This window comes from Neofelis nebulosa, chromosome 2, assembly GCF_028018385.1.
Source record: "Neofelis nebulosa isolate mNeoNeb1 chromosome 2, mNeoNeb1.pri, whole genome shotgun sequence".
Classification (NCBI taxonomy): Eukaryota; Metazoa; Chordata; class Mammalia; order Carnivora; family Felidae; genus Neofelis; species Neofelis nebulosa.
The window spans coordinates 157,733,109-158,886,541 of NC_080783.1; the positions used below are offsets into that span (position 1 = coordinate 157,733,109).

Below are 1,153,433 nucleotides of genomic sequence, written 5' to 3' on the forward strand. Positions count from 1 at the left end.
TGTGTGCTAAGAGCAGCTTGCTAACAGTGAGAACACAAAGCTTGCTGAACTTCACTTTGTCTGTGTGTTCAGTACAGCCAACATTAACAAACCTAATGAATTCAGCTACATTATCCTACCCAAATCTAGGTCAGTTCTGTTGATTAAAAATGTTATAGGTTTGAGGACTGACCCTGTAAAAACTCACTTAAAATTTAACTACTTCATCACTTTTTCTGTCTCCTATACTTCTCAAATGGAAGAATATATACCAATTACCAATCCAATGGGCCACCATTAAGAGGTCATCATCAACAACAGACATTTATTGAGCGCCTACTGGGTGCAAGGCACTGTACTAGGCAGGGGGCTACAAAGACAAAGGAAAAACAGTCCCTGCTCTCAAAGAGCTTACAATCTAAAGAGACTAACAGGACACATACATAAAGAGACAAGGACAATTCAAGGTAGCATATAATATTAGGGCACTGAGTAAAAACAAACACAATCACAGCCTTTTTTTGCTTTTCTATGGCGGCTCAATACCCTGAGTAGGTAGGGATGAGTGGGCTAGAATAGAGGGCTTCCTCCTGCTCGTTTTTTAAGCCTATAGACCCTCTCTCATCTCTTTCCACTCCAAAGTATTTTCTGGATGTCCTAGAACCTAGGTAGCAGATTCACTTTTCCCCCCAAGGCCTAAGTATTATAGTACTCTTTGAGGTGTCCTTCTGATAAGGTGACCCACTGTCCCAGTTTGCCTGGGACTTGTCCTAGTTTTAGCACAGAAAATCTGTCCTGAAACTCCTCCCCTCCCTACTTCCTCCAGCCTGGGGTCAAACCCGGATGGTACTTCTGAAGTACCCAGTCCCATAGCCAGATGTAGTCGTCCCACCTGCGATGGTCATTGCCTGGCAGGGCCTACCCTGAATCTGGTCCCCAAGTAGGTCTCTAGTTTAAAAACCTACAAGGAATACCTTAACAGCCTCCAAAGACTGCTGGCTTAAAAGCCCAGTGTAAACAAAAGAAGACAATCAGGAGAGAATGACAGCAGAAAGATGGAACTGAGGTTCAAGAGAGAAGCAGGGAGGATGGAAGGAATCACTGGATCAGGTATGACATATGACATATGTTAGAAGATCACCTCCTAACACTGTAAAGAGCATAGAGATCTCAACGTAAATCTATTTAATACTCTGAATCTTCACTCCAGTGGAATTCAGAGTATATTTCCAAAATGAGGTCACTCCTACATAAGGGCAAATATTTGTGTGGGTGTTAAACAGGTACCTATGTATTCAAATCACAGTGCATTAATCCTGACCGAATTCCAATGTGTTCCTTTCACTTGTACCTACCATTCATTTAGCTTCCAAGTCAATAATTTTAACTTTTGAGGTGAGTTCTTATTTCAGAATGAGGTTATATCCTTCAATTTTAATGTAATTAAAATAGATCAGTAATGGAGACTATTTCAGCACACAAAGGTAATCTGTCTTGAGAGGCATTGTTTGGAATCTGATACACATACACATACCTGGCAGTAATTTAAGGATTCCAAGAGACCACACACAAATTTCTCTTTCAGGTGCAGTATTTTGTGTTTTGCTTTCATTTATTTTTTGAAGAAAAGCTCTCACTCTGAAGTCTTAGGACCTTGGAAGTTCCTGAATCGCTCTGGTTTTATGTCTAGCCCTTAGGTTAGCACATACCAGGGTTAGTGAAGCACAGGGACTTAGTTACCAAACACCCATTAACCATAATGGAAATCACACAGCAAAGTCCCCATGCAGCACACTGAATATTTACCTCCTAATGTTCTTTTAATGTACGCTTTCTTGGGTGAATATTTACTGTAGAATATTAAATGTAAGATTCCTCTTTTTATGGGCCATTTGAAGTGATTGATTTTGTTTGTGAATTCCTGTATCTTTGCCCATAATGGCTATCTATTGTAATGGCCTCTGCCAAATGTTCTTGCGTTGAGATAACAGACGCCATGGATCGGCCAGCTGTGGCTTTGTATTATTGTGGTCTTAAAAGCTAGGAGGTAGCTGATGACACAGTTGGGAAAGAAGAAAAAGGTGTGTAACATAACGAGTCTGACTAAGGCTTCCAACACAAATGGATATTGAAATCACTGAGGTCTGTAAACATGGTTCTGTAGTCACCTTTTATATCAGAGCTGATGTTTAATGGTGCTGAATGGTGTTGAGACCCATAGTCACTAAACGACACTGGCAAGATAAGAATTCAATTGCCCACAGTCAGGACCGTCAGCACAATCTATCAGAGTTCTAGGCATTTTCTTTAAATGCTATAATAAAAACCACTGCCCATGTGATAATTCTTGTACTTATTTATACCATATTTTTAAAAATATAAATCCACATACATATCTTAGCTACGTTTAGATTTAAGCTATGGCCCCAGTGAAGCCAGGAATTTCAGAATTTGGTTGCTTTTCACTCTTTTGAGTATTTGGGAGGAAGAAGTTGCAAAAAAGATGGGAGTTGTCAGATGGTCTTTAAAAAACAAACAAAAAAACCCCAAAAAACAAATCCTAAAACCTAAAGATAACACAGGCATTTGAGATATTATTAGAGTAGGTAATACAGCTATATCTTCACATGTCCCAAGTATGCCTTTCCAAATTTCCATAAAAATAAAACTTGTTAAAGGAGCCCACTTACATCTGAACAAATAATGTCTTCAAGCGATGGTAAAGGTGGCCTATAAATCAATCATGAAATTCATGCTCTTTTTCATACGTTCACAAAGTATCGTGTGTTTAGAGTCCATGCTGCAGAAGGCTGTGCTGGAATAAAATTCTACAGTCTCTTTAAAAGCGATGAGAAAATTTAAAGAACACATACATTTCAATTGTATTGGCTTTTAACAGCTCAAGCTAGACCACGATAATACCAACTTTGTTTCTGCTGTATAAATATCTGGACTATGTCTGCATCTCAAGCACAGCACTCCATATAATTAATAGTACTAGTTAGTGCAAGGGAATGGAATCTTAGCAGTAATTAAGGAAAGGGAAAGGAAGTGGCAATGTGAGAAACCTTCTTTAATCACAGGTCAGGTCATGTTCTGTAAAACACTGTCAGTCCATACATAATACTTGCTGGTGCCTTCAAATCTAACATTGGAAAAGCTAACGCCTTCTAAGTCATGTGTAAAGAAAACACTGGTATATTTTTTAAAAAGACTATTTTTGAAGAATATCACCAGCTTAAACGAAGATCTTTCCTAGTAATTGATATCTTGGCCCTGAATAAAATAAGTCCTTCATACTCCTCCAGACCAGGGAATGGCTGTGAATATAATGTATGTATGACTTGCAATGAGTGAATCTGAAGAGTTCACAGGATAAATGAGTCGTATGCTAGGGAATCTCCTTGTATTATCTTCTCACTGATTCAAAGACAGTTCCTTGTTCCTGGAGCCAGGGACCATCACAGTTCTCTGTCTTTCTCGGTTTTTTCCTTTTTTCTTTTTTTTTTTTTTTGTGGTGCAAGAAACACCAGAAAAGCAGGGGGGCAGTTTGTAGCCAATGGGGACCAGGAAGGAAGTTATGTTTTTAACCACAGAGGGAGATAGATAGCAGGGGAATGAAAAGATCCCCTATAATCAGGCTTTTGCTACTGCAGAAGCCCCATCATTCCAAGTGCAAAGTCCTTAAATGCGTCAACGAGAGGCTCACAGAATGTTACATTTGGAAGGAAAAGTATGCGGTCGTCTGGTACAGGGACATCATTGTCAGACAAGAAAACGAGGGTTTTACGTCAGGTAACCTACATCAACTATTACTAAAGACAACTATCTTTAAGTTTCTTTTGTTAGTATTGTTTTGTTGTAATAACACAGTTTTTGGTTTTCAATTTTGTCATTTAGAACATTTCCTTATGTTAGAAAATGTCATGGCTATTCTTGAAGCCTAAGGGTTCAAAAAATACAATGCAACATTTCCAAGCCAATGGCATGCTAACAGTGAGCATCGTGAACACAGTCACTCGCCAACCCTATTCTAGGTGTTTTCCAACCATCATTCAGGATAAAAGAGTTAAGAAGGATAAATTACCACATAATCATAATCTATAAAAATACTGGCCTAGAGTGCACTAAAAAACTCTCAGTAAATAAATATTGGGCATTTGTTTTATGAAAGTCAGTGGAGATGTGCTCTTCAGAAATCATGTCCATACTTTCAGGCTGCTTTTTTTTTTTTTTCTTTTTTTTTTTTTTTTTTTTTACAAATCACACACACAGAGCCCAACAGATGACAAAGATTATAGATCAGGTTAGGATACAACTTGATAGAAAAATGTCTTTTGATGTGGTATTTCTATAAAGGAATACAACTAACATTGTTGAGTTGCTTGTGTTTCAGTTTTGAAGGCAATACTTAAGAGATCCAGAATGATTTTTAGCCATGGCAGCATCACTGAAATGAGTGGTTAGCTCCTAAGGTAACCCCTTTTGAAAGGGATGATACTCATTAGGACATATTAATTCTGGAATTTCTCCTTACAAACCAACTGCACTGCTTGGTAGTCATGCCTCACAGGCATCTGTACATGTTGCTTCTGGAGGAGTTTCCTGCTCGCAGTTTTGTCCCTCTTTTGTGTCTAGTGGCTCAGAAAATTCAGTGGCCTGGTGTCTGATACAGTACGTACTTGAGATTTCGGTCTGGCACACTCATTCCTCAGAACACAGGTTTATTCTCAGGATGATTTATAGCAAGTGATTCTGGTTTCCAGTTTGGTTGAAAGAAGTGAATGTTGAATGTCCGTGCCCAGTTCTTAAAGACGCGTTTCTCTGTGATAAAGCGGTGATGACTACCCTTCCGTCCTCGCTCGTGGGAGAGGTACATTGTACATTCATCAGGTCCAAAAGGTTCGTAATAGTGATAAGGTACTGAAGGGTGATTGGGGTCCCTGTAGGAGGAAAATGAGATAGCTGAACAGAGGGGAAAAAATTCCTTTGGCTGATTAAGCTGATAAGCACAACTCATATTTCCAAGTTAAATAAATTTCAATGAATAGTTTTTCTGAGATGTACACAGTAAGCAAGTGGAAAGGTTTTGGGGTTGTGAAATAAATGCGCTGACCGTCATTATCAAACAGAGAGAGTAAAAGTATACCATAGGACCTTCAGGTTTTGGGTATTAAAAAATTATTTTAATGTTTATTTATTTTTGAGAGAGGGAGAACACAAGCAGGGGAAGGCAGAGAGAGCAGGAGACACAGAATCTGAAGCAGGCTCCAGGCTCTGAGCTGTCAGCCCAGAGCCCGACAGGGGGCTCAAACCCATTAACTGTGAGATCATGGCCTGAGCTGAAGTCAGATGCTTAACCGAGTGAGCCACCCAGGTACCCCCAGGTTTTGGGGATTTAGAAATTACGTATTACTAAAAGTTCCTACTTCTACTCTTGCCCTGTAAAGTCTATATAGCATAAGCAGCTATTTACAAAACAAAAACACATCACATCACCTTCCCCATTCCACCCCTGCTAAATCCTCCAGAGGCTTCTAATTATCCTAAAAGCATGGCTTATAGGGTGTTAAGTGAGTTGGTTCTTCCCCAGAGTCTTCTCCTAACCCAGCCTTGCCCACTATGCTCCAGACATACTGGTCTTTCTGGTCGTCAAGTTGGTCAACCTCGACCTTGAGGCCTTTGAATTTGAGGGCAGTCACATGGTGGTCACGTGCTCCTACCAGTTCACTCCTTCTTACCATTGGGGATCTACTTAAATGTATCCCCTGCAGAGAGGCATTACCTGACACCTGCCCCTTTGCTCCCTTTCAGTGAGATTGACTGTAAGCATTAACCACTCTCCAGAATTGCTGTTGTTTATACTTGTTTATTGTCTGTTCGTGATGGCAGGCCTTTGTCTTGTTCCTAGTAGGTGCTCAATAAATAACTTTTGAATTTCTGGTGTTGAAAGACATGTATATGGAGTTAGCAGCTAAACAGCAAACCTCTAAAGACAACTTCTCCTCCAACATGGAAAGTTGATGATCCTAGTTTGAAAGACAGCAAGCACGATGCCACAACTTTCCTCTTGTTTCTCTAGGTAGACTATGGACTCAAATCCAGAAATTCTAAATCCTTAATCCTTGCATTGAAAAAATGCCCAATATTTTTTCTGTGTCTCTATCCCTATTTCCCTCCAAATGAGAAACACTGGCTCATTTCTTCAAGGCAGTGGGCAAAGGATGAACATGTGGGGGTGGTTGGGTGCCCTGTTGTAGGTTACTAACACATCTAACCCCCAAAGAGCCCTGACCTCAGACTGGTTTCCATTCTAGTCTAGTCCACGCTACCTCTGCAGTCTTGAAGCCTAGATGACAAAATTAGTCAAGATATCCCAGCAGGGTAAACCTTTCTATCTTGAGCTACATTCACCAATTGGCTTTGTTGCAGAGCTTAGTGTTTCTCTTAAAAGGCCCAGGCAAACCACATTTCCATGCCTGGAGCCTTGGGGTCCCCACTCCAGTAATTCGGACTCTACTCTAACTTTGTTTCCCAGAGATGTTCATCCTGCTAGACACCTATTTGTTTTCTTCAGAGGAGATCAATACACAAATAGCTTCTAGAGTAGCAACTTTACTGAGGTCAGGGATCGAAGTCTTTTATCAAGAGGGGTGTCAAGTTCGTGGCTCTGACAACAATAAACCTTTTGAGCTGCCTCTCCTCTGAGGTTAAAGTTCTTCCAGGAAGTGAGATGTATTTTTGTCATGCAGTGTTTAAACGTTCCTCATCCTGGGTTGGATGCTATTCTGAATTAATGCTCCGCATCTCTATCATGCTCATCTCGAAGTATCTCTGCATTCTCTAGTGAAACATCAGGTCCAAGCCTGTTTCGTTAATATAGATTTCCCTTATAAACTTACTACAGAAGCCCCTTAAAATTTAGTAGAAAATATCTTCAGTCCAGAAAATACACTCTAGGAAGAATTCAAGTTGGAACTGACCACCACGAAGAAAAGAATAAACAACAAAACCCAGAAATTGGTCAGACAAATGTCCTCAGATTCACTCTGCCAAATTCACTCTGCCATGGCAAACTTTGGGTTAAGCCTTTATTCTGATATAAATCAGGTTTTAAATTTTTTTTTCAACGTTTTTAATTTATTTTTGGGACAGAGAGAGACAGAGCATGAACGGGGGAGGGTCAGAGAGAGGGAGACACAGAATCGGAAACAGGCTCCAGGCTCCGAGCCATCAGCCCAGAGCCTGACCCGGGGCTCGAACTCACGGACCGGACCGCGAGATCGTGACCTGGCTGAAGTCGGACGCTTAACCGACTGCGCCACCCAGGCGCCCCTAAATCAGGTTTTAAACCTGATTTATCTACACTTTGAACATATTACTGGCATCAATCTGATTAAAGAAACAATTAGGTTTCCAAAAATATCATGAGATTGAGTTGGCATCTAAAAATACAGAGAAATTGGAAACCAGCTAAAGGATGCTATATGGGGATCAATTTCCTTATTCAGGAAGACCATCTCTTTGAATGAAAACTTATCTGGCTCCATATTGATCACCGAAAGGGAGAATTAAGTTTACACATTTAGTTATTATGATTTCAAAAGCGTCCACATAGGTGAGGGTTGTTTCCACACTTTAGAAACTCTGTCCAAATGGCAGAGGAGTGCTTTGTGGGCCTTGAGAAGGCAGAGCCAAAGCGACTGCAGGAACAGCCCTCCCGATTGAAAGCCTGCCATCAGCAGCAATCCGCTGTGCCATTCAGGAAGCCCTTTGCAGTGGAAGGTCTTAATTCCTTAGGTCTTTTCTCAAACCTGACTTTCTAAAGGCTGCCATAGCCTTTTCTTCCTCCACCTGACCCAAATGAAAACAGCAATAAATATCAGCAGAATTTCCACACCGGAGGCTCCCATTGTAAAAGGGAGGATTCTGGCACCCAAGTTCCTGTTTTGGGGATGAAGGTGTGGGGGCGGTGGGAAGCAGTGCTGAGAAAATCACAGAGCCAGTTCCCCACGTGGCTACAGCTTGTCAGCAGCGCTCCAAGGACCACCTCAGGAATAAATCCTGCAAAATCATGTGCAGAAGGATTTTTGTTTCTTTACAGAGGAAGCAGAGGGGAGGGGAAGTGAAAGAACTAACATTGAGTGCACACAGGGAGCTTTAAAGAAATATCATTGCCTGTGTTCCACCTCCACAGGTTCTGGTTTAATTGATTTGGAGATGGTCCCAGGCATGGGAGTATTTTAAAAAGTGCCTTCAGTTTGAGTATCAAAATAAATAATTGTAGTACTGGATTATAAAACCCATAAAATAAAATAAATGTCCACGAGTCCATGATGATTTCAATAAATAACTGAATCTATAAATAAATGAGGAAGAAGAAACAGCATTTCCTTACAGAAAATTTCCAATTAATAAATCTAGAGAGAAGGAGGGAATAGAGAAATCACCACTCAAACAACCCCATAATTGTTGCAGGCAAGGTGCTCAGATGAATGAAACATTAGTGGGGAAAAAAGATGAAGAGAAATAGGTTATTTGCATGAAGTGTCTCCCCCAAGATATTTATTAATGACAAAGGGAAAGATAATAACTTCACAGTGAGTAAACCCAGCAGATGCCACCTCAGCCAAGTGATTAAGGTGAACATTGCCAGTAATAAGACATCTGATTCCTTCATGAAGATAGAAAAGAAAAAAAAAAAAAGACCTTTGACATCATGTGCCTGTTGACATGGGACGCCGGGAAGGGCTTACTGCTCTCACTTACCCTCCCTGGGAATGGATACCCTCAATCCAATCATGAGAAAACATCACACAGATTCAAAGTGAGGGGCCTCCGACACTAATGCCCAGATTCTATAAAGTCATGAAAGATAAGGAAAGGCTGAAAAACTGTCACAGATAAGGGGAGAGCGAGGAGACAGGATAACTAAACGCAAAGGGATCCTGGAGGAGATCAAGGGCATCAGCAGGAAAACTGGTGAGATCTGAACAAGGTTCAGGTAAGAGTTTTGTATGGGTGTTAATTTCTTAGTATTGATAATTATGCAAAATGTTAACATTAGGGGAAGCTGGGCAAAGGGTATGCAAGAATTCTCTGTGCTATGACTGCAACTTTTTTGGTACATTTAAAACTTCTTCAGAAAAAAAATTTAAAAAACAGTAACGTTAAAAAGTGCCTTAGGAGATTATAATATGCATCTAGGTTGAAGGTGGGTGATTTAGTTAAGTACCTCCTAGGCTTTGGTGCTTCACTTACATTATCTCTTTCATTTCTTCATCAGGCAAGTAAGTAAGTATAAGGTAAGCATCACTGCTCCATCTTCTGAGTGAGCCTCTGGCACACAGGTGGTGTCCAGTGCCTGGCTTTAAGCACACAGCCTCACTCGTGGGCCATGCGAGAAGCTAGATACGACCATTTCAGCCCAAACCAGAGTGCACAGCACTTCACGTGATTTAATTCTCACAGTGCCCCTGGGAGAGAAGTACTGTTATTTCCCCTGTTTTACAGATGACAGAACTCATGCATAGAAAAACTGAAGACTTTCAGGGCTCAGATTTGGACCAAAGCTGTACTCCTAAGGGTGAAGCTCTGTATTTTGGAAAAACTTCTGCTCCTTCGGGTGGATGTCTGTACCAAGGGCACCCCAGGTTCCTATTGGAAAATGGTTTGGAACAACTCTGTCCTGGCTGCATTCTCCCAGCACCTCCCAGCCTCGGGCTCATTTCCAATCATGTTCACTAATATTAATGGTAACAGGAGTTTGGAATATCCCATTTTTGAATCTTCTAAAGCTAAGCTGTACAACTGGAGGAAACCTTATACAGTATTAGCAGGCATGGAAGAATACTTTCATTTCTGGGCATGATCTGGATCAACCCTGATCTGTTGGTTTGGGCTGAGCTATCTACAAGGCTACAAGTGACCCAAGGAGAGAACGGTGGCTTTGCCTCTCTCTAGAGCTCTCAGACACTCTCTAAACACACTTCTATGCTTGGCATGGTACCTGGCATACAGTAGATAGTTAGGAAATGCTTGAGGAATAGAGCCAAATCAACAGCTGTCAAGGGTCTAGGGTGTTCTGAAACTGGCTTGCACTGGGGGCCTTTAGGGACACTATGTAGCATTCAGAAGAAAATGTGCCTATAGCAGGACTTCCTATACATCTGCTTCATCCCTATGAGACCTGCTGAGTCACCTTTACTGTGTTGCCTCAATTTCTTGTCCTTACAGCCTCTTTTGGAAGGAAAACATCTGCACACCTTGGAAGCCAGTGGAATAATACCGGTGAATCTGGAACACAGAGAGCACTGAGAGCCTGCAGCTGTCTGTGCTTCACAGGGCAAAGAGCCAAAGTGAGTCATCCGAACCCCCCACTCACTCCCAACCCAGGCACCTCAGGTGGTGCTATAATATCTCTTATTAGATCAGTGGACCCATAGGAGAAGAGAGTAATGAAAATACCCCATGACTGCTAAGAGTTGGTCAAATTATGGCAAAGACGGAAGAAGGAAATCATGGCAAAGATAAGCATCTAAGAAAAAATACAAAAATGTATCTGAAGTCTACTTCATAAAATGTGAACCTCTCAGGCGCATTACCATTCCACACCTGTCCTCTGTAAGCATCTGATTCAATACTGTGGACTGTCGCCAACTAGGAACTTTCCCTGTTACACTGGCAGCTTTATTAATGTTCACTAGCTAATAATTCTAGCAGAATCAACTCTCTGATATTCACGATACCTTTGAGATGTCCTTCACATTATGGATGAGATATTAATTTAGTTCCATGACAGTGATCACTCTGAGTCATTACTCTGCTAATTAATACTCAAGAAATGATGGGTGACAGAGAGTTGTAAACTTGGTAATGTGTTAAGTATGACCAGAAATAAGATTATTAGGTAAAATTTAAATGCTTGGCCCATTATTATCGCAAATAATTTACAGTAGAAAATGAGATTAAAAATACTCACCATAACTTAGTTTGGAAGGCAATGATAACAAGATTTTTTTCATTGCAATTTATAGTTCATCCAGAGAGAATGGATTTGGCTTCCTATATGGATATGGCATGACTTAAGGGTCTACTGTCCATATAATAATATATTTTGAGACTGTCTCTGGTGCAGCGTGACATTAATTTTCCCCAGCTTTCAGAATACTGATGAGCCTGGAGTCAGTGATAGAGGCAGGATGGAGACTAATTGCCTGATGCCCGAGCCCCTCTGTGAAGGCCCAGCACTGGCTCTGGCACAGAATGAAAACAGGTGGCCACCACTGACTTCCCAAGACCCTTGAAATCTGAATTTGCCATTTGCTAATTATACTTTTCATTCCCCGGCACTTTCGGTATTGGGATCAATATAAAATCAGTTTCTTAAACACTGCCAAGGAAAGGAAGGTTTTCCTCTATTTGTTGAATCAATCAATACTGAATGCATACTATGTGCCAGACACAATAACAATGTGGAGAGGCACGACCCCTCCTCTTGAAGAGACTACGGGCAAATAAAGGATATGGACAAATGCATCCGTGAGGTGGGACGGGGGAGGGGTGATGGAGAGCCCAGTGGGGGCCCAGGTAGGGTCTGCCTCAGGAGGTGAGGGAAAGCCTGGAGGAGATCCTGCTGTATGTGAAACAGTGGAGTGGGGCCCTGGACACCTGCATTCAAATCCTAGCTCTGTCACTTACCGGCTCCATGACTGGGCAAGTGTTTTCAGTCTTTAAGCTTCACATGTGAAATCACGATAATAATAATGTTTATCTCATGGGATTATCATAAAGCTTCAATGAAACGGTGTATGTATTCATACTAAGCGCAGGGCCGGCACATGGTATGTCCAGGAAAATATCAGTCATTAATATTATTGTAAAGAGCCAGCAGCAATCAGCCAGATTAAGAAGGTGGGGATGGGAATTCCAAACTGAGGGCAAAAGGCCCTCCGTTGTCTGCAGGGCGAGTTCCTTTAGAAGTTTTCAGTATGGCAAAAAGAAGTCTGAGTGAGGCAAGAAGATGAGGCTGAAGCAGATGCAGAAGCCAGGTCCTGATAGGCTGTGTGCTAGGCTAAGAATGTGAACTCTGCTCTAAAAGCTTTGGGGAGCTGCGGAGGGGTGTAACTGGCAGAGTCAGACGTGGCTTATCCAGCCACAGTGGGGTCTGGAGAGGAAAGAGAAAGGCTGGAGTTGGGGAAAGCAGCCAGGGGGCTACTGTAGCACCAAACTAAGGAGGAAAAGTTTGCCTGCTAGTCAGATGACTTTTACCAGTGTTAGATTCTACAAGGTTTTAAGTAAAGTGTCCGTCATCTGCCATTTATATGTCCATTTATATGTCTATTCCTTCCATTTTGTGGTTTTAAATATGAATGTAGGGTTATCATTCTTCTTGAGGAGTCCATGTGCTTAATAGTTTAGGGGCTACTAGAAGTTTTCTTGCCAATGAATGACTCCTGGAAGTAAATCAGGCCCTTTGGGTGGGAGGGAGAGGGAGGCCAGACCTCCAGGAGAGCTGGATGGAAAATGGCAGCTTTAGGCACGTACAGGCGAACTTACGCTCCCTTATCTTGGGAATCAGTCGCTCATGGATTGCAAACACTCATGTTTGCTCCCCCAGAGTAGACTTTATTTCCCTACTCCCTCACACTCTGTCCCCTCCTTCACTCCATGCACATAGTGGCTGACATTCCCTGTGGGTCACTGCCACCTTAGGCTGACGGAAATGACTGCAGAAGTAGCCCTGTGTTTGGTCTCTCTGTGCCTTGGTTTCCCTGGCAATAAGGGGCAATGATTAGATTCTCCTGAAAAGTGTGTGACAGTTTGATTTAGATTGGAAAGCGGCATGATTGTATCTTAGACCAGAGGTTGTCAAAGTTCTTATTTGCCACACAACCCTTTGTTATATAAGAGCCCTTATGATAGAAGTGGGTCTGCTCTTGATGGAGTGGGGACAGGTGTGCCCAATATTCTTTCTGTCTTGGCTCCTTGCCCCTGGTCTACCTGATAGGGTCGGAGGGATGCAAGGACCCAGAGGTAGATGTTTGAATAAAGCCCTGTGGGTCAGATGCTACTGACAGGCAGACAGTGAGTATTTTCCCCCACAGTCATCTTGTGAACCTCTGTCCCTTTTGACTGAATTGTGTCCAAGTTACAGTCAGGAGACTGAAGGCAGAGACCCTGTCCTTTCCATCTCTGATCATGTCCTCGGTACCCAACACGAGTCAGTTGAGTGAATGGAAGTTTCTGTGATTAGTTTTAGCAAATAACTCCTTTTGAGGATGTTAGTTGTGTCTTAAAGGCTAAAAAGGTTAATTTACCAAAAATAAGCAGTTGGCTCTCTTTTTGCTTGCTGAAATCTGACCCCATGTACCTAACTCTTCATTCCAGTGAGAAACTGGGCACTTTAAGGAAGCAATAGAATGGGTAGGTACAGGGCGCCTGAGTGGCTCAGTTGATTAAGCGTCCAACTTCTGCTTAGGTCATGATATCACAGTTCATGGGTTCAAGCCCCATGTCAGGCTCTGTGCTCAGAGCCTGGAGCCTGCTTTGGATTCTGTGTCTCCCTCTCTCTGCCCCTTCCCCATTTGTGCTTCTCTCTCTCTCTCTCTCTCTCTCTCTCTCTCTCTCTCTTTCTCCCTCTGCCCCTCCCCTGCTTGCACTCTTCCAAAAATAAATAAATGTTAAAAACATTTTTGAAAAAAATTAAAAAAAAAAAAGAATGGGTAGGTACACTAGAGCAGCCTCATGTGTTGACATACTGTAGGAGCTGGAGGCCATGTGAAGCCAATTCCCAATGGTGTAGAAAAGTGGGATCCAGTTCATACAGGAGGTCATATATGTTCTTCCTTTTCTAGCAACCAGGCTCTCCTCACCAACTGGGCACCATCTGCTAGACATCTCCTTAAAATGTGCTGGCTTCAGGGATAGTCATTAAGTAACTTGCCCAAGATCATTAAGGTCAATAAGGTCAAATAACTTTCTCAAAGTCCCATCGCTTCTGAGGAGCAGAAATGGTTATTTTTTCACCCATGCAAATACCCTTTTACAAGAGCACTAAGGAGAGAGTAGGGGACAGGGCTATTCATTCTCTTGATATTTACAACACATCTGCTATAGGCTAGGAAGGTAAACACATGTGGGACTGTGCACCAGGGCTCAAATAGTGAACCGAATACACAAAAATCTCTGCCTTCAGAGAGTTTATCTTCTGGTGGACTCACCAGCTTGAGTTCTGCCACCTCACAGAACTGTCCCTACTATTTATGGACCCTGGGATATCTGACCTCCATAAGTCCTAGAGCTCATGACACATGAACCCCGCTTGGCCCATATAGTTCTCAACTTCTTTCAAAACAAAAACAAAAAGGGGAAATGGTTAGATGAGCAGCTGGACTGACTTACAAGTTGCTTTTTCATTCTCTGGTGGTAGATACTGTTTGCAAAAGTGATTTGACTCCCAGTGGCTGTGTTGGGTTCATTACATTTTTGTGTGGATACAGCTTACTGTAAGTTTCTAGAAGGCAAGAGCTGTGTTTTATTCTTTGAATCCCCCAAAATTCTTAGTACCTTTTGGGGCAACTCTCAAGGACTTTGGATAACATTAATAATTATTTTATATATCTTAAAATATAATATTAATATATTAATAATATTCATAACCTTAAGTCTTTCCTGAGCACTGTGTGCTGGGCACTGTGTCAGACATTCTACATCCATGATCTCATTCAACCTTCACCATGACCTGCTTGCTTTTAATACCGTTTTCTTATGACCATCTTGCAGATGAGGGAAGCAAGGCTCAAGGTGACCCCGTTTCTAACTGGGTGGTTCAGCTAACATGTCCTGGAAGCAAAGATTAAAGGAATGTGGGAGTCAGTCTGTGCTGCCCCGCTCTTCCCTGCTTAACCATCCTAACAGGAATTCTCACTGAGCAGGACACTCCCTGCAGCCCAACCCTCTCTGCCACACGACACCAGCTTCTCCACTTACTCTGACAGGACACCGTGTACAGGGTACAGGGATCCTCCTGAAGAGTTGTTGGAGATAGCATTTTGTGAAAGCAACTGTGGAACCTTTGGGATGGTGGCTGGGGAACAGAAAGCCAGAGCCGGTGGCAACAGACGGTGCACCAACAGTATCTTGACTCCCTTCCCTTGTTAGCAGCATCCCATAAGCTGTCCCCCTCCTATGATCATGCAGTCATGATGAACTAGCTCTGAGTAAGAGAAATGGCAGGTTAACTTGCCTTTCATTTGTTTTCCATAATAAATGGAATATTTCCTTGAATGCTCTAAGTCATTAACATTTCAATTTATTCATGCTCTTTCTCTCTGGAGTCCTAATGGCAATATTCCATAATTATATCTGCCATACAGCTATCAACTTTGACGGCTCTTTGCATGCCCATAAGCACTGTTCTTACTGCCTCTGTTAGCCTGTTGGGTTGAGGAGGTTGGGCTTTTTTTTTTTTTTACACTATCTTACCTACTTTTTGCACATGGATTGCTAAACAGGGAAACAAGGCTATGGATTCAGTAATGAAGAACCGGATGGGGATCCAAGATAACTCTTGCCATGTATAGGTGCTGGTCCAAGCACTTCATGTGTATTAACTTATTTAATCCACCTACAACCCCATGGCCGACTCTATTAGTATCATCATGTCCACTTCTAATGAGGAGGAAACTGAGACACAGAGAGATTGAACAACCAGCTCAAGCTCACACTCGGTTAGTAAGTAGCCAGGTGGAGCCCTGAACCTTGCCTTCTGACTCCAGAATGCACACCCTTCCTTACTACATCAGGCCATCCACGGGGACGAGAGAGTCTGGGCAAATATCAAAGGCCTATTCTGTATAACCTTCTAATCTTTCTCTCATATGTAAACTAGTACTGCTGCTGTGTTGGGTCTTTGGGCTCAAGAGGGTGGGAGAAAAGTTGCAAAGTGGAAAAGCAGCATGATTAAGTACTCACATCCTTGCATCCAACGTCCAAATTGCAGATTTTGTGTAAAGGCCCATGGCCTTCGAGAAGGTGTTAGGTTTAAAACACATGAAGATATAAGCAAGTGTGAATTTTAAGGAGCGAGTTTAAAATGCCCTCACCCCAGATTTTGCCATGTGAAGATCAGGTTGCAGGTCACCAGGTATTCCTGGAGAGCAGAATGCTTTCTGAAGGTACCCACATTGCTACTTTAAATTACAGTGAATTTTCAACTGGGCTTCCACAAATCAGGCCCTGAGTATCTCTCAGTGCATCTGTTAGTACACACCAAACTCTGGCTGGGCACGTGGGAACCTAAGGTAGCAACAAAGATGTGTGTATGTTCCCTTTAAAGTGGTACACCAAAGTAATTATATCTGTGCTCTTGGCCTTAGAAGCACAAATCAAGGCTACTGATGTGAAGAGGAAAAGAGACTCAGAGCAGTATTTTAATTTTAGAAAACAGGCCTTACCGTTGAAGAAATTGCCCTCCTTAATTCATTAAAAATTACCACATTCTTTCAAAATGAGAATAAAACTAATATTTCTTAATGCTTGCTCATCATTAATATTATGACAATTGTTGCATTACTTTTGGTTAATAAATATTCAGAGGATAAAAGAAGCCCACAAGATGGATTAATTCTCCAGCAGTACAAACAAAAACTTTCAATATTTTATATCACATAATTAAATGCTGTTTGTTGTTTCTAGAACCAGAACTTGGGACATGTTAATTAATTGCCTCAAGAAGACAGTTAGACATGTCTCATGGTTGATATTTGGAATCAGATATTTATAAATCCTGCAACAACACTTCTGATGAATTACACTTGCGGAATAAATCCTACCTGCAGAAGTCTGGGGGCACCATGCCATAAACATTGATCCTGTCACAGAGCTCCAGTGCAATTGTCATTGTGAACCAGCCAGTGCTGAGCCAAGTGTTTGAGATCTTCCTGGAAGGAACAACAATTAAGTCTGCAAGCTGGTAAAGTAATCATTATAACCATTACCATCTTAAATCTTTTCTGGAGCAAGGCTGATGATTAACACACCCTCTCTCTCTCTCTATCCATTTGGTAAATAGCTGACACTTAATCTGATAGAAATCTCTTACCAACAGCATCATACTCCATAGTAGAGTGATAAATGATATTCATGTTCCACCATGGTGGATTATGACACTAAAGGATGCTCAAGCAACTTCTTCATCATCAAAGATGATGATCAGTGTTTCAGTGTTTAAGAGCACACGACCACAACTCAATTTCTTGTAAGATGACAATCCCCATGTGTCAACTCTTTCTTTATTAACTACAATACTTGACTAATTGGAAATATTCCTTATTCCCCAAGCAGGCCTAAATAATGAAGAGCTTATTAAATATGTATAAACACATAGATGTATCTGTCTATCTATTGATTGATACCTACTGATCGATCAAACAATCTTAGGTAAAAGCTTGCCTTCAATTAGACTAATTAACATTGACATCTTGACTGAATGTCTTTCCATAGGAAGAGTATATTCATTTGGGAAGGGGCTAATTACCAGAGGAAAGGGACCGCAGGAATGCTTATGCTTAATTGAGCATTTGCTTTATTTTACCTCAGAACATTCAGATCCCTCTCAAAGTTTTTTCTTAAAAGACCGAACTGACAAAACTTAAGGAATGAATCTTGGTGTTCCTAAATTCATTCATTTGCCCATTCAAACATATGTACTGAGCTCTAGCCACGTGCCAAGCCTAAGGATAACTGTGGAGACATAACATCAAGGTCTAATTTGACCCTGTGAGAATGACTCGGTCTACCATGCTATGCTGCTGTGGATATTAATTTCAATTCTTAGGGGGTTGCTGCTTTTGCTTTTTTTTTTTCCAGTGCTTATGGCATGCCTCATTAGCCAGTTTCAAACACCTTATCCCCAAGGTCAGACTGTCTGACTTTGCCCGGCCATAGCACCATATGTGATGTGAATAACAGAGTTGCTGAAAAGCTTTTCTACTTGTGCTGTGTAGCATTCCTCTTTGAGGAGGAAGACATTTGTTAATCAGTTTGCATTATTTCCATTTCACATATGGACCAAAAAAAAAAAAAAAAAAGAGAGGCATATTAAGGAGTCCTTTGTTTTGTCAAATACCTGACAGGAATGAGTGATATAGTCATTCCTGAGTTCATAGCTTCCCCTTTGTGGTTCTTAATCCCTTTGCTCATTTTAGCTTTCCATTCCATTATATCCTGACCCAGGAATAGCCCAGGAAGTACATTTTAAAAGCTCCTAAAGATGGGAATACCATGAGTGTGTATGGCTGTTTTTATCACTGACCAGCTGAATGACCTGAGGCAGCTTACTGCTTATCTCTGAGCCCTGATTTCCCATCTATAGAGCAGGCCTGGGAAGCTCTATCTTCCTGGGCTATTCTGAGGACGAAATGAGAGAACACCATAAAAAGTATTTAGCGTGATGTGTTGATAGATAGATCGAGACACCTTCCTCCTCTCTTGGTTGCTAGATCGGAGCAAATGAAGCAAATAATTCAACCATTACTTTCAGTGTTTGTTTTTGTTTTTGTTTTTGTTTTGTTGTTAGCATCCCTGAAGAAACTGATATCCTTGTAATACTCTGCTATTGGCTCTGGTGTAGGATCCACCATCAGTCATCAGGGCAGTGAGTACAAAACTGTGAAGCCTCCAGCCTAGATAGGAATTAACAATCCTTTTCCTTTGCACCAGTCTTCCAGGACTGAAGGAGGCAGGGCAAAGCAAAGGTAGTCCCTGGGGAAGGGAGAGAGGAAGGAGAAGGAAAAGAAAGTCCCTTGCCTCAAGTGAGATTCACCCTTGTAGCTGTGACAGTGCAACGGTCAGTTTCCTAGACTCACACTGGGTCAGTGAATAACTGGGAGCTTGTGAAGGCCAGGAAGAGACGGAGTCCCTATGTTTTTAGAGTCGTCAGAAACACCAAGAGGGCTCTCCCAGGGGCAGAAACTCCCTGTAATTTTGGCTTTCTTTTGTGGGCTAGAGTAGAGACCATAAGCCACAGCCAGAAATACTAGAAGAGATGGTTCTATAGAAAAAGGTTTCATGGGGAAAAAGGGGGAGAATACAAAGTGAGGGATGAAAGAAACTAAAGCGAAGAGTTCTTTAAAGTGCCACTTAAAATCCCCAGACTTCTTAAATCCTAGCCTTTTGGGATCACGTGCTCTAGAAATGCAACTGCTCTGTGCTGTCTTTCTAAAATGATTTGAACTCTTTTTCCAACAAAGGAATATCTACTGTTTTTACACTTAATCAGCTATAATGAAGGAATATGAAGAGCTGTCATGTGCTTATTAGGGAAAATTATCAGATATTCTTTTATATGATGAAGTAACACACTGAGCTGATAATTCTATAGTGTGCACTAAATTACAATTAAAGGCCTTTCTGCTCCACCAGAATCTCATTTATAATCTCTACGGAAATATTCTTCCTGCAGTTATTTCATTTATGCTTCCTTTATCTAATTACTATAATATTGGTTCTGAATCATATTTTCCTAATGTACCCTTATTCAATTATAAAGTTATTTTCAAGTACAGTTACTTTCTAATATCAAAGAATACCACTTGCCCATCTATGCCATTTGTCATGCTTTTTAATTGCAGATTGTTCCTGAGCCCGTTTTTCCCTCCACTTTTAAGTAGGGTGAAACTTCTATAAATCAAAATCTATTGAATTATCCTATTTTTTTTTTCAAAATAATAGCTTGGAATGAATGTCCTGATCATGAGATGTACAAAATTAGATATTCCACATTTTGTGTACCTTTAATACGTCCTACTGTTTTGCTGGGTTTCAAGAAAAGCTTACATGGAAGAAATACTAGTGGATCCCTAATGTTCTGTGTTTTGATTTTTGGAAAAATGTTTCTTCTGAAGGGTTATTTCTGACTTGGTTCTTTTAGCTGGGAGAGGCCAGGTTAAGAATATGGACGCATGAGAATATCGAGTCAATACAATATTAGCCTCTTTAAGACAGTTTCCTAAAGGTAAGAGGCACAAAGATTCCAGAAGTGAGAATGTAGTTTGGCACCCTGCAAGTCCTTATGTGTGATTCCCCTGAATAGGGATGGATGGACCCTTGTAGATGGATGTCTGCACATGAGAGGCCCAGTAGGTAACCGACATAGATTTGGTTTCCTCTACCAGCTGGGCTCACCAGGGAGACAGACCTACCGAACATAAAGTTTTTATGGCCAGAATTTAATAAACTTAAGTGAATGGGCTATGTCTCAGTGTAAGTCTATTTCCTAAAGACCTAAGTGGCCAAAGGGTAGAATGACTGGTCTCCAAGTTATCAACTTAAAATAATCTCTTAAGAAGATCCAGAGCAATGTGTAATTAGCTTCAATAGCTTATACTGCAGCAGTATAAGCTGCATCAGTGTCTCAGGAATTCTCAAATTTAACAAACAACCATTAAACTAAAAAGAGGAGAAGTGTTTTCTATTGAAGACTGTTTCTACTTATTTCAAATTTTCCAACAAGCAAAAATGAAACTGTAAATAACTCCTCTCATTCTTATTCCCGTATAAAATGCTCTGTTGGTTAAAGAACTCATTTAAATGAGTGACAGTCTCTCTTATTTGTGGCTTTTAAAGGGCAATAAATAACTGAACTTCATGAGAGCTTGTGATGATGACCAGGATCCCTTATGTGATCTAACCATGGAGTCTCCTGAGCCTCTAGGGAAGGAGGCCACAGGGCCAGAAGACAGCTCCCACTCTCCTCTGTCCCCCAGATGCCATGGCTGGACCAGCCCTCAAATGGTCACAAGGTTTCTAGGATTTAAAAAGAAAGGTCTTCCACACAAAGAATTTGGGGCAAAGCTCTGGTCTTTCTCTAAGGCCCTGTTCTCCAATAATGAGCTGCCCAACATAGCTTAACAATGAATTTAGTACTTTATATTCTTCATTTCATTTATCATGTCTCTTTAGTTTTAAGAAATCAACTCAGCAACAGTTTTTGTAAGGGGGGGGAGGTAAATTAAATATCTATTAATTATAAAATTACATATTTAAAACATTTTTAAATGTTTAGTTATTTTTGAGAGAGAGAGAAGGAGAGGGAGAGAATGAGCTGGGAGGGGCAGAGAGAGGGGGAGACAGGATCTGAAGCAGGATCCAGGCTCCGAGCTGTCAGCACAGAGTCTGACACAGGGCTGGAACCCACGAACCATGAGATCATGACCTAAGCTGAAGGTGGACGCTTAACCGACTGAGCCACCCAGGTGTCCCTAAAATTATATATTTTAAAATTAAGGAAAAAAAGAAACTTAATCATTAGACCAGTCCTATGAGGCCTAGCCACTATGCGCTTTTCGCATGTGAGGTCCCTGCAGAGTTAGATAACTTGTCCAAGGCCACACAACCACTGAAGGATAGAGTCAGAATTCTTGCCTAGAGATCTGTATTTGGACTACACTGCACCACACCTATTGATACCCAGCTGTCCTTTGCTTTTCACCTAGATTTGGCCAGCTCATGGCCCTTTATCTCAGTGTCGTCAAGGACTACTCCCCCCAAAACCCTCCTGACTGCAGCCACAGGGAATATTGTGGAATTACTATCTAATTCCAGAACATTTTCATTACCTCAAAAAACCTCTACATGTGTATATTCAGATGTACAAAACTGACATGAATAAGTGTTATTTCATTTAACAATATTTTGTCTTAATATGGGGGATGAATCTTGATATTGTCTTCTATTCCATTCCATTTCATTCCATCAATTCCATTACATTAAAAAAAAAAAAAAACAACTTACAGTGACTCACTACATTGATTTCATGTCCCATCATTTGAGCTGTAACTAAGAGTAAGGAAAACTTTGCCCTGGACTATGGTAGGTCTCCCTGTCCTGCAGGTCACAGCACCATTTTCTTTACCTTGCATGACACTCAGCATGTGAGCCACTACTTGGTAAATATTTGTCCTCCCGGGAAAGCTTTAGGTTCCTGGAGGGCACGGCCTAGATTTGTCTTGTTTCGACTATACCCCCAGTGCCTGGTGCAGTGGAGGAGTAGGTAGGTACTCAGCACCTGTCCGTGGACTGAATAAATGTTTGCCTCGAAAGGGAAAAATAAACCCATACTCTCCTTTTGGTTAGTGTTCACACAAGTGAAAGGAAATGCAATAAAACGTATGATCTTGCACTTATTACCAGTGTAAGCCAGCAGCTCTGTAAGCCAGCAGCTCTGTAGCCTGTTCCTCCAAAACAGGGACTTGGCCTTGAACTATCCACACAGTGTCTCAGTGCTTCATTCACTTTGCCTTACAAAGGCAGCCAGTCCCCAGGACCCTACAGAGGAGCTCTATCAATGGCATGAACAGCGGGGCCCCAACAAAAAGCCTCAGCAAAAGCTTGGCTTCCAGTGAATCAGCCAGCAACGACATGTCCTCACCCTCCCCTGCGGCCCTCCACTCTCCACCCTGCTCCCTCTACCTGTCCTTGCCGGTCTCCTGCTTGAAGAGCTCATCAAACTGCAGCATCTTGTGGCGCGTGGTCATAAAGGCCTTCAGCCGCGGCAGCACGCGGCTCAGGAGCTGCAGGTTGTTGTAGACCTGGCCCTTGCCGTCGCGCCGCATGTAGCTGCTGGGGCCCCAGAAGATGAACACGGTGCCCTGGCTCACGTTGAGCAGGTCGTGGCGGTTGCGGAGGATCCTCTGGATGCTGGAGTGCGCGATGACCCTCAGGCTGGTGCGGTTGCCCACGTCGCGCCCATAACCGCGCGTGGGGGCGTCGTTCATGCGGATGACGCACTCGGTCTGGTCGATCTGGGGGCCTTGGCGGCTGTGCAGCAGATGCCCCGAGCTGGTCACCAGGGCACAGTCCCTGCAGTGCATTTTCAGGGGCTAGAAGGCAAAGGGGGAAGGACACCATCAGCAGGCAGACCTCACTTGGCACCACTAGGTCATTTCACCGCCTCAAAAGGTGGCCAGTCTTCCCTCTCCTCCCTCCCATGCCAGAATATACTTCTCCTGCTATTGCCTCATCCACTCTTACATTCTCTCCCAAATTGGTGACAAGGAGCATTTGACAAGATGGAAAGAGGGCTTGCATTGACCTGTCAAACACTGGGCTCTGGGCTTAGCTGGCACCAAATCACCAAATCCCCATAACCCAGCAAGGTTGCTGTCACAGCCATCTTATAGATAGGAATACTTGGGCTTGGAGATGTTAAAAAATTTGCTCAAGGGGCGCCTGGGTGGCGCAGTCGGTTAAGCGTCCGACTTCAGCCAGGTCACGATCTCGCGGTCCGTGAGTTCAAGCCCCGCGTCGGGCTCTGGGCTGATGGCTCAGAGCCTGGAGCCTGTTTCCGATTCTGTGTCTCCCTCTCTCTCTGCCCCTCCCCCGTTCATGCTCTGTCTCTCTCTGTCCCAAAAATAAATAAAAAACGTTGAAAAAATAAAAATTAAAAAAAAAAAATAAAAAATTTGCTCAAGGATGCATAACTAGGATGTAATGAAGTCATGCTTTCAAACCCAGGTCTTTCTGAATCCATACCCCAAATTGAAATAAAGACTACACTGCATTTTGCTATGACATTAGCTCTTAGCTCACATTATTGAAAGCTAAGCGTTTATCAATATTCTTGGATGCTGTACAAATATGCTTATCCTAAATAAACATCGCCTGAGAATCACATGGGGGAAACACATGCAAATTGTAATCCCTCAGATGCCATAATTTTGAAATGACAACTAGGATAGTTTCTCCCATTTTAAGGGGAGAGGGAGTGAAATTGAGTTGGTCCATCTTCAAAAGTGTAAAAAAAAAAAAAAGCCTCAAGTTCAGAGCCACAGACCTTGGGAGTCCTGGCTGTGTGGTGCCCAAGGACAACGCCAACGGCAATGCTCATTTCAACACCCTGAACCAACGATTTGCTTTCTGAACACCTATGTTCCCACAAATTAAACATTCCCCTGTTTATGTTTAATGAGAACTATCTCTTAGTTGCTGTTTGAACATAATGTAATTAGGACCTGAGGCCAAGGCCAGCAAGTGCACGAGAAAATTACAATCAAGAATGTTCTGAAGGAAAGTAGCATTGTTAGACTTGCCCCAGAGCCTCTGCCCTTCCTCCCAGTTAACTTTGAACAGGACATACTGGCTCCCTGCATAATCTCAGCAAGTTGGATCCAGTTTAGGGCTTATATTTACTCGGGGGGGGGGGGGGGGGGGGGGCAGGGTTCCTGAGCCATAGCTCTGCCTTCAAAACCAGATGAGGGCACGTGAGGACAGCAGTCTTCCCTCACTGCATAGTGGCAGAGGGGGGGCGCCTGGGTGGCTCAGTCAGTTAAGCATAGTGGCAGAGGGCACCAGTTTTGGGGGCTTATAGGATGGATCCAGCCTCGTCTCCACTACCTATTAGCTGTGGGACCTTGGTAAGCTACTGACCTCTGTAAATCTCAGGTTTCTCATCTCCAAATGAGGAAAATTAATGCCCCATTCTACCTTGGGAGAATTGAATACACATAGTATTAGACTGGGCCATTTGAAATTCCCAGTACCTGACCTATAAAAATAGCAATTGCAGGGAGCTGAACCCAATCCCTACCATAGAACCTGGTACAGTGATCATTCAGTAATGACAGCTGTTATTGGGATTATCCGTCAGAGTGGAGTGCATTGTAGATACTCACTAAATCAGTACTGATCACTTTGGGTTGATAATTGACATATAAGCTTATGAAATGTAGATTCTCATCATTCATTTGACATCCAAGTATTGTTATTAGGTGACAGGCACTACGATGGGCAGTAAGAATGCAAATGGAAAGAAAAAACAGAACCCCTAAAGTTTATACTTTAGTAAGGGACAGCAGGTCAGTAAAGGCTCACAATAAAGTATGACAGGATGAGAAGGGGGACTGTGTGAAGGTATTAGTAGAGGAGGCTATTTAGAGCACAGCAAGTCGGGGGACATGAAAGAAAGAGCACTTTTGCTAATGGTGTGATTAAATATCTCCATGTGCCAGGCACTGTTTTGAGCTTTTTTATATAGTTGCATTAATTCTTCAAATAACCCCATATGAAAGATATTATATTACCCCCCCCCCCCATTTTACTAATGAGAATATTGAGGGATAGAAAAGGAAGGAACTTGCTCAAGATCATCCAGTTAGAAAGTGGCAGAGCTGGAATTCAAACCCAGGAAATCAGACTGTAGAGCCCGTGGGATTAACCATTATGGTTAATGGCGTCGCAGTGCAGTAGAGTAAATAGAATGAATAGAACAAATGCCCTGAGATGTTTTCTTAATTCATCGTCTTCTTCCTTTCCTCTCTCAACCCCAGAAGCTCAGTGTTGCTGTTTCTTAATCAGTTATTGCTTTAAGAGCTTTGGGCTGGGTGGATGCAGTAAAATGACAAAAGTCTCGTATCCAATACCTTTATCCCTTGGAGCTCTATTAACAGTGGACTCATCCATCTAGAGCCTTAAATTAATGAGGGTGAAATGTACTTAAGCCCAAATCTCCCTTTGAGGAAGAGCCACATTATGTATAGAAAGTGGCCCCTATTCCCTTCAGGGAAACTCCTGGAACCTGGAACATTCCCTTCAGGGAAACTCCCTTGTGAATCCCCTGAGGGGTTGAGGGGCAAGTTCATGGGCCGAAGGATGGCAGAAATACTTAATTTTCCCTTTTCTTATTTTTCCTGCATATCCCATACATACAGGATGAAGAGGGAAGGTTAAAGGATCTATTCAACCATAGAGTTTCTATCATGTGTCAGGCATTGAACTTGGTGATATAGATAAAAAGTCAGATAAAATCCTGTTTTTCCTCTCAAGGAAGCACACAATCTAAGGCAAGAGTGCCCCCAGATAAATAATTACAGGACTGTGGAGTAAGTGCTATAATAAAGTCAGGTACAAGGGGCCATGGGACCAAAGGCGAGAAAACATTTGAGCCTGTCCAGAAGAGCTAGAGAGGCAGGAAGACAGCCAGGAAAGGTCTGTGCAATGCAAACTAACAGATGAGGTAACTTTAAAGAGCCAGTGGTCAGTGGCGTCACAAGACATGATAGCACAAGTGAAACCAAAAGCGTTCTTTGGATTTGGCGGCCTCAGCCAAAAAAAGTCTCAGTGGAACAGAGGCGGCAGAGCCTCATTTTGGTCGTCGGGAGGAAGTAGAGGCGGATGCTTGGCCGCAGGGGGGCTGATGGAGGGTTGCCCGAGGGGCAGGGCAGATCCGCAGGGCGGACTCTGACACTTGAGCTGACCAGCCCACCCGGTTTGTTAGGGGTTGTTTGGGTTTCAGCATTGAAGGTCCTGCACCCTGGGAAAGTTCTACTCGTGGGGAAGCCCCCTAAAAAAAATTCCTACAAAATTGACAGGGGCATCTGCAAATATCACTGGGTGATGATTAGGGTCAGGAGACCCAGGATCTGAATTTTACAAGTCAGGTCCTTGACTTTCTCACCCGTGAGATAAAGAGATCAACCAGATATATGTGGCCACATGACATTCATTCGTTCATTCATTTGAAAGACATTTATGGAGCACTCAGTACACCCCTGAGGTGCTGTGTAAGTGAGTACATTTGTTTAATAAGGTCACTTTGTAGGATTTCATTCCATTGGACCCTATAGCCATGGGAACTTGCTTTTTGTCATCAGACTCACCTAGAATTACCATCTTGAAATTTCTAGTTTGATCATTGTGAGACATTGTGCTTCTTTTTACTGGGGAAAACATTCTGAAGAAAAGTCCCGCATCTTTTTCCCCCATAATGAACTATTCTGCTGTGATTCTCAAAGCACAGGGTGGCTGACGGGTGAAACCTGGGTCTCCTATGGAGACTGAGGTGCCTTCTCTGTGTCTCTTAGGTGTGCATGTGGCCAGTGGAAGACACTTTCAGGGAAGGCCATGGTTCCCGACTGTGCCATTCTGATCCTCTGTGCTTCCTGGGCACCATCAGAACACACTGGGTCCAACCAGTCCAGAAATCCCTCCCTCATGCTTCCTGTCCATCTGCCTTAGCTCTGAAGTATTGATTACCTCGGGCAACAACACTCACTCTTCGAGTTGTGCAGGCGCACCAAACAATGCAAAAAAGATTGAAGTCTGAATTATGCCTTAAGTGTCTTTTGGTAAGTGGTGCCAATAAAATGACAATAGCTGTTCTAAACATAATGTTACATTTCCCGCAGCTGAGAAGAGCATGTACCAAAGGCTGAATCACTTCCAAAGGAGGAAATGAAGTCTGTTTTCTGCATTTGGAAGGACTGATGATGTCTTGGGAGGCAGGATGACTAGAAATTATACAAACTCCATGACCCTGTTTCTCAGGATGCATTACAGTCCTCCGAGGGAGCCATGCTCCCCCACATCTCAGTACGATTATAATCCTTAGTGTCTTAATGATATGGGTGGAAATATGCATGCCTTGGTGAGTTAAGATTCCTGAGGCAGTGTTCACATATTCTTCCCTTAAGGACTCAGATGCTGGGCTGATGAATCACTAAGCAGAGGACGGGAAGGTGAACTTGGAGCTTTGCTAGCGGCCTGGGAGATAAAACTCCATGGAGGACGTGAGTGGAGGCGGCTTCCGGCGAACTCACTGGCTAGCAAGGCCTTCTCTCCGACTTCCTCCTCCTCACAGTATTTAGTCTCCCTGATTCTTGGGGACGTTTTCCTTAAAGCCCCATTTAGTGAGGTATACCATCCTATGGTAGGAAACATAGGCACCCTTATCAGGTTACTGCAATCTTGGTAATCTCTTTGCTTCCGGACACATAAGAGGCACTCAATATATACTGAATAAAAGGATGGATTGATAAATGAGTGAATGAGACCCAACTGCCTATCTTGTCTGTTCTCTGAGAAAGCCAACCTCCTGGGACATAAAAAGAAGGCATAAGGGACGCCTGGGTGGCTCAGTTGATTAAGCATCTGACTCTTGATTTCAGCTCAGGTCATGACCTCACAGTCATAAGATCGAGCCCCCATGTTGGGCTCTGCATTGGGCATGGAGCCTGCTTGGGATTCTCTCTCTCCTCTCTCTGACCCTCCCTGGCCCTATACATACATACATACATACGTAGGTACATACATACATAAAAATTAAAAATAAAAAAAAGAAGACAGTGTGGTGCCCTAACCAAATATTTGCCTAAAGACCCCAGCCCTCTGTACTAATGCCATGGAGAGAAAGAGGGGGAGTATAATGTGGAAAGCTCTGTCTGGAGAGAAGGAAGCTATGGCCATTTGCCTCAGGACAGCCTCTTTGTCCAGGGAGCTATAATGGCCAGAGCTAAGGGCGCTGCCTGGAATTAATGGCTGGCTAGGAAAAAGGCCCAGGACACAGTGAGGGCCATTAAGCCCAGCCAGTTATTAATCCCCAGTAAGAGCTTGATGCCAAGGTCATTAGAGCTGTTGTGAAGTAAAAAATGCCCAGGAAAATCTACAGCGCATGGAGGCCACTGGTGCTCAGAGCTGCAACCTCGTTAGGGCCCGAGCATGTGGCGGGCCTGTCAGAGGCGGGAAGGCTGGCTCTCTGGAGGGAGTGTCCACAGTGCACACACCTGGAGTTTACCGTTTTATTTTTGCCGTCACTCTTGCTCCTTGCTAGTGTGTAAGCATTTGTCACCGTCCCAGTACCTAGGACTGGTGTCTACAACTTAGTAGGGACTCAGGAATGTTTTAGAATATTTTAGAAGGTGTGAATGGGTCTCTCCTTTCACCCACTCCCCCGCAACCCCCCGCCAAACCAGAGACTAGAGGAGCGTGACAGCTTGCATCACAACTTCCTCCTTTGGGCTCAAGCGGCAAGAGCAATCCCTACTTGAGAAAGCACGCTCGGGGAATCAAGGTCTGATTTCTGTCACAGCCCAGAGAGCAAGAGCAGAAGGAATTCTCCCTGTGACCCAGCTGATGCCTCCTGAGCCTTTCTTAAGAGAATAGACCAGGCCAAGTCAAATTAAACTTGACACCTAAAACGCTCAGTGATGTCCTTTCAAACATTTGCAGCATGGCAATCTCAGGTTTCACTTTTTAAAATTCTGATTTATTTGGCAGAGGGAAAGGTACCTCAGAGCATAATGTCCATTAGCTCAGTAATGAGACCGGTCTTGCTCTGGGAGCTGCTTGTTGGTCTGGAGCAAACATAAGATATATTAAATGGCTTCAGGTGTTTCAAGAATCTCTGCACTTTTCAATCTGATGTTTTCCTGTAATTACTGGGCTTTTATTAGCTGTCAGTCTCGGTTCAGCCTGACATGGGTATAAGCCACTCTGATTATTTAATGTGATTCCCTAGAAAAATGTTACTCTTTCAAGCTGCTCCTCTCTCTCAATGACAAGCCCACCCACCAGCTTTCACTGCCAACCTTCAACACCACCTTTCCTGTTTTTCGTCTACTGGCTGCCTTAGGATGGAAGAACTCCATGGGCAGGAGGCAGTACTGAGCAGTATTTAAAATATGGCCTTTGGGGCACCTGGGTGGCTCAATCATTTGAGTGTCTGACTTTGGCTCAGGTCATGATCTCAGTTTGTGGGTTCAAGCCCTGCTTTGGGCTCTGTGCTGACAGCTCAGAGCCTGGAGCCTGCTTCAGATTCTGTGTCTCCCTCTCTCTCTGCCCCTCCCCTGCTCATTCTCTCTCTCTCAAGAATAAACATTAAACAAATTAAAAAATAAAATAAAATAAAATATGGCTTTTGGAGTCACTGACTTGAATCGGCTTCTTCTACTTCTTAGATGGATAATTTTAGGTGAAGTGGCTTAGATTTTCTGAGTCCCTGTTTTCTCATCTGTAATATGAATATAGTAAAGCCAATCTCAAAGAGAGGGTTTGGCATCTTAGTTGATGGCACACCTTCCACCCAGTTGCTCAACACAAAATTGAAATCTCATTCCTTTTTAAAAAATTTTTTTTTATTTCTTTCTTTTTTAAAAAGTTTATTTAGTTTGAGAGAGGGGGGAGGGAGGGGCAGAGGGAGAAAGAGAGAGAGGGAGAGAGAATCCCAAGCAGGCTCCATGCTGTCAGCACAAGGCCCAGTGTGGTGCTTGATCCCACAAACTGTGGGATCGTGACCTGAGCTGACATCGAGAGTCGGATGCTCAACTGGCTGAGTCACCCAGGCGCCCCGCAAAGCTCACTCTTGATACCCGTCTCTCCATCTGCTACAACTCTTCCAGCCCTCTTGGGTCTATCCTCCTACATGTATCCCAAACTTACCACTTCTTGCAGAATAGCATCACTGGCAGAAATCTCAGAGATCATCTAGGCTGATAATTTTCAGGGGGTGGTTCCCAGACCAGTAGGGACAACAAAGTCTAGACTCACTGAATCAGATGCTCTGAACTGGGGCCCAGCAATCTGTGTTTTAACAAGTCCTCCAAGTGATTTCTGATGCATCCTCAAGGTTGAGAACCCCTGGACCAGGCCTGTATCCTCATTTTACAGAGGAAGAAGCTGAAACTCAAGAGGTTATGTGATTTGTTCAATGTCACACCCTAAAAGCAGCACCTGGGATGAACTCCAGGTTTCCTCACTCCTGAAAATCTAAGAAAATCCACTTATGTCCATAGACTGTTCAAAGCCACTGGGGACTCACTGAAAAGGAACCATGGATTAGTAGTACACTGAAGCTGTAACCTACAAATGGAAGCAATTTTGTGGAGGAAGTTGAATAAGAAGGGCTACTCCTTATTTGACAGTCTACCCTCAGCACGACTGCCTGCCTCTGTACCACCTGCCTGCCTATTTGGAATAAGCAACCAGGAATGGCTACACAGCATGTAAACCTCCCACCACAGGGAAAGTACCGAATGCCTCTGTGCTCTTGCTCCAGAAGGTGGGCCACTGTGGTTTCTCTCCAGCCAGTGCAGCCCCTCAGAGGTGTGGCCAGACTCAGAGGTCTGTTGAACTGTGTCCATCCCAAGAGCCCCTGTACACACACACACACACACACACACACACACACACGCTATGTTGAAGTCCCACCTGTGCACGTGACCTTATTTGAAAAAAGGTTTTTGCTGATATAATGAACATGTATGTCAAGATGTAGTCACACTGGATCAGAGCAGTCCCAGTGTCCTTAGAAGAAGAAAGTCTGAGACACAGAGACACCCAGGGACTACACCAGGTGATGAAGGCGGCAGAGAAAGCAGTGAGGCATCTACTGGCCAAGGACGGTGAGGAAGCTGTAAGGTGCAAGGTAGGATTCTTCCTTAGAGCTTTTAGGGAGAACCTGGCTCTGCGGCAAACTTGATCTCAGATTTCTAGCTGCCATATATACCAAGAGAGAGTAAATTTCAGTTGTTTTAAGACAACCAGGTTGTGGGAATTTGTTCTGGCGGTTCTGGAAACAAATATACTGCTACCAGCACTGTCTTCACCCTCAGCCTCCCACCATCCTACCAGCACCCCCACCCACCAGGGCTTCTTCTGGGTCTGGTAGCTTTCACCCTTACAGCGCATGCTCCATGCAGCTGTAAGAGTGAGGATTTTAACGCACAGAGCACCCTCCTTCCCTACTTGAAGAGTAGAATCCAAATTCTTTGCCTGGTTAGAATCTTGCTCACCTCATGGCCCTCAGCTCAATTCACTTGCCATTCTCACCCCATTGACTCCTGATCTCCTTTCTGCCACCGGGAGACATCAGGCATTCATTCCTCCTCTGTGTCTGGCCTTTGCTTCTCCAATTATTCACATGCTCCGCTCCTTTTCATCTCTCAGGTCTCAGCTTAAAAGTCATCTCCTCCAGGAGGTCCTCTCTGACTGCTTTAATTGGAAGTGGCCTCCCCCCACTTAGCACATAGCAAAGATATTAACCACTTATGACCCTGAAAAAATCTTCAGCTGGATATGAATATATACATCATCTAACTTAAAATACGGAAAACAGCCTTGAAAGGAAGGTTCTACCACTGTCCTCGTTTTGATCAGATGAGGAAGTTGAGCTACAAGTTTATCACGATCCCGTTATTCACGATCCTGTTTATTTCCTCTGGCACCTACCACAGTCTCTAGTGATTTACATTTTTAATTTCTTTATTGTCTCACCCTGCCACTAAAACACGAGTGCCACGAGAGCACAGATCATGATGTATGCATGGCACACAGCAGGCACTCAATAGATTGTTAGAGAAATATTTCACTTCCTTACTTTCTCTGCAAGCAGTAGATGATTCTTCTCTGTCCAAAAAAGGTGTGGATGAGTTGTCAGAGAGACAAGCCCATTCCCAGAGCCTGTTTCTTCCCTGGTATGCTAGTATAAGGATTGATGTTACACACTGGCTCACCTCACAGACTTTCAGATAACTCCCTGATGTGATTTCCTTCAAAGGTCACTCATATGCAATTACTTCCTCTAGGAGGAGATTGGATATAAACGCCCCCTGTACTCATTAAAACAAACAAAAAGCTGCATTTTTATTAGAGGAAGGTGATATTTAATGCTGCCAGACAAACCAGATTCCACAAAACCGGCTTCTTTGGCTTCTGCTACATTTACAAAGGCCTTAACATAAACACAGTGTAGTCCAAATCTGGGAAGATAACTGATGGGGGATGGTCACAAGAGAATTATGAGAATTTGGGACTTCCACATATAGCTGAATTAAATGGAGGGGGAACAAGCCATGGTTTTGGTGGACCAAATGAGTAACAAAATCTAACTGGACAGAACATTAAATATGTAGAGTTAAAGTAGAAAGATCACACTGGCTTGGGAGTCAGACTTGGGTTCAAATCTCAGTTAAGTCATTAAAAAATTTTTTTTAAATGTTTTTTATTTATTTTTGAGACAGAGAGAGACAGAGCATGAGCAGGGGAGGGGCAGAGAGAGAGGGAGACACAGAATCTGAAGCAGGCTCCAGGCTCTGGGCTGTCAGCACAGAGCCCGACACAGGGCTCGAACACACAGACTGTTGAGATCATGACCTGAACTGAAGTCAGACACTCAACCAACTGAGCCACCCAGGTGCCCCTCAGTTAAGTCGCTTATTGTAGGTGCTTCCCTACTCTCAGCCTCAATTTTCTCATCTGTAAAATGGTATGGTAATCACTCAGTAAGACATAAAGAGTACTACTATCATGGCTTCATTGTTATAGATACATAAAGGACTCTCCTGAATGACCCGTTACCTGACTCTCCTTATGTCCAGTCACTCATGGAGCCAGCAGACTCAACCTGTTGTATCCCTGGTGAAATTGATCTTTTCTACCCACCTGTACCTTCCTTCCCCTTGACCCCACCCCTGGCTCAACCCGCTATCTTCACTGGATCACTGCCAGTCCTCCCACATACACTTCGAATGTCCACAGGTGCCAGAGTGGTCTCTCTAAAATGCACATAGTTAGGACCTAAATGTTAGGGGTCCCTAAATCCTAAAATTCCTTAGTATCCTCCTATTGCTTTGAGGGCGAGGTCCTTCCAGTGGCTCACCGGACCCTCGTACCTCGCCAAGTCCTGTATCCTGACCCTCTTGCAACTCTCCACACAACAGTTGCACTGACTTCGACTTTGTGGTCCAAGTGGCACTATTCACGAGGCTTTGCCTTGGGGCCTTTGCACATGCTTTCTCTGGAACCTAAGCTTCCTCTGTTGTAAACTGGGACAATAACATCTACTTGCAGTGTTATTTTGTGACTTAACTGAAATAATAATCACATTCAAAGTCTCCCTCCCCTGCCTCTTCTCTCCTGACTTTTGTAATTCCTTCAGCATTCATTCAAAGCGTCATAATCTCAGAGAACCTTCCTTAAACTCCAAGACTAGCTTAGCACTCTGATTCTCCCTTTATAATTCTCACCATGTCTATAACCACTGACTCAGTGTCTCTCTTCCCCACAAAATGGCAAGGTTCTTAAGAACTGGGTTCATGTTGGGGCACCTGAGTGGCTCAGTAGGCTGAGCATCTGACTCTTGATTTCGGCTCAGGTCATTATCTCACAATTATTGGGATCGAGCCTGGCATCTGGCTCTGCTCTGACAGGTACAGAGACTGCTTGGGATTCTCTCTCCTCTCTCTCTGCCCCCTCCCACTGTTCTCGCTTTCACTCTCTCTCTCAAAATATACCTTAAAAAAAAACTGGGTTCATGTGTTTGTTGGGTTTAGGTCACCCTAACATCCCCAGGACCTAATATATAGTAGGTGATCACTAAATATTTGCTGCACAGGTAGCTAAATTAGTTCATGCAGGTGAGGGTAGCATTCTAGAACCACAGCCTCACCCAGGCTTTCTCTTTGATTTTCACTTCCATTTGGTGTGCCCAGGTGTAGACCAAGAGAGAAAATCATCCAAAATCAAATATTTAATTTGGTGCATATACTTAACCTTCTCACAGAAGACGGAGTAGTACAAACTGAACTGATCACACTGTAGCCTTACATTTTATTCACTTTATTATCTAAGCATAAGGGAGTTTTCAAAATGAACCATTACTTGAGGCTCTGGACACTGACTACTGCCAAGTAGCAAATAACCAGATTGTGTCAGTGTTGACACTTTGGTCCTGGAGCTGATGGTTTGTTTATTGAACTGCCTACTTTAGGGGCCCTGAGAGTGGAAGAATGGTCATCAGCAGCCTGAATAACAACTCAGCACCCCAGCTGGAAACACACGAGTAAACAAAATCATAATTTTTAACTTTGCCAAGCTCAGTAAACGCCATCATGATGCGCTACCAGTAAGGCAGTCATTAGTTAAATAAATAAAGCACAAAGCTAAGAACAGGATTATTGATGCTGGCACAGTATACTCATTTGCTGACCATTGATAGACATTAGCTATGATGTACACACTAGGGAGGTACTTTGCCACCTGCTTTCATTTGCTAAACATCATGCATCCTCTGGGCCACAGAATTACTTACTTTGTATTAGTGAAAAATCACCTTTTCTTCTTCTCCCTTTTCATTTGCTCAGTACATAGTTATTAAGTACCTACTCTCTGTGTAATGGAACCTCTTGGGCAAGCTGCCCAGTACACAACTGCCTTTACTCCTCTGGCAATACCTCGACCTGGTGAGGTTGTAAAATACAGGCAAATACAGGCTGTTCCTGGCAAGAGGCATCCCAGCTTTTTCAAGAAGCCTGCGAGTGGATGAAGGCAGAAAGGACTGATCATTGAAGAGAGTTTTAGTTCTTTTTTTTGAAAGAGGGAGGGGCTTTTTTTGGTGAAAACAAAACAAAAACCAGTGAAGATTTTTATCCAGCCTTCTTCTTTTCTTAATACTCCTCTTTGGCTTCCTCCATATATATTAGATCTCTCTAGATTACACTCAAGCACATTAGCAGATCCCTAACTCCTTGGAGACTTTCAGGATCCTGACTCATGGCTTCAGCCAATTTCTCAGTGGAGATGTCTCCTCTATTCTACCTCTTCCTCCATTCATACCCTTATTCCAACTTGCTGGAATCCTGTGGATTGTTTTTATTCCTATTGATAGTGCTAATAAAAGCTGGGTCCCATAAGTGCCAAAAGAACAACAGTAATGGCTACCAACCGTTACCAAGAAACTTTTTATATTATTATACTTATTATGATCTCAGTTAAATTCTAAAGTAAATCAGCAAGGTACGTATTACCTACCACCTCGGTTTATATTTGAGGAAATAGAAGTTCCAGGTTAAAGTGCTCAAGGTCCTAGAGTTTCTAAGGCACAGCCTGTTTGGCAGCTGGGTGAATCTCACTCCCAGATGTGGGCATGCTCCGTCCACCATAACAGACAAAACAGACTCGAGTGGAAGAGTTGCAAAGAAAAGAAGATTGAAGGGTCTCAAGAGAAGAAGAAAGAAAATCTACAGTGGTAGGAACTAGTAGATAATAAGAATGGCAAGAGAATGAAGAAAGCATTGGAAAACATAGACATTAGAGGCACTGAGATGACACAGTGACTATAACAATTCTTAAGGGGACAGAAAGATTAAAGAGAAAATTCAACAGAACAGCTAGAATTCTGGAGGCATTCAGTGCAGAAACAAATATTTCCACACCACTCAAAAGCCATCCGTATACAACACACTGCATTATAATAAGTGACATTCATAATGGGGATCCTAAATCATCAAGAAAAGCTTAAATTAAGTTAAGCTTTGTTCACTTAGGTAGGAATGTATAAAATCAATTTGGAACCTTCAAGAATAATTTAGACAAATACAATTTGGTGCTAAAAGGGACTATGCTTATGTTATTTTATTTTAAGCCTCATTTGTTCATAAAACTCATTCCTCAACCATGCTTCAAAATGAGGTGCTAGACTGCTCTGAGAAGTTATTGCTGAAGGGTAAATAAGCTTTTCTTTCCTCATTCAGGTGTGATAGACTTTCCACCAAAATTCATGCTTCCCTCCCCCAGTGTAGTCATAGATGGAAGTGGTTGCTTAGTCAGGAACCACATTCCTTGTCCCCATGCCTCCAGGGGTGTCGTGTGCGTCCCAATGAAATCGGAGCAGAAGTCATTGGAGAACTTAAGAAGCAGGTGCCTTCTCCACTCTCTGTCCCCTTGTGATGTCTTGATATACGTGGCACAGTGAACCCGGAAGCCACCTGTCAAAGACAGTAAAGCCAAGGAATGAAAGAAGACCCAGTCCTTGAATCATTGTTTAAATCAGAGATATTAGGAACTCCCACTTTTTTGACTATGTGAGCAAGGATAAATAAACCGTCATTTCAGAGCTACTATATATTTTATAAAGCAGGCAGTATAACTGTAATTATTCTCTCATGCAGATAGGAAGCTTTTTTTTTTTTTGTCTACTTATTTTACTTAGTGGCTAGAGTAGAGGAAGCACATTTTCTTTTTAAAGTATAGCTTTGATCATATCACTCCAGCTAAAAGATCTTCCATAACTCCCTATTACCTGTAGAGGGAAATCCAAATTTCATATGTATATATATATATATATATATGCGTATATATATATATATATATATATACGCATATATATATATGTGAGAGTGTGTGTGTGTGTGAGCAGGAGAGTGGGCAGAGGGAGAGAGACAGAGACAGAGACAGAGAGAGAGAGAGAGAGAGAGAGAGAGACTCTTAAGCAGACTCTACAACCCTGGAATCATGACCTGAGCTGAAATCAAGAGTCAGATGCTCAACTGACAAAGCTACCCAGGCACCCTGAGAAGTCTGCATTTCTAAAAGTGATCCTTTTAATCTTATTTTTTACTGGTCATTTCAAGAACTCTAAACTCCCCAAATGGGACCACCACTCAATTCAAATGTCACATCCTTGTCTTTGCCCATAGAGTAGCCTCCTTCTGGAATGACTCCAGTCACTGTAGCTTACCATTGTTTAGGGCCCTATGTCAAGACCAACTGATCAACAAATTATCCTTCATTCCAACTGCTTGAGTTCAAATCCCATCACTTACCAATTGCTGACTTTGGCAAGTTTCTCAACTTCCCTGTGCCTTAATTTCTTCATCTATAAAATAATGGTAATTATATAAACTATTGCATAAGGCTGTGAGGTTTCAATGAGTTAATTCACAGAGGGCCCTTGGCCTGCTCTCTGCCATCAATATAACCCACTTCATAATGCAAATTACTTCTTCATCAATCTTGACCAGTCATGTGTCACCTCCTAGGGAGGCAGAGGAACTTTCCATTGTTGTGTCCCATACTGTCCCGCAAAGTGGCTTAATTAAATGTAGAAGATGTGTAATAAATGTTGGTTGAATGAATGAATATATGAGTTTCTAAAGATGCAAGAATTGGATTTCATTTTTCCATTTACTCATGATTTTTTTGAGGGGGCAGAAGGAGAGCAAATGAGAAGATTTTTAAAAAGTTTTAATGTTTTTATTCATTTTTTGAGAGACAGAGAGAAACAGAGAGAGACTGTGAGTGGGAGAGGGGCAGAGAGAGAGGGAGACACAGAATCCGAAGCAGGCTCCAGGCTCTGAGCTGTCAGCACAGAACCCAACACAGGGCTCAAACTCACAAACTGCAAGATCATGACCTGAGCTGAAGTTGGACACTTAACTGACTGAGCCATCCAGATGCCCCGGAAATGAGAGGATCTTAAGCAGGTTCCATGCTCAGCATGGAGCCTGATATGGGGCTCAATCTCACAAACCATGAGATCATGACCTGTGTCAAAATCAAGAGTCGGATGCTTAACTGACTGAGCCACTGAGTTTCCCCCATTTACTCATTATTTGCTCAGAGGACTATGATGTTTTCCTACAGCTTGAATTCTACTCAGAATGACAAGGCTTTTTTTTTTTTTTTTTAATACAGATCTTCCTTGACTTATGAAGGAGTTACCTACAGATAAACCCTTTAAACCCAAGGTGAAAATATCATAAGCCAAAAATGTATTTAATGCACCTAACCAATTGAACACCATAGCATGGCCTAGCCTACCTTAAACGTGCTCAGAGCACTTAGGTTAGCCTGCAGTTGGGCAATATCATCTCACACAAAGTCTGTTTTATAATGCAGTGTTGAATATCTCATGTTATTCATTGGATGTTGTACTGAAAGTGAAAAACAATGGTTGCCTGGGCACAGAATGGTTGTAAGTGTATCCCATTATTATGTGAATGACTAGGAGCTGCCACTACCTAGCATCACCTGAGAGCATCATACCACATATGGCTGGCCCAGGAAAAGATTACAATTCAAAGTTGGAAGTAGAGTTTCAACTGAACGTGTGTTGCCCTCACACCAGTATAAAGTCGAAAAATTTTAAGCCCAACCTTTGTAAGTTGGGGACCATCTGTATCCTGAGTTCTGAAGAGGCTCTGATCATTTTCCTGACCTTCAATGAAAGTGAACACCCCTTGAGCAGGAGGATCTGTTTTACTAGGGAGTTTTGTTTTGGCTTTGAAGGCATGAGACACAGTGAGACTCTCTGGCCAGGTTGAGCAGAGGCAGACACTTTCACCTTTTGTGCTTATTCCTGGACATGCCTGAGGTAAGGTGTCTGAAATACTCAGGATTTGTCTTGAAAGGCCATGGGAGGGTTAAGTAATTTGAGGCTGGAAAGACTAAATATCCTTCAGAGCTGACAGTGCAGAGGGCCAGAGCTGGGGTCACTGAAGAAGGGCACTGGTAAATACAGAGCCAAACAGACCATATTCCCCACTGCTCTGTTTCGGCTCATTTTCAGTTGCACTCAGGGCTGATGTGGTGTTTATTTCAAAAATAAGACTTAGGAGGGATGACAGGACTGTAAATCAGTCTTCAAACGAGGAGGAGAGGTCTGTTTAGAACATTATTGGTGTTTAAAAATATTAAAACAGTGAAACTCCTCTCCCATTCCATATATGACACCTAGTATTAAATTAGCCCACTTCTTCATGGACTTTTCCCACTGGTTGGCACATGGGAGCCTTACCCTCAGTCCATCTAAAGCTGAACTCGTCTTCCATCTCTCCAAATCTGTCACTCTGCCTCTCCAGTGGTGAAGGTCCCAGCCCCACCCCCTGACAAAGCCACAGACCTGGGAGTGATACTAACTTTCCCTCTCCTTCTCCACTTCAACCACCATTACTAATTGAATCTTGTCATTCTTCACTTCAAGTTCTCCCAACTCTGGCAATTCTCTCCATTCCCACTGGGAACACCCCCATTCAGCCCTCCACCATCTCTCACCTGAATTCCTGCAACCCTATTACAACCATGGTTTATTTGCCAGGGCCCCTTGTGAGGCTACAAACACCCTGGGGGTGTTGTCTCATCCACAGAGCTTACTCCAGTATCCCACACACAGATCTCAATAAATGGTCACTCATGTCAAGCTTATGCTTCCAGCCTTTGGAAGAAGCCAATGGGAAACCAAAGTAGACCTTCACCCCTGTCTCAATGCAGGTCCTGGGTCATAAGCACCATATTGAAGTATAAAGGAACCTGAACACATTGCAACCCATCTTCAGTATAAAAGACAATACTTATTTTTGTTCTAAATGATTAGAGGTCAGGCAATGTATCTTTCAGGGTTAGTTACATTATAGAATCATGGAAAGACGTACAACCATGGTGCAGCGGGAGCTGGCCCCTTCTTCCTCTCCTTGATGTCACTAACATTTATTACTTTCTGTTTTGGGGTGAAGGTGAGGGAACTCTTTGTTAGCACCTCTCCCTCTGCTATTCCTTCCACCACCTGGGGGAACATTCACACCGGAGCAAATGATTACCCAAACCCAGAGGCCTGGGACCTCTGCCTGTCTTGCTCTTGATCAGTTTAGGCGAAGCCTTTGGGGTAAGAGCCAGACTCCAAGAGTGGGCTCTGCAGCCTTGCACTTGTACCAAACACACTCGCATTCATTCATTTGTTGGTTCAAAATCTATTTCTTTATAGTTTACTATGTGCCAGTGCCATTCCACATGCGAAGGATACAAGAGCGAGCTAACTAGACAGTATCTCTGCCATCATGGAGGCTGTGGACAGATAGGAAACTGGTAAGGAAAACATACACAGTGGTGGACACCTGCCTTCTTTCTCTTCTCTGCTGACTTTGAAGAGCCCTGGACATTATGCTTCTCCTTGGCTCAAGGAGCCAAGGCTATGTTTGCCCCACCCTGGAGAGTCACTAATGTTGCCCTCCCAACCCCTCCCAATGACACCTCTGCAAGTCAGTGCCAAGGCTGGAATGAGGCCTCTGAGATGAATCAGTCCCAGCTCTACACAAAGGCAGCCCAGCCAGGATGCATGTGTGTGCCTTTTAGAAAGCAATTTTATATGCAATCTGCCATGCTGTGCCCTTATACGGAGACAGCAGGATTGGTGAAAGGAGGAGGAAATTAACACGAGGAGCGGAGGATCCAAAGTGCTCACAGGGTCTGAGCTTGAAAGTCCCTTCCTCTGGCTAAGAGGCCAGGAGCGGCTCCTTAATCACATTTCCCAGGGCGCTTTTTCCTGAAAAAAAACGGCAGCAAACAAGTCAAAGGTGGCATGACATTTACATGAAAGAAAGAGCCTCTCCAGGTGGTGAAGGAACTTGCCCAAGGTCACACAGTGAGTCAGTGTCAACGCAGGGACATGAGAATTCCCATTAAAACTTCCAGCTCAGTTTCCTTCCCATTATGCAATGCCCTCTCTTAACAGAAACTCTTGGGGGATAATAGTCTTCCCTGAAAATAGTTTGGACAAGTGCCCTCCTCCTTCTGGAAATGAGCTCCATGATAGAAGACTGAGCCTCTCTCCCTGTATTTACATGTTTACTATTTACCATCCCCTGAGGGCAGGTAGGCCTCTGGGCCAGTGGTCTTGGCAGCAGGGACTCTATAGTCTGAGAGGAGACAGTACCTGCCTGGAGACAGGGAGAAGCATGAGGGAGGGGCAGGTGATCTTGACAGAGTGCCTGGAGCTGTGCCCTAGCTGACCTTTGTCTTTCTTTTGGCTTTTGCTACCATTTCCCTCCATTCTCCACCTTACCGCATATCCAGCACACTCAAGCTATCTGCCTCCTGGCCACCCAAGGATGTCCCTGTGGCTACAAAAGCACCCCATGTCCAGACCTTCTTAACCACATTTCCTGGTCAAAATCCATCTCATCAAAACATGACCCATGTTTTCCAAGACTATTCCAGGTACCCAGAGAAAACTGATTCTCACAAAGTAAATTATGTCCAGGTGTAAGAAAGGTTCAGTTGTAATCTCTTTAATCCCTTAAGGCAAAAGAGTGAGTGTGGTGAACTCTCAGGTATTTTAGCATCCTTGGAGTGGGATGTGTGTGTCTGTGTGTGCATGCATGCGTGCACGTGTGTGTGTGTGTGAGAGAGAGAGAGAGAGAGAGATTTCAGAATCTATGGGGCTTTCTCAGTAATTCGCAATGCCTACTGACTTTTATGCCACGAAGAGCCAGGGGCCAGAGGTAGGATACAGATGCAGAAAAGGCAGATGGGCCTGGTAGATAACCTGACCAGTGTTTCGGTGACATAGAAAGGCATGTCAAAGCAGATGGTGTCTGAGGATAGGAAACTTCTCTGAATCCCTGCAATGGGCAGCTGGGGATCTGGCGTTGTGCACATTGTGATGGTCTTTGCTCCATGACAGCAGGCTTGGAGGCTGCTGAACAGCATCCACGTGGTACCTCCTCCTGCCTGCAAGGATCCGGGGCTTTCTGGACAAAGACTTTATTCTGGCCAGGTCTCCACTGCTCCTCTCCTCTTTACAGAGTTTTTGGGTCTCATATGTCAAAGTCTTTTCTGAAATCATCAAAGTCAGACTCTGCCATTGAGATTTTCTTTGGCCTTTCAGAAGGAGATGCTCTCCTCATCCACACCTGTCATTGCAGGCCTTGAGGCCAGGTGAGGACAGGGGATTCTCAGCTCACCCCTGGGAGGATGCTACTTCCTGACCTTGACCTTCCATGCATCCCAGAATGCTCCATACCAGAAGTGAGGCTCTGACAGCTTCAGGGCATCTTCATTCAGCAAGTATTTCCTGAGCATCAGCTCTTTGCACATTAGGAACACATTAGGTACTGGGAAGTCAATGGAAAGTAAAATAGCCATCATTTCTGCCTTCATAAAACATATGGTTTAGTGGAGCAGACAAGTGTCAGATTGCATAAGTACATAATTACAAACTGTAATTAATGCTATGAAAGAAAAGCACAGGGTGCTATGAGAATATTTGTGGGGAAACAGATCCAGGCCAGTGTTGGGGTGTCGGCATCGTGATGTGGTCCTGGCTTCTGGGAAGCTTTCAAACTCGCAAGGCCACCTGAACCAAACAGTCATTTGCTCTACGGCCTTGGTTCAGGCTGCAGCTGGATGCTTGGGCTCTCTCAGACATGCAATCCTGATGGTGACCCCTTTGCTCACATGGGCTGTGGTTGGTCAGTATTAGCACATGACACTTGCCTACGAGACCCAAATTACTTGCAGTAAAAAAACCCAAAAAAAGTTCCACTTGCTTTGTAGCTCATGCTTTTCGAGTTGTCTCTGCAATGTCCCGATTCTGCCATCCCCCTGTGCGTGGCCTCTCGCTTCTTTGCCTGTGCTGTGTAAACACAGCATAATAAAGTGCAGTGGGTACAGAAAAAATGCCAACCCTAAATTCTAAACTTGAAGGCTCCCGCCTCCTTCACTGCCATGATTTCTGAGCCTGCCCCAGATTTCAGGTCTGCTTTTATGGAGTAGCCTTCCAGACGGGTGTCATCCCACAGTTCAGAACGACTCTGGGCTCCATTACTGAAGGCTCCTACGTCAGCACAGACCTCTGGTTACTTTTCATGCCTCTCAACAGGAGCCTGTGCTGGAAGGGCCTGAACAGCACGTGCCAGCACCTAGGCTCTGCCTGACTCTGTGGCCCTTCTCAAAGATTCTCTCCTTGATCAAATGCTAGCCAGTCTCCTCTAAGCCTTTTCCTCGATGAGGCCTGTCAACCTTGGCTTATAAAGATGAATACTAACAGTTTCTTACCGCTCAAGACTGCATCCCTAGGATGACCCTAGTTCCCCCTTAAAATGCCTGCCTGAGAAAACCCAAGGCCACCAAAAGAATTTACTGTTTTCTCCAGCCAACATCTGAAAACTGTCTCCCAGTCGCTGTGGGAGGTAGGAGTCTAACTTCTTTCAGCCCCACTTAACAAACCCAAGTGGATTTCACATGGCCCACCTCCTCTTTCCTGATTTTTGTGGTTTTTCACTCCCTGACTCTACTGAGCCCCACATGCTCCTTTCCTGGTGCCCTCACTCTCCCTTTAAAATGCCCTGTCAAGGTGTCTGGATGGCTCAGTCGGTTAAGTATCAGACTCTTGATTTCAGCTTAGGTCATGATCTCATGGTTCATGGGTTTGAGCTCTGTGTCAGGCTCTGAGCTGACAGCACAGAGCTTCCTTGGGATTCTCTCTCTCTTTACCTCTCTCTCTCTCTCTCTCTCTCTCTCTCAATAAATAAATAAATAAACTTAAAAATGTTTTTTTAAAATAAAATGTCCCATCATCTCTGTACAAGTTGAAGTTGAGTTCAGCTCATATTGGACACTTTCTCTGTGGTTTCCCTATTTAATCAGCAACCTTACGTTTTCAACCATTGTCCAGCTTTGTTTATCTTTCACATCCTGAAAGTAAGGAGTACCACAGCTTTAACTCTAAATCAGGAGACCAGGCCACTGTCACCTTGCATGGAGCTGTACCTACAAATGCAAAAGGCACTTTTCTTTTTTTTTAATGTTTTTAAGTTTTTATTTACTTTTGAGAGAGAGAGACACACAGAGCGTGAGCCAGGGAGAGGCAGAGAAAGAAGGAGACACAGAATCTGAAGCAGGTTCTAGGCTTTGAACTGTCAGCACAGAGCCTGATGTGGGGCCCGAACCCATGAACCATGAGATCTTGACCTGAGCTGAAGTCGGACACTTAACCAACTGAGCCACCCTGGCGACCGGCACTTTTCTGTTGTATGTAGGAAAAACTCCGCAAGTGTTTGTTTGCTAGGGCTGCCATAACAAGACACCGTAGACTGGGGGACTTAAATGGCGATAATTTATTTTCTCATTTTGGAAGCCAGAAGTCCAAGATCAAAGTGTCTGCAAGTTTGGTGTCTTCTGAGGCCTCTCTCCCTGGCTTGCAGATGGCCCCCTCCTTTCTGTGTCCTCACATGGTTGTCTCTTGTTCTGTGTTGTCAGTGCCCTAATCTCCTCTTATTCTAAGAACATCGGTCAGATTGATTTAGGGCCCACCCTGAAGACCTCATTTTAACTTAATTACCTCTTTAAAGGCCCTATCTCCAACTAGTTGCTCTGAGGTCTTGGGGGTTAAGACTTCAACATGCAGATTTGGGGCAGGGAGGAATACAGGTCAGCCCATAACACTCAATTTGCCCAGAAATATTTATTCAGAAAGAGCACAGATCTTTCTGTGGAGGAAATAAGGAAGAAAACCAGAAGGGCTGTGAGATGTCCTCTCTTCTCAAGGGGTTGATCCAGAGGGGTGGTATTATCAGATGTGAGAACGAGATTGGCAGTGAAACCCAACTACTCAGAAGAACAAAGTTTTTGTACCTTTATTTTCTCCTTGGGTAGAGCAGTCTGAATTTTTAAATTAAAATAAAAAACAAACCCAATTTTCATAACCAGTAGTTTTACTGGTCCATAGTGTGACCATACCAAAGTTTAAGAGACAGAAACATCCCTCCGTGAGTTTCATGAAAACGAATCAATGAACCGTGAATCAAGCTTGGGTTGCTTAAAAGTTCTGAGTCCAGAGACTCCTGGGTGGCTCAGTTGGTTAAGTGTCTGACTCTTGGGTGTTGATGCATAGGGGCACTTGTACCCCAGTGTTTATAACAGCACTTTCAACAACAGCTAAATTATGGAAAGAGCCTAAATGTCCATCAACGGATGAATGGATAAAGAAATTGTGGTTTATATACGCAATGGAGTACTACGTGACACTGAGAAAGAATGAAATATTGCCTTTTGTAGCAACGTGGATGGAACTGGAGAGTGTTATGCTAAGTGAAATAAGTCGTACAGAGAAAGACAGATACCATATGTTTTCGCTCTTATGTGGATCCTAAGAAACTTAACAGAAGACCATGGGGGAGGGGAAGGGAAAAATAAAAAAAGGTTAGAGAGAGAGGGAGCCAAAACATAAGAGACACTTAAAAACTGCAAATAAACTGAGGGTTGATGGGGGGGTGGCAGGGAGGGGAGGGTGGGTGATGGGTACTGAGGAGGGCATCTGTTGGGATGAGCACTGGGTGTTGTATGGAAACCAATTTGACAATAAATTTCATATTTAAAAAATTTTTTTTAAAAAGTGTCTGACTCTTGGTGTCGGCTCAGGTCATGATCTCCTGGTTTCGTGAATCTGAGCCCTGCCTGCATCTATCTCTGCACTGGCAACTTGGAACCTGCCTGGCATTCTCTCTCTCCTTCTCTCCCTGCCCCTCCACCACTCGTGCTGTCTTTGTCACTTACAAAATAAATAAATAAACTTAAAAAAAAAAGCTCTGAGTCCAGTATGTACCTCTATTTTTTGGATACAGGTATTCACTTGAAGAACACTCAGAATCTAATACTGTTGCAGGCAAATACTGCGTTACACAGGCTTCCTTGGCCTGCATACTTTATGGTTACAAAGTTCACAGGAGGAATCAACACTTTATACAAAACAGTTTCTTGGGTCTGCAAAAATAAAGTTAAACCCAAGCATGTGTCAATGGGAGAGGGTAACACACTATGTCTGTAAATCGCTCAGGATTTCCCAGGAAAGGTGCAGTTACATTGTGTAACAAACCTGCTTCTGTGAGGTGTAATTTTCTGTTTTTATGGAATTGATGGCAAGAGAAAGCTTTTATTAGAATAATTAAAATACCACTCTCCTCAGAAGACATGATGCATGCTGGCTAGGAACCTGCCATGTCCCAAATAGCACTAGATGTGCATTCTGAAGAAATTTTGTTTTACAAAAGACAAAGAGTGGCATAGCGCAGACTGCTGAATGGCATGACAGCATCTGTGTATGAAAGGCATTTCTGTTCTTATTAGGAGGTCTGATTACACAGTTCTTAAATTTCCCCTTAAGCCTCCTGAGACTAGTGTGAGGTGCAACCTTGTAAATTGTCAGCACATACAAAGCTAAGATTTAGAGAGTGGTTTCCACTGTGCATCCTATAAAATGTGTCCCACGAGGAAGATTAGTATCAATCACAGGCTTATTGGAGAGGGAGATGGGATCCAATGATAACCTGGCACTATCAAGTAGAGTAATGGTCTAAGAAGAAAAAGCAATCAGAGAGGAGAAAGGAATATCCAGAAAGAAAGACAGAAGTAGAAAATCAGAGTGCAATGTATCATATTGATGAAAAGGAGCTGTTATCCAGGACAAAGGCTCGCATGAGCAATGCAGGCTCTCAGACAATGGATATCGCCGACTGCTTAGCTTAGAGAGGGTGCGAGGAGACTTACACATCACATCCGGCAGCCTGACTCTGGACATGGCAGCACCGAAATGTAATAAAGTCATTACCACGCAGGGGTCTTACCTCTACCACTTAGAATCATTTGCTTATTTCTGGGGCTTCTGAGAGAGGAACTGGCACTCTGGTTTCACAGAGAGCTTTGTCTTTGGAAACGATCAAAGCATCATCCTCCAGCCCCAGCCAGTTTGGTTGTTGGACTGTGGTTGGCTTGAGTCGCTACTCCTCAGGACTTGAGTGGATGAGCAGGGGATGGAGGAAAAGAGTGCCTGCTTTTGAACAGGGAGGTTGGTTTGACTACTTTTTAAAAAAGACTGGAAGTTTTTCATATCTTGGAATTTGTTGACACACCTTTATCAAGAGGCACAATCTGGGAGCACCTGAGTGGCTCAGTTGATTAAGGGTCTGACTCTTGATTTCCGCTTAGGTTGTGATCTCACGGTTCATGGGATCAAACCCTGCATCAGGCTCTGTGCTGACAGCATGGATCTTGCTTGGGATTCTCTCTCTCTGTGTCCCTCCTCTGCTTATGTGCCCTCCTCTCAAAATCAATAAATAAACTTAAAAAAAAAAAAGAGAGACACAATGTAATTCTCCGTAATCAGCCCTAACTATGGGCTGACCCTAGTGCCTTACTTCCCATGAATGGAAAGTCACTGTGTGACTCCTGAAGCTAGATTAGAATGGTGACATGGCTTCTCCCTGGCTCTTTCTTTGGGATGCTGCTTGACCCTGGAACACAGAAGCCCAGGCAAGATGAAGAGGCCATTTGTAGGTGCTCTGGTCAACAGCTCCATATGGGGTGCCAGCCAACAGCTAGCAGCAGCCCCCAGAGATGTGAGAGAGGCTTTAATGCTTCTAGCCCCAGCCTATCTCTGACTGCAACCGTATGAATCATATAAGCAACCTTGAGGGTTGGGAGGTAATAATAAGTGATTCTTATGGTTTTACACCAACTTTCGAATAGGTTGTTACTGACAACATTCCATGAGAGGCATTCATACACCCCAGTTCCTACTGCCTCCCAAACCATAGGACTATAATGAGAAGGAAGCTGCAAGTATGTGGGAACTGACTCATGAATGCAAGCCACAACCTCAACTGCTTCTCAGAACCACATTCTAGACACATTGCAAGTATCAGTTCAACATGAGAATCCCTTCCAAAGCATACCTGTCAACTTCAAATGCTCATGAGGAGAGCCCAGTCGAAAAAGTATCCCTTCTTTACAGTTCAGAGTTCAAAGACCATTGCTCAACATCATTAGTACAATTAAAGCTTTCTTCATCATCAAAATAATATGGATACTTACCTTCACTCTTTGCATTGATTTGACAGTATAAATGCAGTCTGAGGGGTTTTCATGTAGACTATGGTCTGGGTCTTTTTTTCTTTTTAATGTTTATTTATTTTTGAGAGAGAGAGAGAGAGAGAGAGAGAGAGAGACAGCAATAGAGCAAGAGTGGGGGAGGAGCAGAGACAGACACACACAGAATCCGAAGCAGACTTCAGGCACTGAGCTGTCAACACAGAGCCTGATGCGGGGCTCAAACTCAGGAACCATGAGATCATGACCTGAGCCAAAGTTGGACCCTTAATCAACTGAGCCATCCAGGTGCACCTGGGTCTTTTTGCTATAGGGTTGTGTTGGAAACATGGCCTGATGTCTGTGGTCTAGTTCTAAAACCTTTTAGTTTTCAGGCCAGTTTAAAGAAAAAGACAAGCATTGGGGCACCTGGGTGGCTCAGTTGGTTGGGTGTCCGACTTCGGCTCAGGTCATGATCTCCCAGTTCATGAGTTCAAGCCCCGTGTCGGGCTCTGTGCGGATAGCTCGGAGCCTGGAGCCTGCTTTGGATTCTGTGTCTCCCTCTTTCTCTCTGCCTCTCCCCAGCTTGCATTCTATCCCTCCCTCTCTCAAAAATAAATAAACTTAATTTTTTTTTAAAGGAAAAGACAAGTATTTGGAGGAGGAAAATGGAATCTGAGCCACTCCTACATCTCTGTCACTATGAGCAAAATGGCAGGTTTTTCAATGTGACATGCTTGTTAAAACATGTCCCAGGACTGCAGATGCATCCAAGCTGGGTTTTCTACCAAAAAGAACTGGCCTCCTGAAGCACTGCAGCTGCAGCGGCAAGAACTTTCAGGAATCTTCTGCCATTCAGATCACTGTCAACACAGGATCCAGGCATCAGTTCTCCAGCACGCTGATGTCTGGCAGAAGGTCCTCCAGGCTAGACTTGAGAGCTCACATGAGGTGGGAATGGAGCTGGTGCTTGGCACAGTGTGGGGAACTGTCCCCAGAACTGCTGGCACCAACTGCTTTCAGTCCTCCACGGCCCTGAGCTGTGAAGGTGCAGCTCCCTCGGTGAGAACACACAGGGGTGAGGAGAAAAGTAGACACGGCTGGGCCCGTCCTCAAGGCAGTGAAGGGCGTTCTCCTGCTCAACGTCCCTCACCATCACCTGTGCTCTCAGGCTGCCTCTGCAGTGACAGCAAAGCAGGATGCCCCTTCAGCTTTGCTCAGCCGGCAGGAGGAGGGCCTTTTTCTCCTTCTTCAGATTTTATCTAGAGAAAGGACGTGTCTTTCCGTGTTCCATGCCACCGAGCTGTGGGCAACATTTAATACTCCTGCCTGTAACAAATTACATGCGGGAAGGTCCAGGGGTGTTCTCTGCCCTGTCTTCAGAGGATGTGATTCCTTTACAGAGGAACAGTTTAAGCAGAGAGAGCATTTGTTTTCTTTCTAGAAACTCCTGGGAGTTTATGTGGTTTCACTGCTTCCCCAGGGCTGTAAGGAACCAACAGATCCAGTGGACAGGGCCACGGGGCTGTGTGGGGGGCCCCTGGAGTTCTTTTGTAGCCCCTATCTCTGGCTCCCTGGAGAAATGTCCTGTTCATCTGTTCTGTGATTTCCTTGCTTTTCAGCTTGACGTGATGGTTTTGCAGCCTCTTTCTTCCGAATCTTCGGTGAGAAGACAACAGAGCACAATAATGGACGAAAAACCATAATCACAGCCATTTGTGGGATGCTTCCAAGTACCTGGTGTGCCTCCTCTAGCTCACTTCATCCTCAAGACTTGTGGCAGGCACTTCAATTCTTCCCCATTACAGATCAGAAAGCTGAGGCTTGAAACAGGTTAAACTCCTTTTCCACAGATGCTCCGTGAGTGGCAGATGCTGGATCTGAACTGAAGCCTGACTCACAGAGCCTGAAAGGTGTGAGTGCACCACGACGACGTAGCCTCTGGGGTGTGAATAAGATCTGGGGCTTTGGAGCCAGCGTCCCTGGGGAGCCGCCTCCCCCGTCCCGTGTTCTGCACAGATGGCTCTTCCTCTCTAAGCCTTCATGCTCCCATCTGTGGAACGAGCGCAGGAACAGTTCTCTAGAAACCTATCACTTGGGGTTGTTGGGAGGAATATGAACGTTCGTACCTGGCACAGTGCCCTGTGTGTGCCGAGCACTCCATAGATGGCGGCTGCTGCTACGACTCTGAATCCTTAACTGTTGTCAGGATTCGTCGCTGTTAAGAGGTCTAATTATCATCCACAAAATGGCTAGACCTGGCAGGACAGAATAGAGGAAATACTGATGCAAGAAAATAGAGTGCGCTACCAAAGCGTGGTTCATTCTGGAACTCTCCTTCTGCCCTTTGTCTTTCTGATATTCTCTGCACCCTTGTGGAATAGACTCTTGTTGTTCTTATCCCATCACTACATAACAGAAGAGAACACTGTAATTCAGAATGAAGCAAAAACTGCTCAGCGAGAAGGGGGATCCCTGATGAGGTGCTGTGTGGATTTCACTGGCGTGGGGGGTCACCGAGGTTATGGTTAGAAGAGCACTCACATAGAAACTGAATCAAATCTTTGGCTTTACAGATGAAGAAACTGAGGCAGGAGCTACTAAGACCCATGTCCATGGACACACTGAGACTTAGAAATGCTCATTCCATGTCTAGTGCTCTTTCCACTCTATTACTCTTGACAAATTTTTTAATTTTCTTAAATTTTATTTACTTATTTTAAGAGAGAGACAGAGAAAGAAAGCGGGGGAGGGGCAGAGAGAAGGAGAGACAGAATCCCAAGCAGACTCTGTGCCATCAGTGCAGAGCCTGATGTGGGGCTCGAACTCACGAACCATGAGATCATGACCTGAGCCGAGATCAAGAGTTGGATGCTTAACCGGCTGTGCCACCCAGGTGCCCCAACATATTTTTTTATTTTAGAGAGAGACCTCGCGTGTGCATGTGAGCAGGGAAGGGGGGTGGGGGGGAGAGAAAGAGAGAGAGAGAGAGAGAGAGAGAGAGAGAGAGAGAATCTTAAGCAGGTCCCATGCTCAGTGCAGAGCCTGACCTCACAAACTTCAAGATTATGACCTGAGCCGAAATCAAGAGTCAGACACTCAACCAAATGAGCCACCCAGGCGCCTTAATTTCTTGACATATTGTCTCTGCAATATAGCTCTCACATTCCAAACAAACCTTGCTTTTAGTATTTAAAACCAAATCCTTATCTCATATTCACCTCTTTTCAGACTATTGAGATTTACAAATACTACAAAATCCTATGTCAGAACTTTCAATAATATGCAGTAAACTATCACTTTTCCTCCTACTAGCTAAGAATACAAGCTAGGGGTTGCAACACTTCAAAATCAGGAGCCTCCTAATTTAGAAATAGAAAAGAAACATGCAAGACCCAGAAATTTAGCTTTCCCTGAAAATGTAGAGGATCTGGGTCACTGGGTCAGTCAGGTGGAGCAGAGTAGCGGTGCTGACGTGCAGGGAGGGCGTCTGCCCCTGCCCCCTTGGCCAGTCTCGTATTTCCAGCCAGTATCCTTCCTGGCTTCTGGGGACATCTGTATTTGCACCCCCTGAAACCATACCAACCGGATAGCTACTAGCTCTGCTCGCCAGTGAAGAGAGAATAAGACTCTCTGTCACTTACTATCTTGTGGAAACATCCACTGTTCTACTTCACTGACACTGTGATGCTGAAGGAAATAGAAATTGACATCATGTACTTAAAGAATGGCCCTCAGGACAAGTGCCTCCAGAGTTTATGCTTGGCAGTAAAGGTACCAGTCTCTACTTTCTTTTTGCCTTTTCCTGGTTATGGCATCTATAACACACAACCAAGACCAGGCTTGCTCTCTTTATGTTCTCCAACTTACAAGAAGGCCCAGGCTCTCCTTTTTTGGTTGACGTACCCAGACTTATAGCGCATAATGTCCCATTCATGTCATTGCTAATTTTCCTTCTTTTGAATTGCTCGCGTAAGTCAGAAATAACAAGTCTTAATAATGAGGCTTACCACATTGTTTTTGAAACAGTTATGAGTTTACTACTTACACTCAATTAAAAAGGAAATATTTAAGAAGTTGCTGAAGACCTCATTTTCAGTGCAATATCCCATCCCCCTTTGGGCCATGTAGGGCAACTTAAAGGCTTGTGAATGGTGTTATTTTCTCCAGTATGAAACAATTTGAAAAAGAAAATGATATAATTAAAGAGCATGTATCCCAGTGAGTTTTTGAGTGTAATGACTGATATACAAAGAGGCCAAATGTAGCTTTTATTTTTTTTTAAAGATTTTTTTAATGTTTATTAATTTTTTGATAGAGAGAGACAGAGCGTGAGTGGGGGATGGGCAGAGAGAGAGGGAGTCACAGAATCCGAAGCAGGCTCCAGGCTCTGAACTGATAGCACAGAACCCGATGCGGGGCTTGAATTCACGAACCGTGAGATCATGACCTGAGCTGAAGTCAGACGCTTAACCGACTGAGCCACCCAGGCGCCCCCAAAGGTAGCTTTTAAACCCCACTATGAAAGCAGCTGGAACAGGAAGGCTAGCCTCCAATCTCAGCTTTCTTCTACTAGCAGCAAGTGACCTTCATCAAATCACTTAGCCTATAGAGACTTTTTTTTGGTGGGGGAAATGTTTCAGTGAGTAGTTACCCTTAGCTTGTATTCTTAGCTAGTAGGAGGAAAAGTGATAGTTCACTGCATACAGTACTTTGAGACAGAGGCATTACCTCTGCTGTAGCCACTCTAGAAATGCTTGGTGATGACTAAAAGTCAATCTGCTTTCCTTCCAGACAAAAGGAGGAGGAGGAGGAGGAGGAGGAGAAGGAGAAGGAGGAGGAGCAAGAGGAGGAGAAGGAGAAGGAGGAGGAGCAAGAGGAGGAGAAGGAGAAGGAGGAGGAGAAGAAGGAGGAGGAGGGGGAGGAGGGGGAGGAAGAGGAGAAGGAGAGGAAGGAGGAGGAGGAGGCTGAACTTGGGTGGGGCTTGGCCCTGCCTTTAGGGATGCTGGTAAGAGAGGCCTGGCTCTGTGGGAACAGCCAATTACAAGCTTAAAAGTTCCTCTGTGAATAGGCTGGAAACCTCTCCTGCCCTTCTCTCTCCTTTCCCATATTGTTTTCTAAGCTCCAACCAACTGCAAGTTAAGCTCTGTCTTGCCTCTGGGACTTTGCTTAATGCTGTTCCCTTGGCCAGAAAAGTCCTTTCAACCTGGCTCTTTGAGGCCTTACACCATTTCCTGTCCTTGAGGCTTTACACCATTTCCTCAGGAGAAACTTTGCTAGACCACCCCCAAAAGTTCAAGTAGGCTCCCCTCTTCTGCACTCCCAAAGCACCTAGCTTCAGCCACTTCAGTACTGTCCATACTGTGTCATCTTCCTTGCTTGCTTTTGTCTCTCCCTAGACCGTGAGCTCCTTGAGGGTGCAAAGAGTAAGCACAGAGCACGTGGTGAATCTTCAATACAGATTTGTTGAGTGAACAAGAGAATAAAGAGTGTGTATATGTATGAGAAAATTAATAGATTGAAATCTACTGACTGAAAACTATTCTGTAGAGAAAAAGATACCTTGCTCTGGAGACCTAGAATCTAAACACAGCTCTGTCATCAAGGAGCCACACATGAGGGAGATCACTCAAATTTCTAAACCTTAGTTTCCTATGCCGTAAAATCAAGATTTAAAAACCCTACCCTTCTCACTTCACAAATCATTGTGAGAAAAATGTGATAATTTTCGTACATGGCCGTGTTTCTCAGAAAATTCCATTCCGGTTGTTTTCCGGTAGCTGACATTCAGGGTCCAGAGGCCGTTCTGCCTAAGGATCCATCAGGTCCCACAGTGCGAGGAAAAAGGTCAGTGGTTTGGGGGCAAGGGTGAGGGGACACATGTAAATCTGAGTCTGTGACCCACCAGTCTGTCTAGGGGGGGCCCCACCCAGGTGGGCCAGCAGCAGGTTTTGGAGGCAGCCCATCAACTAAGTCAAGAATACATTCCATTTTACAACATCTTCTGAGAAGGCAGTGGCTAAAGTCACAAAATTCATTGCCTGGATCACTCCAAGCCTTTTAAAGGGGGAAATCCGCCTCCTTATATCCCTTATTCATAACTTTCAGAAAAGCTACACTAAATCTGCCACTGCCTCCTACTAATTGCCTGTAAATCACCCATGTGTGAAGTTCCACATGCCTTTCCATACGCATAAAGTCGAAGGGCCCCACACATTCAGAAGCCCTGATGGGGAATCCTGTCATTTGGCCGATGGAACGGTAATAGATGTGGAAGTAAGTGATGCATAATGGATCATGGGATTTAAAATCCTGCCTCCACATCCGAGCTGCCTGACAAGGTTAGGGGATTATATGGCAGCAGCTGCATCAATTATAAAATAGAAAATACTCTCCCCTCCCCTTGCATCTCAGAAGGTGGTAAACATTTTATACGGGGTACCTCTGTCAGAGCAAAATACTTGCTTTTATTGATCAGCCTGGGGTCTAAGTAAGTGGAAGGGGTAGGGAAATGCAGTCCCAAGAATGACAGGCAATGATCCTTTACTTATGACTTTATCCACAATTTGGCTTGACAATTGATGGGAAATGAAGTGTGATCAATTTCAGCTGACTGTACATCGTTTCCCATTGACTGACCTGCCAAATCGCTGATTGAATAATTAGTGAAGGTTTGGTCGGAGCAGCCATTTTGCCCAGCCCTCTCGGAGACAAGTCCTAATGGTATCCCAGAAAGGCCAGCTTGCTGCTGCAAGCGGGGACATTAATTGTTTATCCTTTCATTTAAGGTGGTGAGCCACCATGTCGATGTAAATAAATGTTAATAGTCCCTGAGGGATGAGTGGCAGCTAGGAGCGGGACTGTGAGACAAGGCACTTAGAGAAATCTGATGTAACAGGAGGATTTATAGGTGGCTTCTCCTGGGGGGAGGAGATCTATCCAAATGCAAACAGAACCCAAGGGAAAACAAGTCATGACTCCTCTCTGGTTAAAAGAGGATACTTCTCAGTGATTACTAAGGCAAACAGCTACAGTTTGGTGAGCAAGTTGCCTGCAGAGGAAGCAAATACCACCCCTCCCACCCCCCCCCCACCCCCCACCAAGAAAGCCCCATTAACCTAGAAGGCACCTAGCCTGTGCCTGGAACTCAGTGACTGCTCAAGAAATATTAGCTCCTTTCCCCCTCGGTAATTCTAATTTTGCAAAAGGGGCTGAATGGCTTTTAATAGCTTCCATTGTCCAGGTGGTATCAGTATGAAATTACACAGAATCACAGGAGACTCTAGAAACAGGGTCTGTGACTTCATACTGACACACAGACCTGTGCTGGGGATTCTTAGGGCTCTAGACCCAAGTTGGAGTACTCCACCAAAGAGGACCTAAGAGTTCTGTGACCTGCTGGCTAGGTTTGGTTGTTCACAATGTACCTATAGGGTTGTGGGACCACCTTTTTGCCTCATGTTCTGTTATACACTGTTCCCTTTGTCTGAGATGCCCTCCACATTACCCAGGACAGCTGCAGATCTTTCATGACATAATGCAAGGTCCCTTTAGGGGATTTTCTTGGACTCGACTTTCCCATCCCTTAAGAAGTTTTAAGTGCCCTGGCCTCACTGATGTCACGGTAACTCTCAAATATGTCTATGGAAACATCACTTGAAGCTGATGCTGGTTTCCTGTCTGTCTCCGCCACTCAAACTGTGAGATTTTTGGGAAAAGGGACAATTTTTTCTTCATTTCTACATCCCCTTTTATTATATCCCTTTCTGTATCCCCTAGAGCACAGCCTGGTTCATCAAAAGCACTTGATAAATGTTTATAAGTGAATAAATGAATCCTAAGATGTATTAGAAAACTCTTCCAATTAACCCATGATCTTCTGGAACTTTAGCTGAAAGCACCTGGCCCAGACTATTATAAAAGCCCTTCCACTGAGTAACAATGGCCATGGGCTCCCAACTAAGAGAAAAATCCATTCAATTCAAATAGGATTTGTCTTCCTTCCTCTTAGTACAGGACGGTTTTCATAAAACAGAAAACATAACGAGACTTTTATTTATCATTTTTATTTATTTTTTTGAAAGAGAGAGAGAGAGAAAGAGAGAATCTTAAGCAGGCTCCACCCCATGACACTGGGATCATGACCTGAGCCGATATTAAGAGTCAGACACTCAACCAACTGAGCCACCTAGGTGCCCCTAACAAGGCTTTTTTCATCAGAATTCTGAGGTATTTTGGCATACTTTGCACCTGCTCCTCTTCTGTCCTTAGTTTTCATTGGCATCAGAAGCAACACCTCCTCCCGCTCCTAGGCTGGTGAAGCCCAAGGGCTGCTCCACATTGACGATGCTGTTCCTTCCTCACTTCTAGAGCATGCACTCACTGGAGGCCTGTGACTTACACACACACCTCTACCTGGTTCCTGGGGTTCTGCAAAGTCTGCATTTCTATAGGCTTGGACATCACTCAACAAAATATGCTCCTGGCCACATGTGTATCTAAAAACTCCTAACCATTTCTTGTGCAGAGGTCTTTCCTTCCCTGATACCCTTCTCTGATACCTCTCTTCTGCCTAGTGATGATGCAATTCTCTCCATCAAATTTCCAAAGACTTTTGGTCACTTTGATCAGTGCAGTGTGGTGTTAAAAGTTGTCATAGCTTTAAGTTGTACACCTGAAACTAATGTAATTGTGTGTCAACTATACTAAAAAGCAGTAAAAAGTCTCAGGCACCAGAATCACCAGGTCAGGGGTAAATCCCAACCTACCACTCGCTAGCTCTGAGATCTCGGGCAAATTTCTTAGCTTTTTTGTGTCTCTCTTTTCTCATCTGTAAAATGGTGATGGAGCACCTGGATGGTTCAGTCGGTAGAATATACAACTGCTGCTCTTGGGGTTGTGAGTTCAAGCCTCATTTTGGCCTAAAGCTTATTTAAAGAAAAAAAAAATTATATCGAACACTTTAAAAGGGCCAACTGTAGGATATGTGAATTGTATCTCAATAAAGATGTTATTAAAAAAATAAAACGTAGAGTGGCAGGGTGGTTCAGTTGGTTAAGCATCCAACTCTTGATTTCAGCTCAGGTCATGATCTCACAGTTCGTGGGATCGAGCCCTGCATGGGGTTCTGTGCTGACAGTGGGAGCCTGCTTAGGATTCTCTCTCCTTCTCTCTCTGCCTCTCCTCGGCTCACGTTCTGTCTCTCTCTCTCAAAATAAAATAAATAAACACTAAAATATAATAAAAAGGTGATAATAATACCACCTCTTTCAATAATAATTGTAAGAATGGAGAATATCTTGTATATGATATAACAATATCTTTTATAAAAGCAGTCCTTATACACATTAGTGTGTTATCATTATATTACAAAATAAAAATACAATATAAAGATCCTATATACAAATTAATTATATTTGTATTATATATAGTATATATATTATAGTATTATTAATTATATTGTATTATATACTATATAACACAATATAAAAATGAAAATAAAATATTATAATATATTAAATAAAAATAGAACAAGTGCAACTAGTCTGAGGTACAACTATGTAAACGACATGTGAAAGGATGCTCTCAGGAATAGTCATTCCCAAACTGTGTCATGCTTTAGAATCATTTGGGGGCATTTGTTAAAAAAAAAATAACCAGGCTACATCCCTGGAGAATATTGCTAATGTTTTTTCCGTCCCCTGACAGTGAATTTGTGCTCTCTTACTCCAGGGGTGGCCTCCACTAATGACATTTCTGTATCCCTAAGACTCCACTCCTGTTTGGATGTGTGGGTGACCTTGTGCAGGCCAGAGAAATGAAGACACAGAAAATAAACATGTTTCTCTACCTCTTAATTCTGCTTGGGGAGTCGATGCTTCCCACTGTAAAAGCTCTCATTGCTCTAATCGCTGTTGTCCTACCAAGTGCTACTCAAAATATACTGCTCCAGTCATGGCTCACCTTTAAAAAAAAAAAAGCCAGAGCTGGGACACATGGATGGCTCAGTTTGTGGAGTGTACGACTCTTGATCTTGGGGTTATGTGTTCAAACCCCATGTTGACTGTCGAGATTGCTTAAAAGCAAAATTAAATTAAAAAAAAAAAGGCCAGAGCTTATTCCCAGCAAGGAGTCACTTATCAGCTAGAAAGTCCTAGAGCATTCTGTACCCTGCTTTCAAGAGGCCAACAGCAGTAGCTTCAGCCTTCAAGGAAAATGATCAAAGTTTCTTATCTGCACTGAACCAACAGGGGATGAAGAAATTTCTGCCTGTTGAGGGTCCTCAACATCTGAATGACATGTAGATGGGGCAAGATAGAGGCCTCTCCACTTTCCTTTCAAACATCATTCTTAAGAGAACTGGTGAATTAAATCAACTTGACCCCAGGTTGCAGTTCTTTTAGGAACAGTCTGTGAGAATTTCCATTTCCAAACTAACTAGAGCATGATCTTTGATGTATTTAAGGAGAAACTGGCCAGGTGTTCAGTCCCTAATGCCCAGGTGTCCTGGAACCGTAAGTTCTGATCACTGTCCACATGGAGCCTCCTGGCTTCCTAGGTGGAGACCGTGGGCCACACATCTGAGATGCACGGTAAATCAGGCCACAGGAGAGTGCGGCAAGGAAGGAGGGAGAGGGCGCCCAGAGCACAGCTGGCTAGGACCACTTGTGGGAGGCGTTAAGCCCTATGGTTTCAACTGTATCTGGCATGGTTATTATTTTACATCATGGATAATCTCTCTAACCAATGAATGAATATTTATTGACACTGATTGCATACCAATGCTTGTGGTTGGACAAGACAGACACAAGGTAGCTCCATGCCTCTAGTGCTGTCACTTCATGGATGGTCACTGGTAGAAATGCTCAAGGTCTCTGCTTCAAGGACTCTGGGAGCAAACATTTTGATGCCTTCTATGTGGCTATTGCCACCAGGCTGACAACCCCTTCAATTCAATTTTTTTCTAGCTCCGTCTAGAAATTAGAAAGAACAGCAAATGGGAAAAGATCGAGGTCACTCTATTAAAAAAAAAAAGTATTTTAGTATTTTCCATAAAAGAGGAAATTGGCAATTTGTCCTAAGAAAATACTCTAAGACTAGTAAGAAATTTGAAGGCACCTCAATTTCCACAGTGATAGAATTATGATTTTCTCAGGGGGAAAAAGATCACGTATAACAAGGTAGGAGGTGAGACAAAAGTGAGGAGAGAAATATAGGCACAGAAGGATATAAATCTAGGCAGGCAGATCAGCTTCCTGTCACATGGGGGAGGCCAGGAAGACGGTATTTCTCCCTACTGCATTACAGTTAATGTTGCTCACATAACAGTCTAAAAATTTGCCTTTCACCCTCACTCACTTCCTCTCTGGGTCCCCCCCTCCACCTTATTTCTTTGTCCCCCTGTGTCCCCCAGCACCAGCACCTCACAATTCCCCCACACCGACTACCCCAGGCTAATATGTGACACTCTCCCTAGCATCTCATTCATGTTTATAAGGTGAAGTCACATTGTTCCAGAAAATGCAGACCACACACTTCCTCCACCCATGATCCCAAATTCTTTCTCCCTTCTCTTACTTCAGAAAACTCCATTTCCATCCATCAAAGTCTACTCCCAACCAAACTCCCACTGGGCCCAGCTGCTACTTTCATCTAAGCCCAAAGCAGAAAACATGAGATTGAATAAATTCATATTTTCATAGTGGACTCTTCCAGAATGTCTGGTGGAAAACTACCCAGGATGTTTTGGGGGGCTTCTTTCTAGCAACCCTAAAATCATTCCAGGTGAGGTACCAGCATTTGAAGTGCTATTTTGTTGTTGTGGTTGCTGTTGTTGGGGAAAGATCGATTTTGGACTGCTTCTACGGCAACTCCAAGTTGTTGAAAAATTGCTCAGATAATGGGCAAGAGCCCAGAAAGGAATCCCTGACTGGCTACGAATAAACAGCAAGCTTCAGTTTCATAAATGTCTTTGTTTCTATTGGAAATGGTGCAAGGGTGGTTCGAAAAGCACTTCCCCTGTAGCTTAATTTCTGGCACTGAGAGCCAAGTCAAAGGCACTTCTTTGTAGTGATGAAAGTATAGATCATAATAGCATTTACTAAAATAACAGCCTTTAGCTAATATTTTTATCAAATGCCTACTACAACTACTGTGCTAAGAGCTCCACATGCATTTTCCTAACATTTCCAAATTTCATGAGGTAGAGAGTATTATTGTCCCATTTCATAGACAGACAAACTGAGATCAAAGAGATTAAATTGTTTGGCAAAGATCAATGCTAATAACTGACACATCTGTCTGACTCTGAAGTGCATGCTTTCAACCCTTCCACATGCAATCTTCTGATTCTCTCCCACTGTGATGTCTGATTACACACAAACATGAAGCTTCGCTGCTACCCAAAGAAAGCTCTTGTGCATATAGTGAGTTTTCTTTGGCAACATCACTTAGAACAGTATACCATCACCCCTGACCCACTGGCTGGACATCAAGCTGATGCCACTTTTAGTCTATAAAAAAAAAAATCAACCTTTCTAACAAAGTAGTGCTAGTTTAAAAATACAGAATTCCACTCTACTCCCCTAGGATTAAACACACACAACAATAAAAAAGAAAGAAGTGTCCAAAGAAAATGTCTGTCCTAGACATCCATTGCCATTCAGCTGTATGTGACACTTTAGTGCCCTTTGAGCCATAAAAATCAGGTGTCCTCCCTTGGGCAGCTGGGTGGGGGGAGCAAAAGTTTTAGCCACAAAACCTTGCAGAAAGCATAAAAGAGGTGAGAAACAAACCTGTGTGTCTTATATCAAGATTACAAGTTGAAAGTCCATTCTCCTATCCTACAGAGCTTTACATCTGCTTTCTGGCATTCAAATATCTGGAACTTTTAATTAACCAAATTATTTTTCTATATTCAAATATTCATGAAAGCACAAAGGGTGGAGAATGAGAAATAAATAATATTCTCTAGGCTTTTCTTTTTTTAAACAAATTCCTGGATATGTGTGGGGGATCCAAACTTATTCTCACTCCTGAAACTTTCCACCTAGAATAGAATGCAAATCCTGAGAGAACAGGAACCTGGACTATTTTGTTGACGGCTTTGTGCCCAAGGTCTAGAAGAGTCCCAGACACAAGTAGATGCACAATAAGTCTTTATTTATTATTTAGTTATTTATTGAGTAAACTCTACCCTCAACGGTGGCTCGAACTCATGACCTGGAGATTAAGGTCACATGTTCTACCAACTGAGCCACACCAGGCACTCCCACAGTTAAGTATTTATTAAATAATAAATGAATGAATGAACACACAAATGGAGAGCATTTTAGCGCAGCTGGGGCATGCAGTTCTGACGCTTGCATACAATTTCAGGGGCTACTGTGTTCCATTCACGGATTTACAAAGGCAAGAGGAAGTTTTTGGATAACTTAGAGTTTATCAGAAAATTGAATTAATCAGGTAACTTGAGGTGGAGTGACAACAATAATGGTCTCAGCTCTTTTTCTGCCTTTGAGATCCATTCTCATTGGCAGTGTCCTCCATCCTGCCTCTGGGCTTGGCCAGGTGACTTGCTTTGGCCAGTGGGGCAGGCAAAGTAATGCAAGAAGAGACCTGAAAAGTGCTTGTGCACTGGGGCTTTTCCTCTTGCTATTCTTGGAACCTTGCCACCATGTGAACAAGTCTGGGCTAGCCTGCTGGACAATGAGAGATTCTAGGCCCTGTCACTTCATTGCCCCAGCCAACAGCTGAACAACCACCATCCACATGACCAAGGCTGAATGGGCCTAGGTCACAACCAGCTGACCAGCCCTGTGAGCACAAAAGCTTTAGCTACATCGAGAGAGGTCAGATAAGCCCATCCCAGCTCAGAAGAACCACCCAGTAGAATCGTGAGCTGAATGAATGAATATGGTTTTAAGCTATTGATTCTTGGGGTAGTTTGTTTTGCAGCAATATGTAACTTATAAATAAATGTTTCCCAAATTACCAGATCACAGGACCACCTGCAGTACTGGTTAAAAACTATGCATTCGTACATTACAGCGGTTCCTCAAAAAAAATTAAACAGAATTAACATACAATCCAGCAATTCCATGACCAGATATATATCCAAAAGAACTGAAAGCAGAGACTTGAACAGATATCTTTTCACAGATATCCCAATGTCAATGGCAGCATTATTCTCAATAGCCAAAAGGTGGAAACACCCAAATGTCTATTGATGGATGAATGGATAATCAAAGTGTGGTATATACATACAATGGAATATATTCAGCCTTAAAAAGGAAGGAAATTCTGTTGTGTTGTGCCACAGCATGAATGAGCCTTGAAAGCATGCTATGTGAAATAATCTAGATACAAAAGGACAAATATTGTATGATAATATGAGTTCACTTATATGAGGTACCTAGAATAGTCCAATTCATAGAGATAGAAAGTAGGGCTGGGGAAAGGAGAAATGGGGAGTTACCATCTAATAAGTACAGAGTTCCAGTTTGGGATGATGATAAAGTTCTGGACTGGGATAGTAGTGTTGGTTGTACAACAATTTGAATGTACTTGATCCCACTGAATATACACTAAAAATGGTTAAAATGGCAAATTTTATGTTACATAAATTTTACCAAAATGGGAAAAAACCCATACACATTCCTGAAGCCCACCTTAGACCTACTAAGTCACCATATCTCTATCTCTGGGGAAGGAACAGGTTTGTACTATATCATCCCATCTCCCAACATTGTTTTAGTGTATAATTCAAAAGAATATACTTACACATTGAATCAGAATTAAAGTTTAAGTCTCTTGCTCTTTATGAACCAGGGCAATATCTGAAAAAATCACAAAACTTTGGGTTTGTTTGAAGGATTAAGTTCAGGATCTAAATCCCTCATTATTATGGAAAAGCACCAGATTTTAGATAAAACACACTATAAGGAAAATCCGTTACTTCCTAGAGTCCAAGGCTGGCAAGGCTGTTTGTCTTCCATTTGTTTAGGCATCAAGGGGAAATACCACACTGAATCCAAAAGGTAATTCTAACCTTTTTATTTTCCTACAATATTGGAACAAAAATAAATTGAATCACTCTGTCTGAAAAGAGCCAGCTGTATGGGTTTACTTCCCTCTCATACTCACTAGATCTAAATAATAATGAAAAAATGTTGCATGGAAATGATTCTAAAATAATTTCCATTCCAGGTATGAAAACACTGCTACTCTTTTATAAGAGGCTGACTGTTATTTACGCAAGATAGAACTTTCAAATAGTATCCTCAGGTAGGTAATTCACATGGCAGAAACTATTCCATATTCTGCAGTGTATAATTACAAAAGAGAGTTTCATCTTCAAACATTTCACACATATTAGTCACAGAACTTTTAATGCCTCTGGATTTTTGATGGATTGCTCAATGATGGCTCAAAGTCTCTAGAGAATTTTAAAACTCTAAACTTTAAAATTTTAAGTTCTCATCGTGAGAAGAAAAAGAAAAACCAATTGGCAAGTGGTATGTAAAGGAAACTAGGTTTTCTTCTCCTATGAATAATGCGCTTTATTCTGCTCAGCACAGAACATAAATTCATCTCCTTGTCTGTAGTCCTTGCAGATCATCATTGGATCTGAACTACAAATACTTTGTCCAATTACACAATGTAGTTGTCTTAAACATTTTTTTCTTTTAAAAGGTCATTTATAGAATGTTTCTATGCTAAGTACAACTCAAAATTGCTAGTTTCAAATGTAACTTATATCATAGATATCTAATTTTATTTCTTTAGCTCAAAATGAAAGCAAAGATTGAATCTTGACATGATATTCACTATAGTATTTAGTGAGTGGTAATTTAGTTGCCTGGATCCTGTTTAAGAGGGATTAACTAAGGGTCACCTGGGTGGCTCAGTCGGTTAAGTGTCCAACTTCAGCTCGGGTCATGATCTCGCAGTCCATGAGTTCAAGCCCCGCATCAGGCTCTGTGCTAACAGCTCAGAGCCTGGAGCCTGCTTCAGATTCTGTGTTTTCCTCTCTCTCTGTCCCTCCCCGGCTTGTGCTCGGTCTCTCTCTCTCTCTCTCTCAAAAATAAATAAACATCAAAAAAATTTTTTTCAATAAATACTTCCACACATTGGGCTCACTGCTGTCAACACAGAGCCTGCTTTGGATCCTCTGCCCCCTCTCTCTCTGCCCTTACCCTGCTAGAGCTCTCACTCTCAAAAATAAATGAACATTTCAAAAAAAAGAATGTAAGGGGTACCTGGGTGGCTCAGTAGGTTGAGTGTCCAACTTTAGCTCAGGTCGTGATCTTCCTGTTTGTGAGTTTGAGCTCCATGACAGGCTCTGAGCTGTAAGCATAGCTCAGAGCCTGGAGCCTGTTTCAGATTCTGTGTTTCCCTCTCTCTTTACTCCTCCACCACTCACACTCTGTCTCTCAAAAATGAATAAATGTTAAAAAAAAAAAAGAAGGATGAACTAATAAAAGTCCTAAAAATGTTTCAATCCACACGGCAGTGTTTTCTATAACATAGCACTGCTTGATTGGAAACTTTCTATGAAAGATTTTCAGGTCATTTTTAGCTGAAGCTGGCCTAATCTGTTGCTGCCATGCTCCATGTTTCATACAAAACTACTCCCTCTAGACCTCTTACGACCTTGTCAGATTCCTTCATGCCTCTGTACCATTGTTCTTAACAGTCCCTTCCCTGAGTATTCTTCTACCCTACCTCAAAATGAGGAATTATTGCCTCCACAAAACCATACACACTGTGTACATGTGAAAATGAATCCTTTATCACTTAGTTTATTTCTCGAGTTTCTACTCACTTATAGATTTGTTTTTCTCTTTTTGTTTCAAAGTCATCTATTGTGAGACAAACAAAATAATGGATTTGTTTTGTAATTTGCACTTCGTGGGACCTCACCTCTCCCCACTCTGCTTTACCTGGCACACTCCCTCTGTGAATGTGACAGCCCGTCAACCATCTGTCTTCTCCAGGGAATCAAGTGACATTCCTGAAACTGACCCTTCTGGGAACTCTTCTTTTTGAAATATAACACATCCTGGTACAAATCCTGGAAGATTACTCTCATGCATTCAAGTGCCATTTTCTTCCCCGTCATCTCAGAGGAGCTCACCAGCTCGAATGTGTTAATGTGATTTCCACCTTACGCCTCTTCAGGTTCTTTTCTCTCTTGGAATTATATGGAACACTAACACTGGAATAAGGGAAAAACACAAAATGTACTGGCTGCCTAAATTTTCTAGAACAACTAACCCCTTAATAATCCCATCCTGGTTCTAACTGTACATGCTGAAAAAGTTCCAGTCATTTCATAAATTTAAGCCTTCTGGCCTCAGCTCTGCAAGTAAGTACTATCGTGAGGATGCCTAACATATGTGCAGAATGGTTAAAATCTTGTTTCAACCTGAAGCAATAGTTGTTAATGTATGTGCAAGCCACCAAACCTTGCCTTTCCTCCCATTTAACCTGCATATTATCGTATCTGCAGGCAGGGTAGGATTTCAACCACGAAAAAAATTCAACAATGTAAGTTGAAAATTTACGTGTTCAAAAAAACTATGCCAGTGTGAGGTTGTGAGTATTTTTGAGGGCAAGGACCACCTCTTATTCACGTTTACCACCTGCAAGCTTTGTGTAATGTAAAGTGGCCTGACTCCGGCCTAGAAAACAGGTTCAGAGCCTCATTCTGCCACGAGGTAGGTATGCAACTTTGTGCAAACTGCTTAACCTCTCCAATCTCTCAATCTCGTCTGTAAGTGGAGTGAGAGTAATCATGCTTGTCAACTTTGTAATAAGGACATGTTTGTGAAAGTGCTTTGTAAATGATAAAGGCGCCTACATCACTGCAACATGATGGAGCCACATTTACTAAGAGCGGAGCTTTTAAAGATACTGAAATCTAGTGGTCTTTCTCTTCTATTTACCCACCATTCATATATTTACATACATGTATCTTTTTTTGGTAATGTTTATTTATTTTTGAGAGAAAGAGAGAGAGAGACAGAGAGAATCCCAAGCAGACTCCATGCTGTCAGCGCAGAGCCAGACATAAGGCTTGAACTCATGAAACATGAGATCATGAGATCATGCCTAAGCCAAAATCAATAGTTGTCCACTTAACTGACTGAGTCACCCACGTGCCCCTACATCCATGTATCTATGTATCCTTACATACATTTAATACATACTTATTCTGCTCCTTCTGTGCTCTATACTAGTTGCTGAGATTGAAATGGTAAACCAAAAGAGATATGGTCCCTTCCCTCATGGGACAGGCTTGTAGACGACACAGAAATATGTTTTTTTTAACGTTTATTTATTTTTGAAAGAGAAATAGTGAGCAGGAGAGGTGTAGAAAAGGCGGAGCAGAGGATCCAAAGTGGCTCCACACTGTCAGCACAGAACCCGACATGGGGCTCTAACCCACAAACCATGAGATCATGACCGGTGCCAAAGTTGAATGCTCAACTGACTTAGCCACCGAGGTGCCCCAGAAATAGGTTTAATAAACACAAATATAAATGTCAAACTAGCAATGGGGGCAAGCACTACAGATAGGAATTTATGAGAGAGAAAGCAAAGAAAAGAAGGGGAGAAGAGAGGAGAAATAGTATTTTGAAAGCACAGGTACCTTGGCGGTTGATAAGAAGGTAGCCCATGTAAGTGTGAGATAGGGTCTATGAATCTGCTCTTTCTTTATTCTGTTCCAGTTCTCCTGCCTCTCATTGCCATGTAGAAGGGGATTTGTAATATGTAAAGATACTAAATTTCATGTAATAGGCCCAAATGCAAGCTGACTAATCTGGTGCTCAATCTAAGAGGCACCGATCTATACCAATGGTGGGGATTTACCAATTGGTGGGTAATTCTGACCACGTCAAATTTTCTCCTTAAAGTTGACGTTTAGAATCAACTTTAGTTCTGAGGTACAATAAAAAACTTTGAGGTTGAGCTGGGGTAGATAGGAAATGAGTCTTCTTAGGCTTCTACTCTGGGTAAAAGCCCACATTTCTAGAGGGGCCAAGACCATTTTTCATTTTTCTTTTTAATTTTTTAATGTTTTATATTTATTTTTGGGAGACAGAGTGCAAGGAGGGGAGGAGAAGAGAGAGAGGGAGACACAGAATCGGAAGCAGGCTCCAAGCTTGGAGCTGTCAGCATGGAGCCCTATGCGGGGCTTGAACCCATGAACCGTGAGATCATGACGTGAGCTGAAGTCGGATGCTCAACCGACTGAACCACCCAGGCACCTCCAGACCATTTTTCTAATAATCCCTTCTGGAGTGTGAATCAAAAGTCTAGCAAAAAAATCAAGCAGGACTTTCCTGCTTCTGGCTGATTATTGCGCTGTGTGTGTTTTTCTCTTGACATAGTAAGAAATGATCGGTGTGGTCTGGGACAGTATGGGGACATTCTCAAATCCTCTCCCATTGGTAATCCATAAATAGCATCTTAGAGTCATTTCAATTTCTAAAATTTCATGTACAAGTTACCTAAGATAACTAAAGTTCTAAGTGTGTGCTCATGGTTTTTAATACATGGCATTCACATTCTTTCTCTCTTTCATTAAGATGAAATTTAAGAAAAGGTGTACAGCTCATTCAACAGGAGGCCACAATATAAATAGCTCTGAGAAACTTTGGAAAATTTGTTTCCTACCCCAGGCCATGTCATTCTGAATTTAGTTGTGAATGTTTCAGTTACAGAAAAATTCTCACCTTACCGAGTAAAACAAAGTCATTTTGTAAAGAGAGCCAATGACCAAATTAATTCTTTTATGGAGCTGTCTGATTTGATTAAGTTGTTGTACTACATTTAAAAACTCATTAACAGGAGCTATCAAGCTATTTTATAAGTGATTTTTTTTCCTAACGTCTTTACATTTACTGTCCTGGAAGGCTTTTGGTGTCAATCAAAATAGATGACAATGCTAAATCACTGGCTTCATAACATAATTCAACAGTGGGTGAATTCAGCTGTCTCTGTGAAATATGACCTTGCCAAGAGTGGCTGATGTGCCTGTTGCCTTCTCAGATAAGAAAATATATTTATAACGACATTGTGGTTGCATGTATAGTTCATAGTGTATGTTATTTTATAATGAGTTTGTTTAATCTTAAAGAAATGTCTCCAATCAGGTGAAAAGGGGGAACCTTAAAAAAAGCCCCTTTCCCCTTTCTCTTTTCAACCAGTTTCCTCAAATAGAGTCTATGTCAGGAAGCTCTAGAGAAGAGAAATTGACAATTGAAAACAGAAGGAATATGGCTTTACTGAGAGAGTTTAATGAAAGAAAGAGGAGACAGTTGGATAAATCTACACAAAGGAGGTGAACAATGAGCATTTTCTAGAACTGAAAGCTAAACATAACACAGCAGAGAATTAATTGCTTAGATACAAGGAATAGAGCCTGGCAGAGTCAGGCTTGGCAAATTTCTCTAACTGTAACAGTTTCCTTAAACAGAAATCTCAGAGATTTGTCATTGTAGGTAAACTCATTATTTCTAGTAATACAAGAAAAGTATGTATAGGAATTAAACTCTCATATGATCAAAGAATGCCATAGCAATATTCCATATTTCTCACAAAATTCATTAGAGAAATCTTCAGTGAAACATAACACTGAGACATAAGAGAGATGGTACTGCTTAATGGGTACTAAGAATGCTCAATAAATTAGGTTAATAAAGTGTATGTTAATTTAATAAACATTGATGGAACCCTTGCTATTTTCTAAATTTTGCACTGAGGGAAGGGATGACAAAGAAAAACTACAAATACAGTCCAGGCCTTTGGGGCTCATAAAGTAGCTGAATAAACAGAAGTGTAATGATGTAATTACTGTGCAGCACAGAGACAGACAAAGTGCCACAAAGTCACAGAGGAAGGAGTAATTAATGTCAGAGTTCTCAAAGGTATCCCGGTGGGGGCAATATTTGAGGCACTTCTTAAAGTAGGAATTGTTACTCCCCAGGGAAAGAGAAGGGTACATGACACTCAGAAAACATTTCAGAGAAGTGTGAAAGGTTGATGTGTCCAGGTTCTAAGTGAGTGGATGGGTCGGGAGGGAGAGGAGGCTAGAAGGGTAAGTTGATTTCCAGGCTAAGGAGGTGGGTCTTTATGCTAGAAATAGGAAGGTAGCTCCCTGGCCAGTGAGTAACTGAAGAGGTCATGCCTTGCCTAAAAAGCTTGCAAGTTCAAATATAAAGTATGCCGTTGGGCATACACACAGGAACCAAGCAAACAAAGAAGAGCTAGCTAGTGTCAGTCTGTATTTTATTTTCTTATTTCGAAAGGAGGATGGTGGGACCAGAATTATATTTAAGAAATTGGTTGCAGTGAAGAGAAAGGATTGGCAGGGGGTACTATTTGGAGGCAGGAAGAATTCAGGAAGGCTTGTGAGTACTCTAGGAAAAAGATGATGGGGATGTAACAAATGAAAAAGGTAGCAGCAGGGATGGAAGTGGAGAGACTTATGGCCACCTGCATGTGGGAAGTGAAGGAGAAGGTGCTGAGGATTACCTTGAGATGAGCTTTTGGGAAATTGACTCCTACACAGACTATAGACATTTCTGATTTCTTCTTAGTAAGAAGTAAACACCAATGAAAAATTTTGAAAATTTACTTATTTCTCTTTAAAAAAATATTCTCTCCATATATTTATCTATTTTTGTTAGAAAACAAAAATTATGGAGACCATAACATGTTAAATAAGTTTGAGAATTCAGAAAGAAGCATAAGGATGTGTGTTGAAGGAACAGGTGTTAGGAGGGCTTAAGATCATGAGTTAGGTTTTTAGTATAATATATTTAAGATTCTGTAAAGCATCTAAGTGAAAATAGGCAGCTAGATCTGTGAGCTGAGAGCTCATGAGACAGGGCCAAACTGAAGAAATAGTTTGGGAGTCTCTTTAGAGAAGATGTGGAAACTGACATCAAAGAACTGAAAAGCCTGTCCAGGAGGAAGAGTAGAACTGGCAGAGAAGATGGCTGAGGTAGGAAATCCAAGGATTAAAATTAGGGTGGGAACAAACGTATGGCCAACTAATCTTTGACAAAGCAGGAAACAATATCCAGTGGAATAAAGACAGTCTCTTCAGCAAATGATGTTAGGAAAACTGGATAGAGACATGCAGAAGACTGAACCTGGACCACTTTTTACACCATACACAAAAATAAATTCAAAATGGATGAAAGACCTAAATGTAAGACAGGAAGCCATCAAAATCCTAGAGGAGAAAGCAGGTAAAAACCTCTTTGATCTCAGCTGCAGCAACTTCTTACTCAACATGTTTCTGGAGGCAAGGGAAACAAGCAAAAATGAACCATTGGGACCTCATCAAAATAAAAAGCTTCTGCACAGCAAAGGAAACAATCAGCAAAACTAAAAGGCAACCAAAGAATGGTTTGCCATTGACATATCAGATAATTTGCAAATGACATATCAGGTAAAGGGGTAGTGTCCAAAATCTAGAAAGAACCTATCAAACTCAACACACAAAAAACAAATAGCCCAGTGAAGAAATGGGCAAAACACATGAATAGACACTTCTCCAAAGAAGACATCCAGATGGCCAACAGACACATAAAAAAATGTTCAACATTAGTCATCATCAGGGAAATACAAATCAAAACCACAATGAGATACCACCTCATACCAGTCAGAATGACTAAAATTAACAACTCAGGCAATGACAGATGTTGGCACGGATGCAGAGAAAGGGGAACACTTTTGCACTGCTGGTGGGAATGCAAACTGATGCAGCCACTCTGGAAAACAGTACGGAGGTTCCTCAAAAAATTAAAAATAGAACTACCCTATGACCCAGCAATTGCATTACTAGATATTTATCCAAGGGATACAGGTGTGCTGTTTTGAAGGGACATATGTACCCCAATGTTTATAGCAGCACTATCAACAGTAGCCAAAGTATGGAAAGAGCCCAAATGTCCATTGACAGATGAATGGAAAGAGAAGATGTGGTACACTTACACAATGGAATATTACTCAACAATCAAAAAGAATGAAATCTTACCATTTGCAATAACATGGATGGAATTAGAGTGTATTATGCTAAGCGAAATTAGAGAAAGATAAATATCATATGACTTCACTCATTTGTGGAATTTAAGATACAAAACAGATGAACCTAAGGGAAGGGAAGCAAAAATAATATAAAAACAAGGTGGCTGAGTTGGTTAAACGTCCGACCTCAGCTCAGGTCATGATCTTGCTGTTCCTGAGTTTGAGCTCTGTGTCGGACTCTATGCTGACAGTTCACAGCCTGAAGCCTGTCTCCCTATCTCTCTGTCCCTCTCCTGCTTGTGCTCTTTCTTTCTCTCTCAAAAATAAACAAACACTAAAATTTTTTTTTAAAAAGTAAAAACAGGGAGGGGGACAAAACATAAGAGACTCTTAAATATAGAGAACAAACTGAGGGTTGTTGGAGGGGTTGTGGAAAGGGGATGGGCTAAATGGGCAAGGGCATTAAAAAAGGCACTTGTTGAGATGGGCACGGGGTGTTATATGTAGGAGATGAATCACTGGATTCTACTCTTGAAATCATTATTGCACTATATGCTAACTAACTTGGATGTAAATTAAAAAAAAAAAGAATAAAGACATTGTAACTCAAAAAAAATTAGGGTGGGAAGAGGCAGACTATTTATGGAGACTGAATGAGAAGTGGCTGGAAGATTCAGGATAAGATGGTAATAAAAAGTTGATGATTTTCACAAAATGCTCAGTGGGCATGTGCTTGAACATTTCTATGCCTTAGCTTTTTTTTTTAATTTTTTTTTTTTTTACCGTTTATTTATTTTTGAGACAGAGAGAGACAGAGCATGAACGGGGGAGGGTCAGAGAGAGGGAGACACAGAATTTGAAACAGGCTTCAGGCTCTGAGCTGTCAGCACAGAGCCCGATGCGGGGCTCGAACCCACAAACCGTGAGATCATGACCTGAGCCGAAGTTGGACGCTTAACCGACTGAGCCACCCAGGCGCCCCTTTTTTTATCTTTTTTTTTTTTAATTTTTCTATGCCTTAGCTTTTAAATCAAGATATTTGTTCATTTGCTTATCATGAGGCATAACTGTGTTGAACCTGAAAATTTATCTTTTCATTACATGTGGCCTCAGATTTATATTTTCCTAGAAAAAGCGTGTATTTGCCTTCTGAAAAATAACAATCTTGGCAACATGTTTGCTGCAGAATAAAGTCCTTTTCATATTTTGTTTAATCAATTGATGCATCCATAGAGTGCTGTTTATCTTCTGTCTGTCCCTCCAGATCCACTGTCCACTCTACTCCCCTCAGCCATGGGAGGCTGAACTTTATAGATTGACCGATGGGCTCTATTTGCCATCTGGCTTTTAGTTGGGTTTGGCCAATGAGAACAATGCAGGAGCTGGGAGAGTGAGTAGAGAGAGGCTGGGATTCTCCCCCCATTTCTCCCTTATGTGGTCTGCATCCCTCTACTCAAGGTCACGGTTCCTTCCAGGAAACCCCCTCCAGACAATACCCTCTATGGTTCCTGTACCACTCCCACTCTTAGCCCCTTCAGGATACTGTACTATCCCTTGATTGTTTTTCCCAAACCCTAACAGGCAGTTCATATTCCCACAGGGTTATTCAATGGTCCTTTATTAAATTCTCACATCACCCACTTTGAGTGTGTTCTCTGGTTCCTGCTGCCAAGAGGAAGGTTAGTTCAAAAACAATTTATCAATTGTCAGCGATCCATTTTTCCACTGGCTCCTCGTGTAAATGGGGACTGTATGTGAGAAGATTCGGTGGGAGAGGGGGCAGGAATGAATCCAGAAAAGCACAGGTTGTTTTGTTTTAGAGTCTGGCTGTCTTATAGAGCCTTAGAGTCACCACCAAGATTATTCCTCTGGGAATTTCTACGCAACCACTTTGAAATGAGCAACAGAGAGAGCAGAAGGCTGAGAAGGTCCACATTTCACCCTGACGGAACTGACAGATTGGGGCATGGAACCCCATGTGTCTGGATTTTCAGGTAACTGCTGTTTGAGTTTATGCTCAGAACCATCAATTCTGTGGTAGAGAAGTTCCATAAATCAGGTTGCCATAAAATGAGCAATGCCTGCAGTTGCAAAGAAGATGTTCTAAAAGTATTTTTGGCTACTGTTCAAGAAACTCAGGCAGCAGGAGAAAGAATCTTCAAAAGTGTAAAAGAATATCCTTTTGGTGGAAGGTGGGGATGGGGTAGAAACTCTCAGCATATACCCTGGCTGTGTAGTCCTGCCTTATACCTCCATTATTTAGAAACTACCCCAAGGCAAATGAGAAATGGAAACGCAGAACAAAAATACAGTTTTCAATAAAACTTCAAGAGAGATTCAAACATATTTTTAAGTATTTTCTATAAGTAATTGAGTGCCCCCAGGAGGAAGTGGAGAGAGGCTGAGGAGAGATCTTAAGATCTCACTGGTTGTAGTCTAGGCTTGACAGATCTCAGAAAATGCCACAAAAATTCACTTCTTGAAAGTGAGAGATGTGCCTTAAGAGGCAAAAGTTAGATCTTTTCCTGGCAGAAGTGTGTGCATAAAACAAAAGGTCACTTTCTACCCCCAACAGAACCATAGTGAGTTCAATGCAAAATGAGAAGCAAGGCCAAATGAAGATGCAGACAGACAAGGCACACTTTTAAGAGGCATTCCATTATGGTGGAAGCCGTTCTGAGAAGAACAAAAACTTTACACTCAGTAGTTGCTAGAAAGGAATGCCAACCCAGCCCTGGCTCAGGAAAACTCTTGGTGAATCCCTGGTCTAGGAGAATGAAAATCATTCAATGATGAATGACATAAAATGTAAAACAATTAAAAAAGTGATCACATTGTGTCTACAATGACACTGTAAGACAAAAGGCAAGAAGGAGAGAAATTTTTGAACATCCTTTTGTATGTCTTTTTGTAAATTATTACCATAGGGCAGATGAAAGTTGTGAGCAATGTTTTGCCATGAATTTGGAGGGGGAAAAACCTCTGAAATAAAGGGATTGTCTGGATGGAAGAAGATAAATAATATTGCAGAAATGGCTGAATTCAGGGAAAATATGGTAGGAGAATAGGAGGAAATAATGTACAAGAGACTTAGGAAAGGTGTAAAAGGCAAAATATACAATTTGAGAAATGGCAGCAAAAAAGAGCAAAAGAGTGAATAGATATTATGGAAAACACAGCGGATTCACAGAGGGTAGAAATGAGAAACTTTACACAATGAAATAGAGATGAAGACCGACCCAAAATAACTGATGAGACACATCCCAGTAAAGTTACTGGGCTTAGAAGATAAAGAAATCTTCTTTTGGGCAGACAGGTGAAAAATCAAGCCAATGTAATTAGGAGAAAAGAAATCAAGTTAGTTTCATAATTTTATACAAAACCTCTGAACACCAGATACAATACCTACAAAGAGTCTCAAGAAAACAAAGTTTGAGGGAAGTATTACGTCTACATGCAAACCCTTCTTTAAGTACAAAGGCTACAAACAGTAACTTTAAGATGCAAAAACTAGAGAAATATTATTTTGTTAATCCCTTTTTGTGGAAATGAATAAAGGCCAAAATTCAGTCAATTACGAAGTTTGGGGAAGAGACTGGAGGAGCCTGAACAGATTTAACAATACCACTAAAACTAGAAGAAATGTGGGTTAGCATGGCTGATACCATACAGCTGAAAGGTTGGGAGGGGATGAGAGCAAGCAATCAGAAGGAATTGTTCATTGTTGATTTTCCTATGCAAGAGCGGAATAAAAAGGATTTCACTTAAAGTTGACAAATCAAGATATAAAAACCTAAACATACTTGACTATATCAAGGTAAATACCAAGAAAAATAACACTGATTAAAATCAATAAGCGGGAGGAGAGACGAGAGGGGAGAAGAGGAGGAAATGCACTAAATGTTTAACTGTTCACATTCATAACTAGTAAGAATAGACCATCAGTAAATAGACAACTAAGAGGAATTCATAATTGAAGGTAACTATAGAACACACACAAAACTTCACAAAGAAAACAAAGTGAAGAAAACTGATCATAGAGTGAACACTTTAATTAATTAATGTTTAAAGTTTTACTTAAGTAATCTGTACACCCAAGGTGGGCTTGACCTCATGACCCCAAGATCAAGAGTCTACGCTCTTCTGACTGAGAAAGCCAGGTGCCCCTGTGAACACTTTAAAAAAATTAACAAGACTACATTATATAAGATAAAATATATATACAAAATATATACAAATGTATCTAAGTTTGCCAAAATTATCTACTAAATGAAAATAAACTTCATATGTGGTATACAGCATATAAGACATACATCCACAATAAAGTGATTCAGAAAAGTAAAAACCAAATCAAAGAATGGCTAGAAGTATATCAGGCTAATGTAAATAAAAAGAAAGCAGGAGTCATGACCTTAACAGAGCTTAATAGCACACAATGTTTAACCCAACATTTATATAGCACTTACCATATGCCAGGTATTATTTTAAGTGCTTGACATTTATTAACTTATGCAATCCTCCTCCCAAAAGCAGTGAGAAAGTTGCCACTATTGTGTCCATTTTTTAGATGAAGAAACTGGGGCACAAAGCTAGTAAGTATGAAAGTCAGAATTTAAACCTAGCCAATCCAGAATTTGTGATGTCAGTGACAATATTTCCTGTTTATCCAGGCAAAGATGCATTAAATGAGAAAAAAGAATTTTAAATGATACGATTCACAATGCAGAATGTAAGTTACATGGGCACCTGGGTGGCTAAGTCAGCTGAGCTTCCAATTCTTGATTTCAGCTCAGGTCATGATCTCGTGGTTTGTAAGTTCAAGACCCGCATTGGGCTCACTGCTATCAGCACAGAGCCTGCTTCGGATCCTCTGCCCCCCTCTCTGCCATTACCCTGCTTACATTCTTTCTCTCTCTCAAAAATAAATAAACAACAAAAAAAAAAGAATGCAAGTTACAAACTTACACCCAGAAAAGGAGTATTGAGATTAGCAGAGTAAAACCTAAAAGGGATATTTACAAAGAGAAATGAGCAGAAAAACTGTAGGAGAGGGAATTTTAGTTTTTTAACAGCTATATTGAGAAATGATTGGGATACTATACTTTTCACCTATTTAAAGTGTACAACTCAATGGCTTTTAGTGTACTCAGAGTTGTCCATTCATCACCACAATCAATTTTAGAATATTTTCATTACCCTATCAGGAAACTCAGCTCCCATTAGCTATCACCACAGATATCTACATAAAATTTTTTCTCTATTAAAAATATTTTTTTCAATAAAAATTGTATGTATTTAAGGTATACAACATAATTTGATATACAAATACATATGCAAAATGATTAATATTGTCATTCTAATTAACAAAACATCTCTCACATGGTTACTGTTTCATATTTGATGACATCACCTGAAACCTATTCTCTTAGCATATTTCAGTATTCAACACAGTATTATTAACTATAGTCACAGTTTTGCATATTAGATTTTTACACTCATTCATCCTATGTAACTACAACTTTGTACCCGTTAACCAACATCGCCCCATTTTCCCCACCCCCTCACTCCCTGGTAACCACCATTCTACTCTCTGCTTCTATGAATTTGACTCTTTCTTTCTTTCATTTTTTTAAAGTGAGTTATCCATTCTTTTAAATTTTTTTTTAATGTTTATTTATTTTTGAGACAGAGAGAGACAGGGAGGGTCAGAGAGAGAGGGAGACACAGAATCCGAAGCAGGCTCCAGGCTCTGAGCTGTCAGCACAGAGCCCGATGCTGGGCTCGAACTCACAGACCATGAGATCACTAGCTGAGCCGAAGTCGGACACTCAACTGACTGAGCCACCCAGTCGCCCCTTTGACTTTTTTTCTTTAGATTGTACATATAAGTGACATCATTCAGGATTTGTCTTTCTGTGTCTAGTTTATTTCACTTAGGGCAATATCCTCCAGGTTCACCCATGTTTTTGTAAACAACAAGACTTCCTTCTTAAAATTTAAGGCTGAGTAATATTCCACTGTATATCTTGAAAAAAAAAAAGCAAGGGAAACCACTTCTGAATAGCAATGCAGAAGTCCTAAATAAGTTATTAGCAAGTAATTTAAAAACCTTTTCACAATCCAATATATACATGGAAAAACTGCATTAAATATAGAGGTAAAGCTCCATAAATTATTATAAAATACGTGCCTATACAAATACTACCTAAGTCAAGAACCCAAATATCACCAGCTCCTTAGAAACTGGTAACAGTGCCCAATCACTCTTCTCGTTTAAAGGTAAACACTATCCTAACTTTCATATAATCATTTCCTTAGTTTTCTTCATATGTGCATCACCTAAGTGTACATTCCTAAACACTAACAGTTTGGTCTTGTGCCCTTTTGAACTTCATATATATGAAGTCATGCAGTATATATTCTTTTATGTCTCACTTTTTTGGGGAGGGAGGAACTCAAAGTTGTGTTTGTGAGGTTTGTTTACCTTACTGCATATGTTTGTGATATTTTAATTTCCATTAAATGTTTTGTGTATGTAAGTACCTCAATTTGCCTATTATTCTGTTCATGAACTTGTATATTATTTCCAGTTTTTGAATGTTATAAATAATGTTGTTCTAAATACTCTTGCCCTGAAGAATTGAAAATCATTATGTCCAGGTGGAATTTATCCCAGGAATGCAAAGATGGCTCAATATTGGGAAATATGTAGACATAATTATCATTTAATGGGTCAAAAGGAAAATAATATGAAAATCTCCATAGATACAAAAATATCTGAAAGACCCAAATCCACTCTTGATAAACAGTCAATGAAACAGTAATCAGTAGTTTAGTTGCCTAATAGGAGTTAATGTAGATACCTCTGTCCCAAAGCCAGTGTCATTTATAATAGAAAAACACTACAAGTATTCTCACAGGTAAAGGATACCTAAGTATTAACATTACTATTTAACAATGTACCAGATTTACAATCTCATAAAATTATCATGAGAAAAAAATGAGAGGTATAAAAATTGGAAAGGAATGATAAGATTTTATATCTAAAAACCTATACTAGCAATATAAAAATGCAGTAATGTATCAGCTTATAAAAGTAACACATAGATATCAATAGCTTTCATGCAAAACTCCATTTATGACAGCAACAAAAATATAAAACACCTATGAATAAATTTACCAAGAAAATTTTCAGGCTTTTATTAGGGGGAAAAAGCCTCTAAAACAGGCATCAAAGATATAAAAGAACAAATGAAAAGGCATAATACATCTTTTGATATGAAGATTCAAAATCATAAAGATATCAATCTTCCCTAACATAATTTTAATTCAAATCTAACAAAAACACCAGCATTGTTTTTTCCTGCAACTGGGTAAGTTGATTTCCAATTTCATAAACTAGAATTGTAAGGAAAACAAGGAAGGAGAACTAGTTTTATTAGAAGTTTAAATGTTCTATAATTTTTAATAATTAAAGCAGTCTGGGTCTTGTGCATAAGAATCAATGAATAAATACAATCAGCACATACATACTAGAGAAAATAATTAGACAATCTCACTCATGACCATAGTTGTAAAAATCCTGACTAAAATATTAGCAAACTGAATCTAGCAGTGTGCATGCGCACACACACACACACACACACACACACACAAATCATGATCTGATGGGGTTTAATTCAGGAATACAAACTTGGCCTAATATTTCAAAGATTAATTACGATAATTTACCTTGTTAACAGTATAAAAGAAAAATCATTGAATGATCACCTTAGTAGATCAACATTCATCCGTGTCCAAAACATTTAGCAAATTAGATATAGAAGAGAAATTTGTTAATCTGATAAATGCTATCTAGAGAAACAAAACAACTTTCAACAAACTTAATACCTAATATGAGGTAATCTTGCTAAACCCTTTCTGAAAAGAAAAAATGAGAAAAGAATTGCTGCTGTTGCTATTTTAATTTGGCATTGTATCAGGGTCTTTTTTTTTTTTTTTTTCTTACATAGGCTCTACGCCTAACCTGGGGCCTGAACTCACAACCCCAAGATCAAGAGTTGTATGCACGACAGACTGAGCAAGCCAGGTACCCCAACACTGTACCAGAGGTTTTAAACAGTGCAATAAAAAAGAATAAGAAATTTTAAAAAAGTAATTTGGGAAGTAAATAAAATTTTGTTTGTTCACAGATGATTTGATTGTTTACACAGCAAATCCAAGAGTTCAGAGATGGATTATTAAAATGAAGAGGAACAAACTCCAGCTACATGCAACACATGATTCTCAAAGGCAGTGTTGAGTGAAAGCCATTCAAAGGAATATTTACTGTATTATTCCATTTTTATAGTGTTCAAGAAACTGAAACAACTAAATTATACAATTCAGTGACATACACGTAGGTGACTAAATTTTGAATAAGATCAAGGAAGCAATTATTTTAAAAGCCAAAAAAGTTATCTAGGAGGGGTAACTTCTGTGTCCATTGGTGGGTGGGAGAAGAACAGTATGGTATGAGGTTCAAGAGTGGCCATCAAGAATTCTGGGTTTATTTTAAGGGCAATCGATTCACTGAACAATTCTGAGCTAGAAAATACCACGGATCTGGAATTTTTCCAGAGGACATCTCTGAACAATTGTGGGCTGTAAGAAGACAGAATTGGAAATGGGGAAGCCAGTTAGGAGTGATGTTGGTGGCTCAAGTTAGGGAATTGTATTAGTCTTCTATTGCTGTTGGAACTAATTACCATAAATAGAGGGGCTTAAACAACATATTTTATTACTTTACATTCTGTAGGGCAGAAGTCCAGTCCAGGTTTCACTGGGCCAACATCAAGAGTTTGGCAAGGATGTGTTCCCACCTGGACGCTCTAAAAAGAATCCATTTCCTTGTCTTTTCCAGTTTGTAGAGACTACATTGATTCTCTGGCTCCTGGCCCCCAATATCCAGCTTCAAAAACAGTCATGTGGCATCTTTCTCACCCTTCTTTTGTAGTTACATCTCCCTTTAACTCTGACTTCAGCTGGAAAAGTTCTTTTCAAGAATTCCTGTGATTAGGTTGGGTTCACCTGGATAATACAGAATAATCTCCCTATCTCAAGGTCCATAACCTTGATCACATCTGCAAAGTCCTTTTTGGTAAGGTCAGGCAAGGAATTGTAAGGTAACATATTCACAGGTTGTAGGGAGTATTAAGACCTATTAGGACATCTTTGCTTTACTGGAACATTTTTGTGGGATTTAATTCTGCCTATCACAGAAGTACATGTGAAAATGCGGAGCAAAGGACATACTCAAAGTAATCATCTGTCTTTATGAAAACAGTTTAGATGTCTCTGATAGCCTCTACCTACCTACTGAATTCAAGACTTCCAACCTACTCTCTATATTATGATCACTTAACCAGGCTATCCTATAATTAAGACTCCCCACTCTTCAGTTCAGGCCTGTCCTGAATTTTTTCCTTAGTCCCCATCTTGCTTAGTCCTACTTATTATCTCTTCTCAAGCTCAGAGACATTCTGACCAACTCAAGTCTTTGGTTATGCACAATTCCATGGTGGTTTTATAGGAAGAACTTTATCTGCTCTAACGGGAATGGTTATAAATGCACAGCAATCCAATTAGCTAGAGCACTCAGAATGTGATCTCAGTCTATTATCAATAAAGCATTGGGTGGTCATGTTAAATTTGGTTTATTTTCCAGCTGGAAAAATGTATGGCTATTTGAGCCTTTAACAACATAAGGGAGTATGGTGGGAATATCTCTCCACTATCACAGTCCTCCCTTAAGCCCTCCTTAACATTACCTGTTCCCAGTCTCCCACTAACTCCCTTCTTTTCTGTTTTCACCAAATCTTCTCACAAATAAATGTCCTTAATAAACATTGGGGGTACATGTGCCCTTATGCATCAGCACTCCTATATCCTTTGGATAAATTCCTAGTAGTGCTATTGCTGGGTCATAGGGTAGTTCTATTTTTAATTTTTTGAGGACCCTCCACACTGTTTCCCAGAGCAGCTGTACCAGTTTGCATTCCCACCAACAGTGCAAGAGGATTCCCCTTTCTCCACATCCTCGCCAACATCTGTTGTTTTTTTTTTTTAATTTTTTTTCAACGTTTTTTATTTATTTTTGGGACAGAGAGAGACAGAGCATGAACGGGGGAGGGGCAGAGAGAGAGGGAGACACAGAATCGGAAACAGGCTCCAGGCTCCGAGCCATCAGCCCAGAGCCTGACGCGGGGCTCGAACTCACAGACCGCGAGATCGTGACCTGGCTGAAGTCGGATGCTTAACCGACTGCGCCACCCAGGCGCCCCCAACATCTGTTGTTTTATGAGTTGTTGATTTTAGCCACTCTGACTCGTGTGAGGTAGAATCTCAATGTGGTTTTGATTTGTATTTCTCTGATGATGAGCAATGTTGAACATCTTTTCATGTGTCTGTTCACCATCTGGATGTTTTCTTTGGAAAAGTGTCTATTCATGTCTTCTGCCCATTTCTTCACTGGATTATTTCACTTGCTTTACAGGTTTGAATACTAACCCTTTATCTGATATGTCATTTGCAAATATCTTCTCCCTCTATAGCCAAATTATGGAAAGAGACCAAATGTCCATCAACTGATGAATGGATAAAGAAGATGTGGTTTATATATACAATGGAATACTACTTGGCAATGAGAAAGAATGAAATCTTGCCATTGGCAACAACATGGATGGAACTGGAGGGTATTATGTTAAGTGAAATAAATCAGTCAGAGAAAGACAGATATCATATGCTTTCACTCATATGTGGAATTCAAGAAACTTAACAGAGGACCATGGGGGAAGGGTAGGGAAGGGGAAAGAATAGTTTCAAACAGAGAGAGAGGCAAACCATAAGAGACTCTTAAATACAGAGAACAAACTGAGGGTTGATGGGAGGTCGGAGGGGGAGGGGAAAATGAGTGATGGGCATTGAGGAGTGCACTTGTTGGAATGAGCACTGGATGTTGTATGTAAGCGATGAAGCATGGGAATCTACTCCCAAAGACAAGAGCATACCTTATACTCTATATGTTAGCCAACGTGACAATAAATTACATTTTAAAAAGATGAAAGAAATAAAAATTATAAGTAGTTAAAAAATAAATTTTAAGACAGATAATCACTTAAAATAATTTCAGCACTCAGCTACAATAAAATAGATTTCTTTTGGGGCACCTGGGTGGCTTAGTCGGTTAAGCATCTGACTTTGGCTCACATCATGTTCTCCTGGCTCATAGGTTCAAGCCCCAGATGGGCTCTGTGTTGACAGCTCAGAGCCTGGAGCCTGCTTCAGATTCTGTGTCTCTCTCTTTCTCTCTGCCCTTCCCCTGTTCACGCTGTCTCTCCTCAAAAATAAAATAAAAACATTAAAAAAATAAATTTCTTTCAAAAAATAATAAATTATAAGATGGACAATTACTTCATTAAAATAAGTTCACCACTCAGCTACAATAAAATAGATTTCTTTCAAAAAAATAAAATAAAATGTTACTGCCATAAAAAAATTAAAATCAAAATCTTACTTTGACTAAAAAACAAACAAAAAAACCCTCCCAAACACAAAAATGTCCTAATAATTCTGTGCACAAATTTTCACAGGCTAGAAGAGATCTATTTCAAGAACTATGCTTTGAGAAGCCAGTTACATCTCTGTGCCCATATGAAGTATAACAGACAACTTTATATATATTTTTAAAAAAGTCAATGTTCAGCTATTCCCTTCAAAGCCCTTGGTAAACATTAAGGAATTATAAATCTATCTTCACTTTGGAGTCAGTGGAATCCACTAATGAGTGGAAACAGTCATATTTCTATTTCTTTTAGACCAAAAAAATGGCTGATTACAATGCAGGATGAATATATAGTATTTTGGTTTAAAGATCAAATTAACACCATCTCTGTGTTATTCTCTATTTTTTATACTTTTCTTAAAATAAACGTGTGTGTGTGTGTGAGAGAGAGAGAGAGAGAGAGAGAGAATTAATTCACAGTACCAGAGTGCTTTATCCTTAGATATCAATTTCAATACTCAACACTATCCTATGCCTTGAGGTCCTTTAGTTGTTATTGATAATAAAAAATACTTCATAAATATGCTTTTCTGGACCTTACTCTAGGATCTGCACTGCATAAACAGGTCTCTGTTAAAAGGAAAGTAGGCAGCATTATCACATACAGCGATTGAGCTGTGGATCTATAATTACATCTCCTTCAAGTCCTCTTGACTTTCCACTGTTATGTCTCTAAACTTTCCGTGAGGTGCTTGACATTTGATCTGGGATCACCCAGGCTGCCCGTCCCAAGCTTTTCTCTTCACTCTGTCTTTAAACTCCTTGCAGCACTGATGTGACTAGAAATGAACACTGTGCTCTCAGACACAACCAGCAAGTAGCTCTGAATTTTTTATCATGTTTTCTTCAACCTTCTTCTTCAATTTTCTCTCTTAGTTCTTCCATCTGTCTCTCAGGCTATGTATGTGTTCAGCTGTTGCAACATCTTTTTCAGAGATTACCAAATAATGCTTTTAAAAAAATCACCCCACTGTCTATCTGATTAAAATGACTATTCAATATTTGTTTCATTTTGGACAGTTAGTTGCTTGACACTGATCAATTAATTCATGCATCCAACAAAAATTTTACTCAGCACTTCTTGTGGGCCAGACTTTGTTCTAAACACCGGGGATTCAATGATTGGCAAAAGTAAACTCTGTTCCTCCATTCATGGAGGTTATGGTCTGGTAAAGGAGGAGCACATTGTTAGTGAAATGATCCTGCAAAAAAGGTAAAATTGTAACTGTAAGAAATACCATGGAAGTACAAGTTACTGTGAAAATGTGTGATGGGATTCAAGGACTTCTCAGAAGAAGTAATATCTGACCTGAGATCTCAAAGATATACAAGTATTACTAAGTGAAGAGATAGTATAGATACTTTCAAGGGAGAACCATCAGAGAGTGGGAACCACATATGTGAACATCCTCTGTTGGCAAGAGGCACATGGAATGTTTAAGAAACTGAAATGAGGTGAGAGACCAAGGTGTGTAGGAAGGCAGATGATGCTGGAGAAGCAGGCACAGGGAAGACAATGGAGGATCTTAGAGGCTCCAAGAATTTGTTTCTTACCCCCAAACAAGGAAAACTATTGAAGGGCTTTTCCAAGGGAGGGTGCCATCATTCTATTTTAGTGTCCCCTGTCTTTATTTAGTTATTTATATCCCAGGGACATATGTGTGTTATGAATAAAAACGGTAAACAGGATAACTCACAGAACTTCAAAAAGGTCTGATGACCTTTTGAATTTACAATACAATGCAGATTCTTAACTGAATTCATGACCTAGTCCCTTCAAAAGTGCTTTCAGGCAATGCCCACGTGGCTACTTGGGTAGCTGTTATTGGATATACCCATATGAGATACAGATATACATGCAAACATATGTATATATATACATGTACACACACACACACACACACACACACACACAAGGAGGGCATGTATAGCCTTGCCTTTTTACCACTTCTTGAGCAAAATGAAGAGGTCTTATTTAGCCTGTTGCAGAGTTGGCCTCCAAGAGGCTGCATAGCACACAGGTGCTTCTAGACTTGTTTCTGCTCGGGTGTCTTTCTTTTCTCATCAGTCTCTAAAGAAAAATAAACTGCTTTTGATGTAACACCACTTGTGATCTCAAGGTAGATGCAGGCTTTCCAAGGGGGTAGAATGATCTCTGAGAACCTACTGTAGATAAGACTCCTTTTGAGTGCCCTGGGAGAGAAGAAAGTTTTAGTTGCTCATGAAGAGATGAAACCAGAATAGAGAATTTGGGACGTAAGAAAGTGACTAAGAATGTGACAATCCATAAAGCTATTCTGAGAAACCTGATAAGCAGCCAGCTTTGAAGGGCAGTCGGTTCTGAAAACACTCAGCAGAAATGAGAGCCTCAAGTGCCAAAAGGCTGACACTCAGCTTTTGCAAGAAATTTATAATCTAGGCTCTGTCCATTTTGTGCTTCAGAAAGCATCAGCCACATTTGGGCGAGGCCCTAATTTGCACTTTTTTTGCTCTAAGCATCTTCCATTTCTAAGCAAACTAGGCCAAGATTCCTTATGTTCTACTGTACCCACAGGCCAGAAGAGAAGCAAGCCAAAAGCAAGGAATACAGGGCGCCTTGGTGGCTCAGTCGGTTAAGCATCCGACTTTGACTGAGGTCATGATCTTGCGGTTTGTAGGGTAGAGCCCCGGGGCTGGCTCTGTGCTGACAGCTCAGAGCCTGGAGCCTGCTTCACATTCTGTCTCTCATATTCTCTCTCTGCCCTTCCCCCACTAGCACTCTGCCTCTCTCCCTCTCTCAAAAATAAATAAACATTAAAAATTTTTTTAAAAAGCAAGGAATACTTCCAGAAGATTTAAAGAGTTAAATGTAAAAAGCAAACCACAAAAAAGAGAACAACATAGATATAATTATGCTACCACTACAGATTTAAAAAATACAAAGTATACAATTGTATTTACATTAAAACCCCAAGAAAGTAAGAATAAATATATGCAGGTTTTGAGTTTCTCTACATTAACTAAATATGGATTTGTCCACACATATCCTCCAAAACCTATAGAGATCAATAAGGAAGGCAAATAAAACCACCATAACCCCTGTCTACAGCATAACTAGGAGACAGAGAATGCTACAAATCTCAATTTACACAGAGATAGGGAAAGAAAAATCTGGAGTCTGCGGAGCCTGCACTGAAACCTTGCTGGAGCTGAGTCGGCTGGAGAATGCTTGGGACAGAGGACAGACGGCACAGCGCACAGGTAAAAATCATTCCTGATAGGAAAATGCCACGCTCTGAGAGGATCAACACTGACAAAGGTCTACAACCTGCTGGATCAGGCACCACTACTGGGGTCACAAAAGGAGGGCTTGCACAAAGGTTCGTTGGAAACGTACCTCCTTGGGGAGAGGGAGGTGTCCTTGGAGCCTCGGTGGTAGAGTCAAGGAGGGGAGCAAGTGTTTGAGATTAAGGGTCCATCAGAAAAGGAGAAGGCACTCCTCACCCCCAACAAAAGGTGCGATCTATTTTAAGCAATTTTTCTAAGTTTTTACTTATTTATTTTTGAGAGAGAGAGAGCACGCGAGCACGCAAGTGGGGGAGGGGCAGAGAGAGACAGACACAGATTCTGAAACAGGCTCCAGGCTCCAAGTTGTCAGAGCATAGCCCAATGCTGGACCCGAACCCACGAACCATGAGATCATGACCTGAGCTGAAGTCAGAGCTTAACCGACTGAGCCACCCAGGTGCCCAGTAAGACCTATTTAAAAGTACCCTTAACTATATCAACAAAAGACAGTGCTCTTGAACTAGGAAACCAAGTGAGCCTCCCCCAAACCTTACCACTGTCTACGCAGAATCTGCTACACAGGACCTGCTAACGCTGGTCCAGGAAAATAGGAGATAATTCAGAGTTAAAACAGCAGATAACATCCCCACAGTCACAGTAAGACCTTGGAAAATGAGGGTCAAAATTCTTCAATGCAAAACTACAAAGCAGAAGAAAACTGAAGCACAATCCCAAACTGAATTAAATGTCCATTAAAAAAAAGCACTTCCATGTATTTTTAAAACATCCCTAATCAGGAATTCAAAAGTTTAGAACAGAAATAGACCAATTTTAAAAGAAAATATGAAACAAGAATTAAATAAACTGAGGATCATTGGGAACCCCATTACAATGGAGAGAGGAGGCTCTCAGCACCTTAGTCCTGTTTAGCATCACTGGCAATGGAGCAAATGGACACTGTGAGCCTCCTGGTGTGATAGAATAAGGGCATACAATGTCGCCTATGTAGTATTCTTTCCAAAAATATTTAACCTGAATCGAATCATGAAGAAATAACCAGACAAATCTAGAATATGGAACATTTTCAAAGACAACTAACTGATTTGGAGTTTTCAAAAATGTCAGTGACATAAAAAAAAGGTGTGTGTTTTTCTTCTAGTTTTTTTTTCTAGTCTAGGAGACTAAAGAGACATAACAAATAAATGCAATGTCTGATCTTTTATTAGAACCAGATTTGGAAAAAAACCCATTACTATAAAGAATACTTTTGAAATAAAATATTGTCTGTATCTTAGATAAATTATGGTATCAAATGCTAGGTTTATTATGTTGTCATTATTATATGGTGATTATGCAGGACAATGTCTTTTTTTCTTAGCAGATACCAGCTGACCAAAGTATTTAGGGGCGAAGTGTCCTGTCTAGTACTAACTTTTATATAGATCAATAAAATTGTGTGTGGGGATGAATGGATGGATGGATGCATGCATGCATGTTAATAATTAATGGATGTATGTGTACTGGGTTAAGCAGTTCCAGAAGCCCAGAATGTGACCTTATTTGGAAATAGGGTCTTTGCAGATATAATTAGCTAAATTTAAGTGAAGCCATATTGGACAAAGATGGACCTCTAATCCAACATAACTGGTGTCCTTATCAAAAGAAGAAGTTTAGATACAGACATGCACACAGGATTATACTGTGTGGACCTTAAATCCAATATGACTGCTATCTTTATAAGAAGAAGAGAGGAGGGGCACCTGGGTGGCTTGTCGGTTAAGCGTCCGACTTCAGCTCAGGTCATGATCTCACGGTCCGTGAGTTCGAGCCCCGCGTCGGGCTCTGTGCTGACAGCTCAGAGCCTGGAGCCTGTTTCAGATTCTGTGTCTCCCTCTCTCTCTGCCCCTCCCCTGTTCATGCTCTGTCTCTCTCTGTCTCAAAAATAAATAAGCGTTAAAAAAATATTAAAAAAAATAAAAATAAAAATAAAAAAGAAGAAGAGAGGAAACACGGCGACACACACAGGGGGAAGGCTATGACAATGGAGGCAGAGTGATATGAGCCAAGGAATGCCAAAGACATCAAACAATCACCAGAAATTAGAAAGAGGCAATGAAGAATCTTCCTTAGAGCCTTCAAAGGGAGTGTAGCCCTTCTGACACCTTGATTTCAGAGTCCATACTATAAGACAGTAAATTTCTGTTGTTTAAGTCACTCAAGTTGCAGTAATTATTATGGCAGTCCTGAGAAACTAGGTACATAAAGGTAAAGGTAAAAACTATTTAATGAAAATACTTTCAATTTTTCTACAGGTCTGAAATATTTCAAAATCTCAAGTTGGGAAAAAATAAAAATAAACTATAAAAACTGTATGCACAGAAAAAAAATCAGAGAAATAGTTTATCTTCCTAATATTGTAAGGGGTTGCTGGCCTCCATGACCTCAGAAATACCATTAACAGGTGCACTTAAGCACCTCCCCCCCCACCTCCCCAAATGTATGCTCAGGGTTGCAGATGACTTTGTGTAAAACTGCCTAGATGTTCAGAACTGGGGAGACAGTTGGGAGTTATAGTTTACACCATGGAAATGCACTTGGACTTCAGTAGAAGTGAGTGAAAGGAAAGTTCCAAGAGGATAAAGAGACAAAACAGATTCTTCACTCACAGGAGTGATAGAGCGTATCATGTAACAAGGCACAATAGGAAGAAAGTCAATATTAGGCCTGGATGGAGACAAAGAAACAAAGAAGGGGATGTGTTGGGGAGAGTGGAGGAGGTCAGCTTTCTGTAGTCCAAGAAAGTCAGTTAGCCTGTGGACTTGGAACTGGTTTTCTTGAGTCAGAATTTAGGTTATGTGTCTGACTGCCTCTGTGACTCTAGAAAAATGGGGGTAATAGGAGGACTCTTACAGGGTTGTTGTAAGAAATGAATCTGTCAAGTACTTGGAATAATACCTGCAACACCACATCATCCATATTTAAGCCGTACTTATTCCTTGGATAGGTACATGGCTTCTACCATTGGTCTTAAACTGTGGTAGACACAGAAGCAATGACTTTAACGGAGCTGAACTCTGAAGTTTTGGAATTATCATGCCCAGTATTTCAAGGTCTGGGGGGAAGAATTCTGCTAACAATAGAACCACTGATAATTTTTATTTTATCCTTTGTAGCTTCTGCTATTTTCCAAATTTTCTACAATAAGACAGTCCTAATTTGTCAGTCAGAAAAAATGAAAGAAGGGAAACAAACAAAAAAAAACTGACCATATCCCTCTTAGTCTTCCATCTTCCCACTGAAAAAAAAAATAGACCTACTGGTAGAGAGGAAAGATGAATCCTTTTGTTCTGAAGGATAAAAGGGCCAGCCAAGAAGCAGAAGCACTCAGGCCTCTCCACAGCTCCTGCCCTCATCTTCTCCTTCCAGGCAGCCAACAGTGGCTGGTTGTTCAGTAAGTCAGGGGAGGCTTCGTGGAAAACCAGTAAAAAAAAAAAAAAAAAAAAAAAAAGAAAAAGAAAAAAAGACTTCAATTCTGATGAAAACACATAAACTCAAGCAGGAAAGCAGAAGGACATCAACAAGTTTGAATGTTTACTTACTGTGGATTTATGGACTTCATTACAAAAAAACATTGATTAACAATAAAGTACTTCTGAACAAAATCCGACATGTATAATAGTTGAAAATAAAATCGGTAAACACTGCAGCAGTCACCTCATTGTCCCAGGTTTCCAGATTCTAGCTCCCTAAGTACTTTTTCATAATTTAGTCCATTTTGAAAAGGGCACAGTGACTAGGGACTATGCTAGAAAAATGTTACTAAAAATATAAATATATATAACATCAGACCTAATGACTACCATATTGATTGAATTTACCTATGTCTTTATGTAACAAATCCCTGCTTGACACATTTGTTGGTCACTGTTTCTTAGAGCAGGAGTGGGCCTTTAAGTACATCCAATTCAGCTTTATAAGCAAAGTGGGCATTACAATACTCAGCAAAAATGACTCATAGGCCTTCAAATGAGGTCTCCAAACCTCTGCCCGTGCCACTCTGAAACTTACCCAAATCTGTAATAAAAAAAAAAAAATAGCTACCACTTAGCAACCTCCATTACTGGAACTGTGTTGGGGTTTTTGTCTGACTGTTTGAATCATAGCATCTGCTTTTCTTTTTCTTTATGACACTTACCACAATTGTAATACCATTTTATTTACTAGTGTGCTTATTTTCCATTGTCTACCTTCCCACTGGACTTTGAGTTCTATGAGGGCAAAAAACATGATGACTTTGCTCACTGCCATATCCTTCATCCTTCTACATAGCCTGGAGTTCATCAAGTATTCAATAAGTTAATGGACACAGCTTTTGATTCTTCTTTCCATTTTAACACTACGGGAGACTAAACGTCAGTGAGGTGTTTCTTCAAGGCTGGGAAATGTCAAAGCCAAGACTGAAACCCAGCTTCGTTTGACCACAGAAGCCATGACTGCTTTACCAAGCTGCCTGGCCATGCAATCAGTATGAAGGAAACCTATTAATTAAGCAATTTCAAATGAATAGTAGGAATTACATTCAATTCTTACTCCCTCTCCCCATAGCTAATGAGTGTGAGTTTCAAACTTGAGTTTTAATTTTCTACAAGATGGTACTAATGCCACCTCTGCGCCCTAACACTTTTATAATGTTTTATGTTCTATACTGCAGTATTTGTGCGTGCTCACCATCCCTAATCATCTCCATGACTGCTTGTTTTCCCCCAAATCAAAACCGTGCAACATGGTTTAAATCAACAGTGTGCAGGAGCCAGCCCGTACTGGCTTCCAGAACCCATGATCAAATTTTCAGGGGCTTTGTGAGCTAGACGTCAAACCACAACCATTACGAACAAACTTTCAAGAAGATAAGTTATATGAAAATAAAGGAATTTCAATGGAGAAAAGATCATCTTTTAAGCAAATGGTGCTGGTACAGTTGGACATCTATAGGCAACAAAATGAACCTGGACTTAAAGCCTCACACCACATAAAAATGAATTCAAAATGGATCATGGATTTAAATAAAAAATGGAAAGCTTTATAACTTTTATAAGAAAACATAGGAGAAAAATCTTCAGAACCTAAACTTATGTGAGGAGTTCTTAGACACGATACTAAAGACATGATCCATGAAAGAAAATATTGATAAACTGGGTTTCATCAAAACTAAAAATTTTTGTGCTGTGAAAGACTCTTTTAAGGGAATGAAAAGACAAGTTACAGACTGGGAGGAAAAACTTGCAAACCACACATCTGACAAGGTTCTTCTATGTAGAGTATATATCATAGAAGGTCTGCTCTTATACCTGTCTTCCTTACTCTGCACTCAGTGATATCTCTTTGGTAGCTGGAAACCAGCCATTTGGGAGTATTTGTATCACAGAAATAAGCAAATATTACAAGTCAGAACTTAGTTTATTGTTCTGTGGATTGTTACCAAAGTGATGGAGAAAATGTTACTATTGTAGATAAGAATGTGTTTTGTCTGTAGCCCTCATATCATGCATAGCACAAAATTGAAAAACTAGTCTTCTAGTATTATTTGACAATTACTGTTTGATACAGCCAAGAAGTCTCTTGTGTTATTGAGGAGTGAGTAAAGTTCCAACACAGGTATTTTTGTTTCACTTTCATTTAACCCATTAAAGAACCAAAAATATCAACCCCATTCATGGTGGAACTACACTCACTCAACTAACTGCAAGCAGATGTTGGCTACAGACACACGAATTTTGCAAAAATCCATGAAAGCATTCTGTGAGAACAATCGGTTATAGGGAATTTACAACAAAGAGTATTGGATATTTTATCTCTACTGGTAAATTGTGTGCTGCCTTTATATTAATAAAATATGTGATAAACTTAAGCATGTATATATGCACATTAAAAAAAAAAGAACTAGTGTTTAAACATTTACCAGCACGACACTGGTTTCAGCCCAATCTTCTCTTTTTGTTCTTACTTCCATGGGGGACAAACCACCGCTATTCTGTAAAGTGGTGATGTAGGTTAATTGTGTTGCATCAGGCTTTTTTCTTCTGTGGATCCTCTCTTTCTAGGAGGTTGATTTGACCCACTGTGTTCAGATTTCTGGGTTCAGAACCAACGACCTGTTACAACTATAAACCCTGTGGACTGTACAGGAAAATGCTCTAGTTTCTTCTCCTATGAAGAGATGCTCATGGTGTTGGGGTCAGTTCCACTTTGCTTTTAGTTTGGACACCAACTTCACAAGTTTTCTAATGGTTTTCCCATTTCTTTCAGTATAACAAAATCAGAAAGTCAGATTTCTTTATAGCAAGTGGTTCATGAGATTAGTCATATTGGGTCCTTATTTACTAAAGGTTTTATACTCACTGTCCCTTTGTTGTAGCCATGTACTGGTCAGAGATCAGGCTTTCTACCCCAGTTTTAGTGTCTGCTACTTATCCTTCTTTTGAGGCTCAGTTCAGCTATCTCCTGATTCTTGTCTTTCCTCCCTTGATCCACTCAATATGAAAAAAATACATCCTTTGCTCTGAATTCCCCTGGAATGTAGTCAGATCTTTCTTCTGACATCAGTCTTATTTCTCCTTTGTATTGCTGTTATATAGGTGTATGGTTTATGTCAGACATCTCTGTCATCACTTTGAAGGCAAAGCTCTTTCCTAATTTATTTTTAAATTCCACCACAGTGACTAGTTTAATGCCTGTACACAGTAAGAACTTAAAACAATCGGTTCAATGGAATGAGTGGCTACTTGTCATCAAATGAATGAGTCATGTCATCTCTCTAAGCCTCAATTTTCTCACCTATAAAATGGGAATAATAATAAAGGGATTATATCTTATAGAGTCATCGTAAAATACACAAGCAGGTATATTAAATGACTAGCAAAGTGCCTGGCTAACGTTGGCTACTCAATAAATGGGGTATGTGTGTATGAGTGTATATGTAACACATGTGATATGCATAAAGTATAAATATGTGGTACGTACAATGACCATTATCGGCATTATCATCACACTACTATTCTTGATAACATATTCAGGTTTCCATGAGTATGTCTATGAATTGTCTAGTGCAGGATAGTATAAGACTATGGACCTCTGAGTCAGGAGTCAGAAGATAACAGGTTTCATCTCAGTTCTGCCTATTGTTCATCACGTTGAGCTGGTCATCCTCTCTGGGCTTCAGTTCTCTTGTCTGCAAAATGTGTGTAAATGTCGGGGGGAGACTCAGCTTCTGACACTCTAGGTCTGTAAGTACACAATATTGCATGGTTAAGTCTGCTTGGGCTGATTTGGGCTCCCAGTGACAGGCAACTCTTTGCTTTTGATAACTTTCTCTCTATAAACCCATTGACTCTCTGTCACCCATGGGCTAAGCATCCTTTGCCATGGCTATCTCAGTGACATATTCATGGGTATAAAGAAACCCAACCTTTCTACCTGTTGGCTTTACTGGCTGGAGAAGGATTATTTATTTCCTTTCTCAGTTTGTGACCATAGTGAACACCTGGAAGTTGTAGGGGAAAAAAAAAAAAACAAAAAAACAATGCCAAAGAGTTCTAGAGGTGATGTGTCCAATGGTTTTTCTCTTGGCAAGTCACTGTGGGGTGAATGCCTTTTGAGGTGATCATCCTGGTGACACTGCTCCAATACATTCTCCCTGCAGACCCCATATGACACAGGGCTGCTGACCTCAATTACAGAGGCAGAAATACAGAAGGCTAGAACAACAGGGTGTCACAGCTGGGAGAGCCATGTCTAGTCCAAGCATTTGATTTTACACATGAGGGAACTGGAGCTCACAGAGGCCAAAGGACTCCTCCAAGGTTGCAGAGCTAATTAATGGAAGAGCTGAGTCTAGGGAGCGTACCTCCTCAAGCTACTGCCCCCACTCCAGGCCCACCCACTATGGGTCAGCATTATGGTCGGCAAGGGGCATCTCTGATGGTACAAGTGAGCCCCAGACAGGCACAAACAGTCAATGTTCAGAACATTGTTCTCTCCCCTGCCCCCTAATCACCAAATAAAGTCTGAGAGACACTGGAGAGTGCTGAAGTTTGCTTTGGGAAAAACTAATCCCAATTCTTAACTTCTATAAGAATAGCAAATATTTTGTCTTTAATGTATGGGCCATCCCATCCTGGATGTGACCATTTGGGAGCAGTAAGTAAGCATTGGAAACCTTTGTTTACCTCAGAGAACCTTTCCATTTTATGGCTCAGCACAGACCCTGCAGCACACCTCAGGGTGTGGGTTACAAGAAACAGTGGTTATGTTTCCCATAGCGTAACTGTCTGGACTCAGACAGAAGCTGCTAGACCATGAGTCCTGGAGAGGAGTGCAGCCTCAGAAACAAGCTGGCACAAGGCCTGGCACTTGGAAGACATTCAAAATGTTGGTTGGATGAGTCCAGAAAGTGTCACTCATGCTGATGACCACGACATCACCGAATATTCAGGAGAATAAGAAATGGCTCAATAGTAGGTACCCTTTAAGAAATGAAGATAAGGTCAATAACCAGGTGGCTTAAGATTGAGGAAGCTTAAGGTTCTTAATGTGTTTCTGGAATAAGGGAGTCAGACGTACACTTTATCATACTCACTACAGTGGGAGTAATTACCCAGAGGAAAGGAAGCAGAGTGAGAGCTACGTTCTTATTTATGTTGTTATTTCAATAGTGTAAACATATATTCTCATTTTGATTGCTCTATCTTCTTCTCTTTTTAGTCTTTAAGAAATGATGTGCAGGATGACCTGGAGTGTGTAACACTGAAATATGGCACCACTCTGGAATTTTATGCTCTTGGGCATGGTACGGGAGCCAGTGTTCTCATTCAATCTCTCTTTCTCTCTCATTGGAAAGTTTCCTTCTTTCATTCCTCCCTTCCTTCCTTCCTTCTTTCCTTCCAAGTTTATTTATTTATTTTGAGAAAGACTGAGAGTATGAGTCAGGGAGGGGCAGAGAGAGAGGTAGAGAGAGAGATCCCAATCCCAGAGAGAATCCGCTGAGAGCACAGAGCCCAACGTGGGGCTCAAACTCATGAACTATGAGATCATGATCTGAGTCGAAATCAAGAGATGGATGTTTAACCCGACTGAGCGATCCAGGCACCCTGAAATTTTCTTTCTTTGGAGGTTTGTTGGTTCAGAGGAGAGAAAACAGGGAGCTGGCTGCCAAGGTAGGATGAGCATAAGGGAGTCAGCAAATGTCCTGTTGCAGAGACTGTAAGTCCCACCTCATGTCCTCTTGCTGGCCTCACATTGCCCCACCTCCACTGCATTAGGTCGGGATAATGTGGCTGAGTGCGGTCAGTGAAATGTGGGAGAAAGTATCACCAAGCATTTCTCAACCTGGCCGTTACAAACACTTGGAACAACTTTCAGCTCTCTCTTTCTTTGATGCACTTAACCTTGCCGGTTACAAGATGGAAAGGGACATCCGGTTCATTTTGGACTTTGAGTGAGTGCAGATAAACCCTTAATGTGTAAACAATGTACTCTTAGGGTTTATTTGTTACCCTTTCCCAAATTTTCCTCTGATCTATCAAGTCCATCTCATCAGGGGATGAAAAGGGGGCCAAGCAAGGGTTACAGGAGACTTCTGCAGAATTAACAATTTTGCATTTTTCCAGAGATCCTCTCCAATTATCTTGCTTCACAATATGAATGTGTCAGTGCAATAGAGAGGGATTTGAGGGGAATTTATACACACACACAAATTTTCTCCTCTGCTTTGAACACTTTTTCCAAAGTCCTAGTTTTACCTAACTGTTCCCCTTTTTTTGTTTGTTTTAATGTGTACTAGAAAAAACTTTTAAGATGAAAGATACAACTTTTGCAATAGAGAAGGATTTGAGGGGAATTTATACACATGCCCAAATTTTCTCCTCTGCTTTGAACACTTTTTCCAAAGTCCTAGTTTTACCTAACTGTTCCCTTTTGTTTGTTTGTTTTAATGTGTACTAGAAAAAACTTTTTAAGATAAAAGATAAAACTTTTAAGGTGAATTAAATACTTCAGATGGCTTTGAACTATAAACCTTCAATAATTTTGTAACTTTTTAATAACCATGATCTAATTTAAATTTTAACAATCTATCACTTAAAGTTACTTATTTAGGGGCGCCTGGGTGGCTCAGACGATTAAGCTTCCACCTTCGGCTCGGGTCATGATCTCATGGTCTGTGAGTTCGATCCCCATGTTGAGCTATATGCTGACAGCTCCTTCTCTCTCTCTCTGCCCCCCCTCAAAAATTAATAAATATTAAAAAAAATTTTATTAAAAAATAAAATAAAATAAACCAAAAAAATAATAAAATAAAAAATAAAAAAATAAAATCAATGTACTTATTTAAAGAGCTGTCCAAATGAACTTCTAGGCCCAAGATGGAGATGCTCCTGCCTGGTGATGTCATGCCAGCAAACAGACCTGGAGAACTTTCATGTCCCTGTAGCTGCTGCACTTGACCAGGAACATGGTTTATCCAGTCAGCCAATCCCAAACACCAAGCCAACTCTGGGCTCTATGTTTACTTTCTTTTTCCTAATCCACTTAAATTTCCTTCTTCCTGTTCCTTATTCTTCATCCTATGAAAGCTTCCTGCTTCCACCCCATTTTGCAGTTCTCTGGACCCTTGAAAATAGAGACTGCCCACTTCATGATGTGTTAAATAGTTTGTCTCACTTACATTGTCTTTTTGAATCATTTAACCAAGTTTAACATCCACTTATTTCCTGTTATATGATAGAGAACATTTTTTAAAAAGCTACAAGACATAATTCTTAAGCCAGAATTATTTATATTATGATCAACCTAGGTGTATAAAGTACTCATCCTAGACTTTGGTTAGTGTCTAATGAAAAAAAAAAAAAGAAAAAGCAAATTCATGAATTCTGGATCTGATTGCATTTTTATTCTTTAAGTTAAATTGTTGCTAATAAATAAATTCTTGTTATGAATTTGAATTGCTGCCCATGCAGATTAGAATCATGGATGCCTGAGTAAATAAAAAATGTGTTTGAGTTTGGATAAGTATGTTTATAAGTCTAGTATTTCACAAGAAGAAACTGACTCAGCGAATATTTCCACCTACTAAAATTGTATAATTCATATATACTTAAATTAATTTTATAATCTGGTAGGATGCCAAGCTAACCATTTGAAATAGGCACACCCATTTGAGATACATAGTTAAGTTACATGCACAGAGAATGGATGTGCACTTATCCTTAGGTACAGAGAACGCATCATTAAAATTAGATACAAAAGTATAAGTCCAGAATCACTAAAATTCCTAGGTGAAGTCATTTAAAGTGTTAACACTAAACAACTGAGACTTTTTATCAGCTACACAACATTCTGGCCCACTCTTGCAAAAAAGCTCAGAAGGCAATTTGGGTTGGAGGAATTTTTCTCCTTTAACTCTTCTGAATACAGCTTTGTATTAGCATGTTCAATAAAGCAAGTAACACTTCCACTTGATTGCTTGAAACCATTCTTGACCCTCATTTCATTCCAGTTGGAGGTAATTACTTGCTTCTAATGCAAAGTGCTAAAGACAGCTTTAAATTCTGTTGAATTATTATGTAGATTGGGAATCTGGCCTCCCCACTTCTCTTAAAACAGCACCATAACTCCAACCTCTACTTTGTCAAATTCAAAAGCCAACCTATTTTTCTGGAGTGAAAAATTCTCATTTAAAAGAAGACATTGGTTCTGGACAGGTGGAAGAAATGGGTGAGCTGCCTTGGGAATGAGGTCAGGAATGAATAAATCAGTAATGGTGGAGGTGAAGCATGTACTTTTGGGATCTCATGTACAACAGGATTGGGGAGTGGAGTGTTTACGATCTTTTTTCATATCTGGTGCACTGAAGATGCAAGCTTTTGTTCAGGCAGTCTAAACAGAAGCTCTACAATTTAGCCACAGTCACTGGATGATTTTGTTGTTTTACCTGAGTCTTGATGGAAATTCTGAATATTAACTCATTTAAATTCAAATCAATCGTCTCTCTACACTAGAACTCCTCTCTCGATTAATAGTATTTACGGTAAAATGGAGCAGGGTTACTCTTAGCCTCATTCTGGGAATCGATAAAAAACAACAGCAAAAGGCTATTTTTTTTCTGTGAATACCTAAATGACTTCACAACCATTATTCCACTCGGAGGAAAAATTATTCTTATATCACAGCGAGGGGGAGAGAATGCATGGCTTCTATTAAGACTAATGGAGGTTGGGATGCAAAGTTCAGTTGTCAGGAAGGAAACAGCCTGTTGTCAGCCTGCAGAACTGGAGGGAAATTTAGTAATTAGTTCCCCCTAAACCAAGGAGCTTATTGATTTACTCTCCCCTCCTTCATAAGAAAGTAAAGCACAAGATCATATATATTCCAAAATAGGGTAGATGAATTATCTTCCCCAAATTAAAAAGATGGCAAATATAATAATATGAGCTTAAACGTAAGGGATTGTGCATTAGCTATTTTTTCCACAATGTAGAATATTTAAGTCTACAAAATGTAGAAAAAAACATCACACTTGAAAAATTGGGGACAGAGGGGATGATTTATGACCTCGGTTCATCCCGGGAGGGTAGGCCCCAGGCTCATTTTCTGCTACATTTCTACTACTTTCCATTTTCTAGAATTATGCTTCTGGTCTAATCAAAACACTATTTTGACACAGCCTTTTTAATCTTCCTTTTTTTCTCCCACAAAATCACCTCAGGCATCACAAATCATTTTATTGGAAACCATAATCTTGTACCTGAGGAACAACGCCGTGTTAACCCTGGGCCCTCTGGACACCTTTTACTAGGTTTCGAGCAATCCTAGGATCTTAGAATGCCAGATGGGCCAGGACACGGTAAGGAGGGTTTTCCAGGTGCCCACCACGGATGGCCCGCCATGGATCCATTTCACCCTGCCGCTCTGGCATTGCCCTGCACTTCTGCTGAGCCAGGACAGAATCCAGAGACAGTCCTGACTGCCTGGGAAAGCCACGCTGAGCCCAAAGCTGGGCCCAAGCTGCCAGGCATCCCTCAAATTAGCAACATCGGTCTTCAGCTTCCAGGTCTCTTACAATTCAAAAGATGGTCAGGTGTTTGCCTAAGTGGGTTTTACTCAATTTGCTAAGCTTCCAGTGTAAGAAAAACACAACCTCACCTCAGGTGGATTCTCGGGAGGAAAAGCTATAACTACAGATCCAGAACAAATGCCAGGGAAGAACAACTGGTGGAGGGAAGCAGAGAGCACTGTCCGTGGAAGAGCCATGTCATTAGGCTGGATGCTGGAATCACAGACTCTATCGCAAGTTAACCTACAGGCCTGCCCTTAATGAAGGAAGCTGCTTTATAGGCAATGCGCTAGCTGATTTTAACAAATGAATTCTTTTGGGAGGGTTGTTCTTCAGATCACAATTCACTCACTCTTCATTTGTTTACGTATTGAAGAGGGACCATGTGCCAGGCTTTGTGCAAGGCACAGGGAATACCACAAGGAGCAAACACAAAAATCCCTGCTTTCATGTGGTTTACATTCTTGGCGGTGGGTGGGTAAGGGGTGCAGAATAAATAATTAGGAAGATAAGAAAGGGAGACAGAGAGGGGGCCATCTAATTTGTCTTGGAATGCTAAAGACCTTTTTATATTCATCCTTCCTGGGCCTCTGATTAAAGGAAAATTCTTTACCAAACAAAACTCTCTTTGTCATGCTGTGTCATAATGAATATTACATTTCTTAGCTCCAGATCATCTTGACCTATAAACTGTTGGCTGTGGAAATGACACAATAGTCATCTAGTTCTCTCTTTTAAAAAATGAAAGCCGTTCCACAGGAATTGTTACTAGTGTTCTAGACAGAACCAGGACATGTTTTCCTCTAGATTCCTAGCACTGTATATCAGGGGAAGCATTTCTGTGTCCTACCGGATGAAAACTATTGCCTCGGGCAGCCTTAGGGTAAGAGAAACAGCACCTGGGCACACAGTCCTGCTTTCTTTTGATCTGCCTGCCCTTGGACCCTTGTGCTCATCAGCCCATGACCACGAAATAAATTACCTGCTGAGCACCCACAACTCTCCACCCTATATGCGCAAACCACACCCTGCTTCCGTTAAAAAGAATGCAGTATCCAGGCATTGTGTACTCCAAAGAAATCCCACACAATTTCACATGTGTCCTAACCAAATTTTGGTTACTAACACACCTTCACGGTTTAGAAGTCATCTCGGTGAATTGTCATGTCTTGTCACAGTAATGAACTAAAAGCATGACTTTTATACTGAGACTTTGAGGAACAAAAAGGTTCTAGTTAAACTCTCCTGTTACTTGTGTCTCTGATTGTTCATAGACGGAACGAGGTAGCTCGCTGTCTCCCCAAACTGTTATAAAGAGCTGCTGTATTGAGGGTTCCTGCACTGCATCTGGCAATGCTTCAGGACTGCAAGCTCCGAGGCAGAAGTCAGCACAGCTGGGTCTCACCCTGTGGGGTATGGAAGGCTACTTTGGAGAGGGTGTTGTCTGATCAAGAAGTCTTTCAAATCAGTGAAAACTGAGGCTTTACTGCATTGCCTTGCACTTTATTTTTCAATCTCCCTTTCTTCTACAATTATTTTTTTATATGACCCAGGGCGGAGAGAGGAGTATCTGTAGTTAAAGAAACTGGGTTCTTGTTGTTCAACTGCTGATTCGCTAACCAACCATCAGCCACACATAGGTTACCAATGCCTGATACTTTGACCCTGTGAGGGCAGCCTGGTACAGTGCTTAAAACTGTGGACTCTGGAGCCAAACTACCAAACCCTTTCTGCCACTTTGAAAACTGGGAAGTAACTTAACCTCTCTTTACCTCAGTTTCTTCATTTGTAAAATGGGAATGATAGCACCAATCTCAGGTTGTTAGGCGGAGCAAATGAGTTAATAACTTCTAAATATGCTTAGAGCAGTGCAGGTCAGAGCAATATCTCAATAAACCTAAGTTGTGGCTAGAGGGAAGAGGCAGAGACTATTTGTGAGAAACAAGCAGAACTGGCTAGTCAAGCTCTCCGTAAGTACAATTCCCACTCTGAATGTTGTTATCACTTTAGGGCAAAAATCGGAGTTGTTCTTTATGTTATGATAGCTTAAATGACCCTTTTAGAGGGCTAACTCTTCAGATTGCTACACATGGGTGACAAATCCAGTGCAAATCAGCTGTTGGTGGATTTTGAATCGGGCTCTTTCTTGACTTGGGGTGGGGAGAGGTACTCCAGATGCCTGTGGAAGTGGAGGGTGAGTGGGGAGGGGACGTTCCCAGAAGCTCTGTGGACACCCTCATTGATATTAGAACTTTCTTTTGGGAGTCCAGGTTGCTTTGATGCAGGCGGGAAGAGGGAAGGGTTCCAGAGAAAACCAGTGAAGTTAGATCTCAAATTAATCTCAGAGAACACCAAGTCTGCTCTGTCAAGATCGAGATGTGCTACTGTGCCCACAGCTCCAGAAGGGCAGCACTATGCCTGCTCTGTGAACCTGAGCATTCTGTGCCCAACGCAGTGCCTGGCACACACAAAGCCTAACAAACATCTTCACAGACCAAATGAAGGAATGCACAAATGTGTGAACATTAGTAGGCATTTCTCCAGATGCTAGCAAACTCTGATATTGGAAATACCAAATGTTCCAGTAATTTTGAAGAGTGGTTTTCTGGGTGCAGCTTGACTGATTGATCTACCGTAAGTGAATTTACCAGTCTTAAGAGAACATTGGCCTGTCATGTGACAAATGGGTGAGAATGAATGGTAAAGGGAAAATGAATGCTGAGTTAACAATAGAAATAGTTAAATAACAATTTAAGAAATATTGTTTGCTAACATGGTTGACTCTGAGGTCCAAATTGTTCTTATACTACAGGTTAGAAGAAAAAGGCAAATTTGGGGCATCCCTTCACACATACATAGGAGGAAGGGAAGACTGGAAGCATGGGTGAGAAAACAAGCAAATGAGCAGTCCCTTTAAAATGGAAGCACAGTGCAGAGGATATGTAAACACTTCCTCCAGAATCTCAGAGGCCCCTCCTACCTCAGAGGCCCGCCCATCTCTCCACCCACTTCCCTAGTGCTCTTCAGAACTGACTCTGAGTTCCCTTGCCCCATCCAACACCTCTCATTTAGGAAGCCCCGGACTTGTAGTTGCCAAGTGTGTATTACTTTCCTGGAGCTGCCATAATAAATCACCACACACTTGGTGGCTTAAAACAAGAGAAATTCTCAAAGGTCTGGAGTCTAGAAGCCAGAAATCAAGTTGTCAGCAGGGACACACTACCTCCCAAAGACTCTAGGGAGAGGATCATATCTTGCTTCTTCCAGCTTCCGGTGGCTCTGGGAAGTCCTGGCCTGCCGGTGCATCACTCCAATCCTTGCCTCTGTCTTCATGTGTAAGGACACTTTGAAATTGGATTTTTGGGCTCACCCATGTAACCCAGAATGATCTCAAGATCCTTAATTACATCTACGATGACCCTTTTTTCCAAATAAGGTCACATTTACAGGTTCCAGGGATTAGGAAGTGGACATATCTTTTTGGGAGCCACTGTTTGATCAACTACAGCAACCAGTTCTCTGAATTCAATTTGTGGGGTTCAAGCAGAAGTCTGTGCACTACGTCACCGGAAAAGTCAATGATGACAGTGCCTATTATGGTGACAGTAATGTGAACTCCTCAGCATGGAAATTAAGTGATCTAAAGATAAATCCAAGTCCATTTTATTATTTTTTAATTTTTTTATGTGTGCAATCATCTGATTTATAAAAAGATGTGACAAAATTCAAAATGATACAAAATATCAATTTCAAAACAACATCAAAAGTGAGTGTATTTAACCATACTCAGCTCATAACAGAGCAAATGGGTAAGAAGGAGAATAATTCATGTTATAACGTATTGCTACATGAACTGGAAACAGAAAAAGTTGGTAAAGGAAGGCAGAGGAACTCTCTTTAGAGTGTTAGAATTAGAACCGAGGGGCTCCATAATCATCTGGCATCCGCTCAATGTTGTACCTATGGTTAGAAATGTACATGATGGGCACTCCAGGGATCTTCCAGATCCTTCCTTTAAGGTCCTGGTCAACTGTGGCCACAATGTAATACTTGTGCTGAGTTACTCTCTGTACTAAGAAGTCATTTGCATAGGTTCCTTTGTGTGTGCATGGTAATCATTCAAATCTTGGATCCTTGGCAATCCTTAGAGCCACTCGATACTTTTGCCCCGACTTCTCAGTTTCAGCCATTACAGTCAGTTATACAAGGGACACACTTGGCATACGGACAGTCCATCATTGATTGTATTAAGTTGAGTTTGGCTTTTATGTATATATATATATATACATAAAATATACATATATATATATATATATATATATATATATTCATTTTTGAAAGACAGAGACAGAGCACAAGCAGGGGTGGGGCAGAAAGAGAGGGGGACACAGAATCTGAAGCCGGCTCCAGGCTCTGAGCTGTCAACACAGAGCCCGATGCAGGGCTCAAACTCATGAAGCACGAGATCATGACCTGAGCCGAAGTCAGACGCTCAACCGACTGAGCCACCCAGGCGCCCCAGTCAAATTTGGCCTTAATGGAAAAGTTGATAACATTGGTATAAACAAGGATGTGGTAAGGTGGGCCCAGCTGTGTGTTATACTGGAAGAATAAGCAGGAAGGATGTTGGGGGACTTCTCTTTCCTTGAGTGCACTGGGATCTTTCTTTTCTTTCTTTTTAGGTTTCAACCTATCCTTCTCTTTAAGCCTCTGATCTTGGAGACTAAGCATTCGCTTCATGGTTCCATACTTTCTTGCTTTCTTTTGCTTCCCCATGTTCACACTGCACTCTTGTTTCCCAAGTCCATTTTAGAAGAAGCTGTCTACTAATGTTCCTGAGTGTGCATGTCACATGTTCTGTGCCAACAGCTGAGCGCAACACTGGTTATTTAAGAATGACTAAAAAGCAGGATTTAAGAGGCCTTGTATGATTAACAGAATGTCTGGCCCACAGAGTTGTCAGTCCTGACATTTGGTCACTAGAACCACATCTTCCATATCTTGTCTCCAGTTGCTACTTAACTAGAGCTGAGTTCAATAATGGCGGTTTTTATTTAATACCCACAATTAAAATGCTAATTTTGTGAGGCTCCAAACAAAAGTTTTTAGTGAATCTATAACAAGCACAACTGAGCCACAGCCACCCAGTGAGACTGGCTATGTTTGTCAGTCTTACACCTTTTGTGTTTGGGTTTTATCTTCATTATGAACCAAACAGGAGGCAGAAAGGGGAGGAGCCAGGAAAGGCAAAATTGCTGCCCTCCAAAGCTTGTAACTATGTTTGGCATGAAGGGCAAGATGTTTGCAGTCTGCCCCTGTGGTGTAGGTGTCCCTCCTCATCATCATTGGGTAGGAAATGAAGCGGTGAGAAGAGGGGCAGTGTGGATACAGTAGACCTTTTCCAGCTGGGGCAAAAGAGCAGATTTTAATTCCTACTTTACCACTCACTATGTGACTTGGCAAGCTACTTTACTTCTCCAAATCCCAAGTTCCATCATCCTGAGGGAGCCAGATTATATTATTTCTAAGGTCCTTTCCATTTCGTACACGCTTGGAATAGCCTGCCATAAAGATGCAGACTGAAGTGTGTGTGGGTGCATGTGCACACGTGCGTACGTGTGAGCTCACATTTATTAGTTACTTGGTACATATAAACACCACACTTGTGCTCCATTAAGTCAGTTTTATTTACTTATGAAGGCTTCAGGGCCTAATAATCATAATAACACTAACAACAACTAACATTTATTGAGCACTTGTTTCATGCCAGGTATTATACTAATGTGTATGACCCATTACCCAAATTCAGAAATCCAGCCTCCCTAACATCTGGTCACTGCAGCCACATCCTCTGTATCTTGTCTCCAACTGCTACTTAAGCGAGACCTGTGCCCAGTAAGGATAATTTTAATTTAATACTCATAATTAAAATGCTAATTTTGTTAAATGTCTCAAATACAGGTCTTTAGTGAAACTATACATGCGTAGCTAAGCTACAACAACCCCGTGAAACCAGCCGTAGGTGTTGGTCTTAATATTTCTGAGTTTTACATGCATTTGCATGTAAATAATTAAATACCCATCACAGCTACCCTATGAGGAGGTCCTCCGATTATTCTCATTTTATAGGTAGAAAATTAAGGCCTGGAGAGGTTAATTAACTTATCCAGTTATTCAGTTAGTAGGTGGTAGTCCTGACTCAAATCCTGGAGTCTTAAATTCATTGTAATAGAAGATCCATGAAGTTAGCAACCACATCTGTCTTGTTTGCTGATCTCTTTGGTGCCTAGCACAGCGCCTGGCACAGAGCAGGTGATCAGTAAATACCTGTGGAATGAATGTCTAACTCATATCCCTCACTTCTATTTTTCATGTTTATTTATTTATTTTGAGAGAAAGAGAGAATGTGCACGCATGCACACACATGTGCACATGAGGCAGGGAGGGGCAGAGAGAGAGAGGAAAAGAGACTCTCAAGCAGGCTCCACACTGTCAGCTCAGAGCATGATGTGGGGCTCAGTCCCACAAACCCATGAGATCATGACCTGAGCCGAAATCAAGAGTTGGATGATCAACCAACTGAGCCACCCAGACTCCCTGTGTCCCTCACTCTTAACCACTATGCTGTATACATCACATAATCAACCCCGTTGTGATCTTGTAAGTGGTAACAAGGGAGCCCTCACTAGTGAATATACGTAGATTAGCATAATTCCCTCTGTCTTCAATCCTGGAAAACAAATTGAAGCCAGTGCATGTTTTGTTGGCCATGAGCCCCCTCCTTCTGCACAAAGGATGATGGAGTTCTGGAGTACTGGTGGCAGGGATGACAAGATGGATAAGCCTGTTTCCCTTGGCCTTGGTTCTGAAAATGGCATTCCCATTCACTGTGGGTCCTGATTTTGCCATGGAAAGGCTGCCTGGCTAATCAGTTGTGTGAGTGACCACCTCTTGTGGGAGCAATGATTAGTTTTCATCATGGCTCTGACTTTTGACCGCAAATAAGTTTGTTTCACTTTTCTATCACCAGAACTGGCTCCTTGTTAATGTGTTTCCAGCCCTAACAGAAGAGAAATGAGAAGGGAGATGGTGTGAGTGTCCCAGTCGCGCTCAACCTGCTAACACTAATGTGCAGCAGGGCAATCTATCCCATTAGAGTTGACAGAGTGTCCCTGAGACAGAACGGATGCTGCAGCTGAAGCCATAAGAGCCCAGAGTGCAGTCACCTCCAGAACACTAGTGTGCAAAGGAAAGGTTTATTGCAAATTGAAAACATTCAGCTCTGTGGAATCCAAGAGGGTTGATTGTTTAGTAAATATTTCATTGAGAACATTAGCTGTGGAATTTGGATGCTTAAGTAAAGCAGATAATTAAATGTAAATAATTAAAAATTAATAATGTTTGAAATGTTAAACATAATGAGACAGGCGATATTTCAGCAATAAAGGGGGTCCGCTCATCTGCTAAGCACCTTCAGGGCTGTGTCACAGCAGATGTGACCTGCATTGGCTTCTCACTCTTCCATTGTCAGCAGATGGCTTCTGGTAGACACTACTACAGCACAGGTTATCTTTACAGAGGAACTACAGGGAGGGGCCCCTGGGTGGCTCAGTCAGTTGAGCATCTCACTACGGCTCAGGTCATGATCTCAAGGTTCATGAGTTAAAGCCCTGCATTGGGCTCACTGCTGTCAATGCAAAGCCTGCTTCAGATCCTGTCTCTCTCTTTCTCTGCCCCTCCCCCACTTGCTCTCTCTCTCTCTCTCTTTTTCTCTCTCTCAAAAATAAACATTTAAAAAAATTTAAAAACAAAGGAACTACATAGAGCAGTTATTGGGGGAGGGGATGGGTATGGAGGGGGCAGGGGAGAATCTGTAAATATATTGCCAGAAGTGACACTTCCAGTCAGAAGGAGCTCGAAATGAAACAAAGATGAGTCCACACTTGTCTAGTGAATCAAATCATGAAATGGAAGACTGGAGAGTTGCTCCACTGAGTCTTGCTCTTGGTCTCTCATCTTCAAACATTTTCCTTTTCCTCGCCAGCAGCTACGTCTCCTCACTCTAAAAAGAATATGTACAAAGGTTCCTTGTGCTACAAAGAGAATTCTCTCAACATGTTTCTCTGTAAACACAGTGCTCCTCTCTCCTTTCCTTCCTTATCAAACCTCGTGAAAGAGTGGAGCACATTCCCTCCCTCCCTCTCTCTCTCTGCAGCCCCCTTTCCCTGGTGTGGCAGCCTGACTCTGCCCCCACCACACCATACAAAAGCTGCTCTTATTAGAACTACCAAAGCTGTACTACTCAGGATCCAAGGATCTCATAAGACCTCCCCACAGCATCTTATAATCATGATTACTTTTCTGAAATGCTCTCCTCCTCTGGTTTCAGCTCTAACATTTTCTCTCAATGTTCCATCTACCTCTCTGATGATCGGTTTTTAGTTGGTGGCTGCCCTTAAATGGGAGCTTTGCCTCTAAGTTCTTTTCTTCTCCACAAAAGGGCACCTGCAAGTAAAAATGCAGCAGCGACAAGGCAGGAAACATAAATGTGTGAAATGGATGGGAGATGAGGGGATATAAGACAATAGGGAGTGGTGGAGCCTATGGCAAATGTATATTTAACACCTTAGTTCTAAAGGCATTCAAATTGGAATGCAGTCAGTTTTGATCTCTTCAGGGGTGTTACTGAGAGCAATGAATTGCATGCATAAATATTATTAGTCACACAGGGTCTGAGAAAAAAGCATGTTTCTTTCACATGTTCCTCCGGTAATGGGGACTGACATCAGTATCAGGTACAGGTTCATGGTGGTTTTACACTGTTTTTTTTCATCCTATCACACCAGGTGAACACATTCATTCCTTGTTCTTCCTTTAAGTTTGCCTGCACTCTGTCTTAGAAATGCCTAGCGGGTGTTTGCCTTAATTAGTGCATTTGCTCTTTCTTCTACAACTCAGCAGCCTCGACTCTTCCTTACAGCATCTGCCATCAAACTATCCATCATTTTCCTTTTAAAAAAATTATTGGGAATTTAACATGGTTTTAAACTGTGAGTGGAAAATGTTTACACATCATATAGCCGAGAAGGGGTTAACATCCAACATATAAGGAACTCATGCAGTCCAATAACAAAAAACCAAACAATCCAATTTAAAAATGAACAGAGGAACTGAATAAACATTTTCCCAAAGGCATACAGATGGCCAACATCTACATAAAAAGGTGCTCCACATCACTAATCATCAGGGAAATGCAAATCAAAACCACAAGATATCACCTCACACCTGCGAGAATGATTATCGTCAAAAAGACAAGACATAGTAAGTGTTGGTGAAGATGTGGAGGAGAGAGTTGCCGAAAATGTAAACTGGTATAGCCGCTATAGAAATCACTATGGAAGTTCCTCAAAAAAATTAAAAATAGAACTACTCTATGATCCAGCAATTCTGTTTCTGAGTATATTGCCAAATGAAATGAAAACAGGATATCGAAGAGATATATCTGTATTCTCATGTTCAGTGCAGCACTATTCACAATAGCCAAGTTATGGAAACAATTTAAGTGTTCACCAACAGATGAATGGATAAAGAAGATATGGCATATATGTGCAATGGAACATGATTTAGCCATGAGGAAGAAGGAAATTCTGCTCTCTGAGACAACATGGCCCTGGAGGGCATTATTAAGTCAAATAAACCAGAGGCAGATAAATATGGCATGGTATCACTAGTATATAGAATCTGTAAAAAAAAAAAAAAAAAAAAAAAAAAACAAAACTCTAACTCAGAAACAGAGGTAGAAAGTGGTCGCACCAGAGAGGGGGAGTGTTGGGAGAAATAGAAAGGTTGGTAAAAACGTATAAACTTTCATCTATAAGATCAATAAGGTTTACAATAATGTAAAACATAGTGACTATACTTAATAACACTGTAGTATATAATTTAAATTTGCTAAGAGAGTAGCACTTAAATGTTCTAACCGCTCTCCAATTGTGAATTTAATCAGATTTTTAACTGTGCTGATAATTTAATGAGGTTATTGTTATTTTTATTAAGGTTCTGGTTATAAACTTATGGGTTTTGAGTGCTCTTCCTCATCTTTATTTTCCACACAAGTCCTATTATTTTTTAGTGTTTGATTTTGCAAAACTTTTGGTTTTTAAGAAGCTTGTATTAGCAAACATCAAAAATAATGGAGAAGAAATGACAAGCAAAAATGAAAAACCACCTGCAAGGCCATTTTAGGACCTCTGTTCTGCACCACCTCCTGCTGTGATCTTATCTTTACCTTTTGGTGATCAATGACTCCTATGTTGCTGATCCCCAGACTTGTATTCTCCAGCCCAAACCATTCTCTGGTTTGGTAGGTGATATTCAATTATCTAAAATCTCAACATGGCATCTCCAAAGAATATATCCAAAACAAGCTTTTTATAGTTCCCCTTTCCACCCTACCAACATGCCCCCCACCCCCAGCTCTGCTTCTCTTCCTAGCCTGATTTGGATTGTGTCCTCTGATTCTATTTTGAATCCTTATTCCCTCTCATCTGCTGCCTTCAGTGGGTCACAAAGTGCTATTGATTCTCACTGTGAAAAAGCTTTACATCCCACCGTTCTGCATCTAATTCTGCTGTCATGGAGAACCTCATGGAGGACCTCATCTTTTGCCTGAAACCCACTATTGTTGAACTATTTCTCTGATTCCATCCCTGCTTTGCACACTGACATTTCAGACAGACTGAGGGACAGTAAGGGGAACTCATGAGAGACAAAATAGGCTGTTAACCTTCCATTCTGGTCAGAATCAGCCTTAGCGCTCATGGGCCTTATTTGAAAGGAATGAGTTATGTGGATAAGTGATACTGTTCAGGTAAATCAGAGGAGAAAAAAAAATCAGATGATCCCGAGAAGCATCTAAATTTGTTCCATCTGATGGCTGTCAACAGTGGATACAGCTGACTTTCTGAATATCTGGCACTTAAAAGGTGATTGAGAGGTATTTGTTGAATGAAGGTTGGAGCACTGGTGCCTTAGGACCCTGGGAACTGCCTGCCCTTTTCTCCTATGCCACTCAGATTTCAGATTCTGTCTTAAAATCCTTCCATCGATAACGAGAATGGAGAAGCTATTTGGTGTTCAGAGGATGTTTATTTTCCTTCCTGGAAGAAGACACACTGGATTGAATCGAGGGATTTCCTGTTTCTTGGAGATGTCAAGGAACTGATGATAGAGTATGAGAATGACTTTGTGAACAAGGGGATACTGTCTCGTCTAGTGTCTTTTCTTCTACTCACACCTTCTACTTCTAACCAAAGGAAGCTCTCTGAGTCTAAATATGTTCAAATGTTAGTTCATTATGCTTAATAAATAAGTTAGAAATTATTTGTCTACTTCTATGTCTTTTAAATTTCCATTTTACATGATTATCTAGAACAAATTTCTCTATTTCAAATTTATTGGGTAAACTTCCAATTACTTTACTGGTCATAAATAAGTTCCTCAAATGGCATTTAAAGCTCTTCCTAACAGGACCCTGTCCACCTGTCCCCCTTAGCCTTGAATTCCCTTCTGTAAGACTGGCTACAGCCTGCTCTGCCCTATGCTGTTTTCTGAACATATCCTTTATTTATGCCCTTTTCCTGCTTTGTCTTAGTTTCTTTCTGCTATCTAGAATATCTTCACCTTTGGCATCTCTCATTATTCTTTTTAGGCCAGATTAACTATTTCCTCTTTCATGATGGGCTTCCTGATCCTCCTTCCCTTTACAACTGGTTAAGAGGCCTCTTTATTCAAAATCCTAAATTACATAGGAATTTAAACAATAATTATTATATCAATAAGATAAACTACATGGACCTTCCAATACCTTGATTATTGTATCATTTTAGACTACACTTCTTTGTTATTTTGATTTAATATGTGTTAATTTATTTTTTCTTTTTCTTTTTTTTATTTGAGAGAGAGAGAGAAAGAGAGGAGCAGAGAAAGAAGGAGAGAGAGAATCTTAAGCAGGCTCTGCCCTGAGCATGGAGCCCCATGCAGGACTCAATCTTTCAACTGTGAGATCATGATCTGAGCGAAAATCAAGAGTCATATGCTTAACCAACTTAGCCACCCAGGCACCCCTATCTGTGTTAATTTCTTGACACTAATCAGGTCTTACCAATTCTACATCTAATGGGACAACCAAATGGCATCTTTTTGGACATGGTTCCCTGTCTCCTTTGCCAGTTCCTCTTCTATAGAACCATTATATTGAATCTTTCGATTTTCATCCTGAATTATTCTGATTTCGTGTATTTCTCATGTTATCTATTTCCATGGGTTTAAATAATATTTATCTATTAACTTCTAAATGTACATCTTTATTTTCAATTTTTTATTTGGATTTGGAATTCATACAGCTGAGAGCCAACTCAGATATTTAAGGCTCAACATGTACAGTTGAATTCTTGAACTTCTCTAAACCTAGAAAGGAAGAGAAGAAAAAAGACAAAAATAACCTCTATTAAAAGGTGGAAGACTTTTCTAACAGTCCTAGAATTGCATATTCCTAAAAGGACCTTGGAATCATCTAGTCCATGTCTTCATTTGCATGAAAAACCCCACATCTTCTGGTACAAAGTACAATGTTCTTTCCACTACATCACCATATAACCTCTGGTAGGGGCCTCAGAAAAACCGTTAGTATCTACAATTCATTTTCAAGAGTGCAACAATTAATGCAATTTCAAAAGCTAAGTGATTATAAAACTGAAAATAAATCTCCTAGATTTACTCCAGTTGGGCAACCTCATAAATACTACTTAATTACCATATAATAATGTTCTCCAAATTAGGAGTTGACCCCACAAAGGGAACTACTCCATAGAAAGGATTTCTTCCCCTCAAATTCCAATAACACATGCACAAAATGTCTCAAAGAAAGAACATCCTTCAATGAAACTTGCCGTGAACCTTTCTCCAAGAGGAAAAGCTCCCTTACAAGAAGAAAAAGGCCATTATTTTTGGTGTGTATCTTTTCCTTACTATATTTTAGAGTATGAACAACCAAGTAAACTGAAAATTTGGTTCTTTAATCTAAGGAAAGATCTGTTGCTTCAAACAAAAGACAATACATCAGATGTTTGCTTTAAGAGCTGTGTACCAACAAAATAAAGTGATAGATGGGGACATTATTTATAATACATACCACAAAAACATAATAATCTTAATTATATAATAAGCTTCAAATGAATGTAAAAATACTAAGACCCCTGGAAAATAGTCAAAGAACAAATTACACAAATAATAATACAATGAGCAAACAAATATGTGGGAGATTTTCAATCCAACTAGAGGTGTTTTTATTGGCTTTTATTTTCTTTTGAAAAATTAAGAATGTTTTTATCTCTACAGAAGATAATTTATTACACTAGAGAAAAGTTCCATGTGCTAGGTTGGAAAGTCAGAGAGGAACCAATTCCTGGTTCTTTCTGAAACCATGCCCCCTAGGGTTAATGAGGTTAAAACTAGCAGAAAATGTAAAGCTTGTTTTTCAGCGAACTGTTTCTCCTTAATCATTCATTGCTTCTTTTCAGGCCCCACTAACAAATACACTAGTTGTCTCTGCAGAAGCCTGGGCTCAGGTCAACTGATAAAGTTCCAGCCTATGAACATCAATGCCTTGCATTCCTTAGCCTGAATGGTCTTAAACCACCAGAATAACCCTAGACTACCTACTGGCCGATCAAGAACTAGGCAGCCTAACCCAGCTTAAACCAGCTTGAGCTTGGCACCAAGTCAACGCCTATGCAGATGAGCCAAAAAGTGTCCAACAGTTACCATTGTTTCATTATAATGTTAAAGTCTCCACCCTAGGAGGAACACAAGCTTCATGAACATAACATATGATGCATGTATAAGCATATTTCCTAAGTATGCTGTGCAACTTTATGCCCGCCTTTACATATGATGACAAAGCTCCCCTCTCTAAACATTAATCTTAAATCCTAAATAAAAGAGCTTGCTCATCCCTACTCAGGGAATCCGGCTTTGGAAATTATTCCCCATGATCTTCTTATTTACTGCAATTAAAGATTACTTTGTGTCAGGACGTCTGGGTGGCTCAGTCGGTTAAACATCTGACTTCCATTCAGGTCATGATCTCATGGTTCCTCAGTTAGAGCCCAGTGCTGGGCTCTGTGCTGACAGCTCAGAGCCTGGAGCCTGCTTCGGATTCTGTGTCCCCCTCTCTCTCTGCCCCTCCCCCGCTGATGCTCCATAGCTCTGTCTCTCTCTCTCTCCCTCTCAAAAATAAAAAATAAACATTAAAAAAAAAAGAGATTACTTTGGGTCACAATTCCACCTGGTGTACTCTCTATTGGTGACTCACCAAGGAGAAGACTCATGTTAGTCTGGTTACATTTTCACTCGGAGTTACATGTCCACTCAGAGTCTCAACTTTGGTGGGAAACTGGTACAGGTAACTCAATGAGTTATACTCAATTATATCTGAGATGTTGTAAAAAAGGTCTAGCACAGAATCTACACCCATGTAAGTATAAACCCATGAGAGTAGGACTTAATTTTGTTCATGGGCTATATATACTCCTAGGGTCTGAACTTTTCAAGCATTTAATAATAATAATAATTCTTGAATTTAATTTCAAAAATGATTTGAATCACCATCTTGTTATAGGTCTTTTATACAAATCCCAAATGTTTTGTTATAAAATATGAGGGCCAAAGCTCTTTGTTTTTAAGTTTATTTACTTATTTATTTTGAGAAGAGAGAGAGAGAAAATGAGCAGGGGAAGGGCAGAGTGAGAGGGAGAGAGAATCCCAAATAGGCTCCGCGCTGTCAGCCGACACGGGGCTCCATCTCATGAACTGTGGGACCTTAACCTGAACTGAAACTGAGAGTCAGACGCTTCACCAACTGAGCCACCCAGGCACCCCCAAGGGTCTTCAGTTTGTGTGCTAACTTTACAATTCAATTTTTTGACATCTGGACAATTTCCCCTTTCCAAAAAAAAAAAAAAAAAAAAAAAAAAAAAAAAAATATATATATATATATATATATATATATATATATATATTTAACCAAGGAATTGAAATCATAATAACCAACTAATATAATATAACACCAGTTTTATTCCCACATTATTACCATCACTTCTAGTTATTTAGCACTTCACAGCAAAATCAACTTGCCAACCTATACCTTTACATATACATATTTATTCAATTCAACAAGAGTATAAAATGCCACACTCACTGAATATATTGCCACTAGTGATGATTTGTACCTAAATAATAACTCTCGAATAGAGCTCACTGTTTTATGGGTCTTTGGTGGGATTTTTAAAAAATGAATTCTGCACAAGAGAGGCCATTAAAAAAAGAAAAACCCATAATCTGATTTTTCCCCCATCCGGTCATTGTGTTAGTTTCTTTTTATTAATCTAAACAATAAAATCACTTTGACATACTACTGTTATTTGTTATTTATTTCCCACATATTTCCAAAAAAGGATTTAAAGTAGTCCATTTTAACATGCTGTTAGTGTCTTCAAAATTTGGCTCCCTGGAAGCAGCTATAAAATCAAATACACACAGCTTGTTCAGTATAACATACTATAGAACCAATTTTTCCTATGACCAATAAATAAAAGCATGTATTGTATACCCACATACTTATTATGCTGAGGTAATTTCTATCAAATCAGCAATTAAAGTAAAATCTGACTTATGAAACAATAGCAAAATGAAATGAAAGTAATTACAGTCTAATTTGTGAATACTGTATATAGCCTTAAAAATATTAAGTACAGATTCATTATATATTTGATTAGCTCAAGATTTCCAATTCTGACTGAAGACTCCACAGAGGCTTTCTAAAGGGGCCTGTCTTTCTTTCTTTCTTTCTTTCTTTCTTTCTTTCTTTCTTTCTTTCTTTCTTTCTTTCTTTTCCTTCAGCATTGCTTCAGAAGAACTGACTAGCAAAGGCTTCCCTTTTAGCCTGTTAATAACTACCAAAATATTCACAGTATTCCCTGGGCTTTCTCCACTTCTCACATCGTCAGGTTTTAGCATGCAGGCCTTATTCTCAACCCAATTACCTGGATATGAAGCAGGAACTTCGCAGCTGTCACAAAACACCTATACCATTTTAGAAAGGCATTGCTATCAATAACCAAAAACGGGGATTTTATCGCAGACAATATGTGAAATTGCACCTCACTGACAAAACCATTGCAGAACCTGGGTGATAATATTATTATAGTAATTACCATATGTCTTACATCAAATGCAACTCCAGTTTTATTATCATTCAGGTTTTCTAGAAGGAGATAGGAGGGAGCTGTCATAGTTAGACAGATAGTTTGTCCTCTATTCAACTGCCAGCTCCCTCTGAAACACAGGCTTTCTATTCTACTAAAGGAAATGCAATTATAACTCCATTTGCATCGAGAACAAGAGAAGCCCTGGGTTAATTACAGGTAAGGTTCTATTTACATTCCCCGGGGCTAGCCACAGCCAGATTCCATTTCTCAGGTGGAAAAAAGCTGCCAAAGTTTGAACTAAATCCACATTTTTTATTCCACTCTTGCAGTTCTGTGTGGCCAAAGGGAGTCTGTCAGTCAAAGATCTTTCAAACATAACCTCAGAAACCTTCATTTTCCAGACTCTGAATGTAGTTAAAGTAAGTTCAGAACCCAAAGTCTAAACAAAAGAAAGGAAAGATGGAGGTCTGAGGCATTCATGTGAAGATGGGGAGAGAGGGAGTGGCAGTGATGAGGTTTTGGGGTGATGGGGGTTCCGGAGCCAATGACCAAGAAAGAATTCTTGAAGATGTCTTTGGTATAAAAGGTGATGTTATTAAAGCACAGGGACAGGACTGTGGGCAGAAAGAAAGAGCTGCACTGGGTTGTGAAGAGTGGCTGTTTTTATACTATGGAGTTGGGGAGGTAAAGTCCAAAGGGAGGCCTCCACAGGGACTTGGATATGCTAAAGAGGACTCCTAAGAGACCTGAAGCCTTGCTATTGTCAAGCTAAGATTTCCCTCTACTAAGGCATTAACATTATGACTGCAGGGGGTTCTTGGAGAAATGGTATACTCTGTATTTGCCTCAAGTTATGAGGAAATTTAATTTCACCTGCCATTTCCTTCTTGCCTTTGTTCCCCATATCACTATTGAGGGGTGATACTGGGGCTCCAGGAAATGGAGTCTATAGGATTCTGGAGATTAGACTACTGATAAGATTGCCTTTTTCGTGATTTACCAAGACATTGTCCTGTATGACTGTGATCTCTATCAGTTAACCATTTGTTTTATTTCCTTTCCTCTGTTCTTGGGCAGCCGGGAGTGCCTGAGGAATATCACACACATCCCATCTGCCTGCGGGGGTGCGGGGGGGGGGGGGGAAGGTAAGTGGGGAGGGGGGTGCTCTAGCTTGCACTTTGTCCTCAGCTTCCCCCATGCTCCCTCATCAGCAATATGTGTATTATTAGCATTATATAATCAGCTGCTTAAAAATGTAAGGCAAAGGAGTAGGAAAAGGTGAGCACCTCAACACCAGTTTACTAACAGGACTATTTATTTACAAAAGACTGGACATCTAAAAAATAATTTTTCTCATCGGTGAGGCTTCCTGGACTCTTCTGGCTTTCAGGGTTTTGTTTTGTTTTGTTTTTTATGAAGAAAAGATGGACAGCTAATATCAGAGATGTGTCTCTGAGTTCCTCTCTCCTGATTTAGATTCAGCTTTCCAAAAATATGTATATGGCAGGTCTTATGCCATTAACGTTCTTGCCAAGGTAATAGCAGACTCTTTAGTTGTCTGGTTACAATCTGATAATCTTCTGAATTCTGCATATGCTAGATGTCTAAAGCCAGCCTCTTCCCAGTCATTATCCACAATATCTCTGTGTTATTTTGCTCATACTCCTCACTTGTTACTATCTGATAGTCTTTTGATTTTCTTTCTTTCTTTCTTTCTTTCTTTCTTTCTTTCTTTCTTAGAGACAGAGAGTGAGAGAGAGAGAGAGAGAGAGAGAGAGAGTCAGAAGAGGGAGGGAGAAAGCACATGCATGCTGGATGGGGAGGACCAGAGAGAGAATCTTAGGCAGCCTTCACGCCCAGCTCAGAGTCCAACAATGGGCTCGATCTCATGACTGAGATCATGACCTGAGCTGAAATCAAGAGTTGGGTGCTTAACAGACTGGACTAAGCCACCCAGGCAGCCCTGATGGATATTATTTTAACACATACTGGTTAGACTGTTTACTTTCAGTTTTACTCTCCCTCTTCTCCCCCATCACAGGCACATAAGAATGCTATCTCCCTGAAAGTAGGAGTCCTTATTTGGAGCCTAGAACAGCACCAGACACATAGCAGGTACTTGTTCATTATGTTAAATGAAAGAATAAACTGCTATCATAATTTCAGATGATCTGAAGGTTTGCTCTGGCAGTAGCCAGTGCCAGAGCTTCCTCTATTCATAGATGATGTAGATATGGAGAATGCTTTCTTTATAGACCATTTCTCCAGGAGCAAAAACTTAAGATTCAATTTAGGAAATGATATGGAAAACAATTCCAGTTTTATAAAGGTTTTAGATTCTTCTGAAGAAAAAAAGTTATCTCTGAAGAATTGTAATGCATGCATGCACTCCTTCCAGAAGAACCAGCCAGGGAGAAAAATGAGGGATGATTCTGACCTCATTTCACTCAGATCAGATCAAGAAAGAGGTGGGGACTGAAAAACTGGAAGAAGAAAAAGTATTACCCTTTCTAGTGAGGAAGGTGTGCATGCCACCCCTTTTCAAGGAGTATGTCCTACAAATAGAATTCCTTACTTTCAACCCGAAGACCTTCATTTTTCTTTTGTTATGCTAAATTGAAAATAAAACAAAAGCCTCCATTTGTCAGTCAAGAGGGATGAGAATAGTTCACATCAGTGCAAAAAAGATGGCCTTGGTAACAGCCTTGGAAAAGCTGGGCTACAAAATATTTACCAAGTTCAAGTTTCTTATCAGTGGACAAACCAAAATCCATTCACCTTCAACTCTAAGGGAGATTTCATAGTGGGATGGCTTTCAGCTTTGGTGAGAGTCGTACGACCTCTTAGAGACTATCCTCCACTCGGCAAGACTCTCCTCTGTGTATGATAAAATTCCTCTAATTCCCACCAGCACTTGTACCCATTTACCCACTTCCCTAAAGCCCTTACTCAGCCCTGCCCCTCTTATTCACTGCAGATGGGAAAACAAAAGTCATATAAATTCCCAGACTTCTCACTCCCATACCTATGAATGTATTTACTTCCACATGTAGGCTCATTTCTTGCTCTTTAGCCTGAGAGAAAGGTGTTCTCCCCCACCTAAGGCTACTTCTTCATGCTGTCCACCAGTTACCTCTCACCAAGTCCCGGGCCTCGCTTTAATAGCAATCTTCTTCCTTTCCCACACTGACCACCTCTCTTCTAGTAACTCTTCGTGGCAACAAACAAGTCTCTTGGGTCTTAAGAAGTCTTTCTTTGATTCAACATTCCTCTTTAGCTATCGCCTAAGTAAACATTGACCTCTACGTCCTCATTCCTAAACTATTTAGTGTCTCCTTGAAATCTAACTTCCATCCCATCTCATTAAGGTCAACAATCACTTAATTCCTAAACCCGATGAACTCAGATTTCTTTTTCCTTTTTTTGGCGGGGGGACAGGGTACTCTCTTTATCTTGAAATTCTTGACATTCCTGACATCACTTTCTCTTACACCTCTGCTTACCTTCCTGACTTGGTTTCCCTTTTGTTGATTCTGCTATATGCCCCTTAAATGTCATTTCTTTCTTGAGCCTAGTCTTTAGTCTTATCTTCTACAGATGATCAGGTGATTTAACCCATTTTAATTACCATCTGGAAGATGCTAATGATTTGAATGAAATATCTGGTCATATCTCTCTTTGGAGAGTTAAATATATGTGTCTGATACATCTTTAACCACAGAATCATGTTGGGGCGCCTGGGTGGCTCAGTCGGTTGGGCGACTGACTTCATCTCAGGTCATGATCTCACGTTTCATGGGTTTGAGTCCCGCATCGGGCTCCGTGCTGACAGCTCAGAGTCTAGAGCCTACTTCCGATTCTGTGTCTCCCTCTCTGTCCACCTCCCCTGCTCGTGCTCAGTCTCTCTGACTCTCAAAAAATAAATAAATGTTAATAAAAAAAGTTTTAACCACAGAATCATGTCAAACCAACATATGGGAAACTGAATTATCATCTACTAACCAAAAGTTTATTATATGCAAACACTAAAATGCTATAAAATATTATAAATATAACTCATTTATTATTAAATATACACCTAAATCCCTCAGCCAGGCTTGATAAGATGGCAGAGGCTAGTCAATCAAATAATAGGAACAATGAGTCCCAATAATTTCAGTGCACATATCTCACTTTACTCAAAATATACTGGTTACAATTTGGGTAAGTCAAAGTATCAGTGTGTTAGTTATCTATTACTGAATAACAAATATACAAATTAGCAGCTTAAAATAACACATATTTATTGACCACTTTTTATGAGTCAGGAGTCTGGGCATGACTCTGCTGGACCCTCTGCTTAGGGTCTCACAACGCTATGGTCAAGGTGTTGGCAGAGGTTATGGTTTCCTCTGAGGCTTGACTGGGAAAAGATTCAGTTTTAAATTCCATCTGGCTGTTGGCAGAATTTAGTTCTTGGTAGTTTCTTGCTTGCTGTTTGCAGAGGCTGCTCTCAGCTTCTAGAAGCTTTCTGCAGTTTCTTTCTATGTGGCGTCCCTCCACAGGACCACTTACTTCCTCAAAGCCATCAAGAGAAGGAGAAATTCCAGTAAGATGGGAGCTACCATCTTATGTCATGTTATCACATACATATAATCATAAACATCCCGCCACCTTTGCCTTGTAACAGTGGTTAGAAGCAAGTCACAGGTCCTACCCACTCAGGAGGATGGGATTACACAAGGGTGTGAACGTCAGCAGGTGGGGAACATGGGGCCACCCTAGGAGCCTCTCTGCCACGATCAATACATATTTTTTCCTTTATGTACAGGTGTCATAAATACCTTTACTTTTGACTGACTTCACAGTGTCTCCTCTGTAGTTAGTTAACAAGTACAGCAAAACCTTGGTTTGCGAGCACAATTCATTCCGGAAACATGCTTGTAATCCAAAATACTTACGTATCAAAGCGAATTTCCCCAGAAGAAATAATGGAAACTCAGATGATTCGTTCCACAACCCAAAAATATTCATATAAAATGACTGCGATACTGTAATAGAATACAAAATAATAAAGAAAACAAAATATAAAGAAAAATAAACAAAATTACCTTTGGAAACCTTTGTGGTTGGTGTGAGGGAGATAAGAGAGAGGAGGGTTATTATGTAGAATGCCTTTCACTATCACTAATGGAATCACTGCTGTCTATTGGCTCAGTGGAATCTTTTACTTTTCGTGCAACTTTAACAAGGAACCTATCCAATGACCTAGAATGAAGGAAAACATTCCAAAACTTACTCTTATATGGAAAAGAAAAAGACTGTCCATAGGTGTTTTGAAGTGACAAAAAGTACACAAGTGCCAACTGTGAGTACTTTCCAACGTTCTGAAAAATTACTGATTTCTGCCAAACACTGCAGCCTGCCACCAAGCATCCGAAAATGGGAGACGATCACCCACAATCCCGCAGTGAGAGAGAGAGAGAGAAGCATTGGTTCCTTTGTGATTATGTGACATTTGGTGTCACGAACTACTCATATTGCAAGACACTGCTGGTTTATCAAGTTAAAATTTGTTAGAAATGTTTGCTTGTCTTGCGTAACACTCACAGAGCAAGTTACTCGCAATCCAAGGTTTTACTGTACACAAAGATTAGAGTGGCTGTCAACAAGGCTGTTTTGCAAAGAATCCATTCTCTAACTTAGAAGCTTGGATTTCCATATTTTAAACTTCTTTCTAGGAACCCACACAAGGTAACAGGGGTCTGCAATTGTGTAAAAAGAAAACTTCGTAGATTTGCCATTCATCTCAGCGTCTTTTTCCCACATAGCCTGCTGGAGAGAAAGGTAATTAATTCCTTTTGAGTTTTACTCGTTTCCCTCCATCTGTTCTGGGGGAAGAGGAGAGTGCAGAGAAGAGAATTGAGCTAATAAACTATCAAAATGTTCCCCATGTCAGTCTACATTTGCTACTATTGCCCTAGAAAACTACAGGTTATTTACAACACTGTTATTTAAAAACGACACTACCCCTTTGATAATTCTACCCACTGGAGTAGATGTGGTAACGACCAATGGATTTATTTAGTTATTTAACAAATTCTTAAAGAGTGCATACGATATGCCAGACACTGTCCCAAAAGATGTATGCATCTATTCTCATAGCAATAGTATGAGTTAGGTACTATTGATATCTCGATTTTACAAGACGATAAGACAAAAGAATTAAGGACAGATTTAGCAAGTTGTCAAGGCCACAAAGCCATTAGGAGGCACGATCAAGACTGAACGTGGAGCATTCTCCACGTGTTGTACTATGCTCTACTCACAGTATTCAATAGCAATATGATGCAAGCCACAGATGCAAACTGCGTCTGCAATTTTAGATTGTCTAGTAGTCACATGAAATCTTTTAAAAACTAGGTGAAGTTAATTTGAATGACATTTTATTAAACCCAAAATATAAACAATATCATTTCAACACATAATCAATATAAAATTATTAATGAGATATTTGACATGCCTTTTTCCATATTCAGGGTTCAAAATCTGGTGTGTATTTTTTTTTCAACGTTTTTAATTTATTTTTGGGACAGAGAGAGACAGAGCATGAACGGGGGAGGGGCAGAGAGAGAGGGAGACACAGAATCGGAAACAGGCTCCAGGCTCCGAGCCATCAGCCCAGAGCCTGACGCGGGGCTCGAACTCACGGACCGCGAGATCGTGACCTGGCTGAAGTCGGACGCTTAACCGACTGCGCCACCCAGGCGCCCCTCTGGTGTGTATTTTAAGGGTTTAGTACATTTGAATTCAGAGAAGCACTCTGTGTGTGTTCAGTTTACTCTTTTAATAGGGGGGATGGATACTTGATTTGTTTATCCAACCTGAAACTGAAAAACATGTGAATTGGACACATAAGACTATATTGAGTGATTTTGTTTAGATGTTTAACTCCCCGAAGGCAGGTTTTTTGTTTTTTGTTTTCTCCCTCTCATTTTCACCACTATATTCTCTGTGCCGAGAACAATGTTCACAATATAAGCAAGCACTCAGCAAGTATTTTAGAAGGAAGAAAGGAAGGCTTGAGGGAAGCTGGACTCTGTTTTTCACCATCAGTTACCTGTACGAATCGTTCAATACATTAAGATGGCAAGTTTGTGGTCACTCGATTGAATTCATCAAATTATCACCCGGTGGTAGAGCCCATGGTAGGCACCAAGCCCTGAGGATATACGGAGGACAGGCCCAAATTCTGCCCTTAAGACACATACAGGGGAGACAGATACTTTCACAATATAGTGTGGGTATAGACAAGAACAAAACCTGAACAGCCTTGGAAGTGATCAACTGACCCTGGATGGGAGTGCAGGTGGAGGAGTGAGGATGGCAAGAGTCCACATCCTGAAGAGCAAAGATGAAAAATTCTGAGACCCGGCAAGAAAAGACATGCACATTTCCAAAATAAGGCACCTTTTCACTTACACCTATCCAGTTATGCACCTGAATCTTACTAGCTGGGGTAGACTCACCCATCTGATTTAGGTGAAATGCCATGGAAACTACAAGCAAAATCCATCATTCAAAGCAACTCTAAAACCCAGGTAAGGCAATAGAACCAACGTGCTGCACTTAATGCTGTGAAATTGGGGAAAACGCCCCTACTGAATCACAGTATATTGAGGACTTAATGTGACACAGGTGATATGAAACAAATAATCACAAGCATTTCCTTTTATTAAAAGTCACACTTCCAGGGGCGCCTAGGTGGCTCAGTCGGTTAAGCGTCCGACTTCAGCTCAGGTCACGATCTCACAGTCTCGAGCCCCGCATCTGGCTCTGGGCTGATGGCTCAGAGCCTGGAGCCTGCTTCAGATTCTGTGTCTCCCTCTCTCTCTGCCCCTCCCCCGTTCATGCTCTGTCTCTCTCTGTCTCAAAAATAAATAAACGTTAAAAAAAAAAGTCACACTTCCAAAGCATGACTTTAGTGCAGCACACTACGATGAATATGGCTACAATACATCACATCATATTAAAAATCAATGAGGGAAAAAAAAAATAAATAAATAAATAAAAATAAATAAATAAAAATCAATGAAGGATGAAAATATGAGTAAACATTCAAAACAATTCAGATTAGGATAAAGCTGACGACGTTTATGTTCTATTCCCTGGTCTTGGTGAAGAAAAGAGAGAGAGAAACAATAGAGTTGGTAGGAAAAGGTGAGACTATATTTCACCCTGGCTGATACTAGAAGTCCCACAATGTAAATTGCTGAATAACAGCAAAGTAATACAAGGCCTATGTGTGGGGGGGCTCCCTCTCAACTGTTTGCTCTCAGATTGCCCCCATCAAGCTTCGTTTTCCTCCAATAAATCACATGTTGAAAAGATCACCATTTTCTACTTTGAACCCCAAATTAGGCCCTACAACATATGGTTAATCTTCTGGAAAAAAGGCATTAATACTGCCATACACAATTATACCAGAATCAGAAATAAATGAGTTGAACAGATTTACGAACAACCTTTATGGACAAACTCATCAATCAAATTGAAATGCTTGAATAATGCAATAATGCCACTTATTAGACAAACCTAAAGAGATTGGATACATTTGATCATTGCCAGGAGTAACAAAATGGGATTGAGATCATGAGGGGACTCTACAGTTAAGGAATAAAATACTTCATATCCCATTAAATAAATGGGACAAATGCAAAGAAAAAGAACCTCAAAGGCTCAATTGAAACCGTAAGTTACCAACGCAAATTTCATGTATTATTGTCCTCTGTTTGTTTATTTATCTTCCCCCAGGGCTATTTTTTCATAATATGCATTTCATCTTTTTAAAAAGATTACAAGGACTTTGTTAAGTCCTTGTCCCTTTCACAGGAGTGATTAAAAAAGAAAAAATCTCACTTCACTTTCAATCTCTCCTGTAACCAAAATTTTGAAGATCCCACCGACTGTATTTTTCCCTCTGCTTATCACCCCACTATCCTCCAATACAGCTTTATTTACAGTGATGAGAAACAAACAATATCAGTATAACTAGCAGCAGGGAAAAAATGACTAGGAAACTGCATTACAGTAAGATAAATAATGGTACATTCCTGGAATGTATTTTATATGCTCATTAAAATATTTTACTTGAATTTTTAATGAGGGAAGGTAAAAGCAATACAATGTTAAAAGTGATAAAAGCTGGATCTAAAATGATGTATTAGGTGTTATTGGAAGGTATTAAAATTCATACATAATTTGAAAACATCCAAGTCAAAAGACAAATGACAAATTGGGAAAATATTTGCAAATACATGATAGACACAGAGAGTGTATTGATAAGATAAAAAACTTTAAAAAGCAATTTTAGACAAGATAAAAACCCCAATGTGGAAATGGGCAGTTCACAGAATAAAATGGTCAATAAATATATGAAAAGATGTTTGCACCATTAATGAAAAACTACTAGTACAAATGTCCATCATTTCTACCTAATGAATGGGTAAATATTTCATTTGCTCCTAGTAAATTGGGAAAACATTAGTAATAGTGATAAGGGTATAAGGAATCCACTTTCCTTATGTATTACTAGAGAGAACATTAAGTGCTTAATCTTTCTTTTGACAGTCTTGAAATAGATATCAAAATTCACCTAGTAATTTTTCTAGAAATTTATCTCAAGCTCTTAAGTATAGGATACATGTACAAAGAGCTTCAGTGAAGCATTATTTCAGCAAACAGAAAACTAGAAACAACCTACCTACTCATAAATAAGGGACTGGCTGCACAATTTCTAAAACATCCCTCCATCCATTTAAAAGAATTATCTGCATTAAAAGGAATTTTTTTTCATATTTCCTGATACAGGAAGATCTCCCAGAAGTTCAATGGAGTAAAGAAAAATCTAGATGAAGGGTATATGATACAGAGAAAGACCCTTATATAAATTACATGGATAATTGTGTGTAGGTATGAATAAAGACTGGGTGATAGATTTGGATTTGCTTTCTGTACTGCTTGAATTGTCTAAATAAGCATGCTGCTTTAATTTTAGAGAAAAAAATTATATGCAGAGACAAAAATGATTATCACTTGATAGCAGGATTACATGATTGTTTTCTCTTTTAGAGCTTGTGGTTTTTTTCTGAGTTTTTATTATTACTTTGCTTTGAAATTCTCTAACAGGAAAAAAGTAAAATTAAGTAACAAGAAGGAAAGAAGACAGTCATGGAATTGCTGGTGCCCATTACCCCTGATCCTACCAGGTAGACCTATTTCCTCAGTTTTCCCACAAATGTTTTAGGGGCATGGGAGGTGTGGAGGTATCTGTTTCTCTGACCCACCAGGTTTCAGTAACCAGGGAGCCCGTGAAAGCTGCCCATGGGTTGAAAGTCCTGGTTTCAGTATTGCTGGGCTTATGGATTCAAATGTGTCAGGCTAGGTCCCAGCCATCTCTTCTAGACAGTTTTGGCACTAGTTATCTTTTAGATTTTTTTTTTTTTTTAATTTTTTTTTTTTTTCAACGTTTTTTATTTATTTTTGGGACAGAGAGAGACAGAGCATGAATGGGGGAGGGGCAGAGAGAGAGGGAGACACAGAATCGGAAACAGGCTCCAGGCTCCGAGCCATCAGCCCAGAGCCTGACGCGGGGCTCGAACTCACGGACCGTGAGATCGTGACCTGGCTGAAGTTGGACGCCCAACCGACTGCGCCACCCAGGCGCCCCGGCACTAGTTATCTTTTAAATTTTTCTGTCTCTAAAGTTGACAAAAGCGAAACACGCCAAGTTTTTGAAGTGGCAATTTGCATCTCCCGCAGGTCTAAGGTATGGAAGAATTATTTACATTTCTTAATGGAACTCTTGGAAAAAATTAGAATCTAGGTTTTATTTATAGATTTGTTTTCAAAACATCTAAGTAATGATGAAACATATCGGGCAGGACACACAGACCTCTTTATTGTTTTTCCTTTTTAGGTGTCAAATATTTGGCTCCGGTGACTTCCCATAACAATAGGGGCTTTATAGCTCCTGAATGCATTTCCATGAGAGACTGTCATTGAAATCTTAAAGCAAAGGACAGACTGCTTTTATTCTGAATTAATTTAAGTACAGTATTGACCGAAGGCAGAAAAATGGACTCTGCTATGGTCTGTTCACCCCATGATCTTCTAGTAGAAGTTACTCTGATGGCAAAGATAAATATGTCTCTGGCCTTGAACTGGCAAATTCAAATAGATTGCTGGAATCTTTACGGAAAGCAGCCCAGCTATAATTACTTACTCTTTTTAGTTTCAAAAAAAAATCTAATTATTGTTCATGGGCCTGTACTGGTCAGGAATGTTTGGACCCAAAAGACTATTCCTTAACCCTTCAAGGTCTCTTGGAACCTCTTGGTTCCAGTAGTTGAAATTGTCCTTGGTCTGAAACCCTGGATGTTTAAGCTAATAGAACTGCTGGTGATCCAGTCCAGGGGTAGGGTGGAGAGGAACTTTGTATGCATGTGACAGCATATGAGTTTCTCACTAAAGAAACAGGATTGAACTAGTCCATCAGCAAAGGTGACGTTGTGGATAAAAGGAGACATGTAAAAATTCTGGTTGCAAATATTTTAGGGAAAGGACAGTGCATTAAATATTTGGTATCCTCCATAAACTCCAATAAACTGGTAGAAATAAAGTTTGATTTCAATAATATGTGTGGATCCATCCAACCGTTCAACAAATATTTGTGTCCCTACATACAAGCAACTGGTTTGGATATTAAGATGCATGAGATGCACCCGCCATCAAGAAATGTGATTCCAGTGTGGCTTCCCAAATAGAAATATTGTCTCTAGATACTAAGGTAGTGGAGCACCTCTTCCATGTCTGCATCTCATTCATCACAGCTGGAACTGGAATGGAAGGGCTTACTGGAATGCAAAAGCAATGTCACTGAACAGACCCTGGTTTGTGGGCTTTGAAGATATAAATAGTATTTCTTTTATCTGGGGAAAAAAAGTCTTTAAACAATTCACCCACACTTACACACTTGCACACACACACACACACACACACAAAATTTAAGACAACCCAGCGGAAATTTGTCTCTCCCACTCTTTGGTAACACAGCAGTGCTGATTTTCCCCTACCTGGCTCTAATGCTCATTTTAGTACCACCATGCTGTGTTTATTTGACCATGTTTTCACCAGGATGTTCATTTGATGCATTTTCAAAAGCTCAGGAGTACAGCATGTAGTACCTTTATATGGAATGGAACATTAATATGTGAAGCGCTGAACCGATCTATATAGTATATATTGACTGTGATATGGGCTGGTTGGGATCAAGCTTTTACAAATACACTTCATCATGTCAATTGTTCTGTAAATCTATGAAATCTAACCTTAGCAGGGCTGGTGATGGAAGTGGGTAATCCTTTTGTTACAAACAAGTATCCTTTATATCCAAATTGGCCACCTTTCCCCTCCTCCCTAATTTCCTGGAAGACACTAATCTGTTCTCTCTTTAATTTTGTCACTTCAAAAATATTATATAAATGAAACTAACCAGTCGGCTACCTTTTAAGACTGACGTTTCTTCACTCAGCGTAATTCTCTGTGGATTCATACAAGTTGTTGTGTCAACAATTTGTTCCCTTTATTGCTGAATAGAATCTCATGACATGGGTATAACAGTTTAACAATTTGCTCTTCGAAGGACATCTGGTTTGTTTCCATATTTGGCTATTCTGAATAAAGCTGATATGAACATTTCTGTACAGGTTTCTGTGTGAATATAAGTTTTCATTTCTCTAGGATAAACTACCGAGCGCGTTACTGATGGAATCGCCAGTTTTATGAGCAACAGCTAAACTGTTTGCTGTGGCAAACATAGCAAAATGACTGTATCATTTTATATCCCCACCAGCAATGTGTGAGTGTTTCTCTGCATCCTTGACAGCATTTGGTTCTGCCACTAATTTCACACCATTCCAATAGGTGTGCAGTGGTATCTCACTGTGGTTTTAATTTGCATTTAACTAATGACTGATAATATGTTAAACATCTTTTTGTATGTTTATTTGCCATATGCATGTCTCCTTCAGTGAAATGTCTGTTCGTATCTTTGCCCATTTCCTAAGTGAATAGTTTTTGTGTCTTTACTACTGAGTTTTGAGAGTTCTTTGCATATTCAGACACTAAACCTTTGCTGGAAATGTGGTTTGCAAATATTTTCTCCCAAACTGTATCTTATTTGTTCTTGCTTTTAACATGGTCTTTGTGGTGCAAAACTTTTAAATTTTGATGAGATACAATTCATTAATTCTTCCCTTTGCGGACTGTGCTTTCGGTGGCAAGTCTAAGAACTCTGCCCAGCCTTAGATCCCAAAGATTTTCTCCTAATGTCTTTTCTAAAAGTTATATACTTTTTACATTTTCCTTTAAGTCCACGATGCATTTTGAGTTTCTGATTTATAAGGTGTGAAGCTGAAGTCAAGGTTCCCTTCTTTTGCCTGTGGATGTCCAATTGTTCCAGCACTATTTCTTCAAAATGCTATCCTTCTTCCATTAAATAGTTTCTGTGCCTTTGTTGAAAAGCATATTCGTGTGGTCTACTTCTGGGTTCTCTATTCCATTCCAATGATTGATGTGCCTACTCCTCTAGCAATACCACACTCTCTTGATTACCAACTACCTAGTTGGCTGCAGTATCAGGTAGAGTGATTACTCTCATTTTATTCTTCTTTTTCAAGATCATTTCAGCTGTTTTAGGGCCTGTACCTTTCCATACAAATTTTAGAATAAGCTTGTCTAGGGGCACCTGGGTGGCTCAGTCACTTAAGTGGTAGACTTCAGTTCAGGTCATGAACTCGCGGTTCGTGAGTTCGAGCCCCACATCAGGTTCCGTGCTGACAGCTCAGAGTTTGGAGCCTGCTTTGGTTTCTGTGTCTCTGACTCTGCCTGCTCCTACCCACTTGTCCTCTGTCTCTCTCTGCCTCTCAAAAATAAGTTAAAAATGTTAAAAAATAAAAAAGAATAAGCTTGTCTCGGTTACAAACAAGACTTTGCTTGGATTTGGCAGGAACTACATTAACTCTACAGACCAGTTTGGGGAAAACCAACATCTTTACTATGTTGAGTCTTCCAATCCATGAATACAGTATGTATCTTCATTTATTTAGGTCTTCTTTGATTTTTTTTTTTTTTTTTTTGGCCAATAGTTTCTGGTTTTCAACATACAGATTCTGTATATGTTTTTGTTAAGTCTATATAAAGTATTTCATTAATTTTGGAGTGACTGTAAATGGCTTTGAGTTTAAAATTTTTATTTCCACATGTTCATTGTGAGTGTACAGAAATGCAATTCATTTATACATGTTGATCTTTTTATCCTGTGACCATACTGAAATCATTTATTAGTTCTAGGAGCTCTGCCCCCCCCCCCCCCTTGGTAGATTCTTTGAAATTTCCTAGGCAGATAATCATGTCATTTGCAAACAGAGATAGTTTTAAAACTATATTCTTCCTTTTCAATACTTATGCTTTTAAGGTTTCTTTTTCTTTCCTTATTTCAGTGGCTGGAACTTCCAATACTATGGTTAAGAAGAGTGGTGGCAAACATCCTTTCCTTTGTCCCCATCTTAGAGGGAGAGCATTCAGTGTCTCACTGTTACATAAGATATTAGCTGTAGTTTTATTGTATCTTTATCAACTTGAATAAGTTCCCCTCTGTTCTTAGTTTTGCTGAGAGTTTTCATTGTGAATAGGTGTAGGATTTTACCTAATGCTTTTCTGTGTCAATTGATATGATCATATACTTTTCTCCTTTAGCCTACTGATACAGCAGATTACACTGATTTTCAAATGGTGAATTCGTTTTTAACATCTCCAGTTTCCTTTTCTGGCACTTATAAATGACAAATTCAATCTCATTAATGGTTATGGACTACTCAGGTTGAGACTTGGTAGTTCGTGGTTTTCAAAGGATTGCTCTATTTCTTGTAAGTTGTCAAATTTGTAAGTGTAAAGTTGCTCATAGTATTCCATTGTTATCACTCCAACAGATGCAGAATTTGTAGTGATATCCCTGCTTTATCCTCATATTGGTGATTTGTGTCTTCTCTCTTTGTCAGTCTTGATAGAGGTTGATCAATTTTATTGATTTTTTTTTTTTTAAGAATCAGCTTTTCGTTTCCCTGATTTTCTGTTTTCTTGTTTTCAATTTCTCCCGCTTTTTTATACTGAAAATTAACAAGGCAGGAAAAGAAGAGCCCTTTTTCTTTCTCATTTTCTTTCAAGATCTTGGTATCCTCCTCTATCTTTTCTTCATTCTTTCTTTGTCTGAGAAAGGCTCCTTCTTCCTTCTTTCAAAAGCTGAGCACTTTCTCTTGAGTTTTGTTTCCGTTTTCTCCTCTGGCATCATGCCAAATTTGGTAACTTTGGTTTTTCATAGACAAGCTAATCCTGAGCCCAGAAGTTTGTTCCCACCTCCATTCCATTCTAAATAAAGTCCCTCAGGCATAATTGCTACTAAATGATTGCTTCCCTTCCCCACCAAACTTCTCAAGTAGGTAGCTAAATTCTCTGCCATGAGCACTTTATATTCTGTTCATTCTTGCTGTTCCCTATTCTTGTAACTTCACCTTAACCATGTCTCAATTTATTTCTGATTCTGCTTGTTGGCTCGTACTTCTCCTGACACTAACCTCTCACTAAATGATGGTTTGCCCTGCTCTGCCCAACTCTTGTCTCTCCTTTTCTCTGTCTTATGTCTTCTGTTTTCTTGTGGCCTATGCCTGCTGTTTGCTTGTTACCTGTGTGCCTGTGGGCTTTAGTGTCACTCTATTATTTGTGTTTCTGCATTCAAACTCTTCAAAAGAGTATCTGATTAGTTGGCCAGTTACTCTCTAGTACAAATTGCTGGATTAGCCACATGCATTTTGTAAAATAAGCCCATAGGTTGACTTTGGTTTGGCCCCTGTTTTCTGACCCAATTAGCTGTGGCCAACACAGCAGGGTAGTGTGAGTATAAAGCATGGTAACTATGCATAAAAAACTTTCTAGGAATCTGGGGGCAAGGTCTATGAAGCACTCAGAATAAACTATAATTTAAAATTCCATATTAAATATACTCATGGGGTTAGTTTGTGGTGTTGGCCATTTTTAGTAAAGGAGCTCAGTATACTATTCAATAACAGACATTATATCCCAACTGGCAGGTTTTTATGAAAAAAAAAAAAACCTAAATAGCAGTACTTTTAGTTTAAATTTCTTTATAGTTTCTACAGCACATGATTTTGAAGCTCATCAAAGGTTATCAATCATATGGCTGTTTTCCTTTAAGATGTGTGGAAAGAAGAATCCTCATTAAAAAATGGAGCTGGGGAGCAACTGGGTGGCTCATTTGCTTAAGTGTCCAACTCTTGGTTTTGGCTCAGGAGTTCAAGCCCTGCATCGGGCTCTGCATTGACACTGCAGGGACTGCTTGGGATTCTCTCTTTCCCTCTCTCTCTCTGCCCCTCTCCTGCTCTTTCGCTCTCTGTCTCTCTCTCTCTCTTTCTCAAAAATAAATAAATAAATAAAATTATTAAAAAATTTAAATTTTGGGGATGCCTGGACGGCTCAGTCAGTTAAGCATCCCACTTCAGCTCAGGTCATGATCTCCCGGTCTGTGAGTTCAAGCCATGGGTCAGGCTCTGTTTTGACAGCTCAGAGCCTGGAGCCTGCTTCAGATTCTATGTCTCCCTCTCTCTGCCCCTCCTCCACTCACTTTTTGTCTATCTCTGAAAAATGAATAAATCTTAAAAATTTTTTTCAAAAATTTCAATTTTTTTAAATGTTTATTTATTTTTGAGAGCAAAAGAGACACAGCACAAGCAGGGGAGGGAGAGAAAGAGACAGAGACACAGAATTCAAAGCAGGCTCCAGTCTCTGAGCTGCCAGCACAGAACCCAAGGCAGGGCTCAAACTCACGAACTGTGATATCGTGACATGAGTCCAAGTCAGAAACTTAACTGACTGAGCCACTCAAGTGCCCAAACTTATAAAATATTTAAAAAAAAAAAAAAAAGAGTTGGAAAGCCCTGAAGAGGGAACTCTCCTGCACTATTCAGATCCCAAACAAGAAGATTACTTCACATACACCAGTAGGAGGAAGGAAGAATTTCTCCTTGCCCGGCAACAGTTCTGTCAATGAGAAACTGCCACACTCAGCCAACAAGAAGCCATCACTATCCAGAACTCTTCAAAATAGCTCTTCCCAATTTCTTTCCTCCATAAAAACAAGATCCTCCCTTCTGTTCTCCAGACCTGCCTATGGTTTGCCATAGTTTATCCCAAATTACAATTTTCTGCCATTTTTGAATAAACTCATTTTGCTGGCAAAATAGCTGGCTTTTGTGGGTGTGGCTTTTTTTTTTAAGGTCAATAATGTTAAAAAATGAGATTGAATCATGAAAAGTCACTGGATTTACAGTAGTTGAGATTTTTAAATTTCTAAGTTTTGTTATTTTTTTGTAGAAGGCAAGATTTAAGAAGCCACCAGTACTTCAAAGGGCCAGATATACAGAGCTGACTAGAGAAGCTATTGTAAGACACTTGACTCTCTTTTCCTAGACATGACACATATACACTTTCCTTTCCCTTTTTTTTCTAATTTACATGTGAAATATAGTCGTCACTAGAAAGATGAATGCAGCATGTCAAAACATGATGCAGGACATTATTTCTCACCATCTTATTTTTCCACAAATATTTCCAGCTTCAAGCTTCAGCACAGCTTTCCACCTTATTTAACGCCATACTTATGGTGTTTTCTCTGATTTTTATTAGCAGTCTTCAGTGAAACTGGTCATGGCTCTCTTCTATTATTTCTTGCACCCTGCTAAAAAATTCATTCTTTAATACTACAGCTCTTATTCTCACTAGAGCTTCAACTCCCTGATTACAAAGTTATTTTAGGGTAAAGGTATTCTGAATTTGCCAAGACTATAAAGAAAAAAGGTCAGAAGTTTATTTTTTTTTAAAGAAACTAAGAACTCTTGACTTTATCTTTGGGAATTAAGCTTTGTTCAGTCCACATTTACTCAGCACTTACAGTGTTAGACACCGGGGATGTTAAAATGAATTAATACAAGTTCTAAAATCAAAGACCTTACAGCCTAGCAGAGGAGACAATTGGATATAAGGTTCATGTACACCCGGTACAACCCCTGGTAAATTTCCTGTGGACAACAAGGGAAAGGCACCTTGTCTTTTTGAGAGACAGAGAGAGAGAGAGAGAGAGGGTGCTAAAGATAACTTTTCCATTAAAAAGATGGCAGACCCATGCCTTACAAAATGAATAGAAACTCTTTAAAGGAAGAAGGCAGGAAATTGTGAGGTGTGGGGGCAATCTAGAGGTGGGAACGGTATGAACAACTGGTGCATGTGAAGCACTCCACGCTGATGGGTACCAGAGAATAACCTGGCTGCCTGGAGGAGAGGAGCCGAGAGGCAAGCAGGGTAGATGGGATGGACCCTCCAAGACATGCTTGGAAGCTTTCGCTCAATCCACAGGGCACCGAGGAAGCTCAGAAGCCATTTATGTTGGGAGTGTTGAGGTCACATTTGTTCTTTAGAAGGATCACTCATTTGCATGGAAGATGAATTTGAAGGGGTAAAAACAGAGGCAAGCAGACCAGTTCAGAAAGTTCTGTATTCATGATTAAAGAGAAAGATAATGAAGGTCTGAGAACCAAGGCATTAGTAAAAGGAGCAGAGACGTGCTTACGTAAGTCAGTTAAAAGGAAGCATTTTAACGCTATTTTCAATATCTTAAGTGACACTCTAGTAAACCTAATGTATAAATACAAAGAAATGAAAAAGAAAACAAGAAGTGAGCAGAATGGAATCCTTAGGATTCTTTCGTTACAGAGTGAGGCCACTTTACATCTCAGTAATACATCAGGAATAAGTACAGGACATTTTGACCTTGCTGTCAATACTTAGCCTAATTTTTCCTCACCTGATTTTTAGCAATGTTCAATGTTAGGAACAAGTCAGTTTTTGTCTATCATAAATTGTACTCTTACGGTTTTTTAGCTTTATTTTGTGTTGGCTATTTTTACCAGAAACGTTCATTGTAAATTGAAGGAAAAAAGCCCTCTTTGCTTTCATGTACATGCAAAGAGAAAGAGTAAAGCACACACATAAGATCTTGGTTCTAGGCAGGGTCAAATAATGAAGACAAAATTTCCTCCTCCAAATCAAAACTTGTATGGTTGAATAAAGGAAGGCTTAGATCCTTGCCCAGCTGACTACCTACTCACCTGGAAGGGATTCCTGGGAAGACTCCACAATTAATCTAGGAGAAATTAATTATGAAGAAATATAGAGATTCTACTCAGGATTTGTATATTTTTTGTAGTTTGTTCATTATAATTATTTATCAGCATGCTTTGTTAATTTCCTTACTACATTTTTAGTGGCATTTAACACAATAAAGCTTAATTTACAGGGAAACCATGCTAACATTTTCATTTAACCAAACATAAGGGAAAAACTTATTTGGATCATAAAGCTGCAGCCAAGGTAACATTAAGGTATATCTTAACTGCAATAAGAATAGCTAGAAGGAAAGAAAAAGCCTCAAATTTTGCACTGAAAAACACAATCCTACTTTTTACAAAGCCAATGACACACGTGCTACATTTTAACTGGTGCATTAAAAAAGAAATATGGACAAATTTATTCAAGCTTTGTGGTTTCTCCTTACTGAACACTGAAGATTGCTTCAAAATCCTATCCTTTGATAACTTCATTTACTTTTCAATGGATACCAAAATCTTGATGTTTAAAGAAACTTTACTTTTTCCATTCAGTGAAAAATAAAATTTATTTTTTTATATTAAATATAATTTATTGTCAAATTGGTTTCCATACAACACTCAGTGCTCATCCCAACAGGTGCCCTCTAAAATTTAGACCAAGATCATAAGGGGAAGAGAACATTTCTGGATCATGAAATTTATTTTTTTTAATAAATTATGTTTTTAGTCTATTTTTTTGTGAGAAAGAGAGAGAGAGAGAGAGAGCAGAGGAGGGGCAGAGAGAGAGAGGGAGAGAGAAAATCCCAAGTAGGCTCTGCACCATCAGCACAGAGCCCGATATGGGGCTCAAACTCACAAACCGTGAATTCATGACCCGAGCCAAAATCAAGAGTCGGACACTCAACCGACTGAGTCATCCAGGTACCCCTGGAGCATGAAGTTTCTAGTTTCAGACCCTAAGACCAATGTAATATCTGACTAGGGCATAAAGAAGTTTTTTTTTCTTTTGAAAGGAACTAAAGAGAAAACAAGAAGATTGAGAGTCTCTCTGGCAACACACAACTATTCTTAAGATGCTGAACACAGAGTGGGTTGCTAGAGATAGTGCGAAGCAAGCATGCAAGGTGGCTGAGTCACTTCTCTCCTTGACACGTCATCTGTACCAGCCTCCCACCTGCAACTTCTACGTCTCAGAAATGATTATGCAGAGCACAGGTATAGGAAATTTTGTTTTCAGTCAAAATCTGGATTCTCTTCTTGGTTCAAAGGCAAAAGATACTTTCCTTCTAAAAGCAATGAATGCAGTAATTCAATGGGAGATATATTCTACATGAATGCTTCAGAGCATTTTTTTTAATGCGGGTAACTAGAGCGATCTTGTCTTTAGTTTGGTAGAAAACATGTTTTCTCTTCACCTTCCAAATTCTCAAATACACAAAGTGATTATAATTACCACCAAGGTATTTTTATAAACATGTTAAAATCTTAACAAAGATCTATACCAGTCTCAAGCCTTCCCTGAGTGAGCATATGTGCTTACTTGCTTCTCTCTCATCTTCTAAAAGCAAGTGCAGTTCTTTAATTAAAGATGAATGTAGCTCAGTAGATGTTCTCCTGGTGCAAAGGGAATCCTAGAGCTAATGGGGTTAGCTTTATTAAAGCCTGGTTTTAATCATGTAGGATTCCAGCAGGTGCTGAATTTGAATTATGCTATTTTTTTGGGCCTTGACTACTTTTTAAATATACTGTTTACCTAATGATAATCAGAGAAACAAATTTCATAGTCATAGGGATTCTGAAAGGCATACAAATCACTATCTGTATCTTTATGTACATCAACATAAACATCTTTATTATTATAGAGATGTCAATATTGATAATAAACGTCCAGTTCAAAGAATTAATAAATGTGTCTTCAAACTCACATTGATAACAATCTATAGGAGAGGTGTCTTTAGAAGCATATAATCCTCAGTGTTTTGTTTTAAAGTTAATATTGAAATCTTCTTTAAAGTGTTTCACCAGTGATCGAACTGGTTACTGAAAACTAAGATGTCCAAATCTCTTAGTTGTTAGTACAGGCAAAAACCAAACCTATTATCTACATCTAAATTAAAATGTTTGGCTAATTTCTTTGGGCAATCAATTTAAACAGCTAAAATACTCTCCCCTGAAATTACTGTATTTACTTATCTTCCCCCCCCAAAGATTAAAAAAATTATACATCTTTAACCACTGCAATTGTGACATTGCATATCACCACCCACATATTCTAATTCCATGATTGCATGTATTTACACAAATTATATAATAAGATGCAATTACAATGATTACGGAGAAATAGGCAACAATTGAAAAAATTACAAATTCCCATTAAAATAACGCTACATGATATGAAAATCATCAGACAAACCAATACAAGGAAAGGAACAGTTCTAAGATGAATAAAACAATACAACACCAAATAATCCAGCAAAACGCCTTGGTTTTGGCAAATGGAAGCATGTTATACTAGGAAATTGGAGGCTTTTGGTTTAAGAGTAAAGCTCTTTTTCCTTTATATTTGTTTCTCAGTTGTAGAATGTGAATGTTTAACATTTTGACTTTCCTAAACACATTATGACCAGGGAACATTTTTTTCTCAGTGATTTCTTAGTATTTCAAAGAAAAGAGGAAGAGTCGTTACTGCAATAATAAAACATGAGCACACCATAGATATATCTGTGGAATTTTAGTTAGGAGAGAGCAAGTCCTGCTACAACGTTCTTGTCCTTTTTTCTATAAACTGTCTCCAAGTGTGCATTTCCTTTTCAAGGGATTTACAGTCTGAGAATATTGTTTGTCCAATTTCACTTTCCATTTTGAAAAGAATATTCATAAGACACATAATACAATTGAAACATTTGAGATCTCCATACATTGTTCTATAGTGTATTTTATTTGCATACCAACATCTCATTTTGTTCTCTATTTCAGACAAATATCTTTAATATAAAAATTAGGAAGTTTGCCTCTTTGGTTTCTTTTGCAAAGATTTTAGTAGACCGGAGACTATGTCTTGCCAGCCTAGGACAAAGAAAAATCCATATTCTGACATACCAGAATTATTTTCTTTTTAAGTCTATATATTTATTTTCAGAGAGAGAGAGAAAGAAAGAGAGCACACAGCAGGGGAGGGGCAGAGAGAGGAGAGACAGAATCCCAAGGAGGCTCCACACCAACAGTGCAGAGTCCGATGTGGGGCTCAAACACTCGAACTGTGAGATCATGGCCTGAGCCAAGATCACGAGTCAGATGCTTAACCGACTGTGCCACCCAGGCACCCCCAGAATTCTTAACAAAGGAGATTAGATTAATCCTTCTATCTAATTTACTCATAATTTCTATATGTTCCACACAGTCACATTATATTTTATGTAGTATTTTATATGAACCCCACAAGATGATCTTTTATACCAGTCAAACCCTCATTTTACAGATGAAGAAACTGAGGCTTTGGAGAGCTTGAGTACAGAGATAGGTGTCAGAGATAGAAAACAGTTACACCAAGATTTGAATTCTGGGCTCATCTTCAGCATTTATAGAAACACTTGCTGACTGTGGACACTGCAGTAGATATGAAGCTGTGAGATGAATACGACATGGTCACTGCCCTTGAGGCACGTAATGTCTTACAGCTTAGAGACACAAACACAAGCAATTTCAATATAAAATGGAAAGTGCAGAGAGAATGGCCTGAAGAGTTTTTACCATGAAACACGTTTCTTAAGGCATTATTAGATGCCTCTTGTATTTTACCATATAGCAGCATTGCTTTAATAAACATGGCAGTATGATTTAAAGTAGAGATAAATCAGATTCCTTAAAAAATGAAACTAAAATAATTTCAGAAAATAAAATTTCAATTTCTGAGAACCTCAGAGACTTGCATAAAATTGTAAATGCATTGATTTACTGATTAAATGATTAATGGAATGACCTATTTATTCATTCATTAAGATACGATCATTAAGTGCTTGCTCTGGGCCAAGTACTGTAACAGGCTTTGAGGATGCAAGGAAAACAAGACAAGAATCTGGCTGTTACGAAGCTTACAGATATTCAAAGCAACCCAACAGAGTGTGTTTGGTGCCACAGGAAGGGAAGGGGAAGGTGATATGGAAGTACACAGGAAGAGCTCTTTTTTTTTTTAATTTTTTTTTTACATTTTATTTATTTTTGATAGACAGAGAGACAGAGCGCAGGTGGGGGAGGGGCAGAGAGAGAGGGAGACACAGAATCTGAAGCAGGCTCCAGGCTCTGAGCTATCAGCACAGAGCCTGATGTGAGGCTCGAACTCACAAACAGTGAGATCATGACCTGAGCTGAAGTCGGACGCCCAACCGACTAAGCCACCCAGGTGCTTCACACAAGAAGAGCTCTTAACCAGATATTCTGGAGGAAGTGAAGTCTAAACTGAGATTATAGAGTAGCCAAGCAAAGAGAAGGGTTAAGATCTCAGTGGCCTGGAGGCAATCCGGTCTAGTAGTATAAAAGCCTTGAGAAGAAACAGCACGGCAAAAATAGAACCAGAGAGACACTTAGTCTGCTTGGAGCCATGGGTTGGAAGGGAAAATGATGAGAAGTAATAGGTGGTATCATTAGAAAGTAAATCTACTGCATTAAAATTGGGTTTTAGGCTAATGGTGCATATGGGAAATGAACCCTTCCATTGGCTCTGCAGGTGGTCCTGCATGCTGAAAATACCTCATGTTACCTTAATAGAAATATTAATGCATGAAATCAATGTTTTTAATGTTAACGAGAGAAGTGAAAATAATGACAATATATAAAGGAGGGAAATCAGGACCCTTTTGGGATTAAAATTAAAGTGAGCCAAGGGGGCGCCTGAGTAGCTTAGTCGGTTGAGGGTCTGACTTCACCTAAGGTCATAATTTCATGGTTCATGGGTTTAAGCCCCACATCAGGCTCTGTGGGGACAGCTCAGTGCCTGGAGCCTCCTTTGGATTCTGTGTCTCCCTCTCTCTGGCCCTCCCTCACTCACACTCTGCCTCTCTCAAAAATAAATAAACATGAAAACAAACAAAACAAAACAACTAAAGTGAGCTAAGGATATTTAGCTAGAATCCAATAAATGAAGCAGAGTCAAAGGCTAAGTTCAAACATCTGTTCTGATGGTCCCAATTATGAGCTCTCTCTTCCCCATGCTTAATAATGAGCAAAACCTCATGTAAATGAAACATGTAGTAACCAAGAATAGGGTAATATGGGGTATACCATTGTGGGGGAGTTGGCAGACTTTGAGTTCAGGACAAAGAGTGAGATCATGTCGGGAAGCACTTAGATGCTAAATGGAAGGGGCTGCCCAGAGCTTGGGCAATGTAAGAAATTTGTGTAGAAGAGCTTTCTCTCGCCAGTGTATTTGCAGCTAGCGAAAACCAACTAAACATCTTGTTACCATCGCTCCATGGAAAGGACCCTCGTCTTAGACTTGGCAGCTTTTGTGGGTTTGTTTGAGCTACTAAGAAATCTGACAGACGCTGCCTCAATTGTCTCTTTTGCTGCCACCAAAGATAGTGGGCATCTTCAGGGACAGTAGGAACAGGGGGATCTATGAGACTAGAGTAGTAAGCTCATAGATCATAATTGAATCTAAGCCCTGCTAAGGGTTTTATCTTAAGAACAAGAGAAACCCAAAGAATATGTAGATAAATGACATGAGAGTTGAGCTTTAGGAAGATCCCAGTGGTGGTAATGGATGAAAGAGGGCAAAAGAACAGATGGCCACAGGAAGACCAGTTAGGAAAATGCTGAAGGAGTGGGTGGAAGAATGATGGTGGCCTCTAAATGGGCAAGAGTGGGGATGTACAAAGTGGGTGGCTTCAGGAGGTATATGGGAGGTGACTGATTGGTGTATGTGGCATGGGAAGTGGCAGAATACAAGTATGATACCTAGACATGTGATTTTGGAAACTGGTTTAACAATGATTAATACAGAGTAGAAATAGGAAACACTAGTAAATGCTCAGTTATGGGGGGCAGAAGGCTGAGATGATGAATTTTGAACATGTTGAATTAGGGTACCTGTGGGGAAACAAGGGGATGTGTCTAGTAAATAATTGGATATGCAGATCTACAGCTTAGGAGAGAGACCCGCAGTGAAGACACCAGTTTTGTGTATTGATCATGCACATTGCTAAGCAAAAAGAGACAAGTTCAAGTTCCATACAGACACAACTTACTACTTAAGAGCACTTTCTGTTTATATTCTATCTGATCAATCAGAAGTGTCTTCAGAAAAATCTTGTCATGCCTGTACTCCACAATCAAAAACTTATGGGAGAAATACTATATTTAATGATAGTATTCATCTAAAACTCAACACTTTAAGTGGCATTAATTTTCGTTTCCCATCTCGTAAAGACTTTCAAGAATAATTATCTGAGGAGGAAGTTCAAAAGTTCAGATATTATTTTAACTGCCTTTCTCAATTTAAATTCGTATTTCACCTTTTGCAACTGTCACGAACAACTCTGTTACTTTATTTTCCTCAGAGAGGAAATGATTCTTGAAAAGTGCTGCCAACAAAAACCAGTGTGAGAAGCCTTAATGAGAGTGGCTTTATTCTCGAAGCTCTTGGAAAGCCCTCTTTGGTTGGGGGGGTGTGTCACTTTTTTGTCATATTCTCCATCTCAAAAGGGCTTTTAACTCAGCTATATTACTGTACCATAGAAAAGAATTTTGGCAGGCAATTTTTTTTCACATTAGCTTGGGATTTTTTTTTTGTTGCTAGATAATAGTTTAAATATCATTTGCTGCTCTTCGGTTAAGAACAAGAGAAAGAAAAGACTCATTGTGGCCTTTCCTCTCCCAAAATGATGAATACATTTAAGAACAGTGCATTTTGCTTCAAGCAGTTAAGTCATGCTAACTTTCTGTATGCTTATGAAAAGGTGGTTCTGCAACAACACTACAAATGCTACCTTTCTCGATCCTAACACCAGCTAAAAATCACTCTACTCTAAGGAAAGATTGCAGCAAATGAAAGATGAATGCATCACTCACCTCCACCAAAGCTTCCAAATACATCAGACTAACTGAAACATATCCTACTGCAGTTATTGGGAAGAATTTCTTGATAAAACACATGGACCCCAAACTTCAAAAGAGTGACTGAAGAAAGTTATGTCTTAGGGGCGCCTGGGTGGCTCAGTTGGTTAAGAGTCCTACTCCTAGTTTTGGCTCAGGTCATAAGCTCATGGTTTTGTGGGTTCGAGCCTGTGTCAGGCTCTGTGCTGGCAGTGTGGAGCCTGCTTGGGATTCTCTGGCGCCCTCTCTCTCTACCCCTCCCCAACTTGCTCTGTCTCTGTCTCTCTCAAAATAGATAAATGAACTTTAAAAAAAAGTTAGGTTTTATTCTATGAAAATAACTTTTCAATACAGAATAGTGGTTTTATCTTTACAACTGGAAATATTATTTTTATTCATAATCAAAGCACAGTATTTTTACTTTTTCACAGAACTCAAAGCGAAATCCCTTCCCCAATTCAGTTTGAAGAACTGTGCCCTGATAATTACTAATTACATTTCTTTTCTTTTATTACATTTTAATTTTAGTTATCATTTTTTTAAAAGACGCAAGTATTTTTTTGAGAGAGAGAGAGAGAGATTGTGCACGAGCAGGTGAGGGGCAGAGGGGGAGAGAGAGGGGGGGATTTTATTTTATTTCGTTTCATTGCATTTCACTTATTTTGAGAGACAGAGAACATGAGCAGGGGAGGGGCAGAGAGAGAGGGAGAGAGAGAGAATCTCAAGCAGGCTCTGCACATGCAGAGCCAGATGCAGGGCTCGAACGCACAAACTGCAAGATCATGATCTGAACTGAAATCAAGAGTCGGTCGTTTAACCGACTGAGCCACCACATGCCTCAAAACTTTTATTTTTAAGTAGTATCTACACCCAACGTGGGGCTCAAACTCACAGCCCCAGTTCAAGAGTCATATATTCTACTGACTGAACCAACCAGGCACCCCTGTAATTACATTTCTTAAAGAAAGAATGAGCATGGCTCCTGATTTGGACATAAGCACACCACAGAGCAATCTACTATTCTCTATTCCATGGGCACTTCCGTCTACACCTTCCATCTCCACATGAATCTGGTAGGGAGGATGTCAGAGCAGCCTTACCAATGTGGCAGAGGGTGACCGCCACCACCATTAACCTGACATTTAGAACTGCTTCCAGTTTGGTTCCAAGACCATAAAAATGAAATGGCTAAGCTAGAAAGGGTCTGTTCTTTCCATGGTCAGGAAATGCCTCAGAACTCTGATTCCTGTAAGTGATATCTCTCCACTGTGTCCTGGGGCAAAATACCTACTCCTGCCTGAAAGAGAAACATGATTTACTGCCTAACTCTACAGAAAGTAAACAAAGCTCTTTACTTATTTTTCCCCCCCACTTTTAGCAAAGTATAACATGCATAAAGAGAGATGCATAAAGAAAGATGTTATGGCTCAATGAATTTTCACAGAGCAAACATACCCATGTCAACAGCACCCAGATGAAGAAATGGAACACTGTCACACCTCAGCAGCCCTTCCTCTGCTTTTATTCATAGCTCCCCACAAAGACAAACACTAATCTGTCTTCTTACAACACAGATTGTCTATTTTTGAACTTTATGTAAAGGGATCATATTTGTGAATGGATCTTTCCATTCAGTATTAGGTTTGTGAGATTCATCCATATTTTGTGCTGTGGCAGTTCATTCATTCTTGCTGCCACATGGCATTCCATTCTGAATACACCACAATTTAGCTCTTGAGATACTGATGGATATTTGGGGCTATTATAACTAGTTTTGCTAAACACTGTTGTACACATGAGTTTTTAAAAATTATTTTAGAGAGAGAGAGAGAGCATGCATGTATGGGCAGGGGGGAGGACAGACAGAGAGGGAGAGAGAGAGAATCTTAAGCAGGTTCCATCCTCAGCACAGAACCTGATGTGGGGCTCCATCCCATGACTGTGGGATCATGACCTGAGCTGAAATCAAAAGTCAGACACTCAACTGACTGAGCCATCCAGGCACCCCGACATCCCTGTACATGTGTTTTAATGAATGTACTGGTGCCTATCACAGCACTCAATAATTGCACATTTAAGTCCCTTCCCTTTGCTCTTCTCAACTGGGTCTCTAATATACTCCCTCACCACCTTTTGAAAGGACCCAGATTTCTTCAGAACCTCAAGGACGTGTTTGGTAGACTTTTGCTCTTTTTACCATCTGGCATTTATTCATCCTTCTGGTAAAATCACAACCCATGTATTCAGGTAGAACTTATCCCCTAAGACAGGCAAGGAATATGTGGTCTGTGTCTAAGCCAATAGAGCATCACATTCCTGGTTTGTTTGACTTTTATAATAGCTTTATTAAGACAGAATTTATATACCATATAATTCACCCATTAAATGCACATTTAATGCTTTTTAGTATATTCAAAGATATGCAAAACCATTACTGCAATCAACTTTAAAACATTATAATCACCTCAGAAAAAAAAACCCATGTCCTTTAGCTGACACTTTCCTATCTACTAATCCCTTCCCCCAGTGCCCAGCTTTAAGAGTGTACTAATTTACTTTGTTTCTGTGGATTTTCCTATCCTGGACATTTCATAGAAATAAGTGGAATTCTCTAATATGTGGTCTTTTGTGACTGGCTACTTTTAACTTAGCATAATGGTTTCACGTTTCATCCATATTGTAGCAAGGATCAGTACTTCATTCTTTTAATGGGTGAATAATATTCAATTGTATGCATATGCCACAGGCTGTTTACCCATTCATCAGTTGATTGACATTTATATTGTTTCCACCTTTTGGCTCTTATGAATAATATTGCTGCAAACATTTGTGCACCAGTGTTTTTGTAGCTAGACATTATCATTTACATTGGTATATACCTAAGAGTGGAATTGTGGGGACATATGGTAACTCTGTGTAGCCCTTTAAGGAGCTGCCAGACTGTTTTCCAAAATGGTAGCACAGCTTTACATTCCTACTAGCAGTGTGTGAGGGTTCAATTTCTTTACATTCTTGCTAACATTTATTATCTGCCTTTTTGAATATAGGCATCCCAGTGGGTGTGAAACAGTATCTCACTGTGGCTTGGCTTTTGGCTTTCGCTGATGACTAATGATGTTGGGAATCTTTTCATGTGCTTGTCGTCCATTTGTGTATCTTCTTTGGATACATGTGTATCCTTTACTATTTTTAATTGAGTTATTTTTCCTTCTTATTGAGATGTAAGTATTCTTTATATTTTCTGGATAGAAGTCTCTTATCAGATATATGAGTTGCAAATATTTTCTATTTCATGGGATGTCTTTTCACTTTCTTTACAGTGTCCTCAGAAGCATACAAAAAATTTTTTTTGAAAGACAGAGAGAGAGAGGCAGAGGGAGAGGGAGAGGGAGAGAATCTTAAGCAGGCTCCATGCCTGGTGCAGTGTCTGATGCAGGGCTCAATCTCACAACCGTGAGATCATGACCTGAGCTGAAATCAAGAGTCAGATGCTTAAAGACTGAGACACCCAGGCACCCCAGAAGCATGCAAAATTGTAATTTGAATAAGAACAACTTATGTTTTCTTTTGTGCACATGCTTTTGGTGTCATGCCTAAAAATCCATTGCCAAATCCAAGCTTTTGGAGATTTACCCCTAAGTTTTCTTCTAAGAGTTTTATAGACTTATATGAACAGACATTTTACATTTAGGTCTTCGATCCATTTTGAGCTAATTTTTGTATGTGGTGTGAGATAAGGATCCAATTTCATTCTCTTAACATGTATATGTCCAATCATCCCAGCATTTTTTGTTGTTGTTGTTGTTGAAAAGATTATTCTTTCACCATTAAAAGGTGTTGACATTCTTGTTAAAACCAGTTGGTCATAGGGTTTAATTTTGGACCCATCTATAGGTCTATCCATATGCCAGTAACTCACTGTCTTGATTACTCCTTATGGTTAAGTTTTGAAATACAGAAGTTTTAAAATTTGAAAGCTTCTAACTTTTTCTTCTTTTTTCAGATTCGTTTGCCTTGCTAGGTCCCTTGCAATCACATAAATTTTAGAATCATCTTGTCAATTTGTACAAAGAAGCCAGGTGGGATTCTAACAGGTACTGGGTTGAACTGGAAGATCAATCAGTATTGTTAAGATGACAATCAATATCCATAAACACAGGATGTTTTTCCATTATTTAGATCTTCTTTAATTTCTTTCATTAATGTTTGATCATTCTCAGAAAATAAGTTTTGCATTTCTTTTGTTAAATTTACTCCTAAGTATTTTTGATGCTATCGTAAATGGAACTGTTTCCTTCATTTCATTTTTGTATTGTTTATTGCAAATGTATAGAAATATAATTGATTTTGTATATTGATCTTGTATCTTGCAACCGTGCTGAGCTCATTTATTAATTCTAACAGTTTTTAGTGTATTCCTTAGGATTTTCCTTATAAATGATCAGGAGTTTTTTGTAAATTTTATTTATTTAAATTTTTGTTAGTTTTTTTTTAAGAAACATAATCAAAATAAAGAGGGAACCAGTTAATTTCAGTGTATCATCTTCTAACAATTTTTTGGAAAGGAGAGAATAACATCCTCTGACCCTGAGAAACTCTATAAAGGAATTCAAGGAAGAAGTGATATACTACTCTTTTCTCAACTGACTGTAAAATAGGGCTGGAAAAAAGTCAAGTGTAACATTCTGCAATTCAAAATAGGCTATTCTATTTTAAATGGCCATCTAATAAACATATCGAAGAGAAATTAAAAATCAACTGTATAGTAAGGTAAGAAAGCAAAATTCAAATTAATAAAGACACTCAGGGAAAAAAGAAAAATAAGATTTTATTTGCTACACCAGACAAAAGATCAGGAAAATGTTCTCCAGTTCAGAAAACCAATGCAATGGAGTTTCTCTGCAAGTAGCAAATCCATAGCTAGAACAAAACATTTCTCATTCAGCGGGTCTTATATTCCCAAAGTGCCCTGTTCTCTTGTCTCGTTATTTCTCAGCAGTTTCCGAATGTACCATAATTTATCCTCATGTTTCCCAGATACAGTGTTTGATGACTTGTAATAAAAGTACTAAAATGATACACTAGTAGACTATGAGAATATATATCACCACAGGCTGGTCTGAATTCTTCCACATAAAAACCTAGGTTTTAACCATACTCACAATGGAGAATCCTGCCCTACTGTAAAAACAGGTAAACCTAGCCCTGCGCTGAGGCAGTCAGCGCTGTTGCCTCAAGGCAGGTGCTAAGAAAGGACAGGGGATGGATGTGCAGCAGGAACAAACAGGCTCCTTTCCATCCTAACTTGAGAAGGCCTCAAAAGAATGACCGGTGTGCTGATAAATAGTAAGGCCTTTTAGTCTACCAAAAGGACATTAGGACCAAGGAAGTAAGGTATACCAAATGAATACACAATTTTTTATGTCCTCAAAGTACTGTGCAGCCCTGTTGTTGATATGTATAAATATACCAATCACTTATTTTCATCAGAGGAAAATGTTGGAATTAATGCACCACACTTATTGCAACTATTCCATTTCCATTTCCTCAACTTCTGTGTTCTAAAGCCAAACATCTTCTCATTCAAGACTGTTGAGGAACCTTAGAAAGTATTTATTTGAGGGGCACCTGGGTGGCTCGGTCAGTTGAGTGTCCGACTTCAGCTCAGGTCATGATCTCACACTCCATGTGTTCGAGCCCCGCGTCGGGCTCTGTGCTGACAGCTCAGAGCCTGGAGCCTGCTTAGGATTCTGTGTCTCCCTCTCTCTCTGCCCCTCCCCTGCTCATGCTCTGTCTGTCTCAAAAATAAATAAAAACATTAAAAAAAATTAAAAGAAAAAAAGTATTTATTTGAAAACTACATTGACATCTAATGAGGCTAATAATGTGCTGACTATAAACATCACGTTTTTTCCTAAAACACTGATGTTCTGCAAAATATCAATCCATAAATCTGTTCACAATTCATTATCTGAATTAATTACATATTCGGATAATTTCAACAAACTATGGAATATTCATTAACAATAGAGGTTATATAAATGTGATTTCTAACATCTCTGAGGAAATAAATATATTTAAGAGAAATTATTCCTGGGGCGCCTGGGTGGCGCAGTCGGTTAAGTGGCCGACTTCAACCAGGTCACGATCTCGCGTCTGTGAGTTCGAGCCCCGCGTCGGGCTCTGTGCTGACAGCTCGGAGCCTGGAGCCTGTTTCCAATTCTGTGTCTCCCTCTCTCTCTGCCCCTCCCCCGTTCATGCTTTGTGTCTCTCTGTCCCAAAAATAAATAAAAAACATTGAAAAAAAAATTTTTTTAAAAATAAAAAAAAAAAGAGAAATTATTCCTACTTACAAAGCATGAAAATGAAATATTAGAAATGATTATTTTCAACAGTTTGTTCAATTTTGAAACTAAACTGATCATTTTCTTGCTTTCATTTTGTTCAACATTAGCATGTTTAACTGCTTTAACCAGGTATCAAAAGATTTTATTAAAATCTTAGAAAAAACCCACAAATATTTGGCTCCTCTTCATGGCAGATTTGATAAACATTTTCTTCTGCAAAAGAATGTTTTAATTCTGGGCTCACACCAAATATCTCTTTGACTATTGAATCTTTTTACTATATTGTAAACTACACAACATTTAATAATTGAAGTTAGCAATATAAGTTGCTGAGTATTACTTATTGTGGTGGAAACACTAGACTGTAATCATGTAACTTCATGCCTCAAACAAATTTCAATACTTACCGCGTCCCAACCCACTTTTATCACACATCTACCACTTTCAGAGTCATTAGCAGCATTTTATTTTATTATTTATTTATTTATTTTTTATTTATTATTAAAAATTTTTTTTTTAAGTTTATTCATTTTTGAGAGACAGAGAGAGACAGAAGGCAAATCGGGGAGAGGCAGAGAGAGAGGGAGACACAGAATCCGAAGCAGTCTCCAGCTGTGAGCTGTCAGCACAGAGCCCGATGCAAGGCTTGAACTCACAAACGGTGAGATCATGACCTGAGCCAACTGAGCTGCCCAGGCGCCCAGCCGCCCAGGCGCCTGTCATGTATTCATTTTTAATTTTTTTTGATGACTGAATCTTTTAAAAAATTGAGATATAATATATATCCATTTTTTGTGGTGAGAACAATTAAAATGTATTCTCTTAGCAACTTTGAAATATGTAATACAGCATTGTTGACTATAATGAAAGTATTGGTGCATCAGATCTTCAGAACCTATTCTCTAACTGCAAGTTTGTACCCTTTGACCAACTTCTCCCCAATTTCCTCACTCCACCCTCCCAGCCCCTGATAACTACCATTCTACTCTCTGTTTCTAAGAGTTTGGCTTTTTTAGAGTCTTCATATAAGTGCTGTCAGATAGAACTTTCTCTTTCTGACTTATCTCACTTAGCATAATACCCTCAAGGTCCCTCCATGTTGTCACATATGGCAGGATTTCCTTCTCTCATGGCTGAATAAGATTCTATTTTGTGTGTATGTTATATATATTCACAATTCATCACACACACACACACACACACACACACACACACACGTATACATACACCCACACATACCACGTCTTCTTCATCCATTCATCCACTGCCAGACACTTAGTTTGTTTCCATAACTTGGTTATTGTGAAAAATGTTATAATGAATATGCAAGCACATATATTTTCTGATATCCTGTTATCATTTCCTTTGTATATAAGAATTTATATATCCACATGTAGATTGGATTGCTGGATCATACGGTAATTCTATTTTTTATTTTTTGAGTAATCTCCACACTGTTTTCCGTAGTGGCTGAACTAATTAATATACATGCCCATCAACAGTGCTCAAGGGTTCCCTTTTCTTCACATCCTTACCAACACTTGTTATTTCTTGTCTTTTTGATAATAGCCATTACAACAGGTGTCAGGTGTTATCTCATTGTGGTTTTGATCACAACTTCCCTGATGACTAGTGATGTTGAGCATCTTCTTATGTGCTTGTTGGCCATTTGGATGTCTTCTTTGGAAAAATGTCTATGCAGTTTCTTGCCCATTGTTTAATTGGATTGCTGTTTTTTGTTGTTATTGAGTTATGTGTATTGTTTACATATTTTGGAGAGTAATCCCTTATCAGATGCATGGTTTGAAGATATTTTCTCCCATTCTGTAGGTTGCTTTTACATTTTGTTGACTGTTCTTCTTGTTGTGCAGAATAGTTTGGTATAGTCTCACTTGTTGAGTTTTGCTTTTGCTGTGTGTGCTTTTGGTATCATATTCAAAAATTCATTGCCAAGATGCATGTCAAAGAGTGTGTTTCTATGTTTTCTTGTATGAGGTTTATGGTGTTATTTTAAGTCTTTGATTCATTTTGAGTTAATTTTTCTGAGTGGTGTAAGTTAGGGGTCCAATTTCATTTTTTTTTGCATATGATTATGCAGTTTTCTCAACACCACTTATTGAAGAGACTGTCCTTTCCCCATTGAATATTCTTGGCACCCTCGTCAAATATTAGTTGACTGTATTATGTGTGTGTGTGGGCAGGGGGTATTTCTGGGCTCTCTATTCTGTTCCCTTGGTCTATGTATCTGTTTTTATACCAGTACCAAGCTGTTTTGATTACTATGGTTTTGTAATATAGTTTGAAATCAGGAAGCATGATGCTTCCACTCCAGTTTGGGTGAGTCAGAATCTTCTGTGGTTTCAAACAAATTTTAGGATTGTTTGTTCTATTTCTGTAAAAAATGCCACTGGAATTTTGATAGGGACTGTACTGAATCCATAGATGGCTATGAGCAGTATGGACATTTTAACAATATTAAATCTGACCTATGAATACAGAATATGTTTTTATTTGTTTGTCTTCTTCAATTTCTTTCATTAAAGTCTTGTTAGTTTTCATTGTACAGATCTTTCACTTCCTTGGTTAAATTTATTCCTGAGTATTTTTGATACTTTTGTGAATGGGATTGTTTTCTTTGTTTCTTTTTCAGATGTTTTGTTGTTAGTGTGTAGAAACATAAATGATTTCTGTATGTTGATTTTATATTACATAACTTTACTTGATTTGTTAAGTTCTAACATTTTAAAGAGTTTGAATTAACTGGAAACATCACCACCTTCACTAATGAAATGGCATTGCTGAGAGGTAACACTGTGAAAGGTAAGAGTATTTTTTTTCATTTTGAGTGTGGCCTCAATCACCAAGTGACAAATGACAATGGGGTGCCTATAAAGTCCACAGGGAAGGCCCATTGGGCACAGCTGGATACAATGTTTCCTTACTGAAATTTCTCCCCTGCCTCTTATGTGCTCCAAACTTCTATGTCACATGATATCGTTAACTACACTTGGTTGAGTTTGGTCATAACTCTGCACATAAAACTTCTTAGCATCCTGAACACTGCTGCCACAGGGGCAGTGGCCAGGCAGGGGGTATATACTCTGTGCCCTGGAATGGGCTGTTCAGGCTGACAGAAGGTCAGTTACCAAGACACCTCAATAATGTAGCTCCAAAGTAGATTAAAAGCCAACTTCAGAAAGTTTTATAATGATACAGTTTCTGTTTCAGCTTCCAGGAAGGTCAAGGGGGAAACTTCGGGGGTTTGACACATTTTAGAAAGGCAAATGGTACAAAAAAATTATGGTTTGTGATACAGACACTTTCCATGCTAGCATTGTCTTGAACCTGTTTCAAAGGTAAAGAAAATTTTTAAAGCCTACCACCCACGACTTATTTGAAAATATTTACATGTGTACCATGGTCACATGTCGGGGTTAAAAAAAATCTGAATATAACTAGCATCTTCCATTAATGGCTAATATTTCCTGAGCGTTTCTTATGTTCTGGGTATTGTACTAAAGGAGTAACATTTATTATCTTATAAATTCTTCCAATAATTCATGAGATAGATACTGTTCCTCCTTACATATTCTAGAGGCAATTGAGGCTCAAAAATAATTAAGTGATTGCCCAATTCACAAGCAATGAATGGTAGATCTAGGATTGAAATCTGAACTCTGTCTCCAAAGAGGATACCCTTAAGCATTATGCTACAATTTTCCATTTCTGATACTTCTGCCTTCCTTTAACTCACCTCTTCTCTCCGTTTGCCACTTTGTCTCAGTGTGTCATCACATGGTGTCATTTTTCTCTGGTATGAGGGATAGAATCCAAGTCTGTCTATCCACCCGTCTGTCTGTCCATCCTTTCCTCCCTATTGTCCTTCTTCTTTCCTTCTTTATCCACCAACTTCCAATAAACATACACTCTATGCCAAGCTATCTTCTGAGTGCTGGGTCTTCAAAGCTGTAGCTCTTGCATTTTCTCATTGTTATTCCTTATGCTTGCCAAGATACAGATAGATGTAAATTAAATAGAGAATACATGAATGATATTGAGAACTAGTCTTGCTCTCTAGTAACCCATGTGCTTGGGACTAAAGCAATGAAACTGGACATACTAGCAACTGATAATCGCTGGTGAGAGTAAAAAAAACGTTATGGTAGAGGACAGACACCTATTGATCCATTTTGAAGAAAGCCTATTTAGCAACTAGAGACCCCCATTACTCCACTCCATATTTAATCCTCCTCCCTCTCTGCACAACTGGACAGATTGAGGTGCAAACACTTAAAAAGAGAGGTATAATTATGTGTGTTGGGGTTATCATGTGCACTTTATGTTGGTTGGTTCATTTGTTTGTTGCTTAAAAGACTCCAGGTATAAGAAAGCCGATTTTTTTTTTCATAAATGTCCTCTGTATCAATTACAAGTGACCCTTTTACTTTAAAAAATATCTAATTGTGTGATGTTGCTTAAGGGTCTTCTGTTCTCTCACCTCAGACATTCACTGTTTTTTTTAAGAATGAGATTCATGTGGAAGGAATATTTAAAATACATTCAGAGGTTTCTAGAGTTGAAGGGAAGATTTGAGATACTTTTTTGCTCTGTTCATAAAGATCTGTATCAGAAACCACATTTGTCTTCACTGCTTATAAGTAATGGTGACTGCCTTCCAGGGTAAATAGAAAATCACCATGAATAAAGAAAACAAAAGTCCTAAACATGGCTCTCTCTATTTAAGATCCACCTTATGGTTTTGCTGCTTCCCGTAAAATGCAATCTTTTGAAACAACAGCAAGAAACAAAAAAGCTCTAAATAACAATAGCAGCAGTAAGTGAGACACAGTCTTTTTCTTAGTCCATAGTAACACTCTCACGGGAGTACTTTCATTCGAGACTGTCATGTACAAGTTGTGAAATCAAGCTTCCTACAAGTGTGAGCTTTGAGAGACCTGAGAAATTTTACAACCTTTTAACTATTTACTCAATAGCGTACAAAGCAGACCTATGCTTGATCTATATAAACCAAATGAAGTCTCAGCTGCACAGGTACTTTCACAAGACCTTTGGAAATAATCGACCATGATTCTTTCCTATGACCATTGATAATCATTGTCCATGTCAGTCTTAAGCATGTAAAAGCTAGTGACTATATATATATATATATATATATATAATAAAAAATGACTGATGGAATAGAATTGAGAGTCCACAAATAAACCCTTATATTTGTGGTCAAATTATTTTTGACAAAGGTATCAAACTAAGTGGATGGGGGAAAGAATAATCTTTTCAAGAAATGGTGCTGGGATACTGGATATCTGTATGCAGAGATAAAAGTTGGACCCCTATGTCACATCACATGCACAACTAATTCAAATTGGATTACAAACATAACTTTAAGAGCTAACACTATAAAACTCTTAGAAGAAAACACAGGAGCAAATTTTCACTATCTTGAATTAAGCTATGGTTATTTAAATATGGCACCAAATCACAAATGGTGAAAGAAAACAATAGATCGGTTATCACCATCAAAATTAAAAACTATGTCTCCTTAGGTTAATGTAAATAAAAGCCACAATGAGACACTACTTCCCACCCACTAGCATAATTAGAATAAAAAAGACGAACAATAACAAGAGTTGGCAAAGGTGTAGATACATTTGAACCCTTATTCATTGCTGGTGAGATTATAAAACAGTGCAGCCTCTTTGGAAAACTGGAAGTTCCTCAAAAGGTTAAACCCTGGGTTACCATATGATCCACCAATTCCACTCCTATGACATACTCCCAGGAAAAATGAAAACATATGTTCACACAAAAACTTGTACTCGAATATTCATTATTCCTTATTTTTAATAGCCAAAAAGTGGAAAAACCTAATGTCAAGCTGATAAATGGATAAATAAAATGTGGTATACCCATGTAAGGGAATATTACTCAACAATAAAGTAGGAAGAAGTTCTGGGACACCTGGGTGGCTCAGTCAGTTGAGCATCCGACTTCAGCTCAGGTCATGATGTCACAGTCTGTGAGTTAGAGCCCCTTGTCGGGCTCTGTGCTGACAGCTCAGAGCCTGGAGCCTGCTTCAGATTCTGTGTCTCCCTCTCTCTCCGCCCCTCCCCTGCTCATTCTCTGTCTCTCTCTGTCTCAAAAATAAATTTTAAAAAAACCTAAAAAAATTTAAAAAAAAAAAAGGAAGAAGTTCTAATACGTGAATGAACCTTTAAAAATTGTGCTAAGTGATGGGGCCCCTGGGTGGCTCAATCAGTTAAATGTCCAACTCTTGGTTTTGGCTCAGAGCATCATTTCACAGTTTGTGGGTTTGAACCCCATGTTAGGCTGTGTGCTGGCAGTACAGAGCCTGCTTGGGATTCTCTCTTTCTCTCTCCTTTTCTCTCTCTGCCCCTCCCCTACTTGCACTGTCTTTGTCTCTCTCAAATAATAAATAAACTTATAAAAAAATCTTTAAAAAAATGTGCTAGGCAAAAGAAGCCAGTCACAAAAGGTCAGATATTGAATGACTTAATTTAGATGAAATGTCCAGAAAAGGTAGTCCATGGAGCAAGAGTGGAGTAGTGATTGCCAGGGACTAGGGGCAGAGAAGAATGAAGAGTAACTGCTAATGAGTCTAATTTCTTTTAGGAGTGATGAAATGTTCTAAAACTAGATTGCAGTGATGAGTGCACAACTCCCAACATGCTAAAGACCAACAAATTATGTACTTTAAAGGGGTGAATTATATATGAATAAAACTATTACTAAAAGTTTAATCAGATCACAAAACATTTATTGAATATTTGCTTGTCTGCTTTTTAAAAACCCATCAGGAGCTCCAAGTTAGAGTTCTAGTGTATCCATCAATGTGCCAAGCTGAGAATCCAGAAGTAAAAATTTTGTCACACAGAATTTTTGACAGCCAAACTGAAAACATTTGAGAATGTCACCTAGGCAAGAAAACAGAAACTCCAACCACCAATCTATTCCTACCGAAAAATTGATTTATATGTACATTCCAGCCAAATGAGATAAAGAAAAATTAGCACAATGATTTGTTTGGGGCAAAAATGACAAGACATGAGTCATCCCTTTTCTGATTTAAATCCAAAGTGAGAAATCCAATTATGGATTATATTTTCTTGTGGGTTTTTTAGTTTGGGGGTAAGGTTGGCCTTAAAGTTCATCTTCAGTTGTTCCATTTAAGATTTTCACTCCAGGGGGTGCCTGAGTGGCTCAGTCGGTTAAATGACCGACTTCACCTCAGGTCATGATCTCACAGTTCATGAATTTGACCCCGCATCAGGCTCTGTGCTGACAGCTCAAAGCTTGGAACCTGCTTTGGATTCTGTGTCTCCCTCTCTCTCTCTGCTCCTCCCCTGCTCACGCTCTGTCTCTTTCTCTCAAAAAATAAATAAATGCTAAAAAAAAATTAAAAGAAAAAAAGATTTTTACTCCATTCACAAAACAAGATCCTTTTTTCTTTTTTTTTAAGTCTATGCTTTAGATGAAATCTCTTGCCATGTTTGATGACCATTTAAATCAATTACTGATACTCTTCTGTTCCAACACAGAACATAAAAATATGGTTGGGACATGGTGCTAAAAGACTTACTAAACAAAAATATTTTTGACTTCCACAAATAGAAGTCTTCATAGTGGAGAGTTTTATTGTTTAAAATATGTATGATGAATTATTATATTTTTAAAACTTACACTGGATGACAGGAGAATTGAGATTTTTATTTGGAAAGACTTTGCATTATTTGCTGCCAGCCTCTCTACATAATCCTCCACTTTCCCACTTGTGAATATCTTTTAATTATGCTTAAATTGATACACACGGTATAATTCCATCTATGTAAAAATAATGTACATAGAAAATAAACCTTAAGAAAGCATATCAAAATTTTTACAATGGTATGTTATCTCTAGTTTACAAAATTTCTGGAGATTTTAATTTTATTCTTCTGCTTTTCTAAATTAACCATCATTAATTTATATCAATTAAAAATAGTATTTAAAATTTTTTTTAATGTTCATTTTTGAGAGAGAGAGAGAGAGAGACAGCGCACAGGTGAGGGAGGGGCACAGAGAGAGGGAGGCACAGAATTGGAAGCAGGCTCCAGGCTCTGCGCTGTCAACACAGAGCCCAATGGCAGCGGGGCTCAAACTGACGACCTGTGAGATCATGACTTGGGCTAAAGTCAGATGCTTAACTGACTGAGCCACCCAAGCGTCCCTAAAAATAGCATTTTTAAATTTGCTGTTGGTACAAGCACTCAGACAAAATTCCTTGAAAAGTTGGATAAAATGTGTAAAAATTGTTTTCATTAAGGGAATTAACAAGAAAGTAAGGGAAATACACAGACATTGAAGTTGAAGCCAGAGTACAAATCTAGCACATTGAGTGGGCACTGAAGGCAGCTGATGCTCCTAGGATCTGCTGATCCTTTCACCTGGAGCCCTGGATTTCAACAGTCCTATGGAGGAGTAGGAGGCACATCCCTGAGCCTGAACAAGGATGGGAGATCCTGGAAGGCCAGTAATGCTCAAGGGAAGGGTGAACTTGAAAAAGAAAACCTTGTAGCACAGGGAAAGTACCTGTTTTTTTCTGTCCTTGGGCCTGGGTGAAGGTGGTAAAAAAAAATCTTCCTCCACGATTCATAAAAATCATGCAGATTTGTAGTTTACATTCACTCTGTTGGCATGTCATACAGATGGTGAGGCTTAATTAAAGTGGTGGTTCTTAGTTGGCAGGGCCCCCAGGAGTCTGGCAGAAGCAAATGCTTCTCCAAATGTATTTGGAGGAATACATTTTCAACATAGGCCACTAAGGATTCCCACAGACGTGGTCCAGATAAACATGGGAGTCCTGATAAACATACACACCCACACAAACACAAACAAAATACATAAATTCCTTTGAATAAAATTAGAACAAAAAATGCTCAGACCTCCAGTGACATGCGATATTGGAGTTATCAAATACTGAAATAAAATGAATGTAAGAGAAAACACACTATGAAAAAAGACCAGGATGATTTGGGGGGGAAAAATTTAGAAATGACTTGGGAAAAATCCTTGTGGATGTGTTAAGTAACAGATTAGACACAGAAGAATACAGAATTAGCAAAGTGAAAAATCAGAAATTATCTAGAATGTACCACAGTGAAACAAGTAAATAAAATATAATGAAGAGATAGAATGAAGAACAGGCAATATATTTAAAGATAATTTAATTTAAAGATTGCCTAAAATGTAGAAACTTAGCCTGATGGCAAAGAGCTTAATATCAACACTCAGAGGTAAAGAAACCACAGGAATTGAGTCTTCAAAATATTGCAAGAGAACATAATTAATTATCTGTAATTGTATTCGCTTTTAAGAATGTGGACAAAGTAAAAATATTTTCAGATTAACTAAAACTGCATTTACTACCAAAGCATCTTCATCAGCCAAAGTTCTAAAAAATTCATTGCAGGAAGAAGGATAATGGAAATCTAAGTTGCAAGAAGAAATGATGCAAAGAAATTGGTAATATGCAGATAAATGGACTATCTGACACAAAAACAACAATGATGCTAATATCCAATTTGTTAGGCTTAAAAAAGAGAACTCAACTACTTCAATAAAATGGTACGTACGATTAGTGTTCAAGCTAACCAGCCAGGGTTAACGTATTCTAAAGTCTTTGAATTGTCTGTAAAGGGGATAAAGATAGTAATTAACTTAAGACTTCGGTAAACATGCATGTTAAAATTTCAAGTATAGCATTAAGAAAATAAATATCAAGAGTATAGGTTATACTCTTGAAAAGTTGGGAATTGCATTCCTATAGGTTAAAAAACAGAATAGGTTAAAAAACAGAATAAGAGGGGATAAGGTGGGGACAAGGACAACCCTCCTCCCATCTCCCAACTCCAAGAATCCAAAGGGCAAAAAGGAAAAGGAGGGAAAAAAGCATAGAAAAAGAGACAAATAGAAAGACAATATTTGAGATTAAAAACCTCCAACATATCAGTAACATATAGCAAAAATCACAGGAAATGTAAAAGAACTAAACTTAACTCTTAAAAGACAGTGATTGTAAGTTTAGATTAAAAAATAAATTCCTGTTATATGCTATTCATATTACTGTTATTATCAGATGAATGGGACCTCTGATTTGGGCCCTGCGCTTTAGAGATTTGCTACTCAAAAAGTGGTTCCTGGACAAATAGCAGCAGCATCACAGGGTGTTAGAAATACAGGTTCTCAGGTCCCAAGCCAGACCTAAAGATTCAGAACCTGGATTCTAAGACCTTCAGCTGATTCATATGCACATTAATGTTTGAGATGCACTGCTTAAAGGACACAGCTTATCACAAACAATGCACAAATTACAAGAAAGACCACATGGCACCTCTGTCATTCTGTCATAGCATTATTCATAATCATAAACTTCCACTCTGTGTCTAACACCATTCAGACCCCAGAAAAAGTGCTTCTCCACATTTCTTGCCTTGTCTTTTTTTTTTTTTTAACGTTTATTTATTTTTGAGAGAGAGAGAGACAGAGCATGAACAGGGGAGGGGCAGAGAGAGAGGGAGACACAGAATCTGAAACAGGCTCCAGGCTCTGAGCTGTCAGCACAGAGCCCGACGCGGGGCTCGAACTCACGGACCGTGAGATCATGACCTGAGCCGAAGTCGGACTCTTAACTGACCGAGCCACCCAGGCGCCCCTCTTGCCTTGTCTTTGAAACAAAACACCACTCTGCTTTCAAATGTCATTAAGATGTGTGGGTTGTAAGATGGAGCTGGTCACTGCTTGAGTTTGTGTACAGGGGAAAGAGAGTAGAATAAGAATTTGACATAGTGATAAAATAGAACATATGAAAAGAAACTTCATAGGGAGGGCAGAATCTGAAAAAAATGAACACAAAATCTTCAAGGAGGTAGTCTGCTTACATTTTGAAAAACGAGATAATGTGAGTGAGTAGACTTATTTTATTTTTTGTTTGAGAGAGAGAGAGAGCACGCAAACAAGCAGGGGCGGGGTGGAGGGAGAGGGAGAGAGAGAATCTCAAGTAGGCTCCCAGCTCCCTGGCAGAGCAGAGCCTGACTTGCGGCTCAATCGCACAACTGTGAGATCATGACCTGAGCCAAAATGAAGAGTCAGTTACCCAAGAAGCCCCTGAGTGGGTAGACTTCTATCAAACACCACCTGCATAAAATTCTCCAGCATGATATTACACACATTTTATTTAATAAAGATTTAATATTGATCAAACAATAACATGACCAAGAGAATGATTCTAATCAAATCCCTAACTACAATAGGTCAAATAAACCTTTGAACTTGAAAATCTTTCCTAAATGCAGACATAATTACCGACTAAAGCAATTAGGAGGTCTGTGGGCTTCCATTTGTACTCTTGCCTCGGGCTCTGCAAATATTATGGGCAGGTCTGGACATACATAAAATGTTAAGTACACAGAAAGACTGAAAAATTTAGGATGGAAAAAAGATATAAAAGCTAATGCTAAGCAAAGGAAATCATACTATTTCAATATCAGCAAATGGAAACAAAATGGTCTTAAAAATCACATGCACTAAAAAAAAACACATAGTGGACTTCACATTTTGGTTTAAAAAAAACAGAAAATGTAATGCAAAAAATTGGCAGAAGTAAACCAAAATTATATCATATTTACACCAAAGTATTAGGAATATGGAAAAATTTCCCTTTTCGTTCTATTTTTCAAAACGTTTGCATTGTTTTTAGACAAAGAAATATAATCAATGCAATTAATGGCATTTATTTATTTATCTATTTATTTATTTGTTTATTTATTGCAAGGGAGTAGGAACAGCTAGAAGTTAGGTGGTCTGTACAAGTGTGCAGTGATGGGAGCTAGAGACTCAGGTGTTTCCATGGGGATGGAAAAAGACAGAAAAAGGAAGGAAGTACTTCAAAAAATGAATGAGAATGCCAATGTTCATTGCAGCATTATTCCTGATGGCCAATAGGTGAAAATAACCCGTGTCCATTAAAAGATAATTGGATAAACATATTGTGGTATATACAGACCCTAAAATATTTTTCGGCCATAAAAAGAAACAAAGTTCTATTTTGTGTGTTTTGAGTTTCTATTTAAATTCTAGTTAGTTAACATATAGTGTAATATTGGTTTCAGGAGTAGAATTTAGTGATTCATCACTTACATATAATACCCAGTGCTCATCACAAGTGCCCTCCTTAATACCTATCGCCCATTGAGCCCATCACCCTTCCCACCTCCCCTCCAGCAGCCCTCAGTTTTTTCCTCTATAGTTAACAGTCCAGGGGCACCTGGGCGGCTCAGTTGGTTAAGCTTCTGACTTCGGCTCAGGTCATGATCTCTCGGTTCCTGAGTCTGAGCCCTGCGTGGGGCTTTGTGCTGATAGCTCAGAGCCTGGAGCCTGCTTCAGATTCTGGTCTCCTCTCTGCCCCTCCCCCACTCTCACTCTGTCTCTGTTTCTCTCTCTCCCTCTCAAAAATAAATAAACATTAAATCATTATTTTTAACTTTATAGTTAATAGACTATTATGGTTTGCCTCCCTCTCTTTTTTCTTCCTTTCCTTATGTTTATCTGTTGTTTCTTAAATTACACAGGAGTGAAATAATATGGTGTTTGTCTTTCTCTGACTTATTTTGGTTAGCATAATTTACTCTAGCTCCATCAACATCATTGCAAATGGCAATATTTCATCCTTTTTGATGGCTGAGTAATATCCCATTGTTTGTGTGTATGTATGTGTACACACAAACACCCCACATCTTCTTTATCCATTCATCAGTCAATGGACATTTGGGATCCTTCCACTTGGCTAGTGTTGTTGTTGTTGTTTTAGAATTTTAAGTAATCTTTATACCCAACATGGGGCCTAAACTTATAACCCTGAGATCAAGAGTTGCATGCTCTACCAACTGAGCAAGCTAGGCACCCCTATAATTTGGCTATTGATGATGTTGCTATAAACATCAGGGTGCATGTGTCTCTTTGAATCAGTATTTTTGTATCCTCTGCGTAAATACCCAGTAGTGCAATTGCTGGGGTGTAGGGTAGTTGTATTTTTAATTTTTTGAGGAATCTCCATGCTGTTTTCCAGAGTGGCCACACCAGTTTGCAGTCTCACCAACAGTGTAAGAGGGTTCCCCTTTGTCCCCATCCTCATCAGCATCTGTTGTTTCCTGTGTTGCTAATTTTACCCATTCTGACAGGTGTGAGGTAGTATCTCATAGTAGTTTTGATTTGTATTAAAAGGAACAAAGTTCTGATGCATGCTACAACATGGGTGAACTTGAAAACATTATTCTAAATGAAATAAGGCTGACATAAAATGACACGTATTGAATTATTCCACTTACATGAAATATCTAGAATTTTCCTAAATTCTTAATGATAGAAAATAGAATGAACAATACCCGGGGCTGGAAGAAGGAAATATGGGAAAGTTATTGCTTAATGGTTACTGAATCTGTTTGGAGTGATGAAAAGTTTTTGAAATAGGTAGTGTTGATGGCAGACCACACTGTGAGTGTAGTTAATGCCACTGAATTGTATAGCTATAAATGGTTAAAATGTCAAATTTTAGGATATACATATGTCACCACAATAAAAATGTTTTTAAAAATGGATGGGAAGGATTCAGTGCCTTAATCTAGAGGAGAGAGGAGACAAATCAGGCAGAAAAACCAAGGACTGGTTTGATAAAGGGCTTGTTGGCAAAGATCTCATGTTCTCAGACTTGAGAAACCACCAACCAAGATGTATAAAATATATCTCCTGCCAGTTGGCCGTCAGAGTAGAGGCAGGTCCTGATGTCTCTAATGACAGAATTATTCCACCTGTGGACTGGAAGAATAACAGGAGAGCTGAATTTATGCCAAAATCAAGAAATAACAGCTAGCACATACTTGAAAAATGTAAGAAATAAAGAGTAGCTCAGAGACATCTTTGAGTACACAACACAGTCAAAAAGAACAGGCACCAAATTCAATAAGGTGGCCACAGGCTGTTCCACCAAAATAGCTGTTGATAGGTTGGAGGGAATTTAGAGAAAAATGACCGGAAGGATTAAAAATAGGATACAGGAATTTTGTAAAAACTAAAGGATGAAAAATACAGAAAAACGTGCTCACTAAGAAAAGGTGATAATTATAATTATTTGTGCTGTAAAATTTCTTTTTTAGGAAATACAGTTATGTCAAAGTAAACCTGCACTGTATATGGACAAGGAATTAGGTCTGTATGACACACGGACAGAGAATTAAGTCACAGACTGAAGCCCTGAAAGTAAAGCCTAACAGGAGACATATATCTGAACAGAAACCACTCAGTTACCATGAAGATAGCCATCATTTCTGTATCCTGGAAGCCGATATGAGTTTGCCACAGGCTATGGCCACCGAAAGAGCTGTGGACGAGTTAGAGGAAATTTAGAGAAAAGTGACCGGAAGGATTAAGGGACTACCGGGAATGATTCATAAAACTTAAAAATTCTGGAACACATTCTGTAGCTGAGCAAACAGGCGGGAGATGAAAGGTAGGGAAGGAGGCATTGTCACAATTTAAAAGCGCTGGAGGACTGTAAACAAGAGGGAAAGAATGGAGATCTTTTTTTTTTTATATATATAATTTTTTTTTAACGTTTATTTATTTTTGAGACAGAGAGAGACAGAGCAGGAACGGGGGAGGGTCAGAGAGAGGGAGACACAGAATCTGAAACAGGCTCCAGGCTCTGAGCTGTCAGCACAGAGCCCGACGCAGGGCTTGAACTCACTGACCGCGAGATCATGACCTGAGCCCAAGTCGGCCGCTTAACCGACTGAGCCACCCACGCGCCCCAAGAATGGAGATCTTAAGCTAGAAGAGGGATGTATACACTTTTAGGATTAATAAGTGGAAAATTTAGCACAATTATCAAGATGTATTTTCTGACTATTCTAACTCTAATTGGAATATATTTTGGTTTTAAGCTACTAAACAAGGTAAGCACCTAACGGTATATATAGTTCATGCCCTCCTGTATACCACTGATAACATCATATTGTTAACACAATACAGACATAGACCCCACATACCCAACAGGAAACAATAAAAAAATGGGAAGGAATTACATTAAAATGTCATATATACGCACATCTGTTATCATCTGATATGCATTAAAAAATCTGTAAGGAAATACATTAAATTATTAATAATAGTTATATTTTGGTGGCAGGTTTATAAATAATTTTTATTTTCCTTTTACTTTTTGCCACTTTGAGAAGCCAATGAATATAAATGCATTTACAACTGTGCATTGTTACAAACAAACTGTGCATTGTAAACAAACAAAAAAGTTTGTTTTTCAGAACCAGCACTCTGGCTCTCTTCTCCCTTTTCTTTTCCAACACGCTACAGCAGGGATGATGCAGAGGAAGCTTTTCCCAGATCAACTCATCACCTTTCAAACTGAGCCCAAACCATAGAGTTGTTAATAAAAATAATGGGCATAATTTTTCAAGGGATTACTGATGACTAAAGCATCAAAGCAAAGCTTCATTCAGTCTGGCTGGGGCATTGATAGTGAATACACACAAATTCCTACAATCCTCTTTCCCTTTTCCCTGTTCTGGAGTACAGGAAGAATGTTACCACTTCCTGCACTTTGATTGTTCAAAACTTAAACTAGTGAAGTAAAAATGAAATGAACCGGCTTTATAATTTACAATATAGAGTGGAAACACTATGGGTAAATGGGTAATGACAGACAGCTTGGAAATCCCTGACAACAGCCTGGCAGGTGAGACACTCCCAAGTCACCCCATAAATGGGCCCCATAAAAAGAGTTCTTTCAGACATATGTGGATATATAGATAGATAGATGATAGATAGAAGATAGATAGATAGATAGATAGATAGATAGATAATTTGCTCCCAACCAAAGGCTTTTGATTTAGGAACCAGACTCCCTCTCAACAGATTTTACATTAACTTATGGCCAATTTCCTTCTGATGCAAATGACATAGAAATTTGAGTTTTCGTAGAAGTTGTTAACAGACTTAAGTGATTTAGAAGAACGACAATGGCTCTCTCTGTAACTCTGTAACTCTTCCCACAAAGAAGGAAGAAATCACTCTTTACCCCATACTTCCAACAGATCTATACCTGGTAAGATTCATCATGCAACAACTCGACATGGTCATTCTAGAATCAAGTCTCCCCCCGTAGAACTGTTAAACAATAGTCTCTTGCTACACATTTATGCCACACCCCACTGGCTGTGCTGCAGGTGGGAGTTTTAGTTCCTGTTGTGGCCAGTGTACATTATAGCGTTTCCAAAAAGAGGTTGCTTTATCCTTAACCATAACACCACTGCTTTGCTCAAGTCAGTGTATGGTATTTAGATACACAGCAAGGTTGGAAATTAAACCAAGTTGGAGTGTTCTCTGGGATCACCCCCTAACTCTCTTTGCTAACTACTGAGAGGTAAGCTTGAACCACAAACCGGCTGTTCAAGAGCTGCATCCAGACTGTCGGCACTGACATGCTGGGGTGGGCAATCACAAAAACTTAGGCTGGACAGGAACTTATGGTCTCTTTACCCTCTGGCCCCCAGCATCATTCACTCAGATTGCAGCAACAGTCTGTTAACTGGCCCTCTTCTTCTCATTCAGAAATGCTCTGACCTGTGCCACACCGAAGCCATGGTAGTAATCCATTGGAAGACACATCTGAGTGGAGTCAATTTAAGTCCCTTAAAGACTTCCTCAAAATTTGCAGGACAAAATCTAACCTCTGTAGCATGCAAATACTGATATCTTAACCTGCATGGTAATTTCATGTCTGTTTATCTGCCTCCCTCAATAGCTCTAAGTTTTGTGGAGTCAGGGATCACATCTACTCATTGTTGCATCCTGGGCTCTCCCACAAAACCAAGTATATGATAAGTACACAATATTATTTAATAAATAAGGTAATGAATTTAATTTAACTCTTCCTCTTCCACAGACTAACTCAGGCCTAGAAGTTACAGAACTTGCCAAAGAGCCTGTAACAAGTAAAAGGCTTGGGTATGGCCCCCTGACTCCCATGATACCATACTGTCAATGTCCCCAAACATGGGCATTCTAGATCTCAACACCTGGTCTACCACTCTGAAGTGTTAGCAGATGCTGCTCTGTATTTAAAGAGGAACCAAAAATTAAAGATATGTATGCCACATATGTGAAATCCTTTTGCCTCCTACTTATCACTTCTGCCCATTCCTTTGACTAGTGAGTCTATTAGCCACTCTTGTTCAAATCTCTTTCTATTATATACAGTTACAACAAGATTCTGCTCATCAACTTTCAACAAAGATTTATTTAGTTTTGACATGTATGAGATACAGTTTTTGGTTCTGGACATGCCAGGATGAATTAAATTATATTCTTTGGCATCAAGAAAGTACAATGTAGGGGTGCTTGGGTGGCTCAGTCGGTTAAGTGTCCGACTTTGGCTCAGGTCATGATCTCACAGCTCGTGAGTTCAAGCCCCGCATAGGGTTCTATGCTGACAGCTCAGAGCCTGGAGCCTGTTTCAGATTCTGTGGCTCCCTCTCTCTATGCCCTTCTCCCACTTGTGCTCTGTCTCTCTCAAAAATAAACATTAAAAAAAATTTTTTTAAAGGTACAGTGTAGTCAGGGAAACATGCATGTGGACAAATAATCACAATATTGTGATTAGAGGCATATATAAGATACAGAGAATATTTTAACACTTACCAATATACAGTAATTGTGATATTTCCTCTGCTGTGATTTCCCTGTGGTCAGGATTAGGTCCTTCCTCTCATTCCCTCCCATGTGTCTAATACACAGTAAGTACCCAGCTTAACGTATGATTGACTAGCTGACTGACTAATGCAAGGCTGGCATAAGCGAATGTGGGATCTACTCTCCACAGAGGTTCCATCTGGGAAAACTTTAGAAAGCAGATGCAGGAGATGCTTGAGCTGGATCTTAATGAATGATTAGTTCTCTACCTGGCAGATAAAAGGAGAAAGGGCATTCCATGATGGAGGGAAGCATGAGACAGCAAGATGTGTTCCCTGGGTGTGTACAACTTGGGCGGGGGGGAAGTGAAGTTGGAGAACTAGGCCAGACAGACTCTGTTGGGGCTTGTGAGACTTCCTGTGGAGTCTGAATGTGATCCTCTAAGCAATGGGAAGCCATTGGAGGCATGCGAAGAATATGAGCAGATCTGTAAATTAGAAACGCAATAATGCAGTTCAGTCAGTGGAGAGGTCCCATATGTGCAATTAATTTCCAGAATATGCTTTCTTATTAAAAAAATGGTTTAACTCTACATTTCAGTCTGCCAGAGTGTTCTCAGACTCTGTGACATTCCCAGGAATACTACACGGACACCTTCTTAGCCATTTAAAGAGAATATAATAAAAAAAAAGCTTCGTTTTCATACTGAACTATAACAACTATCAAGGTTAATTTTCCCTACTATGGGTAAAATGGTTTCTTATCTGCCTTATGTAATTCTACCTCAGAGTAAGTATTACATCTCAGAACTTAGGAGGAGTTAATGGTTACTTGCAGAATGGCAGTGCTTCAAACACTTGGTTAACTGAGTCTCCTGATGATGCTTTCTTCCCCTGTGGAGAAGGTAATTCAGTTAAATGAGTGGTCTGGTCATGACATTTTCTGCGAATAATAAGGCGCTCTTTTTGGCTTGGTTTACTTTTTAAAGGCAAACCCACTCAGATCTGCCAATTGTTCCAATTACATGGGTGCCACGCATTTTATGAAGCCTTTAGAGAACCCATCGCTAAGCCAGTGGTTGGTGGAAGCTCTTTTGAACTATCCAGAGGCATATTCTCATATTCATTTCAGAATAATAAGATGTTTAAATATTTATTTCTTTCCAATAACTGGGTAGGCCTAGGCTCTTCTTTTTAATAAATTCTGTTCAAATAATGTTGAGTCACTGCTTAGAATATATTGGCACTGAATTTTCCTTGTGGTAATGACATTCATGTCAGAGACCCACATTGTAGCCCCAGCTCTGCCACTCACCGGTGACTGTGGGCAAATCACACGAGCACTTGTGAATTCCTTCTGGTAATTTTCAAGTTTCCTTCCAGCTCAAAATTCAAAGAGATCTGATTAGCTCAAGTACATAGAAATGCAGTAGTTACAGAACTACAAATGGTGGCAGGAGAGATTCGTATTTACGACATGTAATATTCCTTTTCAGTAATGCCACATGGTTAGAAAATTTTCAGATGGGCTTATTTTAGAAGTAATTTAAAATCTTTATATAGATATACTCATTTATCCAACAAATACTTACTAAAGACCTTTTATATACCAGACATTATATTAAAGGCTGAGACTACAATGATAAAAAAGAGGAAAAAAAGCCCCAAACTTTCTGATCGTAGAGCAGGGAAGGCAGACAATTTTAGACAAGAAATAACAATAAGCTGGAATAAGTATTATCATGGGATCCTGACTGTGAAGACAAAACACACAGCTCAGATTTCACCTGGGCTACAAGTCAGGGAAGGCTTCCCTGTGGACATGCTGTCTAAACTGAAAGAATATGCATGCCTATGACTTTTATTTGGGAAACCCTAATTGAATAGAGCATGCAATAAAAATATTTATTTGTCCTAAGCCTAGACTAAGAGTTTAGGACTAAAACAGCTCATGAAGAAGAATCTGAGTACATCTCATAAGTATCCCCACCCTCAAGTTTTCAATCAGTCATTTAATCATAAATTTACTCCCATGGGAATTCTTTTCTTGAATCAGGCTTACAAAGCATGACTAATATTATTATTTAAGAAATATTCATTGTCTTTCTATAGTTACGATCATTCACTGCAGCTCGAAGAGTATATAGTAGATATACAAGAGGTTTTAATGATTTGTTGATTAATGATGAGTTTTAATTTCTCATAGTCTTTTCTCATCTTCAATATTCCTTCATCTCGGCATTCGTAGGACAAGAATTCGATTGCACTGCCACTTGACCCTGAGGGTTTTGGAAAATCCCCTGTGTAGTAGATGTCATGTTTCCAGGACAGATCCGATGGCAAATGTTCTGTCTTGTGGCCAACACAAATTTCTCATACCATGAGTTATGAGATTTGGTTTGGAAACATGGTCACCATATGTGACAGAGACCATTGAACAGGGTAACAAAGTTAGATCTCTTCAAGAATCCAGGCGGCCCTATGCCATGCCAAAGGAAAATCATAAACAGATTGAACATTTTCAATTTAAAATCTATCCACTCTGAAGTTGCTTTGATATCCAAATTGTTTACTAAGTATTCATTGCATGTCATATATTATACATAGAGAAAGAGACAGCACACACACATATATTAAAACAGGGCTAAAAAATGAAATTATAGTTTGAAAGTTTTATAACTGCTAAACTAAGAATAGTATTTAAATTATTTTATAGATGAGAAAGATCACAGAAATTGCCTCCTTTTTAGTGTCAATGCCTTGATTTATTGTTTCCTGGTTTCATATTATTATTCAGCACTTGCTTTATTATTTAACTTTTCTTGCTTCTTTGTCTTTTCTCTCCAATTAGATCAAAGATTCTTTGATGGTAGGCACCGTGTTCTTCCTCCAGAATACCCAATTTTGCAACTATTAGACCTTCAATGAATATTTACTTAGGGCTATGAATTGTTCAAAAACCCAGAAACAAATTAGCTACAGAACTACATATGGTGATTAAAAACATTTCAAATGATGGTTCTCAAACTTTAATGTGCTTAAGAGTTGAAAGGGAAGACTGTTAAAATGTGAACTCCCAAATCTCATTTCCAAAGACTCTTATGTTATAAATCATTTCTTCATCTACCTTCCCATAATTATTATTATTAGTAGTAGTAGCAGTGGTAAACCAAAGTAGGAAAGATGAGATACACATGCTGGGTCCTTGGGACTCCACTGATGTTTCTTATAGAGGAAGGACTTTACATATGGTGAGGTAGCTTTGTCCCTCTCCACAACCCCCTTTCCCCAAACACTCTGCCTTCTTCCTTCCTTTAATAAATACTTGTGTGTTCATTAAGTGTCAAGCATTATTCTAGGGCCTGGCGTTAAACTGGTCAACAAGATGTACAAATACTTTGCTATCTATCACAGCACTTAGATTCTACTTGGGGGGGAGGACAAACAATAGACAAGGAGACTTTAAGATTCTTTCAGACCTTGTTAACTAATATAAGGAAAATAAAAGAGGCTAATATGATAGAGAAGACCATTAAGGATTGAGCTATTTAAAGAGTATGGTCTACAAGAAAACATGTGATCTGAGGACTGAACGACCAGAAGGAGCCACCCATGTAAAAGATCTTGGGCAAGAGGTGTCCAGGGAGAGGGGACAGCAAGTGCAAAGGTCCTCAGGCAAAATGAGGATTCAAGGATCAGCAAGGAGACCACAATGGCCAGAAGTGGAGAGGGAACCAGCTCAGACTCATTTACCAGGTGTGGTCTGGGCTTTGGTGTGGGAGTATCTTGGCATTACTCCTTGGGAAGCTGGAGAAATACTTATGGCTCTCAAAATTAAGGAAGATTATGTATTTCAATAAGTGTTATATGAACACTTCTCCTATTAAAGGCAACCACATTACTGCAACTCCTCACCCATGAAAAACAGTTCATTTCATAATTCTTTTTGGTTGACAATTTGTGATAACAGGGTTTCATCACCATTGGCAGATTACATTTTGTAGTACTTGAGCACTAAAATTTAGGTCACTTTGAATTTAAGATCCAAATTATCTATCATTGATTGGATGCCTCAAATATTGTAAAATGGAATCTCATAAATGGGACAACCTTGTATTTGAAAATTTATATGCTTTTTAAAGGAAGAATGTTTGTGCCACAATTTAAAGTAAGTTATATGGCATGTGCCTTTCTTTCTGGTTTTGAATTATTTTTCAACTCTTGCATTGACCTGTCCTATCACTCCAACTGGACATCTGTGAATTAAAAGCAAACATACTGCTACCTCCAAGCAGTTTCGTTTTGTCTGAATAACTCAGTGCTTAAGGAAGGAAAGAACCAAGACAAGCATGTTATTAGTATGTGTAAAATCCATTCCTGGGAGCTACTACTGAAGCAAGGAGATAGCAGCTCAGCTTCAGACCCCATTGATCACTGCTCTTTCATAAGCCATCTTAGAAAAGGGCAGCCCAGGTGACAAGTGGGCCTTCTGTGATAAGGGCTCCTGTCCATTGGAAATGGGAATCAGCTCATAGTTTCATTTCACAGGGTCCACCAGATGGCAAATGACTTTATCTACCCGGACCAGATCCGGGCTGGAAACAGAATGCATTCCATGCCCCCCTTCCACTCTGCTGGAAAAATTGGAGTTTTTCTGTGAAGGTTGCTTGATTTAGTGTGTGTGTATGTGTGTGTGTGTGTGTGTGTGTGTGTATCTGTGTGTGTCTATGTGCACAAATGCACACTTAAGCGTGATTATAGTTCTAAATACAAGTTTCCAAATGCATGAAAATTGTCTTCTTTGCTTGTGTCTGGCTGATCTGGTTAGAAATCAGTAGCTTCCAAAAATGGGGACCAGCATAGTAATGGCAGGATACAGATACAGTAGCTGCAGTGACAGACATGTAACAAGATTGAAATGAGTTGGTGAAACATTTGTGGGAAAAGGTCTGGGGAAAAGGGTTGGAAATGAAGAGAAAGAATCTATCTAACAGAAAATGAAATGTCTTCATTATCACAAGAAACTCCAAGTAGCCTTCACTTAGTCACACTGGAATTACAATTTCAGCTCACATCGTTTGCGAACGAGGAAGTAGAGAATATGACCATGGAAAGTGATATTTTAAGCTTCAACACACATTGCTCATCACTGGCTTGACTTGCAGCATGTCTTTCAACAAAAGCACATAGTGATTTAATCTCAACAGTAATTTAGTCTGCAGCCGTATGAGACAAGACTATCATTGCAGACAGGCTGTGATTTGTGAAATTCAGGTGCTGGGGATTAGGACCACCTGTTGAATTTAATCTTAGAGTTATAATGTTAATACCATCATGTAACTGAACATAAACACTACATATTTATCAGACTTTGGGACCTCCAGCCATGGAGATGTGAACATTTTCCTAAATGGTGTCTGTAACTCTCTCCAGATTCTGTAAATCAACAGCAAATAAAAAGTCTGTTGGAATTCTGATTCAATATGCAGTAGCATATGCCTTGGTGGTCATTACATTCGGCACAGCCTATAATTTTTCTAAGGCCTGATATGAGCGTGGAAAAACAAAAAAAGCAATCAGGGTATCATCTAGCAACATAGTAAGAATAGAAAATCTTTCATTCTTTGTAAATCAGAGAAAAAAATCTTAGCAATATTCTAACAAATTTCTACCTCTGCCTAAGCAAGACTATAGGAAGATCCCAAGTAAACCTAAGTAAACAGCAACTTTTGGAGAGGACGTATACACGTTACACATATACCTCCCTATAGCCATCAGAAATGAAACTTCACCCAATTTCCAGTCAGTTAGATAGTAACAGTAAAGTGATTACATTTTGAGTAGAAGTTTATATTTAGTTCAGTGGGACAATTGGGATAATGCCTGGAGAGAAGGCATAGACTTTAAGATTTGCATTTGTTCTTTTGCTTGGGGTAGGGTAAACGCTGTTGATCCTTTGAGTATGGAATTTGGTGAGATGTTGGTTTTCTAGGGAAGAATGCCATTGGTATTAATTATATGCAGAGACCTTCCTGGTCACATTTATAATTCTCTGCTAAGAATTCCAAGGACTTTCACACACATTTATCATTCATATAACAACTTTACAATTTATAAAACCCTTTATTGCAGATTATGTCAAATTCCCATATGGGAGTTTCAACATTCCTTCCCAAAAAGGGCTGGTTTTCATTGTAATGAAATAAGGCTCTGAAACATTGAAAATGGAATCCAATAATATATTTGTGCAAATAGACACTGTTTTGAAAACAAATATGAGGGAATCATATTTTGCCTTATGCTATCAATGTTCTTAGCTGGTGTCTGTCCAGCAGGAGAACACAGAAAGGAAAGTATTAGGAATACCTTCCCAAAGGCAGATCAAAGCTTTCAGCAAATTTACCTTTTCACACCCCATTAATCAAAGCTTCGCAAGAGCTATCTAGCCATTTTCACTAAACAACAGCCATGAAAATCCACTAAGTTCAATAAATTCATCATATACCAGTTACACATAAACACCACATCCATCCAGTCAGAAGCAGATGTCTAAACTTTTCTAGAACTCTAGCCCTTATGGGTTGCTTTTGCACATACAGATATAAAGGGTGTAATCAATCAACATCTCCAAGAGAAAACTGAAGCTGTTATTATAAAACTAATGACCCTCTCTACTTTTGATTTTAGGATTCTACCCCCAGCTCCTCCCCCCACCTCCAAATCACTTCCTAATGAAATCCCTTCCTCTTTTCTGCTTCCCCAAATTTTCCCCAGTACACATTCCACCTTTTCAGAGAGAATTTCCTTAAACCTTCCAGGACAGTGAACTTTCTCATCCCCGCACCCTAACAGTACTGTTTTATATCTAGCATTTCTTATACATTATACCTATCAGTCTACCTATCTAACCATCCATCCGTGTTTTATGGTTTTTTGTTTTTTTTTTTTTTCCACAAGTATCCAAAGATCCCCAACCCTGGGTCCTTTTGACCCTCCAAAATCCTTTTGGCTGTATGCATTGCACAAATGGGTGGAAATATTTTGACTGCCACTTAAAAAAAGTTTGACTTTTTCATGCACGGTAAGGCCAATCTTTGTTTTTCAAGCAAAAGGACCGCCTGCTCAATATTACTTTGGCTCATAACCATAAAATCTAGTAATACAAAAAGCAGAAGAGCTGCGTGGTTTCAAGAAACTCTCTAACCTTTATAGAGCAGATACAGAATGGAATTGTGTTTTAGTAAAAACATATTAGGAGCTTCAAATAATGGGGAATATATTTAAACTGTATTAAAATATCTTTTCAGAATCAGGAAACCTGATTAGAATTCTCCCAGAGGCTTCTCACACTGAAACCAGAGATTTATTATTTGGGGGAAAGGAGGCTCAATTTTTAAAAATCCATCTTATTAATTATTAGCCAAGCCATGCAACGGCTTCCCGGAAGGCAGAGAAAAACAGGCCCTCAACGATGAGTTTCAAGCCAATGGAAGCGGAGTTTGTGCCTCCAGCCTTCCGCGCCTGCCTTGGGACCGCTCCCCAAGGCTGTAGCAATTCTTCCCAGAGCAATCCGAAGCCGAGATCAGAGGGGAATCTTTGAGCAGGAGCCGCCGCGGCCGAGGACTGGCAGTCACTCACCCACCAGTTCCCAGCGGGGCAACGCTCAGGCTGTTACTCGCGCCATCGCCGGCTCTCCTCCCAGCAAGGGCGCGACTGGGCTGCCAAACCCGACGCTTCAGGAACCCAGCACCCACCCCCGCAGCTGCAATTTTGGGGCTCAGTGGGTTTCACCTCCGGGACCGGTTCCTGTTAGGATACTGGGCTTTAGGTCCGCTCATCTCACCCCTATTCCCTGGAAAACTTTACCTCCGTCTCCAAACAGGAATTCATTCCGAGAAGGAACTCTCCCACCCCACCCCGGCGGCTCCGCTCCCCCTTCCAGCCTCCGCAAGGCACCTACTCACGGCGCCTCCCAGCCCTGGGAAAGGGGGCAGGCTCAGGTGTGCGGGATCCCCAGGCTGGGTGGTGCGCGCGCCGGCGAGCGAGCTGTCACCTTATGGTCCGCCACGCCGAGGTATCCGTCCAACGGCCGCGGTGCCGCGGGGATCCGGGGTCTCGAGGGGGGGCTGCTCTCCGCCGACGGCTGCGCGCTGCCGGTCGCCCCTGCCTGCTGCTGCTGCTGCTGCTGCGGGGGCCGCTCCTTCTGGCCGCCGAGGCTGCTGTACACGAGCAACAAGCTGGTGCACATGGTGGTGAGCGCTAAACACACAGCCAGACCATGGCGCTGCGGGCGGGCGGGAGAGAGCAGAGGGGAGCTGCTGAGAGCCGAACCCGGAGGAGCGCGCCGGCGGTGACACGCGCGAGGCGGTCAGACGCTCGATGGGGGGGGGGGGGGGGGGGGGCGGCGGCGTTCCGGGGCTGGAAGGAGGTGGCCGGGGTCCCAGCCCCCCCGCGCGCCGCAGGGGCAGGAGAGGCACCGTCCTCTCGCGCACGGCAGGGGATGCTCCCGAGCGTGGCTGCTCTCGGCGGACGCCACCTCCCAGATCTCTCGGCAGAGGGCAGGTGGTGCGCGGCGCCCAGCTTACACGAGGGAAAGCGCGCCGGCCGCGAGGGCAGAGGTGGGCTCGCACTTTGAGGAGGGGCCCCCTCCACCAGCTCCGCTGCTGGAACCTCTAACCCTTGCACCCTCTCCTTCTTGGACCCGCGGGGCTCTACCTCGGCGATTTTTGCAAGTTTGAAATCCGACAAGAAAACCAAGAAAGTCTGCAAATGTTCCCCCCTCCCCGCCCCTCTTAGTTTTTGCCAGGCTGTTGCTTTTGGGTATCCTCCACCCCCGAACCATGCGCCCACCCCTCCACCGCTTCTTCAGCTCTCCGTGGGGCCCCAGACCTCTCTCCCGAGATCCAGGAGCCGAGGCAACCCGAGTTCCCATCCCGGCTCTGGGATTCCGAGCCAGGCAGAACCAGGGAACCGGAAGGGGGCACCGAGCAGGTGGAAAGTTGTCCCTTTGTAACAGGCGACCTCGCGGCGCAGGGGTAGGCGCCCTGGAGCTCTCCCGCGCGCCCCGGGGACGCTGCGTCCCGGGGTCCCCGCCTCTGCTCAGAGGAGTTGCAACAAATGACTCACCATCAGGGTCTTCATTTTGGGCACCTCTTTTGTGAGGAATCCTCAGGCACACGCGTCCGGAGCCACTTTTTCTTGGAGGGTTTCCATGGTGGGTGATGGGGGGGCGGGAGGCTCTGATTTTCGCCCGGCTGCCAGCCGCGGCTGAGTGGGTAGGAGAGCCGCGGGACCCAGGAAGAGCGGCTGTTGCAGAGATTAGAGACAGAATTAAAACTGAACCGGACCCTCGTAGTCTCTCAGTGATCTACACAACTGCCGCCTGCCGCCGCCTGCTGGGTCCTAAAGACCTCTGCATCTCCCCCTTTCCCGCCCCCAAATAATAATCTTTTCAGCCGAGTGGAATTTCTGGGGCGAGAGAGTTAACCGTGCCAATGTACCCACCTATTGGTCCGAGGGCTTATTTATCTTTTATGAAGTCATCAAGTAAAAACGAAGGAGAACCCCATTGGATTCTGAACATGATAGCCATTTGAAAATTTGCAAACTAAATTGTTTTGTAATTTTGATAAAAAGTCAACTGTGCAAATGTCAGTAGCCCTATTTATAGCTTTTGCATTTGTGTTCCTAGCATGGGGAAATCTGTCAGGAAATAATTTTTCCAAAAAATTATTTATTATTTCAGTTGCCCAATTGTAGGCTTTCTGGTATCTCCTTTAGTTTTACTTTTTAAATCCAATTATTCTCATGCATCCTTTATATTTAAATTTTCATCTAAATTATTTAACTCATTACTTGTTCTAAAAATTACAATTTATATTTTTATCAGAACTTTGAGGTTTCTAGTGTTCGTCTAAATGATTTTTAAGTGTTAGAAACAGTCGGCACATCACAGTCACATGATTAACTGGACCTGTAGATTCTTCTTAATTTTAAGGAAAGCTTTTCAGCTGCTAGAGATAAAACTGCTTACTGCTTATTTTTTTGACTCCTAAGGACTTTGGTGCTCTCCTTGTAATGGTCTACTGCCCTGACAGTACATAATTTCACATTTATTTTATTTTATTATTATTTTTTTTTTAATTCTTTTTTCAACGTTTTTTATTTATTTTTGGGACAGAGAGAGACAGAGCATGAATGGGGGAGGGGCAGAGAGAGAGGGAGACACAGAATCGGAAACAGGCTCCAGGCTCCGAGCCATCAGCCTAGAGCCTGACGCGGGGCTCGAACTCACAGACCGCGAGATCGTGACCTGGCTGAAGTCGGACGCTTAACCGACTGCGCCACCCAGGAGCCCCCATAATTTCACATTTAGAATTAAAATAAAAAATTTCTAAAAGTTACCGTTTTATGTTGGGAAATTCATGTCAACAGCTTGTTGTAAGGCCACTCTCCCTCCTGCATTGAGTTACAAGTGGCATTTGTTAAATGTCTAATTTAGTTAAAACATATTTCTTGTGAAATTAATCAGTGAGAATAGTTGTCTTAATGTATTACTTAACACCTCACCTGTAGCAGTGTAATGTTAAAGATTACATTGAGATGGAAATGATCAGCAGGCCAACTGAACCATAGGCACAATAAGAGCTTTCTCAAGGCCAAAAAAGGCATTACAGTCATTTTTTAATCTTCAGTAATCCATTGCTCCACTGATGATACAACAGGAACTATTTTTAACCTACGAGGCATCCTTCCACACTTAGTATTAAGGAAGTTAAAATTATTGGTAAAACAGTGACTATCAATGCAATGTGTTTACGGGGAGGCAAGACACACGTAGGATTTAGCCTTTTAAGGAAAAGCAAAAAATTCAAAACACGGTCCTACATTGCCAGCCTTGAAGCTGTTTATTCAATTTGTGCTTTAGGCATGAATAGTACCAGTTGTTAGGGCAGGAAAAGCGGCAGCCAGAGGAGAATCTTATCAGGTCATACCAATTCTTTATTGTATGGGTGCACTTGACACTCAAATTAGGGAAACAAAGGACCAACTTGATGAATCATCACAAACAGATTATCTGTGTTTCTCCAGGGCTCCTTCTGAGATGCTGCTACACTAAGCTCCTGCATTTTTCAGGATCATTCCCCTCCCATCTAGCAAGTTGCCCAGTGACCGATAAAACACGTCTAATATATTTTGCTATGCCAAACAGAGCCATCATATTTATGATTTAAGCTCATGGCAGCACGTTGGACATCTGTTACACGGTATGTCTGACCACATTCATTAGGCTTATGCTTTTTTTTTTTTTCCTCCTGGGATGGCAGTTAGCTAGTTGCTAAATCCACTTATGAGATGGCCAGAGTAAATTTAAAAATGTAATTCTGAACTTGATTTAAATAATTTCAAGGTCTCTGGCTTTCAAATACTTGATTAGATTGATGTGATGGTTTTAGGCAGTCTGGCCTGAGAGCAAAATGGACAAGATGGGGTGGGGGAAGGGCAGATGAAACAAGTAACAGAAGTTAAAATCCTTGTGCTGTTCAATTCAGTGATCATTTAATTATCACCTGCTATGTGGTGGTTCTATATTAGGGAATGCAGGGATGAATAAGACACAGATCCCCTCTCCTCTAGGAGCTCACAACCGTGTGTGTGTGTGTGTGTGTGTGTGCATGCATATAAAGTGTGCGACAAGTCTGCAAGTTGGCAATAAAAGGCAGCACTAGAGATTCAACATATATTTATCTAGTACCTACCATGTTCAGCACCTACTCTGGTGAACACCTACTATGTGCCAGACATTGGTGTTACCTGGACGAACAGATCACATGCTGCCCCAAGGAACTCAGTCTACTCCCACATAAATGCTATGAACCTTTATGTTACAAAAACTAATTAGGAAACAAATACTTGATTTGTTTTTCAACCTCCAAGTGCTTGCTTAAGATCTAAGGGGTTTGATATTTTCAAGGTACCCACTGGTGAAGTTTGTGTAGCTTCATGCACACTTTTCAGTTAATCATTTGAATATCCAGAAAAAGAAGAAAATGGGCAGTGCTTGCAGACACTTGCTTGACCTGGAGACAAGAATACAAGCCATAAAGCTATTTTAGTTCATCTAACTTGTCCAGTTCAATACAAAGTGAGTCGGGGAATCACAATTTGCTTCTCAGAATCCAGGTAACTAAGATAGATTTCTCACCACTTAAAATTTTGCCACATTTTGCCTCTGGTGCCATCACATCCAATCAAATAGATTGCTACTTTTGAAGAAAAAAAAAAGAAAGAAAGAAAGAAAGGAAAGGAAAGGAAAGGAAAGGGCAAGAAATTGAGTGTTCTGCAATGTAGGTTATGTGATAAACTGAAGGTGAGAATTTACAAGACATGTCATGGGGTGAGGAGGAGGAGGTGAAATCTGAAACTCAGAGGGGGCACCAGCCTGTAGGGCTTGGCCACAAAGGCGCCATGAAGCTACTGAAGGAGGAAGAAACTTACTGGAAACTCCTGCACCCTGCCCATGATTCCTAAGTGACCTCACAATTCAGAAACAAGTGTTTCAAACATTTCAAAGACAGATGAAAAGCAGAAAATTACATAATGTAAATAGCATTTGAGATACAACTTGCTTTCCACTTGATCTTAGAGAAGGAGAGAAAAGTTTCACTAAACGCTACAAAAGCAAAAAGGTCACGAATGGCAGAAAGTCCTAGAACAAATTTGAAATTTGCCCATCTGTGTTCCGCAGTTTGCTTAACGCCCTTTACTTCACAGGTTGTGCCTAGTGGGCTAGTTGGTTGAGAACAAGTCCTTGGAGTCAAATGTCCAGGACCCAGATTCGGACCTTACCACTTACCAGCTCTGTGACGTTGGGTAAGTTACTTAGTTTCTTCATCTAAAATGCCAATCATGAGAGCACCTACCTCAAAGTACTGTTAAATGAGATACTACAAGTGTCAAGAAGCATACTAACAGACTCTTAACTACTGTTAGTCATATTTTATGATCATGATTAATAAACTGGGTTTGAAGGCAAAAAACCAGAGATTGGCCTGTGTGACCAAGAGCTACATGACCTTGAACAAGAGACTTAATAAGTGGGGGTGCCTGGGTGGCTCATTCTGTTACACGTCCGACTCTTGATTTTGGTTCAGGTCATGAACACACAGTTCATGGGATCAAGCCTCACATTGGGCTCAGTGCTGACAGTGTGGAGGCTGCTTCGGATACTCTCTCCCTCCCTCTCTATCTCTCCTTCACTCACATAGTCTCTCTCTCTCAAAATAAATAAGTATTCAAAACAATATTAAGCAGACTTATAACTTATCTGTAAAATGGATATAACAGAGCCTATCCCACAAATGCTTAGAAGGCTTGTTAAGATATTATATATGTAACTGCTTTGTGAACTGTATAACTCTGTGTAAGTTAATAGTCAGTCATCTATCAAATACCAATGGAGCATCTACTATGTGGCAGACCCTGTTCTAGGCCCTGGAATTATGACCAAAGCATGCAAGAACTCTGCCCTAGGAGACTATATTCAAGCTAGGGCAATAAACCAATGAAATAGAATGTCAGGCACTAGGGGAAAAAAAGCAGGGCAAAGCAGTTAGAAATTGGGGTGGAATGTGCTGTTTTAGTTAGGATACTCACATCTGAGCAGAGATTTGAATAAAATGAGGGAAGGGTCCATGAGGTATCTAGAGGAAGAACAGTCTAGGCAGAGGGAACAGCATGTGCAAAGTCCATGAAGGAAGAGCTTGACTGGCATGTTGAGATAGCAAGGAGGTTGGTGTGGCTGGAGAAGAGAGCAAGAGAGAGAGTGGTAGGGGAGGAGGGCAGAGAGGAAGTGGAGGGGCAGATCATCTAAGGCCTCCTAGGCCATGAAAAGGACAGTGTGAAGGAAACCCACTGAAGGGCTTAAAGCAGAGGAAAGCCATGGATCCTTAATGTTTTGGAAAGGTCATCTGGCTGCTATGCTGAGAATAGCTTTGGGGAAGCAAGAGTGGAAGCAGTGTGATCCCTTCGGAAGTTATTGTAGTAGCCTAGGTGGAAAGAGTGATTGGTTTCAGGATTTGCTGGCTATTGGGTATGTAATAGGAGCAAAGGAAAGGAGGCAGACCAATGCAAGGCAGCTGGGAGAATGCAACTGCTATCTCCAAGATGGGAAACACTGCAAGAAAAACAGTTCTGGGTGGCTGAGAATGGAGAATTTGGATTTAGATGTACTCATATGAGACGTCACAGGCAGTGGAAGTTCAGCCATGATGCTGGGCTCAGAGATGTGATCTCAGCATCACAGCTCATGAAGGAATGAGGTCACCTAGGAATGAGCCAGGACACAGAAGAATAAAGGTCACAGGCCCAAGCCCCAGAGCTCCAAATTTCAGGCAGCAAGAATAGGAGGCATCATTACAACAATAATACTGAAAAACAATAAATGACTATCTGAACTTGATTTGATTTAGATGGCTGATTATTTTCATTTCAAATGGATTTTCCATTCCAACACATTTAGTCATTTATGTACTCCAAGCACTTTTCACATTCTGTGATTGTACTGAGAACATTCATTTATGTATTTATTGTTCATCCTTTCTTCTACATCATACATTTTCTAGAACTGGAACTATGCCCTATTACCGTTTATAATCTACAAGACTGGTACATAACTGAGGGTAATGATATTAATCACTAACATTTGTTTAGCACTTACCACGTGCAGACACAAAGCTAAGAGTATTACATATATTAGCTTCTTCCATTCCCCCAACAACTCCATGAGGTAGGTACTGTTACTGCCCCCATTTCACAAATGAGTGAACTGAGGCCCTGAGAGTCATTTGTCCAAAGTCACCCAGATATTGAGTGGTAGCATTGAGCTAAATAAATATTTGTTAAAACAAATAATATTTGTAAAAGAATGAATGAAAAGCTTTGTAAGAGTGCCATGACCAAGTTCTTCTAATGAACTCTAAATTGATATGATTTATAAGAATATAGTTTACACCCAATCTTGAGGTAATATAACCAAAGGCAGTTCTTTGTTTTGTGATGTGGTTTTTTTTTTTTTTGCTACTTTTCTTGTTTTACGATACATTTTACATACAGTCAAATACACAAAATCTGAGTGTACAGTTTGATGAGTTTTGACAAAATTGTGCACCTGCTAATCACCACCACTCTCAAGATAGAGATCATTTCCATCATTTCAGACAATACCTTCATGCTTCCTTTTCAGTCATACTAACCCTACCCAATAAGCAAACAGGCAAACATTGTCCTGATTTTTATCACTATAGATTAACTTTCCCTATTCTAGACCTTAATATAGAGGAAGACATACAATATATATGCAATTCAGTCTGACCTCTGCCACTTAGCATAATATTTTGAGGTTTACCCATATTGTTGAGTGTCTTCACAGTCTGTTCAGTTTTATTGCTGAGTACTATTTTATGGTGTGAAAAGAGCACAATTGTTTTTATCCATTTTCCTATTAATGAATGCTCGGGTCGTTTCCAGCTTGGGGCCCTTAGGAAGAGACTTAAGAACGTTTTTGTCTTTTTGTAGATGGACACTTTCATTTTTTCTTGCACGAATACCTGGGAGCATAATGGTCAGGTCATGTGACAGGTGTACAGTCAACATGTGGAGAAATCGTCAAACTGTTTTCCACGGTGGTTGTTTTATTCTCACCAGCAGTGAACGAGAGCTCCACTTGTTCCACCTCCGGGTCAGCACCTGGTGGCGTCAGTCCTCTCAATGCCTCTTTGCTTTTGGAAAGTTTTCAAGATAAAGAAATCCTTGCCTAGCCAGGACCCTTCCTCACTGTGTGTCCACTCTTCCCTTTTAATCTCATCTCCTGACTCTCTACCCACGAACATTTCGAATTTACAGGGACACCTTGAATTCATGGTATTTATGGTGAGTGAGCTGAGCCTTTACACAAGCTGCTCTACTTTGTGTTTCCTCTTCACATCTCTGCCTGTGCCTGGTCCATTGGCATCCCCCATTTTCAGAACCTGCCGTTGGACTGTGAGGCTCCTCCTTTATGCTTTCAAGCTCGGGTAGAAGCACAAGCTGGGAACCACACAGGCCAGGTTTGATGCAACCTCTGACTCTTAACTCACCTGTGACCAGAAGCAATCCACGGATAACTCTTCTCAAGTTTCCTCATTTGTAGTCGGCCAGTAGTAAGACCTTTCTGGAAGAGAGAGTGGTTGTGTAGACAAAATATACTAACATATGTAAAGTGTTCACCACCTTTATGACTATATGGATGGATCAAACAAAAAGTATGTTTTTATAGCCTGCTTCATATAAACAGAGGGACATCAATTCTCAGATGTTTATTGAGCTTATAATAAAAATAGCAATGAAGATGCATTGTGTACTTGCCATCAGGCATTATATTAATTATAGGCATCGACTTATTTAATGTGTAATAATGTCATTTCCATTTTACCAGCAAGGAAACTGAGATAGAGAGATGTGAGATCATTGCCCAAGGTCACATGTGTAGAAAGTGACAGGTCAAGAGTTGACCAGGTCTATTTGACTGCAGGCCCTTCCCTCATAATGTTTGCATTCCACACTCCGCTGTTTTCTGTATGCTCTGACTTCAGGCCAGGTCCTCCTAGATGCTGCAGGTGCAAAGAGGGGAGTGCAGAAGACAAACCCATTAGCAGATAATTATAATCAAGGGTTCAAAGTATAAAAATTGAGTTATAAATGAAGAATTAGAGGGGGCACAGAGGGACATGTAGCTATATGAGAGTGATTCAGCTATGATTTCTGGCAAAGGGCAATGCTCAGTTGTTTTTTTTTTGGTTTTTGGTTTTTTCATTTAAAAAATTTTATTTATTTATTTATTTATTTATTTATTTATTTATTTTTTCAATATAATTTATTGTCAAATTGGCTAACATACAGGGTGTACAATGTGCTCTTGGTTTTAAAGAATCACTAGAAACGGGGTAGGAGAAGACCAGTGTCTCCAGGCAGAGAGGTCAGCAAAAACAAAGGCATGGAAACAAGGAAACTCATGCTATGTGCTAGGAACAGACAAGGACTTTATGGGTGAGGCAGGGAGTTTTCAGAACCAGGCTGGTTCTGCACAGTTGTAGAGGTTGTGCAGCACAAAAGGATGCACATTTAAGTGGGCACAACACAACTCAGACACTGCAGATTTGTGTATTAGTTTGTCCATCAAGCATCTTGCTCTATAGACACCAGAGAATTACAACAATTTTCCATTAGATAGGAGTAGAGTGTTGTAAGTAACAGAAGCCTTTTAAAATTTGCACAATAGTGCTATTTGGGCTGAGAGGGGTCTGGTCAGAATTACTTTCTAGTGGCTGTCTCTGGAGACAGTGAGAAGGAAGGATTTGTTGGGGGAAAGACTAGAGCCAGAGACAGCAGCCAGGATAATGTTGTGGAAATCCGGGTGAAAGATAAAAGCTTCAGCCAGAGCAGTGTGGGTCGGATGGATTCAAGAAATTCTTAGGCAGGTATTATGTTATAATGGCTAAAGTGGATCAAATCCTAACTATGCAGAAGAGGATTTATAAATACAAAGCCGTGCTTTTTCCCATGCAAAATAGTGTGTATAATTCTGGCCACATTTCAAAATGATATAGTATAATAATAAAAAATGGCTTACATCTTGTCTTTGTTTGGGTTCTCTCAGAAGCCTACTCTGGGATAAGGATCCATGTGCAAGTATTTCTTTGGAAGGTGAAGAAAACCCCAGTGGGGGAGTAGGGAAGTGGCACGGGGGGGATGGTGGCCAATAGATGGCTTGTCATCAAGCAAGCGACTCCTGTAGACAACTGGGGCTCAGTCTTGCTGGGGAAATTTTGGCAGTTAGTACAGAACTTAGTCGTTGGTTATTCCACCTGAGGGCTGAGGGAGTAGTGCTGTTTGGTTAAGGACTGCTCTGGGTGTGGAGTGGTGGCCGTGGATTCCTTGGCACACACCGCCTGCTGACAGGTGGCAGAGCGGGCGGGCTCTGGAGGCAGGAACAGTCCCTCAGGCTGAGACTTGCAGGTGCTGGAGCTCTAAGTCCCCATCTGCACTGAAGTGGCAAAGGCAGAGGATGTGGGCAGGGCACCCACAGCATCTGCCACACATGGAAATTGCTCTTCAGAGTTTTTGAAGGATTCAAATTCCTTATGTCGTTTGAACCTCCCAATAACCTTGTAAGGTAGAAACATGTGGTTTCCAACTGAGGAATCTCTTATTCGTGGTCAGTTCCTACTGCCTCCACAGCTGCTATTTCAAAGAGAAACATCTCTTGTCAGGGTCCCTCCTTTTTTCCTCACCTCTGATTTGTTTAGATGTCCGTCTTCTGATGGAGATTGGTGGCAGGTGAATTTAGAAATTTCGTACTGTTCACCTTTGTTTTCACAGATGCTAGAAAACAGTAGGTGCTTAGTAAATGTGACTAGGTGGATGGATGAATGATTATTATCATTGCTGTTTTAACTTTGTTACAATTGGGACTGAGAGAGCTAACACAACTTATCTGAAGTCACACAGCCACTTAGTAGAGGCAGGTCTTGAACTTGGCTCTTCCACTTTCCTCTGGAAAAATCTTACTGCCACCGCACAGCTCAGTGAAGGTGGACGTGGTGAATATTTGCGGGGGATTCGTAAACCCTACGGGCCTATGAAGTTTTGGAGTATTTGAGGGGATGCCAACAGTTATAAAGAAAGACCAAGAAAGTTCAGTAAACTCCTTTTATATTAGGAGTTGATTTTTGTTTCATTATTTATAATATCTCAAAGTAAAATGGGGCTAGATAAATAGGGGCCAACACTGTGACCCCATGAAAGGAAACACATTTTTTCCTCCAAGTGTGAAGGATAAAGGACTATATCTGTAGGACCTGATGTAGCATAGCCATCTGAAGGCTGAGTGGGGATGTGTGCTGCAAAGCTCCCTGTGCTCCTGGCTAACCCAGGAAGTCAAGGGTGATGCTGGGCCTGCATAGAAGATAGGCTTTTTAATTCTTTTAATGCAGCACACACCACAAGGGGTAGTAGCTGCGAGAGGGGAAGCCAGTTAAGGAGTTTTCAAAATGAATTTGCAAGTGCGTTCTTGAGGGTCCTTGCAATATTTCTGCTAATGTAAAAGGCATGATTGATCTATCTGCATCTTTCTGCTTCTCTTCCCACGCTAATTTATATCATTCTGTGAAATCTTTGTGTGGAAATGATGCACATGCCATTTAAAGTAGCTGATTTTATTTCAGCAACATTGAAATGTTAAACTTTTAAAAAGTCAACATCATAAAAAAAAGTCAGCTTGAACTTTGTGTCCTCCTTGTAGCTGAATGTATGATTTTCAAATTTCCTTTTAGCTGTGGACTTCACCTACACTTCACCTCTGTGTAAAGGTAAGGGCTCCACTGTCACCTAGATTCGTGTTTGAATTCCAGCTCTGCCTTTTATGGATTATGACTTTGAGCGAGACACTAAATCTCTGTAAGCCCCTCTTGTCTCATCCACATAAGGGGACAGTAATACTGTCCTCCTCAGAGGGGTCATTTTAAGGATTAAATGAGGTAATGATGATAGAACCTAACACACGCAGGACATTTTCTAGGGACTTAATCTGCGTAACAACCCTCAGTTATGTACTATTGTTATGTTCCTTTTACAAGTAAGAAAATTGAAGCATAGATGGGCAAGATATCTTGCCTAAGATCCAGTTACTAAGTGGCAGTATCAATATTTGGACCCTCACATCTTTTTTTTTTTTTTTTTTAATTTTTTTTTTAACGTTTATTTATTTTTGAGACAGAGAGAGACAGAGCATGAATGGGGGAGGGGCAGAGAGAGAGGGAGACACAGAATCAGAAGCAGGCTCCAGGCTCTGAGCCATCAGCCCAGAGCCTGACGCGGGGCTCGAACTCACAGACCGCGAGATCGTGACCTGAGCTGAAGTCGGTCGCTTAACCGACTGAGCCACCCAGGCGCCCCTGGACCCTCACATCTAATGAAATTTAAAAACCCCAACTCTGTCAACTATTATCATTGTTAGAATAATAGCTTTCCTGGAGGCTCACCATACGAATTAAAATTGGAACTGTCCTGGCTGACATAGAAGTGGGAAGCCATGGGGGCATCTCCTCAGAAAACAAACATAACTAGGAAACCACTGACTTTCCTAACACTGGTAGAGAAAAAACAAACATTAATAAAAAATGAAAACAAGCGGATGGATACCTACACATGTTCTGTTTGTTTTGCCTTATATGTCCTATTGGATACTTCAGAAATAACTACCTCTCCTGTTGTTTCTCAAATAAACAGCTGCACCTCCCAAGATGACAGACAGGAGCCATGACAACAGGTTTTTTGGACCTGCTTTTATGAAATCCTAGCAAGGGTATGTCAGTGACAACCAGATAGTTTTGCATTAAAATTTGTACTTAAATAACAACTTAAACTGTTTGAAAAATGTTCGTTCTGCAAATATTGATGGGGTGTAACATTATGTATCATCCATGGCTCTGGTATTTAGGGTTTCCTAGTACTGAAGTAGAAGCCCAGCTATACACGGTGATATGTCCAACTCCAAAGTCATTTCTCTTGGCCCCTCAGGTGGCCCTTCCCATTCGGTCCCTGTGGGCAGCGGATGACCACTTCTTTGTTGTATCATCTCAATCCAGACACTGGTGTCTTTTCCCACATATTCATATGTGTTCTGGAATGTTTCTATCTTCTTCCTGTAGAGGCATGTGTTGTTTCATTTTCTATTTCCAGAACCTCCTTTCCATCTCCTATCAACTAGGGCTATTCCTCATGTGAATTTGTTTGCCTTTTCAAGTCAGATAGAAGGCTGGGATTTCCTTCAACACAATGTCTCTGAAGGAACAGGTCTGCCAAAGTGCCTCACTTGCAAGATTATCATAAGGCTTAACCTTTGTAACTCATTTTACCCCTGACACAGGCCCTGGCACATAGTAGGCCATCAGTCACACATGATTTCCGTTCCTCTTTAAAAAATACGGTAGCTTAAACTACACACCGTAAGATCATTTACAATTTATGCATTGTTATACATCAGGGCTTAAATATATGGAGATCATTTCTTCCTGTTGTAAGTTATCATCAAATAGAATTTATGAACCCTCAGATTCATGGGGTTGGGACGAATGGTATAAAATTGAGGCAATAAAGCTCCATTCTGCACTTTTGTTCAGAACTTCTTTCACACACATTTTTGTACCTAATAATAATATTTCATAGTTGTAAAACTTTTTCAACTTGGACATTTGCTACTATGGTTGGCATCATTCCACGCTTACATTAACTGGTCATATGCACCAAGGAGTTAAGTTTTAATTTAGCTAAAATTTGGTTCCTGGATTTATATATGTCGTAAGTGGAAAGGCTAATTGAAAAGTGATAAGATTTGAATCAGAGTGACTTGACATGCAGCAGCTTCCAGGACTAATTAATTAATTAATTGCTTTACTTATCAAGCATTTATTGAGAACCTACAATGTGACATGCAGCATGGTAGATGCTGATAATACAAAGATGAAAGTTTCTCAGGAAACTCACAGGCTGCCAGTAGCGAGACTTCAATAAAGGATTGCAGTCTGGTGGATAGAAAGTACCATAATAGCAACATGTCCATGGTATCGCAGCAGCAAAAAAGGAGGAGCAATCAACTCACCAAGTTTTAAAGTGTGGGTTTCAATATTATTTAGGTCTAATGAGGCCAACCAATCAAGAGGTGATCGCCATTGCAAGATACTTTGTTATACTCAGAGATCCCAAAGAAGGGGGCATACCATATCACAGAGGGCCACATGGGAAAACACCAGGGTTGGTCAGAAGGTGGGAGGAGGTGGGGATGTGGGCAAGAGCCTTTCCTGCGTTTGGGCAAGGCCAAGTAAGCAAGTGTAGGATGGGCTAGTTGAATAATTTCAATGGACTCTAGGGCAGAGGGACTGTCCCTTGTCTGGTATCTTGTCCTGGAGTGATTAGGGCAAGTAGTTGAGAGCTGATAAAGAAGGCATTTAGGGGAATGGACTCTGGATTGCCTGTCACATACAAAAAGCATGCTCCTAGGCTACTTGTTTGCTCTCTAGGAATTAGCTCATGCTTACAGGGGCAGTCTTCCAGGGTAAGCAAGACCCCAAAGCATCAAAACATAAAAAAGAAAAAAACTTGGTTAATACAACTATGTAGGGCCAGGGCAGCCAGGAAAACTGGCCTAAACCAATAGGAGAAGAGCTTTCTGGGCAGAGGGTTCAGCTTATGCAAATGCCCAGGGACATGGAAAGCGTGTGTTTAGTTCAGTATGTCTGGAGTCTGGAGTGACGGTGCACTAGGAGCAATGGGGTTGGGGTGGGGTGGTGATGTAGGTAGGAGTCAGTTCATGAAGTTTGCTTGGCTATGAATTTGGACTTCTTTTTTTATAAAGTAGTGTGGAATAACTGACAGGTTTTACATAGGAGGGTGACAGTGATTTCAGTTTATTTCTGTTTGGTGAAAATCTATGCTACTAAATCTATGCTACTTAAAAATTAATGAGGTTTCACATCTCATCTTTGTAAGATAAACAGCATGATATGTTTAGTACTTTCGATGGTTATGTAAAGAATGTTTACTCTTTATTTCCTACAGATTATAAATCCTTGGTATTCTCTTTCAAGCACCCTCCAGGCAGGCAGGTAGTATAGCAGAGAGTATAGAGTGATAAGGCAGTAATTAAAGGACCAATGTCCTGTTTAGTTCATTGGTTGAGTCACCTAACTTCTCCAAAGAGAGGCCTAGTAGTTACAATCATCCAGACTGTGGGTGGGTGTGAATCCTGTCTCTGCTACTTATTATGTGACCTCGAGCAAATTATTTAACTTCTATCTCAGTTTCCTCATATGTAAAATGGAAAAAATAATACTTATGGATTGTAAGAGGATTTGGATTTGGTTTCCTCACCCACCATGCCTTTACCAGCAAACCAATGTCTTATGTAGGGTTATGATGGTCTATGTAACATTGGACCAATGGGTGCACATCACAGCAGAATAAAGGGCAATGAGATATGGAAATCAATGGTATTATCATATTTCTCAACCCGCAGAAGCAGCAAGTCTTCTACAGTGGAAGTATGGAATATTTTTTTTAATGTTTATTTTTGAGTGAGAGACAGAGCACAAGCAGGGGAGGGGCAGAGAAAGAGGAGGACACAGAATCCGAAGCAGACTCCAGCTCCGATTTGTCAGCTGTGGAGCCTGATGCGGGGCTCAAACCCACAATTCATGAGATCATGACATGAGTGAAGTTGGATGCTGAGTGAAGTTGACTGAGCCACCCAGGCATCCCTGGAAGTATGGAATATTAAACATTGCTGTTCTTGTTTGAATCCAACATCCTATAAAGTTAGTGTGCTATCCTATAGGCTGCTGTAAGTCAGAGATCAATATATACAGGCTCTTTTCCTCCTCCTACTTTCTATGACCAAGATACAGACATTTTGAAACCAACAGCTAGAGTGGAGTGATGCCTTGCATCACTCCTAGCCACATTTGTGCTTCCTGTCCTTATGACTCTGGGTTCCATTTTTACCAGGAGATAAAATCGTTACCATGAAATGAAAACTGTGAATGCTGCCTTGCCTTTTCAGATTCTTCATGCCCTGAGGCAACCACCCCGAAAGGTATTGTATTTCAGCTGGGCTGGTTGACTTAGGGTAGCAAGGTAAAGTAGGATGGCTGCTACATAGAGTAGGAAGAGATAAAGATGGAAACAGTAGATGCTGCATGGAATCTTAATGGAAGACTGTCACAAAACTACATAGACAGGTCTACCAAGGGCTCAAATCTCTCAAGAATGAAAGCTTGTGTCATGTCAATTAACTTGGCAAAGAGCCAAATATCAACAAATGAGTTGATGTTTCAAGGAAAAAGAGCACAGAATGTGTAGACTTGAGATGTATTTCTTTCCTTGCTATTCTACAGCGATGCTAGATGTGTGGATGTGTGTATATAAAGATAGATAGATAGGTAGATAGATAGATAGATAGATAGATAGATAGATAGATATAGAGAGAGAGATAGATAGGCAGATGAGTGGGTGAGTGAGTGGATGGGTGGATGAATGAATACATACATACATACATACATACATACATACATATGTGTGGGTATACATAATAAAATCTCACACTAACACAAAAATTGGAGCCTAAAACCTAAAAAATATTTGTATTATTATGAGGTTGGTAAAAAACAATATTTAGAGTTGGTTTTTCAGTCACTATGTAAAAGAAAACGAAAAATTTTCAGTTATTAGTTATGCAGGAAATAGACCATTATTACAAACAGAATTGTCCTATGCACAGAACTAGGAAAGTCCCAAATGATTATAAGGCAGTTACTCTCTAACTTAAACTTTCTACCAGCCTCTCACAAGAAGATAAGAATTTTAGCCCAGCTCAATTTTGGAATAAGAGCTGAATGGAGAATAGGAGTCTGTATAATAGTGTTATATTACATTGGCATAGACTTACTTTTGTGAGGGAAGGTATGAATATATTTTTGATTTGATGTCGCTTCATCATTTTACCTGATAAATGTATTGTTTGAATTAAGTCTTAAGGATTACAGAGGTAAGTTTTGTTAATTTTGTGGTTTCATCATTTTACCTGATAAACATATTGCTTGAATTAAGTCTTGAAGATTACAGAGGTAAGTTTTGTTAATTTTGTTGGTGCACATAATCCATTTTCCTTGGGGTGTTTTGGGGAGGGTAATTACTTGTCTTCCATTCATGTCATTAAATGGCACTCTCAAGTCAAGGGGCCCTGCCCTTCTTTGCCAGTAAGTGAGTTCATGACCAGGTACACATGTCCTAGGCCAAGAGGAGTTTCCCTCTCAGGACATGAGAGCTTGAGTAGAGTGATACAAAGATGGAAACAAAATCTGATTGAACTGGACTCATCCCCAGGGTAAGAGCACCCATGATTGGTTCCTTCCACCAGAATCTCTGGAGCTATCTTGGTTCTTGCCCCTTCTGTGCCTGATTCTTCTAATATTCCTTCCATCTTGGGCACTGTCCTCAATTCTTCCAATAAATTCATTTTATCTTGTGTCAATCAGAGACTTGGAATCTAATAACCCTAAGTCAGAATAGAAAAGCTTTTAAAGAAGGTAGGAAAGGGAAAGACAGTTACTCCTGACATAAGGAAGATGTGAGCAAAATAATGGTGGTCTCCAATAGCATTGTGATTCTGGATAACCTCATGTAGCTCAGAACAGTTAGTATAAAATTGATTGTGAAGGGGTTTTTGTCTTTACCTGGTGATTCCCAATATCCGCGCCATGGAAGTAAACCAACAGTTTCTCAACTGTAGAGTGGTTGGCATACTTGACTATCATATGCAATTTGATACTAATATCAGTTGAAATGTCAAGATTTATAGATGCATTGCTTCTTTTATAAATTAGAGAAGATTCAAGGCTGCCCTTTCTTGGGGGCATCTTGTCTACTTCATTCTGATTTGTTTTCTTGAATGGGAGAGAACATAGTAGAATTTTAATTGCCACTCAATAGTTGTATACAAATCATCATGTATTGTCTAAATCACAGAGCACGGTGAGCCACTGTACTGATGTGACAGTGATGGTTATAGAGGTGATGCATTGCTGTGGTGTTGGGGAGTTATAGTTCTATCATTACTTCCCTTTTATGTTTCATTTTACCCATGAGTATATTTATTTCTAAAAAAATTCAACCTTAACACAAAAGTTAACAGAATAGAACAAAAAAAATCCTGTATTTCCTCCACCCAGACTTCCCAATTGTTAATAATTTACCACATTACTCTCTCTCTCTCTCTCTCTCCATATATATGTATACATATATATGTGGTATTCTTACAAGGAATGGAAAGCACACACACACACACACACACACACACACACACACACACACATGGTATTCTTACGAAGAATTCATTCATGCCTCGGTCTGGTCTTAAGGAAATTGGAAGGACCCAACCTGTGCATTTTATTGACCTGTCTCTTTAGTGTCCTTCAATTTGGAATAGTTCTTCATCCATGATAGTTTTAAACAGTGCACCCCTTTCATTCTGTAGGACAGCATTGTTCAATACATGAACCTGTGTGTGTGTGTGTGTGTGTGTGTGTGTGAACTCACAACTCCAAGATGAAGAGTCACATGCTCTACAGATTGAGTCAGCCAAGCACCCCTGAAATATGTGTATATTTAAAACTTTTCTAGTAGCCACATTTGAAAAATAAAAAGAATCAGGTGAAATTGATAGTGATAATATACTTGTTTAATCCACTGTATTCAAAATGTTATCATTTAAAAATGTAGTCAGTATAAAAATTATATATTTACATTCTTTTTTTTTCATACAAAGTTTTTGAAATCCAGTGTATGTGCAGCTCATCTCAGGACTAGTCACATTCCAAGGACCCAGTAGCCACATATGGCCAAGTGGCTATCATACTGGACAATGCAGTGTTAGCATGCCCCACAGTCTGTGTCCACTTAGTGTCTCCTCATGACTAGGCTTGAACATGCATTCTTTGCAGGAATAAAGCTGTGCTCTGGGTGGCTTATCACATCAGAAAGCACACATTGTTGAATTGATTCAACACTGTTGATGTTAACCTGAACCATTTGGTCATGATTGTGGCTTCCAGGTTTCTCTACTGCAAAATTACCCCTTTTCCTTTTGTAATTGATAAGTATTTATCTTGTTCCTCATCAAAACATCACCCACCAGACTTTACCTTCAAGACAACTTCTGCCTTAGGCAATTGCTAGTATATTGATTGCCGGAAGGTGTCTTCTATTTCCACCTTTCATTCTGTATTTATTAGTTGGTTTTCTATTATAAGGGAGAACTTATCCATCTTCATTTATTCATATATCAGTGTGGACTCATGGATTTTCATTTTACGCAATTACAGATTTTAATCAGTATTTATTTATATATTTATTTATATAAATATTTATTTATTTATTTATTTGGGGGGGGGGGCAGGTGTTGAGAGAGAGAAGAGAAAGAATCCCAAGCAGGTTTCATGCTGCCAGCACAGAGCCTGACATGAGGATCAATCCCATAGATCATGAGATCATAACCTGAGCTGAAATCAAGAGTTGGATGCTTAACCAACTGAGCCACCCAGGCGCCCCAATCAGTGTTTATTTTGATGCTTATAATGTCTGAGATTTGACCAGTAGAAGCCTCTTCAAGTTGGCCTCTCTGTTGCTTTGACATATCTTTGTCATTCTTTGAACATTCCTTAAATTCTGGTCAAATAAGATATTCCAGATTTGTCTCATATTTTCCTTGGCTCACCCTTGGAATTAGTTATTTTCTCTTTAAAAAAGTTTTTTAAAGTTATTTATTTTGAGAGAGAGACAGAGAGAATAAGAGGGAGAAGGGCAGAGAGAGAGTGAGAAAGAGAATCCCAAGAATCCCCAACGTGAGGCTCAAACCTATGGACCATGAGATCATGACTTGAGCCTAAACCAAGAGTCAGATGCTCAACTGACTGATCCACCCAGGTGCCCCAGAATTACTTATTTTCTCAAGGAGACCTGTTTCCTTCTAATGTAGAATGGTATTTAGAAACCAAGGTTTTGGTGTGTGATGTATTTATTTATATTGGGTCAGTGGACAGAACTAAGATATAAATATATCTTTTATAAATTATATATGTATATATACATGTACATTGATATTTATTTATATACCTATTAAAAAACCCATGAGCTCACACTGATACCTCCAGTTCCAAACCAGCACCTTAGAGATCTTTCTAGTCTTTCCCTTTTCTATATTTTTAATCCTTTTTCTGACATTGAGAAACTTGGTTTCCATTATTTTGAATATATGTGTTTATTCAATCCTGCGCATGTTACTACTCTTTAGATCATGCTGTCCCTTTAGTCCTTAGCCTCATTGCTGCCTTCTTGGTTCCACTGTCACCTCCTCCATACCACTGCCTCCTTTGTCCCCCAACCTATGGTCACCTCCTTGGCCCTGCTGTCTTTCAGCCCACCCCTCTGTAACTTGATTCATGCTACTTCTCCAAGGGAAAGGGAAAGAAGGAGAGGAGAGGGAACAGGAAGAAGAAATGCTTCTTTTTTTTTTTTTAATTTTTTTTCAACGTTTTTTATTTTGTTTTTGGGACAGAGAGAGACAGAGCATGAACGGGGGAGGGGCAGAGAGAGAGGGAGACACAGAATCGGAAACAGGCTCCAGGCTCCGAGCCATCAGCCCAGAGCCTGAGGCGGGGCTCGAACTCACAGACCGCGAGATCGTGACCTGGCTGAAGTCGGACGCTTAACCGACTGCGCCACCCAGGCGCCCCTGCTTCTTTTTTTTTAAGTTAAGAAATCAAGCATAGACTTAGGCTTTTGGGAGCATGGCAGATTGGATATTTTGAAAAGCTCTCCCACTGATAAACACCTAGGTGGTGGATACGTTAAAATCAAACAACAGGTGACCGAGCGGACTCTCGTACACGTGACCGCGGTGGCGGCCTTCTTGGTTTATCTGTGGCGGGAGAGAGCTGGGGACTTAGACCGGGGACCGGAATTGGGGACGGCGGAGCTCCGAGGCTTCCCGCCGGTGCCGGCCTCCGCCCTCGCCCTGTGTAGATGGGCCGGCCACCTGCCTGCTGGGCCTTCGGAGTGAGCTGGGTGGCCTCGGTGCCCTCGCCTGTGAAATGGTCCCGGGGTTGTCCAGGGAACAGCATTGCCAGAGGCCTATGGGAGGCAGCGGGGACGTGCACGGCCGTGTGAAGCAGGGCGATGACCTGAAGGACCAACCGGGAGTCCCGAAAAGCTGACCGTGGGTGAGGTTGTTGAGCAGAGCAGAGCCCCTGCCCTCGGCTGACTTCCGCCAAGGGTTGTGTGACGGGCCCCTTGGCTTTCGTTGCAGACGACTGAGCAAGATACGGCTGGGTGAGTTTGCAGATCTGATTGACCTTATTCGGCAATTCCCGAGCGGGACAGTGTCCCATCCCGCCAGTGGCAAGGAGCTCTGAGGAGCTGTAGAAAACAGGAGGCTCTCGTAGACCAAAGTGGGCCAGAAAAAGGAAGTTTCTAGCAAAGGGTGGCTTCTTTTCAAGCGAGGTCACCTTCCTCTAGCGAGAGACAGGCGTCTGTCAGCCAGATAACCTCACTAGTGCTAACCAGGTAGTTCTAGATGACTAGTTAAATTAGGTCCCGTTCCTGGGAGGGGCTGAAACTGCAGTTAGGTTAGGTATGAAGCCTTGGATCGCTGGCAAAGCTTTAGCACAAGTGACTCCCATTTGGGGCCTTTTGTTCCTTTTTTAATATTGCTAAAACTTTACAACAGCAGTGTCCGCAGTGTACTTGAGGCCTGTAGTCGGGGACAGACTGCTGTGGCCTCATGGCCTGGAAGTGGAGGAGCCAAGGCTGAACCTAGACATCAGTCCGACCAACCTGCAGACCCTCAACCAGGTGGCTTTTGCACCCTGAGAAGTGAGCCAACGGGACCACCCTCTCTCCATGCCCTTGAGAGTCACCCAAGCCTTGAGGACGCTCCCTTTTGTCACTGCTGTTCGCTCAAGATACTGGTGACCCTGGAGGGCGGGGCCGGGTGCTTCCCAGTCTCCCCTCCTGACTGGGGCAGAACTGGCTGGTACCTCCAGCCGTTACAGGAGGGACAGGAGGGCCTCAGGCAGAGCCGGGAAGAAGAGAAGCAGTGGGAGGGAGGGGCCTGAAAGCCGGAACTGGAAGGAGGGCGGGGAAAATGTGCCAGGGCGCCAGGAGAACCACCCTCAGCTTGATCCATTCGGTTCAGCAAGAATCCGTCAAACACCCGCTGGCTCCAGGTGCTGAGGATCTAGCATTAAACAGAAGAGGTAGACATCCTCGCCCTCCTCGAACTTCCCTTCCAGTGCAGGAGAGAGACCATAAACAGAGTAAACGTTCACACCGTGTTCGAAGTGATACAGGCTGCTGGGAAAAACCAAAACTGAGAAAGGGTCTAAGAGGTGAAGACAACTTTACATAAGGGGCAGGGTAGGCCTTACTGAGAAGGTGACTTGGAAGGAAGTGAGGGAAGAGCATCCAGGCAGACGGTGCAGTGCATGCAAGGGACCCGCAGTGGGAGAGAACCTGCAGTGGAGTGTGGCTTTGTGGAATAGGCAGGCACCAGAGAGGTAACAGGTGGCCACAAAAAGGGCTTGGAATTTTAACTGAGATAAGGCCGTGGAAGGGTTTTAAGACAGGCTCCATTCCCTACATGAGCTTCTTTGCTGTTCTTACCAGCTGGGCACCCTCCAGAAGGAGGAAGGCATTATGCCTTCTGTCCCCAAAACCACATTGGCATCTCTGTCTTCTTTGCCCAGGACGGGCAGCAACCCTGTTTCTTCCACTTGATTCTCCTGTCCTTGACCCCCACTCTAGGCTGTGGAATCTTCATGGGGAAAACCTGGCCCTGACCAGTCTGTCTCCCTCTGCATCGTTCATTGCCCAGTATCTGAGCTCCGAGGCTGCCACACAGTGTGTGCACATGCTAAGGTAGCAGGTGGGAGCGAAATCTCCATGTAGTGTGTCCTAACAGCACCCACAGCTGTGCTCTTAGAGGGTCAACAATGATGTGGGAGGCCTGTGCAGCACTTCCAGAAGGGGTTCGGCTTACGTCCTGGGACCCCACCTGTCACTTGTGTCCCCAGCCTTGAAGTGGGACTATATTTCCATCATTAGCCCCAGTGTCTAGAAAATTGGGCGTTCCCAGATCTCAAAAAGCTTGTGGTCTGGGATGGAGCACCTGGGTGGCTCAGTCAGTGAAGCGTCCCGACTCTTGGTTTCGGCTCAGGTCATGATCTCATGGTTTCATGAGTTCAAGTCCCGCACCAGGCTCTGCACTGACAGTGCAGAGCGTGTTTGGAATTCTCTCTCTCTCCCTCTCTTTCCTTCTGCCGCTTCCCCTGCTCATGCTGCCTCTGTCTCTCAGAATAAGTCAACGAACTTTAAAAAAGAAAACAAAGCTTGTGGTCTGGGAGCATAATTAAGGTGCTGGAACCATGGGCCCAGAGGTACAGTGTTCACAGCACAGGGAGGGCCTGCAGCTGTGCAGACTGTGTGGCCACTTCTCTGCAGCCTTTCCCCGACTGCCACCCACCAGCAGCATCAGGATGTCTGGTCCCCAAGAGGAGGGGCTCACTGGCGGATTCGGTCATCACAGTATCCCTTGCCTGACTGTCTCTTTTATTTTCAAGTCAGGTGCTTTAATAAGAGTATCTGGGAAACACAGTGGGAGCATTTTTATTTTATTTATTTACTTTTTAAAGTAAGGCTCCACACCCAACATGGGGCTCGAGCTCATGACCCTGAGATCAAGAGTCGGATGCTGTACCGACCTAGCCAGCCAGGTGCCCCGATACGTTATTATTTACTAAAGCCCATAATTCAGATTTTCTTAGTTTTTCTTGGTGTCCTTTTTTGGTGCCAGGATCCCATCAAGGACACCGCATCACATAAAGTTGTGCACCTCACTTTCTTCTGAAGGTGCAGTATTGAGAGGAGGCTAAAGCAGCACAAAACTGCTGACCTTTTCCTTGGCTTTAAGTCTGAGTAAACGCTAGGGCTGGGGCTGCATTTGGGTTTTGGTGTTCTGCCTGACAGGTGTCAGCTGAGTGGGGCTCTTGGGTCCTTTGCAAAAGGAAGGGCACTGAGGAGAAGCCCCATACCCCAGACTATCCCCTCTCAGAACCGCCCCTCGGGCGGGGGGTGCTGGGGAGTTATGGTTTAATGGGTTGCAAATTTCTGTTTGGGATGATGGAGACATTCTGGACATGAATGGTGGTGAGTGAGGGCTGCACAAATTTACAGATTTCCTTAGTGCCCCTGATTGCACACTTAAAAATGGTTCAAATGGTAAGTTTTATGTATTTTCACCACAATTGGTTTTATTTCTTCTTAACGTTTATTCAAGAGAGCGTGTGTGCATGCACAGGGGAGGGTCAGAGAAAGTGGAAGAGTGAGAATCCCAAGCAGGCTCTGGGCTGTCCGTGAAGAGCTTGATCCCACGACCTCAGGATCACGACCTGAGCCGCTATCAAGAGGCGGACGCTTAAGCCACCGAGCCACCCAGGCGCCCCCACGATTTGTTTTAAAGCTGAAGAAACAAAGATGCAATTTAAATAAGACTTCTGCTCCTTGCTTTTCAGTAAAGGAAACCTGTGTATTTCACCTCAAAATGAAGCTGTCCCTTTAAGGCCTTCTGTTCCCCAAGTCGGCTTCCTCCACAGACCTGGGACCTGCCATCGGTGCAGATGGGGCTCCGGCACCGTCACCTTTACTGTTACTGCTAATGGCGTCAGTAGGACAGCCTGTGATTGATCACTCCCTGTGCTGGCAGCCTTGCCACTTGACCTCACACAGCCCCAGAGGCGGTTCTGCTCACGGGCCTCATTTAAAGAAGGACACCTCAGCACAGAGAGATTAAGGGACTCACCCGCGGTCACACAGCTGGTGGCAGCAGTGCCAGGATTCTACGTGAGCCGGGCCTTTCTTGCCACCCACTGCAGGGCCAGCGAGGCAGCCCAAACTGCAAAGCCATCCTCATAACAGATGTGTCCTTCGACAAGCTGGGGGTATGGGGGAGGGGGGCGGAGTGAGGCTGGTGTGTGGCTGCAGAATACTCCCTCTGGTCAAAATAAGGACTGGCAAAAGGGACTGGTCGCCTTCCTTAAAAGCAAAACAAACAATGGGGTGCCTGGGTGGCTCAGTCATTTGAGCTTCCGACGACGTCGGCTCAGGTCGTGATCTCAAGGTTTGGCTCAGAGCCTGGAGCCTGCTTCGATTCTGTGACTCCCTCTCTCTGCCCCTCCCCCATTGCGCTGGCTCTGTCAAAAATAAACAAACATTTTTAAAAACCCTGCAATAACGGCCATGTTTATCAAACATGTGGCTCCGGGTTCTAGATAGTGCTCTCCAAGTATCCCCATAGATCTCTAGCCCCACGGGGGCTGGGTATTGATGTTCCACCAAAAGAGGCCCAAAGCCAAGTAGCTTGGGAAATGTTGCACCTGCCCCTGTCCCCAAAGATTCAAAGGACTTCCTAGAGGCTCTGAAAAGTCCTGTCATGAAGAAACAGGTTAAGCTTTGTATAGTCCAGAGATTCCTGAATTTAGTTGACCCCCGCCACCCATTTCGATACGAGACCCATTGACAGGGGTGCCTGACTGGCTCAGTCTGTAGAGCGTAGAGCATGCAACTCTTGGTCTCAGGGTGGTGAGTTCAAGCCCCACAATGGGCGTGGCACCTACTTAAAAAACAAACAAACATTGACAGCCTCCAAGTTGCTATGCACAGACAGCTCCTTGTGCCTTGATGGGTGATGTGCCTCTCAGTACAGGGTCTTGCTTTTGTCTTCACTCTAGGTGAGGAACGGAAGTGCAGGGTCCTCTACATACTCAATTTAGAGATAAATACTAGGGGGGGTGCCTGGGTGGCTCAGTCGGTTAAGCGTTTGACTTCGGCTCAGGTTGTGATCTCGCGGTTCGTGAGTTCAAGCCGCGCATCAGGCTCTGTGCTGACAGCTCAGAGCCTGGAGCCTGTTTCAGATTCTGTGTTTCCAACTTCCCCCCCCCCCCCCGCCCCTCTCCCACTCATACTCTGTCTCTCTCTCTAACACAAATAAACATTAAAAAAAAAAAGGAGATAAGTACTAGGGACTCCTGGCTGGCTCATTTGGGAGAGCATGTGACTCTTGGTCTCAGGGTTGTGAGTTTGAGCCTCACACTGGGTGTAGAGATTACTTAAAACCTTCATTCATACATACATACATACATACATACATACATACTAGAGTGTTCAATATAGAGAAACAGCAATTGATGTCAAACTTAAAGCCTGACTGGCAATGCCAGGAGATGCCAGCATCTATTGTGATAAAATAACATTTTCTGATAAACCATTTTAGGTCCTGTCAGTTTCAAGGTGCATAAGGGTTTTGTCTTGTCCATAAAAATGTTGACGTGTTCCCCTCCACCCATGGCGAAAGTGAGTATTGCACTGAAGTTAAGCAAAGTCCTAACCTAGCAGGACACTAGGTGTCCTGTGCTTTACATCTCACTAGACCCAACGCATTCTGCTGGAAATTTTGGGTTGTCTCTGTAAAATGTTTACATTTACTCTTTGGAGTAAAGTAGGAGGTTCTTTCTTAAAAGTGAACACTAGTGGGGCACCTGTGTGGCTCAGTCAGTTAAGCATCTGACTCTTGATTTCAGTTCAGGTCATGGTCTTGCTCGATGGGATCGAGTCCCACATCGGGCTCTGTGCTGACAGCACGGAGCCTGCTTCAGATTCTCTGTCTCTCTCTCTCTGCCCCTCCCCTGCTCATGTGCACACTCTCTCAAAATAAACTAAAAAAAACAAAGTGAAAAAAAAATCAAACAACAAAGAAAAGTTTTAAATACATTACTAAATATGCAAGAAAGTAAGAGAAGTTTTCAAAAGCCAATAACCCCCCAAAACATAATCAATAAAATAAAATTAAAAATCCCAGTGATTGGAAGCTGAAACCAGAATGGTAAGCATATGCAGAAAGCTGGGCTGGCCTGAGTGGGGAAGGGGAGAGAAATGCAGTTCCCAGTAAAGTAGAGCTTTGAAGCTTGGTCACATACAAAGATGAGGAATACAAGGCCTCAGGCCTATGCAGTGTTGGCAGCTGAACAGGTCAATCCTACGTACGTTTAGAACACTGTAAGGAGGCTGACCCTCACCGAGAAGCAGGGGCTAGAAATTGACAATGAAACTGGCCTATCTCTGCCAAGCAGAAAAACAAAAGTATCTCCTGAGAATTTGCTACCATAGATTTACTCTTGTGTAGTGTCTAGGGTTTAAATTTATACTACCTCTGTGGCCAGGCAAATATCAAGCCAAGATATTAAATTAAACTGGTTCTGGCATCTGAAGCTTTTGCAAATTTGAAGATGGAGAAAGCCATCTTAAGCTTAGGCTACTTAAATTCTCCAAGATTAAGTTCAGGCAAATAAGTTTAAGCATGAGTTTAAGCTCATGATTAAAAAACAAAACAAAACAAAACACCACCAAAAAGAAAAACTTACTAAAGATATGAGAAAACAAGCTACCATGTTTGAAAATCAGCGAAACAGCCAATCAAAGATTTGGACTCCGGAAGCAGGAGATATTTAGATAAGCTGATATAGAATATAACATACCTATGTGTGAAGTATCAAAGAATGGAAAAAAAAAAGCAAACAACAAGACGCTATCAAAAACCAACCAGAAATATTTAGGAAAAATACACATATAATCATTGAAATTACGAATAACTCAAAAGAATCCAGAACTCTCCTACACCACTGGTAGGAGTATAGATTGGTACAAATACTTGGGAAAACTGGATGTGTTTATTAAAAGCAAATGTATAGCAAAGCCTTTGACCTGGCACTCTACAAGCTTAGAAGATATGTGGATTTCTGTGCACCAAAAGCACATCCTAGAATGTTCATAGCAGCACTGTGTGCAATAGCTCTTACCTGGAAACCACCCACATGGCTGTCAATAAAGCATTATGATGATAATGCATATATGATTATATACATAATGATGTATATGAATACAATAGAAAACTATCTGGCAATGACAGTGACCAACCTAGAGCTACACACAACCTGTATGAATCTCACAAACACCTTATTGTGTGAAAGAAGTCAGACAAAACAATACACTATGATTCCCTTTAAAGTTCAAAAATAGACAAAACTCATTCATGCTGGAGAAGTCAAGATAATAATTATTTTTGGTGGGAGTTAGTGACTGAAAGGAAGCATGAGGGGGCTTCGAAGGAGTTGGTAATGTTTTTTGGTCTGGGTGCCAGTAACACAAATGTGTTCCATGTATGAAACTTCATAGGTTGTATATTTAGGATATGTAAGTGTACTTTTATGAATGTATGTTGTACTTTAATAAGAAAGGTTGAGTATAAAAATAATTCTACCTTAAGAGATACTGAGTAGTGTATCAACATTTATTCATTCATTCAATGAATATATTTATGCACTGTTCTTGTCGTTACTGGAAATATAGCAGTACACAAGAAAGATCTTGCCCTTAGAAAGCTTATATTCCCCTAGTGGGGAGAGAAAAATAAATAAAAAAGAAAAGAAAAAGCAAGTAAGTACATTATAAAAGCATAGGTAATGATAAGTGCAGTGAGGCAGAAATTAAGAAAATGCAATGAAGAGTGTAAGGGAATAGATAACATTGGCGGGGGGCCATCAGAGTTCACCATAGGGAGGTGGAAACAGTGCAGGAACTGGAAGAAGGGAGAGCAAACCACGGAAATATTTAGGAGGAGACAAAAGCCCTGAAGTATGAAGAACCTTGAGCTTCTGCTGGAAGAGGTAAAAACTCTCCTTAAAAAATAAAGATTGGCAGTCTTTAGCTATTTTTTCCCTCATGAAATATTTAGCTAATTACATGTCCATAAGGTTTCCTTGACAAATACTTGTGATAGTATTTGCTTCTCCACGAAATGGGGCGGGGGGGTAAATGTTGGTCACCAATGGGTGGGTTCTTACATCTGAATGACATTTGTCCTGCGTGTTGCAGTGGGGAAACCACTGAGAGCCACTGTCCTAGGCCATGAGAAGTCACTGTAGGGAACTAAGTGGAGGAGTGACATAAGATTCACGTTTTGGAAGGATTATTCCAGCCATGATGTAGAGGATCCAGAGAAAAGAGAAACATATAGCCAAAGAGCATGTGGCATACAGAGAGGGGAGAAGGAGGGCCTTTTTAGACTTGACAGCACAGGGCAAAAACAGTCAACAGCATGGTCTAAGTAAAATGACACTGCAAATGTACCTTATTGCATATTCTGTGACACTTTTGATTCCTGTGGAAGGGTGAAGCTGTTCCAGGTTATCTTTCCCTCAGGATAGGAGCTGTTAAGGAGAGATTGTTCTGATAACATAGGTTACCAACTTAGTTTTCATTTAGTTGAGTGCGTTTTCACTTAACGTGTGTAAATACTGATGGAAAGCTTACTGTTTTTATTTTGGTTTTTTTTTTTTAACTTTTATTTAAATCACTCTTGAGATCCAAACCAATTTAGTCATTCATTTCCAAATTCTTACAGATATTGAATAAAATGCTGGTTGGCACCTTTTTAACTGAATCCCGTGCATCAAGCAAGAAAATATATTTGCTGAATTATTTAGATAATCCACTAAGAAAATAGTCTTAGCTGGACATTTCCTCTCTTGTTTTTCTTAAAACAACCTGTATCTAGAAGAAAGGTTCCCCTCCGTCTTGCCTATTTTCATAGTGTTTTCCCTGTGTAGGCTCATACAGAGTGCAAGGGAAGATAAACCCCACCTTCCCCATCACCTTCACCATGACTGGTTTTTTTGTTTTGTTGTGTTTTGTTTTGTTTTTTTGAGAGAGAGAGAGAGCGCGCGCACGAGGGAGCTGGGGAGGGCCAGAGGAAGAGGAGGAGGAAGAGAGAGTATCTCAAGTAGGCCCTGTGCCCAGCTCAGAGCCCAATGTGGGGTTCCATTTCATGACTGTGAGACAACGACCATGAGATCATGACCTGAGCAGATGTCAAGAGTGGGAAGTTCAACTGACTGAGTCACCTTGGCTTTTAATCTTCAGTAACGCAGTGAGAGAGAAATGTCTGTTACTTTTCAATGTGAGTGGTTTTTGACTTCTCTCTGCTAAGTAAGTCCAGTCCACCTGGCATCTAAGAGACTTTTGTTTCTATATGGACATCAGCTCTCAACTTCCTCCGGGTCCCTCATGGACACTCACAGGTGCTCTGTAGTCACTCTGCTCACATAAAGAGAAAGCACTCCTTTGTTCCACCAGTTTAATTAAGAAGCACTTGTTGAGGGCCTGGCCTACACATGTACTGGTCACACTTTTTTAGTTAAGGAACTAATTCTTCCAGATTACCTTTGATAAGTGGATTTATTGCAAGGATGCACAGGACAGTGGATTATTGTATTTTCAGTCTGTGAAAGAGACAACTACCTGCCTCCCACTGTTTTTTCTCTCCTTTCTGTTGTAGAGCCCTCCGCTGAACCCCACCAAACTTTAGCAGGGTACATAACTGTAGGCTACCCAACCTCTCTTTGCCTAGAACATGACTTCCTTTCCCTTTGCAGGGATAATTCCTTCATTTTAACACTCTGCTGAGGCATCTTCTCCTCTGCAAAATCTGCCCTAAGTCCTTGTCTCCAGCCAAGCCGGCCTCTCACATCTGTGCTCCCATAGCACCCCATGCTTTCTTTCCTCTGCAGTAGGATCTATTACTCTGTGTCACAACTTTATGCACACTGACACATTTCTCTTAATCAACTGTAACTTTCTTGAGGGTGAAAACTGGGCATCTGTCAATCTCTCTGGTTTGCAATCAATGTTTAAGGAACCGAACTGACTTGGGAAGAATGTCAGTACCTAAATTCGACACTGCATCTACATCTGTCTTTAAATTCAACATAAATTCTATGCCAGGTTATAATTTCCTGCAGGCCTTCGCATTCGTTGACATTTGCCCGGGTAACACTTCATAATAGGAAGGAAACAGATTAGATCCCCTCTTCTGGTAATTACAGAGACTGAGTGAACAGAAGTTACTCAACATTAAGTTAGAAGTTACTCAATTGTCAAACAAGTCTGGACAATTGTTCTGGCCTCCAAGGCATCATCGATGCAGCTCAATCTTGGAAGCAGTGGTGCTCGGAGTAACTTTGTGGTTGTGTGCTAGGATGGAAGTTGAGCTGCTCTAGCAAAGGGAGCCCAACACATTCAAGCTTAAATAAGATAGAAGTTTATCTTTCATATAACAGGCCCGAGTTGGATGGATGGGTGTACCAGGCTGAGTAGGTAGTTCTGCTACCAAGCCAAAGACTAAGGCTTCTTTGTAGCTCATTTCTCACACAAGGTTGTTTTTACATCTCATCTTTTACCACTTGGGGTCTGGAAGCAGTTTTTTCAGTCCTGCAAGATCCCACATTTCTAGACTCTCTACTACATTTCTGCTTGGAATTGCCCATTTCCCCCCTGAAATTGTCTTATAATATTGCCAAGTACAGCCAGAAATATCAAACATGAAATTAAATTGCAATTTCCCTACCCCTCCCTCTAAGGATTCTTGTTCAGTGGGCACATTATCTGCTCCCCGTGAGATGGTTTTATGTTGAGGTGAGATCTGCTCACCTCAGGAAATGGTTTTACCAATTACGTGACATGGATCTCCATCTCTCTGACTTTACATAACACTTTTCTAAACACCTCAGTGCCATGTGTTATAGGTTTTGTTTGTTTGTTTTTGCTTTTTTATTTGGTGACAGCTCATTGCTCTTGTTCCCAATATGTGTATTAGTCAGCATAGGGAAGTGTAAGAGATTGTATTATTGTTTCCAATTATTTGCTGCCCTCCCTGTGAAGAGATTTTAGTTCTCTGCTTCATTGTAGCAAGGCTTAACCATGTGACTTTCTTTGGGCGATGAACTGGGGACAGATATGTTGTGTGCCACTTCATGGAGGTCTAAGAGCCATCATGTGGTTCCACCGGCTTTCTGGCTCTGTCATGAGAACAACAGTGCTCCAGATAGGGGCTGCCTCTTCATTCTGAAGGAAGAAGACACATAAACCAGACAAATAGCCAATCTACAACCACCCTGGTATTTTGAGCATAACTTAGTGAAAGCTAACTGATAAAGATAGACTATACTGCAGTAATAAATAAATCCTCAAATCATAATGGCTTAACATAAAAGAGTTCAATGCTCTCATTTAGGGTAGGGTAGGGGTGGCTTTGTTGTCTTTAGGATGCAGCCTCCACTTGAGATTGCTTGGCAAATTGTCACGGACAGCCAGGGCTTTGAACTTATCTGACCAAGTTCTCTTGGTACCACATGTAACTAAATCCACTAGGATGGAACCTCATCATGGGCCAAATTTTTATTTTTATTTTCTTGTACTTCAGATCCTCTTAGCTTGTTTATATAGTTCGACTCTTGCCATTTTGAGATTTGTTTTTATCTTGGATGCATGATGTTTGTAATCATTAAAGAAGGATTAATTTGGTTGCTCCAAAATGAATTCCATTCTATTTTTTTCAAATTTGATATTCTTTTGAACTTATTCCAGAAACTGCAAAGGGCTACTGGCCTCATGGTGTGGAGAGCTAGTTGGGCTTCTACAATTTTGGTATGAGGGGGAAGGTTTAGACTCAGTATTCCACCTCTCTTCTCTCAGTCTCGAACCTCCCATAGAATTTCTAAATGTACCAAAGTGACCTGCTTATTTCTTTCTTATCTAAAGATGGTGATTAAAATTAGCTCAGTGCTAAAGCTCTAAAAGCCTTTGAACAGATTTTAGCTGCTCAGTCTAACTTTGATTAGGATATGTTCATTTAGGTGTTCCAACTCTTTTAAAAACTCTTCAGTAAATTTCCAAGCCTCTTGTCTAATACAACTGACCGATTGCCTTTCCAACTCCCAGCCCTAAAGGAGTCTAAAATCATTCTCTGACATTCTCATTGACTAATTGGACTTTGATTGGTGTCAGCTGCTGCCAGCTGTGATAAAACTGTTTTTAGTAAGCCTCGACATTCTAGAGGTGACATTAGGTCACTTCCTCACACTTATAAACAGCAAAGTTTTAGAATTGAGAAAAGAGTTGATGCTACAGATAGTCTTTCATTCAACAGACCTAAATTAAGAACTGACTTTGTGCCACGTACTTTTGGATTGGGGTAAAAACTTATTCCTTCTTCCAAATTCCCACCGAAAAGAACAAATTAACATAATTGGAAAAGATGGTGAGTCTAGACAGAGGGAAGGGCTATCCAGCTTTGAAACTGCTGTGTGGGCAGGAAGATCCCATGTGTGGCTAAAGAGGAGGAGATGAGGGGCTCCTGCATGGCTCAGCTGGTTAAGCATCAGACTCTTGATTTTGGCTCAGATCATGATCTCACGGTTCATGAATTTGAGCCCTGCATTGGGCTCTGTGCTGACGGTGCAGAGCCTGCTTGGGATTCTCTCACTCCCTCTCCTTCTCTGCCCCTCCCCCAATCTCTCTCTCTGTCTCTCTGTCAAAATAAATAAATAAACTTAAAAAAAAGAGGAGGAGATGACATGGAAATCTACAACCTCTGACTTACAACCTCTGACTTACCCACCTACCCAGCAGTGTAGGTGATGTGGCACATGAGTGTGCGCGCGCGCGCGTGTGTGTGTGTGAGAGAGAGAGAGAGAGAGAGAGAGAGAGAGAGAGAGAGAGGGAGAGAGAATCTTCATGCAACCCTTACAACACTGCCAGCAGGTGAGTATCAGCATCTCCACTTAGAAATGAGGAGATCAGCCCCCTCATAGTACTCACTCAGAATTTGTAATTGGATCAGATGGTAAGTTGTGCAGGCGCCTAATAAAGGCAGTTGTGCCAGTTAGAGAAGGGATGCAAGAGCCGCAGCTAACTTCCTGGATGCCATGAAACACATGGGAAAGAACCGCTCACACAAGGATGAGGCTCCCCGAAGTGATGAACCTGGGGCTGCAGCTTCCTCCAATTTCCCTGAGGGTCGGCCAGACTTCTAGTCTTGCAAAATGAAACTGCAGTAAATCTAAATGCTCTCCTTTTCTATTTGAGCCTGAAATATTTGATCAGGGACCCATATTCTCTGTGGCAGAATCTGCCTGACCTCTCAGTGCTGGGCAAACAGAGAATACTTGCTGGATGTGTGAGAAGGTATAGCAGCTCAAAGACAGTGTGCCTGCTAATGAACCAGGGCAAATGCTGCCCTTTGAATTATGGGAAGAAGGATCATTCATGATGAAAAAGCAGGCAGTCCTGAAAAAGGAAGGGTCTGAAAGTAAAAAACTATTTCTTGGAGATAAAAAACATCAACTCTGGGGGCGCCTGGGTGGCTCAGTCAGTTGAGCGTCAGACTTTGGCTCACATTTCTTGGGTTCAAGCCCTGCATTGGGCTCTGTGCAGACAGCTCAGCCTGGAGCCTGCTTCGGATTCTGTGTCTCCCTCTCTCTCTGTCCCTCCCCTGCTTGCACTCTGTCTCTGCCTCTCTCAAAAATAAACATTTTTTAAAAATTAAAAAAAAAAAAGAAAATCTCATCTCTGAATTCCTGCAATAGAAGAAGCAGACAATGAATTGACCACAGGAGAGAATGGAATTAATGAGTAAAAAAGTAAGCTTGATAAATTGTCTCAAGATGCTAGGGGAAAAGGGATAAAAGAATAAAAACAATGAGAGCAAAGAGACACGTGACATGATCTAAGTGAGCTGATGTTGTATAAATGAAATACTTTTAGGAGAGGATACAGTTGGTGGAGGGAAGTAACAATCAAAGAAATAGTAAAAGAAAAATATTTTTAAGTGGAGAAAAAAACTTGACTCTTAGAGTTGACATAATCAAAATGATTGGATATTAAGGCAAAGTTTTTTTTTAATTTAATGATTTCTCAATGCAATGAAACAGGTTCATTATAAAGGAAAATAATTGGCATCAGAATTCCTCTTGAAAAATGAACACTGAGGTTGCCTGGGTGGCTTAGTCAGTTAAGCCTATGACTATTGATTTCAGCTCAGGTCATGATCTCAAGGTTGTGAGATTGAGGCCCACATTGGGTCCCTTGCTGGGCATGGAGCCTACTTGGGATTCTCTCTCTCCCTCTCTCTCTGCCCCTCCCTCTGCTCTCATACACCCATGTGCCTGCACTCTCTCTCTCTCTCTCTCTCTCTCTCTCTCTCTCTCTCTCAAAAACAAACAAACAAACAAACAAACAAACAAAAAACACTGGCAGAAAACAATGGACATTGTCCATATAAAGTCAAGGGGCAAAATATTGTATTCCCGGAATTCTAAACACAGCCCCATCAGCCTTCATATGGGAAGATAGAGGAAAACAATCTCTAAAGTGCAAGACTTCAGAAAGCATATTCTTAGTGTACCTATCCTGAAAAAAACTATTGAATAAGTGCTCCAGTGAACCAAGAAATTAATCACAATAAAACATTTATAAATCAGGAAGATTTATAAAAGAAAATGTAGTGGAAGATGGAACCAATGAAATAGCATTAAATTTAGATTACTGTTGCTAATATAGTTATGAAAGTTACTGCAAATGTCAAAAATAAAGGGAAAGAGTAGATAGGTAATGTCAAAGTGTATTAAAAAGATTGAGATCTAAAATCCTAGATTATTTTAACAAAAACTCCGTGGTAAAGAGCAGGGTAGAATTTCACATTTTACAAGAGGTTACATTTTACAATGTTACATGCTTGATGTTGATACAAATGTGTATCCTTATATATGTTTTTAAAACATTTTAAAGATGAATACCAATCTAGTAGGTTAAACCCTCTTTTTTTGGGGTGCCTGGGTGGCGCAGTCGGTTAAGCGTCCGGCTTCAGCCAGGTCACGATCTTGCGGTCTGTGAGTTCGAACCCCGCATCAGGCTCTGGGCTGATGGCTCGGAGCCTGGAGCCTGTTTCCGATTCTGTGTCTCCCTCTTTCTCTGCCCCTCCCCCGTTCATGCTCTGTCTCTCTCTGTCCCCCCCCCCCAAAAAAAAACCCTCTTTTTTTCCAGCGGCTGAAATCCTCCCCTCTCCCTGCACCCCTACCCACGCACCTGACTATGAAAGAGGTACCGGTGAAGACTGCTGTGGTTGAGCCACAACCCAGGACTCTAAGCCCTGGGCTGCACTTTCACCCTCACAAGGGCCCCGAGGCCATGCGGTAAAACACTGCAGTTCACAGAAAGAAACTTGAAAACCACCGTACTCGTAGAATAAGATGAAGAAAACTTCCATTAGATCACAACTTTTGCCAACGTGCTATGGGTGGGTTACAGGCGAGCCATGAGATAATGATCTCTGACTGTGTGGCTGGGCAGGCCTGGGGCTAAGATTTAACCTGCAGCTGCCTCCTCCAGGGCCCCTTGAAGGCTGGAGTGGTCAGATAGTGTGCTCCTTCGTCCCCACAGGCTGGCAGTGTGTCATCTCATTTGCATTCTGCTCACTATGCTGTGCAGAGCCAGGGCAGGGACTCACTCGTAACACCTGCATATCTCTTTCGGCAGCTACAGTGTTCACAAGATAATGTTGGGGGGTTCTGTAGTAGCTCCAGGTGAGGTTGGTCCAGTGCAGAGACTTCCTGTTTCCACATGTACGCATATCTGAAGCCTCTGTCCATTTGTGGCAGAGTGCCTCTTTAGTAGCAGCTTAGCTAGCTTCAGGATGGCCTGTCCAAGAATATATCCTTATCCCGAAAATTAGAGCATTGCCATATATATATATTATATGTATATAATATATATAGTGTATATGTGTATGTTGTATATATTGTATTATTTTGAAATACTTAATATGAAAGAAATTCAATGGATTCAAAATCCATTCATATCATCATAATCAATTTGAATATTACATTAATGCATAAAAGAAAAAGGAAGAGCCTAGTTTCTTTAAATATAATTTGAATGTGTACATTTTTTTATAATTGTAAAATTGCTTTAATTTTTTAAATCACCAACTTGTGCAAACCAGGTTTCTTATTGATGGTGCCTATTCAGAATTTGAGGGGTGCCTGGATGACTCAGTCAGTTAAGTATCCTCTGACTCTTGATTTTGGCTCAGGTCATGACCTCACACTGACAGCAGGGAGCCTGCTTGGGATTCTCTTTCCCTCACTTTCTGCCTCTCCCCATCCCTCAAAAATAACTAAAGAAATTAAAAAAAAAAAAAAGAATTTGAAAATATCATCATGAAAAATTCTTTTCTTCTTTTAATTTGAGAGAGAGAGAGAGAAAGAGAGAATGTGGAGAAGGGCAGAGGGAGAGAGAGAATTTTAAGCAGGCTCCTGGAGCCGCATGCAGGCCTCGATCCTACAACCTGGGACCATAACCTGAGTCAAAATCAAGAGTCAGACACTCAACTGCCTGAGCCACCCAGGTACCCTGAAAAATTCTTCACCAGGAATTTGGTGTAGTTATGTTAAGCATAAAATATAATACAAATAAAATTGAAAGCACATTCAAATTTGTATTAAACACCTTGAGAATATTTTATTTGGAGGCTTTATACATATTCAATATTCAATGTGTTCTTCAATTTTACTCTTTTACTATTTTACATTTTAATCATAATTTTATAATATAAAGAAAATATATTTTACACCAAGCCCTATATAGATGCCTTTATATTTCCTCCAGTTTACTGATTATGCAGCAAAAGTACTATTTTCCTTGTGTGTGTGCCATAACGTGAGAGATTGGGAAGCACTGTATCAGGGAAATACACATGCAGAGAAAGTCTGATCAATAACCAAAATAAAGGGGGAATAAAAGAAACCCATTTAAATATTAGCCAACAGTTATCAACTGAGAAGGGGTAGTTATAAAACAATATGTATGGTTTATTTCCACTTTTGCAAAATAAAAAAAATATTAAAAATACTCCTAGTGGACATCTGTGGCTGTCTTGCCAGCTTACTGTGATTCCTCTCTTCTGGTTACTGCCCCTCTTCAACTCGAATGTTCTGGTAGGATGAAGGCAGCCATGTTTGTGGAATGTAAGCATGCCCCATCCATGGCTGGTTGGATCAGGGTGGGTTCTTTAAAGAACCCTTATTCCTTTCCCAGGGAGCTTTGGGATTGTGACCCAGAATGTCCAGTCTCAGTCTGGCTGCTCACTTGAATAGAGAAGATTTAAAAATCACATGATGGTGGTACTTGCCATTTTCTGCCACAGGATGAGGAAACAGAGGTGAAGGATGGAAAGAACAGATTTTCCCAATTCCCTGCAGTGTTTTAGTCTGTTTCTAAGACCTTCTTGTAAATTCAGGGAGACATCCTACTATCCTTATTGTAAATCTCCCCCTTTTGCATGAATTTCTTCAGTTAGGTTTCCTTTGCCCACATCCAATGAATACATTATATATTAATTCATATGAAAAGATGAAAGACAGCAATATCTACATTAAAATATTATCAGAGCTTAACTCTGGATGGTAGACTATGGGTGAATTTTATTTTTTCTTTGTTTTTAGCAAAACTTTCCCAAAAAGCGTGTATTACTCTTGTGACAAGAAAAAAGTTAAAAAATGTATTTATTTAGGGGTAAGAATTTGGGTAATTATGTTTATGTCTAGTTATTACATTTGAGCTCCTAATTTTGAGCCTTATTATACATGACATAAAATGGAAGACTTGAAAAATAATTCTAAGAATACTGGTCTTTATTATTTTAACTATGATACTAAAATAAAATCCTGCAATATACTCTTTAAATATATATAAAAGAAAGCTTCCGACTTTGGCTCAAGTCATGATCTCACGGTTTGTGGGTTCAAGCCCTGCATCAGGCTCTGTGCTGACAGCTCAGAGCCTGGAGCCTGCTTCAGATTCTGTGTCTCCCTCTTTCTCTACCCTCCCCCTGCCTTGTGCTCTGTCTTTCTCTTTCTCTCTCTCTCAAAAATAAATAAACATTAAAAAAATTTAAATTATTATATATCTCATTTACTTGTTAAGGGAGGAATTTATAACCTTTTTATTGCTGTATAAGTTGTACTCCATTTAGAGATTTTTTTTTTTATGAGAGAGAGAGCACATGAGCTGGGGAGACGGGCAGAGGGAGAGAGAGCATTGTAAGCAGGCTCCATGCTCAGCACGGAGCCAGATGGGGGGCTCAATCCCATGCCCCTGGTTGGGATCATGGCCTGAGCCAAAATCAAGAGTTGGTGCTCAACCAACCAAGCCACCCAGGTGCCTCTAGAGAAATATTTTATGAAAATAAAGGTATTTCCACTCAATTTCTTTTAGTTAGTCAAAGTGAGCCGTCAGAAAATCAACAGATTCCCTATCCTTATTCTCATAGTGGACTTCCACTTCCCTGCAATGTCTGTAACATCAACAAAGTGAGATTTCAATGAACTTCAGCCAATGTTATTTTCCTAGGGGGATGGGGAAGATAAGAAAGCATAGTTAATTTGGGGAGCTGCCCACTGGTCAGTGGACTAATAGGAAAGTATGTTTTTAATGAAGCACAAGAAGAAAAAAAATGGATACAAAGTCTCAAACCTCAGACTGCTTTCAAAATACCAGGAAAAAATCTGAGCCACAAAACACCTGATTTAAATTTAAGATACTAAGGAGGTGAGAGTGAGAACTTCCTTCTCAATGGTCTCTTTCTCAGGCAAAATAAAACACCCAACACATTAATAACTTGGCAAAGTTGGCCACCTGACTCAAAAAGCTTAAATGCTGCAGTAATTCATCCTGAAGACTGTGTACTTTTGTGCTTAGCATGGACAGGTTTACCTCAATGAATTTTGGTGCTTATTTAATGTTGTTGTCTTTAAGATGAGAAATGGAAGGGTGACATTTCCTGATGCATTTTCACTGGCAAGTCTTGAACAGAAATAATCCCTAGCATGATTTGTCTGATAACAATACAATGGAGTAAATGGCACCTGAACTTTGGGTGAGAAAGGAAAAAGAGTTTGCCCAGTAGAGAAAGGAAATGTTAGCTTAAAACAAAAAGGTATTGGATAAGACAGTGTGAATAATTCTGTTTTTTTTTTTTCTCAATACTAACCCTAAACATTGCTTCCATCTGATTCTTGAGTCTGTCACAGACCTTGGCTAGTGCTAAATGTAGGCTTTGGATTCAGGAGACCTGGTTTGAATCCCTGGTGGTGAGACTTTCGAAACGTAGTTTAATATTGCTAATTATTATTTCTCTTCTTTGTAGAACAGGATAATAATACTCACCTCCCAGTTGTGGAGATTAAATCTGATGAAAGTATCTGTCACATTCTCTGACATAATGCACACTCTTGCATAGTATTTCCATTCTTTATCTATATTATATCTGGAGGCTCTAACGTTGTCTGCCTTGAAAAACTTCCACCACACAGCCTCCTTATCTTTTACAAATATATTTTGTTCATTGAACCTACATTCACATTTCTTCAGGATCACTTATATATTTGCTATTTGAAGATTTTCTAGAATATTCTTCTAGGGACACCTTCTTCTGTCCAAGGACACAGATTCCATTAGTTGTGAGGATCTGGGAACTATCAAGTCAGTAGCTTGGAAATATTCACTTTTGAAACTTGAAACTATCATAAAGTACGGATTAGTTGTCCTTGCCTCATATGGTTGTTGGGAGAACTGAATGAGACAATGTCTAAAGCCCTTTGCATGATGCCTAAACATGGCTATGTGGGTGATGATGTTGATCATGTTGGATAGTCCAAAGTGTGCATGCCAAAACAATAATTTAAACCAAGTAATGATGTTGAATTTTTTTTTTCAATCAAAGATTAGAGTATAGCTCTAGATTGCAAATAGGATTTGACTCCTTTGCCCACATGCTTTCTGAAATGGCTAGGTTAAGAAGGATTCTGAAGCTGCATCTTGCAGCGCTCAGTGGGACTGAGTGCTGTATCTGATTAGAGATGTCAGCCATGAGGAAAGGGGGGAGTGACATTTACTTAGCAGTCTTCTTCTAGGTAAGTTGTTGTTTTTGTTTTTGTTTTTTTTTTGACAACTGCTTAGGTGGAACAAAAGATTCCTTGATCCATTTATCTTACCCATTCCCACTCTCTAGTGTAAAAAAAATACTCTGTGGTAACCAAAAATTGGAGAAGGCCCCCCAAAACTCATTACTGATTTTAGAATTATTACCTCACAAACATAGAAGTAAAAATAAGGAAGCTAAAAATGTATCAGAAATTTGGGTAATAGTAATTCAAAAGCAAGCATAGCATTGCCTGAAAACCCTGATAAATCAAGACAACACTAATTATATCCTAATAACAAGCCTTGTTCCCCTAAAAAGTGGGGATATTGACTATGTGTATATTCATGCAAGAAAAGCTTTCCAATGTTGCCAAGGCTTGAAGAGTGGTCAGACTTAGAAGAATCCCAAATCAGAGGTTTCTACAATTTCTGATTACATACTAATTTTAGTTTAACATGATAAATACTACTAATGCCCCCCAATATCCTCGAAAGGACACTGGGCATAATAATTGTATATATTCACAAGGCTTGTGGAGTTGAATGAGATGCTAAATCTAACAGTGAGCACACTGGCTGGCACATAGCATAAGCACAAAAAGTGTTAGTTATTATTAGATCGTGCAATTTTAGGAATTCTGGTGAGATGCTGCTAACTCCTTAAATTCTTTTCTATCTTCTTTGTGAGCCCCACTACACCACTTGAATGCACTTCCTTTCATTTAAGGTTTTGATCTATGTTTTTTAAAAAGGCATATTGCTTTGGGAAAACTGACACTTTATTCTTTTGTAGGTTTAGCATATTTATAAGTGTCTATAATGAGCTAGACACCATGCAATGCCCTGTATGTGAAAGAGGGTCACAAAGATGAATGTCATGGTTCTTGACTTCAGGGAACTATCAGTCTTTCTGGGATGTGTGTGGCTGCCTGGATTAATCTGATAACTTCTGTGATCAGGCCTAACCCACTTCCCACATGAATTCTCTATAACGGTACGTTATGCTGTGTCCACATTGAACCACCATATTTCCTAAGCAATCTTTATGCTTTCCAATCTCTGCCTCTTGTCACTTTCTATTTCTTCTAACTTGGAAAGATTACTGTTCTCACTTTTAGGAGAAATAGGTCAACTGTAGCATCACCTGTGAAATCTCCTTTATTATCACAGTCTGAAAGTGAGACTCCCTTCTTTGAATAGCTGTTGTGGTATATATTTTTGGTGGATGAATCGATGTGTGGATGAGTAAATAAGTTTGTATCTTATTATAGTCGTGGGGCATGGGTAAAATCATATCTTAGGCATGCTGAGTGAATCTGCAGAATGGCAGGAGATTCTGAAGGCAAGTATCAGAGGTTTGGGAGTTAACGCATGCGTACAGCAAGATGTACTGTGTACTGGGGTATAAGGGCAGTAGCTCTGGAATCCAAGCCCAATTCTACCACTCTATGTATGACCTCAAGCAAGGTTTTCAGTTTTTCCATCTGTGAAATGGAGATAACAATAGTACCTACATCACAGGGGCATGAAGATTAAATGAGATAATAACTGTTAAGCTCTTGAGATGATAAGAACTTGGCATATGGTAGGAATTCAATAAATGTTAATTATCATTATCATTTGCTATTTTATGAACTTCTCATTCTCCGTGTATCTGCAAGACTAGACATAGTGGTGGTCTTGAATCCAGCTCTTTAGGTCCATCTTTCTTCATACAGAAATTTTTAAATTTCTTATGCAAATATAAAACTGGAGACCATTAGGAGACTATTTGAAGTATCAGGAAATGCAGCCTGTCGAACTTCTATTATCTGTTTCAGAGGAGCCAGTTCTTCAGCTGGAGTAGTTCCTGCTCCACTCTCTTTCAAGTGCATACCTACAGCACTTGATGTTCACCTCTTTCTATTAGCTGGTAATAGTTGAAGCCAATTAAAATGCAATTAATAAGTGATAACTCTTGTGTAGAATGATGCTGGCTTGTGGCAGAGGCGTTTGGAGACGAGCTGCCCGGCAGGCCTGTCAGGTTGGTGGAATAAGCTGGAAGCCCATTTAAATGCTCTTTGAAAAATAACTGAAATGCTTTCCTCTGAGTGTCACCAATAAAGCACAAAACACATCCCCAAGAGCAACTTGATGTGGTGCTGTTTACAGCAAATTGCCCTGATCAAGAACAAATGCATCATTTATGTTATGTGTGTGTGTGTGTGTGTGTGTGTGTGTGTGCGTTAAGTAATGTACGCCAGCCACTGTAACAGGAAATTTGGATAATGTAATTTGGAAAGAAGAGCACAGATGAGAAGATTAGAACCTTATCTGCAACACTACAGAGGATCAGAACCTAACATTTGAGGTCAGTCAGAGTTTCTTTCAAATCACTTTTCATTCGGTACTTAAGCCATACCTCACTGTGGCTTCACAGTTCGGTGTGGACTGGCATGTTGGATGGTGGATGGGTAGAGCTGAGAGACATCGGAATGAGGGATGAGACACCACAGGAGGAAACATGGTGGGGGGAGAAGAGCGGGAGAAAGGGATGGCACTCTGAAAGGGGGATAGCCACATGGTTAGCTCCCCCGGGTTTTTCAGGAGAGTTCTGGTTTATACCTGTGTTCAAGCATCTTATCTATTTAGCACCCTCTTCATTCCCAGCGTCCCAGTTTATGCAATAAATTATATACCGACTAGAGTTTCAACTGCAATGCTCGATTTCACTCTAATAAGCCAGAAAAAAGTTACGTAGAACAAAATCTGTCACTGGCTGCTGAAATTCCAATTTGTCTAATAGGGATTTAGAAGGAAAGGCAAGAGACTGCATGCCAAAAGGCGTAAGCACATTCACTTGGTTACTTAGGTGATAAAGGTGACACATCTGGGGCTAGCAAGATAATCAAATGTATTAGTACCTAATGCAAATTTGGTCCTCTGGAGGACTGACAATCCCTTCGCCTGGGACCTGCTACTGCTCACTTTGTGACGGAAATGTTGCCTCACTTTTCAAGGTAGTTGAAGTAAGAGAACACAGACAAGTGTCATGGCTGCTTAAGAGATGAAGATTTTATTCAAGGAGGTGGGCTCCAGGGAGATATGGTCAAAGGGCTGATTCTAGGCCAAAGACTAGAATTTGTTGCCCTGGAAATAGTACCTCCCTCCTCAGAAAGCAGAGCCCACTTGTACAATCATCTCCTTGGGTCCCTGCATGACCACCCAGGAGGGGCCAGTTGCCACCTGGAAGAGCAGAGTATAGCTGTGTCTCACTCCATCAGCTCACACGCTAACAATGGAGTGAATCAAGAGTGTTAACATGGCTCCTGTCCAAGAAGGTTATTACTTTATCTCATTTTTTTGAAGCCAAGTGTTATAGCTTTTATCCAGCATTGTAGCGGAGGCTCTAGCCATTGAAGGTAAGAAAAAGAAATAAAAGTTACCACAATTGGACAGAAATAAACAAAACTAATTATTAAGAGATGACATGAAAATTGTCCAAGTGAAGGACCTAATTTATGTACATGTACACACACACACACACACACACACACACTCACACACATCATGAGAATTTAACAAGATTGCTAGATATAAGACCAGTTGTGTAGCCACACAATAGCAACCAAAAGTTATAAAGTGTTGTTAAATTTAATTAAAATACAGTTTAAAATAACAAAAACTATGCTACCAAGAAAGAGATGTCACAAAAGATGTCTGCCTTTTATGTGGAAAAGCACACAATTTTACTGAAAGACATGAAAGAAGAGCTAAATAAATGGAGACATGTTTCTAGACAAGGTGATCAGGTTTTCCATAATTGATCTGTTAACATAGCAATTGAATTCTTGATGAAACTTGATAGATAGCATCTAAGTGCATATTGAAAGAGGAAAGGATGAACAGCCAACAACAGCTTGAAAAAAGAAAAATGTAGGGGAACTTGACCCACCAGTTATAAGGATTTGTTATCATGCTTTCCGTTAGTTCAGTGGATGGCTACACAAAGGGATCACCTAAACAGAATGAAGAGCCAGGAACAGAGCCGCCTGGATGCAAACCTAACTTTACAGGGCCCACATTGCAGACCAAGGGGGGACAATTAACTATCCCGTGGAAACAAATAACATTGGATCTCTGCTGCATATTCTAAACAAATCTAGTTCAGGTGAATTGAAAGTTGAAAAGTGAAAGGAATTTTAAAGCTTCTAAAAGAGAATATAGGATAAAATCTTTTACCTCAGGTAGGGAAGTATGTTTAAACAATTCACACAAAATACAAGCTATGAAAGAAAAGGCAGTAAATTTGATTATGTGAACATAACATTTTTTTGTTTATTGTAGGCAGAGAAAAAGAAAACCTCAAAGAAAATTGGCAAAGGAGATGAAAAAGACCTTCTATAGCACAAACATCCCTGATGCTGGTAAATATATGAAAATATTTAGCCTAATTAGTAACCAGAGAAATCCAATCAAAACTACAACGAATTTGTGTCTTACACCCATTATACTGACAAAGTTGGACCACATTAGTCTTGATGGGAATGTGAGAGTGTAAATCAGTACAACCACTTTGGAACATACTTTGCCATTATTTTTTAAACTTGAACAAAACATATCCTATTAACTAACAATTTCATTCTTTTTTTTTAATTTTAATTTTTTATTTTTTAAAATTTACATCCAAATTAGTTAGCATATAGTGCAACAATGATTTCAGGAGCATATTCCTTAGAGCCCCTTACCCATTTAGCCCATCCCCCGTCCCCAAACCCCTCCAGCAACCCTCAGTTTGTTCTCTATATTTATGAGTCTCTACCGTTTTTCCCCTTCCCTGTTTTTATATTATTTTTGTTTCCCTTCCCTTATGTTCATCTGTTTTGTCTCTTAAAGTCCTCATATGAGTGAAGTCATATGATTTTTGTCTTTCTCTGACTGACTAATTTCACTTAGCATAATACCCTCCAGTTCCATCCATGTAGTGGCAAATGGCAAGATTTCATTCTTTTTGATTGCCAAGTAATACTCCATTGTATGTATATATGTGTGTGTGTATATATATATATATATATATATATATATATATATATATGTATATATATATACCGCATCTTCTTTCTCCATTCATCCATCAGTGGACATTTGGGCTCTTTCCATACTTTGACTATTGTTGATAGTGCTGCTATGTACATGGGGGTGCATGTGTCCCTTCGAAACAGGACACCTGTATCCCATGGATAAGTGCCTAGTAGTGCAATTGCTGGGTTGTAAGGTAGTTCTATTTTTAGTTTTTTGATTTTTTCTATTTTTAGTTCTATTTTTATTTTTCTGTTTTCCAGGGTGGCTGCACCAGCTTGCATTCCCACCAACAACGCAAAAGAGATCTTCTTTCTCCTCATCCTCGCCAACACCTGTTGTTGCCTGAGTTGTTCATGTTAGCCATTCTGACAGCTGTGAGGTGGTATCTCATTGTGGTTTTAATTTGTATTTCCCTGATGATGAGTGATGTTGAGCATTTTTTCATGTGTCTGTCGGCCATCTGGATGTCTTCTTTGGAAAAGTGCCTATTCATGTCTTTTGCCCATTTCTTCACTGGATTATTTGTTTTTTGGGTGTTGAGTTTGATAAGTTCTTTCTAGATTTTGGATACTACCCCTTTATCTGATATGTCATTTGCAAATATCATCTCCCATTCTGCCAGTTGCTTTTAGTTTTGCTGATTATTTCCTTCGCTGTGCAGAAGCTTTTATTTTGATGAGGTCTCAGTAGTTCATTTTTGCTTTGGTTTCCCTTGCCTCCAGAGATGTGTTGAGTAAGAAGTTGCTGCGGGCAAGATCAAAGAGGTTTTTGCCTGCTTTCTCTCGAGGAATTTGATGGCTTCCTGTCTTACATTGAGGTCTTTCATCCATTTTGAGTTTATTTTTGTGTATGGTGTAAGAAAGTGGTCCAGGTTCATTCTTCTGCATGTCACTGTCCAGTTTTCCCAGCACCACTTGCTGAAGAGACTGTCTTTATTCCATTGGATATTCCTTCCTGCTTTGTCAAAGATTAGTTGGCCATACATTTGTGGATCCATTTATGAGTTCTCTATTCTGTTCCATTGATCTGAGTGTCTGTTCTTGTGCCAGTCATACTATTTTGATGATTACAGCTTTGTAGTATAGCTTGAAGTCTGGGATTGTGATGCCTCCTGCTTTGGTTTTCTTTTTCAAGATTGCTTTGGCTCTTCGAGGTCTTTTCTGGTTGCATACAAATTTTAGGATTATTTGTTGCAGCTCTGTGAAGAATGCTGGTGTTACTTTGATAGGGATTGCATTGAATATGTAGATTGCTTTGGGTAGTATCGACATTTTAACAATAGTTGTTCTTCCTATCCAGGAGCATGGAATCTTTTTCCATTTTTTTTGTGTCTTCTTCAATTTCTTTCATAAGCTTTCTATAGTTTTCAGTGTATAGATTTTTCACCTCTTTGGTTAGATTTATTCCTAGGTATTTTATGGGTTTTTGTGCAGCTGTAAATGGGATTGGTTCCTTGATTTCTCTTTCTGTCACTTCATTGTTGGTGTATAGGAATGCAACCGATTTCTGTGCATTGATTTTATATCCTGCAACTTTGCTGAATTCATGGATTAATTCTAGCAGTTTTTTGGTGGAATATTTGGGGTTTTCCATATAGGGTATCATGTCATTTGTGAAGAGTGAAAGTTTGACCTCCTCCTGGCCGAATTGGATGCCTTTTATTTCTTTGTGTTGTCTGATTGCGGAGGCTAAGACTCCCAATACTATGCTGAATAACAGTGGTGAGAGTGGACACCCTGTCTTGTTCCTAACCTTAGGGGGAAAGCTCTAAGTTTTTCCCCATTGAGGATGATATTAGCATTGGGTTGTTCATATATGGCTTTTATGATCTCAAGGTATGCTCCTTCTATCCCTGCTTTCTTGAGGGTTTTTATCAAGAAAGGATGCTGTATTTTGTCAAACACTTTCTCTGCATCTATTGAGAGGGTCATATGGTTCTTGTCCTTCCTTTTATTGATGTGATGAATCACGTTAATTGTTTTGCGGACATTGAACCAGCCCTGCATCCCAGGTATAAATCCCACTTGGTCGTGGTGAATAATTTTTTTAATGTATTATTGGGTCTGTTTGGCTAATATCCTGTTGAGGATTTTTGCATCCATGCTCATTAGGAAAATTGGTCTATAGTTCTCCTTTTTAGTGAGGTCTCTGTCTGGTTTTGCAATCAAGGTAATGCTGGCTTCATAGAAAGAGTTTGGAAGTTTTCCTTCCATTTCTATTTTTTGGAACAGCTTCAAGAGAATAGGTGTTAACCCTTCCTTAAATGTTTGGCAGAATTCCCCTGGAAAGCCATCTGGCCCAGGACTCTTGTTTTTTGGCAGATTTTTGATTACTAATTCGATTTCCTTACTGGCTATGGGTCTGTTCAAATTTTCTATTTCTTCCTGTTTCAGTTTTGGTAGTGTATATGTTTCTAGGAATTTGTCCATTTCTTCCAGATTGCCCATTTTATTGTCATACAGTTGCTCATAATATTTTCTTATTATTGTTTTTATTTTTGCTGTGTTGGTTGTGATCTCTCCTCTTTCATTCTTGATTTTATTTATTTGGGTCCTTTCCTTTTTCTTTTTGATGAAACTGGCAGTGGTTTATCAATTTTGTTAAATCTTTCAAAGAATCAGCTTCTGGTTTCATTGATCTGTTCTACCATTTTTTTAGTTTCAATAGCATTAATTTCTGCTCTAATCTTTATTATTTCCTGTCTTCTGCTGGTTTTGGGTTTTATTTGTTGTTCTTTTTCCAGCTCCTTAAGGCATAAGGTTAGGTTGTGTATCTGAGATCTTTCTTCCTTCTTTAGGAAGGCCTGGATTGCTATATATTTGACTCTTATGACCGCCTCTGCTGTGTCCCAGAGGTTTTGGGTTGTGGTGTTATCATTTTCATTAATTTGCATATACTTTTTAATTTCCTCTTTAACTGCTTGGTTAGCCCATTCATTCTTTAGTAGGATGTTCTTCAGTCTCCAAGTATTTGTTACCTTTCCAAATTTTTTCTTGTGGTTGATTTCGACTTTCGTAGTGTTGTGGTCTGAAAATATGCATGGTATGATCTCGATCTTTTCGTACTTACTTAGCACTGATTTGTGTCCCAGTATATGGTCTATTCTGGAGAAAGTTCCATGTGCACTGGAGAAGAATGTATATTCTGCTGCTTTAGAATGAAATGTTCTGAATATATCTGTTAAATCCATCTGGTCCAGTGTGTCATTCAAAGCCATTGTTTCCTCACTGATTTTTTGATTAGATGATCTGTCCATTGCTGTGAGTGGGGTGTTGAAGTCTCTACTATTATGGTATTACTATCTATGAGTTTCTTTATGTTTGTGATTAATTGATTTATATATTTGGGTGCTCGCACATTTGTCGCATAAATGTTTACAATTGTTAGGTCTTCTTGGTGGATAGACCCCTTGATTATGATATAATGCCCTTCTGCATCTCTTGATACAGTCTTTATTTTAAAGTCTAGATTGTCTTATATAAATATGGCTACTCTGGCTTTCTTTTGTTGACCATTAGCATGATAGATGGTTCTCCTTCACCTTATTTTCAATCTGAAGGTGTCTTTAGGTCTAAAGTGGGTCTCTTGTAAACAGCATATAGATGGGTCTTGTTTTCTTATGCATTCTGTTACCCTATGTCTTTTAATTGGTGCATTGAATCCATTGACATTTAGAGTGAGTACTGAAAGACATGAATTTATTGCCACTATGTTGCTTGTAGAGTTGGAGTTTCTGGTGGTGTTCTCTGGTCCTTTCTAATCTTTGTTGCTTTTGGCATTTATATATATTTTCATCTTTTCTCCCCTCAGAGAGTCCCCCTTAAAATTTCTTGCATTGCTGGTTAAGTGGTCACAAACTCTTTTAATTTTTGTTTGTCTGGGAAACTTTTTATCTCTACTTCTATTTTGAATGACAGCCTTGCTGGATAAAGAATTCTTGGCTGCATATTTTGCTGATTCAGCACACTGAATATATCCTGCCCCTCCTTTCTGGTCTGCCAAGTTTCTGTGGATAGGTCTGCTGCAAACCTGATCTGTCTTCCCTTGTAGGTTAGGGACTTTTTTCCCTTTTCGCCTTTCATGATTCTCTCCTTGCCTGAGTATTTTGTGAATTTGACTATGATAAGCCTTGTTGATGGACGGGTTTTTGTTGAATCTAATGGGGGTCTTCTGTGCTTCCTGGATTTTGATGTCTGTGTCTTTCCTCAGGTTAGGAAAGTTTTCTGCTCTGATTTGCTCACATAACCCTTCTACCCCTGTTTCTCTCTCTTCCTCTTCTGGGACCCCTATGATTCTGATGTTCTTCCTTTTTAATGAGTTACTGATTTCTCTAATTCTCAAATCGTGCTCTTTTGCCTTAATCTCCCTCTTTTTTTCTGCTTCATTATTCTCTATAAGTTTGTTCTCTCTATCGCTGATTCTCTGTTCTGCCTCATCCATCCTCGCCACTGCTGCATCCATCCGTGATTGCAGCTCAGTTATAGCATTTTTAATTTCATTCTGGCTATTTTTTACTTCTTTTATCTCTGCAGAAAGGGATTCTAATCTATTTTCGACACCAGCTAGTATTCTTATTATCGTGATTCTAAATTCTGGTTCAGACATCTTGCTTGTATCTGTGTTGGTTAAATCCCTGGCTGTCGTTTCTTCGTGCTCTTTCTTTTGGGGTGAATTCCTTCATTTTGTTATTTTGACAGGAGAAAAGGAATTAATGAGGTAGAAAAATTGAAATTAAAAAAATTAAAATTAAAAAATATTAAATTTTAAAAATATATTAAAATTAAAAATTAAACACACACACACACACACACACACACAAATCGAATACATGATGCTAGATCCTAGGTGTATTTTGGTCTGGGTGTTGAAAGTGGTTTGACAGATTAGAGAAAAAAAAGGGGGGGAAGAAGGAAAAAAAAGGAAATCATTTGAGAATTTGAAAAAATGAATACACTGAAGTAGACTAAAATGAGATGATGGGGGTAAAATAGAATTTGAAAAAATATACACAAAAGTAAAGAATATAGTAGAAAAAAATTAAAGAAAAATATTTTTAATAAAAGTTAAAAATAAATATGAATTTTTTTCTTTTTCTGTATTTAAGAAGAAAAGAAACGAAAAAGAGAACAAAAGAAAAAAAGAAATCATTTGATAATTTGAAAAAGTGAATACACTGTAGTAAACTAAAATAAAATGCTGGAAGTAAAATAGAATTTTAAAAAATTTACATAAAAGTAAAAAATAGGAATAAATATTAAAGAAAAATATTTTTAATAGAGATTGAAAGTAATGAAGTTTGAAAAAGTAATGAAAGTAATGAAGTAATGAAGATTGAAAAAAATGAAGTTTTTTCTTTCTGCATTCAAGAAAAAGAAAAAATGAAAAAGAGAAAAAAAGAAAAAGAAAGAAAAAAGAAATTGTTTTAAAATTTGAAAAGGTGAATACACTGAAGTAGACTAAAATAAAATGATGGAAGTAAATAGAATTTGAAAAAATTTACACAGAAGTAAAAAATATAGTAATAAAAATTTAAGAAAAATATTTTTAATAAGAATTGAAAATAAAAATGAATTTTTTCTCTTTCTGTATTCAAGAAAAAGAAAATTGTAAAAGAGAAAAAGAAAAAAAAAGAAAGAAAATTGAATGGATGAACCTGCTAACAGATTAAAGTAGGACTGAAATTGCTTCGTTTTCCCCTAGAAGTCAGTCTATGTAGCGCTTTATAGTCCATAAACTAAGCCGGCAGTGAGACTTGTGCGTTTGAAGAGCGAAGTTGGCCCAGTTGGGCGGGGCTCAGTGTAACAGCTCTGCTCTCCACTAGATGGCGCTACTAGCCTACTGGGGTGGATGGTTGCGGGGCTTGTAGGTGCGTATGCGCATGCGCGGGAGTGGTGAAACTAGCGCCCCCCCCCCCCCCCCCCAGCAACCGAGTCTGTTCTCCCGGATCGTGCACCTGTCCTCTGTCTTCAGCTCTTGTCCACTCCCCAGTTTTTCACTTTCTGTGACCAGGCCGCAGGCAGTACCTCTCTCCTGAGTTTTGTCTCAGATGCAGCTGTTTTCCCCGGCCCCTTACTTCCGAAGGACTGTGGCTTTGACCTGTTCCGCCCCTCTGCGGGAGGGTCTCACCGAGCAATGGCCGAATGAGCAATGGCCGAATGTCGGCTGCACCCAGGAACGCTTACTGGACCCTGCTGCCGCTGGTGCCCTGAGACTGTGGCCAGGTGCCAGCCCACCCCAGAAAAATTTCACGAGATAGTGTAGCAGCAGCTTTTCAGGGATTATGGAAAATCGCAACACACATCTGGCACCAGTCTTCACCCTCAACAACCTTGCCCCAGCACCAGCGAATGTGGCTGCCTTCCAGGGTCTGCTGGGACCAGGTGGCCTCAACAGTATCTACCGAATGTCCTTCCAGCAGCGGAACCGCTTTCCCTGTGTGGCCCGAGAACCTCCCAGATCCCACTCTGTTCCTGGGGATTCGCCCTTCCCACCAGAGCATCGCCAGGTATCGAGCTGCGGAGTTGCAGCCTTTGAGCTCCCCTTGTTTACAGTCTTATTGGAATTTAAACCCTCTCCTTTGTCCTTTCTCCCTTTTTAGTTTAGTCCCTGCGGCTGTTTCCAATTTTCCACTTTCTCTCCAGCTGCTTTTGGGGAGGGGTGCTTTTCCCATATTCTCAGCCCCCCTCCAGTCTCCCTCCTCCCTCCGCTCACAAAAGCACCTCCCTTCCTGCTCCTTCTCGCTCCCCAAGTTCACCTCTCCGCACCGTGTACCTGCTGAATTCTGTGGTTCAGGTTGTGCAGATTGTTGTGTTAATCCTCCAGGCAGTTTTCTAGGTGTGTAGGATGGTTTAGTGTTGGTCTGGCTGTATTTCATGGACACGAGACACAAAAAACTTCCATGCTGTTCTGCCATCTTGGCTTCTCCCTCCTGACAATTTCATTCTTTGATGTATAGGTATGTGGATAAATTCTTGCTCATGTGCATAATGTATAAAAATATTCAGGGCACCTGGGTGGCTCTGTCAGTTAAGCATTTGATTGTTGATTTCAGCTCAGGTTATGATCTCATGGTTCGTGAGTTTGAAGCCTGTGTCAGGCTCTGCACTGACAGTGAGGAGACTGTTTGGGATTCTCTCTCCCTCTCTCTCAAAATAAATTAAAAATCAATAAAAAATAAAAAAAAATAATCATCCTGGTTTACACAAATGTCTATTCAAATGTCCGCTGACAGGAGAATGGATCAATAATTTGTGGACTATAGAGAGGTGAAGATGTTTGAATGCAGCTTCATGCTTCAACATGGATGAGAACCACAAACATAATGTGCAGTAAAGAAAATAAGTCACAAAAGGACACACAGAGTGTGATTCTACTTAATAAAGTTCAAATGCACAAAAACGAGTAGCATATATTTCTGGGTTACGTGCATATGTAAAAAAGTATTTTAAAAAGCCATAATTTTTGGTGGGGATGGAGGAAAGAAGAAAAACTTGTGGGTAAAGATATCAGGGGCTGTGTCAGAATTAGTAATTTGCTATTTCTTAGGCTGGCTTGGACATATGGATGCTCACTTAATCATTCTTTATACCTTAGCCATTCACTAGGTATACTTTTTGAATGTATGAAATATTTCATGAAAAATACATTTTTAAAAAGCTTCTAGCTGGCCACAGACTCCCATCAACTGATGCAGGCAGTCCAATTATTTCCTTATTTACAGCTGGATTTTATACTTTTAACTTTGGCTCATCCCTGAACAAATTTACCGAACATGGTCTAGTGATCAGATTAGCAGCCCTCTATAATGTTTTAGCTAATCCCAACCTCAGCATATGCATAATACAATTTTAATGACCCAGAACAACACATTTAGTCATCTAGTATAGGCAGTTTCCCCATTAGCAATTGCATTGGAAATCCCCCAGTATGTAATTTCTATTAGTGACTTTATTATGAAGTTCCATCGCTGCCTGCTGGGGGCTATACCAGGAACCAGATTTGATGATCCCAACAAATGTTACTTCCTCCATGAAGCCTCTCTCAACGCCTGAAGGCAGAATTTGTTGTTCTCTTCATCTCAGTAGCATTTCCTTGTTTGCAAAATGGAGAATACTGACTTACACCTTATAGGTTGCCATGAGGAATAAACGAGATAATGCATTTAGGCTCATGGTAAGCACTCAGCAAATATTAGCCATTCTTGTGTTTGTGTTTGTATTTGTATTCTTGTTATTATTCTTATGCCCTTATTGGAATACATGGCGTCAGATGACTTGCATTAGCTAATCATGTGTAGCTCTATCTCTCTCTGCATCTGCAAGCCCATTGAGGGTGTGATGTGTGTCTTCGCCTCTATGTGCTTCTGGTGCCTAGTATTGTTCTCAGCATGTAGTAGGCACTTGATACATACTTCTTGAATTTCGTCAAAATATAACTGTTTTTACGATTTCAAATTCTTTTAAAATTTAGGATTTCCAGATCTATTCCAGAATCCAGGCCCTTGAAACCCCCTGAAATTTGTGTCTCAACTCTGTGCCTAGGGGATGCCAGTCGTATTTGGGCTTGGCCCTTGCTGGCTATAATCAAAGGTTTGGTGAGATGATGGCAGGGCTCCCATAAACCCTTCCTGAGGAAAATGAGAAAGATTCACCCTTGGCTGGGCAGTTCGCTATTCCGGTAAGAAAAAAAATTTTAAAACGTCATTTGTTACCGCCTGGCTTGGTCAGAAAACGTAGGACCCAAACATGAACAAAACCTTCTTTTCCTAAGTCAAAATGTTTTCTTGAAAAGATATATTTTGGAAAGAAGGAAAAGAACGCAGCATTATTGATCACAAGGCTATAATGTTTTCGTACAGAATGTAATTTGCTGCTGAATATAATCCAATGAACATTTAGAGCTAGGGCTTGGGTCACTGATGCTAGACTCTGCTACTCTATGTGGATCTGAGGAATAAGTGATAGCTGATATGATGTATGGCAAGGAGAGGGCCAGAGAATATAGACATTGAAGACATTCAGTTAGTCTGTTCCTCCGAAGATCTTACATGCTAATCTTGATCTGTGACTAATTCTAGTTGTATAGTCACATGCTAAATATATCCAAGAATTTCCCCATTAGGAAGAAATAGTGTGATGTGATATGTAATATAGATAAGTATGAAATTTTATTGGGAATTTTATTAGTTTAATTAATAAGCATATAAAATGTATTTGGTTAGAGGATTTATAAAGATATAATTATGTGGTTATATATGCTTAAAATAATTTGTGTTACATTAATAGAAATAGAATATAATAAATCAATGAATTTGAGGGAAGAGATTTTTAGATAGTGAGCTATTTTAAGGCCCTATCAAGATGGAGAGTTGGACACCAAGAGGATCTCTGTTTTTGTGATCATAGCAATGGCAAGAGCCAAGGACAGCAATCAGTTTCACTAAGTAGGGCAGAAATCTTGGATAAAAATGGACTCTATAAGCATCACTCTTGTTGGTTCAGGTACTGAGTCCCTCTTCATCTCGAGATACGAGGGTGAGCAAAACTCCATGCAAAGGCAGTAAGCAGTCATCAAGGCAGGGCAGAACATGGTCTTATCAGTTGACCCCTGGAGTAGGACTTGGACTGAAGGAACGGTGGGAGGAATGGTAATGTGTGAGATCAAATGGGGAAGGGTTTTCATGGTTAAAAAAGAGGTACCACTCTTTCCCCTTCAAGAGCCTAGGATGCATTGCTCTTAGTATTCATTTTGTCCACCAGAGTAGCCACGATACAAGTCACTAAACTGAAGTTTATAAACTCACGTTGCCTCCTTGGTACTGTCACATTAGTGACAGGGAAGGAAACCCTAGAAGTAGCATGTACAGGAGCCCACATAGTAGAAAGAGTATGACTTTGGAGTCAGGCAATGCTTTCTTTAAGTCCAACCTCTGCCACTCACAGGATCTCAGATCTTGTGTAAGTTACTTAATATTTCTGAGCCTGTTTCTTAGTTTTTATAAAATGCAGTGGAAACAGGGTCTTCTTAAGCACACTTCTATTGATTTTTGTTTTGTATTTTAATTAAGAACTAGAGATTACATCTATCAAATGCCTGGTACATTGGAGGTGCTTCAAATTCTCCTTGACTAATAAACGGTTATTGAATGTAACTCTGGTCAGGCCCTGGGGTAGAATGTGGGAAAGAAAGATGAATGAGATGCTATTGTATTTATTTATTTCCTTCAAGAAACTTGCTATCTGGTTGAGAAGACAGGTGAACCGGTGTGGTAACCATTTCACAAGAAGGAGCAGAAGAAACCAGAAGGCTGCTTTCTATTATCTAGCTGTTCCTCTATTTTCTTACAAAAAAGAACCTCAAATTTTTGTTGGGGACATTGCCCTTCTGCTAACCTTTATGATTAAGTTACAGCCAATAGGAGATAGTAAGTTCTGTGTGCAATGTCTGAGATGTTTCCTGAAGGTGAAGGGATATTCCTTTATTGCCTCCTTTTCTTTTTCTGCTGTCTGGAATGTGGGAGTGGGAGCTGGAGTGGCCAACTTCGACCTGAGGTGTAAGTCATGTGAGGAGAGAATAGTGTGGCAGCAAAGCAGATTTACCATTGAATCTAGATCTTTGGTAATAGTGAAGCTAACCTCCAGCTTTGAGTGTCTTACCTTCCAATGTAATTTATATGAGAGAGGAATAAACATATGTTTTGTTTAAGCCTCTGTTTTTTTGAGTTTTCTATAACTTGCAGCCTAACTTAATTGACTTAGGATACAGTGAGGAATACTAAGGAGAGAGACTGGAGACTTTTGAGTGTGGGGGCGGGACCAGGAAAGGCTTCTCAGAGTAGGTGATGGTTAACAGGTTGGAGAGGATGGGCAGGGGCTCTGTCACCTGATATGGTATTCAGACATTAGGAGTTTGGTTCTGTGTCTATTTGTATATATTGTTGGCATTACCTAGGCAACTTTATTAGAAAGAGGGTTTGAGAGTTCTTGTATAAATTGACCTACCATTTCCCAAATAAGAGAATGCTGGAGATTTTCACTGAGAGGCTGCAACATTTTAAATTTACACTGGTATTTTTAAATTTACACTGTGTGTGTGTGTGTGTGTGTGTGTGTGTGTGTGTGTGTGTATGTGTGTGTGTGTTCATGTGTGTGCATATGTTATGATGCTTTGGAAATACTAATAGCTGCTTTCTCCTAATATTTCCTTTTATTCCTTGACCCTTCTCCCGTGTTTTGACCAACTCAATTAGTTTGTGTTCACTGGCTCAAAAGAAGAAAGTGGCCACGCAGAGCAGAGCAAAGGGAATTGTTTTGCTGGCTTTTCAACTTCAAAAGTATAGACTCTGAGAAGATTCTCAGACTGTCCAATAAAGACTGGAAAAAAATTCTGTCACTGGAGATAGGATCTGGTCAGACAAGAAGAACTGATGGGTTTGTAACAAGTCCTGTGCACCCTGGTTTCTGAGCCCAGCCCTGGGCCAAGGGAGTGAGGCCACTGGAAATGGCAGATGGCTTTGTGGGATCTGAAAACAGAGGGTCTGTTAGCCCTCTCCTAGGTAGAATCCTGGGTTGGTGATAAGGCTCCAGAAGAGAAGAGACTGTATTATGTCTAGGCAGAATGAACCTTAGATATTCAGAATTCCCTTGAATTCCAGTATGATATGGAAGCTGCAAAGTGATTCCAATGTGTCCAGAAGTGTCCAAAAGTAGCAGCAAGAGTGCCTCTAGATCCATAGAAGTCTGGGGGAGTCAGAGGAATGACTCAGAGGTGACTGGAGGGCATAATTCTGTGGATCTTAACATGGAACAATGACTGTGAGAATGTGGTGCCCACCCTCAAACACCTTGATACTGTGTAATGCCCTAGACAATAGACGCAATGGGTGATCCCACCATAGAAGAATGGAGCTGAATCCCACGCTGCCAATCTTGTGAAGGGCAGCTCAGTTCAGTTATAGAAAAATAAAGAAAATGATTGTTCTTGTAGACCTGAGTATGAGGAAGGATAGGGATTAGAACCTGCTGCATATTCATTCCCTCAACAATAATTTATTGCATACGTATGAAGGAATTGGCACTATACTAGGCATTTGGGATACTGCAGCAAACAAAACAAATGAAATTCCTGCCCTGGTGTAGCTTACTTACTTGTTAGGGAGACAGACAATATACAGAAAGCACATAAATGTTATATTATTCACTGAGGTAGTCATAAGGATGAGGTAGAAAAGTAAAGCTGAATCAGGAATAATTTATCTATACTAGAAGGTGAATATTCATACATTAATGACAAGTCTGGATAGAATTCCTTCCTCTTATTGCCAGTCTTGTGTGTCATATTGATCCTGTGTAACTGATGAGAACGCACAATCATTGATCGCTCTCAAGGTGGGGGATGCCAGAAATGATGATGAAGTAGGTAAATTGTCTATGATACCTTTTAAAGATCAAGGCCAAAGCTGAAGTTGAGTGCCAGATTTTGGCTAAGCCCCAGGGCTGAAACTGAACTTCAATGCAAGCCTCATGTATCATCTGTTTTAACCCTTCATTCACCCCACTGGGTAGACATTTGTATTCAGTTTTCTAGATGACAGCACTGACTCTCAGAAAGGTTAGTCAATTTGGCTAAGATTCCACCAGGATTCAGGCCCAGGACTGGAAATTCATGGCCCTCACTACACTAAACTGGGAAGAACATTCCAGCAGGATCCATAGGCTGCACTGCTGGACTCTCTCTAGCTTTGCAGGCAGTTTGGGGGTTTCAAACAGAAGGAGTGGTTTTGGAAGGGGGTAAATAGGCCTGAGAAATCCTCTGCCATCCTCTGTCTACCCTCTCTTGGCTTAGGGAAGTCTCAGAAAGTCATAGCACAGCCATTCAGGATGGAGGGTAGAGTGGGTTAGGAGGGGCAGGAATGTTTTGCAGTGAGACTCGGAAGCATAGATTATTCTGCAGCAAACCTCTGTGGATTGCATTCAGCTATAATCAATCTGCAGACCATGGCAGAGACATATGTTACGGTATTAAACCGGAGGATTAGAAGGTTTGAAGGGACCTTGGGGATCATCCAGTCCAATCACCACCCTAATCTATGAATTTCCTCAGTAGGATCTCTGACTTGGAGACACCTCACCTTTTTGTTCTCCCATCTCTTATTAGAGAGCTTCTAACCTAGACTGAGCAAATGCCTGTGCTCAAAAAGGTCTTTCTGTTCTAGAGGTGAGTAAAGGGTAATGACCAGCTACAAGGGACAAGTAGCCCTGGGTTGTTTGAAAGAGACATCTAGGGACAAAACTCAAGGGTCTCTGTCCAAATTCCAATGTATCCACTGATAATGACAGAAGAAGAAAATTGGAGCTGATTTTATCATAGTGGGGGCTATAGACCTCAATTTCATGGCCCTCCTCAATATAGATATCAACACTTTGACAAAGTTATTGGCCAATTGGCTCACAGAATAAACATTAATAAAAGAATTCAACCCGAACAATGTGCTGTTTTATGGCCAGTACATGTAGGCTCACCTGTATGAATTTACTGTGCTTATTTAATATCCTCTTTAAGATGAAAAATGATGCCAGCTCAGTATTAATAGCATTTTTTGACACTGAGAAAGTATTCCTGTGGATTGAATGGCAGTTGCTTCTTCCTCAGACAGAGATTGGAAACTTTATCTTGAATGTCTTGCACAGGTGATGGCATCCCAGGCAAACAAATGTTTGCACCAGGGAGCTTGCTTATGGAACAGTGCATTACCGCAGGCACCTTGACTTTGCAGGCTCACTGGTCAAGGTTGTGATCTTTCAGAGAGTCTTTGTCCATTGCCAACAAGCCAGTATAAAAGGAACTTCTAACTCACTCATATATCAATTTACATGTTAGCTCTTGAGATATTCTCTATCAGATGGCATATTTTGCTTTTTCATTATTCTATAGCTTACAACTTCTTTGAGTCATAGAATCCTATCATCATGAATAATGCAAGATTTATAGAGACACCCTGGGTATGAAATTATTCAAAGTTTCCTTCGAGATCCTGAAAGTGAGGGGGGAAATGCTATGGAAATACTTCAGGGAACATGGGGAGCACAAGATAGTGATCTTTCCCAAGGCTCTGATTCTCTGCCTATAAACTCAGGGAGAGTCGGAAAGTAGCTTCTAGCCCTAATATCTCAAAAGTCTATAATTTCTTTCCTGCTTTTAGGAACCGATTCTTAGAGAAGTCTTCCTATTCAGGCACATGACATTTTATTTCTCATTATTTTCTATGTAAGATAGTATAGGCTGGGTAAGGTGTTTGGCAGAAAATAACATTGGATTAAGACTCAGGAAGCAGATTGTAGCTTTGGCCAATGAAAGTTGTATGGCCTGAAATAAATCACTTAAGTAAATCACAAAATTTTGGTTTGTTCATTCATAAAATGAAAGCTCTGGATTCAACTCTATTTTTTGTTTTGTTTAGTCCTAAGAACTTAGGTCTTTCAGACCATTGGAATACATAACAAATCACAAAAACAAAAGAAAACATAAAATTGTTATTTTAACTTCTTTCTAAAAGGATTACATCCCTTTAAATAGAGAAAGAGTTAATGCATTGGGTTCTTATTTGGGGGAGGAAATACTAGGTAAATACTAGGGAGGAATACTAGGTAAACCAGTGTTTTTCACAGTGGTATTCATGAACTCTTGAGAAGCCATAACCTGTATTTTGAGAGGCCTGCAAGTTCCTAAGTCACTGGTGTAGAGAGACACCAAACCAGGCAGTACCTAGAACTGGGAACCGGTGGGTGGTAGGTAGAGGTAGATGGTAAGAGGGCATATGGGTCAAGGTTTTGGCAGTAAACAGAAGGACATTTAAATTGAGTAATTTGAGGAGAGCTTACTAAATAGAGTATTTCCAAAGGTGCATTGGGTGCAGAAAAGCATAAAGGGAAAAACAGTGCCCAGATACTGTTAACACTCCTAGATTAGCAAGGGCGGAGATAGGAACAATCCCCAGAACAGAAACGGAGAAAAAGCTGTGACCTTCAACTGAGGCACACAGCCAGTGCACAGATGGGGTCTGAGAAAATACTTTAACTTCACCCTCCCTTCCACCTCAGTCTCCTGCAAGGTTCCACTACACTGAACTGGACCAGGGCAAAGGAAGCCACAGTTGTAGCCAGACAGGTCTGCCTCCAGGATGGCAAAGCAGGGAGATGGGTCTGTAGAAGCAAAATGAAGATATCCAATACAGATAGGTAGAGAAAAAGAAAAGTTTCAGACCTTTTAAAAGGATGACTCAGGGGCGCCTGGGTGGCTCAGTCGGTTAAGCGTCTGACTTCGGCTCAGGTCATGATTTCGCTGTCTGTGAGTTTGAGCCCCGCGTCAGGCTCTGTGCTGACAGCTCAGAGCCTGGAGCCCGTTTCAGATTCTGTGTCTCTCTCTCTCTCTGCCCCTCCCCTGTTCATGCTCTGTCTCTCTCTGTCTCAAAAATAAATAAACGTTAAAAAAAATTTTTTTAAAAGGATGACTCAAATGTTCAGTACCATCTATACTGAAGGTTGGCTTTCCTTAATGTGTTTCTGTTTCATAAAGTCCTATAAATTAACATGGCTCTGAATTTCTTCTCTCCTTCCAGTACTTGATGCAACACATTGCACACGAGAACCTCAGCAAAGACATGTTAATTTGATTAGATGGATACTTATTAGTGAGTACTTTGGAGGCAAAATCTAGAGGAATGTGATAGTTTCTCAAAACTCATACATTCCCTTACAAATTGAGAAAAGGAAGAGAAATGAAAATATTCTAGATTTGAGGTTTCTGAGGAAATGAAATACAAAGAGGAGAGGGATGCCAAGATTTTGTTTTAACTATTAACCATTATTAATGAGGCCGTTCTGTTTTATAATGCCATTTCATGGTTGCTATCTTAGTCTGGTCTTTAAAACAACTTTTTAGTTTCTTTTGGTTCGGAGTTTGGGGGGACTTTTTTTGGTTTCGGTGTTGGTTTTTACCGCCATTTTATAGATGAGGCGGATGAGGCCCAAGGAGGTAGAGCAATTTGCCCAAGGTTACCTACTAGTGCTGATGCCACTGTTCATTCCACCACGCTGCTCATTACTTTAAAAAGACTCAATGTAAGATTCCCTGAGGGGGGGTGTTAGCCAACTAATTTATTCATTCTCCTTTTTGTAAGTGGAAAATATGACAATTTTATTTGAAACCTAATGGACTATTTTTTTTTGAGGGGGGGAATTGAATTTAAATGATATCATCAATCACCTAGCCAGATGATGCATGGCTTCAGGAAACAAAATTAAAGGAGCTAAAGCAGTTAAGCATCTATTTTATTTCTGTTTTGCATTTTTAACAGAACCAGAATACAGTACATTCACCAACACCTGTTTGTTATTTGCAAAATACTATATTTAACTCGTTCTTTAATTGAGCCAGGATTTCATGTCAAATTCAGATTCTGCAGATGGATTGTTTAGAAATAAAATGTCACATTTCTTGTTCACACATCTAATTTCTTTTTGACCTCAGAGAATTCCTCAAATCTAATGAAACTGGTAGGTAGAGGAGCGAGGAGAATCCGGCTGCTATCAGGCAGTTTTCTTCCTCTTTATGTATTTTTATGATATCTATTTTGCAATTACCAAATGGTGGTCTCAGGGATACCCATCTGTCATGCCTAATTAGGACTATTAGGGATGATTTTATGATCTCATTTGTATAAAAATCAATGCATATAAAAATATTTATACACCTCCACCACCCCCCCCCCCCCCACATTGGCTGTTCATAATGATGACATATACATTGAAACAGGGAAGGGAGGGAGAAGACTATAACTTTCTACCTTTAGTATTTTTTTTTACAGTATGCATTTGTTTTATAACCTAGTAAATGTGATCAAATGCTTTAACAATTTAACAAATATATGAAAGATGAACCAACAATAGAAATTACCTTAAAATTTAGCAATGATTCAGACCCCAAATACTGGGATCTATGAATTACTACCTACCATCTACAGCGGACCACCAAAATGCTGTCATTGCAGTGTCCCAGACAACTAGGTCGCACATGAGAATACCAAGTCAGGCTGCTGCTGCTGCTGCTGCCGCCACAGGCTTTGGGTACTTTGCAAGTCACTAGCACTTTCCTGTAACCGGATCAGGTCAACATAGTTCTATTAAATTGTTCTTTTTAATCCAGTCATTTTGGCTCATCTACGTAGCAAATTATTCTGATGAAAGTTAGAATTTTCAATATCCTACAATATCCTACAGTTCTTTCTCTTTTCAGGCAAGTGGAATATGAGAGCAAGTTAGGAAGAGAGTTCGACAAAAAGCAGGTAGTTAATTCCTCACGTTTAGGAAAGATGCTGTTATGCATGACATCTAATTTCACCAGGGACATTTTTGAAGCTCCCTTCTGGTTTTCTCTTTGGAATGAAAACCAATCCAAGGTATGACCTTGCAACCAACACTACTTCTCTTTTAACAAAATTTCTTTTTTTACCTTTTTGGATATATGAAAAGAAATTGTTTTTACAACACAAACCACATTTTCAACTCCACTGATGTGTTGCATTTGAGCATCCATGAAAATTTTAAGCCAGGAACGCTGAACGACAACATGTAACTCATATTTTGTGTGTGTGAAAAATTCCAATTCTCTAAGAAATGCTATTTTTCTCTAAGATGATTTACTGAGAATGGAAGTTCAGTAACTTCTCTTTGATAATGATATTTTTGTGTTATTGATGATTTTATGAATTATTGATATGCAGTCTGGCTGTCCAAAATGCAGACAAAAATGTGTTTTGGTTTGTCTATTTGAGTTAGGGTATGTGTGTGTGTGAGTGTCTGTGTGTGTGTGTGTGTGTGTGTGTGTGTGTGCAGTCATTAAAATTTGGGACTGATCAAGCAAGGATGATCCTCTTGCCTTCACCATTTTGGGTTTTCCTCAAGCTACTGAGACCTGCATTAGAGCCAAGAAGGCAAGAATTTACCTGAGGGTACAGAACTCAGAAATAGTTCTGTCATGGGCCTTGTCAAATTAGTGTCCTTGGGGTTCAATCATTTATTCAACAAGTATTTAAGAACCTGATATGTGTCAGGCAGAACTAGGCACTGGGGATACAGCTGAGAACAAAATTAGGATTTCAGTGTTTTAGGTAATGTTTGCTCCCCAGGGAGCAGACTCTCAGCTGGAGATTTATTAGGTTGTATTCTTGGCTTCAACACATCGGGGAGAGAGGCCAGGAAGAAGGATTGGACAGAAGGGAGAGTGAGCTACACTATAATCTCAGTAGATTATAATTATTTTGTGCTCTCTAGAGAAGAAGTAATTCTTCTCTAGAACTTGTTCCTGAGATTCCTATCTTTCTTCTCTCAAGCCCTTGCCGAACCAACCAAGTTTTCATCAGTGTCCATGAGTCCACTGATACCTTGCCTTTTTTTTTTTTTTTAACATTTTATTTATTTTTGAGACAGAGACAGAGCATGAACGGGGGAGGGGCAGAGAGAGAGGGAGACACAGAATCGGAAGCAGGCTCCAGGCTCTGAGCCATCAGCCCAGAGCCCGACGCGGGGCTCGAACTCACGGACCGCGAGATCGTGACCTGAGCCGAAGTCGGACGCTCAACGGACTGAGCCACCCAGGTGCCCCTGATACCTTGCTTTTAACACAAACTGGATGACCCTGTAAACTGCCCAAAGCTCTGCCCATTGGGAGGATTTCCAGTCATTACTGTCTCTCAAGGACATCTCTGAATGAGGTGGTATTGCTGTTACCATTCCTTTTCAGCTTTCACTCCCATACCAAAGTAACCTGTAAACCAAGTTTCAGGGTCTTTTCCTCATCCATTAGTACGTCATGAGAAATCTCCCAGGCAGCCTTACATGTTACACTGCACGTGAGGGAGAAGTCCTGGTACAAAAACAGGAGTGGATGACATGTGTCTTGCTTCCTCTGATAGATGGCACATACACTCCAGAATTACTTGTGCTCAATCCTGGTTGTACCACTTCCAATTTAAGATAAACTTCTGCTGGGCCCATCCAATTTTATGACTTGGTGAATCTGACAGAATTCAGGTCATGATGGACAGTTCTGGCCACATGGTCATTTGATGCCCCATAGTCTGTCTTTTCCCTACAGCCCAAGGACAAGACTACAAATATGTATTGCTGTCTGTTCAAGTGAGTGCAACTATTTCTGATCCTCTTTTCTGATGGGGATGGGAAAGAATTCATTGCCAGATCAATAGCTGCTTAGCATGTATCTGAGGTTGTGTTAATCTGCTCTAGAATAGATGGCACATCCAACATAGCACTGCAATTGGGGTTCCAACTTTCTGAGTTTGCAGTAGCATACTGTCATCCTCCAGGATCCATCTGTTTCTTTATAGCGGCCAGACTTATGAATTAACTGCTGTTCTGATGAGAATCACCATTTCTACATCCTTTAGGTATTACAGTGGCACTGGTTTCTGTCATCCTCTCGAAATGTAACATTATTTTTCATTTCTTAGCTTAGAATGTGGAGCAATTTCACAGCCTTCCACTTGGCCTTCCCCACTATGATAGCTCTTGCCTTGCAGGTCAAGCATTCTCTGTGTCAGTTGTGCCTACTGCTAGGTATAGTGAGACTATTAGTCCAAGGCTATGATTTTTCTTGACCTTTCTATATCCTCATACTAATGGGGGACCATGATGCCACCTTTAGGTGTCAATGTCAAGTCATACTCTGTGTCCAAGAGTCCTTTCAATGTTTGGGTAATCTCTTTTCTTTTGTGTACAGCTACTCAGGTAAATGGCAATAGGTCACTTTGGGGGAATGATTAGTGTGCACCCTTTGGTGGTGTAAGAAAGCCCTTATTCGTGGGGCCACCCTCTTTTTTAGTCTGTGGATTCTGGGTCTAACACCTGGCTAAGGCCTGGAAACTGGGCAAGGACTTGTGATCTTTTATCAGGGTGACTGACTTCCTCCTTGATTCTCATCTTTGCAAGATATCACTTCATCTATCCTTCCCTGATACTTTTGATTATGTATATTGACAAGTACCCTTGTTGAATGCTCATTTATTGTCCACACCCCCACCCAGGGATGCTATATATAATTAACCATCTCCATAATCCTCGGTAAGTCCAGGCCTTCCTGACTACACTTCTGACTCTATCAACCACCATAATTGCATCCATTAGGTTTCTGGCATCTGGACTTTAATGTTTAAGTATCTTATCATCCATCTACTATTGATGACTCACATACTATAAAGGAATCTCTGATTTCAGCTCTGGCCTACAGAGAAGAACCACTATTGAACCTCTTACTGATACAGGAACCCATCTCACTAGTGCATTCTTTATTGCTCTGGTAATTGGTGTATCATTTGGGTTCTTTCATGGAATATAGTTCTCTAGTTGGTTGTTTTCAGCCTTGTGTAATGTATCGACTTTATTATGGTTCCCTTCTCTGAGTCTTTTCCTCCCCACCTTTTTAAACCATATGTCATAGTTATTCTAGCTCACTTTGTGGGGATCATCATTTTTGCCATGCTCTAGGTGTTATCCTAGTAACATATTCACATTATCTTCCAAAGTCCTTGCCAGGGTGTTAAATCTTGTATCCTGGGAGAGTGCTCCCAAATTGATAAGCTTTTCCTTCTTTTTTTAAAATTTCAAGTTTTTATTTAAATTCTAGTTAGTTAACATATATGGTAAAATTGGTTTCAGGTATAGACTTAGTGATTCATCTCTTACATATAACACCCAGTGCTCATCGCAGATAAGCTTGAGGTGGTGACTAATGTATCAAAGTTTTGGCAGGGGGGGAGCGCTGTTAATTGTAGAAAGATGCCCAGATGAGCAGAGAAGCATTTGAACTGGGATACAGTCCCAGTGGAGGCTGAGCTGATCCTAAGGGGAGTTCCAAAGCCAGGATAAGCCTTCAGAGTTGTCCTGACTTGGGGTGAGAGAGATGGGGCTTTGTGTCCCCTGTGGACCAGTCATCGGATGCTTAGTGCTCCAGGAAGGGTCTGCGACCTATGGCAAGGTGGCTGTCTGCAATCAAGGCTATTCCTGTTGAGGTTGACCCCTAAGAGCTTTCTGTTGGAAGTGCTCTCCATTCTTCCTGAAGAGGAATCTGGATGGTAGTGTATCAGCATCAAACTACAGTTATAATAAATGACAATCAGCATCCCCTGGGTCTTGGTCTGTCCAAGCACAGTGCTATATGCACTATTAACATCATTTCATCTAATCTTCTCAAGAATCTGATGGGATAAGTACCATTATTTTCCCCATTTCAAAAATAAGAGCACCGAAGCCTGTAGAGGTTAAGTGGCTTTTCTGGGGTGATACCTAGTAAGCAAAGGAGCTGGAATTTGAACGTAATCACTCACACTAAGGGACCCACACCCAGCCTTCCTCATATTCTGAGTTAAAGATATCCATGCATCAGAATGTAGCCCAACTGAATGAAAATGGTGGTAGGTCCTTTGTTGCCCCCTGCCCTGTTTTCTGGGTATTCTTCTTTCATACTCAGGAGTGCTATTTGTTTATCCTACACTTTTGTGCAAATTAGAAAAAGTACTCCCTGTAACTGTGGTCGGTGTCACAGTTCCTTGGGCACATGGATTGCCTGGCAAATAACACCTTTTAGTGAAGAATAAAACATCTTTATCTCCAGGGACCTCCGACTTGCTCTAGTATACAAAGCTTGTCAAACCAAAGTCAGGCTGGATTTCAGCCCCTGCCTACCCCCTTGGATAAGTACCAGTGTGTATAGCACTTTGTCATATAAATGACTTCCAATGCTGCTGTCAAATACAGGTGGCTCTTAAATCCCCATTTCCAGCCCATAGCAGTGCCCTGAGCTTTATATGTGTTTAGTCAATGGGCCACTAGATACCCCCTTCTCCAAAAACTTAAAACTGACACTTAAAACTGAAAATTTTTCAAAGCAGAATTCCTCATCTTCCTCTTCCATCTCCACAAAAATCTGTTACTTCGTCTATATTTTCTAACTCTGTCACTGGCCCTGCATCTCTTAGTTGCCCAGTTTAGAAACATGAACTCAGTTAACATTTATTATGCACCTAATATGTGTCTGGCCCTAAGCTGATGAACAAGACAAACAAAGGTCTTTCTCCTCTTGGAATTTACAACCTAGTGAGAGAGACGGACAAAGGCTAGTAACCAAATAGGCAAAATAATTCCCAATTGAGATTGCTATTATGAAAAACATTAGCAGGGTGATGGTGATAGACAGAAAATGAGGAAGGGCCTTATTTTTAATAAAGTATTCACGAGTTACTTCTTTGAGGAAATGACATTTTAAATGAAACATGGAGAGAGAAAAGAAGCAAGGGCAGATGTTTCAAGTTTGATGAGTCATTTATAATGCTTCACTCTGTTGCATCTCACACAACCCTGGTCTAGTGCTTTTATTTCCTAAACAGTTCATAAAGCAACCTTCTCCTTTCCAGTTTCCTTGCATGCTGTTGCATTTAGGACATCATGTTTTCTTTCCCTAATCTCTTCAAATGCATCCTAGTCCCTGCCATGCCTTTGTCATGGTCTCTCTCCATTCCAGGCTCCATAAAAAGACATAAATTTGATCATATCATTGCCCTCCTTAAAATCTGACTATGGCTCCTCTTCTCCTTCAGTATAAAACTTAAGTTTCCTGGCATGGAGTACTAGATATTCCTACCTTGGATCTTGCCAGGCCTCTGGACTCGCTCCCATAGTTCTCTGTGTACATTCTGCTTTTCAGCCATATTGAATTGCTTACTATTCACCAGGCGCTCACCTGCCTCCATTCCACTTATAGTTGCTTTCCTGGAACACCTCACCACCTCCCGTGAAGCATATCAACACACCTGGTGCTGTGCAGATTGTGATTGATTCACTTCCTCACAGCCTTTCCTTGAGAATTGTCAGCTGTACCCTCATGATGGCACCTTTCTTTGTCACACTGTCCTCTGTAAAATGTGGCTTGGTGGTTTTATTTTCTTTTGCCCATATCTCGGTTAAAAACACTCTTGTTTCAGGTTACTGAGTCTTCTTCCAAACATATTCTTCCCAGTTTTTTGATACGTATTTCATCTTTTGCCAGAAATTGCATCCAACAGCTAAATCTTGTTCATCTAACACCCTATGTAGAGCTATGTGACTTGATGTGATCCTCTCTCTCAGAGTCAGAAATTTTTACTGGGAAAAAGGATTAAAATGCCATGAGACTCCCCAGTTCCCTGATTTCCTAGCTAGAACTTTAAACTCTCCATGGATAAATTCCACGTTTCTTTTGATTGCATCATTGGCTTTTGAGATCATGTTACATTCAGTATCTATTCATGTATTCAAATATTATACACTGAACACCTTAGTGGTTCTGAGTGCAGCTATGAAGCCAAACATATGTTGGTCCAGTTCCACTCCACCATTTACCAATGCTTGGGCAAGTTATATAAGCTCTGGGCACCAGTGTCTTTATCTGAAAAGTGGAAATAAAAAGTCATTTTTATGTTACAAGGATAATAGTAAAAATATGATTTATCTGTCTACTAGGTACCTACTTCATGCCAACCTATACTAAGTGTGTTACATATCTTGTCATTAATTTTCAGTTATCCTACAAATGGGTATTATTAGCCCCTGTTTTATAAATGAGGAGGCTGAGGCTCAGAGATTGTGACTTTTCTAAGATCACTCAGCTGGAAAGTGGTGGTAGTCTAGGTCTGTGTTACTCCAAATCATGAACACTTAGCTGGTTCTCTGGCAACTGCAAGAGAATTTATCTTATCACTTGATACATGCCTCCCTTCTTTGATCTTAATAGAGATGCTGATTTCAAATTTTCACTCCAGAAGCAGTATCATATACTTATTACATCTCTAGTGTTATTATTTTCCTTTTATTTTAGTTCTGTTAAATTTGTTGAACTCACCAAAAGCCCAGGTCATTTTTTGAATAGCATTATTGTTTTATCTGGCCACAGGTAGTACATACTTAATGAAAAAGAAAAAAGAAAAAGATAGGCATAGAAATGAAGAACACTTTTACCTTCCAGGTCATTATTAATGTAGAATTTTATTTCTTTTGCCACATTTGTAATATTTTTTAAATATTAAAATTTTTTTTTAAGTTTACTTATTTATTTTGAGAGAGAGAGAGTGCGAGAGAGAGTGGGGGAGGGGCAGAGAGAGAGGGAGAGAGAGAGAGTCCCAAGCCGGCTCCCTGTTGTCAGCAGGGAACCCGAAATGGGGCTTGATCTCGTGAACTGAGATTATGACGTAAGCTGAAACCAAGAAACCAAAAAGCTCAACTGACTGAGCTACCCCCAAGTGCCCCAAAATATTTTTAAGTAATATTTTTTGTTGCTCAACTCCTAGATTATTTATTTTATCTTGCTCAGGTTATCTTCTTTTTTTGGTCTTTTCATCTTAATTTGAATATCTACTTAATTTGATTTGATTGCATTTTTAACATCTGCAACTGGTCACCACCTAGAAAGGAAGTCAAGTAGAATTCTTACCTTGAAGACAAATAACTATCATTTCCTTGAAAACTTTGGAGACTTTGGAGTTATCCTCTCCTAAAAATGCCTGCTTTATGGGTGGTGTGGTTATATAAAGATCACTGGTTGTAGATAAAAATTTTAAGCTTGCTTGTTAGTCTTCTCAATCTTCGTGATCTCTTTGACCATCTTCTAAAATTTTCATAGTAACTTAGGGGAGCCTGGGTGACTCAGTTGGTTAAGCGTCTGACTTCAGCTCAGGTAATGATCTTGCAGTCAGTGAGTTCAAGCCCCGTATTGGGCTATGTGCTGACAGCTCAGAGTGTGGAGCCTGCTTCAGATTCTATGTCTCCCTCTCTCTCTGCCCCTCCCTTGTTTGTGCTCTGTCTCTCAAAAATGAATAAACCTTAAAAAAATAATAAAATAAAATACTAGTAGTAACTTAAAAGAATTGGAGTCAGTTGAATTGCCAAACTACTGATTTCAGGAAAAATAGTCACTCGTAAACCTGAGTCATATACATCCTTAATATATAAGGGACTCATAAATCTTTAAGAAAATTAGCAAACTGCCCAATAGAAAAATAGGTATATAAACATATTTTATAAAAGAAGATATTTAAACCACAAATAAAATATTTTGATTTCCATTAATAATCAAAGATATATAAATTTAAATTGCTATTATTACTTATTGGAATATTGAAGATTTAAAAATTGCTAATGCTTAAAGCTGATGACCATGTGATGGAATTAACTCATACTGGCAGTGGGAAGCAATTTGGAAATATGTATTGAAAACCTTACCCTTCATATTGTTTGATGCAAAAATTTCTTCTCCAAAATATGGCTTAAGGAAATAATGATGTATATAGACAAAAATTTAATGCAAAATGTTTATTGTGGTGTTATATAATAAAAGGAAGAAAAGGGACATACTTTGAATTAGGACTAGTATTAAGTAAAATATGTATATATTTATAATGAAGTACTGTTAGCTATTAAAATAATATCTATGACGTTTTTTAATGACATGGTAAAATGATAATACTATAATATCTTATAAAAATAATACAAAATTGTATATTTAGTTATTAACAGCTGTGTAAAATGTTTATATAAAATACTGAAAGTAAATATGTCTGATCAAAAATTAAAAGAGGTTATTCCTGAGTGGCATAATTATTTGCTGAGGTTTTTGTGTGTTTTTTAGAGAGAGTGAGCAGGAAGAGGTGCAGAGGGAGAGAGAGAGAGAGAGAGAGAGAGAAAGAGAGAGAGACTTTTAAGCAGGCTCCCACGACTCTGGGATCACTACCTGAGCCAAAATCAAGAATCGGATGCTCAACAGACTGGGCCACCCAGGCACTCCTATTTACTGATTTTTAATCAATGTCTTTCTACCTCTTATATTATATTATAATTTCTTTCAAATCCTCAGTAGCAAAACAGTAAATGTTGTTTTTTATAAAGCAGTACACTAGAGCATTGTCCATTCTGTGTATCACCATTTACAAGTTATTTTGGTCATGTTGAATATCTCAGAAAAACTGTCCTGATTTTGTTTCCCTCCTGTCCTTATTTGAGATGAGGAACCAGAGTAGCTGGTCATCAATAAGCCATGACATTTATCACCCTCAGAGTTTCTGCTCCTCCTGCTCTTGAAATGGTCCCCAAATCCCAGTCTGCCTTTGTTATTGCCTTCAGGACTGGGGTCCTCTTGAGACCCTAAGTAAGGATGCACCCCCGCCCTTCTGCTAAATAGAGGGATATACCATGTTTTTACCTAGAGGCTACCAGCTCCCAGCTACAAATCAAAGTAATTGGCTGGAGTTGGTCAGAAATACTGGAGGGCACATTTCGCAGAGATAAGAAAATGATGAGTTGGTTCTGTCTGTGCTCATCTTCCTACGCCTTAGTTCTTTGTCTCCACCATTACGTCCTTGATGAGTTACGGGGTTCTGAGATGGGGAGAGTTGAATAAACTCTCCATTTTATCTGGTTCAGATCAGAACACTATATTTATTATAGAAATATTTAAGAGACATTAATAATCAAGATGAATTGTGTTTTTGAGCCATTGCTATCACAAGGCACCTAACAAAATACTAGGTTCCTGAGACTGCCAACCAAACCCAAATGCAAGGATGCTGCTAGTATGGTGCTGTGCAAGACAGGGTGTGTAGATACTTCTCTCTGTCATTTCATATTTTATATTGATGGTGGGCAGCAAACTGCCCTTTGTCCTTCCACCCTAGATGATAATGATAGAAAAAAAAAACCCCAACACCCAGTAACATTTTTTACAAAGTACTCTCCCCTACACTGTCTCATTGAAGAGAGGACGTCAGCGTGGTGAGGTGGAAAGAATTCAGGCTTTGCATTCAGACAGACCTGGAGTTAAATCCCACGTCACCACTTACTGCCTGTGAAAGCCATCTGCAAATTTGGATATACTGCCTACTTTGCAGTTTTGATATGAAAATTATCAAGCACATATGTGACTACCTGGTTTGTTCATTCTTTTGTTTACTATTCAAAACACACTATGCTTGTTCAGTTTCAGTAACCAAAGAAATAGAAATTAAAACAAAGTAGTATATAGGGCACCAAATCAGGCATTGTTCCTCTTTACATAGAATTTATAGTCTAGTGGGTTTAAATATGCATTAATCAAATGCTAACAAATAAATTAAAAGTTGCCACTGTGGTAAATGCTATCAAGGACAGTTTCATGATCTCAATCAAGTAGAAAGTTGTGCTTAAGCTGAGATGTGAAGAATGTGTAAGAGTTCCCTAGGGAAAGAGGAGAAAGACAAACATTCTAGAAGAGAAATTGGCAAGTGCAGTGGCTGGAGAGTGTGGCAAGTGAACAGGACAGAGAACAAAGGACAGGGTGACAGGTGTGCCTGGAAAGATGGGCAAGCTCCAGACTGTGAAGGAACTTTTGGATGAGTTAAGGAGTTTGTCTTAATCACAATATGTCATGTTGAAAATTATGACAAAATTGTTGGGGCGCCTGGGTGGCGCAGTCGGTTAAGCGTCCGACTTCAGCCAGGTCACGATCTCGCGGTCTGTGAGTTCGAGCCCCGCGTCAGGCTCTGGGCTGATGGCTTGGAGCCTGGAGCCTGTTTCCGATTCTGTGTCTCCCTCTCTTTCTGCCCCTCCCTCGTTCATGCTCTGTCTCTCTCTGTCCCAAAAATAAATTTAAAAAGTTGAAAAAAAAATTAAAAAAAAAAAAAAAGAAAATTATGACAAAATTGTAAAAACTATGTTAGAAAGGACCCAGAGAATATGCAAAATACTAATTACGTAGCTCAGGAGAGAGATCATAGTAGCTTCAACCAGGATGGTGATGGTGGAAATATAGAAAAGTGGATGAAACCCAGAGACTTATAGGAGGCAGAATAGCACTCGGTTATGGAATGAGTGTGTGCATTGAGCAGAGTATCTACAAAGCCTACTAAATTTCTGGATTGCATAACCCAAAGCCATAAAAAAAAAAAGGTTGAATGGCAAATATTATTTTTCCTATTTGGAAATGTTGAGTCTGGGGTACCTTTTGATATCCTAAGGAAGAGTTAAGTAGAAAGATGGCGCACAGTCAACTTTTTAAAAAATGGCATGTATTATTCATCATATTATATAAACATTTTATATTCACAACAGTACAAGAAGCTGTCTATAACCTGTCCCATTGGTCAGCATGTCCTATACTGAATCCACCCTAGCTACTTGTAGCATGGCAGTATTCATTAAAGAAAACTTGGTTAACTGAGAAAAAAACTTTAAGAGAGCCACAGCGGTAGCAGCACAGCAACACATTCAGGACAAATCCCAAACATACCCCTGGACTGTTCAGTACCTAGGAAGCTTAAGGATGGGACCCCAAAACCCAGGCAGCACCAGGAGAGCAGCTATTTCTGTCAACTGCTTGTTAGAAAAACTGAAATCCTGATGAGTCTTGGTATTGCTCACTTCTACATCCAAAATTTGGGAGACTTTGTATGATGGGTGTAAACTAGATAATATGAAAGCATCCTCGCTGCAAGTGAATCTAGGAATCCAGTTCAGGAAAGCAAGTTAGGAGAGGGTGCAATGGGTTTTGAGAGAGCCAATCTACAGTATCTTTCAGGCCACCTTTTGAGCCCTTTTAAATTCCAACACATTTCTCTTTTCGTCATTCAACTTATGAGCAACAGCATGCTTCTGCCTAACATAGCACAGCCGTCCCTCGCACAAGCAAACCATGCTCACCCTCCCTTTGAGAGATGGAAAGGGATGAGCAGGGACCCAGGCAGCTTGCAGCCTGTGAAATATTCATTTTTCTCTTCTTCCTTTCAAAGCCTGAATTAGTCTGGGCTGGTAATAGACCCCATCCAAAAAAAAAAAAAAGATCAATGTTTCTCAGGCTCTCTTGCACATAGTGTTGGGTGTGGTGACACAGTTCTGAATAGTTGAATGTAGGTAGAAGTTACTGTGTAGAATTCTGGGAAAGACTTTTTAAAGGGGGTGCAGACCGATGCTGACATGTTCCATTTTTGTCTTAGTGTTTCCTTTTTCTTCCTGCCTGAAGTGTGGATGTACTGGTAGATGCTTTAGTGGTCACCTTGTGATCACCCCATGAGAGAGAAGCCCAGATAATCATAGAAGTCTCAGCCCTGACATACAAAAGCCTCTGCCCCAGCCCTGGGTTACTCTTTCAGGCTTACTCTTACACAAGAGGAGAGTCAGCTGCCAGCTTTTTGTAAGCCATTGTCTCTGGGCTATTCTATTACAAGCAACCAAACCCAAATTTCTAACCAAAATGTCTTCTCATTGGGCTCTCATATTCCCTTTTGCCCCTTAAAATCTATTTTCTACATCACAGACCAGTGATCTTTTAAAATGAAAATGACTATATAATTTTATCACTCAACCCCCTTCAATGATTTCTCATTACTTGTAGAGATAATTCTATAGCTTTAGCATGGCCTGATCTCTGCGTACCTCTCCAACCACATCTCAGGGGACTTCCCCTTTTTCACCAGGCTTTGGACACACCAACGTTCTTGCCAGAAGTCATTCTTAAATGCCTTCCCTTAGTAGGAAATGGTTTCCCTCTGTCTTTACCTCCTTTATACTTACTAGATCGTAACTTTAAATATCCCTTCACGGGGCGCCTGGGTGGCTCAGTCGGTTAAGCGGCCGACTTCGGCTCAGGTCATGATCTCGAGGTCCGTGAGTTCGAGCCCCGCGTCGGGCTCTGTGCTGACAGCTCGGGGCCTGGAGCCTGTTTCGGATTCTGTGTCTCCCTCTCTCTGACCCTCCCCCGTTCATGCTCTGTCTCTCTCTGTCTCAAAAATAAATAAACGTTAAAAAAAAAATTAAAAAAAAATATCCCTTCACAATATGATTTATTCTGACCCCATAATTTAAAAGAAATCTCCCCTGTTAATCTCCCTTGCTGTGCTATGTTATTTTTTCTTCCCTGGCTCTTATCACAAATTGTATTTATGTACAAGCTTATTTCTGTATGTCCCTCATTTGATCATAACTCCATGAGGGCAAGGCCTTTATCTACATGGCTGATACTTAACACTGAGTACAGATCCTTATACACAGTAAATGTTTAATAAATATTGGTTGAATGTTAAGTGAATTAATCTGTAAGATTCTGCCAACAGCAGACATGTTTGAGCAGTTCAATCTCATGCATGTTCATAGACAGCATCAAATAGAGTTATGGGATTTTATTGTGATAAAGGACCTTAGTTATCAATAGCCAAACACAAAGATGGAAAAGATCAGGATGATTAAATAAGTTTTTCAAGGGTCATGGCACCCCTTTCCTCAAATTCTAAGATAATTAGATAACTAACTTGCTAAGCAACTTTTGTTCATTTAGTCATTCGACAAACATTTATTGAGCGTTTCCTATGTGTCAGACAGTACACTGGAGAGAGGTATTAGAGATGAAAGACATATGTTGCCCAAGAAGAGTGCCCACACAGGTAGATATGGAGACAAGTGTTTCTGCAGAAGGAGGTGTAACATCCTCTGGGACCACAAAATGAGGGCACCTCAGCCAGCCGAGGAGTGTAATAGAAGGCTTCAAGGAAAAGATGACGTGTGTGAAGTCTTGAAGATAAATAGGCATTCCATAGGCCAATGGGAATGGAGATGGGCATTTTGACTGGAAGAAACAGCATATATAGACATGGAAATTGAAAAGAAGGCCAGAGCAAAGTGGGGCATTTATGGGAGATTCAGTCAACTCCTGACATTCCCTTAGGACTCAGTTCAGCTGTCACCACACGGGGGAACTCTCTTGATTTGGTTTGCCAGGCCTTTCCCTATTATAGAATGTACCACACTGTATTATGACTCCTCATTTGCTTCTCTGTTTCCCACATAAGACTGCACATAAAAGTCCGTAATGAATATGTACTAAATGGAAATTGGAGTTTGGGCAAGGACCAGATCATAAAAAACTTGAGCAGGTGAGTTGTGTGCCTGAAATTTTATTTTTATTTATTTAAAATTAAAAAAAATAATGTGTATTTATTTTTGAGAGAGAGAGAGAAAGGGGGGGGCAGAAAGAGAGAGGGAGACATGGAATCTGAAGCAGGATCCAGGCTCTGAGCTGCCAGCACAGAGCCCAACGTGGGACTGAGATCATGACCTAAGCTGAAGTTGGATGCTCAACCGACTGAACCACCCAGATGCCCCTATTTATTTAAAAATGTTAAAATGTTTTTATTTGTTTTAAGAGAGAGAGAAAGAGAAGGAGATGGAGAGGGAGAGCACAAGCAGCAGAGGGTCAGAGAGAGAGAGAGAGAGAGAGAGAGAGAGAGAATCCTAAGCAGCCTCTGCGCATCAGTGCAGAGCCTCTGTGGGGCTTGAACTCACAAACCTTGAGATCATGACGTCAGCTGAAATCAAGAGTCATATGCTTAACCAACTGAACCACCAGGCACCCCTAGAATTTTATTTTGAATGGATTACCATGGTCTTGGGAATTGAGGGCAGGTCTGATTCAGAGAGGCTGAAAGTGAAGGCAGGGTGAGTGACAGAAAGATATTGAGAAACTATTTTTCAGATCCACTTTATGCTTAAGATAAAATCTCTTTAAACCAGAAAATGAAAAAATGAAAATTTATTTGAAAATAAAAAAATAATTTTCATTAAAGAAAAACTTGGGGTCAGTAAACATGCATGACCCAGGCTGTCTCCTACATGTTATATAATGTCAATGCAATGCCTCTTAAGTAGTTCCTTACTGCAATTTTATAGTGAAATTCTATAAGTAATACTGCTCTCTCCTGTGGTTCCCTTTGGATGCCCTGTCCATCTATCCATCCCCCTCTTCCTTTCCTCTTCACCAGCAAACTTCCTGGAAAAAAAGTCACCATTTTTTTAAAAAATTCAGCCACTTCTCAAAGATGCCAAAATGTGCTTTTACTACTTGCCTAAAAATTCTCACATTGTCTGAATTGTTCATTCTGTTGATAGCTTTTGGGCTTCAAAAATATGTTTTCTCTCTTCCTGCCCCCAGCCTTGTCCCCACTCAACAAATGATGTGCTGCATTGAACTGTTCTTTAAATGTTACAATTCCCTTCCCTTCTTTTCCCAGTCTACACAGAACAATGTCATTGTCATTCACCTCCCATGCTTCCAGTATAACCAGCACATCTAACTTTTAAATCAATATTCCCTAGTCTCTGTTTCTTTCAAATGAATGTATCGTAGATATCTCAAACTCAGTAGATCCTAACACAATTGTATCATCTCCCTCCTCCCCATAATGCCTTCTCTTCTCCTGTGTCCTTTATCTCAGGTAATGAAATCGCCATCTACTCCATATGTATACCTCAAGAGTCAAGGTGTTAACCAAGCTGAGGTGTAAACCTCAGAGTCATTCTTGGATCCTCTTTCTGTGTTTCATACCCTTCCCTGTCCCGCCAATCCAGTTATCACCAAGGCTGACTCATTCTCTATAAAATAACTTTTAGGTTGTGGTTGTAATGATCAGAATTGTCCAAAAATGACACTGGAAGCTCACCTTCATTGTTTGGACAATGAGCTAGTGGGACTAGGGGTTCCTCTTTTAAGAAGGGTTGCACCCAAGCACCACTTCCCACGGGTCAAGAGGTTTTCTCTTTCTAGGAAGGTCAACTGCATCATTTCATGGGCCCAAGCTTTCTAGATTTTGAAGAGCCAGCATTCTTGGTCACTTTCCAAACTGCTGCCACCTCAAGTTCAGACAATCTTGTACTGGGCAGCCTGCAAAGCAAGACTGTTTTCTCAAGCTTGTCCTATAAAGACAGAGACCTATGGCTGAGTAGGGGCCATCTTTCCGCTGGAACGGAGACCCACAGTGCGTGTCCAGCTGAGCGTAGACTCATGCATTTCTGTGGAATAATGTACAGATCCAGAGACCTTCTCTCTTTCTTGGCTTCCTGATCCAGCTTCCAAGTTATTCCCTTTCCAGTAAAGGCTATTCCTAAACCATGACCATATGCTCTTATAAAATATATCCCAAACCATTGTAAAGAACAGGAAAGAAGCCACAAGGGACCCAGCTGGCATGTCACAGTTCCTCTCCATCCTAAAGCAGTAGCTTTTGTTAAAATCCTCATTACCTCTCACCTGGAGTAGTGCCTGCTAATTCAACTCCTGTCTCAGGTCTTACCCCTTTTTCATTCTAACCTTCATACACTGTCTCGGGGTAAGTTTAAAATGAAAATGTGAGCACCTACTCCCCCTTTTAAATCTTTTAGTAGTAACATAGGGCCTATAATGGTGTTTTTCTTTCAAAGGAAAAAAATTCTTTCAGACTCCTCATGCTGACTTAAATTATTTATTATATTATTAACAGAACCTATAGGTAAGGCTAGGTATAACAACTCCTTTTTCTCATAGATAATATACAAATCTAAATCCCAAAATAAATATATGATTAAATATAAACAAAACTATAGAGCCAATACAATTCTAATTAACAACATTAATTTAATGTGGAAGATTAATAGTAGAAATATAAAGCTAAATCTTTCTATATTTCTATGTTATGTCTTTAATCTGTTTCTGTATCTTAAATTTAAAAATACTAAGGAGGATAATACTGCTTACTCAAGGATGCTGTCCATAATGGTATTACGTGATATCACATTATTGTTTATCACTTTAGGATATTCAGACCACCTATTTATTCTAATTCTGCCTGTGCAATCATCATCAAATGCCAATTTTAATGAACGGTCCCTTGATCCCTCTGAGGCTATATTGGCAATTCCAAGATAAGGTGATCATTATGGCAAATTTAAATATGCATTAAATGATTGCCTAATCCAATTATTGCTGGGTTTGTGAATGGGAAAGTAATACTAAAGTTATTTTTTGTTTCTTATAGTTGTTGAAAAATATTCATGGCTGCAACACAGAGCCAGTGGAAAGATGTCAGTAAATACTGGATATGACTCATTCAGACCATTTTGAAATGACTTGGCCATAAATCAAGGTTTCTGTCATTGTTTCCATTTTGTCTTAAATCTAGAAGTCTATTCAGTCTAAACAAATACAGTCCATGTATATGTACAGTGCCCCATGATGTTGTATGGCCTTTATTTGGAATAAACAAAGCATTTTATTTAATAAATCTGTCTCAGATAATTTGTTATAAACCAGAAACACCAAAGGGCACGTCTTTCCCCAGTACAATGTTGTTTTCATGATCTCACATCAGAGCTTCAATTTACCGTCCAACCTAAACAAAAGTCATATTCTAGGATGTGTTTTATTTCAATTATCAATAAGAAAGAAACAGTTTTTCATAATAACTCGTAAAATAATTCAACATAAATACAATGAATTCAATGTAGGACAATTGCCATTCTACCCTTAGGCTGTAAATGTAACCCCATACAATCAAATCAACTTATTAACACATTACAAGTTGAAAACTGTCACTTTAGGTTGGGATGCAAACTGATTGTACAGTGTTTTGTCTGGACTGCACAGAATTATTTTTTACAATCGCACGTGAATAGTTTTTTAACTGGCACGTGATCTCTAATATACCATGGACTCTACCACTCTTGACTGTTTTATAGCCAGTGTGAACATTTATTTGCAAAATGGAATCAATTGAGTATTCAACTCCTGCATTGGATCTAAGGTAACAGTGTAACCATGGTCAACAACTATGGTGGTAATCGAAATGGTCCAGAATATACCTGCATTCATTGTAGGACTTTTGCTTGTTTGCTTTTGTTTTGTTTATTTTGATTCTTATCCAAATGGGGGGAAAAAAGCTTTTCTGGGAGAAATTTTGCATCTCAGGTGTGTGCCTTCACTTCTTCCACCCCAAGGGTATGGACTCCTTTGAGAAATACTGGTCTATAGGATGAAATCCAATTTCTTAATTGAGTGTTTATTCCATTTTAGTGCCATCTCAATTGTTCAACAGATCTTTCCTTCTCTCCTATCATATACTCTATCTTCCAGCCAGATCAATTGCTTTGTTTGTTTACATTTCTGTACTTGACATTGTATTTTCAAAAATTGGAGGCCTACGATAATGATACTTTTCTCCAAAGAGGATTTGGCCTCTGCCGGGAGCTTGAGGCAATACTAATCTCAGACAACATTCATCTGAATTTAAACTTTGAGGTTCCCTGGGTGTGCCTGGGTGGCTCAGTTGGTTAAGCATCTGATCTTGATTTCCGCTCAGGTCATGATCTCACACTTTGTGAGTTTGAGTCCAACGTCGACCTCTGTGTTGACAGTGTGAAGCCTGCTTCAGATTCCCGCCCCCCCCCCCCGCCACTCCCCCACTCGTGCTCTCTCTCGAAAATAAATAAACATTAAAAAAATTTAACCTTTGAGTTTTCCTGGACCTCCTAATCTCCATGAGCCTAGGCTGCAAGTCCAGGAAGGTCAGTTTATTTCTGGTCCACTATTGACACAAGCCCCTTAGGGTCCCACTTGAATGTGGAACGATTGCTGGACTCCCCAGATGGGGCAGGTCCTAAGGTTTTATTTTTTCCCTCTGTTCTTTCAAGACCACCGGAACCACAAATTGGTTTTATAGCTGTTGATTCCAAATAAACAAGTGCTCAGGACAAAAGCAGTTTGGATGCTTCCTACTCTGGGCTTCCTTCTCTAGATCCTGAGCAACTCCTAGACTGTGTCTAAGTTATTCTTGGGGTCTTGTTAGTTCTCATGTGCTTTTAAGAAGATGTTTTTTACATTTCATCCCTCCCCTTTGTTACCTGCAGTGAGAGGGTTAATTAAAATCACTTAGACTGCCATCATTAGAAGAAATTTCACTATAGTACTTCTCTGAACCATCAGTTTGATCATCTGGTACAGAACAAGGCATACAGTTGAGGCTCAGTATATGTTGTTGAAAGAATCTGTAGCAACACCAAACCTAAAGAACTATATTAAGGAAAAAAATGAGATAACACATGTAAAAACACAAATTCAAGGTGCCATTGGATGGGTCTAGCTAGAGAGGTGTAGTGACCTGCCCAAGGTCCCAAAACCAAGTGTGGGAAGAGGCAGAAGTAGAAATCAGAATACCTGATTCCCTCTCTAGGGTTCTAGGAGAAACAATGCTCTAATGAATAACTGTGTTGTGGTCTTAGAAAGACCACATCCTGGGAGTGATGGAGCTCATTGCTAATGGCCTCCTGTCAGGACAAAACTGTTTCAGGGCAATGTGACTGCTTCCCAGGATGTCTCTGGTTGCACATAAATTTACTGTCTCAACTCAGTCTGGTGAAACTGCATATGGCATGCACAATCCAGTGAAACAACAAGCCAAATAAATGGAACATGTATAGCCCTGCTTAAAAAGGACAAAAGCCTCTGGCCAGTGTCTCTGCCTTTAAATTGAGCCAAGATCTGTGTTGAATCTGACTGGGGCTACATAGTGGAATGTGATAACGGGTTTGTTGTTGTAGCCTGAAACTTTAATGTATTAATCTTCTGCTTCACTCATTAAGCATGGCTTAGCTAACATCCTCTCAGTTCCACTTGCCTTAAAAAGTCTTTACTGAGGGCCTGCCATGTGCACTGCTCTAGGGGGTCAGAGGTCAGGAATATTGGTAAGACACACACAACCTTCCTTCGAAGAGATTGTACCACATGGAGACAGGCATAGGAACACAATCATTATATTCCAGAGTATTTCACTATCAATGTCCCCAAGGGTCAGGGTGGGGGGCCTTTCCTGCAGATGGGTTTCTCTGACAGTTTTGGTCATAGATTACATGTTAGATCTTCAATCCGATGAAAGCTAACCCCAGAGTAAACACTGATGTCTGTATTAGGTTTAAATTGAACTCAAATGGTGCTGACTACAGACTCACTTAATATTTCTAAGAGCACATTTGTTTCCCTCAGCTGTGTGTCCTTCAGCTGTGAGTCCATTCTATTTCTCCGGACCTGATTTCTCAAACTGCCAGAAGGAAAGAGTGTTCCTAGTCGAAAATTCAGCCCTAAAGAGAAGCTGGAGACTATGCAAATCTTTTGAGAAATCTGTTTCTCACCAAATTATTCATTCACTTCTACAAATTCAAAAGCTGGGATAAGTTTCAGGGAAAAAAAAAAGAAGAAATCTGATCAGATAAGCTTCCATGCTTTCTAGCTTTTGGGCACTAATTCACTCTGAACTGATCCAGCTCTCACCATCTAATATTTCCAGCCATTTCTAAAGGGTATAAAGAATAGATAGTTTCTTGATTTATCGGTCAGGCAATGGTCAGGAAAGTGTGTGTGTGTGTGTGTTTGTGTGTGTGTGTGTGTGTGTGTGTGTGGTGAGTGTTATGGGAAAGACAGTGGGAATAAAACCTACCTTGAATAAAAATAATGCATATCTAAAGTGGATCTGGCATTTGACACTGAGCAGGATGAATTTTCTGCACAGTATTTGATATAAATGGGAAAATGGAGGGAGGGAATGATGCAGTGTCAGCACATGGGTTGCAAATGCAATAAAAACAGTATCTGAAACTAAGCAGAGGAAATGGGAAACAGTTTAAAATACTCTGAGTGGAAAAAGGAAAAGCCCGAAGAGTAGTTTTAGTGGAGAAAAATAAATGTGAATCAGAAAAGAAGCAAGCGAGGAAGGAATGGAAGGAAGGAGAAGGGGGTGGTGGACAGAGAGACAGAGAGAGAGATGGAAACAAAGGGAGACAGAGACAGAGACAGAGACAGAAACAAAGAAAAGACCTGCTTTGCTGTAGACACTTCAGTACTTACCAAATCTTGGAAACAACTCTGCAAAGTAGAGGTTACCCCTATTTTACAGATGAGGATACTGAGGCTTTGAGGGTACAGTGAACTTGCCCAAGGTCATACAGCCAGAAAGTGATGGAGTTGGAATTTAAAATTAAATCCACCTAACTCCAAGGCCTGTGCCCTTCCAGTTTCCTGTAAGGCTCCTTGAATGTGTTCCGGGGAGTAATCCTGTGCTCACAGTGGGGCAGGGGATTAGAATTCTGAACAAAGTGCTTTCTAATCATTTTACTGTCAGAGGGCCTCCACTTTACTTAGTACCAAACTCCAATTTTTTTCCAGTGTGAAAGGAGGGTTTTGCAAAATAGAAAAAGTGCTTTCATTCCAGAGAAAACCCTAGGAATAAGAAAAAAGGAATCCGTAAAGAAAAGCCATGGGGGAGATAGCTAATACCACTAGTTTCATTCTCATGAGGGAAAAAGAGACATTTTAGAAAAGATCTATTGTGTGAACTTGAAAACAAGAAGTAAGGTCAGAAGTGCTATGGTGGCAGGTCCGTGGAGGAAGTAGCCACTAGAATAATAGCCTTGATTGCAAGCCAGTGTTAATTAGGCTTGTGGGCTCCAAATGAGCAAAGAAGATTGAGCTCTAACCATCAGTTCCCATGTGGACATTTTTTTTCTTTTTTTGTAGTACAAAAAAATTATTTAATTTTCCTTTCACGTTGTCCTTTTGAATCCTCACATTAATAAAATCATTTTTAGTGGAAATAGCAAGAAATATAAACTACTAACAGCAAGCATTTTTTTTAAATGCCCATGAGAAGAAGCAGCTAGGAAATTGACACCCAATTGCCAGGCATGTTTTACAGCTTTGCTCTTTACCATGGATCAGAGATGCAGCATTTGCAAGTTTCCAGATGGATCATGCTGAGGATAGCCAGATCTAGCACAAGGCAAGTGCCTGCTCCATGCCTGGTTGAATCAATGAGAAGAAACACTAAGGCAAGGGGCCATGTACCAGAGACGAGGAGGGGTAAAGCATTCAGGAAGAGAGAAAGGGAGAGACCATTTCCCCTTGGTTCATTCTCCCTGTAGCTTGCACGTCTAGTTCTTGATAGTCATTAACATTATTTGCTTAATGCCTGGCTCCCCAAATAAACAGAAAAGCTGCATGAGGTTGGGGCTGTATCAATCCCATGTAAGGCACAGTGTAGTGGTTAAAATTTTGGCTGTGGAGCTAGGATTACTGTGTTCACATCCCAGCCCACTACCTATTAGCTTTGTAACCTTGGGAAAGTTCAGTTTTCTGAGCCACATTACAGGGGTGATAGTGTAGAAAAACGGCATGATTTAATATTTGTTATAATAGTGGCTGCTACCTATATAAACTAGATAAACTTTTACTGCTATAATTATTCTTTATAGCTGTATACCTAGTACCTAGCTCATGTAGAATTGTTTGTTTTTAAAAGAATGAATGGATAAATAAGTGAAACAAAAATTTAATTTCTTTTTCCTCCTTGAAGGAAATGATGTTCTTCTTAAGTGAAGAGAAAGCCCAGATTTGCCAGATTACCTTAATTTTGTGGCAAATGCTAAAATAAAGTCAAATTCAGGACAAATGCCCAACGTGGTACACTGATCTATTTTGTTCACATATCCACACTTCTAATGTTTCCAATAATATACGTAACTTCTGTTTCATGATTGTTTACAGGGCACTTATGCCTGTGAAAAGGCAATTCACACCCACCCTTGAATATATTCTGGTTCTTAGTGAACATGCTTTAGCTTTACTTCCAAATGGAATCAACGTTGTCCCACTGGGAATTCTGTAGAACAAAGAGCTCCCCTGTTTAGAACTACCTTTGAAGCCAATTCATTATTCTTACTGTGAATTTTAATGTCTTTATCCTTTTCCTCTTTCCCTGTTTTCCTTAAAGTTCTGTTCCAAAACATCTATTGCGGACTATATATCTGACCAAGGAATGAATAATTCCCCTCTGATGGTGGTGGAGAAGGCTGGGTCAAGACCACTGTTTACTCATGGAAGTGACACCATCATTCAGCAATCCCTATAGTATGAGATGAGGCTAATAAATGTGGAACACTCTAGTATTTCAGGCTGGGCTGTACCAGCTCTAGATAGCCTCTATAATCTTTGTTGGGTGCTTTTGTATTCGATGGACGTTCTTTTAAGAGTTTCTCTTCTCCTGCACTGAGAAGTGTCTCCTGCACTGAGACATCCCGAAGAGATGAAGCAAGTTTGCTTAGAGGTGCTGCCTGAGGTTCATGATCTCCCTGAATTCTAAACAACATAAACATTCTTGGTGACCAGTGGCACCGATGTCACCTCTGTTGCGTGTATTCTGAGACTATGACTTCTTGCGTTTTTGGAAGAGTGTTGTCAAGTAGCATCTGACAGGAATAACTTTGAAGAGTATGGCCTAATAATAATGAAATGATAATAATAATGAAAAACCAGGAATAGCATGCAATATGAGGGCCCACGTACAACCTCAAATTGCTCATGTAAGAGAACAGGGCTCATTTCCATATTTCAACTATTACCAATTTAGTACTTGGCTTCCTTTATTATTTATCTCAAATGATTGATGTTAAACTTGAAGTGTGTCTTTTGTTGATTTTTAAGGATTAAACTTTTTACTTTGAAAGAATTGCAGAGTCCCATGAAGTGGTAAGAAATAATACAGAGAGACCCTGTGTATCCTTTATCCAGTTCCTCCTAACGAGAATCTCTTAAAACTGTAGCACAATATCATAACCAGGAAGTTGATATTGATACAGTCAAGACACAGATCCACAGCAAGAGTCCCACACACCCACTTCCTCCATCCTCTATTATCTTTAACCCCCAGCAATCACTGATCTATTTTCCATTTCTACAATTTTGCTCTTTCAAGAACATTTTATAACTAGAATCACACAGGATATCTATTATTTTAATCTTTAGGAGAAAGAATGCTGTAGCTAATGATGGGGATAAAAGTTAAAAATTAAGGTCCTTGCCTGGTGCCACTGCTAAGTAGTACTGTGACCTCAGGAAAGTCATATAATTTCATCTGTAAAATGAATTAGATCTGAGGATCTCCAAGGTCCCTTCCAATTCAAAATTGTTATGATTCCATGACTCACATGCTACCACATCTGAATTGAAATGATAGGAAGGCCGAGCTAAGGCATTGGGAATGAGGAGGGAATGAAGCCTGTCCAGGCTTCTCTCTGAAGATGTTTCCAACATGTTCTCATCTTTTCTACTAGAATGTCACTCTTGGATACTCTCTGCTATGTAAAATCTCTCTCCATTTGCAATTATAGGAAGCAGTAGAATAGTCAGGGATTTTTCTCTCTGCCCTTTCATTAAGTGGGGTTATAAAGGCTTCTCTGAAATGCACCAACATAGGAAAAGCATAAAAGCTTTATCAAAACTCCATCTTCTCTCATTCTCCATGAATACTAAGAAAAGACACTGGGGTAATCCACATATAGGAACACCTCCTGGTCATGAAGAGTCCAAGAAGAATGCAGGGCAAAGCAGATGGGAGGGTAGGCTGTTGGCTGCTGTTGCTCCAATGCAAGGTGCAGCAGTTCAGGGCCAGCTTTCTGGTGTCTCACTTGTACGCTTGCACAGGGGCCCAGGTGTAGAAGTGGTTTGTCCACTCTCGCTGCCCTGAAAGTCTTAATAATTTTATCTTTGAACTTATATTTTATTAGTAAATTTTGATGAGATAATGAAGTAGGTGTGTGAGTAGAGAAGGGATGGGCAGTGCATGTTCACTGTTTGCCACCCCATTTGTATGGAGCCTTCCAGTGCCCCACGAGCACAGAATTCTGGGGGATATACAATGTGTGGGTGTCAGAGAGACTCAAATCCAGTACAAGCTAACTATGGTATGTCTACAACTGAGTAAATGGAGTGCTGAGCTCCAAGAGACCATGCTTTCCATTCAAACTAGAACCTGCTTTGAATGCTTAAAGAAGGCAATTGTTTCTCTCTTTTTTTAAATTTTTAAATTTTTATTTATTTTTGAAGGCAGAGAGAGCATGAGTGGGGGGGAGGGGCAGAGAGAGGGAGACACAGCATCTGAAGCAGGCTCCAGGCTCTGATCTGTCAGCACAGAACCTGATGCAGGGCTTGAACTTATGAGCTGTGAGATCATGACCTGAGCTGAAGTTAGATGCTTAACCGACTGAGCCACCCAGGTGCCCCAGAAGGCAATAGTTTCTAAGAAACATGAATGACCAAGGGACCTTTGCATATCTTTTCTTCCTTATATTGCTTCCACATGACGACATAAGGGGAAGGTTCCTGTAATTCCTACTCCTTTCAGTCCTTCCTTACTCATCAGTAAGTCAAAGGTGGACTGTACATGTACTAAGGAGTGAAAAGAAAAATTGTGTTAGTGTTGTGCACTGTTCTGGGAAGAACAAAATATATATATGGACGAGCCATAAATTGTGTAATTTTGGTGATTCTGCATAATAGTTAAATGCTATGATATATGTATGTATGTATGTATGTATGTATGTATGTATTTATTTATTTATAGAGAAAGAGATAGAAACAGCACAAATGGGGAGGAACAGAGAGAGGGAGAGAGAGGATCCCAAGGAGGCTCCACTGACAATGCAGAGCCCTACATGGGGCTCTATCCCATGACCTGAAAACCATGAGATCATGACCTGGGCCAAAATCAAGACTTGGTCACCTATCCAACCAAGCCACCCAGGCACTCCCTGATATTTGCATTTAAAACAGACCTTGCACAATATAAATATAAATAGTAAAATTCATCATAATAATTTCACATTTTATTTTTTTTTTACTTGGGACCACATTAAATAAAAAAAGAAACTCCATGATGAACTGAGAGACATATCACAGAAAAAAGGAAGAACTTTGTATGTTAGTGCCTTTAATGACACTCTCCCCTGTTCTGTATAAGAAGCCCCACATTTTCATTTTGCACTGGGCTCACAAGTGATGCAGCCAGTCCTGGGTGGTCTGATGGTGGTGGGATGCCAAGCACGTGCAAATAGAGAGAAGCTTCCTTAGATGTACTTCTTGAATTTTTTAGTTTAAAGAAAGAAAAACCAACTTGGCTAACTCAATCAAAATATTTTTATTTTGTTTGGGAAGGATACAAGGTACTCACAGACCTGAAGGAACAGCTGAGAAAACAGGCTCAGAAAAGGCAGAAGTCAGGAAAGCTCTAGAGATTCAGGTGCAGGAACCAAAGGTCAGTCCTGTGGGTATCATAGTGGGAGTGAATCTGTTCCAGCTGGTTGTTTCTGCTTGTGCAGCTCCACTCAGCAGCCTCAGTCTGGAAGGAGACTTGGACTGGTCCACTGTGGCTTGCCATGTGGTTAGAAGAGGGCAGATCTCCTTGATTGATAATACTCGAAGATTGCACACAGTGGGGAAGAAGTCATTCCCCAGATAGAAATTGGGCTGCTGTACTACAGGAAGAGAAAATGCAAGCTGAGTTGCAAAAGCAACAAATGCTCATTGCACGAGCTGAGTATTTGCACCACCAAAGTGTTCGACTATTTGTGCACATCAAAGTCCTGATTGTAATAATCAGATAGAGACCACCAGTCCACATACCTATGTACAACAGAACTTAGATTATTTTTATTTATTCATTATTCACGCAAGAACATATATTGAGAGTTTACTGTAGATTGTACTATATTAAATACTATTGTTAAATATTGATGATACAGTCATGTGAAAGACAGACATTTCCCACCTTCAGGGAATTTATAACCTAGAAAGAGATGAGAGATACAGTATTATCAGAAGTTATGAAATCCTAACAAATATACACCAACACCTGTGAATGTATGCACAAAGGACATATGGTAGGATTCTGACATTGATGTCCACATCCTTCCATCTGAGTAGCTGATGGAAAGCTGTAGTAGTGTCTGCAAAAGCACAGTCTTCTTCATTTTCCAAACATCACTGGCTTAAGCTCCATCTATCTGGCATGGCTAATTCTTTTGCAGGCTCTGTGAATCCTTTTCTATAGCCCACATAGTGGTTGAGAGAATGAGCTCTTGAAACCCAACTGTCTGTATTCAAACTTGATACCACCACTCATAGCTGTGTGAGCCTGCCTATGTTACCTATGTTCCCTTCCGTAAAATGAAAATAATCCCCCTACTTACCTGGGCTGGTGCTTAATAAATGCTAATCTATTACTCCTACCACCACTATTTGACTCTACTTTGTGATGTCGCCTTTATTGGCCGCACTCACTAAACTCTCTAGCCCCTCCCCTTTCTCTCCATTATCTAGATTTACAGTGCTGTTCACTAGAACTTTCTCCAGTGATGGAAATGTTCTATATATCTGCATTGTCCAAAGTGTAGCCTTTAGTCACACATGGCTCTTGATTTCTTGAAATGTGGTTAGTGTGACTGAGGAACCAAAGTTTTAATTTTATGTCCTCTTAATTAGTTGAAATTTAAATTTAAATAGCCACATGTGGCTAATAACTACCATATTGGATAGTACAAGTCTAGAGAAAGGCGCTTTGATTGAATAGAGGACAACATAGGAGCTTTGAGTCACATGCAGGGGATTTCTCTGATAGGGACATAGCTGAGTTGGAGGAGAAAAGATATAAAGGTTGTATTCTCCCTCTCTTCATCTTGCTTCTCTTTTTCTCTTTTTTCTTCCATCTCATACAAGATTGACATTAGGGGATCCTGGGTTGTCAACTTTTTCATCATTTGAGGAGTCAAAGGTGGGCCCCAAGGTGAAGGTGAAAGGGAGGTCAGCCCCTAGCCTTGACCTTAGCTTGAAAGGTTAAAGTATTTGTGCAGTCTCACACATACCAGCTCAGTTCACTGGCATAGAAGACCTGAAAGAAAATGGGAACAAAAGCCTAGCTGGTGACAAGGAGGTTGCATTTTTCTAAGCTCTCTATTGGACTGCTCTATTCATTAGAAGCTTAGTTGGGGGCCAGGATTCAAGGAGTTCAGTTCTTTGTTATGAAAGTTTAGAAAGGGTTATCAGCTTTAAAAAGTCCCTATTTATGGCTCTGCTCTTAGTTCCCTTTGGTTACAATCTTTAGAAATAATATTACCAAGTTTTTTTCCCTGCAGAAGACTGCAAAATGCTGGCCATCTGATTCCTATTAGGATAGTACATTAAAATAATGCCAAGAAATGTGCGCTTTTGTCCTCAGCATTTCCTTGAAGGTGATTGACATGTTCCTTAGACTGTCGGAGGCATCCACACAGTCTTGAAAAGAATTTAAATTGTTGCAGCAGAAATGCAAAGAGGGAAAAGAGCCAAGTGGAGGGTTTTTGACTTCTGTTACAGGCTATTGGAGTCTGCAGCAGAAATAAGTTTTGAAAGACAAAACTTCTGAGTTTTCATCAAGAAAGGAGAGGCTTTGAAAATCACAAGGACAGCCCTCAAGCATACAGGACCTAAATATTATGCCAGAATATTATACTGGAAAGGGAAACAAAAAAAAATCAGATGATTTTATCTCCAGGGGCTTGACGTGAGGATCACTGAGACCTAGAGGTAAGCAGAAAGTGAAATGGGGCATGGGCTTAGAGAAGGAGCTGGGAGAAGCACCCCACATAAGGAAGCCACAGGGAAGGGAAAAGTGTCAGCAACAAAAGATCACTCTCCCCTTACACAGTGGTGCCTTGTGGAAGCCAGACCAATCCTGTAGACCACCTATCAGCATTCCAGGAGGTACTGCCCATCATCTAGCTAGGAATCCACATTAACCCCTTCGTGTTGTCCCTGATGGCTCTTAGTAATGGCTTCCAGCACACCCATTATTGGGTTGTTCACCAGAAGAAGTGAAATTTAATACACTTTGCTAAGTGAAATTTTGCGAAGCCCCACCTGAACTGTTCCAAGTAGACTTTCCTCCATTTTTCAATCCCCCTGGGACACTCACAAGCCCCTTAATTACAAGATGAAAATATCTGATGCTGATAGGCATGTGGCCAGCGTGTAGGGGAACATGGATGGGTTGCAGAGTAGAGAAACCCACCCCAGTTATATAGGGAATGCTTCAGGCCTTACTTTGTTCAGAGCTCAAGTTTCATCTCTTTATAATCTGGATGCTTTAGTCACCCCCATCTATGTTTTGTCTTCCCAGTTTTGCTACCATGTAGGAGATACTGTTTTGACTTTTTAAAGAAAAGTACCTTTCTAATTTTTTGCCTTTTGGGTAGAAACATGGGCTCCATGTATTAAACATTCACTTCTGGTTGAGAGCACATTTGATTCAATTTAATCAGTTTCACCAAGCATGTATTGAGTTCCAGTTATAAATCAGGCACCATGCTACTTACTGGTGACACAAAGTTGAATGAAAGATGGTTATTTGCACTCATGGTCTGGATAGAGCTTAGTTCTGTGTAACTCCTTAAAGATCATGATGTTCATTGACATATTCCTGTTGCCACTGTGGAGCAACTGGTAGACATTAAAACATTCCAGTAAATGAGTTTGGCTTTTTTTCTTGGCCACAACTATTACTTGACTTATTGAATAGTGAGTAATATGGCTCTTGAAAAGAGGTTAAAGAAGGTATTTGGTGGTTCTGCCTACTTCAGTTTCTCTTTTTGCCAGTTCTTACATTTGTCATTCAAACTTCTCAGCTCTGAAACCCTTTCCTACTCCCATGACTACCTCGTGCCCCACCTGCCTGGCACTGGGTCAGGCTCCTGTATGCTTCCAAAGCTGAATTCCTATTGTCTTGGTTGTTCCCATTTAGCTTTTGGAGACAGCTGCTTGAGGGTAGTTGATTGGGTAGCTGGAGGCTGTCCAGCTCTATTTGGCTTGTGCTAATAATTTAGAAGGTTTTGTTTTATTTGTTTCCCATTCTGGATTTTAAAAATGGAACTTTGCTGAGTGGGATGGAAAGGTAGCAGGTGGGTGAGGCTGGGAGAATGGGACTGGGTGCATCATTCCTGCCACCTGTTAGGCTGAGAAATTCATTCCTTTCTCTTTTGTGCTTTGTCCCCACCATCTGCCAACCTATATTAGTTAGGTCTCTTTGGTTACAAGTAACAGGAACTAACTTGACCTCATTTAAGTGAAATGGAAGTTTATTGTAAGGACATAGGGATCTTCACAGGACCCAAGGACAGGTGGACTTCAGGAGGGATTTTGAATGAGCATTTGGAAAGACTGGCTTTCTCCCTTTTTCACTCCTTATCTTTATTTCACATGATTCACTGGCTTTCTCTCTCTCTCTCTTTCTCTTTCTTTTTTTTTTTTTTTTTGAAAAATTGTTATTACATTTATTTATTTTTGAGAAGCAGAGAGAGACAGAGAACAACTGGGTGAGGGGCAGGGAGAGAGGGAGACACAGAATCCGAAGCAGGCTCCAGGCTCTGAGCTGTCAGTGCAGAGCCCAATGTGGGGCTCAAACTCACAAACCAGGAGATCATGACCAAAGTCAGAGGCTTAACCAACTGCGCCACCCAGGTGCCCTATCTCTTTCTCTTTTCCTATCTCTGTTTCTGTCTTTGTCTACAGACTCTCTTTCTAGGTATCTTGTCTGACATGTGAAATGTGGCTACCCCAGAGCATTCAAAGTCAGCTTCAGAGACTGACCAGTACTTCTAAGTCCCAGTTCTGCATCCACTTCCAATTGGTAAGTATTGGTCTGGTGCTTATTCCTTGTCCAATCAACCAGGAGGAGAGGTGTGGGGACACATAGTATAAAAACTTGCTGGAAAGATCCACTTCTTGGACCAAGAAACAATCCCCAAATAAGGGAAGATAATTGAGAATACAGGCAGATTTACTAAGTTTACTTATCCCTAGAGATGTGCTGTATTATATGCTTCCCCCCCCCTCCAAGATCCATCCAGTTCATTATTTATATGATTTTTCCATAGGAAGATGTGATCACTGCAATTCTTCAAGGCTACCCATCTGCATCCAATCAGACTCATATGGTGTTAGGCATTGAAATTCCACTGGCTAAAGATCTCCACATAGTAACATCTTGGTCTCTAAATTCTTGAGTGGCTGGTTTTTCATTAAAGATGCTGAGGCCTAATAATGTCTGAGTATCTCTGCTCAATTAAGTATTGCATATCCAATAACAACAATAAAGGAACAATAGCTCTTTGCATTTCTGGGCCCTCACTTCTCCTACTCACCAAAAAAGGGCAATAGTGATATTTGGAAGGTCAGGGTATCTGACTTAGAGCCCTGACTCTAGTGATCATACATAGACTAATATGATCGTAACCTCAGTTTTCTCATTGTCTCCAAGTAGTACAATAATATCCACTTCATTAATTAATTCTGGGATTTATTAGATGCCTACTATGTGCCAAACATTGTTCTAGGCTTATGATACAAAGGCTCTGCCCTTATATATTTTATAGTATAATTTGAAGACCTACACCAAGGAAAAAATATTTTAGTAATCATAAAATATATATTTTATTATTATAAAATATTTTAGACATAAAAGAAATGACAAATAATACAGTAGATACTTGTATACATGATCAGCTAAAGAAATAAAATGTTCCCATGGCTTTTGAAGTTCCTGAACACATCTCCCTCCTTTTCCTTTGAAGTAATCACTTTACTTAATTCAGCGTTTATCATCACCATGCATTTCTTTATATATTCATGTTATAAATCAAATTGTATCCTCCCAAATATGTTTAAGTCCTCACCCCCCATACCTATGAATGTGACCTTATTTGGAAATAAGGTGTTTGCAATTGTCAAGTTAAGAAAATATTATTAAGGTGGGCCCTCACCCATTATAACTATATCCTTATAAAACGGGGAAATTATGACACAGAGATGGACAGGCACACCGCATGCCAGGAGAAGCCGGCAGAGATCAGGGTGATGTATCTATAGGCCAAGAAACACTAATAGTTGTCAGCAAACTGCCAAAAGCTAGGCTAGAGGCATGGCACAGGTTCCCTTATGGCCCTCAGATCCTAACCCTGCTGACACCTTGATCTCAGATGTATAGCCTCCAAAACTGCAAGACAAATTTCTATTGTTTAAGCCATCCAGCTTGTGGTACTTTGTTACAGCAGCCAGACCAAACTAATACAATTTTATCTATATATTCCCCAAATAAGTTATAATTGTGTTGAGATATTTTTAAACTTTATATAAACAACACCATGCTACAGATAGTATTGTATGACTCAAGTTTTTCTCTTAGAATTATGCTTATGAGATTCATCCACTGGTACATATAGCTTTAATATCTTTATTTTTATTGTTGCATAGTAATCCATGTTATTAATGTATAGTAACGTCTTGGGTTGCAAGAAACTTGTTCTGTGAATGTTCTGCAAGATGAGGAAACATTTCTAATAAATTTTAATTTGATAAATGAGTGAAGTCTTGCAATACCAGTAGTATGCGATGCTGAATGCTATATGATCACACTGGGCCAATGGTTCTTCTCTCTCTTCCTCTCTCTTTCTGTCTGTCTGTCTGTCTGTCTCTCTCTCTCTCGCTGTGGGATTGTGGGTGATCATTTCCCATGCTTGGATGCTTGGTCTCAGGCTGAGAGGTGTTTGGCAGAAATCAGTGATTTTTCAGAAAGGTGGAAGGTGCTCACAACTGGCATTCGTGTATTTTTTGTCACTTCAAAGCATCTATGGACAGTCCTTTGCTTTTCCATACAAGAGTAAGCTTAGGAAGGCTTTGCTTCATTCTAGGCCAGGCTGCCTGCAGATATAGACTCTTTCTTCTGCTGCTTTATTGCCAGTTACATTAAATACAGCATATGCCAAGAGTTATTAATACTGTACTATAGTCAACAGCCATGGGAGTGTATACAATGGCCCCCATGCAGAAAAAGATTCCATTGAGCCAATAGATAGCAGTGACTCTGTTAGTGATAGTGAAAGTCGTCCTATACAATAACTCCCCTCTCTTGTCTCCCTCACACCAGCCATGAAGGTTTTCAGAGGTAGGTGCAGATTGTTTCTTTTTCTTTATATTTTGTATTTTCTTTATTATTTTGTATCATATTACAGTATTATAATCATTTTTATATGAATATTTTTGGGTTGTGGAACGAATCATCTGAGTTTCCATTATTTCTTATGGGGAAATTCGCTTTGATATACATGTTCTTTGGACACAAGAATGTTTCTGGAACGAATTATGCTCACAAACCGAGGTTTTACTGTACTTTGGTTAATATAGTTTAATTATCCATTTTCCTGATGATGTACATTACAAACAATACTACTATGTACATTCTCATCAATATGTCCCTGAATACATTGAGGTGGTTTCCCTGGGATTTATACTTCGGAGTTGAAATTCTAGGCTGTTACATATTGTGCAAATTTTCACTCCCACGGGCAATGTTAAGAAGTTTGTATTGCTCCTGTTGCTGCACAACCTCACTAACATACAGTATCATCCAATTTACAAATTGTTTCCAATCTGGTCAGTGTGCCTAGAGCAGATATGGAAAATTATGAAGGGTCCTATGAGCAAGTAAATACAGGGTCCAATGAAGATGCATAAGGCAGGTCCAAACTAACTTGACTGGTGTGGTAGAGAAGGCTCCCTTGAGGAGTTACCACCCCAGCTGAGACTTGAGACACAAATGGGCATCAGCCAGGTGAAGACAGGGTCAGGAGGGTGGTGGGGGTAAAGGAAGCAGCTTGACCAAAAATATAAGAGAGAGAATAAATGTAGCATTGTTGAGCAGGGGGACAGAGAGCACAGCCACTAATGCTAATATAGACCTTACATGGTAATTCAGGTAGATCCTCTTCCTGGAGGGGCAGCAATGGTCAAAACGTCTTTTTGAGCTCAGTAATGGCTCCTGTTGACTCCAAGGCTGGGACATATGCTTTCAAGGACATATTCTTTTCTCAATAGGGATTTAGATCAAAGTCCAAAAACTGGGAACAGCGGGCTTAGATTTCTCAATTGCATTTTCTTTGTATGTCACAATAATTTTTTTATAATTTTTCCATTTTATGCCTTTAGTATTTGTGATACCTACTTTTGTATGTTAACTTGACTGGCCACAGTGTGTGCAAAGTAAACATTATTTCTGGATGTGTCTATAAGGGTACTTTTAGAGGAGATTGGCATTTGAATCAGTGGACTAAGTAAAGTAGATTGCCCTGCCCCTTGTGGGTGGGCACCACCCACTATGTTGAGGGCCTGAATAGAATAAAAGGCAGAGGAAGGGAGAACTCACCCTGTTTTGCTTCTGGCCTGCCTGCTTGAGTTGGGTCATTTCATTTCATCTTCTCCGGCCTTTGGACTGGGATTTAAACCACTGGCAACCCCCATACTCAGGTCTTTGGACTTGGACTAAATTACACTACTGGCTCTCCTGGGCTTGCAGGCAGCAGATTGTGGAACTTCTCAGCCTCCATAAATGCGTGAGCCAATTCCTCATAATAAATTTACGTTATGTATATATGCAAACATATATATGGAAATACACACACACACACATACACATTCATATCCTACTGGTTTTCTTTCTCTGGAGAACACTAATATAGTGTTAAAAAGCATTAAATGAATTAAGCCACCAATATTCTTTACCATCTTATACTCACTTATCTCCCTGAACTCTGAAGTTATTTAAGTTTGAGAACCCAAACTAAGACTATAGTGATATGTATAGGGAGTGGGAAGGGACAGATAGCTTACTCTGGACATAGGTTGCTTAATTGCAGATGCTCTAGCTGAAGTCACTGGTAGGAATACAACTCTAGTGGTCAGCTACTGCACAAAGAAACCTTAACTGGACTATCAGGGGTCACTCTGGCCCCTGGGACTGGATCTCATTACTCCTCTGGCAAGTTGAGGAGCTTGGAAAGCTAACAGTATCCCTGCCCACTTGGCTTACACATATGGCCACTTCCCAAGACTCAGAAATCTGATTTGGAATATGGTGTAATGGCGGGAGGATCTAGGAGTGGGGAAGGTTGAGTTTTCCAGAGAAGATAGAGATTTCTACTGAGGGACTTTAAATAAGGTTTTTAGCAAACGAGCTTGCTACCATGCTGGCAGGGAGCCTTGGTAAATAGTGGGGGAACTACCCATGAGGGATAGCTTCTTTCTGAGGCTCAGGAAAGTCCAATTCAGTAGAACCTCCTGTTCTTTTCTAGATTTATAACTCCTTCCCAAAATTGCCCTAACCCTTTCATTAAGTTTTCAGCCTATGTGCTACATATCTGGTGTATTGGATTTGGGGAGACTGAGAGGTCAGGTGGCAGGGAGAGGGGAGCCTAATTCATCTATGAGGCTCCCCCAGAAAAGGGCACCAGGTCCATTCACTATGCTACAATTCAGACTTACAGTATCAGAGATGATTCAGGAAAGATGCCCATGGGGAATCCTGGAAGGTCAGGAAAGGAACAGGGTATTAGAAATATAGGTCTCAAAGGACAATCAGCCTGCATGCTATAGGTTAGTTTCATACTAGTTCTCAACCATGGCTGCAAATTAAAATCATCTGGGAGCTTAAAAAAAACCATAATGCCATACTGCAACCCAGACCAATTATAAATCAAAATCACCAGGGAGGGAGGATCCAGGCATCAGAATGTTTTTTTACAAAACTTCTGAGGTGATATCCCAGGTCAGCCAAGATAGAACATTGAGTTAGAGAATGCTGCCTTCTGGAAGGCTGTGGAAGGCAATGGTACACTTGTCTTACAGTTAGCCTTCATGATAAAATAAAGTGTATTTGAATAGAAATTCATCTTAGGACTTGCACATTATTGTTAAAGTGGTTTATTAGTGGAAACAAAACAGAAAATGGGTGGCATGGGGGTGTGAAAGAGAGAAAAACTATTAGAAATGAAATGCTTTGTGGTTCCTAGGTGGCTCAGTCGATTAGGCGTCTAACTCAGTCTTGGCTCAGGTCACAATCTCGTGGTTTGTGAGTTCAAGCCCATGTCAGCATCTGTGCTGACAGCGTGGAGCATGCTTAGGATTCTGTCTCTCCTCTCTGCTCCTCTCTCGTTCTTTCTCTCAAAATAAATAAATAAACTTAAAAAATGAAATGTTTTGATTTCTTTGCTCGTGAAACTTTGCAAAGCAAGATTATGAACTTTGCCAAATGAGATTAGATTCCCACCATATTTTATCTCTTGTAGCAATTGTAATTCTTAGCAACAGAATGTCCTCCTGCACCCCCCTCTGGTTCATAGATCCCAAAGAGGTTGGGTACTCCATCTCAGAAATTCATTCTTCCTTGAACTTACAACATGTTCCCACTCTGGGGGCATTTGGAAGGAATTGCTTAGAAAAAGCCCTGCAGGGATGCTGTCATAATGATGCAGTTTTAAAGAATATCCCAGACCACTTGTGGGGAATCACTAACCATCCTCCTGCGTTTCGTTTTCTTTCCCAATCTCCAAGCTTTTTGCAATCCTTTGGTTTGGCTTCCAAGGCAGAATTTACGATATGTTGCTGACAGAAGAACAATTGCATTTTATCCAACAGTCTTGTTGGGTTTCAATTTCTCACCAGGAGAACCAAGGTTCCCTCTGTGTGTTCATCTTTATTTTGTTCCATGGAATGGAGAGGGGAGGCAGGTAAACATGTGTGCCCTTGGCAAGCAGGTCGCAGGACAGATGTTTCTCCTCCTTTTTCTAAATGGGGAAGCAGAAACTCTTGTGTGCACGTGTGCACGTGTGTGTGTGTGTGTGTGTGTGTGTGTGTGTGTGTACTGAGTCGTCTGCAGTGTGAGAATAGGAAAGACAATAGATCTTCTTCTTTGGCTTCAAATGATGGCCAAATGGGAGTTCGGGCTTCTCTTTCAGACAGTGCTTGCTTGAGTTTCATGACACTAACACTGCACTGGCATCTCAATCTCTGATCTGTTCAGCTAATCATTGCACCTGGCAAGCAGTTGTTTCCCGTGGATAAGGGCCTATGTTTGGAATTTAGAGGCTATAATTGAAAGCCCTGGAAATTTGCTTTCAAAGCCTCATTTTTAACCAGAGGAAGCCAGTTGCCTTTTATTACGAGATCGCATTGCCTTTTATGTGAATTCAGTTGAGTGGGTTTTCTTTAAAAAACAGACATCGTGTTCTTCCCCCATCTGTTTTCAAATGTTTTATTCAATATTTGTGTCTCATCAAAATTCGGGTATCACTTTCCACATCTTCACATACCTGAGGCTAGTTTGCCTTCCAATTAAATGCCCCTGGTTGGTTGTCCTTCTCCTCTTGCACTGCTGTTGTTCATTTCTTCCTTTTCTGTATCAGGCCTGAAAAAGACTCCACAGGTGTTGTCTCATTTAGCATATTTTTACTTTTAGCTCTGAATGAAGATAGTGGTTCTGCAGCGTCTGATATGAGTCTATGGGCTCAATCGATAATGAGCCTGTTGAGACAAACAGGCCGGCAATTGTTCTGGCCAGGCCAAAGGAGGTGAGCAAAGTGCCAATTGAAGACCCAGTGGTGAACCAGATGCGGAGAGCAGAGGCTGTACTGGATTAAGGAAAATCGCACGGACTCAGCTTGCACCCGGAACTAAAGCAGCTTTGGGAAAGGCATATGGCGAAAAATAAGCCAAAGTTAATCGCAACGTCAGGCGTCCAATAAAGCAGCATCTGCTTGAGAAGGAAAGCATATCGGCCCCTGCACAGTGACTTCTCTCTCGCTCCTGACAAGCAGGGAGATGTGCAGAGTGGGATTAGCAGGGCAACGAACCAGTGCTGCTGTGGCTCCCAGGGTGGCAGCAGAGCTCCAGCCCATGTGCGCCCGGGGCCCAGAGACCGCCGAACACCTGCCACAGGCGGCCAGCTGCGGATCTGATAATCGGCGGCTGTAGGGCAGCTACCGCATTTGTCCCCCCTCCTTTTCCTCCCCACTCGTAAAACAGCCACCACCGTGCTCTATTGTTTCCCACCAATTCTGCCTGCACTGCCAGTTATCAGCAATAGTCTGTGCACTCAAGTGCATGACCTCATTTAAAGAGCTTTGGCAGAATGTCAGCATCATGTTTTCCCCTCTGCCTTTAATGATGGCGTCCCTTTTGGCCACTTGATTCTGAGTCTGTCATAATTGTCACAAAGAGCCTCTATGTCCAGGATTTGTAACCCTCCTACTCTCCTCCCAAAGAGACAAGAAGGGGCCAGAGGGTTACAGACTGTCATAGGCTGGCTGCCATGCCTAGAATTTGTTTTCTCAGTTATGGTTTCAGCTTTGGGCTGCTCTCCTGCTTGAAATTCGATGACGTCTTCTGAGGGGCATTTCATGGAATATTGAGGTGGGATGTAAATAAATGTCACTTAAGAAAATAGTTTTCCATGTCACCTAACTTTGAGAAACACTGGGTTTTATTAAGTTTTCTTATATACAAATTTTATTTTATTTAAAAAAAAAACACTTTTTTAATGTTCATTTATTTTTGAGAGAGACAGAGACAGAGACAGAGTGAGAGCAGGGGAGGGGCAGAGAGAGAGGGAGACACAGAATCTGAAGCAGGCTCCAGGCTCTGAGCTGTCAGCACAGAGCCCAACGTGGGGCTCAAACCCCTGAAGTGTCGGATCATGACCTGGGCTGAAGTTGGACGCTTAACAGACTGAGCCATCCAGGCACTCCCAAATTTTCTTTATTTTAGAGAGCCTTAATATTTTTAAAATGTGATGTGCCTCATGGATGTGGATAATGTGGAGTTGACAATATTTCCCAGTATCTTTGGACTTAGGACTCTTTTGGAGGAATATTTGTTATGGGTTGAATTGTGTTTTCCCCTGCTCCCTGCCCAAATTCACATAATGAAACCCTGTCTTGTCAGTGTCAGCTGTTGTAACAGAAATACCATAGACTGGGTGTATTAAACAAGATTTATTTCTCACGGGTCTGGAGGATGGAAATCCAAGATCAAGTCACTGGCAGATTCAGCGTTGGTGTGAGTCCCCTTCCTGGTGCATAGAGGGCCATCTTCTCTCTTCACATGGTAGCAGGGGCAAGGGAGCCTCAAGGGTCTCTTTTAAAAGGGTGCTAATTTCATTCATGAAGATTCTGCCCTTGTGACCCAATCACTTCCCAAAGCCCCCACCTCCAAATACCATCACCTTGGAGATTAGGTTTCAACCCATGATGTTGGGAGGATGGAAGCATTCAGTCCCTAGCAAGCCCTGATTCTCAGTAGCTCAGAATGTGACTTTATTTCCAAATAATTCCAAATATTCACAGATGCTGTTAGTTTAAGACGAAGTCATACTGGGGTAGTCTGGGCCCCTAATCCAATATGACTGGTGTCCTTCTAAAAGGGGCAGATTTGGACATGGAGACAGATACATACGCAGGGAGAAAGAACTCCATGTGATGTGATGATTGGAGTTATGTTGCCCCAAGATAAGGAACACCAGAAGCTAGGACAGAGGCCTGGGACCTAGCTTGCCCTAGTGACTAGAGAAGGAAGGTGGCTCTGAGGATACCTCAGTCTCAGACTTGTAGACTCCAGAACTGTGAAAGGAAAAATAACCGTTGTTTAAACCACTCAGTTTGTCGTAGTGTGTTATGGCAGCCCCAGGAAACAAATACAGTATTCAGGGCAATACTGTTTTGAAGAACTTACTTTGAGAAATTCTGCTTAACAGGCTTCCCTGAATAGCAGTTATAGCAGCCTGTGATCATATTTGCAGAAGTCAGAGATTTTAAGAAGTCTAAGGCTCAATATAAGATGTTTGATATATTTGTGGGAAGAGTTAATTCTGATTAAATTGATGTTATTTCACATTTAGAAGACAAATCTTGGGTCAACCATATGAGATCTTTTTGTTAAGCAAATGGACACACTGCCTTCTTACATCCCCAAATGCTCAAATTATAAAACTAGTTTCATTACTTAAGCTGATGGTAATCTTTCTGCTTTGCCTGAATAACTGCTGCAGTCTTTAATTAGATGGGTTGGCAAAAGTGTCCCAGGAGTTACACTAGCTGTCTTTATTGTATTCCTTTATCCCACTGACTTGAATTAAAATGGAATGTGCTACAATCTGCAGCTGCATGTGAGCGAGTGGTGCAGCTATTTGAGAGAATTCCTAAGGTTGAACAGTGGTACCCAAACTGGGGGCCTTCATGGATAAGCACATTTTAGAAATTCATTTGGAGAGTGGCATAGGTTTGTAAATTTTTTCTTTTGCTAACTAGGGATATTAAAACAATAAGTGATGAAATGAACAACCATCAACAACCACCATGTGCTAATGACATCATTTACACTTTTTATTTTATCAAATAAGAATATTAAAACAATAGCCAACTAAATATGCCAAAGAAACACCCCAAAACAACATCTGTAACAACCCCATACTAGTGATACTGTTTATAAAAGTGAAGAATATTTCCTGAACTAAGAAGATGGAAAGATGTCATGATTATACCAGTGAGTTGTTTTGAGTGCTATGTTCCAGACATATTCTTAAATGTTTTATATGCACGAACTCAATCAATCCTCATAAAAAAAAAAAACTATAAGTTTCTATAAGAGGGGAAACTGAGGTACCGGGGTAGGTAGTGAGGCTGGGATTTGGATTGGCAAGTCTGGCTCTGGAGTGTGTGATGTTGTGATCTTGAACATCTCATGATCCTGCCTCTCTAACAAGACAGACCTTTCCAAAAAAGAAACCTCAGCAAACTGAGTGTGTATGGATGTTTTTATTCTCTTTTTTCCATGTTGCTGTAGACCTGTAATAACATCATCACAGAGCAGTCTGGACTGGCATTTGAGAAGCCACTATAGCTGAAGTCTCTGTGCCAGCCAGGGACCAGAATAGAAATGGCTTGTGCTATTTGGGGAGGGAATTCCTAAGGTATACAGGGAAATGGCTCGTTTTTCTTTAATCAGTCATCTACGTTGTGTGCTAGAACTTGAGCAACCATAGCAAAGTGAGGACAAATCAATCATTTCAGCTGACATTTTGAAAATACTTCAGGGTGGCAGAAAGTTAATGTATCAAATGTTATTAAAGGTTTAAAACAGCCAAACCCAAACTAACATTCTTTAAATGTAACCTCAGAATCTGGGCTGTGATTCAGTGCTGGGCCTGGTGTAGGTTTGTGTGTATGTGATATGATTTGGATTCCAGAGCTGAGATACATATGAAAACAGACCACATAAGCTACTCAAAAGTACATACATGGTCTTCTGTACCTGGAAATTGCTACAGAGATGTAGACTTTGCAAGTGAAAACCTTCATGGTGTAGTGTGAGTTAATGAAAAGAGCACTGCTTTGGGAGCAGATAAACATCCTGGCTCTTATTCTGCCTTGCTGAGTGACCTTGGAAAATTCACTGAGCCCCCCTGAGTCTATTTCATTTGTGAAATTGGAACAATTAAACCTTATATTATAGGTTTCAAACGAGGATTAGGCTGATTGATGTCCAATGGTTAGCATTATTACTGACCAAAAGAGAATTTTATTTTTCAAACAAGTATTTTATACAATGTTCATATTACCAGATCCTGTTCTAAGTGACCTATAAATATTTATCATAGTCTATGAAGGTAGATATTAGTGTTTTCATTTCAAAGTTAAGAAAAATGAGATATAGAGATAGAGTAACTTGCTAAGGTTACAGAGCTGGTAAGGGTCAAAGGAGGGGTCCCAACCCAGGCATGCTGGTACCAAAGATCATGCTCTTAATCACTGTGCTGTAACGTCCTGATAATTGAAGTTGAAATACTTACAGTTTTAAGTACTTATCAGTCCACCATATTTGAAAGATGTGCTTTACCAGAACTTTAAAATTTTTTTTTTAATGTTTATTTATTTTTGAGACAGAGAGAGACAGAGCATGAACGGGGGAGGGCCAGAGAGAGAGGGAGACACAGAATCCGAAGCAGGCTCCAGGCTCTGACCTGTCAGCACAGAGCCCGACCCGGGGCTCGAACTCACAGACCATGAGATCAAGACCTGAGCCGAAGTCGGATGCTTAACCGACTGAGCCACCCAGGCGCCCCTTACCAGAAGTTTGGAAACAAAGGAAATAGTTGGTTCTGGACAAACTGTATATGGATGTAACTAGCTGTGCATCTGCACTGCTAAATGCATAGAAATTGCATTACAGTGTGGGTTTTCCTACTAACCACCACTTTCTTTACACTACGGGTTGGCACTAGTGTGTGGGCATCAGCTTTCCAGACGGCTTCTATTCCTCTCCCATCTCTATCTCTTCCCATTTACCCGCTGTGGTCTGGCCTGACTCCCTCCCTCCCCACCACTCCAGGTTCTGCCCTGACTGTCACTAGACGCAGGAGTTCTACAACTCTCTCATGGGCTCTCTGCCTTTATTAATGTTTTCAGCGTGGGCCTCCACTCTCCTAACTTCTTCCCTGATTCCCGGCCACTTCCTCTCCAGATATCCTTTCCTCCCCTTGTCAGGCTCCCACTTGTATCCGGTCCCCTCGCTGTCAATACAGGACTTTACCTCCTTGTTCTCAGAAGAACAGAGGCCAGTGCACACAAACCCCTAAGCTTGCCTCATTGCCATCACTTCGACACAGGCACAGCAGGATACAAACAAAGGTCCTTCCTCCTTTCCAGAGCTTCCCTGCACTTGTGCTTCTGGTCTCACTGTTTGGTCTACAGGGCCTTTCTTGGTCCATGATTCTCCCTCTTTCTCTTCAGCATCTTCCTTTTTGTCAGGTTTTCCCCATCTTAAAACAAATCCCGACTCAGCCCTGCAGTGCTTCAGGCTCTTGCCCTTTCTCCTTTCCTTTGTTGACACGCATCTTAGAAGAGAGTTGTACTAGCTTTCTCTCTTTTCTCTTGTGCAATCTAATTCTCACTCCTGCATTTGGCTTCTTTCCACAACACTTGACTAAATTGCTCTCCCGATGGTCATCAATGGTCTGTTAATTGTTGAATCCAATAGCATCTTCTCAGTTACCACACTTGACCTCTCAGCGAGACCCTGCATGGTCTGGCCCAAGGCCAACTCTCTTGCCTCATTTCCTATTACATCCCCCTTACTTACCACACCACAGCTACACTGGCCTACCCACTGTTCTGCAAACAAGCCAACAGTGCTATTTCATGGCCTTCGTATGTGCTGGTACCTTTGCCTCTGGAACATTATTCTCCTAGATATTTGCATGGCTCTCTTTTTCTTTGTTTGGATCTCTGTGTACATGTCACTTCTTAAAGAAGCCTTCCCTTCCCATGTTATCTAAGATGACAGGCATCTCTTCTCCCATCACTTTCAATCCTCTTGCCTATTTTAGACTTTTGCATAACATGTATTACCACCTAGAGGGCAGGGACTATTCCTTTTTTTCTTCTTTGACGATATATTTGCAGCACTTATGGTAGGGCCTGGTGCATAGAAGTTCTATCAATGTTGAGTCAAATGAACAAATGTGAATGTCCCTCACCTCTTAGCTTCTATGACACCACACTTTCTGGTTCTCTCATTGCTTCCTAACCATGCTTTCTCTCATTTGCCCTTGTCTTCATCCACCTTGGATGTTAGGGTTTTATTCTTGGTCCTTTTTCTTCTGTGCTCTGTATCTTGCTGTTGGCAATCTTACCCATTCTGATGGGTAAGCCCTTGCTTACATGGTGATGTCTCCTAGGTCTTTATCTCTTGGATCTTTCTACCCCGAGGAGGATCCATATTTCCAACAGACTACTATACACCTCCACCCAGAGATACTCAAACTTAATACGCATTATCCTACCTCCAAGTTTCTTTATTCTCATCTCAACTAATGGCACTGCCACCTACTGAGTTGCTCAAGCTAAAAACCTCCTACCTTCCCATTTCATGTCCAAATTCTTGTGAGTCTACTTCAGAAGATGCCCATTTCTTCTGCCATGCTTGAGTCCAGATCCTCATCATTTCTTGTTTGGACTATTCCAATAAGGTATTATATGGTCTCCCTGCCTCCAGCCTCTCCTACCTCCAATCCAGTATAGCTACATAAACTGTTGCTAGAATTATTTTTCTAAAATGAAAATTTGATCATCATTTCTTCCTGTGAGAATCTTAGTGGGTACTTACTGCCTTGGGATTAAAACCCACCTCCTTAGTGTGACCCATAGGCCCTCATGATTGGGCCTAAAGTACTTTGTTTTTTTTTTTTTTTTATTTTTTTTTTATTTTTGGGACAGAGAGAGACAGAGCATGAACGGGGGAGGGGCAGAGAGAGAGGGAGACACAGAATCGGAAACAGGCTCCAGGCCCCGAGCCATCAGCCCAGAGCCTGACGCGGGGCTCGAACTCACGGACCGCGAGATCGTGACCTGGCTGAAGTCGGACACTTAACCGACTGCGCCACCCAGGCGCCCCAGGGCCTAAAGTACTTTGAATCAGTTCTAAGGTCAAGACTCAGACTCACCAGTTACTTGGTGAGCCATGTTCAGGTGAGAAGACCAAGGCCTTCTCAGTGTAAGGTGGGAAAAGGTTGGGATAGTTAACCTAAGGAGCATATTGACACAATGCCAACTGGCTAAATGTCCTTTCCTCCAATGATGTGGAACTTTTCCTGAGTAAGATTAATAAATATCTTTGTGAAGTATGCTTACCTCAGAGGTAACAGTGGTAATATTAACCAATTACTGTAGACTAGCATTATTCTAAATACTTTATATATTTTAATTAATATAATCATAAAACAACATCAGGTAGATACTATGTGATTCTCCCCACTTTACACATGAAGAAACTGAGGCACAGAGAAGTTAAGTAACTCTCCAAAGTTCTTATAGATAGAGGTTAAGTAACTCTCCAAAGTTCTTATAGATAGAGGTTAAGTTAAGTAACTCTCCAAAGTTCTTATAGATAGAGGTTAGGTTAAGGAACTCTCCAAAGTTCTTATAGATAGAGGTTAAATGGGGATTCAAATTCAGGTAACATAACTTACTATTAGTGAGGAAGTCAGAGGGAATCACAGGATTTATTGAGAAGGAGACGAAATTGGAATTGAGGAAGCCCTAATCCCTTCTTCCTTCTCTGGGGCCCTCTGACTGGGCTGCAGAGAATGCCATGAGTAATGGAGGCAGGAATGTACAGGAAAAAAATTTATGGGGAAGATGTTAGTTTTTTTGAACAATAGTTTAGATGACTGAACAGAGATATGAGGGGGTGGTATGAAGAAGAGACAGTGAGAGGAGGCAAGGAGCCAGAGAGGAAAGGAGAGAGACAGAGACAGAGATAGAGACACAGATAGACGACCAAGAGTACTTGGTGGACTTCCTTCCTATGAGGCACTGAGTCTGAAAAATCCTTGTTTGGTACAAGTGTATAATTCAGTTAATTAAAACATGGCCTTTCATCTCTCTGATCCTGGCTTCTGCTATCCTTGCAACAAGCCACAAGCCAGTGCATCTTTCAGAGTGTTTGGTCAGGGGGAAGTGGGAGGATAGGGTAGCTTAGGAGAAGGGCCAATTTTACCCCCCTGTTGCATTTTGAATAAGAGAGGACTGAAAAATATTGGTTTTTTTTTAATCAATTAAACTTGGATACTAGAGAGAGCAGTAATTAAGGGGGTGTCTTAAATGGTCCCAGGTTCCAGAGTCAATGGTACTATACTAATTGTTGCCCCAGGTTGGTGTCCAAGTACAAAGCAAGGGCCTGCCACAAGAGGATTTGTATGCTTCAACCACATCCAAAGGCTCACTGCTGACTCATCAGTCAGGATCTCTCCCATATCTGGGAGATGTCACTCCATGTGCTTGCTGCCCTTTCTGTCTCAAAGACCTTCGTTCCCCTTCCATTTTCCTCCTGCTTTTGTCACTCCCTTCAGTTCCTTCCCCTTTTGATGAGGGTCTTAAAGGTATCAAAGGATGTGGGGTATATTTCTATGACCATAGAAAGCACATTCAAGTATGATTTTCTCATTGAACTGTGAGCTTCTTTAAGAGTACACTTCCAATTTTATTCTTGGTATTCCCAACAAGAAGCACAGAGCACATGGTAGGTGCTTAATAAATGTTTGATGAATACATAAATGAATGAATACCTGTAAAACATTTAATGGTGCTGCAGCTGTTGCCGCTGTCACTCCTCATGCATCTTGGTGGATTTTTTTCTTTCATTCTTTTTTTTTTTTTTTGCACTGGCACACTGCTGCCACTAAGAAGTAAACAATCCCTTTTCCCCTTGGGGGATTCCAAGAGTGTCATTTGTTACAAGGCACTCCTTATGGCATGCAAATAATCCTTGATCCAGGGTCCTTTCTGTTTCTTTATTTGAAAAAAAAGGAACTGGCTTTGCATTAGAATTCTCTGATTGCAAATCCACACTAAAAAGACTTTGATTCTTGATAATGATGATGGAAAATTCCACTGAGGGATTAATTGACTGTATGCTGGCTACTGTGCTGGCTACACTTTTAACACAATTTCTTATTTAACCCTGAGAGTAATCTATGTTTGAAAAAGCATTGTTTTTCATTTAAAAATGAGGATACTGAGGCTAGGTGAGGTGGAGTGACTTACTCAAGACCACCTTACTACTAAGTGGAGACATTAGAATTCGAAACCAGACTCATCTGAACCCGAAAATCCATGCAAGGGGGGGGGCATGATGAGATTCATGTTCAGAAGGCCCTTCCAACTGCTACATGTTGGGTGGCTCTGAGGTGAAGGGCAGGGCCAGGTGAAGAGGCAAGTATGAGCACATGACAGTGGTTCCTGGGACAAATGACTAGGACTTCAGCAGACGTGACTGTGATTACTGTGATTGGTTAGATGGAGGAGGTTAGGCAGAGGAAGACTTGCCCATGACATTCAAGTTCCTGGTTGGTTGTCTGGGCATCATTCAGAAGGAGGGAACGTTAGAAAGAAAACCTGGGTTGGTGAGAAGATAATAAATTCAACTGGGGTGTTGAGTGTTATGTACTTGGGAATATTTAAGCGCAGCTTCTAGTAGACATTTGTATATGTGAGTCTGAAATTGAGAGAGTATACCTTGAATCTTTTGTATAGTCATTTGTGCTGTGCCATCATTCAATTTGAAGTTCTTTTTAGTTACCAAAGTTTTCCACTTACTGGTAAGAGAAAATCGTGGGAGGGTCCGTTAGTGAATAAAAGGCTCCTGGGGAAAGCTTTTCCATATTATTCTGCTAAATGCTTGGGTAAGATTTTCCCATTTGTTGCATTTTCCCATTGCCTGAAATCCTTCTGCATTCTTAAATGTGTTGTATCAAATATTGCTCATTATCAGGACAAATAGCTGGTGGTGTCATAAGTATCCACCTTCTATGAGTTATCACCACTGTCTTTTTGGAAATGCATCTTATAGAAATATCTATTTTTCTTCCACACCATCATCTAGTTTGAACAAATCACTATCTTTCCCTTTGATTAGGCATTTGGCCCTTCAATATAGCCTTGTTTATAATCCTGGGCACAACCCTAGAAGTCCCAGCTCAGACTATCTCACCAAGGAGACTGCTAAATGCTTTAAGATAAAAGGGATAAAAGGATGGTATCAAGTGATAAAAAGCATTATCTCATTGGGCAAAAGAAAGAGGACATGTAAGCCCAAATGGGCTGCTTACAGATCTCCTTTCCTTAAAATGGGTGTCCAGTATAGCTTGCTTGATATAGTGGATGCTGCAATGAATTTTAACCTCCCAGCATCTGAATACCCTCCCTATGTTTGTGAATCCCCCTCTACAACCTATCCAATTATAAAAAGCTGGTTCCTACTCGACAAAGTGAAAACATCATGATTATTCTTCCAGACCCTTGAATTTACCATGTAAGCACATGACCCCGATGCTGGCAGTGAGAGATAACTATTGAAGGTTTGCAGCTGGATGCTGGTGATGTGGAGAAGCAGGAACTGCGTGGGTTCCACTCTGATGAGAGGGACAGCAGCAACACTTGGTCTTCAGAGAATGCAGAGTATGGCTCTGGGGCCAGAATGCCATACCCACTGTCTGTGGGTTGGTAGTAGATGTTGTGGAATCTGTGTTCAGCAATCACGGCAGAAGTGCTTTCATCAGACAAGCTCTGTGGTATGTGATTTTGGACATGGCCTTTATCTGCAAAGCCTCCACGCCTGGCTCTCCTAGAGAGTTTGTAAGCTACCCAACACCCTTTATTAAATCTACTTTCTGCTCACATTAGCCAGGGCTGTTGTCTGTTGCTTGCAACTGATCGATGCCTCCCAATTCCATGTGATATACTAAATTTTAAGGATTCTCAACACTTGTCCACCTACAGTTTCTCTCATGGAATGTCTTTAAAATGAATGTCACTTTTCCTTGCATTATAGTAACATGTTTTTTTTTTTTAAAGAAATCAGATTTTTGAGATCAGAGACTGTGGCTTCTTATCTTTGTATTCTTCTGTTAATGCCCCATCCCAAATGCCTTGTACATAGTAAAGATTATTTAGAAAATTCACTTAAGCAGCCGTAAAGAAACCATACCTTTATGGCTGCAGGGAAATTACATGGGCTAAGCCCACATGTAAGAAGGGATGTGGAACTCAGAAAAACATTGGTGGGAATGGTCAAAGGGTGTTCTCTCACAGTTAAGAGTTAGGCAGTGAGAAGCTCCCTCTGAGGCTTTGTCTGTTAATAGGCATAAGCCACTGATCAGAAATAGCCAGAGTGATGGCAGTAATCCCTTCTCTAAAACTTTCCATCAGAGTTTACTCACTGAGCAGTAATAGTCTGCATCTCAAAGCCTACTGGGTCTTCTGGTGAATTATTGTAGTGCACCTAATGCTATTTCTCTTTTCAGCAGAGTGGATAGAAGCTTCTATCCTTGTTAGAGAAGAAAAATGTCCATAGCATCAGCAGCATGTGCTCTATATTGCAGTCTTTATTTCTTGGGTCTGACTTTCCTTTTATGGGTAGAAAAGAAAACATTGTGTGAAGTTTGCATTTATTTCTCATATGCAAACAATTACCAGCCTAATTTTTTCATAATGCTCATTGGACACATGCATAATATGGCACCTGAAGTCACATTTCACTGCTGTTTGACACGAGTCTAGTGTGCAAACCTTTACTAAGTTGTGCTCATCAAACTTGAAATTGATCATAGATCTAGCTTGTAAGTCACAGGGATGAAAGATACAGCATAGGGCGCCTGGGTGGCTCAGTCAGTTAAGTGCCGACTTCGGCTCAGGTCATTACCTCACCATTCATGAGTTAGAGACCCTCATTGGGCTCTGTGCTGACAACTCAGAGTCTGGAGCCTGCTTCGGATTCTGTGTCTCCCTGTCTCTCTGCCCCTCTCCTGCTTGTGTGCGCGCTCTCTCTCTCAAAAATAAACAAACATTAAAAAATTTAAAAAAAGAAAAGAAAGATACAGCATAGAGAATACAGTCAATGGTATTGTGAATTGAACTCCTTTCTTTTTTACCCCATTTCTGTGAAGCTAATTATTGGTGTTATTACATATTTGTTTTGTAATTTCAATTTGGTCTTGATCCCTTCCCTGCAGTATGGACTTAGAAGGCATGTGAATTCCTTTCCTACCCCTCCTCTTACCTGTACTGTATATTATGACTTACCAAAGACTATTATATAATATACTTGCCCTATACTCTAAAGATAATAAATAAATATCATTTCTTTTATTTTCCTAAGGGAACAAAATCAATGCTCATTTTAAAATATTTTTTTTGTTTTTATTGAAATATCGTTGATACACAATGTTGTTAGTTCCAAGTGTACAACAAAGTGATTTCACAACTTTGTACATTGTGGTAGGCTCCCCACAAGTTTGGCTACCATCTGTCACCTTACAATGCTCTCACAATACCATTGACTATATTCTTTATGCTGTATCTTTCTTTTTTTAAAAAAAAATTATGTTTATTTATTTTTGAGAGAGAGAGAGAGAGAGAGAGAAAGAGAGCACAAACAGAGGAGGGGCAGAGAGACAGGGAGACACAGAATCCGAAGCTGGTTCCAGACTCTGAGCTGTCAGCACAGAGCCTGACACAAGGCTCGAACTCACGAGCTGTGAGATCATGACCTGAGCCAAAGTTGGACGCTTAACCGACTGAGCCACCGAGGCGCCCCTATGCTGTATCTTTCATCCCTGTGACTTACACATTCCATGACTGGAAGCCTGCACCTCCCAGTCCCCTTCATCCATTTTGCCCATCACCCCACACCCTCCCCTCTGGCAACCATCAGTTTGTTCTCTATACTTATGAGTCTGTTTTTGCTTTTTGTTTGATTTAGATTCTTCATATAAGTGAAATCATATACTATTTGTCTTTTTCTGTCTGAATTATCTCACTTAGCATACTACCTCTCTAGCTCCATCCATGTTGTCACAAATGGCAAGACCTGTCTTTTTATGTAATATTCTATTGTGTGTATGTATGTAGGTATGTATGTATGTATGTATGTATGTATCTATCTATCTATCTATCTATCTATCACATCCTCTTTATCCATTCACCTACTTATGGACACTTGGAAATATAATTACTTTTGCTAGAGAGAGGTCTTTCAAAGGATTTCAGAGTAAAATAACTTCTAAGTCCCACATTTACATTTATCCTAAAAAAAATATAAAAACTATCCTAGTTCCCCTCTCTCTCACTGCCCATTTGTTAAGTGTGAGTTTGCCTTTATCTAGCTATGGTCTTCAGTACAGGGCTAAAGAGTATAGTATAGTGCAGAAATTAAAAGTATACCCTTTTATATCAGAGTGCTGGGGATCAAATCCCAGCTCTTCCACTTAATGTTTTTGAACAACTAAAATAATAATGTCTTTGTTCCTCCTCTGTAAAAGAAATCAGTAACCTATCTCAGTGTTGTTATGAGGGTTACCTTTTACATGTAGAGACTTAGAGCATGGTTCTAATAACCCCTGAATAAATGTGAGCTACTGTTATTCAATTTTCCTTTTATTTATAGCATTTAAAACTGCAATGAAAAAGCCATTCTTTAGGTCTACTAAAACAATAACCATTGGAATTCAAAAGGAACCAAAACATTAACATTGAGCCATTAAATATCTGAGCATATAAGAGATCTAGAAGAAGTTAAGTCATAAATTACTTTTAAAAATGTGGGAGCTTCATCATGTATTTTAATTACCTCCTATGCCATTAAAACATTCTCTCATGGACTAATACATTTTGTCAACTTAGGTGTTAGTTTTTGTGGATCATAAACATATGACTCAAAATGGGCTCACAGCATTGCAGATATTTTAGATTTGGAAGAGGCTTCAGTATTCAATGTTGTCATTTTTTTATCTGAGAAGGAAACATCATTGCACAAGGACTCATGATACTTGGGGGTTTCAAGCCCGAAAAGGCACATATTTTGAGCAGCAATAGGACTAACTGGAAGAGAGTTGGCTTTTCCCTGACTGTCAGAGTCTAGCAATTTAGAGCACACACACAAGGACAAAAATTTAGTCTTTAAGGAAAGAGTATGTAGAAATAGACAAAATTAGACTGCTATTCAAAATAATTTTTATGAAATAAAATTCATATATAGGGAATAATGAGTTCATAAAACTGAATTTCATAGGTAACTAACACTTTGAGTTAAGAGTTTATAATACTATATGGGGTGCTTGGGTGGCTCAGTTGGTTGGGCGTCTGACTTCAGCTCAGGTCATGATCTCAGGGTTCATGAGTTTGAGCTTTGTGTCTGGCTCTGTGCTGACAGCTTGGAGCCTGGAGATTGCTTCAGATTCTGTGTCTCTCTTCTCTCTCTGCCCCTCCCTTGCTCATGCTCTGTCTCTCTCTCTCAAAAATAAACATTAAACACATTTTTAAAAAGAGTTTATAATACTATGTAATTATTATAAACCCTTAAGTGTTTAGTCACCTTGTCATTCAGGTCTCAGATCAAATGTCATCCCGGCAGAGAGTTCTTCCCTAATCATTCTACCTAAAGACCCCTTCTGCCAGCTACTCTCTATCTTACCCTTCCTTATTTTCTTCATTGTTTATATCAGAAATTATATGACTCACTTAATTTTATTGTGTCGACCTCCCACAATAGAATGTAAATTCCATAAGGGTATATGACTTCTTCTTTAATATTGTATCTCTGTGTACTAGAACCATGCCTGGCATATAGGCATATACTGACAAATGTCAGTAAAGGCACATTTGTTTGATTGAATGACTAAATCAAGTTTTTGATAAGGAAGTTTAATTTTATTCTGAGTGCATAATAAGGGCAGCCAAAGAATTTTACAGCAGAGTAAGATGACAGATTTACATGTTAGAAAGACATGCTGAGAGAATGTTGTGCTTTCATTGGCAACCAGGAAATTATGTTCACTTTTGGACTTAAATTGAGAATACTGGCAAATGTCATTTGGGGCAAAGAAAGCCATGAAAGTTGAGGAAATTAGAGATTAGAAGAATAATTTAAAGAAAGGAAGAAAAGAAAGAAAGGAAGAAAAGAAAGAAAGGAAAGAAAGAAAGAAAGAAAGAAAGAAAGAAAGAAAGAAAAGAAAAGAAAAGAAAGGAAGGAAGGAAGAAAGGAAGGAAGGAAGGAAGGAAGAAAACATAATGGGAAAGGTTTATGAAAACAAATGCCTAGGAAAATTAATTCCAGACAACTGAACAGGTACATCTCAATGAGAGGCAGTGAAGCTTAGATGGATTAAAAGAATTCCCAGGCCAGAGCTTGAGGTTATGAAATGTTCTACCTCTAGAGATTAATTCCAGCCCTTCCAACGTTATTTTCAGAGCTGCTCTACCATCTTTTCCCTCCTAAAGTTTTTGTGCAATTTTGCGCTGATACATGGACTCAATGATCCAGGAAGTTGCCTGTATCTTGGGGACTCTATTTAGCCTCCCAGGTCATATATAAGCACCAAGCGGCTGCTGGTGGGATTGGGGGAGGAGCTGATGATCTGAGCTGACTTCTGTGTTGTTCAATACAACAGTGGTGGCTGTCGACCACAGCAACGAGAAACAGGGCCTCTTACAATGCTGGATTCAATTTGAGAATCTCAGGTGGTGTAAAGAAGAGGTCACATAATTAACTCTGAGTTAATAGAAAGAGAACGATGTCATGAATCACGGCAAACAGTAGATCATTTTAAAACTGCATATAAAACAGCCTTGGAATGCACTATATGACTTCTTTGGCAAAGGATTTATGTATTATTTGCTTTGCTTAAGCTAATAGTTAAATTAGTTTATATTCTGTCTGCATTGGAAAGGTGTTTGGCAGCAAGTAGATTGGATGGAAGGAGAGAGTAGGAGAAAAGGAAAGGAAAGATGGAGAAAAGCAGGCTGGAAGCAGGTTGGCTGGCTGAGAAGTTCAGGTGAGGCCCAAAACTTGCCACATGAACCTGCATGGTGCAAAACATTTAGGTGCGCGATGAGGAATGAACTATATCATCAACTGATATAATTATAAGCACCAGGTCTGATAAAATCAGCATGCAATAAATACTTGTTGAATAAATGAAAATAATCATTGTCTGTGATTTTGAGGTAATGACTCCTTATTTCATTGGAAATCTGTAGAAGTTTTATTCAATGCTGTTTAATTTTATTTGGCATTGTTTTGGTAAGAAGACACAGAGATCCTCCTCCTCCTCCTCTTCTTCTTCTTCTTCTTTTTCATAAACTGACCCCTGGAATAGTGGAAAAAAGTTTTAGGTTATAAAACCAGTTGTTGTAACCAGAGCTTGATATATCAGTTTGAACTCAAAAATGCTATTTTTGAAAAGCAGTATGTGATTGGCTTTTAGGTACATGTTTTTAATTTTTTTTTACATTTATTTATTTCAAGAGAGAGAGAGAGGGAGAGCATGAGAGGGTGAGGGGTAGACAGAAAGGGAGACAGAGAATCCCAAGCAGGCCCCACACTGTCAGTGTGGAGCCCGATGTGGGGTTCAAACTCACAAACCTCAAGATCATGACCCAAGCCTAAACCAAGAATCAGAGGCTCAACTGGTTGAGCCACCCAGGTGCCCCTTTTCATATATGTTTTTAAAAGACTGGAGAATTAGTTACTTTAGTCTGGGGTCTCCAGCTCTTGAATGTCTGGCCATTTTTGCTACCTGTCCATACAATATGTGTACACCTGGTTACCCCTGACTGAACCGGAAGCCTGATCTCTGCATGCTCTGCTACCTCTTAAGGTCAAGGCTACTGTCACCTAGCCCTATCAGAGGAGGGTGATATGGCCAACTCTCAGGACAGCCTGGGGCAACCGGACACTGAACCAGCCCACATTGCTAGTCCTTCTACCAGTTGGGACCCACTGAGGATGTGATCCAGATCAGAGAGTATTTGTGGAACAACACCCACCAGCAGGTCACTACACACCCTGCCTGGAGTGGTGAGAAACTTGAAGCCTTAATTTCTTCACTGGCAGGGATCCTCCGTTCTCTTTTCCACTGGATCTCAGCAGGACCAAGACATTAAAGCTTGCTTGTGTTTGTATCCAGATGGTGTGAATCTGTAACTCCATGTAAATAGACTAATCTGGAAGATAATCTGTTTTGCAACCCTATCATGAGACTACATAGGCATCTGTTCTAAGATACTATGTTTCTAATAGCTCACATACACCTATACATAAGTATGCAAACTCTATGTGTCATGGCAATACAGCATGATACAAATAGGGAGAGGCACAAGGGAAAAATTCTGACCAGACACCATCCTAGGGATCACTATGCTATTCCTAAAATTTCAATCTAGCAGCCATAGCAATAGAAATTTTAAAGAAGTCAATTAAGAACACTTATTGTCATAGATTATTCTCATTTTTTGCTTTCAAACTGCTAACATAGTACAGAGAGAAATCGAAAGCCTGGGCTTCTCTGTGACATTTATCAGCTTTCTTTTATGGCAAAGAAAGCTGGTGGTGTCCCTCACTGCTAATAAAAGAAGGGCTGTGTATATACTGGTAATTGCACTTGGCTGCTTGTAACAGAAATTTGACCTCAGTGGTTTAACAGAATAGAGTTTTAATTTCCATAAAGTCCTGAGGTTTGGACGTTGATACTCTAGTGCTATAGGATGGCTCTGTGATATCACTAAGGACCCAGGTTTCACCTACTTTGCCACTTTGACTTCCTACTGTCAACTTTCACTCTTGCTCACAAGATAACCCGTTCGTCTCTGGACATCACATCCAATTCCAGGAAGTAAACTGGGGGGTGGGATAAGGGAGGGTTGGTAAAGGGAAAAATAGATATGTTAGATAAGCTTGTCCTTTTTTAATCAGGAAAATAATAATTTCCCCCTAAAATCTTAACTGAGTAGATTTCTATTTCCATATATTTGGTCAGAACAGGACCAAATAGCCACCTTAGCAGCAAAGGGAATTGGGACACTTGTTTGTTTGTTTGTTTGTTTGTTTGTTTGTTTTTTCTGTTCTAAACAAATTCAGCGTTCTATTGGTAAGAAATATAAGGAAGATTTAATTGGTAAGGATATTGGTTGGACAACTTGTGTTTGCCTCAAGCTATAATATGTAGGATACAGTTTTTTCTAAATTCATTAGAATTTGTTGACACTTGAACTGATTCATCAGAGAGGTTGTTCCAAGCTTCCAATATGTGAAGCTAACAGATAATCAGATTCTGACAAACTTTTGTTGGGCCAGCGATGGTGTGGCAATTATGCCTAGATCTTAAGGGCCTTATTCGTTTTACATCCCTATTAGGCTGGCAGCTCTGGTGAGTGGTGGGGAAGGCAGTGGGGGAGCACAGAACGTATGTTTTTCTTTTTCACTGTCCCCACCCACCCCAAGCATCTAGTGCATCATATACATTAAATGCTTTAAAAAGAACACGTTTAATGAAGAGTGAATAGATCCAGGATTCAGCACCATAACCAACTGGCTTTAGGATCTTGAACACATGACTTGACTCTTCTGTGTCTGCTTTCTCCCATTTCTGAAACGGAGACGTTACATGTGCAAATGTGCCTCGTGGGGCTGTAGACAAAGTCAAATAAGGTAACACATGACATTTCTTAAGCGATGTAGGTATGCAGAATCCCATAAGATGCTTTAGCTCCATTGTCTCTCTAGACTACTTTTCTTCACCACCCAGATCCACCCCTCACCTGTGATAGAGTGAAAGCAGGCACCACTCACCCACTTTTGATAGATTAAGAAAGTAAGGCTAGGATGGCTTGTAATTGGTCTAAGCTCAAGTAAATTGAAGGAGGCAAATCTTGATGTTTAGGCTTGAAAAAAAAATGTATTCAATAAGTCTTCCTTATTTACAACCTTTTCCCCCCCCAAAAAAAGGATTTAAGGAGGTGGGAAATTGTTATTTCTTTAATTTGGTTACTCTGAGAAACACATACATTTGATAGCTTATACATAGCTTAATAAATAAGGTGTTGTTTAGCTTCCTGAGGAAAAGACTGAAAGCCCTTATGAAGAGTTTCAAGAATATAAGGACATACGGATATAGAACAAAAGGAGTTGAAGCTCAATAAAATGAGGCTAAATAGTAAGGGGTTTAAAACTCTAAAATGGGTTAATAAGGTTAATTTCTCTGTGGGTTTTTAAAAATAAGATAGATTCTCATCTGTGGGAGGTAGTTTAAGTGCAAAACACTAAGAACAGACCATGTGGTCTGCCTTCTTAAGTGTGCCTTTGAGCCTTATAATCTCCAAACTCTTAGAATTCATTATCACTTCTGTTTATTTACTTCAAAATAACAACTGACACTTTGCAATTTACAAAGTGCTTTCACACATAGCCTCTCATTTAATTCTCACAACAACCTTCTAATATATTATGCACGTTTCCCAGAAGGAAGTAGCAAAAAATGAAATTTGAACTGAGTTCTTCTTGAACTACATGTGATGCTCTTTTCTGAATATGTCATCTACCTCTCACTTCCATGTGGTCATGCTACAGCTGGAGAACTGATGAATTCACGGGCTTCTGATTCAAACCTGGCTTCTCTTATTAGTCCGCGTCTTGGTTGATGGGACCAGTTGCCTGAGTCAGAGACTCCAGACTGGAAATAGACTATGTCCTGTTTTTCACTCCCATTTCTGCTCAGTCGAGAGTCCTGTCAATTTTAGCCCCTAAACATATCTCAAAAATTGGCCTTATCTACTCCACCACCACTTTTTTTAGTTCTAAGTGTTCACCGCCATTTATCTGAATTATGAAACCATTTTTCTTCTTAGATTTTCTCCTTTCTGCATCACTTCCTTAACCACAACATAGGCCAGAGTGAAGAGCCTTTAACAACAGAGTAAGGTGGGGAGATTCCCATGGAAATTTCTGGTCTAGAGCCCTTCCGAAGCTCCCTGCTTCCTACTGCAGTGTTTCTTAGATTTTTACCATTTTCCTAGTCTTTTGTATTGTTGCCATAGTCTTAACCATGAAAAGTGATATTCAGCATACTGTTGAAAAGAACACATTGCAACCCATAATATTCAATATAGCAGAATCCATATGTCTAGTCCATACCATTTGCTCTTTCCAACCTTCCATAGAATTGTGAGAGAAGTTTCAGTTCTTCAAGCTCTGTAACATTCCTGCTAGATCACTGGGCCTGATGCACTGGGTCCAGGTAGAATGGCTCATCACAGCAATGACTATTTCAGTCCGTCCAAGGCAATAATATCTATGAATCTTGAGTGTGATATGTTAGCTATGTTTCCTTCCAATATACATTCAAATATGCATATAGCCAGGACAATTTTTTTTCAATATATGAAGTTTATTGTCAAATTGGTTTCCGTACAACACCCAGTGCTCATCCCAAAAGGTGCCCTCCTCAGTACCCATCACCCACCCTCCCCTCCCTCCCACCCCCCATCAACCCTCAGTTTGTTCTCAGTTTTTAAGAGTCTCTTATGCTTTTAGCCAGGACAATTTTTAAAAGTTTGTGTATTACTGAGGTGCCTGGGTGGCTCAGTCGGTTAAGCGTCCAACTTCGGCTCAGGTCATGATCTCGCAGTCTGTGAGTTTGAGCCCCACACTGGGTTCTGTGCTGAGAGCTCAGAGCCTGGAGCCTGCTTTGGATTCTGTGTCTCCTCTCTCTGCCCCTCCCCACTCATGTGCTCTCTCTCTCTCTCTCTCTCAAAAATAAACAGTAAAATATTTTCTAAAAAAGTTTGTGTATTACCTAAAACTATCTCCTAATCCCAGTAGCAAGCCCAACATGCTTTTGGAAGCTTCTTGGTAAGAGATAAATGACTATGCTTTGGCTTCCATTTCACTCTGTAGCCTTGTATCCAGGGTTATTGTAAGGTGGCCATATAATTTATCACCCAAACCAGGATACCTTTGAGTGTGAAATGATATTCACACTTAGTTGGAGCACCAGGTATGAAATTATACCATCTGGGCCCATGGTCACCCTATTCCCCTGCTCATTCCCTAATTTCCACTTTATTCCTTGAGTGATGCTTAGATATATCCACCAGATCATTTCAATCTTCTGAGTTTTTGTAAATCCTGTTCATTTAGCCTGGAAACCCTTTCTTACATTTCTTCAGATACCTAACTTCTATGCATTGGCTTCTCCAGGGAGTCTTTCCAGCTCCAGGTTGGACAAAACGACTGTTGCCTGTATTTCCTGAAAATTCTAAACATATCTTTATCTCATTTGCACATTAAGGCACTCTCCAGGGCAGGTACCATGTCTTACTGATTTTGTTCCCTGCAGCACATACAGACAGGGTCAAGGCATACATAAATGGTGCATTTGACTCTCTATCGACCAACCCAGTGTAGGGATCTATGCTGTTCTCTGTAGGTAACACCAAAGTTAACTCTAGCCTGTCTGATGATGCTGACACCACTTGAAAGTATTGCTCTGGAGACAATTGCTTGTCTCTTCTCTCTTTTCTATATTTATCTTCACCTTTGGCACAGAAGAAGAGCTTCTCTGTGCTTAAGACACGGCTTAGGGGTTAGACAGAACTGGTACTTACTGCCTTTGTGACCTTAGGCAAACTACTCAAACTTCCCACACCTCAGTTTCCTTGTCTGTAAGATCTGGATGATAATAAAACCTTTCTCATGGTAATGTTATGATTAAGGGCTGTAATGCATCTAAAAGGACAACACAGTGCCTGGTGTGTGGTATGTGTTCAATAAAAGTTTCAGAAAAGAGCCATGGGGAGATGTGGTGAGATTATAAAGACAGTAGTATCTTTCTTCTGCTGGCTCATTAAGGAACCTTGAATTTTCTTTTTCTTTTTTTAAAAAATGTTTATTTATTGAGAGAGAGAGAGAGAGAGAGAGAGAGAGAAAACATGAGTGGGGGAGGGGCAGAGAGAGAGGGAGGAAGATAATCCCAAGCAGGCTCTGCGCTGACAGCATAGATTGGGGGGGGGGGGGGGGGCGGTGCTTGATCTCATGAACCCAACCATGAAATCATGGCCTGAGCCAAAATCAAGAGTCAAATGCTTAACTGATTGAGCCACCCAAGCACCCCAAGAAACTTGGATTTTCAAGGTCACTTGGTTTGTTTTTTTTTTTTTAATTTTTTTTTAAGTTTATTTTTGAGACAGAGAGAGACAGAGCATGAACGGGGGAGGGTCAGAGAAAGAGGGAGACACAGAATCGGAAGCAGGCTCCAGGCTCTGAGCCATCAGCCCAGAGCCCCACGCGGGGCTCGAACTCACGGACCGCGAGATCGTGACCTGAGCTGAAGTCGGACGCTTAACCGACTGAGCCAACCAGGCGCCCCAAGGTCACTTGGTTTTAATCAAAGTCATAAAGTAAAATCCAAGGCTCTGAAGAAGCATAGAATGAGCACAGAGAATTAAGATCTTCCTTTAGGCAGAATATTTTTCCTGATGTAGAAAAATGAAGGTTTTAAAGACATTAATGTTTTTCTCCCACAATATGGCACTGAGATTATCAGCTGCCAGAGTTTGATTTGGAACTTTTGATGTCACAGGTTCTGTGTACCTGAAACAGTAGATTTTAAGTCCTTGATGCCATCGTCTCCACCCCATGAACAACCTGGTTAATTAATCAATCATGCAACAATTAATTGGTTAGCCAGAGTTATTGTACGCCCATTACATGACAGATGCTTGTCTGTGCTCCCATTGTGTGTTAGACATGGCAATATGTACCATGGATAAAATGATGATAAAGTAAGAATCTGGCCTTGGGGGTTTAAGTGAGTCAGACAAAGCTTAAATTACATAAGCTCCATAAATGTAGTAGGCAGGTCCTGACAAAGCTGTGTCCAAGTGCTAAGGGAGCATAGAGGGGTGGTATCTCACATCCCATGGGTGTGGGGATGGCATCAGTAAAATCTTCTGTTCTGTTTCCTTAAGTTACTCCTCAGTGCAGATGATTCGACATGCACAACGTACTTATGCAGTGTTGACCTCACAGGGTCAGAGGCAGGGCTTTTTTCACTGGGTCCTTGGACCTCACCTTTTAAAGAGGCTAGGTGATTGCCGTGCATGGCTTTGGGGACTCAGGCTTGTCTGTCTGCAACATACCACCCTCCCCTCCCCAATCCTCAGTGCCAGGAACAGAGATAATTAGGTACAGCAGGCAGGAGGGTAATTTGATTAAGCAAGTTCTGCAATGCTAGAAAAAAAGCACAGGTCAGAACCCATGGAGTCGAAGAAATCTGAGCTTAGGAGGCAAAAAGAGGGAGAGAGACAGATAAGTTCTGATCCAGGTATGAACCAGGGTGACCATCTGATGATGGTGAATAGTAGTAAGAGTTGGGGAATCAGAAGAAGAGGGGAAAGCAACAGTGAGAGCTTTACCCTATTTTTATAAGATACAATTTTTTAAAAGAATGAATCTTTCTGACCACAAATGGCAATTGCCTTCTGCCCAATGTTTACATTTTCTTTGGGTTCCAAACAAAATGAATACTGTCAAACATGTCCTAGTACTACCTAAACATACTTGGTACAGAGTATATTTAAACAATGATTAAAGGGACAGTACAATTCCAGTTCGTGTGCAGCTCCAATCAAGCTCTGTCAATGGTTAGCTAATGATTTCCCGCAATTCATCAGTCTTTTTTTATGTCTCTATAGACACATGTTTAAAAAATACAGAGATCAAATCTATGGTGACTGCTAACTAATATTTGGCATGCTATCCTTGACCAGCTTGGTGGGATGTGCATCCTTGAAATGTTCTTTGAACGACCCCAGTGTTGATGACTTAACATAAACCTTGTCACGTTGGCATTCGGTGCAAAAGATCATGTCTAATAAACAGTTCCAGTGTGGAGTAATTAGTAACATGTCTGAACTGTGGGCTCTTTTAAAACAATTACAAACATCACTCTGTGTGGTGTCAGAAATTATCCCAGCCAATGTGTTGCTGGACAGCTTCCTGGCCTAACACAGAAATAGAAAAATGATTTCTAACTATTAAATCTAAGTATGGGCATAAGCATTTAGATGATCACAGAGTTGGTATGAAAACGGGTGCTTCCAAAGTGTGTATAAAAGCTTCCTTCTATGACATAGCCAAGATCCTCTTGAAAATCTTGTTTATACATTTCATTGTTCTGGAAGCACATCACTTTCATCTCTATTAGTGAAGAATTACATTGCAGACCATCTTCCATTGAATTTTATGATACCACTTTCAACAAATACTTATTGAGGGTGTGCTTCACATTCAGCACTCTCCTAGGTCTAAGAGATGCAGCATGGACTGTATGCCCCACATTCCTGACCTCATGGGGCTTTCATTCATTTTGGTGTGTGGGGGTGATGAGACAGAACATTTCTTCTAGTAGCATGTTTTTATATTGGTAGAACTTACAAACACCAACTAGAGGGTTGGAATAGGGGGTCCCTAGGGGAGTAGAAGCCACTTTAGTTTGAGTGTTGGGGAAGATATCTCTGAGCTTATGATTTTGATCTAAGATCTCAGTGATGACAGAAAGACAGTCAAACTAATATGTGGGAGGAAGAGGACTCCAGGCAGAGAGGACATCGTGTGCAAAGACCTTGAGACATGATTGAAAATGATGTGTTCAAGGAACAGAAAGAAGGTTTGTGTGGCTAGAATATATCAAGTGAGAGAGAGGGAGGAGGAGATGATGTCAGCAGGAGATAAAGCTTTCCCTACTTCTTTACCATGAAAAGACAGAAGTGGGTGGTGTGGTTTACTGTAAGCATTGAGATCACCATGGCTGCAGTGTGGCACATGTGATTTGGGAGACAAAAGGGAAAGAGGGAAACAATTAGGAGATGATGCATTAATCTAAGTGAGACTAACTGAAGCTTTCCACATTAGAGATGGTGAGGAGTGTTTGGGTTGGGATTTATGTTGACAGTCAGGTCTACAGTACTTGCTGAAGTGCTGAATGAAGGATATGTTGGAAAGAGAAAAATTAGAGATGGCAATTTTGAGGTTTTGGTTTGAAAAACTCCCTGGATGGCAGTACATTTAGTGAGTTGGAAAACACCGGGAAAAGTTGGGGAGATGAAAATCAAGAGCTTAAATACATATTAAGTTTGAGGTGGCTTTTTAGACATCCAAATAGAGATGTCCTGTAGGTAGTCATAAATATATGTCTGTAGCTCATGGAAGGGTCATAACTGGAGATGTATATTTGGAAATCATGAGGAGAGTGAAGGTGGGGTTTAGTAGACTGACCATTCCTGTGGGGTCAAAAGAGAGTTAGATTGGGAGGTCCTAAGTAAGAGAGTTGGAAGGGTAGAAGTATTCAGAGGGTAGGATGAATTGAGAGGTTGTGTTTGTTATTGGTAAAAATGATGCCTAAGTTAGGACCATAGGAGGGAGGTGTTCGAGTAGAGGGTAGAGTATAATATGTCAGGCAATAGTGGTTGACATCCACTGGGGATGTCAAAGTCACTTAGAATGACTGCAGGAGTAGAGGCAGAGATGGAGTCAGAGGTTCAGATACTCTAACTGCCATAACTGAGGAGCTGGAACCTTGATGCTGATAGATGGCAACTACCCAAAAGGATGGTGGGCACCAAACTTTGATGACCTGCATACTAAAGGTCTGGTCAAATGGAAGACAGTGGGTTTGGGTGCAGGAGGGCAGAACCAGCAGGACATACCCTCCCCCTATGCCTGAAATACAGGTTGTGGGGGAGATTGGCAGGGGTGGGAAACCATCTTTGAGAGTGTTGATAGGAAAGCAGCATCTTCAAGGGAAATCCTACTTCCAGTTACAGCATTGATATCCTCTGGGGGACTTTTTAAAACACAGACCTCTGGGCCCCATACCCAGAGTTTCTGTTTCTGTAGTTCTGGGGTAAGGCCTGAGAGTCTACATTTAAAACAAGTTCCTGGGAGCTGCTGATGCTGCCAGTCCACAGATCACACTCTGAGAACCATTGAGTTAGAGCCAGAGAGCAAAGCACAGTTTCAGAGAAGAGGTTGAGGTATGCGGAAATTGCTAATAACAGACTGAACACCAGAGGATGACACGCAAGTTGTGGGAGAACAAAGAGGATGTGATGATAAATTAAAATGATCAGGTTGGCTTTCTGACGGTTCCTGAAGAAACCAGAGATGTGAGCTCTCTGGGATTAGTCCTTCTTGTCTACGGGAGGGTAGTGATCAGTGAACGCTTCATGGTTGGGGTCACCAGGCAGCTCCTTATTTCTGTCACTTGGTATGGTGTGGAGACCTGGAGGATAGTCAAGGGCCTCCTGAGGGGCAACTCAACATCCAGGGAAGCTCTTGAGTGCTGAGGCAGTGGAAAGGCATCTTCCTAGGAATGGAAGAAAATGTGACCTCCAGGCCACTGCTCTCTCCCTGGAAAGGGGCTGATTCAGCAGCAGGATCAGCCTGGTTGAAGAGCACCAGGCAGCCGAGGTCATTGGCTCAGCTTGAGTTTGGGGTGATCTGAAAATGAGTTAGCTCAAAAGACATTGAGCACCCCTTTTGCATCACCAGTAGCAGCAGGGCTGTTGTGGCAGGGTGGGCTTTGCCCACTGGGATCTCAAAATCCCAGAGGCACTGGAAGCAGAGGAGCTTGTCCAGTCAGGACTCTGTATGTGGCCAGTCATGGGCAGTGATTGTTTTCAGGCACAACTAGATCTAGGTGCTCAAACCTTATCATTTGGAATCTCTCTGTCTCCCTCCACCCCCTGCCCCTGTATCTCCATCTCCCTGTCTCTGTATAATTTCAGCTGTGTTGGTTTCATTTCCAGAAGGGCCCTCCCTTTATCCCTGCCCCATACTGAAAATGTGCCCCACCCTACGTGTCCAGCAATCGGCAGCCCCAAGCTTACATCTCACCATGCAGAAAATGCAGTGAAAAGAAATCTTCCCTTTCCCAATAGTCCCTCATAAATTGGGGCAGTATACCAGTCACTGTGGCCAGTGGGACAGATGCTCTGGTTTGACCTTATGTCATGCACTCGCCTCTGGAAAAGGAGGGGATGCATGGAGGTTCTCTGTCAGCTCCATCTGAGCCACATACACCAAAAGTGGAGGAAATTGGTTTCTTAGAAAGAAATGAAGATGTTATGATTTAAAAAGATAGTAATATCAGTGTTTATTGAATGTGTACTCTTTGTAAGTCACGGTGCTAAGTATTTTACATGCTTTATTTCATTTAATTTTCACAAAGCTTGGTGAGAACAATACTGTTATTATTTCCACATTACTGAGGTGTGGAGGGGTTAATTCAGGCCTTAGGTTTATATGGCTTGTGAGGAGTAGGGCAGAGCCTGGAGTAAAATACTGGGTGAGGAGCAAGGACAAAGGGCAGCATGAGGACAGGGCTGTCGGGGAGAATTTCTGATGAAGGAGGCTGGGGACAGTTGCCTGGAGGTAGATGGAAGGAGTGGGGCCCATAGGAGTGGGGGCAGGTGGACAGGGGGTGGGCACATTTTCGGTGTAGGGCGTGCAGCGTAAACAATGACAGAGCAATGCTGGAAAGCAAGGTACTCCAGGGCAGAAGAGAGTGTCAGAAAGAAGTGCTACCAAACTCAGAAAACCAAATAAGTGACGATGGGCTTAATGAGGCTTCACTGCACTAAGCTGTTGCTGTCATGATCACTTACTCCCTCTGAAAACGAGTCAAAGCTGAGGTAGCACAAATGTCGAAGGAGAGAGGATCTGAGTCACATGGCTTATTGGTACCTCATTGACATGTTTGTGCAAAGAATCATACATCTCCCATCTGTTTTTCAATTTCACTCAATGAATCTGGATCTTTTGTTTACAAATCCCACCCCCTTTTTCTCATAGACAAAGTTGTGCATAATTGTACTGAACTTGAGTAGAAAACATGATTGTGATTCCAGCTTCGGCCATAAGAATGTTCATTTTGTTATCGCACACAACACTTTTAAGAAACATCATGGGAATGACAAATTACAGGGAAATTTCTGCAACCATGAAGCTACAGAACATGCACTGCACTCTTTGCTGGTTTCCAGATGGAAACGCTTTTGGGGAAGATTCACCAGGATCACAGTGTGTCAGGTGCGATTAGGCCAACATGGCAAACTTCTAGATTCCCTTGGGAGGAGCCCCTCCTCTCCTCTGTGTAGATTTCTCTTTCCCTTTTTCTTGCCTTCAATTGATCATAACAGCTGCAATAAAACCCACTTCACCTTAATAATAACAAATCTGAGAGGCTCCCTCTATATATTCCAACCTCACTTGCACAAAGGCTGATTATTGATCTGAAAACATGCTAAGTCTTAGCCTTGTAACGTTTAGCTTCATTTTCCCCCTTTAAGCTTCACCCTTGGCTGCAATGGAATTGCCCTAGCAGAACGATATGATAGCAGACTGGTCAGAAAATCTATCTTGGGTCAACAATTTGTCATAATGAAAATTGCAGAGGCCCAAACGTGTTCACTGAGCAGTTAGCTAACTTATGTTTTTCTCACCGATATATTGTATGCATCAGGCTTGCTGACTCTCACTGATAATTTCAATTTTTTTCAGAATAGCTGATAATTAAGGTATTGAACAATTGATTTTGCATAACCTCATAACCAAAGCTGATATGGTTGTCACTGCTGAGAAAGAGAAGATGACAGTGGTTGCCACTGAATGCCATGTACCCCTGAAGAATTGTTAAGGAAGGCAAAACTCAAAACCATCTAATTCTTCTTTACAGATGAGCTGTTTTCCCAGCTCCTCATTGTGAAGTGAGAAGGAAATACCTTGGAAGTGATGGCAAAACGATGCCAGGGCCATGGTTACCTTTACTTTCATTCCATAATTTCCATCCTCTTCAAACCGCAAGGTCTAGGTTTGTGAGGTTGATGAGGTCATTTTGCCAAGGGCAAGAACCTCAGAGCCTTTCCAGGATGGGAACATCAAGCTGTGTGTTCTGCCTCTTATTTTATTGTGAACAATAAAGGCTGTAATATTCCATTCTATTCAATAGAGGTTTATTGAGTATCCACATGTCTCAAACTCTCTGCTAAGGTCCACAGATTTGTGTGATTTGTATGTACCTTGTCTCTATGTTTGAAAATACCACGGGGATATTTCCTGGGGTAGGCATTTCACTCAGCTAGATTTCTGCTCAACTCCATGGCTGTCATGGTGTGTGATTGTGTTTTCCACATTCTCACACAAACCATAGACTGAGGGAAGCAACTTCACAGTTGAGATCCCAGGTACCTGTAGGTGGGGAGGTGTTACTGGGCTATACAGAGGTGGGCTGTCCCCCCACTTTACGCTGCTGGGCAGACTCAGTGAAAGTATTGAGGAATAAAAGCTTGCTAGGGAATCCCAGGCAAATGTATGATAATTAAAGAATACTTAGAAATTACAAACATTATCCAAAAGAGAAGAAATGATAAAAACTGTTTATAATCATCTAGAGATAACCACTGTTATTATTTTTGCTACTTTAATATTTACTTTGTATGCACACACAGATACATACACACATACTCCATTTACAAAAAATGTAGACGTGCTATAGTGTAGAATTTTTTTTTTCATTAAAAAGATACTGTGAATGCGGATTCCTTTATTCTACACTTCTAAAAATAAAGTACCTACTATACGCCAGGCACTGTTCTGGGCATGGAGATTTGTGAACAAAAGAAGCAAATTCCAGATTTCATGGAGGACGCATTTAGCGGAGGTGGAAAGCGAACAGAAAATAAAGAAACAAGCAAGAAAATATGATGAAAACATAACAGGCTGATGTGATGGATGGAGCCTGGGGGATGCTTTTGTTTGGATAAGCAGAGAAGGCTCCCTTCAGAAAACAACATGAAACAGTGACTTGAATGACAAAAGAAACTGGCCATGGGAAGATTTCAGGAAGGCATAGGAAGACCAGCTAGTTCAAGGGCTCAAAGAGAGACCCAGCTTGGCTGACTGTAGGAATGGAAGGAAGGTCCTTGTCGCTGGAGTAGGTGAGGGAAGAAGACCAGTAGGAGATGAAGGTAGAGAGGGAGGCAGGTACCAGCTCTTGTCCACAGAGTTTTTTCTGTGTGTGATCAAAATCACTGAAGAGTTTTAAACAGGGCAGTAATATGAATGGATTTGTGTTTAAAAAGAAAACAAAACCAAATTCTAGTTGCTGTGTGAGAATGGATTACAGGGGGGAGACTGTAACTAGGGATGCCACAAGGAGGTCATTGAAGTGGTCCTGAAGAAAGGTGATAGTGGCTGAACCAAGGAGTTCAAGCCATTTCCCTAGAAAAGGGTTACACATACCATCTAGGGATATTAACTTATTCCAAAAGTAACTAATGTATGGTCAGAATATAGTAGTATGTTCTTGAGAAGAAGAAAACCCATGGGAATCTTTGGATATTTTAATCAGAGATGAGAAAACTCTTTAGCCTTGAGTGCCACTGTTAGGGTGGACATTGGAAAGAGAGGAGAGATGAAAAAGACAAAGTCAGCAAAAAACAAGGAAGAGGAAGAAAGGAACATGCCAAGAGGGGAAATTATAAAAACAGATATTAAGTGGTTGTGAGTGGTAATGCCATTAAAAGTTTCTACTCATTGGCACCTGTGCCCCAGATCATTTACTTCCTCTAGCATTGTGTCGTTGATAAAATTATCTAATTGTTAGGAATTGGCAAAGAAGTATGGAATCTAGTGGGTTGTTCACAGCTGTAGGTGTTGTTCTATTGTCTGAACTGTGGTGGAGCCTTATTAGAATACGAACATAAGCAGCACAGGGTCTCAGACAGGAGTAGACATGCAGAGCAACAAGATATCAGCTCAAAATCACTTTCCTGATAATTACACATAAAGGGCTTGGTCCATGTTCTCCTTTATGTACTTAACTCCCAAATGAAGCCAATTATAAGTCGAGAACCTGACATTCATGGTTTCTCATAGTTTATTCTCATACCCTTTCTTCTAACGACTCCCTTTATTTGTTCTCCTGTGTTGCCTAGTCCATCTCTACAGTGTATGAGAAAGACAGAGAGGAAGGGGGTGCAGAGAGAGAGAGAGAGAGAGAGAGAGAGAGAATGACATATTTAGAATCTAAGTGACTGTCTCCTTACTGAGACAAATATCTTCTAAGTGGGAACTGTGTGGCAATCTTATTTTGCTTGAAATATCTGGGTAGTAATTAGAGAAATCCTCTGTCATAGAATGCTTAACATAAGGAAGAGCAGGAGCTGCAGAAAAAGCAGGCATTTTGGTGCCTGGGAGATGCTGATTTGAATCCTGGGTCTGACATTACTCTGTGACCTTGTCGATTGAGGCAACTTCTTTTGGGGTCTTGGTTTTGTCATCTGCAAAACAGAAGCCGGATTACCTCTCCTGCAGAGCCATTGGGAAGAATAGATATGTTCATTGTGAAAAATGCCTCAGGTCCAGTAGCCATTCTTTTCTCTTCATTGCTTTCTATTGTTTGGGCCATTTACCCAGTCTAGCACTCCATCCCCAAAGCCTATTTCTGCATAGGTATAGACCCCAACACTTCCTTGCCTCTCTCAGTTATAACTTGCCTCCTGTCCACTAAATCCTGCTGCCGCTTTTGGTGGATGAAGCTTTGATATTTCAAGCTGTCAGCTCGTTGGACCACAGTTTGGACCTGTCAGCTTTGTTATGGGCCATGTAGTATGTAAATAATGACACCTCTTAAAATATTTTTAATCCTTCATCTTGATGGATGCTTTTGTGTCTCATATTTGTCCTTTAAGGAAGAAGGAAAGTAATAGCTCCTCTAGGTGACAGGTTAATTGCACACCCAGAGCTGCATTAGCACCAAGAACTATGCTGAGATATCTTGGTAAAGGACAGAGTTGTTCAAAATTCCACCCCTCTTCCTAATGGTTTGAAGAGAAGGTGGGTGCACTTTTAATTACACTTAAACATTGGATCATAATGGGAGTGAAAAGCTGTGGCTGACTCAGCCAGTTTCAAAACTGCCTGGCAGTGGAGTCAGGAGAAAACGCCTTGGCTTCAGCACCAGGCTAGGAAAACCATTTCGATTGGCACTTGGAGCTGAGTTCATGCACTGCATGCCCACAAAGTCACACAACTAGAGGAAAAGATTTGGTTCATGGTCTTGGTTCTGTTTCCTTGTTTCTGCTTGGCATAACCTGATTTTATTTTATTTTATTTTATTTTATTTTTTGTTTTGTTTTGGTATAATTTATTGCAAATTGGCTAACATACAGTGTGTACAGTGTGCTCTTGGTTTTGGGGGTAGATTCCCGTGGTTCATCACTTACATAGAACACCCAATGTTCATCCCAACAAGTGCCCTCCTCAATGTCCATCACCCATTTTCCCCTCTCCCCAGTGTCCCCATCAACTCTTAGTTTGTTCTCTGTATTTAAGAGTCTTATGGTTGGTATAACCTGATTTTAGTGAAACAATCCTCTCCTGCTCTGCAGTTGCCGAAGAGTAGGTTGGCTGTAAAGCACCCCACAGAAGGGATCCATGCAGGTTGACTGGATGAAGCAGTGTAATGTAAGAATAGCTAACATTTACTGAGCACACTCACCATGTGCCAAGCACTTTACATATATGTATCCTCACAATAACCCTGACATAGGCAGTCTTAGTCCCTTTTTGACAGATGAGTAAACTAATGACTAAATGATTAAGTAGCTTCTCCAAGGTTACATAGAAATAGGAACTAGGCAGCCTATGTCTAAAATCTGAGTAATTAGCCACAATGCTGTGTTGCCTAGTTTAGACTCACAGAGTAGCAGCCCAGTAGATTGAGATTCAGGAGATCTGGGCTTGAGTGCTGTCATGCTTGCATGCCCACAGGAAAGCCACTTACATTCTCCAGTGTTTAGTTAAAAGGGTGATAATACTGCATTCCCCAGCTCTGAGGACAAATAACTCTATATTAAGAATAGATCATGTTTCAGGTGTCTTACATACATTTTATGTATTTCTTTAAAGCACCTGAAAGGTATGAAAAATTATCCCCAGTTTCTGGCTAACATTTTTAAATAACATGCCCAAGACATGTTGGAGCCAAATCCATCTGGATGCAAAGTTTAAACTCTTTCCAAGCTGTGTAAATTTAAAGTATAAACCTGAATACAAGTTCCTGAAGTTGACAGGTCATGTCAGTCTGCATGTACTCCTTATGTCCTGTGTGACCAGTCTGAAGCTCTTCTCTGTCTCCCTGACCCACAGTGACTGGCTTTTCATCTCCCCTCATCTTTAAAAAAATTTTTTTTAAGTTTATGTATTTTTAAGAGACAGAGAGACAGGGCAAAGGAGGGGCAGAGAGAGAGGGAGACACAGAATCTGAAGCAGGCTCCAGGCTCTGAGCTGTCAGCACAGAGCCCGATGTGGGGCTCAAACCCATGAACCACAAGATCATGATCTGAGCCAAAGTCGGACACCCAACCTGATGGAGCCACCCAGGTGCCTCTCTCCCTTCCTGTCTTGTACCATTTTGTGATTGCTTACATGTTAGGGATTGTGCAATGTGCTTTTCCTCCTTTTGATTCTCAAATAACTCTAGAAAGTAGGAGTTTAGAGCTCTTTTCTTGGTTGTTCTTTTATGAATATAGAAGGGAATAAAGGAAGGAACAATGAGAGCACGAAATAACATTTTATTAAACACTTACTATGCACCAAGCAGTGTCTTAAGAATGTTAGGTACCGCTATCCTTCCATTTTATAGATGAGAAAACTAAGGTATAGGGAGATTAATACTCAGTCCAACAGGCAGTCTGACTCCAGTTCCAACAGTCTCAGCCACATTGCATTCTCCCAGAGCCTCGTCAAGGTAGATAATTTGTTGAGGAGCAAACTGAAGCTCAGAGAAGTTGACTTAGCACACACGCCTATTGTGCGTCAGAGCTGTGATGCAAACTGAGTCTCCCTGACTCGTAAAGGCCACTGTTTTTGTATGGTACCCCACTGCTTCATGGCCTCTCAGTCACTCAACTCTGCCCTGTTCTCAGAATTTCAGTTTGAAAGGTGCTCTGTGACATGTGACGCCACATTTACATAAATTTTCTGTGTGTGACCCCAAGAGCCAGATGACACTCACTCCTTTGCCTTTGGCACCACCATCAGCTCTATCAATTTGGAGGCAAGCACAGCTGTGGGGTAAAGTAGCCTGGAGGGGATCAGACTGAGATTGAGTAGTATGAGGCAGGACCCCTGTTCTACAACTATAACCCCCCGGACCTGTGGTTACGCCTTAAAGAGGCATGATCAGCAGTGCACGTGTGAGAGATATTTAACACCTCCCCAAACACAGAACTCTTCCTGCTGCTGACAGGAAGAGTTGCCTCATCTTATGATGTCTCAAACAAAATACCTTTTTTTTTTTAAAGTTTATTTATTTATTTTTTTTTAGAGAGAGGGAGCGAGCATGAGCAGGGGAAGGGCAGAGAGAGAGAGAGAGAGAGAGAGAGAGAGAGAGAGAGAGAGAGAAGAGGAGGGAGAGGATTCCAAGAAGGCTCTGTGCTGTTAGCATGGCCTTGAACTCACAAACCATGAGCTCATGACCTGAGCTGAAATCTAGAGTTAGATATTTAACCGACTGAGCCACCCAGGCGCCCCAACAACAACAAAAAAACCTTTATAAATTGGTTGTTCACCCAAAAACATAGGGACATTAAATGATTTTATTTAGCTCACGGTTCTATTTGGACAGGGTTCAGCTGGGTGGTCTTTAGTCTGGGAAAGGCTTGACTATTTCTACTTGGCTGCTTCACATGTCTGGGGCCTCAGCTGGGAGGGCTGGAACCACTGGGGCCCTTTCTCCAGAAGGTATCTTGGTCTCCAAATGGCCAGCTTGAGCTTGTGTACAGGTAGGGAAAAAGTCTCCCTGCACAAAGGCACAGCCTGCAAGACCAATGGAGTCCTAGGCTGGAAACTTGCACAATGTCATTTGATACGTTCGGTTCGGGCAAACAAGGCATAAAGTCGACTACAAGTAGTATTCATGGGGCAAGGGAGTAGAGTCCATTTCTTGAAAGAAAGAGTTTCAAAATTGTATGGTCATATTTGCCGTCACATTTTCCTTATTTGACTCCTCCCATCAGAAATTTCCAAATTCTTTTCTGTTCATCAATCACCACATATCTGGTTCGTTTCAAGGACTCAATCTTACTTGAAGAGCTCTCAGTTATGCAGACCATTTCTAGTGTCCTCTGGCTATGGTAAATAATTTAAATCATAATTACACATTATCTTGTATAGTTCTTCCAATTGAATTGTTTTGTTGGAAGCGGCTATTGCCACTCCTGCTTTCTTCTTGCTGGCATTTGCCTGATAGAACTTTGCCTTCTTTATTTTCAACATTCTATGTTATTTGACTTGAGCATGGCTCTTGCACACAGCACATACCAGAAGTTTGGTTCCAAATCTATTATTAGGAAAATACAATACATTTGGATTTATTATAACTCTTTTACCTTTACCTACATTGCTTTTCTTTGTTCAGTTTGCTTTTTTCCTCAGGGATTTTGAAGGCATGTTTATATCTTTCTGTCTAGGCTCTCCTTCCTCTCTATGGCTTCGTTATATTTTCTTACACATATTTCATCTCCTTACACCTTCCTACTTTAACCAAGACATTTGGCATGCTTTTATAACTCCCCTATCTTCTCCCATGCTTTATTGAGAGAACTTCAGATTTTAGTTCTAGATACTTATTTGTCCCAGTAATCCTGGATTCTTCTTAGAAACCAAGTCTTTCAATTTATCTTAATTATCACCATACATTTATATGATATATTAAGGAAAATTAATAAATGTAGGTAAAAAATGTTGTAGACATAGGTACACTCCTCAAAGTTCAAGTTTGTATGGTCAAGAAATCTATTTTTATATAATTTTTCTTTTCATGTTTTGAATCAGTCCTATCATAGTTTAAAAATAATAAAACTCACCAATTTTAAGTAAAATTCAGTGTTTTGGCAAATATAAGTTGCTGTGTAACCACAGCCAAAATCAAGATCTAGACCATTTCCTTCACTCCTGAAATTTTCCTAGAAATGCTTTGCAGTCAGTGCTCCCCACCCAACCTCCACCTTCCTATGGTAACTTTATCAGAAACCAAATGACCATTATCTGCATGTGTCTAATCCTGGACTTTCTATTCTGTTCCACTGATCAATTTATCTCCTTTCACCCAATACTACACCATCTTGTTTTCTGTAGTTTTATACTAAGTCTTAGAATCATATAACATAAATGCTCTCACTTTGTGCCTGGCACCTGAAGTCACTGTTCCATTAGTTTAGTAATCAATAATGACTGGGTAGAGATTTACTTAAACTCTTGGAACCAAAAAAATTTCAAGTCTTTGCTGAAGTATATTCTCACAGAAGGGATTCTTGGATATGCCTCTGAACCTTCATGTGTCTAAAATTATATTCCTTTATTTGTTGGCTTGACAAAGAAATCTATGTTCAAAATAGATATAGCTTAAAGACCTTGCTTTATTGTTTTCCAGAATCTAGTGTTTCATATAAGATTTCTCACATCAATTTTTGATAGTCTGTTTGTATCTCTTTAGAAGCATTTAGAATTATCTGTTTTCCTTGGTATTCAGAAATGTACCAAAACTCATTTGCTTTGGTGGGAGGAGGATACAGGAAGATATTTTAAAAACCTATAATTCTGGGGGGAAAAACTGTGAAAATTGCCTTCCCCCCACGCCCCCTCCAGATCTTTGTGAGCTCCTACTCACACGGAGGAGTGATGCCTCTCAGATGTCCCAGTATCTTTGTCCCCAGTATTCCTGTCTGTGTCTTCATTACTTTGAAATTCCTCATGCAGTCTGTCAATGGCCCTTGCCTTTTATAGGATATTTTGAGTCCTGTGGACCAAGTCTGGGCTACTTGTTTAGCTGACAGTCATTTTTGCTTTACATAGAAACACAGTCTGAAAGTTTTGTTCCCCTTATAAAAAATTAAAGCTCAGAGAGTTATCTGCTATAACTTATAGATTTTTACAGTTTGGCATACAAATATTCTGAAATTAGATATATCAACTTTGCAGCCAGGTCTAAAAGAAAAACGTTTCAGGTAGAAACCCAAGTTGCAATACGGGATGACATATACTTACTGGTAAATGTTATTGCCTACGAAATTAATTTGAGGTTTAAATAGGCACAAAAGATGATCTTAGAGGTGATAACGTGTTAAAGGGAGCATTGCATGCCCATTTTCATTTTGAGAATTGTTCTCAAATTATGTAATAGCGTTAAAATTGAAGCCAACCTATGGAAGGCCATGGCTACTTATTACAAGTGGTTGAAACAGCTTTGCCTTTGTGTGGTGTGTTTAGCCTAGTATGTCTGCTGTTGTATAGCGTAAGAAATGGCTATTCCTTTCCCAAACAGTCAGCAGAAAAGAGGGGAAAAAAAGATAGGATATATTCTAGGGTAGATGCTTTTTGTAAAACTGTGGTCTCTGAGTGTAAGTTTTAATATCATTCTATTGTAGCATATTCTAACAGAGGTTTGATGGATACATGGAAAGTAAGAGGAGGGTAAGTTACCTTCTCTTGGAATTTTAACAGGTGTACAATGAAGTATTCATTTAAATACCTTAATCAACAATATTGATTGTGTTGGTGTTTTTTGTTGGTGTTCTCTACAGCTGCAGCACAAACTATTTTTAGTGCCAAGTATTTGTCCTTATGGTGGAAATTAGTTTACTAGGGGTTCTGTTTCCCTTAGGGACTCTGGACAAGTTGCAGAGTTCAACTGTGTGCTCTTAAAGAGGAGAAAATGCAAAAGGAGTTTAGAAGAATAAAATAAAAGAAGAAAGTGTGAGAGAATACACATTTAAGAGTTAATCTTAGGGGCACCTGGGTGGCTCAGTCGGTTGAGCGGCCGACTTCGGCTTAGGTCATGATCTCACTGTCCATGAGTTCAAGCCCCGCGTCGGGCTCTGTGCTGACAGCTCGGAGCCTGGAGCCTGTTTCCGATTCTGTGTCTCCCTCTCTCTGACCCTCCCCCATTCATGCTCTGTCTCTCTCTGTCTCAAAAATAAATAAACGTGAAAAAAAAATTAAAAAAAAAAAAGAGTTAATCTTAGAAAACAAGGTAAAATCGCCTCCAAATTTCTGGCATCAATTTCAGTGTTTTCTCTATGCTTCTCCAGCAGGTATGTGGATTCCCTGATGAGGTATTTTGAGTAGGCCTACGCATAACTGGTCATGTCACCAGGATACTGTGATGGGCTCCCACTGGAGCAAAGAAACCCAGACCTGGACTTACTCAATGAATCCTGTTCTGGCCTTTAATTTTCTTGTGCTTCAAAATACAGACAACAGAAAGTGGCAATGGCAGGATGGTAATTTCAAATAGCCCTTTCCTATGTGGAAAGACTGGCCGAAAAAGAGAGCTTTTTTGAAAAGAAATGCTTTCAAAAAATAAAGGATAAGATACAAACAGGACATGCTGTAGGTGGTATAGGGAGAAGGTTAAGGTCCAAGATTTAGACAGAAAAACAAGCATAGTATTCAATATAGAAAGTCTGTTTGGGAACAAAGATCTTAAAAAAACTGATATACACTTGGGCAAGGCAGGAATCCTGTGCAATATGGACTCCTTATAACAAATGCCTGGTTATAGCCATTATGAGCTCCTCCCACAAAAGAAACAGCAGGTGGGTGGAGATGGTGAGCCTACTTTGTACCAGATCCAAACTATTATGGCAGGGAACCTGGGTGACTCAGTGGATTAAGCGTCTGACTTTGGCTTAGGTCATGATCTCATAGCTCATGAGTTTGAGCCCTGTATTGGGCACTCTGCTGTCAGTGGAGCCTGCTTCAGATCCTCTGTTCCCCTCTTTCTCTGCCCCTCCCCATTCTCTCTCTCTCAAAAATAAATAAACATTAAAAAAAAAGTTGTGGCAATACAGTTTAGCTGGTGAAGAAATTTTGGACCAGCTAAAATCAGGGATTTTAATGTTTCAAAAGGGAGAAAAGCAAGGAGTCAAGAATTTTTGTCTTGGGAGAAAGAATTTAGAATGGCAGAAATGATTAATCCCACAAATGCCAGATAGTTACATTCAAATTGGCATTTTGGTACACTGCCAGTGATAATTGTAAACTAGTGTGATTCTCTCGAAAGCAATATGGCAACACAAAACAAGAGCTGTAGAGGTAGTCATAGCCCTTAACCCAGGAATCTCACCCCAGGGAATGTGTCCTAAGGAAATAATTCCACAGAAGCAAAACATCCACATGCAAGAAAATATTCATTGTAGCAGCTTTATAATAACAGCTGCAAAAATGTCTCTGAGAAACAATATATGTATAAAACAGTTGCACAATTGTTTAGTAAATTATGGAGCATTAGCCTATGGAATATTACTCAGCCATTAAAATTATAATTATGAAGACCATGAATAACAAGGAGAAATGTTAATATGATGTTAAGGCGAACAGTGGAATTAAAACACTATTTACATTATTATCGCATCTGTTTAAAAATATGTATGCGAGTGGAAAGAAAATGTGCAAAACAATATAGTTATGTTAGTTTGGTGGACTTAAGATTTATTTTCTGTTCCAAAATTGTGCTTAATAAATGATAAATATATTTTAATAAAGTATAGTGGAGAAAGAACTGGTCAAGGAGGATAAAAATAGTAAATAATGGAGTACTGGCAAAGAGGCTATAGAAAGCAATCCTATCTGATGCCTGTGGAAATTTTGTTGCTGCAATGGAGCTGTTCTAAGCCTTGGGTTTAAGTGTATAGTTTTCTTCCCATGATAATCAGTTACAGACATGGAGTGCAAGCAAACTGACCAAACCACTAACTTATTGGAAACAGATTTGCGGACTCCCTATCGTGCATCCCCAGTAACTATTGCCGTTGTCCGCTTCCACCACAACTCACCCCCATGTGTTTAATATATACAAGTGAATATGCAATATGTACATATCCTTGTGTCTGTATGTGTCTGCTAATTTGTTTTTGCCTTTTAAAAATTATGGACTATTTTATACATACAGAAAGAGGTATGAAACTTGTAAGTGCAGTTTACTAGATAGTTACGAAGTGAGCCCTTATATAATGACCATCTAGATTGGGAACTGGAGAGTTTCCAGTACCTTAGAAGCTCCCAGTCACAGCTCTTTCTCTCCACAAGTCATAGCCATGGTCAGGAAGCACTACCCTGCTTTTTTGGGATAATCATCCCCTGGGTCCCAGGTGCACAGAATTGTATTAGTCATAATTCTTGGTTCATGGCACACTATCCTTGTGTCTATGCATAGAGTGCTATTTTCATTCACTTTCATAATAATATAATGAAGCATATGAATTCATCACCTACCCCAAGAACTAGGACATTATCACTAACTTACAGCTTCATAAGTGTTCTTCAACTATCCCATTCCACTGCTTCTTTCTCAGAGGTACCCAGGATCCTGAATTGTGTATTATTCTTCCCTTGCTCTTTTTTAGATACAGTTTTAACATCTGCAAATGTATCTTCAGACAATAAATGTTTAATTTTGTCTAGTTTGAATTTACATGAATGGAATTTGTATCACATGTATTCTTCAGTGACTTGATTCTTTCACTAAAATTATGTTTCTAAGATTCATGTCTGTTGATGTGTTTATCTCAAGTTTGTTTCTTCTTGCCTTTAAGTAGCATTTGATTGTATGTATATACCACAGTTTTGTTTCAATTTAATGTTGATAGGCATTTGTGCTTCCAGTTTTTAAAATTATAAACAGTACTGCTATGAACAATTTGAACATGTGTCTGGATGTACATGTATAAGACATTCTCTAGGTAATATTTTGGAAGTACAGCTAATGTGCATTTCAGTAGGGTAGTGAAATCAATATTTAACCAAAATTGAAGCCAAACATAAATGCCATACTAATAAAATAAATTCTGTTGTATAAAAGTAAAATTTTAAATTTTGCCTCAAATTATAATTATCATAATTTAAATATTATAATTTTTAGTAACCAAGATATTGTTCAAATTTTTAAAATGCTTTTATAATTTATTTTTGAGAGAGAGAGAGAGAGAGAGAGAGAGAGACAGAGCATGAACGGGGAAGGGGCAGAGAGATAGGAAGACACAGAATCTGAAGCAGGCTCTGACATGGGACTCAAACCCACAAACCATGAGATGATGACCTGAGCCAAAGTAGGACACAACCAACTGAGTTACCCAGGCACCCCTAGTGACCAAGTTTTAAACATTTGGAATGGCCCACTGATTTCTCAGTGCTGTTGATTAGTATCAGTTCCGTTGGTGACACTGTGACCACCATATTGCATTTTTATAATATACACTTTGAAGTAGGGTCAGGTGAGAAATAGGTATCATTTCTTTCACTTGGCTAGTATAGGGCTTTTTGATGGGAATGTTGGCACCAGTTATTATGCATTCTGTCTTTCTAATGGTAACGGGTTATCAAAAACATGGCTTTACTTCAACTCAAGAACTTGAAAATTTGGTCTGTGGTGGTGATGCAATTTCACTGAAGCAAACTGCAGTTTGGGGTATGCCTTGAAGAAGATTATGTCTGACTATTTCTGAAGTAGATTTAAGACTAATGTCCACACATATGCTTTTTATTTCTTTTTTGTCTTTAATAGTTCATACAACCATCAAATTGAGAAAAATTTTAAGTATTGGATTTAGAAATGGAGCAAAGCAACAATGTGATTAGCTTTCAAGATTAAAAAAACAAGTCATAAAAAATTTTCTATCTCTGTCTCAACTTTCACTGCATGCACAATAACTTCAGATTCTTCTTTTTTTAAAAAAATTTTTTTAACGTTTATTTATTTTTGAGACAGAGAGAGACAGAGCATGAACGGGGGAGGGTCAGAGCGAGGGAGACAGAATCTGAAACAGGCTCCAGGCTCTGACCTGTCAGCACAGAGCCCGACGTGGGGCTTGAACTCAGGGACTGCGAGATCATGACCTGAGCCAAAGTCGGCTGCTTAACCGACTGAGCCACCCAGGCACCCCCAGATTCTTCTTTTGAGTAGAATGATGGAAGAATTTTTTCAGCAGGTGTCAGGTAAGATATACTTGCACTTTTAAAGCAAATGAACTTGGTTGCTTCTTCGGCAGCTTACAGCAAATAAATTATTTCATTGTGTGCTACACCCTCATTTATTGATATTGGTCGCTGCAATATCTAGTACTAAAGTTTTTGTTGTTTTTTTCTAATGTTTATTTATTCTTGAGACAGAGAGAAAGAGAGCCTGAGCAGGGGAGGGGAAGACAGAGAGGGAGACACAGAATTGGAAGCAGGCTCCAGGTTCTGAGCTGTCAGCACAGAGCCTATCATGGGGCTCAAACTCATGAACTGAGAGATCATGACCTGAGCTGAAGTCAGAGGATTAACTGACTGAGCCACCCAGGAACACTCCCCCCTCTCTTTTTTAAATGTTTATTTATTTTTGAGAGAAAGAGAGAGAGGGAGAGAGAGCGAGCCCGGGCAGGGGAGGGGAGGAGAGAAAGGGAGGTGTTTTTTTTGATCAGCACATAGTAGTTGCTCTTCTGGTTTTGGTTTTTTTTAAACATTCTGTAAGTATATATCTGTATACTTATCTGTGTAAGTATAATACAAGTTTGTTCCATATTCTCTTGCATATCATTTAGGTTGACTTTAATGAGTAAATAATAATGAAAGTAGCCCAACATCAATCTGTCTGTGACCACTAATTCTGTAACATTAATGTCAAAAATTGAACATACCACTGGAGGGTGTGAACAAAATGTCAAGTTAATGATTTTGTGAACCACTCATAGTCTTGGCATATGGTTTCATCATTACTGACAACGTGCCATACTTAATGTTCATTGATTTTTCCTGGGGTTAAGCCATATAAGTAGTAAAATTCATGCAATGGACATACGTAGAACACTGCATCCAGCAATTATAGGGAACACATTTTGTTTAAACATATGCAAAATTTGAACATTATCTGGTTCATAAAACAAATCTCAGCTAGTATTTAAGAATTGGAATCATATAGACACATTCTCTGACCATAGTACAATTAACCTAGGAATCAATCAATAATTTATAAATTGTATATGTGGAAATTAAAAAATATATATACATTTGTAAAGTAAACCAGTGGATCAAAAAAGAAATCAGAAATCAGAAATTAGAAAACACATTGATCTGGGGTACTTGGGGGTGGGTCTGTCAGTTGAGCATTGAACTCAATCTCAGCTCCAGTCTTGATCTCAGCATTGAGTTCACCCTATTTGGGCTCAATGCTGGGCATGAAGCCACTTAAAAGAAAAATTATTTTGAACTGACAATAATTAAAATGGTACATATCAAATATTGTGGGATTCAACAAAAACTAGGGGGAAATGTATATAGCTTATAGCATTAAAATGCTGACATTTGAAAAGTAGGAAAAATTAAAAAAATTAATAAAGTAGTTATCCAAATTAAAACTAGAAAACAACAGTGTAATAAACTCAAAGAACAAAAAAAGAATAGTAAAATAAGAGTGTTAATTAATGAATACAATTAAAATTTTAAATATAGAGAACTAAAAGGACAAACCGGTTTTTTTTAAATTTATTTTTGAGGGAGAGAGAGAGAGAGAGAGACAGACAGAGAGAGAAAGAGAGAGAGAGAGAGAGAGAGAGCATGAACAGGGGAAGCATGAACAGGGGAGGAACAGAGATAGAGGGAGACACAGAATTGGAAGCAGGCTCCAGGCTCTGAGCTGTCAGCACAGAGCCTATCATGGGGCTCAAACTCATGAACTATATCATGACCTGAGCCGAAGTTGGACACTTAACCGACTCAGCCACCTGGGCACCCCAAGAACAAACTGTTTTTTAAAAAAACTAATCAGGGGGGCACCTGGGTGGCTCAGTCAGTTAAGAGCCCAATTCTTGGTTTCAGCTCAGGTCATGATCTCACGGTGTGTGAGTTCGAGCCCTGCATTGGGCTCTGTGCTGACAGCACAGAGCCTGCTTGGGATTCTGTCTCTCTCCCTCTCTCTGCCCCTCCCCCACTCACTCTCTCTGTCTCTCTCTCAAAAATAGATAAATAAAACTTAAAAAAAAAAGTTAAAAAAACTAATTAGGATGCCTGACTAGCTTGATCAGTAGAGCACATGACTCTGGATCTCAGGGTTGTGAGTTTGAGCCCCACTTTAGGTATGGAGATTACTTAAAAATGAAATCTTTAAAGAAAAGACTAATTTAATTAAGAAACCTGTGCATGAGAATGAAGAAGCAAAAAAGAAATGACACAAACTATATAAAGAATGTAAAAGTGTAGAGCTGCAGACATTAAAGAGATAATAAAATATTAATTTATAGGCAGTTTCATGGAAATAAGCTAGAAAATATATATTAAATAGGTTATATTCTATTAAAATGTAAGGTACAATATAAAAATAAATATAATAGATTGTATTCTATAATAGGTTCTATTCACCATTCCAACTCAAAAAGAAACAGGAAACCTGATAGAGCAATAAACATTAAAGAAATTGTATTAGTAGTCAAAATTCTTCCAACACTGTAAACTCAAGGACCAGGTGACTTCCCTGGTAAATTTCACTAAGCATTTAAGGAAAAGTTATTTCCAATCTTCAACAAACGATTCAAGAGGCACAAAAAGGAAGGAAAGCTTCCAAACTGACCTTATGAGACTAACTTAATCTTGATACTGAGAATTAGAAAAGATTATTCAAGAAAGGAAAAATGTTGCTTATAAACATAGATGCAAAACTCTAAAAAAATATTAAATTGAATCCAGCTGTAATATAAGGGACATCATAATACATTATGGCCATTTTGGATTTAATCCAAGAATTAGAGATTGATTAAACATTAGAAAAATTAATGAGTATAATTTATCATGTCAAAAAAATAAAAGGAGAAAACTCACATGATTATCTCCATAGATGCAGAAAAATTCTTTAACAAAACAACATCTACTTATGATTAAAACTCTAAGCAAACTAGGGAAGTTTCTTAACCCCCTAAAGGTATATACAACAATTTTCATTAAACCTCATGTTGAAAGTGAAATGTTGAAATCTTTGCCTTTGGAATCAGTAAAAGACAACAGTTTCTCACCTTTCCTTCTTTTGGTATTTGGTGGAGATCCCAGCCAGCACAATAAGGCAAGAAAAATAAAAGGATTATAAAGAATTACATGTCATTTTCAACTAGGATAATGAGCATTATTAGCATTCATATTATTTTACATTAAGTGTATAATTTTTTTTATCAGTTGTTAAACCTCATCATTATTTTATACTAAGAAAAAAATGATGCCATATAAAATCTGACACTGCCTTAACAATAGTCCTGCGTACTGTATGAATTGCTCTTTATTTGTACCAAGGGATTTGTCAATTTTTCCAGTCTTTCCAGAGTTTGGGGAAGATCTTCCTTCAGTGTTATTGCTTGACATATGGTAGATAATTATTTTGCATTTATTGTGGTAATAACCTGTCACACATCTTTATCTACTAATGGGAACTTTTCTTTCTTTTCTTTTCTTTCTGAATAGCTCTCAGTTATTGTTTTGTAAGTAAATATGATATTTTCATTATCCCTCCCATAATGAATATTTACTATATTATTATCTAGTTTATGCTCTGTTGCTCTGTTTCTGGGCCTTTAGTGTATTCGATAACTTTTCTTTCCAAAACTTAATAATAGTGTAATTGTTTTAAAGACATTTTAACTGACAGTTAATATTCAGCACATGTATTACCAACTATATATACAATTCAACTGAAATGATGACAATGGCTATGACCAAGTTCACTCATACACAGGCAATGATGACTACTACCTAAAAAATAGTGATTATAAATTAGATTATAAGATTCATTTCAATTTCAGAGATGTTAAAATGTATAAAAAGATGCACTTTGGAGACAGTTTAGTTGGTTTTCAGGATACAAGATCAATATAGAAGAAAGATTGCAATTTTTTTACCAGCAAGAGACAGAACACCCAATTAATTGAGTTGGAGTTGCTGAGTTGCCTTATGTAAGGCAATACAAGATGGAAGAAAGAGCATTATAAGAAAGTTTTTCCTCACCTCCCTGCTCCTCTTCCACCTTAGGTTCTTCCCTGCCTCCTTCCCACCCCAACACACATACTGGGACCTAACTACCTTCTGTTTCTCCAGAGGTTTCCTGCATTGCATTTGTAATGTTTTGGCACTGTGAATCTGTCTATGGATTCTGTGCCTCTCCAGGATCGGACTTTGATAATGGAATCACATCTGGATAAGTTTTCCATAGAATCAGTTTAGACCTTTCTAAACCTCTTTGAATATCTCATACTTAACATGTGTGTATTTTTATTTCTTATAAGAAACAAGGGTATAAGAGGGGTTTAAGTCATTCAGTGTTTCTATAGAACAGGGAAAAACCCACCATATGATCCCTTTATCTGTGTCACCATTTGAATTTTCATACATATGTACCAAATAAGTACTTTTTATCAAACTCTGTCATTTAGAATAGTTAATTTTAATAAATGAACACAGTTTGTTACTGGAACTTTCAACGATCTGATAAAAGCTTTTGAATGTACTAAGTAGTTAGGGTGACAGATCTTGTAGCTATTTTCTCTAGTTGTGTTAACTCTTGGTGACACCTCAAACCTAAAGAGAACTTGAGCATAAAAGACATTCTTTTCTTTAACTACTTTATACTCAATCCTTTCAGAAAACTTGCAAGAGTTGATGAGCCAGTTTTATCTTGCACTGAGTAGACTGTAATGATAGTCACTTTATGAATGGCAAATTTTTCACAAATTCTATTTTTGGTAGTTGACTATTTTCTAAAATATGGCACCACCAAAAGATCACCTGCCTAATGAGACAGGCAAGGAAGCTGTTTGCAGACATGTGGATGCTTATCTTTTCACTCCCTCTCCAATTATTTCTGTAGCCATTGTAGTCATTCTCCCTGGGTGATGCCTTTAACTTCATCAGGTAGTGTGCTTCTCTTTGTTAATCACACAATATGGCTTTCTTATCGACCCTACCTATGCTGTGCTCTTTTTTTTTTTCCATCTTGACCATTGTGTTGTGAGTAAATGAGCAAAATAAGATACATTTACCGTATTGCTTTGGAAGAAAAGTGATTGTCAAAATAATACCATCCTACTCCATATATCTCTTCCCTAAGTGACACAGCTGACTGCTTTATTGACAACAAATGTTCACTTTTGGGAATGTTGCAAAGCCAATATAGCCAGGGAAGAGAAAAAGAAATGTCATTCAGTTTTTGTTGTCACCAATCAAATTATATCTAAAGTCTTACTACAAAATTTATATTACTGATATGTGAAAGACACCTGAACACTTTGGTAGAGTTTTTAAGATGGACTCAACTGTGTTAAATATATTAAGTCTATTTTTGTCTTTATAGGAAAGTTACTGGGACTAATAAACTATAAGCCACTCTCAGGTCAATTTTAAAGTTATTTCCTTTAGTCTATTTTGTGACCAGGCTTATTATGGAGGAGAACTGACAGTGGAATAATTCTATCCTGAGTATCTATTTTGCCCTGTAACCCTAGGCAAGTTGTTTTCCTGATCTGTCTGGAAAGTGGCAGAATTCTCAAAGAGTTATTTAGCATTTACTGCTTCATCAATATATCTAAGTTCTTCTCACTATTTATACAGGATTCCCTCTACTATAATGTCAAGAAGATGTTAACAATGTGAATTCTGAGCTCAGTACTTAGTTATTACTTTATGCAAATCACTTACCTCTCTGAGTCTCAGTTTCCTCATCTGTAAAGTGGGAATAATAAATTTACTTACCTCATAGGGATTAAATGAGAAAATGTATGTAATCATGTAGTACAGAGTCAGAATGAGAGTAAATACTCAAAAAATGTGTGCATAAGAGTGGTTATGACATAAGGGGTATAACTTGATTAATATTATATCTGATACCATGAACCATATTATTAAAAGTGCTACTATTGGCATGCCTGGGTGACTCAGTTGGTTAAGCGTCTGTGAGTTCAAGCCCCTCATGGGGCTCTATTCTGTCAGCATGGAGCCCACTTTAGATCCTCTATCCCCCCTCTCTCTTTGCCCCTTCCTTACTTGCATGCATGCTCTCTCTCTCTCTCTCTCTCTCTCTCTCTCTCAAAAATAAACATTAAAAAGGGGCTTCTATTGTTCTTACCAAAAAATGAAATTTGCTCTACATCACAAAAGATTCCCAAAAGAACATAGAGCTGAAGTGACTTGGATAAAGTTATAGTGCTAACCCATTGACTGTAAAAAATATTTTCAGCTTCAGAAGGAAATAAAAGTTAATGCAATGAATGGATGTGAAATAAAATAACCTTTAAAGTGATGATTAACTGATGAATAGGTGATTAGAAAACTGTTTAAAAATAAGATGTGACCTAGATCAAAACTTTGGGCTAATATTTGAGTACTTAAGAAATATTAGATATCTTGAAAAAGAACTTTCAGCCTAATACTGAAACCCCAAAGCAAACAAGCAAGCAAACAGACAAAAAGAAACAAAACCAAACAAACCGAGAGATGCTCAACTGTAATACAATAAGTTAGAATATCTTACCATTTCCCTATCCATCTTTATTAATATAACTTCCCAAAGTAACACAATCCATTGCAGACAGAATAGGTAAGCCCAGACCCGAGGATGTGACATATCCAGAAATGTCAAGCAATAAACGGAAGGCATTTGCTTTATTACCATGAACATCGCAGACAGGGGGGTTAACAATCCCATAACCTCTGACCAAGATATCTCTCATTTGATGAAAAAGCCCTACAAATTTAACATGATAAGAGATAAATCAAAGCTCTTGAAAAAACCATTAAGTCTTAAGTGTTAATTTCCTTACTGAAATCTTCACTCGATCACCTTGTTATATATGAATCGTGGCATTAAAGTGAAAAAGCGGTGGTCACAGGGATTGAGGGCTCAGTTTTATGTCTCCCAGCATAGGTCAGATCCTCAAACTTCTAGTAAAATATACCAGTTTGGGAGAGCCTATTTAGAAGATCTAAAAAAGGGAATGGAAGGTTGGGGAGGGGGGTATCTGAACAAATAAAAAATGAAGACATATTTCACAGAGATCTCATTGACTTTTAGAAATACTTTGAACAATAGCCATGGCCACTGGGGTGCTGTAATGACATGCCCCATTATAAAATGTAACACTAAGTAAACGTAGGAGTGGAAATTTAACAATTGAACATTTAATGGCTGCAATTATGGCAAAAGAATAATGAACCTATTAGACAGGAGAACTGGCAATTACTCTACAGCTTATTGGAATACAGCTGTGAAAAAGTAATACAGCAGCATACTTAAGAATGGTTATTAAAAGAGGATAATGCATTCTGTTTACACTGACAGAAGCAATTTTTCTTTTGAAATGAAATGGGGCTTTTTGGCTATCAGACATATGAACTCAGATATGATGAATCCTACTATTTAAAGGTAATGCATTTTCAGATATGCCTCTCTAGCTATAAATGATGCCTCTACTAGGATCATAAGGGTGAGACTTTTTTGGTGAAAGAAATGGAAGAAGATGTCAAAATGGACTTATAAACACTAAATAAATCACCTGGAGAAAAGTGGGCTAAGTTTTAAATGATCCAAATAGCTGCAATAAATGAAACAACTACAAGTTCAAAGATGAGGGTTATCAAGAGAAGGTGTTCAGAACAATTACATGATCTATGAAATCATCATCTTGGTGTCCAGGAGTGATGGATGGGCCCCATTAAATTTTCAAATGTATACACTTCTAAGTACAATTTATGTGGCCCTCTCCATTTTCAGATATACCCTTCCAAATGTAGTTATCAGAACCCTGGGAGTCAGCCAATCACCAGGCTGGCTGAAAACAATATCTAGACAAAGGGTCAGGCACTGAAGTGCAGGTGAAATGTAGGAAAAACGTCCTATCTAAGTGCATTTGACAGAACAGAGAGAAGGCTCGGTGCCTCCAGACCTACACACCTGCTGGAGACTGGTTTTAAAGATCCATTCTTGTAACAAGGTGTCATTTATGGCCATTTTCAAGGTAGGCTGGAGGAATACAAGATAGAAGCCTCAAGTTTACAGAATGCTGGATATTCAGAGACCTTTGGAAGAAGTCCTCTCATTTATCTCTCTGCTAACCAGCAGGACCATGTTTAAGCCATCTAAAACATAGAGAATCTTGCATTTTGTCTTTCACTGAGGGAAGACTTGCTCAGTGTTTATGATAATGAGAGCCATTGTGTACCTGCCTCTCTGTGGGGAAAGTTTGCCTGAAGCTCAAGCTCAGATCCCCTTTCCTATTACTCTCCATAATTTTATAGGACAGGATTAAAGCAAAGTGAACCAGGTCTTGAACTTCAATTTCCCTAGAAAACTAGGGTGTGCAGATGCCCCACCCACTTCCGTCTGCATTTTGCAACAATCTGGTCTCATCCCTGGAGCTTCAAACCTGCTGTGCTCAGTATGCCTTAGATAACACGCTTATGCAGAAGGGACTGTTTTTAATGGTGTATTCTGTCTGGTCTAGGACCATTTTGATGCCTGGCCTATGTAAAAAGAACAAAGTAAATTATCTTTTGACCCAGAGGGAAGTTGCTTAGGGCAGGGAATGAATGTGAACTTATAAAACAATAAGATATTGTCTACATTTCCAGTGTCCTTAACCTATTTTTTAGGATCTAATGGAATCTGTAGACAATAACCCCAGAAAAATGCATATACTTGCTAGTTTTGCATCAAATTTCAGGGCTAAAAACCTAGTAGGAAGTTTACAGTATACAAGAAGTGGCCAGTATCAACCTCCCCAGATAAAGCTTATGCAACTGCCGGTTCTCAAACATGTGGTTTAATGAGGCCAATGATAGTGGTGAAATTAAATCCATATAATGAAAAAAAAAGACAACACTTATAGCTAAATGGTTTTCTCAGCCTTCTTACCAAGTCAGATTCTAGCTGGTTTGGATTTCACCTTCCCTTCCTTTCCATGTTTACCCTGGTAGAGGAGCAATGGAGAACAAATGTCTAGTGTGTGGACAAGAGGATTTTAGATGGCCAGCTCCTGAGTAATGGACATCGACTATTAGCCTTGAGTTAGGGAAGACATGAAAGATTCGAAATGGTTTTTCCCATACTTTCCCACCAACTCTGGCCTAGCCTCTGAACCAAACTGTTCCCCATTTAAGTTCAAGATGATGGAAAGGAGTAAGAGCCCCTTCTTTCATAGGGGACAATAAAAATGGGCTGAAAAGGACAAGCCCTTTGTAGAATTTTCACAGTGAACTCTAGAGTCTGACCTGCTCTACTCAATTCAGTAGCTGCCCTCCTCTGCCCACACCCCTTGGCTTTTCATTCAGGTTTCTCCTTGGACCTTGGGTCTGGTCTCAAAATCAAAATCATGGTTACCTTGTTTACTTTCTGACTTGGTTTGCTCTTAGATTTTGTTCCCTTGAAAGGTTGTTGGTGTTTTCTTGAGTGAACTCCCCTTTTTGGTATGCAGCTGCCCGACTAATCTCCACCTCCCAGACTGTGAACCCCAGAGAGAGGTTCGGAGAGTGGTCCTGATCTTGTGCTTCTTGAAACCACTCTGCTGTCTCTGGATACAGGCAGTGGAAGAAAAGGAAGGGCTGTGATTATTAAGGTGGTGTACAAGGTAGAGGGAAGGGGTTGGTACTTGTTTGGTGTGTGCACAAAAAGTCCTCAACTTTAGACTTTTGGTTTCTCTAATCCAATCAATCACACAGACAGGTTAGAAAGGTGAGAAATGCAGGTTAGAAAGAGGGCATCCTTCTTAGAATTTTAGGCTTGTGCACCATTTCAGATCACAGGGTTTATTGCGCAGTGAAGTGATTCTTTTAAAATATAATAATTATCTTATGAATTGTGCAATTATATTGGTTTGTGTGTGTATTAAAATTTTCAGTTTATTAAATGAGACCATTTAATATGCAATCCTGATTTGTTATTTCTTTATTTTTATATACGTGGAGCCTCAAAAAAAGAAATTAAAAACAGAGTGAATATCCAAGACCCCTATTTCTGAAATAGTCCAGACTTCTATCTATTTCTAAGTAGTTCTGGGGAAAGGAAAGAAAGGATAAGAATGGGGAAATAAAAATGGGTAAAAAGAAAAAAGAAACGAAGTACAGGGCTTCCAGTTTAGGCGCAGAACAGATTTCCTCTGTCTTTCCTCATAATTCCTTTGTTATGCCCTTCACTTCTCCTCATGAAAATGGAAATGCTCTCTTCCTTAGTGCTGTCTATTGCCTGATTGTGTGCTGATGAATATATGCAAGTTAAAATATGCAGAGGACAGGGTATGGCTTCCTTGAGAGTATTCGATAGGGTTTTATTAGATGTTAAAATACAAATGGCCAAAATTCCCTGATTCTGTGATTTCACATGGTAGGGTCACCATAAACATTGGTTATAATGAATTCAAGTGAGTAAGTTTTCATGCATTTTTAAGTTCCTCTCCAAATATCCATAGCACATCAATTAATAGCTCTCCCTACAGGTATCGCATCAATTCAGTACCTGTAGGTACTGAATTGACTTCCATTCACTCATGACTTATCTGGTCAACCTTATGCATTGTATGCAGAAGATAAATGTTTGACTATTTGAAAGACCTGAATTTCTTGCCCCAGATCCACGTTTAACCTGCTGTGTGATCTTGAATAAGCCACGTTACCCTTCTAAGCTCTGGTTCTTTCTCTAAAAATAAAGACATTGAATTATGACAGTGTACTTTCCAGATCTAAATGCTTGTGATTCTGTGATTGTACTTATCATTCAATATGATGCTCTTTATGCTATATGACACAAAAACTCAGTCCTACATATTTTGTTGTCTGAGTACACTCTACCAATATTTCTAAAGCAGATTAATATTTCTATCCATGCATACAGCTGGAGTCTTTGTTTTTCTGAATACATCAACAGTTTATTTTCACCTGGCATGTCAATACAGAGTTAATAGGAACTTGGTCTGAGGGACGGTTGAAGAAGTAAGGCCTGTGATTATTAAGGAATTTATGCAAATTTTCAACTGAGCACGGTCCCGTCCCAGATTGCCATGATGAGATTTTTAAAAGTCTGACGCCAGCCCTAGCCTACCTCTAGAGATTATGATTATATGTTTAGACACATTTTATCATATCACAGTGGGAGCTGGTTGAAAGAGCCAACCAACTGTGCTTTCCTGCACTAGAATTTTCAGCCACGCAGTAATGGGACAACCTGTTTTCTTTAGGAAGTGCATCTAGCTGATTAGAAAAGACAGGAATAAAGCTAAAGCCTGGCAAATGAGGAGCTCAGAAAGGTGATTAATAAGAAAGAGGAAATTACACACTGACAACATATCTTTATGAATGTGTACTCCCTGTAGCTAATATCTGTGGCAAATATTTTGGATTTCGAATTGACTCATAAATGCAGCTATCAACAGAGGGAGAGTAGCATAATTCTTAAAGAATGCATATGTTGCTTAAAGAATAAACATAGCTCTTTCTTATTAAGGAGTGAAGTTTGTTGATTATTAACAGAAAAACTAAAAAAAACAGTAAGGGAAATATTCAGAAGAAACCTTTCCAGCCCATGCCACTCTAGATCAAGTGTGTTTTACAGAAAAGAGAAGCAGAAAATCCTGCTTTGTTGGTATTGCAGCATAATCTTTTCAATGTTTTCTTTGCCAGCATTCAATGTTCATGATGAAGAAACTAGCTGTTTACAACCAAGGTACCTTTTCTTGGCTTTCTTCATCTTTAGCAGACTTTGAGAAAAGAACATATTTCTTTTACAAACATAATACAAAAATTCCTGCACTAGGAATAGCTCTACCCTCTCAAATCTAACAAATTGATGCATGGTCTTTATTTTTTTCTCATTTACTCTCCCTATAGCATATCACTGCATATATCACTGCTGGTGTATTAATAATATTTAATGATAATTATGTTAGCAACATTAATAGAGCATTTTAATTCTCTTTCCCAATTAAATCAATTCCCTTGTGCTAAAAAGAAATCATTAGTAATTCCACATTGACTCACAAAATTTTCCAATTATTTTAATGTTGAATTTTCAGACTTCCACAGAGATGTGGTAAATAAACAAGGCCCTTGCATGTGATAATTCAAGCCTTTCATTTCAGCTCCTACATGTGGAATTGGAAGAGTAAGCTGGTGAGGTATTGAAAGGGGATAGGGATTTGCACCTTCATTTGACAATTTCAACAAGAAGCTTCTTCAGTAAAAAACAAGTGGGGTTGGGATTGTACTTTTTTCCTTGGTTTCTTTTCTAACATTTTAATGAATCATGTTCATCTTTTACTGTTTTCCTTTGTCTCAACATAGAGCACAGTCTTTGGTGTTTATAAGAAGACTGCTCATTAAATAAAGCCCTAAATCTAGTTGGATTAATGCAGTCAATGTTTCCTTCTTACTCATGGCACAGTCCAATGGGGATCATGTGGCAATCCTGCATAGCTCTTATCCAAGCTATGTCTTGGGGACCAGGATATTTCCAACTTGCAACTGAGGAATCTCAGAATCCTTTGCTTTTAGCTTCTTGGTTGGAAGATGGAAAGAGTGTGTGTGGAGAAGACATATCCTCTTATCTGCCTCAGATAAGAAAGTATGCAGACTTCCTTTAATTTTCTGCCAGCAGGAATTAGTCATATGACCCCACCTACTTATATGAGGGCAGAGAAATACAGTGAATCACAATGATATTTTGTGAGTACCAGCACTCTCAGACATATCTTTAAATATATATATATAAATATTTCTATTGGGAAGGGGGAAAAGCAAAATTCAAGGTGTAGCTAAACAAAACAAAGAAATTTTCCATTCTCCTAAGAGTGTAGAGGACTTTTTGGATTAACAAATTCTAGACGCTCAAAAATACCAATAATTCTGACCTTAATAATGCTGGGTATTTCCACTTTGGAAAACACTTTTACAATACTGTATATTCAGAAACATTTACAGTTTTTGACATATACCAGTTGCTCAAGAAATATTTGTTGGATTCGGAAATGCATGTCAATTCAATTCAAGTCTTTGATGGCCTTGCATCCCATCACTGGCTGGCTGATGAGGCCACTGGTAAATATAACTTTGGTTACAAACTCTTTTGCCACAATTTGTAAACATCATCAGGCAGCAAATGAGCAGAGTTACCCTCTTCTCTCTTTGGCTCTGCCCAGCCAGCTAGTGAATATGGAACTGCTCTGGATCTGTTCTCTAGGGAGAAAACAGAGACATAGAGTTGTTCCCTCGGTTCTCCTTTTTCTTTTCTTAACTAGCTCTTCTGATATTGATTAGGATAATCAATTGATTAGGATAATCAATTGATTAGGCTGTTACAGATAAACCCCAACATGTTTGAAGTATCTAATCACTGAAGTTTATTCCTTTCTCATGGCATCCAGTGCAGGCGCTCCCGGACAGGCAGGCTCTTTTGCAAGTTATGTTATGGTGACTAAGGATCCTTCCATCTTAAGGCTCCACGGCTTTCCACTTGTGTCCCTCAGGTTACAGTGTAGGGGCTTCTCCACTCAAGTCAGCTGGAAACAGAATGCATTGCAGATCCTACCTGGGAGGTTTTGTATATCAGTTTTTTTAATAGGCCTGGAAGGTTTTTTAATTAAAATTTTTAAGTTTATTTATTTATTTTGAGAGGGAGAAAGAGCTGAGAGGGGCAGAGAGAGAGGGAGAGAGAGAGAATCCTAAGCAGGCTTCCACACTGTCAGTCCAGAGCCTGATGTGGTCCTCCAACTCATGAACCATGAGATCATGACCTGAGCCAAAACCAAGAGTCAGACACTTAACTGAGCTACCAGGCGCCCCTGGCCTGGAAGTTTTGTACATGATTCCCACCCATATTCCACTGACTGAAATTCAGTCCAATGACCTATGACCAAGGGGGCCTGGGAAGTGTTTTTGAGTTAACATTCTAGGAGAAAAATAGGCAGTCTCTGTCACAATAATCAACATGGATTAAACAGACATGGTGTTCATAAGTTAGATATGAATTCCCAGGAAACATGAGATACTTATGTTAATAGGACTTAAAAATTTTACCCAGACTACACACAGATATATATTTTATCTATTAGCTGGTCACTCTTTTTCACAAGCTGCCATCCACTGGATAATGGAAAAAAGAAATGAAACTAGATTTTAGCTTAATCCCATGCTACAATACCACAGAAGCCTTCTTATCTCGTGTTCTTATTATCAATATTTGGTTGGTTACTAGAAAAAGGTTAGTAAGGCAGGAAATCATGAAAATAGATTCATAAATACATTAAGGATTTTAACTTAAGACATATAGATGCACATTGCTTTGCCTAGCTTGTAGTATAAATACAGATTTTCATCTATGTGTGGATGTATTGATTAAAGTGCACCTTTTCAGGGAGCCTGGGTAGCTCAGTCGGTTGAGTGTCTGACTTCAGTTCAGGTCATGATCTCACAGTCCGTGTGTTCGAGCCATGTGTCGGGCTCTGTGCTGACAGCTCAGAGCCTGGAGCCTGCTTTGGATTCTGTGTCTCCCTCTCTCTCTGCCCCTCCCCTGCTCATGCTCTGTCTTTCTCTGTCTCAAAAATAAATAAAAACATTAAAAAAATTTTTAAGTGCACCTTTTCTTCCATAAACTACCTCCACTATGTGTTTTCTATAATTTTCAGTTTTCATTTTCTTAAAAAGGAACAAATTTCCAACTTCTTCTATTTCTTAAAAATATTTATTCATTTTTGAGAGACAGGCACAGAGCACAAGCGGGGCCGGGGTAGAGAGGGAGAGGGAGACACAGAACCCGAAGCAGGCTCTGTCAGCACAGAGAGCGACACAGGGCTTGAACTCACAAATTGAGTGGATAGTTTGTGAGTTTTGCTACTGTGAAAATTCTTGTACATGTCTCCTCATACATATATACAAGACTTCCTCAGCTGTATCTAGGAGTGGAGATACTAGTGGTAGGTAATGGACATGTTCAAATTCATTAAAAATGCCAATCAGTTTTCCAAAGAGGCTGTATCAATTTACAGTCTTACTAGCTATATATGACAGTTCTCAGTATTCCATAGGATAATCAGTGCTTGATGTTTTCCTACTGTTTGTTTGGACACTAATCACTTGTGGGATAAATGTAGTAAGCATCTTTTGAAGTTTTTTTTTTTTAATTTCTTTTTTAACATTTTATTTATTTTTTTAAATTTTTTTTAACATTTATTTATTTTTGAGACAGAGAGAGAGCATGAACGGGGAGGGGCAGAGAGAGAGGGAGACACAGAATCTGAAACAGGCTCCAGGCTCTGAGCTGTCAGCACAGAGCCCGACGCGGGGCTGGAACCGTGAAATCATGACCTGAGCCCAAGTCGGACACTTAACTGACCAAGCCACCCAGGCGCCCCTGCCAGCTTTTGGATTCTTATGCCTCTCTTCATTGTGCCTTCTAGTGAACAGGAGTTAAAAAAATTCTACGTAATTAAGCATACTGTGTTTTAGTTTATAAATTGATGTCTTATTTAAGAAATGTTTCCTATCCCAAGGTCATAAAGGAATCTTCCTATATTCTGTTTTAAAGGTTTTATAATTTTTCTTTCACATGTAAATATTTGAACTATCTGCAATTGATTTTTGTGTCTGTGTAAGGATCCAATTTCATTTTCCGTTCAGTGAAGAATCAATTGTTCTAGTGCCTTTTATTAAACAATCTGTCATTGCCCCTGCCCTATACTAATCTGCAATGTCAATTTTCTCATATATCATGTTTCCACATTAAATAGGGTCATTTCTAGACTCTTGCTGTTCTAGTGGGCTATTTACCACTGAGACAATTCAAAGCTGATAATTATACCTTTATAAAAATACTTTTTTTACTACCTTGCAGGGAAATGTTCCCTAATTTCCCTTATGGAAAACAGGCAACTTTATGGTATTGATTTCTCTTATCCATGATCATGGTACGGTTCTCCATTTATTTACATATTTTAATGCCTTTCAATAAGAGTTTATAATTATATCCTCAAAAGTCTTTTATATCTTTTCTTAAATATATTACTGGATAGTTTATATATTTCTTGATATTATGAAAGTATATTTAATGTTATGTTTTCTTTTTTTTAAGTTTATTTATTTATTTTTAAGAGAGAGAGAGCAAGCAGGGGAGAAGCAGAAAGACAGGGAGAGAGAGAGAGAATCCCAAGCAGGTTTTGCACTGTCAGTCAGAGCCCGACGCAGGGCTTGAACTCACAAACCGTGAGATCATGACCTGAGCCAAAATCACGAGTCAGATGCTCAATCAACTGAGCCACCCAGGTCCCCTTAATGTTGTGTTTTCTAATATAACATTATTAGGTGCTGTGTAGAAATGCTAAACACATTACTTTAATAACTCAGTAGGATCTTTTGGGCATCTATGTACATGGTAAAATATAATTATCAAATAATGACAATTTTGTCTCTTGCTTTGTTGAAATTCATTAAATGCCTTTACTATAGTGTTGAGATGATCATATGTTTCCTCTTCTGTCTGTTTATGTAATGAACTATGTTTATTGACTTTCTAATGTTAGGCCAATCTTGAATTTCTGGGATAAATACAACTTGATAATTAAAATGTTCTCTAACTATGTCTGGATTTGGTTGGCCAAATAGCACTTTACCTTTATGTTCATAAGAGACGTTGGACTGTCACTGTTCCCTTCCATGCGGTCATTGTCAGATCTTATACATTGTGTCAGCCTCAACAAATATGGAAAAGAATGTATTTTTTTCTCTGTGAATAGTTTGTGTAAGATTAGAATCATCTTGAATATTTGGTAGAATGCCAGCAAAACCAGCAAAATTTAGGAATTTCTCTACCTCATCTCACTTTTCAGACTTTTTTGGCATGAAGTTGATCCTAATATTGTTTTATATTCTTCATCTCCACTCTATGTGTACTTATGTTACCTGTTGCCTTCTGAGAATTATTAATTTGTGACCTTTTTTCCTCTGATTATTCTTCCCATCATTTTGCTTGTTTTGAAGTAGGTTATCTTTCTTAAAGAATCAGTATTTGATTTGTTCATAGTCTTTATAGTAGCTTTTTTCTCCTCCATTTCATTGATTTTCTCGATCTGCTATTTTAAGGTTTACCTGGTGTTGTGATTCTAACTAAATAGGTTGAATACTTAATTCACTAATATTTAGCTGTTCTTACTTTCTAATATAAGCATTTCAGGCTATAAATTCTCCTCTCAGTAACACATTAGTTGCATACCACAAGTTCTGACAAATACTCCTTCAACTACTGTTCAGTTATAAATATTTCTTAATTTCCATCGTGATTTTTGCCTTTTAAAATATTTATTTATTTATTTATTTTGAGAGAGAGCGAGAGTGAGGAGTGGGGTAGAGGAAGAAAATCCCAGAGCATCTGTCAGTGCAGAGCTCATTTGGGGCTTGAACTCACAAACAAGCAGATCATGACCTGAGCCAAAATCAAGAGTCGGATTCTTAACAAACTGAGGCACCAAGGTGCTGCTCATTGTGACTTTTTCCACCAGGAGTTTTTTTTTTAATTGATTTTAAACTTCCAAACACTTAGAGTTTTAAAGGGTTTTTTGGCTATTAATTTTTAACAATATGCATTGTGATCAGAAAATAAGCTATACTTGGTACTAATCCTTTAAAATTTATGGCCCGGCACATCATTAATTTTTATGAATATGCCATATGTACCAGAGAAGAATGTGTGTTCTGGAGTTTGGGGATACAATGTTCCTACCAGTCCTTAATTATTAATTGTGCTGTTTAAATTTCATCTATCCTTATTCAATTTTGGCTGCTAATTCTACCAATTATTTTTTTTCAATATATGAAGTTTATTGTCAAATTGGTTTCCATACAACACCCAGTGCTCATCCCAAAAGGTGCTCTCCTCAATACCATCACCCACCCTCCCCTCCCTCCCACCTCCCATCAACCCTCAGTTTGTTCTCAGTTTTTAAGAGTCTCTTATGGTTTGGCTCTCTTCCACTCTAACCTCTTTTTTTTTTCCTTCCCCTCCCCCATGGTCTTCTGTTAAGTTTCTCAGGATCCGCATAAGAGTGAAACCATATGGTATCTGTCTTTTTCTGTATGGCTTATTTCACTTAGCATCACACTCTCCAGTTCCATCCACGTTGCTACAAAGGGCCATATTTCATTCTTTCTCACTGCCACGTAGTACTCCATTGTGTATATAAACCACAATTTCTTTATCCATTCTACCAATTATTGAGATCCTGTGTCATGTACCCCATTTTGATAGTGGATTTTCAATATCCAGTTTTAAGGTAATGACTTTCAAAACTCTTGAGTAAGCAGGTGCATACATGAGTGTGGAGTTCAGAGAAGTCCAAATTGGGAATGCAAATCTGGGAATTCTTACATTGAGATGATATTTTGGGTAGAGGCTAGATGAGATCATACAACGACTGAAAATACGAAAAAATATTAGAAATCTAAGGATTGAGCCACGGGGCACTCTAGTGTTTATGGGCTGTGGAGATAGGGAGGAATAGACAGAATGACTGAAGACAAGAAAGAAGCTAGTGGCTAGGAAATAAACCCAAAAAGAGTGATATGCTGACAGCCAAGTGAAGAAAGTTCTTCAAGGAGTGTGGCTCAACTAACTGTGTCCAGTGTTGCTGAATGACCAACTAAGACGAGGACTAAGAATTGAACAACAGACCCAAAGCAACTTGTAGCCGTGTATCTCAGTTGAGCAGAAGTCTATGTGTGAATGGTGCCAGGGAGGACCTAGAACTAGCTGCCAGCACTGAGGGTGCTGGCCCCTGTCTTTGCTATCAAGGAACCAATGGAAGAGGAATCTGATAAGAGCACTCAGACTCTTCCTGTCTGCCATCCATCCACCTTTACTCTGATTGGGCTGCCTCCACTCTGGTTTTCACAAACCTATGAGGTATACTCCTTCAGCTGCCTGTAAGGAGAATGACACAAGAGTCCTTGTGCCCTCAGAGTTCCAGTCCATAATCCAGAGCCCTTGTTCATCCTCTTGGGGTAGAGCTTACAACACAATGTTGTCACTGACAACCTCTCTCCTTTTTCTGGTGGACTCGTGCCCAGATTTCTTTGCAGCCAGAAGACATAGGGCTTTTCTTGTTACCTCTATTGTATTATTTTCTAATTTTCCAGTCTTAGTTATACAAAAGAAGTATTCTTCTCTATACTGGTACAGAAACATGTGGTGAACTAGGAGCTGAAGAAGTTTGCCAAGTGTTTAATGTTTGATAATTAATAATCCATCATATTTAGCGTGTAAGAAAGTTGAATTTCCTATCTCACCCTTCCCTCCTACACGTGCTCACACACACACACACACACACACACACACACACACACGTTGTTGACTCTGGCTTGGAGGAAGATGGCTGCAATAGACAGACCTTTACAGGGAGATTAAAATTAATGGTTAAACGAAGGAGTCATCTGACTGGAAGCTTTGGGAACATAAGCATAAAAAGTCCTCAGTTCTAAACATCAGGACTGTACTTAGAATAGTAAAGGTCTTCATATAACTCCATTAGTGCAAGGAAGGGTGAGGGAAATACTGCTCTGCGACCTGGATCAGAGGCTCCTTTCCTGTATCCTGCACTTTGGGGGACCCAACTCTGGTCCTTCTCTGTCCATACCCCCTCACTGGGGTAGAGTGCCAGGGGCAAAGGAACAGACCCACCAAGAACCTGCATCTCCCCTAACCCCAACTATTAGGTCACATTTTTGGTATCAATGATTCATGGCTCAAGTTCATCACTAAGGCATATACAGAATTCTTCCTGGAATCTGTTCTCCCAAGAGTAGACTACACCTCAGGTGAACATCCCTCTAGGTCCTGGATGGGCCAATGGGTGGTGGTGGTGGTGGTGGTGGTGTGTGTGTGTGTGTTGGTGGGGGGTGACTATAATGGAGTTCAGCAAGGACAGAAGTGTCCAGATACATTTGAATATCCTACAAACGTGGGAAGTGAGATAGAATCGGGGTGGCAAGAGTGGGCAGTGGATTTTTCCAAACTACCAGATTCCAGTCTGGAACTTGGAAGATTCCAGGAACCCTTAAACTCAAAACTGATCTTCCGGCTTGTTATGAAGGTGTATTTGTCAAGTGAGGAAGATAGAACAGTTTTCACTTAACATTTTGTTAGATTGATTTAGAAGTTGTAAATGTTTAAACACATTGTATGTCTTGCTCTGAGTCCTATACATGCTAGGGGTAGAGTGTAGGTGGTGGTATGGGTGTAAAATAATGTCATAAAACAATGCGTGTACATGTAATATAAAAGCCATAAAAATGATTTCTGTGTCCCTTTTAGTACAACACAGCATCTTGCAGTCCTTCCCAATACAGCATCCTGGCAATACCCTAACTGCCAAATCCCTGATCAGATTGGCTTCCTCATTCCTCTGAAATTCCCCTCCAAATAACAAGCCACTTCCCTCCCCAGGCTGTGCACCTTCCCTACCCTCCTGCATTTCTCTTGTCCTCTTACTGAGCTGAACAGTGTCATCCTACCAACTCCCTTGTGCTCTGCAAATAGTAGAACTTTACTTGTCTTTCCAGTCCTAACATAAAGCCCAGCCATGATGATTTCTAATCACCCATTTATGTTTCTGTCACTCTGAGTAGCATTCGAGCCCCTGAGGTCAGGGAGAATGCCTGATTCATCTTTGTTTCTCTCAGCCTCCACCAGTATCCTACACATGCAAGGCATTCACTGAATGTCTTTGGGACAAATGAATAAATTCCTCAAGTCTTACAGCATACGTATCTAGCACGATGGGTTTAGTTCTGGATGATATACTGAATATGTCAGCAGTTTCCCCTCTGTATCCTCTTTCTTACCAACTGATTTAAAATTCTAAAAAGGATCCAGGAGTTATCTTTCTGTGAATCTTTCAGAGTAACTAGCATAGTTGTGAGATCACAGTTGGTTCCTGATAATATCTCATTAAGTTGATTAGAAAAAAAAAAGGATGTGAAGAAAATGATTTAGAGTAAAAATGGAGACAAGTAGTTTAAAATGATGGTAAGAATGTCCTATGTCTGCACATGTGTTTTGGTTAGCGTGGGGTGGGAAGGAGAGAAAAATTGGAGAAGATTAGAAATTATCTCAAGATCCTATAGTGAGAATTTCGTTTCTATTTCCTCCCTTTCACTGTCCTTATTTTTAGGATTCAAAGTGATCTTTGAAGTGATCCCCACTGCCACTGCACCCTTTCCTCTTAGTGCAAGCTGTCACATTGCTTGACAGTTGCATATTTGTATTTAGTTTATACAACTTGCAAATACCATCCTAAACATCATTCTGTCTTCAAAAAAAAAAAAAATGATGCTAGTGGTTTTGACTTTGCATCATCCCCTAGACTAATAATAGAGCTTTAAAACCCCTTCTACTAATTCACATTGGTCTCTGGAATACTTTTTTTCTGAACATTAGCACAGCAATGAATTAATTTCATCATGACTTTAATTAAGTTTTTTTAAAAAACCATAATCACAGATAATACAGTTAAGATGGCTAAAAAGAGTCAGTATCAAGCCAAAAGCTACTCTATGATTAGGCAATATATCAGGACAACACCTTTTCTCACAATTCAAGTCAAATAAAAATGAGGAATAGAGAGTGAGGTGGCCGCTGAGACAAGGGAATCTTATACAGTCATGCCCCTTTTGCATTATTGGAGAGGGCAGGGCTGGAGTGTGAGGCAAGCCAGAAACAGAGGTAGTGAAAAATAGATTTGGTAGCAAGAGCAAGCAATTGGATTTGCACGCATTTTTTTTTTCAAATGGCTTATTTTTAATGGCTCAGAAAATAGTGCAAACTCATCTACTTTGCATACATTCCTCTTATTCTTCTTGTCTAGTGAAGTAAGTATATATACACACTATATATATATATATATATATATATATATATATACACCCTACAGTTATGATACACCAAACTTTTAATTTGTTTTCTTTTTTTTTGGCTTTTTAAACTTTTATTTTAATTCTAGTTAGTTAACATACAGTGTTATATTAGTTTCAGGTGTACGATATAGTGATTCAACAATTCCATACAGCACCCGGTGTTCACCACGACAAGTACACTCAACAATAGCAAAAGCTTCATGAATTTGTGTGTCATCCTTGCTCAGGGGCTGTGCTAATCTTCTCTGTATCGTTCCAATTTTAGTATATATGCTGCTGAAGTGAGTACTTGCATGCATTTTTAATGATAGAACTGAGTGCAAATTCCACTTACTAAAACCTTGGGCAGCTTAAGCATCCTTAGTCTCGATTTCTTCATTCTTCATGTTTTATTAAATATTAACATGAAACTAAGACTAACGAGCAATATTTAGTACAGCACAAGATTTTAATAGGTTGCAGCAACTAGGCTCAATCTTGAAAAAAAATTAATAGGGAAATATAAAATTCTACTCCCATGGTTAAAAAAAAAAATGACCCAATCATCAAACGCACAAATATGGTAGTAATTAAACACACACTCCTAAGTGGGACCATCAGAACTTATCAAAGAAAAAAATACACCAGCTTTTAACTGTCACACACAAAAACTTTCCAAAGAAATGGCATATGAATTAAGGTGTTGGAGGACAAATTTAAATTCCCAGGAAAAGGCTTTTGGCAACAGACAGATTAAACCTTCTTATTACTCCAGAGGCCTATCTAGGTAGAAATATTAGAGAAGAAGACTTTAGGTCATTGGAAGACGTGTCTAACTACCAGAACAGACAAGAATGAAATAGTCTATTCCTAAGGCTAGTGAACTCTTCATGCCTGAAGGTATTCAAGCAAAACCTGAACTGAAGGTTGTATAGTGTAATGGGCCATCACACATCCTGGAGACAGATTGCCTGGGTTGAAACCCCAGGTCTGCCTCTTTTACAGGCTGTGTCTTTTTGTCCCTCAGTGTAAGATGAATAAGAAAGCAATGCCTGTCTCACATCGTTGTTGGGAGGATTAAATAATTAACAAATGTAAGGCATACTAGTGCTATGTAAGCTTTAGACATTATTAATGATAGTATTTCTTGGAGGGATTATTGTGGAGGAATTCATGCTTTGGATGGGTTTGGTGAGGTAATCAATAATGGATCTGCCTCCTCTGAGTTCCCAAAACCTATGTTTCTATAATCCCTGACTTTAAGGGATTGAAATTGCCCATCGATTGAGTGCAGGCTGAAGCATCTTTGAAAAACAAAACAACAACAAAAACCCATGTTGCTCTAAAAAAGATCTCCAACATCCTTTCTAAAATAGTAATGAGTGACATATTTGAGCAGTTATTTATATAATTATTTTATGACTCCCAAAAGAAAGTAAGTGGCTCCCCTCAAACCTGCACCTTGGAGCCGCAGGGGTAAGAGGAAAGGAGAGGGGGGATAGGAATAAAACTTAAATTTATTTCAGAAGAAATCAGTCTATAAATGATTTTATAGTGTGAGGTATGTGTAAAATGAAAGATGGCTGGTTTGGGCCTTGGTGAATATGTTCATTTGCTGTGAAGAGTGAGCCTCATTAGGGGTCAGGATGGCAGCCCTAATGGGTGTCCATACCTTGAGGTAATGCAACAATTCCCTTTTGCAAATAGCTTATGCACTGTTCTCACCTACCTCCATCCTCCCTGTCTCCAGTTCAATTGTGTGCTAGTATCTGAGTGTTCCTTCTAAAATGCTGATTCACCCCCTCCTCACACTTCACAGGGGCTTCCCAAAAGACATGGCAATTCTCTTTCTAATGACTCATCATCAGCCATACTAAAGTTCAGTTTTGACTGTTTTCAAGTAAGGCTGCTGACCACCCATGAGCCTTGTTAAAATGCAGCTTACTGGGCTCCACTCAGAAGCCCTAAAATCAGAGTCTTTGCAGCTGGACCCGGAGGTTAAGAAACTCAACCCAACTATCTATCCACATCTGGTCTGCCTGCCATGACCGAGGGGGTCTTTTTTCATTCCATTTTAAATGGAATGATGTTTGGCAGCCTTCACATCTACCTCCCTATCAACAGCAGCAGCAGCAAGCCCTTAACAAAGCTCTGATTGAGGCAAATAGCCAAAGACAGCTTAGCCCTTCTCTCTGGCACTGTGTCTTCCAGCTGAACCGGAGATATAATTCACGGCAGCAAACCTGAAACTGCAACTCTTGACAGATTAATTCCATAACAAAAATCAATCATGGCACTTGTTGCCGGCATACATAATATTTTGAGTTTCCTGTCTAGCACCACTGAGAAGCAGACCTCCTTGACCTTGACTGCATTAAACGAATGCACTGATACGGTAATGTAATCAGCTGATCACTGCATGTGCCAGCATCCCAGGTCTGTATAACAGTGATCAGCATTGAGCTCTTGTTTCCTGTGGCGCCTCCTAACCCCACCAAGTTGCCATCCTTCCTAGCAGAATGTCTCTTCTACCCAAAAATAGTAGTTGCAGCAACATCCTGAGGTCTTATTTTTCGACTGTTCGCCTCAGGCAATATGTCAGCTGATTTGCCAACTAGCTTCTCCCTGAGCAAATATCAGCCAGCCAAAGTGTGGTGGTGTTGGGGGCGGGGGTGTGGAGCTCACACTGGAAAATCCCACTTTGACCACAGATAGAATACCCTTTTGTTCAGAAAACTTCTTGTTCACTCCTTGGGCCAAAGAGGCTAAACAGGAAAGGAAACATGGATAGGCAGCTGGGGGAACACATCTCTTATATAATGAGCAAATTGCAAAGTCTAGAGCCATGGGGGTGCCAGGTGGATGGAATGGAGAAAAGAAAAACACTTCTCCTTTTTAAGATTAGAGTAGTTGAGGGACTAGGTTACAACTGACAATGTGAATTGCATTCGGTGGAAGAACCATCTGGAAAAGGGCTACTGACAATTCCATTGGATTGCCTAACATAGTATGGGTCAAGAATTAGGTGAAGACTTCCATGGTTGATGTCACCTGAGAGACAAAGCTTCTAAGTAATGTAGAGTGAACTTCACTGGAAGTATCTTCCCAGAAACCAGAATCACTGCTTCTGATTTGCCCGATTTAGTTATTTCTCAGATAAAACAAGTGATATTTGGGCTGCTGAGGAAGGAGAGCTGATGTGGCCTCCATCAGCCAGCAACCAATACCAATACCAATAGAAAAGTCTTGTGTATCATGTCTAACCAGAAGCATCCTTGCATGAGTATTTCAAGTATTCAAAGATGGTTAGGAGGCATACCTAGATTTAGATACCTACGTGCCAAATGGAGATGTTTCACTTTCAAGGCTCTCAATTTACCTTTTAGTCAAATGATCCTGTGGCAAAAGGGAAGAGCTAATTAAGTATTTCATTATCTGACTGATATAACAAAGCACAAAGTGACAGTGGGGAAAAAAAAATCAGCATTGGGAAACATCTGTCTCACTCTAATGCTGAGAATGTCACAGCCTAGGACAGCATCTGCAGATGGAGGTTTTTAAAAATTGAAATAGAGGAATCTTCAAATAGCATGTTATAGAAATACCTCCAGGGAATAAACTCCAGGTAAAATTTGCTCTTTAAACCTGTACATAGAATTTACTGTTCTTAGCAATGATAGTGTATCTGTACAAAGAAAATCATGTTCAAGTTGGCAGTGATTTAATGAATACAAGGAAATTATACTAGAATTTACTGTGTATTGTCTCTCTCATGCTCAAAGTTTTCCAAAGTGTCTTACTAACAAGGAATTAAAATGCCAACAGACCAGGTATGGTGGACAATGGTAAAATATCTGCTCTTATCCCAGTAGCTTACAAATTGCCTCTCCTTGGTTGCTGACGAATGTTGATTGTGGATGTCACAGCTGTCCCTGCAATTCTTTGAACAGGAAGTGAGATCTGGGATTCTCCCTGGTTAGTGTAATTTAAGAGAGAACTCCATTTGTAGCCTCTTCTACTAATATTGGAGTAAACCAGTATGCCTATAGGGCTATGCATTTATCCTGAAAATGTACTGCCCAAAGTCAAATCACTCAAAAGTACCTAAGCAAATAGAAATCCACAGCTAAATTATTTCTAATGTATAGAAATGATAGATCACTAGCATAGAAATATAAAAAATACAGATTAGCAGCAGAAGAAATAAAAACAATTTATAATCTCACTCCAAGAAGAGTTAATTGGCACAATGCCTGGTGCATAGTAGGTGCTTCAGAAATATTTGTTAGGGTGCCTGGGCAGCTCAGTTGGTTGAATGTTTGACTTCAGGTCAGGTCATGATCTTGCAGTCAGTGAGTTCAAGCCCTGCGTCAGGCTTATGCTGATAACTTAGAGCCCAGAGCCTACTTTGGATTCTGTCTCCCTCTCTCTCTGTCCCTCTTTTACTCATGCTCTGTTCTCTTTGTCTCTCAAAAATGAATAAATGCTAAAAAAAAAGAGAAATATTTGTTAAATATTTCCTATTCTTTTTAATGCAAATATATACATTCTTTAAATAAAAAATTGTATCATATTGTAGCTACTTTTATGAAACCTGATTGTAAAAACTTTAGCACTAGATTGTAAATAGCTTTCCAAGTCATTAAATATTCTAATAGTTTACCCGACTGTTTAGCATTATAATTTTGGGACAGATTTGGACTAAAAATTACACAGCATTTAGTAACATATTCTCATTCTTTCATCCATTCAATAAATATTTTTTGAGTACTTACTATGTGCAAGCCTCTATTCTGAACACTTGTATGCATCAGGGAACAGACATAACTCTTGCCTTTAAAGGAACTTACATTGTATTTGAGGGAGACAGGTCACCAAATTGAGCATAATAACTAAGTGTTTGAAGATGGATATTCACAGAAGAGAGTACACTGGGATAAATAGTATCAGGAAAATAGAGGAAGAGTAGCAATTTTAAAAGATGAAATTTAAATAAAGTCTTAAAGAAGGAGAGGGATTTGGTTACAGGAATATTTTTTGAGGAAAGCGTTTCTGGCAGAGGAAACAGTCAAAGCAAAGGCCTTACAGGTGGAATCTAACTGGCATGTTCAGAGATCAGCAAGGTGGCCAGAGCAGGTACAGTGGAAGGAGAGCAGAGGACGTGTTTGGAAAAGCACAGAGGGAACAGGAGTTTTGGCATCTCCTCTAAGGGAAACTGGGAGACCTTGCAGTGTATTGAGCAGAGAAATGACACAATAGGACTTCTATTTTTACAGGATCTGCCTGAGTGCTATGTCAAGAATAGAATGTACAGGAAAATGTGTGAGAGGCTACTGCAGTGAGGCAAGCAGCAGTGGTGATGGCTCAAACCAGTAAAGGACTGTGAAGGTGGTAAGAAGTCTACTTTTGGATAGATTTTGAAGGTAGTGCTAGTAGTGTTTACTGATGGGTGGGATGTGTGCAAGAGAAAGAGAAGTGTGAAAATTAACCCTAGGCATTTGGGCTGAGCAACTGGAAAGGTAGAGTTTCTTTGTATTAAGACAGGAAAACTGTGGGTGGGGCAGATTTCAGGATTCAGTTTGGGGTATGTGAAATTTGAGATGTTTATCAAACATTCAAGTGGAGATATTGAGGATGTAGTTGGATTTAAGAGTTTGGAATTCAGGAGGAGTTCAGGAAACATGAGTCCAAGCTGGAGATAAAGTTTAGGAGTCATGGACATAAAGATGGTTTTTAGGTCAATGGACTAGGTGAGATCACATAGGTGTAAGTGTAGGAAAAAGAGAGAGAGACAGAGACAGAGGCAGAGACAGAGAATCCAGAGGGCTGAGGCATTCTAACATTACCATGTCCACCATGAGAAGATGAAGACCTAGCAGAAAAGACTTAATGGGAACCCCTGGTGAGCGAGAAGGAAAACCATGTGTTGGGGGGGGGGGTCCAGGAAGTCATAAAGAAAATGTATTTAAAAAGAAAGGTAGGATTATGTCAACTGCTGCAAACAGGATCACTGCTACTAGTCAAGATCTTTGTGTGAGGTAGGAAAAGTCACCCTCTCCAGGTGGCAAGACCAGTGTGGACTAAACTGACGTCCACCCATCCCCTTTTCCAGGAGCCAGGTACAGGTACAGCTGCACAACTGTATGTAGTATCCCTCACCGATGGTGGGAAAGATAAGGTCCAAGAATTAACCACTGAATTTAGCAACATGGATGCCACGGATGCCCTTGACAGGAGGGATTTTGGAGGAGTGGTGGTTATAAAACCATCAATGTTAAGGGTTTAAGAGAGAATGAGAGCAGACGAATTAGAGACAGTGAAAACAGATAGCTCTTTGGAGGAGACGTGCTACAGAGAGGAGCAGAGAAGTCAGACAGTAGCTGGTGGGGGGTAGAGGGTCCGAGCAAAGGAAGGGACAGCGGTGTATTTGTGGGCTAACGGGACCGAGACACGGTATCATCCTCTTGCCTTGACCACTGCAGTGACTTTCTGTTTTCTTACAACCACTCTTGGATCCTGCAGTCTTTTCTCCAAATATCTCCTTGGTATGATCCGCTTAGATTATAAATTCAATAATGTCATAATCTCTTCCCATCACACTTAAAATGAAATCCAGAGTCTCGACCATGACCTGCCTACCAAGATCCTGCCTGCTTAAGTCACCCCCATATTTCCTACCTCTTGTTCCCTCAAATATGCAGCTCCAGCCATGCTGGCCTGCTCTCCCCCCCCCCCCCACCCCCCCCGGAGTCCTCCCAGCTTAGGCTCTGTACTTGCTGTCCCTTCCATCTGGAACTCTCGGCCAGGCCAGTTTGCACAGGCCTCGCTTCCACGTCTCACCCAGATCTCCGCCAAAATGTTGCTTCCCTAGTCCTTACCTGACACATTAGGGTCTCCCTATCACAAGCTGTTATTGTGCTGTTGGTCTTTCCATGGTGCTAATCACTACTTGACTTTGTGTAATTCCTTATTTCTGTTTGTCTTCCCCCAAACGTGCAAGATCTGTGAAGACAGAGATGTTGTCTTATTCACATGTTTACCCCCAGCTGTTACAGTAATGTCTGGCACATGGCAGACACTTAGTAAGTATACTTTACATACACGAATAAGGGGAAAATTACCACAATTGCCATTATGAACTCTTTTTTTAAAGTTTATTTAATTTTAATTTATTAAAGTTATTTATTTATTTATTTATTTTAAACAATTTTTTTTAATGTTTCATTTTTAGAGAAAGAGACAGAGCATAAGTGGTGGGGGGTGGGGGGCAGGTGGAGCAGAGAGAGAGGGAGACACAGAATCTGAAGCAGGCCTCAGACCCCGAACTGTCAGCACAGAGTCCGACGGGGGCCTCGAACTCCCAAACCGCGAGATCATGACCTATGTTGATGGTGGATGCTTAACCAACTGAGCCACACAGGCACTCCTCTTTATTTATTTTGAGAGAGACAGAGAGCATGAGTGGGGTAGGGGCAGAGAGAGAGGGAGAGAGAGAATCCCAAGCAGGCTCTGTCCTGTCAGCGCACAACCTGACATAGGGCTCAAAGTCATGAACTGTGAGATCATGACCTGAGTGGAAACCATGAGTTGGACACCCAGACCCTATGAGCTCTTTAATGATTTTTAATATATTGGCAATTAAAGGCCAATTAAGCGTCATTGGCCTTGACAGATGAGCAGAGGGGAGCTCCAGTGCACACCTTTCTTTTCAGCATATGCACGCATGTGCCCTGAAGATGGGCAAAGGTCTTGGTTCAACCTAATCGCGCTGTTTAGGATTTTAATGTAACAGAGAAAGGTTGGTAGGCCACAAAATCAGAGATGTCCTCTTTTGTAGTGGAGAGGACACTGGCTACGCATCAGAATGCCCGGATTCCAGTCTCCACTCTGCCAGGTGTCTGTGCTGGGTGCTTTCTGCAAGTCACTTAATCTCTCTGTGCCTTTGAAGTCTCTAATTTTAAACTTGTGAGAAATAATACCGCATGTAGTTCTCTCACCTCATTGCTTGAGGGCCAAGTGAGCTATCTGGGATAGTGCTAAACAAATGCGCATAGATATTTTCTCTGGATGAAAAGAAAGTGTTTGAAGTGAACTAGGCAGGGTGGGGGGAGAGAACGCAGAGTTCTGCTGCAGTGTAGGCACCATCTGGCTCTTTAAAATGTGTCCCTCAGGAAGAAAAATGAGCCTGTTGTTGAGGCTATGGTAAAGAATCATTCCGAAAGTGATATTTTCCAACTCTAATAAGTCTGTGATCAAACAATCAGTTTCTAGGGTAAAGGCCACTACTTTCCACTAACTGACCTGGAAGCATGTACCATATATTTAATGTCAAGACTGTGCAAGCATAGCAGTTTCTGCCTGGAGAGAATGGAAAATAAAATCTGGTGGAAGAGACCAGACACTCCCATCTAGCTGGGAACTGGGAAAGAAACATGCCTCCAAAGACCTCCTGAGGTGCTGCCTGGCAAATGCCAGCCTGTCCCTGGAGTGCCCAGAGGTAGTATTTAAAATGCAGTAACTGTGTACAGCATAGTTGCAAGAAAGGAGGAGCTGCCTGAAGGGATGTGCAAGCCAGGAATGGCGGGGGCGGGGGGGGCGGCATAGTCGGGGCTCTCTTTACATTCCCTCTCCCTCCCCACAGCATTTTCTTCCTGCTCTCCTTACCTGCTCCAGTCCTCTCTTCCACCATCACCTTTCTCTGCTTACTCATGCTTCTTCCCTCAGTTACCTCAGTGTATGCATGACCCATGGGGGTCACCCTGAACCTGTATCATTCTATGTGCAGGGGCCCAGATAACTAAGATAGCCTCTTAGTTTCCCAGGTCCAAATATCTATGGAGAAACATTCTGAGTCTGGCCACATAAATCTAGGGCTCCTGGTCTCTCTATTTTGCACTGCCTTTGAGGGAGAAGCCCATCCTGGACTATAGCTGTGTGTGGCTGGAATGATGTCACATGGTGCAGAAAGGGGTTCTGCTCATTGGCAGAGACTCTGGGCATGGGCAGATTACCTGAGCAAGGATTAGGAGGGACAGACATTTTAAGTGATACATTGTATAGGTGAGGTCTGTGTGTGGGTTGCTCCCATAGTCTCTTCTAGAATTGGTATTTATTCAAAAGTAAAAAAAAAAAAAAAAATAGAAGGCTGTTAAAAGAGACAGGTTCAATAGGTTACCAAATCTCACACTTAAAATCTTTCTTCTTGTCTATCAGTCTAGAATATTTTATGTCAGTCTTATTCATTTTCAAGGCTAACAAACTGGTTTCTAATATGCCAAAAAAGGGGACTAGACGCTAGTCCCATTAAATTGTAAGAGCTGTTTGACTATACACACTTTTATCATTGTAGGCTTGAGCTGCCCATGCCATGTAGCACAACTAGGGATCCCTTCCTCTGATACCCACCCACCCAGCTCTTAGTCAGTTCTCCAAGAGGCTCTTCCTGGTTCCTACCAGTGAGAAATGGACATCACACTATGACCTCATATTCCCAGGAACACCCTTTTGGCTGTACAGACAACCAATGTTTGGCAAACATTCAATTCAAACGAGGAAATCCTAAAACTTTTTCACCTGCCAGATTGAAAATAGAAGCTTAATTGGACAGATGGAGGAGATCAGGACTCCCTGCTCTGACCATCAATGCCCCTGATACCATCCTTCTATAAAAATGAATTTTTATGCCATTGTCGTAGAGATGGAAACTGGGAATGCTCTCCTCTTGGCACTCAGCTACCGGCACTGCCTGAGTGTGCAACTGGTCCAGGGCTTGGACAAGTATGTGGCCTCTTAAGAGATTGTCTCAGAACAAGAGTGGGCTTGGAACTCTATATCCCAGAATCTGAATTTCAGTGAAACTGTCACCCCCACAAACCATTAACAGCCAGAGAATTATCTTTTGGGATTGTCTTGAAGTGGGGGCTTCTAGGGCTTTCTTGATTTCACCCTGTAACCAGCCACTTACCATTTATTTAAAAAAAAGCATGAGGACCTCTGGTTCTGCTCAGTTAGTGGCACTGATTGTGAAAGGTTGTTATGACTCCCATTCAATCCTAGATTTCTGGACTTGTTCAGGGAGGCATTCACACAGATAGATTTCTAGCTGGCAGACAGCCTCTTTATGGTTGAGCGAGCCACCAATGAAAGATGGAATTTCACACCTCACCCTGGCAGTTTGACTACCACTAATGGGTGTCTTAGAACACCTGAAAGTAGAGTCTTTAAATAATGTTCTTTCTGACCATAAAGTCCAGATGAGGATGAGGATGATGAGGATGATGATGATGATAGTATCAGTAAGCCCCATAAGATACCTGGGAGTGTTAAGTGACTTGGCTAGGGTCACATACATAGTAAATGGCCCCAGTTTTAGAAAGGTTTCCGTTATCATTAAGGATAAATGTACAGGTGTTTAGAGTTCTACATGTGCATAGATGATTCACTCTCAATTTTTCCAGCCTAGTTTCATTTCTAACTTTCAAAAGGGGGAATATTGACTTGGATTCTAGATATTTAGGGGCTAAAAAGGTTCCATCCACCTCTTTTACATCCTGAACCACCTACAGGATGCATTGTGGCATGGGAGGGGGGGGTGTTGGAAGACAGATTTAATAGCAGAAATTGCCCTTAGAGGGCTGAACTGTGCCTGTGTTTACTCTTCATACAAGGGACACTGGCTAAGAAAGCACACATCTTTGCAGGAAGGATGGATTTAGAGGTTCTGAGATTGGACTGTCATGTGCAGCTGGGCAGTCTGGTACTACAAAAGGCACCTGGCTTAAATCAAGTGTGGAAATATTAAATTACATGCCTAGGTCATAGGGCTGGTAAGTGACAGAACTCCAAAGACAATGCCTGAAAAACAGTAGACTATCAGTATATGGTTATTGAATGAATGACAGAATCAAAATCAAACTTTCCATTCCAAAGGCAATGTAGTTTCCCTTTGGACAGTCTGCTTACGAATTAAATGTCTTTTATTAATTAACATCGAGAATAAAGGGGATTCTTAATTTTACATGTTATCTCTGAAACAGAAACATCATGTTTCAATAGTAAATAATCACATCAGAGCAATGCTATTATGAAGATGGTAGGAACTTAGTCATTCTGACTATCCTCCTTGTCAACCTGGAATTTCCTTTGTGTTTGGCAGTGGAATATCAAATGAGTCTAAAATTAGTTTCAATGAATATCAGAAGAAAAGAATCCCACTTGAGATGATTATGTTGCTGTGAATATGATAGGCTGACTGAGATGTCAGCCACCCCTACTGAGAAGAGCAGTGTATCAGATGGAAATACACAATGACTCACACCTGAGTGGGACCATTCCTGAGATCCATCAGGTAAGCTAATTCAGGACTGCTTCATGTTTTATTTTTTTTTTTATTTTTTTTTTTTCAACGTTTTTTATTTATTTTTGGGACAGAGAGAGACAGAGCATGAACGGGGGAGGGGCAGAGAGAGAGGGAGACACAGAATCGGAAACAGGCTCCAGGCTCCGAGCCATCAGCCCAGAGCCTGACGCGGGGCTCGAACTCACGGACCGCGAGATCGTGACCTGGCTGAAGTCGGACGCTTAACCGACTGCGCCACCCAGGCGCCCCGTGGACTGCTTCATGTTTTAAAGGCCAGTTGAAAATGATCACTGTGGTATTGCCATAACACAATCTGTCACAGTTTAGAATGCAGCATACAGTTAAATAACCTATCCAAGGATGTTACATTAATCCAGTAGCAGCATGAAAGAGCTTGTCCACTAGTAAGGCATGCCCATAGCACGGGTGGAGACGGCGCTTGGTGAGCACTCCACTTGGTATTTAACAGAGGAGAAAAGGCTTAATGAGGTCCTTTTTGGATTTAAAAATCTGAGAAGGGGTGCCTGGGTGGCTCAGCCAGTTAAGTGTCTGATTTTACTCAGGTCATGATCTCACAGTTTGAGTTTGAACCCCGCATTGGGCTCTGTGCTGAGTCTATTTTGGATCCTCTGTCTCCCTCTCCCTCTGCCCCTCTCCTGGGTGCATGTGAGTGCTCTTTCTCTCTCTCACTCTCTCTCTCTCTCTCTCTCTCTCTCTCTCAAAAATGAATATTTAAAAAATATCTGAGAAATTTTTCTCTCTCTACCTCTCTACCCCACCCCTTCTTCCTTTTCCCCCTCCTCTTTTCTTTCTTGAGCTCCCAGGATCAGTGAAATTTGTAAACTCCTAACTATGTTAGTGAAGTGCTCTGTAATGCAATTCTTAGTGCTAGAAATGGAGCCATTGAGCCCAGTTGAAACCCTATAAAATAACTTACCTCCCTGGATTACTCCAGCAGTGATTTGTCTTCTCATCAATTGATCTCACTCAACAACAGAGTGAATTTTATTTTTCTTTGAATGCAAGCAAATGCTTTGCTGCCTACTTGTCTTCTGACCTGTCTGTGGATATTGGGAACTGAGGTAGGGAAAATTGGCAGAAGGAATATGGAGGGGTAAGGGCAGAGGGTGCCAGAAACATGGCTGGAATCCATGTTTCTCCATCCCTAGCCAGAACGGACTTATTAAACCATTTAGATATGCAAAGGGCAATCGCACCTCCAAGGTGACCTTGAGGGTGAGGGTGAGGGAAAGGCTCACTCCTGTTCCAGTTCTGTCTCACTGCATCTTCCTTTCATTATGGCATGACACAGCCATAGTAGGCAGCATGGGAGGGGGGCCGAAAACAAGTGATGCACCACCCAGGATAGGCTTGTATCCATAAAAGGACCCATCACAGAGACCCAGGGTCTGGCCTGGACTAGAAAGAGGAGATTTTCAAGTTCTTGGGCTCCAGCATCTCTCTTCTTCAAAATGGAGAAACTGATCATTTAAAATGCTAAATGATCTTCAAGGTCTTTCTAGCTCTGCACAAACTTATTGAATCCAAAGTATGATTTTAATTATTGTTCACCTAGTGCCCATCACTAGCACATCACCTCCAATTTTCCCTTGGATATATTTATTGACTTAAAGGTTTCCCTCCCCCTCAAGTTTTAGGAACTTAAAATGGAATTAGGATTGTCACATATCACATTTGAATGGTGTCTCTGTCATACAAAAGCACTCTGTTCTCTCAGAGGAATAGGATGCAAAATAATTCCTTAATTAGTTTAGGGGTTGTGAATAGGGTGAACAGAGCTCGAGGATGAGAAGTGTTATAAAATTTTTTTTAGTTTAAGCAGAAAAAAATATTTCTGGGAAGAGACTTATTTCATCAGATTTTCACTTAACAGTTTAGTAAGATTTATAAAATGTTGACTCCAAAATGATGGTTCAATAGCCACATTTGGGTGGTCTGTAGTAAGTGAACTTGGGGGCTGGATAAAAACTAGATTCCCTTTGGAACAAGGCAAAAATAGCCCCAGTAACCCCACAGCGTGTGGGCGACTCATTTCCAACCATTATATCCACATTATCCTCATTTCCAACCATAATATCTCACATTAACAGGTCACATGGAAAAAGTGTCATCTTGGTTAAAGTCAGTTGCATAGTTTAAACAATAAATCCTGCAGCCCAGAGATCACCTGTGGGGCTTAGTTCAGTGACTAGAATACTGATCTAGAAAACCTTACAAGTCTGGAGAAAATTACCTGCAGATGCCTGAAAAGCATGATGAATTTCAAGAAATATCATTTTTATTTTTAGAGTTTGGTGACTAACACCCTACTTAACCTTAAGATACTGATATTACAAGGAGCCATGGTGTGGTCCAGCATTGGCATATATAGAGACAAAGCTGCTTTGTCAGAGATAGATTTATGTGAGGGCTATTGTGTTGTTATCATGATGATTATATGATTATGTTATTCTGATATTAAGATTGAAAAAATATGTATATGTAGGCGGGTAAGCAAATCAAGCTTTGTATTTTGATCTGAGAGAGACTGAAAGACATCTTCTAAGGCAAAGAATTTTCTAAGTTCCTTTTGTTTGAATGAATTGTCTGCCTCCTACACTTGTGTAGGCTATTTTGGGTACCGATTAGAAGTTTAGGAAAACTTTTTAGTGACATGGTTTCTACTTGATAAGACTGACTTCTGCAATCATCTTTTTTCCCCCTTTGGTTTTTGCTTGTGAGACACATGCATAGCCTTTCAGCTTAGGTTTTACAAACTTGCAAAATAAAGCTTTGTCTGAAGCACAAGAAGGCATGCCACCTCCAGCTGGGAGTGAGCAGTTGGTTCTCTGGCCCTTGCTCAGCATGGCAGTACCAGTTTAGAACTCACATTTGGAGCCAGTGTCAGGCGAGTTCTTGGGTAGCATGGAGATCATTAAGTAAGGTATTAAAGCTGGAAATGACTTAGTTGAGGCTACACTTGGAACCTACAACCACAGCTTGGAGTTTTAGGCCATTAATATCTCTAGCTGCTTAATCCTCCTCTTCTCCCTCCTGTAAATGAGCAACAGAAGACCAGGCAATACATCTACTGCGTGCATGGAATTCTCTGTTAATTTCCCCAGGTCCTTTGAAGACACCTCTTCTTTCCCTTGCTAGCGTTTCTTGGGTCTGATTTCCTAAGGAAATCAGAAAGACGATTTGAGTGTTTAGGGTCATTTCCAAGGATAGAAGATGTGAATATCCAGCAGGGTAAAGGAAACCAAAACAGGAAGAGTATAGACACCCAGGGAGACATTGGGGGAAAAAACAACAAAGTTAAACAGAGACTGGCTTGAGGCACAAGGAAGTGGAACATTAGTCATGAAAATGGAAAGAAATCCAGAAGAATTCTTATTTGAGAGATGGTCTCCAGATGTACAGCCCATGTGTTTGGTGAAAAATGCATTGTATCATCATTATTCCCCAGAACTGGTATCAGAAACCTTTAGAGAATTAAACCCTGCTTTTACATAATTGCCATTATCTTAATCTTTTGTTGTTTTGGTGGTAGTAAAATATAAGTAATGTAAAATTTGACATTTTAATCATTCTTAAGGTATAATTAAATTCAATGGCATTAATTACAATCACAATGTTTTATAACCATCACCACTGCCTATTTCCAAACCATTTTATCACTCTGGATAGAATCTCTGTAACCATTAAAGCAGTAAATCACCATCCTCCCCCTACCCCAGTTAGTCCTTGGTAACCTCTAATCTACTTTCTGTCTGTATGAATTTTTCTATTTTAGATATTTTATATAAGTGAAATTATACATCAGTCCTTTTGTGTCTGGCTTATTTCACATGCCATGTTTTCAAGGTCATCTATATGGTAACATGTATCGGAATTTCTTTCTTTTTTATGGACTAATAATATTCCACACTGAATGTATATACCACATTTTGTTCATCCATTCATCTGTAATGAACACTTGGGTTGTTTCCATCTCTTGGCTCTTGTGAATAGCGCCACAATTACCTAGTCTTTTAAAACTTACAATAGCCATTTTTTGAAGAATGGTTCTTTCCTGCAAGGTTAATTCTTCAAGGGACAGTTTTCAAATAACTTTCCTGGGGAAAAGAATTTCCAGATCCATTCTGGCTGCTTAATATGGTGGGAGCCACATTCTTGATCTGAGTATCAAGTCTGCAGAATCACTTCTGAACTTGTTCTTGTTCCACAAGGTGAATTGAGGGTTATTAGAGAACATTACTGCCTTAGGTCCCTGAATGAACCTGGATGGTAAACAATGCTCAGCATCAAGTCCAAAAATAGAAGAGAGGTGAGATTTAAGAGAAGAGTGAGTGACTGAATTATCAACTGAGAGAGTTAACAGGAGGAACTATGTGGTTTTAGAGCTAAGGAGAATGAGTCAGTCAGGATTCATATAGGAGACAGACCCACTCTAAATACTTAAAGCAAGAAGGGATTTAAGATGGGGAATTTGTTGCTTCCAAAATTGTCAGAAGGATTGGTGGAGTGGGTATGAAGAGGGCACTAGAATGTTCTCAAAACCATTCTTCACTGACCCCTAAGAGAGTTACCATCTGAAACCATCACTGGAGCTAAGAATTCAAGAACATGCCTTTGTACCAGTGATACAGGGTTCTGGAACTGGAAATCATTGCAGTTGGTGCTGCTTCTGCCTCAACTATCCATGGCAATTGACTTGGGAAATGGATTCTGGATAATACCTGCAGAAATGTCTCACATTCTACAGCCTTGCTTGGCAGCAGAAGCGAAAAGGGTATCTATCTCACTTTCACCGAAGTACAGTCTGCTCTTATCTTGGGAGACTTTGCTTTCCAACATAGTAGAACAAACTTGGACAACACTGCAATTCTCCTGTCCTGAATTAGTCTGATGGGCATTAAAGACAATTAGGCTGAATCAAAGGTCATGCATTCCCTGATGTGATTTTCTGTCTTTTTTTTAGGTAGGATTAAAATAGAGATAGATTGTCTACAGCTATTCACTGAAATCTGAAGTTTGTTAGGAAAAGAAATTGAAAATTAGAAAGAGATCTCATCACTTTGTAGATAATTTTTTTTAATTACAAACTTACAGATGGTGATGAAAAATAGCATTTCCATAGTAATGAATTTAGATGAGTGTCTGGGTCTGTGCAAACAAAGAAGAACTCTATGACTTTAGAGAGAAGTTTCTCCTGGGGAAAAGGGTGGAGGCACCACTATGGGAGTCTACGGCATCCCAAGCAGAGCTCAGCAACCTCTGGAATAAGCCTCCTAGTTTCCAAGGACAAGGTTCTAAGTTGGAGACTCAAAACACAGTTCTGCTGCTTTCTAACAGAATGAAATTGGTCATATTTTCCACAAGTGTTAAATGGGCTTGAAAGCACCCATTCTACCTAATTTTCTTAAAAGATGTTGAAAAGACCAGGTGCAGTAACAGCTCTGACAGTATTATGTGAAAACAATTGAGAGCTATCCATATATAAGGTATTGTTTTTATCATTCTCTTGAGATTAATAAAGTGCCTTATACTGCAGGATGCTCTGTTTAGGTAGATTTTTTAAAAAATTGCCATTGAGTTAACTAATTAACTCAACGCATATTCATTGTGTTATGTGTCAAGACATCATGCTGGGGCTGGGAAGACAGAGGTAGTTCTTGCCTTTAAAGAACACCTAGTCCAAAAAGCTCATAAACAGCATGCCCACTAGATATATAAACAGATCATCTCACTGCCAAGTAGAAAGAGCAATAATTGAGGAATACACTGGGTACTGTGGGACACAGCAACAGATACCTCATGTGGCCAAGGAGAGCTAGGAAAGGCTTACTAGAGGAGGTGAGACAGAGAGAGAGAGGGAGAGCATAGCATAAAGGTGCCCTTTGACATTGGTGTCCAACTTTTATTTTTTCTTTCAAGAAAGAAGTCTGTTCAGAGAGAAACAAAAATGTTTATAGATCACATTAAAAATGGTTTTGGGGTGCCTGAGTGGCTTAGTCTGGTAAGTGTCCAACCCTTGATTTTGGCTCAGGTCATGATCTCACAGTTTGTGGGATCCAGCCCTGCGTTGGGCTCTGGGCTGGTGGTGCAAAGGTTGCTTAGGACTCTCTCACTCTCTGCCCCTCCCCCATGCATGCATGCGTGTGCTCTCTCTCAAAATAAATAAGTAAACATTAATTTTAAAATTGCTATATTAAAAAAATGATTGTAAACTAGGAAATGTAGTACAGTTGACCCTTGAACAACATGAGTTTGAACTGCATGGGTCCATTTATATATGGGTTTTTAAAAACAAATATAGTACAGTACTGTAAATGTATTTTCTCTTCCTTATGATTTTAGTAACAATGTCTTTTCTCTAGCTTGCTTATTAGAAGAATACAGTGTACAATACATATAACATGCAAAATATGTGTTAATTGACTGTTTATGTTCTCATTAAGGCTTCTTGTCAACAGTTGCCTATTAAGGGTTAAGTTTGGGGGGAGTCAAAAGTTATACATGGATATTTAGCTGCATGGAGGGTCAGTGCCCCTAACCCTCATGTTGTTCAAGGGTCAACTGTACTTTGTGTCAAAGCAGATTTTGGTGTTTCTTCCGTTGCTGAAAGATTTTTGGTTTTGGATAAAATTTTAGAAACTACATTTACCATACTTTGCAGTATCTAACTGTAAGTAGCACCTCTGCAGAAATTTCATAGACATTGAAATCTGGTAGTGAGGTAGTGAGACTGAGCAATTAGGAGAGGGTGATGAACTGGCATCCAAATCCAGTCCCAACACATGTAGAGGAAGCCATGGTAGAGAATTCCTAGGTATGAGGAAGTCAGGAAGAAGGGAGCTGACATTGGGTAGTTGTAGGTCTAAGTGGGTTATAAAGTTTCTGAATCCCAGCAAGAAATGGATCGGGGATATATGCAAAATTCCATGTGAATTCTGAACTCGACTTCTCTATTCTATTTGTAAAATAGCAGTCTTGCTGCAACACTTCTGGGAAGTGTGTATGTGGGGAGGAGGGGGATACTTTTCTGAGCTGCCTTCCTTGAGGACCTCTGCTAGAGTATCGCTGGTGGGTGAGTTTGGGAGAAGGAATAAGGCAGGTATGATTTAGTACTTTATCTCTCTCTCTTGGGGAGCTGGCTGCCTTCAGAAAGTACACAATGTACTTTCCTCTGTTCCTGGATGTTCATTGTTTTGCTACGGCCCAATGGAGAGGTAAGAACTATTAGTGTTCAGCATGGCCTACACTTCTTTGGACTTTAATCTTTGAACTCCAATTTCTCCTTGGGAATTCCATAAGGGAAGATGGCTGAAGTTCAAATATGTTGCAATCTTTTTGGTACTGGAGAGTCTTCAGGTTGTCATGTAATCTCATTGCAGAACCACTAATGAACTAAATCAAACATTACGACTGGACATGATTTAGGTGGGGAAACCAAATGGCAGAATGAATTTTCAGCTTTGAGTCTAGAATGAGCTTGTACTGTCCTGTCCTGTCCTGTTCTGACTGACTTCAGAGTCTTCTGGGGGCAAGATCTAAACTCCCTGCTAGTGCTTTGTAAAGGGTGACTTCTTCCCTCAAGAAAATAACCACACCGCTGATCAAATTGTTAGGTTAGGGAATATCTGGGGGAAGTTCATTTTTCCAGCTTCATGTTTCCATATGAAGAATCTCAGTTAATTGATGCATTTGGGGACACTGAGTTCACAATGTTCAGTTTCTTCCTCTCCCTGGGGTCTTTGGAGAGAAGAGTTGACAGAAAGTATAAATTATGTTCTTCTTTGCTCTCCACCTCCAGGGGAAGCCTGTGGTTGTTCAGCACTTTCAGAGATTGTGGGTGGGTAAGTCTGTTTAAATCAGGACAAAGTATTACCAGGACCACTACCGGTAGTTCTGAATCACCAGTCTCCAATATCAGCTTTCATCATAATCTCCCTGACTTTTGTGTCTCTCTTTTTATTGATTCTAAACTTGGGTCTTCTTTTTTTTTTTGTTTTTTTTTTGTTTTGTTTTTTTTGTTTTTGGTTCTGAACTTGGGTGAGGAGGGGAGAGGAATGTTAAGGAATAACCCTCTCAAACCCTTATAGGTGCCTGTTGAGAGGCTGTTCCCCACTCCTTGAGCCCATACTGTCTCATGGTGTGTACCAAAGAGGGTGCCAATGTCACATCCTGAATGGTTGATTCTGCCAGTGATGCATCTCCCTAGTTCAGGCTGTGAGGTCATCAATTTGGGAAGGGCTTTTGCAGAGAAATTCCAGGGTTTCACATAACTCAGTGTCACCAGTGTCTCACATAAAGAAACACAACCTGGCAACCAAAAAAATTTTGTATTTTCCAGGTTCTATGATAGTCACATTACATAAATCATCTCATTTAATTCTCACCGTGAGTATTTTTGACCACATTTTTATAGATGAGGAAATGCACACACGTGTGCACACACACACACACACACACACATAAATAGAGAATGGCTGCACTGTACCAGGTATTCTGCTAGGTGCTAGGGCTAGAAGGTGAGTGAACAGTAGTTATTGCCTTCTGGTAATTAACAGTCAGGGCTGTGGAGGTGAGGGGAGGAATATAAATATCATAATATAATAACACACTGTAACTAACATACAAGCTAAAAGCTAACCAAGGACTGGGGGGCTAGGAAGGTTTCCCTGAGGAAGGTGCATTTCAGCTCAAACCCAGTACGTTTGATAGCAAACATTTAAAACCCCAATTAGTTGAGAACTGTTGAAATCATGATTTTCAGGTTCCAACAGACCTGGATTCAAATCCTAGGTTCTTATTTTGTTTTGTTTTGTTTTTCACTATCTGTGTCAAACCGATCTAAGTTTCAGTTTCACTTTTGTAGAGTGGTGATGGTGATGATGATGATGATAATGACACAGTGACAGAGATCTCATTTGGTGAGGATTAAAAGCAATTATACAGGGATGCCTGGGTGGCTTAGTAGGTTTAGCATGCAACTCTTGATTTTGGCTCAGGTCATGATCTCATGGTTGACGAGTTCAAGTTCCCCATCAGGCTCTGTGCTGCCAGTGCAGAGCTTGCTTGGGATTCTCTCTGTCTCTCAAAACAAATAAGTAATACATTTTTTGGGTGCCTCGGTGGTTCAGTCAGTTGAGCTTCTGACTCTTGATTTTGGCTCAGATCATGATTTCACATTCGATGAGATCTAGCCCCTGTTGGGCTCTGAGCTGATATCACAGAGCCTGCTTGGGATTCTCTCTCCCTCTCTCTCTGCCTCGCCTCCCACTTGCTCTCTCTCTTTTTCAAAAATAAATAAATAAACATTTAGAAAACAGTTAAATATGTAAACATTTAGCTCAGTGTCTGGCATATGGATTTTCTTTTCTGTTCCTCTTGCTTTTGTCCACTTTTTCCTTCATCTTAGTTGGGCAGTCTTAATTCTGATTCCCAAGAGGCTGACTGTTGATTTTAAAGTTCATTTCCTTTTGGAATGTCCCTTTTGCATGGGAAATTCATGCAAATAGGATTGGTAGAGGTATGTTCTCATACCCAAACTCCCTAGGAAGTGGATATGTAGATTAAGTGCGCACGTTGCAAACCAAAGATCCATGCCTTATGAGAAAAAGCCCCTCACCATGAGCCAAAGATTAAAAACAAACAAACAAACAAACAAACAAATAAACAGAATAGCTTATCTCTGACAGCATCCTTGCCAGATGGCCAGTTTTTCTCAGCCCTGATTCCCTGGGGTTTTACTTTCCTTAGGTAAGTTAGAGACCTCTGCTCATTGCCATTGGTTATGGACCTCTGTTCATTGCCTTTGGTTATGGTGCCTTTGGTTATGGTGCAGGTAGTGGCAACTTTGCTGAGCCTTGCTGCCCAGGACACAATTACTCCCAAATGCACTGGGATATTTTGTGTGAGAGAATGCCCTGTTACAAAACACACAGAGAGAAGCAAAACACTGCTTATTTAATTTGCATTGTTTTCCCATGAATCTAAAGAAACTCCCTTCTGCAAGGAGCGTGGAGGCAAAATGATTAAGACAAAACAGCCAGAATAGAATAAAATAAACCTAGTTGCTTACAAGAAAAAAGTGGGGGGAACTCATGGAAGCAGAAGCAGTCATAAAACACAATGTTATTTAAATAATACTATATCTCTCCTGCCTTATCATTCTGATTACATTCAACTAATCTACAAAATTGAAAGGTAATGAGCAGTATTTCCTTAAAGCACATTAAATAATAGTGTCAAAATGCAAATTTATTCATTAAGTATAGATGAGTGTGTTAAATATTCATGAATTGTTGTTCACAGTATATAATTAATCCCATGGTCTTTGTGTCCAAAGCATTGAGAAGATAAAGGGTTGCACCACCACTGTTATAAAATTATATCATTCCCCCCAAATACTCCTCAGGGTAAAGGTCAGGCCCCTAGCAGATCCCAATCTGAAACTTCATTTTATCAATACATTGCATTGTATTTTAATAGGAACATGGTCATCTGATGACACAGATTTATTTTTCCAACTCCTGTTGTTTGATAATCTAGGTGGGAAATAAATATTTCAGGCTTGAAGAAGATCTTGTTTGGCTTGAATACACCAGATCTGAGATTCTCTTTGTGTTTGGCCTCGGGCAAATGTAAGCATTTTATAAAAGTCCCCTTCTTAAACAGAAAATGTCATGTTTCTACCACCTTTTCTTCTTTTTCTCTCTTTCTCTTTTTCTTTCTTTCTCTCTTTCTCTTTCTTTCTTTCTTTCTTTCTTTCTTTCTTTCTTTCTTTCTTCTCTCTCCTCGCTCTCTTTCTTTCTTAGTTTCTAAGATTAGCCCTTTCAATGGGGTGGAGCACCTTAATTTTATAATCTTTTGAGAATACACCCCATTTTCTCTACGTGGCCCATCTTATCTAGGGCCATATGGAGTTTAAAAATCATTTCTCTCCCAAGATAGCTAATGTATCTTTGTAGGTTCTGGAAAGTTAAAATCATCCATTCGAAGTGTTTCTTATTTACTTTCTAAATTATTTGTATTACTGTTTATTTTGATTCACGAGTATTGTTGGTCTCCGGAGAAACTCATAAGTGCAAAACAGCAAATGAAAAAAATCAGATTCATATGAAAAGTCAAAGAAACTATATGTTTTATTCCTCTTCATATCTAAGTTTATTAATAAACTTTGTAGTGTTTGGCAATTTTAAAGCTAGAAACCAGGTTCTTCCAATTCTGTGATTTATCAGTTATGAACTAGATATGCATGATGTCTTGTATGTAAAACTACATAAACATATCTTTATGTCAGTGTATGGATTGGATTCTCGTTCTCAACTCTTTACCCTCTGTATGTTATAATTTACACCTCTACCTTTTGCCATGTGATTTTTGCAATATATTCCCCAAGAGTAGCCAAAGTATATTTCTCTGCTCCATTGATGTGGGATTTAAGCCATATAACTTGTTTTGTCCAGTGAAATGTTGGCAGAAGTGAGAATGGGCCAGCTCAAAGCCAAGGCTTAAAGAGGTGTCATGTGCTTATACTCTCATTTCTTTATGCTTTTGTCATTCACCACAAGAAAAACATGTCCCAGGGAGCTGCTAGTCCAAAAAGTATGAAAGGAAAAATGGATCTCTTTTCGGCTGGAGCCAAGACCAAGTTAGTTCCATACAAACTCTAGTATACCTGCCGATCTGTGAGGGTGAACACAAATGTTATAATAGACTACTGGGTTTTGGAAGGTGTGTTTTTTTGTGGTAAGCATACACGGCATAAAATTTACCATTTTTACCATTTTTTAAAGTACAATACTGTGTCACTAAGTACATTCACATTGTTGGGCAACCATCACCACCAGCCATCTTCAGAACCTTTTCATATTCCCCATATAAAACTCCTTATCTGTGAAACACTTATTGTGCTTATCTTCCTTCTACCTGCCCTTAGCAACCACCATTTACTTCTTCTATCTCTGAATTTGATTACTCTAAGAACCTATATAAAGAGGGATCATACAATTTTTGTTCTTTTGCGGCTGGCTTATTTCACTTGGCATGTCTTCAAGGTTCATCCATGTTGCAGCTTGTGTCAAAATTCAGTTCCTTTTTGAGACAGAATAATATTCCATTTCATGTATATACCATATTTTGTTTATCCATTCATCCACCAATGGACAGTTGAGTTGCTTTTACCTTTTAGCTATTGTGAACAATGCTGTTATGAACATGGCTGTGCAAACTTCTACTTAAGTCTCTCTCTTCTTTCTCTTCTTTTGAGTATATATCCAGAAATGCAGTTGCTGGATCATACTGAAATTGTATGATCAAGTTTTGAGGAATTTCCGTACTACTTTCCATAGCTCTGGACCATTTTATATTCCCACAATTTTCCACATCATTTATCATGGTAGCTTCATTTGAATGAATGAATGAATGAATGAATGAATGAATTTGTGACTCCTTGAAAACACAGAGATGTATAGGAACTTGGGACATTTAACTTTCCCATTTACTTTCTCAAGTCTCCAGATTTCATGTGTGACAATGGGCAACATGGAGTAGTGGAAAGTATATAAGATTTGTAGTCAGAGAATCCTGAGGTCAAATCATGTTTCTGTCTTGGTTTCTTGGAGACCTTGCATAAATATCTTAACTCTTCAAAGGCTCTGCTCTGTTATTTATAAAATGGAATTACTCATATTACAGTGTTACTGACTATACACACACACACACACACACACACAAATATATATATAAAATGCCTAGATGAGTACTTGGCAAAAGGAAGCCCTTCTATAAATGAGTTCCCTTCTCCTTCTGCTGCCCCAGACTATCAGGGTTTAATAAGGACAACAGCAGCAGCAGCAATGATAGCTTTCATCTTTTGAGTGTTTATTAAATGTTGAATACTGTTAACTACTTTACAATCACTATCTGGAGACTCATGATTTCCAGTACTGCTTGGAATAGTCTTCCTATGGATATCCATGTGGTAATCAATGTCGTTGCCTTCTTCAAATTTTTGCTTAAAAGTCATCTTCTCAATAAGACCTATCCTGACCACCCTGTCATTTGTGTTTTCTCTCTGTGTTTCACTTTGGATAGATTCTATTGCTTCAGATTCTGTTTGTACAGATTCTATGTCTTCAAGTTTACTAGTTTTTCCTTTCTCATTTATCTGCTGTTAATTTCACCCTGTATCTTTTTAATCTCATACATTGCAATTTTCATGTCTAAAAATTTAATGAGTCTTTTACATATATTACATGTCTTTATTTAACTTTTTTGAGCATATTGAAATACTTATAATAATTTTTAATATCCTTGCCTGCTAATTCTAGTATTTGTGTCAATTCTGGACTGATTTTAGTTTATTAATTTTTCTTCATTTTTCCTACTTCTTTGCATTCTTAGTCATTTTTTGTTGGATGCCAGATGTTGTAAATTTTACTTTTTTGGGAACTGGATATCTTTGTATTTTTATAAATAGTCTTGAGCTTTGTTTTGGAGCACAGTTAAATTGCTTAGAAGCAGTTTAATCTTTTCAACTTGTTCTTACAACTTGTTAGGTGAGACCAGAGCGGTATTAAGGCTAGGACTAATTATTCTTCCTACTCAGTCGAGAACTTTCTGAGAACTATACTCAGCACTCTATAAATGATGAGGTTTTCCAGACTTGCTGATAAGAATGGGTAATATTCCAGGCTCTGTGTGAACCCTGGCAACTGTTTCCCTCCAGTCCTTTTAGGTAGTGAATTACCTAACCTCAAATGTGTGTGCTGATACGCATCTGAAAACTCTAGGGGAACCTGCTGCAAATCGACAGAATTCTCTGTCCGTGTACTTGTCTCCTGTCCGGTACTCTGTCTTGCCAACTCTTATCACCTCAGTCTCTCTAGAATCCCAGCCTTCTCCTCTTTACTCAGGGTAACGACCAGAATTCATTTGGGTTCCCCCTTCCTGAGAAATGGCCTGGAAACTCACGTAGTAAGCTGGGACAGTCATAAAGCACACCTCATTTGTTGCCCATTTCTCAGAAATTACTGTCCTTTGCTGCCTGGTGTTCAGTATCTTGAAAACATTTCACATACATTTCGCATATTTTATTTTCTTGGCAGATTCAAGAAGAAAGGTGAATTCAGTCTTTCCTTTTCTTGGTCAGAAGAAGAAGTCTTTGATTATTAAATTTTCTTATTAAAATGTCTTTCATGTATATATCACAGGAAAAGTCAAAGGGCTTTAATTTACTTTTGTCATCTATTAGTGGGAAAAGCTACTTTTGGCATGTGTAATGGTCCATTCCATTTTTTTATGATAAATTTAGGAATTTGGAACCAGACACCACATGAAAACCTGGAATTAAGCATCTTTTCTGTAAATAGCACACCATCAACAACAAAAGGTAAAGTAAGAATGCTTTTGTTTTCCCTTGTGAGTGTTTGGAGGTGGAAAGGGCAGAAAAACATCTGGATGTAATTGGAATTACCAGAAAGCAGGACTACAGACACACAAGCTGAATTTCAGGACATCTTTTATCATCATCAGATTATTAATAAGACAAAATAATACACTGTGTAAAGCATTAGAATAGGATGGTGTCATTGTGAAGGACATCTCTTTGAGGTGTCATGATAGATGGAAATGAATAGTGACCACATTGATTCTTCTCTCTGTGGAGTTGTGAGACCATAGATGCCCAGCATGATAAACAAAAGGAGTCACTAAGCAGGGCTGCATTTGTGTGGTCTTCAATGGGGAAGCTGAGCTTAAGTTGTTTGATATAACATGGTATAGGCTATAAAGTGGGCTGAGAGCTATGGCACCTGGAATTTCCTCACATAGTTGGATATGGAGGTAAGGGTGAAGAAGCATGGGGGAAGGCACACCTGTCTGCCTAAGTATCGCTGGTGACCCAGGGACATTTCTAATATTTGAAAAGTGATACTGGATTATTTGCTTATCTTTAACTTGATGCCTCATCCCAAATGTTTATATCTTCAGTTCTGTATTTATAACACAAATTGAAACAGATATTGTCAACTATCTCCAAAATGAGTACCTTACTCTGAGCAATTCAATTTGGTGGTATCTCTTGGATATAATTGACTAGGTAGTGTTTTTGTTTTGATTTCTTTATACCATATATAAATGATTCACATATGGGAGTGTGGAAGGTAACAATAATAGTATTGGCAGAATACTCATTAGACTCACTAGAGACCAAGTTCTTTATATGTATCAACTCATTTAATCATGTCAATAGCTACAGAAATTAAATATTTTAGCTTTGAATGTGAGGCTTCGGAGAGTAAGTAACTTGCCCAAAGTCATATGCTTTGTGTAGTGAGATCTGAAATGCCTCAGATACCTCATCCGGCAATGTGGGTGTTCACTGGATTCCCCTGAGTTGTTGATGGTGTTAAATGAGATATGGTGTGACAAGTTCTTAGCTACAATGCCTACCACAAAGTAAGTACCCAGTACATGATAGATAAGTACTAGCTTCATTATCAGTAGTGTTCTGCTCAAGATCATGCACTTAGTATGTTGGAATAAGGATTTGGAAACCACTTCTGATTCCAGAGCCTAAGTTGTTTTTTTGTTTTGTTTTTTTTTAACGTTTGTTTATTTTTGAGACAGAGAGAGAGAGAGCATGAACGGGGTGGGTCAGAGAGAGAGGAAGACACAGAATCTGAAACAGGCTTCAGCCTCTGAGCTGTCAGCACAGAGCCCAATGCGAGTCTCGAACCCACGAATTGCGAGATCCTGACCTGAGGTGAAGTCGGACGCTTAGCCGACTGAGCCACCCAGGCGCCTCCAGAGCCTAAGTTTTTAACTACTGCTTTCCTGACTGAAATTTATTCATCTTGCCATATATTTTAAAAATATATATATATATTAGACAATTATTTTTGTTTACATATGATAACTCCAATATTTTATTTCCCATAAGTTGCTTTGTATTGTCTGCTATTTTCCCTGTTGATCCCTTCTACTACTTTGTCTAATAGATTTTTTACTTTTTAAAATATTTGGGTTTCACATATAAAAAAAATAGAAATAATCTGACTCCGCATCACATTGTTTTCTTTGACAGAGATTTTTTTGTTGTTTGTTTGTTTGTTTTGTTTGTTTTCCTGAAAGCAGTTAGGCTGGGGCCAAATCACTTTAATTCAACTTGAGATCAAGATGATTAGAATCCAGTTTCAGGTGGGCTAGTCTATTTCTTTTTAGGCTTTCATCTATGGAGAGGTCCTTTAAGGGTCTCAACTGAAAGTCTTAGGTGTTTACCATAGCTCCTTCTTTTTTTTTTTCTTAGAATATTTTTTAAATGTTTATTTATTTTTGAAGGAACGAGAGACAGAGCACGAGCAGGGGAAGGGCAGAGAGAGAGGGAGACACAGAATTCAAAATGGACTCAAGGCTCTGAGCTGTCATCACAGAACCCAACACAGGGCTGAATTCATAAACTGTGAGATGATGATCTGAGCTGAAATCAGATGCTTAATTAACCGACTGAGTCACTTGGGCACCCCTATCTCCTTCTCTTTAGTAGGACTTGGACTTGAATTTTTTACTCCCAACTCCACAGACTACTGAAAAGTTTGCTTAGCTTCTCAGTGTCTCAGAGGCTGCCTACAAATCAACAAATATTTTGAAGGGCAAAGCAGACATAAATATCTGGCTTATCTCTTTATTTCCCTTCTTTAAGGGTCTTGGTTCCTTCATCTTTGATGACTCCCCAGTGTTATCCAACAGATTTTTTTGGGGGGGGTTCATATTTTATCCAGTTTTCCCAGTTGGTCTTGGCAGTAAATGTTAGTCTTGTGCAAGTTAGTACGCCGTTGCTGGAATCAGAACCTCTTATGCTTTTTAAAGTGTAATATTTGATGTACATATTTTATCTTTACTACTAGGTGGTAAACTCCTAGAAGACAGGTCCATTTTTTATTTGTAACACCTTGCCCTACTTATAGTATGTACTCATATTGTCTGACCGAATTAATGCATTTTTTATTGGGAATCTCCCAATTTAAAAAATAATATTAAACTCATTTTCTTCAGGAGTTAAAATTTCCCATAAAGATGCCATTAAGGAGTCATTGTGATAAATGAATATAGACTCTTAAAAGTGAGCCAAGTAAAGTACATCAAAGTTTTAAAATAATGTCAGAAAAGTCAGACACAAAAATTCTGAAAACCTTTAACTTCCTAGGATTTATTCATTTTATATGAAATAGGTGTTCTGCTAGTGACACTTTGATCCAACATCCTTGTATTGTCAGAGTTCAGAAGCCTTAAGTCTTCAAAGTGCTCCTCTGATTTTGATCCAAAACCATAATCAGGTTTTGATCCATTGCAGACAAGAGATTTAATCTCTAGAGTCCAGTGGCAGCTATGGCACCAGAGGAACCATTAACACACATACCAAAGGCCCAGTGAGGAGCAAACAACTGATAGATGTGTTGCTAAAAATGTCCCCTTCCTTCTTCCCTTTCTTTGATTACTTGCCATAACCATATTTGTTTCTTTTTTGTAGTTTTTTTTGAATTATAGTTTTTGTTATTTATTTAAGAAATATATTTAGTGTTTACCATGAGCTAAATTCCATGTAAATATTAGGGCTGGGTAGATGCCGACAGGGATATAAAAAATATTAAATAGAATACTTGACCTCCAAATGAGGAAACGGACTTGTGTGTGTGTGTGCGCGCACACGCGTGCGTGATGATGAAAAGAGTAGATACCCAGACAGGATGAAACCAGATCCAGCTTTTAAATTCCAGATTGAAAAAAACTTACTGTGGAAACTATGTTTATTGACTGAACAAATGGATTTCAAGGAAATTGTTAAAAGGTGGGTTCGGATTGCTACAGAACATGCTTAGATCTGAGGTGCTTGTAACTTAAGTCACAGGAAGATGGTAAGTTAGGTTCGCAGGATTTGGCAAAGGATATTTCAAAATAAAAGCAACTCTGAATTTTTGCCTATTTTTGTAAGTGTAAAGAGGGATTCTAAGATTCCAACAGACAAGAAAGTTTGGGAACTCACAGATCCTAAAACTAGAGTTTTCATTTAAGTCATACAGTCCAGGAAAATTTGGGCAGGGGAAGTCTCCGCAGGGAATGTGAGACTGGAATCAGGTTCAGAAGAGAGCTGTCTCCACTCACAGCTGATCAGTCAGAGTCCTGGAACCTGAGCCAGGAGAGTCAGACTGCTTTAGATTGAATGGTTTTAAACAAATTGAACAGATTATATAGTGTGGTGGATCCATAGATGCAATGACTGATTTATTCAGGATGGGCTCAATCAAATTCTTTGTTTTGCCAAAGAGGAATGATCCTGGACAACATTTGTCTTTCAACTCATTAGTGAAATGCTTCTAACAATATTTTATAACTGGCCAAACTGAGGAATACAATATTTTGATAATTAAGAGCTAACATTGTGTTAATCTTTCTTTGTCCAACGTTTATTTATTAAATAGGTATGTGTTACTAGATACCTGGGGAATCATAAATAAAAGATACTGATTATTATTTAGAACAGTTTTGACTGCTACTGATGGAAAACCTTCAAATAACAGACCTCCCAGTATAGGGCTAGTATGTTGCTGATTTCCAGGTAATTTTCACCATCCATGTTGTCAAAGTTCAAGTTCATATTCATGTTCCCAGGACAAAGTAGAGGGGACAAAGAATAAGTGTCAGTTGTCTAGTTTTGAAAGACTTCATCATTATTATTTTTGTTTACACACAAAAAATTCACTCTTTGTGCACAGTTTTGAGTTTTAATATGTATATAAGTTTGTGTAACCACTCCCACAAATAGGTCACAAAACTGCTCTATCAGCCCCCCAAATTCCTTCATGCTACTCCTTTGTAGTTAACACACACCCCCTGACAAACTCAACCCTTGGGAACCACTGATTTATTCTCTATCCCTACACTTTTGCCTTTTAAAGAATGTCATGTAAACAGAATCATACGATAAGTAACTTTTTATTTGGTTTCTTTCACATAGCATAATGCACTTGAGATTCATTCATATTGTGTTCATATTTTTTTAAATTTCAGAGAATATTTCATGGTGTGGATGTACCACAATTAATCCATTCACCTGTTGAAGGACATTTTGGCCATTTCAAGTTTGGGTGATTATGAATAATATTGATATAAATATTCATGTACAAGATTTTGTTCTGAACATAAGAGTAGGATTGCTGGGTCATTGGGCAAGTGTATATATGCTTAACATTATAAGAAACTCCCTGTTTCCAGTATGACTGTCCCATTTTACATTCTTTTCTATAATGCATGAGCATTCAGATTGCTACACATCTTCATCAGCATGTAATATTGTGATATTTTGTTGTCTTTGCTGCTTTGCTTTTTTTGTTTGCTTGTTTTTGTTTTTTAAGCCATCTTAATAGGTATGTATGTGGTGGTATTTCAATATGGTTTTAATTTGTATACCCCTAATGACTAACATTGCTGACCATTGTCTCAAGTATTTATTTCAATCTACATATTTTTATTGGTTAATGAATGTGGTTAATTTTATATGTCAACTTAGTTAGGCCGCAGTATCTATATATTTGGTCAAACACATCTGAATGTTGCTATGAAGATAATTTTAAGATGAGATTAACATTAAAATCAGTAAACTTCGAATAAAGCAGATTACTCTCCATAATGTGTGTGGGCCTCATCCAATTAGTCAAGGCCTTAGGAAAAAGGACTAACCTCCCCCCAGAATCCTAATTAACTGCCCAACTCTTTTGCCCATTTTTATATTGAATTGTTTTGTTTCTCATTATTGAGATTTGAGAACTTTTTTTTTAAGTTTATTTATTTTGAGAGAGAGTATGAGTTGGGTAGGGGCAGAGAGAGAGGGAGAGACAATTCCAAGTAAGCTCCACACTGATACAGCAGAGCCCAACATGGGGCTCAAACTCACAGACTGTAAGATCATGACCTGAGCCAAAATGTAGAGTCGGCCACTTAACTGACTGATACCCAGGTGCTCTGAGATTTGAGAAGACTTTATATAGTCTTGCTATGGATTGAATGTTTTTGTCTGAAAACTCATATATTGAACCCCTAACCCAATGTGATGTATTAAGAGATGGGGCCTTTGGGAGGTAACCAGATTTAGATGAGATCATGATGGTAGGGCTTTTCTTTTTATGTTTGCTTGTTTATTTAATTAATTAATTTAATATAATTTATTGTCAAGTTGACTAACATACATTGTATAGAGTGTGCTCTTGGTTTTGGGGTAGATTCCCATGATTCATCACTTATGAGGGTGGGACTCTTCAGATGGGGTAAGTACCCTTATTAAGAAGAAACCATTGAGGGGCGCCTGGGTGGCGCAGTCGGTTAAGCGTCCGACTTCAGCCAGGTCACGATCTCGCGGTCCGTGAGTTCGAGCCCCGCGTCGGGCTCTGGGCTGATAGCCTGGAGTCTGTTTCCGATTCTGTGTCTCCCTCTCTCTGCCCCTCCCCCGTTCATGCTCTGTCTGTCTCTCTCTGTCCCAAAAATAAATTAAAAAAAAAAAAACGTTGGAAAAAAAAGAAGAAACCATTGAGGGGGAGCACCTGGGTGGCTCAGTTGGTTAAGTGTCTGAGTCTTGATTTGGGCTCAGGTCATGATCTCATGGTTTGTGAGATTCAGCCCTCATGATCTCATGGTTTGTGAGATTCAGCCCCATGTTGGGCTCCATGTTGACAGCTCAGACTCTGCTTGGGATTCTCTTTCTCCCTCTCTCTCTGCCCCTCCCCAGCTCGTGCTCTCTTTCTCTCTCTCCCTCTCTCTCTCAAATTAAATAAGCATTAAAAAAGGAGGAGAAGGCGGGGAGAAACCATTGAGGGCATTCTCTCTCTTGCTCTCTCTCCCTCCATCACATGACCACACAGCAGGAAGATAGTCATCTGCAATCTAGGAGGAGGGCTCTCACCAAACACCAAATTGGCCAGCACTTTGCTCCTGGACTTCCCAGCCTTCAGAAACGTGAGAAATAAATGTGTGTTATTTAAGCCAATCTGTTTGTGGTTCTTTGTTATAGCAACCCAAGCTAAGACAGTTTTATGTAAAAATCCTTTGTTAGATATGTGATATCCAAATATTTTTCCTGAGGGGTGCCTGGGTGGCTCAGTCGGTTAAGTGTCCGACTTCAGCTCACCTCATGATCTCACGGTCCGTGAGTTCTAGCCCCACGTCAGGCTCTGTGCTGACAGCTCAGAGCCTGGAGCCTACTTCAGATTCTGTGTCTCCCTCTCTCTCTGCCCCTCCCCCGCTCATGCTCTGTCTCACTCTCAAAAATGAATAAATGTTAAAAAAAAATTTAAAAAAAATTTCCCCTAGCTATAACTCTTTTTTTTCCCCAATTCCCTCAAAAGCATTTTTCTCATATCAAACATTTTCAATTTTTATGAAGTCCAATTTTTCAATTTTTCATTTGTGGATTGTGCTTCTGGTGTCATATGTGTAAGAATTCTTTGCTCAATCCAAGATCATGTAGAGTTTCTTCTAAAAGTTTTATTGGTTAAAGTCCATGACCTATTTTGAATTTAACTTTTGCTTGAGGAATATCTAGGTTCTTTGTTTTGATTTGCCTAGTGATGTCCAATTGTTCCAGCACCATTGATTGAAATGACTATCCTTTCCTTATTAAATTGCCTTTGTACCTTGGACAAAATTCAATTGAAAATATTTATATGGGTTTATTGTTAGACTCTTAATTCTGTTCCATTGATCTATGTTTCTATCCTTTTACCACACTGTTCTCATTACTGTAGCTTTATAGTAAGTCTTAAGATTGGGTGGTTTGAGTCCTTCAACTCTGTTCTCATGTTTTCAAATTATTTAAGTTACTTTATTTCCTTTGCTTTTCCATAACATGTTACAGTCAGCTTGTCTAGATCCACAAAAATATCCTGTTGGGATTTTTATTTATGTTTCTTTAACTATATAAATGTTGAAAGGGTAGTTTGGAACAAAGAGCAGCCAGTGCCTTGCTTATAAGAAAGACATCAGGGATGTGAGAGATCCATAAAGAATTGTCTCTACAAAATTTACACCTAAATATTTCTTATTCATATAGCTATTATAAATTTATAAATGGAGTTTTTTAAGTTTCCAATTATTCATTGTCAATGTATCCCAATACAATTGGCTTTTGTATATTGATCACTTTTCCTGCAATTTTTTTTAAAATCTCTAAGACTAGAATTTTTTTTGTAGATTTGTTGGGATTTTCTATGTAAAAAATTCTGTCATCTAGGAATAGGGAGACTTTTGTGCCCATCATTTGCTTTTTATTTCTGTTTCTTGCCCTATCATGCTGAACAGAACTTCCAGTATAGTGACAAATACAAATGGTGAAAGCAGACATCCTTGCCTTGTTGCCAAGCATTGGCAGAAAGGCATTCAGTCTTTCACCATTCAGTATGATGTTAGGTTGTGGGCTTTTGTAGATGCCACTTTTCATACACAGATTTAAGGGACTCCTTTCCTCACCTCCTTACTCCCTGTGATTTCTCCCATAACTCTGTTTCTCAGAAGCACACTTTTCTGATGCTGTGTCCATAAATCCAGGCCTTAACCTCCCTGTTTGCTCAGCGCTTCCCCCTACTGGGTCTACCTTGAAGTGGAGAATTCAGAGAAGAGCTTTAGGTGCCATTTCTATTCCTGCCACCACTATTGTAGGGATGCAGCTTCATTACTGAGGCTCCATCCCATAGAAGGCTATCTTTATAGCCTTCTTATTAGAGAGAGAGAGAGAGAGAGAGAGAGAGAGAATTTTGGGAGGCGATTTTTCTGTCCATGCATAATGCACTGTTCTAGGATTTGGGACACCTAGAGTGTAATCCAAGAGATACAAGGAGAAAAACAAACAAATAAGGAATCCACTGCTATATGGAATATTCTTCACATTTTTGTTTCTGTCTCCAGTCTGACTGCTAATATTTACTTTTCAAAGATCTCAGATAGTTCATTTATTTTTTTGACTAGGCATTTTTAGCTGTAAAAAGTGAGGGATAGGTTGTTCACTCCTTAAATGAAATCAGAAAACTATCAGCCATTTTGTAAGGTTGCAGCCTCAAGCTTACACAACACCCAGGCTTACACCTCATTGACCAAAACTTAATAATTTGACCATACTCACTGGCAAAGGTGCATGGCCAAATGGCCAGCCAAAACCTAGAGGCTCTATCACCACAAAAAAAGAAAAAAATGGAAAAATAAATATAGAAAACATCTAGCAGTTTCTGTACCCCTATTCTTTTGTTTTTTAATGTTTTTATTTATTTTTGAGACAGAAAGAGACAGAGCATGAGCAGGGGAGGGGCAGAGAGAGAGGGAGACACAGAATCCAAAGCAGGCTCCAGGCTCTGAGTTGTCAGCACAGAGCCAGATGCTAGGCTCGAACCCACGGACTGTGAGACCATGACCTGAGCTGAAGTCGGACACTCAACCGACTGAGCCACCCAGGCGCCCCTCTGTACCCCTATTCTTACCTACAAAAATCTCAATGTCTAATAGGGGAGAACGGCATGCAAGCCATGAGTTACATTATTATGTTGTAAGTACTATAAGGAAGATTTGTCCTTGTGAGCATAGTTTCCACAATGGAGTCTCTGGAATCTAGGGCACTCTGAAGATAGTCATGTAGGTCCCAAATCATTGTTATATTTTACAAAACTTCACAGAAGCCTTATGTTTATCTTTGATTAGTTTTCAAAAGTTAGCAAAGCATTAAATATCTTTCTCTTTGGTTGGAATTCTGTCCACTCAATTAATAATTGTTGTTTTCTCATCCTGATTAGAAATTTAGAATAGATGTAAAATTTCTCAGTTATTAAAAATATAAAACAAATTACTTTTCATGTAATAAGTGCGATATAGTAGATAGTATCTTTCAAAACATATTGTTGGTAGATTTTATTAGTCTAGATTCTTCTGACAGCAAATAAAATAGTAAAATTCAGGTTTTAGATGGTTTTTATGAAACAAAAAAGAAAAGGGGCATTTATTGCTCATATAATTGAGAAAAACATACTAGAATAAGCATTATTCATGATTTTTTGAGGGTTCAAAATATCACCAGCTAGCTTTTTGTCTCTTCACTTCTATGCAGCAGGGGCATTTTTCCAACTGAAGGGAAGATCGTTATTGGCCAAATAGGCTACCGGTGTACTTTCATAGTGACATCACTGGGAAGAGTCAATTCCTTTCTTCCAGAATCTATATTTCAATCACAGGAATGAGAGCTGATTGACCTTGCTCGGGTAGATACCCATTCCAAACCAATTACCATGGGCAAGATGATATGGTCCAAAGTTTGACCCATCATGGATTATAGGCTCACCCTTATGATCATGGTATGGTTTCTAGATGAAGAAAGAAGACAAAGAAAAGAATGTGTGTTGGGAAAAGAAAATAACAGGTACCAAGAATTAATCTAGAGAATAATAAGAGAACCAATATTACACCTGAGATTATTTACTTGTCTTTTAGTTGGCTATCTTATTTCTTATTCACCTCCATAGTTATATCATTCACCAACATTTTCCATTGAGAAAGATCATAATCAAAAAAGTTTCTGAAATTATTAGTTAGAATATATTCTAAATTTAACTTTCTTCTTTCTGTCAAGGGTTCTGAATTGTCACTTTGTATCCCCAAGTCAAGAATATTTTCTGTCATTAGAGCCAGAGAGGAAATATCAACTTCATTTTAGCTATAGGTGGTATAGATCAGAAAGCTCTTTATTTTATTTTTTCTCCATTCCTTTGCCACATTCCAGCTGTGATAGAGATAACCTAGCACCAGGCCTGAGTGTTAATTTGAAATATTATAGTTTCCCACTTAAAAAAATTTCCAAATTGTTTTTACTTAAATTTTCAACTGTCACCTAGTAAATATATATTAAATGAATAAATTATAAATGAATACCCAATAAACATTGTTCATTCAGAATATCAAATACAAAAGTTTTTTGTCTTTTTGTGAGATCTTGTAATTTCTCCTCTATACACTTAATGTTTGTGATGCATGCTTCACCCTAATTTAAACTGCGATTTCAGCTTTTTTTTTCTTTTTCTTTTTTTCTAGCCTGTGGCTCATGCATTTCTGGAAACAGTATTCCTAACATCACATCAATTTTAAAAACTTGACTGCATTTCTCATGTTTCTGTCCTCCTTCCAGCATCTCAGAATCTATCCAGTGCCAATGTGTCTGGGATTCTCAGTTCCCAATATATTTGTTCCAGTTTGGGAAGCCAAATAACAATGTATACTTAGAAACAGATTTTACTCCCTTAACTAACTCTTGATAATGACTGAATTAATATTCCTTCATTTAGACCTATGCACCCTGTTATGCTTTTTACTACCAGAACTCCATTCTAAATATGTAACGTTCTTTTCTCCATTCTGTACATGTGTTAACACAATAACTTCTTAAAAGCTTTCCCCTTGTTTTTTTTGTTTGTTTTTGTTTTTGTTTTTGTTGTTGTTGTTGTTTGGTAAAGGCAACTCCATGGGATTATTTTTGGCTGTATTCATTCTTTCTTTCTTTGTTTAATGTTTATTTATTTTTGACAGAGAGAGAGACAGAACATGAGCGGGAGAGGGGCAGAGAGAGAGGGAGACAGAGAATCTGAAACAGGCTCCAGGCTCTGAGCTGTCAGCACAGAGCTGGACACGGGGCTCAAACTCACGAACTGTGAGATCATGACCTGAGCTGAAGCCGGACGCTCAACCAACTGAGCAACCCAGGCTCCCCGATTCTTTCAAGTTGTTTACTAGTTTTAGTACAACTTTGTGTATTTCGGTCATTTGATCCATGAACAATCCTGACATAGGAAAATATGGAAATTTTTGGCTAATCAATATCAAGATGAGAAATTGAGGCATTACCAATCTGCCCTTTCTTTTTTACTATGTAGAATTCACATATCTTCTCTCATGTTTATGTGTCACTTTCATGTAGAAGCTTTTTTTTTTTTTTTACCTCTTCTAGGTAGAGATGGAGAGGTAGATAGCTTGTGGGTACTCTGTAATGATCCTGACTATTGGTATTCATGACTTTGGGAACTTGCTTCTAACCAATAGAATACCTCAACATTGAGGTGATGTCATGCCCATGATTAAATTAGAAGAGATTATAACTTTTGATAGCAGACTCTCTTTTTTGGCGGCTTTGACAAAGCAAGCTGCCATGTTGGTGAGCTGCCCTATAGAGAGGCCCACATGACAAGGGACTAAGAACAGCCTCCAGCTTACAGCCATCAAGCAACTGAATCTAGCCAACAACCACATGAACTTGGAAGTGTATCCTTCCCCAGCTGAACGTTCAGAAGAGGTATATGTCATAGTCAAGACCTTGACTGCAACTTTGTGAGAAACTCTAAAGAAGAGGTACCAGATAAGCCAAGCATATATTCCTGACTCACAGAAATTGTGATATAATAAATGTGTGTTGTTTGAAGTAATCGAGTTTGTGATAATTTGTAACACACCAACAGATAATTAATACAGATGGTCTTTAGGCCTTTATAATATTCTGTACATATTCTTATCATAGCACTTATCACATCCTATTCTCTATTATACGGATGACTCCCAAATTTGTATCTCTAGACTAGACCTTTCTGCTGAGCTTCATATGTAAAACTTCATTTCAATGTCCTATACATACCTCAAACTGATTATGACTAGGATTCAATCTCTAATTGCTTCTTCTACTATATTTCCTATCATAAATAGTGGTATCGATATCTGCTCAACTGTTGAAGTTAACTTGTGAATTCTTCTTGATTTTCCTCTTTTCTCTGCGATCCTTTTAAAAAGTAAGTCAGGGGTGCCTGGGTGGCTCAGTCGGTTAAGCGGGCTGACTTTGGCTCAGGTCATGATCTCGCGGTCTGTGAGTTCAAGCCCTGCGTCGGGCTCTGTGCTGGCAGCTTAGAGCCTGGAGGCTGCTTCAGATTCTGTGTCTTCCTCTCTCTGCCCTTCCACTGCTCAAGCTCTATCTCTCTCTGTCTCAAAAATAAATAAAAAAACATTAAAAAATTTTTTTTAAAAAAGCAAGTCAGATATATGTCTTTGTTTAAAACTTTTCTATGTTTTCCATGGATTGCTCTTATAATAAAAATCCTTATGATAATCTGTAAGACTTATTAAGTTGCTTATTTAAATCTAACCACCACTTTCCACTTCTCACCTTATGGTTTTTCTCAAGGCAGCCATAGTAAGTGAACATCTAGATTTTTGAACTTTCGTGCTTCCTCTTTTCATGATTTTCTATATTATACTGTTCCCTGTCCATGCTTATCTACTTCGTACGTCCTTTGCTCAATCTGCTTCCACTGATCTTCTGATCTCAGCTTAAATTCACTTTCACCAGGAAGCCTGCCTTGATAATTCCTTTGTCCAACCTGTCTGTGTAAGGATCTCCTCTGTCATCACCTCCAAATGACCTGTATTTTTTCCTTTCCCAGCACTATCCCATTGTTATACTGTAAACTTCATAAAGGCAGGGACTGTGTTGAATTTTTTCACCCAGTGAATCCCTTATGCCTGTTTTAATTTATATTTCCTGTTCGCTGTGATGATCGCATCTTTTCATGTGCATATTCGCCATTTATATATCTTCCTTTGTGAAGCATATGTTCAAATTGCCCATTTTAAATTGAGATGTTTATCTTATTGAGTTGTAAAAGTTCTTTATATCTTCAGGATACAAATCCTTTGTCAGCTATGCATATTACAAATATTTTCTTCTGTCTGTGGGTTGTATTTTCATTTCCTTAACAGTATCTTCCAAAACATTTTTAATTGATTAAATTCCTTCTTTATAATATTTTTCTTTTAAAATGATTTTTGCTTTTTGTATCCTAGGGAATTTTTGTCTAATTCAAAGTGATGAAGATTTTATACTTTGTTTTGTTCTAGAATTTTTATTTTCTTTTATACTTAGATCAATCATACATCTCAGGTCAATTTTTCTGTATGTGAGGTAAGAGTTAAAATTATTATTATTATCTTTTTCCATATAGATACTCAGTTGTTTCAGCACCATATGTTGAAAAGACTATTCTTTTTCCATTGGATAACTTTGGCATCCTTATGAAAATCAATTGACCAAGCATATGTGGATCTCTTTCTGGACTCAATAACCATAGCTCATGAGATCATTGGGTAGCCTTTTCAACTTAATATATAATGTAGAAGAAGAACCTTTTGGAAAGAACATAAGATTTCAGCAGAGACTGAGAAGAGACAAGGAAGATAATAATGTTACAACTAGCTATCTCCTCTCCCTTTACTCATTCTCCACTCAGAATAACTCACCTACCACACAGGATTAGTCACTTCCAGGAAGACGGAAGTAGGTTATTCAGGTCACAAAAGCCACTTAACCACATAAGTGTGACTCCTCTATTAGATTTTCTTTGGAAGTTGTAGATAGCAAGTGAAAGTCAGAACAGGTGCATATTATGATTTTTACTTTCTCAGTCTGTTTCTTGGCCCTGCTTAAGTCTCCAGTTAGATGCATATAGCTATCATTACATTAGAAAATTTTCATTTAAGCTCAGTAGATAAGTATAGATGAAACCATCATAAGAAAAAAAACCTAATCAGGGTAATTCACATTCATGGCAACTACTAAAGCCGAGAGTGAATGCATATCAAGAATAATAGTACAAGACTAATTGATCTATACGGATAAAAGGGATAAAATGAATCCATATTTACACTTACATTGGTTCCACATCCTATGCTATTTTAATTCACAGCTTACTTTGAAATGTCTTTGAAAGGTATTGTTTGTTCAATGAATACACTTAAAAATAGTACCTTGACTGAACCCTGGGGTCCCATGGCAGATTTCAGAGCAGATAGGAGAAGAGTTTTTAGCATTTTGAATAACTCCTAATTTTCAAGTAAACATTGCTCTTCTATAAGATACTTCTGTCAGGAAGCCTCATGTTGTGTTAGATGAAAGCATCTTTTTGTCTTGGTGGCTGTCTCCTGTATTAACCATTTCTATAAGGCATTGCTGACAGAAGTTCAAGATGCACTTCCTGAGATTCACTGTGTGTTGGGTCATCCTAAGAGTAAGAATCACCCTGTAGGTATATTTGAACATTACTTGCACATATAATGTAATGACAATTTTTATATTTGAATCATTTTCTTATACTTCTTTTACTTCCGTATCATATGCAACATTCTCATTTGCATCATTTTTGTGGCCATTAACTTGTTTGGGGTTATCTTGGTTATTTGGAATTTTGATTTATTCTTCTATTTTTTTGGTAAACTTCATAAAGATAAGTACTACAGCCTACTCATCTCTGTATTCTCCAAAGCACTAATGAAGCACCATGAATTTGGTTATATTCAATGTATATTTGTGTAGTATTAATAAATACCAAGACTAATTCTATAGTTATATACTAATCATATTATGAAGCTTCCAGTCTACTTCATTGCCAGGAACACAATTAAGTTCATGGCCCATCCAATTCTCAATAATGAGAAGACAGGTTTGACAGTGTGGGATGATTAAAATGTTTAATGTTCAATTAGTCTTCTTGGATTAAGTCTAGTAAAGAAAAAGATAGATAATTTAAAGTTATATTATAGAGAATATTATTTTACAAAAACCTTAAGAGGGCAATTTGAAAAGGGCATTGATTGCTCAAAACATAAAATATCCAAGGCACCATTTTTGAAACTACAAAGACCAGATAAAAGGATTATAAATATACTGAAAGTGAGTGATACAGACTAGAAACCTGAAAAATGTGGCAAAACTCGGTATGAAGAATTTATTTAATCTAGCAGAAATAGGAAAAGGTGGACAATATAAATGACTCTTAAATCTACAGTGACATCTATTATCATAAATTACCAACATGAGGAATGCCATGATATCAAAAGTAATTTTCTTGAGTCATTACATTTCAAAGACATAGCACAATAGCAAGTATATAAAAATATGAATGTGTGAAATGTGAACAAATTTCCCCCACTGGGAAGCGAAGGAAGTTACAGGTCTTTGTGAAGCATTTCAAGAATGAAGTCAGCAATAAACAGTGGTAGAGTTGGTGTTGGGGGTTGTGGCGTGTACTTGTGGGCACCTACCAGCAATGGAATGTGCTCCCAAAGTTTAGGAACATGAATTTGGTGACATTTGCCATTATTAGAAATAACTTGTTTTAAGAGATGGTATGTGAATATGCTGCCGCTAAGGCAAGGAGCCCCCATAGCACAACCATTTTAGGCTAATTTTTTTAAGAGCGCTCATGTCAAATCTTGCTTTCCCACATGGAGTTGCATTCCATTTGACAGAACATGTGCTTTGGAGGAGACCTTGGGGGCAAAGGAGTTCCACTTTCTGTCTAATTACATAAAATACTGAACAAGTAGGTGGTCTTGGTCTGTGAAAACTTTCTACAAATTTACTCATTCTAAAAACCTACACTCTAATTCTAGATTTTTTTCTGAATGTCCTTCTGAGATAAAATCTGCAATTTGACTCATTTTAAAATGAATTTTATACCTGAATTAATGCCTTTCAATGTTTGAATTTAGTTCTTCCTGAAAACTTCTACCAAGCTAGCTAAGTCTTTCCAGTCGCTGGTGCAACATGACTTCCAGTTCTCTCATGATCCTGGTTGCTCTTAACTTGTTCCCTTTCTTTTGAATGAATTCTCATTTTTCTGTATCTTTAAAGTATTGTGACTCCCACTGCCATAAATAATAGGCAATATATTGGAAGAACTAATTCATGAAAGAAGAAATATAAATTTCCAAAAAATATGCAAAAATATTTAATTTCCATACTAATCAACTGGGTGCCAATTAAAGCAAGATACCATTTTTGGCATATGTGAAATTGGCAAAGATGGAAGAAACAACACAAAATTCTGGCAAGGGTGCGAGGAAGAAGACACCTCAGTACATTGGTACACTAAAAGAAAAAAAAATCAGAGAAGTGCCCAAAAACTCTTGAACAAACCTGTTCGTATAGAAAAAAATGACAATGGGGGAATGGTTAAATAGATTATGGCACAATATAGCTATTAAAAGTGTTTTAAGATAATTTAATGACATTGGGGAAATGCTTGCAATTTCTTATTAAGGATTAAAACAAGTTTTAAAAATACTTCCAGAAGTGGTCTGATCAATTCTGAACCTTGCTATCTCTTCTTGGACTTTTCTATGCATCTTAGGTCACAGTGACTTTTTAAATTGCTATGTATCATATTAGAGTGCTCTAAAACCTCCAAATATTTTTCATGAGTACTGCTGTAAAGTCATGCTCTTGTCTTTTCTGAACCTAAGTGCCCTGCTTTACATTTGTTCCTGTCAGATTTCATTTGGTTTTATTGAACCCATATGTTTGTGTTGTTGAATGCTTTTTTTCTTTTTATATCGTTCCATATTGAACAGCCACTCACAGCTCTGCATGATCCACAGATCCATTTGCATGACATTAATGTCCTCATCCAACATTAATGCCCTTTTATCTATCAAAGATTATAGAGTATGTCCTTTTTCTTTTTTTTTACTAGAGATGAAAACCACTATAATCAGCATCACCAAAATATGTCTTGGACAAGCCATTTTAATTTGAGGTAAGACTGGCACTAAAGATGGAAAACCATTCTAAGTGAATTGAATGGTATCTGTTACACTTCTGGGGAAATTTAGGCATGTGGAGGAAAATTATTTTGGAAGATTACATAGATTTTTAAGTGACTTCATAAGCATAGAAATAGTATGTTTGAAAAGTTTTACGATGATAGATCAAAGAACTCTTAATGCATGGTGTAAGAGGCTGCTGGTGTACACACACTGCATATTTGTATTACTCAACAATTTTAGGCATGGGTTCAGGGGTAGTAAACCTCAATTTAATCCTGTAAAGTACCTGCAGATATTATCACCAGTTACAGCCCTTAAACAGAATGTCCAACCTATGTCATTCATCAACCAAATGCTATAGTTTTTTTGTCCTTAAAAGGAATTTCACATTGATCTGGAAGAAGGCAAACACTGGCTGCTTCTCTTCTCTAATTATTTTGTTTTTAGAGTCTCAACTAATCTCTCTCAATGGACAAACTAAGAAAATTTATATGGTAACATGCAAAGCATTTTTCCCAAGACAGCAAATAGTTTCCTATTAGGTGAGAAAGAACTTTAGGATGTGAAATTCTGTTTGCATTAAGGGAAAAGAATTTCTAGATAGCTTAAAGAAAATAATGTGCAAAAATAGAAAGTATTGAGAAGGGAAGAAAAATGTTGGGAGCTAAAGAGAAAAAAGTATGAAGGGCCTCTCTCCAGGGGAATATACCTTATGCCATTTTGGTATGGACAACCAAATATGGCATATTAAGTCCCTTTCCCCTGAACAAGCTCATCTGCCAATGTGCATAGGGAAAGGGAGGGGTGTGCAAGAGAGAAATTTGTTATTTTCAGATATGAGAACCGCCAGTTTCATTTTTTACTTTAAAAAAATCATCGCAACATTGCATAGACCTGAAGACCAAAGCAAAGTTGAAAAGGGAACTTAATTTTTGCAACATCTTACAAGGGAAGGAAAGAGGCATACACACAATATTGGTTGATCAGAGGCAAGGATAGATCTATCTTATGTTAACCAAAGATCATGAAGACATTAAAAGTCATGTTACTTCTACTATTGGTAGAGTTAAGTCACTTGAAAGTATTTCTAGCATATTAATTTCTGTATTTTTTTGGGTAAGGGAAATCATTTCCTCTCTTTTTGGCATTATAGGACCTAGAACAATATTCCCTAGTTTATTTTGTTTGAGGCATTGATACTGACATCCATTTAGTTTTCAATTAGCAATAATCACGCCTCGGATAAACCTCATTGGCTATGATACTGCCACTGCACAAAGCTACTGACATCCATTTAAAGAGAAATTTTTCTTAGGTGTTCTTAATAAGGATTATCAACATAATTCATCCATACAGTTGCACAAAACTGAGTAATTTTTTTTTTTTAGGCTATATGTCATCATGACTAAGAATACTATGCCAGAGACTGCTACATATTCATTAAACTCTGTTCCTTTTCCTCCCAGGCACATCAGACAACACTGCCCACCTCTACCAGGCCACGTGACTGAAACTACCCAGTGGAATATGGATGGAGTGTTGCATACTTGTGGACTTGTCCACAAAACCCTCTAACACAGAATCCTCCGTACTCTTTCCCCATTAGCAGGCCAAATGGAGAGGTTTCCAAGAATGCAGAGGAGGGCAAAGCTACATGATGGGAGAAGCCTGGGTCACTGAATCATCCTCAGAGACAAGCTGTTTGGAGAGGAGCATCTAAACAAACCTTATTCTCTTAAGCCACTGAAATTTTGGGGTTGTTGTTTACATCGATTAACCTGCCCCAATGAGGTATGGACTTTGGGTCAAATTGCCTGAGCTCAAAACCTCATTTCATCACCAGCTATGCAACCTTGGACAAGCTACTTAGCCTCTATGTGCTCCTGTTTCCTCATATGTGATATGGTGATAGTAACATTACGTACCTCACAGAGTATTTGAGGATATTGAATGAGGTATACAGCCCTATAATAAACATGGCATATAAGTTATTACTACTTTATTCCCAAAGAAGACTTTCATTTTAAGATCATATCCAAATAGGGGTCACCTACAGAGCTTGGTAAAGTACTGTAAGTTGATCTGTAAAATGAGAAACTATCCACATATAATGTTCAACTTCAAGAGTGTCGAATTTTCTAGAAAGAAAATCAGGGAGGAGCGGAGGAGGAAAGGAAGGGATGTAATGAAGGAGAGAGAGAGTTAAGAATGAAGACTTTTGTATTTTAAGCAGCTTATGTACTAACCCAACTTGCTAACAGGTCTGATACAGCAAGAAAGGAAATATACCTCAGCATTAGATAGTTAATGTGGAAAAAACTCATTCTGGAAGCTGACCAACATTTTCTCTTGTCATTGTTCACGATAGTAGTCTAGACCTAGCCTTTCTGCCTTGAGTACTGAGTATATTGAATATCTTCTCCCCCAACCCCAGCCTTGCTTTTTCTCTTTCAATGACAAATACTCTCTGGCTTCATTCACATGTCCTTACTTATCTTGTAAAAGCAAACCAAACTGAAATATACCAGTAGCCCTTTGCCATTTAGTAAGCTTTATTCTAAGGCATGGTGCCTATAAATAAAGCAATTTGATGCTAGGAAAAAAAAAACCTCACCAAGTGCACAACTCTGTGCGTTTACAGTCTCTTCTATAAATAGATGAAGATTACAGGTTTTTAAAGTGAATGAGCGACTACAGCAAAGATTGTGTGAACTCAGAAAAATGAGTGAAGCATAAAATATACTGTATGTAATAGAAATGGGTATTTACTCAGTAGCAATGACAACAAAGTTAAACACAAGAAAATTAGTACTTTGAAGATTTGGTAACAACGAACCATGAAATGCCCTGGTTTGTGTCCCTTTGGAGTTTCTCAGAAGATACTGTTCACTATGTAGACAAATACATGAATATATGAAGTTGGCTATTCGTTAAGATGTTCTTCACTTTTATGAAAGTGAGCTCCTATTTTTCTGAAGTCTCCAAGGCACAAACAAAAAGAAACCTATCTGTAGAGAAATAAGAGCTTTTCTGAAAATAAATTGTGCCTATTCTGAAAAGGGGGAAAAAAAGGAGAGGACTTAAAAAAACACAACTAAATGAGATTTTCTGCAAAGTTACAATGCCCAAGGACAGCCCTGATTTGATGCTTTAGCAATTTACATGGAATTTTACTCTGGTGGTTTCTCTAAGGTTCCACAGAAACAAGCAACAAAACAATATGTTATCTCTGAGTCAAAGAAACCATTTTCAGAGCCTAGTGACTATAGTTTCAAAATTCTCCACTTCTAACAGTATCATATGAGTGGACTATAAAGAAAAAACTCTTTGAGTTTTGCATGGTGATTAAGTCGTGTGGGGCATTTGGGGCTTTGATTTATCTTCCCAGAGGGTATCTGGCTCAAAGATCTTGTGTGGTACAGAGAGGGTGAGAAAACAAAGGGTAGCATTTCACCAGCCTGTGCAGTTGGGTAATTTCACTAATATAGGCAGCCCAACTGGTGTGAGAGATTAGGTCACGGGGTCTGGGGATATTTCGACATTAAGATGTACCAGTTCCACCAATCAACCTCCATAATCAACACCTCTTAGAAGATGAGTATCAGTGACATGATCATCTTCAATAACAAAGAAGCAAGAAACTCACTTTTACATTCTCTAAATTAGTCCTAGAATTCATGATAAAAGAATGTGGTGTAGTCTTAGCAATAAACATAGAGAACAGAGAATATGGACAATTACTGGGATATGTTCTTTCAATTATGTGAATCTTTCTGCACTTCAGTGTAGGGATTTCTCTGACCATAAGTAGAATCAACACTAATTGGAGCCTTAGGATTCCAGGCATAGACTTTTTCAGTAAGTCTTTTATGCATGTTTCCAGCTACCGTTTTGTTCTTTAAAAAAAATAGAAGTGGAAAAAGTATTAGAGGAGACATGAGGTAAGAATTTGACTCTCAGTATTGCCATTAGTCTATTTTAGAGCTGTGGACAAGTCACTTCACTTCTATAGGTCTATTTTTTTCAAGACAGAGGGGTTGGATTGGCTAGTCTCTAAAGCCCCTTGAAGCTCTGAAAGTCTAGAATACTTAACAAAGGCTAGCACTGGCTTCTTCAGTCACTGGATCTCTGAATACTATTAAAATGATGAGGTCTTGACTTTTAAAAATGCAGTTCAGGGAAAGCATCTTTATCCCCCCTCATGTCTCTGGGACTATAAATCACTTGTGCTAAGGCATGCAAACACCTGACACTGGACGACATGGTTTGTTCTTTGCATTTGACATGCCACATTAAACGCTAGATGGGTATGCTAAAAAAAATAAATAAATAAACCATCTGATTATATTATCTTGCTTATTAAAGTTAAAGCTGAGCTTACTATTAGCATCCAATTAACGCCACCAGGTAAAGTACTTAGTGTTGTCTTTTTTCTAAGGAAATAACCAGTGATTCTCTTCTGATGCCTTTATACTTCTGGAAAGGTCAGCAAAGTCCCCAATTCAGACTCTTGCTCTCACAACGGCTGATTCATTCCAAACCTTCAAAGAACCATCTCCTTATATATTTTTCTCTTCCCACAATGGTCACAGTTCTCTAACCATATAATAAAAATCATGCAAATCTGAGTTCTGCTTACGCTAAAGACAGGCTGATTTTAATAAGGGGTCCAGTGTTCATTCACTTCAGTGTGAATGCAGCTTGATGTAGTGTTTTTCCATGTGACTTTGGCAGAGCTGTGATTGTCAGAGCCTACAATACAGATGGTTATACTTGCGGGTCTGATCTTTGACGACTGTGGCATCTGTGTTCTCGGTTCCAGGTTAAGCAGCTTCTCTTTCTTCAATAGGCCAGCCATTGAACATTATTTTATGTACTCTTTACAATTGGTATGTTTCATTTCGACTTTTGCTTTATTTTTTCATCAGGATTCAAAATGTAAACCAACACATTTCATTGAAGTCTAAAATAGGTTTTCTGTGATTCATACACATCACTGAAAAATATAGGATTACATGTATGCATTTAAACATACACACAACACACACACACACACGCACACACACACAAATGGACTCTGTGCATATATACAAACATCCTTGGTTTTTCTTTGATAGGTTTGATAGCAAGGTAAAACATAGTCTAGAAGGTTTCTAATTCCCATTACCATCATAACAATATAAATCATTACTACTTATCACTATGCTAACTTGAAAGGATTCAAACGTTCATATTAAAACCCTTTTTAAAATTTCCTTGCTTTCTTCTAAATTAATAATATTTACTCTATTATTTCTAGCTTGCATGCTTTTACGCTGATTTCAGCAAATTGTGGCCATTTTCAATAGTCCATTTGTCTAGAGCATTGGATGGAATTGAAACATGTTTGTTTTTTATAGATGTTAACTCCTGGAATACATATACATCAGTGAGAGAGAGTTCAGTTGAATTTTTCAATGTTTAGCTGTTGGATGAAGCCTTTCAATTGACTAGAACTAGTGGAAGTGGCCAGAAATTTGTGTGACAATTTTGAATTGCTCCTTTGTCGTTCTCTTCTCTATCAGTAACTCTTGGATGAAAAGTTTCTCAATATGAGAGAAATTAGACTTTGTATTTCCATTAGAATTAGGAAGCTGAGGGCAAAAAATACAGAACATGGAAGCAGAGAACATTAAGACTGCAGAGAAAAATAAGCTATGTGATTCTATCAAAATTCTGATTACACTGGAAATCATCCAATTAGGTCTTCAAATTGAGAATAATGGTTTTTATTTCCCACTTTTAGAAAAAAAAAGATGAAAGACAACGACAATAAAAAGTGGGATTGAGGTTTAGTTAAGAAAAAAAAGGGGGGAAGGGAGGGGAGGGAGGAGAGGAAAGGAGAGGAGAGGCCACCCTTACCCCTCCAGAGGAAACACTGCCTGCTACAAACAACTCCTGCCACAGAGTGTCTGTGGCCACTACAAAGTCTCCTGCTAAGTCTTCTTCATAGAGAGACAGGAGAGCAGGCAAGTGTTGAAAGTTTCTTTTTGGTAAGGACTGAAACAAATAGGTTTACCCCTGCATTTACCAGAAAACTAAATAAATTGTGTCATTCCCTGAATCATTCTGAGAATCACATGTTCCTTTATATTTAAAAGTGGAACTTTTATATCACAACAGGGGGTTAAACAGTCTGTATTACAATTTTAACGTTTGCATCTGTTTATTTTTCTTTGCGTGGGCAATCCTATCCATCATTAGCTCAAAAAATCTTGACATACACAGAACTGAAAACCACATGAGGAAACAACAGAAGAATAACAACAGTAACAGTTCCACCGTGGTGTTTGGTCATTTTCATGGATGTATTGGTGTTATCAAAATGGCAGCAGAGAGCAGCAAAGAGGCTTTAGTCCAAGATGGCTCATTTAATGAGAACTAATCATGGGACCTAGCATGGTAAAGACCTCCTAAGGTGAAATGTATCATCACTCTCATCCTCCAAATCATTCTCTGTAAGTTAAGCTTGGCTGCATCTTTTGAATCATTTGCAAGGATATTTTTGGTCTCTCAGTGACTCTCTCAGCAAATCAATCCTCTAATATTTAACGAACAATGACTATATGGAGAACAATGTCATCTCAAGATGGGGACAGGAGACTGTATTTCTCTGCATTCATTCCCTCCTGTTGTCCTGCTTCCTCATTTTTCTCTACCTAAAAAGAGTCATTTAAAAAAAAAAATCAAAAGTACTTACGTTCACAGGAGTCCTAGTGTATGGCCAAGACCATCCTTGTGATACTTTTTGCATATCCTGATGTATTTATTATATTTGGCACTGAAATCAATTGGTTACTAGTCTACATAAATGCTATTCTATACAAATATTAGCAAAGGGAAGATCTGGAATATATCAAAGCAATTAACAAATTACAGCTTATCTGCTAAGGAGGTGTCAGAATGTGCAGGCAATAGCCCAATGGATGGTCACAGGCATCACATGAGACAGAATATGTATGAGGACTCTACATGACAAAGCACTTTGGACATTAAGGTCATTATTATTGTTGTTATTATGGTATAACAACTGATACACTGTGGGGAAAATAAACCCCAAGAAGGCAAAAGTTCTGGTCAGATTTAATACAAGGAATCATCTCCTCTCCATGTCTAACAGTTGGCACTTGGCAACAATAATGTAATGTATGGAGAGATGCATCTTGAGCCTATAAAATAGAAATTTGAATATACAAATATATATTATGAAGTATGGTAGGATACAAATTGATGTAAAAATATGCTTTGCTTTCCTCGTTTCATGATTTTAAAAAGCATATATTTTTGTGTTGTTGGATGTTGAAATAGAGTTAGTAAACCCTTTTGGTTATGTTTTAAGAATGTTTTCACAGTATATGTTATTACAGTGTTGGTATCTTACATGTTAAATAGCTTTCTGAAATATTTAGGATTCAACCAAAAATAACTAAACAGTAATAGAGATCACTCTAGTACCGGGTTAGGTTATATTGTTTGGGGTAGTGAGAATGGAGTGGTGGGAGCAGAAATCCGTCAAGATCTGCTAGTTGGCCCATTTTGAATTAAGTGTTTGAATTGTTGAATAATCCTGATGGGTAGGATGGCCATGATATCTCCCTTGTTAATCAAGAAATGGCCTGAGGCTTCAGCTGTAGGAGGTACTATAGGACCATGGTATGTCAGGAAGATTCCTTCACTGCCTCTAGGCTAACTAGTAAGTGTGGTACAATACTTGTACCCAGATAGAATTTCTTGGGTCAGTGTTTGACAACCATTCAAGATGGTGGAGCTGCTCAAGTTGAAGAGACCATAGAGTCAATAACCTAGTCTCACGAGGCCAAATCCCATGGCTTTTGAAAGTTACTCACTGTTCAAGAATACTGGGTAGCTATCTTGAAGGATAATCTTCCCATTTCTTAGGTCACGGCTGTCATGTTACTGGCCTTCATTTCAATTCCAGTTAAATTATAAAGTGCAGTATGTAATGTTGAACCTTCAGAATAAATGGAAAGAGCACAACCACCCTCCATGAAATCCCAAGTTCAAATTACTGGCAGGGTCACCATCCATATCTGAGAATGTACAGACTTGATCATCATTGTTGTCCTTGTCATCACCATCATCGTCATTAGCATCAATATCATCACAGTTGTGGTATTACCATGTCAAGTGTTGTGGCAAGATCAGAAAAACTAACATCAAGACACTGTCCAGTTTGGGTGTGTGAATATTATCCTGTGTTTCTTGGCCCATTTAGCAAACACTTTCTTTTCAGTGATAAACCTATGCCCCCCATATGGAGCATGTTCATGAAGAAAATATTCATCACACTCATCTCTTCCTTGTTCATAGTAATGATAGGGGACTTTTCTATATCCTTCTGTCCTAAAAAAGAAAAAAAAAAAAAAGAAAAGAAAAGGAGAGAAGAATTAAGATGAAGAATGAAACAGTGATTTGCAAGAATCCATTATGTGCCCAGTAAATGCATTTACTTGCAAACCCATGCATGATTCTTGTCCATGAACTCAGTTAAAAGCTATTATGTATAAAAGCTTTTAGGAAGATGTACCAGACCCTTAGTGCTTTAATAAATCAAATAAAATTTATACATCACACCAATTGCATTCAAACATATACCTATCCCTTGAAGGAGGAAATGGTATATAATGGAAGCAAACTTTGGATAGCCTGATGCTCTTGCAGAGCTTAAAGAAGCTTTGTAATTTTTCAGGGTAAGATATTCGGTTCATCTGTGCTCCATTATACTTACAGTTAGGGTAGAAATATTTGATCATGAAGATTGTGGTTTAGTTACCATTTGGACAATATGATTACAATACTCTCTGAATTAAATTATGCCAATTCTTAGTAGGGAAATCCATTTCATTACTTTGATGAAGCATGGAAGGTTTTTTTTTTTTATTAAATAATTAGAAACAACCCCTCCAGCAGGGATATACTATGGACAAACATACCCATTTTAAATAAGTATCTGGCAGATTACTCACTTATTAGTGAAATATAATTTCCAGGAATTCTTGTTAAGCTGTCAGCTTCTCTGAGGCTTCAGGACATTTTGTCCTTCATGATCAAATATAACCATTGAGTAGCTAGCTATCCATCAAGCCCTTAGAGCAGCAGAAATGACAAACTTGCTTTGCAAATTAAATAACCACTAAACTTGTTCTGTATTTCCAAGCCACAAATCCCTGATATGCCACTGATTAAGGGAAAAATGTTCCTTCTGACATTTGACATTAGATTGTAGTAAATATTTTTCTTTTTATCACCCCTAAAAGTCACAACTTGATGTGCTGACAATAAAATGTCATGTCAGCAAAGAGCACCGGGAAATAATTGTTGCTTTATCTGTTTTTCCGATTTATGGTATTAAAATGAATTGTGATATTTTGACAAGATATCAGAATTGGAGATGCATAAAAATAATTTCCTGTGATCTTACTTGCAGTAGGTGTCATTTATCATCCCGTAGACGTGAATGCCATAGCAGGCATCCATGGCCAGAATGAAGGTAAACCACCCCGTGCTGAGATAAGAGCCAGACTGGACTCTGTGGGGGGAACAAAAACAAACAATAATAATGAACAAAACAAAACAAACAAAACACATACACAGAACAACAATAAAGTGTGGTGAGAAACGAGCAACCTTTTATCAAAAACATAGCACTTGTTATCAGGAAGAAGCATTAAGAAACTTGACAATCTGTCAAAGATACACACTTATTTTGAATTATCTCTGAATAATTTATAGGCATGCTCTCACTCTTACTACCTTAAGCCTAGGAGCTATGCTGTATGGAAGAGAAGCCATATGGCAAATATCTGAAGTCAAATAATCCTGCTCCCTTCGGGTAAAAAAATAATTTATTTTATTTTCCATAAGACACAAATTAGTGTTGTATATCAGAGGACAGGTTTTCTAAAGCTGCTTGGAGCCCTGATGGAAACTGAATGATAATGGTGTTATCTTGCTTACCTGGACATATCACTTTCTTTAAGACTTGTTGGGTTTCTCAGTGTAAATTAGATGCAGTGTGTAGGTGAATTACTTGGTCTAGGAAAGCATCTGCAAAGTTTTCCTTTACTGATTTCCAGACATCATGAGACAAGACTTTTCCTTTGTAAGACCCATGTTACCAATCTTTTCAACACATTTTTATCGAACACCTACTATGTGCATTCACTGTTGTAGATGCTGGCGATAACAGCAATTATCAAAACAACCAATGCTTCTGTCTTCATAGATTTTGAGGTGGCTGTGTTTATAAAGGTTGGCCAGAGAAGGCCTCTTTGATAATAGGAGCAAAATCTGGGGGTGGGGGACAGGGGATGGTTGTTGGCGGTGGGGTGGGAATAGGAAGAAGCTATGGTGGAACATATTGGAAAAGACAGTCTCATGCGTACAGTCTTCCAGCTCTCATCTTGGCTGCATTAAGAATGAGCCTTGAGCCTGGAATACTTCCTTAATAAGAGATAAGGAGCCCTCACAGCCTGTTCCAGGCTATTGCCTTGTGTGGGAATTCATCTTTTCTTGTTTCAGACTCAATATGTACTCCTTTGTTCTGCTTAAGTATGCATGTTACATGACACCTGACCAAACCCACTATTATATCTGTCCCCTGCCAAGAGTGGACAGGGTTCTTTGTTCTGCATCACAAGACAGGTTGCATGTAGGCCAAGGGCTCTGAATTAGCTGCCAGGAAGGACCCATTGGCCGTGGGGACCAAGGCTCACTATTGGAGCTGATCTTTTTCTGTCTCTTCTCAATGTGAGTAAAGTAATGCTCCATCCAGTGTTTGACCGTATTGTATTTTTCTTGCCGATTCAAATAAGGTACAGTGGGAAGAAGTGCTTGGATTTCTACCTTTGGTGATAGGAGACAGATGCCACTTGCTCAACAGACCATAGGAGAGGAAAGTGTTCCAGGAAGAGGAAATGTAAAGGGCAAAACCACAAATGTGGAAGTGCGTTCGGTATGTTTAAGGAAAAGATGGGAATCACAGTCACTGAAGGAGGAGAGTGGCTGATGTAGTTAAGATGTACTGCTGACTGGAAGAGTCTGCCAAACTTCAGCAGCTCAAGGGAGCATTGGATGAAAAGCTGGATCTCCATGCTTGGCTTTAATCAAGGGGACCCAATCCAACTAAATGAATGACTGCCTATCTCCTTAATGTCTTTCCATAGGGGCATTGGGTCTTGCCAGGTTATCTGGCAACTGTGCAGCACCATTTCTAAAAAAGACTAAATGTTGTACCTTCCATTTAGACTTCCTGGCATATGGGAGCATAGCCAGCTCTTCTAGAACCTGACACGTAGCCACTGATAACCACTCTCTAGGTAGAGCCCACCAGCCAGTAGATGCTGCCCACTGATGTCCTATATTGTGGATACAGTTCTCTAGTACCAAACCATCGGTGTGCTATAATTAGAACCCCAAATCCTTTGATTCTTTTTTTTTTAAACAGGCATCGTTTAGTACCAAATTACTTACAACACGTAAGCAGTTCAGGAGCAATATAAGCTCATAGTGGGGGTTGGTAACTGGATTTTCTCACTTTCATTTTAATTGACTTGGATGATTTGTAAGGAGAGAAAAACCCAGTCCATATATATATCCATCCCCTCTGCTCATTTGCCACTGAGTCTGAAATCCACTATGTAAGTTGTCTTTCTTTGTATTTCCTGGTGTGCGTCCTAAATGGGAAATATTCCAGAAACAGGACCACATTGAGTTACATGCACTTTCCTCTGTGATAAGAAGAGCAGCAGCCGCATGGGTTAGGAATGGGTGCCAAATGGGTGGGAAGATGTACCAGAGGGAGGCGAAATACACTCAAGAGCAACTTTGCTTATTATACAACTTAACTTGTGGTCCATCCTGTGTTCTGGGGTCTGAGGGGGAGCAGCAATGATGAGAACTGCTTAAAGCACCATCTGCTTAAAAGTCCTTATTTGAAAACTGGGAGAGATCAGAATAGGCAAGAGTGTTGATTAAAAGCTCCCAAATCAAATCTAGAAATTTTGTCTGCGTGCTGAATTTTTTCTGGTTATATTCCTACTTGAATTGTATACACCATTTACTCTTCTTGCCTTCTCATTCTATTTTTTCAAGCTTTCTATCCTCTCTTTCTTCATTACTAGGCTGACCATGCACTAGCAGAGATCAACTAAACATTACAGCATTTATTTGTACATGAGGAGGAAAACAGGTCTCACTCATTCACCCATTTATTGGTATTTTTAACAGACATTTATTGGGATCCTATGCTAGAAGTTAGTGATGAATACTTTCTTAAAGAATATATGGTCTAGTAGCACACCTGTTAAAACAATCACAATACAGTTTAACAAAACACAATCCCATGTGTTCCAGAGTCAGTAGAGAATAGGTATGGAATTGAGAATGTGGATATCTGGTTTCACATTCCAGGTTTGCCACTATCAAGCCTTGGAAAACATGTTTATCTTAATTTCCTTGTCTCTAAAATGAGATGGTTGGACTAAGTCACATCTAAGGTTTTTTCCAATTTTAAAATCAATTGCTTCTGTGATCATCACCCTTAATAGCTTTACCCATTCTACAGTAACATGCTCCACACATGTTGAATGTGTAATTAATGTACACCTTAATCAGTGAGATCACATTTAATGTCCACTTCTACGGTGGGTCTGCCACTAAATGCCTAAGGCATATATAAAAATGGTGCAAAGTTTTTACCTTGCAATGGTAGTGGCTATAGACACTAAACTTTTGGAGGAAGGAGCTCCGTATTTCCTTCTTTCACACTACTGCTCATGGAATGTGCTGGAATGGATGTCCAAGACCAAGGACACAACTAGATCATAGTATTGAGACTAAAGCTTAGTTTGAGAGAAAAAGTAAACCTAAATTAGGGCAAATTTTCTTTTTATGTGTTTTTCTTGGGAGTCAGTTTGGCCTTGGAATTGCTAACTGTTAAGGCCAAGATAATATTATAACTCCAGGATAAAGGAAGGAAGATCATTTGTGTGACATATGGACCTCTATTCTGCAAAACAACTCTCCTGGCTCATTCTGGTTCAACTTAGTTGAGAGCTGAGCAACAAACCTTCAGAACAGAACCCAAGGATAAATAGGATGCAATTGTTGAAGTGGGTCCTCTACGTATCTACCTTCTCTCTACCACAGGAAAAGAAGGTCAAGAATTTCAGAGTTTGGCACCTGGTTAAATATCTTTCCATGTTACCAACTACTAAGGAAAATTTACCATGTCTCTGATACTTAATTACCTTTAAGTTTAACCTGATTTATTTTATTTCTGGATAGACAGATCATAATTGCCTGAAAATCTTCAAGCAAGCTGTGTTGCATTTGATTCAGGCTGAGGGGGCTCATACTGCTTAAGTGTCCTGTCCTAAAAACAGCACTTTAATTAGACAGTTGCATTTTCTCTCTCTGGTTCCTCTGATAAATTTGGGATGTGAAATCATGTGAGGTTTCCTACCCTTGTCAGTGACTGCAAAGTGGTTTCTTCTCAAAATGCTTGGAGCTAATGTCATCTAAAGATACTTGCAGTGGCATAATGGCAACTGCTAGATTAATCCAAGAATTCTGAATAATTGCCCTGGTGATCTGGGTCTCTAATGGGACTCACTGGGCCTGGATGGCACTGGCCCTGGGAATTTTTGTAGCTACACCATTCCAAACTCTCCTGCTGTGTGGATGTACTAGAAATAAGGATATATAAATTTTACTCAAGTAGACCTTTTGAGGTTCAATAAAAACAACAAAACGACTTGAGCTGACATATGTGAAATTGTTTATGCTTTTCAGATAGAAAAGAACTAGTAATAACTATAAGATGCTTTAAAAAATTCCTAAAGGGTCTCCTCTGGGGCCAAATATTGTCTTGTAATTTGTCACTTGTGCACACAGCCCTAACTATATACCAGCTGGCCATTAGCTCTAGCACTTTTTATACCTTCTACATTTGGGGATCGATAAAAACAATTATTGTCATCTACAAATAAACAATCAAAATTCCCATAGGGATGATAAGAGAATTTAAGCCCCTAATTCAATACAGTAAGAAAGCTTAAATTAATGTGGCAGAATAATGAGCCGTGCAGAGAAAAGTAAAGGCAGGAGTGTTAAGAGGAAGCTATCAATCATTTGTTTCCACTGGCCACACTTTACATCCCATTGCTCCTTGGTAATCAAGATACTTACTACTTGGAAACTACTTAAATTTACTTGCTCATCTCTTGGAAAAATGATGCTGTCAACACCTTGATATAGCACATGCTTGAAGGCATATCATTTAAAATATGATCTTTCATCTAGTTTATTACCAATAAAATATAATCTACCTTGCCCCTTGATGTTTACTTACTGTTTCTTGATGTCTAAAGGTCATCACATGCCCACAGGGATTCGTTGTCTGTCAAGCTATCCTTATTTTTACCAATCTCACTATCTTTGGCTGTCAGCATGCTTCATTCACCTGTACTTTTGCTTCTGAGCATGTTCTCTCATCTTCTCATTTCTGGAAACATATTGTGAAGCATTTTTCCCCTATTACCTGGCAAGCTGGAACTTTCTAATGAGTGAGATTTCCCTTTTGGCTAATTTCAGGGGAGGAACTGAAGAAACTAAAATGAATACCCTTCAAAAGAAAACTGGATTAAACTGAATCTACTATGTATTCATAGGATGCTCTGCTAATTATTGAACACCATTAGCTCAGTGACTTGGGTTCTGAACTCAAGAAGCTTATCTTTGATGGATGAAATAATAGCACTTTCTCTATGTCAGGGTTTCTCAATCTCAGCACTGTTGATATTTTAGATGAGATAATTCTTTGTTGGGGGTGTGTGTGCTGCTCTGTGCGGTAACTTCTTTTTGATATCTCACCAGATTCCCCTCTGTTCCAAGATCACCTGTGCCCTAAAACGGTAATAGATTTCTCAATTCCCCAGTGCCTACACTTGGCTTAGAGAAGTTTGCCTCAAAGATGTCCCTGATCCTAAAAATTCAGGTTATCCCTATCTACAGTTCCCATTCTGCCCACTCTGTTGACTGTCCCACTGGTTTTCCTCATTCAGCCAAACATCTTATTCTTTCTCTTTACTAATCTATCTGAAGCCATTCACATTTGGCTAATACTAAATCATTATCTCACCTTCTAATACAGCCCTAGGAATCAGCGAATTCACTTGGCTTAGGCCCGAAGGGCAAGTCCTGACCTGCAGTGGGGAATGTGCAATGGGAAAAGGAAAAATGTGTCAGGTAGGAGCAAGGATGAGGAGTCTAAGTTGCTTCAGTCGCTAGCTGCTTCCTCTTCATGGAAGGGTTCCTTTGGGGGTCTTTAGCTCAAACTTTGCAGCCTAAATTTTATTGTTTCTTCCTCATTCCTTCTATGAACTGATGAAAACAAAGCCTGGGGCACTCCAAGCTAACATTTTAAAAGCATAATTATCATTTATCAAAGCCCAAAGGGGATCAAGACCCTCTAATAATGGAGGTTTATTGGAGAGCACAATATTGGCAGCAGCTTCTGAAATCTGCTATACTCATGAGTAAAAAGGGAATTTAAAAAAAGAATTAATCAATATTTCATGTCTTGTTTTAACACTATTGGATCTCAGTTCTCTCATCAATATACAATACTGGCAGGATAAATAAAAATAGCAAAGTAAGTTTCCATATACTCTCCTAGGGAGGAGGAATACCTGACAGAATACAGATTATTCAATTAAAAACCTTCTTTCCCCCATTTTTTCAAAGGCCCATGGATAATGAAAGAACGCATTTAAACAAAGAGACTGGGCAAGAAAAACAGCTGATGATTATCAGTAGCACCTTGGGATTCAATCTAATATTGTGAACCAGTCTAATGGAAGCAGAGCTCAAAGTGTGGAAACAATTTCAGCTGTCCCCAAGTCATATATTTTTGTATATTATTCGATAGTCAGGAGCTATGGAAATACTCTGGAGTTTTCCCATTATATTAACACTGTATATTTGTACTATCTATCAATGGTACATGCCCAGCAAATCTTCAGGCAGTAACAAGTTTCTGCAAATGGAGCAGCAGAATTCTTGATGTTGGCTTGAATCACTTGTAAATGGACATACACTTCTCAAATGGGTGAAAATATCATATTGTGGACAGTGATTCTTAAGAGAATGCATCAAATGAAAGAAATCTAGGCCTGAAAAGTAATGAAAAATGGACCATGAGTAAATGGAGAAATCCCAATCAGCAAATATGATGCCTGGGCTAATCAGTAGGCACTTGGACTGTGAATATAACAAATAGTTTTCCTGCCGTAGAATCAACAGGACTCTCTGGCTTGTGATGAATGCAGTGAAATTGTACAAAAGGAGCATAATAAGAAACGACTGTGTTCTTTTCAAAATGTACATTTAAAAGTAAAATGGTACAGCTCCCAAAGGTATGATTTATGGCTGCTGTAGAAATAGAAGATACCACTCACAAAAATTACTTTGTTCATTCATCTCAGAAATTAAAAGGCTATTTTGCTCTTGCCCTTTGGCTTTTAAGCCCCTTCAACTGGAAATGTTGATTTCTGGAGTTTTATTCACTTTCTTAAATGAACAATGTAACCTCAGGAATGTCAGGGATGGACGGTGAGATCTCGTTGGCCCACTTCATTAAGGCCAGTCTGGCTCCTTAACCATATACTATTGACCGAATGGTATTCCCTCCAAATTCTTATGTTGAAGCTCCAATGCCCAATTTGATGGCATTTGGAGATGTGATTTTGGGAAGGTAATTTGCTTTACACTAGGTCAAGAGGACGGGCCCTCATGATGGGATGAGTGCAAGTAGAGGAGGAGGAGGAGGAGGAGGAGGAGGAGGAGAGGGGGGGGAGGGGAGACCACAGAGCTCTCTTTTTTCTGCATCATTTGAGAACACAGTGAGAAGGCTGTGAACCAGGAAGACAGCTTTCACCAGAAACTGTCCATGCTGGCACCAAGATCTAGGACTTCCAGGCTCCAGCACTGTGAGAAAGTAAATTTCTGTTGTGTTCAGTCTCGGGTATTTTGTTATGGCAGCCCAAACAAGCTAAGACAATGGGCATCTCTCCCACAAACCTAAACTCCCCACTGTATTTTCCAGGACTACTCGTGAACTCCCATCTCATCATATGTGTTCATTTTTTGAGCTTTAAACATATCTTGTACATGCCAGTTTTTGTCTTTTTACTCATTTTGCTGATATACACCTTCCTTCTTCCTGAAATGCTCTCTCCCACGTTCCCTTCAGTTTCTAATCTCATCAAGCTCATTCTGCTTACTCTCCTCCAGTCACATGTGGGTGTGAGGCACAGTACGACAGCCTGGGAAATACCAAGTTGCCCCTGATCTCAACTCAGGGTCAAGTGGGGGAGACAGGCTTAATGACCACATTCACCAATCGAGCTATCAAGGAGGTAATTTCCTTAAAGTGCTGTGGGACTACCGTGGGAAGAGCAACAGACACAGCTGAGGGGAACTGGCGATTCCTTTCCCAGCTAGAAGAGCTGGGCTGTGGATTAAGGTGAAATGAGAACACCAGGCAGAAAAATGAGAAGGAAGAGACTCTCAAACAGAGGGAATGGCCTCTGTAGTTGCACTGAGGTATGAGAATAAAGGGAATACAGAGTAGTTCTCATATGTCCTCTAATCTGGAATGGACCTCAAAACATCATGTGTTTGTTTATTTTCATAATAGATTATTGGTTAGAGACAGGATACATACATAACACTGATTTATTTTTCTTCCTTACATTATGCTTTGAAATATTAGAGATATCTTGATGTTCTATATAGTTAGTCTTTTCAGATGATGGAAATTTATAGATCTGGAGGAAAGTATCTAGGGAAAAATTGGCAGAATTATGTTTTTTCCTTCCTCATTAAATTCCTCATTAATTCAGGATTGAGAACAAATGTAAACAATATATGACTAAGAATAAAAACAATTAAAATATGTGTGATGATAACAGATGTACCCAGTAGTGTCTGTCTGTGTTATAAACTAAGTTACAAGTCCTGAGCAAGCAGCCTTCCTCAATACCTACCTGGAGGCTCTCGATCTATGCCATTTTAAAGGGCAACACTTTTGATATAAACATTGAAGTTACTGGATTTTTCTGATGAATGAAAATTTTAAATGTGAACCTTTTAAAATACGTTTCAGCTCTAGAGACACCGAACTAAATGACCTCGAAAGCAACATCTCCACCAGCAAGTAAAGCTTCTACAGGAAGAGATGCTACTGTGTCGCCTTATAACAAATCTCTGTCTCCAAACTCTGTTGTTTGCCTTGGACCTCTGCTTTCCCTAATGGCCCATAATTTGGAAGACATGAGAAGTTATGGACAGCCTGTGTAGGTTCTACTTTCAAACTATTCAAGCTACCTTAGAGGCCCTTGTCTCAATAACCATAGATTTTTTTTTTTCATCTTTCCTGTATTACATTGTATTGTTCATTCCCTCCCAGAACATGGCTTGCTTGTGAGTGCAGTAACTTCCCTGCCTCACTGACTTTGGACTTGGCAAATGACTTGCTTTGACCAATGGAACAGAAGTAGTATTAATAGTTCCCAGTAGAACATTTAAAAAGCATCATGTGGCTCCCATTTCTTACAAGTCTTCCCTCCATCATAGGAACAACACATCCCAGGAGGGGGTGCTTTTTAGCCCGGATCCTGGGATGAGGTAACGCATGCAGCAGACATGGGCCCAAAACTGGAGCCAAGTTCAGCTAAGCTTAGCAGAGTTATAGCTGATCATAACCTGTGAGTAGGAAATAAGTGTTCTTATAAGCCATTGAGTTTCAGGGTTATTTGTTATGCAGCAAAGAGCTGACTAAACTTTTCTTTTTATTATTAATAATAATAACTGCTACCACTCATGGAGCATTTATCTGTATGAGACATTGTTCCAAGAGCTGTGTATAGGTCATGTCATTAAATCCTCACATCAACCCCAACCTATGGGGGGGTATTAATATCCCCATTAAACAAATGAAGCTTCAGGGAGTTATAAATGACTTACCCAAGGACAGTTGACACCAGAAAATTCAGGTTCTTAACCAAACTCTTTCTCAGTCGTGGGTCTCAGAATCGCCCAAGGCGATCAGACACCACTGTCTGATAGGACAGTAATCAAAGAACTCCAAGTCTTCAGATTCTATTGTTAACCCTCTAGGAAATCTTGAACATGCCACTTCTTGGGCCACAATTTTTTTTTTTTTTTTTTTTTTGATGGCAGAACAAGAATAGCATAGGTAGGCTTAGGGTCTTTCATCACTAAAGTTCTGTAATAGCAGTCATGGTAACATAGCCCATGCTGGAGGGTACAGCTGTATATTTTAGTACAGAGTTACTACCACCACTTCGTAGATTTGTATTTATAACTTCAGGATTCAAAACAGTTTTTAGAATTTCAGCCATGGTCATGTTCAAACAATAGCTGTATGCCACAGGTGCAGATATATGCATCAACTTTAATATTTTAATATTTTTTATTGTTTTTATTCCTTTTAGAGAGAGAGAGAGAGAGAGAGAGAGAGAGACAGAGCATGAGTAGGGGAGGGGCAGAGAGAGAGGGAGACACAGAAGTCAAAACAGACTCCAGGTTTTGCGCTGTCAGCACAGGGCCCTTTGTGGGGCTTGAACTCACGAACCGTGAGATCATGACCTAAGCCAAAGTCGGATGCTTAACTGACTGAGCCACCCTGGCGCCCCTGCATCAACTTTAAAAAAAACATGAAGGCACAACTCCTGAAATAATGATCAAGTTCCTAGATCTACTTCATTCCCCAGACATGGCTTTCAGCCCTTAGGTTCTATAACCTTTCAATAAATTCTTCTCTTTGGCTTGTGTCTGCTGGAGGAGGAGTCTGTTACTTGAAACCAGAGATATGATGTTGGATTGGTTGACTTATAAGACCCTTTCCAAAAAAATGAGTCTATTAAAAACTCTAGGTATAATTAGGGGCTTTACTTCTAACTAATCTTTAACTCTTATTAACAATCACTATTTGATCTGATCCTAGTTATACTTTGGCTTAAGAAATTGCTTCTTTCTAACTTACCCTTCAACTTATCTTGAAATCATGCCCTTCCTAAATTGATGTGGGCTTCAGTATTCTGAATGCTAATCACCTTCCTCTACCCAAGGCATAGGTCTCTGTTCCACTGCTAACCTGATAAAGGTAATTAATAGGAGGTTTTGACTTTTTCTTCTAGTTCTCTTATCATCCATTTTTTCTGCATATACTTTCTTTAAGACTGAAGCAGAAAAAAAGGTAAAGATTGTAATCAGGTAGGAGTACATCTAAGTAGATAAAAGCCCTTTCTTTCCTACTTTTCATTTTTTAAAACAGAAATGAAATGAGTCACTTTCCCTTAGCTTTTTGACTTAACTGGAACTTGAATGAAACCAACCAACCAATATTTCCTCAAGAAATAATCCTAGCACAGAATCAGACTCAAACTTGCTTCTGACAAAAATGCTTTCTGAGCCCTTGTTTCTCTTTCAAAATGAAAATTTGTGTTTAGAAATAACTCTTAAACAACTGAAAGTTTTAACAAGGATTGAAGACAGAGATTTGAGGTTATTTCACACCATTGAAGGAAAGTGGATTTCCAACCTTGCTAAAGCCTACAATACCGCTGGGATCGTCAGTAAACCAGCCTCAGCCAGGGCCTAAGCAATCAGCTATACATAATTGTGAAATTTAAAAAAACACAAAGTAGCTCTCACATTCTTCTGGTTAAGAAAGACGAATTTTGCTACCTATCTGAAGCTATTACCACTTTTTTGACGGAGTTAAATGGCTCAATAAGTCCTGAAATAAATTATTTCATGTGGCATATTTATTTTTAATAGGAAAAGCTAAGCAGTATCCCCATTTCCCCCATCTATTAAAATTGTTTTTATCTGGCTCACTAAAGAAGGATAATTCAATTAGAAAAGGTCAGAAGCAACAACTAACATACAGATCTCCAGGCACTGATAAGTTTTGTTTCTAAGAGAAGGAGGCCTATTTGTCAGTTTTCCAACAGGCTGAAGTCACTGACTACCTTACACAGCACCTTTGGAAATGATAGGCCATCACCTGTGTATCCAAGCAGGCACTCATCTAGTTCTACTCTAGCATGAGCAAATTCCTCGAAAGGGAGTCTGTCTGCTGTGGCAGAACACCTAAAGTCAAATGATGTGGTGATGGAATCTTCCTTGAAACAGTCAAAGCTACTGGAGTCTCACCTATAAACCAGCTTTTGCCCACTAAGGTAGAAAGTTATCCCAATTTAATTTTGTTCAGGAATTTCAGTCCTAAAAAAAATCCATTTTTCTCTCTATTCTTGAGACAGGATGTGGTTTGAGAGGAGAACATTCTTACTGTGAAATCTAATCCAGATTTTCCAGTTGAGCTAGACTCCCTGCTTAGTGAAGTGAATAATTTCTTTCACGGAGGTGGTGTTTTTCCCATAGTGTTGCCACACAGCTTGGCCAGCAATCTATGGGGGAAAGGACCTGTGTGTGTTGATTACAGTAAATTCACACATGGGAATAAGTCTTTCTGTGCATACTCTCTCCACACCAGAGCTTCCCCCATACCTGTATCTCCAGAAACTTACAGAACCAGGGTATCCCCTCTTCTTTTTCGCAGTAACTTACTCTACCCATATAAGGAAAAAAATCAGGAATATCAAAAAATGTAAGGAAGAGAGAAGATAACGGCAGTAATTCCTTTGCTCCAGTCAGAAGAGAAAACTTTCAGGTGTCTCCAGAATTCTCATAGCCCATATTTTCATTGATCCAGAGTAGACAAAATGCCATAAAGAGAGAACTACAACACAGAGCTAAGGAAATATATCCTAGAAAGGGCCAGGAAGAAAGAAATACAGAGTACAACTCAGAACTTGAGTTCTAATTTTATCGGATTGAAATGTGAGAGTGTTATCTCCCCGGATCTCCCTACATTGCAACAGTGGCACAATGTCAGAAAAAGAAATCTCCACACCCAAACTATAAAGAGAAGGGCAGAGGAAACAGTTGAAGATATCCTCCACCTGGCATATTTGTTTTCATCAACTGTTGATAACACTTTGAGCCCATGTTTCTGATCCCTGACATTTTAACTAAAGATGTTGCAAGGGAGTGACCAGGAGTGAGAGCTACAGAATTCTGGAAGCTGTTGGATAGTGACAGCAGATGGACAGAATCACCAGCCTACTCGTATTTTTGGAGCCTGTTTATTGGGTTTCATCCATTCCTCTTCCATTCCCCTTAATTCTGCTTAGTCCTGAGGGTCCAAAATCATGTCAAAAGGATGAAGAGAACTACCACATTTGCTTTTTGTAGAAGGGAAATACAAGGCATGAAATTCTGCCTTACCCCAAAATAAGAAAGTGATTTGAAGGTAGAGCTGCCTTCCTTCCTCATGTACTGGACAAAGACAACTGGTGAGTGATGCTGACAAACCGGGTTCTCACCAGCTCTCTCCCCATCATTGCTGCACCAATCCAATCCTGTGTTCCTGGAGCTGAACCCTTTTCTCCTTCCTGAAAAACCCTTTACTGTCACCAGAGACCAAAATCTCCCAAAAGTTCTGAGTACACAGTCTATTCCTTCTCCAAGGGGCATCCTTTCTTTTTATTTTATCCATCAGTGCCACAATACCCAGACCCCACCATCTATCCCCCACTGGAGCACTGGCCTCCATTTCCTAGTGATAGCCCTGATGCCACTCTCCTTGGAGGCCTTCTTTCCAGTCTTCTCCACCCTTTCCCAGGCTCCATTTCCCACCACTGCTCTGATAATGGATTCTGACTTTATTGTTCTGAGGATATGGTCTGAGTCTTCGTATTTATTTTAAAAAATAAATAAGAAAAAGAGCCTTCCTAGGTGATTATAGTGTGATGTGTGCAGCCAGGGCTGAAAATCACTGCTATAAATGGTAGTTAGGTTTGAGGATTCTATTAGAAGTTGAGTTCCACTTTATTATAAATTAAATTAGCTTTTGAAGATTGGCTTGGAAATCTAACCACTATTTTTAAATTTGTTTCTTTAGCAAAATGTGTCCCAATTTATAAATAGCTGACTTGCAAACCAACTGCAAACTTGGCCGTGAAGGGATATGGGTTAGCAAAAATGTCCCATCTTAGATAACTATGTCTGGCACACAGTAGGCACTCAATATGTCCAATTTAATGGAATACATTTTGGAATGAAGGATGTTCCTAAGTAGAAAATTGCCAATATTTTTTTCCCAGGGAATTTTAAACAGTTTGCCAATGTGTTCTCATTGATGATGTAACAGAGAGGCTTACTGATATGCCTATGGATACACCACATGTCCGGGATGTGGCCTAAATCACCACTCAAAATTTGGTAAGTCTCACACACATCCCTTGCAGCCATTTACCTCCAGAATCAGGTCCCCCCACCCAGCTTTACTGAGATATTAATGACATATAACATGTGTAAGATTAGTGTACATCATGATGATTAGATACACATACATATTGTGAAAAGTGATTCTCACAATAAGGTTAGTTAACATCTCCGCGTCTTACATTATTACCATTTGTGTATGTGTGTGTGTGTGTGTGTGTCTGTGTGTGTGTGTGTGTGGTGATAACATTTAAGGTTATCTCTTAAAAGTTTAAGGTTAAGTTTAAGGTTAGTCTCTTAAAAGTTTTCAAGTATATAATACAGTATTATTAATTGTAGTCACCACAGTATGCATTCGATTCCTAGATCTTACTTACCTTTTAGCTGGGACAGAATCAGGTTTTAAACCCCTTTTTCTAGTCAGTTGACCCATAGCTTAGCCAGAATTCTGATTTCATCTATCAGGACTGAACTGTGCTCTGTACATTTTATAAATAACAAATCATAGCAAAGGGCTGTCTACATGTAGTGTGCTAAAGAAAAGAGAATAAATGAACCCACAGTAGATATATCAACATCAAGAGGCATAGTCACTATTAAATCCCTGAAATCATGAGATAAAATATCAGTTTAACTAAATTAGTTTCAGTCTCTTGAATTTTCACTGCAAAACAAACTCAGAAAATTAAGAGTGTCATTTATATCTTCCTGGTTTGGTAAAGCACATACTTAATGGAATCTCATGGCAATTAATGTCTTAGGTCATAATACAGGCACAGGCAAGACTCAGGCACCTCTCCTACTGGTATGGTCTCCAGTTTCACAGTCAACAAAACCCAGAAAGTGACATTTGCATACTAGCCTCCCATAGGAAAGCGTCCTTAGTCTTCTGTCAGCACAAAGCTCTTTCAATTATGTTCAGACTGAGAAGTGCCATTTCATTTATCAGAAGGCCATTTTCCAGTTTTTAAATGGCTTTGGACCTGCCACTTCTCTGAGTAACCCTGACTAAAGAGCATTTGCCATTCACCTTGGACTGGGCTTGTAGCAATCCCCCATGACTAGCATTCTGTTAATATGGCTAATGTCTTCAGGTGCCATGACTTACTGAGGCTTCCTAAAACCCAAGCTTGCAACTGATGATTCGTACATTGTAAGAGAAGAAAAACTAAGTGCTCACAACTGTGGTGCTGCTGTGAATGCTGTTTCCTTCTGCTTGCTCATGGTTCAGGAACTAATGATGATATTAATGCAGCCAAGAGGTATATCAGATAGTAGATGGCTCCAGCTCCTGAATTATTTTATTTTTTTTGGATGGTAGCACCATTGTTCTCCAAGCTATGTGCATCACCCTTGACTTTGCCCTCTCCCTCATCTTTCATGTTCCATTAGGTACTGAGTCATGTCAGTTCTTCCTTCATGTTATCTTTCCTGTTTCTTACTTTGCATCCCACTGCTACTTTAAAACCCTGGGTAACAAAGTGGCTTGGATGTAGGCCTCAGATAACTATATCCACCCATTGTGGTATATCTACGAAATCCATATTCACCTTTAACAGAAGGCAATGAGGTGGTGACCGTGCTTGTAGCAGCAGTGGAAAGGAGCCCAATCCCAAGGAGCCACCATCAATACCCAAGATGTCCCTTCACAATCTTGGCATTTTCTTTAACATCATGGAAGGGCTTAAAAAAATATATGTATATATATACATATATATGTGTATATATAATATATATATGTATGTGTGTGTGTGTGTATATATATATATATATATATATATATATATATTTGGATAACACTCAAGTATTTCCATGGAAAAAGATGTTTTCCTATCTCCCTATCCAATAATTTTCTCTAGTCACAGGTGACTTTATTGTGGAAACAGCCTCTATGTATTTCCCAGTGAGATGTTGGAACTGAGAAAGTGCAAGCTGGGTTAGACACAAAATCGATATTCTTTGATTCAGTCTCTGCTCTTCACCATGGCACTTCCCCCATCATCTCTTTCAAGCAGGCAATGCAACAGGAAAATCAGATTTTTCTCTAATCAGGGGTAAGGAGTGATTTTCAGCTTTGTGATTGATAATCAAGGAGCTTCAAAGAACTCAGTGTTGGTTAAAATATTGCAGCCATTCAAATCCTAGGTTCATATTGCTTCACGCCGCCAAAATCTTCTTTTGATTTTTCTTTTTCCCTTTGTGCACCACTACAGAAGTAGTAGTATTTTATAAGCATGTTAAGCATTGGCCTAGCACTGTTCAGCGGAAGGATCTTTGAATAGATGAATGGATGAGTTAGTTTCTCCCAACAATTCACCTTTAGACAATGTGCTTCTTTGAAGGGAACAGTGGTGCATGGAGGGGAGGGAACCACTTTTCTACTGATAGGCATTATTTTCCTCTAACATACGTGTTTCCTTTTTTTGGCATTCATCACATTATAGAGTCACTCAGGGATGTATAATCTTAGCAGTTTCTTTTTGTCTTGAAAGAAAATACAAGCTGGATTTGGTTAAAGAATTGTATTTTGTGCAATTTGTGCTTTGGACAAAGGTATATTCTTTTTATGTTTATTCTACCCAGCATGTGAAAATACAATTAGAAAAAAAAGCTGGCAACTTATTAGCTTATTTGTAAAAAATCATTTTGAGTAGTAAGTTCCTGAAATATTTGGGACCATTATTGTACCTTGAAAGTACTGAAATTTAAAGTTTCAGGGCTAAGAAATGCACTAACTAATGAAGGATTAAAAAAAACCCCATATATTTAGCACCTAAGGAGGGAGTTATTATATATAAACCTGGAAAAAAGATTCATTTAATTTATGTTCCACATTTTAGGAGCACATCGTTGCATAATACCGGGGAAAGACAACACATAGGCCTTTATCTAACAAACAATATGCAATTATTCAACAAACACTAAACACATCAAGTTGCCTGCTACTAGTTTGGCCCTGCACAAAGTATTTTGCCTTTTACTGTTGAGTAATCTTTGTATTAGAAGGGAAAACATGTAAGCATTTTTGTGTGTTTTTGTGCCTGAGCTTTTAGAAGATCTGTGAAGTAGTCTGTCTATAATCATGTGGCATCTCTCTGAATAAAAGGTTCTGTGGTCTGGGGAGGAATTTGTCTCCAAAGGGACCTTAACACCCCATTTCTCCCCTTAATATTGGACCATAAAATGTCCAATATCATCCCAACACTGCTTCAAAGTGTTAAAAACCAAATCAATAGTCTTCAACCCTCTTCTTGGGATTCTAGATCCATAATTCACCCAGCTCTGTTTCCTCTCTCCCTCCAGGCCTTCATTCCTGTCACCTCACTTTGTGCCCAGTGTCAGTGACAATATGCTCATGGAGAAGTGTGGTGATTCTCCTGTCTGGGATTCTATCATTTCCTTCTTCCCTGACCTGACTTTGGTGACCCCCTGTTCTGTGGCGAACTGGAGTGACAAGAGCAAGGAGTTATTGCTTCTAAGCAGAGTAGGCTGTCTGCACCGTTAACCCTCTGGAGCAAAGAGCAATCATGTTTACTCGGAGCGAGGAAAAATGGAGACACTTGAAGACTCATCAGTAAAGAAAATAGAGCTAACGGGGATTCATTTATAAGCTCACTGACAACCAGTTAGCACTGTGTTTGGGTTTGTCTTTCTTTTGGCTATTTTATAAAAAAATATTTCAAATTAAGAAAATAAAATCCTATGATAATTCCCATGTTGCATAAATTGTTCCAGAGCCCAGAAAAATATGGAACATTTCCCAATTCATATTACCAATCCAGCATCACAGTGATACTGAAACCTGGAAAGAGCCAAAAGGGGGTAGGAATGAAAAATGACAGTACAATTACACTTATAATTACAGACTCAAAAATCCTCAATTAAAACCCAACCAACTGATCTTAGCACTAAATTAAATAGTCATACTCCTATGGCCAAGCAGGTTCTATTCCAGGAGTGCGAGGATAATTTAATATAAGGAAAGCTATTAATATGGCATTCCTCAAGTGTGTTAGACCGAACGGACCCTAAGTCAATGGGATACTAGTATTATACGAAGGAAGGGGGAACATGCAATGTTTGGAAATATAATGGTGGGTTTAACAAAGTTAACTGGATTGTTTTCTTTGTATTGAGATATAATTGACACACAGCACTGTATAAATTTAAGGTGTACAGCATTAATGACTTGACTGGATATGTTGTGAAATGCTTAGTTAACATTCATCATATCATATCGATACACAGCACACAAATGTTTCTTTTCCTTGTATGAGAACTCTCAGGATCTATTCTCTTAGCAGCTTTCAAATTTACCATACAGCAGTATGGGGTGTGCGTGCGTGTGTGTGTGTGTGTGTGCATGTGTGCGAGTGTGTGTGTAATTTTTTAACTGAATTTTTTAACTGCCAAATTCAGACTTCTCAGCATCTTTCACATGATAATGAGCTAATGAATCTGTAAGAAAAGAATATGCTATGCAACATTTCCCCAAGTTATTTGAACAGATGACAATTTCCTCCCTCCCTCAGTTTTTTTCATGGACCAGCCTGTGGAAAAAGTGTTCTCTGGGAAAACATTTTTGGTGGATCCTACATTAAGGTAATTCACTGTGTCAATCATTCAAGAAAACAAACACTGCATCATTTCTTCAACAGATGCCAGAAAGAATTTGACAAAATTCAATATTCAATCCAAATAAAATTTTAATCTAGGACGAAAGAGATATCTCCTAACATAATAAAGAACACCTCTCTTAAACGAAGGGTCAGCATCACAAGTAATGGTAAAAGGCTAGAAAATATGTGGCATTAAAATGAAGAACAAGTGGGGGCACCTGGGTAGCTCAGTCAGTTAAGCATCTGGCTCTTGGTTTTGTCTTGGGTTGTGAGTTCGAGCCCCACATTAAGCTCTGTGCTGACAGAATGCAGCCTGCTTGGGATTCTGTCTCCCTCTTTCTCTCTGCCCCTCCCCCACTCGCTGTCTGTCTCTCCCTCAAAAATAAATAAACATTAAGAAAAATAAAAATGAAAAATCAGTGCTCCTTTAAAATGAAAAACAAGAAAAACATGTATGCTATTACCTTGTTTTTCTTTAACATTGGTCTGAAGATTTTAGTGAATGGAATAAAACATGAAATGTTAATGATAAGAAGAAACAGAGATATTACAACTACAGGAAAGATTGTATAAAAATTGTAGAATGAAGCTAAAAACAATTAGAATACAAGAATGTGATAAACTGGTCCAATACAAAATACATATATTTAAAAATGAAAAGTTTTCTCTCATAACCAGAACCAATAGGCAGAAAATATAATGTACTGAAATAATCCTAAAATTCATATTAACAGTAAGAATATTTTAAAAATACTACATAATAATCTTAATAAAAATTTGTGGGACTTTCAGGACTGGACTACCAGTTTCACTGACTGGGAAATATGTCCAGTCTCCCAAATGAATACATTCAAATGCAATTCTGACAAAAATTCCAGAGGTGCAAAGACAATCGCAAAGGTAAAATGCATCAACAAAGTTGGGGAAGCAACATTGGTAACACATATGAAATGCAAAGAGTTGATGTTTTAATATAAAAATTGTTCTTTAAACATCGCTGGGAAAAGGCAAACATGGAAGAAAATGGCACAGGTACATGTCTCACACATTTTCAGCGTAATGACTTGGTCTTCTTTCTGACAAATGCTCCTTCTTAGTGAGCTCTCCTCTGCCCTCTGTGTCAGTGTCAGATGCCCCCACCCTCTCCTCTGGCCCTCTCACCCAGCTTCATTCTGCTCCACCTGATACTATCTGATATAGCAGAGGTTTGTTTATTTCCTGTCTTCCTCTTCCCACTCGATTATAAATTCCATGAATATCATTATTTGGTTAATCTCTGTTTTCCCAGGGACTAAATAATATTCATCACATAGTAGTGCCTCAATTAATATGTGTTGATTAAATGAAAAAATACCATTTAGTTTCCTCTGTTTATTTAAGTATTTCCTAAATTCATTGGACTTTTGACTCACTTAGTCTATGTGTACCTGACCTTTTAATTCATATCAGCATGTTCATGACTTTGGTTCATGTACTTAGGGCTACCTCAATGACTTAGGATGGACTTGCTATTTTGTAATGAAATTATATTTCATATGAAGCAAGGCACTAAAGCTTTGGGTAAAAACCACATTTTAATCGGAATCTGTCACAGGCCCATGAAAATTCCCATTTGTGTTGACTGATTGGCTCATTTCAATGTATCAGAAGATTCTTATAAAGGAAGTAGTTTAAAAGGAATTGTCACCTAGAAGCAGGCTGGCTGCCAAGGATAATTAGGCAAGTGGTATGCTTGGTTGGGGCCGTCACGGGACCATATAAGGTACAGGGCTGCTGAGTCAGAATCAGAGCTGTAGGTCATGGCTGTGCGGCTTGTCTCCTCCACAAGGGCACAAGTCTAGGAGGGAAGCTCAGGGCACATGGGGCCTGAAACCAGTTTTTAGTCCACTTGCCATGGTTCTGGTTGCAACAGCCCAGAGAAAGGAATGCCTTCCAGGAATCTCTCACCTAGAAGGGGCATCTTTTTCTATTAGAACAAAGTTTAAGAGTATGATAGCATTGGGCCTGAACATAATGGAAACTTTCCTTAGTAATTTAACCACTAGTTCAGAAGGCAGAGAAAAAGGAAATTATTAGCAATTCCACAGCTAGAGCATTTGTTGTCAATGAAGGGAAAAAGAAAGCTCCTGGGAAGAGCCACTATTAATTAGCAGTAAGGAGAGCAAAATGCCTTATTTTAATAAATCTCAATAAATGTAACAAAAAACAATTTTTTAAAATAAAGAGACTTAAGTGAGAATAATCTTGGAAACATGACCTTAACAAAGACTGAATAAGTTTATACTCAAAGTTAAGTTTAGTAAGATTGATAATAAGAAAGGTTCAAGTACAGAAGTACCATCTGTCCTTTTATTCATTAATTCTTACATTTAAGTGAAATTCTTCCAAGTGCTAATAGGTAATGGAAAATGCAAGGAAGATGGAGTTTAGGTGAAGGGACAGTACAATGGGTTAGGTGAAGGTCCAAACAGATTCTTGGTAGTGTAGAAAATGAATTGTCTGGCTTCTACTTGGTATGTTGGAGAAGGTGTTCTATAAGAGGGATATTTATGGGTATATAAAGTGTGAACAGGAGTTTGCTTAGTAGATAAAGAAAGAGCATTCCTGGCAGAGGGATCAGTATATGATCAAAGACAGAACTTAAACTGTGGTACATTCAGGGGATGATGAAGAGTTTCATATCACCACACCATAGAGTATCTATGATTGGATAACAGAAAATAAAGCTAAGGAGGTAGATTTTGAAATGCTGGACTGTGAAAGAGTCTTTGCTACATGTGTGTGTGTATTTGGATTGTACCTTTTAAGCTATAGAGAGGTAGCAGATGCTTATTAGAAAATAATATGATTAAATTTTATGATAATAAGCCTATGTGGATTATGAATTGCATTTGGGAAATACTGGTGATAGAATGACAAGATAGGAAGCCCGGTCAAGCCATAATGAAGATGGAGACTAAGGTGCAACAAAGGATTCGAGAGAATAGAGGCCACAGCTAAGGAACATTCAAGAAGAATAGCAAGATGGATGCAAATAGATGATGCAGCAAAGAATCAAACTAAAGTTATTTCTAATTTGAAAACTAGGTGGGATGATGACACCATAATAGAAATGGAGAATCCAGAGATCACGTTATTTTAGGGTGTAAGATAACAGAGTCTGGTTTGCATGTTTTAAATTTGAGATGCCTGTGGGACTTCAGTTTGTGAAGTTCCAAGATGAATTTAGAATAGAAGTTTGGGTAAGTCAGGTCTAGATAGAGAGATCTTGAAATAATAAGATTATCAATTGTAAGGGAGGAACTGACATCAAGGAGATAAGAGGAACAAGAATGGGTGTTTAAGAAACTCCAACAATTGATGTGTCAACAGAGGGCACAAGGTCAAATATGGAGATGGAGAAGACACTGTTAGAGATGTAATTTGATGCATGATTCTTTTAGACATTTCTAGAGATGACATTTATGTTACCATTTCTCATAGAGAATATTTAAATTATGCATACTGTTCTTTCCATTAATTTTTTTAATAAAAAAAAACTATTCTAGTAGGCAGATTAGGTGCTTACTTATGAATTTCTAAGAGTGGGTGTAGTATCCAGCGTTTCCTGAACAAATTTGATTACAGAACCCTTAACATCTGATGTTTTATAGAACATATTCTGCAAATATTACACCGCATACTTTTAATCTTGTGTTATGTACAGAAGCTAAATTGACAGATTCATTATAATAAAGCACTTCTTACCTATTAAAAATGAAACACCAAATTCATCTGTTCTCATAATTCATATATTCAGCCATTCTTTAAAGACCTGTGACTTTGCAAGGCCCAGCCAATTTTTTATGTAGTTCAGAGTGAAAGTTGCAAAGATTTATGCATTAGAGCCAAACATGTATGTTTATAGACTAACACCAAGTGTTCTTCTATATGCTCAACTTTTCATTTCTCATTTAACTTTTGCCCAAATTTACCTACATTATTATTATGAAATATTTCATACATATGAAGGATTAGAGGTAATGTACTCATAGGTCCATAGAATAATAAACTAACAAGCTTAAGAAATAGAGTATTATCAATTCAGATCCTAGTATTCCAATCCCATTTCCCTACCTGGGGTAATCGTTATTTTAGTTTTAGAATTTATCACTCCATTTCTTTTTTCGGTATAGTTTTACTACATGTGTATGCGTCCATGAACAAGACATTATTTGGTTTTATGGGTTTTTTGACTTTGTAGGAATGGCCTTATTTTGTATATATTCCTCTGTGACTTGTCTTTTTCACTTAATATTTTGTGAGGCTCATCTCCGTTAATGAATGTGGCTGCAGTTCATTCATTTTTTTTTACTACCATAGTAAAATCCATTTATGAGTACATAATTTACTTATCCATTCTTTGTCAATGGATATTTGAGGCGTTTCCAATTTTCTTTTTCCTCTTGCAAGTATTACAATATGAATATTCACACACCTGTACTAGTGTTTCTCTAGGGAAATATCTATGAGTGGAATTGCTAGGTAGAAAAGTAAGCAAATGTTCAACTACAAGATAATTCCAAATTGTTTTCCAAGGGGCTGGGACCGATTTATACTCCTATTAATAGCATAGAGGAGCTCCTGCTGTTCCTTATCCTCAGTAATACTATATATTTTCAGACCTTAACATTTTTTGCCAATCTGGTGGGTGTAAAATGGCATTTAATTTTGGTGTAAATTTGCATTCCCTGATTACTGATGAGGCTGAGAATATTTTCACATGTTTATCAGCTATTCATGTTTCTTCTTTTGTGAAATGCCTGTTCTAATTATTGCTTAATTTTTTTCCAATGAGATGTTTTTCTTTTTCTTAATGATTTTTCAGGAATCTTTTATGCTACTCGCAAATGTATGTGTTAAAAGTATCTCCTCTCACTGTGGCATATATTTTTACTTTTTTTCCTTAAATCTTTTTAACTTAAAAGTAATCAATTAAATTGAAATTAGTTACACGAAATTTTTAAAAATAAAAATCACTACATTCATTTATTAGTAATGTTTATAAGAGTAATCAAGTGTATCAACCTTTTTTTTTTAATACTTTGTGCTTTGAAGGCTGTTTTTAAGTAGACACCTTCCACTTTGCTAATGACCCCAGAAACATGATCTATATCACCTGCCATCTGAAAGTCACTCCAGCTAACCGAGTCCCGGACCAGCTAAACAAAGCCTGTTCCTTCATCAAGTCTTCTAACAGGTGGTTCCCAGTAGAGGGCCCTGCTGACATCTGTAACTGTTGTAACAAAGGTAGCTGTGGCCTTCCGGGCCGCTCCTGGAGGCTGTCCCACCTAGACAGACCGCGGCACAAGATGGCTTCCCGAAATCGCAGGCATGTGACCGAAGAAGCGGATATCACCGTGGGGCCTCTGATCTTCCTGGGAAAGGCTGCCGATCGTGGTGTGGAGGGGTCGACCTTGCCTCACACCTCTGTGATGGTGGCCATAGGCCTGGCCACGGTGTTGTCCCTGACTCTGGCTGCCATTGTCCTGGGTCTTGCCAGGAGGCATCACACTGCTTCCCGCCCTATGATCTGCCCTGTGTCTGCTTCCCAATAAAAGAAAAAAAAAATCCTAATTGGATGTCAAATTACAGATTCTCTAAAAAGCACATTTCCTCTGCTTGCCTTGCAAATCACAAATCTATCATTATACCAACTAACAAAATGACTTAGGAAATCTCAAGTACAATTTTGTGCCTTTCCTCCTAATATCGCTCTTCCTGGACTCCACATTCACTCATAATCTCCTCCTTGAGGGTGCATGTATGCACACAACACACACATACGTGCACACACCCACACGCATGCACGTGCCCATTCTCCTTTTTCCCTCCCTATGCTCAGCTCCAGTTCTGCCTCCCCACTAAAGCGGTCCCCAGTGATAACTTGGCTGAACTGGTAGCAATCAGATTTTCATACTTAAGCTTATTCCCAGGTGCTTGCTTCACACAGTCTTTAACCAAGCTGTTTGTAGTTAGGGTTGTCTTTAATTTTCTCCAATCTTTTTCCCCCTTTCTTTCTTTTTAAAATACAATAGTATTGACTTTTATTCATTCATGTTAAGTCACTTGAAATTATATCTGCTGCATTTAAATATTCATTAATGTAAATGCAGAACAAATCCATTCCAGTGGATACTCAATATCCCATGGAGTTAAATCGCTTCAACACAGACTCATGACAACTCCCACACCAACACAGTGCTTTTAAAGTTTTGACCCACTATTACTCCCATGTTATGTTTTTATTCAGCAGTCAAGTGTACATGTGACAGCTTTTCTCTTTCTAGAGGCCCTATTAATATCCTCCTTTACTCACATGATGACCTCATCTCCTAGTTGGCAAAGCAATTAGAAACTATTTAAAAGTCTCTGAAATGTCTTCCTCTTTGTCTTCTCTGTTTCGTTCCTCTGAACTTTTAGGCATTTATTCTGTGTTCTCATTCATTTGAATAGAAGAAGGATATCTTCCACCCCATAGGGGACCCAGTGTTTGGATCCTGTCCATGCCAGTTTAGATTTCTTACCCCTTCACCCTTCGCTTTTTCCTTTGTGAATGATGCTGCTCTCATCTCTCCCTCAGCTGGTCACTTTCAGCAATGCCTGTGCTTATTTCCTTCTTTCCACCCCATTTCTGCTTCATTCCACTGCAAATTGGCTTCTCCCATTAAGTCTACAGGTGATGGACTCCACATGGTTTTTCTTAGGAGATCTGGGTTTGAATCCTAACTTGGCCAGTGACTGGCTGTTCCGAGCTTCGGAAGAAAGATGAGGAACTTCTCTCAGCCACAGTGCCCTTGTAAAATGGGAATAATTATCCCTACCTCATTAGGTTGTTGTGAGGATTAAATAAAACATAGTGTTTGAAATTGAACTTCATGCCATACAGGATAGGAATTCCCTCTGTGTAAATTCTCTTTACCTTTTAATTTAATTGCCTCTTCTTTAATCTCTTCTTTCAACATTGGAAAAATAAATTCCCATGGCGTCTTGAGCTAATGATTGAAAACTTTTACCCCATAACTGTCTTTTTTAACTAAGACCCAATGTCCTAATTCCATTATTTATTTAAAATAACTATACATTTTCCTCAAATTACTTTACTCATTTTACTTTATTCTTACTATTTATCCAGTTACATTTCAGTGAACACTGGAAAATAAAAGGCAAAGAGAACTAAAGCTAGTGAATTTTAATATGCTGTTTTCCTCAAAGAGAAGACTTTTTAGGAGGTATCTTGACCTCATTACATTTTGCACATTTTGTAGATGACCATTTCCTGGAAATTTTTCAGTGAAATGGGATTTGGAAAAATACATTAGATAAATGGCTTCTGAAGTAGTGTTCTAATCTAATTATTAAAGCCAATCCATATTCATAAGTTGAAAGCTGGCAAAAAATGTCTTTGATGCATCTATTTTATAATAACCTTGACGTTTTAAAACATACCAGACAGCCATCTACCAGAGACAGCACAGTGCGCTCTCAGCAGTGAGACAGCCACAGAGGGGGCACAGGTGTGTATATAGGATGATGTAGTGGCTGGTGTACACTTAGATCCAAAACTTTATTGGAGTATGAAGGGCACAGAAAGATGAGTAGGGGTTGTGTCTTAAAAGACCTAATACGCCTGCTTCCAACAGAATGTATATACTTGGAAAACGCTGGGCTGAATAATGAGGGTAGGGCTGACATACGACTCTTCATTTGAGAGAGGGTGAAGGTGATTCCATTCCCAGATTAGTGTACCTTTAAAAAAGTCTTTAAAAGAGATTTTTAATTCTTACCTATTTCTGTCTTTGCCCTAGATTAGCTTCCTAGCTACAAAGAATAAACAGAGCACATAAGATATCAAATTGTATGTTCTGAAAATTGAGGATTAATGATCATAATCTCATTGATGTGTATAACCCCGAATAATAAAATATGATAGAAAATGAAGTACTCTTCATATTTTCTAAGCGACACTCTTCTCGTGACACACACACACACACACACACACACTGGACTGAACAATAAAGGGAATAATAAAATAATCAAACAACACATTTTATAATAATATCTTGGATATTCCAAATAATCCATGCTTCAGAATTGAATTATACTTGACTTTTCACATATGAACATAACACTCAGCTCTTTTTCACCACGAAATGTTGACTCTACTATAGTTCCTTCACAATAAGCTCCACTCTAAACCTGAAAAAAACCCACACAATTTATATAAACATTTCAATTATTTTATGCAGAACAGAAGGATAAAAGATGACTTATTTTTAATGTGAACAGCTAATGAAAAATAAATGAAAAGAATTAATGATATTTCTTCTATTAAATTTATGGAAATCAACAATCCTAAAAATATCTGTAAGAAAAAAAGCAATGCAAGGAATCTACAACCATGCAAAAAAGAAGCAAATCTTACTAATAAAGGTAGATTACTCTTGAAAAATAAATTCCAATACTCACAAGTTTCATCCAGTGTTTTTACTTTCCGTGAAAAACACAGAAATGCAGTGACAATTAGATATACTTAGATTTCACATATTTTCATCAGAAATTTATCATTTTATAGGTATAGGAAGAAGTATATGGTAGGTATTGGTATTATTGAAGAAATGTCCCAATTGGTCCTCACTTAAGTGCTTAGTAAAAAGAATCCTTTCCTTTCAGTCTAACAGAGGCTTCCATTTATTTTGTAATTTGTGAAGCATTTATGGCAGGAATTCGCAGTGAGGCTCCACGCTTGTCTATGAAGCACACATGAATCATTAAGTATAGACAAGATCAGTAGAAGGATTAGTGGAGGTGTGAAAAGGTGTTTTACTTTTTCCCATCATTGAATACAATGAAGTAGATACGAAAATTTTTTTTTGATCCAGAAGATTGAAATAGGATTAGAATTCCTATTTCTTTCCCAAGGCCTCACCATCAGTTTAAATTCTGAATATGTAAGCAACATTTTGCAAAACGTTTCTACTTGTCAGCTTGACTCCAGTCAAGCTTTGGTACCCTGGGAGCAGCTTAGCCTCCTGAAAGCCCTGGATGCTGTGGGGTGGGCAGAAGCGCATGAATGCATGGGATCCCTGAGCTCCTGGAGTCTGATTGACACCCTGCTCATGGAGTAACTGCCATCTTGGTTGACATTGTGCATTTAAACTGAGCCTGGATGACTAAAATCAGGGCCCGGTGGAGAGGGGGCATGCCACACAGAGTGAGGAGCATAAGCAAACGTATTCTGTTAGGAATGGCTCAGCAGAAGGAGCACAGACCCCATGGCTTCAATCCCAGCTCTGATACTTACTAGTAGTGGGAATTTGGGTCCATTACTCAATCTCTTTAAGTCTGTTTCTTCTTTATAAAACAACAAAGTACAGAAGCCTTCTGCCTACAAATAGTTTAGATTTTCAGCAGCTGTTCGGATGTCCATTTGCTTGTTAAGTCCAAAGCATCCACTTTTTGAATTTCTTTCAAAGTAGTAGTCTAAGCTGATCCTTCAAAGTTTAAGGCCAAGAATATTTTCTCTCCTTCCAATGGGTATATGATATTATCGTGGTAACTTTTTTTTCAAAATAGAGTCCTTTTGCTCATTGTAAATCTGAACAGAAAGGTAAAAAAAATCTCCCCCATGCCTTCCCAACACAAATTATGCCCACAACAATCAGAAGGAGCATTGCCAGCTCCTCTATCTGTGCTCAATGCCTAGCCCACTTCCTCACCTCACGTGCTACAGAGTTGAATAGTCTATGAACCTACAGAACCATCCTCAGCACAGGGGAATAGTTTTGCTAGTATCTATTTTCCCATGCTTCTCAAACCATGCTTGACCCCTCCTGAATTAATATACAGTGGGTCTGAATTCCAGGACACAAAATCAGATGTGGAAGACATAACTTTCTTAATTTGTATTCTGAGTTTCTGTTCAATTTTATATGGCAAAAGTCATGAGTGTGTGTGTGTGTGTGTGTATGTGTGTGTGTGCGCGTGAGCACACACACATGTGCTTGTTCTGTGTATGACTCTAACTTTCTACCAGAGAGGGAAGGAAACTTACCACTCTTATCACCAGGACTCGACACATGATAAGCAAGAAACTTACATTTATTGAATAAACGAATGTAAGATGACCCATACACGAATGTTTAGTCAAAGTGGAAAACCTAGTTCTCTGCTACTTCATTAGAACTTCTCCTTAACCCCAGAAAATTCTACATAGGAGTGTCTTTGGCAGGCCTCTTACACCAATCACATGAGAAAAAGAATCAGTAGAAAACTTCCCAGAATCTCTTTGCTTTATGCTTTCAGACTCAAACTAACCTATGGATTTTCTTTGCTTTTATTAATGTCCCCTCAAATTGTTTAGTCTAGTGAATTTCTCTGAAAATACAGCAGTAGGTAAAAAAAAGAAGAAAGAAAGAAATCTTTTAAGCCACCTCTTAAACTCCAGAATAATTATAAGCTTGCAAGTATAAACATATTCAATCAAAATTGAATTCAGGTCTAAAGAGACTGACAGCATCCCATACATCTCTCTGTGTGGAGTCCCAGATTGTGGCTGGCCAGGTATACAATCCACTGACGGCAATAGTCATAACAAATATTCTGACATGTGAAATACAGGGGGGGAAAGTCCTGGGCTGGTGTTGCAACTTTGTTGAGGCTCAATGGAACTAGTCATTCACTTGTTAGCAATCCCTATTTCACGATATGCTGTTTTGTTTTCTAAAATGAGATGATAAGCTAAATTATTTAAATTAAAAAAATATGACAGCTGCTGTATATCTTGTATGTATCAGTCACAATACAAGTACAGATTTGTCTACAATGAACTTCTTAGAATTTGAAGCCAGTGTTTGTCCAAGAAGGATTTTTTCAGTTAAGACTAAATAATACTTTGTTCCCCCACCCCAAGTTCATGCCCCACCCTCCCTTCCTAGGACACTTACTGAGCAATTACTATGTGCCCAAAACTTTATTAAAGGTTGAGGATATCTCACATAAACAAGACACTTTCTGTACCTCAGAGATAGACTGTTTAACTGAAGAGACAGGCATTGAACAAATAATTATAATTTCATAGGATAAGTAAAATAATTGTTGTTTTGTTTTTGTTTTTGTTTCTCTCTTTTATTGAAATGTATTTTCTGAGCAGTGCTCACCTACCTAACTCAGCATGGCTGCTTTGGCACTGAAAGCTGGAGAATAAAAAAACAAAAAAAACAAAAAATACAAAAAAAAAAAACAGTAAAAAAAAAAAAAAAAAAAGCCTGAATTTTTCTGACAAGAGGATGCATAAGTTTTCAAGGAGGGAGTAATTAATTCTGCTTGAGAGGCAAAAAGGAAACAAAAGCTAAAGCAGGAGGTCCTTGAAGAGTTTTCTAAGAGTCTTCCAGGACTCATGTTAATAAACAAGGCCCCACGTTTCATGTGTTTGCCTGAATTAAAAAGATAAACGGCATTTTCCAATGCAGTGGTTCTCTGCTTTGGTTGTGCATTAGAATCACCAGAGGAGCACTTAAAAATGGGGATGAGGGGACTCTACAGGTCAATTAAGTCAGTCTCTGGTGTGAGTCTCAGTTACTGGTACCTTAAATAAATGTCCCCAGTGACTCAAATTATGTCACTAGGCCTGAGAACTACGTTTCCATAGTAAACAACTATATGACACTTTCCTTGCCCTACGCCAAGAGGACCATTATTTTGAGAGGAGGATAAGAAATGGAGCAGAACTATATCTGTGTGGGTCCTTGAAAAGAAAAACACAAATCAATCCTGAAAATGAAGAACAAAACTAAAGGCATCACAATCCCAAATTTCAAAATATACTACAAAGCTTTAGTAATCTAAACAGTATGGTACTGGCACAAAAATAGACACATAGATCAATGGAACAGAGTCTAGAAATAACCCCACACTTTTATGGGTCAATTAATCTATGACAAAGGAGGCAAGACTATATGATAAGAAAAAAAGTCTTCAACAAGTAATGTTGGGAAAACTGAACAGCTACATGCAAAAGAATGAAACTGAACCATACACAAAAGTACACTAAAAATGGATTAGAGACCTAAATGTGATATGAAGCCATAAAATTCCTAAAAGAAAACATAGGCAATAATTTTTTTTGACATCAGCTGTAGAAACATGTTTCTAGATATGTCTCCTCTGGCAAGGAAAACAAAAGCAAAATTAAACTATTGGGACTACACCAAAATAAAACGTACAGTGATGGAAACCATCAACAACAAAAAAGGCAACCTACTGAGGGAGAAGATTTTGAAAATGACATATCTGATAAGGAGCTAATATCCCAAATATATAAAGAAATTATACAAGTCAACACAACCCCCCCCCCAAATAATCCAATTAAAAAATGAGAAGACATGAACAGAGATCTCTCCAAAAAGATATATAGATGGTCAAAAGATGCATGAAAAGATTCTCAACATCACTTACTATCAAGGAAATGCAAATCAAAACCACAATGAGATATCATCTTATCTGTCAGAATGGCTAAAATAAAAAACACCAGAAATAACAAGTGTTGGCACAAGGATGTGGAGAAAAATGGATCCTTGTGCACTGCTGATAGGAATGCAAACTGGTGCAGACACTGTGGAAAATGGTATGGAGATTCCTCAAAAAAATAAAAATAGAATTACCATATGATCCAGTAATTCCACTACTGAGTGTTTACTGAAAGAAAACAAAAACACTTCAAGAAGAATTGTTTTGAATTTCAAGAATTCAAAAAGATATGTGCACCCCTATGTTTATTGCAGCATTATATACAATAGACAAGATATGGAAGCAACCCAAGTGTCCACTGATAGACAAATGGATAAAGAAGATATCATATATATGAATATTACTGAGCCATAAAATGAAATCTTGCTATTTGCAACAACATGGATGGATCTAGAAGCTATAATGCTAAGTGAGGTAAGTCAGTCAGAGAAAACAAACACCATATGATTCTACTCATATATGGAATTTAAGAAACAAAACAAATGAATACAGAAAAAAGAGACAAACAAACAAAACCAGGCTTTTCAATATTAGAAAACAAACTGGTGGTTGCCACAGGAGAGGTGGGTAGGAGGATGTGTGAAATAGGTGAAGGGGATTAAAGCACACTTATCTTTATGAACACTGGGTCATATATAGAATTGTTGAATCATTACACTGTATACCTCAAACTAATACAAAAATAAAATAAAAAGAGAAAGACAGAAACACAAAGGTTTAAAATCCATAGCTCACTTTTGTACAACTAACTGCAATCAAATCCAAAGTGGCCTAGTATATACAAGTGATGTTTATTCATAGTTACTGGCTCTTGAGAATTACAATTCAGTATGTGGACTTAAAGACTTTTACAGGGGCGCCTGGGTGGCTCAGTCGGTTAAACGTCCGACTTCAGCTCAGGTCACGATCTCACAGTCCATGAGTTCGAGCCCCGCGTCAGACTCTGGGCTGATGGCTCAGAGCCTGGAGCCTGCTTCCAATTCTGTGTCTCCCTCTCTCCCTGCCCCCCCCCCCCCCGTTCATGCTCTGTGTCTCTCTGTCTCAAAAATAAATAAATGTTAAAAAAAAATTAAAAAAAAAAGACTTTTACATGCTCAACATTTGGGGGTTATTAAAGACTGTACTTGAAATGATTCCTGTGTCAGTTAAACAATCCTGAGTGGTTTCTGAACATATCTGAATATGTAATGGATTAAGTGTAGACTATAACACCAACTAAGAATTTTTCCTTTTTTTTTGAAAAAATTAGGTAATCTGAATAAAATATGGATCTTAATTAATAATAATTTGATATATAAATCTTGTTTTGTTAATTATGACAAATGAAAAATATTAATGTTAGATGCAAATAATCGGGGAAACTGGTGTGGGTGTGGGGAACTCTCTCTGTACTACAATCTTTGCAATATATTATAAATCTAAAACCACAAAATTTTTAATGTTTCTTTTAAAAAAATGTCTCCTTTTTGTTTTTAAGGCTGATATACATCATTTGATACTGTCTTTCTCCTTCCGCATGAGAATTTGACTTTCACTTAACTTTCTAGCTCTCTTCCCCTGTAACCTAATAAGATAGAATATTCAACTATGTTACTAGGCCAAATTGCTTATGATAAAAATGACACCTGGTTGATAAATTGCATCTGATCTGGGAGAACTATAAACACCTGATAGGAAGTCATAGCATTAAGCTTACTTGAGAGTGGGGACTCCTATCTAATTGGCATGACCCTGTGGGGGTCTTGAAAGCTGTGCCTAAGGCATTATAGGGGACATTGGCTCCTGTGAGGTATGACACTTTTAAACCATGGTAGCTCTCATACTTGTCTGGCATGAAGCTACATTCCTTGTAAGGAATGTCAGCTATCACCTGGATGCCAAGAGAATAGCTTCTGGACAGCCATATAGATTCTGCAAGGTGTTTTCCAAGGAGGACAATCTGTGTTATCGGCAGGGTATATTTCTTGTCTTAGAGTTTTCTGAGTCCATATTGCCAAGTATGGTCTATAAGAAACATGTGAGTCTGTTAGAGGAACACCACTGATGAATATTGACTACTATTACTACCTCCTTGGAGAAGCTGTAGACAGATGAGAAATGGTATTACATTTGCTTTCATACATCCCAGACAAATGTTCATACAGCTATTGAATGGTCATATAAATCAATTCAAGGAACAGTACTAATATGGGTATTTATGCTAATTCTGTGGAATCACAGTTAATTCAAAGATAATCAAAGAAAAGAGTTAAAGGGCCCAAAGGAATACCTCTATCTACCATCTATCTATCATCTATCTATCTACCTTTCTGTCCATTCATCCACCCATTTGTCTATTGTTATTGAGATTTTCCTTTATGAGAGGACAATATCAACATACACTTAAGAATAATTTACTCTACAGTATAATTTGATAATACAGGTTTTTTGAAAAGCTAAAAGAGAATACTAGATATCTTTAGTAATTTAAAGGTCTTAAAAGTCAAGAAAGATATTGATGGACAATATGTTTCTTTCTAACAGGAGAGCAAAACCTTTCAAGAGTTGGGTAGATGTGGTATGTTCTTCTTTTTTGTTTATCCATGAATAGTATTGCAAATGGAAATTGTGGGATATCATATTTGTAATACTGACTGATGAGACTGTTAGCTCGCTAATTAAAAACAAAATTAGTTCTGGATATGTAGAAATAGCTTCATTTTTTAATAGCTTCATTTTTATGTTAGTATTTTTTCATTCTCTACATTTGTCAGAAAATATATATTTATTTCCAGAAGCCACACTTAAAATCACATGGCTAACAAACAATATCAGCAGCCACTGAAAGTTATCCCCCAACTCACGTTCGGAGCCATGTCCAAAGCCAATTCAGGAGCTCACTGTGGGTGAAATGTGGGGAGGAGGCAGCATGAGGGCCCCTTCCACTCCAGGTTCTTTCTTGTGCTAATTGTTGTCAGCTGTGTGTGGGTGTGGGTAATTTTTAGAGATTTCCAAGGTGACTAGGTGTCTTATTCCATGTGAGTAAGTGGTCTCTTCTGTCACTGTTGCAATCCATGATCAGCATGCTTACTACATTGTAATGAAACCATTTGTCTATAGGCCTGTGTTTCCCATTAGACTCTACTGTGAATACCTTGAAACAGAGATTGGGTCCCATTTATCTTTGATTCCCCAGCAAGTATCAAATTTGAGGATTAATTATTAGAATGAAAACAAACTTTGGGGGAAGTAGAGCAAAGAGTCTCCTCAAAGAGTCTCCTCAAAGAGTCTCCTCAAAGAGTCTGGGACATGATCGTAAAACTCTGGACAAGGTATGATACGTTCTTTACCAAAAAAAGAAAATATAAAAGTAGTTTAGAAAGATGGTTGGTAAAGTACTTTTTATTCTACCAAATTCAGTTTCTTAAAATTGTGCTCTCTTCAAGGCTATCAGAGCCTTCTGCGTCTCTCTCTCTCTCTCTTTTTTTTTTTATCTTAGATGGATGTTTATTTCCAAATGTTCACCATACCAAGATTTTGTTATCTAATGTGGGCACTAAGAACCCTAGGTAGGCGCGAATAACCTTGTTGCTACTAAGGATACCAAATTAAAAATTAACAATGCAATCACATAGAATTCCAGCGATAGCATCACAATTAGCTCTGCAAAACAACACAGTTCTTTACAGAATCTTCCTTTGCTTCTATACTGCATTTTGTCTGATAAGCACTTGCCAACAAAGACATCATACTAATTACAATTTGTTACACAAAGGGCAGGAAAACTGATAAATGATTCATTGATTATTTTCTTTCAGAAATAATTCTTCCATTCTTGTCCTTAAGTTGCATTTGGATAATAGATGGGGGCTTTAAGTGCTTTCCAAAGGAGTTATTTAGAAGAAATCATGTTGACAGATTTAATTCTTAACAACTTAGCAAATGTGAGTGGATACCCATTTAAAAAAAAGGAGGACAAAATACACACAAAACTATTTTGCATTCTTTGGGGAAATACATGGTTCTTTTAAAAGTAGATTTGTTCTATAGAATGTCCTTTTGTTTCTCTGTAAGATTCTTCAATCCCCAACATTCCATGTTATATAGGGTGCAACTTTCTCTCCTCTGTATTTCCAGATGGGTGTCCCAGCAGGGCAAGATGTCACTTAGCATTTATCCTGATTCTTCTGTCCTGAGAAGGTCAACACATGGAAGCTACTATGTGCAAGGCCAGTGGTTAGGCAACAGCAGGATTTGGGGCAGGGGGGGATGTGTGTCAGTTCACAAGTTCTTCAGTGTCTAGGAAGGCATGCCCAGGAGGTCTGAGATGACGAAGGGTGGAGGGCGAATAGTACAAGAGTCAGGAAACCCCAAGTTTCTCATTGATACCTTCTTCCCTAAGTAAGTGAGTGTTCTTTTTTTCTTTTTCTTTTTTTACGTAAGCTCTAAGCCCAATGTGGGGCTTGAACTCATGACCCCGAGATCAAGAGTCACATGTTCTACCAACTGAGCCAGCCAGGCACCCACCCAAGTAAGTGCATAAATGAGTGAATAAATAAGTTTATGATCTACAAATCTATACAAGAAGCCCCAGGGTTCTTTACATCTAGACATTTCTCCTGTGTGTATATGATGCTCCCTATCCATAACATGCCCCCAAACAATCTTTGTATGTTTTCTCAAACTATTTCCCAGTTTTCTATCCCCATCTCAGTTAATGGTATCAGCAGACATGTAGACCAGAAACATCTCCCACCATCCCTGTTGCTTTGTTCTCCCTTAAGCCAACATGTGACTGCTGGATTTTACTGCATAATATCTCTCAAATTCTCTATCCGCTTCATCTTCATTCACTTGGAACCTCATCATCTCTGTTCTAGGTCTCTCAGATTTCAGTCTTTTTTGCTGACTTGAACTTGAACTTCCACCACGGTGATTTTTCTGCATGCAAAATTCTCCTTGTTAAAAATACTTCAGTTGCTTCCCGCCATCTAGACCAGTGAATATAATCTAAGATTCCTCATCTTGCCTTTAAAAAATCTTCACTGTTTTACCTCTGTTTACAGTTCTGGGCTCGTATCTGAGGTTGACTCTCTACTTGCACGGTTTATTTGAACCATTTAGAATAATTTGTAGAACTTCTTACTGTGCCACTTGTAAACTAAACTTATTTATTGTTTAGGTACTAGATCCCAGGCACTTTTCTAGGTCGTGGGGACATGGATGTGGTATCTTTGCACATGCTTTTCTGGAATGCCCATCTTCAGCTTCCTTTAAAATTCTGCTCACACATCACCTCCTCTGTGGAGATGTCACTGACTCATCCAGGCAGAGACAGTCAGGCCATTTGCTTGCGACCAGAATTTATGGACCAAATGCACATAGCTCTGATATGGCATATTATAAATATGTGCTTTGGTATCTGTTTTCCTCACTAAACTCTGGGATTGAAGTCTTTGAGGACAGAAGCTGTGTGTCATTTATCTCTGTATCCTGAGTGTTTAAGGTAGTGCCTGACATAGAATAGATGGCTGGCAAATGTTTTCTGAATGAATGACAACACATGCCTATCATATGTGTCCGAGAGAACTATAATTCATGCACATTGGCCCTGCCCTCTGCAAAATATATGCATTTCACCAGAGGATCCACATATGTACCTACTGTCAAAGTAATTTCCTAAATTTCTGGATCAAAATAAACTTGCTTTGTTGAAAACTAAAAATAAACACAACTAGAAGGAAGGTTGACAATGGCTGTCTCAGTGTGGTGGGCTTCAGAGAGAACTGGAGCACATGTTCTCTCTGCCTGAAATGTCTACCCCCACCTCCACCCCCATGCACCTGCCTAGTTAGCTTGTAAGAATCCTTCATATCTCAAACTCATCTGCATTTCTTCAGAAAACCTTCCTTGATCCTCCCCTCTCCCCATACTAAGTGAAGTCCTCTGTCATATATAGTTATAATATCAAGTATCTTCTTTTTTTTTAGCTCTTATCTACATGTAATTATATTTATTGGTGTAATTATTTCATTCATTTCTATTTCTCCTTCCAAACCATAAATTCAACAAGGACTGGCTCCATGTCTGCTACATAGGAGATGTTCAAGACATATTTGTTGAATAATGAGCAAACAAATGCTCCACTTTAAGCCTCATAATAATTATCCAAGGTAAACACCATTATCATCCACCTTTTCCAGAGAAAACAGACACTGAATACAATTAAATAACCTCCCCAAGGTCACACAGTCAGGGATGAAACCCTGGGGCAGTTACTGGATTTCTGCATCCTGGCTTCCTACATCACAGAGAACTAATCTGGAGCTATTTTAAAACTTTAAATAAGTGAGCTCAGCTTTATTATTCACTGTTGAATGACTTAGAAAATTATTAATTTTAAACATGAGTTTAAAAAAACTGTGAGTGGATCCACAGAGGGTTTGTCTTTTTTGATCTCTCAGCTCTGATTGGAAATAAGTCAGTATTAACAGTGTTGCTGAAATCTGCACCATGAAGATCCGTGTGGATGCCTGGAGTCTGACAATAGGAAAGGTAAGCCTATTTTCCTCTCTAATATGAGGGTCTTGCATAATTCCCAGTGTGGGTTTGAAATAATTAAAAAAGTAATCTGATATTTGCAATTTAGTGAAACATATCTGACAACTGGGTATTGAAGAATTTATTGTTGCGTTATTTTATAGCCTTTCTAAAATCCTAATCCTATTTCTTTTACAGAACGGATATATTCTTTTCTGTTAAAAGACACGGAAAGTAATGGCAGATGAAACGTGGTCACATTAAGCAGTTGCTCAGGACTTCAGGAAAGTATGGGTCTTGATTACAGACTGCTACGAATCCTAGGTAATGGGGAGTAGAAAGAAGTACATCTCGAGTACAGATGTACCACATGGGTACAACTTAGCCACATTGAACACATTTTCCAAGGCCACATGCTGATTCTGCTCTTAGCTGCCATTGGACTCAGCTGGAGATGACTAAAATACATTCCCGGTTTGCAGGGTACTGAACCCACTGAAAAGAAAGGTGCCAATGAATATATAACGGATTACAAGAATAGAACTGGAGCCCACCTTCTACCCCTCAGAGAGAAAATAGGGACTATCATTGTTCTCTCTTCCCCAGACTTGGTGTGGACAAAAGCTGTTGCATGAAGGGGTGCTTGCTGGTCATCAAGGAAGAACTGGTTTATAACTCACTAAGTATCTAAATGCCCAGTTTATCTGCTTCTAGTGGGATCTTGCTATTTTCAAAGCTAATTTAAGCCATCCTTAAAAACAGGCCAGTTTTTCTATTTCTCTTATTTCAGATGGGTTCTCAGCATTACCCAAGCAGCCATGAGGTTAGGACTTAGTGCTCTGAAGGGTCAGCTCCCCAACTCGACATGTTGTATCATATTAATGCTGGATTTCAGACATGAATTATTTTAATGGCCCATTTTATAAGCTACTGTCTGAATTCTTACAAAAATTAGCAAGTTTTATTCTCTAACCACTTAATAAAATCTCTTTCCAGGTTTCTTATTCAGGAGATAGTGAAAAGCAGGTCAGGGCACATTTGCCCTGTGGACCATGCAAATTCCTATCAGGGCAATGGGCAGGGCTTCTGGTGGGTAGAAATGGACTGTATGTTAGAAAGCACAGGGTGAAGGGAACATTTAGTTCAGAGCTGTTTTTCTCACTTGGAAAAGTGCAGAATTCTCACCAACTACTGTAGAAGTATACAATTGTCATGTGAAATAGTTTAGCCCTAACGTAAAATCCCCAGAATAACAAACAGGGAGATATTTGCAAATGGCATGAAATATTAGAGACCAAAGTAGTGCTTTGCTGTGATAGAATATCTTGGGACATTATTCATGCATTTTTGTTTTTATTCCAAGCTGTGTAAACATATATCTCCTTAAATACATTAACACTCCTATTCTGAGTCATTGGGCAAACGTAGGTTCATATCACCATGTGTAGCAGTATCAGTCAGGGTCTAGACAAGAAACAGAAACCACTTTAAGTTCTGCAAATAAAGAAAATTTAATACTGGAATGGTAACTCAGTTGACCGAAGACCAGAAACACTGATCAGGGAAGATGAGACATCCCAAGGACAGGCAGCAGCAGGAAGCAACTACCCCTAGGAAGTGGTATTTCCAGAACCTGCCCAATCAGTCTGGAATAAATACTACTGTGGAGACCGCTTTGCAGAAACTGGGGCCACTGAGGGAAGAAACATCCATTGGGAATGGAGCCAGCAGAGAAAGTTTCTGCTGGAATTGTCCCCCAAAGGCAGAGTATTTCTTGACTTTACAAGAAATACTTGATTTCTCCTTCCTCCTATCCTCATCTTCTTCTACTACCCCCTGCTGGCCAAAGCTATCCAGGAGCTGATTGTCTAGGAAGCCCGAAAAACGGTGTTTCCCTGTGATGGACAGCAGAGCAGGGAAGGGAGGAAATGGACCAAAGGACAAACAGGCAAATGGCCCCCCAGCATCCCATACACAGCAGATCCCAAGTACATGCCTTTTGTGCTATAAGCTTTGCAATTCAGTTAACTTTTTCCCCCCTTTCCTTATATGTCCTAGTGACTTTTACTGACCTATCCCTTGTGTCCTGTGTAACATAGAGACCCTGGAGTTTGCTGTAGTAGATAAGCAGAGATCAGGAGGGGATGTGCCAAGGGTGGAGAAAGGTGGGGAAGGCATTGTACACTTTATTTCAATATGGCTTCATTAAAAAAAATCTCTGGATGGGGCACCTGGCTCACTTAGTTGGTTAAGTGTCCGACTTTGGCTCAGCTCATGATCTCATGGTTTGTGAGTCCGAGCCCCATAACTGGCTCTGCACTGATAGTGAGGAGTCTGCTTGGGATTCCCTCTCTCTTCCTCTCTCTCTGCCTCCCCCCCCAACTCTCTCTCTCTCTCTCTCTCTGTCTCAAAATAAATAAACTTAAAAAAAATTTCAGTGGAATTCTTTTAAGTATATTTCTTTTGACAATCTCTACATTTTTAAAAAAGGTATTCATGACTATTGAGCACTTACTGGGTCCATCATTCATTTTTAGGATGGGTTTAGGGGCACACAGAGCACAAAGAGAAATGAGCTCTAGGCTGAGATCTGTTCTAACAAAGAGCAGAGTGGCTCTGGGTATAAAAGGGAAATGGAGCAAAGTGTAATTCTATGCATCCATCATTCCTGCTTCCTACCTCTATTCCCTCTGGGCATACCCTGTGCTTGCTGGAGGACAGTGCCCCCAGTACCCTCCTCATGTTCTTAGAGGTCCAGGTGAAGCCTCATTGGCAGACGCCAGTGGCTTACACTGCCACAACCAGCAGTGGGATTTGTCTGCCCCTCTTGCCAATCCCAGCCTCCAGGCTTTGCCGTCCACATGCCATTTCTCTTGTCCCACTAGAACTCATTAGACCTGAATCTCACTGCCTGAGGGCCATGCTTTCTTTATAACTTCCATTTATCAAAAGCCCATTATGTGCCTGGAACTGGACTAGACACTTTGCTTGGATTATTTCATTTAATCCTCATGGCACCTCCCAGTTTACAGATGAAAGCACAAAGTTACAGATTAAATAATTTTTCCAGGGTCACCCAACCAGTAAGTCATAGAAGGGGGATTTGAACCAGCTTCTGCGTTCAAGTATAGATTTTATTTACTGTCTCAGACAGCCCAGGGCCAGTACAGGGCAGCAGCGCTGAGGGCTGCTCCTTATTTATACCAGACTGTCAGCATCTAGACAACTTTGCCCTTTAAACAGGATCTTAAAGCCACAGTTACAGTTCTGCACACACACAGGATCTGAGGAGAACCGAACAAACAGTAGTGCCTTCCCAGACACCCCACTGGCCAGCATACACACTCACGATGGCTGACCAGCACCCATGCAATATACTCTCCCAGTCCCTGGGCTCCTACTTAGCCTTCCATCTCACAGAGTGAATTGGTGTCAGGTAACAAACACGTTTCTTTCCTTGTCTATTCCCATTTAGAAGGCTCTATCTACTTCCTGCTACTTATTTTGTACCACTTATTGAGACTAATATAAAATCATTCTAATAATAATCCGTCCAAACTGGCTTTCATATCTGGTGCCTGCTGGAAGATAACAGAAATCTTTTCATTTCAGTTTTAAAGCATTGCTTCATCCAACCAACTGGCTACAAACTGATGCACATTCTAACCTAAAGGTTATGAATCAGCAGCTAAATGCAGAAATTCTATTAGTTTTCAGACCTGGGGTTTCTGCCACTCATTAAAAAAAATCAAAATCCAACCAGGGATAGGAAAAGTACCATGGATAGATTCATTTTTAAAAGCATCCACTTAACTATTACACAAGCCCCAAGAAGCCAGTAGTTTCTGTATTACCAAGTAGATACTTTTTATTCCTGTTCATTGACTTTGACAAAGACAGTAAATAACACACAGAGAATCGGCGCATTTTGAGGAAATAGTAAAATACTGATTAACGTAACATTAAGAAATGTAAAGTTCCTTGCATAAAGAAAGAGAAAAATTAAAACACCTTTAGTTCTTTTTTTTTCCAACGTTTTTTTTTTTTTTTTTTAATTTATTTTTGGGACAGAGAGAGACAGAGCATGAACGGGGGAGGGGCAGAGAGAGAGGGAGACACAGAATCAGAAACAGGCTCCAGGCTCCGAGCCGAGCCATCAGCCCAGAGCCTGACGCGGGGCTCGAACTCACGGACCGCGAGATCGTGACCTGGCTGAAGTCGGACGCTTAACCGACTGCGCCACCCAGGCGCCCCAAAACACCTTTAGTTCTTAATGAAACTGCACCAGGCTTATATAAATCTAAATTCCTTACCTTAACTTGAGCTTAAAATAATGGGCTAACTTGACAGAGCTTTACAAATCCTAGCAATGAACATTATCATTTATTACCAGAATGAGTAATTATAGGTGGAGCAGGGAGATATCACATACTGGGAAATGTCCAAAGAGTTTAGCAAGACAATACTTCTTTTTCACAATACAAAGATAAAACAGTCATAAAACTGAGAGTTCATTTCATTCACTTGGAAGAGAAAGGCAGGTGGGTGTTCTTGTTACAACAGATTGCAGCCCTCTCCTATAGGAGTGGAAAGGAGAATGAACAAACACGCGAGGTAATATTCACTCCACAGTGCAAGAATGTACGTGGATTTAAAGTCCATCACAGTAATTAAATTTCAGTGTTGACACAGGGCATCTCAACATTCAGACTTCTAAATATAGTTTATACAGTGCCTGTGAGCAAAATGCAATGCACATGAATATTTATCTCGGTGGTGCTGATTCTTCTGCCACATGCTCAGAAAAGAAGGGTTGAGATTAGGACAGATCAGAACAGAGTCCACAGAATTTGATGATAATCATTTCAAATAGTTGAAATGATCTTGCGGCCTTACGTGAGGCAGTGGTTTTCTAAACATTTTGGCTGCAAAACCTTTTGTACAGATGAAATCTAATTAGAAGCCAAATATTTGAAATAGACTGAAGTGGTATAGGTCAGTTGATTTATGGGGGCACTGGGTAGGGGGGAGAGGGTGTTCCAGACCCCTCGACTGCTCAGTCCCACAGCAGACTCTGACATGCACTATTTGACCTATAAATAAGTAAAATAAAAATCCATTTGGGATTTGATTGATTTTAAGGTATTACAGTGATTTTAAGGTACTGACTGATGGTGGAGAGCTATGGATTTCAAAGGAAGGGCTTATGAAACTGATTGATTATGATAGGGAAGAAGCAGTAAGATTAGAAAAAGTAATGTTATTTACTTTTGGCCACTCTCCAGGAAGACACCATCTTCTTTCATATTATTCCCAAGCCCTCGACCACGGCCCTGGATCCATTCCATGTAAGCTTCTGTTCCCAGTCTGTCCAGCTCTGCCTTAAGAGACGGTGTCTGCATTTGGGCCCACTCTTTGCTCAAAGTGGATAGGACTGCAAGGTGCTGCTCTTCCTTTTATGCTTAACGTGTTTTTCTACCGATAGCTCACATTTTTTTTCTACCAATGGTTTTTCTACTATTACCTCACGTACATTCACTGATTTGTTAGTCAACTTAGGTGAAGCACTCTGTGGTAACAAATAACCCCAAGTCCTCAGTGACTTATAACAACTTTGTTTCTTGCTGGTATTACATCTCCATAATGGGCTGGCTAGATGGGTCTGGGACCCAGGCTAATGGAACTCTCATACTTGGGACATTGCTGGCCTTGTGGCAGACAAAGGCCGTATGGCACCATACTCCATAAGGGTTCTGAAAACTTTCTGTTGGAAGTGGCACACATCACTGCTGCTCACATTTCACTGGCCCCAAAAGTCAATTGTCCAAGTTTGAAATATAAAAAAGGGAAGGGATGTATCATCTTTGCATAGGGAGGTACCCCATAGGGAGGGACCTAAAAGGAGAAGTGGCAATATTTTCAACAATCTACTACAACCAGTTAGTTGTTAAAGTTGACCACCTACCCCCACCCCTACCCCCCAGCCATTGAGAAAGCTCAATCAATGACCTTGCTTTATTTCTTTTTTTTTTTTTTTAATTTTTTTTTCAACGTTTTTTATTTATTTTTGGGACAGAGAGAGACAGAGCATGAACGGGGGAGGGGCAGAGAGAGAGGGAGACATAGAATCGGAAACAGGCTCCAGGCTCCGAGCCATCAGCCCAGAGCCTGACGCGGGGCTCGAACTCACAGACCGCGAGATCGTGACCTGGCTGAAGTCGGACGCTTAACCGACTGCGCCACCCAGGCGCCCCTATTTCTTTTGTCACATAATTCCAATGTAGATATCATATTTTTCTGGAGTTTCCATGACCCATGCCAATTTCCACTGAAAGGCAGAAGTATAATTTCTTGTATGTTTCTCTTTTAGAGCTTGTTCTTCCTATTAGGATTGCCCACTAAATAATTTCATGCCTGAGGCTGCTGCTAGCTTTTAAGATATTTAGAAAACAGAGATACATAACATGTCCTGAACAAAAGGATTGCTCTGCCTTGGTGCTGCTTGCTCTTGCAGGAGGATATTTTTATGGGATCCTATAATTTTGAAATTACAGCTTTAAAATTATTATTAGTATACATTAAGAGTAACAGACCTGATTTGCATCAAGAGGAATTGGGCTTTGCGTCATAGATGCTTATTAGTGGATTAATGGATTGACTGACCCATAACATCCATTCATTCACTTGTTCACTATCTACTGTGAACCAACAAACACTGTGCCAGATCAAGTCCTGTTCTCGTGTAGTTTACAAGTATAGCCCAACCTGGGAGGGATAGCTGACATCATAATGGGCATATTCAACATCTCCGATATCATCCCAACTGCTACTCCAATCCCCATTCTACCATCTGACTATAAGACCTACCTAGATTCTATAATCTCTCCATACTTAGATGGAGAGAACATTAAGTAACTACCTCATAGGTTTCTTATGAAAATTTTCTGAGATGGTGAAAAACAATTGTTCCTAGAGCATAGCAAACACCCAATAAAAGTTAGTCATACACCTCATCATGACCGTGACCAGATTAAGTGCTAGAATGGAGATGAGGAAGAGAATATGGCTTTGTATAATTTCACCTGAAGAAGATCTGGAGGTCTTCACTGAAGTCGCTTGCTATGGGGTCAACTGCGTAATGTAACTTTAAAAAGCTAAATCAACTCAAGTAATAGATGAAAAATGTTGTATTGTAGGAAAATTAAATTCTATTTCAGTGTACCCTGATCAAAACTGACCCAGAATATAGAAAAATGCTTTTTGGTGTGGGCCACACATTTCTGAAAATGGAATACTAGCTGTTTCTGCATCACACAGGGTCCTAAGAACATAGTCCCTATAAATATTTATAGTCTCTATAAATATTAGTTGTTGGTATTATACACTGGCAAGCACTTTCATTTTTTAAAGTTTTTTTTTTGAGAGAGAGAGAGACACAGAGAGAGAGAGAGAGAGAGAGAGAGAGAGAAAATGAGTGGGGGGGGGGGCGCAGAGAACACAAAGAGTGGGCTCTGTGCTGACAGCAGAGAGCCGGATGTGGGGCTCGAACTCACAAACCATGAAATCATGACCTGAGCCTAAATTGGAGCCGTCCGGGTGCCCTGAAGCACTTTCATTTGTGTCAAATCACTAGAAGTCATGACATGCTCTAGTTTCAGTTTCTTCTAGGATTTTTTTCAGACAACTGTTGGTCAATCCCACAGAGATACTTTACAATGCCCTTCAGAATGTCAAAAGGACTTACACCAATCCCTAATTTCCTGCTGATCTTTACCATCTGTTACCTTGACCTTTTCATCAAAGGCTCCTTAAGCTACTGGAAGCCCTGCATGTTAACACCCAGTATGATCCTCTTCCTGTGTTTCTTTGTCTCAGTCCCAGCACTACCACTTGCATACATTTTGCCTGCCATCATGGTTTAAAGCAGTTCACCAGAACACAAAAATATGTGGCAAAAAGAGATGCTCCCGAAGGGTATAGAACACACATTGCTGAACACTTTCAACTCGGTAAGGTGCAGTGGAGTGTTCACTGGCTGAGAATATTTGCCATATGGGGCACAAATGTTTGCTGCCTGAAAGCATGTAGAACAGTCTACCATACCAGCTCTTACTGCCTCAGAGTGTGCCGGCACTTTAAGGATCTGTGCTCTAATGACTTGTTCTATAAATGCATATATTTTTCCCTTGGGAAACTGTTATATACAAATTGTATTATAACAACCCAGCCAGCAAGGGGCAGTATTAAATGGAACATGTATTCAAACTTAGCCACACTTTAAGAGGGATAGGGATAAACTATTGCTTGCTTAGAGGATAATCAGGTAATGAAGGATACAGGAAACTTGGTTCCTAGAATGACCAGGAATGTGAGCATCCAACAGAAAACATGGTTTATTTGAAAGCTACTCCTGAGCAAAAAGGGAAGTTGACTTGCCCTGTTTGGTTACCAGGGGTGAAAGGAGGACCAAAGACTAGAAATTATAAGAAAACATGTATTTGTCCAGCTTTAGAAAAGGTTTTCTAATATTTAATAAGGTCCAAATAAGGAATAGTTTGTATTGTGTTAATGAGGTCCACATCACTAGAGGCAATAAACTTGTATGACCATTTATTAGGGACCCTAGATGGGATCCATGCATTGGGTAGTGTGGTGGTTTATAAATAATGGCCACAAATTGGAGTTTGACAAATTGACATTTCTTTCACAGAAACGTGGGGTCTTTGTCCACTCTCCTTGAATCTGGGAGAACATGTAATTGTTTTACTTAATTAAAGATGGTAGTAGTCACACCATGTGACTTCCAAAGCTGCATCCTAAAAATCTAGACAGCGTCTGCCTTGTGTGCATTGAATGTTCACTTTTGACATGCTCCCTCTCAGAACCAGCCACAAGCCTTGAAAGCTCCAAGCCATGTAGAAAGCCATGTGGGAAGAAAAATTCCAATTAAATTTAAACTTTCATTTATATCTATTTTGTCATATGAAAAATTATAAATAAATTAAGTTCAACTAAAACGTAGTATTCTACTTAACAATGGCACCGTCACTCATCCATATGTCAGAGAATCCACATATTAAACATTCTCTTTAGCTTATTGCAAAATATTTTCATTTAGGTAGTCTAGTCAAATTGGCTTACCTATATATTACTTATTTTTGACTTACTAATTAGCCCTCTTAAAGTAGACAAGAGGCTTAAAGAGATTCCTGCAAAGAAAGCACAGATTGACAAAGAAATACAATGTAAACACATGCGCACAACTAGAAACGGGCAGAGTTGATACTTTATTCCTCCTGGGTCAAATTTCTAGCCAGCCACAGTACCAGAACTCAAACTGTGACAGTGTGATGAGAACGAACTAAACAATTTGGAAATTGTTCAGCTTTACATCCACTATATTACTGACCCGCACCCTAAGAGTTGTGCCTTGTATTATATTTGTAAATAATAAATACAAGTCAAAGGTTGAAAAGTGTGAAATCACCGATGTCCAAGTATTTTTGACCCACAAAATGTCAGTTTATGTGGTTCGACCTACTTCCTTGAGATCAAATGCTCCAAAATTGTTTGCCTGTGAGTGAGTGCAAGAAAAAACTGTATGTAGACTACTTATTTAAGGGATAAGACATGTGGCAAGCATGGGTTTGGTAGGGTGCACAGGAACCTGTTTATCATGGCTCTCTAACTGTATGTATCTCTTGTGTATGTGAGCATTGACATGTGACATGTTACAAAATTATTGCTTTCTTTGGGGGGATAAATAATTTTATTATAACACATGGACTCTTTCCAATTAGAGTGGCTCTTAGCACCCGGATATATTGTGAATCACTGACTTGAATGACAATGATTATTCTTTGCCTGACTCCATTCTGCAACGATCTATCTAGAAAATCAACATTCCTTAGGAAGAAACAAGGCTTTAAAAAGAATGATCTTTATGGGAGCTGGTGGTTATAGAGAATTTTAGTGCCAATAAAAAGAAGATGAGGATTACTTGTTCCTTTGAGGCCGTGAGGTAATTAAAAAACAATATTTAGTGGCTTTTAGAACACCTATTTCCATGAAATCTCGGCACTAAACAATTCAGGGAAATCAGAATAGATAAATCACCCAAACAGATCAGAAGGAATGGATAAAGCAACCATAACTCTATGCTACCTCCACCCCTTTCAGATTCACTAAATTATTTCAACCTCTTGGCACAAAATCCCATAACACTCCAAGGCATGTGTCTTGCTTTGGCGCTTGTCAAAACTAGTGTCTGAAAGACTGCCCAGGGAATGCTCTCCCACACAAGGGACAGCTTCCTGTTGAAGCCCTCCTTCCAAATGGCTCAGGAAACCCACTCTCATCCAGTCCTGTGGTATCAACTCTCTCATATCAGCTATATTGTGCTGTGCACATCAACAATATCAACAACTGCACTTAGGCTGAAAGTAAAAGGATAAAGTGGATTTTTTTTTTCATGCTCTTTTAGTTACAGATTCATTCAACAAGTATTCCAGTGGCTACCATGTGCCAGGCTGTGATGAGAAAGACAGAGAAGAACACAGCAATTTGCAATCTGGAGCTAAGAGACCACCCCAAAGTTAGAATTCCAAACACCAGGCGAATTTGGTTCCCTAAGATAACATAAAAATGTGAAAAGAATAAGACATGTTGTTGAAAACTAATGTGTTCTGGCACTTTTGTGTATCTCAATAATTGACATTTAAAAACTAGATTCTTGAGAAGCTATCCCAGTTAAAACCATGTGACAGAACACTTGGAATGTTCAAGAGACAGTAAGGTTAGGCTGAGTAAAAGGGAGCAGTCCATTTCCAAAGTCTCTAAAATACAATATTGGAAACAGAGTTAAGAGTAGATAGGAATGTATCAAAAGAACTTAGCCAACTCTAAGAGGTGCCTACTGGCCAAAGACGAACTGATTTTGAGTAGCCATAAGGATAATGACTATAATGGATTGAAATAATTCAAAAAAAATTTTAATTCCTTTGTTCTTCATGGTATTAAAAAATATTGAGTACTTAGAAATGTCAGGGAGCTAAGTTATTATTTCAGAAACTAGAAAGAGAAGAATCAAGAATTTACCCTTCTTCTTCTACACTAACAGTACCACTGTTAACCAAAGAGTAAATGATGGGAATTTTTAAATTACAGAATTATTACATCTAATAAGTGACAGATGCATGAGAACATAAGAATATCACCATTTTATAATCTCTAATGAATTAATGGATCTAGGTATTGAACACCAACATCTCTTTAAAAGAGATGACTAGATATTATGTGCTTTCTATTAAGTAGATAATATCAGATACGTAGTTGTCTTACCAAAAAAAAATATGAATATGATCAAGTCTGTAGATCCAACTACAAATTATAGGAAATAAGAGGACCAAAGAACACATTAAACTATACTATGAGGAAGCAATCAACAAAAGCTAGACTGAGAAGCTATGGTACAAACAACCTGGTATCTTCAACAAGTGAACTGCAAGGAAAAGAAGAGGAGGGGAGTACCTACATATTTTTAAAAATATTAAAAACTATTGAGAGACTAAGAGAAAAATTACCAGGTGTACTCACAACTGCAAAGAAAAGACACCCCCCCCCCCCCCCCCCCCCCCGCCATTCCCGAAACCAGCCAGGGTGTGCCCGGTTGTAGTCTGACCTAAAGGCGGGAACCAATCAAGTTCTGCTGAATGGTTTAAAATAAAGACGGGAACCAATAGAGTTCTGCTGAGCATTCAAATTTAAATGTTAAGCAACAACAGCTCTGTAACCTCTAAAAAAGGTCCCTAACTTGTTTGTGCCGGTCTATAAAAGAAGCTGTAAGATCCTTACTCGGGGCCTCTTAGCGTCACCGGCAATGAGTGCGCAGAGGACCGGGTTCAAACCTTCAATAAACGACCCTTGCCGCTTGGCTTTGATTCTGGACCCTGGTGGTTTGTTTTCGGGGGGGGGGGGGTCTCTCGAATCGGGCCATATCACTATCAATCAACTGCAATATATGGACTTCATTTAAATCTTGACTAAAAAAAATTTTAGAGAGAGAGAGAGTGCGAGAGAGAGAGAGAGAGAGAGAGAGAGAGAGAGAATCTTAAGCAGACTCCATGCTTAGCACAGAACCCAATGCAGGGCTTCATCCCATGAAACTGGGTTTATGACTGGAACTGAAATCAAGAGTTGGATGCTCAACTAACTGAGCCACCCAAGTGACCCTAAATTTTGACTTTTTTGGAAGCAGAAGCATGCATGACACTTATGAGACAATTGGAGATGTAAACACTAACTAGATATTTGATAGTACAAAGAGGTATGGTTAATTTTTAAATGTGATATTGGCATTCTGGCCACATATAAAAACTGAGTTTTTATCTTTTTGAAGTACGTACTCAAGTATTTGGAAAATGGAATAATATAAAAAACATGATTTTGGATTTTCCTCGAAATAATACAGAGGATGGGTTGGGGAGATGTTGCTAATAGTGGAGACAGAGCAAGGTAGACCAATGAGTTGATGTTTGCTGGGCTGGTGGTGAATATGTGAATGATGAATGGTGATGAAAGACATGAATATCATTATATTATCCTGTTCATATTTCTGTGTTTTTTAAATTCTCCACAATAAAAGGCAAGAAAACAAAAAATTAGTAGATATATACACTTATACACCAAAAGACTAGCAAGAACTGGCTAATTTAAGCTGTTTCATATTTTCCAGTCAAGTTACTATACATCTAATGGTTTGGTTGCCCCGGATCCAAAGCTATATCCACATGGAAGGATACGAATATATGTAAACATGATAGACAGAAAATAGAAACTCTCTTGTGCATTTGAATAGAATATATGTATGTCTACATACACACAAATGTGTGCATGCATGGATATATCCTCAGATGTGTCTTTTTGATATTCTGCTTGACACTGCTTCTAGCCTTGTCAAAGAAGGTTCAAATCAGGCTGAAAACAAATAAACCAATATTTCACTTAGTACAAAAGCACATTTCAGATTATGTACCAGAAAAATGACCTTGGTGGCATGGCGAAGTAGTGTATATAAAGTGTGTCCATGTGAATGAGCATGCAGATGCTGTACTTCGAAGATTAAGGGAATTCAACACCACCAAATGTCTGTGTGTAGGTCAATTTTAGCCTGGAGAAAATGCACTAGATCTAGGAATTCATACTTCAGAGTAGTTCCAAGTTTCCTGGGGATAATCTTTAAAACTGAATACATATAGAATCTTCTCCAATCCAACAAATCAGGCAATACAAATATGGTTCACCTACCTTTCATATCAAAGGTCAAGGCATCTATCTCAATACTACACTGTGAAATGCTAGCACAATGAAATTAAAACCAAGTGACACAGGCAGACAAGTTAAAAAAAAAACCCAAAAACTCCAAACTCCTGAAAAGTAACAGAGTTGAGATTATTATATAACGGCCTCCTGCGTCTGATTGTTTACCACAACTAGTTGTTTACACAACACAGAAACCCTTAAGGGCCCTGCATTATTAGAGCAAATTAGCACGTTTCAAGAAAGTAGTGGATTATTGCAGATGAAAGTGTTTTACCAACAGGGGTTTTATGGTTGGCAAATGTGATTATATATCCATTAGCATCTGCAAGCCAAACAAACATGTGCCATGTACCTCCCAGAAACACCTCAATGCGGATATTCTAATTTCCACCCTTTCAAAAGAACAAAAGGATTTTTATCCAGGCACAGCCAAAGATAATTTTAAAAGACTGAGTAGTAAACTAGGGCAAATTATTTCTGTAACTTAAACAATTATCAACTCCCCATCTGCTATCTAAGGATAAATGGCAAAAAGAAGCGTCTGTCATTTTTTTGAAACGTGGCAAATGTTGACCATCTACTTAATTAGTCTACTGTGCTCACTCACTAAACATATTGAAATTTTATAGAAGAGAAACTAAGGGAACGTGGTAAATCCTCTCTTTCTCCATCCAAACAGGATAGGGTGATATAAGACCTCCTCAGAATCACGTGCTGTATGAATACAATTGTATGGAGCCCTTTCAATGCACTGAGGCACTCTTGCTGTTGTCATTCCCACTAATGGCAGCGATGTGTGTGGGGGGCTGAGAGGACAGCATCTTGAGGCTTTGAGGGTTTTGCTGCTAAATATCCCCCTACTTTACCTCAGCTGTATTTTTAACATACTGCTGTGCTTGTAATGAACTTTGAACAACAGCTGGAGGAAGACATGCCCAGTTTTCAAGGTCTATGGGAAATGAATGTTTTTATGACATGATTTATAAATGATATTATATCTATGAAATTTTAATGCTTTAATTTTGGCCCACATGGCATGAATTAGTGAGCCAAGATAACTATCGGGCCCTATTTTCACAAGAGCAATTTCCACTACAAGATTAAGAGGCCATAGCTCTTACTAAAGGTTACCTTCCCAGCAGAGGGACACAGTGGTGGTGCAACCTAGCATGGCCTTTTCTACAAAACAATCCCTTTGGAGGAATCACAAAATGCTCCGTTTTACAACCTTATAATCAAAATCAGAGTAATAGGAAGATGAACAAGTTTTGCTTGAATAAGATTCAATGAGAACAAACTAGATAAAACAAAACATCAAAAGAGACAGAGAAACCTTTAAAAATATTTACATAGAACAATTTCCCCTCTTTTTTTTTGGTTGTCATCCACTCTGAATAATTGTGCAAGTCAACAAAGGAAAAGAACTTTGCATAAAACCACAATTTTAATCTTTGAACCACAGAAATAGAAGTAGAAATTTGTCTTGTTTTCTTTCCTTCCTTCCTTCCTTCCTTCCTTCCTTCCTTCCTTCCTTCCTTCCTTCCCTTCCTCCCTCCCTCCCTCCCTCCCTCCCTCCCTTCCTTCCTCCTTGCCTACCTGCGTGCCTGCCTGACTTTCCTTCGTTTTTTGGGGGAGTGGCAATTGTGGTGGCAGATGCTGTTCAATCAATCAACATGGCATGTGTTCCTCTTTACTAGACCCTGTGGCAGCGGGGAAGTACAGTAATGTGAGAGCCGGTTTTAGTCTTACAGTCTAGGAAGGGAGGGGGAAGGAACCATCCTAGAACAATCTGTCAAAGGGGATGGTTATATGGTATATGTCACAGACTCTAAATAGTTCAGGGAGAAGGGAAACCAAGGACATCTACAGTGATCAGGAAAAAGCTCCATGAAGAACAGATGGGGAGTTAGGGCTTGACTGTGATATGGAAAAGGCCAGAATTTTGATAGCTATAGCGACAAGGGACACTCTTCCCAGGCAAGAGATCCTATAAAGTCAGTAATGGAGCTTCTAGCCTCCAGGTGATAAGTGTATATGACTGTTTCAGAAGAATATACATTCCATATGTAAAAATATTATATACACAGAGAGAGAGAGACTGAAGGGAATTAGTTACACATGCAAATCTACTCCTTCAGCTGTGACAACCCTCTTGTTCCTTGTGGCTCCTGAGGAAATGGTTAATCAAGATCCTTAGAGCTCATCCTTCTGACATTTCTTCTAACATGTCATCTGTATATTCCAGAGTTATTAGGCAACTTTTATGAAACTAAGTCTACAAGACAGCTCTAAGGTGTGACTGATGTCTCTTTTGTAAGTCAGAGAAATTTTCACAGCCTGTGTCTCAGGAGACTAATATTTCAGCTCTTCATGGGGTGTTATTACCTGTTTGTGTCTGGCTTCCACAGCACTAGACTGCCAAAATTCCTTGGTCTATCTGCAGCAAGGGAAAAGCTATCATCAATTATGGATTGAGAGCAAACAATTAACTTTGCAGGAAGCAATTCAAATGAGAGCCAAATTTCTTTTTGGACATTCTGTGATATCAAAACTTTAATTTATTAGGAGATACAAAAACACTTCATTTTCTATAGCGTCTATGGGTTCCATTAAGTTCTATCCCTTGGCCCTTCCCTGTGTTGCTTAGAGAATAGAAGCACCATCATGAAGAGAACTATTCATTGCCAAATACCTAACAATCCTGTTCTCCACTGCATCTGACAGTCTCCAGGGAAGACATTCTTTGAGCAGAGTTGCCTAAGGTTTCCCTAGCTGGCCCTGACTACACTGGCCACCTGTTCCCTGTTTAGAGAAACCATCCTCCCCCACCCCAACCTTCTGTTCCTTGTCTCAGACTAACGATGATATATGGGGTGCTGTGTTCCTCCTAATTATGAAAATTGCTTTCCATTGGTTCCAAGATTTTTATTTGGTATATTCTCAGAATCTTGGCTAGCCTCTGTGCCTTGGCGTCCTTAAGTAAAATTAGATCTTAGAGCCCCCATATGGGATCTGACATACAGCTTTTAACCAAGAGCTCTTATTTTAAAAAGGAAAAAATAATGCTTCAAAGAAAAGATGCCAGTTATTTACCCTGTAGTCCACCATACCACCAAGTCTGGGCCTCGATACCTGAAAAAAAGTTCCCTGAGCCTGGTGCATGAATGCCATCACTGGTGAACACATCATTGCTCATGTTCTCTTCCTGGTAGATTTTCATCCGTATGAAAATCTACTCTTTCATGATTCTTCACCTATGTCTGTGGGGGCACCACCATCCCCTAATTTCCCAAGTCAGAAACCTGCGAGTTACTCTTTATGCCTTCCCTACTCTCTCCTCCTTATCCACTTCCATATTTAGTTACCATCAAGCCTCCTTCCTCAATATCTTCTAACACAGTCCACTCCAATCCACCCACACTCTACTACTTTATTTTAGGGTCTTATGATTCCTCACTGGAATTATAGAGCACATAGGCAGCAATCCATTTTTAGCCGCACTCGTCCTTATTGCTTTAGCTTTCTTTCTTTCTTTTTTCTTTCTTTCTTTCTTTCTACACAGTGTAGTCCATATGATTGCTCTGAAGTGCAAAGCTGCTATTATTAGCCCCTTCCTTCAAACCCTTCAGTGGTTCTCCACTACTATCAGATGATCTACAAGCCTTTGGTCAATGATGCCTGGAATGTCCTATCCCTTTTTCTTTTAAGTAACTTTGATTTGTCCTTGGAACTCATTTCTAAAATAACCTGTTTACTTGTATGTCTCCATGAGCTTCTTTGGGGGATGGGAGGATGCTCTGTCTGATTGGTCAGTAAATCCTCAGCACAGTGAAAGTATCTGACATAGCCTGGATTCTCAGTATATGTTTAGTGAATGAATCAATGATGCAATTAATGAATGGTCTTTTCTTCTCCTGACTGGCCTCTTACTCATAAGAGGCTATGAGTAGTTTTAGATGCTACTGGAAATCACAAGATGGAGAGAAAACTCAACTGTTTTCATTTTTACAATGAAACTGTTAGTGTGTTTGCCGTGTGTTGGAAGAGAACCTAGAAATGATTATCTTTCCTTTGGTAACTATAGTGAATTCCCATTTCCTCTGTATATAAAGATAAACTTTCATTACGGCTCAAACCAAGACATTTCATCACTGGCTTCTCCATGAAAGCGTAGTCTGCATGTTACAGTCTCTTCTCATTTATAAAAATAGGTATTTAGACTGCTTCAAACTTCCGTTCCAAGTTCAGAGTTTCTATTAAAATGACCTAACTCTTCAGATACCCTTGAGCAAAGAAGATCCCAGATACAGCTTAGAAGACCAGCTTCTTTGCCTTAGTATACAGCTTGAGGCAGGCCACACATGGATCAGTGAGGGAGGAAGGGGCCACCTTTCCAACTAGCTAAGTCAGATGGGAAGTCAGCCCTGCTGACAAAGGACTGATAGATGTTAAAGCCAGGTCACCTTACCCCTAGTCCTTCCGTACACTACTGGAGTTTCCTTATCCATTCTATTATCTTCTTCACTGGTTTTATGAAAGAGAGTTTAGTGCCTTAGAGATTTTCAGGGTCTCCTTGGCTGGTTGACCTTGGAGGCTTGGGAAAGCAATATGCTCCTGCCTCAATTCCATTGCTTGAGACACTTCCTGGGACTTGCATATTACTTTCAACAGAAGAAACTACAGGTCATGGATTTTACCTTCATAAGGAAGAATATTTTTAAAACTGGAGCTACTGAATGGTAGAATGGGCCACCTCTGGAAGAAGAGAGCACCCTGTGCCTGGAGATTTTGAAAAGAGGCTGATAATTCATGTTTTGTATGTTGGGGAGAGGATTCAGCCCAGAAAATGGGGAACAGAGGTTTAGAGTAGGTAGGAACAGGGAGGGCAGACCATATAATATTCAAGTCTCTTCTATCTCAGAGAGTCTATGAGCCTATAGATTTGACTCAACTGATGATAAATTCTATCCATGTGCAGACTTAAGTAATTGTCAAAAGGCTATAAAATATCGTCTAGGAATAAGACTGATAAGACTTTCTCATTTTTATGTAATCCACTATTTCAGACACACAGATTAGATAAAAATTCCTGATCATGAATTTAATGGATCATCATTCAAAACTATGCCAGATACCAAGTCCTGTAAATGCTTATTTAGAATAGTTTGGCTACAAATTATTTATTGGATTTTAAAGTTTTGCACTGGGTATTTTTACCCTTTCTTTTCCACTTTCTATTATTATGACCCCTACAAAGACATTTTTGCATTATCATTATTATCATTATTATTTAAGGTTTATTCATTTCTCAGAGACAAAGAGACAGTGCGCAAGTGGGGGAGGGGCAGATAGAGAGAGGGAGACACAGAATCTGAAGCAGATTCCAGGCTCTGAGCTGTCCGCACAGACCCCGGTGTGGGGCTCGAACTCATGGACCACGAGATCATGACCTGACCCGAAGTCGGATGCTTAACTGACTGAGCCACCCAGGTGCCCCTCATCATTATTATTTTTAAGTTTATTTATTGAGAGAAAGAGAGAGGGAGAGAGGAAAAGAGAGAATCCCAAGCAGGCTCCACACTGTCAGTGCAGAGCCTGACGCAAGGCTCCATCTCACAAACTATGAGATCATGACCTGAGCTGAAGTTAAGCATCAGACACTTAACTGACTGAACCACCCAGGCACCCCAGGCATTTTCGCATTATTAATTGTAGTATTTTTAGGACCTAAAACAGTAATTGGCTCTTGACTTCAGCTCAGATCAAGATCTTACGGTTCATGAGAGCCCCATGTTGGCCTCTGCCTTGAAAGCACAGAGCCTGCTTGGGATTCTCTCTCTCCCCCTCCCCTGCTTGCACATACACACACACACACACACACACACACACACACACACATACTCTCTCTCTCTCTCAAAAAATAAACTTAAAAAAAAGTAATTGGTATATAGTAGGTGTTCAATTAATACATATTGAATGGTGAACATTTTCTTACCCACAAGATAGAACAAAAAAGATAAAGGTATTTTTCTAGGGTAAATATTTTCCTTGGATCCTTCTCTGCTGCCCCACCACCACCCACTCCTACCCAGAATAGCTCTAAGTACTTAGAGAACATGACGAGACCAACCATTACTTCCTAGAACTGTTAGGCCAGATGATAAACACAAAATGTTAACAATAATTGTATCCTGATAGGCAAATTATAAATATGTTTATTCATTTTTAATAGTTTTTCTAAAAATAACTTTTATGACTTTTATTAGCTTTGTATGATAAAAAAATAAAATAGAGAAAAGGAATGAGATGGCATCTTGGCCATACCTTCATACAAATCTGGCCAACATCTCTCTAAACATAGAGTCAAGAGGATGTTTTATCTTTTCTTCCATGTAGCTGAAGCACAAGCAGTGTGAACTAGGCCACACAGTCACACAAAGACCTAGGTAGAGAACAAGTTGAACACTTAGGCTCCCTGGTTCAGGGCAGGGTCTAGTCTTGAGTTGCTCCCTACTATGCAATTCACACTAGAGCCCTGTTTCCTTGAAAATAAGGAGGCTGCCTCTGGGTGTTTAAAATATATGGGATTTTGATGCCAACTTCTTGCCAATCAACAACAGATTTGCAATGTGGATGGAGGAGGCAAGTGACATAATGACCTGTCAGAGAGTTCATATTGCCTTTGGCATTTCAACAAGTAACTTTATGCCTGTGAGAGGAACCAAAAGATAGTTTCACTCACAAAGACGGGTAATCGTTTTAAAAAGCATCTGTGAGAATCATCAGGTGTCTGACATGTTCTCTCGATGAGAGATGGCCAAGTGATCACTTTTTTAATGTTTGTTTATTTTTGAGAGAGAGAGAGAGAGCAGGAAAGAGGCAGAGAAAGAGAGGAATAGAGGACCCGAAGCGGGCTCTGTGCCAACAGCACAGAGCCTGATGGGGAGTTTGAACCCGCAAACCATGAGATCATGACCCAAGCTGAAATTGAGTCAGACGCTTAACCGACCCAGGCACCCCGGCCAAGTGACTTCTAAGGTTTATTCAGCATTGTCTCCAGCCAGAAGTACAACCAAAACAATGAACTCTATTTTCCCACGACTCCTCTGGCAACACATTTCTAATCTAGCCACATTGATCACTGAGAAAATATTATCCACTTCTACAAAACTTAGTTAACTTTCTGGGCTATGGTCGAGATCAGCAAAGCTTCTCTTAACTGATAAGACAAGCAATTTAATTTTCTTCTCTAGTGAATTTAAGGTACTAAGTCACTACCTAGAAGTGTTCAAAATGGTATCTTCTTGTCTCTCCGCCAAGCTGTAAGACTAACAATCCTTTTGACAAGCTGAAAAATTTCTTAGCTGCTTGCTGTTTCTGCAACAAATTTCCTTCATCAACTAATTCACTAATTTGGGCCTTCTTGAGGACTCAGCTAATTTGTAAGAACAGGTGGCTCATCCCATAAGTGTTCAATAAAGATTCACACATGATTACACATACAGCATTGCCTTAAAAACAAATGAAGAAATGTGTGTATTTATGGAGAAGCTAAAGAGACAGACAAGAGATTCTTCAGTAGCTAATGGCATGCATCTGGTGATCTGGTAAAATTATTTCAAAAACTGGTGGGGGAAGGGAATGGAGGCCAGTGACATAAGGATATAAAGTCCTTGTTACATGGACAATTAACTGTTCTTGGGAAACCACTAAGAGATCATGAATATGAAAACAAACAAACAAAAAACTACTAATTACAGCTTCATTTTTATTTTTTTCTCTATTCTTATGTTTACCTGGATTTGTGTTCATTCATTCATACGTACCACATCTTCTGAGCACTTCCTATGTGCTGGGTACTGTTTCAGCCAATCAAAGTCACCTACCTTCTTTTGTTATAAAAAGAGGAAAGGTGTGTTATATGGTTAAAAAAACATCATAACCTTGTTTAAAAAGTAAATGAGATGTTGAGATAGATAAGGAATATTCCTTACCAGAATAGGTAAGAAAAAAAATAGTTCATGTACAAAAATTGTAAAGCCAATCAACCCACAAGAAGAAAAAGAGAAGATCACAGCAACAATTCTGGCTGATGTTTTTGTTGACCTAAGGATGATTTTCCCATGAGAAAGATATAACTTATTTAACAAAAATGCCTAACATGTGAGAAAAATAGAAGATATAAAGTGATGTTATTCTGTATTTTGATTTTGATTAAAAAAGCAATAATTTCTGCTAAGAGAGTTACCACAAGGGAATATAGGAACTTTCTCCTCTTTTTTTTCTTAGTAAGAGAATTAAGAAAGCCCATGTCGATGTTACATAAATCATTCCCTTATAAACCATCAGAACCAAATAGTACAAGGTATAGTGAGGGCCACAATGTTGTTGTTGTTTTTTTTTAATGTTTATGAGAGAGACAGAGACAGAATGAGAGCGGGTTAGGGGCAGAGAGAGAGGGAGACACGGGATCTGAAGCAGGCTCCAGGCTCCGAGTTGTCAGCACAGAGCCGGATGGGGGACTCGAACTCACGAGCTGTGAGATCATGACCTGAGCCGAAGTCAGACGCTCAACAGACTGAGCCATCCAGGCAACCCAGGCCACAATGGTTTTGAATTAACACATACATATCAGGGTGACAGTGAAGTCAGTCACTCTTTACACGTGGTAAATAAAGAGGATCAAGTCCCTCAGGCAAAGAGGACCTTTCTTTCCTATCTGCAATTCTAGCTTCCATTTCTATTTGTCTAGGAAAAAGGAAAGTTTGCATTTATAAGATAGTAAATACTTCTAGTGCTCTGAAGGTTGAAAATACAGGTTAATGGAAGCGAGGAATACAACACAGTTCCATATAAAACCATGATTTTCCAAAAGAAAGAGGACCCAGTGGATCTACAACTCCTGATAAATTCACCACTGTGAAAATTATTCAACTGGTATAAGGATTACAGGCCTTTATAAATGTGGAAGTTACCTCTTAAAAATAGATGGATACGGAGGTAGTCCACATTTTTTGGTCCAACGGATCGAGAGGGGCTCATTTACTCACTTTCATTAATTGGTTCATTTATTCTAAAAACATTTATTGAACATCTAATAAGAGCTACATATCTTGATAAGCTCAAGGCGTATGAAGGTGAAGAGAACATCACCATTAACGAACACAGTAAAATTTAGTAAGTGCTAGAGAAGGGTACATAAACTATAGAGGGCATTCTAAATCAGATTTCTCAGCAGATAGATCTAAGGTCTGAAGAATAAGTGGGGGACAACTATTAAGAAGGGAGTTGGTGGGGCGCCTGGGTGGCTCAGTTGGTTGAGCGTCCGACTTCGGCTCAGGTCATGATTTTGCGGTCCGTGAGTTCGAGCCCTGCATCGGGCTCTGTGCTGACTGCTCAGAGTCTGGAGCCTGTTTCAGATTCTGTGTCTCCCTCTCTCTCTGACCCTCCCCCGTTCATGCTCTGTCTCTCTCTGTCTCAAAGATGAATAAACGTTAAAAAAAAAAAAAGGGGGGGGGAGTTGGAATATAGAGTTATTCCAGGGCAAAGTGAAGGCAAAAAGTGGTAAAACAAACAAACAAGCAAAACAAACAACAAATACATAAATAAAAACCCCAAAATGTACTATGAAAATGAAAGCAGTTTGGTGTAGCTGTGGAGATGGGAGGAAGCCAAGGAGGTAACTGCTTGCCTAGGAGGTGGGAGATAAGTTCAGGATGAATTCAAGAAAAACCTCATCTGGTAAACTAGTGTCTAGAAACAGTTGGTGCACAACAAGAAAAAAGAATGAAAAAGAATGAAGGTAACTTAAGTGACTATGGGGCAGCATATGTAGACCAATACATACATTATGAGAGTATATTGTGTATATTATTTAGGAGAGGAAAGAGAGAGAAGGAAAGGGGCAAAAAAGATTACTCAAAGGAATAATGGCCAAAAACTCCCCAAATCTGGGGCAGTACATCCAGTTGTCAATAGTCAAAGACAAATAATCAAATTGTCAAGAGTCAAAGACAAAGGGATAATTTTGAAAACAGGAAGAGAAAAGTGACTTGTCTCAAGGGAACCCCCATGAGATTACCAGCAGATTTTTCAGTGAACCCTTGCATGCTAGAAGGGTTCAGGATAATATAATCGAAGTGCTGAAATTAGTCTGCTGGTCAAGGATACTATACCTGACAAAACTGTCTTTCAAAAATAAAGGAGAGGTAAAGACTTTCCTAGACAGAAGGCTGAGGGGATATATCACTACCATACCTACCTGACAAGAAATATGGGAGTTCTTCAAGTTGAAAGAAAAGGATGCTAAACAGCAACATGATAGCATAAGAAAGTATGAAACTCATTGGTAAAGGTAAATATATACATAAATACAGAATATCAGAATACAGAATAAATACAGATATAACAGTGGTTATATCACTTTTTTCTGGTTTGTATTTATCTTAACATTTTTAATCTAGTGTCTACCTAATTTTTCATTCCCCACATTTCTTTGTTTTTAATTTTAATTAGAGTTAACATACAGTGTTATATTAGTTTTGGGTATACAGTACAGTGATTCAAGAATTCTATACATTACTCAGTGCTCATGGTAAGTGAACTCCTAATCCCCCCTTCACCTATTTCACCCATCCCCCACCTGCCTCCTCTCTGGTAACCATCAATTTATTCTCTATAGTTAAGAAAAAATCACTTTTAACTCTAGTATAAAAGGTAAAAGACAAAAATATTAAAAATAACTAAATAAAATATTTATGGATACACAATATAAATAGATATAAAATATGATACCACTAATATTTAATTGGAGGGGTAAAGGTGTAGGGTTTTTTGGATGCAACTGAAGTTATTTTCAACTTAAAATAGATTGCTATAATTATAGGATATTTTATGTAAGCCACGTGCTAACCATAAAAAAAATACCTGTAGAAGGTACACAATATAAATAGTAGGTGTGATGATTAATTTTATGTGTTAACTTGAATGGGCTAAGGAATACCTACTTAGCTGGTTAAATACTATTTCTGAGTGTGTCTTGAGAGTGTTTCTAGAAGAGGTTAGCATTTTGGTTGGTGGATCAAGTAAGCTAGATGACCCTACTCATTGTGGGTGGGCATTATCTAATCCATTCAGGGCTTGAGTAGAACAAAAGGCAGAGGAAGTTTGAATTCACTCTCTGCCTGACTGCTTGAGCTGGGACATCAATGTCCTTTTCTCAGAGCTCTTCGTTTTTAGGCCTTTGAATTACACCACCAGCTCTCCTTCAGCCTGCAGATGGCAGATTGTAGGACTTCTCAGGCTCCATAACTGTGTGACTCAATACCTTATGAACTATCAGTTCTGTTTCTCTGCAGAACCCTAATACAGTAGGAGAGATTTTAATCAGGAGTGTGATGTAATTTCATCTGCATTTTGGAAGAGGCCATACCAGAAGTAGAGATAATATTTCAGGAGAAATTTTAATAATTCAGTGGAAAAATGCTAATTAAAAGGCAGTGGGTTGTAACTGGGCTTATTGTGGGGATCATTTGTAATGTATAATAATATTGGGGTGCTTTGGTGGCTCAATTGGTTGAGCGTCTGACTCTTGAATTCAGCTCAGGTCATGATCCCAGGGTTGTGGGATCAAGCCCTGCGTTGGGCTCCACACTGAGCATGGAGACTGCTTAGGATTCTCTCTCTCTCTCTTTCTTTCTCTCTCCCTCCATCCTTCCCTTTGCCCTTCTCCCCTGCTGGCTCTCTCTCTAAAAAAAAAAACTAAAAACAAAAATATTGAATCACTATGATATGCACCTGAAACTAACTGTATATTGCATGTCAATTATACTTCAATAAAAAATATATATATATAAAAGAAAAAAAGGCAGTGGGAATGGGGAGAAGTACAGACATGACATAGAATAGATAAGATTCAGTGTCAAATGAATGCAGAAGACAAGAAGCTTTGTCTATCACCAAGAGTGCCCACCATTTTTCTTCATTTTTAGGAAAATAAGCCAAGGAGAAGTTTTGGGAGAAAAGAAAATGTGTTCAATTTCAGGCAGTTTGAGTTTTAGTTGCCTACAAAGGTACTGAAGTATAGACATCTAATAGATAACTAATATTTGGGTCTGGATTTCAGCAGACATAGGCTGAGAATATGAATATATCAGTGGTATCTGAAGCCATGCACATGGATAAGGCCACCTAAGAATTACACATAAAATGAAAGGGATAGAACCAAGAAAAAGATCCTGGGGAGAATAATATTTCTGGATTAAGAAAAAGAAAATCCAAAGAAGGAGATGAAAGAAGAACAAACAGTGTGATGTCCCCCAAGGCAAGAGAAGAGAGAATTTTGTATAAAGGGAAATGGGTCAAGTGCCCCAGAAAAAGAAATAAAAATGAAGAAAATGTCCATGCACTTTCACAACCTAGGATGCCATTGGCAAGTTTATTGGTATGGTATTGTGAAAAATCAGCTGCATGAGTTAGCGAAGTCGATGAAAATTTAGGGAGAAAGACATTGAGAATATACACCACGTCGAAGTAGCTTACATGAAGTATAGAAGAGTTTATCATAGTAGAGAGAGGAGAGTATGAGACTGAAAAAAATGAAAAGTAAGAAAAATGGAATTAAGCATCCTCATAGGTTGCATGGAGAAAATCAACAGTACAGAGAAATAACTGCATGTATGGAAGGAAGGAAGGAAGGAAGGAAGGAAGGAAGGAAGGAAGGACAGGGGAGGGAGGGAAAGAAGGAGCAAGGTAGGGAGGAAGGCAAAATTAGGACCCTCAGACTGAGGGCAGAGGATCTAAAACATAGGTGAAGAACTACCCATTACTATACATACATTTTTAGTGATATTTCATAAAGGTTTATATATTTTATAAAGATATTTTTATTAAGATATTCCAGGGCAGAAGACATGAATAGACACTTTTCCAAAGACTACATCCAGATGGCCAACAGGCACATGAAAAGATGTTCCACGTCACTCCTCATCCAGGAAATACAAATCAAAGCCACACTGAGATACTACCTCACACCGGTCAGAGGGGCCAAAATGAACAAATCAGGAAACTAAAGATGCTGGCAAGGATGTGGAGAAACGGGAACCCTCTTGCACTGTTGGTGGGAATGCAAACTGGTACAGCCGCTCTGGAAAACAGTGTGGAGGTTCCTCAAAAAATTAAAAATAGACCTACCCTATGACCCAGCAATAGCAGTGCTAGGAATTTACCCAAGGGATACAGGAGTGCTGATGCATAGGGGCACTTGTACCCCAATGTTTACAGCAGCACTTTCAACAATAGCCAGATTATGGAAAGAGCCTAAATGTCTGTCAACTGATGAATGGATAAAGAAGGTGTTGTTTATTTATACAATGGAACACTACTTGGCGATGAGAAAGAATGAAATCTCGCCATTTGCAGCAACGTGGATGGAACTGGGAGGTATTATGATGAGTGAAATAAGTCAGTCAGAGAAGGACAGATATCATATGTTTTCACTCATATGTGGATCTTGAGAAACTGAACAGAAGACCATTGGAGAAGGGAAAGAGAAAAAAAAAAAGATACAAACAGAGAGGGAGAGAGGCAAACCATAAGAGACTGTTAAATAAAAAGAACAAACTAAGAGTGGATGGGGGGGGTGGGGGAGAGGGGAAAAAGGGTTATGGGCATTGAGGAGGGCACTTGTTGGGATGAGCACTGGGTGTTGTATGTAAGCCAAATTGACAGTAAATTATAATCATTAAAAAAAAAGATATTCTAAAAAGTTTAAATTTCATATTGACTTCAGATAGACATTATCAGCTCAACCAACACGAGTGCATGCTACTTAGAAATGACTGAATTACCTGTCTAAATTAGATCCATTACTTCCGCAGCTCAGAGTATGGCCCAGCCCTTCTTTAACTTTGTTGCTTCATTACAGAAAGCAGATTGAGTTCGCATCTAGAGTCACACAGGAAATGGCTTTTGTTTCAAACCACCTAGACCTGGATGAGACACTAAGTCACTTGACTCTTGAGAAAAGTAGATGTAAGAAACTGATTTCTTTAATTTTATGAACATCAAATCCAAGAACACAGAAGTTTCGTGGCTTAAAAAAAATCATTGATGCAAACAGCACTAGTGATAAAATATGGGTCTAATCAGAATGACTCAGTATTGAACATTAAGCCCTGCAGCACCCAATTACTTAGTGCTGCTTCTGGTGAGAAATATGATATTTGGGGGGGGTATAGCCTAACCTGCAGCCATAAATAATACACAGGGTGAGAAGTAGGAAGAAGCTCTCTAAATGCTGTCCTGATTTTAACTGTGGTCCTATTAAGAGAGTAATTATTTGGGAGTGTTTTTTTTTTTTCAAGCAATCAGGTTTTCACATCCAGACTGCACTTCTCTTAAAGTTGACTTGCTAATAAAGTTGCATTTGCAACCCATATTAACATGATTTTATTTTGAACATGTCATTTTGATTTGCCTAGGAGTCTTGTTTTGATTTGCTTGGGCTAATTTTGCAGCAGAACAAACACAGAATTTTCTTTAGTTGTCTCAGCTCACACAAGGTTAATCTGGCAGCCCAGGTACTGGGTTAAATAAGTGACTTACCGTGTCTCTATTAATTCATTTTTGTCAAGCTGAAATCCATTTTCAGTCTGGAATACTTCCTCCTCCTTGCATATACTGAACTTGTTTTGCTATCAAAAGAACAAAATATGTCTTGGAAGGAAAACGTAGTATTTTTGAAATTATTATTTTTTGTTGTATTGCTTTGGTTGCCTTCTCTTCAAACAAGTATATATTTAGGCAGCAGAGACAGTAGTATATGGCTCTTCATTCATTTCCCTAGAGAATGGTATATCAACAGCTGAAAGGGGTTATTTTTTTCTGCAAAATGCGTAGCAGATCCTTTGACAAATGGGACTCATCCAGGTCCCTTCAGAATGCCCAGGATGCTTCCACAGACAAGCCATCCCCTGGAGCAGTTTCACCCATTTATTCTTCTCTATTTCTCTCTAGGTTTCTAGCTACACAAAGAACAAAATCAATTAAATTTGCATTTGGGAAACGAATGCATTTGGGAAACGAATCTTTTGTGATAGGTTCCAGGAAATGCTTAGCACAGGCATGAACACTACTAGAATTTCCACTCACACCCGAGATGGCTTTGCTGTGATACTCTCGGCAAACCTGGGATTTGAGGCAAGGGCTCATTAATGCACCTGCACACTAAGTAATGTATGGTGTGTCAGTATTTCCACTATGCCCTTCCATCGCTATCTATCCATACATAGTGTAGAACCTCAGTCTGCTATTGTTTGGTTGGGTGAAAACTGCTGGTATGAGTGGGGAATGGTTTTGTGTGTGTTGAACTAGGTGTTAATCCATGCACTGGTTCAATATAGTCAGCTCCTGTAGAGATTCCAAATTACAATGTGATTGCACAGGGTTTATAGACCACTCTCATGCTGGGATAGAGATGGTCTGCAAAGAGAGCGTCAGGAAGAAAGTACACACACAGTACAGAAGCAGGCTCAGCCACAAACCTTCCATACGTTTCTGTAGATAGGCTTTGGTGTGTTAAAACAATGTGAAATGGTAAACATATGAAACAACTCCATGGCTAGAGAAAACACACAGCTGTTCTGGAACGAGGACCAGACTGGAGCTGCAAGGGCAAGGTTTGAATCATGCCTCTACCATGTACTTGTTGTCTGATCCTAGCAAGCCGGTGGACTTCTCTGAGCTTTACAAGCAGGGTGTGATAACACCTGCTTTACAGGGTGGCTTGCAGGAGGGAATGACATAATAGATAAGCCCACAGCAAGTCAGCTGGGTGTTCTGCCAGGCACTGGTGATACAAAATAATAAGATGTGACTCCTGTCTTGAGTTTAGTGTTTTCTTCCTTGCTTTTATTTCTAAAGCCTCTCTTCTCCCGTTAAGGTGGCAATAATCTTATTTCTATCATACAGATGCAACCGCTGACGCACAGAGGTACGTAGTTATTTGCTTAGATCACATGAAACAGACACTCAACACAGAGTCTGTGGTCCTGATACACAATTGACAATTCCAAGCACAGGAAGACAGATCTTCCTTTATTACATCCCACAACTGGTTACAAATTTATACACCCACCCTAGATAGGTTGAAGAATTGTCAAGGTAAATAACTTAAATGCACCCAGAAGAGGCACCAGTAGGTTCTTGGGACCACAGTATAAGGACCCACAAGAGACAGTACCAGTTTGATTTGATTTGGGCTGTTCACAGAACATCTTTGAAATATCGAAGGAATTAAAAATTAAAACTGCAATATTATTAAGTACCTTCACATTTGAATATTATTACATCTGGTGGAGTGGCTGCCTAGTGGTGCAGTATTAAAATGTTTTATTGTGTAAAGGGGGAAAAAAGTGCATTTTATAACATTGTTTTGTTAGTTTCAGTACATCATTGGAAATAGTCTTTCATTTTGCTTCAGTTTTTCCTGTAAAATGTCATAAGTAAATAACAATTGGTACTCCCCCTGTTTCTTTGATTATTGTTCTCTTGTTAGTACCTAACTTTGCCAGTCATATCAAAAGTAAGGGCATGATTGCTCCCATGAATATGCATAATTATAGAGCCTACACCAGCTTGCATAGTATATTAAACCTGAAATTGAAATTCCAATCAGATGTGTTATGATACTGTGAAACATCAAAACCAAGAACAAGAGGGTCTCACTGCTTTAAAAAACATATTTAATTTGATCCAGGCATCTCCTGAAAATATTACAAAAATATTTTTCTGGCTTTCCACATATATAATAGGGAAATATTAATATCCTTTCCCTCTTTTTCCCTCTCCCTCCTGCCTTTCCTTCTTAGCTCCCCCCCCCCCCACCTTCCCTGTCTTTATTCTTTTTTTTCCCTTTCTTTCAATTTGACAACTACTTACTGAGAGTAGGGTGGCCAATAGTCTGGGATTTCCTGGGGCAAAGTGGATTCCAAGGATGTGAAATTTTTTGTTAAAACTTAGAAATGTTAAAGCAACCTGGGATGAGTTGGTCAGTAACTGATGGTCTACGTTGTGCCTGGTACTCCTCTAGGAGCTGGGATTTCAGCAATAAATAAAGCACATCCCATCTCACAGAGTATACTTGCCAATGGAGCAAGAGAGAAAATGAATTCTGACAATGTGAGGAAGTGCTAGGAAGAATAAAACAGGGTAAGAGGCAAATAGTGCTGCGTAAGGCAAGGAGAGGACTTCATTCAGCGTGGTCCAACAACATCTCTCTGATTAGGTGACATTTCAGCAGGTGTGAAGGAAATGAGGGCATGAGTCGCAGAGTCTCCCAGGGAAGAGTACTCCAGTAATTGGAAAGGCCCTAAAGCAGGGATGTGCAGAAGGGCTGGAGGAACAGCAAGGAAGCCAGTGTGGCTGGAATGGAGTCACAGGAAGCAGGAGGTAGGATATGGGGGACCTGCTGGGACACTGTAAAGAACTTGAGCTTGAGTTCTCAATAATGAGAGGCCACTGGAGGGTTATTTAGGTTTACAAGATAAGTTCTGGTTTCTGTGTAGAAAATAAACTGTAGGGAGAGAGGGTAGATGCAGGAAGACCAGTTAGGAAGTTATTGTCATAGTCCCTCTATTGTTGGGATGTCTTAAATATGAATTGCTCTTTACCTTCAAGTTGTTAAGCCAGGCCCCTTTGAAAGGTACTTATATATCACGTCATGTCTGAGAGATATACAGATTTACAGCCATAAGTCATGTCATAAGTAAATAACTTGTCCTACAAGTTATTTACTTATTGTTACAAATTTATACACCCACCCTAGATAGGTTGAAGAATTGTCTTCAACCTATCTTGTCTTGTTAGTAAGGTACTAACAAGAGAACAAGTATATATATATATACATAGCATGTCACTTCTGGAATAGAATCTGGGAAAGCCTTGATGGTTGGAATTCAACCTCCAAGGATGCAAATGGTACCTGCCATTCACTATTGCCTAACATCTACTATCCACAGAAGTCATATTTGTTAACTAAACATAAATATGTACTTATCTCACTAGTTTCTAAGTATATCAGAGTACCAAACTGTCACTTAGAACGATAACTGAAATAAAATAAAAACATACACTGCTTAAAATAGAACTACTTTCAAAAGAAAATCCGAAAAAAAGACCTCTTAATAGTCTTGTGGTAGAGAAAATAATTTTAAATTATGTTAATGTGCCTTTTCTTTCTGCAGTTTTTTGTGCACATCCTCACATTGTTCCAGAGGCATCCATATGGCCCAGAGAAGATTAGGATTATTAGGGCAGGATTGCAAAGGTAAAAGGAGAGTTGATAAAGAACTTTGGATATCCAGATCTTTGGTAGAGGCAGTAAGACAATAGTTTTTAACAACTGTTTCTGTTGAAAATGAAAGGGATTTTCTAAAATCTTTTAGCTTTAATTAACACATCAAGAACCAGGCCTGGAGCACAAATCAGGCTTATTTATGCTTTTTCCATAACACAGCGGACATTCTATTACTTCAGCTGAGGTTTATTGTCCTAGGGAGAAGGATAGGATTTAGAGGAAGCCCATTCAAGAAAGGAATAGAAATGGGGATTGGGCAGTAGGAGGGGTGTTTGTCTGTCAGTGAGGAATTCTTCTGTGGGAAGAAAACAGGGAGAGGTAGGGGAAGCCAATGAGAAGACATGTGTCCTGATGTCTCCTGGTATGGAGGGGGAGTTGTGGTTGTGCTCGGGAGGAGACTTCAGTGGTGGCCCCACATAGTGAACTGGCCTGTGTTTAGCTATCCAGAAACTTCCTCAACTCAAGTTTCCTCCTGTATTCTGGAAGACAGCAGGAGGATGATGGCATGTGTGTTAAGCTTTAAAGAGGGTATGCCCTCAACTGGAGTAATTTTGTTCCCAACTTGGCAAGCCTCCATAAAGTTTACCCAATGAGGGGTGCCTGGGTGGCTCAGTCAATTAAACATCTGACTTTGGCTCAGGTCGTGATCTCAAGGTCTGTGAGTTCGAGCCCCATGTTGGGCTCTGTGTTGGAGGCTCGGGGCCTGGAGCCCGCTTCGGATTCTATCTTCCTCTCTGTGTGCCCCTCCCCCTCTCGCGCTGTCTCTGTCTGTCTCTGTCTCTCTCAAAAATAAACATTTAAAAAATAAAAACAAAAAAAGTTTACCCAATGAGAGCCCAGAAAAAAAAAATAGGCATAATCAGTGAGACCAGAGGGGCCCTCTGCCCTTGGATACAAAGACCAAGGGACACCCCCAGCCCCACTCCCTATAGCCAGGCACCAACTTTGCACATCTGGTTAACACTTCAAGTTTTCCAATCATAGATTTCTAATTTGAGAATTAGCCTGACTTTTATGGTATAGGCATTTATATAACCTGGAAACCACAACAGATTCTGATCGTTTACTAAACAAACAGAAAGAGGGAGGTGGATAATTCTAAAACTTCAAGCATTTTCCTGGAAAGGAGTATTTTAAATGGAAAGAACAAGAAAAAACAACAACAAACAGAACTACCAAGCTGAAGTTTCTCTACTACCCAGGAGGAAGATGAGCCTGAAGACTAGATCAGTTTCAGAAAAATAAAGACGTGGGATTTAGTTTGCATATATGAATTTGGCGTGTTATCTTTTGATCTCACCAGTTTTGTATCACCAGTGGATCTACCACCAAATCTGGCCTTGCTATGAGTATTGAAGCTTTTTCTGTGGTATCTGAATCAAGTGCTTTGCAGGAGTGGGTCTGGGTGGCATGAGGCCTAAAACCTGTAGGATTAGGAGGAAGGAAGGTCTTTTAAAAAAATAAAATTACAAATACAAATTAGGTACAAAAGTAAATATTTAGAAAGAAAAAAATCACAAGTTACTGGATACCTGAAGATTCAGTTCCTTCTTCTGTGATGCCTTTACCTCCAAAAGGGACCCACGCAAGTTAAGGGACCTGGGGCTCAAACGTTATTAGCTTCATGTTAAATCTCTTGTGCTCGGTTCATCCCAATAGGTTATCCAGTTTTCTATAAGAACCTACACTGCAAGATTAAGTCTATGGTCTAACGAGAGGCAAACTATCAGATGAGAAGTGGATAGCCTACTTCTTTTCTACGACTGTGTTAGAGAAATGTGATCAAGTTCATTATATGCTCACCTGCATACCTCTTGTCTATTCTTCTGGGGACCCGGGATGCTCAATGGATCCTCCTCGACAAAATGGGAGAAATTATTGTTACTCTTTACTCCTGGTGAAGGTATTAGGAACATTTACTATTAGCCAGAATATGTTTAGGGGGCAGAAGGGAGAAAGAACATTGCTCAGCATTGTCATGGAAGCTATGCTAAAAATTCTTCTATGGCCTTTATTTTCCTATGGAGGAAAACTTTTTGCTTCATATTTTTTCATAATAAAATCAAATTAAACATATATTGAACAGTTAAATAGCACAGTTTTCTCCACTGGGTAAATTAAATGAGACAATGTATGTGAAGTGCTTTGTAAGCGTACCATGCTAAATGAATGTAAAATATTTTTATTATTGTTATTATTGCTATTATTTCTACTGCTTTGGAGTATGAGTTAAATTGGTCACTAAATATGCCTAACTTTGTCATCAGGGTGTTGCTGAGACTCTGAAATCCCAACTACTATCTTCCTTTGGGGAATACCAGAGAAAACTGTATGGGTGAAAAGAACATTTTAAAGAAAGTGCTGGAAACAATCAGCATGACTTCTGTAACACTTCTGATTCTCCAGACAAAAGCGATGTCAGGCATCTGCCTCTCCAAGTTTGTCCCTTTGATGGCACACAGAAAGGGATGCAGGTTTTAAAGTAGATGGACCAACAGAGATTTCATTTCATCTTTGGCTTAAAGCCTAACATCCCTTCCTCTGATTCTACAGGTTTTCTGCCCGCCTGGTTTAGTGAGAGGGTTGCCAAACAAGATTGAAAACTAATTGATTTCCCATTTTGATACAGCTACATTGCTGGACATATTTTTCTTTAGTAGTGTTAAATATTTAATGGAATCTTAACAGAAAAATTCTGTGTGTGTAATGTAAACATATTGTTAGGTTGCCTAAAAGGATCTCATCTTGATTAACCTGGATGTCAGGAGTATCAATAGTTCCTTCTCAGGATTCCAAAGAGACGCCACCAGTGAAAACCCCACATGGTGCTGGGACTACTATGCCTTTTCTGTACAGCCTAGATGTAATTATGGTGAGAGAGCTGGTCCAACATTACAAAGGGTTCGATCCCTTCATCTGCACATCTGGTTAAGTTTTCAGTCTTCCAACTATAGATTTCTAATTTGAGAATTAGTCTCTCTGACTTTCATTGTACCGACATTTATATAACCTAAAAACCACAACAGATCCTGATCATTTACTAAACAAACAAAATTTTCAAAACTTAAAGCAACGTGTTTATTTTTATGAGGCAGACTTAAAACAATGGGTAAATGTTGCAGACAAGAAAATTTTGATCCTAAACAATAAAATTATTTAAAAATGATTCTCCAGTTAGGCCAGCTGGAGGATAGGAACCAATGACAGAGGCCTCAGCTCTGGGTGTTTCTAAATAAACTGACGGTTACTAGCCATCAAGGATGATGTTGAGTTAGTTTGCCTGATTACCTTCCGATCCTGGACCTGTCCCCAAAGTACCACTGTTAGTTCGGGCCCAGCTTATCACTTCCTTGGATTATATCAACACCTGTTTGGTTTATTTCCTTATCTACAGTGTCAGTCTCTAACATCCTGTTTTCCATATTGACACTTAACAATCTTTTTTTTTAATAGCTTTGTAGTAATTCACATACCATATTATTAGTTCCTTTAAAGTATACAGTTCAGTGGTCTTTAGTATATTCATGGAATTGTGTATCATTGTCACAATCTACTTTTTGGACCATTTTTATCAGCCCCAAAGAAACCTTGCACCCATTAGCAGTTCACCTCATTCCTGTCCCAGTTCTATGCCCCTGTCCCAATCTACTTTCTTTCTCTATAGATTTACCTATTCTGGACATTTGATAGAAGTGGATTTTTGTGACTAGCTTCTTTCTCTTAATATAATGTTTTACAATGTTCATCCATTTTGTAGTACTTATCCATACTATTTATTGCTGAGTAACATTCTATTTTATGTATATACCATATTTTTAAAAGATATTTATCACTTGATGAATATTTGGGTTTCCACTTTTTGGCTGATATGAATAATGTTGCTATGAACATTCATGGCCAAGTTTTGTGAAAACATGTGTTTTCACTTCTCTTAGGGTAAAATTACTCTATATGCAACTGGATGTTTAACATTTTGAGGAAATATGAGTGTTTTTTCAGAGTAGCTGCACCATTTTACATCCCTACTAGCCATATGTCAGAGTTTCAGTTTCTCCATCTTTGTCAACACTTGTTATTGTCTATCTTTTTGGTAATAGCCATTCTAGTGGTTACAAAGTGGGATCTCATTGTAGTTTTGATTTGCATTTGTCTAATACCTACTGATGTTGAACATCTTTTCCTGTGCTTATTGACTATTTGTGTATCTTTTTTGGAGAAGTATCTATTCAAATCCTTTCTCTATTCAAATCATTGTTTAATTAGGTTATTTATCTTTTTGTTATTGAGTTGTAGTAACTCTATATGTTCTAGATAAAAATCCCTTATCAAGAATACAATTTGCAAATATCTTCTTTCATTTTCTGTGGGTTGGTTTTTTCACTTTCTTGACAATATCTTTTCAAGCACAAAAGTTTTAAATTTTAGTGAAGTCCAGCGTATCTACTTTGTTGTTGTTGCTTATGCTTCTGGTGTTGAGTGTAAGAAACCATTGTCTAATCCAAAATCATGAATATTTACTCTTATTTTTCTTTCAGGAGTTTTATTTATTTATTTGTTTATTTATTTATAAATTTTATTTATTTATTTTGGGGTAGAGAGAGAGAGAGAGAACAAGTGGGAGAGGGGCAGAGAGAGAGAGAGGAAGACAGAGGATCTGAAATGGGCTCTGTTCTGACAGCAGGGAGCCCAATATGGGGCTCAAACTCACAAACTGCCAGATCATGACCTGAGCTAAAGTTGAGTGCTTAACTGACTGAGCCACGCAGGCACCCCTCTTTCAGGACTTTTACAGTTTTATTTCCTACATTTAAGTCTGTTATCCATTTTGTTAATTTTTGTATATTATATTATATTATATTATATTATATTATATTATATTATATAATATTGTATATTGTATATTGAAATTAGAAGTAGGATTCTAATTTCATTTTTTGGTATGTGGATATGCTGTTGTCCTAACACCATTTGTTGAAAAGGTGATCTTTCTTACATGTAAACCTAAGGGTTTCATTTCACTTCACACTCAAAATTCTTCAGGAGCTCACTATTTTGTATGGTACTGGTTTCTAGACTTGGGCTTCCTGAAGTAGCAAAGTAAAATAAACAATTTTGGGAGACTTACATAGGGTTTTAGACTTTCCATTATTATTCAGAAGAGAAAAAGGTAAAACAAATAATGTTTATACGTTCTCTACATAATTTAACAAGAATGTTTTACATAGATGCACCTTCCAGTAAAGACAATAATCTCAGAGGCCAAGGATTGTAAGTAAATTTAACTTTATTAAAAACTGAGCAGACTACCCCCCTAAAATGCTTTTGTGGAATATGAAATATTTATCACAGTCTGTCATTTGGGAAACACCATGGCTCCTCCTATCTAAGAAGCTTTATCTTTTGTCATGTTCTCCCTATATGCCTTTATGATTCAGCCATACCACACAAACCTGATTTATTTTCTTTCTAATAAGAATGTTATAATAGTAATACAAAGGCCATAGGTGTGTAAGAGTTAGTTTCCAGATGATCTGATCTACATTTCTTGGGTAAGGAATTGGAATAGTCAACATGAGTTAAATCTCAACATCACTACCAAGTAACTATGGACAAGATTTTGACTCCGATTTATCACCTATAACTAGAGATCATAGTGACTGTCGCATAATGTTATTATGGGAGATCAAATGATTTAAGAAAAAAATGTAAGTTACCCAGTGCAGAAGCTAGATGCATATTAGTAGATCAATAAACATCATTTGTGTTTCTCAGACCTATATCAGTGATTTGCAACCCTGACTACACATTAGAATCACCTGTGTAGTTTGAAAAAGCCCACAGCTCATTTATAACCTAATCATAAAATTTATATGGCAACTTAAGGAATATGGAGTAGCCAAAACAATCTTGAAAAAGAAGAAGAAAAAGTTGGAGGACTCACACTTTTTGATTTCAAAATTTACTCCATGCATCTACGATCAATTGATTTTTGACAACAGGGTCAAGCCAATTCACTGTGGGGGGAAATAGTTTTTGCCACAAATAGTCCTGGGATCACTGCATATCTACGTGAAAAAGAATGAAGCTGTACCCCTTCCTCACACCCTACACAAAGATTAACTAAAATGGATTACAGATCTAAGTATAAATTAAAGCGATAAAACTCTTAAAAGAAAATACAGGAGTAAATATTCCTGACTTTGGCTTAGGCAATTTCTTCTTAGACATGACATCAAAAACACAAAGGACAAAATAAATGTGTAATTGGACTTCATCAAAATTAAAAACTTTTGTTCTTGAAAGGAAACTGTCAGGAAAGTGAAAAGACAGCAATAGCAAATGAGAGAAAATATTTGCAAATTATCCATCTGATAAGGGATTTGTGTCTAGAACACATAACAAATTATGATAACTCAATAACAAAAACAAAAGGATGCTCACTTAAAACATGGCAAAGGATTTGCAGAGACTTTTTTCCAAAGAAGATTGACAAATGGAAAATAAGCACATGAAAAGATGTTCAACATCATTAGGTATCAGAAATGCAAATCAAGCCCAAATAAGATACCACTCTACATCCACTAGGATGAATAATACCAAAAAGATAAGATAATAACAAGTGTTGCCAAAGATGAAGAAACTAAAATTCTCATACATTGCTGCTGTGGATATAAAATGGTGTAGCTGCTCTGAAAGACAATCTTGTCGGTTCCTCAAAGTGTTAGCACGTGATCCAGTAATTCCACTTCTAGGTATATATCCAAGAGAAATGAAACCATGTGTTCAAACAAAATTTGTTCATGAATGTTCATAGCATAATTATTCATATCAGTCAAAAAGTGGAAACAATACAAATGTTCATTAGCTGATAAATGAATAAATAAAATGTATAGGTATATATCCACATAATGGAGTATTTTTCCATTATAAAAAATAGTGAAGTGATGATACATTCTACATACAGCATTGATGAACCTTAAAAATATCATGCTAGATGAAAGAAGCCAGTCACAAAAGGCTATCTATTATATGATTCCACTTATATGAAATAATTCAGAACAGGCAAATCTGTACAGACAGAAAATACATTAGTGGCTGCCTAGATCTGGGAGGTGAATTAGGGATATTGGGGAGTGACTACTAACGGGTACAGTTTTGAGGGGGGTGATAAAAATTGTTTTAAAATTGATTGTGCTGATGGACACACAGCGCAGTACTAAAAAACCCTGAATTATAAACTTTAAACGGGTGAAATCATGTGATATGTGAATTATATATCTCAATAAACCTTAAAAAAACACACACCATCCTACTTCCCAGAGTTTCTGATTTGGTTGTTCTGACACACAGGGGCTTAAAACAAGTTGATCACTGGTAATCCTAAGGTGCTTTATCAACTTCTTCCTTCAATTTTCCTGACCTGTCTACTTTAGAAAAATTTATTCAATCTGTCACTCTGCACCTTTCTTTATACCTGCTATTTTCTCACTCTATCTCCACTTTGATCAATATCCTCACTCTACCTTTACCCTCATATCTGAATATCCCCTCTGAACTAATTAATATGTCTCACCTTCTTTGGATCCTGTTCCAATCTCATCTCCAGGAGATCTTGAATGACCCGCCCCACTTTGCTTTGATAGTCAGCACTGGCTGTGTTCTCCAAATTGATCTGTGCATATGCACTCAGGCTCCCCAACCTCTGTCAGGGAGCAGGAAGAAACTTTTAAGGGAAGTAGTTGTCCACCCCGCCCCATCATTTCACTGCTGATACAAATGAAGTCCAGAGGAATTACAATTCACTTCTAAGTATCGGCCTACCTTGCATCTCTTGACATTTTGTTTTTTAATTATTTCAAGTAATTCCTCATGTATTTATCTGCCTGATTAGACTACTATCTTCTTGAAGGTATATAGTAACTTCATCCCACATGAATTTCCTGTGTCTATGAACAATAAAATATATGCTTGCTCTAATGAGCTGATATTTCTACTGTCTTAATGAAATCTCTTCTTATATGATCCAAGGAAGCTTTTACTTTTAAGGGCATTAAGGCTATTTTACAAAAGGCAACAATCAGCTAGTCTATTTTCATTTCACAGAGGAGAGAGAATTTAACCTGCCGAGGGAGACACTTAGATAAACTTGGGCAAATTATTCTACTTTTCTGAACCTCCATTTCTAACTATAAAATGACAGAATACCTATTGTGTATGCTTTTCATGAGTATAAATAAGTTAATGCTTACCTAATATCTAGGAAGAGCTTACAAATATGCCTGCTCAGGCAATGTTAGTTACTTTAATCATCATAGTCATTATGATGATTGGAAATTTCTAACCTGAAGTTAGTCCTTAGCAGCCCACAGACTTTTACATAGTTGGAATGTAGTTTTGCTTCAGAGCACTGAAGCAGTTTTTCACTGGCCTGTTTGAGTTAATACAGTTTCTTAGATAGTTAACTTCCATCCAATGAGTATAAATGCTTAGAAAACTGTATGCAGCAAATGTTCAAAATAATAATTTCCACCTGCTCATGCATCAAACTATATCTCTTAAGGAACTGGCTTTATTAACCGAGTAAACCTCCTGACTCTAGCTTTCGGAAAAGTAAGAGCCTGTGTCCCAGAGCACACAGTGTTTCCAACAAACAATAACATGTGCCATGTGGAGTGTTCTCATTAGTTAGGTTCTTCCATCCATTGTTAAGTTGAAGTTTTGTTTCGAAGCTGAGTAAACCTGACTTAATTGGCTTTCCCCCCCGTAGCAGAAGTTTTGGGTAAGATGTATATCTTGAAATCTAATTACATATCTTAACTGTAACCTGAGAAGCTTAAAATTCACAGATGCATTTTATCTGTCAAATATGGAGACAGTTGGCAAATGCGGGCCATAAAGGTGGAGATTTAGTACCCAACTGCTTGAGTTGTTGCTGCCTTCCTATGTTTATTACTTCACAGTTAATCAAGGAGATAACTCCCAGGAGTTTTGTATCTTTCTCCCTATGCTCTATAGGATGAAGTGGGAAGGAGAAAAGAATATTCTCTCTGTAACACGTTTCCAAGTGGAATGAGTCATTTGCTTCACAAGTCCTTGAGTTAAAAACCAACATTAAGTGTTTTAATCAATTTCTGAAATCTTTTTTAAAGCCAACAGACCGGGACATCACATTATTGCTACTATTTGTATACAGTTCTTTTGGTAATACAGTAATTGTATGAATATGTGCATACAATTAGAACAGATATTCAGAAACAGGACTGTTCAACAACCATCAAAACCTTATTTCTACAATGACCTGGCAGTTTTACCACCAAGAGCAACTATATTGAAATAATTTTTAAAATATGGAAGTGCTAATCATTGAACAGAGCATAGTTCCTTTGCTGAGTATTAGAACGACAAAAGGTTTTACATGTATGTAAGTTTCAAAACTGATGTGATTACCAAAGATGAATAAAAACAGAGAAAAACCAAAAGTGGCTCTAAAAGAATGAGAGCAGATGCATTCTCCATCACCAGCTACCTCAGTGCTACCCAGGATAGCTTTTAGGAAGACAAGCCTTTCTACTTCACAAGCAATTCCCAGCTACCTGGGGCAATTACGGATTTCTTTCTTAAATGACTAGATACAAGTGTCACCAGGTTTCTAGACAAATGGCCAGCATGATTCACCTACTCAGGAAATAAACTAATTATGGCACTCAATCAAGTTACCCTAGAAATTCTGCTGATCAGAAGTTCTTCCCCTTCATTTCATGGTCCAAAATAAGCAGAGCTAACACTTCCATCTTCCTCCTCCCTCCCTGTGCATATATTTTGTTACTATTATACAACTTTCACATGTTCCATTTTTTAAAATATAGAAAATCCAAAAAATGAAAGAAATAAAGAAATGATGTGCCAAACACACACAGATCTAAAGAGAAACTTACATGAAGTCAAATCAAAATAATAATTGTTCAAAAACGTTAAGGTTTCTTGTCCTTTAGGAAAAGACCCAGGTGTTTCTTTGAAACACCCTTGATAACCAATGTACATTATCTTAGGAATGAAAAGATGTTTCAACATTAGAAAATCTATTAATGCATTATACAATATTAGTAATCAACAAATTAAAGAACAAACAATCCATGGTGAACTCAACAGATGTCAAAAAATATTTAATGAAATTTAACATTTACTTATGTTTAAACTGTTAGGAAATTAAAGTAAAAGGGAACTTTCTAAACTTGATAATTATTATTTATCAAAAATCTATAGCAAGGATCAAGCTTAACAATGAAACTTAATGTCACCATTAGAGTTAGAATAAGACAAGGATGCTTGCTGTCACTATTCTAATGCTGTTAGAAAGTCTCAGTCAACACAATAAGACAAGAAAAATAAAATGAGGTACATATTAGAAAGATAGAAACAACGCTGTATTTCTGTATTAATGGTCAGTTTGTTTACATAAATAATCGATGAGAATCTACACACTGTTAGAATTTACTATGTGTTCAGCAAGGTGGCTAAATACTGGATCAACATAAAAACAATGGCAGGATTTTTACAGAGCAGTAACAGGTCATTCAAGAATAATAATATAAAAAGTACCTCATTCACAACAATAACTAAAATATAATTAAGAATAAATTTAACACGTGTTGATCTCTGTGAAATGTGATATCACTTTATATCAATAGATTGACAAAAATCAGAGTCTGATATCAAGTGTTGAGTACAGAAACAGTTTCTCTCATCCACTATTTGTGAGGATATCAATTGGCACAATGTTTTGTAGTACACTCTTGCAAAATCAAAGAAAAGTGAAGACATATACTTCCTTTATGTTGTAATTTTACTTCTAGGTATACACTTTACACTAAGAAATCCTCACACATATGACAAGGAAACATGTTGAAGAATGTTAATGGTAAGTATCATTATTTGTAATACGAAAAGACTTTAAATGATAAATCCGAACGTTTATGGAGAGAAAAATGGGTAACTGAATTGTGGTATATTCACACTGTGACACTGCATAGCTATGTGCAAAAATATGGTTAAACATCAATAACAAGGTAGATTAAAAAGGTTGGACAATAATACTTTAGATTTATATAACATGAATAGTGTTTGAACAAAATATAGTATTTATAGACAGCTTAAGAATACACAAAATAACATGCTATAGTTTTATATTGCTTAAGGATGTATATAGACAGTTGTAATATAAAAACACATACTAGACTGGTAAACCCAAATTCAGGGCAGTGGTTGCCTCCAGGCAGAGAAAGGCAGTAGCAGAAGCAGGAGCAGAGAAACAGGAAAAGAGACACAGGGACTTCAACTGCATCTGTGGTGTTTTGTTTTTAAATTCAACAACAATATTAACAGACCTCAAAGGCCTCTGGAAAAATCTGTGAATTTGATAGAGCTGGGTGGCAGGTATTTGAATGTTCATTATTTTCTTTCACATATACATATCTCCTTATATTTGAAATATTTTTGGGGGCGCCTGGGTGGCGCAGTCGGTTAAGCGTCCGACTTCAGCCAGGTCACGATCTCGCGGTCCGTGAGTTCGAGCCCCGCGTCAGGCTCTGGGCTGATGGCTCGGAGCCTGGAGCCTGTTTCCGATTCTGTGTGTCTCCCTCTCTCTCTGCCCCTCCCCCGTTCATGCTCTGTCTCTCTCTGTCCCAAAAATAAATAAAAAACGTTGAAAAAAAAAGAAATATTTTTTAATAAATAAAAAAGGATCTGTGTGAAAATCAAATGTTGACAGCCAGAATCCTAGTTTCCTGGGAGGTTGTGATTACATGATGATTTCAGAGGTAGCTTCTCTTTTCTTCTAACAGCCAACTAGCCTCTGAATTAAGTGATATTTATTAAGTGCCTTCCATTTGTCAGGCACAAAGCTAGATTCTGGTGATAGAATGGTAAAACAGCCAGGCATAGAAAGGATATGTATCACATTCCAGTGGGATTACAAATGTACATCTACAAACTATGAGAAATGCCATGAAGAGAAGCAGGGAATTATGAGACAGAATAACCAAGCAGGGCCAGGGCAAATACCATGGCAGTCACTGAAGTTTGGCTACCTGAAAGTTATCCACGTGCCCCCTTCTTCCTGGCCTTGTTCTACTACAGAGGTTGGGAAGCTAATATTGATTTCCCAGACTCTTTTGCACGTGGCACAGTTCTAACTAATTAGACATAGGGGTCTCTGGAGCCAGTGGCCCTTTCTGCACAAAAAGAGCATCACTAGAAAAAAAGCCTTTCACCCTCCTTTACTCCTAGTATATTATTCTGTCTGCAGCATGGATGTGATGCTGGGGATGGACCAGACATCTTGATATGATGCAGATGGGAGCCATATGTGGTGAGGGGTGGAGCACAGTAATGGGCTCCTGGGTCCCTGAAGTCAGAGCTGAGCCATGGTTTGGACGGACTGTTTACTCTGAACTTCTTTTTAGCTCCTACTGGCTGGAGCCTCTATTAACAAGATTTCCTCTTATTTGGAGGCAAAATCACTCCAAAAAGATACCTTCTAAAAGAGGCGATATTTAAGTTGAGAAGAGAGGAATGAGAGGGAGCCAGCCCTGCAGAAAGCAGGAATGGGACAAGGAAGTGGGTAGGTAAGCAAGCCCAGCAGAGAGGGAAACAGTAGGTTTCAGAGGGTTGGCATGTTTGAGGAGCACAAGAAGCCCACTGATGCTGGAGCTTAATAACAGGTGTGTGATTGCTTTGCAACTGGCTGGGAATCTAAATACTTGACTATCTTGGGCTCCAGGTTAAGAACAGTGGAGTTGGACTGAAAACAAAGACTCAATAGCAGCCAGGTAGTTGCTGTTTTCAGAGACTTCTTTCTATAAAACAAAGAACCCCTAATCCATCTACTTGGATTTTTAAAACTGAACTCCGCCAAGTCCACCTTTAGTTCAGAGGTACAGCTTTCACTACCCACCTCCTCCACCGCCTGGGAGGGGAAAAAATTAGCATCCCCCCAGTCCCCTTGACATAAAGGAAATTGCAATGATAGGATTTAACCAAAGGCTAGCCAACCGTGTCTTAGGCATTCCCTGTGCTCCAGAGGTTTCTATTTTGCTCTGTATTTATCTGAATGGGAAGAGGCAACTTCATTGTTGAAAAGAGTCTGACTTGAAAAACACAACAGAAATCTAGTTCCTTTAATCCTGTCCTCACTGGGCACTAAGGAAAGGGTGGAAAGGGTTGGCTGATTTTCTAATGTGCTTCCTATTGGTCTATTTCCCGGATCTTATACTCTTCTGGCAAAGGAAGGTTATTTTACAAGACAGTATTTACTGAGCACCTGGGTAGGCAGATTGCCAGTTCAGGCAAGAAGCCCATGGCTTGGAAGAAAATGTCCATTTTCATCTGAAAGGTCTCAATTTGATGGGTATTCTGCAAGTTTCCAGTTGGTTATTTCAGAGTAGACTTGGATATTTGAGTTTCCAGGCCTTTCCTTCCTCCTCCCTTTAGCTTTCCGCAACTAAACTACAGCTATCTAATTCTTTTGATCTTTCATCCACGTCCTTTCCTGAATTCATTCACTCTTTTTGCTATTCTCTGCTCTTCTTCCAAATTGCCTGAGCTTCCCCAGTAATGAGGTGGTGGGAAGAGAGCGTGTGGTGCCAGGTGCTGCCCAGCTCCAAGTGTCCACAGAGGAACTGTTACTCCGTGCCCTTCTGCACAGGCAGCCTCAACCTGGCCTTCCCTTTCATTCTGCCAGACTGCCTGGCTGGCCTGAATTTAATTTGCAGACCACTATGCCCCCTGGGCCTACTTTGGCATCGCTGTGCTCTGGCGTCTGCTTCCCTGAGAACAGCTCTGTGTTTGGATTCCCTTCCCCCAGGTGAATGCACTGCCTTGCCTTTTTCAAATGCTCACAAAGTTACTATTCCCAGCCGACATACCTCAAGTCTCCCAGGTTGTTTGCCTTTTATTTCTATTGCCTGAGCTGCTCACGATACTTTCCAAATTGAAATTATTAGTGAATTCCAAAAATGAGCAGCTTCTTCCTTTTCCCCACCCAGGTCATGAATAAGAATGCTTCAGTAAGAATCAGACCCACAGTTGCCGCCACAGCATATTAGGTGATGCATCTTCGTAATCCTCCTTCGGTGGTAATCCCTCCACCAGCAGCACCGTCAGAACCTTCTTAGTTTCCAGGAGTTTTTCGGCCCATTTTAAACCCACGTATTCAACCTTCCAAATATTTATTGAGAATTATGCTAGAAGCTGCAAGAGATTCTAAATCATCAAAGACACAACCACCACCCTTCAAAAGGGTTCTGTCACTATAGAGTATATACCATCTTCAATATTTATCAAGCACCTTAAATGTGCCAAGCACTATTAGGTGCTGAGGGTTTGAAGAGGAAAAGTATGGAGTCCCAGCAAGTTTCCACCATTGCAGATAATGGCATGTTATTATAATACAATGTAAAAACAATACTGGGATGTACACCTGGGAAGTCCATCTTTCAGCCTCTGCCTCTTCATCTGTAAGATGGAACCAACCTTCTAAGTTGTGGTGAAGGCTTACATAAGTTGAGGATTGGACAACCCTTAGTGCAGAGCATGACACAAAGTGTTAAGAATATTACTAGTAATAATAGTTACAAGTATGATAATACATGGTTATTATTGCTAGTAGTATCATTACAATAATTTCCACATTCAATCTGATTGATCATGGCTGTCTGGAACATTGTGATGAGACAATTCAGAAACCCTTACTAGGTCCACTAGCAAAGAACACCAGGATGGGTGCCATACTATGATGGACAGGAGGAAGAGATGGCTATGTAAGTGTTAATTCAGCCTGATGCACACATATAACTACACTACAATTGACAGTGTAGCCCTCTGACTTAGGAATGCCACAAAGTGTGTAGGAGGTAACTGACTTTACATTTCAGGATAGGAGGGAACTGATGTCATATGGTAGGATCTTAAGTCACTCTGTGGACGACTTTGGTTTAGAAACCCTAGAAGTGTTTATTTATTTATTAAAAATTTTTTAATGTTTATTTATTTTTGAGAGAGAGAGACAGACTGCAAACAGGGGAGGGGCCAAGAGAGAGGGAGACACAGAATCTGAAGCAGGCTCCAGGCTCTGAGCTGTCAGTATAGGGCCCAACGTGGGGCTTGAACTCACACGTGGTGAGATCATCACTTGAGCCAAACTGGGATGCTTAACCGACTGAGCCATGCAGGCGTGCGAACCCCAGAAGTGTTTTTAAGCCTGAAGAGTCTAAGAAGTCAAGTGAAACTGGGAGTGCAGATAAGAAGTTCTACCAAAATGAGGTCCTTCCCACCCAAGGCAGTCGCAGAAACTCTAGGGCAGTGGTTTGCAACGACTGCTCCATGACGAACTTCTGACTGATCTGAAGCAAAATAGGAATGGTAAGGACAATGGAGGGAGGATTTCATGCAATGAAATGTCCTTAATTTAAAGAACAGATATTATGTTCTTCCTATTTTGTGGGTGTTAAAATGCCGTCCTTTTCATAGAAAGATACTCTGAAGATTCTCCCTTCTGTATCAAGTCTCAGAATGTTCTAAGTTCCATAATGTTCATTTCTCTGAAATCTTATCTACTCCCATGACTTTAATACCATCGATATGCTGACAACTTCTAAATGTGTATCTAGCAGCAAAATACGTCTCCAAACTTCTGATTCATGTATCTGCCTGCTTTGGATATCTCATAGGCACCTTAAACTTAACAAGCCCAAAAAGGGATCCTTTCTGCTTCTATGTGTTCCTCTCTTGGTCCTTCTATCTCGGTAAATGGTATAGGAAATGGCAAGTTGCTCAAGCCAGGAATATTCAGTCATCCTCAATACCTCTCTCTTCCTTCCCTCATCCCTCATCTATCAATGAGTTTTAGCAGTTCCAGTTCCAAAATATCCCTCAAATCCAACGACTCACCATCACATGGCTGTCACACTAATCATATCTATAGCACCAACATTCTGTTCCACCTGATCTCACTCCTTCCACTCTTCCTGCCCTCCAATCCATTGTCCAGTGGCATTCAGAGGACTCTCTTAAAATTCTTTAATAATTACTTTCCATCACTCTTGGCATAAAATTAAAAATCCTCATCATGGGCTACAAGGCCCTGTATAGTCTGAGACCTGCTGAAGCCAAGCACAAGTTTATTTTATTTTATTTTTTTTACTCTTACAAAAGTTTATTTAACAAAAAAGTTCAATATGAAAATGCACATGGCCTGATTTTTATATTGTAGTAAAACAGGTGCTATGGAGAGGGGATATTCAGAAGCAGCTTATTTCTTCTGGTGAACACACTCATTGTTTACACTCATTACAAGGCTTCTAACATGATGACACTATTCCCTCATATTAACACCATTCTCATATTGTGCTGTTGCCCACAGTTGCCATCTGCACACATTCATCTATCACAAGATTCAAAAAAGGACTGAACCCCTGCAATATTCCTTGGAAATGTCTGCCACAATTCAATTTCAATGATAATTTCTTGTCCATAAATGTTTTTAACTCAACAGGGTAGGCTTTGCTTATGGTGTCTACTTAGCAAGCTCAAAGATGCCTCCAAACCTCCCAGTACAATTTTAAAGTTTATTTATTTGTTTTGTGAGAGACCGAGACAGCATGAATGGGGGCAGAGAGAAAGGGAAAAAGAGAAAATTCCAAGCAGGCTCCATGCTGCCAGTGCAGAGCCCCACATGCGGGGGGAGGTGGGGGCTCAAACTCAAAAAACCATGAGCTCATGACCTGAGCTGAAATCAAGAGTCAGATGCTCAACTGACTGACCCACCCAGGCAACCCTCTCCCAGCACGTTTTAAAGAAGAAGAGTTTCCTGACCTTTTCTGTCTATATAAAGTTAATGTGTTACGTGCTCTAAGAGAACCATTTTATTTATTTCCTTCACAGTCCCTATCTCAATGTGAATTTTACAACTATTAGTATAATTTATCAATAACTGTCTCCCCCACCAAGCCCATAAAGTATTTGAGGGTATAGATTACATCTAGCTTTGTTTTTCATTGCATTCCCAGGGCATACTTTTACAGTAGCAGCAGATAGTATGTGCTCAATAGATAGTCACAAATTAACAAATGAGTGAAAAGGGAAAAAAATTTACACATCTTTAATTGGTAAACTAAAAAGGTGACCTTAGTAGGGCTCCAATTAAGAATTTCTTTCCTGGTCTCCAAAATTCAAAGTTTGAGGACTACTGCTCTGTGGTTGAAAAAGATCCCTCATCTGGGACCTCTGGATATTGTAATGGCCATACAAATGACCTTTGAAAACTTATGGGAGGTGCTAGTAGGTAGGGACCAGCCATTGTTGGACTGGTTCTCTGCTCTTTGGCAGTTTCTTTGGTCTGCAGCAGTTTCTTTGGTCTAATTGTAGTTCTGGAGCTCTGGAACTCTTAAATGAATGCCAAAGGAGAAAAAAATAGAGAATCATGGTACCCATCTCAAGTTTAAGCTTTGTGTTTCAGAAGAACTTATTTGCATATTTTATCTGTTGTGCTGATAGTCTAAAGAAAGAAAAAAATTATTTATGGTAAAACCTGTCCAAACACCCATTGGCTGTACAGTATCCCAATTCATAATATGTGGGCTATAAATTAGAAAATGAGATTCTAAGCCAGCCAATCAGATTTACATTCCCAGTAGCAGCTTGTGTTATAGCACTTGGATTGTTCTGTCAAATAATTTATTGAGATCCAGATGCTCCAGTTCCCGATCTTCCCTGAATAAGTGGTTGTCAGGTACTCCTGTCCAAAAAACAAGGCAGTTGGTATTTAATATAGGCTCCCACACTTGTCAAATGATCTCCAAAGAATATGAAATTGCTTGTCATCTTTGTCAAAATTACATATGAATGGGATATTTGCTGTGTTGTAATTAAAAACTCAATTAAAAGAAATTCTGAAATCATTATCAACTTTCTCAGGCATGAGTTGTTCTACCAAAAAGCAAGCTGTTTATAGCTTAGGCTTTTACCAGCATTCAGCAGATGGCTGAATCCCAAAACAGGCCCAAGGAAAGGATGAGATCTGGACCAAGGTGGAGGCATCCTAAAGAACAAGAGCAAGGTGCAGGCAGTGACATTACCTGTTAGGTGGCAAGTCCCCTAATTCTGGGACTTGTGTGTATAACTGTAATTCTATAATTAGATGCTATCATTTCATTAACGCTGAGGACCACTGTCCCTAATGAGTCTCTTCAAAATGAACAAAGAGGAGGTAGCTTATCATTATGGACCTCACTTATCCTGGGCCTATCTACTAGATGAATATTATTGGAAAAAAGTAACTGCATTACAGTGGGTGCCACTGAATGTAAGCACATTTGGTTCTCAGGGAAACGATTACCCTAAGTGGCCAATCATTAATGACTCCAGACAGTAGGTATCAGTGATGAGAGAGAAGTAAGCATGTGGGTATATCCAAAAAGGAAACCCATCATTTTACAGCCGTACAGCTGAAGCTGGGTGAGAAAGCAGTTCCAGCCTCTTCCTGAGGCCAGTTAAGCCAGGCAGTTTCTTAAATCAGAGCATGAATTGTTAATAGTAATAATTCAACAGCAGCCTCCATTTATTGAGAACTTACTATGTACTTAGCAAGAACGCTAAGCCCTTTAAATTCATGATCACACTCAATCCTCGCAACAGCCCTCTGAGATATGTCCCAGAGTTGTGAAGTCAGGAAGCAAGTCAGTTTGACTCTAAAACCAGTACCCCTCATCATAAAGTTGTACATTCTAGATCCAGACTCAGTAGAGACCAGAGCCGCTGGGATATTTTATTACCAGTGCATAGCTAGTAGATCTGGGGTTAAGGCATCTGGGTATGATGCTGAGCCCAAGAGCGCCTGTGGGCATTTTTTTCTTCTATTCATTTGGAGATTGTTTGGGCATAATGAGAAACACTATTTTTTTTATGGAGAAAATGGCTTAGTCTTTGCTTCTGTGATTGTAACACTAACCAGCAAACAGCAGTAAGCTTGATTTTTAAAAAGCAGCGCTGATTCAAATTTTCCTAACTTCCTACTAAGGAAGTACTACTGCTAAGTAGTAGGGGAAGTACCCCTACTAAGGGGTAAAGAGTACTCCTAATCTGTAGGTTAAATCTTCTAATGAATGGAGGTAATGTATATTGGATTATGCTGTATCAGAAGCTGCAGCACCCTTTTGTACAGAGCTGTACAGAGTGACAGGTGTTCCCCTGCCAGGTAGAACAATGGGGATGACTCAGAAAATCTTCACTGTCCTAACTGTTATTCCAACTATATGATTTCCATACCACGTGCTTCACTTTTTGAAAACGTGAAGACAAGTGTGACGAGAGCAGAGTATGCATATTGATGAAGTGTGGGAAGAAAGGTTGAATGGAGGGGTGAGGTCTAATAAGGCAAGGCCCCTGACAGCCAGAATATCCATCTAAAGGGCAAATGCTCCTGAGAAGGTTGGCCCAGCTAGTTGGGTGTCAGATATTTATATCTTGGAATGAAATAGTTTATAATTTATTTGAATGAGGACAATCAATGGGTATTCCAAGGGGAACACTGTGTGTTGGGGGTATCCAGCACCGCTGGAGAAAAGCCCATGCATGGAGATGGGAGAGGAGCAGCATGAGAACCAAGGGTACAGAGGGAATGTTTCAATGGCTGGTGAGACAGCAACCCTGAAAGGATTATGAGGGACTTCTGAAGGGTATTTTATCTGCTAAGGCATTGTATGGGTCCTCAGGGGAATGAGTAACTAAATGCTATGAACTCTGTCCTAAATCCTTGAAGCATGACCTGCCTCTCCTTCTCCCCCACATCCTCTCTCTTCCTTCTAGTTGTCCTTCCAGTCTCAGAGGCTTAAGAGTTTAAGTCCTTCCTGTTTAAGACTAACCTTTCCTATGGATACCCCACCCTGCCTGGGCCACCTCTCCCACTTTCCTTGGGAACACACTACATCATTTTTTTTTCCTCTTTTACCATGTAGGCTTCCCTTTTCCCACTATTGGTTCATTCTCTTCAACCTCCACCCTTCCTTCAACGACTCTACTCTTAAAATAACCTGGTCCTGATTCAGAATTTCCTCCAGCTGCCATCCTATCCCTCTACTTCCTCCCATCCAAAATTTTATGCAAAGAAAGACTGTGCTCACTCGCCCCAGATTCACTCCTCAACTGACTGCAGTTAGGTTTCTCCTGCCACCTTGTAGTGAAACTGCTCCAATAAGGTCCCCTAAAGTCATGGCTTTCTAAATTTACAGGATTTGTTTTAAGTCCCTATACTGGATTTCATTGTTTTGGTTTCACTTTGGATCTTACCATTTTCCTGAACCTCTACTCTTCTGGCCTCTGTGACATGACACTGCCCTGGGTCACCTCAGACCCCATTTCACTGTCTCCTGGTATCTTTCTTGGCTTTCTCATTGGCCCAACTTTTCAATGCTGGCATTCTTAGGCTTCTGTCTTTACCTTTTTTCTGAGGGTTTTAACTACTACTTTTATGGTTATGACTTACAAATCTGAATTTCCTACCCAGATCTGTTGCTCACAAGTCAGGGCCATATATCCAATGCCTCTTGGACACCTTCAATCAAATGTCTTATAGAAATGTTGAGATAAACATGGCCAAAAAACGGACATATATCTTATCCCCTCTACCTGATTCTCCTTCAGTATTCTGTGTATAAATTGTACTGCAAATCATCGAATCAGTCAAATTATAAACTTGAGGGTCATCCTCACCAGTGCTCACAAAATTAATCACCACACATTGCCATTCTTTACTCTCAGATTTGCCTTCTCTGTTGTATCCAATTCTCCCTGCCTAGGTTCCTGCTCTCACAGACTTTCACCCGGACTACAGCAATATCCTCCTCATGCTCTCCCTGACCCTCGAATGAACCTCCTGTACTCCCCCTGAGTGCCTACATTATGCCTTGGCCTCACCGGGTTTCCATCACCAACAGGGTAAAACCTGAACCTTTAACCGAATATACAGGCCTTCTATGATCTGGCCTCTTGAGACTCACCTTTTGCTATTTTCTGCTTGATATTTTAAGCTCTAGTCATACTGATCCTTTTACTGACTGGGAATATACTGTGCTATTTTTCAACTCAAGGCTACAGTCGTGCCATCTTCACCTGGGACTCCCTTCTTCTCCTCTCCTTAACTTTCTCTGACATCCCTAACTCTAAAAACTTAGTCAGGGATCTCATTCTACGTTCCTAAGCACCTGGCTCGTCTCTTTTATTGCACTTACAATACATTTGACATTCTCTATTTCCCCAATACAATCATAAATCCTTGAAAGTAAAGATCAGTATTATCATTTCTCTGAATCATCAGTGCCTAAAGTAGCTCCTGATACATCATAGGCATTGTTCTGATTTTTATTGAATACGATAACAACAGAAACAAATATGTGTATAGAACTTTAGATTTTTCAGATTGCCTTCCACACATCTCCTTTAATTTTCATGGCAATCCATCCTGGCTATTCAAAATCTATACCTTAAAAAAAAGTTTTTTTTAATGTTTATTTATTTTTGAGAGAGAGAGAGAGAGAGAGAAAGCTGGGGAGGGGCACATAGAGAGGTAGACAGAGGATATAAAGCAGGCTCTGAGCTGTCAGCACAGAGTTGGATGTGGGGCTTGAGCCCATGAACCATAAGATCATGACCTGAGCTGAAGTCAGACACTTAACCAGCTGAACCACCCAGGCACCCCCAAGACGTATATTTTATTTCACTTTACAGCATATGGAAATAAATGGCAGCTTTAGCTGAGAACTACCTGAGAAAACAGAAAGACATTATTAGAACACAGCTCATCTTTACTTTAATACAAATTTTTGGTACCCTCCTAAATTAAGTTTATGCATCCAGAAATACCCAAAACCATCACTACCAACACCACCAACAACAAAAATAAACAAAACCAAAAAGACAAAGTGTTTTTTGAAATTCCCCATTCACCGTGTAAGTCGTAGTTTATTCCAGTGTTTCTGAGTTCTCAAACCAATGATTCATAGTTATTTCCTATTTTTTTTAATGGGTCATTTTACCTGTTTCTCCAACTTTTTGAGTAGAAATTTTAATCTTTCCTTGGTTAAAGATTTCCAGTTCATTTGCAGTTCCCAGTTTCCATTTTGTATTTTTACCTGATTTTTTTTTAACCTTTAGATGACAGACAAATTCACATATTGGATTTTTATGTAAAAGCATCAAACTGAAATGCTGTTTAAGGCTTCTATTGTCCAGTAACAGTAGAATAAAATAGTTATTAAATGCTATTTTTGCTCATGAAGCAAATATAGTTAAGTTATAAAACCTGTAGCCCATCACCAATACTATTTAATTTTTTTTTCTTTTAGACAGATAGCTTTACCTCTTGACCTAGAGAAAAAGGAGCCTTATAGCAAAAAACAAGCTCATGCATTAAAAGCTGCTCAGAATTTTAATAATGGTTTGTCCAATATTTGAATTCACTTCCCTAAAGATAAGAGAAAGCAAATTAGATTATTTAGTTACTTCTTCCCTACTAAGGGGAAAAATAACATCTGCATAAGATATTAACACATTCATATTCTGTTTCCATTTCCAAGTGATTGCTCTACAGAAAAACAGTTATTTTTTTGATAGACAGCAAACACAAAACTCAGAATTCTTGTCCTAGCATCTTTATTGGCTGCTACATGATCTTGAAGGATAATACTCCTTTGCTTCATTTTACAAAAGCCATGAAAATTAGAACTTGGCCATTACCAAAAAGACAACAGTTTGGGCCTAAAAGAAATCAGATTGTTGTCTGGTGATTACTGTCCTATAAAAGAAAACTATTAATTTCAGCAATGACACTAGAATTTCTGGGGCTTTGTTTGCACATAAGCATGAAGTCCAGATTTGCAAATGCCAGACATAAGATTGTAACAAAGGTTAGTAGATTTTCCTAAATTTATAAAAATAATAGTAAAGATTTATAGAGCACTTATTTTGTGTTACTTTTCTTTTTTTAATGTTTATTTATTTTTGAGAGAGAGAGAGAGAGAGAGAGAGAGAAGAGGCAGGGGCAGAGAGGGAGGGAGACACAGAATCCAAAGCAGGCTCCAGGCTCTGAGCTGTCAGCACAGAGCCCAATGCAGGGCTCAAACCCAAGAACAGTGAGATCATACCTGAGCTGAAGTTGGACGCTTAACCGACTGAGCCACATAGGCACACCATGTGTTAGATACTTTTCTAATCACTTTACAGGTGGCAAGAATTTTGTCCTCCCAATCATTCTGTGAGCCTAAGATCAGAACTCATAAGATTGCTCTCTCACCTCTACCCCTTCCATGCTCTATTGTCTTGAGTATGTCTATTCTGTATTCCTTGCAGGTGATTTCATACTGAAGACTCTCTTACTTGAAAAATTGTTAGTGAAGTCACAGAAGTTTAGCAAGTTAGAGCGAACAAGGATCCGTGAAATCATTCAGTTTAACCAGGACCTAGAGAAGTTCTCTGACATGCCAGGTGTTGTATACTTAGTTGGTGGCAGATTAGAAACTAGAGTGTACTATCTTGACCTCTGTGTACCCCATGATTCCATATTCCTTTGTTTCATGTGAAAGACAAGATACCCATTTGCTTCAAACAAATCTCTTGATCACCTGCAACGTGTCAGGCACTAGTTTAGACACTGGAGATATGAATAGGAAGAGACAATAACTTATCCTTATGGAGTCACACTATTCAATTCACTAAATAAACAAGGATTTATTGAGTACCATTTATGCACCCAGTTCCAAAGAAGATCTACAGAGGTAGGGATGGGTGTAGTGGGGAAAGGAAGAGTACAAGAGGTGGTCCCTGATCTTTAAGGAGTTACACAAAAGACAACAAGAAAGCAAGAAACACTCATAGGAAAATTAAAAAAAAAAACAGCATATAGTTAAGCTGTAAGGTAAATGAATACTAAGGGATTTCAGAGAAGGGAGATCCAGAGAGTGGGCGACCTGTGTGTGTATACCATGGAGAAAGTGGAGAGGTTGCCTACCATGGAGTATGAAACAGCCCAGAGTTAGAGACACACACAGACTTTAAAAGATAGTGCATAAAGTAAGAAATGGATAAAATGTAATATATACCATTTGTGTAAATCAAAGTACAAACAATAATAATTATTTGGCAAAGATGTATGCAATCAAAAATGCACATAAAATACAACAGAATGCCTGTCTATGTAGAGGAGGGGAAGAGGAATAAACATAATACAGTAATTAATTGATTGATTTAAAAATAAGATCAGGGCACTCACAGACCAAAGGATAAAAATGTGTCATGGCCTAATTATATCAACTCTGTTGTCAAGTTTCAGGAGAAAACTCAATATAGCCTGGGATAGATGGAGTGCAGCTTTGGAGGATGTACAGACCATATTCACGCTGAGAGAGGAATGGAAAGGTGACCTGGGTAAAGGGACAGTATGAGAGGAAAGAGACCATTACGCCAGGAGAGGAATGTGCATGTGGAGAAAGTAGAGGAACTATGAGCAAACACAGGCTTGTGTCTCTTACGGGAACCCTCTGAAGTCAGGCAGAGGCCTGGAGCTGCTGTGGTAAGAGACAGGCACTGAGGGTGTTGCCTGAGTAGGTGACTGATCCAGAGAAAGAAGACACTAAGGAAGGAGAGCCTTGGCGTCCATCCTCGGGATAAAGGACACAGGCGGTGAAGCATACGGTAATTCAAGTTGTGTACGGATGAGTGGTGTCCCTGGGAAAGAAAGGGAGACGAACAACAGACACCTATGCTGTGAGAAGATCATAAAATGTGACAGGGTTGTATCAGTTTGGTTCTCTGTGTTAAGACATTTGTGAAAGTTCGCTTCAGCGAAGACGTGGTTCCTGGAAACAGTTAAGTGGGTCACTTGCTTAGCTTTCCTTAGTGGTAGATTAATTAGCCAGCTGTAACTCCCGGATCTCTATTTTTAAATAACGACTTGCATAAATCTCCAAAGACAAGAACTCGCCACTAGTATACAGCATATTCCGGCAGCTGCAAGTTATTATGCCCAGTGGAAATTAAATATCTTTTAGGGAAATCATGCAAGATCTCATGACAAATATGAAATTAACCCCCGCCACCTCTCTGCCCAACTCATTTCTTCGCTCGCCTGCCATCCTAATAGGCAGAGTCTCTGGGGTCCTGAAATGACAGCAGACTTGGCAATATTTTAAAAAGGCATTATACATCTATGAGCATTAGTATAACATAGAGCCTTTGTCCCCGATTGAGCTAGAAGCTCTGGAAATCAAACATCAATAAACACACACGATAGGCCCCTCCTAAAAAACTATTAACTCATGGTCAGCCTGAGATGCTTATAACTCCAGAGATGTAAACAAACAAACGAACAAACAAGCCATTTTATTGATCATTTTAGCCGTTTCGTTTCCTTTGCTTAACGCCCCCAAATTCCCACTTCTCTCTCTTTCCCTCTGACCGAATGCATTCTCATTCTGGTTCTTTATTACTTCTTTATTTTTTAAGCTCCAGATTTCAGATAACATGTGACTTTTTATGTTCCCTTTTCATTGCTTGGTTTTTTACATTAGGTTTGGGCTCCTGTAGTTTGTGAAGATATGGGACATCGTGTCCTCCCTCAGAGTGAAACAGGAAAAAGAGCAAGAGCAGAAGCTGGCCATGAGTGACTCCGATAAAGCTGCACACAGTTGGGAAGGGGCCTGAGGTTCGGAGCAGCTTTGGGTATTCAAATGCATTTGGAGGGGTGCCTGGGTGGCTCAGTCAGTTAAGCATCCAACTCTTGACTTTGGCTCAGGTCATGAGCTCACTTGGGGTACTCTCTCTCTCCCTCTCTCTCTCTGCCCCACCCCGACTTATGCTCTCTCTCCCTCTCTCTCTCTCTCAATAAATAAACTTACAAAAAACAATAAAGAACAAATGTATTTGTAAATGTGTGTTTAACAAAATGACAGCTGATGCAATAGCCAGAATCACCCAGTGAAGGACTTGATTTGTTCGGCTATTTTCAATAAAGGGCAGAAGCCACACATGACTTCGGCAGGAAACCGGTTCCCTGGGTGGGGGAAAATGGAATCCTAACTTTCCCAAGTTATTCTAAAGACCCCGTGACAAATCTTTAATTTCCCACTTGAGCACCACCAATCTTGGATTCAGGAGAGAAAAAGAAGCAATGCTTCTATAGAGACACTATAATTTTGGGTCAGATGCAAAGCAGAGGAAGTCAGTAAGGACCTGAAAGGAGAAAGGGAGGGGATGGCTATCACAGCACTCCCGCATGGGCAAGCCCACCACCCAGGCGCATCTCCATGGAGATCTGCTGCTCCTTCTTCAGTTCCCATCTTGATCCCCAAACCTTCCCTTCACTTTCCACAGGCTCTGGGACATCTCTACCTCTCACAGAGGCTGCCAGGCAGCACTGCTTTCCTCTTTTTTCTGAGTCCAGAAACGGCTGCAGCCTGGGTCTTGACCTTGACCTGTGACCTTATGTCAAGAAGTTAACACAGTTTCTGCCTCTGGCTAATGGTTTCCAACATCACCAAATGGGAGTCTATCTTATCAATTACATGAACTTCAGTCTTTGGCATAAAGGTCATTATTGTGTTATGCACCTGGAATCACATTGTAATGAGGCACATCACATTCTCTTACAGTCAATGAGGGGGAAAAGAAGCACACAAAATGGAAATTACTCCTCAAATGACCTTGCTAGATTTCTACATCTGGCTAGCAGAGCCTGTTTCTATACATCAAGAAACTGACATGGCAGCTTTGTCATACAATCGGGCAGCCCAGTCCCATGTTAGCAAACATGCTATTATGGAACATATGGCATCAGCCCATTAGTTGTGTGCACATTTGATGAATTCCCAGTGCAGTGTACCCATGAGGTTTACTGATTCACTGCCACCCTGCCCCAGGCTGCTTCCAAACATGTCAGAAAAATAAAATGTCATCCATATTTGCATTCAGAAGTTATTCCGTATTTACACATGCTAATAAAAGCCTGCTAAATAAAAAAAAGCCTGCTTTTTAAGGAAGAGGCAAGATCCATAATCAATTTTCTGAGAGGCCCAAGTGTTGGACATGTACCGCATACATCACATTCACCGGAATAGCAACTTGGAAAACATGGGTAGGCTGGCTCTGTGGCTTCTCACCCCTTGTCGGGCCAGCAGTAGCTGAGAGCAGACAGGTACTCAGGAGAGCCAGGGGTACCTGCGATCACTCATGTCCTCTATCTAGACAGCTTGTCTTAGGTTGTTTGTTAGTGACTGAGCAAGTGTTTGATGAACCAGTGAATGAATTACCTATGTGGATAGCCATGATCGGACGGTGCCTTGAAATTTCTCTGCCCCTTTCATTAATAACCAGCTTCCTCTCCAAGATCCTCGCGAGGCCTTGCTGTCTTTACTGGCATATAGCATTTGGGGTCATTCAATAGGACATGAAGTTCTGGCTCTGAAAACCACTGGTACTGTAATTTTCATGAGCAAGACACCTAACCTCTCTGAGCCTCAATTCCCTTACCCATAAAATGGGTGGATTATAGTATTTGTCTTAGGAGAATCCTTTAAGTCACAAAAGATGAACCAATTCAAATTATTTCAAGAGAACACACAGAACAAGTTTTTTGTAGCTTATATGGCTGAGAGGAATATTGGGTTATCTGACCAAACCAAAGGATGGGGATCTGGGCCTCAAATGCCACAATCGAGACTCAGAGCCACCGGAACTTCCCTTCCTCCTCAATCTCACAGCTCAGCCCTGCTCTGCTTGGCTTCATTCTCTCCTATTGCAGCCATATCTTCTTCGCTTGAATGAACTTGGCCACTTGTAACCCTAATTTCACATTCTTCTAGAATCATGAACCCGGAAGCAAAGCTGTTTTTTTCTTCAAGTTCAAATCAAATCTGTCTCCTGTATTCCAAGGGAGGCCTCAGATCAGCCATGCTCGTTCAAATGCTTCCCTCAGGATGAGAAGTCTGTGACTGACCAGGCACGGGGTCATCCCCATTTTGTACGTGGGGTAAAAGGTAGTGGCTAGAGTGAATTATTACAAGGGGTTTCAAATCCCGCTGAACAGATAAGGCAAAAATAAAAGCTACCACTCTGCTAAGCTAACTCACCAAGTTGTGAGGATCCAGGCAAACAGCAACTGCCGAACAACCATTGGTTAATATTATAAGTAAATGGCCTTGTAAGCTGCCAAATGTCATATGAGTCCTGGGAAAATAACCACCAATTCTATTTATTATTTCTCTATCCAAGGGTGGAAACTGCTTGAGTCGTATTAATGACAATTAAAATGATAATAGCCAACATTTAAGAAGTTGGGCCCCAGCTGGGGCATCTGGGTGGCTCAGTTGGTTAAGGGTCCGACTTCGGCTCAGGTCATGATCTCTCTGCTTGTGAGTTCAAGCCCCACATCAGGCGCTGTGCTGACAGCTCAGAGCCTGGAGCCTGCTTTGGATTCTGTGTCTCATGCTCTGCTCTGCTCTCTCTCTCTCAAAAATAAATAAACATCGAAAAAGATTAAAAAAGAAGAAGCAATTGTTGCATGTTTGGAACTGCTTTTCCAAACACCTTATATCTATGAAATAGGTACTATTATTGTTTCAGTTTTTACATAAATAAACTAATGCAAAGAGAGGTAAAGCAGCTTCCCAAAGTCAGTTAGCTAGCAGTGGAGTGAGGGTTTGGACCCAGGGAGTCTGGGCCAGAGTTCACACTCCCAAACACTAGGCCTCAATAACTCCTGTGCTAGAAGTATGAGGTGTAGGTTGAAAGGCAACTACCATTTTGCATTATCCTGTGTGTTTTTCCTCTGTTGCACTGAAAACTCCACAAGATTGTTGATTGTATCTGTCTTACTCAGAGTTGCGTAAGTATGCCACTCTGAAGGTCTACATGACTGGTATGAGAAAAGTAGAGATAATTAGAATTGGGCTAGACTTTTATTTGAGTGCCTGAAGATCATTTAAATAATAGTGCCTTTGAAAATGCATATGCACATCCATTTTTCTAAAATTCAGAAAAGATGCATAATATTCAGGTGCCTAATAACTTGGCTGCTACTTAATCATGCTTGACAGTTATATAGCACTTCACCTTTTAAAATCACTTTAGAATATGTTAGTTCATTAAGCCCTACAAAATCCAAGTGAGACAGGGAAGGTTTCTGCACCTGCCTCTGATCTCCCTACCTTCTGCTATCTAAATACTTGGTGGACTAGGGAAGGAGGAAAAGAATTGGATAAACCAAGCAAGGAAACACACGCAGCCAAGAATGACAGAAACTTGTAGGCAGTGAAAGTAAAAGGAACATCCTCTGATTTTGTAGATGTTTGCCTTTGACACATGAACTTACAACATACAAAAATCCATATAATAATTACTCACTTCTCGTTCGTTAAAATCTAAGAAAACAGCCATCAACCTGCTTCTTCAAGTTCAAATGCCTATACACACCAATCATTTGACCTTATCTTATTTGACCTTATTTGACCTTATTCATTTCCTTTGAATAAGATGTGCCTTTAACTGTAAATTTTCATGACCTTTTAATACTTATATTCCAAGTTCTGTTGTCCATTCTAATTTCTGCTTTTCTCAAAAAAGGATCCGCCTAATGTCAACATCTAGTATTACTCAGGCCATATTCAGCATAGATTCTTTCATGTTGTTTTGTCACTCAGTTAACAACTGGTTCCAGGTTTGGATGTGATGCTGAGCTAATCCCAACAGTCATCTGAACATTTCACTCATATATTGGAACTACACCCACTTCCTCTCAGGCATGGATGCTGGTCAGCACTGACAGTTCATAAAAGTAGAGACAGAAAGGTACCTGAACAAGGTAATAGGGCTAAAAACATCACCCTAGGATGTTCTGGAACCACAAAAAATACTTTCGAAGTTAGTGAGAAGCCATCTCGATGAAAACAATGGTACAAAAACCAGACCCGCCCCATCCAGGTCCTCATATAGTAGACATTTCTAATTAGTAAAGTCATCTTATTTCTGGCATCAGCTCATCCTCCTTTCTTAAGGTACTGAGGATTAAAGGGAAGGCACAATAGGTTTATAATCTGAGCTCACATTCCCGGATCGGGAATACCTGGGTTCAAATTGTTTGAACTAATTACTAACTCTGTGCCCTCAGACAAGTTGCTTAATCTCTCTGAGGATCAGTTTCCACAGGATAGTACTAGAAACTACTTTACAGAATTGTTATAGGATTAAATACAATAATCACTCACAGACTTAGCACAGTCCCAGGGATATAGTGAATGCTCAGAAATAAATATTATTAACCGCCTCCAGGTTTCTTAGATATTCTCACACTCAATTTTGAGGTATGATTTTGAGGCTTCTTTAAAATGGTACACCTAAGAATTCTAGGTGTTGATTGTCTGTGGAAGAGGAATATGTTGTGGTCTGTGTTAAAACAGAATGATCTTTATCCACCCAGGCTGGAAACAGAAACATTCCAAATCACTCAAAAGGTCAGATACTTTCCAACAGTTAGTAGAATAATAATATGCAATGTTGACCCCGGGCAAAGTCAGGGAATAGTTAGATGATTTGTCTATGATGAACCTGTGTTTTTTTTTTTTTTTTTTTTTTTTTTTTTAACGTTTTTATTTTTGAGACAGAGAGAGACAGAGCATGAACGGGGGAGGGGCAGAGAGAGAGGGAGACACAGAATCGGAAACAGGCTCCAGGCTCTGAGCCATCTGCCCAGAGCCCGACGCGGGGCTCGAACTCACAGACCGCGAGATCGTGACCTGAGCCGAAGTCGGACGCTTAACCGACTGAGCCACCCAGGCGCCCCAGAACCTGTGTTTTTTTTATGCTTGTACACTCTTCCATCTTCTTGAGATGCTACCCTCACCTTATTTTATTTGGGGGAAATTGAGGGCCTCCCACATGCTTTGCAAGTCCCAGTAAATAAAGACCACTTTATTTACTCATGAGTGCTCCTCTGGCAGCTGAAGACTTCCAAGGTTACTGATAGCACCTTTTGTCCACTTCCTATAACCACATCATTAACCTGGAAGATTTTTCAGCCCCTTTCCCTGCCTTCGAACAGCTTCAAAGATAATCCATGATAAAGGGACTTGGCAGTGTCTCTGATTACCCATTAGCATGGGACATGGCAAGGATGTGGGGGGTTAGGAGGATGTGTTATCGAGTTCATGGGTTAATTTGCATTGGTACAGGGAAATCTGAACAGACCTTTTTAGAATCAATGCACTGGGGGAAAATATAGAAGCAAGCATTTAAACCACGGTGCTCAAGCAGAATGAACACTTATTTCACAGACACAATTACAACTGCCAGGGGAGAAAATTTTTCCAAAACTATTTAATCTCCGAAATGGGCAATAAGCTTGTCAGCCTCTTGGGCATTTCAACCTTGGTGCAATGGTTCATAGCAAATCTTTCCATGACCAAAACCCATCAGATTCATCAAGTGTCTCCATTCTCTCACAATAAAAGTCATTTAAGGCTCTGAGGATGAGGCAACCATTGTGTGTGCAATATATGCTCCTCTCTGTCACCAGTGCAAAACCTAGGGATGTGCTGGAGAAAGGAGCCTTAAAAAATGAGGATATTCGTCTTTCAAGTGTTTGAGATGCTATTTCTAAGCTAATCTCCCCTACAAATCAGGAAGTCCAATTCAATTCAAGTCCAATTCAAGCTTGTCTTCCAGAATGTCTAGTAAATCCTCAAAAACATGAACTATGTACTTGCTTTGTGTCTCACTTTCTGCCCATCCTCCTCTCAGCCCTGTGAGTTCATTGTTGCTTTGGAAAGTATTAAGGTTCAGACTAGAATTAGCAGCCAGAGAATTTACTAGAACTAGCCATTTCCCCGCCCCCCCCATCATGTCTATTAATGACTGCAACATCATAAACAATAAAGTTTAATTAGGAACTAAAGTGTCTATAGCAATTAAATATGAAGGAAGTATTCAAAAACACAGCAGGAAGGATCATATTTTTAAAGCATTTAAATTGCAAATGATGTTATTGACAGAACTTTTAAAAGAAATTTTGTGATTGGGGGAAAAAGTGTCTAAAGCGAAGTGTTGACTCCATGACATTTACAGACAAATAAATATCTAGGATGGATCAATTTGTAAGTAGGAGCAGATGCTTCAGAAAATATAGAGAGCTAATGGGGGCTGTCTTTAATTTCTACCTCACTTAGACAATGGGGGAAAAAAACAACTTAAAGGATTCCAGAATAATGACATGGCTCATTAGTGTTAAGGCCACTTCAAATTAAAGGATTTATCTTCAGTTACTAAGAGAGGAAAATTACTAATGAGCTTCATGCATGAATATTTGGAAAGGGCTACAGCCCACTCTCTAGGTATGAAACTACCTGAAGTTGTATCCACAGGTATTTAGGTTTCTAAGACCAGATCCTAAATAGGTTTGGTTCTAGAGTTCACTGCTTGATAAACACTGCTGGGAAAGGATGTTGTGTGCCCACTAATCCCCTGAGAAAAGTGGGGAAGATTGTGAACCACAGGGACAGGTTACATGCTGGAGAAAAAGGGAAGCTCTATTATTATGGAAAGACACACAAAGGAAGGGCTAAGATGAGCCTTTGCTGCTCTAAGTTTATGCTGTTCCAAATACAGTGGCAGCAACTTCAGAACACAATGTAGGTGAAGATGAAGAAATGTTAGGCCTCTCTTTCTGGATACTCTGAAGCACTGCACAGATACAGAACCTGTCACTGTTTTTGGCATTTACTCTTGAGCTTGGAATTTGACAGTCTTCCATATTTGACTCCATTGCATATTAGGCCCTTTCTGGAAAGCTGTCCATGTGAAACCTCTGGTAATGAAAGTCTGGTGTTTGAAGGAAGTGGGCTGAATAAATTGTTTGGTTCCTTGCAAACAAGTTATATAAATAGTGGTCCAATGGAAAATGAAATACTCAGGTGTAATGTCAAAGGAGAATTCTAGAATATGAAGACTAACTGGGATTGGAACTTTGTAGGTAGTGGCCCTGTCTCCTGTACCTGTTATGAAGAAGACATTAGATTAAGGTTCTCTTGACAGAGTTGGAATACTGCCAAAATAACTGGGCATTTGTTCATTGGTTCCTGGGATGACCTATATCTGTAACTCATTTCTAAGTTAGGGAAGAAAGCAGAGGCGGTTCTTTTTGAAAGGCCTTTCTGATGGCCAGGAATCATGGCAATTTTATTTTCTAGCACAATTATGTTTCTTCCTACTCTGTGTTTGAATTGCAAAGGAACAGAAGCATGGCATTCCCAATTGAAGTTTTTAAGTTGACAGTCTGATAGTCTGATCTATTTTTATTTACTTTTAAATTTAAATTCAAAGCCAGTGTTCATAGGTGCCTTAACAACAAGCTGCGAGCCTGTGGGAAATATTCCCTGGCTCCTCTGTTTATCTAAAGTTTGGCCTCCTCATTATGATCAATTAATATTTCAGAAGGTTCATTTTTTTTCTGAGGTTGTTGGAATAGATGTCACTTTCCAGAAAGCCATTTCCAGTGCTATTCATTTTCTTTTCAGTGTCTTGTTTATGACTAAAAAATGCACTGATGATTTCATAATGAGAGTACATTATGTAGAAATGGAAACATAATCTTTGAAAAGTGTGACTTTTTATGTGTTAGGTAACATTTCTCTTCAATTTCCCTTTTCATGTGATTTTTTTTTTCTTTTCTAAAGGGAAAGAAGTGTTAGGAGAGAACTGACATATATATCAGGAATTTAAAAAGTATATTTTTTGAACTACTATAAAATCTAAAGGGACTAGGTGATTAAAGTTTTTCATATTTAAAGAATTCTCTTTGAGAAATCCCAGAAGCTGGAGAAAAAATTGTTTTTATTATTGTTTAAGTTTTGTTTAAGGGCATAGACTATACCAGGCTCTGTAAAGAAACAAAATATTTGCTTCTAATATTATATATAATTTTTAAAATATTTTTAAAGGCAATACAGTTCATAATGTGAAAGATACCAGTAAAGGCAGACCATGAACATCAAGAGGTCATTTATTCACTTATTTCATGATTTATTTAAGAAGTAAATGATGAGCATCTACTATCTGTGATTACACATGCTATTATGCCAAGTATGAACATGAATAATATATGTCTTTACCTTTAAGAAATTTATAATATCTTAATAGAGATAGATGTAATCAAATAACTATAATATAGGGCAGAAAGTTCAAAATGTTACGGGACTTCTAGTTCAAGATGGCTTACTGAAGGCACATGTAAACCCGTCTTCCTTCTGAAATTACTCCTGATACGACTTTATTACAAACCATTATAAAAGCCATGATAAGACAAGAAAACCAGATGTCCTAATAGAGCAATATACTGATAGGAATTTGGGAAGACATAAAGAAGAGAAGAATAGATTGACAGGAATTTCTCTTTCACATAGCTAAAGGTAGTTTTTGGTAGACCAAGTCATCTACTGAGAAGAGTTATTTAAAAAAAGCAAAATAAACACAAAAATCCTCTGTTTAAAGATATACACAGCTGCAGAAATAATGAAGTCTGGAGAGGTTAAAAGCATGGCAAGGGGAGACTCTTAGAAAGGTGTAATAATAATCTTCAGCTGCACTATCCCTGGAAGCTTGTGCTGATTCTTGCCTGAGTAGACTGGGAAAATGGGTTTATGGGTTTTCACTGGGCAGAGGGCCATTGTTGAGGATACAGAAACCAATAGACATTCTCATCTTAGATGAGATGGAGTTATAAAATTGGATACTCGAGGAGCTTCAAGAGAGAACTGATCCTCTTTCCCTCAAAATATGTGCCAAATTCTGAAGGTGTACAAAATAGGAGGCTTAAGAACTAAGCTACAAACTCTGCGAAGTGGAAAATTCTGTAGTCTCCGGATGCTGAGATGACAAAGACCAGCTACGGTAAATGGATCTAGTGAATAGAGCAAGCTCTTCATTGGAAGCAATGGAAGCCTCTGGACTAGAGACAGGGAAACCAGATATAAACTCAGTTTTAGTTTAATCTAATTTAATTTAATAAAAACTTCAATCCAGCCTAAAACTGGCCCTTTCTAAACGACTTAAGATAGCTTTTAACTCTACCCCCCTAGCAGAGTAAAGGATAATCCTTTTTTGATGCAAGGTCATAATATCTGGGGTTTCTTTGATATTTACATTCAGTGTGTTTCATTTATTAAAATCGTTATAGGCATGACAAGAGACAGGGTCATGTGTCTAAAAACCAAGAGGAAAAAAATAGGCAACAGAAAGAGATTCATAGGTGATACAGACATTAGTGTTATAAGATACAGACTATCAAAAACTGGTTGATATGAAAATCAACGATGACGTGTTGGAGTTTTTATCAGGTACTTAGAATTTGAGTCAGTCATATTTACATTCTATATACATATAAACATTGCAATATATATGTGCCTATATACGAACATATATGTGTATATATATGAACATATGTGTGTGTGTGTGTGTATATATATATATATATATATGGTTCATTATAGGGATTTGTCTTTACACAACTGTGACTTGTATCTTTACACAGCTGGTTAAAAATTCATTGTATGATGGATGTCTTCGTTTTGTACTGGAGCTTCCTGTCTAAAACGTTAAACATTTTGGGGGAAAAAAGATATGCAATTCAGGACAGTGAGAATAAACTGGAATCCAAAAGAATCAACCAGAACATAGGAAGATGGACTAAAACCCATGCTAGCCTTCCACTGTCTCTAATTTAGATGGCAATTGTCATGCACAAGAAGTTCTCACCCTTCATCACAGTTGAAAATACATCCGGCTGAAGAATCAGAGAAGCAGGAATAGGAAGAGTAGCTGAAGACCTAGCTGCTGCCTAACACCAAAGAGATGAACCAACAGATCAGTGACAATGTGTGTGTGATGCAACAGCATCTGCTGTTACTTCATGACGTGCCAGGTATAAATCAATATGGCTGCTGCTTTATTTCTACCTTCCGAATCTCACATATAATGTCTCTTGTGGATTGTTTGAACTTAAAACATTAAGGAAGAGCGCTCTTGAAATGTAGTTTAGCCTAGCGGAATTGACATAATGCAAAGCCACCCAAAAATCTGCACAAAGAATTAGATGGGGATTCCAGAAATAAAAAGTGTTCTATATTAAAGTAAAATTTAAATTAATGCATATAACACCAAACTGGACAGAGTTATGTACAAAATTAGTGAACCTGAAGACAACTGAAAAGATCCAAAAGGAAGCACAGGGAGATAAAAGAATGTGGAGAGGGCAAGAATAGAGCAAAAGAGAAACAGTATAACATATATGTAGTGGATACACCAGAAAGAGAGTAAAGAATTGGAAAAGAAACAATATTTGAAGAGATAGTGGCAAAAAAACACTCCAACCTGAAGAAAAACATTAATTCTCAAATTCAAAATGCTCAGCAAACTACAAACAAAATAAGTATTTTAAAAAACCAGTAAGGCACATCATAGAAAAACTGATTTTAAAAGAGAAAAATAAATAAATATTAAAAGCAACGGGAGTTGTTAATGTTAGCGTTTCTGACAGGTGTTACTGGAGGGGTTGTGGGAAGGGGGATGGGCTAAATGGGTAAGGGGAATTAAGGAATCTACTCCTGAAATCATTGTTGCACTATATGATAACTAATTTGAATGTAAATTTAAAAAAGCAAATTAAATTAAAAAAAGAACTAGTAAATAAAAAGGCAACTAAATTTGTGAATACAGATGCTAGTAAAAATGTTAAAGTATAAAAAAAAAGCAACCAGAGGGGGGGAAAAGACACAATCTTCAAAGGAACCCCAATTAGAAAATTTGTGACTACTCAGTAGAAATGATGTAAGCCAGAAGACAATGAAAAAATACCTTAAAAGTGCTCAAAATTACTATCAACCTAACATTCTACCTCCAAAGAAAATGTACCTCAAAAATAAAGGGGAGATAAAAACATTTCCAGAAAAAAATTAAGATGATTCATTGTCAGCAAGATGCACTAAAGGGAATATTAAAGGAAGCTGTTTAAGCCAAAGGAATATGTCATAGAGGAAAATAGAGAAATGGAGAAAAAAATTCATAGTAATACAAAAATAAATAAGTAGACAAATATAACTGAATGTAGATGGTTATATCTAGGGAATTTTAAATATATGCAGAATTAAAATGCACGACAACAATAATACAAAGGGGTAAAGTTAAAGTTTTCTAAGGTTCTCTCATTACTATGGAAGAGGTAAAAAAATCATCTTTTATATTAGGCCATAATAGTCATTACAAATATTATGATTTCCTAATCATTAAACATTTGTTTAAAAATGTAAAACTGATAAGGTGATAGAAAAAATTGAATGACAAAATCACTTTATTAATCCAAGAGGATGCAAAAAAGCAAAGGTAAAAAAAAAACCAAAAACAAATGGGCCAAATAGTAAACACACAATAAAATGGTGGATATAAACTCCAATATCCATTAACTATAAATGGACAAAATAGTCCAAAATAAAAGATCAATTTATTAAGGCTAGGTTTTAAAAAGTTATATGTGCTTACAACAGCAATGAGGTGCCATGTACCATGTAAATACTAAACAAAGAAAACTGGTGTCACTGTACTGATATCAGCCAAAATAAGTTTAAGGGAAAAGGATTACTAGAGATAAACAAGGTGATATCATAATAAGGTGCTAGTCTACCATGAGGACATAACAATGATAAATATGAATGCATCCAATATAAAAAAATTAGCAGGTTTCTGCTATAAGCCAAAGACATAAAAAAGCCTCCAAAATCAGTGATTTTTCCAGAAGAATCCCAACTAACCACAGATGAATAGTAATGAAGGTTGTACGTAGTAGAGTATGGGTGGTTGGTGAGGTAATTTTTATCTGTGTGTGTGTGTGTCTGTTATGCCAATCCTCTGCTCTTGGAGCAGCCAATTTCAATGTTTGCTTCTAGGATTAAGCTGTAAGTATAGCTTTATAAAGTGGGAATTTGGAGAAGCACCTTTGGTAACTTATGGTCTTCTGTGCCAAGACAAGAGGTTATGAACTATCTTTAATCAGAAGCCCATCTAGTTATGGGTCTCTCTTGTCTTGTCCAGTCCCTGGAACTAAGGCTCCTGTTATTAGAGCCTGTATTTGCTGCTAGGTCAATAGGAATTCTCATTTGTGCTAAGTAAATAAGATGTCACTATCAATACTTTTCAATCAAGGTCCTCAGATACAAATATGAGCAAACATGCATGAAACACTAAACATTTGAGGAACTACAGCATGAAAAAAACAGTCACTGAGTCAAGAAACAAAAGTAACCACTAAGAAAACAGAAGTTAACAGAAGAAGCAAGAAAAAAAAGTGTATATTATATACATAGACATTTTTTAAAAATCTCATAAATATTAAAAAATATATATTATCTATGATAAAAGCAACTAGCTTCTCTGAAAAATAAATGAGCAGAATTCTTGGAAATTAAAAACAGAATTACCATACACCTAATAAATCAGAATAGTTGAAAACTGAATAATGAACTTGAAGATCAAAATGAGGGATTCTCCTACAAAAAAACAAATGACAAAGGGTTGAAGGATATAGAAAAAGCGATACATTAGTTTATACAGAACAAGAAAATGTTCAAGAATCTCAAATAGATCTTTGAAATTGAATAATAATTAACTGGGATCTGTCTCAGCAGATATCAAACTTTTAAAAAAGCGATAAAAGGACTTAGAAAAAAACAAAGAAAAAACTAATTTTATTATATATATATTTTTAAACTTCTATATTGAAAGGCTATGATAAGCAAAATGAGAAGATAACTAGGAGAAGATACCTATAACATGCATAACATACAGTAATTGTTTATTATTCATTTTATACAGAGTTCTTTCAAAAAAATTATAAAGACAAATAAGCCAATAGAAACCTGAACAAAGGATCATTCACAAGAAAAGAAATACATGTGGCTAGGAAACTTATGCAAAATTCATCAGTCTCACTAGTATGAGAATAAAAATTAAAGTAAGAATATGTCATCTTTTGCCCATTTGTGAATGTAAAAAACAGTGATAGTATTTTTGAAAATGTGGTGAAAAGAGTAAGCTCAGATACTATCCAGTCACAGCCCTTTTGGAAGCAATCTGTCAGTGTGTAGCTGTCAAAATATAAAATGCACATACTCCCTGACCAAACATCTAGGAATCTCTCCTAATAAAAATCTTGCATTTATCCGAAAGTCACATATATTCAGTAACAAAAGGAAAAAAAATAGGATTTTTTTTCAATTGCCAGTTATTGACACCCAACTCAAATAGTTTAAGCAAAAAACAAAAACAAAAAGGAAAAACCATAAATCCATTAGAGCAAACAATGAAAGAAGAAAGTGTATATATGTACATACCTGTATATGCACATTTAGATGTGTATGTATGTGTGTATCTGTATATAGATATATCTACAACATATTGTTAGATACCACTTAAAAAACAACCCAAATGGCAGATTAATGCTGACAGCATAATTCCATCTAAGAAGCAGCAGCAGCAGCAGAAAGAACAAACACTACGTAAGCCAGGGTGTGTGCATGTGTATGCATGTCCACAGGTAAAGCACTAGACTCTTACTAGAGTTTACCTAGGGAAGGCAGTGTGGATTTGGAGGAGGAATGGAGGCAATCTTTCACAATTTTAATTCCATTTTCCATATTATTAAACTCCTCCCCTACAAAAATCATAACAACATACAAGTGTGAGGTTTTCCGTGTAAAAACAATGATTTGAAGAAAAAGAAACAATGTTATGTCAGCACAGAGGAAAGAAGAGGCTAAGGCCAGGAAATAATTCCAAATTTGGAGCCTAAGACGCGGTCTCTGCCCTTTAGGAGGTTAAGGGAGATAAACAGTTCTTGGATCGCCATGACACAGAGTATACAGGTCTGTAAGAGAAGTAAAAACAAATTGTGGAAGTCAGGAGAGAGCTATTACTTCAAATATGTTATCTAATAATTCATTTTGTTCCACCACTTAATGTTGAGAGGAAAATTCAATTCAATTGAAATCATTTATTCATATTCCTAAACTGAACGGCATATTGATTTTGATATTCATTTTCACTACATTCAAGAGGCCTTCGATGTGGAGCCCTTTCCATTTTTAAGTGTCCTCAAATCACCCACGATAGTACCGCCACTCTCTGAATGCCAAAAAGGCACAGTCACAGTAAGGGGATATGGGTTTCTGCTCAGTTTAGCGGAATTTAACAAACATAGGCCAAATGGCATTTATGTGCCAAGTACTGGCCAAGGGCTGAAGAGGGGAAGATGCAAATTCTATGTTCTTGCTCTAAAGAAACTTCAAGTCTACTGGGGAGAGCAGAGGCATAAATGCCAGAGCTGTGTTCAGGGCACATGGGAGACAAGGAAAGGGGCACCATACACAGGTGAGGATGGATGGACTGACAAAGAAGTCCTGAGGGGGAGCAGGCATTGAAGGTGAGACTTGAACAACAGCAGGGTTTACGTGGGGGAAAGAGGTATGGAGGGCAGGTCCATGGTGTGAAAGAGCACAGCTGCCTGCAGTGGACAGAATCCACTCTTTCTGGATTGCCAATGGTAAGAGGGAATAGGGAAAGAGAGGGTGGAGGTGACGTCAATGAGGAGGATCAAGTTCAGACTCTCCAGGGTTTAGAATGGAGAGTTAAGGAATTCATGTTTTATTCTGGGCAGGATTTGAAGGGGTTGAAGTTGCAGGGTTAGATTTATTTTATAAATGGATCACTGTGTGTAGGATAAGAAAGAGGGCAAAGACATTAGTTAGGAGAAAGACCTTATGTCCTGAACTAGAGTGGTAGCAATAGGTATGGGAAGTGGAGATGTGTTTGAGAAACTACACCTGGGAAGTCAACTTACCAGAGTTGAGTTCTGAGGATTGAGTTCATATATACAGAGGCTGTAGACCAGCGAAAGACATATAGTAAAGGCCACACAACTATTTGGTATTATTATTGTTGGATCCCCTAGTTTCTCTGTACTTCTTCACACTTTCTGCTCCCAATTCTTGGACCATCCTTTCTTTAGTGCCCCTCTTTCCGGTCCCATGGCTCACTCTACTGTTCTTATCATGACATATCTTGAGATTATATGTGCTCTGCAGCAGGCTGCTAACCTGCAGGGTCTGTGTCTCATTTGCATTACCTTCCCCAGCACCCAGCATATTACCTTGCACAAGGTCCTCAAGGTATTTTTGATGAAGGGTAGGAATCAAAGCCCATGCCTACACAGACTATTTTTAGCTCAAAATCATATCTCCAAATGTAGGTAAATTGAATTCACTAAGACCACCCATTCTAAAGTTCCTGTCCAGAGCTCCTCACTTGCCATGGGTTAAATCTATGCCATCCAATCCTATGATTCCATTAGCAGCAGATGACATATCAGGACTGCCCACCATGTTTTAACTGTGCTCTGGAGAGTCAGGCTTGGCCCTCACAAAAGAAATACACTCTCCACCACATTCAGGCAGATATTCAAAAGGTTGGGAAAATCCTTCCTTCCTTGTGATAGGTAGAATATTGGTCTTACAGATGTCTACATCCTAAGCCCTGAAACCTGTGAATATGTTACCCTACATGGCAAAAGGGACTTTGCAATTGTAATTAAATTAAGGATCTTGAGTTGGAGAGATTATCCTGGATTATTTAGTCCCAATGTAATTACAAGGATCTTTATAAAAAAGAAAAAGGAGACAAGAGAGTTAGGAGTTGACTTGTACCTCCAGAACTGCAAGAAAATAAATTTGTGTTGTTTTAAGCCACTAAGTCTGTGGTGATTTGTTACACCAGCAATGGGAAACTAATACATTCCCTTAACTCAAATCTCATCGGTACAATTTACAAATCAGTTTATTTGTTCCCTTTGATGTAGTTCCAGTATCTCAAGAACAGCTCTTACATTTTAAAGTGTCAGATTAATAATGGATCCTCATTTTTTCATGATTCCAGCCAAGATATTCCTGTAGTATCATCCCAAACAATCCCAATATTATAAATTTCCATCGATTCTTTAAAAAATTTTTTTAATGTTTATTTATTTTTTTGAGAGCAAGAGAGAGACAGAGCATGAGCAGGCAGGGACAGAGAGAGAGGCAGACACAGAATCCAAGCAGGTTCCAGGCTCTGAGCTGTCAGCACAGAGCCTGATGCAAGGCTTGAACTCTTGAACTGTGAGATCATGACCTGAGCCAAAGTTGGCCACCCAACTGACTGAGCCACCCAGGTGCCCCTTGAATTTCCATCTATTCTTAATATAAAAGTCAATTTGACCCAAGCCAGTTCTCTGAATTCCTGCAGTATTTTCTGAACTATTTTTTGAATGCATATTGGCTAGGAATTATTCTCATCTTTTCTTCATCTTCAATTTTGTGTTCACTCATTTGTTTGCTGTTTCCGCCCCCCACCCCCCGCCTTAGGCTGCATTCAGTGATAAAAGATATTTTTTTAGACCACCAGCATTCAAATAATTTCATACTATAGCAACAAGTGAAGAATAACTCTGTTGGTCTTTCCAGAATAAATAACCCCGTTCCCATTTCTTAATGAGCTTAAAAATGACAAGCTCTTAAATTCTTAGTAAGTTGACACTCCACACTCACCATCTGGCTTGTCCTGCCAATTTCAGTACATTTTTTATATGACCAAAAAACTTTCCTACTCGTTCTTAAATGAGATGTCTCAGACACCATCTGAAAATGGTGTCAACTTATCATTAATGTAAAAATGGCACTGTGTTCCAAAATCTGTAAAATTTCAGAGTATAAAACGAGGAGAAAGGAGACCAGGGGATATATGCTACCTGGTGTTCACCTAGAAATGTGAGTTCTGGCTTAGCTGCCAGCTGATGCCTGCTATGAAGCCCTCCTCCCTCCCTCACTCTCCTTTCTAGAGCCTCTTCTGGATGCCTTTCTCAGCAGTACATTGCTGAGACATCTAGATGTCATGCTTCAGCAATGCTAGGACCCAGGTGATCAACTTCAAGCATGATGCAGCCTTTCTAAGTCTTTCTGTAGACAGTCTATGGGCCATTTTATTCACAGACATTAGAGTGTTGAAACCATTCTGCCATCATGACTGCATTGTGCTAGGCCAAATCTACTTAAGGCAAGTTAGCTAGTCAAGATAAAGAAGTGAAAGGCACATGAGAAGATGCTCAATATTATTAGCCATGAGGAAAATCCAAATCAAAACCACAATGAGATACTACTTCATACCCACAGGAATGGCTACACTAAAAGTGACAGATAATAGAAAGAACTGGTAAGGATGTGGAGAAACTGGAACCTTCACATACTGATGGCTGGAAAGTAAAACTGTTGCAGCTTCTTTGATAAATGGTCCTAATGTTTCCTCAAAAGTTTAAACATACCATTCACATATGACCCAGAAATTCCACTGTTAGGTCTGTACCCAAGAGAAATGAAAACTTAATACGTCAACACAAAAATTTGTATATGAATGTTCACAGCAGCATTATTCGTAAGTCAAAAAGTGGAAACAATCCAAATGTTTATTGATGGATGAATGGATAAGTAAAATGTGATATATCCACATCATGGAATATTATTCAGCCACAAAAAGGAATGAAGTGCTAATACTTGGTATAACACAGATGATGCTTGAAAACATTATGCCAAGTGAAAGAAGCCAATCACAAAGAACCACAAATTGTATGATTCCATTCTTTAAAAATTTTTCTAAGTTTATTGATTTATTCTGAGAGAGAGAGAGAGAGAGTGAGAGAGCAGGGGAGGGACAGAGAGAGAGGGACAGAATCCCAAGCAGGCTCTGCACTGATAGTGCATAGCCCGATGCAGGGCTCAAACTCACGAACCATGAGATCATGACCTGAGCCAAGATCAAGAGTCAGATGCTTAACCAGCTGAGCCACCCAGGTGTCCCTGTATGATTCCATTTATATGGAATACACAAAAAAGTAAATCCATAAAGACAGAAAGCATATTAGTGGTTTCTCAGGGCTAGTGGGGGCTAGGGGACTGAGGGGTAACAGCTAAGTGGAATGGAGTTTCATTTTGGTATGATGAAAATGTACTAAAATTAATTACAGTGATGACTGTACAACTCCTAACATACTAAAGCCATTGAATTGTGCACTTAAGTGAGCAAATTATATGCCATGTGAATTACATTTTGATAAAGCTGTTTAAAAAATGAAAAGAATTGGAATGAATGAATATTTCCCACCAAGTTATTTCCTGAGCTGTGCCATGGTTTGACTAACCCATATTCTCTCCTCCAGCCACCTCTCCCTCCAGGCTTACCTCCTCTTTACTTGGGACTGACAGGATCAAACCCAGAAGCTGCCCTTGAGAGACACAGCACTGGACTGCCCAGAATTTCAGGCATCGTTTTGTTTGTCAAATAATGAATAGCAAAGACATTTGCTTAATCCTGCTTGTGTCTTCCTGAAAAATCCTGCCAGGGCCCAACAGCATGTCATTTTTCATTATTTCCAAAGGAACATTCACCTTAGATATTAATTTCTGTTCTCTTCTATGCATGCTCCAAGGCTCTACTCTACTATACCAACATTCATATATATCTACTTCTCCTGACATCTAGTCATTTCTCCAGGATCTGCTTTCCCCAGAGGGATGACAGCTAATTGCCTTTATGACATGATATGACTGCTGTCCCCTAATCCAAGCCTCCTTAGCCAGATTGTCTGCAGCCTCCTCTTTTCACTAGCTAAGCCATCTGCCTTGGACCTAAAATCCCCATTATTGGTCTCTCTTTTGGAATAAGACACTGAAGTCTTCCTTGAACTATAAATGTTCAGGAAAGAAAAGCATATTAGTATTATCCTACATATGTCCCCCAATATAGAGTCAAACACAATAGTTGCTTGATAATGTTTTTTTAAAGAATGCGTTGGGAAGGTCTGGGGCATGTGACATAATTTAGGGAGGGTTTTGCTGTTTTGGTAACCTCAGCCCTGGAAAGATGCACAGAGTCAAGGAAAGCCCCTGAGCAAGGAAAATCTGTGTACATGTGTCACTGAAAGAAAGAAAGGGACCATTTAAAGAAAGATGACGATTTGGTGTAAGGGATCTTCTCAATTTTGCCTGGGATGGGTCCAGACTCCTTTCTTACTGCCACAAGAGTCTTCATTCTTTATTCCATGTGAGTGCAGTAGTACTCTACTACTGTTGAACTTCTGTCATATTTCAGTGGTAGAAGTAGCTGACCTCTCCCCTAGGGGTGTACATCAGCTAATAAAAGATTAGCAAGAGTCCCCAGATTCAACACTGTGCAGGGTTCTACCTAATGTAAGCAGAAGACCATCCTGATTTCACATGCTCCATTTCCAAGGGCTCAGCAACCCTCTGGAGTTTATTAGCATATGATGTGTCAAATAAAACCCATGTTTCATATACAGCGCATTATTAAATAATGATTATGTCTCAAGGTAGGAGCTGAACATATTTCATTTTCTCGTCTGCCGTTAAATAAGGAGGTTGGCCTCAGCAGCTATTGACAAGTACAAACGGTCAAATCAACACCGTGCCTGGCACTGAAATTAAGTGGCTCTGCTTCCTCCCCTGCACTGGCTGTTCCACATGTCTACTTTCAAATTATTTCTGATTGTTAAGATTAGCAAAGGTGGAAGATTCATGGTAGTGAAGCCTAAGGCCCTCCACCATTCTGAGCTCTCTTTTCAGTGGTTTTAATGTGCAGTACTGTATCCCAAGCAATGCATAGCCAGAGGGATTAGCTTGCTTCTCCAAGGATGTAGAGATGACTCTACATTTAAATGTATTGAAGTCCTTGCCTTTTTGGAAATAAGATTCTCAAATTAGGCTGAGTCTTGCCCATTTGTGGCCCAGTCTAGGTTTTCCGTGGATCTGTTAATAAGAACAACCACTCCCTGTGCTGTCAGTAATTGATGATGTAGGACAAACTCTGGTGTGATTACATGTCTAAATGTTATCTGACATATCACCCCAAGTTTTTCAAGGAAGTTTTGGCTGCCCGTTTCTTGCCTAAATATGCTAATTAGCACATCACCACTGAAAATAACACTTCTACTAGGTACTGGAAAATATTTAGCCACATTTCAGAATAGAGAATTGTTTTCTGTTGAGTACGACATTGCTGTAAAGATACTCACTTCCTCACTGGCCATGTTGTTTCATATGCTTAATTACAACATGGGAGAGAAGGACTAGAGGCTTCAAAGCCCTCTGTTCTTGAAGAGGGCCATCATTAAATAAGCTGGGAAAAAAAATGGCAGTGGGTATGCTCCTACTAAAATGCTTCACACATCAGAACATCTCTCTACAGTCTAAGTCTTTTTGAAATAACTGGAGAGTATTAATTAGTATCAAACTAATAGATAGTATCACTTTATACTTTAGTGAAGTTCAAATAGCAAATAACATAACTCCAGAAATAGTAAAATCTCATTGTAATATAATCTGTTATGCCACTGGACCATAAATTACATTAGGTTCTTTCAAACCTAAGGCTCCAAACAGTGAAGGGCCAAAATACCCTCTAAATGTTCTCTGAGCATCCATTATTGTGTTTTCCATGTTTTGTGAATGTTTTACCTGCATTTACATTTCTTTCTTTTTTTCTTGATAAGATTAGGATCTTTATTTTATGACCTATTGCATTTACATTTCTGTGTACTTTTAAAGATAGGTTACTTTCATGTAGCTATGAATGCATAACTGTTCATGCTAAATACTGAAGCCACGTCGAGTATTCATTCATTTATTACTTGAGATATTGATTCAACACTGTAGTGGGTTGAATTGTGGCCTCCTAAAATATGCCCACCTGGAACCTCAGATTGTGACCTTATATGAAATAAGGGTCTTTACAGATGTAATTAAAGCATCACTGAATGGCTTTGCCCTTGAATAATCCTGCTTTGTGATAGTGTTTGGTGGGCTAGTTATTCTTTCTGCCCCACTTCCTTGAATTCTTTCACTGACTTTACTTATTTTTGTGTACAGAGCTTAAGGCACATTTAACTTTTATGTTCTCTTACATGTTATCTGATCTACAGTTATAATTTAAACTATATCTACACTGAGATACCGATTCAAATGTTTTAGCTGCATGTGTATTTTTTCACATATCCCTATACATGCAGTCACACATATTAGAAATATTATGATATTGTTTACTCACCCTATTTTTCACACATTAGCTTTTGTTGTCTTGTGTTATGGTGGGAAGAACACAAGTCTGTCATAAAACAGACCTAGACTTGGAGATTTGGTGGTTTTAGAAAAGTTATCTAATCACTACAATCGTCAGTTTTTTCTGCACAATGATGTTATGGGCTAAATTGTGCCCTCCTAAAATTCATATATTGAAATCCTAACTTCTAATACCTCAGAGTGTGACCTTACTTAGAGACAGAGTCTTTACAGGGGTAATCAAATTTAAATGAGGTCATTAGGGTGGGCCCTGATACGACGTAACTGGTATCCTTATAAAAAGGGGAAATTTGGACACAGAGACACCCATAGACGGAGGATGATGTGAAGACAGCCACCTATAAGCCAAGGAGAGAGGCCCACAGCCCTCAGAAGGAGCTAACCCTCAACACCTGGGTTTCTGACTGCTGACTGCTGGCCTCCAGAACTGGGAGGCAATACATTGCTGTTGCATGAGCTACCTACTTTGTGGTAATTTGTTATGGCAGTCTTAGCAAACTAATACAAATGGCAATAATAATACCTCAAAAAATGGGGTGCCTAAGTGGCTCAGTTTGTTTAAGCGTCCAACTTCTGCTCGGGTCATAATCTCACAGTTCGTGAGTTTGAGCCCCGCACTCGGCTGTGTGCTGACAGCTCAGAGCCTGGATCCTGCTTCGGATTCTGTGTCTCCCTCTCTCTCTGCCCCTCCCCCTCTCACTCTCTGTCTCTCTCAAAAATAAATAAAATTTTTAAAAAATACCCCAAAAACTTATTTTGAGAGGATCAAAGAATGTGGCACACCTTGTTGGTCATTTCCCTGAAGACCATTACCTTTTGTTATTTGCTAATGGGGCTCTGGTTTTTCCTTAGGCATCAGGAAGAGGACCCGTGATCTCAAAAATGTGGATGCAGTCCCTGGAATAGGGTGACCACGTGACACGGCTATGGCCAACGAGATGTGAGGGGAGACTGCGGGGGGTTCTGAGCAAGCTATCTTTCCCTAATAATTGAGTCACAGGTGGAGAAACAGGGCCTTGTGTCCCCCTTTGGCTCCAGGCTCGGAAGTGGCTTGTGGGGAGGATGTGGTGCTTGACCCCGCCACACCCAGCTCTGATTGTGAGAATGTCAAGGAAGCCAAGTATCATGGAGATGCTGATTTCATCGATTGGCTGGATCAATTCCAGTGACTGCCAGTATTCAGACTGCTTGTTACACGAGAAAAAGAAACTTGTGTTGTTTAGGCACTCTTAGCCAGGGATTCTCACACGGAACTGAGGCAATAAGGCTCCCATTTCATGTAGTGCGCTTATTAAACACGGATTCCCTTTCTTCTTTGTTCTTATGTCAAAGCTTCTGTAACTTTGTTCCTCTTTCTTCTTTTTAAGGCTTATTTGTTTAGGCTGTCTTGATATCCTGCTTCTCTATCTTTGGTTTCATTAATTTGAAAAAACTGCATTTAGCTTGTTCATCAAGCATGTTTTGTTCTTTTAATTTCCTTTACTCATCTCAGAAAATTTGCTTCCTCCAGTCAATTTTCCCCAAACTGCCCTCCTTTCCTGCTGTTTCAGCACAAGAAAAGACTCAAAATGGCTTTTGTGTGACTTGGTGTCTAATCTCCTGGGATAAGGACCTTGTCTTTTGAATCCTTTGCCATGCAGAGCATCATGTATGCGTTTGGGGATTTACAAATCACACATGGAGCATAAGCAGGGCTTTGGTGAGCATCTACAGTGGAGAATAGATGGGAAACAGGCTGGGACCATTGAACAGGGTCTGGTCTTTTCCACCAGGAGGTCAGTGGTTTATTTGGGCTCAAGGTAATAGCAAGCAAAACTCCAAATAAGAAACAGCTTGTAGGTGGAGACAGAGGGGAGAGAGGAAAAAGAAAGGAGCATATTTTAAATGAATACCCATTTAATACATTATTGTTAATGTTAAGTAGTGTATTAGTTAATATGCGGTCTTCCCCCACCATCCTTAGAGTTTTCGCTATGCATTATTACAGAAAATGTTCATGAATATGTGGTCATATATGATCATAAATAATGTTTACTGGTATTGCCTTTCCTTTTGTACAATGGATTCACGGTAAACATGATTCTGCAAACTGTTCTTTCACTTCAAAATGTATCTTGGATATTTTTTCCACATCTTTTTACATTCCATAAATGCTTAAGTAAAAGGTGAAGTTACTTTCCCCAAATTATCCTTCAGAAGAAAAAGGATAATTATCATTGGGTTCTTGCAAAATCTCTCAAATTATGGGAGGCTTTCCTCATTGCTTAATTTTGAACAAAAGATTGTTGTTTGGAAAAGTGGCATTAGCCGGAAACAAACTCACTCAATAGTCCTTCCAGATGCTTATTAAGTTTGTCTGCTGGAATTGATTTAAAGAGGGCAAAGAAATTTATCACAGATTAGTCTTTACTCCTGGGGGTAAGAACTCAAAATTTCAAGCCTGAGATTGGAAACAGGACTTCCAAAGATCATTTAATAAGTAACAGAGTAAGTAGTTGTGTTGTGAAATTCTACATATACCCCTACAGGATGAGTGATAGGAGGACAATTTTCCTCATGTTATATAGCTGGGACTCGTGGTTTGGGATAAAATTTCTAGTGGAACATCATCTGTGGGCCAACAAATGCTGCTTCTCAAGTAACAGATGGAAATAAGTCAAATGTACACCGAAAAATATGTGTTAGATGATTCAGAAAAGAGCTCCCGTTTGTTAAAGATGCATGCGAAACATTTAAATAATACTGATTCAAGAAATGCAGAAAGTGGAAATACTTCCATATACGTTATATGGTATATGATCTTAAATGTGAATGTGTAACTAGATTAATAAGTATAAGTCAATGTCTAATAATTTCATTTGTAATTCTACAAGCATGTACATTTAGGTTGGCCAGTCTTTAAAAAATAAAATCTTCACACTGGAGGATACAGACTACTTTATATTCTAAAAGACTTTCAGAAAGTATAATGGAAGATCCACTCTATTGTTAAGGGCTGCCTAGTAGTCCATACTAGAGATGCACCATGGTTTATTTTGCCAGTAATCTAACGACAGCTATTTATATTTTATGTTCTGCAATTATAAATAATGTTGCCTCAGATTAATTATCTCTTCAGATGTATCTTCATGCACTCTTGCAAGTATGTCTACAGAATAAATTCTGCCAAGTGTAATTTCTGGGTGTATTTATATTACAGTGAAATAGAATGTCCTATTCCTTCTTTATTTTCTCTTCTTCACCAAAGGGGTTTCTATCAGGGTAGTGCATTTGAGTTGCACTATAAGTGATGGTCAAAATAAGCAAGGGAGATGTTATATTATCTTATATTTTTTTCACTCTGAAGTCCATAAGGCCCCTTGCCCTTGGCTAACACCCAGGACACAACAGGGCCCCACTAGGGTAGGATCTGATAGAGTTAAGATCCCAGAAGCTGCAAATCTGGGGGAAGACTAGAAAGATAAAAAGACCAGATGGGGAAGGAAAGAACCATGGAAAGAGGAGGTGAAAAAAACAGGTGGTAGAAAAGGAGATCAGAGCAGAGATTTCCTGATCTTCTTCTAAGTTGGACCCTATAGTCTGATAAGTGACCTAATGGGCAGATCAAACACATCCTCTGGGCTCTATGAATACTTTATTTCTGGTGATGGGATTCTACTTTCACATTTTACCAGATATTATGAGCATTACTAAAAGGTTAAATAAATACTGCCCTCCAGAAAAGCTGTTTGAAATTAAACTCCCACCAAGACTTTCCTCCCATATCCTCACCAATGTTTCATATCATCAAACTTTTAAGTTATCATCAGTTAGTGATAAAATGACTATCTCAGTGGTATTTCTTTAATTGTCACTTCAATTCCCATTGGTCATTGACCAATTATTTATCTTCTTCTTTGCCTATTTTTTGGTTGTTTATATTTTTCTTATTGATATGAAAGAATTTGTTGTATATTAAAGAAAACAACCTTTGCTTAAATGAAGCAAATCACTCCTCCACTTGTTATTTATCTTCTCATGTTGTTTAATTAGTTAATATTGCTATATAAAAGATTTGTATTTTTATGTAATCAAATTTATCAACTGCTTTTCTTACATCTTCTGTTGTGCAGTGTTGTTATTTTTAAGGCCATCTGGTTAACGTATCAGAACGCAGAAAAGCAGTCAGAGTCTCATTCTGGCCATTTACCAGCCAAGTGACCTTGACACGTCACTTCAATAAGTTTCCTCCTCTACAGAGAGGAGACTTTATTTAATGTCTTCGTTAGTTTTTCTTTGCTGTCTTGATAATTGGATGAGGCTAGGTTTATCAAAAGCTCTTGACCCTATTCAGTCTACACGAATGGTAAAGTAGTTTACATCTGTAAATGAAGGATAAATGTGAAGTATTTTTAGAAGTTGGATTTCTAAAAAATAAAACTGAATTTAAAAAAAGTAATGCAGGGGGCACCTGGGTGGCTCAGTCGGTTGGGCGGCCGGCTTCGGCTCAGGTCATGATCTCACGGTCCGTGAGTTCGAGCCCCGCGTCGGGCTCTGTGCTGACAGCTCAGAGCCTGGAGCCTGTTTCAGATTCTGTGTCTCCCTCTCTTTCTGACCCTCCCCCGTTCATGCTCTCTCTGTCTCAAAAATAAATAAACGTTAAAAAAAATTAAAAAAAAAAGTAATGCAAATTTGTCAGATCAATTTCAAACTCCAAACAAGACTTCAAGCAAGGCCAAGAGAGAAGTGTGAAAACCTCTTTTTCCTGTGGGTCAAGACTTCCTTTAAACATTCCCAGACACTCACTATAAGCTATCGGGTCATCTTAATGACTTCACATTCAGAAAGTTCTTCCATGTGTCTTGTCAGTAATACAGACTGGTGGTAGGAAAAAAATGAAAGCAAAAACCTAGCCACTCACTCTTCTTCTCCTAAGGTTCTAAACAATTGAGGACAGAAAGAACCAGCCAACTGATGACCACAATAGAGCGTCAGCTTTACTGATGATAAGTCAATGGGTAATGTGGAAGGACCTCCTGCCACCTTGTTGCAGTCACATGCCTCTGATGGGCACCAGGTGCAAACAGAAATGCAGAGACTGAGAGGGCAGATTCTTGACTGGGCTGTTAGAAGTAGCTCCTGTGTAGCCTGCTTTTTGGGTGGAGTCACAGGCCAAGGCCCTCAGAGCAGAAGAGACTGATGTACAGGGCATGAGAGAGCTCAGCCATAGGGGTGGCTTGGGTGGGTTTGTGTTGTGGTCCTGCCCTTGGTCAATATGGTAAAAAACACGCAGGTTCTCCATATTCTCCTTTTTTAGATGAGGCCCTCCCTTGGGGAAAGTGAGGGTATTGAGACAAAGAAGGGAAGTGCCATTCTCTTCAATATTGCAAATGCAGGGGTGCTGAATGGAACTCCCCTATCCTGTATTGGAAACATAAAGGGGAAAAATAGATGTGTATTTACCTCCTAATATATAGCTTTGATGTGGACACCCTTGGGTTGGAATCTACCAACACTAGTTGGGCACCTTTAGGCAAGTTACATAAACCATCTGAGCCATAGCTGCCTCCTCTCTAAAATGGGACATGGATAGCTACCTGCCAGGGTAGGTGAGAAAATTAAAGAGACAATACATGTAAGACACTTAGAGTAACTGAAGCAGAACATGAACTCAAGAGATACTGGTTTTCTTTCTGTATCCTCCAAAATCTGTGTGTGTGTGTGTGCGTGTGTGTGTGTGTGTGTTTTATTTTTTTAATAATTTATGGTCATGTTAGCTAACATATAGTGTATACAGTGTAGTCTTGGCTTCAGGAGTAGATTCCCATGATTCATCACTTACATACAACACCCAGTGCTCATCCCAACAAATGCCCCCCTCAATGCCCATGTTCCATTTTCCCTGTCCCCCAAGCCCTCACCCCATCAACCCACAGTTTGTTCTCTGTACTTAAGAGTCTCTTATGGTTTGCCTCCCTCTGTATTTGTGACTTTTTTTCCCTTCCCTTCCCCTATGGTCTTCTGTTAAGTTTCTCAAATTCTACATATGAGTGAAAACATATGATATCTTTTTCTGACTGGCTTATTTCACTTAGCATAATACCCTCCAGTTCCATCCACATTGTTGCAAATGGCAAGATTTCATTCTTTTTCATTGATGAGTAGTATTCCATTGTATATATGAACCACATCTTCTTTATCCATTCATCAGTTGATGGACATTTAGGCACTTTCCATAATTTGGCTATTGTTGATGGTGCTACTATAAACATTGGGGTACACGTGCCCCTATAAATCAGCACTCCTGTATCCTTTGGATAAATTCCTAGTAGTGCAATTGCTGGGTTGTAGGGCAATTCTATTTTTAATTTTTTGAGGAACCTCCACACTTTTCCAGAGTGACTGCACCAGTTTGCATTCCCACCAACAGTGCAAAAGGGTTCCCCTTTCTCCACATCCTTGCCAACATCTGTTGTTTCCTGAGTTGTTAATTTTAGCCACTCTGACTGGTGTGAGGTGGTATCTGAATGTGGTTTTGATTTGTATTTCCTTGATGATGAGCGATGTTAAACATTTTTTCATGTGTCTGTTAGCCATCTGGATATCTTCTTTGGAAAAGTGTCTATTTATGTCTCTGCCCATTTCTTCACTGGATTATTTGTTTTTTGGGTGTTGAGTTTGGTAAGTTATTTATAGATTTTTGATACTAACCCTTTATCTGATATGACATTTGCAAATGACATTCTCCCATTCTGTTGGCTGCCTTTTAGTTTTGTTAATTGTTTCCTTTGCTGTGCAGAAGCTTTTTGTCTTGATAAGGTCCCAATAGTTCATTTTTGCTTTCATTTCCCTTGCCTTTGGAGACATGTCAAGTAAGAAGTTGCTGTGGCTGAGGTCAAAGAGGTTGTTGCCCGTTTTCCCCTCTAGAATTTTGATGGTTTCCTGTCTCACATTTAGGTCTTTCATCCATTTTGAATTTACTTTTGTGTACGGTGTAAGAAATTGGTCCAGTTTCATTCTTCTGCATGTTGCTGTCCAATTCTCCCAGCCCCATTTGCTAAAAAGGCTCTTTTAAAAAAAAAAAAAGTCTTTTTTCCATTGGATACTCTTTCCTGCTTTGTCAAAGATTAGTTGGCTATACATTTGTGGGTCCAATTCTGGGTTCTCTATTCTATTTCATTGGTCTATGTGTCTGTTTTTGTGCCACTACCATACTGTCTTGATGATTATAGCTTTGTAGTAGAGGCCAAAGTCTGGGATTGTGATGTCTCCAACTCAGCTTTGGTTTTCTTTTTCAACATTGCTTTGGCTATTCAGGGTCTTTTGTTGTTCCATAGAAATTTTAGGAATGTTTGTTCCAGCTCTTAGAAGAATGCTGGTGCTATTTTGATTGGAATTGCACTGAATGTGTAGATTGCTTTGAGTAGTATTGATCTTTTACAATATTTGTTCTTCCAATGCATGAGCACGGAATGTCTTTGTGTCTTCTTCAATTTCTTTCATAAGCTTTCTATAGTTCTCAGCGTACAGATCTTTTACCTCTTTGGTTACGTCTATTCTATATCCTCCTAAATCTTTTGAAAGGACCAGGCTTAGTTTTGCTCCTTCACCTCAGTGAAAGTGAATAGTCACATCAACTGTCCATCCGTGGTTAGGCTTCATGTTGTTGAAACTAAGTAATACCCTGTCTTTGATTTTCTTCCACATGAGCCCAATTTCCAGCCCTGGACTTTACCATAGATCTTTTCAGAAAGAACCCTCCTCTAATCCTCTACATTTCTCTTACAACAGACTGGCAGTGGGCTCCACTACCAATGACCAAGAAGATCCAACAGGCACAGGTACAACAGACTTTCTTCCCCTGGCTCCCTGACAGTTGCCCACAGTTACATGTCACTCATGGCCAGGAACTGGAGTCTCTTTCTCTGAACTCATGTGGTGTCAGTGACTCTTCATTTCCTGTCATTGCAGATACTGTAGCTCCCCCTTCCTCAGAAATCCTGAATTAGGGTTATTAATACTCATGACTAGGTCCCCTGAAGGAAACAGACCATCTGGCACCTTAGGCAAGGTTCCAAATTATAATCATTCAAACTGAATCCCCCTAAATAAATTAAAAATAAAAGAACAAATACCAAACTTTTCAGTTTCCTCACAGCAAACAGCAGAATGGCCTCAGCATTGGACAAGGCTCCCACCCACAACCACAGAGCAGTCAGCCTTAGAGGACAGTGACTTCAGGATGCAGACATATGGAGAGGTCATTTGTTTCTCATTTACCCAACAGATAAGAATATGGAAATAGTCTCAGTCCATTTGTTTGATGGGCCTCCTAAGCCAGTAATAAACAAATCAATACAATTAGTTTTGGCTCATCATCATTAAGGAACCTTCGCTGCTGGGACACAATTTAATTATACCTCTTCCTCCATAGGAAAGGAAACCTGTCAAGATGGGTGGCTTCTCTTGGGGTTGTATCAAAGTGGCAGTGGTGGGGAGCGGGAGGAGACTCAGAGGCAGCGTCTCTATGACTCCCTGAGAACAATATGCTTGTGTATGGCAGAGCAGGGGTCTGTCCAGGATGGTTCTACATGCTCCTGTTACAAGTTCTTGGGAATTCATTTGAGCAAGTCTGCATTCTGTGTGGAACTCATATGCTAACAAATTGAAACAGCAAATAAAGATTAAAATGATGATGTCTAATCTAGAATTGAAATCAAACTAGGGGACAGAATGCCTGGTTTGGGTCTTCTGTGCTCCCCTGTGAAGCCAGTGAAGTCTCTGGCACATTACGACTAACAAGCAGCTCTAGCACCGTGTAAATGTGACCTGTGAACTTAACGTCATTCACAAAAAGCTCTCTTTGAACCGAGGTTGATGCTTGGTGGACTTCCAGTTTTGAATCGCACCTGTTTACATCTCAGGTGGGGTTGTTTCACGAGGACACAGGAGGCACTTCATATCTCTTCACTTCCTTCCCTCACCTCCAAGTAGAACTTATCTTTAAACCAAAGCCAAAGAGGTGATTTCCAATTGGAATAACTGCAATTTTGATTTGGAAACAATATCAGAAAAATCAGTGTAGCCAACATCTTAAGTTTCAAATTTTGAAATGAAGGCCCAGAGCAATTAACTGGTTTTCCTGGGCTAGTCAGCTTGATGAGGACAATTGGTACTTGAATTTAAAACTCAATCTGTAAGTTACCTCTGCTATATCAGCCTAAAAAGTCCACATTTCCAATGCTCTCTGTTAAGGAAGACTCCCTCATAACAAAGCCTATTGAAAGTTTAACTTGCTATTTCAACTTATAGTCTTTTCCCACTAGGTTCCACAGAAGATCATTAATGGAGAAAAATGATTTTTCCAAGGTTATGCAGCTTCTAACTTATAGGGGCCAGTAATCAATTAAATATTTAATTTTTGGAGTTAACTTTATATGTCTTTCCTTTTCAAAGTAAAGTGACAGACATTTTGATTTTAAAATCTATATTTAAACATATGGAAGTGTTCTATAAGTGGATATTATAACTTGGAAGAGAGGTACCTAGGAGAGCCTCCTGACCTTTATCAGACTGTGAGGTAAATGAGAAATAACTTTTTTTAAATTAAGCTATTAAAATTTAGGGATTGATTGTTATAGTACTTAGCAATACTTTCTCTGACTAATACAAGGAACTTTTCACACCAGTGTTTGGGATTATAAAGGCAACCCCTGCCAACTACCAACCATGACAAGAAATGTTCCTCTTAAGCATCTGACTCCTCATATGCAACAATATTATGACAAGTATGCTGTTATTTTCAGTAGGCTTCTCTAATCATAGTAAAATTAACTCTCCATTATTTTATTTTTTAATAATAGTAAAACATTCTGTTAAATAAGTACCTGATACTCAGACGTATATACTCTGTGATGGTTAAATTTATGTGTTGGCTTGAATGGAACACAAACTGCCTAGACATTTGATCAAACATTATTCTGTATGTGTTTATGAGATTTTCTGGAAGAGATAAGCATTTGAATCAGGAGACTGAGTAAAGCAGATTGCCTTCCCTAATTTGGGTCGGCCTCATCCAATCAGTTGAAGGCCTGAAGAGGAAAAAAAAAAGGAAAAGAAAAGACAAGACAAGACTGATCTTCACATGAGGGCGTTCTTCCTGCCTGACTACTTTAAGATCAGAAATTTTTTTTCCCTTACTTTGGGTTCAATATCAGCTCTTCTTGAGTCTGAAGCCTATAAACCTTTGGACAAAAATTATACTGTTAGCTCTCCTGGGTCTCCAGTTTGCTACCTGCAGATCTGGGGATTTGACAGTTTCCACAATCATGTAAGCCAATTCTTTTAATTTTTTAAAATGTTTTTATTTATTTTTGAAGGAGAGAGAGAGAGAGCATAAGCAGGGGAGGAGCAGAGAGAGAGGGAGACACAGAATTCGAAGCAGGCTCCAGGCTCTAAGCTGTCAGCACAGAGCCCGATGCGGGGCTTGAACTCACAAATTGTGAGATCATGACCTGAGCCGAAGTTGGACACTTAACCAACTGGCCCCAGGCAATTCTTTTATATATATATGAACATTTGAATAAATAAATAAATAAATAAATAAATAAATAAATACACACGTGTGTGCTCACACACACATACACACAAACACATACACACATACCTACCTCTTATTGATTCTGTTTCTTGGGAGAACTCTAATTTACACTTGATTATACAAGTATATAACTTGCATGTTTGTAAATTAACAAATGGACTAGAAAATTTAATTCAAGAGGCTTAAGTGATTTGAGAAGACCAACATTTTCCAAGAAATAAAAGCAACTTGACCTAAAAATAGGATTCTCTCAGTAGAATGTCAGAAATGAGAATGCTAGATATTCAAGATGGTATGAATTCTAGAAAGCACAGGATGTGGTCAAGATACCAATTAGCCCTCAAAATGGATGTAAAAAGTATAAGGAAAATGGCATCAGGGATGTGTTCAGAAATCACACCACCAAGATGGAGTCACAGTTTTGATAAAACACCAAGACATTTTGATAGGTATTCTCTATTTGAAAAACTTGAAGGAGTTGCAAAGATTTAGAGATATGGAAAACAGTAGAACCCTACTAAGGATCTGTGCAGAGATGATAAAGGAGCTCTGATGAGAACAGGAAACAAATCTGGAGGTGTAGGATGTCTACATGAACCTGCTCATATCCTTGAGGAAAGGGCTCTACACATAGACAACACTTTCAGATTAAGTTTGTTGGTATCAATTTGAAAAAGTTCTGAAGACTGAATTCAATACCTCCTCTCTTTAATACACATGCTGAAATGACAAAGTGGGCCAAATAAATAAATTAATACATGTTAAACAGGTTTTTAAGGAAGACTAAGCTGTACAATAAAAAGATAGAAATCATACTCAGTGTTTGCACTGTCTTTTTTTCTGAATTCCTGAAAACATACCTATATCTATTATTTCATTTAAAGCAGAGAACTAGGCATTTCTTTTGGACAGTAAAGGAAGGCTCACATTTTAGAAAACTAGAAGACTTCAACATAACGGCACATTTGAGTAAAGGTAAATCAAAATCAGTAATCAGTGTTTTGAGATCACAGTGCAAAATCAGGAGCAAGCACAGGTTGGAGTAATGAGACCAGAGAGAGGCAAAGGGATTATAGTTGAATTTTTGTGTTTTTCTTTCACACTAAGATCACATTTCTGTTTCTGGTATTCCCTAAATTCCCTTGCCTTACAAAACCCACACCAAAGGCTATTTTGCAGTGATGTCCCCTTATCAGTTTCTCTCGGCTTGGTGTGCTTCTAGGACATGTCTTTCTGACTTTGCCACCTCTATATGGCAGCATCTACTACCTCTCCAGCCACTTGAAAAACCTCCAGCACAAGTAGTTTTATATCACATTCTTTACTTCCAAAGACAGCATTCAATTTTGAAAGGTTGCTGAATGACATAAGCAATTGAAAAAAAATCTAAAATTGAACTTGATAGGGAGTAAATGATACATAAAACTAGGTCTAACGGTACTTTAAAAATAAGTCAACAAAAGAAAAGATGTTAGCTCTCTGTTCCATATCCCCTTCACCTGCCCCCCCCCCCCCGGTGAAATAAGGGTGTAGAGCTCAAAACAACTTAGACTGCCCCATTTCCAGGGCACTAGAAGATGACCTTTCCTTTCAGGAAAGTCAGCTGGTTAGTAGAACAGGCAATAAAACATGGCTTATAAATGACATTACTGACATTACCCCACAAGAGATCTGTACTACTCCAAAATTTCTCAACCCCTGTGCTTACTAGTCTTACATATTTATTTAAACCCCTCCCAACACCACCATTTGGTTTGTACTGTATGGTGGGTAGTCCCACATCAGGGCTTACACCCATGCCCAAATTAAATTTGTACATTACAACATGGAGGGTGGTTCGGTTTCCCAAAACACTTCCTATGGCACAGGTGGGGTTCATTGTTGATGATATGCTACCCCTAATCAGTTTTCTTTCAAACGTGGGCAAGTCACATTTAGCTTTTATTACCAAATAATCAGATATTTCGTTTCCAATAATACATGATGTTTTTCTTTTCAATTTTTACTGTGTTCATATTGTTAGGTCTGTATTTTTGTTTCTTTATGATGTAAGGCTATTTTTCTCAATTAAGCCTACTTATTCTAAAGCATCATTAAGCCTACCATTTTATTTTATTTTGCTGCCCATTAATTACGTGTTTTATTTACTCAGTGTGTCTCTTGGAAATTCTATAGGGCTATAGAACATCAATGAGCATTTCTTGCTCATTGGCTCACTGGGCCTCCTCCAGTCCATTCTTAGAAGGACAATGAGTTGGGGCGCCTGGGTGGCGCAGTCGGTTAAGCGTCCGACTTCAGCCAGGTCACGATCTCGCGGTCCGTGAGTTCGAGCCCCGCGTCGGGCTCTGGGCTGATGGCTCGGAGCCTGGAGCCTGTTTCCGATTCTGTGTCTCCCTCTCTCTCTGCTCCTCCCCCGTTCATGCTCTGTCTCTCTCTGTCCCAAAAATAAATTAAAAACGTTGGAAAAAAAAAAATTTAAAAAAAAAAAAAAAGAAGGACAATGAGTTAACTCACTGGCAAGAAATGAGCAGAGGCCACGGAGCAAGAAAACCTAACTGGTCGTAGTGCAGGTTACTTAGCTTGACTGAACCTTCGTTTACTCACATGCTGCAAATGCCATGGGAGTTGTGCATATCAAATTGTATATTCATATCATGATGTTAAACTGGAAGTTTTGACTGAATACTCAGCTCTTATAGCTATCAGACACCAATGTGATTTATGAGACCGACTAGCCTGCAGGAATTGAAAAGGAGACAACTAAAACCCAAAGCAAGTCAACCACACAGAATATAAAAGGTTTGAGAGAAGAAAGAGCTTGAGATGGAATTTCTTTAGCAAGAGTTAAGTTGTGAGGTCCCTTCCCCAAAGGGGTTATTGTCCCTTCACATCTAATCAAGTAAAAGAAACTTTGACCTGTCACTTGGAAATTTGGTATCTGTTCCCTACAGCTAGGGAGATGTAATAAACTGACATGTAGCTTCCAGTGGCAACAATGGCTCAAGAAATGTCTCTCTGAGTTTCTTGGTACAAACGTTGAGTGAGTGCAACCCTTAGATTAAACATAGGCCATGTAAACAAGGGAACCAGATACAGGTTGTATTAGTTCCATTCTGTTCAATAGCACCTTTGAGATGGGAAAAGTCATAAAATAGAAGCTGGGGGTGGGTTCTCCACTCATTCCTCAGGATTATGGAACGAATAAAAAACCAATCAGAGGACAATGCATCATCACCTATATCAAGACAACTGTGCAGTTGGGAGGCTGCTGGCACTAGGGGAAAGGGGAGTCCAAAGAACCCATGAAAGTGGTCCATGAGAGAAAAGGTTTTAATATAGGCTAGGCTCAGGAGGAATGGGGTCACCTTACAAAGAATTGGCCATATAAGAGCTTATCTCTCCTTACCTCTTGCTCCAACTCCAAATGATCTATAGATCGCAGCAAGCTGGTGCAGAGAGGAGCAAGAAAGGAAAAGAAATAAACTGCATCACATTTCTACACTGTGGGCCTACTAGGAGGAGGGAGTTGCTGCAATTTTGGATGAATTTGGAAGGTCTGACCATTACATGGGACTGGACATTTAAAGTACCAAATTGTGATAGTATTTTGTTACTTAAAGTGACCAGAATATTTTTATTACTTAAGAAGTATCAAAAAAGCCATGGGAATACCTAGTTTTCATCTAGGAGCAGAGGAAAAACTAAATGTATTTTAAAGAGAGAGGTGACAAAATAATTTTATCATTACATCCCACAAATTGTTTTTGTTCAATATACTTGAGATACACACACACACACACACACATGCATACACGCGCACACACTACAAATATACAAACTATATAATGTTATGCTAAACATTTTAAATCTATAAAATAGATGAAAATTTCCAAGGTCAATCCATCATGTGCAGATTAAAAAAAAAAGAGTTCCTGTATTCTATAAATTAATTTCCACTTTGAGAATCCAAGAGGGTCTACAGTGTGGTGTAAGGGAAAGCTGAGTGGAGGAATCTCATTATAGAGCTCTTGCTTTGCTGAAACTCCACTTTACCACTCTTACCACAGTAAGGTGAGGGCATCTTGAAGAAGATCATTGGGAGGCTTGTGAGCTGTGTCTCCTGGTCAGGAGATAGAGAAGACTGATGCCTGACCCCTGAGTAACTAGCCTATCTTCTCAGAGTCAGGCAGGGTACAGATGAGAATGTTTCCCATGGAGGAGATCTCTCTTCTCATAGGAGAGAGAGCAGGCATGGGATTTTCTTACATCACCCCTGAGAAGTTCATCTAGAAGGCTCGTGCTTTGGATATATGCTCTCTAGTTCCTAAGGGCTGAGGGGAGAGCCACAAGAGATCACCTAGGCTGGAACAGAAACACATGCTTAGAATAAGTGTCCCCCTGGGGCTACTGGGTGGCTTAGTCATTTGAACGTCCAAATTTGGCTCAGGTCATGATCTCACGGTTCGCGAGTTTGAGCCCTGCATCAGGCTCTGTGCTGACAGCTCAGGGCCTGGAGCCTGCTTTGGATTCTGTGTTCTTCCTCTCTCTCTGCTCCTCCCTTACTCACACTCTGTCTCTCAAAAATAAATACAGATTTTTAAGAAATTAGAAAAAAAAAGAATAAGAGTTCCCAGAGGAAAGGGCTCACTGGGGAACCTCTGAAGGATCTATGAAAGCTTCCTCAAACAGGCAGATCAGCTTGAACCACTCATCAGGCTTGGAGAACTAACAGTTAAGTAAGAACTAGTGAGGCTAAGACACTATCCTGTCAACTTTGCTCCCATCTCTTGCCCAACCCTGGGTTGAAGGGATCTGAAACAGCAGGTGAAGAAGGAGGTGAGCAAAACAGTAGAGAAGGAGCCCAGGCCCATGATGTCCCCTCTGACCACAGGGCTCCACCTGCGGGAGGGGAGAAGACTTAATGTTAACTCAAGTTCAGGGATTTGATTATTACACGGAACTAGAAATTATAATTACTGAACTGTGACTGTGTGTGTGACTTCAAGGCATGTTAGGGCTGTTTTACCCATGAGTTGAGAAATTATAGAGCCTACTAGAATTTTCATACAGGAGCAAAGAAAGAGAATTCCTCTCCAAAAAAATAATGTAAAGGGATGGCAGAAGACAATGTTTCATTGTGATTGTTGAATGGTCAGCATTTATATATCCAAATGCCTAGAACAACCCCATAGTAGGTACTCAGCAAATATTTATTGAATAAATCAATAACATGTTAGTTTCACACACACACACACACACACACACACACACACACACACACAGAGGCAACCCTGGAAACTATAAATCTTCCTATAATAAAACTTTTAAATAAGTATATTATTATAATAATTATCAGTGGTAATAGTATCCAATTACCTGCAATCTTGAGAAGTAAGGTTTTCAGTGAAAAGCATTCATCCATTCATCTGTTCATTCACTAATTTAGATAACAAATATTGACTAAACAACTACTTTATTCCAGTCACCATGACTGGGCACTGGAGATATACGGATGACACATCTCCCATCTTCACAGATTTTACTATTAATTAATTAATTAAATGTGTATTTATTTTTGAGATAGAGAGACAGAATGTGAACAGGCAAGGAGCAGAGAGAGGGGGAGACACAGAATCTGAAGCAAGCTCCAGGCTCTAAGCCATCAGCAGAGAGCCTGATGTAGGGCTTGAACTCATGAACCATGAGATCATGACCTGAGCTAAGTTGGATGCTTAACCGACTGAGCCTCCCAGGTGACCCCAGATTTTACTATTTAAAGGAGAAGACAGGGGCACCTGTGTGTCTCAGTTGGTTGAGTGTCTGACTTTGGCTCAGGGCATGATCTCGGAGTCTGTGAGTTCGAGTCCCAGGTCCGGCTCTTTGCTGACAGCTCAGAGCCTGGAGCTTGTTTCAGATTCGGTGTCTCCCTCTTTCTCTCTGTCCCTCCCCTGCTTGTGCTCTGTCTCTGTCTCAAAAAATAAATAAATATTAAAAAAATGTTTAAAGGGGAAGCCAGATAGGTAAATAAACAGTTGTTTCCAGAAAGCCTGAAATTCTGACTGGGGAGGAGGAGAAAGTAGAAGTAAGTTGATCACAAAAGTTCATGGGAAGATTTTGGCCTGGGCTTGCTAAGTTCTGTATAGCAAGCAGCCAGCATTAAGAGAAGCATGGTCTTAGGAAGCAGCAGTACCAGCGAAGAATGAGAAAGGGCAGAGGCCACCAAACAGGCATTTTGCTCTCTTCAGAGATAGGTTCAGCAATGGTTTTGGAAGTGGAAGCCAGGGTTGTATTGCAGACTCATGGACAAGTGACAGATGCTAGAATGGGCTAGAATGGATGACTGGTAGTGGGGGGAAGGAGGGGGTCGAAGGGCCAGAACGCTCTGTAAATTGCCTTACACTGTCTTGCATTCATTCATACAGTCATTCATTCAATAAACATTTATTAGCGCTGGCTCTGAGCAAGCCCACATAACCAGAGAGTGGACCTGGGCTCTAAAGAGCTGTCTACTGGAACCCCACCCTTGTCTTCCTCTTCCTTAGTTTTTCTTGCCAGGGCTTTTTGCTCTACTCTTAAGAGAAGGCAGTGGTGTATTTGAGCAGTTAAGAGCAGAGGCTTGGAGTGCACCCTGTCTGGATTTTGTCTAGGTGATCTAGACAAGTTATTTCATGTCTCTGAACCTCAGTTTCCTCGTGGGTAAAAAATGCTATAGTAAAAACCCCTCCTTGGAAGGCTGTTGGGTAGATTAAATGAAACAATGCCTGTGAAGGAGCTGGCACCGTTCCTTGCACGTAGGAAGCCCTCCATAAAGGTTAGTTATTTATCATCCTCTTCTCTTCTTTCCTGCTCTGCTCCTTGGGAAATTGGGCACTTTATTTTACTTACCACAGATGCTGTGGTGTTTAAAATATTCCTACTTTGTGAAGCCATTTAATACTGGTATGTGGAATATCTCCTCCTTTTTTCTCCCCTTAATCAGTGTTATTGTTAACAACTCAGAAGCGACATGGTGATCATGGCTCGGAAAGGAGTGAAATCTCAGGGGCTCATAACCTTCCAGAAAATGAAGGACCTCTTGGGCTGAAATTCCAAAAGCTGGCTCTTACTGCAAAGGTGAGTTTCATGTGTGTGTGTGCGAAGAAAATTTGATAAAATTCTCTTTGACAAATTTCTGAGTCACTGGAGCATGAAAAAAGGTATTTCTCATCCCTTGAAAGAAATTCTGGGTGCCTTTTTCAGCGCATGAATATCTCAATAAGCAGCTTGATTTTAAATGTCAAACTTGCCACAGAACTTGGTTCTTGGGTAGGACAAATGCCTTTGATTTGTTTGAAGAAATTTGATTTGGAAATAGCCAAGTGATTAGCTGTCGAGACTAAAGCTTTGAAGTCACAGAGTATGGATTTCTATTATAGGCCCTTACAGAGCCTCTACATTTGCATGTAAAATATTTCTAGAACTTTTGCATATGCTTAGATATTAAAATAAGCATGCTTAATGCATTTATAAGATCCCATCTGTCACATACATAATACACTTTAAAATGTTACCCAATGAGGAAATACAGTCTTGTTGTTTAACCTTAATCAAATAGGAGAACAAACACACAGTATAAATGAACTATGATTGTTGGAAGTCCTAAATGCACAGTTGTATTTAATTCTGTGCATCATGCATTTGGGATACTGTTAAATAATAGCTCTTATGAGATCTCCATTTGAAAGAGACTCTAGAATGTGAAGCTGAACCAAAGAGAGTCAAGAATCATTCAAGCATAAAAATAGAAGCCTAAAGACCTTGAAAGGTTAAAACATCCAATCCCTACAGAAAGTTACAGACTAGTGGGATGTGAGGGCTGGGGGAGGCCCAAGGGAGATCACCTACTCTAAACCATTCATTTTTATAAAATCAGGAAGCAAGTTGTCCAAATTCATTTGTTAAAACCTTATTTGTGCTTTTCTTTCAGATTTTCAAAAGAGACAATTCTACAACTTCCACTAGTAACGTATTCTTGTGCGTAATCATCAGGAAACTGCAACTACCTCAATTTCTGCCAATTAGGCCTATTTTCTTGATGCCTGTGGATTTAAATAACAGTATGTCATACATCTCTGTTAGTGACTAATGTTAGAACATGACACTATGGCAAAATGATAGAAACTGGAAACACAGTAAAACCTTGGATTGCAAGTAACTTCTTCTGCGAGTGTTCTGCAAGACAAGCAAACAATTCTAATAAATTTTAACTTGATAAACGAGCGATGTCTTGCAATATGAGTAGTGCATGACTCTGAAAATCACTTGATCACAACTGAGCCAATGGTTCTCTCTCTCTCTCTCTCTCTCTCTCTCTCTCTGTCTCTCACTGTGGGATTGTGGGTAATTGTCTCTCATGCTCGGATGCTTGGTCTCAGGCTGTGGTGTTTGGCAGAAATCAGTGATTTTTCAGAATGTTGGAAGGTGCCCACAACTGGCACTAGTTTATTTTTTTGTTACTTCAAAGCACCTATGGACAGTCCTTTGCTTTTCCATACAAGAGTAAGCTTTGAAATGTTTTGCTTCATTCTAAGTCAGGCTGCCTGCAGATATAGACCCTTTCCTCTGCTGCTGCCTTATTGTCAGTTACATTAAATACAGTATGACAAGAGTTCATTAATACTGTACTGTGGTCAACATCCGTTAGTGATAGTGAAAGTTGTCTTACACAGTAACCCTCTTCTCTCTTGTCTCCCTCACACCAGCCACAAAGGTTTTCAAAGGTAAGAACAGGTTAATTTGTTTATTTTTTATTTATATTTTGTATTTTATTTATTATTTTGTATTCTATTACAGTATTGCAATCATTTTTATATGAGTATTTTTGGGTTGTGGAATGAATCATCTGAGTTTCCATTATTTCTTATGAGGGAATTCGCTTTGATATGCAAGTGTTTTGGATTACAAGCATGTTTCTGGAATGAATTATGCTCGCAAACCAAGGTTTTATTGTAATTAATCCAGAGATAAGAAAACTCACAGGGGTCCTAACTAGAGTTTTTTAAAAATAGATTCATAGTGTGTGAGTAGATTCACAGTACTTCATTATATGATGATGCAGAATCAGGAAGGGTATAAGTGAGGATTTGGAGTAAATGGTCTGAATTCTCACTTTGTCCCTTACAAACTGTGAAACTGGGCAAATTACTTATCTTCTCCAAGTCTCTATTTCCTTATGGATAATAACAGTGGGTACTAATAGAATAATGCTTTCTTTTAAAAAAAGACTCAGAAGAATGTCTAACCCATTTAAACATTCAATATATGGTGATTTGATTGTGGTTGGTATTATTGTTATATACCATACTTGCAGGATAATAAAAAGGAATAGTGATTACCTGTTGTCCTCACCTCTAACAATTCTGTTATTGTAAGCTATATACATACACAAGAATTGATTGTTATAAAGAGAGTTTGAGGGGCTAGTGTTTGGGTAAGGGTGAAGGCATTCCTAAAGGTGATTACTGTAGGATCTTTTTCTTCTTTCTTCCTCAGAGATCATGAAGTATGACAACACTTGGAAGTCCTATGTATCCCATGCAGGGGAATGGACTGGGTGACATCTTAGCATCTTTCAATCTGTGATTTCCTGACTTTAGCCTGGCCACCATCATCAATGCACTCCATCTTATTTTGTTAGTTTCATGTAGCATTAATTCATGTTTATACTTAAAAAAAGCCACACGTGTAAGGTGTGTGTCTAATCTCAAGAGCCAGTTGTACTAAATAGCTATCATTTTAATCTTTCCTCAGGACTGCAGAAGAGAAGTCCTGCTTGTTATCACTGGAGACTCCACTTTATCTGAGTAAAATGAGTTCCAAATGATTACTGACAGTGGTAGCTTATGCAAATCCATTTCAGATCATTGGTTTTATGTTAATTTGTACCACAATTGAAAGCAAATCCTCAAAGTTCTCACTCTCATTATTTAATACAATTGATGTCACAACATGACCAGTAAAAAAAAAAAAAAAAGAAAAGAAATATTTCCTATTATTTCCATTTGCTGGTTTCACAAATTTAATTATAGACATGGGAACTGTCAATTCTGTTGCTTTTATTAACCAACTGCTACAGACGACTTCACTACTTTTAGGTCGGTATGTTATATAAAAAATGTGAATTTTTAAGCAGTGGACTGACCAGTAAAGTGATAAATTTGGATAAGAGGTTAACAGCAGATACTTAGGGGAGTGTTTATAGGCCAAGAGAAAATCATCTTGTTCGACTATATATGGCTATGTGAGGTATGGGAAAAGGGAAGAAAGTTGATTTTGTTTGTGTCTACATTTCAATGACCGCCCCCCCCCCCCCCCAAAGCTTATCTCCTGGAGTAATCTCTTCTAGTGATGTAGAGATGTATGTGGAGAGGATAGTATTTCAGTAGTTCTGTATGTTTCCAGAAAACCACTTTTAGCCTGTTGATTCTGTCCTGGGGAGGGTATTATGAAGGAAGGGCTGTAGCCACAAATCTGACCTTGGGAAGAAGGTCAGTCAGAGAAAACAATGTAGAGGGACATGACTGGAAAAGATAATGGTACTTGTAGTATATTGATTTTAGAACAGGAATTACATGCAATTTTATCTTGTGGGTAATCAACGCCCATTCTCTGTCTGAATGGGAGATAGAGATACAGGGCCTGCTTATACAAGGAACCTGACTTAACAGAGGAACTGAAGTCTCCATAGAAACTATGTACAGTAGATCAGTCAGAACAGAAAAGCCTGGATACATCACACATAGAACAAGCATTGGTTCAGCCTGGGAGTCAAGAGTCCTCAGAAAATAAACCAGAAGGGGTTATAGAAAACAGAAAAGGATATGTGTGCAAAAGCTCAGGAAAAGTGGTCTACAACCAGCAAAGGAACTTCCCTACCACACACATAAGACCCTTTGACTGCCAAGACATGATAAAGATGGTGCCTATAATGTGAGTGCAACAGCCCTGGGCCTAAGTAAGCTGAGGTTTAATTTAAGATCCTAACGTAGGCTAAAGGGAAATTAACCCAACACCAGGCAAAGAGAACACAATGAGATGAGGTTACGAGATGAAACACAGGATTGCACATCTTCTCGAGACCTAGGGGAGGTAGAAATGAGAGACCATTATCCTTATGAAGACAATGGGCCTGTCATAGAACCCTCTTCACCATTCCTCCTTCCCTACCCTTCCAGAAAGGGCTGCACTAGAGATTAGCCTGATTCAAAGACGTGTTCCTTGGTCAAAGGCCGGGTTTCATAATACTGAACACAAGTGGTCAAGGACAGAGCCCAGGGAAGGATGGTATCTTCCAAACAAGGAATGGAGTGAAATGGCAGACACGGTGTCTCTCACACTTCCTGCTTTATCTCCAGTACTTAGAAGAGCATCTGGGGGTACCTGGGTGGCTCAGTCAGTTGACTGTCCTACTTTGGCTCAGGTCATGATCTCGCAGTTCTTGGGTTCCAGCCCCGCATGGGGCTCTGTGCTGACAGCTTGGAGCCTGGAGCCTACTTTGGATTCTGTGTCTCCCTCCTCTCTCTCTGCCACTCTCCCGCTCATGCTCCATCTCTCACTCTGTCTCTCAAAAGCAAATAAACTTTAAAAAAAATTAAAACAAAAAGACCCGAAAAAGTTCTAAAAAAGAAAAAGAAGAAGAGCATCTGGTACACGATAGCTACTCATCACATCTGTGTTAGGTGGATGAGTGACTGAATAAGCATTGAATGGAGACCGAAGGGTGCTTTCTCCCTTGTTGCAGCTCATGCCCTGAAAACGCCTGAAGCAAAGGGCCCCAAGCCGGCTAGGAGAGGCAGTCCAGGGCGGCTTTGTTCTAGGAACTTGGACAAATGTGCTCAGGCCCTCTTGGTATGAAGCTGCTTCTCTTCCCTGACAAGGGCTCTTCTTGAGCTCACCTTTTCTCCCTGCTGGATGGGTGACATGCCAAAGGCCAGGCTCCAGTATAGGCTTAGGGTGAAAGGGACAAAGGGAGCTGTTTGCTTTATTTGCCTCAGACTCTGTTATACTAAGATCAACCCACCAAAATGAATTTGCCCGGTGTAGACTGGCTCACAGATGATCGCATTACAGCATAAAGCCAGGCCTCAGCCAAGGGGTCCCTTTGCCTGACCTCATGTTCTCAGGGTAGCAGAGAAATAGCTGAGGGTAGGATTGAAGACACAGATCCTGGGTCAGGACTCCATCTGCCTCTTTAAACATAAAATATGGGATTCAACAAAAAAAGTGCTGGATTCTAAGATAAGAATGTGGTTTGCTCTCAGCATGTCCAAGGATAAATATTTGGGGGTACTTTATGTTTTAAAATCATTTCTCATTTTTCTTTATCTCTATACTCAATGGAAAAAGAGAGGGAAAGTGAAAAACAGAGCAAACAGGACAAAAGACACTTTACAGGTATCTCCAGGGAAGCTTCTTGAGATACTAGTCAGAAAAGAAAAGATCAAGACAATCCTAGATCATGCCTTCCAGGAGAGTATTTCTCTCATAGGTCCACAGAAAGGCAGAAGCCAAGGCAAGTCAGGCACTGAGAGAGACCACTCACTGTTGGCAAAGATTTCTTTTGCAATCGATGATTGACAAGTGCCTTAAAAACCCTTACTGTGAGGGGCGCCTGGGTGGCGCAGTCGGTTAAGCGTCCGACTTCAGCCAGGTCACGATCTCGCGGTCCGTGAGTTCGAGCCCCGCGTCGGGCTCTGGGCTGATGGCTCGGAGCCTGGAGCCTGTTTCCGATTCTGTGTCTCCCTCTCTCTCTGCCCCTCCCCCGTTCATGCTCTGTCTCTCTCTGTCCCAAAAATAAATAAAAAATGTTGAAAAAAAAAAAAATTTAAAAAAAATAAAAAAAAAAAAACACCCTTACTGTGAAAGGATACTACAGCTACTTGTACAGACACAAATAGATCTGGGTCTGACCAGCTGTTCATTTTCATAAAGGGCAACACAATATTCAGTTTAGGGTTTTAATGGCAGCTTATGCCTGATGCTATAAAGCCTGTATCCAAACTGCTCCTCTGAGAAAGAGAAAGAAAATGTGTGCAAAGCACAGGGATGTTGTTCAACAACTAATGTGCTGAATGGTCTTCAGTCCTCAAAACCATACCTAACCTCTTTATGTCTCAGTGAAAATGGTCCTCTGCCATAAAGGGAAGCCATCAACGATCTTACTTAAGCCCAGCATATGTCCAAATTAGAATCAGAATAACTTACATGTTATTTACTTAATGTATCTTCTCATTCTCTTTGTTTCAATACTTATTGGCAGAAGTATGCTAGCAATGAATAATACAAATTTACACTGGAGCAAAGGTCTCCAACTATAGCCTGTGGGTTAAATTCAAGCAGTAGCCTGTGTTCATATGAGCTAAGAATGGCTCGAACATTTTTTTTTCAACGTTTTTTTTTTTTTTTTTTTTTTAATTTATTTTTGGGACAGAGAGAGACAGAGCATGAACGGGGGAGGGGCAGAGAGAGAGGGAGACACAGAATCGGAAACAGGCTCCAGGCTCCGAGCCATCAGCCCAGAGCCTGACGCGGGGCTCGAACTCACAGACCGCGAGATCGTGACCTGGCTGAAGTCGGACGCTTAACCGACTGCGCCACCCAGGCGCCCCAGAATGGCTCGAACATTTTTAAAGGGTAGTAAAAAGTTAACAAAGAAGATGTGACAGAGATCATATGTGACCTGCAAGCCTAAAATATTTACTCTAGTCCTTCACAGAAAAAGTTTGCTGAATCCTCATTCTAACATTGTGTATTTTCTTACATTTAAAATTATGAGCAATGAAATAAGAAGGAACCAGTGTGTCAGTCTGATTTGCCTGAAGATTCACAAAAATTCTGTGAAACAACAGAATTTGTCCCCAGGAAGGAAATCTTTTTTTTTTAATGTTTATTTATTTTTGAGGCGGGGGAAGGGATGGGCAGAAAGACAGGGAGACACAGAATCCAAAGCAGGCTCCAGGCTCTGAGCTGTCAGCACAGAACCCGATGTGGGGCTCGAACTCATGAACTCATGAATCATGAGATCACAACCTGAGCCAAAGTCAGACGCTTAACCGACTGAACCACTCAGGTGCCCTCCCCCCCCCCCACCTCCCCAGGAAGGAAATCTTAATGACACTCACTTATAAATGATAAAATGACCCATTGTTATATAATATATTAAGCATTCAATACATTTAAAGCATTGACTAAAATGTAGTCATACCCATTTTCTTATGTAAAGATGCCCGAAAAATCGTCTCAATGATTGGCCAAATATATGAAAAGCCCCAAATTACCACTAATGCCAGCGACTATAGTCACCACTTATTGTGCCCATACTAGATTAAGTGCTTTGCGTACAATATCTCATTCAAAGACACTTCAAAATTACCCCATGAGGTAGACCGTGTTCTCCCCATTCTACAGCTGAAGTGACTGAGGCTCAGAGGGGTTAATAGCATGCAAGGCCTCAGGGATAGTAACTGATGGGACAAGGATTTGAACTTAGTTCTAGCTGACTGCATGGCACGAGCATGTAACGTTGACACTACACTGCAGAATCACTACACTATACTGTCCCCCTTAGAAGAGAGACCGTATATTTTATTTTTCCCTTAAAAAAATAAATATTGCACGACTTGGCGAGTGGGAAGTCGCACCATTGCCTGCCAGATGAAATCTCATCACCTCAGCATCACCTCATCACCTGTGCACACAGACACAGCCATCCTTCTCAGGACACAAAAGTACCCTTTTTGAAGGTTTAAGAATCCATAAAAAGAAAGCATCTCTTATCCTTTCATTGTGATTTAAAAAGCTGAGGTTGGGGTTTTGCATTTTCATTTGGTGATATTTAAAGGAAGAACCTTTGAATGGTGGTAATTTTAGTTGAGTGTGTATGTGGCATTCCTTATTTTTACTGAAGCAATGCAGGCTTCCAGGAAGTGTAACTAAAACAAGGTATAATCCCACAGGACACCACGTTGCCTTTTTCTCTCACGTGAGCCCTTTCCCTTTCCTTTCTTTCTCCCCTCTGCCTTCGCTTGATGTCTCTACCTTTTACCAGAGAAAGAAGTTAGAAAGTACCCTTTAGGCTGGATCAAAAGGGTAGGAGAACTGGTTGCATCTTTTTGTTTGAAACTTCTAAGGGCTCCAGCCCCGACTCAGCTCTCAGCTTCAGGCCTGTGTCTTCAGCAGCTAAGGGAGCATTTTTACACGGAAGTTGTGCTGTCACATCAAAAAATAACAACTGTAAACTGGACTTTTCTTCCTTAAGAATCCAGCTCTTTGTCTAGACATACTGCTGTCCGTACAACATTATATCCCAGATGGAGCCTCATAAAATCTTTTATTTCCCTTTCTTCTTTGCCCCCCATTCAATCACTAGGTTACACAGAACCTTGTGGCCCACTGTTCTCCCACATCTTATCTTACCTCTCTTTCTATACTTGTCAACTCATCACCTGACATCTGGATTCTGTTCAAGGTCTTTTAATTTGTTCCCCTGCCTTGAGACTCTTCCTCGTCACATCCTATTGCAGCATAATAAATAAAGCTCTCAAAACTCAAGAGGTTTAAACCAACAACCACTATTTATCTGCTCATAATTCTGTAATGTGGGTAGGGTTCAGTGGTAATGGCTTGTCTCTGTTTCATGCATAATGGCTGGATCAACTTGATTTGACTTCAGGCTGGTGTTATGGACATGTCTGGTGATTCTGCTGGGGTAGCTGAATCGGATGGGGCTTCCTGAGCCTATATTTCTCATACTCTTTCAAACCACCAGAGCCTCTCTCTACCTGGCGTCTCTCTCCAGCAGGTCGGAGAAGTTGGGCTTCTGTACTTGGTAGCTCAGGATTCAAAGAGCAAAAATGGAAATTACAGTGTCTCTTAAGGCCTAGGCATGAAAAGTCACAGTGTGTCATTTTACCTCATCCTGGTCAAAGCAATTCATAAGCCAAGCTCAGGTTCAAGGGGAGGGGATCTACTCCATCTCTTGATGGGAAGAGTCACAAAATAACATTGAGGGAGGGTATGTAGAATGGGAGGGCTTTTTAAAAAAAAGTTTACTTATTTATTTTGAGAGAGAGCACACATGTGGGAAGGGGCAGAGAGAGAGAGAGAGAGAGAGAGAGAGAGTGAGAGGGAGAATCCCAAGTAGTGTGGAGTCTGATGCGGGGCTTGAGCTGACAAACCACAAGATCATGACCTGAGCCGAAGTCTGATGCTCAACTGATTGAGCCACTCAGGTGCTCTGGATGGGAGGGATTTTTGTGTGACCATCACAATGAGGTAAAATCTATATTCTGCCATTTAAGTTCCAATATTAATGGATATAGAGTCTTTTCAAAAATAGAAATGATCAGTTCTATAAAAAGTGCACTTCCTATCTGTAAGTATATCCAAGGATGGATTGGGTGGTATAGGGATAGGGTCTAATCCAACTCTCAAAGTCTAACTTTCTAATACCATTGCAAATTTATATATAGGAAAAAGAAGTGTGATTCAAAAAAGCAAGACAAGTGTGAATATAATCAATCCTCAATTTGTGGTAAAAAATTTTTTTTTATTTTTTTGGTGAAGAATTATTTTAAAGTTTAACTTCACACTGTGGACCAAAAAAAAAAAAAATTCAAATAGTTCACCTTAGATTGTCATGTCCTTAAACTGTTCCATCTATGGAAGCAAACACCAATCTCACACTTTGTGAGGGCAACTGCTTACCATAGAGGAATTCTCACTCCTTTTGTCAGACACTACCTTCTGGCCAGTGTCATCTCATCTCCAGAAGTTACTGCTGTGTACCTCCTTCATTTATCAGCCCTATGCTATTCCTCAATTCTGCCACCTCTTTTCTCCCACCAGACAACCTTGTTCCTATTACACAAAGACAACTGGCTATTAGTCTTGAAGGTCTTCAACTTTCTGCTCCACTCACAAAGGTATGCATCCTTAGCTTTGCCCCTCCTTATTACCCCACTCTAGCCCCTGCCTTTGAACACAAGAAGTCTCCCCTCTCCAAGGTCCATCCATCCATCTACCTCTTCTCTGAGTCCTAACCTTCCTCATCTTCTCAGTAATATTATTCCATCAATTAATATCTCTTTTCTATCATCTTCAAACTGTCAGCCTCTAAGAGCCATTTCTTTTCCCTCCAGCATAGAAAATATCCATCTTGGGGTGCCTGGGTGGCTCAGTTAGTTAAGTGTCTGACTCTGGATTTTGGTTCAGGTCATGATCTCACGGTTTGTGGATTCAAGTCCTTTGCCAGACTTCTCGGTGACAAGAAGGAACCAGGCTGTTGGAAGCCTGGTTGGGATTCTCTCTCTCCCACTCTCTCAGCCTCTCTCTCTCTCTCTCTCTCTCTCTCTCTCTCTCTCTCTCAAAATAAAGAAATAATCTTTTAAAAAAGAAAATATCTATCTTTCACCTATTTGGAATAAACTTCTTAATCTCTGCCCAATATCTGACTATGACCTCATTTGCTCTCCAGTTTTCACAGCCATGCTTCAAAAGTAGTCTCAACTTGTCCTTGTATACTTATCAAAAACCAGAGCGAATATTTACAGAAAACTTCAAAGGAAACTGGCACTGTTCTAAGCATTTTACACACTTGAACTCATTTACTCCTCATAACAACCTTGAGATAGTTCTATTTTTATTTTCACTTTGTAGAAGAGGAAATTGAGGCAGAGAGAGGAGATAGAGAGGGGGAGAGAGAGTCACACACACAGAGACAGAGGGAGAGAGAGAGAGAGATATTTAGTCATCTGCTTACAGTCAACAGCTAGTGAATGGCAGAGTTTGGGTTTGAACTTGGGTGGTCTCCAGATGTGAATGACTCAACCATACATGCTATTCAGTTCACTCCATTCTGGCTTCTGCCTTCACCATGTCCCTGCACCAGCTCTCACACAAGTCACCAAGGCCAGGCTAGTGGCTAATTTCAATTGTTACCTGTTGGCAGTCATCTAAGGTGACTGACAAATTATTCATGAAGAAGAATGAAGAGGGAAACTGAAAAGAAAAGAAAGAGGGCAGAGGATTCCTGTCTTTTCTTCAGGCTGGCCGGCCTAGGATGGGAAACTCTGTCCTTGTCCAGCATGGCTGAAACCAAGAAAATGAATCATGTCTGCCACCCATCTATGCCTTATGTATTTTAGACCAAATTCCTGCATGGAAACATCCTAAATGTTAGTTCAAATCACAAACTCACAATTATAGGCAGGGGCTCGATTATACCTGCAAGTATCCCATAAATCTAGTGTTTACCTCATTAAACACCAATTTTGCCAGGGCCATTGAATACTCTTACTCACTAACACCTGCACAGAACATGGGTCTGCAAAGCTTTTTGCTGTTGGGAGCATTTTATAAAACTTGGTCTTTTAATGGTGGGTCAATAGCATTGGCATGTGCAATTACTGAAAGAAGTCCCCATTGTTAAAAAAATGACCTTAATCCTATTCAAGTTAGAAAACCAGAACAAAAAGCTGCTTGGAAAAACATAATAACAACAAAATGTTTCAGAAATGATGCCAAGAGACTAAAGAATGTAAAACAAAGGGAAAATAGTTCACTCTTAGATATTTGAATATTTTTCATTTCTATCTCATTTAGGTGGTCAACACAAGTTTACTGAATGCCAAGCACATGCATGTTGTTGTATTATGTTCAGAGAGTGGTCTCAGAGGAAACAGGGCTCTACTCTCTTTGACTTTAAATGCTATTGCTCAATATGTGCAAACTGGATGGACATTTATTCATCCATGAGGCATATGCTGACAGCCCATGAGGGGTAGGTAAGTTACTGCCCTTTAAGGATCCCATGAAGAACACTATGAATGATAATACAAATTGTAAAAAAAAAGTTTTTTACATATTTACAACAAGAATAAACATACAGTAAGCATTCGGTAACACTTGTTGAATAAACAGTAAGTGTTATAACTTAGGTTCATGTTATATGTTGCAGACATTAGAAAAATAAAATCAGCGTGTATTTCATGGAGATGAAATCTGAACTGGACAAGGAAGAGACTGAGACTACCACTGACAGACATGGAGAAAAAGATCTCAGGGCAAAGCCACGGAGGCAAGAAAACCCAAAAGATATGTGATCAGTTGTTCCGGGAGATAAACAAGAAGTAAGATTAACCAAGAAGTTAGTGTTTTAATCAATAGGTAGGAAGGAACCAGCAACACTACTGGGGAGGGGGAGGACGGGATTAGAACGCTGACTTAAGAAGGTGCATTGATGAAGTATTAACACAGATTCAGAGAAGGAAAGAGACTAAATCATGTCTGTCTTTGTAACAACAGCCTGCACAAGGCCTGGCTATCAGTGAGTAGAGTGGATATCTGTCCTCTGCTTTCAGCATCTGGTCCTAAGCAAAATCATCCCTGCCCCATGCTCAGCCCAATGTCTGTGGAGCTGAACTTAGTTTCAGAAGAGGAAAGGCAACCCAGATGCAACTTTGGCTTTAGTGATGGGTTCCTGGGATAGAAATGTGATTCAGATTGGACTAAAGAGATCAGGCCTAGAATTTCTGTCTAAACTCTTAGGGAAGAAAAGCCCTTGTTTTTTCTTGTTCCCTATTGGATTTGGGGAAGCATGTAGGAAAACTCTGTTTAAAAATAGAGATAACACTAGGCACCTGGGTGGCTTACTCAGTTAAGCGTCCAACTTCAGCTCAGGTCATGATCTCTTTGTTCATGAGTTCGAGCCCCACATCAGGCTTTATGCTGACAGCGTGGAGCCTGCTTGGGACTCTCTCTCCCTCTCCTTGGCCCCTCCCCAACTTGTGCTCTGTCTCAAAATAAATAAATAAACTTAAAAAAATAGAGACAATACAAGAGAAAGTATATTTCATATTTCATAATAACTTCCTTAGTTACTGAAAACATTTTTAGCTAGAAGTTTTTTCTAACTTGCTGAAGGATCCTGACACAATAAGAGCTTCATTTAATGAATAAACATAGGAACGGATGATTTTTTTTAGATGAAGAAATAGAAGAGATCTAGTGGACAGGACACCAGTCTTTGTGTAGCAAATCTACAATATCATTTCCTGTCCCTAGATGCAAGCAGTCAATTAGCTTCACTCGGAATCCCTTTCACCCATGAACTATGGTTTACTTCTACCCAACAATATTATGATCTATGTTTCCATCGAATCAATTGCAGAGAATCACACTACTAGGCACACATTAAATCCTTTGGATTTATTGCAGAATCTAGGCTTTAGAGAGAAAACAAGTCATGAAAGACTGTGTTCCAAAAAATGAAAAAGTAGTTTCACTGCAAGTAAAAAGTGATTAATACTGGAAATATCACTCAGCTGGCCCAAATAACCTCTTCTGGTCCAAAGCTTGAGAAGCAAGAGGGGCCGTTTTCACACACACTCACCTAAAGCAATGGCCTCATTAATAAAAAAAAAAAAAATCAAACATCAGTCAGAACGTTTCAAACTTTTTTCATTCTAGCTCACTGCCAACTAGTCACAGCCACTCATTATTCCCATGGTGGCATTATATTGCCAAGGCTTTGGATATTCTGAAATAAAATAACTGCTCTCCTCTGCCTTACCTATTGTTAAATTGGTGGGCTTTATACATCATTCATAAGCCTCCTGGTGTTATTTATTGTGAATCTCTCTTGCTCAAGTCACATTTGATCAACATACTGAGAAACAAGTGTTCCAGCCACTAAACAAAACTTTTGTAAGAAAAATGATTTGAAACATGTTCTGGATTCAGCTTACCTTAATACAGTTAACTGGATTAGCTGCCAAGGATATGTCTCTTTGTGAATTATTTGATAAATTTGTGTCTCTTTTCCCCAGGGTTCTAAATTGAATTCATTCAATATTTACTGAATGCCTACACTATGCAAGATACTGTGCTAGGTCCTGGGGCAATCTGATGTTTTGTACTCTTAGATATCATTCCTTGAATCCATAAGAAAGTAACAAAAATGTAAATGATGAGGACATGAAAAGGAAACAGGAGGGGGTGTGTTGAGTTAGGGCAGCAATAAATAGGGAAAAAGAAGTCTTTCAACAATAGTCTTTTTGATTAGGGGAAAAACATTTTTGGTTAACCCCCAAGCAAAATCATTGCAACACGTAACCGGAGGAATTTAAAAGAAACAGATGCAATAATTGTCTTCTGCATAAATAACATGTTTTTACTACCTAGCTAATAAGATTGTAATAATGAACAGGTTACCCTTTTGTGAGGCTTTCTCATTTACACCACTAAGGTAGAAAAAGCAAGTGATTCTCCATCAGCAGATACAGTAGTCAAGGAAAGACTATTATTTTTTCATTGTGATGGCGGAGTATTATCTTCTCTTCCTTCTTTTCTCCCTCCCTTCCTCCCTCCCTTTCTTCCTTCCTTCCTTCCTTCCTTCCTTCCTTCCTTCCTTCCTTCCTTCCTTCCTTCCGTCTTTCTTCTTCTTTTTTCTCCATTTTATAAATATTTACCCAATACCACTAAAAAACTAAGGAGAAATTTTCATAGTTTTTGCTATTATCAAATTATATTGATTAGTAATCCCTTCTAATGATTAAGTACACTGGCATATTCACACTCTGGACCTTGAATTCCACAGTCCCTTGACCTCATATGATAGGAGTCTAGATTCTCAAGTATTAAAACCAAAGGTAAAATATTTTTGGTAAAAAAGGGGTAAAGAACAGAAACAGAACTGTAACAAAACTCCCCCTTTATCAGTACTTTTAGAGGAGTGGGTGAATGTAGTAGCCTTGAGAGTTTACATCATTTCATTAACTGCAGGGCTGGTATGTTCAGTGATGAGAAAGCAGACAGATCTGGGGACAAGTCTCCTTCAGTATATTCACCAAAATAATACAACATTTTCCTTTCGCAGGGTGTTCTAGAAGATTCAAAGCTAAAACAATTTTTGTTTCTTACTGTATGACTCCAGAAGGCTAACATAAAGCTCCTCAATGTGCCCCCATTCAGATATTTAAATCTTAGGCATTAAAGTATTTGGTGAGAAAAGCTTTAGCTAGTTGATAACGAGTACTTAAGTTATTGTCTTAAGTACTGTTACTTTCATTTTTTCAAGATTGTATAAACCCAAGAATTTTCACAAATGGGCAACTTGAGCTAAAGTCATCCTTCCTCTCGCTGCCTACTGTTGTAGAACTGAATGAAAGGAGGCAAGTGAGGAGAGGAGCCAGGGAGGGAGGGAGGGTTGAAGAAAGAATTGATTGATTCTGGTATATATAACACCATAATTTTAGCAAAAAAAAGTTTCAGAAAAAAAAGAAAATATGAGAGTGTCAGCAAGAGACTGCATATACATAAATACCAATATCTGGCATTTTTCAATGCAAACTCTTCACTGGTGGAGTGAAATAAAAAGCAAATGACCTTATCTGAACACCGCTGTAGACTTTTAGTCAATTGCTGCAATCAAATTGTATTTTATTGATTTCATTTTATTTTAATTCATATATGTTACCTCTTCTAAAATTATTTCAGGCATCAGTTCAATCATTACGTATTTGAGTGCCTATATTAAATTCAATTTAAAAAACAATTTCTACAGACAACTTCTTCTTAAATTAGGGAGGAAAAAAAAAGGAAGGATATGGACATGAATAGAGAATTGATTGCCTGCTATCCCACTGTTCCGATGACCACTATTGACAAGTTTATGACATTTAAATTTCTTTTTTCCTTATGAGTAAGAGTGTAAAAGTCGGAGTAATGTTCTATGCATAGTTTTATATCTCTTTTTTCTTATAACATTACTATAGACATTTAATCAGATTAATATATATTTTTCTACTTGACTTTCAATGCCCATTCAATGCCCATTGTACGACCACAGCATGCTTTATTTAACCAATTCTGTATCGTTGGGTATTTAGGTTATTTCTAATAGGCCTTTTGTTATGGATGTTTTTAGGTATGATTCAAGCCTCGCAGGGATGTTTTCATATTTCCTTTTCTGCTCTATGGTTCTTTGGGACAGAGCCTCTTCTACTTCCACTTCTACTTACCCCACTCATACAAAAGATTGCTCAGCTCATGGCTACAGGCTACACTGTTGCAACATGTTAAAGGAAATGACTTCTGTCTAAATTATCTGATGAGATTTTCTTACTCCAGGCACCAACATTAAAACATTTAAAAGAGAATAAGGATAGGAGGTTTCATTATTATAGAAAGATGTCTATGGGGTGCCTGGATGGCTTAGTCGGTTAAGCGTCCGACTTCGGCTCAGGTCATGATCTCACGGTTCATGGGTTCCAGCCCCGTGTTGGGCTCTGTGCTGACAGCTCAGAGCCTGGAACCTGATTTGGATTCTGTGTCTCACTCTGTCTCTGCACCTCCTTTGCTCTCTCTCTCTCTCTCTCTCTCTCTCTCTCTTTCTCAAAAATAAATACCCATAAGAAAGAAAGAGAGAAAGAAAGAAAGAAAGAAAGAAAGAAAGAAAGAAAGAAAGAAAGAAAGAAAGAGAAAGATGTCTAACTCTTTTGCTTAGCTGTTTGGTTTCTCTTTTACTTAAATTTGATTATTTAAATGCCAGTTTTCCAAATTCTTGACACTTTCACTCCTCAAGGTTTACATTTAACAACTACAATATTTTTAGCAAAGTTCCAATTAAAAAAAAAACCTTTCCATTGATATTAATCTTCATAATCAAGTAATTTTAGATTCTAATTATTGTGACATGCAAAACGACATTATAATGCTAAAATGAAATTTAAAACCTAAATTTGGGCACATTTTACCAAATGCCGTTCCTTCATAGGCATGTGATAATTTTATATGCTCATAATCAGAATTTTTTTCTCTGAGCCCTATATCATAAAATTTTACATGGTACCAATCAGAATTCATGCATATAACCCACACAGATTTTCTAAAAACTGACTGGAAGAATCTCAGTTGTTGAGTACGTGGGTTGTTTCTAATTGTTCACTCATATAAAACAATCTGCAATGAGCATCCTAGCTTTTCTTCTTCTTCTTCCCCTAAATGATTTCCTTAGGTTAACTTCCCAGAAGTGTAAATATAGTATCAAAGGATATGGACACTTTTATGTGTGCTGAAATGCTTTTCAAAGCATTTACATTGCCACCAATAGGATAGGAGTCTGGCAGTTTCACCAATATTTTAGCAGCAGTGACTGTTAAGCTTTAAAAATGATTTCTAATTTGACAGATGTAAAATGGTAACTGCTTATGGTTTTTAATCTATGTATTTCCATGGGTTTGTCTCTCCAAAACCCAGGAGAGCTCTGTGTAGGATGCTCCTTGGCACCACGTGTGAAGCAGCAGTGAGAATAAACAGATACATAAATAAAACGGGTCACTCCAGAGCCATTCCAGTTCACTGAGACGTCTTTCCTCTTCTAAATAAAAGATGATCCAGGGAGTTGATACAAGTTTGTATCTCCTTATGTCTAAGGCTGTGTCATCACCGCAGTGATTTAACCCAACTATCTGAAACTGAAGGTCGGTTTTTCAGGAGACTAACAATATTCAACCTAGATTTATTTGATATTAGGGCTATTACAAACCATGACAGGGAGAAATGTTTGTTACGACACAATTTATTTTTATATGAGCATCCTTTATACCAAGAGTCATAAAGCATTTTACAGTGATGCATAAGCTAATGGTCCTTGTAGAATGCTGATTTTTCAATGTTTATTTAACTTGTGATGAAAAATTGGTTGTTTTATTTTCTGGCAGGTAACAGCCGACTTTCCAACAACTGTGTTAAAGAAAATAATCCCAGAGGTTAGGAAAGACCACAGACCCGGATCATCACGATTTACCCTTTCCCACTGCCTCACACAGCACTGAAGGGATGCAACTTTGCGGTGAAAACATAGGAAGGAAAAAAATTAGGAAAAAGCAACAACAATCCTCACCAAGAGAGAAAATCTTTCAACCAAGTCACATTTTTTTTTCTAAAAGAAGTGAAAAACACTCTCTTGTCTTTCCCCAGTAGGTGCACAGCTCCTCAGCTGTGTTCAGCATAAGGCTGATGTGACATTTAAATGATAAAGTAAGACAATTTGAAGTTCACCATATCAAACACAGCAACGGCTCCCCAAGGAACAAGAAAGGAGAATCAATGGCTGTACTGGTGGATGTTCTAGGCCTGTGGTATTATTTTCATAAATTAAATTTATAACTGGCTGGCTTGCTTTCTTTTGCCTTTTTATTGAAGTCAAAACATCATAACTCCCCATCGAGATGAAACTGACAGTTTTCAGATAGACTTGTTGGCTTTCTCTTTTCTTTTAGCCCCAGTCCCTCATCCTAATGCAGAAACTCTGGGAAATGCTTGCTTCCAAGGGAATAAAGTGTAGGTAGGACTCTTCTAAAGCCCAGAGAAGTGACGCAGCCAGTTAGTGGTAAAGCCTTTATTCTCCAAGGACACAGGTTCAAATTCTGGAATCAGAAGAAGGTCTCATTGGGTCACAGGGCAAGTAACTCAGCACCTAACATGCAGAAAATTCAATGTTTGCTTGTTTTTCACTTGAGGGTTCCCCAGGTCCTTTGTTAATATAAAGTTCACTTATTCTTTTCTCTTTCTCCATCAAATTTCATGCTCTACTCTTTTACTACTGGAAGGAAAGAAAATGAATTCCAATCAGATTTTTTTTTTGGCCATTTATAGAATGCCTGATTTTAAAAATGTTTGAAGATCAAACATGATGGTAAAATGCAACCTTTGGAAAAGTTAATGGCACAAACAAAGAGGCTTTTGAGAGATGAAAAGAGTAGAAAGCACATTTCTGGGACTGAGTTCAAATCTTAGTTCTGAAACTAGCTGTGCAACACTGGACAAGTCACTTACCCTCTTTAGCTTTCAGATTCTCCATCTATAAAATGGAATTAAGAGCTACCTCATAGAGTAATTGCAATGATTAAATAAGATGATAAATTTAAAGACTGTAGTATGATGCCTGTACAGTACAGTGCCTGGCATACAGCAGGTGATGAATAAGTGGCCACTGATTCTTGCTATTGCTGTTGCAAGGATTTTAAATTATTACCTCATCCTTTTTCCATCTTTCCTGAGAATAGACAGCAACACTCAACTAGGACTCACAAAGTGGGGGCTGCGGCAAATTTGTTAGCAAGGTGGTGAGTTCTCTTACTCTCCTCCAAGACTATTCCTCCCAGGAAACTTACCACAAAGCCTAGTGAACTAGGTAATTAACAATGAAGGCTATGAACACTTCATGGGTCATGATCAGCATCACCTACAATGACAAATATTTACTGAGCTTTTCAAAGGTATCAATTGGATAGAGATAAAATATATTTGTAGGAACCAGAGGTTGTGGTTTTAAATACCTTTCCATATTGATTAATAAGACAATTTCCTGGAAACAGATAAAAATAAATAAGTCTCTTGAAATTGTTTCAGCTGTGTATGTCAGAAAATTAGAAGGCATTAAGTCAAGAGAACTAAAAGATCTTAAAGAAAGAAGTTTTGAATTAAAGTAGTGCTCAGTTAAGGTATACAGTGCTGGGGTACCTGGGTGGCTCAGTCGGTTGGGTGTCCGACTTTGGCTCAGGTCACAATCTCACAGCTTGTGGGTTCAAGCCCCGCATGGGGCTCTGTGCTGACAGCTCAGAGCCTGGAGCCTGCTTTGGATTCTGTGTCCCTTTCTCACTCTGCCCTTCCCCCACTCATGTTCTGTCTGTCTGTCTCGCTCTCTTAAGAATAAATAAAACTTAAAAAAAAGGTATACAGTGCTGAAAAGATAATAAAAAATGTGGTCAGGGTGTAGCGAAGCCATGATGGGTAGTGGTGTATCCCCAGCTGGATAACAGCTGGTGGCCAGGGCAGTCGAGGTGGGGTGGGGGAGTATTGGAGGACTAAGAGGATGGGGAGGGGTCACTGGAACACAGAGAGAAACAGCTGTATGGAGAGGGCATCTGAAAGGAGGTATAATTTTGGCTAGAGCAATAGACCCAGTCTTGAGAGAACTTGAAAGGAGGGAGCTGGAAGATGAAATACTCCAACCTCAATCTCCTCCCTCCTGCTGGTGTCCTGCTAGTATTCCCACTGTCTAAACTCAACCAAAGTCCAGACAGCAAGAGAGCCCTCGGCTGTAATCTATGAGTCAAACTCATATAGGGACAGAGAGAAAGGTGAAGGGTGTAGAGTGGGTCTGGGAGGGCATATGGAGGATCTTTAAGTCTACCCATAGACCCAGGCAAGATGAAACCACGTCCCAAGGTAGGAAGGCACCTGGACCAGATGGTCCTTTAGAACAGAAATTGTGTCTTGACCACTTTTGTAACCCTGTTGTCCAATAACTGCCTAGCTCAGAATAAGCACTCAACAAATATTTGTTGTCGGAAGAGCAGTATTGCTTGGGTATTCACTTCAAAACTACATTTTTAAAGAAGAACATTTTCAATTTGCTACTGAAACGATCAAAAGCTTGTCTCTGCAGAGTTTTAGAGAAATATGAAAATAGACAAAGTGACAAAAGTTTGGCATGTGAAGTCAAAACTGTCTTATCTCCAATGAGCTGTGCAAGGCAACTCTGCACATGAATGCATTCCACAGTACAGTTCAGCTCCTTCACAGCAAGTTCACGTTTAAATCCTATATTAATACTATTGACTGATATAAGCAGAGCCCCCACGATTTACCTAAAGCAGCAGTGCTTTTAGGTAAACATTTGGAAGAGCAAATTTAAAGAAGAGTACAAAATGGAAAAAGTCTGCAGACTTAAAGGTAAGCTTCTACTATAAAAAATTTTAAAACCTTCTGTGCTTTTCCTATTAAAATTACCTGTTGTATTTTTATTGTTGATCAGATGATGTTAAAATAATTGTACTGGGATTAAACTTCCTAAACCTTGGTAATGTTTTTTTTAAGTTTTTCATTTAAATTCTAGTTAGTTAACATACAGTGTAATAGCAGTTTCAGGTGTACAATATAGTGATTCAACACTTCCATACATCACCTGGTGCTCATCACAGCAAATGCACTCCTTACTCCCCCATCACCTATTTAACCCATCCCTTCATCCACGTTCCCTCTGGTAACCATCAGTTTGTTCTCTATAGTTAAGAGTTTGTTTCTTGGTTTGCGTCTTTCTCTCTTTTTTTTCCCTTTTGCTCATTTTGTTTCTTAATTTCCACATATGAATGAAATCATATGGTGTTCATCTTTCTCTGACTTTTTTGCTTAGCATAACACTCTCTAGCTCCATTCATGTCATTGTAAATGGCAAGATTTCAAGATTTCATTCTTTTTTATGGCTGAATGATATTCCATTGTGTGCATGTGTGTGTAATATATATAGAGGTTGTATATTTATGTATTATACACACACAACATCTTCTTTATCCATCCATCAGTAATGGATACTTGGGCTGTTTGCATAATTTGGTTATTGTGGATAGATAGTGCTGCTATAAACATACGGAGGCATACATCCCTTTGAATTAGTATTTTGGTGTTCTTTGGGTAAAAACTCAGTAGTGCAATTGCTGGATTATAGGGTAGTTCTATTTTTAAATTTTGAGGAAACTCCATACTGTTTTCTGGAGTGGATGCACCATTTTGCATTCCCACCAACAGTGTAGGAGGGTTCATCTTTTTCCACATCCTCGTCAACACCTGTTGTTTCTTGTGTTTTTGATGTTAGCCATTCTGACAGGTGTGTGGTGATATCTCATGGTTTTGATTTGCATTTCCCTGATGATTAGTGATGTTGAGCATCTTTTCATGTGTATGTTGGCCATCTGTATGTCTTCTTTGGAAGAATGTCTGTTCATGTTTTCTGCCCATTTTTAAATTGGATTATTCATTTTTGGGTGTTGAGTTTTATAAGTTCTTTATGTATTTTGGACACTAACCTTTTATCAGATATATCATTTGGAAATATCTTCTGCCATTCCGTAGGTTGCATTTCAGTTTTGTTTATTGTTTCCTTTGCTGTGCAAAAGCTTTTTATTTTGATGTAGTTTTTTTTTCTTTGTTTCCCTTGCCTCAGGAGACATATCTAGAAATAAGTTGCCATGGTCAATGTCAAAGAAGCTAGTCTGTGCTCTCTTCTAGAATTTGTGTGGTTTCAGGTCTCACATTTAGGTCTTTAATCCATTTTGAATTTATTTTTGTGTATGGTGTAAGAAAGTGGTCCAGTTTCATTCTTTTGCATGTTGCTGTCCAGTTTTTCCCACACCATTAGTTGAAGAAACATTATCCCCCCACTGGTTATTCTTTTCTGCTTTGTCAAAGATTAACTGATCATATAATTGTGGGTTTAATATCATTTCTGGGTTTCCTATTCTGGTCCATTGATCTATGGGTCTATTTGTGTGTGTGTGTGTGTGTGTGTGTGTGTGTGTGTGTGTGTGTGTGTATGTGTATGTTTTAACATTGGCCACATTTATACCAAAGCTGACTAAATAGAAAACTTCAAGAACTGTTTTCTTTTTTAAAAGATTTTATTTTTAAGTAATCTCTACACCCAATGTGGGGCTCATTTTACAACTCTGAGATAAAGAGTCACATGCTCTACCAATTGAGCCAGCAGGCACCCCTTTAGGAACTGTTTAAGCAGGATAGTGATGTTTGACCACAAGTCAAATATTGGGATGTCATTTAGGACAGTGTATTTCAAACAGTAGCAATATCCTTCACACAGTAACCTAGTACACACTCAGATATATACAGGGTCACAATGTAAAATGTTTTTCTTAGTGTAAATAGTGGTCAAACATTTAGAAATACACTGCTTTTAATGCCAATATGGTATTTGCCCTGCTTAAAACATGCCTTAATATATGATAGTTAATCAGTACTATTGATAGATATGTATTCTGTATTCACCCATCAAAAACAAATACGGTGTCTTTCTATGTGTCACACATACTGATAAGTTGTATTATTTTCTAGTCTGTTTTTTTTTCTTTTTAAAAAAGTGCTGACTGCCACCCACCAAATTAATTTCAAGACCTACTAATGGGTAGAGACCTATAGTTTTAAGAGGTTTGATTTCATTAGGCTCATATATAAGTGCAAAGTGTGGAAAATAAGAGAGCACAGACTGCCTAAAAAAGAAATGATAGGGATTGAAGAAACTAAAGAGAAAAACAATGCTGTAATTTATCCAGGGCCTCTGGAGATGGCTGAGCCCATTTTATATTAAGAGTTGGGAGAAAGAGCAGAAAACAATCTATTAATTCACTTACACACATTAATTTTTTCCCACTTATTCAATCATTCATTCCACAAACTTTGAGTTCCTGCTCTGTGTTGTATCCTGAAGACAGAGATAAAAGACAGAAGCGCCTATGTTCTCCAGATGTTCACAATCTGGGGAGATGGAGACAAGTATGGAGTTGATTACTATATGGATGACAATAGCTGCTGAAGAAATATACAGATATACACGGTGCTGAGGAAACAGGAGGCTGTGGGGTCAGCCCAACTGGGAAAAACAGGTACACTGCCCAGAGGAGGCCATGCTAAAGAAATGCTAGGTACCTTGGAGAACCTGACCAGCTTGACTTTTCAGGGCTATGGTCAGGGTAACCAGTTCTAAATCTTTGTTCTGCCTTTTATTATCTCATTGGCTTTTAACAACCTTCTGAACCTCAGTCTTTCCACCTGTACAATGAGAGGGTAATAACACACACCTAGTGAGGTTATTATAGTAAGGATTAAGCAGAGTGATGCACAAAAAGGAGCCTAGCACAGCACCATGAGTCCAACACATGCTTACTGCTATTATCACTATCACTGTCAATGTCAAGATCATCATTCTGTTTTCCCCCTTAAAGTTGCTAGCAAGAACTTCCTTACAAAATGGTATCCTGAATAAGAACAATTAGACTTGGAGGCTAGGTCCCCTGAATTTGTAATAAGCATGGTAGATGCTTATGCTGAGACAGAGACCGTGGCCTGAAGTCTTTAGAGAAGAAGGAAATGGAATAAAGGCTCCAGCATCATGTATGATTGCTCTGGAGTGTCTTTTCCTGAAGTTTTAATACTGTTATCTGAAGTGTTTAACTGTGTAATTTTAAATATTTTGATGCTTTTGAGGCTTAAGGGCATAGGATATAATTACTTAAAGATAAAATGTAAAATAAGGAGTGAAGAACTAACACACTCCAAAGTCTGCCATGGGCAACCACCAGGGGAGAAACTACTTAAATATAAAACACAGCTTATTAAAGTTGTACTGAGATTCACATGATAACTGATCACTGTGTGGTTTGCATAGTTAGAGAATTCTGTGGAGGGTATGAACTACCGGCAGATACGGAGTACCATAAAGAACAATTTTATAGGTGAGAAGAAAAAAGCAGAACCAGATTAAATAAGACAATGACCAATCTTGACTTCAAGATTCCATTTCCACGTCTAGCTTTCCTACATTAGATTCTTTCTGTGTTGTGATCTTACTTCGATAAATAAGGCCTTCAAATAAAATGGTCACCAATATCACTTCTACTCGCTTGACTCAAAACTCACAGAAGCCTAGTCCAACCACTGTAAAATCGCTACCATTCCTTCTCTTTATCCATTTACCCAAAAAGCTTAAACAAAATCAGAAATTCTGAGTCTCCTATCTAGTGATTGGATCGAAAAAAAAAATTCATCCACATTATCAGGCTGTTTGCATTGAGAATGATTTCAGTGATGTGAGGAAGAAAAGTAAATGCTCTTTAAAAGACTCCATTTCTATATTAAATCAAATAAGTAAAAGATAACAGGATGCTGGTTAGGGTTATAATCTTGTTACTGCTTAGAGCAACTGCTAATGCAAATGAAAAATAATGAAGTCAGGCCCATTTAGCAATTGTCTTTGACAGTAATGCCGACTCCTGGAAACCCACAGTGATGAAACTTCAGATGCAATAGTGAGACTAGGTTCTGCTGAGTCTCATTTGTTTGCTGAAATCAAAGACGGGCTTGTTTCTTGACAGATGGAGCCAGAGGACCAATGATCAAAAGGGAATTAATGAGAAAGAGACTTTTTAGTGAATAGTGGACAAAAAACTTAGCAAAATTTATCACTGAGACTTTTTCAACTTGTGTGATTTCTAATAAAATGACCGACCAGTAGCTTCCATTTGTCTCGAGTTTTATGCTTAAAACATCATGGCACAAAGACAAACAACCCAATTAGAAAATAAGCAAAAGATTTGACATGTCTCCAAAGAAGATATATAAATGGCCAACAAGCACATAAAAAGATGCTCGAACTCATTAGTCATTATGGAAATGCAAACCCAAACTATAATGAGATGCCACCTTACACAGATTAGGATGGCTATTTAAAAAAAAAAAAAAAGAAAAGAAAAATAACAAGGGTTGGCAAGGATATAGAGAAATTGGAACCCTCATACATTGCTACTAGGAATGTACAATATTGCGGTCACTGTAGAAAACAATGTGGCAGTTTTTCAATAAGGTAAACATAGACTTAGCCATTCTACTCATATGTAAATTTCCCAAAGAATTGAAAACTGGTGTTCAAGCAAAGAAATCTCAAAAAAGTTCATAGCAGTACTATTCACCATAGCCAGAAGGTGAAAATAATTCACATATCCACCGACTGATGAACAGATAAACAAAATGTGGTATATCCATACAAAGGAATATTATTCAGCCATTAAGAGGAATGCAGCACTGACACATGCTAAAACATGGATGAACTTTGAACACGGCATGCTAAATGAAAAAAAGCCAGACCCAAAATACCACATTTATGTGAAATATCCAGAATAAGCAAATTCATAGAGATAGAAAACAGAGAGTAAGTGACCGCCAGTGGCTGGGGAAGGAAGAATGGGGAGTAACCACTTAATGGGTATGGCTTTTCCTTTGAGGTGATGAAATGGTCTGAACCTAGATAGTAGTGATGTTTGCACAACATCGTAAATATACCAAAGAGCAGTGAATTGGATACTTTAAAATAGTTACAGAGGTAAATTTTATACAATGTGTATTTTAACACACACACACACACACACACACACACACACACACACTCCTCATGGCAATTCCAGAAGTTCTGTATAGAATTGAGGGAAATGGTTAGGAGTAGCAATATGTCTGAAAGGGCTCTAGAAGATTTGCATCAAAATTGTGTTTGCTAAGCACAAATAATGGTTTTCATTTAGACTGGGTATTTACTTTGGACAGCTAGAATTAAGGGATTGATGGAGATGAATGAAGGGGGGAAATTATGGGAACCACCCGATAGCACCACTGATGTTAAAGCATCTTATAGAAGTAGCCAGTTTGGGGCACCTGGGAGCCTCAGTTGTTTAAGCATCTGGCTTTGGCTGAGGTCATTATCTCACAGTTTGAGTTCAAGCTCTACATCAGGCTTTTTGCTGTCAACGCAGAGCCTGCTTGAGATCTTCTGTCTCTCTCTCTCTCTGCCCCTCCCTGGCTTGAGCTCCCTTGTTCTTTCTCAAAATGAAACAAACTTTTAAAAAAAGTCGCCAGTTTTTCCATTTACAATAATCAATATGGATAGTATTCCTTGTAGTGGACACACAGAAAGTAAAGCAGACTCCATGTACTCAACAAAGTTCACATTTTGTTATCTATATTTATTTAAATGAACCTCGTCTATAATTGCTGTTCTCAGTGTCACTGCTTTTCTCCTCTGCAATACAGAAACACTGCTAATTTCCTTCTCCACTCCCCTGGCATTTTTTATTGTTTTGAGTAGCAACAGGGAGCAGGCATGTTTACATAAACATAATAAGCTACTCCCCTCGGCAGCCCACAATCAATCCCATTCTATCCCCATATTTCTCCATTAGACAGTGACGCCTTATTGTCTAAGGACACTATTTTAATTTGTCAGCCCATCTTGAATCTAAGTTTCAAAACAAGCAAATGAAAGGAACCAAATTTCTAGAGCTGATGGCTTACAGGTTGTTTCTGTACAACTTAAGCATAGGTATGTGCACTCCCAGGGATATTTACCAATGTGCTAGAAGGTATATAAATCCCAGAAATAATACAGTACATCTTCCAGAGTTGTCAGTCTCGCTCCATGATAAGGGATCTAAGAACATTACTTTTATATTAAAACAGATACATTATGGAGCAAGATGCAAGATCCACATGTATTTTTAAGATTATACAAGACTTAAAAGAAATTGCTCACTGGCTTCCAGATTCTGAAGGGGCAAGTTCATTCTCCCCAGCCCTTAGGAATATTTAAAAGCACTTCATAAACTGCACCAAACCATACAAATCTGAGCAGTATAGCAGTATAGCACTGGGCATGCCAGTGGAAAAGTGTGAAGGTCCCCTCTAATACCACACTGACAAGTCACAATCTTGTTGCAGAATGGTATTGTGCTTTATAGTTTTCACACATTCAATCAATATTCCTGTAATGTTTGCATTTTACAGAGAAAGTAAGGTGGCTCTCAAAACTTAAGCAATTTTCATTTATTTTTTAAAAATTTATTTATTATTTTGAAAGAGAGAAGGAGAGAGAGCCCGTGTATGCATGAGCAAGTGAGGGGCAAAGAGAGGGGAGAGAGAATCCCAAGCAGGCTCTGCACCATCAGACTCATGCTCCAGGGCTCAAACTCAGGAACCATGTGCTGAGATCATGACCTGTGCTGAAATTAATAGTCAGACGCTTAACTGAGGCACCACAAATTTTCATTTATAGGGTTAGTAACAGTCAGACTTAGAATCCAAGGTACTCTAAAAGGCAAAGCAAAATGCTGAACTAAAAAAAAAGATGCAGTATTGGGGCACCTGAATGGCTCAGTCGGTTGAATGTCCAACTCTTGATTTTGGCTCAGGTCATGGTCCCAGGGTTGTAGGATTGAACTCCACATCAGGCTTCACACTGAGTGTGGAGCCTGCTTAGGATTCTCTCTCTCTCTCTGTCTCGGTCTCTCTCTTTCTCTCTGATTCTCTCTCTCTCTCTTCTCCTCTTACCTCCCCCACTCACATGCACTTTGTCTCTCTCTCTCTCTAAAAAAAAAAAAACAAAACAAACCCCCCCCCCCAAAAAAACCCAGAGATGCAGTATTGATCAAAGTCAGTACTTAGAGAATCATCCAACAACTGAGCTCCTCCCCCAGAAAGGACACCAAGGGTTCTCTAGAGTAATTGAAATAAAGAGAACAGTAGGCACAATGGAAAGTGGGGCTGAAACCTTGTAGCTGAAACCCCTAAGTTTGCACACTGCGATCCTCAGCATCCTACCAACCACACTGGGGGTGTTTCCCGGAAAAATTAAGTATCTCCCTAAAGTAAAATGTACATATGCAAAATTAGGAGTCCTCCAAAAAAGCTGGCTCAGCAAGACAAAACTACAGTGAACACAAAGCCCTCCATGCAAAACACAACTTTCAGTCAGGCTTTATTCTTTGCTGTATTCTTAAATATGAATCAGCGGCAGAAGGTTGCCATGAATCAAGGAAAGCTGACAAAATAAAAGCTCAAAATCAAAACAAACAGAAAAAGGAAACTAAAAAAATAATATGCATACATAATTAGTGCAGGAACAGAGGAAAATGTAATGGCATAATGGAAATAAGAAAAAAAAAATACTGCATCCATAAAATGAGAACAGGCTATTGTGCAACAGAAGCAATTGAGAATGCAAAAGAACTCTTGAAGATGAAAATTTTAATTGCTGAATATTAAAAACCTAATAATTTGAATGCATATTTAAGTAAATCTTCCAGAAAGCAGAATAAAAGAGCAAAGAGATGAAAGCTGACAAGAAATCTAGAGAACAAATCCATATCTAGTACAAAAATTAACAGAAGTTCTAGAAAGAGAACTGAAAAAAAAAATGGATTGTATGAAATTATCAAAGAAACAATTCAAGAAAATTTCCCAGAGCATAACAACAAACTGGAGTCTCCATATTCAAACTGCTTACTGAAGTCTCATACAATTCACTTGAAAAGACCCCAACCTAAGCATATCACATTAGCATATCTCCAGAGATACATACAAATTCTTTCAGTTTCTAACGAGAAAAAAAAAAGTCAAGAACAAAGAAGTAAAAAATCAAAATAGTATCAGACCTCCCAAGTAGAAAATGATGGAACAATTCCTCCAAAATTCTTAGGAAAGGACTTCCCAGCTAAATTCTACATGCAATCAAACTGTCAATCGAGTATGCAGGTAGAATGAAGATTCTTTCCGACAAAAATACAAAAAGCTTATCTTTTTAATCCACCCTTTCTTAGGAAGCTTCTTGAAGATGTAATCCAACAAAATGAGGACATTAACTGAGAAAGAGGAAAAGAAAAGGTTTCAGGAATGAGAAGTCAGACAACAAATATAATGTGGAGATCCTGTAATGACAACCTCGAGGCCTCAAGGAGACAACCTATCTGGATGTGGCACTATGTTTAAATATTAGGTGGGGGAGGGAAATCAATGTGTGCGTGAAAATGTGGATGGATTATTCAGAAAACCATGTAAGTAAAAATATTAGGCCACTGGGGCACTTGGGTGGCTCAGTCAGTTAAGTGTCCGGCTTCGGCCCAGGTCATGATCTCACGGTTTGTGGGTTCAAGCCCCGCATCGGGCTCTGTGCTGACAGCTTGCTCAGAGCCTGGAGCCTGCTTCGGATTCTGTGTTTCCTTCTCTCTCTGTCCCTCCCCTGCTCACTCTGTCTCTGTCTCTCAAAAATAAATAAATGTTAATTTTTTTAAATATTAAAAAAAATAAATATTTAAAAAATACTAGGCAACTAAAATCACTCCAAAAAGTTTTTCAAGAAAAGAAATGTAACCATGACATGCGATGAATGATAGTCATACAGTTTTAAATATTGAACTTTTGCATTAACTAAAAATTATGGTAAAGCTGTATTGGAAGAGTGGGTAAAGAACAGGTGTGGGGACATGACAGAGATAAATTTTCAACTGCCAGGCCAGAAATTTCATAGCAAATGTCTAAAATTGAGACATCAGAGAAGTATATGTATGTTACTTAGAAACACTGATATAAATAGCATCATCTAAAGGTGTGAGAAGTGATTGCTTCTATAGTTAGGAAGGAGGAATTGGGGAGGGGTGCATGGGTGCTATTTTAAAACAGATTTTTAGTAGTAGAGAATCAAAGAAATTTGGATACAACCAATGCAATATGATGCTACACAGCCATTGAATATCATACACAAAATATCTGTATCCAAAAGAAAGAATGTTCATGATATACTTTTGGCGGGGGGAAACAAGGGCAGGTTACAACCATATATAGTGTATGTCCTATTTTTGTTTTTTGGTTTTTGTTTTAATGTTTATTTATTTTTGAGACAGAGAGAGACAGAGCATGAATGGGGGAGGGGCAGAGACAGAGGGAGACACAGAATTGGAAGCAGGCTCCAGGCTCTGAGCCATCAGCCCAGAGCTCGACGAGGGGCTCGAACTCACGGACCGCGAGATGGTGACCTGAGCTGAAGTCGGACGCTTAACTGACTGAGGAACCCAGGCTCCCCTATGATCCTATTTTTGTAACACACACACACACACACACACACACACACACACACACTGTGTATATACATCAGATACAAAAATAAATGGTCCTTACCCACAAATGACCTCCAGTCTAGTATGGAGGCACACATATAAACTGATCGTTTTAAATGATGTGTTTACCAGTAAGATTCAGGGGTTCTCAAACTTGAGCATGTGTCAGAATCCCACCTAGAGAGCTAGCTTGTTTCACCAAAGATTGCAGGGCTCCATGCCAGACTTGACTAACAGGTCTGGGGTGGGATGGGGGGCAATAATTTATATTTCTAACATGTTCCTAGGAGATGCTAATGCTGCTGGTGTGGGACTACACTTTGTTTTTTAAGTTTTCTTATTTTTATTTATTTTGAGAGAGAGAGAGAGAGAGAGAGAGAAAACAGAGGAGGGGCAGAGAGAATCCCAAGCAGGCTCCGCGCTGTCAGTGTGGAGCCCTGTGTGGGGCTCCATCTCACAAACTGTGAGATAATGACCTGTGCTGAAATCAAGAGTTGGTTGCTTATCCATCTGAACCACCCAGGCACCCCTGGGACTATACTTGGGATACCACTGGGATTGTTATATGCAGAGTTCTCGGACACACTTGGCATAGCAAGGGCATCACAGAAGTCTTCTGGAGGACATGCTCCCATAGCATCCTAAATGGTTCTCAGTAGTCTCTGAAGTCCTCACCAAGGTGGAAAACCATCTTCACATGCAACAGAGCTTAATGGGAATTCTGGACTTACTAATGATAAGATTGTATACACTAATAGAAAGAACACATTTCCTTGCTTTAAATTAGAATTCTCTAGTCAGTACTTGTAATTTCAGACAACTCAGCATCTCTGCTTGGCATTTTTGTATGCCTTTGATTGACAATATGAGGAAATGGGAAAAAAAAAAGACTGCTTAAGAATTGTACTTTGATAACCAAAATTTTCTGAGCTAGGAATGACTGGGAGGGGCCCATGTAAGTATGGGGGCCTTGATGATGAAAGGAAGGGAGTCCTGATTTAGTCTAATAAGTAGAGGATATAAGACTTGCCTTGGCTGGTTCAGAGTCAGCCAGGACTAATTTCTGCTGGGGCTCTACTCACTGTAGATGCTGTTCCTCTGTTCATCTCTCCAGAAGAGAGGAAAGAGTGGAAAATGGAGAGGACTAACATTAGTGACTTCCTACCAGAGCCCAGACACTATCCCACACACTTGATAGTCCCTGCAGAGGTAGGGGCATCCCTGATTATGTAGGATGGTAAGGACTCATCAGAAAAACTAATCTCTGCTCTCACAATGGCCAGTTAATTTGTCCTCATTGATTTTTTTTCACATTTGTTTCCCCCTCCAAAGGACAAAAATAAAGGAGACTTATGATGTAAAATCCAAACAGTATAAAATAGGTCACACAGATAGTCATCTACTGAGCACTGACTAGGATGAAGGTACTGTAGTGAGCAGTACCTAGGATAGAGAGATGACCCTGTCATCTTCCAGAGCATAAGCACTAGCCCATGAGCAAGCAGATCATTAGTGGGAATAACACCATCTGCACTCAAAGTGTGTAAGCAGAGGCTGAATGATAAAATGTTTTTCATTTGGGAATCCACAGCTTGGCATCTCATGGCCGTTCTGTCTGTCGCTCACTAGCTATGTGACCTTGGCCAAGCCTTTTCTTTATCTGTAATCAGGAGACACAAAGACCCTTTCTCTTTACTTCACAGGGTGGACATAGAAATCCAGTGACATCAAACCCCCCAAAAATGTTTTGGAAAATAAAGGTTCTATGCAAATATATAGTAGGTACATTATTGCCAGTGTTATCTGCCAGGGATTTTCAAGATCAGAACAGCATCGAGGCTATGCACGAGCTAGTATCTGAAAGATTCTCCAGTTTCACTACAGTGTTTCATGAATTTGCCTGTCTTTAACTGGATGGTGTCTTAGCACAGTGGGTGTCCCAGAATTGGCACTGAGTAAAAATTGTTAAATAAATGGGTAAACAAACGTTGTACACACTGTCTGGGAGGATTGGGGAATATATTGAGCACACAGGAGGTTTTCCTTCCTCCAGCCTCAGAAAAATAGGGAAAGAATCTAATATCCCTTCATCTAACTCTAAGGGTCTATAATCTGATCTGTTTTTATAGAGAATGAATACTTTACTATGGAGGGTTGCCATATTAGTAGCTGGTAGCTGACTGGTAGAGAAAAATTGGGTGTGGATATAATGAAGATTGTAGTTGGCCAAGTCTATCACAAAGTAAAAGCTAACTCTCCTTCTCTAGAAGGATGCCACTTTTTTTGCTTCTAATTCTGTAAAAAAAAAAAAAAAAAAAAAAAAAAAAAAGCTATTCCATTTACTTGAAGCATTGGTCTCAACTACTATAATAAAACTACTTTAATGAAAATTTATGTTGAGAAATAATTGGAAACACTATTTACTACACTTCCATAATTGTGAATATGCCAAATTATACCTATTATAGAGTCTCCTAGACAGGGAGAGTAAACAGCATTTATCTGAAATATAGTTCTCTTGCCATCTCTCTGGGGTGGAAGCCTGACCTCTTTGTGATGCATAAGACAAGATCAGAAGGCTACTTTCTATCATAATATCATCATTTTCAAATCATTTTGTTTTACAATTCATAGAATGATTTTTACAGAGCATCAGACTATGCTTTAAAAAACTGACAAGGCCAAAAAAGGCTAAACTACAGTCTTTCTCACACTTTGGCCAAGGCTATTAAAAATAGGAAATAAGATACTTTTTGATATAGGGATTCTTAGTGGATGTAGTGGGTAGGAGTAGAAAGGTGTTTAGGAACTACAGAGGACCATGAATTAGTTCCCTGCCCTGGTTAGCATTTCTAAGAAGTCCTGCCTTGTGCTCTCCAACAGAATCTTGCAGACAGGAAGCAGAGCCCTTCTAATTCTAGGCTGAATGAACTGATAGAGTCATCACTCTTTAAGGCCAAGTTGGATCACACTGCCTTAACTTGTCCCAGGAACTGTTTGAATTAACAATGACAGGCCTGCCTTTGGCTTTGGTTTGGCCAAGACTCTTGGATCTTATAATTAAAAGGTATACCAGTAAATGTGTTGGAATGAAACCAAGTTGGTGATCTTAAGACTTCAGAAATGGAGACTTCAAGGAGGAGAAATCTTGAGTTATAACTATGATACTATAGATGTTAGAGATCACAGAAGGAAGTTACAGAAAGCCAGTAATTTAAAGAAAAAAAAAGAAAAGATCTTAAACACAGTAGGAGCCCATTTTGTTCTTCCTTATCAGTCTTATGTGTGAAAAAAAAAAAAGATGAGGGCTGAATTTCCTCAGGAGTCTGATAAAAGACGAACAGCCAAGTTGTTTCCACTCAAATTTTTGAGTCTTAAGTTCATTGAAGAAATACATATTTGGATTGGCAGTCACATTCTGTTGGTGGAAGTCAAAAGTGGGGTCCTAAAAGAAGCAGTGAGCCAAGAGAATAATGCCAAGCTGGGTGCAAGTTAGGGGGCTCTCATCAGATAACAGAGTTGTTGTTGAGAACAGATGGGAAAAATAGAAATGTGTTCTTGGTTGATTGGGCCAAAAAGCAGATACCTTTTCCCTGGTCCACACCATGGCTCACTAAAGCCTGAGATGAATTCTACCAAAATACACATAGACTGCTTCCTAGAAGTGTACGGAGTAAGGGGCGCCTGTGTGGCTCAGTTGGTTAAGCATCTGACTTCGGCTCAGGTCATGATCTCATGGTTCATGAGTTGGAGCTCTGCACAGGGCTCTGTGCTGACAGATTGCTTCGGATTCTGTGTCTCCCTCTCTCTCTGTCCCTTCCCCACTCTCTGAAAATTAAATATTAAAAAAAAAAAAAAAAGAAGTGTATGGAGTAAAACCAATCTAGTCAACTCTGAACCATGTCATGCTCATGAAAACAATCAGTGATACGGATATTCCAAAACAAAGCAAAATCAGATCACTTAGTTTTGGTTATACACTATACCATATTGTTTACAAAGTATCAGGTTTACTTTTGTGTTTGTGTTTTGCTTATGAAAATGTGAAAATTGGTGTGTAGCCTCTCAACACACATCATCTGGTGGAGGAGACAATTAGGGTGGAAGAAATAAATCAGTTTGGAATGCAGTATTTCTGTAGACAGATTCCAGGTGGCAAATTTAGAAATAACTAATCATTAGATCATAAAGGAAAGTGGACATCAGTTCATTTTTTGGAAGGGGAAACTACAATTGTTATTTCTTCTATCCCATGACACACAGAATCCTCCACTTATTCTACATATCTGGGTATCAGTACTTATCCAGAGAAGACTGGAAGAACACAAACGGGGTGACAAAAGGCTCTAATAAATTGACAAATGAGAGATCATTGAAGGGTTGTTTAGAGAAATTGTGCTTTGAAGATGGAGACTGACATCAAGGGAAACTTACCTTTCTAAGGTATGTCCTTCACCAGAGAAAAAGAACCATACCTGGTGAAGGATAATGGCATTTGTCTCCTTGTGAAATTTTTTAGCTTTGCACATAGTGTTTCCCATGAATATTTGTTGGGTGCTCCAGTATAGGACAGTCAAGTGTGTGAGCTCTAGAATGAACTTTGGATTCGAATCCTGCCTTGAGCACATTTTTTCCCTCTACAGTTTCTTCCCTGCTAGCTTAGGCTAAAATTAACATAATCTTTCCGAGGCTCACTTTCCTTACCTATAAAACAAGGATAATAATTGTGCCTGCCTCATAGGGTTATGGAGATGATCACATGAGATAATGTATCTGATACATAGGCCAGAGCCTGGCATATAGTAAGGGTTTAACAACAAATATTTATTATTATTTAAATAATAATTACAGGTACATACACATTTGTTCAATCTTTTGAGTGGAACAAATCCATATTCTGTCATATTTCCTTAATGTTTGATATCCATGTTGCTTTTTCTTTCCTTTTCTACTCAGTGGCTCCTGAAAAAAAGTACCTCTTTTATCTTATTTTCTCTGCCTAGTTACTACCGGACAGGGACTCTCATGATAAAAAACAAGTTTAAAACTTCCATTCACTTTAAATAGTGAGTCATAAAATTAATTAATTGTAATATATGAGGCTATAATGTTCCTGGGTAGTTTGAAGGTAAAAACCTAAAACAGAATTTGATGAAGAACGATAGATTTTATCAAATACAATTCTATTTTCTAGAAAGGGAAAGAATGGGGGCGCCTGGGTGGCTCGGTCGGTTAAGCGTCCGACTTCGGCTCAGGTCATGATCTCACGGTCCGTGGGTTCGAGCCCCGCGTCAGGCTCTGTGCTGACAGCTCAGAGCCTGGAGCCCGTTTCAGATTCTGTGTCTCCCTCTCTCTCTGCCCCTCCCCTGTTCATGCTCTGTCTCTCTCTGTCTCAAAAATAAATAAAAAATTAAAAAAAAAAAAAGGGAAAGAATGTACCTGTAGTAGGTATTCTGCTCTTGGTAGGGTCTCTGCTTTCAAATCCTGGTTCTTGTTGCCTTTCCATGGACAGCATGTCCCCATCCTGGCCCCATCATCTCTAACCTTGGCTGTAGCAATAACCAATTAGTAACTTGAACTGGGCTCCTTAGCTACACCCTTTTTACAAGCCATCTTTTTTTTTTTTTTTTGCCACAAAGCTCACTTTTTGAAAATATAAACATCAAGGTTAAAATTTCTTGATCTGATATACAATGCTCTTTCTAATCTGGGGCCTAACAACATTCCCAGGACCTCTTCTCAATATTTGCCATTAAAAGAAAGTTCTAGCAACACTGAATTCTTCCAGTGCACATCACATGTCCATGCTTTCATGTTTTTACTCAAGCTGTTACCTCTGCCAGGGAAATCTTCTCATCTTTCCTCCTAAAAATCTAGAGTGTCTTTTGAAAAACAGATCTTACGCATATTCTATTGAGTACATACTTGGTGTCAAGGATAGTTGTAAGCACTTACCACATACACACTAGTTCGATATCCACTAAATCCTAAGAGGTGGTATTATTATCATCTCTAAAGAAGAGAAAAGTATGGTGCATAGAGATTCAGTCATGTGTCCAAAGTCACATTGCTGGTAAGTAGATGCTACTTCTGATCAATTGGAATTAATTTTGTCCTCTTTTCTACTATAGAATCTTGTTTATATCACCACATCGGTGCTTGTTAGAGACTGGTGTGTTATAAGCTCCTTTTCTTATTTACCTTTGGATACTCAGTCACTACACTTTACACTTAGCACTTAACTAAAAGTTACTAACTGCATAAATCCCAATAAGGAAAATGCAGCTACGTTCTCTACATGTTTTCCTAACATCATGTATGCTATCATATCTTCATTTGGCAGCAAAAATAGGTTTACTGTCAACGGAACAGAAGTAAGAGGGGTAGGCGAGAGGACATAAAGAGTTTCAGAGAAGGTATACTTTTGTAAAAGTACATGCTTCAACGTACAGCAATAACCAAATGCCTTACACACTCCTAAATTCTGAAGAGTTACTGAAGCATATAAGGAGAAATTGAAAACATAAAGCATAGCTTTTCAATGCCCCAAACCTTTTTAAATAAACTTCCCTTTTTTCATTTCTAAACATTAGGTTTTATTTTAAGCTATACATATTAGGGAGAGTCAAGAGTCTCTTGAGACAGCTTAGTTTAGTTTTGACAGTAACTCTTCTGCAAAGACTCTTTACTACACCATTTCTCCAGGACTCACTTCTCCCCTTAGCTGTCACAGGAAAACCAATGATAGATGACATTTCATGCTCTCCCTTGGACATCACTTATCTGGACCAGTAGTCTAGGTGAACAGTTACCATGGGAGGCTTACTATGGCAGAGTTACTATGTCACTATTCAAAACCTTCAGACATTTCCAAAGACATCATCTCGGTATCCATTTCAGCATTCAAGAAAGGCATATAATGATGAGCAACTGGGTCCTTATTGCAAAGAAGAAAAAGTGAACCATGGACATTCAGCTCCTCATACGACTACATTTCTGATTTCCAAGTTAAAAGTTATTGAGTATGGTGTTGCACATAAAAAAAGAATAAAATTGCCTGTTGCTTTCAAGAAAGCTCACATTTTAGGTGGTCAGAAAGACATTTACTCAAATAGCCACTCCATTCCATAATCTCACCAGAAATTTGAGAGCCCAGAGGAAAGAAGGAACCTCCCTGTGTAGACGTGGGCATAGCAGGGAGGGTTGGTGGTGGAGGTCCCACTTTTGTGCCCCAAGGAAGCACCAGATCTGGCCTGGGAGACAAGTATGGAAAAGGTAAGGTGGGAACTGGAATTACAGATAGAATAAAATGTGGTTATGAGCATTAAGGCAAGAAGAGAGGCTTAGAATACTGTTTCGTTAGAGCTTGGGGTGCTTAATGATATAAAAGAAGGAGAGAAAGGAAGAAAGCAGAAAAAGATTTTTTTTCTACTTCATAGAAGGAGGGCAGAGGCTATAACTGTGAATCTCATACAAAAATATGAAGGAGAAAGTGAGAAGTTTATAGGGCTTAAATGCAATTAAATGATTTTTTAGGAAGCCAGGCTATGTTGTTCGATATCATTGCATTTAAAGATGTCAGGATTCATTAAAGAAAATCATAAGGCCTTCCTAACCGGACAGGTCATCAGTATCTGAAAAATCAGATCAAGGTTTGGTTCAAAAATTTAAAAGACAGAATATGTTAGGCAAAAATAAGTTTAGATTAGGCCTTTGTCACACCTCAAATACTCAGGTCTGTTTTATTTTAACATTAATTTTTAAAAATAAAAACTTATTGAGAGCCTCTTATTTACCCAGTAAATTTTTAGAACTGATTTTAAGAAATTGAGAAAATACAAAAATGAAAAGTTCTACATGAAACTAAACAATCAATTTTATTACTAATGCAAAATTTTATATATTTTTTTCTGTAGTAAGGAATTCATCAAGTTAAAGAAAAACTTAACTGGACACTAACAGTAAACCAAGGAAATATTGATTACAGAACAGAATCACCTTGGTAAGCAGAAAAGCACATCTGATTATGAGAACCATCAGACAACAGGAAATCTTACTGAATAGGGTTGGTGGCAAGCAATGATATCAAACCTAACAGAGCTACTCGAATGGAGAATCCTGTGCTTCAGAGGAAGGGCTGTGAGTCAGTATCTTGAGAGACCTGAGAAAGCTGGACCTAAGAAATCAACTTCCACAGGCAGGTCCTCTCTTCTATTAGGTGGGGCTTTTGCTTTCTCATTCACACCTGATTTCATAAAATATATTCCTTTTGAGCATGTAAACACTTAAGGAAAAAAATTAAAAGGAATGCTGAAACTGTTCCTTTTGTGGTATCACACCTTCTACTGGTATGCATAGTCATATGGGATTATAGGTAAAAAGGAGTTGTAAGAATCCTGTGTGACAATAATAAGAGCAGATCAGCGGATTGCACATCAACTTCTCTGGTCAGAAAGGCCACTTCCCTCACACCATCTGGATTGAGGATTGGAGATAAATATCTCTAGAAAATGCAATGGTTCAGTTCCTAAAAGTGATGATGCCATAATCAATAATTGTTTCTGTTTTCAAAATAGGGACAATTTTTAAAGTTAAAAAAGAAATTCTCCAAATGTTATACATTGTCTTAGACAAAAATTTTGACTATATGTAAGGTCTCTATGTCTCAATTTCCTTATGTGTGTGTGTATACGGGGAGTAATATTTTTCCTCATGAAGTTATTGTTAAGGATTAAATGAGATCATGAAAGGAAAATAATTGGCATGGAGTCAAGTAAAAATCAAGGATTTGTTAAATTATTTTTTAAAAAAGAAGGCCTGACATTTATATATCCACTATATTTTTGGTTAAGAGTTTATTTCCAATATTTAATGTATTAAATAATAGCTGACACATCCAAATCATGTAAAACAGAAATGTTGACCCTGATTTCTTGAGTTACATAGTCCCATTAAATGAAAAAATTGTGACTGAGGATACCTCAACAATAAGACTGGTTAAAGCATTCTAAAAAAAGCAACATCCCTCTAGGCGTATATTCACAACCCATAGCCTTAATGACCAGCAGTTTCCCAAATGTGATATTCTGATGGACTTCGAGATCCTTCAGGAATTACTGCCATACTCAATCAGTTATCCTTTAATCTAGCTTAGAACTCAGTCTCATTTGATTATTAGCAGTCTGAGCTTAAGTGAGTTTAGAAAATTGCATATTGACACAGAAAATTTATGCTTTTTGCAGTCGAACGCTCTGATATAAAGGCACTAGTTTACAAATTTCATTTGAAGGAGTTTTTAAAACCAACATAGTGATTTCGGTTTTCAGTCCATGTGAGAAGCTTTAGAAGAGGATGAAGCATACAGCAATGGGTCTATTTTCTATTGATATTCTCTATGATTTGTAGATATTTCATCATCAACGGAAACTAATTTACCAATATAAACCAAGAACCCATCAAAATTAATATAATCTTGAAATTACACAGAAATACTGACCTGAATCCTATGAAACTACTTTTGCAGGAAGGAAAAAAAAAAAACATTAATTTTAGGAGAATTACAGTCAGGTCTTTTTAGCTTTGACCAAACAACAGTATCCAGGGAGGGTATCATTCAGCACAATTCAGTTCACCTTTTTGGATTTATTAAATTATTTACCCAGCATTCAGGACAATCATATCTATGATCTATCATTCAAACATGGGAATGTCAAATCTCTAAAACTTTCTTTAACCTTTGCTCTAGCAATTGAATAAGAATGTTCCTTATTTCTGAAAGAGGAGATACTAGATTTTTCTATTTGCTATATGCACATATTTTATAAATATGTATTCCATAATATGTATATATTAATTTAATCACTTGTTTTCCCCATATATAAGCTATTAATGATAACAATTATAATACCTTTCATTTTATATATATTCTCAACTGGTCTTTGATTCATATTTTTACTTGATATTTTCAATCAACTTTATGGAATACATTTTTAATAACCCTAACCTATATACTTTTTGAATATTGAATACATGAATTATTAACTCAACTTTATAGATAAGGAGAATGAGATATTGAAAAACTAAGTGACTAAGAGTACTGGGTATGAATTACCAAAATATAAAATGGCAATGAAAAGTTATCTTCCAGTGACAGCTTGTAATATGCAAGTGTATCCATATATTACTCAGTTGTAGTGAATTCAATACAATTTTGTTCATTTAACAATAAAAAAATGGCTTCACATAACTTTAACTTATTTGTACTGTATCCTGTAAATAGCTACGTCTTCTTTTTTCTTTTTTTTTAATTAATTTTTTTAATATGAAATTTATTGTCAAATTGCTTTCCCTACAACACCCAGTGCTCATCCCAAAAGATGCCCTCCTCAATGCCCATCACCCACTCTCCCCTCCCTCCCACCCCCCCATCAACCCTCAGTTTATTCTCAGTTTTTAAGAGTCTAATAGCTACCTCTTCTTAAGATTCTTTTTTTTATAATCTTGCTTGGCATTTATTTGTTAACATGTCTATATTTCTCACTAGAAGTACTTTTAGGAAATTTGTGTTACTCATTGTTTCAGAGTTTTTAGCATATAGTAGATGTGGTGGATGTTCAATATATGCTTGTTGCAAAAATAAATGAAATGCTGGTTTGTCATACTATGGGAGTTAACTTCTTAGGAGGGAAATTTACATTTAAGCTAACAGCTTAATAAGCCAAAGAACTTAGAATATGACAGCTCATAGTCATGAAATCCCATGCCTATGTTCACATGTTTACAATGAGTAACAACAATTTTACTGGCAAGTAAAAATGGGCCTGCCCTCCGGCCAAAGTTTATTACCTCCATCTCTGACCCCTGCCACCTTAGTTTCTGGGTGACCTGCCATGGTGTGCTTTTTGAGGTTGTTATCTGTGAGGAGTGAGCAAATAGCAACACCGGTCACACAACTTAAATGAGCATAAAGTAATCAATAAGAGCAATCAATAAGAAAGCTAAAATAAATACATGAATGAATAAATAGATAAAACAATTTAAAAAATCTGAATCACAATGTGATGCTATTGAATGAGCAAAGCCTCATTACATCTCACCACTATCTGCTATCATCAGCAGGTTTAAAAAATAATTGCCATATTGGACAAAGTTTGCTGGATTTCATAAGGTAGTGAGTGTTATTTCCCTGCATTTCTTCCACTTAGGAACAACTGGCAGCAAGAGCCTGGCCTTGGGGAATCAATAGAAGTGACCCATGACTTGCAGTCTCATAGGCAGCAGCTAACCATTGGCTCTTTTCTACAATCCCCATGGACTACTGTCCATCTCCAGCTCAGCCAGCCATTTGGTCACGCTTGGTGGTGAAGACAGAAAAGGAAAAGGAGGTTTGATGGAGAGCGAGAAGCAAGATGCAAAGCCAAGCACTCATTAGATATTTTTCTTTGCCAAATGGAAATAGTTTTATTGCCTTTCCTTTCTCACTATAAATATTTGCACATATGCACCATGAAATAATTTCAGAAAATATCGAATACCAAAATGAAAAAAACAGAAATCATGCACGACCCCCACCACCCACTCTGCTATCTATCCTTTTGGTCTGTAAAACACATTTCTCATTCACATTATAAAACACGACAGAAAGGAAAACCTGGAAGAAGAGTGAGGATGAAATCTCTTTCTCTCATACAGTTAAAGAAAAAAAATTAAGGAAAAATCAAATCGAAACAAGAACAAAACCTAATAAGAATGGCAAGCATTATCAGACATTCAGAAGATATACAGGACAGAGAAAGCTTTCAAAAGGAAGAAGAAATGATAGTGATCCAACCAGCCTGTCTCAAAAAACCATGGCACTGAAAAGCAGAAGCAAGAGCTCTGAGGAAGAACAAAGAGGTATGGAGAGAACAGAGTGAGCAGGTACCAGGAGGAGAGAGCAAGGAAAGAACACAAGAGGGAAAAGACAGCAGGAATGGCCACAAGAAGATAAGCAACATAAGAACGGAGATGCCCCCTGCTCCTGATCTGACCCTGGAAGACCACCTGTGTAAGTTCGTGAACTGCTCAATTTCTTCGTTTTATTTTTGTTAAACAATCAAAATATTTTAAGGTGGTACAGATGAGAGAAGAGACTTCCATTTATATTTAAATCTGTAACTCAAAAAAAGGTAAATCACTCAGCATTATAAAAGATAAAAAAAATTAATGAAGGCAACTTAGCTACATATTTCAGCCAGAATTTTTTTGGTGTATACAACAAAACATTCTAAAAAGGAAGTCAGCTACTTATCCTATTCCTGGGTCATATATCATTGGCAGCTCTTTCCACATAGAGGAGAACTGAGCATGCAAAACTTTCTGGGAAGAAAACTGCTTTGACAGAGAATTGTGTGTGTCTATGGGGCGGGGGTGGGTGGGTGGGTGGGTATGGGTGTCTGAGAGAGAGAAACAGAGAGACAGAAAGAGACAGAGATAGAGACCAAGAGAGACAGGCAGAGAGAGAGAGAGACAGACAGACAGACAGACATAGACACAGACAGAGAGAAGGGAGATTTGTGATTTATTTGCCCTTATGAGATAAACAGCTACAAAAAAAATCAGGTAGATTTGTCTTGAATTTAATTTTTTCACCAAAATAACAATTTCCATTTTATTGGATCTATCTAGTGGGTGATTAAAAATATAAAAATAATCACATTTTAATGTCAGAGTTCTTCAACCATTTTAGAGTGCAGGAAATGAAGCCTTGTGATTGTGGGAAGTGACTTGACCAAGGTTGCCTAGTTAGTAACGGAGTTGAAGAAAGAATACTCATTGTTCACTGCTTTTATTTTTGGGGTTTGCTAAATGTCATCTGCTACACATGACCTGGCCTCAGTTCTTTCACAAACAAGGTAAGTTTGGGACTCTTCTGAAATGGGAAATTGAGAAAGCTGCCTTCAGCAGAAGATGGAGCTGCCAGGGCTATGATGCTAATCCCTGCATGTCTGTCTTCTCTCATAAATTCACAGCTAAAAGGATACTTCCCCAAGGAGGAGGTCTTTGAATTCAGGGCAGAGGAGATTGTGCTTAATTCTACCAAGAGGTTTTACAAGACTCCTATAAGAAGGAGGCTCAGAAAACATCACTTCTAAGTATGAAATCAGCTCCAGGCAGATTCCGGTAGTTGCAAGAAGGCTTTTGAGTAGCGTCTCCAAGTGCTTAAAAAATTGACATTCTCATCAACAAATATTTGTTGAGGACCTAATATACACCTAGTACTCTGCACAGAGAAATGTGAGACAGCCTTGAGGGGCTTCTAATCTTGCCAATCTCATTGGCCAGCCAGAACCATACATAAAGGATAAGAAACAGCCAAAGTGGCCTGTACAGAGTGCAGATACAGGGTAGGAAAAATAAACGCCTGAGGAATTCATAGGAGGGAGAAATAAATAGGGCTGTTAGAGACAGTTGCATGAAAGAACTGACTCCTGAGCTGTGCCTAAACAGATTTATATGACAAGAATACAAACAGAAGGGCATTGCAGCTGGGGAAACAGGGTCAGTAGAGATAAGAAGCTCAGAGTGTGTCGTGGATAATGAGAAGACTCATTTGGTTGAGCTCGAGAGTATTTATAAAAGCTAGTTGGTGACAAAGTTGGAGAGAACGTAGGGCAAAGTTCTCAGGACAAAAATGCCAGATGAAAGATGCTATAGGCAATGAGGAGCTGTCAAAGATTTGTGGCTAGGCGAACGAAATGCAAACGTGATTCATATGATTAATCTGCTGAAGCACAAAATGTGTTTTGAAGGGCAAAAGATGGGAAACAGAGAGAATAGAGGGAGAAAATTTTAACAGTCTAGACATGAAATAATGAGAGTCTTGAAAGAAAAATAAAGCATATGATCATATAATCAATGCTATGAAGCAAGAAATCAAGGATTTGGTAACACGATCAGAGTTTGGTTTGGAAAAATGAGTCAAGTTTTAAGACAAATTAAGTTTCACAAAGAAATGCCTAGTAGCTAGTTTGAGAGAACAATGTTCAGAAGTGATTATCAGACATTGAAAGAACATGTGACATTGTTAGTTGACACTATGCAGCTGGATAAGTCCTCTCAGGGAATGAACATTTCCTTTGTGCTTAACATACAGAAGGAACAGAGAAAAAAAAATAAAGGCCATAAATGTCATAGCTTCTTGGAAGCACAGTAGCAACGGACTGGTTGGCCAACCTCTATCTCAAATTCCTTCCACAGTCTCTGTTTCCTGATGATCCAAGACTGGTGACATTAGCCAAGGGTCTGGAGGGAACCCATAGTCCATCATTCGGAAAGTAAAACCTGAACAGGTAGAAGCCCTGGTGACTTGGCCAGTGTCTACCATGGTTCAAGCATGTCAAAACTCCATTCTGGAGAATATAGCTGATCACTTATTGAAGGTCCCATGCTGTTTTCAATACGATATGTATAATAACTTTTTTTTTAAGTAACGGAATAATAAAAGTCTGAATGATTACCTGAAGACATAATAAACTGTCAGTGGAGGAAAAGTGACACACTAAGCTTGGAATTGTTCTCTTGATATTATAATATGGCTGTAAAATAAATCATAATAACTAATATTTGCTAACACTTTATGTGCCAGGCCCAGGCTAAATAATGTTGTACATTTATAAATTAAATTTATAAACAAAATAAATGTTAATTCCAGCAAAGCAAAGGAAGCAGATGTTATTCCTTTCACTGTAACTTCACACATTAAAAAAAAAAATGAACAACACAGAGTGCACGTAGGACACAGATAGGATATGGGATAATCTATGGCAAGACACTAACACATCAAACTCCATCCATTATTATAACCCAAATCCAAGTGAATGCCCTCTGACTTGAAATTTTAGTGTAAGTCTAAAAGACAAAACATAAATTAATCAAGCACACACACACACAGATTTGTGGGAGGAGGAAGGTTAATGGATACTTCAACTACATGAATGACACAATCCAAAAAACCTTTTTATGAAGCTACCCTTGGTAAGCTTCATTTAACAAAAAGGCACTAAATTATGTTTTCTAGTAGGACTGATGGCCACGTTCAAAATTCATAATAGTGATGGACCTCAGCTTCACTAATGTCTCCACATACACTGTTTCAAGCAAAATATAGTCCACTTACAAGAAGTGCAGAAATGTTGTTAAGCTTAATTAGATGTAATTGTCACACTTTCATTAGGTATTAACATTATGTAAAGATAAACTAGTGCATAATGAGTTCTTGCATTGTCATATAATTGTAATTTTAATGATTACATTATGACCATTATAATACAGTGCATATTTTCAATTTTCCCATTAGTGGGCAATTATTTATAAGGTTTTCTATTACAATCTGTCCACAGAGACCCAGTTATTAATGCCTTAATTTTCCTAGAATGATGACCACAATGTTCAAATCAATATGATGGCCACAGGGAGAATTGCAAAGCAACATGGAAAGAACAACAAAACTACAACCATGAAGTCAGCTCATTCAACACACGCCTGAGGATATTTCAAGATGGAGAAAAATAATATATTAATATTCTTCTGAGAAGGTCTAGTTTGTAAGGTTTTCTCAAGTATATTTTCCCTCATTTTTTTGTGGCCTTAAGTAGCAAGTCTTTCTTAAGTCAGTTTCCATGGTATGAAATATTCAATAGCCTAACCTTTGTAAAATGTCTTCAGCAGTTTTCACCATTCAGAGAATTAAATTAACATCCCACAAAGCCATTTCTGGGAAATTTTTTGAATTGCTCAAGGTTGTATGTCAAGAAGCAAAATGCTGATGAACTGTATGATTCATCCCCAAAGATGATGAAGAGTGGGAGACATCTCTTAGAACAAAGGCAAAGGGTAATGCAACTGGACAGTGATTATGCAACAGTGATTATGAGTCCTGCAACCTAAAAACAATAGCAACAACAATAATAACATCAAACAAAGTTTTCGTTTTTTAACCACTACCTCAGAGAAATCGCAGATCCCCTCGTTATTCTTTTGGTGAAGTCTGAGACCATTTGGTCGACTTGGAGAGGTATCCAGAGGCATGGAAAGGGACTTAGAAATGCAGCATAGAAAACACCTGGCTTAGCTGGTTGTGTGAGTTGGTCTCGAGGCCTTATACAGAGGCATCACAAGCCCCTCAGGGTTCCCTGCAGTCCTCCGAAACCAACTTCACTATGTCTCCTCCAACTTCCCTAGGGCTGTTCCATTATCTCTGAATCCTGGGCACCTTGCACTTTACAAGGTTAGTGAAGAAATTAATGAACCAGTTAGACTGCAATCCAAAACTTCAAAGTAGCTCTTAGTTTATTATCTAACTTGATGGTAAAGGGAAACAGATTTTAACATGGCCCAGTGCCCCTCTCCAAGAAAAGCTATTGGTTGAGGCACCTGGGTGGCTCAGTCAGTTGAGCGTCTGACTCTTGGTTTTGGCTCAGGTCATGATCTCACGGTTTTGTGAGTTCAAGCCCCGTGTCAGGCTCTGCGCTGACAGCATGGAGCCTGCTCGGGATTCTCTCTCCCTCTCTCTCTGCCCTTCCCCCACTCACGCTGTCTCTGTCTCTCTCAAAATAAATAAATAAACTAAAAATTTTTTTTAAATAAAAATAAACAAACAAATAAATAAAGGCTATTGGCCAAAGTGTTCAACAAATATCTACTCATATATTTTGGTGATAAGGTTTGAATATTTTATTTTTCCATTCAAATGGAGGAGAAGCAAGAGTCCTGGCACACAATAGGTGTATTGTCCTCAGACATTAGTAATGTGTAAGACACACCTGAGGAACTGATTAAAACGCAGGTTCTATTCCCAGAGATTATGTATCTATAGGACTGAGGAGCTGTTTTTATCAAGACATTCCAGAAGATTCTGAAACAGGTGGTCCACAGAATATAGTTGAGAAATACTGCTGCAGCTGGTGCTCAATTCAGCGGTGGGGAAGCCACACAGACTGGTAAACACAGCACTAAAGGAGGATTCAGAAGACCCTGTGATAGAAGCTCTGCTACCATAAGAGGTGTCATAAGAGGTGACTTGAGAAAGTCATGAAAGCTAGCCCGGTCTTAGGTTTCCCACCCATGAGATGCATGTTGGGCTCATTTTGGAATTTCCTTACTGTGATCTCTTATAAGGAGATCATGAAGTCGGCAATAGACATTATTGAGCTATGTATAAAATTCTGAAATGTCAAAAAGGAATCATTTATTTATCCAATTCAAAGTCACGGACACATTTACAGTTTTGGTTTTCAGCTGGAACTGTATCACCTCTGGTTATCAGAATTTCTGATGGCAGTTATATTTTTTTCAGATTTATGTAGATGGAAAAATGAATACTGCTTAAAAAATATAGGTTGGTTTTTTTTTTTAAGGATCACATTTTTCAAAGCATAAAGCCTGTAGGGGTAAAATCACACAAAGGAATATTGGTATGAAAAATGTCGGGACAGACTGGGATAGAGATTTCTAAGTTCCAGTCCAACCCTGAAAGTTCTTGATGAATATTGGTTCTTAAATTAAGAAACTAACAATTCCAAACAGACTCATGTCATCCACTCAGCAACTGGGTAGTGAGCGTCACTATGTGGTAGGTGCTACTTGAGGGGGTAGAGATATAGCACGGTGTAATATGCAGTCCTGATCTCCTGGTGCTTACAGTCAGGTAGGGGGAAGATGGAGAAGAGCAAACACATGATGCGTCAGGCCATGATAAGTGACAGAAGGAACAATAAAGTTTGGTAAGCAGGCTGTGGGGAGGGGGCCAAATGGAGGATGTTGTCAAAGAAGGGCTCTCTGACAAGGCAACATTTGAATCAAAACCTAAAGAAAATGAGAGCGCAAAATCATAGAGGTCTCTGGGAGGACTCCAGATGTACTAAGTTACAGAATACATGTTTTTCAAAATAGGGAGATGATTCATCTTCTATATTATCATAAGCCTTACTTTAGCTAACATATTTATGAGCTCATGTTCTGGGTAGACTCCAGGCTTGTAGAAAGCACATGGTCATTATTTCTTAACAGGGCTTGTGGAGAGTCCAGGTAAAATCTCTAGCCCACTGATTATCTGACAACGAGGTAAAGCTTGGACTTTGGCACAACAGTAATTTTTGCTGCTTCGAGAACACATCTTGGTTTGCCTCACATCCTTGCGGTCAACATATTTTTAGTTCACTCTGGGATTTGTTCTGTCTTGGCAGGGGTTTCTCAACTACTTTCATTTCCTACCTGCTGACAGCCTGATGAGCATGATTTATAAATATTAAAAATAAGGAGGTGAGACCGGATGCAAAGAACCTGCCAACACATGCCAGAACCTCTGATGAGTTCCCAATAAAACTAGAGAGTATGTTTCAAAGTATCAGTGTATTCCCCGTGTCTAGGGCAATGTCTGACACCTAGTTAGCACCCAGGGAATATGTGCTCAAAGAATGAATGAAATGTTTGTAAAAGACTTAAACACGTCTGTGCTGCCTATCTCAAACCAAAATAAAAATTCTGCCTGAATAGAATAGCTTGGTGTGAGTGTAGTGGGTGAGGGCGTGTGGGTGTATGTTAGTAAACAGGATGTTTGCAATCCTTTATGAGAAAGCAAGGCAGCTGCTCCCTAAGCTCCTAGTAGAGGAAGCTGCCAGTTTTACATCCTTGAAAGCCCCTATTTGCATAGACCCTTTATAGAAGGCAGACGTTAGAAGTAGAAATAGTATATGATCACCGAATCTCACTTGAGTTAGAAAGTTCTGCCTGTGGTTTGTGATTTTTGGAGATGTGTGTGCTGACAACAAAATTAACTTCTCCAAGAGCCGAGAATTGCCTACTCTCATCATCCCTCTTACTGTAATTTACATGACTTGACGAAATTAGACTGTTATTTCCATTGGGGTGATCTGCAAAATCATAAAATGATGTGTATTTTGGGAATGCCTAATTAACTCTCCTCAGTTCCACTGAGGTTTCAGCTACTAATATAAGCATTGCAAATACCATGGAGGTGTTCACATCTAGTTTTAGAAACCAGAAAGAGATACTCAAAGGACTTGGAAGAAAAATTTCTTTAGAAATCAGGCAATCACAAGAATTCAAATCAAATGGTGAGCCTATGGGATAAAATAGGATATACACTGATTTGCCAAAAGATGTCTTGCAGCAAATAGCAAGAAATACATTTATAGTTGAAGTCAATATTAATAATCAAAACAGTAGAATTACACACACACACACACACACACACACACAAAGTCCAACTCCATTCACAGTTTTTATCACAAACATTAACTAATATTGATCAAGCTGTTTGGCATAAAAGTTTGCTTTAACATATATAATCAGCATCTGAAGTGAGAGCCACGTTTCCTAGACAATTGCCAGCACCTTGTGTCATACTTGTAAATAATGGGCTACTCCTATTGAGCACCATCTGCTTAATATAGAAAAATGTTCATCTTAATTAGGAAATTCTTCTTATTATTTAATATTTACTGAACACCCTCAACGTGCTTGGCAGCAAAAACACCAGAAACACACTCTGCCCACCAAGAATCCACCTGCTAAGGAAAATACGATGAACCAGTTAGGCAGGCATTTCTGTTTTTCGTAATTCTTTCCAGGTGACAAAATTGCCAATGGTTCAGTCTTTGGAAGGGTCTTCTCTTCTAATCAGGGTGGGATGGTGAACTATCAGATGAGTTATGAGTGAAGTAAAGATAAAGAGGAGATAAAGAGCAAATTAATTATAATCGTGTAAGTGAAATGTGCTCCACTGACAGGGGAAAATATAATGCACTCCCAAGTAAACATGACTGTATTTGTTAAAGGCTACACAACACATTAGAAATACAGAATAGAGGAGCACCTGGGTGGCTCAGTCAGTAAAGCATCTGACTTAGGCTCAGGTCATGATCTCACTCATGGTTTGTGAGTTAGAGCACTGCATCAGGCTCTTTGCTCTTTAGAGCCCCACATAGGGTCCTCCTGCTTCGGATCCTCTATTCCCCTCTCTCTCTGTCCCTCCCCCACTTGCACTCTCTCTCTCTCTCTCAAAAATAATAAAATAAACATTAAAAAAAAACAAATACAGAATAGGTAGTGCAAAAGTCACCTTGAAATAGCAACCTTTTTCATCTTGCATTTACCTTCAGAGCTCTTGCCCCTCCACAATGATACATGTAGGCTGTGGAATATTCATCTCACCACAAGGATATTAACACTGTACTTAAGAAAGATATAATGCTCAAGTATCTACTGTCAACTAGAAGAATTAAGACAGATTGACAATCCCTCCCAGAAGTCTTCCACTGTGTCTGTCCCCTTCTCTTTTCCCTGCTCTCTGCTCAACAAAAGTTCAAGAAAATTTGACAGGTTCAATATTGCAATGGTATAGGGAAACATTCTCAGGGACAATAAACAAACTGTTTGCATCAGGAGACCATTACAAATATACCTGTCATTGTGTCTTTACATGAATTATCTAGTAATAATTTAAATTATCCTTTTAGTGAAAATTATAAATGTTTTTTGTTACAAGAATTTAATGCCTCAGGTATATATTTTTTTGGATCCCGAATTCTAACTAGTTCTCCACTTCCCATGGTATGAAGGTCCCTGTCTACCCTGCCAGTGTCTCGCTAAGTATTTGAGGTTTGGCTTTGTTTTTTAACACTTTTCTTTCAATCCTATGTTTTCCTCATTGTGTTTTCTTCCTAAGAAAAACATACAATGAATGAAAAGAATGCAATGATTTTGGTCATAATGCTACTTTTTCTCCCCCTCAAGTTTTATTGTTTCTCACAAATCACCAATGCCAATTGTCCCAATTATCCATTTGGAACATGGGAAGTCAGAGAACGGAATGTTATCCAGTGTCTTAATTTTATGGATATACTTCCAAGATAACCACCTTACCTGGATAATTCAGGCAAAAGGGAAATCACATATTAGTGGAGGTAATGCTGTGATGATGGCAGTTGTCAAACAGTGCCAATATGAACGTTAAATGAATATAATTTGAAAGAAATACTTGACAGAGGGATAATGACTAGTTCATAGATTGTCAGGGTAATAAATACCTAATGAGCAAAATTGTAAAGCAAATAGAAGGTTGAACATACACCCAAATGTTGATTCTTGACTCAAAGTTGGAGAACGGAATGATTTGTCTCTCTGTCTAGAATGATAAAGCAGCCTTTCCTCATAAGCTAATGAGCAACACCATCTGGCATGATTACAGAGGAGCAAGATCTTAAGAAAGTGAAGAATGAAATGACAGAGCTGTAGCTGGATTTTCACAGGAGGTTAAAAAATTCTCATCATTAAAAATATCATAATAAAAATCACTTTAGGTGTTCACATAACACTGCACCAATAGTATAAAGATTATAAAACCAAAGGTTTTCAAAATAATTGAATATAATTCCTGATATCTTAGACTCTTTCTCTACCACAGTGGGTTTCAAAGTGCGGTCCTAGGACAACAGCAATAGCACTACCTGGGAATTTGTTAGAAACACAAACGCTGTGGCATTGCCCCCTAAACCAACAACGCACAAACTCTCAGGATGGGTCTAGCAGTCGGTTTTAAGCAGTCCCTCCAGGCGATTCTGATGTCAGCTCACATTCGGGATCCACCTTCCTACCAAATCAAATAAGAGTCAAAGATTGTTGCTGTTTCTGCCGTGTGCTAAAGAAATGAGTTAATTTGGTCAATTCTGTTTAAGCTGGTCCAAGTGCTAAAGAATAAAAACTCGGTCAGACCATTCCTTGAGTGACATGATGATCTCTTTGAAACAGAGGGCTATCACGCTGGTAACCTTCTGTAGAGCAACAGAACAAATGGCCTTACTCCTGCCTTAATTGCATAGTTTTCGAAAGTATGTATTTTCTTCTTTTTAAGCTGAACTTTGGTAGACCCTGCAAGATAAGCTATGCAAGTTTGCCTCGATCCTTTATTTATGTGATTGTTTTTCCCCTCTCTTGGTCATTCATTCAGCAAATATTAAATATGTATTCTGTGCTATACACTGTTCTAGGTGTTTGGGATTTATCAGTGACAAAAATAGACAATGATCCCTGGCTTAAAAAACTTCTATCCTAGTGGGGGAGTCAGACAAATGATAAAGGATAAAATAAAGAAGCATATTCTATAGAATGTTAGAAGGAAACAACGCTATGGGGGAAAAGAAGAAAGTAGAACAAGGTAAGGATAGGTGGGAATGCTGGTTATGGAAAGTAGGATTTCAATCTTAAGTGACATTATGTTAGATTTATTGACTGGATGACAAATGAGAAAAGGATTGAAGGAGATGATGAAGTGAATCATGCAATATATGGGGAGGAAGGGTCATCCCACAGAGAGCTAAAGTAGAGGCTAAAGGAGGGAGCATGCCGATCGTGGGTGAGGTGCAGCTAGGAAGTGTGTGTGGCTGGAGCGGAGTGAGCACAAAGGAAGTTTCATAAATGAAGGTCAGTGAGGCTACAAGGGGTCAGATCACCCTAAAGGTAATTGTAAATCACTGTAAAAACTTGTGCTTGTACTTTAAGGGATATAGGGGGCTATAGCAGGGTTTTGAGAGGAAGAGTGACAGGATCTGAACTATGTCAAAACACTTTCGTTAAGTTTCCTCTAAATCCATGTACAAATTCACCAACCATTCATGCAGTGGTTTAAAAAGAATTCTCAGTAAGGCAATTCACTTTCTTTGTTATCAAAGAAGAAAATGTTCTGTGGGAGATAATTAAAAGATAAAGTTGGGTGGTGATCAGTTCTCCTTTACTTGGTCTTTTGTCCCCTGCCTTCTGTGATGGTTGGTTGTTGTATCTGCTTCCTAGAGCCCAAGAGTGTAACCCTAGGTGTGGGTACTAGGAACTGATTTTTCACCAGGCAACTGACAGCTAACAGAATTGTGAGTGAAGTCTCGGAACCTGCTTTTCCACTGATGTGCAACTAAAATGGAAACCTGTATTTGAGGAATGGCTCTGTCAGTGACTTATTAAAAACCCAGTCCCCAGTCACACAAAATTCCTAGAGAAGGTAATAGATTTGCCAACCTTTGGGTAAGGCAGAGCAAGGGGTAGTCTGTCTGAATAGAACTGTGGAAACTTTTCTATCAAAACACAATCCTGGAACTTGCCTCGTTGTATTACAGTGACCCCTATATACTGAAGAAAAGTGTTTGGAAATTCACAAGTATTTCAAAGAGTGGCAAAGGGACTTGAAGACTTAAAAAAAACCCACACTACGAGTTATTATTTTTTGTGCTCATTTGCTCATCTAGTTATCCCTTCAGAGTCAAATATTATATCAGGTGCTAGGGAAACTAATACATAAGAGTTGATATTCCCTCAAAGAGTTTATGGACTGCCTAAAGAGATTAGACATAAATGGCAATAATGCATGGTAGGGAGTGATGATTTCCATTTTTAAAAAGTCCAAATGCTATGGATTTTCTGAGGAGGAAATATGAGTCCTAATTAGAGATATTATAAAAGGCTTCATGGAAGAGGTAACATTTGATTTGGTCATAAAGGATGCATTTGTGTGCATGGTGATGGGAGGAAGTACAATTTAGGCAGAGGGAACAAAGTCTGCAAAGCTGTGTTAGTCAAGGTCGGGTTAGCTGTCACCGTGTGAGAGGCAAACAAGGCCTACACTGCACCATTGGTAGTGATAATGACAGAACAAAGAAGACGAGTTATTGCTGAGGTCATTTCAAGGAAACCTGAAATATCTCTGGGCCATTTAGCTGATAGAAGTAGAGTGAAAACAATACATTTGGTATTTTGGTGGCAAACCACCACCATGGTAGGTCTGAGAACAAAATGGAGCTGGGTACAGTCCCTGTCCTTATGAGGTGTGTCGTCAATGAGAGAAATGGATAAATTAAGCATGGTAAGGTCAGATAAATCGTTGAATTCTTAAGGATTTAAGATTCAACTTAAGATGGTCACCACACTTAACTGGCCAGAGACAGAGCATAGTCACAAAATTGGGATTCAACTACAAGCAGATTACGAAGGTATTTGGGAAATAGCTATTCTTCACTTCCCGTATTTCTCTGGCTCAAGGATCAATGAAATGTGGTCTTATCCTTCAATCAAAGCAATCTACAACAGCACAATTTGCAGTATCATCTTCAGATTAACAGTCCTGGCCTGGCCTGGCAACTTCTTCAAAATGCAAATTCTCAGGCTCCACTCAAAATCACCTGAATCAGGTCAGGAGACTATATGCACACTTAAGTTTGAAAGTACTGTGTTGAAAGACAAAGAAAGAAAGAGAAAGAAAGAAAGAAAGAAAGAAAGAAAGAAAGAAAGAAAGAAAGAAAGAAAGAAAGAAAGAGACTATTGATCTAGAGGACCCATTCTTTTTCTGAGAAAAAGAGCTAAAGAGGGAAGCCCATTTAGAAGGTCAATAATACTACACCTGATAAGTCTCTTGTTTTTGTTTGCAGAGAAGCAAAAAATTCAATTCTACAGGCACTCATAGAGCCCCTACAACATCTTACACACTATTTTTACCTTGAAATGGTTGTCCAAGCAATTAAAAATCTAGTCGCCCAGATGGATATAGTATAGCATGAAAAGTCTCAAAACAATCAACTCTGTCTTGAGAGTCTAGGCTTGCAACAATTAAGGAAAAAGAAAAGAGACCGCTCCTGGTTCATATGTTTTTTTAATAAACAAATATATAACCATTCTTAATTTTGACTTTAACCTAAACTTGAAGAGAGACAGAGATGGTTGGAAAAAAATATCAAAGGAGAGTAGAAATCCAAATTATGGGAGAGGAGTAAACCAGCTTAAGAGATAGATGACTTCAAACAAACAAACAAACAAACAAACAACAAGAGAAGTTAAAAACCTCCAAAGCCCTTATAAAGTTTAAAAGTGTAGATATATTCTAGTGGGGTTTCTAATTTGAAGCCTATTTGTCTCTGTTTCACACCCTCTGCGGTGTTCAAAGGCCTTTATATCGAGGGCATGTTCAGCGTAAGTGTCTATTGGGACTTTCTTTCTCTACAGTATAATCTGGCCATGTATCTAGCTATTCTGTCAAGTCATATCCTAAGGCCCAGGAGAACTTATTTCCCCAAGTACACTGGTTGCAAGTCTTGATTTCTGCAATATCAGTAGTCTGCACAGCCTTCCCTTTAAAAATATGGTCACTGAATCTTAGCTGTTTCTCTTGTTTTAATCCTCAACTAAGCTGTCTTGTCAAATATATCAGTGTTCACTCTGTGTATGTGTGCACACATGTGTCTGTTTTTAAGCACATGGCAGGTTGGTACTGATAGCTTGATAAATTACAAACATCCCTTCAAGCATTCTCCCATTATTAAAATAGATTCTTCTCCCTCTTTTATTGAATTTTTAATTTTCAGTGATGTGTATTATAGAAGAAGCCTAATGTAGGTCATTGGATGCCATCATGAATAATGGGAAAAACAAAATCCCTTGTTTCCCAATGCTTGTTAGCATGAAAACAGAGCCCTGGATGCCTTATTATACTTTTTGACTCAGGAGTCCTGTGGGTCTGCCCATGACTGCTATGTGAACTTACTGTTCCTGCCAAATATATCAGCTGGGATGGGAACATTAATTCATTTTAACAGAGGTGTGTCAACGTTGCTCTTGAAAAAGTGCTGAGATGCTGAATTTTCAAAGACCATCTTCAAAAAGGAAGAAAAGAAAAAAAGAAAAATACTATTTTTAATACTGTGCCCAGCCTTTCAGTCCAAGAATCTTTCCACTTTGCCTATTTTCTGTTGGTCCAGGATTTCCTGGAGTTATACCTATTATTTATTCTGAGTTATGAATAACTAGACATCTTTGTTTTCAGAGTCCAGGTAGAAAAACAGTACTAGTTTGGGTGAATTAGGCACATTTCGGTGCCTTGTGGCCAACTCTCAGGCTAGCACAGTTTTTTCTTCTATTTTGATTTTGTTTTTGCCCCTGCCCCTTGCTGTCCTCCTTTTCTTGAGGCAGCTTACCTGCCTTGTAACCCAATGGAAAGGACTCTCAGAGAGTTCCCAAATTCTCAGGGCGAAGGGGCTTAAAACTTCTTCCCACTCTAGAAGCCACTAAGGGTTTGCAAACCTAAGGGATGTGAGCCAACTTAATCCTAAGAAACTTTCAAAATGGCCAAGCTGAAATAGCAAAACCCAGGCTGTACTTAAAACCATGCCAGATGACAAACCTGTCTCCAACAGAAGGCAGTGAGAAATGACGCCTCACTGATTTCTTTTTCTCTCCTTAGGATGGAGTGGGAAAGGATGGAACATGCTGGCAAATATTAAACATGGCAGCCATCTTGATATTTACGAATCAGTTTGCCATTTTGATAGTGTTTTCTGAAAGTGACTTTTGTGCATCCTGTTTCCTAAACAATCCTTAAAAGTAACTCCCTCCCTTCTCAACCTCTGCACCTGAGGCAGTAACATCTTAAAACATTGATCTATTTGCTGCTAGCTTTCATTAATTTCATCCATCCCTGAAGGCGGAGCCACATTGGTGCCAGCTAATTAAGACCTATTTAGGGCAGCTCAGGGCCCTTTATCAGCCCTAAATTAGCTTTGCGTTTTTAATGGGGACTATAGCTTTCTCAATTATTACTTAATTAAATAATGTGCTTGCATTTGCCAATGTATTTCTAAAGTGGGAGGCAAGCTGCAACTGCCCACCTGCCTAGAGGTAAGAAGAATATCTCCCACTGGCTCTCTGCTGCTTCTCCAGGAGAGTTCACATTCATTTTGTGTCAGTACATGGCCAGGCACATAATCGCATTCTTCCGATGCTGAGTGTGGCGCCATGTGCCACCGTCAGCCTGACATCACCTCGAGGGTATTTCAGTCTTAAGATGTATTAATGCAAATGTGTAAATGTCAGCAGGCTAATGTTATTTATGCATACCAATCATTCAAAGAGGGAAGAAAGATCCATTTGGGTCCAGTTTATTTTGAATATAGGACCTTTTAATTCCAAAGTTTTCTGGTTTGTTGAAGGTTGTTTCCTAGAAAAATATTTGGTTAAGTGAAAATGTAAAGGTGACCACTGTCCGAAAGACCTAGAATTCCAAAGAAAACTGGGCCCCAGAAGATGAAGAGAGAAAAGACAAGCTGCCTTCTCTTTCTTTTTCTCAGCCTTTCCCATAAGGTCACTCTTTCTAAGTGACAAGCCAAATAATTTTAGTCAGTAACTGATAAGGAAGCAAATTAAATTTCATTTGGTTTGAAAAAAGTATTCCAATATGCTTATGAGTTGGTCTAAACTTATTCTAAGAAACTTAACACTATATACATTTCTTTTACTAATTCATGTTTCCACAATGAAGAATCCCTTAAGACAATTAAAAAAAAAAAAGAAAAGCAGTGGACAAAATGAAAAGATGCCCACCTTACGTGGGAGAGAGGTTTATACTTCTTTAAAAAGATTTTGACAATTGGAAGAAGCAAGCTGAGAGTCAAATTTTTTCTTTGAGAAACTCCATTTAGTCATTTTCCTACCATGAATCATTTTAACTACTAGGGACACAATTTTTTTAGATTCTATAAATTATACATCATAATGGTGACATAACCTCTCTGTTAAAAACCTGATGAAGAAAATGAGCACTTGCTAAAAAGTTCCAGTAAGTTCAGGCAAATCAACCAAAATAGCTGTACAACAAAAGTCAAATTAAACCGAGGTCCTTCTTCATTACTCCCTCATGTCTGCAATGACATATCCACTGGCCATATTCCTATTTACTTAGGAGAAAAATATTTAAAACTTTTGTTAGGGTATAAGTAACACAAATTTTGTGAGCATGGACCCCCATGAATGCTTGGCATTAATGCGTCTTCTTTGATGTAAAAGAATCTGAAAATGCTGACTAATAATATTGCTGGTTGTGATGTTATTCTAAGAGTGTTGTATGTATGTTGTGGAAGGAAACAGATGAGTAATTACATTGGTGTCTCTAGGACCTGTGATTGCCAACATGGCAAAAAGGAGAAACACATGTAAGATACATGAAGTAAAATTAAAACATGATAGCCCTGAATCTGAATCGGAAGTTTCAGTTTGAAATCATGATGATTTTATCTTTGAACAATATAGGCATTGTTTCTACACTAGCTTTGTCCAATGAAAAGGCCAAGAAACAAAGACAAACCTAGCGGCAACGCGCACATGTAGCACCAAGATTTTGCTCTCTTAAATACTAAAAGGACCAAAGTTCTTTGCATCAGAATCTGTATAAGAAGAGCCTAAATCAACCTGTAATACCAGGAATCAAAGAAGCTATCCAAAATTACTAAAGGCATGTCAAAAGGACTCCAAAACTAATTTGAAGAGGTTCCCATGGCACAAAGTAGGACACTTTGAGCATAAAGACATAATTCTAATAAATCAAAATATTCCAAATATTGTTAAATATATGTCAATATGTAGACATTGACAATAATAAACTAACTGGTCACTCTTGGAGGATGCTAGGGAACCAGTGCCTCAGAACTGATAAAGAAAAAGGATTGGTCCTATCTTCTATCTCTTGGTTTAAAAAAAAAAGTTAACAAGGACAAGTTTCTCTTTATAAAGTTTCAGCTAATATAAATGAAAACATGAAATATCACCATTTCACAACCTCTAATGAACTACTGAATCTAGACAATGATCGTTAATGACTGCTAACGTAAATGGAGAAAACTGGTCAGTATACCTGCTGATAGAAGTACCACCTAATGGTCTTGGTAAGAAGAAAATACGGCCTGAATCCAGTAAAGCCTCACTATAGTAATACCAATATACAAAAAGCCCCATGGGAGGGTGCAATTAGCAAAAATTAGGTTGTAGAATACTGTATAGTACAAATGACTAGTTTTTTTTCAATAATGGGGGAGAGAGATATTGATTAAAAGAAATATAGGGGACATATCAATTAGTTGTAATGTATAGATCTTATGCTAATCCTGATTTGAACAGTGTATGGACCTTAATGCTAATTAATCCTAATCTGAATTAAATTTTAAAAATATTAATAAGATTATTGGAAAAGTTTGAAAACAAACTATATAATGTTATTAAAGAAATATTGCTGGTTTTTATGTAGGACAATGGCATTGTACTTATTTTTAAGAATCTTTATCTTTTAGAGATACATGCTGAAATGTTAATGAACAAAATAACATGATGTCTGGCACTTGCTTCTTAATAATCCTTGGGGAGGGAGAAAGCGTGTAGGGATATAGATGAAACAATATTGGCCATGAGTTAATAGTTATTCAACCCAAACAGTGAGTATACAGAGGTTCATTACACCACTAGTCTCTCTACTTTATAATTTTGACGTTTTCCTTCATAAAAAGTTAAAAAAATATATCCTTGTTTGAAATTTTGCAATGAACATCAGATCACTATGGGAAATCCTTAGACAATAAAATCCACAGAGCTAAAGTTAGGATACAGATTTAAATTATAGAGAACATAACAGCCTTTGAAGTCATTTTGGTCAACCTTTTGCCATCCAACCAGATTTTACCAAAACCATCCATTCTGCTCATTTCTCAAATACTACCACAGTTGTCTCTTTCAGTCTGGTTGCAGGACTCTATGATGCAACCAGACATGAATAGACTTGGTGAGGAAAACAGAAGGAAGCATTATAAAATCAATTTGGCTTTCTTCCTCCCTACTTTTATTTTGGTAACTTTACCAAATGAATGATACCTGGACATTAATTTGACGAAGCAAGCTCTTTCCCACTATACAAATAGCTTTTCTCATCACAGCCAGTAGGAAAATGAATCCTCCAAAGCTATTCTCTCCCAATGCTTGCTGTACAATCCACATATCTTTGACAGTGTGCCGTCTCACTGAAAGCTCACAGCAAAAGCCAACATGATATAAATACACAGGAGCATACGGCATGCTGAGTGCTTCTCTGATAGCCCCAAATGATTCTAGGGCATATAGTTATGACTGGGGGATACCCTGAGGGCTGACTATGACTAATGAAATACCAAATATATCTAATTAATTGCATTGCTCTGGGCTAATGAGAGACCAGAAATTTCCAACCCCCTTGAGATGGTCATATTTATATAGAATTGTGCTACATACCTACTCCTTTATCCTGCCTATCTCTTTGGAACGCTTATTCCACACTGATTCAAATCTAACTATTGGGATTCTTTTTTCAAACTCTAACAGGGAAAAGGGCCAGCATTATGGTTATTCCTGCCTTGCAATTCATTAGAAGCTGTGCATTTTGGGTGCTCAGAAATAGAAAATGCTATGTTCAACTTACATTGTCAATAGGAGAATTGGTCCAGATAAGGTTTTAAAATAATTATCAGCATACAAATTACACCTAGAGATATCAGAAACTTCCCCCCACAAGCACATACCCCAGTGTAATTAAAAACTTAGATTTGATAATATTAAACAGTGAAAGATACATTTTGAGGAAATCAGAATGTTAATATTGGAATTATAGCCAATGCTCAATTTATCCATGGTATTACATGAACAAGTAAGATTCACACATGACTTAAAACTCTTGCAATTGTTTTCAATATTTTCCTTCAGTGGTTCTTTATTAGAATGAGAAATGTGAACTAATAATTCTACTTCTCTCTCATACACTGGTTGCCTTTCTCAAAAGAAAGAAAAAAATGGTAGGCAGTAGAGTTATATGGGAAAAGGGAATAAGAGGGAGCAGAGAGAGGAAACGGGAGATGTAAGGAGTGGGAGAAAAATGAGGTGAATAGGCCTCAGGACAAAGAAGTGGGAAGGGTGTTTTACAGAAGGCTACGGAAAAAAAATGGATGTAATGAAAAATGCAAATTGGTTTGTTGGATAATTGAGTAAATGGTATTTATACCTCATTTCTCTTCAAGAATCCACTGTTAATGATTTTCAGTAATGCATAATTTCAATATGGTATTCTGCTGAACATACCAACATATCTGTTAGATACCAAGTTATGGTGCTCACGATCATAGGGTCTATTTGCATGCAAGAAGCCGTGCAACCTTATTAGACAATCAATAGCCTGTTCTGTCTTGTAGTCTCAGGTAAATTTTTACCACAACTTCCAAAGGAGTTTAGGTCCTAAAGTTCCTTAATATGTCTGTTTTGAAACAGAAAATGTGTAGACTTCCTTTCGGCTAACATCCAATTTAACCAATAGCAAATTGAGCTAAATAAGAACAAATCTAAAGATATCTTGGGGAAGCATCCAGTATTTTTTGGATCCTCAAGCCAATCAAAATGGAGAGAACAGAATGTAGTGTAGGTGGAATAAATGGGGCCTAGCTGCTGGCTCATCAAGTAATCATAATAGTCAAGAAAACAGAACAATCAATTTGAAAAATAACTCTGTTCATTTGATAGCTGGCAAAAGAACTCAGCAAGGAGCTAGCAAAAAAGACAAAGGCTAGACAAAAGACATGAGGCTGCCTCTCGGAGGACTCACCTGTCTTTCCCAGTTTCCTTCTTAAAAATGCCATCACAGTAACTCATGCGCTTCTCTGTGGTCACGTAAATTTGGGCATTCGGGTAGATGTCAACAGTCTTTTTCAACATGTTGTAAACAATGCCATTGCCGTCTTTCCTCATATTGCGGAAAGGGCCCCAAATAACGTAGATAGTAGCGTTTGCTTCCTTGAAAAAATAGTCAGGATTTTTTAGCAAAAGAGGAACACTGGTATGGGACACAACTCGAATCATTGTCATGCGGCCAACATCTTCTTCATAGCCCTTGGTGGGGGCATTGTTCATTCTCCAAATGCAGGATGACTGGTCTATCTCATTCCCCACCTTCTGGCCAGCCATCTGACCTGAGTTTGACACTATGGCGCAGAGGTCACAGTCCAGTTGCAAGGGCTGAAAAACAAAGAAATAAGACAGGGGGAGAAACATGTACATTAGTTAGTTCCACCTATCCAAACAAGTTCTTCTGGGAAGACAAAATTCAGATATTGTGCATAGCTGCTGGGTGTAGGAGTTTCTGAAATATACGTACTGATCCTACAGTAGGGGTTATAAAGCTAGGGGCATGCTTCCATTTAACAAGTGAATACAGATTGTTAAGAAATAATTTTATTTAATAATAATTTCTATCCCCCTGTGTCAGTTTAAAATTAAATGGAAAAGTAGTCATTTGTTTTCCATTCTAAATAATGACTTTTCATTTCAAACCGTAATTTCAAATGAAATGAGGAAATAGGGAGATTTGATCTCTTTAATAAGGACAGTGGCTAAAAACAGAAATGCAAAGGGAATATATCCAGGCATCAATTCTGTATTTTACTTATACGTATGAATAGTTATATAGCAGTTGATGAAAATATGAAAAATTCAGCAAATGATGAGGTTCTGGAAAAATTGTTCAGAACCAAGAACTATTTAAGACAAGTCTCAGGATAGCAAAAATTTTACAGAAACCCTTAAAAAATTTCCTTGTATCACCATGTTAACTGGCCTTTGTGTTTATGCTTATTTTTGATGGATTAAGAAAGGTTTCTTTTAAGAACTCAGGGAAAGGATATACAGAGATAATCCCTAGTGCTGGCCTAACCACCACCCTCCTTGTTATAAACCAACGAGGTAACAGAGACTCCGAGGTTAAGCACCAGCTTTCAGAACTTGCAGATGAGAGATTCAAGTTGCAGTGTTAGATTCAAATCTAGATCTTCTAACTCTAAACCCATTGCTCTTTTCACTATTCCCTGCACTCCTGCCTCTCGAGCAAACCAAATAAATTCCTTTTGTTACTTTCCTCCTACATGAGGAAAAGTCATCCTATCTTTTAAAACAGTGATAAAGGAGCAATGCACTTTGTTGATATATATCTTTCTCATCTTCCTTCCATGAGATTCCACATTTTGTATCTGACATTTGATCCTGTATTTTCATTTTTATTGGGCCAATTGGTCATTGGCTCTTCTCACACTGGGTACTGCTCTTATTTTATGAGTTATGTTGTATTTTATTGTTTAATTATGTCTGTCCACTACACCATAAATTCTGTAAGAGGCAATGTTTTCTTCATTTTAATCCCAGAAGTCCTTGGATTACTACGGCTCAGTATATAGTAACTAAATTAGGAAATGAAAGCAATTGAATTGAGATAATTTATTGGAAACCTGAACACCGAACTTGATATTAGGGACGAAATGGACTTTTCTAATTCATTGAGAATTGTTGATTTAGATGAAAAGAGAAACATAATCCGCAAGAAACCTATCAATATACAAACAGGTTCAATCTAGGTGAGTAAATGGAGAGGCAAAGTACCTCAGACAAGTCGCCTGCATAATTACCTCACAACTGTATAACAAGAAGTCTTTCCTATCAATGGTAGGAATCCAAAGTAGTTACTGAGCAACTATGATGTACCATGTTCTGGGGGTTGGGGTTTATTCAGCTGTGAAAATCCTAAGTAGAAATCCCTGACCTCATAGATCTTACATTGAACTGGGGAGGAGAAAGGTAATAAATGAATCAGCATAGTATATAATATGATAGATGAAGACAGGTGCTAAATAAAGAAAATTAAAGCAAGGAAGGGGGTTAGAATGCTTGTGTGTGTGTGTGTGTGTGTGTGTGTGTGTGTTAGTGGAAGGATCAGAAAAGGTCTAGGGGTGGGTGGGGAATGATATTTGAAGAAAGACTTGAAGAAAGTAAGAGGGCTGGCTTTGCGGATTTGGGTGGGGGGAATATTCCTGCAAAGCAAAACCAAAAGCCACTACAAACACCCCCATGGCAGGTAGGAGAGGAACAAGGAAGAGAGCAGTGTGGCCTGGCAGAGCATTGTAGAGAGCCAGTGGGTACTGGGGTCAGAGAGATGACCAGGGAGACATCATGTAGGCCCTTTTACTTAGGAATCTTTGGAAGGCTCTGAATGGGGGAGTGGCTGATCTGCATTTTATTTTAACAGCATTGGCTGCTATGCGGAAAACTGACAAAGAGGAGACAAGACTGCTGGCCACAATCATGGCATGGTGTGTGGCATGATGGTGGCTTGGACGACATCAGGTAGCAGAGGAGGTAGCAAGACGCTGGCCACACGCTGGCCATATTCTGAAGGTAGAGCCAATTGGGTTGACCGGTAGATGGAATACGAGATCTGAGAGATAGAGACGAATCAAGGAGAACTTCAGATTTTTAGCCTAAGCAACTGGAAGATTGGAACTGGCTTTAAATAAGAAGCCAAAGGCTTGGGGCGCCTGGGTGGCTCAGTCGGTTAAGCGTCTGACTTCGGCTCAGGTCACGATCTCGCGGTCCGTGAGTTCGAGCCCCGCGTAGCCCAGAGCCTGGAGCCTGCTTCCGATTCTGTGTCTCCCTCTCTCTCTCCCCCCTCCCCCATTCATGCTCTGTCTCTCTCTGTCTCAAAAATAAACAAACGTTAAAAAAAAAAAAAAAAAGAAGGCAAAGGCTTGAGGAAAAGCACAGGATCAGAGGAGGAAAATGAGCACATTTCCAGCTCTGTTAGATTTGAGATGCCTTGAACACAGACTCCCACAGCTAATGTTGTAACAGAACTACTCAAACTCCTTTAAACACTTATTTTTTCCTGATTATTGAAATAATATGGGCTCATCGTAGAAAACTTGAAATAAATAGATAAAATAAAAAACTCTCCATATTTCTGCCACTTGACAATTGCTACAATATTTTGTGGTATTTTCTTCCTTCTAGATATTTTAGACAGATTGAGAAATATCATTTATAAAATTTGGCAACCTTTGTTTTTCATTTAATTTCACATCATTAAACTCTCCCATGCCAGTAAACAATCTTAGAGATATTTTTAATGTCAACACAATATTCCATTTTGTGGGCATACCATAATGTACCTGTTTGCCCACCACTGGGTATTTAGCTATTATCTGATTTTTTTTTCCTGTTATAAAACTGCTTTGATGACCATCCTTGTGTTTTGGATGCTAGCATTTATTAAGTTAACTGTACTTCTTTTAGTTTTTATTGTGCACCTGTGAATCATGCTAGGTGGACAAAATTATTTAATATCAAAATTAAGGGTTTTGAAAACAAACTTGACTTGTTGAATCCACAAAGGTCCATTTATGAAATGTCTCCTTTTTCCCATATAAAAAGAGATTTCTTGAGCTGTTAGAATCACATAGGGATTGGACAGGGCTGGACATTAAATACCACAGCTCAGGTGTGGACTGGATGTTCTGCTGAGGTCTCACCAATTATGAAGGGTCTTAAAACTCTGCTATCAGAGGGACTGTCCCTCACCCCTGCTGCAATAAGATTTCTGAAAAGTAGGTTAGAATAGGTCTGCTCAAGGTGAGTGAGTGTATTAGTGCACTTAGAAATGGGTCTTGTAGATTGGTGCCACAGTGAAAACTTCACCGACGATCAGATGGTGGCATAAGTGGATACCTCTTGGGACCAGACATTGATCGAAGACCTTCATGCATCTAGGAGCCTACAGTTTTTCAGGGCAAGAAGGAAAACACGATATTCTTTCTGCCAGACGATTTGCAGCAGGGCCTCACATACACTACACTTAGCTAAGTCCTCCAAACCCACTTAGAGTCATGCAAATCAATGCCTGATTTAAACTGTGTGTGTCATATGGCACACTCCAACTTATCACCAAGATGCATATGGTGCAGGGAGGTTACTTTCCATTTTCTGTTCCAAGAAGTTGCTTCACTGTATAATAAAAGCAGTTTTTGGGGTATGGCCTCTACAAATTAAAAAAAAAAATCAAAAAGAAAAGAGAGAGAGAGAGCCTTGGATGTGTTCTGTTCTACAAATTTGCATCGGATTTCCTAGTCGTTAGAGTGAATTAGCTGGTTGTGCTGTAACAAGACTTAATTTAACTAATAAGAATCAGCACACTGGCTTCCCTTGACAATTGTAACCTCTGAAAGTGATCAATTAAGACATCACAATCTGTTTCATGACAACATATCGGGATGCCGCAGCTGTGCAGATTATGAGGTCAGCAGCTAACAACTTGAGGGCAAACATTGGCAACAAGAGCCTCTTGTTTATGTAACAAATATGTAATTGGGCAGAATGCTAGGAATGTAATGGCTTGGGGGGATAGATGGTGATCTTTAAACTGTCCCTTCTTTTATATATTGTCACCATAGCCAGAGTCGTAAAAGCCTTCCACATACGTATCCTGCTTGGCCACTGTCCTGCCTAGCTGCCTGACCTCCTAAATGAGGTAGCAGGAGATGTGGCTGCACATGGTGACCACTGTATTTGCCACTTGGCTGCAGGGACCATTTTACAGTATGCTGGCAGAGCAGGGCTGGATGAATGAAACATTCCTAATCATAATCAGAAGCTGCAGGTAACACCAAGAGCTTGCTAAGGCCCAAGGGACTCATTTATACCTTTGAAGACACTTCAAACTACGGTAAGCCATGATAAAAAAGAAATACCTAGCAATGAACGGACGGTTTGACCCAAGAGCTGCTCTTATCTGGTTATCTCCGTTCCTTTTATTAGCTTTATCGCTGCATCTTGTGATCTCAACTTTCTTTGTTAAAATGTACTGCTATTTCTCGAACTCGTTTATATTATTTGACTTGGGGCCCTTGCTCGAAAATGTATTCCATATGTTCGGTTCTGCCTCAGTAAGCAGTTTCTTCCCAGATTGAGGCCCTGAATTTTCTGAGACCATTGGAAAGATTTAGCCAGCTCCACTTTATCAAGCCTTATCTTAATTTTGAATTCTCCTTTTTAGTCGCCTTGTCCTTATTTTTTGTTTCTTTTCATTTAAAACAAACTTAACCTCTTCATCTTTTTTTATTGCACACTCAAAACATCATCAAGGCAAATGCTTCGGTTGGGCTCGCACTGTGTCTATAAACCGAGATTGCTGCAATATTCAGCTGACTGGGCAATTGTGTCCCTGTGAAAAGAAAGCCCACAAACATCAAACATTTCCTTTTATTTAAAATCTAACACATTGAGGGACGCCTGGGTGGCTCATTCAGTTAAGTGTCCTACTTCGGCTCAGGTCATGATCTCGCGGTCTGTGAGTTCGAGCCACGCATCAGGCTCTGTGCTGACAGCTCAGAATCTGGAGCCTGCTTTGGATTCTGTGTCTCTTTCTCTCAAAAATAAAATTAAAAAAACATTTTTGAAAAAAATAAAAATCTAACATGTTGAGAGGCACCTGGCTGGCTTACTCAGAGTGAGTCGATGGCTCACTCTTGATTTCAGCTCAGGTGATGGTCTCAGGGTGGTGGGATTGAGCCCCATGTTAAGATTCTTTCTCTCTCTCTCCAAAAAACCAAACAAAAAAAATTCTCTCTTTCTCTCTCTAATATATATATATTTAAATTATATGTATGTATATTATATGTATATGTGTGTGTGTGTGTGTGTGTGTGTATATATATATATATATATATATATATATATATATGTTGATTTTTTTTTAATGCTAAGATCACTACATTTGATTTCGGTATTTCTCCCTTGCAAAAGTATACAAACTCTGTACCTGCACATCTGGTTATGAACACTCAGCTTGTGGAAAGTTAAGAATTTGCTGACATCTATTAAGCAACCAAGTAATTTTTACTTAGTACTTATTCTGTGAAAGGCAGCATGAAGGATAAAATAATTTTAGAATTCTAATCAGTGTGAGCTTTTAATCTTAGTACACAGCTCTGAGGCATAGTGGAGTTCGATGATTAACTAGGGTCCATTCATGCACTATTTTAAAGGCCTGAGGGATTGCCTTGAAAAACAAGTCCTTTCTCTGCTAAAATGAATCATGACATTTGCCTCCTTACAAGAAAAAAGGACTCGGTTCCTGTCTTGGGCACGGGAAAGGATGCGAGAGGGAGGAAAGGAAGAAACAGTGAGAAAGATAAATAAGCTTTGTGTATTATATTTATTGATAGAAACATAATTGAACACCTATTATGGGCCAGTCACCCTACTCAGCACTTTATTACATTATTCCATTCATTCTCATAATAAATTCTGTATAAGTTACATTTTTATTTCCCATTATAGAGTTGGGAAAATTGAGATGAACATGATATCCAGTGGGTACCAGATATTTTTTCAGGTTAAAAAGAGGAGTATATGTTACCTTATATAAAATGTACTCATAGCTAAGAAGGAAATATTTATTATTAATCTGCATTATTCCTAATATACATATGGGCAAACACCTCAAGTCTCACCCAGTATTGTATTAAAATTATTTATATTAAATTATAAATTAATGCTTTTAAACAACTTGGTGAACAAGAATTTCACCAAAAGAGGACAATGTTTCCCAACTGATGAAAGGCTCCTTAGGAATAATAGGGTTTTCATATGAACAGAATTAACCTCTTTTCTCTGGCAATGGTATTAGCATGGCATATGGAACTATGTGGAAAATTTTTTATTATTTTCAATTTGAAATATGGCTGTAACTTCAGTCTAAGATAAACTAATCACAACCAATTTTATTAGCCTCAGATGGTTCTCTACATCTTTTTGTTTTTAATCTGTTTATTTTGAGAAGGAGAGCATGAGTGGGGGAGGGGTAGAGAGAGGGAGAGAGAATTCCAAGCAGGCTCTGCACTGTTGCACAGAGCCCGACTGGGGGCTCGATCTCAGGAACCGTGAGATCATGACCTGAGCTGAAACCAAGAGTCTGATGCTCAACCAACTGAGCAACCCAGGCAACCCATACCTTTATTTAATTTCTTTTTCAAAACTTTTTCATAACAGCAGTGAATTGTATTTCTTTCTGAAACATTAAGTGGTTATAGTTCACGTCTGAGGTAAAAAAGGCCATGACAGATGATGTTTTTAGAAACTGTTCTCTGTGTAGATATTTGCAAATGACATATCGGACAAAGGGCTAGTATCCAAAATCTATAAAGAGCTCACCAAACTCCACACCCGAAAAACAAATAACCCAGTGAAGAAATGGGCAGAAAACATGAATAGACACTTCTCTAAAGAAGACATCCGGATGGCCAACAGGCGCATGAAAAGATGTTCAACGTCGCTCCTTATCAGGGAAATACAAATCAAAACCACACTCAGATATCACCTCACGCCAGTCAGAGTGGCCAAAATGAACAAATCAGGAGACTATAGATGCTGGAGAGGATGTGGAGAAACGGGAACCCTCTTGCAGTGCTGGTGGGAATGCAAATTGGTGCAGCCGCTCTGGAAAGCAGTGTGGAGGTTCCTCAGAAAATTAAAAATAGACCTACCCTATGACCCAGCAATAGCACTGCTAGGAATTTACCCAAGGGATACAGGAGTACTGATGCATAGGGGCACTTGTACCCCAATGTTTATAGCAGCACTCTCAACAATAGCCAAATTATGGAAAGAGCCTAAATGTCCATCAACTGATGAATGGATAAAGAAATTGTGGTTTATATACACAATGGAATACTACGTGGCAATGAGAAAGAATGAAATATGGCCTTTTGTAGCAACGTGGATGGAACTGGAGAGTGTGATGCTAAGTGAAATAAGCCATACAGAGAAAGACAGATACCATATGGTTTCACTCTTATGTGGATCCTGAGAAACTTAACAGAAACCCATGGGGGAGGGGAAGGAAAAAAAAAAAAAAAGAGGTTAGAGTGGGAGAGAGCCAAAGCATAAGAGACTGTTAAAAACTGAGAACAAATTGAGGGTTGATGGGGGGTGAGAGGGATGAGGGTGGGAGGGAGGGAGGGTGGGGGATGGGTATTGAGGAGGGCACCTTTTGGGATGAGCACTGGGTGTTGTATGGAAACCAATTTGACAATAAATTTCATATATTGGAAGAAAAAAAAGAAACTGTTCTCTGTGGCCAAAGGGAGTATCTCCCCCCATATGAAAACCTCCTTGAGGTAAATACACTTTAGGAGCCCACAATGCCTGCTTTCAAGTCCTTGGGAATCCAAGGTAGCTCAAGACTGCCAAGCCATTCTCTAACTCAGGAGTCATTCTCTCTTCTGTACTCATAAAGATTCCAGAACACTTGCTGATTGGGATCCTGTGTCCCTAATGTCTTTTTTTAATTTTTACTTTATTAGAAGCATTAGTGTTTGGCACAAAATGAATTCTGTTTGCAAACCCAAGGAAACCAAGAAGGTCCTATATTCTCTGATCCTATGGGGAAGGGTAGGAGGAAGGTTGGCTACTCTTTCCTTCTTTTTAAGAATCTGTGCATTTTTATAATTAGTCAGCTTTATTTTTCTGTGTTTAAATATTATTTAAATAGGCTCGAGAAACCAATTTACCATGACATGCCCTATTGATCCTTACCTGGTTAAAAAAAAAAAAAAAGGAAAAATTACCCAAACTAACAGGCCATTCTCTCTGATTGGCAAGTTTATCCTTTTTTTACTTTTCAGTCACTTTTATCTTGAAATTAATACACATATAGCTAAAGAACTCTCCTGTTTCTCTCTCTCTCTCTCTCTCTCTCTCTCTCACACACACACACACACACACACACACACACACACACACTCATACACACACAGTTACCATCATCCAGCTAATGAGATCACTCACTCTACTGGCCACTGTTTCCATCTTGCTCCTTACCAACTGCTCTGGAAAATTCCCCTTCTCTCTTCTCTGGGTAAGAACCTGACAAATTGTCCTGTCTTTTTTGAATGATATATTGGGACAACTTCCAAGCACTTTACATTTTAATCAGCAAGAAGAATGAAATATTTAACCTTTCTTTTTTTTCTCTGTGAATAAGCATATAGACAAGATAATTAGAGCTTATAGAATAGATAATTAAAATCTGTGAATTAGAACTTGCAAAAAACAGTGTGGTTTCTCCAGCAAAGAGAAATGGCCATGTACGAAAGGTCACCTGTCAACCAGTTCTAGTTATTAAATCTCTGTATTTATCACTAAGGTGGCTCTATGGAAAACGAAGGTCAAGACATTAAATTATGAAACAGTCAGGATTAGAAAAGGTCACCAAAAACTCAAGTAAAATTTAACCAAACCTGCTAATTCTGCACCCTAGAAGCAGGCAGACACAGCCAGGGATGAAACGTAACACTAGAGAGTGCAAATCTATCTCCCCATTTTAGCCCCTAAAAACGAATTTCTACCTGATGCCTTGAAGTCTAAATGAAACTCGCTCATCGCAAATAAAAACAGGAGCTTCAATAAATATTTCAGAATGAAAATCATGTTTGAATCGAACTAGCCTAAATTATTAAAAACATTTTTTTACATTAGTCTAACGGTTGCTTTCATTTCAACCATAAGAATGCAATTTAAAATATTGGCCACAGGGCACTCCTGGCACCCTAAATGCTTTACAGGACAATTAGCAACTCACCACTCACTAATTTACTACTTTAATATTGAAACAAATGAGATCTTTGCTTTTCATCATCCAATTTGAATGAATTTGAACAAAGCAAGTTGAACAAAGCTCCAGAGATACACTCTCCAGTTTGCTGTCGTTTATTTCTCCACTCTTCATGAATGTTTTTAGAGTTTTAGTTTTAGAGGCTTCAACATGTATAATGATGCCATTGGGGAATAGATTTTGCCTTTATTCTCCTTGATGTTCTTTTGAGGTCTTTCAAGTAAAAGGTACAAAAGAGGCATTAACAATCTGGCATTGTTTTTATTGTTTGACAAAGAAAAAAATGTATTTTAATTTTTCCCGTGTTTCAGGAATGATTAAGCAAGCTGTTTTCATCTACATCAAGTCACTTTCAGCAGACCTCTAACTGTGAGCAAAGAATTGTGAAGACTGTTCTAGAGAGAAATCAACACAGTTCAACCAAGCCAGCTTGTAAATGCACTTCTTTGCCCCTCTATGAACCAGCATCTTTCAGTTAATGCAGCTTTCAAAAGTAGTGTATATAAATCACATATTATGAGTAACAGCACATAAAAAGACAGATTTGATAACCCACAGTTTGGCTCTGATTCTCTGTGGATTTGGGATATGGCATCTACCTTGATTCCTACCTGGTGGCATTACATCTAAACATAAAACTTAATATGGGGGTACATAAAAATGTTAATGTCAAGAAATAATTCTAAAACAGGTAACATAAAGCTATGTTTCTCAGTTGCCATAGATGATGTGTTCTTTTTATTTGGAAGTTCCTTGAGGGGAATGGATCTGTATAATCATGTAGGCATGCCAAAGAAAACAGCTTGCACTCTCTGGACTGGAAAGCAAAAAACAAGTCTTCTCAAACCAAGAGTTTTCTCCTACTGGCTGGAATAATGAAATAATTCACACTTCACTATCACTATTAGGTCATAAAATCTGACTAATTTTGTGACCAACTTACCTCTGGATTCTTTTCTCTTAGGAAGATGAGTTCAGGATACTTTGCTAACATTCTACCCTCTATGTCATACAAAGAAAGTAAAAAAGAACACTGATTCATGCTACAGTATTAGTATCTTTTTTCCCCCAATTAGTTTCTTTATTTTTTTATTTTCTTTAATATAATTTATTGTCAGATTGGCTAACATGCAGTGTGTAAAGTGTGCTCTTGGTTTTTGGGGTACACTCCCGTGGTTCATTGCTTACATACAACACCCAGTACTTATCCCAACAAGTGCCCTCCTCAATGCCCATCCACTATTTTCCCCTCTCCCCCCACCTATCCCTGCATCCACCCTCAGTTTGTTCTCTGTATTTAAGAGTCTCTTGTGGTTTGCCTCCCTCCCTCTCTGTTTGTAACTATTTTTTCTCCTTCCCTTCCCCCAAGGTCTTCTGTTAAGTTTCTTGAGATCCACATATGAATGAAAACATATGGTAACTGTCCTTCTCTGATTGACTTATTTCACTCAGCAAAATACCTTCCAGTTCCATTCACGCTGCTGCAAATGGCATGATTTCATTCTTTGTCATTGCCAAGTAGTATTCCATTATATATATAAACCACATCTTTATCCATTCATCAGTTGATGGACATTTAGGCTCTTTCCATAATTTGGCTATATTTACAGTATTAGAATCTTAACATGTCACTCAGTTAGGGACATGGTTCTCAACTGAACTCAACAATAACCAGGAGAGCTTTTAAAAAATTATGATGGATATACTCCACTTCTGACCAATGGAATCAGACAACTCTTGAGGATGGCACCTATAAGTAAGCGTTTTTTTCAAGTTCCACAGATGATTCCAGTGGGTATCTAGGTTTGAGAAACACTTTCCTAGAGGGATCAGCAATGATAAATGAGGAGACCATAATGCCAGATTAAAGAGATGAAAAACAAAATGGTAAAGTTGGATCCCTGGGGTACTGTGTGGAGAAGATCCTAGGGTAGTAAATCTTTCCAATTACAACCTCGACTACTACCAGCTAGATTGGTAAGCAGCACTTACCACTGAAATCAGGCCAAGAAGTCAGATGTCATGAAGAGCATATGGAGAGGATATTGCAAGTATGCATGTAGTACCAAGCATGAGAACTTTTATTTCCCACAGAGTTATGTTTATTATAGAGCCTTAGAGGTCTTCCATATGTTCTGGCTAAAATTTGCTTTGGAAGAAAGGAAGAAAATTGTGTTGCCTAATCAATTTTCTTAATTGTCATGTGGAATTTTGGCGAGCATTTAAGGCTAGTGACAAATTGAACATTAACTAAATACAATCTTTCCCATCTTGTTTCATTTTCTAGGCTGAAGGATGCTTTGAGAAGAAGGGGTTGGTGGAGATGGAGCAATGGCAAATATCAGAGAAGGGCCCATGAATGGAGTGAGAACCCAGGGAACATAGGAGTCAATAATTTAAGAATATAGTTTAATGGCTATCCTTTGAAAAGATAGGGACACCTTTTCCTCTGAGACAGGAAAAAAGAATTAAGAATGAGAGGAGAAAAGACAACCTTACAAGACATGACTGCAATTAGAGTTCACTCAGGATTCCCTTGCATTTCTAAAAAGCAAGTAAGGGTTAATTATGGAAAGATGGGATACTTAGAGGTAAGGTTAACAGACTTTAGGAGAGGGATGAACTTTTGAGAAAGAGAGTATTTTGAGCAAGAAAAAGAAAGATTGCAGTAGTGCCACAGCTGGAATTTAGAAATTACAGATTTTTGATGAATGTATTGAAAGGTTATACATTCTTTCTAGTGCTGTTCAGGAGCACAGAGACAGGAATGAAGAAACTAGCCAGCTTGATCTAGAGCTGGAGATTGTGGTAAGTGATAGACTGAAAGTTCACAGTTGAGAAATAATTATGAGCACTAGTAACATGGATTCCAAGCTGAAAGTGGAAGGAAATGGTGGCAAAATGAGCAAGTGGAAAAGATAAGGCAACATGAATGTCTTAGTGGGGTTATGTTCATTCACTGGAGACAGGGAGAGCATGCATGTACTGTATGTCCTAAGACTATGCTTATTTAGGAATAAGAAAAAAATGTGGCTTATATAGGCTTTCAACTGGCTCAGGCTTCAGGAAATAAACTATAGTATAAGTCATTCCTTCTAGTTTGGAAATGCAAAACCAAAGTACAAGGGATATTCAAATTCATTACTGTTAACAAGTACCAGCATGAGAATATCTGCTTCAATAAATTAACATAAAATTCAGACAAACTTTTCATGGCAGATAAAAGAGCTGGAAAAAATGTAAAAACAATCTATTTAAGATCATCCAAGACTTAACATGGCGAGAAATTGCCAGCCTACAGAAATCTGGAACTCAGGGGGTAGACCAACACTAAAGGCTGCTTTAGCCCTAGAGGCATTTGTGGCTCTGGAATAAATGGTTGAGTTCTGCTTCTGGCAGAAATCAGAATGCAAATTCCCAAAGGGTAAATCAACATCTACTTTGTTCTAGGACTCCTAAGATGTGTGCTAAAAATTAGTTTGAAATAAACCAGTCTAGCAAAATTTGTCATCTTTTTTCATGCTGGTTGGTTGGCTCTGAAAACTTCAATTTTGGAAATTGCATTATGTAGTCCTGGACTTCTCATAGCTTTAGACACCAGGAAAAAGCAAAGAAAAATATCTTCTCAGGAGGAAGATAATAGCATACTAGGCCTCAAATTATTGCTACAAATAAAACTGTAAATACAATGCCCAACAGACAATCTAAAAATCCAGACACATGAAAAGACAAGGCACCAATAGAGAAAACCAAAAGCAAGAGTCCCATGGGAGCTCCACAAATGGAATTACAGGGCATAGACAGAAACAATCTATGTTCACTACATTCAAGGAGATAAAAGCCACGTGAAATACTGGCAGGGAAATGAAAACTATAAAAAGTGATGGAGTGTACATAAAAAAAGAACCACTTAGAAGTTCTAGAACTGATAAACACAATACAAGAAATGAAGAACTCAATGACTGAACATATATTTATCTGAAATACCAGAGGAGAGGAGAAATGGAACAGAGGACAATGGCTGAGAATTTTCTACAATTTAAAAGAATCCACACATTCAAAAGGCTGATGACTCATAGGCAAAATAAATAAAAAATAAATCTATATCTAAACATAGTATAGTGAAGCTTCAGAAACACAAAAACAAAGAGGAGATTCTAGAATTAAATTTACCATAAAATAGCATATAATTTGGGAGGCTGTAAGTGGACTTAAAATACTTTCAGTTTCTTCCATAGTCATGGGAAGAGGGTAAATGTACCAAATAACATTATACTTTCATAAGCTTAGATGCTGTTCTCAGGGCAGTAGTTCTCAAATGTTTTGGTCTCAGGTGCCATTTATATTCTCAAAATTATTGAGGATTCCAAGGATAGTTTGTTTACATAAGTTGAACATATAGTGATATTCACCATGTTCAAAATTGAAAATGAGAAAAATTAAAAATATGAATTCATTTAAAAATAACAAAAATATTACCATATCATATTAACATATCACATTTTTAATGAAAAGTACTATATATTTTACAAAACCATAAAAAGAGTTAATTTATATTACATTTTTGCAACTTTCTTTAGCATCTTGCTTAATTGAAGATAGCTGGATTCTCATATTTGTTTCAGCTTTCAATCCATTACAAATGTGTGTTTTGGGTTGAAACAGAAGAGAAAAAAAATCCAGCTTCATACAGATATGTAGTAGGAAAGGGGAGATAATTGTAGATATTGTTCCTTGAATCTATACCAAAATTGGCAATTTCTTAAATTTTATTCACAATATGGAACCTGAAAACATATGAATAAAATTTTCTACCATTACATTAGAATTCATCGGTCTATCTTACACTTCTCATGCATCTTTAACACTGTGCATGCATGATTTTGTAACATCACACACTGGTTTTGAAAAACATTAGTGCAATGAGTAATGAAGATATTTGAAGTGTTGAAGTTTTCCAATATATATTATAAAAACATTCATTGATATTACCACTGATCTCATCATAAAAGTCTTTAAGTTTTCAGAAACCAGAAAGCTGATGGTAACAAATACAAATTTTCCAAAATGCTAATTTTGACTTGAAGGCTCAATTTTTGTCATTAGTAAAATATGCTGCCTGTTATTTTCTTGAAATGACAGGTTCACGTCATTCATTTTCAAGAAAATGTCTGCCAAATACCTAAATCCGAATATTCATAATTTTTCTGTTGGCTGTTATTTCAAGTAAAAATGGTATTCAATGAAACTTGCAACACATATAACATTTTTCAGAATAAAAAGTGTTGGGGAGAAAACTATATCAATGCAATTTGTAACATTAACACTCAAATCATATAATCATCTCAAAAGTAAATGCATACAAGAAATATCATCTCAGTAAACACAGAAAAAGAATTTGATAAAATTCAACACCAACTAATGATTAAAAACTTTAATTTAAAGGGGAAGTAACAGGGAGCTTCCTTAGTCTAATGAAATATTTTCTACAAAACAAAAATTCTAGAGTCAACATTGTACTTTCACATTTATTTTTTTTAAGTTTATTTCTTCTTGATAGATAAAGAGAGACAGAGCATGAGCAGGGGAGAGGGAGTGGCAGGGGGAGACACAGAATTTGAAACAGGCTCCAGGCTCTGAGCTGTTAGCACAGAGCTCAATGTGGGGCTCGAACCCATGAACCGTGAGATCATGACCTGAGCCAAAGCTGGATGCTTAACTGACTGAGCCACCCAAGCACCCCAATGTACTTTCACATTTAATGGTAAAATGTTGGAAGCTGTCTTTCTGAAATTGGGAATAAAACATTTATTTCCACTATCACCACTGTTATGTAGTATTACACTGAGGCCCTAGCCAATGCAGCAAGGCAAGAAAAAAAAATGAAAGGTATAAGGATTGGAAAAGAAGAAACAAAATATAATTAGTCACAGATGATATAATATTAAATAATGCACATGTAATTTGTTATAATTTTTGTTGGAGTTAGTAGTATTGCTAGATACAAATCACTTATATTTCAATGATCTCAGCAACAGTGGAAACTGAAGAAAGTGTATCATTTATAACTGTCTCACAATATAAAATACCTAGGAATAAATTTAGTAAAAGATGTGCAAGACTTCTGTTGAGAAAATACAAATTTTATTAATAAACATTATCAAAAACTCATATAAATAGAGAGATATAACATGTACATAGACTAGAAAACTTAATGATGTAAAGATGTAAATTGTCCTCAAATTGATCTATAGATTCAAAGAAATCTCAATCAAAATCCCCAAATACCACAGAATTCTAACATGCATATGAAATGCAAAGGGCTAGAAAAGCTAGGACACCCTTGATGAAGAACAAGATGGTACTGGCACAGGATGGACAAGAGACCCAGATAACACAATAAAGGCTCTAAATAATTTGGAATCAAAGTGCCAAGCTGAGTAGTGGAGAGAGGGAAAAAATCAGGCTTTTAAAAAAGTGGAGTTGGGGTGCTGACAGCTCAGAGCCTTCAGATTCTGTGTCTCCCTCTCTCTGCTCCTCCCTGCTCGCGCTCTGTCTCTCTCTCTCAAAAATAAATAAACATTTTTTTAAAAAGTGGACTTGGAATAACTGAATTTTAAAAAGTAAATATAGACCTTTCTTTATATAATGCAGGTGAATTGGAAACTTGTATCTGAAAGACAGTAAAGCTCTATTGAAAAAAAGTAGGAGAGAACTTTTATACCTTCAGAGTAAGAATATTTTTTTCTTAAAAAAGATATGAAAGCACTAATAATAAAGGAAAAGATTGAGAAAATAAACTATATTAATTTTAAGAATGGCTGTCTTTCAAACGACAACATTAAGAGAGTAAACAGGCAGGCCACAGATGTGTGTGTGTGTGTGTGTGTGTGTGTGTGTGTGTGTGTGTGTGTGTGTATCTTCTCTCTCTGTGAGGTATGTGTGTGTGTATGTATATGTATATATATATATATATATATATATGTATATATACATACACACACACACATATATACATATGTATGTATATATATACATATATATATCCTAAAAAGAGTCAATATACAGATATATAACAAATCCTTATAAGTCAATAATAAAAGATAGACAAAGCAACAGAATGATGGGCAAAAGATTCAGTCATTACATAAAAGAGGAAGTTCAAATGGCAAATAAGCATCAGAAAAGGTGATCATCAGGGCACCTGGGGGGCTCAGTTGGTTAAGTGTCTGACTTCAGCTCAGTTTATGATCTCATGGTTTGTGAGTTCAAGCCCCGCATCAGGCTCTGTGCTGACAGTCCAGAGCCTGGAGCCTGCTTCAGATTCTGTCTCCCTCTCTCTCTGCCCATCCCCACTTGTGCTCTGTTTCTGTGTCTCTCAAAAATAAATAAATGTTAATTTTTTTTAAAAAAGGTGCTTATCATTAGTAATCAAAAAATTCAAATTAAAACCATGAGATGTTATTGCACCTCTGTCAGTTTGCTTGAAATTAAAATATCCGACAGTGCTTTCAACAATAGCCAAAGTATGAAGAGAGCCTAAATACCTATCAACTGATGAATGGATAAAGAAGATGTAGTTTTATACATACAATGGAATATTACTTGACAATGAGAAAGAATGAAATCCTGCCATGTGCAGCAATGTGGATGGAAATGGAGGGTATTATGTTAAGTGAAATAAGTTAGTCAGAGAAAGGCAGATATCACATGTTTTCACTCATATGTGGAACTTAAGAAAGTTAACAGAAGACCATGGGGAAGGGGTAAAAAAATAGTTACAAACAGAGAGGGAGGGAAGCAAACCACAAGAGACTCTTAAATACAGAAAACAAACTGAGGGTTGATGGGGGGGGATGGGTGATGGGCACTGAGGAGGGCACTTGTTGGGATGAGCACTGGGTGTTGTATATAAGCAATGAATCATAGGAATCTACCCCCAAAACTAAGAGCACACTGTATACACTGTATTTTAGCCAATTTGACAATAAATTACATTAAAAAATAAATTGAAAAAAAATAACATAAAATAAAATAAAATAAAATAAAATATCTGACGATATCAAGTATTAAAAAGAATGTATAGTAACTGGAAGTCTCAAACAATAACTGGCAGCCATGTGAAATCTGCATTAACACTTTGAAAAAGTATAGCATTCTCCTATAAACTTGAATATACATACACACCCTAAGACTCAGGAATTTACTGCCTGCCATATCACTTACAAAAATGCATTCTTTTGTAATCCAGGATTCATATACAGGAATATTCAGAGCAGCATGGTTTATAACACCCTCAAATTCTTGTGCAAAGGAATTCTGTCCATCACTGAAAACAAATGAACAACATACATGTATCTCAAAAACATGTCAAGCGAAAACCAGACACAAAGGAACATAGAGTAGAAGATCCTATTTATACAACACTCTGAATAAGCTAAGCCGGGGAGATTTTCTTAACATCACTTTGAAACCATAATGAACATCACAGTTAACAACGCCCTGCCAGAATAGCACTGGTGTGTTATAAGATGGTGGTTAAGTGTTCTTCAAAAATGGTGTTCCGAGGACAAATATGTTGGCAAATGTCACATATATTCTCCACCTCTCAGAGACTGCCAATGCATATTAAATACCTAAGGCTATGAAAAGTCATTCACTGAAAAAATTTGTTTCATTTTGTTTAATTCGGAGTTCCAGAAAATTATTTGGAAACATTACCCTCCTTTTTTTTGTTGCTTTTTATTTTTCTGGTAGCAGACTGATTAATGTCTTATGAAATAATGGTTTGGAACATAGTTTGGAAACTCCATGATAGATATGGTCTTATTAGGTCTGAGAACAAGACATGAATGCCCAATGATTTCACAATTATTTTACATTGTTCTGGAAGTTCTACTCAATATAATAACTGAATCCCGGAGACCAGGTTGGAGGAAGTATTAATACTGGAACAGAGGGTGAAAATCATCATTGTTTGTAGATGATATGCTAGTCTTCCTTGCAAACACAACAGACCAGAGAAAACTATTAGAACCAGTAGGAAAAATTTAGAATGGTAGCCGTTACAACATGGATATATAAAATTACAGATATTTATAATTGTTAGCTCTTCCTGATGGATAGACCCTGTAATTATTACAGAATGCCCTCCTTCATCTCTTGTTACAACCTTTAATTTAAAGTCTGATATAAGTATGGCCACTCCAGCTTTCTTTTGACTTCCAGTAGCATGACAGATAGTTCTCCATCCCCTCATTGTCAATCTGACGGTGTCCTCAGGTCTAAAATGAGTCTCTTGTAGACAGCAAATAGATGGGTCTTGGTTTTTTTATCCATTCTGATACCCTATGTCTTTTGGTTGGAGCATTTAGTCCATTAACATTCAGGGTTACTATTGAAAGATATGGGTTTAAAGTCATTGTGATGTCTGTAGGTTTCACACTTGTAGTGGTGTCTCTGGTACTTTGTGGTCCTTGCAACATTTCACTCACAGAGTCCACCTTAGGATCTCTTGTAGGGTTGGTTTAGTGGTAATAAATTCCTTCAGTTTTTGTTTGTTTGGGAAAACCTTTATCTGTCCTTCTATTCTGAATGACAGACTTGCTGGGTAAAAGGATTCTTGGCTGCATATTTTTCTTGTTCATCACATTGAAGATTTCCTGCCATTCCTTTCTGGCCTGCCAAGTTTCTGTAGATAGGTCTGCTACTACCCTTATGTGTCTACCTTTGTATGTTAAGGCCTGTTTATCCCTAGCTGCTTTCAGAATTCTCTCTTTATCCTTGATTTTGCCAGTTTCACTATGATATGTCCTGCAGAAGATCCATTCAAGTTACGGCTGAAGGGAGTTCTCTGTGCTTCTTGGATTTCAATGCCTGTTTCCTTCCCCAGATCCAGGAAGTTCTCAATTATGATTTGTTCAAGCACACCTTCAGCCACTTTCTCTCTCTCTTCTTCTTCTGGAATTCCTATGATAAGGATATTGTTCCATTTGATTGGATCACTTAGTTCTCTAATTCTCCCTTTGTACTTCTGGATTTTTTATATCTCTTTTTCTGAGCTTCCTCTTTCTCCATAATTTTATCTTCTAATTCACCTATTCTCCCCTCTGCCTCTTCAATCTGCACTGTGGCCAACTCCATTTTATTTTGCACCTCATTTATAGCATTTTTTAATTCATCATGACTATGCATCAAATTTGGAAGCACCCAAATACACAAAAACAGTTAATCACAAACATAAGCAACTTATTGATAAGAACGTGGTAATTGCAGGGGACTTTGCTACTCCACTTACAACAATGGATAGATCATCTAGACAGAGAAAAATAAAGAAACAAGGGCCTTGAATGATACATTGGATCAGATGGACTTCACAGATATATTTAGAACCTGCAACCCAAAGCAATGGAATATACTTTCTTCTCGAGTGCACATGGAACATTCTCCAAGATAGATCACATACTGGGTCACAAAACAGCCCTTAATAAGAATAAAAGAGTTGAGATCATACCATGCAGACTTTCAGGTCACAAGCTATGAAACTTGAAATCAACCACAGGAAAAAGTCTGGAAAATGTCCAAAAGCATGTGGGTAAAGAACACCCTACTAAAGAATGAATGGGTCAACCAGGCAATTAGAGAAGAAATTTAAAAAATATATGGAAACAAATTAAAATGAAAGTACAGCAATCCAAACGCTTTGGGATGCAGCGAAGGCAGTCCTCAGAGAAAAGTACATTGCAATCCAAGCCTATCTCAAGAAACAAGAAAAATCCCAAATACAAAATCTAACAGGACACCTAAAGGAAATAGAAGCAGAAGAGCAAAGACACCCCAAACCCAGCAGAAGAAGAGCAGAAATAAACAATATAGAATCTAAAAAAACAGTAGAGCAGATCAATGAAACCAAGAGTTGCTTTTTTTAAAAAATAAACAAAATTGATAAACCTTTAGACAGGCTTCTCAAAAAAGAAAAGGGAGAGGACCCAAATAGATAAAATCATGAATGAAAATGGGATTATTACAACCAATCCCTCAGAAATACAAGCAATTATCAGGGAATACTATGAAAAATTATATGCCAACAAACTGGACAACCTGGAAGAAATGGACAAATTCCTAAGCACCCACACACTTCCAAAACTCAAACAGGAAGAAATAGAAAATTTGAACAGACCCACAACCAGCAAAGAAATTGAATCAGTTATCAAAAATCTCCCAACAAATAAGAGCACAGGACCAGATGGCTTTCCTAGGGAATTCTACCAGACATTTAAAGCAGAGATAATATCTATCCTTCTCAAGCTGTTCCAAAAAAATAGAAAGGCAAGGAAAACTTCCAGACTCATTCTATGAATCCAGCATTACTTTGATTCCCAAACCAGACAGAGACCCAGCAAAAAAAAAAAAAAAAAAAAGAGAGAACTACAGGCCAATATCCCTGATGAATATGGATGCAAAAATTCTCAATAAGATACTAGCAAATCGAATTCAACAGCATATAAAAAGAATTATTCACCATGATCAAGTGGGATTCATTCCTGGGCTGCAGGGCTGGTTCAATATTCACAAATCAATCAACATGATACATCACATTAATAAAAGAAAAGATAAGAAACATATGGTCCTGTCAATCGATGCAGAAAACGCATTTGGCAAAATTCAGCATTCTTTCTTAATAAAAACCCTCGAGAAAGTCGGGATAGAAGGAACATACTTAAACATCATAAAAGCCATTTATGAAAAGCCCACAGCTAATATCATCCTCAATGGGGAAAAACTGAGAGCTTTCCCCCTGAGATCAGGACCACGACAGGGATGTCCACTCTCACTGCTGTTGTTTAAAATAGTGTTGGAAGTTCTAGAATCAGCAATCAGACAACAAAAGGAAATCAAAGGCATCAAAATTGACAAAGATGAAGTCAAGCTTTCACTTTTTGCAGATGACATGATACTATATACATGGAAAACCCAATAGATTCCACCAAAAGTCTGCTAGAACTGATACATGAATTCAGCAAAGTCACAGGATACAAAATTAATGTACAAAATCAGGTGAATTTTTATACACCAATAATGAAGCAACAGAAAGACAAATAAAGAAACTGATCCCATTCACAATTACACCAAGAATCTTAAAATACCTAGGAATAAACCTAACCAAAGATGTAAAAGATCTGTATGCTGAAAACTATAAAAAGCTTATGAAGGAAATTGAAGAAGATACAAAGAAATGGAAAAACATTCTGTGCTCATGGATTGGAAGAATAAATATCGTTAAAATGTCAATACTACCCAAAGCTATGTACACATTCAATGTAATCCCAATCAAAATTGCACCAGCATTCTTCTCAAAGCTAGAACAAGCTAAAATTTTTGTGGAACCACAAAAGATGCCGAATAGCCAAAGTGATTTTGAAGAAGAAGACCAAAGTGGGAGGCATCACAATCCCATACTTTAGCCTCTACTACAAAGCTGTAAGCATCAAGACAGCATGGTATTGGCACAAAAACAGAAACATAGACCAATGGAATAGAATAGAGATTCCAGAATTGGACCCACAAATGTATAGCCAACTAATCTTTGACAAAGCAGGAAAGAATATCCAATGGAAAAAAAGACAGTCTCTTTAACAAATGGTGCTGGGAGAACTGGACAGAAACATGCAGAAGAATGAAACTAGACCATTTTCTTACACCATTCACAAAAATAAACTCAAAATGGATGAAGGACCTGAATGTGAGACAGGAAACCATCAAAACCCTAGAGGAGAAAGCAGGAAAAGACCTCTCTGACCTCAGCCGCAGCAATTTCTTACTTGACACATCTCCAAAGGCAAGGGAATTAAAAGCAAAAATGAACTATTGAGGCCTCATGAAGATAAAAAGCTTCTGCACTGCAAAGGAAACAATCAACAAAACTAATAGGCAACCAACGGAATGGGAAAGGATATTTACAAATGGCATATGGGATAAAGGGCTAGTATCCAAAATCTATAAAGAACTCACCAAACTCCACACCCGAAAAACAAATAATCCAGTGAAGAAATGGGCAGAAGACATGAATAGACACTTCTCTAAAGAAGATGGGGCGCCTGGGTGGCGCAGTCGGTTAAGCGTCCGACTTCAGCCAGGTCACGATCTCGCGGTCCGTGAGTTCGAGCCCCGCGTCAGGCTCTGGGCTGATGGCTCAGAGCCTGGAGCCTGTTTCCGATTCTGTGTCTCCCTCTCTCTCTGCCCCTCCCCCGTTCATGCTCTGTCTCTCTCTGTCCCAAAAATAAATAAAAAACGTTGAAAAAAAAATTAAAAAAAAAAAAGATTAAAAAAAAGAAGACATACAGATGGCCAATAGGCACATGAAAACATGCTCAATATCACTCCTCATCAGGGAAATACAAATCAAAACCACACTGAGATACCACCCTACGCCAGTCAAAGTGGCTAAAATGAACAAATCAAGAGACTATAGATGCTGGAGAGGATGTGGAGAAACGGGAACCCTCTTGCACTGTTGGTGGGATGCAAACTGGTGCAGCTGCTCTGGAAAACAGTGTGGAAGTTCCTCAAAAAATTAAAAATAGATCTACCCTATGACCCAGCAATAGCACTGCTAGGAATTTACCCAAGGGATACAGGAGTGCTGATGCATAGGAGCACTTGTACCCCAATGTTTATATCACACTCTCAACAATAGCCAAATTATGGAAAGAGCCTAAATGTCCATCAACTGATAAATGGATAAAGAAGATATTGTTCATATATACAATGGAATACTACTTGGTGATGGGAAAGAATGCAATCTGGCCATTTGTAGCAAAGTGGATGGAACTGGAGAGTATTATGCCAAGTGAAATAAGTCAGGCGAAAAAGACAGATACCATATGTTTTCACTCATATGTGGATCCTGAGAAACTTAACAGAAGACCATGGGAGAGGGGAAGGGGGGAAAAAAGTTACAGAGAGTGAAGGAGGCAAACCATAAGAGACTGTTAAATACTGAGAACAAACTGAGGATTGATGGGGGTTGGGGGAGTGGGGAAAGTTGGTGATGGGCATTGAGGAGGGCACCTGTTGGGATGAGTGCTGGGTGTTGTATGGAAACCAATTTGACAATAAATTATATTAAAAATAAATAAATAAATAAATAAATAAATACCAAAAACACAATTACATCCATAGTACACCAGCAAAAGAAAAGAACTATAACTGAAAACTATTTAATGTATAATAGCAACCAAAATGCAAAATACCTAGGGGTAAAAACTGAATAAGAAATTTGTGAATGCTCTATGAAAAACAAACATACAGGTTGTCAGTCCAGATACGGAATGATAAGTGTTTTTTAAGAAAAAAAAATTAATTTCTACATCGAGACAAGATGCGTGCTAAAGTTTATTTCAGGTCTTAGATTTTGTGATCTACTACTGGACAAGCTAAATAAAGCCTTTGAATTATAGGAATCTGATAGTAAGATTTAAATATAATATTTATACTTGCTTTGGAGACTCTCTTTCCTTTATTACTGCAGTAACTATAGTTTGAAATCCCTTTCTTGTTTGAATAATTATTTTTAAACTATTTTAAATCTTCTTCTAGATATCATGGTTATTGACCCAGTAAATGAAATTACTGAGCCCCAGTATTTTAATGCTTTAATGAAGTGGCTTTCTAAAATGCTCACTCCCTGTGACCATGTAAAGCATAGCAATTAGCTAAAACTGAAAATTACCACCCTTCTAGTACCCAAGACTCCAGCAACTAGACAAACTAAAGACCTCGCTCAGGCCTCAGAAGAGCAAGAGCAACAATAAACAAATAATTATTCACAGGATGAATGAACCAAAATGTTTTATTGAAAATTATGGTGCACAGTCGTCACAATTTTAAGAGATTTCAGACTTCCGTAGAGTCTTCTCCAAAACCTATGTAACTGGAGTTTAGAATTCTCCATGGGATCATTCTGATAAAGGGCGATTTGAACATCTCTCAAGCACTGAGTATTGTAGCTCCTTTACATATTTTGAAGCTGAAATAAAAAAAATAAGGCCCTGAAGTTAAAACAGGGTCAGTTGCCATAAAACATTAAAGCACAGGCAATTCTGTTTCAGATTCTGTGTCTCCCTCTCTCTCTGCCCCTCCCCTGTTCATGCTCTGTCTCTCTCTGTCTCAAAAATAAATAAATGTTAAAAAGAAAAAATTAAAAAAAAAAAGCACAGGCAATCCAAAATGTAAACAAATTTTTATTTTTTGTTTCATTTACAAAATAGGTTTACTGACAGGCTATGAAAAGAATGGGTGTCCTTGCCTTTCCTGAAAAGAAGGAAATGTAAACTGTGCACAAGTCCTGGCTGGGTGCAGCAGCTGAGACACGGTCCTCGTCACAGCCCCCCACCTCACGCTTGGGCTCCCGTCTGTAGCTGCGTATCTAAAGCATAGGGCCTAATTAAGCTAATGAATTATGTATGGATATATTATTGAATATATACCAGCCTGGCCATAAAAATAAATAAATAACCTTTCTGTTTCCCAGAATTTCATTTGCGACGTGGAGAAGTGAGAGGGAGCTGTGAAAAGCCAAATAATTTTTCTAGTTCTAATTGTTATGAAAATGATATGCTTCTGTGTGTGTGTGTGTGTGTGTGTGTGTGTGTGTGTAACTGCTATCAACAAATACTAATTTCCAGCAAAGAATAGGTAACACTTCACAAAAATAGGACTTGTTCCAACTGAATATTTGTTTCTTGTGAGAGGAGACAGGCAGTTTACTATACCATGGCCATATCATTTCTCTATCTTTCCAGTGCTGGAAGCATACATTTGCCCATAAACCAGATTTTCCAATACAGATTAAATAATGAAGACATGATGGGGTACCGGGGTGGCTCAGTCAGTTGAGCATCCAACTCTTGATCTCAGCGCAGGTCATGATCTCGTGGTTTGTGGGTTTGAGCCCCCACATGGGGTTCTGCACTGACTATGCGGTGTCTGCTTGGGATTCTGTCTCTCCCTCTCTCTCTCCACCCCTTCCTTCCCCACTTGCACTCTCCCACTCTCAAAAAAAAAAAAAAAAAACTTCAAAAAAAGATGATAAAAAAAAAATGAAGACATGATTCAAAATGAAAGCTATTAATACCAGGACTTTGAAAGTTTAGTATGTAAACTTTCATATATAAAAATAGATCACTGCATATAGTCATTTCAATACAACAACATGCACCATTTCATCATATTCCACTTCCTTCTTATCTGAAAAGAACGTAATGTGTTTTAAGAAAATGAGAATAGAACCATCTTCTGGCAGCATAGTACAACACAAATAAGCACTGACTTTGCTATCAGACTTGTGTTCAGATTCCTCTCTGTCATTTTCTAGGCTGGGTGCTTTTGCATACATTTCTCAACTTCATGATTCTCTGTTTTTTAAGTTCTACAATTCATTTATTAGTTATCCGTGGGCAACCACTGTATTTGCCCACCTGACAACCTTGAATGCAATTCAACATTACTATTCATCTCCCATAAAAGAAAGAAAAAAAAAAACCTACAGTCATTACTGGGCAATATAAATTTAGTGGAAGACCGTTTGGGGATATGAAAGAGGGCTTTCCCCTCCCAGATCTTCGTTTCTTCCTAGTGACACACCCCAGACTCTATTTCTCTGCATTTCTTCACAAAGTGATATATTTCTCCTGATGGTTCTTCCCAGCTGGACTCTCACAACTATCACTCACTCAGCCCCCTAGACTCCCTAGTTACCAAGATCGACCCTTCTCAGGAGTTAGTAGAGATGTATCAATAACAAATCTTGTGATTAATAAATAAAAGCACACATACACACACTTTGCAAGAGGAAATGAAGGCTTTTTATTTTCTGCATTTGTGTCATCTGAGGATTCCCTTCAGGACTAGTAAAATCTTTCTGCTTTGGCTTTAGCTTTGTTATTTTTCTTAGCAGATGTTGGTAATAAATATGTTTCAGAAGCATCCATACACTTGCTTCTTTCATTTTTTCCCCCACATAAGTCTGCTTGGTAAAAAAAAAGTGCTACGTAGAAAACATCAGATGCAGCTTAAGGACACACAGAGTGAAGGCTTTTCTGTGTGGGCTGGATCGTAAATGTAGAGCACACATTGTGACGAAAATCACTCCTCTAGCTCATGGTGGGAATAATTTCTCAGATCGAAGTTCCCTTTCTGCCCCACAGAGGAAACCTAAGTAACAGTCATGATCTTTTCTTAACACTGCATGGCAAGCTTCAAAAGACAACCAAGGCCAGGAAAATTCCTCTAATGGTTATCTGTCTCCTCCGAGCGACAGTGAGGCAGTTCCAAATCAAACATGGCACTGGGCTTGGTTTCTTAGAAACAAAAGGATAGATTACACAACAAATTTTAAAAAGAAAATTAATTTCATAATAGATTTCCTGGCTGGATGTTAGGAAGACTATTCTCAAAAAAATAAAGGGCTATTTGTAGTCTTTTTGGAAAACTAGTAAAGTTTTATGCAGAGTATGGATAACCACAGATGGCAGTAAAGTGTATAATGTATGCAAAGGGGAATGGTTCCAAGCTGATATTTTTTCCCCTGGGAAAACTTACTAATACTTTCACATTAATAATGGGCCATTATCTTAAAATTGAAGCTGGTAAGTCCAAATACCATAGGTCTGGTAGTTATGATTTGAATGGGTTCTTGCAGTTTTCCAGCTGTTAAGTTAAATGCAGAGTAGCCTGTGGCTTCCCAAGATGAGTTTTGACTCTTATTTCTAACCGATTGACCTGTGCTCTGGTTTTTGACTGCAACATTAGGTCAGTCAACAAAAATATCCTGTATGAATGGGTTGACATGGCCAACAAACTCTGATTTCCAACTCTCAAGCTGGAAGTATAACCCCTAATTTACTCTAGTCCCAGGCTGATTAGACCCATTATTTAATGAAGTCTCTCTTGGTTGTCTGTCTATCAAATTATTTGTATTCATGGAGAGAAAGTGATAAGCCAAAATGCTAATTATCCATTTTTCTAAAATAAAAGGTCCATGCTAAGAATAATAATGAGTTATTAAAATAGCACTTTTCATCTGACATAATACATCTTAACAAGCTCTTTAAATCCAGAGATTTTCATTGCTGGACATCTTATCTAATAAAAAGGGAGATGTTTACTTTCTATTCAGAATTTTGCTAGCATTGGGCAATGGCTTTTGAATTTGAATGTTATTGAAAATAATGAGATAAGATGGGGGAAATCCAGTCTCTAAAAAAAACTTTAAAAACCCCTACACTTAATGTATTGATTTATAGGAACATTTTTCCAAGTACCTGGGTCTAAAATAGTGATTCTCAACTGGGATAAATTTTGTTCCCTAGGGGATATTTTCAAATGTCTAGAGATATTTTTGGCTGTCATAACTGGGGGTGGAAGGTGGCAGTGGTACTATTGGCATCTAGTGAGTAGAAGCCAAGAATGCTGGTCAACATCCTACAATGAAGAGCAAAGCCACGCCCCCCCAAGAATTAATCAGCCGAAAATGTCAGTAGTGCTGAGGTTGAGAATGTATATGTATATGCATATGCATATGTATATGTATATAATATATATGTAATATAATACATGTAATATATGTAATATATTAATTATATATAACATATGTTATATATTATACATTATATATAATATATAATATATATAATATGTTACATATAATATATAATTATATATAATATATAATAATATATAATATATGTGTATATGTGTGTATATATATATATATTTTATATATATATATATATATATATATATATAATATATATAATAGCTTTGCAACTTGTTTCTAAAGAATATGCACTCCTACAAGGAGTTCTGTTAGCAAGTAAAGGCATCTCCTACTGATCTCATCAGCACTACCTGTCCACATAAACCATGTGCATTTGTATACAACCAACCAGCTCGGATAACCTTCATATCCCATCCTACACTCACAACACACACTCACACCTGAGGCCTGTCACACACAGGGGCTGCTTAGCTCACCACCACCACCATCAACACCCCAACAATTACACTGATCACTTTTTAAAAAAATACACATTTCAGGAATTGGGAGCACAATGATTTGGGGAGCATAAATCATGCACCAATTTGTTTTCTATATAAATATGTAGGATTAAAGTTCCAACGGAACATCCTAAGTCATTTTTTAACCACAAAACAACTTAGAGGTTAGCTTCTAGTCTTCCTAGAGGAAAAGTCAAGAGAAAACAGTTTATTTTCTAGATAGATTTCTGTTTCCTTGGCACACAGAGTTTTGGCACTGGAGGGTTGTGAGAAACACAGTGGTTTTGGGTTGGCAGGCTCTGAACATTTCAGTTCCCAGCAGCGAGGCTCCTCTGAGGCCTGCCAAATCCACAAAGCAACACTTAGTCTTTGGAGCCAAAAGCCCTTGGGAGGGAACCATCCTCTGTGCAAAAAAAAAAAAAAAAAAAAAAAAAAAAAAAATCAATACATGCTCCATTAGCTAAAAGGTTGATTACCAGTAGCAGAATCTTTAATAAATCTTAGCTAAGTTTTAGAATTTGAAGGATACTAGTTTTATATATTTTATTTGAGAAAGGGAGAGTGAGCGTGCATACGGGAGATGGTCAGAGGAAGAGAGAGATTCTTAAGTAGGCTTCATGCTCAACGTAGAGCCCGACACAGGGCTCGATCCCACCACCATGAGATCATAACCTGAGCCAAAATCAAGATTCAGATTCTCAACTGAATGAGCCACCCAGGCACCCTGGGATACTAGTATTATAGAAGTTTGATAGTTAATCAAGTATCAATAATGTAGATGCCAGGGAAAGGCAGCCATCTGTAATGCCATCTCTTTAGTTAACACCAAAGTCCCTCTCACTGGCTCAGATTTAATTCAATAAATTCCTTTAAAAAGTAAAACAAACAAACAAAGCCAAAAAAAAACCTTGGAGATTAAAGACAATAATAGATGCAGATAGTGGGTAGAAAAAATCATGAATGTTTATTTATCTGCAACAACTTACCTAAAATTCATGTATACCCAGTGAAGAAATATTTGTTAGAATACAAGGTGGCTCCACCAATACAAAACACAGAAATAAAAGCGCCATGAAACCAACATAAATAATAAATCATTATATAAATAAATGAGCACAGAAAAATCTATCAAAACCCATTAAAACAAGAATCATACATATCACCGGGTTTGTGTGTAGAGGCTGGATTAAAGGTCAGTATGATACAATGATAGGAAGTGGGAGCACATCACTGAAAGAGGAAAAAGCAAATATCCAGCTGTTTTAAACTGTTGGCTATTATGAAAAATTAAATTATATACATTCTTAATAAATAGCACCAAAAAGCGAGGCTGAGTGTACAAACAGTATTCTGTAAAGGCACAATACTAAATCATCTAGACAACAAATGCATTGGGATGTTTGGCACTTGATCTTATTTTGCATTATTTACTCAAAGTATGATCATTTTGTCATTTCCTCCGTGACAATTAAATTCTGTCCAATACAACAATCTTCCAGAAGAAAGTAATTAAAATGTTGATGTGTGCCATACTTTCTTAATAGAAAACTTTTTTTTAAAGGGTGAATTAAAACTGATCTCAAAGGTTAAATGTAATGAAGTGTGTCTAAGATACACAGCTACCAATTAAAAACATATTTGTGGTAATTAGCATTCAAAATAAACATGGGGATTGTAGGCTCTGGAATTCACATATCCTCCTCTCACAAAGCTATAGGTCCATAAAAGTAACTGAATCAAAACACTAACTACACACAGTAAGATGCTGCCCTCTGGCATTCCCTGGTAGAAGAAACCTTAGGGGGATTGCGTTTTCACTTTTGTTAACCACAAATCAACAAGGCTCCCGCTGTATGTAGAATAAACTCTAAACCCTTCATGTGGCTTCAGGCACCCTGGACTCTGGACCTCTCAGTCACAGCCAGACAGCAAACTTAATTTGTTTCTTGACCATGTCATGTTCTTGCCACAGCCTCAGGACTTGGAACATTGTCTCTTTTTTCCTGGAATACTTTACGCTCTATTGTCAAGCCATTTTTGCAAATTCCTTCTCATTGTGCAGGACCCAACTGAAATGTCAGCTTCTCAAAGAAGCCTTTTCCTGACCACTTATTCAAGTTCAAGGTAAATCCTCCCCATTAGGCCCTTTTATAGCACACAATAGTGTACCTTCAGATATAATTGCGTACTTCTTAATCCATTTACTCATTTATTGTCAGTCTTTCCCATTAGTCCCTAAATTTCTTGGAGGTTAAGAGAACATTCCGTTTGCCACTATATCAACAACACTAACACGTTGCCTGGCCCAAAGTGGATGTTAATAAATATTTCTGAACACATAAAAGTAGTTTCAGATGCACTGTAAATATCACATTGGTTAAAAGACTTAGCTGTGATGTTTAGTGATAGAGTGGTTTTAGCACCATTACCCAATATCAATGTTAAGTAGGATCCTACTTTATTCACACAGCCATCTTATATTTTTCAGAGCATAAATCTTTTTTTTACTGTATTTTTTTATTATATGAAATTTATTGTCAAATTAGTTTCCATACAACACCCAGTGCTCATCCCAAAAGATGCCCTCTTCAATGCCCATCACCTACCCTCCCCTCCCTCCCACCCCCCATCAACCCTCAGTTTGTTTTCAGTTTTTAAGAGTCTCTTATGCTTTGGCTCTCTCTCCCACTCTAACCTCTTTTTTTTCTTTTTTTTTCCTTCCCCTCCCCCCATGGGTTTCTGTTAGTTTCTCAGGATCCACATAAGAGTGAAAACATATGGTATCTGTCTTTCAGAGCATAAATCTTAAATTTTGTTAAGTTCAACGAATTCAGAGGAATCTCCAAGAATATAGAGACCTCTGATACCAATGGGATATACAATTCATTCCACTGAACTGAGCAACAGTATAAAATACACTGAGTGTAGTCACTGTCTAAACCACATATATACATGTCTGTGTGTACAGGAGTACATGTGTGTACATGTGTCAAAACCCACCTATAAGTAGATTCCTAGTCAGGGGCCCTGCTGGACAGATTGTCTTGAAATAGACATGTCAGGATTTAGCCCCTGAGTTCTTTCTTCTCCTGAACTTCTCAAAAATTGCTTTCTTAACCTACATTTTACTTTAATATCCAAGAGGTCTAATATGAAATTTCAGATAAAGTATCACACTGAGTTAGAGGGAATGAACTAAAACAGACTTAAATTTGTGATGAAAAGGTTATGGTAGCTGGAGAAGCCAGGATCACAGGACTTTTCTTGTTTAAGCAGGCCAGTCTAAATGGGCACAACATGAAAACAGAAAAGAGGTTAGAAAACAAGGAAAGTAAAGAATAAAAACACAGTAGGATATTCATCTGGATACAAGAGTATAAAATCATTTTTAACTCCTAGGTTTAATGAAGAAGAGAAAAAGACAGATTTTAAGGGTCACTGGATAAAGGTAGAAAGCATAACTTTCAATTGCAATTTTAATGGTTATTTAATAATTTTATGATAAGTTTTATAAAAGCAAGGAAATTGTTCTGTTCCCTATATGACTCCAGCATCCATAATTGTGTCTGACATCTCGCAGGCCATCAGCAAATATTTGTTGAGTGAATAACAACAATAATGGCAAGTTCTGTTAACGCTTTGTCAAATACTGAATAGAACAATTCATAAATAAATACCAATACCCATCACAGCAATCTTAGGAGGAAGGCTTATCATTACTGTTTTTTTTTTTTTTTTTTTAATTTTTTTTTCAACTTTTATTTATTTTTGGGACAGAGAGAGACAGAGCATGAACGGGGGAGGGGCAGAGAGAGAGGGAGACACAGAATCGGAAACAGGCTCCAGGCTCCGAGCCATCAGCCCAGAGCCTGACGCGGGGCTCGAACTCACGGACCGTGAGATCGTGACCTGGCTGAAGTCGGACGCTTAACCGACTGCGCCACCCAGGCGCCCCTATCATTACTGTTTTATAAATGAGCTAATGAAATCCTAATAACTTCTCCAGGATCAGAGAGAAAAACCAGCATTCACATTCAGGACTAGATGACTCCAGAGCCTGCTTTCCTAACCACTGCACTAAACAGGCTTCTTGAACATGCAGAATTGTACAGAGGACAAATGCAGGCACATTTAAAAGGAGGTGCAGGAAAAAAATATCACAATATAAGATGAACTATAGTGCTAAAGAACAGGGCCTGTTTCTGTATAATCAGTTCACTGAAGCTGCAAGTACAATGCCATAGGATATTATGAAGGTGGCTAAAGGCAGGACAGGGTGAGATAGGGAGTCCAGAAAAAATAGATAGCAAATAAATAAAGAGCTTATTCTTTTCCACAGTAACAACTATACCACTAGCTGCAACATTGCCAGAGCTGCCAAAAGAACCTTACAGAAATGAAGCAGACCCTGTTTTTCAAAAGAGTAATAATGAAAAAATAAAGTCCTGTGGTGCTGTTCCTCTATTGGCCCTGCTTATAAATTCATAGCACAGCATGGAGGTTATTAAAATCCCATATGTGAGAACCACACACAGCACAAAGAGATATGAATTGGCGTTCCATGGAGATAATGCTATCTAATGGGCAAAACAAGTAGTGGGGTTTCATTTTTATTCTGACTACATGTGAAAAGGGCTCAGCATCAAACTACTGTGCACGGATAGTTGACCATCCAAAAAACTGTTTCTCCCCTTCCTTCCTATGGATTAATAAGTGGGATACAAAGAGGAGGGCTATTATCTGCCCAAGTCTGGATATTCCCATGATATTTTTTCTTCGCTTGCAGCTGTTTGAAATAGAGTAGATTAAAAGCTTTTCCAGCTGCCCTGGCACAGAAGGGAAGTGGGGGGGGGGGGGGGAACCTTCCCCTACTCCCAGGGGAGCATCATGGAGGCCCGGGTTCTGCAGGCACTCAGGACTTAGAATCCAGAGTCTACCACCTCAGTGCCCAGCATAGGCTGGCTTACACTTTGCTGTTGTCAAGTTGGTTTGTTCAATGTTTTTCGTTGGTTGGTTGGTTGGTTGGTTGGGTTTTGGGGGCCCAGAAGAGGTGGCTCAATGTCCTATTATGGAAGATCAAATACAACTAATCATAAATGCTATTCTGTATGATAGGCAATGAGAATGGAAACAGCATCTCAGACTAAAAAGCCAATTTTAAGAATATCCTGTGACCTTAAGGAACAGAAAACCTTACATCTGAAATTTCCTAAGTAACTTAGAGCCTGAATTTAATTAAGACAAAATAGTGCTATTTTTAATTCATTTAGTCTAAAATCAACCTTCAAAATCAGGTAAATTTGTGGTCATAAATACCTGGAGCAGGGTATGGGCAGGAAACACTACTCTAAGGAGCCAGGGATAGATTAGATAGAGATAGATAGATAGATAGATAGATAGATAGATAGATTTTTAATTTTTTTTAACATTTATTTATTTTTGAGAGACAGAGAGAGACAGAGCATGATTGGGAAAGGAGAAGAGAGAGAGGGAGACACAGAATGTGAAGCAGGCTCCAGGCTCTGAGCTGTCAGCACACAGCCCGATGTGGGTCTCAAACCCACGAACCGTGAGATCATGACCTGAGCTGAAATCTGATGCTTAACTGACTGAGCCATCTAGGTACCCCAGAGCCAGGACACTTAAAATCCAGTTAGTAATCTTCCTGGCAACCCCAAACCCAAATATTTTAAACAGAATCTAAACCTAATCTAACTTAATGTAATCCAATAAATGTATTGTAAAAGGGATAACCAAAGGTAGAAAAAATGTGAGTGGTTTCTGATTTAAAACATCATTCATTTATTCAGCAAATATGTAATAAGCATCTCCTCTGTTCTGTGACCCCTCCCCACCAGGATTCCGCAGGGAAGAGAGACAATGTCCTCTGTCCTCACAAAGCTTACAGATAGTGCTGAGAGGGCAAGTAGATCACCTCCTCCAGTCCTAGGGTCACCTTCAAGAAAATTCAATGGCATGGCTGTTGACCTACAGGTTCCTCAAGGAAACTAAGTGTCCATGTAAAAACTGAGGATTGAGTCTCTGTTGGTGGCTTGAAATGAAGAGCAACAAACTGGGGAGCCACAGGTAAGATAACCATCTCCAGCCCGGTAGGTGGAGGACCAGAAAAAGGCCACTTCAGAACAAGGAGAATGTAGCAAGATGAAAGGCTATGCTGGGAGAGGCTAAAGTGAGCTCTAGTGTGGGAGAGTGAAATACTGGGTTCAGAAGGAGGGGGCATCCTTAAGTAAATGTCAATATCAAACCTCTTAGACCTCTTAGAAACCTGTACTGACCAGTGTCAACCATCTTACTACCACATCTGAAAAGATGAGATATTGTACTACTAATTTAGGATAATATTTCTGTTTCCAGACTCCTCTACATGGGGGTGATGAATACTCTCTCCCTGGTTATCAGAGGTAAGAATATAGACAGAACAGGAAGGAATACAAATCTCAAGATTAGCATTGAAAAGGCCAGGTTCTTCTCTAACACCAACAGTCATGGGATTGTTAGACAAATAAGTTTATCTTCTTATATTATTTTTTCATATGCCAACTGCAGATAATAGTGCCTATCCTGTCCAAACTCTGAGGGTTTCCAGAAGAATAAAAACATAACAGAGTTTAAAAAATAAGGAAGGGACACATTTGTAAGGCTTACACCTAATTTTCACAATTCAGTTCAGCCAAGTTTAAGTCTCATGGCTGAGAGAAATTTAAAATATAAATAAATAACATCCACAACAACAGTAACTGCTATGATTTACTGAGTGCTTAACACATGTATCAGATATATATCTCATTTAATCTTTACATTAATCCTATGGGGTTCTTATAATTATTGACCACATATTACAAATGGAGAAGCTGAGACCCTGCGAAGTTAAATGTTTTGTGAAAATACATACATCTGGTATATGAAACTCAAATCCATCTGACTCCAAAGCCTGAGACTTAAGCAATTAAGCTATTCTGGTTCTTAGTCATCTTTCAAGATTCACTTCAGTGCAAATCAGTACAATTTGACTCAATTAAATCTACAAACCTTATTGGTAGTAGTAGTACTTAACATACAGGCTTTCAGAGTTCAGATAGTTTACACATTTGCAGAAAATGACACACGAACCCTCGCTGGAGGTTCCCAGCCTACTTGGCCATGAACGAAGAATACAGTGGAAGCAAGGTGATTGCACAGGGAAGGGACTGAGTTCACATGTGTTGGCACTCGCCATTTGGTTCCCTAGCAGAGCACTAAGCTGCTCTTGACACTAGGGTTGTAGGGTGCCGCCAGTGTTGAGAAAACAATTTTTTTCCATCTTATTCTTAACACACTAATTTATGCAGCTCTATTTAAGCTTCTGGTTCATGAGCCAAAATTGTCATCAGTGTAAGCTCATCCTCATCCATGCAGAGAAAACAGAGTCAGTTCTCAAAATATCTTTGCCTCTAGCTTTCCAGAAATCCCATCTTCTTGATTGCTCAGTATAGTTCCAGGTATTAGATGGCTTTAAAACAAATAGAAGGAGTGGTCCAATCCCCCCCCAAAGGTAATTACAATAACAATCGCAAATATTTGTGGAGTGCTCACTTTTGTACCAGACATTGTTTTAACTAATTATTGACTCAATGAATCCTGAAAACAACACGATGACACAGGTATTGCCATTACCTCTCATTACAGTGAAGAAATCAAGACCCAGAGAGTTTAAATGACTTGCTCAAATGTTAAACTGGGGTTTAAATCAGGTAGTCTGTCTCTAGGGTTGTGTCTTTAGTCCCTACATCATGCTGCCCTACATGCCCCACACGATGGGGGAGAGCAAAGATCTGAGACAATTAAATAATGCAATTAGCTAGAATGTTTATTTCCATAATAAATTGCAGATGAAAATGATAATGGAGTTTAACAGTAAGTTTAGTAGGTGAAGGAAAGTTCATGGAGAATATAAAACTTGAACCCAAGAAATTTCTGTTTGCAATGTTTGCACACCTTTCTTCACCCAAAAAACCCTTCTACTTTTTTATCTTGAGGAGGTTTTGGGTTTTATTTATTTATTTTTTTTAAAAACATACTTTTAATGAGGTATAACATGTATATGATAAGAAAACAAAATACTATTCTGACTTGTATCATTATAGCTTAATTTTACTTGTTTTGAAATTTACAAAGGGAATTATACAGTATGTATGCCTTTTTTGTGCCTGGCTTTTCATTTCTTCACATTACACCTGCAAAACTCATGCTGTTGTGTGTAGAAGTAATTCATTCATTATTCTATTATGAACATATAACGTAACTTTTCCTTCTATTATGGATGAATAAAAGGCTAGATGTTCAACTTTATAAACATTATTGTATAGTTTCTTTCCTGCCAAATGTAGCCATTTGTATTAAGTTGGCAGGTTTCTAGGGTCATAGGATAAGTGTATGTTCTCATTATCTTTTTGTTATTGATTTATAGCCTAATTCCATTGTGATCAGAGGAAATACTACATGTGATTTCAATCCACTAAATTTTTTAAAGATTTACTGTAGTGACTAGTATATAATCATTTTTGTTAAATGTTTCATGTTTATTTAAAAAGAATGTGTATTCTATAATTTTTGGATGCAGAACTGTATATACATATCATTTAGGTCCAGTTTGTTAACTATGTTGTTTACATCTACTCTATCCTTACTTATATTTTTGTCTGCTAATGCTAACAGTAAAAGAGAGAGAGATCTATTAAAATCTCCAACTATGATTGTTGGATTGTACATTGTTCTTAGTTTTGCCAGTTTTTGATTTAACTGTTTTAAGTGCATATCTTTTTAGGTTATGGATATTGCTGTCAAATTGCTCATTTTGTTACTATTGACATGGCTTTTTCATTTTTAGCATGACTTCTTTCCTTAAAATGTAAAATGTGTAATATCAGTATAGCTACATCAGCTTCCTTTTGATTAGTGCTTGCATGGTATATCTTTTTCTATTTTTTTATTTTTCAACCTTTCTGTGTCCTGATTTAGGTAGCATAATAGTATTTTCATATATTAAGTCTTTTAATGGAAATATTTAGATCATTTATATTTAAGATAACTATGGATATATCTGGATTTAATTTTACCACATTCTTGTTTGTTTTTCATTTCCATTTGTTCTTTGTTCCTATATATTAATCTGTCTTTTTAAAAATTAATCAAATCAATTTATTTTTATTTTTCCACTTTTTTCTCTATTAGTCTATTACTTCTACATTCTTGTATTATTCTTTTTAGTTGTTGCCCTACAAATTACATTATTTTTTTCTTTGACATATTAAGGTATAATATAGTTTAATGTTTTCACCAATTCCCAAACATTGCAAGGCTCTTACAACACTTTAACACTTTACCCTGCTTCTACATTTTGGCTATTGTTACCATGTATTTTAATTTCACTAGACATTAGTATTTTTATTTTGCACAATGTTCATCTATATTTACTTTCATTTAAAACTTTTTTTAATTGATTTTCATTCCTTCTTTCATTTCAGCACTTCCATATAAGATCATTTCTTTTTGGCTAAACAGTTCCCTCTAATGTTTAGGGTGAGTCTGCTATCAAATTCTCAGATATTGTCCACAAATATCTTTTTCATCTACACTTTGAAGAATATTTTCACTTGATATAAAATTAGGTTAGCAGCCTGATTATTATTATGTGCTTTCAATGCCTTGAAGATGCCACTCTGCTGACTTCTGATTCCACCACTCCTGTTGAAAAAGCATTTTCTGTCTTACTATTGTTCCTTTGAAGGTTTTCTTTCCTGTCAGACTTCAAGATTTTTTATTTTGTCTTAGGTTTTCAGTAGCTTCATTCTGATGTGCTTAGGTATGGTTTTATTTATATTTCTGTTGCTTAGGGTTAATGGAGCTTCATGAAGTGGCACCTTGAGGTCTGTTTGAAAAATCCTCAGTCAATACAATTTCAAATGTTACTTGTGGTACATTCTTTCTCTTCCTCACTTCTGGAACTCCAAGTAGATATATGTCATGCCAGTATCTGTCCAACTATTTATGATGAAAGTTTTCTCCTTTTATTTATAATCCCTTGCAGACCAATTCTGTCATAAAGTACATTAAAGATTTTCTGTCTAAGTCAGTTGTAAATATTTATTAATATTCTATCTTTTTTTACTTCTCATGTCAGGGACCAGTTCTAGAAGTGGTCTCAGAATCATACTTTGAGAAGCACCATGTTAGATTTTTCCTACTGGCCGCCTATGTCTGTTGTGGTCTCTTTGTGTGTGTGTGTGTGTGTGTGTGTGTGTGTGTGTGTGTGTTTTAGATTTTTGTTCTCTATGCTTCAATCTGTTATGTTTCACTAACATCCTCAGCTTTACTAATCTTCTCTTTTCCCAAGTGTAATGAGCTACTAAACACATCTCTTACATTCTTAATTTATGTTTTTCGAAAATTCTAGGATTTCTATTTGATCCTTGTTTACCTTTTAGGGTTTTTTAAAACATATTTTTAATGAGGTATAACATGTATATAATAAGAAAACAAAATACTATTCTGACTTGTATCATTATAGCTTAATTTTACTTGTTTTGAAATTTACAAAGGGAATTATAGATTGCTTATAGATTCCTGTAGTCTATTTCTATTTTCTCTTGAAATTCAGGTATCTGGTCTTGTATCCTGACATGCCTGGTAATTTTCTATTAACTACTTTACATTTTAAGTGAAACAATTATTTAAGTTCTTCCTCCATTGGGGATATTGTTTTATTCTGAAAGGTAGAGCATAGACTCATTACCTTGATCCAGTAGAGAATGGTCTATTTCCAGGTTGCCCTTACTATTACAGTCTAGCTCTTCCAAGTCTCCATTGAGAATTTGTAATTTTTACCAGGCCCCTTCCTCCATGGGAGACTCTGAACCACAATTTCTTCCTCTTCAGGTATATGGGATTGCTTAAATACCTGCTTAGACTTTTGGCCTCTTATTTGCTGCATTCTTCTTGGCTTCTCTTGCACAGAGTGCAAAGACCACAGGTTCTTCAGGGATTGTTGCATGCAGAATGTTGGCTCAGATATCTCTGGTTCCCTTTCTTTTGGGATCTTGGTCCTTCATATCATGGCTGTGTTGGTATTCTTGAACAAGAATTTCTGTCTTCTAATTCCACTGAGATTCCTGTAAGATCTAGGCCACTACTTACTGTGTGGCCTCTATGCTCTTTTTTGTGTATTGCAAATGAATCAAAGAAAAAGAGCCACAGAGAGAGTCCTGTTCACCTCAATACATTTCCCTTTCTCAGTTGTCTTGACTTCTCAAATTCTAGTCTCTTTAGGTGCATTCTGATGCCTCCAGGTAGTAATTTATCTGGCTTCTTAGTGGGAGAGACAGTATGATGTCAGCTACTCCATCATTTCTGCAAGCAGTGTACTCTTGTGAGGATTAAATAATGTCTAAAAAACAGCTAACAGTATTAAATAATAGTAAATATTCAACAAATACTTATTAATATTATTATCACTACATATAAACTAACTTTTAGTTCAGAGGAATCTTTTAGTGTAATGTTCCTAGGAATCCTACCCCAAACTCCCAATTCCAAGTGCTATTTATTCTCATACTTGTCCCTGGCATTACAAGTACACAGATATTACCTTTAGGTTACATGGTCTTATGCATCAGACTTTCCCCTGTCTGGTAACCTTTTATCACCACATTAACAGTACTCTAAAGAAGGGATTGTCTCTTTTCTTTTTCTTTCTTCTTTTTTTGTTAGCTGCCCCAGCTATTTTCAAACCAAATCTATGTAGATCCCAATAAATGATCCAAAGCTGCCTATTTTACTGTTATCTCAACCCGATAGATAGATAGATAGATAGATAGATAGATAGATAGATAGATAGATAGGCACTCCTGAGTTATATAGTAGTCCTGGAGTCCAAAGGCTCTTGAGGAATCTAGTTTAACAACTACTACCATGGTGGGATGCCTGGGTGGCTCAGTAGGTTAAATCTCTGACTCCTGATTTTGGTTCAGGTCATGATCTCACGGTTTGTGGGTTCAAGCCCCACAACGGGGTTTTTTCTGGCAGTGTGGAGCCTGCTTGGGATTCTTTCTCTGTCCCTCTTCCTCTGCCCTTTCCCTCCTTTCTCTCTCTTTCAAAATAAATAAATAAACTTAAAAAAACCTACTACCATAGGGACAATTTCTGGACATTTCATCTCTTAGAATCAAATAAGACTTAAACATTAATACTATAATTTGGAAAACAATGCTCAGTATTTTATCCCCTTTGGTTCCACTATAGAAAGGCTTGGCATGGCTCAAGCAAAATTTCTGGTGATTTTTACGCATCACTCCACTTCTTTAGTGCTCACCAGAATCCAAATTATCATTATATTCATTCCATAATACACTAAATATACATCATGGCCTAGGTATCATGCCTGTTTATCATCCAGAATAAACAAGCATCAAGTGAAACAGCAAACAATGAGAGAAATCTGACTCAGGATGGTCTAAATGTCAATCTTAGATTGTTTGTTGCTAGAAGAAAACTACACAGAAAAACTGGGAAGGAAGAAGAAAAGAGAAAAAAAAAAGGCAAGCAATCAAATATATTATATAGACGGGAAACTTCCAGGGTCCCATGTGCCTGACATTCAGGCACAATGTCACATTAAAAGGAATAGAGTTGTTGGGGGTGCCTGGGTGGTTCATGTGGTTAAGCGTCTGACTTCGGCTCAGGTCATGATCTCACAGTCTGTGAGCTCGAGCCCTGCGTCAGGCTCTGAGCTGACAGTTCAGATCCCGGAGCCTGCTTCAGATCCTGTGCCTCCCTCTCTCTCTGCCCCTCTCCTGCTTGTGCTCTGTGTCTCTCTCTCAGAAATAAAAACAAAAAACAAAAAACAAACAAAAAACAAAAAAAATTTTAAGGAATAGAATTGAACAAATATAACAATTTTAAAACAATTCCTACTTTACTTTGGCTTATCAAAATTAGATAGATGGATATCTAATTTACAGTCCAATTCTCCTCCCTCTTTTTAATAAACTTTTAAGTTGGAAAACACAATTTAAAAAAGCATAAACAATAAATGTACAGCTTAATAGATTATTTCAAACTGACCATGAGTAGGTAACCACCCCTCAAAGTCATGAAAGAGAATGTTACAGAGACCTCAGAAACTCCTCCAATCCTATCACCATACTCCTTTTTCTGTGCCCAAGAGGTGACCACTATCCTAAACAGTGATTAACCTGGTCTGCTTTTGAATTTCATATAAATGAAATCACATAGGTAGCTTTTAACACCTTTAGGTAGCTTTTAACACCTGATTTCTTTTGTTATATTTTGTGAGACTTGCCTACATTCCATTGTTTTTCAGTGCTGTATAGTGCCCCATTATGTAAGTAGAGAATTTGTTCATCCATTCTATGTTGATAGACATTTTTATTATTCCCACATGTGGCTATTATTAATAAAGCTACTATAGACATTTATGTGCATGATGTTCAGTGTTTATATATACTCATTTGTTGGAGTATATACCTAGAAGCAGAATTGCTAGGTTATAGGATATGCATATGTTCAATTTTAACAGACAGTAATAAACAGTTTGTCATGGAGGTTGTACTAATTATACTCACATCAGCAGTGTAAAAGAGGTGCAGAGCTGCATATCCTTGCCAACACTTGGTCTTGCTGTCATTTTTGGTTTAGCCATTCTGGTGATATTTATATCTCATTGTGGTTTTAATTGGCATTGCCCTGATTAGTAATGCAGCTGAGCATTCTTTCACTTTTCTATTGTCCATTTCACTATCCTTTTTTGCGAAGTGCCTGTTTACATGTCTTTCCCATGAAGAACACTTCTTGAAAATCTCCTTCTTCCCTTCTCTTCTCTCAGGAGCCTCTCCCTCACCTCAAGCCCATGTGGCTAATGTGACACACTCCTTGCCCCCTCACCTGCTCTCATGTATTTTGCTTAACATGGATTGATGTGGACTAGCTGCCATAGTTGTTTTCTTACCTCTTTCCTTCCTCTAATATTCAGATTCTCTCTCTGACTGAGATACAGTCAGCAGGAATTCTCCCCCTTTCTTCTCTGCTATTCTCTACCATCTTCCTGTTTCTGCATCACCAAAAGCCTGCGAAATGTCTCTTTCACATAGAAGTCTTTTGTAAGTTCTGTGAGGTTTTCTAATTCCCTTTCATGCCTCTACCACTCCCTTATGTCATGTTGGCCGCTTGGCACAGAATGAATTCTGAAGATGAGCTAGTAAAGAAAGGACACACGCAGGAGGCCACTCTAGGGTCTCGGATGTCAAATTCGATCCTTTCCCAGAAGAAGCCTGTTTTTCTGGGACACGAGCCACACATTACAAAGAGCACAAGCTGCCTAGCAGCTCTCCTAATCTTCCTCTAGGGTAGACTCATGTCTCAGTAACCTCAAACCAAAGCCATTATCAGATTCTGTCTTTCCCCACCATGGAAAACTACTTGGCCACAGTATGACAAGCACAGATGGTACCACCAGCTGCAAGTTTTTTGAGCTCTTGTTGACTCTAAACTGCCCTTAGTCTTAATCTCTTTGCAGTTTGCTCAGTAGAATGGGAGATGGGGCCAAACTTCTAATCGGGGAATAAAATTTACGGTGGGAGATTTAGCAGGGTCTGGTGAAGGGTGAGATGGGGTTAGGGATATTGGCAAGATGCTTGGGGACAAGCCCTGAAAGAAATCTATGGACAGTCAAAATGAATTGGAAATTGTTTAAGCAAAGGATCAGGGAAGAGACATAAGTAGAGAAAAATATTCTTAGTTCTGATGATAATCTTTCTGTTGGTCCAAAAATGGAGCCAGGTCTTTGTACCATGAAAGTTATGTATTAAGTAAGGAATGAAAGAAGTAAAATGAAGGACCATTCTAAGGAAGTGCTCTCTGTGTGGTTAGAATAGCCTAACATGACCATTCTGATTGTGGGAAGTGCCATCCAGCAGACCTGGATGACTTTTTGTATGACAGAAGATACTAAAAAAGCAACTGTAAGAGTCATTTACATGGATTCTGGGTCCTATATAAAATAAGTAAACATCATGCATTCCATGCATTTTTTTTACGTTTATTTATTTTTGAGAGACAGAGCGTGAGCAGGGGAGGGGCAGAGAGAGAGGGAGACACAGAATCAGAAGCAGGTTCCAGGCTCCTAGCTGTCAGCACAGAGCCCAATGCGGAGCTCGAACCCACGAACCATGAGATCATGACCTGAGCTGAAGCTGGACGTTTAACCGACTGAGCCACCCAGGCACCGCCCCCCCACCCATGCATTTCTATCCAAAGATCTTCTATCCCCCATCTTCTATCCAACGATCTGTCAACAAGGAAACATGAAAGCTAGAAAAGACTGATCATGTGTCTAACTGCTGGGGACAATGCTACCAGTTCAGACAGCTTTCTCTCATCCTCCAAAGGTAAGAACCTATAGGTCCTAACCAAATTTTTTTTACTCTTCCTTTTTGATATCCAACTACTATCAAACACCAAGACCACCAGTGTAAATGAGCCAAAAAAAGCCTGGGAATATCAGCCAAAGGCCTAGGGAAATGAGCCAAAAGGCCTGGAATAAGCCCTTTTTCCTTAAATATGGTTATATGTAATATCTGGCCTTCATGAAAAAAAGTGGAGAGATAGTGCCATCCATGCAAAGGAGTGAGCAGTATCAAAGGGGCATGCATGTCTAGGGACACTATCTTCTCATCCTGAGGAGTGACACCATGACATTATATATCTGCAACCCCTGAACCCAAGTAGGCACTCAAGAGAAAGTTCAGTTACATAATGGCAATGAATTTGCCATGTGCCAGATACAACACTAAGAACTTTATATACACTCTCTTGGCAAATCCTCACAACAATTCTATGAAGTTGGCTCCATTATTGACTTCCTCTATAGTTGGGACTTAGAGAGTTTAAAGAATGGAATGAGTTCCCCCAGGTGGTACATGTGAGTGGCAGGTTTATAAAAACCCAAGGCCTGGATACTCAACAATGTGGCTTTCTTTATTCCATACTTCAGAGGTTCTGGACAAACTCCCAATTTTCAATTTCTCAAGCATGCCCTGGAAATATTTGATTCAGTGCTTTCTTCCTTTTCAAGATTTCTTTGGGCTATTTCTTTTGAAGTGCTTTGATCTTCATTTTTCCTATCTATAGTCTGACTATACACAGGTGAGTTTTTGTTTCATTTCTTTTGAGTGAGTGTGAATGGGGGAGGATATTTTGGTTTGCTAGTTTTATTTATTTTTTAAATGAATTTTTAAGCAATAAAAAGTAACCCAAAAGGTAAAAAAAAAGGAATATAATGCTAGTAGATTTGGCTAATTTATATATGTATGTTTTAATATCCAGAGCAACCACTAAAAATACTCTATGGAGTGATATAATCAAAAACACTATAAATAAAGACATACAGAATCCTAAAACCTGTTCAAGTAACCCTCAGGAAGATAAGAAGAGAAAACATACGAATCGAAAGTGGAAGAAACAAACAAAAACCAAATAATAATATGGCGGACTTAAGCCCTAACAAATCAATACTTTCTTTGCATGTAAATGGTCTGAAAACAGCAATTAAAAGTCAGAGATTTCTGCAGAGTGGATAAAAACAACAATCCAAGGGCACCTGGGTGGCTCAGTCTGTTGAGTGTCTGACTTCAGCTGGGGTCATAATCTCACAGTTTGTGGGTTCGAGCCCTGTCAGTGAAGAGCCTGCTTTGGATCCTCTGCCCCCCTTCCTCTCTGCCTTTCCCCTGGTCACTCTCTCTCTCTGAAAAAGAAACATTAAGAAAATAAAAACAAACACAACAATCCAATAATATGCTGTCTATCATGTCTCAAGGAAATTATGCTGAGATTAAAAGGCCAATATCAAAAGGCTACTTGATCCCATTTATGCAACATTCTTGAAATGACAAAATGATAGATACAGAGAACAGATTAGTGGTTGTCCAGGGTAAGGAGAGAAAAGGAGGGAGGTGGGTATGGTTATAAAACAGTAGCACCAGATCCTTATGGTGGAACTGTTCTATATCATGACTGGGATGTTGGTCATGCAAACCTACACGTGTGATAAAACTGCAGCAAACTGAACCTCCCGCCCACCCCCACCCCCGCCCGCCACCACACACATACATACACAACTGCATTAAAAACCAGTTAAATCTGAATAAGCCCTGTAGATTATATCAGTGTCAACTTTCTGGTTGTGATATTAATCTATATTTCTGCAAGATGTTACCACTGAAGGAAACTGGGTGAAGGGTATATGGGGTCTATCTGTATTATTTCCTACAACTGATGTGAATCTACAATTATATCAAAATTAAAAATTAAAAAAAACTGATGGAGGAAATATACATTAAGTAGGAAATCTCATTTACTTCTGTCTCTATATCCCTCCATTCTCTTCTCCAGGAATAACCATTGTGGCTCTTTTCTTACACATCTTGTCAGACATAAGCTAGAGTCTCTCCACATATAAATATGTTGAATGCATATACACATATAGATTTATAGATTTTATACAAATTTTAACACCATACACACTTTTCCCCAACATTGCTTTATCAGTTTACCTTTTTTTAAGTTTTTAAATTCCAGTGAGTTAGCACACAGTGTAATGTTAGTTTCAGGTGCACAATATAGTGATTCAACACTTCCATACAGCACCTGGTGCTCCTCACAAGTGCCCTCCTTAACCCCCATCACCTATTTAACCCATCCCCCGCCACTCCCCCACACACACCCCTCCCTTCTGGTAACCATCAATTTGTTCTCTGTGGTTAGAAGTCTGTTTACCAATTTATCTTTGAGCTTTCAGCCATGATAGAGCTCCTTGTTTAATAGCCACACAGGATTCCAACTTATGAAAAACTCCTGATTGACTCAATCAGTCCTTTCTTCATAGAAAAACACAGTCCAACCAAAACCAGACAAATAGTTTATTTCCAAATAGTGCCTATTACAGACAAATCTCCAGGGTGGGCCAGTGAACACTGATTTGATTTTTTTCTAACCATGTCTAACCATGACCCCATACATATCCCCTCGAAAAGCAACCCTTGGTCCTGGGCCCCTGGGAGCTAGGCCTAGATCCTCTAGTCACTTCAGAGTGTGCTGGACCCTGAACTTAGCACATGCTGACCAGAGGCTTATTTATCTCCATGACCATGCTCCTGGCTTTGCATCACTCAGCTTCCCATTGTTATTTTTCTCTATTTTTAGGCTTGTAAATTTTCCTTAGCAAAAGTGAACCTATGTATAGTTTCCTAAAGATGTTTGTCTCTACTTTATGAAGATGTTCCCTCTCAGTTCTCTCCCAATTACCTAGAACACCCTTTTTCCTTATTTATTTACCTCCCTGCCACCCCTGCCATGACTTGTCCTCCTGGAATGAATGAAAAAATTTTTCTTGCAACCCCATTTTGACAAGCAGCTCAATCAAAAGTATAATTACCCTTTCTTCTTGAGTACAATGGAAGGAAGGTGTTCTAATATGCCTTACAGGTGTATAAACATGTACAAATAGTGTGGTGTTTACAATAATGGGGAGCAGGTACTCATATTTTGACATCATATGCCCCCTCCCCTTTTGTTCTTCACAAATCACCTCCCCTTATCTCTGTGTAATTTGTGATCTCCCAAGGAGGCACTTTAGACAGAATGGTGGGTATAAATTAATGAATTTTGCTGTTAAAATAAATAAAGAGAAAAAAATTGGGCACCTGGGTGGCTCAGTCAGTTAAGGATCCAACTCTTGACTTCTGCTCAGGTCTCACGGTTCGAGGGTTCAAGCCCCACATTAGGCTCTATGCTGACAGTGCAGAGCCTGCTTGGGATTTCTCTCCCCCTCTCTCTGTCTCTCCCCCACTTAGGCTTTCTCTTTCTCTTTCTCTCTCTCAAAATAAATGCATACATTTTAAAAAATTAAAAAAAAAATAACGAGATAAAGAAAATCTGGCCACTTCCCAATGCCTGTTGCAGAAAGCCACAACAAAAAAGCATTTTTGGTTATTTTGTTTTCAAAACCAGTCACAGCTCAGTTCATGTACTAGTATGTTGGCTCATTTCTGCCAGTGAGCCAACAAAGTGCTGACTGAATTGTGTGTGCATGTGTGTGTGTGTGTGTGTGTGTGTGTGTAATATTAGTGTCAAATTAAGGTGCCATACATAAATGGCATACCATGACATATTTACAATCACTTTTAAATTGTTCCATGTAATTTTAAAATATACATCTCCAATGTTTAGTAAGTGCTGTCTCTATATCCGTTGAGTAAACTTGAATGAATCAGTGAGAATGCCTGTTCTTGTCAATGGTTGTTCTTAGATCATCTGTGTCTCCATGTCAGATGCCTGTTTTATTAGTGTTGTTTATTAGTGTTTTATTGCCTGTGATTATGAAAGTTTAGTAAAAGTTAGGCGATACAGCTTTTCTTTGGCTTTCCTTCTTCAGACAAATATTCTGTAGCCCTTGTTATATTCCATAATGTGCAAGCTCTGACTCTCCCTAACCATTATTACCCGGCACAGCAGGACTACTTTAACGTCTGATCTATTCCACCAGGTGAAGCAAACAATTTAGACAGAGCACCACAGCTGCTTGATATAGGATGTCCTCATGTTTTGGCTCCCTTTTTTTAATACACCCAAGCACCACATTTATTTTTTCAACAGCTGCTGCACATTGCACGGATTTCTTAATTAGCTAATGTTTGGAAAGCCCTTTGAAGATAAAAAGCCCTATATAAGTGCTAAGTGTTATTATTACCTTGACAAAAGAGTTCTCTTTTACCTTGGCTCCCTGCAAAATGTGTGAGCTTTCCTTCTCTCTAACTAGCGGTAGTCAAACCATAGGTACATAAATCACAGGAGAAAGAACTCAGAAATTCAGCTGTGGCCCCTGAACGCAGACGTCTGGGCACCCTGGAGTGTTTCTCATGTCTTAATGTAATCTTCGCCAGGCACCATAAGAAAAAAGTGCTGAGCGAGAAGACACATTTTCAGGCTCTAGAATGCTTAGGGGGGAATGCAAACACTTCTAGGACTCTCTTTCTTGTGAGAGCGTTTTGCGCGTCAAACTTAACATTTGTTTCTCTTGGCTTGATTTTGGAAAACAAAGCAAATGTTGAGCTATCACAGATTGCGTCCTTGCAAATAGATTACCCATGGCCTAGAGATGAAAAATGATTTTCCTGAAACATATAAATGTATGAGGTGCCTTCTCCCTTCCTCATTACCTGGAGGCAGGATACTAAAGAAAATCTACAAAATGATGGGAAAAGGCAACGAAAGCCTCCACAGTTCAATGCTCACACCTTACCCCACCCCACGCACATCTTTGCTTATCAAAAACACTACCCTTCAAAGGTACAGAAGATGCAGCTTCTGTCCTGGAGAATTTTCCATTTTACTGTTAATAAAACAACAACAATGATAACTTCCATTGGCACCTATTTACTAGGTCTTGTGCTATGTGCCTTACACATACTATTTACTCCCCACAACAACCCAGAAAGGTATTGATTATTATTATCTCCATCTGCCAGGGGAGCAAAGAGGTCAGGGAGTTCAAATGACATGCCCCAAGCTATCAAGTAGATGATGGGAGTCATAATGTGAACCCAGGTTTTCTTGGCCACAAAACTGAGGTCTTTCAACAAACGATAACACTTCAAGGTCATAGTCATTAGAGCCACAAAAGAGGTACAAAATAAGTGTGGCATCACTCCTGGTGCAATTTTTTATTGTAGAAAGGTAGCGGAGGCAAGGAGCACGTCTGGCTGGTACGATCAGGGAAGTCATTGCGAAAATGACTTTGATCGCTTTGTGAGGAGATAGCGTGGCTACACTCAGCACAGTATGAGAACTGGCACTCTCAGATCACCAACTCATGGATTAATGTTTGCTGTCCCTCCCACTTCAGAATTTAGTCAAGGGATAGAAGGCCAAAATAGTGGAAGATGAATAGAAAGACCAAATACTCATGTCATGGAAATTAGCTCTGTCCTTCAGTGCTAATTCATATACATTTTTTTTTAATTTTTAAAAGTAAATACATTACTTAAATTTATTTACAATAAATTACGCAGTTACCAGTTTTTCCTAATGGCACTGGAGTTTCAAATCTGAGTGCCTGGGAAGACAGAGGACAGTGGTGGCATTAACTGAGAGAGAAGGAATTGGGGACGGGGGAAATAACAAATTCCACCAAATGATCCAAAATTGGAAAATTTTCCACTAAAACCCCCGACTGGTAGGCAAGGACTATGCAAGCAGCTTTAGTGCCGTCTGCCCACGCAGAACCCTTAATCAGCCTGCTTCTCCTATCACTTGAAAGCTGCTGTCTCTGCTTCCTGGTGCCAAAGTACACTTATGGAACAAGGACACACTCGACAGGCTCACATGCCAAGAGAAAAACACTTTCTGGTGTCCTCCCTAAATGATACTAGGAGTAGAAAATGCTGTCTGTTATTACACCGCTCTAGGGCTGAAACTCTTATGAAGGTAGAAATCCATACTCCAGATCAGCTTTGAAAAAATCTCTGGGAACTGGGGACAATTCATAGTTCCCTGCTGAGAAGCAGGAACAGGGACAGTGAGATGCTCAGTGGCGAAAGCTTGTTTGTGGCTAACAGATTAGATAATTTTTTCAAGAACAACATCCTTGTGAGCCCTGTGATTACTGTCAAGTAACTGAGCTTGTTGACCTACAAAACATAGATCAAAGACTAAATCTGCATTTCACACAAGATTCCTTCCAGGCTCTAGAAGCAAAGTTGGCCAAGTTGCTGATTTAAAACCAGAAACATAAAACATAAAATATTGTCACTCAGAAGTTATAATGTAGGGGAGGATGCAGGGTTCAGAGATCAGAGAAAGAGAACCTTGAACTCACTGCTGCCAGAAAGTGCCATGAAAATTCTCTGTAATTTCGTTCAATCATCCTTCCCAGATAAATGGTCCCTTATTCCCTTTTAGGTCTCCAAGCTTCTTCTAATGGAACCACTAGCCTTTCTGTCTCCCACAGATCTTGCATTTCCCACCTCTACTTTTTAATTCCAACTATCACTTTTTTTTCCCTGGAATGCCTTTCCAACCCATCTCCCCATTTCCAATCCTTTCCCTTGTTCAATGTCTATTTCATATGTCACTTCCTCAGGGAAGCCTTTCTCTCAGGGAGAAGTATAAATAGCACTTCTGATTCATTTCTCATATGGGAACAAGTACTTTTCCCTGTGTAATGATGCTGTTTAAAGGACATATTTTGGTAATGGTTTTATTAGCCTGGAATCACCTTGAGAGATCCATATCTGTTTCATCTTAGATTCCTTTGGCTCTCAGTCCAGTACTTTGAAGAGCAGCAGATAATAAATAAATATTTTTCCAATAAAAGTTCACTCAACAGTCCTCACATTTATTATCCCTTATTGCCAGGTGCTATTCTAAGTGCCAGAATATGCTATGAACAAAGTTGGCTAGCTTTTCTGACCTAATAAAATTTACATTCTAAAGTATTGGACAGACAATAAACAAAATAAGTAAGCTATGTAGAACAGCAGATGATTATAAGTACAATGAAGAAAAATAGAGCAGAGAAGGAAGATAAAATGGGTCAGGTGGTTGAAACTTTAGATTGTATGGATAGATGGGCAGATGGATGAACGGCTGGATGGATGCATGAATGGTTGGATGGGTAGATGCCTAGGTGAATGGATTCATTACACAGTAAACAAAGAAACAAACAAACAAAAAACTGGCTTTGTCAGTTTGGGGGGAAAAACCTTTCCCCAAACACTGTCTACTATCCTTCTAGAAATCAGTTTCTGGAGACAAAAAAATAATGCTCATCTCATCCAGAATAATTTTAGAGAAATAGAGAACAGAGAATCTGATTTCTCAATTTATTGCCATATTGACTTCAGGTGCCCCTGAGCAAGTCACTTTTGGTAACCTTGTAAAAAATATTTTAATGGCTAATACTTTATGAAGAAACAGTTTCTTTGGGTCAGAAAAATCATGTTTTCGTCTGGGGACTCTCCCATAAAAAGAATGATCTTTTCAAATGAGAATTAGCCATTGAAGATAGAAATATGAGAAGGGAGATTTTTACACTGAAAAGTGGATGAGTTTATCTGGTAATGCTAATTTAATCAAGTCTAGAATAAAGATAGGTTCCCCAAAGCATTTGAGATTTCATATCTTTAGACCCACGGTGGCCACTTCCTATACCACAAAGGAGTTCATTTATTATTACTAATTTACTAATTTTTACTTGCAACATGGAATGGTGAGAATAATTTCATGTGTCACCATTCTAGAGATGAATGAGTACCTAGTCCAAAAGGATGACTAAACTTCTCATGCTTGGTCTCTGTTGCATTGTTACTGGAAAAACAGCAACAGGCATGGCACTCTCTACATTATTTCACAAACTGATTTCAATTTTAGGGAAAATATCTCTTTATGGCTAAAAGTCTACTTCAGACTCAGTGGAAAACATTCAGTGTATGAGAACATCTTTTCAGTGTTCCAAGCTAGCTCTTCGAAAAGTGAAAGCAGCATAGCCCTTCAAGGGCATTTTCATTTCAGTCATGATTTTCAAGACTTATAATATTATGGATTAGGAATTTTCTGCCTACTGTAGAGATAGTATTGCTTAATGTCTAACGTGGCCTCTGAACATTTCAATCCAGCCTCCGTTTCCACTGTAAGCCATGCACTCTTGTTTCCTTTCCCACTTCATTCCTATTTTCTTAGTTTCTAAGACAGAAGCAGACAGAATGGAGTCTGTATATGCTACCAAAGTGGGGTGGGGATCGGGGGAGGTCGTGGGTCACAGCTTCCGTGAAATGGTTTAATGCAAGGACTCAGAATCAGATTGTCCAAGTTCATCTGCTAGCTCCACGACTGCTATCTGTGTGACTCTGGGCGAGGTAGCTCATTCCTCTGTGCTACTGTTTTTCCTTTGGTAAAATAAAGATACTGCAATAAAGTTTCCATGAAGGTTCAATACGTTACTATCTATAAATAGCTTACAGATAGTAAATGCCTGGTGTGTGGTGAGCTCCATGTCAGTATTTGTTATTAGTTGTTCTTCTGCAAGTAGAAAAGGAAAAACCAGGGAGAGAGAGAGAGAGAGAGAGAGAGAGAGAGAGAGAGAGAGAGAGAGATTGATTCTTCTGTGGCCACCGTCCCAGCTTTCTCTGGCTAGGATTCAAAGTGATGTCTAGGCATGCTGACAGACTGGGAGGCAGGCCCCTTAAAGTGTGTGCCTGTAAGGGATGGAGGGGCTCTCTGGGAAATAATTCTTCCCAATTGCTGAGCCCCACAATTTGGGCTCAGTAACAAAGCCTTCGTCTTAGTGGAGAGAAGAGTTATTCCTATTATATCGGATCCGACTTCAGACTAGTCTCGTAAGTTAAATAGACCTATTTGGTTCTAGGGAGATAATGAGCTATATTAAAAAGGAAAGAGATATTTTACTAAAAATTCTGTAAAACACTGGAGAACAGACAGCACGGTGCTGAGTCTGTCTCTGAAAGGAGTGTAAGACAGTGATGTGAACAGAGAGGTGCTATCCTCCACTGCCACAGAGCAGTAATGGGGGTGGGGGGAGGCAAAGGTGGGGAATAAAACTTTCAGTGGTCTCAGACAGCCCAAATGGCACTTAGCTAGAGAAGGACTAAAACTGTTGATTTCCACAGCCCTCTGAATGCTGCTGGAACCAAGATAATAGTGAAACTTTTGCTTTGTTACAATATAGTGATGGCAACGTGGCTCGTAAACTATAGTCATAAATAAATTTTACGTTCTAGGCTTACGATCCGAAAAAGTCAGGGAAAGGATAAATTATTTCATTCACTAAGCATTAAACAAATACTTATAAAGATAAAGCCCCTCCTATGTCCCAGGCGCCTTGTGTTAGGTGCTAGGGATACGAGGGGGAGATAAAGCAAGCATGTTTGTGCACTCCTGGAACTGGCAGTCTGGAAGGGTGAGAGACACAAGTCGCCAGGCAACTAGAAACAGTCAGTGCTCTGGAGGGGAAGGTACACGGTGCTGTGGGAGCACATGAGGGGCAAACAACCTGAATTTGGAGCACTGGTGAGGGCTTCTTCCCTCGGGAGTGACCTCTATGCTGAGAGCTGAAGAATAACTAAAATCTAGCCAGGCAGAGAGGGAGGAGGAATATTCCAAACCATGGCAACAGTATGTACAAGGGTCCAGATGCTTGCCTTAGAGAAAACTGTTGTAACCAGGGGTCAGCAAACTATGGCCTCGGGCCACTGCCTGCTTCTGCAAATCAAGTTTTGTTGGAATACAGCCGTGACCATTTGTTTGTATACTGTCAGTAGCTGGTATAACGCTGCAATGGCAGCATTTGCTTCTGCTCTGCAAAGCTTAAAATAGTTACTATCTGGACCTTTACAGAAAAAAAAAAATTGCTGAGCCATGGACTAGATCAGAGAGGGCAACTGGAAAAGTGGTCAGCATTCGCCTGGTTAACTTTCTCCTGGTTTTGGATTGGACAGTAATATAAGCAGAATGGAATGAGTCGACAGGTACACTTTTCTGCGCACTTTACAACTCAAATTCACAGCAACAGCCCCTGTGGCACCATGAAATGTGCCTCTGTGGCATGTTTTTACATTTGTGCTTCATGGAATCCTTTTTATAAGACACATTTTTATCCAAGATACTAGGAGGCACTAACTCGCTTCATGCTGCTGAGACCAAAAATGGTTTCTAGATTATGGTTTCGAGTTTCCAGGAACATGCAGAATAAACATACGATCTGAAAAGTCACATGACAAGCCCTCTTAAGGGGAAATGCTGAAGGCAGATGGAACACCCAGTGTGGCCACACTGTCAGTTCTTGACATCCGGTTCAGCAAAGGACACTTACTTTGGGGTTTTATAATAACAAAAGCTTTACTGAACTTTTGCCCTATTCAAAATTTAGTACATGCTTCTCTGGGAACCTTCTCCCCTACCCTTCTGTAATCCTACTATCCTCTGTTCTTAGTTACACTTATTTCCTTTGCCCACAAGGATTCAGATAAATATCCCCACTTCCTGTTCCCATAATGCACTGTGTGTACTACACAGTACCATTTCTTTCCTGACATCTGCCCCATTCCTGTAAGATCTCTGAAGGCAAAGCTGTGTCCTTTTCACCACTGTAGGTCAGTACCTGAAACACTTGTGGGTCCTCAGTATATATTAACTACACGTACTACAGAGTGAAAATTTTACATATGGTTTGCTCTATAGCTAACAAGCATAATACATGAATAATGAACCATATGTTTCTGGTATCAACCCCCATTTTCTTCACACTAAGGAATTATCCAGGTGTCACTCAGAGAATGTTCTCTTCTCTGGTGTCATTTATGTCTTCTTCTGGTTTCTTTGTCCAGATTAGGCAGGTCCCCTGATTCTCTCTGCCTCAGAGGCCACCCTGTCTTCTCTAATGCTGACCTGCTAGAATGGTCACTTCCTTACATCAGAATTTTTAATACTAACTGTAAGTACTTCTCAATCTCTCTTATAGAAAAGAGATTTAACTAACTGTATTTCTGTGGAGTTTTATTTGTCCAAATTTTTGTTGCAAAGTGCTGGTTTCCAAATCTTATGCCTCGCAATGGTCCTATTTATCTGCTACAGTTTTCTGTTTTCAGCACTTGTATGTTCTGCCAGACCGGGGAAATGGGAGGCAGTTTTTACCAAGAAGAAAAAGTGATTTCTTGATTGATTTCAAATTACAACACCAGGGGTACTTTGGTACTTGCTGGATGGGAACTTTCTGTTTTATCATTTTATATGCATGACCATGCATATAAGAAATCAAACCAAACAGGGAAAGATCTAAAGCTTCTCAACAAAGTAAGGTGTCCAAAGTAGGAGAAAGATCATGGTACATGGCAGTCGTGTTGCAACACTGTATCCTTACCCTTCTTACTTAATTATTTTAGTAAGTAGATAATCCATGAGAGTAAAAAAAAAACCTCACAAGTAATGTTTCAACAAATGCATGAATCAACTAGAACTGACCATGCACATTTTTTGCACTTAGGATCTACTTTCAAATTTCTAAAAATATAAATAGTAGGCACTTCAGGGGCGCCTGGGTGGCTCAGTCGGTTAAGCATCCGACTTTGGCTCAGGTCATGATCTCACAGTCTGTGGGTTCGAGCCCTGTGTTGGGCTCAGTGCTGACAGCTCAGAGCCTGGAGCCTGCTTCAGATTCTGTGTCTCCTTCTTTCTCTCTGCTCTTCCCCTGCTCACACTCTGTCTCTGTCTCAAAAATAAATAAACACTAAAAAAAAAATTAAATAGTAGAAACTTCATTTTAGAAGCTAAATAAGAATCAGAGGAAAAGAATTTTGGAGGGGTCAGTCATATTAAGTTTTTAAAAGATCATGGACCTGAATCCACACATTTCTTGCCTGCTTTGAAAGCAAAACAAAAACAAAACAAAACAAAACAAAAAAACAAAAAACAAACAAAAATGTGCACTGGACGAAATTATGCTGGGTTAAAAACTAATTTCATGCACAGATTGACTTAAAGGGAAAACGTGGCATAGGGGAAAGGAATTCTGAAATGGATTATGAATCAGTTTCAAGAAAATGAATTCAAGAAGTTAATTCTGAAAATAAGGAAACCTTCCAATATGGAAAGAGAGGGACTCAGTCTACGGTAGTAAGGCAACAGCTTTTTCTGATGCTAGCAATTCTGTAATTTCACACCTAACACATATGTTTTGTCAGGGATTGTGGATAATATAAGGACTTGAGGGAAAGAGAGAGAGAGAGAAGAGAGAGAAAGAAGAAGAGAGAGAGAGAAAGCAAGTAGAGTGAAGGAAAGAAGAGAGAGAGAGAGAGAGAGAGAGAGAGAGAGAGAAGCAAGTAAAAGTAGATTACATTTATAGATAAATGTATCTGTGCCATTGACACAGGAATGATAACCATGAATTAGACTAATGAACCCAATGTTCAGAAAATTAAATAGACTGTAAATGGCTCTGTTAGTTTATCAATTTTCAGAACGTGGAAAAACGAAAAGACTATGCTTGTCATTACTTTAAAAGAATTCTAGGACCTAGTTTTACATACATATTCAAAGCCTTTGTGAATTCTTTCTTGAAAAGATCTTAATTATGTGGATGACATATTGATTTTCACTGGTACAGACCTCTGAGACTCTTGGGTCCTGGAATTACTTAAGATATCACAAAAAAGTCTACTCACTATAGTGTCAAAGCAAAAATAATAGTTTCATCTTCAGTAAGTATGGAAAGGCATCTAATTCATAAAGAGTTTTGTAAAAAGATGGGTTTGTCTTAATGATTCTGTCCAAAGTGTCCTTGATCCTTCAGAAGGTCAGAAGTCCTTCATTTCCACAGTCTTTCTATCTAACTGCCCAAACATCCAAGATCTATTTTTAGAGTTTTAACTGTTCCTTGTACTGAGTTTCACAATATCATTCTGCCTAAAGTAATACTTGGTACCAGTATTGCCAGAGACTAACAATCTAGAATAAGAAGGCTTAAGTGACAAAGAGTTTTGGAAACGTTTTAGCATATTAAAATATCCTTCCTTCACCTTAAAGGGGGAAATTAAAAACAGGTCTGATCTAAGAACTTTAGATTTCAAATACAGTTAGCTTTTTAAAAAAATCTCAAGAACCAAGAAGTGGAAGCAAGCAACCCAAGTGTTCATCACCAGATGAACGGATAAACAAAATGTGGTATATACATACACTGGAATATTATTCAGTCTTAAAAAGGAAGAAAATCCTGTTCTATGCTACAAGGTGGATGAATGTCGAGAACACTATGTTAAGTCAAATAAGCCAGTCACAAAAGCAAATTCTCTAGGATTCCACCTATATGAGGTATCTAAAGTAGTCAAATTCATAGAGACAGGAAGTGGAATGGTGGCTGCCCGGGGCTGAGGGTGGGGAGAAGGAGGAGTTGTTTAAGGGGCACAGAGTTTCAGTGTTGCAAGATGCAAAAGTTCTGGAGATTTACTGCACAATAATATGGATGTACTTAATACTACTAAACTGTAAGGGCACCTGGGTGGCTCAGTTGGTTAAGGATCTGACTTCCACTTAAGTCATGATCTCATGGTTTGTGAGTTCGAGCCTCGGGTTCTGTACTAACAGCTCAGAACCTGGAGCCTGCTTCAAATTCTGTGTCTCCCCCTCTCTCTGCCCCTCTCCTGCTCTCACTCTGTGTCTCTTTCTCTGAAAAATAAGTAAAACATTAAAAAAAAAGTTTAAAATAATACTACTGGACTGTATACTTAAAAATGGTTAAAATGGTAAATTCTATGTTATACATTTTTCACAATTAAAAAAACATAAGGTATGTTTCTGACTCATTTACATGTAATTTATCGCTCATTTGGAGAGAAATCAGAGAGCCATGAAACCCTTGCCATGAGTCGGTCCTTTAATTAGCTTCTAGCTCTTATTCTTACACACAAAATCTCCTATTTTGACAGGATTAAATGAACTGGAGTACATGAAAGGAAAGGTTTAAATTTTCCTTGAAATTGAGACGCTGACTCCCAGAAGGCCAATGAGGTTCTAAACTTGAAATGTACACTTGACAATCACTATTAATAACTAAGATATACCATCAGACCAATTCCCCAACCTACTTACTATGTATGAACACAAGCAATTATGACTTTGCGCAACACACATACCATATACTACAGAGCATGGAGCCAAATTAATGCATAATATAATCTAGCATGGATAATTGATAACAGGAATATTGATTAGCCACCAGAAATATTTCATCCCAACATTTTGTATTTTCATTATTAAGCAAGGAAATAGGTATATTTATTACTGAACTCTTGAAAAAAAAAAGCTGGAGTAGAGCATATTTGAAATCAGGGCCCAATGCTGTTCATTCTCAACAGAACACTAGTTATTAAGTTGTATAACTTAGTGTTAGGCTCCAAGTACTGGCAGGATGAAGAAAGTGTAGTGTTTGCTCTAGAGATCTTACTACAAAATGAAGAAGATAGATAGACCTTTATAAAATTAGAATGTAAAGAGAATATGTAAGAGCTATAAAAAGGGGGGTGGTGGTGCTGTAACAATGCAAAAGAGGGGAAAAATCAGACTAAAGCCATAGACTTATGGTCATTTAGATTCTGCTTAATAACACGAGAAAAAAAAATATACTTCCCATATACGTTCCATTTTGGGGAATTCTGTTTGACTAAAAATTCTTTCCTAGGTAAAATGAAAGTATGTCCCCTTCAGCATACACTTGTTTGGAGGACTGACACATTAATTCTCTCCTCTCATCTACATGGCAACCCTTATTATCATTAATTAATTAATTAATTAATTTTAACATTCATCAAAGTGGGTGTGGAAAATCCAAGTGGAGCTGAGCTGGCATTTGGATATAAGAATCTGGAAGGTTGGAGAGAAGTTCCAGCTAATGATGTACATTTGGGAATCACCAGGCAATGAAATCCTCCACCATTTCTCAAGCCTTCTTTCTTCTCTCAGCTCTACAAGTCTAACCGTTCACCCATCCTGGTAGATTCTACTTTTGTTTTAGCTCTCTCATCTTGCCTGCAGTCACTATCCTCATTTATTTTAATAGCCCCAAATTGCCTCCCTGTACCCAGCTCTGCACACTTCTAAACCATTCTCCATATCGCAACCAGACTTGGCCTTACTACGTGAATTTACTCAGTCCGTTGTAACAAATCATCATACACTGAGGGGCTTAAACAGCAGAAATATATTGTCTTAAAGTTCTGGAGGCCAGAAGTCTAAGATCAAGGTGTTGATCTCAGGGTGATATCAAGCCCCGCTCCCTCTGCAGATGCTAGGGGAGGATCTGTCCCAGGCCTCTCTCCTAACTTCTGATTGTTCCTTGGCTTGTGGCAACATAACTCCAATCTTCACATGACATTCTCTCTGTGAGCATGTTTATCTCTTTAAATGGCAGTTTTTAGAATAAGGAAACTTAGTTATATTGGAGTAGGGGCCTACCCTACTCCAGTGTGATCTCTTCTTAACTAATTACAATTACCTTATTTCCCAATAAGGTGTCATTCTAAAGCACTGGGGTTGGGATTTCAACAAATGAATGGTGGGCCTAGGGGATACAACTCAACTTAGAACACTTATAACATATTAATCAGATCCTGTCATTTTCTTTCCAAATGATCTAATGGCTCTATATTGCCCACAGGACAAAGTCTAAAATGTCTTAACATGGTTTACTAAACCCTTTATAATCTGGCCCCTAGTTTCCCTTGTGTTTTATCTCTTGCAACCTTCTTCCCCAGAAGCTTACTCTCAAAGGGCTTTAACTAACAGAAATGTGAAGGTACATTCATACATAAGTAAATACAGTGCGAAGTGCCCAAAAGAGTTTATTATTAACATTCAGAAGAGCTGGTGATTATTTTCATTAAGTTTTTATAGAAAAGGGAACATTTGAACTGAGTCCAGAAGGGTGGAAAGAATTTAGGCATTAAAGAGATGGTGGAGAAAAATCTTCTCACTGGAAATAAAATAAAATAAAGTAAAGGCAGCAAGGAAAGAAATCAGAAGATTGGTGTCGGGGAATGGGCAGGAAAATTTTGGAAAACTAGATGGTGGAGGGCCATGAATATTACACTAAAAATTTTAGACTTTTTCCTATTGACAGTAAGAATTTGCTAAATATTATTCATGATTCCCATTTACGTCTCATTCTGGCCCTTGGAAGTCCCATCTCATGTACACTGACCTACCTATTTGGGCACATGCCTCTTTGGGTAGACCTTAGTACTTTCTCCAAGCACAATTTCTCCCTTCCTTCTTTCCTCCCTTCCCCCCTTTCCTGCCCTCCTTCCCGTCAGCCCATCTGCCTTCCTTCCATCCTTCCTTCCTTCCCTTCTCCCTTCCTTCCTTCCTTCCTTCCTTCCTTCCTTCCTTCCTTCCTTCCTTCCTTCCTCCCTCCCTCCCTCCCTCCCTCCCTCCATTCTTTCTTCTTTGTTTCCTTCTGTACAATTATATTTAGATCTCCATAAGATTTCACTACAAGTACTGATCTAGGACAGAGATGGCTCAGAGAGAGGAAGAATAGCTTGGTGGCTATTGTAATAGCTCTTGTTGCATTATGCTCAGGTATAGATTATCACTATGATTTGGCATCACTACCAGGAGATTCAATTAACAGGTTATAGAATTAGAATGCCTTTTGCTGTATTCTTTTTGTTCGTGATACTCGCTTAAGTTTTAATTAACTTTCATTATCATCTCATCACCTGCTTTATATCTATACCTTCCCTGTCCATCTCAGCTCTCCCTATGTCCCTTCATTGCTTTACTGTCCTTCATAGCATTTAACAACATCCAACATACTTATGTTATTATACTTATGCTATTTTTTTGTCACTTTCTTCCATTCCCCACTAGAATGTAAGCTCCATGAGGCAAAACAAAACAAAACAAAACAAAACAAAAAACAAACCTTACTCTATTGTTTACTGCTGTATCTCTGGAGCTTTAAACAGGGTTTGGCACATGACAGGCACTCGGTGTTGTTAAATGAATTACTTTATTTTGGTCTTTATATCTGGAGCCCATCAAAAGCATTCTTGCTTCTTGTAAGACAACAGACAACATCAAGAGTCCAGTAAACAAAGGTGATGAAGGGTAGACTCAAGAAACATCCAGGAGGTAGCATCTAAAGGATTTGACAATTCAGTAGATGCTTACAAAAGAGGAGAGAAAGAAATCAAAGCCAATTCAGATTTTCAGGCTGAGTGAGTAGGAAAAGTAGGAGCTACTGGCAAGACAAAACCAAGAATACTAGCGAAGGAACAGGTTTGGAGATTAATGTTCTAAAAACTGATTAACAGTGTAATTATAATTCCCTATAAAATATCACTTTGCTCTGTAATATATTATTTTGAAAAAGCAGAGAAACGTGATAAATCCTCACATTCAAATAACCTTCTTTAAGCCAACAGTATACACATACAAGATAATACCATATGGGAAGGCGAGACAGAGAGAGGCAGAACAAAGGAATTCTGACTTTGATAGATTAAACCCTTGACTTGATAAATGGTTCATGCAGATCAGTAATGGGAAGTCTTACGTGCCAACACAAAGAGCCAAAAATAATCTTGTAGTTTTAAAGACTGAATGAATGATATGGCACTCTGAGCTTGGAAAAGCCTCGGCTGTGATCATAAAATATGTATCAAAAGCGTTGGCTCTCTGAGTGATACGTAAAGTTCCTGCCTGGCTGTGGTGGAAGTTATTTTTTCTGATACAGAGTTGGCCAAATTCAGATTACAGATTCTACATTTTATAATTCTTCTAGCACAAATTGCTGCAAACCAAGTGAAATCCAGAACACACTTTTTCTTGGTTTGTGGAGAAGGTGGCAGTCTATAAAGGGAAATGAGCCAGCAGATTTATCCTCTTTATCACAAAGGGAAATCACAATGCATATCTCAAAGTGGAAAAGAAAAAGATCATATATCAGAAAAAGGACTGAAAAGAAGTCTACTAAAATGGAAAGTTTCCTTGGAATACATGCAATTTCTATTCTATTTCTTTGTAATGTATATTATTATCCAACTAGGAAAAATTAATTAAAGGTTTTTTTGAAAAATGATCACTGACCCAAGTTTCTTGGCAATAAGCTCATGGGTCATCTTAAGAAATTCTGGCAGTATAGCATCTCTACTGAAAGAATAAATTAATGGGGGGGGGGTATTTTATACCAATCCAAATCACTTGAGTTTAAGGGAAAAAAAAGAGAATCCATATGATTGTTTTGGAAACAACCAAAGCATAGGCAATTCTTATCACTCTGATGAGGTGCTAAGTATATTAAACAAAATTGAATTCCTAGATGCTCCTTAAATTCTGTTTTAATCAACAAAGTCAACCCCTGCATCTGAAAATTATTTCAATAAATTCAATATTTTCTATCTCTTAAAATTTCCCCTCCTATCTCAGTAAGAGCCTACTGAAACAGTTTTGCTTTCTTTGTCTTTGCTTTGTTTAAGAGACCATAATAGAAAAGAAAAACAGCAGAATTCAAAGGGTAAATCTGATAGCCAAATACAGATGAATGTTAACATTCTCAACACTGGCTACATTCCCCAAACCAATATTCATAGACTTTCCAGAGCAACAGTGGCAAAGCATAACTAATCATTTGAAAGGAAACAAAATAGAAACTTCGCCCCTATATACTCATTTGCACATGCACATGCCTTATCAAATTCCATAACATTTTCGATACATAAAGGCTGGTTTGATTTTAAAACCAACCAACCAACCAATCAACAAAAACTTCGAAATACAGCATACTCTCAGCATTCAGTGATTTAAAATTCATCATTTGGATCTGAGAATTCAGCCAAAAGTCCATTATGTAACCTATACATTCAAATATCTACCTTAGGACAGGTTATGGTTCTAGCTATTGAGAATGTGTTGTGAATGGAGCAACAAGGTCCCCTCTTTACTAGAGCTGACAAGACAGCAGTGGAGGGCCAGCAAGAAAGAAGGGGCCATACCCCAAGCTAAGACCAACTCTAGGACTCCTCTATAGGATAGGTGATGGCCCAAGGGCAAGTGGACTAGTTGAAGCTCCAGGGCCAGGCCTGAGGTGGCAAAACTGAGCAGCCTGGGACAGGACAGTAATCACTAGGGCAGCCACTGTGGGTCCGTGGCAGTGGCAGCAGCATAAGCAGGATGGCAACTGTAAGAAAGAGAAGGGTGGAAGCAATTTTAGCAGTGCCTTTGTGGCCATTGCCCCCATCAAGATGGGAAATGCCATCTGGCATGGTGCCATGTAAAGGAAAAATGAACCAGGCAGAGCTGTACAAGGGCAAGAGGTATGCCTCTACCTTGGACTGCCCCAAGACCCACCTGCTAGCGGGTTTATGGGATAGGCTGCGGCTGTGAAGCCAAAAGAGGTCCAAGTCTATGTCTGAGTGTCCATGTCATGACTGGTGAATGGGTATGAGCCCACAATATGGAAGGCAAAGTTCAGCTCCTGGCTGGTCCTACTGGGACTTCTGGGGAGGGGACAAATTTATTACAAGATGCTTCTTTGCTGCCATTCTTTGAAATTGCTTGGCTTAAGGGTTCTCCATGATAATGGATGAAGTATGGTGAAGGCCCTGAATACAGAGCCAGAAGGTACAGGCCTCACCTGCAGTCTGGCTTCCAGGATCATCTTGCAGCTCTGAAGCCTACACCCAGAACACCTCCTTGTCATCTTTACTGCCTCACCTGCCCAGCCCTGGGTGGGAAGCCCTAGCTCAAAATCATATGGGGCCACCCTGCTGGAACCTTGGCCAAATTTCTGCATTAATCTATCTGGTTCAAAACAACAATAACAACAACAAAACAAACTGGACATGGTAACTTAATAGTCACTGGAGAGGGGCCAGCGTGAGTTATGGCATAAGAAGGGAAGGTCTCTCTGAGGAAGGGACAAATGAGCTAAGATTCTTCAGATGACATTGACCAGCTACATGAAGACCACAGACTATAAAGTAGCCAGGTAGAGGAAACAGCAAGCAATCCCATGGCAGCAACTTGTGAGGCATGTTCTGGGATCAGAGGGAGGTCAGTGTGGCTGAAGAGAAGATGTGGGCAGGGCTCCTTACTGGCCATGATAAGGAGCTTGGCATTTATTCTCACTGCAATGAAAAGCCAATAGAGATTTTAAGGAGAGAGGCCAACAAGTCTGATTTATATTTTTAAAAGGTCCCTTGACAGCTCTGGGGAATGGATGGAGGAGGAGAGTGGAAGCAGGAGACCAGTGCAGGTGAATCAGTGGTGTCTTAGATTAGAGAGTAACAGGGAAATTCCAGAGAAGTGCACAGGTTTGGAGATACAGCTGCTGATGGGTGGGATGTGGAAGGAGGCAGGCAATTAAATCCCTAGGATGCCTTTTAGGGTTTTGGCTTAAGAAACTGAGTGGATGTCATTGCCACTTACTGAGATGAAGAAGAATCTTTATTCCTAGGTGTGAAGAGAAAACTCTATTTTGAACACGTACATAATTGGGATAACTCTTATACAACCACACGGAAGTGTTGAGCAAGCAATGGGTTATTTTAGTTAGAAACTCATTGTAGTCGTTCAGGCTGGAGACACGAATTTATAAAAGAGGACTTAAAGCAATGAAATTGGATAAAATGACCTAGGAATGAGAACTAAAGAAGAAAAGAGGACCCAGGCTCAAGCTCTTTACACTCCAGCAATTAGAAGTCAGCTGGAGGTGTAAAAGCAATCAAACAAGTCTGAAAATAGCCAGTGAGGTAGAAGGGAAACCAAGAGACGGGCCCAGTTCTGAGCAATTTGCTGTCAGCTCACTGACTCCTATGAGGCTGCTAATCATGCTGTAAGAAGAAAGGGTCAGAGATGGTTGAGAGGTGAAATTAGCCACGGACATGAAGGAGACAACTGTGTTGACAATGCTGATGTCCCAAATGTCAACAAGAGCATTTCAGTGTTGAAACACTTCTACAATTATTTTCAAATTATAAAACTCCTGAGTAACTATTAAGCAAAACCCAAAAACTGGGCAACAAAATAATGAATGGCAGTATTCAAACAGCCATCAAACAGTGTTTCTTAACATTTATGCCATTATCGCCCCTTCAAGGAGCCTTGTTTCCTAATTGCACTGCCATGTCTATGAAATTTTAACACCATGGATAAGTTGTATATCAATTTATGTACTATAATCCTTTAGAAGGCCATAAGCCATTAAAATATCAAAGAACTTCTGCTCCACCCTTGAATCAATTTTCACCCCCCTATGAATGCAACATTACTCTGGTTGAGAATACACACATTATAATTATAGGCTACAGTTAAAGCTGCATTTAGGGGAAATTGTATAATTCATTCATCATTAGATTTATCATTATAATTTATTATCTAACCTATATATTTTTTTGAGAGGAAAGAGTGTGTTATCAGTAATTCTATCAGGACAGTAGGCATACACCAAAATGCCAAAATTTCCCATACAAAATGGAATGTGTGACCCTCCTACTCATTATAAAACTCTGAAAAAATGATAAACATAAAATTGGCAATGAATTAAATCAAAATGGACAAGTAAATAAACCTAAGAGCTGGTTTGTCAAAAAAATGAACAAAATGGTCAAATATGGAAAGTCTAAGAAAAATAGAAAACACAAAGCAAATTAGAAGTTATAAAAAGCATATAAAAACACAGATATGATTTCAAAATTATCACAGAACACTATATATACTTTATACTAAGAAATTTGAAAGTCTAGGTAAAAGGAGAATTTTCTGGGAAAGCATATATTTTTTAAGGGGACTGAGGACTTAAAAACAGTTATGTTTTTGCTTTTGTTTCCCTTGCCTCAGGAGACATTTCTAGAAAAACTTGCTATGGCCAAAGTCAAACAGGTTACTGTCTGTGCTCTCTTCTAGGATTTTTATAGTTTCAGATATCATATTTAGGTCTTTAATCTATTCTGAATTAATTTTGGGGTATGGTGTAGGAAAGTGGTCCAGTTTCTTTCTTTTGCATGTTGCTGTCCAGTTTTCCCAATATCATTTGTTGAAGAGACTGTCCTTTTCCCACTGCATATTCTTTCCTGCTTTCTTGAAGATTGACAATACAGTTATGGGTTTATTTCTGGGTTTTCTATTGGAACTACATAAAATAAAGGCTTCTGCACAGTGAAGGAAACAATCCACAAAACTAAAAGGCAGCCTATGGAATGGGAGAAGATATTTGCAAATGACATATCCAATAAAGGCTAGTATCCAAAATATATAAAGGACTTAGAAAACTCAAAAAACACCCAAAAAACCAAATAATCAAGTTAAAAATGGGAGAAGACATGAACAGACATCTCTCCAAAGAAAACGTACAGATGGCTAACAGACACATGAAAAGATGCTCAATATCACTCATCATCAGGGAAATATAAATCAAAACTACAATGATATATCACCTCACACCTGTCAGAATGGATGAAATCAACAACACAAGAAACAAAAGGTATTGGCGAGGATGTGGAGGGAAAAAAAAACATTCATGTACTGTTGGTGGGAATGCAAAACTGTTCAGTCACTCTGGAAAACAGTATAGAGGTTCCTCAGAAAGTTAAAAATAGAACTACCCTATGATCCAGCAATTGCACTACTAGGTATTTACCTAAGAACACAAAAACACTAATTCAAAGTGATACATGCACCTCGACGTTGATAGCAGCATTATGCACAATAGCCAAGATATGGAAGCAGCTCATGTCCATTGACTGCTGAATGGCTAAAGAAGATCTGGTGTGTATATACAATAGAATATTACTCAGCCATGAAAAAGAATGAAATTTCATCATTTGCAAGGACATAGATGGAATTAGAGAGTATAATGCTAAGCAAAATAAATTAGAAAAAGAAATATACCATATGATTTCATGCATGTGGAATTTAATAAACAAAAACCAAGCAAATGAAAAAAAGAGAGAGAGAGAAACCAAGAAACAGACTCTTAACTATAGAGAACATACTGATGGTTACAGAGGGGAGGTGAAGGAGGTTATGGGGATTAAAGAGCACACTTATTGGGAAGAGTACCAGGTGTTGTAAGGAAGTATTGAATCACTAAATTCTATACCTGAAACAAATATTACACTGTATGTTAACTAACTGGAATTTAAATAAAAAATTTTTAAAAAGCAGTTATAGATGATCATGATAGAATTTGAAAATGTTAACAATGAAATATGTCTAGAAAAAAATTTAGGCCATACATTTCCTTAGAAAACAATTATTTAAAATCTTCAAAAAACACATAATATGCTACATAATCTGTTCTCAAGCTGAACAAAAAGATAGAAAGTTATCTAATTCATTTTATAAAACTAATATAAGCCTAATATATTAGGCTTGACAAAATTAATACACAAAAGAGAATAGTGTAGCCCAGTCTCACATATGAATATAAGCATGCACATTTAAAGGAAATTCTAGAAATTAATCTATCATCACAAGCTGATTAGTATGCATGATCCAGGACAAAATCTGCCTTACTTCTCAACACTACATTACACTCTGAACTTTCATACTTAATTTAACACTTTTCTTAGAAAAGAATGTGATGCTGCAAGTCCTTAGAACTATAAAAGTGAAAAATGTGTCAGAAAATTGAGATGTGGTGTTTAAAATAGTGCAATCATCTAACAGAATAATAATGCTTAGGCAAGCCCCAGCAGCCTATGGTTTGCCTCACAACTGCCAGCCCTTTATTAGTGTAAAGTACTACAAAGCTTCATGACACTACTATTTCGTGTTTGAGATGAAATAAAACAAAACTTTTAATCCATTATCATTATTTTAAGCCATGTCACAGAGTTGGTAGAGTAGAAACCTTATCTAAGAAGCTGGAAAATGTGTTTATTTTCGACCTGTCTCAGTTTAAAAATCTAAAACGTGATTCACCTATCTACCCATCTAATGGATGGTTCTTTTTGTTAGATTATTAACTGTACTTGAGTTGAAGCAATCTGATTCAAACTCATGCTTCTAAAATGCGTCACTCAATGGATATTTTCATGGTTGGTTCTTAAACATTAACTCTCAGTAGTTATACATTAAATTAATGGAAGCTAAAACAGTCCTTTGATTTATTTTAAAGTTGATTTATTTATTTTGAGAAAGAGAGACAGAGAACGCAGGTGGGAGAGGGACAGAGAGAAAAGAGAGAGAGACAATCCCAACCAGGCTCCCCACTGTCAGCACAGAGCCCGATGCGGGGCTCAAATTCACGAACTGTGAGATCATGATCTGAGCTGAAACCAAGAGTCCAACACTCAACCGACTGAACCACCCAGGCGTCCCTAAAATAGTCCTTTTTGAATTCAGTACTTGGTAAATCTTGAGAGGGAGATGTAACCATGATTACATTCATCTATTTTAAACTTGTTCAAAATTCTGGACTTTGAAATGGACTTTATTTTCCTTAATGTTTTTTTTTTTAGTGTAAACCAACATAAAAGTTAAATGATGAAGGGACTGAGAGATGTATGTCCCCTACACTTAGAACTGCAGTTGTTAACATCTTGCTGCATTGACTTTATCTCTCTCTCCATCAATCTATCTTTCTATATTTCTATATATACCTGTTTTTGCTAAACTATTTGAAAATACATTGCAGACCTCAAGGTCTTCTCAATCCCCTGTGCACTGTTTCCCAGACCACTGTGGGAGCATGCTGTAGTCCCTTGGCATGTGTATTGTAAGTATAATGATAGTCTCTATATAAACAAAATAGAATTACCAAATTGAGGGAATTTAATAGTGAAACAATATTTTCCAATTAGAGTCCATTTTCAAAATTTGGTAATCTACATTAGAATATAAATCCTGCTTATCGGTTTTCAACTTTTATAATCAAGCTATCTATAAAACTTGGAAACTTTAAATGTGGTTCTAGAAGAGGGCATTAGCAACCTCAACAATGTAAAAGAGAAGAGAAGAATAGAGCATATGCCTGCTCATCTTGGTGGATGGACAAGAGAGGCTGCTTACAGAAGATGGAAAAAAAAATAATTTAATATTTAAAATGAAAAAGAAAACTAATAGAAGAAGCAAATACTAACAAAACCCTCAAACTTTGGGAAGAGAAAGAGAAAAAAAGTAGGGAAAAAGGATGAACTCAATTCCCCTTCTTCATTGATGGGAACGATAAATCATGTCTAACAGTGATAAATCAAGGAACAGTAAAATAAGGAAATAAGTCAGGACAGTTTTATCTCAAAATGTTTTTTTAAGTTGTTTGTTTATTTATTTAGTTATTTATTTTTTTAAGTTTGTTTGTTTGTTTAAAGAGAAGAGAGTGAGTGCGCAGGGGAGAGGCAGAGAGAGAGAATCCTAAGCAGGCTCTGCACTGATAGCAGATCTCACAAACCTGTGAGATCATGACTGAGTTGAAACAGAGTCAGACACTCCACTGACTGAGCCACCCAGGTGCCCCACCAAAATGTTAATCTAGTTGTTCTTTGTGCATTTCCCTTCAATTACTTGCCTCATTTGTACCTCCAAGAGCTACCTTCCTCCTTCCACACTGACCCCCAGGCCATACCACAAGGGAAACAAAGATGAAAAGAGCCAGACTAAGAGGTTTGCAGAGTTTTTCTTCTCATGGAGACTGAATGTGACAGGTCATGGAGAAAGTGTGAGAGAAGAGAAGGGTCAATCCAGTGAAAGGAAAAGGAAGACATCATGGTGGGACAGAAAGGAGAGAAGCTCCCACCAAGGTCTGGACAGTGGTGCACAAGGGATTCGGAAGGTGAGCTCCCTGACTGTGGACTCCTCCACTCCAATTCATCCCCCGGAACAATAGGTCTGGCATCTGATAATTGTGAACACTTGTAAGACCTCCACCTGAGAAAGGCGGAGAGGGAACTTTGCCCCTAACCAAGGTGATCTAGACTGACCCAGCAGGGACCCAGCAGGGACCTATGAGAGAACATGAAGGAAGCATCACCCCGGTACATGAATTATTTAATTCTATATGGGCAACTATTAGAAAAACTGAATTGTTTTAACAATCAAAGCTCTGGAGAATATGACTGGGAAAGAACAGAAGAAGGATGGGGGAATTGCTGCTTTTTATTTCAACTCTTCTGCATTATTAGCTATTTTACTATGTACATTTTTACTTTTGTAAAATATTTAAAGAGAAGATTAAAACTAACGGTTTTCACTGCTAAATACCTACTATGAGCCAGGCACTGTGTTGGATACTTTAAATACATTCTTTCATTTATTCTTCAAAAAACGAAGCATAGCATATGTAAAGTCAGGGGCTCGCTGCTGATTTAACGAATGGATTCTTAAATGAATGCACAGTGCATGAACTCCAATGTTGTCCACCAACCACTTCATCACATACATGATCATTTCTGCCTGGATTGCATAAAACTGGCATCAGCTTTTTCAAAGTTCTTGTTTTTTGGGGAAAGAAAAAAAATGGGAAAATATATCCTACAATGATAATTTCAATTTCTGTACCCTTGCTCTGCCTTGGAAGTTCTCAGCCTCCAGTGGTTTGGAGGAGAGGAAGTTCTTCCTGGCACAGAAACCCTTAAATTACAGTGAATAAATGGACACTTGGCATAGTACTTCTGAAAGGTTGCCAACCTATGTTCAGCTGCCTTTTCCACATCAACTCTCATGTGCAAAGGAAATCAGAATGTACAGGTTGCTGGGAAAGATACTTCCACATTCTGAATTGTACAAAAATCACAAGTGGTCTCTCACACTAAATTAGACTTTCAGGGTAAATCAATAGGGTCAGAAAGTGCACAAGACAATAAAACTACAGACTAGACAGTCAGTGCTAAATAATAAGTTATCTCTGTCTGTAACACAGTGTAGAAAGTTTGAAAATAAATAACAAAGGCCATTTTTCAAACACATTCAGAATGTGCTATTTTAATTTGTAGGGCTAAGAATACAATATCCTTCATAGTAAACACTTATTTTCAGAGCTTCTAGTTGGTAAGCTTCTAGGAAGAACATGAAGAAAGTTGTCTTATTATATAATTACTGCTGTAGTTTGCAGAGAGAGTATTACAATTAAAATCCGTCAATAGATTTGTAACATTTCATTTTCTTTACATAAGTTTCTAAAATGAAAATCAAACATAAGTCATAATAACTAATATTTGTTAAACATCAAGTACCAGACACCATGCGAACCACTCTAAATACATTACTACATTGACCTCTAAAAGTACCTTCTGTCATTAGATGTACTCATATGCCCCATTTTGTTGGCATTTAGTTAAGCAACTTAGCCAAGATCACTGGTTTAGTCTGGGTTTTCTAGAGAAACAGAAACAATACAATGGATGGATGAATGGATGGAGACAGATTAGGTAGGTAGATAGACCCAGCTGGGTTGAGAGATATATGTATGTATGTATACACACACACACACACACACACACACACACACACATATATATATATATATATATATATATAGAGAGAGAGAGAGAGAGAGAGAGAGAGAGAGAGAGATTTATGATAAAGAATTGGCTCACACAATTATGGAGACTGAGAAGCCCAAAATCTACATTTAATAAGCTGGACACCCAGAGAGCTGATGATATAAGTTCCAGTCCAAGACCAAGTCTAAAGGCAGGAGAACACCAGTGTTCTAGCTTGAAGACAGTGAGGCAGAGAGAGAGAGAATACTTCCTTACTCAGGCTTTTATCCTATTCAGGCCTTCAACAGATTGGATGAGGCCCACCCACACTGGGGAGGGCAATCTGCTTTACTTTGTCTACTGATTCAGATATTAATCTCATACAGAAACAGCCTACAGACACACAAGAAATAATGTTTATTTATGCACCCAATGGTCCAGTCAAGTTGATACATAAAATTAACCATCACAATCTCAGAGCTAATAAGTGCAGAGCAAGGTAGTCTGACTCTGTAGTCCTGGTTCCTAATCACTATGATACATAACCTTCTTATATCCAGTAAGCAAAAGTAAGGTAAACCTTATCATAAGCACTCAATTTCATCATGGGTAGCAGTATAGGAATTAGATAATTGTTAGGGTACACCAGCATTTCAATGGCTTAGGTACCATCTATTCCTTATTAGGAGATCATATCATATCATATCATCATTTTATTCTATTCTAGCTAGTCTATTATAATATATTTGACAAAGTCAAAAACATAATTATTGTCATACAAATACATAAGAAACATTGTCAAAAATATATTAAAATCATTAATGAAGGAACTAGCAAGACAAAAAAGCTGACTTGAAAGAGAATGCAAGAAGCTGATTGTAAGTAAATAGGTAGACAGGTAGGTAGGTAGGCAGGCAGATAGACAGATGGAGGGATGGGTGGGGAAAAGATTGCTGGAATAACTTTCTAAGATACATATCCAAAACCTAATGGTTTAGAAAGCAATAAAACCTGATCATTTGGAGTTACTGTCTCTACTCTCTGGAAATCATTTACTTCCCTATGGGACAGTAGTGATTTGCATCTTGCCAGTTTTATACACATTAACATCAACTTTATATAGAGTCTGGACTGTAATCAATAGTAAATAATAAAGCAAACAAAATTGTACGGTCCAGAAAAGTCAGACAACCTTTAGGAAAGCATGTCAGATAATGTTCTGGTATGACAATGAAAAGGTATGCAAATCATCTTTTTTCCTCATTTCCAAATTTTAAATGCTCTTTCCTAAAAAATGATAATGCCTGAACAGATAACATTTCAACCAAAACCTTCACTGCATATATACAGTAAGTTAACTCCATAATGATTATGGTGATAGTAATATCTTGAATGCTTACTGAATTCTTACCATGAGCCAGGTACTATGCTAACCTACCCTCTGGGGCAGGCATCCTTACATTGTGAGAAGCCCCAGGGGAACCACCTAGCATAGTGGTTAAGAGTACTTACTGGCTCTGGACCCCAGCAGATGTCTTTTTGAAGCCTGACTTTACCACCTTCTATCTATGATGTTAGAAAATTTACTTACCTGAAGTAAGCTTAATTTTTCTATTTTGTACTATGGAGGATAAAAATCAGTATCCACCTTCTAGGTCTATTGTGAGAACATAATAATTTTTTTAATGCTTATTTATTTTTGAGAGAGAGAGACAGAGCAGGAACAGGGGAGGGTGTCTGCAGAGAGACAGGGAGACACTAAATCCGAAGGAGGCTCTAGGCTCTAAGCTGTCAGCACAGAGCCCAACACAGGGCTTGAACTCACGGAACTGTGAGATCATGACCTGAGCTGAAGTCGGATGCTTAACTGACTGAGCCACCCAGGTGCCCCTACTGTGAGAACATAATAATCATGAGTCTATTATGAATCAAGAAGAAAGGTGACATAGTTCCGGTACTCATAGTCTAGAGTCCAAAGACAAACAATTGACATAAAATAATATTATATGCCAGGAGAGGATAAGTAACAGAGAAAAATTTTGAAAAAAAAGACGAGGAGGATGGGGAGCAGGAGGAAGTGATAGCAATGGGGAGTTGCCAGGGGTAAATTTGCTTAGCAAGTAAAGGAAGAAGAGCCCCAAAGGAACAAGGGAGGAAGTCATGAAGTCATCTGGGAGAAGACTGTTCTAGGCAACATAAGAACAAGTGCAAAGACCCTGAGGCAGGATAATTAGTCTGAGAATAGCAAGGAGGCCAATATGGATGGAATGGAGGGAGCAAGGGAGAGATTGGGAGGATTTTCAGAGATGGGAGTGGGAAGTGGATCCAACTGAGAGGTGGGGTTGAAGAGTGGTCCTATAAGGATATAGGCTTTTACTATGAATTCTGAGCATAGGGATGACAGGATCTGCCTTCAGTTGAAAGGACCATACAGAGGAGATAATGTATATAAACTCTTAGCATTGTATTTCATAAATGTTATTGTGTTATTAGAAATAGTATTCCAAGGTAGAGATACTCCCCCCTCCAGGATTTTCACAGACTTTGCTGTTAACATCTTCTTTGTGGGTGTGAGATATGCCAGCATCTAACAGGCTTGCTTACCCACTGTCTCTTTTCTGCTTTGCTCTTTCATTCACTCTCTTAGCTCCTTTCTTCTCCCTCACCCCTTTCCTCTTTACACTCTGTCCTCTCTCTATGCCTCTGCTCTCTGGCCCTGCTGTCTCCCTTCTTCTGCACTATTTTATCCCCCTGCGTTTCCTCTGAGGAAAAGGGATTCAAGAAGGCTTTTCTTGAGGTTTGTCAGCTCACGTGGGAATGGGATAGGTAGAGGCCAACAGCAGCAATGTCTGCCCCTCACCACAGGGGAGAGGGAGGCTGAGTTCCCAAGCAGGGTGATGTTGTCTGCTGGCTTCTCCTGCTCTTACCCATACACAGTAATGAGGGCTGGCCTGCCCCCGGTGCAGTGACAGTCACTAGGGGTTCAGCATGAATTGGCTGAGAGTAATAGGCCATTCCTTGTACACCAGAGCCAAGGATCCTGAGGGGCTACCATGACAGACAGGTAGGACTGGATGGGACACAATGGAAGGCTAGACCTAGGTGCAGTGTGTGACAGAGGGAGGCTGGAGGAAGGCACTGGAATCGCCTAGGAGGACCCCAGCAAGGGAGTGGAGAAACATGTGTTACCTTCTCCTACTTCACAAGGTTTGTGGCTCTCACCCTCACTGAGTATGCAGAGAGAAAGAAAGATGGGGAACCATGAGAGAACAATATTTATTCAGGCCTTACACACCAGCATGACACTCATTCTTTATGTACATTTTCTCATTCAAATCTCACAACAACCTTGTAAAATATGGCATATTATTCCAGATCTGGCAGTTTTCAAAATTGTTGATCTTTCTTCTATGCCATACTCCTCTCTAGGGGCAAGAAGAAATAGCTTAGTGTAGTGGAAATGGTATTCTTTGAACACCTATTTATTCTTCTAGGCACTGGAGACATAGTCATCATGAATAAAACAGATAAAACGTGGGTCCTTATAGAGCTCACATTCTAGTGGGGAAGACAGACAATAAACCAGGTAAGTAAATTAGAAAGTACATCACATATTAGTGATAGCTAGGGAGAAAAAATAACGCTGGGAAACAGAGTACGAAATACAGAAGGTGGGGTGGTATGGAAGGGGGGGGACCCAGTCTCCTTAGAAGCATATGGTAAAAGGCTCCTCTTAGACCATATGAGTCTGTAAATCAAAATCCCCCTTTTTTTAAAAAAAAATGTTTTAAATTCCAGTGTAATTAATGTATGGTGTTATATTAGTTTCAGGAGTACAATATAGTGATTCAGCAATTCCATACATTACTCCCTGCTCATCACGGTAAACGGACTCTTCATCCCCATCACCTGTTTTACCCATCACCCTCTACCTCCCCCTCTGGCAACCTACAGTTTGTTCTCTACAGTTAAGTCTGTTTTTTTGTGGTCTCTTTTGTTGTTGCTGTTCATTTGCTTTGCTTCTTAAATTCCACATGTGAGTGAAGTCGTATGGTATGAAAATCCCCTTTAGTAAACACAGGCTTTCCCGTCATTCCCATAGTAGCCAGAGTGGACCCTGTTTCGTCGTCCCCGAGTAGCCAGCGTGGACCCTGTTTCCATGCCTGGCCTCTAGCAGTATACTTTGCTTCTTCTCAGATTACATCTCAGGAAGGCCATCCCTGGCTGCCGGAAGTTGCTTCCCTCATCCTACACCTGCCAGTCCTAACTCGGCAGCATGGTATCATGCCTGTCCTTTCATACCACTTTCAACAATCCGTAATTCGATTGCATATTTATTCATTTGCATGTTGTCTCCCTTGTCATTTATGTTATGAGTTCCAGGAGGCCCAGGATACGGTCTTGCCCCACACCCGCCCCATGACCCACTGCTTAGCTCAGTGTCTGATATCTAGTAGGTACCACAGCCCTTTGATAAATACGTGAATGAATATGCCACTCAAAGCAATTCTCAGATCGTCTTAATTCCTCTGTAAAAACTTGCTTTGCAATTACTTTTCACTTGCACATTTATCCTATAATGCAAGGGAATCCTGCTATTCCATGGCATTAACACACTGTTGAGGCTTTAAGAGAATAAAAGGCAAAGAATATCAAAGCACTTCAAAGCTAGAGGGATGAGTTTGGTCCTCACTTCTCTGTAGTCCACAGGGTTTTGCTTTAGATGTTGAAGAGAAGAAAGGAGAAGTAGTATAGGCATTTGATCTGACCTTGAGGACAGGGGAAGCTGCCTACATACCCAGAGTTGACAGGCTACGGTTCCTCGGGGTTCCTCTAGCTGTTCATCCTGGCCACGTGCCTGGTTTCTCTCTGGTTTGCGCTATTTTCCCAAGCATTCTGGGATACAGATTCGGCTCCCACAGAACTCCGAGCACACACAGATCTCCCCTCTGTTTATTTTCATTTGTCCTGATTTGGAGTTGCTCATCTTGCTTAGCCTTCCTTTACCTTTCCTGTTACAGTCCCTGCAGGCTACAGAACAAACTGGTATCAAAGTCTAAGTTTTATAAATGAGGTTCTTTCACAGAAAGAGTGGTAAGGCTGAAGATGTCCATTTTACTTTTGTTACTATGTCTCCAAAGAGAAAGCTTCCCCACTCAGATGATAAAGCACTCACATTAATCTTTCAATTCTGAAGATATTCCATTTATCTATCAAAAAGTAGGGAAAGACAGCTTAGAGAAACTCATTTAGGAAAAAAAAAATTTAACAGGATAATCAAATAATGGCTGAAATGCCTTTCAGCTACAACTGGATTATTCAGCATAAAGAAGGATGAAATACACACACATCATCAATGACCTTGCCTTGGTCATTATGAGATTAGAGATAAAGAATGCATTGAAAAAGTCCCTTAAACCTAAGATGTTAATGGGTAGGCACAGGGGTCAGCTCTAGCCTCTGGGAATCTTCTGGGTGCTTCACGCCCTGAGCCTCCTCCAATCCTCCCATAGTTGGCCGAGGAAAGTCTTACTCCCAAACACAAGCCTTGTGCAGGATGTCAGCATTTTAATTTTCTCAGCCTTTTATAAAAACCTAGACCATTTCAGCACCTGCCTTGGAAAAAGAAGTGTGCAGATTATATTTCAAATATTTCAATTTCATCCTTTGGCAGAGCTTGATTCCTCCTGGGGGATTAGTTGCCAGCAAGGCTGGGCTGTCAGAAGCTATCCTAAGTGCTTCTCGCTGGTCCCTGGCCAGGTAAAGTTCAAGGTCTCTAAATTCCTCCATGATTTCCTTCCCAGAGTGGCTGTAAGCCTTCATGAGAAACAAGGGGACTACTTCTAAGCCCCGCTTAGCTGGTGGAGAGCACCCTCCTGGCTGAAAGGTGGAAGAGGTAAGATTAGCCATAGATCTCCCATGTATCCTACCTTGTCCTCACCACTCCTCAAAAGTTTGCCAATCTGAAGGGCACACATACACTCCCCAGCATCTCCAGTTGGGAAAATGCTCCTCTTTCTGGGCCTCTGTTCACAACTTCCAGAGCCTTGGGCCATCAGCTGTTTCCTCCTCACGTTCGTTCAAACAGAAAATGCAGGTCACCCTTTGGGTCACTCAGCAACCCCACAAATACACTCTGAGGGACCAGAGCAGTGAAAATAAACATATTTGCAAAGTGCTTTGAAGTTCACCAAGGGGATTCATGTACTTTGCCAGGGTTTCTCACAACAGCCTTGTGAAGTAATTATTATCATTATCTACACTGGCTCCCTCCCTGTACTTTGAATCCCCGAATCAGGCTCCTACTTCAGGGCATGCTTCTTGCCTTTTCCTCTGCTGAGACCAGTCTTCCTTCAGATTCCTGCATGGCTTTCTCCCTCACTTTCTTGGGGTTTCTGCTGAAGGTCACCTTATCACAGAATCCTTGCCTGAATGCTTTCTAAGAAACAGCCTTGGACTCCACCTTCCTTATCTGCTTTAATTTTCCTTCACAGCATTTATCACATGTATCACTTACACATTCACTGACTTTTTGTTGTTTATTGGTCTCCTGTCACTAGATTGGAGCAGTGGTTGGAATGTGTTGTTCACTGCTCTACCCCATGCTTCAAATAGTGCCTGACACATAACAGGTAATCAGTAAATAACTTGAGTGAGTGAGGCCCATTTTACAATGGATCGAGCCCTATTTTACAGTGGGATATCAAGAGGAAAATGTCTGACTCAACATATTAGTTTATTATTGTTGCAATAACAAATTACCACAAACTCAGGGTCTTAAAACAACCCAAATTCATTATCATTCAGTCATGGAGGTCAGAAGTCCCAAACTGGGCCTTACTGGGCTAACATCAAAGTACTGACAGGGCTGTGCTCCTTCTGGAGGTTCTAGGACAGAATACCTTGCCTTGCCTTTTCTAGCTTATGCAGGCGGCCTACATTCCTCACCTCAGGCCCCTTTAGCCAACTTCACTTCATCTTCAAGACTAGCAGCATAACATCTTTAATCTCTGATGCTAACTCTCTTCTCTCCATCTTTCACGTGTAAAGACCCTGGTGATCATACTGGGCCTATTTGGATAATCTCGGAGAATCTCATCTCAAAATCCTTGACTTAATCACATCTGTAATTCTTTCTTGGCCAGGCAAAGTGACACATTCACGCATTCCAGGAATTAGGATGTTGACATCTTTGGAGCCACGATTCTGCCTACCACACACTCAAGCTCACTCAGTAAATAGCAATGCTGTGACTACCGTGTAGGTTAGGCTTTCCAAACTAAAGGCTGATTCATCAAAAAGAAGGGAAAGGAAAGCTGAGAAAAATCCTGATAACAGCATCACTACCAATGACAGACAGTTGGCTGTAGCCTGGGAACCATCGCAGTCTCTTTCACTGCATGCTCCTGTTGACTGCATCTTAGGTGGGTATCCTGGCAGATAATCATAGATGACTGTGATGCTTATAGACTTCATTTTTTTTAATCTGTTGACAAACAGGATATGGAGTTGGTCCCAATTCTTTGGGTCAGAATCAGAGGCAGGGGTGCTCTGGAGTAGAGTTTCTCAATCTCTACTCCAGATAGTTTGGGTCAGATAATTCTTTGTTGGGGATGAGAGGGAGTGCATTGCAGGATATTTAGCATCAGCATCATTCTTGGCCTCTGCCCACACCACCTCTTTCCCAGTTGTGAGAATGAAAATGTCTCCAGATATTCACAAATGTCCCATGGGGTGGGGAAGGCAGTGAAAAATCACCTCAGTTCAGAACTACTGCCCTAGAGGAAACAGACCTAAATGCGACAGCCTCAGTGCAGGAGGAGAGGGATGCATCAAATGTCCAGGAGTCTGGAATTATAGGTGTCTTTGTTTTTATCTACGCTTAGGCCCATCACTTACAATGCAGGATTCTGGCTGAAATACATTTGGCTGCACCGAGTATAAAGTGCTTCCCCATACTGCTGGCAAAACATAATTAACCAAATGACAATGGCTTTCACATACACATTGATTCCTGTAATTTCAAGTCTCCATTACTAGATAAATCAACAGCAGAATTATATTTATCAGCAAAAGCCTCCTCTCCTGGCAGACTTTTTGTTAAATATATTAATCCTAGAAGAATAATACTTTCCCTCAGCTTTGCAAAGCAGCCCACCCATAAAAATGTTAATAGCCACAACATCATTTTCAGTATGCTGCTTCTCCATTAGTTACGTGGCTCGTCCACACAGGACGGTGTGGGGTTTTCTGACGATAAGGTGCAGTGTATGTAGTAAGAGGCTGGTCTGCAGGGGCCACGTAGCTCAAGGACTTTTGGGAGAAAGCTCACGTGACCAGTAATTCCTTGTCTGGTCATGTACCACTTCACGCAGCCCTCTGGAAATGTCACTCTGGGCCAGAAAGGACAGCAAGATTAATATCACTCCATTCTCAGTACTGGGGTAAGACCCCATTCAATGTGACCAAGTTATATTATGAAAGTACAAAGCAAGTGTCACAGCCCCCAAGCGTCTCCCCAGGCTCGTAAGTGTTGAGGTCAGGGCTTCCCAAACAGGCAAGCAAACCCTCTGGAGAGCTTATTAAAAATCAGATTTTGATTCAGTAGGTCTGGGGTGGGCCCTGATTCCACATTTCTAAACAGGACCCAAGTGATGGTGGCCTGCAGGCCACACTTTAGGTATCAAGTGCTAGATAACCTGCTCTTAAACCCCTCACCCCTTAGACTGCTAAAGAGGGCCTCGTTCCAAGAGGGGGACATCCCTGAACAGAAGCTACCAGTAACTAGTTCTACTTCACACACAAAGAGAAGTTTGCTGCCTCGGTTACTCTGGATTCCAAACCCAGTGGGAGAGATAATTTCCCGACTTATTTCTGTACCACGATAATTGCACAGTAGCTCTTGCCATTTATTAGCACGCACATCTGGCAGCTCTCTTGCCTGCAGGCCAGCAGGCTCCAGACTCCAGAGTCCTGCAGAGTCTGGGCGAGTATCCAGTTGCTGACACAGCAGCCAGAGGGTGCTTGGGGACTGCAGAATGACTGTGCTTGGTGTCCAAGGGGGCGCAGCCTGGACTGTGCATAAGCAACAGGATGGGACAGATCTGGGTGAAAGCAGAGTGCAGAGATCAGAGGCTGGCCTCTGCCCAGGATGTCATCTCTCCAGCTGCGGGCAGATTTGAATGACTGGGGCTGTGAGGTAAATGCAGATGCCTCCTTTGGCCCGTGAAGTGAGCCCTGCTAGTTTCCACTCTGGCGGCGCATTAGCTAATCTGGAGGAAGCCCTGGCTCCTTGATAATGCAGCTGCTGTTCACAAACATGCAGCAGGCCAGACCAAATGGGGACAGGAGAGGCAATGACTGAGAAATCCCTTTGGTATGGCCGGGTGGGGTACATTTCTCCATAGATTCCGGACATGAAATTCCTGCAGCTCTCGCCCTTATCCGCACCACTGAATCAGCCTTGCCCTTTGACCTTGACCAAGTCACCAAACTTTCTCCTCTTCATATTTTCTCTCCTCAGGCAAAAGGGAATAAAAGGCGCTCCTCTTCACAGAGGTGCCGGGGCAGTGCCATGTGGAAAATCAGGCACTGAGCCAGGGCTGGGAAAACCTGAGATGTTGTCACTGACCTCACCTCTCACAGCTGTTTTGTCTGGGACAAATCAGTTAACCATGCAGTGACTTTGTTTCCTCTCCTATATAATGGGGTTAAGATGCCAACGGTTATCTCCCCAATTTCTAATGGAGATCAAATAAAAACATGACTGTTGTAATTGCCCAGCGTGCTGAGACTCCATCACTGATGCCGAATGCGATACGAGGGCCTTGTTTGTACCACAAAGATACACTACTGTTTAGAACTGGGAGATCTCTATACTACTGTCTTGGGATTCACTTATATCGTAAATTTAAGGGCATTCTATGACAATCGTTACAGAAAACAGGAAATATTCTGTGCCTTGCCATGCTAAGGAATATGATACTAAGAAACATGTTTTAGATCAAAGTTCCATTATTCTAACAAATAATTGAAAGGATGCCAAAAAATTTTGAGATAACGGAGCTCAGCCTTGCCTCCTCATGTAAATGCAATCTGCCCTGTGTTCTTCCTGGTAAGCTAATGGCACTCCAAGGAAATCCAGGTAAGGAACTGCAGCTTCCTGCCAGCCTTCTCAGCAGGTGCTTTAGCATTTTCATCTTTGCCTCGTGTCAGGCAGACTTCAGGAGTGTGACCCTGCCCTCCAGACCTGTTTATCATCCTTCCCCGAAATAGGAGTCCTTATTAAAATCCATGCAGCCTGATCGGCTGTGGCACTGCTGGCTGAGCCCAAATTGGAAAAACTGAAAATAGCAAGTAAGAACAGGAAAACAATTTTATATGGCTCTTTTGGATTAATGAAATTCATAATCTTATCAGAAGTAAGTTATTAGTATTCCACCATGGTTAGAGATCTATGGTCAGTCAACCTGGCCTGGTGGAATAAGGCATTTATTGTAAGAGATAGTCATTCATTTAACAAACACTCCTTGAGCATCTACTACGTGCTGTGCCACATATGGTAATTGGAAAAGGAGGTATTTTAAATCCTCCATTAATTACTTGCTTGGTCTTTATTGAGGTAGGCATCAGGCAGAGTTCTGCTCCTGAATGATCTTTTGAAGCAAGTAGGTGCAGACATGTTATCAAGTAGTGAAAAATGTAAAGTGTTCCGGACCAAATTAACAAAGTCAGTAGAGGACTGAATGGCACCGACTCAAGCATTCTGAAAGAGTTAGAGTAATACTGTGAATATGTATAACTTCTAGGTGTGCATCAGAATCACCTGTGAAGCTTTTTAAAAGTACCTGTAATATCTGTGACCCGGCCTAAGCTCTAAAAAGCCTAACCTCTCAAAGCATGGTCCCAGTACCATGTCAGCGTTACCTGACAATACATTCCAAATGCAAATTCTTGAAACTGACCTCAGATTAACTGACTCTAAGACCCTGAGTTTAGGACCCAGGAACCAGTGTTCTACCCAATCCTTCAGGTAAATGTTAAAATTTGAAAATTGCTTCTCTAAATTATACTTTTACAAGGACCAATGTTTGCTTATAGAGGAAATCAATTTGTCGTTGGATTATTGCATACTATTGTGGTTCCCACAAAAGCAAAATATAAAGAGAGAAGTCTCAGGGGAGGATAATTAACACAATCATGGAGACAGAATCATATTCCTATGAGTTCAGACTAAAGATACGTAGTTAGATAGCAAGTTTAGAAAACCATAAATGGTATATAAGCATGGTATATATGTGTATGTGTACACACACACACACACACACATATATATATATATATATATATATATATATATATATATATATATACACCAGCTTGGATTGGGTTGGCCAATGCCAGAATACTCTAAAGCAATAACAACAAAGAGAAACCTGAAAGAAGAAATCTTCAGAATAAGTAAAAGCAAGGACTGCCTTCTCCATTATATAATAAACACTAATTCTACCAGGTGAAATCATCTTTGAAGGTAAGAGAATAGTATCTTATTAAATTTATTCATTAAGAGTCAGTAATGCTTAAAGTTGCAGGTTCAGAGTTTAGATCAAATTGCTAGGGTTCTTCCACCTGGTAGCTCTATGATCTTGGACAAATTAATTAACCTTCTCTGTGTTTCAGTTTTCTAATCTATACAATGGGAAAATACTACCTACCACACAGCATTATTGTGAATAACAAATATGTTGATATACGTAAAATGCCAGTAAGCACTTGATAAACATTAGCTCCCATAATCATTTTCATGACTTCTCTATACGTCCTATTACATCTGGCCTGCCATTCAAGTATTGGTCAACTTAATTTGAAAGACATTTTAAAAGTCTCAGGAATTTTACTATGTATTTATAGACAAGGAGTGAAGCAAAACATGGATAAAAAAGGACAGCTAGATTCATTGCGGAGTGAGGCAGAAGATAATTGTTTCATTGACTTAGATTAATACAAAAAGTTTTAATGAAGGTTGAGATAAATTGATGGATATCAACTCCATAATTGGAAAGTATGAGAACTTTAATGATATTTGAACTGAATTATAGAGATAAAAATAGACTCTTACGATTAGAAAGAATCTTGGCAAGCACTTATTTCCAAAACAATGTAAGAATATATATTTAACAGCATCCCTGTGAGTCTTGGAATGAATATTTCCAGTCATGAGACCCCATTATTTGACAAGACAGCACATTCTAGCTTTGAACAGTTTCTTTTTTTATTAATTTTTTCTTATTACATTTCTTTTTTTTTTTTTTTGAGAGGCAGAGAGAGACAGTGTGAGTGGGGGAGGGGCAGAGAGAGAGGGAGACACAGAATCGGAAGCAGGCTCCAGGCTCTGAGCTGTCAGCACAGAGCCTGATGCAGGGCTCGAACTCAGGAACTGTGAAATCATGACCTGAGCTGAAGTTGGACGCTTAACCCACTGAGCCACCTAGGCATCCAGCTTTGAACAGTTTCAATGCCCAGAGAGTCATTACTTATATTGAGCTCAAATCTGCCTTCATATCTTCTGATCACTGGTCCTTCCTCCTGTGATTTTTATAAAATACAAATCTTGCTGAGCTTTTCCACCCATTGAATGTACTCTAATAGAGGAGGCTCACGTGTCTGAATAAACCAATCTGGTTTTCTATCAGGGTTGAAATAAACACTACACCGAAATTCACACATTTTAAAATATTTTTGGATGTGCTTCCTTCTGAGTGGAGGTACTAACACTGACAGGAAGAGAATGGAAGGGACTTGAGGTCTAAAGAGGATCCTACTTTTAAGTAGCTTGCGGATAGAGAGAGGAAGTCAGCTCTGCACACAAGTACTGGCAACAAATGGTTATAGACACTCTGACAGAAATATGTAGAGGCTACACAAGGAACAGAAGCACACGGTGAAGAAGGAGGTTATCAGAAAAGGCCTGGAAGCTGAGTAGTTCGCCAAGTAAATGAGGGGAGAGGCAGGCATTTGAAAATTCAGAAAGGTATGAAATATACTGTGTATTTGGGAATGCAAAGTGATTCAGCACAGCCAAAGCACTGAGCACTATGGGGAGCAGGGACCGTGAGAGATAAGGCAAGACATGGGCAGATGTCAGTGTCTGTAGACCGAACAGTCTCAAGGACTATTCATGGACTCACATCACAGGCTCTAACCTTGTAACCACCTTATCCACTACCTCATAAAGGACTGCCATTAGCCCTGAAACACTTAGCACAGCCCCCACATGGTGAAAACCTGACTCATCATGGCCTGATTTCTTTCCAAGAATTGGTATCGACTCTGTTCTATAGAAGGCAACTTGGAGCCCAGGAAGTTAAGTACCTTATCTCAAATCTGAATACTATGGGGACCAACAAAGGAAAATCAATCTCACAATCTGCCGAGTCCCAACTTTTCCAAATGTTCCTGTGTCTCTTTCATGAATTAAAAAGCAAGATAAAAGAAATGACTGGATGAAGAAAGTGCACCACATCTCCTAGCTTCAGTGAAGAGGAATTGATGGGATACAGGCTCCAGTTGTTGGTAGATTAGTGATGAGTCCCCCAGCAGGACATTCTAGCGGGTTCAGCTCCCACAAATCTGAGCCAAATGCCTTGTTTTCCCTTTGGGGATCTCCACTGTTATTAAACTGAGTAAGCTCCATTAAAAACACTGAGTTGGTGGAAGGTACTCTGCCCACACTAATGCACCGCCAACAAATTAACTCCAGGTAAAGAAAACTATAAGTACAAGGAAATTTATAACACTAATGACTTTAACAAATCTGCACCGATTAACAGGATGCCATGAACTGAAATCCTTGTGTTCCAATCAATCTCCCAGGAAACTTCACAAAAGTACACTTATGGGGAAAAAAATCCATGAGATATTCTAGCCTGGGTTCTTCATAAAAAGAGGACTAATTGGAAAAGACACAATACACTGACAAGTAGAGTGATTATTAGCTAGTAATTCTTAAGTTACCAGTCTTTTTGGTAAACAAATGTCTACATTTACATTTACATTTATTCCCCATAAAAGGAGTCTCTGGCACTTTTTCAAACAAAGGCCCACCCGAGACACATATTCGTCAGTGCAAAGCCTGCCCTTATCAGTTGGGGGTAGTGAGGAAGATATAGTGATGGGAAATTTCCATGCTAAGACTGTTTTCTAGAGTGGGAACCTGCAAGCAACTGATGAAACAACATGTTAGATGAGCAACTGGTAGTAATCTATCCAGCATTTAAATCGACAAGTTGAAGAAAACTTAGGAGATGATGGTTATGAACAAGAAGTAAAGCTAATGAAGGAGCATTTAAGCAGGAAAAGGGAAACAAAGGTTCTATTCAATCATTACTTAGTTGAAAAATTGAAGAAGCCTTTGGGGGCATCTGGGTGGCTTGAGCGTCTGACTTGTTTTCGGCTCAGGTCATGATCTCAAGATAGGGCCCCACATCAGGCTCTGTGCTGAGTGTGAAATCTGCTTAAGACTCATTCTCTCTCTCTCTCTCTCTCTCTCTCTCTCCCTCCCTCCCTCCCTCTGTCCCTGTCCCCAGCTCACCCTCTCTCTAAAATAAAAATAAACAGATAAATAGATGAATAAATAAACAAATAAATGAAAAATAAGCCTTTGGATGGTTGCACATGCACTGAGTGACTGCAAGTAGGAAAACACCTGGATATAACCCTCCGGGCATCTGTTTGCCTGACTAATATTCCATTAAAGATAGAATAAGCTTGTTCTCAGAAGTTGTAGAAAGCAACCACTCCTTTTTCAGTCCTGTGTTTCAGTACTTGTTAACAAGCAATCTTTTCCTACATCAAACTATGTGGTCACTCACTTCTGCTGCGCTGGTCCAGTGAAACCACTACAAATCTGAGTGACAGCGTTCCATGACCATCTCGACAGGGTCTTATTCTAAAGGAATGGCCAAGGGACTCACATCACCATCAAAGCTATGCTAAGTGTCATCTACTAGTGCTCCATATCTATTTTTACCTTCTGTGTTCTTCCCCTGTCCTGCAGAGCAAAGGCTGAAAAACTAACAGCCATATTTCCCAGGCTTCCTGATGACTAGGTCCTTGACGACATTTGTATTCTGCCTATGGAATGCACTCCTGCAAGATTTGAAATGCAAAGGAAATGGAGCTCAATCTTGCTTTGATGCCTGAGTGTGGCTTCTGACAATTGGGAGTTTTCATAGCATTTTCACTGACTAGACACCATATTTGTGATGTGGAAAGACTGACACTCCCAGTAACTTCCTGCAGTTATCTGATCTTGAGTAGGTTACTTGAGTTCCCTGTTCCTTGGAGTACTCATCTGTAAATAGTGGGATGATAATGATATCTATTCATAGAATTGTTTTAAAGATGGAGTATCTGGAAAGGAGGTGTTAGGTATTATTTCTGCTGCATATAACCACCTAGAAGAATACCTGGCAAAAAGAAGTGCTCAGTAAGGGTTAGCTAAGAAGATGACAATAATTCGAGACCAAAAGGATACAGCTGGTAAAGGAAGAGATTTCATGTCAGAAGACAGAGGACAGTTATGCGGCATTTAACAAATTACTTAACCTCTCTGTGCTTCATTTGTTTAATGTTCTTAATTCAAATGCAGAATATATCGAGTTCACAAGATTATTTATTAAATGGGATAAGAGGTCTATAAACTTTGTAAAGCAAGAAGAATTATACAAATGTTTATCAATATTAGTTACAATAGAAAGTGCTGAGGGGTTCATAGGAAGAAACTGTGACTTCTAAGGAGAATCAGGCAAACCACCATGGAGGAAATGGCCTTTGGACAGGGCTTTGAGGGATGGATAGATTTTCTACATATAGAGATGGCAGATGGAAGCTTTCCAGTTTGAACTAAGGCATGAAGGTGAGAAATTGAAGGACGGATATAAAATATGCTACTCTCCTAACATCTTTTTCTAGCTGTTATGCCACATAAGCTTAGAGAAACATTTAAGCAAGGAATCCTAAGTGAAACCTCCTAATTGGCTTTCTGCATACTTAGCATCACTTACAGAAAAAAAAAAAAGCTAGTTATGGGGGCAGGATGCATTGAAAAGAGAGAGCTCATGGGCATGATTATGTAGCCTACAGAATTTAAGATGCATTCCTCTAAGTTAAAAGCAGAAGAGAAAAAAGAAAGCTTCTTACTAGCAGGAAAATGTCAAGGTGGCTCAGATGGTGCATATTATTCTGTTGCCATGATTCCTGTTTTTTGTCAGCATAAGAATTTGTAACACAGGCTCACCACTCACTGAAGAGATGAATGACCTCATGTTAGGTGACTCCATTCCCAACCTCTAAGTAGGGGTAACAACAACAGGCTGAGAGTGGGTTATTTAATGAAAAGGAGAATTATAATGATCATGCTGGTTTCAAGAAACAAATAAGCAAATTGACCACAGACCCATGCACTAAATAAGTAAGTAAATAAATAAACAAATATGTAATTCTGGAGATGATGGGGGCAACTGGAATTAGTTCATATTCATGCTCCCACAGATATCAAAGGCAAATCCGCCTCTTTGAAGTAGATGCTTAAGAAAGAAATACAAGGGCTACTTGGCATACAGCTCAGCACCTAAAACTGTGCCTCATTTTTCATCCTCAGTAGGTTTCTGACAAACTATACCAATTTCCACCTAATTTTAAATCAAGAGAATATATTACCATAGACCATGAGCTCTTTAATTTGGGAACATCAACATTTTCACTCTGAAAGGCTATCCTGAACACATCCTGCCTGAAGGCTCATATTATTTCAACAATACAGGGTTAAAAGCCTCAGCGCAGCCCAAGATAAAACAGTTACCAACCATACTGCTTTTGAAACAGGGCTTAAATAACTTACAAAACAGCACTGTTTCTTTTGGGAAATAAAAGGAGAAAAATATAAAGTCAATTCATCAGCAAGATAGCAAGAATGGTGATGTTGTGGTTGTTATGCCTAGCAGTACAATAGAGTAAAAAGTCAGGAGGAGAGTTTCACTTTTGTACTTAGCCCAGATGTGGACTACCACGAGATAACTGACTTACATCAGCTCATATCTGTAAGTAAAAATCTCAGCTCTTATACTCATCATCCAACTCAATACAAGCAATCAAGACCAAGTCACATATGAGAGATATAGGCAATTGAAGAACATGAATATGAAGAACAACATGTCAATACATTGGATGCTCTTGATCATGTGACTCAACTTGGGGCTCTGGAGTCCGGATTTCAAGACTCAGCCCTGCCACCATGAGCAAGTGTGACTTGGAGCAATTTGTATAACCTTTCTTAGTCTCAATTTCCACATCCACAATATGGGAGAATAATTTTATATAACCCATATTATGAAACATTTTCATATTCATTGATTCATCAAAAGCCTTATACACTGTTATACTTAATGTTGTGTTAACTTGGCTGAGCCATCATGGCCAGATGTTGGGTGAAACATTACTCTGGATGTGTCTGTGAAGTTGTGTATGGATGAAATTAACACTTAAATTGGACTTTGGGTAAAGCACATTACCCACCATAATGTGGGTGGGCCTTATTCAATCAGTAGAAGGTCCACTAGAACAAAAGCTGACCTCCACCAAATGAAAAGGAACTCTGTCAGTAAGCTGTCTTTGGACTCAAACTGTAAGTCAGGAATGCTAGCCTACCCCATCATATTTTGGACTTACCACGTCTCCACAATCACATGAGCCAATTCCTAAAAACAAATCTGTTTCAGAACCTCCTATGGGTTCTGTTTCTCTGAAGAATTCTGACTAATGCATACATTATGAAAAAAAAAAGAAATTAATTGGTAAAGGTGGTTCAAAATAAGTGTCATCTTGATAAATTTCAAGAGAAAAATCATAGTTATTTTAATAGATGCCCCAAAAGCCATTTGACATAATTTAACACATATAGATATGATTTTAGAAAAATAATTCTAAGAACAATTGAATTCTTCCTTAATACAGTAAAGAAAACCAAGTCAGGTCAATTTTATACTGAGTGATCAAAATTAGAAGCATTCTTTTTAAAAATCTCTTTAGAAGCTATTGTTTACAATTGTTTGATAAGCTCTAGTTAATGCAATAAATATTGAAAAGAAGTGAGAAAAACAGCATTTAAAAATACTGAGAGGGGCGCCTGGGTGGCTCAGTCGGTTGAGCATCCGACTTCAGCTCAGGTCATGATCTTGCAGTTTGTGAGTTCGAGCCCCACGTCGGGTGCTGTGCTGACAGCTCAGAGCCTGGAGCCTGCTTCAGATTCTGTGTCTCCTTCTCTCTCTGCCCCTCCCCCACTTGTGCTTTGTCTCTCTCTATCAAAAATAAATAAAATATAAAAAATATTAAAAAAATACTGAGATTGCACACTAAAACAATCCAGAGGAATCTTCTAAAACTTAACTGGAAGTCACAGAAGAATTCAGTATAACAAACAAAGGTAAGACAAATATATAATGGGACTCCCAAAACAAAAAAGGATTATAGAATAATGTAATGATAAATGGTTAGCAATGTAAAAAAATATACACAAACTTTTATACGCACCACAATTATAACTTCATAAACATATACATATAGAAAAAGACTAAATAGAAAACTAATGCATAACAGGATAATTAAATGAAACTCCTGTCTCAAGAGTTTTGGGAGAAACCATGAAGACCAGAAAAATATAATCATAGGTGCCCAATACTATATATTAAAACTAGAGGCAAAATCACCTACAGAGGACATTTGAAATTTTCTTAATATTTCAGGTAGCATTTGACTATCTCTGGCATATATAAGACATATGAAAGAGGCATTTTTTGAGGAAGAAAGTAGTCCCTTTACCCATGCTCAATTGTTACATAGCAGAGATGTGATTACTCTATATAAATATTAGCTATTATTACTAGAGGCAGTGTGTGTGGTGGTGAAGAACAGAGGCTCTGGAGCCAGGATACACATCTCAGTAACTCTACTTAAGGACAACGTAACCTTGGAAAAGTTACTTATCCTTTCTGAGCTGCTGTTGCCTCATTTGCAAAATGTGATAATAATAACACCTAATTATTAGAATTATGAGGTTTAAGTAAATTAGTGTATGTAAAGCACTTAGAATGGTGCCTGGCACATAGTAAGCACTATATGTGTTGGCTTATCATCATCATCGTTATTATTATTGTTATGTTATTGTTCCTATCTTCTGGGGACATGCTGAAAACATTTTCTTATGAGCTTTGGGAAAGATAATTGAAAGATAGGTAAGTGTCCTCAATTCAATAAACATTGTCGAGCTTTATGAGAGTTATTGGCAAAATGCAATACCATCCTGAACCACCAAAAAGTTATTTACTTGTACCTTTCCTTCCTAGGAATTCTACAAGTCATTTACATTGCCAAAAAGTGGGTTGCATTAACCATAAAGGAAATTGCCTAAGTGCATGAGTACAAGTAACAGAATTTAAAAGCTCAGATTGATTTCCAATGTGTTCTTGGAGGAATCTTTGAAGTATTTGAATTTCCTAAGATTTTTAAGGACGGCAGGAATTATTTCTAGAATACTTTTTTTCCAAAAGTAGTTCTTGTATTCAGTATAGAAAATGAACACAGTGATGTATTCACAATGCATTTGTCTCACACATCCCTTCCTGTAGGGCTGGAATAGTATACATTTCGAATTGTTTTGAACCACCTCTTTCTGTGGTCTTCCTCATCTCAGTTAATAGCAATTCCAACCATCTAGATACACAGGATGAAAATCTAATGCCATTAAAAAAATCAATTCCTTATTTTAGAACAGTTTTAGATTCACATAAAAATTGAGAAGACAATACAGAGAATTCCCATATACCCCACATTCAATTTCCCTTACAATCAAAATCTTATCTTGGGGCACCTGGGTGGCTCAGTCAGTTGAGCATCCAACTTTGGCTCAGGTCATGATCTTGCAGTTCATGAGTTCGAGCCCCATATTGGGCTCTCTGCTGTCAGTGCAGAGCCTGCTTCAGATCCCCTATCCCCCTCTCTCTCTGCCACTTCCCAGTTTGTGCATGCTCTCTCTCTCTCAAAATAAACATTAAAAAATCTTATATTAGCATGATACATTTGTTATTAATAAACCAATATTGGTAAATTATTATTAACTAATGTCGATGCTTTATTGAGATTTCCTTAGTTTTGACCTAATGTCCTTATTCTATTCCAAGAACCCATCCAGAATATCACATTACAGTTAGTAGTCCTATCTCCTTAGGATCCTCTTGCCTTTGGCGGCTTCTCAGACCATCCTTGATTCTGATGACCCTGACGGTTTTGAGTAGTACTGGTCAGTATTTTGCAGAATGGTCCTCAATTTATATTTGTCTGGGATTTTTCTCATAATTAGACAGGGATTATGGGTTTGGGAGATGATCAAAGAGCCAAAGTGGCATTTCATGGCATCACACCAAGGGTACATACTACCAACATGATTTAACACTATTGATGTTGACCTTGTTCACCTGGCTGAGGGTGTTTGTCAGGTTTCTCCACTGCAAAATTACTATTTTTCCCTTTTCCATATTGCACTCTTTGGAAGGAAGTCACTATAAGCAACCTATACTTAAGGAGTAGGAGAGTACTCACTTTTAATATACTCCAAACAGGGGTGCCTGGGTGGCTCAGTCCGTTGAGCACTTGACTTTTGATTTTGGTGCAGTGATGATCCTACGGTTCTGGGATTGAGCCCCACGCCAGGCTCCGCACTGAGCAAGGAGACTACTTGAGATTCTCTTTCTCTCTCTCTCTCTCTCTCCCTCTCTCCCTCTCTCTCTCTGTCCCTCTCCTCCACTTGTGCTCTCTCTCTCTCTCTCTCTAAAATAAAAAAATAAGAAATAAAATACTCCAAATAATATATTTATCTACACATTTTAAATTCTATTTTTTTTGATGATGGAAACAGCTCTGAAGTGTTTCACAGATGGATACTGCTTTAAAAATAAAGTACTTACTTCTAGTAATTTTTTCTAGTAATAAATACAATACATGCTCAGTGCAGAAAAACTAGAAAGCATGCTTAAGAAAAAGGTTGCCTAAAACTTACCATGCAGACATAGATCACTACAGTGAATATTTTGTGCTCTTGCCTACAAATCTTCTTTCTAGGTCTACACTTCAAGAGCTGAAACAAACCTCTACATAAACTCCTCTCACTTACCACCATTTAACATTATGAAAAATTGCTCTGTACTCTTCGACAAAAAGTATTTTGTCTTTACAATTCCAGAGCCTAGCACAGTGCCCAGCATGCAGTGCATTCAGCAAGTGTGACCCAATGACCTTTCTAGCTTGATGAACTGACGAACCCTCTATGAAACCATGTAATGAAATCTTCTGACCAGTACAATCTCAGCCTCTGCCTTTGCCCTCACAGGACAACTAAAGTCACTGGCACAGAATCACCAATTTGGGACCTTGCAAAATTAATGAAATCAGTAAAATAGTAGGTAGTCTGTAAGGACTGAAAGAGATAATGGCAAGTGAAGTGCTTAAGTACACAGGTCCATGATCCTTTATCCCAAATGCCTTGAACCAGGTATATTTTGGAACTGAGAATTCTTCCATGGAGGAGGACGAGAGAGCAAATGCACACTTATTATATAACACCACAACTAGGTATAGGAAAATACGTTATAATCAACTGTGACTATTCACATTAGCCAGACTGTTTCCTTGTGTTTTATAATTTTTAACGACTCCCTTGTGTCTGAGTTGTGGGAATGCCCTCCAGAGGAATTTTAGTCCCCTTCGCCCGTTTATCACTAGCTAGAGATGAAATTTGGGGGTGATTTCTCATCTTGCAGCTTTCCTGGAAATGTAAGTAGTAAAATTCAAACCAGAAGACCACTAGGGTAGAGGTCTAGCATTTTGAATTTCCAGGGATAATTTTTTGTTATCCAAGGACCGAAGATATAAATAAGTCTCCTTATCTGCTCTCTGTGCCAGTTTTCAAGTCCTAGCCTCCCCTTTCACTAGGGCAGAGCTCGTAAAGGCCCAGCTTTAGGTCTGTGTGTGGAAGGGGACGTGGGGTGGGGAGGGCTCTGACTCTCTGCTTTCCTGGACCCAGGTCTTGCCTTCTGTTCCTATAGGATAGATATTACTCAGTTGTTGATACTAATAAAACCCCAGGAAGCCACACACCATCAGTGTTCTTGCTTACCTCTCTTTCCATTCTCTCTGGCAAGGACAAGCTGGGCATTAAATAAGGTATCCTATTTTATCCAGCAGGTCCTGGTGTTACAGCAAGAGAACTGTCAGCTATCTTAGTGTGCTATATTGCTAGACCAGAACTCTTAATTTCCTTTTCCTTTTTAAAAAAAAAAAAAAAAAATTAACGTTTATTTATTACTGAGAGACAGAGAGAGACAGAGCATGAGCAGGGGAGGGCAGAAAGAGGAGGAGACACAGAATCCGAAGCAGGCTCCAGGCTCTGGGCTGTCAGAGCAGTCAGATGTGGGGCTCGAACTCACCGCGAGATCATGACCTGAGCCGAAGTCGGACGCTTAACCGACTGAGCCACCCAGGTACCCCCAGTTGCATTTTCCTTTTAAATCAATAATCTATTGGTTAAATAGTAAAATGTTTCTATTAGCCAGATTGCTCAATTAGCCAAATATGCCATTTCCCAAGCCTTGTGGGATAACATTTGACACAAGAGCTGTAGAGTTGCTTTTTAAATGAAAATTCTTTAATAAATATCTTTCTTTCATAAGTAAGCCTTTGTAAGTCTACTCTGGAAAATGATTAGGCTGGAGAAATCACAACTTGATGTCATCTACTTAGTGACAAATTATCTTCCAGACATTGAGTGCAATTGTCTAATTGAAATTACTTGAATGTTCTCTATTCTTAACAGCAGTGGAATAAATCTGTGGTGCTGAAATGTCAATGCCCTTTAGGTGATATTGTTCGAGGACACTTGTAACTGTGTCTATCTCACTCTCTTCCTTGTGAACCCCAATTTTAGTTTTTTTTTTTAAGTGCGGTTTCTTGTGAATCCTTAGCACATGGCCTGTAACTGAGCAAGCCCTTCTTAAATATGTGGTGATTGATGAATATTCATGGTGAATACTAACTGCCACTCGATGAGTGGTTTTGTGCTTGTCATTATGTCAGGCTATTAGCCGGAACTTGAGAAAGCTGAACGAAAACCCTTACCACTGGGGCCGTAGTTCTATCACCTATTTCAACTCTCAAATCAGGGTGCTTTTTTTTGTGGGTGCGCTGTTTGGTTTTTCTTTCTTTTTTAAAACAATTTGTTTTAAAACTTTTTTTAACGTTTATTTATTTTTGAGAGAGAGAGAGAGAGAGAAAGAGACAAAGCATGAGTGGTGGGGGGAGGGGCAGAGAGAAAGGGAGGCACAGAACTTGAAGCAGGCTCCAGGCTCTGAGCTGTCAGCACTGAGTCCAACACAGGGCTCGAACCCACAAGCCGTGAGATCATGACCTGAGTTGAAGTAGGATGCTTAACCGACTGAGCCACCCTGGTGCCCCTGTTTTGTGTTTCTTTGCTTGTCGCAAATGAATTTCAACTTCTAATAGGCCCCTTTCAAGTGTGTTAACACGGCAGTTGGCAAAATGGGCATTTATCTACCTAAGGTTTGATCATGAATAAAATTCCCTATATCTTCCTGGGGAACCAATTACTACACTGAAAACTGTGATAATGGATTTTTCATCAATAACGAATGTGATTTGTAAAGTGAAAATCAATCTATTTTGACTGATGATGCCTCGTAGCAATTGGCAAGATTTCATCTAAATGATTATAATAAAACTTTATGATTTATCAGTTGAGTAAGACTAGAAATTCAGTAAGTATTCAGTCTTGTCTGGCCATTTTCTGGCTTGACGACCTTGGGAAATTGTGACCTTCACTCTCCTCCCTCAAAAGAGCAAGCTAGTTTCTTGAACATATGTCCCTGAGCAGGAAGATATACAGCATTGCATCTCTGTGGACACCTGAGCTGACTGATTGACTGACATCCGTGTCCCCTCGTGCACAGCCTCCCTGCGTTTTGAAGTATGGATTTGGAAAGACAGCTCCTCTCATCCTGCAGGCAACACCTTGTTTAAAGATGAGCTTCAGAATGTTTGGCTGTGGTTCTTGTAAAATAACTATAAGCTGTAACATACGTATCAGCTAGGACTCCAGTTGCAAGTGACCAAATCAGCATAGTTCAAACCAGCACACATAAAAAGGAGGGATTTTATTAGCTTATATGCCCAAACCACAGAGGAAGGCAGACTGGCTTCAAGAACCACTGGTCTCAGCACTAGAGTATTTGTTCATGCCCCTGCTTTAGCCCTGTAACTGATTCCTGCTTCTCTCAGTGTCTTAGTCTCGTTCTCTCCAGGGAACACAGCCATTGCCACCTATAGAATCACCTCTCAACAGCTCTAAAACCAAAGGAGAGAGCACAGCATTACCCAGAAAAACAATAAAATCTGGGAAGAGTTCAAAATGGCTCATCTTGGGTCATGTGTCTATCTCTTGACCAATTACTTGGTTGGCTAATCACTAGCCTGAATTTTCTGCTCACCCCTCTCATCAGAAGGGAGGGATTGTGGTAGAGGGTAGACAAGCCCAAGAGATACCACATACACCTAACTGGCTAACCACATATTTTAACCATTTTACTATCTAATATAGTATATATGCATATAGTCTGTGTGCTTATATTTAAGAAAGTATAAATTGTTCTGTAAACATATGTGTGTATGTATAGATTGCAAGCATGTAAATATATATATATATATGTATGTGTTTTTGTATATTTGTATATGTTGTTTCATGAATATGAATGTATGTATATAATGTATGTGTTACTGTTTTGCCAAGTATGGGTGTGGTTTTTCCCTTTTCAGGGATCCTATTTATATCCTAGATCATTACCCAATGAAATTCATTTTCTATCTTTTATTCCCTACAATAAGTTGCATTCCAGGCAGAGTGGCCTACTTATTGTCCAGAGATGTGTCTCATTTCTTTCTCTGGAAAGTCAGAGGATCATGCAGGCCTATGGCAGTGCCTCAGGGACCTCTTGGGCATGGGATACCATGCCCATGTCAGGGAACACAGAAGGAAGCATTATTAGAAGAGACCCCAGGACAGCAGGACCACAGTAAGAGCACTCCAAGACTGGGTAACTAGGGGCATCTGGGTGGCTCAGTGGGTTGAGGGTCTGACTCTTGGTTTTGGCTCAGGTCATGATCTCACGGCTTCGTGGGTTCAAGTCCCACATTGGGCTCTAGACTGGCAGCACGGAACCTGCTTGGAATTCTCTCTCCCTTTTTCTCTGCCTCTCTCTCACTTGTGCTGTCTCTGTCTCTCTCACAACAAATAAACTTAAAACAAACGAAAAGACTGGGTAACTAGCCAAGCAAAATGAGGAGGTAAGAGATTAGCAACAAGGGTAATAGAATCTGAAAGAGATAAGAAATGGATCAATGGAGTGTGAGGTGGAGGTGATGATCCACGCAGACCTTAGGAATTTACCTTGACTTTTGGTGTAGTACACTTGGCCAAATGGGAGTGGTAAGAGCTGAAGGAAAATGGACAGTGTCTATTCAGAACTTTGAATCTTGCTCTTTTCCCCAACTCTGCTTTCTTTCCTCTCTCCAGCCCATCCAAATCCTTCTCCTACACCAAGAGCACAGTTATGTCTGTCCCTCCCATTCAGCACTGGAGTATAGGTGGCCTTGAGATGCAGACATTGTTTGGGAATTGCTATTTCACAACTGGACTGAGAAACATAATCTCTTCTCCACTCAATATACATATGCCCTCATACTTAGGAAAAAGATAAATTATCTTAAAAATGATGAATCCAATATGCACATGCCAAATAAGTAATCTTTATGGTATGTTAATTTAGTTGTTTCCTTTTCTATAACAATTTGATAGTTGAAATTTCTTTTGCTTTATGATTACACAAATGTGAATATTCAGAATTTAATTAACAATTAAATTGATCAGATTTAAACTTTTGGAACATTCATTTGCATATAATTGCTCTCAATATACTTATGTAAAATCCAAAGCCTATATTCCCAAATATAGAAAGCCTATTCATGTCAGCTTTAGTTACATGTGTACATTTATTTGAATTTGTGGAGTGTGTGCTTTTATTGCCAAGAAAGTCAGCTATGTGCCTTAATTGTTGCTATAACCACAATTCAGGAAATTCTATTGCAACATCAATATGTTATGCACATCTTTAATTAGGCTAGTGCGGCCTGTCTGTCACAGCAACTGATCCTAAGTATTCTTATTTAGTCTACTTGAGGCTTTAAAATGTTCTCATTTTTAAAAGAGGCATATTTCGGCCTCATTAAATTGTTAAGCAAATCAATATGCAGCCCTACAACTTGATCGCTATGTTCCAGAAATCCTGTTTCTCTCCACTTAGCACATCTTTAGGTGCCTGAAAGAGCACTCTACCACAAATACCAGAAATCCTCTGCAGCTCTAGCATGCTATATTCTCTTATCAGACGTGAGGGAGACATCTGTCACCCCCACCAATCACCAGGAAGATCTGGCCAGGCATCCTATTGATTGCTAGAACTTGATTCTCTTATCTAGTAGTTAATGCAAATAAGTTGCAGGTTGCTTGCTCTGAGCAATGTCTTCACACCAGGTCACCCAACAAAAAAGGCAACACAATGACTAAATCCATGGTCTAGAAACTAAACAGAATCTAGCCTGAAGTTCATTTCCTTTCTCTTCCCTCAAAATCTGCCATGATTTCAAACAGGGAGAAACAATAGCTGCCTTGAAGCAAACCCTGCGGTACCTTAGGCTTTTACAGCTTCTCTATCTGCCACAACTAATTAATTTAAAACAAATCATTAACATTTGCATCAAGGAGAAAGCAGAGTTCATAGGTTATTGCCAAGCATAGATAGGGATTTTTTGGAAACACTCGGTATCATATGCTTTCTAACCATGTCCAAGGTCAAATAATAATACAATAACTCTGCCATAATGCTGTAGGTGGGGTCCCCCAAAGTCAGTCTTATTAAAATGCAGAGTTGCTTTACTAACACAGTAAATGACGTGGAAGGGCAAATCTGAGCAGCTAGTGGGGCAGGAATTAAAGTGAGGTGGACGCAGGGGGAGTGTAGGGCCTACTACGACACTTAAATCTCCCTGGGTCCAAACTTCAGTTTGGCACTTCCTCATGGTTACTGTCAGATCACACGTAAGTATTGATGAGGAATTCTGGGTTCTGCAGCCAGCAAGGACTTTCAGAATTTCAGCACTCACCCTGTTTGTTGTAACTCATTTTACTTCCCTGCTTCTCAAGACTTCCCCTCCCCCAAAGATAAGAACTGTAGCCTGTACTGGGTAAGAAAGAGAAGGGCCAGGGGACAACGAAGGTGGTGGGGAGGCAATCACCAACTGCATTATTTAGATTGTCATTGTTTTGCTAGGAAGGGTATTTTAATTCTTTCAATTTAACTTCACTAGAATAGTCTTCATAGTTTTCAAAACTTGCTTTCTTATGGGTCTAGATCAGGAAAAAAATACTCCAACAATTTAACAAGTGGGCACCTGGGGAGCTCAGTCTGTTGAGTGTACAACTCTTGATTTTAGCTCCTGTCATGATCTCATGGTTCGTGGGTTCGAGGGATCGAGCCCTACATGAGGCTCTGTGCTAACAGTGCAGAGCCTGCTTGGGATTCTCTCTCTCCCTCACTCCCTGCCCCTCCCTCGCTTGCACACATGCTCTCTCAAAGTAAATAACCTTAAAAAGAAATAAAAATAAAATATAAGCAAGTCCACCGGGTTATCTTTCCTGTATTCCTTGTACTTTTACCTCTTGTACTTCCCTTGAGAATAGGTCATTTAAGAACTAGGTGAATTGATAACATTAATCCAAGCTTGAAAAGAGTATAATTTATTCTCTGTGAGGCCTTCAGGACAGGCTGTCACAGATTTATAAGACTGCCTATACTTCCACTTGTGCCAAGCCAAAGGGACCAGAGTTCATCTTATTTTAAATATAACCAAAGAATCAGATTTTGCTCCCAAGTAATCCCGCTCTCCCCAATGTCCACTAAATCTTCAAATTCTGCCATCCCACCCCCTCATTGTTTTAGACAGTATTGGAGAGATATTCTTTCTTGTAAACATTTTCACTCATAAAACTTTTGCTTAATGGCAGCGATGTCTGGTCCAGCTAAAGCATCAGGCAATAAAGCCATCATTAACAATAATCATGTTTGCAGATGTTCTAGGTCTGGAAATTATTGCTGGCATGTCTACATGTTTAAAAATTCTTGGAAGTCTGGTGGCTTCTAGAAAGCTTGTACTTTCTTCTGAGAAAACCTCAAGGACCAAGATATTAAAAATAAACACATCAGCTTGGTGAATACTTACTTAGCTAAGCCATGGCTATTGACCCTCCTCCAGATTAAAGTAGAGTGAACAGGAACATAGAAGTATGTAGCTACCTTTGAAGCAAGGTTTGAGGGTCACTATTGAAGCTGTTTGCACAGTAACATCAAGTGTACCACCCACCATTTAAGCTATGTTACTTTGGTTCTTGAATACTTTTTCTTCCTTTATGTAATGCAAGCCTTATTTAAATACAACCATCTCTGGGAAGGATTGCATCTGAAATCATTATTTGGTGAGGACCAGAATACAGAGCATCGGGGAGTAAGACTAAAGCCCAGATATGGGGGTGAGGGTGGGGTGGAATTGTGAGAAGGAAAGATGAAATCATGAAAAAGGAGGTAGGGAACCACAAAATTTTGTTTTCCTCCCAATGTAGCCTAAAATTGTTTGAGTTTGGAGGAAAATCTGTCATTCTCTTTGGATGTTATTATATTATATTTCAACATCCATGCAAAATTTTCTGTTCATCACTTCCTCTCATGTTACAATATGGAACATCTCTGTCTATCATGCACGTAAGTTACCCATATTATCTGTTTGTCTTTACATAAGATGAAATTGCCTATTTCAAATATTTCTTGTTTTAGATAGCTTAATGCCCTAATGCTTCTTTTTAGTTACTTCTTGCTGTACACTAGGTGAAGTGCTCTGTGTGATTCTTGGTCAATAAATATCCTACCTGGGCTCAGAATATATTTTTAGTTTTTTAATATGAAATAGAAATGCATAAAAATGAAACAACATGAACACATACTTAATAAATAATTATAATGTGGACACCCACGTAACTTCCAACTGGATCGAAAGACAGGATACTGTAAACATCCCAGCAACCCACACTGATCACAAACTGTCCGTCTCTCTCAGAGGTTACTGCTCTTCTCATTTCCACAATGATAATCTCCTTACCTTTTTTTTTCCTTTGTAGTTTTATCTCCTATATATGTCCCTAGGCATCATCATTTAGTTTTGCCTTTTCTTGTGATCTATAAATGGAATCACACTCTGTATTCTATTATTCTTGCATTTTTGCTCAAAATTGCTTGTGCAAGATTCACCCCTAGTGTCACACGTAGCTGCAGTTTCATCATTGCTGTTGCTGTGTGGTATTCCAGGGTATGCAGAGCAATTTCAAGCCATTGTCCTACAGAGAGACATTTCGGTTGCTACCAGGTTCCAGCTGTCATGAATAATGCTGCCCCACACATGGTCCATGCCTCCTGGTGCCTATGCTCATGAGTGTCTCCCTTGGGTACATCAATGACTGGAAACACTGGGGCATGGTGTGTGCAGATCTTCAACTTTACTCAAGAACAGGAAACTTTTTCCCAAAGTGGCTGTTCCAATTTATATTGCCCCTAGCAGTACATAAGAATTCCTGTCGTTCTATACCTCACCAACATCTGCTATTGTCAGATTCTTAATTTTTTTACCAATCTGGCATTTATAATAACTTAGCTAGTTGATGTTGTCATGCTTACTTTCTGCATGTCAGAACTGGCACGTAAACCATGCCTGTGTGCCTCCAAGGCTTAAAAACTCTTTCCAGTAACTATGCTTCCTCCCAAGATAGAACCTCTGCAGGAGCAAAATAAATGATCAATATCCTTTAGTAAAGTCATTGTATTAAAAAACTAATACCAACAGGGGTGCCTGGGTGGCTCGGTTGGTTAAGTGTTGACTCTTGATTTTGGCTCAATCATGATTTCACGGTCATGAGATCGAGCCCCGCGTGTGGCTCTGTGCTGGGTGTGGAGGCTGCTTAAGATTTCCCTTTGCCCCCCTCTGTCTCTCAAAACTAAATAAATAAAATAAAATAAATTAAAAAAATAAAAACTATACCAACAGAATTTCAAAGGGTAGCCTGGTTGATGTGGTTAATTAAATAACTGCATCCTCAGGTCAGTTTTCCAGTAACATTCCAAAATCCAATATATATAATATATATCTGTTTATTTTATATATATACATATATATATATGTGTGTATATATATATATATATATATATATATATATATGTCCTACATATAGGACATATATGTGTGTATATATATATATATATATATATATACACACATATATATATATATATACACACGTATTTATATATATGTATGTATGTATGTATACATGTATGTATATATGTATGTATGTATATATACATATGTATATATGTATATATATATATACACACACACACATATATGTCCTATATGTAGGACATATATATATATATATATATATATTTTTTTTTAACTTATTTATTAAGAGAAAGAGTGTGTGCACATGCCCGTGCAGGAGCAGGGAAGGGACAGAGAGAGAGAGGGAGAGAGAGAATCTTTTTCTTTTTTTAATTTTTTTTTAATGTTTATTTATTTTGACAGAGAGAGAGAGAGAGACAGAGCATGGGCGGGGGGAGGGGCAGAGAGAGAGGGAGCCAGAATCTGAAGCAGGCTCCAGGCTCTGAGCTGTCAGCACAGAGCCTGACGTGGGGCTTGAACCCACAGACCGTGAGATCATGACCTGAGCTGAAGTCAGACGCTCAACCGACTGAACCACCCAGGCGCCCCGGGAGACAGAATCTTAAGTAGGATCCATGCTCAGGTGGAGCTCGACATGGGGTTCAATCTTACAACCTTGAGATCATGACCCCAGCTAAAATCAAAAGTTGGATGCTAAACTGAGCCACGCAGGTGCCCCGAATCCATTAATATTTGGATAAATGAAAGGGTCTTTAACATTTGGTGGGATTTCCCTCTCAAGAGTAATTCATAAGACACTTTTCTCACATGTTTCATTTTCTACCTGTGATAGGCACCTGTGAAATGACCAACACAATCCAGTAGTTATAGAATATTCAATGACAGCCAAAATTGAAAGTACCAAAAGACAAGAGTGACACAAACTAGTCTCTAAGAGATACATTTTTATATAGGTAATCGATTTATTAGGACACTCAACAAATTCAAGCAATGGACACTTTTTAAAAAATTGATTTAAAACCAATTAAAGGTTAAACATCAAGCAAAACTCCTAAGAATTTATATGTTAGTAATGGTGCTTTCTTCTTTTTACTATAAAGGTCTAATAAAAAGCCTGTAAACCCTGCAGGTACAGAAACAATTTTCAAAGAATCAAATTAGCCAGAAGCAGTGACTCAGGTATGATATTGCCTACACAAGACGACAGATCAAGCCAGCATTCAGTGTCCCTCCCCGGATGCTAAGAATAACTCTCAGGACAGTAGCAGCATTCTACACCTAAGTTTCCTCTCTAGTATTTTTTTTTTAATTTTTTTTAACCTTTATTTATTTTTGAGAGACAGAGAGACAGAGCATGAGCAGGGGAGGAACAGAGAGAGAAGGAGACACAGAATGCAAAGCAGGCTCCAGGCTCTGAGCTGTCAGCACAGAGCCCGACGTGGGGCTCAAACCCAAGAACTGCGAGATCATGACCTGGGCCGAAGTTGGACGCTTAACCCACAGAACCACCCAGGAGCCCCTCCTCTCTAGTATTTTTACAAAATGACCTGTGGATGGGATCTGATCCAAAACTCTTCCCAGTGACATAGACATACTGATGACTTGTACCCTTGTCACCAACAATCAAACAGGCTTGGACTCTGCATCTAGGAATAGTAACCTCACATTTACCGCACTCCATAGAAACAAATAGTAAAAACAATGTCATTAACCACTTCTACACACTTCACACATTTTGGGAGGTTCTTTACTTGGCTCTAAAATGCAAATTCTTTACTTCGCTCTAAAATGCAAATCTTGGCTTGCAAAAGTGCTACTAGAAAAGTGTAGCATACTTTCTAGTTGTCCATATACCTCCATCCTCTCCTGTGCTACCGACTGGCTACAAAGATTTAGAGGTTCCGTGATTACAGGATTTAAATGATGTTAACCCCTTTAAATTTGGCAACTCTTTAAATCCCATTATCTCGGCAACCACGGAGAATTTTACAATCAGCTTGGCCTTTCTAGCTCCAGGTCTAAGGATTACAGAGTTTTAAAGAATATAAATGCTTCTCTGCCATTCTATAAAGAGCTGTCCCCAACAAGTTGACCTCCAGGAAATAAAGCCAGCCAGTTCTCCAGCTGGTAATTGCTGACCAGAGTTTTGCAATAGAAAGAGATGGATGTTAAAACACCAGGAAAACAAGTAATTGCCTCCTCAACTCCACATGAAGCTAGACAATCAGAAGATTTGATGTAGGAGGGGCAGCAGACATTAGACATGTGTATGTCACAATGTCTAAGAATGAGAAAACAGAAGATGTCAGGGACCCAAAGAAGCTTGGAGAGGCAGAGGGAGTAAGTTCAGTGATTGGAAACCATTTTGCTCCTAAAGAAAAACTGTTACCATGGATATCCACAAATCCTAGGAAACCCTCTGAGGTCTTACCTCTTGTGTTCTCACATTTATGTATCCATAGTGAGTTCGAAGGGGCCGCCTATATGTGTAGGAGAATGGTATCCATTTTGTGCCAGCCTGTCCAAAGCAGTTTAGCAGCAGTGGGAAATTCACTTCATTTACAAGGCGCACAACCAGCAGGAAGAGGAACGCTGCTATGAAGCTCACTGCAATCATAGACTTTCTCTACAAGACATTAAAAAGAAGAAGAATGAATGAATGAATGAATGAATGATTATCAACCAAAAGTAGTCACAGAGGGAGATTCCTTTATCTCCCTCTCTTTTTCTTTCAAAGGGATAAAAGGACTGTGTCATTTAGGAGATTTCATTTGGAGACAGAATTTAATCATTTGGTGACCAGTTTGCTTTAGCCAGCCTCTGAGAACAAGCAGAGAAGCCTTCTTAGATTATCTTTCCATTCCATTCCTACCCTTCCTTACTTTCCCACATTCCTCGACAACTTCTATTCAATTTTCGAAACGCAAATCAGACATTCCCAACTGTAGGAAACCCTTCCTAACTGCTGCATCGCCTCCCACCACCATCCCTTCACCCCAACCTGTCTAACCTAACAGAGTCCTGCACTCCCATACCTTGAAGGCACGTCTATGGTTGCACAGTTTTCACTGCATAATTATTTATATGACTTTTCCTCCATCTAATTGCGAGTTCCTAGAGAACCAGAATATACTGTCATACTGATCTCTGGATCCCAGGTCCATAACACACTGCCTTACATATTGTAGGCACCCACGAAATATTTGAGTGAATGAATAAATGGATTTTTCCCATCCTTGTAGACAAATTATCAGCAATTACTTTATTTCTATATCTAGCACCTGCTACAGGCAGGAAGCTGCCTGTGTTGTGAAAGGCTATGCAAAAGTTAAGACTCAAAAAGCTAACAATAAAAGTAGGAAAAAAATCCATGCGAAGCAGCTTAAGAACATCCCCCTTAATGGGTTGCCATGGAACAAGAACGAGAGCAAATGCATCTGACTGGGGTGGGGAAAGCAGAGATGTATTTGAGATTGAGCTGGATAAAATGCATGAATTTTAATCAGTAGAGATATGTGAGTGAAGCTTTCTAGGTAGAGGAAAGAGAGCAAGGAGGCAAGAAAACATGGGGTGATTCATAGCTACACAGAACTTTGTCTTCCTGGGGCACAGAGGATGAGAAAAGGCTGGAAACAACAAATGATAACTTTAGGGACTGCCTACAACACCAAGCTGAGAAGTCTATCGAGGGTGGTAGGTGATAGAAAACCAAAGGAGGTTTTGTTTGTTGCTTGTTTAATTAGAATTATAATTATAACTGTTATAAGTTATAATCAAACGTCACTGTTTAAAATGTTTTGAAGCAGGGAGGAACTAAAGACAGACAGCAATGAGTTAGGAGGCTATTCTGACTGGCTAGGACAAAAGTAATGAGGGATGCAGACTAGAGCAGTGGCAAGGGGAGTACAAAGGTAGAAAAAATATGAGAAACTCAATGTAGGTGGTAAGGAAAGAACATGGCTCCTGATTGGATAGAGGTGAGATGGAAAATTTTGAGTCCAGGTTACTACAAGAATACTGGTCATATTAGGAGAAACCAGAGCGGTCAGAGTAAGAAATGATTTAAAAGGGTACGAAATGATTTAAAAACCCTGGGCTTCCTAAGTCCTAGTTTTTATCCAGATGGTGGGTCACCTGAATGGAGCCATCCAGGAGTCAGGTGGAGGGTCAGGTCTAGAGCAAGAAGAAAGAGCAGGGCAGAGGGCAGATGTCAGGAACAGCCATGCCTTGAAGTCCAGGGTGAAGACACAATCAGATATTCCTCCACAAAGCTGGGATTGGCCCTCAATTCTTCTTCAAACTTAAAGGAAGCCAAATAACTATCCAGGAATGACCTGATGTATGTTGTTGTGTTTCCAGCTTATCACTTCTTAGTGAATAAACTTCGTTTTGCTCTTCACAGAATGTCCCAAAGTAGAAAAGAAACCCAAAGCCGGCCCCTGTTCCTCCCTGGCCATGATCACAGTCTCTGCAAGGACAGGAGACTAAAGCCCCCAGAAGTCAGAGACCCCAAAGGAGGTCTTAGCTCTTGCTCAGCTCTGTAATTTGTAAAAGCCCCGTCCTTCTGTCTAGCCAGCCTAATTTTCCAATCACCTGCAAGTCCCTTGAGTTCTGCCTCCTCAAAACCCCTTATCTCACCACTAACTACCACAGCCTTACCTCATTTAACCTTCTAATCATGAAAAACTGTTTTAATTTGCTCCTCTGTGGAATCATTATGTCCACAACATTGCAATGTGTCAAGGTAACAGCTTAAATGAGGTGATGGATCTTACAAGTTTAAAGGGACATAGACCAGAACAGATGGCTAAATAAAAGCAAAGGGGCCAGTCACCCATTAAGTAAACAGGTAAGAACCTTTTTTATTGCCATCCGGTAGCTTGTTGCAAAACAGCAGTTTTCTTTGAAGGAGACCCAGATGGGATTTGTGTCTTTGTCTATTCCAAAGCCCTGCGTGGCTCTCTGGTTCTACTGGTTGCTGCACTACATTGCATGGATAGGGATTTGGGGACAAAGGTACAGAGGGCCTTTCTGAATTCACAGATCTCGCATAGCCACACATACATAATGCATACATGAGAGGAAAATAAATCAACCATTTTGAGAGCAACTTCAAAATGGAACGAGATCACAGTTGTAAAAGCCTGCTCCCTAGTAATCCATGTCTGCCTCCCATGTTTCATCAAAGGGAACCAAGTAATGAGCACAGAGAGGATAAGGGGAGCAAATGGAGAGTGGAAGCCAGACAGACTCCTCTGTGCTTGACCTGGAATCATATTCTGCGGTGGGCAGAGGTGTTCCTTTCATAGCTCAGGCTTTGCCTGGACCTGATTCTTTGCCTTTCTTTATGTTTCAACATTCTTATTTAACATGAAAGCATTCTCATAGTGCTGATATAAAACCACCCTGAAATTTCACTAGAAAAGGTATAATTTCAAACACATCCTGTACTCCAGACAGCAAGGACAGCAGGACACAGCATTGATGTGCATCCTTCTAGCAGTCATTCCTGCCAAATCGTGACCTTGAGCTTTAGCAATTACAATAAAAACCGTGGATGAGGCTTTTTAAAGTCTACCACACCAGAAGGCAGTGAGAATGTGTGTGTGTGTGGGGGGGGGGGGGGGGGGGTAGGGGAGGGATGGGGAGTTGGGGAAGTAACAAAATACAAATGTGTATGATACATATGAATGTATTTATTCCTTCAAGTCACATGCACTCATTGGGCCCATATTCTGTGTAGATTTGGTGAGGTGCTGAAAAGGAGAAATAAAACCATAAAAGACAGACCATGCTTCAAGCTTCCAGAGAGATACACCTTAGAGCAGCTGGCAAGTAAACAGAAATGTGTAATGTCACCTATCAAATGAGGTAGTGGAGGTACACACAGGGCACTGCGCCAGCCCAGAGGAAGTGGGAAGGGCTGTGGGTGGGACAATTCAGGGAATGCTTGTTTGGGGAGGCAGTATTCAAATGGAGTCCTGAAGAATGAGGAGGAGTTAGACAAGTGGAGATGGGAAGGGCATTCCTGCAGAGGGAACAGCATAGACTAAGGCCTTAAATTGGTCAGAAATTTGCAAATCTCTTGGTAAAAAGAACACACAGACTGTATGTGGGGGAAGATGATGGTAGGGAAGCAGACAGGGTGCAAATCATAACACAAAATATAGTAAGCCAGATACACTCAGTCAGATGCAATTATCTGCCCCATCCATCTTAACATTAGGACAATGAAAGGATAAATGCATAAAAGTGCTATGCTTTATAATTCTAAATATTCTTCACATCTTATTTGAAATTGCCATCCACGTTGCCTCGTTTCCAGTAACTTAAGTTTATTCCATCAGTGGCTTGTTCTAGCAATTGTTTCGAGTCCATCAACACTCAGACAAGGAGAAGACTTTTTTATATGTGTTCTATGTCTAACAGTCTGTGTATGGAAGTGATCACTGCTGTCTTGCTGAAGTAATCAGAGCCTCTCCTAGATCCAACAGCCAGCAACTCGGTGAGAAAAAACAACAGTAAGTACTCATCAAGTTTATAATGTGTAAAACTCACTCTGACAAACTCTTCGTACTGCAAAAACTGGCATTACATTTGATAGGTCATTCCTTTAAGATAAGAAGTATGAATGTTAGGGGCATCTGGCTGGCTCAATGTAGAACATGTGACTTTCAATCTCAGAGTCATGGGTTCAAGCTCTGCCTTTGGCACGGAGCCTATTTAAAAAAAAAAGGAAGAAGTATCAGCTTCTAAGTGACACAACAGGTGCAAAATGCAGAGCACAGTTCTGGCACACAGGGAGCACTCAAAAATGGGAGATGTTATTATGATGATGTAACTACTAACTGTCAGAGCCTTGTTGGCCATTAGCCAGTTGGTAAGAATTGGCCAGCCCATGTGAATGCATGAAGAAAACTTGGAGATATCTTTTTCTCAAATGTTCCAAGCAGCTGCACACCCTTGAACCACTCAGTGCAACTTAACCACACAAGCTCTGATAGAATGTCACTGTGCCCAAATAGATCTGATGAATTGCTTTAGGGAAAGCTCTCTCCTTCTTTGTTCCTCATTTTGGGCAAGTCTGAAGGGGCCTTTAACAGCTGAGACATTTAGAATTTAATCCCCTCTGTGCTGCAAAAATATGCATCAAAAATGTGGCATTCTAGTTGCTTGCTCTTTAGAGTTGGAATATCATTTATCAGACTTATAGCAGAAATACCTATTTCAAAATAAAATCCACAGAGAATTCATGATTTAGGGAGAAAACAATTGCCAATATTTGTACCTAGCAAATTTGCAAGCTATATTAACATTTGTATGTTTTTATTCTTTCTACCACAGAATTAGCCTTTAACCTCAAGATAAAATCTTTATCTTTTAATATAGTCAGTTGCTAGATGTTTTGTTTCTTTTTCATAAATGATAAACAATAGTATAAAGCTATATTTTTTTATTTAAATAGTATTATTTAATGACTGAAGTAGTTGTTTTCTAGAGTAAAACTGTATATATTTTTGTCCATATGCTGTCATTTATCCAATAACAAATATTTGGGTTGACTGTGTTATTTATATCAGTACTCAAACACCTCACACATTGACGAGTGCCTACCCATTGCGTATTTGTGACCTTATCAAATACAAATTCTTCTACCATATAGAAATTGTGTCATGAAATTAATTCTACCTTGTGTCATTGGCCAAGCTCCAAATGTGGTTCTCCCAAAATACAATAAAGCTGCTTCTCATTTGTACAAGGATGAATTAGCAAAGCTCAGAGTATACAGATAAAATCTTCATTTGTTCTGTTTATCTATTGAATCAACAAACTGGATCCTGCTTATTAAACTATAGTGAACTCTGGAGAAAATATCACCCATTTGTTGGGAGGGGGGTGAGGAAAGGGAGGTGATAACAAGAGGGTCAGACCTAATTTCGTGGAGTCCATACTTAGGCAGCACAGCTGGTGATAAAATCATTGAGGACATCTAGGAGAGTAGGAAATGCCAAACAAGGTCAACAGGAGAGAATAAGCAGCACTTCAGAATCCATAAAGCTGTTGAAGAAAATGTGATAACCTAAAAGAAATACACTTTGAGAGTAGGCTTTGAGGAGGGCGGAGGGAGTGGACCTAGAGAGGCAGAAAGGAATCTGATCGTGGAAGGTCTTGTATATCATGCCAGGGAATCTGGACTTATACCACAGAAACCAAAGAAGGGGTCTAAGTGTGAGATAGGATCAGGTTTGATTTTGGAGAGTTCACTCTGGACATGGTGTGGTCAATGAATGAGGAGGTGGGAAACAGCCTGTTGGAAAGACAAGGACAAGAGCAACATGCACCACATCATCAGATATCACTAATAGACGTTAAATTCTCAATATGAGAACTGCAATGGATACTTTTAGCAACTGGCTGTCCTTCTCCTAGTAGGGGCACTAGGATTAAAGTCCAGATATAGTGTATATGTATGAACAATCATCATAATCTTTTTTTAAAACTTATTATTTTGAGAGACAGCATGCACAAAGGAGTGTGAGTGGGGGAGGGGCAGAGACAGAGGGAGAGAGAGAATCCCAAGCAAGCTCCACCCTGTCAGCCCAGAGCCAGATGCTGGGCTCAAACTCACAAAATGGGAGGTGACAACCTGAGCCAAAATCGAATCAGGCATTTAATCGACTGAGCCACCCAGGTGCTCCAATCACCGTCTTAATAGAAGATAATATTTAATGAGTGCGATTAGTTGGAGAAATACTTGTGTAACCCTCATTTTCCACACAAAGGAATAGAGATGTAGAGAGGGTGAGTGACTTGCCCAAGGTCACAGAGCAAGGAAATAATACACACAGGCATTGAACTCAAAGCCTGTGTTCTAGTATGTGTGTCAACTAAGTTGTCCATTTTACTCATACCAAAGGGAATACTCTCAGAGGAGTGGTTCAGAAATTTTAAAAACTGGCACTAGCCCTAAGTAGATTTTGTAATACATTTTGTCAATAAACAAAATAATTCATATGGAAAATTAAGTGGCTGATCTGAAGCATGGTAATTATATTTACCTCAAAATCAGTAATTTGTGGGCAAATTTAATTCTGGCTTTATTCCCAGTATTAACAAGACAACTTCAGGGTACCGTTGGTTAGCACTCAGGGAAAATAAAGCAATTATTTCTCTACTCCGGCTACAGAATATTCGGTGCCCTTTGTCAATCAATGGTATGGAGCCCTATTATAGGTAGTTTGTAGGGACTAACATGGTAAAACAGACATGCCTTTCTTAGCTCCACAGTTCTGCCGTTTTCTGTTTATTCAATGAAGACGCAGCTAAACAGCATAATGTTGACGGTTTCATAAAAAAAATTAAGTAATAGACAACCTTCAGTATGGTGACCTCCTTTAAGAATTTGGAACCCATGGCAACATGTCACCATCAGACATAGGTAGAATCCAGCAAGAATTACAAAACCCACAAACGGAAACCAAGGCAATACAGTTCTCGTGGGCACCACTGTCATACGTTATTCTGTACAAAAAGCTAATCCTAGGGAAAAATTGTAAGTGGCCAAAATTTCTTCAGGTTTTTTTTTTCCCCAGAGGAGACTCCCTATAGTTGTAAACACTGCAGAGAAGCTCAAGTTAACCTGAGCATTATAAGTCTGTCAGATGACATGATAAGAGGTCACACTGAACTTTGACACCTATATTAAAACCATAATGAAAACCGTCAATGAGGTTTTTGTGTGCCTACACATTTTTTTCTTATTTTATTTGCAGAGGGGATTTAGGTTTTCTGCCCTGATTTGATTTTCAAACTGCTAAAATATCAAATGAATACATTCGTGGCTACATTGACTTGAGTTTGTTTCATTTTGAAAAATTATATAAAACCAGTTTATCCCATTTTGCCTTTCATCTTTATCGTACTGCTTCAGCACATGCCCTTTCACATGGCAGAAAGGAATCAAAGTTCTTCAGAAACATAAGATAGAGCTGAAGATTGGTATTGAGTATGTAGAATGAAGGGCCCAGAAAGCAAAGTCTCTCAGTGTGGCTGTGCCAATAGACACAGAGAATTTTAATCCAAAGGGCAGTTTCTCATGATAAGAACATCAGAGATTGGAGTAGATGGCCCTGAAGTTACCTCTGTTTTTCATTAAATTCTTGAACTTAGGGAAACCAATATCCCCTAGCCTGCCTGTTATTGTCTCTCCATACCCCTGGCATTCTGTAGAGGGAAGGGAGGTGCTACATAAGCAGACACAATGAAGATGATTAGGTAACCAGGGCAAGTGATTTTGTTTTATTCTCAGTCACCTAATGGCCCACTGGCCTTTGTTGGTTTCTGCAAACATTTGCTTGGCATATTTCATTCTTGCAGAGATGAGTTCATCTCTTAGAATCCAATTCTTACTTTCAAGGTGTTTAGTAAACAGAAGGATAAAGTCTGGGGATCCTGGTGCCATTAGGGAGGAGGTCATTCCCAGAGGCACCACGATAAAGGCAAGAATGATAACCACGAAGACAATGATGATGGGGACCCTTTCTTTTTCTGTGAATCTACAGGACATTAACATTGTACAGCATATATATTTACAAACACTTTCAGACCCATCACCCCAAAGGATTCTCCCTGTAATCAGTGAAGTAGAGAGGGAAGTGGGGGTGCTTGGAAGTCTCATGCCCCTCTGTCCTTTCATGCCTCCCAGTTCCAAGCTTGCATTTCACCATTCTCTAACGCTCCTTTGCTACCCAGGTCCTGTGACGTTGTCCAGACTGCTCCCCACTGGGAGCATCTACCCATCCTCATCTCTACAAGTTCACAAATAATTCCACTCAAATGGTGTCTCCTCCTTAAAGCCTGTATCCCTCCCTGGCTTCCAGGTCATGGATGAGACTGAGCCGAGATGGAGTGGATGGAGAAGGAAGATGGAGGAAACAGGAAAGGAGGAGGTGGGGCAGGGGGGGTGAGAGATTGGGGGAAGGGAAAGGTTCCCCTCTAGTTTTGTTTGCAATCAGTCGTTGAGAATGTGAACAACATCTGAGAAACATCTCGAACACCCTCAAGCACAACTTCTCGAATTTGGAAGATATTCAGTCAATATGTGTGGAAGAATGAAAAGAATGAAGGAGACAAGGAAAGATTGAGGATTAAAGATTATCCTCTCCTGGGGCGTCTGGGTGGCTCAGTCAGTTCGGCTCAGGTCATGATCTGTGGCTGGTGAGTTTGAGCCCTATGTCAGGCTCTATGCTGACAGCTCACAGCCTGGAGCCTGCTTCGGATTCTGTGTCTTCCTTTTTCTGTGTCCACTCCCCCACTCGCACTCTATCTCTCTCAAAAATAAATAAACATTAAAAAAAATAAAAAAAGTATCCTCTTCTAAATTTAAGCAGTAAATTATCTGAAAAGTTTCAAATTGGGATCATTAGGGGAAATATGTTTTCTACACAAAGTATTCTTTTCTTTTTTCCTCTTAATTCACCTCGCTTGTAGATCTGACGTGGGTATGGTGGGGCGGTGGGGGAAAGTGTTAGGATGGGGGAATATAAAGTGAAGTAAGAAGAACTGGAGTATTCTGAGAATTGCTTGGAAGCTTGCAGATCTGAATGGCAGCAAACCTGCTTAAAGCAACATCCTTTATAGGGTACATAATGAAAAGACTTAAAGAATGCACTTTTTTAAAGAAAACCAACTCTTGTCTCTGGATAACACTTAAAGCTAGAATCCGACGTCAGTGAATGAGACGTGGGTAACAAAAGGATACCTGTGGTAGTAATAAGGACGATGACACATTTTCTGAGAGGAGAGACTTGTGCTCAGCAAGCACCTTACAAAGATGAAACAGATTCTCACCAGCAGCCTATCTGTAGACTCAAGGTGGTCAAGTTACACTAAATGAGTCAATATATGTCAACTTGGGCACATTGTTCTTAACCTCTTTGTGCCTGTTTTCCCACCTAAAATTGGAGAAATAATAGTGCCTACCCAATACGATTGTTAACAGGTTTTTGTTTGTTTTTAAGAGAAAGCACGTCTTTAAGAGACAGCATGTGAGCAGGGGACAGAGACAGAGGGAGAGAGAGAGAAAATCTTTTTTTTTTTAATATTTTTAAGTGTTTATTTATATTTTGAGAGCATGAGAGAGAGACAGAGTGTGAGCAGGGGAGGGGCAGAGAGAGATGGAGACACAGAATCCAGAGCAGGCTCCAGGCTCTGAGCTGTCAGCACAGAGCCCGATGCAGGGCTCGAACTCACGAGCTGCGAAATCATGACCTGAGCCGAAGTAGGACACTTAACCGACCGAGCCACCCAGGCACCCCAGAAGAAGATTTAATGATCATACGAGAGAGAAAATCTTAAGCAGGCTCCACACTCTTTGCGGAGCCCAACTCAGGGCTCAATCCCAGGACCCTGGGATCATGACCTGAGGTGGGATCATGACCTGAGGTGAAATCAAGAGTCAGACACTCAACTGACTGAGCCACCCAGGCGCCCCCTATGATTGTTAATGGTTTAAATGATTTACTACATAAGAAGAACCCTAAAAGCACTGCCTGGCAAAGGGAAAGTGCTCAGTAAATGTTAGCGTTTATTGTTAACAGTATTTCATCAACTCTAAGATACCATCAATTGTTAGATACACAGTTACTCTAAATATGGTAAGAAAGAAAAGCAAGATGGGAAGTCTAATAATAGACCTCTGCAAAAAGCCAAGACACCAAAATGAGATTTCCTTAAAGTTAGAATATTCCAGAAATAAAGCTGCCATTCAGAAAGGCACAGCAAGAAAAGAGAAAGGAAAAATAGTCTCCCCTGAGAATTCGAACCACAGGCAGGTACTCAGGCAGGTTTTTGATACAGCTTCACACTACTGGTATGACTCAAGAAAAATCGCAGTAAATAATTCAATTTAAAGTGGTCTCAGGTTGGTAGTATCCCCAGGTGACCATTTGAAACAACGCAAATCCTATCTGGAAGAATTTAGCTTTGTTGCAGGCTGGTAGTGACTGCAAGGTGGTATGGAGTATACAAAGACACCTCCCTCTTAGATATGAGAAAAAAAAACATTTTAAAATCAATGAAGTATGGTGGTATCAAAATCATTGTCGTCACCATTATCATCATCATCATCATCATCATCATCATCATCCTAGAGAATAAAAAGAATCAGGAATGGGATCAGGATTATTTTAAACGCCTATCCCTTACCCTGTACTCTAAAGGAGCCATAACCACAGTGCACAAAGAAAGAATAACAAAGAGTCCGGGAGTTCTCCGGGACATTGGAATTTGCCAACATAAATGCCTTTTGGGTGTTTTTCCTTCTTTTTGAAGTTGGAAAGCCTTCTTTCCTTGACATGGCTAGGTGACCCTGCACACACATGCATGTTATAACTCATCCATACACAGATGTCAACTGTGGCACCTCCCAGCATCTCCCTCGGGAATAGACACTGTCTTCTCGTAGGTCGAAGTTGAACCCTGGCAGAGGAACATATATATTCAAAAGTCTTTGCTGAACACAAGTAGAGTTTTGCCAGAGCACAGGCCTCCTGGTGATAATAAATTGTACTGTGCCAAGAACAGGTGAATTTCAAAGTAGGACAGTTTCCCCGTCAATTCTGGGCTTCATATTGCATTGGCAGTAATTTGAATCACCCATGAAACATAAAGTATATTAGTTTATTACTTATGGTCTCCTGTGCTAGAATAGCAAAGGCAGAAAGATCTCCACTGTTAAGCAGAAGCCTAGAAATACATGTATAAGGTCTGTCATCAGTGAGTCTTTGATATATATTTTTATCATAAACAGATCAGTCAATGCCATTATTTCCAACAGCCTACAAGCCTTCTCTATTGAGATGTCCCAGAGGCAACTCAAATTTAATAGTCCAAATCTAAACCAATGATATCCTCCCTCCCCAATCATCTCTTCCTCATCTATACTGTCCCTCTACATAGCTACCACTAAAGTTCCCTGAGAGCCCCAATAACTAAAATCTCACCCTACACCATGACTTTGAGCATCTTAATTTTCTTTGTCCACGTTCCTCATCTGTAAAATCTTAAAGTCATTTTGAGAATTAAATAATGAGATAATACATAAAAGGGTCTAGCTTAGTGTCCAGCACATAAGAGGCAATCAACGATCATTAATTTCCTTTTTTTCTTTTTTCTCCTCAAATTAGCTGCACCAGCTCTTCTGCCTTCATGGAACATCTTCGTCTTTCCTTTCTCTGTTAGGAAAACTGCTAATCACTCTTCAAGACCAAATCTAAGTGTCATCTCCTATGAAATGGTCCTGACCCTCCAGGAAGATTTTAGAGCACTTTGTTCTGAAGCATACTTCAAATCATGTGGTAATTATTTGATTACCAATCAACCTTCATCATTCAACCGAATTCAGAGAACACATGACCCCCACATTCTCCTCAGACAGACACTGCTAATCAACTACAGCACCCCCTCCCCTTGAGTCAGGAAGCAACTTCGGAATCCTTTCAACACAATGCTCCAGGCAGCGGTGGTAGTAATTCGACCTGGGATATTGACCTCTCTACAGCAAAACAAGTAGCAGCTTGGAAACAAGTGCCTTGATTAGTCTATGACCAACGTGACCACAGGTAAGAGTGTTATCCTGTCCAGGCCTTGATTTCTTCATCTGGACGATGGAATGTCTTCAGGATCCTAGCTGGCTTTCATGTCTAATGACACTGTAACGATGACCCAGGTACCCTGACTGGGCAGTGCTGGTGTCACTACAAGTAAGACTTCTGGCATGGCTCTGGATGTGGCCCCACACGTGGTCAAGGCCCATTTCTTACCACAGAGTTAGGCATGCCTTTAGAAACTCATAAATTGAACCCAGTGTCTCTGAAATTGAAATCGAAATGGGGTGAGAATTTGTGATCTTTCAACTTGGTAGATAGCAGCTGCCACTTACCAAAGCCTACCTGATTGCAGCTATTTTGCACCTGCTGAGAAAAAGTTTGCAGCAAAAGAGATTATTTCCTTTTTAACCCTTATCTGAAAAGAAGCTTCCATATTTTTTCACCCAGTTGTGCAGAACAGAATCAGGTTCAGTCTCTCATACATATACAGACACTGATGGGTTAACATACCTGGTCAAACCACTCCCACTAAGCCCTGGCACCCACAGTAGGGATTTTATTTTATTTTATTTTATTTTATTTTTCTTTTCCTGAAATTTATTATCAAATTGGTTCCCATACAACACCCAGTGCTCGTCCCAACAGGTGCCCTCCTCAATGCCCATCACCCACTTTCCCCTCCCTCCCACCCCCCCATCAACTCTCAGTTTATTCTCAGTTTTTAAGAGTCTCTTAGGGTTTGCCTCCCTCCCTCTCTAACTTTTTTCCCTTCCCCTCACGGTAGGAATTTTAAATGTCTGTTGAGTTTAGTTTGTTGAAAATCTGAAATCAAAGCAAAGTGAGTATGAAAATTTTCATTTCTATGCATATTTATTAAAATAAGAAAATATCTGTTTTTGTATCTTATATGTGACTGTATAAATATGATTTCTCAGGGGTGCCTGGGTGGCTTAGTCAGTTAAGCATCCGACTTTAGCTCAGGTCATGATCTCATGGTCCGTGGGTTTGAGCCCTGTGTCGGGCTCTGTGCTAACAGCTCAGAGCCTGGAGCCTGTTTCAGATTCTGTGCCTCCCTCTCTCTCTGCCCCTCGCCTCCCCGCCCCCCCATCTCTCTCAAAAATAAATAAACATTAAAAATGTTTTTTAAAAAAGATGATGATTTCTCTGGAGATTATTTGTTGGTTCTACAAGTCAAATATTCAGATTTACTCAGTAAACATTATCATAAAAATATTCACAAAGGTAGTTCCAGGGGAAGAATTACCAATAAACAGATGTGAAGGAACAAAGGCCATTTCCCCAAATTTAGAAACATTCAGTTGACAGGAGTTAACTTATGCTAGATAAAATCTCAGTTCTGGTGCCCAAGACCCAGACTGGTTGGGTGTTTTTTGGCAGAATTTAGGTCCCAAAGATTGAACTTTCACAACTGCTAAAGGGCTTGCCCTGCAGTACAGTGACCCTCCCCAGCATATCTCTGTTGACTGTTGCAACGGCTGGCTTCCTATCTCTCTCCCTGCTGTATTGTGAGTTCTTGAAAAGCAGAGGCTCTATCTGCCTTGTTCACCAATGCTTCCCCATTGGCAAAAGCAGCCAAGCCAGAAGTCTTGTGCACACAAACCTCGAAAGCAATGAGTGATCTGAACAGTTTTGAAAGCCCAAGTGAGTGCAGCATGGTTCACCTCTTTTAACCATGTATCTATCAGCCTAGCCCAGCCACAAGGGCAAGGCCACCTCCACACTCTAGAGGACCTGACCACCAATTCATAAGACGATGCTCAGAAAACACATAATTCCTGTTCACTTAAAAACAGTATTTTCCAAATTTTTTCAGTAATTTCTCAAAGCACGAAGTTGGTCCATAATCTTAGCATATTTTGATATATTCTTGCATTTTGTTATTTTTAGGCAATATTTTGAAAATCAGGTTTTGCCTCTGATTTTAACAAAGGTTTTTCTTCCTGAGCAAAACAGATGAGCAGTTCAGCAAGACAGGGCAGCTTTTATCTGCAAAAAAATCTGCCTTTCAGCAGAGCAGACAATATGAGCAAAACGGAGGCAAGCACATTAAATATTTCCTATATGTGAATTGTGATTCTTTTCTCCCGTGGGATGTGCAAGTGGCAAGATAGTTTATTCCCGTGTGGTGCTGATAGCAAGTCCTGAATACTTCTGAATATATCACTTTTATTGCCTTTTAGACTGAATTACTGTGAAAGAAAAAATACTTTCATGAGAATTCAAAATCAAAATACTTTAGGAGCTTTTAGAATCCACCTCCAGGACATAAAGAAAAGCTTAAGAAAACAAATAATTCTGTTCTGCTAAGGGATACTAGGTACCACTCCCATTGAGAGAGGGCCCCTTCACAGAAAGGGAGACATTATCAAATATTTATACTGACTTTCAGGGAAAAACCGGGAGTGTTCTACTTGGGATTCAGGTACTCTCAGTCCTTTCCCTGCTGCTGTAGAACTTGCCATGTAACGGACAAAATCTTTCCCCAGGGAGCTATGACCATTTCGGCACTAAATGTTCCTTCCAGACCTTGGCTTAACAGGCTTTTAATGGTATATTTCACTAAAAATCTCAGCTCTCCATTTTCCACTAATCATAAAGACTCTTGTTCAATATATACCATTTCTTGTATTTTCGAATAAATTTTTGGTAGATTTCTTTTTTTTTTCCATGCAATCAAGAACTCCACCAACCAAAATAAGGTGTTTCAATCACTTTAACTCTGAGCTTGTCGTTTTCTTTTTTAGGTGAGAGAAAATTTTGCATATGGTAAGACAAAGTCCAAGTGACTTAGCATGATATAAAAGCCCCTTTATGATCTGACTTATGACTATTTGTCCAGCGTATCCCACAGCCTCCTCAAGCTCATATGTCCTACTTTAGCTATAGTAAGCATCTCATGGTTTTTGACATGCTTTTTGACAGCTTCATACACTGGTATAGTTCCTTCTACCTAAAATTTCAGTTCAGGAAAATGAAAAACAAAACCCAAAAAAAATCTGTCTTCAGACACAAAAAAACTTCACCTCCTCTCAGATATTTCCCCTGGCCTTTCTACTTTCTTACCAGGAAATTAATCCCTAGATTCTTGGGGAGTCCATAATCAGAGAGTAGATAGATAGGTAGATAGATAGATAGATAGATAGATAGATAGATAGATAGATAGATGATAGATAGATGACAGATAGAAGATAGATAGATAAAACAATTACAGATATAAAGCAAAATTTTATACACATAAAATTTGTACTGGCTCAGTCATGTTATTATTGTAGTACCATTAATTGAGCACTGGCTAGTATGTGGAATTATACTGGATCCTTTACACACATTTCCTCTAATATTTACAACTGCAATGCATGTTAATACTTTTATCCCCTATTTTACAGTTAAGGAAACTTTGGCCAAAAGGGATAAATGATTTGCCTAGGATAATAGCTAATAAATAGTAATTAATGTCAGGATTCAAACCAGACTGTCCAAAAAGCTAGTGATCTTTGCATTATACCCCAAGAATATTTTATCTCCTGGTCCTGTATTTGTTTAGTCATATGTCTGTCTATGCTAATAAATTATAATGCCTTGGAGAAAAGAACTGCATCTTGGACCCCTAGTACTGGAAACTCATTGCTTGGCACATATAGGTGCTCAATAAAATATTGGTAAATCAATAAATTAAATGAATATAATAATTTACCACTGTGCTTTCAGGTGAAAAATAGTTATTGTAAGTGGAAATCAAGATGCTTGTATATCTCTTGATGCTTTGCTTTAATCATTTTCAAGAGGTAATAGTAGTCAAAAGAAAAGATGATTTCGAGACAGACTGTGGTCTAATCTCAGCTCCACATTAAACAAATTAGTTTCTTTTTTTTTTAATTTTTTTTTAACATTTATTTATTTTTGAGACAGAGAGAGACAGAGCATGAACGGGGGAGGGGCAGAGAGAGAGGGAGACAGAATCGGAAGCAGGCTCCAGGCTCTGAGCCATCAGCCCAGAGCCCAACGCGGGGCTCGAACTCACGGACCGCGAGATCGTGACCCGGGCTGAAGTCGGACGCTTGACCGATTGAGCCACCCAGGCGCCCCTAAACAAATTAGTTTCTATCTACAGATTTCTACACTGTAAAATGGAGATTATAAGAGACCCCCCCCTTTAACAGATTTATAGGGTTTAACTCTGATAAAAGCCCTTCCTTCATAAACACTAAAGTTCCATACAAATGTTGATTGATGTTGATTGTCAACTATAAAAGATGATTTTCCTTGAAGAATATTTATTTTAAAACATTACTTTTGTAACAAGAAAACTGAGGGCTGAAGAAATGTAATATTTTCTACAAATCAACACATATTTACTGAGCACCAACACTATGTTTCTACAAGGTCTGAGTTCTTTCTGTTCTCCTAAAATAAGAAACTTGATCGTGAGAGAAAATATGACGGAGGAAACTAGTATGTGTTCATTAAAAAATAACTTAACGTCTATCTTTCTAATTAGGGTTGAAATTCTACAAGGGCAAGAACTGTGTCTGTTTTTGTTGCCAATACATCATCCTAGTACAATATTTGGTATACAGGTGGTGCTCAACAAACATTTGTTGACTACACACTCATGGTGCACTCATGGGTTAGTAAAATACCATCATGGACAAAGGTTTCTAGGATAAGGTGGTCTGGAAATAGAGGCTAAAATCAAAGAGAAAAATGAATTTTCTATGTAAAAAGCCACAGGAATTTTCAGATGGAAACTGACAACAGGAGAGGAAGAGAATGATAACAAATGAAAAGACGCCCAGGAAAGGAGGAGCAAGGCAGGGTCTATGTGGGGTGACCAAAAAACATTTCTTTGGAAAGAAAAGACAGCCCCTGAACTATCTAGTGATACAGTTTTATTGCATGAAATTGTACTTTCTCCCTCGCACCTAACACACATACATAATTTCCCCTAAGAAATTAGCTCTGATGTACAGGCTTTATTCTCTTTCCACTAACTCCACCTCTCTGGAGCCTACCTTAGTGAGCTAACTGCGGACATTTAGGAAATTCGGGTTTGCTCCTAGACACATAAACTTTACCTCCCTGGCCCTCCAATCTGGAAAATGGAGATAGTAACCTACCACTTCTCATGCTAACAATGAGGATTGAAAAAAGAAGCATGCATTGTGTATCTGGCACATAGTAGTGCTCCTAAATGTCTGTTCCATTCCCTGGCCACCATCCTCTGTCTATTCATCCTACATCATGACAGCAACACTTTGTAACTATTGAGGTTCAGTTTAGCACAGGTGGGAATACACATAAGCATACCCTCACAAACTCAAACACCTTACCTCTTACCAAATGCAACAGTACTCAAGTCCAACATCTCCAAAGAATAATCCACTTGGTAGAACATTCTTCGAGTTTTTAACTACAAAGGCCCGTGCTAGTAGCACCTTGAAATACAACCTTCGGGTGTCTTTAGTTTGAAAAATCTTCAAGAAGCTCTTTGATATCAAAGAACATACCTATTTTCGGTAGCTTTAAACTGTAATTGCTAAGGCTCTCTCCTGGGAAAAAAATAAAGTCTCATGAAGAAAAAGAAAACATCTCAATAAGGGCTTCTGGAGGAAAAATCTTGCACTGGTTTGCAAAATTCTTAACAGAGCTCTTCTTCCTCATACTCCAGAGTGAGGAAGCTGCCAGACAGAACAGAATTCTAACAGGAGGAGCAAGGAAAGAATCACAGGGCTCCATAACCTGATCAGGTTTTGACAAGTTGAACATCTTCCCTTCCTCATCACAGATTATGAAAATTTGACTTATTTTACCTCCTAACAGGTGAACAAAATATATAAAATAAATAGAATCTTCCCAGGATATTTCACTTTCTTAGAGTAATAGGCAAGTGCATTAACTTCACATAAATTATATGCCTAAATACACCAACTAACAACATGCTACCACACACCCATCACTCTGCTTCCCTTAAGTGGGCTGAACTTGACCTTCAAAGCCCTTGAAATGCAAAAAAAACTTACTCTTTTCTGACATTTATGAGTGTCTTTTCTGCTTGACTGCCTTTTACCGCCTGGAAATAATAGTGAAAGCATTGTAGACGAAACCAGCTATAAACACTGACAAATAACAGGAAAGGCAGACAGTTTTATTCCGGGCAGGTTAAAGCTAATCTAATCAAATCTAATTCTCTCTCTTTCTGTAAGCCTACCACTATGTTCAATTTATTTTTTGATTAGAAGTGCAATATGATAGTCCTCTCTTGGATTGCAGTTAAACAATACTGAGGTTTACATTTGCCCTACAAACAATTCTGATGAAACAACAGATTTCAAATGTGGTGGGGTTTTTTGTTGTTGTTGTTGTTGTTTAGAAGATAGTCTCATACGAAAGTTAAGTTCTAAGAAGATTCTACGGAAAACTTTTTCTCAGTGTTTTTTGACTCTAAAAATTTATGGATTGGTTCTATTCTAACCAATAATAAAATATACCTAAGAGGAAAGTATTCTTTGGTCCTGGATTTCAGAGATTTAAGAAAAAAGCTCTTTGGAAATACTAACAGTAGTGAAGACATTACATATGTGTATTTAAATACTGAATAATGGGAACAATGAGACTTGTGGTTGAAGAATATATCGTTAGCAATTAAGCCAGCAAGGTACGAAGAGCTATTTTCTTTCCATTAAACAAAGGTACAATCCCTCATCAAAAATAGAGCTCCCCTAGTGAAGCACAAAGCAAGGCTCCATAGTCACCCCCCCACAATGGCTATGCATGAATGACCAGTTGGCCTTTGTGCAAAAAGTTTTCACTGACCAGCAAACCATTCTCTTTCTCCAACTCTTTATTTATGATAGAAAGCAAATATACATTGGCCTATCCACGCACACACATGCTTACTTGCATCTGTAATGTACCAGTTTTTAGGTGACACTACCATATCATGTTTTTAAGTTTAACTTTTAGAAATAGAATTTTACTGATGGTCTTAGAAGAAGAAAGGAGATATATGCTAACTAATTTGGATATAAATTTTAAAAAAATTAAATGCTAAAAAAAAAAGAAGAAGAAGAAAGGAGAAAGCTCACCATTTTGCTTTATCTTCAAATTAACATTAGTATATGACCTTTGTGTAAAAAAGACTAGGAAACTGAATCACTGTTGTACACTTGAAACTAACGTAACATCATATATCAATTACACTTCAATAAAAAAGTTAAATTAAAAAAAGACTAGGAAACCTTCCACAAAATGATAGGATTTCAACAAGACATTTAATGTTTCTGTATTAAACTTGAAATAATATGAAGACTGCCAGGTGTGAAAGATAGTTTACTGGTTTCTTACAAAACTAAACATACTCTTACCACATGATCTAGTAGTCACACTCCTTGGTATTTACCCTAAGGATTTGAGAACTTAAGGTCACACAAAACCTGCACACAGATGTGAATAGTAGCTTTATTCATAATTGCGCAAACTTGTAAGCAACAAAGATATCCTTCAGTAGGTGAATGGATAAATGAACTGTGGAATATCCAGACAATGGAATACTCAGCACTAAAAGGAAATGAGCTATCAAGCCTTGAAAAGATATGGAGGAACCTTAAATATGTATTACTAAGCAAAAGAAAGCAATCTAAAAAGGCTATATACTATGATTCCAACCATATGACTTTCTGAAAAAGGAAAAACTACGAAGATAGCAAAAAGTTCAATTCAGGAGCTGGGGGAAGAGGAAGATGAATGGGTGAAGAACAGATGATTTTTAGGGCAGTGAAACTACTCTATATGTTACTATAATGGTGGATACATGTCATTAGAAATTTGTCCAAAAGCATAGAATGTACACAACCAAGAGAGAAGCCTAATGTAAACTATGGGCTCTGTGTGATAATGACGTGTCAATGTAGGTTCATCATTTGTAACAAATGTACCATTTGGGTGAGAGATGTTCTTAGCAGAGGAGGTTATGTATGAGTCAGGCCAGCCAGAGTATGTGGAACATCTCTGTACCTTCAGCTCAAATTTGCTATGAACGTAAAAACTGCTCTAAAAAAATTGTCTATTAAAAAAAAAAAAGTTCTCATAGAGAAGAAAGGACAACAGCCATTGGTATCACTTGGCCTTGGTTCTAGCCTGGGTGTTTCTACTAACCAGACGAGTAACTGTGGGCTCTTTTGAATTGATTCGGTTTCCTTATATGTGAAACTGGTATAGTATGAATACATGGAACATTTTCTAAAGTCACTTCTAGCACCATGTAGAAAATTGGGTAGGCTTAATGATCACAGAAGAGGGCTAAATGATAGCTTACTGACACCCCAAAGGGAAATGAGGACCCTGTATCCATAGTTTTCTGTTACCAACTTTGTTGCTCAAATCTGCAAAGATATAACATTATGGCAACAACATTGTTCACCAAACTGGCAAGTGAAAAAATAAGGTAGAAAAATAGGTAAAAACTAGTATGATTAAATTTCACAATGATAAATGGGAAAGGTTACAAATTAAGTTAAAACAAAAAAGACTTTGCTCCAATAAAAGATGGGTAGGAATGTTTCGTTGATATTACTTAAAGGCAAAAAGACCTGAGGTTTTAGTTGACCAGGAAGTTCAAAATGACTGGCACAGCTGCTAAAGAAAGTAATTAATTGAGGAAACTGGGAATTAATCTGAAGCAGAGAAAACCAAAGGGATGATTAAGAATGAAAATATTCACATGGAAGAAGGAGTTGGTATAGTTCTGTCTGGGGTAAAAAACAGAATTAAGTCTGCCAAGTAGAATTAAGTCCAAAAGGTGGATTTTGACTCTATATAAAGAATAACTTTGGTTTCAAACATCAACAAAAACTTTGGTTTCAAGGGCATTTAATATGCCGCAGGCTTAATCAAGATGTGGAGCTATGGAGACAGGCATGGACTCTCCTCAAGGTAGCTGACGGTCCAGTAATAAACAGGCTGTTGTGAGAGGAAAGGAACACTCCAAAGGAAGAAGGCATGGAAAGGCTTACTAATGATTTTTATTTTTATTTATTTATTTTTTTTTTAAATTTTTTTTTTCAATGTTTTTTATTTATTTTTTGGGACAGAGAGAGACAGAGCATGAACGGGGGAGGGGCAGAGAGAGAGGGAGACACAGAATGGGAAACAGGCTCCAGGCTTCGAGCCATCAGCCCAGAGCCTGACGCGGGGCTCAAACTCACGGACCGCGAGATCGTGACCTGGCTGAAGTCGGACGCTTAACCGACTGCGCCACCCAGGCGCCCCACTAATGATTTTTAAAGGGAAATCTTGCATCACCTGATTCATTAAGTTAAACCTCTTTTTTCTTAAATGCCCATCAATGGATGAATGGATAAATGAGATGGTATATGTATGTACGTACACACACACACACACACACACACACACAATGGAATATTATTCAGACATAAGAAGGAAAGCCTGCCATTTGCAACAATGTAGATGAATCCAAAGGACATTATGCTAAGTGAAATAAGCCAGAGAAACACAAATACCATATGATTTTACTTCTATTTGGAATCTAAGAAAGAAAAAAAAAGTCAAACTCAGAAACAGAGTGTAGAATGGTAGTTATACAAAGGCTAGGGGTGAGTGAAGTGGGGAAATATTGGTAAAAGGATACCAGCCTTCAGTTACAAAATGAAAAAGTTCTGGGGATCTAACATACAGCACAGGCACTATTTAATAATACTGTATTTTATACTTGAAATTTGCTAAGAGAATAGATCTTAAACATTCTCACCACACACACACACACACACACACACACACACACACGAGTGACCATGTGAGGTGATGGGCATGTCAATTAACCTGATTGTGGTAATCATCTCACAGTGTATATATGTATCAAACGATCAAGTTGTACACTTTAAATATACACACCTATTTGTCAATTACACTTCGGTAAAGCTGAGAGGAGAACAACCACCTCTTTTCCAGCTTGAATTCCCAGCTACTGGTCCAAGGTGTGGCAGGGTGTTTCCTTTAAAAATTGCCTTATATGAGCTGATCTTACTGGTACTTATCCCCCAGTGTCAGGACTTCAGTCATAGGGAGTACTTAAGCAAAAAGAGGAGGACTCCTGGTTACCCGCTCATTCATTCTTTCAACAAACACTTCATAGAAGTCGCTTCCTACCTGCTCTGTGCAGATCTGCCTTTGTAACGTCAAAAGTGCACGAACTTTTCATGAGCATTCCTCCGTACCCAGGTCTATCAGTACATAATCTCTTACTACACTGAAGCCCCCGCTTCTAACAGAAATTTTAAATTGAGATCAAGAATACTTTAACTTCCCATGAGACGAGGCACCAACAACGGCCTGTTTTCAATGCTGCTGTCAGAATATTAAGTTCCTGAGAAGGTATACTACTCATTACTGGTTCCGGCAATGTTTTATGACAGGCTACAATGAATACAAATCCCAAGAATTATCTTGGAGGCTTCTCAAAATAGTACTGTAAGATTTCCTCAGTGAGGCTGCTAAGTCTTGTGGCTATAAATCTCCCCCAATAACACAGCTTATTCAATTTAAGGCTGCAAGCCCAAGAGAGATTAATGAGATAAGTTGTCCACTAGTCAAGGGAAGAACACAAGATCTTTCCTATCTTATTTCATCTTCTGGTTTAATCATTATAAGTGTTATATAATGTGACATTCACACATTATTGAAGACGTTCAAGGAACAAATTGCATATCACTAATCAGCAGATCATTTTTCATTTTCATTTCTTGCAGACTCAAAAATTAATGATACCCTCCCTTTTCTATTAAATCTTCTTTTTTTAAGTGATATTAAATAAGAAATTGAACGTGGGAACAATAAGCATTTCTTTTCTCTCTTTTTTTGTTCTTTTGTCATTTCGGTGCTTTTCCCCCCAAGCTAACGAATCCAGGCAGTGTTAGAAAAAGGCTTAAGAGCAGCAACTTATTTTGTTTCGGTTCGTTACACCTCTGACAAGCAACTTGCTCCTTCAGGATCCAAAATGCTCCTTTCCCCCTTGATTCTTTCATGTGTGTCATTCTTCTCTAACTTAGTGGTTGCAACACACTTGGATGCTATTTCCAATCTGCTAATTGGGTCCAGGGGAGCGTCTGCATGGATCGGGGCAGTGAGGCCATGACAAACTTGCGAGGCTCTTTGCTCTCTGCCAGGATCTCCTCTGGCTGAAATCTTCTCTGGCACGGCTGCCAGAGTGCCCCCTGGTCTGGGGCAGCCGATGGATGTGGGCAGTCTGGCCCCTGGCATGCCAGCCTCGATCAGCAGGGGAGGAAAGGACCGGTCCAACCTTCCTGATCAGCAGCCCCAACAACGTACTGGGGGATTTTAATTAAAAAAATCCTTTCTCTATGCCACTGTAAAATATTGAAGAAGGCTCATCAAAAGAAGCTCAAGGTTCTCTGAAATTTAAGCTTTTAGTAGGCCCCAGGAACCTTTTTTATTTTAAAGTATGATGGCCAATAACAACATCCATCTCCTTCTTTCCTGCTCAAAACAAGCCAGTCACCATAGGTTATTATTCCCCACCCTCTTTAAGACCTTCTTCCTTAATAATTTAAGCGTTACTTCATCCTGATATTTCTCAGTTGGAGCTTTCAAATTTCAGCCATGGATGGATAAATCGGTGCCTGCTTTGGCACAATGACTTGGTAAACAGGTCGGGCCAGCCTTTCTTTGCAATCTCCACCCCCATTTTATTTGCACATAACAGTCCACTTGCAGAAAGCACCCTTCCTGCAGGGAACATGTGGCAGCTGATCTATTATCGAAAGTGAGTAAAGAAGCAGCAACGTTTGGGGCAGCCCCTCAAACGACACTGTGAGGAAATAGGTCGCCCAATGCACGCATTTCAGTCTGGGAGATTGTGAGGGAGCTATGGAATGGGAGGGGACAAAAACTCATCAAACTTGAATTTGGAACAAAAATACCTGGGTTCTGATCCTAGGCCTGCTACTTACTGATTATGTCACCTCTCTGGGCCTCAGTTTCCTCTGCTGTCAGATAATAATCTCTGCTTCAAAGAACAGCAACAGAAATACACCACATACCCAAAGAGGCAGCATTATTAGCTATGGTAAAAGAAAAGTACGGAAATAACATAAATATCTACCAGAAGGGGAAATGGGTAAGTAAATACTGGGATAGTCCTCCCATGGGCATGCAGCAGTTTAACAGAATGAGATCAGCATGTTTTGTTAGGGAATGATCTCCAAGGCATATCACGAGTTAAAAAAAAAAAAAAGCTGGGGGCGCCTGGGTGGCTCAGTCGGTTAAGCGGCCGACTTTGGCTTAGGTCACGATCTCACAGTCCGTGAGTTCGAGCCCCGCGTCGGGCTCTGGGCTGATGGCTCAGAGCCTGAAGCCTGCTTCCGACTCTGTGTCTCCCTCTCTCTCTGCCCCTCCCCCATTCATGCTCTGTCTCTCTCTGTCTCAAAAATAAATAAAACGTTAAAAAAAAAATTTAAAAAAAAAGCTAGTAGTATATATCATATATAGTATATTATCAGTAATATATAAATACAAAATAATATGTACTTTTAAAAATAGGTTTAGCTGTGTGTCAATGAACAGAAAAAAGTGTGGTACATACACATACTGTTAATGGTGGTTAACCCTGTGGAGGGGAGCAGGGAATGAGGCCCAGAGGGAATTTTTATGCTTACATAAGATGCATGTAATATGTCAATTTTCTTATAAAGAATGTGTTTCTTTCTTTAATGTGTAATTTGAAGTTATTTTTAAAGGAAAACAATGCTCGTGAGAGATAATGCGTGTGAAACTACTCTGACAAAAACAAAACCTACTTGGCAGATGTGAGCTTTTACTGTTCCCTCTCTCCAGGCCAAGCCACGCATACCCAGGCCACGGCCCTTTGGTCAAAGTGGGCAAAGCAATTCATTTCCATCTCAGCTGTGTTCTCCCACCACCACTAGCTTCAAGAAAAGACCCAGCTAAAGGGGGATCTTCCTTCCTTTGGTCACCTCACTCTGCAAATGACCAAGAAGTGACCTAAGACTGTGCCTACAACAGGCCCTGGTAAATGCCTGCTGATTAAATGTTCTGTTGATTCTTAGGTGTCAAAGTACATCTAAACGTCCTTTTGGATTCCACCAGTGTTTCATTGAGTCTACTTTAATAGAATTGACTTAAGTCAGTGTTTCTCAAACACTTTTTTTGTACACACACACACACACACACACACACTCCCAAAAGGGCAATATTTTTCCTAAGCATGCCATTCATGAATTTTTGCCCTCCTGGGGTGCTGTCACCCTATTGAGAATACAAGATTTAAGCTGATGATTCTTTATTGTGTACCAGGTACCGCTTAGAACATCAAACGTGAACTGGATGAGAAATCTGAGGCACAGAGAAGTTAAGCACCTACTTGAGGTTCCCCAGCAGTTAAGTGTCAGAGCTGAGATCCCAACGCAGTCCAAGCCCCATCTATGTTCACTCTGCCTCTTAGAAAAAATGTGCCAAAAATGCTCTAGAAAAATTTCTTGCCTCACAGAGAGAGATCAATGGAGTTTATCCTGAATGAAACTGTCACCTTTCCCTGTATTTGTAGCAAACAGAAGTGGGATTAAAGTGTGTAAGTAACATAAGGTCCTGTACACATAGGTTTCAAGAACACAAATGGGAGGAAGAAAAAACAAACACTTGTTTTTATTGGAATTTGTGGCATTTAAAAACATAGCTTCTTTGACAAGATCAGAACATAAAATAACACAAGACTTAACTTTGGCGGGTAAAGACTGATTCCACAAGCTACTCGTAAAAATCCGATTTTTGAGCTCCATACCTTCATACGCTACTGAGCAAAATACAACATGTTCGTTTTCCTGCTCCCTGTGGGGAAGTCGGGTCAGTTGGTATTGTTCTTTTTTTTTTTTTTTTTTAAATTTTTTTTTTTTTTCAACATTTTTTATTTATTTTTGGGACAGAGAGAGACAGAGCATGAACGGGGGAGGGGCAGAGAGAGAGGGAGACACAGAATCGGAAACAGGCTCCAGGCTCCGAGCCATCGGCCCAGAGCCTGACGCGGGGCTCGAACTCACGGACCGCGAGATCGTGACCTGGCTGAAGTCGGACGCTTAACCGACTGCGCCACCCAGGCGCCCCCAGTTGGTATTGTTCTAACTTCATCACCCAGGACTCTAAAAACAGTGCTCTCCTCCCTGGCTCCGGCCACTGCCAGTCTCTTCCATTCCCAGAGGCTTGTTTGCACACCTCTACACATGGAATGTCCTCTCCAGTCATCCAAGTCTAACCCAGTTTTTGAAGGTCTACCTCAAAGCCAACCTCACATCCTCAGAGAAGCCCACATCTTGCCCCTTCCTTGGAGATGCCCACCATTCAGCGAGAAAGGATTTCTCCTTCACTTGAGCTTCCTAGGATTCATGGGGTGCACCACTCACCTAAGGCTCTTTGCAGTAAGGGTGGCCTTGAAGTTTCTATGTGCTACTCTCTCTGAAAGACCTCAATTCCTTGGTGAGAGGGAGTGGCTAGGATTTACACTTCTAGGTACTTTCTCCAGGGCCTGGCAATTAGTGCATTGCTGATGGGTTGACATATTTGGGCGACGGGTGCCTGATGTGGTTTGTGTTTAGACCGTGCCTATTCAAACATCTATATAGAGATCTGGGGCAGGGAGGCATTGTTTTGGTCACACTGAAAGCAAAAATTGGACCACTAGACACACACACAAAAAAACTACAAACATTATTATTGCATATAAGATTGGAGAAAATAAAAGAATCCAAATTTCGACTCTGAGCATCCACAATAATTTTACACCATCCTTTCCCCCTGGAGTTTCTAGGTAATAGTCATAGCTTAGGCCCTACAGCCTCAAAAGTACTATCTAAAATCCTGGTAAGCAGAAGAACTTGCCCCATCAGTCGAATAATGAGTCAATATTCTCCCAACAGAGAGCTGGAGATGTTATTTCCTGTGCTGCTTCTGAGGAGGGCCACAGATATAGGCAATAAAAGCACTGGCTCCCAAGGCAGGCTGGTTGCTAACCTCGGCCCTACTGCTCCCAAGCTGTGTGGCCTCAGATAAATGACTTAACCACCCTGTGCTTCAGTTTCTTCATGTCTAAAATGGGGCTGACAAATAACAGTATTCCCGCTAAAAGGCTGTGGGAACAATTAAATGTGGCACACTTAGAAGGGTGTTGTTGGCTATGCTACTGTTTGCAAAAGCACAATCGTTTTTTTATTATATGACAAAAGGTGCATATAATCAGGAAAGAGGAAACTAGCAGATGCTGTTTATATCTGTATATCATGGAAGAAGAACAAATGCACCCAATGGATAACTTTTAATAATGCTTAAACTCTCTGGGCATCATTGTGTGCATTTCTCACATGACAGTCATAAAGCAGGGCTTGCTTTTATAATGCCTGTGATTTTGGCTAGAGATGATGGAGTCACTCTTTAATTAACCTGCTGCTACCAGATGATCCTAAATAAACTATTCATCTTCTAAATAGATGAGCTTCTCACACCTACTAAAATGAATCCAAAGCAATTGCAGTTAGCTGGGGGGGGGGGGGGGGGGGTAGGCGGGGGAGGCTTCGGCTTAATGTGGCCATATAACTCCATTTTTGGTGGGATTTATACACCATACCACACTCTGATGCTGCCAACAAATGGCAGAAAAATAACCTACAACTGACAAAAAACAAACTTATAAATAACTTCAACTGCCCTTATTCTCTTAACTGAGAAAATTATCTCTCTAATGCTGTTGGAGAGCGGCTGTGACTGAATTTACAAACAGACACATGCTGGGATCCTTTGTGCAAAATAAGAAATCACTTCACCTGAAAACACTTTCCACAACCAAGGACACGTGAGCAGTTTCTCCTCAAGGCTGGCACCATTTTCCAAAGCACCCACTGCCTATTGCTTCCTATTGATTTCTTTCTGGCCCTGAAAGGTGGGAAGGCTGAGTTCCATTCTGGTTTAATAATTTCTCTCTCTCCAGGTGCCTGGGTGGATCAGTCACTTAAGCATCCGACTCCTGATTTTGGCTCAGGTCATGCTCTCACAGGTTCACGAGATCAATCCTTGCATGAGGCTCTGTGCTGACAGTGCAGGGCCTGCTTGAGATTCTCTCTCTCCCTCTCTCTCTGCCCTTCCCACACGTGCACACATGCACACACGGGCTCTCTCTCTCAAAAATAAATAAACATTAAAAATAATAATTCTTTCTCTCGCTTGCTCTCTCTCCTCCTCCTCCTTTTTTCTTTATTGGTTTCTTCCTATAGCCATCTCTGGCAATATTAGAAGACTGGAATTCAGAACAGACTGAAGTATGTACACTTTTTAGTGTAAATTATTTCATTTCACTGGGCTTTCTTGTAAGGCGTTTCAAATGGTATACATCTTCCTGGATCTTTTATAAATGATCTCTAACCCTATTTCCTAGAGACAACACAAGTGAAAAGGAACAATGTGACTTTCAATTAAATGAAAAGGTCTTTATGTCCCAGTCGTTCCAAATTGTCCAGTTTCTGCTTTCAGAGTGACCAAAACAATGCCTCCCTGCTCCCAACCTCTATATACTTTCCTTTTTTAAAAAAGTTTATTTATTTTGAGAGAGGCGGGGAGAGTGTGCACAAGTAGGGGAGGAGCAGACAGAGAAGGAGAGAGAGAATCCCAAGCAGGCTCTGGGCTGTCAGTGCAGAGCCCGAAGCAGGCTCGAAATGACGAACCATGAGATCATGACCTGAGCCAAAACCAAGAGTCGGACGCTTAACCGACGGAGCCCCTCAAGTGCCCCCCAATCAAGGCAGCAATCCTAAGGCTCAGGCTGGAGCACCTCCTGCCTCAACCCAATCTTCTCAGTTTTGCCACTCCCATCTCTTTTGGGTGAAACATGGCCATGAGGTCTGTGGCTTTGTAACATAGACTAAGGCACTTTTGTGGGGGAAGAGAAAAACCACTGTATTTCAGTTCACATGCAAAAAGAATGTGGCCCAAGGCCAAGACCAGGGACTGACACAAACCTTCTCAGGACTCCCATGTACCAAGAGCATGGGAAAAAAAGGAGAAGGGCTGGCCCTCACTTCTCCCTCGATTCTCTGCGGCTGGGGGCAAAGGGAATGATTGAAGAGGACTGTAATCTTCAGACACATTTGCTCCTGAGTGGCTGGAAAAAAATCAGACTAAGATGATGGCTGCTCCCTTGTGGTAGAATGTCCCCCTTAACATCTTTGTGTGTGTGCGTGTTTGTGCACCTGTCTCTCCATCTGGGTAGGTGTCTTTCTTCATCCCCCTCTCTCTGTCTTTCTGTCCCTATCTTTCACTCTGTGTGTGTCTTCCTGTCTCTCTGTTCTGTCTGCCTCTGTCATGGTTGTTCAGTCAGGCCTGCATTCTAAGTTTTGCGGGGCCTAGGCACTTTGGCCCTCATGGGCTCCTTCCTTCATTTTATATACAAGTAAAAAGACCTATTTTATGGCTGCATTAGTAAAGAGGCAAGTATAATCCAGGATGGAGCCATTACTGTTTATTCATTAATATCATACTCAGTTTTTTTCTCCTGATTAAAAAAATTAAAACATTTTTGTGGGCCTCTAAAATTATTGTGAGAACGGTCGGTTGGGCGTCCGACTTCGGCTCAGGTCATATCTCATGGTCCGTGAGTTCGAGCCCTGCGTCGGGCTCTGTGCTGACAGCTCAGAGCCCGGAGCCTGCTTCAGATTCTCTGTCTCCCTCTCTCTCTGCCCCTCCCCAGTTCATGCTCTGTCTCTCTCTGCCTCAAAAATAAATAAACGTTAAAAAAAATTTAAAATTATTGTGAGCCTCAGGCACTGTGCCCTATAGTCAGAGTGTTTCTCTCTCTCTCTCTTTCTCTCTCTCTCTCCTCACACACACACACCACCACCACCACCACCACCACCACCACCACACCCAGCCAAACAGGGGACTAGCCTGCCTTCCCAGCCTAGAAAAGTGTAAGCAAAATCATACAGTCTCCTTCTGCCCTAGGTTTTGGGCCCAATGTGACCTTGTTCCTGGACATTCTTCTGCTTCTCATAGATTAGGGTGATGACACTTGTCTTGTCCTTATGCTGGACGTTAAGACCGAGGCTTCTGGTGAAATAAAAATAGAAGTACACCAAGTGGGGGAGCCTGAGTGGCACAGTCGGTTGGGTGTCCGACTTCCGTTCAGGTCATGATCTCATGGCTTGTGAGTTCGAGCCCCATGTCAGGCTCTGTGCTGACAGCTCAGAGCCTGGAGCCTGCTTCGGATTCTGTGTCTCCCTCTCTTCTTGCCCCGCCCTCACTCACGCTCTGTCTCTCTCTCAAAAATAAATAAACATTTCAAAAAATATTTAAAAAAAAGAAAGAAAGAAATACACCAAGTGTGTGTTCCTGCCCACCTTAGCTCTAGGTTAGGCACAAGGGCTTCTCCATGCAGCCAGGTTTGGTCCACTAGACATCTGCTTCAGGGACGCAGCGGAAGCCCTGGGCAGGACTCAGATGCTCCTCTCCTCGCCTTGTTTCCTGCATCTCTTACCAGGAGTGCTGGCTGGGTGAAGGCAGAGGATATGGGACCACCCAGCTCCCTTGTACTAGCACCCTATTGTGACACAACTCACACCCACCACCATCTCTCTGGATCCCTTGGCATCTCATACTTGAATTACCTGTTTGGAGGACTAACAAAACAATGACACATGGTAAGGGTCAGGAACAACTGGATTTGATCACCTTGGCCTATGAAGACTGAGAAACTTACATGAGAAACCTTAAGAATCATGTGCCTCCGAACCTAACCATCATCCATACTCTATCCCCAGGACATAGTTTACAGGTTTGATATTTGGTTCTTCAACTTGTTTCTATAATAGTCCTAATTAAAAAGTCCCTTGCAAAATCCCTAAGCTTTTTGCTATCTCCCTGGGAAATAGAATAAAATGAAATTGATTTTCTTCTTTATCAGCAAAGCTTATAAATTGAAGGCACAAATCCCAGGAAGCCAGCACGTTAAATTAATCTTAATGCTACTAATTGGACCAAAAAAATTGCCCTTTTTTTGCTGGTTAAAGTTTTGAAAAGCAACTAAATCCCACATGTTTCAATCATACTTTCCTATTTCCGTTAGTCCCAGTATAACAGAAAATAGTCCAATGTGTTTTTTAAGAAAAGATTTCTCACTTTTGGAAGAATAATTTGACCATTTCTAGCCCCAAACCTTTCCTTTTTGTCACGTTTTTGTTTACAATGATGTCCTCTTCCTATTTGCTTTTATTTGCTAAGAGATTTCGCTCTCTGATCCTTTGCAGTTACCTATACACATTTACCTTCTAATTTCCTTCTGGTCTCAGAGACCTGTCAACAGTTCACCTTATCTAAGATTAGGGGGAAAAAATTAAAATTCTAAATCTAATAATGGTAATACTTTAAAGCATAAATTTCTGTCCTTTCAATATCCTCTGCATATCTAACTCATTTCTCTGACATTTCCATTGGTTTGAACCAATCACAAAATTCTCATCTTCCAACAAGCAAGGACACAGAAGGATGAATGACAAAGGGATCAGGTTCCTAATAACATATTCATGAAGGTTCCCTTTTGCATGGTCACATGGAGTCTATAAGTTAGGCCTAACATGTGAAATTTCCAGACAATTTGAATCCCAACATCTGAAGAAAAAAAACGCCATCTATTTATTTATTAGCAGCTATGATCACACTCATTCAGAGAGGTTCACCTTGGAGGGCACAAAAGAACTGCAATGAAAACGCAAAGACAGATGCCTGCATGTCTATTTCCTGACTCCTCCCCTCCTCAGTATCATGGAAGAAGCATAGAAATCACAGGAAAACCAGAGCTTCATTGCAAAGGAAAACAATCGGACTATTTAAAGTAATGACAAGATGTGCTGGGCTAACATTTCAAATGCTCGCTTAAGGTAGAAGATCAAAAGGTCAAGACATGGAGTAGCACAATAGTACCATCCAAGTTTTTCTTTTTCTTTTTCATCTCCAGGAGATATGGTAGATCCTGGTCCCTTGTGCCTTCCCCTAAGTTAATGGGACAATGGACCCTGAACGGACTTCATGTCCGGCATACAAAACACTTCAGTGAGTCTACCCCAGCTGCCTGAATGTGTTTGCATTTGTTGAAATATAAAGGCTCTATTATACAGAAATAGATTTAAAAAATTAAATTATTATTAATTCTGCTAGCTAAGTACCACATCAAAACTCAATGTGAGTTAGAAAGAGAAAATATAGTTTCCTCCTTTAAATGAAAAAACAGATTTTCAGTACTATGTAACAGGAGCAAATAATTCTATCGCAGAAAACAAACAAAGCCAGTACCTAGCTGATGGTTTTCCCACCATGTCCCAGGGTGCTCCGGACTATTGTGGGAGCTCAAGGGTCACTGGGGGTGGGGGAGGGGGAGGAGGCAAACCCAGGAGAGAAGGGCCACTTCTATGGGTTTCACACAGTGTATCCTCCATCAGATACTGCTGCAAGAATGATTCCAGTGCTTTAGAAAATTAGCTTGAAAATATAGGTAATTCCTCTGACTTAGGAAAAATCACAGTAAACCTTTTCCCTGATAAATAGAAATTTGTGCCAGTTAAAAATATTTTTTCCTGGGGGCACCTGGGTAGTTCAGTATGTTGAGTGTCCTCTTGGTTTTAGCTCAAGTCATGATCTCATGTTCATGGGATCGAGCCCCACGTCGGGCTGCACACTGGCAACTTGGAGCTTGCTTGGGATTCTCGATTCTCTCTTTCTCTCTCTCTCCCTCTCTCTCTGCCCCTCCCCGCTCATTCTCTCTCTCTCTCTCTCTCTCTCTCTCTCTCTCTCTCTCCTCTCTCTCTCTCTCTCTCTCTCTCAAGTAAATAAAATAAAATTTTTTTTCCAGGTGTCATTGCAGTGCTGTCCATAGTGCTATAAACTGGAAATGAGCTAAATAATAATCAAGCATTGGCATATACTTTACAAAGTTTAGGCAGTATTAAAAATGATATTACAGTTTTAAACATTCTGACATGGAAGAATGTTCATAATAAACTTAAAGGGTTTAAAACAGGTAACAGAAGCTTAAGCATGGTATAATCTCATTTTACAATGTTCATTGTATTTATGACCTATGAAGTTTATATACATATATGTAGAAAATATAAACGCACTTACACAGAGGAATATATATATGTGTCCATAAGCTTTTTGCCCCATTCTTCCCTCCCTCCCTCCTGAAATCCATCACAAAAGCTTATATAACGCGTCTCTCAGGATAGGACGAAGGAAGGAAAGTAATTGAATAAATGGAGCCGAGACTCCTTCCGCAGGAGGACAGAAAAGATGAGAAACACATGTAACATAATTTTTGTCTCCTCACACAAGGCAATTATATACTGTCGCTAATCACTTCAGGTGACTTGAAGCCATGGATTTTGGAATCAAAACGACTTCGAGATGTCCTACGTTTCCTGTTTCCAGTTTCCAGGTATCCTCCCTTTTCCATTAACCTTTTCCTCCCTTTTCCATTACTGCCTAAAGGCATTTCTGCCTCTCTGCCATTATCAGCTAAGCTAACATGGGTAGAAGTGCCCACCACAGCACCTGGCACCTGGTATGTCCTCAATCTGCGGTCCTGTCTTCCCTTTCCTTACTGTCAATTACGCCTTGAAACATGAGAATGATCTTAAATAATAACAAACCTAGGCCACACAAATAACATTTTCTTGAAAACTCCTAAATAGGCCATATGATTGTGCAGCAAAGGGAGGTCTGGGATCTTCCCAAGCACCAAACATGTGAAAATGAGAACAAGACGCTGATTAAACCCAAACCACGACCAGTTTGTAGTCATTACTCTCTGGACCCGGCTCCAGAGTTCTGGCAAAACAGAAGGGCGCTGTCTGTGGGCCAGCTTTCACTTTGCAACGCTTTTCCCAGTGATCTTGGCCCCACTTGAATTCCCATCTGTGTGCCTCTGAACACTGTGTGCACTCTGCACAGATGAGGTGCAAGCACACTGGGGAGCAGCTGGCAGGGGCTCTCCCAGGCACACTGCGGGCCACTTCTGTCTGGCCAGCTTCAGGGCTGAAGACGCGGCCGCCAATGCAGTCTGATGCTTCCTCAGACTGGACCCAAATGAGAACGTGTTTTGCGAAATCCATTCACCCCTTTACTCTATTAACGCAGAAAATAAACTCATAAAGTGTGCTCTTATTTCATGTTTTTGTGTTTTTTTCCTTCCCTAAGGCCTCTATGAGAAAAGTTGCAGACTCAAGAGAGAAATTTATGTTGATTTCTAGACAGCATCTCAGGGTAATGATATCTTTAATTAAAAGAACAGAAAACTTACATTAAGGTGTCCTCACACAAATATCAGTTAGTGGCTTTGGGCAAGCTATTAAACCTCTTTGTGCTTTTGTTTCCCTATGTGTAAAGTGTGTAATAATGGTGAGTACTCAGAAGGCGATTATGATATTAAAGAGTCAAGTTTATAAAACACTTAGAACAGTGCATGGCACAGGGAGCACCTGGGTGGCTCAGTTCGTTAAGCATCCAGCTCTTGATTTTGGCTCTGGTCATGATCTCATGGTTCATAAGATCAAGCTTCCCAGTGGGCTGTGTGCTGATAGGACAGTTTGCTTGAGATTGTCTCTCTCCCTCTCTCTCTGCCCCTTCCCCGCTTGTGTGCTCTCTCTCTCTCTCTCTCTCTCTCTCAAAATGAATAAAATACTACATTTTTGGAGCACTTGGGTGGTTCAGTCAGTTGAGCATCTGACTCTTGATTTCAGCTCAGTTCATGATCTCATGCTTCGTGAGTTCGAGCTCCACATTGGGCTCTGTGCTGACAGCGTGGACCCTGCTTGGGATTCTGTCTCTCTCTCTCTGTGTGTCCTTCTCTTTCTTTCTTTCTCTCTCTCTCTCAAAAATAAATAAACATTAAAAAAAGAACAGTGTATGGCACAAAGTAAGCATTAGATAGGTGTTTGATCAGTAACTACATACATACGTAGACATACATACCTAACTATGTCCTAGTGGGCCCAAGGAATAGACATAGGTGGGCAGAAGAAAGGCACTAATCAGTGAGCATCTACTCTTTGTTAGGAAATTTCACATGTTACCTCATTTGTCTCTATGACCAAATGGGTATTACTGATCCCCTTTTAAAGAAAAGAAAACTCCAATAAAGAAAAGAAGCTCCAATAGAATACAGGGACTTGGCCAAAACTGCAAGTGAATGAGCTGGGATTTGAACAGAGGTTGATCCTAATCCAAACCTTTGTACTACACCATGCGCATAATATTAACAATGATAACAGCTAGCAGTTATTTTTCTCAATTCCACGCCTACGATTTCACTTAATTCTTACAAGAATCGTTGGTGATAGGACAGAGGACTAGCCCTGACTCATGGTGCGTCCAACTCAATCTTTTGGCTCCGGTGAAAGCAGCCAGGGAAGAGCCAACACAAGATCACAGTCCTCACCCCCAACACAAACAGTGACAGAATTAGCTCCCCAAGTGGCACACTAGGTATTCATTCACCAAAAATAATAAACACTGAAAGAACCATACAAGAAACACAATCCATGCACTCCAGCTGGAAAGGACGTAGGTAGTTCTACGATGAAAACTGACAGTTGAAAGCAACAGTCTCTTCCTCACTCCATTAGCAACGTATTTTTAAGAACATATCCCTGCTTTACTCACACAAAAGGTAGAGATATACAAGTGCTGAAATAAATATAAATACACGTTCTGACATTTTTTCCAACTTTCTACTTTGGCATCACTGACTCAGAATCTCAAAAATGGTAGAGCGGACAAAGAGAGAGACAGAAGAGAGGAAAGAAGGAGAAAAGGAGGAAAAAGGAGCCGGGAGAGACAAAGGGGAAAGAGAAGGGGAGATCACAGAAGGAAGGGAAAAGAGAATGACAGAGGAAAGAAAGAGAAAAGAAGGGGCAAAATGAGAAGGGGTGAGGAAGAGGCATGAACAAGAGGAAGGGGGACAGAAAAAAAGTTTATTGAGCACCCACTTTCTCAAAAAGCCATTATGATAAAGAAGCATTTAGCGATCCCCCAGTTGAATCGCCCTTATCTCTACCCCATTTCTGAAACTGCATCTAGGAAGAGGATCTCTACCAAGTTTTGGAAACTTCCTCCCCAATTCTTCATATTTCATATTTGCATTCTGCAGAGACCCAGGCGAGGCTCCTGAGGTCAGCATGCCTGGGGAGTGACAGTTGTGCTCTGGCTCTACCAAGCTGGGGGACCTCCTGAGGCAATGGACACTGAGGGCTCCGCTCCTGCGTTGGACAGCAGCCGACAGCCCCTGCTCCGGGCACCGCAGCTGAAGCCAGCACTCTCAGGTGCTGTGCTCACTTGATTACGGCCACTACCTGCCTCTGACAAGCCACCAAGAACACTAATCATCCGTTCCCCACAAAAGAGTCCTCCTTCCCATTTCTTCTGTAACAATATCCCCTGAAGCTCCGGTGGCCTGTTGGATAGTGCGGGTTGATTGATAACGACTGTGTCTTCCCGCAGAAGATTCTACCCATGAGGATCCCAGATGGCGAGATGACTTGTGGTAATTTTCTCACTGAAGAACATTGGGCTCAGGCATCCAGGCCATATTCAGCAGAGAATCCTTTCCAGTCGAATCCACAGAGGAGACTTTTTACAGCCATAAGCCTTTACTTGAGTTGTTATCGGAGTTTTCCATCACTGACTGTTTAAGAAAATATTAAAAGGCTCCACACAGACTTCTGCTTTACAATTTCAGTTCCCCAGCCTGGCTACGTGTATTGGCATAGAGTCCAGGGGAAGTGTGCTGCTGATGTCTGCTATCTGCTTCCTCACGTGTGCAGAAACTATTCCCGGGGGCCAGTTGGCTTCCTCCATCAGCAATAGGGACAAGGACCAGGATCAAGTGCTAGCCAACCCCTGCTGACTTAGTCGGGCGGGGGGCGGGGGGGTGTCATGTCACATAATTGGGCTACAGAATGGTTTATCCTTTCTGGTCATTGTACTCAGAGCTTAGAAAACTCTGAATGTCCTTTTTGCTTGAGGGAAAGCACAGTGTGATGAATAAAACCATTTTGGAGTGCAACTCTCCTCATTTTAAATCCTGGCTTTGCCATGAACACATTAGCTGTGTGACTTTGAGCAAGTTACTGGGCTTCTCTAAACCTTGGTTTCCTGGCCACTGAAACAGAAGAACTAACATCTCCCTTGAGAGGTGGGGTTTAGTAAGATCATGTAGGTGTGGCAGGCAAATTTACTAAAATTACTTTTTAAATTGTACTCTTCTTTAGTTTTTTATTCCTTCTCCTTTCAAGCAAGTAGACAAACTCATTCCTTGTCTCAGTGATTTGGGCTAATCAAAATGTAGAGGTGAACAGATATCAAAAGCCCCTCTTATATAAACACTAAAGTCCATTGAAAAAAAAATGCCCAGCAATATTGGAAAATGTGATGTTGAGGGGACCCTGGGTGACTCAGTTGGTTAAACATCCAACTTCAACTCATAATCACACAGTTTGTGAGTTTGAGCCCCACATCAGGCTCTCTGCTGTCAGCGCAGAGACCGATTCGAATCCTCTGTCTCCTTCTCTCTCTGCCCCTCCCCTGCACTCTCATTCTCTCAAAAATAAACATTTTTTAAAAATGTGATGTTAAAAGATACCATTTATAATAGCAACCAAAGAGATAAAGACCTAAGTTAGTAAAGATATAAATAGATAAAGCTAAAGATAGACTCAATGCTATAAAATTATGAAAATGTCAGTTCTCGGCACAAAAACAGACATATAGACCAATGGAATAGAATAGAGAACCCAGAAATAGACCCACAAATATACGGCCAACTAATCTTTGACAAAGCAGGAAAGAATATCCAATGGAAAAAAGACAGTCTCTTTAACAAATGGTGCTGGGAGAACTGGACAGCAACATGCAGAAGAATGAAATTAGACCACTTTCTTACACCATACACAAAAATAAACTCAAAATGGATGAAAGACCTAAATGTGAGACAGGAAACCATCAAAACCCTAGAGGAGAAAGCAGGCAACAACCTCTTTGACCTCAGCAACAGCAATTTCTTGCTCGACACATCTTCAAAGTCAAGGGAAATAAAAGCAAAAATGAACTATTGGGACCTCATCAAGATTAAAAGCTTCTGCACTGCAAAGGAAATAATCAACAAAACTAAAAGGCAATTGACGGAATGGGAAAAGATATTTGCAAATGACATATCGGATAAAGGGTTAGTATCCAAAATCTATAAAGAACTTACCAAACTCAACACCCAACCACACACTTTGTGTGTCTGACACAAAGGCAGACAAAGGCAGGCAAACAGACAAAGGCACACAATGGAGAGTCCAGAAATGAGTCCACACATATATGGAAACTTGATAGGTGACAGAGACGTCATTGCAGATCATTGGGAAAAGATAAATGGTGTTGAGATAATTAATAGCCATATTCAAAAAATAAATGGAGGGCGCCAGGGCGGCTCAATCAGTTGAGTGTCCAACTCTCGATTTCGGCTGAGATTATGATCTCAGTAGAGAGACTGGCCCCCATGTGGGGCTCTGCCCTGAGTGGGGAGCCTGCTTGGGATTCGCTTTCTTCCACTCTCTCTGCCCCTCTCCCCCTGCTCCCACACTCTCCCTTAAATTAATTAATTAATTAATTAAGAAATAGGACCCCTCTTTCGTGTCAAGTCAATTAAAGATCTGTATGTGGGGGGGGGTGGGAGGGAGAGGAGGGTGGGTGATGGGTATTGAGAAGGGCACCTTTTGGGATGAGCACTGGGTGTGGTATGGAAACCAGTTTGACAATAATAAACTTCATATATTGAAAAAATGAATAAATTAATTAATCAACAAAAGAAAAAAAAAGATCTGTATGTGTATATAGAGTGTTTGTGTGTGTGTGTGTGTGTGTGCCTATGTGTGTAAAATAAAGTTGGAGTGTGAAACAATTTTTATAAAACATCAACCTATAAATCATGAGGAATAGTTTGTTAGATTTAATCATTTACTTTTTTTAACATATTAAAATACATTATTTTTTAAAATGAAAAAAAGTAAAAATATGAATTGCAAACTGGGAAAAGATATTATAACATAAATAACCAATAGTAGATTAGTAAGGAGAATATATAAGAAGTTTTATAAATCAATTTAGAAGAGTAAAACAACCCAAATGCAAAATGCATAAAAGACAAGAACAGGTATTTCACAAAAGAGGAAATAAAAATACTGATAAACAAAAATTTTTTGACCTAATTAATTTGTCAAAGAAGTAAACTGAACCACAAAATACAATTTTCACAGGCCAATTTGGCAACTGCTTAAATTCTGGGCAAAACCAATATTGGGAAAGATGTGGAACAACAGCATATCTTATATTTTTGTATTTCAACTTGTATTGAAAATAATTTTATTCTATATTGGAAAGTAACTTTGCTTTACCTAGTAATATTAAAAACTGTGCATGATCTCAGTTAGCGATGTCATTCTTAAATATATATGTGCATTTGAGAACTTCCACGCGGGCACCAGCACAAGAGATGCCTGGCAGCATCATTCATGATAGTCTCGAACTGGAACCAACTAAAGGTCCATCAACAGTAGACAGATGAATACGCTGTGGTTTCATTACACACTGAAATGCTGTATCACAGTGAAGACGTCCATCGACACAGACGAATCCCATAAACAGTGCGGAATGAAAAAAGCAAGTTATAGAAGAATAAACACAGATGGGATCTTTGGTATAAAATTCAAAATCATACAGCATTAAATAATATATTATTGGGAAATATATACATGGAGTAAAACCATATTTAAAAAAAAGCAAGATATTAATAAACACAAAGAAACCTTATCTCCAGCATTGAATGTGGGAGGCACAGCTAGCAAAGACTAGAAGCAGCCTCCAATGGAATTGGTAATACTCTAGCTCTTAAGCTTGGTCGTAGCTCTATGGAATTGCATTATGTATATTATTCTTTATATATCTTATATGTTACATATATTTTTATATGTAAGAAATATTTCAAAATAATTTTAATGACCTTGTGGGATCCAGTGAAGACTAATAAGTTCAGAGAAGTTTGATGAGAGAGGAAATCTTTATATTCTGAAAAGCTACCCCAAGCCAATTGCTTCTCTCTCCTAGAAGATGTGGTATGCAACTATAAAATCTGGAATCGCTTCAGCTATTCCCCTTCTCTTCAAAAAAAGGAATAGCTCTTAGGATCAACCTCACATTACAGTCACCCGAATATAGAAGAATCAAACTGGTATCCTGCGACACTGTTAAACTACCAAATCAAATCAATCTTAAAGCTTGCACTGCCAGTGGATAAGCTAGATATATACATCAGTAAATTTCCTTTTTGTTTAAAAAACATAAGTGCTAGAGGAAGTAATTTTCTTAAATACTAAGAAAACCATCAAGTAAAAAAAGAAAAGATCTGCATCCACATCTCCAGCAGTGGAGACTCCAGTACTGTCCAGGGAAGACCTCAGGATGGTTCCTAGGCACCATCTGGGACCAGAGACAACTGGTCTAGTGTAGACAAACGAACAATGATCAGAACTTTGGCATAGCACTAACTATAGCACAGCCCCAACGAAGGCCACAGTTACACTTCCTACCACCCAGGAGGGATGGGGCTTTAAAATCAGAATTTAGGGGCACCTGGGTGGCTCAGTCGGTTAAGCGTTCGACTTCGGCTCAGGTCATGATCTCACACAGTTTGTGGGTTCGAGCCCCACATCAGGCTCTGTGCTGACAGCTCAGATCCTGGAGCCTGTTTTGGGTTCTGGGTCTCCCCCCACGCTCTCTCTTTCTCTCTGCCCCTCCCCCGCTCGCACTCTGTCTTTATCTCAAAGATAAGTAAACGTTAAAAAAATTTTTTAATAAAATAAAAATCAGAATTTAAAATTTCAAAAAATAAAATGTGCTATTTCTTGCCTGAGTTTGTAGACCAAGATTCAAACCTGCTACATTGGCAAAGCTCCAACACAGAATTTCTCAAAAGTAAGCTTTAGAGAACACTACTCCCTCATGAAGAAAGGTTTCATGGTTATACAGGTTTAGGAAATGTTGCGTGCTACAACCTGTTCTTATTGATTCACAATGCACCTTAGAAAATTAAACCCCTGCAATGAATCTTTCCCTAAATGCATTTAAGCAATGAACTTTTCTAGAGGAGCATCTATCACAAGCTGAGAAACTGTAATTGTTAAACACATTTTAGGAAACACTGTTGCCACACAGCAGAGGCAGCTGGCCTCTCTGTCTACAGGGATGCCATACTATCATCCTTTCACGTCATGTTCAAAGCAGAACCCGAGGCGCCCTCTATTGCCACCTCAGAGACTGACATTTTCCCATTCCCTAGTGGAGCAACGGCCTTCCGCCAGGTTTGAATTCACCACGAGATGAAGTTTGACATTCCCCAATGTTGAGTGCTTGCTTCTGCTGTCATAGTAACAAACTGTGGGTGAAAGTCTCCACCAGTAACTTTCCATCACAGAGGTCTGTCAAGAACACAGTAAGAGAGCACCCGGGAAAAGCATCCCCTTTCGATCCCTGGAGCCTTAGAATACCTTTACCCTTTCCTTTTACATTTACCCTTTCCTTCAGAGATTAGAAATGGGACAGAGAGGGCTGGGGCTAGCATTTTAAAAATAATATCAGAATCACATTAGAATGTAGTAACTCCAAACTATAGAACTGCTGACATTCTTTTATTGATTGAAGAAGTTTGGGCCGCAGAAATAGCTTGAAGTCATGTTCCACTCAAGGTTTTTGAATTGCTTACTAGCGGATTCCTGATGTGGAATGATGAGTTATGGGAGAAGAGGCTGATCAGAGATAAGGTTGAGCAAAGTGAAATGCCTGAATTACTGGAGACTGGGAGAGGTTGGGCAAACTCATGAAGACTGCTCCTGCTGGCTCCAGCATGCTGTGCTATTAAAAGAGTTACAGAGACAGAGTTCACAGCAGGATCCTCCAAACTTCACTTTGCATAGCAGGTGTGTTCTTAAAAGGCTGTGGGTAAATTAGGATCTTTATAAAAACTTTAAAAATTTAATATGAGTTGGAACAGGCTCAGAGTCCAGTATTTGAGTTGGAGAATTAGGATAACACTTGTAAATAATACATAGTATATATGTACCCACAAGTGCATACAATATATAATCCAAGCATAGTTTGAAGGGGTTTTTCATTATTGAGCTATGACAACTAAGGAAAATTCTCTGTATCAATCCATTTTACAAAGATTAAAAGGGAAAATACTATAATATTAACTACGTCTGACTTTAGATGTGGTGATTATGGCTCATCTTTTTCTTGCTTTTAGTTTTACATACACTCCAAAGTTCCTGTGATAAATGGGACTCACTTCTGAGCCATGTAACATGTTCCCGCTGAATGAAGTTGTGAGGTGCCACTAGCTTTAGAAATGGCCAGAGATTTGTTTTTTGTGTTTTTTTTTTTTACAAGAGACCTCCATAGTATATACAGCACAAGAGTGGTACAAGGTCTATGTGTGTGGGGAGGTAAACTTTCAGGAACATCATTCTACCATATGAGTATAACAAAATTTACCTTCACATCTTGAGGGGATATTTAGATGGTTTCCAATTGTTCCCTATTGTAAATCAAGCTATGATGTAAATCTTGGCTCCAATGTTCCCTTTCTCTTTTTTAGAAAAAAGTCTCAAAAGTAAGATTAATGGGTCAGTGAATACTAATGTCCTAAAAATCTCAAAGCATATTGCATATTGCTTTCCAGACTGAAATACCAAGGAATATTTCTACCAAGAACATACAAGTGGATCTGTCTTAATTTATTAGCTTTACAAATTAAAATTTTTGTTTAACCTTTACCAGTTTGACAAACAGAAAATGATGTCTCATTCTAGTTCAGTTTTCATCTTCTTGGATTCTAGGAAGGTTATACCTTTTTTCCTATAAGTTTATTTGCCATTGGTATTTCCTCTTTTGGGAACTGTGACTTCTTCCTCTCAACTCCATTATCCATTAATGTTTGGGTTTTTCCCCCCTCAAGATGTACATAAACTTTTTTACATTAAGCTCATTCATCTTTTGTCAAATATGTATTGCAAATGTTCTTCTGGTTGTGTTTTAATTTTTTATGTGATAAATAACATGTTCTCCCCCAATTTTTTCTTTGCTTTTAAACCTTCAGAATCCTTCTCTATTCAGTGATCAAATAAATACTCACTAAATTCCCTTAGAGTTTTTGTGATTTTTTTCATTTAAATTCTAATCCATTGAGATTTTTATTTCTATCTATGATATGAGATGAAAATAGAACTTGATGTTTCCCCAGATATCTCATTTTCTCAACATTCTTTTCCTGGCAATACCCTCTTTATCAAATATATTAAATTATTCTATATAGCAGGATATATTTCTCTTATAACAGAACAAATGTTATAATTTTAAATTTATAAAGGTAATTAACATCTTGTCACTGAAAGGACCATAACTGATCCCTCAGAACATTTTTTCAAATGGCCTCTCTTCTCCCCACACACTCCCCTTTTATCTGTTATGTAAATACTGATCCACCCATCAAGTTTCCCAAAGCAAAGTATAACCTTCTGTTCCCATTTTATGGCGGCTCTGTGACTGGTCCCCTCACTGCAATGCCCACCAAACTAGTGAAGATGTTGAGCTACCCTTATCTCCTCAAGGCTCACAAGTGCTAGGGCACACACATCATTGATCAGTCAGTCCCAAGGGCATTCTGTGGGGTGACTGGGACAGGAAAGACTTGCAAGTTTAAGAATAGGACACTTGAAGATAGAGATGAAGGGAATGTAAAATGAGTACATCAAGCTGTCTTCTTGGAAAAAAATTAAAAAGAGCATTCTACTCTGCAGGTGCTCACTCAAAGTGACATCAAGTTGAAAAGCGATTCGTGGTTCAAGTATAAATGTAATGAAAGAACACTGGACTACAAACAAGGAAACCTGAGGCTCTGATCCTGATTCTGCCTCCAATGACCTTGGACAAGTCAATGAACTTCCTATGACCTTGGATCTCTCATCTGTAAAATGAAAGGCTTGACAATGAGAGGATGCAGTTTGAAAGTTCACAGGCCAATTGTACAAATGTATTTAGTTTGGCTCACATCGTGTTTTAATTTTTTTTTTTTTTTAATCCAATAGAGCATAGCATTCTGATTCTAAAAGCCTCTGCTGTCATGCAGCTGGTTTCACCTACTTATGTTCCCTATCTGGCTTTGGAATAGAGCTAAATGATCCCTAAAGTCCCTTTCTATGATATAAATTTATAAATCTGAAATATCCTGGAATCCAGCCACTTCTTACCACCTCCATTGCTACCACCCTGCTCCAAGCCACCAGCATCTCTTGCCAGGATTATTGCAATAGCTTCCTAAGGGGTTTCCAGACTTCCAGCCCAGCTCCTCTGTGGTCTTTTCCCAGTAGAAAGCCACAGTAGTCTTTTCTAAAATATAAGTAAAGTTATTACTCAAATGTCACCTTATCAGGGATACCTACACTGACCACCCTATTTTACATAGCAATCCTGGGGCACCTGGGTGGCTCATTTCGTTGGGCATCCGACTCTGAATTTCAGCTCAGGTCATGATCTCATGGTTTCTGGGTTTAAGCCCCACACTGGGCTCTGTACTAATAGTGCAGAGGGAGCCTGCTCGGGATTCTCTCTCTCTCTACCTTTTTCTCTCTGCCCCTCTCACACTCTCTCTCAAAATAAATAACTTAGATAGATAGACAGACAGATAGACAGACAGACAGACAGACAGATAGATAGATAGCAATCCTTTCCTCCCGTGCTCCTGATTCCCCTTCGTTGGCTTCATTTTCCACACAAAACTGTCCCCTCCTCACATACTATGAAATGTACTTCTACATCTGGGTTTGGTTTTGGTTTTTGTCTGTTTTGTCCAAATAGAGTATAAGATCACTGAAGACAGGCATTTGTATCTGTTTTGTTCAGTGGCTGCTATAGCCCCAGTGTCTGAAATAGAGATAGGCACACAGGAAATACCCAACAAATAATTGTGAATAATTATGAATCTATGAATAATGTCTCTGTCTCTCAGAATAAGCTCTTCTGGCTCCAAGGAGTAACACCAGTTAACTGTCATTTCCAAATGGAGCTAGGATCCTCTCTTTTAACCCTTCCCGCTGCAGCAAACCACTTCACACCTACTCTACAGCTTGGAAAATTCTCAGCAAGGAAGTCACTTGGCAAATCAATGAGGGTTGGGAAGACTTTCATGTGATAAGCAGGCTGGTCCTTTATTAACAGCAGCCCACAAAGGCATGAGTTCAAACAGGAGAGAGACTTCTTTTCCACAGCCATCAAGTAAGAAATCGATATGGGGATTAATTTATAAAACAAACAAGGCAGCCAGTTCCAAAAAGCAGGCTCGGTGATGCTCATATGAAATAGGTCAAAGTTACATGATATCATCCATGTTCTTTGAGCCCATCATCTCTCGGGACCATTTCCAGGTCTGTTTGCTAAATTCAAGCATGCTGACAATAAGATCTTTTGTTTCTCAAGAGTAATACAGCCTCTTTCAAAGACTAGAAAAGGTCAAATCCCCCTCTCAAAGGCCCCCAACCGCAGCCCCCACCCCCACCCCCTGCCCCACCGAAACCCAAAACCCTGAGCTGCTTGCAACAGCTTTTGGATAAATCTCTTTCAAGTGTGGGCTGAATGAGCACACTGGCTCTTGCAGAGGTGACCACTCTCACTCCACCTCCTCCTGCCCCTGAGGCTCTCTGCTGCTCCCACCCTTCCCTGCTTCTCTGTACCTTTCATCAACTGAGGGTGTGGCTCACAGACTTCCATTTCACAGACCAACACAATCTGGAAATAAAGAAATAAAGAGAGATGGCAGGAACCATTCTAAGGTTGCCAACTTTTTATTTGGTCAAGCAAATGTACTCTCTAAAATGACCTCCTCGACTGGATATTCTGACACACTCAGGAAACACTAGGTACCTAATCACAAAATGAGGTCAGTAATTTTAACTGTATGAAATACTTGTTGTTGTTGTTGTTTTCTCATAGTAGGAGATGTAGGTCAGAGGAATTTTCTCAGGTACCAACATTTGGGGAGCACTCATGTAAATGCTCCTGAATCCCTAATCTGGGGACAGAATCTCAGAGTGAGCCTGGCATTGGGAGCAACGCTATGACCCTAACTTGATGCTTTAGATAAGGACAAAAGAGAGGAACTTGGTCTTGCTGGGTTTCAGGCACAAATGCATTTGGGTTCTCTGCTAAATGCTCTGGAGCAGTTAGTCTGGGGGAGACAACAGAGCTCATTAGCAAGGTCCTGGATTTTGAACAGTGTATTCATAGTTGATACAACATGGTCTGGCTCTTTGTAGAACTAAGCAACTAGCTTTCCTTTTTCCTATTCCTTTCCAAATCCTTCAGCGGCTTTTGCTGATCAGCAAAACAGCACTTGGCAAGTGACCAAATATGCATGGCCTCATACTAAAAGAGCCACGGTAGGATAGTCAATCCCATTATAACTGGGCGGCTACCAAATAAAACTTTAAAGCAGACAGTGCAAACCAGTGGTGCACAGGCTGAATATGGCAGCAAAATATTTGGGGGTAGGGGTGGGGGTGAGCAGGTACAAAGGAAGGAATATGTATGTGTGTGTGTGTGTATATATATATATATATATATATATATATATGTATTATATATATATGTATTCCTGTGTATATATGTGTGTATGTACATATTGTGTGTGTATATATATACACACATACACATATACACACGTTAGTTGACTATGTTTCAGAATTGTGGTATTTACTTAAGACTGGATTTGACTTCTCTTGAAAAATCTAAAAATTTGGCAACAATAGGCTCTCATTCCTGTGTGGCCACCAGTGCTCGGAGCTATGCAGGGATGGGTCACGCCCTCTTCCCTGGGCTGAGTCATTTCATTACCTGCCTGGAGTCTGGAGGCATCTGTGTTGATGACCCCTGGCTTCACGTATAGAAGGTTATTTATACTCTGCCTAATCCCTAAAAGGATTGAAAGAGGCTTAGAAGAGACGGACAACAAGGAGAAAGGGGAGGGAGGAAAAGAAACAATGCAATAGAGCCAGAAATAGGGTCATGACCCACAGTGTCCACCACACAAGTCTATACTTAGCTGGAGATGGGCTGCAAATTTAGTTCCTAGCTTCTCCACAGATGACCATAGCTTAGAGTCTGAGACCAAAACAAAGTCAAATTTTCTCCCTTTGGTGAAATACAGTCTTTCTAGAATGATACAGCTAGATGCCATGAAGCAATTAAACGTGAGGCAGAAATACGAGGCATCATAAGGTGTCCAAATGTGTGGTATTAGTGATAAAGTAAACTGAGTGGTCCCTGGAGGCCTAGGGGTCTGACCAAGGAGCCCTCAGTTGGGCCTCCGAAGATGGGTACAACACCTAGAGATGAATAAATGAAAACAATCGCATCCAAACAAGAGGAGAAGAGAGTGTCAAATCCATTCTGCCGTCAGGCACTGCCCTTAATTTCCAGCAGCTCTACTTTTCTTCCTGAAGTGTTTTCTTGATTTGGGTTGTTGTCAAACTGTGGGAAACACGAAGCTAGTTAAAAATGAAATGCCTCTTAAGAGTTTAGTGCCTAAGTACCTCAGCTTTGAGACTTTGGGAGCCAATTTCTCTCTCTCTCTTCAAATCAACATGCCTCACGCATGGCTTTACTGACTGGTTTGGCGTGGGGGCTGAAGGGAAAGGCTGACTGCCACTGGGCCAGGCTCAGAGAGGGAGGGTCCCACTCGGGGCCACAGTCACTGTCCCCGCTCCAGCACTCCAGTGCGATGTATTGCTTTTGCTTTCTCTCTCTCTTAAATCTGCATCAAGCATCATCATCAAGATACCTTCTGGCAACAACTCGAAAATCTCACCTCCATTTCTGGATGTCACTGATGTAGAGTTTTGTGGGGCCTGAGTGAAATTAACAGCAAATCCATGTGGCAAAGCAAAGCAAATCTTGAATTAACAAACAGCACCACTACCACTTCTCGGTTTATTAGTGGAAAAAAATACATTTCGTGCATTTTCTTCAGTTCAATATCTTATCTGTATCAAAATGAGGAACAAAGAGCTTATCACATCAATAATGGAATTTCAAGCAGCTGTGGGGACAGGACTACAGCTTTCCTCCCTATATAAATGGAGATCTGTGAGCTCCACAGGGAATGGTCTCTCTCCAGACAAATCAATTAAAAAATTATAAAGCATTTTGGTCGCTGAGTCAGATGGACATGAGAACATTGCGTACCATTTCCCTTCCTCTCTGTACTGCAGAAGGTAGAAAGTTGAAATCTTTTTTCATGAGGTATCGACTACATCCTCATATCAAAGCAGCCACAGTCATTACAGAGTCTGCCAGTATTTTCTGTAAGAAACCCTATCTAGGGAGGATTTACAGAATATTGGCTGCTTTCGATTCACAAAGAGCTGATTTTAAAGCCGGGGTCTCAGTTGCCATGAATTCATTTCATTTGCATATCACACATAGTCAGAACAAAGCCATTTCTTGGGCCTCAGACCGTCAGCAATCTTACAGGGGTGACAATTAAGATAACAGTAGACTTTCTTCAGAAAATATGTATTTTTTTTTAATCCGAGAGTCATAAAGATCAGATTCACACTCAGCCTCAGTACTGACATATTTTCCTTCAGAATCTTGATCTTATTTTCAGCTGGGCCTTGAAGAAAAGGTAGTCAAGGTCCAAGGAGGGGACTGTGGCTGCTCTTCCCCGGTAGAGAGGGAAAGGGGAGGAAGAGGAAGATACACTAAGGAATGCAGCAATTCTGCCTCCTCCAACTTTGGACAGCGGCATGACAGACCTTAGTATGAGAATGAGGGCAACAGAGCAGGTGACTTAGCAAGATCCCAGGTGAAATGGAAGACTGACCAAGTCCAGAGAGGTCACTATGAGCTGGAAAGAGATGGAGAGTTCCATGAGTCCATCAAGCAAGGGGTCATGATCAAGAAGTCAGGCCTTGAGGACTCATAATCTGGAGAAAGTAACTGGGGACAAGGGAGTCAAGGACCTAAGTCAAAGAGGTCAGGATGTAGGAAGGAGATCTTAACATAGGTGCTGTCTGCCACCGCTCCATATGGTACGTGCTGGATAGCTAGGTTGCACGCTTACCCTGAATGCCCCTGTTAATCACTATCTTGAGAATGTAGAGATACTGTCCTCCCTCTATATTCCCATCAAGCAGAATATGTAGAAGAACATTGTTATTCAGTGTTCGAGGTCAGGGGCTCTGGGAATGGCCAAACTGAAGCCTGTCCTTTGTAATGAAGATTGCCTGGATGGCAGCTGTTGACCTTAGAACCTGGTTGTGCAAGGAAGGGAGAAGCTACAGATAGTTGCTAGGCTAAGTGGCTACACTATAAAAGCTTGCTGCACATAGATTCCAGCAGTGGATGCTTTGTCCAGTTCGTAAGTTCCCCCAATAAACCTGTCATGGTCACTGTTTCCAGATCTTTTCTTTGGATTCACTAGACCATCACCCACTCCTGCCTAGAGTCTGCTGGGGTGTGGGTGCACGGCCCACAAGCATTCTGGTCTAGAAGGAGAGCTGGAACTCTCTAGAAAGATGTGGTCCTTGGCCAAGGTGGGGAGCTGGCTGGAGCAGAGGGGCTTTGGCTGCCACTGCTGGCTCCCAGCCCAGTTTTCTCACCACACACCACGCTGCCCCTCAGAGAGACCTGAGCATGGCCCTCCAGGGGATACGACCCAAAGACATGGCTTTCCTGGGCCATTTGTTCAGAGCAGCTGAGCCTGTGATTGTAGGTGGCCACAGCATCTAACACATGGCTGGAGAGGCAAACCAGATGAGAGGGCAGACTTCCTCAACATTCCAGATTGTTTCTGCCCACAGTGGGACTGAAGGGAGCAGAGTCAGTGGCTGGAGCACTCACAGGCAGGATGACAGAAGGAAGCTCAGATGGCTGGCTAGAATCTAGCCAGAGAAGGAAGATGAGAACTAGAGATGGCATCTACTGAGCCTGTGGTTAAACAAGGCCCTAAGAGCAACCAACTCTCTTCCTCTAAGCATTAAAGGGCCTTGCCTTTATAACCAGGAGGCCACATCTTCTCTCCAGGAGCCTGTGCTCCACGTCCAATGATAAGAATAGTAAATCTCCTCTTAGCCAGGAATGCAGGGTCTGGTCCCAACAAAGGAGAGACTTCAGGCTCTACTTCCTCTGAGATAACTTCCTTGGAGACCCAGTATCTTTCTGGAGCAACGGCAACAATCTAAGCAGTGGGGACTAGAAAGGATCTACGGACCTACTTGAGAGAGACATGTTGATACTGAGGAAGAGAAGTCCTGGGAAACAGAGCTTCAGGCTCCCAGGAGAGGGAGGTGTTTATCTGGTGCTTGGCCTCCATGCTGGCCTTGTCTGCCATTGCAGTCCCTGCGGCTTGGAGAGGTTCTTGCTGGAGAGAATGTACCTGATAACATATGGTGAATGACCAAATGAATTCCACTACATCCAGTTTTCCACCACTAGCTATTTGCAGGTGGTGAAGCGACCCCTGAAAGTTACCATTTCTTTCTCTGAAAAGTTGAGGGAAGTTGACCATAACCTGGAAAAGTTGGAAGAACTCTTCATATAGCTCATTTGCTTACTCCCTCAAGCATGATATTTCTAACTATGATCCTGAGACCACCTACCTGTGAAACTTCAGATTCCTGGTCCCTAACCAGACCTACTGCCTCAAAATCCTTGGCAGGGGATGTGAGTAAACATGAGAATCTGGAGTTTTCATAAGCACTGCTGTTGACACTTATGCATACAATAATTTGAGAAATAGTGAGATTTAATTTATTGAAAAACACTCAATACTAGGCCCTAAGCTTGATGTCTCATACACATTTTCTTTTAACCCTTATAATTATCTTATGAGGCAAGTATTATCCTCCTTATTTTACACATGAGGAAACTGATTTGAACTAGAAGTCACACGACCAGTAAGTAGCTGAGCCAGGACCCATCCCAGGTCTATCTAAATCCCAAACCCCTGCTCTTACACACTGGAATGTGTTCAATGAATGCCAGCCACAGAACCAATGATTGATAGAATGCTCTGTGTGCCATTTTCAGTCTTATTTTACTTTAACTTTGATGAAAATGTATGCTTGCAGCATAGAACTGAGAAGAAATAGGGTTGCATTTGTGGGTAATGTTTTCACAGCCCATCAATGTGAAGAGCAGTAGGGGCAGAAAAAACAGGGAGGAAGGAAAATAGCAATATTGGTGAATAATGCAATGTTTGTGCACTGAAATGGAATGTTACAAGTGAATTTAGTAGTCTTGATTTAAAATGATTAGCAATGCTGGCTTAGTATGCTGTAACATGCTTAGAGCATGACATTGTATCAATATCACCACCCTGTATAACCACCATGGCTTGCCTACAGGCAACCTTGGAAGGCCAACGCAGCCACAAGTGGTCTCAGTAACTTGAATTATGAAAAAAACAAAAAATATGATTCACTGAAAGCTGCCATATCAAATTTTAATTGTGCTTACTCTAGCCAAAAAAAAAAAATTTTTTTTCAAAGCATTTGTCAAAGTCAAATATCACCTGTATATAAATTTTTTTTTCACCGTTTTTTATTTATTTTCGGACAGAGAGAGACAGAGCATGAACGGGGGAGGGGCAGAGAGAGAGGGAGACACAGAATCGGAAACAGGCTCCAGGCTCCGAGCCATCAGCCCAGAGCCTGACGCGGGGCTCGAACCCACGGACCGCGAGATCGTGACCTGGCTGAAGTCGGATGCTTAACCGACTGCGCCACCCAGGTGCCCCCAAATATCACCTGTATAATTATTCCTGGAGCAAAATGGCATTGAGGTTTAGCTTTTGGATGCTGTAAATGCTCTCCTGATGTTCCTGAAAGAGCTACCGGTCTTCATATAATGAGGAATAGGTAGTTTATCTTTTGTAATCCAGAAGGATAAAGACCACTCCTTAAAAGTACCACTATGTTATCAAGGAAAACACATCTCTAGGTAACATAATCTAATAGAAAAAACATTGGAGTTACAGCTGAGAGTCATGAGGTATAGTTTCATAAAAAACCAGTTTGGTGTTTTTAACGCCAAAAAAGACATCTCCATCTTGTTTTAGTCACCTGTCACAATATCTACCATTACTATTTCAGAAGAATTCAATGAAGATCTATCATTAATTCAATAAATATGAAATAACTTTGAACACATATGTTGATATTCTAATGTCACGAATAAGGATCGCATCTGAACAAGACCAAGTTAGGGTTTGGATTCTAGGAGCTCCTGGCACTCTTCCTCCACTCCTACTGAGCCACTCCACGGTAAGCTATTCCATATACCATCCCGAAGGATGGATTTAAGTAAGTGATTCCTGCAAAGTACTCTGAGCAACTCAAAGAAAGAGACATTTGAAGCACAAATTATTATTTTTATAGAAGATATTACAAGAGTAGGGCAGCAGTTACCACAATTACCATTCAGTGAAGAATCTCCTTAAGTGCATATGGCAGACGTGCTTGGTGAAGCAAAGTATTTTCATGGATCTTAAAGGTTTAAACTAATAACACCTATCTAGTTACTGAAGATAATTTGATGACTATAATATATATAGATAGATAGGTTCATTATAACAAATGAATTCAGCACAGTATGAAGAAAAATTGAAGCTACTCCCATTATGCTGATGTGGCTGCCTAGAGCTAACCCCAGCTCCCTCCTGACACATTCTCTGCTTGTTCTAATAGAATTCAGACTATTACTTAAGTAAGTTTCCTCATCTGTAAAATGAGGGGGATGGAGGTAATCTGTGTGGCTCCTTCCAGCCCCATCATTTTTGTATGTTGTACAAAGTAACAATCGTATTGCAATGGTATGCCACTTGGGAACAAAAGCCACAGATAGAAGATAGAAAAAGAGCACGTCCCAGGCCAAAAGAAGGGTAAGCTTGACTTTGGTTTAATGAGTGATTCTAATACATTAGCATAAAGAATATGTCAACTGCCAGGGATGAGCATTAGAGAAACATGGTGTTCAGAGGGGCAAAATGTGTTCACTCAGCAGTCTCCAAAAGAATGAGACCCTGGAGCTGAGAAGCTAAACCAATTCTGCTACCAGAAGGTAACTGTTATTGTGAGGCATAAATATTGTGTCACTCTCCCAGTGCTTCAGGATTAAATCCCTAAATAATCTCCTTTCTTTGTTGATTCCATGCTCACTGAACTACCTTCTGATGAACAATTCAGTCTCCCAGCCACTTCAATAAGAGAAAGGGGGTGGGGGAGAGAAAAGGAGGAGGAGGAGCACAGAGAGCCCTCAGTATAGAGACCTGAGATTTAACATCTCTACAAAAAGGATATCACACAAGTTACTTCTGATTTATACACATGGCTGTATGTGTATGAGCACTAGCTATGGTCCAAGCACCCACTCAAGTGCTTTACACACATTTAATCAGCATGGAATCTTACAAGGAAAATCCCATGCTAATATGAGGAAACTGAAGCTGAGAGAGATTAAGTAACTTACCCAAGTTTACACGGTTACGAGTGGCAAAGGACTAGGACCATAACCTCTATATTGTCCTTCCAGTTTAGTTTTCCTGAGGCAGAGACTGAACTGGGTCACCTGAAAATACTCAGAAAATTGAAGATCAGATCTGACACATGGTGACTCAGCTAAGGTGCTGTCCCTGAGAACCCCTGCCTGAGGTACTCTCAGACAATAGCCTCAGAGATATGGCTTTGGATCACCACATAACCATGGACTCAGTGAGCTGGAGATAAAAGGAAAATCTTCCCTAACTAGGATGTGACAAATGGAAGATATCACTCCCAAAGTTTGGGAAACACCACTGGTGAATGCTCCCTAAAATTCTGGAAAGGGAAATTAGGGAATGTTTGGGTGCACCTTTTCAATCTCCAGGGAAAGATGACATTCTGAGGGATGACCAGCTATGCTCCCCACTCTCCACAATCCACTCCGGGTCTAATTACTACCCTATGTCCTGCTGCACTGTTTAGCACATTTGCTGATTTGTTTCTATTTCCACCACCACCCCTTTCATCCCAGATTTCCTGACTTCATGCGTAAAGACTACAACAGCCTCTTAGCTGCTTTTCTTGATTCTAGCTTTTACCACCTCTACTTTATTCTACACCAAGTAGCCAGAGCAGTCTCTTGAATATTGCATACACTTACTTAAATCATCCAAATATCAACATTGAAGGAGAGGCATCAAAATTAACAGAGTGATACTCTCTTCTTTTAGCCCTCCGTATGTCTCTCCTTTACTCTTGTAAAGCGTCCCAATATCTTTACAAATATAAATTTCCATAAAACTGGGCCCTATAGTACATAATTATAAGAGCATGGCATGAAATTAGCATGGTGGCTCTGATATTGGGCAGATCTGGGTGAGAGCCCTGGTCCCACCAACCCAAGCAAATTGGGTATATCAAAGAGTCCCAGTTTCCCCAAGTATCAGATGAGGACAATGAGGGCATGTTCTTCATGGGATTGCTGTGATAATTAGAGGACAGTTGGTAAAGGGTGCTGGGCACATTTTTCTGGCATATAAATAAGTGCCCAGTAAATGTTAGCTATTATCATATCATCATTATTATGGCAATATGGCTCAGTGGCTGAGAGGCCAGACGTTGGAGCCATAAACACGTGGTTTGGGCAAATGAAAATATGAGGTAAGATCTCTATAAATTTCACTCAGTCTTCTTTTCAGGTGAAAAACATTTCCTCGGCAAGATTAAACCCCTAAAGGTTCTCCATCCCAGACACACTTGAATATGGTCCAGCAATTTGTTATGATAAAGAGACAGGAAAGAAGAGGCAAATATGGCCCAGAACAGTAGTCCTTTTTCAAACCACTTCGATCGACAAATATTTATTGAGTCTCTATAATGCACCAGAGATAAATGACATGGTTCTGGCCTCAGAGAACACATGTCCTGGTTCTCGCCAGAGGACATGTTTGCTAGGCCCCTGTAATACGGTTGGCCCTGTTGGATAGCACCTGCCCCACATGCCCAGCTCTGTGCTAAGCCCACTGCACACAGTATTCTGTTACTTCTCTGGGTTCTTCTTTGAGAGCATCACTATTTCTTTCACTTTTCACATGAAGCAATTGAGATAGAGGTTGGGTGGCTTATGCAAGTTCACACGGCAGGTGGGTGGTAAGGCCAGGACTTGGCCCAGGGTCTGGCTGACTCTACTGCCTGGGTGCTCATTACTGGGCTTAAATGTCTCCTGATTGTCCCAGCATCATCAATACTCAGTTTTTATCACATAGCAGCTGCAGTGCAGACAGCAGCAACTTTCAAGTGGAAAATGTACCTAATTGGAAAAACAACATGGAGTCACATGAATGCCCATCAATAAAAGAACGGTTGAATAAATTACAGTGTATCCACCAACAAAAGAATCACTGAATAAATTATGGTGTATCCAAATCATATTATGCAACCATTAAAAGACAGACACAAATGTTTCAACCTGGATGTTCATGGTATATAGTTAACTTTTTTAAAAAATGTTGAAAAAGTACCTCTTTTGGGGTACCTTGGTGGCTCAGTCAGTTAAGCATCTGACTCTATTTCAGCTCAGGTTATGATCTCATAGTCATGAGATCAAGCCCCACATTGGGCTCCGTGCTAAGTGTGGAACCTGCTTGGGATTCTCTTTCTCTCCCTCTCTGCACCTCTCCCTGTACTCACTCTCTCTCTGTGTCTCTGTCTCTCTCAAAATAAATAAGTAGACATTGAATAAAACAATCTCTTTATAAAAAAAGCTAAGATTGTTACATGAATAAATAAAAGAATAAGGGAGGCTGACATGTTAAATTTAACCTGAGTGGATACCTAATTTTCTCTAGGCTCCTTCTGATTTATTAGCAAAGTAAAATATCCTTTCAGCATAAAGTGTACACCCAAGAAACATACATGAAGAAGTCTAGAGAAGTGTTTAAGAGCACAAGGTTTGCAGTCAGACAAAGTTTGCAGTCCGGGTTCATATCCCATGTCTGCAACTCACTATGTGTGACCTTGGACAAGGTACTTATCTCTAAACCACAGCTGCCTCAACTACAAAATGATGATAATAACATCCCAGCTCATAGGGATGTTGTCCTGATTAAATGAGATAATGTAAAGAGAGTGTTGAGTACAGTACTTGGCACATAGCAAGTGTTCAGTAAGTAATGATTATTACTTTAACTGTTTTCTAATTGCCTTAGAGAACAGTCTTTGCTAAAAACAGAAATCCTTCTGCAGATTGACATTTAAAAGGCCACCACCACAAAGAATATGCTTAGGCTTCCAGGAAGGTACTTGTGAAAGCGTAGGCCTACGAATAAATGACATTTGATTTTCTATTCCAACATCTTTCCATTTCAACATTTTCTGATTAGACAGCCACATGGTGCTCTCTAGCTGCTCGGCTTTCCTCCCACATTTTCAAACCAGGACGATTTCAAATGGGAAGCATGGTTCCCAAAGCTTCCTGCTTGCCATGATCATAGATCACCCACAGGCCTTTGGGTTCTGAGGCCCTGAAGGAGGTGAGCTCAATGAACACAGCCCAGTCATCCCGCACGTCAGTTGGAAAAAGGAAGAAAAAAGCAAAATGACACCAAGAGTGACAAAGGAGGACAGACGGACCAGCCTCTCTATTCACCCTTGGGAGAGCCATTGTAGGTTCTAGAGCAAATATATGAATGAATGAGAAAAGTCTTAATTATGTAGATTCCTCGGTTTTTGGACAACCCTAGCTGCTTTGTAAATCAGAGCAAATAAATACAAGTTCATCAACAATGAAAATGCTACTGCCCAAACTTAATTAAATTCAGCTCCAGAGTGTATGTATGCAGCACCAACGTGTATATGCTAATAGACAGAAGTATTACAGTCAGTACCATATAGATGATGGCACCCATTTCACTTGCAATTTCCTTAATGTAATCTATGAAGTACTGTGTTGTTGTTGTTGTTGTTGTTGTTCTTTTTAACTTCTTAAAAGGAGCTATAGGTATTAAAGTATGGACTTATCCAAGATAGTTGGGTTTAATATTTGTTAGCAGAGGGTGGTGGTAGTGGTTGTGGTGATGAGAACAGCTAACATTTATTGACCACCGACTGGATGCCTGACGCTACACAGAGAGCTTTGCCCAACAATGCATGTAGCAGGTACTATACACGAAGCACGAAGAGGTGCGATAACCATTCCCGGGGAGCAATGAGTGAGGATTTAGATCCAGGCAGTCTCTCCTTGGAGCCCAGGCTTTCCCACGACATCACCTTCCTTTTATGCCTCCAAGTAGTCCTCAGTCCCCACTGTACGCAGCATTCGATTTCTTCTGCCATTAGAAGTGTCGATTGCTGCAGCTGCTTTTGATTTTTTTTTTGTAAGCAAATGGTAACCTAGAGCATTTCATTCTAATGCTCCCCACCTACATATTTAATTTTTTCATCTCCTAAAAGAAATCATGGCCATTTTAGCTGAGCATCATAATTCTATATTCTTTCAGACCATGCATTCATCTTTTATTTTCCTGAATGAGGTTTTGTTTATAGCATCTAAGATAGGAAAACAGGAATGAAAAGGCAGGGAGAATATAAATCTTCTCAGAGAAACAAGATACTCCCATCACATTTGATAGAGTTTAGAGTTTTTTGATGCCCTCAGTTCACTAGAATATTTTGGAGGAAGCAAGTTTTGAAGGTCACAAATATGTCCAAAACAACCTTGCTGGTTTTTCCAGGTCTGCTGTGCAACCTGGTGATTTCGATTTTTTCAATGATATTATGCATCGTGTAGTATGTAGAGTCTAGTCCCTTTCTTTGAGTTCATTGTGATCGCTTATTGCCAGATCTTTATTTCCAGCTAGACCGCAAGCCCCTTGTGGGCTGAAGCCACATCTTACAACGCCATGCACACCCAGCCCTCCCACAGTGCCTTATATATATCAGGTGCTCAAAAGACATTTCATTAAGTCAGAGATCATGTATTTGTTTAAGCAAAGTCCAACCCTCTGAAAAGTTGACGCTGTAGACTGTATTGCTTCCTCCAATATTGCTTCATCCCAGGGGAGACTTCAAATGACAATAAAAGTGATTTCCTTTGCCAGCAACCTGAAGCCCTGATGGCTCTGGAATTATCATCTGGATATAAACCCATTCATGTTAAAGGTGCCCATTTCTTTAAAAAGCTAAGGAAGTAAGGACCTGGAGAAGCAATATTTGATGACAATATCTAGTCTTTCAATTTAAAGATTATGCAGTTTTTAAGGGGGTATGCTGTACTTGTGAAACTGAATTGCATCATATCTAGAAAGTGCTTAATAAATATTTATTGAATGAATATCTCTTCCAAAAAAATGAAACTTAACACCTCATCTTACTTTACAATTGAATTTCCCTATAAAAGTTGGAGATAGGTTTATGATGAAAAACACTTTAGATTACATGTGAATCATTTTAATTAAAGACCAATTCTACCTGGAGAACATTTCAGTTAGATGAGACAATTCAAACATGAAAAAGCCACTGCAATATGCTTATTGCTTTAGATGGGACACTAAAGCTTAAAGGTCACAGCAGATTTCAGGTTCATGACAAGGGCCTAAACAGGGTCTGAGTCAGAAGTAGGGCTGCCAGCCAGAGCAGCTCCACATTCATCTGCTTTACAGAGTGTGATTCTGCATAAGATTCAACTTAATGAAAGGAAAAGCATGCAAGAGTGCAAAGATACTGGACAGAAAATAAAATAACAACATAGGGCTTCTATCACACCCTTTTTTTCCAATATCATTCAGCAGAATAGCCTGTCATTTTTTTCTTGGTTTTTATCAACTGCATGGCTGGGCCCATTTTAGAAGCTACTAGCTTTCCTTAGTGAACAGTGGGTACAGACCAAAAGGACTGGGACAGAGCATAAGCAGAGACCCAAGTGGGGCAACGAAAGAACAAACGAAGGAGAGATATACTGGAGTAAACATGGCAGCACACGGAGCTACTCTTGCTGAAGGGCTACTGAAGAAAGACACTTGTAAATTCTTTGGGCTAAATCAGGTGCTACCCAAATAAGTGCTTTGCAAACCTAACTACGGTTCAGAATTGCCCATGGGGCTTGTTGAAAATATAGATGCCTGAGCTCCACCCCGGATCCCTAAATCAGAATGACTAGGAGTGAGGAGGGACCCAACAACTGTATACTTAACAAGTCCCTCCAAATTATTCTGATGTACCAGGCTTCACTATGAGAAGCCATATCAGTGTCATTCTTGGCAATGTAATTCTTGGCAATGTAAACCTCTAACAATGTAATTGCTATAAAATCAATTTTCTAAAAATTAACAAATATCAAGGCATTTTGATTGGTGATAATAAAACCATATATGTGTAATAGAGGTATTAAAATACCTCCCAACATCTAGGAAAATTAACTGTCACTTTTAAAAATTGGGGGTTTGGGGCGCCTGGGTGGCTCAGTCGGTTAAGCGTCCGACTTCGGCTCAGGTCACGATCTCGCGGTCCGTGAGTTCGAGCCCCGCGTCGGGCTCTATGCTGACTGCTCAGAGCCTGGAGCCTGTTTCAGATTCTGTGTCTCCCTCTCTCTCTGACCCTCCCCCGTTCATGCTCTGTCTCTGTCTCAAAATAAATAAACGTTAAAAAATTAAAAAAAATAAATAAAATAAATAAAATAATAAAAAGTGGGGGTTTTACCATATGCTCTGAGACCTTCTTTATAAACATGACGTCATGATGCAATCAATGCCTTCCTGTAACAGTTCTTTACTTGCAACAGTGAAAAAAATTTCCTGTCTCACTCATAATAACTGGCTGCTTTTGACAACTGTCAAATTTTCTCATTGCTAGGATTTGGAGATTCATCAAAATGAATTGCCAACCAGACATCTGGTTTTGTAAGTTTCTTTAGAAATATAATCAGTAGCCCTGAATATGGACAGGATATTCAAAGTATTGTGAATGCCTCAGATTACTCTGATTCTAACTTTTGTGACTGGGTTTTCTTCCCCCACTCCTGTGAAATCACTATTCACTGTGTCCTGTTTATAACTTACATAGCATTTGTTTTCTCAAGTCTCCTGGAGATTAAAAAAAATCCCAAGTAATTTTATGTTTTCAGAAATTTAATCTTATTAAAACAGAACAAAAATAAAAACTCTAATGTACTCGCATGTATGCTCCAAATTATTTTTTTAATTGACTTAGATTTTATTTTGGGTTGATACAATTTAAACTCATGGAAGCAGTGGGATGCCACTTATGATATCACTTTAACGTGCACCTACCTTGCAGTAAAGCAACTTGTTCAGGAAATTTCCTTTCTTCCCACTGTTATGTTAGTCTCTGCTCTCATAATAGGGGTCTCTTCCTGCCTCCGAGTTTCAGTGTCTTTTTGTTATGATTAAAGAATATTACAGATAGCTGGCCTTCTCTTACATGAAGATTACCTTCAAAAATTACTACGATTTTAAAAAGTGAATGGATTTGCAATCAATTCCACAATGGCTGTTCCAAAGAAACAGAATTGGAAAGAGGGAGGGAAGATCATAACGTTTTTCTTGTCTTTTTTAAGTTACAAAGGTAATTTAATACTTGTTATAGCAAGTCAAATGTATACAAAGTAGAAATATGTTTTTAAACTATTTCAAAGCACCTTAATTTTTACCTTTAAAATATTAGATTCAATTTTGCTAAGTTTTATATTATAAGTACCTGTATTTTTTTTTCTGATGAGTTAAATATGTTAGATTTGGACTCCTCTTTAGCATCTCCTAATTGTACTTTGTGTGTGTGTGTGTGTGTGTGTGTGTGTGTGTGTGTGTATGTGTGTCTTACCACTGAGAGTTTTTCTTTAATTCTCTAATTCTATTTTTGTCCTGTATATTTATACTTTATTTTTCCTTTTCCTTTATAGAAGCTCTCATAGAAGTAAATGTATTTGATTTCTATTGTATTTCCTTGTATTATTATTTTGCTGACTTTTACATATTATCTTTTATGCTTTTATTTAAAATATTTTGGTAAGAATGCTTAACATGAGATCTACCCTCTGAACAATGTTTTAAATGTACAATACTGCTTTGTTAACACTAGGCACAACGTTGTGCAGCAGAACTTAATCATGAATTTAATCTTGAACTTAATCATCCTGCATAATCGAAACATTACACCCGTTGAATAGTGCCCCCCCAAACCCCCCCTCCCTACTATTGCCTTTTCCTTTTGTCCTTCTTTTCTCTCTACCCTTCCAGTTTTCAACTATTGTTCTGGTGCAGCTATCCCTTCCTGGCATATAAGAGAAAAAGATGAAGTACTTAGCATAAAAACACACAGCTTCTTGGTAGGAACAAGTCTTTCAACGAGAGGTTGCAAATTCACGTTCACTCAGGGAGCAGGAGACAATAAAGCAGTGAAACAGGCAGGGAGCAATGGGGACCTTAACAAACTGCACTGGAAAGCCACTTAAATACGGCTGAATTTAAATTTGCAATAACCAAATAGAATATATACAGGGGCCGAATTCAGCCTTACAGGGCCAGTTTGCAACGTCTGCAAGATTTCATTCCCAATCTTGGTTTATCTCTCTCCAGACAGGAAGTTCAATCGACTCTTTCTTACTTGCACCAATGGAAAAATACTATAGAACAGATAAAACAAAAGAGCAGATAATTCAAAATCTGCATGCAGATGGCCTCAGTGTGCACTGCTTTTCCTACAAAAGTTATCATTTAGCTATAATTTGTTCAAGCTAACCTTGCATTAAAAAATAGTTTGTATCCCTCCCAAGCCCAAATAACTCAGAGGGAATAAGGGAGGAGGAGGGTGATAAAACGGCACCGGGATGTAGTCAACCTCACAGGGCCAAACAGCTTAATGTAAAATTCAGGATGGTTTTAAGAACTACAAAATTCACAGGCAGATTGTGACAATAACTAGATTCCCAATGTCTATGGGACATTGAATTTAGTCACTGAATTTAGCCTTTGCAGATGGTTGAACCTGGTAAAATAAAAGCCAACTACAGTCTCTCCCCTACCATTCTGCCATTGTCAGGAGGGAATAATTTGTCACAAAAACAAGCCTTTGAAATTTTATCCAATGTAAACTCTGCCCACTGCTTACCAAAAATGGAAACAACACAAGAGGAGGATAATTGTCATTTTCTCCTATCACGAAAAAAGGGACTTCTAACAAACCGAACAGGAGAGAAGAGTCAAAAACTTGGTAGGAGACAGCTTCACTATCCTGATAAAGGGTGACTCACTAATTCCACAGCAGCTCCTTAATTGCAGCTAAACACACCAACATCCAGCTTAACACTAGTTTTCTTCTTAGAGCATCAGAGTACTATCCTCCTCTGATCCACTTATGCCTGGAAATAGTAACTGTCCTCAGAACAGAGGAAAATCACATCCTAGATGGTATATATTTAGCATCTCTACAACATTTTATGGTTCCAAGGTTTCGTATGACCATTTGCATGATTCTCGCCATCTACAAAAGCAGAGAAATAAAGGCATTTGCCAAGGTCACAGAGAAAATTAACCGAATGAGAATCCAAACTTTGCCCCTTCCAGACCATTACTTCATTCACAGAAGTCTTCTACCTCATTTACCACCATTTCCCCCTTAAATGCCGACTGGCCACTGAGAATCCTTTCAAGAATCCCAAGGTCTGTGCTGCACGCACCATCCTTCCACAGAATCCCCTTGGAAGATGCAAGTCAGCGTATGGGGAACTGATTATACCCCAACAGCCCATGCCATCTGCTAGAATACTGGCAACTAAGAAAGTCAGAATGCTCTGCAAAGAGGGGCCTCCTGTGCTAAAAGTAAATGATGCCTGGTTTGCCTGCCTTATCGTGTTTTCAGCCAAGCTTAGAGTTATATGTCACCATGGCGATCAGGGTTAATGTAATTGCATCAATAATTTTCCATGGGAGGCTATGCTCCAATTAAGCCCATGTTAAATGAGAAATAGTAAAAGAATTCTGTAATTTGGCCAAATTTGAGATACAGTCTAGCAGTGTCATGCAATATACTAAGTCTGATGCTTCACAATATTTTCGAGAGCCAGTGTGTTGACATAATCAATCTCTTTCATGGTCTCAAAAAAGCTTTGATTCTGTGTCAGTTTGGGTTCATGTGAAGGTTTAATAGTGAAAAATTTTGCATTTTAAATGAGCTCCTCCATCTTCGTGTAAACCAAAAGACACCAATGACAGTGTTCTTGTCCAGGACTTTAGGGAACTCAGCAAACACTCACTTCTACTTCCTTCTTCCGAAAGGGAATAGGGCATATTCTTTGCTGCCAATCTACTGATGGAAATGATGCAGAACAAAGTTTAAGGTGGAATAATCCTAACCATAGAACCCAAGTCTCCGGAGACTTTTTGTAAGACAAAATTATAGTTACCTCTATATTATATTTCCTTCAGATTTCTACTCTTAGAGTAGGTGTATGTGCACGTGTTTCAGATGAAAATACTGACTGGTAATATTCCAGTACAGTGGGCCAGAGCAGTTCCAATACCATAAAGAAGCTGCACAACACAGAAGTGCTAAAATTCTATTTTATATCCTCATTTTTTTCCACCTCCCCCCACTGGTATTCTACCATCAAAAAGAGAACCTGATCGATCGGTTCATGACAGTAGACAGTGATTTAATTTCTGACACATGGCAATAAGGTAGACTTCATCAGCAATCTTTGATCCATGAAAGATTGCCTTATGATCCTCCCCTCCACAAACTTCATTTAAATTGAATGCTATCACAGAACAGCTTACCAATTAAATCACAATGTCTTAATATTACAGAAAAGAGATTCTTAAATGCAATAACAGCATTTCTCAGCTGTGTTTACAGCTTTGGACATTGCTATTTAAATACCCCCAAGGATATAAATTCTAGGAATAATTTCACTTTGCACAATTTCAGTTCACTGGCTTGAACTGCACATCTCTCTAAGCATCAGTAGCATTCAGGAATGAGAGTCTTGTCCCCAGTCCAAGAAATTAAGAAAAGAGACCATGCTCAAGGGAACTGGGTCAGATGAGTTAGAAATATCACCTATATTTTTTCCAGACTAAACAATACATACATATCTTTCCAAATATACACATGAAATAGCTCCCATTTGACAGCGACATGCAAGGATTTGGCTAAACATCACACAAACATTATCCTAGTCATTCCCACAAAACCTTTAACAGGAGTGTTTGTTTCCTATCTCAGTGGTGGCCACTCAGTTTCAGAGAAGTTAGGAAAATGACCTCAAATGAGACCTATACGCCAGTTACAGAAGTGACTGCACCAAGTATGGGACCAGATGAGCCACTCCAGGCTTGGCTCCTGGCCCTCCATGGCCAATTTAGCATCATTAAATTCCTCCCATCTGGTTTTCTGGTTTTTGTTACCCTGGCATAACTCTCTCCACCATCCAAACAAACAATTAGCACATGAAAAGCACTTAAACCACACTATGGACTAATTTGACATTTGGACATGTTTGCCTTTAGGTGGGAAGTATCAATCATATTTGGGGCAGTAAATTCAATCATCAGGACTTTTAACATCTTTTCTGAGACACTATGCTAGGTTCTGAGGCAAGACAGTTGCTGTTTATCTAGCAGCTGACAGGTTTATAAGTGGAGTTTGGGGATAGAGAGAGACTGAGAGAGCAAGAAAGGGGAACAAGGGATTGAAGAATGCACTGGAGAGACCAAGAGTGAGAGACCTGAGCAAGAGAAAAACTTGTAAACAATCACACAAGTATGATAAGAACCATAACAGAAATCTATGCAATGTCCTATGAGTCTCAAGAAAGATTTTATAGAGTTCAATTTGGGTCTGGAAACTTAAAGAGTTGAGTAAGAGTTCAGCAAGCAGAGAAGAAAGAGACAGGCACTCCAGGCAGAGGAAAGAGAGTGGTCAAGTGTGTCAATGTACAGAAGACCATGATGTGATCAGAGAACAGAGAGGAATCTAGAACTGCGGGAGATAAGGCTAGAAAGGGAAGCTGGGGCCAAATTTAACAGGTCAACATAAGCTGTATGAAGACTTACGACTATTCTCCAGGCAGTGGAGAGTCACTGAAGATGCCTAAACAAAGGACTGGCAGGATGAGGTTATAGATTTTGAAAAATAACTTTGGCAGAAATGTAGACCAAGGATTAGAGGAGAAAATGGGTATAGAGTAGCTTTATACTGTTTATACTGTTCAAAATCTGAATGAAGGCAGTGGGTAGGAAAGGAATGTAGCAGACTGGAAGTGATGACATGGGGGTGAAAAGAGAAGAATTTGGTAATTAGGGTAGGCGGTTTTGCCATGACCAGAGGAGTAGAACAGACGGGTGAGAGTAAAAGAGGTGAGAAGGAAGGAAGAAAGTTCCATTTTCAATGTGTGGTCCATGTGCTGCTAAGAATTCTATATAAAGCTCTGTGGGAGGCAGGTGGGAAGCAAGGTGGAGCCCGGAAGAAAGGTCAATGCCATAAACACAGATTTGCAAGTTCATCATATTTGGCAACGAGTCGGTTATCGGTGACATTCATTGTTCTCTGGGTGAAAAATGTGTGTAGAGTCAACTGAAGCCAGAGTACACGAAGCTGAGGAGTGAATGGAAAGTATCTTAAATATTCAGTGGATTATTTCTAAAACTTTCCTAGTGCATTTTCTATTCCTTCCAACGAGTAGAAGTTCCTCAGGGCAGGCACCATGACAGACCTCCCTTGCGTCGCTGACACTAACAAACATTTGCTGCATTGAAGAAGTGTGGTTGAGAGAGCAGTTAGATAAGACCTTTTTCCAGACAGCCCTTGGAAGAGTGCTTGGAAGCTCCTGAGACGGCAGACAACAGCTCTTTCTCTTTCACCTCTGCAAATGAAATTCAGGTTTCCTCCTGGCTGCCGGCCTCTGCTTATTTTCCATGGATTCACGCTTCCAAGTGAGCAAGAATTGACTCACCAAGTAGTCTAATTCACTTGGCTGGTGTGTCTCACTTAAAAAGCCATTAACAAGTCAGATCAGAGAGGTGAGGAATGTCCAATTAAGGCAATTGCTGCAGTGTCCAAATGCCTAGCAGCTGTGCCCTCCTCACACCACCAGTCTGCTATGAAAATAAGATTTGAACAATCCTTTGATAGCATGGCCAAAACCGAGGCCTGACAAGGGCAGGCTAGAAATCATGAACCATCCTCTTCTACATATCTCTGTTTCTAAAGCCGTGAAAGAAACTTCTGTGAATTAGGCCATTCATTATCATCTAGGTGTGCCACCTAAAACACAAGTGACAGAGCAACAGAAAAAGTAGACTACAACAAAATTAAAAACTGTGGGGGCGCCTGGGTGGCGCAGTCGGTTAAGCGTCCGACTTCAGCCAGGTCACGATCTCGCGGTCCGTGAGTTCGAGCCCCGCGTCAGGCTCTGGGCTGATGGCTCGGAGCCTGGAGCCTGCTTCCGATTCTGTGTCTCCCTCTCTCTCTGCCCCTCCCCCGTTCATGCTCTGTCTCTCTCTGTCCCAAAAATTAAAAAAAAAAAAAAAAAAAAAAAAAAAAAAAAGTTGAAAAAAAAAATTAAAAACTGTGTGCTTCAAAGGATTCCACCAAAAAGCAAAGGCAATCCACAGATGAAATAAAATACGTGCAAATCGTATGTCTAATAAAGGACTTGTACACAGACTGTATAAAGCACTCTTACAACTCAACAACAACAAAACAAACAATTCCATTTTAAAAACTGGCAGGGAATTTGAATAGGTCTTTTTCAGTAGAGGACATAGAAATGGCTAAAGAAATACATGAGAAGTATTGAACATCATTAATAACCAAAGAGATGCAAATCAAACCAAGAGATAACACTTCAAACCACTAAGATGGCTAAAATGAAAACAATGGGTGACAACAAGTGTTGGCAAGCACGTGGAGAAGTTATGCCCTCATACGTGTCTGGGAGGACGTTGTAAAATGAGGCAGTCACTTTTGAAAACAGTTTGGTGATAAAACATAACACTTACCATTTGATCTCTACTTCCACTCCTAGGTGTACACCCATGAGAATAAAAAATGTCCACACAAAAATCTCTATACAAATGTTCACAGCAGCATTGTTCATAATAGCCAAAGAGCGAATACAACTGATGGATGGATGGATGGATGGATGGATGGATAAAAGGTGATAAACTCATAAAATGAAATTCATTCAGCAAGCAAAAGAAGGAATTATTGACACCAGCGACCATACAGATGAACCTCAAAACCTGATTCTAAGTGAAAGAAGCCAGTCACAAAAGGCCGTGCACTGCATGGTTTCATTCACAGAAAACATCCAGGATAGGCAAATCAGTAGAGACAAAAAGCATAGGGACAGTTTCCAGGGGCTGGGAGAAGAGGGCATAGGAACCGAGTGCAAATGTGTACTTGTTTTTAGGGGTTGAAGAAATGAAGAAATCAGGCAGTGGAGATGGTTGTACAACTCTTTGAGTATGCTAAAAACTATTGAATTGTATACGTTAAAAGAGTGAACTCAAAAAAAAAAAAAGGCACTGAACACATACATCTCTCAAGGTTACCCCCTCAAACAAGAACATAAACAGCTTCCATGCAGGAAGTAAGAAGGGTGTACTGGCCTCAAGAAAGTCTAGAGAGCCGTCTTAATACAAAGTACATCAGTGCTTTGAGAGGAAATGTATTGGTGCCTGATCTTAGTGACTTCTGGTTTGTAGGTAGCCACAAATGGGACAGTTTCTCAGTCTTCATAATGTGTCACCCTCTTTCCATCTTTGTGAACAAAGGAGGAGGAGGGAAGAGAAAAGGGGAAAGGAGGCAATGGGGGAGAGAGACAGAGAAGGAAAGGAGGGAAAGAAGAGAGATGTAAATAGCGGGAAGGGGGAGAGGAGATGAGAAGAGACAGCAAGAGAACCGAGGAAACAGGAATTTGCTTCCAAGAGAGCAGTATTGGAAAACACATGCTTCATGTAGACAGTCCATATTATGGATCTTCAACCAAAAACAGAGAAAAATAAAACACTTCTGGGCTTAGGATAATAGCCACTTAGTTCCACCCCTCTTTCTTTAAAAATTAAGGGGCAGTGATTCGATTAAAGGAAAGCATTAGGTAAGCAAAGGGCTTTAAAAATAGGGATTGCTAGACTTGAAACATATTCCCCTAATTCCAATGAACCTAATTGCTCTCAGTTTCCTTAGATTAGATCCAGGGAGAGGTTAGCTGTTATAACTGCACACTTAGGGAGATGGTGACATTAAAAAGGCTGTAAAGGAGAACAAAAACAGCCTCAGCTTTGATATTGCAAATACATTTTAGAAGGGTTTTTAAAAGGGGAAACAGAAGAATTTTTTCCTTAATGAGAAAAGTTGAAGCCAATAGCCACTGATTGTGGAAACTGCTCTTGAATAAAAAGAAAACGTGGGAGAATAACAACATCTACCATTGCTGAACAACTTCAGTAAACCACAGACTACACATATAAAAATTGTAATACCAATAACAGCCCTGAAAGAATCATCATCTCCATTAAAAAACAAAAACAAACAAACAAAAAAACCCTTGCTTCCCAATTCCCACTACCCACACCCCATATTACAGGGATTAGAAGATGTCCATTTATTCTAAATAATAACACTTTAATATCTAGAACATCACTGTCTGATAGAAATGTAATATGAGCCACATATGTGATCTTAAATTTTCTAGCAGCCACATTAAAAAATCAAAAAGGGAATTTATTTCAATAACATACTTAACCCAATATATCCAAAACATTATCATTTCGGCAGGGAATCAACATTAAAATTCTTGAGTAAGTTGACATTCTTTTCAAAAATTTTTGTTCGAAGGGACTCCTGGGTGGCTCAGTCAGTTAAGAGTCCGACTTCAGCTCAGGTCATGATCCCAAGGCTCGTGAGTTTGAGCCCCGCATCGGGCTCTAGGCTGACAGCTCAGAGCCTGGAGGCTGCTTTGGATTCTGTGTCTCCTCTCTCTGCTCCTCCCCTGCTTGTGCACTCGCTCACTCACTCTCTCTCTTTCTCTCTCCCTCTCTCCCAAAAATAAATAAACATTAACAAAAATTTTCTAAAAATTTTTTGTTCGAAGACCATGAAATCTGATGTGTATTTTACACTTATAGAATATCTCAATTCAGATTAACAACAATTCAAGTATCCAATAACAGCGTGTGGTTTGGGGCTACCATTTTAGACAGTAACACTCTATAGTACTGTCCAGATTTAAAATTATGACATGTATTATCCGAATTAATCTTTATAATAGTTCTGTGACATCATTTGCTGGTAAATAATCTGAAACAAAAGAAGTTTAATGTTACACAGGTTATCATCATTTTTTTTCAATAAGGAGAAGGGTTGAATAAATAAATAAAAAGTTCACACAGCTGTTAGGTGCCAAGCCAGGTCGCAAACCCAGTTCTACTTGTCGGTTCAGTGCTCTTTCAAAAGTGCTTTACAGTTTGGCATCTTCTAGCTATCTCAGTCACCTTCGGAGAGAGAAGGAGGGAAAAAAAAATGAGTGTTAAGGTAGACTAAACAAAAAGACCCAAAATTAAATGGCTCAAAAACAATAGTTTATTTACAGATGTTCCATCCTATTCAGTGTGTGTGTGTACGTGTGTGTGTTAGTTGTGGTAAATGTCAAAGGTTTACTCTGTTCAACAGTTATTCAGGGACGCAGACTGAGAGCAATTCAGCTGAATGGCTTCCAAGATCACTCTGGGCAGCCCCATCCCAGTTGTCTAGAAGGGGAAGAAGAGCACAGAGGAGGGCTTGTGGGAAATGAATGGCCAAGTCTGGAAGCGGCACACATCACTTCCACTCACTTAGTCAAGTGGTTACACTTAATGATTAAGAAGGCTGGAAATGGAGAGAAAATGGTCAAATGAAAGAAAAATAGGAGAATGGATTTGGGTGGACATCCAGGAGTTAGTGTTCAACATGGCTAACTAGATAGAATTTACCAGAAACTGAGACAGAATGCTAGCAAAAAGTAAAAAACAAAACAAAACAAAACAAAAACAAGTTAGAAACTTTGGGCTTGGAAGAGGAGGAGGGGCTGGTATTTTTAAGCACCTTTTATGTAAAACACCATGCTAAGTATTTTCTGTAGGGTCCCCCAAGTAATCCACATGAAAATCCAATGAGGTGGGTATCATTTTTCCAATTTTCCAAAGAAAAAACTAAAACTAGTCAAGGTGAAATAAGCCTTCCAAGGACAAAAAGCTAGTAATTGTTGGAGACTGTTCTCACAGTCTAAAATTCTTTCTAGTATACCATACTACCAATAAAGAACTGGCAGAGAAAAAAGCAGAGCTGCCATTTATAGAATGTCTGGAGGATAAGGCACTGCATTGTATATTACACATATTTTATCTTCTTTAATCTTCCCAGCAAATCTAAAGTCACAAATTTATTTCCTGCTTCCATTTAAGGAAGCTAAGACACAGAGAGGTTAAGTAACATTCCCACTGTCATACAGTTAAATTAATAATAGTTCCCAGATTTGGACCCACTTCTGACTTCAAAGTATATATACTCTTTCCCCAGAATTAATTTATCAATGGCCATCCTAATAGAAAAAGGCAGGGGTACCTGGGTGGCTCAGTCAGTTGAGTGTCCAACTAGGGATTTCAGCTCAGGTCGTGATCCCAGAGTCGTGGGACTAAGTCCCCATCAGGCTCTGCACTGAGTGTGGAGCCTGCTAAAGATTCTCTGTCTCTCTCTCTCTTTCCCTCTCCCCCTCCCCACTCACATACTCTCTTTCTCTAAAAATAAAAATTTTTTAAATATTTTTAAATAATAGGGATAGGCAGAAATGAGACAATGGATTAAACCTGGGCCTGGGAGGTGGAAATAAAGATAAATAAATAGGTAAACAAATAAAAGAGGAGAGTCCAGAAGAAAACATGAAGATGCTGACACAGGAAATTTCTTTAGCACAGGGCCTTCTTTACATCTTATCTCAGCCCTGCATCAGATTTTATAACAAAGTTGTGGTTGGAAGTTGAAATTTCCTTCTAGGAGAATTCAGCCTCCTGTCTCCATATCCTCCCCTTCTCCCCCATGGAAGAAGAGTATTGTTACTGCCAGGTCAAGTTCAAGGATCCAATTTGGGTCCCATAATTTGGAAACTGGAATGTTAGAAGCAAGAGCATCATTGAGGTAAAATGCCCCTTCTTCCATGTGTTCTCTCCATATGGCCAGAGGGATAAGAAGGCTAGACCACTCCCTTCAGATTCTTCCTCTCATGGGGCCAAACTGAGGTCCCCAGGATTCAACTGGTGGCCTTCCAGCTCTGCCAACACTCTTGGGGCCAAGTGTGTGTGCTCTTGCGCTCACTTCTTACTTACTGGGCCTCATATTTTCTTCAACAGTAAGAATCCAAAATATTGGAGCAGGCTGAGAGGGAAGGGAAGACTGGTTATCTAGACTGCTCCAGATTAAAAACGACTTTAAATACTTTGATAAAGTATGGACCAAAAATCCCTAGACATGTCAGTACATGTACAATCGGGCACTTCTGCATCTGCTATTTCCTGCCCCTGGAAAACAATATCTCATAGTTCTTTCAATTCTTCCACCCAAAAAAATCCTATCCATTCTATATAGTTGAAGTCGGCTGTCATCACTTCAATGAATGCCTCTCCCCTCTCCTCTCTATAGCTGGCTCCTTCCCCTCTGAGCTCTCAGAGATCTTTGTTTTTGTCTACAGAGGCAATAACATTGCATTACTATTAGCTATGGCTGTTTCATCTATTTCCCTGGCTAAACTGTTGAGCTCCAGAATACAGAATGCCTCTGCATGTCTGGTGCCCAGCACTGGGCCCAGCAGGGGACAGACCTACAACAAATGTCTATGTATGAACTAAGAAACGAAGGCTTCAAAAGCCCTCGAGATGTCCTGCTTAGTCTTTGCTGTTTCAGGAGGCTCAGCTTCTCCTGGCTGAAGGTTGACTCATGCTGTGGGCATCCTCTTGTGCATTTTTCATTCACCATAATGGCCTCTTCTTATCATGCATTTTATTGATCTGTCTGAGCGCTGAAATTTATTATTTATTAGATTTCTGTAATAGCTTTGCTCCAAAGAGCACAGTGTGATATGTAGAGAACTGCAGGACAACAGCAAGGAAGACCAGAACAACGGAAGCACAGCATAGGAAATGGAGAGGAAGGGCAGAAGCCGCAGGCTAGGAAGGGATGACCAGAGACAGTCACTGCTCTCAGAAAAGTGGCAACCAGGCCGGGGTCCTGAAAGTCCTGTGCCACGTTGGGTGTCAGCCCAGCTTAAATCCACACCCAGGCTTGTTTGACAGGCTGGCAGAAAAAAACAGTGTGGGAAAGCACTTTGAAAAGTTAAAAGCATCCTCTAAATGCAAAGTAATATTATTCCATTATCATTAATCAACATCAGCATAATTCATTTGAGAGCAGGAAGTGTTTCATATTCAGACAAGTGAGGAGAAAAGTTTGGAGTATCTATCTTCCCCTAAGACTTATATGCTTTTTGAAAGCAAGGACTCTGCCACATTCACTTTTGCACATGGCACCAAACCCAGCATTCCCGTCTCCAGAAAATATTCATTTTGTCAGGAGTCCTGGTGGGTTACTCGGTGTTAAATGTCCCTTAAATAAATTCCTTCCATTATATTCTGAGTTTCAATGAAAGATGGCCCTATGAGAAAACAATTGGTTTTCATTCCTCCATTTGCAGTGACTACCTGATAAATCTAGGCCTATGATACCCATTTAACTTCTACCATATTTCTAGAAAATCAGGCATGGATTAGTATAGATAAGTGTATCTCAAATCTTCCAGTTTTGTTGACTGGCCCTTTCCATGAGCCCAAAGACACAGTTGAAATGGATCTCCACCTCCCTGCACTTGCCATAAAAGTAAGACTCTCTTCAGTGTAAGAATACCTGAGTGATTCATTGACTCCATGTAGGTCCCTCTGCACCCTCCCCACTAACCATCAATCTGACTCTTCCTCATTGGACTCCAGCCCTCCTGCACTCAGCCAAACCTATTCCAATCCTGACCAGTAGCCCAGCCCCTCAGCACACTCTTGAATCCAACCATGAGCTTTCTGAAGGCAGGAGTCCCATTTTATTGTCCTGCAGATTCCTTACACAATATCAGGGACTGTTCCCTGAATGTTAACTAAATTGGAAACCCACCACTATTTTAAAGATATTGTTGACAAGATCAAAATGACTATTTTTATGTCTGTTTAGTTAACAGTTTATATGCAACAGTCAAGCTTCCTGTCTAAAAAAATCATGGTGAATCCTTGATTACACAAACACCATACATTACACAGAAAATTGCATTTACACACAAAAGCAAGATAAGAGTTAATACTTTTTTGAAACATTCTTCCATTATTCAAAGCATTTCACAATCAAGTTGGGCTTCTGTCTTGTTTACAATCACAAACAACTCGTGAAGCTTCAGCCACATGAAAATCATATCACCTCTCCAGCCTCAGTTTACCCTGGGGGTACTGGAGATAAAGAACCTACTTTGAAAGTTTCTATGAGGGTTAGAAAGAAATACAGCAATATAGTCCCTGACACATAGTAGGTCCTCAAACAGTAATCATAATTGTCGTTATTCTTAGGATGCCTACTTACCAGTAATCATTAGAGCAGACTCTCATATAGCAGTTTATATACTCATTTAATCCACACAATAACCTGTGAGGTGTTAAAGGTTGAAGTGTGTGCCCATCCTCAAATTCATATTTGAAGTTCTAAACCCCAGTAAAAATGTCACCTAATTTGGAAATAGGGTCACTGCAGATTTATTAGTTACACTAAGATGAGGTCATATTGGAATAGAATGGGCTCCTGATCCAATATGATTGGCGTCTTTTATAAAAAGGGGAAATTTGGATACAGACATGTACACAGGGATAATACCATGTGAAGATGAAGGCAGAGATCGAGAACACCAAAGACTCTTAATAAGCCACCCAAAGCCCTCAGAAGGAACCAACCTTGCTAACACCTTGATCTAAGACTTGTAGCCTCCAGAACTTCTAGCCTCCAGAACTGTGACACAAGAAATTTCTGTTGTTTAAGCCACCCTGTTTGTAGGATTTTGTTACAGCAGCCCCAGCAAAGTATTACAGCAGAGTATTCTTTATGATCCCCATTTTAAAGATGGGGAAAGTGGGGCATAGGGATTTATCTATCAAATGAAGTGAGAGACACCTATATACCTCCTGTTCTAAGAAAATAATCTCAGCTTTCCCAGGCATCCAAGACAGCTGAGTTTTAGCACTTGACACATGCGTGAATCTGGGCACTGAAAATGTGGGGAGTAATCTTTTTTCTCTTTTGAGCAATGGCTCAGAACAGTTGTTGCTTTTCTCTTGAGAACCAGAGACCATCAGTTGAGTAATTGACTCTTGGTGCCCTCTGCAGAGTGTCCATGTGTTGAGTTCCTGCTTCCTCAGGTGTAACCATTAGCATCTCTGTGGAGATGTTGGAACCCACTCTTCTTGGTTCTGGAGAGAGGGGAAGGATGTTAGCATCTGATTATCTAAGTAGGGCCCTCTAGAGTGCTCTTGTGGGGAAAGCATTTAAATGTAAATTTGATTGATTTGCTATTATTGCTTATATTCCTCATCCTCCATGGGCCCTTTGGGAAGAAGAGAAAGGAATCCACTCATTCCTGACGAATTGATCCTAGAAACCCTAGTTAAAAAGTCGAGGCTGTCTATTCAATTCTTGCAAAGCAACACCTTTCAAAGTAACAACAAAGTGTTTCTCGTGGCTGCCTCTGTGTACTATAAAATGTGCTTTAAGATTGAATGTTCTTGGAGTTGCTACACAGAGAAACTCAGGCGTTGAGCCCAGTTCACAGTATAACAGCAGGAGATTCTAGTCAAGAGGGTCAGATGGAGATACAGAGCACAAAGGGTTTCGGTTAGAGCTAGACGGCTCGCTTCCTGCTATGATTTGCTGTGTGGTTCTGCAAAGCACGGGGTTACAAATTGCTTCTCATTGGCCTGGGGGAGACCCTGAAATCCCACTGGGAAAGAGCCAGTCTTTTGGGCAATTCCTCTGAACATGCATTAAAATGCAAATACCTCCTCCTCCAAACCAGGAACCAAAATTTCTCCTGGGGCATTACTCAGCTAACAATTAAGCTCCAGAGGCAGGCAGGGCAGGGATGGGAGAGGAGGTTGGCTCAGAATCTAGAGGAGAAAACAGGGCCCAGGCCACCACCACTAGGGGGAGGACACAGAGGAATTTGGGAGGAAAGGAAGGCAAAAAGCACGTGGAAGCGGGTGGGAGGTTAGAGAGCTTGCCATTTTCCCACCCTCAGATCAAGCAGTGCAGTGTACTGAATAAAAAACACGTTTTTGCGTCACGCAGGGTTTGAGTCAGAGCTTTCCCACCTAATCATTTTGTGTTCTTGGGGCAAATTATTTAATCTCGCAACCTACGTTTAAACATCTATTTCATAAAAATACCAGATGGCAGTACTTCTTAGGCTTCTTAAAAATTATTGCCCCCACAAAAAGCTCTTTTAGTTATCTTTTCTAATTGCCCCGCATTGAATGTAATATCATAGATATACTGAATATGTGTTTATTATTGTTACGTACATCTGTGCTTTACACATAAACAAAGAAGGATTATTTGTTCATTTTTGCCCTTGGTGGATATAGTGTCCTGCTCTGGAATGAGTGTTTGTGGCCCCCCACCCCGCCTCCAAATTGATATGTTGAAACCCTGTATAATGGCATTTGGAGGTGCAGACTTTTGGGAGATAATCGGGGCATGAAGGTGGAACCCTAATGGTGGAATTCATGCCCTTATAAGAAGAGGAAGAGAGCTAGCTCTTTCTCTTGGTGTTCTCTCCACCATGTTGAGGATATACTGGAAAAGGGCCTCACCAGTCACCAGGTCTTAAACTTGGATTCTAAGATCTCCACCTTGATATTGGACTTCTCAGCCTCTAAAACTATGAGAAATAGTTTGCCATTTAAGCCACCCACTCTATGGTAATTTGTTACAGCAGCCCTAAGACACCTCCCATTGATAAATGCATCTCATATAGGGTCATTGTTGAAGAATAAATGATACACTATAGATGAAGCCCTTAGCACAATGCTTGGCAACAAGGAGTGATACTTGAAATCTTTAACAATAGCCTCCACACTGGCGCACATGGGTGGTTCAGTTGGTTAAGCATCTGGCTCAGGTCATGATCTCACTGTTTGTGAGTTGGAGCCCTTCATGGGGCTCTGTGCTGAGCGGTCAGAGCCTGGAGCCTGCTTCGGATTCTGTGTCTCCCTTTCTCTGCCCCTCCCCTGCTTGTGCTCTCGCTCTCTCTCTCTCTCTCTCTCTCTCTCTCAGGAATAAACATTTAAAAAAAATTTTTTAATAGGCTCCACACTGGCACTAATCCGTCAAATATGGTCACTGCCCATTTAAGAGAGAAATGTCCCAAACAAATGTTCATCCATACCAGTTCATACCCCTTGTGGTTAGATTAAATCAGAGGTCACAATTCTCCACTCTCTTGTAAAGACATATATGCCCACACTTTGCCTTGACCTCATATTTGATGGATGCCCTTCATCACTCCTCATTTCAGGGTGGCCTATATGCTTGCTTTGGCCAATGGATGCTAGATTATTCTCAAATGAAATTTTTATGTCTTTTTTTTTTATAATGTTGCTGCTAATATACATCTCGTGTATCTTATACCCAAGGCAGGTAAATTTTTGGAATCAAAAGTAGGTTTTATTCATTACTCTCTTAATTTTAATCATATGAGATACCACCAAAACTAACTGAACTGGACTCTTCTGGTGCTAACATTGTAAGAATTATTAGTACTAGTGGTGGTTTTAGTTAAAATAGTTCCAATATTGACATAATTATTGCTGGAAAAGAATTTAGGAGGACGTTAAGGAAGGTAGGAATAAGGGGGCAACGGGTATAGTGTAGCAGTAGCAAACACGAATTGAGTATTTCCTATAAAGTAGGCACTATTCCAGTCCATTTAGAGACTTTGTTCTGATCCTATAACATGGGATATACCACTTCTCATGTGTCTGTGTCTGAAGGCTTGGAAAGGCTAAGTGCACTGCCTAAAATCACATGGTTCCTAAGTGGTAAAACCAGAAATTGCTCTGGTTCCAAAGCCAAAGGCTTTAAGTTCCTAGAGTAGAATTATCCTTCTGGATTTCATACTGACTAAAGGTTCATCTGGGTCTCTCCCTACTTGGCTAGCTCCGGTTAACCACTCAAGCCCTGAGTAAATACTCAAGGCAAGAGTTCATCACTGCCAACCATAGGTCTTATCTGGTCGCTTCCAAGACACAGGTTACCCCAGTGGAGGAGGTACAATAGTCACCCAGTGCTGGGAGGCAGGGACTTGCTGTTGGGGAGAGAGGACACTGGGAGCAAGTTATTCATAGCTCGACTATGAATAGTAGTAGTAGTCCTACTATCCTGGGTAAGAGGGATTTGAAGCAGCATACACAGAGGATCTTAGAGAAAGAAGTTCTTCTTGTCAGATAAACTGCACAAAGGAGCCCACTCTAGGAGGGTAAATTGGATAAAGGGCCCTTCCTCCTTTGGCCAAGATGGCTTGGTCCCACCTGAGTGGAATGTGGCCTGGGATTCAGAACCCATTCATGCCCACCCCCTCAAGGCAAGTCCCTTTGTTCTGGTGCAACTTGCTCAGCTGTACCCAATAGTCATGGAATAGAGTGAATGGTCTCTGTCATCCCAGTACTATTCCCACCAACACTAGGTTAAGTCCTGCTGACAACACAGAAATAAGCCCAGAGGCATGTGCTATGGTCTGAATGTTTGTGTCCCCCTCAAAATTCATGTGTCAAAATCCTAGGAGCTAATATGATGGTATTAGAGTGTGGAGACTTTGAGAGGTAATTGAGTCCTGACAGCAAAGCCCTCATGAATAGAATTATTGCCTTTAAAAAAGAGGCTTCAGAGAGATTCCCTATCCCTTCCACCACATGAGGACACAATAAGAAAGCATCTGCTGTGAATCAGGAAAAAGGCTTCACCAGAACACGACCAGGCTAGCAGTCTGATCTTGGACTTCTCAGCCACCAAAATTGTGAGAAATAAATTTTTGTTGTTTATAAGCCACCCCGTCTGTCATATTTTGTTATAGCAGTCCTAACAGACTAAGATGCTACCATATGATGGATAAATACTGTCACCTTTGGGAAAGCACAGTTCCTTGAGCTACATTAGTCATAGATAGTCATCTTTTCAATGTTGCTGGTTACTGATGCTTCTTCTCTCTGTCCAGTGTAGACCACTATAAATAAAACAATTCTGAACATGCTTTTTTGTAAAGTACTACATCGTGCTGTGCCAAAAAGCTGGATTCTGATGCCAGACTTCCAGAGATTAAAGGCTGGCCCTGTTCTGTGCAAACCCTGTTCCTGCCTTTGGATACGCTTGTTTTTTTCTTATAAAATGGGAATGATGATAGTAACTAACTCTTGTTGCACAACTCAAACTCTAACTCTTGTTGCACAAACTCAGTTAGTTGTTTCTGCTGTCATTATATAATAAACTGCCTAATTATTAATGGCTTAAAACAACAACCATTTTAAAGATAGAATTACCATATGATCCACCAATACCACTTATGGGTACATAACCAAAAGAATTAAAAGCAGGGGCTTAGAGGGATATTTGTACATTCGTGTTCATAGCAACATTGTTCACAATAGCCAAACTGAAAGCAACCCAAACATCTGAGAGATAAATGGACAAAAAATGGTATATACATACGATGGGCTATTTATTCAGCCTTAAAAAGGAAGGAAATCATGACACATGCTACAACACAGATAAACCTTTACGGACATTATAAGTGAAATAAGCCAGTCACAAAAAGATGAATACTGCATGATTGCACTTATATGAGGTATCTAGAGTAGTCAAACTCATAGAAACAGAAAATAGAATGGGAGGTGCCAGGGACTGGTGGGAAGGGGAAATGTGGAGTTGTTTAATGCATGCAGAGTTTCCATTTTGCAAAATGGAAAAGTTCTGGAAATTGGTTGTATAGCAATATGAATATATTTGGCACTACTGAATTGTACACTTAAAATGAGTAAGATGGCAAATTTATGTTACGCATATTTTGCCACAATTAAAAATTTAAAAATAACAAAAATTTTAAAAACACAACCATTTTCTTGGCTTACAATTCAGTGGAACAGCAATTTGAACTGGGTCTTGCCTGTAGTCATTTGGTGGCTCAGCTTGACCTGGGTTGTTCAAGATGGCCTTTGTGCTAGTTTTATGTATCAACTTGACTGGACCATGGGGTGCCCGGATATTTGACAAACATTATCCTGGGTGTGTCTGTGCAGATGTTTCTGAATGAAATTAACATGTGAATAGGTAGACTGAACAAAGCAGACTGGCCTCCCCAACGTAGGTGGGCCGGATCCAATCCATTAAAGACCTAAATGAACAAAAAGGCTGAGTAAGAGAAAATTTGCTCTCTTTGACTACATTTGAACTGGGACATCAGTCTTTTCCTGCCTTTGGACTCACACTCAGACTGGAACTTACACCTGTGGCTCTTCTGTTTCTGAAGCCTTTGAACTTGGACTCAAACTATATAATTGGCTCTCCTTGGTCTCCAGCTTGCCAGCTGCAGATCCTGGGAATTCTTAGACCCCATAACTGCACAAGCCAATTCTTTATAATAAATATTTTTTATAAGCCTAGACCTAGATATGTCTTATTGGTTCTGTTTCTCTCGAGAACCCAGGCTAATATGGGCTTACTCATAAGAGTCATGCTACCTCTTGGCTGGACCTCACATTCTGCATGGTCTTTCATCCTAGCCCTGTGTTTCAAGAGGGTAAGAGAGCAACGAGTGGGTCCTCTTGGCCCCTGGCTTGCAAAGTGCAAAACATCCTTTCCACCTTAGTCACTTGGTCAAAGAAAGTCATGAATTTAACCTAGATTCAAAGAGTAGGAAAACAGACTCCCCTCCCCTCATGGAGTGGGAAGGGATAGATATCAAATTTACATTGTAAGTGTGCATGTATAAGCTATATGGGAATTATTACAGTGACCTTCACAAAGAAACTACCATTTAAGGTAAATAGAATAAAGCACCAAGGATAAGTGCCTAATACATAGTTAGCACTGAACAAACGGCAGTTACTGTTTTGTTGTTGTTGCTATTGTTATAATTCTTCAAATTCAAGAAATACTTGCCAGCTGACAAATCAAAATTGACTTTGATCTTTCCAATGTATTTCTTCTGATCACAGAGATGAGGATAATTCATCAGTTACCAACAGGCATCTATCTCACAGTCATTATATATCTACATACATAAGATTATATATGGCAAATAGATATACAAGACTTAACATATCTCAAGTCTTAAAAACGAAGGTAAACCAAAAACCAAAATATGAAATTTAATATGGTCATCTCATGCTTTTGCTATAAACTGATATAATTCAGTAGGCTTACCCAATCACAATTGCATAAAATTCAATTATTTTGAAGAAACACTTGGACTCTAGTACATTGCCATAGAATCCTAAAAGCTCAACTAATAAAATAAAAGATAATTTTTAAATACTGTAGATCTTTCACCATGAACAATGTTTAGGCATTTTTGCATCCTTCTTTTATTTTATGAAAGCTCCATAATTGCAATTTTTAATATATAGTAATAACAGAGTGAATGCAGATAATGTACTCAATGCAGAAAAAAAAACAAATATAATAACAAAAGAAGGTGTGATATGGTTTCAAACTGTTCTTAGGCAATTTTCCAGCTTCTCATCTTAGTATTAATATGTGCTACTTAAGTATTAAGGAGAGGTCATTGCTGAAATGTCATTGAATTTTCATTAGAAAGAAAAGACTTGCTTTTGTTTCCCAGTCTTGTTGTACTGGGTCCTATTATCAGTATAAACAAGAGTTTGAGGAAGTCGAAACTTCGAAGCCAACTCATCTATAAGCAAGTACTAGCCCTTTGGTGACCTGCTGAGGTATCCTCAAATCTTTTGAGAGTAATATTTGAAAAGGTTTTCCTTCATATTCTAACATTTAAAAAAAAGCCATTGGCCATTGATCTCTGCGACAAAGAGGCCCTCTGCTTCTCCCTGCTTGGTGCCATGAGAATGGGGTGCACCATCAGATGGTGCATTGACATTTAGTAACGTGCTCTACTGCTCTGCCCTTTCCACACATTAAATGGCAACTGGGGGCCATGATGCATCTCTCTCAGGCCAACCACAGCTCCCTCAGAGCTAGGAAATTCTAATGCACCAAAGCAGCAACAGCCACACAGAATCACCCACCTGCAAAGTGTAAGGAGTGCTCCTGGATGATATCATTCTTTGTCCAACCAGGCCCAGTGGAAATAAGCAAAGACCAACCAAATGAGAGTAAGCATAGGGTAGTTAATTCAGAGCCTACTATTCAGCAAGGGAGTCAGCCACTGTCACTTGTATTTTGGCAGAGACTCAAAGGCAAGCAGAAGAGTGGAAGAGCTTCATAGTGGACAAAAGGGAAGGCTTTGGGTGTGCCCTGATTGGAGGCTGCTGGAGTGAGGAAACTGGAGATGGGTGAACTAGATATGAGGCGTCTTATGTAATTGATGAGGAGAACATACTTGGCTTTCTCTGATTGGTCCCAACTTAGAAGAAGAAGCATGAATGAGGGAATTTGTCAGTCATTAATCAAGCCCTGGCCATTTATGGCTGATTATTATAGAAGTTATTGTTTAGCTTCCTGGACTGTTACTAGAGATAGCAGTCTGACTTTCAAAAGTCTAATTTATAGCAATTGGCTGTCTGGGCTATTTATTATAGATAGAGGTTAGTTTCCTAGACAGATTGCTGGGGGTCATTGGTCAAAGTCTACTTTTATGTATGGTCTGGCACATTGCCTGTTTGTCTATTTAGTCTCTCAGCCCTAAATGAAAGCAGAGCAGGCACATTAAATATGATACTGGTGAGTCTAATCTGAATCTGATAAAGCCTATCTAAAGGCAGCTCCATTCTCCAAGCTGCCTTATTAACTGTTCAAATGTCTATTCAACATTTATTACCTGAGAATGATCATCAGCATACATGGCTCTCTCTCTGACTGCTGTAAGCTTCTCCAGGCCAACACCATTGTTTATGTTGCTTCATTTCAAACTTACAAACTAATATACAGCAAACAATTTGAATCTAAATCTACTCTCAGCTAAAACAAAAAGAGTTACACACTTTATGTTTTCTTACAATAGAAAGCACATCTCATTTACAGAGATAACATTTTTCCTGGAAGTAAACCAAGTGGGATGTCTGAGGAATGTATAATTAAAAAATAATTTGCAAGACTGATATAATTGTTCCTCCAGAGTTCTGAGACCTGCTTCCTACAGAGTTTTAAAATGCTGTTACAGTTTGACCTAAAGCAGAGAACAGACAAGGAAATGGGGTGGATTAAGTTGAACATAAAGTAGAGCAGAAATAAATTTGAAAGAAGGCTTCACAAGCATTGGCTCAAAACGGATGTTTCCAGGGCTGCCTGGGTGGCTCAGTCTGTTGAGCAGCTGACTTTGGCTCAGGTCATGATCTCGCAACTTGTGAGTTTGAGCCCCACGTCGGGCTCTGTGTTGACAGCTCAGAGCCTGGATGGAGCCTGCTTCGGATTCTGTCTCCCTCTCTCTCTGCCCCTCCCCTGCTCGCTCTCTCTCTCTCTCTCTCTCAAATAAACGTTAAAAAAATGCACATTTCCTTCTGGGGTCACCTATGAACTGACCTGGTTAATACAAGTATTGAAGGAAAAGAATCGGATTTGTGTCATCAACTTCCCAGGTTAATGCAAGACAGAGAAGAATGAGAACGTAAGAGTAAGTGTGTGAGGGAAAGCTCTACTTTCCTCAGAGACCTTGTTCTCACAGGAGTCATGATCTGATTCATAGTATTACTGAAATCACAAGACTTTGCTTAAAATTTGGCACTCTTGAACTATAATGTTCTTAAAAATTTTTAAGCAGTAGGCAAACCTCTGTGCCATGGTCTATTTCAACATTTCAATAGAAAAATCTCTCCTCATCTAGAGCAAATGCATTTTGCTACAATAGGCATCTTTCTGCCTTGACATCCTAACCTCAATTCTCTTGGGCCTGAAGCATAATTGGAGCTGATTGGTGTTTACCTCCAGATACACACTTTGTTAACGAAGTAATGAAATTAAATGTTCCACAAATGAGTACTTGCAGGTTTTAGATATTTTCCCCCTGAACACAGATTCTAGAAACCACATCCCATATAAAGGAACTCAGCACAAGATTTTCCAAGGTTTCTGTATAGTCATAGGTGCGAATCTCTTGTAGCATTTTGAATATATACACTCTCTGGTCACAAGAGAGCAAGTATTACTAGAATACCCTAGTATTTAGGGTATTTACCCTACCCTTCAGAGATGATTATTACTGTAATTGAACTTTTAACAAGAGTAACAAGTTTTGAAATTTTCTTCTCAAGAGATGTTTTTTTAAGTTTATTTATTTATTTTGAGAGAGAGAGAGAGAAAGAGAGCAGGGGAGGGGCAGAGAGAGAGCGAGAGGGAGAATACCAAGCAGGCTCCACACTGTCAGCACAGAGCCTGACATGGGGCCAGAACCCACGAACCATGAGATCATGACCTGAGCCGAAACCAGGAGTCTGACACTTAAGTGACTGAGCCACCCAGGCACCCTTTCCCTAGACATTTTTTAACTGCAGGTCAGAAACTCATACCAGTCTATATTAGGGTGACAAACTAAATCGATGCTAAAATACATTCCAGTGAATGGGATTTAAATACTTGTATCCTCATGACACAAGGACACATTTGCACATATCTGGAATAAAAATACTAAATATCCTCTAAAATTTTAATTCTTTTTCAAATATTTATCAAGTGCTGTCTCTGTACTAGGTACCAAGTTGGTGATAAAGATACAAAGATGGGTAAATACAGACTCTGCCCTCAAGGACTTCACTGTCTAGTAAGAAATTAAGCTGGACAAACAAACAAACAGTTTTAATAATATGTGATAAATGACATGAGAGAGACTGATCTTGAAATTCTTAGGCATCCCAATTGAGAAGGCAATTAATTCTTCCAGGAAGGACCTGGGAAGGCTGACATTCAGCCCAGGCACCAGCACCATGCTGGATGCGTACGGCCAGCATCCATTTTTGACTGATTGGGGCCATAGCTCTCCTGAATGTAGAGGAAGGAGACAAAGTAAAGAAGGGCATTCCAGGGTGCAGAATTAAAAGAAAACAGGGATACATTTCCTGAATGTACATGTCATTTCCAGTTGTATTGGTTTTTTATTTTCACTGTAAATATTATTCTTTTTTAACACCAAAGTCAGTAAAACCCAACCCAGGAACTGGACTTATTCTCTGGTATTTCCAATTATTGGGACCCAAATAAATTACATTTGCCAACACAAACAAGCTGTTTAATAACTATATTTGTAATTACTTTTAATTGATTGAAACCCTCTAGAAGAAACAAAGAAGTCATTCCAACTAGACCAAGAGAAAACACCTAGGCTCTCATGAAAGCAAACAGATCCACATACAAGGGAAATCCATCCTTATGTTGCCACTAAGGGCTGGGCCAAACATTGATCAAAGATATACTTTAGGAAACAAAACAAAGCGAATTCTCTTTTTTCAAAGAAAACACAGAGTATTAAGTAAAATTTCAGTATTTCTCACCCTCCACTATCTGCCAGACAAGAAGAAAACCCAGAGCGCTGTGTTTTATACCCACAGTCTGGGTACCATTGATTTACTTTCATCAGAATCATTCATCTATCAGGGCTGAAAACATAAATGTCAAAGCAGCTATAATATATTTGCACCAATAAAGTCATTGGTTATGTTTTCACACCACATAGAGAGAGAGGACTTTATTAACCTTCATGAGGATTAAATACAAAAATAATGTTAAAGGAAAACACTTGTGAGTATTTTGGGCAACTGGTATGTGGGTGGGCGGAGTGGGGTAGAATGAGGCAGTGAGCAAGATGCCTAAAGGAGGAGAAAGTGCCTCTTACAACAGAATGGCTCCTTTCAAAGCTTAAATCGTTGGTTCCCATACAACACTCACTGCCCTCTCATCCCCATTTGTCATGATTTTCTCTCCATTGTGCAATCAGAGATACATGAAACTTATTAGCAAACTATTTACCCCACTTCCCCACAAGCTATTATCCAAGTAACATCATACACTTATCATGTGAGAGTGCATTAACTAGGTTCTCTAAATCCAGTGAAGCAGATGGCAGGTTAGAAACTGCCTTCAGAATGGTGACATAGGCAGTGCTACCTTTGGTGGCCTTAAGTGCTATTAGGGTGTGTGTGTGTGTGTGTGTATGTGTGTGTGTGTGTGTGTGTGTGTGTGTGTGTGAGAGAGAGAGAGAGAGAGAGAGAGAGAGAGAGAGAGAGAGAGAGAAAGAGGAGGGGGTGTTGGGGGTGTTCTTTTCCTTCTTTAATGGGCCTGTTTTTCCCCTGATGTCTGTACCAGCTCTCTTTCTCATCTCCATCGATGGCTAATCTCAGGACAGGAACCTCTGATAGACTCATTCAGACTAATATGCACATCACTTAAAAAGCATAATGCATTCTTCACAAGGGATCAAGCCTTAAAGCAACAAGTTTCTAATTATCAAATTTCTGGCATCCACATACAGGCATGGGGACTGGGGAGGAGTTGTTCTTTGGGTAGAAGGCATAAGATTCAAATATTAGATTAAAACTCATTTCAGCAAACTTAGAAGTCCTTTAAATTCTTCGGGCATAGTAGACTTTGATTGCATCAAATATATTTTGAAATAAGGAAGTCTTTGCCTCATGGATTAGCAGGTAGGCGCTCTGGTTCTCAGTAGATGAAAAATAAAAGAGGGCTTCAGAAGAGCATTACAAGAATCACTACAGTATCTGCTGCTTAATCCAGGTTCCCAATGCACAAATCAGGGGGCAGCCACCTGTGTAGGTAACTCCCTGTATTATAATGTCAGGTAGACATCTATGCAGTCTGAACCATGCTGACTTTCCTGGGTTCTCCACTGTCATCACTGTCCACAGTATCAACTAAATCTCCAGGGGACCATGATACCAGACCAGATCTCTTTTCATATAAGGGATTCACACACCATCCAAAGTCACTTGGTGACAAACAGTACATTTTAATATGAGATGAAGGCGATCTTGGCCATGCAGAACTTTTCAAAGGGCTTATTTAAAAGAAATCTTTCAGGGTGCCTGGGTGGCTTAGTCAGTTAAGCGTCTGACTCCTGATTTTGGCTCAGGTCATGATCTCACAGTTCATGAGTTCGAGCATTGGGCTTTGTCCTGACAGTGCAGAGCCTGCTTGGAATAGCATTCTCTCTTTGCCCGTCCCCTGCTCATGCTCACGCTCTCTCTCTTTCAAAAATAAATAAATAAACTTAAAAAAAAAGAAGAAGAAATCTTTCCACTTGCCTTGTCCCCTTTGTTCCTCTTGGATATTTAGTGAGAAGCTTGTAAGTACCCAAATCAATCTCTAGCACCAGAAATCTTTTCATAAAACTTAGAAGAATCCATTATAACCTGTTTGTGTTGAACGGAGAATCAGTGTACCATAATGAAAATAGGAGACCAACATACTCATCCAGGGGCAGGCACTTGATGTCCAGATTACACAAGCCATTTGTCTACAGGAAGGCAAGACTGACTCCAGCACTAGGGCTCTGTAAGTCCATCTTCACTTCGCCTAAAGAAAGAATGTGTCCTTCATCCTTTTGCTTATTTGTTCAACAAATATTCAATGAGCATTTACCTTGGGCCACCACAGTCCTCTAGACTGGTGACACACAGAAACAGAATACATTTCTTGTCCTCAAATCTACTGCAGAAACATGAGTGTTATTAAGGCAGCAAATAGATAAGAAAGCATCATTTTGTTCCTGGCAAAGGAAATAAAATTTCTCCAGAGAAAGTGGTCCTGGAGTAAATTCTTAAGGGTAAAATAGAAGTTCACCATGCAAAGCCAAGGATGAGGAATGGACATTATAAGCAGAATGATCATCAGATTCAAAAGCAGGGAGATATGTTAGAAAAGAGTGATTCAAAATGTTGAATAGGTCATTTAAGGAATATCATATGATAGATGGAGGTTACATGTCAAGCAGGGCAGGTGTCTTCCTTATTAAAGAGCTAAGATATTCTAGAATGGATCAAGGATACCTGGAACTCTGACCAAAACTCTGGATTTTCTATACATAAAACTGCATACAAATTCAGAGTTCATCAATTTCCTAACTGCAATTTGTGGATCCAGGTTTAAGAATTCTTGGGGCACCTGGGTGGCTCAGTCGGTTAAGTGACCAACTTCGACTCAGGTCATAATCTCACAGATTGTGAGTTCAAGCCCCGTATTGGGTTCTGTGCTGACAGCTCAGAGCCTGGAGCCTGCTTCAGGTTCTGTGTCTCCCTCTCTCTACCCCTTCCCCTCCCTGCTCGTGCTCTGTCTCTCAATCTCTCTCAAAAATAAATAAACATTAAAAAAATTTTTTTTTAATTTAAGAATTCTTAAAGCTAGAGAGATTTTAGCCAGAAAGCTTACATATAATCAAATTGTCTTGAAAAAACAAAAGCATCCTAACATCAATAATCAGGACAGACTGGAAAGGTGAATTAGTAGTGTCAGGATGACAGAAAGCTGTTGCAATATTCTAGAATACACCACCACACAGGTTCTTAACTGTATTGATCAACTGCAAGATAGTAACATGGATTTATATAAGCTCTGGCTTGGCCTGGATACTTCCAAAAGCACATTCCAAATGTCTCATTTTTAACACTTAGAGAAAGAGCTTTCACTGAGGCCAAAAATGAGAAAAAACACATAGATGAAAATTTCAGAACTCTCCTCTTCAAGAGGACGGCCACCCAGTAAGACAGCAATCATTCCCCTATTCATCACTCACGTTAAAGAGCCAAAAACACAAGTTCATTCTTTCAACACAAAGTTCATGCCAAGAACTGAATAAAAAATTTGCAGGGAGTGTGAAATAGCAGTGATTCTTCTTGAGTCAAAGGATTTTTATATTAATAGTATACAAATAATCTCTACCCCTAAGTTAAATTAAGTGAAAAACCTAACATTCATCGTAGGGAACAAACAGAAACAAAGCCGATCTCTCCAAAGTTTACATTCACGTCTGACAAAAAATGCATATGACACTTTCTTTCCTCTTTGGTTTTGAGTTGCTGAGCATGTGAAATGAAAAGAAAGAGGGAAGGCAGGCAAAAACAGGGTCACGGATCCTTGTTGCTGAATCACTTAGGCAAGGAACTATGACTTGGAATGATGGATGGAAGATGATCTGAATGACATACAACAAAATTATTCCCAGGGAGCACTGGAAGAGGGAAGCTATGAAGCCCAGGAAGAGGCTAAGGCTGGATGAGAGCCATAGTTGCTCCCACAGTATTTTAAGGTGCCCAATCACAAATGGCTGCCCTGGGTACAGTCAAATCCATGTCAGGGTGATGCTAGCACATGACAGTAACAGCTTCACTGCAGGTTAGTGCATCATTGGTCTCAGGGCATGTGGTTGGAACTAGAACCTATGACTCTTTGAACTTTTCCCAAGTCTAAGGCTCTTTGCACCATAAAACATGATTTTATGAGGGGCACCTGGCTAGCTCAATTGGTGGACTCTTGTGATTCATGCAACTCATACAGCTCTTGTTCTTGGGGTTGTGGGTTTGAGTCCCATGTTGGGTGTAGAGATTACTTAAAAAGAAAAAAATCTTAAAAAAAAAAACCTGTGATTTTATGATGTAATATGACTTTGTAATTTGAAGGTAGCTTGGGAAGTTAATCGAATTATGCCCTACGACTCAGATCCTTGTGCCTCCAATATTTCTATTCATCGGAGGTTTCAGAACCAGAGAGATTCTTGATATTTTCTCCTCTATCTCACACTCATCCCTTCTTTCATCCCACTAGAAGCAGTCCTGGAACCTTTGATTTACAAGGACTTCTTGCCTCACCCCCAGGAGGATCCCTGTCCCAGGCTGTACCACCAATCTGCACCAATCACTCCAAAAGCAACCTGGCCATTGGGTGGGAATAAACTGTTCAACAGGTTTGTGCCTCAACTATGGGCAGAGGACTGCCTATGTGACTGCCACATTTGGACCTATCAGACTATGCACCTGTCAAGACTGGATTGGGGTTCACCAGGCAGCTTTTGCAATATTTTTGAAACTGCACATGTCACAACTGGGAACAATCTCAAGTTCTTGCTATTACAAGTATCTCTGAGAAGAGGAAGATCCTAACAACACCATGGCTTGCTCCCAGGTCTTGGCATCTGGATGAGCTATTTCTTTGATTCAAACCCGCTACTCCACCACACCCCAACAGCTTTACCAGGTTGACACTCACTACTCTTCTAGGACCTGGCTTACACCCTACTTCTTCCAGGAGGAAGTCCTTGCCCCTCCCCCAAGTCAGAGTTAGGTCACCTTACTATGTGCTCTCACAGTTCTTGCCGCTAAATTATAATGATCTTATTATTTGTTTATGTTATGTCAATAGATTATAAGATCTGCAACGGCTTTTTTAGTAGTCCTATTACCTGGCAAATAGTAGGACTCAAATATTAACTAAATGGAATGAATGATTCGATCAATCATTAACTAAATGGAATGAATAACTCAATTAAGGCATGAGATACCTTAAAAATGAACCAGACTTTGCGAACACCTGGGTGGCTCAGTCGATTAAGCGTCTGACTCTTCGTTTCAGCTGGGTCATGATCTCACAGTTTGGAGTTTGAGCCCCACATCAGGCTCTGCACCACCAGCGTGGAGACTGCTTCCCTCTCTCTCTGCCCCTCCCCATCTTGTGTTCTCTCTCTCTCAAAATAAATAAACAAACAAACATTTTTTAAAAATGAACCAAACTTCTAAACTACTTTTACTCTGGGAAAATGCATGTATTTAAAGATTAGCCATAAACAATGAGAATTTGTTTATATGATATGCATAACTTCACAATTCATTCTTTTCTGTCTCTAGTATCTCACCAAAAATACAAAGTTAGGATAGATCTTCAAGAAATTATGTGTAAGCATACCACTGAGTTTCAAGGCAAAAATTTGAGAAGTCTTACCCTGTCCTCAAAATGTTGACAAAATCTACCAGATTATTAAGTGAGCTTTTATGAAATGTGAACCATAGAACCCTCAAAAATTAAGAGAAAATTATATCAAAAAGAAATTAATTGGGAAAAAAAAAGTTTCTACTCTAGTAGAGTTTGCCATTATAGACTTTCAAGGCAAAATTGTGTTTGCTAATAACAGTAATAAGCTTCGTCTTCATTCACTGATAGATGGTTTCTCTATAACAACTATCATGAGTCACAGGAATGACCCAGGGCTGGGACACACAGCAACTAGGGACTCCAGAGCAAGATTCAGAATCACTCACCAGGGCTCTAGAAATCCAAGTTTCTAATCCCAACTTCCTTAAAACGGGAACTATAACTGGGTTACGGGAAGCAAAGTCTATGTGTCAAACGGTTCACTTTCTATTATGGACTTTTACTCAATTACAGAAAGAAAATTGCATACTAACAAATAATCCTGTCATGTGACACACTCTCCACATCCACTTCTGCAGTTGCCTCATTCCACTTACAAGACATACTTCACGACATATGGTCAAAGCCCACTCTTCAGAGCTCCTCATCACTATGAAAACCCTCATGTGGTGCTTCTACAGAGCGTATTTCTGTACACAGGGTAAGGCTGCCCTGGAAGGACCTGCTTGGCCCCCAGCACCTGCTTAGTTGCAGAGAAAACCTAGGAGAACACACCAGGCAGAGGTCTCACACCTACAAGCCCAGAGATTTGCATCTGTATCCATGCTGCATCTGCCCCAGGATTCCATGGGACCTCCAAAACATTTCATGAGTCCTAAATACTTCAGGCTTCCCTGAGTTTTCTAGGATAACAAAAAGAACAAAGTCCCAAACTTAAGGAGGGGGCTAGGAAATAGCTAAAATCTTAATACCAGACAGCTAAAGGCAGAGCAGGATCAGCTACACACCGTGTCAACACTTATCACGTTATCATGTGCCAGGTACCCAATGCGCTGCAAATGTGAAGTACTTCTTCTCACTGTGTCACACCAAGCAACTTCCTTAGCAGGAATTAGTATCTCCTTTTGCAAAGAAGGAACTGAGTCTCAGAAAGTCTGAATCACAAAGCTAGTCCCAGTTCTTTTACTTACTATGTGACCTTGAGCAACGTATTATATAAAAATCTCAAGGCACACTTTCCATAGCCATAAAAGGAAGACAATAATATTATCTACATCATAGAATTGTTATAAAGACTAAATGTAAAATGCATGCAAATCCCTTAGTGCCCTATATGGTAAATGACTAATAACTATAAGTAGCAGAAGTAATTGTTATCTACAGTAAAAAAAAAAAAAAAAAGACAAAGAAAAAAACAATAATAATGGTAGCAGTGATAACCAATATTCCTATATGGAAATATGGAATGGCAGAGCTAGGATTCAAATATAGGTTTTTCTGATTCTAAAGACCTTGCTCTTAATTCTTCCAACTGCAATATAGTACTTAGCTAACAGGAATCAAGATGCATGAATGGATGGATGAAGGGAAGGGAGAGAAGGAGGGAGGGAGGAAGAGCAAAGGAAGAAGAGGAGAGGGAGGAAAGAAGAAGGAGGTGGGTAAGAAAAAGTCAATGAATATTTGATAAATACTGATATACACACACACACACACACACACACACACACACACAGAATTGTTTTCTTCAGGAAATGGTAATCAGCTTTCTTTATTTCAAAGAGGTAATATGCACATGTTGCATTAGTTCTTTAAGCCAGGTATCTTATAGACATATTGGTTTCCTCATCACCGTACCTCCATCCCCAAGCACAGAATCCGAGACACCAAAGGTACTCAATAAATATCTGTTGACAGAATTTCCTCTCAAAGGAGATTTTGATGAGATCAGACATCCAGGTGTTCAGGCCTCCAAGGTCTCTGAGCTGGACAGCAGGCTGGAAAGCCTCCCCTTCCTGGAAAGGCCACAGAGCAGCCCTGCCTAAAGAGACGTGTCCCCCGCACCCCAACCCTCAGGTTGGGCTGTCAGAACCACAGCCAGCCCTGACCTAGGTCTCTTCGAATTTACATTTGCAAAGTGAAGTCTTCAAGTTACAAGGAAGGTGAGAGGTAGTCACCCTGGATGGCAGTGAGGGGGTACTATTGATGCTAAGAATGAAAAATTCAGAAGTCAGTGAAAGGAGGAATAAAGATTTTGCTGGGTATAGGACAATAATTTAGACTATCTGACTGTGATAGAGATAACATATTTCATTCACAAAGCTTTTTCAACCTCCTTCTGGACTATGACTAAAGGAAAAATCTCCTTCCAAAAATGAAAGGGATCACAATTTAATTTCCTCTTCTCCTTGAGAAAAACACACAAGAACACAAAACAAAGTAAAAGAGGATTTCTTAAAATTTTCTGTCAATAAAAGAAAGTTATTAAAGAAGCAGAGAGAGGTTTAAGTTTTTCCACAGGGAATTAAAGGATACTATTATGACTTCAAAACTTATGTGTTAAAAGACCTTTGAATTGATAGATTTAATCGTGTATGAAATTAAAATGAGGTGTTATCTTAAAAGGCTGAATTTATTTTAGTACAATTTGGGCATTTTAATATATGCCCAAGGCTGACTGTTTATCAGAGCTGGCATTTTTAAAATAACAAGGGATGCTGCTAATATTTTTTTTGTAACAAGATTTGTAATTTATGTAGCAGGAACAACTTAATGTGCTGGTGATTTGTTCTCCTGCATCTGTAATTGATGACAAGGCACTAATTTTTACACATCAAAGAAATTAAACCTAGCTTTCCTGTGCATTATTGACCTTTACTGTACCCAACATGGTTCAGAAGAAAGAAATTATACTGCAGTGAAGTTTCATATTTTCTTTCTGCATTGGATTTCCCTCAACAGTTGCCCAAAAACTGCTAATCAGTGAATAATATTTCATGTTTAGGGGATGATGTTCCCATTTGATGTGGGGGGAGAAAAGCAAAAAAGAAAAACAGTTTGAAAGTAGTCATTCTGCCCAGATATTACTAAATTTATCATCCAAAGATGCCAAGTAGGTACCTCCTCAACAGGAAGTTTATCCAGGCCAGAACAGAAAAATCAAAACAATTGGTGAGAGCCTACAGAAGTAGGTGATCCTGGAGATTTATTTAACAAATATTTCTTCAGCACCTCTGAAAGCCCAGCACTATTCTGGCACTGGGACATATCAGTGCACACTTCTGACAGAAGTTCTGGACCGTGTGAGGCTCACTATCTATTAGAGGAAGGCATACAAATTGTGTGTGTGTGTGTGTGTGTGTGTGTGTGTGATCTCAGATGGTGACAGAGAAAAACAAAAAATAATTGGGGATAAAGAATCAAGGGAGAGGCTGTGATTTGAGCAGAAACCTAAGGGAAGTGAGAGTAAACTGTAAAGATATCTAGAGAAAAAGTGTCTCAGGATGAAGGAAGGGTATCTCTATCCAGAGATGGAGAACACACTGGGGAATGGGGCCCTAAGAACGACAATGAGAATAGCATGACTGAGGCAGAGGATGGAAGAGAGAGTAGGAGGTGAGGTCAAGGGTGAAAGAAAACATTCTGATAGTTGAACCCACCCATTAGCCTTTAAATCCACAATAAAATCTGTGAGGTCTCTGCCAATCTCCAGAATCTGGCAATCCCTCATTTCTAGAAAGCACCATATTCAGCAAGCACTTTTCTACATCCACCTCCTAAAGCTTCTACTCCGTGGATCCCTGTCCACCTTCTGGAATGGCAGGGAGAGGAACTGAATCTAACTTCCTAAGACAGACCAAGCAAGCAATGTCCAAGACTGTTACCTCTTCCTACCGTTCTCTAAGAAAACCAACTTTCCCCTGAATGATACAATTATCAGTCTGCTCACTGTCCTGACACTATTGCCTGAATATATCCCAAGCATGAATGGGGCACTCACAACCTCATGCAGCATGCATTTTTCCATGCAAGTAATATTTATAGACTGTGCAAATATGGAGCAAACAGAAGTAGGCAGGACCTTGCTCAGCCTAGACCAGGGGTTCCCAAACTTGGCTGCACATTAGGATCACTGGGTGGGGGGGGTGGGGGGGTGGGGGGGTGAGGTTAGACAGGGAAAGTTAAAAATCTCAGTGTCAAAGCTGCATCCCATGCCAATTAAATTAGAATCTCTGGCAAAGGCCCAGTCATCAGCATTTTTAACTTCTCAGGAGCACCAATGTGCAACATTGGGTGCTTTATTCCTATTGCTAAAACTAACTCTGGCAACCACATCACATGGTGCATGACATTAATTGTTTCTGAAGTCCCCAATTTGTTTGCAAACTGAAGTTAAGCCACACGTCCTCTGTCCGCTACTGTTGCATTTTTTCCTTTGAGTCAATCAATATAAATCATCGCATTTCTCCTCATTGAACCTTAAAGGATTCGATTTAGACTATCTTTTCAGTCTACTGAGGTCCCTCTTAATCTGATTCTTAAAACAGGTATGCCACCCACAAATTCAAGCATATGTCCTCATTGTTGATGGAGATAGAAACATTGGCAGGGGCGTCTGGGTGGCTTGGTCGGTTAAGTGTCCGACTTCGGCTCAGGTCATGATCTCACGGTCCGTGGGTTCGAGCCCCGCGTCGGGCTCTGGGCTGACAGCTCAGAGCCTGGAGCCTGTTTCAGATTCTGTGTCTCCCTCTCTCTGTGACCCTCCCCCGTTCATGCTCTGTCTCTGTCTCAAAAATAAATAAACGTTAAAAAAATTAAAAAAAAAAAAAAAAAAAAAGAAACACTGGCTAGGTCAGAATGGAGACTCATAACATTCTACTAGATACCACCTTCAAGGCTTTCTTCATCCTAGCCTTTTATAGCACCATATTTGATATTCACAACAACCCTAAGATGTTAAGTATTATGATGAAGAGGAAACAGTGATTCAGAGAATTGAAATGATTGCTTGGGATCTCACAGGTTAAGTAGAGGAACCAAGAATTGAAGGTAGGTCTATATCTGATTCCAAGTCTTATGATCTCTTCATTAGCCACTTATCATGATTATTTAACTAATTGGCAACTCACCCAACTGTCTTATTACTTCAACCATTGCTTCAAAGATAGTATGAGAACTTTCCTCTTCTCTTTTAATAAAACTGAAATGAACAGCATCAAACTTATTTCGCTGATAGTCATTCAACAGATATTTATTGCACACCTTCTATGCTGCAAGCATATTGAAAATATTGAGAACCCAGCAATGAGAAAATAGAGCAAAAGTTCCTTTCATGAAGCTTAGATTATGCCAGTCATAGAAGAAAACAAAATGAATCTATCATAACCTAACCTAGGGAACCCTTGTAGCTCCTAATTATCATCATTTCCTTTTATAAGTACTCAGACATTCTCCTTTTGTGATTTACTCCACAACCTTTTCTACAATTTATATCACAATAATCTTAAGAACATCTCATGTGCTTAAAAAAACAAAAGCAAAACACAAATAACAATAACAAAACACCATAGTGCTGTTAAAAAAAGAAATCAATTAAGTAATTTTAAGATCTTACTGGCTTTCTTCAGCAATTCATGACTCAGGCAACATCAAATCTAACAGATAGAAAGGAACTCCAAAGAGCTATACAAGGCAAGAGATTTTATAAACAGAGGGTAACAGAAACAGGGAAGTTGTACTAGGCAAAAAAGGTGATTAGTTATTGCAAGGTTACTTTCCTTTAGGGCATGGGAGAGGTTTATCAGACAGATGAGATGATCTGATGATTAGATCAGATGATTCCTGATTGACTTGTTTAAGATCCATTTCTGAGAGAGCTGAAATTGTACTTAAGTTTAGGTTTGAAGATGTAGGCTTAGCATAAGTGACTCCATTCTGGGTCTACTGTCTGGTTTTGAAAAGTGCTTTTAAATATATAGTAGTGAGGGGCGCCTGGGTGGCGCAGTCGGTTAAGCGTCCGACTTCAGCCAGGTCACGATCTCGCGGTCCGTGAGTTCGAGCCCCGCGTCGGGCTCTGGGCTGATGGCTCGGAGCCTGGAGCCTGTTTCCGATTCTATGTCTCCCTCTCTCTCTGCCCCTCCCCCGTTCATGCTCCGTCTCTCTCTGTCCCAAAAATAAATAAAAAACGTTGAAAAAAAATAAAATAAAAAAAATATATATAGTAGTGAGAGAAAACCTAAAAATGTGGTTGCATCATGAAAAAGATGAAAATATCAAAGCTAGATGTCTATACCAGTGCTAATAGAACTTTCAACAATGATGACAATGTTCTATATCTCTGTTGTCCAGCATGGTAGCCACTACCCACATGTGACCACCACACACATGAAATGTGGCTAATGTGACTGAGGAAATAAACTGTTAATTTTATTTACTTTAAATGGTGACATATGACTAATGGCTACCATAATAGGCCACACAACTCTCAGGGAACCCAGGTGATAAAATGACTACCTCTCAAAGAGAGGATTGGGGCCGGGGGGGGGGGGGGCGGGTACACAAAACAACTTATAAACTCACTCTTTACGGCCTTTGGTAATTACTTTTTCTTGGGCTTCTTTCAAAAGAATCCTGAGAGGCAAGCAGTTCATTAATACAGTCATAAAAAGTATGCATTCACGTAAGAACTAAAACAAATTATGTGGTGGTCATACATGGAACTCATATGATTTGACTCTGCAAACACACCTCTTTCATGGGATTTTCACAATTAAGAACATGTGCCTGAACTGGTGTCTGCCTTCCCTCCATCAGATGGTGATGGCCACCAGAGGTAGATGTTCTCATCTTCTGGGTTATATCCAGAGAAAGTAGGCTCCTAAAGATTTTAGAGGTAGAAACACCTGGCATGACTCACCTCTCTCTAAGACATTGTGTATTTATTTGTTGTTTTAGTGTGCATGTGATTTTACAAGATTTCTGACATACGCTCAATTGGCCCGTAAGTTAGCACATCCCTGGGATTCCACTAGGAATAAGTAGAGCAAAAGAAGTATGCTCTTTTTTTTTTAAGTTTATGTATTTATTTTGAGAGAGAGAGAGAGAGAGAGAGACAGAGAAACAGAAAGAGAGAGAGAGAGAGAGAGAGAGAGAGAGAGAGAGAGAGAGAAAGTAGGGGAGGGACAGAGAGAAGGAGAGAGAGAATCCCTTCACTTCTGCACTTACAGTGCAGAGCCTGATGTGGGGCTCGAACTCACAAACCATGAGATCAACACCTGAGCCAAAGTCAGATGCTTAACTGACTGAGCCACCCAGGCGCCCCAGGAATATGTTCTTAATAGGGCAGACACTGGCACACGTACTTCCATTGGTTACTGTGTTCACTGTTTTCGGGTCAAATATTTTTCTCTGCATAATAATACTGAGAAACAAAACCAAGGTGAAACTTCATTGTTAATTAACACAGGGTAACATAACAACCCCCAAATCAAATTTGGGTGGCTTAAAACACAATAACGACTTATTTCTTGATCACATTACAGTCTCATGTTGGTTGATGAGGGGGCTCTATTCCATGCAGTGTTTCAGAGACCAGCATGCTTCCATCTTATGTCTCCACCAGCCCCTAGGCTTTCCACTGTACCTTCTGCATCCAATCACTGGATAAGGGAAGAGAGAAAATGTGCAGCCTCATGCAGGAGGACTGTTAGGAGCCAAGTTTTGTGTTTTGTTTTTTGTTTTTGAGAGAGAGAGCACAAGCAGGGGAGGGGCAGAGAGAGAGGGAAACAAAGAATCTGAAGCAGGCTCCAGGCTCTGAACTGTCAGCACAGAGCTTGACATGGGGCTTGAACTCACGAACCACAAGATCATGACCTGAGCCAAAGTTGGATGCTCAACTGACTGAGCCACCCAGGTGCCCCAGGAGCCAGGTTTTAAAGTGTTGTATGTCATTCATACCGAACCCCATTGGCCAGAATTCAACCCAATGGACCTACTGGACATCAAAGGTAAATGAGATACCCAATTCCAGGTATGTGCCCAGGAAGAAAAAGGACAGGAGTCTGGCGAACACATAGCACTGTCTTTGCCACTACCACTAATTTGGATTACTGGGAAACAGTCCAGCCTGAGTTAATGAAGTCATTCATTTACTCATTCAGTTACTGATTTCAAGCATAAGCAGTAGGTTTTACCATTTGCCAAATGTTTCAAGCATAGAATGTGTCAGACTTTACTAAATAAGTCTCAGCTGTTTTCTTTCTCCCATCCTGTGTCTTTGACCCACCAGTGACACCCACAGATACCATCTAGCCCAGCAAGTAACTGATCAAATAGCACAAATAAAAAATTCATGACCAAGAAAATGGCCCTTATTTCATTAAACTGATAAGCTTCCTTATAACAGCCCTGAAACATTTCATGATTAATCCCCAAAGAATTTACATTTTTTTTAGCATGCACCTGCATTTCAAAATACCCTCTTCTCATGGAAATCATTTTTACCCCAGAAAAAAATCTAATGGTTGAATTTGTTCAATATTGAATGGTAGACATGAAAATAAGTTCTGATGATCCCTAAATATTTGGAGATTCAAATAATCAAACCCTCCTCTTCATCATCGTCATTACCAAAATTGCCCATTAATGCTATATACAAGGTGGGTGCTTTTTTTCCTGAGACACTAAGGTCTTTACTCCTCTTCACGATCCAGTTCCCAGGAATCGAAACTCTAAAACATCGGGAAGTATTTTTCAAATGATCAAAAAAAAGAAGCTGCCAAAATAAGTCTCTTGATTAAAAATCAACATGATTACTACAAGCACAGGCTGGGGGCCAAGCCTGCCAAGCCCTTCGAGAATGCTGCTTAGGGGACAAATACGGTCCAGAAAACACCAATTTAATTTTAACAAAATGAGATTGCCTGGAAGCATTTCACTATATTTAACATAGGGGAGCAGTTTCCAAAAATGAGGCTTAGATTTTTTGGATATAACAATTAGGACACCATCTAAGGGGCAGGATCCAAAGTGTAATTATTGCTAAATGGAGTGTTTCTCTGAGGGTGGAAACGAAGTCTTTAACATGGCTGCATGAGCCCAAATGGACGGAAAAGGTATCACTAAAATGTTGTTGTTTTATTATCCACTGGATTTGTTCAAATGAGAAAGTCCAGGAAGTGTGGGTTACTATGGAGTGAATTGTGTCCTCCCAAAGTTCATAGGTTGAAGTCCTAACGCCCAAGCTGATGCCAAGGTATTTGGAGATGGGGCCTTTAATTAAAGTTGAATAGGGCCACAAAAGCAGGGCCTTAATCCAACTGGTGTTCTTACGAGAAAAGAAAGAGACTCCAGGAGTGCACAGAGAGAGAGAGCCATGTGAAGACAGAGGGAGAAAGCAGCCATCTCTGAGCCAAGGACAGAGGACTCACCAGAAACCAACCTTGCCAGCACTTTGATTTGAGACACCCAGCCTCCAGAACTGTGAGAAATAAGCCTCTGTTACTTAAGCCACCCAGTCTGTGGTATTTTATTCTGGCACCTCTGGTGGACTAATACAAAAACGAGTACAAAAAGTTTTAGGCCACATTAGTACAGATGTCCAGGTGAACAGATACATTCAGTGCGATGTAGAAAAGGTCCAAGTCATAGATCTCTGAACAAAGGGCAACATCAAGAAATGTTTGCTGAATGAAATTGTACTATCCTTTCAGCATAGTAGTCAGAGAAAGGGTATTTATGGTTAGCATAAGGAAAACAATAAAAAGCCTAAGGTACATGCAGCTCTCAGATACAACTACAGTGTGGCAAAGAAGGCTGCCAAGTCATTATACTGTTGACTTCCAGAAAATGCCATCCCGACTCTAAGTGGGGCTGCTCCGGGCACTGACCAAACTCGGTGGAAAATGGAGGCTGGCTTCTCAGAGTCCCTGGGGACAAGGTTATCTTAATAGAGCTAGGTTGCCTGAATACAACTTGGGGCAGCAATTTCCTAGGGAGCATGGAACTCAGCAGGCAAGGGTGTTTCAGGGGCTACACAGGCTAAAATCAGATCTATAGCACTGACTGCAAGTACCCTATTCAGTAAAGAATAACTGAGGGAATGTAATAAATCATGCTGGGCATGTAAAATGCTAGCAAATGCCAAGTGGTTCTTTAACAACTTTTAAACCATTTCTTTTGGCTTCTAATGACTTCCTTCATCTTGGAGAACTTCAAGATCCCAGGTGGGTAAGCATATCTCAGCCCTCCACAAAAAACACCATCACCTCTTCTTCCATCTTTTCGTCTGAAGACACCCAGCCAAGTTAGAGCAGACCGGCTGCTGGCCCATATGACACCTTTGTGCATATTAGGAAAAGGCCCCTTCCTTGGGGATGCAGCCTTGCACCAGGTGCACGACTTGGCTGGGGAAGCCCACACTGGCAGTCACCCCGCCCCCCACTTGGCCCCTTGGCCCAGCTCGCTTGAATAGGATGCAATCTGCACAACCATATGAGATGCTCTGATGTAAAAGAGTTTGTGAAGCCTCATGAGCCACTGTGCTCATAACAGTAAAAAGCCTGTGCTTTTACTTATAGCACAAGCTCAGTGGCTGCAAGAAGCATTCCAAGTGCAATGGATACAGGACAGAAGTAGCTATTATAATGGGCACAAATCATGAATCTGCTCTCAAGACAATGCATCTTAGCAATTTACCAAGTGAACGTTAGACTATCAGCACAGCAAATTCTAAGAAATCTTTGAATATGGAAGAATCAAATAATAAAATGCCCGAGAAAGCTCTCACACGTAAGCAAAGTGAGCCACTAAACACAAAAGCTTTGAGAAGTACAAAAGATAAATTCTTCTCTAAAGATGAAGCACAGGAGGTTTCTGAGACCAAAGAAACTCAAAACTGGGCCAAGAAGAATTAAGGAAAACACCATCGAGAGAGAGAGAGAGAGACAGAGAGAGAGAGAGGGCAGAAGAGACACAGAAAGAAACCCCATAAAATCCTTATCAGCACTAATTGTCTCAAGAAATAGGAAGCGGGTGGCTGTAGAACACTTGAAGAGCACATTTAATGTGAAAAACACTTATGATATATATTATTCCGAGTAAAATGACTGGAAAATGGTGGAGGCGGATGTTAAAAAGAAAAGACAAAAAGTAAACCAAAATTACTTTAAAATCCCCATCATCAGGGTCACCGGCGTGGCTCAGTCAGTTAAGTGTCCAACTTTAGCTCAGGTCATGATCTCACGGTTTGTGAGTTCAAGCCCCCCACATCAGGCTCTCTGTGGTCAGCGCAGAGCCCGCTTTGGATCTTCTGTCCCTCTCTCTCTCTGCCCCTCCTCCCCACACTCTGTCTCTCAAAAATAAATAAACATGTTTTTTAAAAATCCCCATCATCACAATGGAAAGAGAATCCTGTTACGTACAATATAGGCACTCAGATCCAAGCTGAGGATAAGAATCAGAGACAGGAGCAATGACACACACTACCTTTCCCAACCCACATATGATGGACTTCTACTTGGGCCCACTCCCAGCCTCTTGAGGAGGGACTCAATGGCTTCACAGAAAACGTCCCCCAAATGCCTCCCTCAGAAAGTTAGACTGAAAGTCTTGAATTTCATCTAAAGTGGCAATTCCACTGTAAGAGCCAGACCCTGGAAGGCAGAGGTGCATGGTTTGAGTCTATGTTCTGCTTCCAGTAAGTTGTAACCCACTAGATACTAATCCTCTCATAGACCAATCCTCCAACCAAATGTCTTGTTTGGAGCTTTTGTTGCTAAAGCATGCATGACATAACAGTGACTAAATTTCTGTGATACCTGCTATGGTCTCCATGTTTGTGTCTCCACCAAAAGTCATATGTTGAAATCCTAACCTTCAAAGATCATGACATTTGGAGGTGGGGGTTGGGGGAGGTGCTGAAGTCATGAGTATGGAACCCTCATGAATGAGATCAGTGACTTATAAAAGAGGCTCCAAAGAGATCTCTTTCCCTTCTGTTACGTGAGGATATAGTGAAAAGTCTGCAACCCAGAAGAGAGCCTTCATCCAACCATAATCATACCCTGATCTTGGACTCCAGCCTCCAGAACTGTGAGAAATAAAGTTCTGTTGTTTATAAGCTACCCAATCTGTAGGATTTTGTTACAGCAGCCTGGTGGGACTAAGACAATGTCCTATTTTGCAAAGCATTCTGATATACAAATCATTGTCTTTATGGTCATCAGGACCACCTACAATCTGCGCATGTGCCTCGGGCCTAGAGATGCTCCCTCGAGGAAGCCAAGGTCAGCCTTCAGGAGGACAAACCCAGAGGAGAGGTCCCAGCAGGACGCGAGATGCTGAAACGGCTATCTGGGTGTACAGGTCCAGGGTCTTGGGTCCCTGTGGTATAGAGGGATAGCATTGTTTCCAGGAAAGCTTTCTCCCAGGCCCTGGGGACTCCTCATGGTGGAGAGTAGATGGGACCAAGCACTAAAGTGAGTCCCTCTGCAGCATAGGGGCAGGACTCAGGGCCTGGTTCCTCTTTCCCAGGTCTAAGGACAGTACAGCTTCTTTATGAAGCAGGTTCCAAGGTTATTTTATATGTAAGGCTTGTTGGAGCATTTAAGGTGAAAATTTAACAGTCAGTAAAGAATATGGGCCTGTGGGGAATCAACACTAGAAAGAAGATAAATTCAACACTCCTTTTTTAGCATCAATTTGAAAGGGGGGGGGGGGGCAGGTAACGACCCTTACTGTATATTCTCCCAAATGCTGCTAAAGCCCCATGTACAGGACCAGAGGGAACATATGGTGAGGTGGTGCAGCCCAGGGTTTGGTGGGTTGGGTGGGAGGGCAAGTGAGCTGGACACCATCAAAAGACGCACAGGGTCTGGAGCAAGACTGCCCCCCTATCAATCGTTGGCCAACTGGGCCATTTGGGTTTCTAATTTGTAAAAGGGGGCTAGCATCTACTTTACAGAACTGCTAGGAAAATTAAATGAGATTAATTGGGTAAAATGCTCAGCACAGGGACTCAATAAATAGAGGTTGTTATTGCTAGTTACCAAAACGACAGAAAGAGGAACCAGAAGTCGAAAATAATGGATTGACAACACCCTCCTAATATGTGGTAGAAGCAACCTGAGGCTTCCTTCTTTGGGAATTCTTAAGAAATGTCAATGGGATGAAAAATAAAACAACATATTGCTTCCTCAAGGGGAACAAGCACTGCTCCATGATATATTGTGTAATGCTGCTAATTTAGGGGAATGAAAAGTACTAAATCTGTCATATAGAGAAAGACAGGTTAACCTGAGCAAGGTGAATGGAGTCATTTTGCTGGAAGTAACCGTTTAAGTATGAGTTTAGTGGCCCAATAGAAATACGTTTACTGTTACAATTGTTGTTAATAACCGTCACCACCTATTGAGTGCTTTCTAAATGCCAGCACTCTGCTAACTGTGAACATTAGTGCTACGCCTTACACATCTCTGAAAGGTACACATGTATTTAGTTTTGCTCAGAAATATTAAGTCTTCTGCCTAAAGCCATGCAACTGGAAAGTGGCAGGGGCTGGATTCAAATCCAGAAATAACTCCAATGACCATATTTCTTCTATCACCCCCATTCCAAAACCTAGTGGAGAATTGAGAGCCACCAGCCTTCAGCTGTCTCAAGCTGACAACAGACAAGGTATGATGATACTCATCATAAAAGGTGGTATTATTTTCTGTGCTGCTCCCCTTACTTCCAAGGATTCCTTAACTGTGGCCTCATGGAACTTCATCATGTAAAACCTCAGGATTATTTTATGGTCTCATTTTTCTGTTTCTTGAAATATAACCCTCTAGAGTCCAAAGACCATGTCACACACTTTGTTATACCCTTCTCAGTAGCTAGCACCAAGCCATAACATAGAAGGAGCTCAAGAAATATCATTTGAATAAGTGAATGATGTCCTAAGAGGGAAGTAATGTAAGAACAAAATTGGGAAAATATAATGGTGATGGCTAGGGTGAGAAACATAAAGGCAACTTCAATTTATTCCAAGATGGAAAATAATACTGACATTTGCTGTTTGGGGATCCATGGCCTAATCTCCTTTAACGTCCCTAGTGCTTAATCTGTCAGTCACCACACACAGATTTAGTACTTACTGCCAGGTATTCATTCTCAATTCTTTGAAGCATAAAATCAGCAGCATCGGATAATATAGCTGTGGAAATGCTTTTGGTTTCTTTGGGAGAAAAAAATATATGCACTTTCATTATTTCTCACTCCCATTGTAGATTTCCCTCCTCTTTGACCACGTAAAAGTAGCAGTAAGGGTCCCATTCATAAATGCACACTAACTTTCCGTCATAGGATCCCACATAGGATGAACAAGATGTTCTTTGGAAAAGGGGCTCAGGTGTCTGGCTGGCACATCACCAGGGTCACATCCTCTCCTCATCCCTGGTATCAGATCCACCACTCTTTGAGAGTAGTCTTCTGTAGAACACAATGAGCCAGGGACTCACCTGTGCTTTGGGGAACACTGAGCAGGGAAGGTGGTAGATGGGGAGGTGTAGTGGCCTGCCCACCATTAGGAAGGCAAAAGGGGAGACCAGAGATTACCAATGTACACGGGGCCCCTTCTTCTAAAGCAGTCGCTTTCTGCAGCATTGACATTGCAGGGCATTTGGAAGACAGGGAGCTCTTCACTCATGCAGAATACCATGGAGATACTGATGTAACATGCTTAACGTAATTGCATAAATGCTGTGGGCCCAAATCACATCGAAACTGGCCAAGCCTTCACTCAGCACACATTTAATAAATGCTGATTCTGTGCCAAGCATTGTGCTAGGGTATTGAGAATATAAAGACAAGGATGAGAACTTGCCTGCCTTAAAGGGTCCCACCGTCCAGGCAACAAAAGATGATGGGAATAACAGCAGTAATAGGGAAATTAGAAAACTGCTAATATTTACTGAGTGCTCACTCTGTGCCCAGCATTGTCCTAAGTGCCTTTACATAAGCCACTCCATTCAAATGGGTATAAGAACCCTATGAGTTAAGAAGCTATGATTATATAATATTCCAAGGCTATTGGTACTCTGATGGAGTACTATGGAAATCCAAAGAACTCTCCAATAGCATCTCTCATTCAATTTTCTTAAAGTTCTATCAAGTAAATCTCCCCACATCCCATCCAAAAAGATGGCTATTGCCTGATTTCGGCATTAAGACACACGTTCTACAATATGGGACTTTCTGAATAGTGTACATTTGGGAAAAATGATCCTGGATATCCAGGCAATGACTTTCCCCCCGTCCCCCACCCCCGCCACACACACACTTGTTCCCACCTCTGCAGTAAAGTAAAAAGGACTCCTACCATCATAGCCCTGCCACCCCTGCCAGCCTGGCTCCACCCTACTGCCCCTACAAACAGAAACTAAGCTTGCTTAGAAACCATATTAATGGAGCAGTTCTCAATGTCAACTCTTCCACTTTAGAATTTAGGGTAATTCTGTCAGATAAGAGGATCAAGTTTTAACCTATAATGTAGAACAAATGGTGAAAATGTATGATACAAAAAGGAATTTCCAAGAATTCCTACATCCCCATCTGAGTCAGCATGCTAAATACAAATCATTTTTATTTATTCATTAAATATTTACTATTTATATTTTCTTATCATTAATTGCTTTTATTCATTTTTTGGCATTCAAACTTAGACTTTCGTGTACTTTTCCTCAACAGTTTCACAAATTAACTCACCTTTTCCCCTCATTTGATAGTAATCCTCAGGAGGGCAAGGTCTATACCACTGGTACTACTCCTTCAATATGCATCAGAATCACCTAGGGAGGTTATAAAACTTACCAACCCCAACCTGATCCCCAGAGCTTTATATAATTGATACTGGGTCATTTTTAGAACTCTCCAGAGCTTTGATCTAGTTCTCACAGGTGGCTGCACACTGGAATCATCTGGGGAGATTTACAAACTACTGATGTATAAGACCCTCTCCAGAGACTATGATTTAATTGATCTGAGTGCTGCCTTCATTGATCTGAGTATGTCCTTCATTGATCTCAATGTGTCCTTCATTGATCTAGGTGCCCCCTATTGATCTAAGTGCCCCCTCCTTTGACTTGAGTGCTGCCTTCATCGATATAAGTGTGTCCTTCATTGATGTGAGTGTATCATTCATTTATCTGAGTGCTGCCTCCATTGATCTGAGTGTAGCTTTCATTGATCTGAGTTTATTTAGCCTGGGTCTCAAAATTTTTCTAAAGTTCTCCAGGTGACTACTTTGAAGCCAAGGCTGGGAACAACCTTATATTCCTTTGACATATACCCTAAGACCTAGCCCAGCATTTGCACATGGATGAGAGTCATTAACTTTTTTTTTTAACATATAATAACAGTTTCATTTGAAATATTCTAAACTCTCATTCTACATCTTCCCACAAATTAATCAGGACCAATAAAGTGTAATTACATGTTAAAAGTACTTACTGTGCGTGGATCCCTATAAAGCTAAAGACCTGATTATCTCAGGAAGTATATCCTTACTTGACAGGCAATTGCTTCACAATTAAGAAGAACTGAAGAACATTTAGATCTCCGTATTTAACACCAATGGCCCAAAGGGCATGTCAATATATACTTAATAAATCAGTACTTAAAAAATGCAATGCACTAAGGCCACATACAGATGACTTGCCTACATTTTAAGACACTGGGCAGATTTTTCATAGAAAACACTGATCTCAATCAACATCCAAGGCTCCCTGGTTTCATCAGCATAGAACAGGCAGTCTCTGATTGCAGACACTTCACACTTCCCTCCTCTCATTTCATGTTATGTAATATCACATCTACTTCCATTACCAACAACTTAACCACACATTCTTCAGTACCTCCTGCAGAGTTTCATGAAAGCCATGACTTGAGGACGCTAAGGCAGAAGGACTTGGAAAGGGTGGGGGTGGTCTTCACTCTCACTTGATGCTCAGCCTTATAAAAGCAAAGCTTAGGGCTTCGCCCATATATATTCCCCCTCCAAAACCTTGCAGAGGCCTTACACAAAGAAGGTTCACAATAAATACTTGAGTGAACTTCTTTAAAGCCTTAGAGCTAAATATATATGTCGGTATTTGCACATATGTCTACACACACACACACACACACACACACACACACACACACAATACACGCATAATCCATCCATACCACCTTAAAGGACTCCCTTAGAAACATCAATGATTTTCCCCCACTCTCTAGGTAAAGAACATTGCCTTTGAGTTAAACTTGAAGTCAATGTTACATGCATGGCTCTGTCTCTCTGTGTGTCTTCCTTCTATTGTAGCCAGATAATTCCCCAGATTTGCCCTCTGTGTCCTTCACAGTTATCTCTGACATCGAGTCACTTTACCCATAAGGAGTGCTGAGTCAGTTAATTACCTTTGCTTTAATGGGGATTCCGTTATTTTACCAAGTCAATGCTCCCAGAGCTTTGGGATAGTTAAATTCACTAATGCATTTGCCAATATATTTTACACATGCTGAATGCCGTGTACATGGAGGTTATTAGTAATTATAAACTGGAAATTGCCAATCTGCATCCAAGGACAAATTCTTGCCATTTTGCATGTCTTCCTGTTAGCATCCCAAATGATACTGCTCAAAGGTACTCTACCACCTTTCTGCTGAGACCTCTGACTTCCTCCCATTTTTACCCTTAATTTCCCTCTTACTCTTTTAATTTAGTAGCTCCACAGAAATACAGTTTATTCTTTGTGGTCCTCCTTTTTTGAACAGCGATTTTCTCCCTACAACCTACGTGTTAGATGCCAAAGTAGAGAAACCATTATTTTTTTCTACACTCAAGAGAACTACAAATAATTGTCATCAGCACCAACTAGCCATAAACCATCTATAAATTCAGTTTCCATCTCAATGATGAATTCTCTTTTGCTTTCAGGTTCTCAGTCTCAACATAAGGATTTAGTAATCTGTGGGGTTTTTCCCTTTCTTTTTTATACACTGCCACATTTTCAAAGGCTACTCTAGCTGGGGTATAGTAGGAGAAGCCTAAAAACTCAAGTATAATGATATTTTTATGTCACTTTTTGTGGTCCTGATAACGTCTGGGTCTCAAAATATTTGTTTTTATTAATTATAACAGCAGCTAACATTGAGCACTTACTTTGTGTCAGTACCAAGCTTTTTACCTGTATTATTTCTCCACCCCATCAACCTTGTGTATTATTATTTATTTTAGATTTTTTTAAGTTTATTTATTTTTTAGAGAGGGAGAGACAGAGCACAAGCTGGGCAAAGGCAGAGAGAGAGGGAGACACAGAATCCGAAGCAGGCTCCTCCAGGCTCCAGAGCCCGAAGTGGGGCTTGAACTCACAAACTGCAAGATCACAACCTGAGCTGTAGTTGGATGCTTAATCCACTGAGCCACATAGGTGACCCAACCTTGTGTATTATCACCCCAATTTTTTAAACTTTTAAAAAAATTTATTTGAGAGAGAGAGAGACAGCATAAGCGGGGAAGAGAGGCAGAGGGAGAGAGAGAGTCTTAAGCAGGTTTCATACTCAGTGTGGAGCCTGACTTGAGGATTGATCTCACAACCCCAGGATCATGATCTGCACTGAAATCAAGAGTTGGATGCTCAACCAACTAAGCTACCCAGGTGCCCCTAACCCTATTTTAAAAGGCACCCCTAACCCTTGTCTCCTCACATTCATGTTCTCAACACTGCAGCCAAATGATAAAGTGATTTGTCTTAAAACACTAAATAGATCCTATCGCTGCTTTCCACTCCACTCTTCTTCCTTCCCCCATCTATCTCCTTGGAAACATTAATGCTTTCCCACTGACCTTTGAGTAAGGGACAAAATCCTTAACATGACTCTGCACTGGCCCCTATCCATCCTCCAGCTTCAACTCATAACTTCCTCCCATCTCCCTAGTTGTCAGTACTACAGCCGGCCCATTTCCGGCATGCACCGTGCTCCCTCCTCAAAACCTCCATCTGAAGAGCTACCCTTCACCAACCTCATTCCTCCTTCACCCACTTATTCTCAACAATTCCTTCAGCTCAAGAGTTGCTTAATCAGGGAAGTCTTGCCTAACCTCTCAAAATTCATCTGCTCTATTCTAGCACCAGGACCCTCTCCTCTTCAGCCCTTAACACAGTTGGAATTTGACAACTTGGATTCATACCAGCAAGTGCTAGACAGGCGGCCCTGGAGGTGTGGTTCTGGGGCCAGCATCATCAGCATCATCTGCGAACTTGCTTGAAACACAAATGCTGGGCCCTCACCCCAGAGCCACTAAATCAGAAATGTGGAGGCAGAGTGCAGTAATCTGTGTTAGCAAACTCTGTAGGTGATTACGATGCAAACTAAAATTGTAGAAGCAATGTAGACTGCAAGCTCCAAGCCAGATTTTTTGGATCATCGATGGATGAATGAATGAATGAATGAATGATGAAAAACCTAAGATTCTGAAAGGTTAAATAACTTGTCCCAAATAAAAGATCCAACAAGTAACAAAATCAAGAAATATGACCCTTTATCACCAATTTTGCAACTATTTTTCTTCTTTTCCAAGAAATAGCACTCACTCATATTTCCACTGAATAAAACTTGGACCATCTTCTTGGATTTCCGTCTCCCTGACATATTTTTCTGTACATGCTCATTTATATGGACACATACAGGATACCACTTATAAGAACACAGTAAGGGTACCTAAGAGTTCCTAAGACCCTTACTTTGGGATTCTAAAGGCCATACCAGGATGATATGACGTGAGATTGTAAAAGTCACCTTACAAGGTTTTAATTAAATAAGCATAACTGACATTTAGAAAATAAAAACAAGCCACATTAAAAACCAATATGATGCCAATACCTAATTGGAAATTACATAATAACAGAAGTAGATTTTCACTTCCCTAAAACACTTATACATGACAGATATAAAATTCCTCATTTTTTAAATATTTTTATTTATTTTTGAGACAGAGAGAGACAGAGCATGAGCAGGGGAGGGGCAGAGAGAGAGGGAGACACAGAATCGGAAGCAGGCTCCAGGCTCTGAGATGTGAGCATAGAGCCTGATGCGGGGCTCGAACTCACGGACCGTGAGATCATGACCTGAGCTGAAGTCGGATGCTTAACCGACTGAGCCACTCAGGCGCCCCTCCTAAATTTTTATAGTTAGAAGTCAATTACCATTTTCTTTATAGCCCTACACGCATGCGTGCATGCTCACGATTCCAACAACCTATTTAGGAAGTAACCGTACTTAGGTAAGTGCTTACTTTTTAGGTAAGTACAGCCACTGATCTTTCATACCACAAATAAGTAACTTTAAACTTTTCTTTTTATAGTAATAAAAAGCTTGGATAAATGTAATTCTAATGTCACTTAAAAAATTAAGGTGGGACACCTGAGTGGCTCATTTCGATGAGCGTCTGACTCCTGATTTCGGCTCAGGTCATGATCTCACAGGTTCATGAGTTTGAGCCCCGCATCAGGCTCCGGGCTCTGTGCTGACAGTGAGGAACCTTCTTGCGATTCTCTCTCTCTCTCTCTCTCTCTCTCTCTCAAAAAAAATAAACTGAAAAAAAATTAAGGTAAAAAAATGAAAATTTCCTCCCTTGCTCTGTCAATCCCACTTCTCAGAAGTAATGTTTGGAGGCTATCTATCACAACACCCTTCTAAACATACAGAGATATAAATGTATCACCACATATAAATACATGTGTCTACATACTAATATATATTTACACACAGACATATAAACCTATATTTATTCACAATTTCTGAATAATAAAAAAGGAACACTAGATACATTGGGATATATTTTGGCTTTCCATTACTATCCTATGGACATAGGAATCTTGTGAGGATATTTATTATCAATAATCTTCAAATGTCAAAGATGCAAGAGCAGTCTTCTTCCCAATGATTAAAAGCATTAGGTCATCAGAGGGGCCTGATTAGGCTGGGATCCCAAAACACTTGTTTCAAGGAACAAAGAGGAATAGGACCAGAAAATAAGAAACAAACTCTCTTGGGAGAAGGGTTGGAAAAGACCTTTCATCCCGAAGGTACTTCTGGTCACCACACCCTACTGCCTCCTAACTACCACTGACAGACTGTACTTTCTTCTTGTCTGCACATCAAGCTTTCAAAGGTCTGGATTACTAGACCTCGAACCAATCATTGCTTATGCACACACACATCTTTCCTTTGTTTTAAGAATCTTACTTCAAACTTGTGTGTATTGTTACTTTTCTTATACTTATGGTTGTAACTTTTCAGAAAATATCAGTAACGTTTAAACCAAAGACTAGCTCAACCTAAAGCCAAGTAAAAGCCAACTTATAAAAGAGCTGGATTTAAGGATATAATCAGAATATTATAACCACTATCCATTCAAGAAACAAAACTCTAGGTAATGTAGCCCATTTCATCGCTCCATGAGCAAGAAACCATCAGAGGTAATTCAAGCACACAAGGTGATTTATTAGAAGGATATAAGGGTCTCCTGCAACCCTCTTTATCGGAAAGATACAGGAATCTTTGTCTGTGAGAGATCCCAAAAGCTTGGAGGAACGGGGTCTTAGACACTGACTGGAACTAGGGATTGAGATGCCCCAGGGAAGTCTTGGAGTCCTTTCTCTCTGTTGCTAGTCTCTGCTTCTTTCCCTTTACTCTTCTATTTCTGTAAATCTGCTTTCTTAATTTCCCTATTTACACAGAAGAAAATGGTCACATCCAAAACATACTGAAAATTTGGTAGACCCAATTACAAAATCCTAGATACAGGGGCTGACTTAGCAGAGCTAGGATTAGAGGCCTACTTTTGGTTCACTCAGTCACTGCTGAAAAGTTGTATTATACAAAAATGGCTTCTCTCGTAGTTACTATGTGGCTAGTGAACAGGTGGAACTTCCAGGAAGGGGACACAGCACTAAATTCGGGAGATAACCCACTACAAAGTGAGCACAAATTTTAGTTTGCCCAGCTATGGTCTTCCATTTGAATACACAAATAAGCTTTTACTTAATCAAGCGTCTTAACTCTTCTAGTTGGGGATGGCTGTAAATCTCAACTTCCCAACTCCTTCAGAACAAATGGGAAGCATAAATTAGAAAAAAAAAAAAATTGCCAGACCAGAAAATGTAAGGCTTGTAAGGGTTTTAAATTCAAAGATGAGCTACTGAGTGCATTCCATATTATGTGGGAAAAGTTATGAAGCATCTTATTTTAATTAATAGAGCATTGAAACTATTGCTGAAATTTTAAAGCATGAAATCCAAGTACACGGCACAGAATTTCCTTAGAGTCAAATTAGCATATGGCCACAGGACCCAATTCTGAAATAGTCATGATAAATCACAACCATTTAGAATGCACTGGATCTTAGTTTCATGTAAATAATACATTACTGCTTTCAAAGGTTAGGTATCTGGAGCAAACACTCAGGAAAAAAAAATCATACAATATTATACAAAGCTGATCTTAGAGACTTGGTTATATGACATCATAACCCTTTGGTGATTGCTATGTGATCTCTAAATAAAAGCTATTACTTTTTCATCAAAAGTGGCTTTTATAAGACAGAAATCCAGTTCCACTACTCATCAACTCCAAAGGAGTTTTTTTAAGGAAGTGGCAAGTGATCTCTGGCTCAGGAAATCTGTCTCCATTACAAAGCCTACTACATAATTCAGCAGCCTGGGCCACATCAATCCCGCAGAAGCACGGCATCTGTCTTCAACTCCAGATGTTATGACTCAGAGCCTCTCCTTGGGTTATATCAGAGGTAAACGTGGCGATCTCCATACTAATCACACCCTGTTTCTTGGACGTCCCAATAACTGTAAAATGACCCTACTGAGTATCTAGGATCAAATGAAACTTAAATCCACCAAAGGAAAGAAAGGACTCTGAGCCATGCACACAAAATTTGCTCCTCTTCATAGAGCTAAGCTCTTCTAAACTCCCCTGACACTGTTACATTCTGGCTTTCCTCCTCCACATTCCCTCTTTCATCAGTCCCTCCTCTCGCTGGGAGCTGAACTTAGTTCCCTGCTCTTCACACTCAATGTATTCTCCCTCAGGCTCATCCAGAGTTTCAACTTCCATCTAGTTACAGACTGGCTCAGATTATGTCTCCTAAATTCCAGAACCAAAGCTGCACCTACAGATGAAAAGCTCCACTTGGCTCTCCCAAGGAACTTCAAATTTTCGTATCTAAAATCTAAGACAGTCTCCTCTGATCCTCCCAAATAAATCTGTTCTTTCTCCTGTGCTCCCTTAATCAGTGAATAGCACCACCATCTTTTTCAAAACCCAAGCCAAACACTTTGAATCAGCCATGATTCCTCTCTTTTCCTCACTATTCGTGTAGAATTAGTCACCAATATCTGTCAGTTCTATCACCAAAATATATCTCAAGTCTATCTATATACTTCTCTCTATCCCTAAAGCCACTACTTTAGATCAAATGGCTGGTATTTGATCTAAGCACCCAAACTGCTACAAAATCACTCTAACCTGTTTCAGGTCTCCAGTCTTGCCAACCCCCAATCATTCTCCACATTGCTACCATAGTGATTGTCCAAAAGTATAAATCTGTTAATGTCACTCACCTGAATAAAATTTTACAACTTCCCTCCACTGCTCTTAATACAAAGAAAAATTTGGTTAACAATGGTTCTGAATCAGGGACAATTTTACCACACACCCCTCCCCCCACCCCCCTCCATCCACTCCCAAGGAACATTTGGCAATGTCTGGAGACATATTTGGTTGTCAGAACTAAGGAGGATTGCCACTGGCATCTAGGACAGAGACCAGGGATGCTGCTGAGCATCCTATACTGTTTAGGACAGCCACCCCACTTCTATCCAAACGAAGAATTATCTGGCCCAAAATGTCACTAGTGCTAAAACTGAAAAACACGGAAGACATATGGGGGAATTGCCTAACCTTTCCACCTTCTTGTGATTTCCCACCTTCTATACGACCCTCCTTGACCCAACCTTAATGAGCCAGCCAAATTAAACTCCTTCTCGGACATTGTGCTCTTACTCTCTTCCAGGTCTCCCTACATACTATGTGTTAGCCTGGAATGCTGCTCCCATAGTTACCCTGCTTTCTTCACCTGACTAATTCAAAGTCACCCTTAAGGTTTCAGCTCCAATATCACTTACCCTAGGAAAATGCCCCTGCCCACCCCATGAATGAGGTGGCCCCTCGGCCCAACCAGCTCCCAATCCTTCCCTGTTTTATGATTGCCTGTTGATTTGTCAGTGACTCAGACTGGTTGGTACCCATCTTGGCTTTTGTTTGGTTCTCAGCATCTACCACAAGGCCTAGCACGTGATTGGCACTCACATATTTGTTAAATGAATGTACAATTTTAAATGAACATCAGTGGTAATCATCAAACTGCCAACACTCTTCAGTTAGCACATCTTCAGCAGCAGCTTAAAATCAGCAGCCTTATCTATACTTCTGAGCCCCCAAAGAAAGTAAGCTATGGCAAGTTCAGAAAAAGTGCCAAGACGTTCTGTGACATTAGAGTGCTTCATTAGAGCTGTTGAAATTATGCTGGTGAGTAAAACCATTGGCAATCAGGTGAATTTTTGGAACCCAGTCACCTGGCTTTAATAGCAATTAAACCCAGCAAAAGAGAGCATGTTTAAAAACGTAAATACTGCATCAGTTTATTGGTCAGAGAAAATAAAAACACAAGAACATGCAGGGAAATTTTCAATTCTTGGGCAAAATTAAATGAAACAAATCAAACCAAACACGAAGAATAAATAGACATCATTTTCCATCTAAGGCTATCAGGGTAGTAGGCACTGGCTTGGTTAAGTGGGAAAGAAAAGGACACCGAGCGAGTTCCTCTGATTCAGAGTTACAAGAAAATGTGCTACCCAGAAAAATAGCATCAGTATCACCCAGGAACTCGAGAGAAATACAAATTTATGGGCCCATCTCAGGGTTCCTTAATCAGAAACTCCAGAGGGCCTGGCAATCTTTGTTTAAACAGAGTGCCCTGCACGGCATTCTGCCATCTGCTGATGTTTGAGGACAGCCCGCTAATTCATCCTATAACCACAGCAAAATTCCATCTTCACAATAACAACATTTAGATAGGTCGTACTGTGTACCAGACCCTGTTCGAAGCTGTGTAGACACCAATTCAAAAAATACTAACCCTATTACAGTCCCATTCTACAGATGAGAAAACACATGGACAGTATCATTCTGTCCCAACAAATTTTGGAAACTCCTGATTTTCCTGGAGGATAAATCACCCCAGAATCTGAGCTTCTGAGCATTAGAACTCTTTGCTAAAACCTTTCTCCCTCTTACCAATCTCATCTAAGGGTTGCCTGTCCCCACACCACACTCATTTCAGAGTTGCTAATCCCTGAACTTTATACTCAAACCAGGTACAGGCCTGCTCCTGACTTCCTTTACGTAACTTATCCCATGTCAGAATTTCTAGAGCCCTAGAGTTCTCAAAGGGCAAGCCACAGATCTTGGAACGGGGAAGGGGAGAGTCCATGAGACCCCATTAGGGAGCTACGGACTCAAAACTGGTTCTGTAATGATACTAAGGCGTATCTGCCTTTTTCACTTTGTTAACATTGGTGCCAAAGGTACAAAAGCAACAGCGGGTGCTAGTGCCCTAGCATGAATTAAGGTGCTGGAACCAAACTACTTGTAGTTCTCTAGCCTCAAGGCCATGCACTCGCAATAAAATAAATAGCAGTTTCACTTAAGGGTGTTCTTAATGGAGCAGTAAGAATTATTAACTTTCTTAACCCTGAGTACACATTCTTTTAATATTCTATGATGAAATGGGGAAAAAACCATAAAGCACTTGTACATGTGTAAATATGATGGCTGTCACAAGGAAAAGCACTTGTGCAACTGGGTTGTGAGTTCAACTAGCTGCTTTCTTCATTGTACATAATTTGCACTCAAATGGAAAACTAACAAAGTACCATTATGTAGATACAGGCATGTGGCAGGCATTTGCTTGAAAATGAATGAAGTGATCCTACCACTTCAAGAAAAACAACCAAAAGTATTTGATGCGGATGATAAAAATCTGGTTTTAAATGAAAATTAGGATTTTATAAAACTGGTATCGGCCACCAAGAGCTTGACGGCTTCTCTGTACTTAAAAGACATTTCTGATGAGATATTTGAGTGATGATATTAAGAAATGCGATCTTTGGCTATTGTGTAATGAAATGTATCAACATTTGAAAGATCTGCATTAACTCAGTGAACCGGTATTCTCAAATGACCAATTCAAGATGTTACAAAATCATACGTGGGTAAAAAATCCATCCAAAGTGCAAGCTAGACCAATGGATTTTAACAGAACAGAATATGAAAAGTTCATTGATTCAGTTTCAGATTTCACACTGCAACTAACCTTTAAAAAACTACCACTTGGACTTCCACTGCAATAACAAAGCAGAATGGCCACAATTATCTGAAAAGGCTATTCAAATGCTCATCCCTTTCCAACTACATACCTACGTAAGTCCGAATTTTCTTCATCTACTCCAACCAACACAACATACTGCTACAGACTGAATGGAGAAGCAGATAAGAAAATCCAGCTGTCTTCTATTAAAACAGACAGAGAGATTTGCAAAAACAAACAAACAAAAATTCTGTTAACATTCTCACTAACTTTTATTTTGGAAGATAAGATTACTTCTATTAAATATATATTATTTGTGCTAACATGTAATGAGTTAATTATTATTACTTTTAAGTGACTTAACAAAGGGGCACCTGGGTGGCTCAGTAGGTTAAGCATCCGACTTCGGCTCAGGTCATGATCTCACGGCTCACAAGTTTGAGCCCCGTGTTGGATCTGTGCTGACAACTAAGAGCCTGCTTCAGATCCTGTGTCTCCCTCTCTCTCTGCCTTTCTCCCACTTGTGCTCTCTCTCTCTCTCTCTTTCAAAAATAAATTTAAGAAACATTAAAATTTTTTTAAAAATAAAATAAATGAATAAATATTTTTAAAATCTTCCAGTTTTAATTTCTAATACTATAAATATCAATAGATATCATTCACATAAACAAAAGTTTTGTAAGCGTCTCAATACTTTTGAAGAGTATAATGAGGTTCTAAGATACAAGGTTTAAGCAGTCTGTAGAACCTTCTGCCTTTCACACAGTTCTGTAAGATCCTACTCAGTATCTCAGTTTACTTCTCTTCCAAAAGTCTTCCCTGGTTTATACCCAACCAACTCTAATCACTTCTTAATCTATAGCCCCTCATTGTACACACCTTTACACCTTTGTAGGCCCAATTTGAGTATACAAGTAACTATGACCCAGCTGGTTAACTAGTGCGACCTGGGCAGACTCCTTGCTCTCAGCCTCGGTTTCTTCATCTGTAAAACAGAGATAATCACAGCACCTACTTCATTAGGGTTGTTGGGAGCTATATGTGTCCCCCTAAAAATCATAGGCTAAGACTTAAACCCCAATAAGGCTGTATTTGGATTCAGGAAGTAATTAAAGTAAAATGAGATCATGAAGGTGGGACCCTTATCTTATGGAATTAGATTCCTTACAAGAAGAGACATCAGAAAGCCATGTGTCTCTCTTTATCCTATGTGAGGATATCAGGAGATGGTGGCTCTCTATAAGCCAGGGAAAGAACCCCAACCAGAAACCAAATCAGCCAGACCTTATTGCAAACTTCTAACCTACAGAATGGTAAGAAAATACATTTCCCCTGTTTAAGCCACCCATCTTATGGTATGTTATTATGGCAGCCTGACCAGACTAAGACAAAGGATTGATAAGATAGGTAAAGCATTTAGCACAGCTGCTGGCATACAACAAGCAGAATAAAGATTCTGTTATTATCATTTCTTATTTAACAACATGTATTTAGTATCTACTACAGTTCCACCAAGGCTCCTGACATCATGGAGCTTATAGTCTGGGGAAGGAAGGATGGGAGAGTCAACTTTCAACAAATAATTATTCCAAAAAATACACAACAATAGTTGTGTTAAATGTTGTGGAGGAAGTCAAGAATGTCAAAAGAAGATATAAAAGGGACACCTAACGTAGACTGAAAGGGAAATAGACACTAAGGCAGCCATCTTTGAGAAAGTGACATTTATGCTTTCACCAAAGGATGAAGAGAAGTCTTCCAAGTCTAGATTCCTAAAGAGAAGGGGCCACGTCTTTCTTTTGTGGACCCTGCATAGGGTAGAAGAATCTGCTGCTTTCATTACTAGATATTTTTTCCTACCTAATTTAAGAAACACTCAGAAGCACAAAGATTTCTAGTTTTTATATGACACTCCTAAACTTAAATGTTTATTCTGGCTTTTACATGAACGTCCTAAGCTTAGTGTTTGTTGAGAATTACTAAGAGAAGGAGAATTACCTTCTGGAGAAATTGAAAAATGACCTTTACAGGCAAAAAAGCAGACGATAAAAGAGATCAATAAACAAAAGTCCCCAGTTTCCCAATTCAGCTGACTAATGTTACAATCAAAAAGAATTTAATTCATAAGGTCAGATTCTTCAGAGAAGTAAAGACCAGTAGGTGAGAACAAGGACACAGGGGAGTCTATGAAAGTAGATTCCAGTCTCACTGTTAAGTGATTTTTCCTGATCAAAGAGAAAAAGCAGTGAAATGCTTTGAAAAATGATCCACAGTGCTGAGAAGCACATTGCCGTGAATATTTTAGTTAAGGCAGGCGGGATATTTGAACCACCTGGCCTCGGAAACAAACCATCCTCTTACCACAACACAGGCCCCAGCAACAAGAAGCCACCAGAAGGATGAAAAGCAGCTATGACTTCCTATTGGCAGTGACAATGGAAGGGGCAGGCCTCTGAGGTTGTGTGTCAAGATAATAAAATATTAAAATGTCTCTCTAACTTTTCCTTAGGCTCTCACAGATGTTCTGTGAGAGCAGGGCTCCTCAAAAATTCCTTTCCCAAGTCAAGTAGAGTGCAGGCAGGCTCTTGATAAATCATGAAATGTAAATAGTCTAGTGGAAGGAACTTCTAGCTGGAAGCCAGTGGAGTCTGGTACATAACCTCAGTTCATAACTATGGGCAAAATTTATCACACATCTATGCCCAAGATTCTCCATCTCTTACATGCAGATAGTGGGCTTTGAAGAAAATCTGCTCATGTATAAAGATGCTCTGAGTTTTTAGAAATAATAAAGCATTAATTTCCCAATGCAAGATGGCCAATATAAATATAAAAAGATGCTCAACATCACTCATCATCAGGGAAATGCAAATCAAAACCATAGTGAGATGGCCACATGGCTGGCTCAGATGATAACAGCATGTGACTCTTGATCTCAGGGTTGTGAGCATAATAGAAGTTACTTAAAAAATAAAGCCTTAAAAAAACACCACAATGAGCTATCACCTCACACTTGTCAGAATGGTTAAAAATCAAAATCATAAGACACAAGTGCTGGCCAGCATGTGGAGAAAAAGGAACCCTCGTGCACTACTGGTGGGAATGTAAACTGGTACAGCCACTGTGGAAAACAGTATGGAGGCACCTCAAAAAAATTAAAAATAGAACTACCATATGGTCCAGTAATTCCACTACTGGATATTTACCCAAAGAATACAAAAACACTAATTTGAAAAGATATATGTACATCTATATATATATATATATATTGGAGCATTCTTTATAAGAGCCAAATTATAGAAGTGGCCCAAGTGTCCATCAATAGGTAAATGAATAAAGTAGAAGTGGTATACACACACACACACACACACACACACACACACACACACACACTGGAATATATACACTGGAATATTACTCAGCCATAAAGAAGAATAAAATCTTGCCATTTGCAACATGAGTGGATCTAGAGAGTATAATGCTAAGTGAAATAAGTCAGTCAGAGAAAGACAAATACCATATGATTTCACTCATATGTGGAATTTAAAAAACAAAACAAAGAAAAAAAAGAGACAAACCAAAAAACAGACTCTTAACTATAGAGAATAAACTGATTGTTGCAAGAGGTGAGGTGGGTGGAGGGATGGGTGAAATGGGTAAAGGGGATTAAGAGTACACTTACTGTGATGAGCACTGAGTAATATATACAATTGGTGAATCACTATATTGTACACCTGAAACTAATATAACACTGTATGTTAACTAGACTAGAATTAAAATTTTCAAAAAACTAGTCAATACAGTCCCACATTTTGGAACAGCATTGTATTAATTAATTCTTTAATTACATGATGCCTAGCACTGTAATTTAATAGATAGATAGATAGATAGATAGATAGATAGATAGATAGATAGATAGATCTAGAGTAACTATTCCAATATAGAGATGCAGAAAGTGTTTTGAATTGACTAAGAGAATAGCCAAAACAAGCTATATAACTCAGGTCTCCTTACTCTCACCCTACAGTGTCTCCTCTATCAGCGTGTTTTTCCAAGGGCCCCTGCACTTTGCTTAATCCCGTGACCAACCCTGCCTTTTACTCTCCCCTACATTGTCAGTGAAAGCAAACCACCATTTTTGACTATCCTCAACTTTCCAACTTCCCTCCTTAACCCTTCCTCAATATTCAGGTGAATTTTTGTGACTTCCATCCTTTCCTCCCTCCCTCTCACCTCAAAAGGACAAGTGTCACTCACCCAGTATCTGCACCTCAGTCCCTCCTACTTCACAGGAATCTCAGCCACTTCTCTCCCTTCTCTTCAGTCTCTTACTCCCAAAGCTCCCCTTCTCTACAAATATATAGTCAAGTCTTATCCAAGTTAAAAAAAAAAAAAAAAGTAGGGGCACCTAGCTGGCTCAGTTGGTGGAGTGTGTGACTCTTGATCTTGGGGTTGCAAATTCAAGCCCCATGTTGGGTGTAGAGTTTACTTAAAAAAAATAGTATCTTTTTTAAAAAAGTGCCATGAAACCACACTCCATCTCTGGCAAGGGCTTTCTCCAAATCCATTCCACTTTGCACTCAACCAAGATTTTGAAAGGATAGACCATACCAGTGGCTCTCAAATTTTAATGTGCAAACAGATCAACTGAGGAGCCCAGTAAAATGCAGATTCTGAGTTAGTAAGTCTGCAGAAGGACCAGATATTCTGAATTTCTAACAAGTTCCCTGGTGATGGTGATGGTGTTGGTCTGCAGGCCAAACTATGAGAAGGAAGTTTCTATACTCAGATTTCACTTCTGCTATTTCTACTAGTAGAACCAACATCCATTTTTTAATGAGCTACCAGGGATGGGGAACTGCCCTATTCCATTTACATATGTCCTTTGAGTAAGAGCACCTTGCTTCTGGGGGCCTCAAAAAAATATAGCACACCCTTATTTACTCTTTCTATATATCCATAAGAACAATGGCAAATAGCATATCAATTCCACAGTTTGTACTGGATGACTAACAAACCTTATCTTATGAAGAGGAGATCTGTGTGTGTAAAATAACTATGCTGAATAGCAAATTAAGTTTTTCAACAAATGAAGAAAACATTATTTTACAAATCTGTTCAATAAGGGTGGGTCAAATTCCTGAAGCCCTTGTGGACAACAGACAAGAATCACTTTAGCACATTTTAGCTGAAATTTGTAAGAAATTGCCTCGCTAAACAATTTCATTTGTGTTTGTTTGTGTGGGTTCTTTTTATGTCATTTTGTCTGCTTTGTTTGCCTTGCTTTATTTTTCAATATCATGTAAGCTAAATCCTTCCAACTGCTGGGCATATGTCTCAAAGCTTGCCAAAGAAGGAACTAACAACCATTTCGAAACAGCAAGGAGTCACTGGGCTGAAAGCTTGGTGTCCTGTGTACTTTTCTAACAATTTTACTTTGGTCTGTGAAATTTTTCCTTCCCATCTCTGAGCCTGACTCTCATCCTACTCAATCTCCCAATCTATTCACACAGATGGCATATAATACAGTCTTTGAGTCCTACCAATACCACAAAACACTCCTGAACAAATTACCATCAATTACTATACTGTAGAAATGTCTTGAGTGTCATGTACTACATTACTTTTGTTGTATTAATTAACAATTAGGGCACAATAAGTCATTTTAAAATGAGGATTGTTAAGACTCTACCCCAAAAGTCAGAAGGCACTCATAAGGAAAAGAGCATTCATCAATCAGATAGACTTTTCTTCATTGGCCACAACTGAGCTCTCAGAAGTCAACATTCTACTGTGATTCAGTGACTAGAAACTCATGCCTTCAGCGAGGCTCAGGATCAAGTTCCCACAATGGCAGTCCCCATGTTATGGCCTTCAGGGTCCCTTCAAGCCTCCAAGATAATGCTCAAACTTCTTAGCACGGACCATAAGACCCTTCACAGGCCAGGCCCCACTTTCCTCTCTCCACCTGCACTACCTGTACCTCTCTCTCAAGGGCTTTTCTCTCCCCCACCTCCACGTGGGGCAGCATAGAAATTAACATCTACTACATAGTAGTAGATTGCAAATTAACTAATTGCAAATTAAGCTAGATTTCCCATTTAAAATCAAGGAATTTCAAACTTCAGACTATTTTTTGTTGTTGTTGGATTTACTCTTTCAGGCTTCTGATCTCTGATGAGTCATTCTACTCCTTATTCTTCATTACGTCTATTTTTCTCAGATTAAAACATTCTAGATTCCCTAATCACAATGACCCAAGTGAACCCAAGCCATCCATATTTCCCTCCACTGTCTGTTGGCCTGCTGACTTCAGCCCAGATCAAGGAGGGAACAAGAAGCCCAGGGTGACCACATACAAAGGGGATACAAAAGAGGCAGAAAGGCTTTATGTGCCCATGGATGGTCTCTGGCTCCTAAAGCTGTGGACTTATCCCAGTGGTGGTAGTGATAGAAATAAAGGATACAAATTCACTTTACTGCGGGAAAAGAATTTAAGTGTCTACTCCCATGAAGATGGGCACACAAAGTATATTCTCCCAGCACAGGAACAAATTCCTCTATAGAAATATACAGCTTGAGAGGGCCAGGATCTCTCAAGGTGGCTCCCTTAGGCCACCTGGGTGGCTCAGTCAGTTAAGGGTCCCACTCTTGATTTCGGCTCAGTTCATGATTTGTGGTTTGTGAACTCATGGTTTGTGAGTTCAAGCCCCATATTAGGCTCTGTGCTAGCAGCGTGGAACATGCCTGGGATTCTTTCTCTTTCTCCCCCACTCTCTCTGCCCCTCCCCTACTCACTCACTTCTCTCTCAAAACAAATAAATAACCATTAGAAAAAAATTTTTAAGGAAATTCCTGTTCCCATTCTCCTTTGGGGAAAGAGGGTGGGATTATACTCTCTTGGCTCCATCCAATTCTTCTGGAAAGATTTGCTATTGATCTGCCCACCAAGAAGCTAATACCTGGTTAGACCCCAGGCAGCCTGAATGCTTGAAAGACTAAATAAATGGCAGATCCATTTCCCACATACAACAATCCCTTAGCAGGCCTCGCAATCCCAAACCTACATAAACAAATTCCTTCCTATTCCCAAACACACTGTAATAATCCCTTTTGCCTTTACCTACTAAATACTACAGGTTATTTCTGAATCTACTGCTATTTAGTAGCTGTTAATTAGTACTCATTTCTGAAAACAAATCAGATCCCAAGTTCTACACTCCCCAAAAAGCTAAGTCTCAGAGTGTTTTCAAGGGAAAAAACAAAAAAAACTCTAAGGTATAGATAGGTCTCTATTAAAAGGTCAGAGGCTTGAGGCAATCCCTGGGATGGACCCAGTGACTGGAAATTAGCTGCTCTAGACCTGTAGACATTGTCAGGGGTGGGTCTCTGGAAACAGAGCTGCTCACCACTCTTTTCTATGATGGGAAAGGGTGTGTGTGTGTGTGTGTGTGTGTGTGTGTGTGTGTGTGTGTTGGGGAAACTGAAGAGTCAGGAGAGACAGTCTTCAATCAACACAGTGATAATGCCTAAGCAGCAGGTCTGCATGTTGACATGCCATGACGTGGTGCAGCTACCCCCTACCTTCTAGCAGGATCACGTAGTACTCCAGAGAATTCTGGAGTAAGTACATACTTTATTGCCCTTTGTAGTAAACATGGCTGCGTGAATTCGGTGGTTTATACAATGTCCAAGAGTGTTTTTAGTCACCAGTATCATAATCTACAGGAAAGTGATGCTTACATCCAATAATTAATTTATCTGGAGGTTACAAATTGATTGAATCTGTCCAGTTAACTGGAATGCACATACATACTGAGAGTGAAATATACATGTATACCACAGCCTAATCTTTACTTCACTCCCAGGTCTCACAATGGAATATCAAGAAAGCAATTATACAACTATAGGACGTAAAACAACTAGAATATTTTGGCCAAAGAAGCTATCAGTGTGAAGTGTGATATACTCATCTCTTGTGTGTTATAATGAAGGCAGTAATTTGTTTCAGTGCCATTTAGAACGCACAGCCATTCTGCAAAAAAAAACATCCTAAACATAAGAAGATCAGAAAAAAACTGTAATTTCTTAGGAACTGGTGCTGGAACTAAAACTTTAACAATAGCAGGAGGTTAAAATGGCACATTTTGAGTTTAAAAAAAAAAACAAAACAAAACAGCCTTGAGGAAATGAGAGAGACGGAGGGAAGGAATGGATATGCAGTTTCCTTGGAAACTAAGTGTAATATTATTGCAGCAATAAGCCTCAGGAATCATTGTTTAGAAGGCAAAAATACTGCTCATCTGCTTAAAACTGGACAAGGGTAATTTAGAACCTAAATAATTGTGATCTCTATGAGAATCCTTGGGGAACTCTAAAGACTGCCATAGAGTGGAGGTGCTATGCACAAGCTCATAAATCTACAGAGGAACACGAGAAAGCCCTCCTGTGAGGTTACAGAGAGCAGACGACCACGGTAATGACTGCAGGTACAATTTCCAGGGCATTGGTATAAATAGGCACCATGGGGCAACTCACTCTCCAGCCCTCCCTGACCCTTATTCATGTTCTTGAGAATACACCACAATCCCAGACAAGCAAATTTGCAGGGAAACTGGGCTTCATTTCTCATCCCAGCTCTACTGCTCCCTTGTTCCCTGAACTTGAACACCCCACTAACCTCAGTGGGCCTCATTTGCAAAACAGAGAAAATACCACTTTCCTTTCAGGGTTACTATGCAAATTAAATGAAGGAAGAAACACCCTAGAAGATTGTCTGGTACACAGCAGAGGGATCACACATGTGAATGACCTTTCTCTTCCAATGGTCAGTGGGTTTACTTTGACCTGTCTGCTTCTTTCCACCACAGACAATGCCAGATGAACATAGTAGATTTTGTATGAGAATATATGGCAGAAGGTCTTTATAGAGAAACTCATAGGGTATGGCATCTGGTCAGGTCACAGTTGGGGTATGTTGGCCCTCTCTATCATTCAGATACTTAAGAATTAATCCTGTTGGGGCACTCGGGTGGCTTAGTTGAGCGTCCAACTTCAGCTCGGGTCATGATCTCTCAGTTCATGAGTTCAAGCCCCACATTGGGCTCACTGCTGAGAGTGCATAGCCCGCTCTGGATCCTCTGTCCACCCTCTCTTTCTGCCCTTCCCCAACTCGTGCTGTTTCTCAAAAATACATAAACATTAAAGAATCAATCCTGCTGATTACATAAGGATGGTGTGTGGCAGAACAGAACTGAATCCAAATTGTCTGAGTAGAAGAGTATTCCTCCATGAGGACAGGGACGATACCTGTGTTCTATCCACTGTTATGCCCCTAATGCTGACACAATACCTGGAAAACAGTGTATGTTCCATAAAGCATTTGCAGAATGAATACAAATGGCAGCAGGGTGTTCCAGGAGGTTGTAGGCAAAGCTATCCAGGGATCAGAAGTAGAATTTGGATTGAAAGCACAAATGAAAACCATGGACAAGGCAAAAAATGCTTCCCTCCATGACATGTTCATACATGCACTCAATAAATATTTACTGAGTCCCTACCATGTTTCATGGAATGTTTTACATGCTTCAGAACAAAAAAGACAAAAGCCCTCCTCTCCTGGAGCTTACATTCCAGAAACCCACAGTTATGTTACAGTACAGTAGCCCCTCTTATCCACGGGGGGTACATTCCAAGACTCTCAGTGGATACCTGACACCGTGGATTATAACCAACTCTAAATATTTACGTTTTTCCTACACATGCATACCTATGATAAAGTTTAACTTCTAAATTAGGCACAATAGATTAATAACAGTACCTATTAATAACAGAACAATTATAATAAGATACTTTAATAACAGTTATGTGAATGTGGTTTCTCTCGACCTATTTTACTGTACTGTACTTATCTTTTTTCTTGTGATGGTGTAAGATGGTAAAATGCCCACATGATGAGATGAAGTGAGGTAAATGATGAAGGCACTGCCACAGAGCGTTAGGCTACTATTGACCTTCTGAGGATACACCAGAAGGAGGACCACCTTTTTGGTCGACTGTGGGTAACTGAAACCATGGAAAGTGAAACTGTGAATAAGGAGGGACTACTGTAAAATGGCTTATTGGTCTGTCTCCTTCACTTATGTGTGAGTTTCTCCCATGGAAGGTCCATGCCTTGGTCATCTCTGATTCCCCAGTGCTGGAAATGAGCTAAAGTAAAAAAAAAATTATGGAAGAATATATAACTAGGTATTAAAATGGGTTACTTGGATGGACTCAGAGTGGAGAGCGGGAGGCAAAGTGACAAGGAGAAACAAGAGAGACTAAACACACAAACCTGTAGGTGTCACTTTATATGGACGCATACAGAAGACCATATGTTGATGCATACATATGTATGTTGCAATGAACTGAGGTTTTAATAACATATACAACATATTCAATAACATATATATGTACATACGGTCATTACTTGTCTCTACCTTCCCAAAACATATATATAACATATATATGATAACATATATGTGTACAAATAGTTATTTCTATACCCCCTCCCCAAAAAAAGCATTTCTGAAATTTAATACAGAAATCAACAACAATAGAAAGACTATCAAAGGCTGAAAGGCTTGCGATGCTGATCATTTTTTAAGTAAATAATAATGCAATAATATATCAAAGAACAAACTAGAGAAATAAGCTTAAAATAAATCATACAAAATGTTCTCCAGACAAGTCTAAAATAGTAGAGCTAGACCAGTGTACAGAAAAGTCTCCTGAATTCTCATTATATTACGTCAAGATTGACGGTAACTACCACTTCATTGTCATTCCTTTCTATGCTTCTCCATAATCATATATTGAACAGAGCCCTGGATGGATGGCATTAGAACCGCATGGCACATGGCAGCGTCTGTAAACTCTGTGATAGTCCACATATGTAGCCTGAGACACCAGTACCATAAATACAGACTCCATTTCTCAAACGGCAATTCTGCTCATAGGAAAATAAGTGGCAAGTCAAAATCCAAATGACTGAAGTTGTTTTAGGTAATTCATAGGTTGTAAAAACTAATGAGAAGTAAAAAAAAATTATGAGGGTATTACAACTCTCCCATTAAAATGAAAATCTATGTTATAACATTATGCTCTTCAAATATCATACCAGACTGAAGCATCAAGCAATATATCAAGTGTTCTGTTCCTAAAAAATTACTTTGTTTATGTGGAGTGATAACCTTACTTATTAATCTGCCTAGTGATCCTTTTAAACCAGAATCATCTCCAATTCTACATGACCATCAAAGCTTATTTTTACCAGCAATTCATTTGAATAACTAAAATGAAAATCATTGTAGGATATCCGGGTGGCTCAGTGAGTTAAGCATCTGACTTCAGCTCAGGTCACGGTCGCATGGTTCATGGGTTCGCATGTGGCATCGGGCTCTGCACTGACAGCGTGGGGCCTGCTTGGGATTCTCTCTCTACCTCTCTCTCTGCCTCTCCCCCATTCATGCTTTCTTACTCTCTCAAAATAAATAAATGAAACTTAGAATTAATAAATAAATAAAATTAAAATAATTGCTAAAAAGGCCAGAAGCCATTACATACATACATATAGACAGACATGCACACACTCACACACGCACACTTTCAAGTGCAACAGCATGAAACTAAAAGCATATAAACAATCATGCCCCTAAAAAGAAAAGAAATCCCTATGAAGTCATAATTATGTTTTATAAATAGTACTAAAGGTTTAGCACATGTACGAGAAATGATCATTCAACAAGACTCAATCAGCCAGATACTAGTTTCATGCTGCAGAAAAGATTATGTCTAGACTCGTTCTAGAAAATGGAACTGTTGTTGCTCTTTTATTCTCTCCTAAAAGTGGCTACTCATGGGGTGCCTGGGTGGCTCAGCAGTTAAGCATCTGACTCTTGGTTTCAGCTCAGGTCATGATCTCACGGTTCATGAGTTTGGGCCCCGCATCCAGCTCTGCACTAACAGTACAGAGCCTGCCTGGGATTCTCTCTCTCCCTCTCTCTCTGACTCTCCTCCACTCATTCTGTCTCTCTCTCTCCCAAAATAAATAAATAAACTTAAAAAATAAAAATAAAAAAGTGGCTGCTCAGTACACATGGGGAAGTCTGCATTTGGGTGCTGAATGGACAAATGATTGCCAATAATCAGACGGCATGATCTTTTGAAAAACCGTGGAGCAATTCTAAGGAACACCAATAATTTAAGTGCTAAGCATTGCTCACCCTGGTGGAAATGCTTATTCCATTTCCATCTTCACACCCAGGGTTCAGAGAAAACAGAGTGAATTTGATACTGGACTCTCAAATTTCTATCAGTAGGATTTGCTGATAATTCAGGGTGATACTTGACCAGGTCGTAAGAAAGATTCAGCGACTCTTGCAGGTATGCGAAACAAGCTGATTCAAATTTCTGAGTGTTCGTGTCCTGTCATAGCATTAAAATAATCATGCAAATCTGCCTCCAGCTGGTCTCTGATTTGCATTCATTTTTTTTCTGCTTGAAATGATTTATACATACTTGTACTCAATTCTAAATTCTAATCTTAACATTCAGTCTTGGAAGAACATTTACAATATTTGAACTAAATTTACAATATTAATAGCTAGCAATTATTAACATTATAAGTGTGTGCATGGCACCAAACCTGGTTAATAAGCAAACTATCTACATGAGTATTCTCTATGGAATTGAGCACTAACCATATTTTTTGGCTAATGTAAAAGAAAAAAAAGCTGCTGTCTACCATATATTATGTCCTTAACACATGGATGATAAAGACACATAAAATATTGCATATTGATTAAATATAAGAAGACAGGAATTAATTTTCACAAACCTATGTAATTGAAAAAAAAATAATACTTTCCTCTCTGTAGTGTATTTAAGTGGGAAAATTTACACTGTGGAGTTCTTACTTATGCAAAGATAATTCAAGCAAAAATCCAGAAGCCATCAACAGGTAGCTCATGAACTTTTAGAAGAATAGAAACAACCAAAACTTCCCTTCTAGAAGTGACAGACAGTTCCTGGATTCTACTTCCACTGAAATCCAACCCTGATAAATTCAGTCTTAAATCAAAGCTCAATCAACACTAACAACAACAAAAATAAGAGCTATTTTATTTTTAGTGTTAACTTGATCTAAGACTTTTCTACAGAAACATAAGCATTAATTCTATTCTACAAAAGAATCCAATGAAATAGAAGTTATCTTAATTTTTAAAACAAGGAAACTTGGATTTGAGAAGTAACATGCTGAATGTCACGTAACAAATAAATGAAAAGCTAAGTTGAAATTCCATTTCTACTAATAATGCATTAGTACTACTGATACATTCATTCAGTAAATATTTTCTGAATACCTGCTATGTGCTGGGTACTGTTCTAAATCCTGGAGATCCGGGGGCGCCTGGGTGGCTCAGTTGGTTGAGCATCCGACTTTGGCTCAGGTCATTTTGTCACACTCTGTGAGTTCGAGCCCTGCGTCAGTCTCTGTGCTGACTGACAGCTCAGAGCCTGGAGCCTGCTTCGGATTCTGTGTCTCCCTTTCTCTCTGCCCCTGCCCTGCTCACATTCTGTCTCTCTCAAAAATAAATAAACACTAAAAAAAATTTAAGTGTTTATTACTGCTTGAAAAATAAAATAAAAAATTAAATATTAGTTAATAAAATAATTTATTAATAAAATAAATAAATTAACAGAGTGCCAGATTATAAAATGTGCTATGAAGAAAAATAAAGCAGGATAACACCAAAACAGTTCAAAATGAAGGGAGGGGCTCCATTTTCATATAAGTTGGTCCAGAATAGACTCTCTAATAGGAAAATAATAAAAATATAAAACTATCTCAAAAACTGGTCAGACTTGAAGAAAAGTGAAGGAACCATACACATATCTCATTAAAAAATGCTCCAGGCAGGGGCACCCGGGTGGCTTAGGTGGTTACACGTCTAAATCTTGATCTCAGGATCAGAGGATCAAGCCCTGCTTTGGGCTCTGCCTGCTTGGGATTATCTGTCTCCCTCTCTCTCTCTGCCCCTCCCCTGCTTGCTCGCTTACTCGCTCTCTCTCTCTAAAATAAAATAAAATAAAAAGAAGAAGAAATTTTTTTTAAATGCTTCAGGCAGGGGCACCTGGGTGGCTCAGTCAGTTAAGCGGCTGACTTCAGCTCAGGTCATGATCTCACGGTTCATGGGTTCAAGCCCCGCGTAGGGCTCTGTGCTGACAGCTCAGAGCCTGGAGCCTGCTTCGGATTCTGTGTCTCCCTCTCTCTCTCTGCCCCCCTCAACTCACACTCTGTGTCTCTCGAAAATAAATAAATGTTTTTTAAAAAATGCTTCAGGCAGAGGAAACAAGGACAGTGTGCAGAGGCAGGGGCATGTTTGACCAAATGAGAGACAGCAAGGAGTAAATTATGGCCACAGTGTAGTGATCAAGGGGCACATAAGTCAGAGATGAGGTGAGAGATATAAAAGGGTGAAACCACATCATGGAGGGCTTTGCAATGTTTGACTTGCAGTGTTTGGCTTTGACCCTGAAAGAAAAGTCCTCTGAGCAGAGAAGGAAGGGAGTTAAGTTGTATTCTTCTTTTTTTTCTTTTCTGAGAGAGACAGAGAGAGAGAGAGAGAGCATGAGAGGGGCAGAGAGAGAGGGAGAATCTTAAGCAGGCTCCACGCCCAGTGCAGAGCCTGACAGATAGCTCGATCTCACGGCCATGAGATCATGACCTGAGCCAAAATCAAGAGTCAGAGGTTTAAACCTTGCACCCATCAAGTTGTATTTTAAAGGATCACTATGATTGCTGTGTTAGGAAGCCTCAAGGAACAAGGGCAGAAGCTAGGAGACCAGTTAGGAGATTGTGGCAATAATCCAGGCAACAGGTGATAGTGGTTTGGACCAGATGTGAACAATAGAGATGGTGAGAATAGAGGTTACTGAGTATACTTGAAAAATTTCACTATTTAAATGTGAACTGTGAAAGATGGAAAGGAGCTAACAATGACTTCAAGAATTTTGAGCTTAAATAGAAGGATAAGGGGACATTTACTGAGAAGAAGCCTAGAGAGAATCTATCAGACTTTAAAGTCCATGCTCTCTTGAAATCGCCATGACCCAAAATTAGTTTGGAGTCCCATTCAGACACACCTTGAGTGCCCAGTCCTGTCCACAAGGCTGGGGACACCCCCACATGAAAAGTGGAGGTTCTAGTACCATGGAGAAGCAGACAGGTATCAGACTGAAGACTAACTTGTGAGCAGACGCAGAAGAGACCGCTGAAGGGGCAAAAACCAGAGCTCGAAAAAATGGCACACAGGGATGAAACAGCCAAGAGACACTGAAGGTGGCAGTAACAGCCAGGGAAGAGGGAAATGATGGCCACACAAGACCAATGGGTGAGGGTTAAATCTGCATCGTTCAGTCTGGTCTTCCCTGGCATGGCCCTAGGAACCTAAAAAAATTCTGCTTCTAATTCAGCCTGCACTGCTCTGCTTTGAACTAATTTACATATTCTCTTCCTCAGATATTGGAACAAAGGATTCCAAAACTCATCCTCCCTTTTTTTTGTCAATTTCCCTTTGTCCTACCCTGTCTCTCATCTTAATTAAAACTATTGACCTTGACCACTAGTTTTCAAAACAAGCTGTACACCAGGGAATCTTTTAGAAATACAAATTCTTAAACCCACATCAGATATGCTAAATTGGACTTTATAAGGAAGAAAGGCATTTAGTGAGCTTTGGAACACCCCCCCCCCCCAACGCCCCCATCATTTCTCAATAAACATCAAAGACAGTTACAACTTCTAACTTGAACATGGTCTTCTTTCCTCTCTCTTCAAACCATTAGAGTCCCTGAGATCATCCCACATCTGCTGAGCTTTTATAATGTTTTTTTCAAGGAATCAAAGGTAGAATACTTTCCCCAGAAATTATTCACGTTCTTGGGTCTAGGGAAGCCCTATTACATCCATCTCCAAAGTCCAGTATGAGACCTTTCTTTCTAAAATCACTCTCCCTAGTGAGAAGGCCACATATTTTTCTGCTTCTTTACATGCTTTATTCTCCTGTGTGGTTGCTTTGGATACTTTAATTAATATTTAATCTTCCCATATTTGTGCCTTGAGGCAGAGCCTATGAAGGGCACAGAGTTCAAAATCACGGCCTCATCACACTGCGCAGGTTGAACATTAAATAATCATGATAATTCAAACCAAAGACCAAAACCCCACTCAAAGTGCCAGGAATATAGGGACAGTTTGCGCAAGCCTTCTCAGCTGAATCTGTAATTTTCTTTTTATTCTCCTACTGTTACACTGGTAGATGACTATTCCTGTTCCCTCCTTCCCAGAGAGGGGGCGTATTCTGTGAGAAAATTGCTCCGTCACTCAAGAGTGATGAAATCAGTGGAGCAACTCTGGGAGAGAAATGATTACTGAGGGCCTGTTAAGAGACACCAACAGAGACTCTCTATTAACCATCATTCCCTCTGTACTCAGCGATCTAAAAGAAAAAGGAAAGAAGACTTTCAGCTGCTACGGTATCTTAGGGAATCATCTGACAGCTTATTTATTAAATGCATTTCAATATTAATTCTCCTCTGCACCATAGCCGACCTTCAAAAAAATTTACAGAGTCTCAAGAACACAAAGCACGAGGGAAAGCTGGAATGGGAAGAAAGCTTCATATAAACTCGTTCTCTCCTGTGCAGTTACGTGCAAGATCAGTTACCATTAAATACGACCTTACGTAGCTGATCTTTTAATATAGAACCTAAGACACAGATAAATTAGAACCCAATTAATTGGGATCCCAATTATTTTTCTCCCTGCACATGTAGCAGCAGAATGCAAATCACAGGAATGCACACCAACATGAAGAAATAACCTCCTTCTTAAATACGTCCTGGGTCTAAAGCACATTCTGCCTTCTCCAGTCCTATAAAATGAGAACTGCATGCAGAGCAATGACTCTCAAACAGCCACTATACACACAATTGCATTTAATTTCCCATATTTACTAAGTTAAAATGTGGATCGAAAGGCTCTCCAAAAGCGGCTCCCATTTAATTCTGTTTTTGATTGAGATAAAATACACATAACACAAAATTTACCATCTTAACCATTTTTAAGCATATAGTTCAGTATTAAATACATTCACATTAGGCAATCATCACCACCATCCACCTCCAGAACTCTTTTCATCTTGCAAAACTGAAAATCTGTACCCAATAAAGTAACTCCTTTTCCCCATGTATTTCCCTCTTAATCAGAAAACTCTTGCTAAACAAAGGAACTTATTCTTTAAACGTGTGTAAGATTTCATTCTTACATAGGGTAGAACTAGAGCTATCTTTTTTTGTGATTTAATCATATTTAAACCCAGTTTATGCATTATGCTCAGGAAAGAAGTGCTATTTTCATCCAGAAAGTCATGTTGAGCCGTCACGTACCCATATGCCAACGTTGATGGGTGTTATGGACTGAGGGTTTGTGTCCTCCAAAAATTCATGTGTTGAAATCTAATCTAATCCCTAATGGGATGGCAGAGCCCTCACGAATTGGATTAGTGCCCTTATAAGAAGAGGCCAAACAGTTAGCTCGCCCTCTTTCCACCACGTGAGGAGACAACAAGGTTAATCCATCTGGGCTGCTTAGAACACAGTACCGAAAACTGGATGACTTATAAACAACAGGAAATTGTTGAACACACTGGCACTCTGATCCCAAACTTCACCTGCAGAACTGAAAACTAAAATTCCTGTTGTCCAAGCAAAGCCTTCCAGTGCAACAGTGAGCAGGGTCAATACTGAGACAGGCTGGTGGCGGGCGTTGGTCACTATGTGGCAACAAGCTTCCAAGAGGGTGTGGAGGCTCTATGAGCCTTGTAGCCAGCCCCGCCATACAGTGAAGCTCTGTGTCAGTCTTTCTCGTTTCCGAGCCATTAGTTCCAGGGTGGAAACACATTAGAAAACCTTTCAAGCCACAAACCACATATCTTAGGGAGATGGCTAATTAGAATTCACCCTAAACTGTGACAGAATTAACAGACATTAAATAATCATTATTTATAATTGGGGAATCAAGTTACCAAAGAGAAAAAAGGCAAAGCTCAGACTGCCTTGGTTAATGTTTAAATCGGAAAACTAAAAGGATAAGTAGTTCTTCAAATGACCAATAATTTATGTTCCTATAGTTAGTAACTTAGAAAGTTTGTTTTTGTTTTTGTTTTTTTTTCTGGAGAAGTGATCTTAAAATTGTGATTGGGGTCTTTGTTCTTAAAAGAGCACACAAAAATGATTTCATCCACATGTAGCCAAAGTATAGGACACACAGTGTGTCCTGAGTTCTGGGAATAGTGGCCAAGGGGTAATATAGCATTTACAGGGGAAAAAGAAATTTTCTTCTCTCTTTTCATAGCAAAGTATAGACCTGGAGGAATATTTTTAAAGAAAAGAAAAGTCCTTAATATCTTTGTTTCTCTTTTTCTGTACCTTTCCCCCATCTTCTGGTACTTCTCTTATAAACCCTACAATACTTTCCAACTACCTTAATTTTACTCCTCTCCCAACTAGGTCCCCATCCGGGCCAGGGCAACCCCAAGGCCTATTCCTCAGGGCAGCTGACCACAAGAGATTCAAAGCAAATGGATCAAACCAATATACGGATGAAATAAGCCTTCATATTTCCTATTTTACTCTAAAATGATAGCTCTGCAATATTTGGCCTCAAAAAAAAGTCAAAGAAACTGGGAGTAAGACATAAAAACATTCTCCTCTGATAGGCTAAAAATGTTACAAAAAGAATGGGACTATCCAGTATGAGAGGGTATGAGAGAATAACTTTCAAAAAACTCCAAGGCCGTGTAAACTGAGTACAGCCTCTTTGGAGGGCACTTTGGCTATACGTGTATGAAGTCCAAAAAAAAAAAAAAGTATAGCATTGACCTAGCAAAAAAAACACTGCTGAGAACTACACAAAAGAAGTAATCAAAGATGTGCACCAAGAGCAATGTGTATAAAGATGTTTAAGACGTCACTTTTTAAAAGAGAGAAAAATCAGTAATTTACTAATTAATGTAAATGCCCAACCAGAGCAGATTTTTAAGTAAATAACGAACGGGACTTCAATACAATGTAATACGTGGATACCAATAAGTAGCACATCATAGAAACACATTTATTGGTATATAGAAAAGCTTCATCATCTGTTACTAAGTAAAAGGGAAGGGTAAACTAGAAAACATATATACTTGTTATCTTACATGTATAATTTTATATTTTAATCTTATAATATATATATTTTATTATGTATGTATACCTATATAAAATAAAAATATTAGAAAGACATTCACAAAAATTCAGACAATGGTTAACTGCTTTCTTTTCCCTTTCTGCTTGTCTACAATTTTTAGGATTTATGTACGAACCATAAAATTAACCTGACCATTCTATAATTACTTAAGAAAGGTTATTTTTTAAATTTAATGCAGAACACTAAAAGCAACAACATCAACAGCTCCGCTAGCAAAATGGCAAGAGGGAGTGGGAGGTAGAAGTTGTTGGGTATGAAGTATGGAGAGTTTGTAAGTGGGAGACTGTAGACTGTCTCTATGTGATATTAATATTTGGGATAACATTCTCCCCAAAATGCACACATACACTAACCTCAGTGAATGTCTGTTGGGTTAAAAACAAATAAAATAAATATTTAATCCTCGAAAACACATTCCTACCAATATACAGTTCCACCTTTACAGTTTTCCCAAAATATTTGTTCCCTCTACTGTAAGAAATACTGTACATCTTGATGCTTTAGAACACTTGAAATCATGTAAATTATTCCTGGGGAATGTTTAAAAATTCATATTATTTACTCCTGAGAGACCATCATAACATCTTTCCAGATTGCACCAGACTATTCTGTGCAGCTAGGATTTTAATTTCTACGATGCAACAGCAATGCTTTGTACTAGGATCAATAAAAGGAAATGAACTACTGTGGTTTGTCTGCCTTTTACTAGACCACCCCCCAACACTTATTCACAGTCCTGAGTGTATCAAAACTCCATTTGTAAACTAAACTAGCTTGTCTGATACATAAACAAAGCTAAACCGTGTACAGTGCAAACCACACTCATGGCTTTTTCTCAGCACCACAGACAGATCTCTCCTCCCATGCCAGATCCCTAACCAGTGAAGAGATCAACAGGCCAGCAATAAACCAGGCTCTACAGAATCCAAGGTTTATATAGACCTTTGAAATAATTTCTTTTATAAACATTTTTCTCTCCTTTCTCCAGCAGTGGAGTTTATTAATTAGTACCATCTGCATTTAAAAAAAAAAAAAAAAAAAAAAAAAGCTCTGGAGATAGATGCCCAAATTTTTCGATCAAATATTTTTTTTTTCATTCTGATTCCACAAAATCAGCCTTGGTATTGATTAATATCCTCCTTTTTCCTTCCTAATTTGTTTATTTACTCCTATTCTTTAATCTTTAAGATTATAACACCAACTTCTAAATTTACCATACTCTCCTTACTATGGGCTTAAGGTAACTATACAATTTGAATTTGGTATGTAAAAATTGCTGATGTATTAATTTTTTAAAACCCATCCGATTTGTGAATTGCATAATTGACCGAGCAAGTGATGGCTGGGCTTAGAATACCTGGAACCAATGCTTAGAAATCCTAGACAAACATAAATACTTTTAAACATCTACATAAGCAGTATATAAGGTAAAAATGGAATATTTTCAAACTTTGGGATCACTCCAATGTCTGTAAACCTGTCATGTTTTCAATAGCTACCTTCTATTAAAAGCCTACTCTACGCAAGGTGTTGCCCTACTCTGCAAGTTTCTTTTGGTTAAGTGGGGCCCTACTGGAGTTCCTCTCCTGGTGTAGATAGATGACTTAGCTGATCTGTGAGCCTCCTTCTTCCTTCCTTCTTTCCTTGGAGTAAACTGTCCACAGGGCACCAAGGTCTTCTATGTTTCTCCACACCTTCACCTATAGTGCATGTGGAACTTTATAGGTAATTCCAGGCACAGTGCCAGGGGGCCCACTTACTCACAGATAGGAGCCTAGAACTGTGACATTTTGGTTCTCCTTCTACAGGTTCTTTCACCTTATTTCTCAATTAGTTCAGAACCTAGGTAGGAGAGTGAGTGTGGCTATTTGGAGAGGAAAGGGGATTTTTCAAAGTCCCCAACATCTTGAGCATTCTGCCAACAGTGTTAAAATGGGCAAAATGCATTTGGAGTAATTAAGGTTAAGGGTGTGTGGCTTTGAACTTCACTGCTTTACTAAGCATGGGCCATAACCATTTTTAACTGTAGCAGCTTGCAAAGCTTGTACTGGGCCATGGGACTGGAAATTACAATGTGGAGCTACCTTTTAGCTGTTATGGCAACGCTGGGTAAAGACCAGATGAATTGTGTACATTATCTCGAATTTTCACAACAATCTTATTATATTTCAGCAAATCTTAAAATGCCCAAACGTAAGACACATCACAGTTTTACGTAATCAAAAGAAACAAAGGGGGAAAAACACTGCCAACTTAACTGTAACATGTTCATTGTAAGACACATCCAAGTTTTAGAAATGTTAAAATGTGAAGAAAATCAATGAGTCTTACTCTCAATGAACTACAGTAGTAACATCATTTTTTATTCAAGGAAACTGAGGCTCAAAAGGAGTGAATTGTCTTTGTCTGATCACACACATAGAAAATGGCAAAGTCAGGGTTCAACCCACCCATTTGGATCCAAAATGCACATTCGTCCAACTCTAACACATGGCTCAGGGTACCCTATAATTTTTAGGTAGATTACTTGTTTCAAACTGTAAGCAATAATTAAGCATTATTTGTAGATCCCTGCAGACTCAGCACTTTGCTCAGCCCTCAGGAGACCCAAATAATGTGAAATCAGGGCTCTTCCCTCATGGAACTTTCAATCATCTCTTTTGATGACTCAAGAAAGATACATAAACTTTAGGAATAGATTCTTAAAAGCATGTTTAAGTGTTGAAATACATAGCATCGACTAAAATGCTATAGGTCTTTAGAGTAGAATCAGTTCAGAGGTGGTGAAAGAACCCAAGGAATAAGGAGGGAGATGAGAATGAAAGAAAGCACTCCACTTCTGAGTCAGGATTCAGTCACCTGAGAGGGAATCTAGAATAAAAACTGCCACTCACTGGGCACCTACTAGGCTCGTGCCAGAGTTCTCGCAGCTCTTCAAAACACACCACATCCTCTCCTGCTTCTGCGTTTAAACACACGCTATTCCTCCTGTCCGGACCAGTCTTTCCCTGGCTCTGCACCTGGTTACCTTTTCTTTGTCCTTCACATCGACCTTCAGCACCATGTCCTCTGTGAAGTTGTCCTCTGTGAAGACCCAGCTGGGTTCCCTGGCTAAATGCTAAATGACCCATCTCTTCTCTTAAATGCTTCGCAGCCCTGTAATTATTTGTAATTATTTACTTCAAAGTTCATAACCATTATACTTACACATCCATTAGACCTGATCATTCCATGATGGCTGGGACTTCCAGTTTGCTTACCATTCTACCCCCAGGACTAACACATAACATGAACCCAATACGGTGACCCACAGTATCCTGACTGAGCATTCACAAGCCTTATCTCATTTAATCCCCACTACATTGTAAGGTAGGTACCATAATTTCTCCCATTTTACCAAATGAAGACAGTGGGACTTGAAGAGGTCAATTAACCCATGTCCCACAACAGAGAAGTCAACGTCCAGCCAGATGTGCCTCACACCAAAGGCATGTTGTTAACCATTAAGCCATGCCCTCCTCCTGCTCAAAAGCAAAAGCTTGGAGGCAGGAATAAAATGGCATTTCATGGTACAGAGACACTTAAATGGCTACAACAGACAATGCATATGGAACTGATTCACATTAAACATTTACCGAGGACCTATCATATGCCAAGCAATGGGCTGAGCACTTCTGACATGTGTTATCTTATTTATCCTCACAATTACACTAAGGTTTGGATTTAGTATCTTTGCAATGGAGAAACAGACTCAGACAGTCTAAGAAACATGCCCACCCACACAGCTGGTAAGCAGAAAAGCCAATGTAGTGAGCTGTAAGTTTTGACAACCATGTACCCACAAGGGATTTTAGAGAATTTGGAAGCATGCTTTTTGAAAGAAAAAAAAAAAATTCCTGACCCTGTTTCCCAAGCTAAGTACCGTCTTTGGCCAATTGACATTGGCAAATGTCAATTTCTAACAACTTTTTCTGACCAACTCTGATCTTTAGTTAAGAGGTTTTGACAAAGGCCTGAAAATTTAACTGAAACACTAATGGACACTGCCATAATTGAACAACATTTAGAAAAGGCAAACCAATAGAAATTCACAGACTCAGCGTTAGGCACTATGCTAAACTGGCATCTGTACAGACTCTGTCCAAATCAAGGGGTGGCTGTTCAAGGCAAATCATGTGGCTCATTGCTGGGGCAAGCCAGAGTTGGAAGAGCCAAATTACAGATCAGCCCCTCAGTAAAATTGAATTTGACACCTCTTTCCTCAGGAGATTGGGAATTATCTTCCCAACATGCACTTTAGAACATCAATGTCAGCCCATCTGCTATAGAAATTTAGATCTCAATATAGTATGTAAAGCATCTTTCTGCTGTGGTCATTATCAGAGAGAAAAGCCTCCAAAGGTCCCATCATTAAATGAAGACCCACAGCATCTGTTCCAGCCTCTAGGGAACCTGTCATTTGTTCTGCAGCTCTTGGTGAAGGACTGAGGGGAGGTGGCTGGCAAGAGGCAGTGTGACGGGCGGTCAGAAGTCCTAGATGCTGGCCCCATTCTGCTGTTCCTAGCTCCGTGACTTTGGTCAAATAAAAAAAAGAAAAAAACCCAAAATCTCAGGACTACAAATAGTTAAGGTCTGTTTGCTCAGACACTTTACCAGTATTTGAATCCTTTTAATAACCTCACTACTAAGTGCTGATTTCATTTATGCTTTACACTCAGGTGATAGAGAAATCATGATTTCCATTCCCTCTCTAGTGCTCTATAACTTCAGAGAACCTTGGAGAAGGGATTATGACCCAAGCATTGGAGGTTGAAGAGAACCTGAAACCTGAAAAACAACTAACTCTTAACAATACTGGAGAATAGGAAGAGGGCACTAGACCATCTTTATGGAAAGATTTATCAATTATTCATCAAGGTTAAGTAGTCATGTAAAGTCCCAAAAACTAAAAAGTAAAAGAGGAGTCCTTGATACAAGTGGCTTTCCTGTAGAATGAAAAGAAAGCTCTTAAAATGTTGAAACCATGTTTTCTGCACAAGGTCTGGCCACAGAGAAAAAGATACATAAAGTATATAGCGTACATATAACAAATAAAATTGATTGTATAGCAATGCTACTTTAATTGTGGTTGTGAACTGGTGAAGGTCTACAAATTGTTATCAGGCTGCAAAGAGATGGGAGCTTACACCAGATATATAAATCAGCTTTGTCACAAAGCATGTTGTTTGCTCTGGTTGACTTTGTGTGTGCTTGCGTGCATACCAAGATTTTCTCAGTAAAGGAAGCAGTGTATCGATCTACATTGTGATGCAAGCCCCCTACGTTGGCCCAAATGGTAATCAACAGCTCATAGACTGGCTGCTTCATGGAGCACTGTTTAAGAGTAAGAGGGTTGGCATTTCCCAATGGGACTCTAATGAACCTGTGACAGCTCTAACTCCCCAAAACTGCCAAGAACAGGCACATCCACTATCATATTCAGGGCCTAATGAACTGTCTCACCTAGACTACTGTAGAGCCTCGACAGGTCTCCCTGACTTCAAACTATTCTGACACGCACCCAAACCAGCCTCACACTGCTGCTACAGGAATCTTTTTGGAACATATCTAAACACCCACTCCTCTGCTCAAAATCCTCTGAGAGGTCCCCAAGTGCCTACTGTAGTAGCGTTAACCTTTTGAGTTTAATCACCAACCGTTCTCTGCCACCCCTCAATCCCTGGGATTATTAGTCACTCCCAAAACACATACACTTTCGTCCATCTGTGCTTTAAACTCACATTGTCTCCTTTACTTGGAACCCTCTTTCCCTTCGATCCACCTATAAACTCCTCTTTCTCCTTTAACAGCCAGTTCAGAAAGCACCTGCTCTAGAAGTCTCATCAACTCTCCCAGAAAGAACTACATACTAAGACCCTCTGTGGGAAGCAGTTTAGTGCCATGATAACAGGGCAGGCTCTGGAACTTGACTCCACAACTGTCTGTATAACCTTGGGCAAGCTATTTAACATCTCTGTACTTCAATTTCCTTGTTTTCTCCAACATATTATAAGCTTTGAAAGGTAGACGTTTGGGGCGCCTGGGTGGCTCAGTCAGTTAAGCATTTGACTCTTGGTTTTGACTCAGGTCATGATCTCACAGTTCATGAGATCTAGCCCCTCACTGGGGTCTATGCTGAGGGTGTGGACTCTGCCTGGGATTCTCTCTCTCCCTCTTTTATTGCCTCTCTCCTTCTCTTTCTCTCTCTCAAAATAAATAAACTTTTTTTTAACGTTTATTTATTTTTGAGACAGAGAGAGACACAGCATGAATGGGGGAGGGGCAGAGAGAGAGGGAGACACAGAATCGGAAGCAGGCTCCAGGCTCTGAGCCATCAGCCCAGAGCCCGATGCGGGGCTCGAACTCGCGGACCGCGAGATGGTGACCTGAGCTGAAGTCGGACGCTTAACCGACTGAGCCACCCAGGCGCCCCTAAATAAACTTTTTTTTTTTAAGTCGACATTTCATGGGTTTTATTTATCTCTTCATCTCTGTATTTAGCACTGCGTCTGGCACATGGAAGGCACTAAACAAAATGGTTTGTGCAATAAATGCAGAAAGCTACAGATGGGGGATGCCAGACACAGGCTGACTCCAGGCACTGTCCACGGCTCAGAAAAGAACTCCAGGCCTAAATCCCCCAACCTAACTCACCACAACTACAGAAAGAGCCACCACCTTTGACTAAGACTATTCTACTCTCTGTCCCCTGGGAAGTGTCTGTACTTTCTCGTCTTCACTCTTGTTCCCTGAAAACGAGGAAAAGAAACTGCCTCCCCCTCCATTATGACTCATCCCTGCTCAAACCACATAGGAGGCGGAAACGGTGGTAGGACCCCTGTACGAGCTGACAAAGGGCCTTGCTAGGGTTCCGGACTCAGCCACTCAACAGCTTCGCGATCTTGGGCAAACTCATAAACATCATCTTATTTCCTCGTCCATACTATGTGGACACCATTTCCCCCCAGTTGTTAAGGAGAATAAGCAGGCAACACAAGAGTATATAGTTTACATTATAAAGCACTAGGTAAATATCAAGAGCTATTATTAGATACTAGTGAAAGCTACTAATTATCAGGTACTTACTGACTCACAGGCAGGCACTGTGCTAAGTGCTTTGTAAGTTATCTTATTTAATCCTCATAAGCAATGCAGAAGCTACTATTATTCCAGCACTAATTAAGGTACCTGTAAGCAAGAAGGACTGATTTTGCCTGGCTTAAGCTGTTGTTTTGTTTTAATAAGAAGACGGTAGAGAAGAAGTGGGGAATGAGTTTTGTTTGTTTGTTTGTTTGTTTGTTTGTTTGTTTTAAGATACTGGAGTTGTTCAATGAACTAATCAATCCCTAAGCATCCAGGCCAGGCTGGCTGAGGACCAAGGGCAACCCCAAAAATTGCAGCAGAAGGAATTGATGTACCTACTCTCCAGACTGTAGCTATGATGGTGTCTCAACATCGAGGGTACCTTCCCTGTTTTTCAAATGTCTAGGCTAGCGAAGCTAACTGGACTGACTCAATCAGTTACTGTGGCCAGGGAGCAGAACTACGTTGCACAGATCCCCCACCACTGCTGAGAAGGGGGAGTTATTTAGTAAGCCAGCATGACACTATTAAGGAGGCCTACTATGCTCCATTTTATAAGTGAAGACTCTGATTTTTGAATTTGTTTTAAGTTTACTTATTTATTTTGAGAGAGAGCGTGAGTGGGGTAGGAGCAGAGACAGAGAAAGAGAGAGAGAATTCCAAGCAGGCTCCATGCCATCAGTGCAGAGCCTGATGCGGGACTCAAACTCACAAACCTGTGAGATCATGATCTGAGCTGAGATCAAGAGTTAGATGCTTAACCGACTGAGCTACCCAGGTGCCCCAAGACTCTGATTTTTGAACTCATGTTTGCCCAAGGTCCTGTGGCTTGTAATTGGTGGAGCCAGGAGTCAAAACAAGTCAGAGCAAGAATTCTGAAACTCCTCACTGCCTATTTTCCCACAAAATGGGTCTAGGAAATAGCTTCATGAATATTTTCACTAAGTTGTCAAAAATAAGTAAGGATTCCTTCTCCATTACCTTCAGTGACCATCTGCTAGGTGGTTATGCGCCAGCCTCTATAGCCCACCCACCAAGACTTCAATCCTGCCTCCTCCATTTTTTAGCTGTGTGACTTTGAACAGGTTGCACAACTTCTTTGGGCCTCTCTGGGGGCTTCTATGAGGATTCAGTGTAATAACATATGTAAAGCATTTAAAACCATGCATGGGCAAAAGATCTAGAATGGCAGACATCATACTGAAGAGCAACAAAGTCAGAGGAATCACACCAACTGACTTCAAAATTTACAATGAAGCTACAGTAATTAAAACAGCATGATATTGATGAAAAAACAGACATTAGATCAAGGGAACAGAATAGATGGTCTAGAAACAGATCCACACAATTTAAGTCAAGTGATCTTTGACAAAGGAGCAAAAGCAATTCAATGGAGAAAAGATTGTCTTTTCAACAAATGGTGCTGGAACAATTGGATGTCCAAATGTGAAATAAAAAGGAGGAGGGAGGGGGAGGGGAAGGGAGAGAGGGAAGAGGAAGCTGGGCGGGGGGGGGGGGGGGGGGACAGGAAGAAGAGGAGGAAGAGGAGGAAGGGGAGGAGGAAGAGGAAAGGGAGGAGGAGGAGGGGGAGGAGGAAGAGGAAGGGGAGGAGAAGGAGAGGGAGGAGGAAGAGGAAGAAGAGGAGGAAGGGGAGGAGGAGGAGAGGGAGGAGGAAGAGGAGGAAGGGGAGGAGGAGGAGAGGGAGGAGGAAGAGGAAGAGGAGGAAGGAGAGGAGGAAGAGGAAGGGGAGGGGGAGGAGGAGGAGGAGGAAGAGGAAGAAGAGGAGGAAGAGGAGAAGCAGCAGCAGCAGCTAAACACAGACTTCACGGGGCGCCTGGATGGCTCAGTCGGTTAAGCGGCTGACTTCAGCTCAGGTCACCATCTCGCGGTCCGTGAGTTCAAGCCCCATGTCGGGCTCAGTGCTGACAGCTCAGAGCCTGGAGCCTGTTTCAGATTCTGTGTCTCCCTCTCTCTGACCCTCCCCCATTCATGCTCTGTCTCTCTCTGTCTCAAAAATAAATAAACGTTAATAAAAAAATAAAAATAAATAAACACAGACTTCACATTGCTCACAAAAATTAATTCAAAATGGATCACAAACCTAAATATAAAATGCAGAACTATAAAACTTGTAGAGAAGAACAAAGGAAAAAATCTAGGTTATCATGGGTTTGGAGATTAGTTTTTTTTTTTTTTTTTAATTTTTTTTTCCAACGTTTTTTATTTATTTTTGGGACAGAGAGAGACAGAGCATGAACGGGGGAGGGGCAGAGAGAGAGGGAGACACAGAATCGGAAACAGGCTCCAGGCTCCGAGCCATCAGCCCAGAGCCCGACGCGGGGCTCGAACTCACGGACCGCGAGATCGTGACCTGGCTGAAGTCGGACGCTCAACCGACTGCGCCACCCAGGCGCCCCTGGAGATTAGTTTTTAGAGACAACACCAAAAGCATGACCTAAGCTAGACTTTATTAAAATTAAAAATGCCTGCTCTAGGGGCACCTGGGTGGCTCAGCGGTTAATCCGACTCCTGATTTTGGCTCAAGTCATGATCTCACAGTTCATGAGTTCAAGCCCCAAGTCAGGCTCTGCACTGACAGCACAGAGTCTGCTTAGGATTCTCCCTCTCTGCCCCTCTCCTACTCGTGTTCTCTCTCTCTCAAAATAAATAAATAAACTTTAAAAAAATAAATTAATTAAATAAATAAAAATGCCTGTTCTGCAAAAGACACTGTTAAAAGAATAAAAAGATAACCCACAGAAGGCTGCAACTATTTGTAAACATGTATCTGACAAAGGACTTGTATCCAAAGAACACATAAAACTTAACAAGAAAGCCCAGTTGAAAATGGATGAAAGACCGAAGCAGAGATTTCACCAAAAAAAAAAGATATATAGATAGGAAATAAGAATATGAAAAAACATTTAACATCATTTGTTATTAGGAAATTACAAAATAAAACATCAATGAGATACCACTTCATACACATTAAATGGTGAAAATAAGGGGAAAAAATGACAATGACAGTTGCTGGAGAGGAAACAGGGCAACAGTAACTCTCATTCTTCACTGGTAGGAATGCAAATGGTACACCCAATTTGGAACACAGATTGACAATTTCTTGCAAAGGTAAATAAATAAGTCTTAGTACACAATCCAGCAATCTCACTCCTAGGTATTTACCCACCTGATTTCAGAACTATGTCCACACCAAAACCTGAATGCAAATGTTATAGCAGCTTTATTCATATTTGCTAGAAAATTGGAAACAATCAAGATGTCCTTAAATGGGTGAATGAACAAACAAGCTGGAGTATATTCATACAATGGAATATTATTTAATAATAAAAGGAAATGAGCTATCAAGCCATGAAAAGACATCAGTAAGTCTTAAATGTGTACTGCTAAGTGAAAGAAATCAATCTGAAAAGGCTACATACTGTATTATTGCAATTATATGACATTTTTGAAAAGGCAAAACTATAGAGACAGTTAAAGAGTCAGTAGTTTCTAGGGACTGGGAGAGGATTAAATAGATGAATATGTGAAACAGAAATTTTAGCATAATGTTTAACATACACAAACTTAGAAGAATCATTTAGAAAATCAGGAGGATTTCAGGATGAAATGCAGAATGTGACAAAGCAATCTAACTGTATTAAAAATATATGAAACAACCTTACTAAAGAGTGAAGAAAGGGGCACCCGGGTGGGTCAGTCAGTTGAGCATCTGACTTCAGCTCAGGTCATGATCTCATGGTTCATGGGTTCAAGCCCCACATTGGGCTCTCTGCTGTCAGCTCAGAGCCAGCTTCAGATCCTCTGTCTCCCTCTCTCTGCCCCTCCTCCACTTGCACTCTCTCAAAAATAAATAAAACATTCATGCTCTGTCTCTCTCTGTCCCAAAAATAAATAAAAAAATGTTGAAAAAAAAAATAAATAAAACATTAAAAAAAAAAGAGTGAAGAAAATAGGTACTACCTAATGACTTTAGAAATGCAGAGACTGTAAAAGTAAAGGCAAAAGAAACCGTACATAAGCAACATACTCTAGTTGATAAAGCTATTTCCATAGGGATATGGGTTAACAATGTGGATGGTGGTATACATGTGTACTAGACTGAATGATTAAGTAAACGCATGGCAAATGGAGTGAAGTTCATCACTGCCGGAGCAAGAGCTTTACTGATAAGCCAGGGGAGAAGGCTACAATTGTTCATGTGGTAATTGATCAGAGTTGAAGATATTAGTATGAACTCATGTTTAGCTTATTACAGATACAGATGGTTAGATGTAAATATAGTTATAGATTAGTGTACACACATATATTTCCCAGCTCTGACAGCTCAGAGGGCCTATAAGCAACAGCACCCTTGTAGCAACAAGCACACCCAGAGTCCAGACCTTGGTTTCTAATACCATCCTCCAATAAAAGAAACCAGGGATCCTTGGAAAAATGACTGATTGTAGGGATGGGTCAGGAGACATACAAGATGAGCCTTGAAAACCTTGTAGTTCCAGAAAATAAGACAGTGCTCAAAGAAAACGACAGCAACAAAACTCACAATGATGGAGGAATGTTAAAGGGACACAAAAGCCAAGTGAAAGAGCTCCCAGTGTCCAAGTCTGAAAAAATCTGAGCAAACAAAATTAAGCAGTATTCTATTATTACTGGGAGTACAAAATAAATCTCCATGAATCCACATTGCTATAAATAATTGAATAAATATATGAGCCAAAAGAGACAAATCTCCTGTGCATAATTACAAAAAAAATGTGTAGATACTCTGCCTTCAAAGGGGTGAAGCATATCTTCTTACCCCTTAAGTGTGGGTAGTATAGAATGAGTTTCTTTCAAGAGCATATTATGGATACAGGGGAGGGTCGTGACTCACAGGGAGGAAACCTGCCAAACACTAGTTCAGGTAGGTAATAAAGGTCAGCATCAACCATGATAAGTCATGTGTTTGTTTTGTTTGTTTGTTTGTTTGTTTATATGAGAGAGAGAGAGAGAGAATGTTGGGAAAGGGCAGAGAGAGAGGGAGAGAGAGAATCCCCAAAGCAGGCTCCATGCTTGACACGGGACCTGATGCGGGGCTCAATCTTAGGACTGCGAGATCACAATGAGAGCCGATACCAAGAGTTGGATGCTTAGCCAACTGAACCACTAAGGCGCCCTAATAAGTTATGCTGACAGTACGTGCCCTTGAAATGATGTGATGACAATGTCACTTTATTTCTGTGGTCTTCCTCTCAAAAATCCATAATCCCATTCTAATCATGAGAAAACCTCAGAAAAACTCCAGTAGAGAGACATTCTACAAAACACCTCACCAGTGTTCCTCAAAATTGCCAAGGTCATCAAAACCAAGGCAAGTCTGAGAAACAGCCACAGCCAAGAGGATCTTGAGGAGATGTGAGAACTAATGTAATGTGGTACCTTGGATGGATGCTGCAACAGAAAAAGGACATTAGGTCAAAACTTCAAAAATCTGTATAAAGCACAGACTTTAGTTAATAATAATGTATCAGTATTGGTTCAGGAATTGTAACAAATGTGCCATATTAATGTAAGATGTTAATAATAGAGGAAACTAGATGTAGGATATACAGGAACTCTGTGTACTATCTTCACAGGTTTTCTGTAAATCTAAAACATAAAGTTCATTAAAATAAACAAAAATAAGCCATACCTGGAACCCAGTAATGGTATATAATTATTAGCTACAGTGACACATAGGTTCACAGGCTCAGAAAATAAGGTGTCACTATACTGGTCACCAAGCAACAACCACTCCCAAACCCTGTACGTCAAACCAGAAAGAACACTGCCAGTAGCTCTCAGAGTTAACACTGGCCACCTTCTAGGAAAGAGAAACTCCTCCATTCCCACAATTAAAAGGCAGGTCATCTCATCCATCCTCCAAAGCCGACAAAATAAAAAAAATCAATCAATCAATCAAAAGACTGGTAGAAATGTAAATATTTCAATGAAGAATGCTTTGTAATCGGAAGGAACTTCTGACCAAAGGTCAAGGAGCTGACCCCACACAGTGGCTGCCGGATGACCTAGAAACCCCAGAAGTCAGAATGGTGGTTTTGTTAAATGGTAGCACTGCTGATGCATGGACAGTGGAATACTGCTGATCTGCAGCCACACTTAAACCGCGTTACACGGGCAAAGGGGAAGAGCAGACTGGATGAGCAGCACTTCAAAGGTGCATGCTGCTCCAGGAAGTGTAAAAAAGCCCCAGGGTTACAATCACATCTCATTAATGAAATACAAATAAGCAGGGACTGTGCATAATTTACAACAGGAGTTTCCAGACACGAATCTTCCCCATGCCTGGCTGCGCAGGAGGGTGTTGTGATGTTCATAACACACCTTGAGAGTGGAAGCTGAGACACAAAGCGGCCTCTTCAAGGCAGTGAGCTTCTGGGGACTCCAAGAAGCAACCCGAGCTCTTCCCAGGTACTATTGCTTTAAGAGTGACGACACTGCCCTCTAGTGGGAGAGAAAGGGCCCTGCACGCAGGGTGTAAACCTGTGCCCACTACCTCGCTGAGCCGGTCACTACAGGTTCAGTTCATGTACAGTATACTTTGTTCCTGCTTCCTGTGTTCTCCTTTTCATAATCCTAGCGGTGTTGCAAAAGAACTGTCCACCCACAGAGTACAAGAAAATTCCTAGAGGAAAAGAACAGATCCATTTTCAGGCAAACCAGACCAGGTTCAGTTTTACTTCTCTTCTGATTAGCATCGGCCTGGGTTTATAGCTCAGTCTCAACACTGAAAATGCCACTCTGACTGCAGACCACAGAGTTGACCTCTCTTCACCACTAACACAGATCAAGCCAACTCACCAAGCCAGCTGTAAAGGTGTTAAAGAAATACACCCAACTGGAAAATGTCGCCCATTTCCAAGAGGCCCACCTTTGGATAAACGCCAAAAAGGAGATTTCCTGATTTCAACAGACCATTCACTCAAACCCAGCAGCCCAGAACATCATCTCTGGCATGGAAAAGTGAGAAGCAAAGGGGCTCAGAGTCAATGGTCTGGTACACAATATGACTGTCCCCATTTAGGTCATCTCATTAGAAGGCAAAATAAAGTCACTCAAAGAAAACTGTGTTTATTGTTTTAAGCAAAATATTTTTTTTAAAAAAGGTTAGCAACACAGGGATGCCTGTTTGGCTCAGTTGGTCAAGCATCTGACTCTCGATTTCAGCTCAGGTCTTATGGTTCATAAGTTCGAGCTCTGTGTTGGGCTCTGTGTTGACAGTGCAAAACCTACTTGGGATTATCTCTCTCTCTCTCTCTCTCTCTCTCGGCCCCTCCCCTGCTTGCTCTCTCTTAAAATAAATAAAATTTTAAAAAATCAAAATAAAATAATAAAAGTTACCAATGTAGAACTATACCAACAACAAAACACAGAAAAGTCTGACTTGAAGAAGGAGGAATGGACCACCTTCCCTGGACTCTTTCCATGTTTTTTTTTTTTAATTTTTTAATTTGCTTTTGAGAGAGAGCAAGCAAGAGAGCATGAGCAGGGGAGGGGCAGAGAGAAAGGGAAAGAGAGAGAACCCCAAGCAGGCTCCACACTCTCAGCGTGAAGCCCAATGCTGGGCTTGAACTCAGGAACTGTGAGATCATGATCTGAGCCAAAGCCAAGAGTTGGATGCTTAACTGACTGAGCCATCCAGGTGCCCCTCTCATTCCATGTTTTATTGAAGTGAATGAGGAATATGCCTGATGGAAATCCCCTCCCACAAACAGGTTTGTTAGCCTGGAGCAGCCATTCGCTCTAACAGGCATGCACAGGCAGGTGACACCCTGAGGTGGGAGCAGTTCCAGGGGCTGATCTGTCTCCCAGGGACTCACAGGTACTCTCTAGCCAGCCCGTATGTATTTGGAGCCCTGGGGAAGCAGGGATGGAGTAACTGGCTTCATTGAAGTTATTCTGGCAGCAAAAAGGAAAGGACAGGAGGAGCACATTATCAGTGTCCTCCAAGTACAGGCAAATGACATGCAAATGAGCAATGCCCACAAGTAAAAAATCTCCACAACTGAATTCAAAGGGATGCAAATTAAAGCAAAGATGCCATATTATCTTCCACCTATCAGATTCGCAAAATAAAAAAGAATAACACATCCATTACTGAAGAAGATCTAAGGAAAGAGACACCAGAAACCACTATGAAAGGAAGTATAAAAATGTTTTCCCCTTTTCTGGAAACCAGATGCATCCCCGTAAAAATGTGCACACCTCAGGGCACCTAGATGGCTCAGTTGGTTAAGCATCTGACTCTTGATTTTAACTCCGGCCATGATCTCATGGTTTGTGGGTTCAAGGCCCACATCAGGCTCCATGCTGACAGTACAGAGCCTGCTTGGGATTCTTTCTCTCCCTCTCTTTCTCTCTGCCCCTACCCCACTCTCTCTGTCTCAAAATAAATAAATAAACTTTTTTTTTTGAGTGCACACTTTAAAACCCAGCAATTCCCTTCTGGGAATTCTAAAGAAAGATTTGGGTAACCTTTTCCAATATAAAGATCTTTTTCTCAAAAGTTTATGAATGATCACATAATAGGACTTAAACTTTTGGGTTCTCATAAATAAGAAAATGAAGACACAAATCAACTGCCCAAATGCATCCAGGAATTAGGGGACAAGAACTGATGAAACCTCTGGGTCTTTTCTTCACTCCTCCAGTGGACATGGTCTCTGGCTCATCCATGATTGAAAACTTCTGTGCAAACCTCAGAATAATTTGTCACGTTTCTAGCTCATTTCAGGAGCTTGGAGTCATGCGCAGGCATTTTGTTTCCAATGTAAATGTTTCTGGTCTGCTGGGGTCTTTATTCTTGCTGGCGGCCACAGTCCACATCTTCAACAGATGTGTCCTCCTTGGCATAGGCTGGTTGAAGCCTCAGGCTCAGCCTTGAGAATCGCACAGATGCTTCCCTCTTGGCATTACCAAAGGCTTGGGGGCATTTCAGAATCTAAGATAGCCCATCCTCACCCAGGGAGGTGCTTGATAAACAAGCCAGACCTTTTCATCCAGAGGAGCTCCACAAATGTGTGATGTGCAAAAGTCACGTGCCTCATCCCACCTGGCGGGTCTGTGATAAACATTTGTACCACGTCTTAAATAACCTGGACAGTAATGAGCCATTTTTAAGGCGATGGCTGTCGGGCTCTTCTAGAATGGATCAGCCGTGCCCTTGGAAAAGCAAAAAGCTAGAAGACCAAGTAAACACTGAAGACATGACAATGACAAAAAGACATGAATAATAAATGCCTTCAAAAATATGATCTTCCTGGGAGACTTTATTTACACACTCAGACTTTTTTTTTCTTTGCTCTTTCTCTGGCTCTCAAAGAGGACTTAATCCCTCTGACAATTTTTCACTCAGAAAAAGACTAACAAACCCACACTGGGGAGGGAAATAGTGTTCCATTAATCGGGTGCAGCATGCCTCATGAATCATTACAGATATAAATTTTTGCCTCGAGTAGCCAAGTAGAAGGAGCACTAAAGTAGGAGTCAGGACACCTAGATTCTCATGACCTTGAATATCAAAAACTGGCTCTGTGACCTCGGGGGTCAGTTGCCCTTCTGAGTTCTGAATTCATTCTCTATGTAAAAGAAACAAAACACACGTGGGATCCTTTAGAAGATGAAGATAGGACAAGAGATGGAGCAGGGCTCCCGGTGTCCTATCACATCCCCGCAGCCTTGATTATTTCAGAGCCCATGGACCTGACCTCCAACAGCCAGCCCCTGAGGCTCTCTGGCCAGCAGATCTACATGCCAGATTTGTAGTGGGATTAAGCGCCAATCGCCACAGGGACCGCTAGCTTGGCAACACGACCTTTGACTTCCTCCCGTCTCGTTCCCCAGTCCCTCACCAGTGTTTCCTGGGATCATGTCTCATATAAATTATGTGCCCTGGAATCTCGGGGTCTGCTTCTGTGGGAACTCAAACTAGGACAGGAGGTCATGTGCCTTTCTACCAGGGCCTTACAATCTTTTTAAACGGCCCATACTTATATGGCTAATCCTTCCTTGTGATGTAGGGAGTAGGCAATTTTTTCCAGGAGGCTGACTGGAGTGTAAACTTTTGAAAGTGACACAGCTTGGGGTTCGTATCTCCCTGCTAACGTCTCAGGGCAGTTCCTAATGGTTCCTCCTGATTCCTAGAATCACCAGCAAAGGCAGAGGCAGTGATCGAAATGCATCTCCCCTTTCCACATCAGAACTTAGGGCCACGACCCCACTTCCTGTACGATAGGGTTTACCAATGTGCTATTGCACACTTCGAAAAGGGCTCAAACGTTGCCTGGGTGGATCAGTCGGTTGAGCATCAGACACTTGGTTTCAGCTCAGGGCATGATCTCATAGTTCATGAGTTCAAGCCCCACATCGGGCTCACACAAAGCCTGCTTGGGGTTCTCTCTCTGCCCCCTCCCCCACTCATACTGTCTCTGTCTCTCCCAAATTAAATAAACTTTGAAAGGAAAGAAGGAAGGAATGAAGGAAGGGAGGGAGAGAGAGAGAAAGAAAGAAAGAAAGAAAAAGAAAGAAAGAAAGAAAGAAAGAAAGAAAGAAAGAAAGAAAGAAAGAAAGAAAGAAAGAAAGAAAGAAAGAAAGAGGCTTAAACGCCAGGATCGTCAGGATGTGAAGCAGGCAGAGTGGGAGTTGTGCAAGAAGATTCAAGCCCCTGCCGCTGCTTTTCGGAGTTCACGTGGCTGAAAGACCAGGGCTACAGCCTGGCAAATGACAAAGGTGCAAAAAGGCCCAGCTCCACGGAGACCCAGACAACCTCTGGCTTGGCAGAAACAGGGTCAACTGCAGCCAAGACCTGCTGAAGTCGCCACTTCTGGGTCCGAGCCTGCTGCACACACAAGCTACCTGTGAGCATCTCTGGAGGAACCTCAGCACCCGGTGTGAGGTGCTGTCATGGTCATCATCCAGGTAGAACAGGTGGGAAGCCCGCAGTGAGTGCACGCGGTCTCTGCCTCTGGTGGTGTTGCACTGTGCCCGCTCTGCCCGGGCCAGGCTCCTGGTGGACCTGCTGGACCCTGCTCAAGCAGCTCTGCTCTCCATGGCAGACTGCAAGACACAGTCCCCTTCCACAGAAAACCTGAGATCACAAAGAGGTGAAGAAGGGAGAATATGCTAACATGTCAAGGAAATACCAGGACAAGAGATGTGAATGATCGAAAGGAAAAAGGCAATTAGGAGGGAACAGAGTCTGCCTAGACACAGACGAGATGAAACTGCCACGCTCACGGATCTCATATCACCAAAGGACGAGCAGACCTGATTTATCACTGTGGGCTTTACTGACACCTTAATGAAGAGAGTGAGCAGGAATAAAAGAGAAAAGGTGAAAGGAAAGTTGACATCAACTTAAAAGAAATGCGCCCTTCACACCAAAGCACTCAACGTAAAGGCCAACCCACCAGGGCGGTGATGGGCAAAGATGCCCTTATAGGTAATATAAAGAGGCTCTTAAATGTGGATGGAAAATGTGACCTTCAGTCCTAGAAGATCTTCAAGATAATCTCGCCTAGTCGCCTCATCCTGTAGAGGAGGCAGGGCAATCCAGAAACGTGCAAGCTTTACCTGCGTCACACTGAAGAAGCCGCCACTCTAACAGAGCTCTTCCCAGCTAGTGGAGAGAACAAACTCAGGTCATCTTCATGCTGTAGGAAGGACCCCTGTATTTAAGAATGTCACCATATCATCCAGGAAATGTCACCCAACACACCAAATGCCTCCTAAAAGTCCTCCTTTGTTTACAGGTCTGCTTATAAACTAATAGGAGATGCCAGGCTCCCAGGGAATATCCTCCTCTCTACTGCAATAGAGAGTGACCTTCAGGTATGAATCTTTTTTTTTTTTTAACATTTATTCATTTTTGATAGAGAGACAGGGAGACAGAGACAGAAACAGAAACAGAGAGAGACAGAGTGCAAGCAGGGGAGGGGCAGAGAGAGAGGGTGACACAGAATCTGAAGCAGGCTCCAGGCTCTGAGCCATCAGCACAGAGGCTGATTCCAGGGCTCAAACTCATGAACCGTGACATCATGACCTGAGCTGAAGTTGGACGCCTAAAGCGACTGAGCCACCCAGGCGCCCCAAGTCTTTTCTTTTAAATGTCTGGACCTGGCAGACTGAGACTGACAACAACCTGCTCCTCACTTTACTTAGCTGAATGGCTTCCTCTTTGAAACCCAAATGATTTGACTATTACCTGTCAGGCACGTGAGGATGAAAATGATTCAGGCAAACCAGAAAAGCAGAGAGCATAACCTGCAATCTCTCAGCCATTTAGTGAATGATCACCAGGTACCACACGCTGTGCTCCAAATTTTACATGAATTACCTGACCTGATTCTTGCCACCATACTACAAGCCAGGCATTGTTATCCCTATTTCATGGATGAAGAAACTGAGGCTTAGAAAAGAAAATCGACTATGGTTCCACTACTAATAAATGGCAGAATCTGGGGATAAAAGTCTACCTGGTTTCAAGCCTTTGCTATCCTACCTCTCAAATAAATACATATTTTTATTCATTTAATTAATCCCCACCTTGGAACAGAAGAGATTTAAGGTGGTGATATATGAAAAAATAGAAAAGCTGTACCAGAAGGGGCTTGGGGGATTAGGGAGGGTTTATGAGAGAGAGGACAAGGTATGGCTTGGCTGCCACTGGGGACAGGAGACATGCTGTGGAAGAGAAAGAATGACAGACGTTGCTGTGGTTCGGTGGAAAGCCAGTGTCAACAGCCTTAAAACACACATGGGGCCTTATGCTGCCCAAGAAAACGTACTTTGCAAAAAAGAGCATTGCAATTTCCCAGCATTTGTTTATACATTGTGGGAGTGTCTGAATTCTGAGGGAAGGGAGGGGAAGGCAATAACACAGAGAAAGAAATAAAAATATTGGGGGGAAAATTAAAACATATTTGCCTGAAAGTGGAAACCTGTTTGCCCAAAAGGAGGAAAACAAATGAAATGTGAAAATGAATCCTCCCCCTGCAAAAAAAAAAAAAAAAAAAAAAAACAAAAAACAAAAAAAACTCCCCGAGCTCCACACAACCCTCTCTTCTGAATTCTTAGACCATTCTCTGCTCCCATGATGAGCAGTTGAAATTTTTGCAACACGAGCTTTGTTGCATACCAAAGAAATGCCTTTTAGGAGAAAAGAAATGTTGGGAAAATAAAAATTGCCATTTGCAGTCTCTTGAGGACATCAAGCGTTCATCTCCGGGGCTCAGTGAGGACACAGATGCATGGGACACAGCACTGTGGCCCATTCCGTGCAGCCTGAGACACAAACGCGGCTTATGTTACTGCAAACACAATGTGAGTTTGTTGTATTCACTTATGAATTTACCGAGCATACTCCACAGTGAAGTAAGAGGCAAACGTGAATACCCCATGATCCTTTCTCAGCTTACAAGTAACTGTACTAACAAGGCAGAACGGGCTTGCTGATGAGACAGGTAGAACTATGTTCCAAATGAGGAAACATTTCAATGAGGAAAGAGTTCAGATTAGAAAAGACTTTGGGAAGGGGGAACACCTGGGTGGCTCAAGAGGTTAAGCATCCGACTTCAGCTCAAGTCATGATCTCATGGTTCGTGGGTTCAAGCCCCGAGTCAGGCTCTGTGCTGACAGCTGGGAGCCTGGAGCCTGCTTCAGATTCTGTGCCTCCCTCTCTCTCTGCTCTCCCCCTGCCCCCCGCTCATGCTCTGTCTCTCCCTCAAAAATAAATAAACATTTTTAAATTTTTTTTTAAAGAAAAGACTTTTTGGGGAGAAATGGTACTTAGGAAGCTAGACTCTGAAGGGTACAGAGAGATGATAACAGATCAAGCGAGATAAAGGACTTAGAAAGAGTAGATACACACAAGGAAAGAGCAGAGAATCAACTCTGAGCACAGGCAGGAGATGAAACTGAAAATTCTCATTCACTCAACTAGATCAGAAACATTTCCCGAGTACCTCCTACGTGTTAAGACACTATTGCACATGCTTGGTATACAGTACCACGGACAAAACAAACCTACCAGGCTCCTGGAGCTCATGTTCTTGTTGAGGGAAGACAGACAATAAAAATAAATAAATAACTGGTGTAGCATATTAGGAGATGTAAGGACTATAAAGAAACACCAAGCCAAGCACCGTGGAGGATATCAAATGCTAGGGAAGGGCAAAGTGCGGTTGCCAGTTGTCAGTCCAAGAACACAGACAGTCTCGAATGAGAGGTGAAGGCACTCGAACTTGATTTCACAAACACTGAAGAAGTAAGGGAGGTTTTCTGAGAAAATGCTTATAAAAGGCTGGCAGTAAAAGTCAGTGGTCAGTGGAAGTTAGCTACTGGTGGTGGTAGTTAATTTGGGATGAATTTGAGGATACTACATTTGCAGCAGCACACGGGGTCATTAAACATAGCATAGGATATAGAGAAGCACATAACAGAGATACCAAGGAAGAGACTGGAAAGTGTATTTCACAGCACACCGGTCTTGCTAGATACTTCCCAAGAGGGTTCCGCCAGGAAAGAAATTTGGGAATGAGGCACACAACAACTCAACCCCACCTGGCAGCATGTTAAATGTTCTGGACGGTCCCGTGGTTGGTTACACCAACAAACAGGAGCATGTTTAATTCTGTCTAAATCAGCATTTTGCATTCTTTTCCTGGCCAATTAACTTTTTAGGGGTCGAGAAGAGGCAGAATACCTATTAAAACCTAGCAGGATAAATTTTGTGAAATGCTGATCAAGAGGGAAAGTAATAAAACCCTGTAAATTGGAAGCAAAGGATGGATTTACAAAGGACAGAGACACAGCTGATGACAGGCTGAGGCAACCACCTGACTGGGAACGGAGGGGCGTGCAGAAGGAGGGGGCAGAGGTGGAGCCGTCAAAGTCAGCGAGGACAGGAGGATGCCAGGATGCCACTAACAGAATCCTCAAGAACATCTCAATCAAAAAAGTTGAGCCACCTTCTGGGAAGGTACAATGAATGCTAACTCACTTCTTCTGAAAGCCTGCCATCTGACAGCAATAAAAACAAGGAATTAAGAACCGGATAATCTTCCTTTTATAAAAAGAAAGAAGTTACGGCTTTAGACAGGCAGCATCCTAGATCACCCCCACAATCAATGCTGAAGGGACGGAAAAAGACGGCGAATTTTGAAGAAGCAAGGAGAAAGTGTTGTCTTGAATTAAGCCTCATTTAATCAGGCTAGGAATGTAAAGAATATCTTAAATCATTAATCTTGAAAAACACATCTTATCCACTCATGCAGACATATGTAAGTCAAGCATCTGTTTTCTTTGGCTGCTGAGCAGGTTGTCTATCTATATTGACTAAATTGCCTTCCACCTTTTAGATGGCAATACATTTTTAAAAAGCAAAGACCTAAGAAGCTACTTATGTTTATTGGCCAAGTTGGCTTAGAGGGCCAACCATCACGAGCCAGATTATCAATGTCAACTCCTACTCAGAGAGCAAATTTGTAAATTAATCACTTGTAAGTCCACATTGGAAAACACACACACACACACACACACACACACACACACACACACACACAAAACTCAGATCTGATATAAATTTATTTTCTGATTCCGCTACTCAGGAAAATGCATTGAGAAAGAAGAAGGCGACTTACACGTGTTAAAATTTTCAAGTCCCTATTACACTGTCATGTGAAATTTATACTTATCTAATTTTTCAACATATATAGAATTTACTTGCTAGCTCATAAATGCCATCAATTCTGTGACGTCGTTACAACAGAATTAATGTAGATATATCTATTTAAACAGCCACGTTGTGCTAAATTGAAGTGAGTTTCAAATCACGAATTATTACCATAATTTTTTTTAATTTTTTTTAACGTTTATTTATTTTTGGGACAGAGAGAGACAGAGCATGAACGGGGGAGGGGCAGAGAGAGAGGGAGACACAGAATCGGAAACAGGCTCCAGGCTCTGAGCCATCAGCCCAGAGCCCGACGCGGGGCTCGAACTCACGGACCACGAGATCGTGACCTGAGCTGAAGTCGGACGCTCAACCGACTGAGCCACCCAGAGGCTCCTATTACCATAATTTTAAAAGAACAACACACCTACATAGTACTTTGACCCAGAGGTATTCGGTAGATTGGTGCTTCTCAAACAGTAACGTGAGGAACTTGTTAAGCTGCAGATTCTGATTCAGAAGGTCTGAGGGGAGGTCTGGGATTCCACATCTCTAACCAGCTCCCTGGCAATTCACATCCTGCTGGTTCATACCCCACTCTTTGAGTAGCAAAGCAATAAACCATCTTCTAGGACTGAGGCTTAAGGGAAGGCAATGTGGTTTGATGAAGGAAGCTGGGTGACAGCGACTGAGTTGTTTTTTCAGTTTGCCTGCTGATTCCTGCTGGACCTTCTGGATCAGCACTGCCACCCCTTACGTCTGGGAAGACTTAGTTCAGGATCTGGAGTGCCTGAGTGGCTCAGTTGGTTAAGTATTCAACTCTTGATTTTGGCTCAGGTCATGATCTCAAAGGTCATGGGTTCGAACCCCGTGTCGCACTGTCAGTGTAGGTGCTTGCTTGGGGTTCTCTCTCTCTCCCCCTCTCTCTGCCCCTCCCATGCTCTCTCTCTCTCTCTCTCTCTCTCTCTCTCAAAATAAACAAACTTAAGAAAAAAAGTTCAGGATCTAAAATCAAGTGTGCAAAATGTAAAAGAGCAACTACAAAGGGAAAATATGACATTGTAATAATTGTATAGTTTCAGTGCAAGGCTCTCTGAGCTGCTAAGAACAATAAAGAGGGAGGTTCTTAGGTGGGTGGAGGCTGAGGTCTAAAATTTGGGTTTTTGTAAAAACCCAGCTGATTCTTAAGAGCACACAAGTTCTAGACAAGTTCCTACAAGATAAGTATTCTTCTCATTTTGCAAGAAAGAAATTGGAAACTCAGAAGATGCCCAGATCCACCCAACTCAGGACAGAGCTAAGATTCAAACCCGGAAGGTCTTTTGACATCAAGAAAGGAGCTCTTTGCTCTAAATCACACAGCTTGCCAAAGAGACCCCCCCCCCAAACCATTATGGTTAACCTATGTTAGAGAAAACCATCGATGCCAAGTTACCAAGAAATACAGATATTCGGAACTACAAAGGAATTTGGTTTGCAAAAGTGGGCGTGGAGAGAGAAAGAGGAGCATTGTACTTATTAAAAGAAGTGGTGAGCGTTAGGAGCCAGCACAGGCTCACGGTCCGGAGTCTGTCCCTGTTTTCTTCACTGCCAATGGCAAGCTCCTAGAGTGCTGCCTAGTCCACAACAGGGACTTAATCAACAGGTGTTGTGTGATTGAGCAAATGAATGAACGAGGAACAGGCCAATACACTCCAACATTTATGGGGCTATTGAGTTCTTACTAGAGGCCAAGCACTATGGATATAAAAATAAGTGCCAGACAGTCCCTGGCTGCCAGTGGTCAGCATCTATTTTCCTAATTAATACTTTGGAAAGAGTGTACTCCAAAATACTTTCCTGCTTACATGACATTTGATGTTCTGATTGCTCCTTCCTCCTCCCATTTCCTTGGCCTCTGAGCAGGTGTTAGTGACTTTTTCTCCTTCCTTAAGGGGTATGCTCACCCACCCCCTCATTCTGTGCCCAGGAGCCTGCTGTTGTCCCCAGCCCTCACTTCTTAGTGAGGTATCAAAATGAAGTGGCAAAACCATGGGCTCTGGACTTGTTAAAAGCTGGTTCCTTTACTGAGCACTTCCATGTTGTGGACACCGCCCTGAGGCATTATTGGTATCAATCATTTGGTTCTCACAGGTAACTGTGTGAGACGGCATGACTCAACTTTGCAGACGAGGGCACTGAGGCCAGCAAGGCTAGTGACTTGCCCAAGGTCAGCCACCTAGGAAGTGGCCAAGTGGCATAAAACCTGCGTGGTCTGACTCTAGAGCCCACCCTCCCAACTCTAACTCCAACCACCTCTCAGCGTAAAGGCCTCCAGGACCCCACCATCCTCAGCACATATCAGAATCACAGACTTGGTCTCTGGCATGAGTTTGGCACCTTAGACTGTGTGGCAAAAATCCCACCTGTTTTGGTAGGAAAGACACTCTTTACTTCTTTTCAAACAAAAGCTTAACACTGCTATCAGATAATTGTTCTCCCAAGTTCTTACCTCTACATGAGAGTGAGCTGAAGTGTAATTTATTGACTTGGTAAAAAAACTGTTTATGGATCCTCCAACATAAACAGGCAAGGAAAAAAAAAAGTCATAGTGTCTCATATTATATTCCAATGGAACTGCTTGATTTATTTATTTTTCATATGTTTTATTAAGCCCTCTTCCTGGATATACCTTTTATCAGAGGAAAAACTGGGTGCTGTAAGTCTATTATACGGCCATGTCTGAATATCTCGATTTCAAATATACACATGGATACACACACACACACACACACACACACACACACACACACACAAACTTTATAAGAAAGTCCAGATTGGATCCTGGGCAAAGTACCTTTGTGATACCTAACAAGGCTTTGACAAACGAGTTTGCTAATTGGACTGTCGAGCAACTGGAGAGGAACTGCGTGGTCTACAAGCACTGTAAAAATTCTCCTCTTTTTAAGGACAGAAGACAAGTTAGTGGTATAGAGATTACTTTTTAAATAAATCCAAAGTTAGTTTTAAACTCTTTACTGCCAAGTTCCATTTCATTAAGTGCAAAAATAGGTTCCTTCCCACCACCCAGAAAGCCTACCATAAGGGAAAACAGGGTAAGTTGAATTTTCCTAAAAATTTGTTTTAAAAGATATCACTATACACTAGTTTAGGCATCTAATTTCCTTGTGATAAGAAAGTAATCTTTCCTTCCTTCTCTCTCTCTCTCTCTGTCTCTCTCTCTCTGCTCTGGCTGCAGGCCAACATTTTCAAACAGAACAAAGCCAAAAAATAAAAGACACAGCGTACCCAGGTCTAATCCTCCATGTGAACTGGCCCGATGTAGCTCCTAGCAATGTGGTCCTGAAGCAGATGCAAGATTTAGAAGGAAAAGCCAGGTGTTTAAGCCAGTGAAGTGTGCCCTCTACCAGCTGGTTCTGCCCATTACACTCACCAGGTAGCCAATGTTGGCTGCTCCGTCACTGGCTGAAAAGACATGCCTTTTTCCTGTCTTTAGAGAGACTGTAAGTTCTCTGATAAGGTATTTAAGGCCCTTCACAGTTTTTACTCCCATCCTACATCTCTCCTGGCGGCAGAGATGGCTAACCGGCTCCCCTTCTCTCCCGTAGCAGCAGATCTTGCCACCCCACCCAGTTAGAGACTCCATCATCACCCCTCCTTGCAACTGTGGGTGGCCACACATCTTAACTTGGCGGAGGGCAGGGGGGCAGGGTAGCGGGGGATGCCATGTGACTTGGAGTGCCACGTACAACCACTCCTCATGAAAAGGAGACTGCCTTCCCTCCCCTTTCCCCAGCACACCAACTGTGACCATGTGCACACAGACGACACCCTAGGAGATGGTGGACCACAAAGAGGAAAGAGACCGGCGTCCCGGAAGACATCTTGGAGCAGAACCAATCACCTTTTCTAGATACCCAGCTACATCTATACTATCATGGGAAAGAGAAACAAACTTGTATGTGATTTAAGGAACTGTTTTTTTTTTTTTTTTTTTAATCTCTTTGTTACAACAGCTTAGCTTCGTCCATAGCAAATTCACTATCCTGGACTCCTGTCCCAACAAAGATGGAATCTGTCCACCATTGCCAATGTTCCCTCCCACCTCCAGGTCTGTGCCTTTTTGGGTACCTGCCTGTTGTGGGGTGTCCTCCCCCAGACTAAATGTCTTCACTCTCCAAGGTCCAGGTGTTAGCAGATCCCTCTTCCTCAGAAATTCTGTTGCCCTTTTAATCTGAAACTTTAGCTCACTGTATAGAACTCTGTTTCATGAGTATATTCCTTCATGTCCCCGTGGGACAGGCAATGAAGTATACTAAAAAAGCCTAAGACACTGCATTGCCTCTCTCACGAAGATGCGAACAAATATATTCTTAAATCGTGGTTGTCATGAAGAGACAAAAGCACATGCTCAAATACCTAGCATAATGGAAATACTCAAACAATTTTGCTTGTTCCTTTCATTTCTGGACAGGAGGAGCTGTGTGTTTTTTATTTCCCCCAAAACTTTGTTCTAGAAGTGGGCATATACTAGGGATAATAAATACTTTAAGTCACAAAAATACCCAAGTGTTTTTTTTTAGGCTCTTTTGCTACAAGCAAACTTGATGCTGATCACCTGTATAAAAGGCAAGCCTTAGTCTTTCATGTTTAAAAAAAAAATGCTATCTTTTGTTAGATCTTGACTCCCCTCTCCTAAGCTAGATTCTCTATGAGTTAAGTGACTTGAACACAAGCCTCCCAGGGGCCATGGGGATACCAAGGAGTTGTGGTTTGCTTTGGAAGTTGGAGTAAGGAATATCAGACTCTTCAGTTTAGCATGCCAGTGGTTGGGGCTGCCTCTCAACCTGCCCCAAGGTAGACAAGATAGACGGACATCCAGGTTCACTTCTTCCCTGGGTTATAGACAAGAGGAACTCTCTCTAAGCTGGGAATGGCACAGCTCTTAGAACTTGCCTCGATCCACTGCAGAAATCCCTGGCTACGTAGGGTGTCTCATTTCAGCATTATAAAATAGACCATGTTGGCCAATAAAAATGTGCTTTATGCCTGCCACAGAGGAGCCCAGCATGGTCCCTGGTGCCTGCTCAGTAGACAGAGCTACCAGGAACATCGCAGCATGGTGCAATGAAACCAAATCTCCAAGCTACAAAAATTGCCCTCTATCCATCCCAGCTTGCATCCAGATTAACTCAAGCCATTAATTATTTCAAGAAATATTTACGGAGTACCTACTATAGGCAAGCCAGAGTATATACAATAAGAAAGACAAAGACGTGAGGTTTTTAAAGTTCTATATGAGAGGCAGAAATAAACAGGCAATTTCAATATAATCTAATAAACACTATGCTAAAGGAATACAAGAATTCTGGAGGTGGTTCGAGGTGAGGACGGAAAGGTAAGCAGGGGGCTAGCTGGTTAGCAGGGGCAGCAGCGATGAACCTAATCCTCATCAGACTCCAGGTAGATGTTGAGCCACCTCTTTTTTTTGCCCCTTATCTAGCAAGAGAAAAGCTTTTCCTTTTTCAGCAGCACTGCAAGGGCAGCCAAAAGTACAAGGGGCACAGATCGCCCACGGTGTTAATGAAATACCCTGTAAATGCCAAACAGGCAGAATGCAAAACTTCTTTCTGCTCCAGAGATCTTGATGTCTGCTTCCACAGGGCATCAGATTAATCCCTTTCACCATCAAAATCAATAAGAGCTGAGACAAGAGACAAGTAGGGAAAGCATCCGTTTCTGCAGTCTGAAAACCAAAATTAGACCAATTATATCGTTCAAGAGCCTAGATTTCATGGTGAGAGGCACCGTATGAATAAACCAATGATTGATAGATACATCTAACATGAGCACTGTGCAAAGCAGTGAGGAGATAAAGAGGCTCTCTTATTTGGGGATAGCTTTTGATTTTCTTACAGGTGGGGATTCAGATCTGATTCACATGCTACTCCCATCCTATTCCACTTTGAACTTCCTCTGTCGCTGGGAAAGTGACATGCGTGGAATTCTAGAGCGAAAATCTTAGAGATCGTCTAGCCAGTCCCTCATTTTATGGGTGAAGAATCTGAGGTTCAGAGAAGATAAATGTCTTGCCCGCCTAGTTAGTGACAAAACCAGAATTAGAACTCAAGTCCCGAACTCAGTTGAGTGCTTGTCCAACTAATCCACGAGGAGCCTAGAAACCTCAACCAAATACTTATTTGGGGAAGATTAATGATTTGCTTAGAGACCTTTTTCCTTTAATACCCTTCTTTCTCTGAGGGGTTTAAGAGTTTAAAGCTTTCAGCCTGGCTTCCTACAGATATGAAGGCCAAGGCACAAACGTGCAGAGAAAAAGAAGCCACTGTCACCAAAAGAGGGTTTCCCCCAAGGACACAGTATATGTGCATGTGAGAGTGTGCGTTTGTATGTGTTCCTACATGTTTCTACATATACATGTATGTATGAGTGCTGTATATGTACATGTGTGTCTGAGAGTTGTGAATATGTGTGTACATGTGTCTGAAGGTCTTGTTTGTATATGTCCATTATGGCTGCTATACCAGAATACCACAGACTGCGTAGCTTATAAATGAAAGAAATTTATATTTCACAATTCTGGAGGCTGGGAAGTCCAAGATCAAGGTTGCCAGCAGATTCAATGTCTGGTGAGAACTCGCTGTCTGGTTCATAGGCAGCTGCCCTTTCACTGTGCCCCCCACATGGTGAAAGGGAGTAGGAGCTCTTTTATAAGAGCATGGATCCCATTCATGAGAGCTCCACCTGCGTGACCTAATGACCTTCCAAAACTCTTTCACCTTCTTTCATCACATTGGATGTTAGGATTTCACATGAATTTGTGGAGGGGACACAAATATTCAGTCTATAGCAGTATCATATATGTGTGTGTGTGTGTGTGTGTGTGTGTGTGTGTGTGTGTGTTTACATGTATCTGTGAGTGTGACTGTGTGTATATGTGGGTGTATATATTTATAAATTTGTTTAAGTCCCTTATATTTATAAGGGGCGAAAACGAAGAGAATAGAAGAATCTCTGAAAACTGCTTTTAACTGCTTTACAAAGCTATGCATCTATCTCACTAGAGAGTTACTGGGGGGTCGCTTGACTGCCAGCCCTTTTTAATGTCCAGTGGATAGAAAAAGTCACTCTACTGAAGTTCTAAAGAGTAAATGGAAGCCTGGGAAACATACATAAGAAGCGAAGGCACACCAAGTTGAAAAGTACTCTGGAGATTTCACTTCTCTCCATATTTGACAGAAATCATGCAAACACTTGTTGAAGTAAGCAATGAAATTCTATTTGGAAAGTTGTTCATATCTGCATATAGTGAGCAGTCTGGGGAAGTGTTCAACAAGAGCATTAGAGGCAGCCTGCACAAAGATCCAAGCGTCAACCCTGGCCCTGTGGCTAATGCTGCCTCCTTTAAACACTGGCCTGGAATCATGCATTTGTTTGAACTTCCTGGTTGGCCTCACCATGACCTTGGGAAATGTCCCACACTCTATTCTCAGGAAGAAACTTACAGGAGGACACATCATTCTGAGGACGCTCTGCTCTGTCACCCCACTGATGCACTAACAGGTTCAATGTGCTTGCCTTCCTAAAGGACCTGCTATCTCCCTACTACAAACCCTTCAGAAAATGATTTTACCTCTTTTCATGTTTTAAAAAGGTGACATCTTTTCAATCAGCATTTTTCGACATTCTGAAATGGAGATCTTCTTCATTACACTGTAAGATCTATGAGAGCAAGGACCATGCATTTTTTCCCTCCATATCCCCAAGACCTGTCATGGTACATTTAAGTAAATGGAGATACTTCTTAACATATGTCTGAGTATCACAGAGACTGAAGTTTGACCACAAAATAATGAAGATCTGTTACTAAGATGATGCAATAGCACTTAGGTAAGGCTTCTAAGTCACTTAGCTACATGCCAGTACAGTCAATATAAGCTACATACCACAGTAGCTTTAACAAGGAGTGTCTGGGTCAAGGATTTGGGATAACTTCCTTGGGACACCACTGAATTCAGAGCCACAAGCAGCTGAAAGCAAGAAAAGCATATTTAAATGGACATTTCCTGCTGAACCAGACAAGCATTCAGCGTTGGCTACAGGATTAAATCCCTTAGAAAGATTTCTAGCCTAGAGACACCTGGGTGGCTCAGTCAGTTGAGCAACCGACTTCGGCTCAGGTCATTATCTCACTTCTCATGGGTTCAATCCCCACATCAGGCTCTGTGTTGACAGCTCAGAGCCTGTACGCTGCTTTGGATTCTGTGTCTCCCTCTCTCTGGGCCTTCCCCACTCGCACTGCATCTCTCTCTCAAAAATAAATAAACATTAAAAATTAAAAAAAAAAAAAAGATTTCTAGCCTAGAGAATCACCACCTTGAAACCCACAGAACCCATATTTTCTCTTGGCACAGGCATGGCCACAACTTAATGAGAAAGGTAGCCAGTAATGCCTTTGGCTCAAATATTGGAGATTACACATAAAGGATTATTAAATCGAAATCTTTTGAGCTGATAGAAGTGCTAGGGGGTGTTCTGTTCTACTGGAAGCTTCTACTTTAAACAAAATGTCCTGAACTTTCATTGTAATTGCTTGGATCCTACCACAATCTATTTCATCTTTTTGACTATCAACACTTGGATCACCTGCCTGCTAGAAATGTGTTTCTACCACTACACTTCAACTGTGGAGCATGTTTATTTAGAGCAAGTTAAAGAAAATCTTCTCATCTGTACGCATCTGGCCATTGGATTCCAAGAACTCTTCCAAGCATCAGGTCTATAAAGCAGCAAACAACTGAAGGCACCTAAAAAGGAGTAAGAATCTCTGCAAAAACTCAGGCTTTCCAGACAGACAGAACCTAATAGAAATGACCATCTCTGCAGTTTTCTGCTAGGTAGTCATATGGCCAAGCAATGACCTCCTCTCTGCATTAACAGGGAGGGTAGCAGCACTGAAGGCAGCAGGATACAGGCTTCCAGGCAGGTAAACTTCACTTTCAGATCCTCCTCTGTCACTTCCATAAATTTTTTTTAATGTTTTTATTTATTTTTGAGAGAGAAAGAGAAAGAGAGTGAGTGCAGGGAGGGGCAGAGATAGAGGGAGACACGGAATTTGAAGCAGGCTCCAGGCTCTGAGCTGCCAGTACAGAACCCAACGTGGGGCTCAAACTCATAAACAGCGAGGTCATGACCCAAGCCCAAGTCAGATGTTCAACCGACTAAGCCACCCAGGCACCCCAACTCCTCTGTCACTTTCTGCTTCTACAGTCTTGACCAAAATAACAAACCAATCTGAGTTTTGGCTTGCTAATAAAAAAAAAGGTAAGTTAAAAATGTCAATTTCATGAGCTATTGTAAAGATTAAATGAGATGTTGTTTTCCAGGCACCTAGAGCTGACTCTGACACTGGATAAAAGATGGTTAGGATGATTACCAGGGTATGTATGAGAACTGCCATTCCTGAGGCCTATAGATTCAGCAAACTTTTGGGGAGGGGGGGCAGAAATCTCACTGAAGGGTTAGTGACAAAGTCTGCAATTCCAAATCATTCTAACTAAGGGAGTGAAAAGAAGAACACAACTTCCCAAATATTTCAAACTTTTTCTAAGCAACAGTAAAAAGGTTCCTGGAATTGGTATGCACAGAAGAGGTCATATAATTTGGGGGTCAAATGTCTCCCTGGCTTCAATCCTTAAGCAACTGTGAAAGCTATTTATTACCAGGCATCTTCTGGGTCCTCTTCATCTAAAAGAAACATACAACACACACACACACACACACACACACACACACACACACACACTTTGGTGAACAGCCCCTCAGGGATTTTTTGTCTCCTGCAAAAAACAAGCAGGATAGAATTAGTGTAGGAACCTCTGTACATAATCACAGAAGATATCACTTAATAAGATTAAAATTGAGTTTGTCAAAGACGACTAGATAATATACTACAGACTACAAGTTTAGCACTAATTTCAAACCCCTCACACATTAGCAAGGCCTATAAATTCATTTATTTGTAAACTGTACATCAAGGAACAAAGAGGCTATTGACAGCAAAGCTATTTTGGAGAAAGTTTGCCTCCCAAAAGAAATAAATGCATTTAAAACAGCTATTGACCAGGCTGCTGGCATTTAGTAAACCTTCTGAATTTGGATTCTAGAAGTGCATTTATAAATGGCCTATAGCTGTCTCTTTTTATTAGCTATTTACAATGAAGGATATAAACTTCTAAAATAGAGCACCTGTGTTAAAAATTCTACCATGAGCCTGGTAGTGGAAGGCAGTGCTGCTTCTCAGCTATGGGCAATGGATTCTGGAAGATTGGTTCAATCTTTGGGGAGTTTGGGGCTCAAACTCACCAACTGTGAGATCATGACCTGAGCCGGAAGTTGGATGCTTAACTGACTGAGGCACCCAGACGCCCGTAGCCATTCTATTTTTGTGTGGAGGAGTCAGAGTAACTTTTCTCCTCCTTTCGCAAATTGTTTTAAGAAGAAAATACTACTTCAATAATATCAACATTTTATAGTTTTTGTAAAAGGTAGTTTTAAAACAGTTTTCGAAAGAGATAGTTTGTCTGAAGATGGGTGGTTTTTATGACACAAAAACAGAGAAGTACGTTCTCTGGACAACCAGTGAAATTCTAACCACAGCAGGAGCCCAATCACTACACCTCATGGGGGACACAAACAGGGGTCAACACAGTATTCTGGAGAGGCTAAACGGAACTCACTGTTGCTGGCGGCACCCACTAATAAAAAGGAGGCACCATAGCCAGTGGGCCTCTCCGGATAGTGGAAGACAGCTCGTGCCCTCTGGGCATCCTTCTGGCAGCCACCCCAGAATAGGGCTCCTCTCAACAAGTACTGGAAGCCATTCAACAAGCTGCAGCCCAGGCACTGGCCTTGGGACCTGTGGAGCCTGTTGGCCTATGGAACTGCAAGTGTTTGCAACCACGCAGGCTGAGGAGAGCCTGTGTCAGCGGGGAACTACACTGAGGCACTAGGCGCTCAGATTCTGGACACACAAGGTGCCTGAAACCGCTGCCTGGTATACACCCTTGGAACTGCAGCTACTCACCGATGTGGGGCTCTGGTAAAGACTGAACGTCTCACCATCAAAGCACCTTCTGTGACCTTGAGGCCTGAGGTGACCCTTCTTACCTAGATTCTCACAAATCCCACGAATAAAATTGGACAAGCCCAGCAGAGTTCCATCATCAAAGGCAATGGTACATTCAGTTTCGAGCCAGGCCAGGATCCCAAGGGATCAGTGGCCTCCGTGAGCAGGTGACAGCCCTGCCAGAGGAAACAGAGCATCCTGTAGGGGATATGCTGACCCCTCCCTGAGCCACTTGGGAGCCACCACCTGAAGAGGTTCTGGTCGAAGGCATGGCCTGGCTTACCAATGGTTCTGCAAAACTGAAAGCTCATGTAGTCCATTGGGCTGCGATGGCTACCCACCACATGATGGCCACCTCTTAATGAACACTAGAGGAAAATGCTCGACCCAATGGACTGCATGTGGTGGTGATGGCTGTGCAAGCCACCCCACCCAATACACCGCACTAAATCTTTACAGATTCCCAGGCTGTGGCAAACTGTCTCGCCATTGGGTCAGGAGGTTGGCCACTAAGTGACTAGACTCTCACGATATCCACTGTCTGGGGACAAGGACTACAGCAACAGCTCGCTGCATGGAATCAACAGATCTAGGTCACTCGTGGCATAAGTCCCTTCAAACAAGAACATGAACAGGACTCCTGAGCCAATAAGCTACAATGGCAGCCTACTAGGTGCATAAGCAAACCAGTCATGGAAGCCCACCTCAAATGCAGAAATGGGCCAAATACAATAGGATAATCCTCAAGGATGCAAAAGCCAAGATGTGGGGCAATCTTGTGACTGCTGCCAATGAGCCCAACCAGTACAACAAAGAGAATTTAGCACATATTTCCAGGGGCATTTGCAGGCTAGGTTTTGGCAGATTAATCACACTGGACCTCAACACCCAGCTCTTGATTTCTCTGGTGACTCACTGCCATTGACACCTGCTTTGAATATGGAACATATTGCACCCACATGTCAATACCACCCTAGTCATGTTGGAGAAAAATCTCTGCCTCGTGTTCAGGTGCCCTAATGTCCTTCTTTTTCTTTTTTTTTTTTTTTTTTTTCAACGTTTTTTTATTTATTTTTGGGACAGAGAGAGACAGAGCATGAATGGGGGAGGGGCAGAGAGAGAGAGGGAGACACAGAATCGGAAACAGGCTCCAGGCTCTGAGCCATCAGCCCAGAGCCTGACGCGGGGCTCGAACTCACGGACCGTGAGATCGTGACCTGGCTGAAGTCGGATGCTTAACCGACTGCGCCACCCAGGCGCCCCGCCCTAATGTCCTTCAATTAGATAAGAGGTCACAGAGAGCCACAATACCAGAATTCCCCTGGTATTGTCAGGCCAACTCCCCTGTACATGTGGGTAATGTTATAGGACATGCAGTTTGTACAGGATGTAACCTCCTTGTCTGGATTGAATGAGGGACCTAAAAGCATTGGGCAAAACAGCTAGAGCAGTGGGTTCCTGAGGAGGCATTGGCCCCTGGCTTAGGACACATGGACTAGATGCCCATCCCTGGATACTCTACATCTTAAGTGACACAGGAGCATTTCCTACCTTAGGATGTATGGGGGTAATGGAGGGGGGGGGGTGGACACTGATTTCTCTCTCCCCACCCAGGACCCATAGTAATGCCCGGATTGATAACACCCTCATCAAAATCAGTACTGCTGTAGCAAAGGGAAATGACTAGAAATTATACTGGATCTGGCACCCAAGGCTGAGATCCCTTTTACCTCAGACTCCTATCTTGGTGGCCTGCCTAGTACAATCAGATCTTCCTCAGGCCATCAATGGATCCACCCATCAAGTGACCCACTGATACAAATTCAGGAGAAAAATCATTCCAATGTCCTGTGCCTTAATGTCACCCATAACATGGTTGGAAAGAACCCCTCATGTGTTTAGGTGTTGCCAACTCATGCAGGCAATTCGAGCAGAGGAAGATGTACACATTTTCTCTTTAAGCCACAAGCTGGCAACAACAGGTAGAAACAAGACATAACTGGATTAGTCAATGATCTAACAACCATACCATGATGGGGGTCACTTATTCTCCCCAGAATATGTTTCTCTGTAGACTTCAATGAGCAATGGAATGTCTTTCCCCTGAAGAAGAATCTTACTGCCTTGGGGTCCTAGGACCCCTGTCCACATAGATAACTGCACGATAGGTTGGAGAGTCACCACTCTGCTGGCTCACCACAGGGCAGCAGGTGACACCCTTCCCAAGGGGCAGACTAAGGGGTGGTTCTATTTCACTGTCCAAGTTTTAATACATACAGGCCCTAGAAAAGACAATACACAAGCTAGACAAGCTGGTGATGGTAACTGGATTGTTCTTAATAACCTTTTGGCAGTACAGGGTGGAGCCTGCCATAGCCAACAACTCTTGCTATATGTACTTCAGTGTCTGTCAAGACAGCTGAGAAAATCCACACACTGTTATCAGTAAATCTCCTGTCCCCATTAAGACACATTCTTTGACCTTTTTTTAAATTTTTTTTTAATGTTCATTTATTTTTGAAAGAGCGAGAGAGACAGAGTGCAAACGGCACAGGGGCAGACAGAAAGGGAGACACAGAATCCAAAGCAGGCTCCCGGCTCTGAGCTGTCAGCACAGAGTCCAATGTGGGGCTCGAACTCAGTAACCGCAGATCACGACCTGAGCTGAAGTTGGATGCTTAACCAACTGAGCCACCCAGACACCCCATTCTTTGACCTTTTTAGCCAGGTAAAGCCTGATACCCGGGCCACCTGGCTAAGAAGCATACCCCAGAGACATTCTGATCATCCTCCTCAGAAGGTCCTATTAGTGGTCCTGACCACATGCTGTCTCCATTGGGCAGGGAGGCTCTGTGAGATTGGAATTACACCCAGAACACAAAAGATATCCCTCCACCTCCATATTCAGGGTAACCATCAGTCCTATCCAGTGTGACATACTTTGTTTTTCCCGGCATCAATGAGATTTGGGGGTGGACTACTAGCAAAGCATCTCAGGACAGTCAATGGATACTCTGGGCCTGGAACATTCCCTTATATGGAAGCCAGGTGCCAAGCTGCCACTTGGCCCCAGAGTCTTCTTCCTTATTAGGAGAAATTGTTCCCCGTTCTGGGTAGTCAACAAATTTCCTCATATTGCTTACTAGTGTGTGCTATATGGCACCTGGCCAGACCCACCAGCGTATCTGGCTCCCCCTTCCCCAGCCTTCACCTCAGGAAGGGCATGGGGTCTTTGCCCACAGAAGAGTGTATGCAGTCCAACCCCCTCGTGTCAGCTATCAGGAGGAACCCTCTAGCCAAGGGAGACCAGCACACAGCACAGACACTGATCTGGCTCTATCACTTCTCTTTTGTAGCAAAGTGCTGTTCCAAGCAGCACTTTGCACATTGAGTCCTCTTTGGGGACTTGGAGCCCACAAGCTGGCATTGTCATGCTCTTTACCATCATCTTTCATGCAGTGGGAATCCTCGCCTGGGACTGTTAGCTGGATTTTCCTGCTCTACACATAGCATAATGTCAGGTAGCAATAACTGCTATGTAGAAACACAAAGCAGGATATGGAAAAGAGAGACATGGGCAGAATAACAGAAGATGAAGATGGGTCACATAGAGCCTTTAAGTTGACAAAAAACCATCAGATGTGTTCTAATGTGATGAGTACCTTTGTGGAATGCATGCATGGTCACCTACCTTGTATGGACAGTCTCCGAGCACACATTCCATGGCGCCTAGCACCAATGGGAGGTTGCCTCCCTGAATGAACAGTCAGCCATTTCATCACTGGGTCATCTCAGAAGATAGACACTACTGATAAGCTATCAAGTGCCTTTGCAGAATCTTTATTCTAATCTTTTGATGTTACTGAAAATAATAATAATATGTTCCTCTGCATCATGGTGAGGAATAAAGGAGAAAATCCATGTAAAATGTTGAAGACAGTGCATGCCATAATCATATAATAAATGTTTATTATTTCAACACACAGTAGAATAGAAACACCCACTTAACACATAAAGTTTATTGTAAATAAAGACAGAGCCTTGACTTTATTTCCATTTCAGATTTGCAATCAAGTCTACACTTTGAGTAACACAGTTCTTGCCATGCTCCTTTAGTTACCGTCTTAGTTCAGGCCGCTGTCACAAGATACCACAGACCGGGTGGCTTAAACAGACACTCATTTCTCCCATTTTTGGAGGTTGGGAAGTCCAAGATCAAAGTGCTTGTAGATCCGTTGTCTGACTTGTAGATGGCCACCTTCTTGATGTAGCCTCACATGGCCAAGACAGAGAGACAGAGATAGAGACAAAAATAAAAAGAGAGAGAGAGAGTGGACAGAAGGGAAGCAAGCTCTCCTGTGTCTCTTCTGATAAAGATACTAATCCCAACATAAGGGATCCACCCTCGTGATCTAATTACCCCCAAAAGCCCCATCTCTGGCTACCATCATTGGGGATTAAGGTTTCAATATATAAATTTGTGGGTGGACACAAATATGCAGTGCATAAGTTACCCCTTGACCATCCTCTGTTACCAAGAGGGTAGGAAATTCATATTTTTCAGCCAAAGCAGATACAGTATCACTCTGCTGCCGATAAAAATACTACTAATTCCCTGGAGCATCCAGGATGGCTTTGAATGTTGATGAAAAGCCAGAGCCCCAGAGACAGTCATTTCTTCCCAGAGGGAGTTTTTTGGGCATCTCCATGCTTCCTGGGCTCCTACAGCTTCCTCATTTGTAATTCCAGCCACATTTTTGAGGACATGCATTTCAGGCAGCCCATCACAATGAGAATACAAAAATCTTAAAGATGACCCAAGAAACCTATTTCATACTTCAAAACTTCCCTTTTAAAAGCATCAATGAAAAACTGAGAAACCTTAAATTTTGTTGTAATTATTTTTTTATATGCCTCATGAGAAGGTTTTGAGAGTACGGGATATAGTTCAATGAAGGCATGAAGATTACATCCTTGCTGGACTCAAGAAGGCCAATACAAGACATTTATCAAAGATTCTGGCTGGAATTGTTTAGAACTACCACTGGAATGTCTACTAGGTACTATGTGCTTATTCACTCTTCTTTAATTCTTTTTAAAAAAATTTTTTTAATATTTATTTATTTTTGAGAGAGACAGAGACAGAATGAGAGTGGGTTAGGGGCAGAGAGAGAGGGAGACACAGAATCGGAAGCAGGCTCCAGGCTCCGAGCTGTCAGCACAGAGCCTGATGCGGGGCTCGAACTCACGAGCTGTGAGATCGTGACCTGAGCCGAAGTCGGTCACTCAACCAACTGAGCCACCCAGGCGTCCCGTCACTCTTCTTTAATTCTTAGCACAACATGGCGAGGTACATATTATTATCTCCACATTACGGACAAGTTAATGGAAATACACAGCAGTGACATCATGTGCTCAGAATAGTAGTAGAGCTAGGTCTCAAACCCATGGCTCTGACGCCAAGGCCCACACTCTTTCTTCTGTTAGATACTGTTTCCCAGAGCAACAGTCAGAGAACGGTATCCTTTATGTGAGTAAGGAGAGGCTCACTTGATTTAGGGAAAAAAGAAATGTACTTCATCATGAAATGTATTCACTTATATCTGTAAGAGACATTCATCCCTCATCAAAGGGGGTGAGGGGATGAAAGACTTTTCCCTTATGGGCATCACTTACCATGTTTCATGGTTAGTAATTAATTCCATTTGAAACCGGGGCCTAAGGTTAATGAGTGAGTGAGAGAAAGAGGAAAAGGAATGTAGGGGAGAAACATTATAAAGGCCCTAAAGAGATGGAAGGGCATGGACAGAAAAAGTAATAAGAAAATAGAAGTGTTTTTGTGTTCTATTTCTCTTGAAATATTAGAAGTAACTTCCTTATCAGCAAGGCTTTTGAGACAGACCTCTGAAAATGTCTTTCAAGACAAAGAAATGAGGCCCTACACTATTTGGGGGGTTTCTATATTAACTTAAGCCTTGCAAATCCAATAAGATTTCCAGACGGAATCCCAGGAGATCTTGCTGTCTCCAACATCAGCAGGAAGATTTACACTAACTGAATATGGCTTTTCAGCAGGGCCCGCTCAATTGGCTCCATCTGTCTAAATAGGATTCTAACATAGAAACTGGGAATAAAAAGTAGGAGACCGGTCTAGTGGGTGTCAGCATGGATACAAGTTGCATATCCAGATTGGTATTTAAAAATATACCAGGATGAAGCAGATCTTCGTGTTAAAGAGAAGGCAGACAAACAAAAAGGTATCACCCGCAGATCCACAAAAGGGGAGTAGATGCCAGAAGCAGTCAACAACAAAGATTTTGAACCCAGCTACAAAAGAGTCTGCTGTCTGCTGATGGGAAACACATGCTTTGTTGTACAGAGAAACCCGCTTCTGATCTTCCGAGTATATTCTAGGTACTAACATAAGACGACAAAGGATGCTTTATGGCTCTTTCCAGATGGACCACAGAATCTTGCACTGCAAGTTGAAAGAGGTTCAATGTGAATCTGAGTCCCAAACAACCATTTATATTCTAATCACAAGCTGTCTTGTTTTATCATCCTGTTGTATCTTTACCTAAACGTTTTCACATCCTCAGATCCCAACACAGTCATGAACAACTTGGTGGGATGCAGCTCAAACACTGTGCAAAAACAGTTCAGGACAATGAGATGCTACTGTGTCTTCCAGCAGAAGCGGAGGCTCAGAAGGAAGGAAACAGGACTGAACTGGACACTCACTGCTTATATAACTGTTACACCATACTTCTAAATCACATCTTCAAGGAGACGTGAAATCCACTGTCCAGTGAGAAACAAAGCCCATTTCCTACGTTTCATGTTGTCAGTGTAACCATCTCAATTTCACTCTTGCCATGATTCCTTACAACTGTCTAGAAGTTAAATACATCGTTCCAGGGGTTCCAGGTAAGTGCGCACAGCCAGAAAAGAGTAGGCTCCCATAGAGATCTTGTCTCATGTACATTTCGATTATAAAGTGTTCCAAACTTGCCATTGGGTCTTAGGAAGTTCAGGTACAAGCAGGTCAGGTAAACGAAAGCCCTAGTCACACACACAAACACAAAACAATTATTTTGAGTCATTAAATGTAAACTCTCCCTCATTGGATCTATCACCAGTATGTGTCAGTTCGACCACGCTGACGGTTGGTAAATGGTCACTAGGACCCTGTGCCTCACTGTGAGCCAGCAGCTAGACACTGGAGAGCTAGCTGGTAGAGCAGAGCCCAGTGTAGGGCAATGGCCAGCCAGCACTTTTCTGAGTGGCTGTGCTCTTACCCAACCAAAGGCAAGGAGCCAAGGGATGAGAGTCCCACTTCCTGTCCAATGTTATAACAACCTCTAGTAGCTGAAAGAGTTATTCATTTACTCCACAAAGATTTACTGAGGTTATTCTATGGGTTAGACATTGCACAGGACCCTTGTGATACAGATAAACAAGGACAGGTTCCCTGATGTCCTGGATTCTCAGAATGAAGGGCAGGGACAACCAATTAAAGTGGCCCAGCATCGTTGTCAGAACAGCAGTAGAGAGGAAGCCTGCAGCACAATGGAAGCGCCTAACCTAAAGTGAGAAAGAACCAGCCAAGACAAAGCAAGGGAGGGTGGATTCGTGAGGCATAAAGAAGATTCCGTTTGGCTGGTGCAGAGGGAGCTGGGGTTGACGGGGAGAAGAGCAAGAGATGAGTCTGGAAGGACTGGCAGGAGTCAGAAAACAAGGGTCCTTGTTGGCTACATAAAAGAACATGACTTGGTCCTAAGAGCAAAAAGCATTGTGTTCAAGAACAATCACAGCTATACTCATGAGAATGGTCAAGAGGAGAGTGAGACTAGAGACAATGAAGAGGGGAGAGGGGTGACTGAGGCAGACATGGATGGAGAGAAGGTGCCCTGAGCTAGAGCAGCAACAGAGACAATGGAAAAGAAGACACACTCAAAAGGATTTCAAAATAGAACTGACAGAGCTTGGAAGGAGAAATAAGATAACAAGAGAGAGGGAGACAAACCACAAGACTCTGAAATACAGAGAACAAACTGAGGGTTGCTGTGGAGCACTGGATGGGGGGATGGGCTAAATGCGTGATGGGCAGTGAGGAGGGCACTTGTTGGGATGAGCGCTGAGTGCTACATGGAAGTGATGAATCACTAAATTCTACTCTGGTAATCATTATTACACTATATGTTAACTAACTTGTTTAAATAAAATTTAAAAGTTAAAAAAGAATTGACAGAGTCTGCACATTGACTAGATGTAAGGGAGGCAAGAGCATCAAAGATATTATTGCCTGGGTGCCTGACTTGGAAAAGTGGGTGCATATCAGCACCATTCCCTGATCTGAAGACAAAGCAGGCCAAAACAAATCTAGGAGGAGGAAGAATGTGAGTCCTATGACGACACACTAAGCTTTGAGGGACCTGCAGGGTAACCTAGCGTACTCATCCAGGAAGGGGCTGAGCTAATGATGTCAGGATAGCGGTTGGGGCAGGAGACACAAATTTGGGCGTTGCCAGTCTAAAGATAATAAATGAAGCCATAAGCACGGATGGGATCCCCCAAGGACAGCATGAAGTGAGAAAGGGAGGGGTGGGAAGTGGACAGAAGGGAATAAAGAGGCTGAGGTCAGAACGGTGTGGTCACTCACATTTCGGGCTGCCCTACTGGGGGCACCTGCTGAGGAGTCCTAGAGAAAGACCAGAAGATGAAGCACACACCAACCAGCCGCCCCTCAGTGATCAGTAGTCTCAATGCCTAAAACCCAAACAGGATCCGATTAGTGGGTCCAGGACCACAAAGGAAGAAGTGAGGAGGGGAGAGGAAACCCTGGGGGAAAAATTACATTCACTTGACATTCAGCTCTAAAAATGGATTTACAGCAGACAGGAACCTTATTGGCTGCTTCCTGGTCAAATAGGCTGAGGGACCATCCCAGAGAAACATAATGTAAGCCACAAATGTAAGCCATATTTGTGATATTAAATTTCTAGTAGTTACATTAAAAAGTAAAAATAAATATGAGAAATTATTTTAATACATATTTTATCTAACCTAATATATCCAAAATATCATCATTCACTAAGTAATCAATATAAGAAATTATTAATGAGAAATTTTACAGTTTTTTGGTATTAAGTTGAAATCCAATGGGCACCTTACTCTTACAGCACATCTCATTCAGACTGACTGCACTTCAAGTGCTCAGTGGCCACATGTAGCTGATTGTACAATGCAGGTTTACAGTTTGTATACAAATAATTTACCTTTCCCCAAATTTTACTTCATTAAAAAAAAAAACCATGGGGCACCTGGGAGGCTGAGTCAATCAAGCGTCCAACTCTTGGTTTCGGCTCAGGTCATGATCTCACAGTCTGTGGGTTCAAGCCCCACATCCAGCTCTGCACTGACAGTGCGGGGCCTGCTTGGGATTTTTCTCTCTCCCTCTCTCTGCCTCGCTCACACTTGTGCACATGCTCTCTCTCCTCTCTCTCTCTCTCTCGAAATAAATAAATAAACTTAAAAATATATATTAAAAAAAAACCCTGAAGAAGTCTATGATCAACAGGAACTCTCTAAAAGATCTACGGAGCAAGCAGGGTATCAAATCCACATGAAGGAGAGTTAGAACACTAGGGAGCTTTTTCTTAACACTGTCACAAAAGGAAAAGAAGTTGGGGACAGGCCGACCTCACGTTCATTGCTGAAGAGTAGAGCAGATGGCAGCTGCTGCAAAATGGAGATCAGAGCTGGTTCCCTATTAGGAATAAGTCATTTAATACACAGTAGGTGTATTAAATAAGTCATTTAATACACAGTAGGTGGCATAGCACATGTCACCCTCCAGAGACGTGGGGGAAGGGTTACAACTTGCCAGTGGAGAGACGCCCCTCCCCAGCCCAGTCAGTGACAGCTAAAAAGATTTCTAACTAGAACCTCTCAAAGTCTTTTAGTCATCTCTTCACATCACCTGGCAAGGGTGCATGTGATTTCCTCATCATGGGGACACTAATGGGACTCGGCTTCCCTGCTCCCTATTTTCACTTCATCCACAGAAAGGCGGGCTCCCCAAGGAGGAAGGGCAGACAGGGGAGAATCACATCGCCCAGCCTAGGATCACCTGGCACTCCAATGATCACTGAGATCAGGAGCCCAGCTCAATTTTGCTGGCCTCACTTTTCTGGACCTCACTGCTGTACCTCAAACCATGAACATTCTTTTTCTCTTTGGATAACCCCAAATGTTGTTAGATGGAGAACTCACACCCCTGAGAGAGGAAAAAAAAGGGTGAAATGTGGACACCTAAACTTAGAGAAAGGAAGCACTATTAACCGTAATAGCGGTTATATAGTTAACGGACCAGACTTTGAAGACAAATCCAAATCCCGCCGCTGACATTTGCTAGTAGTGTGACCCTGGGCAGAAGACTTGACTCTGCAAGAGTTTCCTTAGACCAGAAAGACAGGGAGAATCACCATGCCAACCTCACAGAGACTTGGGAGGATCAAAATGAGTTCATGTATTAAAGCAAGTGTATTAGAAATTCAAATAAGTAGAATGGGCCCGGAACACACTAAGAAGTATAGAAGCGATTACTATTATTGATTACGCTACTCTTGGGTGTTCCATAAATAGTAGCTATTGTTGGGGCGCCTGGGTGGCTCAGTCGGTTAAGCGTCCAACTTCAGCTCAGGTCATGATCTCACAGTCCGTGAGTTTGAGCCCCTCATCGGGCTCTGTGCTGACAGCTTGGAGCCCGGAGCCTGCTTCGGATTCTGTGTCTCCTTCTCTCTCTGCCTCTCCCCTGCTCATGCTCTGTCTCTTTCTGTCTCAAAAATAAATAAATAAAAACATTAAAAAAAAAATAGTAGCTATTGTTATTAAAATCCCTACTCCTTCCTTTAAAGCTTACCTTAGCAATTAACTCATTCTGTTGGCTTTTGCTGTCAATGCCACTCTACCAACCCACTACGTTCCACGCACAAAAGCACACTAACACACTCACATCTGATGCCCCTCCCTGGGCAGCTGGGGCTTCCCACACTTCCCATTCTTAACTCCGTGGTACTGGACATAATAACTATATGCCTGTTTGTCACACTCCACAGTGCTGCTCCTTAAATATTAAGGTGCAGAACAATCATCTTGGGATCTTGGAGTCAGGAGATCCAGGGTGGGGCCTGAGCTTTTGCACACCTAACAAATTTCCAGGTGATGCGGACACTGCCAGTCCATGGGCCATGATACAAACAGCACTGATGTAGACCACAGGGTCCTCTAGAGCAACAATTGGAGACGTTGGCTCCTGGTGTCTCCTGCCCTCATCTCAGTCCCTGGTTCGTGGCTGAACTAACTGGAAACAATAACACCCATTCCCGGAGCTCAGGCACCTCCTTTGTAGCTCACCCACATGTCCAGAATCTGTGAGGTGCTTTGAGGTCAAGAGACTGTTCTCAAGCATAATCACCCCCACATTAAGCTTACCCAAAAAGCTATGCTTAGTCAAGAGCAACTCTAGGGTGTGAAAACTATATGCAGGGTCAGCCTCTCTAATGAGAGGGTAACAAAAATGTGTGCACATAATTACAAATGGTGCAGGGCTAGCCAAGGAAGCTCTCAAGGAGTCACTCACCCTGAGAAATTCTCTGTGAACAGTTCAGTGCTTCCAGGCCAGGCTGTCCACCATCAGCCTATCCACCTCCCAGAATACACAGGGACGCATGCGACCCCTGCTGACTGGTATGTGGGAAAGCATCAGGAAATCAAAACTTTGTTAACAAGAGCATACTTTTCCTTAACCACCTCTTGAGAGGAACCACAGGGGAGGGGAGAACGTACCTCATCTAGAACCAGAAGACCTGCACTGAAAGCCCAGCCTTCATTTATGGATTTATTAAGTTCTTACGAAGCACAAGGCACCATGGCAGGTTCTGAGAAAATGCAAAATTCTCTGCCCTCATGGAACTATGTTGGGAATGTTACGTGTTCATTCGGGAAAATAAAGCAGGATAAAAGAACAGGGTAGACAGGCTTCCATGGAAGGCAGCTCTGAGAAGAGACACCAAGGAAGGGAAGGAGTAAGCCATGCAGATATCTGAGTGAAGAATGTTCCAGGCATGTTTAAGAAACAGCAAGAAATCTGGTGTGGCTGGAGTATAGGGAGTGAGTCAGGGAGAGGAGTGATGAGACATGCAAAGCCAGGAGGGCCACACAGTAGGACCCATGGAAAGAGATTTGATTTTTTTTTTTTTTCTGAGTAAGATATAACTGTCCTGGAGGGCTCACATGCAGAGGAATGGTGTGATCTAACCCACATTTTTAAAGGTCACTGCAGCTGCTATATGGAAAACAGAGAGAGGGGAGACAAAGGGTGGATGCAGGCTAACCAGACTGGGGGGGGGGGGGTGCTTTACCATCACCGGTCCAGGTAAGAGCGGGTGTGGGCAAGGGGTGATGACAGAGATCTCAACAGAACTTGCTGAGGGAATGGATGAGAGAACAGAGGTGGTTTTGGCCCTAGGACTTAGTGTGGTAAACAAAATAATGGCCCCCAAAGATATCTGAACCCTAATCTCCAAACCTGTGAGTATGCCATCTTCCATGGCAAAAGGGACTTGCAAATGCAATTTAGTTATAGATCTTTAGATGGAGAGATTATCCTGGATTATCTGGGTGAGCCCAATATAATCTCAAGGGTCCTTATAACAGAAAAACGGAGGCAGGAGGGTCAAATCAGAGAAGGAGATGTGATGGTGAAAACAGAGGTCACAGTGATTCAGGGCAGAAACTCATGGAACACAAGCAGCCTCTAGAAGCTGGAAAAGGCAAGAAAACGGATTCTCCCCCCAGAGCCTCCAGGAGGAACCCAGCTCTGCCAACCCATTTGGACTTCTGACCTACAGAACTGTGAAGCAGTAAAATTTATGTTGCTTTAAGTTGGTGGGAATTTGTTACAGCAGCAATAGGAAACTATTACACCTGAGTTCACACTGGTGCCTTTTATTGAGACAGAGAGCACTAGAGAAGGAGCAGGAGCTGGGAGCTCTGTTAGGTCGTGCTAAATTTGAGTGCCCAATATTTATCCAGGTGGAGATACCAAGTGGTTAGATGATAACCGATCCTGCAGCTTCGAGGGAGATTTGAACTGCATGTGACCTTCTGTAAAACAGGTGTTATATCTTTTTTTTTTTAAGGTTTGTTTATTTATTTATTTATTTATTTAGAGAAAAAGAGCATGAGCAGGAGGCTGGGGAGGTAGGTGGGGCAAAGAGAGAGGGAAAAAGAGGATCCCAAGCAGGATCCACAGTATCAGCACAGAACCCGACTTGGGGCTCAATCCAAATAACTGCGAGATCATGACCTGAGCCAAAATCAAGAGTCAGATACTGGGGCACCTGGGTGGCTCAATCAGTTAAGTGTCTGACTTCACCTCAGGTCATGATCTGACAGTCAGCAGGTTCAAGTCCCGTGTCGGGCTCTGTGCTGATAACTCAGAGCCTGGAGCCTGCTTCAGGTTCTGTGTCTCCCTCTGTCTCTGCCCCTCCACCATGCATTCTCTCTCTCTCTCTCTCTCTCTCTCTCTCTCTCTCTCTCTCTCTCTCTCTCTCTCTCTCAAAAATAAATAAGCATTAAAAAGAAAGAAAAAGAGTCGGATACCAACTGTGCACCCCTCTTCTTTTTTTTTTTAAGTTTATTTGTGTATTTTGAGACCAAGAGAAAGCACAAGTGGAGGAGGAGGAGGAGGAGGAGGAGGAGGAGGAGGAGGAGAGAGAGAGAGAGAGAGAGAGAGAGAGAGAATCCCAAGCAGGCTCCACCCTGTCAGTACAGAGCCTGACATGGGGCTCAAACCCAGGAACCTTGATTTCAAACCTGAGCTGAAGTTGGACACTAAACCAGCTGAGCCACCCAGGCACCCCGGATCAAAGGAGACATTTTATCTAAATGTTCAAACTATGCCACTAACATAAGGCATTTATTATTTCTAGAAATCAGCCTCTAATCCAAAGGCAATGGGAGTCATTTTTCAGAGACATTTTAAAGTCTTCTGTCTCCACAAACCTCATCATATCCCATCAAGCTCCACAGAATAGAGTTAGCAGCACCTGGGTGTCACAATTCTCAAGAACACGCCAGATAGCCCAGGGCATTCCCAGTTGATAAAGCTATAATGAAATCCGACCCCCACCACACTCCCTGCCTGACCAACTGTGATGAGCTCATATCCAATGGCCAAGTGATGGGATGTGTATTCCATTTCCTGCTAAATTATTAGTGAGTTTTAAAGAATGTTGGAGCCCAGAGAAGTCCGAACCCCACCAAATGCAGGATCCATTCAATCATTCATTCATTCATTCATTGCATGATGATCTGCTGAGCAGAACCAGGCCAGGTCCTGGGCATCACCAGGTCAGGCAGAACGAGAGCAGGGAGTACTCACACAATCTATTCTTCCTACAACCTCTCATCCACCTGGGAAGGAGGCATTTGCTCTTCCCAAGGCTCTGGTATCCTATGGATCCACCACTTCCGGTGCCTTTGGGCCAATTTCCAAACCTGTCTGCATCTCAGTCTCCCCATCCATAAAATAAGAATCATGATCCCTCAAAAGCATTTAGGATAGTATTTGGTCCCAAGGGCCCAATAACTGGCTGCTTTCTTTGTTATAGTTATTACTGTTCAAGTATCACCAATTTTTTTTTTATAAACAGCCTAAAATACATCTTCCTGAAATATCCAGTAGGACTAACTAAAATCCCTCCTTCTTCTGCCAGCACTGCAATATCTGAAGGCAGATTTTATCACTCCTTTTCATCTTTTTTCCAGAGCAAATATGCTCAACTCCTTTACCATCCCGCACAGAACTCACTCCCAGAACCGTTCCCCATCCTCGCCGTTGTTCTTATGTCTATTAGGTTTGGCCACAGTCCTCTTAAAATATGGCCCTCAATGGAACACAGTGGTCTGACCAATGTCAAGTATAATAGAACCGTTACAGAGTAAATCTTTAGCATTAAAAGATTTAACAATCACCATTTCACTTATTCACAAGCAGTAATACCAAAGATCTGTGACATGTTCTAGTGTGAAATTTCACTGAAATACAAATTTGGATATTCCAGATGATGCACCTAGTGTTTGGTGGAGTTACTGAGGTTCCAGGGGCCCAGCATCTTTCTGCAATAAAACCTGGAGATTCTTCCCTTGTCCTGAGATGCAATAATGCCCATGATGTGATCACAAACTCAGGTGCTTGTGAAGACTTGACAACAAGCAAGAGAAGATACTTTAGTAAAACTGTATTCACATAAAAGGCTTTATACAGAAAATGTGATCCTAAGAGAAACATGATCCCTAACAGAAATACCATTTGGGATAAACAAGGATCCAGATAAACATTTCCGGGTTCAGAAGTTTGGAGGTTTGTGATGGCCTCTAGTGTATCTTTCATAAATGTCATGTATCCTCTGTATACATATCAGTGAGGCTGAAGAACACTCTAGGTCTTCTGTACATGAAACAGGCAGTATAGTGGGTACAGAACTGAATTAAGAGACAGGTCCCTAAGTTCCAGACCCAGCTCTGCCAGGCACTGTGTGACCTTGAGAAGTTGCCACTCTTGTGGGTCTCAATCTCCCTGCCTGTAAAATCAAGAGGCTGGATGAAGTCAGGGACTCTTAACCTGCTATCCAAGGACAGATAGGTCAGGGGAGATGTTTATCTGGTGAAGTTTTAAGGATATGAATATGTGCACTTTAAGGGTCAAAGAGCCACAGCATTTATCAAATTCTAGGCATTGTGGTAAGTGCTTTATAGAATAATACCTGTAATAATTGCTAATACTTAAAAAAGTTACTATGTGCTTTATAAATATTATTTTACTGACTCATAATATTCTAATGCAGTAGGCACTGTTATTACCCCATTTTATTGATAAGAAGGTTAGATTTAGAAACATCAGGTAACTTGCTTGAAGTCACCCAGCAAATAGTTCAAGGTGAAATTTCCACACAGGTCTCAATCCACAGGGCCTATTCTTATCCACAATACCACACTGCTTCCCAACCAGTTTGGTAACTGGGTAACCAGACTAATTGGTTAGCACACCATAGTGTGGAATTGTCTTGAATTTGCCCATTCTTCAGTCTAGCACTTTCTCAAATCTCAGCACTAATTGGCAGACACAGTTCATTCAAATTAGCAGACCCAGGGGCCAGACCGGTATGAATGACCCTGCCATTAGCAAAGCAGCTCTCTCCAAGAGCTGATAATGCAGCAAAGACAGAATTAGGAAAATGTAGTTAGTTACACATATAAATAAACCACATTTTTTAAATTTATGCTAATACGATTGCTGTTTGCATCACTTCCAGAAGAAATAAGACCTGAGCGGGCTGTAAAGACTAAAATAAGAGAGAATGCTACAGGTAAAATTTCATTTCTTAATAAGCTTTTACAATCAAATCCATAAATTATCTTGTTAACTTGTTAAAGTATTTCTGCTTATGCAGCAAAGTCTCCTTGGGTCACATTTCCATTCTTGAGAAATGTTAGATGAACTTAACTTTTCCTGCTCCTGTGTATCTTAAACAAAACTAGAGGATAATTGACTTTCTATGAATTAACAAGCTTTGAGGCCCAATTACAGCCAGAAAATGGGCCTAAAGCAGAATTGTAATATATGTCTATGAATATCTGCACACATAGAAAAAATAATTTTTACATTAGTAACAGAAACTAACTCTGGCTAGTTTAAACAAAAAGTAGAGACAGGAGATTTTTTTATTATATTATCGAATACAAGGCTAACATACATGCTGGAAAGATCTAGAACCAATGCCTGGAGCATGAGGAGAACTAAGAAATATGTCCTCCCTCTCTGATTTCACCTTCAATTTAAATTCTTTCTGCAGATTTGCTTCATTCCTCTGTCACTGTGCTACAGGCCACTTGACAGAACAGGGCCTCTGACAGCTCTTCAGTTTGCTGCCCCACTGTTTCAGCTACCAGGAGGAAAACTAACTTCACTTTCTCAACTGCAATTGCAATACCGCGAGGAATCAAATATGAAAAACCCCTGGGTCAACCAGCCATGTTTGGGCCACAGAGTAGCCTAAAGCAACAAGGCTGCTTCCATGATAGCCACAAAGTAATAAAGAAGCAATTTCCAGAACTGGGAAGGGACTAAGCAGGGGTGGTCACGTTAGAGGTAAATACATTATGTGTCCCCTACACATACTTCCTGGGATAGACACCTTTTTTGTGGGCAGAAAGCTCCCAGCTCAGAGTCCAGAGTCTTCAAGGTGACCCAGGAGCCCTCACGATCTAGCACCTGACCTCCATTCAGTCCTCCCCAAGGCAAACTCACCTTCCCACATGAGCTCCAGCCACTGCGTTTTCTTTTCATCTCTAGGACAGCCACTCCTACTTACTTCTAGGCCTCCCCATAAGGTCACTAGCACTCTATCCCTCCCGTCTAGCTACCTCCCCTTAGCCTGTCTTCTCCTTACACTTCCTCATGATACTCAGGCCAACTAGAGCATGGATCACAACTGCAATTAAAGAGCTGTGTGGCCTTTGGTTTGACTTTTTTTTTTTTTTAATTTCCTCTCATACTATAAACTTAGTAAGGGCAGAGGCTGTCTCTCCTGCTTGATTCTAATTCTATTGTGCCCAGTACAGTGCCCTGCAATTGTAAACACTAAAAAAAATATCCAATGCATATTTTTGAGTGAAGAAAATGAACAAGGGAACCAGGCCAAATCCTAAACTTTCAAATTTAATGGTATCCAAACGGTAGGAGCGGCCTCGACTCAAAGTATTTCTCACACCTCATTTTCCGACTCAGAACACTTACATAGACGGGACCCAATTGGCAGGTGATGGCTGGCAAGGACAACCCCAAAGGCATAAGAGATGCTTTGTTACACCAAGGCAACCCTGAAAACAAAGTCAAACTGTGGTCCACCAAGAAGCAGAATTCTTGCACTCCAGGAAGCCAAGTACATGTTCCCATCCCCAAGGCTTTTCTCAAAACAGGCTACTAGCCACTCATCTGAAAACCAAAAATCCCAACATCAAGGTTCTTTTCAACCTAAAATACACTGCCAAAAGATCATTGCTGAAGACCCACAGCCCCTGTCAATTGTAAATGACTCCTTCTGTGGTTTTAATACTAAGTGTGGCTTTGGAATACAACTGGCATGTAGTGAATTCCAATTCCTTCCCTTCTAACTGACCTTAAAAAGAGAAGTTACAGCTACCCCAAATCAGTCATGAATCCTTGGAGGGGCGAGGGGTACCTACCCAGTTTACTTAGAGACATACTGAAATATCCTGACACATAGAAAATATACGAAAACCAAGCCTACGCTCCAAAAGCCAACTTTCCACCATGAAGTGCCAGGAAATACATGCTGAAACATACACATCTAATAAGTGATCCTATAGTAGCAGCCTTGTTCAGTTTTCTTCCTTGACAAAACAAAATCCAATTCTAAAGGGCAGAGAACAAAACACAAACTGTAATTATTTTAAATGAAGATCAAGCTGTTGGATGTTGTGAGGATGGCCTCTCGTTTCCTCAGCACACATTAAACTCTTTTTTAGGATCCTCCTCTACTGATCAAGGTCTTGGGTCTAAGAAAGAAAACCTACCACTTGCATACACTTCTCTGCCCCTTCTAGGTCTCCTCTTCAGCTGCACCAATTCGTCTCTTAAACGTCACACAGAGTGTTTAATTATGCCTGCTTCATTTGTGTAAGATTTATATTTTGTCATCAGGGAAAAAAATAAGCCCTTGTAGAAGCTACAATGCTAGAGAAAGTCAGGAAGAAGAAAATAAGCACCTTCCACTTCATTGCTCAGAGATTTTCATTACTCTAGGCCTGGCACAGGACAGAAAGTCCCTGTTCTAGGAAAGGAATTGATAACAAAACACGCAAGTAATGAATTTCAATTTTGATAAGTGCTACAAAGAAAGAGTATAAGATTAAATACAATGAAAACCGTAATGGGACCTCTCACTCTAGTTATTATTTTGAGACCCATGCTTCCTCCATTTTTTCAGAGCAATTGTTAAATACGCATACATTTTATCCACCTGGGATTGGATAGTGCGTACTGCTTGAGGATAGACATTCCATTTGTCATTTCCAAAGCTATCTTTCACAAAGGAATTGTTTGTCTCAGAATCTTCTTTAAAATCCCAGGAAACAACAGTGGACAAGACAGCCATCAGTGAGTTACAAATGGCCACAGATGAATAAGGGAATTACGTTTTTAGATCTCTCTTAAGCAGTCAACATCTGACCAAAAGGGAGCCATTACTGAGAGTTGGATGAGGTTCATCACACTATCTCAAAAGTACAACCAAAAGAATCAGATTCTTCTTCTTTCCAGGGTCTTACAAATTTGCCAAACTGCTTATCTACCATTACTGCATTGCAGATTTTCAGATAAGACCCCATAATAATGTCATCTGGTAACTCCTTCACCTGATCTGCCCTAGATATGGCTAGATCTTAAAAATTGACTAGGGTCCCCCTCAACTCCAAGCCCAAAGGAAATACAAATCCCTTACTAAGATTTCTGAAAATTTCTAAGTGATTTCTGTGTTCTCATTGTCAAACTTCACCTACAAGATTTTATTTCCATACCTGCTATGTCCATACTAATGCCCATTAATTTAGACACAGAATTCCAATATTTTCCTCAGTTTCTAAAAAGTAACCCACTTAAAAACCATTTAAGAGTAAAATTAGAGTTGCTAAAGATTAGTAGGTTACAGGAACTAGATAGCACACAGAAAACCAAATTAAAATCTCACATTAGACCTTGCAGTTCCTAATATCTCTAGGGTTTTCTTATTGACCTTTCAGAATACATAGCATCCAGTCTTCTGTCATCTTTCCAAACTCTCTCTCCTTTCCCTCTCTTGTCTCTGCTTCTCTAGTTTCTTCTCTACCTCTGCTGAGAGCAGAACAAAACATAAATCCTTTCACTTTATCATATTCAAAAGATGTGCCATCTTTTTGTGGCTTGGCCTCCCGCACACTAATGTTTTTCACTACAGACTAATGTTTTCAGTGCTTCACCATCTACTCCAAATGAATGATTGTGATATTTCTCCCAAACAAAGGCAGTTCCCTCCCTAAGGGAAAGTCTGGTACGAGCTATAAAGATTATAATATTTTCTCCGTTTTATATTAGTCTTATAGGAACCAAAGACCACAATGAGGCAGACTTGTTACTCTAAGACCATACACTGGTAGACACCTGTAGCCCATCTACACAGCCTGTTCCTTCAAGACTCAGCTTCAACTCCTCAGACTCATAGGTTTAGAAGGGCCCTTGGAGATCGTCTAACTCAACCTTTTCATTGCATGGTAGTGCAGTCAGCTCACGTTCCCAAATCCACAGTGCAAACTAGTGGCAAACCTGAATTTTGCCAAGTCCCCATCTCTCCCAGATGGTGCTGTTTATAAGGTTTACTCACACACACTTCGGTGGTCCCAGGCATCGCACTAATCCAGGCAATTCAAGAACAGGGCAAAGCACGAAAGTTGCACGTTCATTTTTCAAATGAACTTAGGTATTAGTTGCTGCTTCTTTTATAAAGGAGGCTAAGTCTTCTAATTCAAAATAAGTAACAGCATTCTAAATCCCCCGGGAGTATCAATATCTAGGTTTGCATTCACATTAAGGTGTCTAAAGTGTAGGTAACTGAGATCGGACTCATTTCTGAGAGCAAGATGGCAGGGGAGGAGGGGATGTGGAGAATATGAAGGTACTAAAAGAATAAAAAGAAATGATAATGAGGCCCTTTGGGTAGAAGGTAGAGAAAGAGGAGCTAAGCATGGCCCGCCCTGTTAGTTTCCATGCAGATATCTACAACCAAGCAAACAAATTAAAACTCAATGTTAATTCTCAGGTCACTGTTTGATAGTCTCATAGTCTGTCTTATAATTTTTAAAATGAATGTGTCATTTAGTACATTTTCAAATGCTTTCAAATGGCTATTTTCTTTCAGTGGAAATTTACCTTAATAATTTGTTAGTAGAGGAAACAATAGAAGTAAGAGCAATGTGATCTCCTTCTAAACCTTTGCTTGAAAGAACACACTCCCAGCCTGATTCTCAGCTAGGCTTTGCTTCACCTCTTAGTCAAGTTCCTAAACGTCAGGAGAAATTTCCCGTCTCGGTTTTCAGGGAGGAATGACTTCATCCAAAGTGTGCCTGGAAGCCCAGGCCCTGCCCGGTGTCCTGGCACACAGGCAGTGCCACGACCAAGCAACGGGATGTAGTTTCGGCCCTTTCCCACGCAGACTGAGATGGGATCCTCCAGGCCACAAGGAAACCTGGGTTCTCCGAAATGCTACAGCAGGACAGTCAGACACCAAGCAGGACATACTGTCCAACGGACAGGAGCCACCAAAGTCTTCAGGAAGGTGAAGACAGGACTTGGCTTCTTTTCCTCTGAGGCAAACATTCCAGAATGACTTATAGAAAGCCCTGAACAATGAGCCCCTTTGACCAATTATGTCACAGCTCTTAATAACAAATGACAAATGCCCAGGCCTTGGATCTGATGCCCTTCCCACCTCAGCTCAGTTTACGGGAGGCTTTGGTTTTCTGCATGGAAACACAATGCCATTCTAGCTTCAGAATTCTCCAGTTACTCTTACCGGAGCAGGAGGCAGTGAGAGTATAACCAGAAGGAAAGTCAGCACAAAATTGTATTCATTCTTCTGATCAGCCAACTTCTATATATGCTGACAGAAGTCTTACAGATCCAAGTCACCAACATAAACCATAACAGCAAATAAGCCCTGGCTACTGTTGTTTATTTCCTGTATTGTAGGACTCCAAGTTATAGATGATTCCTTCCAGGAATGCAAAGGCTGCACCAGGCCTGTCAGAGAAACTATAAATCATCTAATTAAATAATATGATGTAACCCCTCAGAGTATGGCAGCTTTCTGATTAGCTGTCATATTGCTGTGGACTAAAAACCGCAAAGGAAAAATGCTTATTTCTTTAGATGTGAAAAATTTCATTTTCTTCAAACATTATACACGCACATACACACTACAGATTTAAGAACTCAATGTTTTGGAATTCCTCTCTTCAAAGCAACCGAGCCTTCTGCAAATACATAACGCACTATGCCTATCCATTACTGAGACGGTCTTTTTCATCCCTCCTAGGATCTTTATTTCAGTCAAAGGATTTAAATTCCCCATAAAATATTTTAGCGACCCTACATATGAAGGCTCAGATGGGCGGCTGGCTGAAGATGACACCTTTGCTAAGGACACCTTTTTGATCGTGAATAATTCTGCACAGCTGCTTGGCTACTTTGTTTCTTTTTTAATAGTCTTGCAAAGTTGCAGTGATGAGCAAACAGAACTTGGCAATTCTGTTCCATCCAAGAATCTGGGATGAATATCTATCTCTATTCATAACAGAAAAGGCCTTGGTTTAGAGATCAGAACATGATTAAGCAGCAAAGGTGGTGCATCACAAAGCTGGGGTTCTTAGGAGTTCTTACATGGGCTTTAAAGGGTCCGTGAACCCCCTCCAATTGCATGCAAAACTGTGTTACGTATTCTGTGGATTTTCATGTAAAAAGAGTCCATAGCTTTCAGTAGAAGGGTTGGTTGATTCAATGAAATTTAGGAACCTTGAGGAACACAGGCAGTAACTGTTTGTTAAATAAATGAATAAATGAACTCAGGGAGAACAGCTTCAGACCCCCACAAGTCCTGACCTACCATGATCAAATTCTTCTTTAGAAGCACTTGAAAGAATGCTGGAACAGAAACTGGAGATATTGAACCAGCATCACACATGTAAGCATCAGGCTTAGACGAAGTTGCTATCCTGTCCCTCAACTCTTTTACCAAATGTTACTTTAGTTTTCATCATTTTTGACTCGGCTCAAATATGTAACTGAAATCATTTGATTTCAGTTTTTCACACTTGAAAATCACTTCATGTATTAGAGATCTGTAGCCAAGACCCCCATACATGTAAATGTCTCCAGACCAAGTGCCAGAAGGTGAGCTCCAAAGATGATGGAAAGGCAGACAGGAGCAAATGGACAAAGACAGTACACTGGGGTGCAGAAAGAAGGCGTAGGTGGAGGAAAAATCCCAGAAGCTTCCTTTCTTCACCACATTGCATATTCCCGTGAGCCCGTGCATGTGGACCGCCTACTCTGGTCCACCCACAGGTCTATATGTAAACATAAGGTAAGCTAGGGAGTGGGGCAAGAGGAAAGAGGGCCTCAGTCACAAAAAGGCACATACTGATTCACGGGGAAGGAACGAGGAACAGAAGCAAGTGAAAAGAAGTCTGTGCATACCAAGAATAATGAAAAACAAGGGTAGTATCACATACAAGAACACTCACAAGGCAAGGAAATAATCACGAGATCGGAGAATGGAACAGGGGTAAAGACCGCATTCTCTGGTGTCAATCTGGGATTGAGAGCCGGCTGGACCTCCTAGAAGTGTGACCTGGGCAAGTTACTAAATCCCTCGGAGACTTCACTTCCTCCTCAGTGAAATGAGGATAAAAGTAGGACAGACAGCCCTGGACTGTTGATTCTTGGGAGAGAAAATAAGAATGTATTTTAAGAATAACGTATTTGATTAATACTTAATTAGCAATAGCTGCTTTTATTCTCCTCAGCCAGTGTATTCATGAGATTAGTCAGGGAAGACGTTGGTCAGGAAAGAGGAACCAAGTCCGCTAGGACTCGAGGAAGTGCCTGCACTACAGCTGCAGACCGACAGTGAAAATTCCCTCCATGACCAATTAAACCCTACGCAGTTGGTACAGACCCTGAATGAAACCTGTGTTTCTTTCCCTAAACTCATAATGAGGGAGCATGTGATGATTACTATTTTGGTTCACAGGGAGGGAAAAACAGAAGTTAATTTCTCAGGAAGATAACAAGGAATTGTCTTTAGGCCTTGAAAGTGTTCAAAGGGAGTGGGCAAAGGGGAGTGTACGGGTATGTGTTCCCATTTGCAAGGGAATGCTGCCACGCACGCATTTCCCGTGACAACAGCAGTGGGGGCAGGGGGGAGGTCACTTAGGAAGCGCCCCTGTGGTATTTACTTATATACTTCAGCACACTGATTTCAATCATTAGAGAATGGGAGATCCCAGGCTTTTGTTGTTGCTAATAAGTCCACTCCCCAAAGCAACCTTCCTCATATTTGAATTACAGATTTTTCTGTTTGCTTAACTCAAAAAGAGAAACAAAAAGTATTTCATGGCTATTGCTCTGCCTCGCCACACCAGGTGACATGACTATTTTCAGCTATACTATTGGATTCCTGCACAGAACCTTGCAGGCCATCAACAGAATCACATGTGGGACACAGTCTTCCCAAGCACAAGGAACACCGTTAAGATCAAAGCACAGACCAAGACTTGCTCAGAGAGCTCCACGTCTGAGAAGCGTAGAGTAGGAAAGGAAATGGCAGAGTTGCCAAGGTCAACTTGTGGACTTACCAAAACTCACCCTGTCCACCCTCTCCCCTAATCAACACTACTCAGTTCATTTTTTTTAGGGATGAGGGAGGGCTAGAGAGGAAACAGAGATTTGTTCTGAAAGAGAATGATCTGTTAGTAACAGTGACAACAACAATAACACTAATAAGAATAATAACTAACACTCATTAACATTCACTATGTGAGAGATCCTGTGCTAAAAACTACATAAATCAACTCATGTAGCCCTTATACCCCTAAATCAAGTAGACACTATTAATTATTATCCTGAACTTACAGATGAGGAAAGTGCGAGTTAGATAGAGCACTAACTGAGTGAACCAGAAAGTGACCCCCAGGGGACAGGCTTACAGAACAAGCCTGGAATCCTAAAATCCTGCCATGGCATTACAAGAGGCTATAGGGTTCTCAAGAACATGGACAACATTGCTTTCTGCCAGGTACTTTTGTCTTAATAAACTTTACTCACTGCAATTAATGATGGGAAAGTGTAATCTCTACTACTGAAAAACCCAAATGATAGAAAATGTATACAATGCACTTAAATCCATCAAGATAAGTGCAAGTACAGGAGACAGGAAACCCTACTTAAACTGGCTTACACAACAAAAGAAATTAGTTCAGGTAATAAAAAAAGTCCTACAGTAGGACAGACTTTTGAGATGGTTTGATCAGTGCTTTGGCCCAGTTTCTATAATACTTTTACCTCTGCCCTCCTCCTTGTGTCTGCTTAATTCCTTGGCTGGCTTCCCTCATGGAAGCAAAATAGCTGCAGCAGCTCCAGGCCTCACATGGACAGCCCAAACTGTTTTGAGCAGGAACAAGGCTTTCTCTTTCTCTGGCCTTCCAGCAAAAGTCCTGGGCTTCATGCTGATTTGACCAACTTAGGTCATATGTTCAGTGCTGAACTCATCCATGTAGATAGGGGAAATGCTAAGCACTGACTCAGTAAGGCCTGGGTGAGGTCTGCCCACCATTCCTCAAAAAGCATGGTATGTGGGAAGTGGCTCCATGCCAATCAGGGTCCATCCGTCCCAGACTAAGTGGCTGCTATCAAATGAGGTATAAGATGGTTCACAAAGGAATTTTCTAGGTGCTGTTAGGAAAAGAGGAGGAGGATGCTAAGAAAGTAACCAACAAATGTTTACCCACAGCAATTATAGTACTTTGCTAACCACAAGTGTACCAAGCAGAGAACACTGTAAATATCTGCAATCATAGGGGCACCTGGGTGGCTCAGTTGGTTACATGTCCGACCCTTGGTTTCATCTCAGGTCATGATCTCACAGCTTGTGAGACTGAGCCCTGTGCTGGGCTCCACACTCAGCAAGGATCCTGCCTGGGATTCTCTCTCCCTCTCACTCTCTGCCCCTCCCCTGCTCACTCACTCACACTTTTTCTCTCTAAATGAATAAATAATAAACTTAAAAAAAAAAAAAAAAGATCTACAATCATAAACACATTAGAGCCATTTGCATTTAATTTTGTATATAGAGAGGTGGTAATGTACTTGGGAAAAGTTTATTTACTTAAATAGGTTCTATATTCCCCTTGTTCATATGCTTCATTTGCTTAACCACTGCTACCTTCAAAATTAGCACTACTGTAGACTTTTGGCCAAGCCCTCCATCAGCATTGTCACAAATTCCAAATTAACAAGAACCGTCTCCATTAGCAACATTTGTTGATTAAATTATCCCCATCCAATTTTAATTTTTATCAGACATGTTTTTGTTTCAGTGAACTCTCTGGCATCACTGTGACCTGCAGGTGTCCTGGAGGGAGGCAGTAGAGCAGAATAGTTAAGAACATAGGAGCTGGGAAGACTGAGCTTAGTTTGAGCTCTGAAATCCCAAACAAATTATTTGACTTCTAAATTTCCTCACCTGTAAGTGAGGATAATAACTTCTATCTCGTAAAGTAAGGATTAAATGAAACATTCTACACAAAGTGCTTAGGAACTCATGCTGGCATATAACAAATGTTCAGCCCACATTAGCTCTTTTATTAATAAAAATTTAAATTAAAGTTCATGTTCGTGCTTTGAGCCATTTTTTAATCTCACGAAGTGACTAATTAAAAGAAAAAAAATGCCCACTTGCATTTATCACCATCACAAAAACAACAATATAGGATTTATTGACTGCTTACTATGTTTGAGTCACCGTGCTAGGTGTTTTATAGGTGTAAATTCTAAAAGGCAAGCATTTTGTTATTTGATAGAGGAGAAAACGAATTCTCAAAAGAAGTTAGGAAACTAGCCGAATCCCACAGAGCTAGTAAGTAGCAGAGGAAATACGTGATCACACAGTAGTCTCACTCCATAGCTCGTGACAATTCTATTTTCTCAAGCAAGTGAAGAATTGTCTCTCATAAAAGAGAGCTAATCTTCCCAGTTAAAAAAAGAGAGAGAGAGAGAGAAAATTGTTTAAAGTGGTATTTGTACAATAATTTTAGGAAATGTAATAGCCAGATGATAATAGCACTAGCAATCCGGGATGTATTTTATGGGGCTATTAATATATGCCTCGAGTGGTCAAAGGCTTTGCCACTCACTTGAGGCAAGTAGTAATGGCCAATAAAACTTGCCTTGTCGTGTCTTAATGTTACATTATATCATCACACTTGTAATGAAATGCTCCCAAACTTCGGTGTTACCAGAAGAACAGAAAGAGTGGTGGTTAAGCAAGCTAGCAAAGCGAGAAGGAAATGTAGAAAAGAGGAAAGAGCTCTGAGCTGGGACCCTGGCCTAACTCTGCTGTGCACCTGCATGACTGTCAGCACATCTCTGTGTATCTCAGGATCCCGGCATCTCCATCTGTAAACTGAGGTTCGTTATGGCAGGCAAAGACCTCTTCCAGCTCCTCCAGCTCCAACAGTCTATAGTTCAACAGAGAGTGACATTCATTCAACAACAGCTCATGGGATGCAAATGAGGCAGTAGCTATACCCTGTGCCCGGAGCTGAGGACACAGAAGCAGCTAAGGTGGAAGTCCTCTAATGATGGACTTCAGAAGTGAATGGATGGCTGGAGGTTGAAATACTGCCCTGCTTTACAATGGTCTCTTCTTATATGTCACAAAAACATTCTAAGCAAATGTAACAAAACCTGGTTAATGATTGAATTTGGGTAATGGTGTGGTTCTTTGCACTATTCTTTCCCCTTTTGTGATGTTTGAAATCTTTTTTTTTTTTATCATAAAAATTTCAGATAGATGAGAAAAGCTTCAGGGAGACCTCTGCTTCTAATAATAACCCACTAGGTGTGCCAGATAAGCTTTTTCATCAAATATAAGTAAGGAAGAGGGGCACCTGGGTGGCTCAGTTGGTTAAGCGTCTGACTCTTGGTTTCGGCTCAGGTCATGATCTCACTGTTTGTGAGTTCGAGCCCTCTATCAGGCTTCGCACTGATAGTGTAGAGTCGGCTTCAGATTCTCTCTCTCCCCTCTGTACCCCTCCCCTGCTCCTGCTCTCTCTCTCTCAAAATAAATCAACAAACTTGAAAAAAAAAAAAAAAGGATAAGGTGGAAAGACAGACAAAACATTCATTCAATGCTTTAAAACATCCCAAAGCCTACAAGACGGTGTGTGGCGAGGGGTAGTGCTGGAGGGAAGAAACAAGTGATGATGAAAGGAAGGAAGTCCAGAAGGCATTTTGGACCTCTTCCCCCTTCACAAATGGTTTCAGAAGTTAGGCAAATAGAGATTTGTGTCCACAGTCAGCTGAGAATGGGAGGAATAGACCTGAGCATAACATTTGTTTGGGGTTAGGATCTCCAAGGAGCTGCACCTTAGCACAAAGGGAGAACAGAAAGCTAACAGGCCCTTGCAGAGGACCCATGGCTTATCATCAAACCATCACAATCTCTGAAACTGAAATAAGGTGTTTCTAGAGCGCCTAATGCCCCACATACTCGTAGAAGCAAACATGAATCCTTTCTAGAGTTGAATAATGTTGACTTCAGATTACACCTGCAAAACACTGTGCAAAAATAATGACTCACACACAATTAAAAACAATAAGCACATGAAGAGAGAAGATGCAAATAAAAACCAGCAGAAATAACAGAAATAGAAACAAATCCATAGGACTCCATATTTGGAATGATATGAAATAGACTTTTCGTTAAAAGTTTTACTATGTAGGACGCCTGGGTGGCTCAGTTGGTTAAGTGTCTGACTCTTGGTTTTGGCTCAGGTCATGATCTCACAGGTCATGAGCTCAAGCCCCGCATCAAGCTCCACACTGGCAGTGCAGAGCCTGCTTACAATTCTCTCTCTTTCCCTCTCTCTGCCTCTCCCTCTCTCTCTCTTCCTCCCTCAAAATAAGTAAACTTTTTAAAAAAGTTTTACTATGTATAAGATAAAATAATAAAGTTGAGAATTTCAGCATAGAATGGTACAAGGGGCTAAATGGCGACCCAGAAAAAAGATACGTCCATGTCCTAGTACCTGAGACCTGTGAGTGTTTCCTTATGTGGCAAAGGAGTAAATATTACTTTATTGTAAAAGATCTGACTAACATACAGGTATTAAAAGGAGCAGCTCATCCTGGGAGTTTTAAGACAGAGGCACAGAGAAGAAGGCAATGAGAACACAGAGCAGAGAGGGATGTGGCCACAAGACAAGGCTGGAAGAGGCAAGGAGTATATTCTTCTCGAGAGCTTCCAGAGGGACTGTGGCCCTGCTGACACCTTAATTTCAGGCCTAAGACTCCAAAACTATGAGAGAATAAGTTTCTGTTGTTTTAGGTCATCCAGTTTCTAGTAATTTAGGAAATTACTACAAATGCCCTAGGAAATTAAGATAAACAGGAAACTCAAGAAAGAGAGAGACTCAAATTGAAAGTTCAGACATAAAAAAATATATATTAACTACAATTAATAACTTAATGAATGAATTTAAGTCTAGAAGAATAGATACAGCTGAAGTGGGAATTACAAGAAAACAATTAGAGTGAAGCACAAAAAGACAAAAGAATGGAAAATACAGGAAAAGATACATTACAGAACATAGTGAGAAAGGAATTAAGCCCACATAATTAATAAAGTAAATACAAGTAATTATAGCCCAAGGAAGAAAGAAGAATGAATGGGGCAAAGCAATATGTGACAAGATAACAGTTGCAAACTTTCCAGAACTGAAAAAGAACAGCCGGCTTTAGAAAGAGCTAAGACAAGGAGCCCCAGACATCTTGAGCAGGATTCATAATAAGAAAACTTCATCTGGGCACACTAAGATAAGACTGCAAAACCCCACAAAAAATAAAACTTAAAATCAGCCAAAGGGAGGAGAAAAGGAACAAAAACTAGACTTTCAGCTAACTTATAAACAGAAACAAGAGAAACCAGAAGTAAGTAAATATCTTTAAAGTGCTCAAAGAACACAGTGACAGTGTGGAATTCTACGCCCAGAGAAATTATCCTTAGGAATTATGGTGAAATAAAGACATTCCAGACAGACAAAAATTGAGAGAATTTGTCACCAGCAGACCTACAATAAAGGAAACACTAAAGGGTATTTGTTCTTCAGCCAAAAGAAAGTAATCCCACATGGAAAATCAGCAATAAAAGGATAAATGAAGAGCAAAAGAACAAGATGAATATATAAGTAAATCGAAACAAATCAGGATTGTGTAAAACAAGAATAGTATCCTGGGCATCTAAAACGTATAGAAGCATGGGGCACCTGAGTGGCTCGGTCAACTAAGCGTCCGACTTCAGCTCAGGTCATGATCCCACAGGTTGGGAGTTTGAGCCCCCATCAGGCTCTGTGCTGACAGTGCAGAGCCTGGAGCCTGTTTCAGATTCCATGTCTCCCTTTCTCTCTGCCCCACCCCCGCTTACGCTCTATTTCTCTGTCAAAAATAAATAAACATCAAAAAAAAATTTTTTTAATGTACACAAGTGAAATAAAAACGACAGACAAGTCAAGAGAGACATCAATGGTACTAAAGTGTTTATAGACCTAAATCAAGGACACATACTAAAATATTTAATGTAACCATCAAAATAATAATATAAAAAAATAAAACTCCCATGCTAATAGAGAGGAAAAGTGGAATGGTATATAAAACAAACTCAGTTCAGAAGAAGAGGGAAAAAATAGGAACATGGAATTTGCGGGTCTAAAAAGAAGCATTTAATATGACAGTAAATTTCAACCCAGCTATGTGTGTAATTACATTAAAAGTCAGTGAACTAAGTTGGGGCGCCTGAGGGGCTGAGTCATTTGAGCATCTGACTCTTGATTTCTGCTCAGGTTCTGATCTCACAGTCATGAGATCAAGCCCTGTGTTGGTCTCCGTGCTGAATGTGGGCTTGGTTAAGATTCTCTCTCTCCTTCTCCCTCTCTCCTTCTGCCCCACTCCTGCTCTCTCTGTTCTCTCTCTAGAAAATAAAAAAAAAAGATAAAACTTGTCAAGCCCAAGATTATATTATATACAAAAGATACATCTAAAACATAAGAATATATAAATGTGAGAACTAAGAGGATTTTTAAAAAAGATGTACTAGGCAAATAATAACCAAAAGAAAGCCGGTGTTGTTTTATTACTTATGGCAAAAATTCTTATTAGTTGTATGGAGAGTCACTTTGTAATATTCAAAGGTTTCAATTCATCAGGAAGATATAACAATTCCAAATTGCAAATTTCTCCAATATAGTTCCTAATTATGTAAAGCCAACATTGAAAAAAAACACAAGAAGAAAAATACAAATCTATAATCACAGTATGGAATTGGAACACACTTTTCTCAGAAATCTATAGAACAAGACAAAAGAAATCAGTAAGCATATAGAAAACCTGAAAAACATAAACAGCAAATTTGACCACATAAATATACAGAACTTCGCATCAATCAACTAGAGAATACACGCTATTTTCAAGCACTTAGCAAGCATGTACAAAAAATGGGCCACATACTATGGAACCAAATGAGTCTCAACATTTTTTTTTCTTTTGAGAGAGAGAGAGAGAGACATAGAGAGAAAGGGAGAGAGCATGCACAAACAGGAGAGGGGCAAAAAGAGAGGGAAAGAAAGAACCTTAAGCAGGCTCCATGCCCAGTGTGGAGCCCAAAGTAGGGCTCTCTATCTCATGACAGTGGGATGGATCATGACCTGAGCTAAAATCAAGAGTTGGATGCTTAACCAACAGGACCATCTAAGTGCCCCTCAACATATTTTAAAGTACATAAATCAGAGTGTGTTCTTTGCTCATAATGCAAGGAAGCTAAAAATCAATAATGAAATGGTAGCTAGAAAATCCCCAGTAGAAATTAGAAAATACTCTTAACTGAATGATAACAAAATGATTTCATATAAAATTACAGGATGCAAGGCACCTGGGTGGCACAGATGGTTAAGCGTCCGACTTTGGCTCAGGTCATGATCTCACCGTTCCTGAGAACAGCCCGCGCTGAGCTCTGTGCTGACAGCTTGGAGCCTAGAGCCTGGAGCCTGCTTCAGATTCTATGTCTCCCTCTCTCTCTGCCCCTCGCCCCCTCGCAAGCACATGCACTCTCTCTTTCTCTTGCTCCCAAAAATAAATATTGAAAAACTTTTTTTTAATTTAGGATGCAAAGAAAATAGTGCTTAAAGGTAAACTTATTATTTAAATACTTTACTGAGGGGCCCCCAGGTAGCTTAGTCAGTTGAGTGACCAACTTCCGCTCAGGTCATGATCTCCCAGTTTGTGAGTTAGAGCCCCGCGTCAGGCTCTGTGCTGACAGCTCAGAGCCTGGAGCCTGCTTCTGATTCTGTGTCTCCCTCTCTCTGTGCCCCTCCCCCACTCATGCTCTGTCTCTCTCTGTCTCAGAAATAAACATTTTAAAAAATTAAAAAAAAAATACTTTATTGAAATACGATTGAAACTGACAACCAATAAACTTAGCATCCCATTTTAAGAGACCATTTTTAACAATCAACAAATTTAAAACAAATAAGTAGAAGAAAGGAAGTGGACAAAAATAAGAGCAGAAAAGAGTGAAGAAAAAGCAAACATAAGAGGATCAACTAGGAAGGTGTTAAGATGATTAATAAAACTGATAAACCCTTGGAATAGTAATGAGGAAAAACCAATGTCAGAAATTTTAAAAGGAGACATCTCTCAGATCATACAGACATTAAACATATAAGATATTATGAACAAATTTATGCCAATAACCTTGAAAATTTATTTTTAATTTTTTTAATGTTTATTTGTTTTGGTGGGGGGGGGAGGGGCAGAGAGAGAGGGGGGTAGACACAGAATCTGAAGCAGGCTCCAGGCTCCAAGCTGTAAGCACAGAGCCTGATGCAGGGTTCGAACCCATGAGCTGTGAGATCATGATCTGTATCCAAGGGATACAGGTATGCTGTTTCAAAGGGCCACATGCACCCAATGTTTATAGCAGCACTATCAATAATAGCCAAAGTATGGAAAGAGCCCAAATGTCCATCGATGGATGAATGGATAAAGAAGATGTGGTATATATATACAATAGAGTATTACTCGGCAATCAAAAAGAATGAAATCTTGCCATTTGCAATGACATGGATGGAACTAGAGGGTATGATGCAAAGCGAAATTAGTCAGAGAAAGACAAAAATCATATGACTTCACTCATATGAGGACTGTAAGACACAGAACAGATGAACATTAAGGGAAGGGAAGCAAAAAGAATGTAAAAACAGGGAGGGAGACAAAACATAAGAGACTCTTAAATATGGAAAACAAACAGAGGGTTACTGGAGGGATTGTGGGAGGGGGGATGGGCTAAATGGGTAAGAGGCATTAAGGAATCTACTCCTGAAATCATTGTTGCACTATATGCTAACTAATTTGGATGTAAATTTAAAAAATAAATTAAATTAAATGGTAAAAAAAATCTACATATTTAAATAGATATGAAAAATATCCATGCAGAATAGAATATTATTCAGAGAATTTAAAGGCAATACCATTTGAAGCTATATGCCATATTTGTAGATTGAAAGATTCAATTTGTGAAAATGTCAGTTTTTCCCAAACAGATCTATAGGGTTAATGGAGTCTTAAAAAACAAAAACAAAACAAAAATAAATTTTAAAAGACAAATAAAAAAAAACCTTACTAAAGTATACATTACAATCAAATACACACTTTTTTTTATGAACTCTGTAATCACCACCCCAATCAATACCCAAATGCCTCCCCATCTCCTCTACCCCCTACTCCAGTCAACCACTGGTTTGATATTTATCGCTATAGAGTAGTTGGGATTATTATAAAACTTCTTATAAATGGAGTCCCACAGTATATATTCTTTTGTGCCTGGGTTCTTTTGCTCAACATAATGTTTTTGAGATTCACCCACATTATAGGGTGTATCAGTAGTTCATTCCTTTTCATTGCTTAGTAATTTGACATTGTATAAACATATTGGTTCTTTCCAGTTTGGAGTAATTATGAATAAAGTGCTATAAACATTCAAGTACAACTCTTTTTATGAACATATGCTTTCATTCTCTTGGATAAATACCTAGGAGTGAAATTTCTGGGGATCCAATGCAGCCTTAAAAATCACAAATAAAATTCCACAGTTATTGTGGAGTTTGATACACTAATTTTAAACTTCACAAGAAAATATAAAGAGCTAGAACAGCCTTCAAGAAGAACAACATGGGGGCGCCTGGGTGGCTCAGTCGGTTGAGCGTCCGACTTCGGCTCAGGTCATGATCTCACGGTCCGTGAGTTTGAGCCCCACGTCGGGCTCTGTGCTGACAGCTCAGAGCCTGGAGCCTGCTTCAGATTCTGTGTCTCCCTCTCTCTCTGACCCTCCCCCATTCATGCTCTGTCTCTCTCTGTCTCAAAAATAAACATTAAAAAAAAATTTTTTTAATTAAAAAAAAAAGAATTTATCCTTTAACACCACAAAGGGTAAAAATACATATATCCTATGCCCCAGCAATTTCACTCCTAGGTATACAACCAAGAGAAATGCCTATATCTGTATCCCAAGGGACATGTGCAAGAATGTTCATAATATTATTATTCGCAATAGCTAGAAACACCCTCCAAATATGCATCAATAGTCAAATGAGATAAATCAATTGTGGTATAATAAAGTACAGCAAGTAAAATGAATGAAAGACAGTTATACACCTTAATAGGGAAGCACCTCAGATTAAAAGAAAAAGTTGGGAAAAAATAAGCCAAACATAAAACAGTATTGTATGATTCCATCTATGTGAAATTCAAAACAGATATAAAACTAAACCACAGAGTTCAGAAATATATGTGATAAAACTTCTAGTACTAACTTCTTTGCTATTCACTATAAAGTCAAGACAGTGGTCTGTCTCCTTGTGGAAAGTGCAAGAAGGTAAGTATGGAGAAGGAGGAGGAGGAGTGCTTCCCAGACACCTGCAATGTTCTATCTTCACCTCAGTAGAGGTAACAATTGTAAACATATCCACCTTATGATAAATCATTGGACTATCTAATTGTTTTGTGTATTTTTCTTAACGTACATTATCTTTCACAACAGAGAAAGCATTAAAAAAAAAAAAAAAACAACTACAGAGTGAAGGATCCAGTAGCCAATTAGAGACAAAAGCTACAGTATTCATTGTACTGTCCAACAAGCAAGTTTTCCATGTTAATATTCCAAGTCATTAAAGAAATGTCCTTCAGAGACTATTTTCTAATCCCCCAAAGCAGTAAAATAAATGCAATAAGCTTCTGAAAAGACAGGAAGCCTAACAACAGTCCAGCACCAGGGCTGTTTTTTTCTTATGAGGCTTTGCCAGGTTCAAAAACTGAGTATTTTCAGCCACAAGTTAAAGTTTAAGCTTTGTCCTGCTCTCTGAAAACAGGAAATTAGCTGTCATTCAAAAGAAATTAACACTTGCATCTATCTCATTACAAGAGAAAATTGTTTCTTTCCATCTCCCCCATAACTGGATACACTGATGCATGCCTCAGACAGTGGTGACAGCTCCTTTGTCATCAGCATAGGTGAGTGTTGCCTAGGTAACCAAGCCCTCCACTGGTGCCAGGTCCTCCGATCTCTGGGCTGACTTCACCAGGCAGAGTAGGCACCATCCCTGCACATGAGGGGATGAAAAGTTAGAAAAGTCAATCAATAACCCTTGGCTGTTCATGCTTGGATTCATCTGTCCGAGTGTCAGAAGGGCATGTCTGATGGTGTTGTGATAAAGGCTGCACCACATTTACAAAATATCCAGTCTCATTCAGCCTGGAGGGGAAAAAAAGATTGGACACTGGAGAAAGTATATAAACACTTCTTGGGCTCTTCCAGCGCTACACAGTGTTATTTCTTTTCACTAGTAAAAATAATAACAGTTACCATTTACTGAACACCTGCTATGTGCCAACACTTTGTATCAAATATCTCATTAAATGTTCTTCACAGTAATCCTTGCAAGTTAGCAGCTTTGTTTTCGTCTTCTAGGAGGAAACTGGCTCAGACAGGTTTAGTGATGTGTCCAAGATCACACCTCCTAACAAGTCTGACCCACTGCCTCCAGAAAACTCCACACATTGCCCATCTTCCATTCTGGCAATGAATCACCCAGGCTTCCTAAAAGGCAACTCATTAGCCAGAGTCTGCCAAGAACTGACTCCCCAGCTTTGAAATGATATAAGTTGCCACAAATGATACAAAAGAAAAGGAAAGGAAAGGAAAGAAGAGAAGAGAAGAGAAGAGAAGAGAAGAGAAGAGAAGAGAAGAGAAGAGAAGAGAAGAGAAGAGAAAAGAAAAGAAAAGAAAAGAAAAGAAAAGAAAAGAAAAGAAAAGAAAAGAAAAGAAAAGAAAAGGGGAGCGGAGGGGAGGGGAGGGGAGGGAAGGGAAGGGAAGGGAAGGGAAGGGAAGGGAAGGGAAGGGAAGGGAAGGGAAGAGAAGGGAAGAAAAAAGGACAAGTGGTAGATAAAATTTCTTACACTAAGGACAAATGTAAACAAACATTATTTATACAAAGTATATAGCCTTACGTTATATTGTTCATGACAACAAACAGTGAAGCAGTTATGATTCTTATGCCCAGGTTAGTGACAGAGAAACAAAGGTTCAAAATGGTTTGCTGCCTGCCCCCAGGTCCTGCTGTAATTGGTAGAGCGAAGACCCCAGCTGACTCCAAAGTCCTCAGTCACCACATACACCAACAATGATGACTGAGTGTGCACATTACATCACTCTATATGTGAGGCATGTGTGTGCCCAGGGACCGCATGGGTATTTATAACTTGTGTCTAAACCCTCATAAATGTCAGCTGTGATCATCATAGTGATCCCTAACACACCGGGCTATAAACCTACACTCCCTAAGTTGGCGCACAAAGTTCATCAGTATGTGGTCCCCACCTTCCTTCCAACATCATCTCCAACACCGTGGCCAGGACCATCTAGTTGCAGCTCACCCTGACCACAATCTCCCTCGCCTCCTTGCTTTTGTTTTCACCGTTCCCTCCATCTTGGACACTCTTTCTCACCTCTAGAGAATTCCCCTGAGCTCTCTAGACTCCTCTGAATGTAGTCCAGATGACTTCCTGGGGCTCCTGGGGCCCATGTCTGCCTCTGTGAAAGCTCTGGGTGCCCTGTATCCTCACTCCTACCTCCAAGCTCCAGTGTTTTGCTGGCCTCTGCCTCTTCACAGAAAGTTCTCAGGAAATGCTAAGAGATGGGTCTTGGGTTGCCTCCGATTCTAGCCACAGACCACAGAGGGACGATTTTTGCCAACGTGATATGATGTAAATTCTCTCCTGTCTTTCTAGATTTCCCTTTATAGCAATCCATGAAAGGCTAAAAAGCAGCTTCTCATAAAACAGTCCATAAAACTGTATGTGGTAATTAAGTGTCACCAATCCACAGAGCACCACATGCAGATAGGCAGTGTTGGGGGACTGTTTCCCTTTCATATGCACAGGAGCTGTCGTTTTCTATTTTTTCTAATAAAGTTGTACAAAACAAATGTGTTACGGTATTTCCACTTTGTTCTCTTTTATTTTTAGGCTCTGATCTGTTCATTACGGCAAGGATGTGCAATTCTTGCCATATCTTCAAATCCTCCCTGCTGCTCTCCTCCCAACCTAACTGGGAAATTGTGTGTATCAGATAACCGGGCCCAACAAACAAAACTCAAATCCAAACAATTCAACAAAGATGCGTTAAACTGCCTGCCTCTAAAGACAGGTCCAAAGAAAAAGAAGGTGGAGGGAGCTTGCTTTAAGAATATGGGATATGGGAGTGTAAGCTTCAGACCAGGCAGTCTGGGTTTGAATCCTGGTTTTGCCACTCCTCGCTGAACTCACCTAGGCAGGACCAGCTATGTAATTTGGGGGACCCTGTGCAAAATAAAAATGCAGGGCCCCTTCTTCAAAACTATGAGGAATTTTTAGACAGCAACTATAGCAATTAAATCAAGTGTGAGGTCCTTCTAAGCATGCAGTCAGTCCTGCAATCACACATTGTGACGTCACAAAGCCGTCCTTTCATCTAGTCTTCCTGCATCTCGGTTTCCTCCTCCGTAAAATGGACACAATAATAGCACCCATATCACAGGGTTGTCGTGAGGATCGGATTACAAACTTGCATTTAAAAATCCTCTTATTGGGGCACCCAGATGTCTCAGTCCAACCCTTGATTTTGGCTCAGGTCATGATCTCATGATTCATGAGTTCGAGCTCCACATTGGGCTCTGTGTCAACAGTGCACATGCGCACATCCAGACACTCTCTCTCTCTCTCTCTCAAAATGAATAAACAAACATGTGTTAAAATGCTCTTATAGAGTACCTGGTACATAACAAAAGATGCTTGATTTGCCATTATTTTTTAAGTCAAATTATGAAACAAAATAACTAAGGCATTAATATTCAATCTCAAAATAATTCTTTACCAAAGGATTAACCACAAGGTCCTTTAAATAGAAAACCTCCTTAATTCTGATTGAGTTTAGAAAAGACTGATGCCTATACTACTTATTATTAAAAAAAAAAAAATCTATTAGGCAAAACAACGTTTTTTCTATTAGAGAAATAAACCCAACACAGAAAGATGGGCTACAGACAGAATGGCCACAAAATGGGTTTTTTATTTAAGGTCCATGGGAAAGGAGATCTCTTTTTCTGTTCCTACCTACCATTCTGACCTATCTATAGGGCAGCCTCATGTCTAGAACAGGGCTGGGGTGAAGAGCATGGATTTGGGGAGTCAATAAGAACTGAGCTGACTAGATCTCTTTCACTTAACTTCTCTAAACCCTTAACTTGTACATACTTCTCTAAACCTACATTTCCTCATTAACCATGCAAAGTCACAGGGGGCTTACAAAACAGTCACAGGGTTGTAGAAGCTTTAGCTGACATGCACGTATGTGGTGCTTGGCTTGATGTTTGGAGCTCAGTATTGCTCATAAAACGGCTGCCTCAAGGGCAGTAATAAGGAACCATGCCCCAAGGCAAGGGTGGGAAACAGCAGGCGTTTAATAGGCAGTGGGCCGGATATATCTCACACCCTTAAAATTACAGTTTAAGATTACAAACATTGTGTTCGTCCATATCAGAAAGAACCTGAACTGCCCCATCAATGATCTGAGAGCTCAAAAGATTACTTCTAAATTTAGGCTTGCCCTGATTAAATGAAAATGTCAGTCCCTGTATTATTAGCTTTATTTGCCAAGAATATTTTACTTTTATCAGCACTTTCAAATGGATTGATATATTTGCTTATCCAGATTTTACATATTTTATAGATGACACAATCTCATTAAAGTGTAGTCACACAGACTGTGGTCTGGAGCCCACACAAGACCCCAGCCTAGCACTTTGACTTCAACAAGGAACATGTTCTTTAAATGTAACTAACTCTACCACACCCAGGGAGAGAAATGGCACTGCCGTGCTTTAACTTACAACTCTCTGATAAAAACTCTGCCTGCGTCATCTTTAAGGCTGCCATAATTGGGACAAACAATTTCCAAGTACAAAGAACAATAACCAGACCCAATCCAAGGACTCTGAACATTGTAAAGAGTCAATAAGACAATAGGATTTTCTATCCCCTGCTCAATGGCTCCAGCACATTTAGTCTTCTGCATAAAATGCTTCAAAAGTGTTCCATCATCCAAAATATTCCGAAGGTATTCTTTGGATGAGGTCAAGTCCAAACCGCTTAGTCTACCTAATCTCCCACCAGTCCTCCTCAGTTCAACTTAAGCTGGAGCCACACAGAACTGCCCACTGTTCCCCAAATGTTGTTTCAGGTCCAGGAAAAAAATCTCAGAGGGGCCAAAACAGAGATAGCAGGGATAAGTGCCTTAGAAGAGGCTGGGGAGGGGGGCAGGGGCAGGTCATACAGGCCTGTGGAGTCATGATAAAAATAATTTATTTCAAATGAAAGGGAAGCCATTGATCAGTTAAGCAAGGGAACAAGATCATATTAAATGCATTTTTTATTGAGACACAATTAATATATAACATTATATTAGGCTTAGGTATACAGCATAATGATTTGATATTTGTATATATTGCAAAATGATCACAATAAGTAAATTTTAACTAAAATCCATCACCAAAGTTACAAATTCTTCTTGTGATGAGAACTTTTAAGATCTATCTTCTTAGCAACTTTTAAATATGCAATACAGTGTTACTAACTATAGTCATCATGCTGTCTATTATATCCCTAGGAGTTATTTATTTTATAACTGCAAGCCTGTTATAAATTTATTCATCACTGGACACTTAGGTTGTTTCCATGCCTTGGCTACTGTAAATAATGCTGCAGTGAAATGGGAGTGCAGATATCTTTTTGAGTTAGTGTTTTCATTTTCTTCAGATGGAAACCCAGAAGTGGAATTTTAAGATTACATGATGGTTGTATTTTTAATTTTTGAGGAACCTCCATACAGTTTTCTGCAGTGGCTGCACCAATTTGCATTCCCACCAACAGTGCACAAGAGTTCCTTTGCTCCACATCCTCACCTGTTTAATAATAGCCCTTCTAACAGGTGTGAGGTGATATCTCATTGTGGTTTTGATTTGCATTCTCCCCATGATGATGAGTGACGCTGAGTATCTTTTTGTGTACCTATTGGTCGTGTGTATGTCTTCTTTCGAAAAAGGTCTACTCAGAGCCCCTGCCCATTTTCTAATTTTTTTGTTGTTGTTGTTGCTATTGAGTTGTGGGAGTTCTTCATATATTTTGGATATTAACCTCTTATAATTTGTAAGTTATTTGCAATTTTTTCCCGAAAACATGACCGGTTAGTCAAGGAAAAGAGATCAACTTACATACGTTTTTAAAAGTTCCTTCGGGGCGCCTGGGTGGCGCAGTCGGTTAAGCGTCCGACTTCAGCCAGGTCACGATCTCGCCATCCGTGAGTTCGAGCCCCGCGTCAGGCTCTGGGCTGATGGCTCGGAGCCTGGAGCATGTTTCCGATTCTGTGTCTCCCTCTCTCTGCCCCTCCCCCGTTCATGCTCTGTCTCTCTCTGTCCCAAAAAATAAATAAAAAACGTTGAAAAAAAAATAAAAAATAAAAATAAATAAAAATAAATAAAAGTTCCTTCTACGGGGCGCCTGGATGGCTCAGTCGGTTGAGCGTCCGACTTCGGCTCAGGTCATGATCTCACGGTCCGTGAGTTCAAGCCCCGCGTCGGGCTCTGTGCTGACCGCTCAGAGCCTGGAGCCTGTTTCATATTCTGTGTCTCCCTCTCTCTCTGACCCTCCCCCGTTCATGCTCTGTCTCTGTCTCAAAAATGAATAAAACGTTAAAAAAAAATTAAAAAAAAGAATGATGAGGGAAGAGGAGACTGTGGAGGGGAGACCAGTAGGTGATGAGGGAAGAGGAGACTGTGGAGGGGAGACCAGTAGGTGAATGCAGGACAGCAGTCCCAATGCTCACGCTTCTCCATCGAAATTCTGTTCAGGTATCCATTCATCAGAGAAACTAATCTTACTAGGGCTGAATCGAGCTAAACAGGTGGAATGAAATGTCTGCCTAAGTGTAAACTAGTTTAAAAGTTCTCCAAATTAAAAAAGTGTTCTTAGAATTCTTTGATTTTTTTAATATTTGGTTTCACTCAGATCAAAATCATTTCTATAAGCTCCTTCAAAGTATAGTTATGTTTAGTTCATTTCAATAGTCCTATATGATTCTCTCCTCTACAGAAGTAGGAGAGCAGACTTAAAATAAAAGCAGGGCATTTTGAGTCAGACAGATCTGAATTTAATTCCCCAGCTCCAATACTCACTTGGGAGAATTACACTAGTCACACCCCCCTTATCCACAGGGGATACAATCCAAAATCCCCAGTAGATGCCTGAAGCCATATATATATGGTATATGTGTGTGTGTGTGTGTATACACACACTGATTTTTTCCTATACATACATACCTATGATAAAGTTTAATTCATAAATCAGGTACAGTAGGAGATTAACAACAATAGCTAATGATAAAACAATAATTATAACAATATACAGCAATATACTGTAATAAAAGTTATATACCTGTAGTCTCTCTCTCACTGAAAATATCTTTTTTTTTTTTTTTTTAATTTTTTTTTTCAACATTTTTTATTTATTTTTGGGACAGAGAGAGACAGAGCATGAACGGGGGAGGGGCAGAGAGAGAGGGAGACACAGAATCAGAAACAGGCTCCAGGCTCCGAGCCATCAGCCCAGAGCCTGACGCGGGGCTCGAACTCACGGACCGCGAGATCGTGACCTGGCTGAAGTCGGACGCCTAACCGACTGCGCCACCCAGGCGCCCCTCTCACTGAAAATATCTTATTGTACTGTACTCACCCTTCTTCTTGTGAAGATGTGAGATGATAAATGCCTATGTGATGAGTTGAAGTGAAGTGAATGATGTAGGCATGGTGATGCAGCATTAGGCTACTATTAACCTTCTGATGGTAGGTCAGAAGGAGGATCATCTGCTTCCAGACTACCACTGACCACAGGTAACTGACACCATGGAAGGCAACACAGTGGGTAAGGGGAGACTATCGACTTAACTTCCCTGAGCCTGTTTCTCCATCTGTAAAATGGGAATACCTCTACCACAAACAGATGCTTTAAAGTTTTACCCACAGGTAATGTAGGATGATGACCAGCTCAGTGCCAGGCACAAAGTAGGTGCTCAATAGATAAGAGCTGCTGCAAAGACAATAATATTGTCCTTTCAAGGCAGGGTCCCAAGGCAGTCGCCACATAATGATCCACAGGGCAGAACTATACAGCATCCTCCTTAAAAGCAATACAATCAATTGAATATAAAAGTCAGCTCTACCAGAGCCTAAAGTCTGTCATGTATCACTTAAATGACTCAAGATATAATGTCCCAATTTAAGATTTTCTTCATTAAATGGGAAGTTGAACAAGTAATAACTTATTTGTATAAAATGTTTAGTTTTATTTTATCATTGGCTTATCAGCGTTTGACAGATAAAACACCAAGCTATGCCATACACAAGCATACTTCCATCTTTGGTAAATTTTAATTTCCAGCATTCTGTTTCAAATTCTGCCTGTGCAATCCTTGCAACAGAATCATAATTGGGACAAGTAATTTCCAAGTACAAGGGACAATAACCAGAGTCAATCTCAGGACTCCGAGTACTCTAAAAGACAGTGAGACACCAGAATGTTCTCTTTGACTCAACACCTCAACTGCATTTAACAATCTTTTTAAGGGAAAATACAAATCAAAACCACACTCAGATATCACCTCACGCCAGTCAGAGTGGCCAAAATGAACAAATCAGGAGACTATAGATGCTGGAGAGGATGTGGAGAAACAGGAACCCTCTTGCACTGTTGGTGGGAATGCAAATTGGTGCAGCCGCTCTGGAAAGCAGTGTGGAGGTTCCTCAAAAAATTAAAAACAGATCTACCCTATGACCCAGCAATAGCACTGCTAGGAATTGACCCAAGGGATACAGGAGTACTGATGCATAGGGGCACTTGTACCCCAATGTTTATAGCAGCACTCTCAACAATAGCCAAATTATGGAAAGAGCCTAAATGTCTATCAACTGATGAATGGATAAAGAAATTGTGGTTTATATACACAATGGAGTACTACGTGGCAATGAGAAAGAATGAAATATGGCCCTTTGTAGCAACATAGATGGAACTGGAGAGTGTGATGCTAAGTGAAATAAGCCATACAGAGAAAGACAGATACCATATGGTTGCACTCTTATGTGGATCCTGAGAAACTTGACAGAAACCCATGGGGGAGGGGAAGGAAAAAAAAAAAGAGGTTAGAGTGAAAGAGAGCCAAAGCATAAGAGACTCTTAAAAACTGAGAACAAACTGAGGGTTGATGGGGGGTGGGAGGGAGAGGAGGGTGGGTGATGGGTATTGAGGAGGGCACCTTTTGGGATGAGCACTGGGTGTTGTATGGAAACCAATTTGACAATCAACTTCATATATTGAAAAAAAAATAATCTGTTTAAAACCCATTAGTGTTTCCTCATTTCCAGAGTATTAAGTTCATATTCCTTGGCAGGAGCAGGACCCACATAATCTTTCACGATCTAACCCATATATATAACCTCCTCCAGCTCCCAAAACCAACCCAATGACCGCCATCCACAACTTTTCGCTACTCCCAAAATGACCTGTTGCTGCATGCCACCATAACTTTGCACATGCTTTTTCCCCCCCCTTAAATTAATTCATTCAACCATTCATTGGTTTGTGAAATACACTGTGCTGGATGCTAGGTACATAGTGATGAATAAAATAATCATGATCCCTGCCCTTTCAGTCTTCTGACTGACAAGTAAACAAAAAAAAAAAAAAACAAAAAACACATGCATTCATATATTAAGAAAATGCTATGCACACAATAAACAGGGAAGCATAATACAGAATATCAGGAAGAATTATATTTTATTGGCATGATCAGCAAAAGGCCTGTCTGGGGCAATACATTTTAATTTGGGACATGGAAGAGGGGAAGAGATAGCCTCAAAAAGAATCTGGGGGCAGAGGACCAGCAGCCCAAAAGCTCTGAAGCAGAAAGGAACTTGACATGGTCCAAGAACTGGTTTGAATGAAAATGAGCAGTGGACTAAGGTATAGGAGAGGATTTCTCAAGAATAAGTAGGAGCAAGATCATGAGTACTGTGAGCCATGGGAAGGAGTTTAGATTTTGTCCCAAGTGGAATGGAAAACCACCAAAAGATTTAGACAGGCAACCACCATAATCTGATCTACTTTTTAAACGATCACTCTGGCTGCCCAGTGGAGTTATCCAGGGGGATGGGCAACAGAGAGGAGAACAGAGGGAGAGCAGTCAAGATGGAAAACTTCCTGGCATTCCCTATCCAGTCAGAATGATGGGCTTAGGCTCAAATACAAATACCATCTCCAAAAGGAAATAAATTCATGTCTGATAACCTAAGTGGGTTTTCCCAAGGGTGATCTGATTCAAAATTCTTTAAAGGCAAAAAAAACACTGAAATTTTTTTTTTTAATTCAGTTTCTCTCAAGTCAAAAATCAAGCAATCTCGGGTGTGTGGGTGGCTCAGTCAGTTAAGCATCTGACTTGGGCTCGTGCCATGATCTCATGATTTGTGAGTTCAAGCCCCACATTGGGCTCTGTGCTGACAGGCTGGAGCCTGCTTGGGATTCTCTCTCCCTCTCAAAAATAAATACACTTAAAAAAACAAAAATCAAGCAATCTATTTCATTTACATAATCTCCTTGGAAGCAGGCTGATTTCACACTGTGATATATTTTAACAGTCCAAAGTGTTTCTCTACACTAAGAGGTAAACCACCAAAATGGCAAAACAGCAAACAAACAAAAAAACCCAAACAAACAAAAACAACAATTAAAAACAAGGTGTGTGGCCATGTGCATGTTTGTTACATACAAAGATACCAGAACCAAAGTGCCTGTCATTGCCAAAAATAGTTTGCCAAAAACTATCATTGCCAAAAAGAGTTTGGTGGCTTTAACCATTCTCTGCTTCAGTTCCTTACCTGGAAAATAAAGATTAAACGAGTTAGTAAGTGTAAAGGGCTGAGAATAGTGCCTAAGCCTTAGCGCATAATAAATGTTAGCCAATAACAATATTTTTTTATTGTTAAAAAAAAATTTTTTTTTAATGTTTTTATTTATTTTTGAGACAGAGAGTGACAGAGCATGAGCGGGGAAGGGGCAGAGAGAGAGGGAGACACAGAATCTGAAGCAGGCTCCAGGCTCTGAGCTGTCAGCACAGATCCTGATGCGGGGCTCAAACTCACAGACTGAGATCATGACCTGAGCTGAAGTCGGACGCTTAACCAACGGAGCCACCCAGGTGCCCCAACAATATTTTTTTTTTTAACTGGTCATTACTTACAATGCTATGTTATCGTTTATTCTGGTCTCTATTTTATCTATTTCTGATTTTTCTTATTCCCTTCCTCTACTAAATTTTAGCTAAATTTCTTCTTTTTCCAGTTCCTTATGTGGTAATGTTGTTCACTTGAACTTTTCTTCTTGTTTTAAATATTTTTATTTTAGAGAGAGAAAAAGCACACGCAGGGAAGAGGGGCAGAGCGGGGGCGGGGGGGGGGGAGAGATTGAGAATTTCAAGCTTCGCGCTCAGTGTGGAGCCCAACCGACTGAGCCACCCAGGCGCCCCTCTTTTTTTTTTTTTTCTTTTAAGTTTATTTATTTTGAAGGAGTGAAAGAGAGAGTGCATGCACACACATGAGTCAGGGAGGAGCAGAGAGAGAGCAACAGAGAGGATCCCAAGCAGGCTCAGGCTCAACTTCATGACGCAAGGTTACTACCTGAGCCAATATCAAGAGTTGGACATTTAACCAATTGAGCCAACTAGGCACCCCGATATTTTTTTCTTAATACAAGCATTTCTAACACAAATTTAACTCTAACACTCACTTTTGCTGCATCTCATAGGTTTCGGAACGTTGGGTTTTCTTTTTCTTTTGAGATATATTTTGATTTGCTGTTTGAACTCTTATTTGGCCCATTGCATGTGCAGTAGTATGTTGTTTAATAGTTACAATGTAGGGGCGCCTGGGTGCTTGGTTGGTTGAGTATCCAACTCTCAATTTTGGCTCAGGTCATGATCTCTGTCATCAAATAGAGCCTCATGGTGGGGCTCCAAGCTGGAAGTGGAGCCTGCTTAAGATTCTCTCTCTCCCTCTGCCCTTCCCCTACTCACCGGCACATGTGTGTGCTCTCTCTCTCTCAAAAAAAAAAAAAAGCCTCAAAAGAAACATATATTTACATTGCAAATTTTCCAACTTTGTTTTATTGTTGATCTTTTGCTTTGTACCATTGTGGTCGGAAAATATACTTGGTATGATTTTAGTCTTCTTAAATTTGTAATGTTTGTTATGTCTCTTTTTATGTGATTAAACGGGATTCTTCTGTACTTACTAGAAGAAAATGTGTATTCTATTTCTTTTGGATGGAATATTTTATATATATCTTTTGGAACCACATATTCTGTAGTATGCTTCAGGAAAAAAAAACTAACTGAGGGTACTCATTCAAGATAAAGCACATGGGGGGGGTGGAGACCAGGTGAAACAGATGAAGGGGATTAAGAGTACACTTATCATGATAAGCACTGAGTAATGTATAGAATTGTTGAATCACTGTATTGTATACCTGAAACTAATATAACACTGCTAACTATACCAGAACTAAAATTGAAATTTAATTTAAAAAAATTCTTTTTAAATAATAGCTACAAAAATAATATGGTCACACAAATTTTCTACTCACTAGCCATGGAGCCTTGGGCAAAGAAGGTAAGTTCTGTCTAAACCTCAGAGTTTCCTCACAGGTAAATAAGATATGATAATAGTATTTTTCTAAATAGGATTATTGAATATTGAAGGAAATCATGTGCACACCTTAAATAGAGTACCTACAATAAAGTTAGGACCCAGAAAATGTTTATTGACATTATTTTATCATTAAAGTTATTATTGTGGACAAGTTACAAATAGGTTTGTCCATGCATGACTACAGGAAAATATTCTGTTACATATATTTTACCTCGGCCAGACTCCTGGATTCAAATCCCAGCCCCCACCCCCACCCCCCATGCTTGTACAACCTTGGGGAGGCTCCTTAACCTCTCTAAGCCTCAATTTCCTCATCTATGTCGGAATTTATAATAGTATGTACCTTATGAGCTTGACAAATGAGATAATGAAAACATATAAAGTCCAGAAAGCCCCAACATAGCAAGTACTCAGGAAATATAAGCTATTGCTACAATTAATATTATCATCCATGTAGACCCAAATTTCCCTTAGAAAAGAATTAAGTTCTCAGCTTCTCAGGGGCACCTGGCTGGCTCAGTTGGTAGAGCACGTGACTCTTGCTTTCGGGGTCATAAGTTCAAGCCCCATGTTGGGTGTGGAGTTTACTTATATACATATATAAAATAAAGTAAAATTGTTTTAAAAAAATACACAAATAAATCATCAGCTTTTCTTTCATCTCCATTCCCTCTACCCCTCCTCTCACCCATAGTACTCGGGTTCTCTCTAAGTGCTTGATGATAAACTTCTTCTTCACAAAAGCCTCTATTTGCTGAAGATAAGAGGCAAAAATAGGTCAAACACAGACCTCTTTAACATCCTCAAATCTAGAATATACAGTGAATTTCGATTTTTCTAATACCGAATGGAACATGGTTTCAGATGTCATGTCTTTAAATAAGGTTTTAATATCAAGGGTCAAACATGGATGAGAGAAAAACAAACCTTACTTTATCAACAAGTGAGAAGTCACATGCAGAAATCTTGGCTCAGCTTAAGCCATCAACCAGGCTGCTGGGGTTAAACAGCATGGCAGAATTAAATAAACATTAAACCAGCTAAGGAACAAAGAATTAAGTGACATAAACCAGGGTAGGAAAGAGAGATTCTCTTATTCCCAACTGAAAGAATGAAAGAAAAAATAAATAAGGGAGCAGGCGAAAGGTGGCAGGTAATTGCTGCTCCTGGGGAATGAATTTTCTCCTAGAAATAGGGAGAAAGAAAGGACAACAAGGTCGAGAAGGTCAGCAATAAAAAAGCAAACACAAGTAGTTGTAAAGTCAGCCTCCAGGCAGTGGCAAAGGTGTGTGGGATGACATCCCTGAGCTGTCATGAACACCATACCAATGATTTTATACCAAGCACAGAAATGAGTCACATTTCCCAGAGAATTCCTAACAGAGTGGCTTATAACCTGGGACCCTGCAAGAGGGTTTTATTTACTTGGTAATAGAATTCTGTATGGCTTCCCTTCTACTGAGCTGAGATTATGGTTCTTTAAACATACTAACTAATGGCCCCTGTAACAACTGCACTGGGGAGGGACCCAGAGGCCAGAGATGAAAGTGGGTGGGTTGCGGGGGGGGGGGGGGGGGGGGGGCAGGTAAGAAAATTTAACTGCATAATAAATAAAGGCATGGAAATAGAGAGCCAGGAGAAGGTAAAAAGGTACACCTTAGAGATTTATTTTCTTTATGCCAACATGAGCCTATGAGAAGAGATTAAATCAGCAGTTTCCAATGCTTTGTGTTACTTATTAAATCCCAAACAAGGCTGTGAATCATCAACATGAAAAAAGAAAAGCTATCATCTTTCGCTGGTCTTCATTCTCCCCATTCCTAATCCTTAAATAATGACTTTTTAAATATGAGACCAAGTAAGCCAATAATTAAGAGAGTGAACTCTAACACTAATGCATTAACTTTCATGACCAAAGCCAGTACAACTTGACTACAGAAGCTGTTTTCTGCACCCCCAGCAGAATGGGCTTGGTTGGGGGGAGGAGGGGACAGAGGCAGAAACAAAGCAAGAAGGGGTTTGACATACAATCAGCAGGAACCAAATCGCTGGTTTATAAATCAACATAAACTGATTTCACAACTGATTTGAAAGAAACTGAGTTTCCAGAAACACATGAGGGGTGCCACCAGAAAGGGGTTCATTTCAGCCCCAGCCCCTTGCTGTTGGACACAGAGGCATATGCATTCCAATATTCACGGTGGTCTAAGCCCCATGGCATTAGAAAGCTTGGGGGTTAATGAGAATAATGAAGGAAGAAATCAAATATTATAATGCCTAAAAAGTTTTATTTGAATGCACTTGACTTTCTAAACTGACTTAAATTCTTGTCAGTTTCTGTTGGCCATTGCAGGTGTGTTAAGCCTTCCATAACTCAACAACTATTTGTTGAACAGGAGGTAGCATGTCAGGACTGACGTCCACACATGGGCCTCATCAGCATCACCTGGGGGCTTTTTAGAAATGCAAATTCTTGAGCCCTAACCCAGGACTGACCTACAAAATCATAAACTCTGGGGGTGGGGATTAGCAATCTCTGGTGAAATAAGCTTTTCAGGGGTCCTGGCACCGTTCAAGTTGAACAGAGCACTTGTGGTCAGCATATCTGTTAGAAGCAACAGCCTTATCGGGCTTTGGAGTCTGAGTTCCAACCCCACTATCTGGCTTTGAGGAATCACATATCCTCCCTAAGCTTTAGTCCCCTCTTCCACATACAGTGCTTGGCCCCATGCTCAGTAAATACCCCTGACACCCACAGTGTGAGGCCCCAGGGCTAGTGCTGAAGACCCATGGGAGAACCCACACCAGCCCTGTCTCCAGCTCTTACACTCTACTGAAAGAACTTAACAGTGTGGCCCACGGGTTGGCACACTTTATCTGTAAAGAGACAGACAGCAAATGTTTAAGGCTTTGCAGGCCTTACAGTCCAAACATCAACTTCTCAACCCTGCCATTGTAGCACGAAAACAGACACAGACACTGGGAAAGAAGCAAGCATGGCTGTTCCAGTAAAACTATTTATAGACACTGATATTTGAATTTCATACATTCCCACACATCATGAAATCTTATTCTTCTTTTGATTTTTTTTAACTGCTCAAAAATGCAAAACCCATCCTTAATCACAGGCTCTTTAAAGCTATGCATAAACAGGTGACAGGGGATTTGGCCCAAGGGCTCTCCTTTGAGGATCCTGGTCTAACACTCTTGCATTAGCAAAGTTGTTAAGCAATATATACCAGAGTCCCCTTGTCAGTCCAACAAAAGTAAATAATACCCATTCTGAAATCTTGTTGTGGGATGATAAACAGCTTCAAAATATCTGGCAGGCTGTCTGCCAGAGAGAAGGCCCTCAGCATATGGCACCTACTGTCCATCTCATGATCCAAAAAGACTAGGTGGAGCAGGGCAGGTATAAAATGCAGAAGTCTACACTAAACAGAGCTACAGGTTTACAAACTGATTTGCTCTAAGCACCACTGGACACACAGCTTTAGCATATTGCTGAATTTATATGCACACAAATAAGAAGTGAAAAATAAGCCAAAGGAACTCCAATCACCTTACTCTATCGACTTAAAAGAAGACATGTGGTTTATTCTGGATGTTCAAATTGCTGCCATATGTGCACTGCCCTCCTAGAGCAATGGAATGGCTCAAATAAAAGTGTATAAAGTCTGTCTCTGACCTCAAAGCCTACAGGAGTTCACTGCCACATGGAGACCAAAGCTGCATTCCCTGGGAGAATTCACAGCTGTTCAACACCTAGGGGGCCAATCGGGCCCAGCATATGGAAAAACATAGGAGTCCATTTTAGTTGAAATTCCAAGGGCTCAATAAAGGCTCTAATGTGTCCTTGGGTCCAACACTCATTACTTGCTCTTCATTTGCTTTCCTCTGTTGCCATCAGTCTGACCAACACGAGTGTCCTCCCCTTCTGATTCTCATCCAGTAGGCAATCCTTTCCCCTACTCGCTTACACACTGCTCTCATTGCCTCCATGGTTAGTGGTGTCTTCCAACGGTGAGGATGAACACCTGAATAAACATGCTGTCTGATACTGTAGCCACTACCCACATTTGGCTTTTAAGACTTGAAACAGGGCTGGTGTGCCTGAGAGGCCACATTTTTTATTTCATATTATTTTATTTAATTTACACTTAAAAACTAACACTAGATTCAACTCTTGGAAAACTTCTGACCACCTTTGGAGCAACCTGAACACGTGAATCCACACTTTTGACTGTAAATGTTATAAAACCTAAATCTCTAATGAAAATTTAGCATCCTGACTGAGAGATGCTGCAACAGTAAAATGTACACTGATTTTTGAAGACTTAGTGAAAAAAATATAAATATCTCAATAATTTTTATATTGACTACATGTTGAAATGAAAATGTTCTGTATATACTGGGGTAAATAAAACGTACTATTAAAGTAAATTCTGCCTGTTTCTTTTTGCTTTTGTTTTTTACATGTGGCTCTTAAGAAATGTCAAGTGTATAAGTGAGCTGCGTTATGTATCTACTGGACAGCACTGTGTTAAATAAATGTACGACCGTCATTACTCATACTTATCACAAAGCTGGACTCAGACGCAGAGTCGGTACAGCTCTGACCTCTGCACCCAAAACCTTTTACCACCCACACCCTAGAGACTAGCCCCTCTTTCTTGGTTACCATTTTCCCTGATTGATAAGGCAAAACCTTCACAGGGAGATTTCACCGCTCTTTCTTTAGAGTCCAGTCTATTGGTGGGGCCAGGGACGCCAAACAGGGGTCCTGAGAGTGGCAGCCGTGCGGTCTGCAACTGTGTATCCCCCTTGTCCCAAGGAGGGGGCCATCCCAGAACAGCTATTTGCTCATTCTAGTCCTTGAAACCTAAGACGAGCTCCATGTGCACACTCTAATCCCACATCGTGACTCATCTCCAATGCAGGACATGCACATTTTACTTCTAATTCCCTTGTGATCATGATGTTCTCAGGGCAAGATGCAAATATGATTTTCATAACAAACCAAAGAAGTTTTTATTTTTGTGTCTGGTAAAGGCACAGCTAATAAATGTACTAGGACTGTACAAGATAGCCTTTGAAATTACAAGTGTCTTCCAAGAAGGATTTTATGTGCAAGACTTTTCAAATCTGGGTAAATATTAAGATATGATGGTATGAATGTGGGTATATATATATTTTTTAATTGTTTATTTATTTTTGTTAGAGAGACAGACAGACAGACAGACACAGTGTGAGCAGGGGTGGAGGAGGGGCAGAGAGAGACAGAGACAACTCCAAGTGGGGTCAAGGCTCCACGCTGTCAGCACAGAGCCCAGCACGGAGCTCAAACTCATGAACTGTGAGATCATGACCTGAGCGGAAGTCAGATGCTTAACCAACTGAGGCACCCTGGGTATATATTTTTATTTACATATTTACATTACTAAGTATATGCAAAGCAATACATTTCTTCTTTACCCAAATACTAGAACGACTCCAGTACAAGAACCCTCTTTCCTGGCTCCCAAGCCATTTCTTTGGGAAATAACTTCCCCCACCCTCCCAAGTACCAGATGTTGTGAGCCCCCACCCATCCACATCACACAGGAAATGAGAGAGGCCTGGAGATGATGGGGTATGGGGCACAGGGCCTCTGTGAGAATGTTACCTAGCCCAAGGCTCCTGTTTATTGAAGTCTCTGGATACCCTGGGCCAAGGTCTCTGATGAGGCCACTTTAAATCAGTTTAAAATCAGAACCAGAGCCTACTCTCAGTCCTCGCGCTGAGGGAAAAGAGAAAACAATAGTGAAAGCACAGATAATCCCTTCACCTCATTTGAGCCATTTCCTATAACCACCTGCCTGCTGACAAACCTTGACACAGCTATTAACGAGGAGAAGAATTAAACAATTTGGGGTGTAGCTCCTCTCCCTCTCCTGGCTCTGGTGGAGGTGCTAATTGGCAGTAAAAGGCATAAAAGGTGTACATCAGAACGGCCAGGGTTGACAGGATCTGGATAATCCATAAACTGAATAATGAGCCTTTTAATAACCAGGAGCTAACAGCAACTTTCTGTAATGGGATCCTGGTAGCACTTGTAAATCTACTCTCTCCAATTAGAAAAATGCCTTCCTCTACTTTTCCCAGAAGCCAGGAAACAGAAAAGAACTCATCCAACTCCCAGCCCTCAGGCACAAGTGTGTGTTAAATTTTCACAAACAGATAGAGGTTTTCCTCCTGGGGAGGAGATTTCATAATTTTCCCAGCCATCTACAGGAAAGCTTAATAGGCTCCCTCTGCTTTCCTCAGACCTAAACCCTTCTTCCTCCCACCAGTCCCCAAGACAGGTTCCTCAACTCAAGCTGTTATCTAACTATTAATAATGCTAATAATAGTTTTGCCATATGTGTGCAGTGGGTTCTGCTTGGAAGAGTGCCTTTGCAAGCATTAACTCTTTTGGACACCAACACGGCCCCAGAGGGGGTCCACTTGGGGAGCCTGAGTTTATACGATTTATGGGACTCTTTTAGAAAGTGGATATAAAATTACAAATACAAACATCCAGGGCCTCTTCCCAAAGCCTTGCAGGGGCCCTGAAGCTTGGCCTAAGGGCAAATCCAACTCTGTACTATCCCTCTCCTTCCTTCCCACCCCCAAAGGGACATGTGGGTTTCTCAGGCTAGGGGTAGAGGTCACGTGACTTGCCCAGGATCAAAGGGCTATTCAGTCTTGGAGGCAGAATTAGAACTTTCTTACCTCCTCAGTCTCTGCCGCCCCTCTATTTCCCCTAGTTCCTCAGTCACAAAGGAAACTCTGAAGAAGGAACAAGTAAAAACAACACAGCTAAAAGTGATCCTCACCAGGCGGGTGTTAGGAAGCTGTCTAGACTGAGTACTGCCTGGGTAGAAGATAGTGAAGTAAACACAAAGTCCCCACAAATATTCACTTCAATTGGCACTGAAGGTAAAAAGACATTTACTAACTAACCACACGGAGCCAGGTGAATTCCATCCTCACTACTTACTAACCACACAACCTGGGACAAGTTACTTAGTGTCTCTGAACTTCGGTATCTTCATTATAATACAAGTTTGCATGAGATGACTTCTATAAAGCACTCAGCACAGGACACTCTGGGTGTTCAATAAATAGCAACTATTATTGTTCCTATTGTTATCAGTTCATCCAAAGAGCACTGCTTTTACACAAGAGACCGGTTCCCCAAAGGAACGTTGCAAAAGCACGTGGAAGTTGCAAAAACATTCTGTTCGGTTACCACAAGACTGAAAATTCGGCAGGACGGCTGCTCCCAAGACTTTAGCATCTCTTGCGCAGCAGAAAGAAACATCAGGGCAGATTTATTAGACGAGGTGCCTTGTCCATCCCACTTGCTAGGGTTTTCTTAGAGTTTCAGATTTGTAATCTGTGGACCTGTGAAGTCTCTGCGGCTTTCCAGGCTCAGTGAAGCCACACCGTTTTCTAACACTTTGAGACCTGAGTTTGAGTACCTCAAATTGGGATTGTGGGTGTTGGTGTTTTGTTTTGTTTTTGCTTTTGCTTTTTTGTTTGTTTCTGTTAACCTAGAGAACCAAAATGATCAGAAGAACAAAAGATAAGCCACTCCTATACTTCCTCCTTTCTTCCTCCCAGTCCAGCGCTCCCTTTCCCCTTCCCTTCAGATTTCAAATTGGCTCCAGAATTTATAGGAGACACAGTAACAGATGTATGAGAAACAAACTGAGAAGGCGCAAAGTAACTGATAAGCCCTACCTGCTTGCTTGCTATGTTAGAGTGAAAAATCCATGCTATATCCATGAAGAATTCAGATGTTTACAGAGGTGGATAGATCAGGCCCATGTCTATAAACATCTTAAAAAAACAAAAAGATAATGCATTAATACATTCAACAAGCATTTAGGGAACACTTTGCTGAAAGTCAGGCTAGCATTTATGGATACCAAGCTGAATAAGGCAAGGCTTCTGCTGCCCCCAAGACTCATTTGGGTGGCCACCAATATCTCCATCCATATACTCCCACACTACCAGCAGTAGTCATTCACAGCGTTCAGTAAACACTAGCTGAGTGACCTACTGAAGGCCCCTGCCCTCTAGGAGTCCACAATCAAACAGAGGAGTCGGGCATGTCAACAGTTAATCGACAGTTCAGGGTAATATCTGCTGCTACAGAGATAAGAACTCATACCATGGAAGCAGAGAACAAGCCTGGTGAAGCACAGGAAGGCTTAACCGCAGATGTGACACTGAACTAGGAGTAGAAAGATAAGCAGAACTTTTGCCAGTGGAGGAGAAACAAATGACAATATAAATTTAAAAGTTTTACTTCACTAGTAATTAAAAAAAAATACAAATGAGATATTGTTCTTGTCTATTAAATTTCAAAGACGTTTAAAAAAAAACACTCCTTGGCAAAAGACTGGTCCTTGATTTAATTGTTCACAACAGCACAGCTACCCAGGAGAGCTGCCTAACCAGGAGTGTGGCAAGAAAGGAACTGAAAACTTGGACTTGTTTTTGTTTTTGTTTATTTATTTTGAGAGAGAGCACGTGTGCTTGTGTGTGTTTGTGAGTAAGCAGGGGAGGGGCAGAGAAAGGGAGAGAGAGGATCCCAAGCAGGATCTGACAGTGTGCAGAGCCCAAGGCAGGGCTCAATCACATGAACCGTGAGATCATGACCTGAGCCGAAATCAAGAGTCACTCAAGGAACACTCAACTGACTGAGCCCAGACTCATTTTTACTTAACTATTACTAGCCTATCCTCTCTAATGTGCAATATTCTCACTTAACCCCTAGCATAACCCATTGAGGAATGCACGATTGTCCCCATTCTAGAAACTGGAGCAATGAAATCAAGAAACTTGCTTGTGGTTATACAGTTAGTAAGTAAAACCCACATATTTCTGGCTTCAAAGCCCATACAATGTGGAATGAATATGTATTTCACAATTAAATGATTATTGAGGCCTTAATCATCATTCTGTTACAAGAGCCAGCTTCATGCTTGGGCAGAATGCTTGTTCACCATACACAGCACACCAAGGGGATGGTTCTGTATGCTGCAAAAGCCCATCCCAGCTGCCTTGTCATGGGCTTATCTTCTTAGCTAGTCAGAGGTCCCCACTTTTAGGGTCACTGCTATGTAGATAATAACCTCTCTTTCAGTTTTCTCATATATAAAAATGGATAATAAAATCTACTTCAAAAATCTGTTGAGAAAATTAGTTTTCACCCACAGAGTAAAGTTAACACTGCCTCAAAAGTTATCTTACAAAAACACAAGCTCCATAATAGTAAATATGATTCAGTCTTCAAAATCTAGCTCCAAAATAGTAAATGGAAAACCTGCCTTTAAAAAATATATATATATATGTTTTATTTTTTTATTTTTGAAAGAGAGAGAGCATGAGTGTGAGAGGGGCAGAGAGAGAGGGAGAGGACCTGAAGCACGCTCCAGGCTCCAAGCTGTTAGCACAGAGCCCGACGCGGGGCTCAAATCCACATACTGTGAGATCATGACCAGAGCCGAAGTCAGACCCTTAACAGGATGAGCCACCCAGGTGCCCCGGAAAGCCTGTCTTGACTAGCCAATAGGAGGGTTCACTGGTCTCTACTTCTGTGACCTATTATGCCTTCCACAGATCTATGTTACTCTTCACACTGTAGCATAAATATGCATTTTCTTTTCTATCCCCTTTACTATACTGTAAGCCACTTAGGAACCAAGTCAATGGTTCATACATCTTGTGATGTCAACACCAAGTCCAAGGCTGGCACGTGGCAGAAAATGTTTTGTTTAAAAAAGAAGAAGAAAAAGTCCATCATTTTACCTTCATAAAACCCAGCCAGATAATCACAATTATTTACATTCTAAAATGAGCAAGTTGCAGAGACTACCTAAAATCACGTACAGAAGGCCAAGTTTGCACTGAATTCAGGTCTCCAGACTCCACTCCACCATGTATGGCCTTTCAAAGACAACAAGGGGAAAAGGCCTACCATAGGCCATGGAGACCATGACTGCACACAGGTACTTTGTCTAATACGGTAAGGGCTCTGAATGGTATTAGGGCATCTTAGAAAGTGGTCACCTGGGAAAGTACAGAGAACAGCATTAAAGTATAAAAAAGGTTGGCAGATTTGGGTCTAACTCCATGCTTACTTTGTCCTTAACCCTGTTGCCTTGGGAAAATCTCTTAAACTGAGGACTCAGCTTCCTCATCTGTAAGATGGGGTTTTAAACAATGTTACTCACCTTGCAGGGTCTGGTGTAAGAATGAGTGTTATATTATATGAAGTAGGCAGAGAATATAGTAAGCATTCTTTACACACTCATTACATGTCAGAAAAAAAGTGGCACGTATTAATGCCTATGCCACAAAGTAGTTTTCATACCCTATCTTACTTTATCCCCACAGCAACTCTGTGGAGTAGCTGCTATAATTTTGATCTTACATTGAGGAAACTGACACAAAGACATTTAAGTAAGTTGTCCAAGGTCACACCAGTGGCAACTGGCCGAACCTGCGTTCCGACCAAGGCTTTTCTGAGTCCAAACCTCTTTGTAGTTTACCTGTGTACATCTCAGATGAATTTCGGTGGAGGAAAGATAAGGAGGACTCAGATATGCCCCAAATGTCTGAGGTTAATGTGAGGTGCTTGAAAAGAAAGTTTGGATCAGATTCATGTGTAGCTTGGGATATGCATTAAAAATGTTTGGAACATGTGCGACATGAGGTGGGGAGAAACCAAAAGAAGATGGCCAACGATAAATGTCATGCTCCTCAATTGCCCTTTCAGCTAATAATATAATACATAGTAAAGACAACTCATATTCTTATTTCAGTACTTGCGCTCCAAGTTAAAAATACCATATTGTAATAGGGATGTATTTATTACGTATTTCCTCTTGATCTTGCTACCGTTTGTTATGTCCCAGAAAATGTTCCAAAACCAAACAGAGGAAGTTCAGAAAAGTCACAGGAAATATCCAACCTCTTTTACACTAAGGGGGAAAAAAAAAAAAAAAAAACCTCTACTAGGTTAATCTCTTATTTGTATCATTACCACACATGTTTTAAGATGACTCAGGTAACTAGCTTAATGGTAGATGGCTTCAAATCATCCTGAAGAGAAACAAAAGCTATTTCACAATAAACAACAACAAAAATCTTTTTCTGGTGTTTTCCTCTATCACATACAGCTCCCCCAACCTTGTAACAAACAGGCCTTTGCTTTCTCCAGTCAAGGCCCAGGAAACCATGCTGTGAATGTTTTTGATTCAGGCAGTCAGGAGTCAGGTTAGGCAGGAGGAGAAACAGTTGTGAGAAAATGAAAACAGAAAACAAACAAAACACCTCTCTCCGTGGAATGGAAAGTTCTCAAGTCAGTGACTGACACCAAGTCCTCCCACCTGACACCACAAAGCAGTAAACCCAGAAAGATGCTTGGTCCAGGCTAAGAACCCAGACTTGGGGAAAGAAAACTCAACAAAGAAGAGGTGGCTCGGCCAGCTCTGATATGAAGTGAAATCATTGGGTCTGTTCAAATTTATGAGCTGAAGGAGGGTCAGAGATTCTCTACTAATAAAAACATCTTTCTATGAACTTTTCCAAAGTAGAGTTAATGGCACCACAGAACTAGCAGGTCTCCTGGAAAACTCATTCCTAAGGGACTACCTGTAAACTCATAAGTTTTTGTCTTCACAAGATCAAATGCTCAATAGAACCCCCCCTCTGCTCACTCTCGCCCCCATTCAAAGTGCTATATAACCTTTAGCACCAGTAACCCAAGTCCAGACTCTTCTCCATTCTCCTAGGCTCCTGAAAGGCCTCAAGCAACAGAACCGCGGGACCCGCGGGAGCACCCCTCCCCTCCCTGCCATCCCCATTATTCGGCACACAGCCCTGCTTTCCCCTGGAGCCAACAGTCTGCAGCTCCTTCAATGCAGGCGCGAGCAGGCAGGAATGGTGGGAAGAGAAGCTGTGCCAGCTGCATGTTTCAGAATCTCCCTCCATATGCATTTGCCAAAGGAACAAAAAGAAAATCAATGCCAGGAAAAGACAACTGAGATGAGGATGCGGTGGGACCGCGGCTGACTCCTTGCCTCTTAGCAGCAAGGGTCTGGCCAACCACGCGTCCGAGCCACAGATCCGAGTCGTTACCTTCAGGATGCAGGCCATGGCGCTCCGCCGGCCCTTCTGCCACCGAGCAGCAGGCGCGCCTGGGTCAGGGGCAGTCCCGGCGACAGGCTGGAGGCTGGTACCACGGCAGGACCGCTCCAGCCCACATTCCCGCAGATCCAAATAAGGGGACCGCGGTGCGAGCTGCGCGGGCACAGGCCCCGCCCCCCGCGCCGGGGCCCCGCCCCCGGCCTCGTCCACTGGCTGGCGGCCCTCGAGGGTCCGCCCCCGGATTACGTGCCGTCCCGGTCTCCCGCGGCTGCTCCTGGATGCTTGCTACTTTTTCTTTTCTCTCTCTTCCTCTCTCTCACTCTCTGTCCCTCTTTTTTTTTTTTTTTTCCAGTAAATGTTCTGTGGTTCAACGTATACAAAATCTGCTCAGCAGCAGGCAGGGATCTGGGTCCGGCTGGGGAGAGAAAGCGGCCTTTTCTTCCCCATTCGGTCTCCTCCAACAGATCAGAGAACTCCTTGCAGACATTTCACACTTTTTAAAAAGTTAAGTGGGTTTGGAATCACCCTTCTACAGGTATTGGGCATATCAAAGGATTCTTCAAAAGTAGCAAATGAAATTCTCCCTGGGCTGTTTAAGGGTAGAGCCTTTACTCTGCTTAAAAATGCTGTGATAGGCTCATCCAGAATTAATAATTTGCCACTAACAGGGGAGCACAAATACCTATCAACAAAAGATGCCAGGAAACGTACACTGTGTATGTTTTGTGTGTATGTACACATACACACAGGTATGAATTGCTTTCTTTAAGTTTGTGTGTTCATGAAAAATGTGTATATAAATACATAGTAAGTAGAATATATGCATATATATGAAAATTTAATATTTTCTCATATATATACATTGATTGTATATGTATATAAATTGTGTTTGTGGGGCGCCTGGGTGGCTCAGTCAATTAAGCTTTGGACTTCCGCTCAGGTCATGATCTCAGAGTTCATGAGTTCAAGCCTGCCTCCGGCTCTGTGCTGATAGTTCAGAGCCTGGAGCCTGCTTCAGATTATGTGTCTCCCTCTCTCTGCTGCTCCCCTGTTCATGCTCTGTCTCTCTCAAAAATAAATAAACATTTTAAAAAGTTTTTTAAATTGTGTTTGTGCCCACAAGCATAGGACTTTGCTCTTCCCTGCTACAAGTTTAGAATTTGAATGAACTTTGTTGTAACTTCAGTAACCAGGTTAAATCTAAACTTTCCTGTTAGGCTTAGAAATCCAGAAAGGTCATTCTTCATTTAACCTTAAGACCCTGATGACAAAAACAAAAGGTGCAGCTTTAAGAAGCAGGCAGCCTGGTAGAAGATATGCTTTGAATCCTTTCCACCCCTCCTTAGCAGCCCCCTTCAAATGAAAATCAACAAGAAAAGCCCAATCCCCAAGTAAGGAACTGGCTAAGAGAAACAGTTATTTCTATAAGGAAAGTGGCAACACACACTTAGAAGAAGGGAGAGAGAGAGAGCATTCTGTATATATACACAGATTTCCACCACTTGGTCTGTCAGAGAAATCTTAAAACCAGGCCCAAAATATTTACTCAAAAGAAGTTTCACTTGCTAGAAGCCCTGTCTGGTTTGCCTACATGGTACATGGAGTCAGGAAAAGCACTGTGGGCTGCTGGTGGCTGTGACGTCATGAGACTGGCTCACAAACCACAAGGAAGAAACCAGGCTTTCAAAGGATTTGGTGTTTTCTTGGTGTGAACATTCAGAATCCTGAGAGAGCAGGAGGCACCACAGGAAAAGCGTTGCAAAAACTGAAACTGGACAGACTACCTGCTCCCAGGGAAAGTTCCTTTTTCCAGTCTCCCTAAGGGACCACATCCTGTTCTCCCACTCCTTCCTCAAGCCCGTCCATGTGCTTTAGAGATCTGCTGTGTTTTCAGTAAGAACTTCTTGATCAGGCATATATATATATATATATATATATATATATATATATATATATATATATCTTGATCAGGCATATATATATATATATATAAAATTTTTTTTTGGCACTATATATTTCAAACCACTGCTTTAGCTCATGGTCTTTAGTAGGCCAAGAAAACTCCATATCTTATTCATTTATGAATTCAACAAAAATTTACTGGTCTGCTACTAGAAGATAAGTCTTTTTTGAGCTACCACTAACTGGAGGAGGGGGAAAAAATTGTATTGGGGTACTAAAAGACCTGTCAGGGATGAGAGAATGATTTTCACAGTCTCTAACATCATCCTGAGGTTCAGTCACGTGGGAAACACAAGAGATACGTGATAATATAACATGGCAAGGTCCGTAACCAAAGTGGAAGCAAGGCTCTAAGGAAAGAGAGACTGAGCCTGGCAGGGTGGCAGGTGAGAGGGGCAGGGTTAGGCAGATCATATCATTCTCTCTCCAGAAAGTCTGCTGGTCTGGGCAACAACACAGCTGACTAGTGAGCAACCTTGCTGAGCTCTTCCTTATTGGGTGACTTTGATCAAGTCTTGTACCTCTCTTTAAACTTCAGCTTTTATAGTAGTATATATCCTTGTGACAATTAAATGATATGATGCTTATAAATCCACTCTCCCCAATTCCTGGCACTATGGACACTCTCAAAATGGTAGCTCTTTATCTGGAGGAGGAAAAAAAAAACATTTGACAAAGATAGCTCATGTAGGGGTGCCTGGATGGCTCAGTTGGTTGAGCGTCCAATTCTTGATTTCAGCTCAGGTCATGATCTCAGAGTCCAGAGTCGTGGGATTGATCCCTGCATGGGGCTCCATTCTGAACATGGAGCCTGCTTAAGATTCTCTCTCTCCCTCTCTCTCTCTGTCTCTCTCCCTCTCTCTCCCTCCCTCCCTCCCTCTTCGCTCTCCCTCTGCCTTTCTTCCCTACTTGCTCGCTCTCTCAAAAAAAAAAAAAAAAAAAAACAAGATAGCTCATAGGAAAGGATGAATAGGATGATTGTCATTCACCATGAATGTCTCAGAAAGATAAACAATGATGAGACAAACACTTAGCATATTGTGACTTGAGTATACCCACGTGAGGGTCTGGTGAGGGCTTTACCAGCTCCATCAGTCTGGGTATCCCTCTCCCAATTCAACTACCACTCACCCATGCCCACACTTCCCAAAATGTTATTTTTTTAATTAACATCCACAGTTAGGCCTAAATAAAGGCACATTTATAACAACCTAAAAACAAACTCAACAGATTCTGCAATAAATATGAACTGAAGTTTTACAAATCTGGGCAGTTTTATGAAATAATAACAATCACTGTCTTAGATGGATAGCAGTTGGATGGAAAAAGCTGTTGGATGGGAGTAAAAACAGGTTCTGAACCTATTAGATAATGACGGTGCAGGCCAGATTTGTGAGAGGATGGGGATGGGTGGATGGTATGCCCAGGATCTTTTTTTGTTTTATGAGTTGCCAAACTATAGTCTAGTCTGTAGATGTAACGCAATTTTCCAAGTCTCAAGTTATGTGACTTAGAGCCAAAAACCTATTTCCAAAAATAACAAAATGGATGCACCTTGCAATTAAATACAATAACCCATATGATCCGCACAACATCAGTATGGATGTTGTTGTCCTCAGCTGGTAAGCGGGAGAACAAGGATTTGAACCCAGGTAATTTGACTTCTGGGTCTGCCATCTTAACAACTATAACCAGCTGCCCGGCATGTAAGAAGCCCGATCTCTACCGTTTGGTACCATTCAGATTTATTGTTCTCTAAAGTTTGGTAGTCAGAAAACCTAGGGTAAGTATATATCCTCCCTAAGATATAAAACCTTAGGGCAAGTATATAAGTATGTAGAAGATAGATATTCTTTGTCTATCTGAATGTACAGGGTAGGTACGTTCACCTTGTATCTATCAGCCCTCAGTCCCTAGGTCCTTTAACAAAGACACGGTACATCCCATCTAGATCTCCCATACAGCAAAGCCGTTACCACCTTCTGCCCATGAGAACTGCCTCCCACCAAAGACTCTGCTATTGTATCTCACCTACAATACACAGCCTGCCATATAGGAACCTGCCTGCTCTTGCTTTCCTTCATGGCAAGATCCTTGGGCGCTGGTCCTGTGGCTACCTGGGTCTCCCTAGGGCCTTTCTTGCCTCCTATTGGTCCATCTTCCCTCTCCCCACAGGACTTTCACCAATGAGATCTCAATATCTCTTAAGGCTGAGACCTCATGAGTTATGACCAGTCATGGGCTAAAATGTCCTATTTAAATTCAGTTTTGCTTCATTGTAAACAGCCCCATTACAAAGTAATTCTCAGTTACACAGTTTCCTGATAGAAATAGAATTAAAATGAAGACTCCCATAACTTTTCCAATTTCATCTTGCACACATATTAATTTAATATATTTATATTCAACACAGAGTCATTTATTAAGGTTTTAATTGGATCTCCATTTTTCCCATCTAAAGATTTTAAATGAATTCCAGATATCATAAACCTCTTCTTGTCATCCACTACATAAATTATGCTTCCATAGGAGACTGTGACTGGAAGATCCATTATACAATGTTATGGGAAAGTCATTTTTTTTTTTTTTTACATTCTGAGCCAGAATAGGAAAGGATTTTTTTTTTCTAGAAACCATTGCACTGTTATAATGCAATGACCTAGGAACTTTTTATATCCTAAAGCACATGCCTATCCTGTCCATGTCCATGTGCATGTCTATATCAGTATCTGTGTCCAATTAGGTCTATAAATGTGCTCTTTTAGATATACGTTTATGAGAATATGTTGACATGTGGGGTAAGCTACATTTCCCTCCATTTTGGATAGCAGATCATTCTAAAATGGCATCCGTTTTGCATTCCGAAAACTTTAGCTTACTGCTTTTTTCAAAGCTTTATACAGTTCTAATCCAGAATTCATCATTATCCCTGACTATACTCATACTTATCTGGGATGAACTCCAAAACAAGTTATGCATGCTTTAAAATTACATTTTAAAAATATTATATATTTTCTCCTTCTCCCTTAATGTTCTCTCTCAAGTTCATCTCAGCTCTACTCTCCCTGTTGGAAGTTCTCATCTTTTCTCAAATTTTTTTTCAAATGAACCAAAAAAGAAAAAAAAATCTGTTTTTAATTAAGAAAAAAATCTGAAATTAATGTTCTTTAATGTTCTAGGTTTTAACCAGATTTGTTTTTCTTAAGCAATTCCCCGCTAAGATTTTTTAATAATATAATCAATTGAAAGTAAATATGGGTGGAAGCACAGGCATGTAGTTTGAATTCGGCTTGTATTGGATTTCTCTAAGGCTATTGAAGGCTCCATTATTAATTGGGTTTGATATTTCTTAACCACGTTTCTTAGAGTTTGTTTTCTTTTTACTATGAGGTTCTTCCCCTGTGTGTTTCTGTACACTCTTCTTAGATTTCTCTTAGTGAGGTTTGATGACATACTGTCTTAAAATATTAGAGTGGAAATCTAGTATTTGAAATGCATCCATGGTGGATCTGATGGGGATACCCACAGGACAGGGTCTCACAGTTGGCCTCCGTATGCAATTTGTTTTGCCTGAATCATTTTTTCTCTAATGATTTGGCTCTCACAAACCCTCTGGAAAGAACTAGGATTTTTTGCTAATTCCCCATGTTAAAATACAAACCCTTATTTTTTCTATCTATGTCTGGCTATTGTAGGAAAGGTAGGAGAAGCACAATGTCATGCAATCCAAAGAAGAATGGTCCAAGGAGAAGTCATCTAAATATAGTCTTGGAGAAGCCCCCAAACACAAGGTGTCGTTTTGTGTCCAACAATGTCAAAATCTGTGAGAGCTGTTCACGCACACCTGTGTGAAGTTAGGATGGACAACCTGAGACACGGAGAGATAACCTGAGAGGGTCAAGGGGCACATCCCATACAGAAAAGCCATTCATTCTTTTCAAGAGTAACAACTATAAAACAACAGTACACTTGGGAATCTGAAAAATTTTGTTCATTTGTTGATTTAACAAACATTTGCAAGCTCAGGTGATATGTTCAGGAACCAGAGATAGTTGGGCTCCTTCCTATATGTAAAACCTTCAGTGGTGCCTCTTTATCTCCAGATAAAGATACAGATACAAGCCTGTCAACCTTTCTTTCCACCATTTTTGCCCAGTGGTCTCTTATACCAGGATTCAGCAAACTTTGTCTGTAAAGATCCAGACAGTGAATGTTTTTGACTTTGTGGGCCATTTGGTGTCTGTTGCAACTCCTCAACTCTGCCACTGTAGCACAGAAACAGCCAAACACATAAATAAAGAGTGGCTGTGTGCCAATGAAATTTATCTATGGACACTGAAGTTTAAATTTCATATAATTTTCAGTGTTATGAAATATCATTCTTCTTTGTTTTTCTCAACATCTAAAACTGTACAATCCATTCTTAGTTCCAAAGGTGTACAAAAACAGGAGGCCAGATTGGGCCTAACAGTAGTTTGTCAATCCGTCTTAATCTTTGCACTCTTCATTCTGCCATATTTCATCCTCAAGGCCTGGATCAAATGCTGTTTGGTCCTTGATGCCTTTTTAGAACACCCTAGCCCATTGCTGTTTCCCCGACTTGAATTCCAGCAATCACTGTTTGCAAAATTCTTTGGCAATTATTCACATCCTATCATTTCTTCTAGCATTAATTGTCTTATTACCTAAATCTTTATTTGCCTTTTATTTTTAGCCTTACTTCCCAAATAGATTACGAGCTTCCTGATGGGTTTGTTTTTTTTTTTCCTTGCATCCTATACCTCTCTGTGCCCCAAGCAAGGAAATACAGCAACTCTGAAGAGATAACTAAGAATGCCCAGTGAGAAGCAACCACAATTTTATAAAATTGAAAATCAGGCTGTCCTACCATTTTGGACACCACTCAAAGATTTTGAGAAGAGAATTTTGGATGTATTATTAAGTCCTCTACCACATATGATATTCTCAGGTCACTCCCTATAAGGAATGTATAAGATTATCTTAGTGGGTTTTTTTGTTTGTTTGTTTTTGGGGTTGTTTTTTTTGTTTTGTTTTGTTTTGTTTTTTAATCAACAGAGTGATTACTTGATTTAGATGTATTCTGTAGTCTGCGTTTAATGACAAGAGTGGCCTGTAATTACCCCTGTGGGTGTTCTCAGTTGATTAGGAAATCAGTGATGCTTTTAAGTGGAAGCTGCCTTATTTCCAACATGATTTTTAAAAATCACCCTACAGTATTTTTTAATCAGTCACATTGCATTATGTTTATTCAATATTTATTCTCATTAAAAATGACTTCCTGACTTACACTATGATTTTTTTCAGTCCATTCCACTTTATTTTATCTTTATTTTCATTTAATGAAATGAATAGGATATTCTAAATAAATCCATTTTGTCTAATAGATGAAGAGATATGGGTTTTCAAAGGTATTAAATATTTAAATAACTGAGTTTGCGTTTTCACTGACACCTCTGTAATTAGGAAACAGTAAGAAGTTACACACTAAATAATGGCATATTCCAAATAGGATTAGTCTTCTGTTCCAGGTGGTGAGTGCAGCAGTATTTAGAACAAGCATCGCATGATTTGGACACCAGAAACATGTCACTTCCTGCATCTTTCAACAGCTTACATTTTAAATGAGTTACTTGCAGCTTTCTCCATTTTTGAATTGCAATAAAAATTTGCCATTTACAAATAGATGAAGAATAGTAAGCGACCTCTCTCTTGACAAACTAGCTTCTCTATATTTTCAACAAAAGCATGTCTGGTAGCACAGACATTGGATGAACCCCAAATTTTAAAACTGTCTAAACATATAAAAATGTTTAATACCTATGTCCTACTCTTTTCTTTGACCTGTTTTTCTTTTTTTCACTACTTTTGGTGTTTCCATCACTTCATTTTACCTTTACTTTACCCCTTTTCCCTGGGAAAGTTTTTCAGTTTAAATTGAACAAGAAAATTAAAGACCCAGGGAAATCTTTAACCTTGAAAAAGTACTAGTTTGTCTCAAGTATTTGTCTGAATAAAATGTAAATACTCAAAGCAATTGGCCTGTTTGTGAAGAGCCTGAAATTTTATCGTACATGCAAACTATGAAGTTATCTGCACATTTTATGGCTGTTGGCTAAAGCCCAAGACTCCAGGGCCAGAGATAGAGGACTATTTATTACCTCTACAGTCATAGAGCTATTTATTCCTCACAGGAGTTCCTCCCAGGCAGATCATCAGCATTTGCATCCATTCCTGGGGCCCCAATTCCCACAACAAAACTTGAAGAAAACCATATACTCGCACGCACAGGCAGCTCTGTTTCATAGAAGAACCCTGAGCTTAGAGAACTCAAATCTTTTATAATGGGCAATAGGCATGCTGGAAATAATATTTTTCTCTTCCAAGACCAGGAGCTGTATAAACACCTTTGAAAAGATTATCCAGGACAAAGGCATTCTATACCTCCATTCACAAGATAACACAGAAATTTAAGAGAGAGACCAACTGAGAAGTGTCCCCTCCTACTAATCACATCACTGTACACGCCCTTATGAATTTTAACTGAATTTTAACTGTACCTATTTTCAACAAATTTAGGCAACTGGAAGAGAATGTAAGGCATTCAGTGGTGTTTGTTCAATGAATGTGAGCTGCTTCCATTTTTTAGCAAGCAGTTTGTAAAAATAGTAATGATAATAAGTAATTGTAAATCGTAGACACAGGTTCAAAATATTTGTCATTTCTCCTCCAGCCCATAATATCAGAATCCATCAAGACTTTGTTTTAAAATTAATTATTTACCCATTGACTTAAAAAAAAATCTTCTATTTTCTTTATGTTTTCTTCTGGTACACACACACACACACACACACACACACACACACACTTCCTATCTTTCTCATGGCCAGGGATTACATAAAATATGACCAAAGTTTTAGCCATGTAGAGAATAGAGAATGGTGATTGAATTACATATGAGTAACTGATGCTCATTTACACGTTGAAGCTACTCATATAACCAACTAGATTTTTTTCTTCTAAATTACACTTGTTTTCCCTCTTATTTCAGCTAAACCCAAATATTCACTGTCAAGCTCAGGGAAGAATTAGAGAAAGTAAGTATAGCAGGGCCTTTATTTGCAGAATTGCTTTATCTATTTTTGAATGATATGAAGTGGTCACAGAGACCTAGCTATCATGCAAATGTTAATGTCTTAAGTGGGCACTCGAATTACCCCTTTGTTGGCAAGATAGTGCTAACTTAGTCCATCTCAGAAAGGAGAGAGCCCATCATATTTGAAAAGGAAATTTTACAACATTGTTCAGGAACCCTCAGCTCCATTACTTCTAATCTTTCCAAAATCCTCCTTTACATGAAACCTGGTATTTCCCTTGCATCAAATTAAAGCTCTTTCATTACACATAACTCTTATCTTCCAGTCCCTTCATGGTCCCACATTTCCCTTGGATTCTCCACACTCACTCCAATGTCCATGTGTGTCTGAGTGTTCAGTGCACTGAGCCCCGAAATGTGTGTCTGGTGCTGACCTTCTGACAAGAGACATAAAATAAACACTTTCCATTTCCCTTCGATGGTAAACTTCCTCTCCTTTTCAGGCATCTCTTGCCTGCAGCCGGGGAATGGGAGTGACATCACTAAACATGTAATGTGTGGTGTGGCGTGGGGTCAGCTGAAGGGTAATTTCTAGGAAGCACGCCTATTCAGAAGTCAAATCAGTGTTGTCACTGAGCAGGGGCACTTAGCAAAATGATGCATCAGGGATGTCATTTCCTCAGGGTACCCAGTACCAGTGACCTCATGAAGTAACCATCAACGCAGTAGTGTTCTTTAGGGGCACCTCAAGTGGCATATTTATGGATTTGAAGTAGCAAAATAATGAGATTTAGCCAAGGTTTCATCTTGAATAAAAGTGAAGACATGCTGTCAAATAAAATACTTCTGGAATCCTGCAAAGCTTTCTTTTAGCTCTGTATCTGAGAGTGGATGTGCCCAGTTATCATTTTTGTTCAGAATACTTTAAGGCTAAAACCCAAACTGACCCTAGCAATAAGCAATGCTCTTTCTTCTAATCCACAAGGTGGTGTTGGGAGAGGGGAGTGAGAGAGGTATGTGGAAGAATAAAAACACAAACATAAAATGACTCTCTCTCAAATCACCACCAAGTCTAAGCATGATATAAGACATAGGGTAATCCATTAAATGACTTTTTCCAACTCTGTGCAATATTTTACCCCACCCTTTACCCATGACTTTCCTTTCCACCTCAGCATTTTTTCACATGCTTTCTGCTACCTGGATGGTGTTCCCGATCCTCGGCAAGCAGTTAAAATTCAACTCATCTGCAAATGTCTAATTCAACAGCTATAATCTATATAATGATCCTTACAATAGTAAATATTTGACAGATTCATCCAAGTGCCTATTCTATGCAAGGGGGTAGACATGTAGCCCTGAACAAGGCAAACACAGTTCCTGGCCTTATAACAGTTGTAGCATTCAATTCCCCCTCAAAACTCCTAAGGTCTTTACTATGACCCTGACTCAGGTTGTAGTGAGATATTCTCCTCTGTATTGAGCTTTACTGATGGATCTCTTTGATAGGCTTGTTTAGAGAACTTGCCATCCTCTTTAGAGATTTTGCCTTTCTTAGATACCCTGAGAAGAATGTCAGGACACAGAGCACTTCTCCAGACACAACAAAACTTAATTACTTCAGTAATGGTAAGTGAAACCACAGTTTCAGTAAAATGTACCAACTAATATAGAAAACTGTTTTGCCTCTACTTTTATAATTAAAAAATGTTTCTGCAGGTACTTGTCTACTTTATAAGAGCAATGCTGCAAACAGAATTGATATTTATTTAAAGGCTGGTATTTTCCAGTGTTATTCTTAGCAATAATAGTTTTCACTAAGCAGAACTACAGATGAAGGTGAGCTAGGACACTGGACTTACTATACACTGATCTAAAACCATGCTCGAGGACTCAAAAAAGAAAAATTCCTCTTATTGGTTATCATCTTAGCATTTCTTCTTTTTCACCAAACAAAAGTGCAAGGGGAAAAGCCAATCATTTGAAGGTTCTAGTTAGTTGGGTACCCCTGTGGCTTATTCCTATAGTCATCAGTCTACTAGACAATAGCTGGGTAAACACCAACTATGGAGAGTTGCTCTCTGATCATTTGTCTGAGGTGTGGTGGATTATCTCTTGTAGAATTTTATCAATAACTGCAAATTATCTATATTTTGAACAAATGGGTATTTAACAATTTAATGAAGGACTCTGTCAACATGAGAGTTAACAACCAATCAAGCCAAAGAAGACATCAAACACACACAACTAAAACTACTGGCTATAATATACTGGTTAAGTCTCTAATGGTTTCCTGAGTGTATGTCTCACGTGCAGACTTCTTGTGGAAAGGGACTATGTCTGTCCTTTCCTTGATTTCCTCTGAAAGACCTAGTGTGATACAAGACAAACTCAAGTCCTGATTGGAAATATAAAGTGGTACCCTCCCTCAACATATAATTCAGCACAGCAACCCTACTAAAACACAAATTGGCCATAAGGAGGTCAAGCAAAGTTCTTGTTTGTGTTTCTCATGGAAATTAGCTTGAACCCTAACAAAAAATACATATATATGAAATGTATACAGGAAGTAAAAAATATATGAGAAGTATATAAGGAATCAAAATATATAAAAATATATCTTACTACACATAAAAAACATATATAAAGACATACATATAAATACACATGAATATGTGCGCATGCACACACACACACACACACACACACACATACACACAATCAACTTCTTGCCCACCCCAATTGTTTTTTTGATGCCCCTATTTTGTTGATGCTTTTAGAATGCATATAGTTGCCTATTGGGTAATCCTGCAGTGCACAGAATAAAGCCACATTGGGAAAAAAAAATACAACCAAAAATATTTTATTTTTGTTGTTGTTGTTGATGTAAACTCTGTGTCCAACCTGGGGCTTGAACACATGACCCTGAGATCAAGAGTCAAATGCTCTACCCACTGAGCCAGCCAGGTACCCAACAAAAGGCATTTTATATGTACAAAGACCAGAGCAGAATCTCAACAACTGATCCTGCTCCCTTGGTAACTTTTATTAAAGAAGAGGCTTCATTAATGAGCAGCCATATCAGACCAATTTTCCTAGGAAATAAAACTTCTTGGGATGATGTTTTCATCACTAAGATACTTGGAAACAACAAGCCCTCTAAATATTCTTGCCTGAGTCAATGAAATTCCTAGAAGTTGAAAAGTTTTCATAGTCTCTATCATCTTACTGTTCATGAATGTACTTAGAATTGAAGATGCCTAAGAAAGGAAAAAAGGCAACTAAAAATCCATTGTCATAAAATTTACTTGTACTGTCAGAAGAGAATAGTTTTGATTCCATTTTCATATCCAAAGTATCCATGTGTATTATACTTCCCCTCAAGCTGACATAACTCATTTATCAGCACATTTCAAAGTTAGAGCGAACTTTTTACGATACTCTCATTGCAGTCCCCGATTTTTAAAGCCTGTATCACCATTTGTTATAATTTTTAAAGCAAACTTGTCCTATTCAAAGTCTTATGCATCACCTCAACTGTGTTTCTCATCGTGGTTGTGAGTAAATACACTGAGTTTAAAAACAAATATGATTTTGAAAGACACTGTGTTGTTCTAACAAAGGGAACATTGTTCATCTTTCCTGACAGCCTCTCTCTAATTAAAGAGGCCCTGATGCTCTGCAGAATGCCAGGCTCCTTAAACACTCCCCTCCTACCCACTGTTTTCACTGCACAAACAGTGGAGAAAACAATTTGTAGCCTACTGGGGTCTCCTTCTTAGAAGAAAATTTAATAATGTCCCAGAAGGGATAAGGAAGCAAAATTTCCTGATGGGACATACATTTCTTCTTTCAAAGTACCACTGGCTGGGAGAGTTGGTTAGAAAAGGGGCTCCCTTTACCACCATCTCCGAGCTATCTGTGTATAATCAGCCTGTTTGCTGCTGTTGTTGTTGTTGTGTGTGTTTTTAACAGTGGCCTTTCACTTCTTTTATCCACACTGAGAAACCATCTTTGACATTATATTTTCCAAAACCTGGCTCTGCAAAAACACAAAAGCTGAGATATCATTTCATGACTAGAAATGGCAAGACCAACTTCTTCACTTTCAAAAATCATCTTAAGACAGACATTTTGCATAAACAACCAAAGATGTGCTGGTTACACACTAACCCGTGTCTATTTTACAGTCACAATATTCCACAGTAGAGCTTACAAAGGGAAATGTTTCTTTTATTTTTCTGAGCTTAATCCAGGTATTTCTACAGCACCTCACATGTGCACACGTCTGTACACCTTTATAAAAAGAATGCAATAACATCTACATAACACCACACTGTTTCTAATTTCTTTTTATTTCGTTATGAGAAATATTTATTCAGTTAGAGATAAATCATAACATATTTTAACTTAGGGCAAAGTAACAGCAATAAAAATACTCTATATCTATGCCTTAAATGTTCCAAAAAAAAAAAAAAAAGTTCATTCCTATTCTATCATTTGACCTTCACAGCAAGCTTGTGGATCAAATAGCTGGTAAATGTTAAGGGTGGTGATTCAAAGTCCAATTCTCATTCTGTAAACCAGAGATCAGCAAAATTTTTCTGTAAAGGGCCAGACAGTAAATATTTTAGGCTTTGTGAGCCATATGGTCTCTGTCACAACTAATCAACTCTGTTATCATAATGCAAAAGCAATCACAGAGAATATATTAATGAATGAGTGTGATTGTATTCCAATAAAACTTTATTTCCAGAAATGGGCAGTGGGCTGGATGTCTAGAGGCTTGTAATTTGCCAGCTTCTGCTCTAAAGCACTATGCTGTAAAATCTGGAGAAGGTAGGAATCACAAGCCAATTACAAGTTAAAATTATTATTAGTCTTAAAGGGAGGAAGAGATTACATCTTGAGCCTTCAAAAAAGACTTCACGGAAAAGGAAGTACTTTAGCAGGAACTGAAAGATTGGTTTTAGCAAACCATGGGGTTTTAATTACATTTTGGGCATCAGAGGGTTGGGTATGTCATGCAAAGAGGACAATGTGTGTAAAATTCTGCAGAAAGGATATGTAGTGAGGTATGTAGGAAAAAAATAATTCAGTTACTGAGACACAAATATGTGAAGAGAATTAGTGAAATAGGTAAGGTGCAATCTTCATTAGATACAAATATCTTGAAATAAAATCTCATTCCATAAAAAACTGAAAACCATTATTTGTGAGTAGAGGGGTGGCATGGAGAGGAAATAATTATTCAGTCTTCCTTATAATGATCAGAGAAAGTCATCCAGAGGCGCTGAGAAGTGGAGTCCTAATGAGTGGGGATACATTTCCAGTCATTGCGGTGAAATGGCTTGACATGGAAGGACTGTAGTGAAAGGTGAACTGGAAAGGCTGTACCCATTAGGTAGTGATAAGACAGCTGCCATCTACCTACATCATGAGTGGAAAAGGGCCAACTGTAAGAATCAGAATCCCAAGACTGTGTGGTAGATTTAGATCATTTTTTTAATGTTTACTTATTTTTGAGAGAGCACAAGTGGGGGAAGGACAGATAGAGGGGGACACAGGATCTGAAGTAGGCTCTGCACTGACAGCAACGAGCCCGATGTGGGGCTTGAACTCACGAACCACGAGATCATAACCTGAGCCAAAGTCAGATGCTCGACCGAATGAGCCGCCCAGGTGTCCCTCACATTGTCTGCTTGTGATCTGTTAGTCAGGGATTCAGGTCAAGCCTTTGCTCCATGTAAGGCTGGGCTCATTTGCTCCTCTGCATTCAGGTAGTGGCTCAACTGGGCTGAGTGAAGCTGAAGGTCCAAGAAGTCTTCACTCATGTTTGTTCTGGTGCTTCCCAACTTGGCCTTCCCCTCTCTATGTAGACAGCATGGTGGTCTTAATGTTGTTGGCATTTTAACATGATGATGGGCCTCCAAGAGGGAGCATTCCAAATGGTAAAGGTGAAAGTTGGAAATCTCTTAAGACCAAGTCTTGGGAGTTACACAGTGTCACTTCTACCACATTAAACTGTTCAAAGCCTGTCAAAGGACAGCCCACAATCAGGGGAAGGGAAAATAAACTCCATGTCTTGAGGGGAAGTGGCAAGATCACACTGCAAACGAGCTTGTGGTAGAGGAAATATTGTTATGGGCTTCTCTGGAAACACTATCTACCATGGAAATTTAACATAAAAATTAGGGGAAGGCCAATGAAACTTCTAGCGATCTTGCAGAGTAAACTCAAAACTACCCCCCCCATAACTCGGGTCTCATGGGACTCACACGGAAAACAAACTGAAAATAAATTTGTGATAAAAAATTACAAACTACATAGAGAAACAGAATGTAGACACAGCAGAGATTGGAATTAGCACACTATGACCTGGAATAGTGGAAGAAAATGAAAGAGATTTAGAAATAAACACCTTTAAAATGTGCAAACAACTACAGGTATAAATAGAAGACATAAGGCAAGAACTGGATGGTATAAGAAACAAATGGGCATGTGTGAAAAGTATTACATTGAAATTTTAGCCATGAAAAATACATTGAAAATATTGAAGTAAGAGACCTTAACAAGTGAAAGAGAACTAATGAAATGGAAGGTAGTCCTAAAGAAATTATTCCAGCACGAGTGTAGCACGGAGATGTAAGAATTCAAAACATGAAATACAAAAGAGATATTAGGAAATTAGAAAATTAAAATGGAAAAGTCTAACATATATCTAGTAGGAATTTCAGGAGGAAGAATGGAGAGAATGAAGAAGAACCAATATCAAAAGAGATAATGGCTGAGAAATGAATAAAGAAATAAGTCACTAGATTTATGGATCACACCAAATCTCAAAAAGATGAATAAAAAGCAAACTTGCAACTAGACACACTTTAGTGAAAATGTCCAACACTCAAAAAAAAAAAAAAAGTAAAGCTTTCTTCAAATCTAGTGGAGTAGGAAAACAAGACGTATTAGCAATTGGATTGACTGAATTCTACTCAGCAAAAATAGGTAGATAATAGAATAATATATTTAAAGTGTTAGGGAAAGTAACTATCAACCTAGAAATCTATGTAGTATTAAACTGTCCTTCAAAAAGGGGGGGGGGGAACTCACTGTGAGTTTTCTGTGAGTTTCTGTGATTAGACAGAAATCATCACATCTGATTTTTTTGTGTGACTCAACTTTACTGAAACATATTTTATGTACAATAAAGTACATCCATTTTAAGAGTATAGTTTAATGAGTTTTGACTATTACCATGATCAAAGTACAGAACATTTCCATAACCATGAAAGGTTTCCCTGTCCCCCTTCCCAGTCAATTCCTCTACCCAACCCTGTCTCCTAGCAAACACCGATCTGCTTTCTATCACTGTAAATTAGATTTACTTTTTTGTAGAATTTTTTAAATGGAATTATACTGCATGCAATCTTTCTGTCTGGCTACTTTCACTCATCTTAATACTTTTGAGATTCATGCATGACATGTGTATCTCTAATTCATTTCTTTTTACTGCTGAGTAATATTCCATTCTACAGAAGGCTGATGCTTTCAAATTAATTTTAGAAAAAGAAATTACTTCTAACAGGACTGTTCATAATGATAAGAAGCAAAGTATATACCAAGAGAGTAAAATAAGTATAAATTTCCACACTTCTAACAATGTAATCACAAAACATTTAAGGTAAAAACAGGCAAAATGACAGAATTACAAATTCACCATCGCAGTATAATTTTTTACAAGACACTTCTCTCAGAACTGGATAGACCAGGCAGTCAAAAGTGAGTAAGGATATAGAAAATGGGCAAGACGGATTGCTGACATTTTCAATAAGATGGTCAGTGAAGGCTTCCTCAAGAAAGTCATCCACTAGCTGAAGGGCCTCTCAAATTCTGACATGCTTATATGGCAAAGTACGATCACCTACCTGCAATGGAAATGGGGTTGATATGAAGGGGTTTATACTAATAGCTGTTTTGTAGGACACTGGTGACCATGCATCCGGGGAAGATTTAAAAACAAAAGTAGTATGCTTTTTCCTTCTCCATGAATAAAGACTAAAATACACAAAAGCAACAAATAACATTAACGAAACACTCAGCACGTATCAGGCAATATGGTAAGCACTGTGCATGTGTTATCCCTTTTGGTTCTTGCACCAACTTTTGAGTTCAGGGAAGAGGAAACTAAGATTCAAAAAGGTGGCTAGTGAGTACCAACATCTGGACTTGACCTTGGGTCTGACTCTAGAGTCAAGGGAGAATTCACAAACTCCCACCATTAACTACCTCTTCCGAAAGCACAGTGCATTCCAGACCTGAATCCCTCCTAAACCAAAAGCCAGTTCATTCTTATTCACACTGTGGAGCTAACTCAGCTGGATTATTTCTCATGTAAAGCATTCCATCTGCAGGGAAGCAAGACAGACTTTTTTTTTTTTTTTAAACAGTCCCGCCTGCGGCTGGCCTTGGGATGGAAGTGAGAATCAGTGGGGTGCCAAGGCCGTGGCTGAAAATGAAGCTGGAGATCAGAGCTGGGAAATGACATGCAGATATAGCACATCAAAGCTGTGAGAAGCCGCCTGAAAACAGGCAGCTCAGGGTAGACCCAGCTCCCTGCTGCCCAGGTGGGACTGGGGCGCTGCAGTCGTCCTCAGTTAATCACAAACTGATTGCCCATAACCAAATAGCTGATGCCTTGCACTGCATTTGCATGGATCTTTGCTTCCCGTGACCTCAGTTCTTACCTCAACCTTAGATTGTCTTACAAGCCAGAAAAAAAAAAAAATTCTTTAATGCAAGACACACTCGAGTTCTCATGGATTTTAGAAAAAAGCTGTAAAAACTAGAACCCGAATGAATCCCACATGTTCGAGTTACCTCACCTAAACTTAGGTTTTTAAAATTGGCCCTTTCCCTAATCTGAATTACGTCTTACACAAAAGAATAGAAAGAAATAACTCATTGGTATTCTGCAGAGAGCTTGTCGTTTTCTGCAGAAAGATTATGAGGAGATACATGGAGAGGACCCAAATAAAAAACCTTAGAAGATAAACATTACCTTAGCTTTTGCCAAACACTGTGTGTTAGCCACCTAGTATGAGATGTGCCATGTGGCTGGTGCTAAATAAATATTCAGTGACAATGAATGATTATGACATGTTAGGGAGCTTGGTGAAAAAGTGTTGAATTAAGCAAAATGAGTGCTATACTGTGCAAAACAAAGGGGCAGATGAGCAACTGTTAGGTGACTTTAATCAACCAGGATCATCAACAGCCTAGGTTCAAATCCCCATTCTGCTGTGTGACCTTGGAGGGTATTACTTGACTTCTCTGTTCCTCAGTCTCCTCCTCTGTGGAATGAGGACTATAAGGTTATCTCCTTCTAGAGCTGCTGTGAGGACTACATTAAATTATGTATGTAAGCACGTGGTACAGTGGTTAGTATACAGTGAACACTCAGTAAATGTGGGCTCTTGTCTTTTATTATTTCTTTAGGTCTCATCCTCTACTGTTTTACCTTTGTGAATAAAATGTAATCATACAACTTCAAAAAGTTTTTTAAACTAGAGGGTTCTAAACACTTAAAACCCAAAACTCCATACCAAAGCGACTTTCTTCCCACGGTTAATGTGATGAGTAGTGTGGCCAGTGTTACATAAACACTGAACTTTAAAAAATATATATATATTTTTTACATTTATTTATTTTTGAGAGACAGAGAGAGACAGAGCACAAGTGGGGGAGGGAGAGAGAGAAGGAGACACAGAATCCAAAGCAGGCTCCAGGCTCTGAGCTCCAGGCTCTGAGCTCTCAGCACAGAGCCCAACGTGGCACTCGAACTCACAAACGGTGGGATCATGACCTGAGCCAAAGACGGACGCTTAACGGACTGAACCACCCAGGAGCCCCACATAAACACTGAACTTTGATTCTTTCTTCTCTTCACAAAAAATACTTAAGAAAAACAGAAAGCTTATCTCCTAACATATATTTTCAGATACACAGCCCTATTGTGCACCATTTTTAGTCAAAACAGATAAGTATATGAGAAATGTTCTCAAAGGCAGTGAGCAAAAACAGCTTTGGCTTCAGTATCAGAAGGACTAGAGAGTAGGTATGTATGTTTTTATTTATTCCTGAGAGAGTGCAAGTGGGGGAAGGGCAGAGAGAGGGGGCTAGAGGATCCAAAATGGAGCTGACCAGCTGACAGCAGCAAGTCCAACATGGGGCTCGAACTCATGAATCTCGAGATCATGACCTGAGCTGAAGTCGGACACTCAAACGACTGAGCCACCCAGGGGCCCCAGAAAGCAGGTATTTATGAGGGAAGCACCTGTTCGTGGTCACTGTAGCTCACATGCTTGGCACCGTGCCCGGCACAGGGGAAGCACTCAGAAAGAGTGTGCACGAGCGTGCCTAGTGGATCCCTCTCTGATGCCAAGTTGCCGTCTCCAACTTCATCCTCCAAAGATGAGGTGGTTCAGTGGAGACCCTAAATCAAACAGGCCTGGATTCAAATCCCTACTCTCTTACAAGGTTGTGATCTTCAGGAAGATATCCTTTCTAAACTACACCACAGTTTTCCATTTGTAAATGGGGCAGCAGGACTGCTGTTTGAACTGAAGATAACACGTGTAGAAATTTCCTGGACCTAACAGCACTCAATAAATGGTACATACTCTAGCATAGGTTTTCCTAAGGTTGTATCATCCATGGATTCATCTAAACTTTGATTCTATTTAAGTCAGTCAATACTTCCTCTTCCTCTCATTTTTCTCTTTGTCTGTGAATTGAGAATACTGTGGCATAATAAGCTCACGTCCTGGAAACTGACAGATCTGGGTTTGGAGCCATCTCTGACACACAGGAAGAAGGTCTGCTCCAAGGGAGGCAAAGACAGAAAAAGCTTCTGACCTATCATTTACTACCTCAGTGACCTTAGGCAAGCAAGGACTTAGTGTTCCTAAGCCTTAAATTTTTTTAATGGAAATAATAATAATAACCCTAACCTCTAGAGTTGTCAGGAGGATTGAATAAGGGCTCAGTTGGGGCTTTGTCTTTAACTTAATCACCTCCCACAGAGAACCAAGTGTGGTGAGCATTTAGAAAGTAATCAATTAAATGGAGCACCTGGGGGGGGGGGGGCTCACTCTTGATTTAGGCTCAGGTCATGATCTCAAGGTAGGTTCTGAACAGGGCTCCTCCTCATGGGGCATGGAGCTTGCCTAACATTCTCTCTCTCCCTCTGCCCCTCCCCTGCTTGTTCTCTCTCTCTCTCAAAGAAAAGAAAGTAATCAATAATGAGGGATGAATAAATGACTGAATGAATAAATAAAGGAGAAGAAAGAAGAACAGACAGGGGGAAGGAAAAAGGGAGAAAAAAAGAAGAAAGGAGGGAGGAAGGCAGGGAGAGGGAAGGAAGGGAGAAGGGAGAAATGAGAGAGAAATGGAGGAAGGCAGGCAGTGGCAGGCAGGAGAAAGAGAAGAAGGGATGGGGCAAAAACTGTACCCCAAGATAGTTGAGGACATAAATACCTTAGACTGAGCTTTTCCGTTTAAAACACAGGGTAGTGAAATCTTGAAGGCAAATCCTGAAGGAAACATTTGTAAAAATTATCACTTCCTATAAGCCTGTCATCTCATCCTTCCCAAACCTCATTAAGTATCCAGAATACCTTGGAAAAGCACCAAAGACCAAATCATGAAAAATGGGAGAAAAAAATTTCCAAGGCAAAAGGATCGTTTAATATCTTCCCAAGCATCTGTTCCTTCACACTGAAATATTTCATGCAAAACATATTTCATGTAATTCAAATAGTTAACTGAAGCAAATATTAAACAAGTAACAGAGTAGCAAATAACAAATCTCTTCTTATTTCACTGTCATTGTTCTAAGCCTTCAATAAGTATAAACACTGTTGTACTCAAATTGCCAGCAAAATTAAGAATGCATTATCAGTTTATTAGAAAAAATTATTTGGAAGAAAATACTATTTGAGTTTTTTTTTAATTATGCAAGAGCAAAACATGCGGTTAGCATTGTTTGTTCTTTAATGAAAAGAGCAAAAAGAAAAAAAAACTACTGAAATCAATTAAGCCTTTTTTCAATATAAAGGCAACACTCCCAAAATACATTGAAAATAGTCTACTTTGAGCAGTCATAGCTTTCTTTTTTTTCTTAAATGTATCAGACATAGATTTCACAGCTCATAATTAATTCCCAGTGCCCACATCACTATTAATTTTTAATCAAAGCGGAGCTGCTACGAGAGCTACTGCTATTATACCAAGGTTAGTAGGGGATTTTTTCCAGGCTCAGAAACCTTATTTGTTGTGCATAACAGAGAATGATTTCTAAAAAGGATGGCCAGATGCACCCTGTAATCCCAGCTAATTACATTCAGGTGATGGGGACCAAAATCTGTGCTTTGACTCAAAAAAAAAAAAAAATCTAGTTTCACAGATAATTACACATTTATACAGACTAGGGATTTGGAGTTTTACATTCTTGGCGGTGTTAGACTGAGGAGGTATATATTGTTGAAAAGTATTTCCTCTATATGTATGAAGGGAATTCTCCACAATCAATTTACCATCCTTAAGCTCATAAACGTATGTTTACAGGAGCTCCCCAGATAGCATGGTAACATTGCGCCAGGGAGCAAATGTGATACAAGTTCACAGAACTTATATGGCATAAAATCGCCAGACAAGGAAATGATTTCAGTGTGGGTTTAGGATGGCCCCAAGCAAGCTTTGCTCCAAGTCAACATCAAACAAGGCAAGGCAAAACCAGAGGACTAATAATTTCAACAGGTAACTATTCTAAGTAAAAACAAGTTCTATAAACCTAACAGAAACCCCACTGCAAGGAATTTCACTTTCCTTAAGTTTAATACTTTTGCATAAAAGGTGTAACTTGATCATTTAGATTTAAACTATGGAATATAATACATATTTCAAATTAATTTCTTTTTGGAAAACAATACAATATATATAAAAATCTAATAAAATGTGTAATAAGAAAAGGTTAAGTCTGGCTAACCCAATCAAATATAAATAAAAGTCAAACTGTTTTAATATATTTTAGGAGACTTACATACATATACATACAAACACATCTTAAAGATACATATACTTTAAAATATTTATAAAATATATATATATATATATATATATAGTATCTTAAATATACACATATTATATAATTTATAAACATTTATAAAATAATTTATAACAAACATCTTAAACAGTTTAAAATATGTTTAAGCGCCCTTCAGATACATACACAAAGATTTTTTGTAAGATCTAAGTGTTAGGGGTATTCATGATAATTTCAACCTTTATTTAGTATTCTCTGTATTTTCTAAATTCTTTTTTTCAGGTTTATTTATTTATTTTGAGAGAGAGAGAGAGTTCAGGGGAGGGGCAGAGAGAGGGAGAGAGAGAAACCCAAGCAGGCTTCATGCTGTCAGCACGATGCAGGGCTGGAACTCACGAACTATGAGATCATGACCTGAGCCAAGATCAGGAGTTGGACACTTAACCGACTGAGCCACCCAAGCACCCCTGTATTTTCCAAGTTCCTAAGATGAGCATGTATTATTTTTATAAGAAAAAAAATTTAAATGTTCAGCCTTAAAACTTTCAAACTTACTAACTCCCTTATATGCCAAATTTGATATGTACTATAAAATAAAGGAACCCAGCTCCCAATAAGCTACCTAAGTAAAATTAGTTTCTTCACTTAACCACACGGCCTACTATCAAGCCCTCCATTATGTAACCATAAACATTCAATGAATGACTTATAAGTGCTTATATAACGGATATACCTTTCCAAGGACTCCGGGAGCAGATCTAACTGAGAAGCTATAGTCCAGTAAAAACAGCATGGATGAGATTTAACGTGGACCACTCCATGGAATTGTGTGGTTCTAAATTAAGTTTAGAATTCAATGTAACTTCAAATAACATTAATTGTGAAGACATGTAATTCTAGAGTTCATTAAATGAAATGCCCAATTCTAACTCATCATTCTCAACCCTCCCTCTAACACCATTAGCTCCCCACTATTTTAGAAAACTGGGTCACTCTTTGCATGGACATGTAAGCCATTAGATAGGAGGGGCACTGAACTTTTTTCAAGATTAAAATATCTACACTGCACTGTCAGGATACCTGACTTTTCCTACTATTTGAAACTCTTAGCCCAGACATTAACATCAGAAAGAAATGAACCAGGATTTTTTAACAGTTGGGAATAGGGACAGATGAATTACTAGAATGGGTGGACAAAGTTAACAGATGCAGAGAAGTGGAAAAGGAGGGCACACATATTTCCAGGGAGCAGTACTTAAGTGTAGGAAAAGTGAGGCACATTTGGGAAGACAGTTTAGGACTATGTTGGGGAAGACTTTGAAAGTGGGTCTCAGAGGACAGATTTTATTGTTAGAAGAAAGCAATCCACTGAAGACTTCTGACCAGAAGATAACATATCAAAGTGATGCTTTATTCAGGGGATGGATCTGAACAGGAAAGACTAAAGGTGAGAAGACCCAGAGATGCCAGTCAGTGGTTCAAGCAAGGTGTGATGAGAGCATGAACAAAGGTGTAGGTGGAGGGAATGGAGAGAGAGGAGTTGGTAGGCATAGTTCAAGGGTAAAGGAGGATTTGAATATGACTTCAGAAAGCAAGAAGGTCAAGGAAGAGTTTTAGTGAGGAAAAGGAGATCAGAGTGTGCTTTAGGAGATGAAGAAGGAGCTGGTAGAAAGGAAGAGACTGAGCCAAAGCACGGGAGAGGAAGAGGATCAAGGCAAAAGAAAAAATTTGCATTTTCCAAACACTTACTATATGTCAGACCAAGGCTAGATGTTGGAAATAAACATCAATTAGATGTTGTAAATAAATACCAACTGAGTAGACACCTAGTAATTGTTGAATAAATGGCAGAGAGGAAAGAGGAGGGCTTAGCTAGCACTGATGAGATAAAAGGACAGTTTCTCAAAGGCAAGAGTGAATGAAAGGAGTGCCTGAGGAAGGGGGGTGAGGGTAGCAAACCCCAAAGGCTCAGAAAAATGATAGTCAAGTTTATTTGTTTAGATGAAGGGCAATGATGTGGCTTGTGAGAGTAATGTGATTAAGGCTCAAAGAATGGAAAGGGGTTTCAACAGCTATTGTAAACAGCAAAATGAGGATTCCTCTAGACATGAATAAAAGTGTCCAAATAGCAGAGTGGGACTAGCTGATGTTGGCATGACCCTGTAGGTCCCCATTTTCTGACTCCCACTCCCTAAACAAGGATTAAAGGTAAAGAAAGCCAGATGAAGACCATTCAGGTCTTCAGACCCTATAATGTCAGACCCAACTTTATATAATGACCCAACTTTATCATGTATTTGTCACATTATTTGAGGTATCTATTCATATGAGTCTCTCCCAATACATAGTCATCTTCTCAAAGATAGGACCTATCTCGTATACATCTCCAGTCCCTAATATGGTGCCCAGAACATCATCAGTGCTCAGTTAATACTGATGCAACTGTGAACCAAGGGCTGTGCACAACCAGTGGCAACAACAGAAGTTCAACACCAAGCAACTGACTGTGGAGTAGCAGACAGAACATCAGCCTGAAGCACATAATAGGGAATGGTGAAGGAATAGAGAGGTGGTGGTTGGGTGACTCAGTCAGTTAAGTGCCCAACTCTTGGTTTCAGCTCAGGTCATGGTCTCACGGTTTGTGACACTGAGCCCTACATCAGGCTCTGCACTGACAGAGTGGAAACTGCTTGGGATTCTCTCTCCCTCTCTCTCTGCTCCTGTCCCACTTATGCTCTCTCTCTCTCAAAATAAACAAATAAACATACAAAAAAAAAAAAAAAAGAATGTGTAAGATGAAGACAGAATGAGGTGTGTAGATTGTAAGAACAGGAAAGGGAGTTGGCTGAAAGGAACAAAATGGCAGACTCTTAAGTGTCTAAAATAAATAAGGACATTTGATTAATCATGTAACAAGAAACGCAGGAAAAAAACAAAAACAAAAACAAAAACAAAAACAGAGTCAAGGTAGTTCCAGAGTTGGTACTGTAGCTCAACAGAATCTAGGACCCAGTATTTTCCATATTTTTTGCTCAGATTTTAGCACATCATCAGCATTCACTCTTTGTTTGAGAACCAGCAATTGTAGGCATTAGGCATTATATTGTGATACAATTAGTTCTGGTCAAAGAGGGAGAGGGAAAGAGAGACAGGGCAGTGGGGGGGGGGGGAGGGGGGATATTTCTTTTTTGTATTAGGAAGGAAAACCTCGTCTACCTCTCAGGTGCAGAGCTCAAGTGCCATTGGTCACCTTAGGGTCATATGTCCCTGACTTAGCTGTACTGTGGGCTGGGAAGGCTCAGCATTTCCAGTTTATATATTGAGGAAAATATGTTCCCTCAAGAGGGAAGAAGCAGTGGTGATATGGGTGGGGGAATGGCTGGAGGGTAGACCACAAACAGCATCCCCAAGAAGAGTTGAGGGAACAGTGATCACAATGAGAATTTGATGGCCTGGAAAAGCCTCAGAATAACTGTGTTGCCTACTGCCCCACCTATAATCCCACAGAACACAGCAGGTATGTAGACTGTGTGATTCAATCTTTAGCTGACATGGGGCGCCTGGGTGGCGCAGTCGGTTAAGCGTCCGACTTCAGCCAGGTCACGATCTCGCGGTCCATGAGTTCGAGCCCCGCGTCAGGCTCTGGGCCGATGGCTCGGAGCCTGGAGCCTGTTTCCGATTCTGTGTCTCCCTCTCTCTCTGCCCCTCCCCCGTTCATGCTCTGTCTCTCTCTGTCCCAAAAATAAATAAAAAACGTTGAAAAAAAAAATTAAAAAAAAAAAAAAATCTTTAGCTGCCTGGACCAGGGTAGATATCTAAGGGAAGTTAGTAATGTATGACATAGCTTAAAATCATAACCAAAGTAACTAGATTCCTCTTCAGTTATTTATATTAAGGACATTTGTAGCAAGGATGTTATATCCCCAATATATTGATGTACTTTATTCCCTGCGCCTTTCTTGTTTGTGTTCTTCTCTTTATTCAATAAGAGGCATTTGCAGTGCCTTAAAGAGAATTAGTATTGTTAAAGCAGAAATGCACATGGAAAGAGAGGCATCACTTTTCAATTTGTGTCCTTTAGTTAAATCCTTTTTTTTTTTCTTAAGAAGTGGTGAGTGACTCTCCCTGTTCCTTCCTATTAAAAGTGCTCGATTATAACATGAGATACAAACATGGGCTATTTCAGTACCAGCTATATGCCAAAGGATTGGACAAAGGGCTAGGATTTCTAGATACCATCAAAAAACAATAATTAACACTTGTTACTACTTTGCTAAGTGTCAGGCAGAGTATTATTTCATTTAAGGCACACAACAATCCTATGATGATGGTACAATAATTCTTCTCCTTCTCCCTCTCCCCCTCCCTCTTCGAGAAGAGAAGGAGGAGAGAGAGACAGAGAGAGAGAGAGAGAGAGGGAGGGAGGGAGGGAGGGAGGGAGGGAGGGAGGGAGAGAGGAGCACAAGTGAGCAAGGGGCAGAGAGAGAAAGGGAGGGAATCCCATAAGGGGCAGACTCTAAGTGGGGCTTGTGCTCATCCGAAGCAGGGCTTGAGCATAGCAGTTGCAGGACTCGAATTCACGAGCTATGATATCATGACTTGAGCCAGTCAGATGTTTAACCTACTGAGCCACCCAGGCATCTGAAGATGGTACACTTATTATCCCCATTTTATAAATACAGTTTGCAAGTGGTCTGGGGAGAAGACATTGTTGGCCTACTAATATTTATCCTCACTGCCCTCTAACACTACTCCATTGTATTCCAGCTTGTACTTCAGGAAAAGTTCCTGAAGCATCTAAAGATAATCTCACCACCACCACTCTCTCTGTCTCTCTGTCTCTCTCTCAAAAATAAGTAAACTTTAAAAATAAAATCCTAGGGGCGCCTGGGTGGCTCAGTCGGTTAAGCGGCTGACTTCAGCTCAGGTCATGATCTCGAGGTCCGTGAGTTCAAGCCCCGTGTCGGGCTCTGTGCTGACAGCTCAGAGCCTGGAGCCTGTTTTGGATCCTGTGTCTCCCTCTCTCTGACCCTCCCCTGTTCATGCTTTGTCTCTCTCTGTCTCAAAAATAAATAAACATTAAAAAAAATATTAAGAAAAATAAATAAAAATAAAATAAAATAAAAATCCTAGGTCTTTCTGAATCATGTCTGGGTACTGACTCCATAGTTCAGATCTCCACTACTATGTCCCCAGAACCTACGTGAGCAGGGAGACAGTAATGGAGATCTGATTTGAATTACTTAGTTTCCAGTATGCCCTCAATTCTTGCCATCATGTTCTAGCAAGTCACCTGGGGGGATGAATTGGATTTGCTACCATCTCCTTCGTGAACACATCCTCTTTGCTGGCTCACTCCTATTTCCTTTCTCATGTTACCTGATATCACCTCTTTTTATACCCAAGTCAGACTTTAGTTTGGGGAAAGCGAAAACAAAATAGTCACAAGTAGTGATAAGAATTAAAAAATAAAGCAGAAGGATTTGGTAGAAAGACGGTAATCTATTCCTTCATGTCACTGGGGAAGATTTGAGAAGGTCTTGATATCAGTAGGCTACGATGAGCGGAAGGAAAAAGTGATGTGATCAGATCCTATTCAATCCATTCAGCTAATATATACTGAACACTTAATTCAGTGCCAGAAACTTCACTAAGGTCTTGGAATAGAAGAGAATAAAATTGATAGTCTCTGCCACTTTGGAGCTTGCAATCCTGCCTGGAAGGCAGACATTGGTAAAATAACCACACAAGTAAATATAAAGATACCTGCCATGAAGGAGAGGTATGTGGTGTGCAGTTTAAAAGAGAAGTTACTATAAGATGCAGTGGGACAACAAACCAAACATAGCAGAATATAAAGATGATTTTCATTTCTTTGCAAGGGGAAGAGTAACCAAATAGTTCAACCTGTCCACTAGAGTACTGTCTAGTACATTAGACCTGTAGATTTCTAGTACCTTAGACATGAATGAAAAGAAAAATAATAAATTATAATTAGCCAGCCAGATAACCTGATTAGACTCACATATTTGTCTAGCTCTCTTATGTAAGTTCTGGCACAAGAAAAGCTCTTTCAGCAGTGGAATCAACCAATGCTCCAAATCCACTTAGACAATTTTATCAGTTATGGTCCATTTGGCTGGCAGCAAAAGGAACCCAATAGTTTAACAATAGGAAGATTTATTATCTCACAAAGGAGGAAGTCTAGAGGTAGTTAAATGATTCAGTGGCTTACTATTGTCATCAAAGACCAGGGTTCTTTCCAACTCTGTTACACCTTTCTCAATATCAGCATTACCTTCAGGCCGGTAGCAAAATGGCTGCAGCTGTTCCAGGCATCACATTCAGATACAATATTCAGAGGAATACAGTAATGTACCTTCTTATAATTCTCTCTCAAGAATGCTCCTCAGAACCCCTCTCCCTCACCCAGCAGACTTTGCCTCTAATTTTGCTGGCTAGGACTGAGTCACATGTCCATCATTGAACCAAATATTACCAAAGAGAGTGATTGATATTTACTGAAATCAAGCTCATCCCTAGAACTGGATTTGGGGTCAGCTTCTCCTGAAACACATGATATACCTAAACATAATCAAGGTTCTGATGGAAAGGATTCAGGGTGGGCAACCAACAGTGTCTATTAGAATTAGTCCTCTTCAAACCCCTGTCTATAAAACTAAGGATAGATTTCGCATACCAAGGAAGTAAATTTTAGCTCTGCTTTAGTTCCAGGAAAGATTTTTAGAAACTCCAGACACAACCTCCAAAAAACTACCCTGCCTCCACCCCCTAAATCCTATTGACTTCTGATCCAGTGCTGCTATGATCTAAATGTTTGTATCTCGCCAAAATTTATGTGTTAAAAACCTAATGATCAATATGATGCTCTTAGAAGGTGGGGCCTTCAGGAGGCAATTACTGGCCTTACAAAAGAGGTGCAGGAGAGCTCCCTAGCCCCTTCTGACAGTGAGGGCATAGTGAGAAGGTGCAGCCTATGAACCAGAAAGCAGACCTTCGCCAGGCACTGAATCTGCTGGCACCTTGATCTTGGATTCCCCAACCTCCAGAACTATGAGAAATAAATTTCTATTGTTTATAAGGCACTCAGTTTCTGCAATTTTATAATAGCAGCCCAAAAGGATTAAGACAATAGCTTCAATCAGCAATGGTGATCATCAGTATTTGGTTATTCATGGTCCGAAACAGATGAATCTGGGCCTGGGTATTAGAGTTAATTAAAACAAGAATGACTATTTAATGCCCAGGGTAGCTGCAGTCTTATTTGGGAACTTACATCAAATCTCATGTAAACCTGTAGGCTGATATTCCACATTGCTTGAGGAGCTCTCCAATGTTCAATGTAAGATTTCAAGTACATGGAATTAAATTACTGGAAACACTTCCCTTCCTGCCCCTCCCTTCTATCCCCTAAGTATGAACCGCTTAGTTTCCAGACCAACTTGGAAAAAATACATCAGATTTCAAGTAGATATTTCAGATTAACTTGAACATTAGCTATCTTTTTTTCTTTTTTTTTTTTTGAGTGACAGCTATGTATCTGCCAGATGCTATAGATAAAACACACCCAGACACTCTGTGGGGAACTTTCCTAATCCAACAGTTTGCATATATGCTCTTTTTCAAATTCAAATGTTCTTAAAAATGAGTGGATTTTAAGATGCTGTCAATATAGTGAACGATGCCAGTCTTATTTAGTAGGAAACTTAAGTTTCTCAGTTTGGGTGAGGCAACTGTCAAAAATTAGAAGGCATGTGGAACATCTATGGATGAGGTACTGGGCAGGTACAATATAAAATCTTCTCAACTGCTTCTAGTGCCAGATTTAGATGCCTGTTAACTACATTACAACTCAGGTCTTTAAATTATAATAAAACCTCCAAAACTGCAAAAGTTTTCCAACAAAAGGAAACCTCTGGTGCTCATGGAAGTTGTACATCAGTTTCTTCTAACCCTGTGATAAGCTTCTGCAAGCCTCAGTTATAGGCAGTGAACTAGTACTCTCTTCCCAAGGTTTCATGACTTCTTCCAGGTTTATTTGAAAATACACATGGTCTCTTCACTTTGCTTGAACACCAGCTCAAAGGCAGTTCTGCTTACACCCTTAAACCACTACAACAGGTATTTCTTTCAAAAAAAACCAGTTTACTCTATTTAAGAATTCAAGAGGCACCTGGGTGGCTCAGTTCGTGGAGTGTCCAACTCCAGCTCAGGTCATGATCTTGCGGTCCATGAGTTCGAGCCCCGCGTCGGGCTCTGGGCTGACAGCTCAGAGCCTGGAGCCTGCTTCAGATTCTGTGTCTCCCTGTCTCTCTGCCCCTCCCCCACTCACACTCTGTCTCCCTCCATCTCTCAAAAATGAATAAACGTTAAAGGAAAATGTTTTTTAAAGGAGACTGTCAGTGACCCCAAAGCCTGGAATATGATTTTAGGCAATTTTACTGGTTAATTCTTATGATTCCTGAGCCTGGGCATTAGAGTTAATTAAAACAAGAATGACTAATGCCCAGAGTAGCTGCAGTCTTATTTGGGAACTTACATCAAATCTCATGTAAAACTGTAGGCTGATATTCTACATTTGCTTGAGGAGCTCTCCGATGTTCAGTGTAAGATTTCAAGTACATGGAATTAAATTACTGGAAACACTTCCCTTCCTTCCCCTCCCTTCTAGCCCCTAAGTATGAACTGCTTAGTTTCCAGACCAACTTGGAAAAAATACATTCAGCTATTTTTCTGCATTTTTCTCCCTCTACACACCTTTTCCAAAACTAAATCCTGAGCCTTCAGTACCAGACAGTGGTAAGAGAAAAGTACAACCTAGGGCCTTCATGACTGTGGCCTATGCGAGAGGAAGGCTAGCATACAAAACACTCAGGGAGATGAGAGACAAATCACCGAGCAGAGAGAGGTTGCCTAGAATTAGAAATCTCATCTTGGAGAGCCTGACCTGGGTGGCTTGGTCAGTTAAGCGTCTGACTCTTGATTTCAGCTCAGGTCATGATCTCATGGATTTGTGGGCTTGAGCCCTGAGCTGACAGCACAGAACCTGCTTGGGATTCTCTCTCTCCCTCTCTCTCTGCCCCTGACTGGCTTATGCTCTTTCTCTCTGTCTCTCTCCCTCCCTCCCTAAAGTAAATAAACGTTAAAACAAACAAACAAACAAACAACCCTCTTTCCCTCCCATTCCTCAGCTGTCATTCATTCCTTTATCTATTATCTTTTTCCCCTCCTTTTTTTTCTCTGCTTCTTTCCCCTTCTTCAGTCTTGAAACATGGAAAATACACTTTAAAACAAAAAATGTCATGCAGTTAAAAGAAAATATACTAAACGCATGCATTATAGTGTTTGCAGTCTGCCCCCACCGTCCCCCATGCACGCCCCCATATACTAAAGAAAAGCCCTTCTTTGCAGAGCGGCTCTTTCTCCCTCCCCGTTCCATATCCCACTGCCCCCTGGGAGGATAAGGGCTGCCTAGGAGTCACTAGATTTTGCATGTAAAGATCAGGGCACTTGTTTTTAGAAAGAAGTAAAACTAAAATAAATTAAACAAAAAACTCAGGATTAAAGGAGATGAAAAAAGACTTTCAAAGGGAGTGGGAGGCCATGGAAGTCGAGAGCCCCATCTGCCTGACTTGACAGTCAATCTGAGGTTGAGTGCAAGGGGCGTGATGGGGACTTAGGGGTACGGGCCATTTACGAGTTGTATGGGCACTGGGACATTGTCCACTCTAGAAGCACGTCTGCTACATAAGAGACATTTAATCAATACTATTAAATTAAGAGCAAGAGAAATGAAAAAAAATTTTAGGTCCAGAGTTACAAGTTAGATCACCCTGTATATTTTCTAAGAGTGTCCCATAAAGATTTGAATTGCTGTTATTTACTTTTGTCTGATGGATTAGAGTTCTCTCTGCGAGACCCCCTGCCCTCGCTTTTATTCCAGTGACACACACCTTGTCACCCACTGTGCGGACAGGCTGGTGTCATTTGGCAAACTGGAGAGCTGGGGTTAGAACTAGGTTTGGTGGTCGTGGATGAGCATTTCAATGACAGGATAAGTTTGCTTTTTACATGTAAAGACGTCTCCGCAAGAAAATCACAGAATTCTTACCACTTTAACATATTGTTTTAGAGGGGAGATAGTGACGGATGCTTTATTTTGCAGTTGAAGCAGTAGGAGGAAGGTAAAAATGGGTGAAACATTTTTATACTTTCAAGAACAGTGTTTGAACATCTGCTGGGTGCCAGACATCACGCTGGGTGCCATGTAGAATAAGGAAATATGGTTGGGGCCTAGGAAAATCAGAAATTCTCATTTAAATAGTGGTATGATAAATGCACTTCTCATGTGATGAAAATGGAAGTCAAAAATTACATGGGGATGTCCTCTTATAAAACTAGGCTGGACCTTTCCATTTAATAATCTCACTGAAATCTCACAGTATGGGGACCAGGAGACCTTCCTTCTGGGAATGCTAACTTTCTTCTTTTTGGAAACTTTTCTCTCTCTGACGCCACACATGTGGAGGTTTTAATGAGCGCTACATGTGATAAAACCCCATTCTTTCAGCCACAGCTGGTGAGTCCAAAGATCAGCATGTGACCCAAACCAGGCAGGGATGCTGCTGGAGACTTTGTTTCCTACCAAGTGGAGGAAGATTGTCTGAAAGAAAATACTTTTTGCATTTTTTTAACATATCCATTTACTCACAATTTACTTCTTAAAAAAATTTCTTGGTGAGAATATGTAAGTTCTCTTAGCAAATTTCAGTTACACAATATAGTATTTTCAAGTGCGCAGTCACTGTGTTATACATTATATCCTCAGAACCTATTCATCACATAACTGAAAGTTTGTAACCTTTTACTAACCTATTTTCCCCACTCCTCAGTCCCTGGAAATCACTTTCCTACTCTGTGTTTCTAGGAGTTTGACTTTTTTTTTTTTTTAGTTTCCACATATAAATACCATGTGGTATCTATATATTTCTCTGGTTTTTTTCACTTTAATGCCCTCCTGGAGGGTATTTCATCCATGTTGTCACAAGACAGGATTTCCTTCTGTTTTTCAAGTTAATAATATTCCATTGTATACATATACCACATTTTCTCGATCCATTCATCCATTGACAGACACTTAGGTCCTTTTCACACCTTGGCTGCTGTGAATAAAGCTGCAGTGAAAACTGGAATCCAGATAATCTCTTCAAGATGATGGTTTTGTTTCATTTGGACATATACCCAGGAATGGGATTGCTGGGTCATATGATAGTTCTACTTTTAATTTCTTTTTCTTTTAAGTTTATTTATTTATTTTGGGAGAGAGAGAGAGGGAGGGGCACAGAAAGGAAGAGAGAGAGAAAATCCCAAGCAGGCTCTGCTCTGTCAGCGCAGAGCCTGGCACGGGGCTCAAACCCATGAAGGGTGAGATGATGACCTGAGCTGAAATCAAGAGTTGGACACCTAACCGACTGAAGCACCCAGGTGCCCCTACTTTTAATTTCTTGAGGAACCTCCATACTGTTTCTCACAGTAGATGTGCCAGTTTACATTCCCACCAACAGTGTCCGTATCTTTATCAGCATTTGTTATCTGGTGTGTAAAGCGAAAAGGTAAGAGATGGGCAGAGACCTGGGAGAGCAAGCGTCCTTGGCTCCAGTGTGCCTGAACTCAGATGCACAACTGGTCTCTCCTGAAGAAAACAGAACCATTGGATCCCCATTTGTGACTAGGCTACTTTGCGTTGAGTTTTTTTCTCCCTAGCAATCAAAATACTTCTAACTAATATACTTAATTTAACATAGTTTCTATAAATAAGCAAAGGACTTAACTAACCAAATAATTATTTTGTGAGTCTTCTTAAAATAGACTTTGGAAACCAAAGACTCTGGTTAAAATCCCAAGTTTACCATGCACTAGTTTAGTAACCTTTGTTTACTGCCCTTGCACTGTGTTTTTTTTTTTTTTAATTTTTATTTTTTTAATTTTTATTATTTTTTCAGTATATGAAATGTATTGTCAAATTGGTTTCCATACAACACCCAGTGCTCATCCCAAAAGGTGACCTCCTCAATACCCATCACCCACCCTCCCCTCCCTCCCACCCCCCATCAACCCTCAGTTTGTTCTCAGTTTTTAAGAGTCTCTTATGCTTTGGCTCTCTCCCACTCTAACCTCTTTTTTTTTTTTTTTCCTTCCCCTCCTCCATGGGTTTCTGTTGAGTTTCTCAGGATCCACATAAGAGTGAAAACATATGGTATCTGTCTTTCTCTGTATGGCTTATTTCACTTAGCATCACACTCTCCAGTTCCAACCACGTTGCTACAAAGGGCCATATTTCGTTCTTTCTCATTGCCACGTAGTACTCCATTGTGTATATAAACCACAATTTCTTTATCCATTCATCAGTTGATGGACATTTAGATTGTTGAGAGTGCTGCTATAAACATTGGGGTACAAGTGCCCCTATGCATCAGTACTCCTGTATCCCTTGGGTAAATTCCTAGCAGCCTTGCACTGTGGTTTTAACACCACTTGCATAAAGTAGTAATGATATACACATCACAAGGTTGTCCTAAGAATCACATTAACAGTGTGCAATAAACACTGTGAGTGTGGGCCACTCCATGAGAGGTGGTTGTTGTTATATACCCACTGTGACAAACCAGAATTATTAAAGTAAACAAGAGCTACAGATACACTGGTGCTATTCTGGAAGAATGTGGCCTGGAGTAATTAAAGGAGTTTAAGGGCATTCCTCAGTCAGATGGGGAGAGAGTTATGTCTGTGTTAAGTGAACTCACAGAAATTATTCACAGCAAAGTCAGAAGAATTATTTTGTCACAAGAGGCTACAGATAAAAGACCTGATAGAGCACATAGATGAATTCTTTAGTTTATGAGAAATTACTTGGTAAGATTATTTGGAAAAAGAAAGTGAAAGAAATAATACTTCTAGAAGTAATTAACACTAATTAACTCTTCTCTGAAAATTCCTGTGTTTGTTTTTTTTTTTTTTTCTTTTCTACAGCGGTCTAAGCATATTAACTGGACATCTTGACTCTGTATAGATTAGAGATACCTAAGCCTAGTGAATAACCAGAGAAGTTGCACCATTAGATCACTGGGGAACTTTAAAACTAAATCTTAACTATTGATTTATGCAAAGGATTCTGGAAAATTGTCTTGGGTGAAGAATCTGGAACTGAAATGGCATTTATAGTTCCCAGCGGTGTGTGCATTCAACGTCACACTCTTTGGATTGATGACCTACTTTTGAAAATTTGGCAAGTGGTTCAGCCATTTGCGATAGCTACAGATGCATCATCACTATGTGTAACCAAAGTGTAAAAAGTCATTTGGGGCATCTCAAATTATTGCCAGTTGAGAACCACAAGACTGATCTCAAATTAAACTTTCAACTTTGATTCCCAGAAGTGAAATACTCCACAGAAGATGGAAATGAACGAGTAGAACTTTCTCCCCACCACTCAATCTCCCTCACCCCTACCATGTGAAACAAAAGAGGACTCTTTCAACCACTGGTGAGTATCTGCAACCAAAATGCAGCTGCCACTTTCTGTATGATGTTCTCCCTGCACCTCCACCACAGATTTCTCCTCCCAGGAGAGTAAATAATTCCTGAATGGGCTCTTAACAGCACATTGTTCAACACCTACAAGTATGTCCCTTATCATGTCACATCACAGTCATTAAAATAAATGTTTATTCCCTGCTCATGACTTCAGGTGAAGTCCTAAGCCTTATTTGTTCATTCTCCTAGAGAACTAAGACTTGGACTCAATAAACATTCACTGAATATTGCATTTTCTTCTTACAGGAAGGACACCTATCTCTGCTGAGAAGTTAAATATTGAGCCCTGAGTAATTTTAAAAGAGTTCCACCTTCATGATGACCTTAACAGAAGTATTCTTTTGCCCTCATGTATGTGAATATTGAAGGTACCTAATAAGAAACCAGTGAATGTTTTAAGATAATTCAGCCCTTTTGGCTACATAGAAACCAAATCATTTAACTTAAAAAGTGGCTGAGCCGGTTGAGGTGATAGTCATGGAAAATGGCCTATCCTGGGGAAAAGATGGCTTTACTGAGGCAAAGAGGAATGTGCTTCTCCAAGACTGTGGATTATAGAGGTGAGCAGAGCTGAAGATGATTTCAAATCTGGATTAACGCACCAGGACAGTTGTCTGATTTAACTCAGCATAGAGAATGGGATTTGTTTATTCAGATCCTAGAGTATGAAGAAATTTTTACAAATTTAAAATTTCTAGATTGACCTTGAAGGCTCCAGATGTTTCATTATTCTTCAGAATGTCAAGTACTCTATCTGATAGAGGTTTGGGATCATGTGTTCTTTTAAGGCCACTCTAGGATAAAACATATTGTAATCTACTTTTGAAGGAAAGAATTAACAAAAGAAAGATATTTGCCTTCTATTCAGAAAGACTATTTAGCAATCACAAAAGCTTTGATGAAATCAGGATTTCCAGACAGTGATTCCTGAAGAAACATCTGAATGATCTGAGACTCGCCATACATTTGGAATCAATCCCAAAGCGAGACTCTGAAGCAGGTGGCAGCTGCGGTTTGAAATTGCTGTTCTAGATTAACACTGTACTGGTTTCTTGTTTGGGAAACATAAGGAAGAAAAAACAGTTTAAGAAAGAAGCTTGAAAAGCCAGCCTCTGTATTTTAGAGCAACAATTGTCTAACTTTGGCGTCATTTGGGGCCCTCATAGTGTATATCTCCAGGACCAGACCTGCCTTGAAAATCTGTGTTAGATCACCACTTAAAAACATTTCTTGTAGACTCTCTTTAAAAAGAAAGATGTGGGTTTGTTCAAGAAAAGATTTTATGTTTGAGAAGAAGAATGAGAGTTGAAGTCATAATCTTAAACGTACGGAGTATGGTTTCATGTGCTACCTGTTGATTTATTAATGATGACAAGACATGGGTCAGACCGGTCAGTCAAATGATCTGTCAGCCCACCAGCTGTGTTTCTGAGTTGAGTGATCCATGTTCTTACAGCCCTTTTTGGCCCATGAGCTAATTTAAGGATGAAAGATTAGAAAGTTGTAAAATTTCTGTGGGGAATAAGCAATGCTGTTTTCTGACACTCTTGCATTAAATAAAGTAGGTAATTTAATTTGTATGGATATATATTCTTTCCAACAGACCTGAGTGTATTTTAAATTTCCACTTTTAAAGTGGCTCATAAATATTGAACATATCCTCAATCGGTCTTTAAGCCAAAGAGTTGCTCACCTCTGGTGAATCTGTGCTACACACTGGACACCCAGGGGCTATAATGAAGCCCAGTGCTGCATACTGTGCTTCAGCACTATCCCGCAAGGCACTGTAAGAAGTTCTGCACATACTCCATCGCACTTAACCCTCATACCAACCCTGTGAGGTAGCTAGTAATAATATTCCTATTTTACATATAAGGAAAATGAGACTAGGAGACGTTAAGAAATTTGAATCCAGTCATTTTGCCAGTAAGTGGCTGGAATTCAGATTTAAAGTCAGGTCTGTCAGACTCTGGACTTGTGCATCTCAAGAACGAAGAACATGCAGGCCTGGCTATCATATTTTGTTGTATGGTTAAGTTCAAACTAAGGGGCAAGCAAGCTTTCTAGACTAGGAGGGAGTATTAAGGAACAGTTTTGTGCTATCTGTTGTGATCTGTGATAGTGACAAGGCTTGGCAGGCAGTGGGTGAGGGGCTTTCAAACTCTAGCCTTCAGTCCAAGTGCTGCCCATCATGAGTCTTTCAAGAGACCATCACATGCACGTCTAATGATGGAAGGTTCTCACACCTAACTAAAGGGGCTCCTTGTTTAACTTTTAATATATTGCTCCAACTAGCTTTCTGTAATAACTATCAGGAAAAGATAACGAATCACGGGGGAGTCATGCAGCACTGATGGGTTGAGAAGTGGACATGTGTGCAACTCTCAAAGACAAGCAACATGAGGCCATTAACTCTAAGCTATCGGGCAAACCAATAGCATCTCCTGGGGAAGCCAGTAAATTTTAGACCATGAAATCATAGAGGAGGATTGGTCGGTTACAAGTACAAAGTGCTAACTTGAAATGACTTGTCCGACAACCCCAAGTACCAAAATAAAGCCAGAAACTGTAAAACAAAAACAAATGGCTTCTGAAAAGGCAAAAGAGGGATCAAAGCCTGCGTGCTTTTCTCATATAAAAAAGCTTGGCTCTTGCTTAGACCTTACTGACTCCTATTTTATAAACAATTTTAACAGAGTTGGTATTCAGTGATAAGTGGAACAGATGGTAGTGGTAAGCACACTAATAGTTACAATAGTTGCTGATAATCTGGCAAAGGAAATTTTTTGAACACTACTTTTAAAAATAAAAAAATTGAGGGTAGCTGGGTGGCTCAGACAGTTAAACGTCTGATTCTTGGTTTCGGCTCAGGTCATGATCTCAGAGTTCATGGGATAGAGCACTGTGTCAGGTTCTGTGCAGGCAGCATGCAGCCTGCTTAGGATTCTCTCTCCCTCTCTCTCTGCCCCTCCCCCACTTGTTCATGCATGCAAGTGCACACTCTCTCAAAATAAAGAAGCAAACATTAAAAAAAATAAGCAAGAAGAAACAAGTAAAATACATTTTTTAAAAATTTGAAAGTGGGTCACCTGGGTGGCTCAGTCGGTTAAGCATGCGACTTCAGCTCAGGTCATGATCTCGTGGTTCATGAGTTGCAGCCCCGCATCACGCTCTGTGCTGACAGCTCAGAGCCTGGAGCCTGCTTCAAATTCTGTGTCTCCCCCTCTCTCTGGCCCTCCCATGCTCATGCTCTCTCTCTCTCTGTCTCTCAGTAATAAATAAGCGTTAAGTTTTTTTTTTTTAAATTGAAAGTTACCACAAGATAAGAGGAAAAGAGTGTAGGGGTTCAAAGCCCTGAATGCTTTGTGGTCATAAGAACATCACTGTGCTATACAGCCCATTAGTTTTCATTGCATTGCTAATAGACATATTAGCCATAAGTCTACAAGAATATTGCTCACTAATATTCTGCCCACTAATTTTTTAAGTTTTATTTATGTTGAGAGAGAGAGAGAGAGCCTGAGCAAGGGAGGGGCAGAGGGAGGGAGAGAGAGAGAATCCCGAGCAGGCTCCACACTAACCACGCAGAGCTGGATATGGGGCTCAAACTCACAAACTGTGAGATCATGACCTGACCCAAAATCAGGAGTTGGATGCTTAACCGACTAAGCCACTCAGGTGTCCTTCGGCCAATGAATTTAAAGGCGGGGAAGGGTACAATCATTTGAGAAAGAGGCAAGGGTAGTAGTGAGACCTTTCATGTTATCTTTTAATGTGTCAATCGTTTTGGGTTTTTTTGTTTTTTTAAATAATGTCTACACCCGATGTGGGACTCAAACTCTCAATGCCAAGATCAAGAGTCACATGCTCTACCAACTAACCCAGCCAGGTGCCTCAATCTTTTTTTTTTTTTTTAAGTTTTTTTTTTTTTAACGTTTATTTATTTTTGAGACAGAAAGAGACAGAGCATGAATGGGGGAGGGGCAGAGAGAGAGGGAGACACAGAATCAGAAGCAGGCTCCAGCTTCTGAGCCATCAGCCCAGAGCCCGACGCGGGGCTCGAACTCACGGACCGTGAGATCGTGACCTGAGCTGAAGTCGGACGATTAACCGACTGAGCCACCCAGGTGCCTCAGTAATCAATCAATCTTAAAATCCCCAGTGATTTTACTAGCAACATGAGTTTACGTGGGAATAGCAGAGGAATGGCAATCCAGGACATGCAAGCTATGGTGAACCATAGGCAAGTCTGAGAAGATAAAGGGAAGGTCAGCTTTTATTGGGTTTGAGGAGGAAACTGGGTAGGGTTGTTTTAAACAAAAGTTCAGTGGAGAATAACAAGAGTTCCAGGTTGTGGTGGTTTCTCGCTGGCTGCAAGCAGTGATTAGTGCGTTGTTCCTGGGACAGGGATGGGTCATCCTTCTTTCTATTATGAGCAACAGATGAAATTCTTATGTGAAAAATCTCTCCCCTTGTTATTTTTTTTTTTTGTTGGCAATGAGGGTTACAATGAGTAGCTCATGTGTGAGTTCCCCTTTCAGGATTTCCTGACTGTTTTAAATGAGGTTCCGCTACTTACTCTCACAAATCTTTGAACTAAATTGAACTAGCCTTTTGGGGTTGCCATACAGAATACTACAGACTGGGTGGCTGAAATGACAAAATTTGCATTCTCACGGTTCTGGAAGCTACAAGTCCAAGATCAAAGTGCCAACAGGATTGGTTTCTGGTGAGACCTCTTTCCCTAACTTGCAGATGACTGCCCTCCAGATGCGTCTTCACATAGCTTTTCCTCAGTGTGCATGAACTCCTGGTATCTCTTCCTCTTCTTATAAGGACATCAGTCACACTGAAAGAGGGCTCTGCCCGAGTGACCTCAATTTCCCTTAATTATCTCCTTTGAGGCCCTATCTCCAAATACAGTCACACTGGAGGCTGGGCTTCAAGATATGGATTTTAGATGGACACAACTCAGCCCATAACACAGGTGAATAAAATGTTTATTCAAAAGATTAAATTAATTAAATTCAAAATTCAAAAAGCTCATCTTACCCTGCCACCTTCCCCCTTCACCAATTGATTGAGCAGCTACTATGTGCTAGGAATGTGGTAATACTCTGGAAGAACGTGAATCATACTAGAAGGAACTCACAGGAGAGTAGAAGAAGAACAAATGTTTTAATATTTAATTTCCTGGAAAAGGAAGAGTCATTTCTACTGGTATTTCTGCTGCTTACAATGTATCACATTAACTCTCCTCTCTCTCCATTCTTGTTCTCTTTTTTTCTTCTCCCATCTCTCCCCCCTCAATTCTTCCTCCCATCTATTTCTTGCTCATATTTTCAGTGACTTATCTGTGAAATCATGCATTTGATTTTTTCCTGATTTGAGTCTCTCATTTAAGAAGTAGCCTCGAGATTTTTGAAAGTTTCAATTCAGTCTTGTTCAGTTAAGAGAATTTGGGGTTTAGTAAAAACTCTCTTTTTACCTCACTCTGTTGCTTGGGTAGAAGGTAGCAAGGATTCTGGTTTTCCACCAGGGACTGGCTTTCACTCCCTTTTCCTTTTCCACATCATTGTTATTGATGGATTATCTGGATAAATCCTCAGCTCTCTTACTTACGCAAATGGATCCCAAAAGGTAGGATTTTGTACACACAAAAGTATTTCTTTTGTCCACAAAAGGACTGGAAAAACACAGTTCTTTTTTTTTTTAAGTATATGAAATTTATTGTCAAATTGGTTTCCATACAACACCCAGTGCTCATCACAAAAGATGCCCTCTTCAATACCACAGTTCTGGTTTGACTCTTTCTCGTAAAGACCACAAAGCCAAGAAACTAAGGTAAATGGTGACGACTCTAAAGCTAGTAACTGCAAAGTGCAGTGTTCATGGCTACGAAATGTATCACTTGTTGTTCTAATCAGATTCTAACTCATTGGCAGTTGAGGGCAGTTACTGAACAGTCCTAGTCATTTCAAGGAAACGTTCGAAAAGAATATTTTTCCATCTTTGATTTGTGAGTTAAGGTTCCTGTTTTAAATTTGTTTTTGCCAGACATCTAACGTACGTGAGGAAGGGCATAATCTCTGTTCCACTGCAATAAGCCTGCCTGCCCATGAGACAACTCAGGATGGGTTATAAATATCCTATAATATGCTGAAAGTACTGAAGCACAGCTTTATATCAGGTTTTTCTTATTCTTCTTCTTTAACCCTCCTGGCATTTCCCTTATCAAGATTCGACAGCAGTAGGCCTGTAGCTCAGTTGCCTATTTATGCTTTAGCACAAGACCGAGAAAACATTTCACTGCTATAGATAACTTTCTAGAGAGTTAGATCCCTATTTAGTGTGGAAAGTTCAAGATTTGCCTGCTTGAAATTGTCTGTTAAGCAGTCACCATGGAATTTACATTTACTGAAGAGGGAAGACAAGATCGAAATGGCCTTTAAAGTAAATTTTATAAACAGGACAGTGAAATTAATGGCCATAAAATTGACCTGAGCAAGTCCCAGGCCAATGGCCGGCTGCAGCATCAACGTACCTCCATGCCGACCTGCGCCACCCTTCCTATTCTGATAGCACCTCTCACAAGTAAAGATTTTCAATAATGTTGAAATGCATGTGCCAGTGGGGAGTCCACTGAGATCAAAATGGTCACAAATTGACATCTGATTCCCAATTTGCATTCTGGGCTCATAATGTTCCTAATCTGTTTAAATTTCTGACTGTCTGGCTGAAAGATAAGCTCACCTTTTAAACTAGCCTGATAAACACAATATTCTTGAGGGCTCAACTTCGGTGGTATGAAAAATTTTGTGATTTGAAGCAGAGATGCTTGTCTTACAAAATTCCTGGGGTCCTAACATACACACTGTGCCGAATACCTAAAGTTCACTGCGGTAGGGGACAGCTGTCCATGCCAACATTGAAAGGCTTATTTGGCTATTTCCCTATTCTAAGGATTGCAGGTGCCTCTTCTTGATAGATGGCAGGGAAAGCAGTGGCATATCTTAGAACTGCAGAGCTAAGAGGTCATCCATCTAGTGATTTCAAGTCACAGCTTCTCAGGATGGTTCCTGGCTGGCTGCAAAGAACTTGTTAAAAACATACTGTTATATGTCCCTCCCCTGAGAGACCACAAAGTAGGACATAGGAATTTAAAGTTTATAAGGCTCCCTAAGTGATTAGGAGGTGCAGTCAGGATGGGAACCATTGCTACAAATCCAATCCCTCCTCTAATAGAGATAATTCTGTTTTATCACCATTTATTCTTCCAAATTACACCTTAAAAATTCTCAAACTTATGGGCAAAATACACAAAGGGCTAGACCACTGAAAACACATGCAACTCGATAACGAGGGCAAAAACAGTAACAACAGAAAAACACTAACATAGTTTTTAAAATGTTAAATCCTCAAAAAATTAGGTATAGTAAATATAAGACTTAACCTTAAAAACAGTAACAACAGAAAAACACTAACATAGTTTTTAAAATGTTAAATCCTCAAAAAATTAGGTATAGTAAATATAAGACTTAACCTTAAAAAAAGGGGAGGTAGATTTTAGTTTAATGAAAAAAAAATCACAAAGATTGGGAAGAACTACCCAAGTTGGAATACATGGTCAAACTTAGCCAAGAAGAAGCTGGAGCATGTTCACACTGGATGCTGTGCTGCACCCCTCCACGTCTGGCTGTGTTCAGCAGTCTGAGAGCAGTGTGAAAGGGCTTTGCCACCACTGCTTGATGGTGCAAGACGTCAAAGGGCTGATAAGAACCATAAATGATCCAACACAACGTCCATGTAATACTGATATCATTCTGTTAGTGGCCAACTGAGTGTGAGCTAAGTCACATTCAGAAACACGTGTGGTAGCAAAACAGACTTAATCTTCTAGGAAACATTTCTACCAAGTATTTATTATGTTTCTACTTTAGTGCTTCTGCCTGGGGTAGCTTACTCTGTATGTTGAGCTAAAATTCGTCTTTCTGTGGTGCCCACCCATTTATCCAAGTCTAATTTTACTTTCCCATGACAGAGAGCTTTTCAGATATTTGGAAATGGTAATCTTAATTCCTCTACCTCTTCTCTTTGCCAGGCTAAAAACATCCTGTAGGGTTTCACATGCTTCTCATTGGGTATTGCTTGAAGTTCTCTGACCATTCAGGCTTACCTCCCTTTAAAATGCTCAGGGTGTTGTTTTTTTTTTTTTAATTTTTTTTTAACGTTTATTTATTTTTGAGACAGAGAGAGACAGCATGAACGGGGGAGGGTCAGGTAGAGAGGGAAACACAGAATCTGAAACAGGCTCCAGGCTCTGAGCCATTAGCACAAAGCCCGACGCGGGGCTCGAACTCATGAACCATGAGATCATGACCTGAGCCGAAGTCAGACGCTCAACCCACTGAGCCACCCAGGGGCCCCTGGGTTTTTTTTTTTTTAATATAATTTATTGTCAAATTGGTTTCCATACAACACCCTGTGCTCATCCCAACAAGTGCCCTTCTCCGTGCCCATCACCCACTTTCCCCTCTCGCCCACCCCCTATCTACTCTTAGTTTGTTCTCAGTACTCAAGAGTGTCTTATGGTTTGCCTCCCTCCCTCTCTGTAACGTTTTTTCCCCCTTCCCCTCCCCCATGGTCTTCTGTTAAGTTTCTCAAAATCCACATATGAGTGAAAACATATGGTATCTGTCTTTCTCTGCCTGGCTTATTTCACTTAGGATAATACCCTCCAGTTCCATCCATGTTGCTACAAAAGGCCATATTTCATTCTTTCTCATTGCCAAGTAGTATTCCATTGTATATATAAACCACATCTTCTTTATCCATTTGTCAGTTGATGGACATTTAGGCTCTTTACATAATTTGGCTATTGTTGAAAGCTCTGTGATAAATTTTGGGGTACATGTGCCCCTATGAATCAGCACTCCTGTATCCTTTGGGTAGATTCCTAGCAATGCTATTGCTGTATCATAGGGTAGTTCTATTTTTAATTTTTTGAGGAACCTCCACACTGTTTTCCAAAGCAGCTGCACCAGTTTGCATTCCCACCAGCAGTGCAAGAGGGTTCCCGTTTCTCCACATCCTCACCAGCATCCATAGTCTCCTGATTTGTTCGTTTTAGCCACTCTGACCAGTGTGAGGTGATATCTCATTGTAGTTTTGATTTGTATTTCTCTGATGAGGAGTGACATTGAGCATCTTTTCATGTGCCTGTTGGCCATCTGGATGTCTTCTTTAGAGAAGTGTCTATTCATGTCTTCTGCCCATTTCTTCACTGGATTATTTGTTTTTCAGGTGTGGAGTTTGGTAAGTTCTTTATAGATTTTAGATAATAGCCCTTTATCCAATATGTCATTTGCAAATATCTTTTCCCATTCCGTTGGTTGCCTTTTAGTTTTGTTGACTGTTTCCTTTGCAGTGCAGAAGCTTTTTATCTTCATGAGGTCCCAGTAGTTCATTTTTGGTTTTAATTCCCTTACCATTGGAGATATGTCGAGTAAGAAATTACTGCAGCTGAGGTTAAGGAGGTTTTTTCCTGCTTTCTCCTCTAGGGTTTTGATGGTTTCTTGTCTCACATTCAGTTCCTTCATCATTTGAGTTTATTTTTGTGTATGGTGTAAGAAAGTGGTCTAGTTTCATTCTTCTGCATGTTGCTGTCCAGTTCTCCCAGCACCATTTGTTAAAGAGACTGTCTTTTTTCCATTGGTATTCTTTCCTGCTTTGTCAAAGATTAGTTGGCCATACATAAAATGCCCAGGGTTTTTATAGCCAAAATTGACCATAATTCTCTATATTTGGTTGATCAATGTAAACATGAGTGAGGTTATTAGCTCATTTGAGCTGAATCCTATATTTCTACGGCTACAGAGCAAATTGAATAGGCTTTTTCTTTTTTTGACAGTTGAATCACACCATTGACTCAGATTGTACTTCCAATCACCTCTACCCTGACCTAGAGAGTGCATTTTCACCCTCAGGGCACACCTTGCCCTTGGCAAGGTACGGGAACCTTGCAGAAGGCCTCTATGGCTACCTGACTGTGGGCTGGGAGTTCTGTCTGGCCTAACCTTTCCACATATCTCTTCACACCTCCCTAGGCAGGACTACTTGTGATTCTAGACTCTCCTTTGAAAATTATATCACTTTTATCACATCTCATTCCAGACAAGTTATCTGATTTTAGATGAACATGTCTTTGCACATATCCACATCTTCCTTGTATCCGTTGCTTCTGTTAGATGCTGGAGTCCCATTCTATCCACAAAAGGAACATGGATTACCCAAAAGCCCTAACCATGTGTTCTGTATGAACTTCTGTTAAATCATGTCACCCTAAGCACATTTATGGAGATTGGTTTTGGTACATAAATGTTGGGTCACACATTTATCCATATAAAGCTCTATGCTGTTAGATTTGTCTATCACATTGTAGTCCTTGTAGTTCTATTATCCAACATATCAGTTACACTCCCAGATATGTATCACCTGCCAATATGATTTGCATGCCAGCAATAGTCTTTTCCAAGGCATTAATATAACTGTTGAAGAGAAAAGACCAGTGACAAATCCTTGTAGGTATCTCCCTAGAAACTTGTATCCATAGGCTATCTATCCATCAAAGAACACCCTGTGCTTCAATGATTATGAATCTATAGCTGACTCAAAAGTAAACTTACAATGAAATAAACTATATTAAAAACAAAGGCAAGGAAAGCCTGAGAACTGTCACAAATGACAGGACACTAAGGAAACATGACAACTAAATGCAACGTGGTATGTCGGATGGGATCCTGGACAGAAAAAAGGACATTAGTGGGAAAACTGGTAAAGTCCAGATAAAGCCTGTATGTTGTTTAATACTATCATACCAATGTTCATTCCTTAGTTTTGATAATGCACCATGGTTATGTAATGTGCTAATATTAGAGGAAGTTGGATGAAATGCACGTGGGACTACTGTGTACTACCCTGCAACTCTTCTGTAAATCTAAAATTATTTCAAAACAATAAGTTTTAAAAATCTAAAATAAGGTTTTTTAAAGGCAGCAAATATTCAAAACTTGTCATTTCCTAATCTTAGTACATTTTACTATCATCTATGCCCTAGCGATTATTTACTTCTATGGTATCTGTTTACCAGCACTCCACTCCTGGAGACCTTCCTTACTAATCAGAAAAAAGGTACTAGTCTGCTCATGTCCTTGACTATGGTAATCATTTTACTTTATTTATATTTTATCAGTTGATAGCTATAGAAGAATCTGATCCTCTGATCTACTTGTAAACAAAATGATTGCGTGATGATGTAGCTTTGGATGTCTTTTTGTCTGCCTTGTCTGTAGGTCTGCTTTCTTGCTGAAGCAATCAGTGTTTACCTCTAGTAATCTGAGGAGCATTTTACATACTAAAACCAAAAGAATCACCTCTTTCTTATATTCCAAATTAAAAATAAATTCTCCTATTGTGCAAAAATGGTAACACCATTCATCATCTCCCTGGAAACAATCACTCAAGGCATTACTACCTAATCACTTCCTGACCTGTATGCACTGTGTTACAATCCTACACACCTGATCGCTATATGGTCAGGACCACATTTCCCAGGTCGACTGCAGAGTTACCACAATATACCCTGCAAATGCTTTTCTGAAATTAGGTACAATATGTTACTAGTGGTCGCTTCGCTAACTGGTCTATTTGCCCCTTTAAAAGAATTAGGCTGAGCTGATGCAATGTTTTCTCGGTAAACTCCATACTTATGTACTGCCGCCTTCTTCTAAAAAGTATGTGAGGTGACTCCCCTGTTTGTTAGTTTGACTGCAAACTGTCTGAGACTCAGACAAATGTAAGAGAACTGCAGGAAATTGCTTTCTAATTGTCAGGCTCCCACACTATGTTCAGGAAAATACGATCACAAGGCTTGCTTCGGAATTGCTTCTATTTACCTTCATTTTAATCGAAAGCAAGTAATTAAGAAATTTTCTCTCCGGAAGACTTCTAATAAGCAAATTTCCATTATCCTTAACCACATAGTGTGAGCTGACTTTTCTTTTCTTAATGAATTCTGTAATGTGAACGTGGACATGCATTAATCCAGCCATGGCTGAGCAGAGCTGAGCCCATGAAGACAAGAATCAAGGGTCCTCCTCCCTCGGTACACAGATTAATAAGTGCAGGATATAGACTTTATGGTCCAAGAGTCGAAAAGGACAAGAAAACCCATCTCTCTCTAGCCCAAGGGACTGGACACTATTTACATTTTTAATGTAACCATGTTCTATTGACACAGCTAAAAACGTGACAAATTGGATGAAAACTTCAATAATGGATTTTTACAAATGATAATAGATACTATATTGTGCCAAACACTCTAGTACGTACTTTAAATAAATTACCTCATTTAAAATACTGGGGATAATGATCCCCTTTTCACAAATGAGGAAACTGATGTTCAGAGATGTAAACCTGCCCTAGATGACCAAAGCGGTAAATGGTCAAGCCAGGATCCGAACCCAGGACTGTTGGTGCCAGAGTCTTTGTTGTGCCCCTGTGCCTCTCTCCTTGGATCTGAATTCACCTGAATTAGTGAACAAGAAAACGACAGACTCACTTTTCTTCCGTGAGAGCCATATGAAGTAGTTCTCACGTCCCATTAGTAAAACCTTTCCAGAACAAACTCCAATATATGTACATGTATAGATTCATACGTTATGCACTTGTGGTGCTGCAATAGCATAATGTATACATCATAACGTATACAAAAGTAGGAAAATTGCAAAACGCTGTAAAAGTTTAAATATATTCTAATATTTTCTTCTCCCAACCCAATGAGTCATCCTGTATACCCTGCAATCTATTCACCCCCTCTGACGCAGAGGCTGCCCTTTGCCAAATTTAATTAGCACACCTAATTAAATTATTGTGCACCACTTGCACTGGCACTGTTTACAGGTGGGTTTATTATTCCAAATATAATTAATATCACACAACACTGTCCACTTTTCAACTTTAGGTGACACAAAAGGAGCATGAATCTTGGAGAGGATCAAAGTGTAAGAGTGGAACCTAAATCCAACCCTATCCCATGCCTGTGACATGACCTGTCCCCTCACAACAGTCTCCAAGGCCACGTTACACTACGTGTACAGGAGGAGGAGTAATACCACTAAGCAGTGGGGGTTCTGAAGACTAATGCAAAGTTCAAAAGCACAGAGTTCCTGGTGGCATACCAAGTGCCAATGTTACTCTTTCCTAACTTTGATCCATTATCTCTTTTGTGGACTGACTGTGAATTTTTACTAAATGACTGAAATATGGAGAATACAGGCAAAATCTAAAGAATTTTCCTTTTTCTCACAATAATCATTTATGCCTTTATCTGCCAAGATCCTCTATGTTTAGTTAGAACAAAATGCAAACTATACTTTCCCTCCTTAAATTCTCAGCACACTGAGGGAGAGTTTTCTAGAAGAATAAGCACACTATCGATGCCATAATTCATTTGAGAATGAGAGTGTGGTTGGGGCAACTATACTAAGACAGAACCCTGGATGAGTGGATGTCCCTATGGCAGTCCAGTTAAATATTCTTTGTATCACTTTAATTCAGTAGTTACCTAATTTGTGTTCAGTGGAGTTCAAGAAACTCCACTGAGTTTCCCAGGTGCCTGACCTGGAAGCGGAGAGGAAGAAAAGGAGGAAGCCAGCAGGGGGCGCTCTGGGCCCCCTTCTCTAACCAAAAACAATTCTCTTCTGATCTGTTTTAGACAAGGGGACAGTCAGAGGATTCCATTTAAACAAAGGGACTATTAAAAAAAACCTAACCAAAGTCCTAACGTATATGGGCAATTTTAAATTTTATCTTTTAAGTAAAATATAAAAGCTTCCTGCTGTTCATTTTTAAAACTTGGGCAAGAATGTGAGGTGAAATCAGATTTGATGAAACTACAAGGGCAAAGAATAATTCAGCAAATTAATAGTTTTATCGTTTCTACATATGCTCTAAGTTGAGATACAAGATACTCGTATCACCCAAAGTTAGAATTTCCAACTTAATTCCCCACTGAGGATGACCTCAATGACAAAGTCACTCAGCCTGACACACTTCCGAGAGTCTTTATTCAGTCATACCTGGAGGATTGATAAGGGATATGCTGGGGTTTTGAACTCTGAATCACTTAATATCAATCTTTGTGGGTGCTTCAGGAGCAAAATCAAGATAGATGAATCTTACAGTGCATGGGGTGGGGAGATTACAAGAATTAAAACACACTGAAAGAGCCAGCGTCCTTGCTCTGAAGGATTTTTCTACAAAACATATTGGTAGAGAAGTGTCATTTCCAGTGGAGTGTAACATTTAAGCCTGTCAGTGCTGACAGTCTGTTCAACACAGGCCTTGTTAGCCGTTTGCTATGGGCAAGATAATAAACATGCAGGCCCAGGTATTTGTAACGAACATGTGATTACAAGCACAGACAGACTGCCATGAGCTTGGGGAAACAGAAATAGCTTTGGCATGAGTGACTCAGTCTCTCAAACGGTTCTAGTGCCTATGCACCTGAGGAAATTCCTTATCTACTTGTTTAACTTGGCTCCAGCAGATCTTATGGCTAAATAATCCACAATAAGAAACATACCCTCAAGCCAGGCAAGCCTCTGGCCAGCACATTATCACTCCCATCTTTGATGCGGTTCCATCTTGCTCCTGAAATGTCTCCCTGCTTCTATCCAGATCATCATTCTTCAACAACTAAATCAAATGCTCTGTATTCTTTAATCACCTCTGGTTAATTTCTCTATTCTCCAAATTCACTCATTCATTCAACAAATATTTATTGAGAACCTAGTATGTGTCAAACATGGCTATAGGTGCTGTGGATAAAATAGTGAGCAAGATACCCAAGTCTCCACCATTAATGAGCTTAAAATTCTAGTAGGGAAGAACAGAGTGCCACACACACACACACACACACACACACACACACACACACTTATGTTTATATATTATGACTCCAGGAAATAGTGCTATGAGAAAATATAAACCAGGATAAGGGAGTCTCTAACATCTATGTCTGTGCCACTCACTTTTGACATAACACCTTGTATTCTGATTTAACTTTTAATTTCCAACCGTTTTATAAGTCTTAAGGGAGAGATGTACTATCTTTGTATCCTCCACAATGCCTAGCTCAGATCTTGCAACAGATATTCAGCAAATATTTGTTGAATTTCTTCCATTTAATGAAATCCACTTGCCAGTATCATGGAGAGGGAGTGACTTGATGCTGACTGATGGCCTGGCTTAGCCCCCACATAAAGAGGAGAAGCTTCAGGAATGGTTTACAGCTGGTATGATGACAGATGATAATTTAAGTCACAGAAATTTTGTTTTGAAATATGCATAGATTCCATCTATGCAATACCTATTGTAACTATACTGTGATGATTCTTAACATACAAAGTTCCTATTTTTACCATTATTCTGGAAGAGTCTTGAATCCATATATTTTTATTCTTTTCAAAATCAAGTTTGTAACTGTTTAATTACACTGATAACTTTATCTTATAGGCCTTTAAGAATTTCTCATATAAGTAAATCCACAAATCACGGAGGAAAAAATAATGCTAAGTGAAGTGTAGGTGCTCATTTTCAGTAATTCCTTCAGTTTCCTTACATAACCAAAATCTGATAGGTATGTTAATTATGCCATTCTTTGCTCTATGAATAAGTTATGTTTTACAGTAAGTCAGTCTGGTAATATTTTGAGGGTCCACAGCCACAGGAATGTGCTGGGTAAAGGACACAGAAATGTAGGCAGTGATGAAATTCTGCCCTTGCCCCGCGGTGTGGTGACCAGTCAGAAACTTAATGTACCTAACTTTCTTATCAGTGGCTTTCATTCTTTTCCATCTCATTACGATTCAGAAAGCAGAGCACCCTTCCAGGATGACCTTCATCTTGTGGTTGTTGTGAACAGAACGTATGTTCTGGAGTCAGACAAATGGAGATTTGAATCCTAATTCTCCAACTCACTTGCCAGGAGACCTGGGTCAAGGTGGCCCATCTCTCTGAATCTCAGCGTATTCATTGTAAAATGAATGAATAATAACTAATTTTCTTAGAGTTATGGTAAGGATTAAATGAAATAAGATGCATAGCAAATACTCTGTGCATAAGAGGCTATCAATAATCGTCACTATTTTTTTCTTTATTTTTCACTTATAATCACTTTGTGGTAAGTACTAAAATAGGGATATGAACAAGACACCTTCCAAGATATCCAGAAACTCATTATCTAGATGAGGAGAGAAGAACATAAGCAGGCATTTCCAGCTAGGTGAATGAACAGAAAGTAGTGAATACAATGTTGGAGAAATACCCAAGGTACTGTGGGAGGAAAAGTCACTCATAGGGTTGGAGAAGGCTTCCTAGGAAATATCATTTAGGAAGTCTTGGAGGATAAATGGAAATTCAGCAGTGGGGAGAATGGAATAGTCCAGGTACAAGGAACAACATCAGTAAAAGCACAGAAGGAAGACATAACAGTGCATACAAGGAACTACAAGCCATTCAATGTTGTTGCTCAAAACGTTCAAGGCAGAAAGGGATGAACATGAAGAGGTGAGGTTGGAAAGATAAGCAGGAAGTAGATCATGAAGGTGAGGATCTTGAACTCCATCCTGTAGAAAATTAGTAGTAAATGCAACTAGAGCACTTAAATAAATAATTGACATAATTATACATGAATACTATGTATCACACTACTGGCTCTATAGAAAAGGGATTGGATAAAGATGTTAGGAGGTGGAGAAGCATTTAATTGAGATCCTGAACTAGGGCCTGATTGTAGGGAATCAAGAGGTAATTAGGTAGGGTTTGATGTAGGGAGGAAAGAGTTGAGCCAAGGAGAATTGACAGTTTTCTATGTAGGTGGTTGAAATGGAGTGAGTTTAGAAGGTACAGGGAAATTGCAAGGCCCCCTGTGGGGGTTGACTCATCTATCCTCCAAGGTCCTGAAATACCCGTGATTACTGCAGGGGTTGGCATGGAGAGGGATAATGAAGGCTAGAGTCTTCTGTGAGTTAGTCAGAAATGACATTTGGGCTCCATAAACAACAGTTGCTAGTACCCCGTGGTACAGCTTGGTGGCGTCAACCTCCCAAAAGTATGCATCTTACACAAGGATAGAGGAATGCATGTATGAAGTGGCAGTGAGGTGCCTGGGAAACACGAACACATACCCCAAGTTTCCACCTGTGATGTGCACAGTGTGGGAGAACCGTAGCCTCACTGAGCAGAGCTGGAAGGGCAGTCCTGCACTGAGGGGGAGCAATGGAGTTCAGCCAAGACCTAAGGGAATGCAGCATTGTGTGAAGAAAGCTTAAGGACTAGAGGTTTGTTAGTGGTGGCATAAGGTTTTCCCTCACCCTCAGACCCATCAATTCCCAGACCACTATCAGTGGTGCCAATATTAAGTGCTCTCTAATTTATTATCCCTTCCCCTCTTAACAGAGCAGGCTATTAAGTATTTTGACCCCTGCAGCCACATGCTCCTCTTCACTGATGCAGTGATCAATGCCCATAAGATACCTTTCTCCTGAGAAGTCTCAAGCACTTCAGAACTCATCACAGTAGATGGGCAGCTTAGAATGTGTGCTCCTTGGTGCCCCAGTGTGGTCAAGATAGCAAGTGTCAAGGGTCTGCAGTCATGACCGATTATTCTGATGTGGTCACGTGCAACTGTTCTGGCACCCTGAGGGATACATCCTACTGCTACCTAGCAGTCACCTGAAGAGTGGGTTACTCAGTGCATCTGACCTCCTCTCACCAAACAAGACTAAACTGGCTCAGTCCTTCTGAGAATTTCCATCACTTTGAGGCACTGCAAACAGACTTGTTAACAGTTCTGAATTTCTGAGTTTAAAATCCATTCTTATGAGGATGTATATGAATGCTCTGATTTGGCTAATAAAACATTTAGAAGGAGAGATACCTGTAGATGCCATCAAGAGGTTATGTACATTAAAGGAGGAGTTCTTCTACCCTTGAATATATATAAATTCAAAGCCATTAATATACAGTTGATCCTTGAACAACATAAGTTAGAACTATGCGGGTCCACTAATACATGTATTTTTTTCAAGAAATACAATACTATAAATGTATCTTCTTTATAATTTTCTTAATAACATTTTCTTTTCCTTAGCTTACTTCATTATAAGAATACAGCATATAATATATGTAACATACAAAATATGTGTTAATTGACTGCTTATATTATTGCTAAGCCTTCTGGTTATCAATAGGCTATTAGTCTAATATAGCACTGTATGTTAATTACATTTGAATTTATATATATGATATTTATATATATAGCATAAGTATATATATGTGTGTGTGTGTGTGTGTGTATACACACACACACACACACACACACACACACACACACACATATATATGAGAGAGAGAGAGAAAGAGAGAGGAGACTATATTAGTACTTAAGTTTTGGGAAAGTCAAAAGTCATACACAGATTTTTCAACTATGCAGACTTTGGGACCCTGACCCTTGTGTTGTTCAGGGGTCAATTGTATATCTGTAAAAATACTGAATTCTATTTATCCTCTTAGGGCTAGATATGCTGCCCTTTTTTGGCCTTCTAACAAGGCTAACATTAACAAACACGTCTACTAAAACATGTTACTCAAAATAGAGATTACTGAATGTTCAGGTGTTACAGGAACTAAAAGTAGATTCAGGCTATTTATTAAATCCTACTTTCAACTCCACTGGGGAAGTGAATGTATTCACATGGACACTTTCTTTCTTTCTTTCTTTCTTTCTTTCTTTCTTTCTTTCTTTCTTTCTTTCTGAGAGAGAGCATGCTCAAGAGCATGTACACAAGTGGGGAGGGGCAGAGACAGGGAGAGAGAGAATCCTAAGCAGGCCCTATGCCCAGCATGAGCCCGAAGCAGGGCTCAATCTCATAACTCTGAGATCATGATCTGAGCTGAGATCAAGAGTCGGATGCTTAACTGACTGAACCATCCAGGTGCCCCAGGACAGACACTTTTAAGAAAACTCTTTCCAGCTCTCACATAAAAAGACAGAGACAAATCCAAGGCTTTGACTCCAGGCTTATCATTCTCACAAAATACCTCGACATAGTGTTACTCCTGCTCTGACTTATGACTCCCTTCTTGGCTGTTTGAGGAAAATAAAAAGAATTGACTCTAGGTTACAGAACTAAAAGATACCTATACTTTTACTCAAGCACCTGTGAACCCCCCAGTTGGTGAACTTATTTTAACAAAGAGTAGAACTAAGAGAGTTATCAACCTTGTAAAAGTGTAAATGAGGAGCACACTAGCATTGACAGTAGGCTATTTGTGGTATGGCCATGTAAAATTGCGGAAGCAAAGAGATTGCTTACTTTTTACAAAGGCTGGGTTGGCACAGAACACACTTTCCCTGGATATGTTTTCTGACTGCTGTTTGGAATCAATTTTAGGGCAAAAGTGTGTGAGGCTGGAGGTAGGAAATGGAGAAAATCTTGTATAACAGCAGTTTCAAGAATACAGTCACTTCTTGGTAGAAAATAAGGCAGCGGACACTGACAGCTTATTTAAACAGAGTGAATCAAGTTGGATTTTGGGAGGAAGGATCTGATGGAACTTGTGCTAAGCACATTTGCAAACAGAGGATGAAACCACTTGCATTTTTGCTTTTGTCTTTTAGAGTCACAATTGTGCTTTTTAAATGGTCTGGGCACTGCCGGTGCTGAACACAACTTTGCGAATGCTCATACTCAATTGAAGATATGTAGACATTTACATTTCAATAACATTTGAAAGATTAATTTTGTGTTTTTTCCACAGCTGTGTGCATTCCAGAGAGCTTTGTATTTTCCCATGAATAATCATGGTTTTTACAATCTATAGTTATATCTAGAGGCTGCATCTTGAGGCATGAACTTCAGCAACCCACAAACCCTGCAGATTTGAAAAGTCCCATTCAGAACTATGCATCTGTAGCCTTTCAGCATAGGCACAGAAGAGTGACAGGTAACCAGTGTTCCCACCTTGGCCAGCCAAACATTAAGTTGGAAATAATATAGAAACCATAATAGTTATGGAATAAAGCACCAGTTTACCTTTCTAAAGTTAAATTTATTTTTTGACATTGAAGGTCCATCTTTTTAAAACATAAAGGACTGATTGGCCTTTATGGTACTTTATGTAAATTAAATCCAACAACACTTATTAGCTATCTTCTGCATGCTGAGCAAAGTACAAGGTACAAAGTACATGCTAACAAGTTAGACTAAAATAGTACACCAAGGTGATGATCCACAAGACACGCGAGAGAAACATCTGTGTATGCTATTAAAAACAGAGTGCCAAATAATATTTTAGTTCTAAAAATTGATCTTTAATGTATGTGTAAGAAAAATACCAAAAAATTCTTACAGTTGTTTTCATGATTACGTATGATCCACTCTTAAAAAATGGTGTCCTGTGCCCAAGAACACCAGGGAATCCTATAAGATAAGACTTGCTGGCCAATGCAGGATCTCTGCATCGATGCAGAGGCAGCATTCACCATCAAAAACCCTGAATTACTATTCTACACTGGCTACTTGCTGGTCTCTGTATGCCAGTAGTCTTCAAATTTTCTTGCTCATGTGTCCCCAAAGTAAGTATAAAACTAGATACCCCTTTGCATATTCACAGACCGTTATCTAAAATGTTTCATTATTAGTTTAAAATAGTTGCAAAGAAATAATTTCCAGCAAATTGCAAATATTCACATTTATAAACAGCAAGCATTTCATTACACTTTTAAATAAATGCAACAGAATCTAAATGCCATAGTGTTTGATACTCACCATCATGAATGTATGATTTATGTTTGAAAATATTTCATTGATCATCCCATTTCTCTGCTACAAATGTACATCTGAGGTGAAATTTATAAGAAAAAAATGTTCTATTTTGAAAACATGAAGCTAAGTGTTAAATTATTTTTCTGTATTGTATTTTTCTTAAAATTATTACTTGCACATGGTTTATTAAAGCAGTATAACTATGTTTCCAATTTTGAAAAGGAATCATTAGACAAAACAAGTAAAATGATCTTTGGAATATACGTCCTCATGCAATAGATTTTTTTGTTAATTCATGCAAGCTTGGATGAATAATATGTAATACTGAAATGAATATCAGTTGAATCCTACATATTTTTTTAACACATCTAAGTGCTGAGGAATCCTTCTATGGAAATGGACAGAATTCTATTATAACAACGTTATTCAATTTTTGATCTCCTGAGTTGGATGCCAAAATCACACAGTGATTTATCATCAAAAATTATTTTTTATGATCTTTCATTTGACAATTAAAAGAAGTCCTTTTCAATTTTGTTGATAGGAACTGGGAACAATCTGACTTGTAAAAGAGTATGCTATCAAATCATTAAGAGTCAATCACTTTTTAATTGTGGCACTAACCACAAGAGCTTTACAGAGACTTATCAAGTGAGCAATTATTAATTAACATTATAGTCTTTCACTTAGAGACACCTTGTTTGTGGATGTAAAATTAGGTAAAATTTCAATACCAGATGTCAAGATCTACTACAAAGCTGTAGTAATCAAAACAGTATGGTACCGGCACAAATACAGACACATAGATCAATAGAACCAAATAGAGAGCCCAGAAATAAACTCATGGTTATATGGTCAGTTAATCTATGACAAAGAAGGCAAGAATATACAATGGGGAAAAGACAGTTTCTTCAACAAATGGTGCTGGGAAAATTGGACAGCAACATGCAAAAGAAAGAAACTAGACCACTTTCTTATACCATGCACAACAATAAATTCAAAATGGATTAAAGAACTAATGTGAGGGGCACCTGGGTGGCTCAGTCGGTTAAGCGGCCAACGTCGGCTCAGGTCATGATCTCGCGGTCCGTGGGTTCGAGCCCCGCATTGGGCTCTGTGCTGACAGCTCAGAGCCTGGAGCCTGTTTCGGATTCTGTGTCTCCCTCTTTCTCTGACCCTCCCCTGTTCATGCTCTCTCTCTGTCTCAAAAATAAATAAATGTTAAAAAAAATTAAAAAAAAAAAAGAACTAAATGTGAGACCTGAAACCATAATGTTCCTAGAAGAGAACACAGGCAGTGGTTTCTCTGACATCAGCTGTAGCAATATTCTTCTAGATATGTCTCCCGAGGCAAGGGGAAAAAAAAGCAAAAATAAACTATTGGGACAACATCAAAATAAAAAGCTTCTGCACAGCAAAGGAAAACACTAACAAAACAAAACCAAAAAACAACCTATTGAATGTGAGAAGATATTTGCAAATGATATATCCAATAAGGGGTTAATATGCGAAATATACAAAGAACTAATACAACTCAATACCAAAAACAGTATGATTGAAAAATGGGTAGAAGACCTAAATAGACATTTTTCCAAAGAAGGCATCCAGATGACCAACAGACACATGAAAAGATGCTTAATATCACTCATCATCAGGAAAATGCAAGCCAAAACCACAATGAGATATCACCTCACACCTGTCAGAATGGCTAAAATCAAAACCACAAGAAACAACAGGTGTTGGCAAGGATGTGGAAAAAAAGGAACCTTCATGCACTGTTGGTGGGAATGTAAATTGGCATAGCCACGTGGAAAACAGTATGGAGGTTCCTCAAAAAATTAAAAATAGAAATACCATGTGATTCAATAATTCTACTATTGGATATTCACCCAAAGAAAACAAAAACACTAATTCGATATGCACCTCTATGTTTATTGCAGTGTTATAGCTAAGATATGGAAGCTAAGATAGTTAAGATATGGAAGCAACCTAAGCATCCATCGATAGATGAATGTGTGTGTGTAATAGAATATTACACAGCCATAAAAATGGATAAAGGATAAGATTGTTCCATTTGAAACAACATGAATGGACCTATGGACCTACAAAATATTATGCTAAGTGAGATAAGTCAGACTGAGAAAAACAAATACTGTATGATTCCACACATAAGTGAAATCTAAACAAATGAATGAATAAACAAACAAAACCCAGAATCAGACCTAGAGAACAAACTGATAGTTGCCAGAGGAGAAAGGGGTGGGGGATTGGGCAAATTCAGTAAAGGGGAGAAGGAGGCCCAAGCTTCCTGTTATGGAACAAACAAGTCATGGGAATAAAAGGCACAGCATAAGGAATATAGTCACTGATACTGTAATAGTGATGTAATGGGACAGATAGTAGCTTCACATATGGTGAACATAGCATAACGTATCAACTTGTCAAATCACTATGTCGTATACTTGAAACTAATGTAACCTTGTGTCTCTACTCAAATTTTATTTTTAAAAAATTTTTAATTAAATTTTTTTTAACATTTATTTATTATTGAGAGAGAGATAAGAGCATGAGCATGGAAGGGCCAGAGAGAGGAGGAGACACAGAATCTGAAGCAGGCTCCAGGCTCTGAGCTGTCAGCACAGAGCCCAACATGGGGCTCAAACCCACAAACTGCGAGATCATGACCTGAGCCAAAGTCGGGCGCTTAACTGACTGAGCCACCCAGGTGCCCAATACTCCAATTTTATTTATTTATTTATTTATTTATTTATTTATTCATTCAATATATGAAGTTTATTGTCAAATTGGTTTCCATACAACACCCAGTGTTCATCCCAAAAGGTGCCCTCCTCAATACCCATCACTCACCCTGCCCTCCCTCCCACCCCCCATCAACCCTCAGTTTGTTCTCAGTTTTTAACAGTCTCTTATGCTTTGGCTCTCTTCCACTCTAACCTCTTTTTTTTTTCCTTCCCCTCCCCCATGGGTTTCTGTCAAGTTTCTCAGGATCCACATAAGAGTGAAACCATATGGTATCTGTCTTTCTCTGTATGGCTTATTTCACTTAGCATCACACTCTCCAGTTCCATCCATGTTGCTACAAAGGGCCATATTTCATTCTTTCTCATTGCCACGTAGTACTCCATTGTGTATATAAACCACAATTTCTTTATCCATTCATCAGTTGATGGACATTTAAGCTCTTTCCATAATTTGCCTATTGTTGAGAGTGCTGCTATAAACATTGGGGTACAAGTGCCCCAATGCATCAGTACTCCTGTATCCCTTGTGTCAATTCCTAGCAGGGCTATTGCTGGGTCATAAGGTAGGTCTATTTTTAATTTTCTGAGGAACCTCCACACTGTTTTCCAGAGTGGCTGCACCAGTTTGCATTCCCACCAACAGTTCAAGAAGGTTCCCGTTTCTCCACATCCTCTCCAGCATCTATAGTCTCCTGATTTCTTCATTTTGGCCACTCTGACTGGCGTGAGGTGATATCTGAGTGTGGTTTTGATTTGTATTTCCCTGATGAGGAGCAACGTTGAGCACCTTTTCATGTGCCTGTTGGCCATCTGGATGTCTTCTTTAGAGAAGTGTCTATTCATGTTTTCTGCCCATTTCTTCACTGGGTTATTTGTTTTTTGGGTGTGGAGTTTGGTGAGCTCTTTATAGATTTTGGATACTAGCCCTTTGTCTGATATGTCGTTTGCAAATATCTTTTCCCATTCTGTTGGTTGCCTTTTAGTTTTGTTGGTTGTTTCCTTTGCTGTGCAGAAGCTTTTTATCTTCATAAGGTCCCAGTAGTTCATTTTTGCTTTTAATTCCCTTGCCTTTGGGGATGTGCCGAGTAAGAGATTGCTACGGCTGAGGTCAGAGAGGTCTTTTCCTGCTTTCTCCTCTAGGGTTTTGATGGTTTCCTGTCTCACATTCAGGTCCTTTATCCATTTTGAGTTTATTTTTGTGAATGGTGTGAGAAAGTGGTCTAGTTTCAATCTTCTGCATGTTGCTGTCCAGTTCTCCCAGCACCATTTGTTAAAGAGACTGTCTTTTTTCCATTGGATGTTCTTTCCTGTTTTGTCAAAGATTAGTTGGCCATACTTTTGTGAGTCTAGTTCTGGGGTTTCTATTCTATTCCATTGGTCTATGTGTCTGTTTTTGTGCCAATACCATGCTGTCTTGATGATGACAGCTTTGTAGTAGAGGCTAAAGTGTGGGATTGTGATCCCTCCTGCTTTGGTCTTCTTCTTCAAAATTACTTTGGCTATTCGGGGCCTTTGTGGTTCCATATGAATTTTAGAATTGCTTGTTCTAGTTTCGAGAAGAATGCTGGTGCAATTTTGATTGGGATTGCATTGAATGTGTAGATAGCTTTGGGTAGTATTGACATTTTGACAATATTTATTCTTCCAATCCATGAGCATGGAATGTTTGTCCATTTCTTTATATCTTCTTCAAGTTCCTTCATAAGCTTTCTATGGTTTTCAGCATACAGATCTTTTACATCTTTGGTTAGATTTATTCCTAGGTATTTTATGCTTCTTGGTGCAATTGTGAATGGGATCAGTTTCTTTATTTGTCTTTCTGTTGCTTCATTATTAGTGTATAAGAATGCAACTGATTTCTGTACATTGATTTTGTATCCTGCAACTTTGCTAAATTCATGTATCAGTTCTAGCAGACTTCTGGTGGAGTCTATTGGATTTTCCATGTATAATATCATGTCATCTGCAAAAAGTGAAAGCTTCACTTCATCTTTGCCAATTTTGATGCCTCTGATTTCCTTTTGTTGTCTGATTGCTGATGCTAGAACTTCCAACACTATGTTAAACAACAGTGGTGAGAGTGGACATCCCTGTCGTGTTCCTGATCTCAGGGAAAAAGCTCTCAGTTTTTCCCCGTTGAGGATGATGTTAGCTGTGGGCTTTTCATAAATGGCTTTGATGATCTTTAAGTATGTTCCTTCTATCCCGACTTTCTCAAGGGTTTTTATTAAGAAAGGTTGCTGAATTTTGTCAAAGGCCTTTTCTGCATCGATTGACAGGATCATATGGTTCTTATCTTTTCTTTTATTAATGTGATTTATCACATTGATTGATTTCCATACTCCAATTTTAAAAAGCCACAATAAAATAAAATAAAATAAAATTAGGTGAAACCAAAACTTGTATATTTTAGGCTTTCTTTCCCACTGCGCATTAACAAAGACCTATATTCTTGATAAACTTTCATTTATTAAAACATATCAAAGGAACTTTAAAAAAGCAAGGCAAATAGATAGCTACTTGATATTCATATATAGACACCCATTTTCATTTCATAATGATTGTCAAATTTATAATTACGAATATGACAGAATTGGTATAGCATTACCAATATCGGAGAAGGAGACATTGATTCTTAAGTGACGTTGGTCTTCTAACGTCCAGTGCATTCCCAGATTGCATTGAAGAACAGGTTATTTTATACTTAGAAATGAACATCAAGAAGTAGTAAGGATAGGGCTTAAAAATGGATATGGATGTATTGATGATTGTTAAGGACATTCTTTACAACAGAATCCACACATATTCTGGCTAAATTAATCTATATTGTATAATGAGATGATAGAAATGAATTGGTTGAAGAATTACAGTGAGTAGGAGTCTTGCTCCCAAGTTAAAAAAAAGATGGGGGGTGAGCCTGGGTGGCTCAGTTGGTTAAGTTTCTGATTTCGGCTCAGGTCATGATCTCGTGGTTTGTGAGTTGAAGCCCCACATCAGGCTCTGTGCTGACAGCTCAGAGCCTGGAGCTTGCTTTGGATCCTGCTTCTCTCTCTCTCTCTCTCTCTCTTTCTCTGCCCCTCTCCTACTTGCAGTCTGTCTCTCTCCCTCTCAAAAACAAACAAACATTAAAAAAGAAAGAAAAAGAAAAAGAACATGGATTTACAATATTCATTTATTTTTTGGTGCAAGGTCATGAAATTATTTCTCCTACAGATCTAGACAAATGTTTAAGAAAAGCTACTCCTGATACAAGTTTCATTTTCATAAAGATGCAATGTTGATCTGCCAAAGTAAACATGGACATTTGTACCTCCTGCTCTTTAAAGTCGTGAAAAATAACCAAACAAAAGCACTTGCTGTTTTTTTCACTACTAAATTTTTTTCATTACTTAAAAAGTGAATATGCCAAGATGGTATACTCCATAACTAATTAATATTCCCCAGAATCTTTGCTGCAACTATTAACTATCTTAAGATAAACTGGTATATGTTTTGTGTATGTCAGGGTTCACTCAAAACAAATACCACAGGAGGCATTTTAACATGAATCTCACTACAGGGAATTGTGTTCCCAAAGGGTGGAGGAGCTGAAAGGGCAAAGGGGGTCACCAAGATAACTCTGATATTCCACAGCAGGAGCAGCTGCTATCCAGGGAAGAGGCTGAAATTGTTAGAGCCCAGAAGCTCAGAGAAAGAGTCCCACAGAGCTGCGGGAGGGGTATGTTCCAGCGGCTATTAATGTTCTAAGACCATGCCCAGAGGCTGGTTCTGAGAATACCGAAACAGACTGGAGACCAGAACCAAATGCGGCTGTCAGCCGTTGCTGGGGTGTTATTGACAGGAACAGCAAGAAAACAGGGAAGAGAAAGTCCCTTCCTCCATCCTTTCTGTGTCCCTCTCCGTCCCCATTAGCAGACTCTTGTAGAAAGTCAGCTGGCAGAGGAGAAAGAGTTTACAGAGCCCCAGGCCAGCTCCATGGAGTAGTCCATAGGAGAGGAGATTTGCAGCCAAGAGGTAATATCTTCACAACTGGCTCAACCTAAGGCTGAGTGAACCTCAGCTTGTCACCTGGATGATAGTGGCTGCCTTTCCAACTGGAAGGTAGACACCCACGTTTACTTTTTCCCCACTCGATGCATTGCGATGTCTTGAACAGAGCCCAGCACACACAGGCACTCAATAAATATTTGTTGAATCAATAAATGAATAAATCACATAAACACAGATTTCTCTGATGGCAAAGGCTACAATATGAACTCTTTTTACTATTGCTACAACACTCACTGCCTTTGAGGAGGAATAAACCAAAGAGAATCTCTTTCCACTTTACATGTGTGCCTGTAAGTGGCCTTGGCAGCCAGTTTTATTAATGTCTCTGATACTGCTGGAGTGAATCAGAAAGAAGTGATAAAACATCAGCAGTGACTAATGACTTCCAGTCTGCTTCTTTTCACAACAGTACAAAATTTTACCTGATGACCAAGTTGACATAAAATCTTCACACAGAGACAGTCCAGGTTTTATTTTGTGCTAACTGGAACTACAAATGAAACAAAGTGATAACTCTTACAAGAATCTCAGGAATATTTCAGACATACTTTTTTTCCAAGAGACCAATCTATGATATAGCCATTAAATCCTATAAAAACATAAATGACTTCAGTGCCCAACAACACTGAGTGCTAACCTGCTTAATCCCATGGCTTCATACCTTGCTCTTGAGAATGGCCACTCTCTGTCCTCTCTGCCTGTCCCCAGCCACGCACCATAGCCCAACCTGCTCTTCAAAATCCAGAGATGTTGATGCCATTCTTGCTTGCATTTTAAAAAAGAGAAAGTAAAGGAAGTTTTCAGATTAAAAAAAAAAACCACAAAAACTAATTCCACACAACCTTATGACAACCCATTGGGATGCACCTGTTCTAGCTGCAAATAGGTAGGCATTGAGATTTTTTTTCCACCAGTCCTCATAGACAAGGAACCTTTCTCAGTGGTGTCAGACACAGAGCAGAATACCAAGCCCCATGCCTAGAAGAGGAGTGATAAGTAGGTCTTACAAGCTCAGGCCACCTTTCACCCAGCACCAAAGTTTCAAGCTACATTACTTTTAGCAGTAGCCAGGTCTGTGTTCTGTGAGGCAGAGTGCATCTCAGTAGAACTTCTTTGGAAACTTGAACCCGGCCTTCTAATCTGTTCTAGTGTCTTTCACATCACTTTGAAGCCCAAGGCCATGTAATGATGCCGTGAATTCCTGTGGCTCCTTTCAGCAAAAGTTGGACATTATTGTAGTTTTGGTTTTGAATGTCATTTACTGATTGACTGCATTTTCTGGAAGAAAAAACTGGTTTTTGCCTGATGCTCAATTTGGAAGTGGATAAAGTTTCTCCCTCTTCCCTCACCTGTAGGGTTGCCAGATAATATTCCCTTTCTGATTCAGGTGCATAAGGCACTGGGTTATTTTACATTCAGTCACACTCACCTATGGTAGATTTTATGGTTATAGTATTAAAACTAGCATCTCATTTAAAGAAATGAAGTGTTGGCATCTGAGCTGGAAAAGCTTAGGTAGAGGTGGTTTTGGTAACCTATGGAGTGATGTTCCTCTGTGGGGAAGGTCTCAGGGCATGAAATTTGGAACTGGTGCCAGAGCAGAATTTACTACCAGAATTTAAAAGGTTGTGAGTCCTCAAATTAAAGCAATCTTTATTTTTATTTTATTTATTTATTTATTTATTTATTTATTTATTTATTTATTTATTTATTTTGAGAGTGAGAGAGAAAGGAAGTGAGGAGGGGCAGAGAGAGAGAGAGAGGGAGAGAGAATCCCAAGCAGGCTCTGCACTGTCACACAGAGCCTGATGCAAGGCTCGAACTCATGAACTGTGAGATCATGACCTGAGCTGCAATCAAAAGTCAGATGCTTAAATGACTGAGCCACCCAGCTACCCCAATCTTTATTTTTTCAATGTTTATTTATTTTTGAGAGAGAGAGAGAGAGAGAGAGGGAGAGGGAGAGAGAAAGAAACGGAGAGCAAGCAGGGGAGGGGCAGAGAGAGAGGGAGACACAGAATCTGAAGTAGGCTCCAGGCTCCGAGCTGTCAGCACAGAGCGCGATGCGGGGCTCAAACCCACAAACAGTGAGATCATGACATGAGCTGAAGTCAGATACTTAACCAACTGAGCCACCCAGGTACCCCTTAAAGCATTTTTAAATTGTGGTCTTGTTTTCTATATATCTCCAACGCTGGTAATCATAGGTGATAAATTAATTCCACAATGGTTTCATCATCTAATTTGTGGGATTGATGCTAATATCTTTTAGACAGAGTTGTGATCTTACCATCAAGATCACTTTCCTTAGGTTAACAGTTCTCAAAATAAAGTCTAATGAACCCCGAGGATAAAAGAACTACTTTCAGAGAGTCTGAGATCAGATTTTTTGAAAATAATAATACTAAGATGTTACTGGCCTTTTTTATTCTCATTCTCTTCCAAGAGTACAATGGAGTTTTCCAGAGGCTACCTAAGGTGTGATATTACAATAGACTGAATGCAGAAGCAGATATGAGAATCCAGTGATCTTCTGTTAAGTAACATAAAAACAACTTAGAAAGATGTAAAACAATGCCAATATTCTCACTAATTTTGTGTGTGTGTGCATGTGTGTGTGTGTAGAATATAGTTAGTTTTCACACACACAAAAAATAGGTTATTTCTGTTAACATGTAATGGGCCTATTAGGTTTATTATTATTTTTAAATGAATTAACAAGTAAATATTTATCAATATATCTGATCCGCATAAAGAAACACAATAGCTCTTTGGGGCCTTCAATAACTTTTAAGAGTATAAAGAGTTTAGGGGCACCTGGGGCACCTGGGTAGCTCAGTCAGTTGAGCATCTGAGTCATGAACTCAAGCACGGAGTCAGGCTCTGTGCTGACAGCCTGGAGCCTACCTCAGATTCTATGTCTCCCTGTCTCTCTGCCCCTCCCCCAGTCACACTCTGTCTTTCTCTCTCTCTCAAAAATAATAAACATTAAAAAAACTGTTTTTAATAAAAAAAATGAGTAGAAAGAGTTTAGAGACAAAAACACTTGAGAACCACTGTTTTGGATTATACCCTAATTAGACAAGTATCAATCATCATTTTACAGTGGCTTCCATAAAGTACAGACTGTGGGAGTGTTAATGGGTCAAAGCAAATCCTGATAGTTTGAGCTTCAAACTATGTTGGGAATCTAACCACAACTCATGACCCTCATCACCTATAATCTCATTCACTTTTACTGGAGAGATTTTCTCTAAATGTGTTCAATTGTACCCACTTATGACCCACTACAATCCGTTTTGCACACTGACCAAAATGACCTTTTAGAAACACAATCTTATCATGTCTCTCCCTTGCCCCATCTTCTACTGTCTTCCCATTGCACCCACAGGAAACCTTTGCTAGCCTACAAGATCCCATGTGATCTGGTCATGCCAGTCTCAACCCCCTCTCCAACCATTCCTTGCTGATCACATTGGCTTTCTTGCAATTTCTGGGATAAGCCTGCTTTGTTCTTGTCTCAGGACCTTTGCCCATGTTTTGGGCTGTGCTTGGAGTGTTCTTCTTTCAGATATATGCACGGCTTCATTTACCCCTTTATTATCTCCTCCAAGTTCTCTTAAAATTGTGTCCCATTCCCATCCCACCCCCTCCTCTTTATCCCCTTATCCTTTATTTCTTTGTTAACATTTTACTGCCTAACATTATATTATGTATTCTTTTTGTATTGTCAGTCCCTCCTACTAGAGTGACACCTCCATGAAGGCAGACACTCAGACTATGCTACTCATCACAGTATATCCAATGCTTAGAAAAATGCTTAGTACTGAGTAGATACTCAATGAATACTTGTTGGATAAGTGAGATCTAAAGGGCCCACTTCCTTGTAGCTATGTATTAAATCAACATATGCTATCTACTTAGCTATATACCAGGTACCAGGATACAGAGATGAATAAAACACAGCTAAAGCCTATGTTATAAATCAGAATGATATTGATCTTAGACAAGAGGTACAGGTTGGGTGATGGGATAGAAGTAGAGAGGAGAAAATGATTAATTACAACTGGGAGGTTTAAGGAAAGCTTCATGATGTAGGGAATAACTAAAAATGTCTAGTACACTGACTTCAACTTTACCTTGTTTGGGCTTTGCAAAAGAATCTTTTCACTCTGTGTAGTCCTAGCCACAACCATTCAAGGCTTTTACCTTAAAACAACCAGAGGATCATTGGTTCACTCCTGCTACCAAGAGTCAGTTGTTTCAACAGGTAACAGAAGCAAAGTAAGGGAGCTAATTTTTACTAAACAAACAAGAAGAACTGGATGAGCAGTGACTACTCCGGCCCCCTGCTGTTGAGGAACTTTCTAGGTCTTTAAGCCCAGACACTTAGCCAAGTGATTTTTAACTTGGAGACAAAAATCATTACTAAATTTCACAAGTTCTCACCTGGTGTCAGGAAAATCCACAAGATCCAATCAACATTTTACTAGAGTTTTATATAAACATCAGATCAATGTGCTGTGAAAATTCCAATGAGTGTAAAAAGAAATGAAAATTAAATATGTCAATATACATTGCCCATGTCCACACAGTTGCTAGAATGAGAAACAAGAATTTGAAAGATTAACAAAGAGAGGGACCCAGAGTTGGGGGAGGGAGGGGGTGGTGAAAGGGAGAAAGAGAGAGAGAGGGAGGGAAGAAGATGCAGAAGGGGAGAGAGAGAGAGAAGGAGAGGGAGAGGAAGAGGTGGGGGAGAGAGAGATAACAAGGGCATAATGTTTACTGAGACTCCTTACTGTCTGAAAAGAAGTTTTTGCAATGAATAGCCTGAAATATCACATAAATCCATGTTACCCCTCAATATTAGATGACTTTTTGGTATAATTCACTTCAGAATAGTGAAGTGACTCTAGTGTCTCAATGCTATTCCACAATGGAGAGGTTTTGGTGACTCCCCCTTATCCCAGTTTGCACAGATTTTCCATATCGCATACAAATCTCCCCAAGCCAGTCACAATTTTGATTTTTATTGCCATGTTCTGTTGAATAGGATGTTTTGAAACTAATAATATCTCACCAGACCTCATATATTGCTATCTGCATCATTAGTTCTATCCAGTGGGGTCAGGCTCCTGAACTAAAAATCCTACCACATTAGAAACTAATTATAACCAAACACTCCTTGTGAGTGAACACTAGATCATGTTTATACAATAGTCAACTTGTTCACATTCACTACTGTTTTCTCTGAAATCTCACATATTACAACTTAAAAATTTTTCACACTGAATGGCTGTCCTTTGATTGTTGGCTTAGTCAGGGTGATCCATAATTTCTCTTGATCCCTGCCCAAAGTATTGGTTTGTCCAGGAATCCTGATGATGTTATCAAAAATCTAGGTTCTTTACCCATGTTTCTTCACTCCTGTCTACAGAGTGGACTGTCTCCTAAGGCTGGTTCCCCTCATGAACACAGGATGGTTGTTGGTAGCAATCCATGTCACATGCTGTTTGGTTCACATCTAGCAGGAGAGGGGCCCCTGGGTGGCTAAGTTGGTTGAGCATCCGACTCTTGATTTTGGTTCAGGTCATGATCTCACGGTTTATGAATTCTAGCCCCATGTCAGGCTCTGCACTGACAGCATGGAGTCAGCTTGGGGTCCTCTCTCTCTGCCCCTCCATTTATGCGCTCTCTCTCTAAATAAATAAATAAACTTAAAAAAAAAAGGCAAAAAAATCCCCAAAGCATTTAGCAGGAGAGACAGTTATTTCCAGAACCTGTCTGAAGAGTGATAATATTCTTTGTCAAAAGCCTCTGGAAAATTCTTTATTGAGTCTCACTGTCCTGAATTAGCCTACCCAACCCTGAACTTATAATTGTGGAAGGGAGGATTGGCTCACCCTGACTGGAGGGTCAGCTCCCCAACCATCATGGCCATAGTGCAATGAGGAGAGTGAAACTGGGGTGAGAAATATGATGTCACAGTAGACTAGGGAGTCTGTTGTCTTACAACAGTTCAGGACTTTTTTTATAATCGTGGCTATCTAACTATAATTCTGTCAAGCTCTGCAAAGCAAAATAACTTCTGATTGATGAGCATCCATACTGCAGATCTGTAACATGCCCTCCATCTTCTTTGTTTGTTTTTTTTCTGTAGCAATTTGGCTGGATTTACCAGCAGTTTTGTCTCCATCAAAACCCCCTTTACTTTGGCCATAACAGAGAAGATACTCTCTGGTTCTTGCCTCAGAAGAAAGGCCATATCTTTATTCAATCCTATGGCTGCATTAAAAGAAGGCATTAATTAATGCACTGAAGTTGGCCAGCTCCTGCAGTGACCCTGATAGGTAGGAATGTTAGATTCCTCATCCTTCTGGCTGCAGGATCTTCACTGCCCATGGAGCATCTGGAGGGGTCATAAGGTGACTCCAGGATGTTGATGTACTTTGTTGCTTTGATGCTAAAACTGCAGTCACTTTCTTCTATCACAGCATAGTTTGAAAATGGCAGTTCACAGCTAATGTTACCGTTTGTAAAGATGTATACTTTACTGGATAACTTGCCACGTGGATCTATTTGGTTCATTCAAACACTTTAAAGCCCCTGAGGATGATGTGGGAGAGTTGGACCCAAAAGTATCTCCCGGGATATCTTAGATGGTCTAGAAGCATCCTAAGGGTACTGCTCTGATGAGGCTGAGACCTCTTATGGGTGGCTGTCACTGCAGGCATACTTGGGCATTCTCTGGGCACACACAGAGGCTTCCAACAGAAATCAAATCCAACATGATTCTCAATGGGCTTTAAGTCACAGAAAAGACTTCCTTCATGTCTGCTGAAATGTTCTACTTGGGCCCTTGCTACTCTCTCCTCTGGTGAAGGATGTCCAATTATTTCTAATCCAAATAAATAATCATCATCCTCAAATGGCAGGAAATTTTATATAGGTTGTTTATTTTCCTGCTGTCCTTTTTCCAACACTAGGGACAACTAGCTTAAATTTCAACAAAAAATTCTCTCTTAGATTGCACATTATCAACATCCTCTTTTACCCAGAAAAAGGGAAAAAATGTTTACTTATATTCCTGGCCATTGTTCCATCATGAAAAAAAAAAGCTCTTCTTTATAGACATTTTATTCTCATAGGTCTTCACAATACAGATTTTACAGAATTGCTTCTTGGACACTCTTTGATCCAAATCTTTGTTCAAGGCACTACAAACATCTCATGTGACCAAGTACCAGATTGAGTTATTAAATATTAACTGAACCAGTGATGGGAACATCTCTGTGAGATCTCATGTACGGCAATTGTAAAGCACAGGGTCCTGGGTGAGCCCTGACGCAGTCCTGGGGGAGATCCTAAATAATGCTTTTGCACTACCGAGCCATAAACTGAAAGAAGTCACAAAACATCTGCTTGTTATCCAGACTTCCTTTAGAGTTGAACAGGCCAATTCCATCAAATGTAGCTGTTTGCCTATTTCAAATTCAAAGATCATTAACAAAAACAGAAAGAAAAAAAAGGCCTCCTCAGGACCTAATCAGGGGCTGCAGAAAATTTTCTATTCTTAAGCCAGTACTACTGTCCAAGATCATGGCAGTCTTTCGGGATCATTCTGTTTGCTGGCAAATTAGTTTGAGATGAGATAACCAAAGTTTCTGCACCATCAGCTGAAGGAAGTTACCACTTGCAAAGCCTAGCCAAAAGGAGGATTAAAATACATATGCATAAGAACTAAGGGACAATTTCCAAGAAGAGACAGTAAATTCCAAAGATAGGAGCGTCACTCAGCATCACTGCACAGCATTGGTTTTATCTATTGGTGACAGATGTCTGAGTTGGCTTGAAATTGGATAAGCCAATAGTTTTTCAAACTGACTTAGAAAATAGACAAAAAAAAAAAAAAAGATAAATTTTGCTACTAAGCACAATCTATCTTCTACCATGATCTGTCACTCTGAAATATCCCTTAATAATAAAAATTTGAGATTTGAAGTCTGTTTCTAAGTTTGCTATTGGACCATCATCCCACTCTTTAACATGAAAAGAAAGAACTTCATCACGATTCCATTTTGTCTGCACCTCTGGCCTTAACAGAGACCTGTCCTGAAACTCAGAAAGGATCTGAGCCCCGGAGATTGAGACCACAAGAAAAATGACAATCATTTAGTGCCAAAATCTGCCTGATGAGGTTAGGAATGCCTTGCTTGGAAGATTTTTTTTTTTAATTCATTATTGAGCCTCTATGGAACATCTACTTAGCAGTTTGGTAATAGGTACAGAAGCAGGAGACACCACCTGGAATGAGGGCTACTGTTAACTTCAATTCTGAAAACAAGAAATGAAAAAAGCGTCCTTGCTTACAACTAGAAGTCTAAGAGACATTCTGAGTGTTCAGTCCCATCTTCCCATCTTCTATAACCCAGGGTATTTTGCACCTTCTGTAGAGAAGCCCCTAGGCAGTTTACATACTGGTTAATGGGGTTAATGGCACAGAGTCTGGAGCCAGGTATAAAGCCCAGTTCCTCCACTTAGTAGCTATAGGAGCTAGACAAGCATCCCTATACCTCAGTTCCCTCATCTATGAAATAGGAATAATACTACTACCAAACTCAAAGGGCTGTTGTAAGGATTATGTAAAGTGGTTAGGATAATCCTTGGCATTTAAAATCAACATATATAATAACAACAATAATAAAAATGAATAATAATAATATATTCGATAGCAATACATATTTAATAATCCATACATATGAAATATATCTCTCATTTATATAATAAAGCTGCATAAATTAAATATATTTTACAGTAAACAATATTTAATGTATATGATATAAAGCTGAATGAAATTACCCTATTCTCTAAAATCACTCAAAAAATGAAGGAATCCCTCGAGTCCTAAAAAACAAATACAAAAGTAATGTACATGAGGATTATAAAAGGGATCTCAATGTAGGAACACATAAAACTGCATAAAAAGTCTTATCTAAGGCTTATATGCTAGTAGAAGTAAATTTACAAAGAATATGTGAGCAAAAGAAAAGTTTTTAATGATCTAGATCTATCCAATGAAGGATGAGTTGATACTTTCTTTGAAAAAAAATCCTTTTTAGTATTAAGTAGTCATTAAAATAATTTTATTAGCTTCACAGCTTAATGTAATAGGTACTCAGTAAATATTTATCATTGTTAATAATTATGATAGTAATAGCTCTCTCACAAACAAAATAATAAAATATCATTAGTAACAACTAACATTTGATTAGGTCTTTACAAAGTCCTTCCCATATATTATTTTGATAGAGCCTCATAGCAATTTTTTTTTTTTTAATTTTTTTTTCAACGTTTTTTATTCATTTTTTGGGACAGAGAGAGACAGAGCATGAACGGGGGAGGGGCAGAGAGAGAGGGAGACACAGAATCGGAAACAGGCTCCAGGCTCTGAGCCGTCAGCCCAGAGCCTGACGCGGGGCTCGAACTCACGGACCGCGAGATCGTGACCTGGCTGAAGTCGGACGCTTAACCGACTGCGCCACCCAGGCGCCCCACATAGCAATTTTATAGGGACAACAGTATGTTTTTCTTTTTCTTACATGGTAAAACCAACTCAAGATGGAAGAATGGCTTGCTAGAGGTTATACAGCTTGTAAATAGCAGACATGACCCTCAAATTCAGGTTCACATTTTCTGTATTGCAGAGAAGAAGCTAGACATGTTCCCAACAACTTAAGTCAAATTGTTATCACTGGTCTATAAATGTTTGGTGGTGTTGATATGGTTAAAGGTAAGTAGAGCTGGAGTTTTTCTTTTATTCCTACCTCTATGTTTCTTCAAAGTTACCAATGCGGCTGACTGAATATCAGATGAAAGCAATGTTTGGAGGAAATAAGCCTACATGGGCTAAGTAAGTCTTTCTCACATTTTTTTCTGCTCACTACTATACAACCTTATCTTGCACAAGTCTGTGGTTATTAAAGGCAACCGTAACCAACAGGATTACATATTTTATTTATCAAACTTAACTCAAAATTATTTTGAAATATTTTTAAAAAGTACATTCATTTTCAAAGAGCAAAAATTGGCTAAAAATCAGGGCTACCAGTATAGATGGGAATTCTTACAAAGGGGTTCCAGAAAATTTTTATCAAAAGCACATCATTAAAATAAGAGCTATATTCTGCTTCCACCTAGTATGTAAAGAACCAGGAAGAGCATTGCTCCTGCCCAATAGTGAGAGCTGGGGTTGTAGGACAAGAAAGCTGCCTAACTTCCAAGTAGAGACAAGCCCCTTCAAGGAGAATGGGACACACAGACTGGCTTGCTTATGGCAGAGTATGGGAGAAAGAGTTACTGGTCACCATGCAACTGGGTAAGAAGAAATTAATTAAAAGTTTAACAAGTTGCTACAAGCCAAATGTGGGCTAGTGTGACAGGAAAGAGCTCTGGGGACTCTCAGACACAAGGGGATTATGCATTCCTAGCAGTTCATCTCCCTGAAACACAAGAAAGAATGGGAGCAGATGCGATGAACACTGGAGAGAGTCAGCTTCAGCACTACATGTATGCACAAAGGGACTGGCCCCCTTTGAAGGCGAAATGATCTAATCTGGATCCCTTCCTGGGGCCTTAAGCCTTAAGCCACTTGTGTGGGCAGCAAACCCTGTTGCCCTCCAAGGCACAAGTAAACTACCCACTGGTGCTGGAGAAAGAGTAGAAAGGAAAAAGCCCTCCATCCCTGAGGAAGAAGCAGAAAATGTCCCAAGTTCACAATCCCACAGCTCGTCATTGAAGTCTCCTATCACTAGGGGAGAGTCTGGGACTCTTTTCCATCCAAGACATGCCATGAATATAAGATGGCTGCCAAGAAGAGAGGGTACAGAAACATTGAGAAATCCCTACCCCAGAGGCCAAGGCATGCTGGATCTAGCATGGACTCAGCTAGACAGGACAAGAGAACAGTGGAAACAGAAGCCAGTTAGGAAGTTTTGCAGTAAGCCAGGGAAGAGGCAATGGTGGTGGCTTAAAGGACTGTGGTAGTGGTGGAAACAAATCAGTAGATTTTCAACCAATTCCGAAGGTACAGCTTATATTTCTTGATGGGTTACATGTGGGGTTGGAATAGAGTATTACAAATCTGCTTTGCCCTGGACAATCCCAGTTTAAACCTGTTGTCTGGGAATGACTCATAGCACTTCCTTGCATTTTGAAAGTATCCTGGTTTGTACAATAAATTACATGGAGTCCCTAAGTTTAAAGGACAAAGAAGAGTCATAGATGCCTCTAAGTGTTTGGGCTGAGCAACTAAAAGAATAAAATTCCCCTGAGATAGAGTAGTTTTTGGGTGGTACAGGTTTGGGAAGGATAGTTAGGAGCTCGGTTTGGGATGTGTTGAATTTAAGACGTCCATGATACATCTAAGTGGAGAAACCAAGTAGGTAATCTGCTGTTCTAGTCTTTATTTTGAAAGGAAGAACTGGGCTGGAGATACGAATTTAGTAGCCATAAGTATATTGATGGTACTTAATGCAATTACACTGGATGAGATCACCATGAAAGTGAATATACAGAGAGAAGAAAATAGGATCGTGGGCTGAACCCTGGACTAGTTAGCAAAAGAGACTGAAAAGGCTCAACTACTAAGGTAGGAAAAATAAACAAAAAAACAAGAGACTGTAGTGTCTTGGAAACCAAGTCAAAAAAGTGAAAGTCTTTTTTTTTCTTTCTTAATATCATATATTTCTGATTTTATAGTAGGTCATATTGACCTTCCTCCAAATTAAGCTGTTAGTGAGCTTTAAAAAACTTACAAGTATCTGGAAGAAGTATTCACCTTATTATGTGAGGTCAGAGATGAACTGAGAGCTAACATGATATTTACTTGGGGTTTAGCCCAAATTCTAATGTTAACTTGCTCTGTAACTTGAAGTCTTTCATAGTCTAGTGTTTCAATTCCCTTCATTGGCTAAGTTTTTTAGTCCTCCACTCATTCAGCAAGTATTTGTTGAAGGCCTATAACTGAAATGCCCAAGTGGGATCAATCCCATATCACCTAATTATTAGGATAGATGTGATAATGTAAATGTTTCGAGAAGTGCACTGTGTAAATATTCTACATGTCACATATGATTTTGCTGTTTATTCTTTTCCAAAGACTCTTAAATCTAAGATGTGGTATAACCATATACCTTAGGCATGATTAATGCCGTCCTTTTCCGAATTGGAAGAATGACCCAGGACCTTCTCTCAACATGCGCTCATTCATTTTTATGTGAATGTCCACTGGGTGTCAAGCCCTGCACTATCTCTGGGAATACAAAGATGAATAAAACGCAGTCCTTACCCTCAAGTAGTTTATAATCTAACAGAAAGACAGTCAAGTGAACAAATACATACTGTTATGCCCAGAATTCGTGATCCCCAAAGACCACTAGGGAGCCGAGTCCGATGCAAAAGCAAAAGAGCCTTTATTCGAGCTAGCTCAAGCTCAATCCCCTACCTGCACCTATGCAGCGGTGAGATACCAGGGAGAGAGAGCGAGTTTCAAAAGGACAAAGATTTTATTGGGGCCTAGGGGCAGTTGGTGAGGTAATGGCTATGGCCTCAGCCGATTGGCTGGGGAAGGGTCTGAGTCCTGTTAGGCAGGTGAGGGGGGTGGTTACTCAAGGGGAGGAGGTGTGGTCAAGGTGAAGGACACAGAACAAGATGGAGTCGGCCAGGGTAGGCCCGCCCTTTCAATACATACAATGCAGGGGGCTTTCCTAAGACTTTTCTCAGTAATCTCTCTTGACTGAGCAATGGTCAGATCTAGTTAAGAGACCACAGATGGTAAAACTTTATTCTTACTGACAAATTTAAAATATTTTAATACATTGTGTTACCAGAGAGGGAAACTGTCCACTTCTCATCAATTTAGAATAGTTAAGAAATCAAAATGTTTTAAAAACCTCCTGGAAACAAGTTGATTCCCTGACAACTATTCTCTTAAATGTTTCTTGACTGAAGGGTGAATAACTGTGACCAGGAAAAATAATGCAGAAGAAAGCTGGAAATAGAGTGACAACAAAATTAAGGTATTAAAGCTCCAAAGATCAACACCCTGACAGCTATTTTCCAGGGGCATTCATCCCTCTAAGATAGAGCCAAAAATACTTTCTTAGAATCCTTTTGGAAATTATCTGAAATTCTGCAGATGGCATTTTTGGTAGCTTATCCTCCTTGATAAGGAACCAAATATTTTGCTGACTTACAAGATTCCATCAGAACTGACAACCTCAGGAATGGGAAAGGAAGTGGAGGAAAGTGCCCTGGGTGGGGGTGGTGGGGGGCAGGTGTGGGGGGGTGGAGGGTGGGGGGTGGAGAGAAGACATCTTCTCTTCCTCTTACTCAGAAACAATTACTTTGTTACTAAGAAAGCAAGAACTCATCAAAATTATAAAGAGACAAATGTTTGCCTTCCCAAGGGCAGGGCAAAAAAGGGGATGAAGTAAATTTTGGAAGGAAGAATTAAAACTAAAAGTCCAAAATGTAAAGGGATAAGGACTTCAGAAAGTATTCAGCTGAATTAATAACCACAGCATTTTTATAATAACCAAAGTGCTTACTTCCAGGGTTTTCCTTTACAGCACACACTCAGAAAAGAAAGAAATGGTTATTTCTCCAGAACACTAAACTGTCTAAGTTTTCAAAGACCACAATGGGGCTAGTTGTCTTTATGACCACGGCCTTTAAAAAGGCAAACTCTACTTGATTGGCTTATTTAAATAAGAAACTAGTTAGAAAAAAAGTGCTTCTGACTCTCTACACTTCCTATCTCCACTCTTACCCTTAGTTTGTTAAATTGGTGGTTGCTTGGCGTTCACCCAGTTTCTCTCCTCTGCTAGATTGGGGGTGTTGATTTAATAGGAGTTTAAAGAAAGATTGCATATTTCCTTTGAAAATCCAATACATGCCACATTCAAACAATGACACTCCAAATTGATTTATAAGGCCAACCCATGTAATTTTCAAATATGTGAATAGACCTCAAAGAATGAGATTGCTTTTTGCCTGATAGGCATGATTGCAGATGAGGTCTCCATTAAGACCATTTCTTACCCTTTAGAAAATTTTAAATGACACCCTAATAATAGTTAACTTCCAAACATAAAACGTTAGCACTGACACGAGCCAAGTAAAATGTATAGTTAATGTATCACAGAAAGCTAACACTTTAAACTTCCAATGCCCCCTTTCTCCAAACAAAAATAAAAAATATTTCAAAAGTAGGCAATTTTTATCTCCCATACCTAGCATTATTGCTATAAATAAGCAATGCAATGTAAAATGCTGGAGAACCAAAGAAAATACTTAACTTGACTAGAGTACTTTAGCCATGGCTCAGGACCTTGTGAAGTCTTCCAGGAAATACCCACTCATGCCAGTATACATGGTCAATGTGACAGGGAAGAGGACAAGATTTCAGTGACCCCAGCACGTCCATCTACCGAGTGTCCCACCACTAGCCTCTCATGATACCAAAGATTCCTCCCCACAATATCCTTGTTCAAAAGTAAAATATGAAACCTGGCAGGAAGAAATCAAGAGTTTGTTATCACTAGCTAGTATGTGACTAGTTGTTAGCAGCTGCCTCTTTGGAAGAAAAGAAAAGAAAAGAAAAGGAAAGGAAAGGAAAGGAAAGGAAAGGAAAGGAAAGGAAAGGAAAGGAAAGGAAAGGAAAGAAAAGAGGAAAGGAAAGGAAAGGAAAGGAAAGGAAAGGAAAGGAAAGGAAAGGAAAGGACATAGAGTTGTTGTGAGGGTTGTAAGAGTTAGTACATGAAAAGTATTTAGAACCATGCCTGCAGATTCTAGATACCAAATAAATTATACATGTGAATATATATACATACATGTACATATATCACAATAATAGCTAGGAATATTGAATGGAAATCTGCTCTATGGCCTAGAGAGAAAATGAATAAGGAAGAAACTCAAAGCACTATGAAGCTCTCTGTCCTCCCCAGTCAGACAAAAGGAAAGGTTTAAATGTGCTATAGTTTGTAGAGAGTTTACAAAAGAATAAATTATGTCCCATATTTTAAGTTGGTAATCATGACCACAGTTGCCCTTTTAGCCCTTTTTCTTCTATAGCTGTTCACATTTGAAGATGTCACCTGAAGATTTTGTGTGCTAATTTCCATATAAATACCTTATCTAAAAGGTGTCAAATGCATTAGAAGATTATTTCTTTACATTATCAGAGGGCTGTGTTAAGAGGCAACCTCAGCTGTATCTGTACTTGCCAGTACCCACTCTCAGGGGCTGCTGCCATATGCATCATATGGAAGAGGATACATCATACAGAATCCATGTAGATACAGAAAAGCAAAGCCATCCAAGACTTTCCTGGGTTCAAAAATGACAGACCAACATCTGGACAAGAAAAAAGGCATTTCAACTCTCTTTTTGCAATAATTAAAATATTTTGAATTTATTAGTACATGGAATCTTTTATCTAGTAAGCCAGGGCTGAACCTTTGGAATAAACATTAAAAATATGTAAAAAAAAATCTTTAGGAAGTAATCAGTTCCAGACAGCTCTGTACACAGAACATTTTTAACACAAGTCAAAAACAAAACACAGCACTCAGCATTGCTTCCTAACAGAAAACTCTTTTGTGTGGCTATATGACATGAAATCTGCTTCTGGTGAGGTTTTAAACCCTAATATAAATGGATCTAAGACAAAAGAGAAGACCATCCACAAAAGATCTCATGACCTCACTTATCACGAATGTTACTTCAACATGGGTCTTCTCATATAAGCAAGCTGAAGGTGAGTTGCTTGCACCACCATATTGAAAATCTAAGGCCAAAGATTTGATAACCTCAAAATAATCCATCTGATTATGTTCCCCAAAACATGAGAATACTGGCTAACACTACACCCCTTGACCAGAACCCCACTTTCACTTTGACCATGACTCTTCACCATTCCCTAAGTCCATTTTTATCTATTAACATAAGCATTTGCAGCAAAAGGCCTTGCTTAATACCAGTTCATTTTTTAAAAAGCTTGAGACAAGCATCCTTAATGACACAAATCATAAAATGTGATGTTGAAAATTGCCTGAGAAAGTTGTATATTTTAATATAACCATATTGATATGTCTTACAGATGTGGTTCATTCCCAAAACAAAAACCTCAGAGACCAATAAGAACATTACCATCTGAGCTACAGCCACAGCATATCAACTTCCTGGGCTATAATATCCTAACTTATAATTAGTAAAAGAGAATGTACAATTCCCCTTGCTTCAAGCAGAAACATAGCTTTGAAAGAAACTAGAACAGAGACTGCTGAAAGAAATGAAATCAGTCTGGTCAGTATGTCAGGTAAAAGTACACACATAGGGATGTTCTTTTAATTTTTTTTTTTTAACGTTTATTTATTTTTGAGACAGAGAGAGACAGAGCATGAATGGGGGAGGGTCAGAGAGAGGGAGACACAGAATTGAAACAGGCTCTGGGCTCTGAGCTGTCAGCACAGGAGCCCGATGCGGGGCTCAAACTTACGGACCGCGAGATCGTGACCTGAGCCGAAGTTGGCGCTCAACCGACTGAGCCACCCAGGCGCCCCTACACATAGGGATGTTCACTTGTCAGAGTGAATAACAGATTCCATTGCATGGTTCATGAACTAGTTCTGAAGACCATTCTGAGAGTTGCAGAATAATCACAGAGGCTCTCTAGATACCTACTTTTAGCACTAATTTTATATGTGTAATTTCTGGTGTTTTAAAAGATCTCCTTACTTTATATAACCACATTCCTAATATGTATCCATCAATTGGGTCTGGCCATTTACAACAATTTATCCAGCCTAACTTCTGTTCAGATAACCTGGCATTCCTCTGCTAATGAATGAAACGAATAGATTAATCTATGAATTCCATTTTAGTCTAGGGCAGGGGTCAGCAAATGTTTTTTGTAAAGGATTAGACAGTAAATATTTTAGACTTCATGGGCCAAGTAGAAAAATTGAGGATATCATGTAGTATTGATTAAATTCAAAATATAATAATAATAGTGATAATAATAATACTAAAATACAATTTTTTTAATTTTATTTTTTATTTTTCAAAATTTACACCCAAATTAGTTAGCATATAGTGAAACAATGATTTCAGGAGTAAATTCCTTACTGCCCCTTACCCATTTAGCCCATACCCCCTCCCACAACCCCTCCCATAACCCTCAGATTGTTCTCCATATTTATAAGTCTCTTCTGTTTTGTCCTCCTCCCTGTTTTTATATTATTTTTGCTTCCCTTCCCTTATGTTCATTTGTTTTGTCTCTTAGAGTCCTCATATGAGTGAAGTCATATGATTTTTGCCTTTCTCTGACTAATTTCACTTAGCTTCATGCCCTCCAGTTCCATCCACATAGTTGAAATGGCAAGATTTCATTCTTTTTGATTGCCAAGTAATACTCCATTGTATATATATACCACATCTTCTTTATCCTTTCATCAATCGATGGACATTTGGGCTCTTTCCATACTTTGGCTATTGTTGATAGTGCTGCTATAAACATGGAGGTGCATGTGTCCCTTCGAAACAGCAAAGCTGTATCCCGTGGATAAATGCCTAGTAGTGCAATTGCTGGGTCACAGGGTAGTTCTATTTTTAGTTTTTTGAGGAACCTCCATACTGTTTTCCAGAGTGGATGCATCAGCTTGCATTCTCACCAACAATGCAAAAGAGATCCTCTTTCTCCACATCCTCACCAACATCTGTTGTTGCCTGAGTTGTTAATGTTAGCCATTCTGACAAGTGTCAGGTGGTATCTCATTGTGGTTTTGATTTGTATTTCCCTGATGATGAGTGATGTTGAGCATTTTTTCATGTGTCTGTTGGCCATCTGGATGTCTTCCTTGGAGAAGTGTCTGTTCATGTCTTTTGCCCATTTCTTCACTGGATTATTTGTTTTTTGGGTGTTGAGTTTGATAAGTTCTTTATAGATTTTGGATACTACCCCTTTATCTGATATGTCATTTGTAAATATCTTCTCCCATTCTGTCAGTTGCCTTGTAGTTTTGCTGGTGGTTTCCCTCGCTGTACAGAAGCTTTTGATTTTGATGAGGTCTCAGTAGTTCATTTTTGCTTTTGTTTCCCTTGCCTCCGGAGACGTGTTGAGTAAGAAGTTGCTGCAGGCAAGATCAGAGAGGTTTGTGCCTGCTTTCTCCTCGAGGATTTTGATGGCTTCCTGTCTTACATTGGGGTCTTTCATCCATTTTGAGTTTGTTTTTGTGTATGGTGTAAGAAAGTGATCCAGTTTTGTGTATGGTGTAAGAAAGTGATCCAGTGATCCATGTTGCTGTCCAGTTTTCCCAGCACCACGTGCTGAAGAGACTGTCTTTATTCCATTGGATATTCTTTCCTGCTTTGTCAAAGATTAGTTGGCCATATGTTTGTGGGTCCATTTCTGGGTTCTCTATTCTGTTCCATTGATCTGAGTGTCTGTTCTTGTGCCAGTACTATATGTCTTGATGATTACAGCTTTGTAGTATAGCTTGAAGTCTGGGATTGTGATGCCTCCTGCTTTGGTTTTCTTTTTCAAGATTGCTTTGGCTATTCAGGGTCTTTTCTGGTTCCATACAAATTTTAGGATTATTTGTTCTAGCTCTGTGAAGAATGCTGGTGTTACTTTGATAGGGATTGCATTGAATATATAGACTGCTTTGGGTAGTATCGATATTTTAACAGTATTTGTTCTTCCTATCCAAAATACAATTTTTTAATAATACGGATCTACTAATGACAAGAAGGAATATTTTTCTGGAGGGCAATATTTCACTTAATTGCAGTCATAGTTAATACTACCTGCCATCATATTTATTTCAAATGTTCATTTGTAAAAACAATCCTTAGCCTGTACGCTGTACAGAAACAGGCATCACACTAGATTTGGCCCAGAAAACAGCCACAGTTTGCTAGAAGCTACAGTGAGTCACCATTAACTACATGGGCTAATTTAGCTCCCCAAGGAGCAGTGGAAGGAACCTGCTATGGTCTGATTATTTATGCCACTCCTCCTCCAAATTCATATGTTGAAATCCTAACCCAAAGGTGACAGTATTAGTAGATGGGGCCTCTGGGAGGTGATTAGGTCATGAGGGTGCAGCCCTTGAGAAAGGGATTAGTCCTCTTATAACAGAACTCCCTAGTCCTTTTTGCCCTGTGAAGATACAAGAAGTCTGTGGCCTGGAAGAAGGGGACTCACCTGGCCATGCTGGTACCCTGATCTCAGACTTCCAGTTTCTAGAACTGTGAGAAATAAATTTCTGTTCTTTATAAGCTCTGCACTCTTTGGTATATTGGTATTTTAGTATATCCTGAATAGACCTGAATAACCCAAGACAAACCAATCTGCATTTAGTCTAAGGACAAGCACTGTTTTGCTGGAAGCCCAGTACACTTAACTGTTAGCAGCCCATCTCCTCATTGTTCTAGGGTAGAGAGGGATTGAGGAAAAGGCTAAGATATCTAGGAGGCAGCTGGTTCTGAAACTCATCCTCGGATTTACCATATCTCATTGAATGAAAGACACACATTGAATGAAAGTTTTTCACATTTTAATATCTCTGAAATCAGGTTGAGCCTTACAATTTAATTGGCAAGGTTTTTTCTCTTTCTTAGTACAAATAAAACAACGGGGAGACTTATAATTGACGGCATCTTAGCTTCTATAAAACACGGCAACATTTCTTATTCAAAATGGCAATCCAGCTCCCTCCTGAGTTGCTTGACCTACGAGTAACTGCTTTTCTTACCAGAGTTTATATTCTACTTCCTTCTGTTGCCACAGAAATTGGCCCTTTTGGAAATGCCGTTCCCAGTGAAGGCCTTGGGTGAACATCAAGAAGCTATCAATTTTGGATTACTTGGTGACTGGGTACGATAGGGCATGTTTAGGGGTGGATTTAACTGTAAAATTAGAGTTTACCTTTAAAAAATTAAAAATTCCTTTCCTTTCCTTTCCAAATGATAGGAAGGAGAGAATTCTTGAACATGAGTGTACCCAGCATATGACCTCTCCCTTCTGGATTAACTTCCCTGGATGGGGAAAGCCAGCCTGCCTCTCAGGTTGCCACAGAACCCCAGTTCTCTGGACAACTCTCTCTCCAAATCTGACCCCAGGCGCCACCTGGTGTCCGCATCAAGCAGGCACAACAAACAGGCATCAGGTTGAAAGAAGCTTGAAGGATATGCCAAAGTTGGAACGTAATAAATAGAACCAGGAAGTTAGGCTCAGACCAGATGAGGTATTATAATGTAAGTGTCCGCTTTACCACATGGAATATAAAGGACATATATGAGTGTGCATAATGTAACAGAACTGATTTTTTTTTTTTTTTTTTTAATTTATTTTTGGGACAGAGAGAGACAGAGCATGAACGGGGGAGGGGCAGAGAGATAGGGAGACACAGAATCGGAAACAGGCTCCAGGCTCCGAGCCATCAGCCCAGAGCCTGACGCGGGGCTCGAACTCACGGACCGCGAGATCGTGACCTGGCTGAAGTCGGACGCTCAACCGACTGCGCCACCCAGGCGCCCCAGAACTGATTTTTTTAAAAAAACAATAACAGTTACTGTGGAGAGGGCATCACATAGAAGTCAGATGTCCTTGGTATTAATTTTGGTTTTGTCATTAATCAGCAGATTGTCTGTTACACGGCAGGCACTTTAGTAGGCACTTGGGCCTAGCTAAATGTTCCACATAGATCATTTCGTTCAAACTTTATACTAACTTACGAGGTAGACATTATACTTTCATTAGGAAACTAAGTTCAAGGAGGTTAAATAATTCGCTCAAGGTCACACAGCTAAGTGGAGAAGCTGAAAAAAATATAAATTTTTACTTAGCATCATGCCTGCTACACAGTGGGCACTCATTTCTTCAATGAAAAAAAACCCATATCTGCATGATGCCAGTGTCCCCCCCTCATAACCACTACACATACTACCCTTGCTCCTGTGCCCTAATGCAAGTTAGCCTAATGCTTAGGGTGTTTGCCTCTCCTTTCTATTACATGTGCAACATTCTGGGGAGCAGGAGCTGAAGCAGAACTCAGGAGGTTTAATACCATGGAAGACCCAATCCTTTTGGTCAAGGTGCATAAAAGCAGAAGGAAAGAGAAAGGAAAGAGGAGAAAACCTGATCATTGGTGTGATCAAGGGCTAAAATCTACACTATTGGTAGTGAAAGCTTTTGCTCATAGGCAAGCATTTGCTCATATCCTGAAATTGTTATAAAACTTTCTACCAATCTTGTGTGTGTGTGTGTGTGTGTGTGTGTGTGTGTGTGTGTGTGATCTCCTGGCCCCATCAAAAATCACATGACTTCCCGGTAAAAGTCAGGGTTCCCAGAGCTATTTCCACTACTCTGTGGCTATCTGAACTCTCCATCTTTGTATAAATGCCAAGAATTGTGTCACATCAGGGCAGCAATGGTCTCACCACTCCTGCAGCCCCCCTCCCAGCCATCAATCTCCCCAGCACCACTCACAGACAAGGCTTGAGCCAGCGATGAATCACAGACATAAGGGAAGAAAAATGTATAAACATATGGAGGAAATAAAACTCTCCCAGAAAGTGGCAGAATTTATTTTCACTCTCCAGGAGCTGTCCTCCAGACTTGCAAACCTCCACCTTCTTGAAAAAGCATCTGGAGGTTCAGAATTACTTTCATCTGGCGAACTCATGAACTGTGACTCCAATATTTTGTATCTATTTTCTTACTTAAAACTTTTGAGGGCACTACAGGAAGGGCATTTTCTCATATCTTTTACCATCTTCATTCTTGAGACGTTTAGGATTAGTGTAGATGGATTCATAAAGAAAAGAATAATAATAATTTGAATCCTAGGAAAGCTTTGGAGCAAATGAGATCACATGAAAATTATGTGTAATCTGAAAAGTACTGTGTGTCAGGGTTCAATTACGGAAGCAGAGTACTGGGGTGCCTCAGTTGGTTGAGCGTCTGACTCTTGATTTCAGCTCAGGTCATAAGCCTATGGTCATGGGATTGAGCCCCATGTTGGACTCTGCGCTGAATGTGGAGCCTGCTTGAGATTCTATCTCTCTATCCCTCTGCCCCTCTTCCCCTCTCACACTCACACACACACTCTCTCTCTCCAAAATAAAAATAATTTAAAAAAGAAGAAAGCAGAGTACTTGTGAATATTATGGAAATAAAGGATTAGTAGAGGAATTAGATTTTATATGAAATATGGAAGGAGTTGGGGAAGTGAAGGTCTAGAAGAGGAAATAAGACAATAAGAGACATTATCATTAATCAATGTATCAAAAACTCTGGCACAGAGGGACAAGTTACTTCACCACTCCTAGCCTTGGTCCCCTCATCTGTAAAGGCAAGGAAGGGAGTATCTAGAACCTGTGCTCAAGTCCTGGATCTGCCACTTACTAGATGTATAGCTGTGGGCAACCTACTTCACCTCTCTATATCTCATATGTGCATTTGTAATGTAAAGATAATAACAGCACTCATCCAATAGGGTTGTTGTGAGAATTAAATAAAATGATACTTAAAACAGTGCCTGAAATATGTAAGCAGTCAATGAATGTAGCAATCTTTACCATCAGAGGAACATGGTGGCACTTGGAGCTCCTGGGTGGCTCAGCTGGTTAACTTTGGCTCAGGTCATGATCTCACGGTCTGTGGGTTTGAGCCCCACAGCAGTTTCTGTGCTGATAGCTCAGAGCCTGGAGCCTGCTTTGGATTCTGTGTGTGTGTCTCTCTCTGCCCCTCCCCTGTTCATGCTCTGGCTGTCTGTTTCTCTCTCTCTTTCTCTCTCTCCCTCCTTCCCTCTCTCAAAAATGAATAAACACTAAAAAAAATTTTTTTTAAAGGAGGAACATGGTGGCATTAAATGAGACATACATTAAACAGCTAGCTCATTAGCTGGAACATAACAGTGTTCAGTGAACACCAGCTATATGTTACGATGATTTGGGATTCAGAGTCAGAGACATTGTAAGGGCAATGTGGGAAACATTTAGAGCTTGGAAATGCCAGGACATGTTAGGGACAAGCAGTCTGGCTGAAGGATAGGTTCTGAAGGGGACTGATGGGCAATGTGGCTAGAGACACATGTCAAGTCTAAAATAGGACACACTTGGCTATCATATAAACAAGAGCATGCCTTGGATACTGATACAATGAAAAATGTGTGTTTTAAAGATTATCTGGCACAACCTATAGACTAGAATGGGAGAATGAGGGTGGGCAATGAGATCTACAGGGAGAAAGACTAATTAGGAAGTTCTTACAATAAACAAAGGCAAACAGTAATTAGGACCTGGAATATGACAGTCAGGAAGGAAATGAAGAGATGGAGTAAAGATATATCCTATGACAGAACAGACCATTGAAACTATTTGATATTGAGTAGAATGAAGAGGAGGGATCAAAGATAATTTTTAGGTTAAGGAAGTTAGAAAAAAAAAAGTAGGCATTGATGGAAGATCATTTTTGATCAAGTACAAATGAACTATTTAGGTGACTATATGTAGTCCTGAGTTCAGGAGAAATGTCAGGGATGGAAATAGTGATCTGAGTTCATCTGATGAGATATAAGAGTAGAAGACAAAATGCCCTCACTGCCAATCTCTCTTTGAAATATGAAAAGAAGTCAAGAAAGAAAAATCAAAGGAGAATGAAAAAAAAACACCCTAAATATAGTATTAGCAAATCATATTCAACAATGTATATGTGTGTGTACAAAGGTAAACAGATATAGATGGATAGAACATCATGATCAATAAAAATTTAATCAAGAATAGCTAAAATCAAAAAGACAAGAAATAACAAGTGTTGGCAAGGCTGTCAAGAAAAAGGAACCCTTGTGCGCTGTTGGTGGGAATGTAAACTGGTGTAGCCACTGTGGAAAACAGTATGGAGGCCCTTTAAAATATTAAAAATAGAAATGCCATAAGACCCAATAATTCCACTACTGGGTATTTATCCAAAGAAAACAAAAACACTTATTTGGAAAAAAAACATTTAGGCACCCCAATGTTTATTGAAGCATTATTTACAACGGCCAAGATACGGAAGCAGCCTAAGTGTTCATTGATTGATAAATGGATAAGGAAGATGTGGTGTGTGTGTGTGCACGCGCACACACACACACACACACACTCTCAAACAACAGAATATTATATAGTCATAAAAAAGGACAAGATTGGAGTGCTTGGGTGCTCGGTTAACTGTCCAACTCTTGGTTTTGGCTCGGGTCATGATCTCACAGTTTGTGGGAATGAACCCAGCATCAGACTCCCTGCTAATAGTATGGAGCCTGCTAGGGATTCTCTCTCTCCTCTCTCTCTGCCCCTTGAGTGCAAGGGGGGGGATTGATTCCATAAACTGTGAGATCATGACCTGAGCCGAAACCAAGAGTTGGACACTTAACCAACTGAGCCACCTAGACGCCCCTGAAAAACCAAATTTTTTAAAAAATTTAGAATATATTGACCATGGGGTATTTGCAACTCTCACACAAAAGACAAAAATCACAAACCAAAAATAAAAAGACAAACTAGGCAATGTACTTGCAATGCATATAACAACAAAAATGTAGTGCCCATAATACTATAACAGTAAAAGACTCACACAAATTGATAAGGAAAATGACAAGCCATTCAAATGAAAAATGAACAAAAAGTATGAACAAGCAGTGCTTAAAGAAACCCAATGGCTAATAATACTATAAAAGGCAGCCCGCATATGAACAGATGATGAGCAACTTCAGTGCAAATTCACTGCGGTTGGATCTGTATGTCAGCAGGACCAGATACAGTCACTGCTGTTTCCAGCGGACTTAAAGGTGAGCTGATGCTTCACCCCCCAATATCATTCTAGGTGTGGACTTCAAGGGCATGGTATTGTCCCCTGAGGGCATTTGTAAATCTGACAACTGTCACCTGACTCCAAATTGCAAAACCTACCTTCACTCATAAAGATACAAGAAAATTAACAATTCCATCTTGAAAATATGAATGTAATTGGTTGTATCCCCTTAGCTATATATAAGGGGTGAGATTTCCTTCTGTCTTTGTAATCTCTTCGTGGATTATCTGTGATGTGCATCACATTCTGGCTTAATCTCATTCAACAATAAAACTGTTTTCCTTCTCTTAAAAAAAAAAAGGCAGCTCAAACTCACTAGGAATCAGGAAAATTCAAATTAAAACCATAAGATACCACTACATACCAATCAAATAAAAACAACAACAAAAAAATAAAATCCAACAATAGCAAATGTGGTGAGGTCATAAAGCAGTTGTAACTTTCATACGCTGTTGGTGGGAAAATGAACTGATATATCCACTTTGGAGAACAGTCTGGCATTGTCTAGGAAATGTGAAGAAGCATATACCCTACAGTCCAACAATCCTGTCCTTAGTTATATATACATACCCCAAAGAAACTTACATATGTGTACTCGAATGTTCATTGCAGCACTGTTTTTAACAGCCAAAACTTTGAAACTACCCAAATATGTCTTAAGAGGAAAACAAACTTCAGCATCCTGCAACAGTGTAAATGAATCTCCCAAACATAATTATGTAGTGAAGAATTAAACTTACCCAAGGACACATCTGGCCTTTGCCCTTGGCTAGTGGGAGTTGATCTTTAGGCTCCTGGAATTTCATATCGGGTATGTCTTTCTTTTCCTGGGGGCCCTGGTCATCAGACAATCTAGAGAAGCTGTATACTGGAGGTAAGCCATATGGGCAGTGAACCATGGAACCCTAGTAAAAATTCTGGATACCAAGGCTTGGGTGAGGTCTCCAGGCTGGCAATCCTTCATGAATATTGTCACACATTGTTGCTAAGAAAGTAACACTGTCCATGATGCTACAGGGAGAGGAAGACTGGGAGCCCCATGTCTAGTAGTTTCCTGGACTTGCTGCATGCATTTTTCCTTGGCTCTTCTTAATCTGTATCCTTTCCCATTGTTAAAGCTCTAAATGTGACGATAGCAGCTCTCAGTGAATTCAGTGAATCTTGTAGTGAATTACCAATGTGAGAGTAGTTCTGGGAGCTCCAGAACTCACAATTGGTGTCAGAAATGAGGGTGGTCTTGTAGGCCACACCTCTTCCCCCAATTTTGCAATGATGTTCAGGGAAAGAAGCAAGTTACATACATACATATATACATTCAGTATAATATCCACTTATAAAAAAACACCCAAACACCGACTTTGGCTCAGGTCATGATCTCAAGTCTTGTGGGTTTGAGCCCCATGTCAGGCTCTGTGCTGACAGCTCAGAGCGTGGAGCCTGCTTCAGATTCTGTGTCTCCCTCTCTCTCTCTCTCTCTCTGCCCTTCCCCCACTCACACTCTGTCTCTCTCTCTCAAAAATAAGTAATTAAAACATCAAAAAAAATTTTTAAAAAGCTCCCAAACAGGCAAAACAATGAAGGCCCTGCATGTCTCTGTGCAGGATGTACACTGCACAATTTTAAGGAGCACTTTTCCTATCATAACCTTTGTAAACAGTGCCTCCCTAGATTTGTTCAAAGACACACTGCTCAACTGGACAAGGAAGTATGATAACAAACATTTTTTGTAACAGTATAAAGCATATATGAGAATGATGCCCCCAAAGTCCAGGACACTGGTTATCTCTTTGGGGGGAAAAGGGGAAAATAATTAAGAAGGCACTCACAGGGGATTTCAGCTACAGCTGTAATATTTTCTTTCTTAGACGGGGTGATGGGTACTTGGGTATTCTGTCTTTGCAGTTTCATATGCAGAAAATATTTCATTTTTTAAAACCCTATACTTAAAGGACAAAAGGAAGAAAATATCCAGAGAATGAAACAAGGTCAGAGCCAGAGATATAGAGAAAAATACAGTAGAGCACAACATTAGGGAAATCAAAAGAGGAGTCTTAAATAGGACACAATGTTCACAGTGCTGCCAGGAGCTGTGGAGGATAAGATTTGACAATTAGATCATTTTGGTCTTTCATGGCAGTTTCAACAGATCAGTGAGGGTGAAATCAGATTGTAAGAGGTTGTCAAGAGAATAGGAAGTGATGTGGAAACAATGAGTGTTGATGCCACTGTCTGGAAGTTCAGCAGCAGAGGCAGTGGAACGGGACCTGCGACTACAAAACCATCATGGTTAAAGTCTCTTAAGAGTCTGTGATGGACTGAATGTCTGGCCCCTAAATTCATACGTTGAAACCGAGCCTCCAGTGGGAGGCCATTAGGAGGTGGGGCCGTGGGAGGTGATTAGTAATGAGGGTGGAGTCTTCATGAATAGGATTACTGCCCCTATAAAAGCAAACCCAGAGAGTCCCTAGTCCCTTCTGCCACATGAAGACAGCTGTCACAAGAAGTGGGTCTCACCAGGTGACAAATTTGCCAGGGCCTTGATGTTGGACTTCCCGGCCTCCAGAACTGTGAGAAATCAATGTCTGCCATTTATAAACCATCTATCTTATCAGTCTCTGATATTCTGTTACAGTAGCCTGAAGGAGATAAAGAAGAGTCTTTTGTTTTGTATTGTTCTTAAGGAAGGAGGAGACTTGTTCTTAAGGAAGGAGAGAGGGAGAAATCAAAGATTGGAAAGAAAAACATTGTCATTCTTTGGGAATATTTACTCTCTTCATGTGCATTCTAGAAGACTAGCTGGAAGTTATGTAAATAGTTTCCTTATCAAGGTCTAAATTTATAAGAAAAATCATTTATAAGTTTGGAAATTTGAGTGCATTTCTCTATCATACACCTGCTACAAAGGATGGCTGGTTTCCATGCAAGTCTTTTTAACCCATACAGAGTAAGCAACAGGCTAAGATCCTGTAAATCGATCTTATTCTCTGTAAACATTGCCTTATTCTGACCAGCTGACAAATAGTCATAAGACAAAATTAGGAAAAAATAGATTTTAAAACCTTTCTCTGGAACTCAGGTAATTGAGTGAAACACAGGGATGAAGGGTAGGGACAACTAGATTGACATTTTTGGTGCGAATGTTCTGAAGGAGGGGCACCTGGGTGGCTCAGTGAGTTAAGTATCTGACTCTTCATGATCTCACAGTTTCACGGGTTTGAGCCCCCCACGTCAGGCTCTGCACTGGTAGCTCAGAGCCTGCTTGGGACTTTCTCTCTTTCCCTCTCTCTCTGCCCCTCCCCCACTTGCACTGTCTCTCTTTCAAAATAAATAAACTTTAAAAACATGTTCTGAAGGAACTCAAGGCTGTTAATTATGATGGCCAATGGCCCTTTTGTTCGAGGCCACTATATACGTCTGAGTATTCTTCCAAGTTTATGTTGGTACCCACTGTTTTTCACAGAGGCTAAGCAACAGTGAAAAAAACTGTTTGAACCCATTCCACAGCTGTAGCAAGGACTAGACATGCCTGGGGCTGGGACAGAGGTGGTGAAGGGAAAGGCAAACTCCCTCAGAGGGAATCTCTCTTTTGGGAAGAAGTCTGGCTTGGCATGCCATGAAGGAGTAGGGCAGGAGGATCTGAATGCAGCATGCCCCCTGGCAAGCCCACTATTTAGTGGGGGAGACTGTTGGTACATGAGCTATTTCACGAAACCCTGTAACATTCTTGCACAATGTTTTGTGAGATCCCAACACACACATCTCTCTCTCTCTCTCACTTACACACACACACACACACACACACACACACACACTCACACAGAAATTATGTCAGAACAGAAAGTGCCTCCCTCTTGCCACACTTAAAGAGTAAGTATAACTAGAGCCAGAATGAAAAACCTGTCTGCCCTCCATGTCAACATTGGTACAACTGCCATAGAGATAGTTGCTGACAAAAGTATTGCAGTAACCTGGAAGGAACTCGGTCAGCAAGGCCAGCAGCAAGTAGCTGCCAACAGCAATAGTGGTCCTGGTTCTATGTAAGACTTTGGGACTCGTCTATATGCCACAGGACTTTGCATCATGGAGGCTAAGCATGCAACCAACAAGATTTGGGGATTACTATTAATATAAGCTTATTTATATACGCAGACTGCTAAGGCTTGGGCTCCTTTGAGCAACACACCTACATCTGGAGCAATTACAGCTTTCTTTATCTTGAGGTCTGTGAATCAGGAGCTTCTCTTATTAAGGTCCAATTAAGGCCATTTTTAGCTCAAAAATGGAAGATCACAATATTCCTCAAAGCAAAAGTTCTTTCTCATTCTGTATAGCTTTTTTTTTTAATCATTCTGTATAGATTCTTGCTTTCTATCTTAATTTCACAGTCCTGCCCAGTCTTTCTCAAGTTATTTCTATCTTGCTTTTGTTGATTCTTATACAAACAAGAATGCTGGCTCAGCTGGATGGAGTCATTCTTCAGATGCCCACATCCTGGCCTCTCACAGACCTCTTGGCTTTATCCCTCAACAGGGCACTGTGGCTGCTGAACCAGGCTTCTTGTCTTCACTCTGAGAATGAGGATCCTAAATGGCTCAAAACGTAACTAACTTGGTACCCTTATCCTAATCCTCCAAATATCCAGCCACAGGCCACCAAAACCTAGGCAGGATGGAGAAACCAAAGGAAAGAGGGAGTTCCCTCTCCCCAAAAAAAAGGGTGAAGGGAGGCTAAGCTGCACTTAGGATGGGGTGAGAAATTTAGTGTCTGCTCGTCCAACTCCTTGAAGATTTAAAGAGCTGCATTTTCCATCGAAGGAATAAAAACAGAAAGAGGGAGCCATGGGATGGCAGGAAACCCTGAATTCCAGCAAGCAAACAAAAACTAGCCAGTCTGTCAGCCAAAGGTACAGGAAGCAAGGAAAGGAGAAATGAAAGAAAAGGGTTTTTTCCCTACACAACATTGAGAAAGGTTAGAGACGGTGAACACTGGCAGGAAGAGAAAGCAGGTAGGGTAATGAGGGGAAAGGAAGAGGGAAAAGGAGCAGAGAGAAAGGAGGGGACAAAGTACTGTTACCAACCTGACCATTGTCATACAAGGGGCATTCAGAAATCTAATACAAAGGATAAGATTATCCATAACAACTTTGTCAAAGAATCCACAGGGCAGACCCACTCCTTCCTTATCTAGTAATCTCTGTAGCAATTGCAGACTTGGGTAGAAAGCAGAACAATTCAATGTCATGAATTTCACAGATTCCCACCTAATATGTGAATTCAAACTTCTGTGCTTGTGTAAGGCACGGGCTGTGCAGAAGGAGAAATAGGACAGCAAGTATCCCATAGATTTTTATTATCCCATGGGATATATCTACTAAAAACTGGCTGATCTGATCCATTATCCCACTTGCAGATGGTCTAGAATGGTTACATTGTCACATATATTACCTGATTTTAAAGTTAAATGTTCTCTGTTAACACTACTTACATAAATAACAAATTGCTTTGGCCATTAAAACCCAGCAAATTAGTATTCTGGATTGGGATGGAACAGAATACTATCTAGAACAAACATGACTGTTTTCAATCAAACGGGTTTTGTTTATCAGCTGTATGATTCCCTTGTGGCATCAGAAGGAACCCCTGACCTCCACAGGTATCTTTCCAGTCCTCCTCCCCCTTGTTCTAAGTTCCTAGAACCCATCCTTTGACTCATCTCTTGAACTCTCAGACCCTTCTTGTTCAGCAGTTGCCTCTCACTGTCCCATTTCTGACCATAGGTCTCCACTGCTTATCTTCACTGGGGCATTCCCCTGCTACACGCTTTTTACAGCCATTTTTCTTCAGCAGCTGTTGCTTGGCTTCCTCACTGGTGTGCAGGGCACCTACAGGCTTCCAGGACAAGGGCTGCATTCTAGACTAGCTGATCAATAAAAGTCATACCAAATTAATTGTAACATCTTTGTTGTCCCCAAGACGAATTTTGGCCATTTTTCTTCATGCCTTTTAGGAATCCCAAGAGACCTCCTGAAATTACACAAATCAACTGTCACACTCATACTCATAGGGTACAGTAGGTAACATAAATGATTGAAATAAATGGATAGGGAGGCACCAGGACTGAGGCAAACTAGAGAGCACATGCCCCATCTCATGAAGGAAGGTACAGTCAAAACTCAGCATGAACCAATTGTTATGTGGTAACAAACTAGGGCCCACTCATTGCAGATCCTTTGACTTTTTAAGAAATCTCCCTTTTATGTTGGTAATTAATTCAATGTTGAATATCTATATACTGTATGAACCAATACGATGAGAGACAAAGAAACACAACCATAAGCCCAGTTTGTGACATGTGACATGTTGGTTAATGATAGAAATGTCAATAGGGCATTCACCTGTGACTCTGTGATGGACAGCAGCAGTCAGACAATCACCATGGGCCACATCAGGACTCTCCAACTTCCATCATATTCTGATGAGGAGCACAGAGAAATTAATGCCAGATGGAAGCTACACAATATTATTTGCTTCCCTCCTCCTGGTTAGGTTAAAAAAAAAAAAAAGGAAAGAGAGATCAATGATATATTTTAGGGGCACGTCAATCAGGATGTATAACCATGAACTGAATTCTGGCTCCAAAGTAACAGGCAGCCATAGAGAAACTAAATTCATATCTCTGAACACCAGGAAGTTTTGTGAGTCTCAAAACCATTTGAAGGAGGGAGGGTTCAAAGTAAACACACTGCGAGCTGGAGCCTAGCCTCTGACTTTCTAACAGTTAAGGTACTCAAAGAGTGAGACTTACACAAATGTGATGGGAAGAATTATGCTTTACGTTTTTTTTTTTAAGTTTATTTAGTTATTTTGAAAGAGAGAAAGCACATGCATGCACAAGCAGGGGACAGGCAGAGAGAGGGAGAATCCCAAGCAGGCTTCATGCTGTCGGCACGATGCAGGGCTGGAACTCACGAACTGTGAGATCATGACCAGAGCCAAAGTCAAGAGTTGGACACTTAACCAACTGAGTCACCCAGGCACCCCAAATTATGCTTCACTTTTTATATGCACCAGTGACCACGTGCCTTTCTCAAATGATTCCTACCAGCTTTGCACCCTCCAAACCTGCCTTTATGACCTTAATTCACCATCTCCCAAGCAGTGTGCTTAGGCTCAGGTTATATGAATATGCTTGCCAAAACTCTAATCCTCTAAGCCCTGGGCTGTCAGGTAGGCATATGGCAACTGGAGTGTCTGAGCCTGTCTCCTCTGACCACAAGCAACCCAATCTGTTTATCCTAATGCAATGTAAAATATTATTATTTTTGACATGCCACAATGAAGAAAAGATTAGAAAGCACAGCTAATGCCTCTGTCTGCAGGGTTCTTTATGGATGGGTTTGTCTTGGAGGTGACCTTCACCTCTGTCATGGATATACTGCTCAGATCGCCTCTCCAGGACTGAGGCATTTGTTTCTGTAACCACTGGGGGTGTTGGCAGCTGAAGCTCTTGGCTGAGTCCCTCATTGGGGTTCACACTCTGCTGAAGAGAGGCACCTAACTCAAGGTCACTGCCCTCCTCAAGGACAGCCTGCAAGCTGACTATTCAATGACTAGGGATGGGAATTAAGTCCTGGTTCCTCTCTCCAATTCTAATCAAGTTTAAAGAGACACACCCAGCCACAGAGCTCCTATAAATTTAACTGAGGCCTCTGTTTCAATGCATCACTGTTTTATTTCCCTTTCTGTCCAATCCTGCCCTCTTCTCTTCCTACAGCTGTTGATCCCAGGAGCACACCCAACAATCTCCCTGCTTGCAAATCTCCATCTCTCAGTCAGCCCCCAGAACCCGCCTGTGACAACCTCTGACTCAATCTCTCTTTCACATAAAAGTCATCCCCTCTGGAAACATGTAGGAGCATAACTAAGCATAACCTTGCCATCTCAGATGAATCTCATTTCAACGTCCATTTCCCACAAAGGTCATGAGGTCTGTCTGTTTTCACTCTACTGGACTTCCTTGGTGAGGTTTAGAAAACAAGTTTTATACAGTGGGGAAAAGAAGTAAATCCACAGGAAGTAAAACTTCCCATCCTAACACCCTCCCTCCATGTCAGACCAGGCACAAGCATAGAGGCTGCTGTCCAGGGGTACAGCACTGGATTGTCCATGCTATTAACCTTACTTAGATAATAATTACAAGGATAATAACCATTACTGTCACCAACCACATACTTGCTATGTCATAAGCTCCACACTAAAAGTTTTTAAATAAAATATCTTTAATTTTTCCAACAAACCCAATGAAGAAAGTATTATTAACCTATATTAAACCAATAAAGTGAGGAGAATCAAATTGTCTGAGGCCACACCATTCTGGAGTCGGGATTCAATGCAGGATCATTCTCCCTTCATAGCCTAATCATGTTCCTCTGCACCAACTCTCCCTGTCCTTTATTCTTCCCAATGCCCAGATGTTCACAGTTCATAGCTCACTTTGGAGGGAAGGCTCTATGAGGGCTGGGATTTTTGTTCTCCATGTGCCTTACTGTCTACAATGGTGGGGCTGGTGTGTGTGACAGATGTCCAACTAGTTCTTTGTTTGTTTGCTTGTTTAAATTAATGAATACGTGAGATCCAGGGCTCAATTCTGCTAGAGTGGACTCGAGTATCACAGAACGCTGAGGAATATGTATGTCTGATTTCATTTGTTTCTGAGCCAGTGGCTGCTGCTGGTTCAGTGTGTCCAAAATTAGAAAAGAAGCCCCTTTCTTGAGGCAGTTTTATCCACCTATCAGAAATCTGTCTAACAAATGGATTTGTTAGAATAAGACACTTGCATGCCATCTGCTCAAAGACACTAACTGCACAGATCTATGATACCTATGCTGTGGACACTGTCCTCTTTTATATGGCACTTTGTGCACCAGACAACCTGCATAGCCATGTGTGGCCGCTCTGTCTAGGACTGGTCAGTCCTAGTTTATGCTTTTGTCTAACAAGGTACTGGAGGCGGATTTGTCTTATTTTCTGACAGCTGGACTCTCACTCTCATGTGTTTTTAATCCCCCTCTCAGCTACCTTTTGTCAACTTTGAGATAATGGCCAAAGTCTCAGAAAGTTTGCTGGATGATGGTCTTGGCATCACCCGGGCTCCCCACTCTGTAAGGTTCCTGCTTTCAGAGAGCTCTCTTATCACTCTTTGATGGAGAGCTATTTTCAAGAGCCATACAATTTCCTGACATTCTTCTTTGCTTGTTCAAGACAGATTCTCTTGAGAGAGCACAATATCTAAAGTACTTTAAAAACACTGAGAATGGGGGCGCCTGGGTGGCGCAGTCGGTTAAGCGTCCGACTTCAGCCAGGTCACGATCTCGCGGTCCGTGAGTTCGAGCCCCGCGTCAGGCTCTGGGCTGATGGCTCGGAGCCTGGAGCCTGTTTCCAATTCTGTGTCTCCCTCTCTCTCTGCCCCTCCCCCGTTCATGCTCTGTCTCTCTCTGTCCCAAAAATAAATAAAAAACGTTGAAAAAAAAAAAAAATTAAAAACACTGAGAATGCCATCGCCTCCCTTCTGAATCAGGCTTTCTTTCTCATCAGTAATCTTCCCCTCTGACCTGCTTTTTACAGTCTGTTTTACTCCCTTTGTCCCAGACAGATGAAACAACTGGCCTGGAAAAGGTCAAATTCAGCATGCCAAAATAATATATATTTCTACATTTCCAATGAAAAGAAAGGTGAATTGAAAGATAACATTAACCAATCTGTCACTGAGGTTCTTAAGGAGGAGATTCCAGGATTGTGAAATTGTGAATGGTCTTTGATCAGGGATGCTCAGATGCCAACATATAAACCAACTGGATATTTTATTTTATATACAGTTCTTTAAAAACAAAGGCCAGGAGAAAAAGCAAAACAAAAGGGATATAACAGGCCATCCTGCTGTTAAAACATGTAACAAAGCCAAGGCAAATCTGACAGGAACCAAAAATCTAGGTGGCCTAATTCCAAAGATACTAAAGTGAACATGATTTGGGTGTATAAATAGGTCACAGTAAATAAATACCAACTTTTTTTGATGATCGGTTCAGCCCACTTGCCATGGCAACCAAACTAAATCTTAATATCCTAAGCAGATTTAAGTTGTTCCTACATTTGAAAACCCATTGCATTTTGTTTGTTCTTCTATTGGAATATTTAATACATTATACGGAATTTTCAGCTCACTCATCTATCTTTTCCCCTGTTGGATTGGTACTCCTTGTGGCAAGAACAACATCTTACACATTTTTATATTATCGGTGATGAGTAGAATGCCTGGTACATCATCAGTGACCATGATGTTTTGTGGGTGTCAATTAGATGTTTCTATGGACTGAATGTTTGTATCCCCTCAAAATCCATATGTTGAAGACTTAATCCCCAGTGTGATGGTATTTGGAGGTGGGGTCTTAGAGAAATAATTAGGTTTAGAAGAGACCATGAGAATGGAACCCCCATGATGGAATTAGGGCCTTAATAAGAGAAAAAGAGAGTAGATCCCTCTTTCTCCACCACACAGGAAGAAGGCAGCCATCTGCAAACCAGGAAGTGGGCCCTCACCAGAACCATTCATGTTGGCAGCCTGATCTCAGACTTCCAGCCTCCAGAACTGTGAGAAATAAATGTCTGTGGTATTTTTGCTATAGCAGCCCAAGCTAAACAGATGTTTTCCCATTGGTTCAGTGGAATCAGGCACCACTCTTTACTATGAAACCTTGTGTACAATGACTCAAGCAATGAAATGCAGGGTTCTAGTGGGAGTTTGTGACCCTCACCAAATTGGGCATGAAGCAAATGAACAGATTTTCCCTAACCACTAAACCAGAAAGATGTTTAGTGATGTTACACAGCAAGTGCCATGTGCTACATAAATGGAGGCTCTCAGAAAGAAACGCTGCCTACCAAAGGACTTCTAATATCCTATATCATTCCACCATATTCAAGGATAATCCAGCAGAGGGTTTACAGCCCTCCACCACATAGAATATCTACTGTGTAAAAAGAGTGCAGTTTCTAGCACATTCCAGCACATTGTGATCAGCAATCATCAAGCTAACATTTGAGAGCTCTTATTATCTGCTAGGCACTTTGCTAGGGACTTGACAAATATGCATCCTTGGAACCACCCAGGGAAGGAGGCATTCTTATAATCTCCATTTTATAGATAAGAAAATTGAGGTTTCTTAAATGGGTTAGTAATTTACCTAAGATCTCATAGAAAGTAAGAAGCAAAGCCAGTCTTGAACCCTGGCTGCTGGGTCTGTCTGCTGGAACCCTGTACTTTGAACAAGTATATCAATAAAAATGAGGTGTGGTAAATAATACCAAAGCTTACTAATGTATTTGGGTTCTTCTCTCCTTCTGAACATGTGGGTGGATTACATGGCCTTACCCATTTAAGTTAGTCTTGATCTACCATACCATACTTCATGGTAGAAGCATTTAAGATCAAGTGTGCAATTCTCTACCACTCCTGCCATAGCAAAGCTTGAAGCCCCACATTGAGATGGCAGCACTATCCAGTACCCACTTCAGATATGAGACCAAGGATGATAACAGAGAAGGAAGAACATCCTAATGGGGTATGCCAAGGGCTGTGGAGATCAATGGACTTTCCTGGGGATCAGAATGGGGCTCAGTCTAGGAATACTCCTCATCACCATATGCCAGTGAGTTTTCAGAATTTCTCCAAACCAGTTATTGACATGAGTCTCTCATTCTTCCTCTTACAGAATGTGAATGGTTATTGAAGTCATCCTGTCCCTATTCTACTGGAAAGACACAAGGGGTAAGGGCAGATGACTTGTCTTTTTAGTTCACAGAGTTCCAAGGGGACTTGGGATTCTATCTTTTGCAGGGTATTATGATCTAAATGTTTGTGCCCCCTGCCCCCCAGAGATCATATGCTGAAATCCTAACTCTCAAGGCAATGGTATTAGAAAGTTGGGTCTTTGGGAGGTGATTAGATCATGGGGGCAGAATCCCCATGAATGGGATTAGTGCCCTTATAAAAGAGACTCAAGAAAGCTCCTTTTCTTACCATGTGAGAACACAGCAAAAAGATGCCACCTGTGAACCAGGAAATGGGCTCTCACCAGAAACGCCCCCTGTTGACACCTCGATCGTGGGCTTTCCAACCTCCAGAACTATGAGAAATAAATTTCTGTTGCTTATGCACTACTCCACCCCTGATATTTTATCACAGCAGTCCAAACAGACTAAGACACAGGAGGCAGGACCATAGTACATGTAGGGAAAAAAAGTGAACCAGATAATGGTAGGCATTATAAGTGCTTGCCCAATATTTCTCTTCTTCTCTTCTTTTAAGAATACTAGAGGATTGTACTTCTCTGTCTCTTGAAGTTGGACATAGCCAATAATTTGCTTTGCCAGTGGGACAGGAGCAAAAATGATGTGTCACTCCCAGGCAGATGCATTTAAGTTCCAGTACATGACCGTCCATGCTTATTTCCCCTGTCAGAGCAAACTTTGAAGACTTGGTTGAAATAGCAATGTTGGGGTGCCTGGGTGGTGCAATTGGTTGAGCATCTGACTCTTGATTTTGGCTCAGGTCATGATCTCATGGTTCGTGAGATCGAGCCCTATGTTGGGCTCTGCGCTGACAGCATGGAGCCTGCTTGCAATTCTCTCTTTCCCTCTCTCTCTGCCCTTCCCCCACTCACAAGTGTACATGTACTCTCTCTCTCTCTCAAAATAAAGAAATAAGCTATATATAAAAAAAGAAATAGCAATGTTATAAGATGACAAGGCTTTCATGAACCTGGGCCCCTGGATGATCATTGATGAACACTGTTTCCTGCCAACACAATGTAGATGGGTATTATTAGAAAAGAGAGAGAGAGAGAGAGAGAGAACACTTTGTTATTTTAAACACAGAGAGTTTGAAGGTTGTTTGTTACCACAGCATAACCTAGCCTATTCTGATAGTAGCCTAATTAGCATTATGAGAGCCCTGACATTAGAGGTTAGTATCCCAGCTCAGACTGGACTGTGTGGGAGAAGAGCAGTGGGGGACACCTAAAAGAAAGCCTAAAATGAAAGCCTCAACTCTTCATTAGCACACTGATCAGTACCTGCTACTTAGTGAAGAAGAGGTGAAATAGAGTAGAGCTTATTGTAAATGCACATATAGTAAAAGATACACAGTCTAGGGAGTCACTCATTTGCCAAAGCACAACAAAACAAAACAAAAACCTTAATTTATCTTCAAAAAGAACTGCATTAAAGATCCCTTTAGGGGCCCCAGAGAGGACAATTCTCTACTATAGTCAAGGTAAGAAACCCCTGGAACCGCATTATGAACACAATATATCAGATTGACTAGAGTACTTTTTAAATTCCAAATCCCTAGGCCCTACCACTGAAACTCACTGCTTTAGCCAGTTCTGTTTCAAGGAGCCTTATTTCTGTTGAGTATGCCATATAATATGCTCTGACTTTTCCTAGAGTTATATGACTCCAATGCAGTAATCCCACAATCCCTTTAGGTCAGTAAATGTTTAAGACCATTCACAATTCCTTTGGAGTTAACGACCAAACTAATACCAAAACTGTATTATAATCATCCGGCCTTTCAGTAGGAACTCTTTTGGACTTGGAATAAGGAAGAACCCATTTCAATTACCAGTGAAATTATATTTGAAATATTCTTTGGTACTACTGTCAAGAATACTAAGCACCAAACATATTCTTAATTTTCACCATTATTCTGGGTGTTAAGTATACAAAGAGAATGGTCTCATCTCTAAAGGAATTCTACAGACACTTAAACAAATATAACTGATTCTCATTATTTGTCATTATTATGTTCTATAAAGTCACCACAAACACTGACTTAGGAGGAATACTGAGTCACTGCTCCTATATGGGGAAATATGGGGTTAAGTCCCTGCAAGCATCTGGTTACATTTTTGTCATGTGATAAATATATAACTGTGTTTTATGTGTGTTTCTGTTTGAAGACAACTTAATATATATTGCTGGCTAATTAACACTGAATTCACGGCCAACAGCACTGTGACTCACGTTTCAATATGCAACACGTGTTTTTCTCTGTAAGGCACATCACAGTCTTCTTGCACTTAGAACACCACACAGCACTTCAGTGCTATGCTTGGCAGGGGGGCATTTTAAACAACAAAACCACCAACAAAAAGCACAAAAATGTGAAAGACATGTCATAAAACACACCACCAAAAGGACACTTGTTTACACTATGAGAGGTGAAACAAGAAGGCAGAGCAGTGCTTGGGTGACCTCAGTTGGGAACATTCATGATGAGCGGCTAAAATTTTTTGCTTATGTGAATGTATCCACAAGTGACAGTGAAAGGTCTACAAGTATTGATTTGCAGATTACAGACACATTTTAGCAAGCAGGAAAATTGATAAATATGGAATTGTGAATAAATGAGGAAAGACTGTCTCTACACCCATAACATGCAAATGCTGGAATGGGAAGTGCAGAAAGGTACAATGGAAATGCAAAGGAAGAAAAGAATTTGGCCGGTGGGGATGGAGGGAGGCAGAAAAGCCTTCAGAGAGGAAGTAATGTTTAGCAAAGACTTGTAATGTCAAAAGGAAATTGACCCATAGGTAAATACGAAGAGAGTGTCCCAGGAAGAGGAACTGGGCTAGCCAGCAATAATCCTGAAAGGCCATGTATTCCGTGTTAAGGAGGTTAGATTTTATCCTCTGTCAAGAGCAGCAAATGATAGTTAATTGAGTAGACTCTCCCCATTTGCATTTCCCTTCTATTTGCCACCTTGCTACCCCACCACCAAGTACCAGGAGAGTGTAAATGATTATCTTCAGAATAGCAATCGTTTGCCCTATTTCTTTTGTAATTTCTCCTACTTAAATTTCATTTCTAAGCATGGCTTGCCTGAAAGCTTTACATTATGATTTATTCACTGAGTAATTTCACATTTAGGAGACAATGTTTTGGCAATGTTTTGATTAGATGAGGATCCAAGACACAGAACATGACATGAATCAATATCTGTCTAATCCTCAGATAACTACAACTCAATCAAATAAAACCAGAGTGGCTATGATGTCTACTGCATAGCAGTAGCATGTTTTTAACTAAGGAGGGGAAAATACCATCAAGTAGCGAATTTCTGGGGGTGCCTGGATGGCTTTGTCAGTTAAGCGTCCAACTTCGGTTCAGGTCATGATCTCACAGTTCTGTTCCTGAGTTCAAGCCCCACTTTAGGCTTTGTGCTGACAGCTCAGAGCCTGGAGCCTGTTTCAGATTCTGTGTCTCCCTCCCTCTCTCTCTGCCCTTCTCCCACTTGCACTCTGTCTCTCTCTCAAAAATAAACAAACATTTAAAAAAATTTAAAAAGGAGTAAATTTCTGTGTATCTGGAGAGGGTAAATCAATTCAAAGACTGAACAATTTAACTGGCCTGCCAACTGAGTGGAATTTGCATAACTGGGGCCCTGAAGTTGTTACCCTCATTGTTTTTAAGTACCTGGGGTCCTTTTGTTGCTTTGCTAGCCTTAGAGAGTGCTCAGGCAGGTCTGTCTTTCATTCACCAAATGGAATTGCCACAGTTTCCCAGGTGACCAGATGTGGCCACCGGGCAGCAGTTCAGGCCACTGTCATCCATCATCTCTTTCATCACTATAATACCTTAACTGTCTTTCCTCATACTAGTCTTATTTTCTCTCCCATCCATTCCCAACACTCCTGCCAGGGTGACCTTTCTGAAGTGGTAAAAACAGCACACTGCTTCCCAGCTTAGAAATCTTCAAAGACTGTCCTTAGCATAGTTTGAAGACCCAGCTTGCTCAGGTTTCCCTTAACTCTCCAACACTCAGTGTTTCAGCTAATGCCTAAATAGGCCACTATTTAATATTCACTTTCCAAACCATGATTTGTCCTGACTCAGGACCTTTGTACATGCTGTTCCCTCAGTTCAGAACATTGTTCCCCATTCCCCACCATAAATTCCTACTTATTTATTCTGTCTCATCTTAGACATCACCTCTTTCAGGAAGCTTTCCCTGACCACCCCATTATACCCCATCATTTCCAGCATTTTTCCTAACAGAAGCATTTCAAGAGCCAACACAGTGTTCATAAATATTTGTTGAATGTTTGAGTAAACGAATAGTGAGTGAATCCATATGGACCTCTTCCTCTGAAGACAAGAAAGGATTTAGAGTGTAAAAAAATGGCCATGAATTCCATTTCCACTAGTTACTGGTCTGTGATCATGGGCAAGTCACTTATTCTTTCTGACACCCAATTCTTATCTTTAAAATAGAAAAGACAATAACACCTACTTCACAGAATTGAAATGACAGTTGATTAAAACATGTATAAATAGGCACTATGAACTATAATTTGTTAAAAACGTGTTAGTTATTAAATATGTAGAAAATATACATTGTTATTATTTGGAGGGTTAATTTTTTTAACCAATGATTTCATTTAAAAAGAGAGTTTAATTTGGTGCTGTGGGTGCTATTTTATTTTATAAATGAAAATCATTGTACCATGACTCAATTAGGATATTAGGACTCTCATGAAATGCAGTAGGAAAATGTTCTAAAAAGGAAAGAAAAGAAAAGGTTAAATGGAAGTTGTAATTCCAAGCTTCCAGCATTCACTGGAAACAAACAAACAAACAAAAAACAAAGAAACACACTATGCAAAGATTTAAAAAAAAACCTCTATCCAGCATAAAAGAAATATGCTCCATGATAACTTTATCTGCTGACACTGAAACAGTAACTTACAGCCAACCCATTTCCTGTGTGGTCAAGTGGAAAACTGGACATTGCACATGATCTTGGGGCATACAGACAATGGGCATTCTACTCTTCAGCTTATTCAACCACATAGAACTCTCAGCTCTCTTTTCCACAGACCCTGCACAGAAAGCTTTGTGGGCAATAGCTCAGCTTCACTAAATGACCAGGGGAGCTAATGGACAGTCATGCTTATCTGAAAACTGACACATGGTATTTCTCACTGTTGGTTTTCATACCATTTCCAAATCTACTTCTTTTTCAATTTCTAGAGTAGCAATCATTTAAAGTTTGTGGAACTGGCTATTTTATTAGCATGTGACCTACCGATGAACTCCAATATGGAACAACCAAGTTGTTCCAATAAAATAAGGGCCTTATTCAAACCAATTCCTGCCCCCAGACCTCAACTGTATATGAAAGTCACGTTAGCAGCTGGATTTTTCAGCTGCTATTTTTACTAAATTGCAAAGTCTGACAGTCTAGAAAATATTTCCCTAATTGTTTCCTTTGAGCTCCGATAACAGATTGGACAGGCCCTTAGCTCCTCTCCTGTTTATCTTTACATATTCATTCTGGTTCATCTTTGCTAGTCTATTTGTCCCTGTACTCTCAGAGGAGAAACTGTCCATCTTTCTCAGAAGCTTACACTTTCCTATGAGCTTTGTGCTATTCCATCTTTCTCTCTACTAGCAGGAAAAAGACAGTCAATAAACTTATTGATGAATTGATCATGATCCATTAATACGTCCCTCTGTGGCATCTTCAATACCTACATTGGCCCATATTTGATACCTTGAAATATGCCCAAGTTTGCCTACCTTAAAACAAACAAAAAGTGCCACTCAGCCAATTAATTTCAACAAATACTTACTTAGTACCTTGTTCAAAGAACTATGATGGTGCCACGTGGAACACAAAATAAGATAGTCTCTTTCCCGGTGCAGCCACTCTGGAAAACAGTATGGAGGTTCCTCAAAAAACTAAAAATAGAACTACCCTATGACCCAGCAATTGCACTACTAGGCATTTATTCATGGGATACAGGTATGCTGTTTCGAAGGGACACATGCACCCCAATGTTTATAGCAGCACTATCAACAATAGCCAAAGTAAGGAAAGAGCCCAAATGCCATCGATGGGTGAATGGATACAGAAGATGTGGTATATAGATACAATGGAGTATTACTCGGCAATCAAAAAGAAGGAAATCTTGGGGCGCCTGGGTGGCGCAGTCGGTTAAGCGTCCGACTCCAGCCAGGTCACGATCTCGCGGTCCGTGAGTTCGAGCCCCGCGTCAGGCTCTGGGCTGATGGCTCGGAGCCTGGAGCCTGTTTCCGATTCTGTGTCTCCCTCTCTCTCTGCCCCTCCCCCGTTCATGCTCTGTCTCTCTCTGTCCCAAAAATAAAATAAAAAACGTTGAAAAAAAAAAAAAAAAAAAAAAGAATGAAATCTTGCCATTTGCAACTATGTGGATGGAACTGGAGGGTATTATGCTAAGTGAAGTTAGTCAGAGAAAGACAAAAATCATATGACTTCACTCATATGAAGACTTTAAGAGACAAAACAGACGAACATAAGGGAAGGGAAACAAAAATAATATAAAAACAGGGAGGGGGACAAAACAGAAGAGACTCATAAATATGGAGAACAATCTGAGGGTTACAGAAAGGGTTGTGGGAGGACGGATGGGCTAAATGGGTAAGGGGCACTAAGGAATCTACTCCTGAAATCATTGTTGCACTATATGCTAACTAACTTGGATGTAAATTTTAAAAAATAAAAAATTAACTTAAAAAAAATAGCCTCTTTCCAAGGACCTTCCAGTCTGGCCCAGGAGATTAGACACATAAACAATAAGATGCTGGCTTGAAGAGCCCTGCTCCTCTGTAGACCTGTGCAAGTTGTTCATTCCCTCCAAATCTCAGTTTCCTTGTCTTTAAAACAGAAGCAATGATGGTACAAATCTCAGGAGATGATTGTAGAACTGAATGCATTAATGAACGTAAAGCATTTGGTACAGTGTGGTTCAAGGTAAATGTCACATAAGTGTTTTTAAAAATAATAAATTGAATACATAATACATGGTGGAAAGTCTTGTATCCTCTAACTACCAAATGACTTGCCAGATTAAAGAGATGTTCTATGATCTTTTTATAAAATATACTAAGTACCATGGAGAGCAAATTAAGGGTTTTTAAAGCAGGAGTCTGACATTTATATTAATTTATACTAAAAATAAAAATAAAAACTAACGAGCTGAGTAATGAGTATCTTATTGTTTTTCAGAAAGCATTAAAAAAGTCTATCTATCCATCTGTCTGTCTAACCATCCATCCATCTACCCATCCATCTATATGTATATATCTATCTATCTCTACTTTTACTATTTTTTTTTAGGTTTGGGTATCAAAGTTAAGCAGTTCTCAAAATGAATTGGGACTATAAAATGAATTTGGGTACTTTCTATCCTTTTCTATGACTGGAATAGTTTTAAAAAACTGGAAGTATTTGTTCTTTAAAAGTTAGACAAAATTCAGCTGAGAAGCTTTCTGATTCCATTGTCTTTTTAAACAGTTGGTCTTTAGTCATATTTCCAATGTCTGTTATAGACATTGGTCTATTCAAATTTTCCAGTTCTTCATATGCCAACTTTAATCATTTGTACTTTACTAGAAAAACATCTATTTCCACTAGGTTTTCAAATTCACGGTAGTCTCCCGTTATCTGCAGAGGATATGTTCTAAGACCTCCAGTGGACACCTGAAGGTGCAGATAGTACCAAACTCTATATATAGAATTTTTTTTATACACACATACCTACAAGTTTCATTTATAAATTAGGCACATTAAGAGAGTAACAATAATAATAAAATAGAACAATTATAACAATATACTATAATAAAAGTTATACGATGCGGTTTCTTTCTCTTTCTCTTCAAAATATCTTATTGTAGTGTACTCACCCTTCTTGTGATGATGTGAGAGGCTGAAATGCCTACATGATGAGATGAAGTGAGACACTTGATGCAGGAATCTTGACAATGCATTAGGCTACCACTGATCTTCTGATGACAGAAGGAGGATCATTTGCTTCCAGACAATGGCTGGCCAGGTGTAACTGAAACTGCAGAAGATGAAGTCACAGATAAGGAGGGACTACTGTATTGCCAAAAAGCTACACGTAGTGTTCTCTCTATTGTATCTATAAGACTCCTTTATAGCTATAGTTAAGCCTCCTTTTTCCTAAACACTCTCTTTCATCTTCTCTTATGTTGAAGTCTCTGGGTTCCTTTGCTTGCTTTGTGTCCTTTCTCATGCATTTTCTTTAGTGGGGCGTAGTCACAGATGTGCACTTCCAGACTATAGTCAGGGCTTCCTTCAGCTCTCTCATGTCTGTTTCTTTTGCTTTAGCTGGAATTCCTATAATTCTCATATTAGGTTTTTCATGAATCTTTCCCCAAAGTCTGTTCTCTTATCCATCATGATTTCCATCTCTGTGAAAATTTGCTCTGTGTCTTGATAAATTTAATCTTTCAGACCAATATACAGCTCCTGACTGGGGCAATACTCTTCTTCATCTACTGACTGTTTTCATTTATAAGCCATGTTTTAGTTCCAGACAGTCTGTTTTGTGCTCTCCTTGCATATCTTTGAGTGTTCTTTTCATTGTTTTATTCCCGTTATCCTTTATCTTCTCCAACAGCTATATTTCAATAGCAGTTCTTTCCAAGAGTCATACTCAGTCCTTTTCTCTCTTCCTTGGCGCCTGATGTGCCTTCTTTTCTTTTCCCTTCTTATTAGGGCTCAGATGCAGCTGCTATGGCACCTTACATGGCCAAAGGTCTGAAAGTAGAAGAAGGCACATTGGTCTCTGCTCTTTTGGGTATATAGCAGGCAGGCTGTGAGGCTCCATTCATCATCTTTGTACCCAATTTCCTCCCACTTACTCATTCTCTGGAATAGAGGGGATTCAGCCCGTCTTTTTAGCTACTCCTCAACTTCTCCAGATCCAGGGAAACTATGGAACCTGGTATCGATTTTCCCCTGGGACTGACCAGAGGGAAGATATTCCTGCACCAATTGTCTCCAAAAGTACATGCCCTTCAGAGCCTTCTGGAAAGCCCCCAACTACTTGGTTCGGAAATAGAGACTAAAGTTGAGAATAAAGAGTATGAGTAAGGTCATATTAAAACCACCATCTTCCCAGAATCCCCTCAGTGTGTGTGAGTACATGTTTTATGTTTTACGTTTGTGGGGGTGTGTGGTAAAATGGGTGAATGTGTTTTACCTAACATTTATTGCATACTTACTAGGTATTCTGGGTTGAATAATGTTCTCCCAAAATTCAAGTCTACCTGGAACCTGTGAACGTAACTTTATTTGGAAATATAGTCTTCACAGATGTAATCAGTTAAATTAAGATGAGGTCATACTGGACTAAGGTGAACCCTAAGTCCAATTGCTGGTATCTTTATCACAAGGCTGTGTGAAGACACACAGAGACACACAAGGAGAACAACATGGAATATGGCAGAGACAGAGATTGAAATGACATGTCCACAAGCCAAGCCACACCAAGGATTGCCAGCAACCATCAGATGACAAGAGGCAATGAACAATTCTTCCCTAAAGCCTTCAGAGGGAGCACAGCCCTGCTGACACATTAATTTCTGACTTCTAGCTTCCAGAACTGTGATAGAATAAATCTCTGTTGTTTTAAGCCAGGCAGTTTGTGCTGTTTTGTTAAAGCAGCCCTAGGAAACATAAAACATTTCACGTACAATGTGAAGAACTTTACAGTCTTGTTTAATTCTCGTATCAGTCCCATGAGGTAGTGCTATTATTCTTCTTCCCATTGTATAGACTAGGAAACAGAGGCATCAAGAGTTTAAGCCTCTTTCCCACAATCAAACCATTAGTAAGTGGTGAAGCCTGGACTCAACCTAAGCAGGCTGGTTCTTAATCACTGTTCTCTATAATCTCTCATTGCCTTAGGAGTTTAAACACCCTTCACATGGTTGTTACTACAGGCAAACATGTGCCCAACACAGCTTGTTTTATGGTTGGGAGGATCTGGCTCACTAGTGTGAGAGAATTTGCAGTGAGCATCTTTCCACAGCAGGAGGAAGGAAGCTGGATGCATGTGATCAGGGAAGTGACTCAGCAGCCCCTTCCTTCAGTGTGAGACAATGGGAGGAAGAGCTACCAAAATCTAATGGTGCTCATGGTCTGACTATCGCTCTTTGCTGGAAACATTCCTTCCGATGTGTGTGTTCATTAGTCCTACTACACTCAAATGTTTCTCTTTTTTCCCCCCTGTGATATAGTATTACTTGGCAAAGTCAGAGACACTAAATCATGTGGCAATTGTTTGGCACAACTCCTTAGATAATGCAGTTTCTCAGGGCTACCCAGGTGACAACAATGCACTCTAGCAGATAGGTACCTCCTTTCTGCTCCCATAATGCCCTGTGTCTGTTGTGCTACTGTATCTTCCTAACTGTGTGTTCCTTTTCTGTTTATCTGTGTCCCTCAGAAGAAGATAAGTTCCTTGGGAGTCAGGATGATGTTTACTTATGAATCTATCACTAGCATGGCTACTGGTTGTATATTACCTTGTACCTTTTCATAGTTGCTTCTTTAGAGGATGGTTTATTTCCTCAGTTAAACTTTAATACCTTCAATGGAGAATTTTGATTAAGCTGGGCTCATTTGAAGTAAGGGGCCTGGGTTGCCCGAGAGGGAAGAAGAAGGCATTCTGAATGGAGACAACAGCACTGACACACTGTACAGAGACAGAATGAGGAGAGCACTGGTAGGAATCAGGTAAGGGAGATTAGCACTGCGATGAGCGTAGCTGGAATTAGGGCCCACATTAGAGACAAGGTAAGAAAACAGCAAGGCTGTGCATAATGTCTAGGAAAGCAGAGAGAGCCTGTTCTCTATATGTTGTGATTTCAGCAACTCCAGAGGGGTCCCTCTGATTGTAGTAAATGCCCCCTCAATCTCATTGATGCCTATAATTAAAGCTTTTTAAGTTATAAAGCTGGTTAAATTCTAAAGGGGATTGGTAAAAAGAGCACAATAATTCTTATAAGTCATTGTATCTTAATGGCTGTGAGTTTATCACATCCTCTGCTGAGAACACAAAATGTGGAGATGAAAGAACACAAGGATTTTGGATGAAGGATGGGAGGTTTCGTGGCAGAAGAAAAAGAAGGAAAAAAATATAACTAATTTCACAGTTTTGCCTGGGTTTTGCCCTAGAAATGAGACGAGGAGTCTGGGGGACAAAGTCGTTAAAAACCATTTATTCCCTAGAAGGGTAATATTTATTTACATTTTGGAAAATCTGGTTTATTACTTCCTTAGAGCTCCCTTTACCAACATTCCCCACACCCTAGGAAAAGAAAGAGGCAAATTCCCCAGTGCCTGAGTCATTGAAAGTGAGTATTTTATTTTTATCCCATAGAATAAAGGAAGTATGTTCAAGTGATTTCTACTCTTTCCCAGCTGCTTTTGATCTTACATTAGATTTTCCAGGAGGCCTTTTAAAAAAGGCACATCAAGGACAAACAAGTTCAAATCTGATTATTATTTCTTTTGACAATACTTATTAAAAACTGGAAAGACAAAGATGCTGTCAATTTCTCATTTTGGTTGACCTTGCCATTTTCTAACAGCATCAGCAGGAATAAAGTATATCTCTGCCAAAGGTAATATCATTTTTGCAAGAGGATATGTTGGATAAATTAACTATCTAGTGATTTACAATTTTTTATCTTTATATCACAAAACCAAAGAAAAGAATAGAGAATAATATTTGGTCAAATATATCTTCATTTAAAGTACATTCTGGCATTCTCACTACTTAGTATTCTGAGGACCAAGGTTTGTTTGTAATAATAATTCTTTTAATAATAGAGGCCCCTTGGTGACTCAGTCAGTTGAGTATCTACCTCTTGATTTCAGCTCAGATCATGATTCCAGGTTCGTGGGATTGAGCCCCATGTTGGCCTTGATGCTAATGTGGAGCCTACTTAAGATTCTCTCTCTCTCTCTCTCTCTCTCTCTCTCTCTCTCTCTCTCTTTCCCTCTGCTTTCTCTTTCTCTAAGATAAATAATACTAATGCTAATACTAATAATGTTAGTCATATATGATGAATTTATATGCCAAGCACAGTGATATGTGCTTTTGTATTCCTTTTTTTAAAAAGTTTAATTCTCATAAAACAATCAAGGTCTGTCTAAATTCTAAGTCCTGTTCTCTTTTTTAAGAACCATGCTTTGGGTAGTCAGACCTGGGTTAGAACAGAGTCTATACCATTTATCCATTGTACATGACAAGGAAGTTACATCACCTCTCTCTTTTGCTTCATCTAAAAAGCAGGATGGTCATGGAACCTACTACAAAGGTGTGATGATTAGTTTTATATGCCAACTTGACTGGGCCACAGATGCTCAGATATTTGGTGAAACATTATTGTGGGTATGTCTATGAGGTTGTTTTTAGATGAGATTAACATTTTAATCAGTAAACTGAGTAAAGCAGATTGCCCTCCCTAACGTGAATGGGCTTTGTCCAACCAGTTGAAAGCCCAAATAGAATAAAAAAGTTGACCCTCTCCTAAGTGAGAAAGAATTCCTTCTGCCTCCCTCCCTGCCTTTGAATTGGGACATCAGCTTCTTTCCTGCCTTCAGATTCACACTGAAACATCAGATCTCCTGGGTCTTCAGTTTGCCATCTCTGCAGATACTGGGACTTGCCTGCCTCCATACTCATGTGAGTTAATCCCTTATGATGCACCTCTATATATATATATATATATATATATATATATATATATATATATATATATATATAATCTTATTGGTTCTGCTTCTCTGAAGAACCCTAATACAAGAGGGTAGTGAGATCTAAATGAGGCAATGAAATATTTCCTAGGTACAGCGCCTAGCACATAGTACCACAAACCACTATGCAACTGCCTCTCGTGTAATAGTTGTAATACATAAGTTGGTTTAAATGCTTTATGAAGAGGAAATATTCCAGGATTGTTCTCCTGGACTCAAAACACAGAATGAATATGATAGCATTGATCATCTTTGCTTATCATTCATTTCATGTGCCTTTGTTGGTTGAATTATTTATTTTAAAGAAACTATAGATTGGCTCATTTTAAGATCTATCTTGGGTTAGTTATGAAATCAATGCTATCAAAGTTGGCTTATTACAGTGTCAGAAATTTAGCAGCCAACTATCTCTTTTTTTTTTCTTGACTTTGCTCATAGCTCCTTTATCTTTTAAAGCTGAATTTTTCTGAAAGAAAGAGAGTCTGAGACAAACAGCAGTTCAATAAATAAGCTATTCAATCAATACAGTGATACTAACCTATATCATAAGAGTGACAGGATAATTACTGTCTATAAAATATTACTGTGAAAGGTATGCAATCAGAGCATACAGACAGAACATGATGTAAGTGGTTTTAAATGACCTGCTCCCAAAATGAATCTTGCAAGAAAAAAAAAAAAGAAGAGTAGACAGAGGGGTCCTCGCAAGAGCAATGAACAAATTGGATATGGTAAGTTTCCTTCAGAACCTCAATTCAGTTCATTATGTATTCCACACTTATTTTGTGCCAGGCACTGTGCTTGGCACTAGGCATATAAAGGCGAGTGAGACATGCCCTCTGCCCTCAAGGAGACCTCCATCTAGGTTCCATTCAATGTGGAGTCCAGAGCTTAATGAAGATACGAGGAAGAAGTAGTCCGTTCATCCTGGATATAAGGATGAACACAGGCAACAACACAGGCAACAACAATGGTCATGCTGATGGAGAGAAAAGGAGAAGAGGAAGGAAGAGAGGTCTTAGAAAAAAGCAAAGCACTGAAAAGACACCAGTGCATAAAAATAGCATGAAGTGTGGGGAGCCTGAGTGGCTCAGTCGGTTAAGTATCCGACTCTTGGTTTTGGCTCAGGTCATGATCTCATGGTTTTGTGAGCCCAAGCCCTTTGTCAGGCTCTGCACTGGCAGTGTGAAGTCTGCTTGGGATTCTCTGTCTCCCTCTCTCTCTGCCCCTCCCCCACTCATGCTGTCTCTGTCTCTCAAAATAAATAAATAAAATAAAAAAAAAACAGTATGTGTGGGAAGCAAACAGATGCTTCTTATGATTCAAAGAGGAGACTGTTGCAGGACCAGTACAGATGTGGTAGATAGTGCTAAGATTATGGAAGGTCTTCAGTGTCATTCACAGGAATTTAGATGGGTCATAGAAATCATTCATATTAAGGCAACAGGATGATGCTGGTGTAAAATACTCTGATAACACCTCATTGCTAAGAACGAAATACACCTCTTTTACCTTTCAAGTTCATTAACCTGTTGGTGCTAGACTACCCAGCATATGATTTGCTATATTGAGGTCTTCTAGCAGAAACTATTGGATAATTGTCCTTCCTTTTTCATCTGTATAAAGAAATCTAAAAATGGGAGAGGGGGAAAAAGAGAGTTGGGGAAGAAATTATAGTTACATAGTTGGTCTTTTCTCCATTTTACCATTTTCCCAATGGTGAAGCAGGGTGTGGAAACAGTGATGTTCCATCTGCCTCTCTCTTTCATCCTGGGAAAAGCTGAAAGTCCCAGAAGAGCCATCAATCAGGGTGATGATCACTCTAGGTCATGGGGAAACGGCCTGTTTTCTGCCTGGAGTTTCTGAGAGCTGGCTCATAACAGAGCTGATGCAAAGCTTGCAGGGTACTCTGCAGCTCCAAAAAGGAGAAACAGAAGGTTTCCAGGCTCCTTGGTGCTGAGGATTTGGAGATGGGTTAAGAGAAATATCATTCTGACTAGGACAGCCACCCACCTAGTCAGAAACCACACACATGATGGGGCATTTGGTACACTTTCTTGAAGTGAGGCTGAAGTGAGATGGGAGCATCTTCCTCTGGGGATTCCCCTGGCCTGAAGCTACATCAGGGAAACACAGCTGAGAGTGCATATCACCTATACTAAGACCAACTGGATGATGGGGAGACTGCTTCCTACTGCACCCAGGTGGAGATATCTGCAGATATGAGCATCTCTCATGTCACCAGCATCTGAGGGAGAAGCAAAATTAGCCAACAGAAAGGAGTTCACCTCCTTATCTTTAAGGTATAGGCAATCACCTGAGTGTACTCCTCTCTCTCCCCACTCCAACCCCATTTATGCCATGAGGGGCATAAGCACATGAGATGGGGAGGAAAAAGATGGAGGAGGAGGAGGCCACATCCTTTTGTGTGTCATTCACTGACCCTACTCAGAAGGCAAAGATAGAAAATTTACCGGACATGAGACTGAGACCTTAATAGCAAGATTAGGATTCCAATCGCTGAATTGGAACTGAGATACAATTAATTGACAATTCTGTTTTCTTTCCCTTTTCTCATCTAGAGATGTGGGTTTCTGAATTGCAACCAGGTGTCATGATTAATATGGAAATAGGTATGTGGAAATGGAATGCTGCAAATGACAGACCCTAAAGTATAGGATTGGCTCGATTAAGGAGGGGTGTGGGCAGCAGGGCTCCCCCTTGACTCTAGCTGGGAAGTTGATATTCCCTGTGATGCAGCAGGACAGCTGCTGTTTATACTTGCCAGTTAGCCTGTGACCTATTGTATCTTAGGATCTCAAATATGCCACCTGAGGCTTGTCTGGACCATTGCCACTGGCTAGTGGGGATCTGGAGTTAGGGCTTCTTCTCTAGATTAGGGCAAATGCCTCTCAAAACGTGCCCTTGAAACAGAATAATTAGTAGTTGATCATGAGAAGGGAATTTTTAAATTTATTGTGGTGGCAATAAATTTGGAGCCTTTTTATATTATATAACTGTATTTGGGGCTATACTTTTACATGGTGCTTATTTTAATAATGCTGTTTCACTGGACAATACAGTGGACCATTTTTGAGATGACAGGAATGAATGAAAGATTTCACAGAGGAATGAAATCTCAGCCTGGGGTACATGGTAGCCTTCATCTCCAGGCTTCATCCATCTCAGAAACTTCTAGGGACAACATTAAAGGAACTTGGGGCCCAGACCCCCCCCTTATATTGGCTCTTATACTGTTGTTGTAGGAAAGATTGTGAAAGGAGACCCACAAAAGGAATGAAATGGGACTTACCTAAATGCACTGCTTATCTTTCCCCCATGAAAGCCACGACCACGCTCTAGACTGACCACTAGTAGGATTAAGTCAACAAGATTAATAGGATACAAACCAAAAAAATCGGGAAATGTTCATCTTAACCCCCCTCCCTCCGCCCCAACCAACTTGTTGCACTGTGAAAAAGTGATGGCTGCTGCTATGACCTGATCAGTTTTAAGGCCATTATACTGGTCACTATACTACTGGGTAGAGCCACTTTGCTAATTAAATATCATACGATATACATGTTGGGTCATTCCTCCTTTCTTTTCTTTCACAGGCCTGGAATGATAAGAATACTACAGCCGCCCTAAGAAACCTCCCCATCATCTCTCTTTCTCTTTTTCATATTTTTCTTTCCTCCAACACAGATGTGGCCCTGGAGCTACTACACTATTTGGAAAACCCTGAGGCAAGAAACTCTAGGCACTAAAGGAAATATGTCTGTCTGCTCTCCACGTTTCCCTTTCTCTTCTCTCATAGGTTCTCCTTCCACTTTTCTCTCACTGGAGTGGTTAGCTTTGGAGTGGAAGCATACCTAAGTGCTCTTTGGCCTGCTTTTGTATTATGTCATTCGGACCTATCTAGCTTCAGTTAAAAATTCTTCCACAAGGGCACCTGGGTGACTCTATTGATTAAGTGTCCAACTCTTGATCTCAGATCAGGTCATGATCTTACAGGCTCATGAGTTCAAGCCACACATAGGGCTACGCACTGTCAGTGTGGAGCCTGACTGGGCTTTTCTCTCTCCCTCTCTCGCTTTCCCTCCCCTGCTCACTCTCTCTCTCTTGGAATAAAGAAATAAACTTAAAAAAAATTTCTCCACAGACCAGGGTTATATATTGAGGTTTGGGGTCAAACTCCATCTTTGCTTTCATTTTCATGAGTGTGTGTGTGTGTGTGTGTGTGTGCATGCACATGCGTGTGCATATTCCCTTGGGGATCTTTTTGGAAGAGTTAGTGGTCAAGAACAGGATTCAGATTACAGTGGTTTTTATGTCTGCAAATTCTTTGACACTCTTTCCTTCAAAAGGTGGAGCCAAATTCCTTTCCCTTTGTGTATTGGACAGAGTGACTTGCTTGTAATGAACAGAATGTGGCAGAAATGATGGCTTGTGACTTCTTATCCTGAGTCATAAAAGGCATTGTCACTTCTACCTTGCTTTCCTAGATTGCCCACCCTGGATGAAATTGGACATCATGTCATGAGAACACATGCAGTCGATGAACAGGCTCACATTGCAAGGAATGAAAGCTTCCAACAAAGCACCCAGCATCAAGTCACAAGCACCATGAGTGAGCCACTTGGAAACAGATTCTCCAGCATGTCAAGAAGCCTTCACATGAATGTAGCACTGGTCAAAATCTGGACTGCAACCTCCTGAGAGACCCTGAGCCAAGCCACTCCTGAGTCCCTGACCCACAGAAATTTGAAAATAATAAATACTTATTTTTGTCATAAGCTAGTACATATTGGACAGTTTGTTACACAGCAATAGATAACTAATGATTTTAGTACTAGAAATGATATGATACTGTAATAAAAACCTAAAATGTGGGAGAGGTTTTGGAACCAAGAAGTGGGAGAAGCTGAAAGGACTTTGAGGACAGTATTAGCAGAATCTTGATGGCCTTTGAAGAGGCTACTGGTGAGGGCTTAAAAGAAAGTAAAAAAAAAATGTTATAGGAAACTAGAGGACAGGAAATCCATGTTATGTCATAGTGGCAGAAAGCTTAACAGACACGGTTACATGCAGTTACATGGAAAGTAGAAAATGTACAGGGGACGTGGGTGGCTCAGTCAGTTAAGCATCTGACTCTTGATCTTGGCTCAGGTCATGACCTCAGAGTTGAGATTCTGAACTGCGTATTGGGCTCTGCACTGACTGTGTGGGGCCTGCTTGGGATTCTGTCTCTCCCTCTCTCTCAAAATAAATAAACTTAAAAAAATTATTAAAAATTTTTTTAAAAATTGAAAAAAAAAACCCTAATATTGTATGAGTCCATTTAAACAAAAAGAAAATGTACCAATGAACTGGATTATCTAGCTAAGGTGATCTCCAGAAACAGTTTTGAAGGTGCCACTTTTTTTTCCTGACTGATTATAATCAAATGTGAGAGAAGAGACATAAGTTCAGAAAAGGACTATTAAACATACAGGAACCAGGACTTGCTGGTTTTGAAAATTCCCAGCCTTTCCAGATGGCAAACAGTACTAAAGTTAAAGAAATGTCCCTACATAGGAAATCAAACCCGGGGCATTACAATAAAAACTGAAAAAGATGAAGGTGAGGGAGTGGCTATAAAATCCTTTGACTAAACCTCAAAAAGATGTAGGGAGGTGCTTTAGAGAACCTTTTAGCTAAAACACAAGGCTTGTAAGAAGCTTGAAGTCTGTTCTCTCAGCAGTCTCAGCAGAAGCCTAAGTAGAAAAGGGCGTATCTCAAAAATATTCATAGGTGTGGCTTTTGTCGACAGAATGAACCCTCAATAAGAATCATAGGAGACCCACAAGTTTTAAAAAGAATTATATGGCAGAAATACCACCAGTATGGACTGAAAGGAACAACATAGTACAAAATAAAAAAAGACCTCTGGGTTCTCAAATTTCTTGCAGGAAGCAGGCTTATAAGATTACTCAACAACAAGTATAGGCTACTTTTCATGAAAAAAGGAAGCTGACTCAGAAGGTAAAACCAAGAAAACAGGGTGCAGACCAAGAAGTATAGAGAATTACTCCCAGGCCTTGATTCCCAAGTCAAGGAACTACCAACTAGTGCTCTGCTATAATATGGAATTTCCATGGATCTGTGGCTCCTTGTAAGCCTCCTGTTTTTGCCCTTTTTGAATGGGAGTATTTATGGCACTTATTCTATGCCTGCCCCATCATTGTGGGTTCACCATTTGTGGAGCAAATAACATGTCTCTTTGGTTCATAGGTCTTCATAGGTCAAGAACAACTATATTTGAGGAAATATACTTAAGGAAGACACCAGAGGAGCCTCATCTATACCTGGATATAATATAGATGATGGGACCCTATTCTTGATTTTGGCTCAGGTCATGATCTCATGATTCATGGGATGGAGCCCTGCATCCACTCTTTGCTGACAGTGCAGAGTCTGCTTGGCATTCTCTCTGCCCCTCCCCTGCTTGTATGTGGATGCATGAGTTCTCTCTCTCTCTCTCTCTCTCTCTCTCTCTCTCTCTCTCTCTCAAAATATTTTTTTTAAAAAAAGCATGTCTGCAAACTCTTTAATACTTCTCTCTTCAAAACGTACAGCCTGATTCCCCTCCCTTTGTATGTAGGTTGGACTTGGTGATTCTTTTTTATTTTTGTTAATGTTTATTTATTTTTGAAAGAGAGAGACAGAGTGAAAGTGGGAGGGGTAGAGAGAGAGACACACACACAGAATCTGAAGGAGGTTCCAGGCTCTGAGCTGTCAGCACAGAGCCTGACACTGGGCTCCAACCCACAAACCATGAGATCATGACATAAGCCGAAGATGAACATAATCAACTGAGCCACCCAGGCACTCCATTGGTGATTCATTTCTAATCAACAGAATATGGACTTCTGCTACCTATTGAAATTTGTTCCACAGCAATAGACAAATCTTCTAAAGTAGTGTCATAATACTATTCCTAAATATCTCTAACTAAAAATCAGAATCTTGCATCACTGAAAGCACATTTCACACTAAAGTCTTCATTCATTTGAGACAACTCATACATGATCCCCTCTCTGTAATACTTTATTTCTCTTCTCTATACCCACAATTTTGTTGTTGAGGTTGCTTCTATGTCATCTCCCAGAATAATATGATGATTTCTTGAGAATAGGAGCCATTTCTACATAACCATGGTACTTTGCATACAGGTGACTGAAATTGTTTATTATCCAAATAAATGAAATCCAAAACAGATACTACACACTTAAAAATTACAAGTTAATAAGAGAAGAATGACTTTTACATAACAGGTATGTCATAAATACTGGTTGTATGATTGATAAATGAACTGATAAATGAAATGTTTACAGCAAAAAAATGTTAGAAAAGAATGCAAGACTATAGAGGTTTGTTCAACTGCATAAAACTAGCCCTGAAGCCAGGAACTAAATCAGTATAAAAAAAATTAGTAAGATGTTATTGAATATCTCCAAAAATACAGGATACCATAATAAGGAAGAAACGGGGATAACAGAGAAAATGAGCAAAATATATGGCTAGAAAGAATTCAAAGAAAAATGAATTCTCTTTTTTCTCTTCATTTCCAGTATTATTGCTTTAGAAATGAAACACAATCATGTCTTTTTTTCTTAGTTAAAAAACATAAAAATATGACTTTGAGGTAGAAGATAGAAATTTTTCACTGAAGGAGGCTATGTATCTCCTTAATATGTTTAAACATATAAATAATAATCCTATACCTTTGGATGGTGCTTTGTAAGTCATGTAGGGTTTTCACATGTTGTCTAATTTATCTTTCACAACAACTCTGTGAAGTAGGTATTGTGGGATATTTTTTTTTTTCATTTGCAGATAAGGCAACTAAAGCTCAGAGAGGTTAAAGGAGTTGGTCAAGGTCACACATAAGGTAAGTGGCAGAGCCAGTACTTAAGTTTAAACTTAAGTCTTCCTACTCCAAATCCAGCATTTTCTCGCTATATCACAATGAAAAACTGAGTTAAATACAGGGGAAAGTCAAGTCAGTTTATCAGTGAATGAATGATCTGCAAGCACAGCAATATATCCTCGCAAACCACAGCCATAAAAGCTCCATCTGGAACAAACTGCCCAATTCCAGAAATATAGGCCACATAAAAATCATACCTTACCCAAAATTAGAAGAGAAAACTCCCAACACTGCTGAATAATAGCCTAGTCTCACAGGGTGGCTTCTTTGACTTTATCAAGAACTGTACTTTCATTCATTATTATTATGTAGACTCATACTATCAAATATGTGAGCAGTAAGAAAATCTGAATAAGAGAATGATTTGAGTGGTGTGGGATAAATTATAAAGGGTGATAAACATAAACAATAGGAAATCATAATACAGATTCCAGAGGAAGACAGTAGGATATTGAAGACAGAGGGTGGGAATGATAAGATCATATGTAGAAGATAAAAGGAGAACTGTTCAAAGTCCAAAGAAACAACAAATTAAATGCAGTGTATGAATTTCTATTGAATTCGTATTTCTTCAAAAGTTCTAAAAACTTATCGTAGGACTTGGAGAAATTTGCATGTAGATTAGATACCAGATGACTTAGAGATGAAATGGAGAAGAACTTAAAAAGTATGTGGTATAGGGGCACCTGGGTGGCTCAGTCAGTTAAGCATCCAACTTCAGCTCAGGTCATGATCTCATGGTTCATGAGTTTGAGCCCTGTGTCATGTGAGCTCAAACCCTTGCATAAGGTAAGCAGGAGCCCCACTTCAGGCTCTGGTCCCTCTGCCCCTCTCAGGCTCTCCCTCTCTCTGCCCCTCATGGGATTCTCTCTCTCTCTCCCTCTCTCTCTGCCCCTCACTCACTTGTGCTCTGTCTGTCTCTCTTTCTCTCAAAAAAAAAAAAAAGTATGTGGTATAACATACTCACTTTACAGAAGAAGAAACTAAGGCCCAGGCAATTTACAAGTGACCCGCACAAAATTATATATTTAATTAATCACAGAACACGTTTAAGCTCAGGTTTTTTCATTCCCAATACTAAGCTCTTTCCACTGATACAGACAGATGCTATACATACAAATCATGCCTATTATATGGGAAAACAAAATAATTAACCACATAGGAAATAAGGAAAGAAATGCTGCTTCTTGGATATCGTTTACCAATGGGTTTTATTCACTGGCTGGAAAGGTGTGTGAGGGCTGACTAGTTCTCCGCTTGGTGAGAAGCATCTCTAATCGCAATCTTTCTGCATCCATGTATTGCCCACTGCCTTTTCAATCCTTTAGAATTAAATTCAAGAACCCCTTTTCTTCTACTTGTCTGACAATTAAAACCACAACTGAGAAACCACAGCAGAAAACACAAAGAATTCTATCTTGTTCCTCTTAATTATAAAATTGTATGCTGTCTCCCAGAGAAATACAAATGTAATGAAATGCTGGAACAAGGACAAAGATGTACAATAATCCACAGCTTAAAACTTTTGTGGTCTGAGTCCATTATTGTTGTTCTATCTCCCTCCACAGCTGATTTTCAATTCTTTTCAATACTGAGGGAATAGTCATATGTACATGAATACATACCCAAAATATGATAGACTTATCCAAACATAGGTAGACAAAAAAAAAAAAAAAAAGCCTACCACAATCAACAAAATTCTAATTTATTTCCATTTCATTAGGAAGCTAGAGCTGTGGATATACTTGTTTGTGGGTTACTGGCTTGCATTTCTGTTCACTTGCTTGCTTGTTTTCAAAGAGAAAGTTTTTTGTTCCTCCATTTGTTGACAATTGTTAGAAATACATGCATATGACCAGTTCTCACTTATGCACTGAAATGACAAGAATTGGCAAAATTCAACGACATTTCACGAAAGAATGTATGTGTAATATATACTTACAAAACACTTTTTGACCAAATATTTTATTTTTAAAACAAAATTAGCTTTAAGAAAGCATCCAAACTTATCAATTTCATTTTATGTTCCCTGCTAGATGCTTCTTAGTCAATAAATATTGGTATTTTTAAAGGTGACCAGGAGAACTAGAAAAGAGAAAACGAAAAGCCTAAATAATATACAGGCTTTATAACCAACTCTAAGAAGGGATAGTCATAGATCTGCAAATATTTAAACTTCCCATTTATCTCAGAAATCTGCCCTCTGATCTAGCTTCTCATATTGAGATTGAGTCCCAGGTATAAAGAATTGATATGCCCAGTTGGGGCGCCTGGGTGGCGCAGTCGGTTAAGCGTCCGACTTCAACCAGGTCACGATCTCGCGGTCCGTGAGTTCGAGCCCCGTGTCAGGCTCTGGGTTGATGGCTCGGAGCCTGGAGCCTGTTTCCGATTCTGTGTCTCCCTCTCTCTCTGCCCCTTCCCCGTTCGTGCTCTGTCTCTCTCTGTCCCAAAAATAAATAAAAAACGTTGAAAAAAAAAAAATTAAAAAAAAAAAAAGAATTGATATGCCCAGTCAAATCACAGTTCTTAGCTGTATTATTGAGATGAAAAATATCAAAACAATAGCCATATAGGAACACTGGGTGATGGAACTAAAATACAGGAAAGTTTTATTATTTTGGAGAAAGTTTAAGTATAAAGTTTAAAGCTAGCTAGAGATAGTGGATTTGCCCAAACCAATTTTCAGAAAGTAATAATGAAAAGATAGTGATGCTTTAGGATCTAGTGGAACCCAGGAAGAATTTCCGTAAAGCGAAATGCAGCTGGGGTCCTGAGGCAGCAAAATTGAATAAGCAAAACACTATAAAATAATTAGACCCAATTCCACTTTTGTGTCCCTGCACAAAATGGTATCTTTGACAATGAAAAGGACATGCTATCTCTGATGATGTAAAGGTAGGACTCTCTCTGCACATCTCTACACTTCCCTTCCCTGCAGTGAAGATCCACAAGAGAGGGATCACAGCTGTTTTACCCTTTTTATTCCCAAGGCCTAGGACATTGACGAGTGGTTGGCATTCAATACATACTGGGCGAATAAAAAATGAAGTGAAGGGCATACTTAAGAAGATTCTTAAAATCTAGAAGAAAGAATTGTAGGGGAAAAGTGAGACATATGATACTGGGCGAATAAAAAATGAAGTGAAGGGCATACTTAAGAAGATTCTTAAAATCTAGAAGAAAGAATTGTAGGGGAAAAGTGAGACATATGATAGACATCATTAAGAAACCAGAAATAAATTCACAGAGAAGTAATAATAGAACAATGTTTTTTGTTTTTGTTTTTTAAATTTTTTTTTCAACGTTTTTTATTTATTTTTGGGACAGAGAGAGACAGAGCATGAACGGGGGAGGGTCAGGGAGAGAGGGAGACAGAATCGGAAGCAGGCTCCAGGCTCTGAGCCATCAGCCCAGAGCCCGATGCGGGGCTCGAACTCACGGACCGCGAGATCGTGACCCGGGCTGAAGTCGGACGCTTAACCGATTGAGCCACCCAGGCGCCCCTAGAACAATGTTTTTAATTGATGTGTTTGTGTAGATCTAAAAAGCTTACCAGGTACCAGGTAAAATTATTGAAAAAAGACTACCATCTAGACATGATTCAAAGACATTTAAAAGTTTCAAGGATGAAAAGACAATCTTAAAACATTTAGAAAGCTAAAACACAAAAGCAAACAAAAAAACGTGATCTAAAATATTTCCCCAAAATATTGGGGAAAGTCAACATGGATGATAACTATGGAGCATTCATCAAACTTTGAGAAGAAATATTATGCAATACACAACCAAACCACTGTGCACAAAGAGATAGTTCTAATTATACAAAGATATGGGACACATACCTCTAAACTTAACCTCCCTAAAAATATTTACTTGAAAATTTACTTCAAGGTTAAGAAGAAAATTTTAAAAGTGAAATCAAGATTTAGAAAATATAAAAATACTTGGGGAGGGTATTAAAACCAATTAAATATATATTGCCTAAATAGCTTTTGAAAAGATAATGGTAGAGCATAAAAAATATAAAGTAGTGAAGTAATATTTTTTTTTTTTTTTTCAACGTTTTTAATTTATTTTTGGGACAGAGAGAGACAGAGCATGAACGGGGGAGGGGCAGAGAGAGAGGGAGACACAGAATCGGAAACAGGCTCCAGGCTCCGAGCCATCAGCCCAGAGCCTGACGCGGGGCTCGAACTCACGGACCGCGAGATCGTGACCTGGCTGAAGTCGGACGCTTAACCGACTGCGCCACCCAGGCGCCCCAGTAGTGAAGTAATATTTAAAGAACACATATTGGGGCGCCTGGGTGGCTCAGTTGGTCGGGTGTCTGACTTTGGCTCAGGTCATGATCTCACACTCCGTGGGTTTGAGCCTTGTGTCAGGCTCTGTGCTGACAGCTTGGATCCTGGAGCCTGCTTCCGATTCTGTATCTCCCTCTCTTTATGCCCCTCCCCTGCTCGCTTTCTCTCTCTCTCTCTCTCTCTCTCTCTCTCTCTCTCTCAAAAATAAACATTAAAAAATTTTAAGGAACAAATATAAAAATAAAATTGTTACATAACATTGATAATACAGAATAGAAATAACAATAATGTGAATTTAAAACAGTACTTTGTATCACCAAAGCAATGAGTCAATAGAATATTGCTTATAAATTGGCCAATAAAATAATCTAAAGACATTTCAAAAAGCAAAAACTGAATGAATCATATTCTCAGACAAGTATATAATAAATCCAGGAATAATGTAATTCAAAAATTCAAAACACTTAAAAATATTAAAACATCATCACAAAGCAAACATAGTTCCATAACTAGGAATTTAGTAAAATATTTTCCATACTAATTAATTGAAGAAGAAAAACCAAGCAGTTGAGGATGGCTCTCAGTTGCTTTCTTCCTGCAACAGACTCTCTGGCCCAAAAGAGGTCAGCTATGAAGTCTTGTGAAATCACCTCACAGAGTGGGAGCCACCTTCCACGTCCCAGACCTGCTTCTTGATTGCCTACTCTTGAAATTATTAGTAAAGCTTGACACTGGGCCAGATCTTTGACTCACGTGAGTCTGATTTGACAATCTGATCCTTTGGCTGTATCAGATTGTGGATTAGGATTTGATGCAAGGATGGCTGCCTATCCATTTGTGTAAAGTGATGAAAGCTTTGAGGCAAATTACAGATGATAAATCTCACCAATGAGATTGGAGGAATTCACAGTTTGTAGGAAATGCACTTAGACCTAGGGAAAATGGCTAAGGAGATTGTCAGGGGGTGGCAGGCAGAAAGTAATAGATAACCACTATGACCAATTTAAACCTCTTCAGTGTATCAATGGCAATATGCCTCAGTGAAAATGTTTTTGCAAGCCAACCAATCAGTAGGAGGTGCTTGCTTCTGAAAGTCACCTAGTCAGGAACAGACTCCAAAAAGCTGTATCTGAATGTAATCTCACCCAAGTAGCTATGCTTCTGCAGATTATGTCAGCTCAGTTATACTTCTGAAAGTCCATCAATTCTTGAGCTCCTGAAAATCCTTGAGCTTCCCCAAAAGCACTATATAAAATCAACAGTCTGCTCTACTCACAGTGTCTATGTCCAACATAGCTTTCACACAGTAAGCAAGAAATTCAGCTTTCTCTTTTTATTCAGATTTTATTATGGCATCTTCATCATTTAATATTGCTGAACGTTTCCTCAAGATCATTTTGAAGACCCTTGCTTGGCAGCATTCCAAGGGACCCCTGGCCAATCGAATGACTCACTGGGTCCCTTGTGCCCAAGCTGCTTTGCCATTTGCTGCCAGGTAAGTCAACCATGATCTGCGCTCTAATTTCAGTAAGCTCTTGATGCAACATTTTCTCACTTGAGGATTTGTAACCAGCTTTGAATAAGGGAATTAAGAGTATACCTTTATAAGGTAATGAGACCTTTTGCTATAAAGATACACATTTGATTAATATTTTAGTCATTCACTTGCTTATTCTTCCACTGCTTTTTTTCTTTGTGATTGTGTGTGTGTGTGTGTGTGTGTGTGTGTGTGTGTGTACAGGGTCTTATTTCATATGCTTTTGTTTTGTCCTACATTGTCTTACTTCTGGTTAAGTGTGTAAGGCAGTGCTTGATAGGGATTGTGTAGAGATATAGGTCTGATAGGTCTCCAATAAAATCCAAGCTGGTCCTGACTACTAACGGATGGAAGTCCAGAACGAACAAAATAATCTGTGAGACAGAAAAAAAGTTTATAAATTAAGAATTTCAAGATAGCAACAGCAGAAAATGAAAGCAAGTGTTGAGTCTCTCTAAGCATGGAGCCCTGTGGGATGGCCCAGGTTGCAAACCGATGAAGTAAGTCTTGTGGAGATGTTTTAGATTGGCAATCAATTTGTGAAAAAATGATTGATCAATATTTTCCTTGGATTTCCTTCAAACCTGTCTTGTTCATTTGTGAAAGATTACTTTGTTTAGTCCATATTCAGGGGTCAGTAGTTAAGCTCCCCACTGAGGCTGACATGGTATGGCAGATTTTGTTTTCCTGCAGATGGCCACAACAATATGATACATCCCATATGATTTTCTTACAATGTGGCCTTGACACTTTCTCTATCAAATAATGGATCTATGTCCCCTCCCCCTTGAACTTGGGAAGATATTTATGACTCCTTTGATCAGCCAATACAACAGAAGTGACACAGTTTGACTTTGTAAGCTAAATTATAAAAATGACATGCACTTCCAACTTGTCATGTTAGGACACTCACCTTTGGAACCCTATGCTACCATGTAAGAGAGCTAAGGTCACCATGCTGTAAGAAAGCCCAGACCATAAGGACAGACCATGTCTAGGTTTGCCAAGCAATAGCCGTATCAAATGCCAGACATGCAATTGAAAATTGAAGAGCAGAGAAAGGCCATATCTGCTATAGAAGTAGCAGTGATCTTAAGTCCAACACCTTAACCACATGGCCCCTATGTTTATAGCAGCATTATTTACAATAGCCGAGATATGGAAACAGCCCACATACCCATTGATTGATCCATGAATAGAATAAAATGGTTGTTTTATACTAATAAGTTTGAAGATTTGTTATGTAGTAAAAGATAACAAGAACAAAATTTAAGTGGAGATTTCCATACTCAAATTCTAAACCATGTGGCACTGACTTTGGGACCAGATAGGCTGGATGGCTATGAGGAGAGGGTTAGGAGCAGACTAAAGGGTTTCCAAGAGGCTTTTAATGAGTAGTTGAAAGATAGTAAGGAAAATGTTACTGGAATACAGAGGAAAGGGAAATACTTTTATGTAGTATTAGAAAGTTTGATAGCATAAAAATGTACCAAATGTACATGGCAAAGTATGTTGAGAATTTAATAATATAATTAAGGAGATTTCCAGGAATAAGATTAGAAGTGCTACCTGGCTTCTCACTGTCTATGATACACTATGAAAGGAGATAAATGAGTTAAATAATAAGCTGTTAAATATAAACAATCTAGGATTTACTGGGTTTGAAAATAAAACTGTCTCTTATCCCTAGTAGCTTCTAGGCTAAGGTCAAATCCAGAGTAGGGCTATAAGATCTTTGTTAAGACCTCAGAAAAATAAAAAAAAACCATATCTCATAGAAGGTTTCAAAGACAGAGAAAAGGCTTCTGTATCTTAAGGGCTTTTTCCCTAACAATCTCACAGGACTCCAAGGTAGAGAAGGGCTTATCTCAAGATAATTTGTGCTTGTGGCTTTTATCTAAAGAAGTGGATTAAAAATTGATATATTAAAATCCCACAATGTTTTTTTAAAAAAATTTACCAGCTTTGATTGAAAGGTAAAGAAGCAGTGAGAAATAAAAACAAGTGTTTGGACTCCTACAAACTACTAGTAAAGATGATGTCACAGGTGTCCATTCACACCTGTGAAAGTGCAGCACTCCCTGAACTCCATGCTTCAAAAAACCCTATATAAGATTGGCAGGTACAAGCTAACTTGCAAACACAGACAAGTTATTATGGAAAAGGAAGGATGACTCAAAAGGCAGAGGGAGTGGAGCCATAATTCCAGGGATAGAGCCAAGAGTCATGGAAAAAAAAATTCCAGGAATTAAGACTGAGACTTACAAATGTTTCACGTGAAAGGGTTATGAACAGTGACCAGAAGGTGGGGAGAGGGTGGACCTGGTGTTTCTCGTGGATAATATCACATACAACTAAATGGGAAATTCATAATTCACACTAAATTCAATTTATTCCTTAATATATCAATTGTGTTGAAATAAATCCACATTTTCAAAGCAGGCATTAAATTGGAATTGACTACTTAAAAGGAAAATTAGTCTGAAGACTGACTGCTTAGCATGGAATTAGAAAAAAGAAAGAATTTGCACAGGGGATATAGTCTGATGAAATATGATCAAAAGTTCCTGCCTCATAGCAGAGAAAGACTCTAAAAACCTTTACGCTCATGTAATTCAGATTCAACATCACTCTAGAAAGTGCTGGATGCACACTGCTGACATGTGTTTATATAAAGCCTGCTCTTTAATATGCTGTCTATACTTTTTGGTAAAAGTTTTAAAATACGTATTAACATCACTGAATAAGCAATATGTATTATTTTCCTTAAGGTTTTGCACAAGTACAGTCCCTCAACACTTTCTATTCTATGAATAGGTAGGTAAATAAAACAAATAATTAAAATGAGACTTACATATATATAAAAAATGACAAATCTCTCTTATCTAAAATTTAAGCCATTCCAGTACATTGTTCTTTAGCTGTCCTCATTGCCATCATGTGTTGACCTCCTTGCCACTCCCCTTTATTAATGAAGATTTTGCAAATTTATTCACATTATTTATCTGTCCTAACTTCTGCAATCTTCATACCAACACCAACATGGACAACTCATATAATAACCTTGTCATAAAATTGCTGGACTCTTTTTGCTTTTTTTAAAAATTTATTTTAGAGAGAGAGTGCGTGCACACAAGGAAGGGGGAGAGGGACAGAAGGACGGAGGGGAGGGGAGAGAGGGGGGGAGGGAGAGGGAGAGGGAGAGGGAGAGAATATCTTAAGCAGGCCCCATGCTCAGCAAGGAGCCCACCTGCAAGGCTCGATCCCACCACCCTGGGATCATGACCCCAGCCAAAATCAAGTCAGACACTAAACTGACCGAACCATCCAGGCACCCCTAAAATTGCTGTAATTTTTTTTGTGGGGGGGGAGAGAGCACGAGTGGGCAAGGGACAGAGAGAGAGAGGGAGAGAGAATCCTAAGCAGGTTCTGCAATGTCAGTATGGAGACTGATGTGGGACTCGAACCCATGAGCCATGAGATCATGACCTGAGCTGAAATCAAGAGTCAGACGCTTAACCGACTGAACCACCCAGGTGCCCCTAAAATTTCTGGACTCTTAAACAGCAATAACCTTAACTCTACTCCCAGACTCTAGTGCAGATTCTTGTTTTCAGTAGAACTTTTCTACCTCAGTTATATTAAACTTTAATATTACACTCTCTGACCACAGCTTCCTATCCTGCCAGATCTTTCATACCTTAACTTCTGTTTCTCTTGGTCTTAGGACATGCAGAGATTTAGTCCCACCTTTTCTCAGCCCAAACTTTTCCTGACCTCTCTTCCTTGCTAACCTCGCCTAGATACCACTATTGATCACTTCAACCACATCTCTATTTGTTTATGTACCACAGTATAACCCAAATTTACAATAAAGAAATATAAAAGAAATCCATGTGCATTGGGGAAACATTTAGAAGACAAAAAAATAAAAAAATAAAATTAAAACCACCATTGACCACATTAGAAATATCCAATATTAGTTCCTGTCACTCTTTAAAATTCTAATTATGCTTATATTTTCTCTCTTGATTAAATATTTCTATATGTAGAGGTCATCTCTTATTTTAAACACTATTTGACTTTCAGGACTTGACAGAATTTTAAAGCATAGAAGTCTGTGTTCTTTCTAGTATTGCCACTTTCTTCAAATAGAATATAATACCACCATAATTCTCTGTATACTAATTTTCATGAGTACATATTTTCTTTTCATTATCATTACATCCTTATATTAAAACACATATTATTCTTTTTAAAAGTCTCTGCCCCTATAAAGCCATTTCAAAGCCCTCTCCTCCCACCTCATTTAGGTAGGCACAAAAACCAAACAATAAAACTAATTTAGAATAGGTAGAGGGAAAAAGAAAAAAAAAACAGCCTACTTTGCAAGAGGTGAAACCATCAATGGTAAAATTTTTTAGACACTGAGTTTTTGCTTTAAAATACAAGAGAACACTAGGCCAGTAGTTTTCAAATATTATTTATTTATTTATTTGAGTGCATGTGAGCAGGGGAGGGCAGAGAGAGAGGGAGAGAGAGAGAATCCAGAGTAAGCTCTGAGCTGTCAGCATAGAGCCCGATGTGGGGTTCGAACTCACAAACTGTGAGATCATGACCTGAGCTGAGATCAAGAATTCAACACTGAACCAGCTGAGCCACCCACATGCCCCTCAAGTATTTTTGACAGAGTTTATTTTGAAAAAAAAAAAAAAAAGTTTGTACAAAGCTAACACATAAAACACACGAAGTGGGCAGCTTCAGTTCAAGACACCAGGAGCAGGTCCCAGACACACTCTGGTTGGCATCTGTTTCTCCCTGTGGTGGCTTTTGAACCACAACTACACACTCTCAGGGTTCTGGGGAGCAGGTACTAAACAAAAACTTATGATTAAACACTTACGAGTGACATGGTCTCAGCAACAGGTAAGTCTCAGAAACTATTAAAAAATGTTAATATATATCAAGTATAATTGTTCTTTTATTTTTTAATGTTCAAAAGTCACTATACAGTTCTATTTTTAAGGTTCTCAGGAACCTCCATACTTCTCTCTATAGTGACTGCACCATTTAATGTTCCCATCAATAGTACACAAGTGTTTCAATTTCTTCACATCCTTGCCAATACTTTTTAAAATTTGTATAATAGCCATCCTAATAGATCTGAGGTGACATCTCATATTGTGGTTTTAATGTAGCAATCCCATTTCTGGGTATATAGTCAAAAGACTTAAAATCAGCATCTCAGAGAGGTTTCTGCACCCTCACGTTCACTGTAATATTATCCACAGTATTCAAGACATGGAAACAACCCAAATGTCCATGTACAATGAAGGAATAAAGAAAACGTGGTCTACACATACAATATTCAGTGTTAAAAAAAAAAAAAAGGAAATCCTGTCATCTATATCAACATGAATGAACCTTAGAGGACATTATGCTAAGTGAAATAAACCAGTCACAGAAGGACAAACAAACAAAAATACAAGGATATCTTTGAAGTGACAGATATGTTTGTTTAATACCTTGGTTATAGTTATGCTTTCATGAGTATATGCATATGTCTGAACTCAGCAAGATGTATACATTAAATCTGTGAAATTTTTTGCATACGAATTATATTTTAATAAAGCTAAAGAAAGTCAATATAAAGGCCTTTTACAATATAATTTTGTTTTCATCTACACAAATATAGGTTATTTCTATATTCTTAGAAAGAATTTAACTTTTGAAAAAAAATTTGGATAGAACTCTGTTCAACAAATAAATAACTCAAAAATATATAATTTTTGTTAGCCCTTCCTTTCACTCTCAAGTGATTCCTGGTCTGGATAGTAAAAAACACATTTTATGGTTAAGAAATCTGATGTATTGAGACCTTTAGAAAACTTTTTATAGAAGCCAAAATACTGATTGAAAAAATACTCTCAGTAAAGATGCTACAACACCAGATAAGCTCAGGGCAAAAGCAAAGTATACTAAATGGAGGATATTGTCAATTCTATTTTTTAAAATGAAATGTCGTGTTAGTCCCAATTCTGTGAGAAGCTGATATCAATAGGAGATTAGACATGGAAGGGTTTTATTAAGGGAATATTGTGAGAGAAAGTGGGGAAATATCTGGAAAAGGCTGGGAGAACTGGCAATGGGGATGAATGTTGAATGAATGAGAGAGGAGGGAATGCTGAATGGAAGAGACCTAGGCTCAGGTAGGAGTGCTGCCAGACAAATCTCACGGCCACCATAAATGCATAAATATTTCAGTCCAAACATTTCCACAAGCACTACATTCTTTTCTAAGTTTACTTATTTATTTTGAGAGAGAGAGAGAGAGAGAGAGAGAGGATGCACAAGAGGGGAGGGGCAGATAGAGAGGGAGAGAGAGAATCTGAAACAGGATCTGTGCTGTCAGCACAGAGCCTGATGCCCGGCTGGATCTCACTAACCGTGAGACCATGACCTGAGGTGAAATCAAGACCTGGACGCTCAACTAAGCCAACCAGGTGCCCCACAAGTACTACCTTTTGGCACCATTCAGAATATCTTTCTACTGCAATTATCAAATAAGTCACCTAATGATTCTTTTCGATGTTTTGCCAAATGTAGATGCTGCAAAACTGTTTTCTAAATGTTATTCTTTCAAGGCATATCATAAATTTATCCATTAAAAGTTCCTACAAGTTGAATTTTACACAGTGGAATTATAGAAACATCTCCCTGTTTAATTTGTTCAATATTTCCCTTATTTGTGAAGGTGAAGTTCAACCTCTTCCATTGTGCAATTTTTGGCTTAATAATTGCAATTTTCTAAAATCTCCAAAAACTGGAGGTGTTGAGTGTTTCATTTATTGAATGATTTCATTAAAGATCTCAAACTGATTTTGAATAAATAAAACAAAAATTGGAAGACCAATTTCTAAAAATAGTCTAATATCATTGTGATAGCTTAGGTTGATTTACAAAATAGTTCTTCAAAGCCACAAGCATTTATAAAATCTCATTGTGATGGATCAAGAGGGACAGTTCATACCCTCTAGGGTATGTTTTATAATTCAGCACAGGGCACCATCACAAAAACTTTGTACACTAATTATCCTGTGTATATATGTATCTACGTTTTGGCAACCAAAGCTACTTTTTAGATCAGTAGAATATCAGATCTTTTTTTGGATGCAATTGCACATCACATGTGTTCCACAACAAATTCCTAGTACATTTCTATTCCATAGGCTCCTTAATTTACTAAGAACTTTGATTTGTTTTTACCAAATGGCTGTACTTATTAATAAAATCTGTTTTGTATTATCATCATTAAACCCAATAATTTTATGTTTAATGAGAAACCTTATTATTGACCTTATAATAAGATTTGCAATATTTCACCTTGACCAACAAATTCCCAAAAGCTTTACTTTAATTCTATAAACTGGATAAAAAAGCGAACCATCATTCAAACTAATTTAACTGATCTTACACTGGAATCATGAGGACGTTAATAAAAAATGGCAATATCTGACTTTTTGTCAAGCTCTGCTAATGAAGCCAACATGTTCACATTCCTTAATAGTTTGTTACTTGTAATTCTCTAATACTATTCACTGACAAAGTAAACTCTCACCTCACTTTGCATACCTACACATAAAAATGGAATAAAAAATAAAGAAATTGTTTTAGAAAACTTGTTTTTTTGATCTACATGAAAAAATCATGCTCTCTAGGGTGATACATAAATGCATGTTTTGAAAGTGCATGTGTAAAACCATTAACTTTGGACAGACTCTCCTTCATGTAACTACTAATCTTTGAAATAGATGATACTGCTTCTTCAGCAGATTTGTGTCTCTTGGTTTTCAAGTGATAAGACATGGCCCCCATGTGGGTTGTTATATTGACAATCATTTTGTGCAAAATACAATTTGCTCATCAATTCCTTTGAGAAATGAAAATATTGTACTTAATTTATTATTAAATAAGTAATGCACTTTACTTAGATCATTACTGCTAAACAAGTACATTGGAAAATACGATATTGTTAATCAAATTATAATTTCACTGTATAATAAATGACAAAAAAATTGTAAAAAGCTTTCAATATGTCCTGTTGCTCTAGAACAAGACTATTCAGCCTCTATTTTATGCACATATTTCATATGTACCTGGCCAACTGATTCTGTCTGCAGTGGCATGGTAGCTCTGGGTATCTTGCATGTTGTAGCGCAAGCCACATCACAAGTGGCTAGAACACTAGGTGTTGTCAGGGTCATTATCATTGCTGCCAACATCTGTGTCCAGAAAGATTTACCTATTTCTAGTCTATAGGGAAATAGATTTATTTATTTTTAAAGTTTTATTTATTTATTTTGAGAGACAGAGAGAGAAAAAGAGCATGAACATGAGTGGGGGAAGGACAGAGAGAGAAGGAGACAGAGAATCCCAAGCAGGCTCTGTGCCATCAGTGTGAAGCCTGACATGAGATGTGAAGCCTCCCACAAACCATGAGATCATGACCTGAGCTGAAATCAAGAGTCAGACACTTGGGGTGCCTGGGTGGCTCAACTGGTTAAGTTTCGACTCTTGATTTTGGTTCAGGTCATAATCTCACAGTATTGTGAGTTCTAGCCCACATGGCACTCTGTGCTGGGAGCACAGAGCCTGCTTGTGATCTTCTCTCTCCCTCTCCCTCTGCCCCTCCCCCACTAATGTCTCTGTCTCTCTCAAAAAAGTAAATAAATACACTTAAAAAAACCAGATGCTTAAGGAACAGAACTACCCAGGTACCCCAAGAAATAGATTTAACCATGTGTTGAAATGTTTCATTTTATCAGTGAGTCTTTGAAAGGGGAGTATTACCTTGTTGCACCTAAGAAGGGTCAAGATACAGATTCAAGATATCTTTGGTCATCTTGCAGATTTCACCATGTGCCAAAGTGAGAAATCTGTTAATTACACATACATGCCATATATTACGATTTCTTTATTTATTTACTTATTTTGAGAAAGAGAAAGAGGGAGAGAGAGAAAGAAAGAAAGTGGGGGAGGGGCAGAGAGTGAGGGAGACAGAATCCTAAGCAGGCTCTGTGCTGTCAGTGCAGAGGCTCAAATCCTCAAACCATGAGATCATGACATGACACTTAACTGACTGAGCCCCCAGGGCGCCCCCCATATACTACTAGATGAAACCATGACAATAGCTGGAAGTGAAAAGTGATCTACTGCCACTGATCAGGTTATCCATGAAGCAGACAGAGATCTGAGGACTGGTACACAGGAAGTTTACAGAAATGTATTCTTGGAATCAAAACATGTAGTAGAAATAAAAGAAGTACAACTGGAAAGAGAGAGAGCTGGGTGCCAATGCAATCACAACAAAGGCCCTGGCTTATCCCATGGGAATTCTGGAGTTAGTATGGCTCTTATGAATGTCAAAAATTAGGAGAGCACAGCTCTTCATACCCCTACATTTATCAGTCACTGGATGTAGTACCCAATGTGGGATCATATTTATCAGTCACTGGATGAGGCTACATGGCTGTAACTGAGGACAAGTCTTGGAATTAAGTTAATACATTTTATATTTTAAGCCTTTAGAAAAGAATTCAGATTAGAGACATTTGTTAACCACTCCCAACAGCTGGGGAATAGGTGCTTTGGTTGTTGGAGGAATCAGGGGGCACAACTCCTCATTAAAAATGAAAAACCAAGAACACTGCTAAGCTGGAGAAGAGTCAGAGTAGCAAGCATAATTCAGCACTGTCCTAGACACTTGGTATAACCAAGTACTACCATTATCTCCTGGTTCTCTTTACTATGGAGAACCTTTGACAACCTTGTGGCCTCTATCATACAGTCTCTCTGCCTACCTCCAAATGTTTGTCTTCCCTTAAGGATCCAATATTTGTCACCTTCTCTTATTACTCTATATTCAGTTCAATTGTGTCCATATCCATGGCTTCATTCATTCAAAAAAATGTTTGAGTGGATTTTATTTCACAAACAGTGTGCTAATTTCTGGAGGTATTTTTAAAAATAAGATCTCATTTATGTTGCTGTATAGAGGCAAACAAACGATTCTATGGGAGTGTATAAAAGATTCATCGGGGCACTGGGTGGCTCAGTTGGTTAAACTTCTGACTCTTGGTTTCAGCTCAGGTCATGATCTCACAGTTCATGAGATCAAGCCCCTCGTTGGGCACTGCGCTCACAGCATGGAGCCTGCTTGTGATTCTCTCCATCTCTCTCTCTGACCCTCCCCTGCTCTCTCACTCTCTCTCAAGATAAATAAATAAACATTAAAAAAAAGATTCATCAAACAGCACCAAACCTGAATCATATGGAGGAGTGTATGATCAGAGAAGATGTTCTGCCTTAAGGGACACACGAGAATAGGAATTAATGGATGAAGAGTAGGAAGGAAGATTTTCCACACAGAGAAGCAGCATGGCACATTCAAGTAGGTACACATATTTCAACACGGATGAAGTTTGCAGGGATGAAACAGTGGGAGATATGACTAAACAAGGACATACAGGAGTTTGAGACTTTATCTTGAAGGTTATCATGAGGTTTAGAAAGATTTTCAGTGGACTACCATCATCTGATTACATTTTGCAAAATCAAACGGGCAACACATGGAAAACGATTTGGATTGGACACAATATAATAATAATTGAAGAATCCAAAAAGAAAATATGGCCAAATATAAATCAGTTCAAGTGACTTGGGGGGAAAAAGGACTAATTTGGAAGAGATTACAGAGATATAATATAGGAAAACTGAATATAGGAGTGAGAACAATGGAAAAGTTATGGATATATGCTAAGGTTTCCCAACAGGGTAACTGACTATAGTGCCAGGCACTAAGAAAGAAAATAATATAGAAGGAGGAATAAGTTCAGAAGTAAGAACTGGTGAGTGAAATTTCAACTTGTTGCATCCAAAATGTTCATGAGACATCCTAGAGATGATTTATAACAGGCAGTTGTATATATGCAATTAGAGTGCAGAAAAGAAATGTAGGCTGGAGACACATTCTGGATGATCAGTACTAATATAGTTGATGTGGAAGACATGCAAGAGATAAGACTAACCAAGAAAAGTCTATAGATTGAGAAGAAAAAGGTAAGTTAATCTTTTAGGGCCATCAAAATTTATGGACTAGGGAAGAAAGCCTTCCAGACAGGGAGATAGGAAACATCTGGAAAGTGAAATACCACGGAAATCAAGGGGTTTGATTTGAAGGGGTCGGTTTGACGAAGATAGAAGTTATCAAAAAATCCAATCAGGCATTAAGTTTTTTAATAGAAGAATTAAGACATGTCCATTGATTTAGCAGCAAAGGTAGCATTAAAAATCTTGACAAGAGCAGTCTCATTGGTGGGACAGAAGCCAGATTTCAGCTGATATATATGATAGACACACTTTCAGAGATGCAGAAAGAAAGGCAGGAGATAAAAAGAACTGTAGGATTGAGATAGATAGGATTTTTTTGTTGCTTTTAATATAAAAGAGACTTGAATATGATTATATGCTGAGAGACAGCCAGAAGAGAGATAAAGTTTGAAGACACATGAGAGGAAAATGGTACTTGGACAAGGTCACTAAGAAGAAAGAAGACAACAAATTTGACAGAAATATCCTTAAGCAGGAAAGTTATATAGGGAGGTTTGAAAAACAAAAGATAAGGATGGGTACTATTGTGGGTTGAGCTATGTTCCTAAAAAAATATATGTTCAAGTCTTAAACTCTGTTACTTGTGAATGTGATAGTATTTGGAAATAGGGTCTTCAGAGTTGTAATCAAGTTAAAATCATGTCATTGAATTATGGAGGCCTTAATTCAATGACTAATGCCCTTATAAAATGATGAAAATTTAAACATATACAAACACAAAGGGGAGAAGGTCATGGGAACATGGAGATTAAACATAGTATTTTGTTTTAAAACTAAGTTCAGCTGAAGAATTTTTACCTTTGGTTGAGGTTGGGTAATATGCAATCTAAGGTTTCAAGGCTCTATTTATTTAACCAGTGAGGCTAACCAACAGAATGGTTGCTTGAGACCAAATGACCAAGCCTCACTTAGCCTCACTTAGCCTCACTTCTTTTACTCTCTGGTCTGGAAAACAAGAAGTTGATGTTCACAATATGACTCGGGCCTCATGTAACTGTTACTTACTTCTCAGGTACTGACAGTGGTTAAAAAGTTTGCTTGAGTGAATAATTTAATCTCCCCTATAAAACCTTATTGATTTTCATTGTAAATTATTTTCAACGTTTTTTATTTTTATTTTTTTTATTTTTGGGACAGAGAGAGACAGAGCATGAACGGGGGAGGGGCAGAGAGAGAGGGACACACAGAATCGGAAACAGGCTCCAGGCTCCGAGCCATCGGCCCAGAGCCTGACGCGGGGCTCGAACTCACGGACCGCGAGATCGTGACCTGGCTGAAGTCGGACGCTTAACCGACTGCGCCACCCAGGCGCCCCCATTGTAAATTATTTTGTCCAATGTCTTTTATTCTCTCTGTGTAGATCATCAGATATTCAAAAATAAGAAATTTCAAATTAATGTTTTACTCTAGTCTTTCTTCAATATTTTAGTCAACTGCTTCATTTCTTTCAAATGATTTGTAATGCAAATGAAAGAATCTGAGAAGTCACAAGTTGGAATCTGACCTCTTAAATTAACTTCATTTAAATAGCTCCAACTACAGTAAAGAGTGGACCTTCTTCCTTTTGGGGTGAAAAGAATCATAATTTGAAATGTCAGTTGCCTCAGGCAGGCACGTCACATTGGGTTGTATTTAAACACAGCTTAAAGCTAGCTTCACGCTGAATTATAATAGAAAAGTCACTGAAGTCATCTCTTTCCATCCACAGTAGAGAAAGGAAAAGAATTTTCATACTACTTAACATAGGAAAAATGGTACATGTATATATAACAGTCCACTAGGTTTATCTTTATATAATGACAGTTTTTCTCTGAAAAATCTAAAAACTTATAAAGTTATCCAATAATAGATATGATTTGGTATAATATCAGTGTATGTATGAATTAATGTGATGAAAATATAGAGATACAAAATTAGTTCAGTAATCACTTTAGTTGGCAATGATGAAGATTTGTGGTTAATGATTATCTAGGGGGACACAACAACACCTTTTTGAAGTCTAAAAGTAGAAATCTGTGGGAAAAAAAGTAAAGCCATTTTAGACAAAACAGTTTTAAAGAGATTTCTTAGGGCACCTGGCTGGCTCAGTTGTTACAGCATGAGATTCTTGACCTCAGGGTTGAAGTTCCAGCCCTACATGGGGTGTAGAAATTATTAAAAATAAAATCTTAAAAAAAAAATCTCTTCTATTTTATGTAGATTCAGGTAGATATCCTCAAAACATTAGCACTTTGGGCCAGTAATATATTCTTACCATAAATTCTTTGTAATGCATGTATTAAAATATTTGCTAATTTTTTCTTAATACAAAAAGAAATCAAGTTAATACACATAGGAAAAAAATCTTAGAGAATAAAATAACAAGAACACATCAAATGAAAAACTATGATTGCAGCCTAAGTTATACTCAAAGGAAAATGTATAACCTTAAATATTCTTAGTAAACTGAACTAAAGAAATAATAATAAAGGAAAGAAAAATTACTAGGCTGGAAGCTATTTAAAAAACAACAACCATAGAGGAGTAATACTAATAAAAGCAGTAATCAAAATATTAGTGAAAGACAACAGTAGGACTTTTTATGGCCCAGCCATACTGGTCTTTTTAGCTTTCTTTTTCTGCCTCAGGGCATTTTTCATAAACTGTTTCCTCAACCTGGAATAATAGCTGCCCCTTCTTTTCACCTAAATAATACTTACTGAGTGTTTAAAGATCTCAATTTAGACAATACTTTGTTGGAGAGGTTTCCTTGACACCCATATGGGTTAATTCCTTCTCATGTATGTATCTACACAGCCTAGTGCTTATCACACCTCTGATTACTTGTTCACTGCTAGACTGTAAGCTCCACCAGGGCAAGGACCATATCTAACCATTTCACCACTGAACCTCTAGTGCCCAACATAGTGTTCTTCATATAATATAGGCTGAAACATTTGTGTTGAATGAGTGCATAAGTAAACAAATAAATAGAAGTCTTCAGAAAAAATTCAATAAACTACACAAATTTTCCAGAAATGTAAATCCACAAATAAAAAAGAGCCACAAATACATAAAATTAAGAATGAAAAAAGGAAAAACATGTTAAAAAGATATTATAAATTGCCAGAGATCACTATGTGTAAGTCTATGTAAACATATTTTAAAATCTCATTTAAATCAATAACTTCTTGGAAATATATAAATAATTTTTAAAATACACAAAAAAATAATCCAATAGCCAGGGAAATTTTTTGTTTTTCAAATATAATCTCTACAAGATTTCTTTTAAACATTCAAAGAACAAATCTAATTTTGTAAAGCTTGCATAATACAGCTTTATAAACTAGATACAGCAAATACAGTACCAAAAATCATCTTAACAGTTTAATCTCAATTATCAACATAGCAGTAAAAATACTAAGTGGAATTCTATCAACTCAACTATAGGAGAATATTAAAAGAATCATGTACCTTGACCAGGTAGGATTTGTCTCAGGAATTCAAAAAGAGTAGAAAATTTAAGAAATATGGTATTATAGTATCAATAGGCCAAAAAAGAAAAACCGTATGGTGAGATCAATAGATGCATAGGAAAGGACATTTGATCAAGTCTAGCACACATGCCTCATTAAAAACAAAACAAAACAAACAAACGAAAAAAAAACACTCAAAGAAATGTCATTGACTAGTTATAGCTAAGGTGATACTTCATAGTGAAACAGAGCAAAAGGAGAGGATAACAGAGAGGTTCTATTAGCCATGCCTCAACCAACTGGTAGTGGCTCCCATTAGTAGTCCTAGGAAGGAGAATTCTTAAGCTTCTTCCAGACTCAGAAGGAAACAGTGCCATGATCTACCCCTATGGGTGCCAAGGAAAACTCTCTGAATAATGGTTAAAATGACAGTTCTAAATAATTAATATTATTTAGGTGAAATGAAGAGGTAAGTATCGTTCCAGCTTGAGGAAACACCTCATGAAAATGCCCTGTGGCAGAAAAAGGAAACTGAAAGTAAGATCTGTATGCTTAGAGCGTAACAAGGTCTTTATTGATACACTGAAGGCAGTTTCTTTAAAATCAGTAGCAGGGCAAGGAAGTCCAGTAGTGACAATTATTAAACACTGACTTGAAATTTCAAGAAATAAATCAGAAAACCAAAATATGACGTATAGCTATTGTACAAAGAGTCAAAATTATTTTTATTTTCATATGATATTGTTATCCAACTAAAAATGGAAAAGAAGCTAAATAACAACAACAACAAAAATGATTAAAACTAACAAGAAAGTCTAGTAAGATATCTGGTAACAAAATAAGTATGCAAAAATCAAGAGCATTTTTTATAGAACTAGAACAAACAATCCTAAAATCTGTATGGAACCACAAAAGACACTGAATAGTCAAAGCAATTCTGAAAAAGAACAAAACCAGAGGTATCACAATCCCACATTTCAAGATATATTACAAGGCCATAGTGATCAAAATAGTATGGTACTAACACATAAATGGTGCTAGGAAAACTGGACAGCTACATGCAAAAGAATGAAACTGGACCACTTTCTCACACCATACACAAAAATAAACTCAAAATGGATTAAATACCTAAACGTGAGACCTGAAATCATACAACACCTAGAAGAGAGCATAGACAATAGTTTTTCTGACATCAACATTTTTCTAGATATGTCTCCTGAGGCAAGGGATACAAAGCAAAAATAAAATAAACTACATAAAACTAAAAAGCTTCTGCACAGCAAAGGAAACAATCAACAAAACTAAAAGACAACCTACTGAATAGGAGAAAATTTTTGCAAATGACATATCTGATGAAGGATAAGTATTCAAAATACATAATGAATTTATACAACTCAACCCCCAAACAAAAATAATCCAATTAAAAAATGGGCAGAAAACATGAACAGACTTGTTTTTCCAAAGAAGACATATAGATGGCCAACAGATACATGAAAAGATGGTCAACATTAGTCATCATCAGGGAAATGCAAATCAAAACCACAATGAGATTATCACCTCATTATTGTCAGAATGATTAAAATAAAAAAACACAAGATAAAACAAGTATTGGTGAGGATGTTGAAAAAAATGAACTCTCATGTACTGTTGATGAAAATGCAAACTGGTACAGCCATTGTGGAAAACAGTATGGAGGTTCCTCAAAAAATTAAGAATTGAAATACCCCTGATCCAGTAATCACAATACTGAGTGTTTACCCAAAGAATACAAAAACACTAATTCGGGGCGCCTGGGTGGCGCAGTCGGTTAAGCGTCCGACTTCAGCCAGGTCACGATCTCACGGTCTGTGAGTTCGAGCCCCGCGTCAGGCTCTGGGCTGATGGCTCAGAGCCTGGAGCCTGTTTCCGATTCTGTGTCTCCCTCTCTCTCTGTCCCTCCCCCGTTCATGCTCTGTCTCTCTCTGTCCCAAAAAATAAAATAAACGTTGAAAAAAAAATTAAAAAAAAAAAAAAAACAACAAAAACAAAAACACTAATTCAAAAGATATATGCACCCTTGTGTTAATTACAGCGTTATTTTCAAAAGCCAAAATAATGGAAGCAGCCCAAGCGTCCATCAATAGATGAATGGATAATAATGTTGTACACACACACACACTGGAATATTATTCAGCCATAAAAAGGATGAAGCCTTGCCATTTGCAACAACAGCATAGATAGATCTAGAGAGTATAATGCTAAGTGAAATAAGCCAGTCAGAGAAAGACACATACCATATGATTTCACTCATATGTGGAATTTAAGAAATAAAACAAATGAATAAGGGGGGAAAAAAAAGAAACAAACCAAAAAAAACAAGATTCTTAATTACAGAGAACAAACTGATGATTACTAGAGGGGAGGTAGGTGGGGGAAGAATGAAATAAAGGAAGGGGATTAAAAGTACACTTATCTTGGGGCCCCTGGGTGGCTCTGTCAGTTAAGCATCCGACTTCGGCTCAGGTCACGATCTGGCGATTTGTGAGTTCGAGCCCCGCATCGGGCTCTGTGCTGACAGCTCAGAGCCTAGAGCCTGCTTCGGATTCTGTGTCTCCCCGTCTCTTGGCCCCTCCCCTGTTCATGGTCTGTCTCTCTCTGTCTCTTAATAATAAATAAATGTTAAAAAAAATTTTTTTTAAAGTACACTTATCTTGATGAGCACAGAGTAATATATGGAATTGCTGAATCACTATATTGTACACCTGAAACCAGTATAACAGTGTATGTTAACTACACTGAAATTAAACAAAACAAAACAAAACTGGTGGGGTGCCTGAGTGGCTCAGTCAGTTGAGCACTGACTCTTGATTTTGGCTCAGGCCATAATCCCAGAGTTGTAGGATCAAGTCCCATGTTGGGCTTTGTGCTGAGAGTGGAGCCCGCTTAAGATTCTCTCTCTCCTTTTGCCCCTCTCCCCTGCTTGGACTCTTTCCCTCCCTCCCTCCCTCCCTCTCTCTCTGTCTCTCTCTCATTAAAAAAAAAATTGTTTTTTAATTGGTAAAACTTTTTTGAAGACTTTGGTAGAGAGAATAGTGGCCCTCCAAAATATCCATATCTTAATCCCCAGAATTTGTGAATATGTTACTTGATACGTTAAAAAGAGATTTGAATTAATTAATCTTGAGATGGGGAGATTATTCTGGATTAACCATGTAGACTCAAATGTAATCACAAGGATCCTAAGGGAAAGATGGAGGCAGTAAAGTCAAAATAAGAGGAGACAGGATGAGGGAGGAAGCAGAGGTCAGAAAGGGAGGTTTTTAGATGTTACACTACTGACTTTGAAGATGGAGGAAGTGGTCATGAGCCAAGAATGCAGGTGTCTTCTAGAAGCTAAAAAAGGCCAAGAAACAGAGTATCTTCTAAGCCTTTAGTAGAAATATAGCTCTGCTGACAGCTTCAATTTAGAACTCCCAACGTCCAGAACTAGAAGATAATACATTTTTGTTATTTAACCAAGTTTGTGATAATGTTACAGCTGCAATAGGAAACTCATACAAGAGCAATGGATAGCTTTGAAACTGTAGCTATTCTAGGACAGCAATTTTACGTGTAGGAATTGATCCTAAATATTAGAGAGTACATATAGCTAAAAAAAAAGAGTGCATTTATAGTTGTTAACAATTGGAAACTACCTAAGGGTCAAACCAAAGGGGATTTATTAAATAAATCATCATATATCTTCAATAAAAATACACAACACAGCAGGTATAAGTCAGAAAAATCTAGAGAGGTTGGAAAATTGTCACAAGTTTTTTTTTTAAAGAAGATACAAACTACACTTTCATGTCAGTCTCAGCCTATCCATAATGCTTCTAGTGGCTGGTAATGCCTGGGGCACTTACCTGGGCCTGTAGGAGTTGTGGTTAAGTCCCAACAGGTATTTCTCCACCAGGGCCAATGTTGTTACTGGATCTACCTTTGTGGTTCTTGATATGATTCCAAGAGCCACCTTAGCAACAACCATTAGGGATTTGAAAAGACAAAACTTATTACTCACAAGCCTTGGAGTGTACTTGGCATACCCAAGGGCCACACAGGGAGGTTGCAAGGAGAGAGAGAAGGAGAAAGACAGGACCTAGCATTCTGCTGTTATTGGGGTCAAGAGTGAGGTACCTAGACTTTCACGGGTTTACTCTTTATTGGTAAATTTAATGTAAGTGCAGGAATTAGGGTGCGGGAAGGGAAAAGGGTTCATTCAAGCTGTCGGTTTATCTAGGTCAACCAGGGCTTCCTAAAAGGGGAACTTCATGAATGAGGGCAGCCTGGTTCCTCATCTAGTTATTTAGCTAGTAGCCATGTCATATAGCTAGCAATAAGTTTATTCAAGACAGATGTCTTTGAAAAGGATGCCTCAGCAATTGCAAGCCTAATGTCAGGCACTTACATTATAATCAAAAAAGCTTACTGTCAGACACTTATATATACATATACACATATATATATAATAGTATATATATAATATGTGTAGTTTATATGTACATATATATTAAAATTTTTTTAAAGAGATATATTATCTGATTATATTAAGGTCATTTATAGTTATCCCTAAGTGGTGGAAATGTAGGTGATTTTCCTTTATGCTATGAGACTAATTTTATAATCAAGAGTTATAAATGTATAAAATATATACATATCTACTAGCCAAAAAGCTTATGAAGAAATAATTATATTCATAAATATCAGTATCAATTATTATACAATATAAAATAGCCTCAAGGTATAATACAATTGTGTTTTCTTCCACAGTAAACAACCCCAGCCTTTCTAATAATTGGAGTCTTGTTTACATTAGCTCTACTTGTAAAAGGAGAACCTTTCAGTGCTACTTGTCTGGCTCTACCTACTACCTCTCAATATAATTTCCAATTTGAGGAAATATGTCAATCATGAAAGTTACCTGAGAACAGCAAATAACCAAGTTTTTAAAGTGACTAGCCCTAATGTTATGTATAATAAGTTATCTGGCCTTTGCCTATTTTAAAGTGCATTGGCTTTATAAGGAGTTCTTTTTTTTTTTTTTCCTTTGATTTAAAAAGCTTTTTTTCACTCCATGCTTGTGTTTTGGATAGGTTAGCCTATCTCAGTTAAGTGAGAAATACAAATATATTTTAATAATAATATATATATTTAATTTAAATGTAATTTATTTACATATATACATATATATGTATATTATGTATGTATACACACATATATATACACACACATATATATAGATAGATAGATAGATAGATAGATAGATAGATATAGATATATATATAGATATATATATAAAGTTTGGGGATTTTTACAAAATTCTAGCCAAAAACATTGCCCATTACACTTTAAAAGAGTGAATATTATGGCATATGAACTATATCTCACTTTTTAAAAATTGCTTGTTACACAATTTAGTGTCCATTATCAAAAGGAGCCACATGACAATGGCTTAACAAAAGATCTAGAAATTTTAATTCCTGCTAATCTAGGAATGCAGACATAATGCTAGTATAACCTAAAGAAATATGTCATTAATTTGTCCCCTAGAGTTCTCTCTTTCAAATATCAGCTCTCAATTGACCATTGGTGAAGTGCTAGATCCCAATAATTTCATGCTTGAATTCTTTAAAATGCTGATTTATTATGGTAAGTTCTTGATATAAGACACAGAAGTAAGAGGTGTAACAGCAAGATAGTAGACTAGGTAACCCCAGATTGTTCTTTCCCCACTGAGACACTGAATTAACAACACACAGACCAGTTCCCTTTGTGGGAAATCTAGAAACCAGTGAAGAAGCTCCTATACCACATGCAAGCATGAAACCAGTTACATTGAAGCCATTAGAAAAAGACATGGCACCCACTCTCCAGAGCTCTGCCCCCTGGCATTGCAGGATTAGAGGGAAACTCCCAATCCCCAGCTTCTTTGAAGGAAGGGGAAAAGTTAGGGAGTATATCCAACATTCTGGCTTTTGCGGGGGCTGCCCCAGGACTTATTTCTGTCTGGTCTGTCCGAGAGGGCACACTTCCAATCTTATGAGGCCAGTATGACCCTAATACCAAAGCCAAACAAAGAAAATAGAACTATATGCCAAATCCTTATGATGATAGATGCAAAAATCCTTATGAATACAGATGCAAAAATCCTTTACAAAATCTAACAAACTAAATGCAATAGCACATGGAAAGAATTCTATACCATGACTAGATGATGTTTATCCCTGGAATGCAGGGATGATTCAACATACAAGAATCAATCAATGTGATTCACCACATTAACATAACAAAGTCAGGAGGGCAGATCACACGATTACCTCAATAGATGAAAAAAATATATTTGATAAAATTCAACACCCTTTCATGATAAAAAAAAAACACACTCAATATAAATTAAGAATAAAAGGAAACTACCTCAACATAATAAGGTCCATATATGGTAAGCCTAAAGTTAGCATTCTTAGTGGTAAGAAACTGAAAGCTTTTCCTCTAAGAGTAGTAACAGGGCAAGAATGCCTGCTCTCACCACTTAGTAGTACTATACAATATAGTACTATAGTTGTGTAACAGAAGCACTACTGATAGGCTGAGACTGACATGAAACAGTGTAGTTTGTATCTTTTTTTAAAAAAACTTGTGACAATTTTCCAACTTCTCTGGACTTTTCTAATTTATATCTGCTGTGTTGCAAATTTTTATTGAAAATATATAATGATTTATTTAATAAATCCCCTATTGTTTGACACTTAGGTAGTTTCCAATTGTTAACAACAATAAGCAGTGTGCAGTGAATGTAGTTTTACTTAGCTATATGTACTCTCTGATATTTACGATTAATATAGTGCTATAGTCCTAGCTAGGATAATTAGGAAAGAAAAAGAAATAAAAGACATCAAAATGGGAAAGGAAGAAGTAAGATTATCTTTGCTTGTACATGCCATAATTTTATATGTAGAAAACCCTAAATATTCCACAAAAAAAATGTTAGTGACAATAAAGAAATTCAATAAAGTTGCAAGGTATAATGCCAGCATATAAAAATCAGCTGTGTTTCTATATATTAACAATGAACAATCTGAAAAGGAAATTAAAACAGTCCCATATGAAATACCATTAAAAAACTTAGGAGTAAACTCAACCAAAAAGGTGAAAGACATCACACTGAAAACTATAAAACATTCCTGACAGAAATTAAAGATGACACAAACAAATGGAAAGACATCCTGTGTTCATGGACTGAAAGGCCTAATGTTAAACTATCCACATTACCAGAAACAATCTACACATTCAATGCAATCCCTATCAAAATGTCAATGCCATTTTTTTACAGAAATAAGAAAAAAAAATCCTAAAATTCATATGGAACCACAAAGGATCGTAAATAGCCAAAGGAATCTTAAGAAAGAAGAACAAAGGTGGAAACCTCATGCTTCTTGACTTCAAAATACACAACACTACAGTATTCAAAACATATGGTACTCACATAAAGACAAACCTATAGACTGTAGGAACATAGACAGAGCCCAGAAATAATTCCATGCATATGTGGTCTAATAATCTTCAGTGAGGGTGCCATGAATACACAATGAGGAAAGAATAGTGTTTTCAACAAATGTGTTGGGAAAACAGGATATCCACACGCAAAAGAGAAACTGGACCTTACCTTACACCATACACAAAAAATCAACTCAAAATAGATCAAAGACTTAAATTCAAGACCTAAAACTCTAAAAATCCTAGAAAAAAAATATAGGGAAAGAGCTTTAAGACATTGTTCTTGACTATGATTTCAAAGAAAAAATAGACAAGTAGGACCTACAGCACATTTGACAACTTTTGTGCCGCAAAGAAATCAATCAACAGAGTAAAAAGGCACCCTAAAAATGGATAAGATATTTACAAACCACTTCTTTGATAAGGAGTTAACATCCAAAATATATAAAGTACCCCTACAACAATAAAAAAAATGAAATTAAAAAACAAAACCCGATTTAAAAATGGGGCAAAGGACTTGAATAGACTTTCTCTAAAGAAGGCATACAAATAGCCAATGGGCATATAAAAAGATGTTCAATATCACTAATCATCAGAGAAATGCAAGACAAAACCACACCTGTTAAGATGGCCATCACTGAAACAACAGAAAACAACAGAAAACAAATGCTGGCCATGATGTGGAGAACTTAGAACTTGTATGTAATGGTGGGAATGTAAAATGATACAGCTGTTATGGAAAACAGTAGGGAAGTTCCTAAAAATTTAAAAATATAACTATCATGTGATCTATCAATCCCACTTTTGGGTATTTATCCAAGAGAATTAGAAACAGGATCTCTAAGAGATAAAGAAAAAGAGAAACAAAAAGACACAGAGGCAGCAGAACTAACATCTCATTACAGAAGGGAGTTAAGAACCTTACTTATATTCTTTTTTTTTTTTTTTTTTTTAATTTTTTTCAACGTTTTTAATTTATTTTTGGGACAGAGAGAGACAGAGCATGAACGGGGGAGGGGCAGAGAGAGAGGGAGACACAGAATCGGAAACAGGCTCCAGGCTCCGAGCCATCAGCCCAGAGCCTGACGCGGGGCTCGAACTCACGGACCGCGAGATCGTGACCTGGCTGAAGTCGGACGCTTAACCGACTGCGCCACGCAGGCGCCCCAGAACCTTACTTATATTCTTACAAGTGAGAGACCATGTGATCTCCACACAGAAAAATGAAGTCTGGACTTTAATGTACTTTGATGATACCTTCTATTACATATGTTCATCTGAAATAGTTTTGCATAGGTCAACAGAAGAATGACAGGTAAGGATCTGTTTGTAGCCCTCAGATCCTCATAATCCCAGAACATGTTATCATGATGAAATTTAAATAAATTAATAAATTAAGTAAATTAGTAAATTAGAGGGATTTAACATTAGACTTGAGTTTTTAAAGAGTTAAAAATTTCATATATGTGCTTATTATTCTTTTGTAAGTAATATTTCTAACATGCTTGATATAAACCATCTATATGTTTATTTATTTTTTATTATTTTTTAAATGTTTGTTTATTTTTGAGAGGAGGAAGGGGCAGAGAGAGAGGGGGACAAAGGATCTGAAGCAGGCTCTGCGCTGACAGCAGAGAGCCCAGTGAGGGGCTTGAACTCACAAACTGTGAGATCATGAGCTGAGCCAAAGTTGGACACTTAACTGCCTGAGCCACCCAGGCACCCCTATATGATTATTTTTACATTTTAATTGTAATATTAAATACTTTGTGGTGTCTGCCTCATATAGCCACAACTGACTAGACTAAGTGGTAGACACAGTCCCGAGTGGTAGACATATAAGTTGGCCAGGAATCTATGACTTAAAGTAGCCTACCTCAAATATTTGAGTTAAAAATTAAGAAAAATTTGAGTGGACACCACAAGGTAGAGAGAAGCCTGACAAACTAGCTCTGTGCAACCCAAAGTTCTGAGGGAGCCAGAATTATGAGTCTAAGTATTTTTGGAGGGTTGTTCAGTTCATGAATAAAAGAGTAAAAATTCAGTTTGCTATGCATTTTAAGATACCCTTTAAAACTGACACAGAGCTATTAAATATACATTTAAGGCATTATATAATACATACATGTACTTTTTATTTGGCCTTTGTAAATACATAGTTCCTCACCATACACAGAAGTAGGAAAATTTCTCTTCTCTCAATCTTGTTTTTATTTTTTATTTACTTTTAAATATGTAAATATGTAAATCTGATTAAAAAAACATATTCACTGACATTCAAATCATAAAGAAAGTTATAAAGAAAAAAACATTGAAATTATACACTTAGATATACATTGTTATTACTTTAATAACACTCTTTTTCCCCAAAAGCAGGATTTATCTATTATCTGTTTCCTTTTGGTTTTGAATATAATTGTAGAGCTTTTGTTTCATGACCACTCTTCATAAATGAGCCATAAAAATGGAAAAGTATCTCTTTCTTGAGAAGCAGAGAGAATATACATAAAACCTCTGGTACTATCGTGCCTGTGTCCAAATCCCAGCTTTACCACTTACTAAGACTTATCATCTTGGGCAAGTCACTAAGGCTCTGAATCTTAACCCCCTTATCTGTGGAGTTGTTATAAGGATTAAAGGGGTTAATATATAAAGTACTTAAAACAGTGCCTCATACATAGTAAGTAATACATAAGAGTTACCCATTATAATAAATGGTCATACAAAGGTGCACCTATGATATGTTGTTATATAAATACAAAGGAGCTCATAGAACCAGTTATGTACAATATTCTATTTGTGTAAAAAGAACAAGGTATATAATAATATATCTATTTATATATATAAGCATAAAAATATTTGAAAGACTATACATAAAACTGCTAACATGATTATCTCAGGGAAGAATTTTCACTGGCTCTATAATGTTTCCATTTTTTACCACCTTTATGTATAGTATTAAGAAATCAGCAAAAAATAGTTCAGTTTAAAAATGCATTTTTTTTGAAGTGGAGAGAATAAAAAGAGAAAGCCAATAAAGGAAAATAACAGAACTCTTGGTTTTCAGAAAGATGACAATAGTTACTAGTTTTTCCTGCTATCCTGGGGAGAGCTTAGAGCTTACAGAATTAAATGCAGTATTAGTGGAAGTATATTATAGTAAACCCAAAGTTATAATTTCCTTTTACTAAAGAAACATTATTTTCTGTGATTTAAAGAAGAAAAATGTTGAGAAGGATAAAGAAAACATTTAAAATTGCTAATAAATACATGTAAGGTTATTAAATTTAACAGAAAGATGGCCAAAGCATAAACTACTAAACAGTGATAAAACAACCATATTTCCCCTTTATTTTCCTGGAACAAGGATGCCACAACAAGCTTGATATACCTTTAATGTACAAACTGTATATGTTCTGCCTAATTTATAGAGGAACAATATCTATAAAATTTTAAATTCTAAAACAAAGTTTCTGAATTTTGTTTAACACTGTATGTCAGCTTTTCTCTCTGAGAATTAATACAGTGCCTTCTGGCAGGTCTCTTAACCTTCCTAAGTCTCAGTTTCTTCAACTATAAAATAAGGAAAACATCCTATGAGGTTTAAGTGAGAATGCAGTACTCATGCAAAACATGACAACCTAAAAGGAATAATCAACCTGGTTATTACTATTATTTTGTCTAATTTATAGACTGTATTTTCAGCACTTCATAAACATACATACTGGCTTGAGCTAAAGTTTTAGACTTAAAAATATTATATCTTAGCTGCCACACATGCCATGTATATCCAGTAGGTCCCTCTCAAATGTCACCAGTTACATATATTATACCAAATTCCTGACCTATGCTGATGACAGATCACCATCTATTGTGATGTCATCCAGTACCTTATGGTAATATTTCATATGATATTTTTGTGGCTACAGTTTAAAGGGCACTTCCTGTTTGTGGAGTAAAGCCTACCACATTATCAAAATATGTAACTGAAGGATTACAGTATGACCTCCTGTGATTTGATTTCTATACTGTTGCCTTAAATAGCAATGAGTAAATCTTCCAAATTATGTCATAAGACTTCTTGTCCAAGAAGCAATATATTCTGCAATCTCATTGACAAAATTGTTAAAAGACCATCCTTGCAGTTTTTGGGTCACTGGGGATATCACTGTTACGAACCTAGGATTTACAGAACCCTGGCAAAAATTCTGAGGTATGTCGACTTGGATGGGTTTGACATACTACTCTCAGACTATATTGCATTTGTGGAAAAATCAGGATACCGTTTTGAACCGAATTTTAATCTTGAATTTACTGAAATATGTGTGAATACTATTCTGTACTGGGTTTTTGCGAGGAAGGGTAATCCTGACTTTGTGGAATTGCTTCTCAAGAAAACAAAGAACTATGTTCAAGATAGAAGTTGTAACCTGGCACTGATATGGAGGTAATAATCTCATGTTTTTACCATAAAAGGACAAAATTTCTCTTTGGAAGATTACTTCTTTTTTTTCTAAAATAAATATGCCTGGTGGCTATAACGATAAGGAATCCTAACTTGATTGCTCATCCATTTGTACACTCCTCATTATTTGTTCAATAAATGTTCCCCTATATGTACATTACTATGTACCAATAAATTGCTAGTGGTTCTGCTCTATAAAGTATACATGCTAGTGCTCAAGGTAATGGCATGTTAGACAACTCAGATTTCTCTAACTAAACAAAGACATTGTTTGGGGTAATACTGTGATCTCTTCTTGAGAATACCGATAATGCGTATCTATCTAGTACGTATAAAAAATGACTTTCAAAGTATAATTCAGAATACACACACACACATTCACTTAGTAATAGTTAATAACATAATAATTCCCTATTTGTATGTTAAGCATTGATAAATTTGACTCCAAATTCTCCAGAATTGAGCACAAAGCAAGTTAAATACTTGATTAAGTCTGTCGGAGAACCAAATTTTCACATAGTCTGAACATGTCAATCTAGCTAATGAACGAGGATCTTACAGAATATAATATTCAATGTGACCTCTTTGTAAAGTCCATAATATGTATTGTAAAGTTACTCAGTTTGTACTAACTCCAATATACTCTTCAGTTTTTGGTACTAGTTTGATTAGAACAAATGCGCATTTGTTCATTCATTCAATAAATTATTTATCTACCACCTTACTATGCATAAGGCATTCTACTAGCTAGGCACAATGAATAGAGTATGAACGCAGTGAAAAACAAGACAGATAAGATCAGTTAAAGACTCAACCAATTTAGATTCTGCCTGAAGCAGAGGTGTTCTATTGATTGGTTATCACTATGGTATTGGAGAATCACTAGATTGCTTTCCTTAATGATCACCCAAGTACATAATCTGATAGCTGCAGTCTGGAATATCAATAAATAAAATCCCCAAACAGTATTTTTTGATTGCTTTAAGGACCATTATATTTAGCTATAGCAAAGATCAGCAGCTTCTAAAACTGAGTGTCCCTAGCTGGGCCAAGTAATGCCTATGTATATCCCTGGTAGGCTCATGGGAAAGAAAAATAGAGTAAAACAGAAGAAGAGAAGAAAAACTTCAAAGTGTTTTAAATAGAAGGCAAAAGGGGAGGAAGGAAAATGAAAGAAACACACAGTGGGATATGATACAGTGACATTAACAAGTGTCTTAAGTGACAGTTTTAAAATCAAGAAATTCTAACTTAGATGCATCCACAAGGTGAAACACATTACTGGCCAATTCTATGTACCGTGACATCATCTGGATCTTTCAGTATCGTCGAATTTCAGATTCAGATGGGATCTAAGAATTCATTAGCAAACCTTCACTCTGGGCAGCAACTCTGTATCAAACATCCCTGGGTGATGCTCATATGATCTCTGCTTGAAAAACTCTAGTAGTAGTGAGTTAACTATTTCATGAGGTAAACCATCCCTTTGCCCAGGGCCCCTTCTTTTTCCCAGGTATACCCTTTCCCTCAAAGATTTTACCCAGCCCCAGGACTTAAATACTATGTATATGTATATGTATATGTATATGTATATGTGAATGACTCTTCAGTCTTTATCTTCACCCCTGACCTCTCCTCTGAGCTCCAGACTCCTTCTATATGAAGTTGTCTATTCAACATCTCCACAAGTCACCTCAAACTTAACAGAAATAAAACAGAACATTGATCTAACTCATTCTCCCCTTGTCAACCTGCTCCTTCTCCTGAATTCCCCACTTGATTAATGGCCCCTATTGTTCTATCCTGTTGCTCAAGTTAGAAATCCAGGATTTATTCTTGGTTCTTCTTCTTTCACCAACACATCAGCAAGTACTTTTGACTCTGTCTCTAAAACATATCCCTCTTAGCTAAACATCTTTTCATTTCCTCCATTTCTAACCTAGGTGAAGCCATATTCATCTCTTGCCTAGGCAACTGCTATAGACTGCTCAAGTCTTTCAGCTTTCACTCTTCCCTCTCAAACTCTGTAATCTATTCTTGACTCAGAACCCTGTGGAAACCTTATAAAAACTGAAATATGTCATACCACTTATGCTTAAAATCTTCTAAAACTTTCCCACTACAAGTGGAATAAAATTCAAACTCAATACCCATTGTTTAAAAGCTCTACATGATCTGACCTCTCACTATATCAACCAAATCCAATCTCATGTCATTCTTCCCCTTGAGCACTATATCCAGCCATACAGACCCTTTTGTTTCTTGAATATCTTCAATTTCATTCCTGTCTGAAGGCCCTGTAGTAACTGTTTACCTCCAAGTGAAAGAAGTCAGACTGAGAAAGACAAATATCATATGATTTCACTCATATGTGGAATCTAATTAGCAAAACAAATGAATAAAGAAAAACAGAAAAATACCCATAAATACAGGGAACAAACTGATGGTTGCCAGAGGGAAGGGCATAGGGGGATGGATCATATGGGTGAAGGGGACTGGGAGATACAAGCTTCCAGTTATGGAATGAATAAATCGCAGGAATAAAAGGCATAGCATATAGAATATAGTTAATGATACTGTAATAGCATTGTATGGTGATAGATGGTAGCTACATTTGTGGTGAGCATAGCATAAAATGCATAAACTTGAGTTACTGTGATGTACACGTGAAACTAATGTAACATTGTATGTCAATTATGTTCAAATTTAAAAAACTAAAATTGAAAAAAAAACTGTTCACTCTGCCTGGAAATTTCTTCACTAAGTTCTTCCAATGGTTAGTTCCTTTTTATCAGCTGGAACACAGAATAAATGTCATCTCTTCAGACAGGTGGTCACACCTTCTAAAGAAGCCACTCATTCAAATATCATAACACTATTTAATTCTCTACACAACATCGATCACTATATGCTCATTTGCTGCTGCTGGTTCCCCCCCCCCACACACACACCCACTGATTTGTTCACTGTCCACTGTCATTAAAAGTAAGCTCCATGAAGGGTGCCTGGGTGGCTCAGTCAGTTAAGCATTTGGCTCAGGTCCGTGATCTCATGATTTACAGGTTTGAGCCCTGCATTGGGCTCTGTGCTGACAGCCCAGAGCCTGGAGCCTACTTCAGATTCTGTGTCTTCCTCTCCCTCTGCCCCTCCTCCACTCACATTCTGTCTCTTTCTCTCTCAAAAATAAGTAAACATTAAAAATTAAAAAAAAAAAAAAGTAAGCTGCATGAGAGGAAAAAATCTCAACTACTTCCTCAACATTGAATCCTCAGTGCCAAGAACTATGTACATACACAGAAAGTGCTCTATCAAGATTTTGTTGAATGAAAAAGTGAACTTTTTATGCAACGTTATTAGATATTTCTTCCTCATAGTGCATTGCAATCTGTCTCCATTTCTCCAGTTCTGCCCCCAGAACTATAGAGAACAAAGTCTATTTCTCTCCTACATGAAGATCTCTCAGATATTTGAACACAGCTAATATGTCCCCAAAATGAATATCTTAAGTTTCCTATTATCTGTTGTTCTTTATTCCTAAAGCAGCATCATTTTTTGGTCACCTTCCTCTGCATACACTCCAATATGATAATTTTCTTATTATAATAATGAAGTGTCTGAATAAGTCCTTGAAGGGGAGGAGATAGAACTAATGAGGGAAAGGAACTTAAGTTTGTTCATTTTTACAACAAACCTGCAATATTAATCTAAATGCCACTGTATGACAGTCTACAAGTGATTAAAGAGAGATGATGTCATTCAGTTAAAATAACAATAATCATTTATTAAGAATTTTCTAAGTGCCAAGCACTGTGTTATTTGATGGGAATACAAAAATAAAATAGCCATATATCCTGATTTTGGAGAGCTCACAGACTAGTAAGTGAACAATAAATATTGTAATTATACCATAAATGCAAACACAAAAGCATGTGCGGGTGGAGAGAACAGAGAAACAAGTTGTTAAACACTACTGTGGAGGAGTAGATACAAGGCTATCTAGAAGGTAGGATATCTTAAATTGGTTTTTAAAAAATGAAAGGGAATTTTCTGTTCTTTTCCCTTGAAGAATTGTAATCTAGGCAGAGGCAGGATGACTAAAACCAAAGGAGACACAAACAACACGTTGCATCCAGTGATTATGGACAATTGCTAGAAAGTGAGATAGGAAATCAGGTGGTAGCGGGATATGAAGCCTAGAAGTGAAAGCTTGCAGGACTTCGTAGGCCATACTAAGGAATTTGAAATTTACACCATGAGTGATGCCTAACTAGTGAAGGTCAGACTTGTAGTATGAAAAGATTCATCAGCTCCCATTTGAAGACTAGACTGTAGGAAGGGGCTAGAGGCAAGGAGACCAGTCAGAAGGCTGCTCAAATACTCCAGCACAATGGCAGTTCCAGACCTTCTATATAAAAAGGGTTGGGGAAAGTAATCTTATCAAAAAGGTGTAGATGGTTAGAGAAGTTGCTTGAAACTGAATTTGCATAATGGGCACCCCATGCTAACTTAGCTTACATGTGTATATAATAGTTTGGGGGAAAGAACTAATTCTGCTCTGCCACCATCTTCTCCAACTCCTGGCTATGCTTTGATACCATAACAGTCCAGGTAAAACATAATAAGAAGTTAAACTAAATAGCAGTAGGGGAAAGAAGAAATAATTCAATTTAATAATTTAAGTTGAATAACAAAACATTGTAATTAGAAAAGAAGCATGAAAAAGAGACAAGTGTTAATTTCAGATTTCTAAATTTTAAGACTGGTTGATGTTTGTACTCGTTTCCTCTTACTGTTGTAATAAAATTGCTACAAACACAGTGGCTTAAGATGATACAAATGTATTCTTTTATAGTTCTGGAGGTCAGAAGCCCAAAATGAGGTTACTGGGCTAAAATCTTTCTAGTGGCTCTTCAGGAGAATCTGTTCCCTACCGAGCTTCTAGAGGCTGCCTGAATTCCTTGGTTCATGGCCTCTTCCTCCATCTTCAAAGTCAGCACTGTAGAGTCATAACTCCTTCACTGGCTCTGCTTCTACTGTTCTCTGACACTTCTTGTAAGGACCCTTGTGATTTCATTGGGTCCACCTGCATTATCTCCCATTTTTTTTTAATGTTTATTTATTTATTTTGATGGGGGGGGAGGGGCAGAAAGAGAGAGAGAGAGAGAGAGAGAGAGAGAGAATGAATTCCAAGCAGGCTCTACTCTCAATGCAGAGCCCAATGCAGGGCTCAGTCTCACAGACTATTAGATTATGACCTGAGCTGAAATCAAGAGTTGGAGGCTTAACCAACTGAGCCATCCTAGCACCCCTCAAGATCCTTATCTTAATTACATCTACAAAATCCATTTTGCCATTTTGAGAGGCATTATTCAGTCTACCACAATGGTCATACCACAAACCTGTCAAGATTATTACAAAGGATCTAAAAAGCCAGGTTGGGACATAGGAGTTTGCATTACCTAAGAGATATCCAGGTACAGATAAAGCAGTAGGTGATTAGATAGTGTCATGCTTGAGTCTCTTTCTTTTACATTCCACATCTTGTATGTCAGGATATCTGTTGGTTCTACCTTCAAACAGTATACAGAATCTGACTATTTCTACTGTTATTGGCTGGCACCAAGTAATTTTCCTCCTCATATCTCAGAATAAATTCTCAACAAATATAAGATCACATTGCTTTTCTACTCAAAATCTCCAATGGCTCCTCCATTCCACTTAGAGTAAAAGATGAAGTCCTTTCAGTGATCTACAAGGCTCTACATGATGTGGCATCCCATTATCTCTGTTCTTACTACTACTACTACTACTCCTCAGCCTTGTCACTCTTTCAGCCACACTGGCTCCCTTACTCTTCCCTCACCACTCCAGGAACACTCACCTGCCTTAGGGTCCTTAAATATCCAAGTGGTCAATTTCTTGATCTCCTTATTCTTCATCCAAATGTCATCTCTCAGTAATTCCCTCTCCTATCATCCTATTTTAAAATTGGAAAATACCCTCAGTACACCCTCCAGCACTTTCACACTTCCTACACTGCTCTACCTTTTTTCTTTTTTTTTTTTTTTTTTTTTTAATTTTTTTTTTCAACGTTTTTAATTTATTTTTGGGACAGAGAGAGACAGAGCATGAACGGGGGAGGGGCAGAGAGAGAGGGAGACACAGAATCGGAAACAGGCTCCAGGCTCCGAGCCATCAGCCCAGAGCCTGACGCGGGGCTCGAACTCACGGACCGCGAGATCGTGACCTGGCTGAAGTCGGACGCTTAACCGACTGCGCCACCCAGGCGCCCCAGCTCTACCTTTTTTCTTATCAAGTCTTCTAACATATTATAAAATTTGCTTTTCTGCGATGTCTATTCTGTATTGTCTGTTTTCTCTCACTACAATACAAGCAGGAAAGTAGGCATCTTTATTATTTTCACTCACATATCCCGAGCACCTAAAACAGTATTTGGCATACAATATGCATTCAATAAATATTTGTTGAATAAGTTAATAGACAGTAATTACAGTTATGGTCATGGATGAAATTGCCTAAGAACATAAATCAAATGAATTAGTCAAAAGGCCATATCTTCTTTACTTATGTTAAGTGGAAAGAAAGAGGAACCAGTAAAAGATCATTGACAAGGAATAGCCAAAGAGGCAGGTGGATAGCTTGGTGAAAACAGCCTTACTAAGTTAGGACAAAACGTGGCTCCAAGAAAGTCAACTGCTAAATATCAGAAATAAAATTATTATAGAGAAGCATCTCTTAAATTTAGTGGCTAAAAACTAAAGGAGAAGGAGTAGGAAAAAGTAGAAATAATTAGTATAGCTACAAAACTGAATCATTCTCTGCATGTCTATATGGAAATATTATGCCCCATTTAATAAGCATATATGACAGGTTTTCAGACACAGAGGGTTCAGTTCATTAACTTCACATTTAAAAACTAATTCTTGCTGTGCTCGCCTTACTCCATCCATATAAGTATTGCCATAATTAACTGTCAGTACAGATTAAGCAAATTTTGGTTTATAGTAACATGCTCTTTAAACATGAGGATTAATCATGTCATTTGGGTACAGATTAGACTTTTAAATCTCATTTTAAACCTATTTGAGTTTTAGTTATGTTTTCAACATTTGTGGTCTAAAATATCTTCTAAAGGTAGTATCAATATTAATGACTTAAAATCAACTAATATCTCTAAATCTTAACCAGGACCACTTGTGCTATCTTTGTCCTGTAAATCCCCTGAATTCCTATACTTACAAGATTCTTAGTCAAATATCTTAAGAGTGAGCAAGATTAGAGGTGGTTCAAGATGACAGTGTAGGAGAATCCTAAACTCATCTCCTCCAGTGGATACAACATAATCTACAGCTACATATGCAACAATTCCCCCTGAAAACAAAAAACGAAAAAAAACCCCCAAAACTTAGCCGAACAGATCCTCCACAACGAAAGATTAACAGGCCACATTTAGATGGGTAAAAGAAGCAGAGACATCGTCTTGCCAAAACCCCACCCCCAACACATTGACTTACAGACTGGAAGAGTCGAGAGGGATCTCACAAATAACACAGCTTCTCTGTAAAGAGAAAGGGGTTTGTGCCCCACATCAGACACTCCAACCCTTGAGACTTGCATTGGAGAGATGAACTCCCAACATATCTGGCTTTGAAACCAGCAGGATTTATGTCCAGAAGAAATAGGGCTGTAGGGAATGGAGATTCCACTCTTAGCAGACTCACAAGCAGACTCATTCACTTTGGGACCAAGTACAAAAGTTGCAGATTGAAAAATGCCTAGAGCATATGTGAAGGAGATTCATTTGCTAACCTTAAGTTATCTGCCAGAGGGGCAGAAACCTGTTGAGACTCTCCAAGAGCAAAGGTACCAGCGGGCATCTTTTCAGCATTCACCATCTACTTTGCTAGTGCCAGCACAAATAGGTACCAACCATCTTTGCACTATCCCTCTACCTTACTGTCTACAAGAAACTCATTTCATGTATAAGGACACACACAGACTGAAAGTAAGGGATGGAATAAAATGTTTCATGAAAATGGAAACCCTCCCCCACAAAAGAGTTAGGGTAGCTGTACTTATATCAGATAAAATAGACTTTAAAACAGACAAAAATGAGCATTAAATAAAAATAAAGGGGCCAATCCAAAAAGAAGATCTAACATTTATAAATATTTATGCACTCAACATAAGAGATCCAAACATAAAACATATATAAAAAATTGACAGCAGTAAAACAATAGAAAGGGACCCTATTTACATCAATGGATTGACCATTCAGACACAAAATCAATAAGAAAACATCAACCTTAAGTGACACATTACACCATATGGACTACACACACACACACACACACACACACACAGAACACTGTATACAAAAGCAAGAAAATATACATTCTTCCCAAGTACACATGGAATATTCTCCAGGATAGATTATGTTAGGTCACAAAACAAATCAGAATAAATCCAAGAAAGACTGAAATCATATCAAGCATCTTTTCCAACTATAATGATATGACACTATAAATAAATTATAAGAAGAACATTGGAAAAATCACAAATATGTGGAGATTTGAAAATGTACTACTGGAGTGCCAGGGGGGCTCAGTTGGCTAATTGTTTGACTTCAGCTCAGGTCATGATATCACCTTTCATGATCTCACCTTTCAGGCCCCACATCAGGTTCTGTGCTACAAGTGCAGAGTCTGCTTGGGATTCTCTCTCCCTCTCTCTCTGCCCCTCCGCCATGCTCATGAACTCTCTTTCAAATAAAACTTAAAAAAAAATGCTGCTGAACAACCAATGTGTCAACAAAGAAATGAAAGGAGAAATCAAAAAATACCTTGAGAAGGGCGCTTGGGTGGCTCAGTTGGTTAAGCATCTGACTTCAGCTCAGGTCACGATTTCATGGCTCAGGAGTTCTAGCCCCGTGTAGGGCTCTGTGCTGCTCTGTGCTGCTGGAGCCTGCCTGGAGTCTCTCTCTGTCCCTCCACTGCTCATGCTTTCTCTCTCTCTCAAAAACAAATAAACATTAAAAGAATTTTTTTAAACACCTTGAGATAAATGAAAATAGAAATACAACTTACCAAAATCAATGAAATGCAGCAAAAGCAGTTCGAATTGGGAAGATTATAGTGATACAGGCCTACTTCAAAAAAAAACAAAAACAAAAACAAAAAACAAGACAAATCTCAAATAAACTAACTTTACACGAAAAGGAACTAGAAAAAGAAAAACAAAGCTCAAAGCTATGAGAAGGACATAATATCAGAGCAAAAAATAAATGAAATAAAAACTAAAAATAAAACAAAAAAAGATCAATGAAACTAAGAACTGGTTTGTTGAAAAAATAAACAAAACTGACAAAACTTTAGTCAGATTCATCAAGAAAGAGTCCAAATAAAAAAGTCAGAAATGAAAGAAAAATTACAACTGATACCAAAGAAATACAAAGGATCATAAGAGACAGTTATGAACAATTACATATCAACAGTCAACAACCTAAAAGAAATGGATAAATTCCTAGAAACAATCTTCCAAGACTGAATAATAAAGAAGTAGAAAGCCTGAATAAACCAAATACTAGTATGCAGATTGAGTCAATAATCACAAACCTCCCAACAAACAGAAGTCCAGGACCAGACAGCTTTACTTGAGTTCTACTAAATATTCAAAAAAGATTAGATACCTATCCTTCTCAAACCCTTCCAAAAACTGAAAATGAGGGAACACTTCCAAACTCATTTTACAAGGCCAGAACTACCCTAATGGAAAAACCAGACACAGACACTGAAAATAAAAATAAAAACTGAAATAATAGAAATAGAAATAATAAAAGAAAACAGCCCAATATCTCTGAAGAACACAGATGCAAAAATCCTCAATAAAATATTAGCAAGCCAAATTCAGCAATACATCAAAAGGATCACACATCATGATCAAGTAGGATTTATTACAGGGATGCAAAGATGGTTCAATACCTGCAAATCAATCAACATAAAATATCTCATTAACAAAATGAAGCATGAAAATTATATGATCATCTAAATAGATGAAGATAAAGCATTTGAAAAATTGAACATCCATTTATGATTTAAAAAAACCAACACAGTGGGTATAGACAGAAGGTACCTCAACATCATAAAGACTGTATATGACAAACCTACAACTAACATCATACTCAATGCTGAAAAGCCGAAAGCTTTTCCTTTAAGATAAGGAACAAGACAAGGATACCCATTCTCAACACTTTTGGTCAACATAGTATTAAAAGTCGTAGACAGAAGAATTAGGTAGGTAGGTGGGTAGGTAGGTAAGTTAATTAATTAATTAATTAAAAGACATCCAAATTGGAAAGGAAAAAGTAAAACTGTCACTATATGTAGATGATGTGATTTTCATTTACAAAGCCCTAAAGATTCCACCAAAGTAGTTAAAACTAATAAACTCAGTAAAGTTGCCATGTATAAAATCAATACACAAAAATCTGTTGTGGTTTTAAATACTGACAATGAACCATCAGCGAAACAAATTAAGAAAACAATCTCATTTACAACTGCTTCAAAAAGAATAAAATACCTAGAAATAAATTTAACCAAGGTGGTGAAAGATCTATACTCTGAAAACTATAAGACACTGATGAAAGAAACTGAACAAGATACAAATAAGTGGAAAGATGCTCTGTGCTTATGGATTGGAAGAATCAATATTATCAAAATTTTCATATGGTAATCTACAGATTCAATATGATCCCTATCAAAATTTGAATATCATTTTTCACAGAATTAGAACAACTCTAAAATTTGTATTGAACCAGAAAAGATCTTGAATAGTGAAAGTGGCCTTGAAAAAGAAAAAAAAAAAACTGGATGCATCATGCTCCCAGATTTCAAACTATTATTAAAAAGATAATAATCACATCACAACAGTATGGCATTATCATAAAAACAGATACATACATCAATGGAACAAAAGAGAGAGCCCAGAAATAAACCCATGCATATATAGTTAATTAATTTTATGAAAAAGGAGACAAGACTATATAATGGGAAATGATAGTGTCTTCAATAAATGATGTTGGGAAAACTGGTCAGACACAAAAGAATGAAACTGGACCACTGTCTTACACCACACACAAAAATTAACTCAAAATTGACTAAAAACCTGAATGTAAGACCAGAAACCACAAAACTCCTAGAAGAAAACACAGGCAGTAATTTCCTTGACATTATTCTTGGCAATATTTTTTACAATCTGACTCCAAAGACAATATCAACAAAAGCAAAAGTAAGCTAAAAGGCTTCTGCATAGTGAAGCAAATCATCAACAAAACAAAAAGGTAACCCACTGAATAGGAAAAAATACTTGCAAATGATATATCTGATAAGGAGTTATTATCCAAAATATATAAAGAACTCATTCAACTCAATTTTTAAAAATTGTATTAAAAAGAGGTAAAGGATTGGGCACCTGGGAGGTTCAGTCAGTTAAGTATCTGACTTCAGTTCAGGTCATGATCTCACAGCTCATTCAAGCCCTGGGTCGGGCTCTGTGCTGACAGCTCAAAGCCTGGAGTCTGCTTGGGATTCGGTGTTTCCCTCTCTCTGCCCCTCCCCTGCTTGCACTCTTTCTCTCTCTCCCAGTTAAAAAAAATAATAATAAACATTAAAAAAATTTTTTAAATGGGAAAAGGATCTGAAGAAACATTTTTCAAAAGGTATACAGATGACTAACAGGCACATGAAAAGATGCTCAACATCAGTAATCAGGGAAATGCAAATCAAAACTATGAGATATCATTTCACACCTGTCAGAATGGCTGTTATCAAAAAGACAAAAATTAACAAGTGTTGTCAAGGATATAAAGAAAAGGAAACCTCTTATGCAGTATTGGTGGGAATGAAAATTGGTGCAACCACTATGGAAAACAATATGGAGGTTCCTGAAAAAATTAAAAATAGAACTGCCATATGATCCAGCAATTCTACTTCTGGGTATTTACCTGAAAAAAAACAAAACAAAACAAAACAAAACAAAAACAAAAACCCAAATTCAAAAAGATACATGCACCCCTTTGTTCATGACAGCATTATTTACAATAGCCAACATATAGAAACAACATAATGTCTATCGATGGATGAATGGATAAAGGAGATGTATTCAAAAGACCCTGAAGCCAAAGCAATCCTGAAAAAGAAAAACAAAACTGGAGGCTTCAGGATTCCAGATTTCAAGCTATATTACAAAACTGTAGTCATCAAGAGAGTATGGTACTGGCACAAAAACAGATACGTGGATCAATGGAACATAATAGAAAACCCAGAAATGGACCCACAGCTATACAGTCACCTAATCTTCAACAAAGCATGAAATAACATACAAAAGAAAAAGAGTCTCTTCAACAAATGGTGTTGGGAAAACTGGACACTGACATGTAGAACAATGAAAGTGGAACACTTTCAGCACTGGATGCTGTATGTAAGTAATGAATACAGAAAAATAAATTCAAAATGGATGAAAGACCTAAATGTGAGACAAGAAACCATCAAAATACTAGAGAACACCAGCAGTGACCTCTTTGACCTTGGTCACAGCAACTTCTTACTAGACACATTGCCAAAGGCAAGGAAAATAAAAGCAAACATGAACTATTGGGCTACTGGGACTTCATTAAGATAAAAAGCTTCTGCATAGTGAAGGAAACAATCAACAAAACTAAAAGGCAGCCTATGGAATGGGAGAAAATATTTGCAAACAACTTATCTGATAAAGGCTTAGTATCCCAAATCTATAAAGAACTTACAACTCAACACCCAAAAACCAAATAACCCAGTTAAGAAATGGGTTAGTATATGAATAGATACTTTTCCAAAGACATCCAGATGGCTAACAGACACATGAAAAGATGCTCAACATCACTCATCATCAGGGAAACACAAATCAAAACCATGAGATAGCATCCCACACATGTCAGAATGACAAAAATTAACAACACGAGAAACAACAGGTGTTGGTGAGGATGCAGAGAAAGGGGAACCCTCTTACACTGTTGGTAGAAATGCAAACTGGTACACTTTGGAGAACAGCATGGAGGTCCCTCAAAAAACTAAAAATAGGGGTGCCTGGGTGACTCAGTTGAGCATCTGATTCTTGATTTGGCTCAGGTCATGAGCCCCATATCACGCTCCATGATGACAGTGCGGATCCTGCTTGGAATTCTCTTTCTCCCCTCTCTCTGCCCCTCCCCTGCTCATCTGTCTCTCTCTCTCTCTCAAAAATAAATAAACTTAAAACAAACAAACAAACAAACAAACAAACAAAAAGCACACTAAAAATAGAACTACCCTATGATCCAGCAATTGTACCATTAGGTATTTACCCAAAGGATACAAAAATACAGATCTGAAGGGTACATGCACCCCAATGTTTATAGCAGCATTATCAACAATAGCCAAACTATGGAGAGAGCCCAAATGTCCATCAATTGATGAATGGATAAAGAAGATGAGAAAGAAGATCTAGAAAATATAGATACATAGATAGATAATGGAATATTACTCATCCATCAAAAAGAATGAAATCTTGCCATTTGCAATGATGTGGATGGAGCTAGTTATGCTAAGTGAAATAAGTCAATCAGAGGAAGATAAATACCATATGATTTCACTTATATGTGGAATTTAAGAAACAAAACAGATGAACATAAGGGAAGTTGGGAGGAAGAGAAGAGAGGGAAATAAACCACAAGAGATTCTTAATGACAGAGAACAAACTATGGGTTGACAGAGGGAAGTGGGTGGGAGATGGGCTAGATGGGTGATGGGTACTAAGGAGGACACTTGCTGTGATGATGAGCACTGGATGCTGTATGTAAGTGATGAATTACTGAATTCTACTCCTAAGGGGCCAGTAGTCCACTGTATATTAATTAACTAAAATAAAAAAAAAAAGATGTGATACACACACACACACACATTGAAATATGACTCAGACATAAAAAAGAATGACATCTTGTCATTTGCAACAACATGGAATGACCTTGAGGGTATTATGCTAAGTGAAATAAGTTAGAGAAAGACAAATACCATATGATTTCACTTAAATACAGAATCTAAAAAACAAATCAAACATGCAAACAAAACTTATAGACACAGAATAGGTTGATGGTTGCTAGAGTGAAGGGGGGTTAGGGGTAGGTGGAATGGGTAAGGGGGTCAAGAAGTATAAACTTCCAGCTTAAAATAAATAACTCATGACAATGTAACTTATAACATGATTACTATAGTCAATAACATTTTATCACATGTTTGAAAGTTGCTGAGAGTAGATCTTCAAAGTTCTCATCACAAGAAAAAAATTTTTATAACTTTTCATGAGGACAGATGGTAACTAGACTTATTGTGATATTCATTTCACAATGTATACAAATATTGAATAATTATTTTGTAGACCTGAAACTAATATGATGTTATATATCAATTATACTTCATCAAAAAAGATTTAAAAACAGAGCAAGATGAATAAATCAGATTGTCTTTGAAAAATGGAAATAATTGTGCCTCACTAAAAGTCTTGTTAGATCCAGAAACCACCAAATAAATTTAAATATATATATATATATATTTCTGAATAATAGTAAAAAATCAATTAATAAATATTTAAATGTCTACTCTAGGGTAAGATTATAGGAATTTTGGGATATAATAGTGGATTAACCAGACAAAAAATTGTTGCCTTTGTGAAGATTTGATTTTTTTGCTCATCTTGCTTACCTATTTATTTTGAAGATGAGAAAATGAAAGATTAGAGACAATAAACAAGTTGTCCAAAATGATATGGGCTTAATGGAGGAATATACAAAGTGTCACATAAAGAGGAAGGTTAGGTCATCAAAGAAATCTTCACAAGAGTTTATTAGAGTCTTATACGATGAGCAAGACTTGTCCCAGAATTGAAAAGGGAGGGCAGGGGCGCCTGGGTGGCGCAGTCGGTTAAGCGTCCGACTTCAGCCAGGTCACGATCTCGCGGTCCGTGAGTTCGAGCCCCGCGTCAGGCTCTGGGCTGATGGCTCGGAGCCTGGAGCCTGTTTCCGATTCTGTGTCTCCCTCTCTCTCTGCCCCTCCCCCGTTCATGCTCTGTCTCTCTCTGTCCCAAAAATAAATAAATAAAAAACGTTGAAAAAAAAAAAAAAAAAAGGGAGGGCAAGAGCATACAAATCAATGTGAAAAAGATGCATGCAATAGTTTTGGGAAAGTGAGTACCAATAAGCAAGGTAGGGAATGCAGAAGGAGAAGTAGTTTAGGAGTTCAAATTGAGATACATATTGGAAGTATGTGTGAAAAAGATGAGATGTCCAGGGCAATACTGATCTGGAGATGATTCCCATGTGCACATTTACATACAGAACTTAGAAGCATATATTCAGTATCACTGGCAGAGTTACAGCAAAAACCCACTCTTTAATTTCTAATATACTACTCTCTACTACACCACACTATTTTTTTAAATCACAAAATCTTGGCATTTCCAGACTCAGTGAAGCTTTGGAGATGAACTGGTTGGTCTAGTGATTTTCAAATGGTTCTCCTGGAGCTCCTTGGGAATTACTACAAGGGAGGTATTTAGGACTTCTAAACACACTTTAACCAGAGAACTTATCAAACACAAAACATTCATTTTATACAGTTAGTTCAGGTATGATAATCCTCCAGTGTTGCTTTATGCTTATAAATGAAACATTCCTTCCAATCTTTTCATTGATAAATACCCACTAATCCTTCAAATCTTAGCTCCAGGATAACCTATAAATAATTGTTATTCCAGGTAAAGCGCTCCCCTTCAGCGCTTTTATAGCACACAAGAATGTTTCTATCCTAGCAATTATCATTTTGTGTTGTATTATTGAATTATTTATCCATTTTCCTTACTAGACTATGATAAGCATCTTGATATGAAGGACTGTAACTTTCATCTCTGTATATCTAGTACTCAGTACACTCTGGAAAATCAAGTGTTGAATAAATTAACTAATCATGAACAAATGAATACATAAATGCATGAGAAAACAAAGACTCAGGGAGGTGGACTGACCCAACACCATAGAGCTAGTTAGGAGAATCAAAACCTAAAATCTAGAACCCTTAAATCTCCATTGTCTACCACATTATACCATGTTGCCTCCCTTATTAAGTACATGCAATCTTAAAGTTCCTCATTTTGAATAATGCTTTCCTTGCTCTACATAGTTGTCCAAAACCAGTATTTATAGTTTATATGCTGTTCTGCAAAACATATTAGTATTTTATTAGACCAATCAAGAGAATTCCAGAGACAAAAGATCATGAATGAAATTTCCATTTCTTTAGTCCTATAAGTTATTTTTATTTGGCCAAATCAAGGCTTGATAATATAAAATCCCCTGTGGGGGTGCCTGGCTGGCTCAGTGCATTAAGCACCTGACTTTTAGTTTCAACTCAGGTCATGATCTTGAGGTTCATAAAATCAAACCCCGAGTCTGGCTCTGCACTGACAGTGGGGAGCCTGCTTGTGATTCTCTCTCTCCCTCTTTCTCTGCCCCTCCCCCTCTAGCATGCACTTACACTCTCCAAATAAACTTTAAACAAATATATAAAATCCCCTGTAGTTGGTTATACCATGTCCTATATACATATAGAGACCAATTGATTAGCAAACATAAATGTCCATTAACTGAAAGAATTGCAAAGACTATCTCAAATTAGAAAAAATAAATAAATAAATAAAACTTTCATTGCTTAAACCTACCTGCAATTACCAACTCTAATTTTATTAAAGCAAAAAAAAAAAAAAAATAGGGGATACATAGGTGGCTAAGTTGGTTAAATGTCTGACTTCGAAATGTTGATTTTGGCTCAGATTATGATCTCACAGTTTGTTGGTTCAAGCCCTGAGTCAGGCTCCATACAGTGCAGAGCCTGCTTGGGATTCTGCATCGCTCCCTCCCTCCCTTCCTTCCTCCCTCCCTCCCTCTCTTCCCCCCCCCCAAAATAAAGTGAATAAAAAAATAGAATTAAGGTAATTGCACTTATTCTTTTCTCATCTAATCTCCAAACTCAATTCACGACTGATATATGATCAAGAAGAAAAGCAAACAAAAAAATTGTGTTCTTTTAATAAAGTGAAATTTTAAAAAAGCCTTTTTCCCTTTTCTGTTTTAAATTTTCCAGAGCTACATGACTTTTATAATACTGGTTCTAGTAACAATGGATTTCTCCAATGAGAAACAAAATTGCTATTACTAAAAGTAAACACATTCCACACATTTAAATTTTTTTTGTTTGTTTTTACAAGTTCAAAGTTTAAATGTGTAATAAGGATTTTCTTATTTTTTAATTTACAGTTTGGTCTAGATTCACAGAGTGAAAAACCCTTGTTAAGACATACATAAAGGTAGGGGCGCCTGGGTGGCTCTGTCGGTTAAGGGTCCAGCTTGATTTCGGCTCAGGTCATGATCATTTAATGGCTCATGAGATACAGCTCTGTCAGTGCAGAGCCTACTTGGGATTCTCTCTCTCTCAAAATAAATAAATATATTTTTAAGTCATATATAAGGGTAAAGTTACGTTAAAAGTTATTTAAGACATTTAATACTTAAGATAATATTATTATTTTCCCATTACTGTTAAGAAAAAATGTTTACCACGTTTCCTAATTCTGTATTCAATGAAGTTTTTGTTTGTTTGATTCACAGAACTTTCACACCAGTATACTGTCCAAGCCCACTAAGTGGTATTACACCTCTACTCTATGTAGCTCAGACAAGACAATCTACTATCTTAAAAATACTCCTGCAATATGGAATCTTAGAAAGAGAAAAAAACCCTATCAACATTGTGGTAACAATATTGCTCTACCCTTCAAGAGTGAGAATAATGGTTGATCATGAATTAGTAGACATCCAGGAAGATGCCAAAACATGTTTACAGCTATGTTCCAGAGTGCTTTCTGCCATTTCAATTAGGGAAATAGAGGTAAGCAAAATACTGTTCTTTGCATGTGGGCTCAAATATTGATCAATTTTAAGATTAAGTTGTGAGACAAGAATGAAGTTAATTTCTAATCTATGAACTATATCCAGTGAAAGATTAATCGAGTGTAGGCTTTTAAATTAAAAATAGGTAAAATCTAAATTATCTCAGACCTTAGTCCTTTATTTTATAATTTTGTCTTCTAAATATGAAATAATTTTAGCCCTTTATTTTACAATTTTGTCTTCTAAATATGAAATCATTTAAAAAGTTAAATCTATAGTTTTAGTAGTTACTAAGTAGGTATATATTATTATATTCTAATTACATAACAACCTGTGTTCATTAGGACTTCTATGTCTTAACACAATAAAATAAAAATTTAATAGACCCTTTTGAAGAATATTTTAAAATGAGAGATTTTTTTCTCACAATCACATGCTGAGAAATAAAAATATAAAGGCTTAAAATATTTGTGCAACTGAAACTATCTGTCCCTTGGGGTGTCTGAGTGGCTCAGTTGGCTGAGCATCTGACGTTGGCTCAGGTCATGATCTCACCGTTCATGGGTCTGAGCCCCATGTTGGTTTTGTGCTGACAAGGTGGAGCCTGCTTTGGATTCTCTGTCTCCCTCTGCCTCTGTCCCTCCCCACCCCCCACATGTGTGCTTTTTCTCTCAAAAATAAACATTAAAATTTTTTTTAAAAAATATCTATCCCTCAGTTTTATAAGCAGAGACTATTTTGCATACCTTAGCAATGATCCCAAGCACTGAGCTCAGTGCTAAGCATATACCGTTCTTTAATTAGCTGATTATTGAATAGATAATAAAATATTATATATATTTATTTATTTTTAATGTTTATTTATTTTTGAGAGAGACAGAGACAGAATGTGAGTGGGTTAGGGGCAGAGAGGGAGGGAGACACAGAATCCGAAGCAGGCTCCAGGCTCTGAGCTGTCAGCACAGAGCCCCACGTGGGGCTTGAACTCAAGACCTGTGAGAGCATGACCTGAGCTGAAGTTGGACACTCAACCGAGCTGCCGAGGTGCCCCTCATATATCTTTTAAATAAAAGTACCATATAGTCTGTAGGGTGTAGGTTCTATTGGAGAAATATCTCTGTAATACAGCAATGTCTTTTACTCCTAAGTCAACCGCATTAGCATTTGACTTCTAGAAGTAAATCTTTAAAAGGGATATCCTAACTAAAACTTAAAATGTATCGTTTCATTTCGTTAAGCCTCCTATCAGGACTTCTCATGGTTTAGCAGTATTCTACAATAGTATCACCTAAGGGGACTTTTAGAATTTATGTTGTTTGTACCCAACCTTAGATGAACTGAATGAATATTTCTGGAGTAAAATCTCAGTGTTGGTATATTTTAAAATCCCCTAGATAATTCAGTGTATAGCCAAGTTGACAACACTACTCTGGAAGGAAAAGCTGATAAAACTTAAGTGTGTGATTTGTCTAAAATGAAAAACATATACAGATTCATAGTTGTAAGAAATTATGTTTTGTGTCCTTAGACATATTATTTAAACTTTATATATCATTGTGAGAGTAAAATGGGAATAAAAATACTTTGGAAAAATGCTTTGGAAAAAATATAAGGGCTATATAAATTTAAAATCTATTTCTATTTTAATCTTTATTTATTTTTGAGACAGAGACAAAGTGTGAGCAAGGGAGGTAGCTGAGGGGAAGAAGACACAGAATCAGAAGCAGGCTCCAGGCCCTGAGCTGTCAGTACAGAGCCCAACACGGGGCCCGAACTCATGAACTGACTCAGGTCAGATCATGACCTGAGCTGAAGTTGGATGTTTAGCCAACTAAGCCACCCAGGCACCCCTATTTTCTGAATTTAAATACAAAATAAAAATATCGATAATTTGAACTAACCAATGATTAATGTTACAAAATTAAAATATCTCTCCTTTCTTCAGACACAACTAAGTTTAGGAAGACGTCCAATTATTTCTAACTGGCTGGACTACATTCCTTCAACAAGATACAAAGATCCATGTGAACTATTACATCTTTGCAGAATAACCATCAGGGCTCAACTATTGACCAACAATATGCTCCCAAATGGAATATTTTCACTTCTAATACCAGTTCGTCTGCAGAACTACCTGAATTTAGAAAGTTAATACACATCTGTGTCCTGAATTCTTTAAGGTACTCACCATTGTATGGTTTAGAAGTTAATAAACTATTAACTTCATATAAATTCTTATTGCACTGAATATTCCATTAGAGGGTCGCCTATGTGGCTCACCTGGTTAAGTGCCCGACTCTGGCTGAGGTCATGATCTCACAGTTCATGAGTTTGAGCCCTGCATCAGGCTGTCTGCTGTCAGCACAGAGCCTGCTTCTGATCCTCTATTTCCCTCTCTTTGCCCCTCCCTGCTTGCACTCTCTGTCTGAAAAATAAATGGACATTTAAAAAAAAAGGAAATAGAATCTTGGGGTGCCTGGGTGGCTCAATCGGTTGAGCATCTGACTCATGATTTTGGCTCAGGTTAGATCCCAGAGTCATGGGATCGAGCCCCAATTTGGGCTCCGCACAGGGCATGGAGCCTGCTTGGGATTCTCTCCCTCTCTCTCTCTTTCTCTCTCTCACCCCCCTTTTTTCTCTTCCCTTTTCCCCCACTCACACTCTTTATAAATATAATTTCACATGACACTCTAAATAAATCAACTTTAAATCAATATATGGCTCTACCTTTCTATATAGTGGAACAAATTATATGTTTTTTGTTATATTTTAGATTTACCTTTTTAATCTGTTCTTAAAAATCATTCTTGTGGGGTGCCTGGGTGGCTCAGTCAGTTGAGCGTCCGACTTCAGCTCAGGTCATGATCTCACAGTTCGTGAGTTTGAGCCCCACATCAGGCTCAGTGCCGACAGCTCAGAGCCTGGAGACTGCTTCTGATTCTGTGTCTCCCTCTCTCTCTGCCCCTTCCCTGCTTGCACTCTGTCTCTGTCTAAAATAAATAAACATTAAAAAATAAAAAAAATCATTCTTGTTATTTATGGAAATTTTGGTCTAATAATATTAATGTTCTGAAGCTTTTATGCTTAGTATCTTCTAAGCTAGGTAATATTTTATATTGTGCATTCCTATCAACAAGTATTTATTAAATTCCTTTGCAAATAAAATATTGTGCTTGGTAGTAGGGAATAGTCAAGGAAATTAAGCTATGATTCTTTTTTTGTCACAAAAAATACGAGGTGAAGAATTAGCCAATAAATGGTGGGGGTCAGGAACAGGATGACAGAAATGTGTAATATTTAGAAATAACTAGACTCAAATAACAATATTGAGCTTTGGTGTTTGGTATGTGATACTTCTAAATACTATACCAGTAGTATATTTTTAGTTGAGATATAATTGACATATAACATTAGATTACTTTCAGGTATATAACTTGATTCAATATATGGATATATCGCAAAATGATCACCATAATAAGTCTAGTTAACATTCATCATGATACATAGTTACAATTTTTTTTCTTGTGATGAGAACACTTAAGATCTACTTTCAGCCACTTTCAAATATGCAATAATTATTAACCATAGCCACCATTCTATATATTACATCCCCAGGACTTATTTATTTTATACTTGGAAATTTGTACCTTTTTACTACATTTACCCATTTCACCCACCCCCAACCTATGTGGAATTTGGTACAAAGAAAGCAAAGAATAATTTTTATCCAATATGATGTCAGAACGAAAATATTAATTAAATCTGTATGTTCTTTGGTTACAAAGAAATTTAACTTTAAAAAATAAATGTATTCTGCAATATTTTTTAGCTTATTTATTTTTGAGTGTGGAGGATACTAGACTTTTCTCTGTATAACTATGTGGTCAAACTGCTGCAACACACAGAAGAAAACTGGGAGACAATTCTCCATGGGTCTCTCATGTTTCTGCCTGTCTTATGAGCAGAGGTATTACCTGCCTTATACTTGACTACCTGTTTAAGGATGTGTGTATAATAAACACCCTTGGAAAATAGAGACAGGGTCTCTCTCTGAACAGAGGCAGGTTTGCTCAGTGTCTAGCATAACAAAGGTAATGTCTTCCTCTGGAAAAAAAGGTTGAGCAGGTTTGCTAGAAGCTCATTATAAAAGAGTTTCCCTAGCTTGGAGTTTCTCAGCCATAGTATAAATCCCCTGTGTACATATCTAACCAGACCACTTCATGTCTTAGAAGATGGGGATACCTGGAACCAACACAAACATGAAGCTCATGCTGCATCATGTGCCATTAGCAATAAAGTCTTTTGTTTCTGAGCCAAAACTCTTTTGTCTTCTGACAGCAAACACAAAATTGTCATAAGCTAAACTGCTACTTTGTAAGTAAGGTAAAAATCTCATACCCTTCACAGTTCTTTTCTTTTTAATCAAGGTGTAATTGACATATAACATCATATTAGTTTCTGGTATATGACAGAGTTATTCTGTAAGTCTAGTTACCATCTATTACCATACACAGTTATATCTTAATAGTTCTTGACAATTAAAATCTGTTTCCCACCTCATCACTGTGTATTTTAGGATCCATTCTAGTAGATTATGGCACTTAGTAGCTGTTTTCACTGTCTACTTGCAATCTGGGGACTATCAAAATTTTGACAATTTATAGGAAAAGAGTATTCATTCTGATCCTATAGCTAACCAACTGTGTGATTTAAACTTCTAAAGAATAGAATGGAAATAGCAAAGTAGCAATATAACCAGATCATTTGTTTTTCTTTTCCTTCCATTTTCATTCCTATGAGGTACAAATGCATTACAGGATTGAATTTATACACTTAACTAAAGTACATTTAATTATAATTGAGCATATTTTAAGCTCATAAATATGCACAAAGGAAGTTCATACTACATACACACTATTAACATTTGAATATTTTTTTAACACTAGCATATAAAATAGTGATTTAATTTGGTTAAAAAGGTCAGACTAGTTTTTGCTTGCTAAAGAATTATCTGAATAGCTTTAAAATCTAATTACTCACCTATATTAGTCACCTAGATACTCAGGCATCTAATTACATACCTATTGGAATGACTAAAATTAAAAAAAAAAAAACTGATAAAACCAAGTGCTACAGAACATGTGGGACATTCTCATCCTTAGCTGATGGGAATGCAAAATGGAACAGCCACTTTAGAAATCAGTTTGGGGAACTCTTATGAAGTTAAACACATATTCTACTCCTATTTAACCTATGTAAATTAAAACAACACTAACACAAGAATCTATACATGAATGTTTTTTAACAGTTTAATTCATAATTGCCAAAAACTGGAAACCCAACTGTCCTTCAATGAGTGTACAGGTAAAACTATGGCACATATAAATAATGAAATACTAGTCAGCAATAAAAGAGCACAACAACATGGACAAATTCTAAAATGCATTATGCTGGGCAAAAGTAGCCAGTCTCAAAAAGTTCCATCCTATAGGATTCCATTTGTTGGACATTAAGGAAAAAACAAAACTACTGGGATGGAATGCTTAATTTCCAGTGATTGCTGGGTTAAAGTCAGGGGTCAGGAAAGGATCTGACAGCAAAAGGACAATACTAAGGGAATGATATGAGGGTGAAGGAATTGTTTGGTATTTGATGAAGAAACTGATCATGGTAGTGATTTCATGAAGCCATAAATATGCTAAAATTCATATAACTTTATACAAAAAAGAGTTAACTTTACTGTATGTAAATTTAAAAATAAATGCATGACTCCCAGGCATGAGGATAAACTGCCATTTCCTTCTACTCTACATCCTTTAACCCTAGACTTGAAAGAGACTGCTTTATGTGAGGAGAAAGGTAGGACAGACTAAAAGAATGGCTTTGAGGCGGAAATTAAAGGAGTTTGCTACAATGTTATGAACATTTATCTTAAAAAGCTTGATTATGAGATAATGATCTATAATTTTAGAGAAAGGCAAAGTGAAAAGTTACTGAAGAAAAAAGCAAATAGACCTTAAAATTAAAGAATGGATGGTCTCCCTAGTACTCACTTCTATTCTATAGTACCATAACATAATAATTATATCTTCATTTAATTTGTTTTGTATGTTTCAGCTACACACAAAACGACTGAAGAAAAAGTAATTTAATTTTAAGAAGATATAAACCTATTTTTATTTCAGTGTTCTAAACCTAAAATAAAATAAAAGGGATTAATCAGTTGGCTACAGTTTCTTTAGCAAAAGATCTAAATCATGAAAAATTTCTTAAAAGTCTGGTGGAATCTAATATTGGGGTTAAATCTAAAGGGAAATTAATACATTTAAGGAAATGATATTCTGCATATTTTATACTCTGTACTTGTCTCTGCTTGCCTGTTTTTTATCCTACTGCCTGCTCCCTTTCTGCCTTTTATTATTACTTCCCTTTTCTTCTCAGACCATGTGCCACACCCTTGTCATCCTCAAGAACTTTTAGATATTTGCTGCAAGCCTAAATTATCTAACTGCTTTTATGAATGACTGCATAAAATAGAATTCATTTCAAAGACTGAATTAAAACAATGGCTAATGGTCAAATTAAAATATTGTGGTACTCTCTAAAACATGACAATAGGTAATATAAGTAGTCTAATGGGATGTTTAACATGTATCAAATTTAAATACTAACACTAATTTACAATTACATTTCAAACAAGCATGTATGCCAACCAAATTATAACTTTTTCAATATCTCGCTGCTAGTATGTACTTAGAATGCTTAAAATTTAATAAAGTCAAAAATATTAAATTGTATAAAATATGCACACATTGACAAAAAATAGGGCCCTCACCAGTCTGTAAATATATTTTTTGGGCTAAATTACTATGAATTCTGCAGTTTATTGAATGTATGCCCTGAATTCCAGATACTTCATTGTCTAAGAAAAGAATAATCTCCCTATCTTGGGCCTTTGGGATGGGATTATGTAAGTCAGTCATCTAGTGAGATGGAATTGTAGAAATAAGGTATTTGAAAAGACAACAGCCCTACTCTTTACAGTTACTGAACAACAGCTGGTCTTCCGTCTACTTTTGTCCATTTAGGAAACAAGAATGATCTGGTAAACTCTGAAGTAGTGGTGTAAGCCACATGCTCTGGAAAAATGCTATAAATTTCTACATGCTATAAAATTTTATTCTATAAAATTATATTCTATAAATTTTATATTCTATAAAATGCTCCCTGAGGCAAATGAACCAATATTACCTTTATGCTGCTTTGGTTACTCACTTAAAAAAGATGGCCAAAAATGAAAACTTGGACAACAAAATCAAATGCCTGGTATTTGGAAAACTGAAAGGGTGGGTGATGGTGACTCCTTCCAAAAACATTCTCTGCATTACAAAATATCTGTTTGTTTCTTTTCACCCTTTAGACCTATTCAGAACGGTCAAAAAGAATACTTTAAAATTCCCAATATTATCCTAACAAACTTCAGAAGCATCCAGTGTTGGAATTTGGGGGGTACTAATTAAGAAATTATTGAGCCATAGGGTCTTACTGCTTCAGAAGAGAGCATAAAAGAACTCACACAAGTTTCCAGACTGAAAAAAGTGTTTTTTTAAAACTAAGGTATTTATAATAGCATTTAAAGCATAACTTGTAAGTATAAATACAGTTAAGACATAACAACATGAATTTTCACAAATGAGAAAAAAATGTCACATTGACGTTCTTCTAACATAAAAATCAGTCCTTTAAATGGTTCCAATATGTTAAGTTATAACAAATATTTTCTTACACAGAATACATAGATGATAATTCTAAGGTTAATATAATGTAATTTTCCATTAAAATATAAAATTTAGCAAATATTTTCTCTTGCTCTTGAGAAAAATGAATCCTAGTTTCCTCATATTAAGATATATTATTTCATTAGTACATGATGTGAATTGTTATTATTCTTCAGTCTTTCCTGAAAATTGTTCAGCCCTGAGAAAATCTGTTTCATACTTCTTTTTGAGATTACTTAAATATGTTCGTAAACTGTCTGGATCCAATTGAGAGTTTCGAGCAGTTTGAACAAGTCTAGTGGCTAGATGGTACACAGCTCTCTGTCTTTCCATCTCAGGGGTACTTCTTTGGTTTTGCTGTTTTTGAAAAAAATATAGATAAAAATTAAAATATGGTTACTATGACTTTATTTTAAAATTCTGGTGATTTTCTCTTTTCCTTCATAGAAATACAGAACTCAAAGGTAATTAATTCCTTTGGATAAGTCAATTCCATCCAACTAGTAAAAAATATACCAGAAAAAATAAAGAAATATTGTTTTGAAAAAATTAACTTTTTCATGAGTATTTACTACTTTATGACAGATTCTTATTTTTGAAAATCACTTCTGAATGAAAAAAATTCTGCTAAATAGGTCAAATTTCTCACGCAACATAACTGCTCGTTGCTATGCAGCATTCATTTTAAATGTCACCCAAGAGTACTACTCTGCTATCTCCTATCTTAATTCCCCAGCAGATAAACTGGTGGACAGAATGGGTCATCAGTAAATTGCCTGTCCCTCAAGAGATTTCATATATGGAAACTGCTAGAGCCTAAGACAAAATACTGCTTGAGGGGTAAATTACATGTTGAAAATAAGCACCATAAATAGCTGCTTGAAATTATGCCTTAATTCTTAAACTATACTTAAGAATACTCAAGAAACAATGTTTAAAACAGGAATCTTCTAGTACTTTACAAAGCCTTTAGATATTCAGTCTTTGAGAACTAGTTCAGGGTTGTGAGTACAGCCAGAAAATTCTTCATTCACCTGGTTTCCTGAACTAGATAGAAGAATTAGCATTTTCAATATTAAACTGTTATTGGCAAGTCAGCGAATTTCCCTTCACTAAGAGAAATAAAATCCCCCAACTCTTTTTCAATAGCAAGGAATTCAAGGTATTTTTCTTCGTTCACTCTAATAGAATAAAACTCCATGAGGTAGAATAAGATTATCATTTATTCACCCATCTATGTGATACACTGAATGATCAACTATCAGTTTACTATTTAAATAACAAACAGTTACTGAATATCTATTATCCTCTATATTCCAGGTCCCAAACCTCATGTTAATGTCATGGGGGATAAAAAAATGTCTACCTGACATGACAATGGAACTCAAGAAGCTCAATGAAAGAGACATATTATTATAGTGAAAGAGACATATTCATAAGCAACTGCTTTAAGAAATTATGATAAGTCTCATGAAAGAGATACAAAATTCTCAGAGGAAGGAGAACTCATTTCCAGCTCAGGTTAAGAAAAGTTTAAATAGGATGGAATATTTGGAAAGAGTCTTAATAGAAAAATGTAGAAGGAAGTGCATTCTGGATAGAGGAAACAGCTAGAGCAGACACGTTAAAAATCCCAATACACAGGTCAAAATGATGGAATGACAAGTAACTCAATGTGGCAGAAATGTATGCTATAGTTAAACTGAGAAATGTTATATAGGGTTGGGGAAGTAAAAACAGGGAGATCATAAAGCAGTAATTAACAAACTTTAGTGTGTTGAAGAATCATTTGAAGACTGCTTAAAAATGTAAATTCCTAAGCCACAGGAAATCCTTGAAAATCTAAGATGATTCCCAGCACCGTGGGTGATTCTGATGAAGGTAATTCTTTTTTTAGATATTTATCTATCTATTTATATATTTGAGAGAGTGGGAGCTTGCACACATGCAAGGAAGAAGGAGAGAGAATCTTCAGCAGGCTTCATCCCCAGTGTGGAGTCCAATAGGAGGAGGCTTGATCGCACAACCGGAAGATCATCATCTGAACTGAAATCAAGAGTCAGACCCTTAACTGACTGAGCCACCCAGGTGCCCTTAGAATAGGTAATTCTAAGACTATATATTTTGAGAAATAATCATAGAAGACTTTTAACACTAGGCTAAGCAGTTTGACTTTTATTTGGTAAGAAACAACCAAAAGCTTCTGAACAGCGAAACATGATAAAAGCTATGCTTAGGAGTCAATCTGGTAGAAGAAGGATAGACTGGAAAAGAGAGAGAATCTACTGCACGGTCCTTACCGAGAGGTGATTAAGGATTCATAGATGATCCTAATGGGTCACTGGGAGATTTGGAAGTAAAGAGATGAGAAGATTTTTCAGATGATATATTTAATTATGGTCCTATTAAAGAGTGAAAACATAAATTGAGATTTCAAGAAGAAATAAGAAGAAAAAATATATAGATTCAAAGTCAAAAAGAAGTGAAAACAGAAGTTGAGGAAAAGATGAGCTCACCAAGAACACAGTTTTAAACAAAGAAAGAAGGGCAAAATCTTAGGAACAATTCCATTTAATAAGTGGAATGATAAAAGCACCGGTGGGGCGCCTGGGTGGCTCAGTCGGTTAAGCGTCTGACTTTGGCCCAGGTCATGATCTCACAGGTCCTGGGTTAGAGCCCTGCATCCGGCTCTGTGCTGACAGCTCAGAATCTGGAGACTGCTTTGGATTTTGTGTCTCCCTCTGTCTCTGCCCTTCTCCCACTCACACTCTGTCTCTTTTTCAAAAATAAATAAACATTAAATTTTTTTTTTTTTTAAAGCACTGGTATAGGAAGGAAAGAAGGGATAACCAGAGGTAGGAGAATGAAGATATCCAAGAGATGACAGTTCCCCAGTGGCTAAGACAGGGAAGAATTATGAAAAGAGAAAGAAGGATAGTGTAAAATACCACAGAAGGACCAGGGAAGATGAGAAGTGAAAAAAAGGTCGGAAGAGTTTATCATCAGTTGGTATTTAAAAGAAAGTTTCAGTGGAATGGTGACAAGATCCAGTTTGCAAGTGGAAAATGGAAGAAGCACGTAGCTATTACTCTTAAGAAGTTGGCAGTACAAAGAAGAGAAATATCATGTGAGAAGGTAAAAAAGAAATATTTCTTAGGAAAAAACCTAAGCATATTCATAAGAAAAAAGAAAAGCCAGTGAACAAACACTAAGGATACAAAGAAAACAAAAGAAACAAGGGGTGCCTGGCTGGCTCAGTTGGTAGAGCATATAACTCTTAATCTCAGGGTTGTACACTCGAGCCCCACATTGGATGTAGAGATTACTTTAAAAAAGTAAAATAATTTTTTTAAATGGGGCACCTGACGGGTTCAGTCAGTATAGCATGCAAGTCTTGATCTTGGGGTTGTGAGTTGGAGCCCCATATTGGGTGTAGATATTATGTAAAAAATAAAATCTTAAAAAAAAAGAAGAAAGGAAACTGATGAAGTTATATTATTGGAGATAGAAAGAAGGTAGAAAAGTTAACTTCAAATAAGTTGAAAGGTAATCTCTTCCTCTAAGATAGAAAGGAAGAGAACTAGGTAAAAAACAAATTCCAAAACAGAGTTTTTAAGGAGAAAAAGTTCAAGGTCTCATCAAGATAACCTGAAGGCTCTCAAAAAGCATAGGAGGTGAAATAAACTTAAAAGAAAAAAAAGTGGGGGGCGGGATGTCTGGGTGACTCAGTGGGTTAAGTATCTGACTCTTGATTTTGGCTCAGGTCATGATCTCACAGTTCGTGGGTTCAAGCCCCGCATCTGGCTCCGTACTGTTGGCAAAGCTTGCCAACAGTAAGCCTACTTGGGATTCTCTCTCTCCCTCTCTCTCTGCCCCTCCCCTGCATGCTCTCTCTCTCAAAATAAATAAATAAACTTAAAAAAAAAAAAGCACAGGTAAATTTTCTGTACACAATGAGGATATTGAGGGTTTAGGAAGAGTAGAAATGTTTTCAAAGAGTTAAGGTAAAGAAACTCTACAGGGATCAATAAAAGAAAGGGGTAAAAACTATCCAGTACAATATTGAACTAAAGGTAGAATATCTGAATTTACAGTAGATAAAATTAGCTTGTCTTGAATATATTTAGAGCATTATTATTAGGAAAGCCAAAGCCTATAAGGCAACAGGAGAAGACCTGTCATAATTGGAATTTGGCAAGATGAAGTCTGAGGAACTAGGTAATGAGAGGTCTTCAGAAGTACAACACTGTCAAAATTGCTGAAGGGATTCAAATGAGGGATTAGGCAAGTAAGGTCATAAAGACAGTCTAGGAGCTCAAGAGACTGAAGGAATGCAATAAAAATTGAAAGGTTAAGAAAGAACAAAAGACAAAGGAAACTGTTACTACTGAAGAAAATTTCATAATGTACCTAGCTTTTAGTTTATGGAACACAATGCATTCTTAAAGCATATAGCAACTTGACTTAAAAAAAAAAAAAAAAAGATTTCCAAATTTTGAAATAATAGATATAAGTTCAGTGTTGAATCTATTGCTTCCTAGAAAAACCTCTGCGAACTTCAGCTGTAAAAATGTGAAAAAAAACCACCTTTATCATATATCTTATATTAGAAAGACCTAACTGCTTCATGATGAGTTATACAGCTTATATGGTTAAAAGATAAAAGAGTATTAAAAACTATTTAAGAAGATATGAAAGTGTGGTGCACAGTGATTTTTATTTTTAACACTTATTTTATACAGATTTATTTTCTCATCATAAAGTTAGTGTAGCAATAAGTATAATAGGGACCGACCTGTTTAATTTTTGTCTACTATCTTATTAATTGGTTTGCTGGGAAAGGTTGAAATAGACCAAACCAAAAAAGTTGTGGGAAATAAAAAGGGTTCAACTTACTTAGGATTAGACTTTTTAAATTTTTTAGTTATTAATTATTAAATATTTGAAAACCAATTCTTATTGCTAAAAAGTTTCTTACCAAAATTTGTCCGGTAATTTGAGTTGTGATTTCTTTGGCATCCAAGACAATTGATGGTGGGAGTGATGACACCTCTGCAGCTTTTAATCCTAAAATTACGTACAATGGGATTTCAATATTGTTACTGTGGGTATTATGTTTACTTTGAGCAGTAATAATCTTTTCTTCACAGCTTTAACCTTCCATTCTGTAGGCATTTCTGAACTACTTAACAATTCTCAAAACTGAGTTTTCCAAAGTTCTGAATGACAATTTCCCAATTTTAGGATATAATTAGTTGTCTGGGAAATATGACAAAGTAGAGGTTCACTTGTTTTTCAACATACTTCTGAGATACCCAGGAAAACATGATAGGGAAAACAAAAGGGATAATTAAAAAACTGAATAATAACATTGGAATTCCAACCACAAATGCAGTTGGTTAATAGAAGATCAAAGGATAGAGCTTTGCAGGGGATAAGAGATAATCCTAGTCACAGAGATAACCTTACAGCTGAATGTTCATCTTTTTAGCATTAAGAGAGAGAGAGATTTCTCAGAAGATATAACTGTAGATGACTAGTCTTCATGTAAATTCAAAGTACAATCTAGTATTCTCCTGTTCCCTGAGCTTAATTTTATTGTATAAGTGCCACATAAACCTTTTACTGTGTGCTAATAGTTTACTGAATATACTACTTAAGAGGCAATAGAAACAACACTAACACATTTACTGAGAAGTTACTAATTCCTGGGCATTATGTTAAGCAGTTCATATTTGATAATTCCTTTAATCTTCATAGGCCCTATATATATAATTATCTCCATTTTAATAGATGAAATTAAGGCCTGTAAAAATATCTGATATAAACTAAGTTATGCAGGTGACTTCCCATTTCAAATAGCAAAACAAAGATGCCTTTTACCCCCCCCCCCCCACCAAGGATCACATTCATAGCTAAAATAATTTTAGGGAGATGCCTGGATGGCTTTGTCGGTTAAGCATCAGACTCCTGATTTTGTGTCAGATCATGATCTCAAAGTTGTGAGAATGAGCCCATATTGGGCTCCTGTTGGGTGCTCATGCTGCTTAAGATTCTCTTTCCCAATCTCTCTGCCTGTCCCCCAATCACATGCATGCACTTTCTCTCTCAAAAAATAAAATAAAATAAAATAAAATAAAATAAAATAAAATAAAATAAAATAAAATAAAATAAAATAAAAAAGATAAGATAAAACAAAACAAAATAATTTTAGAAACTTTATATGTATAGGTCAATTGAAAATTTTCTGAATCCATGAGATTTTACGCATGTCACATAATGTTTTAGATAGAAAATATCTAATCAAGTTTATAAATATCATATGGTTTGGTAATAATACATTCTCTTTTAAGACTTTAGATTTAATTATCAAGTTCCCTGCATCTGAAGAAAACAGATGTTACTGAAAAAGTGTGTAAGAAATACACAATCTTCAATTCATTTATAACTTGCAAATATAGGCTACATTACATTTTTCTAAGAATTGAAAAATGAGGCTTTCATGTGTTGTAATTCTACATAGGTACTGATTAATACAAGTTTAAATATAAGCTTGATATATATATAATGTGAGCTTGACATAGAAAATATAGTCTTAGAGAATGTAAGTGTTCAAAAGAATGACAGGAAAAGTTGCTTACATTGACAGCTAAGTAAAGGGGAGAATTATGAGAATATGTAGTGTTTCAATAAATAGATATTATATAGATATACTTTCTATATGCAATACCATAATTTTTTTCTTCTGTGAGTCCCCTAGACAGTTTGTAGGTATACAAGATTGCTTCTTTATTTCTTGAGGTGTTCTTTACATGCTGAACTTCAAAATGCATGTTTTCCACATTAGGATACAGGACCTCTATATGACATAGTTCCAGGAAATGTGTAGCAAATAGTGTAAATGCCTAGAATATGTAACAACAAATATCAGTATTTTCAAAATGAACTAGAAAAAAAAATTAGTTTGATTTTCCAAGTAGCTTGGCAGAGATGCAGAGATGAAACTAATAATGGTGAATTCATTTCAAAATGTTTTGCAAATTTATATTCAATGAAAGAAACATGTTTATTATGTTTACACATTATGTGAATGTTACAATACAGGAAAGACAACAAATCTAAAAATAAGATCCTAAAAAAATATCTGAAGATATTGAAAAGACAAAGTTTATCAGAAATAAAGCTGTTAAGTGAAGTAATCCTTTATTAGAAAAGTAATCTACAAACAAAATCATACCATTTCTCTCAACTTTGAAAAAAACTTTACTTTAAAAGTAGCTTCCCTCCATATAACTATTTTTTGGAAAGTGGAATCAATGGTTTGTCTTAGGTATTCAAAATTACCAAGGTTTTGCATTTTTAGATTTGTACTGTGTTTGAGTTAGGTACTTATAGGAAAGAAAGAAAAGATTGAGAATAATGCTTAAGACAATGATTCTCAAACTTTAGTAACCCCTTGGGGAGCTTATTAAAGATGCAAATTCTCGGGGCGCCTGGGTGGCTCAGTCGGTTAAGCGTCCGACTTCAGCTCAGGTCACGATCTTGCGGTCCGTGAGTTCGAGCCCCGCGTCGGGCTCTGGGTTGATGGCTCAGAGCCTGGAGCCTGCTTCCGATTCTGTGTCTCCCTCTCTCTCTGGCCCTCCCCCGTTCATGCTCAGTCTCTCTCTGTCTCAAAAATAAATAAACGTTAAAAAATAAATAAATAAATAAAGATGCAAATTCTTGGTACTTGTCTCCCCCAAATTCTCAATCAGTAGGTGAAATGTGGAATCCCAGGAAACTCTATTTGCCAGAAGTATTTAAGTGATACTGAGGCAGATGGTTCAAGTGACTTACAACCAGCACATGGTTTTCAGCCCTGAATTACTAAACTAGAGATATGAATAATTGGTTATGTTAAGATATTACCCATGGAAAACTATAAATATGTGATTACTGGAAAAATAAAATGTTAAGACATTAAAAAGAAAATATTTGGCTGGCAAATGGCATCAACCATGTAAAAGGGGTTTCAAGAGGTTTATGACAGAAAAATGAAAAAACTCAACTACTAAATAAATCAAAAGAGGCATAAAACAAACCTAATTTATAAAGCAACAGGAAAATATTTAGAAACCCAGTAAACTAGAAGCTAAGGAACATGTTTGTTTATTTATCTTCAAAATTTATTTATCAAACCAACCTATTAAAGTAACTTAGAAAATAATAATTACTTCTAAGCACCTTAAAAGTAAACAGCAATAATTATATTTTTACTAAGTTATTTATACTGGTAAAGGATATTATTATGGACTAAATGTCTGTGTCCCCCCTCAAATTCAAATGTTGAAATCAAAACTTCCAGTGTGATGGTGTTAGGAGGTGGAGCCTTTGGGAGGTGATTAGGTTGTGAGGGTAGAGCCCTCATGAATAAGATCAGTGCTGTTTTAAAAGTCGCCCCAGATGGGGCGCCTGGGTGGCTCAGTCGGTTAAGCATCCGACTTCAGCTCAGGTCACGATCTTGCGGTCTGTGAGTTCGAGCCCCGCATTGGGCTCTGGGCTGATGGCTCACAGCCTGGAGCCTGCTTCCGATTCTGTGTCTCCCTCTCTCTCTGCCCCTCCCCCGTTCATGCTCTCTCTCTGTCCCAAAAAAATAAATAAACGTTAAAAAAAAAAAAAAATTAAATAAAAGTCACCCCAGAGAGCTCTTTTGCCCTCTCTACCATGCAAGGACACAATAAGAACTTGACAGTCTACAACCTGGAAAAAAGGTTCTCCCTACCATACAGAACCCTGATCTCAACATTCTACTTTCCAGAACTGTGAAAAATAAATTTCTGTTGTCTATAGCAGCCCAAACTAAGACAGGTATTCAAAATATTAATAAAAGCATTATTTTCAGCTGTTACATATCTCAGAAATGGATACTATAATTACTGTTCTCTCAGGAAACAGAACCAACAGGAAATACATGTATCTTCTACTATGTAAGTGTGTATATCAATACTGCATAAAGATTTTATATATATATATATATATACACACACACATATAAATGTATATATATGTATGTATGTACATATAATTTGTAGATTATATATACACATATAAAAAGATTTATTATAAAGAATTGGCTCATGTGATTATGGAGGCTGACAAATTCTCAGATCTACCGTCAGCCAACTAGAGATCCAGGAGAGTTGATGGTGTAGTTCCTGTCTGAATGCCAGCAGGCTCAAAACCTAAAAAGTGCTGATGTTTCAGTTCAAATATGATGGCAGGAAAGACCTAGTGTTCCAGATTGAAGGCAGTCAGGCAGAAGGAGTTACCTCTTACTCCCAAGAGGGTCAGCCTTTTGGTTCTGTTCAAATCTTCAACTGATTGGATTAGGCCCACCCACATTAGGGAGAGCAATCTGTTTTCCTCAGTCTACCAATTCTCATGTTAATCTTATCCAGAAACACCTTCTGAACAGATACACCCAGAATGATGTTTGACCAAACTGGGCACTCTGTGGTCTAGTCAATTTGACATATAAAATTAACTAACACAAGGCCAGCTCCTGTCAAATTGATACCTATACACCATCTCTTAAAACCATACCTAATCTCCAAATAAAGACAACAACAAGGTCATAACTCCACCTAACATGTTTCAACTATCCTGCATACAAGAGAATGTACCAATCCCTTCCCCTAAGGGGACATAAAGTCCTTGAGTGACGTTTACTCTTCTCCTTGATATCTTGTAAGTTAAATACTATTGACATAAAAGTAATAATAGTTAAACATACTGATATAAATTCAGTACATCTTATGTCACATGATAAGGGAATAAGAGAGGAAAGAAAACAAATACATACAAATTCATAACAAAATAAGGAAGAAATACTCATTATTCATGACAATTACAGTCCTCATCTGTAACTGGTCACATGCTCATAGTTGGTAACTACCTTCTTCCACTATATATTTCGTATTCCCTTTGCCTTCAGCAAGCACCTCAGCTGGTCATGGTTCTTTACCTGATGGAATGGCCTAAACCTTCACTCCTAAAGGATCTGGGCCATTAGAAGTCATGCCAGGATTGCATTGCTGTAGTTTTCAATTGACATTAATCACAAGGAATGCTAATACCAAGACCCCTTAGGGATCTCCTGTATTCCAGAATTATTCTTTCTTACCTCCATTATGGATTGGTAATCCAATTTCCCACTGGAAGTCAGGATCAGTCACTACAGCCTGTGCAGTACCTCCCTTCTTTGCCTACTGATTCAGAGGCATGAAGAGCCCAGAGTGGCTTGGTGGCAGTCTTAACTTTCAGTGGAATGAAATCATTGTTGTGTGTTTGTGGAAGCACTTCTCCCTTTGGAACTAAGCTCTCTAGGCCAGTAGTGCATAAGGTCCAGAGGACAGGAGGCAAACATCTTGCAAGCAGGTCACCAGGGGTAATAGTTGAGTGGTGCTACTCCCATTTCCATTTCTTAATTCTTAGACCCATGAATCCTGGCTCTAGGAAAAACAGCACCATATAATGGGTGCTGATTCAGAGCATATACAAGTTTCTAGAAAACCTTGCCCAGCCACGCAAGATATTGCCACCTAGAAAGTGCTGTAACTTAGTTTTCAAAAGGCCATTCCACCATTCTATCAAGCCAGTTGCTCAGGATTGTAGGGAACATGATAAAACCAGTGAATTCCATGAGCAAAAGGCCATTGCTGCACTTTGATATGAAGTGAATTCCTTGATCAGAAACAATTCTGTGTGAAATACCACAATGGTGGATAAAGCATTAAGTTCACAGGTAATAGTTTCAGCACAAACAGTATGTGCAGGAAAGGAAAATCTATATTTAGAGTAAGTGTCTAGTCATTAGTAAGAACAAATTGCTGTTCCATTCATGATGGAAGCAGTCCAATGTAATCAACTTGCCACTAGGCAGCTGGCTGATCACCTCAGGGAATGGTGCCATTGGAGGCTTACTGTTGGTCTCTGCTGCAGGCAGATTGGGCACTCAGCAACAGTTGTAGCCAGGTCAGCCATGGTGAGTGGAAATCTGTTACTGAGTCCATGTATAGTCTCCATCCATGCCACCATGGCCACTTTGTTCATGAGTTCATTGGATGATGGCAGGGGTAACTGGGGAAAGAGGCCAATTGGTATCCACAGAACGGGTCATCCTTTCCACTTGATTATTAAAATCCTCCTCTGCTGAGGCCACCCTTACACTATGGATGACTAGTGCTCTCTACTACTAGAAATAGAGTCCTTAGTATATTTAAATCTAATCAGATTAGATTAGTATATTTAAATCTAATCCCCACAGTGCAGGGACCTGAACACTAAGAGGATCCTTGTGGCTCTGGGGCCTATACACAGTTCCAGGCAAGCTGCTTCAACCACATGAAGATGGGCTTTGTGACAGCTATGCAGTGGGCATGGCAGCCAGGGTGCTCTTCAATATTTCTTCCTGTCTCAGGATTGGAATGTGAAATTGGTTGCTGATGAGCAGCATCAGGAAAACCATCATGCAGAGTGGTGGCACCTTTAGCATATCCATGGCCATCGGTATGGGCATCCAATACTAATCTGGACCATGGTTGCCCACTACATCTACCCCTTCCCATCAGTCCCAGCCCATGTATATAATAAAACAAAAGTCTTTGAGTAAAATAAATAAAATAAATCTAATCAGAGAGTCAATTCCAGAAACTCCAGAACCAATTCAGAAAATCCGTCCTTAAAATTCCTCTAGAACCACTTCAATATCAAAATCTGAATCAAAACCACACTCAGATACCACCTCACGCCAGTCAGAGTGGCTAAAATGAACAAATCAGGAGACTATAGATGCCGGTGAGGATGTGGAGAAACGAGAACCCTCTTGCACTGCTGGTGGTAATGCAAACTGATGCAGCCGCTCTGGAAAACAGTGTGGAGGTTCCTCAAAAAATTAAAAACAGATCTACCCTATGACCCAGAAATAGCACTGCTAGGAATTTACCCAAGGGATACAGGAGTAGAGGCATGATGCATAGGGGCACTTGTACCCCAATGTTTATAGCAGTACTTTCAACAATAGCCAAATTATGGAAAGCACCTAAATGTCCATCAACTGACAAATGGATAAAGAAGATGTGGTTTATATACACAATGGAATACTACTTGGCAGTGGGAAAGAACAGAATCTGGCCATTTGTAGCAATGTGGATGGAACTTGAGAGTGTTATGCTAAGTGAAATAAATCATACAGAGAAAGACAGATACCATATGTTTTCACTCTTATGTGGACTCTGAGAAATTTAACAGAAGACCATGGGGGAGGGGAAGGAAAAAAAAAAAGTTAGACAGGGAGGGAGCCAAACTATAAGAGACTCTTAAAAACTGAGAACAATCTGAGGGTTGATGGGGGGTGATAGGGAGGGGCGGGTGGGTGATGGGCATTGAGGAGGGCACCTGTTGGGATGAGCACTGGGTGTTGTACGGAAACCAATTTGACAATAAATTTCACATTAAAAAAAATCTGTAAGTCAGGGTTCTCCAGAAAAACAAAATTAATAGGGTGTGTGTGTGGGGGGGGGGTGGTTGTGTAGAGGGAGGGAGGAAGAAGGAGAGAGACTGATTGGCTGATTTACTATTAGGAATTGGCTCATATGATTATGGACACTGATAACTCCCCAGGTCTGCAATCAGCAAGTTGGAGACCCAAGAGAGGTGACTGTGTAGTTCTAGTCTGAATCTAAAGGCCTCAGAACCAAACTTCTGCCAACTTGAGCCAAATGCTGGCAGACTCAAGATCCAAAATGAGCTGATGTTTCAATTCTACTCCAGAGTCAGGAAAAAATGACTCTAGATTAAAGGCAGTCAGGCAGGAATTAACCTCTCACTCCCAGAAAAGTCAGCCTTTTTGTTCTATTCAGGTCTTCAACTGGACCCCACTCAAAACTGATTAGATGGAGCCACCCATACTAGGGAGGGCAATCTGCTTTACTCAGTCTACCAGTTTAAATACAAATCTCATCCAGAAACCCTCACAGATACACCCAAAATACTGTTTGACCAAATGTCCTGTACTCTGTAGCCCAGTCAGGTTGATGTATAAAATTAACCATCACAGATACTAACTAGCTTTTAATCCTAACAAGTAATGCATATATCTTATTTATATGAGAAATTCTGATCGACCAACACAGATTCAGTTTTACAAACACTACTGCTCTCTATTAATATTACTTCGATTTATCATATACCCTTCAAGTATAAAATAAGATTTTTCTCATTCTACATAATAAATCATTATGGAATCTCATTTAAGGAAAAGTACATCACTGGGGCGCCTGGGTGGCTCAGTCGGTTAAGCGGCCGACTTCGGCTCAGGTCACGATCTCGCAGTCCGTGAGTTCGAGCCCCGCGTCGGGCTCTGTGCTGACAGCTCAGAGCCTGGAGCCCGTTTCAGATTCTGTGTCTCCCTCTCTCTGACCCTCCCCTGTTCATGCTCTCTCTCTCTGTCTCAAAAATAAATAAACGTTAAAAAAAATTAAAAAAAAAAAGGAAAAGAACATCATTTTAGGGATATTTCAAGGAACTTTAAATATGGAAAAGTATTTTTAAGTTTTTTCATATCCATATATATTTTGATATTTTACATATTAGCTTAATAACAGAGATTTTTAAAAACTTGTTTTCTTTAAAGGAATGAAATTTTAGTTGGGTAAGTAAAATAAATTTACCATAAAATGACCTCAGACGCCTAGTTTTTCACTTCATGTTATGACATCCTAGTCAATGTTACTACACACAGAGACAATTATTGAAATGCTTTCATGTTTTGCTATTTAATTTGATTATAGCCAAGTGACTAGTTTTAATATTATTTGTATTTCTTGATTTCCTCCTTTCTACACCATGATTATCATACTAGCTGTTCTGCTTCCATCAGAAATGAAATAATAAAAATATAAATGCTATGGTATGCTTTTACCACCTAAAATTGTTTAAAGAGCTTTCTATAGGTGTCTGTAAAATCCATTCATGATAAATATATAAAGGATACATCAAAAAAGGACTAAGAATTAATACACTTAAAAGAGATAGAGAATACCTTTAAACTCAGCAGATATTCACAAACAGCATAACAAATGCCAATACCTTCTTCTGTATTAGTACCTCTGCCAAGCTCATCAATTAATATGAGTGATTTGTTATTAGCATTATGTAGAATGTATGCTATCTGGAAAATATAATTTTAATGTTATTCATTGTAACCAAACAGCTGTCACTACCATTTAAAAAAAATGAGGAAAGATCCAGTCTCTAATAATTCATCCAAAACATATTTTTATAAAGATATCCTGCTAGGCAGAAACTAACACATTGCTTTTCTTCTAAAAATCTCATGACTAATAATTTCAATAGAATAACTGATATATACATAAACAGACATGCATATGTGCATGAGACAACAGAGAGTAAATAACCATTATCTAAAATATTGATGTTTTAGATACAGTGAAGTAAAACTAAGCAATGAATTAAATATTTAAATAAAGCACAAAGATGGTCATTTTCTTCTCCACAAATGACTAATCAATTGTCATAACATACTCAAAACTATTTCTCAAGTTTATTTTAACACCTCTCTAGAGAGTAAAGAGAGAAAAATTAAAGAGAAAGTATCCAAGCCCATTGATTCCTATTTAAACCAATTTAAATACATGCTCAACAAGGACTAACTTTGACAGAAATGCTACTTCTCAACTGAAGAGTATTAATCTCTTTATCAAAAAATAGAATTCCATCCACATTATGTCCTGACACAAAAGTAAATTTCATGGCCATTTTACCTTTCTATTAAGGCTAAGCTTCTTGAGAGCTAGGACCATTTAAAAATACACCTCAAGCACCTAGTATATTGCTATATTCTCCCACAGATACTCAATACATACTAAATAATTATGTAAAAGTCATACACAGTGTCATAAATAATAACCATTCTCCCCCTATCTACAAAAAGTTATCTAACTCTACAGTGGTCCATTAATTTCTACCTACTTAAGATAGTCCAAAAACTATACTGAATTCCTTTAGCCCTTCAAGTCTATTTGACATCTGGCTCAGATCAGAAAAAGGTGAGGACACACAGATTTTTACAGAAAGTGAAAATTCTAAAGGGGCATACACGATGGTGATTTTTAAAAGCATCCAATCATCTTTTATTTTAAAATCAAGCCTAACAGGAATGATAGATACTATGCAAAATGGTCTTGAATAGGTCACTGTTTTCTGAAAAGTCTTTTATATATTCCATGTAAAAATATGAAAGCATGTTTTTTGTTCAATAATACTAGCTTTTTCTCTAGAAAGTGTATTTTTCAGTAAAACCTCTTCCATTTCCACATAAGACAGAAAGTAGGAAGCTGCTGTCTTTGACTGCCCTCTGTCTCTTGTAGAGGAGTATAAGCACATCTGCATGTTTTAGTATAAGGATAGTTTCTTACATAAAAATTGGTCATTAGTGGAAGAATTTAACATGAGTTTAACATAAGAAAAGTTTAGTTTAGGTACCTCTTTCATTTCCTTCATGAATGTTGATGAATTTGTTTCAATATCGTCATCAGTACTGATTCTTGTAAAAATCTGTTCAGCAATTCTAAAGGAAGAATATTCTGCTGGAACATATGATCCTGTAAAATAGAAGGTCAAAGTCAATTGAAATGTTTTAAAATATAAGTACTAATATTTTTCACTTTTCACCAACTCATTACTTATTAGCTGATCTAAGGATTACGTAGTAGAAAGATCACTGGATGTAGAGTTAGATGACATGGTCCCAGCTCTGTCACTTATCATGTATCTTTGGGCACCAATTAGACTCTCCCAGTCTCATCTTTCTCATATATAAATGGAAATACTTGCCCTTACTATTGCACATAGTTATTTGGAAGTTAAATAATATAGCATAAATTCAAGTACATTAGAAATATTATAAACTTGAGCACCTGGGTGGCTCAGTTAAGCCTCTGACTCTTGATTTTGCCTAAGATAATGATCTCACCATTCTTGAGTTGAGCCCTGTGTTGGGCTCTTTGCTGACAGTGTAGAGCCTATTTCGGATTCTCTCTCTCTTCCTCACTCTCTGTCCCACTCTCTTGCTCTCAAAGTAAATAAACTTAAAAAATACATTGACTTTTAAAAAAAGAAATATTATAAGCCTCATAAAAATTTTAATATAGTTAGATGAAAAACATTCAAAATATGAAAATTTGAAGGAAATGCTTATGAAGCCTGAATTGATATAACTGTTACAGAAAGATGTATAAGGAAATATATGTTATTAGAAATGTATAGAAATACCCAGAATTAGAATGAAAGCAAAACGTTTAATTTTTTAAAAGTTTTCATCCATGAGTTTTCATCCATGAGACTATTTCTGCCTGAGAAGTTATCATACTAACTAATCTAAAATATTCACCCTTTGAAAGCAAATCAATCTGATTAATGCACCTATCTCTGTACAGAATGAGACATAAAAGGCATTCCAAAATCATAAGAGGATGAAAACATACAATGGGAAAAGTAGCAAGCATATAGACCAAAATGGTGAAATAATGGGAGTGAAGAAACAAAACCCTGATTGTTTGAGGACTTAAAGCCAAGATAAGGATGAAGAATAGGATTATTCTCTAAGGAAAAATGACCAGCAGGAAAAGAAAGCATAAGTCAGGATAATACTACTAAAAATAAAAGTAACAATAACAATAGTGATTATAATGATCATACCTGAGAAAATAGATCTCTTAAATACAGCTTACTCATAGGATTTCCGGAAGGATCAAGTGGGAAAATAAATGTGAAAGCCCCAAGTGGAGAATACAGCATATACAGAATACATTTGTACTTTCTCCTCTTAGTTCATTTGTATTTACCTTTACCAAAAAGGCTTTCTACATTTTTCTATCTAATTTATTACAGAAGCTCCCAGCTGATATTTTGCTTCTGGTCTGGCTCTCATCTAACCATACATCAGTCAGAGTGATCTATCCAAAGTCAAATCCAACCAGGCCATTCTCTTGTTTAAATTTCAAAAGCTCCCTATAGATTTCTGGGTAAAGTTCAATCTCCTCAGTGAAGTACTTAAGGCCCTTCATGATCTGGCTCCTGCCCATGTCTTTGGCTTTGTATCCTACTACTACTCACAGCTACTCTTTGCTCTCCAAAGGAATTACAAAACCTCTTGTACTTCCTTGGGCATACCATACTGTTTTTAGAACATGTTCTTACTGTGTCTGGAAAGTCTCTTTCTTTCTCACACCCTTACCTTATGTCCATCATATTTTATACACATTATTTCACTTAATCACTACAACAACTCTTAGAATTAGATACTATTATAATTTTCACTTACAGATAGGAAAACTAAGGAAGTTAAGTAATTTGCCTAAGATCACAGAGCTAGTAACTAGACAAGCTAGGTCTAGCTCCAAAGCCTATGTTCTTCATCTCCATGCCTTTCAAGTTCTACTATTTCCTTTACAATCAGATTATGTGAGATACTATATATACTTCTAGGTATCTTAGAGGTTTAAAATGAGTGACAAGTAGAATGATTTTCTTCTAATATTTGATAGGCTATTATCAAAAGAGACTAGGTTATACTATGATACATAGAAGAATTAGGACTAATGAGTAGAAGTTATAGAAAATCAGATTTCAATTCAGTATAATGAACGCTCTACAATTAGAGAGACCCAGCGATTGCATACTCTGTTCTTTTTTTTTTTTTTTTTTTAATTTTTTTTTTCAACATTTATTTATTTTTGGGACAGAGAGAGACAGAGCATGAACGGGGGAGGGGCAGAGAGAGAGGGAGACACAGAATTGGAAACAGGCTCCAGGCTCTGAGCCATCAGCCCAGAGCCCGACGCGGGGCTCCAACTCACAGACCGCGAGATCGTGACCTGGCTGAAGTCGGACGCCCAACCGACTGCGCCACCCAGGCGCCCCTCATACTCTGTTCTTTTAAAAGGACAGAGCTCCTCACAAATACAAGCAAGATTATTATGTCACATATGAATCAGAACAAGATTAGCTAAGATGTCCTTTTCAATCCAATGAAACCATAAACCAAATAAAATATTTACTCTTCATTCACTCATATCCGATTTTCTTTCCCAGTAATAAGGGTAAATCAGTACTGTACCACCAATATTATTATTGCTGTATTCCCCTTACAATTCATTACATTAGGCCAGGGTTTATCAACCACCACACTACTAACATCTTGGGCTGGATAATTTTTCTGAGGTCTATCAAGGGTTGGGAGGAGGGTGGGGAGAAGACTGTTTTGCACACTGTAAGATGTTCAGCAACATCCCTGGACTCTACACTCCTCTCAGCTGTGACAATCAAAAATGTATCCAGATCGCCAAATTTGTGGGAGTGAGGGCTGGGGGGAGGCAAAATCATCCCTGATTGAGAACCACTGCATTAGGGCAAATCATCTCATTTCGGATTCACAGAGTTCTCAAGGAAACCTAGTTTTCAGAGCTAAGTTGTGCCTCTACCCCAAGAAATACATGACAATATTGGGCTAATGACAGCCATTTATATGCATGTGTGTGCACACATGTGTTAATGTGTCAACTGCTGCGCCCAAGTTACTGGTAGCCCTTAATTAAGTAAAAGAGGTTTCTCTCCCCAGTGTTATAATTTGGTAAAAATCTTACATGAGTTATTAAAGGCAGCAGCTTATCCTACTTATTTCACTTTTTCACAACAAAGCTCGGTTTTCAATTAGAAATAATGATATGATTCAGTTTAGTAATAATTGATACAACATTAATAGTTACAGTAAGGTAGTTTTGACTTGTTACATCCAACAAAATTTTTAGTACAGTACAATCCAAACTGGATGGAGCTTAACCAATACCAAATAGCAAAAGTTATAGTCTAAATAGTAGACACATATACTTTTAAGTAAGAAAACCTCCTCCAAACTTCCTTGGGTTAATTAGGCACCTGGATCTAAAATACCAGGCACAAGGCATTTTAAATGAGGAGCAGAACTGGTAAGTATAAAGCAAAGCCATAATTTACCAATCTGGGCCATAATCTGACAAAGAGCAATCTGTTTTAAATATGTGGATTTCCCACTCATATTAGGTCCAGTTATGATCAAAAAATTACTTCCTTCTGTAATAAAGGTATTGTTGGCAATAGGTTTTTCCACAGATATTTTTTCAAGAATGGGATGCCAGCCCTGTTTGATTGCTAAAGTATCGGTAAATTCTGGCCGAACTGAAAAAACAAACAAAAAAAAGAATTGTAAGATTAATATATTTAATGGCCTGTGGTGTTGTACATGGGACTTTACTAGGGTCAATGTGGGACAATAACATTAAGATATTATTTTACCCTAATCTCTACCTAAATCCCTCTAGATTATAATAGACACATTCTAATCACCATCACAACTTTTATTCACTTCCAGGGAACTGTAGGATTTAGTTCCTTGTCATTGTCCTGGGCTCTAAAACAGTTCATAACATTTTCAAATTTGTGTAGAATAAAGAGTCAACTAGCCATTGATGACACTTTTAAAATAACAATTAATCACCAGTACTACAAAATTGCACATTTACTTAATTCCCACCTTCAGCATTATTTCAAATTTGGCATACTTAGCTTTTCAAGTGGGGTATGAATATAGAGTAAAACCAAATATAAAAATAATTTTATGTCCAAACCTTTATAGAAGTTTTGCCTAAAAAGAATACTCAGATAATAGTCAAAACAGACATAAAATATATTGTTAATTTATAGAAACAAATAGTGATGAGGTCTCCATGAATACCTTCCAAGGTAAAGGGAGAAAAAAAAGGGTTTGGGGACAAGTAAACACTAAAATCCTATGTGCCTCTAGAGGAAACACATGGATAAACTCAAAAGTATTCATTATAAAAGGAGGTTGGTTAGAAAATAATTTTTAAACTATTTCAAAAGCATTTTAACACCCAAAGTCATTATTTATAGGTTTAAGTTTCAGGATGATCCCTCTCAAATTAAAATGGGGCAACATCAAATATCTTAATAGTTAAGAAAACTATTATTAAAATAGTTAAGTTAAGGTTTTGACTCCAAAGGAGATCTAACAGACCGAAAAGCTCTGACTTATAAAATACCAATTGAGGGCGCCTGGGTGGCTCGGTCAGTTAAGCCTCCAACTCTTTTAAATTTTTTTTTTTTTTTTCAACGTTTATTTATTTTTGGGACAGAGAGAGACAGAGCATGAACGGGGGAGGGACAGAGAGAGAGGGAGACACAGAATCTGAAACAAGCCTCCAACTCTTGATTTCAGCTCAGGTTATGATCTTACATTTCATGGGATCAAGCCCCACATCAGGCTCCATGCTAATAGCATGAAGCCTGCTTGGATTCTCTGTCTCTGCCCCTGCACTGCACTGGTGCATTCATGCACACTTTTTTTCTCTCAAAATAAATAAATACCTTAAAGAAAGGGAGAGAGAGAAAATAAAAAAAGCAATTGAAAAAGTTAACATTTCCATAAGAAATATAAAAATATGAACAACTTTGTAAGATACTTATTTCCCATCAAAAACTAAGTGGCATAAGTACTTGAGAAATGTTACTGGTGATTTTAACTAGAAATTCAAAGTTATTAATGATACTAAGTCCACAATTATTCAACCTTAATTATCACATACTAGTTCTACAAATTTCTATACTGGATTATAGTTACTACTGGTAAGCTGGATAAGAAATTTCAAGGGGTTAATTTGAAGTCTTCATTTAATATTAGAAAATGACTTAACACTTATATTCAAGGCTTGTGTACAGACTTGGGATACAAAAATATATGGCATAACTCCTGACCTTGAGATGCTCACATCTACAGAACTAGTTCAGAAAATATTCACTTTGGAGGTTCATTTCCCTTGTCCATGTCACACTCCTTCCAATTAGTCTTCAGATTTGCACTTTATCAGTTTGGATCATTGTAATTTCTACCAAGAAGGCAGCTTTTTGATCTTTGCTATTTGGGGAACCTTCAAGTTTCTTGTAGTATTTTCTTTTTCATTTATCAATTTCTCAGTAAACAATTTTCCAACTTTGAAAATGAATTTCAAGGGTAAATTTACTTTATTTTGAGTCTTAGTCTAAGACCACAGGCAAGAGACTACATTTCAGGTAAAAAAAAAAAAAAAAAGCACAACATTCATAATTGTTACATAAAATTGCTTGAAAGGAATACAAATTTCAGTATGCAACATATTTATCCCAAAGAAAGTAACCTACCATAGTCAGAAAGAGTGCAGGCATGAGCAAATGACAGTAGCATATCCAGCATTGACACAGTGTCAGATAGTTTATATAAGCAATGAATATGTTCATAAATCTCACTAAGCAATTTGCACACTATCCTGAAAGAATATGTTTGGTAAGTCAGGTAATGCTTTTAAAAACGGACATACAATATAATTGTAAAACAATAAATTCATTGCTAACATAACATTCACAGTTCAGTTGTACACTATAGGTAAAGTCTACTGTTCTTTTGCCTCATTTTAGAAATTAAGAAATTGAAGTTCCTTGAGTTCACAGCACTTAGTAGCAAGAATGCATCTTCTGTGGGCACCTGGTGGCTCAGTCTACAAGAGTCAGCTATAAGAGTAGTTTTAACTCTTGATTTCAGCTCAGGTCATGATCCCACTGTTTGTATGATCGAGCCCCATGTCAGTGCCTACTTGGGATTCTTTCTTCTCTCTGTCCCTCTCCTGTTTGTGCTTGTTCTCTGTCTCAAAAATAAATAAACAGCTTTAAAATGTTCAAAAAAAGAATGCATCTTCTGGTGGATTAACACTGTTTTTGAAATTATTGGTTATTACATATGAATAAAATGAATTTTTATTAATAAAATTATTTTTATAGTCAAACAAGCCCTCACTATACAACAACAGATCCCACCTGTTAATAATTTTGTGTTCTTGCAAATGTGAAATTCAACACAAAAGTTACATATTTTCCCCTCTCTTTCTCTCTCGCCACCCCCGCCAACATACACACACCCTAACAACATAATTATTTAAGCTTTTATATGGGAAAGTTATTATACTGTGATATAATATACAAGGTTTTCCTTGGAGGGCATAACTGGCTCAGTTGGTAGAGCATGTGACTCTTGGTGTCAGGGTTGTGAGTTCATGACTCATGTTGGGTATAGAGATTACTTAAAAAAAAAAAAAAGTTTTTCCCTTACAAGAAGAAATATGCTCCCCACAGCTACTATATCCATAATTTCTGTGCTCTGTGCCCTAAAATTGTTTTGAAAGTCCAATATTTGTCTTTATCATTTCAGGTCACCAACAATGAGTGATCAATTTTTTTGCCTCCCTTACCCATGAATGATCTATTTATTATTTCTATCTGTATTGCTACAGTTTCACAAACAGCAAGAGATTGACACTATTGTGATATATATATGCATGCCATGAGAAGTTGAGGGCTTACATACCATAGGAAAAGAATAAATTGAATCAAGCCCAAGATAAGCCCATGATGTGTCAAATTCTACATCATGGTGCAATGCATACTACGGAAGTATCAGTTACATATATATACGTATATATATACATATATATGTATATATATACGAATCTGATATATATATATATATTGCAATTAGATTTGCCTGAATCTTCTATGAGGCTGAGTGATCCCAATCACAGTGACAGACTTTAAACGTTTTACTTGTTCTTCCAGGAAATGATCTTTCTTTGCTAACATTCATAATTTTATAATTTTCTGCAATCAGACAAAAAGCCAACTAATGAAATTTATCATAATGCCTCAAATTAACCAATTTAATATTCAAAAATTTCAAATGTGCTTACATATAAGTCATGTGATAGATTTCTCTCAAAGACTCCTGACATCTTTCATTCATTTTAATTAAATCTGTTGATGTAAAGGTATAAGAATTTTTCACTTTAGATATCTGCTAGGAAATGAAAAAATAAATGTCAAGATATGTGTACACTCCTATAAAATAAAACCTACAGATTTTAAACTGTACAGGTATTTAGGTTAATCACTTTAACTTTTGCGACAAAGCATCACAAAGAAACTCGCAAATAATGTCTGCAAAAAAGAAAAGATCACTTTTAAAGTTAAAGCAGGATTTTTTAACCTAGTCTATTCTGGCACAACTATTTTTACAGGTCTTAAAATTAAAATAGCCATGTAGAAATGTTAAACAGTACATCTTATCACCAAGCAACATGCATGACAGATGTAACTTTCACTCCATCTCTCACCCATCTTAGCCCTTGCCCTACATTTGAACCTCACTCAAGCTCTAACCCCATTACTGTCTCCACCCATTCTTTACTTCATCTATCCCACATTATTTAGTATTACAGTGTTGTATTTAAAAACCCTAGAAGTTAAATGGTTTGTTTTTGCCAAAAGTTACCCCCTGGGAGCAGAGAAAGCAAAATTAGAGTGGGTTAGACTTTCCCAAACTGGTGTATCATGGGGAAGTTAATGTGTATTTAGGAAAAAATATTTTCCTGGTGCAAAGGTTTGGCAATACTGGATTTTAAAAAGTTAAGCAGATTTCTTTACTTCAGGATTTTTAAACCTTTAATAGGCAAATATGCACTAAGAACTACCTAAAACAGAAGATGGTACAATATTTTCCAAATTCCTTTGATCAAAAATATCCTTGGACTTTCTTTTTTTCATTTTCCTTTTTTATACATACCAAGCTTCCAGAACTGTGGAATGCACTGTTTGGTCTTTCTCAAAAATAAACAAATAAATAAAAAATTTCTACCTCACTCTTAGATTAATATATAACTGTTAGGTGAGTTGACAGGAGTAGAAGCAATATACAGAACATTCAGAAACTTGACATGTAAAATTCAAAGAATGTCTGAAAATATGTAAAATGTAATTCTGCAAAATCAGAAACAACAATTTACTAGCCAAAATGCTAAAATGAACCTTAATAAACTCTGAAGGAAGTTGATTATTGGGAAGGGCTGCACAATCTGTAGTCATCTGGATGAAAAATCCTCGAGCAGAGCTAAAACTTGTCCTTAAAGGAAGACTGTATTTTTCTGCGAGCTGCGAAATCATTCCTAGTGACCAGAAACAGGAAAAACAAAAAGAATTTTAATAAGAAAATTACTCTTTCTGTTTAAAGAAATCACATTTTCTTACTATTTTATATATAAATATGAAGGTCTTACTACTCTTAAACTTATATATAAAGATATTTAATGTCTAACATATACTTAAGCATTCTTTTAAGAAAAAAATTGGTAGTACAAAGGTAGACATTTTGATAGGTACTTTGAAAGTAAAAAACTCTAAAAATTAAAATAAAAAATAAAACTATTTTATACTTTCTGTATTAGAATATTAGATTTTTTATTCATTTTTTTATTAACTTTTTTGAAAAGGAAGAGAATCATATAAATTATAACAATCATTATTTCACAGTAAGAAATTCTCTCTACAAAACATATTTTGCAAAACAAAATATTTCAAAAAAATGGGTGATGTGACAAATAAAATTCCTAAAAAATCAAAATCTTCCTATCAACTTCAAACTCACCACAGAGTTATGTGTATGCATATATATATATACACACATATGTGTGTGTGTGTGTGTGTGTGTGTGTATTTTTAATTTAAATCCAAGTTTGTTAACATATAATGTCATAATGGCTTCAGGAATAGAACTTAGTGATTCATTCTTTACATATAACACCCAGTGCGCATCCCAACAAATGCCCTCCTTAATGTCTATCACCCATTTAGCTCATCCCCACCCACTTCCCTCCAGCAACCCTTAGTTTATTCTCCATATTTAAAAGACTTTTACGGTTGGCCTCCCTTTCTGTTTTTATATGATTTTTCCTTCCCTTCCCCTATGTTCATTTTTGTTTCTTAAATTCTACATATGAGTGAAATCATATATTTATCTTTCTCTGATCAACTTATTTCGCTTAGCATAATACATTCTAGCTCCATCCACATTGTTGCAAATGGCAGATTTCATTCTTTTTGATTGCCAAGTAATATTCCACCCCCCCCCCCCCCCACTGTACATACCCCATATCTTCGTTATCCATTCATCAGTTGATGGACATTTGGGCTCTTTCCATACTTTGGCTATTGTTGATAGCACTGGTATAAACATTGGGGTGCATGTGCCCCTTCAAATCAGCATTTTTGTATCCTTTTGGTAAATACCTAGTAGTGCAATTGCTGGGTCATAGCATGCTCTATTTTTAATTATTTGAGGAACCTCCATACTATTTTCCAGAGAGGCTGCACCAGTTTGCATTCCCATCAGCAGTGCAAGAGGGTTCCCCTTTGTCCACATCCTTGTCAACATCTGTTATTGCCTGAGTTGTTTATTTTAGCCATTCTAACAGGAGTGAGGTGGTATCTCATTGTGGTTTTGATTTGTATTTCCCTGATGATGAGTGATGTTGAGCATCTTTTAATGTGTCTGTTAGCCATCTGGATTTCTTCTTTAGAAAAGTGTGTGTTCATGTCTTTTGCCCATTTCTTCACTGGATTATTTTTTGAGTGGGGAGTTGTATAAGTTCTTTACAGATTTTGGATACCAACCCTTTATCTGATATGTCATTTGTAAATATCTTCTCCCATTCCATAGGTTACCTTTTAGTTTTGTCGATTGTTTCCTTTGCTATCCAGAAGACTTTTATCTTGATGAGGTCCCAAAAGTTCATTTTTGCTTTTGTTCCCTTGCCTCTGGAGACCTCTGTAGTAAGAAGTCGCTGCAGCCAAGGTCAAAGAGGTCGTTGCTTGTTTTCTCCTCTAGGATTTTGATGGTTTCTTGTCTTACATTTAGGTCTTTCATTCATTTTGAATTTATTTTTGTGTATGGTTTAAGAAAGTGGTCCAAGTTGATTCTTCTGCATGTCACTGTCCAGTTTTCCCAACACTATTTGCTGAAGAGACTCTTTTTTCCATTCGATACTCTTTCCTGCTTTGTTGAAGATTAGTTGGCCACACATTTGTGGGTACATTTCTGGGTTCTCTAGTCTGTTCTATTGATCTATGTGTCTGTTTTTATGACAGTACTGTACTGTCTTAATGATTACAGCATTGTAATACATCTTGAAGTCCAGGATGGTGATGCCTCCAGGTTTGGTTTTCAACATTACTTTGGCTATTTGGGGCCTTTTCTGGTTCCATACAAATTTTAGAATGACTTGTTCTAGTTCTATGAAGAATACTGGTGTTATTTTGATAGGGATTGCATTGAATGTGTAGATTGCTTTGGACACTATCAACATTTTAACAATATTTGTTCTTCCAACCCATGAGCATAGGATGTTTTCCATTTCTTTGTGTCCTCTTCAACTTCTTCTATAAGCTTTCTATAGTTTTCAGCTTTTATCTCTTTGATTAGGTTTATTCCTACATATTGTATGGTGTTCGGTGCAATTGTAAATGGGATCAATTCCTTTATTTCTCTTTCTGCTGCTTCATTATTAGTGTATATAAATGCAACCTATTTCTGTACACTGATTTTATATCCTGTGACTTTGCTAGATTTATATATCAATTTTAGCAGTTTTGGGTGGAATTTTTTGGGTTTTCACATAGAGTATCACATCACCTGCAAATAGCGAAAGTTTGACTTCTTCCTTGATTTGGATGCATTTTGTTTCTTTGTGTTGCCGGATTGCTGACACTAGGACTTCCAACACTATGTTGAACAACAGTGGTGAGAGTGGACATTCCCGTCATATTCCTGACCTTAGGGGGAAAGCTCTCAGTTTTTCCATTGAGGATGTTATTAGCAGTGGGTCTTTCGTATATGGCCTTTATGACCTTGAGGTATGTTCCTTTCATCCCTGCTTTCTTGAGGGTTTTCATCAAGAAAGAGTGCTGTATTTTTTCAAACGCTTTTTCTGCATCTAGTGAGAGGATCATGTAGTTCTTATCCTTTCTTTCATTAATGTGATGTATCATGTTGATTGATTTGCAGATACTGAACCACCCCTATAGCCCAGGAATAAATCCCACTTGATCATGGTAAATAATTCTTTTAATGTATTGCTAGATTCAGTTTGCTATATCTCGTCAAGAACTTTTGCATCCATGTTCATCAGGGAGATTAGTCTGTAATTCTCCTTTGTGGAGGGGTCTTTGTCTGGTTTTGGAATCAAGGTAATGCTGGGCTCGTATATTTTTAACTTGATGACCATTAATGCTTTGAACATTAGTTGTGAAAATTAACATCTTTATTCCTCAAAAATAGTTCCTCCCAACAAATTTCTTGCTCTTCTCAGTCATACAACCACTCTCAGGCTAGAAATTTCAATCAGCACCAATAGCTACATTTCCCTTTACCATGGCTATACCTACTCAATTATTAACTTGTAATTTCTTCCTTCACCTTTTGCATTTCTCTCTTCTCATATACATTGCTATCACTCTAATTTGTTAACTTGTAATAGTTTAAAATGGCCTCCCTGTCTCCATCGCTCCATCCAAACTCCCAGCCTTCAAAGACTAAATTCTGGTACCTTAGTTTTGTCAAGGAATGCCCTATTCCATCCTAACCAATTGCCTTCCTTATCCCTTGAGATTTCCTTAGCTTTTGTCATTTGGTCTGTACCACTACCAGTAGATGGAATTCCTTTCTCGGCTATGCTATCTACTAAAACATTCCCATCCTCTATGCTTCCATATCCAGTCACTCTCTTGACCCCTCTAACTTGTTATATTTTTCTCATATATCTTATACCCTCGTGATATTATATGATCTATGTGGCTGATATACGTATCTCTATGTATACTTATTATACACAAACATGTGTATGTGTGTGTTTCTTTATTGTCTGTCTCCACTACTATAATATAATCTCCATGAGGACCAGGACTTTGTCTTGTTTACTATGTAGTCCTAGTACCCCAAACAGAATTTTTCTATATTTATAAGAAACTCCACAAATTTGCTTACTGAATTACTGTACTTGCTCAAATGCCACCTCTTCTAGACAAATATAGCTCTTCCTCTGAAACCACTTCATACTGACAACCTGCACTTTTCATGTAATTTATACACAGTGTTATATGAAGGTAAACAAACATCTCCTGATTTTCAGGTAACTCTAAGTTTGAAGAAAATCTATATTTAAGTTTGAAGAAAAGAACAGACATATTATAACACTTAAAGATATTTACTTTCATAATCATATTTTAATATATTTTAAATGATAATATGTGTTAGCCTTATCTGTTTTGGTAACAAAAATTTAATTAAAAATATGTATGGCTAGTTATCACCAGCAGAAAAGCACAGCATGTCCTAAAAAGGTTTAATTTCTAAAAAAAAAACAGAAAAATATGCTGAAGTAACTAAATTACCTGCTATGTCATCTACAATCTCTGTATATGTTCTTCTAGCAATGTCAAGAAATTCATTTATGTTGGATCTCACTGCATAGCACTTCTGAGTCCTCATGTTCAGGCATCCTTTCATGTATCTTGCATCATCATTAATTATGGTTTTAATCTTTTCAAGTATGATTCCAAACCTAAAAAAGAATATTAAAGGCAATTAAGTCAAACAATTATTTTAATTTATAATCTGAGTCACAGTTAATGTATATTTTCTTGAAATAATTTCAAATGTAACAAGTAATATATTTTCTTGAAATGTGTTAAAAATGTTTTTGAAAGTAAAACATACACACATGTAAGTTAGAACTGTGGCTATATCAATTTTAAAATATTTTGTTAATCAAGATCAGTCTTTTAAAGTAACAGGAAGTAGGGGCGCCTGGGTGGCTCAATAGGTTGAGCGTTCGACTTCATCTCAGGTCATGATCTCGCGGTTTGTGAATTTGAGCCCCAGGTCGGGCTCTGTGCTGACAGCTCGGAGCCTGGAGCCTGCTTCAGATTCTGTCTCTCTCTCTCTCTCTCTCTCTCTCTCTCTCTGCCCCTCCCTCACTCACACTCTGTCTCTCTCTCCTTCAAAAATAAATAAACATTAAAAAAAATAAAAAAAAATAACAGGAAGCCACCAAGAATAATTCTACAATTGTTAATAAAAAGCTCTCCCAAATTATTTACATTGACTATGCCTATGAGTATAAAATATGTCCACTAAGAACTGTTATTCTGGCTTCATGTTCATTGACTCAATAAACATTTACTTATACCATGTATCAATCAATGTGTCAGGTGCACAGATTCAAAGAAGAATTAAATGCATGGTCCATGCCCTCAGCTGGCAGCACTAAACACATACTGTAAGACAGTGTAACAGAACCTCACAATAATCAGTAATTAACTGCAGTGATCATGCAAACCAAAAGTCTGATAACATCTATTTTCCTAACCTTTTGTTTTACTCTGTTCTGTATTTTATTTGTAATTCTGTTTTATTATTAACTTCAATTTGTGACTCACAAAAGACGTGAATCCTGAATCAATAAAATAACAGTTCTTACTATCACAAGTCTTTTTGGTCAAGAATCAAGGCACCATTGCTAAAAACAATATTAAAATTAAACTGTATTTAGATCTTATTCAACATTTATATCTACTATTTTTTGGTTACATTGGGCCTTTTTGGTTTAAAAAAGAATATATTTTCATATTTGCAAGTCTTTCCATGTAGAATGGCTAAAAAAATTATTAAAAGTGTGTATGATTTCAATTTTTAATAACATTCCAATCTTCCATTAACAAAAATACTCAACGTGCTGTTTCCTTATTTATGGGTATTTATAAGATATAATGTATAATTAGAACTTTGATGAATAGTTTAAAGGTACTGTTAACCAGATTTCAAGTAATTGCTCTATATATTACAATTAGAGTCTTTAACATCAGTTATGATCAGCAAGAAAGGAGTAATTAGCATGGATATTTTATTAACAGCTGAGTGACAAAGACCTCTTATCTTCTAAGGAACCACAGTAAGCTCTTAATAAAGGTGTGTTACAGTTCTTCAGAGCAATCTGTTAAAAAATAAAATAAAGATAATTAAAAATAATGAATTATGACACTATTCAAACATATCATTTTATATTTGTTTACAACTTTACAGTTTACCAAGGGCTTTCTTGACTTTCTGGCATCATCTTCTCATGTGTGTACCCATAATAGATATTTTAGGTATGTAGGTGAGGATAAATGGTATCTTTCTTATTTTCAGATAAAGAACACCTGGATAATAAAGGGGATCTACTGCTTTACTATTATGACTTTAATTTTTCTTATCTGTCAACTAATTGTTAGCATTCAAGTACTTTTTAGAGGTAGATACTTAAATAGCTATCACTGTATATTTATTTATTTTTTTTAAGTTTATTTTTGAGAGGGAGGGCATGTGCACAAGCAGGGGAGGGGCAAAAAGAGACAGAGGGAATCCCAAGCAGGCTCTGCACTGTTAGGGTACAGCTAGATGCCATCGCTGGGCTTGATCTCCCCAACAGTGAGATCATGGCCTGATGAGAAATCAAGAGTCAGATGCTTAACCGACTGAGCCACCCAGGCACCCACTATCATTGTACATTTAGAGTACTCTACATATAATTCTAAAATCTGCATTTTAAATATGCATTAAACTAAAAAAGTGCTTTACATATTTATAAATAGAGCAATTTCTCCATTCTTTCTTTTTAATTTTTTTAATGTTTATTTTTGAGAGAGAGAGAGAAAGAGAGAGAGTGTGTGTGTGTGAGTGGGGGAGGGACAGAGAGAGAGAGAGACAGAATCTGTTAACAGGCTCCAGGCTCTGAGCTGTCAGTACAGAGCCAGATGCGAGGCTGGAACTTGGGAATGGCGAGATCATGACCTGAGCCGAAGTCACACACTTAACCGACTGAGCTACCCAGGCGCCCCAGAATTCTCCATTATTATATGGAAAAAGCAGGGATCTAATTTTGCTTAATGGAAACTGTAAGTGGTCACTATTTGAATAAACAGAAAAAAGAAGAAAACATAGTTAACCTTTTACCTATTTTAGTTTGCTATAAGGCAATGGCAATAATAACTTTTGCTTATGAATAGAAAATATTTAAATACTTTCAAAAACTGCAAAACTCATAAAAGCATAAAGAAAAACATTTAAATTACTTCTACCATTTTTCCAAATAAATAATCAAAACATGATGGTATATTTCCTGTCACTTCTTCAAATAAAAAATCATTATATCATTGCATACTCCTTTTCTCCCCCACTTAATACTGCATCACAAGCATTAGAAACTTTTAATAAGGGGCACCTGGGTGGCTCAGTTGGTTAAGGGCCAACTTCAGCTCAGGTCATGATCTCAGGTTGTGAGTTCGAGCCCCACGTCAGGGTCTGTGCTGGGGTCTTCCTTTCTCTCTGCCCCTCCCCTGCTCATATTCTGTCTCTCTCTCTCAAAAATAAATGTTAAAAAAAGAGAAACTTTTAATAGTATAAATTTTTAATAAGTCATATTTCATCCTCTAGAAAAGTCTCTTCCCTTAATTCTGGAGTTGTATGCTACTTATAATTTGTCACTAATATAAATAATGCTACAATGACCATAACTGGGCATAAATCTTGGTCAATATTTCTTAGGAGTTCTTTTGCACAGATTTCTAGTAGTATAACAGCATCAAAAGATAGATGTTGAAAAACTTCCTTGAGAAGTATGTACAATTTGTACTCCTACCAGCTGTCTATGAAGCTGTATGTTTTACTATTCTCTCATTAGCAGTAAGTTGCATCCATTAAAGGAAAAATAAACCTTTGTTTTTTTGATATATAAAAAATGACTTTAATTTGCATTTCTTTGACTAATATTGAGGTTGAATATTTTTGGTACTATTAACCCCTTTGATTTCCATTTTAGGAGCATTTTGCATATTTCTATTGGTATTCCAGTATTCTCTTATGAAATTACATGAGTTTTATGACAGAAAGTAATATTTTGTCTGTTATAAATTTTTCCTATTTTTACATCATGAAAAGTTTTTATTTTTTTTTTAAATATGAAATTTATTGTTAAATTGGTTTCCATACAACACCCAGTGCTCATCCCAACAGGTGCCCCCCTCAATACCCATCACCCACCCTCACCTCCCTCCTACCCCCCAACAACCTTCAGTTGGTTCTCAGTTTTTAAGAGTCTCTTATGATTTGCCTCCCTCTCTAACTTTTTTTTTCTCCTTCCCCACCCCCACTGTCTTCTGTTAAGTTTTTCAGGATCCACATAAGAGTGAACACATATGGTATCTGTCTTTCTCTGCCTGGCTTATTTCACTTAGCATACTCTCCAGTTCCATCCACGTTGCTACAAAAGGCTATATTTCATTCTTTCTCATTGCCACGTAGTATTCCATTGTGTATATAAACCACAATTTCTTTATCCATTCATCAGTTGATAGACATTTAGGTGCTTTCCATAATTTGGCTATTGTTGAAAGTGCTGCTATAAACATTGGGGTACAAGTGCCCCTATGCATCAGCATTCCTGTAGCCCTTGGGTCAATTCCTAGCAGTGCTATTGCTGGGTCATAGGGTAGATCTATTTTGAATTTTTTGAGGAGACTCCACGCTGTTTTCCAGAGCGGCTGCACCAATTTGCATTCCCCCCAACAGTGCAAGAGGGTTCCCGTTTCTCCACATCCTCTCCAGCATCTATAGTCTCCTGTTTTGTTCATTTTAGCCACTCTGACTGGCATGAGGTGATATCTGAGTGTGGTTTTATTTATATTTCCCTGATGAGGAGTGATGTTGAGCATCTTTTCATGTGCCTGTTGGCCACCTGGATGTCTTCTTTAGAGAAGTGTCTATTCATGTCTTCTGCCCATTTCTTCACTGGATTATTTGTTTTTCGGGTGTGGAGTTTGGTGAGCTCTTTACAGATTTTGGATACTAGCCCTTTGTCCCATATGTCATTTGCAAGTATCTTTTCCCATTCTGTCGGTTGCCTTTTAGTTTTGTTGACTGTTTCCTTTGCAGTGCGGAAGCTTTTTTCTTCGTGAGGTCCCAATAGTTCATTTTTGCTTTTAATTCCCTTGCCTTTGGGGATGTGTCAAGTAAGAAATTGCTACAGCTGAGGTCAGAGAGGTTTTCTGCTTTCTCCTCTAGGGTTTTGATGGTTTCGTGTCTCACATTCAGGTCATTTATCCATTTTGAGTTTATTTTTGTGAATGGTGTAAGAAAGTTGTCTAGTTTCATTCTTCTGCATGTTGCTGTCCAGCTCTCCCAGCACCATTTGTTAAAGAGACTGTTTCCTAATTTTCTTTGGCCTTTACTTTGCCTTTGACATGTCAAAGCTTAAAATTTGTGTTTTGTCAAATCTATCAATTGTGGGGGATGATTTATTATACTTCTTTCATTCTAAGAAAGATGGCAACATTTTTTAAACCTTTTGCCAAATTGTTTTCATTATATAGTATTTATTAGAATGAACTCTATAACAAAATTCTTCCACATTGTCCATTATTTTTTCTTTAAAAAAGCAGTTCTTCTTTGTCACCTTAATTTTTAAAAATGTTTTGCACAGGGGTGCCTGGCTGGCTCAGCTGGTAAAGCATGAGACTCCTGAACTGAGGGTTGTGCATTTGAGCCCCACACTGGGTGTAGAGATTATTTAAATAAATATATGTTTAAAAACAAGTTTTGCACATTTTAGAATTTAAAATATAGTATTTATAAAAAAATCACATCAGAGGTACTTCAAGTAAGAGTTAGAAATAAATACTAAAATCAAGTGAACAGGATATTTATATAGTCTCAAAGTATCTCTCCATAGATTAATAATTTCACAGTGAATTGATCAAAGTTCATATCACCAGAATGTGGAATGGTATCACATGCCTCCTGATGTGATGTACTAAGAAAGGTACAACTTTTCCCATAGAGTATTACTGCTGAATATGTACAAGCTAAATTTAATCATGAGAAAATAACCATACACACAAATTGAGGAATATTCTATAAACAACTGCCACTCTTTAGAATGTTAATATCATGACAAAGAAAGGATGAGAAACTTTTAATTTAAAAAGGTATAAAGAAACATGACATTAAATACAATGCATGGTCCTGGGGTTGACCCTGTATCAAGAAAAAAAATCCATTAAAAATATTATTAAAACAATTAGAAAATTTTGAACATATTGTACACATAATAGTATTGGATCAATGTTAAATATCCTAATTTTTTTAATTACACCATGTTTATTTAAGAAAACATCTTTGTTCTCAGAGATATACACTTTAGTATTTAGGTACTGTAATTTTCAAATAGTTCAGTAAGAGTAATGATAAGTATAATAATTGGTAGTGTCTGTTGTGTGAGTAAGGAGAGAATACGGAAATTTATTATACTATTCTTGCAACTTTATCTAAATTTGAAATTATTTTGAGACAAAAAGTTTTTTTAAAAACTGATGCTAGACATGTTTTGTACAATATACAGCTAAAGTTACCTTTAAAGGATCCACAAGTTCCAACGTATGTTTTAGGTATATTAAATTTGTTATCTTTGATTCAGCTGCATTAACCTATTAAGATAAATGTGGACACCATAAATACACAATACAAGAATGGGTTTTCCTCTTGAATATTCTACACTGATCATATTCATACATTTTTATATATGAACGTACTCAGCATAGACAATATAGACGATAGTTACAATTACTGACCCATCATAAGCCTAGTGCACTAGTTTCCAGAAAGTCTGACAATGAGGAGAGTTCATCTCATTGTGTCCAACTTTCATTTCTACTTTTCAAGGTAAAGCAATATTAGCATTCAAAATTTTATAAATGAACTTTTTATAAATCAAATTATACTATCCCTAGAACCAAACAGTGGTACTAAACCTGGGGAAATGAAGAATTTTTTCTGAATGGACAAATCTGCCAATACAGACAAGGGGTTTCCGGATATCACATTATGATATAATGTACTTGATATAGCACTGTTTCTTTTTGTAGCCTTCTGACCTATATCCTTATTGCACAATACCTGGACTGTTCAGTGACCATATGAGCCAATTAAGAAGAAATACCAAAATAAATGTTATTAGCCCCAAAACAAGTTACCTCATGCTCAGAAGATTAAAAATAAGTAATAGTCACCAAACAGAAGACAACTTTCATCCCTATTACCAAAGGAGAATATCTTCCAAAAATACCAATTTGCCCTTGAGGAACAAGGTAGAAGGATTAACTCTAATGAATATCAGATTATAATAAAGTTAGAGCAATTAAAAAAAACTGTGGCATTAGCACAAGGACAGAGAGAAGGACCAATGGGACAGAGTCTAGAAATAGACCCAAACATATGATTTAACCCAAGCATTTGACTTATGACAAAGGCTGACTATAGAGTAATGGGGAAATGATGGTCTTTTCTATAAATGATACCAACAAGATTATGAATCTGTATGAAAAAAAAGGAAATGTGGCCCCTTCCTCAAACCACATAGAAATATCAATTCCAAATGAATTACAGATCTAAATACAAAAAAGTGAAACAATAAAACATCTGGAATATATGAAAGAAGAATATCTTTACTACCTTGGGTGTTCTAACTAAGTTATTTAAGTTTCTTTATTTTAAGGGAGAGAAAGTGTGTGCATGTGGGAGAGGAGCAGAAAGGGAGAGAATCGCAAGCAGGCTCTACACTGTGAGCACAAAGCTAGACACAGAGGTCAGTCTCACAAACCATGAGATCATGACCTGAGCTGAAGAGTCAGATGCTTAAATGACTGAGCCATCCAGGCACCGTTTTTTTTTTTTTTAAGTTTGTCAACTTTTAGAAATTTTATAATTGATGATTTGACATACATTAATCACAGGGCCAAACTAATGGCCAAAGTTGCCTATATCTCTCCCATGGTCTGGTTTTTGTGGGTGCACAGAAATCATATTACAAACCCTACAACCACAAACTCCAACATCTGTGTTTTTGCTTTCTACCTAATAGGGGACATTTCCACCTAACAACTTCTCACTCCTGTAGTAATAAAGGCTTTTGTGATATTGTCCCCTCATTCCTTTGGCTCCTGACCAACGCTGGTACTTCCCCATGTGACCCCATGTTGCAAGCTCCTCTCTCTCAGAAATCATAAGTAATAAAAATCTTCTTTTAATAACATCAGCCTATGTCATCACTTAGTCATCTCCATAAATTAAAATCCCACGGGTAGAGTCAAGACATTGGGGTAGGTAAAGACTTCTTATGCAGGATACAACAACCACTATAAAGGAAAAGGCATAAACTAGGATCTACATTTAAATTAAGAACTTCTCAAAAATTTTTTTTTTTTTCAACATTTTTTATTTATTTTTGGGACAGAGAGAGACAGAGCATGAACGGGGGAGGGGCAGAGAGAGAGGGAGACACAGAATTGGAAACAGGCTCCAGGCTCCGAGCCATCAGCCCAGAGCCTGACGCGGGGCTCAAACTCACGGACCGCGAGATCGTGACCTGGCTGAAGTCGGACGCTTAACCGACTGCGCCACCCAGGCGCCCCTAAATTAAGAACTTCTAATAAGTCACGCAAAGAAAGTCAACAAAGATCTCACTGATATGTGGAATCTAAAAACAAAGAAAAAACCAAGCTCATAGACACAGAGAATAGATGAGGGGCTGCCAGAGGCAGGGGGTGGGCAAAATGGAAGAAGGAGGTCAAAGGCACAAACCTCCAGTTGTAAACTAAATAAGTCATGAGGATGTAATGGACAGCATGGTGACTATAGTTAATAGTACTCCTGCATACTTGGGGCACCTGGGTGGCTCAGTCAGTTAAGCGGCCGACTTAGGCTCGGGTCATGATCTCGCAGTCCGTGAGTTCAAGCCCCGCGTCGGGCTCTGTGCTGACAGCTCTGAGCCTGGAGCCTGTTTCGGATTCTGTGTCTCCCTCTCTCTGACCCTCCCCTGTTCATGCTCTGTCTCTCTCTGTCTCCAAAATAAATAAACGTTAAAAAAAATAATAATTGAACAGTGATTCTAAGAAGTACAGGCAAGAGAGTAGGGAAGAGCAGCAATACAGGATACACTGCTGATCATGATATCGCTACATGGCACCGTGGCTCAATCCTGCTGGAGACCATTCAGAGATGGTGTAGAGTAAGCTTCAGAAGCTATCTCCAGAGGTAAGGAAAATGGCATATTTATTAACCAACTCCTGTTTGGTATTGGTTAAGATCTATTGCTGGGCAACCACTCCCTGATTACCCTCAAGTTTCTCATGTGGCTAAAGAAAGTTCTCAGGCAGTGAGTTTCAGTTGTTTGTAGTAAGAAGACTTCCTTGTACAAAAGTGAATGCCAAGGGGATATGGGTGGCACAGCAACAATATCTACTCTACAACACTGGGTAAAAAAGTCAGTGAAATGGGAAAAGATTTGTGCAACACACAAAAACAACCAAGGAATCATAAAAGCTCTACAAATCCCAAAAAAAGATAACCCAAAATCGGCAAGAGACATTCACAAAAGAAGATATTCAAATGGTCAATATACATATGAAAGGATGTTCAACCTCATTAACAGAAAAATGCAAATTAAGAACACAATGAAATACCACTAGCTACCAATCACTATGGCTAAAATTTTTAAACTGATAATATTAGGTTTGGGGGAGGAGTAATGGGAATTCACATACACTGCTAGTAGGAGTATAAATTGATACGATCATTCTGAAAAACATTTTCATTATCTACTCAAGTTGAAGATATGCATTCCTCATGACTCAGAAATTCCACTCCAAACTATGTGTCCAGTAAAAATATGTGCACAATTATATAAGGAAATATTTACAATATTGTTTAGCAATATTATTTGTAATTTCCAGAAACTGTCAACAACTCAAAAGTCCAACAGTGAAGGGGCGCCAGGGTGGCTCAGTTGGTTGAGCATCTGGCTTCGGCTCAGGTCATGATCTCACAGTTTGTGGGTTCAAGCCCCGCATCAGGCTCTGTGCTGACAGCTTGCTCAGAGCCTACAGCCTGCTTCAGATGCTGTGTCTCCTTCTCTCTCTCTCTGCCCCTCCCCTGCTCATGCTCTGTCTCTCTCTGTCTCTCAAAAATAAATAAATGTTAAAAAAAAATTTTTTTAATAAAAAAAATTTAAAAATTCCAACAGTGAAATAAATAATGGCATATTCATACAGTGAAAGATTACATAGCTATAGAAATAAATGAGCTATAGATAAATGCAACAACATAGTTAAATCTCACAAACATAATGTTGGCCAAACAAAGCCACATATAAAAAATGCAGATGAATGTTTCCTTATATGTGAAGTTTTTTAAAATAATGGGTAAAACTAGATTAGAAAGAAAAACAAGAACACCATTACAAAAAAGTAGTTTCTTTTTGGAGGGAGGGAGAGAATAATGAACCGAAAGAAGCAAAACTGGAGTTTTTAAAGTAATAGCAAAACACCTATTTCTTTACCTGAGTGGTGATTACGTGGATGTTCACTTTGGCAATGCTTGAAGGCATTTTTGGTTGTTACAACCAGAGAGATTCTATTAGCATTTAGTGGGTAGAAGCCAAGGTTACTGCTAAACATCCTAGAACACATGGGACAGGAAAAGAATTATCCAGCCCAAAATGTCTATCATGCCTAGGTTGAGAAATTCTGCTGTAGAGGAGCTCTTACTACAAGCATACAGATACTCTTACACTTTCATATCACTGATGCTTTCTTCCCTGTTTGTTCCTTCTCTGTATCCCTCTCTAATCTCTCTACACTTTGCTGGCTTCTAAGAAGTAAGCTGCCATGAATCCTACAGTTGCAAGAAACTAAATATTGCCAACACCACAAGAGTGGGTACATAGATCCTTCCCTAGTTGAGTACTCCATGTGAGTATTCCACCTTGGATGACATCTTAAATGCATGCTGAGAGACCCTAAGCAGAGAATCAAGCTAGAATGTACATAGACTTCTGATTCACAGGAACTTTGAGATAATAAATATGTGCAGTTTTAAGCCACTATGGTCATGGTAATTTGTTATGCAGCAATAGACAACTAATTCAGGGTCTCTTTACAACTTTCTTCTTCAAAGCTGACAAGAGAGAGAATCTCTTCACGGGGAATTAGGAGCTAATTCTCTACTGGCCTTTTGCATTTTTGCCTATCTTCTGAGCAAAGACACTGACTGCCTTTGTTCTGGACAGTCTTTTCAAAGATGTTTGTATAGTGAGTAGTTTTGAAAGATACAGTGTCTCCTTCTAAAGCAAAGGGTGAGTTTGTTTACAGTCTCAGAAGATTAAGATGATATCTCCTCCAGAACAGTAGGCAAAATACTTATTGCTTGTTATAAAAGATCCAGGTTCCCTAATCTCTGAAATTCTCCCCTGTATAACACACTGCATGTGCAGGGGTCACCTGGCTCTCTTCACTTCACCCAGTGGGAAATGGAGTTTGGGGAATCAGTCTAAGAAAATGCTAATACTCTAGCTACTGCTTGTTCTAAATACTAAAGTCCTGTCTCTCTGACCCAGGAGTCTTGTGTCTTCTGTCAGCGTCTACCAAACTGGCAGGCTAACTTGTTAGCTTGCAAATAGGTTAGAATATAATATCCCTTAGAGTTTCTGATAATACTATGCTGTAATTGTTTTTTTTACCCCAATCTCCACTGGATTATAAATTCCTTTGGATTAGAGACTTACTTCTTATTGGATCCCTAGAACTTGTTGCAATGCTTAGTAAAATAACTTGTTGAATAAATTTTTAAAAAGCAATGTACTGTACTAGATATTCTATATGGCAGCCTAACATCAGTGGGAAAAAAATTAAAAGTTATTCAAAATAAAGCAAAGATATTTGGATAAGAACTTGGAAAAACTTGCTTTTTTTGTTTTTTAAAAGGGTGTAAATAGTCCCCTTTTTAAATTAAGTGAGTTCTATGCCCAATGTGGGGTTTGAATTCATAATCCTGAGTTCAAGAGTCACATGCTCTGATGGAGCCAGCCAGGCACCCCAGAAAAACTTCTTTAGTATCAAAATTTTCAAATGTTGGAGGAAGTATTTTGGATGTTTAAAATGGAAAATACGAGCATTCTTTATGCAATACATTGAAAGTAAGGTTATAAATATTATATAGAAAGAAAAGACATTCAGGTTAATCAAAATAAGGAAATTTAAGTTTCATTCTCAGGGAATACGATGATCCAGAAAACACCATTTTCTAAAATCAATATTCTTAAGAAGAAAGTATAAGAACTCATCTTAGGCAAATAATTCCACACTGGAAATTTTCAGAGAAAATTTAGTTCGTTTAGAAGTTTAAGATAATCATATAATTCAGCCAATGGAAGATTTAGTTCATTCACAAGTTTTGGCAAATCATGCAATTTAACCAGCACAAGTCTGAACTAATTTAGTAAATATTGTGTTTAATTAAGATATACATGCTTATATCAAATGAGGAAAGAGCTTAATTTAAAGTATATCTCCAGATGGTTTTTAAGAAAAAAAAACAGCAACTAAGAAACAGTATAAGGAATACTGAAATTCACGAATCATGTATGAAGTCAATATATTGCTTAGGGTTCCACAAAAATTAGTAAATCTGAAAAGTATTTTAAAGGCTTCCACAAAGGACTGATGTGCTAATTAGGAAAATATTTACAGCTAGGACCAGTCCCTCCAAAACTTAAAAGGATGGGAAGTAACACCGATCCTTAAAAATCTTAGAAGTAGCTATTGATTTTCTTTTCTGGACAGGAAAAAAGGAGTCCAGATTCTCAGCTTACATAATTACCTTAAATCTTCCCCAAATGACTTTCCTAAAGTCTGAGAGTCAAACTGATTACAGATGCTGGCTAGCTAATCAAAGATATTTATGAGAGAGCTAGTTGGCCAAACTAACATTCCCTTCTTAATATTACCAGAAACAGTCTAATGCAAAATAAAACAAAACGAAAACATGTATGCTACTAATTCTTATAGCTAGTGACACTAAATTATGAGGCTGTATGACTATATAATACTATATATTACATGAGTTAACAACAAAAAGACTGCTCTTAGGTATAATCTGAGGATTTTTTCCTATAAAAAAAAATGAAATGAAGCCTTAGTTTATATACTGTGATGGGTTGAATTGTGTCCCCCCAAAAATATTTGTCAAAGTCTTAACACTCAGTACTTCAAAATGTGATCTTATTTGCAAACAGGGCCATTGTACAGGCAATGAGTTAAGATGATATCATACTGTAATAGGGTAGACTCTTAATTCAATATGACTGGGTTACATGTAAAGGACAGCCATGTGAAGACACACAGGGAGGCTGCCATGTGACAAGGAAGGGAGAGACTGCAGTTATGCAGCAGAAAGCCAAAGAGCAATAAAGACTGCCAACAAACCACCAAAAGCTAGGAAGAGGCAAGAAAGGATTCCCCTATAGGTTTCAGAGGAAATATGGCCCAGCCTGTTGACATCTTGATTTCAGACTTCCAGCCTCCAGAACTGTGAGGCAATATATTTATCTTGTCTCAAGCCATACAGTGACTGGTATTTTGTTTCAGAAGCCATAAGGAGCTAGTAAACATACTAATTATCAGTATAGAGTGGCCAGTATCAGTAGTATAGAGTGCCCTATTCCTATGTTGCATTGCATTTTTCTGTGTAAAACACGTCATTCATAAGTAAAACTGTTTCTCAAGTTAAGATATTTTTTATTTGAAAATATCACCCAAGGCAGTGGAATCTGGCAAAAGATCATAAAGACTCTCTATGTTTATATTCATAACTGATTGTTCATTTTAAGTCTCTGAAAGTCCTAAAATATTTAACGGCTCCAAAAAGACAGCTAAACAAGTGAAAAAAAAGGTGTGTGTGTGTGTGTTCGTGGGGAGAGAGAGAGAGAGAGAGAGAAAGAGAGAGAGAGAGAATAAAAGGTTAATGACACACACTAGCAAAAGTATATCCAAAAGTAAAATGAAGAACCTTCCCTGTATATTAAGAAATAATTTTATTTTAATATGAACACTGTGTTTTAATATTAGTTTTCAGGGTCCAAACAGGAAGAAGAGAGCATCCCTGGTATGGGAGAAGCAAAGCCAGAACAAAGTAAGAATGGAGAGGTGGTACAGCACAGAAGGAGAAGGAAGGTACCATAATGGAGGGCTGCCCAGCACAGAGTATATGAACCTGAACAAGGTCAAGAGGGTATCCACACAAGGGGAGAGAAGGCAGCCTGGTGTAGTAAAACCTATGGAAAGTCTCTGTGTAGGAGGGCATTTTAATACAGAGTATCAGAACCCGAGAGAGGTGAGATGGAGAAGGATGGTTTAGTAGAGAATGCTAGAACACAGGCAACAACGAGGATGACATCATAGGACAGAGAGTGGCAGCAGTCAGAGACTGGTCACATAGATGGGTCAAATATGCTAATATATTAAGGATACTGAGAGCCAGATTTCTCATTGTCAGAGAAGGGAGTTACTAATATTGAAGTAGAGAAAATGAATATGAACCTTGGGATGTTAAACTGAAATTGGAGGTATTGTTGTGAACTGATAGTTTTCAATTGTACAGATGGATATAGAAATAAATATAGAGGTAAATGTGTATATATTTATACATTTACTCATATATGTATACTTATTCCCTATTCATGAGAAGGCTTGGGAGCAGTGACACCCCAAAAGTAAAGACTGCCCAGTGCCCAGATCTTGATTTCTAAATGTCATAGCCCATTAAAATGAACCAGAGCTCCTGGGGGGAACTGGCTAACTCAAAGGCTAGGCAGAGAAAGTACAAAAAAAGCCTGGTTCATTTTCTTGAGCCAAAAAGTGATAAAGGGCTCAAAGAATGATGGGTGTATTTCCAAAGGACTTAGAGACCAATTAAAAGGGGCTTGTGCTAGTCAAATCTGAAACAATTTGAGATTCAAAATAAATATTGATAGTAATATTGACAGTAAAGGATTATAACCAATTTAATATGAAACCATGAATCCACAGAGATTAAATACAATGAACATTTGATAATAGGATATTTACATAGTCTCAAAGTACCTCCCCAGAGAATGCTTTTAATTACATAAGGAAAATAGTAATTTTATAGTGGAGAAGCAAAAAAAACCCCTTCAATCAAGTACACAAAGTTATCATCATCATAATGGAACAAATCAAAATCATGAGCCATCTGATAAGATGTCATAAGAACACTGCCTCATTTCTGTGATATTCCTACCAAAGATACATTACCTGAATCTAATAATGAGGAAACATCAGATAAACCCAAACTGAAAGATAATAACAGACCTGTAATTTTCAAATGTCAAGGTCATGACTGAAGCCTAAATAGACAAAAAACTAAAGGTAATTTTCTGCATCTGAACTGAATCCTTTTCCTGTGAAAGGACATTATCAGCACAATTAGCAAAACTTGAATCGGGCCTGAGAATTAAAGGTATTATCACTGTTAATTTCCTTACTTTGAAGATTTATTGTGGTTGACTAGAAGAATATCCTTGTTTATAAGAAATATTACTGTATTTGGCAGTGATAGAACATCATGTCAGCAAGTTACTCTTTTTTTTTTTAACATTTATTTATTTTTGAGACAGAGAGAGAGAGAGAGCATGAACAGGGGAGGGTCAGAGAAAGAGGGAGACATAGAATCTGCAACAGGCTCCAGGCTCTGAGCTGTCAGCACAGAGCCTGACGCGGGGCTCGAACCCACAGACCGCGAGATCATGACCTGAGCCGAAGCCGGATGCTTAACCGACTGAGCCACCCAGGCGCCCCAGCAAGTTACTCTTAAAATTAAAAAAAAAAGAGAAGTTTTTTGTAATGTATTTGCAAATTTTCTGAAGGTTTGAGATTTTATTTAATTTTTATTTTTTTAAATAAACCTTTTTTTAAAAGGTTGAAACCTTTTAAAGATCTTACATGCTACCAGAGAATGGAGGGGGCAAAGTCAGGATATCTCAATGGTTTCACCTTGTCAATAGGAACATTATAAGCTACAAGACAGTGGAGAAGTACCTCCCAATTCTGAAGGAAAATTATTTCCTGGATAGAATTTGATTTTCAGCTATCAATCAATTATGAGAGAATAATAAAACATTTCAGAAATGCAGTCTCATTCTTTTTCAGAATGTGCTCTAGAGAATATGCTCTACAAAAAAGGAGAGAGTAAGCCGAATCAGAAGACAACCTGGGACACAAAAAAACGAGATTCAACACAGGAGAGACAGAAAAATGCTGAAGAGATACCTGGGGCCACAGCTGTAGACTAAACAGAGGGGCAACCAGTCCAGATTGGAACAGGTCAGAAACCAATGAGAGAGGTATCTTCAAGGTGTTGAAACTGATTATCTATAGTGAATAAATATACTGAGAGCATATTTTAAATCTGCTGAGAGGATATTGAGATACTTGATGGAAATATTTATGCCTGAGTTAGTGAAAGCATACAGTAAAACATACAAATAGAAAAAGTTATTCATTCTGAGGAAAAAACATGTAAAAAGTTATGCAAGCTCAACTCTGTGTAGCATGGATAATCATATTAATTTTTATCTACTAAGATTATGTTGTAACCCTACTGGGTGATGAGAGGTAAGGAAGTGTCCATGTTTATGAGAAAATAAAGAGTTAAAGATTCATCCTTCTGCCAGGAAGTTAACATGTAATGTCAAAGGATATCATCAAGAAAGTAAAAAAACAACCTAAAGAATGATAGAGAACATTTGCAAACCATATATTCAATAAGGGCCTTATATCTGAAATATATAAAGAACTCTTATAACTCAATAATAAGATAAAGAACCCAATTAAAAATTAGAAAAGGATATGAATAAACATTTCTCCAAGGAAGATATGCAAATGGCCAATAAGCACATGAAAAGAGGCTCGACATCATTAATCATCAGGGAAATGCAAATAAAAAACACTAGATATTACTTCACACCCACAAGGATGGCTACAATCAAAAAGTCAGATAATAACAAGTGTTGCCAAGGATGTGGAGACATCAGAACCTCGTAGACTCACTGGTGGGAATGCAAAATCATACAGTAATTTTGGAAAACAGTCTGGCAGTTCCTTAAACAGAGTGATGATATGACCCAGCAATTCTACCCCTAGGTATATATCCAAGATAAATGAAAACTTATATGCACACAAAACTTGTACGTAAATATTCATAATATATTCATAATAATCAAAAGTGGAAACTCAAATGAATAGACATTTGATGAATAGACAAATGAAATGTGCCATATCTATACAATGGAATATTATTTGTCAATAAAAATAATCAAGTATTGATATATGCTGCAGTATGAATTAACCTGAAAACACCATGCTAGGTAAAAAAAAAAAGCCAGTCACAAAAGACTACACATTGTAGGATTCCATTTATATGAAATGTCCAGAATCGCCAAATCCATAGAGACAGATAGTAGACTAGTAAAAGTCAGGAACTGGGGGGTTGGAGGAAAAGGTTGGGGGGAATGGGAAGTGATTGCTAATGGGTACAGGGTTGCTTTATAGGGTGATGAACATGTTCTAAAATTGACTGTAGTGATTGTGGTACAACTGTGTGAACATACTAAAAATGACTGAATTTTAAACTTTAAATGGGTGAAGTATATGCTTTGAGAATTTTATCTTAATAAAGTTATGTTTTAAAAAATAATGAACTACAGGATATATGTACAAGTAAAATGTATGACAACAGCCCAATGGGAAGGAAAGGGGAACTGCAGCACACTACTGTAAAATTCTTTTCTTTTTATTTCAGCTTTATTGAGGAATAATTAACAAATAAAATTGTAAAATATTTAAAGTGTACATTGTGGTTATTTGATACTCATATACATTGCAAAGATTCCCCCCAATTAAACTAACATATCCATCTCCTCAATATTTTTTTGGTGAGAAGAACTTTTAAGTTCTACGCTCTTAGCAAATATCAATTATACAAGACAGTGTTACCAACTATAGTCACCATGCTTAACATTACATCCTCAAACCTCATTCATGTTATAGTTGAAAGTCTGTACCTTTTACCAACTTCTCCCTATTTCCCCCCACACTCCAGTCCCTGGCAACCACTCTTCTATCCTCTGTTTCGAGGAGTTCAGTCTTTTTGTGTGTGTGTATGTGCATTATACATGTATGCATGTACCCATGTATGCACATATGTATATATGTATTCAGATTTCACATGTAACTGATACAATGCATTTAAATTTCACATATAACTAATACTATGTAGTATATATCTCTTTCTGGCTTATTTCACTTAGCATAATGTCCTCAAGGTCAATTCATGTTGTTGCAAGCGGCAAGATTTCCTTCTTTTTTGTGGCTACATAATATTCTACTGCCTGTATGGGTGTGTGCACGTGTTGCATTTTCTCTATCCATTCATGTATCAGTGAACACTTAGGTTGTTTCTGTATCTTGACAATTGTGAATAATGCTGCAATGATCTCTTTGAGATCTTTTTTTCATTTTCTCTAGATATATACTTAAAAGTGGGATTGCTGGATCATATGGTAGTGCTATTTTTAACTTTCTGAAGAACTTCTATATTGTTTTCCACATAGGCTGTACCAATTTACATTCCCACCCACAGTGCACAAGGTTTCCCTTTTCTCTGCATCCTCATCATCACTTGTTACCTCTTGTTTTTTGTTTTTTGGGGTTTTTTGATGACAGCCATTCTCACAGGTGAATATCCCACTATTGTGTTAATTTGCATTTTCCTGATGATTATTGATGTTGAGCACCTTTTCTTTACAAATTTTTTTTAATGTTTATTTATTTTTGAGAGAGAGAGAGAGACAGAGTGCAAGTGGGAAAGGGGCAGAGAGAGAAGGAGACACAGAAGCTGAAGCAGGTTCCAGACTCTGAGCTGTCAGCACAGAACCCGATGCTGGGCTTGAACCCACAAACTGTATGACCTGAGCCAAAGTTATATGTTTATCTGACTGTACCACCCAGGTGCCCCAACCACCTTTTCATGTATCTGTTGGCTATTTGTATTTCGGCTTTGAAAGAATACCTATTTAGTTCTGCCCATTTTAAAATCAGATTGTTTTCTTGCTATTGAGTTGTAGGAGTTTTTTACACATTTTGAATAATATCTCATCAGATATGGTTTGCAAATATGTTCTCCAATTCTGTAGGTGCCGTTTCATTTTGTTGATCATTTCTTTTGCTGTGAAAAGATTTTTAATTTGTTTGTTTTTGCTTTTGTTGCCAATAGTGTATGGTTCTTACCATATGTGAGGTGATGTTACATTATTTGAAGTAGACTGAATTTAGCTAAAGATGTGTAAGTCCTAAAGCAACCCATGAAATATAAAAATAATGAGTTCTATATAATCAATCAACAAAGGACATAAAATGGGGTCATAAAAAATAATCCAGAAGAAGGCAGAAAAAAGGAAAAAGGGAACAGATGAGATAAATAGAAAAAGAAGTACCATCATGACAGATTTACTCAAAACATATCAATAATCTCACTAAGCATAAATGGAATAAACCCCAATTAAAAATAATATATTCTCTGTATACAAAAAGCAAGACCCAGGGGCGCCTGGGTGGCTCAGTCGGTTGAGCGTCCGACTTCAGCTCAGGTCACGATCTCGTGGTCCGTGAGTTCGAGCCCCGTGTCGGGCTCTGGGCTGATGGCTCAGAGCCTGGAGCCTGCTTCCGATTCTGTGTCTCCCTCTCTCTCTGCCCCTCCCCTGTTCATGCTCTGTCTCTCTCTGTCCCAAAAATAAATAAACATTAAAAAAAAAAAATTTAAAGAAAAAAAAAAAAAGCAAGACCCAAATATATATTGTCTACAAGAAATCCACTTTAAATATAAAGACACAAATAAGTTAAAAGCATAAGAATTGCAAAAGCTATACCACGTTAACATGTCAAAAGAAAGCTGGAGGGGTGCCTTGTGCTAGGCTCAGCACTGAGCATGAAACCTGCTTGAGATTCCCTCTCTCCCTCTGCCCCTCTCCCCTGCATGGTCTCTCTCTAAAAATAAAATAAAATTAAGTTAAATTAAAATTAAAATTAAATTAAAAGCTGGAGTGGATATATTAATATTAAACACAGTAGGTTTCAGAGCAAAAACATATTATGAAGGAAAAGAGGGTTATTTTATAATGATAAAGCAGTCAACTCATCAAGAAGACATAGCAAGAGAAGGGAGGATGAACAAAGCTGGCATCATAGCAGGAGGACCCTAGGCTTGCTTTGTCCCTCAAACACAGCTACTTAACTATCAAATCATTCTGAATCCTCAAGAAATTGATCTGAGGTATGATAGAACATACTGCACAACTAGAGGGAGAGAAGAGGCCACACTGAGGAAGGTAGGAAGTGTGGAGCCGTAGTTTTGGGGAAAAATGGACCACAGGGGGCTGCGGAGGGGAGGGAGCCCCTGTCACAGAAAAAGGTGAGAGACAGTGGAATGCACAGGGATAAACACAAGAACATTTCCCCAAAACCACTGGCTGGGAAAACAAGAAGGGCTAAATTTTGTGAGTTTTTACAACCAGTGGGGCTCAAAGACTGGAGTTTTAGAGGTCCCCAGGCTTGGATGGGACAGAGACCTGAGGAAGCTGCTCTACTCCTGGAGAAGAGGCAGGCAAACAACCCTGGGGCAGACTGCATGATCTGAGGAATGCCTAAGGGGCATCGGGAGAGACTTTCTCCTTTTTGGCGACCATCTATGAGAGGTAGCATTGCTTCTCTAGGGACAAAAGAACCAGCAGGTGTCATTTCCCTCCTCCAACCTTCAGCATAGGTGCAGAGGAACCAGCTGAGGGTGAGTATCCTGGATACCAGTTTTTCACTGAACTTTACTCCAAAATCCATGCTCCTGTACTCTGGTGCAACTGCCATTCTGAGTCAAACCTGCATCAGTCCCAACAGGGGAAGACCCTTTCCCAGAGAATAAGCGCAGATCCCTGTCACACCAGGTCCCTAAAGTTTGGAATTTTAAAAGTCAGCAGGCCTGGCTAGGGTAGAGGCCAAAGTATTCTATGCTGCTACAGGCAGGTAAGCAACCCAGACAGAGTGTGAAATTAGTGATCTGAAAAATGTCTGTGATGCACCATGGGAAATTATTCACTCCTCTGAAAGTGCTTCCATGAGAGCAGCAAGCACAGACTCTCCTCTCCAGGGACAAAGAACCTGGTTGATGCCATTTCCCTCCTCTACCCCTCAGCATAAACCAACTTCAATAAATAGCAAAGGACCAACACTGCCTGCTTAACCTGCTAACGCTAAGTCCTACCCCTCTGCACTCTGCTGGGACTGTTTTTCTTCAGCAAGAGTGACTACCGACCAGTACAGCAGGCCTCTCCCCCATAAGACCAGCACAAACACCCCCACATACACCATGTCTACCGACATAAGAGTCCTGCAAAGCTTCAGTTCTAGTGAAAAGAGCATTAGGTCTCTTTTAGCAAGTATACTAGAGCACAACTAGTTAAAACTCACCAGACTCTGCCCAAGGTCCAAACACTCCCAACTGCAAGCAAGGAGAAACTGAAGACAACCAACCTAAGGCACAGAGCAGCCAAAACACATCACCAAAGTGCATGTACCACACACCAGAGACACTTCCTGAAGCATCAGGCCCTGGATATTATATGACCTCTTCTTCACATCCTTCCTCTCAGGAACAGGAAACATAACAGGTTTTCCTAATACCCAGAAGACAGAGGCCTAGACAAAATGCCAAGACAGAGGCATTCATCCCAAAATAAAGAATAAGAACAGGTCATGGCCAGGGATCAAATTGAAACAGATACAACTAACATGCCTTATCAAGAATTTAAAGCAACAATCATAAGGCTACTACATGGGCTCAAAAAAAGCATGGAAGACATTAGGGAGACCCTTACCATAGAGATAAAAGAGCTAAAAGAAAAAAAAAAAACAATCAGGCCAAAATTAAAAATATAATAACCAAGATCTGAAACCAACTGAATGTAATGAGCACCAGAATACAAGAAGCAGGGGAATATATAAGTGATAGAGAAGATAGAATTCTGGAAAATAATGAAGCTGAACAAAAGAGAGAAAGAAAAATTTGGGGTCACAAAAGTAGACATAGGGAACCCAGTTACTCCATCAAATATAATAACATTTGTATCACAGGAGCCCCACAAGAAGAGAGAGGGAAGGGAACAGAAGGTACATTTGAGGAAATTCTAGCTGAAAATTTCCCTAATCTGAGGAAGGAAACAGATATCCAAATCTAGGAGGTACAGAGAACTCCCATCAAAATCAACAAAACAGGCCAACACCAAGGCATACTGTAGTCAAATTTGCAAAATATAAAGAAAATATCCTAAAAACACCAAGACAAAAGAACTTATAAGGGAAGACAAATAAGTTTAGCAAAAGATCTCTCCACGGAAACCTGGCAAGTCAGAATACAGGGACATGATACGTTCAGTGTGCTGAATGGGAAAAATCTGCAGTCAAGAATACTTTTTCCAGCAAGGCTGTCATTCAGAATAAAAGGAGAGATAAAGAGTTTCCCAAACAAAAACTAAAGGAGTTCATGACCACTAAACCAGATTTGTTAGAAATATTAAAGTGGACCCCTTGAGTGGGAAAGAAAGACCAAAAGCAACAAAGACTAGAATGGAACAGAGAAAATCTCCAGAAACAACAACAAAACAAGTAATACAATGGCACTAAACTCATATCTATCAATAATCACTCTGAATATAAATGGACTAAACACTCCAGTCAAAAGACAAAAGGATGTCAAATGGTTAAAATAAACAAGACCCATCTATATATTGCCAACAAGAGACTCATTTTAGACCTAAAGACACCACCAGATTAAAAGTGAGGGGATGGAGAATCACCTATCATGCTAATGGATGTCAAAAGAAAGCCAGAGTATTGAGGCATCTGGGTGGCACAGTTAAGCATCCAACTTTGAGTCAGGTCACAATCTCATGGTACGTGATTTCAAGCCCCACATGCTTGGGATTCTCCCTCTCTCTCTCTCTCTGCCCCTCCTCAAAACAAATAAATAAAAACTTAAAAAAAAAAAAAAGAAAGAAAGAAATCCAGAGTATCAATAGCTCTATCGGACAAACTAGATTTTACACCAAAGACTGTAACAAGAAATGAAGAAGGACACTAGATCATATTAAAAGGGACTATCCAACAAGAAAATCTAACAACTGTAAATATTTATGTCTCCAACTTCAAAACACCCAAATATATAAAACAGTAACAAACATAAAGGAACTCATTGATAATAATATAATAATAGTAGGTGACTTTCATATCCCACTTATATCAATTGACAGGTCATCTAAGCAAAAAGTCAACAAGGAAGCAATGGCTTTGAATGACACACTAGACCAGGTGGGACGTAAGAGATATATTCAGAACATTTTATCCAAAAGCAGCAAAATATACATTCTTTTCAAATGCACATGGGATTCTATAGATAATATACTAGGTCACAAATCAGGCTTCAACAAGTACAAAAAAGACTAAGATCATAAATGTATTTCTTCTAACCAAAATGCTATGAAACCTGAAGTCAACCATAAGAAAACATTTGGAAAGGGGCGCCTGGGTGGCGCAGTCGGTTAAGCGTCCGACTTCAGCCAGGTCACGATCTCACGGTCCGTGAGTTCGAGCCCTGCGTCAGGCTCTGGGCTGATGGCTCGGAGCCTGGAGCCTGTTTCCGATCCTGTGTCTCCCTCTCTCTCTGCCCCTCCCCCGTTCATGCTCTGTCTCTCTCTGTCCCAAAAATAAATAAAAAACGTTGAAAAAAAATTTTTTAAAAAAGAAAACATTTGGAAAGACCCACAAATAACATGGATGTTAAAGAACATCCTACTAAAGAATGAATGGGTCGGGGCGCCTGGGTGGCTCGGTCGGTTAAGCATCCGACTTCAGCTCAGGTCATGATCTCGCGGTCCGTGAGTTCAAGCCCCGCGTCAGGCTCTGTGCTGACAGCTCAGAGCCTGGAGCCTGTTTCAGATTCTGTGTCTCCCTCTCTCTCTGCTCCTCCCCTGTTCATGCTCTGTCTCTCTCTGTCTCAAAAATAAATAAACGTTAAAAAAAAAAAAATTAAAAAAAAAAAAAGAATGAATGGGTCAACCAGGAAATTAAAGAAGAAATAAAAAATGAAATGAAATGAAAACACAAAACCTTTGGGGTGCAGAAAAAGTGGTCATAAGAGAGAAGTATATAGCAACATAGGTCTACCTCAAGAAGCAAGAAAAATCTCAAACAATCTAACTGTACACCTAAAGAAGCTAGAAAAAGAACAAATGAAGTCTAAAGCCAACAGAAAAAGGGAAATAATAAAGATTAGAGTAGAAATAAATGATATAACAACAACAACAACAACAACACAGAACAGATCAATGAGATTAGGAGCTTGTTCTTTGAAAAAAATTAATAAAATTTAATAATCCCCTAGCCAGATTTATCAAAGAAAGAGAAAAAGAGAGAGAGAGAGAGAGAGAGAGAGAGAGAGAAGACCCAAATACATAAAATCACAAATGAGAGAGGAGAAATAACAATGAAAAATTATATGCCACCAAACCAGACAATCTGGAAGAAATGGATAAATTCCTAGAAATGTATAAACAACCAAAACTGAAACAGGTAAGAAATACAAAACTTGAACAGATTGATAACCAGCCAAGATACCGAATCAGTAATCAAAAATCTCACAACAAACAAAAGTCTAGGGCCAGATATCTTCACAGGGGAGTTCTACCAAACATTTAAAGAAGAGTTAACACCTATTCTCTCATGCTATTCAAAAAAATAAAAATGGAAGGAAAACTTCCAAATTAATTCTATGAAGACAGCATTACTGTGATTCTAAAACCAAAGACCCCAATTAAAAACAAAACAAAACAAACATTACAGGCCAATATCCCTGATGAACATGGATGCAAAAATTCTCAACACAATACTAGCAAATAAAATCCAACAGTACATTAAAAG

General features: G+C 39.4%; 4 protein-coding genes, 4 long non-coding RNA genes, 1 other non-coding gene and 3 pseudogenes across 14 annotated transcripts in view; 5 read left to right on the forward strand and 7 right to left on the reverse strand.

Moving 5' to 3' along the window:
- Positions 1-276: 276 nt before the first annotated feature.
- Positions 277-175,379, reverse strand: ST6GALNAC5 (ST6 N-acetylgalactosaminide alpha-2,6-sialyltransferase 5). The gene is made up of 5 exons (XM_058716930.1): positions 175,067-175,379; positions 173,994-174,224; positions 22,453-22,862; positions 16,815-16,922; positions 277-4,922 (listed from the first exon to the last, which is right to left on the reverse strand). The coding sequence occupies exons 1-5, from the start codon at positions 175,079-175,081 to the stop codon at positions 4,691-4,693; spliced, it is 996 nt and encodes a 331-aa protein (XP_058572913.1). The 5' UTR covers positions 175,082-175,379; the 3' UTR covers positions 277-4,690.
- LOC131504532 (uncharacterized) lies at positions 16,882-27,808 on the forward strand. Its single transcript, XR_009258041.1, has 2 exons — positions 16,882-16,954; positions 26,841-27,808. It is a non-coding gene; the product is annotated as an uncharacterized LOC131504532 (long non-coding RNA).
- LOC131504531 (rRNA-processing protein FCF1 homolog) lies at positions 100,915-106,870 on the reverse strand (annotated as a pseudogene).
- Positions 175,380-337,755: 162,376 nt separating the features above from the next.
- Positions 337,756-337,862, reverse strand: LOC131505777 (U6 spliceosomal RNA). Its single transcript, XR_009258552.1, has one exon. It is a non-coding gene; the product is annotated as a U6 spliceosomal RNA (small nuclear RNA).
- A 43,924-nt stretch (positions 337,863-381,786) lies between these two features.
- Positions 381,787-381,864, reverse strand: LOC131505734 (U4 spliceosomal RNA; annotated as a pseudogene).
- A 3,608-nt stretch (positions 381,865-385,472) lies between these two features.
- On the reverse strand, positions 385,473-921,298 carry ST6GALNAC3 (ST6 N-acetylgalactosaminide alpha-2,6-sialyltransferase 3). 5 transcript variants are annotated; one of them, XM_058716932.1, is made up of 5 exons: positions 921,124-921,298; positions 691,197-691,391; positions 586,308-586,717; positions 390,064-390,171; positions 385,473-388,985 (listed from the first exon to the last, which is right to left on the reverse strand). In XM_058716932.1, exons 1-5 carry the CDS (start codon positions 921,139-921,141, stop codon positions 388,799-388,801), a joined length of 918 nt encoding a protein of 305 aa, XP_058572915.1. In that variant the 5' UTR covers positions 921,142-921,298; the 3' UTR covers positions 385,473-388,798. The 5 variants fall into 5 exon arrangements, with proteins under 5 accessions (XP_058572915.1, XP_058572914.1, XP_058572916.1 ...); XM_058716931.1 differs by lacking the exon at positions 921,124-921,298 and adding an exon at positions 788,523-788,810; XM_058716933.1 differs by lacking the exon at positions 921,124-921,298 and adding an exon at positions 788,523-788,831 and having other exon boundaries at positions 388,840-388,980.
- On the reverse strand, positions 471,115-475,930 carry LOC131504534 (small nuclear ribonucleoprotein G-like; annotated as a pseudogene).
- On the forward strand, positions 590,682-596,747 carry LOC131504535 (uncharacterized). Its single transcript, XR_009258042.1, has 2 exons — positions 590,682-591,242; positions 596,504-596,747. It is a non-coding gene; the product is annotated as an uncharacterized LOC131504535 (long non-coding RNA).
- Positions 921,299-1,031,972: 110,674 nt separating the features above from the next.
- Positions 1,031,973-1,039,017, forward strand: LOC131493434 (uncharacterized). The gene is made up of 3 exons (XR_009252669.1): positions 1,031,973-1,032,190; positions 1,034,066-1,034,147; positions 1,038,727-1,039,017. It is a non-coding gene; the product is annotated as an uncharacterized LOC131493434 (long non-coding RNA).
- A 35,061-nt stretch (positions 1,039,018-1,074,078) lies between these two features.
- On the forward strand, positions 1,074,079-1,142,591 carry ASB17 (ankyrin repeat and SOCS box containing 17). Of its 2 annotated transcripts, none has more exons than XM_058716946.1 (3): positions 1,074,079-1,074,614; positions 1,092,382-1,092,661; positions 1,142,463-1,142,591. In XM_058716946.1, exons 1-3 carry the CDS (start codon positions 1,074,214-1,074,216, stop codon positions 1,142,574-1,142,576), a joined length of 795 nt encoding a protein of 264 aa, XP_058572929.1. In that variant the 5' UTR covers positions 1,074,079-1,074,213; the 3' UTR covers positions 1,142,577-1,142,591. The 2 variants fall into 2 exon arrangements, with proteins under 2 accessions (XP_058572929.1, XP_058572928.1); XM_058716945.1 differs by lacking the exon at positions 1,142,463-1,142,591 and adding an exon at positions 1,094,609-1,094,895 and having other exon boundaries at positions 1,074,080-1,074,614.
- The window catches only part of MSH4 (mutS homolog 4), a 92,624-nt gene continuing 37,139 nt past the window's right edge, over positions 1,097,949-1,153,433 (reverse strand). The window contains exons 9-20 of the mRNA XM_058716947.1: positions 1,134,915-1,134,989; positions 1,130,397-1,130,461; positions 1,128,861-1,129,030; positions 1,124,445-1,124,581; positions 1,123,331-1,123,434; positions 1,121,736-1,121,860; positions 1,119,516-1,119,716; positions 1,115,985-1,116,103; positions 1,114,522-1,114,650; positions 1,107,172-1,107,346; positions 1,105,420-1,105,508; positions 1,097,949-1,100,798 (exon numbers count right to left, since the gene is read on the reverse strand). Coding sequence (XP_058572930.1) covers positions 1,100,607-1,100,798; positions 1,105,420-1,105,508; positions 1,107,172-1,107,346; positions 1,114,522-1,114,650; positions 1,115,985-1,116,103; positions 1,119,516-1,119,716; positions 1,121,736-1,121,860; positions 1,123,331-1,123,434; positions 1,124,445-1,124,581; positions 1,128,861-1,129,030; positions 1,130,397-1,130,461; positions 1,134,915-1,134,989 — 1,581 coding nt within the window. The 3' untranslated portion in view covers positions 1,097,949-1,100,606. The remainder of the gene's footprint in view (positions 1,100,799-1,105,419; positions 1,105,509-1,107,171; positions 1,107,347-1,114,521; positions 1,114,651-1,115,984; positions 1,116,104-1,119,515; positions 1,119,717-1,121,735; positions 1,121,861-1,123,330; positions 1,123,435-1,124,444; positions 1,124,582-1,128,860; positions 1,129,031-1,130,396; positions 1,130,462-1,134,914; positions 1,134,990-1,153,433) is intronic.
- LOC131504544 (uncharacterized) overlaps positions 1,142,814-1,153,433 on the forward strand; it is a 38,156-nt gene continuing 27,536 nt past the window's right edge. The window contains exons 1-2 of the long non-coding RNA XR_009258048.1: positions 1,142,814-1,142,959; positions 1,144,563-1,144,736. This is a non-coding gene — a long non-coding RNA (uncharacterized LOC131504544). The remainder of the gene's footprint in view (positions 1,142,960-1,144,562; positions 1,144,737-1,153,433) is intronic.

What these genes read in the sequence shown, in the direction of transcription:
- ST6GALNAC5 (XM_058716930.1), bottom strand. An exon ending in TCGGCGTGGCGGACCATAAG is followed by an intron (nt 22,863 to 173,993) that starts GTGACAGCTCGC and finishes TTTGCCTTCTAG; the next exon opens with CCCCTGAAAATGCACTGCAG. An exon ending in GTGCCCCCAGACTTCTGCAG is followed by an intron (nt 4,923 to 16,814) that starts GTAGGATTTATT and finishes TTCCTCCTACAG; the next exon opens with GGACCCCAATCACCCTTCAG.
- ST6GALNAC3 (XM_058716931.1), bottom strand. Translation starts at nt 788,684, where the DNA reads ATGCCAGGTGTTTCTACCTCTAAAATCTTTAGGAGCCTACTTTCTCTG. An exon ending in GTGAAAATCCCATGAAAGAG is followed by an intron (nt 691,392 to 788,522) that starts GTGTGTTTGCAG and finishes AATGTCTTGTAG; the next exon opens with AGAAAGTCTATGATTGCAGT. An exon ending in ATAAATGACACCTACTGCAA is followed by an intron (nt 388,986 to 390,063) that starts GTAAGATCACAG and finishes TTTCTTTTTTAG; the next exon opens with GACAGAAGGATATAGAAAAG.
- ASB17 (XM_058716945.1), top strand. Translation starts at nt 1,074,214, where the DNA reads ATGAGTAAATCTTCCAAATTATGTCATAAGACTTCTTGTCCAAGAAGC. An exon ending in AACCTGGCACTGATATGGAG is followed by an intron (nt 1,074,615 to 1,092,381) that starts GTAATAATCTCA and finishes TTTGATTCACAG; the next exon opens with AACTTTCACACCAGTATACT. An exon ending in TTTCAATTAGGGAAATAGAG is followed by an intron (nt 1,092,662 to 1,094,608) that starts GTAAGCAAAATA and finishes TCCTTTCTTCAG; the next exon opens with ACACAACTAAGTTTAGGAAG.